Genomic DNA, 1,111,954 nt, shown 5'->3' with positions numbered 1-1,111,954 from the left:
TAGAAACATTGTGTTGCCCTTACGGAGGAATATCTGGAACTGATAGGTGTACAATGGAGCACTTCTGTGCCCCAGTATCAACTAGAAATGTGTGTGTGGCCTATCCCCAACTTTCATTTTAATGTAGGTTCCTTGTTGATTGACAGGGTAGAGGGGTAGGTTCCAGCCGGTTTCGGGCTGTCTTTGCCAAAGAATATGTCATCAGATGTGTAGTCCTTGGAAAATTAATTCTGTGAGGGAGTGTTATCGAAAATGTTGGTGGGCTTAGTTGGGTGTTCTATTCAGTCCCCACATGCCATTACTAGGTCCTCTTCCTCGTCTCATGTACATGTTGTTTCCCTGCTGCTGGACTATTGGGTATTGCGCCTTCCAGTGGCCTTCCTGCTTACAGTAGGCAAACTGGTTCTCATTCAATATCCCAGTGTGTGGCATAACCTGTCCCCTATTTGGGGCATATCCTTGTGGTCCCCTAGCTACCTGCTGTAACACCCTACTCTTCAGAGCTACTTTTTTTCTTTTCAATTCTTTCCTTCTCAATGTTATCTCTGTTCTCATAATACTGAGCCATCAGCAGTATTTTGCACGGTGTCTTTGCCAGGCACTCTCTCAAGCCGTGATTTGAGACTGAATTCCGGACAAGAGAGCAAGTACAAGCTTGTCAACAAGCAATCTCTTTCCTGATTTAGTGCTCAAATCTGATCTGCTGTAGTCAGCAAATACCTGCTCAAATCTATTAGAATACTCTGTTTCCCCCTCAGATTTCCCTTGCTTGCAGACTGTTAATTTGTCCCATATAATCCTTCTTTCGAATGGATTGTGTCCTCCAACATTTTCTACATCTTTGACAAGTATTGTCCACAGCTGTGCACTTTGGAACATTTTTCAGCAGAGGGCATCCTCTGTCGATGACGTCGGGTCGATGTCCCTTGAAGGTCTCCGTCAAGGGCGGCGTCACCGAATGTTACAAATGGGACGCACGGCCCCTGTAACCTCAGTTCCGTTTTTTCCACGAACGTGTTGCTTTGTAGAACTCGTCGTGCCTCGTGTGCATTGTTAAGATGCCTTTCCCTTCGACCCCTCTGACTCTGCGCTCTGGCTTCAAGACCTGCCGGGACTGCAAGTCGAAAATGTCGCTCACTGGCCCCCCACCGCATTTGTACGAGTCGGATGACAGACACCTCGCACATGCTCGAAATGCCAGTTGCTGACGCCCAAGGCCTTGCGGAAGGGGAAGCTCCAAGTAGGTAGTGACTCTAAGCCTGTTACGTCCCGAAAATCCAAGTCAAAGGGGGGAGGGAGAGTCAACCAACGACTCGAGGACAACTCTCTGCGTCGGAAGGAGTCCCAGGGATCTTGGTCCCAAAGTGGTTCCTGCCATTCTTCTTCTTTGTCCCGGCACTCCAGGAAGTGCCGGTTATGCTCACCTGGTCTCTGCGGGGATGTTTGGAGCCCTCCCTGGACTTGGCTCCCCTGGATCAGTCTTTGCCCCAGCTGCTGTAGTGTGGATTGCTCTGGTTGCTGGCAATTCCCTTGGGAGAAAGTAAGAGGCAGTGAAAATGCTGTGGTTGAATTGCGATAACCCTCGAACCCTTCATTCCAGAGTGAGATGAGCATGCGTTTTCCCAAATGGTCTCACCTGTTTTGTAAGGATGAGCTCTCCGTCCTGCTTCTCCTCAGCAGGGGCGCAGTGGAGGACCAAGTTGCTTCACTGGTCCGTGTGCGTGGCAGCCCAGTCCGGCTGTGACCAATCCACTTTGTAGGTAAGTGTTCGTAGCTATGATTATTGTCCATATCCTTTGCAATGTCTTTTCCCAATGATTATTGTCCGTAATTCTTATGTCTTTCTCTCCCCCAATAGGTGTTAAGATGGCCACGCAGTGTCGGAAGCAAGTCCAAACTGTGTCAAAGGGGAATTGAGCGGGCCCCACTCGAAGGTAAGCAGGATTTTATGGTTGCACGCAAGGTTTGTGTTGCGCGGTCAAGCGTAAGATGTTTATGCAGTTTCTAACCTGAATGTTCCTTTTCTCCTGCAGGGATGACCTGGCGGCGACTGATGGAGAGCGGAGATCCGAGGACCTGTCGGCGGGTTCCAGATGGATGAATCCGTGAGGATGCTGGAACACATGAGGATGCAGCCCGACTCCGATGGTTCCGGGAATCGGGTAAGAAGCTACACGCTGCAGGCAATGGGTTTGCAGAGTCAGTTAAGATGCGCGCTGAAGATGCAGAGTTGGTATCGGGTAAGCTGCGCTCGAGCGATGGTATGGCCGGAGTCGGGTAAGATGCACACTGAAGATGATGTTCCAGAACCTGATGAGGAGTGTGCTGAGCTTGAACCAGGTAAGAGCTTCAGACGGCGGTAAGTGTTATGCTGCACGCGAAGCACCTGCATGTGGGTGGGGCTGGCTCAAATAGCCTGGCCCTAGCCACTCCCCTTTAGCCCCGCCTTGTGGCTTCACCTTGCCACTCCCACAGACTTCTCCGCGTGCCTTCCAATGGCCATGCCTGTCCTGCAAGCACATGCCTTAACCATAAAGTGTGCGTAGCACACTTTCTTATGAGCGGTCCCTTTGGACCCTTTAGAGTACATTGGTAGTGGCCCTTGAACAGTGGTCGCTTTCCCCGTCGTCCTCAGAGGATGGTGCCTCGAAAGTTTGCATGCCCGACGAAGTCCTCGACTCCGGAGGAATGGGCTGCATTTAACGAACGAATGTTAGCGATTTTTCAATCGCAGGGCACGGGCCCGGTTGCACCTTCTCACGAATCCGGCTAGGATCGGTCTCGGACAGTGGCTCGCATGCCTTCGGGCACGGGTCCACGACGCAACTCGCATCGGGAACCTTTGAGGTCCTGTACGGACAAGGATTCAAAAAGTCGCAAGAGACGTGTCTCTAGGTCTCGGTCCTCGTCCCCAGTGAGACCGCAGCTACCTACTTGAGGGCTCGATGCCGGCGTCGACTCATTCAGCGCCGTTTCCGTCTGACGTTGACGCTTTGCCATCATATCATCCCACGGCACCTGTGTCGACGCCAAAGCCTTCGACGCTCATGACGTTGAAGCCTTCGAGGATTTTTTTCTCAATTTGCCTTTGGAATACCCGGACATCGTGGATCCTCCTGGGAACGCTACAGCAAAGTTTGTGAGGCCAGTTTTGGACTCTAGGCCCTCTTCTGTCGCCAGACCTGGGTTTCACCTTCCTCTGGCTGACATTTATGAAGAGGAAGAAAGGTCTGAGTTTGAGGACCCTGGTGAACTTGATGAAGCTCCACTGTTTTCTGGAGACAGTCAGTTGGAGGAGTTGAGGCAGACCCTCCATGATGCCAGTGGGTTGGACACTTCCCCGGAAGTGGAATTTGGTAGGCCTGAGCCTGGGGCTCATGCAGAGTCTTCACCCCGGAGGCTCATGGCCAGGGTCTCGGAGTATCTGGGCTGGTCCAGTCCTCCTGAAGACTTTGTGCAGGATGATCTGATGGACATCTTAGATCAAGGTCTGTCCTCTCACCCTGTTTTACCGTTTCACCTCACCTTGCAGAAAAGGGTGGCAGCTGCGTGGGAGTCCCCGGAATCTTTTCCGGCTGTCAATCAGTCTTTGACTAAGAAATACCGCCCTTCCGGTAGAAACCCTAGCTACAAATCTACTCACCCCACTCCTAAGAGTTTGGTGGTTCAGGCGGCTATGGCTACCTCGAGGCAGGCGGCGTACCCTTCCATCCCTCCGGGCAGGGACGACAAGCGCTTCGACGGTTGGGCCTGGAAGGAATTTTCTGCTGTGAGCATTGCATTGAAATCCGCCAACTCCCCTTGTGCCTTGGCAAGGTTCTCACACACTCTCACACTTAGCAGCTGAGCATATTCCCGGGGCGGAAGAAAGGGATGGTTTTCTTGCTGGACGGCAAGTTGGGTTTGCGAATCCCTTCAGTCGGGTTTGGATACAACTGCCAGTATTAGCCGATCCATGGCTCAGAGCACCGTAATACGCAGATTTGCGTGGTTGAGGAAGTCGGGGTTTTCTCCGGCTGTGCAGGCCCGTCTTCTGAACATGCCATTTGATGCGCACATTTCTTTGGCAGCAAGGCTGAGGAGAGCTTCAGAGGTTGCAGACCTCAAAAGCTGTGGCTAAATCTTTAAGCGCAGCTGTGTGTCAAACTCTGCCTTTTCGTCCTAGGGGACAACAATGGAGGGAGGTACTTTTCGTTACTACTCCTCCTTTGGTAGAAAGAGAGGGGCCGCCAGTCAAAGGGGCCAGCGAAAAAGTACCTGTGGTGGTTGGGGAAATCAAGGTGCCAAAGCCGGTCAGGAAGCTGCCTCTTTGGAAGCAGCTGCGGCAGTGCCTGAAGGCAAACAGTCATGAGGCCATGTGCCATGGTTCACCAGTTGGGGGCAGACTGTCTCAGCATCTCGAAGAATGGCCAGCCATTAATTAAGATGCGTGGGTTCTGGATACCATAGCCCACGGCTACTGCCTTCCCTTCCTTCAGCGGCCGCACGACAATCCACTGGGGAAACTCTCTGAAGCTTCCAAATCCGCTCCTTGCACAGGAAATCTTGTCCCTGCTGGAGAAAGGCGCTATAGAACTGGTGCCTTTAGCGGAGAGGAACAAGGGATGGTATTCCCCTTATTTTTGGATACCAAAGAAAGACGGGGGATTGAGACCCATCATGGACTTGCGTTGGTTGAACCGACTTCTCAGGAACGACAAGTTCAAGATGGTCACTGTTAAGTCCTCCAGGCCCTTCAACTTCAGGATTGGTTAGTGTCTCTGGAAATCAAGGATGCTTACTTTCATGTGTCGATTCATCCCACGCACAGAAAGTACCTGAGGTTTGCGGCTGGCGACTCGCACTTTCAGTTTCGGGTCCAGCTGTTTGGATTGACCTCCGCCCGAGGGTCTTCACCAAGCTAATGGTGGTGGTGGCAGCGTATCTCAGGTGGTGGGGGGGGGGGGGGCCAGGCGACCCCTACCTGGATGACTGGCTGATCCGGGTGCACTCTCCTGAGCAAGCGTTGGATCATCTTGGTCTCACCTGCCGCACCCTCCACGGGCTGGGCTTCTCCCTGAGTTTAAAGAAGTCGCACCTGACACCTTCCCAACAGCTCCAGTACATCGGGGCTGTGTTAGACACGTTCTTGGAAGTGCTCGCCTCCCAAGGTGAGGGCTCATCACATTGTGCAGATGGTGGACAAGTTTCAATGTTCCCAGAGTCTCCAGGCTTTCGAATTCTTAAGGTTGCTCGGCCTCATGGCATCCTGCATTTTATCTGGTGCCAGAGGCCAGACTGCGGATGAGATCTCTGCAATGGGCTCTCCAGATGCAGTGGTCGCAGTTCTCGGGCAAGATGTTGGATCCCGTTCAGATTCCACTCGTCTCCCAGGATCTTCTGTGGTGGGCTGACGAAGGGAACCTGATGAAGGGGGACCCGTTTTGGCAACCGTGGCCGGAGGTGACTGTAGTGACGGACGCTTCCCTCACAGGATGGGGCGCTCATACCAACGACTTGACCACCAGCGGTCGTTGGTCTCTGTCGGAGTTCAGACTCCACATCAATCTGTTAGAGCTGAGAGCCATCAGGCTAGCCCTGCAGGATTTTCTGCCTTCTGTGCGGGAGAAGAGTGTCCTGATCATGACGGACAACACAGTGGCCATGCATTACCTCAACAAAAAAGGGCGGGGTTGGGGAGGGTAGGGGTCACCCCCTTGTGCAGAGAGGCGATGCAGCTCTGGTTCTGGGCCATCCAGCAGGGAATTTCGATCTCAGCAGTTCGTCTAGCCGGAGACGAAAAGGCGGTGGCGGATGCTCTGAGCAGGCAGAACTCGATCTCTCACCAGTGGGAGTTGGCTCAGGAATTCCTTCGGGAGATCTTTGCCCTTTGTGGAACCCCGCAAGTGGTTCTCTCCACCACCACTATCAACCGGAAGTGCGAGAGATTCTGTTCAAGGGAATTTCCTCCAAGAGGAGCCTTAGGAGACGCGTTCGTGGTGGATTGGTCATTCCTGCTGCTGTACACGTTTCCTCCAGTCCCCGTCATTCCTCAAGTGGTTACAGAGGTTCGGTTCCCACATGATCCTCATTGGGCCAGGAGAGTGTGGTACCCGGACCGTCTAGAAATGTCCATCTGCATTCCACGTCGTCTTCCCTACTGAGAGGATCTGCTCTTGCGCGAGGGTGGGTTACGATGAGGGGAGGGTGAGAGGGGGGGTCAGGTTCTCCATCCAGAGGTCAAGACTCTCAACCTTCACGCTTGGTATCTGAAAGGTTGAGGTATAAGGATTGGGACCTCCTGGATGACGTGATGGAGGTGTTGCTTTCGGCCAGGCGGCCTGCAACAAAGTCCCTGTATTGTTGCCGTAAGTTCTGCGATTGGTGCAGAGATCACAATGTTGATCCTTTTCAGTGCTCCATTCCTCTGGTTTTGACTTTCTTACTTTCTTTGGTCCACAGGGGCCTTCAAGTGGGTACCATTAAGAGTTACCTGGCGGCGTTGTCTATCTTTAAGCACTCATCTGAAGAATGTTCTTACTTTAAGATGCCTTTGATTTCTCAGTTTCTTAAAGGACTGACTAATGTATTCCTGTCGTCTCCTTTCCAAGTGCTGGTTTGGGATTTGAATTTGGTTTTGAATTCCTTATGGGCGCTCCGTTTGAACCTTTGCACTCTTGTCCTTTGAGATTACTGTCCTTCAAGATTGTGTTCTTGGTTATGGTTACTCCTGCTCGCAGAGTGAGTGAATTGCAGGTACTTTAATCTAAGCCACCCTTTACTGTGTTTCACAAGGATAGGGTTGTACTGCGAGTACCTCCCTCTTTTCTACCCAAGGTAGTTTCTGAATATCATTTGAGTCAAAAAGTGGCTCTCCCTTCTTTCTATCCTCCTCCTCATCCTCGTAAGGAAGAGTTGAGATTCCATCGGTTGGATCCTAGGAGAGCTCTGAGCTTTTATATTTGTAGGATGTCCAGGGTCAGAGTGGACGGTCAACTCTTTGTCGGATATGCTGGACACCGATTGGGCCAGGTTGTTACCAAACAGACCTTGTCCAGGTGGATTATCCTTACCATTACGGAGTGCTACCGATTGACATGGTAAGACCTTTCTGAAGGGTTGCAAGCTCATTCCACTAGGGGCGTGGCTACTTCCACCGCCCTCCAGCGTGGGGTTCCTATTAGGAACATTTGTGATGCTGCTACATGGGCTTCAATCCACACCTTTGTCAAGCATTATTCCCTGGATACAATCCATGGTCAGGATATGGCCTTTGGGAAGGCAGTTCTTTATTCCGCACTCTAATTGGGTACTCTAAATTATTTTCCCCTCCTCCATTTACTGGTACTGCTTTGGGAGGCTGTCAAAGATGTGTAATACATCGGAGGACAAAATCCATTCGAAGAACTAGTTACCAACTGGTAACGTTCTTTCGTCTGGATGTTCCAAAGTTTTCCACTTCGCCCTCCCAGCCTCCCCCTCTAGAGAATTTCCTATGCGATTGCAGCTTCCGTTTCCGCAAGGCTAAAGGCTGTCATGCAGACATGAGACTTGTGCCACACGTTCTGAGGGCAAAAACTTAATCTGAGGATACGGGGGCCATGCGTCCTATTTATAACCTCTGGTAATGTAGCCCTCGACGGAGGCCTTCGAGGGGCATCGACCCAACGCAATTGACGCAGGACGCCCTCTGCCGAAAATGTTCAGAAGTGCACAACTGTGGACATTGCATGTCAAAGATGTGGAATACGTTGGAGGAACATCCAGTCGAAAGAACGTTACCAGTTGGTAACTAACTTGTTCTTCTGGTACCAAAGTCTTAAGTTTAGCAAGGTTGGCGTTAGGTAATGCTATTTTCTCTGAATGTTTCGCCCCTGCTTTTTTTCTGTATGCCGGCAGCCATGAGTTCTGGCCATGTCCTGTCTGCCCCCCATCCCCCGTTATCTATGTTCCTGATTTGCTTCCATAAAGCGGAGGGTAAATGACGGGTAAATAACAAATCTATATCTTTTAAGGTAAAAACTGAAGTAGCCAAGACAGGCTGTACTTCCTTCTAGAACCCGGTGGGGTTCTTCCTTATGTCTGGGATAGATAGCTTAATTGTGTTAACTTCTTGTCTGGAAAAGGGGACATATACACATTTTTCAATATAGTGTGCAGCAACCATTCTAGCAGACGCATCACCATTGGCTGGCTCCTCTATTTCTGGGACAAGTGTCAGGCACCTCGTTCATGGGCATCTGAGCAGTGGCCTGATCAATCCTATTGTTGAGCAGTAAATCTAAGTCAAGAGACAGGGAAGTGAGTGCAGTGTCATTTGTGAAGGTGTGCTTATATATTTTCATAACATCTTCTGTACAACACAATTTCCTTTTTAATGTATTTGTCTTGTAGGTTTTCATCCATTATTTGTAATATCTGTTTCTGAATGGATGGGGAGGGTGGGAGGGGACAGTATTGCTTAAATGTGTCGTGGATCTCCATAGGGGAAATGGATGGATTAGAAATCCATCTGAGAGCATCTCTAAAGACGGTGTGTTTCTCTGGACTATCTTCACCGTGTTTGGGGACAGTGTTTTTCTGAATGAATGCATTGTTCATTAAAGGACAAGATATTCCTAAAGCATCTAGCTTTGCTATCTGTAGTTCATGTAGTTCCTCCTTATGTGAGAACAGCTCAGATAGCTGCTTATGTGCATCTTCTAGTGTATTCATGGTGTATGCTGAATAGTTTAAATGTTGCAATTCTCTGGGTACTGCAGTATCAGTGAGTTAGCACCATCCCCGGGCAAGTGTTTTCCACATGTGTTCTAACAAATATTTTCGTTCAGGGGTATGGTAGTCAGTCAACATATTTGAGACCTGCAATCACATGGTGCACAGGGAAGAAATGGAACAGACCGGTCATGTCACCACAGGCACGTGGATGCCTACCTTCACCTATGGGCAAAGGGGCCTTGGTACTCTTGGCCCAGCTGAATTAGAATACCCTCTCACCACAAACTTGTGCTTTCCCCCATCTGTGCTGCCTCGGTCTCCCCACCCTTGTCCTCAACAATGAGGGACCACTGCCTTGAAGGGGTGGAGGAAGAATAGAGGTGTGTGTGGTGTCTTTAAGAGCACGCTTGCTGCTGGGGTGTTCGATCTGCCAGGAGTGATTGGTAAAGATTGCAGAGGTTGTGGGAGGGGCAGAGGCTATCAGTGGTATTGATAGCTGTTGCTGGAAGCCAAAGGGAGACTTTTTCACCCATGCAACTCGGTACTCACCCCTGCAATACTCTCCCTCAGACTTCTCTCTTCCACGCCAACCCGTGGGCTGCCTTCCATGGCCCTGCTTCTTCTCTAGCCCCCTAGGCCACTGCCAGACTGACTTCGCTCGCAGCTGCAGCCTGTCTCTAGGAAAGTAGAAGCTGTCCTAGCCTCCCTTGCCACCCCTAGTGGCCTCATGGGCAGTCTGCATAAACACCAGCAAATGACAGAAGTCCCAGGGTTGGCTCTTTAGTAGCAGAAGGTACTGCCACTAAACATGTGATGCCTGATGTAAAGTCCTTCCTTGGGAGACTGTCCTCCTACCATGTCCATCTGAGGTGTCCTGTAGTGTAGTAGGGGGACGCTCCCAAGTGTATGGTGCGGGCGCCACATCCTAAGCCCTTTCGGGGAAAACCAGCTCTGAGGCAGGTAACAGTGATGTGTCTTCTGCAAGGTGGCTAAGGTGGGGGGGTTCTTAGGCACAGGGCAGCTGGAGCAGGAGAGGATGCTTGTGAGCCAGATGTCATTTGGGAACACTTGCCCCTGCAGTCATAGTCTGTTTCTACTCCTCCTTCTCCTTATGCTCCACATGTGCACCCCCTCCTCCACCGCCCCTTCCTTCTCAGGCTCATTGTGGAGGCTTTCCGCAGCTCGGGTATGCTGATATGGTGTGGCTGAGCATGGGCTGTTTTGTCACGGGATCCAAAGGCTGAAAGAGACCAGAAAAGGATACATTGATCAAAGAAGCCATTTTCTGAGATGCCACACAAGGGTGTAGGTAAACGAAATAACTTGTGTGTTCTACTAACACATGCCCCTACCACATAGAACAAATTGATATATGGATTATGCCACCTTTACAATTTGGTAAAATCTGTCTGTCATCACCTGGAGCATGTTACACTGGCTCTATGTAGACATACAACAGTGTTTACAAAGTGTGGGCACATGTTTGGCGCTACCATTAGATAATGCGATGCCATTACTTAAAGCACTATATAAATTCAATAAACATACACATTACTTGGACAGATCATACCAATGATCCTAGAACACTGTGTGGGCCATCTGCAGGCCCACAGCAGGTATTGCAACACTGAAAGTTAAAAATCATGTTTGACGTGAGAATTACACGGTACATGGGTGTAGGGATTCATGTGAGAACAAAGAAGGTACAGGTGGTCATGGCTGGGACAGCCCTAGCATGTCCAAGCTTATGCAATGTTCCCTCTGAGCTGTGCACGTGTGCACTTGCCAAGCTTCCCTCTGGGTGCCGCTCAGATTTTTAGCAGCACACCGACAATTCTTGCTTATTAAAAAGATTGAATAAGGCACAAGCCACAACAATTACCTGACATTTGCTTTCTCTTAAAATAACTAGTCTTGATATTCTGGCCTAGCTCATTTGCATTCTCCTACTATGCACGTGTGAACTTAAATACCTAAAGTCCCTAAAAGAATACACCCATGAGGTTAAAAACGAATATGAAAAAGTGGGTCCATGAGAAGAAGAATCTAACCAGTGTATATACCTGCGTACAATCGCCAAATAATGTGCCTTGCCCACCCATGACTCGTATACTTGACTCTACCAGGCTTTGACCTTATGACTGTGACTTCTGCCCCAGAACACATTTAGATGTTCTCGGACAACCTTTCCTTTTCCTCTTTGCTCTCCGAAAGGTTACCAGACTTGTACCTGCAGACACTTTTTTATGTTTGTTCCAACATTAATAATGTTCAAGCGCCAGAATCACTGTTACATTGCCTTAACAAAAACGTTACCCACACTATATAACCCAACTATCAATGCAAATATCTGATACTGTCTGTAGGCTAGCAGGCTACTTGGATGTGTAGTTTCATCACATGCTTCCTCTTTGTGCATATGTCACGCAAGACCTTTGAACTGGCCCCCTTGCAAATTCACGCATTATAAAACTCCAATATTAATTTGCCCTCCACAGATTTTGAGTAGACAAATGTCATGCTCAGCGTCTCCTACTTTAGCATTCTTAACACTACACTGTAAGCGGAGAGTAACATTACAATATAATTTACTTGGCCTGCAAGGGATGAGTATGAACTATGCCTGGCCTTATTCATATATAGTATTAGGGCAGCTAATTTACTGCTACAATCCCTCACTTTTCACAGTGCTCGTCAACTAGCATTGAAAGTTAGCACAGGAGCGGGGAGGGGTATGGGTGGAAGGGTGCAGGAGAACTCCTTGAGGGTAATTAACAAATGAGCAAATTTCAAAAGCCAAATCGGATGTGTCTACAGTACAGTTAAGAAAATGTGGTGTTTGCTAAAGTTTAGGAAACTAAAGTAACAGTCTAGAAAACTGCACTTTGTTTCTTTCTATGCTCAGCTGCTGATGGCTTTTCAATATAATCAAATGTTCTGTTGACTCTGTAGCATCCCCTGCATCTCATTTAAGTGATGATGAATTACATAAGAGGGGTCCCTAGTTGAAGAAGGCGCTCAATCTTTTGTTCCTCTGAGCATTGCTGCTAACAATTGCAAAGCTGTATATGATCTATATATATGTATTTCTTCAACGGGCTCTTAGACTGTAGTGAGGAAGGGTGGGCAAAACTATAGGCGGTTTTATGTGACCTTTCATTGTCCGGCTTACTAGGAAGGCTCTGATAGGAGTTTGCACCCTACTTAGAGTCAAATGATTTTTCAAAAAGTAATTAGTTTTGCCAGTAGGTATATTTTATGCTTATTAAAAGATGTTCTTTTGTCTTAAAATTCTTCTTCAGATCGGGCAGTAATATTGTTAGAGTTCCTTCCTATGCCACTGCTGTGCTGGTCACTAATTTGAAATGTATCAGTGTAGCTCTGTGGGTAGAAGCAGGGTGTATGTATGTTCCTGTATGTTCATTGTTTCCCATTTCTATTGGGCACATTTACCTGTTTTTATGGAGTAAAAAATGGATGACCTAATTCACACTATAAATGTGTACCCTAAACAGAAGAACACCCTCTCCCTGGGTGGTGTGAAATAAACCCTAGTTAGCGCTGTGGCATCGCCTATCTAAGAGAGATGGGTAAGAGGAAACTCGCCCTAACTGTAAAATGGGTGTATCACTTAAGAGAAAAGATTAGTTATAACATTTTACTTGGAAGCAAGAAAATTAAGAAAATTTAAGAAGCAGTATTTGTTATCATACTGCCTGTCTTGGTCAGTCAAGCAGGTCATGCGGGACTGTGTGAAGAGGACAATTTATTTGCCCTCCATGAAGTATGCCTGATCCGCTCAGGAGCGTTTATAGTAAAACTATTGTTCAATAAACGTTGTTTCCATAAAACAATCTGTGTATTAGTCGAGAAATAAACGAGATATGGTAAGTCTCCCTATTTAGATGTCTTGTTTAACATTCTTTAGAACCGGATGTTCTTACTTGCATATTTTGACTTCCACCCCATTGGTTTTATGTGGAGAGGTAAGGAGGATAAAAAATAGAATAGACTCTAAAAGATCCTTAATGGTCTAGAGTAGTCAAAATGTGGTCGACCAGTTTCAATGACATCTATCTTCGTTCATCATCTTCTTCAGGACCAATTTCTTCCATCAGAAAAAATCAATCTGTTTACCCATCAGGGATAGCACAGCGACTTCTGTAAAGGAAGATCGAAAATCCAGTGTGACTTGTCTTATTGTATTTGTATTTGTCTTAATCACATGAAAATTGTTATTTGCAATGGCCCTTTGGGCATTGGACGGGTACTCCCACCCACCAGAGAGGAAAGATGGACAGGTGACATGTACTGGTCCCATTGTCAATTGTTTTTTTTGTTACAGGGTTCATAACTGAGTAGTTATATCATTAGCTTGGTTTGCCTGGTCTTCACACTTTGGTATTGAAGCAGATCAAAATGCTTCTGTTGTGCGATTCTGGTTCTTTGATCAGGAGTCGGCGCGATCAGTATGTTCTTTTTTCACTATAGGGGACACAACGAGAGCTTGATGTTTTCTATTTGACATAGCTGTCCCGGTGTGTGGGTGTTGATTACCCCTTATTCTCCCATTTACCTGTTTGTGCAAACTGCTGGCAGCGAATTTGATCCTTGCCATCAGTGTGGTATCTCGCAAGAACATCAAAATGCTACATTTTAGGTGCAACTGCAATTGTCCCTTGTTTTCACACGTGCTCTTGGAATTAGTACGGTCACCTAGTGATCACTTGCTATATAGTGTTTTCCCAAGTTATCCAGATAGCACTGCCCATACCCATACTTGTGTGGTTAATCCTTTGTGGTGCCCCGGTTTGGCTTTACAGGTCCCTGTCCAATATAAAAGGAGACGTATTCGCGAGGGACCCTGTTTTTTGGGGAGGATGTGGCTCAGCTAATTCCCATAATGTGACTACTCATTGCGCTCTATTCGCGGCAAAGTCATGCCGGATACATTGTAAGGAGCGGAGTACCGCGTGAAACGAGATCTCACCTGTTTTCCTTTCACAAGTGGGCAGCGAGGCCCCCAAGTGGGAATCTCGCGCTGTTCGGATCAGTAATTGCACGTCTTTCTGGGTGAGATGTTTTTCTTCCGGGTGGCGCCATTATGTCTAGCGATGTACTGACGCTTCAGCCACCATTTTGGAGCGGGCTTTCAGTACATAGTCGCGTCGCCATGTTTAAATGAATCCAACCCAATGGCGCCAACCTTACAGACCCCATATTTGTAGGTGCCAATCGGGTATGGTACCTGCATCATATTCAAAGGTGACACAGCGCTACATAGTGTTTATTCCACACCACCCAGGGAGAGGGTATTCTTCTGTTTGGGGTTAGTTTTAGGGTACACATTTGTAGAATGAATTAAGTAATTGGCTGAAAAATAGCTCTCCATGTCCATTTTTTTGTGTGATACCATGTTTATAACTAACAAGAAGGGCAATATCCCCCATATTTGAGGTGAATTTTTGAAGAATAAGTACTATCCCTGTTTTTGTTGTAAAAATGGATGGTACACGTCAGTCAGCTGTAAGGCTGGTTTTGAGTAAATGTCACAACTCGCAGGACAACATAATATGGATAGAAAGCAGAGGCCAAGGAATTTTAGTTGTCATATTCCGAGGTACAATTATTCTGATGCAATAATCATCCTTAAACAAATTATGAGGCATGTTCTCCTGGCTTTGGAATTACTTCATTAAAGTGGCACATGAACTCTTATTGGCATGATTTCTGACGCATTCCTTTTAGTTGCCATTATTCCATCTGCAAATATAGTATTCTGTCCGAATTCTTTGGCCGCCATATCAGCTATCATGAGCAATATTTGTTTTTTGTAATACACATGAGTGTTTGTCCGGTGGCATAAAACACAAATTAGTCTCTATGGCACACCTTGAAGTCTTGAACTTGTTGATGAGTTCTCTTCATAATAACATGTTGAATATTTTTTTAACCTATGTGTTTTGAAAAGGTGGTGCAAGATGCACCTTTTTATGAAAAAATAAACCTCTCTTCGAAGAGGGTAGAACAATGTGGATTAACAATTTGATTATTAGAGCAATGCAACTTGACATGCCAAACAGTTTTTCACTTACCAGGCATAAGCAAGGGGTTTTTTGATTCCACAACCTTCTGGTATTCCGATGTGCTTATATTCTGGAGTCCCTGGAGATCCAGAGGGTTGATACTGGCCCGCACACAACCCCTTAATGGTTGTTGTGGCCCTGTCTGAAGGATCTTGCTGGACTTCTGTCCAGTGATGGATGTAAGGTCATCTGAGCACTTTTTGACCTCTGGTGTGGTGCTTGAACACCCTAAGTGTTCTGATCTTCCTTGCATTTTTTGCCCAGGGCTTGGTTAATGCTGCCACCTTAGTGTGGACAGAGTTGCGACTATAGAGGTGCTCATATCTGCTGAGCACCTCAGCCTGCAGGTGTCACCTACTGGTAAGTGAGGTTGGGGTTGCATGACCCAGGAGTTGTGTGCATCACCATCAGTAGGTGGCTTACCTTGGAGGGTGTTGGAGTGTAGCGCTGGTAGCTGGTGTCTTTTCCACTGCAGCTGCTTTGTCCTTCCCAGAGATGGTTGGGGTGGAGTTGCCGGCACTATCTCCCTGTTGCGAGTCTCTTCTGCTCACCATGCCTCATGTGCATGCTTTTCCTGGGCCTCCTCCAACCCCCACAGGCCCCCCTCTCCCCTGCCGGCATCAACCCCCTGAGAGGCTTGGTCTTGAGGGATTTGTCATTTCCCCCCCTCAGAAGTTTGCACCAGGGCAGTGGTGGTTCTGGTGGTTTCTGGCAGGCTCTGTCATAGTTCTCCCTCCTCTTGGGCCCTAGTGTTTGTGGAGGTGATAGCCTTCTTAGTAGAAGCCCTGCCCCATGGCTTCTTTTCCTTCATGTTTCTGGGATGGCCTCCCCTCCTTCCTCAGACTACCCTTTGGTCACATATTTGTCCATTCTGCCTTCTATGTCCCTGTTGAAGGTGTGTAATTTGGGACTAAGGATGTTCAGTAAACAACAACTCACTTCCTTTTAGACTATCTTGGAAGGCTGTATGCACAATGTATGTTGATGGAAGTTTGTATGCCATGGTTTGGCGGAACTTCCACATTGCTGAGGCATAATTATTGCCATTCACACAACTGAATGTAAAACCGTAAGACCCTTCCAAAGAAATGCATATAAGTCATCTTTCTCTCCCATCCCCCTCTCAATTTTCATCCTTGAATGTAGTGTCACGATTTATTAGGTGCTTACACTCCATACAAAGAGTTCCTCCCCCCCCCCCCCCCCCCCAAGCAAGGTGGCGGGAACCCAAAGCGCTTATACAGTTTCAACTTTAGTGAGTCCTCCAACCTCTCTCGCACCACCCCTAGCAAATACCCTCTGTACCACCATTGAGCTAGGAACCAGGCCGGTGTATAGTAAGAATATATATATATTTATTTAAGGTTTGACAAAGAACCATTAAACAACCAAAACATCAATGCAGTGGCACAACACAATATCATATTACTTGCACCAATTGAGTGACTTTTATTCCTTATGAGTTTACAGATACTACAATACACAGGTAAAATCTAAAAGACTTTATATCAAAACGCACACAAAGGATTTATTGCACAGTCACAATTATGAAATTTGAAACCACCCCCAGTGATTGCTTGGGGTTATCACAATATTCTTCTCTCCCAGCAACCTCTAACCCCAGGCCTCCGTTATAGATTCCCCCTTAATTTGAAGGCAAGGTACAGTGAGTGGAAATACAGTAGCAAAATCGTTTTGGCTTTTTATTAAGGTTTGAAAAATAGACACAAGGAAAACATTGCTTTGGTCTTTTTATTTGAAAGGCAAAGTTTAGGAAAGGAATTTAATAAGAAAATCGTTTGGGGCTTTGTATTTGCCTAAAATGCAGGACCTTGAGAAAATAGTTTTGGGGATGCAAGTAAATAAATGGGGAAATTTAGTTTTGCTCACCCTACATTCACTTGAATGGCCGCGTCGTAGGGTTACTTATTTTTGGATTATGGACATCACCCCTTCTATACAGAAGACAGGGTTTTCAGACAAGTGGAGGCACCCAAATACTTTATTGTCTATACCGGCTCCAACACACTGGGCATGAACGTTGTTAGTTTCGATCTCTAACAACACTCCTCCCGTGATTTTCTATATGGGAATTCATTGATTTAACTTCAATTCAATACGCTTAGGAGCTACACAGATTTCCCCCTCCCCACAATTTAATGGAAAGGATTAAGGCAGGCAGTACCCAACACAATTCAATTTAAATAGATGGGGTGATTTTCTATAGTGGAATACGTTTGAGTTGGATTTAGTCCAATGTACCCAGGGCCTCCCCAGTTCCACCTCCCTACCCGCTATGCGAGATGGAGATTAAGGCTGGCAGATTTCCCCCCACAGACTTTTGTTGGCATTTGGATTAATCTACTTACATGGGAGGCCTCGGTTATGGGGAATCCAGGAAACACCAGGGCTCCTCTGAGGACAGCACAGATCTGGTCAAAGACTTCGGTCAAGAGTAGTCCCCAGCACCCAGACTTCCTCTGGCTCCTCAAATGGCAGGCCCATCTAGCTACTAGATTTCAGTCTCTCTCCCATGCAATATTTAAGGCCTTTGTAGCTCCCTGTCTCTTTGCTAGTTCCTTGCAAGATTCCAAAAGTAGACTACCTCCAGCAATAGAGTGGGAAAGTCATGGGAAAAATCAAAAGTCCAAAGAATGGTCCAAAGAGACAAGTAAAAAAAAAAAAAAGAAAAAACACTGATTGAAAACTGATCTCTTATAGGGCTGGTGACACCATTATTAACATAATTCTTGGAGGCTGAGGGATGATCATCCCAAAATTACGAGTGGGTTTAACTTTTAGTGTTCCTAAAAATTTAATGACATAGTAGCACCCCTAATTTTTCACATAACTGCAAATATATATATGTATATATATATATATATATATAAGTTCTATATTTTATGGTGAGTCAGGAAATGGTAATCATATCTCGGCGCGCCCTTCCTGGGAATCATAATTGTCTTTATAACTCAACTTGTATGCATCAAACAGGATTCATATTTACATGATGCTGACCGGCTTCTTATCCCCTTTAATGAGTCCAGGGTGAGCGCACTGGGACATACGATTCTCATTTAATTTAAGAAAAGGTGGTCCAATGTTAATCGAATGGCAAGGCATCACTTGTCCCTCAGTTTCACATAGCCCCCACCCATTGCTTAGTTTCTTTTCTCCATCATCACCTGACACGAACATCTGCTTATCGGTTTCATACACAATGCTTGATCATCCATTACTGGCTCTGAAGCCTTTTCTTGAGTTCGAGTCAGCCTTGAAAAGGTTATTTGTTGGCCACTAATGCACAGTTAATGGGGAGACCTGACCTTAAAGGTCATTTCTGCTGGCTATGTTATCTACAACTCCCACAATTTGGATCTAATTTGCTATTATTTCTTTGTATTTCTAACTGAACCAGGCTTGCTTTTCTTGGTGGGCCGAGCCTAGGTCTTGAGTTCAAATTTTCAAAGGCACAGACCTTTCAGTTCAGTGGGGAAAGCACCAGCTGCAACCATACTTCAGAAAATGCAGCTTTAAATCGACAAGATGTGCTTACATGTAATATTTTAGCATTATAAATGGGCATATTGGTTAAACTAAACATTTTCTTGACATATGGTTTGGACAGATACAAGTTCACTTTAGGTATTATTCACAAATAGGCCACAGTTACACAGAAAATCCAACAAGTGGACCTTTCCATTTGAATTTGAGTTTATTTGTGAAAAGTAAGTGTCTATCTCTGAAATATGTCACTTGGTTTCACTCTTTATATGTACGGCACAATTCCTCCTTGGGATTTTTTCACATGCCTATCCTTTCAAGGTATCTTTTTCCATGTGTACTGCTGCTGTTTTGGATCTGTCAAAAGGTGCCTTTTCCCAGTTTACATGAAGTCAGCATCTGCAGCACCACATGTTATTTCTTATTCATTGAGCATATCCATCAGTTTTAAGCTCTTGGGTAGATTCCTGTTAACTTGTGCACCTGTCCATTTTAGTGGAGTTGACTAGGCCCATTTCTTTCCATTTCACTAGGCCTTATGTCAAAAATCAGTTTAGCTATTGGCATGTGAGCTGCGACTAGGCAAGACGCACATTTGCCACCATGTGCTTGGCAAACACATACATCCTTGGTAGTACTTGCCATGTGTTAGGTGAGTGACTCACATTAACGGGATCTTCTTGATTTAGGGCGCTAGAGAGCCATCCAAGATGGCTGCCTCCTAGAGAGCTCTGTGTGACTCTCCATTAATCCTGCGACATCCTTCCCTCTGCGGTGTCCGTCTCTCCCACAACTACAGCCAGGCGCATTCAGGAGGCGCCGACGAACATTTTAAGCCCAAAATCGTCTTTGGCGGCAGAGCAGCGGCCGAGTCCCGGCCTGGCCAGCAAGGCCTGCCGTTCACGCCGGCGGTGAGCCTTGGACGGAGGAGGGGATTCGAGAGAGGTGCAAGAGCTCCCGATCAAAGCTCGAGCGGCGGCGTCGGTGTAACACCAGACACCCAGAGCAGCGGAGACCCGTGGGGAGTGTAGAGCTGGGCCGCGTCAAGCAGCGGGTAGACGTGCGCGCCGGTGGCGCCAAGAGACACACAGTCTCCGTCCCTGCAACAGCTCAAAAAGAAGTGCGACGAGCAGCGGTGCTCTCGCCGAGCACCCAGGTAGGAGCTCCCCCCAGCGTGCGCAAGCTGCCTCCCCGATCCGTCTGTCTACGGACGCCCTGCGCTTCCGTCAATTCATCGGTGAACGAAGGAGGCACAGAAGGATACGCCTCACCAGCAACCGTCCCCAACGCCGAACCGGCTGCCTCCCCTCCGTACGAGGGCCGCACCCGACCCAAGGCGGAGCGGAGCGGAACACGCAGCAACAGGGGGATATCACCATCATTCCCCGCAGCCACAGCGAAAGCCACAGCGATCAGCCCATTTGGCCGAGGCCGACACTGTCAAACCCCACGGCCGCCGAGAAACAGTGCCCAGATCAGAGACCCTCAGCACCCCATAGCATACAACAGAACGGCAGGCATAGGAGACCCGGACTAACAGTATCACTTCTAGGGGTTTGGCTACGACACAAGGCCATACGGATCCCGCCGATCGGCGACACAACTCCTCACACCGAGGCCCGGAAAAAGCCTGGCAGCTCACAACCAGAATACCTGCAGCCTGAGGAGCACAACGACCCCGTCTGAGAACCTCAGAGGACGCCTCCGCAACCCGGCGCTACAAACCCTCTAGTAGAGGCAGACGCTCCTAACCCCCGAGCTAACCCCATACTCAAGTGCCTCTGCAGTAAAGGGAGTAGACTGCTAGAGCCTGCTCTGCAAATCAAGGGGAAAAAAGCCGCCTCACCAGGAATTCACTCCAAACCTCCCCCAAATAGCAGCCCAACGCCGACGCAGCTACTACCCTAACATAGCTACCTTAACGAAAGCAATAGGCGTCACTCGATCACCAGTCTCTGACCACCAGTTATCCGCCTGTTCCATTTTCGAGTGCTTGGAAGCAGAAGATAGTTTAAAATGGGGAAATTAGACAAATCCCAAAAGAAACTGAACTTTGGGTCTGGCTCCACCAGCAAACCGCATTCCGAAGCGAGCGGAGAAGCGTCACCAACACCCTCTATGTCCCAGCCAGAAGCGCAATTACCAAGTTTCGATATCAGGGAAATTCTGATGGACCTCAAAGCTGGAAATGGCGACTTAGGCAGTAAACTCGACAACCTATCATCTAAAGTAGACCTGCTCCAGCATCGCCTCGACAAGCACGCCGATAGGTTAGATACAGTGGAGCAACGAGTATCCGACCTGGATGATGGCGCAACAGGCCTTACCACAAGAGTCACCGCCCTCGAGTCCCAGATGAAAGCAGTCTGCGCCAAGAATGAAGACTTAGAGGGTCGCTCACGAAGGAATAACATCAGAATCATCGGAATCAGAGAACAACAACTCCGAACGAAAATGGAGGACCATGTCGAACAGATCTGCATAGACCTCTTCGGGAAAGAGCTTCTCTCCAAATTGTTTGTAGTTGAACGAGCTCACAGAATTCCGAACACCAGACCAATCCCAGGCACAAATCCACGGCCGATCATTGCAAAACTATTAAACTGTAACGCTCACCTGATTCTCGCAGAGGCGCCGGTCTTGACTGGGCGACTACCGTATCTTCAAAGGTGATGTGCAGCACCCGATTGGCTCTTTGGGCTGGACCTCTGTGCCCTGTATGCCTGACGTGCAGAGTAAGATGTCTGCAGATAGAAAATACGGGGTTAATGAACTGGGGTTATTGGGGTGTCCCTATCTCTTTCCTCTTCTCCTCTCCTGTAGACCCCCACAGGTTAACGCTCTCACCTTAGGTAAGTGAATGCCGAGCTCTCCATCTGCCTCGGGGCAGGGTGCTGTAGCCAGTTTCTTCACTGGATAGGTAGCGCAGGCCTCTTGACTTCAGAGGACTGCTGTCCGTCGTTTACTGCACGAACGGTAAGTTTCGAGTAACTCAAATGTCTTTAAAGTCTTTAATAATGATGTCTCTTGTTTTGCAGGGTTCCGGCGATGGCGGATGACGGGCTGAAGTGAGTTGAAGATGGAGCCCGTGCGATGAATAGAAGCGCCTGGAAGCACGTAAGTAAGCGCTTGTTGCCAGCTTCACAAAGCGCTCTAACTGTCTTTTTATTTTGCAGGTACAAGTTCGGAGCGGCTGCAGGGTGCCGGGATACCCACTGGGTTAGATGTGGAAAGGAGTAATGGCACGTGAGTATTAAAGTTCCCCAATGTCTTTAAACGCACCTTGTTTTGTCTTTCAGATGCGAGATGCAGCGCCGACGGCCTCCGGAGCGTGCGAAGAGTTGGTAAGCTTTTGTCTTTCAGATGCCGGAATGCAGTGTGAAGACCTCCGGAGCGCACGAAGAGTAGGTAAGCCTTTGCCTTTCAGATGCCGGAATGCTAACCTGTTCTTTCTTGTCTTTATAGGTGTTGCTGAAGACTGGATTCAGGATGGTAAGCCTTTTTCCTTAGGCCCAGGACCGGATGCAGAAGACACGATGAGCGTTCTGCTGCAGAGGGTGCAGAATAACGCAAAGCAAGATTCATCCACCGGGTGTGGTTTAAATAGCCTCCTGTAGTGCTTAGGTGTCTCCTTCCACAGCCACGCCTAAGTAAGAAAAGAGTTCCTGGTAAAAAAAGAGTTCCTGCCTTCCAGAAGAGTTCCAGTGTTCTGAATCTAGGGAGTGGCTCCAGCCCCACCCAACAGGAAAAGTAGTTCCAAACAGAAGAGGATCAGAGGCTCAACTGGCAGGCAAGTAAGCAGCATGGTCTGCTGCAGGTAAGTCCACCCAAGCATTATGAGCCCGGCGCTTCCAGCGCTGGGACTGGGCATATTTATGAGCCTGGTGCCACTGGCGCCAGGACTGGGTCCAAAAGGTCCCAATTGGGACTGGTTGGCACTCGGAACCTGGGTTATGGATCTGCTTCCAAGGGAGTTGGGAAAACCCTGACCTTTTGGAAGCAGGTTAAACATGACATAAACTATAAAGATAGAGATGCGATACTCGAGGCAGCCAGAGAAAAAGGGAAACTGCAATATGACGGAGACCCAATCCAGTTCTTCCCAGATTTCTCCCCTACCGTTCAAACACTGAGGCGCTCCTTCACGACAGTTAAGAGAAGGCTGCAAGACAACCAGATACTTTACTCAATGCTCTACCCAGCAAAGCTTCGCATCCAACACGAAGGGAAAGCCCTCTTCTTCCACACACCTGAGGAAGCCAGCGACTACCTTGATCACGCCGGCTGCAGATCCGCCGCTAATAACCCCAGACCGCAGCGTGAACACCAAAGACGCAGAGAACCGCCATAATGTTCGACCCAGACACCCAAGGGAACAGGATTCAAACCCCCGGCACCAATGCATAAACCTAATACCGCAGAGACTCACTCCCAGTGCGTTGGAGAGCCACCCGCCCCTCTCGGGAGGCACAAGTGCCCCAAGCACAGCAACCCTTATAGTTTAGTAATGAAGAGGGAACCTCGCGGGTCAGTTGGGGGTTACCCGCGCGCGGGAGGGAAGTCACAGTTGCCACACCACCTCCAGTTGAGGTGCGCATCCTCACCTTCGTTTAGCCGTGAGGAACGGCCAAGTTGTGCGCCACCAGTTCCACGCCGTCCTCCGACCCTGCATCCCCTCCGCTCGCCACCACCTCTACCTCACCGTCCATCCACCGAACCTCCTGGCAAGACCATAGGGAACAAAAAACGATTCAATATAGACCCTGACCCGTTCCATTCAGAATCATAACCTGGAACATAAGAGGAGGCAACATCCCATCTAAAACCAGGAAAATCCTCCATTACCTTAGAAGACACGAAGTTGACGTTGCCATGCTTCAAGAAACTCACTTACTCCCAGGGAAGGATCATCAGTGGGCCAAGAGCTGGGGTTGCCATAGATACTTCTCCTCGTACTCATCTTACGCCAGAGGAGTCGCGATCTTAATACACAAGAGGATCAGGTTCCGGCTTGTCCACACCACAAAAGACAACGTAGGGAGAACTCTTCTTGTGAGCGGCATTATAGCAGGCCAGAAAATCACCTTTGTTAACTCATACGCACCAAACATAGACGGCACCGACAACTTCAGCTGGGTACTATCCCGTCTATCATCCCAAGAACCTGCGACCATAATCTGGGGCGGAGACATGAATACAGTGCTGGACCCGGTGAGAGACCGATCAAGAGCAACCCCACAACCTCCATCCAAAGCCAGCCTCCAAATAAAAGAAATCTGCAAGGCATTCGATCTGATGGATGCCTGGAGAACGTCTAAAGGGGAGCTGCGTGAATACATTTTCCACTCCGCCGTACACAACTCGAGTTCCAGGATCGACTATCTGTTCACCTCCATGAACGGCCCATGGATCAGCGGCCCATGCGATATCCATCCAAGAACTCTCTCAGACCACTCCCCGGTAACACTCGTTCTAAACCCAGCACACCCCAAACCCCCCCTACAACGGTGGCGTTTCAAAACCGGCTCAATGCGTGATGAGGTATTCGCTGCCGAACTAAGAGGAGATCGCGTTGTTCCTCGAAGTCAACACAGGATCTGTGGCCTCACCCAGCACACTGTGGGAAACTCTAAAGTGTTTCGTCAGAGGGGTCTGCCACGCCAAAGAAAATGGCATATTGAAACTCATACGGCGGGAGCTAACAACTTGTGAAGAGAAACTAAAACAACTTGAACTCCAGCGCTCCAACACAACCAACCCGGACATACCAGTTGCCCTGAGGGAAGAGCTACAAAAATTCAGTAACGCAGCAGATCGGGAAGTGAAATTTCTAAATCGCAATAGTCTAGTCAGACAATACGGCGAAGGTCAAAGACCGGGCGCCCTCCTGGCAAACCTGGTCAAGGCACACAACAATCAATCGCCAATAGAGAGGATTTGGTCCAGGCAAGGACACTTCGTCCACACTGACGAAGACATAGCGGAGGAATTCAGGCTCTTCTATCAGGACCTATACAGCAGCAGTCACAACAGCGACCCACAAGTCGCGTTGGAGTACCTCGAAGATGCAGAGTTGTACTGGGTCGAGCACTCTCTGCGGGAACCACTGAACGACCTAATCACTCAAGAGAAGATCACAGAAGCTATCAAAACCCTCCCTAGCTCAAAAGCTCCTGGCCCAGATGGCCTAACGGGAGAATTTTACAAAGCCTTCGCCACCACTCTCGCCCCCCTTCTGGCGGTAGTATACGCCGAGGCACTAGAAAAAGCGACACTCCCCCATTCCGCCCGTGAAGCCAACGTCATCCTCCTGCATAAACCAGGCAAGCCACCAGAGGACTGCATCGTACAGGCCCATTTCCCTCCTCAATCTCGACAACAAAATACTCGCAAAGGTGCTTACCAACAGGCTACTACCATTGATGCCCACCCTCATCCTGGCAGATCAGGCAGGCTTCATCCCAGGCCGCAACACGACCTTCGGCATCAGGAGGCTGTTCAGCGTCATTGAAGCACTAGACCCCTCAACTCAAGCAATAGCGGTCCTCCTCGACGCCGAAAAGGCATTCGACTCGGTGGAATGGCCGTTTATGTTCGCTGTGCTCACCAGAATGGGTCTGGGAGCCCGCTTTATCAAACTAGTATCGTTATTGTACAACGAGCCGCGCTCCAACATCATCATTGGTATGGCAAAATCGGCTCCAGTGATACTCCAGCGGGGCACCAGACAAGGCTGTCCACTCTCAGCATTGATCTTCGCCCTGGTGATGGAACCGCTGGCCTCCATCCTAAGAGAACATCGGCAATGAAGAGGACTCGTTATTGGACCACACAAGCTCATCATATCCCTCTACGCGGACGACGTGGTCCTGTTCGTTCGCGATCCCGAAGAGAACCTGAACCCAGACATGAGGGAAGTAATCAAATTTGGGACAGCCTCCGGCCTGAAAATCAATCAATCAAAGTCCATCATATTCCCGCTGACCCCAGCCACCAAACCCTTCGAAGATGACTTCCAATTCACATGAAAAACGTCCAATGTCCGATACCTGGGAATCCAAATGTCCCTGAGCTACCATGAGGTGTTCCGCGACAATTACGAAGAGGTGACCAAGTCCCTTCAGGAAAAAGTGACAAGATGGAAGACCCTACCACTAACGCTCTGGGGAACAGCTTCCCTGGTCAAGATGGTAATCCTACCAAAATTACTCTACCTGTTTACCAATATTCCAATAGTCCTTCCTCAAACTTATCTGAAGAGACTAAAAAGCATGGTCCTCGAACTACTGTGGGCAGACAAACCGGCCAGAGTGGCATATGCAACACTAACACTTCCAGTGGCGAGCGGTGGCCTCGCCCTCCCAGACCTAGAAAAGTACTTTTGGGCAGCGCAAGCGCAATTTCTCAGTCACTGGTATGCCTCCCACACAATCAGACCTCACGTTCAGGTGGAACGGGCGCTAGCAACACCGAACCTGTTAACCGCAGTCATCTTCAGTCAAATTCCCGTTCCCAACTCCACCACGAACGTAATGCTGTCAACATATAGAGTTTGGCTGAGATTGGCCCAAAGGTACGGGGTAAAAACGAGATACTCTCCCCTTTTGCCTTTTAAATTCATTCCAGGAGTTCCGCTTACGTCTGAAAAAGTATTTCATCAGTGGGCCGAAAAACTGAAAATTGAGACTCTGGGGGATCTCTTCACAGAGGACGGCTTTATAACGCCGCAACAAGCAAAATCAAAAGGCGGCAACACCGCACTCGATGTATTCCTCTATTTTAGGACCTGATACACATTTCAAGCACTCCTGCCAGACTTCCCACGTCAGCCACAGACCTGGCAATTACTACACAACGCCATTCAAGCACAAGGTGAAGGCAAGCTGGTGTCACAAATCTACAAAGCTATTATTACTGATACATCACCTAAACTCTGCCAAGCAAAGATCAGATGGGAAAGGTCCCTGCACAGTACAATATCAGAGGAGGACTGGACCTACATCCTGAAGCAGACTCAAAAGATCGCCCTCAACTCACGCTTTAAACTAATCCATTTTAACTTCCTACACCAGACCTACTACACACCTGCGAAAGCAAACAAGCATCGCCCTGAAACGGCTGCAAAATGTGAAAGATGTGGAGAACATTCAGCAGACTTCGCCCATTTGGCATGGGACTGCCCCGAAATAACACCGTTCTGGAATCATGTCTTGGAGACAACGGCAGCAATAGTGGGAGAGGTGATACAACCAAGCCGGACAGCGGCCTTGTTGGGTATGACTAGGCTGCTCTCTGCCCCGACAAGGAAACTGACGGGACTTCTGCTGACACTGGCCCGGAGGAGAGTGGCCATGTCCTGGGGCCGGGCCCCCCCCCCCCCCCATCGTTTATCGCCTGGTGCAAAGACATCCTTTATTGCCAGGATGTAGAAACAGACTTTGTCAAACAACTGCTCCTACATGCCCGGCCTCCAGACATCTGGGGTCCGCTGATAACATTCTTGCTAAAAGAATCAGAGGAGGATTCTACCAGCCAACCAGATGCCTCAGACACAGGAGAAAGGTCACAGTGAAGGCACAGAACTAACAGCACCATTTCCATGCTACATCGACCTGGAATCAGGACGGCACAAACAGTTGAACTATGGGCCGAGCCGGGGGGTGGAGGGGGAGAGGGAGGGGGAGGATGGGAGGTGGGACACGGCGCAGAGTTAAGTCCACCCTAATGTGGGTGTGTATTTGTTCTTATGTCTTTATAGAAGAATACAAAAACCAAAAATAAAGGTTTTAAAAAAAAAATTAACGGGATCTTCTTTTTGGAGCATGTTATCTGTACAGAATACCATTGGGGTCATATGTCAGACCGTCTCTCCTTTAAGGGCATACACATTTGGTTGTCATTGAATATTTCTGACTTGCAGGCTGTCCCACCTGCAGACATGAGCACATTGAATTGGGATTGCAGGTCACTACCTGCAGTTACCTTACTTTGGCACATGTTTTGTGGGTTCACGTTCAGGTCACTTGGCACAGTTAATTGGTGTTAATGATGTGACCCCTCATGCAGGGTCACTCTTTTTGAAAACTGTCATGTGCATTAAGCATGGACATATATTGTGTGAGTTGAGCTGAAAGAATGATACAGATATGCTTTTAATTGATGTAGAACACTTTATTGCATTGTGAAATACACTCTGTAAAAGTAATGTATTCATGTATATTTTTAGAATGCACCATTTTAATTGTATGTGTTCCCTAGTACAGTGTTTATATCATATATTTCCTCTTTGCGGTATGCATCGTCCTGTACTTTTAAAGCACTGTTCCTAAAGAAAAAAAAATGTAAACGCCATTTGATTATAATCACCTGCGTTTATTGGCTGTTTTTGTATTGGCTGGCTTTGGGGTGTTTCCTAGGACGACGAACAGACACCTTGTCCTTCCTGGGAAGGAACACATTTATACCCCCAGCTGTTGCCCCTCTGGGGACAGGGTGGAATGGTGCAGCCCCACGATGCCTCAGAAAGAGCTATCCTGGCCTTACCAAGAGAAAGAAGTGGAGGAGATGGGATACTACTGCCAGCCTAGATGAGGCCTGTCAAACCCTGCCTCCATTCACCCTATAGAGCCTTCACACCGTGAAGTGGGAAGCTGTCCCCTTGTGGGGGTGAAGAAGGGGTAGAGTAGAAGGGTAAACAAGCATTACAAAGACAACAGTTTGGGGTTTTGTTTGGATATTGGACAGACATTTGCTAATCACTGATATAAAGCTCCATCCTGGACTTAAGATCACAGCAGCTGGAAAATTGAATGATTACCTGGCTATATGATGCAAGTACTTGGCTAATGCCCATCTAATACCTGAAACATTTTTTGTTTTTAATGGGATATAAATCAAGTACTAAAGGAACACTTGATTAAGACATTTTTATTATGCCAGTAGCACACTTACAGCTGCAATTAAGTGTTAATCCTCAGAAGACTGCTTAGAAAAACACAGACAGGCCAAAGCGTGATTTTACTTGATAGAGCGAGCTCAGAGAGATCCCAGGAGGAGGTGTTTTGGACGGGGAGGGGCAAGTAGTGGGAAGCAAAGGCCATCGGAATTAGCAAGGCCATGGGCAGTCAATGGGGGAGGGGAATACCAAACAACCCTCCACCATCACGTTATCTCCCTCCTACCTGTACTTCAATGCAATAGGATCGGCTTATAACCTAATAGCCCAAACTAAAAAAATACACGAGTCAAGGGAACCAAAGGTATGCCTGGACCCCGAGCCCCTGGGCTGGGTGAAGAGACCTCGGGTGAGAGCTGTGTTCTCTGATGTTCCCAGAATCCCATGAGTTAGTAGAGTAACACATAAGGAAGAGAAAACCCACCTCGCTTGAGCCCTCCAGGTCCTACAATTCTACAATGTGTTACCCTGCAACTTGTCAACAGTTCTAGTCCTACTGGCGCGTATGTAAAGTGTAACCTTGCCTGGGTTTTACAGCTTCCTCTGGTAATTGCTCTGTGTGTGTTTATGAAACCTGAGAACTCTGCTACAGGTGAGAAAGGAACGGTGGGCCCCTCAGTGATTAACTACCCCAACCCAATCTGGTTGCTCCTCTTTGCCAGTTTAAATAACAGCATGTGTGTATATCAAAGTCAATGTTTTATCAGTGTCCCCAGTGAAGAAAAAAAACTCAGCCCCCCTTCTAGCTATTTGGACAACTCCTTCAGGTCCATAATAAGCTTGTCCCCTGGTGGCATGTGAAGAGAGGGACAGGCTCGAGTTTTTTCAGGCAGAGGAGAAAGCCATAAAGCCCAAGCTCCGAGTGGCTTACTGCTGTAAATGTCCTTAGAGCGGGGGTCGGGGGGATCAAATCCAAGGGTGTATACTTGATTAGCGCAGCCCCTTTATATTTCATTGGTATGCCCAGCCTGTTAACCCCATGATCCATAAGGACTGGAACCTTATGGATCCTGTGGCCCTCAGTGTGTAGTCAGAAATAAAGATCATATTGCACTGCTGCACATAAGCCCTAAAGCATAGGATACTGGCATAACTCCCTTGGCTGGCTTCTTTACCCTACATTCAATATGTGGCGGGTCTTTCTGTCCTATGACTCATGCACTCCAGCGAGGAGGGAAGCCAACCCCCTGAGACCTCCCAGACCCTTTCTGGGGGAGGTGTTTCCCTCACTTAATTCATGAGGCTACGTTTGACTATATTGGATTGATGTGTGCCTCTAAGGAACAACTGGTTCCCCCCCCCCCCCCCAACAGTCAGTGTACAGCATGTATCATTTTCCCTATGTAAGTAAACTTGTATAGTTGGTATACCCCTTCCCCTCTGCGTTGGAAGGTATTTCTCCAAACTTCTGTGTTAAGGGGTATGGAAATAAGGAGTCGGCGGGGGGAGCTGCCTGGGGTGGTTTGTGCAGGGTTGGAAGGTGGGCAGAGGGGCCGAGGTATGGAGAGCTGGAGCCCATAAAATGCTACAGTAAAATGTACTGTGTGCCAGATCAAATATGCATAGTTGGCTGTGTTTGGGGGTGGGGGCTACACATTTTTCTGTTTTAGGGGCAGTTGAGCTGCACCTCAAGGGCAGGCTATGGGCAACCCCATCTAAAACACCTTACTAAAAACCAGTAACCAGGGCTATAGATAAGTGTTTAACATTGTAGACCATATATTCGTCTAGTTTTGACTAAGCACAGTAAAAGAGGTGCTCTCATTTGAGATTACTTAATGTACTTGCAATACACAAGCTAAACCTCACTTTTCTTCCAAATGCAATACATAAGCGAACATTCACATTTCTTTTAAATGCAATACATAGGCCAATCAAAGATCGCAGTGCAGGACAACAATGTTAAGAGTGGGTGGTAGTAATGTAAGAGTGGTAGGGTTTTACAAGAGCCCAGTAATAGCTGTATTCCCCACCCATACCACCATACCTGGGTGTAGCGGTAGGGTTGTCCCATTGGGGGGTCCACTGTGAACAGGAGGTGCCCTTTGCAGTAGCCCTTCGCTGGCTGCCCGAGCAAAGCTGCTGTGGGAGAGCCTCTGAAGAGGAGAAAGCAGTTTGCATATGCACATGCACAAATGGGAGCATCAGAAGCAGCCAGGGGACAACGGAAGGTGGGACACTGGGAGACAGAGGGACAGAAAAGAAAAAGGAAGGCCGCAGAGGCCACAGCAAAAACCTAACATGGAAAATAATATACAGCGAGGCAGAGCACTTTCCCTTGCTGGGATGCAGGGGACTGCGGCCAAAATCTGATCTCACGTCAGAGACGTACCCAGTGATTTGATATCTAAAAAAAACATCAAGGGGCACTCTATTTTTTTTAGTATCTGACACTTTCCCAGAATATTCCAGGACTCCAGTTTTATATAATTGTTTTACTTGCTATTTATCTACCATGACAAGGGGGTAAGGAAATCTGGATTACAGATTTAGTTTTTAAATGCCTCCCCTGACCAGACCGTAATAAAGCCAAGCTTCTTCATGTGCCACTCACTGGTCTGCTGTTACCAAATAAACGAAAACATCCAGATAGCTGTTGGTGGAAACAGTGAGGCAGGCGGCTGTGTGTAGTTTTCCCTTTATTTATTTTTATAGAGTATTTGCCAGTTTCTCAGAATAGAAAAGTGGCCATATGGTGCTCATACAACTATCAACCAGGTGTTACTAAAGACATTAAGCAGGCCCCCCCACAAAGAGTTACTGCTGCTTGGAGACTATTACGTGGTATGTACACTTTTCCTCCATTGACTTGGCTATGCCTGCTGTGGTAGTGAAAAACCTGAAACATCCAAAATGACATCTATGTCTGTAAAAATGTGGTGTCACCCCTCTGCAGTTGGTTTCAGTCTGTACCTGATGCTGAATGCACTGGCACAAGTATGTTAGCTGATTTGAACAGCCCATTTCATTTGCTTCTCTAATGTGCGACATGCCTGCCATATATCCTAAACTCTGTAGTGTATGAGCTGCAGCTCCAGGAGACCTGCCATTTTCATCTTGGCAAACTATTGTCTGCCAATGCGTCATATGATATCTGGCTGTGAAATACACTCAAATATATGTTGTGTCTTGTCCTGACAGGTGAGTCGCCCCATGTGTCATCCCTTCAGTCTGTGACCTGTGACACACCATACCCATCAATGTGCACATTGTATGAATAGTTGGGCCAGTGGAATCTGTATGATACCATAAGACTATTGAGGGGCTTCCTTCGTAAAAACACATGTCAACATAGATGACAGCTGCTGTCCTATACATGGTTCCAGTCAACTTCATACAGTGGCTGCTATCATAATGCCTCGTGTGGTTAGTGAGTGGACCTGCTAGGTGTGTTGGTAGCCAGTTCCATGATAATTCTGCTTTTAATCATGTAAGTGGGGATAGGAGAAAGGATCGCTCTTTGGAATTTCGCTACCTGTCTGAGAATGCCATATACAGTTTCCGATGGCCATGTGGCATCTATTATATTGATGATATGGTGTGTACAATAAGGATACGCGTGAACTAAAACACATACTGCATTCTGAACAGAAATACAACCCCCGAAGTAGCTAGATATTTTCAGGAGAACTGACGCAGCATTGTGCAAATGAAGTTTCAGGTTTTGGAAGTTTTAAGCACCAGAGACGTCCAAGGAGACGACAAAAAAAGAAGAGACCAAATAGAAGAATTCTGGATCGATTGATTCGATGCACTCGCATCTAAAGGAATGAATGGAGAATGGGACTTAAACTGCTTTTTATGATGTTTATTAACCAATGAGTGATGCTACAAAATAAGGCCCACTGCAGTATCTCACTCGTTGATCCTGTTTTCCTCCAGATAAATATGATTATATCTTAAGGCACCATTTGACAGATTTGTCACATTACACTAACCAGTTGACAGATCTGTTGTGGGTTTATCATCAGCACGGGCAATCGGTGCCAAATGTATAATTAGATGCGTTCAAGCTCAATAATTCATGTGACAGCAGTATTCAGATACAGTACATGTGACATTATTTGAGCGGTTGACATCTGGAATCTTGAACTCGAGAAATAAAAATATTTCTTGTGAATCATCACTGCATTTGTTTATAGAACTCTTTGAGGTACATCAATAAACAGATCTAACTGCCTTGTACGGTAGAAATTGATCTAGTATTTTGCTAATGGACGATAGTAATTTACTCGTGTGGCAGAAATGGACACCTCAATACCTTCAACTCTCTCTTCCTAAATATCTTCCTTCTCAAACCCTTCGCTCATCCACCTTCAACTTCCTCGGGGTCAGCCGCTTCTCCAAGCAACGAGTTGGTGGTAGATCTCTTTCTTCGACTGGTGCATCCCTCTGGAACAGCCTCCCTGCTTCTCTGAAAATTGAGGAGAACCATCTCCGGTTCTGGAAGCACCTCAAGACCTTCCTCTTTGCTCCTGCTTTCTCTCCTCCGCTCCCCTGCTGACCTCCTGGCTGAAACTGCACTGGTCACCTGGCTACCCTCTGTTCTTGGGCCCAGGTCCCCTCCCGCCAGTTGCCCACCTGCACTTCCCCCCCTGGGAACCCTTGCACTCTAGGGCTGTTTCTGTATCCCTACAGCCCCCTACCAGCATTCAACGCCTGATGGCTGCACTTACCTTTGCACCTGCCACCAGCTGGCCCCACTTCTTATTTATTGTTTTGTTTTTATTTATTTACTGTTTATCCTGTGTACTGCACTGCCCCTTCCCCCTGCACTTTACCCATTACCCCCCTCCCTTGCACTTGCGCGATCTAAATGTCACCTGGCCTAGTAAGATTGTTGTCTCTGCCCCCCCCCCCTCCTGCCTCGCTGCGCCTTGAATCACCTGTGTATAGGCGTATTATAAATGCCATATCATATCCATCCTACACCCCAAATATTTGCAATCTTATGGCAATACTTGGAAAGGGCCTACTGTATCTATAGGTATTTTTATCCATGGTCCTGCAGGCAAATCCACAGGAATCAGACTTCATCTTGTAGTGAGGCCCTTGTCACTATTTTGACACCAAATGCACAATCGGACAACTTTTTCTATCTCCGAATCCATACTCGGACACCCTTATTCTTGTCTTGGTAGCCAAAATACCCAAATGGCCTTCATGTGCAACTCTGATTATTCTCCCTCTCAATGATCTAGGTGGAACCAACACCTCACCTCTCACACACATTCACCTTGATCACAAATTTCATCTGCAATTTTCCTCATTGCGCTTATGTCACCTCTCGAAGCTCTCTCTGATGGCCAACCCGTGACACAATACTCAGTTGGCTTGCTTTAATACCTCATCCTTCTTTCCTTCTTCACGCCATTCATCTCTTGAGATCGTTTTTCACCAAGCCACCCCACTTCAGTATTTATCTGCTCTTCGTCTATCCATGCCACTTTACAATCATCTTCAATAATACCTTCATATCTATCCATTGGTAATCTCAACAGACAATCAGCCTGCACATTAGCCCTACCTGGAATATATTCTGTTCTAAATGTATAACCTTAAAGTTTAAAAACAAATCTCTGTAATCTAGCTGATAGGCCTGTGTCTCCTCCTGGTGCCAACACATGTAACAATGGCTTATGATCCATTTTGATGGTAAATTCATTCCCCCCACAGAAACATCCTAAAATGCTCCACTGCCCAAGCGCACCCTACGGCCTCCCTTTCAATAACTGAAAACTTCCTTTCACGCTGAGTTAATGTTCTTGACGCGTGTGCTACCACCCGTAACTGATTATTATTGTTCTGCAATAGAGTAGTACCCAAGCCCTAACTGCTTGCACCCACACCCAACACACATCTTTTTCCACTCTCAAAGTTTTTGAGCGGTAAAGCCAATTTAATTTCTTGAAAACATAGTTCTCCCCCCTCAGTCCCCTCAAACACTGTACCTTTTCTAAGTAATGTCCTCAGGTTATGTTTTGTGTGCAAAAAGTTCCACAAATCTCGAGTAAAATTCTGTTAACCCCAGAAATGACCGTAACTGATCTACGTTAATTGGAGCTGGTGCACCTTGTATTACATCAATGTCATTTTGTTTTGGTTTGATGCATTCCCTGAAACACAGTGTCCTAAATAGTCTACTTCCTTTACACCAAACTTGCATTTTTCAGCCTTGAGGGCAAAATTGCTCAAACGTCCTTGTGAATACAGTTGTGTTCCTCTTCATTCTTCCCATAAATCAAGACATCATCCTGAAATGCCACCACATATCCCTTTGAACAGATTGTGCACTATTCTCTGAAACACAGAAGAGGCACTTGCCAAACCAAACGGCATGCTCTTAAATTTATGCAAACCATTGGGTGTTATAAAAGCTGTTGATGGTTTTGAGTTTATATGTAACTTCACCTGGTGATATGCACTAGTCGTATCCAAAGTGCTGAAAACTCTTGCCTCCCCCAATAACATCAGGATCTCTTGCAGATTAGGTGGCGGATGCAACCCGCCACAACAAACTCATTCACATTCCTCAAGTCTACGCATAATCTGATCCTTCCATCACATTTCCTTGTCGGAACTACTGGAGAGACCCATTCTGCACATTCACTGTCTTCTATTATATCATCATTTACCATTTCGTCTAATAGTAAATCTAAATCTTTCCTCACTGTAGTGGGTACCTTGCTTCTCACAGGCACTGCACTCTTCTTTAACCTTATCTCATGCAGGGACGTCATTTCACCAAAATGCCGGGGGTAGCGGGTGTGACATCACACGACCCATGACCTCCTATGACATCACAGGAAGTGATATCACGGGAAGTGATGGAACACGACCATTCACCCCTTGACAAAGCAGGAATTGGCATCACATAGCATTGTCCCTAAGTACACTACAAAAAATATGGTTACGATATCACTATAATGTGATATACATTTCATACAAATCACCATATGTCTTGTTAATATCAATGTGTATAGGCCCATATTACCAAATGACTGTGAATTCAAGCAGACATCCAGGGCCAAATGATAATGTGGTGTTATTATATAGCACTTACACTTAAGCGCTTTAAATAGAACAAATATACATACAATATTGCCCATCTTGTTGGTACACATTTAGCGACCTCAGGAGAATGAAAGGTTGAGTTTTGAGGTGTTTCAGAACAGACTAAATAAGTGACTCAACCCCTGAAGTGTGCCTGAAACAAACCTTGAAGTAATCTAGCAATTATTGTATAAAATTTCAGAAAAACACATTTGTTGTTCTTATTCTTTCTTATTTAGGCTCACTGCTCAAAGTGTTACACTTTTGAAACCCCATGTTTTTTAAGAGGCCTGAGCAAGAAAGCCAGTCACTCCAGAAACAAAGAGCCACTGCCACAGCCCAGGAGCTAACATTTAAAAAAATAAAAAATTAAGATTTTATTTTAATTTCTTTTTCAGAGGTAGCAAGGGAGACCTCAGGGGTTGCAATTGCGACCCCTGGCAACCCCCAAAGGATGTCCCTGATCTCATGCTCAGATTTGCTCACCAAGTCCAACTCTTGCTTAAACAGTGTTGGATAAGCATCAAGTTATCTTTTGTCTTTCTTACGCCGATGCACAAAAACATGTTAGTCTTCCCCAAGAAGCAACTTCATCTATAACTCTTCCTGCTAAATCCATCCTAGAATGGGTGCTCCAGATTCCGCCATATATACTACTATCGGAAGCGGCCTCAGTAGCGTGTCAGCTGTTCCTACGAGCGAGGGAGGTGTGGCTTGATGGTTCCCAGGACCTCTCTGGGTCCTTTCCTCTAATCTTGAGCGAGTGAGCTCTGGCGAGCGAGGACGCAGGGAGCAGGCAGCTCAGCCGTGTTGGAGCGCTGAGCGCTGACCCGGACTGTGTAGACTCCGCAGACCATCCAGCAGTTCCCATCTCACCCCCCGAATCTGGCGCTGGAAAACGCACAGAGTTGTTTCTGGAGGTGACACGGATTTGGAGCCCAAGTCACCTTATGCCAGGAGCTGGAGCCCAAGTTACCTCTTGTCAGTAAGGTCGCCATACTGGCCGCAGCCCACCCTGTACATTGAGTAGAGTGGGAGGCAGGTTCTCCAGCATGGGGTGTGGCATGGATTCACATGCTCATGAATATTCCCCGTCGTCAGGCTGGGAATCCTCGGTAAAGAAAAATCAGTATCAGTTTCGTTTCTGATCTGTCTTTCCTAGTAGTAACCAATCACTGATCTCTGCGTCATACTGACCACAGCCAATGACTGCCCTCTACCTAAGCCCCGCCTCTGGCAGCCATCTTCAGATTTTTACCGCACGTTCAAGTGTTGAGTCCTCGTGCTTAGCTCTCGAGCTTTTACTGCGTGTTTCGCGCTTTTTCAGGTGAATTTTCACATTTTTTCGGTTAATAGAGCCTCAAGCTCCACCGTTTCTACTCCTGTTAACGGCTACCCGTTGCAGGATTTTCCTACGCCCCTCAAGGGTGAAGATTTCGTCGAATCAACTTCTTGGAGGATTCCAGAAGATTCGCGGCCTACTTCGAGATGGCCCAGGATGCGAGTTTGTCGCCCGGACCCAAGCTGTTTCGCAGCTTCCCTGGATGCGGGCTGCAGAATGTGTTTAAGGAAGACTAACATTTGCGATGCCTCTACTGTCTTCGTGGGGACAAGACTCATGTAGAGAAGGACTGCCAGTTCTGCAAGAACTTGTCGGAGCGGACCATGAGGGACCGTCGATCCCGTCTCGCAAGCTGGTTGGAGAAGGGCTCGACGGGTGAGAAGAAGAAAGGGTCCGAGCGGGCTTCTAAGTCCTGTGCGAGCGCCCCGGCGACGGAGGCCCAACACCAGGGCAAGCGCTGCGAGTCCGCTGGCTCCGGGAGCGCCGAAAGGTCGGGCTCTTCGGTCGCCAGGCAGTGCGCACCTTCCCCGGCACCGTCAACCACGAGCCAACGCTCCGGTTCGGGGAAGAGAAAGTCCGAGACCCCGGGTAAGCTTCGGGAGAAGCCCCGTCCGATCTCGGAAGAGGGGGAGTGAAGCGTCACCCCTCCCCCGAAGGAGAAGGCCCGTGACGCACCTAAGGTGGTGAAGGCCCCTACCCAGCAGGCGAAGGCCACTATCGAGGCTATCGCGGCGACTCTTGCCAAGCCGGCAGAGACACCGCCAGCGGAGACTGCCTCTGGGACTAGAGTTCCCCTGCCGCCAAGGAGGGAATCCTCTTTTCAGTCCATCGTCGTGGCCGCCATGATGGAAGTAGCAAGGGGGGGCACGGTGCCCTCCTCGAGCTCGGAGTCAGCCTCGGAGGAGGAACTGACCGAGGCCGTGAGGAACCTCGAAGTCCAATTCGAAGGTTCGATCCCGTCAGGAAGATCCTCGGGAGATAACCTAGGAAGACGACGATGGTGAGGAAGAGCGGCCTTCCCTTCCGGCGCAGCCGGATCCTAGGCCTCAGGATGGCTCGGCGGCCATTTTGTCTGCCATCCAGTCCTTATGCTCTGAGATAAGGGCGAGATTCCCACGGCCCAGGCCGGAGGACCCGCAACCTGGCCTGTCGTGAAGTCCTCAGAACAAACGACGGAGGACCCAACCCTCTCATCCGCTCGCCCCCGTAAGGCCTACAGTTCCCTCCTCATCCTCCCACGAGTCGGGAGATGACGGTGCGTTGGGCTCGACGACGGGTTCTGAGGGCGACGACGACGGAACGGGTCTCCCGTCGCCCGGGCCTCGCCGCCCGACGAGATTGGCTCATTCCACGCCATGATCGCCAGGGCGTCCGAATTGTTCCAGCTCTGCCGGGAGGAGCAGAAAAAGGAAGGTTTCCTTTATCAGCGCCAGGAGCCCAAGAGGAAGACGGTCATCGCGGTGCCCCTAATCGATGACATCTGGGAGGAGGGCCTGTCGGTTCTCAAAAACCCCTCCTCGGCACCAGCCAAACTGGACCGGTACGAGAAGAAGTACCGGGTCCCTGAAACCGCTCCCCTGTGCCTCAGGGCCCAGCCAACGCCAGACTCAGTGGTCTCGGGGTCAGGAGCCTCGACGTCGAATTCCCCGCCGGATGGCGAGGGAAAGAAGTTGGACGCCATGGGGCGGCGGGTCATTTCGTCTGCGGCGACGACGATCAAAGCGGCCAACGCACTGGCGATTGTGGCCCGTTACGACAGGGAGCTCTGGTTTAAGCTGGCCCCCATATTGGACTTGCTGCCGGACGACAAGAGGTCCGAGGCCCTGGAAATACTGCAAGAGGGCGAGGTGGCGTCACCGATACTGGGTTCCGCCAGCTGGGCAACAGTGTTTGCCTACGACAACGGGGTTGGCTCCGGGCGACCGACTTCCGTCAGGACGTCCAGACCAGGGTGTTAGACATGCCGTTCGACGGCAGCAACTTGTTCGGGAAGGCGGTGGACGAGTCCCTCCAAGCCATAAAAACGGACACGGAGACGGCCCGCGCCCTAGGAGCCCTTCAGCAAGGACGGCCCGTTCGGAGCACCGGAGGCAGACAGGGTGCCTCCAAGGGATCCAGCGGTGGCTCGTCCTACCGCCAGGCGGCACGCTCCTCGTCTCAGGAGGCCTACAGGGGTCGCGGCAAGCAGGGAGCGCCTCGCCGCCGTCGGCAAGGTGGCCAGGGCGGCAAGGCCACCACCTCCAAGCAGGACTGAACCGGCCGTGGTCTCGGGCCCCCACCGAAGCACCCCGGTGGGAGGCCGGCTGACAAATTTCGTCGGCGTGTGGAAATCCATCTCCACCGACCGTTGGGTGCTGGATACCCTGGCAAGAGGACACTCTTATCGAATTCCTGAAGAAGTGCCCTCACGTTCCACCTGTGGCCAGGAAGGAAAATCACGTCCCGCAACTGCTGTTGGAAGTACGGGCGATGCTCAGGAAAGGCGCCATCGAGCTTGTCCCAAAGAGGCTCCGGGGTCTACTCAAGGTACTTCCTCGTCAGGAAGAAGACGGGCGGCTGGCGCCCCATCCTGGACCTTTGTCGTTTGAACAAATACATCAGATCACAAAAGTTCAGGATGGTCACCCTCCAGCACGTACTGGGACAGCTGGAGGAAGGCAACTTTCTATCGTCGTTGGACCTGGAGGATGCATACTTCCACGTTCCCATCCTCAAAAGTCACCGAAATTTCCTCAGGTTCGTCGTCCAGGGACGCCACTACCAATTCAGAGCACTGCCGTTCGGATTGAAGTCGGCCCCCAGGGTCTTTACCAAGTGCCTAGCACCAGTGGCGGCGCGGCTGCGCCTACAGGGGATTCACGTCTACCCCTACCTGGACGACTGGCTCATCCGCTCAAGGACGAGAGAACTCGCCATCGAACACACTGCGAGAACCGTCCAGCTACTCACAAACATGGGATTCGCCATAAACTACCCGAAGTCCCACCTGGTGCCGTCGCAGGTGGCCCTGTTTCTGGGAGCGAAGCACGATACAGTGAGGCGCCTGGCGGCCCCGTCGGAAGAACGGACGAAGACCATTCTAGGCAAAGTGCAGCACCTGCTAGCCACGGACGTGGCCAGGGTGAGGTCCATCAAGTCCCTCCTGGGGATGATGTCCTCTTGCATCTACCTGGTGCGCCTCTGCAGACTACGGATGCGCCCTCTTCAAGAATTTCTCGACCCCGTTGGATACAGGTGACGGGCACCTTCGAAGACATGGTCCCCCTCAACGAGGGGTTCCGGCGGGCGATTCAGTGGTGGGGTGTTCGAGCGCACCTCACGGCGGGCAAGGACTTTCAGACGCCGGCGTACCAGGAGACGGTGTCGACGGACGCCTCCCTGGAAGGTTGGGGCGCCCACACCGGAGATCTCCACGCAAGAGGCCTCTGGCTCCCGGAGGAGAGGCTCCTGCACATCAACGTCCTGGAACTCCGAGCCGTGTTCTGCGCTCTCAAATTGTTCCTCCTGTCGCTCAAGGGCAAGGTGGTGCGGATCTTCAGGGACAACACCACGACAATGTTTTACATACGGAAGCAGGGAGGCACCAGATCCCCAGCCCTATCCAAGGAGGCACAGGATCTGTGGCACTGGGCGGTCGCCCAGGGGATGTTCCTGGTTCCCTTCCACCTGGCAGGAGAAAGCAACACCATCGCTGACTCGCTCAGCAGGGAGCTGCGCGCGTGTCACGAGTGGGAACTGCACCAGGATCAGGTGGATCAACTCTTCCGACGATGGGGCAAACCCCAAATCGACCTGTTCGCAACAGCAACGAACTCGAAGTGCAAGAGGTTCACCAGCAGGTTTCCCCAGCCGAGAAGCATGTGTGATGCGTTCTCGTTCCCCTGGGATGGCCTATACCTGTATGCGTTCCCTCCATTACCGTTGCTGCTTCAACTCATCAGCCAGCTCAAGAGGTCCCGGTGCAGGATGATCCTCATCGCACCGGCGTGGCCGAGGCAGATCTGGTTCCCGGACCTTCTGGACTTGTCAACGTCCCCTCCCATCAAGCTGTCGGCGGACGCGGGCCTCCAGAGAAGGAGGCGCCATCTTCCACCACGACCCGGCGTCGCTGAACCTGCAGGCTTGGCTCCTGCAGCGCTAGAGTTTGGAGGCTACGATATACCGGCCGATTGCAGAGATGTTCTTGCAAAGGCCAGGGCGTCCTCGACTCTCAAATGCTACGGTCATAAGTGGAAGAGGTTCTCTATCTGGTGCCGAGCACAGAAGATCAACCCCCCTACGGATTACGGCCCCTCAAGTGCTGCCGTACCTGCTATCGCTGGCAAAGGCTGGGCTAGCCCATGCCTCCATTAAGAATCATCTGGCGGCGATCTCCAGATATACCAGAACCACAGGACGGACGTCCCTGTGGTCCCATCGACTGGTAAAAGAGTTTATGAAAGGACTGTTCCGGTCGTTCCCGCCGGTGAAGGCCCCGGCCCCGGCGTGGGAACTTAACGTGGTGCTGACCAGGCTCATGGGGCCCCCATTCGAGCCGATGCACTCCGCACCTATGACGTTTGTGTCGTGGAAGACTGCGTTCCTGGTGGCCATTACCTCCGCACGACGAGTGGGAGAGATCCAGGCCCTATCCTGCAAAGCACCGTACTTGACTTTCCATGCCTCGAGGGTGGTGCTTAGGACGCACCCCTCCTTTATGCCCAAGGTGCCTTCGGACTTCCATCTTAACGAGCCCTTGGTGTTACCTGTTTTCTTCCCGTCTCCTTCGTCGCTGGCCGAGAGGACTTTCCACTCGCTGGATGTGGCTAGAGCGCTGAAGTTCTACGTGGACCGCACGAAGAGTTTCCAGAGGACATCACAGCTGTTCGTGAACTTTGGACCTGTGAATCAAGGGAAGGCTCTCTCGAAGTCTTCTATTTCCAGATGGCTCTCCGGCTACATCATGCACTGTCACCGGTTGGCTAACCGACCGCTGCCAGGCTGTCCAAGAGCACATTCGACCAGAGCGATCACTGCTACTACGGCGTTCTTTTCTGGTGTGCCCCTGCTGGACATCTGCAGGGCTGCTACGTGAAGGTCGACGCACACCTTCACGAGATTCTACTGCGTCGATCGGGATTCCAGGGAGGAGTCCAGGGTCGGCCAGGCAGTGCTGCGCAACCTGTTCGCTTAAGGTGAGCCTGGTGAGGAGGTAAGAGATGCTTAATGTTGAGTTTTTTTGTATTGCTTAATGTTGAGCCTTTTACCACCCCCCGTGGTTGTGCATGTGTGTACTGCTATTTAATCTTATATTCATGAGCATGTGAATCCATGCCAGACCCCATGCTGGAGAAGGAACAAGTTACTTACCTGTAACTGTTGTTCTCCAGCATGGGTCTGGCATGGATTCACATGCAAACCCTCCCGCCTACCCCTCTGCGGCTCTTCACTTGGTCATACTGCCACTTCACCTGCTACCAAATCTGAAGATGGCTGCCAGAGGCGGGGCTTAGGTAGAGGGCAGTCATTGGCTGTGGTCAGTATGACACAGAGATCAGTGATTGGTTACTACTAGGAAAGACAGATCAGAAACGAAACTGATACTGATTTTTTCTTTACCGAGGATTCCCAGCCTGACGGGGAATATTCATGAGCATGTGAATCCATGCCAGACCCATGCTGGAGAACAACAGTTACAGGTAAGTAACTTGTTCCCTACTGGTGAGTGCGTGTGTGAATATATCTGTGTGACGGGGCACTGCGGTCTTTTGCCTCCATTAGCCCTCACGTTTGGTTAAGAGCGAGCGCCCTGTGACTAAATTGACGGTGAGCGGGGGTGTTACTGTCGCTGCTGCCACTTGACTACCACGAAGGTAGCGATTTGTGGTGTCTTAGTGGCGACCCAGCGACATTGTGTGTTCTGCTCTGCTGTGCTGTGCTAGTAGCCAGACGCTGGGGGGGGGGGGGGGGCAAGCTGTGACTATTTACTTAGTTAATATTGGATACCATCCCAGACACAGTAACTTGCACCCAATACCTAGAATATAGAGCTGAGACACATTGAGTGCGAGTGCTCAGGAGGCTGTGGGGATTTTTTTTCCCTTTGATCCTGAACGTTGACACTATCGGGAGACTGCAGGGACTTATGCCCTTTGATCCTTAATCTCTGTGAATTGAATTACTACCAGCATACGAAATATTAGATCCTACTCTGTCTGAGACAGGAGTCGGTGGATTACCTTGTACAAAGCCAAATACGAATGGCACCATCCAAAAAAATCTATGCCTTCCAAATATAATTTAAGAAGAAAGAAGTCGGGGCAAGCAATGGTGCCAACCACAGATGAAGCTAAAGGTAAGAAGAATAGACCCAAGAAGGGTACTACTGTTGACCAAGGAAGGATTTCGGGATATTTCCCTTTGAATCCCCCTGCTGAAATAAATTCCACAATACTGGAGGCACCCTTGGCTCGATAGACTAACATCTCTACTCTTGGTGGCTCGCCGAATTTCGAAGACATGGACAACAATTCCCTATTGGATCTTTGTCTGAGTATACAGAGAGGCATGACCCCACAGCTAGCGGTGCCAACTGGGAGCATGGACATTTCGCAGAGGGAGAATCAGCATAAAGAGCATGTCGACCAACCTAATCTGGTGGGGACTATGGGGAGATTATCTGCCTCGACTAATTTAATCATTGATACTACCTCTGACACTGATGCAGAGAGAGTAAGCAACAGCTACCCGGGTGCTGCGGAAACAGCTGAGCTACAAGCATCTGTGGCTACTTTGCAATTCGCATTAAAAATCCTATTACAGATATCTGGGCGTATTTTGGCAAACACTGATGCACTGATCTATGACAACACACAAAGACCGAATACGGCCGAGGAGGCGGAATGCAATCTATCTGAGGCTATTCAGATGGTAAACGAAGCACATCAGCAACAAGCATCGGTCTTAGATCTAGTCCTACTGGAACACACAGATTGTACCCACACGCAGACAACGTAGAATGGCCAAGTGGGCATACAGGGGGACAAGAGCGAGCAGTCATGGTTCGCCTTTGTTGGCGACGGGGATCCCTGCTATCTGTTCAAAAAAAGCGAAGAAGAGAGCGGCCCGTGCAAAGAGGCGGAATGCGTTGGGAAATGGCCTACTGACAAGCTGGCTGATTGCAGAGGATGATGAAGCCCCTGAGGGGGCTATTGAAATAGAAACATCATTGATTGAGTCTCTACCTGAGGAAGAACATGTTCCCGAAAACATCTCTAAGGCTGCGAGTCCCCTGGGTAGCCCAAATATTGCTGCACTCTTCACATCTGAATCTGTTAATGAGGGTGATGAGGCTTGTGGGAACCGCATTTCTTTTATTAAAAACCTATATCAAACTGGCAAAAGCATATGGCTCTCACGCTCAGAATTTCTGAAGAGAATGTACTCGGTTCCTCAATTAAGAGTACTACAATCTGATGATTTCCAATTCCTGGAACCATTGTCGGGGTCTAATCCTAAGGTGTCAGCACTACATTGTAAATTTATGTCTACTGCGCAATTATTAAGGACATATAAAAAAGAGCTAAGAACAGTTGACATCGAGATTGATGTGGAGCTGAAGTATAATGGACCCAGCTGCCAGGAGTCAGAAATAGTCAGTCGATCCAATAGATACCTGGCCCAGTTTCGTATTGAAGTGGCTGGCGGAGGCTTTACCTATGGTTACAGCAAGCAAATGAAAGTTATCCTTGGTATCATGGAACTGCCGGGGCTTTTCCCATCTATTAAATCCAATAGGGCCGATGCTGCAGTTAGCTACACACAACTGCATCTGCCTACAAGAAACATTGGCGATGAATGCCCTATATTTAGATGGGTTTAATGGACATCAGACATTTGCTGAAAGAGGAGAAAGGGGGAGGCCATATGGTGGATTATGGATTGGTGTCTCCAATATCTTTTGCTCTAGGAAGATTGATGTGAGCCAAGATGACCATATGATTGCTGTTGAAATAGCGCATAAAGGAAAAGGGAGTACAGATAGATTGCTAGTGGTCTGTCTATACAATCCCCCTGGGGCAGGGATGAGAGAGTTATTACAGGAAGCCCTGCACGAGCTTCTGGCTAATTGGTTAAACATCCAAGATAATACTGATGTTTGTGTTGTAGGATATTTTAACACTCATATGTTAGGGGGAACTGAGAACTACCAATCCGAAACTCCATCCACAATGTGTAATGGTACCTCATAAAATAGAGGAGGAAGGGTTAAGTTGGGTTCAATTTTTTCAAAACTGGGAACTTGAGATGATCAATGGTCGAACAAAAAGTGATCATCCAGGTAAACATACTTGGGGAAAATGGGCCATTGGTCAGTACATTGGATTACATCTTTGTTTCCCCAAGTATCCTGCTACTCGTCAATGATATGGCCGTGGCTCCAAATAACTGGAGTGACCATGCTACATTGACATGTAGATTTGACACCCCTGAAGTCAATATGCAACTGTGCGCAATGGGGGAATTAAAAGTGAATCACGCAGGTATAAGTATCCGGTGGTCTGACAAGAATGTACAACTAGCAGCTGAAGCGATAAACAAAGATTGCTACCCATATTTTGAAGATCTTAATATGATGTCCATAGATGAAGTAGAGGAATGGATACATCAGTTCTCTGATAAACATGCAGCTACCCCAGTAAGAGCCATGATCAGTGAACAGGGGAACCCTCCCACATATGATAGATACATTCGAGATGCAAAAAGATCACTGAGGGTAGAATTAAGAAGGGCTAAGAATGCTTCCATGGGATGGGAGTCTTATCTCTCTACTATTAAGAGGCTTAAGAATAGATACCGGGCAGATATAAAGGCTAAGAGAAGCCTAGACAGAAACAAAACCTGGCAAAGGTTAGTGCAGACTATCTGCTCAAGGAAAGCAAGTAATATCTGGGCGCTACTGGGTGAAGCTAGAGGTAACAAAACACGGCAGACAGTCAATCCAATTGGTAGCTCAGAATGGAGTAGGTTTCTAGAGAAATGTAACATAACCTTGGGTGAGGAAACAACATGGGTAAGTAAAATACCTTCCGAACCCTCTATTAATATCTCATATGAATCTATTCTGACTGAAATCAAATCGTTGAAATCTTCCAGGGCTCCTGGACCTAACGGTTTGGCAAATATAGTAATTAAGAGCAATCCCGATTTCTGGGCAACTCTGCTGAATATCCTGTTCGTAAAAATCCTGAGGGAAGGCAAGGTCCCCGGTTCATGGCAGTCAGCGATTTTAATACCAATATTCAAAAAGGGTGATCGCCTTGACCCCAATAATTATAGATTACTCTCTATGCTCGACACCACAAGTAAGCTACTTGCTCATTAATATTGAAAAAGCTTCAGTTATGGGTGGACCGCACTAAAATCTTATGTAAGTTCCAATGCGGTTTTAGGAAAGGCTACTCTACCACCCATAACCTTTTGGTTATGGATATTATGTGCAGTAGGGCACGACAGTGCGGACAACCTTCCCTGTACGCACTCTGTTGATTTCAAAGCAGCATTTGATTCAATCCCCAGAGAGAAATTTTGGAGGAAGTTGCAAATACTAGGCTGCCCTGAAGACCTTCTATATTATCTTGGGTTACTACATCAGAATACCAAGGTAAAATTAAAACTAGACCAGCAAGGGCGTATGTCAGAAGAAGTTCTACAGAATAGAGGGGTCAAGCAGGGTTGTGTGACCGCCCCACTAGTGTACAATCTATATGTACATGACATTCCTCTAACTATAGCCAGGGCGAATAACTGCCCACCGAGCATTGGTAAAACCCCATGTTCAGTGCTTGCATACGCTGATGACCTGGTGGTATTTGATCACACCATCAGTGGACTACGTCGATCAGCACTAGCCATATGGGAATACTCAGAAAATAATGGTTTTACCATCAATATAGAGAAAACCCACGTGATAAGATACACGAACAAAAGAACTACATGGGTCAAGCTCTACATCAATAATGTCGAAATTACATATGTTCCTGTATATAGATATCTCGGAATTGATTTCGAACCCAAAGGTGAATATCTTATATGCAAGCGCAACTGTATGATAAGAGCAGCTCAAATTACAGCTCTTTTCAAAAGCTTTACAATAAAACAGGGAGGCTTTTCCCTTTGGGGAACCCGACACCTCTATATCCAAGTATTTTCTCCTATGATGGTGTATGGGCTGGAAGCATTAACACAAATGGAGCTGAATTGGTTACAACTAATTGAGGGAAAATACTGGAGGAAGATGCTGGGTCTCCCTACTTGTATTCCAATGGCTCTGCTACGACTTGAGCTTGGACTTATATCTTTAAAAGCACAGGTTTTGAAAAAGAGAGTAGGGCTCTATCTAAAAATGGTGAAGGGAACAGATAATGCTCTATTGACGACAGTCGCTCTGGAAATAACCAAGGAAAGATCTACTTGTCAACTGTCCAATCAAATGGAACAGTTGATAAGAGACATCTGTTGGTTGCACCGAGCTCGGCCCCTTATGGAGGCAATGCAGGTGGCATTGGGAAGACTGGTTGAGCTATGGGACTGGCTGGAAAATTACAAACATCTCCGTAAGTTAAAAAGATATAATTTGGTACAATCTAGATTATACACATTTAAAAAATCTCAACAATATCTGATGTTATGCCCGTCCCATAGGCTGAGAAGATTTATACTCTTGTTAAGACTAGAACATCTTCCCATTAAAATGACTACGGGGATGACAGAGAATATACCAAAAGAACAGCGATTCTGTCGCCTCTGTATGAAACAAGAAATACCTGAGACAGCTAGGCATGTCCTCACCGAATGCCAGGTAATAGTGGTTGACATTAAACAACTGCTGGGAAAGTATGTACACAATTGCGATACTATAGGGGAGACCTGGTTTTGGAATCATTGTGTTAACTCTGAAAGTATGCGCCTGTTTACGGATTTATATAACATTTGGTTGAAGGTGGAAGCCAGATTGGGTATATCATTATGAAGTTTCCTACCATATATTCAGGCCCGGTTTGTACAGCGAGAATGTGGTAATGAAGAACGAGGTCAAACTTGGAATATTACATCTAGACTAAGAGACAAATGATTATTATGTAATACTTTATTTGATTTTTCTAAAATGTATTTTATTTTTAATTTATTTAAAAAATGTATATATTCTGTTTGGTTTTACATGTTTTATATTGTTATGATGAATATGTGTAAAGTTTATCATTTAAACTAAATCACATTAAAGATATTATTATTATATGATTTAGCTCTTGTTTTTCTGCCATGGTATTCAATGTTGCAGAGCATATACCCTAAAATGCCAGTTGTATCACGACCTTATCCTCCAGGATTGATGTCTTGTTTGAACATTTTAAACTCTCCAAAAACATCCTTAAAGTACTATAACCCCAAAATGGTGTACTTAGAGCATGAGTCTTCCATTACTCCCTTCTTGTGTCCATCAAATGAGACCCTGCACCAGGGTCTTTCGCGATCGTCCTTATCAAGACCTCCATTCACCATCAAAACATCCACTGCACCATCCTCGTTGCTGACGGCATTCCCTTCAATGTAATGCACCTTCTTATGCCTCAAATGTTCTTTGTGACCACAATTCGAACAGTCTTTCTCCAAGGCTGGACAGTTCTTGTCATTAGTAAGATGATCCTCCATTTGCACCTAAAGCAATGTCTCTTGTCTCCTCTGGGTTGGAGCACATAGGAACATTGACCATCCCTTCTTCCTCTTGATATCCTCTTCTTCACTGGCCCAATGGCATACAAATAATCTGTCTTTTTTCTCATTCAAGCTACTTCATTCTTAGCTCTGAGGCCTCTATGCTCCTGGCTATCTCTGTTGTGGAATGTAAATCAGGTTTGGCTCCTGTCCAGTCGTTCTCTAATCTTCTGTTCAATGCATTCATCAATATCTGACAGCGCATCACTTGATCAGGAGTTATTTTCTCAAATTCCCACTGTGCAACCAAACCTCTTAATGCTCCCCCATAGTCATCAATACCTTCTGAAGGCATCTGTTTTCTTGAAAACTGTTCTTCTAACCTCAACGTCCATATACTAAATAGATCTTTATCTTCCTCCTCTTGACCTGGGCCTCACTGCTTCTACTCCAATCACAGTTTTTAACAATGACAGGGTTTTTTTAGAAGCACTTAACTCTTCGCCATTCTGGGCATCTAAGTAACCCTCAAACAGTTCTCTCCACAATTCCCATTTCATGCTGGGATTCCCTGAAGACGATAAAAATGGTATAGGCGGTTGTACAGCCATATTAAAGTTCCTCCTCATTATTTGCAGTACATTCTTATTTTCTTTATATTAGCTTATTTCCTTTATTTCTCCTATGCATGTAGATAACTTATCCTACACCTCCTACAGTTACTCAGTGACACCCACAGAAATGCCAGTAGGTGCTGTTTTTTTATTTCCACTCTTCCTTTTTTTTTTCTTTAAATGAATTAACCTCTCCTTCACTTCCTTCTTATTCAGATACTTAAAAATGCCCAGGTGGTGCTTCATTCTTTTTAAACTGCCCCTGTCTCCCTCCAATATGCTGCTTACTGACTTAATGATGATGTAGGCGATTGCCCTAGGAGATTCCCTGCACACGCAGGGTTAATGGTCTGTCAATCTTCACCTCACAGTGGAATAGGCAGGGTTTTAACACTTTGGCGTGCAAAGCAACGTGTGGAATCGCACTGCTCAGTTGCCACCGCCTTGCCTTCACTTCCCCATACTCATTAGTAATCAATCATAAGAACAGATAACATCAAGGTTTTATGTAACATTATAAGAAGCGAGGGGGAGCTAAACGACCGAGGCAAACAGAGCCTCGAGACCAAATGTCATTTACCCACGTTCAGTGGCTCGCGCAGGTCTGAGGAAAGAGAGACCTTCGTGAGCCAAGGACATAACTGTGATGTTGCAAGCATGAACGGCCTCGTTCTGGTCCGCGCATGCGCGAGCCTCGTTCTGGTCCCCGCATGCGCGTTGAGAATAAGGAACGTCCATGCCGGCAGTTGCGGCCGGGACGCCGTAAGACACAAAGGCGTGTCCCGTGTCTCCTTGTGTGGATGCGTGTGAGCGAGTGCTTGTGCGGGGCGGCCCGAGGCACGGGCCTGCCCACAACATCTGGCGACGAAGCGGGATCCGAACGGAGCGTTCCGCTGACATAACGCTGCATGTATACTGCAGCAACGTTATATCGGAGCATTCCCCGAATCCAGCGCGAGCAAAGCGGATCAGTTTCTACGCAGGACACGGGGGAGTAGCGGCCTGAAAAGGTGCTCGTGCGCTGCTCACGTTCCACAGAAACTACAGTGAACGAAACAAGACTGTCCCTCAAGCTGTGGTAATTGGACGGGTCCACGGCCACGTTGATCCACACCACACAACGGCCTGAGATACGTCGACTGTCTGCACAAGTCAGGTTACCCATGCAAGAATTCGACACGTCGGGTCCACCCTCAAAATTGGGCCCAAGATGGTTGCTGTGGATAAGAAAATTGGACATGTACTTCACCGCAACAGGAGAAACTAACGATGACGCAAAAAGGGCAACTCTACTATACTCTGCGGGTATGGACGTCCTGGGCATTTATGAGTCCCTTAACCTGCAAGTAGTCACCTATGATGCGGTCAAGACTGCCTTTAAGAATCATTTTATTCCGCTGTCCAACGTGGACTATGAGAGGTTCCTGTTCAATAGTGAAAAACAGCGGGAAGAAGAGTCACTTGATCAATTGTGCGCTCGCCTAAGACAAAGAGCCATGACGTGCAGATGGGACAACGAGGAGTCCATGATTAGAAACCAAGTCATCCAAGGCTGTGGCTCAGGCAAACTCCGCAGACAAGTGTTAAGGGAGCCAGGATGGACTCTGACACAGATCCTGGACAGCGGAAGAATATATGAACTGGCAGAGTAGAGGGGTGCCACAATGGTTGCGGCGGTGCGTCCCAGCAGGTCAGAAGAGGCGTTTGCGGTAGGGAGGCAGTCCGCATCAAAGAGTAAGTGGAGTCAGAAACGCCAAAAAGCAAGCCCGACGCATGGAGTGGCGCCCATTTGTCAGTATTGTGGATACGATTTGCCGCACTCCAAAGAATGTCCCGCCAAATCCAGATCCTGTGGCAGATGCAACGGACTCGGACATTATGCCCGGATGTGCCGCGCTCCTGTGCCGGTGGCTACTAAAGACATAGACATTGAGCAGCTACTAGCCAGATTCTCAGGCATTTTCGAAGGAGTGGGAAAGTTGAGAGCTCCTCCTGTGCATCTACACATCGATGACACCATCAGGCCCACGGCTCTCAAACATCGAAGGATCCCGTTCCATCTCCGGGAGCAGGTGGAGGAAGAACTCCGCTCACTAGTCCGAATGGACATCATTGAACGGGTGGAAGGCCCAACGCCCTGGGTCTCACCCATAGTGGTGGCCCCCAAGCCAAAACAGCCGGGAGCGGTGCGCATCTGCGTCGATATGCGCCTCCCGAATGCGGCAATCAAAAGGGAGAGACACATTACGCCCACTCTTGATGATGATATAGGAGAACTGCAAGGGGCGAGAGTCTTTTCCAAGTTAGATTTGAGGGTGGGCTATCATCAGCTCGAGCTCCACCCGGACTCACGTTATATCACGACTTTCACGATGCATGATGGTCTCTATCAGTTTAAGCGCCTGAGCTTCGGCATTTCATCTGCTGCAGAAGTTTTTCAGAATACCATCAGCTGGGCGCTCGCAGGACTGAAAGGTGTTTTGAAAATGAGCGATGACATTTTGGTGTTTGCAGACTCAGAGGCGGAACACATGAAGAGACTGGAGTGCACGCTGAAGAGGCTAGAGGATTTGTGGCTTACCCTACACTGTGAAAAATGTGAGTTTTTCAAAGACAGGATTGGGTTCTTTGGCTTCATCTTTCATGCCAGCGGCGTGTCGCCCGATCCTGCAAAGATCAAGGACATTCGGGAGGCCGCAGCACCCCAGACCCCAACGGAGGTAAGGAGTTTCTTGGGGATGGTAAACTACTGTGGGCGCTTCATTAAGGGTTTGGCCTCCCTGTCAGAACCCCTCAGAGCGCTGACCAAGAACAATGCTGTCTGGGTGTGGGAAAGAAAAGAGCAAGAGGCATTTCAGGTCATCAAAAATGCCCTGTCCGACGGAGACACCATGGCGTACTTCGACCCCCCCCGCTGAGTCCGAGATCGTTGTTGACGCCAGCCCGGTGGGTGTAGGCGCTGTGCTGATGCAAGCAGACAAGAGAGGGGACATGCGACCCATTGCGTATGCGAGCAAGGCGCTCACAGACACAGAACAGCGCTACTCGCAAATAGAAAGGGAGGCCTTGGCCATACTGTGGGGCTGTTGCCATTTTCGTCTCTACATCCTGGGCAAGCCGGTCGTAGTCGTGACCGATCATAAGCCCCTGCTGCCCATCCTGGCGGGTGTGTCATCAAAACCTCCACCCAGAATCGAACGATGGATGCTAGCCCTTGTGGAATATGGGGTTCGACTGGTGTACAGAACAGGGACCAATAATCCAGTGGACTATCTGTCGCGACACCCAAACCCAGAGAGCGTGGAAAAGACCAAGGAGGTGTCTGCTTGTAGAGGGCTGCTCTGTCAGGTGGTGGAAGGTGCATTGCCGGTGGCGCTGTCCAGACTCACCATAGCGACGGAATCGTCCAAAGATGAAGTGTTCCACATCATCAAAACGGCGGTTAGAAGCGGCGACTGGAGAGAAGTGCTTCAGAACAATGCAAGGTGGCAGGCTGACGCCCAGAAAGACCTTCAGGCGCTGTGGAGGGTGAGGGATGAAATCCATTTCCGACGACGGACTACTGCTGAGGGTGAGGCAAATTGTGATCCCGCAGGCCCTGAGAAATCGTGTGTTGGAATTAGCTCACATAGTGCACCAAGGGGTGGCAAAGACCAAAGCCCGGCTTCGACCAAAGGTGTGGTTCCCTGACCTCGAGGGAATGGTCGAGCTGGTCATAAAAAGGTGTCTGCCGTGTCAGGCAGCGAATCCCGGGGATAAAGCTCCACCGATCAGCTCAATGGAACGGAGTGAAAAGCCCTGGGGAACCGTCCATGCGGATTTTGGATCGACGGGTCGGGGCATGTACGTTTTAGCGGTGGTAGACCAATGGTCCAGATATCCCGAGGTGGAGATCGTAGAGTCCACCGCCACCGAGTACACCACCAGGGCCCTGGACAAAATGTTTGTGACCCATGGCTTCCCCGAAATACTATGCTCAGACAATGGTCCCCCGTTCACGGGCAGCCAGTTCGCACAGTATCTCAAAGCAAGGGGCATCCATCACCGGAGAGTATCCCCATTGTGGCCGCGTACGAACGGGGAAGCTGAAAGGCTCATGTGCACGCTAAACAAGGTGCTGAGAATATCCGCAAGCGGAGGAGAGGACCTCCCGAAGAAGGTTGTGGAATTCCTGCGAGAGTACCGGACCACGCCGCATCAATCGACGGGCGTAGCTCCTGCTGAAGCGCTATTCGGGCGCTGCCCTCGTGCATGATACCGGAGATAGAAGGAAGAGTACCCGGGGTCATTGACAATGAAAAAGTGAGGGAGGAGCGGGTAGCCCGCAATCAGAGTGAGAGGAGGGGTCTCCAAGACAAGGAAGTGGCTGTAGGTGATTCCGTGCTAGTGCGGAATCGTCACCCGGAAGGCAAACTGTCACTGCCTTACGAACCTCACCCGTGGACAGTCACGCACGTGAAAGGAACCATGGTCACGGCAGCATGCAACCGGGGGACCGTCACCCGCAACCGGTCCTTTTTCAAAAAAGTGGACACATCTACGAGGGCCAGTGAACCGGACGGAAGCACCTCCTCCGAAGTGGTCCCCGAAGGTCAGGCGGAGGACGCCCAGAGGGAGGCCATTCCACATGCAGATGGTCCCAGCTCGACTCCGCAAAGCACCCCTCGGTACACTGTGCGAGGAAACCGCAGACTGCCGGCTCGCCTCAAGTACTATGTTCTGGACTCGGGAGACTGAGCCGAGGGTATAGCAGCCGGCCAACCCACGTTGGGTTACATGTTTTATGTTTACTAGGTATATGGTTCATTCTGGTCGATGTTAGATTGTTTTTGGTTGAAGAAAAAAAGGGATGTGATGTTGCAAGCATGAACGGCGCATGCGCAAGCCTCGTTCTGGTCCGCGCATGCGCATTGAGAATAAAGAACGTCCGTGCCGGCAGTTGCGGCTGGGACGCGGTAAGGCACACACGCGTGTCCCTTGTCTCCTTGTGTGGATGCGTGTGAGCGAGTGCGTGTGCGGGGCGGCCCGAGGCACGGGCCTGCCCACAACAATAACTATCTCCTTGAAGCACATCAGGTCACCAATATAATTGACTTGTGTATCAGCAATGAATCCATTTGGCTCGTGTACCTCTTTGTGGCACACGGATGCACTTATGTCACATAATCGTATAGCAGACTTGTACCCTGATTAGACTGGCAGCCATATGTGGGCATACTGCAAGCCTGTACGTTGATTCCATCTTTTTACATCGAGCAAAATAAATCGCGCCTCAGGATTGCAATGCATCATCGGTGATCAAAGAAAATGTTTTTGGATGGGGCCATACCTATGTCAATAAATAAAGGGAATATCTGCAATGGTTTATACTAAAATTGTTTATTTGGTGCAAATTCATCCAGCTTTTTCACTTTTTTTTTAAAACACAATAATGGGACGTTTTGAGACATGTGTTCCAAAGTTCCCAGTCGGGGGCGCGGGAGCAGTGCCATATAGTTTTGCCATTTTCAGCAAGATTCGTCTTCCGAGTCAAGTTATTAGCAACAAATTGTTTCCAAAAGTCAGTAGTTCATACGTTTTATCTTAACTATAGACTGGTGACCGCTGCCTATATAATAGGCATATACATGTATATATTCATTTTATCTTTATAATTGTATTATTCTATGATCATTTTCAACTTATATAATTAAACCTATATGAATAAAGATGTAAAATAGGATTTAAGTAGTTATGATCCTATGTATTGTATATATAATACATATAATTAAGAAATCGAATATAGTAAATAGGAATACAAAAATGTTTTTATGATGCAAAAAATGAAATGACATATTTATAGTTTTCCTTGTTGCAGCTCCTCTTCCCAGTTGCTCCTCCACGCCACACTCTTCATTAGTTCCACCTCTACACCACCATAGCTATGGGCCCTCAGTGTGCAACTCGTACACACTGATGAAATCACTGTTTACAGCACATGTGACATCAGGGACATCACTGGAGTAGAACACACTGGGGCAACAGAACTCACCAGAAAGAAAGAGATGCAATATTTAAACATTGTATTGCTGAATTAAAACCAGCATATGGAGAAAAGTGTAAAGTTTGTGTGGACTTCACATTAAAAAAATACTAATGCACATTTAACCCTAATGGAACGATTCTTTAGTGTAGCCTTTAAATCAGTAGTTTTCATGGCACCCAATTTAGTGGTTGGATCCTAAAAGTAGCAGTTTCAACTTTCAGGATTTGTTTTTATCAATGCCATAACATGTTAGTCTTTCAGAGCCTGGTGAAGCACTAAGTGTTGAATCTCACAGCCTTTCCCCTAATGCTCCAAATAGGAAACAAGGCAGCAAAGGGTAGAGGTAAGGTTTATTTCCATATGGCTGTGCAGAAATGGGTGGGAAACCAACATAGTATCCAGTCCCAAAATTGTTGTCTCTGAACACAAAAATGTCTGGATATTTATAGATTTATACATACACGTAAAATAATTTAATGTGATATCTTTATCGGTTACATTAATAATGAACGTCTGATCTGCACATCCCTTGACCTTGAAGAGTACGGTTTTACAGCATTTTTTGGGGCCTGTAAAGTTCTGCTCGGCCAACCCACGTGATACAGACCACTCGTCTAGTGAATCGTTTCACCACACCAAACTGCATTTGCCTCTGCATCTAGTACCCTTGTGATTATTTACTCTGGTTCTACGGCAGTGTAACTTTCCTTCAAAGGTGAGCCGGTAAAGGGATGTACCTCCTTCGGGGAGGGAGCCTTAGGTAACATGCAAGTTGCCTTTTGTGCATGCCAACCCAATCAACTTTCTTTCTGCGCGAGCTCCCTAGTCATGGCCGCAGTTTGCCACTTCATCACTTAGAATGGCTGTAGCTTTACCTCGATCCATAGCTCACTTGCATCCAGTACTCTGTATACAATATAATACTGTAGGCTTTAAAAGTTGTAGAAGTATGACATTGCAGGGGGGTGTTTGTTAGCTGAACCAAGATGGTCAATTGCTACTGAGTTCCTGTAAAGACCCGCATGGATCCTTCTGAGGATCCTGATAACCGGTAGCTAGCCTGGCACTGCTGTGCTGGTGAACAGAAGGACAGTCCAGGCGACGACTAGCTCATCTACAGTGGGGTGTGAACCGCTGGTGAACGGAGTGGGCAGCTGACTGCAGAATCATTCTTGTCAGGCCTGTGGATAAGGCTGGTGTTCCCCAGCCCTGGTTGTGGGTGGGGGGGGGGGCGGGCTTGGACCCCACTGTCGAGGCTCAGAGTGATGTGAGAGTCGCCATCTGAGGAGTGCGGCAGGCGACTGCTCCGGCGTACCGTACCTCTCTGTGCCCCAGAGTACACAGCGTGATGGTGGACCCCATGAGGCTATGAGTGGTGGCAACGGCTCGATGACTGAGGACAGCGGGGGTTGCCTTGCCAGAAGTGGTGAAATGTTGGTTTGTGCTGCCTTCCATCCCTGGGCCAGTGATGGGTCGGATTGTGGCCAACCATCTGGCCCGGATTCTACACTGCCTATCCTTAGATATTACTAAACTGGTGCCTGATTGTGGGGGGCTGCCCCTGTGAGTCCCATCGGGGGGCTGCGACCCAGACTGGGGTCGGGAAGCGCTAGTGTATATACACACATTCCTGCAGTGAGATTGGGAAGCATGACAGCAAGGTAGACCACATGCAGGTGTGACTAGACAAGTGTGCAGAGTGATTGGACACTGCAGAGGAGAGGGTATCCGTGGCAAAGAATGGGCTGGCAGCGTTGCACCCAGATGTTGGTGATATTAAAAAGATCCTCCAACACCTGTCAGACGAGCAAGAAGATCTTGAAAAACAGATCCTGCAGGAATAATGTACGTATCACAGGTGTTACGGAAACCAATCCGCAGGGCCCCATGGAACTGTTTGTTGAGCTGCTCCTTAAAGATGTGCTGGATCCATCTCAGCTGTCCTTCACATTTCTGGTCGAGAGTGCGCATAAGCTCTCCGGGTGCCGAACGGTCTTCTGGGCCCCACCGAGGCTGATAATAGTGCACCTTCTGAATTATCAGGATAAGGACACTGGCCTAAGATTGACCTGAGAGAGGGCACAGATGTGCTATCGAGGCGACCTAGTGCACATCTTCACAGATTTCTCTGCGAAGGTGCATGTGTCCAGGGGATCTTTTACCGAGATAAAGAGGGTGTTTCGGTCAAAGACTGACACATATTCTATGCTCTTCCCAGCCCGGCTCTGTGTGGAACATAAAGGCAAGCCACTCTCCTTTAATTCCCCAGAGGAAGCCAGAGACTTTATGGATTCTCTCCTCTCAGCTTCACCATGATCCTCCGGATACCCCCCCAGGCCTCCATGACAGGTGTCATGACTGATCTGGGTGTTGGAATACCTTGGACTCTTCCCCTCCTGGACAGTGGCAAGGCCACTGTTAATTTGATGCCATCACTATATATTGCTGGTGGCGTTATAATACATTTGCAGGTGTTCTTGGTGGCTAGGGAGGGTTCCCTGGTAAAGTACATATGAAGCAGGGTTGTTATGGTGGGTGGGTTAGGATTGCTGGCGTTTGTGGGTTGCTGGTGGGGGTGGGCATTTAGGAACACGTGTGTTATTGTAGGTCGTTAAGGTTTTTAGCTTGTTGTGTTTGTTATGGAAGCACAGTATTGTTTGACAATAGAGGTTGGGTAGCTCAAATTGGGAGGTGGGAGAGGAAGTGGACCCTCGGCTGGGGTCATGGCATTATTGCTTATGGGCCTGAAAACCTGATTCTGTGATGCCACACATGCAGGGTGAGGTTCAGCTGCTATCCTGGAATGTTCAGGGGTTGAACTGTTATTTCAAGTCCAGGAATATTCTGCTCCATTTGGAGAGTCACCAGGTTAAAATTGCCTTGCTGCAGGAGACTCCCTTTCATCTCTCGGTTGAAGTGAAATTTCCTAAGGGCTGGGGCTTTCACCTCGATTTCACCTCAATTTCTATTTATGGCAGGGGAGTGTGTATGCTCAAACACTGTTTGCAGATGTTTAGGCTGAAAGTCTCTATGGCTCACCCCGATGGCAGGTCGTTGGTGGTCTCAGGGGTGATACATGTCTGTCCGGTTACCCTGATTAATGGTTACCCTGATTCATTGTTATGGACCGAATGTGGACTCCCCAGACTATTTTGATTGGGTAGGCCAGCAGCTTTTCAAATATAAAGACACTAGACTATTTTGGGGGGGGGGGGGGTTTCAATCTGGCGTTAAGGGTTTGGATCGTTGTAACTTCCCCCTGTTGTCTAAAGCTCCACTGAGAGTTTTGTAGCTGTGTGAAATCTATGGCCCAGTGGATGTCTGGAGGATTATGCACCTCGGGTGCGTACCTTTTACTTCTATTCTTCGGTTCATGGTACGGCTTCCTGGATTGATTTTATTTATTGATTTGTTTTGCTTTCCGGTCAAGTTGCCAGGTGGACTACGGAGAGTGCTATATTGGCGCAATCCCTGTCGGATCTCTCCTACAGTTATTGTCTGAGTTGCGTTCCCAGGTGTCTGCAGAGGGGGTACCACTTGGAGGTTTAAGCCTCAGGGTTTTTACCGATCAGGTTTTCGGATCTGACATTTCTTAAGAAATTGTGCGGTTCTTTGAGATCAATGATGGCTAGGTCTCTTCTCCCTCGATAGTATGGGATGCATTTAAATGTTATATTAGGGGGATATGCATCTCTAAGGAATCGGGGACACTGAAGGCCATTAGAGCCGATTTGATTAAATGTGTAAACATCTTGAGGGACTTTCAGCTAACGAATGGCCCAGCCACGTTAGCTTCTCTAAACGCCACACTGTAGCAGTTCAGAGACTCAGCCCAGAGGGACTACAAGTATCTAGGGACCCAGTTCACGGACAAGCAGTATGGGGAGGGTCAGTGGTTGGGCAAGACTCTGGCATGGCTGTACTGAGAAAAGAGTCCTAGAACTGTTATCCACCTGATAAGGGACCCCGCAGGGAAAGTGTGTCACTCGGACGCTGATATTCTGGGGTTCTATGTTCAATTTTACTCTTCCTTGTATATGTCAGTTCTTGCTACATCGGGATCCCAGATTAACCAGTTTTTGGATCAGACTGAGCTGTATTTTTTTGGTGGGGGAGAGGGAGGTCCAAAAACCCCCATTTCTGTCAAGGAGATCCTTCAGGCGATTGCTGCCAGGAGGCAAAGCACCTAGTCCAGATGGCCTACCTGGAGTTCGCCCCTACCCTGGTGCTGCATTTACTTAAAACGTATGAGTAATCTGTGGCGAGTGGGTCCGAGAGGCCATGAGGGAAGCAACAAAAACCTGGCAAAGGAACTGGCGGACCGTGGGGTGTATAGGCCTCTTTCCTTGATAAATACTGACAACAAAATCTTGGCAAGGATCCTAGCCAATAGGCTTGCACCATTTATGTCACGATGTGTCCTATAAGATCAGTCCAGCTTCATTCCGGGAGGTCCACATCATATGGGCAGCAGGTTTTTTTTTTAGGTTTGTTACACATCCTGGACCCTGAGATTCCAGTGTTTGCAGTACTTTTCATATCACAACAAAATGTCAGTATAACCAGGGAAAATGTTGACCCTAACCATGTCAAAAGGTGAAGGATATGGCAGCTGGCCTGTTGGTCATTATGAGGAAATTCTTATTTCTTTTGAGGACATAGGAGTATCTCGGCTGAAGAGGTGATGACCTTTATGGTTCAGGGGTCTGCAACCTGCGGGCATCCCAATGTTTTGGACTATGAATCCCAAGATCCCTCACCATTGACTATGGTTGCTAGGGCTGATGGCAGTAGTCCAAAATATCTGGAGAGCCAAAGGTTGCAGACTCCCGTGGTAGTGTATATGAAAGTGTAGATTCACATAAACATCAACTACTCTTCAAAGGCAATTTTATAATTTACAACGCAGGGAAAATATTTTTGGACATTCAAGTATGCCTGATGATAAAAAATAACATTGTACATTAAATCTGTACATATATTCCCTATATTTCTTGAAATGGAGCCTGGGAATTTGTCACCATGGCTGGAAGTTTTCAGTGATGTCCTTAATGAGGCCATAAGTGATGACATATGATATCATCCGTGATATTGTCAATATGATGTGGATTCCAGTGATGTCCTATCCGATGTCATCAGTCATGTTGTCAGTGATGTGATTTGTGACATCATCAGTGGGCTTATGAGCTGTGCAAAGGGTTGTCTCATATTTAAGATGACATTGCTTCCAACACTTTCCACATTTCATGAGGTTTGTTGTATTGAGGCAGCAGCTTAACGTCAAGCCAACTTTGTCACTAAATATATATATACATATATTCACTACAAAAAAAACTTTGTTGAGGGGACGTTATGGTTAAGTTGCCCTAACAAAAACCTGTACACTTCACTAAAAAATACTTTCCACCTCCCCTTTATGCTTCCCCTTTAAACAAAAAAAAAAAAACCTTTTTTCAATGTACGCAAGCCAAAATAAACCATGTAAAATAAAAAATGACATATTCGAGAAAGAAAATGCGACTATTTGTTTTCGACATTTTTGTAATTAGACCTTTTCAGTCGACATTATGACTGCACACCTATTTGTCCAGTGCGGAAATACACAGGACTAAAAGGACATTCATTAGCCTGCATTTCTGGGTCTATTTGCAAAAGCACCTTCCATGATATCAAAAGGATAGCAATACATCATTCCAATGTAAGAAAGCTAGTGTATAAAATATACCACTCTTCTGCATGGTACACCCAAATACTTACAAGAAGAAATTGACCGTATTCAGAGAAGGTATTTGGGAAGTGAGAGCCACTTACAAAATGCACCAGTTTTAGAACATAGTAGCAACAATTCTGCATAGCAACCTTCTATTACACACATACAGAAAATAAATAGTAAAATTTAAAAGGTCATCAGCGGAAGTTCCAAACCATGTGTGTGTGTGTTGCCGCAGAACATTTTACAAAAGGAACACAAAAAATGTGGACATAGCATACAAAATAGAAGACAATGAAGACTTTTAAGTGGTTTGAATTAGCTCTCTACCTTTTAGCAGAAAACAAATATGAACTAACTGAACGCCTAATATGTTGCAGTTATTGTACTACAAAATTAGACCACAACCACACGCCTTCACGTGCTATTACAAATAATTTAGAATTGTTTCCATTACCAAAAATTTTGGAACAGCTCAATTTGTATGAGAGCATAATAATTCAAACAGTTCACCCATTTCAAGCAATTATATGCCTTCATCCAAAAACAGCAAAAGGACCTTCCTCTGAATTGGTGAAAGGCATTCATGGCAAAGTAGTTTATTTGCCATTAGATCTAACGGAAAATGTACACACTCTAGGAGTGGACGTTCAATAGAGAATTCTTTAATAGTCTTGGTAAATGGAGTACCAACAAAGGACAAACAAATTTGGCAACAATTAGTGGACTTGCACAAAGTTAGACAAGCATTGCAATATTTAAAAGACAATAATGAGTACTACAAGGAAATAAATATTGATGAAAGCTTAAGGGAAACAATAGAAATTATTCAAGAGCCATCAGAAACTGGACAATTCGAACTTCTGGATCCTGCTACAGTACCCACTCTTTTGGACCATTATACAATCCATCCATTGCATTCCAATGAAAGCATAGATGATGCACTAGAAACTTACCAAATGCGACAAACCAAAGGGTCACCAATGAGTATATGGGAAAAAGTATAGAAGTGCATGCTTTTCCACTGCTATTTCCTACTGGCAAAGGTGGAAGATACGATGATGGACCCACTCAAATTGGGGCATCAGAATACCGCTCATTACGAATGTATTTGCAAGATCCCAGATTTGGACAAAATGTGGAATACATATTCCACCTACTCTATGAAAGTGAACTAGCAACACTATGTTACGGAGTTGCACACATTCTTAAATCTGGAACCCACTGTCAAAATATGTCAGCTACGCAGTTAATACAAAAAGTACAGGAAAAAGATGAGGTTTTACAATAAAGTATGACAAATTTGTTTGCAAACATGCGTGGTACAAAGGAATACTGGTTCCGACGGCACAGAGACATGTGTTGTATGATCAGAAACCTGGGGCCACTGACTTGGTTTGTTACACTAAGTTGTGCAGAATATGCATGGGAAGATTTACATGAGTTCCTACGCATAGCAAACAGCAACAAAAACAACATGGATATATTAACACCTTGAGAACTTTGCTCTCTAGATCCAGTGAATGTGTCAAGATATTTCCATCATCATTTCATTGCCATGCTACACTTTATTTGCAATAAAACTGTTCCTCCCCTTGGAGAAGTGCAACACTTCTTTTGGAGAAAAGAATATCGAGCGAGAGGAGCACCACATATTCACATGCTGTTATGGATCAAAGGTGCACCGAAATTTGGTCACGACAGTGATAGCACTGTTTTGCAGTTTATCCAAAAATGTCACTTGGAAATCCCTTCACAACAGACACATAGTGAGCTGCATGGGCAGATTTTACAATTTCAAAGACAGAAATGTAGCAAATATTGTCGCCGTAAATACAAAAACAAATTTAAATACTACACCAAATGCAGCTTTGGTTTCCCTAGACCAGTTACAGAAACAGGTGAAGTAAACAACTTCATGTCTTCAGTTCGATATAGTGTTAAAGGTAAATCACCTAAAAACACGTATTACATAAAAAGAAGGGACGTATCAAAATATATCAATGATTACAATGCAATCATTGCCCTCTTATGGAATGCAAACATAGATGTGCAGTACATTGCAGACAATTCAACTGCTGTTGCACAATATGTTACAGCCTACTTAACAAAAGCAGAAAAAACAGAGCTTCAAGACCTCTGGGATGACCTAGCATCAGACAAAACATTATCACAGAAATTGTACAGCCTAGGCATAAAAATGCTTTCTCATAGAGAATGTGGCGCCTATGAAGCAGCAGATCGTTTAACCGGTACTGCTTTGTATGGAAAATCAGACAACATAGTATGGCTGTCTTGGTCCTGCAAAATCTAGAAAAAGAGTGCTAAGAAATGATCCCAACAGCCAAGACATTCTAAAAAACAATTTACTGGACACATACTATCCGAACAGGAGTAGCACTCTAGAAGGCATATGTCTATACCACATTGCTCAAAACTTTGCATACACAAATAATGTAAAACCGGATGAAAGCAAATGTAGATATAGAGTGACCGATTGTGAAGGGAGCCTGGTGAAACTTACCAAACGAAGCTTAATTAATCATGTAAAATTGTCATTAAAAACTCCTCAACAGAAAGAATTATATTACATGTATCTGTTAAAACTTTTCAAACCATGGAGAAAAGAGGAAGACATACTAGGTAACTATGACTGCTATGCTTTCAAAGCAAATGAAAGCGCTATCACCGATGTGAACTTTACGCAGTACAAAACAATGTTACACAATAAGCAGCAACAGGAAGAAGAACTTCAGGCCCAACTAGATAAGGACTCTTCCGACAGTAGTCAACCTTCTGTAACAGGAAGGCAAGAACCAGTAGGACAGCCATTAATAGCAAATGTGGCTGAAGTAGCTATGGCAGAAGTAGGAAACACCATGTATCAGTATCAAGAAGATACGGAAGACTTAACAACGATCAGCGCACCATTTTTGAAGACGTAACAAAACAAATTGTACATGGTGTACAGCACGAAAATAAAGAATGTACCTGCCAAAATTACAAACCTATACTGTTGTACGTCAGTGGTGAAGCTGGATCAGGGAAAACATTCTTAATCAAAATCAGCAGCAAGTTCCTCCAACAATTGACAAAGAACAAACTGTCACTTTACACTGATTACTACTGCTTCCAGTAGAGCATCAAAATAAATTAGACTACTACAAACTTTCTGCAGAAGCTGCAATGGAATTACGCAGAGTATTGAAACAAATGAAAATGCTACTAATGGATCAAGTGAGCATGGTCTCCAACCTAATGTTGGCTTTGATTCATCTGAGATTGCAAGAAGTACTTAAAAGTAACAACAAAGAACTCTTTGCAGGGAAAAACATTATCGTTTTCGGAGATCTTCTACAATTGACACCAGTGAAAGGTGAACCAATTTTTAAAACCTTAGGCCACAAGCTCTGCCAGAAAACTGTTGGTAGCATAGGTAATGTTAACCTTTGGCAACATTTCCAATACAGAGAATTAACTGAGAACCTGCGGCAATCTGCAGATCTCACTTAAGCCAACATCTTAAAAAGTATTAGAGTTGGTGTATTATCGCAAGAAGCACAAGTTGTATTGAAAAACCGGCACATACATGCACTTTATGGCGATAATGCATGTGCAACTGATGTTCTGGAACAAATAGCGCACAGAAATGTCAATTGTATGGCCTTAATGCCAACTCTTGCAAGCTGTTTCAAATTCAATGAAACGATGTTAAATAAAGAAATGCAACCAATACTAGAAATTAGCGCCGCAGGCAAACTAGACGTACATGGTATGACAGTACCCATGTGTGAGCAAGCCACAACAAGACTAAATAGTTTAGAAAATTCAATCTCCAACTCAGCTGGGTTGGAAAAAATATTGAAATTATCCTTAAATTGTAGAGTAATGCTTAAACGCAACCTTGACGTAGAGCAAGGGCTAGTTAATGGAGCACTGGGCACAGTTGTTGGCTTTCAATCATACCCACGTGATAGCAACATTCAGTTTGTCAATATTTGCTTTGATAAAGTTTCAGAAGTGAAAAGGATATGGCGCTCAATTGCTCGATTCCTTCGCTTCAAAGACATGTATGTATGTATGTATGTAGAGAGCAATTTTCTCTAACTCTTGCATATGCATTTACCATTCATAAATCCCAAGGTCTTACCCTAGACAAAGCATTGATAGATATAGGAAACAGTCTTTAAGGAAGGCATGAGCTACGTTGCATTATCTCGCTTGCGTACACTTGACGGTCTATTGCTAATGAACTTAAATTTGATGCAAGTAAAGTCAAAGCTGATATTCCTTGCATTTTAGAATACAATAAATTGTGTGCACTGTACACCCCTCATCTGAAACAACACCCTGTTCCAGATAAAGTAAAACGTGGTAAAAGAAAAACTAAATGAAACAGAAATGCAACAAAATCCAACAGCAAATTCCGCAAAGAAAAGAAGCTAAAGTTTCATCAATTACCGCAAACATAGAAGAACCTATTAGAGAATGTAAACCAAGACCATCAGCAAAGAAGCAACAGAAAATCCGAAAAATGCACTCAGATACAGAACTTGCTGGTCCATTCAAATTTGCAAATGAAAGTGGGGTAAGTTGCTATGCAAATGTAGCAATGAATATTCTATTTCAATTGCCACCATTTGTTAACAATATTTACCTGCACAGTACAGACCAATTGTGTTTGCAAATATTTGTGCTGCATAGAAATGCAACAAGCAATCCTGACAACACATACAGCGTTCATGGAGTAAGGCAACAATTGGACGACTGTGCTGGAATGGTGAGATTCACTATGAACTCACAAGAAGATCCACAAGAAGTTCTAATGTACATACTGTTAGTATTGGAAAACAAAAGCATACCTGTAAATGAAATCTTCCAGATTTCGTACATGTGGATGCACTCTCTGTAGCAAAGTGATACAGGAAGAAATCCCAAATGAGCGATTTGTGTATGTTTCCATACCAAATTGTGAGAGCATTAGGTATAATCTACCATGCAGGAGCTACAACCAATGCAGGTCACTACACTGCATACATTAAAAAGAATTGTGGATGGTTCAAATGTAATGCTAGCACCATTACTCTGAAGCAGAGATTACCAGCTAACCTAACAAATGCGTATTTATTGTTCTTAAAGCCAAAATTTACGAAATAATGTGGCCTTCAAGATTGTCAAAAAATGATGTGAAAGACTACAAACAGTTAGAATATGCCAACAGGTATCTAACTACCCAAGAGGATGTAAGAATGAAACAAATAAATGAATATGACAGATCGTTGGGAACAAATGCACAGGTAGAATACGCCTACAGGTATCTAACTGTTGTTAAAAATCAGCAGGAAGGCAACAAACATAACCTTAATGGGAAAGATGAAGGAAACAGGATATAACAATGACACAAATGAATGAATATAACAAATCTGTAGGAACAAATGCACAGTTAGAATGCGCCTACAGGTATCTAACTGTTAAAAATTGGCAGAAAGGCAACAAACATACCATTAATCAGAAAGATGAAGAAAACGCTCAAAGGAAACAAGGAAGTTGTAGTACCATACTAAATGAAGGTTTTTTTTTAATCCGCCAAGGATTATTTTTCCCCAGACCCAAGGATTAGAAAAGCAAACACAGAAACTGAGCGCAATGCACAGTACACTGGTTTGTAAACTAAATATGAGGGTAAAAAGGTAAACTGTCTATTATGCAATGTAATACATTTTCAAAACATACAAAGTGTCAGGAAGGGCCTAAGGTTAAAGGCGTGCTCACTATGCCGAAGGGAGAAAGGACACACAAGAAGCTGAACTATAAGGATTCCTGTAGACAAGAAAGGATAGGCAACAGAAGCTGTGAACAAAAAAGGGGCAGGGAATACAAAGATATAAACAAGCTGGGTTCCCTCTTGGGGTGTACGCAGAAATGGGAAAGAGTGTGCCACGGACCTTTGGAAACTCCACCATCCTGCACAGATTGCTATAACAGGGGCCCACTCTGAATGCTCATGGCTGGGAACAACAGCAGTGGGTGTCTGTACCTGAACCCTACGGCACGAACAAGGTAACAGTACTCACAAGACTGAAGCCTGTACGGGTCCAGCAGGAACCAAACAATGACACGACGTACAACACAAACGCGACAAGGGAAGGGGCAGAGGTTGCCTGCCGGAATCCAACAGTCAAGCTCTGTACAAAGGATTTACATAAGACACAAGTGAAGACAAGAACAGAAATATCCAGGGAAAAGGAAGTCAAAGAGAACAAGGTTCAGAACAGAATCCGGAAGAAAGGAAGGGCAGAAACCTAGTATCTAAATGTAGGGAATGGCGACCGGAAACTGTACACGGAATAGTAGAACAGTAACTCAGGGCTGGAAAGACAAGAGAAAGCTAGCAGAAGGAAATGAAGGAAACAGTATAACTGAAATGGCTAACCTAAGGGAAGGACTGAAGACTCAAGTAAGAGAAGGACAAGGATCAAGAACAGAGGGCTGCAGACAAGGAAGAGAGCAAGGGAGCAGTAGCCAGGAAACCAAGGGCTTAATAAAGAAAGGAAGCAAGGGGGGTGTAGCCAGAAAACAGAGGGCTTTGAATGAGCAAGGGGGCTGTAGCCAGGGAACAGGGGTTTGCAAACAAGGAAGAGAGCAAGGGAGCAGTAGCCAGGAAACAGGGGATGCAAACAAGGAAGCAGGGCTGCAGTATGCAAGGCACAAAGGAGTAGTCAAAAGGCAGGGGGGAGATGGTGCAGGGCAGCAAGGCAGGAAGCACAGGGCTCTGGAACAAGAGCAGGAACTGGAACCCACAGGATACAGCAAACATCCAAGGAACAGGGCAACAAAGGGCTGGTAGAAGGCTCAATGCAAGAGGCCTGTGCTCCTGCAGGCAGCTGCTTAAATACTGAGCTGTCCTGTGCTGAAGTAGGCTAATTAGCAGCACCTGGAGCAGCACAGCTGAATGTAATTGGCCTCCGCCCTCTACAGTCCTGGGAAAGAGAAAGCTGCACTGTTCTCTAAGGCTTCTGGGGATTGAAGTTTGTAAAAGTGAATACGTAAGTTCCAAAGCCTTGCAAATTGAAAGTAAAGACAATAATATGAATAGATGTTGTCCAGGGAGTATTACGGAAGCAATTGAGTCCCAAATAGTCCACGATGGGTGACAATTGGTGCGCCAGTGGCACGCTCGTGACACAAAGACTAACATACCTTTTTGTTTTATCATAGAAATGGAAAAAGGGATACTTCCGCCAAGTACGGTAAGCAGTTAAAAATTGTATGACCATTCTGAACAAAGTAAGGAGTAGGTATATTGGCAGTCATTTGCTACACATGAAAATCTACACGTCTAATCTATGGTATGCTGCAGTACCTGTAGGCTTCGGTGTATAACCTACCACCTACACCTTACGTCCTAGGTACAATGAGTATACTTCTTAGCCACAACCATCGCTGCATGTCAAAACCATGGTCCTTGTAAATTAGCTTCTTATCAATTTTATTTTCGGATCATCGACTGCAGTCATGAAGCTAAGACACTAGGGCGTCAACGCAACTAGGGCATTACACCACACCCATATTGACTTGTAAGTGCACTGATTATGACTTCAGTCTTGGGTGCATGGGCTTTGGCCATGCACCCAAGAGTGCAGTGTCTCTCCACAAACACCTCAGTGATGTGTGGTAGTGGGGGGTTTTCTATAGGTGTGGTATCCTTCAGTGCTTCTGGCCAGAGGCTTCACTCCTAGCTGTATGTCCATAGATCTTACATGGAATGGGTGTGCAGTGGCTTGCACGTCTAGTACTTATAACTTTGTTCTTGGGTGCATGGCCTTTGGCCATGCACCCAAAACTGGACGCACTCCCCACTACTTGCCAATCGAAATGCAATACTATGGGTGTATGCATGGGTGGCACATGCTACGGTGGTTGTGGCCAGGGCCTAGAGTTTTGGAAGTAAGGCCTTCGGCCGACGGCCATGCATCCAAAACTCTAGGCCCTGGGCACAACCACTGTAGCATGTGCCACCCAAGGCGGTGTACTGATGAATTCAATAACCTTAGGAAAAAGTATAGCAATTACGGCATGGTGTCAATTTCAATGTTCCCTAACACCACACGTGTCCGTACAACTGTAACAACTTCCCTGTGCACTGCACGAGCTGAAATACTGGCCTAATTGGACCCCTCATTTTCTGTGTGTACAAGGACGCCATAGAACATACGTCATTAAGAAGGTCACTCCCCACAACTTGCCAATCGAAACGCAATACTACGGGTGTATGCATGGGTGGCACATGCAGCAGTGGTTGTGGCCAGGGCCTACAGTCTTGGAAGTAAGGCCTTCGGCCATGCAACCAAGACTCTAGGCCCTGGTGTTAGGATACTTACCTCGGGTAAACGCTTCCGATCCTGGCGGTTTTACCCCAGATTCCGGCTGGCAGGCGGATTGGTTTCCCGACGCCCATCCGTGCTAGTTCCTAAGAGACGCGGATGCATGCTGGGGAAACCAGACTTTGGCAGCTTGGGCTTGTGTTTCAAGCCTCGTTCTGCTGTTAGGGGACGTCTGCGCATGCGCGGTGCGGCATGCGCTTCAAGCCTCGGTTCCATGCCGAGAGCTTCTTATTGCACTCGAGTACGGCAACGAATCGAGTCTTAACGCGGTTCGTTCCTGACTCGCCGCTGCGCTCTCCAACCTTTTTGTCCCTGTTCCAGTTTGTAGCTTTGGTCTGGGTTCCCTGTTTTGGTGTCCTGCCTGGTCTTCAGTCCTGAGCCCCTGCGGAGTCCCGTTTTTTTCCCTCCTTGGATTCCCTGACCTCTGGTCCTTCTCCCAGCCCCCTGAGTCCCTTTGAGGATCCTTTTTCCTAGGTTCCAGTCTCTTCCTTGGAGCCATTTCCCTTGGGTTCTCTCTCCTTGTCTCCTGGCCATCCCCTTCAGGCATCAGTTTCCCTTCTGTAATAGTTAACCTGAGGGTCCTGCCTTCTTTGTACTTACAGTTCCCGGTTCCTCCTGTTTTGGTTCCTCCTACCATTCTCTGCCTGTGCCTTCAGCCGGGGTACCAGCTCCTGTCTTCCGCTGTTTATCATCTGAGCTTCAAGATACTTCTGCAACATCTTCTGGACTGAGTTCACTGGCTAGTTTCATCGTACCTTGGAGTATCCATCTTCAGTCTTCAGATCTGGACATTCCTGAATCATCTACCTTCCCTGTCAGTGCTTGCACTGTCCTGGCGTCACGATAATCCGCAGGGAAGTGTCTCCGTGGCGTCAGGAGCGGATCCCCATCCATACCTGTTCTATCAGGGCTAGGTGGAGGTTGCTTCCTTACGTCATCTTTTCATCATTTGACTTCCTGCAGCTACAGTCTGGCTTCTCCAGTTCGGCCGTCTTCAGGAAATACAGGTACGCAACGTCCACGTGACGTCCACCTTAACACCTGGCCACAACCACTGTAGCATTCTATACCCATGGCGGCATACTAATGAATATAATAATAGCCATCGGAAAAAATAATGCATTCACGGCATGTTGTTAATTTCAATGTTGGCTACCACTACGAGTGTGCTTTCAAAAGTTAAAAGTTTCCTGTCCACTGCATGGACTGAAGTGCTATCGTTATTACACCCCACATTTTCTGTGCGTACAGGGTGTCCATAGAAATTACATCATGAAGACCGACCCCCAGAACAAATGCATTGATCACCCATGTCTTACTGTCTGCACCTTTTCCAATGCTCTGTGACACAGCAAAAGAGTTTTATAAATAGAGCATGTGTAAGCTGGTTGTTGCTCCACTTTCAGCGGATCCAAGATGTCGGGCGCATCCAAACAATCTGACGCAGAACACGTCTCGCAGCAGCCAATGGGCAGAGGCGTCGCGTGTCTGCGGTCATGACGCCAGCCCCTTAGCCAATCGGTATCTTGTTTGTGGACCGAACAGGGAAGTGTAACCGGGGAGCGGACAAATTTTTTTAGACCTACTTTTTGATAATTATAAAGAAAAGTACTGCACGGATGGTCACCAAATTTACAAAAGCACGCTTTCTGGACCAAGCCCCTGTACCTGCCGCAAATTTTATCAAAATCCGTCCAGTGGTTTGACCTGTAGCCGTGCGCAAAGTTTTTCCCCATTCAGTCTATGGCTAAAAAAGATGTTTTGGGACCCCCCCTATAACATTTGCCCCCCTGCACCAAACATCTCCAAACTTTGCAAATAAATTCAGCGTGGCTCATATACTTTTCTTGCAAAGTTTGGTGAGGATTCGTCCAGGGGGAGCGAAGTTATAAACCGCCCAAAAAGTGCTCTTCCTAAGGAAACAGCAACTTAACCATAACTACACGGCCACTACTGTGGCCGTGTAATATATATATTAGTATTTGCTTTCACACAATGTGTGTATTGCTCCATTACCTATTTTTTGTTAATCTATACTCCGCTCCAGTGTGATTTTGCCCACATTGTGCCTTTGTACTGAACTGCACCAATTGCGATTTTGCTCCTGTGTTTCACACAGTATTTTACCTCCCCTTTGCTTGCTGGTGGTGGGTGGTGCTTAATTAGTGACAAGTGCTGCAGCTGGACGTGTGGGAGTCCCAACTCCAGAGCAATTCCCATCCCGCCAGTGTTGCCCCTTGTATCAACACCGCTCTGTGGTCCCAGAAGCTAATCCCACTTGCGAACCTCAAATCCTGCAAAGAACACCAATCAGTGTGGCCCTTCAGTAAACCTTTATGGCCATCGTTGGATCCAAAGGGCCAGCTACATTAAGAAGAGGTGGCGAGTAAGAAATGGGACAGAGCCTCACAGAAAGTGTATGTGGATAAGCCAATGAATGTGGGAGGGTTCCAGTCGTGAAATAAGAAATGCCAGTATTTATTTTTCAACAAGACATTTTATTAAACGTTTTTAAGGAAATATACATCAACATCACATTTGAGCATTGTTGTAATTGAGTCTCATACATACACGGGAGATCCTCTGCGCTTTGTGGGGCTTATCTCCAGGGCTTACTCATTTCCTGCTGCTGTGGAGGTCCCAAGCACCCTGTGCTGCTTCATCCATTACTAGCCCCTATTTGAGCCAGCGGGTCATGGGAGGGCGACTGGCTATTCCTGGGTATTTTTCTGCGTAGTCAATGAAGGGTGCCCAGGTGTTTTGGAATGTATTAATGTTTCCCAGGCGGATAGCAGTGATTTGTTCTGATACGACTATGTCCCAACATTTCGTCCACTACATGGGTAACAATGGGCCTTCAGGGTGTTTCCACAGGCGGGCTATGGATATTTTGGCAGCGGTAAGAAGTTGGGTGCATACGTTTTCTATCTGTCTCCCGGTAGTACTATGCCGGGGTCCCATGGGATTGCTAGTCCTGAAATCAGTCTAATTTTCTCTAGCACTGCTCGCCGAAATATGGTAGCTTTTGGGCAGGACCACAGCAGATGAAACAGGGAGCCAGTGGCTGTGCATAGCCAGTGGCTGTGCATCCTCTCCAGCAACTCGGGGGAATTGCTAGCTAATTTTTGTGCAATAACTCAGGTGTTAAGTAATACCTATAGCACAACTTGTACCCCCTTCCCAGTTAGTAACGCATTTTGTACATTTATGCGTTCTTGCCCATATTCTGTCCCAGTCTTCTATTTCTAGGGTGTGCCCCAGGTCCTTTTCCCAACTAAGCACATATTTTGCCTTCCTGGTCGGGTCTGTTTTGTCCAGCAATCAGTATAGAGTTGAGATTTTACCCCTGGGCGGTGATGCTGTTAGTGTCCCTTCCAATGCCATTAATTCCCTCCCTCCTTTCTCCCTCACAGGTTCATGTAATATCCAGTGTCTTAACTGTGCGTAGTGGAATCGCGCCGCCTCTGGGATGTTGAATATTGTTACCATTAATCAGGAAGTCTGCTACACTCCGTAGGCCTCCCTCCCTCAAGACTGCAAAGATATTGAGGGGAATGCGAGGGGTGAAGTCTGGATTGTTCCAGATTGTAGTAAGGGGACCGAGAGTGCCTGTGCATCCCCATTTGCGAGCCGCATTTCTCCAGTGTGACACTGTTTTTTTTTTGGATGTGAGTGGGCCTGAGTTTGCAGTGTTTTGTGGGGCAGAAATGTGCGGGAGGGCAGATAGTGTGGATGAGCACCATGCTTCCTCAGTTTGTTTCCACCGGGGCTGATCTGCTATTGTCTCCCATGCGAATGCGTGTGAGAGTTGCGCAGCTTGGCAATATCTGGTCACGTCCGGGACCCCCAGAATCCCCTACCGCGGAATATAATCCAATTAGCTATGCGCAGTGTTCCCCCCCCTATCTATTTGTTATTGTGAGAAGGACATCATCCGCGTACATGGCCGCTTTGTACTCATGTTTACCCACTTTAAGACCCTGTATGTTTGCGTTTTGTCGGATTTTGAGGGCAAATGGCTCCACTGATAGGGCAAATACCAGCGGCGATAGTGGGCAACCTTGTCACGTTCCTCTGGTAATGTCTATCTTCCCTGATCTTGTGCAGTTTATCCTTAAGTGTGTGGTTGGGTTCTGGTAATTAGACATTGTCCATGCAATAAAGTTGGGGCCAAACCCAAAATGGGTAAGTTTTTCTAATATATCCCCATTCCAGCATATCAAATGCCTTATGGGTATCTAGGTGCCAGCTTCTACCCCATTCTGGAGGCGCTTTCTATGAGGTCAATTGTGTGTCTAATGTTATCTTGGGTGCACCGTCCAGGGATGAAGCCAGTCTGGTCTGGGTATATTAGTTTTGGGAGCGATTTCCTCAACCTTGTTGCCAGGATCTTGGAAAATATGTTCCAGTAGTTATTCATCAATTTAATTGGCCTATAGGAGGCGCATTGTTCGGGTCTTTACCCGGTTCAGGGACGAGTATAGTCCAGGATTCTGCCATAGACTGGGTGATGCTGCCTGTTGCTAGAAATTAGTTAAATAGGGCTGTGAGCTGCGGGGACAAAATATGAGAATAGACCTTATAAAATGTTGCTGTGAGTTCATCTGGGCTGTACTCTTCAGGCTTTGAATTGCATCTGAGGTTTCCTCTACTGCAATCTGTAGTTCTAGGGATTCCAGCTGGTCTTTAGGGGGGAAGTTCACTGATGGAGCGCAGGTAATGCGCCTGCCTCTCGGATGCTATAGAGGGCCCGGCCATGATTTTTCTGTGGTGCTCTACCATAATTGCCATTTTCTCTTCCTCAGCGTACCGAGAAATATTGTCCGCTCCCTTGAGCTTTAAGATATTGTTTCTCTTGTGTACCTTTTTCAGCTTGTAAGCTAGTATGCCGTTAGCTTTATTGCCATTAATGTAATAGTATTGTTTTGTATATGCTAGCGCTCTAGCAGTTCTGTCTGCCCAATGCATTTCTAGTGCTGTCTTGGCTTTTTTGAGGTCCCTCTCCACTTTACTAGCTTGGCGTTTTTTGAAACTTTTTTCTAATTCTGCCACTTTCTCTTAGTTTAGTTTCCTGAAGTTGAGAAACCCACCTCTGCTCTTCTGCTGCTGATTAATGCCCTACGTACTACTGGTTTCATAGCATCCCAAATAATGGCTATGGGGGGATCCTCTATCATGTTCTCACAGAAGTGGTGAGTAAGGGTCACACCTACTTCCCTTTTGAGGACCTCAAAGAGGTGACCCAGTCCACACTCCACTGACCTCCTTTTGCCAGGGAAATTAAGTCCCTGAACGTTCCATCATTTGTATTTTGCGCTCGTTATCAGACCCCATGGCTCTCATTCGTGGTCTTGCTACTGTTTGGGTCTACATAGTCCCCCTCCCTGATGGAGGGGCTTTGTATGCTCTGACTGTGTGTGTCTGTTTGATTTGGATGTTCATGTTTTGTTCCCTTTCCCCTGTCCCCATCTGAGGCCTCCTGATTTTACCCTCACCCTGCCCGCCTCCAAATCGCTCCCCAGGCTCTGGATTTTATACCATTTCTGCCATAGTCTCTCAGTTCTTGGTCCGAGGCCGGTTCCCACACTCACCCATATGGGTGCCGCTAACTATGGAGAATTGTCTTTTATATGGCTGGACCTCTCTCCGCCCCCTCCCCCAACCCTGCCACATTATCTGCTCCATAGTGGTGTCCGTGAGGTGGGAACCTGTAAAGATATCTGACCTTGACTATGGTGAGCCGCTGTTTCAGGTTTAGTACGGGTTCTTGCTCTTACGAGGGGACCCCAAATTCTGTGTATCCTGTAGGTTCTTGGAAGGCTGACTCTTTTACTGATTATACGCTCTCTTCTCCTGAACCCAAAAATGTCTCTGCTTTTTTTAGGGTGCATATTTGTCTCTGACCGCCTTCCCCTGTGAAATTTAGTGAGGTTGGGAAGCCCCAGCGATACAGGATCTTCTTCTCTCAGAGCCACTCTATGAGGTGTTTTAATGACTTTCTCTATAAGAGAGTGCTGTTCGCCAGATACTGGTATATCAGGATGGTCGCGTCTCTGAATTGGATGTGCTAAGAGTTCCTGGATTCCTGCACTATTTCCTCCTTCATCCTTGTAAAAATGTATTCTTGCTAGAACTTCTGGGGGAGTGGAGTTTGTTTGTCTGGACTTGGTTCGATGTACTCTGTCGATTTCCAGGGGGGGGTGCTATCTGGCAAAGTTAGTATTAACTTGAATAAGTCTCTCGTGTAGTTCTCCAGTTCTGCATCCGAAACTGAGGTCGGAATACTCCATAGGCGGATTTTGTTCCATATAGAGCGGTTCTCTGTGTCTTCTTCTTTTAATACCAGTGCCTCGCATTTAGCTCCGAGGGCTGCAATCCTGTCCATGCCCTCCCCGATTTCAAACATTTGTTCGCAGAGGTTATTCTCGATATGCGCTGTTCAACTTTCGACCGCATCAACACGCTTGTCCAGAGTGGAGATCTTTCACATGACTTCTTCGGTTCCTTTCTGGAACGCCCTTGTCATTGCTGCTTACAAGTCCTGTAAGTCTGATTTTGTCGCAGACTGCGCTAGTGGAGTGTTACTTGATGCCCACGATGACTAAGCAGGCTGGCCCTTTGCGTGGTCCCCCTTTTTTGCTTTTTTGGGGTTAGATTGGCCCAGTAGCGTGGATATGTCCGCCTGCTTGGTACTCTTCCCACTTTTCACCATTGCTTCCCCTGATGTCACTGGGTTCCGAAACTCCTCTCCTGACTCGCCTACTTTTTCCACACGGTAGGGGGACTCGGCCCTGGGATGGGGCTGCTGCTCGGCTTGCTTTGATGGTTCTTCGGCTTCCCTGGGGTCGTCTGGTTAGTGGTTTCCTCCTCTTAAGCAGGGGCTGGGAACCAGGAGTCGCACATCTTTCAGTTCTGGCCCTGATCATTTCCCTCTACTGCCAGCCTCCAGGATGGGTTCCCATAGAGGGGGCAGCAGTCGTGCTCTTCTTTCGATTGTCTCCCTGTCCAGTTCAGCCATCTGCCTCTATGGTGCTTTTCTAGGCATACTCCAGTCTTGGTTGTGCTGAGGAAGCAGTGTCTGGGGTCCCTTGATCTCCGCTCTTCTATGGTGCCGCACTGCAGCTTGTTGTCTTAAGCTCTGTGCGTAGCTTGTTATAGTCTTGACGCAGTTCGGGTGGGGCAGTGCAGTCTGGGGGACTGATGACTCCTGTGAGGGCTAACGGAACCCTCAATCTCCCTCTATTTCGGCAGGACTCTGCTGGTTTCTGTGTTTTAGAGTGGGACCCCACTGTAGTGTTGTTCACTGCTCAGCAATGAGGCTTGATATGTCTCTAGGGAGGGGAGGCTGCCTCTTCCACCTGCGGTTCCTTTGTCAGGTAGCAGTCCTCATGTGTCGTTGGTCCATTTATCTGCACTCTTAATTCATCCACCACCCCAGAAGCATCCGCCACATATTACCCCCACAGGCCGGCTCCATGGCCCTTCCCACGTTCTTCCACCCGCGGCCTCCGGGGGGGGGGTGGTCCATGCGCTGGAGGCTGCTGGATTTGTGCAGCTTCTCCTGTGCCCTGGACACGCTATGGTCCTGCAAATCACTGTCTGCCATGCGGGTTCCACGTTACATTTGCATGGTGGACTTACTGCATTTGGCGGATGCTTGAGGCGTCAAAGATGTAGCACCAGGAGGCAGCAGACTCCTGTCTCAGCAGCTCACTTCATCCTCTGCAGCGCTGCTGGGGATACAGCTCCGGCTGTAGGTTCATTTCTATCAGTGAATCAGTGTGGAGCTTCATGCCGCCACTGCGTTGCGTCCCGTGTCTTGGCTTCTGCTAGTTGCAGATTCGGTCGGAGCTTCTGCCTCGCCACAACAGTGATGTCCTGACTTGGAAACAACTCGCCGGATCACGTTTCCCTCCACTCCAACTCTGCTACTTTTGCGGACGGGAGGCCGTCAGTCCGTTGGGGCTTCAATCTTGCCCCAGGTGTTACTGCTCCAGGTGCTGTCTCATTCGCTTGGCCAGAGTTCAAGCCTTAACGGGTGCCTTCCTATCGTACCCGGTGTGGTGTCGCCAGTCTCTTTGTGTTTGGAGGATGAGTCCTCTGTCTGTTGCCATTGATTAGTGGGCTGTGACCCACGGGAAGTTAAGGGGTGGGGTTACCGCCAGACAGTTTAGTTTGAGATACGCAGTTGATGAATAAAGATGTGTTGCACCCCAGCTCTGTGTCGGCTCATCTTTAGTGATGTGTTGTATGAGTGACACGACAGCGTGAGGCGGTCCGTGTAGCAGAACATCATATTGGCGACGAAGGCGGACAAGAAGTCCCACTGTGGCTGCCATCTCGGGCCCACCGCGTGCGTGGTGTGTTACCTGGCGCCGCTGGTAGCGCTGGGCCTCATCCTGCTGGGATCATCCGGAGAGGTGGGTTGGAACATGAAGGCTTCCCCACGCTGTGCGCCCCACATCGAGGCTTCGGCGCACATATCTCCGGCGGGTGGAGCAAACTGTGAAAGCTCCCCATGCTGTGATCCGTCCGGGCGGTGGAGAGTGAACGTCTCCCGCCAACGGCAATGAAGCAAAGAAACCCAACCTGCGCACGTGTGTGCACGGCGGAGCACCGACAGGTGGATTAGCGACTCCGTGCTCTCATTCTGGGCGGTTGAGAAGCACTGGCCTCCCGCAGATGGCAACGATAAAAGAATCGACCAGGAGACGAGCGGTGGAGGCGTGGTCCTCCCGCTCCAACACGAAACCTCACCTGACACAAGCGTCTAAGACTGCACCGCACACAAGGCCTCACAGACCCACTAACACGCGGCACAGCGCCCCCACTTTTGGCACGAAAACTTCGCAAGACTCCGAGCGGAAAGAAGTTCACGAGCCACCAACATCTAGTGCAGCGCCCTCAACCAGCTCCACTTCATCAAAACCCTAGGAAATTTCTCTCCAGCACATCTAGCGAAAAGAAGGGTATGAGTGGCGACAGCTCATGAGCGGCTCGGAAGGAGAGTCACTAACCGTTCCAGTGACTCCAGCCAGACCAGAACACCAGAAAATGACAGACAGCCTTCTAGCTCCACTGCCAGCAAATTTCGGTCTCACAGACACCGGCATCCTTGGATCAAGATGGAAAAGGTGGCTAAGGGATTTTGAAGTGTGCCTAAAAGCGGCTGGCCCACTGGAGGATGAACAGAAGCTCAACCTCTTAAACCATGCGGTAGGGTCAAACGTGCGAGACATCCTAGAAGAAATACCTGAGAACAACATAGACACATACACCAAATTGAAGAGAACGCTCACAGAGTACTTCAAACCCCACAACAATGTAGACTACGAACGACATGTTTTCCACACCACAAAACAAAACAAAGGGGAAACCATTGATGCATTCGTCATGAGACTATGATCAAAAATGAAACACTGTGATTTCAACAATTACTCCAACGACGAGGCCCTCAGGTCACAAATCATAGTGGGCTGCGAAAGCGCTGACTTCCGCAAACAACTACTGCAACAGCCACGCAACCTAGATGAAATTCTACGCCTGGCGCGATCAGATGCTGCTATCGCGGATCAAGTAGAAGGCCTAGACGACCTAAGGATCACCCATGGAAAACACGAAAGCCTCAACAGACTAGAAGGGACTGCAAGAAACAACAGTGACCCTTTTTGTTACCTGAGTGGACACGAATACCCTCACGAAGGAACATGCCCAGCAATGGGTCAGACCTGCTCCGCGTGTGGCGGTGAAAACCATTATAAAGCTGTATGCTTAATATTCCGCAGCAAAATGAGAGGGGCAGGAAGAAGCAACAAATCCACAACAGAACCAGAACAAAACCCGCTGCCACATCACCACCGGGCAGCGCACCAGCCCCAAGATCAAGCGCACCACAGACCCTACGAAGAGCAACTGGTAAGGAAACAAGACAACAAGGATTGGAGGGAAAACAAGACCACACCTTCCAAAACAAGGAGAAGACCCCGGAGGTACATACGATGCCTCATCGAGCAGTCACAGTCCGACAGTATGTCAAGCGCTTCAACGGACGAGAGAGCCCGCCGACCCAACAAACAACAAGAAACACCGCGAAAAAAGGAATATCTATATGCCCTCGGAAACAACACGGCAAAAGAACACAGCCCAATACTCAGAATATAAGTCAACCAAACGGCAGCCGAATTTCTAATAGACACAGGGGAAACCGTAAATGTAATCAGCGAGGAAGTCTATGAAAGAATACTAAACGCCCCCACCTCCAGCCAGCACGAGCACTCATCTACCCATATGGCTCAAAGACCCCCCTAGCATGCAAAGGATTCTTCATGGCATCGTGCCAATACAAAGAACATGAAAAAAACATCCCCATGCACGTGTTAGAAGCGGCCACCGAGAACGGATGCAGACTGAGCTATCGGGCAGCCATAGAAATGGGACTCATCCACATATTATATCACCTCATGGTACACAAATATCTAGACCCAACGGCAAGCATTGACCAAGTCTTCCCGTCACTATTCAAAGGCCTTGGCAAGTTGAAGGACAAACAGATCGAGCTCCACATCGACACCAGCGTCCCACCCATAGCCCAACACTACCGGGGAATCCCCATCAACATTCAAAAGCAAGTTGAAAACGAATTGACCAAACTACCGGATACAGACATCATTGAGCCAGCAGAAGGCCCCACCCCATGGGTCTCCCCCATAGTACCCGTGCCCAAAAGAGACTCCTCTGACATTTGAATATGTGTAGACATGAGGAGACCAAACAAAGCCATTCTGAGGGAACGTCACCAAGCCCCACGAATAACAGATATGGTACACCTCCTGAACAGGGCGACCGTGTTCTCCAAGCTCGACCTAAACAAAGGTTATCACCAGTTAGAACTCTGCAAGAGCTCCCGCTACATAACAACGTTCGCAACCCACCTAGGGCTCTTCCGATACAAGCGGTTAAGTTTCGGGGTGTCCTCCGCGGCGGAAATTTTTCAAGCAGAAATTCACAACGTCATCAAGCATGTGCCAAATTGCTTGAACTACAGCGACAACATACTGGTCTTCGGCCAGAATCAAGAACAACACGATGACACGCTAATGAGAGTATGTATGGCGTTAGAAGACGCACGGCTCACCCTAAACAAGGAGAAATGTGAGTTCCGCAAGAGAACACTTCGTTTTTTTTGGACACATATTTTCCGAGAAGGGCATGACACCAGACCCAGAGAAAGTCAGCGCGCTCCGAGAAGCTGAGCCACCCACCACCACCTCAGATCATTCTTAGGACTCGCAAGTTACTGCACAAGATACATACGAGATTTTGCCTCTATCAGTGAACCTCTCAGAGCTCTCACCAAGCTCAACACAGAATTCGCCTGGTCACCCCAATGCCAAGAGTCTTTTCAGATCATCAAGGACCGCATTTCCGACACCAGGAACATGGCATACTTCGACCCCAAGAAAACCACGGAACTCATCGTTGATGCAAGTCCATTTCGCCTAGGTGCCATTCTGACGCAACTGGGCGACAAAGAAGAAAGTGAAAAGCACATAGTATCATACTCCAGTCGAAGCCTCTCCAAAACTGAACAAGCCTACTCTCAGGCGGAGAAGGAAGGTTTGGCAGTGGTCTGGGCCTGTGAACATTTTCACTTGTTCCTGTATGGAAAACCTTTTGTGGTTGTAACGGACCATCAGGCCCTCACTTTTCTATATGGCATCCCTCAGGAAAAAATGCCACCCAGAATAGTCCGATGGGCACTTCGACTACAAGATTACCAATTCACCATCACACACAGGCCAGGGAAAGAACAAAACCCTGCAGACTTCCTCTCGCGGCACCCAAAGGAAACATGCGGGCCAGAACCCTCCATAGCTGACCAGTACATAAAATATGTCATCCACAGCAACGCACCCCAAGGGCTCGACATGGATCAGATAGCTCGGGAATCCAACACTGACCAAGGAATACAAACCATACTGAGATGCCTAGAAACAGGACGATGGAAACACGCTAAACAAATCCGAGAATCAATGAATGATGACACGAAACAAGACATCACCTGTTTTCTGGCTGTGAAGGAAGAACTGGCAAAATCAGAAGAAGGGCTACTGTTGAAAGGCGCCAAGCTCGTAATTCCGCAGAGCCTGCGACGGAAAGTACTAGAGCTGGCCCATGAAGGACACCGAGGGATAGTATCTACCAAAAGGATGCTAAGGCAAAAACTATGGTTCCCCCAATTAGACACCTCAGTGGAAGAACTACTGCAAGACTGCCCTATGTGTGCCCTAGTAAAGCCCCACACATCACCTGAACCCTTGAACATGACCGCACTCCCAGAAGGCACCTGGGAGGAAATAGCTGTCGACCACTTCGGACCCATGGAAGGGGGAGAATACATATTGGTGGCAGTGGACGATTACTCGAGATATCCCGACCTGCAGATAGTCCCGTCCACATTGGCTCATCACACCATCCCAGCCCTAGATCGAATGTTCGCAACCTACGGAGTGCCCAAGGTAGTAAAGTCCGACAACGGACCTCCGTTCACTGGACAAGACTTTCAAAGATTTGCGGAATACATGGGTTTCCGTCAAAGGAAAGTAACACCCCTGTGGCCACAGGCAAACGGGACAGTCGAAAGGTTCATGAGCAATGTTAAACGCACGACCCAGATCGCACGCATCACGGGAGAACCTGTCGAGAAGCTGTTATACCAACTCATGCGAGATTACAGGAACACCCCACATAGCACCACCGGGAAAACACCATCAGAGGTGATGTTCGGGCGAACGATTAGGACACGACCACCACACATAGCGGTTGAGGAGGATCAATATGAAAAGGACACCGAAATGAGACATAGAGACAAACTCATGAAAGAGAACACGAAGAGGGCTGCTGACGCCACCCGCAGGGCCAAGGAGAAAGACCTGACACCAGGAGACCTGGTTGTGGTCCGCCAACCCCAACAGCGCAAAAACATGGCACCATTCAGCGAAGAACCACTCATCATCGTCAAAAGGAAGGGATCACTCATCACCGCAGAAGGAGACAGCAGATCTGTAACACGAAACTCATCTCACTTCAGGCGAATGCCCGGAACCCCACCCTCAGGTGACATGAGCCGGGAGGCACCTTCTCTCAATGGCACGCTCCCTATGAAGGAGACAGAGAAGACTCTGAATGTGACCCGACGTCAGGAACCAAGACCGGTCCGCCAGCCAGAGTGGAACATCGACCCCAGAGAACAAGGAAGAAACCCCATCGCCTCATTGAAGAGATGAACTGATGGCAGGACTAAATGTTTAGTGGCGGGAGGGTGTGGTGTCACCAGTCTCATTGCGTTTGGAGGATGAGTCCTCTCTCTGTTGCCATTGATTAGTGGGCTGTGACCCAGGGGAAGTTAAGGGGCGGGGTTACCGCCAGACAGTTTAGTTTGAGATACGCAGTTGATGAATAAAGATGTGTTGCACCCCAGCTCTGTGTCGGCTCATCTTTAGCGATGTGTTGTTTGAGTGACACGACAGCGTGAGGCGGTCCGCGTAGCAGAACATCACACCCAGAGGGGCCGTATAGAGCCTGGGCTGTTTCGGTTATTTTTGGCTCCTCCTCCTCTGGGTCTGTAGGGAGCTCCAGGACGATGCGGTCGCCGTTTTCCTTGTTCCAGTCTCAGGCGACACCAGATCATGAATATTCAGTCCATTCGTGATGAGATGAGAGTTCTCGAGCCCTCTCTTTCTGTCATCTTGTTCACCGTCTCTTCATTACTCCATATTCCACTTGCTGTAGTTTTCCGCCAGGTGTAGCCGACTCAATTGCTGTCAGTGGCTGGGATAAGACGGGAGCTTCTACAAAGCCATGCCACGAGCCCTGGCTCCAAGCAACGCCCCACAGAAATGCTGGTATTTAAGGACATTATCAAGTGCTGGGAAGGAGAGAGATGGGAAAAAAGTAACGTGCAACTAAGTGCCATAAATGGGCGGGACATTTTAAGAATTGTTACTTCTCATAAGCAGCAGCAAATACTACTGGAAAGCTTGCGTGCTAGGTCGCAACATCAGCTGTACAACAGATAAGGAGAAGCAGTATAGTGTAAATACTGTGCATGGAGGTAATTCGTATGGCTAAAGAAACAAGAACCATTGCACCATCAGGTGGCTGCCAGTTTACATCCATGTGTGGCACAATTATAACAAGTTGCTCACCAATCCAGAGGATTGATCAGTTAGTGGGCCATTTCCTCTGCCTCTTATAGGAAGAACTCTGCGAGTCGGTCTAGGTTTCCTGTATAGTACATGATGCCATAATGAGCCCGACTCTCAGCTCTAAAGTGGAATGTGGGAAGGGTAAGGAGAAGAGGGATGTAGAGGGGTGCGAGGGGCTGACATTGAATTATAATTTGGCCTCGGAACCAGTCAAGATCCTGCCATGGGTCGGGTCTGCTCTGTTCTCAGAAGTAGAAAGTGGTGGTAGACAAGGGAACCTTCTAGAAAAAGCCCACCTGGTATGGTGGAAGTAAATTTAAAATTACATGGAAAAGTAAATATTGTGGCACAAATCTGCACATTTCACAACATATATTCTTTAATCAAATAGCAATAGGTAGCTACTAAACTACGAGAATTCCACTGCTGCTGTCCTTTACATGCCCCCCTGATTGAAAACAGGCTCTTCATTTAAATTGTCGGATTTGGGCACTAAATATCAGAATTTGCCATCGACGTATTCTTCAGATTAATTAAAATGAGTGATAGATTGGTCTTTTTAGAAGCACTTCAGAAGCATTGTGGTAAATTTGGAAGGGACACGTTTTGATGAGTCATTTTTTATTGTGAGAGCAAAATTGCTAGAAGTTGTATATTCTTTCTAGAGTACCCAATAATAGTGGTAGCCATAGTCCTTTAATACGACAGATGCTATTAGGTCATATATCATTCATCTTCTGCCATTTTATTCTTCAAATTTGTATTTTATTGAAGATTATAACCACATTACAATATATAACACACCTTCCGGAGGTGCAGGACCTCAGTTAAGCCCAGAGGGGCACAACACATTGAACTACATAACCAACTCCCTGCCCCCTCCTCTACCCCCCAACCCACCTTGGTACTCAGACCCCCCCCCCACACCCCTCCAGTGCACATAACACAACTTAGTACCTCCAGGCATATGAAACATTGAGGTTTAAAGTCTTTGAGTCCGCATTTTAGTCCCTCCAGTCACTATAACACCTCTGTATTTCAAGTCCTTAATTTAACATTTCCTCCTAGGTGGGCCTTCCTTTATAAAACCAGTCACCCCCCCGGACCCCAACCAGGACACATCTCCAGGTCATGTATGTAAGGACTGCGGAACCGTGTTCATATATTCCTCAGTAAATTTGGCCCATTCCAACTCAAAAGGACGCGCCTGGCCATGAAGGCCCACCGTAATTCTCTCCATTACTTGCATGTTCCTAGCAACATTAATCCATTCACTCTTACATGGGTGGGTCTCGTTCTTCCATTTGGTCACTATGCATGCCCTTGCAGCTAGCAGCAATGCAGCAGCTATTTTGGGGAGCCCCATATATTACCCCCTTCTCAATCCCAAACAAGACCATAAGGGGAAGATTTCGTGCAGACTATCCCATCTATGTCTTTTATCCACCTGAGGACCTCGTCCCAAAAGACCTGCACCCTCGGGCAGTCCCACCACATATGCCAGTAATCGGCGTTCCCCTCACACTCCTTCCAACACTTGGGACTTGTATTAGGGAACATCCTAGAAAGTCTGACTGTGTCGCAGTGCCATCTATGTAGTAGCTTAATAGAGTGGAGTTGGTATTGGCACGAGATTGATGTCTGCGCAATGCCCCGGCACAGTCTGTCCCAAAGGTTAGTTTTAATGTTGATCCCAAAGTCCTGTCCCCATCGGCCCCTTAGTTTATCAGTGGATCCCCTACTCCATCCAACCAAGGCCCCATACATAGCCGAGATCAGCCCCATAATTTCTGTCCTTTTTAATCTAGGAGCAATTCGAAGGGCGCGTGTTCCCTTTGTATCTTTTCCGTCAGGTGCGCCCGTGTCAGGGCCCCTTTTAACTCTAGGTAAGTGAATACAGAGAGCTTGCCTATGCCCAGTGCCTCCTCCACATCTGTTATGGCAATGATATTCCCGTCCCCCCCGTCTCCCCTTCCAGAGTTGTCATATCCTTTCCAGCCCAGCCTCAAACCATTTCTGGAACCTTTCTGGGTTTGGTATCATGTCCCGCACCCCAAAGATGTCCCAACGGGGAGGGCCATGTAGTGACCCCCCTTCATGTCCCCGATGTCCCACAGAGTACCGACAATAGGGTGATCAAGAATCATCATCGGGATTCTGTTTCTAGGGACCCATAACCATTCACCCACCGTGGCAGGGCACAGCTGTAGATTATCCAGCACGATCCACTGCAGATCACGCTGAGATCGGAGATGAGGAATGAGGACTCTTAGCTGTGCTGCCTGGTAATACAACATCATGTCTGGCAGACCCCCTCACACCCTTTCTCTTTGGGTAATACAAGTGTCGCTCTGGGGATCCGTGCCTTCTTCCCCTGCCACAGTAACCGTGAGCTGGAATACCGAATCTCTCCAGAATGCGAATGGGAAGCATCTGGAACACATAAAGGACCCTGGGGAGAACCACCATTTGGAGTGCATTGAGACGGCCCAACCAAGAGATAGTTAGTTTACCCCAGGGAAGTCTTCCTTTATGTTTTCCATCAAGGGGGTGAGGAGGGTTTGCCTCAAATAGTTCCCCACAAGTTCTTGTAACATTTATGTCCAGGTATTTAATCTTATCCAGGCTTATCTGCATCCCCAGCGGTGCAAACCTTTCTATTTCCCCGTCCCTATTCCGATCTCGGGATGGGGGGGGGAGCACTGATTTAGGCCTATTCATTTTCAGTGCTGCCTTACGGCCATATTGGTCGATCAAGGTGAGCACCATAGGTATGGATTGCAATGGGTCCTTGATGTACACGACCATGTTGTCAACATATAATGCAGTTTTATAATCCACCCCCTGATCCCCCCCTGAAATCCCGCCAGCCCAGGGTCATCCGTAATCCTTTGGGATAAGGGGTCTTTAGAGAGTGTATACAGTATCGGGGATAGAGGGCAACCCTGCCTTGTTCCTCTCCCCAGTTCAAACCAACAAGAGTATCCTCCATTCACCATAACACTCGCGCTGGGGGACAAATAAAGGGCCATTATACCCCGAAGAAGATTCCTCCCCATTCTGAATTTGCCGAGGACAGCCTTGAGAAAGTCCCACTCCACCCTATCAAACGGCGTCTCAGCTTCAAGTGATAGAAGGGTTGTATCCCCCGCATGTCAAGGGATGCATGAATCATGTGAAGAGTCTTCCGCATTGTGTCCGCCCCTTGTCTCCCCTTAATGAATCCCACCTGGTCCAGGTGCATTAGTACCGGCATATACCCCTGCAGTCTGGTCACCAAAATCCGAGTGTATATTTTCATGCCCATGTTCAATAGGGAAATCGGGCGGTAGGAAACGCATCCCGGTGTTAAAACTGATATAATATTGTTTCGTCCTCATTGTATATGTTCGCCTATGCCCAGTCGCTTTGCGAGGAAATCCGCATCGCAAGGTCGTGACCTTAAGTTAATCAAGCCCCCATTTTAGGTTAAGGCCACCATTTTAGTTTGTCGTGCAAAATCACCCCGTGGCCTAAAATGGCCGACCTGTGTTCTCTTGTTCTTACTTAACCTCTTCAACCTCTGTAGGCGAGTTAATGTCCAACCTGCCTGCAGGCTACATGTTGGGGTCATGTAGACCTTGTCCTTTGTTGACCTCGGGATCAGGGGATTACTCGAATCGGCAATGTTAACCTACAAGTATACAAGAACAATAAAGCTATTTAAACGTGATATATGAAACATCTGTTTGACCTGCATTGAAGCAAATGTGTAAAGAGTGTAACGTTAAACCCAGAGAATAATAGTATTTGTTAGTAAATGTATTAAGAAGTAAACAGCATGCACGAGATATGTAAATTAGGAATGAACCTGGCGCGAACCCTAGCCCGGTACATGATTAACTTATAGGAGGCTGGACATCGGTATGAAGAAACTGTATAAATATGCTGATGTCCAGCTAGCAATTCCTGTTCACTGCTCACATTGAACCTGCTGGTAGTCTCGGTGATGTACTGACGGCCAAATAGCTATTTGTGTACTTTGTTTTGTAAACTGTACAGTGTTGCAATAAAGATTCTGGGAATCTTTACAAGCCCGTGTTGGTGTATTTCTCTTTGCTTGGTGTAAAAGCCTTAATATTGTATTTTCTGATTCCACACCGTGGGTCCCTCCCTTCCTTATGTATTACTGTAATGAGATCCCTCCACTTTTGGGAGCCCGGAATATGTCTCTTCCTTGGACCTTTCAGTTGCCAGCGACACTCCTCGTTGCTTTCCCTTGAAGTGTGCAGAACCTCCTCTTTGCCCGTAAGCTCCCTGATGACCCTGTGTATTTCCGCTGCCTAAGAGCGCCGGTATTTGTGGACCTCAATGATGGTTTGTACTGGTTTCTGTTCATAATTTGGGACTAGCAAAGCCAATGGTGACTTTACATGCCCTGGGAGACAGTAGTCAGTCCCAGGGTATGGAGTCTATGTTGGGGGGTCGCTACGACACCCCTGGGTTACGGCACGGAGGGTGCTGTGTAACCCACATCAAAAAACACATGACACCCTATGGAGTAAAAGACCCCATAGCCCATAAAACACATGGAAATTTAAAGGAACACCTCAAATCATGTCTAAGAGTGGGAGCAAAAGAATCTCACTCTTAGCAGGAGAGAAAAAAATAAACCCCAAAAATCCAGCAAAGCTGCTGGGGGACTCACTAGGTTTGGGAAATTAGCCTTACAGAGAATTCTCCCTAACACTCCATATGTCACCTCCCCACCTTGTTCAGGTGCTCAAGTGACAGAGATGTCTCCAGGTCCGAGATTTATTCTCTCTTGGTCCCTTATGATGGGAGGCCCACCAGGCGTCGACAGTTTTCGGGAGACCTGCTCAGAGTTCAACTCAGGCTCTCCCACAAGGTGCACAAACTGGGGAGGTCCCACTTAGACTTTCCAATGGGGCTGTACACTCCACCAATCACCTCTCGTAGGGCTGCACACCCCAGTGGGACCACCCCCACTGACCGATTCCCTGCCCACAGTCCACGTCTATGCAGGCTCCTCCGGCTGGCCTTCAAATGGGGGAGGCAGGCACACGCCCCAATCAAAGGGGCCCACAACTCCCTATACTTCCTTTGAACTCACGTGGGTCCTCAATGTTTTTGTGAGGCAATTTGGGTGAGAGGTAGCCTATATCTGGCACTGGGGGCCCGCGTGAGGTCCCAATGTACAGTTGCTCCAGACCACCTAAACATTGATGGGGAGTTGCATGTTCTCTGTGAGGCTCCACCTATATTTTGGGCCAAGTCCAAGGGTGGACTGGCCTATAGGCTCCTCTGGAGATTTCCCGGTGGGCCTCTGCAACCTGGGCCTCTTTTGTGTGGCGTTTCCAAATTTTCTCATAGGATAGGCATTGGGCTTGCTGAAAATGTGCCATATGAGGCCACTTTGAACTTTATTTCCAGGGCCTCTTTTGGTCCCCAGTAATTATTTCCAGGGCCTCTTTTAGTTCCCAGTCCACCCCTGGCCAAGTCCCTACCTGGAGTCCTCTGTATACCACCATGCAGCAGGGACAGGAATTCCAAGTCCCACCAGTGCCCCCAATGTCCTCAGCGCTGTCTCTGCTGACGTTGCACGCTATCCGTGAGAGGGCCAGGTGATCCCCCCCACACCTACAAGCAGTCTGGGTAGGGCTGGACGTAAGGGTGGAGCACTTCCCTCCTCTCCCACGCTTAATTGCCTAAACGATCAGCCGGGGGAGGAAGGGCCTACGCACCTCCCTTCGTATCTTTGTGGGAGCTCTTGAGCACCTGATGGCTAGGGGGTTTGGGGACGGGTGGGGGGTGTGGCGGTGAAAGGAGGGTGTTAGTGGACCAGGTGGAATGGTCTCACTTCATCCCAGCACTGAGAAGAGCTGGGCGTCCCAGTACCTCTAGGAGCGTTTCGTGCTGCTGGAACACTTTCCAAACGTTTACTGGAAGGCTGCAGCTGCCTTGCAATGGGTTATCGGTGGGGGAAATGCATCCTGCTTCCTTCACTGCCTCCTACCTTTCCGAGTGGCGGCGTGATGGGACACCAGAGAAGTGCCTCGTCTGTGTTCTTGACACTTGGGCTGCTGTGGCACGTGAAATCCTCTAGGGAGCCTTTGCTTCCAGGCTCCTGACGGCCACGGCAGGAATGCTCTATGCAGGCCCGGCTCCAGCAGGGGAGCCAAGGGGGCCAGGCCCCCCCAAGGCCACTCTCTGGCCCCCCCTAGAAAGGAGGCCTTCAATGTGGGACCCAAGGGAGTGTGGAATTTGGGGTGTGGGGGGGCATTTAGAGTGGTGGAAATGGAAAGAAATTGGTGGGGGAACCCACAAAGGCCGGGTGGGGGCAGTAGTTTGGGGGGACGGTGCCCGAGGAGACAGGGTTTAGGGGAGCGTAGTTAGCAGTTGACCTCCGATCAAAGGAAATGTCAAAAATAATAGTTTTAAACAGCGCTATTACTTTCATGCTGCTTCTTTTCTAAACTATATATCAATTCCACTTTAAACCACTTCCATGGCACTGGTGATGAGTTACTTCACTATGCGGAAAAATTGTTTTGACCAGTGTTGCTGAGTAAATTTTCTTTAAAATTCACAGTTTGCACCCCATTTTTTTTTTAAAACTTCCCCTTCGGTACTATTCAAACAGGGTGATTTCTGTTGCTATAAACTATGTTTTCTTTCACTTGAACCACACCCGGCACAGCTCTTGCAGCTCCACTCTGAAAGAAGTTGGGTGGCTGCATCATGTGTGATAGTTTCAATGTTAATAGGGGTATTTATTTATTCATCCAATGTTTATCGGATACCTGCATATTTATATATGCAATGTTTGTCGGATACAGGTATTTTACAAACATTACAGAAATAAATAAATAATCTGGGTCCATGTATCCGACAAACATTGCATAAATAAATGAACCGGGTTGTGGCTGAGGACTGTAACTCCCTCTTGTGACCCCTTGCACAGGGTCACCAGAGGAAGTTCTAGTTTGCTCACGGGCGCTTCCTTTTTTTTCCCCCCAGCGCTGGCTCTGGCCGGATCCCGAGATCCAGCTGCACATCTGGTGCCGGATCTCGGTTCTGGCGAGAGCTGGCTCAATCGCCAGCACTGGGCATTTCACTCGAAGGGCCCGATTCACAGAAGGGTTTTAAAATGGCGCAATCCCATAGGAAAGCATTCTGTGAATCAGACCCTAAATGTGCAGCAGGAACCTCTGAGAGATTATCATTCTGAACGGCTGCACTGCAGGAGGCCCAGCCAGGATTTGTTTGCTTGCCCTGGACAATGATCTATGCCTCACAGACATGAAAGCACAAACAACCAGGGAGATGAAGGGCCATTAAACACCACTAAGCATACTCAATCACACTTACTTAAGCAGGCCTACAACTATTTTCTCAAACCTAAAATCACAAAGTTGGTTTCTGTCATTTAAAGCATGTCTATTTTGTTGGGGGAATATAGCATTTTTTCACATCATGCGTTATTAAATGTTTAACTATATCAAACAATAAATGACACATGGGGGGTCATTATGAGTTGGCCGGTAATGGATTACCGGCACCGGTAAGGAGACCGGTGCCGGTAATCCCCTACCGCCCAATTCCGAGGTCCCTTAGCGGGAACCGTAGGAACACACGTCCTTTACGGGTCCCGCTAAGGGACCAGGGCGCTAATAACAGGCTTGCTAGTCGCGAGCCCGTTATTAGCACCCTCATCATTCCTATTGAGCCCTATGGGGGCTCAAATGGGAATGGGGAATGGTTTGTTCAATGGGGATTTACTGCTCCCTCCGGGGCGGAATGCATGGTGCTAATAGGCTACCGCCTATCTTGTAATGACCCCCATGATGTTGCTTTCACACAGATGTCTACAGAAGGTGCATCAATCAACTGGGGTCCTTTACAAATTACATTGAAAATATATATTCTGCTGCAAGAACAACTTAAGTATAAGTGAAAAAATAAGGTTGGTAGTAACAAAAATATAATTCTGGAGCGGAGAGGAGTAAAATCAAAAAGTGAAAAAAACAATGGGGGCCCTGGGAGTCCCTCTGTCGGACATTAGTCCCAGCTACGAGAGACTTACCCGGAGTCTTTAGCGCACTATCTTTCACAGATGAGAAATATCTAAAACATATCAGTCTTTGTCCTGCCCTAGGGCAGTCCAGCACTGAAATACTAAGCAATTCTCCTCTGAACAAGAGTATCAACAGCAACCCCAGACACGTGTTTTGGTCTAGTTGGACCTCATCAGTAGGGTGGATCTGTGCCTCTCTAAGAATAGTGAGCAAGGGGTCCACGTCTGGATTCCCCTAGTAACTTAGGGTGAGACCCAAAGTTACTTAATATGTAAAAAACAAGGGGGGACCTGGGAGTACATGTGTCGGACATTAGTCCCGGTTATGATAGACTTACCCAGAGTCTTTAGCTCACTATCTTTCACAAAGGAGAAATATCTAAAACATACCAGTCTTTGTCCTGCCCTAGGGCAGTCCAGCACCGAAATGCTAGGCAATTCTCCTCTGAACAAGAGTACCAGCAGCAGCCCCAGAAGTGGACCCTTTTCTCACTATTCTTAGAGAGGCACAACTCCACCATACTGATGAGGTCCAACCAGACCGAAACACTTGTCTGGGGTTGATGTTGGTGCTCTTATCAGATTTCTTTTAAATTCTTATTAACCTTTATGCTGGAGTTTGTAGGCTATCATTCAGGATGGGGAAAATAAAGTTACAATCATTGTGGATCGTTTTCCAAGTCAAGCGAAGTGGAAAAAGTTGCGCTAAAAGCATTTATCACAACTTTTTGTTCACTGCAGGAATTTGGATGATGTGGTAGGCGAAGTTGGAGAGCAGATCGAATTTAACAAGTTTGCCTGCTCTTAAAGGTCCCTTTGCCGAATCCGATTGGTTTTCCACCAGAATGTATTTTTATGTTGCTGCAAAACCAATGGATTCCTATGGAATCTGCCTGACTTTTTTACACTGGTAAAAACAGGCAGATTCCAAAAGAAAACTTTGTGGATGGCTCCCACAATTAACAATTGTGGGAGGTATTTACACTTTTCCAGACACATAGAGGAAAAGGGAAGATCAAAGGCGATATTTACCAGTGTTTTATGCTTTACTTTACCAGTACTTGGTGGAAACAATTACAATTGCATGGAGGTGTACTTTTGCCAAAAACTGAAAACAGGAGTGGTGCAATTTAGGATTGCACACAAATTTACTCCCTTACTCTTTTTCATCAACACGTTTCTACAATGATAACCTTGTCAGGTTGGTTTATCCTGTGACTTTTTAAAGAAATTGTATAAAATTGAGTATTATTTTAGATATTCAAAACCTAATTTCAACACATATTTGTACCAACTTGAGCTTGGAGGATGTGTAGTAAACTTTCTAAATTTAAATCAAGTTTCAAATTCTGACTTTCCCGCTTAACCAAAGTGTGTGATCCTGGGCAATAATGTAATCATTCAGTTCACGGTATAAGCTATTTCAAAAAAGCCGGACTCACGGTTTAATAGATGAGCAGCGCATGTGTGAGGACCTGCCAAGAACACACACACCATTCTTTGAAAATATCAGGCCACATATATTGAACAAAATTGTGAAATTGAATAGCAAATCAAAGTAAACACATCAAACAAAAAGCCATCATGGACAATTGCATATTTTCTAACCAGCATGTAATAGACATTGATGTACTGGGGGATGGCAGGGAGGAAGCACCTCTCCTCCCTGCCAAGCCCAACCGGGAGCGATACCAGGCAGCTGGAAACCCCTTAACCTGCACTGTCTGCCTATTGATCCCACTTCCCCCAACCCTAAACTCTCTCTCCTACATGCTACCACTCCCTCGTGCACTCAACTCAATTAAAGTGTTCTTCAAAAATGTAACAAAAAAATTAAATATTTTTCTTCGAAATGTCATTTTGTAAGAAACAAGATGTCCTATTCCTTGATTCAGTATTCTGGAGAGGGGGGACTGTCTTTTACAACTAGATGGCGGGACAAAAAGCACCTCCTTCTGGGCTTGCTGGGAGTAGCCACAGTGTTTAGGATGGCATGGATGTGCACGCACCAACTGAAATGGAACAAAGACTGGGGGCCTCGCTGCCCAGTCCTTGCAGAGGAAGAGACAGCATCACCCTTGATTCTCCGCAGCCAGGCCAAGAAAGACATGGGGGGCTCATTAAGAGTCCAGCGATAACTGTGCTGGTACTACCGGCAGGTTGCCGCCAGACTCTTAATGATTTACCAGCACCAGACTTGCCGGAAAGACTGGGGTATTACAACCCGGGCATTCTGGAAAGTCAGGCGCCGGTAAATTGTAAGTCCCCATTCCCATGGAGTTCTGTAGGACTCCATCGGAATGGGGACCATGGAAGCACCGGCACCGTTGTTAACAGTGCTGGTGCTTCCGTGACAGTCTGCCTACCGTGGCCGACCGGCCGGGAACAGCAACTCCGGCAGGCAGACTCGGAGTTTGCCAGCCCGGAAACAACAGTGCTGGTAAGCTTACCGGCACCATTATTTCCGGACCGGCACACTTGTAATGATGACCATGGTGTGGGTTTTGGGGGTAGGTGCGATTGGAGGTAAATGGGAATGGTGGTCAGGGGGACCTGACCTGATGGAAGGTGATTGGGTGTGTAAGGTGAAGGAGAAGTGGATTTAATAGAAACGGGAGGAGCAGATGACAAGTGAAGATAGGTAGATTGATGTTGCAACATTATTTTCCTAGTTTCTCTTTTGCTCTGTGCTGTTTTTATAGAGTGGTACACATTTATTTTTGTCCGGATCTGGGAAGACATTTTCTTCTGGATCACAGATCCGGAAATCTGGATTAATACCAGCCCTTTCTTTAGAGTACTCAAACGCCCACACAGAATAGAAATTGGGCCCCCCTGATCACAAACCTGGCCTACCCAGATGAACATTCCTGGAGCCGGGCCTGGCTCTATGCCCCGGGTATATAACTGGAGTCCCGTCGGCCTCCTTGTCCCTCTCTTGCGTCGCTGCAGGCAGCACTCCGTGGTCTCCTTCCACTGCCGGGTGGATGGCCAGCCAGCCCCTACCAGCACCCACGCACTCTGCAACCAGTACCTGCTGTTGTGTGGGGGCAGAGCGGGCTGCCGCTAGGGGTCGGAGGGGGGGCGTCCCCACCTCCTCTGTCCTCCACCAGTCTCTTCGATCAGTGCAGGGGCTGGGCCAGTGGGCCACTTGCAGCTTCTCCTGCTCCACGGTCCAGACAGATGGGAACGATGCGGTTTCGGTACGGCTAGGATGCAGCCGTTCTCAAGTTTCCCCCGAGCATATTTTCTCGGTCTTTGATCCTCATACGCCAGGGGTCTTCATTTCAGCTCAGGTCTCGGCAGGGACCTGGGGGGGGGGGAATAACACTGGGGGCAAACTGGACTTTATCGGGCCTGCGTCGGGAGAGCAGCTAATCTGGACTATTCATCAGCGCGCCCCCTGGTGGCCTAGAAACTGCCATTTTAAGGTTCTCTGGATGCTTTAGTTCCTGCAAGAGAATAGCTTGGGTTAGTAGGAGTAGAAATACATGACAAGATTTTTTAACTGCTGTATTTGAGTGCAGATTTGAAGGAACCAGGCAATGTGTTCAGATTAAGTCAGCCTGTGTGTGACCTGCTGTGGGCAAGCCAGTTGTGTGTCTGAGGTTGTGACACCGATTGTTTAGCATGAAGTATTTAATGTAGAATTGTGTCTGGTATATGGCATGGGTTTTTGTGGTGTCCCAGGAAGGCTTGTGTGTGCAGAATATGGCTTTGAGGATGTGTACGTCGGTGTGGTTGAGTGTTAAGATTCTGTTGCAAGATGTGGCATTGGCTCTGGCCTGGGGCTGGAAGGTGTGTAGGTGGTTGTTATTCGCTTAGGTTGAGGCAGCATCCTATCCCAGGATGATTGATTTGAGAGCTCTGTGAAGGGATGGCTGATGTGGAGAAGTTCTCGTAAGTATCAGTGATATCGTATCCTACCATGGTGCAGCTGTAAGGTAGGTTGACCAGTTTGTTTTTTCAGTTTAGACTTGTGATCGGTTCATTATCTGCAATGGTCTATATTAGTCTATTAAGTTTGTGCTTATTTGCAAGCAGTCATTTGTGTCTGGAGAAAGAGCTTTTCTAGCATTAGATCTTTCATAGGTTCATACGTTGTTTGGATATTCCCTGTCGTTAGGCTGGGAATACTCAGTAATATGGAAGCAGTTTCATTTATAAAATGAATTAAACTGCAGTCACCTCTCTCAGTATTGTTTTGCATCATTTACCTCCTAACCATTAGAAAGTGCCTCCCATAGCTCCACCCTAGGAGGCCATCTTCAGATTCTTACTGCACGTTCAAGTATTGGGAGTCCTCTCTTAGTTCTGTACTTTCACTCAAATATTTGAGAAAGAACTCTACAAACTTGCCATCCCCACCATTTGAAAGGTCAAGCTAAGTACTCTTTTATTGTGGGGTTTTAAAGGTTGTTCACCCATTTGGTGCTCCCCTACTGGGTACAGGTCCTGTGCCCTCCCATCCCCCAGTTCTGAGCCCTTGCAAGGCCTTTTCTACTTATCAACTCGAGAATATCTATATTGAAGACCATTGTGAGGTGGGTCTTTATTATTGTCTATTCACAGATCAGGACCTCCACTCCTGCTACATATGCCATTCCTTTTCAAATAAGACTTGGAAAAGCCGACAAAGGAGGCTTGTGGCCTTGCTGGAAGAGGGGGCTGTGACCTCAGATTCTGCATTTGTAAGGAGCCATGCTTCACTATGCCATATTAGGCCCCCGGAGAATGCTGCCTCATTCAAGAGATATCAATTCCACCTTGAAGCTTCCTTCCTGTGGAAAAAGAGTGAGGGAAAGCGATACTACCCAAACTCTTTGGTCCTCTGAGAAGGGTGTTTTGCTGATACAATACTCATCCCCTCATAAGTTACCATCTTTGACTAAATCTGCAGCGACTATGCTGGCAGCAAAACAGTCTACTTCTTGGCACCTCCTTGCATCCTAGACGCAATATTTGTCCATGAAGCCTTGTCAACTAGAAACTTTATCAACACTCTCCTTGTTGATTATTGCAAAGCTCACCAAACCCATTTTATTGAGGACTTTGATGGCTACCACACAGATGACAAAAATCCTGTCTGGCAACCATGTCTTAGACCACCTGGTTGATGATCACCACTAAGCCTTCACTGGTGTCCTCTTCGTCGACTGCCACTTTGTTGATGGCTTCAACATGTCCATGACCAGTGCTGCCACTTCTCAAGTTCCAGAAGAGACCCAATTAACCGATCTTCAGTCTCCAGGCTTATGGTTCACCGGCTTTGCCCAGTCCATGAAATGTCCCCCCTCTTCCTGATGACATTTTGGAACATAGTGACACAGATTTAAAGGGCTCGGAAGGAATTTTCTTGGAAATTCTTTTTGCCTCCCACTCAGCCAGCCACCTTGTGCAGCACTGCCACCTTCACAGCCTGGCCCTTTGCTGCCCGAGGTTTACTTAATCTCAAAAGATATTCTGTCCACACCCCAAAATGAAAACATGAGTGCCTTCTATTCCTCCTCCAGTGGATCAACCTCCTGTCCTACAGTGTTGCCATCATTGCCTTCCTCCATCTGCGCCTGTGCCTCTGTTGGACTCTCTCATGTGGACCCTCCTCTGTTCACTGCCCCCTTTCATTCTTCATCCTTGGATGACTTTGATTATTTGTTGCCTGCAGATGTTGAATCAGAGAAGCCCCCAATCAGAGACTCTCCTCCAGAGGAAATCGGGACGTTTCATACAGTCATGTTCAAGGCAGAATTTGTTTTTTATCTCGTCCCCACAGAACAGAGGAGGGAGGGTTTTGTCCATCAACAATGGGAACAGGCCCAATAGAGCAGTCGAGTCTATTTGATTCTAGATTACATATTCAAATACTGCTTGCTTACCATGAAGAATCCTTTCACAGCACCAACGAAAGAAGACACTTTTGACGAGAAGTATAGGGCAGCAGACACTGCTCCCAAATGTCTCTATACCCAACCCAGTCCTGATTCGGTTGTCTCTGTTGTAGCTCGGAGATCTGCCAGCCCCTACTCTCCATGCACTCTGCCCCCACATAAAGAAGGGAGACAACTGGATGCATTTGCAATGTAAAAGTTTGACACCATTAAGGCCGTGAATTCCCGTGCCATTTTATCAAGATACGATTAGGATTTATGATGTGAATTGGGTCCCATTTTCTATTTCCTGCCTGACAATTAAAAAGAAGTGGCTTTTGCGCTGCTTCAGGAAGGCGAATCCGCATGGGATCGTCCCATCTCGGAGGCTGTGGACATCACTGATCCTGATTTCCGCCAAATGGGCTAATGCAGATGTTCTGCATCGCCACGGGTGGTTGAAAGCCACAACATTTCATCCCTTATTTCCAGGTGAAGGTGATAGCATTTTGATGGGGGAATACCTCTTTTACAAAAAGGTGAATGATACCCTTCAAGTAGTTAAAATGGCCACTGATACTGCCCTTTTCCTGTGCACTTGCAATGTTGGCCACCAGTTCTTTTGGCCCAAGCAGAGCTGATTCTAAAGATCGGGCCATGATTATCAACCTGCCTACTGCTCCCAATCTTATGGGATGACCATGTCAAATCCAGGTTGTCGTCCTACAGGGTCAACCAATAACTGAATGTGTCCTTCCATGCCAATGGCCAACCCAGTAAGCAAACCTGACTGACATGGTACCGCCCTTCTACTTCGCATACCAGTTGGCGTGTGACCGACCTTGTTCAACAGTCAATGGTCTTGAATTTCAACTGGCAATTGGGTTCTTTCATTGCTTGCTCATGACCATGCCCTCTAATTCACCCTCCACACTTGAACCATACCTCCTTCCAATAGGGCATAAATACAGCTTCATACACTCAAGCGGGAGATTCTTGCACTACTTTCAAAAGGAGCAGCAGAGCGGGTTTCCTGCTTCCAATAGACCACGGAGGTTTACTCGCGCTACTTCCTCATCAAGAAGAAATCAGACTGTTGGAAACCCGTACTAGATTTCTGCTATCAAACACTGATGGTAACATTGCAACACATCCCCAGTCAACTGGCCAAAGGGGATTTGGAAAATGCATATTTCCTGCGCTTCACATTGGCAGACCTTCGTTACCAGTTGAAGGGCCTCCCCTCTGGCCTCAAGTCCGCCCCACGTGAAAAGCCTCGCCCTGGCAGCTGTAGACCTCCAAGCATCCATGTTTACCCGTATTTAGACAACTGCACGAGCACACAGAAGTGACAATATCCTGCTTGTCCTCATTGGGCTTCTGGATCAACTACAATAAATCCTTCATAAGTCCCTCCCATCAGATGCTGTTTCACGGGGGGGGGGTGGAACATCTAGACACTGTCTCCTACACTACTACCACGTCAGCCGGCAGAGTAAGGTCCATTCTGTCCATGGTCCCATTTGGACATTGTCCCTACTGGGAATGATGTCCTCTTGTAGTCAACTCATACAGCAGACACCCTGTCCAGGAGTTGTCGAATGCCTGCTGGCAACAAATCTCTTGCCATTGGAATGATAAAATATTACTTGTGCATCCATTATGGACACCTTACATTGGTGGTCAGACATCACCCATCGTAACAAAAAAGCTCCCTTCGTCACCCCGCTCATCAAGTGACGGTAACATCTGTCCATGGACAGTTGGGGAGCCCACACTGCATAACTCCACGCCAGAGGTCTCTGGTTGTTAAACGAAAGGTCCCTAAACATCAACAACCTGGAACTAAGGGCGATTTCAGGGCTCCAAAGTCCTTCCTGTATCACCTACATAGGAAAGTGGTTTGTGTTCAGACAACATGACCACAATGTTGTATATTCGAATAACAGGATGGAACCAAATCTCCCATCCTGTCCGCTGAAGCATAATCCCTCTGAATTGGGCCATTTTGCATGGGATGTTCCTGGTCCTGTTCCACCTGCCAGGGCCCATTCCCTCGCCAGGGAACTCTACTCCTGCCACTAGTGCAAACTCCTCCACAGCCAGGTCCTACTCCTGTTTCGAACATGGGGAATGCTGAATAGACCTCCTTTGCCACCAAGTCTCACTGACTCAAAGGCCTCATCATGAGTTGGGCGGTATCACCACTGGGATACTGCCAGGGCTAATAGCGTTACTGTCAACCCCACTGGTGCTATTTGCCCCGGATCACGGGTTTGTCAGAACAGTAATTCCTCATTCCCCATTGGACCCAATGGGGAATTTTCAATGCGATTACTGTCAGCGGTATTACAGCGCAGTAATTGCACCGAAAATCAGCAGATTCCTTGTGAATTTAACCCCAGCTTAGAGTTGGGGGTAAATGCTGCCAAACCTGTGATTCAGCGGACCCTTAAATGTGCCGGTAATAGCGTTACCGCTGCATTTAAGGCTTACCGCCAAACTCGTAATGAGGCTGAAAGTATCTTGCATTCACAGGCAGATTTCGGCAGACAGCCAGACTGGGGGATGCGTCATGTTTCTGTGGACAGACAAGTTCCTGTACTCCTTGCCCCCATTCTCACTGATTCCAAGAATTCTGCACCACGCCAAACAGTGATAAAGACTGATCCTTGTGGCCCCTGCTTGCCTAAGGCCATTTTGGTTGCCTCAACTTCTGGCTCTTTCCACAGTCCTGACGATCATGATTCCTCCAGTATTCAACCTTCTGTCCAGTAGCAAGGGGCCAGTCCTTCATCATGACCTGCCTCAATCACTTTTACAACCTGGCTACTGCATTCCTAGTGTTTGGCCATATTGACATGTCCCTAGATTGCAGAGACTTCTTGGTGAAGGCTTGTGCACCCACTACGGTATCCTGCTATAACCATGTGGTGTACTGCTCAGGATGTGGATGTGCTCCACGTCCAGTCTCATCAAATTCTGGTGTACTTGGTCTCTTTGGCACGTGACAGTCTGGCACAGGCATCTATCAATGTTCACTTGGCTGCAATATCTCACTTAACGCGCACACCAAGTACACCTTCATTGTGGTCACATCAAAGAATTTCTCAAATGCTGCTTCAGGGCCTTTCCACCAGTGCATGCTCCGGCTCCTGCTTAGGATCTGAACTTCGTTGTCTCCAAATTAACAGTACACTCCTTTGAGCCTTTACATAAGGCTGGCATTACTTTTCTTTCATGGAAAACACCTTTCTTGGTAGCCATCACCTTGGAGAAGAGTCTTTGTGAAATCCAGGCTCCTTCCACCAAGCTGTCTTTTCTTGTTTTCGACAAGTCGAATGTCCTTTTAAGGATCAACACTATATTCATACTGAAGGTGCCCTTATCATTCCATCTCAATGTAACTTTGGTACTGGTCAGGGTCGGACTGGGGCATAAAATTGTCTCTGGCACCAAATAAAAAGTGGCGCACAGTTGCAAATAGCCATTAATTCTCTTTGTGATAGACTGTTCGAGTAGTACCAAAGTGGGAGTTTTTTGATAAAATGTGATGCAAGTTGCGCATTTTAAAGAATATTTATTCAGTAACAATGGTCAAAAATACTAGTCGCATGGTGAAGTAGCTCATGAAACCGGCCCACATTGGCCAGAAAAGTGGCGCACCTTGACCCAAAAAACGGGTCCACACTAGCATTTTGGGTTTGGGCATTGCCCTATTGCTCTATTGTCATGAATACTCCTGCTTGGAGAGTCTGGGACTGACGGAAGGGCCACCATAGACTGTTCCGTCACGCCTGCTTCCAAATGTGATGTCCGGTCTAGACTTTTTCCTCCGGCTTCCGCATCTTGCTCCATTTACCCATCGGTTCCCGCCCACTTCCTCGCATTGCAACATTTTTGCATTGAGTTCGCAACGCTAGTGAGTAATTCTTCTTTCACACTCGCCTTTCCTTCTATTGATTATCTTGCCTTCCTCACAGCTGCCTTGCTTCCCTTTTTGTTTTCTTCTCCCTCAGGGTTCTAACTCCCATACTGCGCTGTCCTCATCCGTGCTACTTTGCTTTGCCACCCCACTGCCTATTTGCTTCTGCTTACAGCTTGCAGCTTACAGCCTGTTTACCTTCCTGCCCTCTGCCATTCTTCTTTGCCTGCTTACCATGTTTTTGCTGCCAATGAACTGCAGTCCAACCTGGATTTATACCAACCTGCAGCCGGATCACATGCTATTGGAGAACATCACCTGCTGGGGTTTTTTGAGCCTTTTGGCTTTTTCCCCGATTTCGGGCTGTATCCAGAGGGAACACCATTCATTCCTTTTGTCTATACCATAGGGAAATCTGGCGTCATCTAGGAACAGACCCTACCTCTCCAAAAAGAAGGGAAACCCTTTGCAACGTTCGAAGGATATCACTGCTGAAGAATGATCCAGTCTGATTCAGCCTCCTCATCAGGTGAGAGCGAAGGGGAATCAATCAAACAAATTGATAAGTCCAACAAACCTGACCGTTTGCAATGCCCAACTAATATGGCTACTGCAGAGCAGGTCCAGGAGCTCTTTTCAGCCATACAGGGATTGTCCATGGAGGTTAAGGGCCTAAAAGCTGAAAACAGGTATTACGTCAACTAGTAGCAGCCAGAGACGCACACAAAACAGATTTGCCACCCTTGGGACTAGCATCTTACAAGTTTGATGGTTCACTTAAGAAAGTGAAGGAATTCTTGGACGCCTGTGTGGTATACTTTACCTTCAGACCAACAGCTTATGCTACCGACCGGTCTAGAGTCAGTTTCTTGATTTCAAACCCGGTTGGCAATACCCTGGCTTAGGCTACACCTTTGGTAACGTCTGCCAATCCTGTGCTTCTCGATTAAACTGCATTTGCATCTCTTGTCCAGAGAACATTTGAAAGACCTGAGATTGTATACACAGCTGGGGAAACACTTCTGGATATTAAACAAGATGCTATGGATTTAATGTCATACATCTCTTCCTTTAAACATTTGGCTACCTAGGCTGGTCGACAGGAATCCGTACAATTTATTATATTCAGGAGGGGACTTCAAGAAGACCTTTATGGATGAGTTAGCCTGCACTGCTCGTCCAAACATTTTGGAAGAACTATTTACTTTGGCCTTACAGATAATCAATTGTCTGAAGCTGAAAGGAGGAAGAAAAAATCATCTGACATCGCTTCCAATGTCTACACCACCCTCTTCCTCTTTCCAAAAGCAAGCTGTGGAGGAACCTATGCGCATATATATATATATATATATATATATATATATATATATATATATATATATATATATATATATATTCCCATTGAAAGGAAGAGGAGAAGGGTCTATGCTTGTATTGTGCTTCGGAGGGTCATCTGCTATGGGATTGTCCAGAAGTACAACCTCGGAAAGCGGGAAACGAGAGACCCCGATTCTAGGAGGGACCACTGTTAGGAAAGATTCCCATTTATGTGTAATTTTCCCCCCAGTTGTGTACCCCACAACATTTTGCTGCTGTTTAAACACCATAGTCTGACTTTGCCAGTGAAGCACAGCCTTCAGCTTTACTCCACTTGACTTTCGCTCACTTTGTTATGGGGAAACTGACATGCCCTTAAAGACAGTCAGTACTGGGAGACTTTGTTTCCCTTAGTCCTTCACAATGTTGCAACTTTTCTGCAACGTTACAAGTGCACAAAGTACCTTAAAATGGATCTTCCTTTCGTTTCCAAAGGCCCTAGACTCCCTCAAAGGATTGTTTAGAGAAGTGCAGATGTGCCTTGGACAGGGCTGGTGGCAGCTTATCTTTTTGCGTTTTTTTTTAACCCTTTCTTGCCATGCAAACCGCATTTGCCGCGGTTGGCACAGGAAAGTGGCCTGGCTCCAAAATGGCCATGCCACAAGGTTCTTTGTCCTGTCCTTTGGCCATCTTGCCCCTTTGTCTTCCCCAGGTCGAGCCGACCCGGCTCAGTCCTTATTTGGGCATGCATTTTCCTGCAAAGCGTCAAGCTTTTGTGGGCTTCTGCATGCCTTGTGTGTGTGCATCCAGGATGTGGGCTGGACTGTCTAGTTCCAATACACATCTTGGGTGCCATAGAGTCTAGTGTGCTGTGAATAACTGGGACCACCGTGGTCCGTGATTGGTCCACGTCTGGTGTGCATGAATGTGAGCAGATCGCTCATTGGGTCCTCTTCATTTTGGCACGAAGGAGATTTTGGATACGAGAAGGCCTCAAACACCCACAATAGATCAATCTCTTGAGTTCTCACTGCACCTAGGATAGGATCCAAGTATCCTGAAACAAAGAAGCAGAGTCGAGGAACTGCTGGTGACCCACTGGAAAGTTTGGCACCTTGAGCCCGCTGTTGTCCCGCTGGACCCCTCTGCATCTGATCAAACTAGAAGGTCTGCGAAGATGCTTCGACCCAATGGAATAGTGGGATCAATATTCTCGGCACCGTCATCAAACCCAGCAAATAAGCCTTCTCAGAAGTGTCCTAGGCCAATCAGTGGGCTGATCAACTTGTGCAGGACCTTTGCTCTGACACTGCCACCGTTTTGAGGAGACCCTCGAAACTTGGTACATCACAAGCTCTGTGTTCACGGCGCTCTCACACTGACTTGAGTACACTTGGCATTCCCAGCTCTGGAATAAAGAGAGCGCCTGAACTGGAGTACATGCGGTTTCCGTGTCGCCCAGCCGTGGTGACTAACTTCTCAGGTGCCTTGCTGCTGTGCCCCCCTGTTCCCTGAAGCCTGCAACAGTGAACCTGGCCTGATCCATCCACCAGGAGTGGAGAAATCACTACTGTCCCATCAGGGAATCATCGCTGTAACTTTGCAGCTGAAAGCCGCAGTGCCGCACAACTGCCACATTTGAACCTGCAACTGAAGTAGACTCAACTGCCGAAGTTTGGTCCGGAGTGCGCCGGGGGTCAGTGAATGCTTTCAACCCTTACCGGTGGCCCCTAGTGCATCCATACACTTTTACGCACTAGTGTCCCCCGAGGGCCACTCACCTTTCTACAGGTAGCCTGTGCTACTGCCCCATTCCCAACTCCTGGAAACTGTTCTGCCCTCTTGGGGAGACCCTGCACGTATAGTGGGAACTTATTCTTCATTGTGTCACCCACCTTCCTGAGCTGCTACAGCCCCTAAAAGGGACCCTTTCTTCGCCCCCCTGCACTATTGCGTGCACCAGCATTTGGAAGTACATTGAGCGCTATGCTCCTCTCTTTGCAGGGACTGGAATGCCTCTCAGTTAGGGTTCATTTAATGAAGAACTGGCCAAAGACTATTTGCACTGCTTGTTTCCTTCCCTTTTAGGTTGTGGACCCATTCTGTGCGTTTAACCCTTTAGGCCATTTGGTATTGTATTTATGTGTTATAGCAACATTGTTTGGTTTGATCTATTACTGTTGAATAATGATAGGTGCAAGGAGCACAGAGAATTGGAAAACCCCTCACTACTAAGACCCAGGGGGGGTACAGATTGGTCGATTATTGTCACATACAAATCAACACCAAAAGTCTGTCACAAAAACAATACATTGCAAACGAACTCATTAAGAAGGGAACAACATCAAGCAAACTGGTAGCAAAAGAAAAAGAAAAAGAAAGAGAAAGAAAAAGAATTTTTTTTTTGTATAAATCTTATTTTAATCATAAATATTAAAAACAATATATCTTTGTACAATAGTAAATCACGGAAAAAACACAAAAGACAAATGTCTATATGATAGAACATACAATAAAGGGAAAGGGGGGAATTTTATCAGTCCTCCTTTCACATTTAAAGAAATTAACTATAGCAAATGAACTTAAACGCTATTCGAGAAAAAGAGTGTCGACATGTTTCGGCCAAATATCAAATTGGATGCGTTCTCAGGTATCCATTCAAAAATAGGTGGAAGGGCCATCTTCAGGACAACAAATTTCTTTAAGATGAGGCTGATGTGTAATTGCGGAGAGACAACGTGATTTAATTCCACAGGGTCAAGTGTGTTGGAGTGGATGCAGACGTTCATCCGTCTCGGAATTATTTTATATTCGTTTGGAGGCAGATTAGTGGCACAAATTGTAGAACCTATAGCAAGGTATACCACATCATATGGTTAAGTCACCGGCGCTCTTTCCACTGTCCTTTAACGCTGCATCTTTTCATAATGCAGAGGAACTGCATTTAGGAATCGAAGAAGGGTGCACAACCAGGTGGTGAGTGTCTGCCTTTCTGGGGCGCCAGGGAGCCCGGATCGGTCGTGCGCTTCAAATGTTAATCACCAAAGAGCCAGGGTCCGTTATCCGCTTAAGGTGTTGACTAGCCGCAAAGTCAACACCTTAAGCGGATAACGGACCCTGGCTCTTTGGTGATTAACATTTGAAGCGCACGACCGATCCGGGCTCCCTGGCGCCCCAGAAAGGCAGACACTCACCACCTGGTTGTGCACCCTTCTTCGATTCCTAAATGCAGTTCCTCTGCATTATGAAAAGATGCAGCGTTAAAGGACAGTGGAAAGAGCGCCGGTGACTTAACCATATGATGTGGTATACCTTGCTATAGGTTCTACAATTTGTGCCACTAATCTGCCTCCAAACGAATATAAAATAATTCCGAGACGGATGAACGTCTGCATCCACTCCAACACACTTGACCCTGTGGAATTAAATCACGTTGTCTCTCCGCAATTACACATCAGCCTCATCTTAAAGAAATTTGTTGTCCTGAAGATGGCCCTTCCACCTATTTTTGAATGGATACCTGAGAACGCATCCAATTTGATATTTGGCCGAAACATGTCGACACTCTTTTTCTCGAATAGCGTTTAAGTTCATTTGCTATAGTTAATTTCTTTAAATGTGAAAGGAGGACTGATAAAATTCCCCCCTTTCCCCTTATTGTATGTTCTATCATATAGACATTTGTCTTTTGTGTTTTTTCCGTGATTTACTATTGTACAAAGATATATTGTTTTTAATATTTATGATTAAAATAAGATTTATACAAAAAAAATTCTTTTTCTTTCTCTTTCTTTTTCTTTTTCTTTTGCTCCCAGTTTGCTTGATGTTGTTCCCTTCTTAATGAGTTCGTTTGCAATGTATTGTTTTTGTGACAGACTTTTGGTGTTGATTTGTATGTGACAATAATCGACCAATCTCTACCCCCCCTGGGTCTTAGTAGTGAGGGGTTTTCCAATTCTCTGTGCTCCTTGCACCTATCTTTTGCTCTTGATTAACGTCCCTGTTTGAGAATTGGCCCCCCGAAAACAAATATTTGTTGGGACTTTGCCTTTTTCTTGCATATCTTACTGTTGAATAATTACTTTGTGTTGAAGTTCAAAGGCCTTGAATACATGTACATGTATTTTTAATATATATATACACCTGACTGGAAGTGATTTGGGGTGTCCTTTCCTCTGTGTGGTCATTGAGGTATTTCAGTCACCCTCACCCCTCCTGAGAACTTGTCTTGACCGCCGCCAATGCTACCTTGATTGGTCTGGCTTGTCCAGAAGGTTACCCTGTTCCAGGAAACTTAGCTGGCCTTCTGGACCTCTGCCCACCAGGTCAGAGTTCAGAAATCCATCTTAACAATCACCACCCGGGGTTTGCCAGATTGTCCCTCAGGAAAACACTTCCCAAAGAACAAGAGTATTGACAACTGTTTAATGGTGGAAGGAAGATCAAGAAATGAAGGATGTTATTGCCTTAATCGACAGTGGCGCAGCCAGTAACTTTCTCGACATCCATTGGGCCGGTAAGGAGGGAGTTCCTCTACTCACTAAGTCTAATGAACAAGCAGTCTAAGGAGCTGATGGCTAACCACTTACCTCTGGTCCCATCAGCAACACTTCTGTACTCCTTAAGGTTTCACTTTTTGACCATCATTCCATGGCTTTGTCTACACAATCATCTCATTGATTGTTCCTTAAACACCTTATCTTTTCATACAGACTTTTGTAATGCACACTGTTTGTCTTCTCTTAAGATCCACACTCCAGCAGCCTGTGTATCTCAAGAAATCCTAGGCGTAAATTGCATTCCGCAAAAGTATCAGGAATATTCTGATGTTTTCGAAGATAAGGATCCCAAAGATTTACCTCCCACAGACCAGAGGATTGTTCCATTGACATCATACCCGATTCTTTAGTACCATTCGGACGCATGTTTTCTCTCACCATCCCAGAAAAGAAGTCTCTTCGTGACTGCAATCTACAAAACGGACTCCTCCGTCCTTCCAAATCACCTGCTTGTGGCATCATTATTTTTTATTCCTAAAAAGGACACCAAGGGAACTGCAGCCTTGTATTGATTTCACAAGACTCCACAAGGTTACCATACGCGATCTCTACCCAATGCCTTTAATAATAGATATTCTTTTTTTTTTTTTTAGTGTTTAATTTTTATTGAAACGGTGGAACAGTTTTCTAACAGTGCACATGTATGCATATGCACAGACACAGGCAGCAAACATTACTTGTCCAAGTCACACTAGACTGGAGATACTAATTACATGTGAACATTCTTTACTTGCTCGTATTCAAAACAATAATTATCAAAAAAAGTTGAGAAAATACAAGGTAATGCAGTCACAATAAATTCAGATCGTCTGCTCCCCTGAATCAATTCAAAAGGATTGAATCCTATGCAAAGAGAAATATGCAATAATTAAATTGCCCAATTTTTCCACAGATTCTACTCAAATGTTGAATAGTTACAACATGTGGAAAGAAAAGTCTGAGGCTTCACTGGTATGCCTCGCCAAATAGTCCAGATCAAATAATAGATATTCTTGAAGCAGTGATTTTTAGTAAGTTGGATCTTCGGGGGTGCCTACCATTTATTGAGGGTACGCAAAGGGGATGAGAGGAAGACAGTGTTCCGCCCTCCCTATACCCTTTTTGAGTACTGCGTGATGCCTTTTGGATTAGTTAACGCACCCGCCATCTGCCAACGATTCTTGGATCGTTTCTTTGCAGATCTTCTTTTTTTTATCAGTAATCATCTATCTGGATGACATATTGTTTTTTTCATCACACCTTGGTGACCACCAGGAACATCTCACCAAAGTAATAAGACGACTACGAGCCCATCATTTGTTTGCCAAGCCTGAGAAGTGTTTATTTCAGGTCTCGTCTGTGCCCTATCTGGGATTCATCCTATTGCATAAAGGATATTACATAAAGGATTGGCAATGGAACCAAGAAAGGTTTCCTCCATGCTTAACTGGCCTTCTCCCACTTCAGTAAAGGAAGCCCAAAGATTGCTTGGATTAGCCAATTTTTACCGGAAATGTATAGGTGAATTTTCTCAGATGGGGCTTCCTTTTGCTGCCTTACTTAAGAAGGACGTGCCTTTTGCTTGGAACTCGGAAGCTGAACTAGCCTTCCAGTTACTCAAATCTAGCTTTTGTTCTGCACCCATCCTAAGACAACCCAACCAACTGCAACCCTTCATTGTTGAAACTGATGCCTCAGCTGGAGTCATAGGGGCTGTAGTGAAGCAAATGGAAGATGGATCCGAATATCTAATTGCCTACTATTCCAAAACATTGACCCCAGCGAAAGCAACTACTCAGTTATTGAGAGGGAATTGTTAGCCATCAAACAAGCATGTGTGGAATGGAGACATCTGTTACAGGGTTCCTTACACCTCTTCAAAATAAGGAAGGATCATCACAATCTAAAGGTCTTACAGCAAATGGAGTTCTACAATTCACGAAAGGCCAGATGGGCCTTTTTTTGTTGTTGCACAATACAACTTCTTTATCACTTATATCGCAGGAAGTAAGAACACGGTTGCTGACAGCTTGTCCTGGAATCCTTTGGTCTACCATGAGAACGTCCTTGAGAGGGAATGCATAGTAAAGGAAGACAGATTTGTATTTGTTTCTTCTTTTATCCAAGAGGTCAAGGAAGCAACTCTACGGAAGGGAGTAGTTTCTTACCTGTAACTCCATTTCTCCAGCATTGGTATCTTTCATGGATTCACATGCTTAGAATATTCCCCGTCGTCAGACTGGGAACCCTCGGTACACATATATATAGTCATTTCCAATAGGAAAAACTTCTGCCCTATCCCCGTCTGCGTCCTCTACGGGGCCGCCCACGTACGCCCCGTTGGACGTGATGGTATATAAGCCCCGCCCCCGCGGGTCCCTTCAGATTTCGACCCCTCCAAGATAACGGGGGGAAAACTTGCTTACATACCAATCTTCCACATTGCAGTCCGGGGAGGCCGGAGGGCGCATGTGAATCCATGAAAGATACCAATGCTGGAGAAATGGAGTTACAGGTAAGAAACTACTCCCTTCTCCAGCATTGGATCTTTCATGGATTCACATGCTTAGAATAGATTGTAAAGCAGTAACATCAAGAAGGAGGTGAGAGTGCAATGTAACTTACATTCGTAGAGACACCCCCAAACACTACCGTTTACACCATGTATGTAAGCAACAACTTATTATACTGATACGAAACGGATTTCCGCCATACAATGCTATGTCATATGACTCAGTATGCACCCCTTGCGCACATATCTACCCAACCACTTATGTTTAGGTCAATAAACTATGCACATTCATGTATACACTCTGAAAAACCAGCTGAGGCCAAATAATAATAGGCAGCATTCTTCTTGAAACTTTGGCTTACCTCATTGAAAAAGGTGGCGAAGCACTGCCCTTCCCATTTGTACCTCATCCGCGTGCTGCTTTTCCAGGCAGTAGTGGCGCGTAAACGTGTGCGGAACAGACCATGCCGCCGCCTGGCAGATGTCCGTCAGCGGAATTCCTGCCCATAGAGCCACGGAGGAAGATGTCGATCTCGTGGAATGGGCTCTGGGACGATGTAGTAGAGGTCTCCCGGCCTTGGAATGACACAGGGTAATCGCCGAGGAGACCCAGCGAGCCAGACCTTGTTTGGAGATAGCCTTACCCCTAGCCGAGGGGCCGTAGGCGACGAATAGCTGTCTGGTGGTTCTGATATCTTGCGTTTTTTGCAGGTAAAATTTTAGCGCCCTTTTGACGTCCAGAGTGTGAAGAGCCTTCTCCGCCGTCGACGAAGGAGATGCAAAGAAAGTAGGGAGTACCAGGGTCGAGTGCTTATGATAGACCGACGGTACTTTTGGGATGAATGAAGGGTTAGTTGATAAAATAACTTTGTCCTTAAAGAACCTCAGATATGGAGGGTCTATGACCAGTGCCTGTAGTTCCGACATTCTTCTAGCCGAAGTGATGGCAACTAGGAACGCGAGTTTCCAAGATAGAAATTGTAGAGATGAAGAGGACATTGGCTCAAAGGGAGGCTTCATTAAGGCAGCTAGAACCGTGTTCAGACTCCACGACGGTGGGAACCGTTTTTCCGGAGGGAAGGTTCTAAACAGACCCTTCATGAAATGCTTCACTAGCCTGTCACTGAATAGTGGAGGGGACTGTCTTCTGGTAAATCTCGAAACAGCCGCCAGGTGTACTTTGATTGACGATGATGACAGTCCGCTCTCCGCAAGATGAAGAAGATACGGGAGGATTTGCTCCGGAGTTACTTCCAAAGGTTGTATATTTTGTTGTGTTTTACACCATATACAGAACCTTTTCCATTTGCTTACATATGATTTGTTAGTGGACGGGGCTCTGGCCGCCTGCAGAATCCTTCGGCAATCAGTCGAGACTTTTAGGTTCCCGAACTCCGAGAAGTCAGGAGCCATGCAGTTAAGTTCAGGCTGTCCGGATTGTGGTGCCACACGGTCCCCTCGTCCCTGGACAGGAGGTTCGGTACTTTCCTGAATGGTATCGGCTGATCCAGCGACAGATGAAGGAGGTCTGAGAACCATGGTTGCCTCGGCCAGCGCGGGGCCACTAGGATGACCCGGCAATTGTACCTGTGGATCCCCTGGATCGTCCTCCGTATGAGGGGAAATGGAGGGAAGGCGTAGAGGAACTTGCCTGTCCACGGAAACGAGAACGCTTCCCCCAGGGAGCCTGTTTGGGGCCATCTGCTCGCGAACTGAGCACATTTTCGGTTTCTTTCCGTGGCGAAGAGATCGATCGACGGGGTCCCCCATCTTTCGAAGATTTCCCCGAGTTGAGTGGAGTCCAGCTCCCACTCGTGTATTTGTGACATAGTCCTGCTCAGGGAATCCGCCTGTAAGTTCTTCGCTCCCGGTAGGTGGTATGCCACTAGGGAGATGTGGTGTTTTAAAGCCCAATGCCAGATCTTTTGAGCTTCCTTCGAGAGGGTCCTGGATCTGGTGCCACCCTGTTTTATCAGGTAGAACATAGCTGTCGTATTGTCCGTGAGCACTCTTACTTTTGACCCCTTGATGTGTGGGAGGAAAGATTTCAGGGCCCATCTCACCGCCCTTAGCTCCAGGACGTTGATATGTAGGCGAGATTCGGTCGACGACCACCTGCCTTGGGTTTGGTGACGTGACATGTGTGCTCCCCAGCCCGACAGAGAGGCGTCTGTAATGATGGTGTTCTGAAATTCCGGCTCCTGCAGGGGGACCCCTCTGTCCAGGTTGCGCGCCACTTTCCACCATCGGATGGCTTTGATAACTCGTTCGTCGTCGACTATTATCTTGTCCGACCAGCGGCCTGTGGCCTGCTTCCATCTGTCTGATAGGAACTCCTGTAGAGGTCTCATGAACAACCGGCAGTTCGCGACTAGGTGGATGCACGATGCCATGGAGCCGAGGAGAGCCGCATATTTTCTTACTGACAACCTTCTCTGTAAACGAAGTTGGCTTGTCAGGTGTTTGATCTTCAACAACCTTTCCAGGGATGGTTTCACTAGTCCCGTGTGGGTGTCGAATTGAGCACCTAGGAACTTCAAGCTCTTCGAGGGCTTTAGTGAAGACTTTTCGTAGTTCACTGCAAATCCCAGACGCTGTAGCAGTCGCAAGGTGGTCAATAGGCTGTCGTTGGTCGACGCTGGGGAGGATCCCCTCACGAGCCAGTCGTCGAGGTACGGGTAAACGTGATGCCCTTCCTTCCGCAGCCAGGCTGCTACGGGTGCTAGGCACTTTGTAAAGGTTCTTGGGGAGGACTTCAGGCCGAAAGGGAGCACAGTAAATTGGTAGTGTGTTTGGCCGACTAGGAACCTCAGGAACCTCCTGTGGTGAGTGCGCACCGGAATGTGAAAATACGCATCTTGGAGGTCCAGAGACGCCAGGAAATCGTTCTTTTGGACCGATCTGATTACCTCCTGTAGAGTAAGCATCTTGAACTTTTGACTCAGCAGGGTTTTGTTGAGGTCCCGTAGGTCGAGGATGGGGCGCCACTTCCCGTTTGGTTTCTTTACTACGAAGCAGCGTGAGTAAACCCCTAAGCCTCTCTGTGAAGCAGGGACTAACTCGATGGCGCCTTTTTTTAGCATGAGCGCAACCTCTCGACGCAAGACGCTTAGGTGTGGTTGAGACAGGCGTATCGGTGGACGTCTTGGAGGTCTGGATTTGAATCTTAGGGAATGTCCCAGTCTCACCGTGTCCAGAACCCACCGATCTGTCGTAATTGACTCCCATTCCTCGACGCAACTTGACACTCTCCCTCCTAGAACGTCATTGTTGATCTTTTTGTTTTCCCGTCGACGACGAGTAAGTGGGACGTCTCTTAGAGGCCTGGAAATTTCTGCGTCGGGTCGAGGACTGTGAGGCGCGTCTATAGCCTTGGGACGGATATGAAGACCTCCCGAATGCTCTATCCCTGGATCCCGCAAATCGTGCGTTTCCCGTAGCTCCTCTAAAGGGGCGAAAGGAACGAAAGGGCTTACCGCTTTGGAGAGAGCCCAGCGAGCGCGCCGTCTCAGAGTCCTCCTTCATTCCTTTCAAGGCCTCATCCACCTTTTCGCCAAACAGGTGGTCACCTTCGAAAGGCATGTCGACGACCTTATATTGCACCTCGGGTCTAAAGTTGGTGCACTTGAGCCAGGCCTGGCGTCGTAGAACCACTCCGTTGTTAATTTGTTTGAACCCCGAGTCTGCCAGGTCCACCGCTATATTGATAGCATGGTTCGAGGCTTCTTCTCCTTCACGAACCAGGGACATAGCTGATTTTCTGTGTTCTTCTGGGAGGTGGTCCAAAATGGGTGCCAGTCTGTGCCACATCTCCCTGTCATACCTGGCCATGATTGCCAGGGAGTTCGCTGCTTTCACTGTTGACGCTCCCACTGACAGGATCTTCTTACCGAAAGCGTCTTGGCGTCTAGCTTCGGAGTCCGGCGGGGTAGAGCACTTATGCTGGGCCTTTGCCTTTCTCGTCGCCGCCGCCGATACCACCGAGTCAGGCGTGGGTTGCGCAGAGAGGCATTTTGGCGTCGAATCTGGAACTTTAAATTTTTTCTCTACGCGGCCTTTGACCGCAGGTTCCGAGAATGGATGCCGCATGGTTTGGACGCCCTCTTTCCATACGTGGTCCAGTATCGGTATCGAAAAAACGGAACGCCTATTCTTGCCCATGTGGTCAAAGAGGAAGCAGTCCTTCTTTTCTTCTTGTTGGGTCAAACCGAACTCCTTGCAGGCCTTTTCCATCATGGAATGGAAGGCCCCTATGTCATCCGGTGGAGATGGGTGAATGGGACTTTTCGGAGGATCCACCTCCACATCCGAAACCCATGACGGGTCTCTCGACGGCGAGAGGGAGATATCAGAAGCTGACCCCTGTTCAGAGAGGGAGTCCGAGAGCTCACCTTCTTCCTGGACTGTTGGAGCAGTTGGGCCCACGACCGATCTAGTCGGGCGGTGTGAAGGTCCGGGCTCGTCGACGAGGGGAGTCGTCGGAACAGGTGGGAGCCTTTCGTCCAGGGACTTCAAGAGCGAGTGTAAGGAGGAAAGTACCTCCATGGAGAGAGTAGCCTGGGCGTTTGGAGGCTGGGTGAAAACTTGAGAGCAGGTTGCACCAGAAGGAAATCTGGGCCGTAGCCCCAGGTCTTCCGGGCTCACTATTCTGAAGCCGTCGTCTTCTTTGGAGGCGATCGAAACTGCCTGTTCTTGTAGCAGTGTGTCGGGTAGCCCCATGTCGAACGCTTCTGGCCTCCAGGCCTGGAACTCCGTCGACGAGGGAATCGTCGTCGACGATGAGCCCGTTTGAAAGGCGGGGGACTGTGACGGAGTGGGCACTTGGATCGTCGCCGTCGTCGTCGTCGACGGAGGGCCTGCAGGTGGCTTAGGCGGTCCCGCCTTCGCGGAGCTGTCCCTGCGTTTATCCGCCTCTCTACTCGTAGCTGATCTTTTCTGATCGCTCGAGGAGGATTTTGGCCTGTCCTTATCTTTCTTCGACGAAGAAGAAGAGGAAGATGATTTCTTCGTCGATTCTTTCGATGAGGCCTTAGAGGAATGACTTCGAGGCACGTCCTTCTCCGTAGGTCGTGATTTTTTGGCCGGAGGTTCCGACGGATGTGAGCGTCGGGAGGCTTCTGATGTTTTCGCTGAGGCGATACTGCGCACCGATCCTACCTCCGACTGAGGGTACGCTCCAGCGCCGTCGTTCAGCCACGAGACCAGTCGCCGATTCCGGTCCTTCAGGGTTTTTTGGGAAAACCCCTTGCAGATATCACATTGGTCCGCCGAGTGGTGGGGGTGAAGGCAGTAGATGCAGTCAAGATGGCCATCCCCTTCATAAACCTTCTTTAGACCGCACGTGGCACACGGGCGGAAAAGAGGCTTACCCGACATTATTGCCAGACCAACTAACAAAAACTCGTAGGAGTTAGAAGCGGACCAAACAGACAAACTCGCAGGAGTTAGAAACAATCGATAAGTATTTGAAGAAAATACACAAGGAGATCCCACTATCTTTGGAGACGGTTGAAATCTGAAGGGACCCGCGGGGGCGGGGCTTATATACCATCACGTCCAACGGGGCGTACGTGGGCGGCCCCGTAGAGGACGCAGACGGGGATAGGGCAGAAGTTTTTCCTATTGGAAATGACTATATATATGTGTACCGAGGGTTCCCAGTCTGACGACGGGGAATATTCTAAGCATGTGAATCCATGAAAGATCCAATGCTGGAGAATATGCCTTTTCTCTCCTCTCAGGACAATACAGGGTTTCAGAGGAAGGAAGGTTTACTTTTCTTTGAGGATCGCCTGTTCATTCCCCTTCCTTCCCTTCAACAACAAATCCTCTCATGGGGACATGATAACCTCTCAGCCGGACATAAGGGTATCACAGCCACCACAGAACTCATTAACCGATCATTCTGGTGGCCGAATATAAAGCAAGACATCAAACGTTATGTTCAATCTTGTACAGTGTGTAACCGGAGCAAATATTCCACCTCCAAGTCTATTGGAACAACCCAAACTACCTACAGAACCCTGGTCTCATCGCTCAATGGACTTTGTTGTGGATCTTCCACTGTCTCCGAGATATTCCTCCATAATGGTGGCAGTAGACAGCTTTAGTAAGGCTGTACACTTTACCCCTCTAATGGGTATACCCATGGCACCCGAGATGGCTCAAATCATTCTTAAAGATATTTTCCATTTACATTGTTTTCCCACATCTATAATTTCTGAGTGAGGGTCCCAATACACTTCTTGTTTTTGGAATACTGTCATGCACATCAAATCAGTTACACAACCACGCATTACATTGTCTGACACCCCGCACACACTGCTAACCTCCCCGGGTCACAGTCTGCCTCCCAAGTCATCACTTCACCTATGGTGCGAGGGAGTCGTCATCACCGGCGGATTCGGGCCGTGCGCAGAGGCCGGCCTGGTTTGTTGCCTCGTTTTCATTGGCAACTCCCGTGGAGACTGCGTTCGGGCTTGAGCACCCGATCGCAGTTACTTCCTGGTTTCGCGACGGTTTCCCGATCACGTGTTCAAGTTTCCGCTCACCTGACTGGGAGCCGGCGCACGTAAAAGCCGGGAAGTTCGAGTTGCTCACCGCTTCACAGCGGTTTCACAACTCTGTTTGGCGCTTTCAGGATTTACGTTGTTTGCTTCATTGGATTTTGGACTCAGGTTTACGAACCACGGATTGGCTTTCTTGCTCCACGGATACTGTCACTCAGAACTCTGTACGGATTTTGGTACTCTGGATGCTTTTGCTACGCTCAACGGATTGCTTTTGGATTTTTCCCTTCTGGCTTTTGATCTTCCGACCATAGACTTCGTGATCAGTTTCAATTTCCCTTTGGCTACGGAAGGGCTTCAGGCATCAGCCGGTACCTACCATCTGGGACACGGCTGTCCGGATCTTTGACGCTCCCCCGCATCTGACCCTAGGCACCCTAGCTCCATCCCGCTAGATTTAGGTAAGAAAGTTTTGCACACTCTTTCATATCAAAGTACTGTGTTTGCCTGTGCTAACCTTAACTTCCTTTTAACAGCCTCTGGGATCCTCGCCGTCATCAGATCCAGCGAATCATCAAACCACCTGTGGCCTCAAAGCTTGCACAGGGAATTCCTTTACTATCTCCCTGTGGGTGATTTGTGGACAGAGGCCCCTTTACTCTTCACCACGCGGCAAGTCACGGCAGACTGTGAAGCCGTTGCGTTGTGATGAGTATGGAGCCTGCAGCTGAGGATCCCGTGGCTGCCTTGGTACAGGCACTCACATTGCTAAGTGCGGATATGGGTGCAGCCACTGCTGCGATACACCAGAGACTAGATTTGATCCAAAGTACACAACATCCTCTGCCTGCAGATGCTGAGTTCAGAGAGGCCGCTGCCGCGGCACAAACCCCACCTGCTCAGCCTATTGTTCCTCAGCCTCCTATTGCCCCTACAACAGCTGAATTGCCAGTACTCATGCCCACGTCCTTTCCCTTGGCCGCCCCAGAGAGGTTCCACGGTGACCCTAGAAAGTTTCGCACCTTTATAAACCAGTGCAAACTACACTTCCTTTGCAGACCTCAGGCTTTCCCCAACGCAACCACTAAAGCAGCGTTCACTTTGTCTCATTTGGCCGGCAGCATGGGCTAACCCTTTGTTGGAAAATGATAACCCTGTCCTATACGACTTTGAGCTGCTGATCACAGAAATGTCTCGTGTGTTCGATACACGCCACAAGGCCCAGTCCCGGGACCTCGAGCTGTTAGATCTGACTCAAGGGAAGGGATCCCTCATAGAATACATTGCTCGTTTCAATCAGCTAGCCGCTGAAACGTCATGGCCTGAACAAAAAAAGGCAGTTGTCTTCTATAGAGGGCTCAACAACACCATGAAAGACGCTATGGCTGTCATCCCTTCCTTGCCCACGACCCACACCGATTTAGTGGACCTCGCGTTACAAATCGATGCAAGGTGTTCCGAAAGTTGGTTTGAAACGGGAGTCCCCAATACCAATTTGCCCTCTTCTTCCTCTGATACAGGCGTCGAGCCCATGCAGATAGGTGGTATTCGCAACCCCATCACGCAAGTAGAGAGAGACCGCAGAAGAACTGACCATGCTTGTTTCTATTGCGGCCTGAATGGCCATTTTGTAAAGTCATGTCCTAGACGCCCTAAGCTCAAGAATCCGGTTTTTCGGAATGCTCGACCCTAGATCCGGGGGCCGGCTCGAGGAATACTTACATTTCCCCGGACAGGTACCCCAACTTTGGCAGGATCTGGCCAGTGTTAGTGCAAGCCACGATAAAACCAACACCCGATATTTTTCACACTGTCTCGATTTACTTAGACTCAGGCGCCACGGGCAACTATATTGACATTAAACTGGCTGGGTCCTTAAATTTACCTCTGATTACCAAGAAACGTCCAGAGCCGGTACAGGCGGTGGATGGCACAGCACTCATTCCAGGCCCAATCAAGCAACAGACTGCCCCGGTCACCCTAACTATCCAGAACACGCATCAGGAAGTTATCTCATTCGACCTGATTACAATGCCACAGTTTGGGATCATATTGGGTCTCCCTTGGTTGCATCAACACAACCCTTTGATTGATTGGAAGTCTGGGCAGGTTCATTTCGAATCTGAAACGTGTCAGAACTTTTGTCTCACCGCACCTGACGATACTGAATCACCCCCACGAGCCCTAGGGGCCATAGCGCAACTCACACTACACGAAGACGCTCCTCTGGCCATGGAGCCTCATGTGGTGGGGGCTGTTGCCACTGGTTTTCCTACAGAATACGGGGATTTCCATGAGGTCTTTGATAAGGGTTCCTCAGAGGTACTCCCGCCACATCGTTCCTACGACTGCCCCATCGACTTGCTTCCTGACTCTGTGATTCCCTCAGGTCGCATCTATTCCTTGTCTCCCTCGGAAGAACAAGCATTAAAGGAGTACATACAGGTAGCCTTGAAGGTCGGTCATATACGTCCCTCCACCTCACCGGCGGCTAGCCCTATTTTCTTTGTCCCCAAAAAGGAGGGCGATCTGCGTCCTTGTGTGGACTACCGCCGACTAAATTCTATTACCATCAAGAATCAATACCCGATTCCTTTGATTACCCCATTATTGGATAGGTTAAGCCATGCCACCATCTTCACAAAACTTGACCTCCGCGGGGCCTATAACCTGGTCAGAATCCGTTCCGGAGACGAGTGGAAGACGTCCTTCTGTACTCGCTACGGATTGTTTGAATATGTGGTCATGCCCTTCGGGCTTTGTAACGCCCCTGCTACCTTCCAACGTTTCATGAATGAGATCTTTCACGACTTGTTTGATGTGTGTGTAGCAGTATATCTGGATGACATCTTGATTACTCACAGAACATGAAGGACCACATATCACATGTCCACGAGGTACTGTCCCGTCTCCACCAGCACTCACTCTATGCCAAACCTGAGAAATGTCAGTTCCACACTGAAAGTGTGGAATTTCTGTGTTTCCATATCACCACTGGGGGTCTGGCAATGAACCAGTCCAAGGTCCCTGCGGTTTTGGACTGGCCGAAGCACTGTAACATTAAGGCCCTGCAATCATTCCTTGGTTCTCGAATTTCTACAGGCGCTTCATCCAGGATTTCTCGTCCCTTGTAGCCCCTCTTACTGCCCTGACCAGTCCCAAGTCACCTTTTGTCTGGTTGGATAAACATCAAGCTGCCTTTGACGCCCTGAAATTAGCATTTACCACGGCTCCCGTCCTGAAGCACCCTGACCCAGAACTCCCGTTCATCGTGGAGGCTGATGCTTCCTCCTTTGCCCTTGGTGCGGTCTTGTGCCAACGCTGTCCTTCTTCGGGTCAGTTACACCCGGTTGCGTTTCATTCTCGGAAGTTCTCTGCTACGGAGTTGCATTACACCGTCACGGAGAAGGAGCTGTTGGCCATCAAGGATGCCTTCCAGGTCTGGCGGCATCATCTGTTGGGGGCAAGGCACGCTGTCACTGTGTTCACCGACCACCATAACCTCCAGGATTTGGCCTCGCTAAAATGTATTAACAGTCGCCAGGTGCGGTGGCACCTGTTCTTCGCGGCCTTTGACTTCCAGATCAAACATAGGTCCGGTTTGTCCCATGGGAAGGCGGACGCGTTGTCTCGCACTCCGGGTGGGGTATCCTTGCCTGTTTTCCCGGAAAACCTGTTAGACCAGCATGTCATTTGTATTTGCACCCCCCTCTGCCTTTGTTGGATTCCATTCGCAAATGGGTTTCACTACATCCTGATCAGGTTACGGAGTGGAATCCGGCGTTTCATGACGGGCTACTGTATATCCAAAACAGATTGTGGTTACCAACGACCGACGCTCGCAATCTTGCTTTGGAATGGTCCCACGATAGCGCCATAAATGGACATCCCGGACAAAGACGCACGTTGGACCTCCTCAGACGTTGGTGTTGGTGGCCCTCCATGAAACACGACGTAGAAGGATACGTTAACACCTGTGCAATATGCGCCCAGTGCAAGCACCGCAGAGGGTGTCCGATGGGGCTCTTGCTTCCTTTACCCATACCCCCCAGGCCCTGGCACACGGTATCCATGGATTTCGTAACAGACCTACCCCGAACCAAGAGATTCAATACCATTTGGGTGGTAGTCGACTCCTTTTCCAAAATGGCTCGTTTCATTCCCTGTTCCGGCATCCCTTCAGCCCCGGCCTTGGCCGATCTTTTCTTTAAATCGGTCTTTTGTCTCTTTGGGTTACCCACAGTTATCTCAGATAGGGGTCCCCAGTTCACTTCCCGTTTCTGGCGAGCACTCGGTCCTTCTAGGTATCGATTCCCGTTTCTCTTCCGCATATCATCCGGAGATGGACGGCCAGACTGAGAGGGTGAACCAAGCCATGGAGCAGTATTTACGTTGTCTAGTATTGCAACACCAGCAGTCCTGGCTGAGTTTGCTACATCTCACTGAGTTCTCCTACAACAATGCCACGCATTCCTCCACTGGCTCTTCTCCCTTTTATGTTTTGTATGGTCAACACCCTCGCACCTTGCCTATCCCAGACTATGCACCTTCTGATAATCCTGCTGCTGCTGCCTGTGCCTGCGACTTGTCGGCTGTTCAGGCTCGAACCCTTACTCACCTTCGGGAGGCCCAGGAGTCTACGAAGGCTGCAGCGGATCGGAGAAGGACGGTGGCACCTTCTTATGTTGTAGGAGACAGGGTTTGGCTCTCTTCTCGCCATCTCAGGCTTCCTGGTTGTCGCAAATTACTCCCTCGCTTTGTGGGCCCTTCTAGGATTTCCGCTGTGATCAACCCTGTGGCCTATCGACTCTCAGTCCCTGCCTCCTGGCGCATACACCCTGTTTTCCACACCTCTTTGTTGAAACCTTGCCCGGCCCCTACCCGTCTCCGGTCTACGCCTGGTCCTGTTTCAGTGGGTGACTCGATGGAATATGAGGTCTCGGGTATATTGGGTTCCCGTATGGTTCGGGGTGGTCTCCAGTACCTTGTGGACTGGGCGGGTTTTGGCCCCCAGGAGCTTTGTTGGGTCCCCGCGTGTGATGTCCATGCCCCAAGGCTTGTTTCACGTTTTAACCGGGATCATCCTTCCTGCCCACGTGGTTGTGGGCCATTGATGGGGGGCTCTGTCATGCACAACAAATCAGTTACACAACCACGCATTACATTGCCTGATACCCCGACACACACTGCTAAACTCCCTGGGTCACAGTCTGCCTCCCAAGTCATCACTTCACCTATGGTGCGAGGGAGTCGTCATCACCGGCGGATTCGGGCCGTGCGCAGAGGCCGGCCCGGTTTGTTGCCTCGTTTTCATTGGCAACTCCCGTGGAGACTGCGTTCGGGCTTGAGCACCCGATCGCAGTTACTTCCTGGTTTCGCGACGGTTTCCCGATCACGTGTTCAAGTTTCCGCTCACGTGACTGGGAGCCGGCGCACGTAAAAGCAGGGAAGTTCGAGTTGCTCACCGCTTCACAGCTGTTTCACAACTCTGTTTGGCGCTTTCAGGATTTATGTTGTTTGCTTCATCGGATTTTGGACTCAGGTTTACGAACCACGGATTGGCTTTCTTGCTCCACGGATACTGTCACTCGGAACTCTGTACGGATTTTGGTACTCTGGACTCTTTTGCTACGCTCAACGGATTGCTTTTGGATTTTTCCCTTCTGGCTTTTGATCTTCCAACCATAGACTTTGTGATCAGTTTCAAGTTCCCTTCGGCTACGGAAGGGCTTCAGGCATCAGCCGGTACCTACCATCTGGGACACGGCTGTCCGGATCTTTGACGCTCCCTCGCATCTGACCCTAGGCACCCTAGCTCCATCCCGCTAGATTTAGGTAAGAAAGTTTTGCACACTCTTTCATATCAAAGTACTGTGTTTGCCTGTGCTAACCTTAACTTCCTTTTAACAGCCTCTGGGATCCTCGCCGTCATCAGATCCAGCGAATCATCAAACCACCTGTGGTCTCAAAGCTCGCACAGGGAGTTCCTTTACTCTCTCCCTGTGGGTGATTTGTGGACAGAGGCCCCTTTACTCTTCACTATGCGGCAAGTCACGACAAATACACTATGCAGTCCAACAGACAAATACAGAACGACTCGACCATGGAACAGTAGTATCTCAGTTGTTTCACCAACTCCGAACAGGACAATTGGGTCACTCTATTACCAAATGCAAAATTTGCTCATAACAATACCATCCATTCTGCCATAAAGATGACTCCTTTATGGTCGACATGTCAAAGTGTTTCCGTCTACCTTTTTTCCATCTACCAATATTACATCCCTTGACTCTCTTTCGAATTCCATCTCTTCAGCCCAAAAAAGATGCTACTAAAAATCTTGAAGAAGGTTGAGCTCGGAATAAACGTCTGGTTGATAACCATTAGAGGAAGGTAACCGAGTGGAAGGAAGGCTTACAAGTCTGTCTTTCTATCAAATATTTGCCTTGGTGGATTCATCCATCCAAACTTTCCCCCAAATACATCATACCTTTTAATCATCACATCACTGCATGAATACTCACTCCAGTGGCTTTTTGACTTAAGCTACCCAAGGCTCTTCAACGTATCCATCCTGTCTTTCATGCTTCTTTGCTTAAATCCCACTTGCCTGACACTTTCCAAAGAAAGAACAAACTACAGAGTACCGGTACTGAACGATCATCGGAAGAATACGAAGTGGAAAGAATAATGGATTCCAGATATAATAAGGGAAGGCTACTATACCTGATCATGTTGAAGGGGTATTCCCCCCTGGAAGATTCCTGGGAGCCGTAATAAATATCAAAGCTCCCCGCATCATTCACCGATTCCGCAGTCTTCACCCAGGAAAGCCCAGTGTTTCCAACTATAGCAGTGGGCATACTGTCATGAATACTCCTGCTTGGAGACTCTGGGACTGATGGAAGGGCCGCTATAGACTGTTCCATCATGCTCCCTTCCAAACGTGACGTCTAGTCTTTTTCTCCTGCTTCCGCATCTTCCTCTATTTACCCATCGGTTCCAGCCCACTTCCTCGTGTTGCAGCTTTTCTGCATTGAGTTTACAACGCTAGTGAGTAATTCTTCTTTCACACTCGCTTTGCCTTCTATTGATACCTCGCCGTCCTCAGATCTGCCTTGCTTCCCTTTTTGTTTTCTTCTCCTTGGGGGTTCTTACTCCCATCCTACTCCATCCCCATACATGCTGCTTTGCCCCCCCTGCCTCCTTGCTTCTGCTTACAGCCTGCAGTTTACAGCCTGTTTACCTTCCGACCCTCTGCCATTCTTCTTTGCCTGCTTACCAGGTTTTCGCTGCATATGAACTGCAGTCCAACCTGGATTTATACCAACTTGCAGCTCGATCGCATGCTTTTGGAGAACATCACCTGTCAGGGTTTTTTGTGCCTTTTGGCTTTTTCCCCCCGATTTTGGGCTGTATCCAGAGGTAACGCCATTCATTCCTTTTGTCTATACTATAGGAAAGCCTGGCGTCCTCTAGAAACAGACCCTACCTCTTCGAAAAGAAGGGAAACCTTTTGCGACATTTGAAGGAGAGCACTGCTGAAGATTCCAACCAGTCTGATTCAGCCTCCTCATGAGGGAGAGGAGTGGAATCAATAAAACAAACTGATAAATCCAACAAACCTGACATCTATAGGCCAGTCCGAGCCTGGTACTGGTGGTCTTCGTCTCTCTTTGCACTCCTCTGAGCGCTTGCTGCACTGTCTAGATGTTATGCAAGCTCTGAAGTGCTATGTTGCACATACTAAGCCATTCCAGAAGTTCTCACAACTGTTTGTGGCATTTCACACCACTGCTATGGGCAAAAGGCTGCCTAGGCCTTCTATTGCCTGATGGCTCTCTGCTTGGATTTCCTTTTGCCACCATCTTGCTAACAAGCGACTTCCGGCTCGGCCTAAAATGTTTTCCACAAGTGTGTATTCTTATACTGCTCCCTTCTTCACAGGTGTTCCTCTGATGGAATATTGTTTGTTTATTAATTTTATATGGGGCGTCAAACCCAAAGGTAAGAGGGCGCTACAGAGAACATGAAAACAAGATTGCTTAAAAACTTAGTTACAGCCATAGGATAAATGTATATATTACATCATTTACATGCCATTGTCAAGTATACATGTTCTTGACATCACAATAAACAATATACACTGATAAAGAAAAAAATATACATATGTACAGTCAGGTTAGTTGGTGTAGATAGGTCTCTGATTAATCATATTCCGTCTGAAGCTGCAGTAAGACTGGTCTGTTCTGATATCAAGCGGGAGGGCATTCCAGCATTGGGCTGCCTTGACAGGGAAGCTGCTGCCGCCTGCTCTTTTTAGTCTAAATTTGGGTATCTGAAGGCAATAGGAGTTGGCAGTTCTGGTGGGTCGAGTTGACGTTTTTCTCACAATTCTAGCTGCTAGGTAGGGGGGAGCTGCATTATTAAGACATTTGAAAGTGATTGATGCTGTCTTAAGTGAGATTCTGTCACAGATTTTGAGCCATTTGTATTTTCTTCTAGTATTGGAAATGTGTTCTTTAGAGGGTAGATTGAGGGCAGTTCTAAGAGCGTTATTTTGTAATGTTTGAATTTTGTCAATGATGTATTTGTTCGCTCCCAAATACAGAGCATTGCAATAGTCCAGTTTGGAAAGTATTAAGGCATTGGCAATGATGATGCAGCTAGCTTGGGTGAGGAAGGCTCTGCTTGCCTTAATAAGCTTACAGGTGTAGGCTGTAGAGGATACAAGGGATTTAACTTGTTTTTTGAGTGTTAGGGTTGAGTCGAGGTGAAAACCTAGTGTTTTTACTGTTTTGGAGACTGTGATTGTATTACCATCAATATTAAATGCTGAGTAGTCGGGGCTACGTTTTTTTAGGTTGGCAATGGATCCAAGGAGTAGGATTTCAGTTTTGTCATCATTCAGGCATAGTCCGTGTGTGGCCATCCATGCCTGAATGATGAGGTATATTTTGTTTACCAAGGCCGTATCCGTGTCAAAATTGCCCGAAAGGGGAATGAGGATCTGGGTGTCGTCTGCGTTATTAGTGTAGGTGACACACAGTCTGTCAAATTTGTCAAATAAGGGCTTGGTAAAGATGTTGTATAGGGTTGGCAAGACACAAAAACCTTGGGGTACACCGCAGGTTATTTTGATGGGGTCTGCTGATGTCAATGTTGAGAAAACTCTCATTGTGCGGTTGTCCAAAAATGATTGGATCCATGCTATAGCCTCGTTTGAAAAGTGGGCTGCTGATGCCAGGTGTTTGCACAGCACTGCGTGATCCACCAGATCAAAGGCCGCCGACAGATCAAGAAGGAGTAACATGGCAGTGTTTCCCTTGTCATTGAGTTCGTCAATCTGTACTTTAAGATCAATTAAGGCAGTTTCTGTGACATGCTGCGGTCTGAATCCTGATTGGCGGGTGACTAAGAGTTGGTTAGTTTCGAGGTGGTTCTGGATTTGCAGGTATGCTACTCTGTCTATTATCTTGAGGAGAAATGGTACCATGGTGATGGGCCTATAGTTGGTGGGAATGGCAGGGTCTAGAGTTTGGTTTTTGAGGAGGAGTAGGACCCAGGATTCTTTTAGGTTACTTGGGATGGAGTTGGAGGAAAAGGAGGCATTGATCAGTTTGGTTATGACGGGGGCTAGGTCCCTTGCGGCGTCCCTAATTATCTGGGCTGAGCAGCTGTCTCCTTTACAGTTAGATGGTTTGAGGGAGGTGATGATCTTTTCAGTTTCCAGGATAGACATTTTTTTTAATTTGAAGGGGATGAGGCTAGGTGAGTTCATGGTCGTAGGGATGTGGGTAAGTGATGTTTCATTGGGAGTTAGGCAGTCTTTTTGTAACACAATTTTAGTTTGGAGTGTCTTAATTTTATTTGTTAGGGCATTTTGGATGCTGGTGCACCATTGTTTGTCTTTGGTAATGTTATCAGGTGGTAGTACGGGGGATTCCAACTCTCTTAAAATGGTAAACAATTCTCTAGTGTTGGAACTTGCGTTACAGATTCTTTCATTAAAGAGATTTTTTTTGTGAGTAGGATTTCTTTTTTTGTATTTATTGGCGAAGAGTCTAAGTTGCAACTTATTTTCTTCTGATGGGGTATGGCACCATTTAGACTCTAGTTTCATTTTTTGCATTCTTAGTTCTTTTAGGTGTGGGGTGAACCAGGCATTAAGGTGAGCTTGTTGTTTGCTTTTTTGAAGTGTTTGAGGTGCAATGGTGTCTAATGCTATTTTCATAGCATTATTGTAGCTTTCTACTAAGAGCTCAGGATGCTGGCTGTTTGGGAGAGCATTGATGGTAGGTAGTAGCAGTGGTAGGATATTGCCTGAAGTTATGTTTATTTTGGCTCTAGTGGGTAGGGGGGGTGCCATGATTTTCTTTTTGGTATTTTTTCTATTCAGAGTTAAGGTAAAGTTAATAAGGTAATGGTCTGTCCAGTGTTGAGGGGTAATTTTAGTGATCACAGTATCACAGTTCAGGGTAGCAACCCAGTCCGGGGTTCTTCCTTTGTTGTGGGTTGAAATATCAACTTTTTGGTTTAAGCCGTGTTCAGCTAGCCTAGTGGCTATAGATCGGGCTGGTTTGTCATCTGGATCGTTAAATCCTAGGTTAAGGTCGCCTAATAGTAGGATTTGTGAAGAGTCTTTGGTATTATTGGCTAGGAGATTTGTGAAAAGTCTTTGGTATTATTGGCTAGGAGACTGGATAGATCCTCTTCAAAAGTTCCAATGGGGCCAGGTGGCCTGTATATTAGGTAGATAGTGTGTGGCAGTTAGAGATGGGCAGTTTGGCTATGAGTAGTTTGCATGATTTGAGGGGATATGGGGCTTGCAGTCTAATAGCAAGGTTAGTTTTAGCTAGGATAGCTAAACCCCCTCCTTTGCTGTTGGATCTATCCATTCTAATTAATTGGTAATTTTCAGGGATAGCTAGGGAGAGTGCTGGACCTGCAGCTTCGTGCAGCCATCATTCGGTGATTATCATCTAATAACCTTCACCTTTTGCCAGAGTGTCTGCTATTTCAGTGGCGTGGGCCACTAAGGATCTGGTATGGATCAGTGCACTGGATAGTATGGTTTCATTAGGTGTGTCAAGGATTTGTATGGGGATAAGTCTGGGCTGAGTAGTATTGTTATATGGTGTAGTTAGGTTGGGATGTGGCTTGATGTATCGTGGGGTCTGTTTATGATGGGAGTTTAATGCCTTGTTGCTATGACATATGGGCTCATAGAGGCGGGGTAGTCTAGCTCAAAGTCTGTTATTTCTGTCCGTGATGTGACACAGTGCATGTTTATAGGAGGACATAACGATAACAGTGCTGAGTATGGTAAAGTACAGCAAAGATGCTATCTGCGTCTTGTTAAGGCGCATCGTAGTGGGTAGTGATGGAGAGCAGGGTGGCTTAGAGTGGGTTGAGCAGGGGGCATGACATATTCTTATCAAAATGCCAAAAGGATTAATTAGGAGGATGTGCCAACAGTATTTTCCATAGAATACTTTTCTCTAGATGTTAATACAAATGTTTCTTTCATAGAAGGTTTTTCTTAGGTAGTCAAGATAAGTGTTTTAGTCATAGAATACCTTTGTCAGAATGGCATAACAAATGTTGCTTGTTGTACAATAGTTTGTCAGGATGATAAAGTAAATGTTCTCTTTCTACAACACTGTTTATTTCCTGGTTTACTCGCCTTCCAGGAATGGTTTCCGCTCTACACAACTACTCCTTTCCTTGTTTACTCGCCTGCCAGGAATAGTCACTGCTTCACACAAATCCTCCTTTCCTGGTTTATGTCTTTCTCTCTGCTTGAGGCAATCTTTGTTCCAGGTTTCTCCACATCGAAATCCCATACGAGGAGAATTGTACAATGTTTGGCCAGTGCTTTGCTTATGGCAATGCGGGTTCCAGGTTTCCCCAAACTAGCATCCCATGTGAGGAGAATTGTACCCTTGTTGCCGTTCTGCTCTACTGGGTCGGCATTCATATTGCCTGCTCAAGTGTCATTTAACTTTATAACATGTCCCGGGGCCCCCAACTCCTTTTGGCTGACTCACTGGCTTAACAAGTGCATCCCCGCTCACACAGAGTCTCTATTGGTTTCTGTGTCGGTCTCTCGCACATCTGAAAATGGAACTCTTGCTGTTCCGCAGGACCACGTCCCTCCTGGTCCTACAGACTGTAGTTATTCTTTGGTACCTGACACCTCCAGGCGGGTGCTTGTGAGCGTCATTCTCCTTCAGCATTGGCACGTTGCTGTGACTCTGCTTTGGAGCTCGTCTCCCGCTTCACGTCCTACGTGGCTTTCTGCTTCTTCTCCTTCCTCTGAACTGTGCCCACCTCCTCTCCTGCTACACCACCACTCCCAACAACAGGGTGCATAGCCGGATGCACCATTTTTAAATCTCTCTCACAGCTGATGATTCGTTGAACAACTAGTCTGCATCTTTGACTTAAGGTTGTTCTTATTGCACATTGGGCCTCATTACACGTTTGGCGGTAGGGATTTACTGTTACCGGTAAGGGATTACCGGTATCGGTAAATCCCCTCCCCAATTACGACCCGGACATACCGCTATTAGCGGCACCTCTCAGTACGGTGGCACTATTAGCGGCAAGTCCGTGAGCGCGCGCCCCCTCAGTCCGGAAATAGCGGCATAGCGCTAATAGCACGCCATCACGAGCCATGCGGACATGGCAATACCGGCATGTAGTAGACCCAAAAACCCCTTACCGGCAAGGCGCTAATACAGGCATTGCGAACCACACGTTAAAAGAGCACAGCAGTGTTCCTACCTGCCACAGGTTGACAAAATCAGCACAGGTGGAGGCAATGGAGACTGGCAGCACAAAAGAGCACACCACACCCCTTCCACACCCATTCCCACACCAAGATGGATGCAATACTAGCAGCATTACATGGGCTGGAGGACATGATTGCAGTGCAGCAGCTACAACAACAGGCAGCACAGAGGAGACGCAGGAGGAGGAGGGCAAAACAGGCGCAGCTAGCTCCACCAACGCACCTAGTGATACCACAGAGGCAGCCACCAATTCCCAGGATCAGAGCCAGTCCATTCAACCTAACCCCTGAGCAGATACACACCCTGTACCGTCTGGACCGGGATACCATCACCACCATTGTAGACATGATATACAATGACATTGTGAGTCTCATTGACAACCGTACTGCCATCCCCCCTCTACTGAAGGTGGTAACTGTGCTCCACTTCTTGGCCACAGGCACCTACCAGCATACGGTAGGTCAGATGCATGGCATATCACAACCAGTATTCTCACGCACACTGAACCAGGTGCTCGATGCCCTCCTGAAGCACACAAGTCAACACATATACATGCCACGGACTGCCCAGGAGATCTCCAACACCAAAGTTGGCTTCCATTCACTGGCAGGCATCCCAAGTTGCATCGGGGCCATCGCCTGTACGTATGTTGAACTTGTGGTCCCAAATGCCAATGAGGTAGTGTACCGTAACAGAAAGCAATACCACTCCATCAACGTCCAAATGGTATGTGACTCCAACAAGATCATCACACATTGCTGTGCCCGATATCCCGGTTCAACCCATGATGCAATGGTCCTGCGGAACTCGACAATACCACGATACTTGGAGCGACATGCTGGACAACGTTCGTGGCTACTTGGTGAGTAGCAGGCCAACCACATGGCAGTGTGATGTGGATTGTGAGTGGGGGGGTAGATGCATACTCCAACTGGGCGTGATTGGGGGGGGATGCATACTCCAACTGGCCGTGATTGGGGGGGCAGGGTAGATGCATACTCCAACTGGGCGTGATTGGGGGGGGGGGAGATGCATACTCCAACTGGGTGTGATTGGGGGGGAGATGCATACTCCAACTGGGCGTGATTGGGGGGGGAGATGCATACTCCAACTGGGCGTGATTGGGGGGGGAGATGCATACTCCAACTGGGCGTGATTGGGGGGGGGAGATGCATACTCCAACTGGGCGTGAACTGGTGTCAGGAGAAGAATGGACATACATATTTGCATCACTGTACAGTGAGGCAGCCCACAATGGACCAGACACAAAACCACATGCTAGAAGTGAGTGCCACGACAAACATATCAATCCATTACGCCAAACAGGCCATTCCAAACAACATGCACACCGCACAACACACCATTCCCCCCATTACACAAATCAGCAACATGCATGTAAAAATCACATCTGAAATGTACGCTGAACAACATCAGAAATGATCCGAGCACATGAGTGCATACAAATGGATCTCCTGTAGCCATTGTAGTGAGCCACACCCGTACCCCACCACTGAATTGCCATTGAACAGCATGGGGACATCAACTAAGGAATGGCAGTGTACTAGCAGTGTGGCACTAACGTTGCCAGGGCCAGGAAACACAAATTACTTAAACTCAGGCGGGACATGGCAATCCCTGCCGTATGCATGCATGGTGCATGTCCACTTGCAAGGACCACCTCACCTTCCCACATTGCAGTTACCCTGATTGCCATGCGTGCTTGGATCAGTGGATGTCGTTGAAAATGCTATGTTTGTTTGTGTGATATGTGCAGGCTCCACTTTATGTAGACACTTACACATACCCATTGTTGCACCCATGCAGGCGATGCAGGTTATCCCCTGAAGAGGTGGCTCCTTACCCCTGTGCGGAACCCACAGAACAGGCACGAAGAGGACTACAATCATGCACACACCCGTAACTGTGTGGTGTTCGAGCAGACATTCGGCCTATTGAAGGAACGCTTCCGGTGCCTCAGCAGGTCGGGCAGGGCACTCCTGTACGGGCATGAGAAGGTGGCCAAGATCACCATGGCATGTGTCATGCTGCACAATATGTGTATCAGACGGAATGTGCCAATGCCCCCTGACATTGAACTGCAACCACCGTCTGAGGATGATGACGGGGATGAGGATGGAGGAGAGGGGGCTGCAGGTCATGCAGGTGGCGATGCCCATGAGGGACGTGCTGTGCGGCAGCACCTGATAGACCATTGTTTCTGATGCACATGGATTAGGAGGGTGCAATTGATGTGGAGCTCAGGGCACGGGGTGTATGGAGGACATTAACACAGTCCACCCTTCAACAATAAAGCACACATACACAATAATCAATGTCCAGTCATGTGATTATCCATGCCATTACGTGTGTATTGAGCATTATGTCATTCAAACGTGCATGTACCCTCCACCCCAAACACCCTCACCCCCCTCCCCCCACAACTCCACCAAACACCCTCACCCCCCTCCCCCCACAACTCCACCAAACACCATCACCCCCCCCCCCACAACTCCACCAAACATGGTGTGCACATCAGTGCTGCATTAGTCTCCAAGTGTCAACAGTGACAGGCTGGCCCTACTTCCCTCCTCCACTACCACCATTGGGGGGTTGTGAGTCTGACCGCCGCAAGGACTGGCTGGACCTGCGCAGGATGGTTGTTTGGTCGGAGCTAGTAGACGAGGGGGTGGCTGGTTGATCTGCTCCCTGTGTGTGACGCATGCTCTCCATCGCCTCAGCAATGCGCGTTAGGACCTGCCTCACAGCGGCCATCTCATCACATAGGCACGTCGTGTTGCTGTCCAAGGCAGCTTACATGTCCCTTGATAATCCCCGGATCTCCTCCCTGGTCAAGGCAGCCTCGCTCACTTGCCGGGCAACCAGGGCATTGAGCTCCTCCTGGCGCTGTCGTATCAGGCTCATGCTCTCGTCTGCGGCCCTGCCCCTGTTACTCCTCGGCGCAGCTTGCTGCATGTGGCCGACATCAGGTGAGCTCGCCACGGGACTGAATGACCCATCCATTGAATCTCCGGCATGCACCTCATGGATGCTGCCATTGGATGTGTTGCATGGGCTGTGGTGTGGGGACAGCTGGGTGCTGGGTGTACGCTGCCCTTCCAGTGTCGGACATGGGTCGTCCACATCACTCATGGGTGCCGTGGCTGCTGCTTCCCCGACGGAGCTATTGGCTGCGGACGGTGTGCCTTCTGGCACTGGCTCCTGAGTGGTGGGGGTGGGTGGTGTGGGTGCTACCACAGTGTCGGATGGCATTTCGACCGTTGGTGTGGTCGGTGCGTGTGTGGCTTGTGAACGCTGGGCCACTCCAGATTTCCCAGTGCCCCTCGATGTACTGGGCCTGGTGCCTGCTTCCTTTCCCTTGGCCTGCTTTTTGGGTGGTGGGGCCTGCGTTGCAGAGTCCAGCTCCTCACTGTCAGAATGTGAGCCTGTGGGGGAGTAAGACAGGGAGAGCATCAGTGATGGGTCAACGTGCATCATGCATATGTTGTTGTTGCTGCAGTTCTTTGGATTTGGACATCTAGTTTGGACGTGCAGGTTGTTGGCCAGATGGGTGGGTCATCCGGACATGAGTCAGGGTGACACGTGTGTGAGGTGCTGCATGCATGTGGTTGTGTGGGGATGTGCACGGCATATATGCAGGGTTGTGTTCATGTGTGTGTGATGATCCCATCCATTAGCTAATTCCCATTTCACATTTGGGGGAGGAACTCATGCTTTGCATTGCAGTGTTTTGCGTGGACACTCACCTCCGTCTCACGTTGTTGCCACACCGCACTCCATTCGGCCCACTCCCTCGATGGTTTCAATGCCAATGGTGCTGGCACATGTCTCCTCCCACTCCTGCATCTTCATCGGGGATCCTCCTCCGCCTCCTGTGCCCATGGCCAGATTCCTGTTGGCCGATAATATGCTGCGTACACGGAGGCGCAGATCATCCCACCGCTTGCGCACGTCCTTTACGGTGCGGGGGGTGGAGCCCACCGCACTGACTTTCTGCGCCACCTCAGCCCAGATCTCCTTTTTTCTCAGGAGTGCAGGGCGCAGCATGTCGCTAGCAAACACTATGTCTGCATTTGCAGCCAGGGTGTCTGCCAGCATTTTCAATTCCTCATTTGAAAAGCGTTCTTTGCGCTGGCGCACATCGGCTTTCTTTAGGGCCTTGGGCATTGTTTGTTATTGTGGGAAGTGGTTTTGCCAGTTGTGGTGTTGCTGCAGGTCCTGAGTACAGGGGATGGCAATGGATTGTGTTTTTAAAGATGGCCGCCGGGCTCTTTCCCGTTCCTGTGCGATGACGCTATTTCCGGTTCCGGTGTTTTACGGTGACCGCTAATAGCAGTGACCGCTAATAGCGGTGACCGCTAATAGCATGCAGCATGAGGGCGGAGGTGCTATCAGCACTTTGGTCGGAGCCGGAAAGGTGCTTTTGCGCCATGGCGGTAGGGTCATTTACCGGCATGGCCCTAGGCGCGTGTCCGCTTACTCGTAATGGAACGCTATTAGCGGTCTCCTGCGAGGGCGGACACGCTAATAGCGCCATGCCGGTAAATCGCATTTTTTACCGCTTAACGTGTAATGAGGCCCATTGACTCTTCACGCCTCTTCTTTGTCCCAGTACCATAGGTATTCTGGGAATTGAAGTCCATATTGGTTTTAAGCTTTCCAAAGCTACATTGTTTGAAATTCTTGTTGGATTTTAGTTTGACAAAATTAGGAGTTATATGAATATGTTTTATTTTATATATTGGGTATTTATAATGTGCCTATACAGCAAATGGTGTTTCAAGGTGCAACAATACAAAAGGAGAATATCAAATAACTGTCCTATTAGGCCTTGTGACATTCGGATCGTGAAATGCAGTAACAAGAAGTACAGGGGTGTGTGGATGTAGGGAGAAGTGCCGGTCGGAGCAGAATGCGCAAGAGCTAAGGAGGGAAAGGAAGTGCAGGTCGGAGTGGAAGCGTGCAGGTCCTGGGGGGAGAGGGCCCCTGGGCTAGGCGAGTGCTATGGGGAGGCCAGGTGGACAAGGGCCAGGGGAATGCAGAGAGTGCAGGGGATTGAAGGTCCAGCTGCTAAGTGCGAGGAAGGGGCTGAAAGGGCTCAATAGGGATGCAGGCCCAGCCAGGCTGGTACAGTGGGAGGGAGCCCAGTAGGGCATGTGCAGGTTGGGGGGAGGGATCAGGGGAGACCTAAGTACTGGGGTACACAGGGCGAGGAGGGCCAGGTGCCTTTTGTATGAATCGGAAGGAACCAGGCAGCCAGTCAAAATGCGGCAGAGCGGTACATTACCCAGGGTGGGGGAGAGGGAAGGAAGAAGAGAAAGGGAGGGTCTTGAGAAGCTTCCGGAACTTAAGGAGAACTGGTTCATGTCTGAGAGGGGCAGGGAGTATATTCCAGGGGGAGGCTCCTGCAGAAGAGAGAGAGAGAGAGCTCTACCCCCCCCCCCCACTCTTTGCTTGGAAGAGCTTCTGATCTGCAGAGAATTGGAGCTAGAAGACCGAAGGGCTCTAGGGGGGAGGTATTTAGGGAGAGAGATTTGGATGTAGCTGGGTTCCAGGCCCCAGAAATCCTTGTGGATGATGCAGAGGGTCTTGAACTTGATCCTCACAGCAACTAGGAGCCAGTGGAGAGATTTTAGGGCTGGAGAGATGCAGTCCCTGGGCTTGAGGCCAAAGATAAGTCTCACAATCCTATTCTGGACTAGTTGATGGGGGCAAGGTGAGGAATTAGGCAGATTGAGGAAGAGGCTGTTGCAGTAGTCCAGCCCAGAGAGGACAAAATCTCTGGAGACATTGAGTTTCTGGGGGAAGGTGAGGAAAGGGAGAATGCCTCTGAGGAGGTGCAGCTAAAAGTGGGCCTTCTTGGCAAGGTCTGTGATGTGAGGAGGGAAGGAGAGAGAGGAGTCAAAAATGACACCAAGGTTTTTTGCCTCACAAGAGAGTCAGGGGAGGGTGCCGATGGAGGGTGGCCAGAGAGTAGGAGGGAGCTGGAGTCTAAATGAAAAGGATCTTAAAATTACTGGCATTAAGGCAGAGATCGTTAGCAGTGCTTGAATGCCTCAATAGCAGTCAGACAGGAATGAGAGAGGAAGAAGAGGAGGCAGTGGAGGGAAGCTTGAAGGAGAGCTGTGTGTCATCAGCATAACACTGGAGTGAGGAGAGAAGGCAGAGATGAAATGGGCTAGAGGGACAAGGTAGATGTTGAAGAGCCACAGCAAGAGGATAGATGGAGGAGAGAAAAGGGCCCAGTTAGACCTGGGATGGTCTGTCAGAAAGGAAGGAGGTCAACCAGTCCAGTGAAAGGTCTGATGCCAAGGGTATAATCGAGCGGATTTATAAAGTTGGCATGATTGGCCATATCAAAGGAAGAGGAAAGGTCAAGTAGGATGAGAACGGAAGGAGAGTTGGAATCGAAATTTGAGAGCAAGCGTTCACAGGTGTTCAGGAGTGCAGTTTCCATGCCTCTGGCTGCTCTGAAGCCAGACTAGTGGTCGTGGAGACAACCAACAGATTCAGTTTGTTGGATATGCTGGGAGATGGCCAGCTTCTCCAAGAGTTTGCCCAGGAAGAATGGACATAGGGCAGTGGTTAGCCAGGCAGGAGGGGTCAGTCAGGCAGGAGGGGTCAGCAGAATGCTTTTTGAGGAGAGGGTGCACAGGGGAGTGCTTGAGGAGTAGGAGGAAGGAGCCAGTGACAAAGGAGTGATTGCAGAAATCGGCCAATATTGGAGCAAGTTCTGGAGGAGGAGGGGAGCACCTGTTTGGATGAGACTTTCATTGATTGATAGATTATTTATAATGTGCCTATACACAATCAAGGTGCAACCAGGAATGGAGGGGAAAACAGGGGAGAACAAGCCAAGCAATCTTACTAGGCCTAGTATCATTTAGATTGTGCAAGTGCGCAGACCAGAAGTGCAGGGGAGAGGAAGTGGGAGAAGTGCACCCAGTGCAACAGTACCCTGGGTTAAGTGCAAGGAAGGCAGGGCCTCCAAGGGGAACATGCCCCAGAAGTGCAGGAGGGCCCAAAGGCAAGTGCTAGGGACTGAGCGGGGGGGGGGAGGCAGGTGTCCTATATCATGCAGAGGAGCACCAGGCAGCCAGTCAACGTAACAGAGCAGGAGGAAGGGAAGGATAGCCTAAGGAAGGCAGAGAGAAAAGGAGGTGGGGAAAGGTTAGCAGGGGAGAATAGGAAGGTCTTGAGGAGCATCCAGAATTTAAGGTGGTCTGGCTAAATGCGGAGAGTGGCAGGGAGGACATTCCAGAGGGAGGCACCTGCAGAGGAAAGATATCTACCATCCAGTCTCTGCTTGGAGAAGCGACTCACCCGCAGAGAATTGGAAGTAGACTAATGGAGGGCTCTGGAAGGAAGGTACTTGGGAAGAGAGCATTGGAGATGTACGGGCCCCAGAAGGCCTTGTGGATGATGCAGAGGGTCTTGAACTTGATCCTTGCAGCCCCTGGGAGCCAGTGGAGGGATTTCAGAATTGGAGAGATGCAGTGCCTGGGCTTGAGGCCAAGGATACGTCTTGCAGTCCTGTTTTGGATGAGTTGCATAGGGCGGAGGGTAGATTGAGAAAGAGGATGTTGCAATAGTCAAACCTAGAGAGAACCATGGCTCTGGTGACAGTGAGCTTCTGGGAGAAGGTGAGAAACGGTTGGATACCTCTGAAGAGGTGCAAGTTGAAATGTGACTTTGTGGAGATGGTTGTGATGTGTGGAGAGAAGAAGAGAGTGGAGTTGAATATGACCCTGATGTTTTTTGCCTCATGAGAAGGTGAGGGCACAGGGCCAAGGGAGGCCGGCCAGAGTGAAATGAGAAAAGCGGGAGCAGGGGTCCCAATGAGAAGGATCTCTGTCTTACTGGCATTAAGGCAGAGATCATTAGAGGTGCACCAAGCCTGAATAGTGGAAAGATAGTCGGGGATGAGCAAGGAGGAGGAGGCCGAAGGTAGCCTGAAAGAGAGCTGCATATCATCCGCATAATGCAGAAAGTTTGAGGAGAAGGTAGAGATCAGGCAGGCCATGGGGGTCTGATAGATATTGAAAAACCAGCGCAAGATTATTGATCCCTGGGGAACACCACATGTTGACAGTGTGACGGAGGAGAGGAAGGACCCAAGTCCAACCTGGGAAGGTCGGTTCAAGAGGAAAGAGGATAGCCACGCCAAAGCCTGATCTGTGATGCCCAGGGTATCTCGGAGACGGGTGATCAGGATGTTGTGGTTCACCATCTCAAAAGCAGAAGAAAGGTCGAGGAGAATGAGGACAGATGGAGAATTGGAGTCCAGGTTAGAAAGCATATCTTCACGGGTGTTCAGGAGAGCAGTTTTGGTGCCTCTGGCTGCTCTGAAACCAGACTGATGGTCATGAAGACAACCAACAGATTCAGTGTAAAAGGGTAGCTTGGAGAAAGCCAATTTCTCCAGGAGTTTGCCCAGAAAAGGAGTAATAGAAAATGGGCGATAGTTTGCTGGGATGGAGGGGTCGGCATAAGGCTTTTTGAGCAGGGGGTGCACAAGGGAGTTCATGAGAGGAGAGGGGAAAACTCCAGTGACAAAGGAGTGATTGCATTTATAACACACCGGTAGACAAGTGTTTCTAGGCGTGACAAGACAAGGGAGGGAAGATAGAGGGAGGACAAGACAAATGATCTTTCTAGGCCTTGTGTCAATAGGATCGTGTAAGTGCGAGAATGAGAAATGCAAGGGGAAAAGGAGTGGGGGGAGTGTAAAGAAGAGGGGAGGGGAAAACAGGGCAGTAATACTCTGAGTAAGTGCAGCCAAGGCAGCACGGCTCTGGGTAGTGCAAGGAGAACAAGGGACTCTAGGGTTACAGTTACAGCCCTTAAGTGTGTGGTAGACCCAGAGGTAGTGCAAGGGTGACTGATCAAGAAATAGCCTGGATTCAGTGGGACTCTGAGGGTAGCCAAGCAACCAGTCAGTACATCAGACAGGTAGGTCAGGTAGGTCAGCAGGGGAGGGAGAGGGAGAAAGCAGAGGAGAAGAGGGAGGTTTTGAGCTGCTTCCAGAATTTATGGTGGTCTGCGCAGGTGCAGGGAGGTCATTCCAGAGGGAGGCACGTGCAGAGGAGAGAGATCTACCCCCCACTCTTTGCCTGGAGAAGCATCTAACCCTTAGAGAGTTGGAGGCAGCTGGGGGAAGGGCTTGAGGCGGAAGGTATTTTGGAAGAGAGCGTTGATTGTAGTGTGGGCCCGAACCCAGAAAGCGTGGATAATGCAAAGGGTCTTGAACTTGATCCTTGCAGCCACCGGGAGCCAGTAGAGAGATTTCAGGGCTGGAGAGATGCGATCCCTGGGCTTGAGGCCAAGGATAAGTCTCACAGACCTGTTCTGGATTAGTTGCAGAGGGTGGAGAGTAGAGGAAGGCACATTGAGAAAGAGGCTGTTGCAGTAGTCCAGCCTAGAGAGAAACGTGGCTCTGGAGACAGTGAGCTTCTGGGGGAAAGTGAAAAAGGGAAGTCCCTTTAAGGAGGAGCAGCTGGTAGTGGGACTTCTTGGCGATGTCCGAGATGTGAGGAGAGAAAAAGAGAGTGGAGTCGAAGATGACACCAAGGTTTTTTGCCTGGCAGGAAGGCGAAGGAAGAGGGCCCAAGGTGGCGGCCAGAGTGAAAGGGAAAGCAGGGGCAGGGGTCCCAATAAGAAGGATCTCCATCTTAATGGCATTAAGGCAGAGATCGTTGAAGGCGCACCAATCCTGAATCGTGGATAGACAGTCTGGAATGAACGAGAGAGGAGAGGAGCCTGACAGAAAGCGGAGTGTCATCCGCATAACACTGAAAGTTAGAGGAGACGGTAGAGATCAGGTGGGCCAAAGGGGCCAAGTAGAGTTGAAAAACCAGGGTGAGACGATAGAGCCTTGGGGAACGTCACAGGTAGAGAGGTGATGGAGAGAAAGGGAGCAAGTTGGACCCGGGCGGGGCAGTCCAAGAGGAAGGAGGTCAGCCACTCCAGAGCCTGACCTGTGGTGCCCAGGTTCTCACGTAGTTGATTCATCAGGATGGCGTAGTTGGCTGTGTCGAACGTAGAAAAAAGATCAAGGAGGATTAGCACCGAAGGAATGCTGGAATCAAGGTTAGAGAGCAGAACTTCACAGGTGTTCAGGAGATCAGTTCTCGTGCGTCTGGCAGCTCTGAAGCAGCCTGATGGCCATGAAGACAACCAACAGATTCATTGTGGAGAGTAAGCTGGGAGATGGTCAGCTTTTTCAAGAGTTTGCCTCCGAAAGGGGTGATGGAGATTGGGCAATAGTTTGCCGGGCAGGCAGGATCGGCAGACGGCTTCTTGAGGAGTCTGTGCACAAGGGAGTGCTCAAAGGGAGAGGGGAACGTTCCAGTGGTGAAAGAGTAATTGCAGAAATCGGCCAAGGCTGGAGAAGGGTGTCAATATGGTGCTTGATGGTTCTGGAGGAGCAGGGAAGCACCTGTTTGGATGACAATTTCATAGATCGGACTTGTCTAGAAACCTTGTCCGGTGTTTTCAGAGAGAAAAAGGAGAAAGGAGGAGGAGAGGTAGAGATGGCCAAAGTGGGGCAGAGAGAGGAAGAGGGAGAGGGAGAGGAAGAGGAGATAGAGGACAGGATGTCCTGAGCTTTAGCAGAGAAGTGAGAGGCCAGAGCCATACAGAAGGCTTGGGAGGGAACAGGGAGAAGTAGAGACTGCAACAGGATTGACCAGTTCCTTGCAGATTACAAAGAGTTCGGCCGTGTTGTTGGAGGCCGCAGAGTCCCTGGCTTGAATGTGTGCTCTCTTCTTGATGAGTGTTATTGCTTCCACTGGAATTTTGCTGCAACCAGCCTAGGTATGTCTAAATGTGGCATGGCATGCTTTAGTGTAATGTTATTATGTGTTTGCATTGACATGTTTTCAATGTTGCATGTCATTTCTAATAGCAAAGCATTAATGTTCCTGTGCACTGTTGGTGACTTGCGTGTATTGGATTGGCGTTCCCCTACAAAACAATTGCAAACCCTCTGGCTTTTCAGAAAGTGTGCTGTATATTGCATTAAAACACATATTTATATCTTTCTGTTAGTATAGTGTGCAGCATATCCCTTGAGCAGCATGTTTGTGTGTATTGTGCAAGTGTGATAATCTAGGCCGGCCCAGAGTGTGGCACGACCCGTGATTTGTTGCCGAGTTGGGGGGGGGGCCCTCGGCATGGCTCGCAGGGTGGCCCCCACATTTTGTGCTACGCCACTGGCAGGCAGCAGGCCAGTCTGTCAGAGAATGTGCTCGAACCCTGCCACTTCCTCTCAGCACTTGCGTTTCGGAGAGACTTGGTCGGAATCATACCAGGTGTTGTTCTTTGAAGTAGGCTTCGTTTGGATCCTCATGACAGGGGGAAGGATGTCCAGAGTGTTGGAGATGGAGAGTTGAAGGTCAGCAAGGCCTGTGTCCGTGTGAGAGTCTGTGGCTGGAGTGGGTGGAGGAATGAAGGTGGTGTCAAAAGCAGCAACTGACACTCGCTTCTTCGATCATGTCACGCCGCGCGCTCGCTCGCGGGCGTCGGCGCCACTTACCTGGGTCCCTGGTCCACGGCCACAGCAGTCTCCTCCTTCATGGAGGCTGTACCCGCGGTGGCGACTCTCTTCACGCCGACCCGCGGTTCGGATGGGCGCCGTGGACGCCGCCATCTTGCGAGGATCTGCGCATGCGCGGATCGTCAGTATTCGACGTCCCGCGCATGCGCAGCATCGGAACATGCGTTCCAAGCCTCGTTTTGACCCCGGACCATAAATAGGCATCGCATACACAGGGACAACGCGTCTCAACGCGGTTGTTACTGTGTATGCGCTGCTGGAGCCCTGGTGCTAGGTTTTCAGTCCTCCAGTTTCCAGGTCTACCTTTCCTGCTCAGTCCTGCCTCTACTCTTTACTCCTTCTTACTGGTCCTCCTACCCTTTCTTCCCTTATCTTCGTTACTAGCCAGTCCCTGGTTCAGGGTGGAGGAGGTTTCGTCTGGGTTCCTAGTAGTAGTGGGGACCCCTGTCAGTACTGCTTCTTCTTGCAGTTTGCCTTCCTTTGCCTGTCTTGTGCCCTGCCGGTACCTGTGCCTTACTGCCTTGGAAGTTCCTGAGTTCCTCTCCGTTTTCTTCGGTGATCTCATCAAGCCTTCTCAGCCAGTGGAAACACTGTCCCGACGTCACGCTAATCCTGAGAAGTGCCACCCGTGGCGTTGGGAGTTGGTTCAGTGCCATCCTGTCATATACCGTCAGGAGGGGATTGGGCTAATTCCTCGCGTTACTCTTTCATCGGCTATCAAGACTTCGACAGACTGGCAACCTCAACTCCACGGTCTACAGGAAAAAGAGGTAAACCACGATCCCGTGAAGATTCGTTTAACAGATCAAATGACAGAGAAGGAGACTTGCAGTGCGGGCAGATGCTTAGCCGGGGGACCCAAGAGATCCAGGTGAGAGGACATGAGAGCATGATCAGACTGGAGAGAGGTGTAGTTAGAGGGTTGGAGATGGGGATGTCTACTGAGATGAGAGCATCCAAGGTGTGTCCGGCTGAGTGCTTCGGACCAGAGGGAAGAATGGTGAGGGAAAGAGAGTGACAGAGGCCGCATCAGGGGAGTCCAGGTGAATATTAAAGTCTCTGATGAGGAGGTGCTTGGAGGTGGCGGCCAGGAGAGAAGAGGTGAGGTCAAAGCACTCTGAGAGGAAGAGGAAGACTGGACCAGCGATCCTGTAGATGGTGGAAAGAGTCAGCAAGAGGATTAGAGACACCAAGCTTGCAGACGAGGGAATCAAAGGAAGAGTAGGACTGAGTGGGTATGATAGTAGCAGGGACCCATTCACGGAAGATCAGGGCCACTCTGCCCCCAGACCGGTTAGGCCTGGGCTTAGAGAGGATCTTGTAGCCCTTCGGGAGGAGTGTGTCAGAGCTGGGCGTGAACCACGTCTCAGTGATAGCAAACGTGTCAAGGTCGAGGTCTTCAAGGAGGCGACAGATGGGAGTAGTTTCTTACCTGTAACTCCATTTCTCCAGCGTTGGTATCTTTCATGGATTCACATGCTTAGAATATTCCCCGTCGTCAGACTGGGAACCCTCGGTACACATATATAGTCGTTTCCTATAGGAAAAAACTTCCGCCACTTGTGTGTCCTATCCACCTCTACGTCCTCTCCGGGGCCGTCCACGCATGCCCCATAGGACGTAATGGTATAAAAGCCCCGCCCCCGCGGGTCCCGTCAGATTTCGGCCCCTCCAAAGTAGAAAGGGGGGAACCTGTTTATGCACATATCTTGTATATTGCATTTCGGGGAGGCTGGTGGGCGCATGTGAATCCATGAAAGATACCAACGCTGGAGAAATGGAGTTACAGGTAAGAAACTACTCCCTTCTCCAGCATTGGATCTTTCATGGATTCACATGCTTAGAATAGATTGTATAGCAGTATCCTAGAAGAAGGAGGTTAGAATGCAATGCAACATACATCACAAAAACAAACCACTCCCAGTCCAAATGGTAAAAGACAACAGCTTCACCATATTTGGCTTACCTCATTGAAAAAGATGGCGCAGCACTGCCCTTCCCATCTGTACTTCATCCGCATGCTGCCTTTCCAGGCAGTAATGACGTGTGAACGTGTGTGGGACTGACCATGCCGCCGCCTGGCAGATGTCTGTCAGAGGAATTCCTGCCCATAGCGCCGCGGAGGAGGCTGTCGATCTCGTGGAATGGGCTCTAGGGTGCCCTTGTAGGGGTCTCCCGGCCTTGGAGTGACTAAAAGCAATCGCCGACGAGACCCATCGAGCCAGTCCTTGCTTGGAAATTGCCCTTCCTCTCGTCGACGGACCATATGCGATGAACAGCTGTCTGATAGTTCTGAGTTCTTGCGTTCTTTGCAGATAAAACTTTAACGCTCTTTTCACATCAAGCGTATGAAGAGCCTTTTCCGCCGTCGACGATGGGGTCGCAAAGAAAGTAGGGAGAGCAATGGTCGAGTGTTTGTGATAGACCGTCTGCACTTTCGGGATGAAAGTAGGATTAGTTGATAATCTCATATATGGAGAGTCCATGACTAATGCCTCTAATTCCGACACTCTTCTAGCTGACGTAATGGCAATTAAGAAAGCCAGCTTCCACGATAGGAACTGCATGGATGAAGAGGACATTGGTTCGAAAGGAGGCTTCATTAAGGCCGCCAACACCACATTTAGACTCCACGATGGTGGGAACCGCTTCGTAGGGGGAAAAGTTCTAAAGAGACCCCTCATGAAATGTTTCACCAGTCTGTCGCTGAATAACGGTGAGGACTGTCTCCTCCTCGTGAACCTTGAGATGGCCGCCAGGTGCACCTTGATGGATGACGAGGATAGCCCACTCTCTGCTAGGTGAAGAAGATACGGTAAAATTTGTTCAGGAGATACTTCCAAAGGCCGTATTTCGTACTGTGCTTGCCACCACATACAGAACCTTCGCCACTTGCATATGTATGACTTGTTAGTGGAAGGAGCCCTAGCCGCCGGTAGAATTCTCTGGCAATCCGACGAGACTTTCAAATTGCCAAATTCTGCAAAGTCAGGAGCCAGGCCGTCAGGTTGAGGCTGTCCGGATTGTGATGCCACACCGTTCCCTTGTCCCTGGATAGGAGATTCGGAACTTTCTGGAAAGTTATCGGTTGTTCCAACGACAGATGTAGTAGGTCGGAAAACCACGGTTGTCTCGGCCAATACGGTGCCACTAGAATGACCCGGCATTTGTATCTGCCAATCCACTGTATTGTCCTCCATATAAGGGGAAACGGAGGGAAGGCGTACAGGAACTTGTCTGTCCACGGAAATGAGAACGCTTCCCCTAGGGATCCTTTCTGAGGCCATCTGCTCGCGAACTGCTCGCATTTCTTGTTTTCTTTCGTTGCGAAGAGATCGACTGAGGGGTGACCCCACCTTTTGAAGATTTTTTGCAGCTGAATGGTGTCCATCTCCCACTCGTGTATCTGAGCCATGCTCCTGCTCAGGGAATCCGCTTGTACGTTCTTCACTCCTGGGAGATGGTGAGCCACTATAGATATGCTGTGTTTCAAAGCCCAATGCCATACCTTTTGAGCCTCCACAGAAAGGGTCCTGGATCTCGTGCCGCCTTGTTTTATCAAGTAGAACATGCCTGTCGTGTTGTCTGTCAGCACTCTCACTCTCGACCCCTTGATATGCGGGAGGAATGATTTCAAGGCCCATCTCACTGCCCTCAGTTCCAGCACATTGATATGTAGGCGTGATTCGGTGGGAGACCATCTGCCCTGGGTTTGGTGGTTGTCCATGTGTGCTCCCCAGGGATGCGTCCGTGATGATGGTATTCTGAAATTCTGGTTCTTGTAGAGGAACCCCTCTGTCCAGGTTGTGAACGCTTTTCCACCACTGGAGGGCTCGGATGATACCGTCGTCGTCGACGGTTATCCTGTCTGACCACCGGCCCGTGGCCTGCTTCCATCTGTCCGCTAGGAATTCCTGTAGAGGCCTCATGAACAATCGACAGTTGGCTACTAAGTGGATGCAAGAAGCCATGGAACCTAGGATTGCCACATACTTCCTCACTGAAAGTGTGCCATGTAAGCGTAGTTGACTCGTCAGTCGATTGATCTTTGACATTCTGTCTAGGGAAGGTTTCACTATTCCAGACTGGGTTACGAATTGAGCACCCAAGAACTTTAAGTTCTTTGATGGCCTTAGAGAGGACTTTTCTAAGTTCACTGCGAACCCCAGTCGTTGCAGAAGCTGTAAGGTGGTCTGTACGCTGTCGTTGGTCGACGCCGAGGAGGATCCCCTCACAAGCCAGTCGTCGAGGTACGGGTATACATGATGCCCTTTCTTTCGCAGCCAGGCTGCCACGGGTGCCAAACATTTTGTGAACGTTCTTGGGGAGGATTTGAGACCAAACGGGAGCACTGCGAATTGGTAGTGTGTCTGACCTACCATGAACCTCAGAAACTTCCTGTGTTTTTGACACATAGGGATGTGGAAGTACGCATCCTGTAGATCTAGAGACGCCAAAAAATCTCCCACTTGAACAGACCTGATCACTTCCTGCAGCGTGAGCATTTTGAATTTCTGGCTCTGTAAGGTCTTGTTGAGGCCGCGTAGGTCGAGAATGGGACGCCATTTTCCGTTCGGCTTTTTCACCACAAAACACCGTGAGTATACCCCTTGGCCTTTCTGCGATGCAGGGACTAACTCTATGGCACCTTTTTGTAACATAAGTGCTACTTCCTGCAGCAAATTGTTCAGATGTGGTTGGGGTAGGGGTATCGGTGGACGCTTTGGAGGTTTGCATTTGAATAGTAGAGAATGTCTGTACCTCACTGTGTCCAACACCCACTGATCTGTTGTGATGTTTTCCCATTCTTTGACGCAGCTTGACACTCTTCCTCCCAGAACGGTGCGCTTCCCGTCATTGCTGGTCTTTCTGTTTGCTCGTCGACGACGAATAGGTCGGTCGTCTCTTGGATGACTGGAAGTTTCTGCGCCGGCTTGAGTTTTGAGAGGCACGTCTATATCCTTGGGAAGGGTATGCCGATCTGCCAAAGGATCTATCCCTGGGTGTAGAAAATCTTGAGTTGCCAGACGCCCCTCTAAAGGGACGAAAGGATCGAAAGTGTTTACCACTCTGAAGAGCACCCAACGAACGTGCCGTATCCGAGTCCTCCTTCATGCCCTTCAAGGCCTCGTCCACCTTTTCTCCGAAAAGAAGGTCACCTTCGAAGGGCATGTCCAATACTTTATACTGCACCTCAGGCCTGAATTTGGTGCACTTAAGCCAAGCCTGGCGTCTTAGAACAACTCCGTTGTTTATCTGCTTAAAACCCGAATCTGCCAGGTCCACCGCTATGTTAATAGCATGATTCGACGCCTCTTCGCCCTCTCGTACCAGAGACATCGCCGTTCTTCTATGTTCCTCCAGAAGGTGGTCCAGTATAGGGGCTAGTCTGTGCCACATCTCCCTGTCGTACCTGGCTACAATAGCCAGAGAGTTGGCTGCTTTCACAGTTGCAGCACCCACGGAAAGAACCTTCTTACCAAACACGTCTTGGCGCCTTGCCTCATTATCCAGAGGGGTAGAGCACTTGTGTTGGGCCTTCGCTTTCCTCGTCACCCGCTGCCGACACCACTGAATCAGGTGTAGGTTGGGACGAAAGACACTTCGGGGTAGAGTCTGGCACTTTAAATTTCTTTTCAATGCGGCCTTTGACGGCCGGTTCAGAAAACGGGTGACGCATGGTTTGAACACCCTCTTTCCAGACATGATCTAAAATGGGTATTGAGAATATTGAACGTCTATTCTTACCCATATGGTCGAATAGAAAGCAGTCCTTTTTCTCCTCCTGCTGGACCAGGCCAAACTCCTTGCATGCTTTTTCCATCATTGAATGAAAAGCGCCAATATCGTCCGGTGGCGATGGGTGAGTGGGGCTCTTTGGTGTTTCCAGTTCCACATCCGAAACCCAGGATGGATCCCTAGATGGAGACAGGGAGATATCCGATGCTGACCCACGGTCAGATAAAGAGTCCGAAAGCTCACCCTCCTCCTGGACTACTGGAGTCACCGGAACTCCGATCGTTTTGGTTGGACGGTGTGACGGGCCGGGTTCATCGGCGGGGGGGGTCGACGCCACAGGTGGAAGCCTTTCATCCAACGATTTCAGCAACGAGTGTAAGGAGGACAGGACCTCCATGGACAGGGCCGATTGAGAGTTTGGAATTTTGGTAAACACCTGAGAGCAGGTTGCTCCTGATGGCGACTTGGCTCGTAGCACAAGGTCTTCCGGGCCCGCAATCCTGAAACCGTCGTCTTCCTTCGAGGAAATCGACACTGCTTGTTCCTGCAGTAACGTGTCCGGCAACCCCAGATCAAAAACTTCTGGCCTCCAGGCCAGAACTTCGGTCGATGAGGACATCGTCGCCGTCGTCATCGGGTTGATGATCATCGGGTTGATGACGAGGGAAACCAACTGCGTCAGAGGCAGTGAGGACACTGACTGGTTCGTCGTTGTCGACGGTGGGCCTGCAGGTGGCTTAGGCGGTCCCGCCTTAACGGTGCTCTCCCTGCGTTTATCCGATTCTCTACTCGTGGCAGATCTATGAGGATCGCCCGAGGAGGATTTTGGCCTTTCCTTTCCTTGTTTTTTCGAAGATGATGATGATGTCTTTTTTGAAGATTCTTTTGAAGAGTCCTTGGAAGAGTGGCTTTGTGGAACATCCTTTTCCGCCGGTCGAGTCTTCTTCGCCGGTGGTTCCGACGAGGTTGAACGGCGCGGGGCTCCCGATGTTTTTGTCGAGGCCACGCTGCGCACGGAGCCCACCTCCGACTGAGGGTATGCTCCCGCCCCGTCATTTAACCACGATACCAGCCGCCGACTCCGATCTTTCAGGGTTTTCTGGGAAAAACCCTTACATATTTCTGTCATTCGCCGTCCTGTTTGGCGTTTGTATCCGCGTTGGCGGTTACGCGCTGGAAGGGCGTGCGGAGGTTCCGCTACGTGATTTCTCTGTTACTCACCCTACGGTCTAGTGGTTTTCCAACATGGCGTCGCTGGTAGTATTTCTTTCCTCCTCTCCCAGCGATCGCGGCGTTGCAACCCCCTTCACTGCGCTAGCTCGCTCCTTTGGGTTTACACGCTAGTTTTCCAGCCTTGACCTCCTCGGTCACTATCTGTACTTTCGGTCCGCCTTCTCCGGACTATCTCTCTCTCTCTCTTCCTTCCCTCAGCTCTACGGTGCGCTGTTCTCCACGCCCGCCTTCTCTGCCTTACCTTTCGGCTGCGCTGTCATTCAGCCGCCCTGGTTCCTGTTGCTCCGGAGTTGTTTTCTCTGCTGGTACCCTTTCCGGTGGCTCTCTTTCTCTCCGGATCCTTCTTTGCTTTGGATGTCCGGCTTCGCCTGCTCCCATCAGCTAACTGCCTCAAGAACTCCACTACAACTGCTAGCTCCAGATCCTCTCAAACCGCTGCACTCCTCGGAGGGTTTTTTGTGCCTGAACAGGCTTTTTCCCTTCGTACTGTCTGGCCTCGGGAAGGGGGCCCCAGGTTTGCTATACTTTAGCACTCACTGTGGCTTCCTCTCGAGACAGATACTTTCAACACAAAAAGGAGAAGGACTATCTCTCTCACAGGCAACTGCAACCGGAGGACTTTGAATCAGGTGAGGAGAGTGGGGAGGAACGGGAGTTAGCAGAATCGGCCAAAACGGACAGATTGCAACGCCTAGAGATGTCGGCAGAAGAGCAGATACAAGAATTATGGAAGGCCATTCAGGGAATCTCCCAAGAGTTACAAACTGTTAAGGCAGAGAATGTAGTCTTGAAACAGATAATTACTGCCCGCGAACCACAATCCCCAGAACTTCCTGTCATGGCTCTTTCGGCAGGGAAGTTCGATGGAACTCCTAAAAAGGTCAAAGAGTTTTTGGAGGCCTGCTTAGTATATTTTACTTTCAGGCCCCGGCTGTTTGCCACCGACCAGACAAAGATCGGGTTCATGATTTCAAACATGACCGGCAATGCCCTGGCATGGGTCACTCCGCTGGTTACCGGGGCTAATCCCATCTTACACGATTTTGCTGGTTTTCAGACCCTGTTGAAGCAAACCTTTGAGAGACCCGAACTGACTTTCACCGCCTGCGAGGACCTGTTGGATATCCGACAAGGGTCATCGGATGTTCTATCGTACATATCAGAATTCAAGAGATTGGCTTCGGGTGCTGGGTGGTCTGAACAGGCACAATTTGCCATATTTCGGCGAGGCCTTAAGGAGGAAATTAAGGACGAACTCGCCAGGGCATCCAGGCCACCATCTTTTCCGGATCTGCTTTCCGCAGCCTTACAAATTGAATACAGACTGCAGGAACGAAGGTCAGAACGCCGAAAACAACGAACAACCGTTCATTTTTCCGATTCCACCGTCTCCTCCTCTCCTTCCCATACTTCAGACGAACCCATGCAGATTGGAGCTACTAGAGGACCTCTTTCCGCGGCTGAAAGAAGAAGGAAGGAGAAAGGTCTATGTGCCTATTGTGGATCGGATCAACATCTCCTCAAGGAATGTACTGAACTTCCTCAGAAACATCAGGGAAACGGTTTCCCTCGGCGCCAGTAGGGACCTGGTTCCGAGGGGCTTCTGATTCATCCACCAGTCCCTATGTGTCTCTCTCTATTTCGGCTCCATACATTCCTGAGGATTCCAGGCTTATGGTTCTACCTGTTATTATAAAGGTCAACGGCAGAACAGTCGAGTGTCTCGCACTCCTGGACTGCGGAGCCGCAGGAAACTTTTTCGACATCATCTGGACCAAAAGGATGGGCCTCCGTACCTTGCCTCGCAAAGAAGATCAAAAGGTAGAAGGGGTCGACGGTTCTCCTCTCTCTTCAGGACCTATTACTCACACCACCGAGGATCTATCGGTTACCATATTTCAACATTCTGAGATAATCCGGTTCGACATCATTCGAGCTGCCCATTTTCCGGTTATTCTTGGCATCACATGGCTCAGAAAACATAACCCTCATGTCAATTGGGCGGACAATCAACTACAATTTAGTTCCTCCTACTGCAAGCTCAACTGTTTTTCTGATGACAGTATTCCTCAGATTGTTACAGGGTCTACCACACAACTGGCTGGGGTTCATGCTCTACCTCTGTACTGTTCCCCTTACTCGGAGGTGTTCGTTGAAAGAAAGCCAGCGACCTTACCTCCCCATAGGCCAGAAGATTGTAACATTGACTTAGAACCCAATGCTTTGGTTCCATTCTGTAGGATGTTCTCTCTAACTCAAGCGGAAAGAAAGGTTCTTAAAGATTATCTTGATGCCAATGTTCAGAATGGGCTCATTCAACCTTCCAAGTCTCCTGCCGGAGCTTCTTTGTTCTTTATCAAGAAGAGGGACTCTACCGAATTGCGCCCATGTATCGATTACCGAGGCCTCAACAAGGTTACTATCCGGGATCGGTATCCTATGCCATTAATACATGAGATCATTGAAGCTGTTCAAGGTGCACGTTGGTTCACCAAATTAGACCTCAGAAATGCCTACCATTTGTTACGCATCGCCAAAGGAGATGAATGGAAGACTGCTTTTCGCACTCCTTTCGGTCTTTTTGAGTACCGAGTAATGCCCTTTGGTTTGGTGAATGCTCCTGCTGTATTTCAACGGTTTATGGATCGGATGTTTTCAGACTTATTGTCTGTCTCCATGATCATATACCTGGACGACATCCTTATATATTCCAGCACCATAGAGGATCACAAAACCCATGTCCAAAAAGTTCTGGAAAGACTTAAAAACAACCAACTTCTTGTCAAACCAGAGAAGTGTGTTTTTGCTGCTACTTCAGTGCCCTATCTAGGGTATCATCTTTCTGAAAGAGGTATCGCCATGGATCCCAGCAAAGTATCAGCTATTCTGGACTGGCCTTCTCCGACTTCGATCAAAGAGGTCCAAAGGTTTCTTGGGCTCTCTAATTTCTATCGCTCATTCATCCCAAACTTCTCTAAAGCAGTTCTCCCTATTACTTCTTTACTCAAGAAGGCCAACATTCCCTTTAGCTGGACTTCCGAAGCAGAACAGAGTTTTCACAATCTCAAGAATCTCTTTTGTACTGCTCCCATTTTGCGCCATCCTGACCAGAATAGACAGTTCATCGTCGAAACTGACGCCTCGGCCATGGCCATTGGAGCTGTTCTGCTACAAGTGTTCGAGGAACGAGAGCACCCCATTTGTTAGCTTTCCAAGACGTTGACTCCCAGCCAACTCAACTACTCCGTACTGGAAAAAGAATTGCTGGCTGTAAAACACGCATGTGAGACCTGGCGACATCTATTGATGGGAGCAAGGCAGACCATTATCATCAGAACGGACCATAAGAATCTCAAGGTCCTTCAGAATATGGAGTGTGTCAACTCCAGGCAGGCTCGCTGGGCATATTTCTTTGCCCAATATGATCTGCGAATTACCTACTTGCCTGGTACCAACAATACTCTTGCGGATGCTCTCTCTCGGAAGAGTCCCAAATGTGAGGAGAAAAGACATACCCCAGAGCCGATGTTCCACAGGAATAGGATCTTAACAGTTGCTAATACCTTTTTGGAAGAGGTTCGAGCCGGTGTTGCTTCGGAAGGTACTGTTCCGCTACTCAGAGGAGAGACTTCCTACACCAACAAAGAGGGTTTACTATTCCTCAACCATCGTTTATTCATACCTTCCGGTCCACTACGTCTGAAGATCATAAATTGGTGTCATGATTCACTCACTGCAGGTCATCGTGGGAAGCTAAATACCACAGAATCTATCACTCGTTCTTTTTTTTGGCCGGAACTCAAAAAGGATGTGGAGGAATACATACTCAGTTGCCCGGTTTGTGCCATGACTAAGTCCATTACCGGCAAGCCCTTGGGTCTTCTCACCCAACCTGAGGTACCCTCTCCCCCTTGGGGTTTGCTTTCTACGGATTTCATTGTAGAACTTCCTGTTTCCAACTCCTGCTCCTGTATTATGGTTACAGTTGACACATTGACCAAACTGGCTCATTTTTCCCCATTGCCTGGTCTTCCTACTGCTACCGAGATGGCTGAGGTTTTCGCCCAGGATATCTTCCGTCTTCATGGTCTCCCGGACAAGATCATCTCGGATCGTGGCAGCCAATTCGTTTCGAAGTTTTGGAAGGCTCTTTGTTCTCGCCTTGGTATGGAACGTGCTCTGTCGTCTGGCTTCCACCCTCAGACCAACGGTCAAACTGAGCGCCTTAACGCCACATTGGAACGGTACCTTAGATGCTACAGCAATCGTCTTCAGGACAATTGGGTTTCTTTGCTTCCTACGGCAGAGTTTACTTATAATACCTCATTTCATACAGCCATTGGACTCTCTCCTTTCTTTTGCACCTATGGGGTACACCCAAGATCTCTTCTTCCCTACATTCCGTCACCCACCAATTCCCCGACGGCTGAAGAGGTACTGCAGTCTATTTCTGATGCACACGTCACTGCCAGAAGGTGTTTGGAGAAGAGTCGTCAATACAACAAAACCCAAGCGGACAAACATCGTAGGCCTTGCCCTGAATGGAAGGAAGGGGACAAGGTCTGGTTGTCCACCAGGTTCTTGCCGCGATGGGTTCACCCTTCTAAACTCTCTCCTCGCTTTTTGGGTCCTTTTCCCATTCTTTCCAAAATAAATCCTGTTACCTTTCGACTTAAACTACCTCCTTACCTCCGCCGCATTCATCCTGTCTTCCATGCCTCTCTTCTCAAACCTTTCATTCCGGACGTCCACCAGAGAGCTGTTCCCGACCAGCCTTTTCCTCAGGTGGATTCCTCTAGGGAATATGAGGTCTCTACTTTACGTGACTCCCGCCACTACCGTGGTAGGTTGGAGTATTTGGTGTCCTGAAAGGGTTACCCTAGGTCGGAGGACTCGTGGGAACCGGTTTCCAACATTCATGCCCCTTGGTTGTTGGCTCAGTTTCATGCCCGCTTCCCCTTTAAACCGGGGGTCCTACGCTCTAGGAGGGGGCATACTGTCATTTGCCGTCCTGTTTGGCGTTTGTATCCGCGTTGGCGGTTACGCGCTGGAAGGGCGTGCGGAGGTTCCGCTACGTGATTTCTCTGTTACTCACCCTACGGTCTAGTGGTTTTCCAACATGGCGTCGCTGGTAGTATTTCTTTCCTCCTCTCCCAGCGATCGCGGCGTTGCAACCCCCTTCACTGCGCTAGCTCGCTCCTTTGGGTTTACACGCTAGTTTTCCAGCCTTGACCTCCTCGGTCACTATCTGTACTTTCGGTCCGCCTTCTCCGGACTATCTCTCTCTCTCTCTTCCTTCCCTCAGCTCTACGGTGCGCTGTTCTCCACGCCCACCTTCTCTGCCTTACCTTTCGGCTGCGCTGTCATTCAGCCGCCCTGGTTCCTGTTGCTCCGGAGTTGTTTTCTCTGCTGGTACCCTTTCCGGTGGCTCTCTTTCTCTCCGGATCCTTCTTTGCTTTGGATGTCCGGCTTCGCCTGCTCCCATCAGCTAACTGCCTCAAGAACTCCACTACAACTGCTTGCTCCAGATCCTCTCAAACCGCTGGACTCCTCGGAGGGTTTTTTCTGCCTGAACAGGCTTTTTCCCTTCGTACTGTCTGGCCTCGGGAAGGGGGCCCCAGGTTTGCTATACTTTAGCACTCACTGTGGCTTCCTCTCGAGACAGATACTTTCAACACAAAAAGGAGAAGGACTATCTCTCTCACAGGCAACTGCAACCGGAGGACTTTGAATCAGGTGAGGAGAGTGGGGAGGAACGGGAGTTAGCGGAATCGGCCAAATCGGACAATTTCACACTGGTCTGCCGAATGGTGAGGGTGGAGGCAATAAATACAATCGAGATGGCCGTCCCCCTCGTAAACCTTCTTCAATCCGCACGTGGCGCACGGGCGAAAAAGAGGTTTGCCCGACATTCTGGTAAGACCAAAAAGACCTCAGGAGCTCGTTCGGTCAACCCAGCGAGTAATTTCAACGATAGCCTAGAAAGTAGAGACTACGCGAGGAGATCCCACTATCTTTAGAGACGGTTGAAATCTGACGGGGCGGGGGCGGGGCTTTTATACCATTACGTCCTATGGGGCATGCGTGGACGGCCCCGGAGAGGACGTAGAGGTGGATAGGACACACAAGTGGCGGAAGTTTTTTCCTATAGGAAACGACTATATATGTGTACCGAGGGTTCCCAGTCTGACGACGGGGAATATTCTAAGCATGTGAATCCATGAAAGATCCAATGCTGGAGAAGCCTAAGGGCTGTTTAACGGCAGAGCATGTGTTGAAGGCAGCTAAGTGGAACTGGTTGCCACCTTTGAAGGTCTTCTGAGGGGGGCAGAAATGTGGTACACCTGTCGGTGGTGGCACACAGGCCAGAGGGGGTGGCAGGAGGAGTGGCAGGAGAAGGGAGGAAGTTGATGAGTGACAGAAGACACCCATGAAGATGGACATTCCTGTTGCAGGCTACATAGCATTTGCTTGAACATGTTGTTGATTAAGTAAAGAGAAATAATTAGTAATGAGCCCGAATTGGTTATTACTTTTTCTTTTAATACTTTTATGTATTTTGTGTCTGTTACTCAATATCGAAGTGTGGCATACTCGCACATTCCAATTATGATGTGCTGGGCCTGGAATGTGTTAGGTGTGTGGACAAAAGGTGTTGGAAAAGTGATGCAGGAAATGATAGGGTGGCTCATTCGCATTAACAAAGCAGTGGAAGGAAATTTAAAAAAAATAAATTTCGAATGGGTTGCATCTGCCCACGTATTACTCATTTTATGATAACTCCTTCCAACCTCAGCTGCTTTGGAATTTCTTTTTGCGAAAGAGGGTGACGTGCATCGTCATCGACTCGTTGTCGCTCGATGGCCTCAGTCCAGTCTCGAGGCTGACGTCATCAACAGTATGATATGGCATTTATAACGCGCCTATACACAAGTGTTTCAAGGTGCGACGAGGCAAAGGAGGGGGAACAGAGGGAAGACAAAGACAACGATCCTACTAGGCCACGTGTCATTCAGATTGCACAAGTGCATAGGAAGGGGGAAGGGGAAAATGCAAGGGGTAAGGGGGAGGGGACAGTGTAGTGCATGGATAATAGAATAAATAACAATAGGTAAAAGTACGGCCAGCTGGTGGCAAGTGCAAGGGTAAGTGCAGACATCGGGTGTCAAGTATATATAGCACGCACTGTGACCCCCTAACTTCAGCTCTGTTTTTCCACTGGCTTTGCTTCAGATACGGTGCTGTTTATTTATGTCCAGTATCATGATGGCTATTGTGAAAATGTCGACCCCTAACACCGGGTTTAAGAAATGCATCGAGTGCGGGTCAAAGATGTCTATGTCTACCACATTTGTCTATAGTTCCTGAGCATTGACCAAAAAACGGCAGACTACGGCTCCTGTCCGTCTATGACAGGGAAGGCACTCAAGGAATGAAGGAGGAAACTCGCTGCGGGTGGGTCCCCTCAGAAGTCCCCTTTCACAACACCTTCAAAAAGAAGATTGTCGGAGGAATGTAATTCGAGGGGTGAGTCGCTGCTGAGAAAACGTAATAAGAAACGTTCTCGATCTCGGAACGGTTCCTGTCACTCCTTGTCGAGGAAAAGATCAGAAAAGAGGCATCATAGGTCACCATCTTCCTCCTCTGACTCCTATCCTGACCACAGAGTGGCCTGCACCCTGTAGGTCAACCTTGAAAGCTAAGTGGGAGACATCCTGTCTCCAGATGATGAAAATCTTCTAAATGGCAGCCCCGACCCCTTCGAAGGAAATGGTGAAGGTCACGACCCTGTCACGCCTGCCAAGGCTGATAAGGAGTCCAAGCAGGGTAATGCTTGCATGACCTTGAGCACGGGCTGAAAGCCGTCGACCCGTCGAGGGCCCTTGAATCAAGGAGAGGCCCGTTCCTCTACCCTCGAAGACTTTTCTGAGTTATGGGTCGAGCCTGTTGAGGACAATGCTGTCTGTATTGAAGATGTAGAAGCTATCGATGCTGTTGAAGGAAGTGGAGAAAAGCTTTAAGCCTTTGCCCAAGAAAGACTTTTCAAGTCTCTTCTATTTTTGAAGAGGCAGAACCCTTAGACAAGGACACTCCACATTTTGGCCTGGAATATGAACTCCTAATGTTCCAGAGGCTTTAGTCTCTGAGAAGTCCAGGATTGAGAACCTTTATGAAAGCTTAAAGAGCTCAAGTGGTTTGGACACCTCTCCTGAGATTGACTTTTCTTCAACTGACCCTGCTGAGCACGCTGAGGTGTCACACACACAATTAATGAACAGGGTTAAAGAATACATTGGATGGGGGAGGCCGTCTATTGCCTATGAGCCGGACGATTTGACAGATATACTTGACAAAGGTCCACAGAAGAACCCTATTGCATCATTTCATTCTGAGCTGCAAAAAAGAGTGATGGCAAACTTGGAATGCCCTGACAAAAACCCAGCTGTAAACAAGACACTGACAATAAAATACAAGCCATCCAGCATTGTTCCTGACTTCCTCTCAAGACACCATACCCCTGAGAGCGTTGTTGTGCAGGCTGCCACTTCCACTAGGGCAGCAGCTTACCCTACCTTCCCTTCCGACAGGGATGACAAAAACTTTGACACCCTAGCAAAAAGGTTGTTTTTTTTCGGCCAGTAGTATGCCCCTTAAATCGATCAACAGCACTTGCGCTCTGGCCAAATTCACCCACGCTTTGTGAGACGTCATTTCCATGGCAGCTGAACATATCCCAGAAGGGGAAGAAAGGGAGTGCTTCCTTAATATCATAAAAGATGGAAAGGATGCAATGTGCGAGTCGCTCCGTTCAGCGCTGAACCCTGCTGATAGTGTTAGCAGAGCCACGGTGGCAAGCACAGTAACACACAGATTTGCATAGCCATGGAAATCTGGGTTCACACTGGATGTGTAGACCAAGCTTCTTTTTTTTGTATTCACAAATTTATTGAATTAAACATTTCAAATGAAATGTAAAAATATAGTTCTGGGGCAACGTGCTCGCCTTGGAAGCAAGACAATGCAAAGCAACATAGGTTCGATCCCTTGGTCTGCGCTTAGAAACCTCTGGGTATTAAGCGCATTATAAATAACCAATTATACATCATACATATACATACACCCATACTCCACAGGGACATGAACTGTTCAACTATTTACAATTCCAAGAAACAAACCCCCCTAAATTCCTTCATGAAGGTCGTTCTTTAATTTCTGTGTGCCACCACTTCTAGCAGTAAAGACATTGGATGCAAATTCCCAAACCACATTTATAGTTCAACTTTTCCAAGAACCTCCCCCAAATGCATTCATAAAAGTTGCTTTTCTTATTCCTGTACATAATCACCATCTCCATTATAGACATATCCTCCAGCACACACCTTTTTGGCAACCAGGCGGATGAAAGTCTTGAGAAGTTACAGACTTCCAAGGCGGCAGCCAAATCTCGTGCCACTGTAAAACAAACTTAACCTTAACATCCAGTGGCACAGGGAGGAAGGGTTAGACTTTTCGTTACTACATTTGGAAGAGTGAGAGGTGAGGACAGTCAAAGAAGGGGGGCTAGGTCCCTTGCAGCGTCCTTAATTATCTGGGCTGGGCAGCTGTCTCCTTTACAGTTGGATGGTTTGACGGAGGTGATGATCTTTTCAGTTTCCTGGATAGATATTTTTTTGAATTTGAAGGGGATGAGGCTAGGCGAGTTCATGGTCGTAGGGATGTGGGTAAGTGATGTTTCATTGGGAGTTAGGGAGTCTTTTTCTAAGGCCATTTTAGTTTGGAGTGTCTTAATTTTATTTGCTAGGGCATTTTGGATGCTGGTGCACCATTGTTTGTCTTTGGTAATGTTATCAGGTGGTAGTATGGGGATTGCAACGCTCTTAAAATGGTAAACAATTCTCTAGTGTTGGAACTTGTGTTACAGATTCTTTCATTAAAGAGATTTTTTTTGTGAGTAGGATTTCTTTTTTGTATTTATTGGCAAAGAGTCTAAGTTGCAACTTATTTTCTTCTGATGGGGTATGGCACCATTTAGACTCTAGTTTCCTTTTTTGCATTCTTAGTTCTTTTAGGTGTGGAGTGAACCAGGCGTTAAGGTGAGCTTGTTCTTTGCTTTTTTTAAGTTTTTGAGGCGCAATGGTGTCTAATGCTATTTTCATAGCAATATTGTAGCTTTCTACTAAGAGCTCAGGATGCTGGTTGTTTGGGAGAGCATTGATGGTAGGTAGTAGCAGTGGTAGGATATTGTCTGAAGTTATGTTTTTTTTGGCTGTAGTGGGTAGGGGGGGGGGGGGTGCCATGATTTTCTTTTTGGTAGTTTGTGTATTCAGAGTTAAGGTAAAGTTAATGAGGTAATGGTCTATCCAGTGTTGAGGGGTAATTTTAGTGATCACAGTAGCACAATTCAGGGTAGCAACCCAGTCCGGGGTTCTTTGTTGTGGGTTGGAATATCAACTTTTTGGTTTAAGCCGTGTTCAGGTAGCTTAGTGGCTATAGATTGGGCTGGTTTGTCATCTGGATCGTTAAATCCTAGGTTAAGGTCGCCTAATAGTAGGATTTGTGAAGAGTCTTTGGTATTATTGGCTAGGAGACTGGATAGATCCTCTTCAAAAGTTCCAATGGGGCCAGGTGGCCTGTATATTAGGTAGATAGTGTGTGGCAGTTAGAGATGGGCAGTTTGGCTATGAGGAGTTTGCATTATTTGAGGGGATATGTGGCTTGCAGTCTAATAGCAAGGTTAGATTTAGCTATGATAGCTAAACCCCCTCCTTTGCTGTTGGGTCTGTCCATTCTAATTAATTGTTAATTTTCAGGGAGAGTGCTGGACCTGCAGCTTCGTGCAGCCATCATTCGGTGATTATCATCTAATAACCTTGAACTTTTGGGAGAGTGTCTGCTATTTCAGTGGCGTGGGCCACTAAGGATCTGGCATGGATCAGTGCACTGGATAGTGTGGTTTCATTAGGTGTGTTAAGGATTTGTATGGGGATAAGTCTGGGCTGAGTAGTATTGTTATATGGTGTAGTTCGGTTGGGATGTGGCTTGATGTATCGTGGGGTCTGTTTATGATGGGAGTTTAATGCCTTGTTGCTATGACATATGGGCTCATAGAGGCGGGGTAGTCTAGCTCGAAGTCTGTTATTTCTGTCTGTGATGTGACATGGTGTGTATTTATAGGACGACATAACGATAACAGTGCTGAATATGGTAAAGTACAGCAAAGATGCTATCTGGGTCTTGTTAAGGCGCATGGTAGTTGGAAGTGATGGAGAGCAGGGTGGCTTAGAGTGGGTTGGGCAGGGGGCGCGACATATTCTTATCAAGATGTCAAAAGGATTCATTAGGAGGATGTGCCAACAGTCTTTTTGTTACGCTCACCTGGTATCCACAGGGACGCCCCCCAGCTGGGTTACTCGCTGGTATGCTTCTCAGCTTTTCCCTGATGTGGTCTGCGGGGAAGGTTCTGCCTTGTGGTAGAATTTGGCATGCTCTCCGTCCTGCCTTCTTTGCAGGGGCGCGTTGTCTTTCATGGGCGAGTGCAGTCCAGTTACTTCACTGACGCCGGCGGTTTGACATTGTTCAGGTAGGTCTTATTGCTGTTCTTTAGTTTTGTTGCTATCCTGCATGCCTTTCTTTGTTTAAAATGTCTCTTTTTTCTCCCTTAGGTATGCGGAGCTTCAGCGCGGCGAACTGGCTTGGTTGATGATGATGCGGTAAGTAAGCGCGATGCGCAGAGCTGCAAAGTCTTGCCTTTGCTAACCTGTGTTTTCCTTCCTTGTAGGTCGCGGTGTTCTTCAGCGCGAGTGGAATATCCGGAGTGGTGCCAGCCGAGAGGCGACCAGCCAGGCAAGCCTTTTGAGCAGTTTGTAATTTGTAAATGTCTCTACAGCTTTCTTTAATGTTGCCTCTATCTTCCTCTTTCAGGTCGTTCTGTCTGGGAGGCGTGCAGATTCGAGGAAGCTGTTCTCAGTAGCTGCAAGTGTTTAAAGATGAAGACTGCAGGTAAGATGCTGCTGCTAATGATGTTCCTTTTTTCTCCTTGCAGGTTCTGCTTCTCCAAGGTTCGAGGGAATAGCTGGACACGGTGAGCGTCATGTTGCAAGCTGCAGAGTAACACGAAGCATGTTCTGCAGTCAGGGTGTGGTTTATATAACCCAGGTAAAGTAGTACCAGGGAAAGTAGTTCCAGGCCTGCCACACCCAAAACACTAGACCGCATAGCTTGGTACTTAGGGACCAAGCTATGTGGATGCCTCCATGTTGGCTGACAATACAATAAAGTAGTTCCCAAGCACATTGTTGTTCATGGTGTATGAGCCTGGCGCCGTAGGCACCAGGACGGGCCCCATGAGGGCTTTTGAAGAGGATGTCAGGCTCTAGAGTCCCGAGTCCTGACTCCACTTGGCCAATGGGTTTGCCAGAGGGGGTTTTGGGTGAGGGTCGTGACACTTTTCCATAGAATACTTTTCTCTAGATGTTAATACAAATGTTTCTTTCATAGAAGGTTTTTCTTAGGTAGTCAAGATAAGTGTTTTAGTCATAGAATACCTTTGTCAGAATGGCATAACAAATGTTGCTTGTTGTACAATAGTTTGTCAGGATGATAAATTAAATGTTCTCTTTCTACAACACTGTTTATTTCCTGGTTTACTCACCTTCCATGAATGGTTTCCGCTCTACACAACTACTCCTTTCCTGGTTTACTCGCCTGCCAGGAATAGTTTCTGCTTCACACAAATCCTCCTTTCCTGGTTTATGTCTTTCTCTCTGCTTGAGGCAATCTTTGTTCCAGGTTTCTCCACATCGAAATCCCATACGAGGGGAACTGTACAATGTTTGACCAGTGCTATGCTTATGGCAATGCGCGTTCCAGGTTTCCCCAAACTGGCATCCCATCCGAGGAGAATTGTACCCTTGTTGCTGTTCTGCTCTATTGGGTCGGTATTCATATTGCCTGCTCAAGTGTCATTTAACTTTATAACATGTCCCGGGGCCCCCCCCAACTCCTTTTGGCTGACTCACTGGCTTAACATGTGCATCCCCGCTCACACAGAGTCTCTATTGGTTTCTGTGTCGGTCTCTCACACATCTGAAAATGGAACTCTTGCTGTTCCGCAGGACCACGTCAGACTGTAGTTATTCTTTGGTACCTGACACCTCCAGGCGGGTGCTTGTGAGCGTCATTCTCCTTCAGCATTGGCACGTTGCTGTGACTCTGCTTTGGAGCTCGTCTCCCGCTTCACGTCCCACATGGCTTTCTGCTTCTTCTCCTTCCTCTGAACTGTGACCACCTCCTCTCCTGCTACACCACCACCCCCACCAACACGGTGCATAGCCGGATGCACCATTTTTAAATCTCTCGCACAGCTGATGATTGGTTGAACAACTAGTCTGCATCTTTGACTTAAGGTTGTTCCTATTGCACATTGACTCTTCACGCCTCTTCTTTATCCCAGTACAATAGGTATTCTGGGAATTGAAGTCCATATTGGTTTTAAGCTTTCCAAAGCTACATTGTTTGAAATTCTTGTTGGATTTGAGTTTGACAAAAATAGGAGTTATATGAATATTTTTTATTTTATATATTGGGTATTTATAATGTGCCTATACAGCAAATGGTGTTTCAAGGTGCAACAATACAGAAGGGGAATATCAAATAACGGTCCTATTAGGCCTTGTGACATTCGGATCGTGCAAATGCAGTAACAAGAAGTGCATGGGAGTGGGGATGTAGGGGGAAGTGCCGGTTGGAGCAGAATGCGCAAGAGCTAAGGAGGGAAAGGAATTGCAGGTCGGAGTGGAAGCGTGCAAGTCCTGGGGGGAGAGGGCCCCTGGGCTAGGCGAGTGCTATGGGGAGGCCAGGTGGACAAGGGCCAGGGGAATGCAGAGAGTGCAGGGGATTGAAGGTCCAGCTGCTAAGTGCGAGGAAGGGGCTGAAAGGGCTCAATAGGGGTGGAAGCCCAGCCAGGCTGGTACAGTGGGAGGGAGCCCAGTAGGGCAAGTGCAGGTTGGGGGGAGGGATCAGGGGAGACATAAGTGATGGGGTACACTGGGCGAGGAGGGCCAGGTGCCTTTTGTATGAATCGGAAGGAACCAGGCAGCCAGTCAAAATGCGGCAGAGGGGTACATTAGCCAGGGTTGGGGGTTGAGGGAAGGAAGAAGAGAAAGGGAGGGTCTTGAGAAGCTTCCGGAACTTAAGGAGATCTGGCTCATGTCTGAGAGGGGCAGGGAGGATATTCCAGGGGGAGGCTCCTGCAGAAGAGAGAGCGCTCTACCCCCCACCCACACTCTTTGCTTGGAAAAGCTTCTGATCTGCAGAGAATTGGAGCTAGAAGACCGAAGGGCTCTAGGGAGAGGTATTTAGGGAGAGAGATTTGGATGTAGCTGGGTTCCAGGCCCCAGAAAGCCTTGTGGATGATGCAGAGGGTCTTGAACTTGATCCTCACAGCAACTAGGAATCAGTGGAGAGATTTTAGGGCTGGAGAGATGCAGTCCCTGTGCTTGAGGCCAAGGATAAGTCTCACAATCCTATTCTGGATTAGTTGATGGGGGCGAAGTGAGGAATTAGACAGATTGAGGAAGAGGCTGTTGCCGTAGTCCAGCCCAGAGAGGACCAAAGCTCTGGTGACAATGAGTTTCTGGGGGAAGGTGAGGAAAGGGAGAAGGTCTCTGAGGAGGTGCAGTTAAAAGTGGGCCTTCTTGGCAAGGTCTGTAATGTGAGGAGGGAAGGAGAGAGAGGAGTCAAAAATGAACCAAGGTTTTTTGCCTCACAAGAGGGTCAGGGGAGGGTGCCAATGGAGGGTGGCCAGAGAGTAGGAGGGAGCTGGAGTCTAAATGAGAAGGATCTTAAAATTACTGGCATTAAGGCAAAGATCGTTAGCAGTGCACGAATGCCTGCATAGCAGTCAGACAGGAATGAGAGAGGAAGAAGAGGAGGCAGTGGAGGGAAGCTTGAAGGAGAGCTGTGTGTCATCAGCATAACACTGGAGTGAGGAGAGAAGGCGGAGATCAAATGGGCTAGAGGGGCAAGGTAGATGTTGAAGAGCCATGGCAAGAGGATAGAGCCCCGAGGGACACTGCAGGTGGAGTATGTGATGGAGGAGAGAAAAGGGCCCAGTTAGACCCGGGATGGTCTGTCAGAAAGGAAGGAGGTCAACCTGTCCAGTGCAAGGTCTGTGATATCAAGGGTATCATGGAGCGGATGTATAAGGTTGGCATGATTGGCCATAGCAAAGGATGAGAAAAGGTCAAGTAGGATGAGAACGGAAGGAGAGTTGGAATCGAAATTTGAGAGCAAGTGTTCACAGGTGTTCAGGAGTGCAGTTTCCATGCCTCTGGCTGCTCTGAAGCCAGACTGGTAGTCGAGGAGACAACCAACAGATTCAGTTTGTTGGATATGCTGGGAGATGGCCAGCTTCTCCAAGAGTTTGCCCAGGAAGAATGGACATAGGGCAGTGGTTAGCCAGGCAGGAGGGGTCAGCAGAAGGCTTTTTGAGGAGAGGGTGCACAGGGGAGTGCTTGAGGAGTAGGAGGAAGGAGCCAGTGACAAAGGAGCGATTGCAGAAATCGGCCAAAGTTGGAGCAAGTTCTGGAGGAGCAGGGGAGCACCTGTTTGGATGAGACTTTCATTGATTGATAGATTATTTATAATGTGCCTATACACAATCAAGGTGCAAGCAGGCATGGAGGGGAAAACAGGGGAGAGCAAGCCAAGCAATCTTACTAGACCTAGTATCATTTAGATTGTGCAAGTGCGCAGGCAAGAAGTGCAGGCGAGAGGAAGTGGGAGAAGTGCACCCAGTGCAACAGTACCCTGGGTTAAGTGCAAGGAAGGCAGGGCCTCCAAGGGGAACATGCCCCGGAAGTGCAGGAGGGCCCGAAGGCAATTGCTGGGGACTGAGCGGGGCGGGGGGGAGAGGCAGGTGTCCTATATCACGCAGAGGAGCACCAGGTAGCCAGTCAACGTAACGGAGCAGGAGGAAGGGAAGGATAGCCTAAGGAAGGCAGAGAGAAAAGGACGTGGGGAAAGGTTAGCAGGGGAGAGAAGGAAGAGGAGAATAGGAAGGTCTTGGGTGTCCAGAATTTAAGGAGGTCTGGCTAAATGCAGAGAGTGGCAGGGAGGATATTCCAGAGGGAGGCACCTGCAGAGGAAGGAGATCCACCACCGAGTCTCTGCTTGGAGAAGCGACTCACCCGCAGAGAATTGGAAGTAGACTAATCGAGGGCTCTGGAAGGAAGGTACTTGGTAAGAGAGCGTTGGAGATGTACAGGCCCCAGCAGGCCTTGTGGATAATGCAAAGGGTCTTGAACTTGATCCTTGCAGCCACCGGGAGCCAGTGGAGAGATTTCAGGGCTGGAGAGATACGATCTCTGGGCTTGAGGCCAAGGATAAGTCTCACAGACCTGTTCTGGATTAGTTGCAGAGGGTGGCGAGTAGAGGAAGGCAGATTGAGAAAGATGCTGTTGCAGTAGTCCAGCCTAGAGAGAAACGGGGCTCTGGAGACAGTGAACTTCTGGGGGAAAGTGAGAAAGGGAAGTCCCTTTAAGGAGGAGCAGCTGGTAGTGGGACTTCTTGGAGATGTCCGAGATGTGAGGAGAGAAAGAGAGAGTGGAGTCGAAGATGACACCAAGGTTTTTTGCCTGGCACGAAGGCAAAAGAAGCATTAAGGCAGAGATCGTTGGAGGCGCACCAATCCAGAATCGCGGACAGGCAGTCTGAAATGAACAAGAGACGAGAGGAGCCTGAAGGAAAGCGGAGTGTCATCCGCATAACACTGAAAGTTAGAGGAGAAGGTAGAGATCAGGTGGGCCAAATGGGCCAAGTAGAGGTTGAAAAACCAGGGTGAGACGATAGAGCCTTGGGGAACGTCGCAGGTAGAGAGGTGGCGGAGGGAAAGGGAGAAAGTTGGACCCGGGCGGGGCAGTCCAAGAGGAAGGAGGTCAGCCACTCCAGGGCCTGACCTGTGATGCCCAGCTTCTCACGTAGTTGATTCATCAGGATGGCGTGGTTGACTGTGTCGAAAATAGAGGAAAGATCAAGGAGGATTAGGACCGAAGGAATGCTGGAATCAAGGTTAGAGAGCAGAACTTCACAGGTGTTCAGGAGATCAGTTTCCGTGCCTCTGGCAGCTCTGAAGCAGACTGATGGACATGGAGACAACCAACAGATTCAGTGTGGAGAGTAAGCTGGGAGATGGTCAGCTTTTCCAAGCGTTTGCCCAGGAAAGGGGTGTTGGAGATTGGGCAATAGTTTGCCGGGCAGGTAGGATCGGCAGACGGCTTCTTGAGGAGTGGGTGCACAAGGGAGTGCTCAAAGGGAGAGGGGAACGTTCCAGTGGTGAGAGTGATTGCATAAATCGGCCAAGGCTGGAGAAGGGTGTCAATATGGTGCTTGATGGTTCTGGAGGAGCAGGGAAGGACCTGTTTGGATGACACTTTCATAGATCGGACTTGTCTAGAAACCTTGTCCGGTGTTTTCAGAGAGAAAAAGGAGAAAGGACGAGGAGAGGTAGAGATGGCCAAAGTGGGGCAGGAAGAGGGAGAGGAAGAGGGGATAGAGGACAGGATGTCCTGAGCTTTAGTGGAGAAGTGAGAGGCCAGAGCCATACAAAAGGCTTGGGAGGGAACAGGGAGAAGTAGATACCGCAACTGGATTGACCAGTTCCTTGCGGATTTCAAAGAGTTTGGCCGTGTTGTTGGAGGCCACAGTCCCGGGCTTGAATGTGTGCTCTCTTCTTGGAGTGTTATTGCTTCCACTGGAATTTTGCTGCAACCAGCCTAGGTATGTCTAAATGTGGCATGGCATGCTTTAGTGCAATGTTATTATGTGTCTGCATTGACATGTTTTCAATGTGGCATGTCATTTCTAATTAATGTTCCTGTGCATTGTTGGTGACTTGCGTGTATTGGATTAGCGTTCCCCTACAAAACAATTGCAAACCCTCTGGCTTTTCAGAAAGTGTGCTGTATATTGCATTAAAACACATATTTATATCTTTCTGCTAGTGCAGTCTGTGTGTGGCATATCGCTTGAGCAGCATGTTTGTGTGTATTTTGCAAGTGTGATAATCTAGGCCGGCCCAGAGTGTGGCACAACCCGTGATTTGTTGCCGAGTTGGGGGGGGGGGCCTCAGCATGGCTCGCAAGGGGGCCCCCACATTTTGTGTTACGCCACTGGCAGGCAGCAGGCCAGTCTGTCAGAGAATGTGCTTGAACCCTGCCACTTCCTCTCAGCACTTGCGTTTCAGAGAGACTTGGTCAGAATCATACCAGGTGTTTTGCTTTGAAGTAGGCTTCATGAGGATCCTCATGACAGGAGGGAGGATGTCCAGAGTGTTGGAGATGGAGAGTGAAAGGTCAGAAAGGACTGTGTCCGTGTGAAAGTCTGTGGCCGGAGTGGTAGGAGGAATGAAGGTGGTGGCAAAAGCAGCAACTGACACTCGCTTCATCGATCGAATGACAGAGAAGGAGACTGGCAGTGCATGCAGATGCTTGGCCGGGGGACCCAAGAGATCCAGGTGAGAGGACATGAGAACATGATCAGACAGGAGAGAGGTGTAGTTAGAGGGTTGGAGATGGGGATGTCTACTGAGATGAGAGCATCCAAGGTGTGTCCGGCTGAGTGCGTCGGACCGGAGGGAAGAATGGAGAGGGAAAGAGTGACAGAGGCCGCATCAGGGGAGTCCAGGTGAATATTAAAGTCTCTGATGAGGAGGTGCTTGGAGGTGGAGGCCAGGAGAGAAGAGGTGAGGTCAAAGCACTCAGAGGAAGAGGAAGACTGGACCAGCGGTCCTGTAGATGGTGGAAAAGAGTCAGCAAGAGGATTGGAGAGACACCAAGCTTGCAGACGAGGGAATCAAAGGAAGAGTAGGACTGAGTGGGTAGGATAGTAGCATGGACCCATTCACGGAAGATCAGGGCCACTCTGCCCCAGACCGGTTAGGCCTGGGCTTAGAGAGGATCTTGTAGCCCTTCGGGAGGAGTGTGTCAAAAGTAGTGACAGAGCTGGGCGTGAATCACGTCTCAGTGATAGCGAGCGTCTCAAGGTCGAGGTCTTCAACGAGGTGACAGATGTCTAAGGGCTGTTTAACGGCAGAGCATGAGTTGAAGGTAGCTAAGTGGAACTGGTTGCCACCTTTGAAGGTCTTCTGAGGGGGGCAGGAATGTGGTACACCTGTTGGTGGTGGCACACAGGCCAGAGGGGTGGCAGGAGGAGTGGCAGGACAAGGGAGGAAGTTGATGAGTGACAGAAGACACCTATCAAGATGGAGGAGGTTGGGCTGAGAGCCCTGGACCATGACTGTGCCATTCTAGTAGGCATTGCTGATGCCCCTAGAGAATGGGAAATATGCCAAGAGAGTACTACCCATCCGGTTCCACCATTAATGGGCGAGAAAGAGAACGGGGAGAGCACTGAGACCATATGGCGAATCCAAAAACGGTCTGGAGAGGGAACGACAAGGAGGATGTCAGGGACAGTCTGCCTGGAAGAAGCGTTGACATAGGTGTCTGTGATGGGCAGGCCTGGATTGGAGACTAGGAGATCGTTCTTGAACTTATTCCTTCCAGACTTTGAAGGAGAGATAGAATAGTTGATAGAGTAGCAGTTAGAGAAGAGAGAGGAGGGGAGATGGAAAGCATCATGGAGGGAGAGAACATAGAGATGGAAGGGGGTGAAAGTGTGGGAGGGGGAAACGGCACAATGCACGACGCCCAAACTTCAAACACAACATCAATCCAAACACTTAGATTTGAGTGTCTTGGAAAGAGGGAAAATGCCTACATTTTAAAACGCAGCAGAAAATGCAAAACACCTAGATATGAGATTCCTGTATAGAGGCCTAAATGCCAACTATGGATAACATTCAAGCGTGGGCGACGTACATCACACTACACGCTTTTTGGAAAAAGGAGTAATAAGAGAGGTGGGACAGTTTAATATGGAGCAGTAATATTAGTAGTTGCACTACTTGGCTCCACTTTACAATATGCCATTAGGGTTTCAGGGATATTGGAACAATCAGGTGTTAATGGAGTTACCACTTTCCCCCAATATGTGTCTCCTAGATGATCCTCCCTAGTAATTCCACCCCCAGGATCAGGATCAGGTAGTGGCTTCTTTCCCCAGGCCATCTGAAAGGAGGCAGGCCAATACTGGGTTTTCAGTGATGATTTTACAGGATTCATCACAGTGAATAAAGTAAGTATATGTCTGTTTCATCATAGGTGAAAAGATTTCAAAACCAGCACAGTAATTTTCAGCTTCGCATTGTTGATTATCTATCATGATTGAAGTTCTTCAGCACTCTGGATGTTTGCATATCATTTCAAATCTCTTTTGGACATGGGTGATGAGGGAGGAGGTCAATGCAGGTGTTATTGATTATAGTTAACTGAAAACTCTCAAAAGCAGTGTTTTCACAGTGGTGCCCAGACACGCAGACAAAGACATTAGCTTCTTCCGATCATGAACAGGACATTCCTGTTGCAGGCTACATAGCATTTGCTTGAACATGTTGTTGATTAAGTAAAGAGAAATAATTAGTAATGAGCCCCAATTGGTTATTACTTTTTCTTTTAATACTTTTATGTATTTTGTGTCTGTTACTCTATATCGAGGTGTGGCATACTCGCACATTCCAATTATGATGTGCTGGAGCCTGGAATGTGTTAGGTGTGTGGACAAGAGGTGTTGGAAAAGTGATGCAGGAAATGATGGGGTGGCTCATTATCATTAACAAAGCAGTGGAAGGAAATTAAAAAAAAAGAAATTGAATGGGTTGTATCTGCCCACGTATTACTCATTTTATGATAACTCCTTCCAACCTCAGCTGCTTTGGAATTTCTTTTTGCGATAGAGGGGGACGTGCATCCTCATCAACTCGTTGTCCCTCGATGGCCTCAGTCCAGTCTCGAGGCTGACGTTGTCAACAGTATGATATGGCATTTATAGCGCGCCTATACACAAGTGTTTCAAGGCACGACGAGGCAAGGGAGGGGGAACAGAGGGAAGACAAAGACAACGATCCAACTAGGCCAGGTGTCATTCAGATTGCGCAAGTGCATGGGAAGGGGGAAGGGGGAGGGGACAGTGTAGTACATGGATAATAGAATAAATAACAATAGGAAAAAGTACGGCCAGCTGGTGGCAAGTGCAAGGGTAAGTGCAGACATCGGGTGTCAAGTATATATAGCATGCACCGTGACCCCCTAACTTCAGCTCTGTTTTTCCGCTGGCTTACTTCGGATACGGTGCTGTTTTTTTCTGTCCAGTATCATGATGGTTATTGTGAAAATGTTGACCCCTAACACCGGGTTGAAGAAATGCATCGAGTGCGGGTCAAAGATGTCTATGTCTACCACATTTGTCTATGGTTCCTGGGCATTGACCAAAAAATGGCAGACTACGGCTCCTGTCCGTCTGTGACAGGGAAGGCACTCAAGGAATGAAGGAGGAAACTCGCTCTGGGTGGGTCCCCTCAGAACTCCCCTTTCACGACACCTTCAAAAAGAAGATTGTCGGAGGAATGTAATTCAAGGGGTGAGTTGCTGCTGAGAAAACGTACTAAGAAACGTTCTCGATTTCGGAACGGTTCCTGTCACTCCGTGTCGAGTAAAAGATCAAAAAAAAGGCGTCATAGATCACCATCTTCCTCCTCTGACTCCTAACCTGACCACAGAGTGGCCTGCACTCTGTAGGTCAACCTCGAAAGCTAAGTGGGAGACATTATGTCTCCAGATGATGAAAATCTTCTAAAAGGCAGCCCTGATCACTTCGAAGGAAATGGTGAAGGTCACCAGGGCCGGTCTTACACCAGATTGCACCCCAGGCAGGAAGCATCGTTCGCGCCCTCCCACCCCCGACTGGCTCATGTCACTCCCAAACTACACCTCTGTCGTGCGACAAAACCTCTCCTCAATATGAATAAATAATTGCTATATAAATGAAGCTCATTTCATTACATTGTAATTCAAGTACTTTACAGAAGAATTATAATGTGAAAACACAGCTGTTGCTGCCCAAGTAAATGGTTTTTCTATCACCTGCTCTTAGGGAAGGCCTTGCCTGAATGCAGTTTCAAACTGTCCTTACTGGCACACTGCGGTGTGACCAGCCTGCCGGGGTCTGATGGCCCACTGACCCTGTGTTGCAGGAGTTCTGTTCGTACCACCTCACGTATTTCACAAGGGGCAATACTAGACTAACCATATGAATAGTTTTCTGATAGTAGGTTATCATTCCAAGATGGACAGTCTGGTACTCTTTCAAAATACCTCTCTGAGAGTGGGAAAGGGGACAAATAGCCCCAATGAGGATTCCTGTATGTTTTGCATTAAATCACAGAGCATTTCATGACTATAACAGTGATCAGAGATCTCTATATTTGATAAACAAGTCTGTGATAAAAGGATTGTATGTGTAAATCTCTAAATGCATAACCGATGCACAGCTTCGTGCTCACATCACGGTTCACAATACTCACCCTAACATTAAAATGTTTGTAACCAAGCTCATTTGGACAGCTTAAATGATTGGATGCAAGTATTAAATGGCTGCAACATCTGGACTACAATGAGATAAGTGAACTGCCGCAGCCCACATGCCCGCATCTTGGCACGCTGTCGCACCTCTTGACAGTGGTTAGCTTAGTAGCACCAACATTAGCAACGCACTGGGCCTCATTACGGCCATGGCGCTCCCGTAATGAAGGGTGCCGGTACGGGACCGGCACCCTTTATTACGGGACCCCCTATTAAGAGGTTCTCTTGCGGGACCCGGTAAGGACGCCTGGTAAAACCAGGCATCCTTAGCGGGTTACGCGAGGGGACAAGGGAGCTAATAACGGGCCCGTTATTAGCTCCCTCCCCATTGAGCCCTATGGGGTCTCAAATGGGAATGGGGATGGGTTCCTCCAATGAGGATTTACCAGGTCCTCCAAGGTTGGAATAGCCCGGTAAGCCCTCATTGGAGGAACCCGGTACTGGAACCCGGTATGGAGGCATCCAGCCCTTATTAAGGGCATGGCTACCTCCATACTCGTAATGTGGCCCCCTGACTTACATTATTGATCAGCAGAAGCCAGAAGCACTTGGCACCCGCGGGCTGCGCTGTGGCTGAGCCTCCTGACCCGTTCATGATTCTGCGCAAATTACTACTGACACAGATTATTCTCGGGACAGCAGGTCAAGGAAGGGCAGTCAGCCCATGCCCACAGCTATCCTCCAAGCTGAGTGAATCAACACTACTCAGCAGGGGTCAAGTCCTAAAAATTAAAGTGGGGGGACTCATCAACAAATGCAATGGGATGTGACGTTGCCAGAAATTATCATAACAAGGTGAAATATGCACATTTCATTAAATTGGCTTTGCATAACCACCCAAATTGCACAGGACGAAGGGCATTTGCCTTTTCATAAAATCAACATACAGAAAAACAAAAAGAGGATATTTTCTTCTAATAGTGTTTTTGAAAACGTTAAAAGGTGTGCATGTTTAAAACTCTAAGAGCCACTACAAATGTTTTCCTTGGGGTTTGCAGTACCGAAATGGGAAATGTCACCTTTAGCTGTTTGTTATTTTTCATCAGGTTATATTATGCAGAGGTGAAGTGTCCGGCATACAAACCTTGGGTAGTATCATACATGACGTATTGTATGGGAACGCGGTGCAATAGGCATCGAATGGGGCATTTTGCCAGTGAAGAGATATACACACAAGGCATCTGATGGTCTTTTCAAAGAGCAGTGCATGTGAGTGATTGGGTACAAGGCGAGCCTGGCACTGGTGCAAGGCAAGTCTGGTGCTGGCGAGATTGGTGCAGTCAAGTTTGGGTTTGGTAGTCATGGAGGAGATGAATTTTGGTTGGAGAGTTCGGGGGGACCGTTGGTACGTTTTCGGTGCCATTGATGGCTTTGGGAATATTGAAAAAGTCAAGGATGGGTTTGGAGAACGCAGTGTTGGGGGTGCTGCTTTGCTCCCTGTATTTTTATGCCACACACTATCAATATCAAAAGTGCTGCACGGTTCCAGCGTGTGTTGGAAAGGCAAACCGCGAGCAATAACACCATTGTTGTTTAAATTACCTGCTGGGTGCAGCGCTGGAATTGGGTGACCAAAGCGGTTCCGTTACCTGCGGGATGAGGTGGGGGAGCGCCGGTTCACAATGCGCAGATAGTCATCAGCACCAAAGGTCAGGGGCGGTAAGATGCGTCAGGCAGAGAGATATGTTCTGGAACTTGGCCACTAATGATCAAGTGCGTGATGCCTGGGGGCTTTGGATCACTGCAGCTAGATCGAGGTATTGGGGAGCTTTCGACTGCCACTGAAACAGATGAGTGCATCCAGCGGTAAGGGGGCATTGCCACGGGGCATTGGAAGGGAATGGACACTGACAGGTGTCCATGCTACTGGAAGATGGGCACGGCTAGACACGTGGAGGATAGCTAAAGGGCATTGGACTGGCACATTCAGCGAGTATCAGTACAACAAAGATGTCAGGTGGCTGATGCTGCTTGTTTTCAGTGTCCAGTGCAGGGTCCGACTCCCGAGGGGCAATGACAGACACAGAGAAGGTATCACAAGGATGATGGCACAGCTCACACAATGCATGCCATGTGACGCAGCGACGGGGACCGACAGCTCCCCATCCCCCACATGACCCCGGCCCTCCCCTCAGCCCAGGTCAGAGAACACACAGCGCACCCCCACCTGCCAGCCCAACCAACCATTAGGGCCAGTGGCAGCAGCCAAAGGAGCTGACAATATCACGGCCCCGGGCCATCACCACATCATGCCAGGCAGTGCCCCCAAACACTTACTGTAACCTGCGCACCCACTCCTCTTATCTCGTAAAGATGGGGTGGAGGCCGTCAACGCCAGCCCCAATCAATCCTTCCTGTTTCATTGTCAGTGCACTGTGTGCAGGAGCATAGCCTAGCCGCCTATAGCCTGGAGAAGGGCACGTGCACACATGGGCCTGGCTGGCGCCAACGGCGCCAGCGCCACTTTGAGGGGCAGTTAAGTGAAATAAAGCAACAAATGTTGCTAATTTTCCAATTGCTGCCCTACCTGAGGGCCGAGGCTGTAGCAGTGTGCTTCTAGCAATAAACATTATCAAAATGATGAATGTGGCTAGCTGGCTGATGCATGCGGCCTGGCCTTGCAGGAGGACCGGGTCGAGGCTCAGGCGAGCTATAACAAACGCAGCAGCAGGACTAGCGCCGCGGACTGCAGGTGTGGCGCCCCCTAGAGTCTGACTGAGGTCAGGCAGCCGCCTGAGCTGCCTGACACAAAGACCGGCCCTGAAGGTCACGACCCTGTCACGCCTGCCAAGGCTGATAAGGAGTCCAAGCAGGGTAATGCTTGCATGACCTTGAGCACGGGCTGAAAGCCGTCGACCTGTCGAGGGCCCTTGAATCAAGGAGAGGCCCGTTCCTCTACCCTCGAAGACTTCTTTGAGTCATGGGTCGAGCCTGTTGAGGACAATGCTGTCTGTATTGAAGATGTAGAAGCCATCGACACTGTTGAAGGAAGTGGAGAAAAGCATTAAGCCTTTGCCCAAGAAAGACTTTTCAAGTCTCTTTCTTCTATTTTTGACGAGGCAGAACCCTTAGACAAGGACACTCCACATTTTGGCCTGGAATATGAACTCCTAATGTTCCAGAGGCTTTAGTCTCTGAGGAGTCCAGGATTGAGAACCTTTATGAAAGCTTAAAGAGCTCAAGTGGTTTGGACACCTCTCCTGAGATTGACGTTTCTTCAACTGACCCCGATGAGCACGCTGAGGTGTCACACACACAATTAATGAACAGGGTTCAGGAATACATTGGATGGGGGAGGCCGTCTATTGCCTATGAGCGGGACGATTTGACAGATATACTTGGCAGAAGAACAGAAGAACCCTATTGCATCATTTCATTCTGAGCTGCAAAAAAGAGTGATGGCAAACTTGGAATGCCCTGACAAAAACCCAGCTGTAAACAAGACACTAACAAGAAAATACAAGCCATCCAGCATTGTTCCTGACTTCCTCTCAAGTCACCATACCCCTGAGAGCGTTGTTGTGCAGGCTGCCACTTCCACTAGGGCAGCAGCTTACCCTACCATCCCTTCCGACAGGGATGACAAACACTTTGGCACCCTAGCAAAAAGGTTGTTTTTTCGGCCAGTAGTAGGCCCCTTAAAATTGATCAACACCACTTGCGCTCTGGCCAAATTCACCCACGCTTTGTGAGACGTAATTTCCATGGCAGCTGAACATATCCCTGAAGGGGAAGAATGGGAGTGCTTCCTTAATATCGTAAAAGATGGAAAGGATGCAATGTGCGAGTCGCTCCATTCAGCGCTGAACCCTACTGATAGTGTTAACAGAGCCACGGTGGCAAGCACAGTAACACGCAGATTTGCATAGCCATGGAAATCTGGGTTCACAGCGGATGTGTAGACCAAGCTTCTTTTTTTGTATTCACAAATTTATTGAGTTAAACATTTCAAATGACATGTAAAAGTATAGTTCTGGGGCAACGTGCTCGCCATGGAAGCAAGACGATGCAAAGCAACACAGGTTCGATCCCGGGAAACCTCTGGGTATTAAGCGCATTATAAATAACCAATTATACATCATACATATACATATACCCATACCCCACAGGTACAGTGAACAGTTCAACTATTTACAATTCCAAGAAACAAACCCCCCTGAATTCTTTCATGAAGGTCGTTTTTTTAATTTCTGTGTGCCACCACTTCTAGCAGTAAAGACATTGGATGCAAATTCCCAAACCACAAGTATAGTTCAACTTTTCCAAGAACCTCCCCCAAATGCATTCATAAAAGTTGCTTTTCTTATTCCTGTACATAATCACCATCTCCATTATAGGCGTATCCTCCAGCACACACCTTTTTGGCAACAAGGCGGATGAAAGTCTGGAGAAGTTAAAGACTTCCAAGGCGGCAGCCAAATCTCGTGCCACTATAACACAAACTTAACCTTAACATCCAGTGGCACAGGGATGGAAGGGTTAGACTTTTCGTTACTACATTTGGAAGAGTGAGAGGTCAGGCCAGTCAAAGAGGCCAAAGAAAATTCCCTCGTAGTGGATGAGGAAGAGATGCTAAGGCTGCCCAGACAGCAGCTGCTTTGCCTTCAGCCACTGCCTCAGCTGCCCAAAAACAACTCTGAGGCCTTAGTCCACAGGACTGCGGTGGGGGCAAGCTCAGTCAGAATTTGGAAGAAAGGTGGGGCATTACTTCCGATGCTTGGGCCTTGCAAACATTGGCCCAGGGTTACTGCCTCCCCTTTTTAAGAAGGCCTGCTGATCATCCACCGGGGAGCCACCATTATGCGGTTGCTCGGCCTCATGGCATCGTGCATTTTTCTGATGCCGGAGTCTCGTCTGAGAATGAGATCTTTCCAATGGGCCCTCAGGTCCCAGTGGTCTTAGTTTTCGGGCAAGATATCAGACTCTTCAGGTTCCGAGAAGGATCGCAACAGGATCTCTTGTGGTGGGCGTGCAAGGACAACATTCGGAAAGGAGAACCTTTTTGATAACCATGGCCAGAGATAATGGTAGTTTGGGACGCCTCCCTCATGGGTTGAGGAGCCCACACCAACGATCTGACCATCAATGGTCGTAGGTCTCTATCGCAGTCCGAACTACACATCAACCTTTTAGAGTGGAGGGCAATCATACTAGGACCGATGGCCTTTCTACCTTTGGTGAGGGTAAAAAGGACCTGACAATGACAGACAACACAGGAGCCATGTGGCGGCTGGTGAATGTTGGAAGTGGTGGGGCGGTAAACATGATGCGAGTAAGCACATGCATGTGAGCTGAAACCATACTATGGGGTGTTGGGGGTGTTCTCCCCCCAATAAATTTTTTAAATAAAGGGTTAAAAGTAGGCATTTTACAGTACCGTTTTCAATCAAAAAGACAAAAAATTTTTTGGTTTTACAGGCAGTTCTTAAGAAGAAGAATTAAGAAGAATCTGCATTTATGTCTTACCTTACCTTGACTTGATTAAATTCACTCGATTGCAGCAAAAACCCTGATGAGGCAGCTCCAGTGCAGAGCTCTAGGTAGTTTAAGAGAGGGAAATGAAAAAATCACATTTGCTATCATATTCTGGCACTAGATGACTAGAGGCAAATGATAGTCTTTTTCATGCCCGATTACAATAACGTACTTCTACCAGTGTGATCAAAATCAGAGCAGTCAAGTGTTCTACCAAATAAAAGTTCTCCTGCATTCGCAAACAGATGAGCGCATCTTAATACTGCTTCTTATGGTTACCTCGAAGGGCCTCCACGGTTACAGAATACTACAGCAAATGGCATGCTTCCCCACTGCAGGTGACAAAGATGTCCATTGGAAAAGCCCACGAAAGTGATGTTGCTGCAAGACAGAAGAAATTAACTATCTAAATGCCAGAAGCTGCAGCCCAAAAGAAAACACACTGACAATTCAAATAAAAAATGCAAATTACAACATGCCATTGTATAGGCATTAGTAATGTAAAGTAGTTCATTGTTGGCACCTTGCATTTGAATGCATTAATTTTTGGGCAAATGAAATTGTAATGAGGCGTTAGCACTTGCATATCAGTGGGGTGATTGGAAGTGTAGGTGATACAGCTCATGCTCACAGTACTCTTGAAGTGTCTGGTTTCAGACGTGAAGGTGAGAGTTAACCACTTGTAACATTGAAGTTGTACTATAATGGTCTCATTAGAATGTGTAAAGAAGTTAGATGCCCCCGCACAAGTAAGCTTGCCCTCCACAGTCTAAAATGAACCCCTCACTTAACATTTGAAGGTTTAGATCCCGTACACCTATGACTCGGACTCCCCTGCAATTCTATATTAATTAACTTGGAGAACCCGAGTTCATTAATATAGATGACAATAAAGTATTATTTTCAGTGGCAGCAGCACAGGTACTGTGCCTGCACACCTCTGGCTACAATGCAATGCAGTGTTATAGAAATAGAATAAATCCTATGGATACCTTTTGTATGGCCATATTGGAATGACACATTTCTCTCCATGTATGAGCATCTGTGAGTTGAGCAGCGAGGCAGGTATTTAGGGCCATTGCACAACACACAAACGTGAGGAGTTGTTCCAGTGCTGAAGGTACTAAAGAGCCAAGTTACCCTGCACGCCTTTTGCACCTCAGCCAACATTAGCAGGACCCTATGCTGTTTTAGTCTGCTTACTATATCTCCTTTGTGGTGTACAAACCTGTATGAGAACATGGGTCCATTGCACATTATCAACACACCGTGAGGTCGCAGACACACTAGACTAAATATAGTGCATATACTGAGCATGTCATCTGTTGTTATTATTAATCATTCTTTAGAAGTTGGTGATTACAGCGATGGGTGGTGGTTGGGAAATGGTGGCAGCAAGGCTACTGCTGTACCTGGCAGCCAAGCTGTATGCAGTATCCATGCACTGAGCCAGTGCCAGCTATTTGACAAATGATAGCACTGACAGTAGAGGAAGCATCAAATGAAGGATATATAAGCCAAAAAGAAGCAGAATTCCTTATAAAGAACTCCTCAGCTTCAAGAGCATCTGGGCCAAATGGGCTAACCAACCAGATTCTAACATCTGATATTCCCCTGTGGTCACATATTTTGTTCTATTTACTTAGAGAGGTGATCAGGCTGAGAAAGCTTCCAGAGTCCTGGCGGGGGGGGGGGGACATAGTTCTACCCATTTATAAGAAGGGAGATCAGGCCGATCCAATAAACTATCGCCTGATCTCCCTTCATGATGCCGAAAGTATAATCTTTGCTGGGTTGGTGCTCAGAGAGTTGGAGCTTTGGATTAAGAAGGAAGGAATCCTATCAAAGCATCAAATTGGATTCCGCCGGGGTTTATCCACAACATTGAATGGCCTGATCTTGAGCATGGTGTCATCCAAATCATTAGAGAAGGGTGGTCCCCCCACTGTTTGGGGCCTGGGTTGATTTGTCCCCGGCCTTTGACACCTTGAACAGAGCTTGTTTGCGGCAGAAGCTTAAGACAGTGGGCTCTCCCAGCTCCCCTACTGGCAAAAATAGGTAGACCCCCATTAGTGCTCCTATCTGAGGGTGAGGCTGAGGCTGGATCTTCAGGCAAGTCTATCTGTACCCATTCACACAGAGAGGGAAGTGTGGCAGGGATGCATACTAGCTTGCTGCCCCTTCAATCTTTATCTGACTGATTTGGCTGAACATCTGGGAGGGTGTGGTCCGGTAATCCCGAGGGTTGGCTCAGAGAGGCTATATTGGGTAGAATATGCTGACCACATTGTGTTGCTCGACCACAGTCCCGTGGGTCTCCAGCGTTTACTGGACACTTTTGTAGATTACGCGAGTTCTAATGATCTCAGTGTTAATCCCCTTAAATAGTAGTCTTTAAACGGCCCATGTAGAAGGAATCTCGATTTCAGTGGAAGCTCTTGGGACAGGAGATACCAATGGCTGGCTGAGGTTCTCTACTTGGGTCTTAATGTAAGATAATTTCTATCTCAGAGATTTGTGAAGGACATTTTGGATGGGTTGTCAGATGAAGAAAATAAACCATGGTTTTTGTAGATTTTCTGTGATTCCCTTGATAAAATGTTATATTGGCAAGGTAATCCCTTCCCTTATCTATGGTCTAGAGATCAATCAAAGTTTAAAATGCTGGACTGGGATAGGATGGAGGGTAACATTTGGAAGTATGTCTTTGCTCTTCCTCAGTGCCTGCTGATTGCCTGCTTAAGGTGTGAACTGGGTATCCATTCTCTCTGTTGTTATGGAGAGTGGAGGATTCTCTCTTTGTTTAGGTTGATTTTGGTCCCAGCCACTTACATAAAAGGCATGAGCGAATTTGCTAACACGTATGCAGCGCTAGATAAGCCACAAGCCTCCTTAAAGAAGGTTTCTGGAAGTGGAGTTTTTGGTAGGGCTGGCAGAGGCATGGGCCACTGGGCCAGCCACTCGTTCAGCTACAGGGCCCCTTCCAGTAGAAGCTGTCGGGATCAGGAAGATCGCAAGCCAAACCCCTTTCTCCCGTCCCGGGGGAGTGGAAGAGGGAGAGACTGGAGGCACGGCAGCAAGCAGCAACCCGCCAACACAGGTGAGAGCACCGCCTGTACTGTGCAGTGTTCTAGCATCCAGTGGAAGGGAGGCTTGCGCAGTGCGCAGACAGATGGTTAGACATCACCAAAGGTGCGTCGCTGCAAGCAGTGCAAGGGTTCTGTTTAGAATTCTACTATCAGCAGCCCACTCAAGCGCAGCTGCCCAGACCCCTAGTGTTTTCAGCAGAAGATGAGTGCCTGCTAGGAGAAGAGATTGTGCAGCTGCAGTGCAAGAGGGCAATCACGCCGGCAGATATCGGCTTCTTCTCCTTCGTGAGCAACATGTTTCTAGTCAGACGGAAAACTAAGCTATGCCCAGTGATAAACCTTAGGGTGCTGAAGCCTTCCTAGTGTACCATCACTTCAAAATGGAGTGCATTCACTCCTGCAAGACATTCTTCAGTCACAGGATTGGCTGGCAAGGATAGACTTTTGCTGTTTCCTGCAATTCCTTTGGCACGGCCAAAGGTGGGAGTTCACCTGTCTCCTGTTCGGACTGGCATCTGTACCTTGGTGCATCACCAAGGTAATGAAGCCAGTCGTGTCCAAACAGAGAGCAGGGCATTCAGCTCATTATCTACCTGTGTGATGTGTGCCTGATGTGCCAGGACAAACAACTGTTGCAGAAGCAAGTTGTGGACACAGGCAGGTTACTGCAGGATCTGGGGTTCCTGATCAATTGGGAAAAGTCAGATATCACTCCGTCCCAAACAATGGAATTCATAGGATTTCCCATGGATTTGGTGCAAGGGACCCTCAGCCTACCTCTGGCGAAGGTCAAAGATCCTGAACCTGGCCCTCTCCGCTACCAGGTGCTTCAACGCCTCAAGATACAACATCTTTGGAGGGGCCACTCATACGAGCAGAGAGCCCTGCTCTCCCCAGAAACAAGGACAGAGTTAGCCTGGTGGTACCACCACATGGAGGCTTGGAATGGGAGAGTGATTTTCGGATCCTCCCCAGATCTAGTCATAGAATCGAATGTCAGCTGTTGGGGCTGAGGAGCCCGATGCAGGGAGATGACAACTGGAGGCAGGTGGTCAGGAGAGGGGTTCAGTCTCCATATCAATTGCCTGGATTTACTGGCAGGCTCCTTTGCGGTGAAGTGTTGGATGCAGGAGAGAGCGCAGTGCTGCATACTCCTCAAGATGGACAATGTCTCTACGGTCCAATATATCAATTGGTTAGGGCTGACGAAGTGCAGGATGCTAGTGCAGCTAGCGAAATAATTATAGCACTTGAGCCTGTGGAACAACGTCAGCGTGATGGCAGACTATCTCCTGGGGCTACAGAATCAAGTGGCTGACTGGAACTCAAGATATCTCAGGGATTTCAGTGACTGGCAGCTGACTGAATTGAGCGGTGTTCCTAGAGATCATGGCTCACCACAGGCCCTACCAGATGGACCTGTTAGACTCCAGGCTCAACAGACAGCTACAGCGTTTTTACAGCTGGAGGCCGGACCCAGAAACAGTGGTGAAAGACGCTTTCCTGCAAGCATGGGGTCCAAGCTCAGAATATGTGTTCCCGCCTTTCGCTATGATAGCACGAACGCTGACTCGGGTGAAGAGACAGAAAGCAAAGATAATGCTTGTGATTCCAGATTGGAGAGGGTAAGCCTGGTTTCCAAGCCTGCTACAGTTGTCATGCCAGTCTCTCACCTAACTGCCTCGAGATCTGATGATACTGCGGGGCCAGAACACAAGAGGCATCCGTTGGTTCGGACAGACTCATTAAGCCTAATAGCCTTTCCTGGTTTCCAGAGAGCCTGGTCGCTGCAAGGCATTTTGGGAGAGGCTGAGCAATTTATCAGGGAATCCTGGGCCCCAGAGACAAAGAAAGCATACAAAGCCACCTGAGGGAGGTGGCATAGCTGGTGCCTGCCTAGGGACGTTCATCCCGCTAGAGCAGACCTAGTCCACATAGTGATCTTCTTAGCAGCGTTGGCAGTGCAAGGTAGGGCATACCGGACGGTCCACAACGCAGGCTCGGCTATAGCAGCAGGGCACACGCATGTGGCTGGGTTCTCAGTAGGGGAGCATCCTCTGGTGTGCAAACTATTCAAGGGAGTAAGGCATTTGAGACCTCCAGCACCAAAGCACTCCCAAATGTAGGATTTTCACATGGTCCAGAGGATGTTCCAATCATGGGCAATGAGTGAGAAATTGTCATGCAAGGCTCTGTCGGCTAAGCTCGCAACCTTGCTTCTTTTCATTTTATGCAAGAGGACATCAGACGTTACAGCCTTAGAAGTCAATAACAAGTTCTTTTCGCCCGAGGGTTACTTTTCATGTCACCAAGAGAACAAAACCCAGGATCAGATCAGTAACGTACCCGGCTTTCCCGGATCAGCCGAAGCTGTGCCCAGTCAAATGCTTGGTATCTTATGAAGCTATGGCAGTTCAGTTTAGGCCGCTGGAGCAGTCCCGGCTGTTCTTAGCCTTACGGAAGCCGTTCAAGGCTGCATCCGCGGCTACCCTGGCCAGATCGGTGCATTGGTGTATGCAGCAAGCAGGCATCAATATCGAAGTCTACGGAGCCCACTCGACCTAAGGCGTCCAAGGCATTCAGCGTAGGCACTCGCTTAGAAGATATTATGTAGGCGGCAGGCTGGTCTAACAAATTTATTTTTAAGACCTTCTACTTTAAGCCAGCTGAACAAGTGTCAATGTTGGTAGGAAGTAAGCTTTAAACAAGCATAATCCGAGCCTCCGGTCTTGACATAGAATTCAGATTTGTCCTACTATCGTAACAGAAAGTCATAATTCTACCATACTAATATATCTACAGAGTCTATTAACTTTGCAAAGGCTATCCTTAAGAAATTGGAAGAAATTGAATGTAATGAACATCATGATTTTGGAAGAAAGAACTCCACCCATTGATGTACCTCGCCTCTTCCTTCTACAACTAGCAGAAATTGCTTTAACAAAAAATTAGGACACATTTTTGGAGCAGCTGCCCGAAACTGCTATGGGTGCTACTTTTTCCCCATTGTTGGCCAATCTATATAGGTTGCAGATTTTCGAGACATTGTGTATTCATGCTGATGATAATCCCTTTTACGGACCGGATCTCCCTCTAGACTCGTTACATTGATGATATCCTTATGATTTTCAATGGTGACAATGCAACATTTGAGGAATTTATGTTGTGGTTAAACACCAGGAATCAGCATCTAAAATTTGCTATTGAGACCAGTAAGAAAGATGGCAAGTTGAGCAACACTTTATTTAGAAATAATACGTACAGAAATTCCATTCTGGAATATACCAGTTGACATTCAAAGAGTTTACGGGGCCCTGCCAGATGGACCTGCTAGACTCCAGGCTGGAGCCCTGGGTCCAGCCCATGTACCCACCATCCAGGATGTTACTGGAATCCACAGTGCTCCGGCACCCAGGCTGTGCCCCACAGTCTCACAGGGCCCTGCCCTGCAACTACCTATAGGTCCGGGTGAACCCGACACCCCATCATGGTGCTGGGCCCCCCACGCACCATTGAGACCGGCCGCGTGACCGCAGCCGGCCCCACAATAATGGTGATGAGGGAGTTGAACCCCTGCGGTGTGCTCCGCTCCATTGCTGTCTCTCATTTTTTTTCTCTTTGTGGGAAGAATGAGGAGGGAGAAAGGAAAGAAAGGAAGAGGAGCAACGTCCATCGGCACAGAGAAGTGCAGGGATGCCCTTGCATGCTTTGCCCCGGCCCTCATTCATGAGGGAGCTTGTGCAGCAGGGATCAAAGTGTGCTTGCATCCCGCTGTGGCCCTGTAGTATCCGCCATATTAAAGAGATGTCGTGATCCCGTGGAGGAATCACCACTGAACTACTGTTCATTTTCGAAGATTAGGAGTATGAACAGTAGACCGAAGACAGAATAAACCTTCCCCTCAAGATCGCAGCTTGCAGGACTAAAACACACCTGACAGGCCGCGCTGTTTGGTGAAAAGTCAGGAGCAGCAACAGAGCTAAGGAGAAAACACAAAGATTACAAATACCATAAATGAAGGTTCAAACCAAGGTCTCCCAGCCGCACCACCCTCAGCAACCCCACTCTTACCTGCAGTGGTTGTGAAAAGAACGGAGAACCTACTGAATTCCAGAAGTGAAGAAAGCAACAAATGGGTAAGTGTTCCACAGTTCCTAGAAGAGCAAAAGGTCCCAAACTAGCTAACCCGGGCGGCACGAGGGCGCAACTAACTAGCCAGTTCCAATCCCAGGTGTAACAGCATAGCGTCCCAGAAAGAACCCCCAATCCTCAAAGAAGTGTCCTCAGGTGAATACCAGAAATCCTCAGCAAAGCGTCCATGTAGTGTCCCAAAATTAAGGAGAAGTTGAAATCCAGGAAACAATAGAAAAATAGTGACCAAGTATTCATTCAGCAGAGCGTCCAACAATCACTTGGTAGAGGTATGAATAGTGCGGTGTATGAACAGAAGTTTGTGAAGCTTTTTCTAAACAGGTACCAGCAGTAATAAAAAAAATGGAAATTCTTGAGTCAAAAAAACACCTGCGGTTGCAACCGTTTGCATATGGCGAGCAGGACCGGAGTTTCCAAACACAGCAGCTGTACTCACATGCAATAGAGAATGAGCTAAGACACAGGGCAGTGCTCGGCTGACAGGAAAAAGTCAGAGAGAACAACAATCCAATTTAGGAACAAACGAAAACAAAGTTGGGTGGAAGCCCCAGAGTTCAAGTAACCAGGTAAGCAGCAAAGGGGGAGGGGACCGGGCATCGGGAAACAATAAAGGGCAATCCAAGGAAGCATAGCCAAAGTGGAAAACAGGATTCGAATATCAGGAAATCAGGATACAAAAGTGTGACTCAACAACACTAAAAGCACTTGTTAAGGAGCACTCGGGCGGTGTCCCAGAGCCGCATATATGATGATGCATGATGCAGAGGGACGCAGATGTTGCCTTTGAATCACGTGACTGCTCTTTTTCTTGGAATGCAGGGAATCGTAGTTTCTTCTGTATTGGTGCTGTACAAGGCGCCAGGGCAATTTCCATGTCTTCCTATGAGAGGTAAGCAAGAAGGCACGGGGCATGACAGTACGCCATCCACAAAGAGCGGCCACCCAGGGGACCCCGAGAATGTTGCTGCCAAAACTGACGCAAGAGGCGCGGGTTATGTAAATGAGAGGCAGGTTCCCAAGACCTCTCCTCCGGCCCGTAGCCCTTCCAGTCCACCAAGTAGAACCATCTACCACGGCGAAGGCAGGTATCCAAAATAGCCTGAATCTCGTATTCATCCTCATCCTGTACAGAAACAGGTGCAGGGGCAGTGGGAAGGCGAGTCCCAGGAATACGAGGACGGAGTAAGGAGACATGGAATACCGGATGAACTCTCCAACATGCCGGTATATCTAACTGGACAGCTACCGGGTTAAGACAATGTGAGATTTTAGAAGGACCCACATAACATGGTAACAACTTGCGGTGACCATGTATAGACAGGTGTTTCGTAGCAAGCCAAACGTCACCAGGATAAGAGGGAGCCGGAGAGCGGTGTCTATCAGCTTGATCTTTTGCCCGTGATTGGGCAGTGAATAAGTGCTGAGAGACCGTTTTGCGAATGGACACTGAGCATCCCGTATGTCTTGGGCTGCAGGGACCCTTTCCAAAGAAGGCAGAACAGGTGGCAGAGAGTGAGGATATTGGCCATATAGAGCATGACATGGAGAACAACCTATAGAAGAATGCCTAGAATTATTGTAGGAAAACTCAGCAGCACCAAGTACTGATAGCCAGTCCGTTAGATGTTTCAAACATAAACATTGGAGGAATTGTTCCAGGGTGGCGTTAGTGCGCTCTGTTTGCCCATCAGTCTGTGGATGGTATGCTGAGGAAAGACGTGCATTAACACCCAGTGACTGAGTCAAGGCCTGCCAATAGCGAGACGTGAACTGTGAGCCACGATCCGAGATTATCACCGTGGGGAGCCCAAAAAACCATACCACATGATCAAAAATCAAGGCCGCCAAACGAGTGGCAGAGGGAACACCTTGACAGGGGATGAAGCGCACCATTTTCGTGAAGACATCAACCACAACCAAGATGGTCGACATGTTCTTGATTACATGCAACTCAACTACGAAGTCAAGAGTTACGGTGTGCCATGGGCATGGAGGAAGGGGCATTCTCATAAGAAGACCAACTGGTTTACCGGATGGTCTTTTACACTGTATGCATAAAGCACAATGGGAAATATACTGGTTGACATCGCTCTTCATACCCGGCCACCAGCACCAGCGATGTAACAGGTCATATGTTTTCGATTGACCCGGGTGTGTGGCTAGTCATGCATCATGTGACCATTTCAAGGCCATACTTCTGGTATGAATGTCAGGTAGGTACAGTCTATCCTTCACACAGGGAAGACCCGAAACGAGCCTGACCCCCAGACTTTCAAGAGAAGGAACATGATCTTTAGCCCACTTTTTTAGGCAGTCCAACAGTGAAGGGGAAACTGAACAAACACACACCACTGACCCCGTAGGTAGGATGGAGGACTTGGATTTTGAAGTGTCCAGATCGACCCCAATGCGAGATAAGGCATCAGCCTTACCATGTAATGGACCAGGCCGATAGGTGACCGTGAAAAAACAAATGCCAACGAATATGTCGGGCGTTGGTACACTTGGCATGTGATAACGCCTGCAGGTTGCGATGATCAGTATAGACAACAACCGGATGCCGAGCGCCCAGAATATGATGCCTCCACTCTTTGAAAGCTGCTCAGATGGCCAAGAGTTCCCTCTCCATGATGGTATAACTGCGTTCGGCTGATGACAAAGACTGAGAATAATAGGCCACTGGATGTAATTGTCGTGTGGCAGGACACACTTGCGAAAGGATGGCCCCTACCGCAATGGCAGATGCGTCAGCTTCCACAATAAAAGGAAGGGAAGGATTGGGATGTTGTAGGACAGGGGCATATGTAAAAGCCTCCTTTAAGGTTTGAAAAGCCGATTGGTTCCGATGATCCCAACAGAAAGGGACAGAAGGGCTAGTGAGACAAGTAAGGGGGGGCAACAATTTCAGAAAAGGAGGAGATGAATCGCCTATAAAAGTTTGAGAAACCAAGGAAGGATTGCAAGGCCTTCACCGAAGTTGGAACAGGCCAATCCAGAACTGCTTGCACCTTAGAGGAGCACATGAGCACCCCTTCTGTGGATATACAAAAGCCAAGGAATTCCACTGAAGGAGCATGGAAAATGCACTTTTCTAGCTTAGCAAATAGGGAGTTCTCTCGGAGACGTTGTAGAACAGAGATAACATGTTGCACATGATGTTGAAGGGTGTCAGAAAATATGAGAATGTCATCTAAATAAATCACGACATATAAATCCAGCATATCCCGAAAGATATCATTGACGAAGTGCTGGAAGGTAGCCGGGGCGTTACAAAGCCCGAAAGGCATGACGCAGTATTCATAAAGACCAAACTTGGTCTTAAAAGCGGTCTTCCATTCGTCAATCCACCTAACCCTTACCAGATTGTAGGCACATCTTAAATCAAGCTCCGTAAAGATAGTGGAAGAAGAGACTCTATCCAACAGTTCTGAAATAAGAGGCAAAGGGTACTGGTTCTTAATCGTGATTTTGTTAAGGGATCTGTAATCTACACATGGGCGTAGAACCCCCTTCTTTTTAGGCACAAAAAATATGGGAGAGGCTGCAGGAGACCGAGAAGGTCGAATGTGACCCAAACGTAGAACCTTGTCCACATATTCACGCAAATATTTCTCTTCTTTTTGGGTCATGGAATAAATACGCGAATGCTGAACGATTGCTCCAGGTACCAAGTTGATAGGGCAATCGTAACTGCGAGGAGGAGGGAGATTGTCTGACAAACCCTTGTCAAAAACATCGGCATAACCGGCGTACTCCGAGGGCAATTTAGAAGCGGAAACCTGAAGCGTGGCACTAATCGAAAGAGCACTAGCCACCAAAGCTAGACAGGGTGAAAAGTTTGTTTCAGAACAGGTTTCCAGATAGTGTTTGGTGCAATACTCCAAAGAGAACTGGACTGTTTGCTTTACCCAGTTAATGACAGGGTTGTGCAATTTCAACCAGGAAAACCTAAGGATCACCCCAAACTGTGGGGTGGAGATCAGGTCAAAAGTAATCCATTCTGAATGTCCTTCCGCCGTGGACATAAGAACGGAATCAGTGTTTTCGGTAATCTGTCCTGACACTAAGCATGATCCGTCCACCGCGTGTACCTCCTCTAGTTTAGATTTCGAGAAGGTGGGCAACCCATGACTCCTAGCAAAGTGGATATCCATATAATTCCCACTCGCGCCAGAGTCCAACATAACTGGGCAAGAAAAAGATACACCGTCTGCCGCAGAAAAACGCAGCCATATGTCCTGGCATTTCCTACCGTTTTTTGGGGTCTTTTAGGGCACATCCAAATGAAATGCCCGGACTGTCCACAGTAGAAACATAACTTGTTTACTAGCCGTCTTTCTCGCTCTACCTTTATCAGGGGACATCGCACAGCCCCGATTTGCATTGGTTCAGGATCTCCGGGCGAGACGGGGGAAGAAGAGACAGGTCTAGAAGAACGCAATTCGGGTATTCTGCGCCCACCCCTGCGTTGTCGCAGTCGAGCATCGACTTGCAGGACTAATTCCATCAACCCTGGAAACCCTGATGGAATTGAGGGCACAACGGATAGAGTGTCTTTTAGTTCTTCGGACAGTCCCTTGTAAAAGACGGCTGCCTTATTTTGTTCAGGCCACATTGTTTCTGCGGCCAGTTGATTAAACCGGGTGAGATACCGCAAGAGTTCTTGCTTACCCTGGCTGATAGTTAGGAACTCCAGGTCTGAGGCCTGGGCCTTATACCTAGCATCGAAAACTGAGTTTTCAGCCTGTATGAGGGCATCAAAATCGTATTATACAGGGTTATCGGCTTCCAATAATGGGTTGGCCCAGGCTGCTGCCATCCCGCCTAAATGGGATGAAATGAAAGCAGCTTTCGTAGTAGCGTCAGGAAAGGCCAATGGGCGACACAAAAAATGCAGGCGACATTGGTTAATAAATGTCCGGTAAGACTTGGGGTCTCCCGTAAAACACTCCGGCGGAGCCAATGGAAAAGGCCCAGGAAGGACCACCGGCGTAGGGGGGAGGAGATGGTTTAACAAGAGGGGGTGCGGCAGCTGCAGCATCTTCAAATTCCTCATCAGGAGGCAGAGGTTGCAAAAAGCTCTGTAGGACATGCATTTGTTGATGGAGTGTTGCATGCGCAGATGCCATATTGGTGCGTAAAGCAGCAAAGGCTTGCATAAGGGTGCGGCCATGGAATCCGCCCCAGTTTCCATTCCGATGGGCAATATGAGGCTCCTTAATCTGTCGTGATCCCGTGGAGGAATCATCACTGAACTACTGTTCGTTTTCGAAGATTAGGAGTATGAACAGTAGACCGAAGACAGAATAAACCTTCCCCCCAAGATCGCAGCTTGCAGGACTAAAAAACACCTGACAGGCCGCGCTTTTGGGTGAAAAGTCAGGAGCAGCAACAGAGCTAAGGTGAAAACACAAAGATTACAAATACCTTAAATGAAGGTTCAAACCGAGGTCTCCCAGCCGCACCACCCTCGGCAACCCCACTCTTACCTGCAGTGGTTGTGAAAAGAATGGAGAACCTAATGAATTATTTCAGAAGTGAAGAAAGCAACAAATGGGTAAGTGTTCCACAGTTCCCAGAAGAGCAAAAGGTCCCAAACTAGCTAACTCGGGCAGCACGAGGGCGCAACTAACTAGCCAGTTCCAATCCCAGGTGTAACAGCAGAGTGTCCCAGAAAGAATCCCCAGTCCTCAAAGAAGTGTCATCAGGTGAGTACCAGAAATCCTCAGCAAAGCGTCCATGTAGTGTCCCAAAATTAAGGAGAAGTTGAATTCCAGGAAACAATAGAAAAATAGTGACCAAGTATTCATTCAGCAGAGCGTCCAACAGTCACTTGGTAGAGGTATGAATAGTGCGGTGTAAGAACAGAAGTTTGTGAATTGTTTTCTAAAAGGGTACCAGCAGTAATAAAAAAAATGGAAATCCTTGAGTCAAAAAACACCTGCGGTTGCAACCGTTTGCATATGGTGAGCAGGACCGTAGTTTCCAAACACAGCAGCTGCACTCACATGCAATAGAGAATGAGCCAAGGCGCAGGGCAGTGCTCGGCTGACAGGAAAAAGTCAGAGAGAACAACAATTTGATTTAGGAACAAACGAAAACAAAGTCGGGTGGAAGAGCCGGAGTTCAGGTAACCAGGTAAGCAGCAGAGGGAGAGGGGACCGGGCATCGGGAAACAATAAAGGGCAATCCAACGAAACGTAGCCAAAGTGGAAAACAGGATTCGAATATCAGGAAATCAGGATACGAAAGTGCGACTTAACAACACTAAAAGCACTTGTTAAGGAGCACTCGAGCGGTGTCCCAGAGCCGCATATAATGATGCAGAGGGACGCACGTTGCCTTCAAATCACGTGACCGCTCTTTTTTCGGGAATGCAGGGAAACTTAGTTTCTTCTGTATTGGTGTTGTACAAGGCGCCAGGGCAATTTCCATGTCTTCCTATGGGAGGTAGGCAAGACGGCACGGGCATGACAAGAGAAGAGGAAAGTAGCGGCGCGGGCGGCCAGAAAGAAGGAAAGGGACCTCCTGCTTGTGGAGAGAGTTGTGCTGCCCCCCAGGTGAAAGAAAAGAGAAGAGACAGCCTTCGCCGCATCGTGGAGGAAGAGCCCTGCAGACAGAGCCCAGTCAGCGGATCCGGCCTGGCTGCAGCCCTCTGCGAGGAGGGTGCTTGTATGGCCAGGGGGGGTCAGCCCGCTGCCTGCGCGACCTCCTGCATTTGGCTGTACAGCATCCCGCTGCCACCGGATAGTGGGGGCCTCACCCGTAATCATGGAAGGTGAGTGCCCCTCCCCCCATGCCACATGCTCCTCCGATGACACCCGGGCTGCTTGCGCGGTGAAGGAGGTGTGTGTGCCCAGCCCGCCTGAGCCCTCAGCGTGATCCTGTGGCTGGCAGGAAAGGAGGAGAAGCGGCTCCTGCTGTGGATATGCAGCTCAGCCTCGGTCGCCACAAGCAGCAGTATTGGCTTGGAGGCTTCCACATCGTTGGAGCCCCAGAGCTCTCCCGGGCCCCCCAGCGGTGATGTGCTCGGCAGCCCCATGTCGGAGCATACAAAACATAGACAGATGGCCCTCTGAAAATCCCGGGCTGTGTGGTGGTGAAAATCCAAAGTGCTCTTTGGAGCTTTTGAAAAGGGGAGGCCCTGCAGAACAAAGATCCTGCAGCCAGTTGGCAGTGAATGGCAGACACGCTCTGTGTTGGAGCATAGGTCAGGGGAACCTGGGGACACTGGCAGTGAAAATAGTGTAGCGCTGCGTGTCGGAGCAATCTCAGAGCTGAGCAGAAGGAAGACCTGGCGAGATCCCGGGCCATGGAGCCCATGCTGGCACTGCCTGTTTTTCCCCGGGGGCACATGTTAGGTGCTGCTAACATCAGAGCTTGTGAAAGATGAAAAGAAGCCCAAGAAGAATACCAGGGCCAGTTGGAGGTGAGTGAAAAAAAAAAAATTAAGCGCTGCGTGTCAGCGATATAAAAAATAAAATGTATGGGACCCTCCAGATCCCAGCCCCTTGCTGGTGCTGCACTTGTGCTCCTGACATGGGAGCAAGGTGAATGGACATGTACTCGCTCATAGGTGGAAAAGAAGCCCACTGCACAAAGGAGATCCTGTGTGATTCGCCACAGCATGCCGCAAGATGAGGCAGCTAGTAGCACTGACTGCCTGCCACTAAAGTCACCCTGCCTGCCCTACAAGTGGCCTCGCCACTGTGCACCCCCTACAACCTCAGCCATGGAGTGTGATTCCTAATACCCTGCCACCAGCGTCACCCTAACCCCATTGTCACCCTACCACTGATGTGCGCACTCCTACCTTGGGGAGAGAACTGGGTGACAAGTGGCCTCATTGCCCTGCAACTTGTGTCACCCTGCTGGCTCTGCAATTGGCCCCGACATCCTGCCACTGGCGTGCGCCCTGCCGGGCCCGCCATCGATGGACCAGGCTGATGTGTCCCTGGGGCAATTCCTGCCACCAGCAAACTGGGACATCACCGGCCCTATCTTCTTTCCTGAAAGAAGGGATGATGGGACTGGCCAGGACTGCTGCAGCCCCATCCTCAGCAGGGAATCCTGCTGGGAGGAGAATAAGTGGCGCAGCCCAGACACCCCATCACCCGTGTCTGGCCAACCAACACAGTCTACCCTGACACCGCCACCAAGAAGCAGTGCGACAGGCATGGTAAGGGTTGCAGCTCCTCCGGAGTGCTTGTGCGCCCTCCTGTGCCCCTGTAGAAAAGTGACACGCTGTCAGAATTAACACAATCCTTCCCGCCTTCCTCCTCACCTCTTTCTTCAGTAGCGTCTTCTTGGGTTACAGTCCTTCTACCTCTGCGAGACTCCTTAGGTTCCTTGGCCTTCTTGTCGTGTAAATAAGGCTGAGCTCCTTTAAAAGCCACGCTGTCGGGAGGTAGACCCCGTGAGGCTTCCTGGAAGTCTGTCCCCAAAGCAGGGAAAAAGCCTCCTGGCTGAAAAAACCCTGGGATGGATCCTTCTGGATGTGATGCGAAGAATGGAGTGTTCCTTATGACAAGATCCGGATTTGAAAGGAGGACAACTGAAGAAGTGATCCAGAGAAATGGCCCACCAACAGAATGACCGAGGAACAGAAAGTAAGGCAGTGAATACTGGCTGATCAGAGGAGCCGAAGGAAAATAGAAAGAGAGTAGTCTGCGGAAGATTCTGAGAAGTTGGGAAGAAGCTGCCTGATGTGATGAGACACACGGGCAAGGTGAGAGTCGTAGCGGAAATCGGGTAAAACAGTAGGGGGAAACTGAACAGGGGGCGCCAGAGAAGCACAGAAGTGCAAACAAGAGTCAAAGAAGCGATCGAAGGGACGACCGCACAGAAGAGGGCATAAAAGGCAGAGGAGAATAACAATGGAGCGTTAGCTCAAAGAGTGAAAACACCACTAGCATTGGCAGGTCGGAAGAAAAATACCGAAGGTGCAACGCATCGGACTGACAGAACCGTCACCGGTATAAGGAGTGGGCGGCCATCTTGGCAAACACTAGACCGCTCAATACAGAACGTCAGAAAAACAAGATGGCATTTTCAATGGAGTCTCTAGGAATGCCATAGATTCCATCGGTGAAGCATGACAGCATGCCTCCTCTTCCCCGGGCCCCCCCCGGCTTTCCTGGATGAAGACGATGGAATCTCCGAATGAGTAATGGAGGGTGGATATGATGGTGGGGTTCCCAAGTACATTGCTCAGTGTAATAACCCTTCCAATGTACCAAGTATTGGAGTCCCCCTTGATGGTAGCGAGAATCCACTAAATGTGAGACCTCATACTCTTCGGGTTCACTTGGCTTGTCGTACTTAGGTTGGATGGTCCTTCTCCGATAAGGGTCTGGGCAATATTCCTTGAGTAATGAAGAATGAAACACCGGATGTACTCTGCTCAATTGCGTGGGAAGGTCTAGCTGAAAAGCCACTGGGTTAATCTTCTTCTTAATTCTGAATGGGCCGATGTGTTTTGGGGCAAACTTTCCGATGTGAACCCACCTGGGTAAAAACTTAGTGGCCAGCCATACTTTAGAACCTTCCATCCATGGAGGATCGGGGAGTCTCTTCTTATCAGCCCATCTCTTGTAGTCCCTGTGCCTAGCTGTTAAGGTATCATATGCTAGCTGATGGGTTTCTTTAAAGGGATGGGACAAGAAGTTCAATGGAAGGAACTTTTGAAGGCTCAGGCAAACTTACGGACAGATGATGAGGGTGATATCCGTAGGTACAGTAGAACGGACTCATCCGGATAGCCGTGCGGGAGGTGTTATTATAAGCAAATTCCGCAGACGGGAGGTACAGAATCCAATCTTCCTGTCATTGGCTACAAAAACAACGTAAATATTGTTCCATTCTCACGTTCTGTCCATTGCTTTGCGGATGATAGCCTGAAGAGAGAGTGCGTTGAATACCCAGTTGTTTACACAAGGAGGCCGAAAACAATGAAGTGAACTAGGAGCCCCTGTCAGACACTACCGTTTGAGGGAGACCATGTAACTTCACTATGTCTCTGAGAAAAATCCTTGCAGTCTCAGGCGCTGAAGGCACCCCTTGTAATGGTACAAAATGAGCCAGCTTACTTAGAGTCTCTACTGTGACCATGATGGCAGTCTTAACCTGTGATAACGGGAGATCGACCATAAAATCCATCGATATATGAGTCCAGGGTTGGGATGGAATCGATTCTTGTTGAAGCAGATTGAGAGGTCGAGATGTTTGGTGTTTACTCATGGCACAAGTGGGACAAGTAGCCACATAAGTCTTGATGTCACGTGCACAACTCGGCCACCAAAAATATCAGATCCATTGTAGCCTTCTGGCCCTTGTGACTAGCCAAGGGAGTGTTTTGACTCCAAGACAAAACCAAGGTCTGTTGCCTTTTGCTGGGTAGATATGATGCATGATTTCTGAAGTAAAGTCTGGATCTTTCCTCTAGTTTAGACCTTAAGGCCTGGGATGGTCTGTTGAGAGCAAGGCTGCCTCTGGTATCATTGAGGAAGGTATTGGCAATGGTCCAAAAGGCTTTGCTAGACAGCAACAATTCTGGTTCCACACTGGATTCGATGTCCGTACCTTGGCTGCGAGATAGAGCGTCAGCAAGAACGTTTGCCTTCCCTGGGATGTGCGTAATGTCAAAATCGAACTGGGAGAAAAGATACGCCCATCTGGCATGTCTGGCATTTCTGCACTCCATCTGTTGAAGAATCTTCAAATTCCTGTGGTCTGTTCGGACTGTAAAGCGATGTATTGCTCCTTGTAACAGGTGACGCCACTCTTCACAGGCTTGTTTTATTGCCAAAAGCTCTCTCTCTATCACAGAGTAATTCCGTTCGCTGGGAGTAAGGGTGCATGATAGATATGCCACTGGATGTTCCTTATCGTCTCTATACCTTTGCAATAATGTTGCTCCAATCGCTCCGCCTGAAGCATCAGCCTCAATTATGAAAGGGTGAGCTTGGTTGGGTTGTATCAATATGGGAGCTGAGGTAAAAGCCTGTTTTAGTATAAGAAATGTTTGATCAGCTACAGATGACCATGCAAATGGTACACTCTTCTTCAGGAGAGCAGTAATGAGAGGCACCAAATTAGAAAATCCAGAGATAAATTGCCTGTAGAAGTTGCCTAGATCCAAAAAACGCTGAATATCTTTAACGTTCTTGGGTGTAGGCCATTGCAAGATGGCTTTTATCTTCCCCGGATCCATGCGAATCCCCTTTCTCGACAGTATGAACCCCAGCTAAGATACCGAGCGAGAGTCGAAGATACACTTCTCCGGTTTGATGAAAAGTTGATTTTGCAAGAGTCTCTTGAGTACTTCTCGTACATGTTGGTGATGCTCTTTGAATGAGTTAGAGAATACCAGGATGTCGTCCAGGTAAACCACTACTGTGGTAAACAGTAGATCAGCAAAACGTTTGTCAATGAAACGCTGAAATACTGCAGGAGCATTAACCAACCCAAAGGGCATTACTTTGTACTCAAAATGACCCAAGGGTGTCCGGAATGCAGTCTTCCATTCATCACCAGCCCGGATTCTGAGTAAATGGTAGGCACCCTTTAGGTCAAGCTTCGTGAAAATAATAGCTCCTTGAACAGCTTGCAGAACCTCCTTTATCAAAGGCATAGGATAACGGTCTTTGATAGATAATTGATTTAATCCTTGATAGTCAATACAAGGCCTTAATTCGGAGGATCCTTTTTTAGGAATGAAGAACAGAGAGGCCCCGGCTGGAGACTTGGATTCTTGAATGAGTCCATGATGAAGGTTGCTATCTAGGTATTCCTTAAGAGCCTGGCGTTCGGGTAAAGAGAGGGGGAACATCCTGCCAAAAGGTATTGAAGCTCCTGGCACTGTCTTGATGGTACAATCTTCATTTCTGTGAGAAGGAAGGGTATGAGGTTGATGGTCCAAAAATACTTCCATGAAATCCTGATAATATGAAGGAACCAAATATATTGAAGCTGCTGACAAGGATCCTGCAGAGTTTGATTCTGAACAAAATAAAGATTGGAAATGGATGTATTCGCTTTCCAGTCGATAGTAGGATTATGGATGGCGGCGTAGCCAAGGCATTCTCAGTATTACGGGGAAGTGCACAACTCGGATGAGATCAAAACCCACCATCTCCTGATGTTGGAACAGTTTTACATGAACTGGCCCTGTTTCATACCGAATAGGACCAGAAGATAAAGAGTTGCCGTCAACTCCTTCAACCGGGACTGGCTCTGTCTGCTTGCGGAAGGGTAGACCATTCTTCTCTGCCCACTGTATGTCAATAAAATTGCCAGCGGCACAACAATCCAACATAGCCATCACATCCCAATATTCTGGTTTACCGACTGTAAGGCGCACTTGGAAAACCATCAGGCGTGTGTCTTCATTAGAGGGTACCAGCAGATGATTTATGCAGGGAGTCTGACTTCTTTCCCCAGACTTTTCCCTGTTCAGGTTCGGGGGGTAGCGTTTCCCTGTCGCCGGGGGGGTACCTCGGGGCAATTCTGTAAGAGATGTTTCTGTGACCCACAGTACATACAGAGACCGAGATCCCTTCTTCTCTTTCTTTCCTCGGTGGTCAGTGGGCCTCTTGTGGTACCTATTTGCATTGGTTCCTCTCCCTGTGGATGTCATGCCTGTCAGTCCAGTCAAACCCAGCACGTCGGCTGCCACACAGAGAATGCCCAGACAGCTGATGTCACCTGGCCACATGGCCCATAGAACTGCCAGGCCGTTTTATACTCACTGGAGACTATTTGGCAAACTTCCGGGGAAACGCTTTTATTAAGGCACAGCGCATTGTAACGTTCGATTCACATTGCCTGCACATTGATAGATACGGCTAGAATTACCTACATTCAATGCACTCAGGTCTTGTCACGTGATGTTCCGATAATGTGATCGACATTACTCGTCCGTGCTCACGCGTTCTACGTGAGTGGTCACGTGACAAGTATTTAACCCGGAGTGTTCATGGTAATGCTGCTTCTGATCGTATCCTGTTTCCTGCATTCAGGAGCTTGGAGTTCAGTTCCTCGTAACTCCAGCCTTTACATCGGGTGTCTTCTGCGGTGCATCTTACCATCGTTAATGTGCTCCAATTCCACTCGGAGCAGTCGGCTGGGCTAATAGTCGACAACTTTGTTATTTGGCTTTCCGCCATTCCAATTCCTTGTTCTGAATAGCGGTTTCCGCCTCCTCTCCCAGTCAATTCTTCCAACTTGTCCTTTAATTTAAAGTGAGTTCCTCCTTCCCTTTTTTGCTGTAATCCCACTGCTCTGCCTAGTGTAGGACTACCTTCAATTTCTGTGAGATCAATCTGGACTTCCTTACCTCACAGATCTCACAAGGGCATTATCCGTCATTCCGGACTCCTTACCTCACGAATCCCACAAGGGCATTATCAGTCATCATTTACCTGGAACCTTAATCACAATTTTTCCACTACACCTTTGGGTTTTTCCATGCAGGACTAAGTGCACTGGACTTTATGAACGCTACCCTGGGTGCACCAACCCGACTCTAGTGTGGCCCTCGTTCCGTTCGGGTTAGTTCCCTTACTAACTTCCTTCCCAGTCGTTGTTATTTGGATATCGACTGACATCTTGGATTCTAGGGGTGACTGTCATAATCAACAGGTTAGTGTACTTTGGAAAGACTAATAGTTGTTGCTTGATTGTGGTATAGTTTCTAAAGTCATTCTTTATTTCTTTTAACAGTCAAAAAGGCAGCATTTGTACTGTCACATCTAGGGGGCACTGCTGCAGCGTGGGCGAACCCGTTACTTGAGTCCAACAGCCCATTGTTATAGGATTGTGATGAGCTGTTATCAGCAATGAGTAAAGTATTCAATATGTGATATGCAATCCAGGCAACAGATTTAGAACTGTTGTATTTACAGCAAGGTACTCAGTCCTTCCTGGCTTATCTCGCTCGATTCAACCAACTGACAGCAGAAACGCAATGGCCGGAAGGCAAGACGACTGCAGTTTTTTACAAAGGCTTGTCAGAGGAATTAAAAGACACCTTGTCAACAGTTCCCATAGTCCCTACAGGGTTCACAGAACAAGTAGACCTTACCCCTTCAAATTGATGCACGGAGATCCGCTAGGAAAGGGGAAAAGAAACCCTTCTTTTCCGCACCTGGTCGTCCCGAAGTATCCCAGTCCGCTGCTAGCGAACCCGAACCAATGCAAATTGGAGCTATTCGTGGTTGCCTATCTGCTGCTGAGTGTGAAAACCATAGCAAAAACAATCTGTGCATGTACTGTGGTTCTGCTGAAGATTTACTGGTTTCATGCCCCAAGAAACCAGTCAAAAAGATGGGAAACGCCAAAGCTCGGCAATAGTGGGGGTCCCTCTGTCGAGTGCCAAAATGGACTCCACCTTGTATTTGACCTCTTCCATAGCAGTAGCTGTGTCTTTAAGTTTCAATGGCATCACCGTGTAAACCAAGGCTATAGTAGATTCTGGTGCATCTAATAGCTACATTGATGTTACCTTTGCCAATCAATCTGCTATTCCCATGGTAGGTAAACCGGTTCCAGAATCAGTAAATACTGTTGATGGTTCAGCTTTATCTTCTGGTTTGGTCACAGAAGAAACCATACCCATTTAGCTGTCCCTACCCGATGGTCATACTGAAAACATGGTTTTTGACGTGATCTCTGCACCACAGTACCCGTTGATACTGGGTCTAGCTTGACTTAAGTTACACAATCCTGTCATAGATTGGGTCACCAGTCACATCCAATACCCCTCTGATTATTGTAATGCGAAATGTTTCCAGGAATCAGAGGTGGTCCACACACCTGTCCTGGCTTTTCTTGATGGGGTCCCAAGAATAGGTGCACTTGTTCCGAACAAGGTTTCGGTGCCTAAGGAATATATCGACTATGCAGATGTATTTGACAGGGGCAAGGCGGAACTGTTACCACCCCATAGACAATATGATTGTCCAATCAAACTGGTTGCTGGTGCTAAGACACCAACAGGTCGTGTGTATTCACTCACTCAACGGGAGGATGCAGTCCTAAAGGATTATATTGACAAAGCCCTCCAAATCGGATTCATACGTCCTTCACAATCTCCGGCGGCTTCTCCTTTATTTTTTATCCCTGAAAAAGGACACTTGAGGCCCTGCATTGATTACAGGGCTCTCAATGCAATAACTATAAAAAAATCAGTATCCTCCGCCCTTAATCAATGTCCTATTGGATCAGTTGGGCACTTCAGTCATTTTCACAAAACTGGACTTACGGGGAGCGTACAACCTTCTGCGTATTAGGGAAGGCAAAAAGTGGAAGACCGCTTTTAAGACCCGGTATGGTCTTTTCGAATACCTTGTCATGCCTTTTGGCTTGTGCAACACCCTCGCGACCTTCCAGTATTTTATGAATGACATCTTTAGAGACTACATTAATCAGTTCGTAGTCATGTACCTAGACGACATACTGATTTATTCAGCATCCATTGAAGACAATATCACACATGTCTCCAAAGTCCTTCAGAGGTTGAGAGAGAATCATCTTTATGTGAAGGCAGAAAAATGTGTACTCCACACCCAAGAAGTAGAGTTTTTGGGTTATGACATTACCAGTCAGGGAGTGAGAATGAGCCGTTCCAAGGTTAAAACCATACTTGATTGGCCTGTGCCCAACTCCATCAAATCCCTACAATCATTTCTTGGTTTTGCAAACTTTTACAGAAGGTTTATTCAGTCTTTCACTAAAGTGGTTGCACCCATTACAGCATTGACAAGTCCAAAGAAACTGTTTCACTGGACGCAAGAGGCACAGACGGTATTCGATCTGCTCAAAGAGACATTCACCACGGCCCCAGTCCTACAACATCCTGATCCGGATGTACCATACATTGTAGAAGCTGACGCCTCTAGTTTGGCCATTGGTGCTATCTTTTCTCAGGAATGTATCGACACTGGGGTGGAACATCCTGTGGCGTTTTTCTCTCGTAAGGTGGCTCCCTATGAAAGGGACAGCACAGTAACAGAGAAATAATTATTAGCTATCAAAGACGCCTTCCTTACATGGCGACATCATCTCCTTGGGGCAATGCATCCGGTGTTTGTCTATTCAGATCACCGTAATCTCCAAGCCATCAAAACCATGAAGTGTCTTACCGCACACAAAGCTCGATGGCATTCGTTTTTTGCCCAATTTGATTTCCGCATCTCGTACCGGCCTTCCAGAGACCATAACAAAGCGGATGCACTATCCCGGCTCCACACAGGTATTGACGATGCAGACACAAAGAAACCTCCGTTATTGGCAGACAATGTTATTTGCAGCTGTTCCGCACAACCCTCTCTGAAGCAGGATGTATTAGATTGGGTTTCAGGGAACCCTCAGGAGGTGCATAATCTCAATCCAGAAACCGGAGGCGGTCTCCTTTATATCAATGATGTTTTGTACCTACCCACAGAGAAAACCTGTACCAAAGCACTGAGTTAGGGTCATGACTCCCTGGTAGCGTCCCATCCAGGCCAGAAAAAGACCTTGGACCTACTGCAAAGATGGTGTTGGTGGCCAAAAATGGCAAGGGATGTGGTAGGCTATGGGCCTCATTACAAATTGCCCGTTATGGAAACAACGGTGGCGGTAAACTCGCCGCCACTGTTGTTTCCATGCCGGGCGATGACAACTCCTGCAGGCGGGAGGTGATGTTCCCGCCAGGTCTGACCTGGCGGGTTTAACACCGCCCGGCTGCAGGCGGACGAGGAAACACCGGCAGCATTACGAGATGCTGCCGGTGTTTCCATGATCCCCATTCCCTTTGAGTCCCAGAGGACTCAATGGGAGTGGGGATTAACACCATTCCGCCTCCGTGATTCCCGGGAAACTAGGGTTGTAATGCCCCGGTAATTCCGGGAATCACGGAGGCGGAATGGTAATACGAGTATGGCGGTAACCAGGTGGTTTTACCGCCTCGGTTACCGCCGGACTCGTAATATGGCCCAATGTCTCTTCCTGTGCCCTATGCACACAATGCAAAGATTCGCCAAGCAAACCTATGGGGCTGTTGCGTCCTTTACCTGTGCCACATAAACCCTGGTATATGGTATCCATGGATTTCATGGTCGACTTACCTCCCGTTCATGGATATGATACAGTTTGGGTTGTGGTTGATTACTTTTTTTTTTTTTATTTTTTTTTATTTTATTGGCATAAGATGCCTTTAAAAAGAGAAAGGAGATGAATGTTTCACTACAGTTAGTTCATTCTTCTCTCCTTGAGTGTTCGGGTATCTCTCGTCTGGTGGCACCTTAGCATCATGAGTTTGTAAGTCGCTTTCAATCCTTCGCCTTTGCTTCACTCTCACAATTTTGTCCTTGTTTTAGGTGTTATATCAGTAGTTTTTTCAACAGGCTCAAAAAGCGAATTAACGCATGATGCAGGTGTTTTTCCCGACTGTCGAACAGAGCTTGCCACCAATCGTCCGCACTTGGCGTTTGAAATTTCATTAAATGGGGCCCTAATGTCAATGTTCTCTCCCGATGTAGGCTTTTGCATTCGAGTGTTAAATGTTTTAGAGTTTCTTCCTTCTTGTTGCAGAATCTGCAGGCTGCATTGGGTTCTTCTACTTTGCGTTGCTCTCTAGTCCACTCCCTTGTTTTGAATGCATTTAATCTGAAGTGTAGAAACAAGGCTCTGCTGCCGTTGTCTGGGGACAGTTCGATATAAGGCTGTAGGGTGTTTAGATTTCTTGCTTCACTCTGCACCTCCTTCATTAAGTTGTTGGCTGATCTTAGGTTCCCAGTCACGATCCAGTCTAATCGCCAGACCTTTGTTTTTGCTGCATTCGGATTGTCGTGTAGGGTTTTTAGGTTGATGTCATAAAAAGCCATAATTTCCTCGCAGCGTTTATACCACATTGATAGCAGACAGTTGGGATTTCCTTTGCTGGAATTTTGTAGTATTTCGAATTGTAGGGCCACTTTCTTTATGGTTATCTTTCTAAAGAGGCTCAGCAGATTCCAACTGACTCGTGCATTGATTGATGTTAGGTTTAGCTCGTATCTGATGCAAGCAGTTGATGTACCCTTTGGTAGTTGCAGAACTCTTACCCTTAAGATGTTTTCTAAGGTAGACCAGACATCTGCGCAGCATCCGAGGGCATTTTCAGCACCAAAAATCAGGGCCGGCACTACGTTTTGGGAGTAAAAGTTCCTTACCGGTTTTATTGAAAATTTACCGTATTTCTTGTGTAAGACGCTGGCTTGGCATGCAAATTGCCGACATTTGGATTTGGCTATCTGTTCCCATTGACTGTCGTTCAGGCTCGAATTAATTTGCATGCCTAGGTATCTTGTGTTTGTTGTGTTGTTTAACCACTCTTTTCCCAGATGCCATTTAGGTTTTTTGTGCTTTGTTGTTTTCAAGTTTTGCAATGTTAACACCTCACACTTTTTTTATTGATTTGTAGGCCATTAGCTCTCACATAGAGGTCTACTGCGTCAATCTTTCGCTGTAGGCCTATGGGTGTTACGTCTAGCAGTATTAGGTCGTCGGCATAGAGCATCCAGCTTAACGGTGCTCCGTGTATTTTTGGAGAGAAGGAGCGCACGCTGTCAATTGCGTCTCCGATGTCCGATAAGAATAGATTGAATATTATAGCAGCCAGTGGGCAACCCTGTTTGACCCCGCTATAGGTATTTATCGCTTTGGACAGGGTGCCCTTTTGGTCCAGACGGATTTTGATGCTTGTGCCAGTGTGTAGCTCTTTGATGGCCGCTATCAGATCTTTTGGACATTCCCACTTCTTCATTTTCTCCCATAGTAGTTCTCTATCTATACTGTCAAAGGCATGTGAGAAGTCTATCAATGCTAGATGCACTTGGGTTCTTGTTCTTATTGCTTCCATTTTAAGGAGGTTGATTAAGAGAAGATTCAGGGAGCAGCCTACACCTTTGACAAAGCCGGTCTGACGTGGGTCCAGATGTTTTGAGTCAGCTGCCCATTTTACAAGTTGTTGTTGTAAAAGAGTCGCGTACACTTTGCCTAACACATCTAGCAGCGCAATGGGTCGATAGTTTGTTGGATCAGATCGATTCCCTTTCTTGAAGATAGGAATGATTATTGCGCGTTTCCATGAGTCCGGACTCTTGCAGTTAGCTGCTATTCTTTTGAACATAGTGTGACATAGCTCTGCCCACAGCTCTGGATTTTCTTTGATTGTGTGGTTTGTTAGACCATCCGGGCCTGGGGCTCTGGAGGAGCTAGCTCTTTTTATTATCTCCTCAATGTCGTTTTTGTCGAATTCCAGCTTCCATTTTTCTAAAGTGGATGGTGGTGACTCAGCTACAGTTGTTCTTTTGCTATATAACTTCGAGAAGTGTTGTATCCATTCAGCTTCAGGAATTGCATTTGTAAGTAATGCCATTTGTGGGGCTCCTGCGTTGTTTATTATCTTCCAGAAATCAGAGGAGTTTTTGTTTTGCAGTTTTTGCATTATTAGTTCTGAATCGTTCTGCATCATAACTGCTTTCTGTGATCGTAACCAATTTTTGTACTTTTGTTTACAGTTCCTTTTTGCAGTTAAGTAGCTTTTGAAGTTCGTTTTCGATAGATTTCTTATTTGCGCTCTTAGTTCTCTCTTTCTTTTTCTCAACTCTAGATCAAATTTGTGTCTGGCAACAAAGCCAGGAGCTTTGGATCCTTGATGTTTTTCTTTATAGTGATGGATGTATTCAGTCTCCTTTTGATCGTCTACGTATGTAGTTAGTATGTTTTTGACCTCTGTTTTCTTTAGTTTCAGTCTCACCCTGTTGGATTCGATCATTACCGGAAATGTCCAAGTTGTGGGTTTGAGTCCATAATCTTTGGTACATGTCAGGATGACTAAGTCATGATCACTATTGGTCATAGGGTGCACCATGAGGGATGTTGCATGTTGATGTATTTTCTCGCTGACGTAAAAGTAGTCAAGCGTCGATCGTTGGGTGCCTCTGGACCAGGTAGGTTGGGCTGGTATGTCTCCTGCTAAGTTTCCGTTCATCAGCATGATATTTCTTAGCTCCATCTCTGTCACCCATTGACTGGCGAGTTGTGTTTTGTTGGGATTTTTTGGATTCAATTCATTGTTAGCTGTTAGGCAATTCATATTCAAGTCTCCACAGATCACAATATCAGCACCAACGTCTGTTTCAAGCCAATCATCTATTATAGTTGTAACTTGATCTATGTATCCATTACCACTTATAGTCTTGTGGTTCCAGTATAGATTCAGGATATGGGTTTTCTTGTTTTCTTCGTAATTATGAGCAATTGTCGTTGCCTGAATATGTGGAGTCACGTTTTCAGTGTTGAGGATTTGATATCCAGATCCCTTATTGATCATTGTGATAAGGCCTGCCATGGGCCTACCCATCAGTTGTTTGATGGCTGGATTAAAGGCGATCTCATAATCTCCAGCAATGGGGCAGTTATCCAGCCACGTTTCCTGGAGGTACACGACATCCAGCTCTGGGAAGCAACTCTCTTGGAATAGGTGCACAAATCCTCTGGTGTTCCAGGATCCAAACTTAGTTGTTAGGGGCGAGTTTTCTAGTTGGCGTTAGCTTTGAGTTGTTTTGTTCAGGGCCTTTGCGAGCCACCCCCAATTGTCCGTTGAATCATGTTCGTTGTTTTCTAGTTCCCCTGTGCCTTTTTTCTTGTTGAGAGCTTTGGTGCCAGCAACTGTGATTTGGATTTGTTCCAACGAGTCGTTTTGGACGTGTTCCACTTTTCTCAGGCCGCAGACATTGTTGGTGCACTGATTTCTGTTTTGTTGGCCAGCCTCTTGCATTTTCTCCGGACTCCTCACTTCGTTGCTTTTCTTCCAGAAGGATGAAACTGGCTGTAGTTCTATAATTTTATTGAAGTGAGTTTTGTGGGTATCTTGGTCGGTTAGTTCCATAGTGTCAAATCCGAGCGACAACAGCTCAGGTATAGCATCCAAGATGCTATTGGTTATAATTTTTGATTTTAGATGTAGTATAACTAGGTCGTTTTGACCTTCTCGTGGGAATTCCACTGTTTTAATGTCATACGATTGTATTGTTCTCAGACGCGGGACACAGTGGAGTAGTCGTAGAACATTGTTGCGATTCATGATCACGTCGTCTTGACTTTCTAGTCTTTCTATCTTTATTTTGTAGGTGAGTATGGGTGCTTTAATGCCTAATTGTTCAATTTGGTGGGGTATAATTCTTTTGTAATCGCCAGCCGCTTGTTTTGTTGCGGGAGCTTTGATTGCCAAGGGTCCTTTTCCATAGCACTTGTTTGGTGCAAACTTTCGGACGTCATCATGAAGCTCCCGATTTTCGTTCTTGCGGTCTGGTTCTATTAGGCTTTTGAGATTTTTTGTCTTTTGGCAGTCTCTATCCTCGCTTTTCTTAAGCAGCCTTTCCCGTCTTTCTGTCAGAGTGAGGAAGATAGGACTTGCCTTCACCGGTGATGCTTTTTCGATGTTTACATTCTTGGGGATCATTGTGCAAATTCCTTGTAACATAGAAACTTGTGAGGGCAACAATGTATCTGTTGATTTTTGTTCAGTGGTCCTGTTTACTGTGTCTCGTAAAAGGTCGTTAGAACTAGAAGGTGACCCAATTGAAGTCTTCGGATCGATTGGCTCCAATTCGTCCGTGTCCTCGTACGTTGACATATTTATCAACTCGTTCAGTAGGTCAGCTTCCTTGTCAGATTCCTCGCTATTTTGATTTGCGTGCTCGCTTGTTGTCTCCTTTTCTGTGATCTTTTTATTCGGGGTTAGATCCACAGATTTTATGTTCTGGTTTACGGTTACGTTTACTGTTTTTATGTTGCGTAAGAACTTTCTGGAGTTGTTTCCGCGTCGTGTGTTCTTGGTGCGTTGATTTTTTGTTTTTTTGATTTGAGGTTCCTTTCTAGTTTGGTTTGGATGAGTCCTCGTAGTCTGATTAGAATTTTGTTTAAAGATCGCGAAGATTCCTTTGTGTCTTTCAGGTTCAGTGTCGAGGTGCCCAGGGGGGCAATCTTGTAGTCTGGCACGTTTCTCGATGTTAGTTGAGGTAGTCGGTGTTTGTGGGTCGAGGGAGGCTGGATTTAGTATCGATCTTGTTGTGTCTAGGATTGTTTGAAAGCAAGGCTTATTTAGTTGAGCCTGTGGTTGCATGTTAGATGGAATGGCTTTTGATGCGTTGTCATGTACTACAGGGTTACTTGTCTCCAGCGATCTTGTATCGTCGTGTAGACAAGTCTACTGTGTGGTGTCATCTTTGGTTAGATCTATTGTTGGAGGCAGGGGGCTAGTCGCCCCTTGGCTTTCGATTATTGTGCTCTCGACTTGTTGCAGTGGAGAAGTTTGTTTATTCAGGTTGGGCTCCAGGTTGGTGCACGCCTGTGGACTTGTTTTGTTGTTCGTACATGTCAGCTCTTGAGAATCCGGACGGATGCTAAGGTGTTCGTCGTTAGCAGACTGCGTTGGAGTTTTCCTTGTTTTCAAGAGGTTGAGTGCTTCTTTGGCGATTTCTGCCAGTACCTTTTTTTCCGATCCGTTGGATTTCCTTTGGTCCAGGAGAGTATTCAATTGAGCCTCAATTCTTTTGTTAGAGTCTTGTTGCGCTTGATTTGTTAATGTGGTTTCCATGTCCAGACCTACCAGTTTTGAGTTGATCATTGCAACTAGTGTGGACAGGTCTCTGAGGTTCCCATCTACTTGCTCATACAATTTTAGAAACGGAGCTATAGATATTGCAAGAGAGGACATTACAAGCGGTTGTATTTCTTTCATAATGCAGCTGACTATATCAGAAGAAGACTCCGCGTGTTTTTTTAGTGGGAGTTGGGGTATTCGAGGTCTGTGGCAACTTGGTTTGTTGAGCTGAGACTCTGAATAAGAAGAGTCAGACGAAGATGACAGGAGAGGGGTGGGTGATTGTGCCATTTCTGAGAGGCCTCCGTGTCTAGATGGTGGAGTTGATGGTCTCATTAAATTTTGTGTAGAGTTCTTGGTACCTTTTCTCTGTGAGCATGGAAGGGTCGGAGATAGGCTGTGATCAATGCGCCTGCGTTTCCCATAGGCGTTTTTCCATTGTGTTAGGGGCGGAGCTCCCAAGGTCTCCTTCATTACATCTACAATGTCTTCAATGGCCTCGGAGACACTGGGCTCTTTGTTCAAAGTGACTGGTTTGTCTTTTGCTGTGGCGCTTCGTGCTTTATTTATTAAGGTGATGTCATTTAGTATCTTGTTAACGACCTCCAGTGAGTTCCTCCTGTTGGATCCCGTAGCGATTGGCTCATTGATGCGAAGGGTCTCGATTATATCATGATGTACTTGGTGGAAGACCTCATCGTCTTTTGAGGCACCGACCCAGTCGTCCGTATGTCCCGTTTTTTGAGTTGGGTACAGATGTTCTTCTCCATTTGTTAGTGAGCTCCTCGGGGTGGATGTGGAGGAATCATGTCTATTGATATGTGAGCTTTCCTTTGACATTCCCATCTCAGTAGCCTGTGATGGAGTGCTACATTCATCGTGGGTCGTGCCCTGGCTCCTGTCGCTTTGTAGAGTTGAATTGCAAGGAGAACCATTCGTGCCTAGCTCGGCGTCACAGATTTCGTTGTTCGATTGGACGTTTGAGGGGTCATTTTCTGGGACTTGGTTTGTGTTAGAGGGAGCGAGACCTATCACAGCTGGGCAACTTGCTATCCGATTGTGGCCCGCGTTCTGCGGACTTATGATGTGTCGCTGTTTATTGATCCTAACATTAGGAGTTTTTGATAGTTCTTCTCTTGTTTGTATTTGATCTAGGTCTTTATCTAGGTCTTGTCTATTTTCAGACTCAGATGCTGGTGATAGACAGCTTATCTACCCCGTGTAATCACCGTCGCAGTCTGACTTGCGTTCGGGTTTACGATAGATCGGCTGCGGCCGTGGGGATTTACTTGAGATGGCCAGCGAGTTCCATCTTCGTAACTGTGATCTTGTGTGTGGGTGTGTCAGGTTTTCCACATGTGGGCGACCAGCAGACGACATTTTGGACGATGCTGCTGAGTCCGCGTTAAGTTTTCCGATCTGGCCTTGTGGATCGGCCATTCTCTTTTTAATAAGAGTACCCTAGACTTGGCAGATGTATAGTTAGCTCAGCTCAGTTTAGGAGTATGCTCTGAGCTGTGGGGGATTAGGGTTTAGGGATCTAAGGTGTCTGGCCTCCTGCAACTCTCGACAACACCCCACCCAGCTGGTTTTAAGTCCAACGTTATACGCTGTTGCTTGGCGTTCGTTACTGAATAGAGTAGAGTGTTTGCTAAGGGTGCGAGGTTTGCTCACCTGGTTTGGCCGGTGTACGGTGTTCAGCCGATCTCCAAGCTCAGCTCTGGGTACAGTTACCCAGATGTTGTTTATCCGTCGATCTAATGTTTGACCTGTGCGCCTCCAGCGCCAAACAGCCGCACAACAGCCAACGCCCTTTACCCCTCCGGGCTTAACGCCGCAAGGGTGGTAGCCTCGTTCTTTTGAGGGCGGCCTGTGTCACGTGATGAGTCACGTGCCCGCTGTAGTCCCGCCTCCTCCAGGAAGCGCAGGAAAGCCGACAGGAGCTTCGTTCCTGCTCGCAGTGCCGGGTAGGTGAGGGTAAAGGTTTCCAAAAGTGAATAAGCTCCTTCAAATCGCCAGAGCACCGGCGATTCACCAAAATGGCCTTATTCATACCTTGTCAGGGCATCCCCAGTTCAAATGTCCTTGCCGATTTGTTTCTGAAGCATGTTTTTCGGTTCTTCGGATTGCCGTCTGTGGTGATTACCGATAGGGGGTCGCAATTTGCATCAAGTTTTTGGAAGGCACTAACTTCCGCCCATCTTATGTACGAGCGCATGTTCAGTTCCTACCATCCTCAGACCGATGGACAAAAGGAACGGGTTAACGGTACTATGGAGCAATATTTACAGTGTTTATGTTTACAGTACCAAACTACTTGGCATTCGGTGCTGCCCGCGGCTGAGTTTGCATACAACAACTCTGTGCATTCCTCAACTGGCGCCTCTCCGTTCTATGCCCTATATGCACAACATCCCAGATCCATTCCCGTGGACTTAGGGCCTCCTAGGAATGTCCCTGGGGCAGCCGACAAGTTGACGGCATTAACCGCGTTACATGGCAGGGTTAAAAAGCATCTGGAGAAAGCACAAACCCGCTCCAAGTACTACGCGGAAAGACGTAGGACTGCTGCTCCGCTCTACAAAGCCGGCATGTCTGTCTGGTTATCTACCAAGGACCTTAAGATACCAGGGAAACGGAAACTTCTACCACGTTTCATTGGGCCTTACAAAATCACCAAAGTGCTCAATCCAGCAGTAGTACGTTTGGAAATGCCCTCACGCTGGCGGATACACCCTGTTTTCCACGTGTCTCTTGTAAAGCCTTATGTGTCTGGGACTCGTTTGCCTGTTCGACCTTTGGCGGTTTCTGTGAAAGGCTCCGACGAGTATGAGGTACGAGCCATTTTGGACATGAAAATGCGTGCTGGTGTTCCCCACTACCTCATAGATTGGAAGGGATTCGGCCCTGAAGATCAATCCTGGGAACCATTGTCTAATATCCATGCACCTTTGCTGTTGCGCCGTTTCCATGCCACCAGAGGGGTGGGGCGCTCTTTGGGGGATGGCACTGTCATGCCTGTCAGTCCAGTCAAACCCAGCACGTCGGCTGCCACACAGAGAATGCCCAGACAGCTGATGTCACCTGCCCACATGGCCCATAGAACTGCCAGGCCGTTTTATACTCACTGGTGACTATTTGCCAAACTTCCAGGGAAATGCTTTTATTAAGGCACAGCGCATTGCAACGTTCGATTCACACTGCATGCACGTTGATAGATACGGCTAGAATTACCTTCATTCAATGCACTCGGGTCTTGTCACGTGATGTTCCGATAACGTAATCAACATTACTGTGTCCGTGCTCACGCGTTCTACATGAGTGGTCACGTAACAAGTATTTAACCCGGAGTGTTCATGGTAACGCTGCTTCTGATAGTATCCCGTTTCCTGCGTTCCGGAGCTTGGAGTTCAGTTCCTCGTAACTCCAGCCTTTACAATGCGTTCCTCTTACGGTGCATCTTACCATTGTTAATGTGCTCCAATTCCACTCGGAGCAGTCGGCTGGGCTAACAGTCGACAACTTTGTTATTTGGCTTTCAGCCATTCCAATTCCTTGTTCTGAATAGCGGTTTACGCCTCCTCTCAGAGTCCATTCTTCTGACTTGTCCTTTAATTTAAAGGGAGTTCCTCCTTCCCTTTTTTGCTGCAATCCCACTCCTCTGCCTAGTGTAGGACTACCTTCAATTTCTGTGAGACCAATCTTGGATTCTAATGGTGACTGTCCTAATCAACATGTTAGTGTACTTTAGAAAGACTAATAGTTGTTACTTGATTGTGGAATAGTTTCTAAAGTCATTCTTTATTTCTTTCAACAGTCTGGTGGTTTTTGTTCCTTACACGCCCTTTCCATTAATGACTCTCTTTGGCTATCAAATTCAACCAACCAGAGTGACATTAGTTGGAAGGTCTAATATTGACGGACGTCGTTCCACCCCAAGTCACTCAGGGACGACTCCAATTGTATCCTTTTTTGAATACCTACCTGTATCCTTTGATTGGTGTAATAGTGGTATTTTCTGGTTTGTAACAGTGGAGAGGCAGTACGATTTCCTGGAACAGGTGCCTGTACTATGGGCATCTGTGCAGTGGGATTCCTTCTCCGTTCTTGCCACCTTTCCCCTAAGCGGAATTCAATTTGTAGAGCGAGTGAAACCAGCTCTTGGAATGACTGAGGTATAGCCGTTCTGGCTAACGCATCTTTTATATCTTTATGAAGACCTCTGCGAAACAGAGTCTTTTGAGCAGAGTCCGGCCAATCAGAATTAGTAGCAAGCTTCATGAAGGAAGAAACATATGTTTGCACATCCAGAGTTCCCTGTTTAAGGTCAATTATTTGTTCTATGAGAATTGTACCTCAGGTCTTTCGAAGCGAGTCTTGAACAATTGTGTAAAGGCTGCATAATCATTAGTAGCAGGGTCCGACTGGGTTATAAGAGGGGTTGCCCAGGCTAGAGCATTGCCGACCAAATTTGAAACTAGAAATCCCACCTTTGCTCTATCTGAATCAAATGCCTTTGGGCGAAATGTATAATAAATCAAGCAGGAGTCCAGAAATTCCCTTAAAGACCGTGGATTTCCGTCATACTTGCCGAAAGGGAAAGGAAGTGGAGGCAAATACCCCCTATTCTCATCTCGGGTATTAACCTGTTGACGTAACGTCTGATTCTCAGCACGGAGGGTCTGTACTTCAGTAGTTTAACATTGTATGGCTCCTACCAGTTCTTAATACTGTTCAAGTGATGCCATCTTTACTTCCGGGTGTTGCACGCTGTCAGAATTAACACAATCCTTCCCTCCTTCCTCCTCACCTCTTTCTTCAGTAGCGTCTTCTTGGGTTACAGTCCTTCTACTTCTGCGAGACTCCTTAGGTTCCTTGGCCTTCTTCTTGTCGTGTAAATAAGGCCGACCTCCGTTAGAAGCCACGCTGTCGGGAGGTAGACCCCAGACCGCGAGGCTTCCTGGGAGTCCAACCCCAAAGCAGGGAAAATGCCTCCTGGCTGAAAAAACCCTGGGATGGATCCTTCTGGATGTGATGCGAAGAATGGAGTGTTCCTTATGACCAGATACGGATTTGAAAGGAGGACAACTGAAGAAGTGATCCAGAGAAATGGCCCACCAACATAATGACAGAGGAACAGAAGGTAAGGCAGTGAATACTGGCTGATCAGAGGAGCCGAAGGAAAATAGAAAGAGAGTAGTCAGCGGAAGATTCCGAGAAGTTGGGAAGAAGCTGCCCGATGTGAAGAGACACGTGGGCAAGGCGAGAGTCGTACCGGAAATCAGGTAAGACAGTAGGGGAAAACTGAACAGGGGGCGCCAGAGAAGCGCAGAACTACAAACAAGAGTCAGAGAAGTGATCGAAGGGACGACCGCAAAGAAGAGGGCATAAAAGGCAGAGGAGAATAACAATGGAGCGTTAGCTCAAAGAGTGAAAACACCACTAGCGTTGGCAGGTTGGAAGAAAAATACAGAAGGTGCAATGCGTCGGACTGACAGAACCGTCACCAGTATAAGGAGCGGGCGGCCATCTTGGAAAACACTAGACCGCTCAATACAGAACGTCAGAAAAACGTGATGGCATTTTCAATCGAGTCTCCAGGAATGCCATAGCTTCCATCGGGGAAGCATGACACATGCCTGACTGGGGGAGCATGGCCAGAAAGGGGGGTGAGTGTGATCCTGTCGCCCCATGCCCTGTCAACATCATGTGGTGCAACCTAGGCAGCCTGCTACCCACGTCTTGTTGCCCTGCCCCAATATTGAAAGGGACGGACTGTGAAAATGACCGTGGCGCAGCCTGGACGTCCTTCTACCTGCGACTCGCTGCCTGTCCCCAACATCAAGGGACTAAGCCGATGTGGTCCCTGGTGCCTGCCAGGTGCAGTTTTGCCGGCCGTGGACTGTATTATCAATGAGCCTGGACCCGTGAAGTGACTCCTGAACGGACAATGATGGAAAGTGAACCGGTGTCCTGCAGTCCTGCAATTGCTTAAAAAGGACCCCGTAAACACGTGTGTTGATGCTGTTAGCCTGTGTAAGGTGTTCTTCCCTATGTTTCTGAAAGAAAGCTTAAGCAGCAACCTGTAGGAGTCCTGAGTCAGGGATACAGACACCTTATCGGACACCTGTGCGAATGAAAACCCAGGGGAATGATTGCTTTATCCTCATAAGAGGAACTGTGACAGACACCTGTGTGCAGGAGCCCCCAGTGGGGAGGATCAGCAATCTCCTAATGGCTGGTCCTCCATGGTGACTAGCAGTAATTAGTAAAGCACTGGGTGAAATAACCAGTCACAGCCTTATTTCATTTGGCCCTTTAGCAGCCGTATTTATGTAACTAAAAGATGAAAAACCAAATCCTCTGTATGCCCGAGTAATATTACATCACAGGGCCCCTGTTTGAGGCACTCTCGGTCAGTTCATGGACTAAGTACACCCTTAAATATCCTGTTTCCAATACCTCTGGTAGCCAACACTTAAATACCACCAGCGGGCACCTGGGCGCAAATAAAATCACATTTAGTAAATAACTGATTACACGACTTCCATTGTGCCACTTGGGGCAAGGTAAATCACATAAGGTAAATAAATGATTAAACAGCCTCAACTGGTTCAGTTGAGGACGAGGTAAATCACATTTGGTAAAATAAATAATTAAACAGCATCAATTGGTCCACCTGGAGCAAGGTAAACCACGTTTGGTAAATAAATCATGAAATAACAGCCATTGGTTCACTTGGGGCAAGGGAAATCCCATTTGGTAAATAAATAATTAAATAGCATCGATTGGTTCCCCTGGGAGCAATGTAAATCACCCTTTGTAAGTAAATTATTGGATAGCACCAATGGGTTCACTTGGAAACAAGGTAAATCACATTTGTTAATTAAATAATTATATAGCATCCATTGGTTTCCTTGGGAGGAATGTAAATCATACTTGGTAAATCTTTAAATAGCATCCATTGGCTCACTTGGAAGCAAGGTAAATAAATAATTACACCGCCTCACTTGGTCCTCCTGGGTCACTGTACATCAGATTTGGTAAGTTAATTACACCGCCTCACTTGGTCCACCTGGGACAAGGGAAATCACATTTGGTAAATAAATATTTTCACAGCATCACTCGGTCCACTTGGGGCAAGGTAAATCGCATTTGGTTAATACATATTTAACCAGCATCAATTAGTTCATTTGGGAACAAAGTAACTCACACTTGGTGACTATCTAATTAAATATAATCCATTGTGCCACCTGAGAGAAATGGTACATCACCTTTGTTAAAAGAATACGCTCTACATTCCTGGTAGCTGCAGACTACCACATGTATTCCCCACACTCCGGCCACAGGCGCACACACATACGGTTAGATTAGGCTGGTAAATATCTGCTCAATTACCCCCTTTTTACACGTGGGGTTTGTAATCCCTACGGGAGCCTTCACACCCCGCATTGTAATCACAGTGAACATGGATAGAACAAACAGGCGCAGAGCCTGCCAACACCATAACCAAACAGGATTGTGAGCAGTCACGCCACCAGGCAAACCCCAGGGGCTTAGTCTTCCTTATCCAACACTCCTAAACCCCTCTCCGCCACTTAGCTATCCACGAGGAGGGGTGAGGACATGTATCATGAAGCGGGTGCGCCGTGTAAAATAGGGCGAGTTGAAGAAAACACCCAAAACACTGCGGTCATCACGGGTACCTCTGGGAAGGCACTAAACATCTGACTGGATGGGGGTTCACCTCCGTAACAGCCCCCTAAGTGAACCCTGTTAAACACGGCCTCAGTGTGTCTCTTAGGCCGAACACAGACCCCACCACAGTCAAGTCTGTCTGCTGCGGTGAGAGAAGAAAAAGAAACACAACAACATGTGTGCGCATAAGCTGTGTGTGTTGCCTGGCGCTTAGCTCTCAACTCACCCGCTTTTGGCGGGTGTCACCGCCTTGCAAAGGGCTGACTCACCCGCCAAGCCTCCTGCACGCCCATTAATTCCAATGGGCGTCTCACCCGCCAAAAACAAAATCGGGTGATTTCACCCGCCTTTGCGAGACAAATGGTTGAGAGCTGCGTGCACCTTCCCCACTTATCCCCCTCCTACCTCAGCCGTACCCCGACCTGGGGGGATAGAGACCTGGATCAGTGGCACACAGCCGTGCCGGCATATTGGGACAGACACCCGCTACACTGTCGACCTACTTCGGTTCCCAGCACTGGCACTGCTCAGCCCTCGACCCTTTGGAAGGGAGAGCGAGCTGCCGGCCCTGGTTTGGGACCGCCGATGGGACATCCCGTTTTTTTTCTCTACAGGGGTAACGTCGCTGCTATCCCAATGTCCTCATCTCTTCTTCTCATGTTCCTCCAGTGCTCTCTTTCGTCCGAGGCTTCCCGCCGGCTTTATCCACCCCAGGGCCTTTCCACTCCAGATTGCCAACAGGGGAGCTACAGCCGCACCTGAGGTGATTTCTCCTCACAGCCAGCCCCGCTCCCCCTGCCGGTGGGTCATACCATGCCTGACAGAAACACTGCCTCACGCCAGAAGTATGAAATGCAGTTAAAGGCACGAAATAGACAGAGAAATGAACAAAGGCCCAGTAAACAGGGATACCAGCTCATTCATTATAACCCCACCGGAAGAGGGGTTTACACTTGCATATTAGCTACATGCTTAAAGTGGTCTCAGTAAAGAACAGTGATGTGAAGCTAAGATCCTGCATTTAGTAGTTGTGCTCTATGTTAGGCAGAAACCTGTGCAGTTCCCTCTGGGACCACTGAAAAAGATTTAGGACTACAGGTGTTTGGCAGTAAACCCACTTGGTAGCAGTCTGTACCACACAGATTCACTTGGTAGCTGTTGCTGAGCAGTTAGTCTTCCCTCAAGAAGAGTTAGACAGTATACAGAGTATTCACAATAGATCAAAAGAACACAATAGAACAAGTAAACACTGACCAGAGCTTGGTGTAAAAGAGATATAATTATTTATTTAAAAACACACAGGCACTAATAGTAAGCAATCCAAAAACACAGTCACTAAAAGATATACACTCCCTTAAAAGCATATTAGACAAGTCTTAAGTTAAGCCCCACTTGTTTTCAGACAGCGGTGAGCGCTTAACATAGATGGCACTCTAATAATTCGTTTTAAAAAGGGAGAGAAAAGCAGAGTACAATTTGAAACAGGTCCCAACACTTTCATAAGAACTCAACAAGAGAGGAAGGCAAAGTAAAACCGTGAAGTTAGAGTTCAGAGAGCCGGATCCACTTTCAGAGGATCAGAACGAAATGTGTCCAAGGTCACACGGTTGACGTGCACAAAAGTCTTGAAAAGGTTCAGAAAGGAGTTGGACCAAAGAAAGAGACCAGTTAGAGGGTCAAGGCGGCCAGCCCAGTCCAGAAGGTTAAGGGATTATTATTACCTTGTAGCAATCTTTAGAAAGGGAGGCCTGGCGGACACGGTACCTTAAAGTGGTGAGAATACTGCAGCGGGGGCAGTTGTTCCTGGCAGTGGTTGCAAGTCAGTGCTTCGTCCGGGGGAAGAGAAGATCTCGTCGGGGAGGAAGACAGGAGTCCGTTGCACTGCCAGGGAAGAAACCAGCCGCAGAGTTTCTCAGGTAAAAGGAGCGGTCCGTTGAATCGCGGTTCAGTGGTAAGTGGCTATCCGGTTGCTGGGGTGCTTGGCACAGGCAATTCAACCACAAGCCGGTCTGGGGTGCGAAGAGAAGAAGGTAAACTTGTTGTGCCCACCAGCCGGGGGAAGAAGCCTCTCCAGCCGAGAGATCTTCTCTGTCGTCGGGAAGTGGTGAGTCGGTTCCGCAGGGCTCCACCGCTGGTGTTGTCGTGGTGGGTCGGCTCAGCTTCTCCCTCGTCGGATTCTGAGGTCCTGTGGCAACTTTTTAAGTTTCAGTCCCCAAAGCCCTGCTTTTATGCAGCATACCCCCATTCACTCAGCCTAGCTGTCAATCAAACATGCTAAGTGGTGAGCCGGCCGGCTCACCACTTGGGTCAATCACACAAGAGTGTGACCTGAGTTACCAAGGTAACTCAGTCCAGGGTGCCTAAACCCCCTCCCACACCCCCTGTGGTACCTAGACAGAGTGGCACCACTTTTGGAGGCTTCTGTGGAGAAGCCCGCCAAAAAGTGGAACAAAGGGCTCGACTTGGGTTGGAGTCACAGAAGAGAACACAAATGCCATTTTAGAATCGAGTCCTGGCAAAAAATACCAACCAGCGAATTAATATTAATTAAATAAACCAGCGGTATGTTCGAGGCTATGAGAATTAAATAATTAAAGTTGGTAGCCTCGAACAATGGGAAAATCCCATAGGGATATATTCGCGGTCGAATATAAAAAGTAGTATCCACTGCCACCAGCCAAAACTTGATCAGGGGGGACGGAGATGTGCCCCCTCGACTAACAGACCCCAGGGCAATCGAATTGCCCCGACCAGTACGTCCACAATATGATGGTTTGTACCAGTTTCTGTTAATAATTTGGGACTAGTAAAGCCAATGGTGACTTTACATGTCCTGGGAGACAGTAGTCAGTCCCAGGGTATGGAGTCTATGGTGGGGTGTCAATATGACACCCCTGTGTTACTGCACAGAGGGTGCTGTGTAACACACATAGTAAAAACACATGAGACCCTATGGAGTAAAGGACCCCATAGCCCATAAAACACATTAACAGTCAAAGGAACACCATAAATCATGTCCAAGAGTGAGAGAAAAAGAGTCTCACTCTTGGCAGGAGAAAAAAACAAACTCCAGAAATCCAGCAAAGCTGCTGGGGGACTCACTAGGTTAGGAAATTCAGCCTAAAGAGAGAATTCTCCCTAACACTCTATATGGTGCCAGCAGCTAACAATGGCGTCATTCAGTGGTTGCAGTTCTGTACCCCAGGTTAATAAAGGGTTTTGTAAAATGTGGTAGAACTGCCACCCTTCCACCGACGGTTCGCCAACCACAACTGTCCCCCGTTGAGTATGTTTAGATTGCGTTAGTATGGTTTATGTCTGTAACTATCTGAGTAGCTACGTATGTGTTAGTGGCATATCTTACTATCTGTATACCTCATTATTCCCAAGTGATAAGTATTGTCGTTCTGTAACGGGGGCGAGGGGAATCATGTATGTCTCAGCAACATTTTTTTTGTTCGTTATGAAAAAGGAGGAGTTTGATGTGTGTCCCTCCCACGTGTATTGCCCTTTTAAGATGGGCCATGACTGTATCATGGCCCAAGCTAATAAAAGAAGCCTCTGCAGGCACGTGCAGCAGGCACATGCAGCAGAACGGCAGCAGATTCCAACTATGGAACTTCTGTTGTCTCTGTCTCTCATTGTGGGCCTGCAGGCCTACACAGTGTGATCACGGTCCTGCGGCCCTGGCCTGCAGGCTTCAAGCTGTGTGATCACAGCCCTGCAGGTACCTGCTGGTCTGGGCCCTGAGTCCATCCTAGGCACCCACCATCGAGGATGTTACCGGCATCCACGGTGCTCTGGCATCCAGGCTGTGCCCCACAGCCTCACAGGGCCCTGCAACTCTGTGTTGTGATGTGTCCTTTTGTATAGAAAGGAGACGTTGTGATGCAAGTCTGTCTTGTATTGTCATTGGCCAGGAGTGCATGCTATTAGAATGTTTTTGTATGCATGAATGACAGCTCAGGAGAATGTTGAGTGGGTCTGTGAGTGAGTGTTCTATGAATGACATTTGGGGGCCTGAGCTGCGTGTGTAAGGATGGCCAGTGGGTTCTGTCCCTTTCTTTCCCTGTCTCTACATGCTGTGTACCTTCCATGTCTATCGGGATTACCTGAAATGGTATTGTACATACTGAGAGAAACTGGATCCTGTACAAATGTAAATATGTACAATAAAGACTTCCTGGACCAAATTACAGGGCTCCACAGCTAGTCTGTGTATGGATGATTTGAGCCCTACATGAATACATAACAATTGGCAACGAGGAAGCTGAAAGAACCCGTACCAGAAGGAAAGAAAAAGAAAAAGACAGGACAGAAAACAGCTGCACAAGAGGAGAAAATACAGCAACTAAATACAGAAGTAAGGTGAGCGGTGAGAGGGGGAAGCAGCTGCAGCGAGACTCACCGTTCCCCCGTGCTTTAAAGTAAAACATCCATCCTTGTTCAGCTGAAACATTAAAGTATAATGTCTGAGCGGTAAGCCCTGCTAATAGAATATGCCCAGAGACATCCACAGAAAGGCAAAGCGGGACATAAATGATTAGTGATTTAAAGATATGCTCTGCCGTATAAACCGTTGGTCTGTGCGACCAGGAATGCTAATGCGTCCACAAACGACAAACGTTATATTTTTAAGATGTCGATTTGCCTACGTGAAGATTTCCCTGGGGTTGATTTTCAATGTGCTGTCAATAGCACTCAGTGCAGTGTAATGAAGGATGGTCCCCGGTGTACAAGGAGCGGCAATGGTCCGAAGGGCCCCGTTGGGAGTGCGCGACAGGCATGGCTGTTGTGCTGTTGCAGTGGGAGAAGTTCCGTTCCTGCTGAAGGCTATGTTTGATTTGATGACGTAAATGGAAAACCATAGGAGTATGGTGATGGCTGGCCATCATGGGAGGCGGCAGTTGGAATGATTTTTGTTTGTTCTTAACCATTACTCACACCAGAGTAAAGCACCCTAATGCATAGCGATTGTGATGCCTTTACGTGTCACTCTTACACGGACTCAACCGTATAATATACATTTACCAAAGCGGCTCAACGTGATAGCCGAGTGCGTGAGAGGGGAAAGACTGGATGTGTCCTGCGCTGTGGTCCGTTCGAGTGACGTCCAAGCAGTGCTGTGGAGTAAGGAATGCAGTGGCTACACATTCACTTAGAGCAACAAGGTACGCCTCCGATGATCGCTGGTAGAAATGGAAGAAGGGTGAAATTGCTGATTACCGAAGGACCACACAATTAATGGAATAAATAAATTGTGAGATTACATGAAGTCCTGTTGAGATGATGTTAGATCTATGTTCTAGCCATATCGTAGTAGGAAAGACATTGGAAAAAAACATAAGTATTTGTTTTAAACGGGGCGTGGCTTGGACAGCCATGGAATAGGCTGTGAGCCCCGTGTGCTCCGTGATCCGACATCCTGATCCGTTCAACAAATGCATGTATTCCACTTGAATCTGGAAGCAAAACACACACACGCGTGTGGGAAGGTGCCGGGAAGAATGTGAGCGTGTGAGCGGCTTGCGGGAGACTGGAGAACTGCCGAACGGAAGCATAGTATCCTGGGGAGCAGCCGCGGATGAAAACACCAAAATGGCGGCGCTCCCAGAGAACAAAGGGATCTAGCAGGACATGGCAGCGAAACGAAACTGCCAGCCCTCTGATGCAGTCACTGTATAGGGCGACGGCCACGGATTGAAGTAAAGACATTTGCAGCCACGCCCGGCGGCTGACATGGCTGAGACATGCAAGTGTGTAACACACTATTACCAGGACATACCCCGGCCTGGAAAAACCTACATGTGACTAGGCCATTGCAAAGGAGGTGAGCAGCTGTTGAGTTCTGTGTGGCACCTCCAAGTACGTTGATGGCGCATGGATGATTGTGTGCAGCAGGAATACATCGGAGAAGACGGCCCATTTGAATACATTGCCGCGCTCCACAGCACAACGCAACCCGCCACAACTAGCGCCCTAGAGTTTGAGGGACCTGAGCACGACACATCAGCATCGCAGTGTGGGGACCAGATACGATAGGGAATTGCGAGATGTCTGTGAAAGGACTGAGAGCCAAATCCAAACAATCCACAATGAAGGTCTTTGCGAAAACGCAGCGGACCCCCACGACAACGGTGCAAAGCACGGGTGCGGCCTCCGCTGATGGTGCCGCAGAAGGAGATAACCGTCATGTCCTGGCGGCCATAACGGATTTGAGCACCAAATGGGGCACAGCGATGGCGGACTTGCGGACGGCCCTGGAAAATAAAATTGCTGCTGTGGGAATCGAAGTTACCCTGCTGCGTCAAAATGTCCGTGTGTTGGCGGAGAGAACAAGTGGCCTGGAAAGCGCAGTGAAAGTCAACACGGAGGTCAGCACGAGCAATGCAAAGGAGGTCCATGTGCTAAAACAGCAGGTCGCCAACCTTGAAAATTGAGTGGAGGAGGCAGAACAACATACGTGTGGTCGGCCTGCCCGAGGGGGAGGAAGGCCATGACCCCACAGACTATGTAGAGAACATGATCCTCCAGGGGATAGGAGCAGAAAAACTCTCACACGGGTTTACTGTTGAGCGGGCCCATCGGGCCTTGATGAGGAGGCCACGACCTGGAGCTCCGCCGAGGCCAATAATCGCAAGGAGCTGAATTACAAAGACAGGGAGAAGATCGTGGAACATTTCTGTAAGGGCGGGACAATTGAGAGAGCATCCACCAATATCACGGCATACCTGGATTATACGATGCTGGTGCAGAGGCAAAGGCATAGTTACGTGGACATCAAGAGGAGGCTACATGCTGCGGGCATCAAATATATGCTTCTGTACCCGGCGAGGCTAAAGGTGCTCCATAAGAACAAGGCGCTTTTTTTTGACACTCCGGAGGAGGCGGCGTTGTGGCTGGACCTGCAGGGCTGCCCGGAACAGGAGGCTGACTGAGATCGCCTCGAGCGTGACAAGTGAGGAGTCGGTGCCATGGACATTAAGGGGATAAGTGGGAAGGTGGACTTGTTTCGGGAACACGGCAGATTTGAGTGAATTTGTAGCCCTTGGACCTTGTGCTCTGGCTGGACTGGAATATAGAGTATCAACTGCATGCTGGAACTGAATAGCATTAACATCATGCGTGATAGTATGGGTAGTAGGAGCAATGGGATGGTAGCAACCTACCCCCGAGAATTTGTAGTTAAGTAGCCATTGGGGCGAATTTACCCTGCTGAGCCCTGAGTATAGACTTGCTAGGCAGGGCTAGATGTGGGGGTGCCTGAGATCCAGGGATGGAGCTGGGCAACGGTTGGGGAGGGTGTTGTTGGGTGTGGGCGGGGAGGTGGGTGGGGGTGGGGGAGGGTAAGTTTGTGGTGTATATAGTTTTGGGGAGTTTTAGTTTGTGTATGAGCCTACAGGGAAATGACGAACAAATCAATGGCATCGGGTAATCTCAGAATTGTGAACTGGAATGTGCGGGGCCTTAATAGCTATCTAAAACATAACAAGGTGATGATGTACCTAAAGAGGATGCGGATTGACATAGCTCTGCTACAAGAAACCTACCTCACCAAGGAGATGTTGGAGGTGATCAGGAGGAAATGGAGGGGTACGGTCATGGGGGCCACATATTCGGCATATGCAAGAGGGGTGATTACATGAGTGGCACCGCATGTACCATTTCAGCTGCTTAGCTCGACAATAGACCCGGAAGGCAGAATGGTGGTGGTGGCGGGACTCCTGGAGAACAGAGAAGTGAATATCATAAATTTGTATGCCCCTTACCATGATACAGCGGTATATATTAGGTCTTTATATAGTAAAATTAGCCCCTTGGCGGGTGGCGCGATGGTGTGGGGAGGGGACTTTAGTTGCACTCTGAACCCCAGGATAGATAGGTCAGATGACAAATTAGAAAAACCGGCGGCAGCAGCTAAAGCGCTGAGGACACTGTTGATGGACCTCGGCCTAGAGGATGTGTGGAGAAGGCTACACCCAACGGATAGGAAATACTCGCACTATGCAGCGCCACACGACCTGCACACAAGGCTAGATTACGTGTTCGCATCTGCCGAGATAGTGGGAGAAATGGTGGGGGCGGAATACAAGGCCCGGGTACTCTCCGACCATTCGCCTTTGGTCATAGAATGGCGACATCAACCCCCCAGGGCACAGATCCGATGTGGAGGCTCAGGACTGAGGCTCTACAGGATGAGGGCTTCCGAGAGGATCTGAGGGAGGCCATCGAGGAATACTTTGAAATTAATATGGGCAGCTTAAGTTTGGTGGGAACAGTATGGGAGGCATTCAAGGTGGTGGTGCAGGGAATAGCAATATCTAAATCCAAAGGGCTCCAAGGGGGTACATAGCAGGAACTGCAAGAGACAGAAAGAGAGCTAGAGGACTTGATATGAAATGAGGGGACCGCCTGTGCGAACAGGATTAAAATAAAAGACTTACAGCTAGCTTGTAGTGAACTTTGGGACAGATTATGCAAACTGAACTATAAGAAATACACGGAGAGGCTGCATGCTGGGGGGATAAGCCGGGTAGGTTATTGGCTTGGTTATACAAGAATGAAACCCCCCGCTCGGTGATCAGAGAGATCAGGGATGCAGAGGGTCAAATCCATAATACCCAGGAAGGGGTAAATGAGGTGTTCCTCAAGTATTACAGACGATTATACGAGGACACAGGAGAGGACATGAGTCAAGATATACTAGATACGATAGAGGACATAGGGCTGCCCACCTTGGATGACCTAGAGCGAGCGGACCTGGACGCCCCCATCACTGTGGACGAACTGGAGGCGGTGATCCAACACCTGCCCACCTGTAAAGCGCCTGGGGCGGATGGGTTACCCAGCTAGTTTTATAAAACGTACAAGCAGGGGCTACTCCAGCCGCTGCTGGCCATGTTTAATGAAGCATACGAGCGGGGGGAACTGCTGGCGTACCTCCGCGAGGCAGTGATCATTCCGCTCCTGAAACCAGGCAAACCAGACGCGGAATGCGGATCCTACAGGCCCTTGTCTATGCTCAATCTGGATAGAAAGATACTCACGGCAGTGCTAACCAATAGGTTGAAGAGGGTAATTGGCAAATTGATGCACCCAGACCAAACGGGCTATGTACCCAGTAGAAATATAACCACAGGAGGCTACACCATATTACTGACCAAACTGAGGGAGACTCGAGCGAGCTGGCCATCGTGTCGTTGGACGCGGTGAAAGCTTTTGATTCAGTGCGGTGGCCGTGGATAAAAGCGACTCTGAAAGGATACGGGATGGGACCAGGATATATTAGATGGGTCCAGATGCTATATAGTACTCCGACGGCGAGAGTCAAAACCAGAACCACAATCTCAGATAAATGGCAACTTAGCAGGGGGACCAGACAGGGATGCCCCTGGTCATCAATGCTATACATCCTGGCATTAGAGCCGCTGGCAATATGCCTGCGGCAACAATACGGGGAGGTGGGGATCCGCACGACATGGGGGGCACACCTGATATCATTGTATGCAGATGATGTGCTTCTCTACTTGCGCTACCCGGAGGAGAACCTGCAATATGTGTTGGAGGTGATGGGTCGTTACGCCACCCTCTCGGGCATATCAGTGAACCCCGGGAAGTCCAGTTTGTTCCCCCTGGGAAGGTACAAGGGCACCCCATTGGAGAGGCTGCCTGTCTTGCAGATACCCTGGCAGACCGTGACATTCAGGTATCTGGGCGTAAATGTTTACCACAATATAGAGACAGAGCACAAACATAACACAGAGAAGGCGATGGAGGGAGTTAAGAATAGCATGGTGTTCTGTTCTAAATTACCCCTAGCCATGATAGGGAGAGCAGCTCTACTCAAAATGGTGGTCTTGCCCAGACTCTTGCACTTTTTGTGAATGTCCTGTACTTAATCCCCAAATGCTTTTTTGTGAAACTTCATGGCATGTGCAGGGGCTTCATATGGGGCAACTCCAGAAATAGGGTGGCCCTGTGGAAACTACAGAACACATGTGATAAGGGGGGCATAAACCTACCTAATTTTGAGCTGTATTACATGGCAGGACAGGTGTTGTATGTGGCTAGGTGGTTGTCTGCAGAAGACTCGGCAGAAGCTAGGCTTTTGCAAGGTGAATCAGCTCCTTACTTTTTGAGGGAGACAGTATGGCTGCGCAAAACTAAAATGGCGAAGATGGGGAGATTATTGAAGCTAGGCTGGGAAGTATGGCGCAGGACATGGAGAACGGTGGGTGACACAGATCCGCTTTCCCAGCAGGCCCCGCTGGCGGTGCTATGCGGGGACGACTCCCAATTGTTTGAAGTGGTCCGTAGGTACTGGGAACCAGTGGGACTGGCCACCCTTGCAGACATATGGCAGGAAGGGGAGGCGTTGGGATTCTAGAAGCTGCAGGATGAGACAGGGGTGCATAGAGGCCAATTTATTACTTATACCAGTGTGAGGGTGGACGTCGGAGAGCGGGACGCCCGGCCAGAGGAGCCCGCTGTACCGCGGGCGTGTGCGGCGCTGAGGGCGGGCGCTGGGGAGGCGTCCCTGTTAAAGGGAGAGCCTTGTCGGCGTCCCGCGACAGTGCCGGCGTTACAGCCGCAGCGCCGCGTGTGCCCACAGCCGCAGCGCCGCGTGTGCCCACGAGGACCCGGGCCACTAGCACTGTGGCTGGGAGACCCGCGAACACGGCGTACCTCGGCGGCCTCCGGCGGCGAGCGGCGGCGAGGCTCGGGAATTAGAGAGCCCAGCTGGTGCCGACCGCTCGGCGTCGGAGGTGCGCCAGACAGCTGGTCAGGAACCAGACAGGGGGGACAAAATAGAACCCCCTCCTTACCTCAAGCAAGGCAGACACCTAGCAGCAGCATGGGGCCTCGAGCAGGACGGGCCTCCGGGAAGTATACCTCAAGGGAGACACCATGTTGGGGGGGCGGGGCCGATGGAGAGGGCGTGGCTGACAACAGGGAGGGGGAGCCGGAACCAGGCAGCCAGGGTAAAGGAGGAGGAGGAGGAGGGGAGGGGGCAGCTCTATTCATAGAGGGTGGGTGCCTAGAGTCCCCACCAATCGGAAAGGGGGGAAGGGAAGTTGTCCCTGATTGGCCATTTTTCCCTCCAAGCACCAGGTATAAAAGGGACAGGCCTAATGGCATTTTTGTTGCTTTTTGCTGGGAGGAGGAGAGGAGAGTGAGAGCAACTGGTGGGCCTATCCGGGTCCGTGAGAGTAGGAGACACTTCAAGGGAAGAGGAACTCCTGGTGCCTTTTACTCACAGTGAAGTAACTGTGGGGTCAACCTGGAGTCCAACTACCGTGGTTAAGACATTACATTTAACCAGTGTGTAATAAATGTCTACAAAAACTCCACATCGGCTACTGTCCTGATTTCTACAACCAGGCTCATGAAAAAGGTGAGAGAGAGGTGGCCCGAGACTGTGCTAGAGGAAGAACCCGATGCCTCCCTAGAAACGATGCATGTCTCGGAGGGTGGGCACGAAATATCTAGGATATATGAGCTCCTGAGGGCGAAGGCGGGGAAGGAGCTGGTCCAATTGAGGCATGACTGGGAGGAGGAGGTGGGGGAACCCATGACAGAGGGACAGTGGGATAGAGCACAAAGGTACCATAAAAAGGTGTCCGGAATGCGAGACTCCAGCAGATCCAGCTGTATGTAACTCATAGAGCTTACCTGACTCCCAGTAGAATAGCTAGGTTTGGGGGCTCGGCAGTACAAAAATGCCCCAGGTGCGGGGAGGAGGAGACAGGACTACTACACATGTTCTGGGCCTGCCCTGAGGTGCACAGATTCTGGGAGGAAATAAAGATGAAAATGGCTGGTGGGGGAGTGGTACTGGAAGTAGGATCTGCTTGGGCTTGCATGCTCGGGAATTTCCCCAGGCCACGTCATTCGAAGCCTATCAGTAAAATGAAGGACCTGGCCTATATTTTGGCTAAACGCAGAATCGCAATGTGCTGGAAAGCGGCCCACAGACCCAGAATGGAGATATGGTGGGCGGACCTCTTGAGATGGGCGGAAGCAAAAACTGTGGTATGGTTTGAAGTTGTCACCAAGGGGGGGGGAAGCCTGGAGGCAGCTGGTGACCTCAATGGCAAGCCCCCACCAGGTCAATCATGATACAGAAGACTCAGATGAGTCAACGAAAACAGAGATTCCTGAAAATGCTCATGTAGATGATGAGGCTGTGATGGCTCGAGTTTGTGGGGAGGGAGAGGGGAGGACGAGAAGCGACAATGTATAATGTGATGTTTCAATATTGATTATGTATGTCCTAAAAAGTTACCATGGTTGACGTGTGTTATAAAATAATAAAAATTGTATTAAAACAAATAAAAAGTATTTGTTTTAAACCTCAGGAGTCATTTACTGAAGCAAGGATACTTTTTTTTACTGTAGGTGATAATGTCGTTGCCCATTAAAGTGTATGATTGCTGCATATCGTTGGTTTATATTATCGTGTGTTGGCCCTGGTCAAGCCAGCACATCCATATTGAAGAACATTAAATGCTTTCAGCTCAATTTAACTGAAGAGACGTTAAATAGAAAAAGGGGAACCAAACTTTTTTTTTACTCATTGAAATGTGTTATTGCGGGGATAAATGGAGAATTATTTCAAATTAAGATGTTTAGAGTTCAAACAGACCGGAATACAGATGTTGTGAATATAATCAAGTAATGATAGGGGAAAAACTATGTTTTTGGTTTGTAATTTAATTAATCAATACCATTTTAGGGTTATGGTGATACCCAGTGATTTAAATAGTAGTGACATTTGAGAAATGAGAATTATAGAGATAACCTGAGATATGTGACATTGGACCGTTGTCATGTAATGTGTTAGGTGTTGTAGCCCCACGTTTTTAAATTATGCGTCATCGCCGACCATACCACGTTTTGATGGTGTTGGTCTATGTACTACGGGGTATGAAGATGAATACATATGCTAAACTAATGTGTTAGCGGGGAGTTAGTTATAAAGACTGGACTAATGGGTCTAGTCACATGATTGCCAGATGGAGCTGAGCAATCAGTGGTGTGATAGTTAAATCAGGTAAGGGGGTCCAATTTTCTCATAATTGATGGCCGTGCACATGCCAAGTAAGGAACGTGTGCAACAAGTGCACTCAAAAGGGAGTGTGCATAGTTAAAATGCATCAACTAAGAAGGGTTGAATGGTATAAATGTGAAATGTAAAAGTATATGCTTGAACCAAAAAGGGTTGAAATGTGTAAAGTGAAATGAAAAAGGAAGTGCACAAATTAGAAAATGTGAAAATGCACCCATGCAAAGTAAAATGTGTGGACCAGAGATATTATTTGTCCATGGAGATTTGAGAATGGAATATTTTTGTAGTACATCCCGCGCAGTATATAGTAAAAAATGGTTTGCGCAAGTTATTATATAGTTGTTGTGTTCATTGAAGAGAAATAGAATTGAGATAGTTGTGGTTGTTACTAGTGCAGCCAGGAGCACCTTATTTGTTGAATTTGTTTTATGTGTATGATTATTTGTATTTATTTTTGTTTATATAGCGTTTTATGCCAAAGTGCTTTAAATTATAACGACAAAAATCAAAGCAATTTTTGGGAAAACATGACTCATAAATGTATCAAGGAATATAATTGACCAATAGGTTTTATGGTCTAGCACATTGTAAATGAATACATTTATACAAAAATTGCTTTGATTTTTATTGAGCTGTGTAATAATTTTGTTGTTTTTTTATATAAATGTTACATGTATTTCATGATTGTATTAGATTTGTGTTTTTGATGTCTTACAAGAGTGCACTATTTTATAGTGGTTTTTAAGTTTGTTTAGCAAGGTATAAAATTGAAAAAAAATTGTATGTTGATGTTTTTTTGAAAAAGAATGTGTGTGGGAAATGCACTGATTGATCTATTAGATAAATAGATTCTCAATTCACTGACAGGTAGACACTCCGGGACTAAAAGAGAGGGGTAGTCGATCTGTTTCTCTGTATTCTTCCCCCATCATGTTTACAGTGGCGCTAGAGTCTACTAGAAAGTGGAAGAGGCAGTTGCCCATCTTGACCTGGATCTGTGGGGCTTCCTTGGCCTCCAGTGTCTTGGACGAGATTGACGTATTTGTCGTGTGCTGACAGGTCGTAGTGTGAGGCGCCTGTGGTGGGCATGGGAGCATAGAAAGCGTCTTCTTCCTGGTACCCCTCAAGGTGGGGGTTCATCATACTCATCTGTCAGTTGAGGCACCTGTTCGTGGTACGCATATCCATGAGGATAATCTTGATAGTGGTATACATCAACAGCCCGGACATACCTACATGGGCTGGGCTGATAGAATCTCTGCTGGAAATGTTGAGGTTGTAGTGGACGATACGGGATTCTGGTGGGCATTTGGCCCTCATGGTAGGGAACAGCTTGCCTTCCCTGCAGACGGACTGGAAGTGACCCTCTCTCCTGCAGTTGGCACACCTTTGCGACAGGGCCGGGCAGGACCCGGAATTCGGAAATGCCATGCCACATCGGTAGCACTGTCTCTGTTGTCTAGGCACTTGTTGGTTGAATTGCCTGCATGCGCACCGCTCCTGTTGCCCGACCGTGAGTTGGGTTGTTGAACTGCAGCAATGAGCTCGTGGTATCCTGCTTTGCTATGGGCGTGCCTGCCATCAATGCAGCTTGGACATCTACACTTTCGAATATTCTGTCAAGTTCACTTTCTTCTGGGATCGTAAGGGGCTTAACAATTGTTTTTTGAGCGTGGGTGACAAACAGCCTTCAATGATGCGTAGCCGAATGGCCTTTTCCAAAGAGAAAGCATCAAACTGACAGTGGGCCCCCTTTGACCCTCAGGCGTGTTATGTATTCATCCACAGTCTCAGTGGCTTCTGCGTGCATTGATTGAAGAGGTACCTCTCATAGTCCCGATTGGGTTTGATGATAAGCAGCCTGTCCAGTGGGGCGATTAGAGAGGCGAAATCAGGTTGGTCAGTCGTTGGGATGGTTTTGACGATCGTTTTCACCTCCCCCCACCAAATTGAGGAAGGCGTCACGTAAATGAGGCGAGTCTCCATCCCCGAACCGTTGACGAAGTGGTAGAAGTCCTCCATCCACTCGGTCCACCGAGGCCCTTTGTTGTCCTGCGGCGTCATGGAGAACCGGAGGGGCATGCGCAGCTGGATGTATTTCATGCTGTGGGCTGGAGGTGGCGACAGTGGGTTACTCATGGTGGTCAGTGGCTGTGCAGGTGAAAAGGCAAACACTGGCAGGCAGGGTGGTATGCAGGTGGGGTCCGTTACAGTCCTGTGGGAGTTTGAGTCACCCACCGCCTCCAGGAGTTTCTAGGGAGACAAAGTAGGCCGTTGCAGGACTACCTCCAGTATGTGCAACCAGGTTATGGGGAACTCCAGTGATGAAAATCAGGCATGCAGGGGTTAATCTCTCAACACACGTTGTGTGTGTCTCAGGTTTGGGTCAGACATGCAGGGGTTAATGTTGCTCGCGCACCTTGTGTGCTAAAAACGAGGTATTCGGGGCCTCTGTCGTCATGAGGGTTGCCACAAGGACTGTAGAATCTGTGACAGGCACGTGTGGATGCAGCAGTCACGTTGTCACAGGGCCTTGTGCCGGAGCTGCAGGCTCGCTCTTTTCCTGAGCGGCCACCCGCTCATAGAGTGTGCCGGTTCTGGCCCCATGGACGTGGGTCTTCGAGGGCTGCAGTGGTGTCGGGCGTCTCTTCTCCAGCGTGCCTGCGCTCCGGAGGAGTTCTGCGGGCAGAATACAGCTCAGGGCGGGCCTTCATGGTGGGAGCGCTGCCTGGTGGGAATGCCGGTATACGGAGGCGGAGGTGCGGGTGTTCGGCAGGATCGCCAGTTGAGGCAGAAGCTTGTATGGAGGAGGATGGTGGCCCGGTGGGATCACTGGCCTCAATGCGTAGGACGCGCGGTGGGGGGTCACCCGCGAAAGGAGGACTCGGGCTCCCCGTGGAGAGATCCGGAGAGATCCTCGTCGCCAGATGTTGGCCAGGATCATCCGCTTACGTACAAATGAGGACGCGGAGCCAGAGGGTTAACGTAACAGGACTTTCTTTTATTAAAACGTAACCGGAACTGACCCTTGGGCACTCTCTCTCCTCCCTCTGCTGCCCGACGTCACTAACTACACCCACCTTACTTAGCGGGCCGTGCTTTAAGGGCACAGTGTCTGGTAACACTGTTGGCCCCACAATAATAAGGATTCTAACTAAATAGTACTTCAAAGGCGCGTTCAACAGCAAGGATGAGTGATGTATTTTATTCTGCTGCTGGTTTATTATAAATAATAAATAATTAGGTGTGGGGACATCACACGATCGCGGGAGCGTGTTCTCGCGAGATCGCACATAACGTGATCTCACGAGCCCACGCTCCGCAGGAAAACGTTACCGCTTCAGAGCTGGCAGCCCGCCAGATGAAGCGGTCGCACCACAGCGCTGCTCCTGATGAGGAGCTGAGAAAGTGAGAACTTGTAGCAGCCGTACAGCACAGCTTCTTGGGTTTAACACCACAGCCACAGGAGGATAAATGGGGGCTCTAGAAGCTTACAACGTGCCATTATAGTGCACACACTTCCCACAGTGATTCAACTGGGGAAGTCCTGAACTGAACTGTAAGTACGTGCTGGATTTGAGCTTGGACATATAAGGGTCCACACCAGTTGTCATTCAATAAAGTGGTTAGAACCCACTACAGCGTCCTGTTGTCCCTTAAGGCCACAACATTAGGGCTGGATAGACAACAAAATAGCCTCAAACGTCGGCATGCGAAGTTTACACACATACAATGCGCTCAAATCTCATTAAATGACGCACGGTGCTAAATTTAAATGTATTACTTAGTCACTATGAATATATGAGCAATTTCTGATACAATGGACACGGTAATGTTATTATTTTTAAAACGCAATACCAATACATGAAGATAGTATTGAGACTACGGTGCTTTATAATAATAAATAATAATAATAATTATTAATAATAATAATAAGTCTATCGGTAGGGAACTGTGGGGTTAAACTGAACTCCACTGTTGCTTAGTTACCATGTATATGACTACAACAACGGTAACATTACGACCTTCGTACGTGATCACGTGTTAGAGTACGATTCTTCATGATCGGCGTAAATATGAGCCGAGTACGTACAATCACGTGGTTTATGTCTAAACCTCTGGCGACGGACGCGAGCAGTTGTTTCAGGAAGCAGATCGCTTCGTTTGTTTACGGAACCGAGAGTGCAAGGGTAAGTTATCCGTTTCCTCCTGTGGCAAATTTGGATGCTATTTTAATGTACTGTTGTTGGACACAGGATTCGTCTATTTATATTGACGGTTCAACGTATTTGTAGGTGATTTGTGACCCTCTAAGGCAGAACATTGGAGCCGATGTTATATGCCAGGTGGCTGGACACCAGATAAACGTTCTGTTGGTGTTTAACTTTAAGCAATTTGTGTGTACACATGTTTGCAGTAATTTTACACGTGTATTAAGTTTATTGCAGTGTAAGTGCATTCTATTGCAGTGGACCTGCATGTAATACAGCACTTACTAAGAAGGTGAGATCGAAGTCTAATAATTAATTTTGATGACATATGAGTGAAACATGGCATGGATTGGACAGTTCTTAGTAAATTAGTGAGTAATTCTATGTTGGTAGGACCGTCCAGAAGAAGGCAGCATTTATAACTATTAACTGCTGAAACCGGTTGGCACATGGCTCGCATGTTTTTATATTTGTTGCCAAACTTCACAATAGTTTTGAGGTCGTTTTTCTTCCTCATTTTTATTCTGGCGGGTCTTTACATTGTTCAATCTTTTTGGAATAGTCTAGGGACTCATGGTATCGGGCAATAACGTTTTTTTTTTTGCCAGAGTTACGTTATCCCTGCGCTCCCTGCACTTTTTAAAGTGGGTATTTTCTTGATTTTCAAACTGTCAAACGTCACTCTTCATGGATGTCCACACAGCCAAGTATATCTACAAAAACAGCTGTTTTTTTTTCTATCCACTTTTAGATAGGTGGCACACCACCGTCCGTTGGGAAAAGTATTGGAGAGGTAGGCATAGTTAGTGGTTCTTTCTCTCTCTCCTCTTCTTAATGAGATATGGAATGACATCTAGGCTCTGTGGGCAGTTTTTGTGAATCGATGGCATGGTTACTATATGGTTATTGCACTTAATCTGATAGTGTAAGGAGTCTGCTTCTGCGATGTTTGAACTTCTATATTACAAACCGGACACTCTTACTATAGTAAGGGCAACAGAGTAAACCACTTCCTGGCACCTTCTTTGTAAACGTAGTAGGTGTAATCACATCATGCAACTTAAGATTGTTCCTGGAATGGCACTGTTTTGCAAGTCTGCGAAAACGACAACTCTGGAGTCACATTGTAAAAATGTTATGTATGCTATTGGACATTTGTATAGCGCCTTTTACCATTGGTATGATTCCAAAGTGCTGTGGGTTGAACGCCCTACGGGACCGTAGTCCAGTTCAATGGAGAGAGTAGTGTAGTAAGGTGCTTGGCTGCACTCGGTATGTGTGCAGCCAAGGTGGATTAAGTGCTGTGTAGCTGCATTCTAGTAATGGCATGGTGCAGTGGTTGTGAGATCAGTAGAATGTGTGCAGCAAGGCCAGTTTGACTTGGGTAGCTGCATTCTGGTGGCAGCAGTGTTTTATGAATAGGTTTATATGTGTAACTAGGCTGATTTTCGTGTAGTATAGCTGCATTCTAAAGACTGAGGTGTATAAGTATGTATTCAGCTATGCTGAATTGATCGAGGGGTATGATTGATGAATGTTTATTAGTATTGGGTTGTCAGACTTATTGATCTCTGTGAGTCTCCTGAGAATTGACCAAATAACATTCGCCTCTATAGAAATATATCAAGCAATGAAATCCTTTCCTGTGCAGTGCACCTGTCACAATGGTTTTACTAACATGTACTATAAATTCAAGAACCTTTTAATTCCCCCATGATGAATTGGTCTATTGTTTCTTGACCACTGGAGTGGTCACTAAATCAATGGTAGAATCATATGCAACTCTAGTGTTGAAACTGGTAAAGAGAGCTCTGATTGTTCATAATATTGCCTAATTTCTATTTTGAATTTGGGGGATGCAAAGGTTTTTGCTAAAATTACTCCTATCTTACGGTATAGGTCCTAACTTTTCTAGAATAATCTCTGCTAATTTTCAGACCCCTCCCAAACCAGCGCTAGGACCAGTTCTTGCTCGATGGAACATATATTTACCCTTAACATTTGTTTTGTTCATAAAACCATCGGCCGAATCCTTGTTTAATAATGGGGCAATACAGGTGGTTGAGCATAAAGATTCACAACATAAGCTCGCTTTATACGCAGACAATGTCATGCAAATCTTAACAAATGCAAGCTCCCCTCTTCCCTCAGTGATGGACAAACTTGATAGGTTTAAGGCTTCCCTATTAATTTTGTAAAATCACAAAAGTTAAACCTCTCTGAATCCTCTGAACTATAAATGAACTACGGTAGATATTGCCATTCAACGGTCTGGTGAAAAAATTGAATACCTTGATTATAAAACAGACCTCTCTTAGATTACTCTATAAAGCTAATATTGCTGAGCTCTGCAAAATTACTGGGAAGAACCTGGAGTGTTGGACGTATGACTGCTTTGGAGATGAGCCTGCCGTCACAGTTAATATATGCTTTTATAGCTCTCAGACTTAAGATCCCTGTTAAAACTTTGAAAAAACATTTTATTTGGGGCAATGAATGTCGAGGGTTCTCGCACAATATTGTGATGTGTAGCCCCACTTATGGGCGCACTGGAGGTTCCTTGTATTGCACAGTATTTTCTCTCTTCTCAAAAATCCCCACTTTTAGAATGGTCCCTTCATACTTAAATAAAATATTGGAGAGATGTGCAACAGAGCTCTAGCGCCATCCCACTCACCTACTTGCCATTTCTTTCCAGGGGAGCAAGACCAAGGGGTGGTGGATCCCTGCTTTATCGCATGGACCTTGGCAACATTGAGACCAACACTTATTTGCAGTTCTGAAAACCTTGGATTTTTCTTTGGGAATGGATAGCAAGAACCTGGGAACTGCATGCATCGCTTAGTCCACACTGACTCTATTGAAATGGGAAACCTATGACTTTTACACACAGCAAGACTTTGATTTGGGGAATCTGAAAGATTTAGATATTCATAAACTGTCACTAAATCTCACACAAAGAGGACCAGGGCATGGGGATGATAATCCCTCTAGGGATTGAGTTATAAGTGATTAAAGGAATAACACGAAAACACATTTATTATTGAGTATTGGAATACTAGGAACTAGCTGATATTGCATTTCAGACAGGGAGGAGGGAGGGAGATCTTGGAGTATCTATTTCTGAAGAATTTTGGGCCTGAATATGGCCGAGTGCTCGTAAATTTCCAAATGTGTAACCATTCAATAATGTGCCTATAAAATAAGTTTTCACTGCCACATGTCACCTCATATCCTGGATGCATCGCCTATTTGCTCGACAGGTTGTGGGTAGGGGCTCATATATGATTATAGTATATGTATACAACAGGATAGAACAAAGAGATTTTGCCCTGTATTAAAGAGATCATGGTGATTCGCAGCCGATGGACCCATTGGTATTAATCTTTGGGCCTAAAACGACAAAGGGCTGCATCCTGTGTTTGACGCGATTTTTGTTTCCTTAATTTCACACCTACTTAATGCAACCCGTTTATGCTTGGCACAGTCTTGAAAAACACCTTCAGGGCCTTGCTTCAGCATATTGGTGGGTAAAGGTCTGGGGAGTTTTAGCTATGGAGAAGATTTCTGCAATAATCAATGGACAATTCCCACCCTTCCCGAAAGCATGGTCTCCATTTATTGACTATGGAAAGTAGGGAACCTCTTTTCTTTAGACCTGTTACCGAAAGATATCTCGCTACTTTCAATTTACTAGTGATGGGACATATTTGGGGCAACCAGCTAAATCACTCGTGTCATAGTCGATCTAGTGGGGAAACTTTACTTCACATCCTTTCATTTAGATTAGATTGTTTCTTTTTATTTATGTTTGTGATATCTAGATAGAAATAGGTAGAGGCAATGTTAATCATTGTTTTCTATTTTTATTTATTCAAAAATACGTAATTTTGTTAAAAACCAGACTTTATGCTATTTTCCTTGACTTAAAATCAGCGTTTGATATTGTCTCAAGAACTAGTCTTTGGCAGGTACTAAAGTAACGTAACGTTCCTAAGCCACTGATCGATGCTATTAAATTATTATACTAAAAAAACAGGGGCATCGGTTCGCTGTAGAGCTGGGGGGAGCACTCGTGTCCATTTGCAGTGAATAGAGCGGTGCGCCAGAGATGTTCCTTGGTGCCCCTCCTTTTCCTACTCTACATACAAGTCTTAATAGATGCACAAGAAAAGGATGTTCACGATGGCCCGGAATCGCGAAAAAGAAATGGCCTACCCTCTTTTATACTGTTATTCTTTCCACATCCCTTAGGGGACTAGAGACATCGCTGGCTATTTTCAAGAGCAAATGTAGTGAGCTTGGTCTGGAACTGAATGCAATCCAAGTTTTGTGTCTTTAAACCGCCCTCTATGAAGAATATCCCCTTGAGAATATTGGCGGATCGCATACAATTGGAACAAGTCAAAACATTTGACTATTTGGGGATTAGGTTCCATCAGTCAGGGGGCTGGTCTGGCCAACTCGTCAAGGCCAGCCTGGGGAAATACAGCAATGATGTACATTATGTTTTCTCAAGCCATGGTAGTGGGGCAATTTTGCTGGCTTTGGAATTTTAGGATAAGCAGGCCTGACTGGTGTCCCGCTGTGGGGTCATTCTAAATCTGCACCATTGTCAAGTATTGAGAATATGTTTTGAAAAGGTTACTTCTGCTGCATATGACTGCTCAACCTTCCTTGGTGCTAACGCTTTTTAGTGTTTTTTTCTGTAGCCGACCAGATTGCCCTTAACCTGGTGCTCTATTGGGTCAGACTGTGGTCAACCGGGGTTTGTAAACATATCGGGAGGCTATGCAGAATTGTCTACTTTTGAAGGGGTCAAAGGGCTGTGGTTGGATAACCCATGTTAAGCATCTATTATATATGTGGAATGAGAGAGCTCTCTGCATAACCCACTGAACTGAAAACTATTCTGTAAAAGTTGAGCAAAGGCAAGGAGGAAAGCTGTGGAAAAGCTGGAAGTACAATGGGGTCTGTGTAGTAAACTCGCTGAGCCTCTTGGATGAAATTCATCCCCCCCTTACGAGCGTTCTTTGTATGTACAAATAAGGCTGGGGATATTGCATAGAGGTCATCTTTGAGATCTGGTCTATGCCCATTGTGTGCTCTTGCCAATACATCACAGTGCAAAGGTTGGCTAATGTTGACAACTTGCGCTATGACACATGGCATTCATGCACTTAGGTGTGTTTCAAAGGCAAAATACAGAATTCTGTAATGTCTGTAATCTTGAATATTGGTATCGATCACAGCCGACAATGAGTTTCGTCCTCAAGGCTGTTATTTGTCCATTGCAACATACAGATCATAAATTCCAATTCGTTTGAATTAATATTGGTCACACACAAAATTGACAAACCTAATAGTGTCCATTTTAAATAAGTTACATACCCTTCCTTTTTGACATGTACGGAGGAGGAGAAAAGGGAAAAGAAAAACACAAATCAATTGCATATCCTCTATCACCAAAAAGTGTGTGTAACTTGCAATCTAAAGCTGATTCTAAATTGGTACGTGAATTATAACTAGTCATATCATCTTAGATATCCTCCATGGACTCTTAAACTGATTATGGTTAGTATGTGGATTAAAATTGGTCACATCACCATGTATGTATCCGATAACCAGTTAATAAACACCTCTCTTAACCATCTACTGCACAGTGCCCCATAACCGGTCTGCCAGATCACATAGTCAAAATAACAAAGTGCGCCTGAATGGAATGTGTCCCAGCACCAAGGCGTGCATGAGGTGAGAAATTGCTCTTAAGTGTTGGTGCCTGCACCTGCGAGATGTCTGTGGTATAAAATAAAAATTCCCCATATAGTCCGTTGCCTAATCCTGTATTCATTGATCATATAACAACTTACCAACTTCTTCTGCATGTTGATATCTAATAATAACCATAAATGTTAGCTCTCCACTAAAATCTTCACTCCTCTTAATCACAATATGGGATCACTTACCCTTATTGAAGCTTGTGCTTCGACATTGGCATGTGCAGCCTGATCTAACTGGTGATTCCTTATGGTTCCAATCTTGGCCACTTCATGGACATGTGTGTTCACATCGGTAAATACTTGCTTCTGATCGCGCAATGTAAATTGCATCTAAATTCAATAGACCTGGAAATTCAGCCCAAAATGCTAAATACTTGTGTATTCGTCATAAAGAGCCAACCATTCCTAGTACATATGTGATAACTTCATAGGAAAGCGGGCTTACTCAAAAATCTAGGTTCTGCTCCTACTGGCTTGAGAGGATGTATGCCAAAATAGATTTAAGAATACTGGTTCAAATACCTGTGAACAGATATTCGAGGTTTCAAAGACTAGAAACCCCTATCTCCCCAGACTATCCCGCCAAAGGGCAGGATGCTCATAATACGATTCGTCTCCATCCATTTCATAATGTAAAAATGGGGCTATACCAATAGTCTTCCCTCTGAGTTATTTCAAATGGGAATTGTTCCCCCGAGCTGTTTCACAAGTGTTTTTTTTTCATGTATAACTGTTAAATTGAATCTATGCTAAAGGTTTTAATGCTGAATAAAGCTTAAAAAATAAATTAAAGATAATGTTTACGTTTCACAAGCATTTGAATGGGATTTGATACATTTTATTTTATTCACTATACACCTAAACATTATATGTAATATAAATAAACAAAGGTTTGAAAAAATAGAGCCAATTGCAGATAGATACCCTCTGGTTTGAGTCATCAGAAGGAGGTTGGTTTGGGACATCAGGAGGCGGTTTTAGAAAAGTGCTAAAAGATTAGAGAACATGGAATTATACAAACAGTATTAGAGATCATGTTTGGCCCAAGATGAGGTGTAGCAGTGAGACCCGATCAGGACAGTCGAGCCCACGTGAGAGAAGGAGGAACCATGTGACGTGGCATTAAGGAGGAGCAGGACTAGAATACACATAGAGAGGTGGTGGAGAGGAAGATCAGGACCCAAGGGGAGACAGGTGACTGAATCCTCTAACTTACATGTGGTAACTGGGGAAGGTGAACCCAGTTGCATCTGTTTAAAATCTGAAGGGAAGTCCTAGTTTTAGATGCAGTGACCTCTATAGGAACTACAAGATGAACAGAGGTAATCTTATAATACCAACAACCAGAGACTCAGCAAGAGTACCCTTGAGATTCTGGGTGACAGAGAAGATCCATGGACCTTGCAAACTTAATTTGAAAGTACACACACTTTTTAGAAGAGACTATGCAATACAATACCTTGGAGCTCCTTTGTGAATGTCATTTACGCAGAGAGGACTCGTTGCATATAAGCTCTTGCGTAGTCGGGTCCCTCCCCTCCACCTAAGTTTCAACATTTGCATGCTGGAGTGCATAGGTAAAGGGCAAAAAAGCTGGTGTAATAGCTTGTATGCCATAATTTTGCACTCTCTGGTGCAAATTGAGTTAATTCTGCCTGTCACGTATGCATTGTAGGCAGCATTCACAATGTATTCCTATTGATCCGATTCCACAGGATTTGCACCAGCATAAAAATACATTCTGGTGCAAATGTGCAGAGTATTTGTATGGCAGAGAGACAGGGCGATGTCGGATCCTAATTTACAATCTGCACCTCCTCTCCGCCATACAAATTGTGGAAAATAAGCCATGAAGTAAAACTGATGCGTACAAGACTATAATGCAGCTGATTTACATTACGGCTCATTTAGCACCTTTTCTGTTTTTGAATTTGCCCTAGAGGAGAACCGTTCTGTGCTATATAAAATCAGTTTTAAATTAACAATTCTGTTAAGCCTCTTTGTGAACACCAGTTTGCTATATGACCAATTTCATCAGAAGAAGGATCTACAAAGGCTGTTCTGGAAACCTATACAGCAAAGGATTTCCCTAATTTCAAGATGACACAAGGATAGATGAACCTAGTCAGGACACACATTTTGAATAAATCAATTTATAGAACGGAGGAGAAATCACAGGGTGAAACAATGCATAGAATATTGAAAGGTTGTCATAGACATGGTTGCTACCTCAGTAGATCAGTGAAATATATTTCTAATACAATTTGTTGAACCTATAGAATTGCAACCAATCGTTGTACCATTAATGTAAAATAAACGGAAAATAATTTCTGAAACATCTGCAATAGAACATGAATCCCGTTGCACGCACAGATGAGCGCAGTCAATTATAAAGAAATGTACTGAAGTTACAAAGAAGATCAGGGAGGAGGAATAAAATGTTAAATTTAAGGAGAGGTTTGTCGACTTGAGCCACTTGAGTTTTGGCTAACTGGGTCATTGTTGGGGTATATGCCTAGCCTTCATCAGGACAAGATGGGCCTACGCTTCTGCCACTCTCTAGTTCCCAGGCTCCCTCTTTACCCCTCCTCTCTGTCCCCCCAATAACCAACTGTGAATCTTCCTACCTTCTAGTATCCTTACTACCCTTCCTGCTTCTCCTAATATAATCACCTCCTCCAACTGATGTGACCACCTCCTCTAAATGCTCTCCGCCACCTCCTAATATAACAATGACATCCAGATATAACAACCTCTACCTCAGTCCCCATATCGCACTCCAATCTACCCCAACCACCCACGCTGGCTGATTTGTGTGGCAGTGTTTTTTATTTGTTTTTTTCCTTTCCTTCACTCTAGACACTCTCATTGGGTTTTATTCTTGGAAAGGTTTTTCACAAACCTAACCAATTGTTGTAAGGCAGTGATGGACAAATCCCTCTAGACTCTAGTCCAGTTGACGCTGAGGTGCCTGGGCTAAATCTTTGAGGCTTATCAGTCTTTGTGGATCTCCTCTGAAAGCAAGAAGGGTCAGGGGGTGACAACCCTATTCCTGTTGTGCATGTTAGTGTAGTTTTGTGGGGTTAGGTTTGTTTCTAACTATATTTTCTAATTCTCCCTGGTGTTCCTGGCCTGGGGCTAGTTTGCAGGCTGATGGATTTGTTAGTCAGTTAATGAACTTTATGGGATCACTAGCTGCCTCCTTGTCATTTTCAATTATGTTTCAATTATGTTGGAGGGGGTTTATGGTCTCACTTGGGGGAAGAGGTTCGGTTGGTTACAGTCCACCCTCCTATGTCTCGGTTAGCCAGAGCCACATATACTAACCAGAGTCATGAGGTGGTTCCTGGCCTTTTTCCTACCAACAAATGGTAACTAAGTGGAGTCGGGGGGGTGGGGAGGGTGAATTGGGGAGCTTCCCCATTCCATCCCTAGCAATCATCTATTGGCTCACTGAGGCAGAATCATTCAGGTAACTTGGTCACATATCTCCTGCTCTTCCCCTTTGTGGTTAGTCATTTGAGTGCTACCTGAGATGACCTACAGTGCCTTAAGGCGGGCTTCATGGTGGTCTTCTGAGAAAATCTACAGTTAGCTGGCCAGGAACCACCTCATGACTATTTGGTTAGTAACTGTTGCTCTGGCTAACCAAGTCAAAGGAGTATGGACTTATGGACTTTAACCAGTGTGAATTTCCAGGCCACCAGGTAATACGTCTAGGTATCTATGGCCACTATTTGGCCAAACACTAACTGCACGATAGCACTATCCCTTTCCTTCAGCTGGCACTTCCTACTAAGGAAAAGTATGGGGGCTAATTTACCCCATTTCTGACTTGAGAAAATACCAGGCCAAGTATTTGGGAAGGTCACATATGCTTTTTATTTTGGCTGCTTAAGTTTGAACAGTTCCTTGTCCCACCTGGAAGCCCATATATTTGACAGATGAGTTTGCCAGATTAGTGGTGAGACCTGCCTACTGCAACCAGGTACAGGTGCTTCAACTGGTCGGCCAAGGTGTTACTGTACATTACAATATTATCTTGGTATGCCCCCAGAAATACCTGATGTTCTCCTCAAGCACTATGTACATCACTCTCTGCAAAATAGTGGGAGAGCCATGAAAGTCCATCGGTAACATGAAATGTGCAGGCACATTGAGGTGACAAAGGCTGCTTCCCTTTGTTTTCCCGAGCCAACAGGATTTGTCAATAGCCTTTTGTTAGATCCGGTGTAGATATGTTAACAAGTCCAATTCATTCAATAACCTCATCTACCTATAGCATGTAGTAGGGATTGTATTCCGAGACCTGATTCACCTTGTGGAAGTGGACACAGAAACACTTTCATCTGGCTTAGACATCTGGACCATAGTTGATTACCAATGACTATGTGAGGGCTCTATGACTGAGAGCTTAAGCACCTTCTGGATCTCTTCCTCTACAGCCTTCTGGAGTACTTCTGGTGGGCGATGGGGCCAAAGCATGTCAGATTTGACTTGACTCGTCTCAACCTGGTAAACTTTTTACTCACTGGCCAGTCACAAAATAGCTCTTCGGGGATCAGCTCTGTCATGGTCATATTCTTTGAGGAATCGGAGAACTGGGGGTGGGGCATCAAGGATGATTCCTCTGGTTTCTGTTCATTGGTCCCCTTGTTGTACTTTGTAGTTGTAGTCACTGGGGACTTCATACAGGCCTTTCCACTTGGCAGTAAGTTTCTTCTCAGAGCTGAGCATTAGTACACGCACAACAGTACCCCAACCACGAACTGTCTCAAATGTACTCCTTCAGGAATTTCTACTTCTCCAGGCAAATTTGTAGCTCCTGACTGGTCAGGCATTACATGATCTTAAGTTGCTTCTGAGGGGCCTTGATGAAATTTCTACATTCCCTGCCTTAGATAGCTTCTCATTTCTTGCACTCTTTCAAGGTCTCCACGACCTCCCAGGATTCCCTTCCGTAGACCAATTCAAAAGAGAAGAAGTCAGTTGAGGCCTGCACTGTTTTCCTGGTGGTGAACAAGGTGTTGGGAAGTATCTCATCCCAGTTTCTTTTGTCTTTAGACACCAACGTCTGTGAAAGATCCTTAAAGCCTGGTTGAAGTTCTCCACTAATCCGTCACTCTGGGGATGTTAAATGGAGGGCTGGAGGGTCTCTACCTGTAACAACCTTTTGAAGTCTGTAATTATTTGAGAGATGAAGGGTGTTCCATGGTCCATAAATCTCTTTAGGCAACCATACCTAGGAGGTTATCAAATGTTTGATTGTGCTCTTGGTGGTAATTCCCTTTGTGGAAATGGGCTAAGGATTCTTAAATGCACAGTCGAGGCTGGGTACGATATAACATTTCCTTGACGTAGGTATGTTTAGGGTCCCCACGGTAGCGATGGCTATACTGGAGAAAGGTTCTTCCATGATGGGTATGATTAGGATGGAGCCCTACCTACATGTAAGTGCAAGGTGTTTTGGTATATAGGACATTCTGAGCATAATTTCTAAATGTGCTTGTGCATGCCTGGGGAAAAAACCTGTAAAGGACATGCTCTTGGGCTTTTGTGATCTCCTGATGCCTTGCAGAAAAGCGTGAGTGGGACAAATCCAGGATTGACCTTCAGTATTGGACCAGGATGAACAGGTGAAGTGAGGTCTACACATCACTTTGTATTATCGTGTTGGTGACTCAGTAGAAAAGTCAGACTTACTCAGCAAAATATGGATCTGTTTGGGTTTGGCCTTCCCGCAGCTGATATGGTGGTGCCGTAGGTCAAACTTAAGCATGGATTGCTATACTGGGCCTGAGAGAACTTCTACCTCGAGCTGGACCTTTTGTGTTTGTTGAGAGCAAGAAAGGATTGAAGGAGGGAGTGCGGTTCCTGCTTTGCAATCTACAGAGATCTTGGCTACCGCTGGGATACAGCGGAGTAACCAAACACTGCACCACCCACATAGATTGTGTGCGATATTCAAGTCTCTTGCGCTGAAAGGTGGTTTATGATTACAAATTAATTGGGCTTGTGGATCCCCATCTGAAAGTTCTCAGAGCAATAGTTATAGATTAGGACTTCAACTGTTCCCTGGTAGTGTTGGTAAATGATGCCTGACCCTACATAAATTATATACTGGACTGCTAGGCTGGATTTAGGGACTAGGCAACCCATTTCTAAAACCATATTTCACGAAGGCCAAGCAGGATGTACAAACTAGTGTGTGCTTACTGTATTCTATTTTTAACAGAACCAAAAGTCACTTAATGTTTATATTTCTCAGTATTAACCAAAGAAAAGTCTCTCACCGGAGACTTCCCCAAGGGAAGTACCCGGTGCATTGCAGCTTCTCTCTGACTAACTTGTTGCAGGCTTTCCAGTGTCCTGCTCTCTATCTGATACAGTGGGGGGGTGCTGCCCTCACATGAGTGGCAGACCACCGCCTCGACTGAGTGGCAGGGCAGCACAGTCCTCCATGTGCTTTATTTTCATGGGGTACTTTGCTGCCTGCCTCTTACCAGGGACGGGGTTCCCCTGGCACTTTTTCTGCCGGCTTTCATAATTCTGCGCTAGCAACAGAGATACGCTGCTTAACAGGAGAGGAGTCTGCTTCTTCTCCTTTCCTCTCTGTTCTTATTTATTGTTTCCTCCTTGGTCCACTCCCATTTCTCCTCGTGCCTTGTGGTACTGCCTGTGATCTACCTGACCTCCTTGGAGCTTTCCTATTCTGTCTAACTGGGGCCTCCTTCTTTCTCCTGGCTGCGTAACCTCACAATGATGTGTGCTCATCTGTATCACCACTTTCACCTCCTCTTATTACTACCTCCAACTCCCCCCCCCCCCTTATTAATGATACAGCCTCCTGACTGTGACTGCTACCTCCTCATTCTAGCATTTTCAACTCCTCCTCTCTTGATGTTACCTCCTCACCCCTCATCCTTGATGTTACCAAAGTAGACTGCTACCTTCTTCTCCAGTCGTTACCACATCTTCCTCTACCCTCAAAATGACCTCCCCACTTCTCTCTGCATGACACCATGTCTAGGATATCACCTTCTCATACAGATGTTACCACCTGCACCTCTCCTTGATGATACTGCCTCCTGTACTCTTGATGCTGCCAATGCCTCCTTCTCGCCGAAGTTTACCACCTTGGCACCACCACCTTACACTCTTGATGTTACCCCTCCACCCCTTCCCATCTTGTTCTGACCACCTCATCTTCCCAGTTACTGCATCGCTCCAACCTTCTCTGTTTCCCCAGTTCCTGCTTTCTCCATCTCTGTCCAATCTCAGTCACTTGCAAACTCGAGCCTCCTGCTCCTGCAACCCACACTAATTGACAGTCATTGGCGTTTTTAACTCTATCAGACTGAAATACAAATACACAGGAGGTGAGATACTTTACAACACATGGTTTAGTACAATCGGCGCATAACGTGTCCCTTATAGCCAATAAGGTCAGTCACGCAGTACATTTTATCAAGATACCCTTTCTACATTCAGTTACTATCACATCTTCTGCACATTGTTGTCATCCTGTTTTATATAGATCTGTTCCTACTCCTTGCTTGGACTCTCCGTAGGTGCTTGCTTCTGTGTGCTGTAATGGTGGCGAGGCTCTGATGGGTTGCCTCATCTGTGTTCAGCTGAGCTTATTTTTGTTACTTTGGGCTAGGAGGGCCAGACCAAGCCTTGATGGGGTCTGAAAGACATCTTGAGACTGACTCCCCACATCCCCCACCTTCCTGTTACTGCTTTGCACTCTATGGGAAGAACCAAGTATCCTGTTTCTCCAGTGTGTGAACGGGCTACTAGAAAAGTTCTGAGTAATCCTGCAAATGAATGTGTATAGAATGCTGGTTTGAGGTTAACTTGCAATTCTTTTTACCTCTGCTGCTGAGAGTGCTGCCTGGAGACAGTTTACCAATATGATTGTATCACCCACAGTTAAACCAGTCTTTGGAAAACTGCAAACTAGCAATATTGACCGCAGCCAAACGGCCCACAACTTCCTGCCTCCTAGGTCTCTTTTGATCCTGCCACTCTCCTCCCCATTGGCCAACCTTACCTAGTGGTTCCATGGGCAATCTTTCCCTGTCCCCACCCCCCCCGTACCCCCAGGCAAGTGCTACAATATCAAAAGACAAAAAAGGGTTACCAAACCACGCCCCTTCTTGTGTGCAGGTCCACTTGGATTTTGCAATGGTTATCAGAGTTGAGTCAATCAGTTCAAGCTCCATCTTGTGCAAGTGCCTTGTGAGCCCATCAGTCCCGCTGGGGAGCCGTTCCGCAGCTCACAGGTGAGCGCAAGGTCTTCGGAGTGTTTCATGTACATAATTATAATTGTTCTTTTATAACGTGCTTAATACCAGCGAGTGGTTCTAAGCACAGAATCAGGATTCAAACATGTGTTGCGCTGCGTTGTCTTGCTTCCAAGACAAACGTGTTGCCCCTGAGCTATCCTTCCTCATTTCATGCCGGCCTCTACTGTTGACTGATCCTCTGCATCTCATAGCGGACTGTGTGGAAGAAGCCAGGCTCACTTTCTTTAGAAGATGGCTAACGGAGATCATTTACTCATTAGCTTGCAAGCCATGTAACACAATCTCAGCAGCCGCACACCTACCTAACCCACATTCCAGGGAAGTGATGTCGAAATTACATAGTTCTGATTTAACGTAACCTGCCAGGAGTGGAGATGACTTCCGGGGGAGTCCTTCCTATCCTGCCTCCTTAGTCAAGGGGCATATGTCCTCCACCCATTGATGACTTCAGTCCCTGAACAACTGCCCATTGTTCTTCACAGGCCTGTCGGATTAATTGAACACAGGCCCACAACCCTGCTTCAGTAACTCCAGAGGGGATGGAGCATAAACATTTATCTGTTCTTACCTCCAACCAATAGGTAAAAGGAAACCTAACATCTGCTAGATTAAAGAAAATATTAAGGGCATTGAGCGCATGATATAATAGGGATGAGTTTGTTCATATGGGGCATTCCTGTTCCCTTCTGCAAAAGAAAACCCCCTCCCCCATATAATTTCCCTCAATGCATATATTTGTACATTTATTTATTAAAAAAGACCCTTCTCCCACACCGGTTTGGGTGCCTAAGTGCGCGACTACTCGTTGGAGCGTCAGTGTGGCTGGTCGCGTGATTTTCTCAGTGGATATGCTAGAGTATGTCGTTTTCTGAAAGAAATTGAGAAAAGCTGGCCCGCATTATGCGTGATGGGTATGGGGTGATTGATAGTGGCACTGTATACAAACGGACTGGCACCACAAGAAGAAAAAAGGATTGGGTCCCTCCTAACTGCCACGTCCCTCTCTGGGCTTGCTCTGGCTTCACCATGTAGGCCTCCAACCCCTGGTTTATGGGGGAGGCGAGGTGTCTGGTCTGGTTGGGGTGTCACCCAACCTCTTGACTGGGTCAGCTTACTGACGTTGTCACAACAATCATGGCTAAAGTAGTAATCCCCAAACTGGGCAGAGGGAGCTAGATCTAGAATCGTTATGGGCGTCCTGCAGGATTCGGTGCGATGTGCAGTTTTGGGTTCCCTATGGTAAAATTGTGTCATATGGTCTACGTCCTTATTTCAATTCCCTGTTGGTTGAATATAGTTTGATTGTTTCCTGAAACTGGGTAGAGATTGAGGCAGCTTCAGCTAATCGCATTTGATTGGTTTGCCTTATGAGAACGGACATGCTTTTACCAGTTATAACCACTCTGCTGACCATTAAGCAAGTGCTTGTGGAATGGAAAAAGGGAATCTTGAGATGGGTGAGAAGCATCTATCTGGGAGGCCTCCCTATGAGTAAATCCTGCTATATAAATACATCATTGTACACTACACTTGACGAGCTGTAAAAAAGCAAGCATGAAAATTGCATTTTTTTGATGCAGAAAGTTTTGCTTGGATTTGACTTCTTGAAATTTTAATATAATCTCAGGCAGGAGCAATCTTCTGTGTACCGGCAGGTTCGTTTACTATTGTCCTGCCTCTTAAGTGCTTTAAATGCAAAGGTGTAGAATTGCCTCCCCCACCCCCGATGTCAAAACAAACTCAAAATTGTCCTTTTTTTTACCAATTGGTAATTAGGGGTGGAATCTGATCTATTTCATCCCATACTAATAGAAAGTCGATCTCCGCCTCCATTATACACAACCGAGAATAATGAATCACTTAGATTGTAAAAAGATTTGATCCTTCTGGCATGAGGTACTTCAGTGGTTTGATATGCTACTGGGTTTGTCATTTCTGAGATCGGATCTCCTGCCTATGTTTTGGGTTTGTTCCCGCCACGATTCTGGATTACCACTGTTGAGATAAAGTGGTCTTGTACAGTGCTCATAGTGGCGAAGAATAAAATAGTGAAGCGTTGATGTGTGAAGATTGGCTTCAAGGTCGTGGCTCTACTCTTGGCAAAGAAGAGGGTTACCTAGTATAAGAGGAAAAATTGAGTATGAGCTTATATGGGGTTTGTTTTATGATCTTTGCGTGACTTGTTTGGTTAGTTATTTGATGCCTTTTTCTTCCATTTTTGTTTCCATCCTTTCTCTTTTTTTTCTTTTTTCTTTTTCCCCTTAACACTTTTCTTAGGCACCAGTTGTTTAACCTGTAGGCTTATCCGTGGAAGAGTTACTTATGTATTGATGGTAGTCTTCATGGATCCAGTACTGAGCACTATGTTCCTGTGTTTTGTTGGTTGCTATCAGTTTTATTGTTTTAATAAAACGACATTTATTTTGCATAATTTTTGTTTTATGGCTTTTTATACATAATCAAATTACAAAATTTGACAATATACATTAAACAATTAATCTAACACCATTCGTATTATAAATTAAAATCCTATTAACACAGAGGTTCTTAGCATACTTGATCGGAAAATATTTGACCTTTTTCAATCTGACCAAATGTTTTTGATAGTTTATTCAGTCAAATTAAATATATGGGGTCGGGGTAAGGGAATAGGTAGAGGTGGGGGAAGTGGAGGGGGTGGTAGTGCAGGGGGGGGCATCCTCCACCCCCACTTTTTCGACCAAATAAACATTTAAAAAAAAATCTGCATTTCTTTTCTCTTCTAGCTAATGCTGTTCATATGATGGAGCGGTTGGCTCTGCCCAGTTTGGGGATTACTACTTTAGCCAGGGGTTGGCCCTGGGATTCCAATAGTTGTGAGCATAGGGAGATGATCACTCTCATCACACGGGATGACTATCAAGTCCAGATCTATGTTAAATAGCGCTTCATTTGCAAAGATGTAATCGAATGTGGAAGCACTAGTGGCGCAAACACTGAAGCGTCTCAGAGAATCTTGGGTGCATCAGCCATTCAACATATATAGTCCCTGGATTCCAAAGAGAGGCCTGTATCTGTTGTAGCGTGAATTCAGGAATACCTTTTTGAAAGAACAGCTGGGAAGGGGTACTCGCATTTAAGTCGCCCATAACCAGTATGTGAGGACTAGTACTAGAAGTAAATGATTAACTATATTGGCCAAAATGACATGGCATATCCTTTAGGAGCTTTCCACATCAGCGTACCAGCCAGGATGTAGTCCGTATCAATAGGCAATTTCTTCAATTAAAAGGAATTTTTCGCCCTAATTATTAATCCCTGGCACCTTCGGACGGCCCATTTTGCTTTTGGTTGCTAAATTCTGAATGGTGTACACCATTCCCTTTTAATTGAAGAAATTGCCTATTGATACGGACTACATCCTGGCTGGTACGCTGATGTGGAAAGCTCCTAAAGGATATGCCATGTCATTTTGGCCAATATAGTTCATCATTTACTTCTAGTATTAGTCCTCACATACTGGTTATGGGCGACTTAAAGGCGAGAACACCTTCCCAGCTGTTCTTTTCATATATATTACACAGTGTCACGGTAGTGGCTGTGTAGTTATGGTTAAGTTGCTGTTTCCATAGGAAGAACACTTTTTGGGTGGTTTATAACTTTGCTCCCCTTGGAAGAATCCTCACCAAACTTTGCAAAAAAAGTATATGGGCCGCTCTGAATTTATTTTTGCAAAGTTTGGCCCGGGGGGAGGGGGGGGGGGGGCGGGTGAGCTATAGGGTGGTGGTCCCAAAACGTCTTTTTTTTCCCATAGAGTGAATGGGGGGAAAAGCTTTGCACACGTGGACAGCCCAAACCACTGGACGGATTTCCACCAAATTTGCGGCAGGAGCAGTCGCTTGGTCCCGAAAGCGTGCTTCTGTAAATTTGGTGCCAATCCGTCCAGTACTTTTCTTTAAAACCACCAAAAAGTACATCTAAAAAAATTAGTGATACTTCCCTGTTCGCTCCGCGGACAAGACACCCATTGGCTAATCCGTAGCGTCATGTTTGCGGACATGTGGCGCATTCACTGATTGGATGTTGAACGGCGTGAAGTGCATCAGATTCTTTCGCTGCACCCTCCATCTTTCATTCGTGTTTTGGTGTACGCGGACACCACCGCTAACACATGTAAAACAACACACCATTGCACTTGTTAACCTTATGAAATATTGTTTCGGAAGGTGAGGGTTAATGAGACTGGGATGGGATGTGGCAGCAGGAAGTCAAAAAGTGGTGTTTTCTTATCACCAAAGTCGTATGGTAAATTGAAAGTTGCTGCTCAATATTGTCATGATCACAGCAAAAGTTCCTAAAATTGCTTCCAGAAAGAATTGGTCATTCTTGGATGTTAGGGAGAGCAACTCAGGGCAGTGTTAGGCATAGGTAGTACTTCCTGACACTCAACAGGGCTGCCTTGGTTATGCTGGTAGTGTGCGCAGTGTAGGTCTAGTTGTTCTCTCTCTGCTCCTATTTAAGCCCCTCCCCTCGAGCGTTCCCTGCTTCGCGTTCGGAAAGAATCCAGTTAACGCTTATCGCTGTCCAGCTTTAGGTCCAGTCACTTTTTCAGCGCCACTAGTTAGCCTTCCCTTTCTGTCATTTTTTGTTCCCTCCTCTGCCCGTTATTCATTCTGAGTTTCCAGTAGTCCCTGCAATTTTCCAGTCACAGAACTCTCCACAGTCGGTTCGTGTGATTCTAGTCACGGACTTCATTCCTTTCACTCCTGTTGGCCCGTCACCTTCCAGTCACGGAACCGACCTCCGTAGTTCAAGAGTTTCCAGTCAGGCTATTCCGCAAGTATCATTTACCATTATTCCCTGGAGTATCATTGTGTTTCTATGGTATTGTGGAGTTCCCAGTGTTGCGCTGTAGTCATTAATGAAGCGCATATCGCGTGTAATGTAATGGAGCCGGGTTTACGCTCCATTGGTTACTGAGTGTTTCCTGTAGCTTTGGGTCTTAGTTGATGCGTGTTTGTACGCATTGTGTTCAGTTCATTCCGCTGCAGGCGTTTATTGTTTGTATATTGCCGCGCACACTTTTTACTCAGTTCGAACGCTTGAACGCTCCGTAGGTTGCGAGCGTGTTTCCTGAGATGAATTCGGTTCCTGTTGTGATTCACCATGAATGCGTGCTGCGTAGAATTTTCCCTCACATCAAAGGCATTCCCAACTCAGTAAAATCTTTCCAGTCCTAGTTACCAGTGGGGCTCCATTGGGTTTTGGCCAATTAGTTTCCTTATTTACTTACAGTCAGGCACAGTTGTCTTAGGTTCATACTCATTCTCAGATTGTGTGCATGTCTGTTTGCAGTACCTCCTCCAGCTCATTGAACATTAGTGAAAATTTCCTTCCTTGCCACAATAGTCAGCACCATCTCCCCTCTGCAGAACTAGAGCCCCTGCACAGATGCAGGATGGAGAGCTAACCAAATAAATAATTAAGGTAAAGAGAAAAGCTGAAGTGTAATGTCAGCATTCTGAACTTAGTTGAATTCCATTAGAAGTGCTAGTCAGGAGGCCACCAGGGGGCGCGCAGGCAATGGCTGCCTGAATGTGCTGCTCTCCCCGAAGCCAGGCATCTAGAGTGAATTGAGGCCCCCCCCCCCCGAGATACCCCCGGCGGGCCCAACACGGCGAACGGGATGAGTGAACCCTCGGGGCGCCCCGCGGAGAAAGAGCGGAGCCCGACGACCCCGGGGTTCCCGAGAATGCCCCAGCGGAAGAAGACTCGGCCTGAACACGTGAATGCGTCCGAACGGGCTCCGCACCAGAGGCCCCCTCGCTGTGACGAGAAGCCGGAGGTTCAGCGAGTCCGGCGGCGGCTCGGGAGACAGGGTCCCCACCGCCCAGACCAGAGAAGCGGCGGAACAGCGCCCCGGCCGGGGAGACCGTCCCGGAGCGCTCGCGGCTGGATCCGCTCGATCGGAGCGGACCGGCGCTTGGACGCCTCCGCCCTCACTGGGAGTCCCCTGGGCGGGCTGCCGCGGCCCTCGGGGTCCCGGAGGAGGGGGCGAGGAGAGCGAGCGGCAGCGACGCGGGGAAACCCGGGCCCGCCCCCCCGCTGGCGCGGGTGGGGATATCTCCCTGCACTCCCGGATAATCGCGGGGAGGACCCCCGGAACACATCGACTCCACCCAGTGGGGTCCAGTCTTGGGCGCCCTGCCCCCCCTACGGACAGAAGAACTCAGGGTGTGAGGCCCCCACCCGCTGTTGGTGGGGCATGTGCCCACCCCCCCCACACCAGGAGAGCCCGCGGGCGGAGCACCGGGGCCGAGGTGCCCTCCGCTCCCGCCGGCCCAGGCCACACGCGACACCCTTCTACGGGGCGGCCAGAAGAAACCCCGGATCACTGCGGCAGACATCGAGCGGGGTGTGAGGCCCCCACCCAGGAACAGGTGGGGCGTGTGCCCCCCCACCCCCAGAAAAGACTAACCCCCAGGAAACAGCCAAGATCCATCTGTGTCGCGGAGGGAGATCGAGTACTGACCCGGAGCGGGCGGGGGTCGATACTGCTAGGTGCAGGTAACTAACAGATGAACTGGCGAGAAGCCCTACAGGGATACCGTTTCCAGGAGACCCCCAGAGGCAACATGAGCACGAACCCCAGGGAAACTATGGCCCAACAGGAAGATGCGGCCCCCTCGTCGGCAGCAATGGAAAGAGGCTTCACCTCGATTTTGCAGGAAATCAGGGACATGCGTTCCGATATAGCCCAGAAGTTTGAAAAAATGGACCAGAGGGTGGACAAGGTCGAAGATAGACTATTACAAGTGGAGGCCAACCAATCATCAACAGCAGCCCAGGACATACAACTATGTATGAGGCTGGAGGCCCTGGAGAAGAGAGACGAGGAAAGGGTCCGACAGATGGACGACTTTGAAAACAGAGAGGCGGAACAAACTCAGAATTTTCGGAGTGCCTGAAGCGGAGGGGGAAACGGAGAGGGACGTCATTCGAATAGTGAAGGACATCATCACCCTCCTATTCGCAGAGGAGATGACAACCGAGCCCACATTCGACAGAGTGCATAGGGCAGGGGGCAGAGCAGGGGCCCCCCGGTCAATCTTGGTCCGGTTCCACTATTACTCGGAGAAGACAAAGGTGCTGGAGGAGGCACGAAAGACCAGAGAAATCACCTACAACAATGCTCAGGTCTAAATATACCAGGATCTTTCCTACTACACGCTGGCCAAGCGTAGACTGTGCCGACCCCTCACGCTACTATTCAAAGAAAAGGGCGTGCGTTATAGATGGGGCTACCCCTTCTCCCTGAACTTTGAATACATGGGCCAACGCTCAACCCTGACCACGGAAGAAGACATCCGGAGTGCTATTCAAGAGTACCCAGTGGATCCGCATCCCCGGAGGGGTCCAGTGGGACCAGAGAACCTCAGAACGAACAGCCCCGGCCCGTCCGGAGAGAGGAGAAGGCGCACTGGCGCAAGGAAATTTCGGAAAATGAACACCCCATCTCCAGCAAAAGCGGGAGAACGAAATGACTCTGAGGACTGAGAACGGGGGTGACCCACCGAATCCGGGACGGATATGCGCAGATTCGGAGAGTCTACCACTACTACCGTCCCCATGAACAGCAAGTACAGGGGACACATGGTCGGGTTACAGCCGGGGGGGAATATTGGGGGCTTGAGGGGATGAGCTTTGTGTGAAATGCCTGGCCGAGGTGGGCAGGCTGGTGGTTCGGCCAAAAGCCAGCAATGGCAGAACTAATTGGCTGGACGCCGGGGAGGGGGGGTGGGGGGAGTTGGGCTTGTTCAGACATGGTTGGGACACGGGGGGGCAGTTGGGGTGTTTTAGGCTCACCGGGGGGGGGAGGGGAAGGGAACAAAGGGGACCACAAAGTAGAACCAAGGGAGCACGCGAAGAAAAAAGATACGAGGGTAATGACCGAGAGGGAGGGAATCTGGGACTATGGCTGATAGTCTACCTGCCCTGGGAGTGGGCTCCCTCAATGTAAGGGGCTTAAACACGCCCACAAAGAGATCCCTGGTCTGTAGAGAGTTCAGAAGGGCCAACCTCGACATCCTCTTCTTGCAGGAAACCCACTGGCCACGGGGGAAGGAACCCAAAATCCGGGGAGGAGGTATTGGGGAGGTCTTCAGTGCATCCCACAAAAATAGAGAGGGGTGGCCATCTTGGTAGCGAGGAACGTGGGGCTCGAGAAAGAGGCCGTGCTGAAGGACCCAGAGGGTCGCTACCTGATGGTGCGGGGATCCCTGCAGGGCATCCAGTTCTGGGAGGAGGTGAGGGACAAACTCAAAGGCTTTGTCCATGGGACGGTGGTGGTGGGGGGGGGGGACTTTAACATGGTCCTGGACCCAACCCGGGACAGGAAACGAGCTGGTCCCCAGGCCCCCAGGGCACCCGATGAGATCATGGCACGGGGCTTCCAGAGGGACAACTCGGAGCTGGGCCTGGTGGACACGGTCCCGACCCCTAGAACGGACACCCCCTTATTCACTTACTACTCATCCGTGCACACATCATTTTCCCGGATAGATTATGTCCTGGTGGACGAGACCTTGTACCCGTTTGTCACTGGCCATAGGGTTGACCCAGTCCCATGGTCTGACCACGACCTGGTCCGAGTCACCATAGCAAGAGGGGGCCTTAATAAACACAGGGGAAGATGGAAGTGTAACGATTCCCTCCTGAAGGATGAGGTCCTAGCCCAGGAGGTCCTTGACGCCATTACAGAATTCTTTGAACTTAATGACAACGGTGAGGTGCGAACACCCACCCTGTGGGACGCTTTTAAGGCAACCCTGCGGGGAGTCCTGATCCGATTGGGAGCCCGGAGGAAAAGAGAAAGGGAAGCCCAGGAGCGGCATCTGAGGGGAAAAATCGCCCAACTCCAACCGGGAGGCCCCCCCTACGGAGCCCCTAAACCGGGACCGGGTGGCCGCCCTGGACGACTACAGGCTCCAACTAAAAGACCTCCTCCACAAAACAAAGAGAAACCTCCACCTGGTTAAACAAAAGTATTACGAAAAAGGGGACAGGGCGGACAGGATCCTAGCTTGGAGGCTGAGGGAGGTACAGAGGAGTAGAATGGTGAAGGCAGTGAAGAACGAGGTGGGGGAGCTGGGACATGAGACTTCTCACATTGGAGAGGCCTTCCGCCGATACTACGAAAGGCTATACTCGTCCGAATACAGGGGGGACGGGGGGGAGATTGAGGAATTCCTAAACTCAATACAGGTCCCGTCTTTGTCTAGGGAGATGGCGGAGGGGTTGGAGGGTCCGGTGACCGAGGAGGAGGTGGTACATGCGATCAGTGGCATGAAGGTGGGCACTTCCCCCGGGCGAAGATGGCTACTCAGTCTACTTTTACAAAAGGTTTCGGTCTGCCCTCGCCCCCTACCTGGTCAGGGTGTTCAATGCGGTTCTGGAGGGGGGCCCTCTCCCGGACTCCATGATGGAGGCAATCATTGTAGTGCTCCCCAAGGACGGTAGAGACCCCTCGGAGTGCTCCTCCTACCGCCCGATCTCCCTGCTGAATATTGATGTTAAGATCCTGGCCAAGGTCATCGCGAGCCGGGTGGAGGGGGTCCTACCGAAGCTGGTTCACGGTGACCAGGTGGGGTTTGTTAGGGGGAGACAGGGCTCAGATAATATTCGCAAGACCATAGACTTGTTTCACTACGCTCAGGTGTCGGACCTAGACGCGAGCGTCCTTTCCCTGGACTCAGAAAAGGCATTCGACAGGGTCGAGTGGAGGTTCATGGAACTCGCCCTTCAGAAGATGGGCTTCGGGACACACATCAGGGACTGGGTGGCCGCATTATACAGGGCCCCAAAGGCCAGAGTCCAAGTGAATGGTAGATTGTCGGACCCACTCCCCCTATCACGAGGAACAAGACAGGGATGCCCACTCTCCCCGTTGATCTATGTCCTAACTATGGAACCCCTGGCAATAGCAATCAGATCACACCCAGACATCAGGGGGATCAGGAGAGGCGATGTAGAATTCAAGCTCTCCCTGTTTGCAGACGACATCCTGGCCTATCTGGTGCACCCAAAATCCTCATTCTTCCCCCCCCCCCTCCTGTCCCTGTTGTCCGCATTTGGGTGCTTCTCAGGCCTAAAGATCAACACATCTAAATCAGTCCTCCTCCCCATGAGAACTCGGGACCCAGGCCTAGACTCCCGGGACAGCCTGGGGGGAATAGCGGTGGGGAAGACCTCAATCCGATACCTGGGGATCTTTCTGACCAGGGACCTGTCCAATCTCGCCCCCGCCAACTATGACCCCGTTATGTCACAGGTCACCGCCGATTTAAGGACATGGGGCTCCATGATCCTGTCCTGGTACGGCCGCATGACGGCAGTGAAAATGAATATACTCCCGCGCTTACTATACCTCTTCACCGCTCTCCCTACCCGCGTCCCCAACCAAACATTCAGGGTCCTCCAGAACGTGGTGCGCGAGTTGTATGGCAGAACCGCGAAGGCCATTCTTACCTTACATAGAGAGGAGGGGGAGGGGGGTTCGGGCTGCCTGACTTCCACCTTTACTTCCGCGCCGCCCAATTGCGCGTCCTCCTGGAACACATGAGGGAAGGGATGGGCACATACTGGTCGTACCTGGAGGACATGGATGCGCACCCACTCAAGGTACGCGACCTCCTATGGGCCCCACCCAAATTCATCCCGAACAGGCTCAAATCCCACCCAACACTGGGAGTTCTCTGGGCAATCTGGAGGGAGGGCCCCCAAACGGCACATCTGACATCATGGCTGTCCCCGATGTCATCCCTTTGGGGTCACCCACTTAGACTGGGAAACAGGGGGTTCCGTAATGCACAGTCCTGGTCAGATTCAGGGATGGAATGGGCTGGACAACTGTTTAAAGAGGGAGAATTCCTACCATACGAAGACTTGAGGGTCGCCCTCGGCCCGGAGTCAATCTCCATATTCGAGTACCTCCGCCTGAAGGGTATCCTGTGCGATCAATCATGGGGCCAGAGTCTAAAGAGACAGATGACCCCCCTTTGAGAAACGTCTCGATACTGCAAACCCCAGGAAGGGGGCGGTTTCTGCAATATACAAAATCCTTAACACGGTTGACCTGGGGAGAAGGAGGGGGTTCCGCACTTATTGGAACAACCTGGCCGGGGAAGAAATTTCGGAGGACTCCTGGTCGAGGATATTTAAAATAGCATTCCACGGGAACCTGTTCACAGCGGACATGGAGCACAACTTTAAAATCCTACAGGGGTGGCATAGAGACCCCGTCAAACTGTCAAAAATGTTCACAGGAACATCTCCCGCCTGCCCGAGGGGATGTGACCAGGCAGGCACGATGGGCCACATGTGGTGGCACTGTCCGAAAGCGCAAACATACTGGGAGAGGGTAAGGGGTTGGATCGCTGAAGTCACGGAGGAACTGCTTCCCCATAATCCCCTGACAGTGCTGCTGGGCCTTCCCCCAGAGGACACGGAGGTATACAGATACCCGAGAATGTGGGAAACAGTGCTGAGGGCCGGGAGGGTGGCCTTGGCCCAGAAATGGAAGAGCAGGGAGACGCCCACAAAGGAGGACTGGCTACACAAGGTTAAAAACATGTTCTTGATGGACAAATTAACAGCGATGATGAACAATGACATGAACTCTTTCCAGACTAACTGGTACGGGGTACAGCAGATCTGGGGATGGGAGGTCCACTGATGCTCGGGGAGGGAACGTGGATGGAAAAGGGCGCCCACGGCCCGGGGGACAGCGGATGACATGCAGCCAAACACGCAGTTGAAATTCTTGCTCTTTCCTGAACTCCGGTCACACAAAGTTTGCAACGCGTCTCCCTGTGAAGGGGGTTCTACTGGATCCAAGTTAATGGGGGGGAGGGGGGGTGAGGGGTTCGTCTTTTTGGGAGGATGTGGGGGGAGGGGCTGTTTTTCTTTCCTTTTTTTTTGGGCTGGTGACATGTTTATTCCATGGTAAAGCTTCCAGCCTGTTTGTTGTATTACGAAAATGTTAATGAAATAAAGTTTTTAAAAAAAAAGAAGTGCTAGTCAATATTCTTAGAAATCTCTTGTTTGTTTTTGGAATCCTTTAGTCACATGGTTGAAGGGAGAATTGGAAGCAACACCAATTGAGAAGAACTGTGTCACGTAGTTCCATCGTGAGTGTCCCCGGAGAGTCCAGGTAAGCGTTACAAATATAGTGTCCCCTAAGTACAGGCTTAGTGGACACTAAAATAATATTACAGTCAGACTGCCGTCCTAGAGTTTGAAATCTGCGGCAGCCACCGGCACTGTTTGATGGAAACGGCAGTTCTGCAAATGTATGGGAGTAGCAGTTCCCATGCATGCCTTCAGATATGTTGTTGCAAAGTCAGAATGTATTTTAATTCTGAGTGAAGGTCAGTATGCCATCGCATCCGACTGAACCCATAAGGGTCCATTGTTTTTTGCCCTTGAGCGAAAGACAAAATTCATGAAGAATGCAGGGAGTGAAGGTGTTGAAAAAATACCATTGATAAGGTTATGTTTCAAAACGTTTTTAAGACGCATGTAATATCAGTTGAAGAAGATTCTTTGCTGCAAGTACATTGCTGTCTGGTTTTAATGGAGACGGTAAATGTCGTGTAAGTTTACTTTTGACGACTCTTCACAAAACGAGTTTTAATGTATTATTACCAGAACAATAATTTTGGCAATGTAACTGAGGTACTATATTTCTGTGTAGTTGTCTGTTTTTTTTTTTTTACTTCTGGAGAGTACAGATTCTCGGCATTTGTAGGCTATCATTAGGTTCACCCATGTTCAACGCTATTATTTCTTCACAATGTCATGTATGACCACATCGATTTGTGTATCAGTTTCCACATTCTTTTGTCTTTTTTGACATTGTTTGGTAAAGGTTGGGTATTGATACGTATTTTCTTTTACGTTTTCCGAAACAGCTACATTCTGCCGTACTGTGACTGCCATGGATTCCAGATGCCAAGTGATGGCTTCTTTGGACGCCAGATGCACGTACCCGTGACCGGCTACATAACCGTCACTGTTTTGTGGGACGAGCGGCCTGGCCCCATTTGTCCATACGCTGGAGTGACCATTAGGAGTGACATAACATCTTTTATGGTGGTGTAGGCCAAAGTTTATGCCGACGTCTTGGAAATCGCTGTGCGACCGAGGCGGTTGCTTTATCGACATCGATTACTTTGTTTATGCGAAAAGATCAACGTGTGCCTCACGATTTAACATTTTCGATGATGACCGAAGAAACAAAGTTACTATTTGATTGAAAATGGGAATGATTGATTGAAAACGGGAATAGTCCGATGGTCTCGGACAGTTCATTGTGAAATAAAAGTACTTTACCAATTGTAAAATGTTAATGTTTTCTTTTTTAAAAATGGAACGTGCTACATTGTACGTTGCTGTGTGTCATTTGCTGGTTCTGCGTCACGGCATGTAGGTGCGTATGGGTGCATCTGGCTACGCTGGAGAGGAACGTCATCCCATAAAGTGTCGTCATCCCAAAAAGTGTACAATATCATTAGGGTTGGTTATGTGACGAGACGTGGGAGTGTTTTCATATTACACACGTGTCGTAATGTAGTTAAAAAAGGTAGCAGTATACGTTTATTGACTGAGGGGTAGGCTGCAGCCGTGGGGAGTGGGCAAAATGTCAGGTTCATGGTACAATGTGCCTACTGGCGATGACCAGAAGGGCAAATGGATAGGATTGAAGTGCCCATGTCCACCTAGTACTGCCTTTGTGGTGCAGTTGTTCGACATGAGGATACATTTGAAAGGGAGGAAAAAAGTGCTCGCGGTAATATGTGAACAGCGTTTCGTTTTTGCTTTTTGCAGGCTGCCATGGAAAGCGAAGAGGGGCCCTGTATGGAACAACCGGCTTCCCTTTCTATGGTGGCCATCTTGGAAAGATGTAGAATATCATTAGGGTTGGTTATGTGACGACATGTGGGAGTGTTTTCTTATTTCACAAGTGTCGAAATGTAGTTAAAAAAAAAAAAATAGCGGTACACCTTTTCTGACTTAAGGGGTAGGCTGTGGCCATGGGGCGTGGGCAGAATGTCGGGGTTACAATGTGGCTACTGGCCATGACCAGAAGGCCGAACAGATGGGATTGAAGTGGCCATGTCCACCTGGTACTGGCTTTGTGGTAAAGTTGTTCGACATTACGATACATTTGAAAGGGAAGAAAAAAGTGCTCATGATCAAATGTTAACAGGGTTTCGTTTTTCCTTTTTGCAGGCTGCCATGGAAAGTGAAGAGGGACCCTGTATGGGACACCCGCCTTCCCTTTCTATGGTGGCCATCTTGGAAAAGGATTTTGTTTTTTATTCGGATTAAAACGAAATTATTATTTTTTTTAAGCAGCACGGGTTACTGCTTTGGAAATATAGATTGTTAATGACGTTCATCCCCCATTTTAGGGGTGAAAGGAGGGGGTAATGATCCAGAGATCGCGTTATGCACTCTCACTTCGATTGGGATTATAACTTGGCCTGCTGGCCCTTTATTCACGTCCCTGGAACGGAGGATGAACGCTACAATATTCCCATGAGCATAACATAAACTGCAAATGGAAATGTTGGAAAATCTTATTGCGTCTATGTACTTTACTCAAAAATACAAAGTAGATGGACTCTATGCACTTTTTTTTGGGAGGACAGCTAAGAACGAAAGATGCGGACGGAAATGAACAAAAAGCCACCAAATAGTAATATGGAGGGGTAGGTGGACGGCGGAAAAAGTTGTGTGTGTGTTATTTGTAAGATAGGGGCGTTGTTTCTCATGCTCCTTCATTACAGCAGTGGTGCTGTTTCTTGGGGAGGAGGGATGGCCTTAGCTGATGTCGTTTTCAGATAAATGGTACTTTTGCTAAAAGTATGTACTGTGTACTAGATTGTTAATGGCTGAGTACGAATAGGTGTTGGAGCTGAGCAAGGGAAATGTTGAAGTTGCAAGTTCTTCCGTAAAAAATGTAGTTCCACACTGTCCACAAGGTATAGATCTTATTGTTAAGTGTGTACGGGTTCTCGCACATGTCACTGTGCTGTACGCTAGCACATGGTCATGTGGCATTCTCCGGAAGGTGTGCAATGAAGTCAGATGTTCGTTTACATTATGGTTACGTGCTACTACTACAAACCTATGAAATTCAGCAAAAAAACGTTGTTAAAGGGACGTTATGGTTCCAAGTAAAACCGAAAAACCCTTGAAATTCGCCAGTTATGGTGAGCTAAGCAACCATAACTCGCGCCACCACTGTGCACTGCTAACACGAACACCCAGGATATCAAAGATGACATCACAAATGTCATTGATGACATCACATATGCATTTACCTTTCATGAAAAGTCTGTAGATGGGATTCATATTATAATGTTCACCAAAAAGTGTCAAGGATCATTGGAATAAATATCAAGTGCTAATTAGTGCATTAAGCAATGCATTAATATAGCATTCTATTATTAAGTTCTATCCAGTATGCTAAGCTACTCATGTGGAAACATAGGCATTGTGTGCAGCAGAAATGATGAAGGTGCAATATTCACAATCTTGCCATGTTGAATAGTGAAATTACTGTTTTCTTATTAGTTGTGCGTGCTGTGAAACGTGATAAGTAGGTAATAAAACCCACTTACTACATAATTGCATTATTACAGACAAAACACAGAGACAACACATACAAACATGAGTGTATACAAGGAAATTGAAGTAAGGAAAAAAGCAGCAATAGTAGCAGAAAGTGTTCATAACCTAACTGATTGCCTTTATGCAGAGAAATAATTGCTCTGTTACAAAGCTGCTACTTACCCTATGCATATGTATCACATAATTTCACTGGACCCTAAGGAAATTACTGTAAGAACATATTTGAAGGATAAGTGTACAAATATAGTACCTTTTTAATTCCTGACTGTTACTGAAGAAAACCATGTGGCCTAGATATGTCAGTAAAGGGGGAGCCAGACATGTGATGTCATCAATGACATTTCTGATGTCATCTTTGATGTCCTGGGTATTGGTATTAGCAGTGCACAGTGGTGGCGCGAGTTATTGTTGCTTAGCTCACCAAAACTGGCGAATTTCAAGGGTTTTTCGGTTTTACTTGGAACCATAACGTCCCTTTACGTTTAGTTTTTTTTACTGATATATACCCTCCAAGAGTGATTTCCTCGGTTAGCCAATTTTCTTGGAGAGCAATTATACTGGGAGGATTAGGAGGATTAGTGTAAGTGATTAAGCCATCTACTTTAGGAAGGTGGGAATGGCCTCGAGTGTTCCATGATAGCAGAGTGATACCTGGGTCAGGGTTGTTTCTCCAAGTTGATTGGGAGAAATAAAAAAATGTGTATTGAAAAATCTGTGCGGAAAGTGGACATTAAAAATAATGATCAAGGCGATGTGTAAGTGATATCGTGAAAAATTAGATCTTTTTGATCAGTATTCCACATGGCCTAGCTTTTAGTTTGCCACAGTTAATAGTTAGACTGGCAGCACCAAAAGGCCAGTCTCGCCACCTAATAACACTTATCACGCTTGCATTATCAAAGATGGTCAGTAAAAAAATGTCATGCCTTAGTACCTCACTCCACAAAACGGGACATCAGTTACCGACGGATCCACTGGTGGTGGTTATGGGTGAAGGTGGTGTATGTGGCCTATGCATTGAGGGGGGAATGGATCGTGCATATGGTTAATGCGGCCAGACTAACCCTGGTGCAGTTTTGGAAAACGGAAGAAGGCACCGTTAAGTTGTACTGGCGGGTAAAGATGTGGGAAATTCTGGCGATGGAAAAGATAACGGTGCTCGCTAGTGTAGATTCCAGAAATGCGTTCAAGTGTGGCACCCATTTTAAGAACCAGAGAGGGAGCAGTATTTCTATAGACCAGGTGTAATGAGGAATTTTGCAATATGGTGACACTGGGAATGGAGACGTGGATTTGGAAAGGTCTGGCAAATAAAAGGGAAGAGGGTGGGAGATGGATAGAGGGGGCGGGGAGAGATCTAGCTGGAGACTTCGTAAGGACCCAAACCTCAACTATTTTAGTTGAAGCCGAGTTATGATTTTCGTTCTTGGTTAAAAACCGCTGTGCGTGCATGTTATTTTGATATAAGAAAAGTAACCTTTACATGGTCAAATATGGAAAAATTTGAATGTATGGAGAAATGTGAATAAATGAAGCTTTTATATCAAAATTTCATGCCACAGTTGGAATAGACTTATCATGCTTGCTTTATCATGGTTGCTAGGTAAAAAATGTCATTCCACAATAAGAAATTGCTACGCTGGTTGCAATATAATGCCAGTCTAGCCATGTAATAACACCTATCATCCTTGTTTTATCGTAGATGGCATGTAAATTGTATTCCTCCCAACCCCTGCCAAAATCGGCGCCCCGGACAAGCACAAACCAAGAGATGGCTTAATTTGAGACACCTGTAATGTCTGAAAACCGCTGTAAAAGAATGGAGAGGTCTAGGGTGTTGAATGCCGCTGACCAATCTAATAACATCAGATTCATGGTCCATGATACTAAGAAGAGAGCCTGTTCTGGGTCTCTTTGTGGACGGAATCCAAATTGACGCCCCCAATATATAAGGTCTGTAATTGCATGGAGGCCTCCATATCCGGTATGTTAAGCAAGAATGGGACGTTTGAGATAGGGCAGTAGTTGCTACAATCCTCGGGATCCATGCTGGTCATTTTTGATAATGGGTATCCCAGATTTGTTTTAGATTACAATCACAGAATTATGCATTAATAAATCTTGTGATTTATGAGCAGATTAAATGTAAAAAAAAATATTATAAGTGTCTCATGCGCAACTAATAGGGTGAAGACTAAGAAAGATCGATTTAGTATCTTGTGGGTTAAAATCAAAGTAGTGCTCTAAATTGGGATCAGATTTAGTAAGTGGGAATGTGGGATCTATAATCTTGTCCTGTCTGGTATGACCTTGCCTCGATTGTTTGCATCTTTTCTGTGGGGAAGGTTCTGATTTTTAGCAATTTAATTAGAAAAATGTTCTTGGATCGGATTGCACAACAGCCTGCCCGTATTCATATCGGTGGTGGATTTCTGCTGGTTCTTAAAGTCTGAACAGTTCTCATGTTGAATAAAATCTGCTCTACAAAAAAAAAGATTTTTGCTTCGATAATTGCTGTTTTATGCATAGGACTGTTTGTTTGATTAGGATTCCTCCTCCATTTTTGCTCCAGTTTGCACACTTTTTATTTTCTTTTTTTTTTCTTTCTTTCTATTAATTGGTTAGCTGTAACCCATTTGTATTTTAGGATTTTAGTTTTGGCTTCCTCTGTTGCAGGTGATGCTAGTTGATTCATGAGTTAGGGAAGGAAGGGTATCAAAGTACTTATTTACAAAATCTTTTCGGGTGGCTTCATCTTTAATCTGGGATGATGTGTCCTTTCTTTCTATCGATTCATTCAGGGGAAAATGTGGAGGTGCTACATTTCTGTTAAATGCACAAGTTTCCCTCGTGACCAATGGCGAGATGCCCAGCAGAGTGCACTCTTGTTAATCTTTTGCTAACATCCCCATGAATATAAATCCTCCACACCCTCTTCAACCACCTCCCACCCCCCACTTCTTTCACATATCAGCTAGGAAATCGCCCCTCTACCCCCACACAGTGGCTTGCGTGATTCTGTACTTTATCTTTAAGCATAACCATCAGAATCACTCTCCTAACAGTTACACCCATGGGCAAACTTCCCTTCTGCTTCCCTCCCATTACATCGTGTTGCTTCACTTAACTTTAAATTACCACACATCAACCTAAAGCCACCCTACCCATCTGAATAATTGATTGTTTTGGTTCAAAGCTTTGTTGTCGGGTGAAAGCCCACTGACGTGTATGGACGGGTACTAGGCTTGGTGGGTGAGTAAATTGATTCCAAAGCGGGAAGACACCCGCCAAAAGCATGCGAGTTGAGAGGTATGTCATTCCCCTTCCCCTCATTTATGACTTCCCTCTGTTCCCTATTCCCCATTTATCCCACTTCATTCACAACTTCCTTTTGCATTGATCGACTTCAATTGTTTCCCATGACTGAGATTTTAAGCCATCCATTTTTATGAGAGCAGAGGTCGGACACATATCCTGCTGTAACACCGTGATGTTAAATAAGGATGCTCTCTGCCTTGCGGGTATCATGCGCTCACCGTTTGGCTACTGGCAAAATACATTTTCAAGTAGTTTCGATATATGTCAAATCTAATGCTTTTTTTCAGCAAGCTCAACACAAGAATGAAAAGTTTCATTTTCTGGGAAATTCGGACTGTACAACAGGCTTTCACAAATCGAGGTTCATAAAACGCATTCCTTCTTTTTATCCATTTTCGGTTTAAACATATGTGCGTTCTTTGCATGCAGACTCCTGGATTATCCTTTGTCTTTGACTGACCATTTTTGCTACCTGCAACGCCTCTAAGTAACACACAATAATTCACTGTATTTTTAAGATGTCAATTTGCTTTTTTCTGGTTATTCATCAACCCAGCTGTTAGTGTTTTTCTTCCCACCTTTCCTTTTTCCTAACCCCCATCCCCTTTTTTCTCTTTCCATCCTTTTCGTATTCCTTTGCAGGCTGCTCCGTGATATGATTGGTTATTTATAACACGCTTAATACCTAGAGGTTTCTTAGCACGGACCCTGGGATCAAACCTGTGTTGCTCAGTGTCGTCTTGCTTCCAAGACGAGCATGTTGCCCCTGAGCTATCCTCCTGAGACTGGCTGCATGGCTGTGTGTGTGTGTGTGTGTGTGTGTGTGTGTGCGTGCACCTATTGGATGTACAAGTTTTCAGTTCTGTGGGCTGTTATAATTGGTGGCGATTTTCAGTCTGGCACTTCCACATACCTACAGCAGTGGAGTAACATATATGGTTAACAGGTCGCTGTGATATTTTGATGGATAATGGAAAAAACCTCCAGACTTAAGTATATTTTGAGCTTTTCATATCTCGTAGCTTGCAGGCTAACGTTATCTCTGTCTTAGTTAAGATAATGAAGACTCTTAATGGAGCTTGCATTTCTACGAACTCTTGGATACACTTCCTCTCTCATGCTCGCCCCGGTCTGTAATGTGTGTGCTTCCCTCATGAGCGTGCACTTCCACTTCCTGGTATCACAGGAATGGTCCCGCACCTGGGAGCTCCTGCGAGGCTAGAATTACGCCCACCCCCTTTAACCATGAATTCTGGTCCCTATTGTCACAGATGGCCTTAATAATTCATGGAAATTGGCGACAGTTTATTTCTTTTCTAAACCTGTTGAGATATGCACATTTTTTTATGAATATGAACAGATTGTTCAACATATGGGTTGTTAAATATGTGGTACGGGCTGGAAAAAGAGGGATTAATTGCGCTAATGGGGTTCCTTTCTCGCCTCCCATGGGGACTTCCCTCCCTAGCCCAGGTGTCCCTAAGTACTAGGTTTCCCCACTAGTGATCTGTAACACCTACCTTCTAAGGGTAACTTGGATGAGGGTCTAAATTCAAATGCAATACCTGCTTATCTCCCTCCAGGGTTTTTCTAAGTGTACCTTTTCCCAGTATGTTCAACAGAGGTGATGGGTTACTAGTGCCAATTGCAGACACCCTGGTCCTTTCTCACACTCGCCCGCTCCTCTCGCTCTTCTTTCCCTTGATGTTACTACTCCTCATTATTTGGCCTCCTGAGCTACTCCAATGTCCCCTGCTCGCCTTCCATCCATGGCTGTTCTTTAATCTGAAATACCAGGACCAGATAACCAGGGTTCTAGGTCGGAACTCCAGTGCCTCCACCAATTAACAGTTGATTTTAAATAATTGTTCTTGAACTAGAGAGCTTTTTGAGGAAAGGGACCGAAATACCTTGCTAAATTTGTGAAATAATAAAATATATTTAGTAATCTTTGGATGTCAATTGCTTGTCTGCTCTCTATGGGAAACAGTATGAAGGAAGACTGTTTTTTACTGATGGGTACCAAAACTGTGGAGCTACTTACCTTGGGACTTCGGGTTGCAGAATAACCGGATTAAATTGAGATAATATTTAGGTGACTTTGTTTGCTGAGCATGTTCCATTTCTCCACCACCCTCTCATTCCCGGTCCTGATCACCAGCGGATTTCAGTATAATAATGCAATACACCCTTACTCCCTGCCATCCATTTCCCCATTGGAAAGATTTGAATCAATTTAATTAATTGTACAATGTTTATCAAAAATAAAATTAATTGTAATTCTTCACTTGCCAGCGTTCGCTATTCGAATATTGATGCGTGATCTATTGAGCTAAGTTTCACACTTGGGACCCAGAAAGGGAGAGTTCTGATTTTTCGCTTTCCCAATTGAACATCATTGCATGATCCTATCCAACATTGTCTCCTTGTTGCTCAGTTCTGCCATTTAAGGAGCACTTAAAACAGAAATGCTATAGACCGCGGTTAAGTCTAATTTACTTTGAGGCAGAGTCGAGGAATATGCAGGCCTAGAACGTTCTTCTATGCAAGGCTTTCATTGTTTTGATGCATTATTATCAAATCTGATAAACGGAAAGCTATTTTTCAATGCTTGCATAGATACTTCGATTTTTATATTCTTTTTTTTTATATTATTTTTTTTTGTATGCACCAACTGCATTTTAACTTGCACTGAGGTCTTTGAGGTCTGTTAAGCGAACGTTCGTGATTAATCAAAACCTGGCCACATTTCCAACTGCGAGAGTCCTCTTTGACAGGGAAAGTGGAGTGAAAGTCGGATAACACAGAAATGAAAACATGTATTGTGAGCTTGTCATTTTGAATCACACTTGTCTCTCCAAGAAATGTGAGTTCTCTCGATAGGGGGGAATGTAGACTATGCATGCTAATGTGCAATCAGACCCTGCTTTTTCTAGTGCCCTCCATGGAATCCATATACAAGTGCTCTCCAGTAAAGCTATTAACCCAAGAACATTGCACTATCTTGTGTCTAAGTGAAGAGCTGCATAAAGGGACTTGAGAGGCTTGGCCAACTACTTCCTATGTTTGATGGGTTCTTCATATAGGCCAGACCTACCTCCGCTTGATCAATTTGTGGGAGTTTTCCTCTACTGTTAAATGTGGCACCAGGATGTCTGCATGTCCTTTTTATGTTTGGTAGTGGTAGGTAGATTTGGTAAATGTGGTGAAGTTGTAATTGTTTATTTATACAGTGCTTATACAAAGGTGGAGTGCTTCAAGGCAGGAAGGGAACAAGAGAATACAATAATCATTCTTAGGCCTTGAAGTTTCTGAATGGTCTAACAGAAAACACTAGCATACTAGGCTTGACGACATTTCTCCTAGTGCAAGTGCATGAAGTGTTACAGTTGCAACCAAGCTAGGGAGGAGACAAAAAAAGGGGCTGGGGGGGACAGGACAGACAAACTTACTAGCCCTAGTACATTTAGGTCATGAATACGTACAGACGGAGGTGCGAGGAAGGGCGGTGGGAAGGGGACCTAACGCGTCCAGGCCAGCAGGGCCCTGGGTTAAGTGCAGAGAGGTTACTCCACTTATGGAGCTGAAAGTGTGGTAATGCTGAACATAGTGCAGCAGCCCGGAGGCAAGTGCAAAAGATTGGCGGGGGAGTCTGGGACCTGTAAGGCTCTGGAGGTGAACCAGGCAACCAGTTAGCAAAAACTGAACAGAGTTGGGAGAGGAAGGTGTAAGGAGGGTGAAGAGAAAGAGAACAGAGTTTAGCAGGGGAGCGGGAGACAGAGGAGGAGGAGAGGTTTCCGGAATTTAAGGTATTCCGTCTCAAGACTGAGAGATGCAGGAAGGCTGTTCCAGAGAGAGGCACCTGCAGAGGATAAAGATCTACCCCCAAATCTCTGTTTGTGAAAGCAGCTCACCCGCAGACAGTTGGAGGAGGAGGAGGAGGAGCGGAGGACTCTAGATGGAGAGCATTTAGGAAGGGAGCTTGTAGATTGTGCGGGCCCCGGCCCAAGAAAGCCTTGTGGATTAAGCAGAGGTGTCAAAGGTGTGTTTTGTAGAATGTATTTGGTATAACGTTTTGTTGTTATACCTAACCATATCACTGAAATGTGTTTGACTAGACCACAGTGGGTTATATTGCACTACTGACGTGTTGGTGAAGGCAACTGGGGTTTTTGACCAGAGCCCAATGAACTTTTGTTAATGAAGTGAAAGCTTTTTGTGTTTTGCATGGATTCCATTGAATGACTAAGAAGAGGCTGGAAGTGTCTAGTGAGGGAGGTAGTAGAGCTGTTGGAAAACCTGTTTACTTGGCTTTATGGATGCATATTTATGCGGGGTTGGGCGGCACATCTGTATGTTCCGGAGTAAGCTCAATTAGATGCATGAGGGGAATAATGCTGATGAATGGTGGAGTGTAATGCATCAGTGTTGAGCTGAGTGAAGAAAATATGTAACTGAATACTACAGTAGGTTACATGCACTTCATACGAAATCATTGTGCAGCATGATATGGGTTAAATGTTGCCTGTAGTCCAGACTATAGACTGAAGGGCTTTGCCACTTTAACACTAGACCCTCTAGTCTGAGATGCTCTCACACGCTCCTAATAGTGGGGGTATGCCATTGGTACCCTTTTAGGCTGAGTGATGCTATCTTAGTTGTATTCCTACTCCTGCTTGCTGAGTGCCTCTGATTTAGAAGGTTTTGAACTTCATGGTGTCAGATGCTCTGATTCAGCAAACCTATTAGAATGTGGGGCTCTAACTTGTTGATTCTCCTGGTCTCTGGGCCTTTGCCTCGTGTCTCCTTGTGTGTGCTGAGCATAAGCTAATGCAAGTTTGATGGAGCTTTACTTGGACCCTCCTTTTGAATCTGTCTACCAATCATTTTAAATCTGACTGGCTTCTGATGCAGTCTCGTGGATTTTAATTCTGGGATTCCGTGAATCAGAGTTCTGACTCTGGGGTACCCTCTAAGATTCAGGGGTGCTGGCATTGAGACCCTTCCAGAAGGAGTGCTCTGGACATCTGCAATATGTGGGGCAGTGACCTTTATACCAGTAAGCTGCTTTCTAAGGGGATCCTGAACAAAGGCCCTCATAGTCTGAGCTATCAGTCTGTGAACCCAACCTCTCGCGCTTTTAACTTTTTCTTTAGCTGAAAATGTTTTATGTGAGGCCTCAAAATGTGCATGCCGCTGGCTAGTGATAATTGGCTCTTGGTTAGTTAGAAATGGTGTGCTCTGCGTATGTGGGAAATGGAGTGGGTGAGTGACTTAGTAGCTTGCACCTTGATTTGACACTACCTGTAGTTGGGGGGGGGGGGGGGGGGAGAGACATCTTTTTATTTTTTAACTGAGATTTGGTCACTGGTAAGCGGGATACTTCTCAGACATCGACCGCTTTTCATTTTTCTCAAGAGAATTCAGTAGTGGTAGTGGTTGGAACTCCATATTTGTGGATGGGCGATTTGGGAACCCTCGCTACTTCAAAACATAAGTAACCTTTAAGACTCACTGCCTTTTCCACAGAACCCCAACGCTCCAAATAACTCTGCAATACACAAAGGCACCGTTTGTTCCTCCTTTGATCAAAAGCTTAACATGGCGCAGAATTTGCACTAGCCGTTGGCTAGTGATAATTGACTGTTGGGGAATAGCAAATGGGGTGCTTTCTGTATGTATGGAATTTAGGTGGCAACTAACTTTTCTTTATTTTTTTATCCATGCCTAGTACCTTGCAACTTTACATTTTTAACCCAGCCCATAGAAACCTGAAACTCCAACAATAGAAACATGTCAAAGCTCGGGACCTCCGATTCAGCAGGGTGCAAACTTGTACCTCTGGGCAGAGGCAATTCACTTGGCCTTCAAACTAAAACATGCACATACAGATCGTGCACTACGTCCTTTTTGAGAAGCATTAATGGGTCATTCAGTTAAGGATCATGCCTATCGCTCCCTTCGTTCATGTCTTTGGTGCGTACTAACAGCTTTGCGGTGGAGGCCTGCTTTTGGCAAAGTCCTTCTTTTTAGTGTTTGACCCTCTACATGCTCCTGCCGGTTCGCATGAACACTGCAGCACTGCTGCCCTCTCCTTCTAGTGAGCACTCTGTCATGTAATGTACAAACGGATATCTCCAACCCCTTATTCACCCTAAACCAATTACCTGTGCAGTTGCCGCCAGCATTTATTTTTGGGATAGTTTGTTTGCTACGTCTTAATAGTGAGAGAGGCCTTGTTTCTAATCCAGAAAGCTCCAACCTTCTACAGGGCAACTAGTTTACATGTAGTGAAAAAGTGCAGTGTTCAATGTATGTCTTACTACTGTGAAACCAAGGGACCACAGAATTGCACACTTTCATATTGGTCCACATTTCTTGTACCTGCTTTTCTTCTCACTTCTACTGTTATACAATGGGGAAATTGCACATGCAATGATTCTGCTTGCCCTCATGCCTTCGCTTACCTCCATGGTACCTTGCCCCCATCTCTTTATGCTCCCTTGTCTGGTGGGCCTGGTTAAATAACGTGCACACAGTAGTCTTCTATTATACCTTTCTACTTCCTCTGACAGCCTGCAGGCAACTGTGCTTAGTCTTTAATTGGAGTATATATGTTTCAAGTGGAATTATTTCCAGGTCATTTTTGGCCCTGCATGTTTCTGGTCCCCACCATCTCCCACATGACCTTTGCATGGTAGAAGTGATTTTATTTATAATCCAATGCTACATAGAAAATTAAACACATGGTTACATATTACTGAGGTTTTGGATCGGAGTAGTACAGCAACAGCACTGAATTAAGTGTGGGAGGAGGAGTATATGAGGTGGGGAAAGATGGCACCAGTGGAGAATATTACTACAGTGATAGTGGGGGGGGGGGAGGCGGGGCGCGGGTAGGAGGCATTCAACCTGTGGGGCTAGTAGGGAGCAAGAACGGCACAGGGCAATGCTGGGGCAGAAACGGTTGTCAGATAGACTGCGACACATCTTTTGCTGATGCAGTCTTGGTTGCTCTTTTACAGTGTAGCATTTGAACTTAGTATATTTACAATTAAATCCCATGGCTTTGCAAACAAACTGTCTTGTACTATGTGTCCATTTTGGTGTTCATGTTGGTTTAAGTTTTAAGATCCCAATGAATGGCATTGGTGCTTCCTTTTGCATTCCATCGAATGGACTCTGGGTGAAGATTGTGTCGTGGGGGAGGGGGGAGTTAAAAAAATGGTGTTATCAAGTGTTGAAGGATGTGAAGGTAGAATCCGTTGTCTGCATCTGGCAGATTGTGGGATCACTGCTATTCGCCAGTCCACATATCTTGGCTGCATGGTCTGTCCTTCTGAATTAGTTTAAAGACTCTCGGGAACAACTCTTGGACCCTAGTGGAAACTTTAGAAAATCGGGTTTCTGTGAGCCGCATTTGATGGGTCTTTAATGTGGTTCTATAGATAAATGCGAGTTCACCAAACCTGCTTCAATGGCTGTAGGATAAGCATGTGGTGGTTTTGAGGTCCGTGAGGCGGAATGTGACCAGAAAAGGCTGGTTCTGCGACCTCTTTTGGGTCTTAGTTCAGGGCTGACAGTTCTGCTATGGCCAGAGATGAGGGTTTTGTTGTGGCTAAGAGATCTGTTGATTAAGCATATACCTCAGTTTAAATCTGTGCATTGGCTGCCTGACGGTATGATTCTGTGGTTGCTAGGTTTGTGCTTGCTGTGTAGTCGGGCCTGCCATGATGAGACTCAGTTGGTGGGAGCTTGTCCAAAGGCTTTCTCAGGGGTCTGTAGTTTTGCATTGGTTGCTGATCTCCCTTGACCAGTTTTTTAGTACTGCTCCTCTGTTCCTTTGCCAGTGTTGCGATTGTTGGCTGTTGTTACGAGACAGGTCTAGCCTTGGCAGGCACGTCTGTGCAGTTGCCCAGTTCTGCTTTCCGATAAGAGTCCTGTTTTTTTTCTACTGTTTTCTGGAATGGTGCCTCATGTTCAGCAAACATGCCCTTGGACCATGATTGTCTTATGCAGTTTGAATGTTTTTATGCATTGTATACCTTTGATGCTTTCAGGTCTTTTCTTGCTCCTGCTACAAGGTTAGAAAAAATAGATTTTACAAGACATCCGTCTGGTATGTGGATTGCAGATGTTCCTTGGTTTTTCTACGTCTCCTGTTGACTGCATTGTCAACAATGACTATTTTACAATTTCCTTTGAGCCCATTTCTTTTAATGTTCAATTTTTGTATATTCAATTTCAAAGCTGTTAGTACTAGATATCCAGAAAGGATTGGTGTGGGCATGGTGCACTGTTGGTGAGGAGTGGGTAAGTTCATAGATGGTGGTCCGATTATCCAGGTGATTTCCTGGTTATGTCGATGGGACGTCACTCTCCACTGCTGGCTGCTTAATGTGTTGAAGGATGTGTGAAGTATTTGTATCTGCTTGGTAGCAGCCACCATATTCTGGGAGTTGGACTTGACCATATGCCTAAAAGCAACACTGGATTTAAGTTTTGCATGATGGAATTTCTTACAATGTTTAATCAGTCTTCCTCAACTAGGGCTGGTCTGGCCCAGCAACGTGGGAGGGCTGAAAGGCAGCAGACTGGTGAGGTGGAGGTAAGGGTTGTTTTCAGGGTGTCATTTCTATCCATCTATATATATTTTTATTTGTTGTGAGCAAAAAGGCCTTCCCACCAAAAAGATGTCGAAGTGCTCGGCCTAAACCCCCACAAAACAACACAAGTGACAGAAGTTAGAACGGGTGGGAGGATATCTGTTTTACCAGTGTCCTTTTGAAGGAAGTTCCAGAGTTTAGCAGCAAGAGCCACACTGGATCTGCCGAAAGCTCTGGTGTGTTTAAATCGATGAGTGCATATGGTATTACTGGTGAGAGCATTGAGGCAGAGAGGACAGATGTCAATTGTATTGAGCTTTAAGCTAATGAGGAGCAGTGTCGTTAAGGGTTTTATGAGCCAGAGTAAGGATTTTGAAGGCAATTCGCCATCTAATGGGCAGCAAGTGCAACACACCGAAGTACTGGGAAAAGTGTGCCTCCCTCGGGTTGTCATTTACAATCCTGGCCCTGGTGTTCTGCAGGACCTCAAGTTGATAAATGAAGGAAAGAGGGGCTCCCGCATCAAGAGAATTCCAAGAGTCTAATCTGGACTCCACATGGACACTAGCAATAATAGCTCAGTGACTTTCCAAGAGGTATGGCCTGATTTGTCTGAGCAGTATGAAAGATTTTTTTTTTTATTTCATTAAGTTGAGGCACCATGGATGGGGAAGAATCAAAGGGCACGATCTTAATCTGAACCTTTATAATATGCTCATCCTGTGATTTAATCCCAGCCAGTTTTGAGCCATCTGAAGTTCTATACTTTAAAATCTTGCATTACAAGGAGGTCATGATCAAGACCGAAAATGATCTGAGTGTAATTTTGGAACACTGTACCTAGCTTTTCCAGGAGGTCGTGGAGAGATTGCATGTAAAGATTGAAGAAGATGGGAGCAATACAAGACTCTTGGTACATCACAAAATTCGATGAGTACCGTTTTAGAGATGTAAGAGCCATTTTTAACTTGCCATACGCTTCCCCAGAAAAGTGTAGCTGTTGGCACTTCTCTAGTACTGACAAAACCGAGTATGATCGATCGTGTCAAATGCTGCCGAGAGTTCAAGCTAGCCTTTTTCTGGATCGATGTGAGACCCAAGCCTGTTTCAGTATGTCTGGCACCAAAAATTCCTTAACCGAAGATGAGATGTAACTAAGTGTCGTCAGTCTTTTGGACTATTGGAGGCATTTGATTCTTATCAGATTCCATACTTGTTTTGTGGTCTGCTGAGAACTAGGCATCTTGTTTTGCTACTTTGGCAAGATGTTGTATGTGTGCTTCCCTAGTATAACTCTACATACATGTCACTAATTTCAGAGAAAGACGTATTGCAAGTTACTGTAAAATGAGAGGTGTTGGTTCAGAGCGCTAGACCCAAAGTGAGCCAAAATGAAAGGTGCACAATCCACATGAGAAAACAAAATGGAAGTCAGAAAGAAGGGGGAAAAAGGCAGTCGGTTTCTGTCCGTTTTGTTCTTCTCTCGCAGTCTGTGAACTAAAGAGACCTTACCCTAAATTGATCTTGGGGTTTGTTTTACCGGACGCTAATGAGGTGTTACGGCCCAGGGAGTGGGCGTTTATGTATATATTTATTATTATTATAAAGGTGGATAACACCTGTTGCACACCCCCACTCCCTCCAAAGGGCAGCAATGCCATTATAAACATGTAAAAAAACAAATGCACTATAAACACTTGCTACAAACAAACAGTTGAAGGTGCTATGAACTTTGTAGTGAGCATTGTCGTGGTGGAACATTGACTACAGGAGAAGAACCCTCAAGCTTCTCTCTGCTCACCTATTTTTCACTCGCCTATTTTTCACAATGGCCACCACAACATTCCAATGTTGTATGGGGCATTAGTACATGGCGAGGGGGCAATCCGAATAAAACAACCATTCTGATTGGCCCTTGCCGAGGCATTACCTGGCCGGGAATCCCTCGGGCTGGGGTTCCACGGCCATTGTACCCAGCGGCAGGGGTGGGGGGGGAGAGGTCCTGGCAGCCCTGCAGCCAATGAGAAGGCTCGAAGTGGGGCCATCCCCGCTCCGAGTCTCCCCACGGCTGAGAGGCTGCTTTCGCCCCCCCCGCCAGGGACTCTGGTAAGGCTTTTTAATTATTTTTTTTCCTCCTGCCCTCCCCACCCCACTGACCTTCTGCCTCCTTTGTCCCCGGTGGGGGACGATGGCAGCCTCCAACCGTGTGGAGGCTCGAAGCGGGGACATCCCCGCTCCGTGCCTCCACACGGCTGGAGGCTTCCGCCAGGGATGCAGTTTTTTTTAAATTGTTTTTATTTATTTTTTGTCTCCTCTCTCCCTCCCACCCAACCCCACTTACCTTCTCCTTTTTTTTCGGGAGCGGACGCGCTGGGAACACTCCTGTTTCCAGCGCATCCGCTCCCGATGGCCTTCATGGAAAGGGAAAACTAACTGTTTTCCCTTTCCCGGTGGCCATTTACTTGGTCGTGTTTTTCTTAATTTTTTTTTTCTGTCCTGAAAAAAATGCTTTTAGTGCCCCAGTCACGCAAATCTTGCGGGCCGGGGTACTAAAAGCAATATGACCATTGCGGCGGGGGCATTACCTGTGGCATTACCTGAGTTGGTCATATTGCTTAAATATTAACCTGGCCAGCAGGTAGACCCTCACGTTAATGCCCCCCTGCCCGAATTAAGGGCCTGAGCGAAGGTTGCTTAAAGAAGGTGGGTGTGCAGTTAATGGCTGGAAGGCCAGGTTACCTTACCTGTAAGTAACAGCCAGTGCTAATAGTATTTCTTTAAATGTCTTTCTTGGGAGCGACATAGACCACCATGTGCATGGTTGCATCAAAGAAGGGCCATGTCCTTTAAATCCTGGCTGCCAAAGAAGTGAAAGGTTCTCTGTACATAGCCCCTTTTTCCGCTTCCATGACAAGTGAGATTGAACGTGGGTCAGTGGTGCGATGGCAGCAATAAGTAGGCGCACTTTGAATGGGCTGGCAAGCAGCAGGAGGACAGAGGGGGCAAGGGAAAGGCAGTGCCACAGGAGTACGTGGTGGAGCAAGTGAATACAGTCTGCGTTCTCTTGCACCCCGATGGTCTTGCACTCCAATCCGGGCGCTAATGTCTGTTAAAGGACAATTAGTGGGTGATTTCATCAGAGTGATTTTTGACTGCAATTATTCGATCTTAATAGGTAGGTTCGATCAATAATGTAGAAGATTTAGTTCGGGGAGACTTATGTGGGGGTTACCACAAACCTTATTGGGAGACTGGTGTAGGTGCACAGAATACTTGTATAACTTTACTGAAGACCTGACCCGCCTCTTACTTATCTCCAACCCCCGGCTTACCTGGGTTCAAGATCACCTGCTGTCATTTGGAGCAGGAAAGGGCCAAAGGTTAGGGTAGGATTTTCCCCTAAATATCCCAAGGAAAAAAATGCTTGGTTACAGTAACTGCCACACATGAAAAGGCAGACAAAGGATCCTGGTGTACGGTTCTTGTAGTATGTTCACTTATACTTTTCATTTCCAGTATACCAGTAGGATTTTGAGTGTTTTGTAAACAAACACAAAAATAGGGCAATCATAAGATATATACTAATCCTAAGCAGCTGCATGTCTAAACCAAAATATAAATCATTTTAAATATTAGAAAGTCTTTCAAAAAAATATACAGAGTGCACTGTATTAAACTATATATAAACACCTTACTTCAGAGATAACCTGTTTGGGGCTGTCTCAAGGTCTTTGCTGCTGCTGCTGTCTTGATGTTCTCTTGGTCTTGACATGCTCTCTTGTGGTGGCTAAGGCTAGCATCAACAGTTTGTAGGGGCCCTAAAGTTTCTTAGAGGGCTGGGCTGCTTATGCTAGGAGCAGCCCAGCAGGTAGTAGCATAAGTGGGAAGTTCCCTGATTTTAAGCTGTCTGGGCTGTGTATGTCAGATTCAGCCTGGCATTTAATGCAGCAGTGGGGGAGGTGAGCGGGAGACCAACAACACTACTACACCTCGGCCACATCTGCCAGGTGTGGCCCAGGGATTCTTGATGGGCTGCCTGTCGGGGGCATCCCCTTCATTTATATGCAGCCCAGGATGGCTCAAAAACGTTGGGCACTCCCCTGCTCTGGGAGCACTGGTAATGTAATGTGCCTGGGGCCTGACGCTGTGCCGATGCCACCGACAAGGGTGGGGCGGGGTTGACACTGATGTCTTTCAGGCACACATCTGCTTCTCAGGGGAGTGCTAACCTAAAGGCCCGGGCAGTGACAGTAAATGGGTGTGGAGTGCCAGGCAACCCTCTTTAAAGGAATGGTTAGACCATTGTTCACAGCGCTCTGCACGCTCCGGCTCAGGTTTTTCACTCACACAGAGTAAAGGATTCCCTTGCATGAAGGTCCTTTTAACCTTTTATTCTCCAGATTCCTGGTGCGGCTCTCGCTTCGGGGGATTTTATTTTCCTTTTATCCCCGCATGAGGGAGTGGGGGGCAGGCGGGCTTACACATTCATGTTGTAGCAGTGTGTCCTAAAGTTTGAGAGTCAAATGGGTTTAGTGTGTCCCAAAAGTATAATTGTGATTTGGCTTTTTAACTAACTGCGGCGGCGTGCAGAGCCTACAATGATTTCTTATGGGAATTCAGGACAAAGATACTCGCCCTTAGCACTTCAGATGCTTGATGTGGGTTCTTTTTGCCTTTTAAGTAAAAAAAATAGATATCTATCTTTTAGCATTGAAAACCAGGCATCGATTTGTGCATTTCATTATTGTATACTCCTGTAGCTGTTTTGTATACCAAGTTTACAGTTCTACGGCTAGATGGCCTGAGCCTATTTGTGTTGCAGTCTCTTTTTGTGTTACTTAGGCTATGCTTTGTCATCTGTGAGGAATCTGAGGGCATCCTCCCATCTACTCCACTTGGATCGTTCTCTCCGGTGGCCAGAGACAGCCCATGACCTGCACCCCATTGAAAGGCCACATGTGCTTAAAAGGAGATACCAGCAGCATGGGAAGGACGGTACAATGTCCTTTCATCGCCAGGCATTTCAAAGCCTGCAATTTAAACGTGTACAAAATAACGTGAAAGTTCCGAAAAATGTTTTTGGGGGGTGGGAAAGGGCAGAAAAGTGGTTGGGGCTCGGGTATAGTTAGAAATAGGTGCAGGAGTTGGGGCTAGGGAGGACCCCCCCCCCCCCCCAAAAACCCAAGAAAGAAATTTGATTAACTTTGTCGTTATTTCATACAGGTTTAAATTGCAGGCTTTGAAATGCCTGATGAAAGGACATAGAAGCGGGAAGGACACAGCTGTGTGGTGAGGAGCAGGCTGGAGGGGAGCCAGTAGTGAGGACGCCGTGCATTGCAAGGGGGGAGAGAGGCACTACGACCTGAATGGGCCATGATGAAGTCGAAGCCTGTGTAGTTCCTTTGCTGCATGTTCCCAGCTGGAGAACACAGAAGACTGCGAAGAGCTGTGGGTTATTGCCGCGCTGCCGCGAGGCTCACAGGTGGCGAGTGCTGCTAGCTGGAGCTCCCAACGCATATCCAGGAGTTAAGTGGAAGCCAGAGACCAGAATGAAGACAATCGGAGGAGCATACAAGCCCCGGTGAGTGCGAGACAGCAAATACTTGTATCTGGGTGCTCCAGTGGCAGGAATTGGACATTTTCTAAGAGCAATCATAAAAGAATGGGGTTTGGAACCCTAATGAAAGAACATTGACTAACAAAAAAGTTGCCAAGTATTTTGTGAAATGCAACATTTATTGAATACCAAACTAAAGAGAAGATATGGAAATTATGTGATAATACAGCACAAGTGGAAAGCGAGTGATGTGCTATTGTGAAAGTGTTGGAAACAGTTAAGCATTGATGAGCAAAGTGAAAACCCATACTGAATATTGGTAGTAAATACTTATGAATGAAGTGAAAAGCAAGTGTGAAAGAGAAGTTGCTGACCTTGAAAGGACAAAATTAAAGCAAGGATGTGGAAGAGGATCTACACCACAGGATAAAGTGAATACATGTGGCAAAGCCAAAAGACTGCCAAGGAGAATAAGACAGCAAACATTGACACAGGTTCAGAGAGAGCACGCTTGTGTCGGACAAAGGCTTGACAGAGAACCAAGCAAACTGTTAAAGAAATGTAGCATTACATTGTGGTATATGATCTAGGTTGACGAAGAAAAAGTTAATAACCAAGTCATCGGTTGTGTGACCTGTGTGGTTCAACCACTGCCTAGACCAAGTGACTCGCGCCCCCCTTGTTTGGGATCAAACCAGGAGTATCATAAAGATCCAAGGGTGATCGGTTGTGTGACCTGTGTTTGGTGGGCCGTGCAGTCCGACAACTGCGCCGAGGCACAGTAACCCAACTTGGGAAAGAGCCAAGGCAAGCCAAGACACTAGACTGTGGGGTAGAAGTGCTGAATAAAAGGAAATCCTCTGTCTGAACTGTTACAAAATCTAAAGGATTATAAAGAAACAAAGTGGCATTGAAAGTCAAGAGACTTGAACTGTGCTGGACTCTGGGGGAGGGGACCACGATGTATCCTGGAACTGTCTTGAACTTTGAGGAGGGGAAGGGGGGCGTGGACCCTGAGCTTCTTTTTTGGAATTATTTGAACTTGGCAGGGTAAATTGAAAACAAGCCTGAGCTGGAAGAAGCGCAGAACTTTATCCTGAACAATGTCTTTTGGTGCTGACATCCCTACACATTGTATATCGTTGTGAGGGCAAGTATAGGATTTGCACACAGACTTTTAAGTTGAACTTAATGACACAGACTATGATTAATTTCTTTATGTAGGGACATCCCACCTTAGCATAGGGCAAGATAGGCTTTACTCCATCCTGACATGTTAATATAAATTACTTTTTGTTAAGAAAATGAATCTGTTTGTGTCTTGCTTCATGATGCCTTCACACATGTTGTTATTCTGTTTAGGAAGTTGCTGGAGAGTCTTTCCTCTTTGTCTGAACAATGTTTTTATAGTTTCTTTCGTCCATGGATGTTGAGGGTCCCTGGAGCACATTTGGCAACAGTGACTTGGTTACAATACTTGGTTAGACTTGAATTTATCATTTGTTTCCAAGTGTGTTGTGCGCCAGTAACCAAACTGGAATAATGTTGGATTGCTGACTTGGGAGTGCCATAAGTGGTGGGTGTCCTTTACTGAGCATATATATTGAGAGAGTAAAAAGTAGTGAGGTGGCGTTAAGATTTGAGTGGCGCGAGGGACTAGTAGTCCAGTCCTACATAGTGTCTGGATTGTCCAGTGATAATACGTCTGTCTACTTTGTGCCATTTGAGCCCTGTTTTTATCACAGATAATGGAGGTGGGTTTTTAAGCAAGGACCACCATGTTTCTGATCAATAGTATTAACTCTGAAACACTTGTGTAGGAGTGTGAAATAAATAAAACATAATTTCATTTAACCATGTTCTTGTCTGGCAGTTGCAGAGTTGAGGTTTGTTACTGGACTGACCTCGTATGGACGGATTATTGTTGAAGGCGGTATGCAACCTGTTGTGGGGAATATTGCTTGGTGGACATAGGAAGGGGGTTCTTCTTGATGTTTCTTTTAGCTGAAGGAACTGCTAACTCTGAAGTACCAATACTCCTACGTCCCGTCCCCTTTCCTCCATATTTATGGGACATTTGTCGGTCCTGTGGGACGGGACCGGAGCACTTTGTAAAAAGCATCCAAATGTTTTCCAAAAATGTGTCCTTCCTCTCTTTCTTGCTCAGGGCCCGGCACGGGGCCGTAACCCCGCCCATCTTGGCTCCGCCCCACGCATCGCCCATCAGTCCTTTTCTGCACTCGATCGGGGGCCGGACGCACTTGCATCCTCGGAAGATTTTCTTCCCTTTTTTCCTCTCTGGCTCTTGCTAGTGTTAGTTTATTAGCCTGTCTGTCTTTCAAGTTAGACTTTCCAGATTGTTCATTGTGTCACCCACGCTTCGCGAGGGCGGATCCCCATCCGCTTTGTTTAGAGTGTTTGGGTCCGGAACACCGTTGGGACTCCTGTTTTTACTGTGACTCCCTTTCGGTCCGTGCACTTCGTCGGTTGGAGCGGTCGGAGGAGGTGTTCCGACAAACTCCTCCACATTTTGAGGCGTTCATCGACGAGAAGAAAAAACGCCTGGTAAGTTCTTTACTTTTCAGAGCACCCTGGCCGGGGGATACCTTTCCGGGTTTGTCTCGGTCCTGGAGGGGCGTTGATCGCTCTGTCACCGGGGTTCGCCCTGAGGTGCCCGTTGGGCCTAATAATTCTACCGGAGTTTTCTACGAGGGTCTCCGTAAGGGGCCTGTGAACACCAGAGTACACTCCGAGGCCCCTCCTGTGGGGGCTGTTTGTAGACCCAGTTCTACTGAATCGTGGGGTACCGGAGCTCGCTCTGAGGTCTGGCTTCCCTCAAAAACACCAGGGTGCGCCCCGAGGCCTTGGCTGGGCTTGTTACAGAACGGATGGTCGAGGCCCGTGCAAATTAGGCTGTTATCGGGCTTGGGTCCGAGGTCCCTTGTTCAGAGGCTAAAGTTACCAACCATTCTGAGAGGCCGGACAAGGCCTGGTTGGTGAAAGCGTTTGCTCACCGTTCCAGCTCTTGTGGCGACACCAGACCTGTTGAGGGGGCAAAGAAGCAAAGTTCTTCTTTTACTGGCAGTGCCGAGGGCCTTCCTTCGAAGGCTAATTTGGCGGTTGGTATGTCTCAAAAACATTCCAGGCCTCATAGTACCGGCTAAGATTAAGACCCCTGATCCATTGACTGGGACCCCTGCCTCACTTCCTCACGTGCCACAGTTCCCCTCAGATGAGGACAAAATGGCGCCCGTTCCTGCCACGACCACGGCGGCTATTTTAGGTGCTACCCCCTACAACTACGACATCGGCCTCTGGTGTAGGGCTCGGTCCCTTTGGTGAACCTAAGGTCCCTTGTGTGCATCCTTGCCGGCCGGTTTATGATTGGAAGGTTCGGATGCCTCTTCTGCACAATGTTTAGTTGCCTGCGGGGGGCGGCACACTTGATTTATGTCGATACGTTGGTGGAGGGGCCGGTGTGGCACCCTTCCCCGTTACGTCCCTGGATTTGTCCACCTCATGAGAGGCCTCCTCAGGTTCCGAAACGATCTCCTGAGGACGCCTTTTTTGGTAAATTTCAGGTGCTTATGCGCACCGACCCCATGAGGGAATATTTCAAAGGGCTTTTCAAGGAGATATGTCCACCTGGGTCTACGGCTCCACCCGTTCCTCCGGTGGTTCTGCCGGCGTCTCCCTTGCCCGTAGTGCCTCCCGCGGCTCTTCCACCTGTGCCTCCGTTGTCCCCAGTGGACAAGGCAGTGCCTGACACGGCTCAGCAGGATCCTGACCTGTCTGACCCTCAAGGTGATCAGGACAACGAGGACCTTCCCCCGCTCTATCAGAGCCTTTCATGACCGGGTATTGGACATGAGTTTCTTAGATGTTCCGGTGCCCGAGGCACCTGCTCCGCAGGAGGGTGTGGTTTCTGGGGCGTTCACTCTGTCTCCCTTGGAGCGTACCGGCCTGTTCCTGCAGAAGACGTTCTGGCCGAGGTCCGAAGAGTCTGGGAAAAGCCACACTCGGAACTCTTTGTCAATAAGAAAATTGACGCGAGGTACAGGCTACATTCCTCGGAAGAGGTGGCCCTGTCGCCTTGTCCGCCTCCCTCCTCCACAGTGATGGCTGCGGCCACTTTGCAATCCAGACCTGCAGCACCCTCTTCCACGACGGCTACTCGGGTCCTGGGTAAGGAGGACAAGCTCCTTGACTCCCTAGGGAGGAAAATCTTTGCCAACTTAGCCTTGCACCTCAGGCAGGCCAATGCTGAGTTGATATTAGCAGGAGCTAACATGCGGATGTGGAAAGGTCTGTCGGAGTTTGAGGAGCACTTCCCGGTCGAGCAGTTGGAAGACTTCAAGAGTGGCCTATCCGACGCCAGGGTCTTGGCCCAGGATCTCCTGGAGGCTGCGGCTCATCATGTAGACACCTCGGCTCGGGGCTTTATGCTGGGGGTTGATACCTCACGGCAGGTGTGGCTGCATGCCACTAAGTTTTCAAAAGAAGTGCAGGACAAGGTGTTCGACCTTCCCTTCGATGGGAAGGAGCTCTTTCATTCTACAACAGATTGCTCTGGAAGTGCGTGCAGACGGTACTACAAATGTTAAATTGTATCTCGGTTAACATCCTCCCTTCACGCATTGCCTCAGTGTTTTAATTTTTTAATTGCTTGCAATTTATTCTGAAATCGGTATGCCTCTAATAAATAAAAGCTTAATGACCGTTCTTGACAAACGCAAGCTGTGGATCAGAGTTTTTTCTTTTACAAAGTTTATTATGTATGCATTCTCCATGGTGAATCTGCAAATGCAGATAAAGGTGTGGGAGGGGGGGTGCCAGCACTCCAATTGTAAATAACTGATTGGTGTTGGTTTCCCAAGAATATTTTGGGCTTCACCTTTTCGAGTGTGACCATTTTACCAAATGGTATGCCATATGGGTGATGGGGAAGAGGTATAAAGAAGACCGCCATGGTAGAAAAAGCCTGGAGCAATATTTGGGGATCAACTTGCACATGAAGGGCAAAAATAATAAATGGGGGACTAATGGCTGTAGTGTTACACTATTGGGCTGCCGGCCTGTAGATACTTAACATAGCATGTTTGGAGTTGGAGGATTACTGACGGACGATTCCTGAAGCTGCAATCTGAACGCTGAGATCTGTAATATTGTCTGGGAGCTTCGGCTAGGTATGAGCAACGGATTGCTGCAAGGGCTTCAAGTTGGCCCATTAGAGAGCATAGCGCATGAAGCAAGTGTGTTGGAAGTGTGACACTGTTGGGTAGTTGGTCTTGAGGCTGAGGGTAAGAGGAGGATTGATTTCCAAATATTATTCAATTGAATGCATGATTTAAGAAGTGGGCCACATGGAAATTGAGTGGAGAGCTGTCCATTAAATTGAATGAACAGCTGGATTTTGTCATGACCACTGCTTCCAAGGAGTCAGGACCTACCCAACATCCTTGGAAGCAGGCTCATAACATATACTATCGGCACCAGCAAGTCCCAATAGGGACCTTTTGGACCTTGTCCTGGCACTGGTGGTGCCAGGCTCATAGCATGGACCCGTCCAGGCACAGGAAGCGCCGGGCTCATAACAAGTGTGAAAGTGCTTGGGTGGACCTACCTGCAGCAGACCATGCTGCTTACTTACCAGCAAGATGATGTTTCACTCTCTTCTGGCAGGGACTACTTTTCCTTCTGGGTGGGGCAGGCACCACTTCCTGGATCATTGATGCTGTACCCCTTCTGGAAGCAGGAACTCTTTTGCCTGGGCGAGGCTGTGGAAGAAGACACCTAAGCACTATTTAAACCACACCCGATTGGTGCAATGTGCTTCGCGTTATTCTGCATCTGCAGCAGGACGCTCACCGTGTCAGCTCCAGCGAATCTTCAGTTCCGGATCCTGTGAATACGAAAATTACCTGCTGGGAACCAATCCTCAGTCTTCAGCAGCTCCTGCAAAACAAAAGGCACAGGTTAGGCAAAGGCAAAGTTAGCGGTTCAACTTACCCGATCCATCAGCAGCATTCAAGGCGTTTTTTCTGCATATCACGTCCGGCATCGGGCCTGCAAGGACAAAGAACATTGGTTAGTAACGCTTAGTTACAAAACTGCTTACCTGTGTTACGCTCGCTCCAACTCTGCTCGCGCTGCATTCCGGCACCTGTAAAGACAAAAGAGACATTAAGGTGCATTCTACAGCCCTAGAGCAGCCTTTCTACTTACGTGCCTTCGTATTCACCATCTTCTTGTTACGCTCTCTGCCACGAACCTGGGGGGAGCATCTTCTTCGGCACCGACAGCATCTGAAAGGGAAAAGACATAGACATTAAGGAGATAAGACATTTGAAGAGAGCAATCTAAAGGGAACTTTAATACTTACAAGTCACGCTCGTGCAGCACACAGCGGCATCGCTCTCAACTTACCCTCTGCAATTAAGAGGCTGAACTCATATCCAGTGAAGTAACTGGACCCAGCGCCCCTGCATGAGACGCAGGATGGAGAGCCCAGCATTCACCTATTTAAGGTGAGCACAACAATCGACCGAGTACCACGGGGAGAGAGGGAGAGAGGGGCTTGGAACTTCTCCCAACCTTCCAGCCAGTAATACCTTGATTTTCCACTTGCAGACACCTCACCCTTCAGGTCAAACTTTCGGTGAGAAAGGGGCCAAATCCGGGAGCCAAACGAATCCTACGCCTGACGTTGAAGACGGTTTCACCGCCCAGTCAAGACCCGCGCCTCCGAGGGAACCAGGTGATCGTTACAGATTTGACTCGTGCTCTACCACTTCCTCCCTCGATGGTGATTACTCCAGTAATCACGGCCCTCAAATGATGCCGACAAATACTGCTAAAACTAAAAATAACAGCGTTTTTCGAATCGATCGTAAAAATAAAAAATAAACCTGTCTAGAGGTCATGACTGCTGGAAAGGATTCATTGGAAGGGTTGGACTGTGATGAAATAACTGATATAAATATATTGGAAACCAATGCGAGTAGTGTAGAAGGGGAAGCAGACGACCGTTTTATGTCACCCTCCGCCTATTTTTTTAAAGAATTCTACTCCTCCTATTTGGAAAGCGATGACTTGGAAGAGGGAAGAGGATCAATCTATGAAAAGAAGGCAAAGCCTTTCGACTTTATTAAGGCCAACACAAGCGCAAGGCCATAATGCATCTGCTATTATTGCAGTGAATGGTGTTCTAACAGAACTTGTTCATTTTCAAAAGAAAAAAGATTTCAGAGTGAGTACTTTGAAATACTAAATTACTGAGGAAATAAATGTCCAAATTGGAAGGTCCTGATTCTACTCTGTGCTGCCTAGAAGCTGGTATATTTGACATCCTGCGAACTGCTACAAGTGGTACTAAGGAGAGTAGACCAACAAAGTTGAAAAGTAATTTAATAGGTAATGGTGCAAGCATGGCAAATATAAATGTGGTAGAACTAATGGAAGGTGCTAGATGTGAAGAGGTAATTGTATCAGAATGTGAAGCACAAATTAAAGATGATTCAGTATTGAGTGTTACAGGGTTGGAATATTTGATGCAATTATGTCTCCTGCTGTTGTGGAGATTGCGGATACACAATAAAAATTCCCAACAATGTTTGTGAAGACAAAGATGTCTGAGAATAATGGCAGAAAGCAAATGGGAAGAAAACTAAACACTTAAAAATAATAAAGACTAATAGTAATGCTTCAAGAAAATGTATGAGTATCTTATCGACTATTGGTGAAAGGTTGTCACAGAAGGAGGATATGACCATCAAGAAGGGCAAGCCAGAAGAGGCTGATGGTTAAACGGTGGTAAACTCTGTGGGCCCTCAAAATTAGGCCATAGTACAAGAAGTACAGACACTAGGTGATGGGCTACAAAACGATTTAGTGGCTATTTCAAAAAGTCAGCACGATCACCATAAGGAGTTTATTGAACAATTAATTATGAAAATACAAGATGGAAAGTTTCCCGCTATTGATGTGAGTGGGAGGCAAGTGGGGAAGAAGAATACAATTGAGAAATATTGATGCTTGGGAGAAAGAAGGTATGGATGATTTACCTGCTTGTTATAATACTATTGCAAGGGTTGTTAATGTGGTAAGAACCTTTTCCAAAAGTAATGGTAAATTGAGAGTGCTGAATGTGGTAACTAATGATAACAATGTATAGCCTGTGCAGAGGCGTAGACTAGCTAGGGCCTGAGCGGGCCAAGCCCACCCAAAATCTGTAAATGCCCACTCAGCAGCGCTGAGTAAATGTGTGGGCATTTACAGGTGTTAATGTCACTGCGGTGGTTCCAACTACATTAGCTACAGACCCCACTTGTTAGACAATCTCGGCTACGCCTCTGGCCCTGAGGAAAATGCTGGTGAAACGATTGCTAAAGATGGCCAAGTCATAATATCACTACACATAACAAACCAAGACCATTTTGAGAGGTGCTCGATCAGTGGATATTACATTGAAAATCCCCAAATGGAATGACGCAAGTAGGAGGATTTTAAATATGAGGGGTCATACAGGGAAGGTTCTATGAAGAGAAATAACATAAATATTCTGAGGATGGAATATGTTGGTAAAGCTGCAGGTCAATTTCCTTTCAATCGTCAAAATAAGTCTTTTAAATATTTGCTGAAATCCTAGAAGAGTAATAACAAGTCGGAATATTGATTGTGTAGCGTTTTTGAATGACAATGGTGTAGATGTGGTATTAGTAGGAATAGTTTTGGCTATTGTGCATCTAATTCTGAGTCAAATAAAACTGTTGGCACATTTTGATTTACTGATTTCGAAAGAAGAATATGGGGTCTGGAGGAAGGTGGAAAGGGAAAAAACTCGCCATTCTCCTAAATGGAATTTATACCCCTCAGAAATCAGTTTGCTTGAATAAAAACATTGAAGGAGAAAGACGGATGAATTCAGTTTCACGAATCATTGAAAATAGAGATTGTTGAAGACTGGTTGTGGATGGCAGGGGCCATTAATAATTATTAAGCCTCAAATTCGAGGCTGACAATAGTGTATGTCATTTGTTGAATCTTGTTGGTTGGAATTCCAGAGGCAATAGCAACCTATTCAATAATCCTTCCCATGGTATGTTCTTAAAAAATGTAATATAATTTTAGTCCAAGAATCCTGGCTCACTAAATGGCTATTGGTGGACAGTTACCATGTCCGCTTTCAAACAACTGAAAAAGGGAGCAGGGCCAAGGCCTGCTATTGGTATATTGATTGCAATTAATCCAGAGCTCTCAAATGCACAAATCGGTTTATAGTTAATATTTCGAATTTCATTATTTCGAATGCATAAATGTTGAAAAAATGTTACTGAAAAAAAAAAAATGGCGAATGTCTTTTTGTTATTTTTTGTTTGAAATGGGCGGGTTCCCCCTGGAAATCCCCCCCTTTTTTTTTTTTTCTTTTTTTTTTTTAAAACCCTTTTCATTGTACACGCTAAACAAAAAAATGTAAATAAAAAAAAATAATACTTTTGTTTTTTTGGTATTTTTTTTTTTCTGACACTTTTGTGATTCAAAATTTTATTTTCGACATATTAACTGGATACCGCACAAATCACTGGGGGCACGATTCAGAAGGGTTCTTGCTTTGCTATAATTTAAATGAAATCTGGAACAGCTGGAATGAAATGCCTGATTACCATTTACTGGCATGAGGGTATAGGTGATCTCAAGTTCATTTACACCTGGCAAAAATCTAATCTGGAGGGTGTTATGATTATTGCAGGAGATCTTAACTCCACATGCTTAGAACTGCAATGTTTGGAGTGGGAAAAGGGGGTGTTAATGGAATGTGATTTAGATAAAGTTAAGTATGGTACAGAATGGAGTTACAGATAAAACTCTTTGGGGTTTAGAATGTTAAATAAGTCGGTGTGGAGGCCACATTGAAGCTGCCAACTTGGAAAAATGGCTTAAAATCTGCAAGTTTGGATTATATATTTGTCAACTGTAAATTGTTTGAAAACAACAAGAGCTTCAAAATAACGGAAACGTTGCTTAGTGATCATAACTTGTTGGTTGCAGATTTTGATTTGCCATTAGATAATGGGTTAAATATGCCAAGCAAGTATTTAATTGTTAATCATGGTAAGAACAAGATTAGACTTGCTAGTACTCGAATGAATGAAGTCAATGGAAACATTCTTTTAGTGAGGTTGATTTCACTGTAATCTGGACAGAATTTTTCAAATAATGTAGGGTAAGTAATTCCAATGTAAGATCATATGCTGCTAAACATAATCATCAGTATGATTGTGTATAAATTGAGCGTTAAAGATGGTTTAGAGCAGCGATTTTGTTCAATAAAAGGAGGAAATATGGACTTTGAAGCAAAGACAAAGTATTATAAGCAGTGGCTCTTGAACAATCGATGCATTATGTATCAAATGGATGCAGAAGTTATGTTGCAGGTACTTTACCAAAAACAATACAGCAAACTTCTGGCAGGCTCTGAATGGACTACATGCATCTCAAGCTGTAATACAGCAGAATGCCATCTCTGAGGCGACCTGGATTACCCATTGTAAATTAGGGGTGTCACGGTATTAGTTTTATGACGGTACAATAACCTTCTTACCAAATGACGGTATATCATGGTTATCGCGGTATAGCAGGTGGAGCTAACTAATCTTAACAAATATTTTCTAAAAGGTCATAAATTGTCAGATTTATCATCACAAACAAAACCAGGCAACCAGACCCAGAATTGGGATTCTCAACATACTTTCCACTGAAATGCCACCCCTTGCTTCCACCAAACACAAACACACGTGTGGAGAGGAGAGGAGAGGAGAGGAGAGGAGTGGAGAGGAGAGGAGAGGAGAGGAGAGGAGAGGAGAGGAGAGGAGTGGAGAGGAGAGGAGAGGAGTGGAGAGGAGAGGAGAGGAGAGGATGGGAGAGGATGGGAGGTGAGGGGAGCAGGGGGAGCAGGGGGGAGCACTGCTGCGACTGGCAAAGCAAACTGAACAGCTTTTCTTAAGTGGTCATTTAGGCTTTTAGCTCCCCCACTGGCTACTGGTGAAGATGAACATGTTGCCATCTTGATAACCTGCATGCCACAGATCATTGGCTGATGGTAGTATATGCTTGTGCGCATACACACACACACACACACGCACGCTCTTTATGTTACAGCCTTTAGTTTACTTGTGGGCGAAAAGGTGTTCAGTAATCACGGACATGTTACCCTTTGGTATGGCAGCAGGGAATACCCACAGAGACTAATTATAAGTAAATTCAATGATAGAACCAGGGAAATCCCCCATTGTCATATGTTTAGAAAACATTATCCATTATCCATTATAAATATGTAAACCCCAAAGCCGCCAACCCAAAGTAAACCCTCTTCCTTCTTGGCACTGTATTTATCCTTCCTATTGCTAACATATTGATTTTGTGTCCGGCACGTGTGGTTTATGGAATGGCATTAAAAACTGCTCCAACTGAAACTACTTGGCAGACGGCACATCCAACAGTGCAAGACCAAGACTGTGCAGCACTTGCTTACTGCAGCCTTTCCAAATGAGATTGAAAAGCACACTTAACCATATGAAAGTTATACCGGTATACACAATGTGACGGTTATTATTGTTCGATTAAGTGGTTCACGATATCTTTAACGGTATACCGTAATACCGTTACATCCTATTGTAAATCAATATATGAAAAGAGTAGGTATGAGTACTTGCCCCCTGTACTGTAGCGATAGTCAAGATATTGTGATTGGCATAAACTATGAAGTGATTTGTATATCTATTAAAAGAGCAAGCTCGTCTAAAGTGTTTGGGCCCAATGGATTAAGTAATATGATCTTTAAGCTAGCCCCAGGCCTATGGACTAATATTCAACTGTTATTTTTTTTGTGTATTTACTAGCATCTGACTGTATACGGAAATCGTGGCAGAGGTTGTATGTATTACTAATATATAAGAAAGTTTACTGGATCTAAGCAATCTCCTATCGGCACTTGATGCTGATGGATGCAGACCAAAAAATATTTACATCAGTACTACTACAACATTTGGAGACATGGGCTACTGAATGTGGTAGGCTAAAGTTACAGGTGGGCTTCAGAAGGGCACGAAGCATGACTGTGAACAGATTTATGCTTAGAATACTGCAAGACCTGGCATGGTCAAGGAGATATGAACGTGTGTTTGAGGCATCAATTGATTTGACTGCTGCTTTTGATTCAGTGAATTGGAACCTATGGCTGAAACCCGAGAGGTGGGGAATACCTAAAGGCCTTTTAAATTGTTGGTAAAGTTACACAGTGACACAAACATTAGTTGGATTGAACAGCAAAGGTGCACTATCGAAAGAAATTGCTGCAGACACGGGCTTGAGATAAGGATGTCTGTTAGCGCAATGCCTTTTTTATCTCTATCTTTCTGATTTAAAAGAAATTTTTCCAGCAACTTTCGCTTCTCTGAAAATTGAAAATCATATATTTTGTTGTATGACTTATGCCGAAATGTGCAGCACGGGGATTCCAAGGTTTGCTAAATGCCTTTTCTTTATATGCAGGAAAAAACTTGATTAGCATTAATGCAACCAAGACAAAGATTATCGGTTTTACATGTAAGAAAGTCTATTGGTTATGTGTGGAAGTTAGAACATGAAAAAATGTGTACAGATAGATTGGGATTTCCAATTTTTAGTAAACCTGCCATGTGAGGAAAATATGGACTATATGAGGGGGGCAGCAGAAGGTCTGAGTCCACGGATGAAGGCCAAATCTAGAAAATAGGGCACCTTTTCCATGCTACCTATTGTGAAATATTATGAAGGGAGGGTCATCCCTACATTAGACCTGTGAGATAATGCCCATATAGATTATGGAAAAGCTAGAGCAGTTGGGAGCTCTGATATGGAGAACAGTATTTAATTTACCAAACTGTGCTGTTACATGCATACAGTATGAAATGGGCCTGTATTCTATATTTTGTAGAGCACAATGGAGTCCTATATTTTATGTATACATTCTGTAGCCCTATAAAAAAAATTCACTATATGAGAACATGGGGATATATTTGGAAGATGGCAACTAATAGTACCATGTCTTCATATGTGATGTATTGCAATAGGGTTTTGGAGGATATAGGTTTACATTTAATGATGTAAGTGACAATCTTTTGAATATTCAGAAGGCACTTTTTATAGATTGGAGGAAAATGGTGGAAAAAATGCATAAATAAAAATCATTAAGCCCTCTAGCCTGGGATCATGAAGTAGCTGTGTATATGTGATTGTTTCTTAATAAAAGCGATAGAGGGCAATGTCTACTGCCCAAAACTGCATTTTAAGAGGTTGTTATTTAGACTATTCTTTTATACTTTTATAATACTGCTTGTATTGATGAAGATTAGATATATTTTACACACACTAAATAGCCATTCGGATTCTGTTATTTATGCAGTCTTTAATTTTGTAAACATTTGTGATGGCTTTTAGATTTGTGCTCTTGTGATTAATTAATGGAATGTTGAATGTACTTTTTAAAATTATTTTGTATCTTCTAATGAGTGGGTAGTAATCGGATGTTCTCTACCCCAGAGTTTCATCTTGCTTACGTGCTGTTAGTGAGCAGAGTGTCCAAGGTTGGGAGATGATGCCAACCTATCATGAGCCCATTCAACAGTGGGCATACAATGTTGCATGAGTCAATCCACTACTGGTACACTGTTATAATCTGTTATACTTAGTTAGAGGCAAGTTCGAGACTTGCTTACCAGAGGAGGAGCAGTCAATGAAATGATTAACACTTCTATTCTGTCATAATCTTTGCGTCTGTTCATTTTGGTTCAAGACTGTTTATTACTGTAACCCCATTTTGTGCACAGATACGCCCAAAACATGCTACTGCACAATTTGGTAGCGGTGCGGTTGGTTCAAGATCCAGACCCTCGATTCTCAACGTCTTCTACCATTAGCTGGAAGACCGCAGAGTTGCGTACGAGGATCTGTGCTACAACCACGTGTGATCTGAGGTGGTTGGCAGGTGCCCCTTTGAGGAAATTCCTGTCCAGTGCGCGGAGGAGTCCCGTGGATTGAAGGCGAACTGGTAGATTGGTGAATAGTAGATACCGAAGGCCTCAAGCTGAATAACGGATGTAAATGGAAACATCAAAAGTGGCAAATAAAAGGGGAGGCGCTATATTGCATGTATATGGTGGGAGGACATTACAGGATTTGTTAGGGAAAAGGAGATGCCTTGATACCTTTCCTCAAAGAGGAAGGCACTGCATCACACTCCGGAACTGAGTATTATTTAAGAGATTCTTGTGGCTACAACAAAGGAAGGGTGCATGAAGCACTCCTAAATGGAGTAAAATAGAGAGGAGATGCGTCTATCAGGAAGATGAGACAAGCCGATAATAGAAAGTGTGCACACATGTTTTGGGGGATTTGAATAATTGTGAAAAATATATTTACGTGTTTTTGTATTAAGGGCGATAAGTTGAAAGCTTAAAAAGGATAATTGTAGCAATAAAATACAATAAACTTATTAGGTCCTAGAAAAGTAAGTGATTGGTGCCAATCAAACCTAGGAGGGATAATATTTGGAAAAAATAAGAGAAAAGAGATTATTAAACTGAAAATATGAAACTCAAAATAAAAATGGACAAACCTATAAATCAAGAGATTAAAAAAGGGTATTGTACTATAGATTTGGACATTGTTTTGTTGGAAATGGGCGGCGATTGATGGTGCTAACAAAGTAATTGTTGAAGTGTGATTAACGAAAAAACCTGGTATGTATTAACAGTCAAAAGCGACTTGTAACTATGGGGACACTCCCCTTTTACAACTATGCAGAACATTAGCACGATGCACACCTAAAATCAGAAAGTACCACACTGAGTGGGTGAAGGGCACGACTAATAAAACACTTAGGAAGGTTCATTATACAAGGCAGTGCTGCGACACATTACGACATACTTTCATGCTACATACACTGGGAAGAAGCTACAGAAAAGGTTAACTGTTTGTTTTAGAACTCTGGAAGATGTACCAGAGTGCGATAGAAGACCCACCAAAGAAGGTGTGGATGCTTAATCGGCATAAAGAAGACATAACGCCCTCAGCTCCTCTTTCTCCTCCTAAGAATGACAGCACGATAGAAGACAAACGGGGGATGTATCCTCCATAAGGAATTAAAAACAGCTGCAGGGTATGTTAATACAACATATGCACCTCCCGCTTATAATGGCGAAGACAGTATGGAAGAAAGTATGAATGAAGAACGTAAATATTTATCTACACTCAAACATAAAGAGGGTGAGGAGCTAAAGGCCAGACAAATAGAAGAGGAAGCCAGAAGACAAAAAAGAGAGCGACAAAGCAAGTGAATTGACAATAGTACAACACAAGTGGATGGGTGCACAGCTAATATTGAAATTAGATGGCAAGGGCATTGACTGTGTTAAAGAAAGAGAAGAAACAGAAAAGGAACGAGGAAGGGCATACAAATAAGTGAAAGGAAATGAAAGGAAGAACGGATAAGATAGGAACAGAAAAAAGAATAGAATGGAAGAGAAGAAACGTGAAGAAATAGGCCAAAGATTGTAAGAACATAGGTTGCAAAGAAGGCGAGAGGAAGAAAACAGGGAGATAAGGGAGGAAGAAATGAGTAGTAATAGGGGACAAAGAGATGATGAAATAGATATCAACATAAACATGATACCCATCGAAGCACAAGAGCAATGGGAGGAAGAGAGGATCACAGCTGCACTGCAGGGAGCTGCAAGGGATACAGAGAGACAGACATGGGCCTATGAGCAGAAGGCATAGGGGAAAAGGATTGGGGATCTATGTAGGCAGATGTAAGACAGTTACAAGACTATGGGGAGCATTGCAGGATCTCTGCCGAATTAAACGGGAAATAGAGCAGATACTTTTGTCGCTGGATGAGCATAGAATGCTGACCCTTAGTCGACTAGATCTTGACGTTGAGAAAAGGGATAATGGCCATACCAGCTGAGGTATAATGATGTCGGACAAAGAGAGGGAAGAGAAGGAGCACACAAAGAGAAGTCTTGGACCCGAAAACAGAGAGAGGTGTGAAATGGTCAGATTTGGGAGACCCTAAAGAGAAAACACCAGAACCTTCCCCATATTCTGAGCAACCACCAGCATGATCCTGCAGTGCAGAGGATATGTCTCTGCCTTATGTAAGCAGGCTAAGATCGCTGCCAGGAGGGTGACAAATGGCCGAGACTAGCCCCACCTGGAAGACGCAAAGTGTAGGGGAATAGGATTTTGGACCACGGTTTACACAATTCCTGTTATTGGAGAAAAGGGGAGGACGACAACAATATATTCAAGGGCAATCTAAAATGTGAATGGCCTAGTTTGACCGCCGGTGTGGGAAAATTGATTTATGTGTTAGAGAGAATGACCGCGGGAAAGACATTGGAAGTGGGTGACCTAAAAGGCATACTGGCAGCCATCCTAGGAGAGAGGGCTGACGACATTTGGAGACGAGCCGGGTATGTGAGTGTAACAGCAGAGAACACGCCACATGATGGAGTGCCGTTTAATAATTTCACGGCATATGTATGGAGGGCGCTTAGAGTACAGTATTCTGACACCTCTGACATGGGTGCGATTATGACCAGGAAAATGGGAGAGGACGAAGATCCTTTGCCTTTTATTCAAGAGATTTAAGAGCGATGGCCTCTTGAGACTATAGAACCGTGGGATAAAACGGTGGCATTATTTTATCATTTGTCATGGACTGCCCAAGCCAGTACTATGGCAGATGACGAAACGGGTAGGGATGGAAGTGAAGCCATGGCCAGAAATACAGTTGACTATTGTATACCATTGTCGATTGTTAAAAGAGAAAGATGAGTAGAAAGCAGGAGGAAGTGACGTTAAGAAAAAATGGATCCACATTTTCTATAGATGGAGCAGTTTTGACGAGTAGTGAAGGTGTGGCCACACACCAAGCACAGTCCGTGCAGCAAAGCAATGTAGTGCACCCTACGGATCAGACTGGGTATAACATTTGGTCAAGAGGTAGAGGGGAATGCACCTAGAGTGAGAGGATGTTTTCAAAACCCTTAAGCGGGGGAAGAGGATTTAATGGGGGACAGCCACAACACAACACAACGCATTGTGGGAGAATGGGACATCTTGCCTGAACATATAGAATTGTAGGAGGAGGCATGCAACAGAACTGGCAAACTACCATAGGGTGGAGATTGGCTATTCTCTGCAGTACAATACAAAATCACAGTAATATTATGCCCAAGATGACACACAGTATCAGACGAGTATGCCACAAATGCAGCAAGCTCCGCGCAAATACAGTCACCACAAGGGCAAACACAACCAGCACCCATGCAGACACAACAAGCACAGCAACCAGCGTACACACTGGTGCAGCAAGCAGCAGTGTCACAATGGAATGCAAACACAGGCGCTCCACAGGCTTCCACACCCAGGATAGGGAGTGTGGCAGTAGTGGGAGGGAATCCTTTCACAGGTGCAGGGATGAATTCAGATCCACAATAGGAAGGCCCACAGAGCAACTTGATGTGTTCAGTATGATCTGTGATGCTAGACCCACAAGAGGAATCAAGGGTCAGGGTAACGCTAGGAGGCAAGACATTTTTGTTCCTTGTGGACACAGGAGCAACTCGTTCCTGTGTTCAAGAGGGAAAATGCCCAATGTCTGGCATTTCCATGAATGCGCAGGGATTCTCTGGGGCCACAAGTTTGGTTCCTTTTTACTGACAAATTACCTCTTTCTATTGGTGAACATGTGTCCATGCCACTACTATACTCTCGGCAGACACCTGTTCACCTACTAGGATGTGACTTGATGACAAAACATAACATGACGATATCCTTTACTGACAAGGGGACAGTGTGTTTGACTCCAAAGATGCATTACATGAACGTGAGAGAATTTAGATTAGCCTTTAACGCCAGAAAGCATGACGAGGGGTTCCTTTTTTAGAACCAGAAATATTTCTATATGGAGTAAATATTTTGTTGACAGGGCTTCCTGGACAGACTGGGAAAATATTTAGAATACCAGATTTCTGGTTTAGACCAGAAATACCTATGGATGATTGGGAATGACCGGTCTTTCCCATAGAGTTGGAAGCAGTAAATCAAGAAAGTATGGTTGGGTTGTTCATGGGACAAATGATGAGGGAAGAGAATGGAGAACAGTGATGGCCCTTAAGGAAGGATACAGGCTGATTTGACAGAGACTTGTTTAGAGCTGAATATTCAGATGGTGAATTTGTGTTTTTTATAAGTCTTAATGAAAATTGAGAATGGAGAAATGCCACAGAATGGCATTGGTAAAAAAGACTGTCATTTTTCCAAGGAGACTTGTAGAAGGTGCCTAGCATCTTGTGGACTAATAGCCCATATGGTGGGGGTCTGTTAAGTGGAGCAGGTGCAGTGAAGAAAAAGCTTAAACCAACACCAATTCTGTCACAAGCAAAACCGTATCCTATGTCTAGAGAAGCTGATAAAGGCATATTCGAGACCATTTCCACCTTAATAAAGCGGGGAATATTAGTGCCATCAGAATCCCCATGTAACACTGCTGTGTACCCAGTGAAGAGATCTCCACCCGCTAAACAATATTGTTGTAGCAGAATTTCCTTTGGTCCGGAACCCTGCTACAATATTATTTAACATCTCAACTAAAGCCAAATATTTTACAGCCGTAGATTTAAAGAATGCTTTCTTTTCAATTCTCCTTCGTGAAGACTCAAAAGATTTGACTTCCTTTCCGAATAGAAACCAGCGACTAAAACACATTCGTCTTCTTCAGTGGTATTGAGTCCCCATCAATCTTTAATGGGGTCCTTCAGATGGACTTGGCCAATGTACAACTTGAGAACATGATAATCCAGTACGTGGATGTCATTTTGGTGTGCAGAGAGGAACTCGGTTCAACTAATGACGGTATTAGCAGAAAAAGGATATGTTAGACAAATACTACACTATTGTCAGGAAGAGGTCCTGTATGCAGGGCAGCTCATCTCGCAAGAGGGGAGTGACACCTGAAAGAGGAAAAGCAATCATGAGAACTCCAAAACCTGAGACAGTAAGGGAAATGCAGCAGTTTCTAGACCTATGGAATTATTGTAGGGCATGGGTTTTTCACTACAGTACATATATTCAACCACTCTTAAAAGGACTCAAGGAAGCACAGCTGGACAAAAGTAAAATAGTATGGGGAGATGACGTAACTGAAGGATTTGAAGAACTAAAAAGGGAGATTTGCACAGCCCCTGCCTTAGAAATACCAGACTAGGGTGAAGGGTTTTACTTATTCTCACATTCAAATGGAGAAGTGATAACTGCAGTACTCGCACAGAATTACATGGGCACAAGCGATTAGCTTATTATAGTAGAATTCTAGACCCAGTAATGAGAGGACATTATTCTTTCGAACAAGCTTTAGCAGCTGCTTTCACAATTGAAAAAGCAATCAGTATTACAATGGGATGTCAATAACATTATTTTTCGCACACTCTTTATTCGCCATTTTGGAGAAACCCAAAAGTACATTTACTACATAAAGTGCGTCTGGACGCAAAGTGATTATTTTGAATCCAGCAGTCAAAATTATCAGACACTGAATAATGAATCCAGCAACGTTCACAGCAGAACCAGTAGGAAAGGTGACTGTACGATTGCACAACGTATGCTGAATTTTATGATCTTCCCCAGGTTAGGGAAAATTCTCTCGGGAGGGATTGGGGGTAGTTCTCTTTATGGATGGTGCTTCAAAATTGACCAAACGACTGGTGAAAGGCATACTGGAACGGCAGTAGTAAAATAATGTTCAGTTGGAAGTAGTGACGAGTGCGATACTGCCTTCACATTGTTCAGCGCAGACTGCAGAGTTAGTGGCGCTCATCGCACGACTTCAGACATTTGAAAATGAGGAAGTGGCGTATTCAGATTCCGCTTACGTGATGACAACCGTAATCCTGGGTTGTCACATTGGAAAAAGTGGGGCGCAGACAGCACTCCAGTGCAATATGTGTCTCTCTTGGGCAAGCATATTAAAGTACTAAAGCTCCCATTGGCTATCCCTCATACTAAAGGGGCAGGCATAATTTCCTGCGTAAACAAAGCCACAGACGTAGCGGCAAAAAGAGAAGCATAATTTCCGAATCTTTCTGATTTTGAATTAGAAGATGTTAAGCAAGGATCAGGGCGATGCCAGTTGGTGCGGGAAGGATTTAATATGCTATCCATTGTGCAGTAATTGAGCTGCAAGGAAGAGCCCCACAAGAAGAGCAGGACCTATGGAAAAGACGGGGGTGTTCTTCATCCCTCACTGAGGCTTTGAGACAGGATAGCAATGGAAAGTCAGCGCACACCCCCAGAGAGTCTTGCTGCATCAATCACAGAAGACTAGTTCACACCAAATTTATTGGAACATGTGACAGTTTATTGTAAATTGCATTGTCTGCCAAAAATGTACAGCAGGGCACACCATCCGAACAGTGAGAGGAGCAATCCCTAGGCCCATTTGTCTGTTACAGTATCTACCTATAGATTATGGATATGCTACAAGTCTGCAATGGCTATAAGTACATGCTGGTAGTAGTGTGTCCCTTTTCCAGTTGGATCGAAGCAGGTCCATGCACACACCCAATGCCACGTGCGCTGCTAGGTTTCTTGTGCGCGAGGTGTTTTCTAGATGGGGCGTGTGCAAAGTCCTGCGGTCTGACAATGGCCTACATTTTGTAAATGAATTATTTGAACAGAGTTCTTTTATTAGGTATAAAACACACGTTTTCGTCAGCCTATCACCCACAGGCCAATGGTGTTTGTGAGAGGTTAAACGGGCTACTCAAAGAAAGGGTTGCAAAAATAAAAATGTCCTTTAAGGGATGGCTGCATTGCCTACGCCGTACTTTGTTTGCCCTGAGGAATCGGCCTGGCTCAGATCACCACCGAACTCCTCATGAATTGGTTCCTGGACACTGCTTGGGGAATGCCCCTTGCTCCTACCACTTGAGTAAAAACTAATGCCCACAGTGTACCAAAAACGTTAGGTGATGAGATGCATGATTATTTAACAAATTTGACTGCCAGTGTTTCTTTTATTTCTCAACAGATCAACAATCTGAGGGAAGGGTCGAAGAAGATAACCAACTGATTTATTTTAAGCTCCCTATTCTGTATCGAGGTGACTAGTTGCTCGTGAAGTGCTTTGTTAGAACCTGGAACAAGCCCAGTTTGGAGGACCATATTTAGTGAAGGTGGTCATCCCCACCGCTGTTAAAATCCAAAGGAGAAGGGCCTGGCTGCCCATGAACGATGTGAATTTCTACAAATGAAACCCAGACTCCTCTGGCACTTGTTGCCAGTGAAGCAAGAGAAGAAGTTTTGCGCATGCAGACCAGATGGAATAACAAGGACAAGGACTAAGAATCGATGGATTGAAAAAATAACTGTAACAAAATTGACATAAGTCTAATAAGGAAGGAATGGAATTGCAGCTGTTCCAGGAACTTTCTCTGTTGAACTAAAAGTAAACTGAACATTGAAAAAACACGATACAAAAATTGCATAGTACATTCTATGTTGCCTGATAAGTTGCACACATTTTTGCATGCTGTTTTTGTTTACATATTGCATGTCATGGGTACCTGGCATGTATTTGGGGCAAGCTGGGTGGAACCTTAGTAGGCTTGGCATAGGCACACAAAAAACCCATAGCAAATACCTTCTTTTAATTCCTTTCTGGTGTTTGTAGTAACTTCCTGGTTACCACTTCCTGTTGCCAAACAGGAAGTGCATGAAAGTCCATGAGCTCTGTGTTTGGGTGTGGCTGGCTATTTAAGCCACACCCAAGTTCTATCCAGTGCTTCGTGTTGCTACTGTAAGCTGCATCAGCAACACTCTCACTGTGCTTCTGCTTACCTGCTCCATATCATCCTGCTTCTGCTTACCTGCTCCGGATCAACCTGCTTCTGCTTACCTGCTCCGGATCGTCCTGCTTCTGCTCCGGATCAACCTCCGTGCTATCTCTACGCCGCAGCTTTCTCCGGTCACGAGGTGAAACCTACACTGGCACCTGTAAGCACAAGGAAGAACTTTTGTTAGCACGCTCGCTCCAGTAACGCTGTGCATACTCACTGAATCTTCCCGCTACTCTGGAATCCAGGTTCGTAGTCCGAGCGCCCAAAGTCCTGCAAAAGAAAGGAGAGACACTACTTACTGCGCTCGCTCCAATAACGCTGTGCATACTTATTGGACCACCAAGCTCTCCAGTAGCACTGAACCCAGACTTGTGGCGCAAGCACTCCATAATCCACTCCTGCAAGGGAAAGGCGAGACATTACTAGGTGCGCTCGAAACCTATAATGCTGTGCATACCTACCAGCGGCTCTGAGTTCTACACGCAGCGCTACTCACCCAAAGATACCTTGGCAAAATAAAGACAATTCAGACAATACCCGACACTTGCATCCACCGCGCAACGTTCGCCTTTTGGAAAGGACTTTTTTTTGCTAGTGAAGAAACTAGCACATTGAACACTCTGCCTCGCTGTGAAGGCATAAAACAGCGTGTGGCATCAGAACTCGGCAAACGGACATTGGCAACATCCCTACGAGTGTAGGGCTGAGAATCTCCCATAGAATCGCGCCCCTGCGTATGCAGGATGGAGTGCACACCCCACTAAAAACCAAGGTAAGCCCTTGAGGGACATCTTGGCACACAGTAAAGAGAAGGGAAGGGCCCAGGGGAATCGGGTGAATCCAGGTCTGAGTGTACATCTTATATTTGACAGGTGTTCCTACGGGGGAAGTGAGAACTCTGGATCAAAAGAGGCTCATCCATCGCTCCTGCAGAGACACGGGTGAGTGTGACACAAACCTATCCAGCTCTAGTGTGACAGAACGTGGATGTTGCCTTTTTTGGAAGTCCTAAAAACAGTTCCTTCATTCGCAGTTATTATAGCCATCATTATTCAGTTCTTGTTCTAACAAAAGTACACATTTGAAATATAACTAAAGGAGAACGCAGTAAACTAAAAGTTGGAATTTTCCAGTATATGAAACGCACACTAACAAGGAGACCAGCTACTCCGAGAGAGATCATGTGGCATTTTAATACTATAAATACTATATAGTGGGGGTAAGGGGGGGGCACTAGCTTGTAAGTATTAGGTAGTAGATGTAGATCATAGTTCCCAAATGCAATGATTTAATAATCTTTAGAACAATTTCATGTGCAAAAGGGAGAAATGTCTCAAGGCCACTTGAGACAGAAAATGACTAATCAAAACTTAACCGAACGTTAGCTCTGTTATGCACTCCTTGGGGGACATATAGTCCCAAATGGAAGTTAATGGTCTGTCATCTGTCAACCACACCGCAAAAGCCCACATGTAAACCAATATAACTACTTCTTAAATTCAACAAAGGTCCAAAGTTCTTTACACAAATGTTCAGAAGATCAAAGATCATTAAGTTTGTACAAAATCAATAAACAGTAATACAATTGCCAAGGCAATAACTCGACTTGTGGTGTTTAAATCAAAAGGTAAAGACTTTATCTCCTCAACATTGGAGAAATGCCAACACACTGTGCATAAAAGTGACCACAGAGCAACGTTCTGTGGAAAGAACCAAGGTGTACATAACGGTTTGTTCACATGTGTATCAGGATATCCCAAACATGTCAAAACTTAATATCTAACAAGTAAAGACTTGTGTTTACAACATTCACACGTTTTGTGGTTCTGCACCAGTGGTTTATAGAACAATCCAAAATAGCTAATTTCAGATTAAAAATGTTGCCAACGTGTTTCGGATTCCTAATAATCCATCTTCGGGGCAAGTGAGCTATATGTTCCTATTGGCTGTAGTATTTTGCTTGTAGATACCTAAGGGATTATAAATAACATAACTCAGTTCGGGGGATAATACTAGTGTATATAATTATGCAACAGTGTAACAAGTAGTACTGACCTTCAGGCCCATATAATGATAGTATGAGAAAGGTCAACCCTGTAGAGAAAAATTAGTCCTGTGTAAGTATTACTGGAGTAACCTTTTGTATACTAACAGTACCATAAAACGCCTGTTTTCATTTGAAAATATATAGATTAAAAAGCAACTCGCCCAGCTGTGGAGAAGGAGACTACAGTAGCTGCACACTGATATTCAGGCGGTCACAGACACTATAATCGTAAATGTAAAGATATAAAGATTGAGTTGGTAAAAGTACTTGTATAACTGTAATGATTGTAAACTGTGGGTATGTTGAACGGTGAGGAGACCTGAGTCTGAAAGACCCATGTCAGGAGCATAGTTAAACTTGGGGAAACGTCCCTTAAGAGTTTCCTGTTACGGCTTGCAAAGGTTTCCTTGCCGCAGAGGGAGTGAAGAGACTAGATAACAGTCAATGTGTCACATGAGATCTGTATATATAAAAAAAATAAATCACTGGTTCAGTGAGTCATGTTCGCATTAAATAACGGGCTTGTGCCCCCACTTCGGTAAAATCGCAGAAACATGGTGTAACAAATTCAATTAAACCACTCTGAGAGACAGTGTGCTTTCCAAATTAGCAGGATATATTTGCTAAATCAACGTGCATAAAACTGCAGCCGTTCATAAACATAGGATATAGACTAGCTCTTACCAAGCAGGAATGATAGCAAATCATTGCGGCATCCCACTAGACGCATGGTTTAGATTCCCATTGTTTATAGTCGCATCATGCCACACATGCGTCGATGCCACGTCGACAACCCACCATCTTGGTGTGGGAGAGCGTTTTTGCAGGTAACCATGGCGACCTATAAAGCAGCCATTGGTCTTTGTGCTTTCTCCGGAGTAAATCAGTGTTTCTCTCATTGGAGCTGGTACTGGCATATATAGCATAATGGGAGTGTCATGAACACTATCAATGTGGTCAAAAACATGCTACGACCTAAATAAGGGAGGAAGAGCATTTTATCGAGAGCGTATATTCGAACAAAATCGCTGCAATAGGGCTGTGAGAAGTCGTAACTTTCCACTGGCTGGAAGTAGAAAAAGTAGAGTATATGAGGTGTAAAGCAACGTTGTTCCCTAATATCCTCATTAGGAATGTATTATGTTTTTCATGCCTTTTCAAGCTGGTGTTCACCCATTGGTAATTCATAAAATTAACCGTTAATCGGACAATGATATAGACGTACAGCAGGTACCGGGACTCAACAGCAGATAGTGTAACGCTTACCTGGACTCCTCAGGAGCGTAATGATCTTTGAGCCTGTTGATCTGCTACACTGAAGCTTTTGGATTCTTTTCCTGTCAGGACAGATAGATAACAAAATGGAGGTAATGTAAATGATAAGGCTGTTGAGAACTGCTAGGAGTCTGTCCATCTTCACCCAGAAATAAACTCCCTTCTTTATCTGAGACCACACACTCACTGGTGTTTTGTATTTATTGAGCTCTCCATCCTGCTGTCTCACAGGGGCGCTTTGAGATTGTGTTACTGAAAGCTGGAATGCTGAAGAACTCTGGAAGACTCTGGAGGCAAGTGTCTTTAAAGGGAATGAGTCTCTTGACAGAAATCACATATGGATAACTGCTGTTTTTCTTAGAATTATTTCTAAGTTGGACAGATCTCTCGTACTAGCTACTTTATTCCTCTTTCTCTTGCAGGGTCTTGGAGGATGGAAAGTTCGAAGTTTAAAGGAGAAGAATATGCACCCTTTATTTCTTGTTGGCGCAATTGCTACAATTGCTGAAGCGCGCTGAAAATGAAGGACTTTGAGTATGCAGGAAAGGAACTTTGATGGCGGAAAAGTTGGGCTTGTAATCAGAAGAGAATACGTTTGGTAATGTAAGTTTGTCTTATCTGAAAGATTGCAACCATCTACTGCAAAGCGCGGTTAACAACTGTGAGGAAAAACTCTGTGGTGCTTCAGGTAAGGATACGGGTAGAAAATATTGACTCTAAAACTCTAATGTTCATTATTTAACTAAGTTCCTTTGTTTCTTCAGGTCTTCGGAATGCTGAGGAAAAACCTTCGGAAGTTGCTGCGGCTGCAAACGAAGACTGCGGCTGAAGAGACTGACGAAAAAATATTATTCTACTGGAAAACTGCGGTGAAGGAAATCGTCGGCTTGGTAAGTCTTGTCTACGGTCTGTGAATCTTCCATGAACTATTCTATATGTTAATATTTTCTTTTATTTAATTCTTCAGGTTCTGTGAGCAGAAGCGCTGGTAGCGTTCCAGCGGGGCGGAGCTTATGTAGCTCTTGATGACGAATGACTAGTTCAATGCTGCTGTTTGTCCATGACCCTCTAGGTGCCCATCTTAAGGATACTGAAAGACTATTGTAACCCTATGGAAGTCTATGGTTTTTCAATGCGGTGAATGGTGTAAATGCCATGTGTGCCAAGCTAACACCCACCTTTGACAAGCTGATCTATGCAATGAGTCCCGCCTGGCCTGAACATCTGAATCACGACTATGATCCCTGGCTGTGATCATGACAGTTAGTCATATGCGTGGACCCCTTTACCTGCTTGATTCAAATGAGAAAGCGATGGTGCAACAATGCTGAGATAATCTGCGGGGTGCCCCATTCCTTCCTAAGGGTTGGTATATAGTGTAAGGCAGTGTCACGATTTGCCCAGACAATGAGGCTTGCTGCTCCATATGTAGGAACTCTTTAGACATATAGCTCACGGGTCGATACCTGCTCACAATCTAAAACCATTCCTATTTTTTGATCATTTCAAAATAAGAACATACCTCAAGGATAGCAATCACGTTTGTATGGCAAAGAGTCGCATGTACAATAATCTTTGATCAAATACATAGAACATGTCATAAAAAAAAGTTTAGAGACAACAAAATTGTAAGCTCAGTACCTATTGAGCCCCAGGTGTCGTAAATCTCCCCCCGTCTCACTTGGGATCGCTTCTTGCTCTGTTCCGCGGGAGGATTCCTCTTGTGGACGGATCGGGTCTTGTATAGGCTCGCTCGAGTCTCATCCGTCTCCTGCGCGCGTTCAGAGTTCCAGGAAGGTCGCAGTTCCAGGATGTCCAGGAAGAAAGTAGCGGTCGCTAGGGTTGAGGATTCCGGGAGCAGATTTAGAGGGGGAAAGGTGGTAGGAAGGAAGAAGGGACCAGGAAGCTAGGAATAGTGGATTCGCCGAACAGCACACACGTCTAGTCACTACCTAATGATAGCGTTGAGAGGCGCAGGGCCACGGGGGCATGGCCAATTTATAGAACGTGCCGTGTCTGACGTAAAGGCTGGTGCGAAGCAAGTCACTTGGCATGGCCATGTTGGCAGTAACAAGGAATACAAGCCCCGTCGCGATAAGGACCAGGAAGTCCAGAAAGGGCAAGTTCTATGGGTCATGACACCAGGGGTAATTTACACAAAAAACATCAAATCAAAGTCACAATTCTTTCCTCTCAGACCAGTCCAATAGGTCCACCTATAGGATTTCCCTTTGCAGTAACCTTCTTTGAATGTGTCCCCCTCTACTACCCAACCTGATCTGTTCCAGAATTACACATTTTAGTTGGGCCACAGTGTGTCTTGCCTCTGCAAAGTGCATGACTACATGGAATTTCTGATTCTTGGTACGGATGTTGGATTTATGCTCAGTCCATCATAGTTTGGCCTTCCTCGTGGTCATACCGACTTAGTAACAGCCACATGGACATTTGAGTCCATAGGTGACATTGGTAGAGTTGCAGGTGCATGAGTGTTTTAGCCAGATTGGTTTCCCCGGGTGGTTTCCCCGAGTGTTGGTGGGTGATACCGTTTCCTTTTATTATGTTGCTACAATTCTGGCAATTCTGGCAAGGTAACGTTCCCTTAAATGTATCTCTTCTTTTTCTTGTTTCAATTGTCGGCATCCCTGCTTTCACCAAACCGTTACGCAGGGCTTTGTTGTTCCTATAGGCAAATCTAGGTGGTTGCTGGAATAGTTGTTGTAGTTGGGGGGTGGGGGGTCCATATGCAGCATAGGCCAGTTCCTTTGAATAATCCTCTTTATTCTTCCACTTTGGGTTGAATATGTGGTTACATGGACTAAGGGTTCTCCCAAGTTAGGAGGCTAAATTGTTAAGTGTCTGTCTATGGATCTTACTTTCTGTGTCAAACTCCACTGGTTCCTCCTCCTCACCTGTATCTTCGGTGGGGCTCTCCTGGGGGGGTCCGTCTTCCTTCTGCGGACTTCTTTCCTTTTATCCTGTCTTCTTTGGTTTTGTTTCGTGCAAGTAAGGGCGAGCTCTGTCGGAGGCCACGTTGTCTGGATGACCAAGCACTCGACCGCCGAGTATGCTGGGAGCAAGCCCCAATGATGGGGAAGGGGGGAGGTGGGGGCAAGCCTCCTGGTTGAAAAACCCTGGTTGATCTTGGCCCTGATGATGTTGTAGTCTGGAATGTAAAGTCAATGTCTGTGGACGATCTGGTGCGAAGCTTTCCTGTTGACCGGCCCGGTAGGCTCCTAGTTTGCTGTGAGTGTCCCAATAGGTTCAGGTGAGGCGGCGTGAGAGAGCCGTGAAGTGAGGATTTCAGGAAGGCAAGCAGCAACTCGGAAAAGAGAAGGAGAGCCGCGGGATAGCTTTAGGTGACACAGCGCAGGAGACAGCCGGAAGAAACTCCGGAGTCTAAGCAGAGTGGCAAGCGGAGGAATGTGGAAGGAGATGAAAGGAGGATACAAAGGGGGGAACAAACAGCAGCCAACTCGAGCACCGGAAGAACAGAAGGAAACGCCAAAGTAGGGAGAAGCTGAAAAGACAGAGAAGCGTGGAAGGGAAACCCACAAGCACGCTCACGGAGGAGGAGCGTAACTGGGGAGAGGGAGATCGGGTGGAGAGACGCCCAGCAGGAAGAAAGCCAGAGAGTGGTGAACAGCGGAGCATTAGCTCAAGGAAGAAAAAATACTAGCGTTGGCCTACGAACCCAAGGACGAAGGTGCAATGCACCGGACCACCGCAACCAATGGCAGTATAAAGGGTGACAGTGTTAGGACTTGATTGTCGTGAAGAGTAGGAATACCTCTGTCCACAAGTACCACACAGAGAGAATGCAGCATTACTCTCTATGCAGTCATTGAGGCCACAGGTGGGTGATTCTCGAAGCCTGTAAGCCCTGAATGTTGACAACCCCAAGGCCACTGAAAAGGAAAAACCTCAATTAGCACCAGATGAGCACAGTACAAGTAAAAGCACTTGGAGTAAGTATAACCAGTTTACCTAGCAGGGGGAATGATGTGGCTTGCAACCCCAAGGGCATAGGGTGTAGTTCCGTGGGGGGGCATGTGAGCAGGTTTCCCGATGGTAGAGGAATGAGGTACAGCAGCCAAGAGGACAAACCCTGACCAGCCCACCTGTAGCTGAGTCTTGAAGAAAACCAGAGTCTATGAAAATATCATGGAGTAGTCCAAAGGCAGCAAGGAAAGTGCAGGAAACGCCAAGACAAAAGGGAAAATCCAATAGCGGTCCGTGTAAGCAGTCCGAGGTCAGATGGTCCGTGATATCAGAGTACCGAGTAGCAAAAGCACAATACCAAAGCAAATCCGTAGGAGATTTCCGAAGTCGTAAATCAGTAATGTAGGTAAGAATCGTTATCGCCGTACAGAGCTCCAAGGAACAGCTGTGAAGCGGGGAACCGCGGGCAACTCAGTGTTTAAATAGAAAACGCTTTTGCGTCACATGACCCGCAAGAGATACACGTGACCGAGAGCCAAGCGTTCCGCGACGCGGAAGCGGCCACTCGTGGATACCTTCTCCCATGCGCCATGGCAGGCGCCAATGAAGAAGGGGAGAGTTCCAGGACAGGATTCTGTGCCGGCCGGATCCGGCAGAGGTGCGACTGCCCAAAGGGTGAATCCGCCGCTCACGCGACCCCGCCCCACGTGATTGACAGAAAGGGGGGGGGGGCTACAGGTACTGTGGGTACAATGGGACACTTTGATGTTGTGGATGCATGAGTGTGATGTGATGTAGAAGTTGACGGGATAGTGTCTTAGATAACACCTAGACTGCTCACTGTACTTTGCCAACAAATCATGATGGAACCTCAAAGGAGCTTCCAAGAGTGCCATAGTCTCCATGGGTGGCGCATGACACTCTGCAACCTCCGAAATGTGTGTGGGGTTGTAGCCTCTTGTACTGAATTTCATCTGAAGTAATGAAGACTGGCGTTCATATTCCGAGGACTCTGATGTTTCTTCTGTAGCAGAGGAATTGGCTCACTGGTACACTGTCAATGGTTCTTTGGGGATGAAAGCTGTTTGCTAAAAGAAGGCTACTTCTATCCGTGGTTTTGGTGTAGACTGGTTTCCAACGTATGGCCTTTACTGTAGATTTCAACATCTAGAAAATGAATCTGATTCACTGGTTTCTGTAGTGAACCTGATTCTTGGATGCCCGTTATTCATTGTGCTGAAAAAAACTCGAACTCATCAGTTGGTCTAGTCCAAATACCAAAGATGTCGTCAGTTTACCGGACACCGATGGAGAGATAACGCATCCATCTGGGCGAGGAGAGTACGTGTTTATATTCAAGAAAGTACACGTATGTATTGGCATAACATGGTTCCATTGCGGCACCCATACTGGTGCCAGATATATGTAAGAAGAATCTACCTTGAAATTTGAAAGAATTATTCATTAGAACCAATTTGAGTAAGGTCAGTACAAAGAGTCCATCACCGTGACAGTTATCGGATCTTAGTAGTAGCCATTCCACGGCCTCCAAACCTTCCTCATGCACTATATTGGTGTAGAGAGAAGTCACATCCAATGTGAATAGAAATGAATGGTATCCTTTACATAAGTAGCCATATCTTGGATAAGATGCTGCAGCATTTTGTCTAAATATTTGGCCAACTGTGCCAAGAGACTCTCGGTGGCTGCGATGACGGGCCGTCCAGGTGGTTTGATGAGTGTCTTGTGTATATTCGGGAGTATGTAAAAGACCGGTATAATGGGGCGTTTGCTCTCCAGAAAACTGCAGGTCTTCTCCTTAATCACTCCTCTACCTTCGGCCTCATCCAGTACCTCCTAGATAAGTGTCCGGACCGTCTCTGTGGGGTTGAACAGTATTTCCCTGTAGGTTTCGTTGTCCATAAGTTAACGGTCAATCTCTTCCAGGTAATCCTGTTTTATCCATCAAAATGAGGACTGCCCCCTTGTCGGCGGGCTTGAAAACAATATCCCCGTTATCGGGTAGGTTCTTCAACGCCTGTTGTTCCCTGATGGTAAAGTTACTGTGTCATTTAGTTTTGAAATACAGTTTCTTCAGGCCTTGTAATGCTGTCTCTTCAAAAACAGAAAGCACGTTGTTCTGGATGGACGGATTAAAGGTGCTTTTAACATTGAGTTTTAAAAACTCATAAGGTTCTCCTAGAGTGGATTCCTCCAAGGGAATCGAAGAAGACCTTAAGTTTTAGCTTTCTCATCAGCTTAAAGAAGTCTCTTTTCCTGTAGTGTGCTGTTTTGTGGGACAAAGGAAAGTCCTTTCCTGAGGACCTGTAGTTCTAATCGGGAAAGCGACTAAGAAGAAATGTTCACCATTAAGTCTTTTTCGTTACTTTCTTTCTCTGAGGGTTTCTTCTTTTTTCCTCGTCTGGTTGGTCTTTGTCTAAAAAACGTGCATCTATGATGGGGTCGTTATCATGAGAGCTTGAGGCTGTCTCGAGGTTCGTACTGGGTGTTGTCTGAAGTTCAGTGCTTGATGCTTCAGATGAGGTGGTGTCTGGGTTGGAGGGGTCTTGGTTTAGGCGTTCTTGCTTAATAAGGTCTACTCGGGCGTTGGCGGTAGTACTCCTGCCAACTGTAAACGATGTCCAGTTTGTAGTCCTGGGTGTTGAGCCTGAATTTCCTGATCTTTTTGACCTCTAGCTCTTTGTATTTAGTCAGCTTCTGATTTGTATCGTCCAAGATCTGTTTAAGTTGGTCTGCCGTTAGGCCTTTGCTCAGGGATGTTTTGATGCCAATAATATCCTCGTCTAGAGTCGTCGGGCTGTGTGCCAATTCCTCGATGGTAAGCAGTATGAGGTCAAGGGAGCATTTGTTAAGGATTTGCCTCCATCTCTTAACAAACAAGGGGTTTTCCTTACATAGTGGGTTCCAAATTCACACGTAATCCACGTTTAATTCTTTGAGCTTTATAATATTAAGCAAGTGTTGAGGCAATGAGTTTGAGGTTGATCTCTCGGCGTATCTTCCACTCTAGTTGTTTACTGGCTTCAGATTTATCTGTGGATGTCAATTTTTCTCCTGTAGATTTGATGAGACCAAGTATCCTTTTGGCTTCTTCCTTGCTGAAACCTAATGTCTCAGCTCCATTATTGGTGGTTTGATCTATTTTGGAAAATTACATGTTAATCCCCAATGAGGGACATACTGAAGAATTAACTGTTGGTGTGCACCCCCCCCCCCTTCGTTGTGGCCACAAGTGTTTTTTTTTTTTTTTTTTTTTTTTTGGATGGTCGAGACACTTTATTAGAAGCTTAAAATCTTTCAACAAGAGCCCACAATCTGCGCATTCTTGCAGGTAGAACACGTTCATAGGCATTTTCATGATAGTACGTGTTATGTATTGATTCACAAGTGAATTGCGCCCCTCCTACCATGGGTACCAACCACTAATGTTTATGACCCACAACCATCCCTGCATTTACTAAGAAGCAATTAAAAATCTAATAAAAATATGCAGGCAAACATAATAAAGTCCACAAGGATAGCACCACATTCGAAGAGGTTGCTTTCAAAGATCTTAAGAAAATCAATTTTCCGTCAACAGTGCAGGGAGAAAGCATAGCGCTGCTCCATTCCAGGCTCAGAGAAGTAGAGCAGTACACTTTGGCAAAATCAGTTGTAAAAAGACTTTTGAGTGTTTACTTTCCTCAATGGGAAATTATTTTGATGAGCCATGAACATAATTTAGCACAATTTTAAGATGCAGACTTTCCGACTTCACATTTCACGGAAAGTTCTTTCTTCGTTTACTAGCAGAATGGTCTGCATCAGATGCTGCCCCAAAAAGCCAACATTGCCATCAAGGATTTGTGAGCGCTTTTACTTGATTTTTATTGATCAGAATAGGGGAGGTAAAGTCTTTGTCCTTCATGTGCATTTCCAAGCCCTCTCCGAAATAAGACACCAGCGGTGAAATCTCACAGACAACTGTAGGATCATCTGTTTCAGATAAACTCAGTTTCTCTGGAATTTGGTAACCACCAGGAATCTGGCCCCAGCCTTCAAGGCCCAGCGGTAGTGTTGCGAGAGTAGGGCCTGCCGAGTAGTAGTAGGTGTGTCCTTATCTGCAGTATCAGAATTCTTTAGAGGGAAGAACTCGTCTTCTCGCAGGACTTCAAAAATGACAAAATTCCCGTGGGTAAATGTTTACATTTTATTTTTTTTGTACTTGTATAACGGTTTGTGCCAGATTTCTTCAGTTTGGCTAGTGCTGTTTTGAATCACTGGAATTAGCTAATCATCTCAATTAGTAGACTGCAGAAGGATGAAGACTTAAGTCAGCCTTGTCATGGGATTCAAACATGCAAACTATGGGTTGGCCCAAACTGGCTCTTAACTTGTTAGCTATCCACATGGACATAAGTTCCCAATGTGCAACAATAGTCCTTTATAAATTTGTTTGCTGTGGATTGATCTCAGAAGAACTTCAAATACAAGTAAAACAATTACAAGTAAAACCTTAAACATTTATTTTATTTTTTTAGCAATTCTGTAATATTTTTAATGTCACAATGTTATTTGTAGACATAAAACGAGCAACAATACAGCATTGTGTACCTCCAAAGACAGAATTTAGTGAGATGAGTTTGTAAAATGTAAAAGTTTGCTGCATAAATTGACACAAATAGATAGATGGATATGATAAAAAAAGGCTCTGAAAACAGTTTTCAATGCAAGGCTAGGTGCAGTCTGTTTGACAGGGCAGTGTCCTATATACTGTATGCTTGCCCCATCATTTGCTCTATAGAGAAACGTTCTGATGTTTTTCATAAATCTAAAATGTCACTATGTTAAAGGAAACTCTTAGCTTGAGAATAAAAGCATAGCATGGTGTTGCATTAGACACTGCAATTGTCAATTTCAGGAGGACAAGATGACTGTTGCCTGTCACCGATATCAACTGTTTTCAATATAGCGTTAGATACCACTTCTGTGGGAGGGCATGGCTGGTAACGGCCCTCAAGCTTGAGAAAGGTAGGCCCAAGTACAACATTTCAGCCCTGCACACTCAATTAAGTGGCATCTATCGCAGTTTGCACTCCGAGCCGCACTCCGAGCCGAGGGCGGTCATAATCAGTAGCAAAGCATCATATCATAAAGTCTCTGTCCTTCCCCTTCCCTCCCCACAAACTCGAGCCGTCTCATCCGTGCCATCTGCGTAAACATTTTCCGGAATCTCAGTGCTTGTCAACTCATCTGAGTCTTCTGTTTCGTGAATGACCTGGTGGGGATTTGCCATTGAGGCCACCAGTTGCCTCCAAGCTATCAGAGGGCCCACTTCCTCCTCTCCTCCTCTAGTGACAGCTTCAAACCATACCACAGTTTCCGCTTCTGCCCATCTCAGGAGATCCGCCCACCACATCTCCACTCTGGGCCTATGGGCCGCCTTCCAACACATTGCTATTCTACGCTTGGCTAAGATGTAGGCCAGGTCTTTCATCTTGCTGACGTGCTTTGAATTACGTGGCCTAGGAAAACCCCCAAGCATGCATGGCCACGTCAAGCACCACCCCCCCGCTAGCCATCTTCGTCCTTATTTCTTCCCAGAATCTCTGCACCTCGGGGCAGGCCCAGAACATATGCAGCAACCCTGCCTCTTCCTCCCCGCACCTGAGGCATTTCGGAGTAGCCGAGCCTCGAGCCTCCAAACTTGGCTATTCTTCCTGGGGTCAGATAGGCCCTGTGGGTGACATACAGTTGGATCTGCTGGAGTCTCGCATTCCGGAACACCTTTTTATGATACCTTTTGAGCTCTCTCCCACTGTCCCTCTGTCATGGGTTCTCCCACCTCCTCCTCCCAGTCCTTCCCCAGTTGGAGCAGCTCCTTCTCCGCCATCGCTCTATGGAGCTCATATATCCTAGATATTTCGTGCCCACCCTCCGAGACATTGTACATCATTTCCAGGGCGGCATCAGGTTCCTCCGCTAGTACCGTCTCCGGCCACCTCTCCCTCACCCGTCTCATGAGCCTGGTATAATTAATGCATTGGCCTCTATGCAACCCGGTGTTGTGGCCACAAGATTATAGAAATATGTAGTGAGAGGAGGGGGGCTCTAGCTTATAAGTATTAGGTAGTAGATGTAGATCTAGTAGATGGCAATACTTATTACAACTGCATTTTGCCTTGAGTTTTTTTTTCTTTTTCTTTCAAATTTGTATTTATTTTCCACAACGATAAACCTAGGCAGGTACAGTTGTATCCTTGCAGTTCTGTGGGGGCATATATCAAGTGCAGGATTATTTAACAATGTAGTGCTTCATGGTCTGGTTTCCCTCCTCCCGCCTTGATTCTCTGCAGCCCTTGCATGACCTACAAGAAAACCTCTTGCTGAGAGGTGCCACCTCCCTGAGTACTACTCCTCTTGCCGTGTTCCTCCCCACCTGGTGTGCTCTCATCGGAGGTGAACATACTTGGTGTCAGTGCGTTCCAGGCCTCACAGGTGCTGTTCTCCTAAGAGCCCTGTGCCATACTGCAATTTCCGACAGTGGCCATCTTTGCACATCTGCCCACCATGCCTCAACCCTTGGACCCTCTGCCGCTTTCCAGGCTATAGCTATCCTGCATTTTGCTAGTATGCAGGTCAGGGCTTTCATTTTGGCAGTGTGCGCGTTTTGCCATTTGCCTCTAGGAAACCGCCCTAATTAGCAGAATTCAGGGGGCCTCAAGTGCATTTTTATGCCTCCCTTTTCTGCTCTCCCCATCACAGCCCCCCAGAATTTCTGCATCTGCGTGCATGTTTAGAACATGTGCATCATTTCAGCTCCCTCCCGTGTGCACCTCGGGCAGACCTTGTTCTCCTCCCTTGCTATATAAGATAATCTATGCAGGGTCATATATGCCCGGTGTGTTACATGCAATTGGGTCATTTTAAATCTGGCGTGCCTATAGACCTGCTTTGTGTATACCAGCGCCTTCTCCCCTTCTGCATCTCTGAACACCCTTCCCCATATCTGTTTCCCATTTGCCTCGCACTGTTAGACTTTTCACGCCTAAGCTTTCGAGGAGCACGTCATACAGTCTGGAGACCATGTGCCCTCCTTCCGATACATCGTACATGGTATCCAGTGCATAGCTTGTCACAATCCTCGCTTGCAGGGTTTTGCATGTCCTCTTGATCCTCTGAGTAATTCCCAAGTACAGCACGAATTGGCCTTTGTGAATGCTGTGTTCACTACCAGGGTGTGAAAATCAATAATTTCCTTCGTCTCCCACTCCTTTGCTCTCCCAGTGTTTCCTGTATTGTTCCACTGCAACCAGGTGTACTCGGGGGGGGGGGGGGGGGGGGGGGGGGGGAGAGGGCTCGACACGTATCAGGGGTCATGCACTGAGCAGGGTACCCGCATCCCCTGAAATGTCCATGCTCTACGCCATATTTCTTTTCCCAGTGTAAGGAGGCCAGAGGGTCTGGTTAGATGTGCGTCTCTCGCCCATAGGATTTCTTTTAGAAAATGTCGTTTCAGCATTGGCTTCAGTAATGCAGTGTCTAGTGAGACCTTGTCTCCCAGCCAGGTTACTACAAATTGCAGCTGCCCTGCCAGATAATAGCCCTCGAAGTGGGGCAATCTTATCCTGCCCTCCTTGTGGTCCCTCTCTAGGGTGTTCTATACAATCATGTTCTTCCCCTATCCTCATAGGAATTATCTGGTTATTGTATCTGTTAGTTGTAAAACAGCTTTAAGTATATTGTCGGGTATATTGGTAAAGTGATATAAGAGGCAAGGGTAGTCTTTCCCAGAACCTCAGAGTTCTGCACCCCTTCTGGGGCCCTCGTGTTATCTTATGCATGTCTTCAGGGCTGTGCCTCACATTGATGCCCAAATATCAGAAAGTGGAGGTCCTCCACTGTAAGCCTAGGTGCAGTAATTGTCTCGCAGAGTCCTCGAAGGCCCGCTAGTGGGAACAAACAGGATTTCCCGCTATGTATCTTGATCCCAGAGAGCGTGATGACGTGGTCGAAGAGGTGCAGCAAGTTGTCCTCAGTTCGGTGTTTGTGTAATAGTATGTCATCTGCACACAGTGAAATCAAGTGTACTGCCCCATCTATCACTATCCTGGCCTCTTTGTACTCTTCCCTGAGAAACCCAGCCAATGGTTCCAGCGCCAGAATGTACAGCATCGGTTACAGTGGGCAGCCCTCCTTGGTGCCACTGCGATACTCCCAGGGCCCAAGACCTGTCTGCCTGTTCTAACTCTCGTCATGGGTTGCGTATAAATCTGTTTTACCCATTTCAGATAGACTTCCCCTACTCCGAAGCGTTCCAAGGTTGCTAATAGCCAATCCCAATTGACCAAGTCAAAGGCCTTCACCAGGTTCAGCGAGGCTATTGCGTAGTCGCCCTTCCATTTGATTTGGGCTGTGTATGACGTGGTGTAGCCAGTCTTTATGATCCGCAGTTCATTGGGTTTTCCTTGGCTTTAGAATTGGTACTAGGATTCTTTTTAGGCTGTCAGGCAGCAATACACCCCCCCCACCCAATCCCACTATCGAGTGCTTCCGTTTAGACTTCCAGCAGTCTGGGGGTTAGTGCTTCAGTGTATGCCTTGTAAAATTCCCCCGGGAGTCCATCTGGTCCCGGGGTCCTAGCTGTCGAGAGGTCCCTAATGACTTCTTGGATCTCGTCTACGGTCTTGGGAACGTTCAGTTCAGCGGCCTGTGCCGCTGTTAGTTGAGGGCAGACACAGTTGGGCTAGTGTATCGGCCACATTTTTATTTGCTTCAGTTAAGTCTGCTGAGTACCCACATTTGTGAAACCTTCCGAACACCTTGTTGACCCCGTCCTGACTATGTCCCTCCCCCAACCCCCTTTCGTTTGCTTTGGCACTTATGTCCCTTGGTTCCTCCCATTTACATAGCCATGCCAGCAGTCTCACAGGTTTGTCCACCTCTGCCTGCAGTCTGGGTGTATTTTGCAAAGTCCAGTCTGCACAGTCTTCCCCATTCACCAATGCATCTTTGCCTGTCTTTTCAGCTCCTCTGACTCCCCCCTGTTACATCGCTGCTGCTTTCCTTCAGCACTATGTCGTTCTCGATCGCTTCCTTACTGTTGAGCATTTCTTTCCTAAAGTCGCCTGTCTTCCTCATTGCTGCCCCATGTATGACAACCTTAAATGTGTCCCATGGGGGGCTTGCCCATGACACACTACCTGTATTGGAGGCAAAGTACTCTTCTACCTGTTTGCCCAAGTAATCATGGAAAGTGTTATCCAATTGCGCCTCTACCCTGAGCTGCCATTCTAGGTCTCTGCATTGTGTCCTGCCATGTTACTGTTAGGGGTCCGTGGTCTGAGAGGACACTGGCCATGTAGTTTACAGTAGTTTACACTGTGTAGCCTTTAGTCTGTTAGTGGAAATCTGATATTAATCATCAGTTCTAAAAAAAACAACCGTATTTTCACTCCTTTATGTGCCGTACCTTTGTTCAATTGTGCTAGCAATTGTCTGTCTATACCCAACTGTACCAGGCCCCTCTTTACAGCACCACAACCTCTATTTTAAGGTATGTTTAGGATTCTCTATCGATAGCCCGTTTTTGTTTATAATTTGAACCTGGTTCGATACAAATCATGCCATATGTGCTCATGCCCTTAACCCATAGTCCAATACCGACTAATCCTACCAGTATGGCCTCCATCCATCCTAGTACCCTGGCTAGTCATGCTACCTGTACCAGAGGTTCCTACACTTACCTACAAATGTACTGCTTTAGACACTACCCCCACCATGACCTACACCGTTTTTACCAAAATCGGCTCCTTTCTCCCCCCCCCCCCAGAGTGCATCTATTGCCAAGCATCTCTAACAAAATTGTTAATCCTCCACAAGTAAACATTACTACCCCGTCTGATCCCATCCCTAATCCACTAGTACCTATGGCCTTACACCCAGTACCTCTGCTTCCCCTTGTCTAGGACCACGGCACAAGTAAAGACTAAGAACCAGAACTTCACTGAACTATCTACCAGCCACACTCCCTACTAAAGAGCCACCAGGAAGTACAGTCTATCCTCCCATACACACCAGCTCCCCTACATACCGGGGAACCAAAACAAGTCACCACGCACTTCTGCCCGCACTACCTTCAAATAAACACCTAAACCTAACTCAACCACGGATCAAAAACATACCTTAGCGGTAGCCATTACCAAACCACTACATAATCGGCCTAAAGTATGGCCTCTAGCTAACACAGCTTCTGCCAGCACACCCCTCCTACCTGACCTGCCTAACGCCCCCTCCAACAATCACCTTAAAGGAGCACTCTTAAATGTACGCTCACTAGGGGCACATGCCACTGAAGCTCACGATCTTATCCTTGAACATCACCTAGACTTCATAGCCTTAACCGAAACTTGGCTACACCCAGCTGCAGGGCCACTATTATCTTTAGCCATCCCCATGTCTATACCATATTCAGAGCTGATAGACAAACTGCACTGGGAGCCGGAGTAGCCGTTATTGCCAAATCTTCCCTGCAGCTCAGAATCAGTAGTACCAACAGCCTAGTGGGCTATGAACTCCTTTCCCTCAAATTAACCACAGGCGCTACAACTACTATTATCCTCTTACTTTATAGAGTGCCTAGTTCGGTGAATCACCCAGAGATTGACATCCCGCTACGCATTACTCCACCACCCAAAACTATATTATTAGGAGACATAAACCTAGGATTCAATGACCCCCAGGGCCATAAAGCCACAGCATTCCTCACTGCACCTCAAGACATGCAGTTCACTCAAATCGTTAATGCACCCACCCACACCAAAGGGAGAATCCTTGACTGGATACTAACTCTGAACACCGAAGTATCCCTGGAAAACATTAGCAATACCTTCTGGTCAGATCACTTTTTTATCCAATTCAATATGTCGACCAACAAACCGCTTCTTCCCCTCCACCCATCCCAATTCTAGTGAGAAACTCGCGCCAACTTACACAAGAAAAACTTGCCCCTATTATCAAGAAACTACTGCTAGAACAACCTAAAACTTCCTCCAATCCACTTGCCATTGCCCCGCTCTACCATACATGCTTAAACAGCGATTGATGAAGCCGCCCCCTTGAAATCCAAAATACCCAAACCTAAACGCAGTAACTCCTGGTTCAATGATGAACTCCTAGAACTAAGAAGAAACAAAAGAGCCCTAGAGCGTTTGGTTAGGAAACCCCCCATGAGGAAAACAAAACAGAACTCCACTCACTTACAAAGAAATACAAACATGCAATCATCACGCATAAATCCAATACTCTTAATATACGTATTGCCAATGCAGAGCCCAGCAGCCAAGAACTGTTCTCCATCCTAAAAGAACTGGAAACCCCCATTGCCTGACATGCGTAGCCATCGCGAGCAAAGCCTGTTGTACCACCATTCAGAATGCCCTAGCTTCGAAAATTAACTCCCTCCAAGACAAAATTATTAGTAAAAGAAAGCTAGTAGACAAATACATGAGCCCGGCTCATACTGCCCAAACCAACGCTCCTGACGCAACAACCCAGTTCCACTTCTCGCCAGTCTCCCATGAGATTGTGAGTAAAGTGATCGCCTCTCTCAAACCCTCTGCTTGCAAAGGTGATAGCTTCCCTGCCAAACTAGTCAATTCTTACACTCAAACCCTTACCCCCATCATTACCTATTTCATTAATGCCTCCTTCAGCTCCAACACGGTCCGAGCTGACCTCAAAGAAGCATGGATAACGCCACTTTTTAAAAATAAACTCCCTAGACCCTTCCATCCCCACCAACTACAGACCAACTGCCACTGCCCCCTTAAAATAATTGACAAAATTGCATATAATCAAGTCTAAGCCCACATAGAAAACAACCATCTATTAGGCGAAAGACAATCTGGCTTTCGTCCTAAACATAGCACAGAGACAGCCTTACATGATTTAAAAAAAAAAAAAAAAAAATCTAATGGCATCCATTTGAGACTCGGGCAAACTTAGTATTCTATTACTGCTTGATCTGTCCACGGCTTTCGATTTAGTGGACCATGCTAAATTATGCCATCACTCTCCAATAACTTCCAATTCTACCAAAAAGCAACTGCCTGGATCAAACCAATCTTATCAGAACGCACATCCAGAGTTGCTATAGGTGACGAAGCAGCCAAACCCATGCCAGTCCCACTATGTGTACAACAAGGTTCCTGCCTCTCTCCCACATTATATAACGCATACACCAAGCTACTATTCTCAGCTCTGGATGCCATGGGAGTCATCTACACCAACTTTGCTGACGATCCACAGATTCTTATCCCAATAACGGGCAATAAAGACCAGTACTCAATCACCATAAACAAGATCTACTTCTTTATCCAGAACTGGATGGCTACCAACAGTCTCTGCCTCAATGGCGAAAAGACTGAGATCCTCATTGTTGGCTCACCAGCCCAATTAAAAAAACTGCCGCATGACTATACCTCTATCATAGAGGATATACCGATTCCTATTTCCCACCTTGTAAAAACCCTAGGGGTTTATTTAGACTCAAGCCTCACCATGACCAAACCCATCAGTTCCCTAGCTTCCTCCACCTCTTACACAGCCAAACTCATCTCCCTGAGCCGTCAATTCCTGTCCACATCCAACTGCATCACTTGCTAGAGCCCTCATCATGTCTAAACTTGATTATTGTAACATACTCCTATTAGGGTCATCCAAGAAGAATCTTACTGAACTACAACTTCTACAAAATAAGGCTTTCAGAGCAGCCTTAGGAAAAAAAAAAAAAAAAAAAAGTCACATCTCCCAAGCTAGGAGAGACTGGCATTGGCTCCCCATCCAAGCCAGGATCCTCTATAAAACACTTACCACCACTCGCAAATCTATCACCCAAAACGCCCCCTCCTGCTGGAGTGCCTGCATTACGGCTAAAATGCCCTCTAGCCTCCTTAGGTACACCATTGACACTCTATTATATGTCCCGCATTTCAAAAGCTCAAGTACCAGAGATTCTTGCGTCACTGTTGCAGCCCCAAGACTATGGAATACGCTCCCCACCATCAGCAGTGAGCATTAGCCGTAGCCAATTTAAGAAACTCATAGAAACTTGTTTATTTAACACATTTTACCCTCCCTCTAAGCCTCACCAAATGTTATAATTCCTATAAATTGTGCCTGCTGTACATAGCATAACCTTATATGGACAAATGTTAACATCTCTGCATCTATTTCTCCATGTGTATATAATGTAACCAAACTAAACCAAATGTGACCAATTGTGACTACTTTTATGCGTGTATATATGTAATATGTTGTACATTTACATAGGTTCTGAATCCCTGTAACCAGCAAGTCTGCTGATCTGTAACCTAGGCCGTGATACCTTGGGGTTTGGGTGTATTAACAAAAACAATAAATAAAAAAATTAATGTACTATGTGTGAACGCTCCAAGATGCTTTCTTCTTGTGAAATATAATCAATTTGCATGTGCAGGCGTAAAATGCCGTGTATCTCCATGTGCTTCCCTCTAGACATCCGCCAGCCTAAGGTCCTGGCTGGCGGTGCTGGCTTCTTGTGTTTCCTCTGTTCTCCAATGGCTATATCCACAAAAGGGGATCACAAGCTTCTAACTTTGTGGAGAATTACTCGTATTCTACAAAAAGAGGTTCAATAACAATAATGCCTACCTAAATGGCTATCTTGTCTAGCAATAATCATACCGTATCATTTTTTTCATTTCCAATCCATACAATTTTTATTAAACACACAAATGAGAATAACTAATAAAAACCATCATAAAAAGGATCATATCACATAAAACAATTACAAAATTTAAAACAAGATAGGAAACGAGAGAAATAAGTTCATGCAGAAATAATGTGGCAATCATGTGATGCGGTTCGCCTATATCAAGTGACTGTATATTTTCCAAACAACAAAAACGACTCGGCAACGACTCAACGCCACGGAAACGACCTCTGAAGCCATAAACGTAGGAAAGCGCAGAAGATGACTGATTGCGACGACAGTAGGATAACAAATTAATTTACGATCTCTGTATCCCCTATAGAGTTCAAACGAGCCCCAGTTTATAAAAGCCGGGGATATATGTAAGATTATGCAAGCATTAAGCATGTATGGAGGCGTTTTTACTCGCTAGCATGGAAGCATTTATAAGCCTCCAACAAACCACTGTTTGTGAATGCTATAAAAGTCTGTGAAAACACGGACTAATAGACACAAAATGGAACTTTTAAAAAGAGCTGTCCTTTTCTTCTTGTATGAATCTTAAAATCGATTGAATAAGTACAACACATTACTTTGAATAAAGAAGAAGCGTACTTTAGAAGCTCTGTGGGAAAACGGAACAATCATTTGCATGATTCCAGCATCTCTACGATCCTGCAGATCTGTTTCTCACTAAGAAGTGAGAATAACTAGTACACAGTGGCAGTGGAAATATGTATACCAAATAAAATGTATTTACTCTAAGATTGTGGAATGAAATATATAAAATTATAGAGCACAACTATAAAAACAAAAATGTCTTTGCTCAACAGGTAGCCGGTGGCGCCTGATCAGTAAGACTTCAAGAGACTTTAGAACCCTATATAACAAACTCAGTGTGAGCGTAGGGGGGGCCGTGATTTGGGGAGGAGACTTTAATTGTGTACTAAACCTGAAAATAGATAGATCGGATACTGAAATAGATGGACCCACCCCAGCTGCCAGGACATTGCAGTCATTGTTAGCGGATTTTGGGTTAGACGATGCATGGAGGTCACACCATCCGCAGGATAGCCAATATTCGCACTATTTAGCCCCCCAGAACCTACACATTAGGCTGGACTATGTGTTTGTTACACAAGGACTAATGACAGAAATGGCGCAGGCAGAATATAAGGCGAGAGTCCTGTCCGACCACTCGTCGCTGATACTAGTATGGCAATATCGACACCCGAGAGCAAAGATACCGACATGGTGCCTACAAGCAGAGACGTTGAAAGACAATATTTGTAGGGAGGACATGAGAGAGAAAATAATACGTTATTTTGAGATCAACTCTGGCAGTGTTGAGACAGCGGGCACGCTCTGGGATGCCTTTAAAGTGGTAGTGAGGGGTATAGCCATAGCTAAGTCAAAGGAACTACAAGGAGGGATCTTGGTTGAACTACAAGAAGCGGAAACAGAGCTAGGAATAGCGCTGAAAAGGGGCAGTAATACCAAGGAAGATAATGAAGCAGTACTTGGGCTGCAACAGAAATGCGCGGGATACTGGGAAAGGTTATGCAACCTTAACTACAAAAAGTATATAGAGAGACTGCATGCAAGGGGGGGTCAAACCAGGGAGATTTCTGGCATGGCTATATAAAAGCGAGACTCCCAGACCTACAATTAGAATGATGGTGAAGGATGATGGGTGCTTAATAGACACCCAAGAGGGAGTTAATCAGGAATTTGCAGATTATTACCGACTCCTGTATGGTGACGAGGAGGAAAGCGACTGCAAGGAAATAGGAGAAACACTAGAGGACATTGGATTGCCACAGATTAGCGCGGAAGAGGGAGAGGAGCTGGACGCACTGATTACCCTAGAGGAATTGGAGGAGGTAGTGAGGCAGCTACCCACTAGTAAGACCCCGGGGACTGATGGACTCCCTAGTGGATTTTATGAAATGTATAAAAACAAGGTACTCCCACCGCTCTTCGAGATGCTAAATGAGGCATATGAAGTCCCTAAGAGAGGCGATTATTATACAGCTTCCCAAACCCAATAAGCCTGGCTGTGACTGTGGCTCTTACAGACCCCTGTCAATATTGAACCAGGACGGTAAAATATTGACGGTGGTCTTGGCAAACAGAATGAGGAGGGTCATCAATAAATTAATGCACCCAGATCAGACCGGCTATGTCCCCAGTAGGAACATATCCAATAACCTCAGGCGACTCCACCGAGTCATAGAACATGCAAATGGAGACGTGGGCGAGATGGCGATAATATAGCTAGATGCAATAAAGGCCTTTGACTCGGTCAAATGGCCATGGCTGATTGCGGCCCTGAGCAATTATGGTATAGGACCGGGGTATCTCAAATGGGCTAGCGTGCCGCTGGCTAGGGTTAAGACAGGAGCAGTAATATCAGAGAGATGGCAACTCAGTAGAGGCACTAGGCAGGGATGCCCGTGGTCCCCCCATGCTGTATATTTTGGCCTTAGAGCCCCTGGCAATATACCTGAGGCAGTAGTATGATGTAATAGGCATCACAATAAAGGGGGAACCGCACCTAATTTCCTTGTACGCTGATATGTTGTTGTTATTACGCTACCCGGAAGAGCACCCTCAGTATGTCCTGGAAGTGATGGAGCGGTTTGCAAAGCTTTCACGCATAGCTGTGAACCCCAAAAAGTCTCGTGTATTTCCACTGGGCAGGTATAGAGGGATCCCGTTAGAGCAGTTACCGATCCTGCACATACCATGGGAGATCAACATGTTCCGATATCTTGGGGTAGACATATATCACACGGTGGAAGCATAGCATCAACACAATACTGAGAAAGCATTAAGAATATTGAAAACAGTATGAAGTTCTGGGTGAAGCTCCCCTTGGCGATGATGGGACGGGGGGGGGAATGCTTAAAATGGTGGTACTGCCAAGACTGTTGCACTATTTTGCAAACATCCCATACTTGATACCTAGACAACTCTTTGCCAGGTTGGATAGCATATGCAGGGAATTCCTCTGGCATGGGACAAGGAACAGAGTGGCCCTATGGAAGCTACAGAACTCATACGAGAAAGGGGGCATAAAACTCCCAAACTACGAAATTTATTACATCGCAAGTCAACTACAATGTGTAGCTAAATGGCTCTCTGTGGAGCCAACCTTGTAATCCAAGCTGTTCTGATTGGATTGCACCCCATTCTTCTTAAAAGAAATGATGTGGCTGCCCCAGTCGGATATGGAAGGACGCCCAAGGATGATGACACTTGGGTAGGAGATATGGCGGAGAGCTTGTCGGTTAATGGAGAACCCATCCCTGTGTTACCTGCAGGTTCCATTAGTCGCTCTGGTGGGTAAAGAAAAACAACTAAGACTAATGATTAGGCAGCACTGGGAACCGGTGGGGATAGCAACAATGGGCAACATGTGGCAAGAGGGGAGTATACAGGATTTTGAGGGGCTGGGAGAGGAAAAAGGGTTACATGTGGGGCAGTATATCGCATACCATAGGGTAGTGCAGCAAATTAAAGAGACCTGGCACTAGCAGATGAACTGGATGCTACCATAGACACAATATATGACATAGCAGAGGGGGGGACATGAAATATCTAGAATATATGAGATGATGATGAGCAAAGTGGGAAGGAAGTGGTACAACTCAGACAGGACTGGGAAGAGGAAGTGGGTGCCCCAATGAGTGATGGGATGTGGGAGCGAGCCCAAGGATACCACATAAAAGTGTCAAGAAATGCTATATTACAACAGATAATTATATATAACACACAGGGCGTACATGACACCTCCAAAGGATAGCTAAAATCAAAAACGCAGGACGACAATCATGCCCCAAATGTGACGAAGAAAACGCCGGAATGGTACACATGTCCTGGTCATGCCCAATAATAGAGAGTTTTTGGGGAGAAATAGCACCTGGGGTGGAAGAAAAAGGGATCAAAATAGAGGTGGATACAGCATGGGCTTGCCTGCTAGGAGGGTTTCCTAGACCACGTAAACTCAAGCATGCGAGTAAATTGAAAGATCTGGCGTATGCTCTAGCAAAGAGAAGACTCTCTATGGGGGTGGAAGGCATGTTCTAGACTAAGAATGGAAATATGGTGGAAAGATCTACAGAAATGGGCAGAGGTAGAAACTACAGTATGGCAGGAAGCATGCAAGGGTGGGGGAAGGAAGAGGCTGGAACCTTGATAGCTTGGAGGCAACTAATAGCTGAATTATTTGGGCCCATGTATGGTGGGTCAAGTGACCGGGATCCAACGGAAACCATTGAAAAGGAATCCCTACTGCAAGACGCAGAAACCGAACATGAGGGAGAGTAGGGTCGGAAGGGGGGGTGGGAATGGGTGAAACAGTGAACTTGGACGAAGTGATGTATATTCAATATATATGCACTGTAAGTTTGGTTGGTATTATTTGTTGAAATAGAAATTAATAAAAATTGTTTAAAAAAAAAAGACTTCGAGAGAAGTCCTCTACTTCAGAATGCTCAAGTCCTCAATTTGGTGCGTTTGTGCACCAGGTCAGTAAACGTGTTAGTACCTTTGTTGATACCTAAGACGACATCTCTCCATTTTTGCCAATATAACTAAGAGCAAATCATGTATTTATGTTGTAGACTGAAATTGAAGACTGTCCATTGAGGAAAGAATTGAATCCCTATAGAAAATCTTTTTGTCCTGGAGGTGACCTAACAATCATCAGTTCAACAGCACTTGTGACGGCGCAGTACGTCCTACACAGGTCGAAACATATGTCGACTCTCAAAGGAACACTAATCTCAGTTTCCCAAATCTCTTTTGGAACACCCAAATATTGGTCTCCTCAGTGGATCATCTGTGACTGTTTAAATTACATAGAATGAAATGCAGTGAGAAGAAGTGGTAATGAAAATCACCCCATACTGCTCCCAGTCACAAACCAAAACAAATGAGACGGTAATACTTAGATGTCACTATCTGTTCCTCAGAATAAGATTATTTTTTTTCTCTTTTTAGTAATGTTTTTTCCAGAAATTGTGTTGCATATATGGTGTATGTGAGAACCCATTCTGGATGTTTTTCAGAGTTGAAGGGTTCTGTTTTATGTATTACAGTGTATGATTAATGTGATCACTTGTTGTATATGATTTTTTAAACATAGGGCCTCATTATGAGTCTGCTGGTCTGGAAACAACGGTGGGACTAAACCCGCCGCCACTGTTTCCAGACCGGCAGATTACGAGTTCTGCAGGCGGGTGGTGTCACTCCCGCCATGTCTGCCTGCAGCGGGAAATGGAAACACTGGCTCTGTCATAGACGGAGCCGTTGTTACCATGGTCCCCATTCCCATTGAAACCTATGGGAATGGGGAACAACACAGTTACCGCCTCCGGAGTTACCGGGTGGTCCGGAGGCGGCAACTGTTTACAGGTCCGGCAGCTACCTGCCGGTTTTTCCAGCACGGTTACTGCCGGACTCGTAATGAGGCCCATAGTCTTCAAAGTCTTAATAAAAGTATGAATTGTATCATGGTTTAGCAAATTGTTAAGAGGTTTTGTCCATCTACAAAATTAATAAGTAGATAAACGCATTTCTGTCCTGTTGTGCCCTTAAGGGCAAAAGAGATGGGTAGTCGACCTTGAAGCTCTTTGTTTTTGCTTGGACAATAAAAGACACAGCCTATGTGAGGTAGAGCAACAAAGTCTGCAGAGTCCAAGAGGAGTAATGACGCCCAGCTTAATTGAATTAAATAGCACTAGATAAAAGGTTGAAATGGACAAAATTGGGGTCTCTTCACATGTGATTTAGAACTCTAAAACAAGGCCTATTCATTAAGCTCCAGACAAAGATAATGGTGTACCTACACTCCCTTGAAAGTCCCAGAGCAAGAACAGTCCGCAAGGTCAATTACAAAGGAGAAGCCTTGGCTGATGGGAGATAGTGGACAAATTGGGCCAATGGGTAGTAGTCTGCCGTTGTTCTCTGCACCAGAGTTTCGTTTTGCTTATGTGTTGCTAGTGAGCCGTGTGTCCAAGGTTGAGAGAGGATGCCAACCTATCATGAGGGCTTATGCTATAGTGAGCATACTGTTGCATGAGCCAATCCGCTACTGTTACACTATTATGATCTATATTATACGTAGTTGGAGGGAAGTTTGAGGCTTGCTCACCAGAGAAGGAGCAGCCAATTAAATGATTAACAATTATAGGGCCTCATCACAAGGTTGGCGCTAAACCGGTGCAATTCCCGGCGGGCGCTAATAGCGTTTCTGCCGGATCATGCAGCGGAGATGGCGCAGCATCACTACCTGTCCTGAATGTGCCTCGACTCCGGCGGTAACGCTGTTAGTGCCAGGTGGTAACTGCACCAGAATAAGGGCTATTGCCAAGAAAGCGGCGCTATAGCGCTACCGCCGGCGAATCCGGTGCTATTGACACTGGTGGAAATTGCGTCCCTGCCGGAACGGGAAGCATCACAGTGGCCATTTTGATAAACACAATCAATTAAATATCTCCACTTCCTGCAGCCATCCGGTCCTGGAAAGCGGCAGGAGTCTCCCAGGTGAGGCTAAGAGGCAAGGGGGCGAAACGTCCCCTGCGAAAACCCAAATTTTAGTGTATTGGAGCTGGTGGTCCTTACAGATGAGGTAATTTCCCACTCTATCGAAGTCGCCAGCAGAAGACCACTGACCAGCGCCGGACAGCCATCTGGAACTCCATCTCCCAGAATGTGACTGCAGCCTCAAGTGTACCCTGTGATGGAGAGGACTGCCGCAAGAGGTGAACAACCTGAGGGTCCGGGTGTGTGGACTACCCTCCCAACCCCACCGGGAGTCCCTTGCAACAGGAGGAGGCACTGTTGAGCCACTGGTCCCCACAGCCTGGGAGAAGAGTGGGTTGGCAGTGCAGAGGTGGGGGACAGCAGTCGGGTGAGTGAGCCCCACCACCTCTAACAAATGCATGCACAAATGACAGCCCAGCATAAGATGCCTTAGTGGACAGGGACACGAGTCGGCAGACCCAGAACCTGGGCATGCCAACAGGACAAAGTGAGGGGGTGGCACATCAGTCACCCTCCACAGCAGCCATGGGGCAGGGCACCCCGGAGTGTCACAGCAGCGTTGAGGGTGAACCAACCAAATGCCATGTGCACTACACCCCTACTGGCACACCCTGTGCCAGCGGGATTGAGGCGCGAGAGCGACAACCACTGTGCAGCAGTCACACCAGCATGTTGCAGGCCCTGTAGGCCTGCCCCTTGACGGAATGGCAGACAAGCCAAGGGAAGTACGTCTCACACACCAACATGTGCCCAGCCTGCCACACTGTGCACCACAGTACAGCCCTGACGGTGCATTGTAACAAGCCCTTCCTCTCGCACACACCATGTGAGTGACCTCTGGGGAGGAGATGTGGAGCCATGAAGGACCACAAGCATGTATGTCATACATAAACTGCCCCAGCATGGACACATTGCCCTACCCAAACGTAGGACAATGACCAACAGGCCATGGGTCACACACATCACCACAAACAGCCCCATGACACTGAGCCCACATGCATCCATGTGTGTGTGTGTGTGTGTGTGTGTGTGTGTATGTATGTGTATATATATATATATATATATATATATATATATATATATATATATATATATATATATACACACACTCAGTAGCATATAAATTGTCTTGCGTGCCAATACACGTGGGGTGGGAGAAGAAGCATACCTGATGACATTTCCCATTTCCCCTATGTGCCCTCGCGAGGAGAGGACGACCGCCTCACACCACAGCCCACCAGGAGCAGTGCTGGGCACCTTGCACCCGTCGGCACACACTGAGGCCACACCTGCTGGCAGGGCGATTGAAGAGCCTGAGGAGGACACTAGCCCAGTGTTGCCACCTGCTGGAGGGCCACACTCCCCTTGAGAGACCTCCACGCTGTCAGCGCACACAGACAACGGAGCCCGATGTTGACACTGTCATATGGCTCCCCTGCATTCATCCCTGGGCCAGTGCAGAGCCCCTCGCCCACACAGCACAGTTCAACACACAGCATGCTGTTTGCGGAGGCTTGCGGACATGGAGCACGGACAGTGGGAGATGGAGGAGATTGGCCACACTCGCTCCGCACACCTGCAGGCCATTCGGTACAATATCCAGGGGGCTACTCGCAGGGTTGTGCGTGCCATGGCACGGAACCGGGCCAAGACGATAGTTGGGGCACTTTATGACATAAAAACCGTCAAACTTCATCAATGTGAGGACATTCCTGATTGTGTTATTGTCGTGTTTGTTTGGGTGGTGTCACACAGCGGTGCATGACTTGTGCCATGTGAAAAGGTAGAAAAAATTGTCTGATCAGTTCCTGGTGCGCCATTCTCCCATCCCGTGTGCTTCCTCATCCTCTGGTGGTGGCATGTCCACATCAAGGGGTAGTGGTACATTTCTTCTCAGGCCGATATTGTGCAGCGGGGCACACACAAGCACAATGGTACCCACTTTCTCTGGTCCCTAGATCAGGGCTCCACCAAAGTCAGACATCCTAACGCCAAGCTCCGCCCCTATGTTGCCTATATGTTGCGAATCAGAGCTGACGACATGTGCAGTCCCAGTCAGTATACCAATACCGCAGAGAACCTTTGAGACAAGATATCCATTGAGAAAACCCTACCTAAATGGACGGAGACATAGTATTCTTTTGGATGAAGTACAGAAAGAAATGTGCATTTGAACAAAGAAAGGAACCGGATGACGTCACATGAAATAAAAATTGACGTATCTAAAGGCTGAATGGAGAGGAGAAACTTAACCGTATTCTCTAAGAATTGAAGAACAGATATTACAGATGCGCAACATTTCGGGCTCGAGATGAAGATGCTCATGCTACAGAAACGCTGAAGAATATGTCAATCAGTTTACACGTGTACAGTTGCTGGAAACGCAAGTAGGGAAAAGTATTCAGAAGGCTTGCTACGTAGTGAATTAAATTGCAGCGATGCGGCAATCTATATACATAGGAATGTATCTAACCTGGATGATTCCACATTGCACTTTTGCAGGCCTGAAACTTCATGAACAAGGAAAAGACGTTTAAAATGAGTGGCGCAGTTGGAAATTATTGATGGCAGGGCAAGTTTCAGAGAAGATGGAGTGGCCCAGAGCCAAGTAGATAAGACCACAGTGAAACTGATGCCTGTTAAGAATGCTGCAACGAATGTGAGAAAGGAACACGCTTCTGTTTGAAACGGCATGAAAAAAATGAAAGGTTTCTACAGTTCATAATTTAATAGGATTAAATGCTGCAAAAGGCTCAGAGTGGTCTTCAAGTCACATGGGTGAGATCACAATGGCTTGGGTCTGGCTGTGCCGAAACTAGAAGATGGAGTGAAGCTATACTCTCTTTATTCCCAAGACGAAGTCAACAGTTGCAAGGCCAAGTTCAAAAGCTTAATTGTATGATAGACTGAAGGAGTGTTGATGGATAGTGGATTAATTGGTGGGGAGGCGTGATCACGCCGAGCTTCCATGCACCTGGGATGGTAGCCTGCTTGTTGCTAGCGTGTGGAATATTCTAGAGTGGTACAAGGTTGCCAAACCAATCATAGTGGGCTGTTTAATGAAGAGCCTTATAGTTTGAAGAACTAATTAATTGTCATGTACTTAGTGACAACAATGCTGACCAGTTATTGGGGGTGGGTTCTGATGCCCACCTGACTTAAGTACCCAATCATAACTAGTGGCTATATAGAACGTATACGTAGATGTTCACTGAGAGCCAACCAAAGGTACTCGTACGTTTTGTAGTTTGCCACGTAGTATGTCAGTAGTGACACATTTTTGTTATGAGTTGTTTTTTATGAAATATTCCGAGATCGAGCTGTGCGGCGTCGGATGATGCACGTTGTACTCCCTATTTTAGATAATTGATATTAAAACCGAAACACACTTTGCCAAACTTCCTGAGTCGTTTTGATTATTGATGTCTGAGTAACTTCTGCATCCCCATCCGCCTCCGAGTATTGCTACCATGTCTTAATGGGCTCTTAGTAGTAAGAGCTCAGTAGAGGCAGCGGAAATGTGCCTTCCGGACGCCAAAGGTGGTACGCTTGATGCACACACTGGTACTGCTGTGTGCGTGGTTGTAGGCAATATCCTGTGGTGTTTGTGGATCACACACAGGGGTCATTAGCCAGGGCAGCTGTGGGTATCCGGAGTGATCTGAATAGGGGCAGGCACAGGTATTGGACACAGTGTAGGGGATGGGCTTACATAATATCGGCTCAATGCACTACTTGTGCATGTACATGGACCTTCATTTCACGGCATGTGTCTGTTCCGTTTCTGTGCATGCAGTGTCACTTGTGTCATGTAGTGTTGGTGCTTGACATGCACCCTGTTCCCATGCAGCATATGTTACATAAGTTGTCTATCGGTGACATGTTCAACGGACATGGTGGCTGTCATGTGGCATGCTGGGTTCCCCATAGGCCCTCCGTGGGCTTCTGGTGCCAACAGGTAGCTATTGTGGGCTGGGCGCACATGGGTGCATGGCTGTGGTACTGGCAGGGTTGTTGTGTGGGGGGGGGCCATGTGGCCATTTGTCAGCATTGATTTGGTAGGTGCATGTTGCATTATAGTACCTATAGTCATGTTGGTGTATATGGTTGCTAATGTGTGTGTACTGCTGCTTCTCCATGCAGGGGTGGAACCAGGGTATCAGGCACAGCAGTGGGTGATTAACAGGTTGGGGGTTGAAGGTCACCTGCACATTCAGGGAGTGGTAGTGCTTGCGGTCCACTGCTTTGTGCGCCTATGGGGCCACCAGCGCAATATGAGTACAGTCCAGGGCAGCGATCATATTTGGCATTTGGGCAATGGCATAGAACTGTGCCTTTATGGCATTGAGCTCAGCTGGGCTGGGCTGGGGTGGTAGGCAATGAGATGTGGCGTTGCACTTGCCGCAGGAGTGCTTCAAGTACCTGGCCCAACAATGCACAGAATGTGGGCTGTGCCATGCCATGCATCATGGCCCCAGTATGCTGGAAGGGGTCAGTTCCAAGCAATTGTAGGACAGAGACTAGCATCGGCAGTGGGGGCACAGCTGTCCATATATGGATCCCGTATGCGTCATCCTGTATTGTGATGAGCAGCTCCATTATGGTTGAGGTGGTATAGGGTGACCAACTGGCTTTCGGTGAGGGCCTAACCCAGGGGGATCAATGCAGGCCTTGTTTGGGCTCTTCATATCTCCCCGCCCCCTATACTCCCTGTGTCCTAGCCTGGTTGTCCTGCCTCTCTATTTCCAGGTGCAGCATGATCAGCTGCCTGTCCCAGCTCAGTGGCTAGTGGCAGCATGGTGTTGGCAACAGTGTTTGGGGTAGGGGTGTGCATAATGAAGGTCTCTGGGGTGGAATGGATCACCCATGGCTTCATTTCAGTCACCTGTATTCATTTACCTCAGCTGGAATCTGGAGGTAACTGCGCTGTCTTTTCGACACTATTTGTGCTGGTTTTCAGCGCTAATTGCGCCAGAAATGGACTTGTGATGCGGCTGTGTTTGCACCTTTTGCGGCCGCTGTAATTGCACTGGCTGTAATAGAGCCGGGTGCGGTATTTGCGCCGGCTCATGATCCGGCGGAGCTACATTGATGGCGCTTATTCCGTTACTGCCGCTTCTAAAGGTTACTGCCAGATTTTTGCTAAATCCCAGTCTCTATAAGTAAATATGTTCCCCTAACCAATCCCTAAACCCTATAGGTTTTATGATTTGCCATGTAGGATGACGTCATAGTTGACACACTTTGGTTGCACAAAGGCTTTCTACCTCAAACGATCATTGAATGTGTGGACTGCATTTTGTTGTTCGTCAGATTGCCCTACTTTATTGAATTCATAATAAAGTATTACTTTGCCACAGTCTTTGAGTCTGTTCGGTCATTTGGGTCCAAGACTGTTTATTACAGTAATCCCATTCTGCACATAAGATACGCCCAAAATGTGCTACTGTGCACAAGTGCCTTAATTTGATAGAGCAATGGAGAACTAGGTCTCAATTTCTCCAAGTCACCATTTTTAAAACCTAATTGACAATAACAGTCGGATTGGGCAAGCCATAATTTAGGATATTTGCAGTCTAAAATAGGCAATTGGTTCATTGTGAATCTCATATAAACAGAACATGCCAGACTGCTTGGAAATAAATAAATATAAGGTAATGGTTGTCTTCTGTTGCTTAGTAAGGCCACATACTTATATTATTATTTTCCTGAACCCACCAATGGATTTTCACTGTGCAGAACCTCTGTCGGGTAGGAGCACCCAATGGTAAAATACTGTATCCCCTTCCCTTTCAGACCTCTTCAGCATCCTACTATACAGGAGTTACTGACTTCACAACTCCCTACTCCCCGTCCCACTCTGTCAAACACTGAGACGACGACAACGAGGAGGAGAGAGATTGGGAGGATGAAGATTACCAACAGGGCACCACAGACACCGAAAACAGACTCTTCCCCTTTCTACAGCACACTGTTCCATTAATGAGGCCAGGCTAAGTCAGGCCGCCCTCTTAATTACTTACACCTAACTTCACTTGACTCTCCCAGGCAGCATAAAAGGCGGAGCAGGAAAGCACACTTCGAGTGAGTTGGGGATGCGGGAAGCAGGAGAAAGTCCTAGCGAGCTGCAGAGACCCTGGGAGACCTGAAGGAGGAGAAAACCACCCAAAGGCCAGCCCTGTTACTTGAGAGTAGACTGCAGTGTGGAGGAGGGAGCTGTACCTCCAGAATGCAGGACCAATGGCAGCTCGGGTTGCTTAGTGGTACCCAAAGCAAAACTCCTCCCCTGGGCCAGGAAGGTGAACCCAGATCTCAGAGGGGTATGTGGAGAGACCCTGACCTCAGAATAGCATCTCCTTTTAGTTCCTGCAGCTCCCAATGCCAGCAAATACCATTTCAGGGAGCTGTGAAGTGGAAGTGAAATTAGCCCGGTGCATTCTGGGACTGGAAGTCCCAAGACCCTTTTTTGTGAACTTTTGAAAGGAGGCTTGAGCCCGACTGAGAGAAGCCTTTTTGTTGAGCTGTGAAGGGTGGCTCGAACTTGACTAAGGGAAGCCTTCGAGGTGACCTGTGCTGCATGAGCGAAGGCTTGAGCCCGGCTGAGGGAAGCCTTCATTTGTGAACCTTGAGAGCTGGAAACGAGGTGAACCATGCCTGACCAAAAACCTTGCCCAACAAAGCGGCGTCAGAAAAGGCAACACAGCCGCTGAGTCGGCGAGGCGAATACCAAACCAGCTTGTGTTTTGAACCAAGTTTGCAAGTGTCAACATCAGTGTGTGAAGCATTTGGAATGGGCGCTACCATTCGCACCACCTGGTGCTCATTCAAAAGTCTTGGGTATCCAACTGATGTTGAATGTGAAGTATTCAGATCGAAGTGGTCATGCAAGGGGGCAAGCTAAAGAGTGTGCACATTCGAAAGTCTTCAGTAGTTTAAATTAAATCCAGTTGGTCCGAGCTCGACTGAGAGCGACTAATTGAACCTTGTTACTAAAGAGAAAGTTGGCGTGTCATTTTTTGGTACAGCAGGCCCTCTGCGTGAAGAGACTTGTGATAAGTAGGAGGTCTTGAGTTTTGTGAACTGTGAAAATGGAACAGTATCCTTGTGCCTCAGAACCCAGAGTGTGCACTTTGCTCTAGTGAACAGTCTTGCCCCGTGCTGAAAACGTGGGTAAGTGAGGCCAACTGGCCAATTATTCAGCCTTGCCATTTTGTGAACACGTCTTTCTTTTTCATGAACTACACCCCACACTATTTGTGATTTAGTAGTAAGGATTGGCAATAAGTTGTTTACTATAGGCCCTTTTATGTTGGCAAGACTCCACTAGGACTGCCCCCTTTATTATTTGATGGTTGTAGCTTGCTTCCATCTTTAGTTAGGCGAGTATCGCACCCCAGCAAAAGGTAGGTCAATAAACACCCTTGAACTGTGGTCACTTGTGTCTGTCTTACTATTGCCACCATGCGTTCCTTACATCACCCTCTAGTCGGTTGCATATAGTTTATTTTTCATCCTGTTTGGATTGGAAATCAATATCTCTATATACGGGTCCATCTTGGCCATACCTGCACTGATCTTATCCTTGAATTTATTAATGGCCAAAACTGATCGGGAGGATAGAATTTAGGTCTATAGACAAAGAATTGAGGGGTGGAGCAACCATTTTTGAATAAATACAAAGCTGCCTCCACAAAATCTTGGATTCCAATGAAATTAGCCCAAACTCATGCCTAATCACTGCATTGGCAATTGAAACGGATAACCTCAACGCTTTTCTTTCAAACACTGTGAACCGTATTTAAATGCGGGACCACATTGTGTTTGATCTTAGAGAAATAGAAGCACAAAATTGGAATTAATGAGAAACCGCATATTCTGGCAGAAACTCCTTAATTGAGCCATCAAAGGTAACTCTTAATCTCTCTTTATAACCCGATATTGAAAGACTGTTTGATTCATCCAAGTCCAAATACCGTAATGATGACCTCCTTTCTAAACTGATTGTCTCCACCTGCACAATACATCGTTTTGGGATTAAATATATTAGTATATATCACTATTTTGGCTCCTTGACTAACGGATTGTCAATGGTGTAAGTATAGAACAAAATCAATTTTCTTTGCAGCCCAGAGGGGTCTGATCAAAGAGCAAAAAGTCACCAGCAAATGCCAACCAATTCAAACGTGTTGCTCCTGATTTTATAGGATTAGTAGTAGACGGTGACAAACCTTCAATATCAGATATGTAGAGATTAAAGAGAGTAGGCGCAAGGACACAGCCTTGTTTGAGCCAGTGACTATTTCTAAAGTTTGTGTGAAATACACCTTCTCTAGACAATCTGACCTTTATTGGTGTAATCCAGTGTAGTCATGATAGAATATAGAATAAAGGTGGTATTTCCCAATTCAGAAAGTTTGGACCACAATTTGCCCCTCTTAACGAGATCGAACGTGTTGCTCATATCCATGGAGGCAGTTTAAACCGTGCTAAAGGCCACTTTTCACTTCAGCAAGAAAATGTGAAATAATGATCCTATTTAAGGAAGTTCCCAAGGATTTCCTAAAACCAATCTGTGACGGAGACAGAATACCAAGACGCTTGATCCAACCATTGAGCTCTTTCAAAATTAGTGCAGCAAAGAGCTTATTGGAAGCATCTAAAATAGTAACAGGCCGATAGTTGGCAGGATTAGTGTGATCTCCCTTCTTGAATATCTGAATAATATATGATGATCTTCCAGAAGGAGCAAATTCTAAGGTAGTCCGTATTTCAAGAAACAAATGTAACAAGATATGTGACCACCAACCTGGATTGCTCTTATAGGTAACGGGAGTGAGGCCATCAGGCCGGCCTGCCTGTGAGGTCTTGGCATTTGATCATAACAGAATAAAAGCCATCCCGTGTCCATTGGAAAATCTGACATTTGGTTGAAATTGGCTTGTTGGGAATCTATAAACTTACCTTACTCTGTTCTCGCATACAATGCCCCTTGAAACTCTACCCAAGTTTTTTCATCAATAATACAGATGTCAATATCGGTATTTTCCTGCGTTACCCAGTTAATCAATTCCTCTTGAGGTGTTGGTGCCATTTAATAGCTTTCAAGTGGTTTGGCTATCTCTTAGGTTTAGATGGATTTTAAGAGCCTTCATATTATTTTTTATATTTCTGTAAGAGCTTCCTTTTTAGGATGAAAAACTCAGTTTCAAAGTCAAGTCTGCAGGAAAGTTCCCCAAGTTGTCTTCTTTTTACTCAAAACAAACTGTCATAAGTGGGAGTGATATGATATGATAGGTTATTTATAATGCGCTTAATACCCAGAGGTTTCTAAGAGTGGAACCGGGGATCGAACCTGTGTTGCTCCGGGTTGTCTTGCTTCTAAGGCGAGCATCTTGCCGCTGAGCTATCCTCCCGAAACATGTCTCTTAGGCATTAACACCAAACCTTTCAAACTGCTCAGAGCACACACATAGAGATGTATGTGGGGACGTGAACTCTTCAAAGGCCCACATCCGTTTTAAGGCAGAAGCACATCTATTGCAAGTGGTCCAATTCCACATTACCGAAAGCCCTCCCATTGAAGGGGTTAAAGGGCCAGCCTAGGTTGTATCTCCTGTCCCTGTATTCCCATAGAAACTGTAAAAGAGATTGTCATATGTTCACTAAATACAGAATTTGTAATGGTGAGCATTGACCATCTTGCTAGTAAATTTGTGGTCACAAAAATGTTCTATCCATGAGCAGATTGAACCCTTTTCACAGGTTTTTACTGGGTTCGCAGGAGAACAATTCTTGGGGAGCAGAAGAAGAAAATCTCAAATTCCCAAAATGTCGATCTATCAGACGTACCATTTAGACACCCCAGTAGCCCCTCTCCAGCCCCTCTGTTATAATCTCATCCAATGTCATTTGAATATCCTGAATATGGCCTTTTGCCATATTCCATTTTAAAGTAACCAACAATTGAATGGGTGGGTGATCCTGGCACAAACCTACTGCCAACAAACCCTTATTCGATGTGCATAGTTCTAATGAAATGTATTTTTTAAGATTTAAATCCATAGACCTGGTGATGCCGTCCTGACAAACCCCTAATAGCCTATTTGGCGTAGGTAAAAAAACACTCCATTTTTAAGGGAGCCAACACCATCGTTTCCTGTAACCTCACTATTTGTTTCTCAAGAAAAACCGAACTTCCATGACAAACCATTAAAACCTCCCCCAAGGCAAAGATTAGAAAATGGGCTTTTCGTTTTAGGACCAAAATCCAAAGTTGCCACAAGCAAGGACTAATCTATTTGGGAATCCATATGGTCCATAGCTACAGTTCTCAAGGTCGAAGTCGCTCTTAATTAATAAAGAGGGCTGGAATTTAACCTTTGAGAGGCCATCAAATCGATATATAAAAAGGATTTGACATGCTCAACTTGTAAAGGTAATAAAGTACAACCCCATGAACCCAAGTGTCCCTCTGATCGCAAACCATTCTAGCCATAATTTTGGAATATAAGACGGTCACTCGTTTGTCCTTGCCACTGTCAGAAATGTCCATCCGCCAAGTCTGTCCCCCTGAATGTATGAGTCTTAAAGCAGGGATCTTCGCAAAAAGATATGAAGTAGTTTTGACCTGTTCCTTGGGTGTCCTGGGACGCTGGTCCTTAGAAGAAATGTTATTAGAAATAAGGGGGTGGAGACAGTTCAAATATCACAGCAGTGACAGATAACCCAACACTTATAGTGATCCCGACAGCTTAAAGTTCCGATCCCCACCAAAAATGCCTGCAGGCCACTGTGGTCCCACTTCCGTGCGGCGTCTGAGTTTTTAAAGGTGGTGACTAACTTCCTCTCTGCAAAGTGCCTGCCTCAATTAAGCGCTGAAGTAAAAAAATCATCTCCTACAGCCACCGCAGACCACTTTGGTCCCACTTCCTTTATTATAAGGTAATTAACCCAAAGACCCTAAACAACAAACTTCGAAAACATAAGTGTCATTATTTGAAGCAGCTTCAACTACCAAATTCTCCCATGCTCTATATGCCCGCTCCTACCTGAATTTCGAACTGCCTTTAATGCTGCACAGCGGGATCTACTCCCTACGAGATCTCTAGGCTCCTCTTATGTCATAGCATTAACCAGTGCGACCTTGGGCATTCTGCAAGAATGTGTGTACCAATTATCCAAAGTCGCCATCCCGGATGCTCTTAACAATTTTTGGAGGGGCAATCTTATTTTCTTTATCCGGTCCCCAAAGTCGTACAACATCTGTATAAATATTATCTTTTATCATACAATTGTTTTCTCTTGTCTTCAATTAATGTATAATGAAGATTGCCCATGCTTACAGCGCAGTGTAGTCTTGATTCTATTAAACACACAGAGGCCAGCATTTTTCATTAAACTTTCTTTAATGCTGCAACTCGCAGCATTTCTCATCTTTATACTTTGAAAAAACATTTTTGTTTTCCTCAATCAAATCAAACCAAAGGTTGAGTTCTCTGAAAAAACTACAAGTCCCCATAAGCCTCTAGTTCATAGTAGTCCTGAGGCTCTCTCTGTGAACCTATCCGTGCCTGGGACCTCTGTATATGCTGCCTCTTGACTGGGTCCCTTACTCTTTTCTTTGGCAGCATAACGTAACAGTTTTTAAACTTCAAACACTTCTCCGTAATGTGCTGCTTGTGTTTCACCTGTCCTGCCAAATTCGTGTTTGGTTGTGCCCAGTTGCTGCTTGTGTTTCACCTTGTCCTGCCAAAATTCGAAATTTTCTGTGCCATCTGCAGCATTTACTGCCTGTCCCTGTTTCTCCGCCTCCCCTCCTCTTCCTGCCCTCTCTGCTAGCACTCTCCTTTCTTCTATCCTCCATGTATTATCCCCCCCCTATGTTCTCAACCCCCTAGCACAACCTTTTCCCCCTCCTCCCTACTTGCCCATTCCCTTGTACCTTAATTCTGCTTTACTACTCAGGGGGTAGTATTACTCAGTAGTCTACCTTTCCTATGCTCCTCCTCACCCCTCCCTCCTCCCACCCACTGTATTTATATCACGCCTCCATAATTCTTTGCAATTTAGCATTGTATTGTAGCCTCTCTGCCCTATACTGCTCCCCACCCTTTAGCCTATTTGTGTAAGGCACTTTGAAAAACTGAGTCGTCATCGGACATGATAGTTATTATCTCCACTGTTATGTAATACTTGCACTTAATATTGCTCTGTGCAGACTTGTATCATTCAGAAAGTCAAGGGCTCTGAATGACTGTTGTATTTTCCCACTGTCCCCTCCTCCTCCTTGAGCGCTTTGCAACACTCCTCTGTGTATAGGCGCTATACAAATAAACAATAAATGAATAAATAAATACAGCACAGTTTTATATGCAGATGATACAGTAACTCTGGATTTAACACCAGCTGGTATCCATCAGGGTTCTTGCTATGCTGATTAATATCTGGGCACACATACATTGAAAACAAACCAGCTTAAAACAAACATTTATTTGGAAGAAAAGCCAAACCATATGACTGGTTACTAGATATTATGCAAACCTTGAAGGAATATTAATATTTGGGGCTAACGTTCATATCCAACGGGAAGTGGTCTGTGCATATGAAGAATATGGCAGTAAAAGCCTACCGCAAAGCCAAAGGACTCCTAAAACTGTACACCAGTATAGAGCCCTAAGGCTTGACAAATGTATTCAGGTATACAAAGCTAAACTCTGTACCATGGCATTGTATGGCAGTGAAATTTGGGGTCATGCTAAATGTGGTGAATTTGAAATTAAGCAAAATACATTTTTAAGACCGCTAGTATGTCTTCAGTATTACTCCACAGGCAAACTCTAGATTTTTAGCGTATTTCCTAAAGACGAACCTGGGATTTTACGCCAATATGAACTTGAATGCGGGGTTATCTGAAATGGTGGCAGCCCATGTTGTGTCAAAATAAAAGTGCTATATGCAGCCATTAGATTATGGAAGACCTGGTCATTGGAAGAGAAAGATAATTCTATAAATGGAAGGAAATAAAAAATTAAAGCAGACAAATGAGGAAGTAAATCACAAATATAAAGAATTATTAATCTTTCCTCTTACATTATCTGCAGAGCATTAGCTGTATAAGCAAGGAGACATCCCAAGGATTGGGTCGCCAGCTTGCTGAAGGTGACTTGCTTGTAAGATTAAATCTACTGCCACTGAACTGCACAAGATGGAAAATGTGGAACACCAAGTGGATGTTATGTGGTACAGGAAAAAGACTTGACCCACTTTCTGCTAACTTGTCCTCATTTTATAGACCTCTACAGAATCTGGATGAGACCCTTTTTAAGGGCAAGCGAAATAAGGACATGTCTAGCAGCAACGTGGTATATGATGAATGTGAAGATCTAGACTTTATATGTAGTTCCTTAAAGAAGCGGACCTTTGTAACCAAAAGTTGTTTTTTATGGCGATTTTAAGTAATCATTTATGTTGAAGAAACAATATTTGTAGGTAAATTGAGAAATATTTGAAATATATTATTTGTTGTTGAGAAATGTAATTGTGTCTTCATTGACCAGACCAAATTGGACCTCCATAAAGTAACTGATTCCATTATACACACACTAAACTGGCTAATTGAAATGTGCATGCTTTTATCTTACTAACTTTGGATGAATTTCTTAAATTAGTCCTAAATCTGGAGCCTACTTTTTACACCAATAATCCAAAAATTGTCTTCAAAATCATTGGAAGCATAATACTATATTATGATTTCTTCTCTGATGGATGCCATATTTCCGAGATGTTTAAATTGCGCTTTCACTAAAAAAAAAAAAAAAGACCATTTGTATACAGCTGAATTGAATAACTTCTGTCTAGTGTCTTGTTTACATTTCATTTCTTTATCTTTTTAAGCAAAATTCTTGAAATACTTTGAGCGGTCTTCGTTTGTAATGCAAACTTATTTGAACACGATCAATCGTGTTTTAGAGCCAAGCATTGTATTGAAACTGCTACATTCCACATGTTCCATGAGATTGTCCTTATTACTGATAGGAAAGAAACTTGTTTGCTAGTATTGCTTGATTTGTCAGCAGCATTTGATATGGTGGATCATCAGCTGCTGTTGACACCTTGTCACATCGTATGCGCATTGACGGATTGTCTTGAATTGGCTTAGTTCTTTCCTGTCTGATAAACATTAGATTGTTCAACTTAGTATTGCTAAGCCTTTCAACTCTCCCAGTTCATTGTGCAGTCCCTCAAGGTTCTGTTTTCCCTTCATTGCCCAATCGACACACACAGAACTCTTGGAAGACCTAGTGTCAGGTTTTGGAGTGAATATACATCAGTACGCTGATGATGCTCTGCTGTATTTAACCATGAAGTGAGAAGAGAATGTTTATTAGAGCTTTGTTGATGTGCCATTTGAAGAATAGAGGAGAAGTCTATTTGAAAACATTCTAAAATCTGAATTTTTGATTTCTGGCCCAAAGGTCTGTTTAACCAAAACATGGCCATTCACCCTGAGGTTAGGTGAATTGAGCATTAACCGTGTCCTCTTTAGATAAATCCTTTGGTTTTTCAAAACACTGGCTAGTTATCAACCCGCTCTTTTAAGGAGGACTTGAGACTTAATTTCCCCCAACACTCTTTTTGTGATGTAGTTCAGTCCTTATTTTTCTCTCGTATAGACAGTGGGAAATGGGCCTGCTGCAAAACATATTGTCGGAGCAAAGAAATCCTATTTTGTCACTGATGAAGTACTCTGCATAGGCTTCCATTTGAGGAAGGGTTTGGTTTCAAACTAGGCTGCTCAATGGTTAAAGCCCTAGAATCGGAATACCCCCAATCTTGCTTATAAACTCTGCTTCTTGTCCCAGAATCCGGCTTCATTACACTGGAATAAACTTGTTTAGAAAATTCTTAAATTGGATAAAACGAAGACAAAGAAGCACATGTTTTCGAGTGCATTTCTGGAATAGTCCAACACTTGCTATTCGGACTGCCTCTTCTATGATTGATTTTAGAAAAAACTGAAAGCACTTCTTTCCTCAAATGACCCGCATACAGCCTTTTTAAAAAAATGTTTTTATTTTTTTAAAGATTGAGTTTGTCTGCAAACTAACTATGATAGCTTCCATTTTTGTTTAATTTTCTCTTTGCTTCGGTTGGTCGAATGTCATTGGCGATACTTTAAATAATACTTCCAAAACACAACCCATTTGCCAGATTACCTAAGAAGGCATCCTCGTTAGTATGTACGGGCCAGCTACGTAAGCTGCTCCTGCCTCCTTGCATTCAGCGATCTCAGCCTTCCTTGTCCGTACTCGCTGCCACCTGAATGTCACTCTTGCATAACATTAGGACTATATAGCGAGTTTATATGTGTGCCCATGTACTGGCATTATTTCAGTTTCAGAGTCGCACTGAATGTTCCTGGGCATACATACAATAATGTTTATGTATTTTCTGCTGTTAATACAGTGAAAACCTTACTCTAGATACAGCTAAAACTAGTTTACCAAACGGGCTTTTTATATTTACTATGTCCCTGAATTGCAAATTATATTTACACACCTTTAAAGGTGCTTAGAATGTATGTATATACTGCATATTTTTTTGAATTGTATCCTCTTATTGCAGTGCAAAATTATGGTGAATTCCACATTTGGGGTGCAAGACACAAAGGTGAAAATATGTTTGGTGGGATCAAATCTATATTACCCTTAGATGTTCATTATTTGAGTATGCTGAAATGCCTACCCCCCCCCCCCCCTAAATATTTTTGTATATATTGTCTGACAACACACGCCTAAGCAAAATCCTGTAATGTTTTGAATAGTGGAGATAATCCAAAGCCTCCGGAGATAGCTGATTGGAAGCATATGAACATCTGCTATTCCACTTTACAAAGTCTAATTTTTCTTTGTTCTGTTCATCTCATCTTAAGTGTTTGTAACACCACCATTTCAGTTTGTGTTCTAGATAATTGGCCTCCCCTAACAGAAGTGCACTAATGGGGCTTGACTGTTATTCTATTGTTTCTATTTGCAAATACTGGCATTAGGATCTAAAAACATTGTATGTGCTCCTATAGCATCCTTGTTGTCTGACTCCTTCTCCACCTGAACAAAGTTGTTCAATACAACAATCCCTTTATGTAAAGGTACCTTATCCTAGGACTGCCTATTCTCTGTTACAGCCCTCTTTGGAAGTTATTTCTGGTCCTAATGACCCACTTTTATTTATTTGTATTTAGTTAGGAACATAGTGGAAGAGTAAGAAAATAACGGTGCTCCACTGTCCTTTTATTCGGGTGGTAGGTTGATCTACACCTTGATGGACTGTGGGCCGCGTTCATTATTGATCACAATCTCTTCTTCCAGCAAGATGTCCACATAAAAGCTCAACCTGCCTGTTTCAACGAGCATTCCACTGGAAGATGAAGCAATTATTCCATCGGAGTAGTTCTGAACCATGGCCCTGGCCCTTCTAATCTCATCCCTCAATGGAGGGAGTGCCCACCTTATGGGCATTCTAGACACGCACGTGCGCACGCCCTTTTTGGCCATTCAGCGTGCTGGTGTGCACCTCATAATGGGAACTAAGAAGTGTAACCAGCCGTTCGCCTCCACCTCCATGCATCATAAGAGTGTTGTGCTATTACACTGACTACCAATCACAGCCAGGAAACACTTAAAAACTGCCTACCTAGCCACAAAACGTGCGGACTCAGTGAGCCAAACCATTGGATAGTTTAGACGTGAAGAGCATGCAAAGAGAAAGCCGGGAAACTGGCCTTCTATTGCTACACCCCAGCCTACTGGAACACAGTCTCCTTCACCATCAGGACTGCTCCACCACTGCAGGGTTTGGAGTTCCTTCCTGAATTCCAGCTCTTATACGAAAGCCTAGGCGTCACCTAGGACCTGCTACTGCTTGGTTTATACCACCCCTGCAGTATGGGATATCCAAGCTTCTATACGCTGCAACTTCCTCTTCAACCGACCTTTGTTAAACCCACATTTCTTATACTGTGCTCTGTTGATTCCAGCTGGATTTATGCTTTATAAACCCACATGCAAATATTAACAAACCTTGGATGTAGGTCACATGGGCTTAAGATAAAATTATAATTTGTGATTACACAATTTGTCAGTCAACAAATGCGATTCAGTCTCCCGTTAACAGAATGTTTTCAACTGGATGGTTAAAGCACACAATCGTGAGCATTTCTCAAATGAAAAATACCCACTTATGGTATTTGAGCTCCAACCTACTGTGAAATCAGGTGTTATTGGTCTCTGTAGCTCTTTAGAATTGATCAGCTTATCCCACAAGTTCTTACTCTGCTAAATTCAACCCAAATAAGGTTCTTACTAGGTAAATATGGTTTGAGAGAATGACAGTTTTTCATGACCAAAGTTTTTATTTGCCGACTGCCTTGAATTTGTCGTCGCATTTGCCAATGTTGCATCTTTACATGGCTTATTTGTAGGATCCAAGAATTGGTCCTGTTACCATAACAGCCTCTCCACTTGGTCCGTTTTACCAATCTTTTTGGGATATCCCCGAAGTTCTACCCTTTTGAAGATTCTCTGCTGCGCTAAAATAATACAAATCTAGCATACAAGCTCCCCTAATCCTCAATTGCCCACACCGTAGTCCATCCCTAAGAGTTTCGAAGGTTGGCTTGTATATTGCAGAAAGATATTTGTCAGTGGGCTTTCTATATAAGGTTACGCTAAACAAGAGATCAAGGAAAGCTTTTTGTGCTCACTACTGTATCATTATAAAAATAAAGTATTTGTTTCTCTGATTAAGTCAGTCGTAGAACTGTTGCAAAAAATCCATATTTAGTTTCCACATAATGTCTATAAAACTGTCCAGAATGCTGCTCCCCATGGTGTTTCTCTTTATTTGTACTTAAATGTAAGCATGAAAGAAATTCCTATGAGCGCTGTACATATTTGCTTGCAGTGGGAGTTGGGCAAAAAGAGAAGCGAGGAAAGCATCCAGGAAAAAGCCTGCTTGGAGGGCTTCTCTCCTACCTGGCTTCCAGGGGATGAGGCACTAAACATCTAAATAGCAAGATTTCCCTTAGGCCTTCCCTAGCTCCCTAGTGGTTGCTGAGTAGTCTAGGTCAACTCTTAAGGGGCAGGGGTTTCGGGTTTGTTATTCATTGAACATTAAATAAGGCTGTTTCACCGACAGACCGGTTACAAGAAACACTTGTTAGAATATTTTCAGAGTTTAAGGTTGTGACGCCCCCCACACTTCAACAGGAAGTATTGAAAGTCAAAAATCTTTGGAACCCAAATGTGGCTGGGAGTACAGGCACTTTGGGGCTTGCATCTGCTCAACCAAGTGTTAGTCTCTTGTAGGAATCGGTGCAATAGATGGGACTGGCTTTCGATTTGTTAAGCGGGTTACTGGTTTTGGTGCTTCATCAATGATCATATTAATATATTGTCCAGTGTGCAAGATGGTGTTGGTTTGGTATTGACTGCCTCAGCCGGATGGATCTGAATGCAAGGAAATGTATTGGACGTTCTGTTTCTGGTCACTAGCGGTCAATTTTTTGGGGGCTCTAGGTTTATAATGGTGAAGTGGCTCTTCAGTGGTCAGGATCTGCATGGTAGCGGACCATGGAGGAGCCACTCGTGAAGGAGTTTGGCATACAAAAATGTGATCTGCTGGTGAGCGTTGCAGGGATTTGCTGGTGAGCGTTGCAAGGATCTGATGGCAGACTCCACAGTTCTGGTTACCACAAGTAGCAGTCAAGACCCGCAATTGCATTTCAGGTAGAGCCAGGGATTTGATGAGACCTAATAGTTCTTTTGTAATTTGTAGACCCTTTTCATTGATGGACCTATGGTTTTGTTTGATTTATTTTTAAATTTGTTTATTGGCATTTTCAGTAATATCACTTACATGTTTTGCAAATGTGTCTTTTGCATATTCTTTTACAATGCTTTTCACTTTACCCTTAACAGTATAACAAAGAACAAATAACAATAACTGTCTCCTTGCCATGTTCGTATGTTTCAGCGTCTCTTGTTTCGGGGGTGGGCGGGTGTAGGGAAGTTGGGTAGCATACTCTGAGAGGGTGCAGGGGGGATACCTTCCCAGGGCCAGCGTTGTCTCCAGTCATTTCTCTGAGATTGCCCTTTCCTGTCTTGCAGATAAGTTCGTTTCGGATCATGGGCTCATGGGGGCTTGTCATCCGAGGGGAGAAACATGTGTCTAGTAAGTTCTTTCCATGCCTCAAGAGCTCTGCTGGACTCATCTGTAGATCTAGTGACACTTTCTTCCCAGGCCTTGGTCTCAGCCGACACCCATCGCTCTGTTTCACTATGCCACGCTTTGTATTGTGGTCCTGCGGGTTTTTTCCAGGACATGGCTATGGTTCTTTTGGCCAGTATACACGTTATGTCCATAAGCCTGACTATGTGCTTCAGTTTGGCTAGCCTGGTATAGGTTCCCAGTAGACATTCCTCAGGTGTCCATTTGTAGTTGGTCATGCCTGTTTTCTCGCATGTCTGTTTTACCCTATCCCACAGCGTCTTAGTCTTGGGGCATTCCCACATCAAGTGGATTAGATCTGCTTCCTCCCTCATGCACCAGGTGCAGTGTGACTGCGCTTGTTTGTTAAATTTAGCTATTCGTTTCGGGGTTAGGTAGGTTCGGTGCAACACATTCATCTGTATTTGTCAGAATCTAGGATTTCTGGACACCTCTTTCGGGAATGCAAGCGCCCTGTTCCACTCCCCCTCTGTCATTTCTCTGCCTACATCTGTTTCCCACTTACCCTTCATTTCCATGCTCCGGGGGTTAGGTATATCGCTCAGATGTCTATGGTTTTGTTTGATACCCATCCTCTGCTTGGCTAGTGTTCTCACATCTTTTGCTGTTGGCCATTGCTTGGGCTACACAGACCTGTACTAGGTGCAAAGAGTTGTTAAGGTTTGTCTCAGAGTGAACGGGAGGTAGAACCAGTTTCTTTTTTCTCTCTGGCTGGTTATGTCTTGGCTTGATGCTGGCAGAGTTTTTGCACAGCCCTCCTGCGTTTTGCCTGTTTTTGTTCCGCTGTTCTGTGTGGAAGCTGATGAACAGTCGGCTACCGATCGGAAAGGTACATCTTGCAAAGTTTTTGCAGCCATCCAATCCTGGTGGGGGATGCTGCATACACAATTTTGTTGACTTCCTTACAGGCATTTTCTCATCTATGGATTCCAGAGACCTATCCACTCCACCAACCATCTGATTGAATTGTCATTCGACAAAGCCTTGTTTGGAAAACAAGTTCCATAAAGTCAAGTACAGTAAATTTCATTAGTTTAAAAAACATTAGCAAAAAATAGTAGCAGCAGATAATATAATTAAACCCTCATCTTGCTAAAAAGACCAAGGCTCCATCTTAAAATCGCGAATAACTTAACGGCTCATAATACAAAGATTTTAATCTTATTCTAAAAATTAATAAGAGGGATGCCTCCTTCAAGATCAAACGGCTCCAAGTAGTATCTGGTCTCCTAGCCCAAGCCCTTTAAATGAACCTAGCTACCCGAAAGACCACACACTTGTGCTTGGAGGTTTTGCAGAAAAACAGGGTGTTGTTCATTGGACTTTATTCCAGTGGTCCTAATCAAAGGAATGAGACCACGTTTTATCAGTCTAGTACATGGAGGACAAAAAAAGCATTTGTTTGAAAACTCAAGTACAGTTCTTTTTTAAGAAAATGCTTGTTTGCAACTAATTTGGGTTCAAAGCCAAGAGCAGATTTGAAGGACAAATATTTTTCCAGAATATGGCTACTTGGATTTACACAAAATAACATTAATAACCCGGTCCCACATGTTCCACCCATCCGACGACAAACTGCCCTGAGCATACCAGTCAAGGCAAGAGTCGCTCGTTTTTGACTGGGCGGTCACCCTAACACACCCAACCAGACAATGACCATCCTGAAACCTCAGGGTGGAAAGGTAAAGCTGAGCCCCAGACCAAGACTTGTTCGCTCTAACGGATAATTCTGGTGCACAGTAAGACGCGTGTAGGAAGTTGTTTGTTGTTAACTGTAATTGGGATGTAGTACATGATGAGAATACGATATGCAAAATTTAAATGCTTGTTTGCACTTATATAAATGCCAATAAAAACATGTTAAAATAAAAAAAATAACATTATTAACTCAGTCCCAATAAGTGTGTTTTTCCAGCTGCCCTTTAAAACAGTTTATTAAATTAGGGTTGGTCAAAACATGGGCCACAGCCACAACAAAGGGGGCTTAAGTTTGGCCTTGTTAGCACTGCAAAACAGCCGATTTATAAGTAAAGGCTGGCACTCTGTGAGCTACTTGGGAGCGCTAAACGCGTTTTTATTTTTTACCTGCCTTAAACTTATTCAAATTTGTTCCCCTTATATTGGCTCCCTATGAAACCGATTTGACTTGGTCTGTAAAGATGTGCTGAATCCTGTGGAGTCATAACTAAACCCCAATCCTAAAGTCCCTTCCCATGTGGCATGGGGAAGGCAGCTGCTACCTGATCCTATCCCTGGGGGTGGTATCATGAGGGAGGATCACATGGGAGGAGACGGCTGTCAAGGGGAAGTGGTGACTCTGTTAGGAGAGACACTGTATTCATCTTCTGAGGATGAAAGTGAAATCATTCCCAGATATTTAATGGCATGCTATCAATGTCCGAAGAAACTGTTATAACCTGTCAATCAAACGGAACAAAGTTGGTGCCTCAAAGGCTCAGGAATTATGAAAACCCTGAATTGTCCTAATTCTGCCTTAATGTGCAATCCTCACTCATGTGGAATTACAAACTCCTTCCACAACCTCACCTTACTCTAATACCTCTCACTTCATAGAACAGTCTGACTTAATTGAAAATAACATGGAACAACTTAATGTTACATATTCTATGGACTCCAGTTCCCATAATGCTAAAACAACTGGGACGAGTAAGAGGAGTTCAGAGGCAATAAGGACTCAGAATGGTGAATATTCAAAGGTGCGGTCTAGTTGTTACCAATTAAAGCACCTGAGTGGGATATTTAAAAGCCAGGATGAGGACCATCTGGGGAATGAAGGAGAGAAAGAGCGTGCTGGTGAAGCTGAGGAAGCGAGTCAAAGAGCATTGAATGGCTCTGCAGGAGGTATAGCTGAGACTATCCGAAGTGCAGGAGCATCCACAGAAAGGAGCCCACCAGCAGAAGTCACCACAAAGGCTGAAAGCGGCTTACTAAGAAGAAGCCCAGCTGAGGAAGAGACGTGCTTCCAGTGCAGCATATGACGGACTGGTGAAGCTGTGGTAGATGTACGGAGTTGCCATCACTCCCGAAAGACAACCAACACGCAACTTACCCGAGGCTTGCAGAAGCGGGAGAGAAAGCAGATTCAACGTGAAAGACTGCTACGAAGCCTGACGGCAAGAAGGAGCCGCCCCAGAGAACCGGTGAGTTGGCAGAGTTTGAATGCTGACCCCCCCCCCCAGGCGCTCCTTACACGAAAGCTGTTACAATGCCATCATTTTGAATACTGAAGAATTGATAAATCAAAGCAAAACTTTGCTGAATGCCGAATAGTTAAAGAAAACGAAGTGAAGTGGCAAAGAAAGTTCCCTTAGCAGGCACTACAGGAGGGGAAAGTTAATAACCAGTAGTACCCATAGCTGTCAAAAGACTTTGGGAAAACTATCAGTGGGGAAAGCCTCTAACCAATACAAGAGGCTTCGAGAAAAGCATATCAAGAGCTCCACTGGAAAAAGCTCCTAACGAGCATTACCCTCAGCCAAGAATGTGTGAGAAAACCTTAACAAAACAACCAAGATCCAAATCGTCTTTTGAGACGTATAACTTTGGGAAAGTGTATAGCTCGCACTGCCAACAGCCAAGTGATTGTGAGACCATACTAAGGTGAGAAGGGTGCAACATTTTGGGATTTCAATTGGAGGAAGCTTGTGACCCAAACTGCTATCAGTTAAGACTATCTAGAAGTCGTTGAGACCCTTTGAAAATAATTCTTGTACGTTTTGTTCTTAGTTTAGGGAAAACTGGAACACAAGATGTTAAGAGCCCAGAGACTATAAGAAAAGGCAGTAATAAAGATTTTCAATAATAACTTACTAGAAAGTCTTAATTCTATCAAAGACACAGAGGTGAGCATTATGCTTCCCTTTCTTTATTTATATATTTAAAGAAAGCGCCCAACAGCAAGATATTTTCACATAAACAGAAAATATAAACATAAATTTAACAGTGAAATGACAAAGTGGTGTATAAATCCAGTAAACAACAAAACTACATTTCCCAGAGGACTGAGGGAAAGTCCAGTCCAAGGTCAGCAAACGTGACCAGCATCCACCGAGGTAACAAGCCCCCACATAAACAGTCTTGAATATGATGCACTTCATCTTTCGAAGCTGCAAACTTGAGCGAAGGAAGATTCGTAACTGTAGTCAACTCGTAGTAGTAAGTAAAGAAGGAGATCTAGATTAGGCAGAGTTGTCGGCAGGTGCTGTCAAGAGAGAGATATATAACTGGAGTTAGATCATGTATATTACAACCCTAGTTCCCATAGAGGGGAGAGAGAGAAATGTTATGTTATTCCAAAGAAAACAGTCATGCATCTGAAAACCTATAACAATTATCAGCGCAGATAAATGGTCATTAGACGTGGTGTAACCCGATTTCTCCAGCATTGGATCTTTCATGGATTCACATGCTTTGAATATTCCCCGTCGTCAGGCTGGGAATCCCCGGTACATTATATAGACCCTTTCCCGTAGGAAAACTTTTTCGACGCTTATGCGTCCTATCCACCTCGTTTTGTATCATGCGTGCCCGTGCCGTCAGGACGTCATGATATAAATACAGGCCCCGCCCCCGCGCTCCCTCAGATTTCAACCGTCTTTCAAAGTAGTGGGATCCTCGTGTTTACTACTAGTGAAAACTAGGTTGTTTATTATTTTTTTGTCTGTTTCGCGTAAGCGAAGTTCAAATTCTGGAGAATTATGTCTGGAAAGGCGTTATTTCGCCCATGTGCAACTTGTGGCCTCAAAAAGGTTTATGAAGGAGACGGCCACATGGACTGTATCTACTGTCTCCACCCGCACCACACGGCGGATACATGTGAGATATGCCAGGGTTTCTCCCAAAAAACCTTTAAGGACCGAAAAAGAAGGCTGGTCGACTGGCTTAATGACGGAGCGGGTGCCTACCCGGCTTCGGAAGTTGGCTCCACGGCCTCCAGGAGCAAGTCGGAGCCTCCATCGAAGAAGGTGCGGCCAGCAGAAATTCGCGCTGAGGACAAGCATAAGGGGAAACAGGCTGGATCCTCCTCATCACATAAAAAGCCCTCCTCCTCCTCATCATCTAAGACGGAGAGGCTAGCGCTGTCAAAATCCTCCTCAGGGGACCGTCCCAGGTCTTCCGTGAGTCGGGAAGCTTCAGCCGGGAAGTCGGCATCGAAATCGACGACGAAGTCTAAGGGCTCGACGACGACGACTTGCTCGTCGACCTCAGTGTCATTGACGATGCCTATTACCGTTCAAGCAGCGGTTGGGATTCCTTCGTCGACGGAGACTCAGTCTATGGCTTGGCTGCCTGAGGTCTATGACCCGATCCCCCCTGAGGTCTTACTGCAGCCAGACACGGCCTGCTTGGCGGAAGGGGAAGGTGACAGGGTTCTGCAGCCATCGGATTTAGGCTTAAGGCCTTCCACGTCGACGACGACGGCGACGAGTGCGAGCGGGGGTATGGTACCTATATCATCCACGTTACTGACCCCCCAAACGGTTTTGTCTCTGGATGTGCTTAATACTCTTCAGAAGCTACTACAGCGGATGGATACGCAGTTCCCTCAACCTGGGACGTCATCGTCACTTTTGTCTGTACCTTCCGTCGACGAGCAAACTTGTATTGCTCGCTCGTCGACGAAACACCCATCGGCTCCCCAGGCGGCGAAAGATCGTCCTCGAGCTCAGGAGGAGGGTGAGTTGTCGGAGTCCGACTCTATACGTGATGACTCGGGGTCAGACATCTCCCTGTCACCGTCGAGGGACCCGACATGGAATTCGGATGTAGAATTGGAGTCTACGAGGAGCCAGACACAGCCATCTCCCCCTGATGATGTGGGAGCCTTCCATGCAATGATGGGGAAAGCGTGTTCCGAATTCGGCTTGATTCCTGAGGAGCAGAGGAAAGACTGTTTCCTTTTTGACCATATGGGTCAAAGGAGAAAATCGGTATTTGCCATTCCAATCCTTGACCACGTGTGGCAAGAAGGTCTCAAGACGATGCGCCATCCATTCTCGGAACCAGCCATAAAGGGACGGATCGAGAAAAAGTTTAAAGCTCCGGAGTCCACTCCAAAATGTCTAACATCACAGCCTCTGTCTGACTCGGTGGTGTCGGCGGCAGCGGCTAGGAAGGCCAGGGTCCAGCAAAAATGTTCAACGCCACCGGAAAGCGAGGCTAGGAGGCAGGACGCATTTGGAAAGAAGGTGCTCTCGGTCGGAGCGACGACAGTAAGAGCAGCCAATTCCTTAGCGATCGTGTCACGATATGATAGGGAAATGTGGCACAAATTAGCCCCTATCCTAGAACACCTGCCAGACGAACACCGGAAAGCAGCTATGTTACTGGTGCGGGACGGCGAAGAGGCCTCGAACCACGCTATTAATATCGCAGTTGACCTAGCAGAGTCTGGTTTCAAACAAATCAACCATGGAGTAGTGCTTCGTCGACAAGCGTGGCTCAAATGTACTACTTTCCGTCCTGAAGTACAGTACAAAGTCCTGGACATGCCATGCGAAGGGGAGCACCTGTTTGGCGAAAAGGTTGATGAAGCGCTAAAAGGGATGAAAGAAGACACGGATACTGCTAGGTCCCTCGGCGCCCTTCAAACGGGTAGAAATTTTCGCTCTTTTCGCCCCTTCAGAGGTGCTTCTGGAAACTCCCGCTTTGGTGCCTCGAGGGACCGTGGATTTAACAGGCCCTCGTACTCTTCACAAGGGTTCAGACGAGCGTCCCAGTCGGCACGTGGAAGCAGGGACTATCAATCCTCCAGGCGGCGAGGCTCAGGTCCGTCGTCAACGAAGAACAAGCAAACCAGCAACCAATGACGGCCTTCGGAACGTCCTGGGGGGTCGAGTCTCTCATCACTTCGACCGATGGAAATGCATCACCAGAGATCGATGGGTCCTAGACACGATTCGCATGGGTCATGCGCTACAATTCAAAGACAAGCCTCCGCGTCTTCCTCCTTTATTCTCGACACAGCCCCACCTCCAAATCCTACGACAAGAGGCGGCGCTTATGTTGCGAAAAGGGGCGGTAGAGAGAGTTCCTGTGGTACAGGAAGGCCAAGGAGTTTATTCCAGGTTCTTTGTTGTCAAAAAGCCAAACGGCAAATGGAGGCCCATTCTGGACCTAAGGGTACTCAACAAGTGGTTAAAGAGCCAAAAATTCAAAATGCTAAAACTCCAAGAGGTTATCAGATCGGTGCAACCCATGGACTATCTATCATCACTAGACCTTCAGGATGCTTATTTTCACATCCCAATACGCCCACGACACAGGAGATATTTAAGATTCGTCGTCGGGAGAAAGCATTTTCAGTTCAAGGTCCTCCCGTTCGGACTCAAGTCCTCCCCCAGGACGTTCACCAAGTGCTTGGCCCCTATAGCGGCCCATTTAAGGAAGGATGGTCATCATGTCTATCCATATCTAGACGACTGGCTAGTCAGAGGGTCATCCAGGGAACAAACACGAGACAGTCTACGAGCCACAATGTCCATATTACAGGAACTGGGCTTCGCAATAAACTTCAACAAGTCCTCAGTAGAGCCTTCGAGGACCTTGGTCTTTCTAGGAGCGGAGTTTCAGACACACACAAGCCTGGTGAAACCATCCAGCGAAAGAATTCAGAAACTTCAAAACAAGGCGTCGGAATGGAGAGGCGGTACCAAGGTCTCTGTGCGCAAGTACATGTCCCTGCTAGGGACCATGTCGTCCTGCATTCCGTTAATAAACAACTGCCGTCTGTTTATGAGGCCTTGCCAGGAATTTCTAGCGGACCGTTGGGCGCAGAGCAGAGGTCGCTGGTCCGACAGACTGGTCGTCGACGAACAACTAGTTCAAGCACTCGGCTGGTGGAAAGTGTCTACTCATCTAACGAAAGGGATGCCTCTACTGGAACCAGAGTTCCAAAAGACGGTGGTGACGGATGCATCGCTGAGCGGATGGGGGGCTCATCTGGATATGTTACAGGTACAAGGCCAGTGGTCTTTGCAGGAGTCCTCTCTGCATATCAACCTGCTAGAACTGAGAGCAGTGCGATGGGCTCTGAAGTCTTTTCTTCCGCAACTGAGGGACTCGGTGGTGCGTGTCATGACGGACAACACCACTACGATGTTCTACTTGAGGAAACAAGGAGGGACACGTTCCAGGTCCCTATCGACGGAGGCACAGAAAATCTGGCACTGGGCCCTGCAACACAACATGCAAATCTTAGCGTTTCACCTACCAGGAGTGAAAAACGTGGAAGCCGATGCTCTCAGCAGAGAAATGAACGAAGTTCACGAATGGGTGCTGAACGACCAACAACTTCAACAAGTATTCAAGGAATGGGGACACCCTTCCATAGACCTGTTTGCAACGAAGAACAACAAGAAATGCCATCAGTACGCAAGCAGATGGCCTCAGCAGGACTCACTGGGGGATGCGTTCTCATTCCCATGGACGAACAAATTCCTGTACGCATTTCCTCCTTTTCCCCTTGTCCGGAGGACGTTGCAATGGATCCTCAGGTACCCATGTCGGGTAATTCTGGTGGCCCCATACTGGGCCAGACAGGTGTGGTTTTCAGACCTACTACACTTAGCGGCGGCGGAACCGATGAGATTCCAGAAGACCCCCGACCTTCTGTCTCGACAGGAGGGTGTCGTTTGGCATCACGACCCGGACAGCCTCAAATTGACGGCCTGGCTCCTGACTTCGCCGAATTTGGTCGGCTAACGATTCCGGAGGACTGTCGACGTATCTTGCAAGCGGCAAGAGCACCTTCCACAAACGCCTCATACGCGTACAAATGGAAAAGGTTCTGTCAATGGTGTGAGGATCAACCAGGTTTGGCCCCGCAATCGATTAGGCCGGAACAGCTCCTTCCATACTTGCTGTTATTAGCTCAAAAGGGCCTGTCGGTGTCGTCAATAAAAGTACACCTAGCAGCCATTTCCAGGTTTACTCGTCGACGGCACTCGGCACCATTGTTCAGCGACCGCCTGATTAAACACTTCCTTAAAGGCCTCTTTCGGAGTTTCCCTCCAGAGAAGAAATTTCCACCGGAGTGGAGCCTCAATCTGGTCTTAACGTCTCTTATGAAACCTCCTTTTGAGCCAATGTCATCATCGTCTCTAAAGTTTCTGTCGTGGAAATTGGCCTTCCTGGTGGCCATCACTTCAGCCCGACGTATTTCAGAAGTTCAAGCTCTAATGGTGGACCCACCATACTTACGATTTTTCAAGACCAAGGTAGTCCTAGCCACTAACCCACAGTTCATACCAAAAGCTCCTTCGGTGTTTCATAAACACTCTTCTATCGTGTTGCCTACGTTTTTTCCGGAGCCATGCTCGGGAGCGGAGCGCATGCTACACACATTGGATGTAAAAAGGGCTCTCAAGTTTTATCTTCATCGTACGCAACCGTTCAGAGAAACGAGACAGCTGTTTGTGGCCTATGGGTTGGGTGCTAGAGGAAAAGCCATTTCAAAGCAAGGACTATCAAGATGGGTGTCATCTACCATTTCGTACTGCCATTCCAGGGCAGGAAAGCCTCTTCTACGACGGCCAAGAGCTCATTCAACTAGAGCAGCGGCATCGTCGACGGCACTGTGGGCCGGAGTCCCTCTAGGGGACATCTGCATGGCGGCTACCTGGGCGTCTACACACACCATTACCCGCCATTACTGCCTGTCGCAGCAACATGCCGAAGACACCCGGATGGGACAGGCAGTGCTTCGACACCTATTCCAGTAAGGTAAGCCCCGGCTGCGGGGTTGCATCCTGTGGAATTTATGACTGTATGTGGTCCGTTTTTTCCTATGTAAACTATTACTGATGTATACATGATCATAGGGAACGGCCTTTTGCGAAGAAAGTATATGGGTTTGCATGCACACCTCCTCTTGGGGGTAGTACTGCTATGTAATCTATTCAAAGCATGTGAATCCATGAAAGATCCAATGCTGGAGAAGGGAATAGTTTCTTACCTGTAACTCCATTTCTCCAGCATTGGTATCTTTCATGGATTCACATGCGCCCACCTGCCTCCCCTGATCATGCAAACCGGTTCCCCCACTACTTTGGGGGCCGAAATCTGAGGGAGCGCGGGGGCGGGGCCTGTATTTATATCATGACGTCCTGACGGCACGGGCACGCATGATACAAAACGAGGTGGATAGGACGCATAAGCGTCGAAAAAGTTTTCCTACGGGAAAGGGTCTATATAATGTACCGGGGATTCCCAGCCTGACGACGGGGAATATTCAAAGCATGTGAATCCATGAAAGATACCAATGCTGGAGAAATGGAGTTACAGGTAAGAAACTATTCCCTTCTCGCTGGGTGGGATAATGCTTGCCTCCGTGTCTTTGATAGAATTAAGACTTTCTAGTAAGTTATTATTGAAAATCTTTATTCTCTGTCAAGACCGGAGGCTCCCATTATGCTAGTTTAAAGCTTACTTACCACAATAGATGCCGGCTGTTCTACCGGTTTCAGGTAGAATTGCTTAAATACCAATTCGCTTGACCAATCTGCCATTCTCATGATGTCTCCTAGTTGGATCCCGACTTGAAAAGCTTTAGAAGCCATTGCTCCTCTCACGGAGTGGGCTCCAAAGTGCAAGGTATCTATACCTGCCTGGGTTAAAGTCCACCGCACCCAGCGTGCTAGGGTCGGAGTGGAAACTGCTCTGAGGTTTACTTAAGGCTATTAACAGCTGCCCATCAGGGGATGTCCTGAGAGGAGCCGTGACCTCCTTGTGAGCCTTGAGGCATCTGACCAAGTAGAGCTTGGGCTGATCCCTAAAGGCAGGGTAGGAAATCACTCTGGAGTTGCACTTCGTCATTCTATGTATGTGGAATACTATGCCGTCGGGGGAGAAGGTTCTGCCCTCCATATCGAGGGCTCTGACATCAGAAACTCTCCTACAAGAGACTAGGCAGAGGAGTGTAGTGAGCTTACCAGATATGGCTGTGCGAGATAACTCCTTATTATCTGGCCAGGATAGAAAGAGGTTCAACACTTTGTTGACGTCCCAAAGTTTACCGGAACGAGACAGAGGCGGAGCAGTAAGCCTGATACCCTTAAGCAGCCTGCAGACTAAATGGTGTTCACCGGCAGGAATTCCTTTTATGGGGTCGTGGCCTGCTGACATAGCGGAACGATATGCGTTAATCGTTCTGTAGGCCAGACCCTTTTCCACCAAGGACGCTAGGAAATTGAGAATTTCTTCTAAGGTGCCGAAACTGAATGTAAGCCTTTGTCCTGACACCAGCGTCTCCAGGCATTCCATGAGTTAGAGTATCTTTTGAGAGTGGCCGGGGCCCAACTCTCCTCGATGAGGCTGACTGCCATGTGGGACATGCCTGGAACTTTCCACCCAGACCTGAAATCCTCCAGGCTGCTAGGACCAGAGACCCTTGGAGGAGGAGAGGGTGACGCTGTCCTGCAGGATTCAGTAGGAGATCTGGAAATTGGGGTAGCAGGATTGGAAAATCCGTAGAAAGTTCCAGAAGAACTGGATACCAGATCTGAGAGGTCCAGACCGGGGCTATAAGAACCAACTCTGTTTGTTCCCGACGGGCCTTCGCCAGGGTCTGTGTTATCATGTGAAAGGCGTAATGCACCCCTTCGATCCAATGTTGGAGAAAAGCGTCCGTAGCAGCCGCTGCTGGATCTGGATTCCAGCTGAAAAATACTGGTAGCTGAGTGTTCAGACGTGAGGCAAATAGATCTTTGGACATGGGACCCCAAATCTGCTGAAGCCAAAGGAAGACTTCCCTGTCGAGCCTCCAGTCGCTGTAATCGACTGTGTTCCGGGAATACTAATCCGCCACTACATTCGTCAGGCCTGGAATAGATATTCCGCTGTGACAGAAATTCGGTTCTCTAGGCAGTAATGCCAAAAGTCTTTGGCTAGTTCCGCCAGAAGCCGAGATTTGGTGCCACCCAGATTAGATGTATCTCACCGCCGAAATGTAGTCCATTTTGAGTAAGATACAACAACTCACTCTTTCTTTGGTAAAAGAGCGTACCGCGAAGGAACCTGCTAGGAGCTCGAGGCAGTTTATATGCATACCGAGTTCCTGGGGTGACCCTGTCCCTCCCGTGGCGAATGGACTGCATCTCGCTCCCCAGCCGCAACGACTGGCATCTGATTCTATCACTATGTCTGGAGCGGATCCGAAGATTGCCCGGCCGTTCCAGGCCTCCATGTGTACGAGCCACCAGTTGAGCTCTTTTCTTGCCTCTGTTGATAGTCAGCTGTTGTGAGTAAGAAAGGCTGCGTCTTAGATGCTGCCCCTTTAATCTCTGTAACTCCTGATAGTGTAGGGGTCCTGGAAAAATAGCTTGGATAGAGGAGGAGAGAAGGCCGATCACTCTCGCTAAGTCTCGAAGAGATATATCGTCCCTCTGCAGGAGTCTGCGGATCTCCCGTTTGGCAGAGTGATTCTTGGATGCCGGAAGGCGGAGTTCAGCTGTTTCGGTGTCGATGACAAAACCTAAAAACTCTAGGGTTTTGGATGCGTGGAGGAAAGATTTCTCCCAATTTATAAGGAATCCGAGACTGTGTAGCAGATCTATGGCCAACTTGGTCTGCTGCTCTACCAGAGCTTGGGATTGCGCCATGAAGATAATATCGTCTAAATATATGATCAGTCTGACTCCTTGTTCCCTCAAACGTGCCACAACTGGCCTCATGAGTTTGGAGAAAGCCCACGGAGCTGAAGAAAGACAGAATGGAAGGCTTGTGAATTCCCAGTCTCGGTGTCCCCAGGAGAATCTTGGGTAGCTTGCGTGGTCCTGATGTATGGGCACCGCGAGGTACGCATCTTTCAGGTCCAGCCGCATGAGCCAGTCTTTGGGTCTCAGAAGGTCCCTGAGCATGTGAATACCCTCCATCTTGAAGTGGCGGTAAATGATAAAATCGTTGAGGGCCCTGAGGTTTATCACTGGATGTACTTTCTGTGTTCTGCGCACTAGAAATATGGGGCTGAAGAAACCGCCTAAACTTGTGCAGGAGCAAATCGCTTGCTTTAATGCTAAACTGTGAATTTCCTTGTCTAGTTCTGTGTCATCCTGCTTGGACATTGCGATTGGAATGGGACAGCCTACCTGAAAAGGTTGTGTGAAGAATTCTAGGCGCATGCTGCGAACTGTCTCTGACCCAAGCGTCCCCTGACAAGGAATCCCATGCATGCGCAAAAAGTGCTAGCCTCCCTCCTATAGGCACTAATGGCGCGGGCGCTGTGATAGATAGACTGACCTAAGGTCTGTTGCTGTGCAGGGTATCGGGCGGCTCTCCTCCAACCGTGACCTCTTCCTCGCCCTCTCGATGGGAAGAAGGTGTCTGAGCGATCCTGCCAGGCTTGATGGTCCCTTGATTGCTGAGGTCTTCGGTCAAAGAAGTATCAGCCAGACAAGCGACCTCTGCCTCGACCGGCCCTGGCAAAATTTTTCAAAGAGGAGACTCTTTTAATGGAGGATTGTGCCTTGTCTAGCGCAGTAAATGTGCCCACAAATTTTGCCATTTCCTTGACGAAAGAGTCGCCGAAGAGCAGACCCTGGGCGGTGGCTCCGGACTCAGTGTCTGCCAACTCGGCTAGTTTTGCATCTATTTTGTGAAGGATACCCTTGCGGCACTCGGCTGAAATGGCACAGCTAGCATTGCCCAGCAGACAGATGGCTCGTTGAGCCCATCCCGACAGAATCACTGGATCAATGGTATCACCTGTGGCTATGGCTGCCTCAGCCAGGTTCATCATTTTCGCTAATGGACCTAAGACGTCCAACACTCTGTCCTGGAGGAAAGTGATCATTTTGGAGTCTAACTCCGGTGTCAGGGCGAATTTTGTCCGGGATTACCTGGCGTGGACACTCTGCTTTAAGTCTCGCTCGGACTTCTTTATCTAATGGCTTACGAAGCCTGTCTTTGATGTATTCCAATGTCCTTGGAGACGGCTCCCAGTCAGAAGATCTGGGATGTACCAGATCTTCCGGGGAAAACATCCTTTTAGAGGGATACTGCTCCTTAAGTGACTTCTTAGGGACGGGGGCTGCCACAATCTGAGGTAGAGGGTCGCAACCCTATTGATTGAGTATCCTCATTAACGGAGAGGGGAGACAAACTGTTGTCATCATAACCTTCTTGGTCAAAGCCCTGTTGGTATCCCTCTGGGATTGAGGGTCTAGTGCCCCTGTTTTCTTCCTCGGGGCAAGAGGGTCGATCAGCGGAAGGGGTTAACTTGCTTCCAAAAAAGGCCTTTTTCAGCCCTGAGAAGGCGTCTGAAAGGGCAGCAGTGGCTGATTCTGGCTGGCTCGGAGGGGTGGGGTGGGGGGGTTGTAGAGTCTTTACTTGGGTGAGCCGGAATACATACCCTTTCTGAGAGGTGCTTCCTTTTTTGCGTTCTTTTCTTTGGCAGGGAGTTCTCATGCAGCTGCTCCTCTACGTTGTCCAGGCACTGCTGGATAGGCAGGAGCATGTCTGAAATGGCTTTCTTGATGTTAGTCTCCACCGAGGAACTTAACACCTTCTCTAAGCTGCTTGCCATCGCCACTTCATCAATTTCATATGCTTCTTCCTCATATTCATGCCAATCCTGGTCCTCTTGAGTGAAGTACTGAGCTGCCATGTTGTAATCTGCACCTCTCTACTCCCTGATCCTTTTTTTTTTATTTTAAATTATATATATATATATTTTTTTTTTTCTATTTTAGTGTGGGCACAGACCGCCTTCTCTCAAAGCCCACGGTATGGGGATTCTGTATATATAGCCCTGTGAGAAGGGCAGTATCAGCTTTGATTATCCCCAAACGTCTGTCTTTTTTTTTTTTTTATATGAGCTTCCGTATGTAGACTCTCAATTAAGTAAGTAAGGATGAAACAACTTCTGGCGCCCACGATCGTAAATTCGTTATAACACGTAACTAAGATACTATCGCGAGCGCCAGCAAACAGAAGAAGGCACCTGGAAAGGCAGGAGCGCCCTCTGGTGACCGCGGGAGGTACCGCAGTCACGCGAAGGTTAGATCTGCTTCCTGCTGATCTCAGCACGGGTCGGACGCGAAGGTTAGATCTGCTGATCTCAGCGTGGGTCGGGGAAGCAGGCGGAGAGAGCGGACGAGGGCTCGCGAATGCGGGTCCTCGTCCTTTTGGCTAACGCGGCTTGTTCATGCCGAAATAATATATTCTGTTGCCGTGCTGTGTTCTCCGACGCCAGCAGGAAGTAGATGGTGTCGGATGAAGAAGTCCTTCAGCTGACGACGTGTAGTGCGTTGGGAAGATAAATTAACCCTTTAAGGCAAATGATACGGTGCACGACGGACTTAGGCATTAATTAAGAAACCTAATTTAAATAATCATGTAATAACATGCAGGCAATACATATTGATAATCAATAAAACAGATTGAATATGATGTACTTATCTCTTGCTGTGAGCAGCAAAGAAAGGGGAAGTGCATCATATTCAAGACTGTTTATGTGGGGACTTGTTACCTCGTTGGTGGATGCTGGTCACATGTTTGCTGACCTTAAACTGGACTTTCCCTCAGGCCTCTGGGAAAAGTAGTTTTGTTTACAGGATTAATAAACCACTTTCTTGTCATTTCACGGTTAAATTTATGTTTATTTTCTGTTTGTGTGAAAATATCTTGCTGCTGAGCGCTTTCTTTAAATATATAAATAGAGAAATGGAAGCATAATGGGAGCCTCTTGTCTTGACATAGAATTGGATAATCCTCGTTTCAAGAGGGATTGTTGTGGAGAATCTTGGAACCAATATTACCATCAAGTTTGAAATTGGTTGTAAGATCTGTATATTGTCTTTTTCCTGGCAGGCGAGTTTACCAGGAAAGATGGTTTGATATGTTTTGTGGCAGAAAGATGTGTGGAAAGAACCTTTTGTTGAAATAAGAGAATTCATATACTTTTTCATTTGTTCGGCATGTAGTAGCATCACTGAGACGAGTTGCTTTTTGCTCTCCTGGCAAAGGTGTTTTATTTCAAAAAGAAGCGTTGATTGAAGTGTTGACAAAACATAGTTCCTTAGAAGAAAGTGTTACATGGTAACGGAACAATTGCATTTGGTTTTGGACCCTGTGTTTTGGGGAGCAAATCAATCTTCCTTTCAAGAGATATTGTGGAAGACATTGATTTGTTTTGAATTGAATTATCGACTAATTGTGGTGAAAAGGACATTAGTTGTTTCTCCAAGAAAGACAGCGATTGGAAGATACTTTCATTTTTCTTTTGGACAGAATTTCGTTGAAATAGAACTATAATGTAAGTATTCCTGAATTGATCCAGGGAAGGGTGCAAGGAGCGCTTTCAAGAACCTTTTGAGTTTGAATTACCACACTGTTTAGTTGAACTAAACGATAGGCATATTTTCCTTGTTTAATTTATTTGTTATTCGTGTGAGGGCCCAAGCTGTTTTGGAAACTAGGCCATTTTTCTTTAGTTTTTGTTAGCTACACAGGGACCTCTCTAGTTGGTTAGGGAAAGTTGGGCATTTACCAGAACCCCTTTTTACTTTGAATAAATGGCAAACTTTAAGAAAACATTATCTTTGTCTATCTTGCATTTCGGACCCCTTGCAATACCTAGACCGTGGAGGAAACCACCACCCTGCCTCCATACCACCCCCAGTACCCCAATACCTCCTTTTTCCTGTGTAAAGTAACTTACCATTTGTCAACCCGATTCTTCCAGTAGCCCTTAGCACTGAACCGGACACCCAATTATTAAAAACTAGTCACATTGGGAATTCATTTTTAAGCTCAATATGGAATATAATTGATCTCCGTGCATGGCATGCCATTGCTGTGGTTTTGGGAGTAGTTGTGAGGCCCTTCGCCACACATAATCACAAACTCCTGCACCAACATCTGCAAGCCCATTGGGCATTTAATGACTAAAACAGTCATACACAAACAAAAATCCCTAATTGTTTACCATTAAGAGAAGCATTGAACGAAGCAAACAAGGGCTCCCAAACACACCATTGGCGAACAGACAGCCAAAGGGAATGTACTGGTCAGCTCACTGCCTTGGCCCCATCCATCCGAAGCCTGAGAGTACAAAGACATGATTGTTCGGTAGAATTGTGAACAGATACCTAGACCCCTTAAAACTCCCAATAGAAGTGGCGTCCCCACCCCACTCTAAAGCCTACCGGAGTGTGAAACAATGTTACGCCTAATAACTCAGTCTTAAAGTCTTCCTAAGAGTGCCTTGGCATAAACATTTCTAAGGCAATCCGGCAAATTAATGGACTGATAATTCATTGGGGTCCCCTTCTAGAACCTCTTTTGAATATGGGGAGAACTTCAGTTGAAAGGTCAAAATTTAGGATCCCAAATTAAAGACATTGGAGACTTTATTAAAGAGTGGCATCCAAAAGGTGAGTGTAGGCTTTTAACAAATCAGTCAGCAAGCAGTCAGGACTAGGTGCCTTCCCATAACTTCAACTTTCAAAGGTGAGTGAACTTTGACTCCTTAAATGTCTGTTTCATGTCTGAACAATCAGATTGAACATTCAGCAGGGAAGGGCATCTGCGCCCTTCTCAAGTGTGTCCTTGTCCTTACCATAGAATCTTTGAAAATGCTCATCCCAAGTGCTCTTTGAGGTTGTAATTTTAAGATCACATTGAATGTAGGGAGGGCTACAGGTCAGATTTTCAAAAGCCTGCTAGAGGATCATGATTTAGTGATGAATGCAATTTTTCCCAGTTACATAATTAATCTTTCGTCTTCTTGGATCGTGCACTTGGAGTATTAAGAATTTGCTTAGCTCGTCAGCATTCACTGTGAAAACCTGCATGCCTTTCTAGAGAGATTTTCCGAAGAGTGTTGATGGAACATGTTATATAAGGAATAACTATGTGCATCAGATTGTGTAAACTAGTCTGAGCAACCTTGTAAGAGGGTGCTTTGTTGATGGGAATGCTGATGAGCAAGGGGAGCGAGTCATTGTAGAGGGTTGGCAATATTCTCTCAGCATCTAAACCCCCCCGCCCCGCCTCCTCCCACCCCATTGTATTTTACGTGGATTGTTGGTCTGTGAAATGACAGATTCAACTTGGGCATTGATGTTAATAACATGGAAACCGAATTGCCATAGTCGTATCCTCTGAATCGGGATCTCTCTGAATGCAGGGAATAGCATTATCATACACTTATCTTCCACCAGGTTAGATAAGTCCAAATCACACACAGATAACTAAATTAGCATTCAGTTCTAAAAGTTGACTGTGCGATAGTAGAAAAGCTCATGTTAAAACCGTGGAAGTCTAAGTTATTACAGAATAGTCCCCGAATGTAGGCATTAATAGGACTAGGGATGAGGGAACAAAGTTCAGGTATTTCCCAGGCATAACCATTCTCTTCAGATGGCCCTTTGAGATCACTTAAAGGTTCAGATTACATATTTATGTTCGGCATCCACCAAGACAATCAATTCTTCTAACACAAAGAGTTTTTGTCTCAAACAATAATACAAACCGATGACAGACTGCAATAAAACCGATGACAGACTGCAATAGAATCAATACAAATTGGATGTCTAAAGAATCCTATCAATTACACAAAAATTAGCATAGTTTTGCGATAATCCATATGGTCAGCCTATCACTAAAACACCCTCTTCTAGCAGGCAAAGAAACCCCCCACAAATCCAGGCTTCAATCTCTCACCTGCCCATGTTTCTGGAGAGCTGAAATAATATACATTTGGCCAAGAAAGTGCTGCTACTCTTGGTCACCCATTTTGTTTTGATCCTATTACAGTTCAGAAAACACATTTTAAACCATACATTTGTAATGATAACTGATAGTAGGACTGGGGAAGGAGGAAGGGAGTGCTGTAAAACTCCCAACGACTATATACAAGGTTGATTGAAAGACGGGCTGTGCAACATTGTATGTAAAATTCATGTGATTGCCAGATTGAGGGAACACAATGGCATTGGAGATGGATGAACAAGGCTCACTGGGTGGGTAATTTTAAAGCTGCACCCATGACCCAATGAAGTCCGCATCCTAAATTCAATCATGAGCAATCTCGGTGTGGGACAAATACACTTTTGATTTGTATCTTCCAATAAACTAGGATTGGATATGCTCAAACAACCTACAGAAAACCTATGATGTCATATGTAATAAACGCACTTGTTTAATAAAGCATTCCCTCTTTCTATACTACCTGTTCATGACTTGGACACATCAATCCGATGACTTTATGATACTCTTCAATTGCAGTAGCTGATGAGTAGCCAGTTGGAGGTGACGGTGCCACCAAACAAAATGGGTGGGTGCTACTTGCCGACTCATTACTCTACCAGAATACAGTGTAGATGGACCAACAGCCATAGGAAGTGGGTGCTGATCGGTAAAGCGAATGATGGCTGATATCATGGGCCACAATTGCCCTTTTTGGCATCTGGGTGGTTATTGATGCTAATAACTTTTTATCGTTGTGGGTTCTTGAGATGAATATACAGCAAAACTACATGCAAAATGGTCAATGGCATTTATAGAGCATAGATGGATTACCATAGTAGCAAATAATTGGTACCTTCCTGTTGATGTGCTTGATGAGAAACAGCCACAAGAGGATTGGGAGTAGGTGGGGGAGGGGCATGGCATGTAGAGTTGATGACTGATTTTGAAGTTAAAATAGTTTGCATCAAGATACGATCCCTTCATACAGAGCTGGGAGGTTCCCCTGACATCACCTATTGAGTAGTAATGCCAGCCTAAGGTTAATTTACATTGAATATAGTTTGTACATGCATTTGCTGTAAGCCTCATTTCAGTGTCCATCAATTTTCTTGGATCACTATTCCTTGCAGCGCCCATCATTTTTTCTTTCCTTAAATCACTGAGCAGACTTCTCGTTATTTGGAGCCAGTAATTTGGCAGACTTGCTGGCCTTGGTAAAGGCAGACTGTAGACATTGGGTTTTTCTCTCCATTTTGTACAAATATCAAAAAAGAAAGCCAAGTAAAAAGAATGAAACGATACATTCAGTAGTAAGCTTTTTGCTGAAGTGGTTTAGGGCTCTGCCATAGTCTTGACCCCTCTACACCACCCAACCAACTTCCTTCTTTTTAACAAAGGCCAGATTCTAAGGCACTATTATTGGCAGCCACCAGATCACTGGAAGCACACCTCAGAGTGACCAAAGGAATGTAGCAAAGTCGCACACTTAACTCTTGTCCTTTGTACAAGGTCTCTAGTGTTGCATGTCCTCATTAGCATGAAACGATACAAATAACTAAAGACTAGAACCAAGTTCCAGTGGACAACACTTTGAAGCTATGGCAGTGTGCTGCCAAAATGTGGCTGCTCATTCACCAATCTCTCTAACATCACAGCAAATGGAATAGGCCATAATCAGTTTAGCTAAATATAAAAACAAACCTAATTTAACACTTTACTTTGCTTTAGTCACTCTGTTCCTAGCTATGAGGCTGTTGGCAGCCCATACCACAGCAACATCCAAGTAAACACGCTGTCCTAGGAATAAAGGTTCACTGCTGGGCTTTGTACTGAATTTTCATAAAGTGGTTCCTTGCAGGGACAACCTGGGTTCCAGTAGACCATTCCCCACTAAAGTTGCTCAAATACCACGCCTTGCAAATTCTTAAAAATCCCACTAGACCTGCAGGGCACGCTCCTTGGTTTACATTTTCGACCTAAGAGAAATGCACCTGCCCCAAGGTGACTGGTGACAAAGTATTTACCACTGCTTTTTGTAAAACTGTGCATGTCGCCATAAGCATACTACCTTTTTGGTGCACTGCTTTCAAGCATGTACAATGAAACTTGCATTTGCCATTTACCGCAAACAAACTATGTTTGCAGTAAATGAAATATAGGTTTCTAACATCCCCATTCTCGCAAGCAAGGTTGAGTATTGTGCATATGGTTTAAGGCACCTTATTTTGTCATAAAAACTATTAGCCAATGCTAGTGGGCTAGTAGATTTTGCGAGCCCTGAATACTATAGAGAGCCACAAGCCAATAGAGCCCATAGAGCGAACTATGCCAGATTACTTGCACAGTTTGCCTTTGAGGAGGCCGAATTTGGAGAAGTTTAGGGTCTTGCAGGGACACATCAGTCATTTTCCTGATAAGGCCTGAGATTAGAATGCATAGGGGGTGGTGAGGAGGAGAGTCTGTGAATCAGTCACAGACAAATTGCTAAGATAAGGGGCATTGGGACAAAGGCACAGTTTGAGATTTACACCCTTAAAGACCAAACATTTAAAGACAATGCCCATCTCCTTATTCCCATACCTGAAATGTGACCTCCAGAAAAGCTGCCAGATCTGGCCGATCCCTAGCTGTAGTTTTTCCTGTTGGCTTATTTGCCCCTTTCACTGTTGCTTTCTGCTTCTTGCATTCTTCAGTACCTCCCAAACTATTCCTGAAATGACTACCCCCACACTTGTGCTCAAGCAAAAAAGGAAGGTAGAAATATGCTTTCTCACAATTGGTACGCCTGACTTCACACTTGAGTTGACCTAGTAATCAACCTGACAGAGATGAAAGCATATGCGCAGCAATGGCATTGGAACTTCGGGAGAGAACCCACAAACTGCCATTGTTATGGAAGGCAGTGGCTACAACCCTGATATAGTGCATCACCTAAAGGAAGTTTGGCGACGCTTCAGTGTGGCTTTACCTGCAAGCAGCCAGTGCTCACCTATATCAAAATAGGAGTTTTGACTTGCACACATTCACAACTTGGCAAGAACAAGAAAACCTAATGGAGATGTGGGCACTGAATGGACAGCAAATGGGTATGTCAAGATACAGTGGAGTGTAGAAGAACTGGTCAAATAGGCAAGAAACGGGACAAAACCAGTCTATAACACCAAGAACAAGGGGTTCTCCTAGGGGTGTGGAGGGCTGGAAGAAAGTAGGAAAAAACTTTGCACACACATCTGAAGTAAAGGTGCCTCAAACTGAGCAGAAAAATATGTATCCAGTTCAGAGGCTTTATTTTTGAAAGACCCTTGTGATGTCCTCATTCTTTTAACGTAGCTGCTAGATTTGTGGGGCAATAAAGATGCTATAATGCTAGCCTTCATTCAATTTTATCAATTTTTCTTTGTGAGCTGGGGGAGGCTGCTGGCATTCATCTCAGAAAAAAAGATATCATTTTTTTATTCTCCATGCTTTGAATATTCCCTGCTGACAGGCTGGAAATCCTCTGTAACATTTTATTATAGCTTTTAATAGTTTATAAACTCACTTTAGCAGCCCAGGAAGTCGAGAGACAAGCCCCACCGAGGAGGCCATCTTCAGATTCTAACCACACATCGTGCTGAGGAGTCCTCGAGGCTTTCTCTCTTGGAGAAAAATATTTCTTCACCACTTTACAAATACTGATAAGTGCTTCTTATTTTCGTAATGTGGAGGAAAACGGAAGGCTCTGTTCAAGGCATGCCAGTCATGTGGCAATAAAAACGTTTGTGGGTGATAAGCATTCTGAATGCATATACTGCCTCTATCCCAATTACATTTAGGAGGATTGTGAGATCTGTGCTACTTTTAGCACAAAAACCCTAAAGGATAGGAAGAGCAGATTGGCCCTTTTGGCTCTGTTAGGGAGAATTCTCACTTATGGCCAATTTCCCTTACCTATAGAGTCCCCCAGCAGCTTTGCTGGATTTGAAGGGTTTATTTCTTTTTACCTGCTAAGAGTTAGACTCTTTTTCCCACTCTTGGGCATCTTTGCTATGTGTGTTCTAGGCTATTTTTGTGTTTAATGCCTATGGGATCTTTTCTCTCACCCATAGGAACTATCTTTATGCACATATGTTACACAGGACCCTCCGTGCAGTGAAAAAGGGGTGTCGTAGCGACCCCCAAACATAGACTCCATTCCCTGGGACTGACTACTGTCTCCCAGGGCATGGAAAATCCCCATTGACTTTACTAGTCGATCTCTATGAACTAAACCAGTACACCTCATCTTAATATGGAAGTACTGGAAGGGGTTAATAGTTTTTCCCCTATGTTCGTTTTCGAGAGGGTACCTTAAAGTCCCCCTCTACAAAATTTCTGGCTGGTGGCAGTGGTTACTACCTTTTTTATATTCGACCACAAATATTTTCCTATGAGATTTTCCCATTTTTCTAGGCTAATACTTTTACTGACTGCCTCTAACATACTGCCAGTTTATTTTATTAACTTTACTCCGGTAGGTTTTATTTGCCAGAACTTTGATAAAACTTCTTTCTCGAGTCTTACTCTATATTCCTAACCCAGGTCGGGGATCCTTTGTTTGCTCTTTTGGCGGGCTTCTGCCCAGAAGCCCTCCTTTCGGCGCCTCTGAGTCTGGGGTGGGTCTGTTGTTTGGGAGGGGGAGTAGAACCCCTGGACAGAGTTGCCACAGCAACTCAGGTCGCACTCTAACCTGATGGGCTGGAGGGTCTCCCGCCAAGATGACCACTCTGCTGTGTGAGTGACAGCTAGGCTGTATGAATGGGTCTCTTTCTGCATAAAAGCAGGGTCCTGAGGACTAGAAGAGCAAGACGTCACCACTGGGACTACGGAATCGAAGGGGAGAGAAGCCAGAGACATCTTCAGCATCTACACCACCGGTGAAGCCCTGCCGGATCGTCTCATCACTTTTCTTCCACACGACGAGAGGAAATCTTCAGCGAAAGAGCCTCCTTCCCTTGAGCTGGTGGGGCCAACCAGTTCACACATCGCTTCCTCGGACCTGCCTTGGTCGAATCGACAGTGCCCAGCACTTGGAGACCGGAAAGCCAGGCAGCTATCGACCCGGACCGCGATTAAAAGGAGCGTACCTTTTAAACTTTGTTAGACAGCACCGCGGCTGGTTTCATCCTGGGTAGTGCAGCGACTCAAACCTCCTCCACGACGAGAGCCCCTCTTCCTCTGTTGGATCCCTCGACCTGCAGGAACTACCAGGAACAACTGCCACCGCAGGAGCCACTTCTTCACGTTTAAGGTACATTGTTCTGCCAGGCCACCCTTTTTCAGTGGTAGCCCTAAAGGTGTTTTAAATCCTTAAACTACTTGTGGGGTCGGCCGCCCTCTCTCTTAATATTGTCTTTCGCCTCGCATCTACCTCTTCAATATTTTTCTACTAAAGTCTTGACTGCAGCTACAAGAACATTTTTGCTCCCAAGCCTTGGTTCTTTACCACTGACTCTGGCTCAGGCCTATTGACTCTGGCTGATTTGTTAGATCTGCTCTCACTAGATTGGTTTTCAATGAGAAATGTGTGGATGCACCTAAATCTTCTAAACCCCTCTTCCTCCCTACTGTTTACTTGTGGCGTGCCATTTTGCTCAGTTTTCATTCACTTATCTTTTGGCTAAAGTGTTACTGCGCATTACTTGTTCACAAAACTTCAGGGAAGTGTTGCTAGTTGGTGTCTGAATATATTTCGGTTTAACTTGTGCTTTCCCTCCCTTTCGTTAAATTGTTAGAGTCCCATTTGTAGTTGGTTTTCACTGTGCCATTTTGCTCAATTTTCACTCTACTGCAAACTTGTCTACAATTGAATAGGGAGTTGTATATGCTTTTCTTTTGACTAAACTTAACTTACTTTTTAAACTGTGATCTATGTGTTGACGGAAGTGTATAAAATAAATATATATTCTCTTTTTAATACAAAGCTTTGGTCAGTGTTTCCTTGCTCCCTAGTACTGTACTACCTATTGTGTCAACCCTGAATACTGCTTATCTCCCTCTTGAGATAAGTCTGACTGCTCAGCCACAGCTACCAACTAAATCTTTGTGGTACAGACTGATAACAATGGGGATTTATTGCTCTCACCTGTAGTCCTAATATGGGCTAGTGCTCCCTAAGGGAACTGCCCTGGGTTCTGCTTAACGGGCTCAATGAAGGCAGATGCCCCCCTTCAGAGGCAGAATCCTCCAAGTGTGGTGGAAGGCAGATCTGATATGCCAAAAGCCTATAAAAAGGCCAGATCAGAGGTGAAAAGGACATCTTCCTCTTCATCTGCGACCCACAAAAGGAAAAAGGTGAAAAAACAGCCCATCCGTCGACCTCGCTGACGAGTAACCTTCCAACGACAAATGGAGTCTGCAATAGGCGCTCCATCAACAGTCACCAAGAAACCACTGCCGACAGCACTCCGATCATCCACAGCAAAATCGTTGTCGGCAAAACCATTGTCTGCCTCATCGACGACCATCAAACCACCACCACCATCGTCGACAGCCACAAAACCATTGTCAGCGGCCTCGCCGAGTACACCATTGTCGACCTTGTGGACGGGTAAACTTTGAAATCTTAATTGATGACGATACCGTCCACACATCCGTCGAGGATACTTGCCTCATCAACGACAATGACGACTTCCTCCCCGTCGACGGTACCGTCCATGGGGAAACAATGCTGCATCACTAACAGTACATCGAAGGTCACCAACTGCCGTCGAAAAGACATCAAGCCGCCCACGTTTAGGGGCACACACAAGATGTAAAAAACGGGAAAAACTGAAGGTTTATAAAAACACAAGCACAAACAGAAGTCGGACGACAAACATGTGCCACATTGGAAGGAGCAAGAGCAAATACAGGTCTGTGCACCTGCCCAACACGGTCCGATAGTCCTAAAACTACCTATCAAGCACCTGCATTTGCCTAACATCATGGACGAGCAGGCTATAATAGCAGACGTTGGGGAACATTCTCTTCACCTCAGTGACCCTAAGGGAACACTGATGATCCAATAGCAACCAAGAGTCCAACACTGTCGCTGGTCTCGTCAATTCTTCCAGATCAGATACTGAGGAACCACATTGATTCAGAGTTTGAACAGGGGTTCTCACCCCAATCATCTTAAGAAAGCCAATATTCACCACAGAGAACACCAGTGGAACCAAGGCTACAAGAGTAACTGCTGCCGATGACCAATCCCGGCTGCTGCTATACAACCAGCAGAACCGCTACTCAACCCACAGTCCCTGTTATCCTTTCCAGTACGATCTACTCTTCAGAACCTACTTCAAAAACTAGAGACCAGGCTACCAGTAAACCAGCACCTCCCGCAAACACCTGTCGAAGTGCCAGACCATTCGGGGGGAACCCAGCAGACCTGGCAGAAACCAGGTGAACAAATAAAGGGGACCGCGTGTCAGGCCTATGAGGCATACAAATGATCCAACAGGACCAGCAGCCCCATTAGAACACGAGGGGGCCTCACGAGGACCACACCATTCCTCATACAGTCAAGAGGAAGGAGAGCTCTAATCCTCTACCACCAACGATGAGGAAGGTAACAGACACTGATACCTCGACCTCAAAATCTACACAACCAGATAACTCTGAGGACGCAGACTTCGGTTTGATCCAAGATTCTGAAGAACCGTTGAATCCGTCTCCACCGGATGACATAACTGCTTTTCAATACCGTAGAAAAGGCTTGTGAAGAATTTGGCCTAATACCATCGAAGCAGAAAAATAATTGCTTCCTTGTTAATTTAATGCACAATCGCAGGAATGCGGTAATGCCCACTCCCATCCTAGATCACTTTTGGGAGGAAGGGCTATTACTCATGAGAAAACCCTTCTCAGAACCAGCATTGAAAGGCTGCTTGGAGAAGAAATTTAAGGCACCTGAGGTGTCCCCTAAATGTCTTACATCCCAGCCGACACCTGATTCAGTAGTATCAGCGGCAGCGTGTAGAAAGTCAAACATGCAAGGTCAAAAAATGCACAGTACTACCTGACAGTGACAGCAGAAAGCAAGATGCTTTTGGTAAGATAGTCCTAGCCACAGGAGCTATTACAGTAAAAGCAGCTAACTTGCTTGGAATAATCTCAAGATATACCTGCCAGAAAAGTAAACAGGCCCTGGGCATCATCCGAGAGGGTGAGCAAGCCTCAAATCATGCTACCAACATAGCAGTTGACATTTCGGAAACTGGGTTTACACAAATTAGTATGCAGTAGTACTTAGAAGATAGGCATGGTTAAAATGTACAGACTTCAGAACAGATGTGCAATCAAAGATGCTAGTCATGCCTTTTGAGGGAGACCGCTTTTGGTCCCAAAATTGATGACACCATAAAAGCAGACCCTGACACAGCAAGATCGCTCACCACAGTGGCAGGGAGGTGCACATTTAGGAGACGTGTCAATGATGGTACTAAGGTTCTAATCGTCCCCCACATGCATCGTGTCCAAAGACAATCTCTTCCACAAATGTGGTTGCCCAAAATTTTATTGGCAAAGATGGTCATTCTGTGCATCTCAAAATAGATGCAGTAGATAGTTAGATGTTTTTAAGGTTTCAATCCGAGTGCCATCTCTACAAAAACAACATGCTCCCTTAGCCTCCTCTTGAGCTACGATCACCCAGTGCTGTGTTTTCTCCTTGGTTTGAAATGGATTTAGTTTGAATCATAAGTAGGTTTTTTTGCTCCCTGTTGCAAGGAAATCGTGTAAGATCTACTTGGCGTGGGACTCTTTTGTGAGGTAACATGGTATTTTTTTTGTATTTTGAGAGGGACTCTATAGTCAGAAGTCAGTCATGTTCAAAGAACATTTTTTTAACATATGTGGGTCTTTCCTGCAGATCGTCGGGTTTTAGATTGATTATCTTTAGCAGAGCAGACATCTTAATGGATCTTAAACGATACTGGTTTGCCCTCTGTTATCATGGTAGCAATATCTTCGTACATGGCGTTTCTAGGTCGAGTTAGCATTTTAGCAAAGTTATTTAATAATTGCCAATTGTGTCTCGCTGATAGTGATATTATCCCCAAATCGTGTTGTAGTATTGCGTTAGGTAAGGTGTTGGAAAGCCTCAAGGTTTGTTTCCATAATTTTCCTTGTGCCTGATTTAGGATAGTTTCTATGTTTGTCAGACACATGCCCAAGCCATGTAGTATTACTGCCTCTACTTTCAGGGTGTAGTAATCAATAAGAGAATACATTGAACATTTGCAATATCTACTGTAGATGATTTTGTTGTCACAAAGGTTGTAGCCTAGCTATTTTACTGAGAGAGTGTTCAATGTTGAGGCCGTCAATGGACCACTTAAATGCCACGGATTTCTTTTTACGGTTGTTAAAGATAACCATGTTCGATTTCGTGGCTTTTGATTGCAGATTATGATCGTATGCATAGCTGACAAAAAGCTCTAATTTGGCCTGCAATCCAAATGGAGTCTTATCGAATAACAGAATATCATCGGCAAAGGCTAGCCAGTGGATGTTTAGCTTGCCTAGCCTAGCCAGAAAAGTTGGCCTGTGCAACCATATGGTGTCCATATCGGATAGATACAGATGAGTGTGGCAGCGAGATTGCATCCTTGTTTTACCCTGATGTGGGTCAGAATAAATTCACTCAGTGCTCCCAATTGGGTGGTTCTCACTTGAAAGGTTGTATTTTTGTGAAGCTTAGCTAATAGAGAGACCATGTATACTAGGAAGCCCATTTGAATAATTTTACCCCAGAGTACATTATGAATAACGCAATCAAAAACCGCGGTTAGATCGAGGGACTATATATATATATATCTCCTTTCCAGAAGGTGTGCTAATATAGTTGTTAACAGGGGTTCCCATCTGTTGTCGAAAACCAACTTGGAATCGAAAATGCGTTTTTTTTTTTTTTTTTTGTGTGGTGTTAGATTCCAATTCTCTGAGAATTAGGATAGAAAATATCTTTTCAGAGACATCAAGAAGCGCAATTGCACGATAGTTTTTTGGTTCATCGGGATTACCCTTTTTAAATATGGGCGCTATAATTGAAGAGTGCCATGATTGAGGAATTTTATTAGAGATGTGAATATTATTGAATTTTATTTTCAAAATCAGTGCCCAGAATCTAGGACCACGTTTGATCACACAAGCAGGTCTGCTGTCTGGACCTGGTGCCTTGGAATAATTCAGTCGGGATTTAGCCCATTCAATGTCTGGGATGGTGCAGGGGATGTAGTAACTTTTAGATGAATACAAACGGGTGCCATCACACTAGTAAATCTGGGGAGCAGATTGTATTTGTCCCAAAAGAAAACGGACCATATCTGTGCTGTTATAGCAGTTGTTGGGTGGTTTGAATGACTGGGTGAGACCAGTCTTAATGTAGCCCATACAGATCTTCTATTGTTAGCGCAGAGATTAGCAATGATCTTTTGGTTGTCTGCTAGGTGAAGCCTATCTTTCACACTGACATTTATTTTTATTTGTGTTACATATGGCTTTCTTTCTGGTTGGGTATTCCTCTAAGGATAGATGGAATGTCCTCAGATCTCGCAATAGCTTGTTTTTGAGGTGTTTCGATGCACCAATCGAGTGTTTGTAACCTAATGATTGGTCCAAACATTTGTGTATATAGTCTTCCCCCAGGTTTTGCTAGCATGTTTGTCATCAGTTTGTTGTACCACACTTCTTTCTGTTGAATAGATAGGTCGCACATGATTCTGGGATTATAATCTGTGATCTCATTGGAGATCATGGCATTTTTGTTTTTTACATAAAGGAGTTGTCCATCTAATCACTAGTTTAGGGCGATCAATCTCTAGGAATTTCAGTTTAGGTTCTATCTTAAGCAGGGACCCCTCGGTATTAATGTTGACTGAGATAATTATATGATCATCTAGATTTGGGTTGGTGGTAGTTACAGACTTGCAGAGAGGTAAAAGTTGCATTGAGGCTGCGAAATAATCAATACGTAAGGATTTAATTCCACTATGCCACGTAAATGGTAGGGCTAAGGGATTGAATTCTAGAAAGTGAATGTCCCAGTGATCGAGGAAATCTTTCCATCTTTCCATCTTTTTCCTCGATTTAAAGCTGTGAAGTCATGGGCAGAATATGCCTTATTCGTCCCGGATATAGTTTGAGGGAGACAGCATTCATTAAAGTCGCCTCCTATTAGGATGTTCTAGTGGGGATTAATGGAGTAGGCATCTTCAAAAATAGTGTTTAACTGGTCAAATATTTAAGGGGTTTCTGTGCAGGATTCGAATATAGAGATATTAAGTAGGGATCCCTATTTGCGTCTTTAAAACTTAGTTCAATTGCTAAAATATCGTCCATTGCTGCCATAACTTTGGAGGATATATCCAGATTGTTATTAATGGAGATGGCTATTCCTCCATAAGGTCTTCCGGTGTGGCCCCCTTTTGCTTCAACACAATAGGACGCAAAGCCATTTATGTACATTTTTTGACGCTTCATAGATTCTTGACACATAATGACTGATATCTGATCAATGGAAGAGAAGGAGTTGAACCATGCGTTCAAGTTGTGATATCTGCATGAGTTCCATGACATTATCGAAAAAGATTGGTTAATATGTGGAAGGGGAAGGCTCCTTTGCTTCCTTTAAGCTGTTGACCATGGGAACGAGCCAAGGCCAGTCTTTGATGACCGATGTTAGAGAGGCAAACTGTGAAAGTACTTTTGCCATTTGTGGCATTCAGGATTGAATCGGTTTTCACGATCTCATTGTTTCTTTTTGTGGTGTATCTAGATATTCCAGAAAACTATCTGCCACTTCGAACGACTGGAAGCTATGTAAGCTTAATCCTAGTTGTTCGAAGTCTGTTATGTGCCCATATTTTTTTTATTATGATTGTTGATTGTAGCTGACATAGCATTCGATTATTATTGGTGATATTTAGCTTTATCCAATTGGTATCCTCTGTTCGAAGGATTGTCGATGCAGGAATCAAATTGAATATTTCGATAATGTAGGAGCGGTTGAGTAGTTTCCTGCCATTTACGGTGGCATCATTCAACCAACCCAGAATGCTAAAAGTGTCTGGGTTATACTCTGGGACAGGAACTGATGGCAGATTCACCTTTTCCGATTCGCATAGGGTACGAGATTCATTCTGAACGAATATATATTCAGTTTTAAGGTTTTGTTGAGCCTTACTGGCAGTATTGCTTGCCGGTGCTTGTGGGCTCAAAGGTGGTTGCGAGTTACTTTTGGTATCATCTTTTGGCGTAGCTGGAAGAGTGAGAGCTGTGGTATCATTCGAAGATGATCCCTTCAGAGGTATGTTGCCTGAATCTTTTTTAGTTTTCCCTCCCACTGGGTAGAAGGAAGAGAGTTGTGACTGTTTAAGGTCTTTGGGCTCACTACTGTGCCTGCTGTGTATTGGTTCAGCAGAGTTATTACTGCGGTCTAGTTCAGCAGTGAAGTTAATTCCCATTGAGCCGGCTTTATTGGCATCACTGCTGGGAGTTTATTTATTTATTTTTTTTAAAAAACAGTTTTATTGATTTATTAAAACCAAACAATACAAACCAAACACGCAGTACATTTTACAACAGTTCAATTGTGAAACACGTAATCGTGGTCACTGCCCCCCCTCCCCCGTATGAGCCTATTTTATTTCTCTCAATCTAGATCTGTTGCACGTGGCGGGGTCTCGCTTCCCGTGGATTCTGTCGAACCTTGTAGTGCTCCAAACAATTCTGCTACTAATGATTTCCATGTTATCAGGGTTTCCCGCCTCTTCCTCCCCCCCCGTATATTGCTCGCCTCTTGCCACACCATCGTTTCAGCCTCCGCCCATTTCTGCAACTCTCTCCACCATACCCGTGGTTTATGACGCCTCTTCCATCCCATGGCAATCCTTCGTTTTGCAAGCACATATGCCAGATCTTTCAGTTTCCCAACATGCTTATGTTTCTGTGATCTGGGAAACCCTCCCAGCAAGCAGGCCCAGGCAGTGTCCACTATGGTCTTTGTCATGATGCCTACCCCCGGGGACCCAGACCAAGTCCAGCAACCCCGGAAGCGGGCATCAACTTACCCCAAGCAAGCCCAACAACCCCTGCTAGTGGCTATTTGGGTGCAGTTCCGGTGCCTATGGCGCCAGGCTCATATGGAGAGTCAGTCCTGGCGCCATAGGCGCCAGGCTCATAAATTCAAATTTACCTGATGCAGACCATGCTGCAAGAGCTCCAAGCCAAACGAGGCTTGGAAGGGACTATTTTACCTAGGGACTATTTCTTTTACTCGGGTGGGGCTGGGGAAGAATACTTACCTGGGACTACTTTGGGGGCTATTTAAACCACGCCGGAAGAGCAGCACACGCTTCGTGTTATTCTGCATCCAGCAGCGTAACGCTCACCGTGCCTGCAAGTCTGCATCCAGTCTTCTGACACGCCCGCCTCGAGTTTGGAGCTCCTAGAAAAAGGGAGAAAGAAGGAGAAAAGGTTGGAACAAGAGCAATACCTTTTGATCCTTACCTGAATTCCCGATCCATCGCGCCTTCGAGCTGGAAGAAAGAAGTTATTTTATGCGTGTCGCCTCGTCTGCTGCAGCACCACGCTGAACTCACCGGCCTTCGCAGCATCTTCACATTTCACCGCATCCTCCTGCATGTTCCCGCCGCACTCTGGCACCTAAGGAGAAGACAAGAACAGCAAGGTGAGCCAAGGGAATACACAGAGGAATACCCCCATAGACTTACCTGATTTTACCACCGGGGGTACTATTCTTCTTTACGGGTCGGCACAGCTTCCAGTGCATCCTAGCCGAACCCCGGCCCCTAAGGGGAAACAAAAGGACAGCAAGGTGAAACAAAGGACTAACAAGGGGAACCCTCCTCACCACAAAAGACTTACCTGATTTTACCGCCGGAGGCATTATTCCCCGAGACTTCATACTTTCTCTCAGGGCCTGAATAAGGGAGAAAGCAACAGGTTACATATGGACATTATTTTATCAAACTGTGTTGGATAATACAAATCCTTACCAGAACATTACCAGTTGCCACAAGGAACTCTTCAGTAGGGTCAAGCTGCAACCTGCAAGGAATCAGACAAGAGTGAAAGGCAGGCATTTGAACTCTTACGAACTACATACTTACGGTGTCTTGCCGGGAATATCGGAGTCAATATTGTACTGGAACTCACCAGTTCCTTCGAGCCAGTGAAGCAACTGGTTGTCTACGCGCCCCTGCGCTCAATGCAGGATGGAGAGCTCATCTTTTCAAATCATCAGGTGAGACTATAAGAGGGGACATCCAAGGTGATCAGTGGGGAGAACAGCGGGGTGGGGGGGATTTACGCTCAACTCCACGGGTTGTTAATTCACTTTCTCCATTTGCAGAAGAATATTCCTACGGGCCAAGCAAACAAAGCTAGGTGGGCCAGTCCAGTCCGTCATCTCGGCCCTACGCGTCACATTGGTGGAGACCGCAGCAGTCCAGTCCAGATCGACGCCTCTGTGGGAGCCAGGTGAGCGTAACACTTTACCCCTTTTTCCGCTAGTTTCTGTGCCACTTCACCCCAAAAACGCTCTATTACTGGGCATGACCAGAACATGTGCGTCATGTCAACCTTTTCCTCGTCGCATTTGGGACATGCTTGTCGACCAGCATTTTCAAACCTGGATATCCTCAGAGGTGTCATATATGCTCTGTGCGTTGTATACAATTGTATTTGTTTCAGTCTCGCATTCCTTGACACCTTCCTGTGGTATCCCAGGGCCCTTTTCCACATCCCATCCTCTATCGGGACTCCTACTTCCGCTTCTAGTCTCAATTGTGTCAGCTCCTTCCCGAACTTAGTCATCATCATCTCCTACAGTCTAGAAATCTCATGCCCCCCTTCTGATATATCGTATTTCTCCAGCATTGGATCTTTCATGGATTCACATGCTTAGAATATTCCCCGTCGTCGGGCTGGGAATCCTCGGTAAATTATATAGGCATTTTCCATAGGAAAAATTCCGACACTTTTGTGTCCTATCTACGTCGTTTTGGGCCGCACACGCCGGTGCCACTAGGGCGTAGGGGTATATATAACTCTGCCCCTGCGGCTCCCTCAGATTTCAACCGTCTTCCAAAGTGGTGGGATTACCTCGCGTATCTGCTATTTTGTTAGGTTGGTCTTTCTACTTCTGCGACTGTTCGTTCTTCTTGAGAATGTCTGGAAAGGCGTTGTTTCCTCCGTGTGTTACGTGCGGCCTTAAGGTGTACGAAGGGGATGGTCATATGGACTGCATTTACTGCCTTCATCCTCACCACACGGCGGACACTTGTGAAATCTGTCAGGGTTTCTCCCAAAAAACCCTCAAAGATTGAAAAAGACGCCTGGTTGATTGGCTCAACGACGGAGCGGGTGCGTACCCGGCATCGGAGGTGGGCTCCACGACCTCAAAAAGTAAGTCGGAACCCCCGACGAAGAAGGCACGTGCTGCCGAAAAACGACCCTCGGAAAAACATTCAGAGAAACATTCAAAGGCCCCCTCTTCACACAAGGCGTCTTCTTCCTCCTCATCTAAAAAGGAGAGAAAAGAACCATCTAAATCCTCCTCAGTAGACCGTCATAAGTCTACCTTGAGTCGAGAGGCCGCGGCCAGCAAGTCGGCCCCAAAAGCGGTTGGAGCACCTCAAAGCCCTGCGCCACTGGCTTCGCCGACGACCCGCTCGTCGACTCCTGCGTCATCAGCGGCTCATCCCACATGTCAAACTGCGGCGGTAGGAAACATATCGTCGACGGTGGTCCCGTCGATGGGATGGCAACTGGAGATTTTGGATCCCATCCCGCCGGAGGCCCTGCTTCAACCAGAGGCGACTTTCTCCATCTCGTCGGCTGACTACGAACGCGACACGGTCGCGCGCCCAATCGATCTGGGTCTGCAGCCGACCAGCGCAATGTCGCTCTTGGGGGTGGGTTCCATCCCTACTACCTCGTCATTACTGAACCCCCAGGCGGTTCTGTCCTTGGAGGTGCTAAATACGCTACAAAAACTTTTACAGCGTTTGGACACACAAATACCCCAGCCTGGGGCCCCGACACGGAGACAGTCTACGCCATTCGTCGACGAGCCGGGCCCGGCTCCTCGCTCTTCGACCAGGATTACGGCCACTTCCCACGCGCCAGAAGATTGCCCTACCCTGCAAGAAGGAGAACTACAGGACTCTGACCGTGAGGAATCAGGTTCAGACATCTCCCTATCCCCCTCAAGGGACCCGACTTGGGACTCTGAAGCGGTGATGGAAGCTCCGAGAAGCCCGGCACAGCCATCGCCACCTGATGACGTGGATGCATTCCATGCCATGATGAGTAAGGCGTGTTCGGAGTTTGGGCTAGTCCCGGAAGAGGAGAAAAAGGATTGTTTTCTTTTTGATCATATGGGCAAGAGAAGGAAATCCATATTCGCCATCCCGATTTTGGATCATGTCTGGCAAGAGGGCCTGAAGACCATGCGGCACCCGTTCTCTGAACCGGCAGTGAAAGGTCGTTTGGAGAAGTTGTTCAAGGCTCCGGAATCAACTCCCAAGTGCCTGACGTCTCAACCTTCACCGGAGTCGGTGGTATCGGCGGCGAGAAAGGCCAGGTCTCAGCATAAATGCACGACCCCTCCAGACAACGAGGCCAGGAGACAGGACGCTTTCGGCAAGAAGGTGCTGTCCGTCGGCGCGACTACAGTTAAAGCAGCCAACTCCTTAGCAATTATGTCTAGGTATGACCGGGAAATGTGGCACCGACTGGCTCCTATCTTGGAGCATTTGCCCGAGGAACATAGAAAATCCGCAATGTTGCTAGTGCGGGAAGGAGAGGAGGCCTCCAACCATGTCATAAACATTGCCGTCGACCTAGCCGAGTCCGGTTTTAAGCAAATCCATAATGGCGTAGTTCTACGTAGACAAGCTTGGCTCAAGTGCACTACGTTCAGACCGGAGGTACAATATGAGGTCTTGGATATGCCGTGTAAAGGGGAACAACTGTCTAGGCCGGCGTGCGTGGCCCAAAACGACGTAGATAGGACACAAAAGTGTCGGAATTTTTCCTATGGAAAATGTCTATATAACTTACCGAGGATTCCCAGCCTGACGACGGTTCTAAGCATGTGAATCCATGAAGGATACCAATGCTGGAGAAATGGAGTTACAGGTAAGAAACTATTCCCATAACCCCCATGACAGCATCTGGTTCTTCTGCCAATACTGTTTCAGGCCACGTTTTCGGAATTCTCTGTACCATTCTGTGATATGTAATATATTGGCCTGTGTGTAACCCCGTTTCTTCCCCCAACACTTCAAAATCTTTAATAGCCACCTCTTGCCAAATGTCCCCTAATGTTACTAATCCCACCGATTCCCAGTGGGTCCTGATTATCGCCCTCAGCTGCCTGTCTCCCCCTGCCAATGTAACTAGCGGTACCTGCGGGGAGCATGGGAATGGGTCCTCCATCATTCGGCATGCCCGACGCCACACTTTCCACCCAAGCACCATCATCCTAGGGCGCTCTTTCATTTCTGACTCAGGCAGCCAGATCATTTCTCTTAAGTAAAATGGGGCGCAATCGTGCTCAAACAACCTTAATTCAGGGGTCGCTTTGTCGGAGAGCCATTTGGCCACATATTGCAGCTGGCTCGCTACATAATAAACCTCAAAATTAGGCAGCTTGATCCCCCCCCCCTCTTTCATAATTTTGCAGCTTCCATAGTGCCACTCTGTTTCAGGTACCATGCCACAGGAAGTTCCTACACATGCTATTCAATTTAACAAAAAACATCTTCGGTATCATGTATGGAATATTACTAAAATAATGCAGGAGCTTAGGTAGGACCACCATCTTCAGCATAGCATCTCGTCCCATCATTGCTAGGGGCAGCTTCACCCAGAACTTCATACATTTCTCAATTTTCACAATGGCTACCTCGGTGTTGTCTATGTTCCTCTTCTACCGTGTGGTACACGTCTATCCCAAGGTATCGGAAAGACCCAACTGCCCATGTTATTTGTAGTACCGGTAACTGTTTCGCAGGGGTTCCCTTATAACTGCCCAGCGGGAAAATGCTAGATTTTTGAGGATTCACCACTATCCTGGACAGCCCCGCATACCTCTCCATCATCTCCAGGATATATTGAAGATTTTCTTCCGGGTATCTCAAGTATAGTAACAAATTATCCGCATATAAGGATATCAGGTGTCGTTCTCCCCCTACCTCAATGCCTATCATATCATATTGTTGCCTGAGGTATATTGCTAGGGGATCCAGAGCTAGAATGTATAGCATCGGGGACCAGGGGTACCTCTGCCTGGTGCCTCTACTAAATTGCCACCTCTCAGATATCACTGCACCCGTCCGAACTCTGGCCAGTGGCTCGCTATAAAGCATCTTCGCCCACCTGATGTAGCCGGGCCCCATTCCGTACCCCTCCAGGGTCGCTAACAGCCATGGCCACTTGACAGTCGAAAGCTTTTACCGTGTCTAAAGATACCACTGCCATTTCACCATCAGTATTACTACCCCATTCAACCACCCGTTGGAGCCTCCTGTGATTGTGAGCTATGTTCCTGTTCGGGACATAGCCCGTCTGGTCAGGATGTTTTAGTTTGCTAATCACTCTTCGTAATCTGTTTGCCAGGACAGCCGTCAATATCTTGCTGTCCTGGTTCAGCATCGACAAAGGTCTGTACGAGCCACAGCTATGTCCCGGTTTGTTAGGTTTGGGAAGCGGTATTATGATCGCCTCTCTGAGTGATTCCGGCAACCGTCCCACCTCAAACGCTTTGTTAACCATTTCTAACATTGGGGGGAGCACTTCCTCTCTATATACTTTATAAAATTCACTCGGGATTCCAAGATGGCCGCCGGGGTGACAAGTCGCGTCTACATCGCGCTCTCCCCGGGCTGCCGAAATGAGCACGATTCAGCAGCAAAACACACGCGGCAAGAGAGCGGATCGCCACCCCTACACCCCCCAAGACCTCCGGTCCGGTAGAACCACCATCGGGGAGCTGGGAGCGCCGAGGAAGCGAGGGAAGCTGTGACCGCCCTTTCCCCATCGGGAGGTCCCCACCGCCCGAATGGCACAACACCGTAGCGGATCGAGACGACAACGCCTCGCAAAAAAAGAGTTGGAGGGGCTGAGCGAATCCCTCTCTTTAAAGGAAAAGAAACCCACACAATCAAGTAAGGGGCCACTCAAGAAGGCCCTAACAGGCACGGTCTCAACAAACGGGGGCGGCATCGGGTGATCCACGTCGGCATCGAACGGAACATGTCGAGGGCAAAAAGCAAAAATAACGCTACCCAATAGGCCCCGCAGACCTCGAAGCACGACGCAAACATCCTACAACTGTGGTCAACGGACACCACGACGCAAGCTAAAGGGAAGCCCCAGGAGAACCAACAAGGCGAAGGCATGACACAGACGAACCCCCAACACCCACCCTCTAGGGATGACATGCAATCATGGTTCCAGGAGCTGCAGGAAAAATTCATGTCTTCAGTACAGGAGCAGTTCACGACGATGAGAAACGACATGAAACGGGCGGTACAGGACCTCCGGGTCGACGTGGCCAAACTGGAGGAGAGAACAGACATATTGGAAAGAGCGGTCCAGGGGGTCGAGGAGGAAACGCAACAGGTTAGCGAAACTCAGGAACACGTTGGAGAACCGCTCCAGACGGTCTAACATGCGCATCAAAAACATGGTGGAAACAGTACTGGACAAAGACCTTATGACTGCAGTGAAGGAGGTGTTCAGGGATATTCTAGATGCAGTATAGACAGATACAATCAGAGTGGACTGGGTCCACAGGGTTGGACCAAAAAGATCTGGAGCACCGGGAGAAAGACCACGGGATGTTCTGGCGGCACTCTCCTCATACCCACAAAAAGAGCAGATCCTGAGGAAGGCTAGAGAAATGGATCATATCAGAATGAACGGACAAGAAATTCAACTCTACCAAGACTTGGCACTGGTCACATTGCAAAAAAGAAGAGCAATGGCCCCACTAGTCAAGGCTTTGGTGGCGAAAGAAATCCGGTACAAGTGGACCTTCCCGTTTGGACTGACCTTCACATGGGAGGGGAAACTGAGAGGAGGAGCGACCACATGGAAAGAGGGCTTCAATATTATGGGGCTCCAGGACGACGGGGAGGAAGTGGATAAAGCAACATCAAGAGGGGAGCAAATGAGAAAAACCAAGAGGCTGAGAAACAATTAAACAAAAAAGGCCAATCTCGGGAAGGGAAAGCCGTAAGAAGCTGCCATGAACAGATAAAGAGAAAAGGAACGTCGTGGGCATCCCCGGCGACAGCCACTCAAGGCACCCTTGCGGGGGGACGGAGGAAAAAAATGAACTGCTGCAAGAAAGGCAGCAACGGCGGCCCGGGAGGGACCCACCGGGTTGGAATCCGGTAAGGACAGACAGTAATGTGGGTTTTAGGATCCCCTACAAAAATTCCCCCCGAGAGGATGGAGGGCAGGGAGCTGTGGGCGCAATGCCCTGGCATCAGTAGGAACCCTCGCCCTGCTTGGGGGCAACATGTTTGGTTTATGGTTATTTGTTGGGGGGGTGAGTTCAAGGGAAGGGGAAACGGGGATGGGGGCAAGAAAACCAGAGCAGCGGCAAAGAAAGGGGACTCAATGCTTAAGTGCACGTTCCTTACTAAATGGGGAAGATACGCATTGTAACATATAATATCAGGGGGATGAATCATCCCACGAAACTGGTGAAACTGGAGAAATTACTCAAAAGGGAAAAGGCGGACCTGCTACTCCTCCAAGAAACTCATATTAGAGCAAGGGACAAACAGAAAACCTGTGTAAGGGGATACAAAATATGGGCAAGGCGAATACAACAGAAAAAAGATCGGGGGTCCTGATAGCGGTGAGGGATGGAAGGGACGCCAAACTGGAGGACGCAATTAGAGATAAGGAGGGAAGGTGGTGCTGGAAGGGCAGCGGATCACCCTCGTGTCAGTATATGCGCCCAATGTGGGACAGGATGGCTTTCTTAGAGATACCCTGGGAAAGCTAGAAACCTTTGCAAGGTGGGAGGTGATTATGGGGGGAGATCTGAATATGGCATGGAACCCACAACTGGATAGAAGCACAGGGAATGTACATGGCCAAGGGGCACCGTCACAACGCCTCAAACAGATGGACCAACTAGCCCTAAACGATGTGTGGAGGGAACTGAAAGGGGAGCAAAGAGGGTATACATATTTCTCTCATGTGCATAACTCCATGTCAAGAATTGACTACTTCTGGGTATCAATGGGGCTCATGGGCAAGATTCAGGGGCTGGAACTGGGTGCTATAGCACTATCCGACCATGCACCCCTTTGGCTTGATTTGAAACTCCCGGGGAAAACTAATGGTCTCTGGAGGTGGAGGCTACCAGGGGACATAATCCAAGACCCGGTTACGGGGGAATCCATAAGGGAAATGATAGAATACTTCACGCAAACTGACACTGGGAAAGTATCTATGAGCACAGTCTGGGAGGCGTTTAAAGCGGTTATCCGCGGGAAGATAATGGCACTGAAAATCACGAAGGAGAAACGGAGGTATATGTGGGAAAAGGAACTGGAAAGGTCATTAACGGAACTACAGGAGAAAAATCATGACACAGCCCACTAGAGCTCTAAAGAAATCACTAAGACACACACAGGGCCAACTAGAGATGCTACGCACAAAAGGAGCGGAGCGGAGAGGAGCTTATTGCACCTAAGACAAAATACTACATTAAAGCAAACAAAGCAGATAGGCTGCTAGCACGACAACTCCGTGCGAAGCAGAAAGACACCATGATAAAGAACATCATAGACACGAAAGGGGAACACCTCACGCGCACACAAGACATAGGGGAAGTGTTTAGAGAATACTACCAGAAACTTTACTCCACAGACCACCCGGAGGTAGACGCACAGTACACACATCTAAAAACCCTCAACTTTCTGCAAATCTCAGAAGTAGAAAGGCGGGCCCTAGAGAACCCTATAAGGGAAGAGGAAGTTAAAAAAGCCATAAATGATCTTCTGATAAATTAAGCACCAGGTCCGGATGGCTACACCGACCCATTTTATAAAAAATACGCGGGTCTGCTAATCCCGGTCCTTACCAATCTACTAAACTCATTTAAAGATAGTGGCAATGTGACCCCCACAATGAACAAAGCGAAGGTCCTAGTATTTCACAAACCAGAGAACAACCCATCATTCCCAGCATCATATAGACCAATCTCCCTAATAATAAATATAGATGCCAAAATATACACTAAGATATTAGCAGCAAGACTATCCCCGCTTTTACCAAAGCTAATCCTTCTAGATCAATCGAGCTTTATCCCAGGAAGGCAAACCCACGACAACCTTAGCAGGATCATTCACTTGGCAGAAAAAATAGGCATAACACAAACCCCTGCAATTCTACTTGCAGTAGATGCAGACAAAGCCTTTCACCGGGTAGAATGGTCCATGCTATTTAAGACCCTGCAATTCATGGGCTTTGGGGAACACTTTATTGCAAGAATAAGAGCGAACTATAACTCCCCATCCTGCAAGGTGGCCGTCAATGGGGAGGTTACTGAAAAGGTATTTATATCCCATGGAACAAAACAGGGCTGGCTGCTCTCCCCACTACTATACGCTATCTTTATAGATCCCCTACTAATGAAATTAAGAGAAGCCACACATATTAAAGGGATAGACGTGGCAGGCATACAACATAAGGTAACCGCATACGCAGATGATATGTTAATAGCACTTGAGGAGCCGGACCGAACATTGGCGGCAGTGGTTGGGGAGATGGAGGACTTCCGGGCCATCTCAGGCCTAAAAATTAACAGGAACAAATCGGAAATCTTAATACTTGGGGGAGACAGGGGAGAGATAGAAAGAGAAGCAAAAGCACTGAACCGCAAGATCGCAGCGGAAGGCATTAAATACCTGTTAATAACATTAATTCACAGGGTAGGGCAGCTTTATGGTAAAAACTACCCCCAGCTTCTTGCAAGTGTACGCAGAGATTTGGAAAGATGGAATATCCTGTTGATCTCTCGGTGGGGCAGAATTCAAACAGTGAAGGTTACCATCCTCCCAAAGCTTCTATACTACTTCCAGGCGCTCCCGGTGGGGGTACCCAGAACATTCTTTAAAACATTATCGAAAGTAATCACATCCTTTGTGTGGAAGGGGAAAACGCCGAGGCTGGCCAGGGCAATTTTAACCGAACCACAGTTCCCACTGGGGATGGGAGCAGGGGGCATATGAAAGTTGGGAGGAGGCAGGAATAACGAAAATTGGGGAAATGTTAATTAACAATGAAATTAGACCTTACGAATCCTGGCACCCATGCTCATCACTGTCCAAACGGGATAATTTTAGACACAAACAACTCGCACTGGCTAAAATCCCCGGAAATTGCGAAGGCAGCAACGAGAACCCTCACTCCGTTTGAGAAATATGTTACAACCAACTCAGGGGCAAAGAAATGGGTATCGACTCTATATTCCTTTATCAACACTCAGGAGGAGGAAATTAAGTGGACATACATGACCAAATGGAGCAGAACTCTGGGGGCAGAACCAACAAGAAAACAGTGGGTGGACTTATGGACACTGATCCCCAAAATGACCAGATCAGCACAAATAAGAGAAATGTGGATTCAAATAGTTACACAGTGGCACTATACCCCAGAAAGACTCCACACAATGTTCCCAAAAACATCAAATCTATCCTTTAGGGAATGCGGAGAGGTGGGGACGTGGTAACGCACCTGGTGGGACTGCAAAGGAATACAGCCGTTTTGGGAAGAAGTTAAGGGAGAAATGGGGAAAATATTTCCAGATGTTGGACAAATGGGAGAGGGTGTTTGGATGTGTGGAATAAGAGATGAAACAGCTAGAAGATACAAAAAAGCACAATGGAGAAGCTTTATGGGGCTACTCATTGCGGCATGGACAACAATTGGAAAAAGAAAGATACCCCATTGATTTTCACGTGGCTACAAAAAGTTTGGGCGCAGCTGGCAATGGAAAAAGTCACTCACACAATACAAGGTACGAGGGACAGGTTTGCAAAGGAATGGGGAGTCCTAGAGTATCTCCAGTCAGACTTTATGGAACAATGGTGCCCACACAACATTAAAGTAACGGACATTTTTAGTGCATAATGTTATCCCCGAAATCAAATCATGGGTGCCCCCGGGGTGAGGAGGGGAGTTGTTACAATGTTTGAACGTTGATATCTGAAAACTAATAAAGACATGTTTTAAAAAATAAAAAAACATTTTTTAAAAATTCACTCGGGAACCCATCCGACCCCGGGGTCTTACTGGTGAGCAATTGTCTCGCCACTTCTTCTAGCTCTTCTAGGGTGATGGGTGCATCCAGCTCCTCTTTCCTCCCCACTTATCTTGGGCAGTCCTATATCTCCTAGTGTTTCTATTATCTCCTCATGGCTGCTTCCCTTCTCATCCCCATATAGCATTTTATTGTAATCTGCAAACGCCTTGTTAACTCCTTCTTGGGTGTCCGCTACCCCACCATCTTCCCTTGTTCTCGTTCTGATCGTGGGTCTGGGAGTTTCGCTCTTGTAGAGCCATGCTAAGAGCCGTCTTGTCTTATATCCTCCCGCATGCTGTCTTTCGATATATTTTTTGAAGTTGAGGTTGCATAGCCTTTCCCAGTGTTCCACACATTTCTGCTGCAGCTTAAGTGCCAGCTCCATACCTATGCTTCCACCCTTTAATGCTATTTCTAGTTCCTCCTGTTTTTTGTAGGTCAGCTAGGACTCCGCCCTGCAGGCTCTTTAATTTTGCTATGGCAGCCCCCCGCATCACCACCTTAAAGGCCTCCCACGACGTACTTGCTGAGTCAACGCTACCCGTTTTCACTTCGAAGTAGTTAGTAATCTATTCTCTTATGTCCTCTCTGAAAACTGGGTCTTTCAGTGCCTCTGCTCGGAGGCGCCATGTCGGTATCCGTGCCCTTGGGGGGGCAGTATTGCCACCCGAGAACCAGTGGCGAGTGATCTGAGAGGACCCTCGCCTTGTACTCTATAATTACATCCGACGTGGCGAAGACATAGTCCAGCCTCGTCTGTAGCTACTGTGGGACGGAGTAGTGCGAATATTGTCTATCTTGGGGGTATTTCGTTTTCCACACCTCTCCCAGGCCAAAGTCGTCTAGCAATGTCTGCAATGCTTTAGCCGCTGATGCGGGTCTATCAATCTTACCGACTGATCTATCTAACTTGGGGTTCATTACACAATTAAAATCCCCGCCCCAGATCACTGCACTACCCATACATTTACCAAGTTTGGTGCACAGAGCTCTGAAATATGCTGTCGTGTTTTGATTGGGGGCATACGTATTCACAATGCTTACCTCCTTATTCTCCACCAGCCCCCTCACTATGACCATCCTCCCCTCCGCCTCCACCACTTCTTGCAATAGTTGAAACGGGATGTGCGGAGCCATCCAGATAAGTACTCCTCTGGCATAAGCAGAGTATGGCGAGCCCTCCACAACTACTTTCCATTTCTTGCCGACCAACTCCATCTTTTCCCGTGTCAGATGCGTCTCCTGCACTAGCGCAATGTCTCTCTTTTGCCTACGCAGATATAACATGACCTTATTTCTTTTCAAGTAACTGTTAAGTCCCCTGACATTCCACGTAATTATTTTAAGATCACCCACGGCTTGTAAGAATCCCTTCCCTTACCTCCAACTGGTCCCTCCCACCTGCGCGATACAGATCCAACCATCCGGCTCTTCTATTTAGGCCCATATTCAAACTTAAACTCCCCACAACTATATACACTCCAAACGTCCCCCTTCCCGCTCCCAGCACTTCCCCAACAACACCCTCCCCAACTGTTGCCCAGCTCCATCCCTGGATCTCAGGCATCCCCAGATCTAGCCCTATCTAGCACAAGCCTGCGCTCAGGGCTCAGTAGGGTGGAGTCGCCCTAGTGGCCACTCAACTACTAATCCTCAGGGGTGGGTTGCTTTCATCCCGTTGCTCCTATTTTCAATTTTATTACGCTTTATGTTAATACTATGCAGCTCCTATATGCATTTTGTCCACTATATTCCAGTTCGCAGGGCGCACAAGGCTCAAAAGCTACACAATGTCCACCAGGTATCACTTGTTCCCCTCCACAACCGGGCCATCCTCCCACTTACCCCCTCAATGTCCGCGACCCAGGGTACTCGGTTATCATGCTCCTGACGATCTCGGTCAGCCTCTTGTTCCGGGCAGCCTTGCAGGTCCAGCCATGCCACCACCTCCTCGGGGGTGTCAAAGAAAAGTGCTCTGCTTTTATGTAGCACCTTCAATTACGCCGGATACAGGAGCATGTACTTAATGCCAGCCGCTCGCAGCCTCCTCTTAACGGCCACCTAGATATATCTCTGCACCAGCATCGTGTAATCTGGGTATGCTGTGATGTTTGTGGATGCTCTTTCTATTGTTCCGCCCTTATGAAAATATTCCAGGATCTTCTCTCTGTCCTTATAGTTCAGGATCCACGCAATTATCGGTCTCGGCGGAGCCCCAGGTCGTGGTTTCCTCATTAGGGCGCGATGCGCTCGCTCCACCGTAAACCCCTGTGAGAATTTGTCTGCTCCGATCTCCTGTAGGATCATGTTCTCCACATAGTTTGTGGGGTCCTGGCCTTCCTCTCCCTCCGGCAGGCCAACCACCCATACGTTATTTCTTCTCGCCCTTCCTTCTGCTTCTTCCACACGATTTTCGAGATTAGCAACCTGTTGTTTTAGCACGTGGACCTCTTTTGCGTTAGTCGCGCTGACATCTGTGTTGGTCTGCACTGCACTTTCCAGGCCACTCGTTCTCTCTGCCAGCGCTCTGACATCTTGCCGTAGCAGGAGATCGGTACCCACCGCATCAATTTTGTTCTCTATGGCCGCCCGCAGGTCCGCCATTGCTGAGCCCCATTTGGTGCTCATCTCCGTTATAGCCGCCAGGATCTGATGCTTATCTCCTTCCGGGGTTTCTTCCGCAGGGGTCGCAACCGTGCTTTATGCCGATGTTGAAGGGGTCCTCTGTGCTTTTGTGAAGACCTCCATTGTAGGCTGTTTGTGTCATGACCGCAGCCTCCAAGGAGTCAGGTTTAGCCCAACTGCCTCGGAAGCTGGGTCACAACTTCATTTCCAGGCACCCATCGGCTCCCATAGGGGCCTTATGGACCTTGTCCTGGCGCCAGTGGCGCCAGGCTCATCAGGGGACCCAGTCCCGGCACAGGACGTGCCGGGCTCATGATGCAAGGAATGGTGCTTGGGTGGACCTACCTGCTGCAGACCATGCTGCTCACTCACCTGCAGGATGAAATCCTCATCCATCCATGGCTGGAACTACTTTACCTTCTGGGTGTGGCCAGCACCACTCCCTGGGACTGGATACTGGAACTATTCTGGAAGCTGGGACTTCTTACCTGGGCGAGGCTGCTGTGGAAGGAGACGCCTAAGCACTCCAGTAGGCTATTTAAACCACGCCCGATCAGAGCAACGTGCTTCGCGTTATTCTGCAATAGCAGCAGGACGCTCACCGTGTCAGCTCCAGAGAATCTGCAACTTCTGCATCTAGGGAAGAGAAATCCATAATCTTACCTTCTGAAATACCATCTTCGTCTTCTGCAGCATCTGAGAAGGGAAAAGAACACCAGGTTAGCACGAGATAAAAACCAGCGCAGCACTTACCCAGTCCATCGGTGCATCTCAAGCCACGGGCTGCAGCTTTCCATTTTTTGGCACCCTGTGGAAGCAAGGACATTGGTTAGTAAACCCCCGTGAAACTTGCCTTTCCTGCGCTGCATTCTTCTCTCCTCCGCCGACGCTGCTACTCGCTCTGCAAAACAAAAGGATATCATTAAGAAATACAAAACTCCATCTATACGCACGTGTTTTGGGCAGCTCTCATCTTTCTCACTCCTCGGCGCATTCCTCGACATCTATTTTTCTACCCAGCTGCTTCTGCAACCTGAAAAAGGAGAAGAGACATTAAGAAGTGCTTTTAACTTCGAATTGACATTTTCTACTTACTTGCCTGCAATACCTTCGCCATTCCATCGCTCTCCGGACCTCCATATTCAAGCAACCGCCGTTTGTGCTGCTAACGACGGCCTAGCTCCAAATCTTCATCCTCAGCGACCAAGAGGCTGGACAATTAACCAGTGAAGTAACTGGCTTCGGCACCCCTGCACAGACGCAGGATGGAGAGCTCCGCTTTCACCTACATAAGGTGAGCACATTTGGCCTACGAACTACTTGGGGAGTACCAGGAAGGGGAGTCAGCTGGCCCAGTCAGGCTTATATATCCTTATTAACCCCTTGCTCTCATAATTGCAGACACCTCACCTTTCAGATCAAGATCTCAGTGAGGAGAGGGCCTTTCCAGGATGGCATTCGAGGCCTGCGCGTGACCCTAGAAGACTCCGAGAACCCCCAGCCCAGACCTGCGCCTCCGAGGGATTCAGGTGAGCGTTACAGTTTGGTCTTGGCTCTTAGCCCTTTCACCAACATAGTGGTACCCTCCTCACGTGACTTGTTTCGACCATGCACTGTGTTGTGACACTTCGGTTTTGTCGGTCGTTGGGGTTGCTATATTGCACTTTGTTATGCTATGGCGCGTGAAATAGCTTCTGGGTGGATCGTATCCTCCCACGTTTGTTCTCCACTTGCACTTCTCTTTGGCACAAGTTTCTTCAGACAATTGTTATTTCCATTCCTGCCTCGGAGCGTGGACGGCGGTATACCTTGCCACTTACTATGGTTCCTGGTGGCTTCAGTATCAACTCAATTGTGTATTAGCACAGGCAGCAGATCCGCTGTCGGCGTACTGAGAGTCCTAATGCGTCGTTGTCCCTTCTCTGCATCCACGGCCTCTGTTACTGCCTTCTACAGGATACTGTCTGCCCGCTGTATTGGTCTCCTTCTGCCATCTACCCCTATGTGTGTAGTTGGAGGTCCCACACCAGCTCAGTCGGGCATCAGTCTCACCTGGAGCTCTGCCGCGTCGCGCTCAGTGATCTTCTCTGGTAGCAGACAGCCTCTCCCCCTTACTCCTTGTTAGTCCGGACCTGCACCAGCCTCAGTCCGTATTTTATCAATACAAGTGCCACCCGCTACTCGTGGGTCCGGTGTCTCCTCCAACCCCCGGGTGCGGGTGCTTACTCTGGGCCCTCACTAAGACCAGTGATGCTGCCTGTGGTCGGGTTCAGTCTGGCTGTCCTGGCTTTTCTCCCTCAGGATGCAGCTGCAGCGCGCCAAGGGGGTGCCCAGGTGGTCCTTCAGGGTGGGTGCGTCTCCTCTCCAGGCTTTGTTCAGAAGTCTTGTGACTGCCCAGTGGCTTCTCTACAAGGCATGTTCATTTTGCATTGACGGTCCCCCAGCAGCCTTGGTCCCCTCTCAGGGCTGTGGTTTCTGGGTGCCTTGTATGCCGCTCCCTCTGGAGGCTCTGGCCGCCTCCTCGCGTGTTCTATAAGGGCCCCCGTGCATGCGCACATGTTGTGTTGGTGCTGTATCCTTGGCACATCCGATAGCACGACACTGGTGTGACGCTCTGTCTTTACAGAGTCGGAGTCGGAACGTGCGCAGCTTGTATCTGCCTGCAGCGCGTCCCGCGCCTGGTGCACAGAGGCTTTTGATGTGCCTCAGCTCCATCCGCCACCGTATGAGGTCAGGGCTCGCCGGCACAGTTCGCGGCTCCGTCGGTCCTTTGTTCTCAGGGCGCCATCTTTTTCCCCATTTGGCAGCCTGCGGTCTCCGGATCTCGGGTCTTTGGGATTTGCTCTCCGTGCATTCAAGTTTTGCGGACTTGCCACCGCTGCATGCCCAGTATGTTCATGCGTTTGTGCCTACATTTTGGGACTGTCTTACTTGCCGCATATGCCGTGCATTGCCAGGTTTCTAGTCAGATCTGCAGGAGCCCGTGGGAAATGCTGCCTCCTACATGGCCATGTAGCCACGCCCCCTCCTTTTTTTGTTTTTATTCATTTTTGTCAACGTTGAGAGCAGATTTAGGTAAGCTATCGTGCATCTGAAGGGCCTTTCTGCTTTCTTCATCTAGCTGCTCGAGATCTAATATGGCGTCTTCATTTGAAAGATTAGAAATATTTTTCATATTAGAATTATGTCCCTAAATTTAAGAAGAAAAGTATTTACTTTTTTAAAAATTTTTTGTATTTGGTTTATACACAATAAACCTTTACAAAACGAACTAAAACATCACATTTTTTTTCCCCTTTTTAAAACATTTTTTTTTACATTAAAATACAGAATCATATAAAATCAGAATTGCTTACAATGACAAAATAAAAATAAAAGGACTAACAAGACAGATAAGTTTTGCAAAGTATTAGGCAAATTATATTTGTCCGTTTGTCCCTTCTTAACCACTGTTCTGGAACTTCCCCATCATACAACTTATCTCATAGATTACAATTGTCCTTTCACCAGTATTTGACAAGCATCTTATTCTAAGTCATTAGTATTTTTACATGTTGCAACCAAACCACACACTTCTGTTAGAAAATTAACCATAGCCAGTTTAAGCGCATTTAGTTTACCATGTAGCATATTCCACCAAAGAGTCTCAACGAAAACCCTGGAAGGGTCGTGAACAAATCTACCAAAGGCCGCTAACCACTGTGGAGATATTACCTCACACTCCAATAATAGGTGTTTTAATGATTCGGTAGTCATTCTACAATGGCAAAAACAACAGGGAATTCGTTTTTGTGTTCAAGATCTAATTTCTAATATTTCCCCCGTAAGGAGAACATTATATCAAAATCGTAAATACACTGGTCTCCTTACTGGGTCTTGGAATTTAATCAGATATGATTCTAACGTACCCAGTTTCTTCCCCTCCTAGCAAAGGTGCTTGTAGATCTTATATGCACCCACAACTTCCATAGATTGCATCCAATCCATCCATTTTTTTCACAGCCATGGGGTTAGAAATCGAAGTTTCATGCGAGTAGTTAATAACTTAGAATGTGTGAACCTTCTCGATCTGTAAATTCAACAACCACCTTGATTCAGTTGTACCATTTCTCAATCCGTTTCCCAATTGGGCATAGACGGAATGTTGTCTAGACATAAGGTTTTGGTACAGTGACATTCTTTTCCAACAAACTCTAATATTCAGAGAAAGGAGACCCAATTCAAAACGTATTGCAGACATAGTGACACTCTTTGGTAGTTAGTAGAGAAGTTTTCGCCATATTTTTGATTCCAACTTCTCCACCAATCGGAATGTTTCAAAAGGTATGATTTCAAGACCATATAATAGTTTCGGTACTACTTTAAGGTTATAAAGCCTAATTAATGGAATTACCGAATATTTACAATATTTGCCCGATACCTTTCTCATTTGGAGTTTGTCCACCTTATCCAAATAGAAGCTCTAATACATATGAATTGTGGCACCCCCCAAATTGTGGAAAACCCAAGTAGCATAAGTATCTTACTTTTACCAAGATACAGGCATTGATTTTCCACTTAAAATTATGTCTTCCTATTAAGTGAAATTATCACCGATTTTTCATTTATAACCAGGGCGTTTTCCTCTACAAATGCAGTTAGAGCCACCAATTTTCACTGCAAACCAATGGGAGGGCTATTGACCAAAGAAGGTCATCAGCATATGCGCTACAACATATTTGTATTACTTCTATCTTAGGTGAGATCAGGGAGGAAGTTATCAAAGGGGCGTTCAAATCTGAGGTATAGAGATTGAACAAAGTGGGTGCAAACAGACACCCTTGTCTTGGAACATTGCTTGTTTGAATTAATCTAGAGAGATCACAGGACATGTTCAATCTTACCTGAATGGCTGATGAGAATAGCCAATGGACCTGAGGGTAACCCCATGGATGACCGCTTGGTGCATAGTCTCACCCTGTCCACCTTATCAAAGGCAAGGGGGAGGTCGATTGACGCCAGATAAATGGGTGTTGCTGTTTTCCTACAGGCCTTCTCTAAAAGTAGACAGATGATCAGACCATCTATTTCCGTACCCATACCTTTTCGGAAACCAAACTGTTGGATAGGTAGAATCTCATTAGTATCGACCCAATCCACAATTCTCTTTAGTACCAATCCTGCAAATATCTTCGAGTCTGCATCCATGACAGAGATCGGACGGTAATTGTTTGGGCAGGTTCTATCCCCCTTTTTATAGATTGGGACAACATATGATATCCTCCATGAATGTGGAATTGAACGAGTCAATAAGATGTCATAAAAAGAATATATAACGCTTTAGCCCAATATTCACGATTTCTCTTTAATGTGTTATTCAGCCCGTTGGGGCCAATCGCCCTTTAATTATTCGCCCCCTTAATCTGATTTTCAATGTCTAATATGGTGAACCCACATTTCCAATGCCCCTTTTTTAAAAGCCACCAATTAATTTGTCATCTCCAATTTTCCTTTATAGATTGTGGAAAAATATTTCCTCCAGAGATCTTCCTGTACGCTGACTGATTGTATCGTCACCTGGGCGTTCTCCATCGCGTTTATAAGAGACCAGAACTCTCGTCCAGAAGAGTCTCTTAATGCTTCGAGCATGCTAGTGTTGTCTTTTTCCAGCAAGACCATCTTGTGGTTTTTCAACCCATATTTATTTATTTATTAATTTAAAGGATTTGTCACCTTTTTATCTGACTGATCTAAGTTAGATTTCATAATAGCTTGAATATTACGATTTGCAAGATTTTTTATTTATCCTTATCATAGGGTCATAAGCATGAGCATGGTGGCGTTTCGTTATACCATATTTACTTTGTTTCACTGACCTATCCATCATATCTTTGGCATCCTCCGTAAAGTGAGGTTCAGAAAAGAGGTACGATCTAGTTGACAGAGGCATGCTATGATATTCATGTACAAAAAACGGCATTAAATGTTTTTATATTGCCTTCATGCCAGATTATACGGTTGCCCCCACAAGAGACAGTTGAGTTCATCTGGATGGCACCTTGATTAGATGTTACTATATTCCATACCAATTTGACCTCAAGGAATCTGTGATCACTCCTATTAGAATCAGTTACCAGGAATTCCACACATAAATCGGAGAGGGAATTGCACATAAAAATATGATCAATATGTGATTAATGAATACCATTCAACCATGTATACTCATTTACAGAGGAATTGAAAAGAACATTAATGTGGGTGAGGCCCCAATAATCAAATAGCTTTCGCCAAATCTTCCCATTGACTGTTTTACGTGTCACTGCAAAGGGAACCCCCTCTATGTTCCCAGAGTTCCGCATAGCTCTTATAACAGAAGAGCCCATCTTTTTCCCCATTCCTTCTCCGTATTTAATTTCTGAATTGAGATCCCCTACAATTATTATTTCTAATCCTCTGTATTTGAGCAGCATGGACGATATGCTTTTTTTTTATGACAATAGAACATTGCCCAACAGTTTTAGGGGATTCCAGTAGATATTCAACACAAAGATAAGACGCAGGTGATGGATATTCCCGTATTCCAATACAGCACCCAAGACCCCACTCGATAATGCTAGGGATTCCAGAATTCGTGTACCAGCTGCTATTTTAACAGCAATACGTAGACCTCCTGCTGTTCTACCACAGAGCCCCATCTTGGCATGCATATGTCTCCATTCAAAACTATCTAATTGTAAGGGAACAGTAAGCCATGACTCCTGTATACATATCAGGTCAAAGGATTTAAATTTGTTACATAATACCTTAGAAGCTATCAAATTAGAGTGTCCCCTAGAATTCCATGATAAAAGTCGCCATTGGTGGTTTATCTTAGGGCGACTAAAGTTTTTGATGCATATTTTGGATTTGTGAGATGGACTCTCTTAGACACAGAGCAAGCCATCTCCATTCCTGGTCCTCTCCCCCTTTAGGGAGAATATTAGTTTCCTTAGGTTTATGTATTTCCTCCCTGGGTAAATTGGAATTAACCTTCTGATGCATCGGGTCACTCCCATTCTCCCACCCATTACTAAAGATCAGGATATCATATCCCATCCTGTTAAATTGCTCTGCCTCCTGTATAATCAAGTCAAAGATCTTTTGGGCATTCGGGACAATACGGACATGATCGAGGCACGTAGGGTGGATGAAATCCACCAAACAGATGTCTCCCGAGGAGATCAACCTCAATCGGGGAACCTCATTAAAGAGTGACAAAACACGGGGTCTATTCAGGGAAGATGAACCTCCAATATCACACAAATTATAGAGTAAAGTACTCGGATATTCGGGAAAGAAGATATTCTGCCACATTGGGTTCCTTAAGTCACTATCCTTAATATGAAGAGGCCTAGCCGGTTCATATAGTATGGATTTCCCCGCTTCCAAGGGTTCCTTAATTTGGGTAGTTAAATGCAGATTGATAGTGTGCGGAAGAGGTCCTCTCAACCCTTTCAGGTTCATCCCTTTGTCCCAACTGACCCACATGCATATGCTGTCTTTGATTCCCCCCTCCCATCATCTTCACATTATTGGACACCTCGTTTTGTTCCCGGATAGATTTTCCATTTATTTCTCGGTCACTACCCGTTGATGTCTTGTTTTCAAACGGGGCTAAATCTGGCAATAAATCCAATATAATGTTTTTGATGGTTTTTGGGAGATCCAGTTTTTTTATATCATTTTCGTCGGAGGACTGATATGATCCATTTGACAATGGTGTTGGTTCCACAGCCACCACCTCATCATTTTCAGGCTCTTCTAATTTAGATTGGGTTTTCCCCTCTATTCCAGCTGAGTCTTGGAATTTCGGAACCCCTGTGAATAGAGGAGCATGATTTACATCAATTGGTTTAGAGGAGAAGCCCAATCTATTTGATTCGGCAGAAGTCGTTGGATTTTCAGCCATCTGACTTAAGAGTTCCTGTGGCAATATTTGCCGAGGGGTTGATATCTCTAATACCATATAGAAGTTTGACAGTTGGAGTTGTTTTACTTCCTTATTCTCCCCCCATAATCTGTATAGTTAGTTTACCATTTTCAGTCCCTTCAACCACATTGCCACCACCCTGTGTTATGCGACCATCCTGCTCTTTATTTGTATTTTTTTTTTTTTTTAATGTTCTTTTGTTTTACGATTTCCCAGAGTTGCTCCTGAATTGGGAATTGTAGCATTGATATTATGGAACTGCAAAGCCATCCTGCTTTCTTCATTGAGTTGTATTAGATCCGATAGGGCCACTTCCTTTGATGGAACCTTAGATTCTTTTATCTTTGTTTCCATTTTATCGGGCTTCAATCCTGTCTTAATCAATCTCTTTTTTGCTTTTAAAGCCAGGTGTTTCTGACACCTAGAGAGGAAGTAACCCTCCCCTCCCGAACTTACACCATCCTCCTGTTTTTTAGTCAAGTCTTCTCGCCCCCCTGGACCAGTACCAGTCTCTGTAATATCAGTTAGGGCGGATGGGCTATCTGGGCTCTCATTGGTGTTTGCTTTGTTTTCTTTAGCCGGCATCCCCATCCCCAAGGTTATTCTTGGGGTGGTGTTCCCAGCCAAAGTTGATAGGGCATGTTCCAATTTAATAATTTTCAGCGTGAGCTCATTAACTGCCTCGATAATCCTCTTTTCTCCTTCTGCTTCTAATTTCAAAGCACTATTTCCGTTTTTATCCTTGCTCCTATTCATCCCATTTTTGGAGGATAACACATTCTCAAAGCTAGGTCCCTCATTTCCAGCTACCATAGTTTGAGAGCCTTGAGATTTAGTTATAGGGTCAGATGGCGCTCGGGCCTTATTCACCTTGGGGTCCTTACCCTCAAGTCTACCCATTAGGAAGCCTTCCACTCTGCTAAGTTTTAGCTGAGATTCCACTACAATCCTTTTTAGGGGTCTCATATCCCAATGGGTAAGCACATGGCCCTTGTGCAAGAGATTACAATGGGGGAACTTGTAAGGGAGACCCCCAATGTTTGAGGGTCGGTAGAATGCAGGGGTGGTGCAGTGCTGGCCAAATTCTCGAACGTCATCCGCCCCTCCTGTTCACCCATAGCAGTTTTATATTCAACTCCCCAAGTTTTCTTTACGTCAGTAAAGATTGAGACCGATGGTAGAGCGAATTTCGCATTTGCTGAAAACACTGTGTGGTGTAAGAGTCCTCATTTGTGGCAGAGTGTTAAAAAGATGTACATTGTCAATTCCATTCTGTGCTGCATTTACGGGCGTAGAGGGACCCCGGGAAAGCCTAGTACGGTTACCCAGTTCCATCTTCACTGTTTGAGCCATCATGGAAACATCTAGATTTATATCATTTATCTCGATGTTTGCTTCCTCAGTGAGCTGTTGATTGTGTGGCTCTTATACTCGTGAAACTGGACTGAATGGGAATCTGAGATTCAAAAGAAAGGCCAGCGGGCACAAAAGATATATCTTCATCCCCCAGAAACTGCCCTTCCATTTTTGTGTGTATTTGTGAGTGCATATTTGAGAGTTCCACCTCTTGTTTAATGTCTGCTTTTTTGTTTTTCATATTCCTTAGTGTTCAAATCCCAAGTACTTTCTTCCTCAGTCATGATATTAACAGTGAGAACCTTTACTTTTTGTCCGCCCACCCCCTCCCCAATCTGATGGGATTCATGAGATTCCCTAAATGATTCTACCTCACTCCCTCTACATGGGGTAGGAAAATTAGGGTCCATACTCCAAGCATCACCTGGAGTCTTGGCTTAACTTGTAGATACGAGACATACCTTCCCATTCCTCAACATGGTTGCCATTCTACTCACACAATTTATATTTCTTTTAAGTCTGGCAACCCAATATTTTTTGTCAAAACCTCACTTCCTCCAACCCCTCACCCACTCGCCCTCACAGCCTAAGCCCAACAGCTTACTTTGCGCGTGCCGTGCGCAAAATCTTCAGCTTTAGTAAGCAGAGCGCGCAAAGCCGAAGGGCTGGGGGCGTGGCTAGTGCTCGCTCAGCTTCTGAAATAGTAGAAACAAAAAGATCTTATCAGGACCCTGGAGCTCTGTTCCTTTACTATAGCGCTAGTGGACAACCCACAAGAATAGAGCCCACCAGAGTAAAGCCCAGAACAGAGCCCAGCCCCAGGAACAAAACCCAGCCCACGCAAAAAAGTGATTAGAGCCGATGAAGTAACCAAAAGGAGAAGGTTTCCTATATCCTAGATAATTACTCTGGTAAAGGTAGTCCAAACCGTCCAGTCCAGCAGGCGCCTTGCCGCTATAAGTGATCCGCACTTCCTAGTCTTCTTACAGGCATCAGATGGAGCAGGGAGACGGGTAGAGAAGACACTGAAAGATAGCAATCCAGATTAGGTATTTAGCAGCGTATACAGCCCAACAGCTTACTTTGTCCACCACTCTCTCAGCCACTCATATTACTGACACACCATCCCTTATCTGATCCCTGGGCTCAGCAAAAAAGATTATTTTTTTTAATTTTTTTTAATTTATTTTAGCGCCTTCCTTTTGCTGGGATTTCCTATGGGGTCTTCTCTTACTTGCTTTTTAGTAAAGCCGTTTTTCTCTCCGAGATAAGAAACGCCTGAGGAGATGTCTTTGGAATCATTTGCGTTTACTTGCACCGCTTCAGCTTCCCCAATCTCTATTTCTTCCTGATCAATCGGGTTTGTTAGAGCAGAAGGGCTGTCAGGAGTATCATTTGAGGTCATTTCTGGTGCGTCTTTATGCTTGTTCCCCTTAATCCTAAGGGATTCCAATACATTCAAGGCAAGTTGGGAAATCACTTCTTCGAGCTTGACTATTTTTTCATATATGCCATCAACATTTTGTTAGTTTTATGATTTCGTTATCATTATTCGAGTGGTTTGTGTGCGTAGATGTAATCACAGCTTGTCCGCAAGATCGCTTAGGAGGCATACTTTATTTTGCAAGCAGATTTAATTGTGCATGTTTGGGACTTGTAGAATGTTTGTTGGTCTGTGATCCCCTGGTTCTCTGAGACATCGTGATAAACTCTGCTTCATTGTCAACCTTAGATACAGGAACAGAAGTCTTTCCACACACAAAGCCTCCCAATTTGTTAATTTTGACAAGAATGTCTGATGAAATGCGTTTTAGGTCTCTAATTTTAAGGTGGGTTAACTCGTGCCCCTTATCTAAAACATTTAAAATGCGAGTTATTGCCGGATAAGATAACTACGCATTTTCAATGTCATGCGCTGATGGTGAATTGCCTGGAAAAGCAATAAATGAGGCTTCATGAGTGGTTAAAGACAGCTGTCTAGGATGCACAGGACTCCAGCAGACTTGCGGAGTCTGCGCCTGCTTTGAGTTTACATTGGATTCTTGTGGTTCATTATAAAGGGTACATTTCCGTTAAGAGGCAGACGGATGCATTAGGCTGTCTATCCCGCCATGCAGTGTGTTGGATGCATTACCACCTTCTGTATGTCTGTTACTATATAAATACACATGTTCAATACCTGCTTTACTTCCATTGGCTGGAGTGGAAGGTCCGAGAGAGAGCTGTGTACGTTTTCCCAGCTCTGCCCTGACAGCTGGCGCCATCATAGCTACATCATAGATAGAACGATTTAATGTTTCAGGGGGTGGCCTCATCGGGACGTACCTGCATGACGTTCTCCTGGATGCTTAAGAAACTGTTCTGTATAGATAGGTCGCAGTCCTACATTTCTTTTAAGGGAAAGGATGGCCCTACACGTTCGTTGCCATGGGGTGCGTGAATTTGGGCATGCATTAATGCAAAGGCATCCTGAACAATTGCCTCATTCATTTTGTTCTGAGCAATAATGTCCTGGATTGTCTCATTTGCTGAGATATTTAAAGTTAAAGGATTAGGAAGGGACAGAATTTCGCTACCATCTGCTGTTAATTGATTATGGATATTTCAGTGCATGTAGCATTATTTGTTTTCATTGGTGGCTTACATATTTTGCCACTTCTTCGGCTAGTTGTCATTTCAACACTTGATAGTCAAACCAACCAAGTTGTGTTAACGGACTACGTTTGTTATGAGTGCAAGAACGTGCCTTCCTGTAAATAAACCTATTGCAATGTTCTGGGCTACTGAACATGAATACTTGATCTTTTTACAGTGATCGGTGGTACAAGCATATAGCTTTACAGGCGCATGCAATGCAACAAAATTATCAGAACGTTTGACATTGCTGAGCGCTTACCAGTAACCATACATTTCAGTGTATAAAAGTTACGGCGGGCCGAGTTCCGACCGCCTCAAAGTAAATGCAAGCCCCTTATGCCCCCGCACACCCAAACAGCTCAACAGCACACTTGCAGTGCACTTCCGGATGCGCGTGCACGTGACTATTTGTCGAATTGCTTCAAGTGGGGGATGGGGAGTGGACGGGCCACAATGTAAGCAGGGACGCTAGAACTCAAAGAACAGAGAAGATTGAGTGTGGGCTAGTGAGACATGAAGTCCCAGCACGGTGATAGAATACACACATCCCAGAGTTGATAATTACTTGAGATGGGTTTCCAAGGCAATTTTCGCCAGGTTTCAGCACAGCAGTGCTCCTCTTATGGACACAGGTCCCACGAGGATTCAGCAACTCCGATCAGGTCAGCTCAACAGCACACTTGCAGTGCACTTCCGGGTGCAATTTTTGCTCCTTTCGAGGGGCCTCTGGTCGTTCTACAGCGACAGGTAGAGGAGGAAGGACATACGAAAGGACATCCTCATATTAGGAAGCGTACTACCAGGGATATCGCCGTTCGTACCCATGTAAGCAAAAAGACTACCAGCAATCTCCAAGAAGGCGACAAACAACATTGGCCTGTAGGGGCAGCCAGCAAAAGCAAGCCTGACATCTGTCAGACACACACATCCACGGTCCAACTGCAGCAAGTAGGGGGCAACTTGCAACACCATGTCATCCTCCGCAGCTTTAGAAGGTGTATCAGTAATATCCACTACCTCCTTCCCTTCCTCCTCACCTGAGTCCTCTGGAGAAGCTTCTCGGCGGTTAGCCTTCTTTCTGATCTTCTTTGAGAAGAGGTAGGGCCATCCGCGGTGGGAAGCCACCCTGATTCCCTGCCAAGCAGGGAAGCAAGAGGCTTCCTTCCCGCAGGGACCGAATAGATGAGGGGAAAAAAGCGGATGCTTAAAAAAAACCCTCGGTGAACAAGATAACAGTCCAGCAGGTCCGGAGAGTGAAGAGATGAAAATCTGCAGATCCGATGTCGGAAGAAGGACGTCTGAAGCAAGGATCCTGGACAGGTGTCGGAAGGCGAGGTAGTCCTTAGAAGTTTCCAGGAGAGGTGGACGAGGAAATAAGCCGGAGAGGGCAAGTGGCAAAGAGAGGAAAGGAAAGAAACCAGAACGGCGAAGGAGCGCCGCGGGCGAGGAAAAAAAGAGAAAGAACGGCGAAGGAACGCCGACTGGAGGCTGAATGGTCAGCAAGGTAAGCACGGAGGAAAAAAGCACATGGAGCAAGCAACAAGGGAAAGTTGCAACGCACCGAACCCGGAAGTGGGCGGTGCTTAAGTAGCGAAACCAGGGAGACAGAGAAAGACTAGAGCGGCAAACCCGGAAATGGACAGGAAAACAATGGACGACCTAACGGCGCCGCCAACGCCAGGCGTTCCATAGCCCCCACCGGCGACTAGACGTCGGCGGCATGACACACCATCGAGAGCTGTGGAAACAGCTAACTGCAGACTGGGGGGTGATCGACAGCATAAAAAACAGTCACAACATACAATTCCAGGAAACACCCCCGCCTCTCCCAGCACCCCCAATATTTGAACACCATCCACACCTAAACACCTTAAAGGGCAAAGGGGAGAAATTGCTCATGAAAAAAGCAATCGAAAAAGTCCCTCCACATCAAAGGGACAAAGGAACCTACTCCAGATTCTTCGTCAAAAAACAGATGATTTATGGAGACCAATTCTGGATTTAAGAAATCCCAACAAATATGTCAAGAAACAAAAGTTCAAGATGGTCACCCTGTCAGATGTCCGTAAAGGAAAGGAGAATGACTCCCTAGCCTCACTAGATTTCAAAGATGCATACTACCACATCGCCATTCGCAGAAAATTCCTAAGCTATAGTGTGCACAAACCACTACCAATTCAAAGTCCTCCCATTTGGCTTTCGCTCAGCCCGGAGAACTTTCACAAAATACCTGCCTCCTATAGCTGTGTTGCTCAGGAAAAAGGGTACCATGTATATCCATATCTGGACGATTGGTTATTATGAGCACAATCACACAGAGTGGGGGAAAAGGGTGATCTGGCAGGTGTCCAGCACCGTCTTACGCCTCAGCTTTGCAATAAATTCAAGTAAGTCCTGTTTCAAGCCATCAAAAACGTTAGTGTTACTAGGGGTGCAGCTTGACACCAACAAGGGCTGAGTACATCCCTCGATACAGAGGGCTGCGTCAATACCCAGTCTAATCAGAAATCAGGGCGCCATGGTCACAGTCCTATCCATCATTTAACTGTTGGGCATCATGTCGTCGTGCATTCCGCTAATACAACCTTGCAGTTTAAACATGAGGCTGCTACAAGAATCCTTGGCAGATTGGTGGTCCCAGTTTAAGGTAACATGGAACGATAAGCTGGCAGTAACAAAGTCGCTCACAGACAGCTTGCAGTGGTGGCCCGTACCATCCCCCATCTCCAAGGGAGTCGCATTCAAGGATCCACCTTTTCGAGAAACCCTGATTACAGATGCCTCACTAACAGGATGGGGGACACGCACAAACACACTCGGAAAATCGCACTCTGTCGGGAGGGCCATTGGTCCCTGACCGAGGCACAAATCCACATAAACATACTGGAGCTGAAAGCAGTGGCACACGCCCTCCACTCATTCGAGCCAGTGCTCAAAGACAAAGTGGTACGAGTGTTCAGACAACACGACCACAAAGTATTATGTACAAAAACAGGGAGGCACGAGATCAAGGACCCTCTCCAGAGCAGCCCAACAGCTGTGGCACTCGGCCATCCAGAACACCATTCAACTCCAAGCATTTCACCTTCCAAGAAAAGAAAATGAAACTGCAGATCATCTGAGCAGGACCAACGAGTGGCAACTGGCGGACAAGAAACTCCTACAGCTCTTCAACAGATGGGGAACATCACTTATTTGCCACATGGGAGAACAGGAAGTGCCCTCTGTTTGCAAGGAGATATCTGCACCATCAATCACTAGGCGATGCGTTTGCAATGTCATGGGAGGGAATCTTTTCATATGCGTTCCCTCCAGCGCCAGTCATACGCAGGGTCCCACAAATGCTACAACGTCCAAGTGCACGGTCATCCTAATGGTGCCAACATGGGCGAGACAACAGTCATTTTCAGAGCTTGTTCACCTCTCCCAGGACCGTCCAATTTCTCTGGGTCAAGACCCCGATCTATTAACCATGTGCAACCAACAGGTGCGTCCCCACAATCCAGGGGTGTTCAAATTAAAGGCCTAGCTCCTGACTTCAATGAGTTTGGGCAGCTCCCTATCATGCAGGAGTGCAGAAACATCCTAAAGACTGCCAGGGCGGAATCCACAAACAAATCTTACAAATACAGGTGGGCTAGGTTTTGCACTTGGTGTTACTCACAATTGTACACGTTGTGTGTGAAGCCTCTCCAAATCATACCGTACCTGTAGATATTCGTCAAAGATGGTTTATTGCACTCATCCATCAAGGTACATTTGGCAGCAATTTCTAGGTACACCAGAAAGCAAGGAAAAGCTCCCATTTTTGGGGCCCGAATTGTAAAACACTTCATGAAAGGCCTATTCCGCAACTACCCCATCAGAAAAAAGCACCACCTCAGTGGAGCTTAAACACTGTGCTGTCTGCTCTAATGAAACCTCATTTCGAACCAATGGTGACCACAGACAATAAAGTTTGTGTCTTGGAAAACTGCTTTTGTGGTGGCGGTCATGTCTTTCAGACGGATGTCCGCAATACATGCGCTATCTGTTAAACCTCAATAGCTCCGGTTTGAAAGTAACAAGGTCATCCTGAGAACAAACCCTCGTACTTTCTTTCGAAAGGTACTTTCCACCTTCCACTTACAAACTGAGGTTACTCTACCAGTTTTATTTGCGCATCCATCTACACCAGCAGAACAGGTCTCTATACTCGCTAGACCCTCGAAGAGTTATCAAGTTCTACATAGACCGAACAAAGAACTTTGGGCGCATGTCTGAACTATTTGTGGCCTTAGGTCGACCTTTGATAGGGGCCTAATTTCAAAACCAGGTATTGCTAAATGGGTCTGCGCCACAATTTCCATAGTACATACCCAGGCCAATCAGCCACTACATGGACCGGTTCCTTCTCATTCCACTAGAGCAGTGGGATTTTCAGCAGTGCTGTGGGCAGCGATTTTCCCCCCCGTCAGACATATGCCGGGTAGCAACCTGGGCAGTCCTGCACACATTTGTCAAACATTACTGCATGGAGGTACAAGGAGAGGCTGAAGCAAAAGTTGGAAGAGCTGTCCTGCAATGCTTGTTTCAATAAGGTCTGCCTGCTCCCATTGTACCTCCTATTACAAGATGTTTACTGCTGTGGCAATCTATTCAAAGCATGTGAATCCATGAAAGATATGATACGTTTTTTATAATGCGCTGAATACCCAGAGGTTTCTAAGCGCGGACCTGGGGACCGAACCTGTGTTGCTCTGTGTTGTCTTGCTTCCAAGGCGAGCATGTTGCCCCTGAGCTATACTCCTGTGTATATTTCATGGATTCACATGCACCCACCTACCACCCCTATGGGAGAAAGGCCATATTTTGCCAACTCTCATCTCTCTGGGGTTAGAATCTGAAGATGGCCTCCTGGGTGGGGCCCGTCATCCGACGTCCCATTGGCTGAGGCACAATACACCAAAAAGGACATGGATGGGCTACTAAAGTGAGCTTAAAACCCCCTATTATAAGCTATAATAAAATGTTACTGAGGATTCCCAGCCTGTCTGCGGGGAATATTCAAAGCATGTAAATAGATGAGATACCAATGCTGGAGAACAGGAGTTGCAGGTAAGCAACGTACTCCTTATTTGGACCAGTTGAATTTATCTTTCCTGGCTGTTTTAAGACACATTATGTTGGGGTAGTTAGGCAAAGAGAAGATGGCCAAATAATGTCAACCAGACCATCGGGAGAATGAATCCCTGGGGAGCAGTACAGAAGGTGTCTGGAACTAGAGACCCTGCAAGTCCTGCACCATACCCACGTCTTCCCAGGCAGTAGCTCGTCTGACTTTACATCCCCTCTATACATGATGGTTGGGTTGCTGGTTGCATATCTGCTTTACCTTCTTGCCTTTCCTGCCCAGTTACTTTGAACAGCAGGTTTCAATAGCTGGTTCCTGCAGCCATCACTGTTGCTCTCTCCACGTTGTTACTATTTCATGGAATGTCACTCAATATGCACAGTGACTCTGCTGTCACATCAGCGACTGCTGCACCCACGCCAAGCCCCGGCTTCCATGTCAGTGAGTGATTGACTGTTCCTGCCACACTGCATGGTCTGACTTGTCCCTAGCTCCTGTACTTGAACATATGCTGCCTTAAAGTACCGACTCTTGTTGCTATAATAAACTTCCTTCTCCTGGCTCTCTCGTTTATGGCTGCTGGCTCAAGCTTATCTGTGCTTTGGCAGTTAACCTTGCATGCATCAAACGGCTTCTGTCCCGTTTTGTACCCCTAGCAGGACACTTAATGTATGGTTCTTGTTCTAATGCATGGCCCCTTCCTTGATGAAAGATATTTCCTTGTTTTTCAGTACTTCTTCCTACCCTTTACAATGATGCTTTGTATTTGAAATACATAGTTATTCTCTTGAATAATAAAGATTTTCCATAATAACTTACTAGAAATTCTTGATTCTATTAAAGACACGGAGGCGAGCATTATGCTTCTCTTTCTTTTATTAATAAATAAATAGAAAGCTCAGCAGCAAGTGTTAATGCACCTTATTGAAAGCGTAGGAGTGCGTGGCAGACAAAAGGTGCATGAAAAAACACAAAGAACTTAGTAAATATTAACGAAAACAGTGTAAGTCCAAGAAAAAACTCCATTTCCCAAGATGCTTCAGGAAAAGGTCCAGCAAAGGGTCACTAACATGTGACTTAGCCCACCAATGAATAACTGGCTGTCCATATAAACAGTCATACAAATTATGTCACTTCCTCTTTCGAAAGCTGCGAACTTGAAAAAAACGGTGAAAAGAAGAACTGTAGCTGAGGTCATCTCGAGACTGAAGCCGAAGCAGAGCTGATTAGGCGATCAGGAGGGCTTGTCTGAAGCCGCTGTCAGAGAAGAGAAAGTAACTAGAATTAGTTCATGCATCAGAGAACCCTAGTTCCCCTTACGGGGGTGGGAGAGAAATAGTGTGTTAACTTGACATACATAAGTCAGTGCAATAAACAGCAACATTCCCAAACAAGTCGCACAATTATTACCCAAAGGTGGTAGCGCTGTTATTTCTCTTGCTGGGCGGGATAATGCTCGCCTCCGTGTCTTTAATAGAATCAAGAATTTCTAGTAAGTTATTATGGAAAATCTTTATTCTATGTCAAGACCCGAGGCTCCCATTATGTTTGTTTAAAGCTTACTTACCACGATAGATGCTGGTTGTTCTAGCGGTTTCAGGTAGAATTCCTTGAATATTGATTCACCTGACCAATCCGCCATTCTCATGATATCTTCTAGGCGTACTCCGACCTGAAATGCTTTGGAAGCCATGGCTCCTCTAACGGAGTGGGCCCCGAAATGCAGGGTATCTATTCCTGCTTGAGTCAGAGTCCAGCGCACCCAGCGTGCTAGGGTTGGAGACGAAACTGCCTTGTGCGGTTTACGCAGGGCTATTAGCAATTGCCCGTTAGGGGAAGTCCTAAGCGGGGCAGTCTGATCCTCGTAAACTTTTAAGCATTTAACTAGGCAAAGCTTAGGTTGATCTTTGAAAGCGGGGTACGAAATAACCCTCGAGTTACATTTCGTTCTCCTGTGCAAATGGAATACCACCCCATCAGGAGAAAAGGTCCTGCCCGCCAGATCGAGAGCTCTAACGTCAGAGACTCTCCTGCAGGAGACTAAGCAGAGCAGTGTAGTAAGTTTGTCTGACAAGGCAGTCCGAGACAGGACCTTGTTATGCAGCCATGACAGAAAAAGATTCAGAACCTTGTTGACGTCCCAAAGCTTATCATAGCGAGACGGGGGCGGAATTGTAAGTCTTATTCCTTTAAGGAGTCTGCAGACGAGCTGATGCTCTCCAGCTGGAAGCCCCTGAATGAGATCATGCCCGGCGGAAATAGCTGAGCGGTAGGCGTTAACCGTCCTATAGGCGAGGCCTCTTTCAACTAATGAAGCCAGGAAATTTAGGATTTCCTCTATAGGTGCTGAAACTGGATGTGAACCGTTCCTACGGCACCAGTTACTCCAGGCGTTCCAGGAGTTAGAATATCTCTTGAGGGTAGCAGGGGCCCAGCTTTCCTCAATGAGGTTGATTGCCATGGCTGATATGCCGGGAATCCTCCACCTTGACCTGAAATCCTCCAGGCTGCTAGGTTCAGTGATCCGTTGAGGAGAAGAGGGTGACGCTGTCCTGACGGATCCAGAAGGAGATCTGGAAATTGGGGTAGAAGGATTGGAAAATCCGAAGAAAGTTCCAGAAGAACTGGATACCAGGTCTGAGAGGTCCAGACCAGGTCCGTATGCTCCTGACGGGCCTTCGCCAGGGTCCTCGCTATCATTGTAAATGGAGGAAAGGCATAGTGAATCCCCTGAGTCCACTGCTGTAGGAATGCATCGGTCGCAGCTGCTGCTGGGTCCGGTCTCCAACTGTAAAAGATGGGCAGCTGGGAGTTCAGACGGGATCAAAGAGATCTACGGACATGGGGCCCCATGTTCGCTGGAGGCGGAGAAAGACTTCTCTGTCGAGCCTCCAGTCGCTGAAATCTGTGGAGTGACGGGAATGCCAGTCCGCCACTACGTTTGTGAGCCCAGGGAGATATTCCGCTGTCACCGAGATCTGGTGTTCCAGACAGAAATGCCAAAAATCCTTGGCTAATTCCGCTAAAGGTCTTGACTTGGTCCCTCCCAGGTGATTGATGTACCGTACTGCGGAGATGTTGTCCATCTTTAGTAAGATACAACAACTCGCTTTGCCTCTGGCAAAGGAGCGCACAGCGAAAGAGCCGGCGAGAAGCTCCAGACAGTTTATATGCATTTTCAGCTCCTGGGGTGACCAGAACCCTCCTGTGGCTACAGAGCAGCATCTCGCTCCCCAACCGGAGCGACTGGTGTCTGATTCTATGATAATATCGGGGGTGGATCCGAAAATGGCTCTGCCGTTCCAAGCTTCCATATGAGTGAGCCACCAATTGAGCTCCGTGCGCGCTTAGGTCGACAGTGTCAGACGTTGAGAGTAGGAGAGGCTCCGTCTCAGATGCTGACCCTTGAGCCTTTGCAATTCTCTGTAATGAAGAGGACCGGGAAAAATCGCTTGAATGGAAGACGACAGGAGACCGATTACTCTTGCCAACTCTCGAAGAGATATGAGGTCTCTCTGTAGAAGTCTGCGGATCTCCCTCCGTGTCGCATGTATCTTGGCCACGGGAAGATGAAGTTGCGAGTTCAAGGTGTCCACCAAGAATCCGAGAAATTCTAGATTCTGGGATGGACGGAGTACAGATTTCTCCCAGTTTATGAGGAAACCAAGACTGTGCAGTAGGTCGATGGCTATTCTGGCCTGATGCACTACTAGGGCTTGAGAATGAGCCATGAAGATAATGTCGTCTAGATAGACTATTAATCTTACTCCCAGTTCTCTCAAGCGAGCTACTACGGGTCGCAGAAGTTTGGTAAAGGCCCAGGGCGCTGAGGAGAGCCCGAAGGGTAAACCCGTGCACTCCCAGTCTTGGTTTTTCCAGGAAAATCTGAGATAGCTTATGTGGGCCTGGTGAATAGGAACTACTAGGTAGGCGTCTTTCAAGTCCAGGCGCACAAGCCAATCGTTTGGCCTCAGGATGTCCCTGAGCATGTGTATCCCTTCCATCTTGAAGTGATGGTAGACAATGAAGTCGTTGAGAGCTCTCAAATTTATAACTGGGCGTACTTTTTGCTTCCTGCGAACCAAGAATATGGGACTGAAGAACCCGCATTGGCTTGAGCAGGGGCGAATCGCTTGTTTTAGATGTAGACTGCGTATTTCGCCATCTAACGCTGTCTCGTCTGCTATGGACATAACTAATGGTGCAGGACGAGTGGTTTGATGAGGTTGAGCGAAAAACTCTAAGCGCAGGCCGCGCGCTGCGTCCCTGATCCATGCATCTCCTGATAAGGAGTCCCATGCCTGTGCAAAAAGAGCTAACCTCCCCCCTACGGGTGTCTGTGGCGCAGGCGCTGCTATGGGTACACTGACCTGTAGTTTGCTGTTGGGCTGGATATCTTGCACTTTTTCTCCATCCACGACCTCTTCCCCGCCCTCTTGAGGGGAAGAAAGTGTCTGAGCGGTCCTGCCAAGAATTGTATTGGTCCCGGGATTGCTGAGGTCTTCGATCAAAGGCGAAGCGGCCGGAGGAGCGACCTCTGCCTCGTCCGGCCCTGGAGAAAACCTTAGTAGCAAAAACCCTTCTGATGGAGGCTTGAGCCTTATCCAAGGCTGTAAAGGTGCCGACGAATTTCGACATTTTTTTCATGAATGGGTCTCCGAAAAGCAACCTTGGGCTGTTGCTCCTGATTCTGTATCTGCTAGCTCGGTTAGTTTGCCGTCAATTTTGTATAAAATACCTTTACGGCGTTCAGCCGAGATGGCGCAACTGGCATTACCCAGTAGACAGAGGGCTCTTTGCGCCCAACCTGAAAGGATTGTTGGATCGATGGGATCACTGGAATCAATGGCCGCCTCGGCCAGGTCCATAATCTTGGCTAGAGGACCAGTAATGTCCAGGACTCTGTCCTGACAGGACTTCCAAGCGCGGTCGATACCCTTTCTCGGGTCTTTCACATTATTGCCTAGAAATGTGATCATCTTGGAGTCTAGCTCCGGGGTGAGGGCTACTTTTTCAGGAATATTGGGACAGGGCATTCTGCCTTTAATCTGGCCCTTACTTCCTTATCTAGAGGCTTGCGGAGTCTGTTCATGATGTAATTGGTTGTTCTGGACGAAGGTTCCCAGTCAGAGGATCTGGGGTGCACAAGATCTTCTGGAGCAAACATCCCGCTGGAAGTGGGGGGTTCCTCCGTTACCTTCTTGGGGATGTGGACTGCCACAATCCCAGAGGTAGAGGGTCGCGACCCTATAGTTTGAGAATCCTCATCAGAGGATGAAAGGGGATGGTAGTTATCATCGACCCCTCTATCTTCGTCATCAGTGCCCTGTTGTTCTCCCTCCGGGCTTGAGGGTCTAATACCCCTGTTGTCTTCCTCGGGGTAAGAGGGTCTTTCGAGGGAAGGGGTGTCCTTCCTGTCCATGAAGGCTTTTTTAAGCCTGGAGAAGGCGTCTGAGACGGCAGCGGTGGCAGGAGTATGCTGGCTCGGGGGGGGGGTCATGGAGTCTTTGCTCCTACGAGCTGGAGTACATCCCCCATCTATAAGGTGCTTTCTTTTGCGGGTTTTCTTTCTCCCTGTTGGGGAGGTCTCCTGAAGATGCTCCTCCATACTGTCTAGGCGCTGCTGGATAGGCAGGAGCATCTCAGATACTGCCTTCTTGATGGTGGTCTCCACTGAGGATCCCAGCACCTTTTTGAGGCTGTCTGCCATTGCCACCTCATCTATGTGATACTCTTCCTCCTCATGATCAGACCAATCCTGATCTGCCTGGGGAAAGTACTGAGCTGCCATAATGAATTTTAAATGCACCTCCTTTTTTTTTTTTAAATATAAATGCTCTTAGTGGGCAACAGACAGCCTTCTCTCAGCCCACTCAATTTCAGACAAGGAAGGTGTGGAGCACGATACCTTGCTGAAAAGAAAAAATCAATCTGTTTCTGTGAAGTTATCTGTGATACTTCCTGCGATTTAGTTTTCTTTCTGTTTTTCTTTTTATAACGTTGAAACAGAAGAAAGGAAAGGGGGGCTCGTAATTGCAGCTGGCGCTCGCTTTCAAAATCCGTTGTAAAAGCAACGGAAATGACAAGCGAGCGCCAGCTGTTCGAGGAAAGGACTCAGGGAGCAGAGGCTCCCTCTAGTGGCCACGGAAGGCCATCGCAGTGAAATGCTCTCCGTGTGCGGCGTTCCCGGGCTCTGTGGGAGTGAAGAGCGAGCCGGAGGCCGCGCACGGGGGGTGAATAAATTAACAGGGCCGCTCGCGAACGCGAGGGCTCCTGTCAGCTGCAGAGATGCTCCCGCGGCAGCGAAGCTGCTAACGCGGAGGATCGAGTGCAACTGACAGACAATGAAGCGCGTTACGCGCGCGTATACTGATTATAGATACGAACGCTAAATAAAATATGCAAATATATCTTTCACCTTATTAAAATATATTTAAATTTAAAATTCTAAATTTTTTTTTAGAATTTTTTTTTTTTTTTATGAACAAGGAGATAAAAAATGGGTACTTATCTTTGCTGTGAGCAGCAAGAAAGAGGAAGTGACATGATTTGTATGACTGTTTATATGGACAGCCAGTTAGTCATTGGTGGGCTAAGTCACATGTTAGTGACCCTTTGCTGGACCTTTTCCTGAAGCATCTTGGGAAATGAAGTTTTTTCTTGGACTTACACTGTTTTCGTTAATATTTACTAAGTTCTTGTGTTTTTTCATGCACCTTTTGTCTGCCACGCACTCCTGCGCTTTCAATAAGGTGCATTAACACTTGCTGCTGAGCTTTCTATTTATATATTAATAAAAGAAAGAGAAGCATAATGGGAGCCTCCGGTCTTGACATAGAATTGCGATCTTAAATTGTTATGCTGACATTTATTAAGCACAACATAGCCCTAAAGCATGTTGTTGCTAAGGAACAAGAAGCTAAACCACCCACACTGAGCGCTAAGGGACAGCTAGAAGCCGCTGAGTTTTCATGGCTTTAGTAAATACTGTGGAAAGTAAATGGTTAAACAGCTTGGGGCCAAGTAAGAAGCGTTGCTGCTAGACCACGGATGTCGAAAGGGTTGAGTGCACAACAAGCGCATGTCGCTTATCTTGAGTGCTTTTGTGGACAAGTGAACTTGACAGTAAGTACTGGTTTCTCTTTATTCCTTTTATGTTCATAATGCTGTTGTCTGTGAATGCACTACCACATAATTTAACATAAAGAAGCCTAGTGAAATGTTCCGTTGCCTAGTGCAACACTTGTTTTGTAGATCTCTACCTGCCTGCTTTGCAAAAAGATGCATGCTGATCCCTCTTCCCTGGATATCAACTGAAATGTTTGCCTGTTTCTATAGAGCCGGAATGTTCATTGTTCTATATTGGTAATTGTAATGTAAGATGAGAACACGGTATTCGCTCAATTGAATGTCATTTCAGACACCCCTTGGCTGTAGAAATGTAGAAACCGTTTAAGCCTGCCTCACCGTAGCTCATAGTGTATTTAACTGGTCTTTACACATTTTTTGTATTGTACTATACGCACTGCCTAGCTTGAAAAGTCACTGCCCCAACCTCATAGGGGACTGATGCTGTGCTGCGGAAACCAAATACAGGCTCAAAGTGTGTGTCTTTGTAAAGGAAGAGTATGATGGCATGGTGGGTGTTCTTGATATTGTGTGATCTGTGAGCGAAGCAGGTATGGTGCAGCTGGCAGATGTTCCATAATATGCACGAGACCACCAGTGAACGTATTTGCATTACATGAATATTCTAAGTTCCAGGTGTCTGCAAAAACAATCCTGGTAGGACGAGCTGGAAGTATAGGCAACTTTGTATGCTAAGGAGAATGCACTTTAAATGTGGTGTCGTCAAAGTTATCTGAAGAGCTGTACCGGGTTACGTTATGAGATTACATTCGCTGGGTTATGGGTATGGAAGGCAGAAATGTTAGGTTGACTGTGTATAATTATATATTCAAGTACATAGGTGAAGAAAGTACTGCTGTCTAAAAGAGGCAGCACATTTTGTTTTGTGCCAAGTGCAAACCATGGTGGCATTTGATTTAGAAGTTAAGTGGCAGTAGAGTTTAAACGGTGTGGGATAACTTCATGTTGCTAGATGGGAAACATACAGCATTAATAATGTCAACCTACATAACCCCAGTAAGAAGATGGCTACAGATTGCACTTTGGAAGACTGATCACAAGCTAGTGTTTCAGCAGGAACCAGGCCTTGGCCAGATGGTGCCAGTTGAAACTTCATAAAGCACGTGGCAACTTCACCACAAGGAATGGTTCGGTCAAAAAATTGTATTGGCCCTACGGGTCGGCCATGTGTTTTTAAGCCTAAGTCGCTCGATTTTAGAAAAATTTCCTATGGACCTTACCCGAGTTTTCGTCCATTAAACACACGCGAAAACAGGCAGTAGGGCGCCGCCATTTTGTGATCCTATCACTTGCCGCATCGCCCTGGCTGACCTGCTTTTGCGGCACTAAATCATATCGCCCGCCCCTGAGCCTGTCATCAGCAGATGTGTACCGCCCATTTCACAACGCCAAAGCATGTCTCGTGTCAACATTCGCTGCGCTTCAGCTAATGACGTGTCGCCATGGAAATGGCAGGACTCCTCTTTCCTCAAAAAGTATAAACGGACCGTTTCACAACACACAGCAGCAGATTTTCGATTCCATTCCTCTCTGTTACTTTGAGTATTCTGTGCTATGGTCAGCTACCTTTGTTGCTTGTAACCAGTGTGAACAGATACCAGTACCACCGCTATAAATTATTTTAGTTTGTTTAACACACAATGGCTACAATAATGCCCTACATGTACGAGCCCGAGTATACCGAGGAGGAACTACTGGAAAGGGAAACACGCGAAAAACTATGGGTCTTCGGATGGCAGTTGGCAGGACGATTCAACAGCTGAAGAGCCTGGACCTAGTCACATGGACGGTGTTTCCACCTGGTGCACATGCAATCGGTGCAAGCTAATGCCAACCGAGGACGAGAACTGCTGCTGCTGTGAAAACTTGGGATGTGTGGCCTACATTTCGGAAGGCGAGCCACGACCGCAATGTATCACCGAGCTGCCAGACTTCAGGGCAGCCTGCCTCACACAGTCTGTGTTGAGGATAATGATGGTGCTTATGCACGAACTTCGCGCAACTGTTCGTCCTCGTAATCCGAATAACGAGTAAGTATACTCTGCTTGTCATGCCACTCCTATTTCATGGTCTTCTACTATATCCAAAATTACATATACATATCATTGTAACGCATGAAAGTCGTTCAATAGTGTGCAGTGTCTAGATAGCATTTGTCCGAGCAGAATGCCATTAGTTACAAGAATTGTCATTGACAACAAACGTTTATTAAACTTATCTTAGTCATTTAAAAACAGTTTGTTTCATTCCTTTTCACAGGTGGTACAGGCTGATGGCCTATCGTTCCTTTACATGGTGGCTTCACGGGAGGCTTGGACACCGCGTTCGAAGAGTAATACCTGCCTGTGCTGTTCATGGCATAAGAGAAACTTTCCCAAGTGACAGCAGTCAGTACGGGGTATTTTCTCTCTGTGCTGCAACCTGACCTGTACAATGTGTAAAGTCTTGTATTTTTGTGTCATCAAAATAAGATACAAAATAAAACACTACATATATTTTAACAACGGTTGTTTCGATTTTTTTAAATGAATCAAGTGTGTCTCCATTTAAGGATGGACGTCAGACATCTGTGCTCCGAATGTGTGAAGGTCAGCTCGCTGTGAAGCAGGGTGGTCACTATCTAAGATAACATAATATATTCTCAATAATGCATGCACTAAATAACACTTGTTCAAAGTGTTTCAGTCGGTTATGTCTCTATAAAAGTCACACATATATCTATGCTATCAATTAACATTGGATTATACAGGCCTAAGGTTAAGGGTCTTGACCATTATAATACACTGTTTGAAGTGTGGTTCTGTGCTCACAAGCATCTCCGGTATGTGGCATTTGTTATTGATGGGCAACGAAATACTGCAGTAGGCGTCTGAAGTTAGTTGGGAATCTGCTAGGTGGGCATCATGGCGTGGTCAGTGTCCTGGCACATGAAGAGAATACCTTGCAGGGACACAGGGTCAGAATGGCAGTAAGTTTCCACTGGCGAGGGTGCGTGGGCAAGGACACGTTTGTGGAGATGAACAAGCTATGTGCTTATTTCAGGCTGGTTCACATGCAGGACAGTGATCTCAGAGGAAGCGTGATGTGTTACATTTATTAGCTGTTGCAAATACCTCTGGAGTTTTCCAGTCAGAGTGGGAACGAGGGTGGGGGCCATGTGCTCTGCGCAGTGAGGTCTGGTCACCAAGATGGAATGGAAAGGGGGTACAAAAATGGATGCCCCGTGTCCTGCTCAGTGGTCCCATCTACATGAATGTCAACCTAAGTTAACATCACATAAGGGCAAGGGGCGAACCCACTACTGGAGGCACTTGGTCCGAGTTTCTACTGAGAAGTAAAGGATGAGAGGGGCCTGACGGCCCCTCGCTCCCACACACTTGCCTGCACGCCCCAGGCCCATCCATCCCATCCCCCTCTATCAAAGGCGGTTCGCACCCGGGGATGAGCGCTGGCATGGGGGGCTGTCACGGGCGCAAACGCCCAAGGTGCCAAACAGCATGTACACTTCAAAAGGTATCCCACGCCCAGGGGCCATCGCTCACATGGCCTCCTCAGACCCTGTGTCTCCAGGCAGGACTCCCCTGAGGCAATAAATAAATAAACAAACAAACAATAAATCTCACTTTCAACTCCACTCCTCGGGTATGTTATACTTTCCCTGACCTTCCCCCAAAAAGTCAATGTCTCCATAGTTATGGTTCTCTAGGGCTGCAAAGCTCACGGACAACGAGGTCAAAATTGGGGGCCTCAGAACGCGCCAAGCGAGCCGTTCCAGATGGGAGAGAAGCCAGTTTGCATTTAATATGCCAATTGCTGAATATTCTATAAACATTTAATGTTAAATAAATGTACTTTACCAAATGTACCATGTTGCTGTTTGATTTGAAAGTAGTGTTTCATATTCCTAATTGTGGCGCGCTGTGTTGTGAGTTGATCTGTGTTGGTTTCCGGGTTCTGTGTGAAGTCGTGTAGAAGACGACTGGGTGCGTTTGCCTACGAAGCACAGTAACGTCACAGAGAGAGGCGGGGAATATGAATGTTTTGATAATGTCAGGCTCAGGGGCGGGGGATATGATTTAGTGCCGCAAAAGCAGGTCAGCCAGGGCGATGCGGCAAGTGATAGGATTATCACAAAATGGCGGCACCCTACTGCCTGTTTTCATGTGTGTGTAATGGACGAAAACTCTGGTAAGGTCCATAGGAATTTTTTCTAAAATCGAGCGACTTAGGCTTAATAACACATGGGCGACCCGTAGGGCCAATACAATTTTTTGACCGAACCATTCCTTTAACTGCAACAGTAATGTCTGGTACTGCATGGACCTGCTTGCTTAGCCTGTCTCTGGACATCAGTTTTTGCACAATCAAGCATTTAAACTGCTTCTGTTTGGTAGTAGTGCATAATCTGGGTGCTTTATGGCATAGCTGTGTCACAGGCATGTTAGAAAGAAATGCTTCAATGCAGTCTTTCTTGGTAAGCAAGTAGCAATGTATCTGCCACTGCAGGATATTAATAACCTAACTATGATACCAACATGGTGTAATTCGGGAAAACACAAACTGAACCCAAATGAATTACTGCATGCATTTCATTTGGAGGAATGTGGTTTATCTTGGACATTTTCTTACCAAAAAGGGTCTATGGAGCACAGATGGGAAGAAGAAAGGAGAAATTAGCAATATTCTGACAACTGCCTCTAGGAAGGAATTGATGAAAGCTAGAGGTGTTAGTTATTAATTAATTTTCTAAAGCACTTTTTGTTTTTGGGAGCCAAGTATGCTGAAATGTACGGGAAAGTGGTGCGAGACCAGTATCCCTATACCTATACTCTGGAAGTGGACAAATGATTATGGGTTTGTGCAGCAGCTCCTGGAGAAGAACCAATATGATTGCACTCGGATTTAGAGGTGTTAAAAGTTCTGACGTTTTTGTCAGTACGTCTGAGGTGGTATTGTGGTTAAAACATGCTTGTTGCTATGAATCTTTTTATTTTTAATTAATAGAAGATATCCATGATCATTACACACTTAAATGAACAATGAATACACAATTTATATCTTTTTACATAATTGCTTGTCCTCTATTAAAGTCCTGTTGGGTATTTTGTATAGATTTGGGGCCTAGCGGTATTTTCTTACCGCCAAAATGAAAATAATTCAGTAATGATCACTCTTTGCATTCAGATTAGATTTGGTATATAATACTATACATACATTATTTCAGCACACTGATACATTTAGTGGTATACACTATGTTGGTGTGCGTTATTGGTGGTATTTCTGGTGAGCATAATTCCTTTGTTTTATATATGGCCCCAATATCCAGAACACCTTATTTTTGCTTAGTTTGTTCGTGTGATCACTAGAGAGACCTCAGGCCTACATTTCAGAAATACATTTTCATTTTTAGTGTGCCACCATGGGCTGTCCTCGCTGTCTTATCTACGGCAGCGAGCTAACATGCGGTATCTATCACCAACTTATCTACGTCGGTGAACTATGTCCAGGGACTCTCTTTCTGCTGACTCATGTACCTCCAGCAGGCTATAACACACACAGTTAGTTATAATTGCTCATACTGAATGAAATCGTGCACACAGCTGCAGCAAAGTCTTATTTTTAGCTACCTTAAAAATGACAATTGCACTGTCTAAACATCTCCCCACATCATCAGCACTGTATTGGTAAATGCACAAAGGAAAGAGAAAATAAAACACACTACCCGTCTGCTTTCAGATATTTCTGTGTATTATAAAAGTTGCACTTAAACACAATCTCACTCTTTTTACAGAAATAAATGAAATAGCACAGTCAACATTATCTGTAACAAAATGAGAAGAGGGTGACTAGATGTCGCAACATTAAACCTGATAAGACACTGGAGTTCTTTCTTCTCCTCTGACTGAATAGTTTCGCACACATGCACACCGCCCCCACACTCTGCAATATATAATTACCTAGTTTGTTCAGCATGTGAGATTTTTCGGTCGGTCGCCTTCTGGAAGTGGCAATACTCCCACTTAAAGCACCCCCAGCGAGAACGTGCATCTGCAGTTACTCAAGCCGGGGATTATTGTCTGGGAGTTCCCAGTCTCTGCAGCAGTGCACCGGGATCTGCTTTTTCAGTCAGGCAGCCACCAGCCAGGTCTTTCTCCAAACTCTCAAAAATATATTCTCCCTCTCTCCTTCCCCCAGATTCTACAAGAAAACTTGGTTACAGCCTCTAATATGATGCTTGTCCAATAAGAATCCCTCATGTTCTATCCTCCTCCTGCGCACAATAGAAATCTTTTACAGTAAGCAACTGTAACAAAACTGATTTCCTGCTTATTCGAATCTTTGCTTCCTGCAAATACTGTGGACAAAGCAGCACAGAAAAAAAAAATCTGGATGCGCGTTTAAAATTACTTTCATAGTCTGCCTCATTTTGCAGTGGAGAAGACATTATTTTATTAATGAGTTAGCATGTTAGTTTTTTGTTAATGAGGTTAGTTCATTAATCCTCAAATGTGTCTCCTGCAACAGAGGAATTTCAGGTTTAAAAAAAAATATATGCTTTTAACTGTGGAAAAAAAATTATTTGCATTTTATATGTAGAAATCGTTTTTGACTGCATAGCCTGTTTTCATTTACATGTCCATAGGTTGCACTGGCAACACATGCCTCGCTGTACCTCCTTATAGCAATGCACCAAACCCATGCAGTGGCGCTGCACTTCAAAAAACATGCTATACATTGATCCTGTGCAGTGGTGCTGTGCTCTGTGCTCCCAAAACATGCTAAACAATCCTACATATCCCTCCTTTTTTTTTTTTAACTTGGCTACGATCCAAGCCAATTGGAAAAAAAACAATTTGCTTCTTTTCTTCTTTTCAAAATGTGTCGATCCAATAAAATGAATATTCACGTGCAAAAATGGAAAATTTGAAAAAACACTTCAATCAACATAATATTAAAATTCATCTGAATTCATCAATTCTTATAAAATGTTCTACATTTGCCTTCCCAATGGAAGTGTCCATAGTCAAGTGTTTCATTTTTATACTTGAAGTCAATTGAAAACAATAAAATAAAACCACTAACTAAAACAAATAATTAACATAACAGATTAAAACAATTAATTAAAATAATAAATAGGTGGAACTCCATATGCCAGGACACTTGTCTGCCTCTTTTGGTTCATTCGGGTACTCTTTCATCTTGGTAATCTTGGATCCTTTTCTACAGAAGTCATCTTTTCTCTGGCATTCCGGTTATTTTGTCTTCACCTCCACCCGGAGGCAGGCATCTTTTGGTCTTCATCCAGGGGACTCCAGGACTCCATCGTCTCCTGTGACCTCCAGTACAAATATGTTAATATTCTAAATCAAATAGAAAAGAAACAGATTAAGTATATAGCACAATACCGACTTCACCCTTTTGCCAAAAATAAAACATGCTTTGTAAAACATTTCGCCCTTTTCTCTCGCCTTCTGAAATTAAACACAGGTTACAGAGAACAATCACACATAAATTCAATATTTAATGCATTTTCATTCTGCACACCGACCATGAGCTTCCATTATTTAATTATTTTTTTTTATTTTTTATATTATCTATATTTTATATATATTTACATATATTAGTGTTTATGTACCATTTCAACCATCTTTTTTTTTTTTTTACTTCTCTGTCACTGCCTCCTGACTAGACATATTCACTCCACATTTTTATGTTCAAGGGACTTTATTTGTTTCTACATGCTCAAGCTGCCTGATCTCGTGTCTGGGATGGCATGGCTAAATCTGATTTACGTGCACAAATTGCTCTATTGTTGTTTCACCTTCAGTCTTTAAAATTTTATAAACTACAGGGGAAACCTTATCTATAATTCGAAATGGCCCCTGCCAGGCTGCTAGAAATTTAGAATTTTTCTGTTTACTTTTTCCAAAATGAAACTTATACACCTGATCCCCTACACTGTATTCTCTCACTGATGTTCTTTTATCGTAGTATGACTTTGCACTGTCAGCAGCTCTTTCTAGATTTCTCTGCACAAAAGCAAATGCATGTTGCAAATGCTTCCTCAATTCATCAATGTACTCATGAACTGTGGATGCACTCACAAGTGTCTGCTCATGTGTTCTGTATAGTAGGCGTTGTGGTAACACCATTTTCCTACCTGTTAAGACCTCATGTGGACTAATACCTGTTGCTTTGGCAGGAGTTGATCTGATTTCCATCAAAACCAACGGTAAACGTAAATCCCAGCTGGAACCTGCTTCTGCCACAAATATCTTTAATATGTCCACAACAGCCCTATTGCTCCGTTCAACTCCACCTGAAGAGGCTGCCCGATATGCGATATGTAGTTTCCTTTTCACACCCAGTATTTGCCATACCTTACTCATTAGAGTACTTGTGAAATGACTTCCTCTGTCTGACTCAATTCTTTGTGGCAACCCAAACCTTGAGAACACATGGTTCACCAGCAATGTGGCTGCTGTTTGCGCACTACAATCTGGTGCAGGAATACATTCAATCCACTTTGACATCAAACATACCACACTCAAAATATAACGGTTTCCTCTGCTCGACCTTTTTAAAGGGCCTACATAGTCGATTTGCAAATCTGACCATGGAAGAGTTAGGCCTCTTCATCAATGGGGCCCTATGCATTGGTGAAGCAGGTTTAAATTATGCGCACACTAGACATCCTCTAGTATATAATTCCACATCTTGAGACATATGTGGCCAGTAAGCATAATCTCTTAGTATTTCCAATGTCTTTTGTGAACCTTTGTGGCCTGCAGTTATGGCATCATGTGCATGGTGTAGCATTAGCCCTCTGAATGAAAGGGGTACCACCCACTGTATCTGTCCTGTTATGGACTCTCTAATCATGAGTCCATCCTGTAATCTAATTCGTTTTTTATTCTTTAATAGCACCCTCAACTCTTCTTTTCCCATACAATCATTTTCTGTTAAAGGGTTTTGTTCAGGATCTATCAAATGATTATAATAGATTCCCAAAATTCGATCATTCTTTTGTGCCTCAATCAAATTTTGGTCTGGCGATCATGATCCCCCCTGTACCACTGGTTGATCTACCTCCTTTGGTGCTTTAGAACGTGTTACTGCATCAATTTGTATTTCACCCAGTAAATCATCTATAGGTAGCAATTCTCCCATCACAGCCCCAATGTTAGCCAGGTGGTCTGCCTTATCATTTCCCTCCTTATCCTCTCCGGGTGTTTTTAAATGGCCACAAATTTTTCTCCAGTATATTGTTAAATCATTCTCTGACACCAATTTGTCTATGGCTTGTATCATTTTTCCATGTTTGTAGCTTTTTGTTGTATGCAATCATGCCTCTCGCTTTCCAGCCAGGTAAATACTCCACAAAGCTATTTTGTGCATAGTCAGAATCAGTCACCAGGACAATTTCACTGAATTTATTATCAACTGCAGTAGCAATTGCTTTATAAATGGCCGCCAATTCCGCCACTTGACTGCTTCTAGCTCCAATCCTCATCCCTATACTGGGGACGCCTTCACATTTCAACCAGACGTTCCCTATTCCTGACACTCATTGTTTATTACTGTCATTTTCAATGAGAAAAGCACAACCATCCACATATACAGTTGGCAGATCCTTGCATGTTTTTTCATCAAAAGCTTTGTGTGGTGATTGTTCAAATTCCTGCAAATTAGGTTCCACTTCCATTTCATTTGATACCTGTTCAGCTGCACAGTCATGTAAGTCAGCTAACCCTTGAGCAATTGGGCTCTTTTTATTTTGTCCATATATCACTTCTACAGGAAAACCTTGTAATGCCAGCGTCCATGAAGTGATTCTGGACTGCGCTAGATTACCTGACCTAATTCTTTTACTCTCTAAAAACTGTAAAGGTTGATGATTTGTTTCAATAATTACCTTTTCTCCCTGAACAATAGGGCGTAAATGTTGTAGCGCCCACACAGTGGTTAATAGGGCCTTTTCACATTCATTGAATTTCATTTCAACTTGGGAAAATGCTTTACTTGCATAGGCAATGGTTTTGTGATTCACATCATGTTTTTGTGATAACACTGCTGACATACATTGTTCAGAGAAACCTATTTCTACAAAGAAATCCCTACCCTTTATGGGATATGCTAAACATGGTGCCTTTACAAGACATTCCTTCAATTTAGCCACTTCCTCAGACTGCTCTTTTTCCCATTTCCAGGGCGTATTTAGTTTGAGCAGTTTAGTCAATGGTTGAGTGATTTCAGCATAATTTTCAATGAACTTTCTGTTATAGCCTGTCATCCCTAATAAACTGTTTATCCCTTTCACATTTTTAGGGTCCTTTAGTTTTTGTATGGCCTCTATTGTCTTCTTTTGTGGATTTAGCCCATGTTCAGTCACTTCATGGCCTAGAAAGTTTACTTTTTTCTTACACCATTGTGCTTTTTGTAAAGATACTTTGGCGCCTGCTTTCTGCAATTGGCCTAGTGCGTGCCTTATTTCATCAAAATGGTTTTTTAAGCTTTCATTTTTTATCAGGACATCATCCACATAAACTACGGTTCCTCTTTCCGCTGCATCTGGCATGGCCTTCCTCAAAAATATGCCAAATTCACTCCCACTATTGATGTACCCAAACGGAGTTCTAACCCATGCGTATTGAGTCCTGTCAAATGTAAAGGAAAATAAATTCTGTATCTCCTCTTCCAATGGCACGCACCAATATCCAGAGGTGAGATCTAATGTGGTAAACACTTTTGAACCATGTACCTAAGCTAGGCCCTGATCAATGAATGGCAGTGGCCATCTGGACACTGGTACTCTTTTATTTAACTCCCTCAAATCTGCATAAAGCCGCCATTGACCATTTGGCTTTAACACACCTAAAATGGGCGTGTTGGATGTTCTATGGATTGGCCTGATGATTCCTTGCGATTCTAAATTTTTAATAACCTCTGCCAATTATTCTAAACATGCCAGCGGTAGTATATACTGGCGTACAAATACTGGACTTCTGCTACACCCTTCCGGAAGTGTGGCCACATGTAAATCAGTTAAACCGCAATCATAAGCATCTTTTGCAAATACATCTTTAAATTCCATAAATATCTTTCTCAGTTCGTTCCTATCCTCATCATTGTCACACGCATCCGCTAAGGAGATCTGCTCTTCTACCATTTTGGAGAATTCCGGAAAATGTTCTGGTAAGGGAATCTCGCCGCTTTCCTCTAACTGTGTGGCTTTGTCTTTTTGTAAAGCTGCCACTTTTAAATATTTTGGCATATCAGCTTCCACTTCAATGGGCTGATTTTCTGTTTCATTTTCATTTAAATTAAATGTTATGCAATCCTCTTGATGGCAGCACACTGTCTCATTTGAATCATAAGGGTACACAGAATGAATTTTAAATATTCCTTTGGGTTGAGAGTCCAGGTATTCTGGTAAATCACCCTTGGCATCTACATACTTTTCAGGGATATTTCCAATCACCATGTTATTTAGATCTGCAGTACAATGTGATTTTTGTATGGCCATTCCTAATGGGGAGTTTTCCTCTAAATGAATATCTTGACAACCCTTATTATTTACCATAATTCTTACAGGCCCGTCACCAATATCTTCCAATGGAATGTATTCCTAATCCAGGCCTTGTTGTTTTATGGATTCATTCAGGCATACAAATGCATCATAGTCTTTCATCTGCTGTCCATTTTTGCATTTCAGTGTTATTGCAAACTGTTCTGTAAATGCAGGAATAATAGTATCTTTCCTCATTTGTAATTCGATTGCATAAGGAACCAGTTGTGCACAATGATAAGCCCTTCTTTTGTCTTCAAATTCAGGTGCCGGCCCACGTAGGTGTGACCATATTTTTTGATTAAGGAAGTCTAACACCATACACATTCTGTGCATGATGTAATTGCCCATGTAAAAATCATTTTGTGCTCCTCTCACTATCCATACATTATGGTAAATTGTTTTCTGCCCAATGCTAATTGTAAGCAAGCATCTGCCTGCAATTCGGTTTTCAAAGTCTGGACTGTCCAACCCAGAAACATATTGGTTTTTAATTCTAAATTTCGGGATCTCCTCCCTCTCCATTATTTTTTTGCAATAATTTCTCATTAATGAAGCTCCTCTCCTGTTCAAGCGCTAAAGTGGCTTTTATTGTTTTAAAACAGTCATTTATGCTAACATGAACCCATGGTTGCTCATCTTCCATGTGTATTTCAGCAAGAGTGGTAATGTGTTTCTCTGAATCTGTTTTAGGAGCAATATTCTGTTTACGTTTTTTATTTAAAAGGGAAAAAATTCAATGTGTGCTCATCTATGGCAGTCTACCAATTTTTCCTTGGGTCCAAGTATATTTGTACAGGTAGTTTTTCATTGTCGCTCTGCATTTTGTCCTGACACATTAATAGAACAGTGACACTAGGTATGCAACTATTCTGGAGATATACCTCCACAGCATCATTTGTTTCGGCAACGGTGTGACATTCATTTATGTTGCTGTTTTGTGATTTTAGTTTTAGGTCTCAATGGTTTTTTGGTTAAGGACCACAGCACTCCATTCACCCCATCTATGAGAGGAGAAATCTTTTCAGGCAATCTGTCCCCATCAGAAATGGAATTTCACAAATGGATGTGATCAATACCTCTTGCTTAATTCTGTACTTTCCTATTTTTATGTCAACCTCAGTTACACCTATGATGGGCACCTCCTCCCCATTAAAGTTATGCACTGGACCTTGATTTTCCTTCACTGTGATCTGATTCTGTGGGGATCTCCCTTCATTGATACTCTTTACCAGCTCCTTGGACATAATTGTGGCCTGTGCGCCAGTGTCAATCATAGCAAATGTTTGGCATTTTTCTTCTACAGTGATGGGTGCATAATATCTGTCCTCAACCTCCTCTAATACACATAAGTGGTGTGAATTTTTACTGATTTCAGGGCTCACCTTTCTCAGGCCCTTTTCACTTTTGGCTAAGCACATTGGTAAATGGAAAGACATTTTTCCCTCCTTTTTACCCATTTCTGCACGAGAGATTTTATTCATTTCTCCATGTTCAGAGGTTTTTTGGAGTGTGGCCACTGTTCGCCCATCCATCTGGGTATCATCAGGGACCACTTTACAACATTCCAACTGAACATGTGTAACAACATCATTTAGTAATTTGTCATTGTTTAATTCTGTGCATTTGTGATCATTTAGTGTGGTACCAGCCCTTTCAGCCTCTTCAAAAATATGTGGCTCAAAGAATTCTTCAGGTGATTGATTTGTACCCTCCTTTTGAGTTTGTCCTTTTTCTGCCTGTGTTTGGTCATTGTTTTGACTGCCCAGGAAAGAAATCATAGCATCCCCACTTACTCCCTGTTCACTGGTATTCCCCATGCATGAGTCATTTTTCTTAAATCTGTCCCTTTGTTCTTTTGGAATTTCAGGTGTTTCTTTTTCATTTGCACAAACCTTCAATGTTTGATTTAGCTCTAGGTTAAACCGTACCTCTTTTTTAGAAGTGTTTGCACTTTCTGTTACATGTTCATTTACTGGCATTTTCAGTTTTACATCATTAGGCATCTGAGTCATTATGCAAAATTACATTAGGGCAATCTGTCTTTTTGGCACCGCAGGTATCATGAGTACTTAGTCACTTTTCAGAAGAAGCCCCCGGTCATTGTTATGGCCACCAGCCCCTCTTTGGATGGTTGTTTTTGCGCTGTATAGAGCTTCCCTATTTTCTCAGCTAACATTTTCACTTGGGCCTCGAGGCACTGGTACCTTTCCATCTCTCTAGAATCCTCTTTTTGTGGCCTAGGTCGATATTGGTTGTTTTCCCCCTGATTGGATCTATTCTGATACCTCTCAGGTGAGTTATTTCTATTGGGATGGTTCCTGAACTCTTGATTCATTTGTGGAGGGGAGCGGGGTGCACCCATCCTTTGGTTGTAGTCCCCCTGGTGGGGAATCATTGTACTGATGTGGAGTGTAATTCATGTTCTGTCTCATGTCCTGTCTCTCATGTTGTGGGTACTGACCCCTATGTTGATTCGCATTATCAGCAAATCGATCCACATATCGGGGTCTATCCTGATTACCATATATCATGGTGTTGGGATCAAATCTGCTCTGTGTCCCAATGTCTGGTAGGGACCATCATTTCTTTGATCTTGATTTTGTCTTTGGTTATTATTCATACCTGACATATCAGGCCGATATCCTGCCCGGGGTCTATCCCCTAAATACCTAGGGCTGATGTAGCTCTCCCCATTACTAGGATCATGTGATTGGAACATTGGTGCAGAGTGTAATGACCTTTGTTGATTAACTCTTTGTTCAGGTGCCGAATTATTTTTACCTGGGCTTTGAGCAGACTCGAGGGACATTTTGGCTGACCTGATTTCCATCACTGTGGCTGAGGGTTCTTTAGATTTAGGTCTAATATCTTTCATTTTATCACTTTCTCTCCCCTGACAATAGAGTACCTCATATAGTTTTGTGCTTTGATGTACAATCCATTCAAGGGACTTGTCACGGTCAAATTCACGGACCAATTGTGATATGATGTCTTTCTGTAGCCCATAGAAGTAGGCAGTTTTAAACTCTTTGGAATTGGGGTCAAAAGATGCATCAAAGCGAGAAAATACCCTTTTTAAGTCCTGTAAAAATTGGCGAGGGGATGTGTTAGGCCCAGCAGTGATTGTGTAAGCGACTTTCTTTGCCTCCTGCAATGACTGAAAAGGAGAAAAATGACGCCTAATTTCTTTTTCAAACTCCACCCATGTCATATTCTGCCGTTCATTTAATCCCCTTATGATGCTGGCCGTCGGAGCATCTAAAGCTAAATGAAAATATTGTCTGTACTGTTCCTTAGGTATCTGGAGTGCTTTAAAAATGTCATGAACCACTTCTAAGTGATCCTCAATGCAGCATTCCCCTCCTTTTTTAAATGTTTGATCAGGGCTTTAATGGATTTCATTATCTTTATGGGGCTGCTTGTTGCAATACATGGAATTGCACCACTTTGTGATTCAATCCGGGTCTCAGGTGTATGGGATTGGTGGCTGCCCCCAATGGGAGTATGAAAATCCCCCAAGGGCGCTGCAACCAAGTTCAGTCACCGGCCCAGTCACTGGAGCACTAGCTCTTTGGGCAGAACTAGAATTCACCTCCACTCCATTGAATGTAGTACCCTGCTGCCTCTCCTGGGATCTGGGAATGCACATTTGTTCTAAGTCTTTGCACTTTTTAAGGAGCCTGCGTGCTTCATTTTGCAGATCATCACTCATTTTATTTATTACCTCCTGCATGTCGCACATTTGCATTTGGCATTCATTGAATTCTTTGTTTCTCTTGTCTTTTTCTTGAATCATTTTAACCATTGCTTGCTCTGCACCTTGGAGATCACTTTCTTTTTCAAAATTTTCTTTTTGTAAAATCTGCATTTCTGAAACAATCTCATTTTTATCCTGTCTAATGTGATCCACTAAGGCTTTTAAGTGTACCAATTCTTGCTCACTGTCTTCAAACTGTTTCTTGCTTTTGGACAACTGAATATCAAAATCTCTGCATTTTAATTGCATGTCTTTCTGACATCCTTCTAATTCTGTTCTTAACATCTCCTCTTTTTTACTTGCCCCATCTAAGTCAGTCTTTAACCTGTTAATTAGCTGGGTATTATTTTCTTGCATTCGCAGGGACCTATTCAAAATAAACCATATTTTGGCACATAGCCGTATTAAACAGTCTCGGTCTTTTTCTGCATGTTTGTCAGCTGCATTTAATAATCTCTGAAGGCAGACCTGAATTATGATGCCTGCTGCAAAAATACTGTCTAGTTTTTCTTTCTGCACTTCACCATGAATGCGGTCGTGCCATTCTGTGGCATTGTTCGATGACCACGTCCCATGTGCAAACAACTTTGCCTCTAAATATTGCACTAGCTCTGGGAATGTGGCTTCCATTTGAGACATTCTGAAATTCGTTTTTGGTGGCACACTGATATTATGAAATGGGTTCCCTCTAATGTACAGATGGCAGTGTGAGACACGCTTGCCACGCCCGGTAGGTGCTCTATGATCACTTTCCCGGCCTGCAACGAACCATAAATATGTTGGGTATTTTGTATAGATTTGGGGCCTAGCAGTATTTTCTTACCGCCAAAATGAAAATAATTCAGTAATAATCACTCTTTGCATTCAGATTAGATTTGGTATATAGTACTATAGTATACATACATTATTTCAGCACACTGATACATTTAGTGGTATACATTATGTTGATATGCGTTATTGGTGGTATTTCTGGTGAGCATAATTCCTTTGTTTTATATATGGCCCCAATATCCAGAACACCTTATTTTTGCTTAGTTTGTTTGTGTGATCACTAGTGAGACCTCAGGCCTACATTTCAGAAATACCACATTTTAATTTTTAGTGTGCCACCATGGGCTGTCCTCGCTGTCTTATCTACGGCAGCGAGCTAACATGTGGTATCTATCACCAACTTATCTACGTCGGTGAACTATGTCCAGGGCCTCTCTTTCTGCTGACTCATGTACCTCCAGCAGGCTATAACACACACAGTTAGTTATAATTGCTCATACTGAATTAAATCGTGCACACAGCTGCAGCAAAGTCTTATTTTTAGCTACCTTAAAAATGACAATTGCACAGTCTAAACATCTCCCCACATCATCAGCACTGTATTGGTAAATGCACAAAGGAAAGAGAAAATAAAACACACTACCCGTCTGCTTTCAGATATTTTTGTGTATTATAAAAGATGCACTTAAACACAATCTCACTCTTTTTACAGAAATAAATGAAATAGCACAGTCAACATTATCTGTAACAAAATGAGAAGAGGGTGACTAGAAGTCGCAACATTAAACCTGATAAGACACTGGAATTATTTCTTCTCCTCTGACTGAATAGTTTCGCACACATGCACACTGCCCCCACACTCTGCAATATATAATTACCTAGTTTGTTCAGCATGTGAGATTCTTCGGCTGGTCGCCTTCTGGAAGTGGCAATACTCCCACTTAAAGCACCCCGAGCGAGAACGTGCATCTGCAGTTACTCAAGCCGGGGATTATTGTCTGCGAGTTCCTAGTCTCTGCAGCAGTGCACCGGGGATCTGCTTTTTCGGTCAGGCAGCCACCAGCCAGGTCTTTCTCTGAGCTCTGTAAAATGTATTCTCCCTCTCTCCTTCCCCCAGATTCTACAAGAAAACTTGGTTACAGCCTCTAATATGATGCTTGTCCAATAAGAATCCCTCATGTCTATCCTCCTCCTGCACACAATAGAAATCTTTTACAGTAAGCAACTGTAACAAAACTGATTTCCTGCTTATTCGAATCTTTGCTTCCTGCAAATACTGTGGACAAAGCAGCACAGAAAAAAAAATCTGGATGCGCGTTTAAAATGACTTTCAGAGTCTGCCTCATTTTGCAGTGGAGAACACATTTTATTAATGAGTTAGCATGTTAGTTTTTTGTTAATGAGGTTAGTTCATTAATCCTCAAATGTGTCTCCTGCAACAGAGGAATTTCAGGTTAAAAAAAAATATATGCTTTTAACTGTGAAAAAAAAATTATTTGCATTTTATATGTAGAAATCGTTTTTGACTGCATAGCCTGTTTTCATTTACATGTCCATAGGTTGCACTGGCAACACATGCCTCGCTGTACCTCCTTATAGCAATGCACCAAACCCATGCAGTGGCGCTGCACTTCAAAAAACATGCTATACATTGATCCTGTGCAGTGGTGCTGTGCTCTGTGCTCCCAAAACATGCTAAACAATCCTACATATCCCTCCTTTTTTTTTTTTTTTTAAACTTGGCTACGATCCAAGCCAATTGGAAAAAAAACAATTTGCTTCTTTTCTTCTTTTCAAAATGTGTCGATCCAATAAAATGAATATTCACGTGCAAAAATGGAAAATTTGAAAAAACACTTCAATCAACATAATATTAAAATTCATCTGAATTCATCAATTCTTATAAAATGTTCTACATTTGCCTTCCCAATGGAAGTGTCCATAGTCAAGTGTTTCATTTTTATACTTGAAGTCAATTGAAAACAATAAAATAAAACCACTAACTAAAACAAATAATTAACATAACAGATTAAAACAATTAATTAAAATAATAAATACGTGGAACTCCATATGCCAGGACACTTGTCTGCCTCTTTTGGTTCATTCAGGTACTCTTTCATCTTGGTAATCTTGGATCCTTTTCTACAGAAGTCATCTTTTCTCTGGCATTCCGGTTATTTTGTCTTCACCTCCACCCGGAGGCAGGCATCTTTTGGTCTTCATCCAGGGGACTCCAGGACTCCATCGTCTCCTGTGACCTCCAGTACAAATATGTTAATATTCTAAATCAAATAGAAAAGAAACAGATTAAGTATATAGCACAATACCGACTTCACCCTTTTGCCAAAAATAAAACATGCTTTGTAAAACATTTCGCCCTTTTTCTCTCGCCTTCTGAAATTAAACACAGGTTACAGAGAACAATCACACATAAATTCAATATTTAATGCATTTTCATTCTGCACACCGACCATGAGCTTCCATTATTTTATTATTATTTTTTTTATTTTTTATATTATCTATATTTTATATATATTTACATATATTAGTGTTTATGTACCATTTCAACCATCTTTTTTTTTTTTTTTTACTTCTCTGTCACTGCCTCCTGACTAGACATATTCACTCCACATTTTTATGTTCAAGGGACTTTATTTGTTTCTACATGCTCAAGCTGCCTGATCTCGTGTCTGGGATGGCATGGCTAAATCTGATTTACGTGCACAAATTGCTCTATTGTTGTTTCACCTTCAGTCTTCGCCTTCTGGAAGTGGCAATACTCCCACTTAAAGCACCCCGAGCGAGAACGTGCATCTGCAGTTACTCAAGCCGGGGATTATTGTCTGCGAGTTCCTAGTCTCTGCAGCAGTGCACCGGGGATCTGCTTTTTCAGTCAGGCAGCCACCAGCCAGGTCTTTCTCTGAGCTCTGTAAAATGTATTCTCCCTCTCTCCTTCCCCCAGATTCTACAAGAAAACTTGGTTACAGCCTCTAATATGATGCTTGTCCAATAAGAATCCCTCATGTCTATCCTCCTCCTGCACACAATAGAAATCTTTTACAGTAAGCAACTGTAACAAAACTGATTTCCTGCTTATTCGAATCTTTGCTTCCTGCAAATACTGTGGACAAAGCAGCACAGAAAAAAAAATCTGGATGCGCGTTTAAAATGACTTTCAGAGTCTGCCTCATTTTGCAGTGGAGAACACATTTTATTAATGAGTTAGCATGTTAGTTTTTTGTTAATGAGGTTAGTTCATTAATCCTCAAATGTGTCTCCTGCAACAGAGGAATTTCAGGTAAAAAAAAAAAATATATGCTTTTAACTGAAAAAAAAAATTATTTGCATTTTATATGTAGAAATCGTTTTTGACTGCATAGCCTGTTTTCATTTACATGTCCATAGGTTGCACTGGCAACACATGCCTCACTGTACCACCTTATAGCAATGCATCAAACCCATGCAGTGGCGCTGCACTTCAAAAAACATGCTATACATTGACCCTGTGCAGTGGTGCTGTGCTCTGTGCTCCCAAAACACGCTAAACAATCCTACAGTCCAGAATGTTATTAAACATACAGTAGTTTACCAGTTAAGCTTCTTATTCAAAATGTTTCAGTGCTTAAAGTATCACAATCTATGAAGATACTGAAGCCTCAAAGATATGAGTACATTTCATTAGAGATGTCTTGCTGTCTTGCACTTTCCAATTCGCCATTGTCCGTTCCTATAACAGACATACATGGTCATTGGTTAAGTATTAACAGTAGGTCTAATGTGATTACAATTTATTGAAATTTTAGTACAGACTGATGAGGGCGAGAAAGAACATAAGTAGGTACAATCAGTTCCAGGTGGTACTTTTTTTCCCCCTCTGCGGCATTCAAGTTTTGGCTAAAATCCCAAATCCTTCCTTTCGTATCAGATTTCTTAATACACAGAAGTCAAATCCATCATGTCAGTATTATTAAAGTCGACCATATGGGTGCAATAAGCATTGAATGCGCCTTAGTTCTTACTAGCCATTACCTTAGCCATCCGTGCAAATATGGGATTATCATTCACCTTAAATATTTTTAAGTAGAAGACCCTTTTATTTATATGAACAACGGTGCTTAATGAGATGAAACCCATTCCAGCTATGATTATTCTATGGCTAGAGGTTGCAGGGACTTTTCTTTTTTCTTTCAAAATGTATTACCTTGGTTTTATATGCATTTATTCTCTTCTTAAATATTTATTTCAGATTACTCGTTATAGCAAAATATAAAAACATATAGTATACACAGCAGATCAAAAGTATTAAGTTACAGTGATGAATTCATTATTTTCAATACCTACAGATCATACCATAAAATGCATATTTCTGGTATAAAGTTTGCATGTGATTTTAAATCCGACTAGTCTTCATAAAACCTGGTTTCCAATACATAGTGAATCACGGAAATATACATACTCCATGTTTTTCTTATGTTGTATCATGCAATTTGAGTGTTGGATATTTATAATGGTGGATATATTTGGAGAAGGCTAATGCAGTCGGTTCATCTGTCGTAATTTAGACAAAGCTAATGCGTCGGATAGATGTCTGATATGTTTTAACAAAACAGTGTTCAAATGGCTCATAAGGGCACAAAAAGAGAAAGTGTTGAACATTTTCTTTCTCTTCAGAGTAGACTGGACAGTGCTCTGATTCTGACATGTTCCGAATCTGTATAATTGTTTACTCAAAGGTAATGTGCCGGATCTGTGTCTTATGTAAAGAGTGTGTGCAAATGATGGGTTGATGTTACAGAGGTATCTTTCTGGCCTGTTTTACAACTTTGATATTTTCAGGATTGCGCTGAACATCTAAAGTAGCTTTCTGCTTTGGTCTTCTTTATTGAGAACACATCATGGACTAATTTCTTGGTGTGGGCATTAATGGATGCAGTATCACTCCATAGGTGTTAGTTCCATGGAGTTTAATTCTGCCCTAACGTGCCTACACAAAGGAATATCCATTCCTCTGTTCTGAGATGAAGATTTGTTGGGGCTTTTCTGTATTTCGACAGATTATGTGAGGTCAAAAGTCGCACCCTGTACATGGTTGGCTGATAAATTGGTTTGAGCTAGCTCTATATGTTGGTCATATTGGAGGTGCTACTAGATATACATTTTGCCTTTAAAAAACAATTGTTCACTACCTGCAATCTGTTACATTTCCTGTATCCCCGAATATTAGCCCCATAGACTGCTGCAGCCCTTGCCTGCATATTGTAGATCTGCAGTGAAGGGGATGGAGCACCATTTCCATGCATTTGAGACCATTTTAAAGTGGCGTTGTCTTCTGTCTGGGCTCAGTATTTCTTTTTATGTTTGAGCAGTTCAGGTTAATCTTGTGAGTAAAGTGACAGTTGTTATCCAGTGTAACAGGCACGATAGTACCACTATAGAGTTTAATGAGTATGTTCAACAATATTATACCCCAATCAAAAATCTTTGTTCAAAGTAACTCTTTATTGACCCTGTTAAACTCAGGACTGAAGTCCATGAACACAACAGAGCTGTTGTTCATTCTTCATCAAAGCACATTTAACACGGTTTTTTTTTTTTTTTTTTTTTTTAGTATTAAGATGTTATGGCTATGTTATGATTATTGCTATGAGTACTACGAAATACAGATTGTAATTAAATAAGCTTTTTAATCCTTTACAAGGATCTCTGTGTAGCATGTTGGCAAACATTTCGCTGGGCACATCGAGAAGTGCTAGTAGCCAGTAGTTTGCAAGATCCACTCTAGCCCTCTTTCTTATTGCTTGGAAACCACAATGAGGATTTCCATGCTCTACTATCATAGCGCATTAATCCGTACAGCTTGTCCATAATGCCCTTCATGGAGAAACTATTAAACAATCATGGGCTCCTGGTTACAGCCCTGTTCTACCCAGGTCGGTTAACACTTAGCAAAAACAAATGAACAGCGTCAATGAACCCAATGTATACACTTCTGCTAGTTTACACGCCAGAGACTTCTTTATTTCTTTTTCATAAGATTTAATACACAACATAAATTGTGACCAACTTAAAACAAATTTTCAGGACACTCCTCAATTTACTCATGATACATTAATGCTCACCCAAGACAAATACCTTGGATCACGATACAAAACATACACATACACTTCAATCTGTGATGGATAACATGGGAACAAATGTACAAATACATTAGGGTGTGCTTAGTTACACAATTCTTAAGTGTATAAGTTAGACACTTGGACAGGAAGTCAAAGTCAACACGACTGTGCTCCTGCCATTTCTAGCTATGTTATTTAGCTGCTGTTGTGTAGAGCTTCATCAGGACGAGAACAAATTGTGGTTAGAGGGTCCTGTTGGCTCGTGTTACACAAGCAGGAATCACAGCATTGATTGTGGGCACAGTGACTGTTAAATAGTCAGAGAAAAGTAACTGGCAATCATGTACTGAAGCGTTACTACGTGGATCATCTCCTAGTGGTTAGAGGTCAGAAACAAATCCTAGATGTCGTCTATGCGAGACGGATACGGCAACAATCGGGTGGTATACATCTCACCTCAGATTGATCTAGTTGCGCGTCTCGGATCAATTTGCCCCATGCCACATTCTGTATATTGTACAATGAATCGTGCCATTCTGCACTTGACATTCATGTTACTTATCCGTGCTTTCAAACTTCATCCAAAGCATTCTGGGGAACTGATGTTGAAAACATGTATTTGGCATCCCAGATTTGCTGTGAGAATGTCATCACTGGTACATTGGTCTGGGGGCTCTTATTGCCTGCTTTACATAATAACATTGTGGCTAAATCCTCAGGGCACAGCAATGAAACCAGTCTCCCACTTGCACAATGTACCAAAATATCAGTAGAACTACAAAATCTTGGAAATTATGGAATATCATGTTTTGCATTGCCAGCTGTTAAACAATGTAGATGCTAGAAAATTATGCCTGGTCACTTCTGTGACAGTCACAAAAAGATACTGGAAAAGAAAATTGTTTCTAAAGGTTAAACAAAAATATTGTAAGGCTTAACACAGTAGCTCCCAAGTTGGTATTCCCTTTGTGTGAATCTTTTGTCTGGTTTTCTCACTTGGGTTCTATTGAGGGATTGTACTCAATCTCCTGAATGTGTGTTTCACTGATTTGTTGTTACTTTGCACTTGGTTGCTTTCACTTTGCTTCTTCTGAGCTGCCTCTCATTAGTGGACCCACTTGACCACCTGGGCCCCACTTCACACTGGATAACCTCATCGATTCATCCCCAAATGTCATCTGTTACCTTGTTCAAGCCTCCTGTTATCAGGGCTTTGCGATGCTCTGTCCCTTCAGTCTCTGCATCTTGCTGTCCTGCTTCCTCGTTTTACTATAATCTGCTTTCAGCCACATGCTCCTCTCATGGACCCGCTCACCATTTAGGTCTCTTTCAGGTTTGGCAACTTTTTGTTCTGTCCTTGGTAATCGGCATTTAATGGCTGGATTTCTTGGAATTTGCATGTCTCAAATATCTTGTTGACTACCAGTCCCATCTGCAACTAGCCCAGATCCCTAGCATGATCCGGTATGGTGAACCCTACATCCCTCAAAGGGCACATTCAAGTGGAATGAGCATCTCACTGTTTGATGCTACACTGCCAATTTCGGAACTTGCATGCATTTCTCCATGGCCACAAAGTCTCTGGGATTTTCGGATTCTTCATTTTAGGCCCCTGGCCATGACTGATGCTTGACTTAATCACTCTATCTCAACTGGCCTAACAAGTAATTTTGCACTTTGCATGTGATCTCATTTGATACTTCAACCTTGAGTTATGATCTGATATTGCATTTATAACGCGCCTATACACAAGTGTTTCAAGGCACGACGAGGCAAGGTAGGGGGACCAGAGGGAAGACCGAGACAAAGATCCTACTAGGCCGGGTGCATGGGAAGGGGAAAAGGGGAAAGTGTAGGGGAGAATGGGGAGGGGTTAGTGCAGTACATGGGATAATAGAATAAAAAATAGTAAGTAAAAGTACGGCCAGCTGGTGGCAAGTGCAGACATCCGGCGTCAAGTGCTGGTAGGACTGTAGCAATACAGAAACAGTCCCCAAGTGCGGGGGTTGCCAGGAAGGCAGTGCAGGTGTGCGACTGGCGGGGGAGGGGACCTGGGCCAGAGATCAGAGGGTGGCCAGGTAACCAGTGCAGTTTCAGCTAGGAATTCAGCAGGGGAGAGGAGGAGAAAAAGCAGAAGCTAAGAGAAAGGTTTTGAGGTGCTTCCGGAACCAAAGATGATTCTCCTCAAGTTTCAGTGAGGCAGGGTGGCTGTTCCAGAGGGAGGCCCCAGCTGAAGAAAGAGATCTACCACCAACTCGTTGCTTGGAGAAGACTGACCCTGAGGGAGTTGGAAGTGGATGAGCGAAGAGCTCGAGAAGGAAGACATTTAGGAAGAGAGAGTTGAAGGTATTGAGGCCCCAGGCCCCAGAAGGCCGTGTGGACAATGCAAAGGGTTTTGAACTTAATCCTCACAGCCACTGGGAGCCAGTACAGAGATTTCAGTCCTGGAGAGATGCGATCCCTGGGCTTGAGGCCAAGGACAAATCTCGCAGTCCTGTTCTGGATGAGTTGCAGATGGCAGAGAGTAGAAGCAGGTACATTTAGAAAGAGGCTGTTGCAGTAGTCCAGTGTAGAGAGAACCGAAGCTCTGGAGACAGTGAGTTTCTGGGGGAAGGAGAGGAAAGGAAGAATACCTCTGAGGAGGTGCAGCTTGTAGTGTGACTTCTTAGAGATGTCGGCGATGTGGGGAGAGAAGGAGTGTGGAGTCGAAGAGAGGCTTTTTTAGCCTCACAGGTGGGAGCAGGAAATGGGCCAAGAGAGGCCGGCCAGAAAGTGACAGTAAAGGAGGGAGTGTGTGTGCTGATGAGGAGAATCTCGCTCTTACTGGCATTAAGGCAGAGCTCATTGGCGGCACACCCTCCTGGATGGCGGACAGACGGTCAGAGATGAGCGAGGGAGAAGAGGTGGTTGAGGGTAGCCTGAAAATGAGCGGAGTGTCATCCGGATAGCACTGGAAGTTGGGGCAGAGCGCAGCAATGCGGTGGGCAAGAAGTGCCAGGTATTGGTTGAACAGCCAGGGATGAAGGTGCTAATTATGCCAACCTCATTAAACCTACTGAGAGCCAGTGATAAGTGAGCCAAAACTGTGGACCAGCTCTGGGCCCCCTGCCACCTCTCCTTGAATAGGTGGGGGCGGGCATGGGAGGGGAGTGCCTAATGCCTGACCGCCGGCCTCCCTCCCTCACAAGATGGCAGCGTGACTACCAGGACAGAGCAACTAGACAGAATGACAGTGTTAAAGGACCGGCAGAGCTGCAACAGGATACAGAGCGAGTATGGAGATCTGGGTTACAACTTCCCGGGCCTCCGATCTGGTCACACCTAAGTAACTGCCACCATTTGGCTCCAGAGGATAAGACTGGAGCCCACACATGGCCTTTTAATGCAGGGATCTTGAAACAGCCCATCATGAGAGGAGAATTAGGGGAGCAATTTAACACGTTCTTCAGTGAAAACCATCCACAAGATACTGCTGAGGCTAATTATTTGGATACCTTTTTAAAGTGGTTATTCCTGATTCTGTAATTTCCAGGATGAGATGTAGCAATAACATTCACAAAGTGATGGAGGAAGCATTTATTGAACATTCATATGGCGTCTATACACGTGTTTCAAGGCGCCACAAGACAAAAAAAGAGGTGGGGGTAGGGAAGAAAGTAAATGGTCCTGCTAGGCCTTGTGACATCCAGACCATGTAAGTGCAGTGACGAGAAGTACAGGGACGAGGGGGCAGAAGGGCTAGGGTAGGGGCAAGGGGGGGAGGGGAGAAGTGCAGGAGGGATGGGCCCCCAGGGGCAGGGCAAGTGCTAAAAGGAGCTCAAGATGGCACCTAGTGCAAAGACTGGGGAACTAGGTTTAGTCTAGTCAGGGACTGGTGCCCAAGTGCAAGTTCTGGTTAAGGGGTACTGGGGAAGACTGGACAAGGAGGGCCGGGCCACTGTAAGGCACATAGGGGACCAGGCGCCAGTCACTTTGGCAGTGGGACATTAGCAAGGGAGGGGGAGAGGGAAAGAGGAGGAGAAAAGAAAGGTCTTGACAAATGTCCGGAACTTAAGGAGATCTGGCTCAAGTCGAAGGGGGCAGGAAGACTGTTTCAGAAGGAGGATCCTGCTGAAGAAAGTGATCTATCCCCACTCTCTGTTTGGAGAAATGTCTGATCTGCAGAGATTTGGAGCTTGAGGACTGAAGGACTCTAGCTGGGAGATATTTAGGGAGAAATGTTGGATGTAGCAGGGTCCCAGGCCCTAGAATGCGCTGTGAATGGTGCAGAGAGTCTTGCATTTAATCCTTGCAGCCACTGGGAGCCAGTGGAGAGATTCTAGTGCTGGAGAGATGCAGTTCCTGGGCTAGAGGCCAAGGATAAGTCTTGCAGCCCTATTCTGGAAGAGGGCGCAGGGAGGAAAGAGGCAGATTGAGGAAGAGGCTGTTGCAGTAGTTCAGCCTATTGAGCACCAGAGCTCTGGAGACATTGAGTTTCTGGGGAAAGGTGAGGAATGGGAGAATGCCTCTGAGGAGTTGGAGCTCAATGTTAGACATCTTGGCAAGGTCTGTGATGTGAGGGGAGAAGGGGAGAGAGAGGAGTTGAAGATGACCCCAAGGTTTTTTGCCTCACAAGAGAGTGAGGGGAGGGGGCCCAAGGAGGGCGGCCAGAGAGTGGAAGGGAGCAGGTGTCCCAGTGCAGAGGATCTCTGCCTTACTGGCATTAAGGCAGAGATCGTTAGCAGATCACCATGCCTGGATAGTAGTCATGCAGTCGGGTATGAGAGAGGGAGAGGAGGAGGTACAGGAGGGAAGCTTAAAGGAGAGCTGTGTCATCAGCAGAATACTAGAATTGAGGAGAGAAGGTGGAGATCAAGTGAGCCAGAGAGGCAAAGTAGATCTTGAAGAGCCACAGTGATGGGATAGAGCTCTGAGGGACACTGCAGGTAGAGTGTGAGGTGGCCGAGAGGAAAGTCAGTTTGAAAGCAAGGAGGTCCGCCAAGCCAGTGTCCGGTCCGTGATGCCAAGGGTATGTCAAAAGCAGAGGAAAGATCGAGAAGCATCAGAACCGAGGGAGAGTTAGAATCCAGATTTGAGAGCAGGTCTTAACGGTTGTTGAGCAGTTTCCGTGCCTCTGGATGCTCTGAATCCAGACTGGTGGCTGTGGAGACACCCAGCAGATTCGCTGTGGTGGGTCAGTTAGGGGGATCACCAACTTATCCAGGAGTAGGCCCAGGAAAGGCGTGATGGAGATGGGGCGATAGCCAGGCAGGAAGGGTCCACAGACTGCTTTTTTAGGAGAGTGTGCAGAAGGGGGTGCTTGAGTGATTGTGGGAAAGAGCCAATGACAAAGGAATGGTTACAGAAGTCAGCCAAGGCGGGTGCGAGAGGAGATGGTGTCCTTGATAGTTCTGGACGAGCAGGGCAGCACCTGTTTGAAGGAGACTTTCATAGAGCGGACTACTCTAGGGACCTCGTCCGATGCAATGGGAGAGGAGGAGGAGAGAATGGACAGGGGGAAGAGGGGTGGGGGCTAAGGGAGGCATGAGCAGAGGTGGGGGTCGGGCGAAGAGAAGAGGAGTGAGTACAGGATGTCCAGATTTTTGATGGAGAAGTGGAAGGACAGTGATGTGCAGAGGCCATTGGAGGGAAGTAGGGGCAGGGGGAGAGGAGACTGCAGAAGGATTGGCAAATTCCTTGCATATTTTGAAAATGTCATCCGTGTTATTGGTGGCCCCAGAAATGCAGGCTTGGACATGAGCCCTCTTCTTAGAGTGGATGGAGGGACGAGATTGACTGCGAAAGTGAAGGCACTAGAAAACTTGCCTGGAAAGTCCCACCTGCTACAACTTGGACAAGTTGAGTGCAGTAAGGGGGTCAATTAAATGTTAATGGTAAGAAGGCAGATTACACTTGCTCGAAACAAAATGAAAATTCTACTACCCTCTAACAAAGCCAGTAAAATCTTAGCAACCATATTAATACCGAAAGACATCAGGACATTTTAGAAATCCCACCAACTGCGAAACAGTTCACGGCAAAATCAAGGCTTTCAGATCATTCTATGAAACCATTCACAGCTGAACCTACTACACCATGCAGATTGCATGAATGAATCTCAGCTTGATTCCATAACTACGGAGCAGTCGTTTAAACTAGAAGCACTCATTTGCGACAAGGAACTGGGTAACGTTATTAAGACACTTCCGGCACATAAGGCTCCAGACAGGAATGGCTTCACAGTGGATTTCTATAAAGCTTACCGAATCCTATTGACCTTGTTACTGATCAAACCGTTTCAGCTTATTTATTGAAATATGCTCGATCACAACAATGATGGAGGGGAATCAAAAATAATCCTACTGCCAAAATGGGAAAGACTATAAGGATTGTGGTTCCTATCACCCAATACCACTAGTTAACTTGGACGCAAACATTTACACCAATGTTTTAGCGAATAGGCTTGAGTGATTTATGCCACTCCTGTTGGATGCAGACCATGCTGGTTTATTTAGGGAATGCCAGGCGTTCAACAATATGCGAAGAGTTGTACACTTAATTGAACTACACTAGTTAAGAAGACTCAAGCAAAAGCTTCAAGTTCCTCCACGCAGGAACACCTTCCACAATCGAATTCACAATCTTTAAACGTTTTGGCTAATGTTTCTAGTTCTAAGATGCAGGACTGCTCCTTACAAACTGACTCACATTCTTTAATACTATCCTCATTAAGGCATGTTCTTCAAAATGGCTCTATTTCTATTTATAACTTGAACTCAATATTCTGAGTCGGGTCTCAGGAGGCTCCAGCCCAAGTCAATCCAATCCTTCAAGTGTTCCGAGTTTGCGCGGTACCCGGAGGAAAACCTGCAATATATCTTGGAGGTGATGGAGCGTTACACGACACTCACCGGCATAGCGGTTAACCCCAAAATATTGTGCATGTTTCCCTTAGGAAGATGCAAAGGATTCCCACAGGAAAACTTACCAGTCTTGCAGATAGCCTGGGAGACTAGAACGTTTAGATACCTGGGGATCAACATATATCGCACGATAGGAGACGATCACAAATATAATACGGAAAAAGCAGTAGAAAACATTGAAAACAGCATGGGGTTTTGGACGAAGCTTCCCCTAGCCATGGTCTTGCCCAGGCTACTACACTTTTTCATAAACATCCCACACATGTTGTCCTGACGCTTTTTTATTAAACTTCAGAGTTTATGCAGAGATTTTATTTGGCACAACACCAGAAACAGAATTGCCCTATGGAAATTGCAGAACACGTATGATGGAGGGGGCATAAACTTGCCGAACTTTGAGGTATACCATTTGAATCTGTGTGGGCATGCATGGTGGGGGGGATTCACCAAACCACGCAACTTGAAACGTGTGCGAACTCAATGACCTGGCCTACATTCTGGCTAAAAGTAGAATTGCTATGTGTTGGAAAACATGCCACAGACCCAGAACAGAGGTATGGTGGCATGATCTCTTGAAATGGGCTGGTGCCGAAACAGTGCTATGGTATGAAGCAGCCAGCAGAGGGGAGGAAAACTAAGTGGGACCACTGATAGCATGGAGACAACTGGTGGCCACTTTGTCGGGTTCCACCCAAACCAGCCCAAGCGAACACGATGCGTCCGAGAGCAGTGAAGGGGAAGAGCCCCCAGAGACATGACATGACATTTGGAGGAGTAGTGGAAAAAGCTAGAATGAAGAGGGGATGACAGTAATAAAGATATGTAAATGTATGCTGAGAAGCGTGAAACCAAAACTGTCGGGTGTGTTTGATACTTATTTGTTGTAAAAACCAATAATTTTTTTTAAAAAGTATTCCGAGTTTGACAGACAAAGTAACTCAGTATTAGAGAACTCTTCCAAGGATGTTGAACACAGTTTGAAAACTCCCCCTATTTCTAACAATATTATTGGATGGTAGGCTGTCGTGATACCTTGGAAAGACTCGTATGAATCGGTTACAAATTCTGGAGGTTATTCGTCCAGTCCCTGCCTTACGTAATTTGCTATCGAAAGACTTCGATTGGATTTCATTGCCACGGGAGACTAATTACAGAATGTTAAGTTATTGTTTTCACAGGTCTGATCTTTTTGATCTAGCATATGAATTGCATCAGTTTGAAACCGAATCTGATGCTCTGGAATTTTTACTTTGCAGGAACCGGAAATAGAGAGAGAGAACGATCACAAGAAATCAGGCATCGGTGCTGACCAAGGACCGAATTCTAACATTGCAAATTTCTTATCTATGGCAGGATCTATTAAAGACTGGTCCTTGGTGGAGACTCTTATAAAAACTATTACATCCATGTAATCGGATTCCAAATCAACATAGCCTAACTTGCGCTCTAAGCTTTCCTTTTTTTCCTGGAACTCATGTGGTCACAAGCACTTGGTTGGTTATTTTGCTTGTCTTCCTTTCTCTGCCAGACCAGATGTAGTTTTTATCCAGGAGACCATGAAATTAACTGATTTCACACTTGCTGGTTATGAAATGTTTTGTGTAAATGCTACCCAGGGGTTTCTGGTCGCCCTTCAGCTGGCTTGGCAATTGGCGTTAACAATTCTTTATCATGTATTGCTGAACAAACCTTTTGTTCAGACTATCTGATAGTAATCTCATTGAAGTTTCATAATAATCCCCTGTGGTCTATTCTTTTGATAAACATCTATTGAAACTCCTCTAAAGTCTCACAAGATATGATATTTAATGAATTGGACTCCATATTGCAAAATGCTATCGATTCCCACTCTTCATGAGATATAATTGGGGGGGATTTCAATTCCTGTTGCAATTTTAATACCAGTTTTAGACCACGGTGCGTGCAATTTGTACACAGATATCATGTTTTATAGAGGATCTCGATGGGTTTCCTTCTTTTTCAATTGGGACTTAGTTTTTGTGCTTTTTTGAAAAGGATGGTGCTTCATATGCATGGAAAAGGGGTGGTTGCAGTTTGATGGATTTCTTTTGGGTCTCAAAATCTAGTCAGCATTTAGTCTCTAATATCATCATCCAACCGATGGATGGTAGTGACCATGCAGTTATACAACTGAATTTGACTCACACTGTTCCATTGTTACCATGGAATCCTCAACTAGGACTTGAGGACGGACAGAACGAATCTGTCTTTGTGCTGGAATCAATCCCTGTGTAGTAAACTTTCAAAAATGGTTTCCCAACGACTCGATCTTGAGCATATTATCAATCTAGAACTAACTTCTATGATCCATTATGAAGCTGTGACTACTAGACTTATTGCTAATATAATTAAGGGGATCCATTCGACGGAAATAAAAAATGTAGCATCACACCAACATTCGTATGATCTAAAGATCAAAATTTTGAAATGCTCGAAAAATAGGGAATTGAGAAAATTAACACAGCAGTCTAATTTGCCGTCTGTACATTTGGACAAAAAGAAGTCTATACTCCAGGTGTATAAGAATACACTCAAATGGCTCCGAATTGATGCCCATAATCAACGAAACATTAGAATGCTAAGATTTATTATGTGTCCAAATTCCAAAGATATCTGGAAGCTTCTGAAGCAATCTAAGCCTCAAAAGATTATGCGAGAATCTTGTATTTCTTGGCTGACCATATAAAAAACAAGTTTAACTTGCCATTAAAATTTAAGGATATATGCTATTCCATTCCAGTTGATGCCCGCTTACCATCATTGCAGTTTTCAATTCCAGGTATAGTATGGGTTATAGGAAAACTCGATCCATCGAGAGCTGCCGGTCCAGATGGCATTCACCTTTTGTGTTTTAAATCCGTCCCTGCTCTTTGGGCTGGCATACTAAAAATAAAATATGACCTCATCTTGGCAACCTTTACCATGCCAGAGTCTTGGGCGAACGCTATCATCGTACCCGTCTATAAAAAGGGCTGTCAGATGCGACCTGAGAATTATTGCCCAACAGCGTTAACTGACGCTGCTGCTAAGGTATTTTTGATTGTATTACTTTTTCAACTGGAAAAACATATCATTGGGCATGACATCTTTTCTAAATCTCAGCTTGGATTTCGAAAAAGGAATGGGTACTTCTCTCAATGCAACTGTCATTTCACATCTTTTAGCAAACACCAAAAATGCGGGCTTCTCTCCGGTCTATATGGCCTCCATAGATTTGACAGCGGCATTTGACACAGTTATCAGAAACACTTTATGGCGGAAATTGGCTGTTTTGGGTTTCCTAGAGAACTCATGCTATGGATCCTAAAACTTCATACGAGCACGTCCTATCGGATAATGATTACCAAAGAAGGGGCAACTACTGTTAACATTCCCACGTTTGTTGGTTTGAAACAGGGCTGCACATTAGCAGCGACCTTCTTTAACCTCTATATAAGTGATTTGGATATGCTATGGCCTGCTTCGGATTCTTATGCGGTTCGTTTGGGGACTATGCGGTTACATTGGCTCCCATTTGCCAATGATATCATCCTCTTCGATTTTACGCCATATGGTCTGCAAAATAAACTGCACGCTTTTGCAAATTTTGAGGACGCACATAATCTCAGCCCAAATGCAGAAAAAACTGTTTATTTTCACAGCTGGAAATAAATTGAAACCTTTTAGATGGAAAATAAATGAAATACCAATCAAACAGATTTCTCTTGGGTATACCTTGAGCAATTGCTCATCTTTCAAACATTAGTCAGATATTCTTAATGAAAAGGCTTGCCCGCTACTTTCGTAAATGAAGGTGATATTTAAATTCTGCAAATATTCTTTATTGCTTTTAATAGAATTTCTCACCACAAAAGTGGAACCAGTTATTTTGTTTTGCACAGACATGTGCTTATGTGATATTCATGTATGTCTGAACATGCTACAAGGACGGCTTCTGAAAACAGCAGTATGCTTGGCATTGTCTATCCCCAACACAGTAATTCGACATGAATTTGGGTTGATCTCTTTAGCCAGTCGTCACAAATGGAGATCTTTATGCATCAATGCAAAAATCTTAGAACCTGTAAAAAATTATTTTTGTACTGAACTGAAGTCCATGGTATCCAATAATTCATGTAAATCTCGTAGCTCCTACTCAAATCAGATGAATGCTTTACTGATAGACTTGGAGGTCTCGCATGCAGACTTATTACTTTGCTCTGCTTATGTTAAAAAGAGATTATATGAAAAAGATTGGATTTCTACTATCGAACTACCCGCACACTATAAAACATATACGGAGTACGCCAAATAACCAACGAACCGGTCCTCGCATGCTTCTTATATTTCATTTCTGAGCAATGTTGTGTGGGGTACTTAAGATTCAAATAGAATCAACTGCATACCTGTGAACGGGTTTCGAATTGGTATAATGTGACGGATGCCAGAATCCAGACTTAATGTAGATTTCCAAATTTCTAAACATCTAGTCTTAGAATGTATTCATTTTAAGGGACAACACGCTGAACTATTTAAGAAGTTTGTTAATCCTTTATTTGAAGATTGTTTGAAACATCTGTGGATTAGAATGATGATAGGCATCCATAAACCTTGAATTTATGCCTTCACTAATTTTCTTAGCTACTTGGAACTGCAATTTGATCTCTACAAACAATGATTTCTCCACTCGTAGACATGAGGATATAGACATGCCAACTGGTAGTTTTGAAAGATTTAAAGCATGAGGATATTGACATGCTAACGGGTAGTGTTGTAAAGATGTAATGCATGAGGATATATATAGGTGTCTGACAGCTGTTTATGAAAAAATGCAGTGTGTTTTATTTTAAGCACACCTTGCCTTTTGTGTATTGATTTGTGTAAATTTAACAAATCCGATTAGAGGGGTATTATCCTCAAACACTAATTGGGTAAATATTACTATGCAAAATAACTTAATGCACGTTTGCAAAAATTGAAAAACTAAATTTGAGATGTATTATCTGAGAAGACTACTGTTGCTAGCTATCGATGGATTATTTTCGATGATTATCTAGCTTCTTAGATCTTATTTTCTTATTTTTCTTTTTAAATTGATTGTTGTCCTGTCGTAAATATTATTCGATAGAAGTTGATTATTGGTCACATAGCTGTTATTTTATGATCAGGACTTGGCTGAACACACGGTTTTATCAACGACTAGCTATTTCCTTTTTAAATTATATACTTGTGTGTGTTTTGTATATTACGTGGAAATTAAATTTATACGAAAAGTCTTTTGTAAAGGTTTTAAAAACCACAAATAATAAAAAATAAAGACTCAAGCAGTCCTCTTGTCTTAGATGACGATAAAGCTTTTTATCGTGTAAACTTGTCTTTTCAATTCAACACATTAAGAGCTATATGCTTTGGTCACAATTTCCTGCTCATCCTACAGCCAGGCTTCTAATACATTTACACCTTTTATAACCTGTATACTTAAAAGGTAAAAAACAAGGTTTCCTCCTATTATCCTTATTGTTCGCATTCTATATAGAGCATCTTGCAAAAACAATGCAGTGAAGAGAATGATGTTTGCGGACTTGGAGCATAAAATCTGCCTCTTCTTCGATGGCGAATTGCTTACACTCGGGAACCATTTAGAGTACATGCCACCCTTAATAGTGGAATTGGAGCACTTTGGCAAGGGGTAGGATTTTAAAAGTAATATGCAGACATTCATAAGTGTTGCCAACAAACCAGTCACACCCTCAAAGATGTAACTCCTTTTTCACCAGGTAACTAAAAATATGAAATATTCAAAAATCCACATTATGCTGAAAACTAATAACATCTACACGGACCTGGCAAAATGGGGCAATCTTTCGATCGAGTGCCTAGGAAGGATAGAAACTGAAAATGTACAACTTGACAAAATTACTGACTTCCGACACTGCCAGTCAACATATCCCCAAGCAGTACTTTCTCCATCTTCTACAAAAACTATCTGCTGCCTTCATCTGGGCTGGAAGAGAACCTGTGTTGTGGCCTTGCTCCTACAGGCCCCTAAAAGTAAAGAGGAGGTGCTTGCTCCACTTAGTAAAACTACGAATCACTAGGGAAGGGTCCTCCACCCTCCACACTACATGTGCAGAGACTTCAGCATGGATGGACTCTGTAGTAATGGGTACCTCCTTGAAATAAGTTGCGTGTGCCCAAGTCTGATCACCCCACAAGCGCGCTTGTGCCAGTGCATCACAGATATGATGTTGCATATTTGGGCCCCACTACTAGACCATTGTGAACTTACTCGATTTCCTTACTCCCTCCCTCCACCCGACTCCTATGTTTTGGAACCTCAGTTTTACTCCACCAAGAGCATGGAAAAACCTTCTAAGATGGAGAAAACGGGGGAATTAACACAATGTGATATGTTTGGGGGGGGGCTAATAAAATTATTCACAGTCCAAGGAGCAATATGGATTGACTGAAAATGACAGCCTGCAATATTTCCATCTAAGACATTTGGTTCAATACACCAGAACTCATGGAAACTGCGTGCAGGCCACTTACACTGCTGGAGAAACTCGCAATCCTACATGAGTGTACCAAAAACCTTATTACTGAGTTAATTAAGTACTTTAGCTTTGTTAATGAAATTCTGGGGAGGAAACTCCCAACGTGTCCCACCCTGTTACTATTTGGTGTAATGAGCACAAACATATCTGTTGGTAAAGGAAAGGAAAATATTAGCTACCATATCTCCAGCTACCAAGGTGCAAATGGCCTCAGAATGGATGAAAGAGTCAGTACCTGTTCATCTGCACTGAATTTGATGTCTGAGGAGCAGGTACCATTTTCACTTGATGCAAATCACTGTGTTCCTTGAAATGTGGACCCATTTTGAAAATGGGATGTCAGTTGAATGCTTGATTGGCAAGAAGAATTGCTCGAACCAAGTGGTGTTAAGAGTGGACAAGATTTTTAGTTTTTTTTTTGTTAGTACCAACTCTGTTTTAACCATGCGCCTGGTGTCTATTACTGTTCAAAACTGAGTCGCAGATGTGTGGGGCAAAATGAGAGGCAATGACCCCCACCTCTCAAATCAACAGGGCACTGTTTGTCAATTATGTTTCAATGACCAAGGGTTCATAAATTCAGAAAGACTTACCTACTAAGGTTGGTGCAGTTTTTTAAGTGTAAGGCAAGCTTTTTTTACTGGTGTTAAGAGTGGCCCATCTCTCCGGGCTTCTTCCATTGTTAAAGGTTCTATGCCAGGGGTACTTGATGATTGAACACATTCGACTCCTACGTTTAGGCTTTGGTTCAGAAAACATTTTAAGACACAGAATAATTGGATAAACACTTTCAGTATGGATTTCAAATGCAAACCTTAAATATTTCCCTCTAGGACTTCCTTCCTCTACCAAGAGCGATCATTGTGAGGGAATAATCACTTGTCACCTTTTCGCTGATGGTGGAGACAAAAGGTGATTAATTAGTTTTCTTGCAAGTAATAACCAGATGGGTCACCCATAGTTGTATCCCCTTATATAGAGGTAGGTTTCCTTATATAGACATACCTACTCTCTATAAGGAGAACACTAACGCCACAATCAAAATCAATGGGGTAGGTGACCTTGCCCGATCAAACACTTATGGGCATGAATATCTCATCATTTCTTACGTGAACCTAATCGGGACAAAGAATCCTTTTTTCAATTTCTTTCTCCCCACACGGTACTTTATTTTGTATAGCAAACCAATCCAAATTTATTTAATGACAAAATGTAATAAACATTACACACAACATGAATTCATTGAATCAAGGAATTTGTTTAGTGCAGTAGTATGTCTTAAACCAGAGAACAGTGCATGTGCTTCATAGTGCATTATTTTCTTTTTATTCATGTTTTATTGGTTCAAACATTGTAAACCTTTAATATTATTTCATCCAATATTTAAAACATTCAGTTCATTCCTTAATCGTGCTACTCCACGCAGTTTCCCTTCTTTGAATCCTTAATCCAGATTACTTCTTCCAATAGTTTCATCCCAGCTATTGTTATGCCAAAATTCTCTGCTGACATTATTCCCTCCCACCACATCTCATTCGACATTGATTGATAACGCTGCACGTAAGTGCCGAGCAGTTTTCTTCGAGTCCTGTTCAATGCAGGACAGAATATCATTAGATGTTTTATACTCTCTAGATGCCGTTACTGTGACCAAGACAATAATGTAGAGTCTTTTTTTTTCTCAATCTGCATTCTCATAAGTCTAACCTCTGCCGTATGAAGCATGTTCAGCTTACTTCTTATAAGCAGATCCGATAGTATGCTGATGGGAATTTTGTTTGGTACTTCAAAGGTTCATTTAGCTTCTTACATTCCCAAATGATAATGCCTAGCTTGCATCCATTTTCTTTTTTTTTCTTTCCTCTAGGGAATACTGCCAATCATTTCCTTGCAATTTCTTTTTCACTTTTAGAGGATCAGTCTTTAACATTTCCTCTAATATAATTACTTTCCAGGAATTCACTGCATCTCTTTTTACAGTGGTGTAGATATTTATCGTTGTTCACCTGTGGATTATTGACGATGTTATATGGTATTGGTGGTAGATCCATTATATGCTTCTGGTACAGGGATATAGTTTTCCACATCACTGTTGACGTCGGAAACTGTAATCTTAATTCAACTCTAATCATATACCTTGGTAATGAATTAGGGAGCCTCAAAACCATTTGCCAAAAAAAACCTTTGCAGATTTCCTCCATAATTTCTGCTCCATAAGTAAGGACTGCCACCAAATTTTTCTTATAGAAAGTCAATATGGGGATCATAGAGTAAGTACCATACCGGTTGTAGACGGCTCTGGCTTGAATTGTCAGCTTAGTGAGTTTCTCCTTAATAAGCTGGTAATGGCCCGACTCATTTATATTCTTGTTAATTTGAACTCCTAGGTATAGTATAGTATTCACAATTTCCAGCTTTTGCTTATCCAGAAACCATGCATGGGGCTCTCCCTTCCTCTTATGACCACGGGCTGTCTTCATGATCAGGATTTTGGATTGTTTAACATTTCCCTTCATTTGATTTGCTTCTAGGAAGCCCTGGAAGGTGTTTAGACGTCTTTGCAGACCGATAGGCGTCTGGTCAATAAAGACCAGATCGTCCGCGTATAATATCCAGGGAATGGGGTCTTCATTTATTTTCAGGGGGAATGCTTGTATTTTATTTTGTAACTCTCTCATATCTATCATGTAGAGGACAGACAAAGGGTGCCAGGACACAGCCTTGCTTTATACCGCGGTATGTATTTATCTTGGCTGATAGCAGATCTTGTCATTAAACGGATCCGGATTGAAGTGTCTGTGTATAAGGCTTGCATTGTCTCAATAAGATCCTTCGGGCAACCCCATGCTTCTAGCTTTTTCCATAATTTACCACGGCATACCACGTCAAAAGCCTGCTCCAGGTCGATAAACCCGAGATAGATTTGGGTCTTGGTGTCTACAACGCTCTGCTTTAGCAGGCTTAATATAAAGATATTCAGCGCAGTTCCTACTACTAGCAAAAAAGCTGTTTGCCGTGGATCCAGGATACCTGCCATATGCTCCCACCTCTTTAGGTCCCTCAAAAGTAACATGGCAAATAATTTGCCTATTGAGTCTAGGAGGGCAATAGGGCGGTAGTTGTGAGGGTCCCCGATCACCCTTTTTGTAAATTGGGATAATTATACCTTCTTTCCATGATAGCGGAAATGTTTTAGTTCGTACAATTTAGGAAAATAACAGGAAAATCATTTCACCCCATTTTTCATTGTTTTTATTTCCATATTAGAAATGCCATCTGGTACGGCTGCTCTTGAAGTGCTGAGTTTTTGAATGAGCAGCTCCATGTCTAATTGATCACATTTTATGCTCCAGGGTTCCATGTCTATTCTCACCTTATCAATGTCAGAGCCCGGTTTTCCTTTCTTTTTAAATACTTCTGCATAATATTCAATCCAGGTGGCTTCTGATACCTGATTTACTGAAAACGCTGCTTGAAAATCATCACCTCCATTATTTCCCGTAAGCTTCGAGCATTATCGCCACTAGCATTTCCTCCGCATCCGCTTGAACTCTTTCCACCTTGGTGGCTTTCATCCAATTTTTATACGCTTGCTTGCACTTTCTGATTTTATTATTTTTTTTTCCCTTTCCAAGTCTCGCTATCTTCTTTCTAAAGGCATCTGATCTCTGATCTATATTGTTTCCTTCTGACTACTTACCTGTTGGTCATATGCATGGTTTTCTTTCCACCTTCCCCTGGTTAAATGGCTTTTTCCCCCATTTCATAATCCTTCAACAGCCATTGGTACTCCACTGCCTGGGGATTTTCCTTTACATGGGCTGCATATTGCTTAGTCACAACTGGTATTTCCTTGTGTTTTATTCTCACTCTATTTAATCCCCCTGCAAATTCTACTCGTCCCATCCTTCTTTTATCTTCATTAAACAAGTGTATAGACATTTCTATTTTCAGGAGGTCGTGGTCGCTTGCTGATTGTTTTACTACTGCAAAACTTTCAGTCCAGCCCAGCATTTTAGTGCATTCTAAACGCATACAAATAGCAATTTGACTTCTCAAAGAAGGGACATAGTTTTTTTTTATTCTGGAGGAAGGCAGTTCTGCAGATATTGAAAACTTGCGCAAACGTGTTTGCACCTTCTGAGATTCAGCTGTAGAGGAAGCTTTTTTGTGGTGGAGGCTTTTCCTCTCTGGCGTCTTAAACACATCAGTTTCTTCAAGTAGGTTTTCTACCCAACACATTCTAATACCAGTTTTTTCTCTTCTTGAGGACAAGCTTTGTGTCAAACCATTTATTTTTTGCATAGGTTTTCTTTGCTTGCAGATAGTGGGAACCAAGAGGTCAAGGCTTCTACTGATCGTAAATTAGGGAGTTCCAATTCTGTATGCACTGGCGATGGATGTGCTCTTGCTTCCACAAAGAAGGCTAATAACTCTGGTTTCACAGGTCTTGTCTATAGGAATTTGTTCTGAACTGTTCACTGTCATATTTGTCAGAAAATTAACTGCTGAAATAGTTAACTTGAACAGTCATTTTTCTGTAACTTTACATCCTGGTACTAGGTCTAGAGTCAACAACCTCAATTTCATTTTTCCACTTTTTCCTTTGCTCTGCTGGACACAGTACAACCATGCTTGTTTTTTTTCTCTCCACAAGACAGTTCTTGAAACTGGGCAGACTTCTTTGGGACTGTGGTGATTGAGTGAGCTATAAAGGGAACCTGTCTAGTATATTGTAGTGCCCGTTATCTGGATCCAAAAGGAGACCATTTAAAATGAGTGAGACTCCTTTTCGGTTGGATAAATGTTGGATACCAGAAGTGATGTCAGTTATTTGAGCTAGCACTGTGTACTTAAGTTTTCAGGAAATTTGACCGTCCCTTTGCCTCATTTGTGAATTTCAACCAACCCTAGAGTAATACATTGCTTATCCAAATCTCCATGCAGGGTTTTCAGATAAGCCAACAAATCATAGCTGCTGTAGGGTTTATCTGGATTTTCATCTTTGCCTTCCTTCTGGTGTGTGGAGATCCCACCTACTACCAGCACCACCACCACCACCATGAAGAGTCCCTGTAACCACAAAATGCTTGAATGAAGGTGACCATCTACAAAACCCACCACACCTTGTTTGGAAGATCTCTGAAATAGTCTTGTATATTGTTTCTTAGGTGATTTGTGTAACTTTTAATATGTGGTCAAATCACAGAACAACTTAATTGACCAACGTGATGTTTAGTGCCAGCAGTTTGGTGTTTAGAAGCAGCCTCTCTTTATTGCTGCACTGATGTGTAACAAATGCATTGTACTTTCCAAGTTTGTGTTTCTTCTACCCAAAGAAGAGCATTCTAGTTCATTTTGGTAGATCTTGTATTTACTTCAGGTGGAAGTCTAATTATTCCTTTATCTTTTTATACACAGGAACATACACTGACATGCTAGACCATTAATACATTAGTTGATGGTGAGAATGCCCCCCCATGTTTGACTTCGTGCTTGGAAGTATTTCTCAAGGGGGAATAATTCCAATGGCTTCACAATCCTTGGCCCCAGAAAAACCAAAGGCACAGCCTACTAAAGGGAAAAGACATTTCCAGCAAGACAAGTCTTTAAGCAGTGATGGCGAAGCAGATGGGCCCTTCATCTTTGAGGCGAATGAAGCATGGAAAGACTTTCACAATTCGCTTCTACACTTCTATGAAGCTGGAGAGCTTTCAGATGTCACACTGAAGGTAGGCTAGAGTCTGCTTCCCAGAACCAGTTTTATTTTGTTTTGTTGGTGCAAATGTATAAGTAATATGTTATGGGTTGTACCCACTTGTCCTGCATGCCAGTGATCTCTGCCACTGCTCGGGGCTTCCAGCTTTTGAGTGATTGTGATAACAATCAATGGAGGACAATAAATGTCCTTGGTGTGTTAGCATGCGTCAAATAACAGCAAATTTTACTTCTATATGCTTGACAGTCGAGTTGGCTAGATACGAATCCAGTGAAATTACTTGATGGGTATAAAAGTTCCATTAAACCATACAATGACGAGATACAGAAATGACTTTGCAAACAATAACAAATGATACATATTGCATACACTTAACGCATCTTGTGATATAAAATATAAACCATGATCATTAAATGCATCATTACCACATGTATGCAAATAAAAACATATAAATGCACAGGCACTAGCAGATGGGCCCAAGACAATTATAATAATCACTCCTACAATTAATTTCCTACTTTTTCACATTGTTTCAGATGCGATTATTTACTTGTAATCACTGCAACAAAAAAAATCTTTTAAAAACTGTGCAGAAAAAACGAACAAAGACCATTCTATTAGGGGTGTGGCCATGAATGAAAAACGTCGGTCTACACAGAGTGAATATTTGTGCTCGAAGTAGGGGAGTTAAAACGAGAGTAAGGGTTTCAGCATATGCAGGGCAGAAGAAAAGAAATGCAAGACATCTTTCTTTGGTGAATTACATATTAGACAATTATAATGTGAAGATGTTGTCCATGACCCCTTCACAGAAATTAAAACTTGCTCTAGTGATGTGATGCTCGGTCTTTATTAAGCTTACGCCATGACAAATGGGAATATATTGGTTTAGAGAATAGCGTGCAGTCTATTGTGCAGTTTCATATGTTCACACAATTCTCTGTCCATACTTATTCTCAACCGCCAACCATGCTTAAAAGTAACATTGCACAGTGATCCCAGTTGTATTATCAAAATAAGGGTAAGCATTGCCATTATACAGACCTTGTTTTATATGAGCTAATCAAGGTATTAACAAAAAATTACTTTCTCCACCCAAATTCTGAATCCATTTTTGCTTGGTTAAAACAGCCTTTTCATTTAAACCAGGCTGTTAAACATAGCCATACAAGGAAGGGCATATTTCATTTCCTAATTGACAGCAAAATTAGGTGCAGCCAAGGGGTTGGCATTTGATGCCTTTGAAAAATAATTACAGTACATGTAAAGGAGTACCACTACAATGGCCCCAAGTTCTGGCATCATAAATTGCAATTGCTTTTGGCTTAGCCTTGTATATTCTTAGCAAGATCGTAATTGGCTTATGCTCTCTATAGCCTGCAGCATCCTTGACGCTTATTTCTGTTCGTGAAGATTGACAGTAAGACCGGAGGGAAAGGGTGTGCCCAAATCCTAAGAATCGTCCACATTCATCTGCTTTTTTTATCAGACCAAAAGATGGTGATTTAGACTTTTTTGTGGTACGATCTAGGCCACATGCCATCACTGCCGTTCTAGTAGCATTAATACCCCGATCTAGTACATGCATAAACTCAGTGTATGTGTCAATAAGACACTGTAATGAAAGGGGCTTTCTTGACAGCAGAACAGTACTGGGGTGGGTTTATGCCCAAAATGGGGCACATCCACATTAAACCTAGTCAAACAATCTGTTACGGCATTAATGTACAATGCAAAGAGTAGGGGGCAAATATACAACTTTTCCTGATTCCAGCCTCTACCGGAAACCAAGGAGTGCAATGGCCATTGGTACCAAAACGTTATCCATGTGTATAAAGACCAATATATCAGAGCTACTGTGTAATGCATATCCATGAGACCCCTCCATGGCTTGTCGAAGGCAGTGCTCCGGTCCATGAATGCCAAATGTAGCTTTTTCCTTTTCATATTTAATGCATTGGATACAATGAAATATAAAATGTGCCTGCTCTCTCGTACTTGTACCTTCCCTGAAACACACCAGAGTGTCTGATGGAATTTTTTTCACCCCAAGCCCAATCTTGCGAATGTACCAGAACTACTTGACCAAATATTTTGAATTGCGAGTAGAACAGGTATATCAGCCCATGAGCTGCCCTAGACTTTTACCCTTCTTAAATCTCAAGTAAATAATGACATATTGACACAACTTTGGATATAGAGACTGATCAATCATAAGATTCAAATGTGGGCTAAAAATGGTTCCCAAAATTCATCTAAGTATCTATATAGATCTACATGATTTGAGTCTGATCCAGGGCTATTATCACTGTTGTCAAAATTCACTTTCTTCCCCAAAGTTGAGGTGTGGCTACATAGACTCTCCATGTGGGAAATGTACGAGACACAATATGGTCATACTTTACCCATGAGCATCCACCAAAGAGACATTTGGGAACCATTAAACTATTTGAGGAAACCGCTAACGGATTGGAAGCAGATCAATGGTGTGACAGAAAGCGTAAGGTTTGTAACCAATATCATCCAAGCAGAATGGCTTGTAAAAACAGCAGTGTGTATTCTTATATTAATTACCTGAGAACTGTCAGTTTGTTGGCAGAATTAATGTACTTGCATAATTGCCTGACGTTTAAGTGGAATTGATAAGACTGAATGTGGGAGATGCGGGGGAAAGAACTACAGAGAACTGACTTGATGTACTAACACGCTTAATGCACCATACTCTGCGAGTTGTATTAAGAAAAGCAATGTTTTAAAAAAGCTTTATTTGTAATTTTTAGTAATACATACCAAACAATTCCCAAGCCAATGTACTATTGCACTCATAAAATGTGTGACCGATTATTCAAACCATGTTTGCTCCTGCAGGGCCAGATAGAAGTTATCTTGTACACACAACAAAACGTAGAGTAAAGTAAGAGTCAAATTCTCTCGGGGACATCACCATTCTTGCGCTAGCTAGTTGACCTACGTTTCCTACCCAAATCCACCAATTCATTGGTCTCCACTTACGTTACCCCTTCTTTACAATAAAGACATTCTTCGATAATGGGTGTCTCTGTACACTTGAGGTTCATTTCTGACTGGTCCAACCTTCTGACTTATCTAAAAGGTGGAGCTCGCCAGGCCTGATGACCTAAAGCCATGGAACTTCTGGGAATCATTGAGTCGCAAGATGAGACTGATCTGAAAGGGGCTTGCAGAGCGGGAGTAACACTTCGACCCTCCCAGGGGAGAAGGCCAACAAAAACATCACAGCAGTAGCGTCCTGTTTAGATGCCACGGAACCAAGCAAGGACAGCTCATGGATCAGGGGAGGGAGGGAGGGATTTACGGGAAGGAGGGGTGGGGGAGGGACTGTGGAGGGGGGCACGACTTTGTGTCAATTTTACCTGTTTAAAAAGGCTAATAAAATTTATTTGAAAAAATGGGGGTCTGTGATACATTACTTCTGTCTCTTCTATAGTTCCAGAAGAGGTGACCTTATTTAAGTATAATGCAAATTTATTGCTCATCATGTCTGTTTTCTTTTGCATGGCCAACACACCTCAGATTTTCACACCCCATTGCGCCATAATAAGGGCACGTTCTTGTCTTCCCATTTGGGGCCATTTTGGGCCAAGATTAGCGCACTGCCTTAAGTAAATGTGTAGTCAACTCTGGTGCAGCCGCTTGCATAGTATAGTTTCCCCTCAGCTACGTCCCCAAGGACCACCATCTTAAAATCCATGGATTGGGTATACTCGTTCCTTTGTGTCCCAGTATTTCTTTCCAATACGTTTGAACCCTTGGGCATGAGCACCACATGTGGCCCAAATCTCCTATGGCCCCAAAATCTCTCCAGCCGTGAGGGGGAGAATTGAGATGTATCCTATTGATGGTCAAAGGTGTAATGTACCATTGATATATTTCATTTGTCCTTTTTTATGGATGTGGATTTGGAGGAGCCATGTCCCCTTTCCCATATGTTTGCCCAAGATTCTGCTGCAATATCTATCGAAAGTCCCTGTTACCATCTTTCCATGTATGTTAATTTGTCCTCTGGGATCACCCTATTCGTCAGTTTATATGATTTGGAGATACTTCCCATTATTGACCCATCTCATCGTTAATTATAAGCCTCCCGGGTTCCTTTTACCAGTCTGGATGACTGCTCTATGTGAAATCCAGTGTGGGAGCTGGACATATCTGAAATTTTCTTCTTCCACTTTATTGAACCTCCCCTTACATTCTACAAATATCAAAGTTCTTGCCTCTGCATATATGTCAGGTAAGGTGAGTGGTTGATTTCTTTACCTGTTTAAATCATTCTTCGCCATACCCAGGGTGTCTTCTGGATTATCACTTTTGAAGGGGGAGGGGTCCTAGCCCCAGCTAAATCTACTCTAACTTCAGCCCCTTAACCCAGTTTTGTGAATCGCATACTGCTGAGGGCAGTATACACCCACCCCCTTCAGTCATTTACCCTGTTGCCGACAAAGGGAATCTTAGATAGTGGAATGGACGTAGCCTGCTGTTTCACATCCTTCCATCCCTTACACCCATCCGTTTTGCTGCCTTTGTTTGGGACTCCTAAACCTCCAAGTAATGAGGATCCCGTTGGTATGGATCGCTATATCCTAGGTCGCTTTTTGTTCCATATGAAAGAGAGCTCACCCTGCTGATGTTTAATCCTTGTTAACGGGATGATTATAGGCAAGGCTCTAAATGTGTATAGCAATCTGGGTAGTTATTTTAACCGCTACAATCCGAGCAGACCATGGTAAATCTTGTAAGTCCCAACGCCTAATGTCTTTCATGGTAGTTTGCCATAATTCCGCAATATTGGCCCTGTAAATCCTACATTGTTCTGTGTTCATTTAAGGAGTTCATTAGAGTTGGTCTAGACTGGAAGAGATGGGAGGAGGACAGAGAAGATAGAGCTTCATTAGTCGTGAGAGAAGAGAAATCAGAGATGGGGTGGGGGAGAGAGGAAGAGCAAGTGTCGAAAGAGAGAAGGGCTAAAGTTGCGGAGATCTCATCGAGAAAAGGATGTGGGGGAGGGTGACTGAGTGGGGGGAGGGAGAGGAGGAGAAAGGTAGAAGGAGAGTAAAGCATGATCAGAGAGATAGTTGGGAAAAGTGGAGACGGGTTGAGGAGGAGTAGGTAGAATTAAAGATAAGATCAAGAGTGGAGCCAGAAGAGTGAGTAGGAGAAGGGAGAGGAGGTAGGAGTCAAGGGTGGAAAGAAGAGGGTGAAGGATGAGGGGGAGTGGGGAGGTGACGGTTGAAGTCGCCAAGTACAGTGAGGGGCGAGAGATAGATAAGAGAGGAGGTAGTAAAGGTCATTGTAAAAGGAGGAAAGAGGGTCAAGAGGTATGTAGATAATTAGAAGGGAAAAAGGGTGTGGGGGAGTAGGATTTCTAAAGGTATTCAAAGGAAGGGAAGGTTGGAAGAGGCAATGAGGAGGTAGAAGAAAGGTATTTAGGGTGGAATAGGAGACCAATGCCACCGCCACGACGAGAAGACATGAGAGAAGGAGGAGGTGGTGAGAGAAGCAGGAACAGTAGAGCTGTGAAGGGAGATCCAAATTTTGGTTATAGAGCCGAAATGAAGGTTGAGTCGGAAGAACATGTCCAAGACAGCTGCGGTCTTATTGCAGATGGATCTAGCATTCCAGAGAGCAATGTTGATGAGTCTGGAGGGTTGGATAATAGGGGGGTATGATATGGCATTTGTAACACGCCTATACACAAGTGTTTCAAGGCACGACGAGGCAGGCGGGGGAACACGGGGAGACAGACAACGATCCTACTAGGCCAGGTGTCATTCAGATCGCGCAAGTGCAAGGGTAGAGGGGAAAGGGAGACGTGCAAGGGGGAAAGTGCAGTACAGGGTTAATAGCATACAGGAAAAATAACAAGGGCCAGTTAGTGGCAAGTGCGAGTAAGTGCAGACAAGTGCTGGGAAGGGGGGCTGTAGGGATAAAGACAGTCCCGTAGTGCAGGGGGTGCCAGGGAGGCAGTGCAGGGGAGAGTGGTTGGGCCAAGGACCGAGAACGGTGAGTGGCCCAGTTGCAGATTCAGTGCGGTTTCAGTAACTTTAGCAGGGGAGAGGGGGAGAGAAAGTGGAGGCGAAGAGGAAGGTTTTGAGGCGCTTCCGGAACCAGAGATGGTTCTCCAAGTTTCAGGGAGGCAGGAAGGCTGTTCCAGAGGGAGGCCCCTGCAGAGGAGAGAGATCTGCCACCAACTTGTTGTTTGGAGAAGCGACTGACCCTGAGGGAGTTGGAGGCGGATGACCGAAGAGCTCGAGAAGGAAGCTATTTAGGAAGAGAGTTGAAGGTATTTTGGCCCAAGGCCCCAGAAGGCCTCGTGGACAATGCAGAGGTGGGACGATGAGGGAGGGTTGGAAGGGAATGGAGTGACCGGGGGAGGGGTTGAGCAAGGGAAGGGTCATGAGGATAAGGGGAGGGGGGAGGAAAGAAGGGGGGTGAGGGGGAAGAGTAAGGAGGACGAAGAGAGTGGAGTCTGGGAATGCGCATGACAGAGTGGGGGAGGAGAGTGCTGTGATGAAGAGAGTGAAGGGGAAGTTAGATTCCAGTTGGTAGCAGGCAGTCAGTGGGGAACAAAGGGTCCAGGGGGGCCAGCCGACAGGAGAGGCCCAGAGGGTGGCAGGCAGACCACAGGTCGGAAGGGTTCAGGTGGTGGCAGGCGGCCCGTGAGACAGAGGGAATAAGGAGCTCAGGTAGTGACAGGGGCTAGCGGACAGGTAGGGCCCCGGAGGTAGAAGGTGGCCCGTGGGAAGAAAGAGCCCTGGTGGAGGTAGAGGGCCAGCAGGCAGGAAGGGCCCTGCAGGTAGCAGGTTGTCCGCAGATCATAGGGACCCAGAAGGTAGGGTAGCAGGTGGACCACAGGCCGGAGAGGGTCCCGGTGGTAGCAGGCAGCCCGTGGGCCAGAGGGAATAAAGAACCCTGGTGGTGGCAGGAGGCCAGCAGATAGGTAGGGCCCAGGTGGTAGCAATCGGTCCGCAGATCAAAAGGGCCCCGGAGGTAGCAGGCAGCCTGTAGGGAAGAAATAGCCCTTGTGGTGGGGGCCAGCAGACAGGAAAGGCCCAGGAGGTATCTGGCGGTTCAACGATCCGAAGGGTCCAGGTGGTAGCAGGTAGCCCTTGGGAAATGAATGAAGAGCCCCGGTGGTTGTGCGGGGGGGCAGCAGACAGGAGGAGTCCAGGTGGTAACAGGCGGTCCGCTGATCAGAAGGGCCCAGGTGGTGGCAGGCGGCCCGTGGACAGCAGTTGCACGTCCAGAAAATTGATGGTGGGAGGATGCAACAGTGATGTGTCTGTGATGGGGCAGCAGACACGACAGCCACTCCCCCGCGAGGGCTGAGAGCAGGAGCCGAAGCAGGCCCCGATGGAGGCAGAGGAGTGGTGTCAAGAGGAAGGCCCTGGTGAAGTTGGGTGGCCTGCCGACAAGGGGAGAGAGCAGGCGATGCAGCCAAGAGTAGCAGGCAGAGGCCAGGTACGTCCGCCTAAAACAAGGGCGGGCGAGGGTCTGTCTAGTGCCGGCAGGGGGCCGCCGTGGTAAAGTGGTGGCAGGTACGGCAGCCAGGTTGCGCACGGTGCGCAAGGCGGGAGCTGAAACGGGAGCGGCTGCAGCACCCCCACAGTGAAACTGAAACTACAGTAGTTCCAGTGTGTACATTAGTTCCAGTAGGTCCAGCTGTGAAACTAAAAGTCCCAGAAGGCCATACAACAGGGCAGAGCGAGGGTTAGAGTGGTCCTACAGAGGTCACATAAAATTATCTGTACAATCGAAAGCCTCTGACCCATTGCTGAGAGAAAGCTAGGGAAAAGGAACCACGCTTTCTGAAAATATGAAGTAAAACATGAACTGTGTTTAGAAACTCATGAACTGTGTTAACAATGGCGAAGTGAACTCAACGGAGGGAAGCCAAAGGAAAAACTAAGAAAGTAAATCCTGAATGTGATAAGAAAAGTGAACTGTGAAATTGGCAAATGTGACCCCGGTTGAGGGATGTCTGCGAATCGGGGTGAGATCGGATACACCCGAGAAGTTTGTGTGAAGGGTAAAAAGCGGCAGTGAACCAGACATAGGGAGGCGCAAGTTGCAAGAAGGATCCGAGCCCGGCTGAGGGAGATCCAAGGGGCAAAGAGCAATCACCCACGGTGCAAGATCACCAAAGGAACTTTGGTCCGTTTGTTATTTTGGTCCAGCAGGCCTTCCAAGGCAAAATACTTTGGCACAAGAGACTTGGTCCCTGAAGGTTCTGGCATCGTTGAACTGGAATTGTGAACCTCATGCTAGGGAGGCCCAGGAGTGTACTGTACTCGAGTCCCGCCTTGTCCCGTGCTAAAAACATGGGGAAGGGAGACCCCCCCCCCCCCAGACTTATTTTGTGAACACCTCTTTCTTTTTTTGGTCAACATTATCCCACACTCTTTTTGTAACTTAGTGGCAAGGACTGGCAGTAGTGCTTTTTTTGTTGTTGACAAAACGCCCCTAGGACTGCCTTATTATTTGATGGTCGTAGCTTGATCCCATCTTACATTTTGGTTTAGAGTAGGCGTTTATCTCACCCATGATAAAGTTCAACAAACACCCTTGAACTTTGATCACTTGTGTCTGTCTTTACTGTTGGCACCATGAGTTCCTTACAGAAGTCATTAAAAGTAGGTCGCCAAAAAGAACTAGGTAAGGTTTTGCTACCAAAAACTTCTAAAGGGGATAAGGAATTGTTAGGAGGCCATTCCTCCAGAGAAGGCAGGGAAAGCGATCAATGCCTGCCTGGGCCCAGATGGGTTTGCAAATAGTTACTACAAGGCCTATAAAACAGTACTGACAACCCTATTAACCAAGCTATTCAACACAATAAAAATGGAAGGAGCGGTTACAAAAACCAGGGAAATGTCAACAACCACATTATTATTAAAAACAGGGAAGGAAGATTCTGAATTTCAGCCTATAAGCTCTCCTTAATTAGAATATAATCTCTTCCTTTCGTCCTACTCATAAACCTTCTGAACCTTGGCTTTCCCCTCACCTCCTGTCCATGCGTTGCCTCCTTCGCGCCTCGAGCGTCACTGGCTCAAATTCCCCTCTTTATCTAACCAAACCTCCTATTTCTCTTACCACTCTCTATATGACTCCTGCCTCAGCCCGGCTAAACGTTCCTACTATTTTAACCTTCTCCACTCCCAAACCTCTTATCCTCGCTGCATCTTTCAAACCCTTTCTCGTCTTCCCTCCCCACCCACTCCTGACCTCTCAGCTACGTCTCCACTCTCTCCTTCTGATTTGGCTGACTTCTTCTCTTCCAAAATTCTTTCTCTTTGCCAAAACATGAATTTTTCCCCTTCTTATTCCCCCCTCGCCCTCAGCTTGTATGTCTGACTTCTCTCCTGTCACTCCTTCTGATGTTTCCCTCATCCTGTCTAAATTTCATCCTACTGCTGCCCCTTCTGACCCACTCCCCACCCTCCTTATTCCGAAGATTTACCCTCTTCTCATTCCTTACTTGACCACCTCCTTCAATATCTGTCTCTTGTCTGCTACCTTCCCTTCTGCCTTCAAGAACCCTACTATCATCCCTATTCTGAAGAAACCTTCTGCTAACCCCACCTTACATCCAACTTCCGTCCAATCTCACTTCTTCCATTCCTCTCTAAATTACTCAAACACTGTCTATTCTCAGCTCTCTGCTTTTGTCGCTAACCTTTCTCTTCCCCCCCCCCCCTCTCAATCTGGCTTCCGCCCTAAACACTCTTCTGAGACCGCTCTCACTTATGTTCTCAACTCCCTCCTCTCTGCTCGCTACTCTAAGCAATCCTCAGTACTCATCCTCCTCTACACCTATGCTGCCTTTGATACCATTGATCACCCCTTCTCAACAGGCTCTGTTCTTGGCACTTTCCTATTCTCTCTTTACACCTCCCTACTCGCCCCTATTATCTCTTCCTTCGGAATTTCTCACCATTTCTACGCCAATGACACCCAGCTTTTCCTTTCCTTCTCTTCCTTCACTCCTGACCTCCACCTGAATCTCTGTTCCTGTCTTATTGCCATTAAAAACTGGATGTCACCCCACTTTCTCTCTCAACACTGATGAGACTGAATGTCAGATGCAAGTTACCCACGTCGTGTAGCCAATGAGTTCTTCCTCCTGATGGAACCCTCTTGCTCCAGGAATAGACAGCCAGTGCGATCAGTCAGAGGAAAGAAAGGATGCCAGATGAGACCCAGATGAAGACACATGCCGCAGGAGTTATCGGTGAAGCCAGGGTGGTACGAGTGGCCGAGGACAGGCGTTGGATCTGTAGGTGAGGGGTTAACACAACACAGAATATATAACCAACCGCCCTTCTCACCAGACCGGAACACAACAGATTAAGAATGCAATACATGTTTGTCAAATTCCAATAACACCCCCCTTCCCATGCAAGTCTAGGGCTTACCGTGTTTTAGTCCTGATCAACGCCGGGGAGAGTCAGGTGGAAAAAGGCAGGGAAGCAAATCCAACTCCGAAATCGACAATCCAGAATCCAAGAAAAGCCCAACCACCTATCCCGCCGCATGAGGACGCCTAATACACACTTGGCAGTTTTGAATTAGTGTACGTAGCAAGGAAATCCAAGTTTCAAGTTTGAACAATCCAAATTTTTACCCAGACGCAATCCAGGTGAGTGAGGATCCAGAAGACAACGAAGAGCAACCAAAACAAATGGGGCGAAGGCAAAGAGGTCCGTGAGCAGTCCGAGGTCGAAGCACGATACAGGCAGCATACAAGAACAAGGCAGTCCAGAATCAAAGCCAGGTAACGGTCCTGGTCGAGGAAACGAGGCAATCGGGAACACAGGAGGGAATGGGGAGGAGGAAGGGCACTGCAACAGGGGTTCAAGGGAACAGAATACAAAGCACAAGGTACAAAGCGCCACCAATTCTCAATCGGAAGCACCGATACGAAGTGAAGGCGGTGCCTAAAAAGGAAAGGTCACATGACAGCGTTCCGCGGATTCCGGCGTCGGCCGTAGGAAATGCTGAGAGGACGCCAGCGTTGCCATGCCAACTTCCAGGCACCTGGTTGCAGCATCCTTAAAGGGCTATGCAGCCGTTTCTTAGCACTGCTTGCACGCCTGTACATGACACTGAAGTCTTATTCTTCCCCTCCAACACTCTTCCCCCTCCATCTCCCCCTCTGTTTATTAATTTTCCCCCCTCTAATCTTTTTCTGCCCATGCTCGTAATCTAGGTATTTACTTTGACTCCTCCCTCTCCTTTACCCATCATATTTCTCTTACCTCTCGTGCATGTCGGTACTACCTTTTCAATATTCGTAAAGTCTGCTCTTCCCTCACCTTCCATGCCACCAAACCTTTAATATCCTCCCTCGTCTTCTCTTGTCTTTTCTACTGTTCTTCTCTCCTCGTTGGACTCCCTGCTTCTCATCTTGCACCCCTCAAATCCCTCTACCACACTGCCATCCGTACCCTCTGTCTTCTCTCTCCTCACGACTCAATCTCCTCTTCGCTTTCTTACCTTGGCTGGCTCTCCTTTCACTCCCAACTTAAATTTCACTTCCTCTGTCTTTTCTTTAAATCTCTTCATCATCTTGCTCCCCCATAACTCTCTTCTCTCCTTTCATTCTACACTGCCTCCCGCTCTTTCCGATCTGCCGTTCCCTTCCTACTCTGTTCCCCCACCCCCTTGTGACTCCTCACGTTTCCGTTCCATTCAGCTCCTTACACCCCCTACACTGGAACTCCATGCCTCTATCTGCTCCATCCCCACCTATTTCTCATTCGTACTTCATTCGTACTTCCTTGAAATCTCTTCTTCTCCACTCACCCCCCTGATACGCCTATCCCCTCCTTTCACCTTCCTCTTTCTTCACTCATGCCTTCCCCTTCTTACCTTTCTCTTCCTGCTCCGTTTCCTCCCCTCCTCTTGCATCTTCATTCTATTCCTCTTCCTGTCTCCCTCTTCCTTCTCCTTCTTCACCCCCTCCTTTCTCGTTTATCTTCATATGCAAATTGTTCTACTTACAAAACATGAATCAAACCAGTAAAACAATATTTCGAAGGGACTGTGTCCTCCGACGTATTCCTTATCTTTGATAATATGTTTCCAGCTTGCTGGCCTCGGAAATTTTTTCTGTAGAGGGCACTGCGCATCGACGTCCGCCGAGTTGATGACCCTCGACGGCCACCGTATCGGCGCCGACGTCACCATGCCCATAAATAGCCACGCGCTGCGTCCGTTGCTCAGTTCCGTTTTTCTGCGCTTCGTGGGGACTCGGAACATCGTTGCTCACTTCAGTCAGGATAACCCTCTATATCTACTTGAATAAATACCAACTTGTTCTCGATGGCATCTTCATCGGAACCGACAATGCGGTAAAAAAAAATTCGATAACGGATCCACACAGGATCTGCTTGTGGTGCTTGGGAGCCGAGCACCATTGTTCGGAGTGTGAGGACTGCATGTCCATGACGGCGAAAGCCTTGAAGGAGCGCAAGGGGAATCTCGAGAGAGGTAAATCAGTCAAAACCTCCTCGAAGGTTTCTTCGGCTGAGTCGAGGCATTCATCTCCTCGCCGTCGAAAACATTCTCATTCTAGATCTCGAAGTAGCTCCCACCATTCGTCGAGATCAAGACACTCAAAAAAGAGACGTCGAAGATCCCCTTCCTCTGTTTCCCCAGAAAGGGTCTCCTGTCCCACAAAACACAGCTCTCAGGCTGAGTGGGAGGAATTCAGAAAGAAAATGTTAAGCGTCTTTAAGAAAGCGCCCTTGACCCCCTCGAAGACAGCTGAGGGTGATGCCCCAGGTGAAAAACCCAAAAAATCAAAATGCTGCAAGTCGCTGCACCCGGCGAAACATTCCACCTGAGAGCGCCACGAGCCATCGGGTAAGAAGGCATCATCTTCGTCGTCGAAGATTCCTTCGACGCATGGATCGGCACTATCAACGCCGTTGTCGAAGGGTTCTTCGACGCATCGGTCGATCGACTCCACACCATCGTCGACGCCGACATTAACGCAGATGAAAGAGAAGACCAAGGCTACTCCACAGCCAACGGTGATTCCAAGGGCCTCCGGCACGACGCCAAGGCCGTCGTCGATGTCCTCGAGTAGGATCCCGATCCTCTCGAGTTCTTCAAGACCTCTTCCAGTTTTCTTGACGCCCTTCTCGGCGTCGACGACATCGACGTTTTCTCGCCCAATAATGACGAGTTTGGCTCCTTCTGCCTTAGAGATGGGTTCTACACCATTTCAGAGGTCAGAGTACCCTGGACTATCTTCAATTTATGAAGAGGGGGAAGATTCTGACAAGGAAACATTTGGGTTGCAGAGGACCACACTGCCTATTTCAGAGGATTTCACCTCTGAGGAAAGAAGGTTGAAGGACCTACAGGAGTCACTAGAGGAGTCACTACATGAGGCAAGTGGGCTGGACACTTCCCCACAAGTGGAATTTGTTAAGCCAGACCCAGGGGAACATGTTGAAACACCCTATAGAACCCTTATGGCAAGAATTATTGAATTTATGGGTTGGTCTGCGCCTTCGCCTGTTTTTCAACAGGATGACCTGACAGACATATTAGAGGTCCACAGGAGGACCCTGTGGTCCCCTTCCATGCAGCCTTACAAAGGAAAATTACATCTAATTGGTAAACTCCTGAAGTTATCCCTGCCGTCAATAAGATTGTCAGCCAAGTATAGGGTAGCGGCTGCTGACCCTGAATACTTAGCAAAACACCCGACTCCAGAGAGCCTGGTAGTCCAAGCGGCAACTTCATCTAGCAGTAGGACCGCTTACCCTACTGTCCCTCAGGATAGAGATGACAAGAGGTACTATTCTATGGCGAAGAAAGTCTTCTCTGCTTGTAGTATGGCGTTGAAGTCCATCAACGCCACCTGTACGCTCGCCAGGTTCAGTCACACACTGTGGGAGTGTGCTTCATCAGCGGCTGACTGCATACCCGAAGGAGAGGAAAAGGAAGCCTTCCTTAACATTATTAAAGATGGCAAAGATGCCATGTGCGAATCACTTTATACTGGCATCGATTCCGCTGACAGTATCAGCAGGGCCATTGCGGCAAGTACAACAATCTGCAGGCATGCGTAGTTGCGAAAGTCTGGCTTTGCTCCAGATGTACAAGCCAGACTTTTGAATATGCCCTTGGATGGCTCTTCATTATTCGGAAAAAAGGCTGATGACAGTCTGGAAAAGTTGCAGACTTCTAAAGCAGCAGCAAAATCTTTAGGAGCTGCTATCCGCCAAACTCCTTTTCACCCCTCAGGAACCTCTGGGAGAGGAAAGTCCTTTCGCTATTATTCCGCATTGGGGAAAGGCAGAGGACAGCCGGCTCAGAGGCCAAAGGAGATCCACCCGTGGTGGACGGGTCAAAGGTACTAAGGCCGCAACAGCAGCAGGTGCCTCTTTACCCTCGGCATCTGCATCAGCCGCCCCCAAACCACTCTGAGGTCTTTTCACACAAAACACCTTTAGGGGGCAGGTTAACTCACCATCTGACGGAATGGCAGGCTATAACGTCAGATGCTTGAGCATTGGAGACAGTTGCCCAGGGTTACTGCCTACCCTTTCTACACATCCCTCAGTCATCCACCGGGGAACAGCTCTCTAAAAGTTCAAGATCCGCTCCTCTTGCAGGAAATTATAGACCTGCTAGAGAAAGGTGCCATAGAACCGGAACCTGTAGCGGACAGGAACAAGGGCTGGTACTCCCCCCCCCCCCCCCACTACTTTCTCATACCAAAGAAGGACGGAGGACTGAGACCCATCCTGGACTTACGAGAATTGAACAAGTTCCTCAGGAAGGACAAGTTCAAGATGATAACTCTCTCTCAGATCCTTCAGGCCCTTCAGGCCCTCCAGCTCCAGGACTGGCTGGTATCTCTGGACCTTCAGGATGCTTATTTCCATGTGCCAATCCATCTGAAACACAGGAAATACCTGAGGTTCGCAATTGGCGACTCTCATTATCAATTTCGAGATCTGCCATTTGGGCTGACCTCCGCCCGAAGGTCTTCACCAAGCTAATGTCAGTAGTGGCGGCGAGTCGGAGGGAAGGGATCCACGTCTACCCCTACCTGGACGATTGGCTGATCAGGGCTGTATCTTCGAAACAGGCCCAGGTCCAGCTAGATTATGTCTGCCACTTCACAAACTGGGCTTCTCCCTTTAATTTAAAGAAGTCACAGATGATACCATCACAGAGACTCCAGTTCATTGGAGCGGTCCTGGACACTTCCCTGGGAAAAGCCTCGCCACCAGAGGTGAGGGCTCAAGATATTCTGCAGCTGGTCAACAAGTTTCAAAATGCCCAACATCTCCCAGCCTTCGACTTTTTGAGGTTGCTATGCCTTATGGCATCCTGCATCTTCCTTGTGCCAGAGGCTCGCCTGAGAATGAGATCTCTTCAGTGGGTACTGAGAACTCAGTGGTCACAATTCTCGGGGAGAATGACAGATCTCCTCCGGATTTCGGACAAAGTAGCCCGCGACCTTCAATGGTGGGCCTATCCAGAGAGCATCTTGAAAGGAGAACTGTTTTGGCAACCATGGCCGGAGATAACAGTAGTCGCAGACGCCTCACTCACGGGGTGGGGAGCCATGCCAACGACTTCACCATCAGCGGTCGTTGGTCTCCATCGGAGTCCAGACTACACATCAACCTATTGGAGCTGAGAGCGATCAGACTAGCGCTGAAAGCTTTCCTGCCATCAGTACAGGGGAGAAATGTCCTGATAATGACGGACAACACGGTGGCCATGCACTACCTCAACAAAAGAGGAGGCGTAGGATCACTGCCAGTGTGCAGAGAGGCAATGCAACTCTGGTTTTGGGCAATTCGGGACGGAATCTCTCTATCGACAGTCCACCTAGCCGGAGAGAAGAACTTGACAGCGGATGCTCTGAGCAGGCAGAGCACAGTCTCCCACGAGTGGGAGCTAGCTCAGGAAGTCCTTCAAGAGATCTTCGCCCTTTGGGGAACCCCTTAGGTGGATCTGTTCGCCACAAGCACCAACAGGAAGTGCGATCTGTTCTGTTCAAGGGAATTTCCCCCGAGAGGCGCTCTGGGAGACGCGTTCGTAGTGGACTGTGAGTTTCCACTCCTTTACGCGTTCCCACCAGTCCCTGTTATTCCTCAAATGATCAGGAGGTTGAGAAGATTCCGGAAAACCATGATCCTAATTGCCCCAGACTGGGCCAGGAGAACGTGGTACCCGGACCTTCTAGATATGTCCATCTGCCCTCCAATCCGTCTTCCACTCAAAGAGAATCTTCTCTCGCAGAAGGGAGGTCAGGTTCTCCACCCAGACACCAGAACCCTCAACCTTCACGCTTGGCTTCTGAAAGGGTGAGGTACAAGGATTGAGACCTCCCTGATGACGTCATGGAGGTGTTGCTTTCGGCCAGAAGGCCAGCAACAAAGTCTTTATACTGCTGCCGTTGGAACAAATTTTGCAGCTGGTGTAGGGAAGAGAATATCGACCCTTTTTCATGTGGTACACCAACGGTGTTATCGTTTCTACTCTACTTAGCAAACTCAGGCCTTCAAGTTGGCACTGTAAAAGGCTATCTCGCAGCACTTTCTATCTTCAAGCGCACTGCGGAGAAACCATCGTATTTCAAACTACCTCTAGTGATACAATTTCTCAAGGGATTAACTAATGTTTATCCTCAAACCATTCCAGGTTCCCTTATGGGACTTAAATTTAGTCTTAAACTTCCTAATGGGCACTCCATTCGAACCACTTCACTCTTGTTCGCTGAGATTTCTCATGCTTAAAACTGTCCTATTGGTAGCACTAACATCTGATAGGAGGGTGAGCGAACTACAAGCTCTCTCCTGTAAACCCCCTCATACGATTTTCCACAAGGATAAAGTTGTCTTACAGGTGAAGCGTAATTTCCTCCCTAAGGTGGTTTCTGAATTTCATATTACTCCGAAAATTACCTTACTTTCGGTCTACCCTCCTCCCCATCCGGGGAAAGAGGAAGAAAGGCTACATAGGCTGGACCCAAGGCGAGCTCTCAGCTTTTACATCAGCAGAATGGCTAGGATCAGGCAAACAGACCAACTGTTTGTAGGATACTCGGGTCACAAGTTGGGACTACCCATAACAAATCAAACCATTTCCAGGTGGATTATTTTGGCCATTCTGGAATGTTACAAACTGGCAGGGAAAGAGCCACCCCAAAATCTTAGGGCTCATTCAACCAGGGGTATTGCAGCCTCTTCGGCTCTCCAAAGAGGGGTACCGGTCCGAGACACATGTGCGGCTGCCACATGGTCGTCCGCACATACATTCACAAAATTTTACAACCTGGATTACTCCACTAGTCAAGAGACCAGATTTGGCAAGACCGTATTACATTCGGTCCATCCCTGAAGGGATACATAACATTCTTACTCCCACCTCCAATTACATGCCACTGCTATGGGAGTCCATCAAAGATGAGGAATACGTCGGAAGACACAATCCCTTCGAAGAACAAGTTACTTCTTACCTTGTAACGTTCTTTCGATGGGATGTTCCTCCGACGTATTCCTTATCGCCCCGCCCATCCATCCCCACAGTAATACTTCCCTTGTGGTTGCAGCTTGCGCTCCTTCAAGGTCAATAACCAATTCAGGCATGACTTTTCTTATGCTACAAAACGGAACTGAGCAACGGACGCAGCGCGTGGCTATTTATGGGCATGGTGACATCAGCGCCGATACGGTGGCTGTCGAGGGTCATCGACTCGGTGGACGTCGACGCGCAGCGCCCTCTACAGAAAAAAATTCCGAGGCCAGCAAGCTGGAAACGTATTATCAAAGATAAGGAATATGTCGGAGGAACATCCCGTCGAAAGAACGTTACAAGGTAAGAAGTAACTTGTTCTTTGCTTCTACTGTTTCATCTTCAATTTATTCTTGTTATAATGTAAAGCGCTTTGGCGTAAAACGCTATGTAAGCATAATAAAATACAAATAATAAAATTCAAATGCAACAAAATAAAGGGGCCAGCCAGAGTCCTTCGAATGCGCACTCCTTTGGCGCCCAACAACTCTGCAGCTGGCCCTTTTCTCGGTTTCCTCAAAAGTTCAAAACACAAGTTCTTTGTTCACATATAATGTTGCCACTTGCAACCTTGGGCTCAACCCAGTTCGGTTTCCTATCCGCTTTCTCCGACTCACCGGCTGTGTTGAACCCGCTGGTCTGTTTTGCCTCTGGAGTAAAGGATGGTACCACAGTAGCCAGCATGCCTCCCCGCCTGTGGTATCCGTGCCGGAGACTCCCGTGCACCGTTAACAACTGTCACACTACACGCCAGCTGTATGTACTCGCCGGTTTTGCACTTCCTTTATCGGAGGCCTCGCGGTTCTGAGTTGAAAAGGGCAAGGGCAACTCCCTCCTCGTCGTTCTTTCAGTTTTTGCTGCTTTTCTCCTCCTCTTAAACTGCCAGTCTGGAATAGCTATCCCCTCGTGCGTTCGGTCTTGCTCATTGTGTGGTCTTGTGCTCTGCCTTTTATCCCTGTGGGGAAGGTAAAGGGCTGTTGTGTGTGTGGTTGTTTGTGTGTGTGGTGTGTGTATGTGGTTCTGGTCAAATGCCTGATCCTTGTGTTGGGATATGTCAGGTAAAAGGCTTGTGTTAGTCTGTAGTCTTTCTCTGTGTAAGTAAATGTTCGTTTAGGAAAGGGGGCTGGGGGGTGTGGTTTAAGCTTCTGTGTCCTACGGGGTAGGATGGGGAAAAGGGTTTTGCAGGGAATGGGGTACCGGGTCTCGCCCATCGATGTCTGACTTCCACTCCCCAAAGACTCCCATCCATGTGATCCTCCCCCACTGGTCCACCCCGAGGAACTTGGATCCAATAGCGATGGCTGTGTCCTGGCCACCTGGATGACCGCTCTCCGGGGACTAGCGGGTGGGACGCCTTCAGGTTTCTCACACTTCCTTGTAGTAGGATCCAGTTATTTTTATCCAGTTATTTTTAGATTATCCAGTTTGCTTTGAGGCATTGCCAACTCATTCTTCAGCTCAGTGAATAAATTGCATGGCCTTAACTTTCAGAGGTTTTGCTGCAAGAAAGCGATTTGCCTTACTCCCTTTTATATAATAAGATTGCTTAGATTGCAAAAGAGTGTGCCGATCTGTTTGCAAGGTGATCCCCTAGCTGAGAGCGAGCTTGTGTCAATGCCCAGAGTGCTCTTATCTATCACATTTGCTTATGCTTTATTATGGCCTCCTTGACCACTTTTCCCAGTTCAATCCGGGTCGCAGGCCTGGCTCTCCTAAATGCTGCAATTTTACTTATACATTCTCCACCCCTCCACCCCCACCCCCCATTTACGGCCTTACTGCAGTCCCATATTATCCTCAAGTATGTATTCTCCACATCATTCTTCTTCAAATAATTCTGTAGGGTTTCTGCTATATGATTCAGATGGTGACATCTCTCAATATCCTATCATTCAGACATCATTCCTTATCCTCTTTTCCAGGATGTCATCTTGTATTTTGAGGGAGATCGAAGTGTCACCCGACAAGTATCTTTGCCCTAGGCCTATGGATTCCACTTTAGGGGACAGTCAACGAGATCAGAATCATGTCGCTTCTTGAGTACCCCCTATGGACAAACGAGTAATATGCTCATTAAAAAATCGCCACGAGGCATGAAGGATAATTCTTGCAACAACCTTACTAATGCTCGTCTGACTCTCCTGTCCTTCGGAGTCTGGAGTCTGTCACACAATTGATATCTCCCCCAGTTATACTTTCTCCTTCATTAAATCTCCCTCGTTTTTTGCAGTAGGCCTGCCCATTACTGGTCTTGGTTTTCATTGGGGACATATACTGCTACTAGGACGAGGAGTTGTTGGCCTATATTGACCTTAAACCTTAAAGAAGAGGTACTTACCCTCCTGGTCCCTCATTACAGCTTTTTTTTTAATGTTGGCCCCATTCTCATCAGTATTGCTAATCCCCTCTTTTTAAGCCCACTAGATGGAAAATATTGGGTTGGGAGCATATGCATTAGTCTAGCCTCATCCTGCTCCAGCAAATGTGTTTGCTATAGGAAAGCGATTGATGCCCCCTTCTCCCCCAATCTTCCCAGTAAAGAAAATTGCTAGGGTGGGGGAGTTCAGACCCCAAACATTCAGGGTCACCAGGTATAGATCCGTCATTGTTCCATTTCCCTGTATTCAAATGTAGGCACTTCAGTTCCGGTGCCACGCATCTATCTCTTTCGCTTCTTTGTCAACTAACAAAAAATATCTCTGATCGGGGAAATATCGTTCTCCAAATGCAATTATGCTGCAGGGGAGATTTGTGGGAGCAAGAGCAGTTTTTTCAGACGCATGTTTTCAATTCTGTTAAGGATCTGCGCAGTGCTGTATCCCGATGTTTCTGTACCAAAAACTGATGCTGGAATTGCCTATTTTCGGTATAACTCGAATGGGTGAGATGGCCCCGCTGCCATGTCTTCCTAAATTCATACAGGACCAGCCACCGTTCTTGTGGAATGTTAATCCTAAATAGTCATAGAACAGGATCTGTTGCAATTTACTGTCATCCACAGTAATATGCAGCAAACTGTGCTTGGAGAACTGAGGTCTGAACACCATAGGATTCGTGATTCTGACATTCAATTTAAGCTCAAGATCCTTATATTTGTTCAGAAAGGCGTCCAGAGTGGTCTTTAGGGCTTGTGTGGAAGTTGACAAAATCAGAGTCATTGGTATAGAACAAAGCAGGATAGTTATCCCTGCCCATCTTATGGCAGTCCATGCACCTCTGTATTAGTACTTTAATTATTTCTTCAATGCAAATAATAAATACCAGAAGGGCAAGAATGAATCCTTGCCTTACACCCCTCATTACATCGAAGGGAGTGGTTGTTTCTCCAGCAAGGCCAAAGCCCACAACTGCTTTGTTCTCAAAGTATAGTGACTGTATGGCAGAAATCATATGCTGGTGGGGAGGGAGGTGGTGCTCCCGTTTCCCTCAAGCTCTGCCATAGAATTTCCCATGAGACTCAATCAAAGGCTGTCCAAAGATCCACAAATACAGCTGGTATTTCTGTATCAACAGTAACAACCAAAAACCTTGATCAACCATGCTCTTTTGTCTTTGGAAGCCCACTTGAAGATGATGGTTGATTACATTGTTTTCATCTGCCCAAGCCTGGAGATGAGACTGGACATCTTTTTCGCAAATTTCTTTGACTCTGTGCAAAAGGAAATGGATCAGTAATTACTGGAGAGTCCCTGTCCCCTTTTTTGTATATTTTCAGTTACTGCCTTTTGCCAAGTCTAAAAGCTGTGTTGAAGATTTTGCACGGGACTGGTCCCCAGACCCTTAGCTCGTCTTTATAGCTTTTCTGCTTTTGGGATGAGTCAGAGTCCTCCGCTTACCGGTGGGGTGTTATCTTTGGAGTGCATCTGGTGTGAACCTGCCAAACTGAGTTCCGGTATTCCGCTTTCAGCCACAGCAACCTCACGCAAGTGCTGCACCTTTGCCTGCTGTCAACTCTACGGGCCCGGTCTGTCTACATCCCGACAGATGTAAGCGGGTCCGGGTCAGTGCTGTCATTCCTGCTTTTTGGATGCGTTGATCCCTACTTTGTTGTTTACGTCTTAGTGCCTGGACGCCATATTAGGATTCCGACCCACCACCACCTTTGTACCGGCGCTGCTCTATTGGTAAGTGTTCTGCCTCCAGTGTCTGCACGCCAATCATTCTGTGAGCGATCCCGGACATCTTCTGAGGCGTGCTTAGGAAACTACGGGCGCCACAGAGCTCTTGGTGGAAGTGCCCTCATGCTTTCCCTGGTTGGCCACATCCTTAAATCATTTTTTTATTTATTTTTAAAGAACACTTTGTTGGCTTAAAAAGTGGAAAAATTAGCCACCCAGTCGATATCGGACACGTTGGTTCGAATTATGGGACCATAATTTACTTGCTTCCAAAAAGCTCTTGTGTTGATTTAGGCTGCGGCACATGCCAGACCCTTGCAAGCTCAAATTTCGTCTCCACAATGGCTTTCCTATATGCTGCACAGGCTCACAATTTCTACCCTCTCACTAGTTTGAGATTTCAAGATATTTTGGATAGACAATTTTGCCTTTTTACAAGAATCTTTTAAATCAACCAGCCCCCAACGTAATGGGGTTCCACTATAAGGAACGGTCTTGTAGAAATTGCATAAAATCCTTGGCAATTATTTCCATGTGACAAGATAAAGCAAGTTCGAAAGTTGCGGGCGAGTGAAGAATAGTTTGTACCCGGTGTAAGTTGGAACTAATAATTGTGTTTTGAAGACTGATTTTTTTTAAGTGAGGAGTTCCAAAGTATCCTTGTTCTTGAAAAGCACAGTGCAACATGCAGGGTATTCTGAGCGTTTGCATTTCACAAGGTTGAGAATTCCAACGCAACCTTATTGCAAGTGTGTGAAGTTTGCTAATCAGTGCACATAACGCATTAAAATCGACAATGCTACTCCATCTGTTTACAGAGATGCGTAAGTAATTTTTAATTTTACCCTAGAGGCCACTGAAGGTGTATTTCCCTTGTCTGCCATTAATAATCCATATTCCACATTGATATGATAGGTTATTTATAACACGCTTAATACCCAGAGGGATCTAAGCGCGGACCCGGGTTCGACCCTGTGGTGCTCCGTGTCGTCTTGCTTCCAAGGCGAGCACGTTGCCCCTGAGCTATCCTCCCGAGACATTCCATGAGCCGGAAGTATAGTTTTAAACCATTAGCACATATTCAGGGTCTAGCATTTCTGGTGATAAGAGATCATTTTACCATGTCCTCAGTGGTATCAAATAAGTGATGCTTAGGCCATTGCCCAATTAAGATTGAAATTGCCCAATATCACAAACTAGGATTGTTCATCCATGTCATTCTCCAAAAGACACTCTATTGTAGTTCTTAATTCTGCTAAAACAGTGCCTGCTATATCTTGACATATATATTGTTATAAAAATTACCAGTCTTGATCACAGACCCATCTTTTTCATTTTGTTTTACAAGTTGCAATGCAGATGGAGTTAGTAGGCAAAACTATGGGTCTTGCATTAAGGAAAATCTTGGTACTAATTGCCAAACCTCCAACATGTCTTCCTTGATTCTTCCTTGGTAGCATTGACCTGCAAGGGTAAATAAGACGTCCCTTTGTAAATTGTCAATTGCCAGGCTTCCTTCAGGAGGTAACATTGCATGTTTGCCGCATCAAAATAACTTTGTTATTGTCAAGCTTGTTATGATGTCCCGCAATATTCCACGCCAAGATCAGCTAGACAATGGGTCCTCGCAAATTGTATTGCAGTGATTGCATTATATGTGTAGTCCATGTCCACGCAGTGTGGTGATTGGAACATTCTACTACTGGAGAATGATGCTTTTGGTTGGATAGTGCAGCTAACCTTCACCAGACCTGAGATTGTCCATCACGAGTCAAGTTGACGCCACTGAGGTACCTTGGATGTTGAAGAATCTACAAAGTGTAGCAAAGTCGGAATTTCTCATCTGGGGTTGAGCACTTCTACATTTTAGCTTGGACTGCTCTGGAGGATGATCGAAGCTCTGTGTGGGAATTTACAAGAAGACCTACAGGTTACAGTTGCACATAATCATCCAACGACGGTCCACGCTTCTAGCTCTTGGGTGAGGGAAGAAGCTTTGGCTAATCTGAAGTTTGTGATAAAGTACATATTTATAAACCGAAATGGTTTCTACTGAATGGCTCCTTTTTATGTTTTGTAGTCCATTTCTGTTATTCACATGCAAACTGCTATCCTTATTACCAAACCGTCTGGTCACTGCCAAGAGAGGAGTGGCAGTGTAAGCTCTGGGAATCTTTACGGATGCCTGTTGGCCGCTTGTTTTGCTTTTAGGAAAGTGTTGCACAATTCATTAAAAAAATGCCATTTTAATATTCCATTCCTATGTATAAGGTTTGTGTTTCTGCTGATTTTAAAATGCCAAAATATGTTTGTCCTCTGCTGGGAATAAACCCATAAATGTAAATACGACAAATGAAAGACCTGTGTTCTAACCCTGCTATCTAGTGCCCGTCAGTCAGCCGGTCCGTGTTGTAAATAGTTGACACAAATTCAATGTTGGCTATTTCGCGGCATAGGTGAATAGATTGGGGATCGAAGTGAGCGGGAGGGTGTAGCTACCTAGGTGTCCATCCCAATAAGTGGAAAATGTGGGGTTCGTAATATGCAAAATAAGGCAGGCCTTCCTTCATTTGCATTATGCTTTTCGGCCCAGTCTGTTTTTCGTACACGTTTTTGAGAACATCCTAACAAAACGCACATATCCTTTTTGACTATGCTTCCACTAAGTGATCTTCTTTACTTGTACTGTATGTAACGCATTGGGGAGATTTAGTGGCGAGGGATTACTGTATCAGTGATTAGGTTTAGTTTTTTGTAATTTCTGGTCCTAACCTGCAGGGATATTTCAGCATCTTTATGCTTCCACTTGTGTATGGGCTAAGAACCACAGTAAGGTCTGTACTTGTTTCTAAATTGTAACTTTAAATGGCATTTTTGTGCATTCTTTGATCTTGCACACTTAGTCAATTTTTATGGAGCCTTGCACTACACCACGCGCAGGCCTTAGATTGCCTGGGCAGAGGGTGCAACTCTTTTCAGTCGCGTATCCCTGTGTATGTCCGTTTCTTTTCCTGAATTCCTTGATTTGAGTTTTTGCAAACTAAATTAGTTGCACAGCCCACATTCCTAAAGTCCATGTACTTTCAAATGCTCTAACTATTACACTTGAATGCTTATTAACAATCAGGCTTGGTGTAGCTGCTTAAAATTGTACATTATGGTCTTAATTTATAGTGACGTTGACACTAAATTTGTTTAACATAAATACACAAGTATTTTTTACATAAAACAAAGTGTTAATAGTTTTTTTTCCCACCCCTTCTTGATCCCCAACCATCCTGGTATTCTGGCTGGCCTGCATTACAGCTTCTCCCTCTGGGAAAGGACGGGGGAATAGCCCAAGCCTCCCGGGAACCACCGCTGGGCTTGGGGATGGCCCTCTAGGCACCTTCGAAGACGACCTAACCAGTCTTCTAGCCGACAACACCAAAGATCACTCCCAAACACTACTGTTGGGAGATTTCAATCTAGGCTCTAATGATGCTGACAACAAACATGCTGAATCTATTGCTGCCTTACTAAATGACCACGGTCTTATGCAAAAAGTCCTCTCACCAACGCATATCAAAGGAAGGACCCTTGACTGGTTATCCAAACTAAACTGCAACATCAACATTACCGATTTTGTTCCACAATCTTGGACAGATCATCACTTAATAAATTTCTCTGCCACATTAGACCTCCTTAGCCCCAAGCCTAATATAGCACCGCCTCTCCCTTCCAGAAGTAAGAAGGACATCACTGCTGAAAAACGTATCCCTCTTGTCCCCCCCCTGCCATCTCTAGAATGGAAAATAACAACCCTGACACATTGGTAAATACCTTTTTAACAATGCTATGGCTAAGGCACTGGAAATGATTGCTCCTGTCAAACTGTGCAAAGATAGGCAAGTAGCGCACCTGAATGCCTCGTTCAACCCCCAACTCAAATCCTTAAGATTACAAAAAAGGAAACTCCAGTCTATCTGGCGTCACTCCCCCTATAAAAATAACAAAAATAACGGAATTTGCGAGAATGTACAAAAAAGAAATAACCAAAGCCAAAAAGAACACCTTCAATGACAGGATTGAGAAAGCTAAATCCAACACTAAAGAATTATTCTCCATCCTCTGCGAACTACAATCCCCAATTCAACCGGTAGACAATGCCCCAAAGGATAAAGCATGGTGTACTAACATACAAAATGCTCTATCGAATAAAATCTTGTCCTTACAACGCAAAATCGCTAAAAAAAGGAAAAAGGCCTCACTACCACTCACTGACCAACAAACTAGTCAACTTTCTCTGACTAGGACAACCACACCCTTTAGATTCAAAACTATCTCCATAATTGAAACAGAAAAAATAATACTCTCCCTCAAACCTTCTAACTGTAAAGGCGACACATACCCAACACAGATAATAAAGGATGCAGATAGAGACCTAGCCCCTTCTATCTCCAATCTGATAAACTCCTCATTTAAAACTAATGCAGTACCGGCCAATCGTAAAGAATCCTGGGTTCTACCATTACTTAAAAAACAAACTCTGGACCCTACTATCCCTACCAATTACAGACCCATCACCACTGTGCCATTTCTACTTAAAATTTTAGATAGAGCTGCTTACATACAAATTCAGGACTATCTAGAAGCCAACCATCTACTTGGCTCACGACAATCGGGCTTCCGCCCTCTCCATGGCACTGAAACAGCGCTGTTAGACCTTAAGACATAAATTGAAGAACTAAAGGATAATGGAAAAATAGCGTTGCTACTCCTACTGGACTTGTCGGCAGCGTTCGACTTGGTGGACCATGTAGTGTTATGCAACCACCTCCAATCTGCCGCCAACTTCACCAAAGATGCTATAGCTTGGGTCCTATCCTTCTTAGCTAACCGGACCATGAGAGCCTTCTCTACTTCAGCTTCTGCCGACCCCATTAAAATAACCTGCGGGGTCCCACAAGGTTCCTGCGTCTCCCCTACTATGTATAATATCTTCACCAAGCCTCTGTTTGACAAGTTGGATAAGACTGGGTGTCACCTACACTAATTATGCAGATGACACACAGATCCTCATACCCCTTTCGGGCAACTTTGAGGCTGACTCAGCCTTGGTGAACAAAATATACACCCTCATTCAGGCATGGATGGCATCCCATGGCCTCTGCCTGAATGACGAAAAAACAGAATTACTAATCTTAGGTTCTGAAGCCAATATCCAAAAAATTGGCCCAAACTACACATCCTTCAACATTGATAACAACCCTATCAAGGTGATGTCTGTAGTGAAAACTTTAGGATTCTACTTAGACTCCACTCTCACTCTCAAAAAGCAAGTCAATTCCCTTGCCCCATCCACAACGTACACTTGCAAACTCATCAGAGCTTCCAGACCATACCTCTCGAGAACGAGCTGCACCACACTAGCCAACGCTCTTATTATGTCAAGATTAGATTACTGTAATGCCCTGTACTCAGGAGCCAACAAATAGATTTCAGACAAAATCCAAAGACTGCAGAATAACGCCCTAAGGGCTGCATTGAACATCCCTTACAGATAGCATATTACCGAATTCAGGAAGGTGGTTAACTGGCTGAAAATAACGGACAGAATTCTCCTCAAAACAGCATCCCTCACCTCCAAATGCCTGAATAACCTAGCACCCCCATACCTTATGGATAAAATTACCAGGAGAACAGCTACCAGCCCTACGAGATCTGCTAACTCATTTATGTTGGAGATTCCTAGGTTCAAACGCTCGACAGCAAGAGGAACCAGTTTCCCTGTTAAAGCGGCACAATGTTGGAACAAATTACCAGTTGACCTCAGACTAGGACAACCCTACCCTATATTCAGACATAAGATACTCAATTAGCTACACACTAACGACACCTAACTGCCGAACTACACTTCTACCTCTCCAGCCCCTACACAACCCTTTGTTCCCTCAAACTACACTGTAGATTGGTTAACTATACACGCATGGTTGTCTGCTCTGTCATATTTGTATACACCATGGATTTGTCAACGTAGACATGTAAGGTTGTATATTTATAGATATCTGTTTATGTATGTGTGCATATATTGATACTCGCGATAATGCCTCCTTGACTTACCAAGACCATTGCTTTGTATTTAAAGTATCTTGTACCTGATTTTTTGCTGCTACTGCAATCACTGCTCTATGTATTGCTACCTTGTACTGTAACTAAGTTTTAAGACTTCTTGTTTCTGTTGCACCCGTCTACCTAAGGGCTTGGTGCGCATTACCAAATAAACAAACAAACCCACATGGGAGTTAGCTGCCCAAGGTCAGGGATATGACCCCCTTCCACCATGGAGCTCTGGTTGGGTTGCAGTTTCTCTCTCTGGGCTAAGGCCGGGAACCCTCCCAGGGCTCCCTGGAACTGCCGCTGCACTTGGGCATGGTCAACCCACATGGGAGACAGCTGCCCAAGGCCGGGGACATCACCCCGCCCATCCTGGAGCGCTGGTTGGCCTGCATTACAGCTTCTCCCTCAGAAAGGTCAGGGACCCTGCCGAGGTTCCCCGGAACTGCTGCTGGGCTTGGGGACGGTCCAACCACATGGGAGACAGACGCCCTAGGCCAGGGACATCACCCTACCCATCCTGGAGTGCTGGCTGGGCTGCGTTACAGAATTTTCCACTGGGGAGGGAAGGGGACCCTACCAGGGGCTCCCTGGCACTGAAGCTGTGCTTGGGGGCGGTACACCCACATGGTAAACGGATGGCCGGGGACATCACCTCCAACCGTCCTGGAGTTCTTGCTGGCTTGTGTTACGCAGCCCAGCCAGAACTCAGGACGGTTGGAGGTGATGTCCCAGGCCTTGGGCATCAGTCTCCCATGTGGGTCTACCATCTCTAATCACAGCGGTAGTTCCAGGGAGCCCCGGCAGGGTCCCCATATTTTCCCAGAGTGAGACCCTGTACCGCAGGCCTGCCTGTTCTCCGGGATAGTCTGGAGGGTGGGGAGGTGGAGGGGTTATGTCCCCGGCCTTGGGCGGCTGTCTCCCATGTGGGTCAACCACCCCCAAGCACAGCGGCAGTCCCAGGGAGCCTCGGCAGGGTCCCTGTCCTTTCACAGAGGGAAATTCTGCAACGCAGGCCAGCCAGAACTCCAGGATGGTCAGAGGTGATGCTTCCGGCCTTGGGCGCTTTGTCTCCCATGTGGGTCGACCGTCCCCAAGTCCAGCAGCAGTTCCGGGGAGCCCCGGCAGGATCGCCATTGCTCCCCAGAGGTGACATCTGTAATGCAGCACAGCCAGAGGTGCAGCCTGGGCTTGCGGACGGTCAACCCACATGGGAGATAGCCGCTCCCAGGGAAACACCAATGTTATGCTGGCATGGGGGGCAATTTGTGGCCTGACCCTGCAGTTGTGTACTAGCCCACCAAAATACCTCCCCAGGCTGCTCACACCACCAACAATCCAGCCCTAGTTTACCACTCAGCCCACGGACAATGGGCCATAACCGTAGAATAATAAATAGTACTCGCAAAACGTTGCAGCTGCTCGCGTAGAAAAAGCTTTAAAGGAAACAAACATTTGTTACCTATGGTCACCCCAGCAAAAACAAATCGTATCTATTACTCTCTGATCACTGCCCCCCTTTCAAGCCATCCCTGGTGGTCTACTGATCCTTACCCCCCAGTAAAAACACATTTGCCCCTTCCTAGTGATGGATTGCAAGATTTTACTAGCAATCTGCCCCCAGGGTGGGCTATATGAGCGCCCCCCCCATCAATTTGGGGTGGGGAAGGAGAGGGCCAACCCCCTTTTCATTACCTAAGTCGCTGGTGGTTTAGGGTGTCCATCCCCCCCCCCCCACCAACACTTTTTTTTTCTACTTTTTTGCCCCTACCCTAGGCGTAGATGGCCACATTACTGTGTGCATCTGCCCCCAGGGTGGGCAAAACGTACTGCCCCATGCTGGGGGGGGTCTGTGCCAAGATTCTGGTGGCCTCTCCCGCCCACCCCAAATGGATGGGGGGGCCCTCTCATGTACCCCTTCCTAGGTGCAGAAATCTGCCCCCAGGGAGGGCTACATGAGGTGCCCCCATCCACTTGGGGTGGGCGGGGAGAGGGCCACCCCCCTTTTCATTTGGTGGTTGTCTCCTCCCCACCCCAAATGAAAATTTTTTGTTTCCTTTTTATTTTTTGCCCCTTCCCCAGGGGCAGATGGGGGCACAACGTGCTGCCCCATGCTTTGGGGGTCAGGGGGGAGAGGCCTCCTCATCCCTCCACTTCACAAACAGATCCATGGTGGTCTAGTGGCATTGCTGGGCGAGGATCGAGCGATCTGTGCCCAAACCGCGCCCAGCAATGCTTCAAATAAGGTGTCGTTGGAAAGGGGAGAGTCTCCCTTTTCCAACGACACCTCCCTTGATCTGAACGGCACAATAACGCTGCAGATTGAGGGAGAAAAAGAAGGAAACTCACCTTCGGTTTTCACCGCGGCAGCCGAAATGGCTGCCACAGTGAAAATTACTTTCAGTTTCACGTCCGTACGCATGCTGACGTGAAACTGGAGGAAATCCAACCCACGGGCCGTGAGGAGGAACCTCCTCCTCACATAGCCTGGGGTTGTATTTCACTTTTGTGCGATCCCTGCAAAGCAGGGATCGCACAAAGTGAAGTGCAAAAAAGGACAAGCGATCTCGTCCTTGGCAACACAAACGTAATGCTAAGGACGAGATACCTCGTACTTGGCACTCAATGGGTTAAAGGAACAAAAAATGCACAGCACGAACAAAAACACTGCTGGCCCACCTCTATATGGAAAACAGACTTCCTGAAGGCCCAATAGGAGTTCTCAGCTCTCCGAGAAGGGGGGAGCAAGTTCCATTGCTTAGCTGCAAAGGTTGGAAAGCATGCGCCACCAGCTTTAACTTGTTTGTATTTTGGTTGCAGTAGTTTGTTATTCTGGGCTGTTCTGCGGGGTCTGTTGGATTGATCTCTAACAAATTTCTGGTCAGGTAAGGTGTGACTCTGTTGTATAGGCATCTGTGCATGATGGATAGTGTCTTGAAGATGGTGCGCTCTCTGATGAGGAGCCATTGGAGATTTTTCCTGGCGGTAGAGATGTGTTCGCGTCTCGGGAATGTTAAGTGCCCCCCGCACAGCCTTGTTCTGGAACACTTGTAGCTTTGCAATGTTCCGGCAGGAAGTGCCTGTAAATAAGGCATTGCATTGCAGTAATCCAGCCTTGATCCTATGATTGCACAAGCAATCGTAGACAGCTATCCAGGGATTTGAATAGATCGTGTATAGGCGCTTTATAAATGCACAATGTGTTTCAAAGAGCTTCAAGGAAGGAAGGGAAGGAACAAGAACATTCTTAAAGTCCTTAATACATTCAGAATGTGAAAATGACGATGGTAATCAGCCTGGCAACATTTCAGATGGTGCAAGAGCTTATTGCAATGCTAAGTGGGGGGGGGGGGGAAATGAGACAGACAAGCGGCTACATTACTATGCCTGACGACAATTGAGGCATTGCAAGAATTTGACAATATGTGGGGAGGTCGGGGGGGGGGGGGGGGCCTGGAGTAGAGGGCGAAGGAGAAGAACAAGACAAGCGACTATACTACTAGGCCTGACAACATTTCAGATAGTGCTTGAGCGGGGGAGAGGGAGGAGACAAACAAGCTTCTATCACACAGGTCAGGAGATGTTAGTGATAGAGTAAGAACTACTGACAATGCTAAAGGGGGGACTGGGAAAGAGAATGAGACAGACAAGCGGCTACATTACTATGCCTGATGACAATTGAGGTAGTGCCGGAATTTAACGAAGGTGCTGGAATGGGGCATCGGGGGGGGGGGGGGGGGTTTGGGGTTGGGGAGGACAAGAAAGGGAAGAGGGAGAGGACAGAAATTTGATGCCATCATACTAGGTTGGGATAATTATGATGGTATAAATGCATAGGAAAAAAATAAGGGGAGAAGGGAGAGCAGGAGCAGAGAATGAAAGAGCGGAGTAGCAAAGGGGAGAGCGAAAACAGTTGCAGAGGTCATTAAAACACATAATGTTGCAGGGAACAGAAAATGTGAGCAAGGATTCAAGATGACGATGGGCACAGCAAGGTTTAGGGCCACACCAGAGTACGAGGTCCAGGGGAGGTCCAGCATGAGATGGGAGGTTGAAGCAACCGAAAGTCAATGTGTCTAAAAAGTCAAATCCAAGCAATGGCAACAGGTCGGTGATGGTGAGACCATAATGAAACAAGACCACTCCAACAGTGGTTATGAAGAAGGGGTGGGGGAGGAAGAAGGGAAAGCCAAAGAGGTCCGGCAGAGCAGGGTGGGGGCCGGAGTAGAAAAGGGGGGGCACTGCAGACATCACGGGGGACCAGGAAGAGGGTGGAGGGCATAGCAGACATCACGGGGGACCAGGAAGGGTTTGGGTGGCACAGCAGGCAGCATTCAGACAGACAGGGAGCAGAAAAGAAGTGGGTCTTGGTAAGGGGGCCAGCTAAAGCCTGCCGGTCCCCAATTGGTTGTTAAAAGGCCCATGCACCCAATCACAGTCCAGGGCAGAAAAAGAGCTCACACACACTGCCTACAACACTGGAACGAAGGTGGCAGCCATCTTGCAGGAGCCATTGGCAAATTCGTAGGGCAAGCACCAAATGCCCACAAATAAGCAATTCAGGAAAACAGTCAGATGGATGTAAAATAAAGCACTGCCATGCAACATGGTCTTCATGCATGGCAAAAGTAAACATTTTCAAAGAAATGTTCACAGCTTTTCCGAAAATTGCCTTTCAGATGAAAATTGCATCAGTATTTCCCCTGGAGGTGCAGCGGTCTCGTAGTGCACCTACCTTAAAGGAGCCAGCAGCAGTTTGTGAGGTCAGGTGATGGAAGACCTCACATTTGGAAAATGAGAAAGGAGAGAAAGGATCTGGCAACATTTATCAATTTCATGGTGTGTGCGGATGAGGAGGCAATAGCATTCACCAATAGCATTTCAAAAGGTAAAGCAAGGGGGCTAAAGTCACTATGGTCTTTTTTTAAATTTTTTCTTTTTTTTTTTTTAAAGCATTCCTGGGGGAAAGGGTCACTTCAAATACCTTTTTCAGTTCTTGTATTTCAGCGCTTTCAGCACTGAGCCAGGGGTTGGGGTAGATTGGATCTAACATCCAACAATGCGGCATAGTTCGGCAGCAGTGATGGCTTGTGGATTTAAGACACTGTGAAATGTCAGGTAATGTTGGCTCTGCAGCTTTGAAAAACTTTGCGGCCTCTGGGACTGAGAAGCAGAGACTGCATTTTACTGCAGCGACGACTGCTTGGAGCTCAAAGATGGTAACCTGGCAGGTGCTTTCTAGTTGGAGATGCTATAAGACTTGGCGGGTCTCGGGTGCAGAGACTGCAGCAGCTTTGTTGTTGAGCGAAACTGAGATGCAGAGGCGTTTAGGTTGGAGGAGATTCCAGAGGTTTTCTTGCCGCAGCTTTGATGGTGTTATAGTTGCCAACATTAGCTTTGAGACAGTTTGGCGTTACAGGTAGCCCCCAAGGTTGGCTTCCTTTGTTTTGTGGTTGCTGACAGACCTAGTTCAGATGTCTGCCAACCAGGATGGTTTGTAGAGCCCTTACAGGATTGTCACCTTCAGTGAGCAGGATCCTTTCTACCTGTGTCTCAGTTCCAGTATACCTTAACCTGCCATTGGGTCATCCCAAGTAGACCCTTCTAATGGTTAGGGCGAATACCTTTCCTCTTCCATGGAGCTCCTGTCTTCACCTCTTCTCTGTCCAGGTTTTTTCTAAAGCTTAATCAATTAAGGGTAAGATCCCACATATGTAGACAAAAGGCTAGAGCAGATTGACCCAGAGAGAGGGCCAAGGGGCCAATCCAGGATGCTGCACAAGTGTCCGTCCTTTGCTGTATGCTGATGGACTATCCATTTGCCTTTCCTGCAAGAAGTAGGAAGGGGTACTGAGTGTTAGGGAACCCAGCGAAAAACCAAGATGGTGTGACCTCTCTCTGGACTGAAGCTTTCCTTTGTGCCAAACTAACTCCATCTCCTTCCTCTTTCTGTCTACTTAGGATTTTAGTAATCGGCACCCTGGTGTGAGATGGCCATTGTCTTGTCATGTCATGTCATGCCTTGACTGTCTTTGAAGTGCTGTTTTCTAGGGGCACTCCTAGAGAAGGAATCATGGTCCCTGGAGGAAGGTGCCAGTCCTCATTAAGTGGATCAAAGTGGTTTCTTTCTCTGGACAAAACATGGTTGCTGAGGGGTCAGAAATATGAGGCAGACAACTTGATAAAGCTTTTTCACAAAATGCCATTTTTATTAACTCCTAAGGGTTTGACAAATGCTTCACAATCCCTAACCTAAAGAGGATTTCTCTGCCTATTAAAATAAACTAAAGGAAAACACTCTAATAAAAGGTATCTGTCCCTCACACTTACACAAACATCAAACTCAAAGGTAATGGCAATTCCAATGTAACAGAAATGAGTTATGTTCAACATAAACCTAATAACTGTGTATCCTTGTGACCTGCGTCGGATCCCCTTCCCCAGAGTCCAAACAGGATTTTCAATCAAACGTTCAAAAAAGCAAGTTCTGTTTTCGTAGCCAGGCTTTGATCATAAAGGTCTTCTTGCTCCAAGTCTTTCACTTGGACTTTAACCAATAGTTCAACCAAACAGCAAGTCTTTCTCTCTCGAACTAAAGACAAAGGTGCAACACAACTTCTTAAGAAAACAAAAGAAGTTTCATCATTCGTCTGTATCAAAAACAATACTTTGGCAGGATGATTCCACCACAATTTATGAAACACTTTAGCGGTCTTGCCACTTCTTCACAACTTTCAACCACAATGCAGTACTTCATTAATTTTCTTGCTGGTCCGCTAACCTGCTAGGACTACTACTACAGGGTCCAGATCCTAGTAAACTCGCCTGACTGGACAAAAGCTCCAAACACTACTACAAGTGCTCCGTGGAAAGGTTTACTTCAGACCTTTTTGAAAAATCTGACTTTCATTAACGTCAACATTCACAACTTGAGAAACATTGGTGCTGTTTTTCCCACTGTTGTATTTGCCACAGGCAATGCAGGTTATTCTCCTCTCCTCTCCTCCCTGATACTTTCAGGAGGGGTTCTTGCCTGCGCCTCTTCAAACTACTGCTGACCATTTTTCTCTATTACACTTGCCCCTCTTTGGCTTAGGCAATGCTTGTTGACGTCCTCAACTATTGCCTCTTCCTTACTCTGGAAATAAAGGTTATAATTGGCTTGCTTAGTATTGCCCTCTCTTGACTTTGGCAATAGTGGCTATGGTAAGCTTGCTTTAGTATTGCCCTTTCTTTGTATTGGTAATAATTTTGGCCTTGAATAGTAATGATTGAAACCTTTCTTTTATTATTGTTTTACAAAGTTTTCGTTATGCCCATTTGACTTCTTTATGTTCGTTCGGTATTCAAAATTATCATCATTGGCCAGCGGTCAGTTACGGAGTGTACTCTGGATTACCAGACAATGGTAAACTCACCGGTTCCTGCACACGGGTACGCTCGACCCGCTGCCACTGTCCATTCGGCCTCTTCTGCCGCCTCCTGCACGTCAGACTGCTTTAGGTTTCCTGTGGCCCGTGCTGATCAGGAACGGCGCTTTTCCTGCGCCTAGTGTACTCTGGTGCTCGCCTGCCACCAGGACACATACAACAAGGAGAGCCTCTTCCCCTGGGGGGAAAGCTTGTTACAACACCGCTTCCCACTGTACAACCTCTGCAATTCAGGCCATCAATGTTGGAGACCCTCTCGGGATAGTCATATGCTCCAAAGATAGCAGTGGCTCTGGCATCACCTTTTCCTTTCTTCTTCCACTGCAACTGGTGGTCTCTGCAAATCCACCATCTGTTTGTAATGGCCTGCACCTAAGGGGAGCCTTCTATTTTCAAAGGTCCCGCTCATGTGTGGGTCATTAGAACCACTAGACTGGGCTTTGCAGTTTACTGCCTCTGTGTCATGAGCATGGGTCATGCCCCTAGATTAGTCTCTAAGAATTCGTGGACCACGGTTTATAATGCTTGGTCTGTAACAAGGAAAAAACCATGTCTAGGCTATATGGCAGAAGACACTTCCTCATTACCTAAGATGGCGGCCTAGTGGTCCTATGGGAAGTGATAGTGATGGTCTAGTGCTTCACACTCGCTGCATATATAAGCCCCTCCCTGCTCCACGCTTCGCGTCGTCTGCTTTGCAGTGTACGCTTACCGCGGTGCCAGTTCCAGTCACAGTTTTCCTCAGCCCATTCTTGAAATATCCTTTACCGTAGTTTCCATTGTTCCCTCCGAAGTTAGCCTTGTAACTTCCCAGTCATCATCGCAGTTTTCCGTAGTGTTCGTTTTTTAGTCGGCATTATCGGAAGTTGTCTTCACGTCTGCCGCAGCACTGTTGCCGCGCGCATTCCTGTCAGCGGAATATTTTTGTTGAATCTCATACAGCTGTTTGAAGTTCGTTGTCTTGTCAACCTACATTTATCGCAAGTATTGGCTGTTAATGTTGTGTGCGCACTTGTTTTGGCGTGCATTTTCCAGTCAGTTGAGTTACCTTGTTTTTGTGTCAGCTGTAAGAAGTTGTTTCCCTGTCAATCAGCCTTTTACACACACTATGGGGTACTGCAATCATGTGACAAAGTTTTGAGTTATCATGTATTGGGTGCTACAATTTTTCCAGTCAGCGGAACTAACTAGGGTCATATTAGTTAGCTGTTGGAAGTTGTCTCCTCTAGTTAGCATACAGCACATTACGCACAAAGCTAGTGTTTCATGTAAAAAAGGGCAAGCACATTATTGAGAGTGTAAAGGTGTGGTTTGCCTTGGTTATTGATGTCCAGAGGGGAATTGCAATACATTTTCTCAGCAGTTGACATTGTCTGGTCACTTGTTCACACGCACATATAGTCGTTCCTCATTTTTTGGTTTAGGAAGGTTAGGAGTTCCTGTTCTTGCACTTTCAATTGTTAATGGAATGGCTCTTATTGTGCTATTCTTGTCAGGGATTGTTTCTCCTACCTTCTCCCAATAGCTCTCTCTCTCTCATATCACGCACACTAGTGGTCTTTACTCCCTTCAGAAAATTACATTTCATCTCCATTCTTCAGGACACGCGCCCCTGCGTAGAAGCAGGATGGAGAGCTCACCAACAAATAATAAAAGGTAAAGACCCTGGGTAGTTAGAGAAGTAATTACTGAATTGGTGCATTTGACTAGCATATTGAGGATTGCTGAATGTTTTTTCTTAGATAACCTGACTACATAGATTAACAACGCACACTAAGAATAGTACAACCAGATTTTCCAGAGAAGTGCTCCCGCAGAGTTTATGAGGTAAGCGTTACACTCTGAGTCAATTTTTCTTTTCCCAGTTCTTGGGTCATTGTGGGACTTGAAGTCCCCAATGTTCTGATTACCTTTTTCTTCAAAGGTTTCAATTCTACAATAGGCCATTAAGACTGTAGGGCCTCTAGGGAAGTTAATAAGGGGGTTCTCCCAGTTCCCCTGACCTGATTCCCCTCTCATGTGACCCTCCCTCAGATTGCCACCTCCATGGTCAGGAAGAGTCTGCTTTTCCCTGGCCACATGAGAAGGGTCCCAGGCCAGGGTTTCAGGGAGAATCTTTTCTGATTCATCGCAGTACATACAGGCCAGACAACTAATACATGCTAAGCCTTGTCATGAAGGAGTACCTGTCCACCAAGCTGACAATATGACATCAAATTATTGTGCCTGTATAATTGTGTAATCCCAGCAGCCACCACGTCGCGACTAGACACGGTTTATGTTTAGATATTAACTTGATGGGCTACACAATTCTGTTTCAATGGATTGCATTTGCCCAAAGATAATGGACCCGCACAGTATTTGCATGTGGTGTCTGGGTGGAAGATGACCTCCAGCAGTGCAGGTCCTGTCAACATATGAGCCCGAAGGCGATCACAAGGGCCACCAAACCTAGCCCTCAGGCGGCCTCTGTTGAAGTCCCTGGCGCGATCGATTGTCAGATAATCTTGTCCCTGACACCGAGGGTACTATACCCAAGAAGGACAAGCACCTTAAGAAAACAAAGTGCTTGCATTCACAAAGCAAGTCTCATCATTCGTCCTCCCACAAGAAAAAGAAACCATGCCGGCGTAGACACAACTCCGATTCGTCAGAAGAGCGGGTGGAGTCCTTTTCGACTACGGGTGCCCTGAGAGAAGAGTGGGAGGCAATTAAAACCCAGATGCTCCAACTCCTCAAATACTTCTGCGGGTACGGCTGCGGCTTCCATGCCACAAGCAGTCCAGGCACAGTTAGGCCCAGAGTTTCTGGCACCAGGGTGGCCTTATCCGGTTCTAAGTCCTTGACTAACACGAAGCCGATGGCATTAATTCAGCGTTGAGATGCCTAGTCTGAACGGTTCCGTCGATGCCGGTGGTCAACTGTCGACTGTGCATTTCTCCCAGAGTCGAGGTAAAAGATTTTCCAATCTGAGACAAAAAAAGGGATACTATCCCTTTTGGTGTAGAGTTGGGGCAAGGTGACTTCTTTACAGATCAGTGCGATTTACTGGCCGATTTTACTGACCTTGTCTTGAAGGTCTGCACGAGGCAAGTGGGCCTGGCCCCTCAACTCAACTTGCAGCAGCATCCTCCTTGGGATACTCCCAATGCCCGGTACAGAAAGACAGTGGAAAGGGTGGTTCTGACTTTGGAGCTGGTTACCCCAGCCAAGCCACTCCTGGCTCACAAGCTCACAGAAATTCTGGACAACGGCCCACAGACCATGAGAGCTTTGCCCTTTAAAGCAGCCATATCTGACCCCATTGGCACAGTGTGGCAGAAACCATGTTCCACGTCAGCTGTGTATGCCAAGCTGACCAAGAAATATAAGCGGGCCCGGGAAATTGGCCCTTCCTTATAGCTCACCTGCTGCAGAAGGGTTGGTTGTCCAAGCTGCCACAGTAAGCTCAGTCGGTCACATCACCGCCAACCTGTCTACGGACAGGGTGTCCAGTAAGGTTGACACTTTAGCGAAGAAACTCTTTGTGTCAGTGAGCATGGCTCTAAAGGCAATCAACACCAGCCGTGCCTTTGCTAAAAATTCTGTCGTCTTGTGGAGACCAATAGCTGAGGTGGCTGATCATCTACTAGCAGGGGTAGTGAGAGACAGGGTTTTAAATAGGATTAATGATGAAAGGAGGTGGCTTGACAGGCCCTTCAGGTGGGTCTGGACAAAGCATGGGAACGCCCACAGTACTGAGTAGGATGTCATACCTCAAAAGCTCCTGTTTCTCGCGTAACGTTCAAGCAAAGCTCCTGGACATGGCATTTGACGGCACCAAAAGCTGACTAACCATTAGAAAATTTTAAAGATTCCAAACTGTCTGCAAAGTCTTCAGGGCACACCAGCCTGTCAAACAGCCCATCAGTTTCTCCTCTAGAAGCAGTTGATTCAGGCGGTATGTTCCCATTGGAAGGAAAGCACAACTGCTGCAGGGCCAGAGGTGTTTCTCGTGCCCCGGATGGAGCAGATGGGCCTCCAAGGGCCAGCAGACCTCGGCAGCAGCAGTGGCGCCCGCTAAGCACCTTTGGGTTCTTCCACACACGTTTCACCGGTTGGAGGGGAGGAAATCACTGAGCACTGGGACAGGTAAGAGAATAACCTCTGATGCTTCAACCTTGCAGCTTGTCAAATTGGGATACTGTGTGCTCTTCTTAAAGATGTCTAGGCTGACCCTATACCCCATCAGCTGGAGCAGGAGCTACAGGAAGAGCAGAGAGCTCTGCTGTTAAAGGGTACAGTGAAAGAGGTACCAACTGAGAAGAGAGGATCAGGCTGGTGTCCTTATTGTCTAGTAGCCAAGAAAGGAGGAGGACTCACCCCATTCTGGATTTCACGGCCTTGAACAAATTCCTGAGGAAGGACAGGTTCAGGATGATGACATTGAAAGATTCCTCAGGCTTTGCAGTTCCAGGACTGGTTGCTGTACCTGGATCTTGAGGACACTTATTTCCATGTGCCGATCTCTCGAAAGCACAGGTGTGGTTCCTGAGGTTTGTCACAGCGGATGCTCACTGACAGTTCAGAGTGCACCCCTTTGGCTTAACCTCTGTGCTCAGGGTTTTCACTGAGCTGATGGCAGTGATGGTGGCACACCTCTAAATTTGGTATCGCCGCATTCCCTTACCTGGACGACTGGTTGATCCGAGGAAGGTCCTCAATACAGGTGTTGATGCAGCTCGAAGAAACCTATTCCCCGCCTCACAGCTTGGGGGTCTCTGTGAACTTCCAGAAGTCCCATGTTACACCAACACAGGAGCTCCATTCATTGGAGCGGTCCTGGACTGTCGGGCAGGGAAGGCTTCACCCAGATGCCCTCCCATCCCCCACCCGGCGAGTCAACAGTGTCGGGCAGATGGTCGGGCTATTCCAGAACCACAACAGCTTGCCAGCTACTTCCTTCCTCCGCAACATGGGCCTCATGGCCTCCTGCATGTTTCTGGTGCCAGAGGCCAGACTGCAGATGCAATCCTTTCAGTGGGTTTTTAGGGATCAATGATCCCAGTACTTCGCCACCTTGAGGATGCCCTTAATGTTGAAGTCGGTGGCCAGCGACCTCTCGTGGTGGGTCAGAAGGAGCACTATACCTGGGGAACCTCTTTGGCCAATGTGGCCACAGGCGCAGGTGGTGGCAGATTTGTCCCTGAAGGGCTGGGGCACTCACTGTTGGATTCTGCAGGTGAGCAAGCCTTTGGTCCCCAGTGGAGCGCTGTTGACACCTCAACAGGCCGGAGCTGCGAGCCATCAGGCTAGCCCTGATTGCTTTTTCACCTTGACTCAGGGGGGAACTGGCCCTGAACGGACAACAGTTACCATGCACTACCTCAACAAGCAAAGGGGTGTATGGTCCTTGACTCTACGCAGGGAGGCGATGCTACTATGGTTCAGGCTTCTGGAGAACTAGATCTCCGCTTCTGCAGCCCACCTGGCAGGAACAGAGAATGGGTTGGCGGATGCTCTGACCAGGCAGACTAAAGTTTCACACGAGTGGTAAATGTGCTTGGTAGTCCTGGAGGACAGCTTCTCTCTGTGGTGTATCCCCAGATTAGATATGATCGCCACAATGGCCAATGTGAAGTTCAGGCAGTCCTACTTGAGGAAATTCCTGTTGAGGGTCGCTCTAGAGGGCACGTTCCTGGCGGAGTTGGTCTTTGAACTCCATTACACCTTCTTGCCCGATACCTGTCAGCCTGTGAATTCTCAGGAGGTTGGGGGCCACCATAGTCTTTATCGCTGGACTTGGCAAGGAGAACATGGTACTTGGAGCTCCTGGAAATGACCATCTTCCTATCTTGCCAGCTTCCTATGAGGCCGGACCACCTATCCCAGTCAGGCCAGGTGCTCCACCCAAACCCAGAGTATCTCAAATTACATGCGTGGCTCTTGAGAGGATATGATACGATGACTGGTACCTCTCAGAAGCGGTACTTGAGGTGTTGCGGGCTGCACGCAGACCTTCCACTGGGTCTCTGTACGTGTGCAGCAGAAAATTGAAGGCATGGTGTAGGGAGTGTTTGGTGGACCCAATCTCATGCCCCACCACCACAGTAATGGAATTCCTTCTGTCCATGGCCTCATTGGGTCTTCAGATGGGCAGGTTCAAATGTTATCTGGCGATTTTGTCTGTGTTGAAGAGGTCACTGGGTAAGAGATCCTTTGTTACTATTCGGGTAATTGGCCAATTTCTGAAGGGCCTTGTGAATAGGTTTCCGTTGATGCCATTTTTGGTTCCGGATTGGGACCTCCAATTTGGTGTAGACTTTTTTGATGGCGGCTCTGTTTGACCCGATGCATTCTTCTGTTAGGTTACTCACCCTTAAAACGGCTTTTCTGGAGGTTTCTCTTCAAGTCCGACCTAAATTCCTGCCAAAGGTGGTATCTGAGTTCACGTATTCAAAGCATTTTCTATCCCCCGCCTCACCCTTCTTGGGATGAGGAAAGCCTGCACACAGTGGACCGAAGGAGGGCGCTCAGCTACTATGCGGCCAGGACGGCAAACTTTAGACGTGATGACCTACTTTTTATTGTCTTCTCACAAACCAGGTAGGGCCTGGCGGTGTCTGAGCAGACCATTTCCTGTTGGATAGTCCTGCATTGCAGAATACTCCCATAAAGGGTTGAGGCGACCACTGCATTGCAAAGTGGTGTGCCAGTGAGAGAGAGATCAGCCGGGCGGTGGCATAGTCATCATTCACAAAACTTTAGTCTGGACATGGTGCTTGGCACTGATGTCCAATTTGGAAGAGCAGTGTTGCAAAGCTTGCTTGATTTGAGACTTCTAGCCCACCTCCACAAGCTGTAAAGATTTGAGTCATCAGATGAAGAATCTGCGGGAGAATGCAATCATTGGCAGAGCAGTTACTTAACAGTAATCTTCTTTCTATAGATTATTCCCCCCACAGATTAATCCTCAACCTCCCGTTCTGCCCAGCTATGAAAGTGGTCTGTTGCTGCTCTTTGTTGGTGGGACGTCATCTTAAGGTTGCAATGTTTTGGAATAAGTACATTTCTGTGAAGTTTTAATTGGTTGCGGTCAGCCCGTTGCTTATGGCATGGTTCCTCACCAAAAAGTGTTTTTTGGCTTCTTTTAAGTTAAATTGTTACCCTTGGATGCTGAGCTCGGGGAGACAAAAGGTGGTGATCTGAGGTATGGGCGGGGGGCGCGTAGTGAGGCGATATGTACTGCTGAGGTCACGTCTGGAGTCTCGGAATGGAGCAGTCTAGTCGTGAGGGGGGTGGATGCTGAGCCGCCACCCCCCCCCCCACACCCTCCCTTGTGAAACTTTCCAAGCAGCTAATGCTGGAAGGGATATCAAACTGATGAAGTATCTACGGTTGAAGAATCCATAGAACATTCCGGGTAAGTAATTGCTCCTTTGAATCAGAGGTTTAGACTGTTAAAATGCCACCTATGCTTGTAACAACTTTGTGTTTTGCAGCTGTGATCAGGAATGCACACATGATCTTTGAACCTGCTCTGGTGTCACTGCAGTGAATGTGTGGGAGATGTCCTGGGACTGTCGCTGCATGATGTGTGCATTCTTGGCATGGCGCATTAAAGTGGTGTGGAGTCAAAATATCGAAAAAAACAATTTGAAAGACAAAATAGAAAAAAAAGTCGAAAAAAAGTTTTTTTTTTTACTTGTCTTTTTTGGCTCTCGTATGCAAAAAAAGGTAAAAACAAAAAAAGGGGGGGTTGGAGGGAACCCCCCCCCATTGAGAATAAAAAACGTTATAAAAAAGACATTCTAATTATTTTTTTAGACTTTTTTCGGTTTTTAAAATTTGTTTTTTTTTTAATTTTTTTTTTTTACTATGAATCCATTAAAGTGGGGTCTGATTTGCAGATCGTACTTTCAGAAATGTATTGCCAACATTTTATTAAAAATAAAGGCTCAGGCTAGTTCACCCTTGAAGATGGATTTTAATCACAAACACTAAATCAAACCTTGGCAAAGCGTTGGGCATAGAATAGTCATTTTCCAGGTAATGTCATAATGCTAATAGCTGACCTTAAGATGTCAACCGCTGACAAAATGGGTTGATACCTGGATGTGTTATGGTAGTTCATGACAAATTCCTATATAAGAGTGAAATCTGTTTGCTTTTAAATGTTTTTCCTTAACGGTCATAGTGCAAGGACACACACATTGCTGATAAATTGAATGACTGAAAGCACACTTGGTTGGTGTGTTTTATTACACTAGAATCTGGTTTACAGCTGCCATTACCTTTCCGAAGACTTCTTAGCAAGAACATTGCCATCCTCCTAAAAGCACAGAAGTACTTAAGCGGGAGGAGTAATTAGCATACAGAATGTACAACACCTAGGAAGTGATATTGAATGACTGAGTTATGACAAGGTAAAATTAGCCCTTTTTTTAGGAGGTTTGTGTACCTGGCTACTTGACTAGAGGTTGGGGAGATAGGATAAATAATAGGTCGAGCTAAGCCCAGGGGTCTCACCGGGCTCAAGGTCAAACACGGGTCAAGCTGGCAAATGTTTGGCTGTGAAAATCTTGGTGCCTAAAAATCAAATGCAGCACTAAAAATACAAGAGGAACTCGATTGGTCGAAAATGGGTTGATTGAATCAAGGCTCATGGAAGACGCAAACGTGGATCATTAGTTTAAACCTGACATTTGATAAGCTTTCTGAAATCTGCTGTTTGTCCCGCTGTTTGCACAGCTGTTAACACTTAAAATCCCAGAAGAGTGTGTGGTATGGACAACTGCATGCTGTGTATTTAATTTTTTTTCTGGACAAATGCAGCTTGCTGTTGTAATTTGCTGGACATTTGCACTTCCACAAAAAAGACATAAGTCCATATTGCCCTTTTGAATGCAACAATACTTTTCTAGTCCTAGTTTGTTCTTATATTTGCTTTTGCCATTATCCATCACATTTTGGAACCATTTCTCTGCTCCTTTCTGGCCGAGATCACTGAATGCCTTGCAACTAATTCCCCGGGATTTTATTGAATCCACTTTCTTGAATCTAAAAGGCTGGTTTTCATCTGGCTAGACACACACTTCGTATTGCGGTCACTGCTGGATGACCTGCAAATGGCCGCTGTTGGCTGATGGCATCAGGGCACTGATCTTATAAAATGGCTTTGCTACCTTTTGATACCATTATTTAATGGTACACTAATTCTTGACTTAAAGGAGGCTGCAGTGACTGGTATTGTCATGAAATGGTTTACCTACTTTTTACAGACCACTCTGACTCCTCCCTTCCTCCTTGCACCGATGCCCAATTACTTGCAGGGCTCTCCAGGCTCTGCTTGCTCCTATTGTATTCAATATTTGCATCGGGCTGTACTTATTCACTTGGTCTCAAATCGTTTAAATAAGGTAACACCCAGATCCTGCTACGCGTGGTTGGGAACCTGTTGTCGGAAACGTCTGCACTTGTCCGATGGCTGAACAGTTTGTTCAGACGTAACCCTTAAAAGACACAGGTGTTATTGGTTGGGGGCTTTCCATATTTATGGGGCTCCAGGTTTTGGCCAACCACCACAAGTCCATGACCTTCCCTATCCCCATGGTGGAAGAATTTATTTTTCCCCCCTTCGTCATATGTTTCTATCTCATGTTCTGTAGGAGTGGGGCCTTTGATCACTGTAACCCAAAGTAGGCCCACCACTTAAAGATTAAGTCCGTAAAGCAAGTTTATTGTATGAACGGTGGGAGGGCGGCTAGATGACATCAAAGAGTAAAACTAACCAGATCCTCCATGAACCACACAAAGAACATGCATTTTATAAAATGTACAACAGTTAAAACACTATCACAGGTTTTGTTACAAAGTCAAGTCCCCCCCACACGTGATTGTTTAAACCTATGCAATGTAACCATATTCCCTTCAGTTCCCACACTTCTTATTGTATATATTAATTTAAGCACCATCTTCTTTAGACTTATAATTGCATGTTTCATATTTACACCACACCCCTCTCTGGGGGTCCTTCCATATTTGGTCACAGCCCCATCTCCTAGTTATAGTTTACATAACTTGCAAACAGTTTCAATTATTAAAGGTTCTATTTGGCTGGAAAACTTTAATCCTACTTGTGACGCACACAACCGTTCCATAGAAATTCCATTGATGTGAAGAGGTGGGGAACAAACAAACTTCCTTTTTGATCTATTGCTGCCGGTTTTATTACCCAAACTTCTTCTTCTCCACATTTCATTCTAAACTAAGCGACTTACCATTCTGACCCACATTGTCCCAACCCACGCCATGCCAACTCGATAGAAAATCCATGATCTATTCTTGCACCTTCCCTGCAAGCAACCCTTGCATCAGGTTAATTGTTCGTCCCTTAAACCCAGCTCTATCAGGTGGCCGAAATCCCTCTGTCATTCATTAACTCCCATGTACTTACAGTGATTTCAGCTCTCTTTCAGAATAGCAGCAGGCCATAAAACTGGCATGGTTGAAACTGACTGTAGCTCTCACTCTAATCCTTCAATCTTGTAAAACCAGTTTCCTGCCATTCAAAGTTTCACCTGCAGCAGATTCAAGCTTCAGTGACTCGCAAGTACTCCCCACAATGAGTGGGCACGCACCACACAATCGTTTATTCATAATATCCCCTGTATCTCCCAACTATGTCAAAAGCTTCCTGTGTATGTAGGTTCATGTGTGTTAAAGACTTGTGTCCTCATCAATCTAGATTCACAACCTTCGATCTTGCATGAACATGTTTAACCTATTTGCTTCTTATTAAGGCTGAGTGACACTCTATGCATGTATAGTGTATCGATCATATCAACAAAGTTGTCATTTTATTGCTGCACACGTGCAAATCTATAAATGTATCATCTTACACCAATAACGCTAAAAGTAACATTTATCCCATTCACATTAACTACACTATATGTGTGCCAATTTGCAACATCGCTGTCACCCCAGTCTCCAATATGGCAAACTTCTTTATCCATGGGACCTTTATTAACTACCCCAACATTCCCCCCCCTTTAGTTAGTACATTAACTAACAAACCAATTTCTAATTCACCAATCTCGCCTTCTTGGGGGAAGGAAACTTCACATCCATCTCTCATACTGGTCTCACCGTGACCATGCTCCATCGCTGGACAATCCCAATTCACCCTTCCATTAGTTCTGCAATCTACCCATTCTACACATTCACGCCAACCTGGTGGGGGACGCAAGACCACCTCTGCATTTATTTCAGAATCAGTTTGAGTACCCATGTGAGATGAAATGGTAGTGGCCCTGGTCTTGGACAGGGTCCCGATCATAATAGCAGCGGTTCTTGGCATTTGGGCAGAGCAGCACGTTAGACCTATTTGACAGGAACAAAAGATAATTAAGACACAAAAATAGGTACTAGAATCTTCATAGCTATGCTCATCCACAAAGGCACACCACATAAGATGCAATCCTAATATTTTTTCCATTATTCATGACCCCTTATGCTTGGTTTGTTGTATAGCTCTGCCTTTGTGCTCATTTATATATTGTCTCAAATGCGCAGAGATAAGTTCACCTAAGTATTTCGAACCCTGAATCTACAATTCAAGAGTGGAGACTCTGTTTTGGCTCTAGGGAGTAGCGTCCATCTTGACGCATTGAATGGACAGCAAAGCGTTGCCTTCTACCTGACTGCAACTTGCAATTAGCACTGCACGTCGCAGAATGGGGATCTATTGAGTTTAGATGGAAGATGTAGTACACACTCTTAGAGAATTGCTAATATTGCATTAAGTCAAGACAGGCTGGCAATTGCCCTGTAAACTCTACACCCAGACCAACTCCTACCACTGAGGACCCAACATTCCCTGACGCAGAACTGTACACCGACAAAGTGAGCAGGAACATGGAACAACTAATACGGATACACAAATTCAACTGCCTCTAGTAGAAGCCACCATGAATACAGAACACACCCTGCCAAATTCTACCATCAACAGAACAAACATCGTAAGAGAAAAATCCTTACACCGTACCTCACAACAACCGCAGAGCCTCGATACTTCAACGACACTGACGTCTTGAGACAAGCAAAGAATCCCCCCAAACAACCGGAAAAAAGACAGAAGTACCAAAGAAGGGATATCAACCCCCATAATCCATACATCACAAGAACAGAAGGGGCACTATCGATATCCACATCAAACCACACGTGACCACGAAGCACTAGAAGTCAACAACCCAGCTATCAATCTAACAGACCGATTCAATGAAGAAACGGCCTCCGCTGAAACTCACCAACCGGTGCCAATACAGAAGTACCCCGATTGAACACCCACAAACCAAAACAAGGAACAAATAAACAAAACCACACCAAAAAGATCCATTGCAATCTAATCAACGCAGGGTCAATGTCAAAACATGCCACAAATCTACGACCTGCTATGTGACGGAAGTATCGACATCCTATTTGTAACTGAAACATGGCTAGATGACAATTACAAGATCACCCTTAACAACTGCCTGCCTGATAACGTCAAGTGCGTCCAAGCAAACAGGAAATCCAAAAGAGGGGTTGTACTGGAAATCATCCACAAGGAACACCTGGAAATTTAAGTGGAAGACCCATTAAACATCGATACATGCGGATCTCTAATCCTACGCCCATCTTCAAAGCCTAGAACAAACCTGAAATTCATACTGATATATAGACCGCCAATTTACGATTCACCCTTCGTAATCGCCTTCATGGAAGCAATCACCAACCTAGCCATCGAGCACAATCACCTGATCATCCTCAGAGACTTCAAGATCGGGTCCGATAAAGAAACCACAGCTGCTATGCTCACCTGGACCCCACAGGGGCGTCGAACGGAACTGGACGGCTACGGACTCCACCAGCGTGACTCGTAGTGTGGTGATGGCTGACTGGACTGGCCCGCCTAGTTTCGTCTGCTTGACCCGTAAGAATAATCTCCTTATAGTTTGAAAAGATGAGCTCTCCATCCTGCGTGGAAGGCAGGGGCGCGTAGAAAACCAGTTACTTCACTGGTCTGAAGGAGTTGGGCGAGTTCCAGACAACTGATGACTCCGAGGTAAGTAGCATATAGTTCTTTAGAGTTCAAAATGTCTAATTCACTCTTGCCCCTCTTTTCTCCCTTTTTTACTTGCAGCTTGAGCCGAGGGATGATCACCTCATTGGAAGCAGAAGCGCTTAGGTAAGAGTCTGTATTACCCAAACTGTCCGGCGAAAAATAATGTTCCAAATGTATTTAACTAACTACCTTCTGTCTCCCTACAGGTGCGACGTAAAAAAAGAAATGGTGTGCAGAAGAAGACTGTCTCGGGCGATGAACTCGAGTAAGTATCTTGCGATGAAAAAAGATTGTCCTTGTTGGCAATTGGCTCACCTTATTTGTTTTGTCTTTTCAGATGCCAGGATTTCGGCGACGAGGCGATGGAGTCTGCGCCGGGTCGTGGAGATGCTGTGAAGATTGGTGAGTATGGCGCGGCGCTGCAGCTGGCGATGCGACGCGTTTGAATTTTAAGTCTTTTTCTCTATTTGATGGTGCGGCAGCTCTGAGAACTGCTGATGATCAAAAGGTAATGTCCTTGTTCTAACTTTTCCTTCTTCTTTCCCTTCTTTCTAGAACCTGGTCCGGAGTCGAGGCGGGCGTGGCTGAAGACAGGATGCTTGGCTTGCAGGCACTGTGAGCGTTACGCTGCAGAAGGCAGAATAACGCGAAGCGTGTGCTGTTCATCGGCGTGGTTTAAATAGCCTTCAAAGTAGTCCCAGGTAAGAAGTCCCAAAACCACACCCAAGCAAAAAATAGTCCCTAAAGAAAAGTAATCCCTTCCAGGCCTCACGATGGCCTATGCTTAAGTTCCTTGCAGCATGGTCTGCATGAGGTAAGTTTAACAATATGAGCCTGGCGCCTATGGCGCCAGGACCGCACCCATATAGCCCCTAACTGGGATTGTGGGAATCCCAGTGGGTGCTTGGATGCCTGTTTCCTGGGCAGATGGACTTGATCCTGATGTCCGGGGGCAGGCATCATGACAGCACTCCACTGCCCCCAACCCCCCCCCCTCAAGGCCCCTCCTAAGGTTGTTCTTCTCGCTGGTCCGGGTTTATCTGGGAAATTCTGATGGAATTTTCTTATCAACCTTGGTGCATGGATGTAGTCACTCGGTTCCCATGACCTTTCCTGTGGCCCATAATCCTTCCAGTCAACTTGATTTGACTATTTTTGAATCCAAAATATTTTTAACTTCAAATTCGGGTTCCCCGTCTATTAGGATGGGATCAGGTGGTTTGGGGAGTCTTGTTCCAGGTTGTACTGGTTTCAGAAGTGAAACATGAAAGACTGGGTGTATTTGCATAGTTGAAGGTAACTCCAATTTAACGGCCACAGGATTGATAATGGCTTTAATAGTGTAAGGTCCCAAATATCTAGGGTTTAAGGTCAGAGTTCCTTTCAGAGGTATGTGTTTTGTAGCCAGCCAAACTTGGTCTCATATCTGGTATAGCGGAGCCTCGCTTCTGTGTTGATCTGCAGTCGTCTTGTATCTTTCCTTAGCTTGTTTCAAGTGTTCAGTCGCTCTTTTAAAAGCTTGTGTAATAGTGGTGTGTAGATGGTTTACAGCGGGCATTTCTAAGTGTTGGGGTGAGTCGAGTTCTGAGGTCCGAGGATGTCGCCCATATATGGTATAAAAAGGGCTTTGTCCAGTTCCTGAATGTAGAGTTATTGTATGCATATTCGGATATCCACAAGATTTCCTTCTAATTGCCTTTGTTTTGGTGTAACATGTAACGTAGGTATTGCTCAAGCGTTTGATTGGTCCTCTCCGTCTGACCATCGGTCTGAGGATGGTGGCTGGTTGATAATCTCACGTCGATTTGGGCCAATTGACAGCATTTTTTCCAAAACTGTGAAATAAACTGGCTATCTCAATCGGAAACCAATACGGAGGGGAATCCGTGTATTCAAACAATATTTTTAAGAAATTCCTTAGCTAAGGTTGAAGCTGAAGGTAGCCCCTTCAAGGGGATGAAATGAGCCATGTTGGAAAAAAGGTCCACTATAACTAGAATGGTGTTAAATCCATTACATGGGGGAAGGTCAGTAATAAAGTCTAGGGATAAGGTGTGCCAGGGTGTAGGTGGAATGTCCAAGGGTTGTAAAAGACCAGCTGGTTTCTTCTTCTGGGACTTGTTTTGGGCACAAATACCACAAGACAACACAAATGATTTTACGTCCTTCCGCCAAGTTGGCCACCAGAATTGTCTTTTAATTTTGGCCTCAGTCTTGGCGATTCCAGGGTGTCCTTCAATCAGAGCGTCATGGTAATTGGAGAAAATTAATTCCCGTAGTTCCTTGTTTGGTAGAAATAGACTTTGATAGTAGGGTAGACCATCGATGACTGAATAATCTTGGCCCTTGTTTAACCAGTCTCGTAATGCTGCTGGGTCGAACAGTTGTTGGATTTTAATATGGACGTCATCTAGAGTTTGTAGAGTGGATATACCAAGGATTCTTTTCTCTGAAATTATAGGTACTGGGTCAGGGCTTGAACATGCTTCTCCCATTCTGATACGGGATAGGGCATCAGCTTTGCCATTTCGACAACCTGGTCGATAAGTAATCACGAAATCAAATTCCGCAAGGAATAAGGCCCACCTAAGCTGACGTGGTAATTGGGCCTTGGCTGTCTTTAAGTATTGCAAATTCCTGTGATCAGTGATTACAGGGATGGTATGCCTAGCACCGAGAAGATCATGCCGCCAAGCCTTAACGCTGACTTGATGGCCAGTAGCTCCTTGTTGGTAACAGCATAGTTTAGTTCAGGTGCTGAGAATTTTCTTGACCAGAATGCCACTGGATGAAGTTGGCCAGTCTCAGGATCCTTCTGAGAAAGAATGGCCCCCATGGCTGAGCTGGATGCGTCGGTTTCCACCACGTATGGAAGTTCAGGACGTGGATGCCTTAAAATGGGAGCAGAAGTGAATTTTTGTTTTAGATCTTGGAAGGCCCTTTCTGCTTCTTCGGTCCATAGGAAGCGTTTATTCTTTCGCAAAAGGGCTGTGATGGGGTGTACAATATGTGAGAATTCAGCAATAAATCTGCGGTAGCAAATCCGAGCATGCTTTGTACTCCTTTAACTGAGGTGGGTGAAGGCAACTTGAGGATAGCGTCCACCTTTCGTGAATCCATTTGAACTCCATTTGGGGTCAGGATAAATCCAAGGAATTCAACTTCAGTAGAGTGGAAGACGCACTTTTCCAATTTCGCATATAGCCGATGCTTACATAGTTTTTCAAGGACAGCACGAACATGTTTCACATGGTCTGATTCTGAGGAGTACACTAAAAATGTTGTCTGTGTACAACAACACAGGCATCAATGAGTTCACGAAGGACATCGTTCATAAAATACTGGAAGGCTGCCGGTGCATTGCACAGCCCGAAAGGCATCACCTGGTATTCGAACAATCCGTACTTCGTGCGAAAGGCAGTCTTCCACTCATCGCCTTTCTTAACTCGTACCAGATATGCCCCTCTAAGGTCTAACTTAGTGTCAATACGGGCATCTTTTACTTGGTCCAGTAATTCTGGGATCAGGGGTAGCGGGTATCTGTTTTTTTACCGTAATTTGGTTTAACGCACGATAATCTCTGCAAGTCCTTAGGTCACCTTCCTTTTTTGGCACAAAGAATTGGAGACTTGGATGGACGAATGAGCCCATTAGCAAGGTATTGATCCAGATATTGCCGTAGGTGGAGGCTTTCAGGTTCTGTAAGCCGTAGATCTTACTGCATGGAACTTGGGCACCGGGTAAGAGATCGATCTGACAATCATATGATCTGTGAGGTGGTAACGTGTTTGCTTGGTCTTTCTGAAAAACATCCTGAAATTCCAGATATTCCTGAGGTAACTGAGTCATCGGGTTTGCAACCGTGGCCAGGCCTTTGTCCAAGGTTTCTACTGGGTAACAAGTGTGTGCACAATCCGGGAAGGTCACTCTCTTTTCTCGCCATTCAATACTTGGGTTATGCTTTTCCAACCATTGCATTCCCAGAATTATTTGGAACTAGGGGGCCTTGATTAAGTCAAACACAATGCTCTCTCGATGCCCATCATGACCCAGCGGTGTCATCTCCGAAGTTGAATGAGTCACTGGTCCGGAGGCAATTTCAGTCCCATCTACAGTGGTAATGACATCAGTTGTGATCTTTTTGCAAAGAGGTAGGTTCATCCTTGTAGCCAATTTGTGGTCCATGTCATTTCCTATAGCTCCGCTATCAATGTATGCTTTCACTCCGTGCATACGAGATGGTTGCCTGAAATCAATAAGGACTATTGGTATAATTAGGTGCGAGGCCTGAGTGTCCTTCATGCTCGGCAAGCGGACCTCTACGCTTGTCGGGCGTGGTCGTTTCCCGACTCAGACTCTATTGCTTTTGTCAGCAGCTCCTACCATCTTTTTGGGTGGTTTCACTGGGCAATCCCGTAAAGTGTCCCGAGGTTCCACAATACAAACACAATGTAACTGCTGCCTCCTTTCCTTTTCTTTTTGAGTTAAAGGTCCTTTAACCCCTCCAATTTGCATAGGTTCAGATACATCCGTTCCTTTGGGGATAACATTGTCTTTAGGTCTTACCAATACACGATTTTCGAACCTGGCTCGATCCGCCTTACGATTCTGAAGTCTGTGATCCAACTGGACCACCAGATCTATGTATTCTGCACAATCTTGGGGTGGGTTCACTACTTGTGCCAAAACGTCTTTCAGTTCACCTCGTAGACCACAATGAAATAATGTAATTCGTTTGACCTCTGGCCACCCGGTTTCTACTATCAATCTGTTGAAAGTTGCGATGTAAGTTAACGAATCCTGGTTACCGTGCCGTAAAGACAAAAGTTCGTTATCCAAGGCCTGGCCTTGGGAATGTCGGGCAAATAGTTTTTCCATGCTTAGTTGAAAACCTTGGAAATCCCGAAGAATGGGGTCATCCTGATTGACTAATGGGATAGACCAATCGGCAGCACTGCCGCTGAGATATGATAATACAAAGGCCACCTTCGCTTGGTCATTCGGAAAGGCTCCTGGTCTACACTAAAAATGCAGGTGGCATTGGTTCATAAACACAGCAAACCTTTTTGGGTCCCCTGCAAAGCGTTCTGGTGGTGCAAAAGGAACTGTTCCTGGTAGGTTTATCTGTACAGGGTTGCTTGATGCAACTGGAGCAGCAGCTCCCCCAAGTCCAGGTAAAGGCATGTGCCCAGCTTGGGTTTGAAGTAATTGCCTGGCAAGGTCATCCGTACGTTCCTTGGACACAATCGGTTCTCTCCTAAGAGCATTAGTCTCTTGACGGGCAGAATGCACTTCTGCCCTAAGTTCGCTTAGTAGTTGGGCTAATTGGTCAGTCTCAGAGGTCTCCATGACGCCCGGGTGGATGTTTGTAGAGAGGCTTCGCGTTCTGTTACGCTCACCTGGACCCCACAGGGGCATCGAACGGAACTGGACTGCTACGGACTCCACCAGCATGACTCGTAGTGCGGTGATGGCTGACTGGACTGGCCCTCCTAGTTTCATCTGCTTGACCCGTAAGAATAATCTCCGTATAGTTTGAAAAGATGAGCTCTCCATCCTGCGTGGAAGGCAGGGGCACGTAGAAAACCAGTTACTTCACTGATCTGAAGGAGTTGGGCGAGTTCCAGACAACTGATGACTCCGAGGTAAGTAGCATATAGTTCTTTAGAGTTCAAAATGTCTGTTATTCATCCTTGCCCCTCTTTTCTCCCTTTTTTTCTTGCAGCTTAAACCGAGGAATGATCACCTCATTGGAAGCAGAAGCGCTTAGGTAAGAGCCTGTATTACCCAAACTGTCCGGCGAAAAATAATGGTCCAAATGTATTTAACTACCTTCTGTCTCCCTACAGGTGCGGCGTAAGAAGAAATGGTGTGCAGAAGAATGCCTCGGGCGATGAACTTGAGTAAGTATCTTGCGGTGAAACAAGATTGTCCTTGTTGGCAATTGGCTCACCTTGTTATTTGTTTTGTCTTTTCAGATGCCAGGATTTTGGCGACGAGGCGATGGAGACTGCGCCGGGTGGTGGAGATGCTGTGAAGACTGGTGAGTATGGCGTGGCGCTGCAGCTGGCAATGCGACGCGTTTGAATTTTAAGTCTTTATCTCTATTCAATGGTGCGACAGCTCTGAGAACTGCTGATGATCAAAAGGTAATGTCCTTGTTCTAACTTTTCCTTCTTCTTTCCCTTCTTTCTAGGACCTGGTCCGGAGTCGAGGCAGGCATGGCTGAAGACAGGATGCTCGGCTTGCAGGCACTGTGAGCGTTACGCTGCAGAAGGCAGAATAACGCGAAGCGTGTGCTGTTCATCGGGCGTGGTTTAAATAGCCTTCAAAGTAGTCCCAGGTAAGAAGTCCCAAAACCACACCCAAGCAAAAAATAGTCCCTAAAGAAAAGTAATCCCTTGCAGGCCTCACAATGGCCTATGCTTAAGTTCCTTGCAGCATGGTCTGCATGAGGTAAGTTTAACAATATGAGCCTGGCGCCTACGGTGCCAGGACCACACCCATATAGCCCCTAACTGGGATTGTGGGAATCCTAGTGGGTGCTTGGATGCCTGTTTCCTGGGCAGATGGACTTGATCCTGATGTCCGGGGGCAGGCAACATGACAGCCACACAAAAATCTCGAACCAGCCAACTAGTAACAATGAATCTACACCAACTAGTCAAAGAGGCAACCCACACGGCAGGACATAAACTTGATGCAATCCTCGCCAACAACAAAACTCATTACCACGGTGCCACCAATTCAAATACTCTGGAGTGACCACCTCATCATTCCCTTCATTATCACACTGGCCACTCCAATAACCAAGCAACAGGACAAGCTACCGATCATCATGAAAAGAAATTGGAGAACCATCTAAAACTCCAACCTAACTGAATTTCTGGAACTACGCAAACCACAAGCAACAACTATGGACGAAGCGGACCTGGACAAAAAAATAGATCTACTCTACAACTGCATCGCAACAATTGACAAGATCGCCAAAGAAAACCCTTTTTACCCATTCACGCAAAAGGGCAACAGCAAAATGGTTCACCCCACTACTCAGCACCATGAAAAGAAAAGAACGAAAACTGGAACTAGAATGGAGGATGAAAAACGACTGCGGGAAAAAAAATTCTAATTTCAACAACATATCCGCTCATACAAAAATGAAATGCAAAAAGGAAATACTAAGACAACCGAATCTTCAAAGCACCAAACACCCAGAAAGAAATAAGCATACATCATGCCGCTCCTCAAAGATACAACATGAAACTTAGAGGACCTCTCCAATTACAGACCCATCTCCAACATCCCGTACCCAGCGAAACTGCTTGAAACATACATATACAGAACAGCCCAGGAATTCATATAAGAGCACCACCTGCTAGACCAGGCACAAGTAGGCTTTAGACCAATGCGAGGAACGGAATCGGCACTTCTTTCAATATGGGATAACCTAAAGGCAAAAGCAGATTCAGACAATAGTACAGCTTTGCTACTTCTAGACCTCTCGGCGGCATTCAACAGTTAACCACAACATCCTCATCACAAGATTGGAAGAAATCGGAATCGCAGACCGCGCCTTACTATGGATCAAATAATTCCGAATAAACAAAAGGGAAACAATATGGATGAAACCTTTCAAATCAAGGCTAAGGGAATCGTCATACGGAGTACCACAAGGATCATCCTTCTCCCCGTCCTTATTGAACATCTACCTGTTTCAACTAATCCAGATCATCAAAAGACATGGTCTCACCTGTTACTACGCTGATGATAGACAAATAGTCTACAAATTACAAGACATTCAAGAAGACGACACAACATTAGAGAACTGCCTCAGGGAAATCTACAACTGGATGAACTCGAACTACCTCAAACTCAACCCAGGCAAAACAGAAATAATGATCATCACATAAAACGGAGGAGACCACAACTACATGCCCTTGCCAATGGAACTCTGTACAAACCCAGCCCCATCGTCGATGGTAAAAAAAAGAAAAAAAAACTGGGATTCCTGATGGACAACAAACTTACTTTAGAGCCACAAGTAAACGCGCTAATCAAGAAATGTATTTTATTATTGTGATACAGTTTATTTATAAACTTTTCACATAGAATACAAAACAGATAGATATGCATAATCTCATTCAAAAATTCATAAAAATTAGTTTTCACAAAATGAATCTCATGGACAGGTCATAACATCAACAAGTTACTAAAATTCTAAGCGACTCACCTCGTCAAATTAATTTCAAAGGTCAAAATTAACTAAGCAAGCCACTTAATTCCTTTTTTCCTCCTTTGATTATTTATTAAGTCCACACAGTACTTCTAATACAGATCTACCCAGTTACATTCAAATAGAAATCCCTAGGTGTTACGCCTCGGCACGCACGGAGGAGGATTATAGCACTTCGGAAGGGCATGCGTCACATTGCAAATCCATTCTACGCCCACTGGCAACTGCCCTGGAAAATAGTGGCCTCAGCTCACTCCGCGGCACCCTGCGGCGAGTTGAACTACGATTCCCAGCATTCCGCCTCCCGCTCTCAGCAGATGGGCGATGATGCGTGAACCTCGGTTTCGTCCGGTTCCGCCTTTCCCCTTCCTGATTTAAACCGCACAACCGGGAAAGTCGCTGCTTCTGATTAAAGTTGCATCCCGGTGTTTAGAAGTTCTGTCTTCGATCCTACTATATTGACCCGTGTACCAGACCTATTTCCTCCTTCACGGACTGCCTCTGCCTGCCGATTTTGGAAAACTACTGACCCGTGTACCAGACCTATTTCCTCCTTCACGGACTGCCTCTGCCTGCCGATTTTGGAAAACTACTCACCTGTGTACCAGACCTCTTTTCTCCCTCACGGACTGCCTTTGCCTGTCACCGAAACCATCACCTACAATTCTTGTGGTTGTTGTTCCCATCATCTCCACAATCAGACTTCCATTGGACATCCTCCAATAGTGCACAGGGACGCCTTGCAGAGAGTGCACCCACTCGACTCTAGCGCGGCCCTCGTTCCGCCCGGGTTTAGTTCCCTAACTAACCTTCCCCGTTTATTATTTTGCACTTCCGTTTTTGGACTCCTTTGGGATAACTCAGACTCAACAACATCCGTGGTAAGGGTTCTCTAATTTATGATATTATACCTCGTAGCCTAGCGACAACTATCATTAGTATAGGTTACATTCTCCTTTCTTACTTATAGGTGGTTCCGGTTGCCTTAAACAAGGGGAGGGCATAGCTCAGGTACTACTAGAAAGAAGTATCAAGGGAAAGGATTCTTCTTAAAGTTCCAATTGCTCACCTCTTGTTTTTTCCTTTACAGCTGGGTTCTTGGCGGCGTGTCCTCCCCGCCCTTTTGAGCGATCAGTCCATCTGCCTGGTCCTACCCAGCAGAGGGTCATATCGTTAAAATGGTCTTGTGCCCTCACAGAGAGGAGGCTAGGTTGGAGGCCCCGACCTAGCTCTTCAATCAATAGTGCAGTCCTGTGTCTTCCGGCCACCGATTGGTTTACTTCCCGTCCGGTGAGTAACACTAGGAGGCTCTCTATACTCACTAGACATTGTACATTGCAATTAAGAGCTTAATATTTGTTGTGTTAATCCTACACCACATACTACGCCACCAGAAAATTGTCTCCGCTGTATGTTCTTTACCGTGTTCATATCTACCAGTCTGAGCGTTATAGGTTCTTATATGTTTGGACAACTAGTCAATAGATGTTTTCCTGTCTCAGTAATTCCTTTATTCTTACATAATCGACAGAACCGGTTTGCAAATATTAGCTATTCCAGTAATTGCCAAAACCAGCAGGTGATTAATCAAGAAATGCTTCTTTCTACTGCGAGCAGTAAAAAGGATCCTACCATTCCTGTCATTCGCCAACAAAACACTCAACGTCATCTCTCTGGTCATGTCCATAGTAGACTACACCAATAGCCTATATCTGGGCATGCCTGAACGACGTTAAAAAAAAAATACAACGCATACAAAATGCGGCAGCCAGACTGCTCCTCAAACTACCCTGAAGAGATCACATCACACCAGCAGTGAAAACACTACACTGGCTACCAATTAAACAGCGAATCAAGTTCAAATCAATGTGCATTACGCACTGAGCAATCCACGACCAAGGCTCAGAGTTCCTAAGAGACAAAATAAGCCTACATCGCAAAAGAAAATTCAGAGGTTCTCCTTTCTCTCTCCTCTCCCCAAAAACCTGGAACGAGCTACCAAAGAACACACACAACACAAGAAATCACCTCCTATTCAGAAAACTCCTCAAATACTGGCTCTTCATCCCATAAGTAGAAGGACTCCTATGGGGCATATACACAGCTGAAACAATGCTGATAGAAGAAACCGATCCTCCCAATCCCCCTAATTTACCACCCATAAACGGGTTAAGGAAGAACAATCGAAGGCATATCAACTTACCAACTGAGAGATAGATATGTTAGAACGATACCAAAGAAAGATCACAGATAGGTCTGGATGGAAGGGCAAGGATGATATGTCAATAACACCTTAGCCTACAAACTACGCACAAGCAACAATGGACCACCGACAGAAAATAGATGGCAAGGGAGTGGGTGATTGCTAACTACAGCACCAGTACCAAAATGGTGGACAAGACACGCTGGGAACGTGCCACGCCATCACTTATAACAATTAGATGGACAGGAAAGAAAAAGTGAAACATATGCTTACCTATAGGACAACTGGATGCAAAGAACACGAATTATAAGGACTAAGACATATAAGCCACTAACCCTATGCTCAAATCTCTGCATACCTAACTCACACGAAAATCCACACAACCATCTTCTCGCTCAGCAAACTGCACGCACTTCACCACACATCACAGCCGGAGCCGGAGCTCCCTCGCCCACTGCTGGAGCAGTGCCTGGCTAGGCGGCAGCCCCACACATGAAGGTAGGCAATCTGCCTAGCGCTGACCTGCCTGGAAGCCCGCTGCATTTTTACTGAAAGTCTCCCTTATTTACCCGAGCCCCTCCATATTTCGATATAATATCTAACGGGCGCCTAACACCACCCGTTCTCCACTGTGCCTGTCTGCAGCACTCTGGAGTGTATCTCCGCCATTGAGGACCATGAGGAGTTTAGCCATTCGAACTTGGCCGCCCGCAACTTCGTTTTGCAGTTTGCACATAAGGAAACACTCTGAGCCTTGATCTTCACACTGATTGGCCTGCAGTCCGCATTTCTGGCCAATGGCAAGCCGGCAGGAGATTTAGCCGGCCCACCACCAAAGGCACACTGCCTAAGGCTTCCTCTTGTCGTGAGCCGGAAGAGCCGAGGGCCCGGACCCCTGCACCTTTGCCGTACTGACTGTAAGACTTTTCATTCTACTTTCATCACCTAATTTTATAATTAGTGCACAACTGCCAGCTATGGCCTCAACCGAGCTGCAGCCCCGGCATGCTGAGTGATAGTGTTGACAGCACAGCAGCCGATTACTCACATGTATACCCCCTGCTATTGATGCACTCCCATACCTTAAGCGGTCTTGTAGTCTGCCGCAATACCACATGTCCTTGATATTACACTTTTATGTGACCATATAGCCTAGAATTCTAGCTTTCAAAGGGATTGTGTCCTCCGACGTATTCCTTATCTTAGATATCTCTTTCCAGCTTTGCTGTCCTTGGAAATTTTTTCTCTCTAGAGGGCGCTGCGCGTCGACGTCCGCCGAGTCGATGTCCCTCGACAGCCGCCGTATCGATGTCGACATCATCCTGCCTATAAAGGCCGCGCGCAGCGTCCGTTGCTCAGTTCCGTTTTTCCGCTTTTACTCAGTGCCTCGGAATATCGTTGCTGAGTTTCGTAGATATATTATTCCATTTTCCTCGAGATATTCGATCCATACTCTATGGCTTCCTCGTCTGAACCGACGACCCCTCGGTCTGGCTTTAAAAAATGCCGAGACTGTGGAAAAAAGATGTCGCTAACGGACCCTCACAGGGTCTGTCTGTGGTGTTTGGGAGCTGAACACCATTGTTCGGAGTGTGAGCACTGAATGTCCATGACAGCTAAAGCCCTGAAGGAGCGTAGGGGGAAGCTGGAAAAAGGTAAGACTTCTGAAGCTTCTTCTTCCTCGACGAAGTCGAGACATTCGTCTCCTCGTCATCATTCGCGCTCCAGGTCTCGAAGCGGGTCCCATCATTCTTCGAGATCAAAGCACTCGAAAAGGAGACGCCGAAGATCCCCTTCTTCGTCCTCTTCCTCTGTTTCACCTAAGAGAATCCCTTGCCCCACGAAGCATAGTTCCCGGGCTGAATGGGAGGAATTCCGAAAAAATATGATGAGCGTCTTCGAGAAAGCGGCCTCGACCCCCTCGAAGACTGCCGAGAGCGATGCTCTGGTCGAAAGACCCGAAGGTCCAAAACGCCGCGAGTCGCAGCACCCAGCGAAGGAAGCTTCTCGAACGCGTCACAAACCCTCGAGTAAAGCAAAGACCTCAAATCCTTCTTTGAAGGTTCCGTCGACGCCGAGGTCGGTGTCTTCGACGCCGTTGTCCAAGGGACCTTCGACACACGGGTCTCAACACCGGCGTCGACGCCAAGGAAAGTCACGGTTGCGGCACACCCAGTGGCTATTCCCAGGTCTTCGATGTCGTCGAGATTGTCGATATCCTAGAGCAGAATTCCGATTCTATCGAAGACCTCGAGGCCTCCACCTTTGTTTTCGACGCCACTTTCGAAGCCTTCGACGTCGGCGTTGACGACATCGACGTTTTCGAGGCCGATTACGACAAGTTTGGCACCCTCTGCCTTGGAGATGGGTTTCACACCCTTTGTGAGCTCAGACCAATTGAGAACAATGTCTTCAATTATGGAAGAGGGATAACTGTCTGATCAAGAAGAGCCATTTGAGTTGCAGGGATCTGCAACCCCAGTTCAAGAGGAGCTCTCTTCGGAGGAACGCAGATTAAAGGAACTCCATGATTACTTACATGAGGCAAGTGGTTTAGACACTTCCCCAGAGGTGGAGTTCGCTAGGCCAGAGCCGGGGGAGCATGCTGAAACCCCTTATAGAGCCTTAATGGCCAGGATTACAGAATGTATGGGGTGGTCAACACCTTCACCGGCTTTCCAACAGGATGACCTCACGGATATTCTTGATAAAGGTCCACAGGAGGCTCCTGTAGTACCTTTTCATAAAGCGCTTCAAAGAAAAATAATGACGAACTGGGAAACCCCAGATGTCGTCCCGGCAGTAAATAAAAAACTGTCTGCTAAATACAGGGTATCTTCTGCAGACCCTGAGTTTTCGTCCAAACACCCATCCCCCGAAAGTCTGGTGGTACAGGCAGCATCTTCTACTGACATCAAGACTGCTTACCCTACGGTCCCACAGGACAGGGACATTAAGAAATACAATGCTGTGGCTAAGAAAGTCTTTTCGGCATGTAGCATGGCGTTAAAATCTATTAATGCTACTTGCACCCTTGCTAGATTTAGCCATAAACATTGGGAGTGTGCTTCTACAGAAGCTGACTGCATCCCGGAGGGAGAAGAAAGGGAGGCGTTCCTAAATATCATAAGGGACGGGACGGTAAAGACGCTATGTGCGAATCCCTCCAGACAGGCATTGACTCGGCTGACAGTATCAGCAGAGCAATGGCGGCAAGTACAACAACCAGGAGATTTGCTTGGTTGAGAGTCTGGTTTTGCGCCAGATGTGCAAGCCAGGCTCTTGAACATGCCATTTGATGGCTCTTCTTTGTTTGGGAAAAAGGCGGATGACAGTTTAGAAAAACTGCAAACATCAAAGGCAGCAGCAAAATCCCTAGGCGCTGCAATCCGTCAGACACCTTTTCGTCCCACAGGAACCTCTGAGGCAAGTCTTTTCGCTTCTACTCAGCATTCGGAAGAGGTAGAGGACGACCTGCTCAAAGGGGACAAAGAAGGTGGACGGGGTAGATTTTCAAAAGCCGCAGCAACACCATCGGCATCTGCATTAGCCGCCCCTAAACCACTCTGAGGACTTCCCTCACAAGACACCTGTAGGAGGCAGGTTAACTCAACATCTGGCGGAATGGCAGGCTATCACGTCAGATGCTTGGGCATTGGAGACAGTTGCACAAGGTTACTGCCTGCCTCTCCTACGCATACCTCAGAGTCATCCACCGGGGATCAGCTCTCAAAAAGCTCCAGATCCGCTCCTCTTGCAGGAAATTTTAGACCTGGTAGAGAAAGGTGCCATAGAACCGGTACCTGTAGCGGAGAGGAACAAGGGCTGGTACTCCCCTTACTTTCTCATACCAAAGAAAGACGGAGGACTGAGACCCATCTTGGACTTGCGGGAATTGAACAAATTCCTCAGGAAAGACAAATTCAAGATGGTAACTCTCTCTCAGATCCTTCAGGCCCTTCAGTTCCAGGACTGGTTGGTATCTCTGGACCTTCAGGACGCTTATTTCCATGTGCCAATCCATCTCAAACACAGGAAATACCTGAGGTTCACAATTGGCAACTCTCATTATCAATTTCGAGTTCTGCCATTTGGGCTGACCTCCGCCCGAGGGTCTTCACCAAGTTAATGTCGGTAGTGGCTGCAAGTCTAAGGAGGGAAGGGGTTCACGTCTACCCCTACCTCGACGATTGGTTGATCAGAGCTGTATCTTCGGAACAAGCTCAGATCCAGCTAGATTATGTTTGCCACTCCCTTCACAGACTGGGCTTCTCCCTCAATTTAAAGAAGTCACAAATGATACCATCGCAGAGACTCCAGTTCATCGGAGCGATCCTGGACACTTCCCTGGGAAAAGCCTCGCCACCAGAGGTGAGGGATCAAGATATTCTACAGATGGTCACCAAGTTTCAAAATGCCCAACGTCTCCCAGCCTTCGACTTTTTGAGGTTGCTAGGCCTCATGGCATCCTGCATTTTCCTAGTGCCAGAGGCTCGCCTGAGAATGAGATCTCTCCAGTGGGCACTGAGAACTCAGTGGTCACAATTCTCCGGGAGAATGACAGATCTTCTTCAGATTCCCGACAGGGTGGCTCGAGACCTTCAGTGGTGGGCCTGTCAGGAGAACATTCTGAAAGGAGAGCAGTTTTGGCAACCTTGGCCGGAGATAACAGTAGTCACGGATGCCTCACTTACGGGGTGGGGAGCCCACGCCAACGACTTGACGATCAGCGGTCATTGGTCTCCATCGGACTCCAGACTACATATCAACCGGTTGGAGCTGAGGACCATCAGACTTGCGCTGAAGGCTTTTCTGCCATCTGTTCAAGGAAAGAATGTCGTGATAATGACGGACAACACAGTGGCCATGCATTACTTCAACAAAAGAGGAGGCGTAGGATCACTACCACTGTGCAGAGAGGCGATGCAGCTCTGGTTTTGGGCGATCCAAGAAGGAATCTATTGGCAGTTCACCTAGCCGGAGAGAAGAACTTGACAGCGGACGCTCTGAGCAGGCAGAGCACAGTCTCCCACGAGTGGGAACTAGCTTAGGAAGTCCTTCAAGAGATCTTCGCCCTTTGGGGAACCCCTCAGGTGGATCTGTTCGCCACCAGTGTCAACAGGAAGTGCGATCTGTTCTGTTCAAGGGAATTTCCCCCAAGAGGAGCTCTGGGAGACGCGTTCATAGTGGACTGGGAGTTTCCACTCCTGTACGTGTTTCCACCAGTCCCTGTCATTCCTCAAATGATCAGGAGGTTGAAAAGATTCAGGAAAACCATTATCCTAATTGCCCCGGATTGGGCCAGGAGGACGTGGTACCCGGACCTTCTAGATATGTCCATCTGCCCTCCAATCCGTCTTCCACTCAAAGAGAATCTTCTCTCGCAGAAGGGAGGTCAGGTTCTCCATCCAGACATCCAAATCCTCAACCTTCACGCTTGGCTTCTGAAAGGCTGAGGTACAAGGATTGGGACCTCCCTGATGACGTTATGGAGGTGTTGCTTTCGGCAAGAAGACCAGCAACAAAATCTTTATACCGCTGCCGTTGGAACAGATTTTGCAGCTGGTGTAGAGAAGAGAATATCGACCCCTTTTCATGTGGTACACCAACGGTGTTATCCTTTCTACTCTACTTGGCAAATTCAGGCCTTCAAGTTGGCACTATCAAGGGCTATCTCGCAGCGCTACCCATCTTTAAGCGCACTGCGGAAGAACCATCCTATTTCAAGTTACCCTTGGTAATACAGTTTCTAAAGGGGTTAACTAACGTTTATCCCCCAAGACCATTCCAGGTTCCCCTATGGGATTTAAATTTAGTCCTAACTTTCCTGATGGGCACACCTTTCGAACCACTCCACTCTTGTTCGTTAAGGGGTCTTACCCTTAAGACTGTTTTATTAGTAGCACTTACATCTGCTAGAAGGGTGAGCGAGTTACAAGCTCTTTCTTGTAAACCCCCTCATACAATCTTTCACAAAGACAAAGTTGTTCTGCAAGTGAAGCCTAATTTCCTCCCAAAGGTGGTTTCTGAATTTCATATCACACAGAAGATTAGCCTTCCATCTTTCTATCCTCATCCCCATCCGGGGAAAGAGGAAGAGAGGTTACACAGGCTGGACCCAAGAAGGGCTTTAAGTTTTTACATTAGTAGACTGGCTAGGATAAGACAAGCAGACCAGCTGTTTGTAGGCTACGCAGGTCACAAGCTGGGGCTACCGATAACTAAGCAGACCATTTCCAGATGGATTATTTTAGCCATTTTGGAATGTTATAAACTGGCAGGAAAAGAGCCCCCTCAAAATCTTAGGGCTCATTCGACCAGAGGTATCGCAGCTTCATCGGCCCTCAAAAGAGGAGTGCCGGTTCGAGACATATGTGCGGCTGCCACATGGTCGTCCGTCCATACCTTTACACGGTTTTATAATTTGGATTCCTCCTCCAGTCAGGAAATTAGGTTTGGAAGGGCAGTATTGCACTCTATTCATCAATAAGAGGAAGCATGAAGTCAGTACTCTCACCTCCAATAACAGAATACTGCTATGGGAGCCTATCTAAGATAAGGAATACGTCGGAGGACACAATCCCTTCAAAGAACAAGTTACTTCTTACCTTGTAACGTTCTTTTGATGGGATGTTCCGCCGACGTATTCCTTATCGACCCTCCCATCCATCCCCGCAGTACTACTTCCCTTGTTGTTGCAGCTTACGCTCCTCAGGGTGATTAGTCTAGTCCAGAAAGAATTATTGTGGGCTACAAAATGGAACTGAGCAACGGACGCTGCGCGCAGCCTTTATAGGCAGGATGACGTCGACGTCGATACGGCGACTGTTGAGGGACATCGACTCGGCGGACATCGACGCGCAGCGCCCTCTAGAGAGTAAACATTTCCGAGGCCAGCAAAGCTGGAAAGAGTTATCTAAGATAAGGAATACGTCGGAGGAACATCCCATCGAAAGAACATTACAAGGTAAGAAGTAACTTGTTCTTCTGTTCACTACGCCTAGATTTCGCAGGCCCATACTGGCGCGTACATAATGATATGTCTAACCTTGCCGCTATGTGAATTAATATAGTCCTATTTTGTCCGTATGTGGCCACTACTACCGAGCTGCATTTGGATTTACCGCACCGCTTCATGATGACTGCCTACTTTGTATACTTGTCTGAGTGTTGCAAGAGTACAGGCTATCTATGTCCAGTAGGTGCACTAACGCGGTTTGCAATGATTCTCTAATGATACTCTTCTGTGATGTAATATTGTTAACTGATTAACTAATCACGTCATACAGAAGTTGCCTACTCCTTAGCTAGAATATATATCTTTGTATTGAATTGTCGTATTCATGTATGAAGCCTCATTTAGTTGCCTACGGACCTTGTTATCACCTTGCCTGCTATTATTACCAGTCTTTGTTGTAGGACGCCTCGTGTTCAGCTTTTTAGCTGCTTAAACGGCTTCATCACAGCTAGGTTGAATAAGTGTCCCTCGTTTATTCTTGTTAATGTTTAGTTGCCCTACTGAGACTTACACCAGTTGTGTAGCACTTTACTGTGCTATTTGTACTAGTACTAGCTGCATAACCGTTACTGCCACATATTCTAATGCCTTGCCTATGCTGTGTTACAAGTACTTAGCCAGTTCCATTCGCTTGTGGTCTAGCGAGGATAGCTTTTGTGCCATTTAACCTTAACGTGTTTAGGCACCCTATGAGTAACGATTCTGCCTAATACTTTAAATTGGAATGATGTTAACATTAACTTCACTGCTCTGCATAACGGTGGCTACCTCTTATACGGGCACCAGTAGTCAGGTACACCTTACGCAGCCCCCATCAATACCTACTCTAGACGGTAGACAGCTCACAGGCTCAAACAACGTCCCCGGTGCCTCTGAGGCAGGTATTCATGTCTCACTACCTTGTTCCTCATCTAATAGAAACATTAGACTCTGTGCCAGATGATCTAAATTACATGAACCACTGAGAAGATCGCTACCATCGACTAACCACAAAACTAACTTCAAACCTAGTTTGAAATTGTGCTACCCCAAGTAAGCGAATACTTATATCCCCCAGACTAATAACAGTAACAAGTACAAACTACGTGCCAATATTAATACAGCCCTTATCAGTCCAGTCAAAGAAGCTAATGAGACCCCTAATCTTAAAGGAGCATTACTCAACGCAAGATCGCTTGTCGCCCAAGCCATTGACATAGCCGACATTATTACAGAAGGTAATCTTGATTTCCTTGCCATCACAGAAACCTGGCTCCATAATGCTGCAGGACCCTCTCTTATGTTAGCTGTCCCAGTTGGATACACAATAGTGAGACAAGATCGAGACGTACCCGAGGTGGTGGTACCGCCATTATCTTCAGAACATCCCTCTCTCTAAGATTGGCTCCCACCGACATAGCAAATTCATGTTAACTCCTCTCTGCTAAACTCTAGATAAACAACACACAAACTCTCACTATCCATTTAATCTACAGACCTCCTGGTCCTCTCGGCACCTTTGAGGAAGATCTGGGCAACCTACTTACAAATAACCTTAAACTATCCTCTCAAGTTCTCCTCTTAGGGGATCTCAATATAGGTTTTAATGACCAATTGGATAAAAATGCAGATGATATAGCCAATATAATTAGTTCCTTAGGACTTTCTCAAAAGTAAACAAACCTACCCACCAAAAGGGGAGAATACTGGACCGGATAGCGGATTATAACTTCTCAGCCACCATTTCTTCTATCTTGCCCCTCTCATGGACAGATCACTCAATGATATCCTTCCACCTTTCCACTAAAAGACCCACACCCCCAGCTCCCCCTCTAGTGCCACCTTGTATCACCAGAAATAAAAAAAAGTATTACCATTGAGAAAGTAATTCCTGCTATCCTCCCCACTCTCAACGCTCTGTCTGAAAATATTGATCCAAGCACCTTAGTCCAGGAATATAACATTATGCACACCACTCTGGACAAGATTGCCCCCTTGAAATTAAGAGCTAGTAAACCAAGAGCTCATCCGAATAAATGGTTTACGCCACAACTTAAAGACCTTCACACTCTGAAGAGAAAGAGTGAAACTAATTGGAGACTTTGCCCATCTACCGAGAATAAAACTAAACTCACTTACTTCGCAATATAAGAAGGAACTTTGTCAAGCAAAACGAAATTCTTATGAGCGTATTGCTAAAAGCATTCCAGTATGAAGGAATTATTCTCCATTCTAAAAGAATTAGAATCTCCAATAGCGATACCTGATATCTGCACGAAAGACAAAACCTGGTGTGCAGACATCCAACAGGCACTAGCTAATAAAATTAATATGCTTCAAAACAAAATTCAGCAGAAGAAAGAATCATTAAATTTACAAAGCGCGTTAAACCCTTTGCCTCGCCCCTCACCGATTGCACATAATAATATATTCCATTTCTCTAAAATGTCTATCCTGGATGTAGAAAAAATAATTCTGTCACTTAAGCCTTCTAACTGCAAAGGTGACATCTGTCCAGCACAACTCATAAAGGATGCTGCCAGAGATCTATCTCCATTCATTACTAAATTAATCAATGCCTCCTTTGCATCAGGCACTATCCCGGCTAATCTTAAACAATCATGGGTGCTCCCTCTTCTCAAAAAACAAACTCTAGATCCCCTAATCCCGACCAATTACCGTCCCATCACTACGGTTCCATTTCTACTTAAAATTTTAGGGAAAGCTGCCTATATTCAAATTCAACAACATCTTGAACATCATAAACTTCTAGGCAATAGACAATCTGGCTCCCGTCCACTCCACGGAACGGAAACAGCCTTAATCAATTTAAAATCACAAATTGACGAGCTGAGAGACAAAGGTAGGACAGTACTTCTACTCTTGCTCGATCTCTCAGCCGCATTTGATCTGGTCGATCACAGCGTCCTCTGTGGACATCTTGACTCCGCTGGCCACTTATCCCAGGAAGCTATCCGATGGTTTGAATCCTTCCTGAGTGAGAGAACGATGAGAGTTTTCTCTCCATCGGCAGAAGCTGACCCGACCCCTATTCAGTGCGATGTCCCGCCAGGGCTCTTGTGTCTCGCCACACTTTACAATATTTTCACCAAACCCTTGTTTGATGATCTGGATCTTCTGGGTGTCACCTATACTAACTATGCAGACGACACTCAGATTCTCCTCCTGCTTTCTGGGGATCATAGTAAGGACACGGAGTTGGTGAACATGATATATCTTATCATCCAAGCATAGATGGCTACACATGGTTTATGCTTAAACGATAAGACTGACCTGTTGATTGTAGGTTCACAGGCCAATATAAAAAAAACTAGGACATGAGTTTACCTCATTTAATATTGATGGGAATACCATTAAAGTCTCCAAGGAGGTAAAAACCTTGGCCTTCTATCTGGATGCCACACTGTCTTTTGACAAACAACTAAAATCCCTTAATTCATCTACAGCTCACACTTGTAAGTTGCTACGAGCAGGTAAACCTTTCCTCTCTGAGAACAGTTGTCTGATTCTGGCCAGAGCCTCAATACTCTCCAGAATTGACTACTGTAACACCCTTTACAGTGGGGTCAATAAAACCAGTATTCGGAAGCTCCAGATATTACAAAATAATGCCTCAAGAGCAGCCCTAGGTACTAACAAAAGAACTCCTATTTCATCCCTCGGACGTCAACATAAATGGCTATCCACAAATAACAAAATTCAGCTTAAGACACTGTCGCTGACGCACAAAGCCCTTCACAATGCTGCCCCTATCTACGTGGCAGACAAATTCCAAAGAAGAATCTCTACCAGGCCAACCAGAGCGGGTAACACGAATTGCCTGACTATACCCAGATTTAGACTTACCACCATTGGTGGTAATAGTTCCCCTGTAAAGGCAGTGAAACTATGGAACACTATTCCCCAAGACCTGCGTAGTGACCAACCCTTCCTACACTTTAGGAAAAATGTTATCAAATACATCATCCAGACTGACCCATAGTCCCCTACTCTGCTGGCCGCTTACCTACTATCCCTTACATAACGGCATGCCACCATGTAGTATAAGTGGAATGGGCCATATTCTGATCACTGTCCACTGTTGAAATTCACAGTCACTGTATGCCTCTATTCTACTTGTTGAGTTTGTGAGTTCCACTTGGCGAATTACCTCTCAAACTGTATACTTGTACATTATAAATTATTGTAAATATATAGTCGTCTATTTTGTACCATGAACCGTGTTCTGTATTTCTTCAACGTCCATTATATGTGTATACTTCTATATATTGTATTATTATGTAAGCCTTGCATTTGCTTATTGTTGTTGCGCCCTATTACCTCAGTGTTTGGTGCGCGTAATCAAGTGAACAAACAAACACTGCAACAACAAACCAAGCACATGTGAACCGCGTCAACAGCACACAAAGTCTCGCATTGGTCTGATATTCACACCAAAGGTCAGCGCACAGTGAAAACCAACTGAAGCTGTACAACAGCACACCGCTTTCTCATTTTCCTACTCCCTCTTCACCCGTCTAACCCATTCCCGCCTTCTTGTTTGCAGATCCACCTGAGCGCCTGGGGACCGATTCTGTTGGTGAGGGTGCGCTGTACAAATACCTTTAACATTAAGTCCAGGCCGTCTCTGGAGTGGTGAATGAGTGTGACTCTCCTTGCCACAAGATAAAAAGGTTTGCTGGGAATTTTATGTAGCACTGTTGGTTTGTGCCTGTTGGAGCCTTAAAAACGTGATTGAACACCTTTTAATTTATGAGACCTCAGCTGAGAAGTCATTAAACGGTCTCGCCAAAGCACCCCCTTTTTAAAATCTCGGATATCTCGGTATGCTCTCATCACCTCTTTAGGTTGCAAGTTTGGAAAATGCAGTACTAGGGTTCTGGACGTCCCCCCCTCCACCTCCCCTGTTCCCATCCCCAGTTTTGAGACTGGGCTCTGTCAGCCCATTCTGTGCTATGTAGTCTTTTTGCATTTCTCAGCTGTCCTTTTTTTAATTTAAAAAAATATATATATTTATTGGTTTCCACAGCAGAAATACAGTGCACCTTAACATGGTGCATAAACCAAACCATCACAAACTTCTCGCCATCTACAACCCCAGTCCATTAGTTTACAGCCGCCAAATCTCCTTCACCGTCCTGGGAGCTGTCTGATTCTCCAGGCTCCGGGCTCGGCAGGGGAAGCAACCAATTGTAGCCAGGCCATCAGCCTTCCCGCTGTGTAAGCCTGTATCCTCTTAACGCTTCAAACTCTATCCTTCCCTCCTCCCACCACATGTCTCCTAAGGTTGTCACTCCCACGGGTTCCTAGTGTTCCCTGATAGTCTTCCTCAGTTGTTCATCCACCCCTTTTAGGGTCACCAGAGGGACCTGCTGGGAGCATGGTAACGGGCACCCCATCGTTCTGCAGGCTCTGTGCCAGATTTCCCTGCCCAGGGCCAGCAATGCCGATCTCTTCCCCTTTAGGGGAATCGGACACCCACATCCACTCATTGAGGAAATAAGGTGCACATTCCGCCCTCAATCTGGACTCCGGCATGGTGTCCTCAGATAGCCATTTTACCACATATTGAATTTGGCCGGCTAGGTAGTACACCTCAGTTAGGTGGTTTGATTCCTGCCCGATCATATTGGTTCTGCAGTTTCCATAGGGCTACCCTATTTCTGGAGTTATGCCAAATAAATCCCCTGAATATACTTTGTAACTTGGAAAAAATTCGTTTAAGTATTAAATATGGGACATTTGCGAAGTTGTGCAACAGCCTTGGTAATGCTACCATCTTGAACAGTGCCGCCCTCCCCATCGTGGTCAAGGGCAGCCGTGCCCAAAATGCCATGCTCCGTTCCAGCCTCTTGACTGCCTCCTCTGTATTATTCTCATGCTCATCTTCGACCTTATGATCTACATTCACCCCTAGATATCCGCCCACCCGTTCTGCAACACTGGTAATGCACCCCAAGGCACCCCCCTATATCTGCCTAGGGGAAATATGGTGGATTTCTTGGGGTTAACTGTTATGCCCAAAAGAAGCGCATATCGCTCAAAAACCTCTAAGATATACTGCAAGTTTTCTTCCGGGTTTTGTAGGTACAGCAGCATGTCATCTGCATATAACGAAATCAAATGCTGCCCTCCTTTTTGTTTTGATGCCCACTTCCCCATACTGGTATCTGAGTTATGCTGCTAACGGTTCCAGCGCTAAAATAAATAGCATCAGGGACCAGGGGCATCCCTGCCTGGTTCATCTGCTCAACGTCCATCGGTCTGAAATAACCGATCCCGTGGGTTCACTGTACAGTAGCGTGATCCACTGCAAATACGCCAGCACCATCCCATAATTCTCCAAGACCCCCAGCAGCCATCGCCACCTGACCGAGTCAAATGCCTTGAGTGCGTCCAGCGATATTATTGCTAATTCGTGGGAGCTCTTGGCCGTCTGATCTATAATATGATGTAGTCTCCAGAGGTTGTCCAAGATGCCCCTGCGGGGACATACCCCGTTTGGTCATGGTGTATCAGGGTGTTAATTATCGGCTTCAGTCTGTTAGCCATCACCGCAGTAAGGATCTTTCGAGGAGATTGTGTCCTCTGATGTATTCCACATCTATGACAGGTAATGTCCACAGCTGTGCTGCTTCGGAAAATTTTCGGCAGAGGGCGTCCTGCGTCTATCGCGTCGATCCGTTGTCCGTCGAGGGTCGACGTCACCGGATTGTATATATAGTATGCACAGCGCCCATAGCCTCAGTTCCGTTGTTCCACAAACGTGTCTGCTTCGGAATCTCATTGCGCTCTATTCTTCTCTTCGAAAGCGATGTCTTTGTCTTCTTCTACTACCCCAAAGTCGGGCTTTAAAAAATGTCGGGACTGCGGTTTGAAGATGTCCATCATGGACCTGCACGACATCTGCCTCTGGTGCCTCGGCAGAAGCCACGCCACCGACAACTGCGAGGATTGCCAGTCCCTGACGTCTAAGGCCTTGCAGGAATGTAAGAAGAAATTTGAAGGTAGGTAGGGTGTCTAAGTCCCATAAATCGAAATCCGCTGGGCTTTCGACCGATGACTCGAGGGGCGACTCTCTGCGTCGGCGAAAATCCAGGGGGTCTTGGTCTACAAGTGGTTCCCGCCCTTCCTCTGCCTCAGGCATTCTAGGAAGCGCTGTCACCGGTCGCCTTCCCTGTCCTCGTCGGAGGAGGATTCCGCCAGATGGTTGACTTTTCCCACCAAGTCTTCATCGCCGGCCGAATGGAAATCTTTCCGCCGGCAGATATTAGCAATTTTCGAGTCGCAAGGCACAGTTCTGTCCGCGCCTTCGAAAGAAGCCTGCAAGGAACGGGCTCGGTCCACCACTTGCATGCCTTTGGGCTCGGGCAGTCGGCGCGATCATCTGGAGCTGTCGAGGTCCCGTTCAGACAAGGGAGATCGCCATAGCCGTGGCAGATCCAGGTCCCGGTCCTCGACGCCATCGAGACCGTCTGAACTTGTGAAGCCTTTGAGGAAGGCGTCGACGCCATCAGCGCCGTGTCTGTTGAGGGACACTGTCGGGACTCCGCCCTCGAAGTTGTCGACGCCGTCTGTGTGAGAGAAGAATGTCCTGATTATGACGGACAATACAATGGCCATGCACTACCTCAACAAAAAAGGGGGGGGAGGCAGGGTCACACCCATTGTGCAGGGAGCCGATGCAGCTCTGGTTCTGGGCCATCCAGCAGGAAATTTCGATCTCGGCAGTTCATCTGGCCGGAGACGAAAACGCAGCGGCGGACGCTCTGAGCAGGCAGAGCACGGTCTCTCACAAGTGGGAGCTGGCTCAGGAAGTTCTTTTGGAGATCTTCGCGCTTTCGGGAACCCCACAAGTGGAGCTCTTCGCTACCAGTGTCAACCGGAAGTGAGAAAGATTCTGCTTGTGGGAATTTCCTCCAAGAGGAGCCTTAGGGGACGCGTTCGTAGTGGAGTGGTCCTTCCCACTGCTGTACGCGTTTCCTCCAGTCCCTGTCATTCCGCAAGTGTTGCGGAGGTTCAGTTCCCGAATGATCCTCATTGCTCCGGCATGGGCCTGGAGAGCGTGGTACCCAGACCTTCTAGACGTGTCCATCTGCCCTCCACGCTGTCTTCCCTACCGAGACGATCTGCTCTCACGGGAGGGAGGTTGGGGTTCCCCATCAAGAGGTCCAGTCTCTCAGCCTTCATGCTTGGTATCTGAAAGGTTGAGGTATAAGGATTGGGACCTCCCGGAAGACGTGATGGAGGTGTTGCTTTCGGCCAGAAGGCCTGTAACGAAATCCCTGTACCGTTGGAGAAAGTTCTGTGACTGGTGCAGGGTACAGATGTGGATCCTTTCCAATGTTCCATTCCTTTGGTTTTGTCTTTTTTGCTTTCTTTAGCCCACAAGGGCCTGCAAGTTGTTACCATTAAGGGTTACCTGGTGGCGCTGTCCATATTTAAGCGCTCGTCTGAGGAATGTTCTTATTTTAAGATCCCTTTTTGATTTCTCAGTTTCTAAAAGGGCTAACTAATGTGTTTCCACCGTCGCCTTTTAAGGTGCCGGGATGGGATTTGAATTTGGTTTTAAAGTTCCTAATGGGAGCTCCGTTTGAGCCCTTCCATTCTTTTCTGTTGCGACTGTTGTCCTTTAAAACTGTATTTTTAGTTGTAGTTACTTCCGCACGCAGCGTGAGTGAGTTGCAGGTACTTTCCGCCAAGCCACCCTTTGTGTTCCATAAGGACAGGGTTGTCCTGTGGGTGTGGCCTTCTTTTCTTCCGAAGGTTGTGTCGGAATGCCATTTGAGCCAGAAGGTGATTTTTCCGACTTTTTATCCCCCTCCACTTCCTGGTAAGGAAGAGGAGAGGCTCCATAGGTTGGATCCTAGAAGAGCTTTGAGTTTCTATCTCTCACGAATGTCCCGGGTCAGAGTGGACGATCAGCTCTTTGTTGGTTATGCTGGAAGGCGCTTGGGTCAGGCTGTTTCCAAACAGACCTTGTCTAGATGGATAATTTTTACGATCTGAGTGTTACCGTTTGGCGGGAAAGGACCCTCCAGTAGGCTTACAGGCTCACTCTACTAGGGGTGTGGCTGCCTCCACTGCTCTACAGAGGGGTGTTCTGATTTACAATATTTGCAAAGCAGCCACATGGGCCTCTGTCCGTACTTTTGTGAGACACTATTCCTTGGACTCCATCCATGGGCAGGATTTGGCCTTTGGTAAGGCAGTCCTTTATTCAGCAATTTGATTGGGCATTCTAAAATTCTAAATTGTAAATTCTTTTCCCACCTCCATAAGTTGGTACTGCTTTGGGAGTCTATCATAGATGTGGAATACATCGGAGGACACAATCCCCTCAAAGAACCAGTTACTTACCATATCTGGTAACGTTCTTTCGATGGGATGTTCCTCCGACGTATTCCACATCGCCCTCCCAACCTGCCCCTCTACTGAATTTCCTATGCGATTGCAGCTTACGTTTCCGCAAGGCTTTCTGCAGCCATACTGGCAGGAGATTGGTGCCACACGTTCTGGGAAAAAACTATAACTGAAGCTATGGGCGCCGTGCGTCCTATATATAACATCCGGTGACGTGGACCCTCGACGGAGGCCCTTGAGGGACAACAGATCGACGTAGCACGCCCTCTGCCGAAAATGTTCCGAAGCAGCACAGCTGTGGACATTACCTGTCATAGATGTGGAATACGTCGGAGGAACATCCCATCGAAAGAACGTTACCAGATATGGTAAGTAACCTGTTCTATATCCTGATTCAACACTGAAAGCAGTCTATAGTATCCGCAATCAGTACCCGGTTTACCGGGCTTAAGGAGCGGAACTATGATCGCTTACCTGAGAGACTTTGGCAGTCTGCCTTTGTCAAATGCTGCATTCAACATGACCAACAATGGAGGGAGCAGGTCTGCCATATATGTCTTGTAAAATTCGCTTGGGAGCCCATCTGCTCCCGGAGCTCTATTAGTGGGTAGGGTACAGATTACATTTTCTAATTCTTCGAGCGTGAGTGGTGTATCCAGCCTTTCCCTATCTGATTCCTCTAGTCTGGGTAGAATAATATCCTCTATCTCCTCTAGTGTTTCTCTTATGTCAATTTCTTACTCCACAATCTTGTCTGAATACAGACTCTGGTAATATTCACGGAAGCATTCGTTCACCCCTCCTTGGGTGTCCTCCATTGTGCCATCCTGCCTACGTATCTCTCGAATCGTCTGTCTAGGTTCTTCGCTCTTACACAGCAAGGCCAGCAGTCTGCCTGGCTTATCCCCCTCTGCATGCTGTCTTTCTACATACCTCCTTTAATTTAGGTTGCTCAGCCTTTCCCAGTGGGCTCTGCACCTTTCTTTTAATTGTTGTATAGCCTCGGTTCTTCCCAGGGAATCCACCCGGTCCTTCATTTTGTCTTCAATCTCTCTTTCCGTACTCTGCAGCTCAGCTAAAATGCCCCCTTGTCCTTTTGACTTCGAGATTGCTTCCCCCTTCATTACCACCTTAAATGCTTCATAGCGTCCCAGCTGACGGGACACTACCAGTGTCTAATTCAAAATATTCCTGTATGGCCTTCCTTAAGTCTTCTCTAAATATGGTATCTTTAAGTGCCTCAGCTCTGAGCCTCCATGTCGGTATCTTTGGGTTGGGCGGTGAGATCTGCCAAGTTACGACCAAAGGCACATGATCCGATAGGACTGCTGCCTTGTACTCCACACCTTTTATATCCTCCACCAGGGAGCCAGCTACGAATATATAATCCGTCCTAGTATGCAAATCATGTGGGGCCGAATAATGCGCGTATCCCCTGTGTTGTGAGTGGAGCCTTCTCCATATCTCAGTCAGCTGGAAGCCTTGTATAAGTGTAGCTAGGGCCTTTGCTGCTGGGTTCGGATTGGTTATCTTATCAGATCTGTCTAGCTTGGGATCTAGTGTGCAGTTAAAATCATCTCCTATTATCACCAATCCATCCATGTATAGGCTGATCTTAGTGTACATGTTTCTAAAATACATTGCAGTATCATTGTTTGGGCATAAAAGTTAATGATATTGACCTCTTTATTGCCCACCAGCCCCTTCAACAATAGCTTTCTGCCGTCTACCTCTACCACCTGTTCTAGCAATTTAAAAGGGACGTGCGGTGCTATCCATGTAAGAACCCCTCTAGAATATGCGGAATACGTGGCTCCCACCGTGGTCCCCTTCTATTTTCTCTCTATCACCTCCAGTTTCTCTTAGTCAGGTGGGTTTCCTGCAGTATTGCTATATCTATTTTTTTGTCGCTTTAAGTACATCATAATTTTATTTTGTTTGCTATAGCTGTTCAGCCCGTGGACATTCCAAGTCACAATACTTAAATCTCCCATTTAAGCCATACCCCACCCCACCCACCTTCTTCGTCTTCCTCATGTTTAGACTCAGTTGATATTCTAGACTCTTTACGCCGCCTTTCGGCTGCCTCCTCCTTCCCTCTCCCCACCCACCTCCCTCCAACACTCCCTACAACTACCCCACCCCAATCCCTCCCAACTGTTGCCCAGCTCCATCCCCGGATCTTAGGCTCCCCGGGATCTCAACCTCTGCCCGGCTACGCTGGTGCAGAGGTCGCAGCAGGTGGATACTACTCTACAATATCCTACCTAAACTCCCTAATGGGGTTGAAGACGCGCTCTCTGGTATCGCCGCCTTGTCACAACGTCAGTGTCTCATGCATTACTTATTACAGTGGCCCTACTCAATCGCAGATCCCATGTTAAACTACCCTTCTTCTCCGTCGCAACTCTTCCCAGTGTATCGCTAACATTTACTTGGATCACAACCAATCATCGCCCCCCAGTCCCAACTCTCCACAGGGGTAAAATAGCCGTTCACTTATCATAATCGTCCATCCTCCGGCCATCTGTACCATCGGTGCAGTTTATCCCATCCATCCATGTCATGGCATCTCCTGGAGTCCAAAAAAACAGCTTTGTCGTTAGGTAGGACCTTGAGCTTCGCTGGGTAAAGCAGTCTGTATTTCAGGCCGGTCTCTCCCAACCTTCTCTTGACCGCCACAAAGCTCAAATGTTGCTTTTGCACCAGGAAAGTATAATCCGGGTAAGCCGTGATGGTCCCCGAAGCCCCGTTTGTTCCCCCTTTCCGAAAGTACTCCAGTATCTTTTCCCTATCTCTGTAGCTCAATATTTTAGCTATTATCGGGCGGGGTGGAGCACCAGGAGGAGGTTTCCTAATCAGGGCTCTGTGCCCTCTCCACTGCAAATCCTTGGGAGAGCGTCCCTGCCCCTATTTCCTGCAATATCATGGTTTCAATGTAGTTCGTAGTGTCGAGGTTCTCTTCTCCTTCAGGGAGCCCGACAATTCGGACATTATTTCTCCGCGTCTTCCTTCAGCTTCTTCGGCGCGGTTTTCCAGATTGTCTACCTTGTATTGTAGGATGTGTATCTCATTGCTGTTCGCCTTGCTAGTTTCAGCATTGACTTTCGCTTCCTTCTCCAGTGTTCCTGTCCGCTCGGCTATAGATCTTACATCCTGTCTCAGGAGATTGACATTGACGATGGCCGTGTCAATCTTTGCTTCAAGGGAGATTTTCAGTTCCCCTATTGTGGCTTCGAGTTTAGATTCCCATGCTGATTGCAGCACAGCAATTCCTTCTAGGATTTTCGGGTCCCCTTGAGATGGTTCCCCTTTACCTTGCATGGTTAGCGCCTCCGGACTAGCTCCCTCCCTAGTCTGGCTGGGTTTGGCTAAAATGTCTAGTGAGGTTTGCTTCACCTTAGATTTTTACCATTTTGGTCACCATCTTACTTCAGCTGCCAGCACTATTGGTTCCTCCTGTGTGTCTTACAAGCTATGATTCTTTCCCTAGGGCTGCTGCCGGGCTGCTCTGGGATGGCTTATTCTACTGGGTCTGCCTGCTTCTCATCTGGACGTGTTTATGGTTTAGTACAGTCGCTCCGGGTACGAGTCTTCTGGCACTGTATCCCGGCGCCCGTGCCACAATGGAGCATATCTTGGTGCTTTATGGTGGTGGCCAGTGCATCAGTCTAAGACGTTCCTTGCACCGTACGGGGCCAGGACTACATTTCTGGGCTTCCTCTGGTGATATTTGCGGGCACCCACCACCCTGGTGTGGTGTGGCGTGCCCCCTTGTTGAAGGTCTGGGGCGCTGTCCAGCCCAGAAAAGTCAAGATGTCTGTGTATCCAAGTAGTCGCACATAGACTCTGCTCAATAGCAACCTGTCCCAGTCAGCTTTACCCGTAGGCAGTGGCCACGCGGGTGCCTTCATTCGTTCAGCCTGGTCACTGTATATTCTCATGTGTCGGCCACTCACTTCGACTGCACAATTTCGGCAGCAACCACGCTCCAAAAAGCCATCCGTCCTCGACTACATAGCTTCCACAACGCCTCACTATGCGTGAAGTTGGGCATTTTCATAGCTGTGCTTTGCTGGCCACTCTCAATGCACTCGCCTGACTGGGATGACTGATGCGCCCATCGCATGTAATGGGTCGTGTGCGGTTGTCTGCTTGCTCAATACATTTAGTTCCAGTGTCCTCCGTGCCGCCCACCTGCCCTACTGCACACCTTCATAATCCTCCTGTGTACCGGTGTAATCGTGCACTTATATGGACCTGCTATGGCTGACGCGGGTACCGGATGTTAGGTCTGGTGGTTCGCAATGACACGTTACGCGCCTGGGTGTTAGGCAGAATCCAGTGCAGTTCCCTTAAACACCAGATTACTCCCTATTCAATTATAGACAAGTTTGTGCTAGTGTGGAAAACTGAGCAAAACGGCACAGTGAAAACTAACTACAAATGGCACTCTAGCAATTCAACGAAAGGGAGGGAAAGCACAAGTTAAAACGAAATATGTTCAGACACCCCCTAGCAACACTTCCCTGAAGTTTTGTGAACAAGTAATGCACAGTAACACTTTAGCCAAAAGATAAGTGAATGAAAACTGAGCAAAATGGCACTCCACAAGTTAAAACAGTAGGAAGGAAGAGGGGTTTAGAAGATTTAGGTATCACCATATTTCTCATGGGGAAAAACAATCTAGTGAGCGCAGATCTAACAAATCAGCCAGAGTCAATAGGCCTGAGCTAGAGTCTGTGGTACAGGACCAAGAGCTCAGGAGCAAAAATGTTCTTGTAGCTGCAGTCAAGTCTTTAGTAAAAAGAAATATGAAGAGGTAGATGCGAGGCGAAACACAATGTTAAGAGAGAGGGGCGGCCGACCCCACAAGTAGTTTAAGGATTTAAAACACCTTTAGGGCTACTACGGAGAAAGGGCGGCCTGGCGGAACAATGTACCTTAAACGTGAAGAAGGGGCTCCTGCAGTGGCGGTTGTTCCTGGTAGTTCCTGCAGGTTGAGGGGTCCAACAGAGGAATAGAGGCTCTCGTCGTGGAGGAAGGTTCGAATCGCTGCACAACCCAGGGATGAAACCAGCCGCGGTGCTGCCAAACGAAGTCTAAAAGGTATGCTCCTTTTAATCGCAGTCCGGGTCGATAGCTGCCTGGCTATGAGGTCTCCAAGTGCTGGGCACTGTAGATTCGACCAAGGCAGGTCCGAGGAAGCGATAGGTGAACTGGTTGACCCAACCAGCTCAAGGGAAGGAGGCTCTTTCGCTGAAGATCTCCTCTCGTCGTGTGGAAGAAAAGTGGTGAGACGATCCGGCAGGGCTTAACCGGTGGTGTAGATGCTGAAGATGCCTGTGGCTTCTCTCCCCTTCGGTTCCGTAGTTCCAGTGGCGACGTCTTGCTTTTCCAGTCCTAAGGACCCTGCTTTTATGCAGAAAGAGACCCATTCATACAGCCTAGCTGTCACTCACAAAGTGGAATGGTCTTCTTGGCGGGAGACCCTCCAGCCTATCAGGTTAGTGCGACCTGAGTTGCTGCGGCAACTCTGTCCAGGGGTTCTACTCCCCCTCCCAAACAGACCCACCCCAGACTCGGAGGCGCCGAAAGGAGGGCTTCTTGGCAGAAGCCCACCAAAAGAGCGAACAAAGGATCCCTGACCTGGGTTAGAAGTTTAGATTAAGACACTAGAAAGAAATTATATCAAAGTTCTGGCAAATAAACGGAGTAAAGTTAATAATAAAATAAACGGGCAGTATGTTAGAGGCTGTCAGTGAAAGTGTTAGCCTCGAACAATGGGAAAATCCCATAAGGAAATATTTGCGGTCGAATATAAAAGGTAGTAACCACTGCAACCAGCAAGAAACTTTGTAGAGGGGGACTTTAAGGTGCCCTCTCGAAAATGAACATAGGGGAAAAACTATTAACCCCTTCCAGTACTTCCATATTAAGATGGGTTGTACTGGTTTAGTTCATAGAGATTGACTAGTAAAGTCAATGGGGACTTTACATGCTCTGGGAGACAGTAGTCAGTCCCAGGGTATGGAGTCTGTTTGGGGGTCGCTACAACACCCCTGTGTCACTGCACGGAGGGTGCTGTGTAACACATGTGCATAAAGATGGTTCCTATGGGTGAGAGAAAAGATCCCATAGGCATTCAATGCAAAAATAGCCTAGAAAACACATAGGAAAGATGCCTAAGAGTGGGAAAAGGAGCCTCACTCTTAGCAGGTAAAAAGAAATAAACCCTTCAGATCCAGCAAAGCTGCTGGGGGACTCTATAGGTAAGGGAAATTGGCCATAAGTGAGAATTCTCCCTAACACTGGGCAACTGGGACGTCTGGGCCATCCTGCACTGAATACCGTGCTTCGACTGCACTCCTCACATGGCCCGCCCAGACATCGCAGTATTCCTCTGCAAGCGCCCCTAGTATGCCTCGTCTCTGCCCGTTGTCTTCCAAGAACGGAACCTCTCCTTGCCTTCCTTTGTTCCTTCTGTTGTCCGCCATTTTGTGGCAGGACACCTTGGGTTCTCTTGTCCATAAATGCCCTTCCATTGCCGGGCACGACCCTGTCTACAGTTAACTTCATCGACTTAAGGCACAGTATCCTCCGAACAATTTTAGGCGTCAATCACTGAGCTCCCTGCTTCCCATGTCGTAGCAGCCACTATGTAGCAGCCGCAGTGTCTCAATCTCCGGCTGCAACTGTTGCACCGTCGGTCTGCCAGACGAAGATGTGTGCTGCCTTCTACCCCGGCCCATACACTTTCGTGTCCGCTTTCACACGAAGTGTCAAGCGGGTCGCAGCCAGCATCTGTGTGAAGTGGGCACCGTACCTTCTCCAACTAGTTATCCGCTGGGCATCGCGCAGCATAACAAACGATGGCAGGCCGTCGCATCTGATGAGCTTCTCGCAGTAATTCTCATGCCCAGTCACCTCTGTGTTACTTTCTAGGGCGACTCGGGCCAGTATCGAGCCTGTCCGGCAAGCGTCTTTGTTCAGGCGTCCACTATCTTGGATCCGCGCGCTTCTGACCGCATCAGTTTTTATGCCTGTTGCTGCCGCTCTTCCTCGTTCCACAGGTGCATGGTCACATCCGATCGAGCTCAACTTTCCGACTGTCATTGGTTTCTGCAAACACACTTATGATTCAGATCAATGTCGGATCGACGGGAGCTCCTCCAGGAGCACATCCTCTTCACATGGCTCTCTAGCCACGCCCCCGCATTTCTCAGCTGTTGATCCTTTTCAGCTAGCTAATTTACTACAATTTCCACTCCCACTGTGTCTGCATCTTCGGAAAACCCAGAATTCAGACAATTGTTTTCAACCTGTTTTCATTGTCATTGATCTTAGCAGTAAAACCTTAGATTGCCTTGATTGCGGTATCCATTATTTATCTCTCAGAAGTCTAGGCGGAGAGCACAGGGCAGAGGCTATCTCTCTCTGTATGCAAGTAGATTTAAGGGAGATTCCGGAGACAATGCTAGCAAATAACAGATTAAAGGTACATACCAAGCTGTTAGTTGAAACAGGAATTCACAGGAACTGCAGGAGCAGGTTGTAAACAAAGAGACAGAAAAAAGGCAAAGACCAGCAAGTAAACTGGGCAACACGGATTGATCAGAAATAAGGGTGTACTGGAATATAAGGGGTCTCCAGGGATTAAGGAAAGCCCTTGGGATAGGTACCAGCAGATTACTCTTAAGCACAGTCATACAGCAACGTCATGACTTGGGCGTGCCGAGGAAACTGTTGTACTCGGTGCAATGGTAAAAATAAGGGACAATATACTGGGGCAGGTACGACTTCAACGGACTACGTGAAGGCAACAGAAGTCTTCCCTTATCTGATCTGAACGGAGACCAACCCAGGGTCGCACTGTAAAACGGATTCAAGTGGAGACACCACAGTGGACCAAGATGTAGACCAGTAGAAAGCAGTGTTGAAAGAAATAACCAGGTACAGGACAGGATAGTATATCAGAAGTTGGAACAGGCTGGAAGCGAGGCAAGGAGCCCAGAGGAACAGAGCAGAAGACAGAGGAGTGTGGCAAGGCTGCCAGGCAAGGAAGCCCAGAGGAGAATGGCAGAAGGTAGTGGAGTGCGGTAGAGCCGGCAGGTGGGAGCTTAGAGGAGCAGGGCGGAAGGCAGCGGAGTACGGCAGAGCCGTCAGGTGGGAGCCCAGAGGAGGGGGGCGGAAGGCAGCGAGTACGGCAGAGCCGTCAGGTGGGAGCCCAGAGGAGCAGGGCGGAAGGCAGCGAGTACGGCAGAGCCGTCAGGTGGGAGCCCAGAGGAGCAGGGCAGAAGGCAGCAGAGTGCGGCAGAGCCGTCAGGCGGGAGCCCAGAGGAGCAGGGCGGAAGGCAGCAGAGTGTGGGAGAGCCGCCAGGCGGTAGCCCAGAGGAGCAGGGCGGAAGGCGGCAGAGTACGGCAGAGCCGTCGGGTGGGAGCCCAGAGGAGCAGGGCAGAAAGCAGCAGAGTGTGGCAGAGCCGTCAGGTGGGAGCCCAGAGGAACAGGGCGGAAGGCAGCAGCAGAATGGAGAGGGGGCTGCAAGCATCAACAGCAATCAAAAGGACAAAAGAGGAAATCCAGGAAAGGTCAAAAACTGGTAACGGGAGCACCAGCACGAACTCCCAGAGAAAGCAGTTGACTGACAACTGCTTCTGTTCAGAGTGAGCTTATAAAGGCCCTCCCAGCCAGCAGGCCAGCAGGGTGGAGCTGATTGCAGACTCTGGCAGCTGTGTTCAATTAAGTCCAGACCTGGCTTCAGTAGCCTGCAGCAGTGGATTCTAATCGGGTGCTCTCCAGCTCGTTGCAGCCGAGCTTGCAGTAGCTTGGAACAGGTGAATGCAATCAGGCTCTCTGCAGCTCTTAGTAGCTTGCTGCAAACAAATGCATTTAATATGCCTCCTCCAGCCTTCTGCCTTTTGAACAGCTTACATGTCCCAGAATGCATCTGCTGGTTTAATCCAAAATCCGGATGGGAACATGTAATTAGATTAGTCCAAAACTGCAGCCGTAAAACAAGGAAATAAAGGAATAGGCGCATGTAACGGTGCTAGGAGGCAGGCGAGCAGAATCGTGACAGTATCATAGTTTCCACTTCACTTATGCAGTATTAGTTGTAAATGATGTAGTTAGTCAAATTGTAGGTTCATTCAGTTGTTGTGCTCCTCAAGGTTTTTAAATCTTCTTTTTTTTCTTTTTTTTTTACTTCCTGAAACGCATGGTTTGTGTCAAGCACCCTTCGGTTCAGTGTTCTCGTTTCTTTGAAGTGGGCCTGTAGTTGTGCGTCCTGGTGGGTTGAACCTGGTTCCCTTGCTTCAACTGAGGTTTGCATTTGCACCAATGTTAATCTGCTTGTTCTATTCCCTGACTGTGTCAGAGGAGTGAAGCAACATGGTAAGGTGGCTCCCTAAAGTCCCTCAGCAGGCATCTTATTTGTTGTTCGCTTGTTAGGCTGCAGCTGGTGAAGGGGTAACGGTCAGTCAATACTCTGAGCGCAGGTTAGTCCCTTGCGGTTTTTCCTGTTTGGCGAATGAATGCGTTCTCTAGTTTTAACACTCCACTCCTTTTGGCTGCTGGTTCCAGGAACCTCTTTTGGGCCCATATGTGTATCCCACAAGGGTTTTTTTGGGTGGCATAACCAGCTACATCCGTAGATGTTTTTGGGAGTAAGCGGGTCTAGACACTGGCTCCGAATAGACTCTCAGGACTGACGAAGTGATGCCAGGGTCCGGGGGATTTTCCCAGCCACTTCTGCTGCCGGAGGCCCCTCTCTGTTGGTCACGGGGGTAAGGCATTCCCCCTCAAGCTGCTCAGCGCTGTGTTGTTTGGTCAGCTTTCTCGGTGCCTGACCAGGTACCTGGCCTACGGCTAGTTCCTCACTCCTCTCGTTCCTCACACATTGGTGCAGGGTGGACCTGCTCCAGTGGTGATTCACCGGTGGGGCCTCTGGCGTTGCTATGCGAGTTGTGTTCTCTGGAAAAAGGCACAGCAAGTCATCAGAGTCCCTGCAACTGCAGCATCACCACCACTGCAGGATGGAGGAGGTGAGCTGGACCCACTGCATATGGTAGGTGCGCTCACCACTGGTCCAGAGGCTTGCCACTCTCCCACAAACCCACGCGTTTGCATTACATGCTTGTCAACGGAGAATGGCCCATCTGGTCGGGCTCCTTCTCCATGACAGAGCATTACTCCCACTCTGAACCCACCTTGACAGTAGTGCAGCCATTTAAGTCTGAATGCTTCTCACCCATCTGTAGACACTCCCACCTCCCCCCCACCCCCCTTGCCAATCCTCATCCCGCTCCTAATTTCTGGGAGGATTTGTTTTTTGTAACAACGAGCTTGGTGCCACATGAGTTCTGTGGTGCCCAAGGCCTCTAAGGCCACAATGTGCCACTGGCTAGGCTCCTTGGAGCGAAAATGACTAAAGAAAGGTTGTTTCATTTTATTCTGATATAGACAGCTACTGTACATCTTGTCAAACCTAAGGCAAGGAGGGTGGCAAGTGCTGAGGGTCCCTTGTTAGGCAGAATCCTGTGCAGTGCCCTTAGGGACCACTACACACAATTAAGACTACAAGTGGTAATAAGTTCACCTTTGGTACATGCCTGTATTACACTGTTAAAGAGGTAGCAGTAGCTGAGCAGCCAGACTTGTCTCAAGAGCAAATGAGCAGTAGTAGAGATTGCACAAAGGACTACAACTACTGTGACTAAAGCAAACACTGACTCAAGGTTTTTGGTTAAAAATTAACAGTACATTTATTTTAAACCATCTGTTCACAAAACACTTCACTTCTATTAAATTAAAACCACATTTCAAATACACTACACACAATCAATTCCCCAATTGTGCAGAACAATTAAAGGTAAGTACCTTTTGGTTTTTGACAGACCGGTGTTGTGAAACAAAGACGTTACCAGGGGTACAGATGCGATCACTTTTTGACAGTAATGACAGTTTGGTCTTAGTAAAGATAAGCGTACCCGCGGGAAGAAATTTTACCGGGGTTGAAACACACTTAGCACACCAATCAACACAAGAGAGTTGGGGATAAAAATCATAGGCAATACTTTTGTCAAGCCAGATAGAATCAGATGACGCTTTCCTACAAGTGAATAAAAGTCAATAGGCCTGCGCCAGTGTTAAGTGGAACGGGGTTCCTGTTGCCAAAGATCACACGGTTAGTACAGTTCACGATTCGAGATTGCCAGGAGTACTTGGATATTGTCAAAGGAGGAAGCAAAAGTTATAAGAGGGAAGGAAGATGAGGAAAAGCCTTTAGTGAGGAAAAAAGGGTTTCACCTTAGTTCCTCGAGGTTGGACACAGTACCTTATTCAAAGTGAAGAAGAGCTGCTGCTATGGCAGTTGTTCCTGGTAGTTCCTGCAGACTTGCGGTTCCTGGAGCTTCAGTTGTGGGGACAAGGACGACGTCTGGAGCGATCTGCACTACCCAGGGATGAAGCCAGCAGCAGCAACCGCAGCGGTGAATAAAAGGTGCGCTCCTTTAAAACAGGAAAGGCTCTTCAGTTGGCTATCCGGACCACTACAGCAGTGTGCAGCGATTTCGACCAAGAAGAGGATCCTCTGCCTGTGGAGGATGAGCTGGTTGATCCCCAGGCTCAATGGAACAAGACTCCAGACTGGATCTTCTCTTGTTGTTGAAGGGTAGATAGCTCAGGACTGCAGCAGGGCTTCACTGGGACTCAGTAGTTGCGGCAGCCGTCTTCTTCTCCGCTTCTCTTTGGTTCCTTGCAGTTCCAGTGGCAACTCTGACTTCAGCCCAAGAGTCCTGCCTTTTTATGCGAAAACCCCAATTCACACAGCCTGGCTGTCCATCACCCAGCAGAGTGGTTGAACCGCCTCAGCCAATCATGGCAAAGTGCGACTTGGGTTTCCAAGGATACCCTGTGCAGGGGGTGACTACACCCCTCCCTCACATTCAGCCCACCTAGACACCCAGGTGCCAAAACGAGGGCTTCTTGAGAGAAGTCCGCCAAAAGACGGTTAACAAAGAAGGCAAACCTGGTTTGCCGCGCAAAGTAAAACACAAGAAGGACTTTAACAAAAAGAAATGGCGAATAAACCCGACCTGACCCAAGAGAAAGAGTATATGGTCAAGCGGGTTTATGTTCGAGGCTAATATAATAGCCTGGAACAGTACCACGTTGATATAGTATAATCGCGGTAGAAATGTTAGGGTAGATACCACTGCCAGCAGCCAAGTCTAAATGTTAAAAGAGCAAAACAAAGCTCAGAGAGGCACAGACAGAAAGGGATAGGAATTGACCCTTTCCAGTACTCCATGTAAGATGGGGTGCACTCGGTATGTAGTTTTAAATGACTACATAAAGTAAATGGCAACTTTACCTGTTTCTGGGGGACAGTAGTCAGCCCCAGAAAAATTTAGTCAAATAGAATTCTCAAAGGCAGCCCTGTGTCACTGCACTGAAGGTGCTGTGTAACATACATAAAAAGTGGGGTTCATGGAGTGGTGTCCTCCAGAGCCCACTATCACACAAACAGTAGAAATACACATGGCAAAAACACATGTAAGAGTGGAAAAAAGGCCCACACTCTTACCAGGTGGAAAAATAAACTCCAGAAATCCAGCAAAGCTGCTGGGTGACTTACTAGGTGAGGGGAAATTAGCCATAGAATGAGAATTCTCCCTAGAATCCCTTTATCCATTTGCAGTGGTTGGGTAGCCTTTTAGAGGGTGAGTATCAGTATGGTGGATCCCATAGACCCACACCATCCACCTCCAATAGATTGTCTGGTTGTGGTGGGCAATGCCACCAGGTATCCCAAGGCTGTGCCATTGACACTGCCAGAGCAATGGCCATGGCACTCATGGGTATTTTTACCAGGGTAGGATCTCTAAAGAGGTTCTCTGAAGGGAACCCAAATTCATGATCAAAGACTTTGTTTCGCCTCCAGGAATTAGCTAAAGGTATGAGCCTGGCCCCGCAACATCATGACTGTATTGTTGTGGTGGGTGATTTTAATCACCAGCTAGAACCACATAATGATTTTGTAGGACCATGGGACAACCAAGATGAGGCTTGGGATATCCCACCGCTTATTGCCATCCCTCCCCGCCGTGTGCATCGCCTCCCCCTAGAGCCAGTGAGCATTCTCTATGAATTAAATTTAAGGGCCTGCAACGGCCGTTTTGAAAGTGATCAGCCTGCAAAAAAAAAACGTTCAATGGAGCAAATGGAGCTCCCCGATCGATTTACATTGTAATCACAGGAAATGATTGGTGATTTTGCAATCCGCAAGAGACCAGAGAGTGACCCTAGTAGCATAAATCGTGGGATATGGAAGGGGCAAGGATGGGACTACACCCCATTATGTTGACCAGCCGAAGGTAGGTACTGGTCAGGCGCGAAAAGGGATTAGATGGGCGAACATGCTGAAACGGGGCTTGAAACCGTCCATGTATACCGCTATCTTTAGCCATATTAATGCAATGTGTGACTAGGCTTCAAGTGATAATACGGTTGAATGAATTTGGGCAACTTAAAAGAAGTTTATCTCCTTTGTTGTCATTGTCTTCGTTTGAAGTAAACAAACGCTTTCCCTAAAGCAGGGTGGTATAACGAGGCCTGCCACAGTGCTAAAAGGGAGATTGTGCACTGTGTAAATAGCCCACAGGGGCTTGGTAAAGTTGCCCTGCATGCTTTAAGAATAAATTACAAAGAATTAACTGGCAGGAAAACGTTTGTGTGTGACCAATGGGGTACAGAACATGGTGCCTTGCAATCAACGGATGCTTGCTCCTTCTGGAAGCTGGTCACTGTCAATAATTAATTGGATAGAGATTTACAATGTAACATTGGTGAAACCGAATGGCGATCCCACTTTGTAAATCTCTACCGACATGAGATCCCACCTGACCACTATCCCCTGCTATCTTCTTATTTTCTGTTGTGGGTGGTGGCAGCACTTCTCTAAAAAGATTCTAAGGCTACAGGCCTTGATCTGATCCCAGTAGACCGATTCAAAGATGAGGTCACGATTTGGGCCCCTGTGCTGTGTAGGCTGTTTAATGCCATTGTGCTTACTGGCAAGATAACCAGCCTCCTGGCGTAGGGCGACAATTGTTCAAATTTACAAAAAGGGTGGTAAAGATTTGCCAGACAATTAACGTCCCATCTCTTTTGGACGGTGTTGGTAAGCTCTTTGGGAAACTCCTTCTTAAACTCCTGCAGGAGTGGGCAGATCGGAAAAAATGCGGCTAGTTACTTGCAGATAGTTTTTTAGGCCAAATAGAGCTACAATAGATCAGTTTCATCTTTCTTTTGATCATAGCTAAATATACCACCTTAAAGAAAATGTACCTCTCATTGGTCTTCCCGGATTTAAAAATGGCTTTTGATAGTGTTTCATGAGAACTCTTGTGGAATTTTCTGCTGAAACGTTGTGCCCCGCCTAACCTGGTGGCTATCATACGCTCCTTACTTTCTGCCAACACAGACACTGTTAGATTTGGGCAGGGGGTGAGCAAACCCAAAATTCTGGGGTAAATGTCAGAGTAGGGCAGGGTTGTTACTTGGCCCCCATTTTATTCAATATCAACATTCAAGTATTGAGGCCTCAATACCTTCAACTCTCTCTTCCTAAATGTCTTCCTTCTCGAGCTCTTCGCTCTGCCGCATCCATCTTTCTCTGGCTGGGGCCTCCCTCTCGAACAGCCTTCCTGCCTCCCTGAAACTTGAAGAGAATCATCTCTGCTTCCGGAAGCACCTTTCGCTTTGCTTCTGCTTTTTATACTCCTCTCCCCTGCTGACCTCCTGGCTGAAATAGAGGCTGCACTGGTTACCTGGCCACCCTCTGATCTTAGGCCCAGTTCCCTCCCCTGCCAGTCACACACACCTGCACTGCCTTCATTGCAACCCCCGCACTTACGGACTGTTTCTGAATCCCCACAGTCCCACTACCAGCACTTGACACCTGATCTCTGCACTTATCCGTGCACTTGCCACCTGCTGGCCGTACTTTCACTTATTGCTTATTTATTCTATTATCCCATGTACTGCACCCCCCCCCGCACTTTCCCCCTTCCCATGCACTTGCGCGATCTGAATGACACCCGGCCCAGTAGGATCGTTGTCTGTCTTCCCTCTGTCCCCCCGCCCCCTTGCCTTGTCGCGCCTTGAAACACTTGTGTATAGGCGCGTGATAAATGCCATATCATTATAAGAAATCATTGATGCATTGATAAGTGGGTGCCAGGACTGCCCCAGGATGGGTGCTGACAAATAGCCAGCACTTTTTTTATGCGGATGGCACGCAGTCCTCCTGGCCACTACATCGCAGGGTCTGAAGCATGCTCTTTTTTTTGTTAATAAATGTGCCAAGTTGCAGTTATCCCTAAACATCACTAATTGCAAAGTGATGGTCTTTAGGCTACCTTGTGTGTGTATGTGATTTCCCCCATTGAACAAGTCACTGATTTTGATTATTTCAGTGTGATGTTCGAGGACTCTGTTTGCTGGAAGCCACAGGTTACTAAATCAGCACTCTAACGAAATACTGTGGGGGGGGGGGGATTCTGTCTTTCCATGCTAAGCACGGCAGAGGTGCAATCTCCCCCGCTTTGGAATTACTCAACAGACAAGCCATACCGGCGTCTACGTATGGTTCGGAATTGTGTTGACATGCTAACACTGCTGTTTCATCTACATGTGAGAATATATTCCTGAAGAAATAGTTGATTTTGCCTGTGTCAGCCCCATTGGCCCTGGTCCATCTAGATCTCGACAATACCAGTGCCATGGCTTGGATTGCATTCAAACCGATAATGTTCTGCGCTAGGGTCTGGAATGGAGAGGGGCTGGAGAAATGTAGGAATGCCTTGTCCAATGTCATGAATTCTGAAGGGAGAAAAGCCTAAAATGGCTTTTTCAACTGGATATGCCTGATCTCTGGACTAAATTGCTGCTACCCCGTGTATGGGACCTGAACACTTTGAAAGAGAAGGCAAATGGCCTAAGGCTCGAAGAGTGGATAGTCTGTCATAAAGCTGAAATTTGGAGTGGAATACTTGGAATCAACCGGGGAATTAGGGTTTAAGGGTTACCTGGACACTATTCTCTCACCAAAGGAGACATCTCTCTGTGTTCGATTTAGGCTTGGAATCCTACCAGTGGCTTGGCCTGTATGACCAAGAGATGGCAGGGGAGGTTCTCTGACCTCTGCCCAATGTGTGGTTCCCACCCAGAAAGCATTATGCACTTTATATTAGTATGCAAACAAACTCATAGCCTGAGGGCAATGTACCTGCCTCCTATCCTGAATATTCAACATGCTATTTTTGTCACTAGGTACTTAAGAGATTGTTTGCTCCCCCATGTGGTATTTGGGACTGCGCATTGCATTTTGTAGGGCATGGTTGTTGAGAAACAGTATTGCGAAAGATGGCTCTGGTAGTATGGTTAATGACGTCCAAGTGCCTGAGGCTATGAGCATTTGCTTTCCTTGGCCATTACTGCGTCAACTTCCCAGTAGCCCAAAAGCAATATCATTATGAAGTATTGCTCTATGGAGGTTACCTTATTTTATATTTCCAAAGCTGGATAACTTTAAGCCAAGCAATTTTTCGCTTACTCGCACTCGCCCTTCGCCTTGAAAGGAGAGTTTTTAATTAAATGTTTTATTTATATTGATTGACTTGTAATTGTATTCCCTGTGTAATTCTCTATGTACTCCCTCTCACAGGAATAATGCATATAATAATTTACTGAGCTGTATTTGTATTTGTTTTGTATTTGTAATGCGCCGACAGCCCGCGGGCGTCAGGGCGCAGAGAGACAAAGCGCAAATTTGAGTAGACAGTCGGGTGTGGTGTGGAAAAACTGCTATTCTCCAGCATGGGGTCTGGCATGGATTCACATGCTCATGAATATTCCCTGTCGTCAGGCTGGGAATCCTCGGTAAAGAAAAAACCAGTATCAGTTTCGTTTCTGATCTGTCTTTCGTAGTAGTAACCAATCACTGGTCTCTGCGTCATACTGACCACAGCCAATGACTGCCCTCTACCTAAGCCCCGCCTCTGGCAGCCATCTTCAGATTTTTACCGCACGTTCATGTGTTGGGATCCTCGTGCTATTGCTCTCGAGCGTTAGTGCTATTTTTTCACGTTTTTTCTCAAAAACTTCGTTTTTTTTCGGTCTAAAGAGCCTCCAGCTCCACCGACTCTCCATCCGATCAACGGGGACCCGTGTCGGATTCGTCCACGCCCCTCAAGGGTGAAGATTCGTCGAGCTACGCTTTTGGAGGACTCCAGAAGTTTCTCAGGCCCATCTCGGCATGGCCCAGGAGAAGGGAAGCTCGACGCCCGGAAAGCTGTTCAGGGTCTGCCCTGGATGCCAGCTGCAGAATGTCTTTAAGGAAGACGAACACACCCTTTGTCTTTACTGCCTACATGAGGACAAGACGCATTTGGAGAAGGATTGTGCGTTTTGCGGCAACATGTCGGAGCGGACCATGAAGGACTGCCATCAACGTCTCGCCAACTGGCTGGAAGGGAAGAGCCCATCCGGCGAGAAGAAGAGGAAGAAATCCGAGCGGTCTTCTAAGACCTTTGAGGACGCCCCGGCGACAGGGGTCCAACACAAGGCCAAGCACCGCGAGTCCGCTGGCACCGGGTGCGCCGAACGGTCGGGCTCTACGGGCGCCAGGCAGGGCGCACAATCCCCGGCACCATCAACCACGAGCCAACGCTCTGGGTCGGGTAAGAGGAAGGCCGAGCACCCAGCGAAGCTCCTGGAGAGGCCCCGGTCGAGCTCAAAGGCGGAGGGGGAGCGAGGCAGTGTCCCCCCCCCCCCCTCAAGGAGAAGGCGGTGAGCGCACCTAAGGTGGTGAAAGCCTTAATCCATCCGGCCAAGGCCTCTATCGAGACAGTCGCGGCGGCCCTGGCTCAGCCTGTGGAGGTTACACCAGTGGTGGCGACCTCGGGGCTCAGAGTCTCCCTGCCACCGCAGAGGGAGTCCTCTTTTATGCCCATCGACAGGACCCCTGTGAAACCTCCGACGAAGAAAAAGGGGGGGGCAGGAGGTCGTCGTGGATTCGGCCTCAACCTCTGAGGAAGAACTGATCGAGGTCTTAAGCCACGGCGTTAGCGTGGAAGAAGACCAGCCCGTCGGGAGGGATCCCGACGCAGGAGACGACGACATCGTCGAGGGTACCGACGGGGCCCCTGACCGCCCGTCGGATTCCCCTCTGCCAGTGCCGCAAGACAACTCGGTGGCCATTTTGTTGGCTATACTGTCCTTATGCTCAGAGATAAGGACGAGACTGCCGTTACCAGTGGAGGAACCACTCCCGTCGGGGGACCCGGAACCAGGCCCTTCGGGCAGCCCCCCTCCTAAGAAAAGAAGGATTCACCCTCCACCTCCTTTTCAGCCGTCGCGCCCCGTTCAGCCCTCCTCCCCGTCCACGACTCGAGGGGATGATACGGGGACTGACACGGCCGCGACGGGTACAGACGACGAGGTGTACGACGAGGATCTGCCGTCGTCTCCTCCCACCCGGGCTTCCCCGCCCGACGAGATTGGATCTTTTCACTCCATGATCGCCAGGGCATCCGAGCTCTTCCAGCTCTGCCCGGAGGAGAAGAAGAAGGAAGGTTTCCTTTATCAGCGGCGTGAGGCCAAGAGGAAGACGGTCCTCGCGGTACCTCTACTGGACGATATTTGGGATGAGGGCCTAGCCCTCCTCAAGAACCCATCCACGACGCCGGCTAGAAGAGACTGGTACGAGAAGAAGTACCGGGTCCCGGACGCGGCCCCCTTGTGCCTCCGGGCACAGCCTACCCCGGACTCCGTCGTCTCCGCGGCGGACAGGAAGAAAGCGGGGGGGGGGGGTGCGGCCTCCACGTCGACTTCCCCGCCGGACGGCGAGGGAAAGAAATTGGACACGATGGGGCACAGAGTCATCTCGTCTGCAGCGACGATGATTAAGGCGGCCAACGCCTTGGCTATCGTAGCCCGCTACGACAGGGAGCTGTGGTACAAACTGGCTCCCCTGCTGGACTTCCTACCGGACGACAAGAGGGCGGATGCCCTGGAGATCTTGCAGGAAGGTGAGGTGGCGTCGCCGACACTGGATTTCGCCAGTTTCGCCAGTTGGGCAACGGCGTGTGCCTTAAGCGGCGTGGATGGCTCAAGGCTACTGACTTCTGTCAAGACGTACAGACCAGAGTCCTGGACATGCCGTTCGATGGGAACAACCTGTTTGGGAAAACAGTGGACGATTCCCTTCAAGCCATTAAAGCGGACACGGAGACAGCCCGGGCGCTCGGGGTTCTCCAGCAACGGCGACCGCCCTTTCGGAGCGGCGGAGGCAAGGGTGCCTCCAAAGGTTCCGGCGGCGGATTTTCCACCTACCGTCAAGCGGCCCGTTCGTCGTCTCAGGAAGCTTACAGGGGACGAGGCAAGTCAGGCGGACCCCGCCGTCGTCGCCAAGGAGGTCAAGGCGGCAAAGCCTCGTCTAAGCAGGATTGAACCGGCCGTGGGGTTGGCCCCCACCGAAGCACCACGGTGGGAGGCCGGCTGGCGAGCTTCGTCAGCGTGTGGGAGTCCATCTCCACCGACCGTTGGGTGGTGGACGCCCTAGCCCAGGGCCACGCGCTCGAGTTTCAAAGAAGGTGCCCACGCGTCCCCCCTGTGGCCAGGAAAGAGCTTCACGTCCCTCAGCTTCTCCGGGAGGTAAAGGCGATGCTCAGGAAGGGCGCCATTGAACTCGTCCCAAAGAGGCTTCGGGGCTCCGGAGTTTACTCAAGATACTTCCTTGTGAAGAAGAAGACGGGAGGATGGCGCCCCATCCTAGACCTACGACGGCTGAACAAGTTCATCAAGGCACAGAAGTTCCGGATGGTCACCCTCCAGCACGTCCTGGGGCAGCTGGAGGAGGGCGACTTCCTGTCGTCGTTGGATTTGGAGGATGATTACTTCCATATTCCCATCCTAAAGGGGCACCGGAAATTTCTCAGGTTTGTGGTCCAAGGGCGTCACTATCAGTTCAGAGCCCTTCCCTTTGGTCTACGGTCGGCTCCGAGGGTATTCACCAAGTGCCTTGCACCAGTGGCGGCGCAGCTGCGGCGAGAGGGGATCCACGTCTACCCCTACCTGGACGACTGGCTCATCCGAGCCAAGACGAGGGAGCTCTCCGTGGAGCACACGGCAAGGACCGTCCAACTTCTCACGGACCTGGGATTCTCCGTGAACTACGCCAAGTCCCACCTGGTACCCGCGCAAGACGCACTGTTTCTGGGAGCGAAGCTCGACACAGTGTCCCTTCTGGCCTCCCCGTCGGAGGAAAGGACCAGGGCCATCCTGGGCAAGGTACAGCGGATGTTGGTTGCCGACACGGCCAAGGTGAGGTCCATCAAGTCCCTCCTCGGAATGATGTCTTCTTGCATCTACCTCATTCCCATGTGCAGGCTCCGGATGCGCCCGTTGCAGGAGTTCCTGGACGCGCGCTGGATCCAAATGACGGGCGACTTCGAGGAGTGGATCACACTCGACGAGAGTTTCCGACGAGCGATCCGGTGGTGGGGCACCCGCGCGCATCTGACGGCAGGCATGGACTTCCAGACCCCAGGCCACCAGGAGACAGTGACCACGGATGCCTCCCTGGAAGGGTGGGGAGCGCACACCGAAAATCTGCACGCGAGAGGCCTTTGGCTCCCGACGGAGAAGTCCCTCCATATCAACGTCCTGGAGCTCCGTGCAGTGTTTTGGGCCCTCAGATCCTTCCTTCCGTCCCTCAAGGGCAAGGTGGTGAGGATCTTCACCGACAATACCACCACCATGTTTTACATCAGGAAACAGGGCAGAACCAGGTCCCCAGCACTGTCCAAGGAGGCGCAGGACCTGTGGCATTGGGCCGTCGCCCAAAGGATGTTTCTGGTGCCGTTTCATCTGGCAGGGATAAAAAACACCATCGCCGACTCACTCAGCAGGGAGCTGCGCTCGTGCCACGAGTGGGAACTACGGCAGGATCTAGTGGATCGCCTCTTCCGACGGTGGGACACACCCCAGATCGACCTGTTCGCGACGGCGACGAACACCAAGTGCCGGAGGTTCGCCAGCAGGTTTCCCCAGCCGAGGAGCATGGGCGATGCTTTCTCTTTCCACTGGGAAGACCTGTTCCTATACGCGTTCCCTCCACTGCCACTGCTGATCCGGCTCATCAACCAGCTCAAGAGGTCACGGTGCAGGATGATCCTCTTCGCACCTGCGTGGCCGAGGCAGATATGGTTCCCTGACCTTCTGGACTTGTCAGCGTCCCCGTCAATCAAGCTGCCAGTGGATGCGGATCTGCTCTCCAGGGAAGGAGGCGCCATCCTCCACCACGACCCGAAGTCGCTGAACTTGCAGGCCTGGCTCCTGCAGCGCTAAAGTTTGGAGGATACGACATACCGGCCGACTGCAGAGAGGTTCTTGCAAAGGCCAGGGCGTCCTTGACTCTTAAATGCTACGGACACAAATGGAAGAGGTTCACTGTCTGGTGCCACGCACAGAAGATTAACCCTCTAAGGATTACGGCTCCCCAAGTACTGCCGTACCTGTTGACGCTGGCCAAGGCTGGACTGGCACACGCGTCCATCAAGATTCATCTTGCTGCGATCTCCCGATACACCAGAACCATGGGGCGGACGTCCTTGTGGTCTCATCGTCTGGTGAAAGAATTCATGAAGGGACTGTTCAGATCGTTCCCGCCGGTGAAGGCTCCGGCCCCGGCGTGGGAGCTCAACGTGGTGCTGACCAAGCTCATGGGACCTCCGTTCGAGCCTCTGCACTCGGCCCCGTTGAAGTTCCTGTCGTGGAAAACAGCGTTTCTTGTGGCCATCACCTCCGCACGAAGAGTGGGAGAGATCCAGGCCCTATCTTGCAAGCCACCATACTTGACTTTTCACGACACGAGGGTGGTGCTCAGGACGCACCCCTCCTTCATGCCCAAGGTGCCGTCGGACTTCCACCTCAACGAGCCCTTGGTGTTGCCTGTGTTTTTCCCGTCGCCTTCGTCGCCGGCTGAGAGGACTTTGCACTCGCTTGATGTGGCTAGAGCGCTGAAGTTCTACATGGACCGCACAAAGTGTTTTCGGAAGACGTCACAACTCTTTGTGAACTTTGGAACTGTCAATCAGGGGAAGGCTCTCTTGAAGGCTTCCATTTCCAGATGGCTCTCCGGCTGTATCATGTACTGTCATCGGTTGGCAAACCGACCGCTGCCTGGCCGTCCGAGAGCCCATTCCACCAGAGCGATCGCAGCTACCACGGCATTCCTATCTGGTGTGCCCCTGCTGGACATATGCAGGGCTGCTACGTGGAGGTCGACGCACACCTTCACGAAATTCTATTGCGTCGATCGGGATTCCAGGGAGGATTCCAGGGAGGATTCCAGGGTCGGCCAAGCAGTGCTGCGCAACCTGTTCGCCTGAGGTGAGCCTGGTGAGGAGGTAAGATTGCTTAATGTTGAGTTTGATGTAATGCTTAATGTTGAGCCTTTGCCACCTCCCGTGGTTGTGCATGTGTGTACTGCTATGTATTCTTTATTCATGAGCATGTGAATCCATGCCAGACCCCATGCTGGAGAAGGAACAAGTTACTTACCTGTAACTGTTGTTCTCCAGCATGGGTCTGGCATGGATTCACATGCGAACCCTCCCGCCTACCCCTCTGCGGCTCTTCACTTGGTCATACTGCCACTTCACGTGCTTCCAAATCTGAAGATGTCTGCCAGAGGTGGGGCTTAGGTAGAGGGCAGTCATTGGCTGTGGTCAGTATGACGCAGAGACCAGTGATTGGTTACTACTACGAAAGACAGATCAGAAACGAAACTGATACTGGTTTTTTCTTTACCAAGGATTCCCAGCCTGACGACGGGGAATATTCATGAGCATGTGAATCCATGCCAGACCCATGCTGCAGAACAGTTACAGGTAAGTAACTTGTTCCTTACGTAGTGGGGTTACTTAAAAAGGTGCGTCTTCAGGTGTTTCCTGGAAATCCTGTAATTAGATTATGCTCACTGGAAGGTTGTTCCATTGCCGGACTGCCTGGACTGGAAAGGATTTCCCGGCACCCTGGGCTCGGTTGGCCGGTGGTACCAGTATCTTACATAGTGCTTGTGATCTTAGGACCCTATTGGGGGTTTAACGGATGAATTTAGATCTGAGGTACGACAGTGATGCTCCATAGAGGCATCTATGCACCAGCGTCATGGATTTAAAGAGGATTCTTTCCTCGACCCTGAGCCAGTGCAGAGCTCTTCTGCTCTGTCACATGATCTCTTCTGTTGATTCCTTTTCCGACCCGGACGGCGTTATTTTCCATTATCTGGCATTTCTTTATGCATTTTTTAGATGCTCCCGGCAATAATGCATTGCCGTAATCAAGGCTTGCCAGTATAATGGCCCTGGCTATCGTGGCCGCGTTGTTCTCATTGGGGAGCAGGGAAATAGCCCTCAAGAGCCTTATATACTAGGTGTTGTTTTTAAAGAGGTGGTTTGTCTGAGCCTCAGAGCCCAGGGTAGATTCCATCATCACTCCAAGCGTTTTTTCGTGGGAGACTACCGTGATACATGGATCTTTAACCACAAACTCCTCATATTCTGTTCCGAGCTTGTCCCTTGCTTGGCTGGATCTGAAAATTATTAACTGCATTTTTTTGCTATTTAAACACATCCAGTTTTCTTCCATTTGTCAATCAGATCGTATGTCATGATCTTGTTCTTACCTGTTTGGTAATCACCCTCAAGTTCCAGCACTAACTGTGTCATCGGCGTAGTTGGTAAAATGAGTTCTAAAAGGACACACAGATATTTCATAAAAAGGTTGAAGAGAAGGGGGGATATACTGGCTCCTTGAGGGACCCCTGCACTAAGGGGGTGTTGGGGTTGAGAACTTCTCTTCCCAATGCACTCTGGCTACTCGATCTGTGAGGAAAGATGCCAACCAGGCCAGGGCTGCTTTAGAGCATCCTGCTGTTTTCTCCAGTAACTGCTGTAGTAGAGGGTGATCCACCAGATCAAAAGCGGCACTTAAGTCCAGAAGCATTAGTATCCCTGTCTTGCCCTTGTCCATTATAGAGAACATTCATGATTGCAAATCGAGCATTGCAGTCTCTGTGCTCCGTGCTTTGATATTTTTACATGTATTAATTGTTTTATGAAACTTGAGGGTTTTAAACCAAATAAAAGTATGTTTGACTGACTGATTACTCCCGCTCTGAACCCACCTTGACAGTAGTGCAGGCTAAGTCTGAATGCTTCTCACGCCAACACCTCTCCCCTAATTTCTAAAAGGATTTGTTTTTTGTAACAATGAGCTGGGTGTCACATATGGTTTGTGGTGCCCAAAGCACTCTAAGCCCTTCCTACTCCAGTTAACCCACAGGGTGCCACTGGCTAGGCTCCTTGGAGCAAAAAATGCCGAAAGAGAGGTTGTTTCTTTACTTTTATTAGCCCAGGATCAGAGTTGATCTAGACAGCTACTGTATATCTTCTCACACCTTCCAAACTTAAGGCAAAGTTGGTTGCAAGTGCTGACGGTCCCTTTATCCATTTCCAGTGATTGGGTAATCTTTTCGAGGGTTTGTATTGGTATAGTGGGTACCACAGACAAACACCCTCCACCTCGTCCATCAGTAGATTTAGTTTGGTTGTGGCGGACAATGGCACCAAATATCCGAAGACTGTGCCAATGTCGCTGCCAGAGCAATGGCCATGGCACTCATGGGCATTTTTACCAAGGTAGGATCTCTGAAGGAGACCCAAATTAAAGTCAGAGTTCATGAAAGCTATGTGGCAGGCTGTGGGGTATCCTACAATATTTCGTCTACATATCATCCTCTGACAAATTGCTTAGCTGAGAGGTTTAACAAAACCCTGAAGAGCATAATGGGCACTCGAGAATTTTCTTTGCCTACAGAGAAGTACCTCAGGAGGGAGTTGGTTGCATCCCCTTTTGAGTTGCTCTTTGGTCACCATTTGAGAGGAGAGGTACCCTAGCCTTGGTTACAAAAGGCTGGGGAAGGCTCCTCACCTCGTCAAACCATGAATGTGGCAAGCTGTCCTAGGCTTCAGGAGAAGAATGCACAAGGTGACCTGGAATCCAGCCAAACTCTAATGAAACATTTTTGTTTTGAGGCCACGTTTCAGGTCTGTCTAACTGAAGAACAAAGGTACTTGTCATGGAAGCCAAAATGCCTTGTGGTTTGGAGGATAAATTGTCTTTAAAAAGTTGTTTAACAACTGAATTGCCCAATTGATTTGGGCATTCCCAAGGCCCCCCATTGTCTTCCACATCAACAGGTTAAAGAAGTATCTGCCTTGCTTTTGGCATCTGAGCAGGAGGAGGGAGAATGCAAGCCTCTCCCATACCTTCCTCCAAAGATTGCTTGGTGGAAGGTATACATCTCTTGCCAAAGAGGTTGTCTCAGCAGCAGGTAGATTGTAGGGATTTGTTCAAACAGTTGTCCTCCCTGTTCTCATTTGAACCGGATCCAACATCAGTTTGCCAACATGATATTGACAATGGGGATCCATGTGCCTGTCAAAAACAGGAGCTGTAGGGTGTCAAAGACCGAACACATAGTCTCTGGAGGATAGCTCCGGGGCAACACACTCGCCTTGGAAACAAGACGATGCGGAGCAACACAAGTTCGATCCCCAGGTCATCGCTTAGAAACCTCTGGGTATTAAGCGCGTTATAAATAACCAATTACAATGCAATACAATAAAGGCAGAGGTTTCTGAGATATTGGACTTCGGTGTGAAAGAGCATTCTACCAGTCCTTTATCCAGTCCTTTTTGTTCTGTTCCCTAAAGCAGGAACTCCAGAATTCAGGTTATGTGTGGACTTCTAAGATATCCGTGCAGTTACAAAGATTGTGGCACACTATTGAGACAGAATTCCTGTTTTGGGGATTCCAGGGCCACTTTTTAGCACCCCTCAAAATTTTTGCTTTTTCCTCCCCTATTTTTCTTGGTCCCAGATTACCTTTTGTGGCCAGAGAAACATCTCTTGAAGTCCCCATGTCATTTCTACCCTTTTTACCTGTCATAAATCAAACCGTACTGCAATAGTACACCAAACAAAGGACACAGGTTGTGTAACACCTTAAAAGATACAGTGTGAGGGCGGTTTCCTGGATAAGATGATATGATCTGATGCCTGGAAAGGTGTCCAATCAAATCGGACCTTCGAACTGATGTCACTCTCTGGCTATAAAACGTGACAGCCAGAGAGGAATCAATGGAAAGGGCGTGGAAGAAACAACAACTCGCCAGACTGTAAAAACTATAAACACTACATTAATGACTGTTCTAATGCCTATAGTTAAGATTATGAACAGTTCCAGCAAAAGCATACCAAACAAACCACCTCCCCCCTTTTCGAAGAAATGGAAAGGGACCTCAACTGCTGGCAGTCGCAAGAAATCTCTCTTAGGCCGCATCACATCATGCAAGATGAATCTTCTCCCACAGTTCCTCTACGCATGCTCATCTCTTCCTGTCTCGATTCCGCTCTGCCCGCTGCAGCGGCTCCAACGGAAAATAATTGACTTTGTTTTGAAGGGCAAGAAAGCACGCATCCCTCGAACAATGATGGGCAGCATGAAACTGGGCGTACTGGGTGTGCCGGACCTTCGCAAATATCAAATCGCAGCACAAGTGGCCCACCTTCAGGCATGGGGAATTGCCGTGGGGTGCCCAAAGTGGGTAGAGATTGAACAATCCCGCCTCCCTCTCCCCCTCCGCTTTCAACCATTCGTCCCCTCCGCCCTACACCGGGCCAGACATGCTGTCCTCCACAAAACAATCCATCAAGGCCTGGGATTGGGCCAGCAGACACAAAAGTATCCCAGGGGACCTGAGCCCTCTCTCCCCTATCTTCCTTAACCCAGCCTTCTCCCCGGGCACCCACCCAAGGAACTTTAGAAACTGGGTGGCGGGTGGCCTTGCGTCATTGGGACAGCTCTTTGAGGGGGGGGCTCCCCCTCACCTTCGAATAATGTAAACAAACCTTCAAATTGGCAGAAAGACAGGTTCACCTATGCCCAGCTGAGGCACTGGTGCTGCCACCCCTTGACCTGTGCGGCAGCTACCCAACCCCTGCCCCACTGGAACTTACAGTGAACGATCTGCCAGCCTGGGGGATGATCATGGCCCTCTACAGATTACTACAAGAAGATCCCCTCCGCGCCAGGCCCTCCTATATGATCCAATGGGAGGCGGACCTGGGTCACGGCATAGATGACCATACCTGGATGAACTTCTGGTCAAGGACTCGCACGGCCTCCCTTTGCGTCCTCCGCCTTCACCACTTTCAGCAGGCTTTGGACCCACAATGCTGGCTCTGCTGCGACCTGCCAGGGTCCTGTTTCCATATATGGTGGACTTGCCCGAAGGTAAGAGTGTTCTGGTCTCAATGCCTCGCTACAATAAAGGACATCACTCAAACGGCAATACCACTGGCCCCGAACAGGTCCTCCTGGGGATCCCGATCCCAGATGCCTACCCAAGAACAGGTTGGAGGGCAGCGCTGATAACTCAACTCCTGCTAGCGGCCAAAATCACGGTAGCATGCAGCTGGAAATCCGCTGAGGGCCCCCTGACAACCCTTTGGTGGACATCCTCATAGCTGAAAAGGTCACTGCGGCCAAAGCAGGCCTACTCCACCGCTGAACATCTGGACACCGCTGTTAGACTATGACTAGAACTATCCCGCCCTGACCCATAAGCCACGCCTGATCGCGAGGGCCCTCCACTCAACCACCGTAGACTCAAAGCCAGGCCCCACCCAATGGGACGGAAAGATAAGACCCATCCGGGGACATGAGGGAAGGTAGGGGGCTAATCTCATCCTATGGTTCATTCTAAGGGGTTCTAATCAAATGTTGATGTACATGTTCTCCGATGTGCTGTTATAAATAAACAAATTTAAAAAAAAAAAAGATTATGAACGGTTCAACACACTAACCTTTTGGTATAGATAGTCTCAGGAGAAAGTTAATAGAAACACCAGGTAATCCAAATAGAAACAATGGCAGGGAAAGGGTAGTTATTAGGGCAACTAATCCCGAACGGCACGAGTGCCGCGCTAGTGTCGGGGTGGTGCACCCACGATAGCGTCCAAGAATGTCCAGTGTTCTCTATCAAGAAAGTAGAGGGGAAATACCTGAAGGATGTTCTGGAAAGATTTTGTTCAATGCCTTTGATGTACTGGAAAGATGTTGTTCAATGCCCTTGTTGCAGATATTGGGAATAACAAAAATCCTAGAATGATCTTGTATGAGGCGATAGCAGGATGAATAATACTAGTCTCTGCTAGCACTATGCCACTGAGAGCACAGCAGGAGTTCTACTCCTAAAATAGAAGTGAACGACCACCTCTGAGCTATAGCAGGAACGCTGCTATAAAGGCAAGCTGTATAACCTAAAGGCCGTGCTAATAGAACGACAGCACGCCGTGGATTGGATTGCCGAGTAATCCGATCCGTGTGGATTGGAAAGAAGACTTTGTTCAGAACGAAGTCACAGTTATGCACATACCGCTGAACAATGAAAGCTGCGGTTGGGAGCCTTAATAGGCAGGAAATTGAAGTCGCAGGGGAGCAGGAATACGGAATCGGCTCCTAGAAATAATGAACAACGATCAGAAGCAGTGAGCGGAATCACGCGCACTGCTAAATACGCAACACAGATCACGTGATCACTCACGTACCACGTGATGTTACTGAGGTGATTGTTGATACCGCTTCCCGGGCAAGGTACTGAACAGCCTCCTCCGAGTGTAGAACGGTCTAGCTGTTCTATTGGCAGTGTGGGAAAGCAGTGTCATAGTCCGAGGAGGAGTCTGTGTAGATAAAGGTATGCGAGGACTGGCAGGCATGACATTACCTTGCGTATGGTATTGGAACACCCCAAAGGTGCTTAGTAAAAGGGGACTGGGGGGGCCTTAGGCACTGTTAGGCAGAAACCTGTGCAGTTCCCTTAGGGACCACTGCAAAAAGTTTAAGACTACAGGAGTAAGCAGTAAACCCAATTGGTAGCAGTCTGCACCACCAAGATTTACCTGGTAGCTGTGGCTGAGCAGTCAGACTTCTCTCAAGAAGAGTTAGGCAGTATATAGAGTATACTCAATAGGGCTAAAAATACAGTAGCACAAGGAAACGCTGACCAGAGCTTTGGTATAAAAGTATATAATTATTTATTTAAAAACACACTTGTAAAAATACACTGGCACTAATATGTCAAGCAAGTTCAAACAGTCACTAAAAGTATATACACCTCCCTAGTTAATTATTCGACAAGTCTAGGTTAAGACACCACTTATTTAGCAAAACAGAGGTGAGCACTCCAATAATTTGTTCAAAAAGGGAGAGAAAAGGCAGAATAGGAAAACAACACAGTACCAACACTTTTAAGAAACCACAGCAAGTCAAGAAAGGCAGGGGCTACTATATAGCAAAAAAGTTCATAGGTCAGGCCCACTCTTGGAGAGAGCAAGGCGGAATGTGCCCAAGATCACACAGTGGAATTCAAAGTGAATGAAAAGTCTTTGCAGAAAAGTCAAGAGGTTGGATCAGTTCAGAAAGGTCAAGTTAGCAGGTCCGAGGTCACCCTAGGATAGAGAGTCAAGGATTTACGGGACACCTTGGACAATCTGTTGCAAGAGAGACCAGGCAGGACTGAAATGGTGAGAAAGCTCCAGCGGGATCCGTTGTTCCTGTCAGCGGGTGCAAGTCGGGGCTTAGTCCAGGGGAAGAGATGGAGGTCGTTGCACTGCCAGGGAAGAAACCAGCCGCGGACTTTCCCTGTTAAAAGGTACAACCCTTTTATTAGCGGTAGTGGTGAAGCATGGCTATCAGGCCGCCGGGGTGCTTGGCACGGGTGATTCGACCACGAGACGGTCCAGGAAGGCGAACTGGTTGGTCCCACCAGCTCAAAGGGAAGAAGACTCTCCTGGAAGAAGATCTGCTCTGTCGTCAGGGAAGTGGGGAGCTCGTACAGCAGGGCTCCACCGGTGGTGGCGTCGTTGTAGATGGCTCAGCTTCTCCCCTCTTCAGATCCTTTAGGTCCTGTGGCGACTTCTGAAGTTCTAGTCCCCAAAGCCCTGCTTTTATGCAGAAAAACCCCCATTCAACAGCCTAGCTCTCACTCAAACATGCTAAGTGGTGAGCCGGGTGGCTCACCACTGGGCCAATCACACAAGAGTGCGACTTGAGTTGCCAAGGCAACTCAGTCCAGGGTGCCTAATCCCCCTCCCACACATCCTGTTCACCCCAGACAGAGTGGCACCATTTGGAGGGCTTCTTTGGAGAAGCCTGCCAAAAAGTGGAACAAAGGGCTCGACTTGGGTTAGAGTTTCAGAGGCGAACACAAACGCCATTTTAAAACAGAGTCCTGGCAAAAAGACCCAACCGGGGAATAAATATGAAATAAATAACCCAGCGGTATCTTTAACATTGCACCAAAAAGTGGTGTTTTTAAAATAAATGGGAAAATCCCATAGGAAATATTCCAGAGGAATATTTCGCGTGGTATCCACTGCCACCAGCCAGAAACTCGACAAGGGGGGACTAGACAGTACCCCCTTGGAGAACAGACCCAGGGGCAATCGAACCCTTACCAGTACTTACAAAATATGATGGTTTGTACTGGTTCTGTTCACAATTTGAGACTAGTAAAGCCAATGGTGACTTTACATGCCCTGGGAGACAGTAGTCAGTCCCAGGGAATGGAGTCTGTTTGGGGGTCACTATGACACCCCTGTGTTACTGCACTGAGGGGGCTGTGTAACACACATACCAAGAAACACATGAAGCCCTATGGAGTGAAAGACCCCATAGCCCATAAAACACATTACATAGTCAAAGGACATTCTCAAATCATGCCTAAGAGTGGGAGAAAGAGTCTCACTCTTAGCAGGAGAAAAAAATAAACCCCAAAAATCCAGCAAAGCTGCTGGGGGGACTCACTAGGTTTGGGAAATTAGCCTCAACAGAGAATTCTCCCTAACAGGCACACAATGTCTGCGGGTGATCATATCAATCTTCGTTGACGTTGGGGACTAGGTTCGTGGTAACTATTTTAGTTTGGCTTCAACATGCGTGAAAGTCATTTCACAACATTGGTTGCCCAATGTACCTTTTTTGTTAACCTTTGGGCCACCGGGCCTCCAATTTTTTTATTTTTATTTTTTAAATCCTGCCCTTGGTTACTTTAATTTTCAGGGCTTCCTGTGTTCAGGGCAAACTAAAGGTGGCCTTAAAATGGTTGTTATGACCACGTGGGCTCTTGTGAGCCCTTGTGGCAGTTTCTATATTGGTTTAAACTGATGTAGGCCAGTGTAAGGTCCCTGAGCTCTCCCTCTCACTTCCTGTGGTGTGGCCTAGGCTACGTGGTAGTTCTTCTGACCAACCGGAATGATTTGACAGCTGACCATTTGCCCCTCGTCCCCTCTAGTGAATTGTGGGCTGACCTTTGGATAGTCCCTTTTTGCAGAGGTACCTGCCCTTGCTTCTTTGTTGCTGCTTTGTGCTGCTAGTGGAAGAAGCAGATCTGCCCGCCTGTTTTACTGACGAATCATGCCATTCTTAACACTTGCCTGGCAAAACTGGAAGTCCTTTCTGGACCTCTGAGTACAACTGCCTCCTCCCCACATCTCCTGGGTGGAGCTAAAATTTTCTGTGCCATTTTACTCCCACATCGCAGCCTACCTTGCCTAGCTCTTAAATCTTGAAGGCCGACTTACTGGGAAGTTCCTTTGTTCCTTTTCTGGGTTGTGTGGGCCGTCACTGACTCTGGGTGCAAGCCCTCGGGGAGCGGATCCTATAAAATACACCTGGAGAAGAAGCCCTTTATTTATCCAGTTGTTTTTACCATGCTGGAGCAGTAATTGTCACTCGATCCTGGCATGGGCAATTATTCATTAAAGATACTCGCCCTCAGGAGTCCCTCTGGTCCAGTGCCAAGATTTTTGTAGGCAAATCTTAACTACCATTTCCCATTGACTTGGATTAGTGGCCCTCCACACTGCCCTATCTTCCTTTGGGACCAGTCATCCTCAGAGCTCTGGATCTCTTGATTGGGGTCTCCTCTGGACTTCCCTCGGGTTGTTTACTGTAGAATCTGAACCGGTGGAGTATAGCATACTTGCCCCCGTTAAAGCTGATGGTTCATTGACATTTATCCTATTGATTCTTACAGAACTTTCTATTTGTACTGGAACTCTGCTAAAGTAACTCATGGGGTACCTATATGCCCCAGACATTTTCCCTGAAGCTACAAAGGGGTGCAGGGAATTCTCTGAACAAGAACAGGAATTTTATGACTTGTCACTGATTTTTCCAGTCATGATTTGCACTTCTTATAGTGAATATATCGCACTGTTGCCAATTTTGATGACTGTGTAAATATTTTCCCTGTGTAGGGTATTGCAAAGGTAATTGTTTCTAAAATGGATCTATAATTCCTTGAGACCTTTTGGCTTTGGTTTGAATTGTTTCCCAGCATCAATGTTTGATTACTGTGTGCATGTTATATTATTTTGCACTGTTCTGGAGGGTCAACATTAATGTGGTGTGTCCGTGTTTGCCTAAGGAATTTTTAGACTTTTCATTTACTGGTAGGTTGAAATGTCATTTCTCTCCCAATCCCTACCTACAGCTGTTGGGTGTTGGCTATCTTGGGCATCCTGTATAAAACAGGTTATGTTGTTTCTTTATATCACTGCTTAATTGTGCAGGCCTTAAAGGGAGTAGGGAGATTACCTGCTTCATAGATGTTATGGTTTCCCTTGTCCCTCCCCGTCCCTGTTAATTTATGTTGGGTGCCTGTCTTAGATTGTGGATCCAGATATAGGCAGTGGGATGTGGAGAGTGCTTGCAGACATTTACTGTTTTGATAGTATACTCTGTATTTACTTTAATTCATTGTATACTGTTTGAATCACTTATGTATGCAAACAAGAAAAATATAGTCCCCTTTCCCATTGTACATATTTAGAATGAAAAGCCCTCCTTACATATAGGGGGCGCAAACTTGTCCCTACCTTGTCCTTGTTTCAATCATCACAAAATATTAGACAAGGGGACTACTGAGCGACTCATCACATTTCTTAGCGTTGGTCAAAGGTCTGTATCTACTTATTGCAACAGTTTTGACCGCATCTCTAGTAATGTAAGCTCTGTGTGCCAAACCGAAGAAAAAAAGGGGGGAACCATATATAAAGCAAGTGTTTTGCAAAAACAATTTATATAAGCCAAGTGTGTAATGCAATAACAAAACTTTACAGTGACACATATATTCAATGTGAATAAACAATAAGGTATAACTGTGTTTCACTTTCAATTCTCGGTGCCAAAATTCCATAAACAAAGAAAGAAGAAACATAGATGCAGCCTGAAATGGTTGCTAAAACATATTTACAGTAACATACAATACATTAGAACAGTTGAATGTTGAGAGTGACACATTAGTGCTGTGGAGCAGTCTCCTCTAAGGTTTACAAGTTAAGCAAGGTCTTTTAGGGTCAGTAATTTCTACAAGTGATAGTATTGCTTTCACCATTTGTTGTAGTCCCTCAACTCAAAATACTCAAGTTGACCTTGAGGTCTGGGTCTTTGGACTGTAAGGATATCTCAGAATGTAGCCAACGTGTTCAAAGTAAGTTTAATTAACACATTATTAGAGGATGGAATTGCGCAAGGTCTGTCCATAATCATCTTCTATGTGTTGACTAGTGTGTACATGTTTCGGTGCTTCTGTGTACTTAGATAGTACAGGGCACCTTCTTCAGGGCGTCCAGTAAGTAGACCCTGTTACAGGAAGAGACAACAAAAGAAGTGTGAGAGATCCTCATGTTTGTCAGGTGCTGCTAGTTCAGCTTCAGTTAACTGAATTTATATTGCTCAAGTTACCGGTGGTGCTTGAAGCATAGTCGGTAGTGGGATCCCAAGTTCCCTTGGGGAACCGAGTCTGGTGGGGCACTCGCCCGGGACAGGTGGCCGACGGCTGTTTGTTGCGGACCATGGATGGTGATGTGGCTTCCTTATGTGGATGTCCGTGCACTTGGGTGAGCTGAAGGGTGGACAAAAGAGGAAGGAGAGGAGAGCACAGGTGAGCTCCTTCCAGAGGCTAAACGTATGTACAGGGGTTGTAGGGCTATGTATACTAGTCGTTCTAGTGCCTGGTTACCTTAGTTGGTGGTCTCTGTACATAGACCTATACTTTCATTATAGCCAGAGAGCCATCTTGTGGTTGCTGCTGACGAGTTGGCGGAGTGGAGGGAGGGGTCTCTTCTCTTTCGGACCTTCCTCTTGACGGCAGTAGGAGCCTGCTTTAAGAATCACTTATTTAACCTGATAGATTTATGTGTGTAACATAATAATATATGTTTCAGTATTAGTGTCTTGTATTTTCTACAGATGTGTATGGTTTAAGGGAGGAATGGTATTAACGGTATGACGCAAGAGTTACAAGTTTCAAAACCTTTATCTTTTTGGGGCTTGGAGAAACTCCTACTCTGCCCTATAGCCAATATGGGAGTAGTTGCTAACATGAAATAATAAAGAAAATATAGTCTTGTTCAGTCTGTCAAATCAAAATGGCCTATACTAACAAAACTAATGCCTGCCGTATCTCTTATACAAAAAGTGTGTAAAGGGGAATGTGTATGCAAAGGAAAGTCTGTGTTCTAACAAAGTATCAATGTGGCTGAGTCAGCTCTCCTTCCCACTTTGGACAGCACAGAGTAAGGTGGCCTCTGTAAACACGACCATACACTGTGGCTCAGGTTCTCAAAACGAAGGCAGTTCAAAACGTGGATCGAGGCCGGCTTGGCCTTCCACGTTTAAAGTCATTTATTCCAGCTTTCAAAAGTTCTTTCACAGTTCAACAAAAGTTCACGCAGATCTCCCTCAGTTGGTCTCAGACCTTTCAAAGCAAAACATTCACCTAGGTCTCCCTCAGCCGGGCTCGGACCTCGCCATCACAGCACTTGTAGGGGTTCCCTTCCCCGAGCTTTATTCACATTCCTTAGGGTTTCCCTTCCCCTAACTTATCATACTTCCGGTTGGGCTCAGACTTTTCACTGAAATCGAAGATTTTCAAATGTGCAAGGCTTTTACTATAGGCCTCCGCAGGACCACTTTGACTTCCTCTTCAGCTCACACTCTTGCGTTATTTGCCCCAGTGTCTCTTGGTGTTGGTAGTTCAGTACCATAAGCACAAATGTTCATAGAAATCTTACTTTTACTCTTACGTCCCGTCCTCTTTCCTCCATCCTGCATGGGCGTCCCTTCCAAGGGAGGGAAGACGGAAACTTTTTCACATGAAAAAACCTTATTCCCCTTTAAATTTAGATGCGCGCGGGGGTGCGGCCCTGGGAGCATGCGCTGCCCTGACTCTGCCTTCTGGCGCCAAACCCTAGTCCCATTTTCCGAATCAACAGGAACGGGCCAAATTCACCAGCGCTCATGGGTTTGGCTTTGGCTACTTCTGTCTTTTTTTTTATCATACAGGTACTCGGTCCTGAGGCATCACGCTCCTCCCTGGCGCATGTCGACTTCCACAGGGTTCAGCAGGTGTCCATCCTGCAACAGGCTCTTCCCAACTTCAGACCCCACGCCTTCTGCCTATGTTGCCATGGCCCAGACCATGGTTGGCAAGCTTGTACTTCGTGCAACTCCCTGTCATCGAGGACTCTGAAGAACAGCCTAGCCAGGTGGTGGGAGCTCTTCCAGAAATCGCTTTCAGAGGACCTGAAGGACTTAGTCAAACATCATTCCAGGCCCAAGGTAGGGCCTCTGTTCTCCATCGCTCCCTGCAAGGGAGACTCCTTCTGAATGACTCACCCGGGAGGGACCGCACAGGTTCTACTACCAGCACGTGCACCGAGGCCTCCCCGGCTACCGACCTACGGGTTGAGGGATCCTCGGATCCTCCCAGTGACAGTGTTGAGGGACCAGTAGTAGTCTTGTACCGTGTCTTCATCCGAGGGGCTACGCCCTTGTACCGGTAATACCGGCAATATGGCCGAGGCAGTCCCTAAATGCAGCTCTACCGGCCCCCGGGCCGAGGGTGTTATGCCTACCAGGCCTTGGCCTGAGGAGCAGGGTATGCCTCAGGATCCACACTCAGAGTACTGGAGGAGGCTGGGTCCAGCGAGCTGAGCAACAGGATGCAAGCACGTGGAAGGCAGCTCAACAAGATGGCCGCCGTGCCAGACATCAACACCTGTCCGCTGCACCAGGAACAGGAATTCGACGAAGAACGAGTGTCAAGGTGGGACTAGTGTCAACCAGGTACGTGGCCTACAGCCTACCCTTCTTTTGCGCAGGGCAGGTTCCTGCTACATCCATATGGGCAGGGTATGCAGCGCCTCGAGCAGCTGCCCGTTACTCCGTCTATATCCCCTATCGCCCCTCCAGCCTGTGAGTACAGGTTATTTGAGAGGTTCCTCTGATTCATGAAGTCCCCTTGGATGGGGGTGATCATCAGGGAGGTGCTTCCTCCAATGCTTCCAGCACCTGAGGCTCCTCCACGGGCGCCTCTGGCCCCGGCGCAGCCTTTGCCACCTGCTCCGGCCCCCTAACCGGTTCCTCAGGCGGTTCCGTACCAGCCTCCTCTACAGCCTCCGGCCTCAGTACCCCAGCCTCCGGCTCCCGCCACTCCTCCGCCGGTGCAGGACCCTCTTGACCCCCAGGCGGACATGGACAGTGAGGAGTACCCCGACACGCCATTGTCAGCCAAGGCCTTCCATGAACGTCTTGCAGGGCTGGCTGAGTACCTGGGCCTTCCTCAATCCGAGGTCGAGCAGCCACCAGATGGGGTCCTCGCAGAAGTCCTCCCGTGATGCCCCTCTGCTAAAACGGGAATTACACTGCACACCGATGTAGTCGCCCTGGCCAAGAAAGGTTGGCTTAAGCCCCACTTTGTCCAGCCGGTCATTCGACGCCTGCACACCAAGTACAGGCAGATGGACGGGGATGCACACTTGCTATCGCCCCATCCTCAGCCACACTCCTCAGTGATCAATGCAGCATCACTATACTCCAAGCCTCAGTCATCCTCCACCTCCTCTGCGGCGCTGCTAGGTAAGGAGAAGATCTTGGAGGCGTGCAGGGAGTAATTCTATTCCAACTCGTCCTTTCATCTTCGTCAGGCCAACGCCGATACCATGTTGGTGGCCGCAAACCAGAGTTGTGGCGGGAAATTGCTGATTTCCTCCCAGAGCTTCCTCCGCAAAACCAATTGCGTTTCAAGGCGGGACTGGCTGAGGCCAGGCTGGTGGCATCTCCTGGCTGCTCCCGCTTTCCCTTCATCTCCTTTCCCCTTCGTTGCTTGGCTTCCCTATCTCCGAACATTCCTGATCTGTGCTTTTCCTTTTTTGTTCCGTTTCCCTTTCGCTCCGGCTTCCCTTTCTTCCTCCTCGCCTCGTGTGCCACATTGGATTTACCTGAGCGCTGCTCTCCGCTCTTACTCCTCGCCCATCTCCCTCCAAGGTGACCGATCCAGTTCAGCTCCTACTCTTCAGCTCAAGTTAAGGACTCTCTCCACTTCTACTACCTTCAGGAACTCCTCTGTGTGAGCTACGGATCTCCTCCCATCTGGTCCCGGACAGTGAGAAACACCCGGAAGTCTCCTACCACAACGTCTACCGAGAGGTTTTTTAAGCGGCTGCTTTTTTCCTCTCCTATTTGGTTTCTGCGGGAAGGGAGTCCCCTGTTTCCCTGTTTGCAAGGGAATCAGAGTATCTTCCTACCGAGGACGACCATTTCTCTTCTCCAAGAAGAAAAAATCAAGAAAGAGGTTCACCCGGCGAGAGGTTTCCTCAGAGGATACAGGTGAGGAGGAAGGGGAGGTGAACATTGATATTGCTGACAACCCACCTATAACAGCAGTGTTTGACACTATTAGCCGTACCCCACATGAGACTCCGGATGAGGAGGATACAGCTGCACTTGGCAGCATCACGGAACCAGGAGCAGGGCTCTCAATCCGAGATGATCAACGTTCTTCCATCTCTCCACCAGGACCTCACATGGTTGTTCATGGACTGCAACCTACGAACAGGCAAGCCCTTCTGGCCTTCCACCCTGCAGGTCACCATCACCACTGACTCCTCTCTCGAGGGATGGAGAGCCACTCTGGACATTCTCCCGGTCCACGGCACCTGGACAGGAGTACCACATCAATTGGTTGGAGCTGAATGCCATCTGGCTAGCGCTCAGAGCATTCCTCCCACTTATCAGGGGCAAAGGTGACTTCATCCAGACCGACAACTCGACCAGCATGTACTATGTCAACAAGCAGGGAGGCACCAGATCCCCTACAGTGTGCAGACTGGCAATCAGCATGTGGGAGTGGTCCTTGGAAAACGACATCTACGTCACAGCAGTCCACCTTCTGGGGGCAATCCAACCTGGAGGCAGACAGGCTCAGCAGGTTGGGAGCGGACAACTACGAGTGGCAGTTAAACAACCTTGTTACTCAGGAGATCTTCAGCAGATGGGGTAGCCCCCAGGTGGATCTCTTTGCCAACTGGCACAACAAGAAGTGCCCTCAGTTCGCCTCCTTGTAGGGACAGGGCCCTGCTCCCTGGGCAATGCCTTTCTGATTCAGTGGAACGGCAGGACAGCTTACGCCTTCCCGCCCGCTCTGCTGATTCACAGAGTGATTTGCAAAATCAAGGAGTCTCGCCAGCTCAACATCATTCCAATAGCTCCACGGTGGCCAGCCAGGCTATGGTTCTCGGAGCTGCTTAGCCTCTCGTAGATGCCACCAATTCACCTGCCGACGGACCCAGCACCTCTTCTGGCGCAGCAGGGCGGCAGGGTCATCCACCCTGCGCCACAGAAGCTAGCCCTCACAGCGTGGTTCCTGAACAGATGACGCTAAGGCACCTCAGCCTCTCCCAGGCTATTCTGGAGATCATACAGGGCGCAAGGAGCAAGGCTACCAGGGCCCAGTTTTAAGAGTAAATGGACCAGGTTCTGCCACCGGGCAGCCTCCAAGGAAATCGACCCCCTGGCATGTACTCTGGATGACGTGCTTTCCTTATCGGTACACCTCGCCCACTCAGGCGTGCAGGTGGACACCTGCCGCACTTACCTCGCAGTCATCGGGGAATACGGAAACTCGGAGGAGTAGAGTTTTTCCTCTTCCAACCCAATTGTCAAGAGACATTTGACTGGTCTCAACCAACCCATCAAGAGGCCGCACCCAGTGTGTGACCTCAACATAGTCTTGGGTGCCCTGGCGCACAAAAAAAGGCCAAAATGGCGGGCACCACCCAATTCTCTTTAATGTTCATTTGGTGTTCATAAATGTATCCAAAATTGAAAAATGTTAATTAGTGAGTTTTGAGGTGCAGACCGCCAAAAACAACCCAGAGACACCTGGGTTCAGAAAAACCGTGAAAATAAAAAAAGCAGAGTGTAACACATCCTTCTAGGCGGTTGCTCTCTCTTTTGTATCTCTAAAACAGAGGTTACCATATTCAGTTATTAAAAGATATATATATATATATATATATATATATATATATATATATATATATATATATATATATTATTGACTTTGTTGTTTGTCCAAAGACAATATTCGTATATCCACAATTAGGTGCTTGTTCTTTACATAAAGTATAGTCCTGTAGTTTGTATCCATTAAATTAACTGCAACTTTGTCACCAAAGGCGACACGGTCAGCCACTCGTGAACAGGACAAAAAAAATCAAACTTAAGGATTATGCCACATGTGACAGTACTAACATTATTTACTTAATCAAATGCCCATGTGGCTTGCACTACATGTATAGAACTGGGGTAGTGAGTGACTGTCTGGCTAGTAGCTTGCCATGTTTACCCCTCTGTAAGGTTGAGGTGAAGTCAAAAGGGCCTAATAAATTTGGCATCCTTAACTTCTCTTCACTGCTCTTGGCAGAGGGTGTGTGTTAAGGAAGCTTTTGTACAGCCCCCTGTTCAAGGGGTGGGAGGGTCTATAACCAGCGGTTTTAATAGGGGGCAACATGCCCGTTAAGAAAGGGAAGCCAAACCTGCTGACAGTAAGTAACGTTGACAGAGTCTGTGTCCCTTTCTCCCTTTCTCCCTTTGTATCTTTCTCTCTTTCCAGGGCGAAGGCAAACCCACTGGAGCAGAAAAACTGACCGAGGGACAAGAGAAAAGGGTAGGGAAAACCCAGGAGATCCCTGCACAAGATTGTTGCCTCCGAAGAGGCGTGAAGGATACGCAGAGAAGGCCAAATCCCAGACAAAAAGACTACATTGTGTTACAAGGATGCCAGCGACCCTCCCGGGTAAACGAAAGTTTACCTGGGGAGGAGAGGCCAAGCCTGTGGTATTAACCTTGACTCGTGAATTAAAACCGCAAAGACAAGAAAGGGATGCCCACAGCCAGTGAGTTAGCGAATGAGATGAAAGGCAGGTGTGTTAAGGAAAGATTAAAGTTTTAACAGTATATCTCACAATTGCAGGCTGCGCGTGTGGTGAGACGCGAAGGAAGTCAGACCCGTGGTGAACTTTAAATTACTGATAACTGAGAAGCTAGTGATATATAGTAGCAGAATGATCCGGTAACAGGAAATAGCCCATTCGAAAGTCTCCACGAAACATGTGATATCTTGTTATAAAGCAGCAAAGTGAACAAACTACTTTATAAGTTACTTACCGTAGTGACTAATGAACTCTTAGTCACTAGTCCCCTTTCCTCCATACTGCATGGGCGGCCCTTCCAAGGGACGGGAGACGTTACCTTTTTCACCAGAAAAAAACCTTCTTCCCCTTTACATTTAGAGGCGCACAGGGGTGCGGCCCTGGGAGCATGTGCTGCCCTGACACCGCCCTCCGGCGCCACAACTCAGTCCCCATAGACGCATCGACAATAGATTTAACATTGCCTAAAGACACCAGTTTTATTAGGGGGGAGGTTGGTGGGACATTTGGAGGAAAGGGGACCAACGTAGTCACTATGGTGAGTAACTCATAACTACTCTTACGTCCTGTACCGTCCCCTTTCCTCTATACTGCATGGGCGATTACAACTGAGTGGAGCCCCAGGGTGGAGAGGAGAACCTCCTTAAGCAAAGAGCTTTCTAAGAACCGCCTGTCCGAAAGGCACGTCCGCTCTAGAACCAGCATCCAAACAGTAGTGCTTGCATAAAGCCGGAGGGGTGGGCCATGTGGCCGCCATGCTTATGACTTGCCAGGGGACATGTCGCTGGAAAGCGATGGTTGCCTTGGCTCTGACCGCGTGGGCATGCACGGCAGCCGGTAGTGGCCTGTCCTGTCCCTCGTAGGCTTCTTTGATGGCTGAGACCATCCAATGGGCTATGGAGGCCTGATACCCCGGTTTTGATCCTCCAAAGGTGACAAAAAGAGCGTCCGACTTGCGGAAGCCCTTGGTCCTGTCCAGGTAGAATTTCGAGGCACGCGCGACATCAAGGCAGTACAAAACTCTGTGCCTCGTTTTTGGGCTCAGCAAAAAACGCGCCCAACACGATTTCTTCGTTCAGATGGAATGTGGACGGCACCTTCAGTAGGAATGCTGGGTGCGTTTGTAGGACTACCTTGTCCTTGTGAAACCGTGTATGGCTCAGAGGCGACCAGCGCCTGGATTTTGCTGATTATGCGAGCCGAGGTGAGGGAGACTAACAAGGCCGTCTTAATGGTGACCAGCCTGATGTCCGCAGACGCCATAGGTTCGAATGGTTTGTGCGCCAGGGCAAAACAAAAAAAGCAGAGTGTAACACACCCTGCTAGACGGTTGCTCTCTCTTTTGTACCTCTAAAACAGAGGTTACCCTATTCAGTTATTAAAAGATATATATATATATATATCTATTATTGACTTTGTTGTTTGTCCAAAGATAATATTCGTATATCCACAATTAGGTGCTTGTTCTTTACATAAAGTATAGTCCTGTAGTTTGTATCCATTAAATCATAGCTTAAGTATGGAAGATAATAGACCACCACATTGGGTTTATGTAAAACAGAGCGGAATCACTTTAATGTAGCCAATGCATTTCAGAGAATGTCTCTCCTTCATCAGGGCTGTGCCCCTTAAACATAAACCATAGTATTTACATATTACAAAATAGAAAATGCAAATGTATGTATATATTTTGAAAGTTGTATACCAAAGTTTCAATTGTAGTATTCAAGGAGTTCCCAGAGCCAGAAAATGGAAAGTAAACCGAGTATAAATTATGCCCCTGCTTTCACCCACACAGCTTCATGGATCTGTTTGAACCAGTAGTAAATATAGTACCACAGCAAGAAACTAATAGAACTGCCTGATAGGAAGAAATTAACATTCCTCTTTTAATGTGCATGAATAACTAGGTAAAAAGAAATAATTATTACAAAAAACGTTTACGTTGTCCAGTTAAAACATTTTAACTCTTGCTTGTAAAATACTCCTTTTGGGAACTGGATGTACAAGTTGTACATTTTTACTCCCTAAAAAATCATTTTGATCCTAACTTTAAAAATGGGGGAGTAAAATACTGCTACTTCAAGTCTCACCTGGAGCATTGCACACAACACACCATTTCTTCCTCATCAAGAGCCAATTCTAACGAGCAAATGGATGGCGCAAGTGCAATTTTTCTGGCGCCTTTTAATGTGCATATCGCCACAGGCTGTGCCAATGAGAAAACCGCATTCCCCATCCCAGAAGGCTCATACATGTTCAGGGTCTGACTTTTGGACTAAGGAAATGCTTCTACCACTTTTCGGAGGCTGGTACCCTCCATTGTCTTTTGAATTGCTGCCCCCCTACCTGATGACATGGCTGTCTTCAGTGACTCCTGGTACAAGTGTTTGAGCCACCTCAGTGAGGTGTTGCTGTCCATCCGAGGGCCAACTGACTTTCAAGGCTTCAAAGTGTCAGGTTGTAGTACAGTGTTCTGCGTTGGTCACAAGCTTTGGTGGGTGCAAATCGGACTCTTCCCAGTAAGGTGCAGGAGGTCCACATTTGGGAATCTCAACCACTTGGACACAAGTGAGAACCTTCTTGGGCCTCACAGGCTACTATAAGAGCTTTGTGGCAGACTATGGTACTATAGCAGCAAGAGGGCTCTGAGCTGCAGTAAATGCCCCAAAAAGGTGTATTGGCTAGATGAACGTTAGAGGCCCTTTTGATGTCTTGAACGAAGGTATCTATACTGAAGGCTCCGGACGGTTAGCTTTTCATTGTACAAACTGATACTTCTGAAGCCAAAATAGGGGGCAGTACTCTTTCATCTTGATGAAAATTAAGATAATGGTATGTTCCCTGACATTATTAAAATGCTCATGGGTAGGGAGCTTAAGTGAGGCCACAGTTCAGAGCACGATTTGCAATTGTTTGGACCAAAAGATTTTGACGCTATGTCACTGGATCCTAACTGACTACAAACTCCTCTGGGTTAATGCACAGTATGTGGCGGGGTGGGAATCTGGGACGGGTAGGTTTCCCTGGTGGGCCATCAGCTTACAGGGAATGGACTTCGCTATTGCACACTGGCTTGGTCATGCCCACGCCACAATAGCACATATTTGTTTTCTAGAATATACAGCTGACCCGGACCTGAGAGAGCCATTGGGTAGTTCTCCTGTCTTAAGCTTGGGGGTACGGTATGCGGGGGAGATACGAGTTTTATATGTTAGACATCCCTCTTTTTACCAGTTAAGGTAGCACCATGTACTTTATGCTGACTTGTCTGTTTTTTTAACTTTATTTTCTGCACAGCCATGCTTGATCAAAAGCCTGAATAAGTGTTGCTCTCTGTTTATGTGCTTTGCTTTGCCTTAGAGTCCTCATGGCTTCTAAGCAAGGGTTGTCCTAAAGGTACCCCATAGTGTCCCAGAGACGCTACCACTTCTGTTAGTCACCTGGCTAGGCTAGTAGTGGCTTTTTCACCTACGTAATATGGTGCCACATGGTGGAATCCATTTAACTTGGCTGGATCCTTTTTGACCCCCTTCCTCCATGTCGCAAAATAGAGGTTCTTTGTTTGTAGATCGGAGGGATGACATGACTATCCCTTTCTCCCTTTGCGTATGAGAGGAGGTTGCCGTCTTTCACTACCGGATGCTTGTTCTCCATTAATGGGGGCTTTAGTCGGACTGAAACCAGTCCTGAAGGGCATATGCAGATGCCTGTCTAGGATAGTTTGTGGTTCATTTTATTTTATGTAATGATTCTCTTGCCTTTTTCTCATGTAAAGATTATATTTTTATATAAAAAAATAGTGTGTGGACATTCTCTGATTGGGTATTAATGAAAAGTGTGCACTGTACATGTTAACCAAGCCTCTTCCTCCTGTGAGTTAGGCCTGGGCTGCTTTGCTCCGCAACTCCTTGGAGATCATGGTGAGCTTAAGTGAGTTACCAGTGGGGGCAGGGGTTCGTTTTTTGTACTGTTTTCGGAACCAAGAAAGCTCATTTAGGTCCCACTGGCAGAAAGCCATGACACAAACACTTGTACACGCAAAGTCACCTACTGACATATATAAGTGCACAGATGGAGCATACAGGACAGACTGGACGGGAGTAGGGGCAGAATTTGTGAGTGTACCGATGAGACACAAGAACTAGCTCAGTTCACCCTTTTCACCACTTCCCACTGGCTGTGTGGCCCTGTCAACCAGATGGGGACGGTCTGAGACAGTGAGGCAGGCATGGAGAGCAGGTACAATGAGGAATTGCAGTTGGGGCATGCGGGTCACAGTAAAAGCCTCAGGCCTGCTTGGTAATACTCCAATTAAAGGGATGGATCAGCTCATGTGTCTGATTTGCCAAAGAAGGGTGGTGATCATGGTACAGACCCTATTCTGAGCTCTTAACTTGTTTATGCTCTTTTGGCCACACATGCATGCCATTCAGGCGGCAGAGCGCCCAGGGAATGTATAAACTAGCTCTCCTAAAGTCTTGCTGCCTAGTTTTTATATTCCAGTGTACTGCTACAAACTAAAACTGGGCAGCAAGGGCACAGGTGAGCTAGCTTTTGTAATTTCCTGGCGCAGATGCACAGGAAATTCTGATGTTGCCTGCATGGAATTGCACCAGTCATTCATCTGATGTGTGGTGTTATGGATTGAGCTGCCAGACAGTGACTGTCCATACCTCCTACCACATTGATATGTCAGACTAGCTCATCAGGATTTGATGGTTTGCGCAACATGGTAGACTGAGCATGCCTTAGACAATTATTTGTTCTAAATACGGAGTCATGGGAGGTTGAAGGAAAACATTGTTTATTATCTTGCTTTAGTCTACGTACACCAACAGCCTATTGATCGAATCTCAATTGGCCCTTTTTTCTAGCTTTTTTCACCAAGAACTTTCTTCTTAAATCACCAAATGTACAGCTATATCTGCTGCAAATAAGACAACCCATATACTGCGAAGTATCTTTATGATTCTTAAGCCCAAGCACTAGTTTTCCTATTATTCATCTCTGGCAATGCTTTTCTGTCATGATACCCACCTACCGCTGTCTCTTTTCACAGATGGCTCAAGAAATACAAAGGTTTTTATTTAAATGTTCGGGTCCCCATGACTGGCTGTTTCATCTAAAAAGCACTAATCATCCCTAACCCCGGCGCGCCCACTCCTCAGGTTAGTATACGCCTCAGATTCCACCCTACTGCCAAAGGTCTTGCTGGTGCTAGTAGCAAAGACCAAAAGACTGAACATCTTCTCTGTCTCAACTCCCTCTGGGTCTTTCTAGACTATCCCTACATTATCTGATTGGTAATAATCTGAAAGGGGTATTGAATTGTCCCTTACAGACGCTCTGCCCAATTTTGTCTCCTTGCTATTACACCAGAATACGCCTATCCCTCTCACTTTGATTTCTCTTCTCGGTACGCTCCTTCTTTCAGCCCCTCCAATGTCGCTCCATCCCAAGCCTCGCCTCCACCCTGGGATTTTACTACAGTCTCCCTGATATTGGTACTTCCCTCCGCCGCACCACTAGTACTCCCTCCACCACACTACGCCTAGAAGTCCCTCATCCACACTACTACCACTACTCCCTCTTCCCACTTTAAGGAACTCATGGTGGCAACAGTAAAGACAGACACAAGTGATCAAATTTCAAGGGTGTTTATTAAACTATAAATGCAGGGTGGAAAAGCGCCTAACCTAAATCTAAGATGGGAGCAAACTTCGACCATCAGACGAAAAATAAGGCAGTCGTTGTGGCGTCTTATATATATATATATATATATATATATTTATTTCTGAGGCTTGTGGGATCTGCTTAGATCACATGCTGTGCATAGGCCGAAATCTAGTGGAAGCTGCGGAGTATTACAGTTTGTTTTTCGAAAATGGGCGTCGACACAGGGCGTGCCAGTAATACTATCCCTAGTGTGACATCTACTGTACCCAAGATCCCTCACGCGTCTAGGATCCTCAGATTGTTTTTTTCCGCCATAGTGGTCGGAAGCATTTTGCGGAGTCCCCTGGCCTTAGCCATACTTTTGCTAAAAATTTAAAATAATAATCTATTGACATCCTTCCCCACCCCAACGTCGAACTTCGACACTCGACGCCGGCTGGAGAAGAAATCGACCGTCGGCTGCTGCACGACGGATTTGGGCCTCGGAAGGCCGCTGGCCTCAGCCCTGCAAGTAGGGAGAGTGGGGGGTGGTACATACTCTACACTCTTGGTATATAGGTACACCTTATACATTTCCTACACTCAACAGCCCGCTGCCTCAAGGTGTGTATGAAGGGTACCCCTTTTCAATTCTGCCCCAAGTGCAATCGCAAATACCCTTGGGTCGACAGGCACGCCACGTGCAATCTCTGCTTGCCAAGGGACCACCCCGAAGCGAACTGCAGACCGTGTAGTAGGTTTAAACCTAAGACACTTAAGGACCGTTCGAAGCGTTGGGCCCACCACGCCAGGCAGGCGGTCATGGCAGCGGAGTGCGCCTTCAGCGACGGCAGCGACGTCGTACTTTCGGACGGAGAGGGCATTACGGTGTCGAAAGACAGCCGAGCGCAGGTCTCCGACCTCGGAAGGTCGTCCGGCAGGGCGGCTATGGGGAAGACCCCCGGCGACACAAGCGCTTCACATACTACACACACTAAACACACTAAGTCCAACCGAGACTCGACGACGTCGAGTTCTCGGAAAGAGGCACAAACAGAACGGTCCGATTCTGTGTCCTCTGGGCGCTCTCGATCAAGATCGCCGCATGACTCCAGGCAATCATCCACTCTTGCCAAGAGTGCCTCGCTCCCTAGGCTAACAGAAGTTCGATCGTCGGAAGACGAAGACGACTTCCACCCCCAGGCTGCGCTCCAGGAGTCGGAGCCCGCAGTTAAAGCCAGCGAGGCCCCACGCTCGAAGGACAGGGACACCATACCCGATCCTCGACGCCAGCCGTCAAAAACCTCCGGAGCCACTAAAAGACAGGGAAAACATTTTTCCACGCACGGGGAGGGCGGAAAACGGCAGAAGAAACAACCTTTGCACTCTTCCTTACCTGTGAAACACATCACTCCCCCTAAACAGAAAGACAAAACCAGGTCTGCTGATATGTCTAAAACCAGCAAAGCTACTCAAGATAAATCCCATAGACTTGCTGAGAGAGTCATTCCCAGTTCCAGAAAATGGTCCAGTGAAGACATAGATAGGGTCATGTCAAGAATGTCTTCTTTGGCTGATTTTTATGATAAAAATCCAGAACATTTCCTCTCGTATGATCCACAAGGGGCGACACCCTCAGGCTCTACTGATCCTATCCCCCGAGTAGAAAGCCCCGGTTTGAAACTCCGATGAGGTCAGAACCCTTCGAGGTACAACCATACGCAAGACCATACTCACTGTATCAAGGAGAGGCTTCCTTTGGTGAGGACCAAGAATTTGGTATGGTAGAAGAGCAAACCGGGACGGGCTACTATGAGGATGATGATGAGGACCAGGAAGAAGAAGAGGAGGACCCGGAAACATACAGAGTAGATTCCCCGGTAGACAACGAAGCCCAGGTTACCGACTCCCCGGTCGATAACCAACCCCTCCTAAATGCGCTTCTCGCTCGCGCAGCAGAACATTTCCACATTGTCACCCACGGTGTCCAGGGGGAAAGGGACTTCGCAGAAGAGTTAGTGGGAGAAAGGAGGCCTGTTGCCCAGACCATCCCTATCCTTAAGTCCATTCAGCGGAGAATAGATCCGTCCCTGGTGAACCCGAACCTCACCAGAGCAGTCAATCCCAGGGTTGAAAAACTTTTCAGGGCGGCCCAGTCTGACCCTCTCTATATAAGAGGACATCTGAAGCCAGACTCCCTAGTTGTCACCAACACTCGTAAGAGGGCTGGAACACCCTTGTCATCGTCCGAAGCTCCTCCCGACAAGGAGAGCAAAAAACTATACGGTTTAGGCAGAAAAGTAGCCTCAACGTCCGCCTATCAAGCAAGGATTGCAAACTCCACCACCCTGTTGGCCAGCTACAACTGCCATCAGTGGGAAGAAGTCGCGGCACTCATAGCCTCTGCTCCTGAACCTTTAAAGGGCCAGTTAGCTCAGATTTCCGCAGAGGGTAGAGCCTTGTCTGGTTGCATTTTGAAAGCAACCTTCGACGCCGCAGACAACGCAGGCAGATTGATAGCGGAAGGAACGGTTATCAAAAGACATGCGTGGTTACGACAGTCTGGTTTTAAGGCAGAAACCCAGGCATCATCATTGGACAAACCTGTGGAAACCGATCTGTTGTTTGGTAAGGCGGTCGAAGACGCACTGAAGAATGCCAAGGACGAATACGAAACACTCAAGTCCCTTGGCCAGTTAACCAATAAACCCCCTAACCAGAGAGGGAATAGTAATTTTCGTCACCCACGCGGCCAAAATTCCCAGAGATGATCTACCTATTCCCAGGGGCAGGGTACACAGTGGAACAACAACCAACAGTCTACCCAGGGTTACGGCAGAGGTAATAGGAGAGGTTGTGGTAAAGGCAGAGGCAGCCCCAACAAGGGAGGCGGCACGCCTCCACCAAAGCAGTGACGCTCAGTTCAGGGTCCCTTCTCACGCAACCCCAGTAGGGGGACGCATTTCCAACTTCACCCAGGCTTGGGAAGGGATCACATCAGACAGATGGGTGCTGTCAACAGTATCCACAGGATATTGTATAGAACTACTGCAGCGTCCCTGGAACCATCCTCCACGACAGAGTACATTCTTTAGAACATCAGAAGATTCTCCTCGAGGAGATCTCCATTCTGCTAGAAAAGGACGCGATAGAACTCGTCCCGGGACACCAGGTAAACAAGGTTATTTATTCAACTTACTTCCTTGTGCCAAAGAAAGATTTGACAATGCGCCCAGTATTGGACTTACGGCCTGCCAACAAGTATGTCAAGCCCCAAAAATTTTGTATGACCACGCTACAAGAGGTAATCCCCCTCCTAAAAAAAGGGGATTACATGGCAACCTTGGATATGAAAGATGCTTATTTTCATATTTCCATGTTCCCAGCGCACAGAGTATTTGCGCTTCAAGGTGGACAGTCGACACTACCAATTCAAGGTACTGCCCTTCGGGATAGCTTCAGCACCAAGGGTATTCACCAAGGTACTGGCGGTGGTGGCTGCACACCTACTCAGGGAGGCAATCCCAGTGTACCCTTATCTGGACGACTGGCTCATAACGGGGGAAACCCCAGGAATTTGCAGGACAAACATTCAAAGGACTATCGACCTCCTTCACGAGTTAGGCTTCTCAATCAACGAGAAAAAGTCAAGCCTGGTGCCAAGCAGCTCAAAACAATTCCTAGGAGCAATCCTAGATACCCAAGAGGGGTTGACCTTTCCTTCAGAAGAAAGAATTCGGAATATACTACTGCAAATTCCGCATTATCAGTCCGGTCAACAAATAACGGTACGCAAAGCAATGCGTCCACTGGGCATGATGGCGTCATGTATTTACCTGGTCCCCCACGCGCGCCTGCGCATGCGTCCCATGCAGGAATGGTTGGCGAAACAGTGGTCTCAGGCAAGTGGTCAGTGGGGCGATCTAGTGGTCGTTTCACCAACACTGGTACAAAGCCTTCACTGGTGGACAAGAGAGAATCTCGCACAGGGGAAACCCTTTTACGATCCCGAGGTACAGGCAATAGTCACTACAAATGCATGCCTGACTGGGTGGGGAGCTCACCATCTCCACCACACAGCTCAGGGTCTCTGCTCTCACTCAGTGGCCAAGAACCACATCAACCTGCTAGAGCTTCTGGCAGTATTCAGAGCGCTTCAGGCCTTCGAGGCCCACCTACTAAACCTGTCAGTGCAAATCCGGACGGACAGCACAACAGCCATGTTCTACCTGAACAAGCAAGGAGGGACTCGCTCGCCAAGTCTGTCCAAGCTTGCCCAGAAAATCTGGATATGGGCACTCAGACGGAACATCCTCCTGTCATCACAACATGTTCCAGTGGAGCTCAATTCCCTAGCGGATGCTCTGAGCAGAGACTCCCTCCCAGAGGAACACGAATGGGTTCTACACAGAGAGGTTGTAGAAGATATCTTCTCTCAGTGGGGTTTCCCCACTATAGACTTATTCGCCACAAGCGAAAACAGACAATGCCTAGGATTTGCATCCAGGTTCCCCCAACCAGTCTCCCAGGGGAACGCCCTGTTGATGAACTGGTCAGGGATGTTTGCGTACGCTTTTCTACCAACTCCTCTCCAGGAAAGTGGTGAACAAGATGAACAGAGAGTCGATGATGCTCGTCCTAGTTGCTCCCATGTGGGTAAGACAACCGTGGTTCCCACACCTACGCAGGATGGCGGTGTGCGAGCCCATCAAACTTCCAGCCTGGTACAACCTACTGTCCCAGCACCAAGGTCAAACAGTGCACCAACAACCCAACTCAATGAACCTGGCAGCATGGCTCCTGAGGTCATAGTTTGGACATCTCAATTTGCCACAGAGGTGTATGGACATCCTAAAGGAATCTAGGAAACCAAACACAAGGCACTGTTACTTTGACAAGTGGAAGAGGTTCGTTATCTGGTGCCAGAGTAGATCAATCAACCCGGTTGATTGCACTCCTTCCACTATTGTTACATACATGCTCCACCTGCTGGATGTAGGATTGGTTTTTAACTCACTGAAAGTACACCTGGCAGCCCTGTCGGCTTACACCGCTTCCCATAGCAAGGTTTTGTGGTGGAAAGTACCAGTAGTTAAAGCCTTCATGGAAGGAGTAAAGAGACTTCACCCTCCTATTTCAAACCCACCACCAGGGTGGGACCTTAATGTGGTGCTAGCCAAGCTCATGGGCCCCCCTTTCAAACCCATGCATAAAAGCAGTCTCAAACACTTGACTTACAAAACGGCCTTCTTAGTAGCTATTACTTCTATAAGAATGGTCAGTGAAATTCAGGCTCTGTCAGTGCAGGATCCTTTCTTTACTGTCCATAAAGACAAACTGGTTTTACGCACACACCCTAGGTTCTCACCTAAGTTTATATCTAAATTCCATGTAAACAAGTCCATCGAGCCTCTGGCTTTCTTCCAGGACCCGCAAAGCTCGGCTGAGGTGAAACTACACACCCTAGATGTGCGTAGGGCGGTCCTCTACTATGTAAATAAGACCAGACCGCTAAGAAAAACAGATCAACTGTTTGTCTCCGTAGCTACAGGCAGAGAGGGGGATCGCGTCTCTAAAGGTGCCATCTCGAAGTGGATTATTAACTGTATCCAGCTGTGTTACTCACTCTCTGAAAGAACTCTGCCTTTCACGCCAAGAGCCCACTCTACTAGAGGCATTGGGGCCACTCTGGCTTTCATTGCAAATGTACCCCTTGACACCATTTGCAAAGCAGCTACTTGGAGCTCTATTCACACTTTTACTCAGCATTACTGCATTGACACCCATTCCAAGGCAGATACACAAGTGGGACAAGCAGTTCTAAGACACTTATTTGCTCATGACCCTTCTCGCATCCCACCTCCTTCAGGTACTGCTCGCTAATCTATGCACAGCATGTGATCTAAGCAGATTCCACAAGCCTCAGAAGGGATCAATTACTCACCGTAATCGTATTTCTGATGCTTGTATCTGCTTAGATTCACATGCGACCCACCCTTCCTCCCCTCTGAGAGAAGGTGCATGGTTGCTTGTAGTCTTACCTTTCTGTCTATCTGCTTGGATTATCTGTACTCGCGCTACTCCTCATGCTACCTCATGTCAGAAAAAATACAATCTGAGGATCCTAGACGCGTGAGGGATCTTGGGTACAGTGGACGTCACACTAGGGATAGTATTACTGGCACGCCCTGTGTCGACGCCCATTTTCGAGTTTCGAAAAACAAACTGTAATACTCCGCAGCTTCCACTAGATGTCGGCCTATGCACAGCATGTGAATCTAAGCAGATACAAGCATCAGAAATACGATTACGGTGAGTAATGTATCCCATATATATATATATATATATTTCCAAATTCTTACAACTATTACAACTAATAACAGAGTATGGGATAGGGTCTTAAATAAAGAAGTGATCACAAATAATAAGTCAGGATGTGATTGCCAGGCGTCTCCCTTCCCCACATTTTTAGCACGGGACAAAGTGGATATCCTCAGCACAATATACGTTTGAGCTTTCCCAGCATGAGCCGACCATTCCCAGCAGCTATCAGGTTCTTTGATGGATGAGTCCCTTTTCGATAAAGTATCTTGCCTTCCAAGGCCTGATGTATTCAACAACAAAACAAGCAAAAGAGTTCCTTTCCAAATAGACTTTGGGTGATAACTTGTCACCTTTGGATCTCCCTTGGTCGGGTTTAGATCACAAATGCCAAGTGGGACATCCCACTTCCCCTGGTCTTACAATACTTCTTGCATTTATGAATATTAATGACTTAGTTTTTCTGGCTTTGCCCCTTTTTGTCGGCTTCCCTCAGCTGGGTTCACCCTTGCCAACCTTTGCAAAACAGTTCACTGTGGACATCCCTCCGTCAGGTTCACTCTTGTCAACATTATCTATGGGACTTTAGACTTCGCCCCTTCTTGTTCGCATCCCTCTGCGGGGTTCACTCTTGCCAACCTTTGCAAAACAGTTCACTGTGGACATCCCTCCGTCAGGTTCACTCTTGTCAACATTATCTATGGGACTTTAGACTTCGCCCCTTCTTGTTTGCATCCCTCTGCCGGGTTCACTCTTGCTAACCTTTGTAATACTGTTCATGCGATTTTATCAAGCAGGATTCACTTCCTTTTGCTTCACAATCTGTCGGTCAAAGACTTTAGACGGTACAGAGGATTTTAGAAGACTCCTTCTCAGGGCCTTCTGCTTACGGGAGTTTCTACCATCAGGTAATCGTCCAGAGTTTCCTGCGTGATCACCCACATGGTGCTGGACTCCTACAGTAAAAACTGTATCGACGGTATGTTAACTGAAGGGGCAGCCCAAAAGGCGGAACCTGAGGCCGAGGTATACAATATATCGCAAAAGGGGGGTAACCGCCAAACAATAGTTGAAACCTACGCTTGATTTTGTATGACATTATTTGAAAAAAGCTAGTTGTGGTGTTACAGGAAACACCAATGGTCCATACTTTAGACAAAGTCTAAAGGACTGCATGCGGTAGAGGCTACAGGCACATTAATTCGTACACGTAAGCACAGTACTAACAAGAGAAACTTTTGGTGGTGTACATTTTTTACATACAGCTTATGGTATCGGGCCAACAACAATCAAGGTAGGGCATCTTGATACCTATAAGATCCAACAGATGGCATCTAAAGCATGTATCTTAAATGTGTTCTGCAACAGTGACTGTTCATAAGAATAAATTGTTCACATATAATTGTACTTCATCAAACACAATAGTTGTAGACTGAAGGATGTAAAAGCAAAAAAGAAATAAAATAAAAATAAACATAGAAATTAATCCATTTACAACAGCTTAGTAAAGTGAAGCATAAGAGTAGACTGCAATGAAACATAAGTAAGTCTAGCAGGCACTAACTTGTAGTGGAAACACAAATGTAGGAGGAAAGTGCTTGTCCTTGCAAAGTCGGGGCAAGTCCTGTACATTTAAACATTTGTCTGTTAACTATAGGTGACCAACCCTTGGTCTACGTCGAACAAAAGATTCCCAAAGGTGTAAATGGGGCCAGCAGGAGTGGGGCTGGACCCTAGGACATTTCGGCTTCCAGGATTTGGTGCCTTCTTCCGGGCCAAAGGATTGTGTCTCCCTATGGGTGGTAAACACAAAATGAGGGAGTGTTAGACTTAACACAGGGTGGGGTGTATCCACAGGTTGTGCCAGTGATGTCTGCACGGGCACAAAACTGTGTGGTTAAAAAGAGAGTAAACATTCTCATTAAAAACAAATGCAAGCCAACCTTGAGCTTGAGTCCAGGGGGAGTGGGAGAGGAGTTCAATTATGGTTTATTCTGCTGGAGCCATGTTCAATCAGCAGAAGCAAAATGTGTCCTGCAGGTCTAAAGTGCCGGGCTAGAGACGAATCCTCGAGGGTCCATCTATAGGGTAACAGAAAAATGGAAAGAAACCCCCTATGTCAGTACTGGGAGTGCAGCATGTTCTGCTAAAATCTGCAGGGGAAAAGTGGACTAGGGTTGCTTGGTAGCTTACCTAAAACACCTGTGTTGGTAGAAGGAGCCTTCGGGGAGTAGTGCTGCGCAGTGCAAGGACAAGCACTTTCCTCCTACATTTGTGTTTGCACTACTAGTTCGTGCCTCCTAGACTTACTTATGTTTTATTGCAGTCTACTCTTATGCTTCACTTTACTAAGCTGTTGTAAATGGATGAATTTCTATGCTGTTCTTGTTTTTTGCTTTTACATCCTTCAGTCTACAACTATTGTGTTTGATGAAGTACAATTATATGTGAACAATTTATACTTATGAAAATTCACTGTTGCAGAACACATTTAAGATGCATGCTTTAAATGCCATCTGTTGGTCGTTATAGGTATCAAGATGCCCTACCTTGATTGTTGTTGGCCCGATACCATAAGCTCTATGTAATAAATTTACACCACCTTAAGTTTCTCTTGTTAGTACTGTGCTTACGTGTATGAATGAATGTGCCTGTAGCCTCTACCTCATGGGGACCTTTAGACTTTGTCACAAGTATGGACCATTGGTGATTCCTGTAACACCACAACTACCTTTTTTCAAATGTCATACAAAATCAAGAGTATGTTTCAACTATTGTTTGGCGCTTACCCCCTTTTGTGATGTGATATATCGTATACCTCAGCCTCCGCCTTTTGGGCTGCCCCTTCAGTTAACATACCTTCAATACAGTTTTTACTGTACTAGGGTCATTTCTGAATAGTTACATTGAAGCCTTGTTCTAGGCCCTTTCCCTTCTTTTTTACATTGTGCACTAATCTGCAACCTGCACCGACTTTGAGCCCCGCCAGACCCTGTCCATTCCCCCTCCCTTCCCCTTCCTACTCCTATTCGTACTCCTCCACCATCATGGAACAAACACTTAGCTTCTCAGAGGACCAGACAAACGAAATGATCAGAGGCCATCGCTCTTTAATATGCCAGGAGCACTACTGATGACAACGTCCACGGCATCAGGAGATGAACTCCTGAAGCTCAAGAAGAAATGTTTCAGGACAGAGGTGCACAGCCATTTTTTGAGAGAATATCTCAGGGCAAACCTAGTACCACTAAATTCCCAATGAGCCTGCACTGTTTCTGGAAGACAAGAAATACATGCTTGGTTTTAGTCCTATTGCCACCAAATGTAGCCGTGACCTGATGGTCTTGACTATCACCACGGCACAACGGATCCACCTCAAAATCAAAAGAGAATTGGAAAATGAAGAAAATACATTTTTGAACAACACTGCATTAGATAATGCACGCAATAAGCTCAAGGAAATAAACAATATAATGGATCAATTCATGGCAGACACTCTTGAAAAAAAGCATTAAAAACATGGCCAAGGATATGCAATCATTCAAAATAGAGAAAGTCTGTCCATACCTGGAACCTGAATACAAAGAAAACAAAGACCAGGAGAGAGCCCAAAACACAGCAGGTACAGCTAGACAAAGAAAACGCTGGATTACCTTTTCAGATGCATCGAGCTCAGGCTCAGGACCAGAGGACCCTAATTCCCAGTACGGTCTGAATGTACAGCCAAGCCCCTTCTTTCCACAACCACCACCTTTTTTTAGGGCAAGGGGGCCCCAGGAGCATCTTCTGGGGGCCCCCACCAATGCTAATGTTCGGATACCCGCCCTGGCACTGACCGAGAGGGCAGTGACGCAACCGACGTCTGTAACAAATTCAGACTCGCTACCAGTCTTCAACCTCTCGGGAAAGAACCTTACCAAAGAAGAACTGACAGTGCTCTCTAAAGGCCTATCATACGTTCCCACCAACCAGACTGAATGTTTCGGGCTAGAAAATGAACTCCAACACTTTTTCAGGTCTATCAGACTCAAAGCCCACTTCAAAGACTCTCACCAGAGATTGGAGCCGGAAGACACGGGACTTCGACCCAAATCCAACTACTGTCCCAGTGACAACTAGACAGAACCAGCACTCATTCACTTTGAAAGATACGTTAGACAAGAAATTGCTAAACTCCAAAAAACGCAGACATCAGACACAATCTCACCAATGCTGAACGCAAGGCCCTAAAACAATTATCTAGAAATAACAACATTGTGATAAAAGCCGCGGACAAGGGAGGAGGGATTGTGATACAGAACATTACACAATACAAAAAAATGGTCATTGGCCTACTGGATGACCGAACCAATTACAAAGTACTAAACAGCCTACACTAACCATCAAACAGGAAATCATGCTCTGTACCAGATATGCTCTTGAACATGAATGGATCACAGATAAAGAGGAGTCCTTTCTCAACACCTTGAAGGAGAGAATACCAGCATTTTATGCCCTTGCTAAACTTCACAAAAATGCCACACAGCCTCCATGTAGACCTATTGTGTCGGGCTGTGGCTCGATTCTTGAACCTCTTTGTAAATCTATCGATTTCTTCTTGAAACCTCTGTCAACTAACTCCCACATACCTCAAAGACACAATGTCAACCATCAATATTTTTGAAAACATAGCCTTTGACTATGAGACAGACATCTTGGTGACGCTGGATATAAAAGCATTATACACCAGCATCCCACAAACTGCAGCCTTGAACTGCATTCGGCAGCATCTCACCCATCACATGGAACAGGAGAGAGTCCCAGTAAACTTCATTCTGGAATTATTAGAAATGGCCCTTACCAAGAATTTCTTCATGTTCGATGACACCTTCTATCTTCAAACATCCGGCACAGCCATGGGGGCAGCCTTTGCCCCAAACCTGGCAATAATCTTCATGGCTGAATTTGAATCTACCCATGTACAAAACCATCCAACCCTTTTTGGAATAACTGTCAAGTTTAAGAACTTCCTCCCCCTCCTCCTCACCTGGCTCCTCAGAGGTATACTCTATTGGGATGGTCTCGGTCTTCTTTCGTTCCTTCCGTGTAGTGGGAGTCTCTTTCTTGGGTGTCCTGATCTTCTTTTCGTGCAGGTAGGGTCTGGCCCCTCCGGAGGCCACCTTGGCAGAGCAAGAACCCTGACCGTGGGGAACCCCGGGGGGCCAGCCCTAAATTCAAGGAAAAAGCACAAAGGCGGAAAAAGCCCTGTATGTTCAGATGGGTTCAAATGGCTGTAATTCTCTTCCTTGAAGACCGGAAGGCAGACGGCGTTGGTAGAATTCAAGGGTATGTTTGTTTGTGGCTATATAAATCCTTAGAGTTAGGACAGGAGTTTGATGAATTGCTGGAAATGGAGGCTCCAAAAATAGAAAGGAGCCAAAGAAAAATCTGATTGAGAAGGTGACAAGGAAGTGGTATAGAGAGAGAGACAGTCAGAGCAAGTAGCAGGTACAAAACTAGAAGCAATAAGGTATGAAGACAGGAAGATGCTTACGGAGTGAAGACTGCTCAGTAAATGAAAATGAGGTGCCTGGACCGGCTGCAGAAATTAGCAAGGGCGTTGTAAACAAAGTAACCCTTAGCAAAAGATAAGGCAAGAAGACAGGAATCCGGAAGAGAATCCAAACAAACGTAGGAATGGGACCGGACAGAAAAGGAGGATGTGAGGTAAGTAGAAAAGTAGGAAGTAAGAAACAATATAAAAGGCAGGAATGTCAGGAGGCGGCAAAGGATAGCAACGGTAGAGGACTCGGAAATAGCTGGAAAATAGAGGATACAAAAGGCAACGGGGAAGTAGACGTTCCGACGAAGAAGGAACACGAGAACTGAAAAGGGCAAAAGATGGGAAGAGGCGCAAGTGAAAAATCACGGATGAAGTTTCCTCACGAACCGTAGCTTTGGTAAACAGACACAACGCGTCGGTTGGTGGGAGGAGCCAGAATATAAGGACTCGTCCGCCATATTGGGTGAGGACTGAAACGCGCGTACGGTGATCAATGCCTCCAGCATTTCCAGACCCTCCAATCCGAGTTCCTGACAACCTCACCAGATGGTTTCGATACATTGATGATATCATTTTCATCTGGAAGGGCTCTGCCTCTGCGCTCATATATTTTCATGAATGGCTCAACACACAATCCACCATTCTACAATTCACCAGCAATAGCAGCAGGACAGCAATCAATTTTTTGGACCTAACCAGGTTGAGGAGGGCAAACTTTTCTGCACCCTTTACAGAAAAGAAACCGACACTCATTACTTCACTACCGCAGAAACTACCCGCACAGTTTGAACACCAACCTTCCTTTTGGCCAATTTCTGAGACTGAGGCGCACCTGCTCTGACACTCATAATTACCGGCACCAAGCAGAAATCCTGGGATTGAAATTAATAGCTCGGGGGGACCCCATTAAATTGCTTAAAAACACCAGAAGGAGAGTCCTTTGCATCCCTCGAGATACATTGCTCCAGCCCAAGAACAGAGACGCAGAGACTAACAGAATGACCTGTGTAACCACCTTTGGACCTAACACCAACAGGATAAAGAGCATCATCAAACAATTCTGGCCAATGATTCACCAGATACTACCCGACGAACCACCACCCAGAATGGCCCTCAAGCGGTCCAAGAACATAAGCGAATGGCTCACCGATGCGAGGCTCCCGATGAAAACCCTCAGAACAGGACTGTGGAACCTAAGAGAGATCACGGGACAACATCCATGCGGCTCCTGCACACTGTGTCGGTTTACTAACAATCAAAACTTTCCAAATTGAAGGCAAGGACTGGACCCTACGTCAATTCACCAACTGCAGAACACCTAATGTTGTCTATGCAATAGAATGCCCCTGTGGCTTGTGGTACATAAGCCAAACCAGCAGACCGATACATAAACGTATTGTGGAACACCGTTCCAGAATCCGATGCCGGACAATAACAGCCCCATTAGTATCTCATTTCTTGGAATTACAAAATAACCAAGACCAACTTAAGTGGTGGCTCCTCGAGGAAATAGAAAACACAGTTAATGTAAAAAGTGCCTTGAACTACAAAGAAGCATGGTGGGTCTTTAAACTGCGGTCCATCGAAAAGGTCTGAATGAAGCAATGACCTTGGACAATCATCACTACTAAGGGCTCTGTAATGCTGCTGCTCATCCTTCCATTGTACCTCTAGCTCTAGTCCACCCCCCCCCCCCTAGTGTGTTCCCACCTCTTCCTGACCAAGGCAGCAGCACCTGTTCACAGTGCCTCCTCTTTCCCCAGTCAGGTCTAACCATGCCCTGTCTACATTTAACTCTATTGCCTTGCCATTACTCCTGGCTCTCCTTGGCCCCCCCATCAGGGTTCATCTACACTACTGAACTGCAGTGTATTCCTGTACTAGCTCCTCTCTGTATGCACTGCAGCCTGCTAACATGATTTTCACCAGTACAGTGCATACTCCTCTCCGGGCATAACTTGGGTCAGGCTATGCCCGTGGAGACAGCCTCCCAGTACGCCTCCACATAGACAGGGCTGCACGTCCGCACATTACGTTGCCTCTGCAACACTTAGACGCTTTGTTTCCACTAAGCACCAAGCCGTATGCTACCCTCCTCCGCGCATGCGCCCTGGAGTAGCGGACTGCCCTCCGAGCATACACAGTAGAAACCACACCGCACAGATACAGCTTCTTGCCCATTTACGGACTCATCCGCGTCCACTCACCCGTGCTTCGCTCCGGCTCTAGGAAAGCAGGAGTTTTACACTGTGTGCCAGGCTCCCATCCTGGCCCAGCCACCCACGTAGACCTTGATCTACACAGATTTCAACTTGTACACCACCTCCAGGGGTTGGTCTGTGTATATTTTAAAGTCCTGGCGTTTTCCTTTTTTGTCTACAGCACCCTGATTTTGACCACACGGCAAGGGCTTCACTCCCCAGCTGCTTCTTCACTACCGGCAGCGTGGGAGCCGCCACATCTTGCCCTTTGCACCTCTGGAGGTTCCAAGTGCTAATCTGGCCCCCACACGGCGCAGCACTACTCCCTGAAGGCTCCTTCTACCAACACAGGGATTTTAGGTAAGCTACCCTAGTCCACTTTACCCTGCATATTTTAGCAGAACATGCCGCACTCTCAGTACTGACACAGGGGTTTTTCTTTCCACTTTTCTGTTACCCTACAGATGGACCCTCGAGGATTTGTCTCTTGCCCGGCACTTTAGACCTGCGGGACGCATTTTGCTTCTGCTGATTGAACATGGCTCCAGCAGAATAAACCATAATTGAACTCCTCTCCCACTTCCCCTGGACACAAGCTCAAGGTTGGCTTGCATTTGTTTTTAATGAGAATGTTTACTCTTTTTAACCACACTGTTTTGTGCCCGTGCAGACATCACTGGCACAACCTGTGGATACACCCCACCTTGTGCTAAGTCTAATACTCCCTCATTTTGTGTTTACCACCCATAGGGAGACACAATCCTTTGAGTTTGCAGCAACGAGTGCTCAACCGGCTGAGCTATCTTATTGGCTAACATCCTTCAGAGGTTGGTTAACTGAGTATCGACTGAGGCATAATGATCACAGTACCTAGATGTATGACAAATCATTTATGAAGCACTACATAAAGTTAAATTCCTATCTGGATTGGCACTAGGACAGGTTTTGCTGAGTTTCTATTTCAATTACCAATGTAACTTTCATTTGTGTGTTTTTGAACAGCTCTTGCACTTTCTCGAGAGGTTTTGGATGTTTTATTTGTAGTCATGAAGATTTGAGAGGCTAGAACACCTGTGATCAGTGTAATGACAATTACTCACCCTTGAGCAAAGACTCTGCTACCACTGACCATTTGTAGTAAAGTACCCCATTAACTGAAAGGTTGAATGGATGTAAACTAGACTGTGCATAGTCATCATTTTACACACTGTTTTTATAATAAGACTGTAAATTAAATTAAAAGTGTAAACATGATCTGCCTCTGCATGAGGGGCACAGCACCGGAACTCATTGTGCAATACTGGTTTGCTTTCACTGGAAAAAAATCATAACTTGTTAAAAATAAAAAGATTCTCAATTGCAACTTAGTTTTCCATCTTATTAATTATACAATCCTAGAATTCTAGGAAAACATGCACAGTGCTTCTGAAGCTGAATGGGAAGAAACCATTCCTTTTATCAGTGTGCAGTTTATTTTTTTTGAAAGGCTTCAGAGAAATACATTGTTTCAGAGATGGCTTGCAATTACATCTGTTTAGATACAAATCAGAAGAAGCCTTCTGGTTTCTGTCAAGTAACCTGACCTTTGCACTGCCCTCTGCTCTAAACCTGTGTGTAAATGTACCCAGAAAAATAATAAAGCTGGCATATTTACAAGATTTTCATACATAAAAAGGCCTGGTACTCGCCTTATCTGGAGCCCTGTCCGTTGGTTCTTATAGGTATCAAGATGCCCTGCCTTGATTATTGTTGGCCCGATAGCATAAGCTGTATGTAATACATTTACACCACCAAAAGTTTCTCTTGTTGGTACTGTGCTTACGTGTACGAATTAATGTGCCTGTAGCTTCTACCCCAATGGGTCCTGTAGACTTTGTCACAAGTATGGACCATTGTTGATTCCTGTAACACCACAACTACCGTTTTCTCAAATAATGTCATACAAAATCAAGAGTATGTTTCAACTATTGTTTGGCGGTTACCCCCTTTTGTGATGCATTGACAATGGCTGATTAGCAGTGTTACACAAAGGACATAGAAACTGCAGAAGAGGGCAGGAGCAAGGCATTGCTCTTCTGCCCCAGCCGTTTTCTCAAGGCACTGCGATTTGCTCTAATGGACGCATCTTCCTGTGCAATGGTGGTAGCAGGCGTGTCAGTCTTAATCCATATCCCCGATTCCATCTGTAGAATAGAGAAATTTGCCACCTCTCTCACCATGTCCCCGAACCCTCCCGAATACACTCCATCGTGCTGCACACAGACAACCAGCATGCTCAGGATCTAAAAAATCGGAATAAAAAAATCAGCGCAGTACATCATTGGGGCAAACAACATTTGTCAGCTGGAATATGCGTCCATTTTAGTTTCCCAGGTTCTTCACAAGAACAACTTGATTGTTTGCTGATGCTATCACATCCGCCGGTACGGGCGGACCATTAGGTTTTCCCACCCACACCTTAGCACCTGGAACCATTGTATCTGTTGATCCAAACCCTATGTCTCTACTAGTTGTTACCACTGTTGGTGGCTCCCCTTTCTTTACCAGGGAAAATTGTATGGGTACCAGTATCAATTGTGCCACCCGGTCTCCCTTTGAATAGGTAACCTATTCCCTCCACTATTCATGAGAATGACTTTAATTTCTCCTTGATAATCTGCATCTACAATTCCTTCCAACACCTGAATACCTCTCAGGGCTAGTCCAGATCTAGGGGCACTTAATCCCATATGTTCTGACGGAATATGCACCCCAATCCCTGTCTCAGTCACAATTATGCCTCTGGGCTCCAGTCGAATTTCTTCTCTTGCATGCAAATCCACCCCAGCAGACTCAGGAGTGGCACGATAAGGAGCCAAGGCCCCAGGAGACGTTTCTCAATACAAAAGGGTTTCCATTGATTTTTTTTTTTTAGGTCTGAATTGCAAGGCTGGCATTAACATGCGCATCAATGGAGTCTCACCGTTCGCAGTGGTACCGTTCTTAAGGATCTGAACCGCCTCTAGCACACGTTCCTGCCACACTTTCAAGGTACCCACACCAGTTTTGCACAACTGTTCTTTCATCCTCTCAATTAACCCCGAAGCCTCAGGGTGATGGGGGTCATGAAAGATCTATTTGATTCCTTTTTCTTGAAAATAGTCTAAAACCAATTTTCCCTTGAAGTTGGACCCATTGTCGCTCTGAATTTGTAAGGGAACTCCATAATACACAGCCACTTGATCAAACAATTTAATTGGGTAGCTCTTTTGCATGATAACACCATCGGGTAACCGGAGTATGTGTCCACAATGGTACACGCATATTGACATCCCCGACTAATAGGTAAGGGACCGATGTAATCAATCTGCCACATTTGTGCAGGCAATTTACCTCTTTTTGAAGTGCCATGAATTATATGGGGAATAGATCTCTGCCTCTGTTGACATACAGAACATTGTAAAATCACTGGCTTCACAATCTCTAATGAAATGCTAATTCCCCTGTCTTGCGCCCACCTCATATTAGCTTTCTCTCCGAGATGTCCACTCTTCTGGATGGCCCATTTAGCAATCCCTTCCAAATCATCCTCCTCAGTCCTTGTGTCCATGACCAAAACGTTGGCATGTTCGTCTGCAACAGAATTGAACCATCGTTCTAATGAATCGGTTGCACAATGTACATCTACATGATACAGTTACTGTAGTATGCACTAGCATCTCAGCAGTGTCTTGCCATAATTCCTTGCCCCATACTTTAGCATGAATTTTCCATCCATTCTTTTCCCATGTAGGCAACCATACCACCAATCTGTTTGCCACGGACCAGGAGTCTGTATAAATGTGACGGCGCCCAGGCGTCTTGTTTCAAAGCCTGATACACGGCATACAGTCCCACGAATTGGCTACTCTTTCCTTTTCCAGGAGTGGTTAACACCTTTTTTGATTTGGGATTGTACGCCACTGCTTTCCAGTGTCGCTCGATTCCCACATATTTGGCTGAACCATCAGTAAATCGGGCATGCCCCACTTGCTAATTCGATAATTCTCCATTGGGTATTCCCCATTTAATCGGAGATTCGCCCATAGTCATTCCTTCCTCTGGATCCAAATGTACTAGCGGAAACACGTGCAGTTTTGCCACTCCACCCTTTCCTGTCTTGGCACAATCTTGAATGTACCATTTCCAATTAATAGTACTGGCCTCTTGTGCATTGCCTATTCTATGTGTCTTAAGAGAGCTCAGTACCCACTGCATAATCAGTATTTCCGGTCTGATCAATACATTGTGACCCACCGTCATTTGTTCTGTATCCACAAATGCCCAATAACATGCTAACAATAGTTTCTGAAATGGAGTATATCTGTCACCAGCCTCAGGCAACTTTCGACTCCGGAATCCTAGGGGCACGCACTTCCTGTTCTGTTTTTGCCACAAACTCCAGTTGGCATAAACATCATGTACGGACACATTGAGTTCCACCTCTCCTTCCTGCAGCGGCCATAAATCAAGTACTTTCTGAATGGTGTCCTTGGCTAGTTGGAACGCTCTAGCTTGCTCCTCGCCCCACTCGAAATTGAATTTCTTGCGTTTCACTTTATAAAGGGGTGCAAGAATCTGCCCCAAATGTGGTATATGTTGTCTCCAGAATCCAGACAGCCCAATAAACTGCTGAGCTTGTTTCTTAGTCCTCTGAGTAGAAAACTCAAGGATCTTTTGCTCAGCTTTTGGCACCATTTCTCGATGTCCATTGTGCTATTGTTTACCCAGAAAAATCACTCTCTGCTGGACCCTGGATCCTAAGTTTTTGTTTTATTAATTTCCCACCCCTCCTTCCCTGATAAGATCTAGGTGCACTCGTACACTATGCTTATCTTTACCTTGGATCAATATATCAATATAATGTACAATCTGCCTATCCGGTTTACAAGGGATTTTATCCAAATGCTCTGCCACCAGCCAGTGACAGATTGTTGGGCTATCCATGTAACCCATTGGTAAATGTTGGAACGTATACTGCCTCCCATTCCAGGAAAATGTAAACGGCTCCTGACATTCACCTGCAATTGGTACAGTGAAGAAGGCATTCACCAAATCTAACACTGCATACAAGTTCCCCCAAATTTGTGTACGTTTTCAATCATTTACTGCGTCGGGCACTGCTGGTATTAACATGGGAATGTGTTTTTTTCGACTTGCGTTAATCAACAGCCATAGGATAACTTCCGTCTGGTTTTTTAACAGGCCAGATTGGATTGTTCCAAACCGTGGTTACGGGGTGCAACACACTGGCTTCCACTTACCCTTTAATGGTTTCCGAAATCTCCTTCTGCCCCTGGGTATTCAATATTGTTTCATGGACACTCTTTTTGTGGTTATCGGCACCTGCACAGGGGGCATTTTTTATCTTCCTACGATCACGTTGGTACAAATGAAAGCACTCACCCCAAACTGGTAAAGTTTACCTCCTAATCCAAGGGTTAACCTCTCCAAAATGTCAAATCCAATAATATATTCGGGAATGGGGACAACTAACACCCGATAGGTGTCTCTTTTTAAACTTCCAATTTTCATGTCTAGTTTAGTCTGGACGGCAGGGGACTCTTTTCCCCCTAAACCTGTGATCATAAAATGTCGTCCCTTGAAGGATTTACATGTATCAATGAGGCCTCCTCCCCGGTATCAATTAAGAAGTGGACCTCCTGTACGTTTTCTGATTGCCAAAATAATTTGACCTTTACATGAGGCCATCTGTCCACCTTAATGTGGAAAGTTGTTACCAGAGTTTGACCACTATTCTATTCGTGCTGGAGTGCATGGTTTTAGACTCCATTTCCACCATCGCACTCATCATTTTCCTCATGCCGCATAAATTGGCGGGGCTTGTGGGAACATCCCTAGGGACTCGACTTCTCCCTGCTCAGGAGGTGGTGCAGAAGGACCCACCTCCCTCCTAGACTTGTGTACCTTCTTTTGTTTCACTTGTCTGTAACGCTCTTTCCCATCTAACCCTGGCGTCTTATACAATTGATACATTTCCCTCGTCTTGATAAATTTCGCTTGTCTCAATCCCATCAATATCTTCCTGCGGCACTCCATCTTTTAGCAGTGCTAAAACATATCCTTTCTAGATACGCGAGAATCTCGACTATCAAATCTCCTCCCAGGGGTACGTCTTTCTCGTTGTCCCTCTAGTTCATCTGCCTTGTCCCATTCTCCTAAATCTGTCTGTCTAATCCCAACCACAACCTGATCAGTCGCTCTGTCCATCATTCCCACCAATAAAGTCATAATGACATTCTTGTACGCGTGTGGAGCAGTTTGACTAATGTTATTCCTAGCAGAAACCGATAATGCCACAATTCCCATGTGTTGAGTATCTAAATGAATTGCCTCATTCATTGCATATTCCCTCACTCGTTGTACACTTTCAGAGAGACAATACAACTTTTCCTTGCTCGGCCAATCTGAGGCAAGCAGATACTTGCGATTACACCCTTGGGCCACTAAATGTTACAAAGATGTTGGAAACTCTGCCCCATCGTCGTGCGAGGGGGGGCATAACCGGAACATTTCCTGCACCTGGGTTTCCAGTGTTTGGGGCAAAAACCTGGCCGAGTCGGTCGCATCTATACAGAGACCCGCTACCCCTCCATAAAATAACCTGACCATCCAAGTTACCAAGGATTCACCAGCCCTCTATTTCAATCAGCTAATGATTTCCCCAATCTCCTGCTGAGAATAATCCTTGAGCAGTCTCATATAAACCGTCCGTGCTCTGGAATTGGTCTGGTTAGGACCCATTCGCCTCTGTATCACTGGTTTAGCAGTTACCTCCTTATGGCCAGACTTGGGCCTGGGCAAAACCTCTGGCTCTGAACCACTCTCTGTACTAGTGCTGTCAAATATATTTCCGTCCCAAATGTCGGGGTCCCAATCCACCCTTGCGGAAGCAATCACAGTTGCCACCTTACGCAAATTCACCCTCCCTCGTCTCTTTATATATTTGTAATGGGCAACCCTCACAGCAGCTCGCTTGGCTACTGCTTCATATTTGTCTGCCTTATGATATAACTTCATTTGGTGCTGCTGCATTAACTCCATCTGTTTCTCAGCAGCCAGCTCCTTTTCCAATTTTAGGACACTCACCTACAATTCCACATTCTGTTGGTGCATCTTTCGAAAAACATGCAAAAAAAATCCAGCCCCTCCTACCTAAAGCTGAAAACTCTTTTCCTTTTTCCACCGGCACCTGTTGCAGGCAGCCCACCACTTCGCCGGACTCGCCACTCCTATACCTGTATCCCAGGTCTCGCTCAGACCTGCACCACATGCCCATGCCTGTGCCACTTTGTCATACAGACTATTGGCCCACCATGGAATAGTCACTTCAGGACATTCTCCGCCTGCGGAGCTTTCTTTTTTCCTAAATGGGGAACTCCTTTTACCGAAACGATATTGCACGTCCCTATCGTCAATACCTTACAACACACCTTTCTTTTCTCAAGCTGTTGCTTTTCTGAGTCCAAAACTATGGTGTCTCAAATTGGCAGGACTCTTTGGCATCAATACCAGCACAAAGACCCTTCTCACAGCGGCAAAATGTTTTGCTTTTGCTTGGCCACGTAGAGGGACCTCAAACCTACGTCCCCCTAGACCCTAACAAAATGAGTTATTGGACTCAGATAAGCGCAAACTCACACTTACACCAATAGTTATAAAAAAACAAATTGCTTGTTACAAGCCTTTTATTCACACCTTATATACATACACACATAACATAGTAATTTATAAATAAACATAAAGAAAATGCATCATTGTTATAGTAGTTGCAGAAGACATCTTCATCTCGGCCACCTCAACACTGCTTAGTCCCAGAGCAGGTCGGCAGAGGGATCACTTGTGCTAATGGGATCTGGAGCGGAGCATCCTCCCTCTCAGCCAGACTGCTTCACGCGGGGGGTCCAAATACGAACTGCCTTTCCAAGAGGCCTCTTCTCTTTATGGGGGAGTCCCCGCCCCTCTTGGTTATGACTGCCCTCGGCCGAAGAGGAGATCACAAGCATAAGGAGCACAGAGTGGAAAAATCAAGCTAGAAGTGGAAAAACCCAGCTTCCCTTCTTTGCCTTGGTTCCCAGTACCCCTTATCACTGCACCTGCAGAGTGCTCCGACTCCCTTGCTGCTCGTCCTTCAGCGGACAACTATTCTCCACAATTAGTTTATTTGACAGCATTATGTGCCCTTACTTCTGCTGCAGAAATGCATGTTTACTGAGCCCACGAAAATGTAGGCTTTCATCGCGGTAATGGAAGTGAATGTGCAAAATGGCTGCAAACCAGCGCCATGTTTTTAGCTCTTTCTTGCGTATAAGCACTACACCTTCGTTGACTTCCTCGTCTGACGCCTCCCCCGGCATAGTTGCTTGTCCAACCAAAAAAATCCACTCCGGGTGAGTGGGAAGCCTTCAGGGCTGAAATGCTTAAGATTTTTGAAAGGCAAAAACCCAGCCATGCTCATACCGACCTTTCAAAATAAGTCGTAAAGGAAAGGTCTCATCCTAAATCTTGCGCGCCCTCGAGCCTGGGAAAAAGCCCTGATCCACTTTGTGAGCCTTCTAGGCCTCAATCCGATGTTTCATCAAAGGATCACTTGAGACACAAGCACAAGTCGACGTCTTTGACACATTGACACCAACAGCGCCTCCGACACCTGCCAAACCCTCGACGTTGACGATTTCGACGCATGCTGCATCATCTTTACCGGCTGTGCCGTCGACGCTGAGTGACCCTCCTAAACCATCGGCGCTGATGAAAACCTCAATGACTTCTACACCGTCGAAGCCAATTCTGCCAAAATTGAAAATTCCTGACAAAACCTATTTTACACTGCCTAAGACTTTTTAAAGCGTCTTGCTTCCATTTTTGAAGAGCAGTCTGATGAAGAGGCCCCATTTGGCCTAGAATATGATGCACTCAATGTACCAGATAGTTTCATTGCTGAAGAGTCCAGGATGAAGGACCTTTATGAGAATTTGCAGAGTGCAAGTTGGGTAGATGCCTCACCTGAACTTGATGCTGGGTAGCATGCGGATGCATCCGACAGGCAGCTCATGTCAAAGGTGGTAGATTTCATGGGTTGGAGTAGGCCTCCATTACCATATGAACAGGACAACCTTACTGATCTTGACAAAGGTCCACAGTCCGAGCCCATATTACCATTCCATATAGCCTTGCAGAAAAGGGTGGCTAGGAACTGGGAAACTCCAGAGACAAACCGGCAGTTGATAAAAATAGAAAGTATCGCCCTTCTAGTAGTGACCCTGGCTACCTGTCAAAACATCCACCCCAGAGAACCTGGTGGTGCAGGCAGCTACTGCAACATCAAAACAACCGGCGTACCCTGCCATCCCTCCTGATTGGGACAACAAACGTGTAGATGGATGGGCAAGGAAGGTATTCTCTGCAGGGAGCATGGCACTAAAATCCACCAACTCCACTTGTGTCCTCGCAAAGTTTACGTTCACTCTATGGGAGCACATTCCCGAAGGGGATGAAGGAGATGGCTTCTTAGCCATTGTTAGACACCGCAAAGAGGCCATGTGCGAGTCTTTTCAGTCAGGTTTGGATTCCGCTGATAGCATTAGCAGAGCCATGGTTACCAGCACCGTGATGTGCAGGTTTGTGTGGTTGGGGAACTCTGGTTTTGCACCAGATGTGCAATCTAGGCTTCTCAACATGCCCTTTGAAGTCTCTCACCTTTTTGGCAACAAGGCTGACAAGAGCCTTGAGAAGTTGCAGACCTCAAAGGAGGCAGCCAAATCTTTAGGCGCCACGATTGGGTAACCTCAGCCTTTTCGTCCTAGTGGGCAACCTTGGAGGGGTAGATCTTTTCACTATTACTCAGTTGGAAGGCTGAGAGGAATGGCCAGTCAAAGGGGCCAGAGAAAGTGTCCTTGTGGTGGACGAGGTAGAGGTGCAAAACCAGCTCAAGCAGCAGCCTCCTTACCATTGGCCACTGCATCAGCCACCTCAAAACCTCTCTGAGGTGTTGAGTCGCAGTTCACCAGTGGGTCGCAGATTGTCTCTGCATCTAGAAGAATGTCAAGACATTACTTTGGATGCTTGGGCTCTGGAAACCATAGCCCACAGTTACTGCCTCCTTTTCATAAGGAGGCCTCAGAACCATCCACCGGGGAACCACTCTGAGGATTCTGGATCCACTCCTTGTGCAGGAAATGTTAGCTAGAGAAAAGTGCCATACAACCAGTTCCTCTAGCGGAGAAGAACAAGGGATGATGCCTCCCTTATTTTCTAATACCCTAGAAGGACGGAGGACTGAGACCCATCTTGGAATTAAGTTACTTGAACAAGTTCAAGATGGTCCCACTTTCTCAGATCCTTCAGGCCCTCCAACTCCAGCATTGGTTGGTGTCATTGGACCTTCAGATGCTTATTTTCAGGGGGGGATTCACGTCTACCCCTACCTGGACAATTGGGTGATCAGGACGTGTGCTCCCAAACAAGCCTGGGATTATTTTGTCACCTGACACACTCTTCACAGACTGGGCTTCTCCCTCAATTACAAAAAGTCCTATATGACATCTTCTCAAAAGCTCCAGTACATCGGAGCTGAACTAAATACATTCTTGGGAAAGAGCTCACCACCCGAGTTGAGGGATCAAGACATTCTTCAGATAGTTACCAAGTTTCAGAATGCCCACAGTATAACAACCTTAGTTTTTTATTTATTTTTTGAGGTTACTCTGCCTCATGGCATCCTGCATTCTTCTGGGGCCAGAGGCCTGCCTGAGAATGAGATACCTTCAGTGGGCTCTAAGAACTCAGTGGTCCCAGATCTCAGGAAAGATGTCGGACCTACTTCAGATCCCAACCAGGGTCTCACAGGATCTTCTGTGGTGGGCCTGCAAGGACAACGTTCTGAAGGGAGAACATTTTTGGCAATCATGGCCAGAGATAACAGTAGTGACGGACGCCTCACTCATGCGGTGGGGTGCCGATGCCAATGATCTGACAGTCGGCGGTCGTTGGTCTGCATCTGAGCCCAAACTGCATATTAATCTTTTAGAGCCGTGGGCAATCACACTAGCACTGAAGGCTTTTCTGCCCTCTCTACGGGGAAATAATGTTATGATAATGACAGACAACACAGTGGCCATGTACTACCTCAACAAGAGGGGTGGTGTAGGGTCTCTACCACTGTGCAGATAGGCAAAGCAGCTCTGGTACTGGGCAATTCAAGAAGAAATCTCTTATCGTCAGTTCACCTAGCCGGAGAGGAGAACACCGCGCCGGATGCTCAGAGCAGGCAGAGCACAGTCTCCCACGAGTGGGAACTAGCTCAGGAAGTCCTTCAAGAGATCTTCACCTTTTGGGGAACCCCTCAAGTAGATCTGTACATCTGTTTGCGACAGAGGTTAACTGGTAGTGCAAACGGTATTGCTCCAAGGATTTTCCCCCAAGAGGAGCTCTAGGAGGCGTGTTTGTGACGGACTGGGAGTTTCCACTCCTGTATGCGTTTCCTCCAGTCCCTGTCATTCCCCATGTGATCAGGAGGTTGAGAAGGTTTGGGAAACACATGATCCTAATTTCCCCGGATTGGGCCAGGAGGACGTGGTACCCAGACCTTCTGGACATGTCCATCTGTCTTCCCCAAAGAGAGGACTTTCTCTCACGAGAGGAGGGTCGGGTTCTCCATCCAGAGGTCAAATCACTCAACCTTCACGCTTGGTTTCTGAAAGGCTGAGATATAAGGATTGGGTCCTCCCAGATGACATAATGGAGGTTTTGCTTTCGACCAGAAGGCAAGGAACCAAGTCTTTGTACTGTTGCCGTTGGAATGAGTTCTGCAACTGGTTCAGGGAAAAGAATGTAGATCCTTTTCTATATAAAACACCAGATGTTTTATCCTTCTATCTTTAGCCAATTTGGGGCTCCAGATTGGTACCATTTAAAGGCTACTTAGCAGCGCTGTCCATCTTTAAGCGCTCGTCGCAGGAATGCTCCCATTTCAAAAATCCACTGGTGACACAATTTCTAAAGGTGCTCACCAATGTTTCCCCCCACCCCAATCTCCTTTCCAGGTTCCAGTTTGGGACCTTAATCTGGTTTTAAAATTCCTAATGTTTGCACCTTTTGAACCCTTAAACTCATGTCCTTTAAGGTTGTTAACCTTTAAAACCATTCTATTGGTAGCTCTAACTTCTGCCCGTAGAGCGAGCGAGTTGCAGGCACTTTTATCCAAGCCACCCTTTACTATCTTCCACAAGGATAAGGTTGTTTTAAGAGTCAAACCCTCAGTGTTGCCCAAAATCATTTCGGATTTTTATATAGGTCAGAAAATTGGTCTACCTTCTTTCTATCCCCCCCTCATCCTGGCAAGGAGGAGGAAAGACTACATAGCTAAGACCCTCAGAGCGTTAAGCTTTTATGTCTAGGATGTCTAAGCTACGTATTGATGACCAACTTTTCATTGCATATACAGGACATAAGCTGGCTCAGGCTGTTACTAAACAGACCTTATCCAGGTGGATCATTCTGGCAATCTCAATATGTTAAAGGCTGGCATGGAAAGACCCTCCTGAAGGTTTAAGGGCCCATTCCACCAGAGGCATGGCTACCTCTACCGCCATGCAAAGGGGTGTACCAATTCAAAGCATGTGTAAAGCGGCAACATGCTCTTCCATCCACACATTTACAAAACACGATTGCCTGGAATCTTTCCTCTGTCAGGATGGTACTTTTGGGAAGGCTGTCCTGCACTCCATCCATGAGAATATATGAATTCAAATTCTACTCACTCCTCCAAACCAAATACTGCTGGGGGAGTCTGTCAAAGATAAGTACGTGGGAGGACACAATCCATTCGAAGAACAAGTTACTTACCCCTGGTAACTTTCTTTCGATTGGATGTTCCTCCCATGTATTCCTCATCACCCTCCCATCCTACCCCTCAGTAGAATTTCCCATGCTATTATAGCTTCCGTTCCATCAAGGCTGAATACGGTCACTGTGTTTTACGGGTAGTTCCGCTGTTAAAGGGGGAAAAACAGAACTTAGGCCAACAGGTGCTGCACATGCTATATATGCCTTTGATGACATCCTCCTCAACTGAGGCCTTCGATGGACATCGACTCGATGCCATTGACGCACAGTGCCATCTGCCGAAAAATAAATTCCGAAGCAGCTGAAGCTGGCAACATATGTCAAAGATGAGGAATACGTCAGAGGAACATCCAGTCAAAAGAACGTTACCAGGGGTAAGTAACTTGTTTATCTAACCACTGCTGTTTAAACCTCACTGTACCCGTCAGTTGTGCCCATATGCCTCAGGTTTAGGAGCGCTATACAAATGTATAAATAAATAGAGAAGGAAGAGATTTTAACACTTGTTTTATATTTTCCTACAGGTTGGTCCAAAATTGATATCCTGCCACAAGCTGGTGCTGGCGTGCGTCATTCCATACTTTAGAGCCATGTTTCTCTCGGATATGGCAGAGGCCAAGCAGACATTGATTGAGATCAGGGATTTTGATGGTGATGCCATTGCAGATTTGGTGAAGTTTGCCTACTGCTCACGGCTAACATTGACTGTTGATAATGTTCAACCTCTACTGTATGCTGCATGCATCCTGCAGGTAGAACTAGTGGCCAAGGCCTGCTGTGAGTACATGAAGTTGCACTTCCACCCTTCCAATTGCCTGGCAGTAAGGGCCTTTGCAGAAAGTCACAACCGCATTGACCTGATGGATATGGCTGACCGGTACGCCTGCGAGCATTTTGCTGATGTAGTAGAATGTGAGGACTTTGTCAGCATGTCACCACAGCACCTCCACAAGCTTCTGTCATCGAGTGATCTCAACATTGATAATGAGAAACAGGTTTACAGTGCAGCCATGAAATGGCTGCATGCCAATCCGCAGCATCACAAGGATTGGTTGGACGAAATTCTTGCTCAGGTGGGAAGAGTCAAGTGCATGTATTTTTGAAGAGTCGGTATTGTTTGTGAGAATGTCAACCGTATACCAAAGAAACCTATTGGGCAAGGGCAATAGCATTAGGGCTGAAGTAGAAATGCACTTCATGAACAAATTGCTTATATATATATATATATATATATATATATATATATATATATATATATATATATATATATATATATATATATATATATATATATATATATATATATATATATATAGTTCCTTATACAATTCTACACTGTTTCACCAATCGGCAACACATTTTGCATAGTTACCGGCTAGGACCCTCTGGACATAACTGGCTACATGACATTTGGACACCCCACCCCGTTCCCCGGATTTTAGCACGAGTCAACATTTGTGTGTGGGTTTGTGGCTTGGTGAAGCGTTGTTCCTTATACAACTCCACACCGGTTCACCAATCTACACCAAATGTGAATAGTTACCTGTTGAGACCCTCTGGATATTACTAGCTACATGACATTTGGACACCCCACCCCTTTACTTAGATTTCAGCAACATCAAACATGAGCGGTTGCCTGAAATCGGCAAAACATCAATGTGGTCATAGAAGGATCGGTCCCGAAACGAGGAACAAATCTCTAGGTCCAGGCCATATGATGCACGGTTTCTAAGATATTTGCACTGCAACAAACTGCCCCATGCTAGGGTGAGGCGACCAGTGGGGAGAGAGCACAGAAGGTCCCAGTATGCAGCAGCACACCAAATCTCGCCTCCCCCAACATCTGCTCTGAGGTAGGTCAGCTATCAAACAGGTGGAAAATAATAAAGGTGTCAGAAGGAGGGGAGCGGTGAAGTGAATGTATGTGGAAAGTGCTTATGTATGGTATAGTGCAAAGTTCACCTGAAGGAGAGCATTAGTGATGTGACCACAGAAGGGCGAACAGCACATGGTGAGACGATAGTGAGTTTGCCCTCTCCAACTCTGGCACTAGCCTATCAACCCGCTGGTGCCTTTGCATAAACCCTGCCTGGCTTGTCCCCTCTCTCACATGACCTGTATTTCAAGCAGTGAGCCGTTGTTGCCCCTTTTTTGCTGTCTCACCTCCTCGACTCAACAAAAAGGTACAGCAAAATGGCATAAAAAATCACATTTATGTGGTGCAAAATTTCCCATTTCATGGATCAATATTGTGGGGACGGGGTTTGTTAGATTTTGTTGTAGGGCTTATGGTTGAGCTGGAAATCTTGTTTACGCGAAATTAAGGTTCAAACTTATTTAACAAGAGGACGTGCTTTGGATAAACTCCTTTAGAGACTATCTACAACAAAATGGGCATTTTGTCCGTAGCACTCTAGATCAAGTTTAGGGTTGGGGCAAACACTAAAGGTTCAAGGTTCTCTCTAATGGAGATACTGGTCTCCCAGAGGTTCTCACTCATAAGGGGTGCAGTGCCCTTCCCATTGCCCTTCAGCATCTAATATTGACACAACACGCCTTGTGTCAATACTAGATGCTGTATTTTCAGCTTTCATGCCTTACTCCTAGGTTTAGCCACAGCAATGGGATTCACCACCCTCCACCCACCTCCAGGGGCCTCAAGACCTTTCCTGCTCTCAGATCTTGTTAATGTCTCCTGACAAAACCTCAGGTGTATACCACTCTTGCTCTTCTCGTATGTCTATAGTCTCCGCTTTTACTGGCTCTTCTGCTGACTCCCCAACTACCTGAGCAGGAATGCACCTCTTCTCCTTTACCTGGTCTTTTAAATAGGCTAGCTTTCAAATCTTTAGTTAATGTTTTTGTGATTGGTGCATCTTATCTGCTCTATGTATTGCACTTCTACCATGGTTGTCGCTCATTCTTTTCTCCTCTGCCTTTAGGTTGGCGGTTTATTGAGATTGTGAAATAGCCCAGCAGCCGTTTTGGTATTAGGCAGAGGTTGCCCCTCTATACCAGCACCATGCTCTAACGCAGTGTTAGTCTGCTTCCCTGCAGTGGTGGTTTGCCTTGGTTCTCTGCAGCTCTAGGTTTGTGTTTGCGTAAAGCTTGCTGACTTTACACTTGATGCTGTTGGTAAGATCTGCAGAGGTGTTCAAGACCAAGACTTGCCGGCACACTGTGCTGCTCAGTCCTGACTGCTTGTGGTTTGCCGTGTGTGTGTGTGTGTGTGTGTGTGTGTTTAGGTCTCGGCTGGAGGGATCTACTCTGACATATAAGGTGAGGCAGTGTTCTGCAGAACAATAGATTAATTCCTATAAAACTGTCTTCTGGGTGCTTCTAAATTCACATGCTTCCCTACCAAAATAGTCTAGGGTATCTGGTAAAAGACCTACCCAACCCGTGAGGGTCATTACCAGGGGTATTCTTTTCTCCTACCTGGGCAGCAATCAAAAATTGGCTACTGACAATATAGCAAGGTATAATTCTAAAGTCTAATGACTCCTAGTTTTGGAATTCACTCTCATTATGCAAGGACCATGGTAGAGGGCAAGTCTCTGTAGCTCCCACCGTGAGCCTGTAGCTGACGGGGGTCCCCATGTAATCCTGCTTTCCTGGGCTGCAGATTCCCGCCTGCTGCTGGGTGGGAGCCACAGACTTGGATTATTTTTATGTGACAATCTTTTCCAAGTATCTTAATGATATTCTGTACTTTATTTTCAGTTTGGTGGAAATAGGATTCAAATAGTCATGACAAACCTGACTCGTTGCCATTTGTGCATAGTTGAATGTGTGATCAAACTGCTATACTCTCCAGAACCTGGCCATGAAGACAGTTCAATAGAAAGGCCCGTTTTCCGCATCTGTAAGGAAAGCCTTAGACCCCCCATGGCATCTGAATATAGTTGTCTGATTTCCTCTTCAGCAGACCTAAAACTACTGTCCTAAGTTTTCCTAGCTGCTTTTACTTCAGATTGTAATTTAAAGGGTGTGTTTAGAATAGCAGTTTACTTTTTTTCCCCCAAGATTACTCCTGAGGGACACATCCCATTATGTTGATGAAAGTTGTCTTAGTTTCCCTGTTAATCAGGAGATTAAACATATTTGTTTCTGTAACCAATCTTCTGATGCTCTATGGGTTCTTCATTGATTTGATGTGGTACGGGCCCTGCAGGTTTTGAATGGTTTATTGCACTGTTTGTGCGCTCTCTATTTGCTGTTTCAAAAATCAAATGTAGGTCTGACCTACTGGATATTTATTTGCATAGCACACCTTGCCACCCCTGAGAGAACGGATCGACTTCAAAATCTTCTGTATTACCCACAGATGTCTCTTATCTCCACTCCATCCTACCTATCACAGGGAATAACCAAGGACAAGACCTACAATATCCATCCACAACTACAGTCTGGCCACACCACCCTAGGCTTCAAGAGCAGGGCGCTCCAGCTTCCAAGCCACTGCCTCCCGTCTCTAGAACTCTGCCGATACACCTGCGTGATGCAACATCCTACTGGCTGTTCAGGAAACCACTGAAAACACTACTTTTAAATGTACACTGCTTCCACTTCATCGCACTAGCCAACCTATCTGCTGATGTTGACGCTTCTGTAACCACCACCTTAATTCCCTTGGGTTTTTGGTCCTTATATAAAGGTACAAATAAACTATGTGGCCCCCAGTAGGTTACGCGCCCGTGGTTAGGTCTAAAGGTGCTTTCATAGTGTTTTGATTTCATTAGGAAAACAGAACACCATTGTCTTAAATTTCATATATTAGACTCTTCTTAGTCCCACTTTTCACAGACCTTTAAGGTCTACAAAAGCAGATAACCTGCAAGAGCAAAGGGTCCTTTGTCTATCAAGAGGAAGATTGTTTATCTTTAGCTGAAATCTCTATCAATGGTTTTGGAAGACTCTTTCAAGGTTACTGCTGGACACGGAGTTCTTGTTCCCTAGCTTCCTGGTACATTAAACCCTGTTTCTCACCACTAGTGTGAAGAATAAGTGTGTTTGGCCAGTCGTCTTGGTGACACAAGACAGTTGGAACGTCACTATTATAAAGATTGGGTACTCTGAGGCTCCCATGAATTTGTCTTTAACGCCTCCTTGCCATTAAAAGGTAAACGTGGTAGGAATGGAGCCAGACTGGCACCAGAGAAGGCACACTCCTATGTGTGTCTAGACGCAGCTTTACCTGCAAAGATGCAATGACAGCTTGTGATGGAGGTACCTCCCTCCTGAGACAGACTGGGGCAAGCAGTGGAGCTAGTGTGCAGTTTCACTTGAACATTTGTAGTAGTCACACAGAAATTGCTGCCATTTTAAGCTTTATTTCGACTGTCATGAAAGTGTACAAATGAAATTCATCATATAACACATTTTTAAAACTGCATTAAATAAAACTCACTAATACTGGCTTAATACAAAGGTCATAAAATGTACTTGGCAACACATATCAATCATTCATTTTAAGGTATTTGGCTACCCTGAGTCCGGCGTGAGAAAAGGAAAAATTGCAACGGCAAATGAACAATCTTTTGAGGACCAGGCTCTGCGTTCAAACATGGCAGAGGATAGATGTATGAGACCTTTATTTCTCAGCCAGAAACTTAAATATTTCTTGAATTGAAAGTTAAGAGCTGGGCATAAAAATGTTGAAGAGATTCAAGACTATGCCGGGCCAAGTTAAATTTTTTCGTGAGGCTTGCGACCGGCAGAATGCCTAGACACAGTTTAAGTGAAGTCTTGTGTTAAAAAGTCATGTATAAGATCTAGATATTGCTCATAATTGAATGAGTTCTTTATAGAGAAATAGCAGAGGAAACGTGAACAATTTGTGAAACAATGCAGGGTTTTCTTCTGATAACATAGATAATGTTTATCCTTTACTAATGAACTAGTTAGTTGTCTTGTTAACAATATTCGGGTTCTCCCAAAAATCAGATTAACTGAACTTTTGCAAAACAATCTTAACGTGCCTAATTCCCAGAAGTTGTTGCCCAATCCACAGGAGTTGTAAAAGCTCCCTTTTGGGTGGGCATGTCAATCGTGGCTTCTTGGTATGCAGACAATTACGGGGAAGTATACAATATTAATCTTAATGAGATTGATAAATCGATAGGGGACTACCAGCAACAGTTTTAAAATGTATATTCACTCTAGGTTAATGATTTGCAATCCAAAGGAAATTGTGCCGAGAGCCTCTCACAGTGCACCATAGTTTGAGACTAGTGACATCCACCCTCACTTCATGCTTGAGGCCCAACTTAATTGCAATAGTTTGGTTAAGTTGCCCTGGTGATGAGAGCTCGCTCTATAGGGGCTAACCACCTAGATTACACTGCTGTCGAACCACCTTCTTGCTGCCACAGTGACGCAAGGCTGGGAGCTGAAAGGTGACCAGCAGAAGCATTGGGTCTGCATGAAATTACTGCCCGACCGCACTTGCTTTGAAAGACTTCTTTGAGGATGTACAGTGACTTAGACAATGACTTTCTGGCGATTCGCTAGATATTGAAGGTTTGCCTTCACTAGGTGTACGGTCCCATCCTGAAGGCCACGTGGTCCAGAGGCCGCTCTGCGCATTGTAAATACTGTAATGATTGAGACATGGACATATGGCAAGAGATTGATTCTGCAGCAACTTCACAAGCCTGATCGCCACAAGGTCCTGGACAGAATTTTTAAGTTACCCCAAAGTGCTGATGAAACTGGGTTACCTGAGATGAAGACCAGCCTCATTGTGATGCACCTCATTGTGGTGTTGCAAATTTAATGGAGGTATGTTGTCTACCTGTGGAGATCTGGCCCAAAACCTCATTTACATTTTCTTTAAGGGTACTTCCACTACATAACCACATATATTTGAGTGTTGATCAAATAAGGTTTCTGGTAAATTGTGGGTGTTCCTAAAATATTGCAGCAGGCTCCTAATATCGAGCTGCTCAATGTGACACCCTACAATGAGTGCCACTTAAATACAGAAAGGCACTCTTAAAATGTGCCAGCCTGTCCAGTTCATTATTGCCATGTTGACTGCCTAATTGTGAGTCCACTTTCAAACTGGCCGTGATAACTATTGCGCAAGCTTAAACATTACCAAACCAATTGTGTATCAGTCCAGAACATTGGCATGCTGGATTCAAAATGAAGTTACAATTGCTGTTCCAGTTTCATTATGCCACAAGAAAATACCTGCACCATTTTCTCATCCCCAAAATGACCATGCCAGTTACAAATTGCCTCCAATACAATAGCCCATTCAAAGGTCTACACTTCCACTCTCTCACACTCACTCATTTTGTTTTTGGAGTTGTAGAATGCTGCACTTCTTGGTGTTGGTGCTGACCAAAGAAGAGAGATTGAAAAGTATCAGGGTCTGCAAAAGGATTTAGATTAACGGTTGGCACAGCCAGTTTATTAGTGCCTTCCTGAAGGCTAGATGGTATTCCAGATCACGTATTTGCATTTGTAATGTGTTCACAAGGTTGATCCATTGGACCCTGATGAACGTTTTGGATGGAACAAGGAATTTCCTGCTGGTTGGTCTAAGTGATCTTCATGTGTTTGTGGAAATTCTCCAGGATGAAATTAGGGCAGATGCCTTAGTGCCCTGGTGTATGATGCATAGAAAAAACAGAGGTGATGGCTGGAAGGTTTAGATTTAATCTTCAACCTCTGGCAACTGCTCTGGTCAACCCTCCAGACCATTGTTCTTTGTCTGCCTGGCCATTTCAGAAAGGGGAAGACCATATTCAAATCAGGCTTTGTCCCACCACCAAAGGGGCAGTCCGGCCCGAAATGCTAGGCCACATCCCTTCTCCATGAGACCGCAAGCATCCCCAGACATGTTTCTGCCTCATTAGGCATCATCGGTGAGGAGTAGCTTGTGTCTCTAGGCCCAGCAGGCAGGGGACTCACATCTGGGCATACTCATGCCACTTGTGATGACAAAGCATGATACATAGGGCCTTGAATTCTGTTCTCTAATGAATGGGGAGCCAAATGGAATGTTCGGATAGCAGGTGGGACTATTGCATGGTGACAAGGGCTGAAGATGAGGTTGGCAGCACATGCTTAGTTTGTGGATTTTGGACTTTGGGACGACCAGGTAAATTCTATTGCATTAGTTGTGACCCGATGACACGAAAGTGGCTACGGTAGTGATTTTGTGATTAATTGGGGAGAGATCAATGATATGGCATGGGAGCTGAGAGAGATGTTTTTTGTCAACCGATTTGTTAATCGAAAGTTCGTTTGGGGTTTGATTCCCAGATTTGTTACTTTTTCCGAAGGCTTGTGGCAATTTATTTTGACCAAATCCAGACTATAGAGTCAGAGTAGAAAACTTGGTTTGGACGGTTGGAAAAACATTTCATGCATTTGGTGAAGTTGGTGTCTGATTATTTTTTTTTGTTTTGTTTTGTTTTTGGGGTGGTCTCTGAGCCATCGGAGTATCTGGGTATCATCCGCCTATGTGAAGAAGCAGAGGTTGTAGGAGCTAATGTCGGCCAGAGGTCTGAATTGAATATTGAAAAATGGTTGTGGTCGTAGAATGAAGCCTTGTGGAACTCCACAGGTTAAGGCATAGTTTTCTGATTTGAAGAGTGATTGGGTTGGGGAAACGGGAAGAATTTCATCCAAGCAAGCACAATATTTCATATAGCTGTGTGGTGTAATATGCCATGGTGAATCGCATTGAGGATTGTATTGAAAGCTGCTAAGAGTTAGAGGCCAAAGACTCCATGCGTTAGTCTCCTGATGGTGAGTTACTGCTTATCTAGATTCTGTAAGTAAATGCATTGCTTTCGATTAAATGGTTGGAGTTACAGATTGGGCACTCTTGTATCCATAAATTTATCATGCAATCAAATGTAAGTTGTTTGGTGGAAATTGCTTTGGTCTGACAGTTCAAGGGAAGGCTCCTTTTTTTTCCTTCTCCTTTTTAAACAGGGGCTGGATTACAAGCTATCTTTGAACTTTGCTTGAGAATGGGGACGTATGTCCTCCTGGATCGGTGGCCGAGAAGCTTGTAGAGTTTGGCGGGCAAATATCTCTGCAAGAGTCTGTAGGTTTTCCAGCAGTTAACAACTTAGCGAAAGTCTCTTGGTTAAGAGGGCAGAATGATGGTTTATTGGATGGAGGAGACTAAATGGGTAGTGAGTCGGAGGCATTAGAGTCTGAGTCTGGAGTGGTGAAGATGGCTTGCGAAGTACTCCCAATGTTTTTAGGACAAAGACAGATGAACTGCTACATTATTTGGATGGTTCAACAAATTAGAGGTGGGGTTGGATCCAGACTTAGGAAATGAGCTTGAAGATTTCTTTAGCCAAGGATGCTGCAGAAGGAAGGCTGTTTGAGTAGTGTATTATCTTTGTAGCTCAGTGAGACATGCTGTCACACTATAATGAAGGCTATATTTTAATGTGATTCTTTTTGCTTGGTGCAAGAATGGCAGCACTCTTTTCTCTCCAGTTGCCTTGAGCTTTACTTTGGTGTTGAGTTCGGGGTGGGAGGGGTGGCATTTGTGAGTTTGGACTAGGGGGTTTAGTGGCTTTGTTTGTAACGACCAAACAAAGTCTGATGTGGTGATTTTAGAAGTTATGAAGGACTTTACTTCATACTGATGGTGGTGGTAGTTCGAGATGTAATGTGGACTTAAAACGTTAACAATAACTTTGGGCCATCTTCTACATTGGATGGAGCCTGGGATATTAATGTGGAAGACAGGTTTTCTGGGATGGTTATGTAGAATGGACCATGGTATAGGAAATGCTGGGGGGGTGGGGTAGAAAGGATGGATGGATGAATTGAGACTGAATATGCCATCTGTCTTGCTGATTGGTGGACCTTGTACTATATGTCTAAGGCCACAGTCAAAGGCGTGTGATTATAGTTTTGGTGTCTGGTAGGGTCTCATTTTTGAGCCAGCAGTTGAAGTCTCCTGTGAATATTAGGTGAGAACTAGAGGTCCGAGTGAGTTACGAAGTCTGCAATAGCATGAGGGGAAGTTGGCTTAGGATTTGGGGGAGTAGGTGGGGGGGGAGATCTGTAGATGATAAAGCTATGGCAGAAAAAGAGATGGTGATAGTATACATTTTAGTAGTTGAGATACGACATTTCATCTGCGTGCAATGTCGATAAAGTCTTTGAAGATGATAGTGGCACCTCAAACAATTTTATGGGTTAGGATTAGAATTGCGGATGAGGTTTCAGAGCCATGCTACTGTGAGGTTGGGTACGTCCACGTGTTAATGAGTAGGTTGTGTATTTCTGTTTTTAGAACAGACCTGGCATTGATGAGGAAGGCTTTGATTTTTACTTGGAAAGTTTGGTGGGGGCGGTGGGGCAGGAGAATAGGATTATTTGTATGGTGAAGCATGTGGCAAGATGAGATGCTGATAGAGGTAAAGAGCATCATTGTTTGGCAGGGTAGAGGAGTGTAGATTTGGTTTCATGGAGAGTAGATCAGAATAGTATGGCAGGCTGCTAATTAGAAAAATGATTTGCTGCATTGGTACAAGTGGTTGATGGTTTGAATAAGAGGGTGCCAGATTATTTCAGAAGTTGGTGATGAGCACATTGCTCACTTTTAGGCATCCTTTTAATGCCAGTCTGCTATGGGGGTGGCAAGTATTGGAGCATTCAAACATCAACGCACTTTAGCACATGGTGGTGTGGGAAATCTGAAGGTGTCTCCCTGCCTAGTCCCCTGGATCTGTCATCCAGGTGGCCAGGACACCTTCGCTATTCAAGCCAGTTCCTGGGCGTGTACCAGTGAGGGAGGATAACCTGGATGAGTGGTCCTTAGGGAGTGGAAGCGGGACACCGACGGGTGAGACACAGTATCCCCCTTCTTACACCTTTTCCCCAGCCAGACACTCTACCCCGCCCCTTTTCCGACACAAATACTTTATAACACCACGAAAGACAATGGACTAACACTAGAGCTGTTTACCTGACATGTCCCAAAACAAGGGTCTGAAAATTGACCAGAACCACACACACCTGACAGCCCTTTACCTTCCCCACAGGGATAAAAGGTGGAGCACGAAGGCACACTATGAGCAAGGTAGACTGCACGACGAGACAGCTATCCAAGCACAGCAGTTCAAGAGGAGGAGAAAGTCGGCAAGAACCGAAAGGGCGGCAAGAGAGAAGCGACCTTGCCCTTTCCAACCCAGACCTGCAAAGCCTCTGTGGAAGGAATCGTAAGACCGCAAACAATAGCCAGCGTCTGTTGCAGCGACCTTGCCCTTTGCAACCCAGACCTGCAAAGCCTCTGTGGAAGGAATCGTAAGACCGCAAACAATAGCCAGCGTCTGTTGCAGCAGATGTCTTTACTTTACTTTTACTTTATTTTATTTGTAAGGTGCTACCAAAGTGGCCTGGATGCATACAGGTGCCGAAAGCAGAGGATGGAAGAGGTCAAGCGGCGTTGGGGAGGGGGTGGGGGGGGCTGAGGTACTTTCCACCCACGATTATCTAAATAAATAAGTTTTGAGTTGTTTCTTAAATCCCTCCAAAGACAGGCAATTTCTTAGCTCAATTGGCAAAGCATTCCAATCTAGCTGGTGCAGCCACCCAACAAGCCCCCTTTCTTTACAATTTAAGTTAGACTTTCGGTATTTGCAGCAATTTCGCACTGTTTGTGTGAAGGGATTGCACCATCGGTTTGTTTTTAAATGTACAAGCAATGTAGGCAGGGAAAAGCCCTGTCAGGGATTTGTAGGTAACGGTAAGTAGCCTGACGTCCATCCTCTCGGCAATATGTAGCCAGTGCAGGCTTCTTCACACCTCTGACACATGAGCATACTTTCGCACCCCATAATCGCTCTAATAGTATTGTTTTGTTTAACTTGAAGTTTAGCAAGTTCTGTTTTTCCCTACCCCTACAAGAAGAGAGCCACAAAATCAATTTTCGATGAGATGATGGCTCGAGCAATCGCTTCCCATCCTTTTTGGGACAGAAATGGGCGGATATGCAACATAAGCCGAATATAATAAGCCGATGCTGAGACAAGACTGTAGACCTGAGCAGACATACTTAATGTCTGATCAAATATCACTCCTAGTATTGTTGTTTTCTCTTTTGTGGGAAGGTCATGATTCGCAATGCGGAAAGACTCATGATCTGCATCAAGCTTTAGAAGTCTGGGCCGAGAACCAACAATTATGAGCTCGGTTTTTTCATGGTTCAATGCCAGCCCACTCATATCCATCCACTCATCTATTAGATCATAGATTTCTGGTACTGGTACTGCAAAGGCGTCTTTCTCATAAGTGCCTGATGAGGCATTGAGAATCATCTGCATAATTTGAGAAGCCGATCGTTGCTCCTCTAGGATTTGAAAGAATGGTGCCATAAAAATATTATATAAAACCAGGGATAGGGAGGCCCCTTGGAGGATGCCATAGTTAAGTGGGACAGGGTCTGCTTCCGCTTGCTTATTGAAGACCTGCATAGTCCTGTTACCTAGGAATGACTGCATCAAATCCCTTGCTTGGTCACTAAAATTAGCCACCTCCTGTAGTCTGTTCATGAGGAGGGGGCGGTCCACTAAATCAAACACGGCTGATGAATCCAAGGACATCGGCAGCATTGTTGTACATCCTTCATATGAAGGGCGAGTTGGAAATAGACCAATAGTGGCAATTTGGGGTCCTGACCTGTGTTATTTATTTATTTATAAGCAGGCGGTAATCCAGGAACTCTTCAATCTAGTGGGGACCCTTCCTCATCTGAAGGAAGCATTCACAATTTTAGTAATGGAACTAATCAAGAGCCCAGAGCAGGCCTTGATAGCTATGGTTGGGAACCATTCCCCCTTGCATGTAGATGGCTTCAGTTTGACGAGAATAGTACAAAGTTAATCTTCCATAATACTCCTAAAATTGAACTTTGGTATGGTCTGCGTTAAAGTGGGATATTCCATCAGCCTGTCCTTAGGAAATTCAACCGGCCGTGTGATTTTAAGGTTTGTTCAATAACATTTTTAATCTTTTCGTTCTTAGTTACCATAGCCTCTTGGATGTGCGTGCACCACTCCTGATCTTTACAAATGGATTCTTGGAATTTGACGTCCGGATTATCTAATTCCTTAAGGATAGCAAAGATTTCTTTGGAGTCGTGTTGGGCATTTCCTATACATACTTCGTAACACTCTTTGTTTGCTTTTATAATGGCCAGTTTAAATTTCCCGGCAGCTCCCTGGTAAGCTATCCTATAGTCTTTCTCCTTAGATATTTTCCACTGGTAGAATCTTTTTCCTTTTTTCCACTCTTAACATCTTAAGGTCATCCGAAAACCAGATATTTTTAGTATGATTAATAACCTTCCTATTTTTTTAAGGGAGCTAGCGTGTCCATAGTTTTAGAGAGGGCATCCAGGAGGCAGTCGGTCATACCATCAATATTCATCAAAGACGGCATATTCGTCTGGGATGTGGGCAGTATCCACTCCTTCATTGACTCCGGATTGAACCTCTTCATGTTTCTGGACATAATCCAGTTTTGATTTAGCATACTCTTTTTGCACTGACTAAGAGTATTTATCCTCAATTTGATGGGGTGATATGACCATGGACATAAGGAGATGTTGGGTGGATTAATCTTCAAATTAAGTGTAAAGACCCAATCCAACATGTGGCCCCTAGCGTGCGTGGGCTTATCTACATGTATGTTGTTGAAAGCCCAAGCATTCATAAATCTAACAAGTTCCCCAGCAGCAAGCTCTTTAAGGTCATCTTTCCAGAGATTGAGATCACCCATTCTAATCCATTTGGCAGTACCCTTAAGTTGGGCCAAGACCAAGCTGTTCAGTTGTGAAACAAACTCTGGCATGATGTTTGGGGGGCGATATATCAATAGCAGGTTCATTGTGGTGGAATCATCCGTTCTAATTTTAAAACAGTCTCACAACCACTTGGGCTTTGAAATCAACCTTCCATACTTCCAAGGCTTTCTTGAATATAATTGCCACTCCCGCCCCCCAGATTCTCCCTGTTAACACATAAAATGGCATAATATTTTGGGGTAGCAAGTGCTAACATTGATATCAATGGTACACAAAGCCCTCCTACACGGATAAGCAGGACAGGCAGAGACGCTTGCTACCGTGGTACCGTCCTTGACTACAGAGGCAAGAAAAGCCAAGCGGTTCATTACAGCCAGTGAGCCGAGGAGAGAACCGATAAGAAACCGAACTGTGAGAGAAAGTCCAAATGACACATTAAGGAAAGTTCAAAAACTGTTAACATTCAGGGAAAACTGTCTGCAGAGGGGTCCAGCACCACATGGGTGCTGATTCGAGAGACTATGGTTGATCCCACGTTTGTTGAAACTGCCGCTACCAGAAGGCCTTAGGAGAGCCAGAAAGAAAAGGTAAAAGTGGTCATACATGGGGTCTAACAAAACCCCCTGTACAGTTGAAAGTCTTTCACCTGCAGGTAATTGGAAAGCTAAGGGAAGTGAATCGTGCATAGTGAGAAAAGAGACAGAATTGTATGATTGGGAAGAGTTAAAATTGTTTTGAGAAAAAGCTGTAGTGAACCCGACAGAGGGAGGCTGATATTCTAGAGGGGTCTGTGCCCAGAAGAGGGGGATCCATGGGTGAAAAGTAATCACCCAACGTAAACTTGGAAAGGACCTTAGTTTGTTATTTTGAACACATTGGGTCCTGAGAGACATTTTGTAGAAAAGAGACTTAACCACCAAACGTCCTGATAGCTGAAAATGAAACTGTTGTCTCGTGCTGGGAAAGCTCGAGAGTGTGCTGTGCTCAGGAGTCCTGCCTTGTCCTGTGCTCAAAACGTGGGGAAGGGAGACCCCAGGCTCCTGACTTATCATTTGTGAACACTTCTTTCTTTCTTGTGAATCTTCTTCCGAGCACTTTTTGTATTTAGTTGTGAGGATTGGCAATAGATTTCTTTTTTTAGTATAGGTCCTTTTATTTGACAGAAGCCACTAGGTCTGCCTTATTTGATCGTCGTAGCTTGCTTCCACCTTAGATTTAGGTTTATACTAGACTTTTTTTCAACCTGCACTTACAGTTTAATAAACGCCCTTGAACTGTGATCACTTGTCTGTCTTTACTGTTGCCACCATGAGTTCCTTACAGTGGGAAATTGAGAGAAGAGGATCTGTGTTGGAGGGTGAACTGACGGGTACAAATCTCAGATACTGAGGGATATCTGTGCCGCTTATGGTGATTTTGCAGTATCGGGGCTTTCGTATTGGTACAGAGCTTTTGGTGACTTGCCTTTCCAGCACGATGCCAGGTTGCATAGGAATAGCTAACATTTTGTGTTAGGTTTGCAGTTAGTGTGTGGTTTTGAATGTGCTATCGCAGGGTTCCAAAGTTATTTCTGTGAGCTCTATACTGATGGTAAAAGATGACACTCTGAAGGTTTAATATTGAATCTGGTTAAGATTTCATGGTGCTTCTCATTGCTGTTGTACGGTTGGTTCTATGTGAGCAACCTTTGTGATGGTCTGGGAAGCAACTACAGCAATTAATATTAAGCAGAGCTAGAGGGTTCGTGATGAGCTCAAGGCTTTGCAGCATTTTGCTACGAGTCATAAGGTTTTACAACGTCGTCCTCCAGAGACTTTGCAGTGTCTCTCAAAGTGTGGCATGGTCCTGTCGGGTGGCATGATTGTGTACTAGCCCTTTAGTGAAGGTGAATAGACAGAATTAAAAAGTTTACAGTTAATTGGAGCAGAAGTTTGTGAAGACCTGGTAAAGGTGGCTGCTGACTTTAACATGTTGTGTCCATTACTGTATTGCTACTCCAGAATGAAGTCATTTGTTTGAGTTGGTGGGTTCTGGTCGTTGATTGATCCCTGCTGGATGCAATTGTATTGCAGCTGACCGACAGTACAGCTGTCATTCACTACAAGAAAGCTACAACTTGCTACGGCATGGGGAATAAGGCAACCTCTTTGGATCACTGAAAATGCTGCACCCAAAGAAAGCTGGCTGAAATACCTCAGTTGGTGACGTGCAGAGAGGGATCGCGGTGCGATCTGGCGAAGAGAATTTGCACAGTGCAGGGATGTAGCAGCACTTTCTTGGTGCGCTTTGAACTATAGGAAAACAATGGGGTGGTTCCTTGCTGATGTTCTGGAGGTTGCAGCACCAAGTGGTATAGATTTGCCATCATGTGGCTGGGAATTGTGGCCAGACTTCTTACGATCTGGCTGACCCCGAAGTAAGGTCAGTACATACAGCTTGCATCAGCTGTTGCTGATGGTATTTAATGTTAAAGATTTGCAGTGATGGAGTGGATTGATCCCATAAATGTTGGCGTCTTCGCGCTGGGGAGTGAAGCTTGGTGATCCCCATAAGCTATGCATGCTTTCTTATGCATGCTATCCTGGCCATATTTTACAATCTTTGTTTCTCTTGCCCACATATGCTCTTGGACTCATTTGTTTGACATGGGCACTCCCATGCACACTTGAGCCAGAACGAAGGTTAACTCACTGCTGGATAAATTGCCACCTGTGCAGAGGGTTAACCGTGTTGAGAAGTGGAGTCCTCCAGCAGTGACTGCCTTTGTGCCATTATGCCCATGTATGGGCATCATTTAAATGGTAGTGCCAACAAGCAAAGCCCAAGCAAGTAGATAGGTTGGGGTGAAAGAGCTCCTTTCCCAGCTTTTGGCCTAGTATTGGTCGGCATGGATGTCTGCTGAAATAGCCATCATCTGGCAACCATGGGTTCTGTAGTGTCTGAAAAACCGTGCTCCTACATCAGTTTCAAGAGATGGCAAACAGAAGTTAATTATTTATCGTCTTGCAAGTCAAGTTGACACAGGATCCTGCATTTAACCAGTTTCCTGGCCCACCGCTAACTGTCACCGTTATAGGCCACGCGTCACCTGACCAGGGAAGATTTGAAATCGCTATTGCTAGGCCCTCCGGCAAACTTATTCCACCTCCCGCCAAAACAGTACACCCATTTATTAGACTTAACAGTTCATTCTCACTGTCTATGGTGGGACGAGGCATACAACTACACCCTTGCTGGTCAACCTTGTCCAGACGAGGGGCAGAAACGTAGGTCCTCCGGAATCACTTACGGCTGAGCACATGTGACCTTGCTCGAGTAACCCTGACTGGTCCAGGGCCTCCAGTTGTCCATCTCGTGCGCACAAATCCGTAGTTGAACAAGTGATATCCTCCGGCAACATAGTTGGAGACAGCCTAATGAAAGTCAGCTAAAAAGAGAAAACTAAAGTACATATGGGTAACCTTAGGTCATAGGGGCAGGGCCATCTGGCTTCAGTTATTATATATTTTCAAGAGTCATACTGCAAGCGAACCCACTCCTGTCCTGCCCTCTTGATAGTCATTTATGGATTTTAGCTATATACTCCCACACTATCATGCTGTGCCACACAAGCTTTCAGGGTTGCACTTAAGGGTGCCCCTGCCCTTTGACTGATGCACATAGTGGTCACAAACCCATCTGGCTCTTTGTTTCCATTGTCCAACAATCTACAGAGGTCCCCAATCGTATGTCCTGGATAAATCCATCGCGACAATGTGTGTATCATAGTTTTGCTCTTGGGTTGCCAGGTTATTTGAGTCTGAAATTAATTCACGTTTCTACATATTCCTCAGACTGGTGTACTCTATATATAAAATTGAGAAGGAAGATTTATTTTTCTCATTTAGCTTTCTCTGAGATTCCACAAGTCTTTGTGGTGCATTGGAGGCCTTTCTCTAGGTTTGGGCTTGTAGCTTTATCCGTATCATTAGGATTTGCAAGTAAGCCTATGCCAGATATGTGCTTCAAATACTTTCACCACTCCTATACTATTTTATTGAAACTTCTATTGTCTGGACAACCATGGACATCCACAGAATTGCAATCTTCTGCATTGCCGACAATTTAATTAATACTCCAGATACTAATTCTAGGCCTGAAGATTAGTTTGGTCAAGTGATCTTGCAAACCCTATTTGCCCAGTCCGTTTGTTTGCCTGTGCTGCACTGTTTAAGCATTACTTGACCATTTAGGCATGTATGTGGGACTACAAAGAGAACCTTCAATTCAACCAGTTCAGCTATTAATTACTTTAACCCCCATAATAATATAAAAAAGAGTTTGACCAGTAATGGTTTTGTTGTATACTATGTGCTGGTGCTGAGTGATTGACAGGACTGCACCAAGCGGAGTAGAAAGTGGAAAGGATGCTCGGAGTATTCTGAATTAATCCGTTGGTCCCTACATGCTGAATGTGATGGTGTGCCTGGTGTCTCCCTTCGTTGTGCACCAGTCCTGAGGTCTACACCATGTGACCTGTGACTAAGTGAACAAACCTATGGGGATCAACTTTCTAGGACTCCTACCTGATTTCTACAACTAGATCCGAATAGTTGTAAATAAGGCGTGGAAACAAAGGTTTGGTACCAGTGCTAGGTTATCGGGCATCAAGTAAAGCACTTCCCTTCAGGAAGATCGCAACACATACAAAAAAGTGATATCCAGCTCTTATGGAGCATTTCTGATCTAAGGCATGAAGAAAGTGCTCTCATCAACTTGGTCTGTGCAGTGGTGAGGTCTCCCTGGAGGGCCAAGTCGGAGCATACCCCACCTGTTGCATTGCTAGCCTTTCAAGCAGCCGGAGTGAGGGTAGTGTGCGTCACACTGCAGGGACAACCCTTGGGCTATTTGAGGGGAAAGAGAGCATCTGTAGTGTCAGCGCAGTCAACTGTCATGGTATCCGGTAATATTATCCCCACCAATAATATCGCCATATATGGTCGTAGAGAACGGCCATAGGCGATATTATTAGTGGGGATTATTTTTGGGGTAAATGGGAGCGGGGATTGCATGGGTGTCCCCCGCGCCCTTTAAAATAATATGGTGGTTGCACGGGTGTCCCCCGCAGATTAAATGGGTTAATAGCTCCACAAAAATACAGTGCCATTCTTGTATGGCGATATTTTTGCGTGGATATTAACACATGGAACCCCTCTCATGCTGCTGTCTTCAAGTTGATGAACGCAATGGCATAAAAGCACTAGCATTAAGTGTTCTATGAATTACACAAACATAACTCTCTCTTCAAGGGACATCTTGTATTTTATGGGAAACAGTAGCCTCCCACTCCGAAAGGGACAATCTTCTAGCTGTGCTGGACAGGGGCCTCCTTCCCCACCTCACTGACAGAAAGTTCGTGGAGCAGTGGGGCAGGAGAGTAGCCTGTGTTTTAAGCAGTAATCTATGAGAATCCAAGTGAGATCCCCCAGTGAGTAACACTGCAAGGACAGCCCAGCACCTACTAAATTGTAAGGTGTAACAGTGAGTGCACGAGGTACCTTCTATCAAGCTTTGTGCTTCTGCGTGCTGAGCATCTCCTGTTCATTTTGGCTAGTGAAATGTACTTTACATGAGACTTGTGCTTGCTCAGTTATCTGGCACCATTACGCTATGCTGCCCACCCTTCAGTTATGCTCCACCCTGAGGTTAAAGTGAACAGCCGGGCAGGGCGCAATAGCACACTGCAGCCCTTTCTTTCTCATAGGACTGACACGCTAGATATCGTACTGTGGGCTTCAGTGGTCTACCAGCCGACCTGCATCTTCTTGCTTGCATTGGATCATGCATTCCCTACTTTATTCTGATGCTGTAAGGCTTGTGCTAATTTGGCTGGAATTTTAGCACAAATGAATTTGGTGTGTCTACGCAGTATGTGTGCTCCAGAAGAGAGCCCCATAAGCATTGCAGCCTGTCGCCCTGTTGTGATATTGAACCCACTGAGGCGAGGCTCTACTTGACGGACGCTAACGGAACATCATGTCGGCGAAGAAGCTCTTTAACCAGCCTGCTACAGTGCTCAGTCGGCCACTAGTAGATGAGGGTATTTCTTCAAGAGTGACCACAAGAATGGTATCTTCGACCAGGTACCTTGTGCTGTGAATGGTTTCCCCCATACTGTTAAACCATACATGGGGAAGTGGCCACCCACTACCTGCTTTGTGTGATTTATATTGGGGCACTGGATTGACTGCTTATTTGTCTGCTTTGCATTTCTTCTGTCCCGGATTGTCTTTCTCGTATGAGTGTAATTCCACTTCATTCTTGCTCATTTATTTTGGTGCTTCCAGTAAGGGATGCCCTTTCTGTACATGTTGGGATGTTGCTCTACAGAAATGTATTTTTACTACCCTCTTCCTGAGTGATGCTTTTTTTTCTCCAGAATAATTGTAAATAGATTTCATCTTTTGCATGCTGGATGGTTCTTTTATTCTATAGGAGTAATTCCACTTCATTCATTCTATATGTTTGTCATAATTTGTGGGATCTTATTCATCGTTCTATATCAAATTGTGAGTGGTTTTCCAATCCAAGTTTCATTAGCCCTGTTGGGGTCTTCTAGTCATGCGTTATTTCACTCTACTGCTTAATTGCTCCCCACTAGTGAGTGCAGCATCCCATATAGCCCTTGTCGGTGTCTCTCGGGTTTCTTAGTAATTCTGTTCATATTCCTAGACAGGAGGAGAAGGTGTTTTGTGCTGGGAAAAGCGATTTCTGGTTCTCTAGATGACTAGTGCCTTGTGTCTCAAAGATATACATGCCATTCCTTTTGGTGGGTGTGTTGAGGTATGTAATTTCAGTTGCAAGCAGTGTTCACAAATGTAGTTGCCTTCCATGTTATGTTCCTGGTGCTGAGTTGTGGTTCTAGTACCGTTCCTGTTGCTGAATGGTGCGTTTTTATTTTTGTATTTTATTTTTAGAAACACTGGAATTGCTTTTCATCTTGTTACTAGCTGTCCCTGAGATACGTGTAATTCAATCCCATATTTTGAGATGCCTGTGATGTTTTGTGTGATGAAATGTGAATCTGGGACCAGGGATGGTGAGATTGTGCAGTTGACTATGTGGCTGCTCTCATCCTTTTGGCACAGCTCATTTTTCATCCACCGTGGTGGTGATGTCGATTTTTCTCCCAAACATTCTGCCTTGTGGGTTGTTTGGTTGATGTGCTAAGGGAATGGGTGATCTGCTTCCATGGTTGCATCCTTTCCCAAGTGGCATAATGTTGGTCAGCATCCTTCCTCAAGTGCCTTTCTGTTTCTGCCTCCTTAGTGTTTTCTGGAGGAGTGAACATGAGTGGCTGCCTAAATATCCTTTAGTCTGTGGAGTCTGTCCTTTCCTTCTCACTGCCCATGTTTATGCTGTGTGTAAAGGAGGGAGATGGTGTATCCTGTTTGCCCTTGCTGAATGACAGGGCTGCATGGTGCTGAGCAGAGTAGAATATTGGAAGGATACTTTGATTGTGTTCTGAATGAATCAGTTGGTGGCTGGACGAGATGGTGTCTCCCTTCCTAGAGTACTGGTCCTGATGGCTACACCTTGTGACTTGTACCTAAGAAGTGAATACACCTATGTGGGTGAAGTACATGGGACCCCTCACTCCTTTGGACAACAAGGTCATAGCAAAGTTTAACTTCTGTCTGTCCCCCCCCCCACAACCCTGCTTTTGCACCTGCAAAGTTACATAGGTTAGAATGACTGAACTCTATCCCGCTGAGCGGCAGCAGTTGGCGATGCAACTCTTCCGTGCAGCGTGTCCTAAATCAGCGGGTGATCTGCATGCTGTGAATGATCTTGCTGCCATGTGCAATATTTCTTCTGTTTTATTGAGTGCTGTATCCCTGGGTGGAACTCGTGCAAGAAACTACTACCGGGTAAGTAATACTAACTTATGCCAAATGTATGTGTACAGTTTAATTCTGGTGGTACAACTAGGCCGATGTTATAGCCCAGACCCTTATATCCTAGTGGTACGATTTTAAGTATTTGTTTGGGCTTGCGTGTTGTTCATTCTACAGTCTTTTTGTACAAGGTGTACTGTTTAGCCAACAGAAAAACACTGTCAATCCTTCTTTTTTTTGTCATATGGCAATGTCCTTACAATGTTTGTACAAAATATATATATATGTTTGTGTAGCCATCCACAATTTGTAAAAGTATCATATGTTTGGGTTTTGGAAGTTGAATAATGTGTTTTTGGTTGTTTGGTAACCCTTGCTGCCAGGTGCGTCTTCCTCTCTTACCAATCGATGTTCTCATGGGTGTTGTGGCCAAAGAAGAGATTGTCAAACAGAATCTGAAATGCAGGGACCTTCTGGATGAAGCCAGGAATTATCACCTCCACCTAAGCAATCGTGCAGTGCCAGACTTTGAGTACTCCTTCCGCACCACTCCAAGGAAGCAGACAGCAGGTAATTTGTAATTGTTTGTTTATTTATAACGCGCTTAATACCCAGAGGTTTCTAAGCACGGACCTGGGTATCGAACCTGTGTTGCTCTACGTCGTCTTGCTTCCAAGGTGAGCACGTTGCGCATGAGATCCACCCGGCCCTGGTAATGGTCCCAGTGGATATCGCGAGAGACATTAATGGGCTTCCACTGAGAATGGGCTTTTTGACTAGACTAGCGAGGTTAGAATGTGTTCTGTAACCTAGGTCCTTAGAATATTGCAATCCAAGGTGACTTTCCTCATATGTTGTGGTGGACCACTGTGCTTGAGGACTTTTTGCAGCCTGGTTATAATGGCTTCTCTGCGTACCTTTTCTTATTAGCTGAACTGGGTTCAAACACTGTCGGCATGTGCTGCTAATTTTATTTAGTGGCTGGACTAACACATAGGCTAGAGTGTAACATTTTTGATAAGTGCCACCAGCTAAATCAGTTACAATTCATCAAGATTTTCAGAACCTTATTTTCATGCATTTTATATGGTCATAGGCCTTTCCCCAGCTCCGTTATAAAATGTGCTATTGTGGTCTCTGGAAATGTACCGGAGCAAGTAGTTTCTCCTACGTCATCTGTAGACACTGAACAGCTAAGTACTCTCGTATGGAAAGGTGGATGCAACTAAGGGACTCTGTGGACTTTGATCTATGTCTCTTCAGGAAGCAGTGCCCTGGACTGGACTGGACTGCTTCGGACCTGCTAGTAGCTTTATGGGTCTGTTATAGTAAAGTGGCAGGCTAGCTCCTTCTTGGGCTGAGACTATTCTCTCGGGGAAATGATCTGCATAATTCTGCTCTCTGTTAACATATGTTCAGAGGTCAGCAGGGGTGTTAGTTTACTTGAGGTTGTGGGGGGGCACTTGAAGGGGCTGATAATGGGGTACCGCTATATTCTGAGGTTTTGGGAATCAAACGGACGCTGCTTTCAAAATACCCGTTCTGAATGTAGCAGGACATCCCCCACCTCTTAGTTGGGTTTCATTGTACATTACAATCCTGTTATCGGAGCTCTACAACAATATGAAAAGGGTGTTAAACCTAGTAAATGCATCTTGCACACTTCTTTTTAAATTATATCTCTATTCTGGATCATTTGCACTGTGTAGTAAAGTAATATAGTTGCAGACACATTTTAGTATTCAATTTCTTTAACCCTTTTGTTATATCGAGAAATAAATCCAGTGGAATGAAGTTCCCGTCACTAAAGCATTTGAAAAGCTACCTCTCCTTGCACCGAAGTAGTGGTAGAAGCCAGATTTTGAACTTTATCGGGTTTAAACGGGACTTAAGACAGCTCATCAGTTGTAGTCATAGTCTCCTTAAAATATTTTGATTGCTTACAGAAGAATTTCTGCATTTGAGTAATTGCCATTATTTACTGTGTATTAACCTGACAATGCATGTGCCTAATTTTGGATTGCTTCAAATTCTACCAGGCAGACCTGACCGAACAGTTTATTTTTTTCATACTGATGCTTTCCAGTTTTGGACTCCCTGCTAATTGCATAAACAATGACTGTAGATTAAATTGAATTTAAATACAGTCATTTGGGTGTATGCCAATTAAGAGTGATTTTCCTTTTTTTTTTAATATACTTGTATTATTTTCAAGCAACTTCAGGTTACATGAATATAACAAGTTTGCATAAACCAACATTACCATGTTCTACATATACTTTATCTGCAGCATGCATGTAACAAGGCCATAGAGGTTATAGCCATTTACTAATGGGTAGTGTGTTGATTCACTATGGGGTTCATTACGAGTCCGGGGATAGCCATGCCGGGAAAACCAGCAGGCTGCTGCCGGACCCGTAGTGAATTACCGGCGCCAGACTTGCCGGAATTACTGGGGCATTACAGCCCCGGTGGTCTGATAAATCCGGCGCCGGCAATTCTTTAAATCCCCATTCCGGTTGAGTCCCATAGGAATCCTTGGGAATGGGGACCATGGAAACACCGGCACCATGTCGTAATGACGGAGGTGTTTCCATGCATCTCTGCGGGCGGGTGCCGTTCCGCCCGCAGATCTCGTAATTTGCCGGTCTTGAAAACGGTGCCGGTATGGTTATACCGGCACCGTTAATTCCAGACCAGCAAACTTGTAATGAGGACTTATGTCTCGTCCCTTCTCCCCAGAGGCGAGCCCTTTCCTATGAGGCTAGGGAGGAGATGCTGCTACTCAATAGGACCTCATAGTGCGGGACTCCCCTCCTGGGGACAAGGACATCAACCTGGAGAAAAGCCTTCCTAAAACAGTCACATAATCCCCGACCCTCGTGGTCACCCTTTTCTCCCACCATTGATAGCAGAACCATGTGTTATTGTAAAGCCATGACTGTGACAAATGTAAAACATACTAGGAAGAAGAACATGAGAAGCATATGAAATAACTATAGACAAAGTCAGCCAGGTACTGTAACAAGGTGGCTCACTGGAGGCATGAAGAGTGCCAAAGAAACGTTCCAAGATGTTGACATTATGCCAGGGCGGAGTAAACAGTAGAAAGCAAGAATGGACTAGGGAGAGCTCACTGCAGAAGCTAGGAGTATGCGAAAGGGACTCGGGAAAATAAAACGTGGACTCTCTTGCAGTTGCAAGAAGAGCCCCACCCCGCGTCAAACTGGAGCTGTGTGCCCAAGATACCATAAGTAACAGGACCGGCAGGAAGACCGGGTGGGGTCCGGAAAGAGACTCAATCCGAGCAGAGTGCATCAGGAGTCATCTCCCTAGTCACAGTAGTCGGTCCAATACCACTGCCCAAGCACAGTGCATCGGGAGTCCTCTCCCTTGTCAGTGGTTTATCCAATACCACTGATCAATCGGACTGTGTCCAGAGTCATCTTCCTCGTTGCAGTGGTCCAACAAATACTGCTGCCCAAGCAGATGGAACGGGAGTCCTCTCCCTCGTCACAGTGATTCACCAAATCTCTGTTGAAACAGCGGGCATCGGGAATTGTGTCCCTCGTCGCTGTGGCCAAACAAACGCCATTGGAAAGTCTGAGAGCTTTGGGAAACAATCCCCTTATTACGATATACAAACAACTAGAGAGACTTGCATGAAAGATAAAGGGAACCCTGGAAAAGATAAACCTCATCAGAGTGTTAAATGGCAAACCTATATAAAGCTATGCATTTTTCTACTTTCTGGAATGAGTTTGAGACATTCTGTCTTCAGGTTTTCTACAAGAGGGCTTAAAAATCACTGTGGGGGAACTTCTATAAAAAGACCAGGAGAAGGGAGTCATTACCCTGTTCCCTTAGGATGGGACATTAAAGGGAGTTACTTCTACTAGAACACTGAAGCAGGCAAGAGAAGGGAGTCATTCTCTTGGTGAAGGAAACACAGACTTCACCGTAGTTAGACTTTTGTTTATAGTGTTGGGGTTAGATTAGTTGGTTTCTGATGCAGGACAGAGAACATTTCATTTTGACGAACATTCAGACAGCTCACTAATGGTTTCCTAGTTTGAGGCAGGACAAGCCCCTTGGAAGTAGGGAGAGGGGTTTCTTGAGCTACATAGTTTATCGCCCTCTACACCCTCAGAGTAGACACAAGTCGCTGAAAGGGAGATGGATAACAGGGAAAGGATAATCTATTGAGACAAATCAAACCAGTTCTTATAAACGGGTCAACAATTGGGTACATCAAACATATAGGTTGTTAAAAGGAGCCTAAATAGATAGTCTTCAAAGCACAAAGACAGATTTTCATTGCATTCCTTTGCGGTCTGTTCTCTGTTCTTCCATTTAAAAGTATATACAAGATGGCCTACTTGTGCCTTGTATTTTATTCTAAGTTGTGTGCATTCTATTTTATTTTGCCTATTTTTGCCTCTAGGTGTGCTCTTTTGTGTCGGTGGGCGTGGCGGATCGGGTGACCCGTTTCGCAGCATTGAGTGCTATTCCATCAGTAGAGACAGCTGGTTCTTCGGCCCCGAGATGAACAGCAGACGACGTCACGTGGGGGTCCTCTCAGTGGGAGGTTAGTAACAAGTAGCCTGGTTACTCGCAGAATTGAGCTGTTCTTGTCTGAGTTAGAATTTAGGAATTCAACTTTTTGCCCCAATGAGAGGTGACTTTAATAGTGAATGGGCTGGAAGCACAGCATGCATAATTTGCTAAATATGATCCTTTGTCTCCTCTCTCTCCTTGGCAGTATTAAACTAATGTCATTGAGATTTTACAACAGAGCAACATCTTAGGACTGATTATAAATTAATGCGGTTGATGACGCAGGTACTTGATTTCAGTAGGCATTAGGAAAACAGGTTATGCATCTTACTGTGAATTGCCGTTGCGATAAAAATCGGCATACTCTGGTTTTCGGACTTAAATATTCTTCGGTCCCCAGTATGTATTATACAAGAATTCAGAATTTGCTGACTGTCATTGTGCTTTTTCTAAAGCGTGAATGTTACTCGCAATTTATGAAATTGTATAACAGTTCAGCATTTATAGTAAATGCAACCATTCATTACAGAGTTCAAGTCTGTTGTACTGAAGGGAAATGTGAATCTGTTACTGTCTTATTTATTTTTTCATTTCCAAATACACATGTAGTCTTTACTTGAAATGACTTTTAGGCCTTTAGTTCGGCCAATCTTCTGCTTAACACTGTACACATGTAACTTTTGTCTGCCAATGGCAGTTATTTTAAAATGGTGGCTCTGACATTTGCCTTTTCGATCTACCAAAGGGGATGCAGAAGACTTGTATTGTTTTTAAAAAGATGTTTGGGTGTGAGGTTTTGATAACTATACAAATATTATTCATGTTAGCAAAATGCTTGCTCTACAGTTTATGGTGTTGGGCTCCAGCAGGCTTGTTTCTTGGAAACACCAAGCAAGACGAGGAACGCTTCTTCTGCGGCACTGTTTAAGGAGCATTCCCCCCAGTACCAGGCAACTTGTTCATGCGGGAGCTTTATTCGGAGACTTTATTCAGCCTTTTCTTTCTAATGCACTAGACTTGCGACACCTCACACGCGTAGGACTAAGACAGTGGGAGTGAGTACAGTCAGGAGTCCGCCCCCCAAGTGGTCCAACACAGGGCCTTCGCCTTCACGGGATGTCCAAGGTAAAAGAGCAGATCAGTAAATGTATAGATATAAGAACAAATCATGAAGGAAACATTTGTTGTAACTCATATGAAGCCGACAAAGGGATGAGTAGTGGATCTGTGTGGGTGTTGCACATAGGTGAGACTGGAAGCACTGCGAGCAAGAGGCATGTCCAAGAAAGCCTGACTGAAGGGGCCCTCTCTCACTCTGGGGGTCTCTCTCTGGCTCGCTCTCTGGCACGCTCTCTCTCTCTGCCTCGCTCTCTGGCTCTTACGCTCTGGCTCTCTCTGGCTCTCTCTCTCTGGCTCTCTCTCTCTCTGGCTCTCTCTCTCTTTGGCTCTCTCTCTCTCTCTGGCTCTCTCTGGTTCTCTCTGGCTCTCTCTCTCTGGCTCTCTTGCGCTCTCCGGTTCTCTCTCGCTCTCAGGCTCCCTCTCTGTCTCTCGCTCTCTCTGGCTCTGTCTCTCGGTCTCTCTGGCTCTCTCTTGTTGCTGTCTGATCCTTCAGTTTAAGTTCCATATAAAGAGTCTGAAACACTTGTGTATAGGCGCGCTACAAATGCCATATCATATCATATCATATCAATCTGGGCCCTTAATTTGGCCATCAGAGCCAAAATGTCCTGTTCTCGGTCCTAGTCTGGGTTCTTACTTCCTCCAGTCATGGAGCTGCCAAATTCTTGTGCAGTCTCCACCTCTCCTGTTCCCTCCCAGGCCCTCTGTACGGCTCTGGCTTCTCACATCACCACTAAAACTGAGGACATTCTGTGTCCTCTCCTCGCTATTCCTCTCTCTGCCCCCCTCTGGCCGCCTCTCCCTCACCTCCTCCTTGCCCTCTTTCTCTCCGACTACACCCAACGATATTTCTAGACCAGTCTGATCTATGAAAGTGTCATCCAAACAGGTGCTCCTCTGCTCCAACAGAACCATCAAGAACCACGTTGACCCCTTCGCTCCAGGGTTGGCAGATTTCTGTAATCACTCTTTTGCCACTGGAACCTTTCCCTCTTCTCAAGCACTCCATTGTGCACCCCCTCCTTAAAAAGCCTTCTGCCGATCAATCCTGTCTGGCAAATTATCGCCCGATCTCTAGCACTCCTTTCCAGGGCAAACTCCTGGAAAAGCTTACGATCTCCCAGCTCACTCTCCACACTGAATCGGTTGGTTGTCTCCATGACCATCAGTCTGGCTTCAGAGCAGCCAGAGGCATGGAAAATGCTCTTCTGAACAGCTGCTCACTAATCTCGATTCTAGCCTTCCTTCTGTCCTCATCCTCCTTGACCTTTCCCCTGCTTTTGATACAGTCAATCACACCATCCTGATCAATCGTCTCTGTGAGAACCTGAACATCATGGATCAGGCTCTGGAGTGGTTGACTGCCTTCATCCTGGACAGACCTTCCCAGGTCCAATTTGGGTCCTTTCTCTCCACCACCTCACTCTCCACATGTTGTGTTCCCCGGGGCTCTAACCTCTCACCCTGCTTCTTCAATGTCTACTTGGCCCACTTGATCTCTACCTTCTCCTCTAACTTTCAGTTTTATGCGGATGACACTTGACTCTTTCAGGCTCCCCTCTGCCTCCTCTCTTTTCTCTTTCCTGACTGTCTATCCGTGATTCAGGATTGCTGTGCCTCCAACGATCTCTGCCTTAATAGCACTAAGACTGAGATACTTGTCATTTGGACCCCTGCTCCTGCTTTCCCTCTCTGACTGCCCTCCTTGGGCCCTATTACTTTTCCTTCCTGTGAGGCAAAAATCATTGGTGTCCTCTTCGACTCCACTCTCTCCTCACATCACTGACTTGTCCAAGAAGGCCCACTACCAGCTGCACCTCCTCAGATATATTCTTCCTTTTCTCACTTTCCCCCAGATGCTTGCTGTCTCCAGTGCCCTGGTTCTCTCTAGGGTGGTCTATTGCAATAGCATCTTTCTCAATCAGCCTTCCTCTACCCTCCGCCCACTAATCCAGAACAGGACTGCAAGATTTGACTTTGGCCTCAAGCCCAGGGACAGTATCTCTCCAGCCCTGAAATCTCCCCACTGGCTCCCGGTGGCTGCAAGGATCAAGTTCAAGACCCTCTGCAACGTCCACAGGGCTTTCTGGGTCTGGGCCCGCACTACATCAGCTCTCTTTCCAAAACACCTTCCTTCTCGAGTACTTCGCTCAGCCACCTCAAACTGTGAGGGTCAGACACTTCTCCAGGCAGAGAGTGGGGCTAGATTTCTCTCCTCTGCAGGTTCCTCCCTCTAGAATGTCCTCCCTGCACCTCTCAAACTTGAGCCGGACCACCTGAAGTTCCAGAAGCAGCTAAAGACCTTCCTTTTCACCTCTGCTTTCTCTCTCCCCTGCTGACTTACCTTTCTGCTGCTCTGACTGGTTACCAAGCTCCTCCATGACCAGTCGCCCCTGCACTGCCTCTGGGCCTACCGTGTACTTGGTGGCTTTAACTGTAACCCTACAGCCCCCAGCCTCCTTGCACTTACCCAGAGCTGCACTGCCCTGGCTGCGCATACTTCAGAGCAATGCCACCCTGACTGCACTTCACCTTACCTCGCCCGGGCACTGCTCCCTCCCACCCTGCACTCTGCATTTCGCACTTGGCACAAGGCCTAGTAGGATCATTGTCTTGTCCTCCCTCCACTCCATTGCCTTGTCCTCCCTCTGTTGTCTTGTCGTGCCGAGAAACACTTGTGTACAGCCACGTTATAAATTACTCATTATTTCATATTCTATTATGATACCACAATGAAGAAGTCATTCTCAGCTAGTTTGAATTGGAGTCTTCTGACCTTGAAATGATTGTCCTCTCACATTGCCTCCTTTCTAATCCACTACTGACCCTCTGACAGCTCCTCAAGAGTTCCCACCACCTTGGCGGCTGAAATCAAGTAGTAGGCTGGATCTGGATCTGCTTCCTCCCACTCCTCAAGTGAGGAGAGATTATTTTTAAAATGTCACTGTTTACCTCTCAATGAGACCTTATCAGAAGTGATTGTGTCTCAGACTTGGATGACTCAGAATTCGCTGCAGTAATGATGTAATCTTAATCACCATTACTATGACCTCCTGCCTTTCCTCTGCTGCCTTCCAGTCCATAAGACCCCACTGCCTTTCCTCTGCTGCCTTCTAGTCCATAAGACCCCACTGTAGGTGACAAAATTCACTTGACCCTCAGGATGACAGGGAATGGGCTTCAATTGCTGCCAGAGCTTCCCACAAATGAATGCTTGGTGCCCAGGAGTATTTGGGTATTTGTGCCAGAAGCTCAATCCGTGTACGATGTGCTAGCACCACTGTTGCTATTGGCAAAAAGAGGAGGCAAAACATGTATATGGCCTTGTGTGCAAGATTGTGTACACAGAGGGACCTGGTAGATTTGTCACAATTAAAACCATGTGCAATCTCACATCTTGGAACTGAATTCCCAGGCGATGCCACAAGTGTGTGAACCAGAACGTGGACCAGAATATAGACCTGAGCAGTGGGGTACTTGCTGACCAGGTATTCAGCTCACAAGCTAGTTGAAACCCTGCACCCAGCACAAGAGAACAAGGAGCCAGCAAGTTCAAACTAGGGCAGTCCACATACTGCAGATGCCTGAGAAACCTCTCCATTGCAAGCCAGAGGGGACGAAATCAGTACATCCATTAGGCAACACCAAGTACCAATCCCTTAACCGCTAACAAGAGGAAAGATAACCAAGTTTAACCAATTCCAGGAAGGGAGGCTAGGAAGACTGAGAAGTAACCAATCTTGAGTCCAATCCACCAGAGCCCCATAGTTATGAAAATGTCTGCGTTAAGTCATTCAGTGTCTTGGACCCAGAGGAAGCAGACCTACTTCTGATGCTCTAGGAAGCTGCTAGAGAGAGAACTCCTGTAAGAATTGCTGCCTGGAGGAAGGCACCCGTTTAGGCGTTTAACCCTGGCCATTCTGTTAACTTATGTTTTGACTAATCTTTATTTTAATTAAAAGTAATGTGCTTCATTGCCTCAAGTTCCTGTCATACTCCAAAGGGCTATAAAATGATATTGTGGAAGGAGTGCCATTCTGTGGTCTTGCCTTCTTGGCAAAGGATTCATCTAGCAAACTTTTCTTCCATTATCCGAGCTCCTGTTGTATTGTCCTATTATCTCATCTCATCTCTCATCTGCTTGCGCTGCTACCTGTGTCCTTCCCTAGTGTTCTCCCCGCCCCTGCCTCCTTCTTCTCTCTTCTCCCCCACCTTCTCTATGGTGCTCTGTTTCTCCTATCTTTTCTAACTGCTTCTCTATCTTTTATCCTGCTCTCCTCACTAAGGGCCGGATTCACAGAGTGTTTTCCTCTGGGATTGCGCCATTATAAAATGCTTCTGTGAATCAGGCCCTTAATCTGGTAGGAAGAAGTTTAAAACAGACATCCCCGTCTCCAACCCAGGCCTCCCTATTGCGGACACCTATTGCGGCGCCTCCTCCAGGCAAACCCTCACCGACATCCTTTTTATCGTTCCCTCGCCAGACCTATGGACTCTTCATATGGTCTCTGTGCTTTCTCCTTTCTATTCTCCTATTAATGCTGGCACCCGGTGGGAGGCCCTCCTGGCCCCCTTCCACTCCTCTAAGATCATTATTTTTTTTTCAATACATTTTTATTAGCAGATTTTCATAGAAACATGAACAAGAAAACAACGCCCTGTCCCCGAAACACCCCCCCGACTCCCCTCCGCCCACCCCCCCCTTCGCATCCCCTCCCTGACCCCTCCCAGATCCCAAAGGCTCAGATATAGCTCAAAGTCCACAACAGAGATAACGACTTAAACAGCAGCCAAGGTAAATTCACAGGTCAGATTTGTCCTAGGGGTGAGGGGGGGGGATTATGCCCATTAGTTCCATCGCCTTGGGACACCACGCCCGGCGGGCACCCTCCCTTAGGAATGCCAGAAGACTGGCCCAGTCTGTGTAAAAGCGCATGTGACATCCCTGGATCGAGTAGGTTAGCCATTCCACAGCGACCAATGACCAGAGCTTGGCGACCCACTCGTGCTCCTGTGGAGGGACTTCGAGTTCCACTTTTTAGCTAGGACCAATGCAGCAGACAGCATCATTATCACATATAGTTTACAGTCAGCTTTGGAAAGCAGAGTAGTGAAGACCGTGTTCAGGCCCAACAAGTCTCTACCTGTGTCCCCAGATCGCTGAAGCAACAGCACCTGAAGAATAGCCCTCTGCACCTGCGACCACAATGGCTCGAGTTTCGGGCACTCCCACCATACATGTGGCCATGAGCCCGCGGCACCACATTCCCTCCAGCATTTCTCCGAGACCGTGGGGAACATTTTATGTAGCCAGAGGGGGGTGCGGTGCCATCTCAATAGGAGCTTCACCCAGATCTCACGGATTTGAATAGACTTTGCAAGTTTTTGGATTTGGGACCACAGTCTAAGCCATTCCTGTTCCTCTATGGCCGACCCAAGATCATGCGCCCATTTGTTCATACAGTGCTTGGAGTGAATGGGTTCCTGGCGTTTTATGAGTTTGTAAATTGAGGATATCAACCCCTTATCGCCCGAGTTAATATCTAGAAACTTTTCAAAGTGGGTAAGGGAGCGAGAGCCCGCCTGCTTTACAGATGGATGAGAAAGCCAATGCCTGATCTGGAGGTACGAGAATCTCTGCTTTTCCCCCACCCCAATGTCCGTCTTACATTGCTCGAACTGCTTCACCTCACCCCCCTTTAGCATGTCACGCAGCATCCTACAACCACCTGAATACCATGGGTCGAAGCTCGAGTCATATGAAGCCGCCAGGGAGAATTGTGGGTTACCCTGCAGTGGTGAGAATGGTGATGGGAAGGAGGTGATGTGAGCTCTCGCGACGGCCTGATCCCAGGCCTCCCCTACTGTTGACGTTATTATACTACAATACATTCTTGTCGGCCTGTCGTGCTTTGGGTCCCATAGGACCCCCTCCAGGTCCCTCCCCACCACCGCCCAATCCATGGACCGCCACACTTTGCCCCTGTCGTCCCTGTGCCAGTCCCTAATGACCCTCAGTTGAGCTGCCATATAGTACACCCAGAAGTCCGGTTCCCCTAGTCCTCCTCTTTCCGGTAAAGCCTTCATCGTGGAAGCTGCTACCCTCGGGCGCTTCTGGTTCCAAACTAACCTATTCGTTATATTCTGCAGGGCTCTGAAAAAAGAAGTGGGGACGCGGACTGGTAGGGCCGCAAAGTGATACAGGAGCAATGGAAGAATAGCCATCTTTAAAGTATTAACTCTACCCAGCCAAGAGATCTCCAGGGGGCCCCAGTCAACCAGTTTGGATTTCACCTTCCGAAGAAGCGGGGGATAATTAGCTGTATACAAGCACTCCACAGTTTTGGTCAACTGGATCCCCAGGTAACTCAGAGAGGAATCCACCCACCTATAACCGTAAACCTTTCTGAGGTCCTGAATGGCGGACGAAGACAAAGTAAGGGGAAGCACCTTGGACTTATGGATGATGATTTTTAGGCCCGCTACCTGGCCAAATCTGTTAAGCTCTCTTCCCACCGCCTGCAATGAAGTGTTCGGGTGAGTCGGTGAGAAGATCAAGTCATCGGCAAAGGCCGCAATCTTATGGTCCTCCCCACCAAATGGGATTCCCTTGACATCGTCAGCCCCCCTGATCGTCTCCAAGAACGGTTCAAGGTGGAGGGCATAAAGGAGCGGCGACATCGGGCAGCCCTGCTTGGTACCTCTTCCCACCGGAATCGGAGTGGAGACCTGGCCGTTAATTGCCAGACGTATGACTTGGTTCCGGTAGTTAGCTCTTACCCGAGTAATAAAACCCAGACTGAAGCCCATTTGACCCAAGACCGCAAACAAGTACCCCCACTCAACCCGATCAAAAGCCTTCTCGGCGTCGATCACCAGAAGAAGGGCCGGGATATTATTTTTTTGAGATTTTTCAACCAGATGTACCAACCGTCTCACATTGTCTGAGGTTTGTCTGCCTTTTATGAACCCTGACTGGTCGCAGTGAATTAGCTTGGGAAGGATGGATTCAAGGCGGTTAGCTAGAATCTTTGCATGAATCTTGACGTCCACGTTAATTAACGCAATAGGGCGGTATGACGCGCAGTCTGTCGGATCTTTGCCCCTTTTATGTATCAAAATTATCTTAGCCTCATTCATAGAATCGGGGAGAAGGCCTGTCGCCCCCATGCAATTAAACAGTTTAGTAAGGATTGGAATCAGGAGTTTTCTGTGGGTCTTGTAAAATTCAATGACAAACCCATCGGGACCCGGGGCTTTGCCGGATGGAAGGTTGATAATAACTCTCCTCACCTCATCCGCCGTGATCTCGACCTCCAGCGCGTCCTTATCGTCCCGCGACAACCGTCGGACGCCAACATCCCACAAATAGGCAGCCTGCTCTGAGTAATTGGGGAAGTCTGAACTATAGAGGGCAGTGTAGAATTTGGTAAATTGAGCTTCAATGTCAGATTTCGACGTGAGCAAAACTCCTCCCTCACCCTTTATTTTTAATATTGTCCTGTCGCCTGCTTCCTTACGCAACCTTCTGGCCAGCAAACGGTCAGCTTTGTTGTCTTTGACGTATCGTTGCCGCTGGCGGAGGAGGCTACGTTCAGCCGCTCTTGTTTGTATGAGGTTTAACTGACCTCGCACAGCCCTGTATTCCTTTTTGGTGGCCGCCGAAATCCCTGTGCCCATGCGAGCCATAATCTGCTTTAACCTTGCTTCCAACCGTAACTCCTCTAACCTCAGTTAGCGTTCCCTCCTAGCTTTAATTGCAATGATCCTACCCCTAATCGTGACCTTCAAGGCGTCCCACCAATTGTGAGGGGTAGTGTCTTCCCACTTGTTGTTGTTAGTATAATCCACCAGTTCTTTCTCTAATACCGGATCTCTAAACAGCGGGACAGGGTACCTCCATTTCCAGACAGACGGGGGACCCCTGGGGACTGCCATTATCAGCGTGAGCGGGGCGTGATCCCCCAACGCGTTCGCTCCTATCTCCAGTGCTATCACCCTCCCTAACAGTGGCTTCGAAATCCAGGCGTAGTCTATCCGGGAGTGCGACCGGTGGACATGTGAGAAGAATGTGTACCCCCTCGTCTGACCGTAAAGCTCCCGCCAGGTGTCCACTAGGGCCAAATCCCACATTTTCCTAACCAGATCCCCTGATGGGCCGTTCTGACTCCCCCACAAAGTGGAGCTCCTATCTATAGCGGGATCCCAAGCCAAGTTAAAGTCCCCCATAAGGGCAATGTTACCCACAGCGAAATTCCCCAGTCTCATGAGAGAATTTTGTAGGAAGGCATCCTGGGCCTGGTTAGGGGCATACAGGGTTGCCACAGTGAAGATCTCGCCCAGGCCCTCCACTAGCACGGCCAGATACCGCCCCGGAGTATCCTTCTGCATGTCTCTAATGTTAAGACCCGATCCGTCCCGTAGAGCAATTAAGACCCCCCCTTTCTTGGAGGCTTGCGTGGCCTGAACCAATTTGGAGTAGCCCTAGAATCTAATTCTGTGAGAGTCCTTGGTGTGTACGTGGGTCTCTTGCAAGGTCACTACCAGGGGCTCTTCTCTGAGAAACTTCTCGACTCTTCTCCGCTTAACATGGGAGTTGGGACATTTACGTTTAGGGAAAGAAATTTTACAACCTGGGAACTAACCATTAGCCTGAGTCATGTGGAACATAATATCTCTGAAAAGCCCTGTGAGCAGCTCCTCAAGTGGTGAGCTAATTGTTTGTAACATGAGCATTCTACCAAGAGCGCTGTGCCTAATCGGCTCGCCCTGAACCCTGGATCTAGAACTTCTCCCACCACCCCCACCCAGTTTCCCTCCCCCTTCGCTTCCCCCTAGAGGTGGGAATGACTGGCCCTCAGCCCCCCTCGTGAAATTGCCACGAGAGCCGGACCCATTAACCAACCCGGAAACTCCCAACGCAGGGAAACCCTTTCCCATTCCAACACTCCCCCCCCCCCCCCCCCCCCAACCCTTAACTCACACCACTAATGCAAACAACCCATCAACCCCTAGTGAACAGCTTTCGGTAATGCCCTCCCTGGGCTTTTATCGTTAACTGAGCACCACCACGGATAGTCTCATGAGACTGACGGAGGACCACACTGCCCCGTCAACCAGTCGCTAGCACCATCGGCCGTAGGCTTTGTGCGATCCGAGTCCATGTATCTCCTGCAACCTCTCCTGCGCTTGGCTGTAGACTATTCCCATGGCTTTCGAGTTGCCAGAGATTCATCGGGGCCTTCTAATAGGGGTAGGGTTTGCCCCTCCAGGCCTTGGTCGCAGGTCGTGATCTTATGCTGGGAACCTTGCCACATGAAAGGGTGGGTCCACCTGTACCGGATTTGCTGCGATCTAAGGAAGGACAGAACCGGCCCCATCTGGCGCCGCTTAATTAGGGTGCTTCTCGCCAGGTCCTGGTACAGTGATATTTCTTGGCCATTATAGGTGATAGAGGTCGCCTTCCTCGCTCTTTACATTACCTTCTCCTTCATTGGATAGCTATGGAAGGCCACCAGCACATCTCGTGGTCTGGACCCTGGCTCGGCAGATCGCGGGCCCACCCTATGGACTGTGTCAAACTGCATTGCAGGGTCTGACTTGGCGTCTAGCAGGTCAACAAATATGGCTTTTAAGACTGGGCTTAACTGCTGGTCCTGGACCTCTTCCGGCAAAGATTTCACTCTAATGTTTGCTCTTCGAGACCTGTTCTCCAGGTCCTCAGCCAGGAGCTCTAGTTTTTACGTTGCCACAGCCAGAGACTCGAGCAGATTGTTCGCTTTTCTGGCGTCCTCTGTCAGTTCCTGTATGGTCCGCTCGTTGGTGTCCACTCTATCCTCAACTTTAACGTCTCTTTTAAGTTCCCTTAGATTCTCAGCCAAGTCTTTGCGCAGCTTGTCAATTTGCTGCTGCCCTGCAGCCGTGATTCTCTCAACTAACTCTCCCATAAACTGCAACAGCATTGCTTGGGTGACTGGTTTGTCTGGACCCTTCGCGGGAAGATCCGGGGGCGCACTCTGGGGAGTCCTGGTCCGCCCGTGGGTCGTCAGCTGTGTCCATCTCCTTGGACCAAAACTTTGCGAGGGGGCCCTCCGGTGCCTTTTTGGGCGTCTTTCTTTGGGGCGGGCAGTCTTTATTCTTTAATCTCGACATGGCTGCTTGAGTCACCCACGCCCCTCGCCCCCCAGGAAGCGGCCCGGGAAATCAGCAAAAATCGGCCACCAGAGCCACGGGCGCAGGGCGGGAGGAGCGAGCGCACCCCAGCCCGGGCACAGCCCTACTCCACTGTACTCCTTCCGGGCAAGGACCAAATGGCGCCCCCGCAGGCCAGGCCCGGCGAAATCTTTGTGGGGGCGCTCAGGAATTGAGACGAGGGGGCCCACTCCAAAGCGTGCCTGGCAGGTCCCTCTGTGAACAGTAGCTGGGGGAGGTGCCCTCCGTCCCGGGCCCCGGAGACCCCACAAGTCCGCCGCGCAGGTGGTGCCACCCTCCCCAGCAAACTCAAGTCTGGGGTCACATCAGACCACCCGCTCACCTCCAAAGAAAGTCCTCTGTGGAGGGGAGCGGGGATGATCCCTCTGCCCAGCCGCCGACGGGGCTATGCAGTCCGCCCCAACCGTCCTCTCAGTCCTCGGGGAGGTGTGGGGGGGGGCACTCCAGCCTCACTGAAGCCGATCCGAAGGCCCCAGGGCCGGGCCGCGAGCCGCCCCCGCACTCGCCAACACCGGCCGGCCGAGGGAAGCCAGGTAGGCGAAGCTCGATGGGACCAGGGGGGGGCGCCCCCTCAACACCCCAGCTGCCGCTCGCCGAAGCCCCCTACACACACGGCCCAGCGGAGACCAAGGAGGGGGGAAATCTCCAACCGCACGGCGGGCGGCAGCCAACGCAGCCCCCGGGGCCCGGCACCGTCCGCAATCCAACAGGGCGCTCCAACTCCAAGTCGCGGGGACGCTCCAGGTCCAGCAGCGGCCGTGCCCGCCTCGGTCCCTCGTGAGCGTGTCTCAAATTCGAGGGGTCCAAGGTCTTGCAGGGAGCCCCGGCAGCCTGTCCAAATGCTGCGGAGGGCAGCGTAAGCTAAGGACAGGGCTGAGGCACGACGATGGTCGGGAGCGCGGGGCGACACGTCCTACTCCCTAGGCGGCCATCTTGGAATCCCCTCTAAGGTCAATATTAATGTTTACCTTAACTGTACCGTCTTGGTCCAAGGGCCTCAGGCCAACCTTCTCCTCTTTGATAGATGCTTCCTGATCCTCATCAATTTCCTTTCCTCTCCTGCTGTCCCCTCTCTTTCCCCTCCATATCTTCCTTGCCTCCCCCTAGTGTCTCCTCCTGGGCTACCTTGCCCTCTCCTCCTTCCTCTTCTGCCGGCCCCTCGGGTGGCTTCTACACCTCCACAGGGCGTACCTCTGATTTGCACCTCTCCCCGGAAGTCTTTCAAGGATGGCAACCTTCTACATATTGCCACTCTCAACTCTTGCTCTGCTGTTAAACGCTCCTCTGACATTTGCTGTCTCCTGGAAGAACTTGACCTTAATGTCCTTGGTCTCACCTAGACATGGTTCACGGCCAGCTCTGTCATGAACTTTGACATTCTGGTCCCTGATGGCTACAAGATCCTCTTCACGCCCAGGACCTGGAGGGGTGTAGCCCTGATCTTCCGTGAGTGGATCCTGCCTCTGTCTTTTCTATGCAGGCCTACTCCTCTTTCGAATGCCTCGTCTGCAGGTTCTCTCTCTTAGCCATTCCCTTACTGTGGCTACCATCTATCGGCCACCTGGTCAGATCTCCTCCCTCTCTGAGTGGGGCGGTCCTCTCCTCTTCCCTCCTGGTCTCGACCACTCAACTCCTCCTTCTTGGAGATTTTAACATTCACCTGGATGCTTCATGTCCTTCCTCTGGACTCTTTTGCGATCTCTCTCTCTTTCTCTCTTTCTCTCTTTCTCTCTTTCTCTCTTTCTCTCTTTCTCTCTTTCTCTCTTTCTCTCTTTCTCTCTTTCTCTCTTTCTCTCTTTCTCTCTTTCTCTCTCTCTCTCTCTCTCTCTCTCTCTCTCTCTCTCTCTTTCTCTCTTTCTCTCTCTCTCTCTCTCTCTCTCTCTCTCTTTCTCTCTTTCTCTCTTTTTCTCTTTTTCTCTCTTTCTCCGCACCAAGAAGAGAGCTCACATCCAAGCCTGCGTCTGTGCGGCATCTAACAAATCAGCCGAACTCTTTAAAATCTGCAAGGAACTGGCCAATCCTGCTGCAGTCTCTATCTCTCCTGTCCCCTCCCAGGCCCTCTGCACGGGTCTGGCCTCTCATTTCATCTCTAAAACTCAGGAAATTCTGTCCTCTCTCTCTCTCTCTCTCTTCCTCTTCCCCTCCTCCCTCTACTCCCTGCTCTTCCTCTGGCCCTTCTTCAGCCACCTCTCCTCCCCTGTTCTCCCCAGATGAGGTTTCTAGGCAAGTCTGATTTATAAAAAATCTCGTCCAAACAGGTTAATCCCTGTTCCTCCAAAACCATCAAGGACCACATTGACACCCTGGCTCCTGCTCTAGCCGACCTCAACAACCACTTCTTCGCCACTGGAGTCTTCCCTCCCCCCCCCCCCCGAACCACTCCCTTGTGCACCCTCTTCTTAAACCCTCTACCAACCCGTCCTGCCCATCTAACTATCGCCCAATCTCCATCACTCCTTTCCTGGGCAAACTCCTGGAAAAGCTGGCCATCTCCCAGCTTAATCTTCACACTGAATCTGTTGGTTGTCTTCATGACTATCAGTCTGGCTTCAGAGCTGCCGAAAGCACGTAAACTGCTCTCCTGAACATCCGTGAAGACCTGCTCGCCAGCCTTGATTTCAAAACCCCCTGTGTCCTTATCTTAATCTCTTATGTCTTTGACACGGTCAACCATGCCATCCTGCTCAACCGCCCTCGGTATCACCGGTCACGCCCTGCCTTGGCGAACTTCTTTCCTCTCTGATCGACCCTCCCAGGTCCAACTTGGGTCCTTCCTCTCCTCGATCTCTTCATGTGGTGTTCCCCAGGGGCCTAACCTCTCTCCCTGGCTGTTCAACCAATACCTGGCACTTCTTGCCCACCGCATTGCTGCTCTCTGCCCGCAACTTTCTGTGATATGCAGATGACACTGAGCTCATTTTCAGGCTCCCTTCAGCCGCCTCTTCTTCTTCCCTCATCTCTGACAGCCTGTCTGCTATCCAGGAGTGGTATGCCACCAATGTTCTCTGCCTTAATGCCAGTAAACCTGAAATTCTCCTCGGCACACCCGCTCCCTCCTTTCTTGTCACTCTCTGGCCGACCTTTCTTGGCCCTCTTCCTGCTCCCCCCTGCAGGGTAAAAACTTTAGGGTCATTTTCGACTGCACACTCTCCTTCTCTCCTCACATCTCGGGCGTCTCTAAGAAGTCACACTTCCTGCTGCACCTCCTCAGAGGTATTCTTCCTTTCCTCTCCTTCCCCCAGAATCTCATTGTCTCCAGAGCACTGGTCCTCTCTAGGCCTGGACTACTGCAACAGTCTTTATAAATCTGCCTGCTTCTACTCTCTGCCCTTTGCAACTCATCCAGAACAGGATTGCAAGACTTGTCCTTGGCCTCAAGCCCAGGGATCATATCTCTCCAGGACTGAAATCTCTGCACTGGCTCCCTGTGGCTGCGAGGATTACATTCAAAACCCTCTGCAGTGTCCACAAGGCCTTCTGGGGCCTCAATGCCTTCAACTCACTGCGTCCTAAATATCCTCCTTCTCGAGCTCTTCACTCATCCACCTTCAACTCCCTCAGGGTCAGTCGCTTCTCCAAGCAACACGTTGGCAGTAGATCTTTCTTTGGCTGAGGCCTCCCTCTGGAACTGCCTCCCTGAAACTTGGAGAACCATCTCCGGTTCCGGAAGCACCTCAAAACCTTCCTCTTTGCTTCTGCTTTCTCTCCTCCTCTCCCCTGCTGAACTCCTGGTTGAAACTGAAACTGCACTGGTCACCTGGCCACCCTCTTATCTCGGGCCTAGGTCCCCTTCCCCACCATCTGCACACCTGCACTGCCTCCCTGGCAACCCCCGCACTTGGGGGCTGTTTTCTCTAGCCCTAGGGGCCCCTACCAGCACTTGACAGCTGATGTCTGCACTTACCTTTGCTACCCGCTGCCCGTGCTTTTTACTTATTGCTTATTTATTCTATTTTTTTACTGTCAATCCCGTGTACTGCACTGTCCCTTCCCCCTCCCCCTGCGTGATCTCAATGTCACCTGGCCTAGTAAGATTGTTCTCTGTCTGTCTTCCCTCTGTTCGCCCTCCCTTGCCTCGTCACGCCTTGAACCACTTGTTTATAGGCACGTTATAAATGCCATATATATCAGTACTAGCCTTCCATCGCAGATCCTACTGCAAACAAAATAGTCACGTTATCGGGCTCATCCCCGTCAGCAGGGGTGCGAGGGTCTGGGGGGTCAAATGAGATCACCACAGAGCTTATTACATGATTTTGAAAGACTCTTGGATTTTGTTGGGCTGAAAAAAGCCTTCAGTCTCCCCCACCCAGCCTCTTCTCGCTTGAAGCTGGTCCTGTAACAGCCAAGGGCAGCTACGCTTATTAGGAAGGTGGACAAGTCACTTTAGATTTTGGTAGTGGAGTTACAATTTCCAAAAGGTGCTTTGTGGTATGCTCCATGTTCTTTGTATGAAGTAGAAGGCTGCCCTGAGCTCCATCTTTGAACTTTCATCAGCATTCATCTTTTGCAGATGTTGAACATTAGCCCCATGGATTTGGTCAGCCCTATTCCTGGCAACCTGGATATCTAATGTGTCTCTATTGGATACTTTCTTGTCCAGATCTGGCCCTGATGTGCCAGTTTGTTTTACAATGGGCACCAGGCAATACCAGTATAGTGCACTCCCCTTTGGCTTGCGTTCTGCATCTTGAGTTTCTACCAAACTGGCAGCAGCAGGTATTTATGTATTACTTTTGGGAAAACATTGGTACCTTTACCCCTCCCGGCTGGATTTTTGGCTTTCATTCAAGCCTTCCGACTCATCTGGATCTACAGTTCCCATTGGGCCTGTTGTTTATGCCCCCATGTGGAGGCTTGCCTTTATAAGCTACATATGGGCCACACTAGTAGCTGAAGCCTTTCGTACCCCAAAGATCAGTGATGATCAAGCTGAATTTTCTTTTTCTCTGTCAGAATGGTGTGGTGGTTTCCACAACTACTGGGTCTTACAGCTTCTTAACTGTGCTTCTATAAGTGCTCAAAATAAGACATGTTTAACTTCATTTTACAGATTATTGAAATCTGTCCCAGATCTACTAACGGTATCACCTTTCATGGAAAGTGCTCCACTCTCACAATCGCCACAGATTAGTCTTATCTTGAGCGGGGTGTGACCTCTATGAAACAATCAGTGACTGCTTCTGATCAGCCCAGAAAAGTGCACAGTAATATCCTGAACCTCAAGCTTTAGGGCCATTTGTTCATCCAGACACACTAACAATGCAAAGTGTTATGTGAATGAACTCTTGGGCACAATGTCCTATGTCTCAAGACCCATAGGGGGAATATCGACCCCAGCAGCCCCCACCCACTCCCAGAAGCTGAATGGAGACTACCCTCCCACCTTGGTTGGCATGGGTTACTGATTCTAGATGACACAGCTAACCACGAGGCAGTCAATTGAGGTTCTAGAGGGGGCGGGGGATTGGGGAGATTTTGTAGATGGGTAGGGGGATTTTTGGGGAAACCTGAAGGAGGGTTAAGGTTAACAAGATTAGATGGGTTGGAGGAATTTAGGGAAAAACACTGTAAACCTTGTAGTAGCTCTTGCTTGTGATTAATCTGAACATTTCCCGACCTTGAACTCTGCCCTAGCCAACCAATATTCATACATACTATCCAATCCAGAGTAACTTACTTTGGTACATTGAGGTATAGTCTGAGCCCCTGAAGCACATGGAAAGCAGAATGCACTACCACAACATAATCGGGACCCAAAATCTTGAATCGTAGTGAGCATGAGGAGCAGCAGACAACATAAATTACCACTGAATGTGGTAAACATGGATCAAAAGCATGAAAGGATACATGGAACAAACAGACTCTTGAGCCGTTCTGACAATGAACATAAATTGTTAGTACAAATGCGCTTCCTTGCCATACCCACATGTTGAAAACCTCACACTCGTTAACAAACAGAATTCACATATGCCACTGTTTGTGCACTTAACGGAAGCCCGGGAGCCCCGCAGGGTGTTCCAGGTGCATCTGAACCAGCATGATATATCTCCACACAGACGGCCTTGCCGGTGAACGCTGGTGTAGAGCAGCCTGTAATCATGTCTGCTCCATATGCGCTCACCGCCGCGCCGGGCTCACTCAGCTCGGCAGCAGCCTGCCTGTTGCTGTTGGCGGCAAAGCAGTAACCAGCATCCTTGTTTCTTCACGCTCACTGCCTCTCACGTGCCGTCAATCTTCAATCACGAGCAACCAGCAAAGGCATTAAGAGCCCTGATGAGCGTGATGCACACTAGCCCTCCTCACTTTTGAGTAATGTAGATCAGGGGGCCCAGTGTGCCACAGCGTCAGGGCTTATTAGCCCTCCTCTGATGGCTACTGCCACTGAGGATCCCACACGCCACCATCCTGACATCTGCCCTCTGAAAACTAGCCATTATTTTTGAGTAGGCCAGCTAGCAGAGAGTGCACCTTCAGGTGGGGCCTGGCACAGTAATCAACACCCCAATGCCCTCGTTATTATTCTTGTATGGACCAGAGACGTCATTGCTTAGGGTGTTTGTTCAGATGGATTTTTGGGAGGCCACCCTATTATGGTGAACAGGAAAGACACTGAAGTCTAGCCAAACCCAATCAAGGTAGGTAGCAGAGCGGCAAGGCTTAGACTCAGGATGGGTGCAAGAGTTATCTAAGGCTACAATGATGAACAGATAATTCCTGTTAGACAGGTGAGTACAAAAATACACTATTTTTTTAGGCGTGTTAAATACACAGTAACTATTGAAACCACAACTGCTATAAAATAGATTTCTTAGGCTTGTGGAGCTGCTTAGAATCACATGCTTTGCATAAGCCGACATCTAGTGATAGGCACAGAGTATTGCACATGCTTTCGCAGTTAGAAAAGGGACGTCAACTAGGCGTGTTTGTAATATTATCCTTAGTTTGACTTCTACTTTACCCATGATCCCTCACATGTTTAGGTCCCTCAGATTAATTTTTTCCGCCATTGTGGGCGGACGTGTTGCGCGGAGTGTGTAGCATTGCTACATTTTCAGAGTTATTAACTTAACTTTCCATTCTTCAATGGTCGCAGTTTGATGCATGTTTCGATTAACAGCTTGAAGACCTGCCGAATCTGACGAGTCCTCCGATTCGGCGACAGGCTTTTTGGCCTTGCAGTAGGGAGAGTGGGTGGACTGATTACCTTTATCAGAAAATGCATACCTCCACAACCTATAAATACTGCCCTTGTCTAGCTGCCTTTAAAAGCACATTAACCATGGAGAGAACTCCTTTTAAATTCTGTCCTAGCTGTAACAGAAAATACTCGTGGAAGGACACCCAATGAGTGTGCAACCACTGCCTTCCCTGAAACCATCTGGAGTGGCATTGTACAAATTATTTAAGCCCAAAATTCTAAAAGAACGATGCACCAAACCGTGGGCAGCTCAAGCCATGATGGCCAAATCTGAAACCCCTACCTGCGCCTCTGAGTTGGACGTGGAAGGCCAAGACAGCGCCTGCTCCTGTTTGGAGGCCGAAGACGTTTCAAGGGAACATTCCGTCTCTCGTGTGTCAGTCTCCAGCCCCAAAAGGCAGTCGCAGTGCGCTTCTATGGAGGAAAACTCTAGGCGACAGACACACACACATAAACAGCACTCCATCCAAGCTGTTCTTCGACGGATGCGTTGTTAGAATACGCTGGCAGAAGGCACATCAAGGCAAAACAGGTGCCATCAGGCATGCACTAAAGTCCCACGGCAGGTTTTTCACATATTCAGAAACGAAACATGTGAATAAAACACAAGACTCATTCTAGCAGGGGAAAAACACCATAAAGTCCATGCACACATCTCACACACGCCTACTGTCCCCGAGAAGGCGCCACACTATTCAGAGGCTAACTCCCTTTTATCCCAGTATCTTCAGAAGAAAAGGCCTAGCGAAGACCAAAACCCTGAGGATTTTATGTTCCCTCTCCCCGAAACACCCAGGACAGGGACTAGGTCTAGAGAGCGTTTCGAAGAAACCATGGACAGGGTCTCCTCTTTTGTAACATTCATGGGGAAATACACAATCTGGTAGAAAACATTAGACATGGAAATGGGGCAACCTTTAGATATAGGACAACTTTTAGCAAAATTCCATGGCGTCAACCATCTCCTTCACACACTATTGTTGACCTCTCTAATGACTCCTAGGAGGAGGGAGAAGCTGATCAGGATGTGTGGTATGATGATCCTGACGATAACCCTGACGAATAGGATCAAGATGACACTGATGTAACCATTATAGACTCTCTAGATCTTACACCCGAGAGTGGTCACATTTCTCCCATTGATGACCAGATGTTGTAAAATGACGTATTAAAAAAGGCTGCCAATCATTTCAATATTCAGACGCAAGACACAATGGAGGACACTAACTTTGTTTAAGATATTTTGAATGAGAGGAAATCCATCATTCAGGCCATTCCACTCTTACACTCTATAACAAACCAAACAAAAATTGCCCACATCTCTGACTACATCTTCACCAACTTGGGCAGTCAGCCCCAGGGTAGGAAAGGTTTTTAGGCCATTACCTTCTGTGACCCTCTTTATAGTAAAGGACCTGTAAAGCCTGATTCTTTAGTGGTCACAACCACTAGAAAAAGGGTGGGTGTTCCACTATCTAGTGCAAAAGCACCTCCCAATAACGAGTGCAAAAGATAGTATACCCTGGGAAAAAGAGTTACCACATCTGGGGCATTTTGACGCACTTTGAAAACACCACTCTGCTTGCAAGCTATAGTAATACACAGTGGGACGAGACAAAAAAGCATTTGGATTCTGTCCCCGAACAAGTTGGGTCCCACCTACTTAAAATCTCTACCGAAGGCAAACACGTAGCCCAAAATATTCTAAAGAACAGCTTAGATTCTGCTGACGCTTCTGGAAGAGTAATAGCTGAGGGCACCCTGCTCAAACACCATTCATGGCTCAGGATTCAGGGTTTAAACCTGAGACTCTGGCAACTTTATTCAATATGCCTATTCAGGATTTGGTCCTCTTTGGGAAGGCAGTTGACAAACACCTAGAGACTACCAAAAAGGAACATGAAACTTTGAAGACATTAGGACATATTACTTATGTGCCCTTTATCCATCAGAGCCACGGTTTCACAAGGTCCTCTCAATCTGGGTTTGGAGAATCCACCTCCTCTTTTTACAACCCCCAAGGGCAAACATCCTCTTTTCATTCAAGCCAGCAAAGAGGGTTTTGGAAGAGATAAAGGTCAGGGCAGAGTTGCAGCCTCTTGAGGCTCAACTGCCCCGCCAACAAATGAAACACTAGTTCAAGGGTACTTCTATGTTTACAGGTAGGTGGTCGCATAACATTGTTCGCCCACACAGTATACTGTTGTTTCATCGGCAGGCATTATTATGACTGCCTTTTTTACGTGGACACTGTTACAAAAAAAAAGTCATCGAAAGTTTGGGGGCTAGAGGGGAAAGGGCAGATAAGGGGTTGGGAATAGATAAAAAATAGGTGGGGGACTTCAGGGGGAGCACCCCCCCAAAACAAAATATTTAGATTACTTTTTTTCGTAATAGTGTCCACGTTAAAAAGGCAGTGGTATAAATTCCTGTTGGCGAAATGACATGGAACCACACACACATGGGAGGGGATAACAGATCGCTGGGTCCTAACATTCATGGCAAACGGCTATTCAATTGAATTCACCCCCCGCCACCATCCTCCTCGATCAAGAAGAATGCTGTCAGAGCATCACTAGATTTCAGAAGGGGAAATCTTAACTCTACTACAGAAAGGAGTAATGGAGCCGGTTCCACCTCTGGCAGAGAACCAAGGTACTTATACAGTGTACTTCCTTTTTCCAAAGACATATCTAACATTGCGCTGAGACTTAGAGCTGCGCCCTGCAAATACGTATGTCAAGCCACAAAGATTCAGGATGAAAACGCTGCAGGAGGTAATTCCTCTGCTAAAACAGGGGCATTACATGACAACATGTGAACAGAGTTTACCTCATCATCCAGGCATGGATTGCCTCTCGCGGTCTATGCCTGAATGATGACAAAACAGAACTCCTCATTTGAAGGGATTGTGTCCTCCGACGTATTCCTTATCTTAGATATCTCTTTCCAGCTTTGCTGGCCTCGGAATTTTTTTTTCTCTAGAGGGCGCTGCGCGTCGACGTCCGCCGAGTCGATGTCCCTCGACAGCCGCCGTATCGACGTCGACGTCATCCTGCCTATAAAGGCCGCACGCAGCGTCCGTTGCTCAGTTCCGTTTTTCCGCACTTACTCAGTGCCTCGGAATATCGTTGCTCAGTTTCGTAGAGAATTCAATTTCCTCGAGATATTCGATCCATACTCGATGGCTTCCTCGTCGAGACTGTGGGAAAAAGATGTCGCCGACTGACCCTCAAAGAGTTTGTCTGTGGTGTTTGGGAGCTGAACACCATTGTTCGGAGTGCGAGGACTGTATGTCCATGACAGCTAAGGCCCTGAAGGAGCGTAGGCGGAAGCTGGAAAAAGGTAAGACTTCTAAAGCTTCTTCTTCCTCATTCGTCTCCTCATCACCATTCGCGCTCCAGGTCTCGAAGCGGGTCCCATCACTCCTCGAGATCGAAGCACTCGAAGAGGAGACGTCGAAGATCCCCTTCTTCGTCCTCCTCTTCCTCTGTTTCACCTAAGAGAACCCCTTGCCCCACGAAACATAGTTCCCGGGCTGAATGGGAGGAATTCCGCAAAAATATGATGAGCGTCTTCGAGAAAGAGGCCTCGACCCCCTCGAAGACTGCCGAGAGTGATGCTCTGGTCGAAAGACCCAAAGGTCCAAAACTCCGCGATTCGCAGTACCCGTCGAAGGAAGCTTCTCGAGCGCGTCACGAACCCTCGAGTAAAGCTAAGACCTCGAATCCTTCTTCGAAGGTTCCGTCGACGCCGTCGACAAAGGTTCCGTCGACGCAGAGGTCGGTGTTTTCGACGCCGTTGTCGAAGGGACCTTCGACACACGGGTCTGTCGACTCGACGCCATCTTCGACACCGGCGTCGACGCCAAGGAAAGTCACGGTTGCGGCGCGCACAGTGGCTATCCCCACGTCTTTGATGTCGTCGAGATTGTCGACATCTTCAAGCAGAACCCCAATTCTATCGAGGACCTCGAGGCCTCCGCCTTTGTTTTCGACGCCATGTTCGAAGCCTTCGGCGTCGACGCCATTGACGTTTTCTAGGCCGATTCCAAGAAGTTTGGCACCCTCTGCCTTGGAGATGGGTTTCACACCCTTTGTGAGTTCAGACCAATTGAGAACAATGTCCTCAATTATGGAAGAGGGAGAACTATCTGACCAAGAAGAGACATTTGAGTTGCAGGGATCTGCAACCCCAGTTCAAGAGGAGTTATCCTCAGAGGAACGCAGATTAAAGGAACTCCATGATTCCTTACATGAGGCAAGTGGTTTAGACAATTCCCCTGAGGTGGAGTTCGCTAGGCCAGACCCGGGGGAGCATGCTGAATCCCCCTACAGAGCCTTAATGGCCAGGATCAAAGAATTTATGGGGTGGTCAACACCTTCACAGGCTTTCCAACAAGATGACCTCACGGATATTCTTGATAAAGGTCCACAGGAGGATCCTGTAGTACCTTTTCATAAAGCTCTTCAAAGGAAAATCATGACGAACTGGGAAACCCCAGATGTCGTCCCGGCAGTAAATAAAAAACGGTCTACTAAATACAGGGTATCTTCTGCAGACCCGGAGTTTTTGTCCAAACACCCATCCCCAGAATGTCTGGTGGTACAGGCAGCATCTTCTACTGACATCAAGACTGCTTACCCTACCGTCCCACAGGACAGGGACGACAAAAAATATGATGCTATGGCTAAGAAAGTTTTTTTTCGGCATGTAGCATGGCGTTAAAATCTATTAATGCTACTTGCACCCTTGATAGATTCAGCCATACACTTTGGGAGTGTGCTTCTACAGCGGCTGACTGCATACCGGCGGGAGAAGAAAGGGAGGCGTTCCTAAATATCATACACGACGGTAAAGACGCTATGTGCGAATCCCTCCAGACGGGCATTTATTCGGCTGACAGTATCAGCAGAGCAATGGCGGCAAGTACAATAACCAGGAGATTCGCTTGGTTGAGAAAGTCTGGTTTTGCCCCAGATGTGCAAGCCAGGCTCTTGAACATGCCTTTCGATGGCTCTTCTTTGTTTGGGAAAAAGGCAGGTTACAGTTTAGAAAAACTGCAAACATCAAATGCAGCAGCAAAATCCCTAGGCGCTGCAATCCATCAGACACCTTTTCGTCCCACAGGATCCTCTGCCAGAGGCAAGTCCTTTCGCTTCTACTCCGCATTCGGAAGAGGTAGAGGACGACCGGCTCAAAGGGGACAAAGAAAAACTACCCGAGGTGGACGGGGTAGATATTCAAAAGCCGCAGCAACAGCAGGTGCCTCTTTACCATCGGCATCTGCATCAGCCGCTCCTAAACCGCTCTGAGGACTTCCCTCACAAGACACCTGTAGGAGGCAGGTTAACTCAACATCTGGCGGAATGGCAGGCTATCACGTCAGATGCTTGGGCATTGGAGACAGTTGCACAAGGTTACTGCCTGCCTCTCCTACGCATACCTCAGTCATCCACCGGGGATCAGCTCTCAAAAAGCTCCAGATCCGCTCCTCTTGCAGGAAATTTTAGACCTGCTAGAGAAAGGTGCCATAGAACCGGTACCTGTAGCGGAGAGGAACAGGGGCTGGTACTGCCCTTACTTTCTCATTCCAAAGAAAGACGGAGGACTGAGACCCATCTTGGACTTGCGAGAATTGAACAAATTCCTCAGGAAAGACAAATTCAAGATGGTAACTCTGGTGATCCTCCAGGCCCTTCAGTTCCAGGACTGGTTGGTATCTCTGGACCTTCAGGACGCTTATTTCCATGTGCCAATCCATCTCAAACACAGGAAATACCTGAGGTTCGCAATTGGCAACTCTCATTATCAATTTCGAGTGCTGCCTTTTGGGCTGACCTCCGCCCCGAGGGTTTTCACCAAGTTAATGTTGGTAGTGGCTGCAAGTCTAAGGAAGGAAGGGATTCACGTCTACCCCTACCTGGACGATTGGTTGATCAGGGCTATATCTTCGGAACAAGCTCAGATCCAGCTAAATCATGTTTGCCACTCCCTTCACAGACTGGGCTTCTCCCTCAATTTAAAGAAGTCACAAATGATACCATCGCAGAGACTCCAGTTCATCGGAGCGATCCTGGACACTTCCCTGGGAAAAGCCTCGCCACCAGAGGTGAGGGCTCAAGATATTCTACAGATGGTTACCAAGTTTCAAAATGCCCAACATCTCCCAGCCTTCGACTTTTTGAGGTTGCTAGGCCTCATGGCATCCTGCATTTTCCTAGTGCCAGAGGCTCGCCTGAGAATGAGATCCCTCCAGTGGGCACTGAGAACTCAGTGGTCACAATTCTCAGGGAGAATGACGGATCTTCTTCAGGTTCCCGACAGGGAGGCTCGAGACCTTCAGTGGTGGGCCTGTCAGGAGAATATTCTGAAAGGAGAACAGTTTTGGCAACTCTGGCCGGCGATAACAGTAGTCACGGATGCCTCACTCACGGGGTGGGGAGCCCACGCCAACGACTTGACTATCAGCGGTCGTTGGTCTCCATCAGAGTCCAGACTACATATCAACCTGTTAGAGCTGAGGACCATCAGACTTGCGCTGAAGGCTTTTCTGCCATCTGTACAAGGAAAGAATGTCCTGATAATGACGGACAACACAGTGGCCATGCATTACCTCAACTAAAGAGGAGGCGTAGGATCACTACCTCTGTGCAGAGAGGCGATGCAGCTCTGGTTTTGGGCAATCCAAGAAGGAATCTCTCTATCGGCAGCTCACCTAGCCGGAGAGAAGAACTTGACAGCGGACGCTCTGAGCAGGCAGAGCAGTCTCCCACGAGTGGGAACTAGCTCAGGAAGTCCTTCAAGAGATCTTCGCCCTTTGGGGAACCCCTCAGGTGGATCTGTTCGCCGCCAGTGTCAACTGGAAGTGCGATCTGTTCTGTTCGAGGGAATTTCCCCCAAGAGGAGCTCTGGGAGACGTGTTCATAGTGGACTGGGAGTTTCCGCTTCTGTACGCGTTTCCACCGGCCAATGTCATTCCTCAAATGATCAGGAGGTTGAGAAGATTCCGGAAAACCATGATCCTAATTGCCCCGGATTGGGCCAGGAGAACGTGGTACCCGGACCTTCTAGACTTGTCCATCCGCCCTCCAATTCGACTTCCACTCAGAGAATCTGCTCTCACAGAAGGGAGGTCAGGTTCTCCATCCAGACATCAAAACCCTCAACCTTCACGCTTGGCTTCTGAAAGGCTGAGGTACAAGGATTGGTACCTCCCTGATGATGATATGGAGGTGTTGCTTTCAGCAAGAAGGCCAGCAGCAAAATCTTTATACCGCTGCCGTTGGAACAGATTTTGCAGCTGGTGTAGAGAAAAGAATATCGAACCCTTTTCATGTGGTGCACCAATGGTTTTGTCCTTCCTACTCTATTTAGCGAATTCACGCCTTCAAGTTGGCACCATCAAGGGCTATCTCGCAGCGCTATCCATCTTTAAGCACACTGCGGAAGAACCATCCTATTTCAAGTTACCCTTGGTAATACAGTTTCTAAAGGGGTTAACTAACGTTTATCCCCCAAGACCATTCCAGTTTCCCCTATGGGATTTAAACTTAGTCCTAACTTTCCTGATGGGCACACCTTTCGAACCACTCCACTCTTGTTCGTTAAGATTTCTTACCCTTAAGACTGTTTTATTAGTAGCACTTACATCTGCTAGAAGGGTGAGCGAGTTGCAAGCTCTTTCTTGTAAACCCCCTCATACAATCTTTCACAAAGACAAAGTTGTTCTGCAAGTGAAGCCTAATTTCCTCCCAAAGGTGGTTTCTGAATTTCATATCACTCAGAAGATTACCCTTCCATCTTTCTATCCTCCTCCTCATCCGGGGAAAGAGGAAGAGAGGTTACACAGGCTGGACCCAAGAAGGGCTCTAAGTTTTTACATCAGTAGACTGGCTAGGATAAGACAAGAAGACCAGCTGTTTGTAGGCTACGCAGGTCACAAGCTGGGGTTACCAATAACTAAGCAGACCATTTCCAGATGGATAATTTTAGCCATTTTGGAATGTTATAAACTGGCAGGAAAAGAGCCCCCTCAAAATCTTAGGGCTCATTGGACCAGAGGTATCGCAGCTTCATCGGCCCTCAAGAGGAGTGCCGGTTAGAGACATATGTGCGGCTGCCACATGGTCGTCCGTCCATACCTTTACACGGTTTTACAACTTGGATTCCTCCTCCAGTCAAGAGACTAGGTTTGGAAGGGCAGTATTGCACTCTATTCATCAATAAGAGGAAGCATGAAGTCCGTACTCCCACCTCCAATAACAGAATACTGCTATGGGAGCCTATCTAAGATAAGGAATACGTCAGAGGACACAATCCCTTTGAAGAACAAGTTACTTCTTAACTTGTAACGTTCTTTCGATGGGATGTTCCTCCGACGTATTCCTTATCGACCCTCCCATCCATCCCCGCAGTACTACTTCCCTTGTTGATGCAGCTTGCGCTCCTTCAGGGTGATTAGTCTAGTCCAGAAAGAATTATTGTGGGCTACAAAACGGAACTGAGCGCCGCCTTTATAGGCAGGATGACGTCGATACGGCGGCTGTCGAGGGACATCGACTCGGCGGACGTCGACGCGCAGTGCCCTCTAGAGAAAAATATTTCCGAGGCCAGCAAAGCTGGAAAGAGATATCTAAGATGAGGAATACATTGGAGGAACATCCCATCGAAAGAACATTACAAGGTAAGAAGTAACTTGTTCTTCTAGGTACACCATCCAACATTAAAAAACTAGGCCCAACTACGCCTCCCTCATAATTGACAACAATAACATTACTGTAGCCAAGGTAGTTAAAACTCTTAGCTTCTACATAGACTCCACGCTCACCTTTGGTAAACAAGTAAATGCTATGGCCTCAGCCACATCCTACACTTGCAAGCGAATTAGATCAGCCAAGCCGTTCCTTTCACCCAATAACTGCATCACTTTAGCGAGAGCCCTAATCTTATCCAAATTGGATTACTGTAATGCCTTATAGATAGGCAGTAACAAATAAATTACATCCAAAATTCAGACTCTTCAAAACACTGCCCTGAGAGCTGCCTTAAGTCTCCCTAAAAATGCCCATATATCTGACTTAAGGAAATCTGCCAATTGGCTTTCCGCAAAAGACAAAATCCTCCTTAAAACGGCATTGTTGACACCTAAATGCCTCAACCATGCAGCCTCAAAATACCTCATAGACAGATTCACCAGACAAACAACTTCTCGCCCCCTAAGAAAAGCTAACTCTAACCTCCTATTAGTACTTAGATTTAAACTCATTAAGTCCGGTGGGAGCAGCTTCCCTGTTAAAGCAGCACAATATTGGAACTCCCTCCCCCTGCCTTAAGGGAAGATCTACCCTATCTACAATTCAGATCTAGTCTGATTCACTGGCTAAAGGAACAAGACGTCTGACCTGCACCCCTCCTAGTATCTACTGTATATACAAGACCTCAATGCTTCTGCTATATTTATGTGCTTCACAATTATGCCTGTTACTTATTGTATATACCTATTTGTCTTGCCTGTTTCATGTATACAGCATTGTAACCTAGCTGTACTTATTCCTGTCCATTGTGTAACCTAAGCTTAACAACCCTCTTTATGCTTTCGCGCTCTAATAGCTGCGGGTCTGGTGCGCAATATAAATAATAAAACAAACAAAACATCAGGCATGAAACATGCATACTTTCATATCTCAATGCTGGCAGTGCACAGAAAATATCTAAGATTTAAAGTGGAAAACAAACACTACCAATTCAAAGTGCTAGCATTAGGCATAGCCTCAGCACCTCAATTGTCTACAAAGGTCCTTGCGGTGGTGGCCACACACCTACAGGGGCAGTCCATTCCAGTGTACCCTTACCAAAACGACTGGCTAGTAACAGGTGACACACCTCAGTTGTGTCAACAAAATACTCAGTCAATTTAATGTTTCAATTAGGTTTTGCCATCAAGGAGAAAGTCTAGCTCCCAGGCAAGTAAGTCAATTTCTAGAGGCACTAATTCCAACAGCAGACAGCCTAGTCTTCCCCTCTGATGAGAGTGTACAAAACAAGCTATTTCAAATCCCTCAATACATAGTCAGTCGTCGGGTAACAGTGCAAAAGTTCATGTGCCTTCCTGGAATGAGGGCATTTTCCTTGTGCCACATTCCCATTTGCGCCTGCGTCCTATGCAAGAGTGGCTAACAAAACAATGGCCGCAAGCAAGCGCTCTGTGGGACGATCTAGTGGTGGTTTTGCATCCTCTGGTTCTATCGCTGCAGTGTTGGTCCAAGGAAAACCTTTTAAAAGGTAGACCGTTCAACACCCCAGCTAACAAGGCCACTCTCACTACAGACTCATCGCCAGCAGGGTGGTGAACTCATTTTCTCCATCATACTGCACACATGTGGACACAAACATTAACCAGAAAACATATCAACCGTCTAAAACTGCTAGCAGTCCTCAAAGCTCTTCAAACATTCAAACAGCTAGTACAGAAGACAGTCCTCATACTAACAGACAGCAATACATCTATGTTCAACATAAACAAACGGGGAGGGACACACTCTCCAGGTAGTAAAACACAACCTGTTTATCCCAGCACATGATGTTCCAGGGGAAAACAGTTCTCTGGCAGATGTACTAAGCAGAAGTGCAGTACTGCCCTCAGAACATGAATGGCAATTGAATGCCAACGTACTACACAACGTCTTTACAAACTGGGGGTTCCCAGACTACCAGTTTCAAATCCAACTCCTGGCTGGGACTTCAATATTGTACTTTCAATGCTCGTGGGGCAACCTTTGAGCCAATGTACAAAGCCAGTCTTAAACATCTAACTTATAAGACTGCTTTCCTTGTTGCTATAACATCTATAAGAAGAGTTGGTGAACTACAAGCGCTTTCAGTGCAAGATCCTTAAGTCATTGTTCAGGATAAGGCGGTACTACGCACACATTGTTAGGGGAGTCCTGCTGGCAGTAAGACTTTAGTAATCTATCCCAGTGGTTTGTAGATCCCGCAACGCTTGGTATCAGTCTGTATTAGCTCAGGACTTGGTAGAGTGGCAGAAAAGTCATTCTTATCTTAAGAGGAAGATGTGAGCTATAGGTAAGTAAACTGAATCTTAACTAGACAGGCACAACAAAGAAGCACTTACACTTATAGTTATATAAAGTATATATTTATTATATTTACACCATTATCACTTTAAATAGTTCAGACGTTTATACTAGAACTCTAAGGAATACTTGATAATACACTTCAAAGGGCACTTTCATTTTTGGGTTTGATCAAGGTTACATTTGTAGCAACGTTAGAAAGGGAAAAGACAATGTTATCGTATTATCGGTTATTGCACATTAATGCGGTTTTCAAGGGTTTATACAGTAATACATTTACTTTGCAAACACATATAATAAAGTCACTTAAAGGGAGGAAAATGGTTAGTTAGTGTAATGTAACAAGCTTATTTCAAGGTTCTAGAGACAGTTTCTTTGCCTAGTAAGTCCCTGATGTCCAAATACACAACCCTAGCTAAAGGCAGCTCAGAGAGGGCTTGAAGTCTTGACAAGCAGCAAATTACAAAGAGTTCCTTCAATATCTTACAGTTTCTAGTGTTATTGATGCAGCAAGTCAACCACTAACAAGGGAGACCTTAAATCGGACTCCAGAAGGGGGATACAAGCAGCGGCTTGGGTCTGAGGTAAGTGTGGGTTGCCCTGGACACCTCTAGGTCCTCGGGAGATGGCTCGTTTCAAAGTTAATCTTGGGACTGGTTGTTCCCACCAACCAAAGGGAAGGAGGAGTCCTCTTCGGAGCTCCTCTGTTGCACGGATAATGGGGTCAGGAAGAAGTAGTTGCTTCAGTGTTGCAAAGGGTCTGCAGGCGTCCCTGGTCGTCGTTGTCTTTGGTTATTTCAGTTTCCAGTGGTCAACTTGCTTTTCCCTCCGGAAGCATCACCTTTTATCCAGTTCCAGCACACACACCTCTGTAATTTCGCCCAGCTTTTTACAGAAAGGGTCATTTGGCTGTTTAATCATCCAGACCCCCTGTGGGAGCGGGGGTGGAAGACTCCTTCCCCACTTCCTGCCTTCCCAGACACTCTGGAGCCTAGGGGCATGGGGCCATAGCCAAGGATTCCCACCAAAGCCAAAACACAGACCTCCCCTGCCCAAATGGTAGGAGAAGGGCTAACAAGTACAAACATGCTAGTAATGGCAAAAAAAGGATGGAGGCCCTAAATTAATACTCGGATGTCTCTAATATGCACCACTGAGACTATGGACGTAGTCTGGGGTACAAAGAATACACAATAGTTGGTAGAATTCGTCCACTGCCACCAGCCTTAAGTAGGTGAGCGTCTATGTGATTGTGTGACTTAAGTCACAGGAGCAGAGAGAAGGGGGGATACTAGGTATCCCTTTGGTACTCCACTGAAGGTGGTGTGTGCCAGTCTGTCAGGCTGTAGAGTTTTTAATAACTGTAGTTACTTGAGGATATAGAAAATGAATCTCAAAGGAGAACCCTAAGGGTCCCCAGTAACACTGCCCATAAGGAGTGATGCACATTCTAAAGGTGACACACAGGTGGGTCAGGCAATGTTAAAACATCTTTTTGCTGCTCTACCTACAAATAACCCACCTCCTTCTCCAAGTACTGCTCGCTAATCTATGCAAAGCATGTGATTCTAAGCAGATCCACTAGCCTCAGAAGGCATACATTACTTACCGTAATCACATTTCTGATGTTTATATCTGCTTAGATTCACATGCGCCCATCCTTCCTCCCCTCTTAGAGTTGAAGGTTATTGGATAAATCATAGATGTTTTGCACCTCATCACAACTTACCTATTCTCTACACATACACTTTGTACTGCCTCTGGTGAGAAACAAATAATCAGAGGGACCTTCACACGTGAGGGATCATGGGTACAGTAGACCTCACACTGGGGATACTGTTACAAACACGCCGATTCAACGTCCCTTTTCGAACTTCGAACACAACGTGAAATACTCTACATCTCTAGATGTTGGCCGGTGCAAAGTATATCAGAAATATGATTACGGTAAGTAATGTATGCCATATACTTTCACTCTTGTGAGAAGATAGAAAAGCATTTGATTCAAATCTAGTGCATTACAGGTATGTATTAAGATGCAGAGCACACATTAAGGGAGTCGCCAATAGGGGGTGGCGATAAGCGAACTTTGTGTGAACAAAGGAGCAAGTCCTGCACAACCTCCGTTGGGACTAGAAGGCAAAAAATGTTGGAGCTGGTGTTTTGCAGCACGCAGTGCAGATTCTCCAAGTTCCAAGGGTGCACTTTGAATGGCGACGGCTGCAGTGAGTTAGCCCAGGAGAGCTGGTCTTCTGAAGCTCAGCATGCTCATTGTATCCTCAAGCAGGAGACTGGTGGTTCCCAATAATCCAGGGGTTGAAATGCCAGCCCCTTCTTGAGATCGGGGACTGAGGAGCAGGCTTCACCGGACTGCAATGGAGTTGATGCTGGTCAGCTGTAACGGTCGTCCTCTGGTCATCAGCATGCTGCACTTCTTTGTAGGGGGGGCCTTGGCTCAACGATGATCTGTCAAATGTTCTCGGGAGTTTATCCAAGATCACTGGAAGCGCTCAGTTCTACCAGTGTTAAGGATCTGCAAACTGCTATTGGCTACCCAATCATGGATGGCCACTGGCCAGGCATTCCGTCCATCAACAGATATTCAGAGACTCTGATGTGGACTGGGACCAGACAGTCCCAGCCCCCTCATCTGGCTACACACGACACCATTTTGCCCAGGAAAGCAGAGGTTTTCTCTGGGAGAGGACATTATTTATATGGCAATTTCAGTACTGACGCAGGAAGAAGACTAAGGGACAACATGGTAAAATGACTGGCACAAATCTCGTGGCATGGCCAATATTGAATGCTCGCCAGTCTTAAGTAGCCATTTGCAGAAAATGCAAAAGTGCAGGAGTAAAAAGTTCAAAATACGGTAGAAAAATATAGGCTGCCTCCACCCCATCCTGGATGCATTGCATTTGTATTATATCCAAAGATCGCCTCATCTTCATGTTGGGCTTTTTATTCAACTACAGTATACCTCTAGTTGCAGTATACAGTAAGCAAGTTCTGTTATAGGGGTCAATAGACAGAACACTGGTCACCCATCCTTACTCCAGCCAGGCCCCTCTCAACTGTTCATCATAGAACTCTCCTTTGACCAGCAGGTGAAAGTTCCATAATGTCAGAAATGTCATCCTGCAGTAGCCTGCTTGCCACTGAGGGAAGATCAGAACATTCCACATCCTCTCCCTTTACACCTTGATTATCAGCAGAATAAAACTGACATAATTAACATTTTGCTCATCATGTTTTCATTGCTTTCAACAGAGCTGTTGTAAATGTAGAGAGTGGGAAGCACGATAATTCTCCAGCATGGGGTCTTGCATGGATTCACATGCTCAGGAATGTTCCCTGCTGTCCGGCTTGGAATCCTCTGTAAATGTAAAACAGTTTGACTTTAAGCAAATAAACTGTTTGTCTCATCTATAGCCTATCATTGTCACTTTGGTTCATACTGCCCCAGCCAATGACACTTTCTCATAAGCTCCACCCCTGGTGGCCATCTTCAGATTGTTATAGCCTGTTTCTCGTGTTGGGAGTCCTCACTTTTTACATCTCGAAAATCGTTTGCTTTTAGCTGTTTTTTGCCCATTTTTCTAAATGTCTTCATCTCTTCAAAGTCTACATCACGTTGTGACTGTCAGCATTGACCCGTTGCCAGAGAAGATCCCCAGTCCATTGTCTGATCTCCAGCTTGTGGCGCCACAGGCCTATGCTTGAGCCTTGCCCTATCAACATGGCAATGCCGTGAAGAAAAGTCTTTTCATATCCTGTGAAAACTGCAGCCTGAAGAATCTCTCCAAGGATTGGCACCTCAGGTGCATTTACTGTCTTCATCCTGACAAAGATGAGGATGGAAGCCCTATTTGATGGTAGCTTTCCACTGACATGGAAGGATCGTCATCAGAGGTTGGTGGCGTGGATCGAAGATGGGAAGCCCTCTGACACGGCGTCTGCGTGTAGTCATGCCCCTTCCAGAGCCGCAGGTCCAAAGCACGCGCTCCCCCCAATAAAGGTCAAGATCCTTTTGAGGAAGCTTTCTTGGCAAAGATCCAAAAGAAGGTTCAATCACTCACTCGCTTTCCGCATCAAGGGTTGCTGTGGGACTTAGTCCGGAGAGAGGGTAGTCGTAGTCGGCAGCTTCCTCAGCGGTTAACCAACCGGCAGGTGGCCTGCCTCCGTCCACGAGAATGTTGCTGGTATCAGTGGCAAAGCAGCATCGTCGTCGACACAAGCCTTGTGGCCTAATTCATCTACCAAGATCGTCACCCCGTCGACTCCCGGCCATGAGTACCCAGTCGACAACTCAGTCTACGAAGTCTGCTCTTCCTTCGATTGCTGCAACACCAAGGGATTCATCCACGACAGTCACCTTTACCACTGCAATGCTTACCATGCCCAGTGTTTGCCACCTAGATCAGATCAGATCAGGAAGGGGGTCTTGGGGAACCTGACCCTATTCTGCCTATGCTTCATCGGGCGGTCTGCGGCCCGCAGGTCTTCCCAGCAGTTTAGCCCTCCAAAGGGCTGAGGCCCTGCTTCTGCACCTGTTGCTGCACCTAGGGACATGTTCTAGGACATACTGACCACCTTAAGCACTGGTGGCTGACATCTACCAGCGCCTGCCCTCTGCTCCTGCCCCCGCTCTGGCAAGGAGCCCTCAGAAGCCTCCTCAGGCTCAACCAACGCCACCTCATAAGCCCTCCCTGTCATCCCTGGGCCAATGGCAATAATGCTACCCCCTTTGGTAGAGGAACCACCTCAGACTGACACTAAGATGGACACCGTCACAGCCGTTTCTCACAAGTTCAGACTACGGTCCCTCGGATGTGGAATCCCTTGACGTCGATGCACCCGCCAGGGCCTCTCCCAGACGAGATTGGTTCTTTCCACTGTATAATATCAAAGGCTGTCAAGCTTTTCAACCTGGTGCTGGATGAAAAGAGAAAGGAGGGCTTACTTTTTGAACAACAGGAGTCAGCCAAGAAGACCATTAGATCGGTCCCATGGTTGGATGACATAACGTCAGTTGGCAGTTTAGATACTTTTTGCAACAATTTGAAACACTCTCAGATTTCCCTCCACCACCCAAATATGATTGGACAAAACCTCTTCAAAGAAATCCCATCTTTCCCCAATTCTTCCGTTTTCATTGCTCAGGCTTATCTTCATTATTATCTTCAGATCATATTCATAATGCACCTCTTCTTGAGATTTGTTGTAGTAGGTCCTGATGTCTGTACATGGTTAAACATTGGTACTGAAAACATAATTTATTGCTAGCAGTAACCGGCCTAAAACCTTTAACTTGAAGTATGATTACACATGTTTCTACTGACATATTTTGGCAAATGGAGAGTTCTGCTTAAACAGGATATGTATTTGAACCACAGATAGCCATCTCCCTTCCACAGACTCCCGGCGCCTTAATCTATTTTATGCGGCCACATGCACCCTCAGATGGCCTGGAAAAATACTTAACCATCGGACCCTGGCTTCGGGCCTTAGGTTTACTACCACCGACCAAATGGCTAATACCCTCTATATATATTAATACAAAGGGCTAGATGACATCTTCATCTACAAGGACTGTGAACCTTGCCCTGCTCGAATTGCCTTATTCCTAAGTAACTAAGTCTCTTTCCCATCAAGAATGTCCCTGCCACTTTAGAATGACTGTGAAAAAAAATAAAACAATTTAAAAAAGCACCCCCCTGTATGAGTTTGTGTTTGGGTTGCATTTACATTTTTAATATTGTAACGTCCTATGTGATTCATAGGTATTTGCGACACTATCGAAGGCATAAAATAATCAGTGCTGCAATTTGCTGGTATGCAGACTATCCATCGCACATTTTTCCATCCAATGGTTTTCCATCGAATTTGTTCCAATGAAAAAATGTGCATGGATTGCATATTTCTGGGGGATAAAGGGTTACATTTGTTGTGTTTTTAAGGTTTAAAACGGGTTAAAAATGGGGGGTGGCGGCCGGACACACCCAAAAAAAACCACAAAAAAAGCATGCATTCGATGCACATATTTCATTGGAAATGATTCGATGGTACTTCCCTTTGATGGAAAAAAATCAATGGAAAGACTAAGAACCCAATTTGCTGTGCAATCCTGTAGGTTTAAATTGGCACTTGTAGCAAAGCTAACCATTTAATTTACCCTGTTCAACGAAAGCACAGCACGCCTTGCATTGCTCTTGCCTTCAGGGCTCCCCACTCTTTTCTCTGTTTGCTCCCAGTTCAAAAGGGCTAATGGAGAGGGAGTGTAGCAATAATCATCTCCTTCACTCCAAGTGCCAAAGGCCTTTGTGGAAGTGCTAGGCAAGAATGTATTTTTCTTTCTCAAATAATTGAAAGCAAGGAGTAATCGGGTTGATACTTATTAAGTCAACTATATCCTGTATGGCAAAAACCAATGTGGGTTAACTATGCATATATATATTTTTTAAAAGACAAGTCATGCAATTACATTCCTAAAAAATGCATTTCTTGAAACACTTGTGTATAGGCACGCTATAAATGTCACATCATTTCATATCAAGTTGTTAATGCATAAATGCCACTGTAAAGCACTGCACTGTCGCCATGCTTTACACTAAAGTTTAGGTTAGTGTGTCTAAATATCAGTGTCAAATAGGTTTTATTTATTTTATTTTTCTAGGTAAAGATGCAACATATTGAAATTGCACATCGCACGGCCAAATGCTTCAGATGGCAAACCTAGTTATGTAACTTGCTGCTTGCGTACATCTGTGCAACTGGTGCTCAACCCACAAGCCGATCCCATACTCAATCTTATCACCCATTTGCTTTATACCAGCTACCCTGTAAGTGAGATGGCAGAAAACTACAATAACCCACCTAGTTTGCCCAGTTCTCTGCCTGCTATGCCATCTACTCTGCTTAGTCTCTTAACTTTCTTTCTCTTATATGATGAATAGACAAGGCTAGCTAGATGTTTAGGCCAAGTAGTGATCAATAGTTCCATCCAGTCTGTACATCTACAGATCTACTGCACTACCATACACTGTAGTTGGCCTTCAAAGCTTCTAGGATTATGATTGCATGATATATTACCGCCTGTGGAAGAGAGATGGTCAAACTGTTTGACTTATTCATCATATTTATTTGTGTCTATTCATGCAGGTAACATTTTACAGACACTCTACCAGGACGTGCAAAGTCTTTTGACGCAATAAAATAGTCTAGTTGATTTTATGAAGGGTGAGCAGGGGTGTTAGGTCTGGAAAAGATCAGGGGCTAAGCTAATGTCGGGACTAGTGGGACTCGGGGCTAGTTCTAGCCTTTTGGTTGTAGCCCTTGAGCTTCTATCCGGGACTACAACCAAATTTATTTTTATTATTTTAAACAAACAAAACCAACAAACAATACAGCTTTTCGGGACGTGTATAATCACTATCAAACCATCACATTTTACAGTGTTATTCTCCATCCTCTCCGCACCCCCCGCCCCCATAAACTTGAGCCGGCTCATCCGTGTCATCTACAGGAGCGTTTTCAGGAATCGGAGTGCTTGTAGACTCGCCTGAGTCTTCTGTTTCGTAGTTAACCTGGTGGGGGTTTACCATAGAGGTCACTAATTGTCACCAGGCTCTCAGGGGGCCCACTTCCTCCTCACCCCACCTGGTAACGGCTTCGAACCATGCTACTGATTCCGCTTCCGCCCATTTTAGGAGGTCCGCCCACCATGTCTCCACCCTGGGTCTGTGGGCCGCCTTCCAGCCCATTGCTATCCTACGCTTGGCCAGGATGTAAGCCAGGTCCTTCATCTTGCTTATGTGCTTTAGATTGCGTGGCCTGGGAAAAATCCCGAGCATGCATGCCAAAGCCGACCCCACATCCAGCACCACTCCCCCTCAGGCCACCTTAGTCTTTATTTCGTCCCAGAATCTGTGCACCTCGGGACAGGCCCAGAACATGTGTAGCAACCCCCCTTCCACCTCCCCGCACCTGGGGCATTTCTGTGTGGCCGAGCCTCCAAACCTGGCTATTTTCATGGGGGTCATATAAGCCCTATGGGTGACATACAACTGGATCTGTTGGAGTCTCGCATTTCGGGAAATCTTCATATGGTACCTTTTGAGCTCTCTCCCATTGCCCCTCTGTCATGGGTCCTCCTACCTCCTCCTCCCAGTCCTGCCTCAGTTGAAGCAGCTCCTTCCCAGCCTTTGCTCTCAGGAGCTCGTATACCCTGGATATTTCGTGCCCGCCCTCTGAGACATCATACATCGTTTCCAGGGCGGCATCGGGTTCTTCCGCCAACACCGTCTCAGGCCACCTCTCATTCACCCGTTTCGTGAGTCTGGTGTAAGTTAAATATTGGCCTCTATGCACCCCTGTCTCCTCCTGCAAACTCCGGAATTCCAAAACCTCCCCTTCCTGCCAGATATCCCGAGGGTGGCCAAGCACATCGGTTCCCAGTATCTACGGAGTACCTCAAGCAATTGGGAGTCGTTTCCACACAGCGCCACCAGCGGAACCTGCTGGGAGAGCGGATCTGGATCACCCACCGTTCTCCATGTCCTGCGCCAGACCTGCCAACCCAGCTCCAATAGTCTCCCTCTTCCCACCAGTTTACTCTTTCGTAGCCACACCGTCCCTCTCAAAGTATGGAGCCAAGTTGCCCCGCAAAAGTCTAGCTTCTGCCGAGTCCTCTGACGACAACCACCTGGCCACCAACAAAAGCCTCCCCGCCAGATAATAAAGCTCAAAGTTCGGCAAGTTTATGCCCCCCCTGTCACACGAGTTCTGTAGTTTCCACAGGGCTACTCTGTTCCTGGAGTTGCCCCATATGAAGCTCCTGCGCATACCGTGAAGTATCTTCAAAAAGCTTCTGGGAATCAAATACGGTACATTTACAAAAAAATTTAAGTCTGGGCAAAACCACCATTTTGAGCAGAGCTGCTCTCCCCATCATAGATGGGGGTAATCTAGACCAGAACACCATACTATTCTTAACTCCCTCAATCGCTTTCTCTGTGTTATGTTCGTGCTCTGTTTCTATCCTATGATAAATGTTTACTCCCAGATAACTAAATGTCTCAGGTTGCCAGGGTATTTGCAGGATAGGCAGCCTCTCCAACGGGACCCTCTTATACCTTCCCAAGGGGAACAAACTAGACTTCCCGGGGTTCACCGATATGCCAGAGAGGGTGGCATAATGATCCATCACCTCCAATACATATTGCAGGTTTTCCTCCGGGTAGCGCAAATAGAGGAGCATGTCATCTGCATACAGCGATATCGGGTGCATGCCACTTGTCGTACGAATCCCCACCTCCCCGTATTATTGTCGCAGGCATATTGCCAGCGGCTCTAGCACGCGTATGTATAACATGGGTGACCAGGGGCATCCCTGTCTGGTCCCCCTGCTGAGTTGCCATTTGTCTGAAATTGTGCTTCCCGTTTTAACTCTCGCTACCGGGGTGCTATATAACATCTGAACCCACCTGATGTATCCAGGTCCCATTCCATATCCTTTTAGGGTCGCTTTCAACCATGGCCACTGCACCGAATCAAAGGCTTTGACCGCGTCTAGCGACACGATAGCCAACTCGCCCGTGTCCTCCCCACTGTAATCAATGATATGGTGCAGCCTCCTATGGTTGTCTGTGATATTCCTACCAGGGACATAGCCCGTCTGATCTGGGTGTATCAACTTACCAATCACCCTCTTTAGCCTATTGGCTAGAACTGCCATGAGTATTTTACTGTCCTGATTGAGCATGGACAAGGGTCTATAGGACCTGCACTCCATGGCCGGCTTGCCTGGTTTCAGAAGTGGGATGATCACTGCCTCGCGGAGGGACGGTGGCAGTTCCCCCATCTCGTAGGCTTCATTAAACATGTCAAGCAATGGCTGGAGTAGCTCCTGCTTATGTCTTGTAAAACTCGCTAGGCAACCCATCTGACCCAGGCGCTTTACATGTGGGCAGATGTTGGATCACCGCTTCCAGTTCGTCCGAGGTAACAGGGGCATCCAGATCCGCACGTTCTAGGTCATCCAGGGTGGGCAGCCCTATATCCTCTATTATTCCCAGTTTGTCTTGGTTCGTATCTTCACCTGTGTCCTCATATAGTTGTCTATAATACTTGAGGAACTCCTCATTTACCCCCTCCTGGGTGTTACGGGTTCGGCCTTCTGCATCCCTGATCTCTCTAATCACTGAGCGGGGGGGGTCTCGCTCTTGTACAGCCAGACCAGCAATCTACCCGGCTTATCCCCCCGGCATGTAGCCTCTCCGTGTATTTTTTGTAATTTAATTTGCATAATCTATCCCAGAGTCCACTGCAGGTTAACTGCAAGTCTTTTATCTTGGCACTGTTCTCCCGGGTAGTCTCCTCATTTTGCATAAGACCCTCCAGCTCTCTTTCTGATTCCTGAAGTTCCCGTTCAATGCCCCCTTGGAGCCCTTCAGATTTTGATATAGCAACCCCCCGCGCCACCACCTTAAACGCCTCCCATACTGTACCCACAGAGCGTACACTGCCCGTGTTAGTTTCAAAATATTCCTTGATGGCCCCCCTCGGGTCCTCTCGAAACCCTGCGTCTTGTAACGCCTCAGTTCTGAATCTCCATGTCGGGATGCGCGCCCTGGGGGGGTTGGTATCGCCACTCTATGACCAAAGGCGAGTGATCGGATAATACCCGAGCCTTATATTCGGCTCCCATCATTTCTCCCAATATCTCGGCAGCTGCAAACAAATAGTCTAGCCTCGTGTGCAAGTCATGTGGTGCTGCGTAGTGCGAGTATTGTCTATCCAATGGATGCAGCTTCCTCCAAACATCCACTAGGCCTAGGTCTTCCAACAGTGTCCCCAGCGCTTTAGCCGCTGGCGTTGCCTTCCCCGATTTGTCATCTGACCTGTCTATTCTAGGATTCAAGGTACAATTAAAGTCCCCTCCCCACACTATTGCGCCACCCACCGGGGTCTAATCTTACTGTATAGGGACCTAAAGTAAGCCGCTGTATCATGGTTAGGGGCGTACAAATTGATGATGTGCACCTCTGCCCTCTGGGTCTATTGTCGAACTGAGCACCTGGAACGGCATGTGCGGTGCCACCCATGTGACCACCCATCTTGCATATGTTGAATATGTGGCCCCCATGACGCTACCCCTCCATTTTCTCCTGACCACCTCCAGCTTCTCCTTCGTGAGGTGGGTCTCTTGTAGCAAGGCTATATCAATACGCATCCTTTTTAGATACAGCATCACTTTGTTGCATTTTAAGTAACTGTTTAGGCCCCGCACATTCCAGCTCACCACTCTAAGATTACCCGATGCCATCTAATCGATGTGCTCCCAATCCACTCCTCCCTCCGATGCTTCCCGTGATGGCCCGTTTACCGACTTACTCTTCCCAGCCTCAACAATTCCTCCCCTCCTGTACCCTAACTCCACCCCACTGCACACAACCCAACCCCTCCTTCCACCGTCCCCTACCCCAAAAAATTCCCAGCTCCATCCCTGGATCTCAGGCCCACGCGTGTCTGGTCTATCTAGCATCCGAGGACTAGGACCCTGCAGGGTGTCACCGATCTAACAGTGACCTAACTAGGTGTACTACTAATGGGTTCAAGGGATGCCTCCTAGGTGCTCCCACTTATCTATTTAGGGTTGTTGCGCCCAGCGGATCCCGCCAGCCTATCTTGCAGCGCACTCCCCACAAGGTTAATTTAACTCTATAATCAAGTCCCAATGTCCTAGCCATGTCCCCGAGGAGGACATGGCTGCATGCTACTTATCTCCTGCAGCCCCCATCTGGATATCCGGTTCCTGAGGGCGGCCCTGCATAGCCAGCCATTCCATCGCATCCTTCGGCGTCTCAAAGAACAGGGATTTGTTCTTGTAGAACACTTTCAACTTGGCTGGGTAAAGCAACATATAACGATGGCCTGCTTCTTTTAATCTTCTTTTCACAGACCCAAAGTTCATCCTGCTACGCTGTACGTGCAGCGTATAGTCCGGATATGCCGTGATTTATGCCGACCCCCTTTCGATCGTTCCTCCCTTCCGAAAAAATTTGAGTATCTTCTCCCGGTCTCGATAGTTCTGAATTTTTGTGATCAGCGGTTGCCGGGTTCCTGGGGCGGTCTCCTTGTCCAGGCCCTGTGCGCCTTTTCAACCGCGAACCCCTGGGTCAGCGCCCTGCCAGTTATCTCCTGCAGGAGCATGGTTTCCACATATTCTGTTGGGTTGGGCCCCTCCATTCATTCCGGCAAGCCAACAATTTGTATGTTTCGTCTGGCCTGCCCTTCCGCCTCCTCCGCTCTGTCCTCCAAGTTGCCCACCCGCTGCACAAGGACATGTAGCTCCGATCCATGTGCGGCGCACGCCGCAGTATTGGGGGCCATCTCCTTCTCCAAGTTCCCGGTGCGCTCCGCAATCGTCCGCACGTCCTGTCTCAGCAGGTTCACTTCCTCTTGGACCGCACCAATCTTGAGGTCCAGGCCCACTTTCAGATTGTTCATTGCCAGGCCCAGTTTAGTCTCCCAGGCCACTTTCAAGTCTGCAATTGCTGCTAGCACCTCCTGGATCGTGCCCGGTGCCTCTGCCTCTGTCGTGGGGGTCTCCTTGCTTTTGCCTCCCTCCGCACCTGGGGGTGTCTTGGTGTAGGCCTCCAACGTGGGCTGTTTGGTCCTGGGTCTAACCACTTTATTAGACATCCTGCCGTGTTGTCCGGGCGTAAGCCAGCTGCACCTCCCCGCGCACAAAGGTCTGCTTGACACCAGGCCACTCTTGGCAGTATAGGGCCGTAGCGGCTATGCCCATGTGTGTCTTGCCGCTCGCCTCACCCTTAGATTAGGCTGTGTCCACCCACGTACTTGTGCGATCTCGGTGTCGTGACTCCGGTCTCTGCCTTACTCCATGGGCACCTTCCAAGTTCTGTCTGACTTCACTGCGGGCCCAGCATCAGCCGCGAGTTCGCTCGGCGGGTCTCGGCAGTTACCATCTATGCGCATTCGGGCTCCGGGCGCACGTCTCTTCGGGCGACTTGCTGTCTCTATCTTGTCCCTCGGCTCACTAAGCATAAGCACGACCCGGGCAATCCGCCTTCTTTCCTCCGCTTCTTCAGACCACAGCCCCTTCAGGTCTATTGCTTAAAACAGGATCCTGAAATCCATTACAGGTGCTGTCTGATCCTTCCGTCAGTTATCGCTGCAGCGCGCCCATGACCCTTGATAGTCCCTTTTGTTCCTGCGGCCATTTTTCGAGTCGGGGCCCGCAGTTATACAAATGGGTATAACTTTGTGTCCGTGCATCCCATATGCACCAAAAGTTCAGCGAGTACGGCTCCCACCTTCATGGTCACGGATGTTAATTCACAGTGCTGGCAGGCATCCGTGCACGCACTTTTTCCCCAGGATCAATACAGGATCGAAGGAGCTCCTCCGGAGCACGTCCCTTTACATGGCCGTCCTAGCCACGCCCTGCGGGACTACAACCAAAAGACCTGGGGCTATAGCCCCCTCAGCGCACCCTAGCAAAGCCTCTGAGGGTGAGCACCATTTGCAGGGGATTTTTCAAACTTTTATTTAGGGTTTACTTTGTTTGCAGTAAATGTCAAATGTTTTACTTTGCGTGCGTTTGCCAAACAAAGTAAGTTTATGCTACATGCACCATTTTACAGACACAACATTAAAATTTGCCATGGGTCGAGTGTATTTATAAACTAAGTTACTCGACATGCAGGTCAAGTGGAATTTTGAAGAATTTGCAAGATCGGGCTACTCTAACTAATGTCTTACTTCAGCGGTACACAAAACTGCTGTCGCTCATTTTGTGTGTTGGCTACAAATAACTCCTGGTGACATTAAACATAATGTTGCTAATCAAATGGGTTTGTTTGCTAATCGAGAAAAATGTAATTAGCAAACTCTGTTAATCAATTATTATTTTTTTTAAAACTGCTTTCATTCGGTTGAAGCATGGAAAATTACACTCAACAAGATGGATACAACTAAAATATTCAGCATGAATGTTACCATTTGCACATTTCAGGATGGACAAGGACCCCCTCCCCCCCAACAATCCCGCACAAATCTCCCTCATACGAGAGAAATGTCCTATTGGGTGACCCTAGATCGCAGATAGTCTAGCCAAACTGGGTTTCAATGTTAAAGCTGGGTAGCTCAGGAGAGGGCGCTAGAGGGCCATCCAAGATGGCCGCTTAGGTCAGAGCTCCCTCGTAGCCCCGCATCAATCCTGGTTAATCCTACGGATCCTGGCGCCACCGACCCCCCCCCAGTCTGCCGGTACACGAACTGCTGATGTCCCCAGCTGTACCACCCCGAAGTTTCGAGTGAGTAAGACGGCCAGCCGCCCAGCAAGAACCCCCACACCCACCAGGTGGAGACGAGCAGAGGGGACTGTCCACCGGCAGGTAAGGAGTGGTGGGGTAACAGCGCTGTCCCCCCCCCTTCCGCCATCGGGACTAGGCGGCCACCATACCCGCAGTGGCAGAGACAATCAAGCAGCGAAGCGCCCCCTGGCTAACCAGTCACTCCTGTAACCCGCCGGGCCAAGACGGGAGCGGCGCCCGCACACACGGACGACCCGAACCCTTCCACCTGGGGCAGAGTACCCTCCCTGTCACAGACCATCACACGGCCCTGTACTACGAACCGGGAGCGCAGGGGACTGTCCACCACTTCACCCCCTCAACCAAGAGGAGCTGGCAGAAAACTTCTGTAAACCTCTTTCGCCACGAGCCAGCATAGCGCCTGAACAGTCAACCCCCACATCCTACGCCAGTCTCTCACTGAATCCCACCAAGGGGGCTGCGCTATCAGTGGAAAAGCACAGCGCGCGACGACGTCCAGCCCTGGGCCCGCATTGCTGATCAAACACCACATTCACCCAGCCACGGCCAGTCCGATCCGGAGGGGGACCCGAGGCACAACCTGACCACCTGCAGCCAAGATGGGGAAAAACGATAAATCTCAGAGGAAGCTAAACTTTGAGAGTGGCCTGACCCCCAGAGCCCCTCACCAACCTGAAGATCAAGCTTTGTCATCCGAATGTTCCCACCAAGATGGAGCGGCGGAGAACCCCTTTGAAATCAAAGAAATCCTCCTTGACTTAAAAGCAAACATCGGCAACCTGAGTAACAAAATGGACGGTCTCGCGTCCAAAGTCGATCTCATGCAACTCCGCATGGAATCCCAGGCCGAACGCCTAAACGAGATGGAGCAAAGGGTGTCAAATCTCGATGACAGTTCAGAAACCCTCACAAACAGAGTTTCACAGCTAGAATCGCAAATGAAACTAACCGCCGCCAAGTGCGAGGACCTCGAAGGTCGGTCGAGGAGGAATAACCTACGGATAGTAGGTGTGGGAGAACATCAAACGCAGGAGAAAATGGAAGACTTCGTGGAAGCCTTATGCATCACTCTATTCGGCCGCGAGGCCCTATCTCGCCTATTCATAATCGAGAGAGCCCACAGGATTCCCGCGACGAGACCGGCCCCAGGGGCTCCCCCTAGACCCATAATAGCGAGGCTGCTGAGCTACAGAGATCGTGACTCCCTGCTCCGCCTCGCCAGAGAGAAAGGCGATCTGAGCCACGATGGGGACAAAATCCACTTTTACCCCGACTTCTCCCCGGCAGTTCAAACACAAAGGAAAACATTTGCAAGTGTTAAACAGAGACTCTGCAACAACCAACTGCCACATTCCATGCTTTACCCAGCACGCTTGGGAGTCCAGCACGAGGGAAAGGTCCAATTTTTCCAAACCCCAGATGAAGCAAATTTGTTCCTCGACCGTCTGGGGCTCCCGGATCAGAATCGGGCTCGCCCCAGGCCACAAAGAGATAGAATCCCCAGGAACCCTCCTTAAACGGGTGGACTCAGAAAGACACATGACCCGACACAGCTGCACCGAGTGGGCCAGACCAATTACAGCAGCACAAGTCGGGGCTGGGACACTTGGGAGACCCCAGGCGCCCCCAGCTCAGCTACCGTTAAGTTACTGTTAGCCTGAGTGGGGTCTGCCCGCCGAAGTGTGGAACGCACGTCTCGACATGGCGACTCCTAGGGCCGTTTTGGTTTGGGGTTGGGTAAGTTGGAACCTCCTGGTGAGCATGTTCAAGGTTGCCCACCCTCGGGAGAGCTACGTTATGGGCCAGTTGGGGATTGCCCGAAGTTCGAATATTACAAAGTTAATGGAGAAGTCCAGCGCCACCAGTTCCCGATTGTCCCGCTCACTACCTGCTCCCTGCTCGTTGCTATATTCATCATCGCATTGTGACTCCCATCCCTCACATACAGACCCAGTCAGCAGCTCTGGCTCAACCAGACCACGGCCGCCCACTGAGTTAGATACAGGATCCGAAATAAAAGCAAAGTCGCTCCGTTCAACGTTTTAACATGGAACATAAGAGGAGGTAACATCCCAGCTAAATCTAGGAAAATCCTGCACTATCTCAGACTACATGATGTAGACGTGGCCCTGATTCAAGAGACGCACTTTACGCCGGGGAGTGACTGCCAGTGGGCCAAAAGCTGGGGCTGCCACAGATACTTCTCATATTCCACTTACTCGAGGGGTGTTGCGATCCTCATACACAGGCGGCTCAGTTTCCGGCTACTGCACACGGCAAAAGACGAGGAAGGCAGAGCACTACTGGCGAGTGGCATCGTCGCCGGTCAGAAAGTGACCTTTGTCAACTCATATGCTCCGAATGTGGATGGCCATAACAACTTCGGCTGGGTGTTGACACAGCTCTCCGTGCTCGGCCCATCCACGGTCATTTGGGGCGGTGACATGAACACGGTTATGGACCCTACGAGAGATAGATCATCGGCCATACATCAATCAACCTCAAAAGCTGCTATCCAAATAAAGGAAATCTGCAAAGCATTTGATTTACAGGACATATGGAGAGTCTCCAATGGGGAAAGGCGCGAGTACACCTTTCATTCTACAGTCCATAATACAAGCTCCCGAATTGACTACTTTTTCACCTCAACCAACAGCACCCTAGCGTGTGGCCGGTGCCTCATCCACCCGAGAACACTCTCGGACCACTCTCCAATTTTCCTCAAGCTTCAGCCAGCCAGCCCCACCCCGCCGCTACAACGCTGGCGCTTCAAGCAGGGATCACTGCGGGACGAGATCTTTGCCTCCGAATTAAGAGAGGAGATAGACGTGTTCTTAGGAGCCAATCTGGGTTTGGTCCCATCGGCAAGCTCAATTTGGGAATCCTTTAAATGCTTTATCAGAGGAGTCTGCCTCGCCAAAGAAAACGGCATCCTCCAGCTCATTAGGGGCGAGCTTGCAAGCAGCGAAAATAAACTAAAACAGCTCGAAACTCAGAACGCGAACAATGACAACCCGGAAGCTGCTGCGGCATTGAAGACGGAGTTGCAGAAGTTCAACGACGCAGCGGAGCGTGAGGTGAAATTTCTCCAACGCCCCAACCAAATCCGCCAATACGGCGAGGGCCAGAAACCAGGAGCTTTACTGGCAAATCTAATAAAAGCCAACAATAAACAGTCCCAAATCGAAAGGATCAGAACTAGGCAAGGGGAAGTGGTCCACACTGACGAAAAGATAGCGGGGGAATTCGGCCTATTCTACCGAGACCTTTACAGTGCCAAGCTACCGAAAGATTCGCACCTCCCCCTGGAATATCTGGAAGGCACAGAGCTCTACTGGGTCGAACATCATCTACGTGAACCCCTGAACGAACTAATCTCACAAGAAGAGATCAAAGCAGCCATAAAGACCCTACCGCCCTCCAAAGCACCAGGCCCTGACGGCCTTACGGGAGAATTCTAGAAGGCCTTTGCAGAACCCCTGGCTCCGGTGCTGGCAGCGGTGTACGAGGAAGCGCTAGAGCTTGGAACCCTTCCTCAATCTTTGCGTGAGGCCAATGTCATTCTTTTACACAAATCAGGAAAACCACCAGACGAATGCGCCTTGTATCGCCCGATCTCCCTGCTCAATCTGGACAATAAAATCCTTGCTAAGATCCTGGCAAATAGATTGATGCCCCTGATGCCTGCCCTAGTACTAGCAGACCAGGCAGGTTTCATACCTGGCCGCAATACGACCTTCGGCATCCGGAGAATGTTTGGAATCATCGAGGCATTAGACCCTACAGGCCAGGCAATCGCGGTCCTGCTTGATGCAGAAAAAGCATTTGACTCAGTGGAGTGGCCGTTCATGTTCATGGTGCTCACCAGAATGGGGCTGGGGGCCCGCTTTATCAAACTGGTCTCTCTCCTGTACACCAACCCACAGGCCAACATCATAGTGGGCAAGGCAAAATCAGCAGCAATATACCTGCAGCGCGGCACGAGACAAGGATGCCCCCTGTCAGCACTAATCTTCGCTCTGGTAATGGAGCCACTAGCTTCCAACCTGCGGGAACTACGCCAACAAATGGGACTCCATCGGCCCACACAAACTAATTGTGTCATTATACGCCGACGACGTAGCACTATTCATAAGCGATCCTGAAGTCAACCTGAACCCGGTCATGCGGGAATTCATCAGATTCGGGGTAGCCTCCGGACTGAAAACCAATCACTCAAAATCAGTCGTCTTCCCATTGACCAGGGACACGAAACAATTCGCCGACGACTTCGGACTCGAGTGGAGAACCTCGAGGGTCCGTTATCTTGGAATCCAACTGTCACTGGACCCACAAGAGGTATTCCGGGACAACTATGAGGAGGTGTTTAAGTCTCTACAAGACAAGGTCACGCGCTGGAAGACACTCCCACTGACACTCTGGGGCAGAACCTCCTTAATCAAAATGGTAATGCTGCCAAAATTACTGTATCTCTTCAACAATATCCCGCTGCTACTACCACAATCCTTCTTGTGAAGGCTGAAAAGCTTGGTTCTGGATCTACTGTGGGCTGGCAAACCAGCCAGAGTGGCGTACGCAATACTGACGCTTCCCGTGTCCAGCGGTGGTCTGGCCCTCCCAGACATGGAAAAATACTTCTGGGCAGCCCAAGCACAGTACCTCAGCCATTGGTACGCAACGCAAACGATTTGCCCCCATGTACAGGTCGAGAGGGCCTTGGCAACACCCAACCTCCTAACCGCCGTGGTTTTCAGTCGACTTCCCGTTCCCAACCGCACAATGAATGTGATGCTTACAACATACAAGGTCTGGAAGTCCCTAGCAAACAAACTGGGGGTGCAGACAAGGTACTCTCCCCTCTTGCCAGTTAAGTTCATTCCTGGAATCCCCCTAACATCAGAGAAAGTGTTTCACCAGTGGGTCGACAAACTACACATACAATCCCTTGGAGACCTATTCACAGAGGAGGGCTTCCTGACCCCTGACCAAGCTAAACAGAAAGGGGGCGACTCAGCACTGGACGTGTTCCTCTACTTCCGAACCCGATACACTATGCAGACCCACCTACCTGGTTTCCCGAGACAGCCACCGACCTGGCAGCTACTGCATGATGTCATTCAAGCACAGGGGGAAGGCAGGCTGGTGTCCCAAATCTACAAAGCGCTGACCACCGGAACGCCCCCCGTCAACTCAAGAGCGAAAACGAGATGGGAACGAGCACTAAAAGTATATCGGAGGTTGATTGGGACTACATTCTGAAGCAGACTCAGAAAATTTCACTTAACTCCCGGCTCAAACTTATCCATTTTAATTTCCTCCACCAAACCTATTATACACCGGAAAAAGCCAATAAACACCATCCCGACACCCAGGCAGAATGCAGGAGATGCGGTATTCAATCAGCGAGCTTCGTGCACCTGGCATGGGAATGCCCTGAAGTAGCCCCATTCTGGAACCGAGTGTTAGACACGACATCCGCAATCGTGGGTGAAGTAGTACAACCGCGATGCACAGCAGCTTTGTTGGGAATGACGAGGCTGCTATCCACGCCGTCAAGGAAACTGACCGGAGTCCTACTGACACTAGCCCGCAGGAGAGTCGCCTTGGCATGGGGCCACGGCCCCCCGCCTTCCTACACCGCTTGGCGGAAGGACTTACTCTATTACCAGGACACAGAAGCAGATTTCATAAAACTCCACCCGCTTCACGCGCGCCAGCCCGACATATGGGGCCCACTGATATCCTTCCTGATAAGGGAGGCCGACACCTCCTCAGAGGGACCACTAGACACTGGGAACACACCCTGATGCAGTCTTAACTCGGACTGTCAAGAATTACCACTGGGTCGCTGGGAGGCTGCAACGATGCACAATGAGGACAATGCAGAGATGCGGCAGGGGAGGGGGAGGGGCTCGGAGGGAGGTGGGGGGGGTTGGGGCACTGGTTTACGGCGTAAAGTTAAATCCACCCTAATGTGGGTGCGTATTTGTATGGTGTGTTGAAAGACCAAAAATAAAGGTTTAAAAAAAAAAAAAGCTGGGTAGCTCTGGTCCTAGTCCAGTAGGGGAGCCCACAAGTTCATAAATTGGTGAGGTTTGCCTTCCTTTGCTGCAGTAACCTTTTCCACCAACAGCACATCCCATACTTTAATCCACCATAGCGAGAGAGCTGGTCCCTGTGGGGATTTTCAGTGGCGAGCAATTGTAATACGTGCGGCTAGCAATAATTGTGTAATTAGTTTTGCCTGCTTCCCAGATTTAGGATATACCTCTTCACTCGGAGGGGGCCCCAAGAGAAGTGGACAGTCCCACCACATATGAAAATATGACCCTTGAGCTCTGCATTTTCGCCAGCAGGTGGGAGCCATTGAAGATGGGGAAGTGGTTGTACAGGGGAGTAATGCCAACGAAATAGGAGTTGTAAGGCACATTTGTTGTTGGTCACACATTTGGAGGAAGAATGATTTCTAATCCAGATATCTAACCACGCTTGGTCCTCCAGTAAGTGTCCTAGGTCGGTTTCCCTGCGGCTCATGTAAAATGGGCACACAGCTAACATGTCGTCCCTCGGGAGTTTTTATAGAGTTTAGAGACCCCTCCAGGACAGTTTGCTCCAGTGGGCTCAAGGCTCGTGTTTTGTTCTGTCTTATCTCTGGGTGTGTGATCCAATGCAGAAGCTGAGCACATGAAAAAATGCCCGACTCCGAGAGTTGGAAATTCACTTTACAGTCTTCAAGAATGAGAAAATGTTTGGTTGAGGGTTCCAAGACCAGGCAGTAGAGAGCCCCTGCCTGGGTGATGGGTGCCAGTGTTTTATGTTCTATGTAACTGTAACTTAAGTAGCTGTAAATAAACCTGAAGCAACCACAAGAAGTCTAATTACAGTTATCAAATGCAAATAATCCTCAAAGGTTTGATCAAAAGTTACACTGGTTCACATCCTCTGCCGTTTATTTTCACATTAAGTGAATGAAAAAGAAGTACTCCAATATCAGACAAAAGTTTTCAAATCACAGCCACAGCTGACACGTGTTTCGACAACGAGTCCTTGTCAAGGCTAACAAATGGAGTCACACCTGAATCTATTATGTGAACCATAGTGAGTACAATGAATGATACATACCATAGTTGCATCATTTGTGATGGAGGAATAATGAACAAGTAGATGGGGAAATAAAAGAAAAGTACATAATATAAGACAACAAAATAGAAGCAAAAAATGTTGTGCAGTCATAACAACGAAAAAAAGTCGAATTACACAAAAATCGAATAAATTATGTAAAAAAAAAAAAAATCAAATGATTAATTTTTTTATTTATATATTTTTTTGGGTCCCGCATGTAAAAAAATAAAAAAAAAGGTAAAAGCAACAAAAAAAAAAAAAAAGGTAGGGGCTGGGGGGAACCCCCCCATTTCGAATAAAAAACGTAATAAAGAAATTCTACCTTTTTTTTCCAACATAATTTTTTCGATATTTATTTATTGTTTTTTTTTTACTTTCGACATTTTGGTTTTCGATTTTATGACTATAAACCGCAAAAAAATATATATACACTTGAAACTCAATTCCTAGATTTAGAAAGTGAGTAATATCGTCCAGCATACATTTAGATAGTGCGCTCATAATAAAATGTGTCTACATTTCTGTATCTCATGCGTCCCATAGTGTGGCACGCAATCCCCATGCATTTGCATTCCTAATTATTGTTGAGTATCAGATCCTTCTTTACATTCCCAAATAGTTAAAATTGTCCATTTGTACTGTCCAGTGTGGTATGCAGCAGATTATAGCTGTTAACAATTTGTGAACTGATATTGAGCTTGCCCCCTCTATATCACTCATAATCATTACAAGTTGTTGTACAGTTCTTGCATAATGTAGTATTATAAGTAGTTTTGAAGTTTAAGGATTAATTCCATATGAAAGAAAAGATCTATATAAGCCTCATGTCTTATTGATCTAAACTCTAATAACAGACCCACAATGGCAGAGAGTCCCCAAGTTGTTGATCCCCAAGAGGGGTTACCGCTATCTAGTAAGGTTGATCTTTCAATGTATCCGGAGGATGTCCTGTAAGGTATCACCCGCAATCTATGTGACGGTTCGTGTGGAGAAGCACCCGCCATTTTGGATTGTGTATAAGTAAGGACACAATGACGTTACCTACGTGCAGCGTCATCCCATAGTGTTGCGTTCTATGGTATAATGATGTCGAGTCACTTCACATTTACAGCTAATAAGCATGTTGACTACACAGTTGTTGTCATGCTATATTTGTGTGTTAACGTTACAGTATAAACTGTTGAGCCCTTACAGGTTGTTGCAATAAGAAACCACTATAAGCGTACATCTAATGTTGTGCTTATTAAATACATTTTTAGTCATACGAGATAGGTACTTAAAGCCCCTCAGTCATTGGCTCGAAAATGTGGGTGGATTAACTAAGTAGAACCTATATTGCTTAACGCTCCATTCCCATTAAATAAATTAATGATACTAATGAATTGCGAATTGTCCTCCGAATTCTGAGAAGTTCTTTGCTTTTGAAGTTGGATAGGGGATCCTATGCATGCCGTTATGTTGATGATAAATACGGTTGTATACTAATTGACCTTTTCACAATTGACCTCGGGAAAATTGACCTAATTTTGAAGGTCAATTAGGACATATATGCGGGGGGAAACCCCCCGCAACCCTCCACCCAATCCAAAAACCCCTGCAACCCTCCACCCAATCCCCTTATATTATTTATAATCCACAACCAACCCAATACATATATAAAATAACTAAAATAATATAAAGGTCAATTGTGCAGAAGGTCAATTAGGACCACTATAATTAGGTCAATTGTGCAAAAGGTCAATTGTAAAAGGTCAATTTGGGTAATACCGATAAATACACCAAATATTCATGTTAGCATTCTAAATAGTTAGCCATTCTGGATTATGCACACTGTATATTTCTAACAGTGACACAATCTTAATTGAGTTGTTGTTGCTAACCTGTTCTCAGTGCAAGTATGGTTGCACAGTCTTGGCTGTGAAACCAGGCTTGTTGCATGGGTTTTCCGGTCAGTCTTGTTGAAATTATTTTGTACATTCATAAATTATACACCCTATTATTATCTCAAACAGTTCAAGTGCTCAGCTTCTCTTGTACAGTATGACCCAAGCCAGTTTTTATCCTGGAAAGCCAAACTGTGTGGGATTCAAATGCCATTCATATCTGAATCTAGTATATGTGTGTCACTATTATTGGATCATATCTCTAGTTTTGCTACTACAGGAACACATTAATTTCATGTTCTTGATTCAGTCCACTGGTAGTGCATCTCAATCTACATATCATCTTAGATTCCATTTGTCTAAGGAGCAGTTTTAGATTACCCCCTCGACTACCACGCCCTACTTTTTGCAGCTCAACAAATCTGATGTCCTTTTGTCTCCTTCCTGATGCAATCCTTGCCAATGACTAGCTAATGGTAGTGTCTTGTCTTGGTTACTCAAACTTGAAAGATGTTCTCTGATCCTATGTTCAAATACAATTGAATACACCACGTATTTGGTGCGACAATTTATAAAATCCTTAATCTTAATTGTCATTGCTTTATTACAATTGAAAGTGTCACATTCTGAATTTACAAATCTGCACATGCAACAGGTGCCACACTTGAAAAATCCTTGTCTCAATGGTCTCAGCCAATCCGATCCAGTGCCTGAATCTGAAATTGGCTTTAACGAAGGGCTCACTGTATTTCTGACTTTAGGAACTCTCGTATGTATGAATTTAGGTTTAGTGCCAATATACTCAATAAGATTTTTTTTATTTTAAACTTTTCTTTATTGGCAAGGAACGGTAGCAGGTGCATTGCACATTACAACAGTAAACCGTGTTACATACTTAAGGACATGGACAAACGAGCGTTGCGTTAGCAATAAAACAGGTACATTCTAAAGAACAAGTAGAGTCTAATAAGGCTACTCATAATTCAAATTACACATCCGCCTGATCTGGTGATGGGGGCGAGGATAGGAGCTCCAAATCAGCTTTGCTGTTCAAATATCTACAAAACTCTGTCCACACGTTTTTGGGGCGAGCATTCACAGACAGTGTATTGATATAGTCCTCCTCCACACACCTGCGTCCAGGTGAGAGCCTTTAACCACATTTCCAGTGAAGGGGGGGATCGCCGCTTCCAGCACTGCAGGATGCATCTCTTAGCCACTATAGCCTCCACATTCAAGAATTTAGCAACCCGCTTTGCCCCAGTTGCCTCCCACAGTCCAAACAACACAGCCAGTGGTTCAGGATTAATCCGGAGCCCCACCATCTCTGAGAGGGCCTCCAGCACGGCCTCCCAGAACGGGGCCAGCGCCCCACAGGACCAGAACACATGGGCATGATCTGCTTCGTTGGATCTGCATCTCTGGCAGGTTTGGGGTTGATCTTGTGCGAATTTCCCCATCACATGAGGAGTATAATACAGGCGATTAAGGGGGGGGCGGGGGGGGGGGGGGCGTCCGGGCGGGGGGGGGGGGGGGCGGGGGGCGTCCGGGGGGGGGCTCTGAGTCCAAAGTAGTGCAGTAACTCCAGTGGTGACCCGGAGTGCCCTGGCCTCCATGTCTGCGGGGTGATGAATTTCCCCTGGGGGAACAGGTCGGAGAACGCACGATACCCCAGGTCCAGCCAGTGCCACATGAGGAGTTTATCCTGTGTAGGGGCGAGGCCTGGGAATGACCATCTGGGCAATCATTTATAGTACGGGCGGAGTTCGGAGTGGGGTTGCAGAATCCGTTTCCATGCCCTGATTGTGGTGGCCACCGGGTCGGCCCGGGGCGTAAGGTTGATACGAGTGGAAAAGGATCAGGGATAGAACATTCACCTCCTCGGTTGCCAGGATTTCGAGTTTGACATGAGGAGGGTCTTGGTGCTTATACCAGTGTGTTGCATGCTGGGCTTGTGCGGCAATCCAGTATCAGGTTAGATCTGGTGCATTAAACCCCCCCCCCCCCCCCCTTCTTGTAGGGCAAAGTCATATGCTGCCATTTCCTGCGGACGGCACCGGAATGTCAAAGGAACTGGGCGCACCCCGCGTGCAAGTCTGAGAAATAGCGCTTCCCGGGCCAGAGTGGGACGTTAGCGAATATATATAGGAGCTTTGGAACTATGATCATTTTGATAAGTGACAGTCTTCCGACAGGGACAGGGGGAGGTTGCACCACCTCTTCATTCTGGCTTCTACATACTGCACGGCAGCCACATAGTTGTCAGCCAATAAGGAGGAGCCCGACAGGGATACCTGGACCCCGAGGTACTTGATGCCCTCAGGGGCCCACCTAAGTGGGAATTCGCATGTCGGTTGGGGAGTTGCAGGTGTGAGAGGGAAGATGTCTGACTTGGTGTAATTTATAGTGAAGCCCGAGAATGTACGTATTTTGTTTCTCGCGAATGATTGGATCTAGATGGGCCGAGGGGTCCCTGATGTACAGAAGCACGTCGTCCGCATACAGTGATATGATTTCGGGCGTATCGCGCAGGCGTATCCCCTTGCGAATATGTTTGTCTCTTACACTATTTGCCCTAGGCTCGATAGCCATTGCAAATATTAGGGGGGAAAATGGGCACCCCTGGCGCGTCCCTCTATGGAGTTTGAAGGAAGCTGACAGATGAGAATTAACCAGGACTCTGGCCACAGGATTTGTATAAAGCAGTTTGATGTAGGAGAGCATGCGTCGGCCAATTACCATTTTCTCTAGCACCGCCCACAGGTATTGCCATGAAACGATATCAAATGCCTTTTGGGCATCTAGTGTCACAGCCACTGCGTTAGCTTTAGGGTCGATTCTGGAGATGACATTGTATAGTCGCAGGATATTTAAAGCAGTGGAGCGGGCGGGACAAAGCCGCTTTGTTCCGGGTGGATCAAGTATGTCATAATGGGGAGGAACCTGTTTGCAATGATCTTGGCAAATATTTTGGTGTCTGTATTCATGAGAGAAAGAGGTCTGTAGGAGCTGCACTCCTACGGGGGTTTGCCCGGCTTGGGGAGCACAGTGATAATGGCCTCACGCAGGGACTGGGGGAAAGTGGCGAGGCAGAGCGACTCAGTCCACACCTCATGCAGGCGCGGGGCCAGTAGAGCAACATGCTCTTGATAAAATTCAGCGGTTAGGCCATCCGGGCCGGGAGCCTTGCCTTTGGGGAGGGCTGAGATGGCCACGGTTATCTCATCGAAGGTGATGGGGGGGGGGGGGCGTCCAGCTGCTCCTTAGTGGCGCCGGATATATAGGACATGGGAATACGGTCAATGAGAAGATCCAGGTCCTGCGGGCTATGTTCGCGCTGCGGGGCGTAGAGGGCGGCATAGAATTCTGCAAAGGTCTCGAATGGGTTGGTCAGCCCAATGCTGAACCCCGTTCTTGTCCCTGATGCTATCGATCCGGGTTCTGCCCCCCTCGATCCGGGCCAGCATGGACAGGGTTCGACCGGGTCTTCCCCCTCGCCATACCTCCGAGCCGCAATGGGTCAGGCATAGTAACGTATCTCCCTGAGGGCATGGGTCTCAAAGGATTCCAATTCCGTTCGTATCTGCACCAACTTGGGTGGGGGAGGGGGTGGAGGCGTATTCACGCTCTAGTTCCTTGAGTTTGGTCTCGGAGCGTTGTAAGGAGTGCCTGATGTCTTTCAGGACCCCTGCTTCCCTAGAGATGCATATCCCTCTGATGAACACCTTAAATGCCTCCCACCGAACCCCATCGGTTTTGTCATGACGTTTTTTGTTATCGAAAAACGAATTGATATCTGCAAGGATGTCAGCCTTGAAAACTATATTGTGTAATGCCTCTGATTTGAAGCGCCAGTTGGAGTGGCGAGGGAAGGTAGGTTGCAGAGCAATGCCCAGTGTCACTGGGGAATGGTCCGAAAGCGTGCGCGGTAATATCTGCATGTTAAGAATTTTCCCCAGGAGCCCAGTCGACGGGAGGAAGAGGTCGATTCTAGAATGGCTGTCGTTTACGGAAGAGTAAAATGTGTATTCCCTAGCCAGTGGGTTAAGTGCTCTCCAGGCGTCGACTAGGGGACCATGTGTGCATGAAGCCAGCAAGCGGCTCTGGATATCGTCCTGTATGTGGTGCCCGATCTATCCAGCTGGGTGTCTTATATGAGATTCATGTCCCCCCCCATATGATCGGGACCCCAATATATCTTTGAAGCAGGATGTTGATGTCATCGAAAAAATCGGGAGTATCGATGCACGGAACGTATGTGTTAACTAATAGGCACTCTGTGTTAGCTAGTAGACAATGGAGAATCACATATCTCCCCTCTCGATCTATGTGGCTATTACATAAGGAAAATTCCACTGATTTGTGAATCAAGGGGAGGACACCGCTGGACTGAGAGGAATATGCAGTGTAATATTTATTGGCGTCCCATGCCGGTGCTAGAGAGGATGAGAGATGTGCGAGAGCGTGGGTTTCCTGTAAGAGGAGCATTTTAACCCCATGCCTCTGAGCATAAGCGGTTATCCTACGGGCCTTCGTGAAATTGCTGAGCCCCCGGATGTTCCATGACATTAGCCTAATAGCCATGTTACTGTTTAATGGGGCATCCCAGCACCACGTGGCCTTGTTTGTTAACCATGTGATAGTTATCAATGCAATGGCGCACCATTCCGCCTTCCAAGCCACTACCTCCTTGCCATTTTTGAAATAATATCCCACAACTTTACCCCGCCCCCCCACCCTCACTGCCCACCCCAACCCAGCAGTGCACAGGAGCCCACCCAAAGACCTGACAAAGGTGTGCCAAACCCAACAGGGCAACGCCTGCCTGTACGCCCAACTGGGGTGCAAGCAATGGTCATAACAAGCCAAACTCGGCATTGCAGCTGCAGCGGAGGTCACTGTTGCCGTTAACCTAACTTAAGTGAGAGGTTGGTGCAGTGCACCGTAGATCGTACAGCGATATCAAGTATTACAGTATCTGGGAACCATTACAACAAGTTACAACTAGCAGAGGATATACAGGATGCAAAGTCCATAAGTTCAACAAGGGAGATGTAGACGGCGCATGTGTTGGCGGAGCACAAGGAGGCCACGTATAAGGGTCGGCGCGCCTTTCCTCAACCATCATCTATTGGCTCATCAACCGTGTCAGGAAGTGGGATGTGGGATTCAATGAATTTCACTGCTTCCTCCGGCACTATGAAAAAATACAACTTATTGTGGTGGGTGAGCTTCAATCGCGCCAGGAAAAGCATGGCATATTCAATTTTCCTCTCTCTGAGCAACTTTTTCACACCATTGAACTGTCTGCGCTCCATTTGCACACTGATGGAGAAGTCCGGAAAGATTCGGATAGTTTGGGACTCCAGTTTCAGCTCCCCCTTCTCCCGGGCCAAGCGTAAGTATGTGGTCTCTATCTCTAAAGCTTAGGACCTTAGCGATGATCGGCCTGGGGCAGTCACCCGGTTTGGGGCGGGGGGGTCAGCTCGATCGTGAAAAACGGCTAGAGTTGGGGATTGCCTAGTAGCTCTCTTAAGAGATTTTCAATGGCCTTTTCCATCTTGCCCTTGAGGGTGGACTCCGGGACCCCGAAAATGCGGATATTATTCCTGCGGGATCTGGACTCTAAATCGTCGCATTTCGCCTTGACTTGTTTCATATCACGCACCAGTTCAGAGACAGTGTTTTGGAGTGTGTGCACTTCATACTTGTTGACCCGATTCTGGTCTCGGCCTCCACCAGCCTGGCGCTGTGCTGATCCAGTTTGGCCCGCATGGAGGCCACACTAACATTGATGTCATCCAGCTTCTCGTGAAATGACGCAAAGTTCTTTGCCATGCTTTCCATTAGTGTCATAAGGTCAGGCTAGGGGGGGCACGAAGGCGCATCTGAATCATCCTGGGTGGAGACAGACCCTGCCTGCTCCTGTCTAGGAAGTGACTTGGCGTATTTATCCATCGCCCCCGCCTTGTTAGCCCCGCGTGATTTACTTGACATGTTGTGGAGACACACTGGAGCACTACAGAGCAGTCTTTGTGGGCTGTTTGGTCAGTGGACTTTGGGCCTCTTGGGTATAACAGTATCGGGACCTCAATCTCCCATTCAACAAGAGACCAAACGCAGTGTAGAGATAGGGGTGCAGTGTTTGCAAGGCAGCAGTGTCCAGGGCGCCGGTGGCACCGTACGGAGGCGCCCGGCGCGTCCGCTAGTCATGTGCAGCTGCGTACCCAAGGCGGGGAGCCAGACAGGCAAGGCGCTCCGTAGGGCCAGGAGGGCCCCAGGCCTCCAGCACCAGAGGTGGTGGGCAGCGCAATTAAAGGCCGCTGGGCAGGTGCAGGGTGTAGGTGGCTGGGTGCAATGTCTCACAATCGCCCAGGCGGCAACCAGAATGTGAACAGGGCAGGTCTCCGCTGGCGCCGCCCACCCCAGGCGGGGAAGCCACAAGCACCACAGGCACTGGGTCCGTGGGAGGAGGACTGCCCCTGCCACGGCGTAAAGGATCTTGCCGTGCCGAGCCTCGGGCCAGGGGGGCTGCACCGTCTTGTTTAAGTTCCGGGGCCTGCTGGCCTGCGATAGCTTGATGTGTAGAGGGTCTTTAGGGTCGGTAGGATTTGCGCTGCGGGCAGGCTTTGCGCGTGATGGACACTTAGGGGCACAGTACATGCCAGTTTCAGCCCCCCAGCTCCTCACCTGCAGATGTCCAGAACCAGGCTCCCAGCCGCAGTCGAGGCCCCAGCCACTGCCAGACCGCCCCCAGATGGCCAGAACGAATATATGTAGACGGGCCGCAGTGTCCGGGTTCGTGGCGGGAGGCGGCAGTCAGCCCAGCATCTCGGGTGCCTTCCGTTAGGGGCGGTCAGGGAGCCGGGCGCAGGCGGGGAGGCCGTGATGTTTCAGGGGCGGTGGGACCGTCCTGGCAGCTCCCACAGGGCTGGACAAGCAGTGGGGCAGCCACCAGCTGGACCCGGCTCACCCCCCCTGGGGCGGCGGGGTCGCTCCAGCAGCCCCTGCGGTACAGAGCAGACGACCAGGGAGCCAAGAACAGGATTCAGGAACCGCGTCCGCATGCCTCCAGGGGCAAGCCCGGGGCAGCGACAGCCCATGCACGCCGCGCCACAAGGAGAGCGGGACCGTGGGAAGAAGCGCCGCAGGGGGTCAGGCACGCAGGTGACCGGGCAGAGAGGAAATCTGGCCCGGCGCTCCAGCGGCCCCCGGATGGCCAAGCCCGCGGCGCCAGTACACGGCTCAGCAGGGCTCCTAAAGCAGGCAGTCGTCCAGTGAGGGGTGGAGAGCCACAATCCCAGCAGCGTACGAGGGGCCGGCCCGGCAGGTCTTAGTTGTCAGGGTGCCGGCCCGGGAGGAGAAAGGGCCTCATTCAGCAGTAAAGTTCCGGTTTTCACCCCGACACGGATCTATGTTGCTCCGGGGTTAACAAACGCAGTGCTCCCGTTTCCAGCGGTGGATGATTTAGGGAACCGCTGATGCAGGCGGATATTTAGCAGTCGGGTCACGCAGCAAAAAAGCTAGTCCGCCATCTTGCAGGCTGCTCAACAGCGCCCTCAACAGCGCCCCCATGCTCACTAAGATTTTGACCCATTCTCAATATATGCCAGTGTTTGTGGACTATTTTAAAAAGATCTTTAGTATTGCCAGAATATTTGGTTATGAAGATAACATTTGGATTCAGAATACTTGTATAATTCTTGATAGGATTCTGAATGGGCTTTCTATCAATTGGTTTGATCTTATGCTGGGCTTTATTGATCCATTATTTAGAGTAGCCCCTTTCCCAAAATCTATTATGTAAAGGATCACATTCTTGTTCATATATGCAGTCATCGCTACAATTCCTACGGGCCCGGTAGTATTCCCCTGCAGGTATATTCCTAACTGTGGATTTCCCATCGCTACTCCTTTGGTCTGCAGATATAATTCACCATTGAAAATATTGTGCTGGAGAGCAAAGTCAAGAAATTCTTTAACCATTTATATCTGACCTTTGTGGGATGCTGAGAGGTTTGATAATGTGTAATCAATTGCATGTATTGCTAGTTGATGATCTATTGATGTGTACATTGATTTTACATCTAGAGTGGCCCGTGAGTAGTTCCTACACCAGTCCATCCCTTCAAAAATCTGTAAGACTTGAGTAGAGTCCCTAATGTATGATGGTAAAGCAATTACCTGTGTCCTGTTACATTTATCTGTGTATTTAGATAGGCCATCCACGGACCATCCAATACCACTTATGATGGGCCTGACCTCCTGATAATGTCTCAAAAGGTTTATGAACCTTAGGTAGAAAGTAGATGGTATGCAATGTAGGTTCCGTAATAGTAAAAAACCTCTTCTCATCCTCTGTTAACATGCCTGTTGCGGACGATTTGTGGATTAGAATTAGCAAATCTTTCACCACTGTCTTGGTTGGATTGCTTATAAGTCCGTCATAGCATCTGTGTTTCGACAGATTTGAAATTCCCATACTAACCTAATCCTCTCTATTAAGGAGGGCTATCTTGCCTGAGATATCTACCTCTTTGATTACAATCTGTTGGCTGTCTGCTAGGGCTTGGAGAGCTACATTTTCTTCTTTAGTCAAAGTTCTGTTTCTAAGTTTAGTGTGCTTTTTATCCATATAGCAATGAATTTCTCTTGTAATAGCTCTGTGAGTGTCTGTCACACTTTCTGCAGTAAATTGGGGATTGAACTTGGATTTGACTTTAAGTTCCTGAATTGCCAAATTTCAAGGGTGTATTTCTAATTCTTGACAAATATCTTCTAGAGATTTTTGACTCCCAGTTTGTAATGTAAGGAGTATTTGTGTATTTCATATATTGGATATGCTAAGGAGACTCTTGGCCATATATGTGATGGGTGATTTGTTGATCTTGACTTGGTGGTGAAAGTATTTCTTGAGTTTAAGTTTTCTGACAAACTTTTATATATCAACCTGAAAATCATTGAGATCAGATGCCACCGTTGGTGCAAATGAAAAACATATGAGTACCGCAATCTCTGAATTCGTAAGAATCTTATCTGAAAGATTCACCCCTAAGTCTCATTGTGTGCCAATAATGTTCCTTTCATGAGACTGGATTGAGTGAGTCTTTGTTTGATCTTGCCCTGCTCTTGCCACTATGTCTGCCTCCTCCTCTTCCTCTAAGCTGTCTTTGCTTTCCGACCCTGTCACACTCAGTTTGTTTTCAACCATCAGCTGTTTTTCACCGTAAACATAAGGTCCTTTACTTGTGTCGTTTTCACTGTGTTTTAACCCCTAGTTGCTTGGTACGTCAATTATTCTGTGGTTTTTATGGTTGTTTGTGTGTACGTGGAGGGGGTTTTGAGGGTTGGGGTAGGGGAGTTAGGGGAGATCCCCCCCCCCATAACGTGTACATTTGCAGAAAAATATTTTGAGTTGTTTGTGTGTACGTAGAGAGGTTTGAGGGTTGGGGGTTCGGGGGCAGTGGTCTTGGGGGGACCCCCCATAACGTACATTTGCAGCAAAATTAGCGTTTTCATTTTTCATTGTGTTCAGTTATTTTCTATGGTCGATGCTTTGACTTCGATGGAATGGCGTTTTTATATTTTTCATACAAAGCAAGATCAAACAAAACAACTCACTCAATCCAGTCTCATGAAAGGAACATTATTGGCTCACAACGGAACTTGGGGATCAACCTTTCAGATAAGATTCTGACGTGATTGAGTATGTTAAGTCACAAATGGGCAGAGACCAGTAAATCTATAACGGCTACACCTACAATCAGGAAATGGAACGAAAAGAAAAGAAATACAGGAAATGTACGGAATACTACAGTAAAAAATGTATGGGAAGAGCACAGAGGGGGAGAAAATTACCAGCAGCCAGCATAATCACATTCCTGACAGAACTTCAATACTAATTAAAAAGACACTGAATGAAATAAAAAACAAAGCTGATGAAAACCCAACTGAACCAAGTGGATCAGTGATAGGTCGTACATGTGGAAAAATCCTGCTACATGTGGCAGCTCAAATGCTGGAGAAAAAGCAAATACAATGTTGCCTAAACAGAAATAAGCAACTAAAGGAAAACCTACCCATGGCGCCAAGAATATATGATGAAATCGTAATTCCAGAGATTTTTAAAACTGAAAAAGGAGAACAATTTCATTTGAGTTCAATAGACCTAAAAAAAGAAAAGATACTGATATATATACAACACCTATCGCATCTTGGAAGTTCCACAGTGTGGCACTGAGATGCCACATCCGTTCGCGCAATTTTACAGCGTACATGGCATATTGATGCCTGATAAAACAGAAGAAGCGTATACAAATGTATTTGGTAAACTGACAGAAGCAATCCCAGAAGAACAACTTACAACCATGGTAATGGACTTCGAAAGCGCCCAAATAAAAGCATTCAAGACAATATACTCAGAAACAAAAATCCAAGACTGTTTTCCCACTTCAGCCAAGCCATTTGGCAAAAGATTCAAAAGCTTCAAATTCATTCGAAATATATTGAAAACAGTGACTTCCAACAGAACATAAAACAGTTGTTTGCATTGGCATTTGTTAAAGAACATGTCGTTGAATATTATGAAAAATTTATTGATACAGATTATTACGAAGCAAATGAACAAGATTTTACTGAATTACTAAACTACATTGAAACTAACTGGATAGGACAACTAACGCCCAATGGATCACGAAGACGTGCAAAATATGCAATTTCATTGTAGACCTGTTACTTAGCAGTAAAAGAAAAGCGAGCACGAAAAAACATGATGGAGGGGTGGCACAACAAGATAAACAATTCAATACAATGTATCCAAACCTATGGCATTTTTTAAAACAATTGAACATCGAGCCATCAGAACAACAAGGTAAAATAGCACAAACTATTTCACTAGAACATACACAAGCAAAAAAAAAAAAAAAACGGAGAATATGAAGAACGTGTGCAAACCATAGTAAACCGGTTTGAAACGATGGATTCTGTGAGCTACCTACAAGCACTTGCCTATAACTTGAAATGTTAAAAATAACCAAAAAATGTACTCGCCAAAAAGTGCGATTTCAGGCATATTAATCCGATGCAAACCAACAAAAACACCAGGAAATCGAATCAAAAAGCAGCCTACAATCCAAAACAAATGGTCAAAACTTGCCAAAAAAAACAATTTAACGTTCCAAAGAAGGAATCCCCTCCAAGAACCCATAGTCCAAACTTGTAAACATAAAGAATCCAATCCAAGATACGGAATACGAAGTAAAAATTGCCATCCCAAAGAAAAAAGGTCAGCCCATAAGTGAGAAATATGAAAAAAATTAAGCAATCCAGAGAAACCGATCCAAAAAGAAGCAATCCAGGGAAACCGATAAAAAAAAAAAATCCAAGTTTGCAAAAAAAAATCCAAGAAAACGAAGAAACTCCAGACGACCCAATCCGCCGCGACCCGAAGAACTAACAAAATGGCATCTATGTACATTACGTAAACGTACTACGTTGAACGTTACATTAGCATACAAGTTGAAGTTAAAAAAAGGAAATTAATACGCCATCTAGCGTTCAAAAACATAACATTTAACAGAACATTAAAGTTAAAATAAATAATTAAAATATTGTAAAAAAAAATGAGAAAAACTACTTTTAATTACTAGTTACAAGTTTATAAATAATTAAATTAATAAAGATAATATATTTTTACAGTACATATGCCTACATTTCTTTATTACAAAATCCATTTAGCTATTCTTTACAAAATTAATAATAATGGATTTAGATGTCCCCATGGAATATTTTTCAAGGGAATGACCACTCAAAAGAATATTTTGATGGAAAATATTTGATGGTTTGGTATTAGATGGTTTATGATTTCGATGCAATGACTGGATACCGACCACGAAGCGGACACTAAATCCTTGAATTATGTCTATCTGGTTGTTCAGGCGTGGATGGCACAACATCAACTTTGCCTCAATGATGATAAGACGGAACTCCTTATCCTGGGATCCCATCAACGTCTTAATAAATTAGATCCCTCATTCAAGTCATTCACCATGAACGGCAACACCATCAAGGTATCCAGTGACACCAAAACTTTAGGCATCTAACTTGACTCTACCCTATCACTGTCTAGACAAACCAATGATGTTAGTTCAGCATCTGCTTATACTTGCAAACTCATCACAGCTTGTAGACCCTTCCTGACTACTGCTAATTGCACGATTCTTGCTAGAACACTTATTATGTCAAAGATTGACTATTGCAATGCCCTTTATCTAGGGACTAGCCAACGTAACCTAAAACTTCAAGTCACACCGTACAGTGCTATCAGGGCTGCCCTAAATATTTCTAGGAATCGGCACATCCCTGACCATAGTCGTAATCTACACTGGCTCTCGGTAGCGCAGAGAATCTTATTGAAAATGCTTGCCCTCACCCACAAGTGTCTGGCCAACCAGGCTCCCACCTACCTGGCCAACCGACTCACACCACACACCTCTACCCGTCTTCAGAGAGATGCCCAAGCCCATTACCTCTCCCTTCCCAAGTTCAACCTTTAGAAAGCTGGCAGGGTTAGTTTCCCGGTCCTAGCTACCCAATTGTGGAATACCCTGCCCAACACTCTTGGAGCAGAACCCTCCTTTTATTCCTTCAAGAGCAAAGCCAAACTGTCTCTCTGCTCAAGACAATCGTGCTACCTAAGACTCTGCACCTCAATGTTGCCATTGCCCGGCATGCACTGTGATTGCATCACTGTATATTACCTGTATGTAATTTTGTAACCCTGACTGTATGTATACACTCCACATTAATGTATTGTATTTCCTGCTCTGTATTTCATGCCTCGTACATTCTACACTGTTTATATTTTCTGTACTCTCTGTAAATGTGTCATTGCAATTTAAGATATGCTCCCAGATGCCTTTGGGCCAGGCGCGCTATACAAATAAAGTACAAATCCCCTCCTCGAGAATGACCTCCCACATGTATGGTGGAAAAGGGACTATTAACTTGAGAGTAGTAGTCACTACAGTGAGTTACGTGTAGCGTTTCAAAGGGGGACTTGGCCGTTTATACAAAGTACTCCCTACTTCAATGAAGAGGCTTTGCTAGTGTTGGTCTCAACTCCAATGGTGGGTGGACAAGAAAGCCTTTCACAAATTGGATACGTTCTCAAGTTCTACCTGCACTAAGGTAGAATATTTTTTTTAAAGCTATTTGCGGTTGTAATTGAAACATTGCAGGCAAGCATACTTACCTTCACAACTTTCTAGATCAGTTGCAGTTTTTCATATTCTCTCAGGTTCGAGGGGTCCTCTCCCACTTTGCCAATGAGGTGGGAGGAGTGTGCATATGATTTATTGAAGTTTTTTCTTTTACAGCTTTTGCACCGTTGATTGCAATATAACCTACTTTGTTCTGGAATCCTGACTGAGTTGACTTCTTACCTGCTCACCTCATTTATTTTGGGGGCACTGGTCATCTCCTGAGGCTACCATTGGAGTGAGACTGTTACTCCCCTTTGTTTTCCTGTGTTTATTACACTGGTACATTGTATCCCATTTTTCATTTGTCTACCAGTTATGTAAGCCTTTTTGATGTGCCTTGAGCAGGCTGGTGGCTTCAAACTGTCTTTTCATACTGAATAATAATGATGTGGGCATCATATTCTTGAAACTGTTTCCCCATCTGGTTTAAGTTTGGTCCTTTGGCCACTTTCCTGCCCTCTCAGGTTGAAAACAGCTATTTAAGGGCATGCACTTTTGTGTGGTCCCGCTGTGGAATCTGTGACAAGTGCTTTATGTGACTGAACTGGTTAAAACTGGGCTTGGGACGATCTGTTTCCAATCCACAGGATTTCCAGGGCATGTCTGTTGCTGGGCAGGTGTGGGATAAGTGGTTATCAATGATTAAACAAACCATATTGGTTTGAATGCTGCAGACTTCTGATTGCTTCACTTCCATCCTGTCTGGATTTTGGGTGAGGAGCTCTGGAGTCAAGAATCCGAACATGTGAAGACTGACTGCATGGAAGTTCTGGAGGACTCCTGCTCAAGGTAATCAGCGTTGGCCAAGCCACCCACTGGTGAAAATGGGCCCGCGATGGAGCCTTCCTCCCTTGGACTATTGGGAACACCTAGTCCTGCATCAACCTCCTGCCGCTGGTTGGTTTCAGAAGTTCCCCGAAACCCTCTTGTGGGATGTACTGGCCTAGCTGCTGCAACAGCCACCCTCCCAAACTGGAGCTTGGGACTGTGCAGGTTCAACATGTTGCCCAGGAACACCTTTGCCTGCATCAGCTGCTCTCCATCCTGAAGATGTGTACCTGAAAGTGGTTCAAACTCATTGGGTCCGTCTGGTCCCAATCTGCATTTCCCCTAGTGGAGGTCTGTTGAGGGACGAATGTGGGGTAGCTACCTTTCTCATTGGGCAGCCACTACCTGTTTGAATGGTACAGATCCTTCCCACTGGTAGCTGGATCAGCTCCCAGACCGGAATTTGTATAAGAGAGCTCCTGGAGCCATTCTAGCTGTCACCCGCTGCAGCTAAACATCCAAAGAGAAGATTGTGATATGATAACCTGGATGACCTGAGCAGAACAAATCAACTTTGACCAAGCCAACTCCTCTGCTTCATCTCCAGCGACCAATGAAGAGCTTCGTCATTGCCATCTTCCCCTGGACAGGTAGGCTTAACACCTTTGTCCTTTATTGCTGTCCTGCCTTCAGCAGACATCGTCTTGCTTGACATCTTGGGGGCTAACCACCCACTCAAGAGGCACCATTGCTGCAGGGGACTAGCCCCGAGTTGGAGCTTGCAACTTGGTAGACCTTCAGCTTGTGGCCCACAAATCATGTTGCCTGCAGTAGCTGCTCCCCACCTGGAAGAAAGGCCTGTCTGGAGCCTGTGTTCCCCTGCCACCAAGACCTGAACCTGCTGAAACAGGGGTTGATTTGCCACCTTGCCTCTCATGCAGGTTTTTGTTTGGGAGCGGGCGGGGGACACAATTGTAATTTTGAGTGCGCAGTGAGTTGATTTAAAAGTTCCATCCTGACATGTGCTAGCAGTGTGCCACCAGAAGAAATCCCACTGGCACTCAGTCCGACCAGAGATGCATTAAATCATTCCTAAAGGGAACCCCTCATGTCATTTGCTCCCCATGACTGTTTACTGGAATGCTCTGCCAAAGGTTTTAACGACAGGCTTGCAAAAGCGTGATGGATATTTGTGTGAATCTCTGAGAAGAAACTGCCCCATCATACCTCAAGTTGAATGAGCAAAGAATCTGTCTCCCAGCCTTCACATGCAGTGGCCTAACATAACGCAGACTGCGAAGCCACTCTCCACGCTGGAGCTGAATCCAAGATGGTGGTTCTGCCACAAGCTTCTTTCAATCCTTGCAACCGCTTGTGAAGTAATATCAGTCCTTACATAATTAACCAAGACTAGACTTGGACTAATAATGTAATGAATTAATTTTAGAATCCCAAAGTACACCGAGCAAAGTGCAGTGCTGAAGCAGCAATACTACAGGGAGGATCGTTGCATTGCTGATTTTCCTCCCGAGATACTGATACCGCCTGAAAATCACCTGCTGCCAGTTAGCTGAAGGAGCGGGCTATATTACTGACAGGTTGCTCGAACACATGCAAAATGCACAGAGCAAAGTTCAGTTCTGAGTTAGTTGGGGAGCCGGGGGATTTCGGCTTTCGGTGAGTGATTTTCCTACCCTCACAATTTAGTTGGCAGGTTTTTTTAAGTATGTTAATCCAGTGTCTTCGTCGCCCCATTTATCTATCGATATGGTCTGCGTAGCCGCCTGCAGGTTCCACCTTTGTCAGGAGAAATGGTGGCCCCTCCTTTGGAATTTTCTCAAGATGAACATGACCTTCCACTAGCCCAATCTGAAGGGTCTGTGTTTCCAGTTCATTTGACCCCCAGTGAAGTCCCATTTGTAATCTGGTAAAATCAAAACTTTTCTCCAAACTATCTAATGGTTGGACTAAACACTCTAGGGGCACTGAGGCTCTGTGCCGATCTGCCAAAACTCTGCTGACCGACTGTTTCGCAACCACCCTGTGGGGCTGCTACGCCAAATGAATATACCCCTACGTTAGGGTCGCCACTTAACTTGCTACTTCAGACATAGTAAACCCTCCACTCAATCTATCCAGGACTCCTATCATTTCTTTTTTTAAAACATTTTTTTTTTATTTCCTTACTCCGGCCCGGGGCCCAACATAGACCTATTTTCTCGTCTCTCAATCTCTGCTTTTAACAGCAAATTTGGGGTTTTTATAAGTGCTCTTAACTTTGTGTTATATTCACTGGTCCAAGAATACGCGAATATCAAATATGAGCTAAAAGACCTAAAATGAGTTTTATCAACACTAAACTCCCAAATTAGTTTTGTTGAGTGTATTTGCACATCAAGAGTCACGTTTTACTATTGGTCAAACCTATGTCTATGCTTCTTGCAACACAGTTTTAAGGGGCTGAACGACTAAGTTTGAAAACCATGTACCTTCCATGGGGAATCGCGGCTCATGAAAATTCTTGGGATAAAGATTACATTGAGCTAGTAGATATCATTTGGGCCTCTGATCCCTCTAGTAAACATCACAAAAATAAAACCAAAATCCTAACGCATAGTAAGGACAAATAAGAAATTGGAAGAGCCTCTTTCTCATTCAGACAATGATATTCAGGCATTGTTAATGAGTGATCAAATAGACTTTGAGTATTCCCATTTGACAGAGTTTTTACAGTAAGCGGAGGTTGTAAACCTTATGCAGCATAACTGATCTGAACGTTGTGTCCTAGTACCTCAGTTTTCCAAAATGACCCAAAGCTTGCAGTGATCTCTAGGCTTAAATCAATCTCAACAGCACCACATACTATCAAATTTTGCGTGCTCTTTAGGTCTGGGGTTTATTTTTCTGCTAAAATACAAAACAGGGACAATATTCTTGATTTGGTGCATACTATTCCTCGACTTTGTACAATACATTTCAGGGACATAAACCTTGTGAAAGTTGTGGACAGTGAGCAAACCTGCCTGATGTTTGTTTCTTTATAAAATCCTATCAAAATCCAATTTTGATCTGGAAAGAACCTATTTTTGTTTTGACCTTTGCTTTATGAACTTTCCCCTCTGTAGTTTACTTGATCATTGCCTAAATTCGGTTTCTAATGTAAATCACCTAGTTGGGTCACTTGATCTGAAGTTTGGCTATTCCTTAAATGTTGCATGATGTAAGACCTCAGCAGGCTATAAATTGGTGCATTTTACAGATAACATGGGTCATGGTGGTGCTACTCGTACGGATTGGTCTTGGCTGGCTGCATTCCTGCATGTGGAGAGGCTTAATTGGGTCTTTCGCATCAAAATCTTTAACATCGCAGTATTAAGGTTCTTGCTTGGAATTCAAGGGGCTACTCCTATTTGTTAAAGGCCATTCTTTTACATTTAATACATTTTATATTATCTTGCTACAATAAGATTGGATAAGGAAGAACCTATATATAGATGGCTATTTTTCTTGTGTGCAGTTGGTCTGTAAGGGAAGCAAGCATAGGTCTTTGGGTGGCTTGTTGGTAGTGGTAAAAAAAAATGCCATGTGCTACTATTGTAATATATTGTACTGACTATCGTGGTATTTTGTTCATTCTAAAATCTTGTGTAAAAGTTGTGGGACATTGCAAAGCATTAATGATCAGTGTGCACTGGATTCCAGTCTCCGTTTGTTTCGATTGATTGATATTCTATTTCTATTGCGCAAGTGTTTCAGAGCGCGACAAGGCAAGGTAGGGGATCAGGGGAGAACAAAAACAGCGATCTTACTAGGCCCAGTGACATTGAGAACGCGCAAGTGCATGGGAGAGGGGCAGGGGAAAAGTGCATGGAAGGAGTGAGAAGTGGAAAGTGCGAAGCAGAGGAGAAACAGATAAATAACAATAAATAAATAATAAAGGCACCAAACGGTGGTAATGCAGCCAGCAATTTGCAAGTGCTAGGTTTAAGGCAGCAGACAGGGTAAGTCTGATAAGTGCAGGAAGAAAAAGGGTGGGGCGCTGTATGGGTTCAGATACAAACCCATACCCCCGAAGGACAGAGGGTGGCCAGGTGCACAGTGCCAAGAGAGACAAAAGTTTACTTTTTAACCTATCTGCAGTTTTATCTACTTGGTTTTAATACTTCAATTTTGATTCTGTGTTAACTGTGGGTGATCTGAATAGTTATTTTAGTAACGATCATCATGATATGAAAACCTCTTGTGATTTAGGAAAAAATAGGACACACCCACTTGGAGGAGATGAATGGATGCACCTAATAGTTTTGGTGGTTCGTTAAATGTAATGGCAATATGCATGAGGATATTCCCTTGATTCCCACGTAGAGATTTGTATTCAAAGATTGTCTGCTCTTCCTTTTTGAAAGATGTGTTAATGAGAACACTGTGAAATAATCTTTTAAGTGACCACAAGACCATAGTGTGTTCATACCTAGCAAAGTGGTGACCCAGAAAGCCCTTTATTGATCCATCTCATGTTTTGGTCAATAATGCAGCTAATAGGCGCGTGTGGACTGTGAAGACAGTAGAAGGATTAAGTGTTTTTAATAGATCTTCTAACAGTCAGACCTTTAATCTGTTTTCTTCAAGAGAATATTTTAAAGCATCTTAGTTCATTTTTCATGGTTTTGAAAACCTTGAGGGAAAATCACTTGTTTGGTAACCTTGTTCAAGGACGAAAAAGCAAATGAACGCAACAACTCTAGATTCTAGAAGCATCTAAAACAGTCTTCTCAAAATGCAAGGGCCCATCAGGGGCCCATAAAAGAATAATGTGGCAAAAAGATGTTTGAAATTGTGCTTTTGGCAGTCACACACAATGAATTAATTTTAGAATCCCAAAGTGCAGTTATTTTGCGAAGTGGTTAATAATAATTAGCAATTGAATCCTCGCTTCAGTTTAATCCAATAAATGAAAATACCTTGATAGATTGCCATACAAAAGTCTATGGGCTAAAACCTAGAGTAGACCATTAAGAGACTAACTGGGGCAATCAATTTTAGTAGTTGGACTACAGAAGAAGATATTCTGTCCTTCCTTTGTAAAGTAAAAAGCTCTAAGGCTACCGGTCCACATTGCATGTCAAATCAAATTTAACTTTAAAGGCTAGCACTACACTGTGGGCTAGAATCTTGTTTCTCTTCACAAATATATTGTTAAAATAATTCCCCAAGTCTTGGAAAGCAGGTCACCAGGTTACAGTATTTAAAAAAGGAGTTAACCGCCTTAAAGATGAATGCCCCATAACATTGCTCAATGTTTCCAGCAAGATCTTGTTGGCAGTTGTATTTAAGTATGTCTGGCAAAAGGTGGAAAAGCTCCTGGAACTAACTGCACAATAGTGATTTGAGATGTTCTTTAATTCCATACATGCACACTGTAGAAAGCTTAAGTTATATTGGAAGCAGATGTCATCTTTGAACCCACATATTTTAATTTGGTTAATTGAAAATCATTGTGGATTTATGCATTTTACATTTTTTCAGAAATGATATTTTATTTTATATAGCATATCGGCAATTGTAATTGCAGTTAGATTGAATATGTATCTTAGATGTTTTTGCACGGTTGTGATAGTATTGAATTCGTAGAAATGACTGAGTTGAACTGTTTGTACTTATTGAATGTGAAAAGTTTACTTATAAACTATAACACATTAAATAAATATAATACTGCTCTCTTTAAGTATGTTGAATTATGGTTGGGAACTTACAATAGAACTGACCAGTTTCAGTCTGTTTTAGAAGAGGCCTAGAGACACGCCAGATGGGGTACCTGTTACAGTCCAAATGACAAATAAGCCCCTCTATCGCTTTTGTAGATATGGCTTCCAACAGTCATGTCTTCTGACAGTGTAAATCGTGGTATGCTCTGGAAAAAAAATATTTGGATGTGCCCCCCCCACCCACCCCATTTTTGTTAGATCTGCTCAAGAAATTGCATACTGCCACCTTTCTACAGATTAGTTTGAATTTTATAGGCAGCATGTCAAAGAATGTCTACACTTTTGAGGGGCTGCAACAGGGCTGTGTCCTGGCCCCAGCTCTGTTTAACTAATACATTTCAGATCTGAAGGAAGGAGGTTGGAAATGGGGGGGGGGACTGTCTGGAGAAAGGCAATATTGTCTCCCGAGAGGCCCAGAGTTCCGGGGGAGGGTGTGGTTGGGCCTACTGTGTCGGTTTTCAAAGTACCTTAAACCAATTAGTGAACTCTAAATTACTGCAATTTGTTTTTTACAGAACTACCATTTGAAAGCATTTTTCTTTATACAGAAAAATATAATTATTTTAGTCGTTTCCAAATTGATCACCAAATCATTTTTCTACAGTAGTCTTTGACACCCTTAAGTGCTAAGGGTGAGTATGCTTGGCCTATTTGCATCGACTTGCATAATAGCCTAGCAGTTAAGGGGTTAATACTTCTTTGGAGGCCAATTTGTTTGTTCTAAACTACCAGATCATCTGCATAAAACAGCCACAGAATGATCCGAGATCCCATGCTTTGAGGGAGTGCCCTGGTTGAAAGTAACATTTCTTCTAAATCTGCCATATACAAATTAAACCATAGGGATGAAAAGATTCACCCTTGAACTCCTCTAAATGATTTGATTGGATTTGTGCAGGCTTCATTTAGATCAAATGTTGCTCTCACTTTAATACTATGCAACGTTTCAATTGCTTCCAGAAGTCCTGGATCATTTATTTGTTTTATTTTATTGAGCATTTGTTAGGCACATATACAACAGAATTGTGTTCCAAAGCGTTTCCAATTGTTTTCCCCATCTTCTTAATTTGTCAGTGTCTCTGTTGACCTGGCTAAAGGCTGACCTGAAGTCTACAAATATAGTAAGATACCTTAGAATTACATTAATATGAGGCATCACCATAACCTTTCTCAAACCCATTTTATGCTTTGCTATAAGCATCTAAAAGGGCAATTGCACTGTAATTTTCTGGATGCTCTTTAGTCCCCTTTGTAAATATAGGCACAGGAATACTCTCCAGCCAAGATTACAGGATTTCTTCTGATTTTTATTTTTCCCCCTTCCAATTCAGTTTTTAATTTGGGTGAATACACAGCTTTTAGGGTAGTTTTCTAACACTATAATGGAAATTCCAACAGGACCTTGTGCCCTGAAGGAGTTAGCGGCCAGGATCAGTTATTCCAAAAGATTACTGACAAACTGCCTTTCAAGACAGATACTCCACCTTACTAATTTTTCTTAAATGATCCTACTCAACACCCACTTATAGCGTTCAATTGAACCTGGAAAAAGCCAACCTCTTTGTTAATTAATGATGAAAACTACTTTGTATCAGTCTTTATATAATATGCATTTTTTGCCAGTTCTTGGATGTCTGATTTTTCAAAAGAATTTTTCAACTAATTTTTTAAAGCCTGAAGACTTTTCTTCCTTTTTTTTCCCAATTAACTCCTAATCCTTTTTCCAATACTGCCTCAAGGCTATAATTTCTTGCTGGTAACTTTTTCTTTCTATTTGCTTTTTCAACATTATATCCCTTCTCTTACTACACGGTGCCCTATATCTACAATTGCAACCAATCGTACTCTGGGTTGGGGCCCACCAACTAGCTGTTAAATTTGGGGAAGATCCTCTGACAATAGGATATTGTCTTGAGAGCCCAGGTCAAACTCATTTTAGACAGTCGTTGAACAAAGTCATACATTCCTTTTGACCTTTGTACTCGATTACCAGGTATGTTTACTGCAGTATTACCAACATATTTGAAAAGTGATGGAATGAACACCTAGTTTCCATGGCGATACTGCATGATCACTCGCCTGGAAATGGATTTTGAATAGTTACCACATCAAGTAACATCCAACAGATAGCCTTCTTAATTCTTCTGTTCCCCATCACAAGATACCAATCCATTAACCATTGAACCCACCATTTACTGCGTTGATGTCCCGGCTTGGATAGTCTGAAACGAAAATGTCCTTTTTTTGGTTACCCCTTCATTACCACTTGTAGGTTTGCACTAGCAATTTGAATATAATTGCTCTGTTCACCCCCTTCCATTAATAATCTCCCTTTTGGGTGACCTTTTTGCACCTCTGACTACAGGGATTAATATTGAAATAAATCCTAATATAGGATCTGATGCTAATCCGGTCCTCTTCAGTCAAATTAAAGTGTGCTCTTTTGTTATATTAAGAGTGGGCCAGTCTTTCAAAAAGCTAACTTTTTGTATTACATGGTAGCATTTTTAACTCCTTATTTATACTATTGGGTGTACTGACAGTTAGAAGGGAAGATTAGCTCTGGTTACCCAAAGCATTGCAACCATTTAACAACTCCTAGTGTGCGTCTAAATCTGCATATTCACTTTTCTAGAAGCCACACCAGTTGAATCGCACCAGTTTGTGTTCCTTTAAAGTAGGCACATCTGTACTTCCTTTCTGTTAATGGAATTGCAGGGTGGTTCAATTATAGTCATTTCACTACCTTGCAATATATGGCAGTACTTTGCTTTTAAAGGACAGCTTTCAAATTGGGGTCATAACACGTTCTCTTATGTTCATGCACTATCTGAGCTACTGCCACAGTTTTGAAATGGACCTTAACTTTCCCATTTTAATCCTAAAATGTAACTTGATTGATATCTTTGGTAACAATTACCCACAATGTTGGTATTTGCAGCAATCACAACTTTGTCGGTTCAAGGGATCACTATTATCTTTATCAAAAAACAATGTTGGCTTCTAACATTTGAGACAAGGTGATCTATGGAAATGGACTGTTGTTTCTTCCACTTCCTTAGACTGAATATATATACATCTGTTGATTCAGCTACTACCTGATAGATCGGCCACCCTCAATTCCACATGTGATCTCACAATCATCATTTATCAGCTTACGCTTCTTTCCAATTAAATTGTGTATTTAATCTTTTGGGTTCTAAGCCTGTTATTTCCTCAAATCATGGCTCTGGATTAATATTCTATGTAATTTCTGGCTTGCTGCCTTCTGTTTCTTTCTCACCATCTTGCTGTCCACTTCTTTAAAGTGTAAAATATACTCTGCCTTTTTCTCTGAACTTTAACAAGGATGCATTCTCTTGACAACTTACAAGAGTTCTCAACGTAGCTGCACTTTTTTTTTTTTTTTTAAATATCTAGCCGTCGGGCTCACAGTCAGCTGCACGTGACATTTTAACCTGAAGATCACCTGAAACCGGGAGAGGAGAGCTGCAAAGAAAGCGAATCAGGAAGCAGAAACAACGGCAGAAGCAGACGCAGACGAGCCATGCTGGAAGAGCCAGATACTTACATGCAACCACCTGCAGGCGTACCTTACCGGAGTAGCGGGAGTCAAGTAGAAACACAGCGGGTGCCCTGGAGGGTACTGCTGGAAGATGCAGATGCTGCAAGACTGTAGAAGACACGGTCCTGTGGGATTGCCTTGGTTCCAACGCAGTAGTTGAAAAGCCGACGCAGGAACTGAGCGAGTCTCTGCCTGACAGGGGAAGCCCGCACAGAGATAAACCTTCGCCGCAGATACGCGTTACACCGATAAGTAAGCCTAGGGAAGTCGGGGGTGCCGGGACTTGTCGGCAAACTTATGAACACTTGGGTCATTATTTTGAATACCGACCAAATCGAGTTGTGCAAATGTCCTTATATGAAATGCCAATTTGGGGAACCTTGAATAAGCATGGCCACATATCAACGGACATTAATGTAGACGTTAAAGGGCACATGTTGTACACATCTCCTTATGTGAAAAGTAAATTTGGGGAAAAATGGAACAAGCATTGCCAAAAGCCCAGAGATAATAAGAGAAGTTGACAGACAGAACTTGAACAAACACCCATATGTGGGATGTCAATACAGGGAAAGTTGATTGATTTATTTATTTATAACGCGCTTTACACCAAGGCGCTATACAATGGAACAACAAAATACAGAGTAATAACAGATAACAGTGTGAGCATAGTGGCATCTTGAATCATTCAACAACAAAACAGTGCAAAGAGCAATTTACTAAGAGGGGGGAGAAGTGGAGTGTGAACAGTCGAGTGAAGGGAGGGGCAGGGAAGGATTGAGTGAGAGTAGAAGGAAGGGAGAGAGAGTGTAAAATAGAAAAGGGGAAGGTGGGAGGGGAGGGATTAGAAGAGGGGAAAGACGTGGGAGTAGAGAGGGCAGGGGGGGCTTCAAGGTGGGGAATGGAGGAGGAAGGATTTAAGGGAAGTGCGAAATGAGATGAGGGTAGTGGAAGAGCGGATTGAGAGGGGGAGAGAGTTCCAACGCAGAGGAGCAAGAAGTTGGAAAGAGCGGAACCGGGAGGAAGCGCAAGGGGAAGGAGGTACAGAGAGCAGGAAGTGGTCAGCAGACCGAAGGGAGCAAGAGGGGGAGTAGAAGGAGAGAAGGGAAGAGAGATAAGGGGGGGGAAGACCATGAAGGGATTTGAAAACAAGGCAGAGAAAGTGGAATTTTAGTTGTAGGTGGAAAGGTAGCCAGCCTAGTCGAGAGAGCGAAGAGGAAATGGAGTCGCGAGAAGTAAGGAGACAGAGAGTTCGAATGGCAGAGTGGTATATAGATTTAAGAGGGGCAAGCTGAGATGAGGGAAGACCGAAAATTAGAGGAGCAGTAGAAGAGGCGGGAAAAGATGAGTGAGGAGATTAGGAGCTTGGTAGCATGGAATATGAGGGAGGGACGGATTTTGCGAATATTGGAAAGGTGGTATCTGCGGGAGATGAGCGAAATGTGTTGCGAGAAGGTGAGAGAAGAGTCAAAAAGAACACCTAGGTTGCGAGCATGAGTGGAGATAGGGAGATTGGAAGGAGGAAAGTGGATGAACGGGGGAGGAGAGGGAAGGGGAAGAGAGAGTTGGAAGGAGGAAAGTGGATGAACGGGGGAGGAGAGGGAGAGGGAAGAAAGTTGCATCAAGTTTTACCTGAAGTCAATGAGGTATAAACCCTGAAGAAGTGCAACTGTGTTATACTTGGTAGGAAAGTGAACATTGTAGGAAGACCTAGTGGAAAATGCACATCTTGAAGTGAACCCTTTTTGGAAAGATACCTGGCATGGGAGTACAACAGGTAATCCATAAGGTAAATGAAAGAAAAGACACATTGAAAGATATGTGGCATGACGGTACACCAGGATATCTAAAGATTCAGTTGAGAAATTCCTGGCAGGAGAGTATACAATGAGATCCTTTTTAGATCAGTTGTGTGAAAGAAACTGTCATTTGAAGCAGTTTTTGAAATTAAACATTTTGCCATTCTGTAAAGTAGAAAAGACTTCCTAGCAATGCTGTGAAAAAAGACATTTTCTTTGCTATCCTGAGGAAAGTATTATGTGGAAAAGAACATTTCCTTAACCTTAACAGAGCATTGTTTGAACAGAACACTGTCAACATTTTGCCTAAATAGTTCAGGGTAAGGGAACCGACCAACCAGGAATGTTTTGCTGGAATTGTACATTTGGATTTTTACACACTTTTGTTGAATTGGAAACAGCCATTTACCTTATACCTTTTGATTGGTTATGTTGGTGTGAGGGTCCGATATATTTTGGACACAAGGTCAGTTTGCTTTAGTTTTAGTTTCATAGGCAGGGACGCTTACTTTCGGACAGGGACAGGCCTTTATCCAAATCCCTTTTTCTTTTAATAAAAATGACTAATGTTGAAAACATTACAACTTTCAGTCCGCCTCTCAATTCTTACCCCTCAAAGACCATTGTTTTGCTTGCTGAAGTGAGCCACGCTTTTGTATTTTCTTCCTGTGCCTCTTCTAAAATTGGTTGCCACACGTTTGGTTCTACTGCCTCTTCACTGAAACGTATTCTCCTTTCCTGAAATTGCTGACCCTGCACCTTCTAGAACTGTTGTCCCTTCGAATTACTTTCCGCCCCTGAATCTGTTGACTACTCGGAGCAGCTGTTACTTTCCACAAATCGTGTCGCCAGCTCAAATTGCTGCCCTACAAACCCATTCCCCACCTAATACCATATTGCACCCCCAAGAAAGGGCTTCCCCTCTTAGAGAGTGGCTTTTTTCTCTCTTGGATATTGCTGCCCCCTTCTGATATCTTTACCTCTTTCTGAAATAGCTATGTCTTTCTGAAACATTTTCTCTATATGCAAATGGTTGTCCTTAAATTGCTTACTTAGCTGGCTTCTCTTGATGCAGGCATGCAGTTTAATTGTAGATTGTTCTCATTTGGGGAGAGTGGGTCTGTAAGGATAAAATCTCTTGACTCAATTGCCTGCTCTGAGGAAGGTGGTCCAGCATTGGATTTCCAAAACTAGCGTCGTGCTGGCAAAATGTATTGCAGCTGTATGTGTGAATTACTGAGGTTTCAGTGACTGCCTAGTCAAATGGCACCTACTTTTATTTCGCTCATTGGGTGTCCTGCAGTTTAACAGATATAGTTGAGTCACGTAAAAACTAATGTAGCGAATAAGAGCAGTCGTGACCCTTTTTTAAGCAGTTTCATTGAATTGTCGTATCATTGATGAGTAACATCATAAAGTTGAATTACAATAGTGGTAGATGGTGTAGCTAGACTCCTTTTTATGACAAGTCTGATGTCTAGATTGATTTTGTGCTGCCAAACATTTAGCTTTTAAAAAGTGAACATCTCACCAGTTGAAGGACGCTTTAACGAGCCTAGAATCTTGTACATACTGTCAGGGAAAGTAATACAAGTTCCAAAACTGCTCAAATGATATGTCCTCCTGAAACCCTGTATTGTCAGAGCTGTAATATTAGTACATTCTAAGGAGGGAGGGGTCTTCCCAAAGTACCTCTTGGTAGCATTGGTTTGGGAAATTGTTAACCCATCCTTAAACATAATGTGTGAGGTCAATTTTCCTGAAAGCAGCCGCCTTGCGTCTGCTACTTTTGAGTGTTTTGACTTATTGGAGAGACCAGCAATAGCCCACCATCGTATTATGACTTTTTTATGGTTCCTATGCAGAAAGTTGACTACCTTTTCCGATGGTAACCTTTGGGGGAATCTTGACCTCAATCTACATTCTCCAATCCTGGGGCCCTATTGAAATATTTGGTGGTCACTCATACAGCTTGTTTACCGCGATTACTACAAACTGCATTGCATTGTTCTGGGCTTCTGCCACCACTGGCAAAGCTGCACAAGTTACACTGGCATTGTCTACTAGCAAGCATGTTTCATTGAGTGGTTGCAGGCTCTGAGGAAGAATACTTGTCCACCAGTTTGTTGTGGTCCTGAAAGCTCAAATTCTCTCTGCAAGACTGCTTGACCTGGCCCTATATTCAGAATATTCTCGGAGTACTAGAGCATCTGAGAAGGTGGACTCTGACTTTTCTTTATTTATAGAAATGACTGGATTAAATGGAATTAGCACTGAAGCAGTCCCTCACCCTGGGGTAATGTGGGGGGTTGAAAGGGCTGGGCAGGGAGAATAGCATGCCAGCTATGTGTGTAAAAGGTGGCCTACAGCAGCAAACTGCTGTACAATGGACGGGCCTTTGCTAGAAATGGTGCGGACATGCACAGTACTACTGTATTCTTTACTTGCTTATCATTTATAGGCTGTCCATGACTGAGTGGTGGAGCTGTTCATTCACAGAAATGCATCCTGGAAATTAATATCTTTTTTAAATTCTACATGGTGCTGTTTTAAAGACATTAGGAATGCACAATGTTTGTTTGTCAGGATTGAACCCAGATGAGCTCTGTTGTAGGCTGAATAACATTGCCCACTACATGCTGCGGTGAATCAATCAAAAATACATCAAGCGAATCAGTAATTGTGAAAATATTTAGACTGGTCCGCTTAGCTGGTGAGGACCTAGCTGCTATACCAACATTTTATTTGCCTTTTTGTTTCTTATGCATTAGAATCATGCCTTTTTTCAATCAGTGTGGGTGGAGAAGAGCTGTCCTCATTGAAGTCTTTTGCTAATTGTAGTGATATTTTTTTTTATTCTCCAGGCAAAGTCTATGCAGTGGGTGGACATGATGGAAATGAACACTTGGGCAGCATGGAACTGTTTGATCCATGCACTAACAAGTGGATGATGAAAGCCTCAATGAACACAAAAAGGTATGTTTTATGTCTTAGTAGCTTAACTACCCGACTTTCGCCCGGGATTTCAATTCTCATATTTTTAAATCTGATTGGTAAGTCTCACTTTGGTTTCTTCAGCAGTTTCATTGTTTTAGTTTTTTAGCTGCACAAATTCTCAGGTCAGAAAGCCTTGCTTGTGTTTCTTCAGCAGTTCCATTCCTTCTTTGTGTAGCAGCACTAATTCTCCTAACACAAGTCTTGTTTCAGTTTCTCTAGCAGTTTCGTTGCTTTTGTTTTTAGCAGCACAAATTCTCTTAGGAAGTCTTGCTTCAGGTCCTTGAGCACTTTCATTGTTCTGTCTCAAAGCATGTTGAATTTTATCAGCTTCATGGTCTGGAGATCTTCCTTCTTCAGAATGTTGATAAAGTTTCAGCTTTCAATGTTTTGATTCGGGTGGGATTAAATACTGCTTTTCTTTCGTGGCATGTCTGTAAAAATATATTCGTGGGGTTAAAGCATTAATGAAAGGAGAATACAGAAGAAAGAATTATTTTTGTTAAACATGGAACTTGATTCAAATAAAGTGATTCAACTATGTCATCTTCAGATTGTAGGAAAAATCCATTTGATGTCAGGAGTGTGAAGAATTGGGTAAGAATTGGTTCAGTTACTCTGTGCGAGACTGCACAGGATTTAGCTGCTTGGTATTAGGTACCCCACCTTTTGGCATAGGTCAGTACTGCACAAGTTGGTAGTGTGACTGAGCAGCCAGGCCCATCTCAAGAGGGGTAAATGTGAGCTGTGGGGCAGTACAAATGAAATCTGCCAATACAAGTAACCAAGTAACACTTACGATCAAGGTTTAAGTTATAAATATTTATTGAACATCAGTTTTAATAAAGCATTCTTTAAAGAGGAATTTGTTTGTAAATGTCAAGCAAACTTTTGAATTACTTTTCAAAATCAACAATGCCGGTGAATACTCTTTGATTCTGGATTTCAGGAAGGAAGGTCTAAGGAAAAATAGGAAAGTTAGAACAGTTTCTTATAATGTGAGGACAACTGGATGCTCCAATGAAATCTAGGTAGGCTTTTCCCAGCAGTAACCATATTCAACAAGCAACAGTCTATGCGGGGACAAGCAATGCCAAAATCAATGGATTCAGAAGAGTGCCTTTAGGGAGTCCGGCCAGTCAAAGTCATTTGGATCAAGTTTATAGTTCTGATGCACTTCTTGGATAAAGTCTTTCACAAAGTCCGATTGTTCACAGAAAATCACTGAAGAGACATAAGCCGTTGGGCCTGTGCAAAGGGGAGTTGAAATCAACTGAAAGTTAAGCAAGTGCAAACAAATTTCAAGTGAGACAGCACGACTTAAGGCAGAATGTAAGTACCTACAAACCCAAACATTACCTTTGGTTAGAAGAAAAGTGGTCCAGCTGGATGTCGTCTTGCTACAGCTATGCAGACCCTAGTTCCTGAGCCTCATTCGTGGAGACAAGAGGGAGAACGTCTTGAGGGCTCCTGATCCAGTACACGGGAAGGACGTTGGCAGCGATGGGCTCTCTTCATTTCAGCAGCAGCACTTCGCGGTTTCAGCGCCTCACAAACAGCACTGATGCAAATCGAATATCTCTGGTTGGGCTTTCCTTGCGCCCTCGGTTCTGGACTCTGGTGCGGGGACTCTGGGTCAGGATTTCCTCCTTCTGGAGTGGCCTTGGGAGGCTCCTGAAGCTTTTGGCCAGATTTGTTCTTTGGCAGATGTTGCACTCGATTATGGACACTCATGCACAGCCTAGGCTGTCAATCACACAGCAGGGTGGCCACTTGGGACTGGTTCCGTGCAGGCATACCTAGAGACAAAGGACAGGGGAGTTTCGGGACCCTCCCTCACATCCTGTCCTTCCAGACACATTGGAGCCAGCAGTGGGCTTCAGGGCTGAAGCCCGCTAAAGGCAAAAGGCAAACACGAAAGGGCTCAAATCTGTCTCCACGCACAGAGTAAAAAAGAAAGACCTCACACACAGTAAACGGTGAAAAAAGAAGACCGGGCCATTTTGACAAAATGGACACCCATGGGTGCTGTACTGTAGCTGAGGGTTCAGCCTGCGGTAGAAAAGCCTAATGGTAGTAAAAATTAAGCCACTGCCACCAGCCATTTAAAGTAGTGAGGGGGTAACACAAAATGTTACATGAGAAAGTAGGATAAGGGGCTACTAAGTAACCCCTCCAGCACTCCACATAAGATGGTGTGCTGGACCTACAAAGAGAAAAGGTAAGTTAGATCAATTTCACCTTACTGTTCTTGGGAACTTTAGTTCAACCAAGAAAAGGTACTTAAACCTTAACAGGAATCCAAAGGATTTCTCAGTGACCCTGCACTGAAGGTGCTGTGTGTCCCCCATACAAAAAGCAGATGGCTGTGTCGGCGCTGAGTCTTTGGTGGTGATACATTCTGTTTGAAGTGTGTCTACATTGTTGGCTTGAGAGAGGAGGAGGAGCTTATCCTGCAAATACCGAAGCTCCACACAGAGCGTCGCTGAGTCGGCGCTGAGTCTTTGGTGGCCTTCGGCGGTACAGAGAAAATCTAAGTTCTGGATTGCAGGTATGCCATCCGACTGCCAGATAAACTAATGAAGCCGGTCACGTCAGGCTAACTTGACATTTATTTCCGTTAGCAGCTACTTGTTCACTGCTTTAAGGGCTGCAATTAATCTGTTTTAAACCCTCCACGAAGCCCAGTTTGCTTTAATTGCCTTCACCGTTTGTGGGGGAAAATTGTGCACAAGACAGACATACAATCTTTGCCCTCTGTTCCCAATCATCCACTCTGGTGACTGCGAGGTGGAATATTCGGCCCTTTGAGGCAGAAATGGTGCGGGAAACTAACATTGCTTTAAAGACCAAGGCTTTTCGTACTGGCCTGAGGAGCCAGACAAACTCGCAATATTCTTCAGCCAACCCCCCAAGAACATGCCCCTTCATCGACAATCCCATTTGAAACCTGTGGTGCAGTCCAGCCTGTGGTTATGTTGAGGGACTCTGGGACCAAATTGGTTTCTCCTGCTGTACTGGGGAGCCAGATCACTCCCAGAAGAGTCTCTAATGGAATGCCAGAGCCCTTTGTCCTATGAAGCACATCGTCCCTCTATGAAGAAGCAAGGGGAAAAGACTGCAAAAGTGCACCAATTCGCTTGGTACACCTTAGTTCTATGAAGCACATCGTCCCTCTATGAAGAAACATAGTACACCATCCACTCTCTTCTATAACAGGGCAGCAAATTACAGACTTTTCCACCAAATCCTTGGGCACAAGAACAGAAATACATCCTGTAAATCCTATTTGTTGTGCGGCTGTCCTAGACTGCACTCGGATGAACAGGCTAACAGACATGAGCATCATTGAACACGTGGATGTGGCCATCTGTCTGGACACTATTGAAGCTCAGAGTAGTGTGACCCAGCAGACTTGTGAGGTCTTGTGACTAGGTTCTCCAACAGACCTGACTGACTTTATGGCCCAAGAAGATGGGGGGAGTATCTTCCTCAATTCCTTTGGAATTTACTGAGCATACAGAGGATGGTCCCATTCATCACACCCTTAAAGAAGCAGATGACATGGTTAAGCTTATTTCACCTATACGATCTGCCCTCAATATGGTGTTAAGTTCTTTTGTGCATCTTTACGACCACATCTGGGAGGAAGTAAGAACCCACACCATACTGCTGACTACTATGTGCATAAAGGTGGAAGATCTGGAAGCATGCCTGGGGCACATAGTGTCCTTTGGCCCGGTTGGGATTTTGGAAAAGCAGATGCCTATGGAGTTTGTCAGACTCCAACACAGTGGAAAAAACAAAATCTCCGACCTGGCTGCCCTTAAACGCAGGTGCAGGGCAGCTGAGCGGAAATGGAATTTGTCTGGTGGACCATCTGACAAACTGGCCTGCAGCCTCCTGCAAAGGCAATATCACCTCTGCATCCGCTCCAGGAAAAGTCTTTATTCAAGCCTGCATCTCTGCGGCATCAAACAACACGGCCAAGCTTTTCAAAGTCTGCAAGGAACTGGCCAATCCTGCAGCAGCCTTGTCCTCTGTCACTCCCACCCAGGACCTCTGCTTGGCCCTGGCAGGACACTTCACCACCACAAAAACCCAAGGCATCCTCTCCTCCCTTCCCCACACACCAGCACCTCCCTTGGCCCCACCTGCACCTCCACTCTGCTCTCTCTCTCCTGTCACACCTGATGAGGTCTCCAGACAAGTCCGGTCTATGAAGGCCTCTTCCTAGCAAGTTGACCCCTGCCCCTCCAAAACCATGAAGGACAACATTGACTCCCTCACACCAGCTTTGGCTGACCTTTGCAACCTCTCCTTCTCCACAGGAGTTTCCCAACTGCTCTCAAACACTCCCTTGTGCACCCTCTTCTCAAGAAACCCTCTGCTGACCCTTCCATTCTGTCAAACAACCACCTATTCTCTATCACTCCTTTCCTGGGCAAACTCCTGGAGAAGCTAGCTATTTCTCAGCTAAACCTCCATACGGAATCAATCAGTTGTTTCCACAACCATCAGTCTGGCTTTAGAGCATCCAGAGGCACGGAAACTGCTCTTCTGAACACCCGTGAAGACCTGCTCTCAAATCTTGACACACTCCCTCTGTTCCCCTTCTCCTTGATCTCTCCTCTGCCTTTGACACGGTTAACCACAACATCTTGATCTCACGGCTTCGTGACACCTTGGGAATCGCAGGTCAGGCTCTGGCTTGGTTAACCTCTTCTCTCTCTGACCGCCCATCCCAGGTCGAACTTGGTGCCTTTCTCTCGACTATCACCCTCGCAACCTGCAGCGTTCCCCAGGGTTCTAACCTATCCCCCTGGTTCTTCAACGTCTACATGGCTGCCCTGGTACGAGTCATTGCCACTTTCACCTCTAATTTCCAGTGTTATGCAGACGACACACAACTATCTTTCAGGCTACCCTTGGCCGCCTCCTCCTTTCTCATACCCGACTGTCCGCTATTCAGTCATGGTCTGCTGCAAACGACCTTTGTTTCAATGCCAGTAAAACTGAGATTGTTTGCATTGGGACACCTGCTGCCGCTTTCCCTCCTCGCACTCTGACCGGCCTCCCTTGGCCCTGTGCCTACCCCCACCTGTGAGGCCAAAAACTTTGGGGTCATCTTCGACTCCACTCTCTCCTCCTCCTCTCACATTTCAAAAAAGCCTAACTATCAACTGCACCCCCTTAGGCATTCTACCCTTTCCCACAGCGGCTCACTGTCTCCAGAGCCCTAGTCCTCTCCGGGCTGGACTACTGCAACAGCCTCTTCCTCAACCTCACTGCTTCCGCCCTGCACCCTCTGCAACTCATCCAGAACAGAACCGCAAGACTTATCCTTGGCCCCAAGCCCCAGGGACTGCATCTCTCCAGCGCTGAAATACCTTCATTGGTGCCCTGTGGCTGCAGGGATCAAATGTAAGACCCTCTGCAACAGAAAGAGATCAGCAGGGGAGAGGAAGAGAGAAAGCAGACGCAAAGAGGAAGGTCTTGAGGTGCTTCCGGACCGAAGATGGTTCTACCCAAGTTTCAGAGAGGCTGTTCCAGAGGGAGGCCCCAGCCGAAGAAAGGGATCTACCACCAACTTGTTGCTTTGAGAAGCGACTGACCCTGAGGTAGTTGGAAGTGGAGGAGCGAAGAGCTCGAGTAGGAAGATATTTCCAAAGGGAGAGTTGAAGGTAATGCGGACCCAGGCCGCAGAAAGCCTTGTGGACAATGCACATGGTCTTGAACTTAATCCTTGCAGCCACTGTGAGCCAATGAAGAGATATCCGGGCTGGAGAGGTACGATCCCTGGGCTTGTGGCCAAGGACAAGTCTCACAGGCCTGTTCTGGATGAGTTGCAGAGGGCAGAGAGTAGTAGCAGGGAGATTTAGAAAGAGACTGTTGCAGCAGTCCAGCCTATAGAGAACCAGAGCTCTAGAGACAGTAAGCTTCTGGGGGAAGGAGAGGAAAGGAAGACTACCTCTGAGGAGGTGCAGTTGGTAGTTTGACTTCTTAGAGACGTCAGATATGTTTGGAGAAAAGGAAAGCGTGGAGTCGAAGATTACCCCAAGTTTCTTAGCCTCACAGGTAGGAGCAGGGAGAGGGCCAAGGGAGGCTGGACAGAGTGACAGGAAAGGAAGGTGCAGGAGTGCCGATGAGGAAGATCTCTGTTTTACTGGCATTGAGGCAGAGGTAGTTGGCGGCACACCACTCCTGGATTGCAGACAGGCAATCTGAGATGAGGGGGAGAAGAGCTGGCAGAGGGGAGCCTGAAAACTAGCTGAGTGTCATTCGCATAGCACTGAAAGTCTGAGCAGAGAGCAGCAAAGCGGTGGCCAAGGGGTGCCAACTATTGGTTGAAAAGCCAGGGAGAGAGGTTGGAATCCTGGGGAACACCACATGTGGAGTTTAAGATAGAGTAAAGGAAGGACCCAAGTTGGACCTGGGTGGGCCGGTTGGAGAGGAAGGAGGTCATCCAGGCCAGGGTCTGATCACTGATACCCAGGTTATCACAGAGGCGGCTGAGCAGGATGGCATGGTTGACCGTGTCAAAGGCAGAAGAGAGATCGAGTAGGATGCGGACAGAAGAGAGATTAGAATCAAGGTTAGAGAGCATGTATTTACAGATGTTCAGGAGAGCAGTTTCCGTGCTTCTGGCTGCTCTGAAGCCAGACTGATGGTCATGGAGACAACCAACAGAATTAGTGTGAAGATTAAGCTGGGAGATGGTCGGTCTTTCCAGGTGTTTGCCCAAGAAAGGAGTGATAGAGATCGGGCTATAGTTAACCAGGCAGGAGGGGTTGGCTGTGGGTTTCTTGAGAAGGTGGTGCACAAGAATGCACAAGAAGAGAGGGGAAGGGTCCAGTGGCGAAGGAGTGGTTGCAGAAGTCGGCCAAGGCAGAGGCGATGGTGTCAATATGGTCCTTGATGGTTTTGGACGCACAGGGAAGAACCTGTTTTGACGAGATGTTCATAGATCAGGCTTGTCTAGAAATCCCGTCTGGGGAGAACAGAGGAAAGTAAGGGAAAGAGGGAGGAAAGGCGGCTGCAGGGCGGCCAGAGGTAGCAGAGATAGAAGAGGGAAGAGGAGGAGAGGGTGGACAGGATGTCCTGGGTTTTAGAGATGAAATGAGAAGCCAGGGCCGTGCAGAAGGCCTGGGAGGGGACAGGAGAAGTAGAGACTGCAGCAGTATTGACCAGCTCCTTGCAGATTTTAAAGCATTCGGCTGAGTTGTTTAGATGACGCAGAGACGCAGGCTTGGATGTGGGCTCTCTTCTTAGTGCGGACAGAGCCGGAATTACCTGCACCCTCGTGAATGGATATAGATCATATTTGGGTATACACATCAGTCCCCAAATGGACAATCAAATGGACTCCAGTGGGCAGCCGTTTTAGAATGAATATTTACTACTTAACAGTGACTGTTACAAAGTAACAATAGATTGATTGCTTCAAGCCAGACATTGTTGTGCATCCTGGCTGAAAGTGTAAACAAGGCCAAATTGTATCACTTTGATATGCAGCAGACCATATAACTGCAAAGGAAATGGCCATCTAGTGCTCTTATCTTTTCTCTGTACTCTCCTTTCCTTTTCTCCTCCTTACTTTTTTTCTCCTCCTGCCTCGTCCCTCCTCTGCCCTCTGCCCTCTCCCTTCCTCTCCTCCATTCCCAACCATTGCCTGCTCCTCTCTGCCTTGCCCCTCGCTGTTGATAACTTCAGTGTTTTAATGGAAAAAGTATGCAAAAAATGATGCACAGTAAGGCTGCTTTGTTCTCAGTTTATCTTGACGAATCTCATAAGCAGACTATGGTAAATGTGGAGAAAAGCACTATGCTCTGATATGTTATCCTCAATTCCCCAATAGGCACTGTGCCCTGCAAAGCGCCTTAAACTGTATGCTGCCAGGCTTTGTGCGGGTGCAGCCTTATAGCAGAAGTAGAACATTCCCTGTTCTTCATTTTAAAGCCCATTATAGCGGCTCAAATTTGTTGGCACATCCTGATGGCATAGGCGGGCAGCACATTTGCATTATTGAGCTTACAATAAAGATTGTCCATAATAACTTACTAGAAAGTCTTAATTCTATTAAAGACACGGAGCCGAGCATTATGCTTCTTTCTTTTATCTATATAAATAAAAATGTAAATGTTTGTTAAAAATCTTAAATCTCTGAAAGTTCTTCAGGGATTGCTTTGACATTTTCACACAATGTTGCATTCGAATAGGTGCGTGTTTTTATATACTTACTATACTTGGATGTCACACCTGTGACAGGTAAAACATGCTTTTTCTGAAAAACAGAATGAACGTGACCGGCTGAGAGTAGCTGAAAGACGTCAACGGGAACCAGCAGATCAGCGTCAAACATGACTCCGTGCTCAGCAATCACGCGATTACAGTCGCCTTGCATTCCGGTACAACCCAACTGATGATTATAGGTTAAGCCGGCATGTTCTCATCGGCACCATGACTGAAGTGTGTCCTTATTGCAAGGCTCTGAAATTTAATGGAGAAACGAAAGGAATGTGATGCGCCGCCGGGAAAATTAAACTGCCTCCACTTGGAGAACCGCCAGAGCCATTAAAAACTTTGCTTGCCTGATATACCGCCGTATCAAAGCATTTCCTATCTAACATCAGGAAATACAACTCGTGCTTCCAAATGACGTCGTTCGGCGCAGAAATCGTAACAGCTCAATTTATGCCAACTTGCATTTGCAATCACCATCAACAAAGATCAAGGCTAATCGTTAGAATTGTGCGGTTTAAATCTAGACACTGATTGCTTTTCACATGGACAATTATATGTTGTGTGTTCTATAGTCTGCATATCTGCACAGACAATGGAACAACAAAAAATATTGTATACCCACAAGCATTGTGAAATTAAACATATTAGAAACGTGTGCGTTCTCTTTTCTTTTCCATTTAACCAGACTGAGCCACAGCAACGCGTGGCTGGGGACAGCTATTCTTTATAAACAGAAAGCTCAGCAGCAAGTGTTTATGCACCTTAATGAGAGCAAAGCTATGCGTAACAAATCAAAAGGTGCATTAAATAACACATAAACATCATAAAAATGAGTCTGACTGTCCCAAGAACCAAAGAACTCCATTTCCCAGGAGACTCCAACAAAGTTCAGCAAATGTCACCACCACGTGACATCAGTCCACCAATAAGCATGTAGCTGTCCATACAAACAGTCCTGAACATGATGTAACTTCCTCTTTCGAGGCTGCAAACCGGAGCCGATCTGGAGGTTTTGTAGCCACCGTCAGGGAAGAGACAAATAACGTGTTAGGTCATGCATATGACAACCCTAGTTCCTCTTACAGGGGTGGGAGAGAAATTAGTGTTGGCAAATGTCAACCTCCCTAGCAATGCGATCAATGACTGCCCTCAAGCGTGTCTTGCTCTGCTGTTTCTCTCGCTGGGCGGGATAATGCTTGCCTCTGTGTCTTTAATAGAATTAAGACTTTCTAGTAAGTTATTATTGAAAATCTTTTTTCTATGTCAAGACCGGAGGCTCACATTATGCTTGTTTTAAAGCTTGCTTACCACAGTGGATGCCGGCTGTTCTACCTGTTTCAGGTAGAATTGCTTAAATACTGATTCACCTGCCCAGTCCGCCATCCTCATGTCTTCTGGGCGGATTCCGACCTGGAAGTCTTAGGAAGCCATGGCTCCTCTCACAGAGTGGGCCCGAAGTGCAGAGTATCTATTCCTGCTTGAGTTCGAGTCCAACACATCCAGCGTGCTAAAGTTGGAGCGGAAACTGCCTTGTGCGGTTTACACTCAGCTATCGATAATTGCCTGTTAGGAGAGGTCCTAAGCGGTGCTGTCACTTCCTTGTAAACCTTCAAGCTTCTAACTAAGCAAAGCTTGGGCTGGTCCTTAAAAGCGGGACAAGAAATCACCCTTGAGTTGCATTTCGTCCTCCTGTATATATGTAACACGATACCATCTGGAGAAAAAGTCCTGCCCGCTAGGTCGAGAGCTCTGATGTCAGAGACCCTCCTGCAAGAGACCAGGCAGAGCAGCATAGTAAGTTTGCCGGACAGGTCAATACGAGTTAACTCCTCATTATGCAGCTATGACAGAAAAAGATTCAGCACTTTGTCAACGTCCCAAAGCTTGTCATAGCGGGACGGAGGCGGGACTGTAAGTCTGATACCCTTGAGCAATCTGCAAACAAGGTGGTGCTCTCCTGTCGGGATCCCCTGAACGAGGTCAAGACCGGTTGAAATAGCTGAGTGGTAGGCGTTAACTGTCCTGTAGGCGAGACCTCTTTCAACTAAAGATGCCAGGAAATTTAGGATTTCCTCTATAGGTGCTGAAACCGGATGCAATCCTCTCCTTCGGCACCAGGTACTCCAGGCGCTCCAAGAGATGGAATACCTCTTGAGGGTAGCAGGGGCTCATCTTTCCTCGATGAGGCTGACCGCCATGCGTGACATGCTGCAAACTCTCAATCTTTACCTGAAATCCTCCAGGCTGCTAAAATCAATGATCTGCTGAGGAGAGGGGGGTGACACTGCCCTGACGGATCCAGTAGGAGATCTGGAAACTGGGGTAGAAGGATTGGAAAATCCGAAGAAGGTTCCAGAAGAACTGGATACCAGGTCTGAGAGGTCCAGACCAGGGCTATGAGGACCAGATCCGTATGCTCTTGACGGGCCTTGGCCAGGGTCCTCCCTATCATGGTAAATGGGGGGGGGGGGGTTGTAATGGATCTCCTGTGTCCAGCGCTGCAGAAATGCGTTGGTCGCAGCTGCTGCCGGATCCGGCCTCCAACTGTAAAACACTGGTAGCTGGGTGTAGAGCCTGGATGCAAAGAGGTCTATGGACATAGGACCCCAAACCCGTTGGAGGCGCAGAAAGACATCTCTGTTGAGCCTCCAGTCACTGTAATCTGTAGAATGGCGGGAGTACCAGTCCGCTACCACGTTTGTGAGACCTGGGAGATTCTCTGCTGTGACTGAAATCCATAGTTTCGAACAGAAATGCTAAAAGTCCTTGGCTAACTCCGCTAGAGGCCTCGATTTGGTGCCACCCAGTTGATGTACCTTACTGCGGAAATGTTGTCCATTTTCAGCAAGATACAACAACTCGCTCTGCCTCTGGCAACAGAGTGCACAGTGAAAGAGCCAGCGAGGAGCTCCAGGCAGTTTATATGCATCTCCATCTCCTGAGGAGACCAGGTCCCTCCCGTGGCGACGGAACCGCATCTCGCTCCCCAGCCAGTGCTGACCTTTGAGCCTCTTCAATTCTCGGTAATGAAGAGGACCGGGAAAAATTGCTTGGATGGAAGAAGATAGGAGGCCTATTACTCTTGCTAATTCTCGAAGAGATTTGAGGTCCTTCTGCAGGAGTCTGCAAATCTCCCTTCAAGTGTATCTTGACCACGGGAAGACAGAGCTGCGAATTCTGGGTATCCACCATAAACCCAAGAAATTCTAGATTCTGGGATAGACTGATGATCCATTTTTCCCAATTTATGAGGAAACCAAGACTGTGTAACAAGTCGATGGCCAGTCTGGCATGTTGCTCTACCAGGGCTTGAGAATGCGCCATGAAGATACACTATCCGTCTGACACCTTGTTCTCTCAAATGAACTACGGGCGTTATAGGGCTGAAAAAGCCGCCCTGGCTCGAGCAGGGGCGAATCCCCTGTTTCATGTATACAAAACAAGGGGGGGTCTGGGAAACTCTCTACCAGAACAAACACAGCCCATTGAGTTGTTCTTGGGTGGATTCCCTCTGGGAGTCTCAACCAAGTCTTTAGCTCAAACAACTCATAACAAACTTTGACAACTCCTTCATGAATGGGTCTCCAAAAAGCAGACCTTGGGCTGCTGCTCCTGATTCACTGTCTGCTAACTCCCCTAGTTTAGCATCAATTTTGAATAAGATGCCCTTGCGGCGCTCTGCCGAGATGGCACAGCTGCCATTACCCAGTAAACAAAGTGCTCTTTTGAGCCCAACCTGAAAGGATCACTGGGTCGATGGAGTCACCAGAATCAATGGCTGCTTCAGCCAGGTCCATGATCTTCGCTAGGGGACCAGTGACGTCCAGGACCCTGTCCTGGCACGACTTCCAGGCGCGGTCGATGCCCTTCCTTGGATCCTTGACATTTTTTCCCAGAAAGGTGATCATTTTGGAGTTTAACTCGGGCGGGGGCATTCTGCTCTGTCTGGCTCTGACTTCTTTATCCAGAGGCCTGCACAGCCTGCTCTTGATGTAATCCATTGTTCTGGACGACAGTTCCCAGTAGGTAGATCGGAAGATCTTGTGCACCCCAGAAGTAAACATTCCCCTGGAAGGGGAATGTTCCCCGGCTGCCTTCTTGGGGATGGGGAATGCTCAATCCCTGAGGTTGAGGGTCGCGACCCTATGGTTTGAGTGTCCTCCTCAGAGGATGAAGGGGATTGATCGATATCGTAGACCCCTCTAGCTGTGTCGTCGGTGCCCTGTCGATATCCCTCTGGGCTTGAGGGTCTAGTACCCCTGTTTTCCTCGGGGTGAGAGGGTCCATCGAGGGAAGGGGATTCCTTCCTGTTCATAAAGGCCTTTTCCAGCCTGGAGAAGGTGTATGAGACGGCAGCGGTGGCAGGTTCGGACTGGCTCGGGGGGGGTCAGAGAGTCTTTGCTCTTGGGAGCCGGAATACTCCCCCACTTGAAAGGTGCTTTCTCTTATGTGTCTTCTTTTTCCCTGGCGGGGAAGTCTCTTGCAGGTGCTTCTCCATGCTGTCTAGGCGCTGTTGAATAGGCAGGAGCATCTCAGACACGGCCCTCTTGATGCTGGTCTCAACAGAACATTCCAGTACCATTTTGAGGCTGTCTGCCATTGCCACAGCATCAATTTGGTATACCTCCTGCTGATCACCAGACCAATCCCGGTCTGCCTGAGGAAGTACTGAGCTGCCATAATGCTAATAATCAGATTGCACCTGTCTATCACTCTTGTTTGTTTTAAATTTTGTTTATATATATGTCCTGTGGGCAACAGACAGCCTTCTCTAAAGCCCACTGTAGTCTGTGAAGTAAGGGGGGACAGGTGTGCAGAGCACAGATAATTTTTCTCCTCTTCTAATGATAAATTCATTTTCTATGGAGAATCTCTTCACTGTCCTCTCCGTTGTTTTTTTTCTTTTCAACTTGTCTTTTTATTGGCATTTATAAATAACAGCTTGTTGATCCTTTTTGACATGCTGTTAAGGTGTAACATAACAAAAAGCAACATAACCTCAACTGAGGTGAATGTAAACATGAAGGGGGGAGTTCCGGGATGGTCCGGAGGGGGTTGCAACCGTCTCGTGTCAGTGTTACAGGGCATTAGTTCAATGATCACGGTTGGTTAGACCGCCGTGTACGTGGGCTGGGGGGAAATTAGTCTGTTAGTTCATTTTCGGAGGCCATCGGAGCGACGGTGGCTGTCTGGCAATGCCTGGAAATTTCTGCACAAAGTCAAAAAAGGGGTCCCAGATGTTGTGAAACTTGTTTTTGTTGCCCTGACGGATGGCGGTGATTTTCCCAGCTGCGGCTATATCCCAGCACTTTACCCACCACACCGGGATTGCTGGGCCCTCCGGGAGTTTCCATAGTTTGGCGATTGAGATTTTGGCTGCGGTTAAAAGTGCGTGCAGAGGTCCGCCAGGTTACCAGTTAATGGGAACTGTCCTTCTCCTGTGTCTCCTAGAAGGATGATGCCAGGGTCCCACGGGATAGATAGGCCTGTGATCTGTCGGATCTGTTCCAGAACTTTCCTCCAGAATCTTTCAGCTTTCGGGCATGACCAGAGGAGTTGAAACAGTAATCCTATATCTGCGCAACCTCTCCAGCACTAGGGTGGTATGGCAGGGTTGCATTTGTGTAGAATTTCCAGTGGCATGTACAACCTGTAGCAGACCTTAATGGCTCCCTCTTTATTCCTCACGCATTTGGAGGCCTTGTGGGTTCTCACCCAGATGCAGTCCCATCTGGACCTATCTAATTCTTTGCCTAGAACTCTTTCCCACCATTTCATGTAGGGTTCCTTGGATTCGGGGTCTGTCCTGTCCAGTAGCCTATATAGGGTCGAAATCTTCCCCTTGGGCGGGATTGCTGTTAATGTGTGTTCCAGTGCTGTGAGTTCCCTGTGCCCGTGCATCCTCATCGTGCCGTGGGATAGCCAGTGTTGGAGTTGGGCGTTGTGGAACCTCTCGCCCTCTGGCACTTGGAATTTCCTTTTGCAGTCCTCGAAAATGAGTATCCTACTTATAAAAGTCTGCTACATATTTCAGGCCCCCCGCCTTCCATTTGGGAAAGGCGTTTTGCCCCTGGCCTGGGGTGAAGTCCGGGTTCTCCCAGACCTGAGAGCGGGCCTACCATGCTTCTGCATTTCCACCTCCTGGCTGCCTGCTTCCAGCTGTTTACCGTATTCCTAGTGGACGATAGAGGTCCGGCATTTAGGGGGTACTTAGGCCATGTGATGTGTGGGAGGGATTCTAATGGGTATTGGCTCCAGTTCTCCTCCAGCTTCAGCCAACGGGTTTCTGTCAGTGCCCTGTTGCCACATGAATGCCACTGTAAGCTGTGCGGCTAGGCAGTACCTCTTGATTTCAGGGACTCCCAGGCCTCCTGACCCGGGGCTTCTGAGTAAGACCTTCCTAGTCACCCGGGGCTTCTTGCTCCCCCAAACGAATTTTAGCACTCTTGCTTGAAGTTTGTTTGGCATTTTTGGGGATTGCTACTGGGAGGGCCTGGCAGTGGTAGAGTAGTCTGGGGATCAAGTTCATTTTGAGTGTCGTGATCCTTCCCAGCCAGGATATCTCTTGATCTTGCCAGCGAGACATATCCGACTGCAGGTCTTTCAGTAGGAGCGGGAAGTTCAGCTTGTAGGTACGTTCTGCTACCTTGGGTAGGCGGATGCCCAGGTAGGTTAGGTGGGATCTGGCCCATGGGATTGGGAGACTGGCTGATAATGCGTCCAGCGTTACTCTTGGAATGTTGATGCCCAGTGCTATGGACTTTTTGAGGTTGATTGAAAATCCAGAGGCTGCTTTGAATTTGTTCAGCTCTTCCCATGGCACCACCAGGGATGTGTCTGGATGGGATAGTGTCAGCAACACGTCATCGGCGTATTAGGCCGCTTTGTAAGTGTCGTTCTTGAACTTGAGTCCCTGGACTACGGGGCTTTGTCGAATCCTGGCGGCAAATGGCTCCATTGATAGGGCGAAGATAAGAGGTGACAGAGGGCAGCCCTGGCGGGTGCCTCTAGTGATCTTGATCCTGGGGGAAATTGCTACGTTGATCCTCAGGTTTGTGGCGGGGTGCTGGTAATTTGCCAGTGTCCATTTCTGGAATTTTGGGCCAATCCCATAGTGTGGCAGTGTCGCCCCTATATAGCCCCAGTCCAGCATATCCTATGCCTTATGTGCGTCGAGCGATACAACGGCTAGTTCCCCTCCAGTTCTGTTGGCGGTTTCAATGATGTTTAAGGTGCTCCTGATGTTGTCCATGGTGTTGCGGCCGGGGATGAAGCCTGTTTGGTCCGGGTGGATGAGGTCTGGGAGGAGTCTGGCGAGCCTGCATGCTAGTAGCTTTGAGAAGATTTTGGAGTCCATATTCAACAAGGCGATGGGCGGTATGACAAACAGAGTTCTAGGTTTGCGCCGGGCTTCGGGATCAGGATTGTGATTGATTCCTCCATTGAGGGGGGTGGTGGAGCCCGTTTCCAGGAAGGAGTTGAAGAGTGAGGCTAGGTGGGGCGCCAGGATATGGTTATATTTCTTGTAAAATGGCGCAGGCAGTCCGGCAGGGCCTGGGGCTGTGTTCTTCATTGAGCGGATTACTTCTGATACCTCCACCGGGGCTATGGGGTCTTCCAGGGCATCGATCTGCGGATGGAGGGGCAGTCTTGGGACCATTCGCAGGTAGGTGGCGTGTGCTGTCACCTCTGTGGGCTTCCCTGACATCACGTCTTGGTGGTGCTCGGTCATGATGGTTCGCTTTTCGGGTTCTGAGCAGCCAGGAATCTCGTCTCGGTCCCGTAGGACCATGATGTTTCTGGTGTGTACTTTCTTAAGCTTGTGTACGAGCAGACGGTTGGCTTTGTTGCTGTTCAGGTAATAGTGCTGTTTCGTGAATGTTAGAACTTGGGCTGTTCGGTCTGCCAGGTGAATTTCCAGGATTACTTTAGCTTTGCGTAGCTTATTCCATGACCTTGTCGATTGGCGCTTTTTGTGGTTTGCTTCTTTCTGTGCCACTTCCGAGAAGGTGTAGTCACGAGCTTTATCATTCGCCAGCCATCCACCGTACCCGTTCCTCTCAGAAATTCTGCGAGCCCCAGGGCCTTCGAGAAGTCTGTTCCTGTGGGTGGTAGGGTTTTGTCTGTGGTTGGGTCCGCGGTGAGGTTGAAATTGCCTCCGATTAGCAGTTTGCCTTCTGTGAAGGACGTTATTACTGAGAGTCTTGCGCAGGAATTGCTCCTAGGCTTCATTTGGGCAATATATCACTATGATGGTTATTGGGAGTTCAACCAGGAGGCCCCTGATTAGCAAGTACCTACCCTCAGGGTCCTGTTTGACCGTGACCTTTGATAGAATGCTGCTTGGCTGAGCAGGATCGCCACTCCTCTCTTTTGCCCCGAGGAAGCGAAGTATCTTTTAGGGAATCTTTGGTATTTGACACGTTGCTCATCCGTGGCCAAGAGGTGGGTTTCTTGTAGGCGAACTAGATCTGCTTCCAGTTGAGATAGGCGGTGTTCCACTGACTTCCGTTTCCTTGGGGGAGTTTAGGCCCTGGATATTCCAGGTGATCATAGACAATTTTTTTTATGGTTGAGCCCATTTTGGGGTGATCTGGATGCGGATGATGGGTGCTGTTATGCTCCATGTTTCGCCGGCCCATGTTTTGCGGTTGTTGCTTGAGGTAGGTCCTGTATTGGTGATTTATGCCCCTTTCGTTTTCCACCCCGCTTTCACCCCTATTGGAATAAAACTGGTTGTTTGGGCCAGCCTTCGACCAACGGGGACTCCGGCTGGGCCAACACATCCTGCTGAGGATGAGGCACTTGGGCCTCAGCTGTTTGGTGGTGAAAGCTGTCTGTAAGATTAGAGTGTTTTTTTGTTTCAGGCGTTGTCATGATCTCTGCTTCCAAAAGGTCAGGGTTTTCCCAACTCCCTTGGAAGCAGATCCATAACCCAGGTTCCGAGTGCCAACCAGTCCCAATTGGGACCTTTTGGATCCAGTCCTGGCGCCAGTGGCACCAGGCTCATAAATATGCCCAGTCCCAGCGCTGGAAGCGCCGGGCTCATAATGCTTGGGTGGACTTACCTGCAGCAGACCATGCTGCTTACTTGCCTGCCAGTTGAGCCTCTGATCCTCTTCTGTTTGGAACTACTTTTCCTGTTGGGTGGGGCTGGAGCCACTCCCTAGATTCAGAACACTGGAACTCTTCTGGAAAGCAGGAACTCTTTTCTTACCTAGGCGTGGCTGTGGAAGGAGACACCTAAGCACTACAGGAGGCTATTTAAACCACACCCGATGGATGAATCTTGCTTTGCGTTATTCTGCATCCTCTGCAGCAGAACGCTCATCTGTCTTCTGCATCTGATCCTGGGCCTAAGGAAAAAGGCTTACCATCCTGAATCCAGTCTTCAGCAACACCTATAAAGACAAGAAAGAACAGGTTAGCATTACAGTCTTCAGTGACAGCTCTTCACTTACCTGGTCCATCGGCTGTCACCAACGCCTCGCGCTGCATTCCGGCATCTGAAAGACAAAGGCTTACCTACTCTTCGTGCGCTCCGGAGGTCTTCACACTGCATTCCGGCATCTGAAAGACAAAAGCTTACCAACTCTTCGCACGCTCCGGAGGCCTTCGGCGCTGCATCCCGCATCTGAAAGACAAAACAAGGTGCGTTTAAAGACATTGGGGAACTTTAATACTCACGTGCCATTACTCCTGTCCACATCTAACCCAGTGGGTATTCCGGCACCCTGCAGCCGCTCCGAACTTGTACCTGCAAAATAAAAAGACAGTTAGAGTGCATCGTGAAGCAGGCAACAAGCGCTTACTTACGTGCTTCCAGGCGCTTCTATTCATCACACGGGCTCCATCTTCAACTCACTTCAGCCCGTCATCCGCCATCGCCGGAACCCTGCAAAACAAGAAACATCATTACTAAAGACTTTAAAGACATTAGAATTACTCGAAACTTACCGTTCGTGCAGTAAACGACGGACAGCAGTCCTCTGAGGTCAAGAGGCCTGCTCCCCTTATCCAGTGAAGAAACTGGTTACAGCACCCTGCCCCGAGGCAGATGGAGAGCACGGCGTACACTTACCTAAGGTGAGAGCGTTAACCTTTGGGGTTCTACAGGAGAAGAGAAAGGGAAGAAGAGAGAGACATTCAATAACCCAGTTCCTTAATCCCATATTTTCTATCTGCAGACATCTTACCCTTCGAGTCAGACATACAGTGCACAGAGGTCCAGCCCAAAGAGCCAGCCGTGTGTTACACATCACCTTTGAAGATACGGTATACACCCAGTCAAGACCGGCGCCTCTACGGGAATCAGGTGAGTGTTACAGGCGTACGCTGTATGGCCAGCGGTCGTGGCTGGCTGCTGGAACTTAGTCGTGCTTATTGGGCCCGAAGATTCGGATGTTGGCGTCGCCCCGCTTTTGCCAACTTTACCTGGACCTTTGCTTCTGAGTGGGGGGCCCCTGATTCTCCGGCATCGCCTCCCCACTCGTGACCATGAGTGGTTGGGGTCCTGTGGTTCTTCCTGTTCTGAGGGCGCATCTTCGTTGTTGGTTCCAACTTTAGCATTTGGGTTCAGTAGTTTCTCCGCTTCCTGCACTTTGCGTACGTGGCGGACGCTCTCGTTCCAGGTGAAGATTATGGATGTGGGTAAGCCTCAGTGATATGGAGTGCCTTTCTTCCTCAGCCATTCTGTGACTGGTTTTAGTGCTTTTCATTTCAGAAGTGTGATTGAGGTGAGGTCTTGGTATAGGGAGATAGAGGTGTCTCGGAACAGTATTCGCAGAGAGTTTCTCTCCTCCAACATAATTTCTTCCTTCACTTTGAAATAGTGTAGTCTGGCTAGGATATCTGGCGGGGCAGAGGAATTGGGTCCAACTTTGGTTCGGTGGACCCCGTCGAGCACCAGAGGGGAGTCGTCCGGTAGGGTCAGGATAAAGCGAAAGAGGTCGCTCACGTAGTGTTCCAGGTCCGCCTCCGGTATGGATGTGGGGATTCCTCTCGGGTGTATATTATTGCGGCGGGAGCGGTTTTCTGAGTCCTCCTGTTTGAGTTCCAGGGCTTCACACCTGGCTTCTAATATGGCCAGCCTGTCCGCACCCTTCTCTATCTCGTAGCTTTGTTCGCGTATGTATGTTTCGATCTCAGTTGTCCTTGTCTACAGTTCCCCAACTCTCGTCTCCAGGACCGTGATGGTGTTCTTAACCTCTTCAGTACCTCTCTGAAATTCCTTGGTTAATGCTGTCAGAAGGTCCTGGAGGTCCGATTTCGTGACCGCCTGGTTTGGGGTTTCCCGAAGTGGTTGTGCTTGTGTGTTCTCGGTGCCTGTTTCCGCTAGCTCGAGGCGGTCCCCTCTTCTGGATCTGTCTGGTGCGGGGGTGGATAGCAGGGTGGCGATGTCCGCTTGCTTGGTAGACTTTTTAGCCATGGCGAGTTCTGGGGTCTCACCTAGACTGGAGTGCGGTGTGCTCAGGGTCTCCTGAGCGAAGGTTTAGCCGGACGCTCAATTGCTCGGCTGCGGGCGGTGGAGCCGAGCTGTGTCCGGGCGTGCCTGGTTGCCTTTGATAGGACACTCTGCAGGTGGGGACCCGCTGGTGTTGGGTGGTTACTCTCCTCCTGTGGCTTTCTGGGTATGACCCTTGCTCCTTCCTGTGGAGTTGGCACGAGTGTTCTGGGCTGGCGGTGATGATGTGCTTCTCGGGCAGTGGGTCACTTTGGAATGTGCAGTGTTTTGTAGGGCCCCCGTGGGCTTGTGTGGTAATGGCCTCAGGCCCTTCCGGTGAGGGTTTTTCCCACTGTTCAGTTCTGTCCCAGTGGAGTGGGTGGGGTCGTGGGGCCTTAAGGGTGAGAGGGGGGGGTTTGTTGGGGTGGTTGGGTCTTCCGCTGTGAGTTTGCGGCACGGCGGGAGTTCGTGCTGTGCTGATGGCTGGGCCCTCCAGGACCTTTCTAGCCCAATGCAGAGTTGAGGGTCTCCAGCCCCCCAGGTCCCTGCCTCCACTGTGTGTGTATCCTGAGGGTGGGTGCTCTGCCCCTGTTGGGGTGGGGATGACGCTGCGGGGCCGCGTCAGGAGTTGGTTCTGGCTTTGCCTTCATGGTGGGCGCGGTAGCGGGAGCTAATGAGGCATCCCGTCTCCCCGTGCCTCTCCGGGCCGCTGTGTTGTTCGGTGCGGGCCAGGGGCCGCTGCTGCTCTAGTGGGAGATCCCTAGGCCAGGGACCACTGCTCTCTCTGCAAGTCGTGACGTGGGTCTAACCGCCGTGGCCTGGTACTGTTTTGGCGCTGGGAGGCGGCGGCAGCCCAGGATCGCCTCTGCCCCCAGCCCACTGCTCTCTGCTGTGGGTCGGGGAGTCACCCGGCCACGGTCTGAAGTTGTCCGGCCTCTCACCTTGATAACTTGCTGTCTGTTGGCACTACGGGTGGCGGTGGGTGCAGTCCTTCTCTTTGCTGCCTGGTTCGCTGGGGCGCGGTACCAGTTTGCTGTTTCTGTTGGGTGCTTTGGCTGGACTCGATGCACTTTGCCTCAGTGGTAGGTGCGGAAGCGGGGGCTAAAGTGGCCCGCCTCCCTGTGCTTCACCGGGTTGCAGTGTGTTGTGCTGTGAGGGCCCCGGGATCCCCGGCTGTCTGTTTTGGTGTCGGGGGGGCGGCAGGAGCCCAAGACTGCCCCACTTCCAGTCTGCTGCTTTCTTCTGTGGGTTGGGCTTCGGGGAGGGGGCACCACCCGGCTGTGGTCTGAGGCTGCCTGATTCTCTGCCTCTCACCTTGCTGGCTCGGCATGCTACGCGGAGATCTGTGCGTTTCCCTGGAGGCACTGTGGGGTGAGACGGGTACAGCTTCCCACGACGGTGGCACCCCCGCTATGCTTCTGTGCATCTCCAATGGGCCCCGTTCCTGGGGTGCACTCGGTGTGTCTCCGTCCCGGGGCTGATGGCCTGCCCGGTGCACTGGGGCTCGGTGGCTCAGTGACCCCTGCGCCAATGTGCTGCGCCGGTTTCGGGGCAGCCTCCTGCTGGTGGATGATGGTGCCAGTTAGTTGTTTCGGCTGGGCCCTTTTGACTGGATCTATTCGAGGCGGGTGCTTCAGTGTTCCGTGCAGTATGCTGGATGTTCCCCCTCGCAGGGGGCTGTTTGCGCCTCGGTAGCTGTTAGGCAGGCCTTATGGTGATGCCTGCCATTTTGAGCGCGGGTTCCCACCGACAACCGGCACCGCTGCCGTCTTAGTTTTTCATGGGACCCAGGTGCCAGAGAGTGACCGGGGCCAGACCTATCTGTGCAGGGTCGCTTTAGCCATCAGGAACATCGTCGAAATGAGCAGGGAAGTCGCCTTTCACTGGAGCATTACAGGTGGATGCGTGGCATAAGCCGGGAGCTCTTATGGAGCTGATCCGACCAGCCCTTTCCGTTGTTTTAAAAAAAAAAAATGTTTTAAACAAAACACGCGAAAAATTGTGAAGAAGGGCTCTGTAAGCTTCAGCTGGCTCTCACTCGAAATCCGTTATGAAAGGCTACGGAAATGGAAGCGCGAGTGCCAGCTGTAGAAGAAAGGACCTGTGGAGCAGGAGCTCCCTCTAGTAGTCGCGGGAGGAAACGACGGCCACGAAAATCTTGGACTCAAAAAATGGGCCGGGGACGCAAGTGCGAACGTCCGAAATACGGATGCAAGGAAAAGGTAAACAGAACGATCGAACCGAGTAATAGAGGGCCGCCCGCAATCGTGAGGGCTCCTGTGTGGTGATAGAGGTCTCTGACGCCAGTAAAACAGCTGAAGTCGTGCAATGTAAACAAAGGAAAAAAACACTTACTACGCGTTTGACGGTTAGAAGCAAAAATAAATAATGATATCAAGAGCTACATGAAAGACGTAGCGTACCAGCTAAATGTTCACAAAATAATTGTTTCAATATTATTCCAATGTCACTAAATACAAAGTTAAGATAATCATGAAGGACAATAAAGCATGAATGTACTTATCTCTTGCTTTGAGCAGCAAAGAAAGAGGAAGTTACATCATGTTCAGGACTGTTTGTATGGACAGCTACATGCTTATTGGTGGACTGATGTCACGTGTTGGTGACCTTTGCTGAATTTTGTTGGAGTCTCCTGGGAAATGGAGTTCTTTGGTTATTGGGACAGTCATAGACATATTTTTCTAATGTATGTGTTATTTAATGCACCTTTTGGTTTGTTATGCATACCTTTGCTCTCAGTAAGGTGCATAAACACTTGCTGCTGAGCTTTCTGTTTATAAATAATAAAAGAGAAGCATAATGTGAGCCTCCGGTCTTGACATAGAATTACCGACACGCATTGCCGATCTCTGATAGGGGAACCAATACTGGAGCGATGTTTTTTTGCAAGACTTGGATGACAATTTCAAGACTTACCCTCTTTGACATCTTTTTCTTAAAGGGTCGATCCTGATCACGCAGTTCTTGCTAATTCTTGAGCTTGTCAGCTAGTCCCATGGTGTGTCTCGTTCCTGGTAGAGGTAATGCAACAGTGAGTTACACAATTAGTTGGGAATCTATTTGAACACTCTCTTCCAAGAAAGGATGTCCACGAGGAAAAGGCAAATTGGTTTAGTCCTTCTGAGCTGCTGAGGTTGATTGGGTGTCCTCTGCATACATATGGAAATCCTAGTCATTTGCCTAATGACCCAAGCAAGTGTTCCACATAGATGTTATCTAGGAGATGGACAGCACTGAGCCCCACCATGGACGAGTGAGATTGGCTTATACCTAACAAGTTGAACTTTACATGTTTTCATAGTGCTCTGAAATGCCTTCCTCTGATCTTTGCATCACCCTCAGTTGCTGCATCTGGTACTAAATTATTGTATTTATATGTATTTGTATAGAGCTTTACGCCAAAGCACCGGACACAATAAAAGAGATGTAAAAATTAAGTGTTTAAAGGTGCTCCCAAAACTGTCTGTCACACTGTATTCTGGCCCATTTCAGAAGCAGATCTTATACACTGTTGAATTGTTCTGGGAAAAAGACTGACTGGTCCTTTTTGGTGCATTAAAATATTCCAGGTTGTGACAGTTCATTATGAGCTCAAATTAAAAGTAGATGCTATTAGCAAGTATTAAAGTAGCTTGGGTCACTCCCCTCTTGAAAAAACCCACCCTGGACCCTGATGTGCCCACTAATTATATGCCAATAACAACTGTCCCATTTCTCCTTAAAATACTGTATAAACTAGCCTATAGCCAAGTCCAAGCACACCTTGAACGGAACCAACTCCTTGGCACCTGGCAATCCGGCTTCTGTCCTACCACAGCACAGAAACGGCGCTCTTGGACCTAAAAATCCAGATGGACACCATCAGAAACTCAGGGAAACTCTGTATCCTCCTCCTCCTCCACCTCTCTGCAGCGTTGGACCTAGTAGACCACCATAAACGTTCCCCTACCCTAGCCAAAGACTTCGATTTCTCGACCGAAGCCACCACTTGGATCAAATCCTTTCTTGCGCACCGAACCTCTAGGGTTTCCATAGGTAAAGAAGCTGCTGACCCCATCCCAGTGCCTACTGGGGTCCCCCAAGGCTCCTGCCTCTCACCCACGCTTTACAACGCTTATACTAAGCTCCTTTTCTCAGCCCTAGACGATGTGTGTCATCTACACCAATTTTGCAGACGACACCTAGATCCTCATCCCAATATCGGGAGACTACACCCAAGATACCGTTACTATTAACAAAATCTATGCCATAATTCAAAACTGGATGGCATTAAACAGTCTGTCTCAATGACGAGAAGACTGAGGTACTCATCGTGGGCTCTCAGTCTAAAATAGTGGCATTACATTCTGACTACTCATCCATCAATATTGATGGCACCATGATGCCAGTACTTAAACAAGTACAAACACTAGGTGTCTACTTAGATGCCAATCTCACCATGACCAAACACATTAATGCCCTCTCATCTTCCACATCGTATACCACCAAACTTCAGTCGCCAATTCTTGACCCCTACCAATTGCATCACGCTGGCAAGATTGCTGATATTATCCAGACTCGACTACTGCAACGTACTCTTTCTTGGAACCACTAAGGCTAACTTGAATAAACTCCAGCTTATTCAAAACAAAGCCCTTTGCACAGCTCTTGGAATAAGAAAATCTGACCACATTTCTAATATCAGAAGAGACCTCCATTGGCTCCCTATCAAAGCCAGAGTCCTCTTCAAAACCAAGTGTTTCACGTTCAAATGCCTCCATTCAAGCGCTCCTATTTACCCGAACCATGCCATAGCCAAAAAATAATCTGAGACCCCTTATATCCAACAACCAAGCACTCCTAATAATCCCTCGTTATAACAACACTAAAGCAGGAGGCAGCAGCTTCCAATACCTAGCCCCCACACATTGGGATACTCTCCCCCCTCATCATCAAAAATGAGTAATCATTTTCAGGATTCAAATAAGCCCTGAAAACGTGGCTATTTAACCAATACTGACTCTCAACAACTTGCCTTGGGAATAAATTACTGATCTTGATGGTCACTTATGCCTTGTAAATAGATTTGATTATGTATGTTTTTTGATTAACTCCTGGATACACTACCTTTCCATATTCTTGTATTAACACTAATGTTTTAAATATTCTGTATGTTTCTCGATTGGCCTTCCTAATGTTTGCTCTTTAATCAAGCTGATGTAACCTCGCCGTGATACCTAAGGGTCTGGGCGTTTAAGATGAATAATATATTATTTATTGCATTTGTTAAACTAACCTGCAACATTTAGTTACTTAGTAAACTCATTTTTTTGATGGATTTCTTGTTTGATTTTCTTTTATGTAAATTAACTTTGCCACAGTTGTACCACCTGAATGGTTCATTTGGCCTTTATATAAAGTGCCCAAATGTGCCTAAATCTTATTTGTGGAAGTTATGTATGGACTAAAGTGCTCATTGGAGGATATGTAACATGCAGGTCCTCCAACAACCTAAGTCTACCCAACTCTATGTCCCTGCAACTTATGTCATCTAATGCATACATTCTGGAAGATTTTGGAAGGTCAAGCAAATGCATAGGGCTTCACTTGGTTCTGAAATGGGTTTAAACCATAAAGGGGCGGGGGGGGGGGTCAGTAGGTGGGGATGGTGGCACAATCAAGTGTGTAACGGGGGCATTTATATCCATAGAGACCTTTTTTGTTACCAATCTTTTTTGGAGTGTTTCGATTTTAAGTAGGGCATTTTGGATGTTAGGGTTTCACGTAGTGTAGTGGGTGCAGTTGGAGGGAGTGGGAGGGCGAGTAAAGCTCACAAATAATGGCAAAGAGTTCTCTGGCGCTGGACTTTGCTTTCTCAAATCTGATATTGTTAGGCTCGGTTGGGGCATAATTCAATGTTTTCTTCTGCCTGACGTTTCCGTGGGCAGAGGGCTTTGAGGTCAGCAGAGAACCAGGCCTCGTGCTTTCCTCTGGGTGAGTGGGGCTACAGAGTTGATGGCCTGAGTGAATTATATTGGTCAACCAAGGTCCACGGGTTGCTGCTAAATGAGTGTGTGGAGTAGGTTATCTAGCAGTGGCAAGATGCAGGCATTGGTAATATTTGTAGTGCTCTGGGTGGATGTAGGAGGGAGCTGTGGGGGCACCGGAAGAGGGGGGGAGGGGATTGGGCACAGGAAGTGCAAATTAAATTATTTTGTGATCTGTCCATGGGGAAGGCTGATTTACAGATGTCAACATTACATACAGTTCAGCGAGCCTGTCGACCAATTTGACCTCTGGAATGCGTGGGACTGATGATACATTGTACAAAACCTAGCGCATTGAGAGAGCTGGCTAAGGAGAGTGCATTCAGGTCAGCTTGGTCGTTAAAGCTCAAATTAAAATCGCCATGGATAATAGCCTTAGATGAGGGTTTGCAGCTGGAGAGGAGGTGTGGTTCGCCTCCTCAAAGGTGAGAATGGCGTTAGCCGTACAGTATACCACGTGAATGGACACAGTGGAAGTGTGGGAGAGGTTGTTTGGAGTACGCTGGATATGTCACCTAGTAGGGACGTACTTGGGTGCGGTAAGTTTAGGTTATGAACACCAGGCAGGCTGTTGGGAGTCCAAAGATGAGGAGCCGCTAGGGTGTAGGTCGAAGTACCAGCATTTAGGCTCAGAGACCAGCAAGGTGTTGAGGTGTGGGTCGGGCGGCAGAGTAGTGGGACTCAATCTGGGTGGCTCACTTTTGGAGACACTTGGGGAGGTCGGGGATTGCAAGGTGTGAGGTGTCCCATACTGGGAGCATTGCGCAAGGTGCCTCTTACTTTCCAGATGCAGGCAGGTTCTCACTTGGTTTGTAGGAGTGCAGCAGGGCACATATACAGTAGTAAGTGCCAAAGGAGGCCATGGGTGGGAATGAATGTGCCGCCTCAATCTGTTGTGCAAGGAGGACGTAGGTGAAACCGAGTGCATGCAGCTGGGCTCTTCTGTTTGTTGCAGCCCAGGCAGGGTCTTGATTGGTGTGCGGGTATACCCACAGGCACATTTGCGGTTGCAGAAGAGCAGGTGGGGGCGTGTACGTGCTGCAAGGCGTCTGACAGCCCAGGCGGGTTCATAATAGGAGTACAGGTCTACTCATGGACATTCTTGCCTTTAGGAGCATGCGCGTAGTGGAGGGTGGAGTGTGAGTGTGAGTGTGCAGTCGTGGGCCGAAGTGCTTTGAAGGTCCTGAATGGTAAGCTGGTAGGATACGCACAGATTGGTCAGGGTAAGGGTCCACAGAGGGCATCTAGAGTGGAATGGGAGGGATGTTGGGGGCGGGGGGTGGTTGTCAGCGGTGTGGTGGCGCAAATGCTGTGATCTGATGTGCAGGCCAAGGAGACAAGTCCTCAATAGTTGTGCGATGTAGGCTTTGCAGCGGGGCTAGATAGTTTGTGAGCAATATGAGGTTGAGAGTACATTGGTGGAGCTGGGTGGTAGGGGTGGTGAGAAGGTAGTAGGTTGGATCGTTCAATAAGGTGATAATAGAAATGGTATAGAGAGTTTAGTGACATTACTGGTATGACATACCTTGCTGGCAGTATTTTCTGGGGGACATCCTTGGCCGGACAGGACTTTCAGGGCCAGACAGCAGGGAAAGCTTCCTCTGGACTTAAATGTTGCCCTGTTTATGGAGAACCCCGTCGCCTGCTGGCTCCTAAGGGATGGAAGTCAATTTTCATTCAGTGCAGGCCAATGAGAAGCAGCCAGGGGCAGGCTTGCAGAGTAGTTTATTTTGAATTAGTCGTTTGGCTCGATGCAGGCGGCCATCTTAGAAGGGCGAATCGATTTAACACGCGGTAGCCCAACAGGGCTTGTCGTCCCATCAGAGCAAAACTAATTATATAATGTGAAAGCCCTATGGGGCTTACCTTGGGCTTTTGATAATTTTGGTGCAGCGCCTGCTAGTACGCCTGTGCCTTGATGGATTGGAAACCGGGCCAGACAGGAGGGGAAGCTTCCTTCATGGCTGTCCAAGTAAAATTGTAGTCAGTAAAACATTTACACTTCCGTTGTCAAGTGCTGATAATATGGAGCGTTTCAAAGTGCCCTTACACAAGTCTGAGATCAGGGATACAATTCTCAGAGTTCTGATGCCATCTATGTTAACAATGCAGATTGTCAATGTTTGGTTAATAGAAATTGGACATGGCAGGGTGTATTTGTTGCTCTGTGAAGGAGCGTATGCTATTATAGGCAAACAAGAGAACTAGGGTTTCTCGGGTATTCTGAAAGGTGATATTCAAATGCAAATCCTTCATATTACGCTTTTGGCACAAACAAGCGGGAGTGCAGTTAGTAATGGTGGTGTAGAATATTCATGGCCTTAATTGCATGACAACGTTGCAACGTGCTAATCTTTTAACCCATACAATGGTAAAAAGTTTGGCACTGTCACTCATTCTACTTTGTTCTTGGGCTGGCTTCAGGTTATTGGTCTCTGACAAGTCCTCCACAGGCCCATAATGTGGCTCTTATTCACGTCATTGTACCAGATGAATGCTGCCAAGCAGGCTGGTACCGTTCCATTGGTGGGTCACTTTGTCACCCAATACCTTGAAGTAAGCAGCAAGCCACTGTAGCTTAACTATGTACACAAAGGTGAAATCACTTTTGTTAGTGGCTGTTCCTACAATATGAACTCTTTTCAAGGGGCATGCCTGTTCTGTGATCCACTGAATTGATCACCGTTATGACTTTCAACAGTTCTAACAGGTAGGCAAGGATTTAAGGGCCTAGACTTGGGTTACCATCTCTGCCCCTCTTAACCTGACTAAACCTCCCCATGTGCTATTGAATCACTGTAGTCAAAGTCCTTTTCTCCCACTAGACGTGATCCACTGAACTGTTTCATACTTTGTACTCATGCTCCTTTGCATTTACCGCAAATGGTGGCTAGCACCTCAAGATGGCCGTGCCACAAGGGATTTGCCTGTCCTTTGGCAATATTGTTCTTTGGTTTTCTTCCTACTCTCTGGTCCCGAATTCCCATATATGGGAAGCCCTTTTCTGGGGAAGTTGCTGCTTTGTTCAGCAAAGAGGCGGTTTGTGTGTTACCCCACTTGTAGCGTCTGGGACTGTCTGGTCCAGTACACATCCTGGTGCCTGAATATCTGTTGCTGGGCAGATGTTGTGGCAATGGCTATGCATCGTTGGATAGCCACTGCCAGTTTGGTGCAGATCCTTACCATTGGTTGACCTGGGCGAGTTTCAAGTCTAGATCTTTGCTTCAAGGAGGACTCTTGCTGCCATTCCAGAGATGATCCTTGGAGCCAAGACGCTTACGAAGAAGAGTAAACCGCTGACGACGCAAGGATGACTCTCGCAGATGTCCGGCACCAACTCCAGTGAAGTCCTTTTCCTTTGCATGATCTCAAGACCCTCAGTGGTGCTTCAAACCATGAACCGGTTGGAGCAACAAGTCTTGACTTGTGCTAGAGAATCTGTGCCTTCGTAGGTGTCCCTGGACCTACCGGTGGCCTGACCAGCTCTATCCTGGGCTAGCTTACTCTAGCTGTCATTCTGAGGGCATCCTTGGAACTTGGAGGATCTTCAACTTGTTCTACAAGACACCCACCCGCTCCTGCATTTCCATGCTTCTTGGATCAACAGAAGCCGTACTAGACTTGCTTCTTTGTTTGTCCATGGAAGATCGCCTGTTGCTACCTGATCGTAGTGATCGTTGGAATCGGTCTTCTTTGCTTCCTGGGGGTGTCCTGAGGTTGCCGGCTCTGCAGAAGTCTTGACACTTTTCTTGGTAAGGGTGTTCTGCTGGAAGGTGCCTGGAACTGAGATTCAAGCACTGCGACTGACGGAAACTAAATCCTGTGCCTAAAAGTGACCTCTTCACCCACGGCCTGTGGACCGTCCATGACTGTACCAAGCACAGAACACCTCCCCCAACAGATTTTAGAACTTGAGCAGTGGTCTCTGGAGAAATCGGAGTTGGGGAGTCCAGTTAACATAGCTGTTCACTCCCCATTCTGCATAGAGTTACATGGGTGTAAAGTCCCATCTCCAACTCACTCTTTCCTGCCTTTGTTCGGTGGAGGCCTAGACAATAACTTTGGAATTGATGACTTTAGGGCACAAGGCCCTGAACCATCGTAGGACTGGACGTATTAAGTGTTTGGGAACTATTTTGTGGTTACTCTAAAGTGTTTCTTCTGACCTTTATGCATCTACTTACCTGTTTTACACTGGTTGTTGAATGATACTTTCGGTCTTCTCCCAAGGGTGAATGTTTATATCTTTTTTTTTTTATAGTAAGTGCATGACAGTTTTTGCCCAGAGGTTTTGTTTGCTTAGTGTGTATTTACATAAATGCATGTTTTTTACTTGGTTGTCTACCTGGAATTATTTGTGGTGGTCTATGTGTACTCATTGTAGCCCTATACCACTTCTAGCCCTCCTGAGTCTACGCCTTCTAACTCTGCTACTTAATCTTGATTGGGTTTGGCTAGACTTCAGTGCCTCCCTACCATAACAGGTTGGCCTCCCGGAATCCACCACCACAGTTGATTTTGAAGAATAATGTCTTGTATCCATATATTATTTTAACCTGTTGCTTGGTGTTGGGGCACAATAGCATTTTTTTTGTGTGGTCCTGCTGTTCTGCTTCATGGGACACCTAACCTTTTTTTTTTTTACCTCTTTGTTTTTATTGGTTCTGCAGCATTGGATCTTTCATAGATTCACCTGCTGTTTGAATATTCCCTGTCGTCAGGCTGGAAATCCTCTAACATTAAAGCAGTTTACCTTCACATTTTAAACTTCTTGTCACTTTAGTATTCTTAGTCATTTTTGGGTCATAAATCCCACAGCCTGGAGGCCATCTTCCAATTTATTTACTGCATGTTAAGTGTTGGGAGTTCTCGAGAAATCTCTCTTCGGATCTTCAATGTTTGTCTATTTTTGCTTCGTTTGTTTTAAAAGAAATCCTTCATTTGGTTCTGCATCGTTTTCTCGCCAGCTGACGTTAAAATTTGGCCCATTCTGTCACATTATGTGAGGTTGCTGTCCTGCTTACATCTGTTTGAGGCCTCCAAGTGTGTGGGAATCATGGCAGACACGAGGAACAAAAGTCTGTTCAAGGCCTGCTCGGCTAGTTGCCTCAAGAGCATGTACATCGAGGATCTTCATGAGGAATGCCTCTGTCTGTACCTGGACCACGATTTGAACAACTCTATCTGCCAGTTGTTCACGTCTATGACCCACAAGCGCCGCCACAGCAGGTGGATGATGGTGCTAGGGGCCTCTGACACTTTGTCTGGAGACAGATGCGCATCTGCCTGGTGCAGCAGATTCTTGAGCGCACTCCGTCATCAAAGGGGCTAGCCTTCTCTCTTTTATGCTGACTGTTTGTCCTTTTTCAGCGCCTTTATGCCCCCGGGCTCATGTTTCGCGCTATACAAATAAAATAAATAAGAGTTTTAGGTCCCATTAAGCATCTTCAAGGCCTAAGAATGACAACTGTATTCCCTTGTTCCCTTCCCGCCTTGAAGCACTTCACTTGTGTATAAGCGATTTACAAATAAACAATTACAATTACCCGGGGGAAGAGAGGGCAAAAAGGGACATAGTTCGCATGCTTGAGCTGCTCCTTTGTCGACGACTTCCTTGATGTCTTTGTCCATGACTAGGGGCACTTCGCTCACCACTGCTGTGACAAGAACGCCATTGTAAGGAGGACAATTTCTTACTCACCAGTCTAGGTGTCAGATGGAGACAATGAGACACTGGGCACTTCAAGCCACTCGCCCACTTCCCAGAAAGGAACTGGGAAACAGAATAGAGACCCGTGCGCCAAGCCCAGGAGGGAAAAAGGCAATGCCTGAAAATAACTCTGGTTGAAGAGTTGTCCAGAAGACAGTCTTGAAGTACTGGAATGATGATGGAAGAACCAAGAATTGTTCCGGGACTATACTGGATAAAATAAGACTTTGTCGTAATGGCAACATGCTACGGAACAGACGCCACTGTTTCCATAACGACCACGGAGCAGTGTATCTGACAGCTTTCATCTAAGTACTACACTTTGGAGAAGCGCTGCTCGTCTATGGCTTATGCTCCTCAGTCAAAAAAACAAGGGGGGGTCCTGGGAGTCCATCTGCCAGACATAAGTCCTGGTTACGAGAGCCTTACCCAGAGTCTTTTAGCCCACTATCTTTCACAGAGGAGAAATATCCAAAACATATCAGTCTTTGTCCTGCCCTGAGGCAGTCCAGCCCCAAAATGCTAGGCAATTCTCCTCTGAACAAGAGTACCAGCAGGAACCCCAGACAGGTGTTTCGGTCTGATTGGACCTCATCAGTAGGGTGGAGCTGTGACTCTCTAAGAATAGTGAGCAAGGTGCCCACGTCTGGATACTTTACTTTCTACCGGATGATGAGCATGAGGAGGCGCTTGCCCTTTTGAATGAGCGGGATGCTGAGTAAGACCATGGTATCTCCATTGATGCAGAGCTCTCAAACACAGGGTTCTGCCAGATGGGTAACAGGCTGTATTACACCATCAAGGTTAGCTCAAAGCCACAAACTTCCATCCAGAAGTTCAGTCCAAGGTAGTTGACATGTCATTCGACGGCATTGATTTATTTGGCAAAAAGATAATTAGTCCCTACACGCCATCCAGGTCGATATGGACACCAGTTGTTCATTGGGCACTCAGACAAATTAAGATTTCAAAGGACTTCGAGGGAGTATAGAACCTTCTACTGTCTGCAGATGTACTGCTCTAGCAACACCCAAGAGGATTGCAAAGGGAGATTGCAAGCGTATTGTGGACAACTGCAACAACGCAGCATTTCCTCCAGATGCCAAAGCAAGCCTGACTAGGCTCTGGCCGAACCCCTCACCTTAACATCAACACCCCAAAAGGAGGCCACCTCACCAACTTCGTTGCACAGTGGAAGTCCATCACACCTAGAAACACTTCTGTACAGGTGTTATGAACACTTTTATTTTGTTTTGTTATTGGTTATGGTTTAAAAATAAACCTTTACAACCTTTTTCAAAACAATAAATATACACATTCATAAACAGTTATTATACAAAAACGTAATAAAATTCATAACATACTCTGCACCACCTGTTCACAATTACTTTCCTCACATGACTATGCCATGTCTGAGTTCATACTCCCTATTTATGGTTCTTATCATATCATAACTACCGATAGATGGGTATTATCCATCATTTAACCTGGCCAACCCTGGAGTTAATTGGGCATCTCCTTCCATTCCAAAAGCAGAAAAACACACGCCCCTGCTCTTGCAGGAGGTGGGGTCCCTTCTAGAAAAGGGAGCAATGGAAATCGTGACAGATAATTTCTGGAAAGGAACAAGTCGGGAGGCTGGCGGCCTATATTGGGCCTGTGAATACGCAACAAATTCCTCCCGTTTCAGACTTTTCACACTGTGAAGCTCCGGCCCAGCTGCAAAAAGGGGATATTCTCACCTCTCTAGACCTAGAAGATGCATACCTGCATATCACCATTGTTAGGCAAAGTTTATATGCAGTACCCTTTGGGACCACTACACACAACTAGGACTACAGGTGTAAGCAAAGCCAACCTTTGGTATAAGTCTATACTACACAGTTTTGGTAACGGAGCAGCCAGGCTTATCTCAAGAGGTGTGAGCAGTAATGATGTTACACAGAGGTCTACAATCACAAGTGTTCAAGTAAACTCTTACACTCAAGGTTTTTTTGATAAATACTTATTAATTTATTTATCTGTCAGTTATAAAACATTCATAAGAAGGAGGCAATATAATCATACTTTTCAAGAGGAGTAAAAGACAAAGATTATTAGACCATGAAAGGTTACAATTATTCTTAGACAGTGCAAATACTTTGAGTTCACCAGAAGAGTCCATTCAATAGGCTGGGCCAAAATCAATGGACGAAAGTCTTGGATAGGATAAAGCGGTTCTGATAAGTAAACGGTAAAGTCTCTGCCAAAGTAGTTTGTAAAAAGAAGATTCATATGTTGGGTCACAAGCTGATTGGGCCTTTGAGTTGCAAAAGTTTCAAGCACTTTCACGCAAGAGGTAAGTACTCTGTCTTGTTATCACAGTACCTTGCAATGAAGAAAAAGATGCAGCTGGTGACTTGTTTCTGGCAGTTCCTGCCGATCTCGCTGTTTTTGGGCCTCAGTCGTGGGGACAATAGGGAGGACGTCAGGGGACTGCACTCGGACTGGTCAAAAAGCTGGCACTTGGCAAATCTTCAATTCCGGTGGCTGTGAATAAAGCAAACAAACTGGTGTCCCTCTCCCTGGTTATACGGATTCCTGCAGCACTCTGAGGAAAATGCAACCAGCTCCGAGATTGGTATCTAGGTGGTTTCCTGTCGAGTTGATTGGTCCCACCAACTCAAAGGGAGAAGTCGTCCTTGCAGGGGCTTCTGTCGAGGTGAACGTGGCGATTCGGACCTGCAGCAGGGCTTCACCGGGCAAACCAACGGTCCAGGAGTTGCAGCAGCCGTCCTCTTCAAGCTCGCCTTCGGTTCTTTCGTTCCTGTGGTCGACTCTGCCTTCCAAGCCAAGAGACTCACCTTTTTATTCAGTTCTCCCATTCATTCCAGTATAGCTGTCACTCACCCAGCAGGGTGGCTGTCCTTGCCGGACAGTCAGCCAGCCAATTACCACAGAGTGCATTTTGGTCTCCTAGGAGACTAAGCACAGGGAGTTTCGGGAACCTCCCTCACTTCCTGCCCACCCCAGACACTCTGGCGCCAGAGGCGATCTTCACTCCTGAAGGCCGCCAAAGGCGAATGAACAAAGAGACCAAACTTGGTTTGGCGCGCAGAGAAAAACGCTAGAAGCACCTTTCTACAAAGAAATGGTGAAAAAAGCAGACTGGGACCTGTTTTAACAAAGGGGGCTCAGCCACCATCTTGAAAAACATGGCTCCCGCGATTTAACGTTACCGGAGCTACGTATCGTTTGCGGTCGGGAAAAATCATGCTAGTTCATTGTGAAACCACTGCCACCAGCCATTCTGAGAGGAAAGGCTAACATTTGACTGTTACGTGAGTATCTAGACATAGGGGATATTAAGTAACCCCTCCAGCACTCTATTGTAAGGAAGGGTTTGCTGGGTCTAGAAATTTTAAATGATTAGTAAAGTCAATTTCACTTTACTTACTCTAGGAAACAGTAGTTTATCCCAGAGAAGGTATTTAAACCTTGAGAATGCCTGAAAAGGTTTCCCTGTGCCACTGCACTGAGGGTGCTGTGTGACACAAAATGAAAAGATGATGCCTATGGAGTTGGTTAGACTCAATAACCAAAAGAAACACAAGAGTAAAACACATTTCAAAACACATGAGAGAATGGGGGGAAAATGGGTCACACTCTCCAGGTAAAAAAAAGCAGATCCTCAAAATCCAGCAACGTTGCTAAGGTGAAGGGAATTGGCACATTTATGAGAATTCTCCCTAACACCCATTCATCAATGGCACAGATGTTTTCTTTGCTTCAAGGTAGCAGGAAAACATTACCAGTTCAAGGTCGTGCCCTTCAGCCTAAAATCAGCTCTACAAGTGTTCACCAAGTGCCTTTCTCCAGTCACGTATACCAGAATCTTGACGACTGGTTGGTGCAGGCCCCATTGCTTCCATTAGCAGTTCGACACACCAAAGACACTATCCTATGCTTGGCGTCACTGGGTTTCTCAGTGAACTTTGCAAAATCTTGTATAAAACCATCTCGGAACTCGCTGTTCTTGGGCTCACGCCTCAACACCCTGCCGTGTCACCACGCCTTCAGAAGAGAGAGAGTGGTTTCCATCCCAAGCAAGGTCCTGCAGTTGTCATGCCTGTTGATTGCGTGAGTCTGCTCTCTCAAGTTCCTCCTGGGAATGATGTTCTCATACATCACATTTATTCCACAGTGTAGGCTCCTAATGAGGCGGCTTCAGTAGTTCCTAGATACCCATTGGCAGCAGATTTCAGGGTCTTGGAAGGACAAACTTCATCTCGCCTCTGCCTTTCGCGATGCTCAACAGAGGTGGAGCCGTCTCAACCTCACTCATGATGCACTCTTTCGCCTCACAGATCATCAGATCAGTCGCCACAGATTTTCTGATGCACGGTTAGGTACCTCGCAGAGGGTGAATTCCATGCCACAGGACTGTGGTCGCTGGAGGAAAAGTCTCTGCACATGAAGGTCCTAGAGTTAAGAGCAGTGTTCTGGGCCCTGAATTCCAGCAAGCCTCGGCTGCAAAACTGGTTGGTTTGCGTCTTCACGGACAACACCACCACAATGTTCTATTTTCGAAGCAGGGAGTGGGAGGGGAAGGGGAGATCCCGCTCACCAATTTTGTGAGCAGAAGTCCAAGCATTATGGGTGCTGGTGCACCTGTTCCCGATTCCTTTACATCTACCAGGGATTCACAATACGATAGACTCTCTCAGCAGGGAACTCAGATCCTGCAATGAATGGGATCTTCACCAAGACGAGAGTCTCAGTCTCTACTACAGGTGGCGGCATCCACAGATCGATCTGTTCGCAACAGTGACCTACAGGACATGCCTGAAGTTTGCAAGCAGGTTTCCCCAGACGAGGAGCCTAGGAGACTTGTTCTCGTTCCCATGGAAAGGAATGTTCCTCTAAGCTCCCCTGTATTCCGCTTCTGCCTCCAGTCCTTAGTGCACTCAAGCAGCAACACTGCGCAATGATCCTAGGGGCCCTGGCCTTGCCGCCAAAAATGTGGTACTGTGACGAATCCGGAGTATTCGTCCCTGCTTCCTAAGGTGGAGCAAGCCCCGTGGAGGCTAGGAAGGTGAACCCGATCTGCAATTAGGGATCTGGGCAAGTGGGACCACCCTGGGCGTGACTGCCTTCAGGGGACAAGGAGTCCCAAATCTAAAAGGGAATCCCCTATACAGGACACTTAATTTGCATATATGGGACTGCCAGCCATCAAAAACGGTGTATCCTCCTTCTGTTTGGCTATAGGCAATGTTGAATCCAGCCCGCCGTCTAAAGGAAAAGGGAATATCCTTTTAAGAAGAAACTCATATGAAAGTGGGACGAGTCGACCAGAGAACAAAACCGCCATGACGGCACAACACAGTGGAGAGGCAGAGCAGAGTTGAGCCGCGGGACCTGCAGAACTGCAAGAGGCTGAGAACGCCAAGCAGTCACCAGAGGTCCGGCGTTGCATACAACGACTAAACCTTTATCAGGATGAAATTCAAGGAACCGTCCAAAGTGTTGCCATGACCACCAGTACCCTGGTGGGCGAGGCGCCCGTCTAATGCCAAAACCTGGACAACCGGTACTGTCTACAGCTCCCCTACACCATCGTTCACTGAATGTGGCCATCTGCAGAGACAGAGTCCAGTACGCTTGTGAAGCCTGATAGGAAGAAACGAGAAAGCAAACAAGCATACCTGAGCAAACACCTAGCCCCGTGAGGTTCCCCACAGCAAATGAAGGTATGGTTGAACTGTATAAGTGGAGGCCGCCGCAGAAAGAAGCAGTAAAGCGAAGGGACTGAGATTGCGATAGCCGAACAGTAAACGAGTTTAACTTGATATCTGAGTAACTATTCAAAAATCTGAAGAATGGGGATGATTGTGAATTGTTAAGGAAGGGAAAACAAATATCCTGGGTGAGAGAGAAAGCCACAAGAGGGAATTCCATGAGAGCTAATTATTGAACTGTGGGGAGACCACTTAATGAGAACTGTAAAAGTATTATGAGCTAAACGTGCAGAGTGAACCAAGGAAGGAACATGAGTGGATTTAAGACACCAAGAGTGGGAAACTCTTAAGCCGAACAAAGAGACATTTGTATATTGAAGATTGGTGTATAACGAGAAGACCCTGAGAGAAAGCCACAGGACAAAGGGCCAAGGGGAGACACCCAGAAGAGAAACTTTCTTTTGGCCACTTTTAGTTGTTACTGTTGGTGATAGGGTCAGGTAGATTTAGGTTTCGAGTTTATCTAAAGCGGTGGGAAATACCAACTGTACTGTGTGGCTGATGGGCATTTGTAAGAAGATTGTGAGTCACACTTGAGACAGTTGAGTGCATTTCCCTAGCACACCCCTAGAAAAAAATGGAACTACAAACACAATGGGCCTCATTACGACCCAGGCGGTCCGGAAATAACGGTGGCGGTAAACCCGCCACCACAGTTGTTTCCGGACCACCTGAGTCCGACCCCTGCAGGCGGGAGGTGATGTTCCCGCCAGGTCTGACCTGGCGGGTTTAACACCTCCCGCATGCAGGCGGACGAGGAAACACCGGCAGCATTACGAGATGCTGCTGGTGTTTCCATGATCCCCATTTCCATCGAGTCCCATAGGACTCAATGGGAATGGGGATTTACACCATTCCGCCTCCATGATTCCCGGAAAACCGGGGTTGTAATGCCCCGGTAATTCCGGGAATCACGGAGGCGGAATGGTAATACGAGTCCAGCGTTAACCAGGCGGTTTTACCGTCTCGGTTAACGCCGGACTCATAATGAGGCCCAATGTCTCACTGGGCACCTCACAAAAGAGAGAAAAGAAAAATGAAGAGGATCTATAGTTACATATATATGTGCAATAGCAATTGTTTCTTAGTCTAAAAATAGTGACATTTGCTAATATCTTGTAAAGTGGAAATATTGTTTCTAACTCTTATTAGTGCATTGTCTTATTTGTGATGTCAAGTGCTGTGGGACTTGTGCAGTGCAGTTAGGCTTGTTTTGATGTGATTGTGAATACCAGTCCAAATAAGTGATTAGAAGAATGTAATTTGTGTTAATTGGAGTGTTTGCACCATGACAAGCATATACCATCTTCAGTGATACTTATGCTCAAATGTTATTAGAATGTGACAATATAGAACTGCATCATACCTGAAACTGCACTTCTGTAGTCTATATTCAGTAAATGTTTACAATGAATTAGTAATACTCTACTAATTGCAAAAATTGCAGTGCTATTTAAATCTGTGATTATTTTGAACTTACAAAGTTATCTGGGAGCAGCATTGAAGTCTGTTTTTGCGCGATTGCTGCCAGCACGTGTGCAATTCCCTGAATACGAGGAATGCTGTGTTGAATGTAAACAGATTGATAATTGTGTAATACCTGGAAACCAAAATGATGTCTGTATTGATATACCTATGGATATTATTATACTTAGTGTCATCACTTTCGACAAAGTCCTTTGCTTATCCGACCAGTTAGAAGGAATGGTACTAGAAATGGCTGTACAATGCACAATCTGCATTAATCTCCTGCTAACGTTCTCAGTATAATATCTAATGGGTGCTGCAAATGAAAACCGCTTGATTAGTGCACCGTGTGTATGGATATTGCGCTGCCAAATAATATGCAAGTTGATATTGAGCAGCTAAATTGCTTACCTGAATTTTCTGATATTCAGCAATTGTTGGTTGTTCAAAGAAGGTTGCTAGACGCGATACGAAGGCCACTTATTACCAACCCAGACCTGCAGCAGCTAAAGTGACCATTCAACATGATGGATTATAAAGAAAACTGGCAGGATGATGCTAGAATATTATTTCTCCCAAAGGGGGGGGCTACGGAACATGCACTTAGGACCACCATTAAGGTTCCAGAAACACGGAGTAAGAAAATGTTGAAACTAGAAAGACTTGGCAAGAAGGAGATAAGTAAGTTCTGGGAGAAAACAAACCAGAGAAATATTTAGATTGTGACAGGATTCCGACTTTGAGTATTCCCCAATGTTGCTGATGACTCGGAACTCTGCATCAAATGGGTATAACACCTTAATAATAGCTCCATCATTATGTTCAAAATGTTGATGGAACACACCAAATTGCTTGTGAAAATGAGTGAACAAATAGCTGCCCTACATCCTGAAATGGATAACCTTGATCTACCAGAGGCCAAACGGAAAAACCTTGAGGTACTGAAAATATCTGACAACATCAGGATGAAATAAAGTTGGAAAAAAAAGTAACACATTTTTAAGGGATGAGCGAGATTGCAAAGAAGGACGAGTTTACACCTTTCACAATAGATACGACTCTGGATATCATCCAACCAACAAGACACCTCCCATATCTCCAATCAGCTCTCATGCTGAGAGAACCTGAAGACAGCAGTGAAGGAGAGTCAACCTCTGGTACAGAATTGTGCACTACTCTATATAATCACACTCATTTTGTGGAAGAGATTAAAAGACCACAAAAGGGCTAATTTTTGAGAGACCAGAAATAACACAATGGGCCTCATTACGACCCTGGCGGAAAGCGACTGACCGGAGCGCCACAGCGTAAATAGCGTTTCCGCCATTGCACGAAGGAGCAAAGTGCGGCCCATTCCGACCCATCGGGCACGAGCACCACGGCATGGTGGAAGTGCAAAGTCCGCGATGGCGGAAATGACCCCAAAACGGCCCACACCGCCGCCGTACGGCGCCCCAGGTGCAATACCGCCACCCCTCTTAGCGGTCACCGCAGTGTGCGCCTACCGGAAAGTACGGTGGCCGGAAATATACGGAAACGGAAGTTAAAACATGGGCCCGGAACGGGAAACATCCCGGCGTACACCTATAAATACACTAAAACCACACAACCACTAAAATCACTACCCTGAAACACACACAACCCGTCAACCACCCTACCGAAACCAAGAAAAATGGGAAAAGTAGCGAAGAAAGCGTGCGACCGCAAGCGGCAGGTCCACTTCTCCCGTGAGGAACTCACCGTGCTAACAGAGACCCTCCAGGAGAATGCTGCCGTCGTCTTCTCCACGCAAATGACCAGGACGGCACTTGCAAACAAGAAGGCCATATGGGCTCTGGTGGCACAGCGGGTAAGTGCGGTGGGGACCGCACCCCACAGCAATGCCGCAAGCGATGGGACGACCTGCGGATACGCGTCCGCAGCATACTCTCTGCCAACCGCAACATTGCCACAGCCACCGGGGGAGGTCCTGAATCACCCACCAAGTTGACCCCCTGGGAAGAAATCTGTGCCTCCACCATCGGAATGGAGAGCATAGAGGGAGTCGGAGGGATGGAGAAAGGAGTGCAGACATCCGAAGATACAGGTAGGTGGGCCAGGAAAAACTATGCCAAATCCACACAGTCCATCCATGTGAAGTACCATGCGTCCACATAGTGCAACAGAAACACATGTCCAGGAGAACGTCCACACACATCGGCCTGATAGCGCACGTTAAAACCCACAATAAATACATAAATAATTAAAAACCCCTAATACACGCACTACACGTGCAGCAGGCACACCCTAACTGCAGGCTGCCAAACAACTGCACCCTCACTCCACACACAAATCAAAGCACCTCCAAGGGCCCGGCCCAAATCACCCTCAGGTACCACCCCAATGCATGTGACACAATGCAATTCCAATTCCCACAGACCCACCAATAACCCTCGCCCTCCTCTACTCCACCACAGGGTCCGATCCAAACGACGAGCTACAGGACACCCCTACCAGCACACCTGCAAAGAGGGCCAAGACCAACGGCCAGAGACCCTCCACCTCAGCTGCACGCATCAAGACACGGCAGCAGCACAAATCAGGTGGCAGCACAGAGGAGGGAACATCAACAGGCACCCCAGCAGCCAGCATGCCCACAACACCACCACCACAGGTCCCCCCAATGGATGCCACAGAAGGCACTGCCTCCGGTGGCAGCAGCACCATAGGTGACACCCCATTGATGGCAGCATGCTCCGACACAGAAAACGGGGATGCCGAAGTCAGATCCATCCATGACCTGTCCCAATCCCCCTGTCTGTCCCATCCCGTACAACATGAGGATACCACGCAGGGGCACCCACAAGACGACGACTGGCCATCCCCCACAAGCCCTGTGGCAATGCAACATGAGGACAACAGCCCCTCCGTGACACCCCCGCAAATGGCCTTGGCCCAGCAGAGGCAACAGTCCCTCGACCAGTTGATCGAACAACAGCAGCAACTGGCCACGCTCCTCAAGGACCATGCTGATGAATGTGGGGGCACTAAGGCAGACATAGAAACATCAACTGAGACACTTAGGGCACAAATCGAGAGTAGCACCGAGAGCCTGAGAGTCCAAATGGAGAGAAGCACCGAGAGCCTCAGGGGGGAACTGCATGCGACGGCCAAGGACGTATGTGCCGAACTTGCCGCAGTGCGCCGTGTGCTCACTGAGCTCTCGCAAACCCTTAGGGACATGCATGGACGTGAGCAGGCAGACACATCATCCGTTGCAAGCTCCGTCCAGGGCAGCCCCCAACGTAGATCTGGAAGGAACCTGCGCTCCACAGGCAGGGGTGCCCCTGATACCCGCAGAGGGGGCCTGCAATAGCGACAGCCCACTGACAATGAGCATCTTTGGACACTGGTGTTCGGGGGGGAGGTAGGGGGGTGGAGGGGGTGTGTTGGGCTCACTTGGGTGGCGGGTCGATAGGGTGTTCAACATGACATCACATATGCCATAAAAAGTGCACGATCAACCAATGAGATGTGTGGACATTGATCTTTGTGTACTAGGCCATCATAGGCGTACAGTCCATATTGTGCATGTCCCAGACACACGCAGTGCCACGAGTCCCGTGTCCATGTATCAGCCACCAGGCGTGAGTGCTAGAAGCATACATCAATGAGATGCTGACGAATGTCACGGGCCTCCGGTGCCTCGCAGACTCCATGAGGTGCTGCCACATCCCCACCCTCATCATGACCATCATCAGGTGCTTGCAGTTCTGCGTCAGGGGGCATGGGCACATTTCTACGTACGCACATGTTGTGGAGCATGACACATGCCATCACCATCTTTGCAACCTTCTCATGGCGGTACAGGAGTGCCCCGCCAGACCTGCTGAGGCAGCGGAAACGGCCCTTCAGTAGGCCGAATGCCTGTTCTATGACTACACGGGTACGTGAGTGGGCATGGTTGTAGTCCTCCTCATGCTGGTCCCGTGGGTTCCGGACTGGTGTGAGGAGCCATCTCTTCAGTGGATATCCAGCATCACCTGTATGTGGACGAGAAACGTATGATGTGGAATGCCATTGATACGTACGCACACCCCCCCCCCCCCTTCCTGCCAGGTCATTGCCAATTCACATACCCCACATCATCATGCATGTAATGAGACTCACCGAGTAGCCAGGATCTGTTCCCTGCGTGTCGCTCCATGTAGCGTGGTATTGTAGAGTTCCTCAAGACCATAGAATCATGGGTTGATCCAGGGAATCGGGCACAACAATGTGTAATGATCCTGTTGGAGTCACACACCATTTGTACATTCAGGGAATGAAATTGTTTTCGGTTGCGGTACTGGGCCTCCATGGCATGTGGGACGACCAATTCCACATGGGTGCAGTCGATGGCACCAATGCAACCCGGTATGCCGCCAAGTGCATGGAATCCCACTTTCGTGTTTGTAATTTCCTGCTCCGAGCGTGGTAGGCAGATGTAGTCGTCTGCGTGCTGCAGGAGGGCATCGAGCACTTGCAATAGTGTCCGTGAGAACAGTGGCTGAGAAATGCCATGCAACTGTCCGACTGTGTGCTGGTAGGTGCCTGTGGCCAGGAAGTGGAGTACAGACACCACCTTCAGTAGGGGTGGGATGGCGGTTGGGCTATCTATCATGCTGACAAGGTCAGCCTGTGTCATGTCCACAATGGCGGCTATGGTGTCCCGGTCCAAACGGTAGAGGGTGTGGATCTGCTCATCAGTGAGGTTGAACGGATGTGCTCGGAGGCGTGGGATTGAGGGCTGCCTGCGTGGTGGTAGTGGCTGTGCTGGTGGGCCTTGCTGGCCCTGCCTTGCCCTCCTCCTCCTCCTGCGTCTCCTCCGTGCGGCCGGTTGTAGTTGGTGTTCGTCTTCCTCTTGGAGTTGGAGCACTTGCAGCGCTATCAGGTCCCCCAGGGCCAACATCGCGAGTCCTGCCGGTAGCATTTCGGTGTGGTTGTGGGAGGAGACTGGCTGTGCAATTCATGTGTTTTCAGGCTGTATGGCCTCCACCTGTGGTGATTCATTCCACCTGTGCAAACTGCTCTCCCCTTTGGCCGAGCACGTCACGCGCACAACGCTGCAGTTCGGGGAATGGTATCTTGCTATTGCTATCATGTATTTGTACCCGATGGGCGTGTTGGATTGGTTGTTATGTTCATTCGGCTATGGTCCCATTGTTTCCCATTCCATCTGTGCAGTCGCGAACAGACTTGTGAAGGGTCAGTGGAACGTAGTACTCGAGTAACGGTGGGCCCTCATGCATCACTGTACCGAGTTGCAACGACGGGCGGGGCGTCCCATTCGTGGGTGAAGGCAGTTGCCATTTTCACACACAGCCGCACTCGATGGAATAATTAGGGATTTCAAACGGCCACAGATGCCTTTTCGACGTGATGTTGCAAATGAGGAATTCGAAGGGCGGCGCTTTCGGTTATCAGCTGGCGGCGAGGAGATGCCCACAGGTCTGACTGCAAATATAACGTTCTATTGTTCAATGTCCTTGAGACAGGGCCCATGGCGAGGGAGCAATGATTGATATGAATAGTTTGGGATGCGCATTAGCTACGTGGGCGATGAGGCCGGCCGTTCCTAAATACATGTTACTTCACAACACTGGAAATACGGGCTGGGGCACTGTGGATTTTGCAGGCTGCATAACGCACAGACTCAATGGATGTTTCTAATGTCATGTGAGTAATTATTCAGGCGTTTTGATCCCGGGATGAGGGAATGATGAATGGATGCATGGGCAGGTGATTTGATACAGAGTTTGCCATGTACAGGGCTTCTTGGGATCTATCCGCCTCCCCTACGCTATGTGATGCAGGCCTGCCATAGTGGGACCATCGTCTATCTGGCCTTGTTGAGCCCTCCCTGTCTCGAGGCGCCCTCAGACACTTGTGTCCATGCACGCTGACATTCCCATCTGATGGATTCTGTTTTGACAGACGCATGCACAGGTACACTCGTTAGTGATGGTGTTTGCACCTCGATATAGATGGTTATGAGTCGCAAGTGGTTTTGGGGTGGTGATGATCCTTTTGAGTGGGCTAGCATGCATATGGCTGTGGATTTCGTGTGATCATTGAAGTGAGTTGTTCGAATGTAGTTCTGATGGCCATTCTGTTCTTTTTCTTTTCTTCTGGTTGACAGGTATCTCCTCCCCTTTTGCCACTGCCATCTGTATGCCACTCCTGCAGATGGATTTTACTCCCGACACCTGCTGCTTCGTGTTAATCGGTGGAGCAGCATTACGATCTTATGGGACGATCGCCAATGGCCCACATGCCCTTACGCAGTACTGGTGTCTCGGAGCAACATTTCGGCCTTTCAGCTGGACTAGTGCCTCCCCATTGGGACAGCCCTGCGGTTCTGTGCGCTTCCATGTTGCCTTTTCGTACGTGAATGTGGCTCTGTGTACCATGGGGGTACAGGGCGACACACAAGTAGTGGCTGGTCATTTCTTGCGGATGCAGCCCACAATGGTGATTAGTGTTTTGGAGTTCATGGCCTGATGGCTGTATGGGCTTGGTGTCTTTGATGTGCATAAATTGCTATTCTGATTTGGCCCGTGTAGCGTTTTTCTTTGCAAGTGATGTGGCATATGCCTATTTGGGGGGCGATGTATTGTGAGGAGATCTGCATTGGGTTCCAGCTTCGGGGTTTAGTTGCGTGGTACTGTACTGGGCGCGTTTGCCTACTGAGCCCGTGAGGTCAGGGATGGGGGCTGCCTATATGACAGTTTGAATGTTGTCATGCTCAGGGGCGGGGGATTGGGTTTTGTGTAACAGATGCCGGTCAGCCAGGTGGACTGGTGGAATGATGTGATTTTCGGAATGTTGCTGGGCACAGGTGCCTGTGTTTGCGTGCGTTTCTTGGTGGGGGACTGTGGTCATGTCCATTGGGATGGCTTCTGTATTCGTGCCATCTGTGACCTGCAGCTCCCATTGGCCCCTCTTGTGTTGCTTTTGTTCGTTGGCATGCATGGGTGCTTTGTACATTTCAATGGTTGCATTGTGACTTCATTGCACCTACAGGGAGTTGTACTTTGTGGGCAGGGAGCGGTGTACAGGCACTCAGTGGGGCCGTTTACGGTTGATTCGCGATGCCGTACTTCTCGCCATGGCGGAATGGTACATTCCGCCATGCCTGATGGCGTTAGGTACATGTCCGCTAGGGTCGGAATTGGCGTACCGTTGCACCATGGTGGTGTTTGCGGTTTGGCATGGCGCGCGCGCGCGTGCTTGGTGCAGTTAGCGTTGGCGTTCACTACGGTGTCGCTAATGGCTTCGTACTTTGCGGTGACGGGTCATAGTCGCACCGAGCGCTATTCGATGGCGGTATTGCATTTCCGCCATCGTTTTTCGATTTCCGCCAGGGTCGTAATGAGGGCCAATGTAAAGTAACCTTCTCAGAACCACCAATATTAAACTCTGCTATGTCAACAAACACATCTGAGGCAAGAGAAGAAAGGCAATCCAAACCAGTCCAGAAAGAGAAACAGGACATGTCATGAAAACCAGGTCGAGAGGTCGCAAGTATTGAATCGAACAATTGATCAGTCAGATCTGCTCCTCATATTCTTGGTGACAGTGAACATTAAAATTGTAACTTTCTCTCATATTAAATCAGTCAATATCACAGACACTTAGATCGATTTATACAAATTTACAAGAAATCTCAAATTCACAGCAAAGAATTTGATAGTGGAAGAGCATGACTTTAGGGAACCTACTGCCCTCACATTAGGAGAATTCTCTCACACTTTATTACTGTTATCCCTATGTAATCTTGATATTGAACATGATTTACCATGTACGAGTGAGTTAAAGAAAAAATCGAGATTCATGCCAACTTGTTCTGAAAATAACCACATTGACATCTTCTTTGAACTGGTGACCAAAGACCTCATACATCTGAGCAAGAAACTAACACACTATGCAGATAATCTGACCCCAGCTGAAAGAACAGCTCTTAGCAATTTACGAGACAATGACAACAGTCATCAAACCAGCGGATAAGTGGGGCAATATAGTAATCATGAATACTGTGGACTAGATTGCTGCTGCTGAACCAACATGAAAGTGTTATTCCAAACTGGAGGCTGACCTCGCACAGACGGTGAGGAATAACTTGTTTAGGTTGGTTGATAAATGGTACATCTATGGCATCCTGCACGTAGATGAGAGAATTTCTTTTGCATATTCCAGGCAGATTACCAACTATCTACTTTCTGCCGAAAGTTCACAAAGCATTCCAATATGTTTCTGAGATGACAGATTATGTTGGGTATAGGTTGGGCAACAGAACCACTTTCTAATATATTGACTCAGCTACGAGAAGAGGTATTTAAATTGCAATAATTTACCAGTGATACTATGAACATTCATAACACATTGCAGAATATGACTTGCAGCAACATTGTTACTTGGTCTCAAACGATGTCAAAGCCCTTTATACCAACATTAGGCATGATTTAGCATTGTCATCGGTTGAATGCTGGCTTAACAACAAGTCTGCATCACATTACCAGTTTGGGAAATGTTGGCAGAAATGTTGGATTTTGTACTTCATAACAATAACTTTTTGTTTAATGGACAATACCACTCCCAGCAAAAGGGAGTAGCTATGGGAGTCAGATGTGCGCCTACGTTGGTGTATCTATTCAGCTATTCATGCATAGCTTTGTTTAGGTCATCTTGGGTTGCCTTTGCTGTTTCACTGTCATGGAACCCCTTTTCTGCTGATTGCTCAGTTTTTCCACTGGAGTCATATAAATCTACTTGCTCTGTTTCCTTTGTGTTCCGTGTACCTTCTCAGCTTTTGCTCCTGGCTGATGGGTCATTCACCCGGAAAGGCAGATTGTTCATCTGGTCATCTGGGTAGTCTTTGGTCCGGCGTTCAAGATCTTGGATGACCAGATTCTGTGACTTGACCTCCATGAGAAGATGGATGTAGTTACCAGATTGTTTTGCTATTCTTGAGCAGAGTTCTTCAAAACTGGTGCATGTGGTCAACTGGTGCATGTGGTCGTGGGGTTTCAGCAGGTCCTCTTCTACTGTGTTTTGCCATAGACTTACATCGGTCGGAATCCTGCTTTTGCCTCTATAATTCCTGGGACTTCTGGGTCTCAAACCTGCAACTGAAACTTTTAGACTGTCTCGTTTGGCATCCCATGCGGGTGGTTGCACCTTTCTCCACACCTGTGGGGTTGAACTTTGACTTACCCGACTCCCCGCTGCCCCCTCGAACCACGGCTCTGCCTGCAGCCTGTCCTATTATTTCTTGTGCGTTATTTGGAAAACTCTATTAAAGGTACTTGGAAGCTTCCTACCTATACTTCAATGCGTTTTCGAGGTTCTCCTGAGTTCCCGGAGTTCCCTGGAGTCTTGGGTCAAGAGGCTAGAATTTGAGCTTGTTCTCTTGATTTTTTTTTTCTTTATGTACTTTTAAAAATCACTGCCCCTTACATTCCAGCCTTTGGAATCCTGTTACTGTATCTAACTGATGATTTATAATGAGAACAAATGGGTCTGGTACTGTAAGCCTAATTGTAGTTTAACATTTTGTGGCCCCCAAGGCTTGGTTGTTAATTCCTTTTCCACCAACTAGGTGCTATATTATGGATAGTGTACATGTAAAACATTAAGGCGGCTATATGCAAGAGGTGAGGGGAATGTGTGTGTTGCTTTTGGTGTCCTGATCATGACTGAACATATTTGTACTGTTGTCTAGTGTTCCCTTTTTCTTCCTGCTCCTTAACCCTGTACATACTGTGCATTCCACTGAGTAGGGGACATTTATTTATATATACAGGAGGAGCAATGCTGTTGTGATCACAAAGGAACACACAACAGATAAGAAATCAGATTTGACGGGAAGCAGTGAGCTTCTTACAATGGGTTGAGTTTGAGGGACATACTGACAAGGTTGTGGCGGGGAGTGAACGGAACAGTCACTGGGGACTATACATAAGTGGACCTACAAAGATTAAGGACAACCAACATTGGACATTTTTAAGTGCAGGGAAGTGACAATGATGGGTGAAGTTCTAGAATAGAAGAAGTGAAAGATAGAGGTGACGGGAAAAATGTTAGCTCGCCGGCAGATGAGAGGTAGGTTAAATTGGTAGCTCGGAGGCGAGGAGGTAGACTTTTAGTTGGCTTTTGAACAAATCCATGTGTACTGTTTCTCGGATCTCTGGGGGAACAGAATTCTGAAGCAAGGAGAGAGAAAGAGCGTGGATAAATGTGCACTTGATCGATCCTTGCGCACCATGCCTGAAGATAGTCTGTCTGTCCTCCCTTGTTTTCACCCCTTAATTGCACTGTCAAACTGCAGAATCGCCATCAGGACTATTTGCTGTCTCCCAAATTGTTAAATGTATTTTTCACGCAGACTATTACTGTCTCCGAATTTTAAGGGCACTGAGCAAAGTGGTGGGACAGGCCCCCCAGTGGGTGGGGCACCCTGGTGCCAGATTGGCACACCAATGTGCCCCTCTGTGCCAAGGCAAGTTTCGTAAACAAACAAAAACATGGAAAAGGTACACTAAACTTTAGGGCAGGCTGAGGGGCACCCTAAACCACCAGGTAATTTTCTAATGTACTGGTGGGTGACCCTCTACCCACCCCACACCAAATTCAGGGGGGCATCTCATGCAGCCCTCTTTGGAGTCAGATGCCACTTCCTAGGAGCAGATATCCTGGTGGCTAGTGACCCCCCCCATCCCACCCAAAATTCCCTTTTCTTTTTTCATTTATTTATTTTTTTGCCCACTTCCCTGTGGGCAGATGATCAGCCATCTGCCCCCAGGGTTGTGCACATATGTGCCCCCATGCTTTGGAGGACGGGGGGGGAGGAGGGCTGTTTACTTGAAGCAGTCCCCCTCCCCTCCACGTCACAAACGTTTCCATGGTGGTCCAGTGGGTTGCTGGTCACGGATTGAGCGCTCTGTGCCGATCCGTGACCAGTAATGCCTCATGTAGATGGTGTCCTTGGAAAGGGGAGAACCTCCCCTTTCCAAGGACACCACTTTTTCCTATATCCCTGGTGGTCTAGTGGGCCCCAGGGCCCCAAACCCCCTTCCACCCCCCCCTCCCTTCCTTCGACTTTTATTTATTTTTTTCCTTTTCACCCCTGGGGGCAGTGATCTGCCCCCAGGGGTCTCCAACGCTGTGGCCCCATGCTTTGGGGCCACAGGGGAAGGGGGCCGCTTACCTAGTAAGTACCCCCCTTCCCTCCAGTCACAAACAGCTCTCTATTGATCCTGTGACATTGCTGCTCACGGATCGCGCGCCCCCTGCCCGATCCGTGAGCAGAAATGCCACATAATGGGTATCGTTGGAAAGGGGAGATTCTCCCCTTTCCAACGATACCCGCCTTGATCTCCGGCTTGAAATACAGCCAGCGATCGACGTGGAGAAACAAGGGCTCTTACCTTCTTTCTTCACTGCAGCAGCCGAAAATGGCTGCTGCAGTGATTTTACTTGGTTTCACAGCGACATGCTTTACGCATGCCGACGTGAAACTGAAGGTAATCCAGCCCCCTGGCAGTGAGGGGGGGACCTCCCCCTCACATAGCCCGGGGGTTGGATTACAGTTTTGTGTGATCCCTGCTCTGCAGGGATCACACAACAGAGTGCCTGAAAGGACGAGCTATCTCGTCCTTGGCAGCAGGGAGGGAATCCCAAGGACGAGATAGCTCGTCCTTGGCACTAATGAGGTTAAAACACTTGCCTGTCTATAGGTGCTATATAAATATACAATAAAATAGATTTGTGATCCAGGACAAGACTTTTTAATCTGGACCTTTTTTTTTTGCATTACCATCCAGCCTGATGATGGTGTGAGGAAGTAGGTGTGAAGAGAAGACAAGAGTGGTGAAGAGATGCTTGCCGGCATTGAAAGGAAAGAGGTGCCTGATCTTCCTGATATTTAGGAGGTTGAGGCAAGCTGCTGTTCCAGTTTTGGAGATGAAAGTGGAGAAGGTGTCAGAAGGGTTATAGATGACGGAGAGGTGTCTATCTGAAGAAAGAGTAGGGGATAGTGTTGAGTGAGAACTGAATATGCAGAGAAAGAGCTTAGAAAGATAGCTTTTGGCAGAGAAGAAGAGTACTTCTGTATTGGTAGAGATCAGAGTGCAAAGCCATCCAATATTTATTGGCACAGACAGTTGGCCATTTTGATAGAGAGATCAGAGGAGAGTTTAGGAATAGAGAAGATAATTTGGATGCCCATGAAGAGTTGGTACAAAAACCTAAAGGAGGAGATTAGTGCCCCAAGAGCAGAAGTGTGAGTGTAATGAGGATAGGACCCAAGACAAAGCCCTGTGAAACAACAGAAGAGTGAGTTGAGAGGTGTTGTTGCTCCAGGAAATGGAGAATTGTCGAGGTGCAAGGTAGGTTTCAATCCAGGCAAGGGCTTGATTGTGAATCCCAAGAAGAGTATTAAGGAGATCAGAGTGATCGACAGTGTCAAAGGCAGCAGACTGGTCAAAGAGAATTAAGATGGAGGATGGATTTGAGTGCTTAGCAGAAACTATGAAGTTGGACATATTTATCAGGGCAGTTTCTGTGGAATGACAGGAGTAGGGGGGGTCTCGAAGGTTGTGGATGTCTATGATATTGGTAAGACGGTTGAACACAACCCTTGCTGAAGGACAGACAGGGTGAAAGTTAGCCAGTAGGTTCGGGCCAGCCCTTGCTTTTTTAGGAGAGGGATGGCAGTGGCTGCTTTGAAAACAGAGAAAGCAAGCATAGTCAAAGAACAGTTTGAAGAGTTCAGTGAGGTGAGAGGCCACTATAGGGGAAGTAGGCTTGACTAGCTGAGAACTAAGAGGGGTCTGATGGGGCACAGGAGGGGGTTGGCCTTCATCAATAGAAATATCACTTTGTATTGGTGTGACTAAAGTGGGAGATGGAGGCGGAGGATGATGGTAGAGTAGGCAACATGTAAAACGTAGGGGGAGGGTGTGTGAGGAAGGCCAGGAGAGAATGTCTAATTTTGGAAATCTTTGCAGCAAAGTATTCAGTGAAGTATTGCGCGTATTCAGTTAATCCCTTTTCCTCCAACTAGGTGTATAGTGTACATTTATAATATTAAGGCTATGTACTAGAGGTGAGGGGTCATTGGCTGTGAGAATTGAGTTCAGACTCATAGACTTAGGAGGAGTGAGTTTAGGGTGCCCTGTAGTCGGCGAGGATGGTTGGAGTGAATCAATGAGGGTTCGGTAAATGTCCCTTTTAGCTCTATCAAGAGTGGACTTGAGAGAGTTCAGGGCAGAGAGGTAGAGTTGCGGGTCCTCATGCAAGTTGGTACGCCTCCATTTGCGCAGCAGCTGACTCATGTCTGTGCAGAAAGAGCGTATGAGAGGGGTGACCCATAGTTGAGGATGACATACATTTTTAGTTTAGGACTGGGTGGGGTCTGCAATGACCCTTTGTTTTTATATATTCTGGGTTTTATTAGATTATGTTTAACCTAGGGTACTTATTCAAGGCTTACATTAATGTTAAAAAATGGATTAGCTGAGTTGGCTAGTTACTATTTTCTTGATTAGCAAACACACTTATTTGATTAGCAATTTTGTGCTAGTAGTTTTAATGTCACTTGAGGTTATTTGTACCAAGACACAAAACGAGCAACTATATAACCCTATTGTGTGGGTACCTTTTGAAGTAAGACATTTGTGAGGCGAGTGTCGGTGAAATATGAAGGTTAGCTGCATGAATGGACACACATGGATAGGATAGAAAGCCTTTGAAAAGAGTTTTTAGTGCAAAGCGCTTTGCAGTATGTGCTGCATAGACATATGTCCTGTATAAGTGTGCCCTAATTTGCTGCATCATCACGCTGCTGGCATGGCAGCATAGTAGGCAGCGTTTTCTCATTTGCATGGCGGGGTACAAAGTTGGAGGGTACAGGATGCCACATACACATGTATATGCTGCCTTTTGCCCTGCAGACTTTCACTTCACTGTGCAAATGACCAGAAGTTGGAGAGGGTGAGCCGCATAAGTGTGGGTCTACATGTAATAGTTCTCTTCTGCCAAATTACGCAATAGAGCAAAATGAGCTTGTATGAAATTTAGATACGAAAACAAAACAAGAGTAAACTGCACTTTACTAAAAGACATGGACAATGCAGTGTTTTATGGTAGAAATACTGTAATTATGCAATGTGTAATAACTTGCATGTTTAGGAATAAAATTGGAGGACTGTCTTAAAAATAATCTTTTTTTTTAAATTACAGAAAAGAAAAGAAAATGTAGACATACTGGTCTTTGCCAAACACTGTATATTTATGTTAATAAATGTATCTTCCGATTTACTTTTGGCTTATTGCTTGACAAAGAAATAACATTTCTTGCCTAGTACTCCCATACAGGCCTTCGGCACTTTTAAGAGTGGACGAGATGATTACTGCTGCACTCTCTCTGTTAGCTCCTTTAATCTTGCAGTGAACAGAGGGAAGAGGGCAGTGAGAGCCTTGAATGCAGGAGAGGAATGCAAAATTAGCTGTGTTTTCATTGAACAGGGTAATTTAAATCACCAGCTGTGCTACCCAAGTGTCAATTTAATTAGCAAACATACAGACTAATGTAGCAAATGGCTATGCAACACTGCTTATGTTATGCCTTGCTTATTTGACATAGGTATTCTGTGTGATTTTATAATAATGTATATTTTCCAGTATGCCAGTGTGGTATGTTCTTTATGGGTATCTATTCGGAATGACTACTTAACTAACTGCTTATCCACCTCCATTGAGTTAAGCCTTACTGCTCTGCCACAACTGTCTGTAGAGTTTGTTCAATCTTTTGGTTGGTAATCGTGTTGTACATTTTGGCTAGATGGCTCCACATCCGTAAGGAGAGGGTTGTGGAAAAATCTCCATAACCTATTCCGACTGACCTCAATGGAAAAAAACGCTGTTTACGTTTTGTAGTTAATGCAGCGTCTAAGTTCCCTTCAGTGAATACTCATCCAGCCTGTTACCATTGCCTTCTCGGGGATCAAGGCCCTGCTCTGTGTGCAAAATTGTAAACCAAAGATTCTTCGAAATTGAAAGCAGCTTTGCTGACCCACAAACACAATGGGAGACCGTGAGGACCAACTCCTCTGAGGAGGAACCTTTCGGAAATTGCTCTGTCCAGTCATAAGGGGTGGTGGATTGATGCTGATGGCTCTGAGACCGAAGGAAAAGATTTCCGGCTGGCCTTTCCATCTCTAAAAGGCACCCTTCATAGTCTGCTTCAAAGTCTTCCTATGATGTGAAGAATGCTGGCAGGAGTAAAATCTCCAAAACACTATTGGTGGCAGACAAAGAGGTTACTTTCCAGCCACCCCAAAAAGATTGTGCGGAGGCCCGTAAGGCCCACAAAAAAGGGGCCCATGCACACAGTCCACCCATGCACAAGACTGGCCGCACATGGAGTCTAGCCATGTGTGATGAGCATGATGCTGCCGAGACCCCACCATTTTCGACTAACCCCCTGAAACCCACAAGTCCAAACATAGTGCTGAATAGTTGTCAATTGATGATATGATATCGCATTTATAACGCGCCTGTACACAAGTGTTTCTTGGCGCGCCAAGAGGCACTCCGAAAACATGACCTCATGGTATTTAATCTTACACCGACGTCTTCTCAAGACACATAATTTATATCAGTTTTCAAATCCACGCTTAAACTTGTACCAGCTGAAGAGGCAATTTATAATGCTGTATCCCATCTCTTTCTCAAGCTCCCTATATGAGTGACGATTAGTCATAGCTTATGCGCAAAGTTCAGAGGAGGATTATAAGCAAAAGCAGCCCACTTCCATTACCTAGCAGATAAGGGTAACGGGCATCATTAAATGTCCACCTTCTCATGAAGGATATGGAAGAGAAAAGACCATTTCAATGTAGACTTGGGTAGAATGCCTTCTAAGGTGCTTGGAGTAGATTATTCCGAGCCTCAAGAGTTTTTCACCACAAGCTACTTCTACTTCAGTCTTCTGCCTGCCCCTTCCTTTTCCTTTCCCCTGTCAAATCTGGGGGTCCCCCGCACACTTGCCCCACACGTCTCCCCCCAAGCTCACACAATTTATCTGAAACTGCTCCAGTGGCTCCCACAACAGTCTCCATCCCATATTCACGGCAGCCTGTCTGACTGGGCGGCGAGCAACGCAAGGCAAAGAGCTTCCAGGATTGCGGCTTTCAGACCGCAATTGAACCAATTGTATAGTTTTTCCCAGCATAGAAAATAAAATGCAAGCCATCACCTGCAGATTCTTTCCTAAACAGATGCCAATTGCAACAGCACTATGGCCAATAGCAGATGCAGCACGTTTGTATTAACTGAGGATGTGCCCAAGGATAAGAGGTGTATTTGTTCTCTCGGGAGACAAAAAGCTACTTCCACGGCTTAAAATGTTAGAATTAACTGGTCTGATGGAGCACAGTGAGACAGCAGTCATTGCCTTCTAAGAAATGTTTTTTTGACTGGATCCGAGGCAAAGTACAGTTCGTTTCCTGAGTGGGCCATATGGTATAAAAGGCAACTATAAGGAGTAATCCCGAGGCCACAGGGACATTGGGCAGCCACTGCTGACATCCTACAACTGTTAGTGGCTATAAGCCTGAAACACAGGTGCATTTAAGAAATAATCCCATATATGGTGAATACCTCTTTTTTTGGGGGGCCTTGGATGAGGTCATAGAAAAGGGTAAGGCCGAACACTAGATGCTAAAATCACTAGGTCCATAAAACTAATCAAGTTGCAGGAGAGGATATTGGCCCCAGCAGGTACAGCGCCCAAGTATCAGGATGTTTGGTTGAGAAGATTAACCATGCATCACACTTAGATAGAATTATGGAGATTAGTCATTTGTCACAACAGATAGGACTGTGTAGATTATCCACATAGAAGAACTTGGCGAGTATCCAAAGCACTAACCACTCTGCTTCTCCTTCCTCAAACACACCACCCAAGAATTATACACACCCAAAGGGCTAGCCAACCTATACCCTGACACACTCCCAAAACAAGCAACAAACCCAACCAACAAACCAGACACTGGACCTTGCCCGTACGTACACAACAAGCCAGTGCGCGCAACCCTAAATACCAGAAATCTACACATAAAACACAGACACATCCCAACATAACATACAGCCACATAGAAAACATCCCAGCCATTGGACCTTACTCTTACGGATACAACAAGCAGGTGCACACAACCTACCATCTGCAAGCCAAAACACTGACAACAGTTTCTCTTGGTTCTGAACCTCTCCTATCTTTCTTCCCTCACTAACCAACCATGTCCTCTTTCTTGCAGAGCCAAGTGAGAGTCTGTAAACTGCCCTTGGGTGGTATTGGTACGTGGTATAAATCAACATAACATACCAAAACAAGGACAGCTGCCATACACGCAGGTCTAGTGGCAATGCCTGTACAAGCAACAAAGGTGGGGAAGAAATCAAACTTGGGTTGCTCCCACCAAGGAGCGAAAAATACCAAAACTGTGACCTCATTCATCAGGTTCCCTTCAATGCATCCTCTTTAGGGATAAGGATAACTGCTTATGCTCCCATATAGGATGTCCTAACCTCAGACAAGTGGGTACTGGACACTGTGCGTGTGGAGCTTCATGTGCTATCCCACCAAGAAAGAGCTCCATAAAACCAGAACATCAGCTATCAAAGAGATGGATGTAGTACCACTTCTTGAAAAAGTGGGTACCAAAGAGGTTCTTCCTCTTTGCATGAATGTATTCCACATATTTCTTCATGCCCAAAAAAGGCTTGCAATCTTTACCCCAGGAGCAAGTGCATTAAGCTGCAGCAATTACTAAAGACAACCTTGCACAAGGCCATACTCCTAAACTCAACCAGGAAGACTACATGCCAAGATTGGAGTTGAGTGATGCATGCTTTCCTATTTCCATGTCCTGGAGCCATCATAAATCTTTTCAGCTCAAGGTAGGCTAGGGGCACTCTCCGTTCAAAGTACTTTCTTTTGGCATAGAATCGGCAGTGCATGTATCTACAAAGGTACTCTCTATGATGGCCAAGGATCTGTGAAATCAAGCCCTACCTTTCTATCCGCATCTAGATTAGTGGCTGATAACACGAAGCGGACAATCTCTTTACTCAATCAATTCGGTTTCTCCATAACTGTCCTCAAATGTTTAACCCTGGCTAACACCAATAGATTTCTAGGGGCATAAACAGACCAGGCACTAGCCTATCTTTCAAAGGAAAGAGTACAAGGTCTGTAGGCGTTGGCTCCCCTTTTACAGCCATTGGTGTCAATCATAATAAGCAAAGCCATGAAACTAATTGGTATGATGGCTGCTGCCATTTACCTTTATCCACATGTGAGACTTCACACATGAGTCTCAAAAATGGCTCACCTCCCAGTGGTCATAGAGGAGAGGGAGGATCTAGTGGCAGTGTCCAAGGTCGTATTGGCTCAGCAGTGGTGGAAGGCCTCAGAACTGTTAACAGGATGACCATTCTTGAGTTCACCTGTGCAAATGATCATTACGACAGACGGATGTCTCTGCACACCTCCACATGACCCAGGGAAGTTGGGTGGAATTAAGAGGCACAGTTACACATTGCTCTTGGAGCTCAAGGCAGTGCAAGAATCATTAAAAAGAATGGTTTTAAAAACACACAAAAAAACAATTAAAAAGCTTTCAAACACTTCAGAACTAGAACTTTCAGGCCAACGCATTTGACACCACAGTGACATTTGTCTGGAGGCGCGACATGTCCCAGAAGTGGACATTTTTCTGGCACAGTCTTGGCAGACCAGTACAACAGGAACGCAAGTAGGAGCTCTGCAGAGGCACCAAAACCAATTTTCCACAGATGGAGTACTCCTGACATACTTATTTACGGCAAGTACAAAATTCTACAGCTTTGCCCGTAGGTATCCAGATGGATTACTAGGCAATGCACCGTGGATGACATGGTCAGCAACATTTGCTTCTGCCTTTTCCCCGACTCCCTTAATCCAAATGGACTTTTTTACAGCAAGGATTTAGGATAAGAGTGCTCCTGCAGCCATTTCTTCAGATCAGCATTGGAGCCAAGTAACCTATGTGGACGTGCAGCCGCCTGCAGATTCATGCACTCCCGAAGAGGCCTAGCATCCCCTCCTGTTTGGCCCGGTGAAGCCCTGCTACACAACCTGATCTGCGAAGGCCCCGAGCGGTGCTTCAACCCTTGGATTGGTAGGACTAACCAGTCTGAACGCTGTGGAGAATCCAACGGGATTCCCCCCAAGAACCTGGTCTGGGATATGATATGATAGGTTATTTATAACGCGCTTAATACCCAGAGGTTTCTAAGCGCGGACCCGGGGATCGAACCTGTGTTGCTCTGTGTCGTCTTGCTTCCAAGGCGAGCACGTTGCCGCTGAGCTATCCTCCCGGGACCCTTCTCATGTAGCTAGGGGAAGGCAGGCTCTCTCTGATCCCGACCCTGCGGGTGGTGTACTGCCAGAGGATCACATGGGGAGATGGAGGGGGGGTGAATTAGACCAGGAAGACTGGGAGGAACCCTTTTTTAACTTTCCCTGTAACCCTACGAATTAAAGACATTGACTTTTCCCAAAATAAACTGCAACTCTCAGAATCCCTCGGGTACTGTGAAGAAGAGGAGGGCTGAAGAGGCATAATAGAGGGCCAAGTTAGATGGGCAGGCCTAATAACTCTTGGCTAGCTCAGGCAATTGGACCGAACGGCCTGTACCTGAAACCAGTTAGGCCACCTGAGGGGCATAACCGGCTGCAGCAAGGAGGAGCAGCATAAAGAAGCTGAAGTTGGAGCTGGAAGGTCGGCAGTAGCTGAAGCAGAGCATGAAGCTTGCAGAAGACAAGTGTGACCACAGCATGGACACCGAGATTAGAGAAAGGGCAGATTTCACTTGCAGACAGTTGGTCCTGTGCTCACAAACCCTGTTTGGCTGTGGCAGTGTTGGAACCAACAGGCAGTCGTTCCAGGTGAACCTCATTGCTGTGATTGCATAGTTGAAGTTGTGCATTCTCACAAGGCCTGTGTGCAGAAGCAAGCTGAGGGAAATTGGAGAGTGGAAGGCACTCCCTTGATGAGGCTGGATTGGAGATAACCGTGCAGCAGAGGGGTTTTGATCGCAAGAGTGCCCGGAGCAGGAGATGACATCAAGCTGGGAAGCAGCAGCAGTCTGCATCCATTGGAATTGGAAATCGCAAAGCAAGCTCCGTACACCTGAACAGAAATACCTTGCTGGTAACTGTAACCAGCTTTAATTGCACTTGCGCATACATCTAAGGAAGTAGAAGTGGGAAGTTTTCTCAGTCGGGGAAAAGTAACATTTTCTTATATAAAACTCTTGCTTGTATTGAAAGCCTTTCTTTTCCCCCAACATCAGAATGATCTTGTTGCTGACCGATCGGGTGGCTCTGGTTAACACAGAGAATGTTGCTGTCATGATGCCTACCTCCAAGGAGCCAGACCAGGCCCAGCTACCCCAGAGGCAGACATCATGTCCCCGAGGGAAGTCTCAGCAGCCCCAAGTAGGGGCCCTTTGGACTCAGTCCTGGCGCCTTTGGTGCCAGGCTCATATTGGACAACAGTCCTGGCGCCATAGGCGCCAGGCTCATAAAAGATGACTGTGTTTAAAGGTGCTTGGTGTAAACTTACCTGATGCAGACCATGCTGCAACATCTGGGCCATCTAGAGGCCTGAATGGGACTACTTTATCTTTGGGGACTACTTAACCACACGGGTTTGGCCGGAGGAAGAATACATACCTGAGAGGAAGGATAGATACCTGGAACTACTTTGAAGGCTATTTAAGCCACGCCCAAGCAGCAACTCACGCTTCGCGTTGTTCTGCATCTAGCAGCTGGACGCTCACCGTGTCTGCTCCTGCATCCTGACTTCTGCCACGCCCGCCAGCATCCTGCAACACCTGCAAAGGGAGAAGAGAAGAGAATAGGAGAAAGAAGAGTCTTTACCTGCTAAATCCGCATTCCGGAGACATTTCGCCAGCAATCCTGAAAATGAAGACATTCATTTTAAAAGCACATCGCATCGATCGCTGCAGCGCCGCATTTCACTCACTTTTACTAGGCGCCTGCATGTTCATCAGCGACCATCTGTATCCGCAGCCACATTTCGGCGCCTAGGGAGAAAAAGACCAGAACAAAGGTGAGCTAGGGAAGAGAATAAGAAACCCTTAATTTGCCATCATAAGACTTACCTGTTGGGTCATTCCCACTTCATTTCGGGTCGGTGCCGCATCCTGGCATCTCCGGACCCCGGCCCCTAAAGGGAAAAAAGACATCAGCGTTAGTGAGCGAATGCTAAGACATTACCTGAACGCTCATTAAAGACTTACCTGATATCTACTGGAACTGCACCTCTCACTTCGGGTCGGTGCCATATCTCCGGCATTTCCGAACCCCGGCCCCTATGGGGAAAAAAGACACGAGCATTAGTGCATTAATGTAAGGACATTAAAGGAACCTCTCATCAAACAACTCACCTGAGTTTCCTTCGTCGGTTCCATTGCTCATCTCGGAATCTTTGTTCTGCACCTGAAATAGAGACAACGGACAATTATTATTTCGGGCTCATACTTATAAACTGAATTCTCACAGTACTTTACCGGGAAAGTCAAGCAAACTTGAACTCTCTACAATCCATGATCCAGTGAAGTAACTGGATTACAACGCGCCCCTGCATCAGAAGCAGGATGGAGAGCTCGTCCTTTCAGACCCTAAGGTGAGACTTCACGGGGAATCGCAGAAGGGTTTCGTGGAGGGTGAGAAGGGAGTGGGAGGCTTACACATTATCCCGCAGATTGTTAATACTCACTTTTCACACACAGAAGGATATTTTTTTTTGCGAGCCAGACAAGCCAGATTTGAGGGTCCGGTCCTGTCCATCTTCCAAATCCTGCGCATCACCATAGAAGAGGCAACAGCACTCCAAACCAGGCCTGCGCCTCCGTGGGAGTCAGGTGAGCGTAACTGTTGCTGGTAACTTAATTGAAGTAGAATTCACGTTCCAGAAGTATTGCAAGCATCGCTTAGAGACTGTGTATGAGACTGTTTCTCAATGCCTTAGAAGCTGAATGCTGACCAAAAGGTGGCAACGCGCCTCCTCCTTGAAGTGGCCATTTATGAAGGAAACTAAATTAAGTGCGCCTAATTTCGTTTTCAGTAAGAAGTCCACAGTTTGCAACATATTAAAAGCTGAAGCAGAAGTCCTCGAAGTGGTTGAAGCTGAAGCCAGAACAAGTATTACCCAGGCCCATGGAGTGAGCTCTCTACAAGTGAATCCCACTCAATTAAGAACTATACATCAGTGTTCTGAAGTTGTAGAAGTTATTGTTACCCAAGAGTCCTCCAAATTGAATGTTATAAGTTCATCCAAAGCTGGAAGAGTGGCACAAGAGCTTTTGGGTAACCATTGGAGGAAAGGTGTGTATGAAGCTGGAGAAGGGAGTTTGGTACTTGTTAAAAGAGGCTGTTTTTAAATCTGCATGGCTGAGACGGTATGAAAGGAGAAGTGGTCTAAAAGCTAGAAGCAGATTTTGTGTAGCTGCAAGACAGGCAAAGAGGCTGCCTTTTCTTGCCATACAAGTGAGAAGAATGTCTTGCCAACATGGAGAGGTAGACAAGGTCTTGTTGAAGTTGCCCAATACTGAAGCTGCAGTTGTAGCAGAACACCGATCTAAATCAGAAGTTGTAGTAGCAGTAGTACAACTGTGGTGGTCAATATTCTTGTCAGAAGTAGAAGCTGAATCCTACTGTGGCCAAGGGAGCCTGTTCTTACATTTGTAAAGTAGAAGGAAGTTGCTGAAGAGATAGCAAACCTTAAGCAGAAGTAAAAAACCTAATATAAATGGTTACAGACCTTTTGGAGTGTGCTATGACCACTAATGAGTTCAGAATTGGCTGACTGTGTCACCTCTTCAAAATTGGGCCTACCCAAAAAAGACCCAAAATGATACATTGGTATGTGATTTTTTTAAATGTTTAATTTGGTGTATGGCGCTCTGCCTAAAATGCTGTCGCACTCATTACGAAAAAGACTTGATTAAAGTGAAAGCAAATTTGTATCAATGATTTGTTTAATTCTCCACAATGTCAGCCGACACGTGTTTCGACCTTGGTCGTTTTCAAGGCTCACATTTAGTCCATATCACGGAACATATTTAAAGTATGCATATGGAGGTCAAATGAATAAATCCTGGAACAAAGATAGATGGAAACGTTCTAGATCAATTTCAAAATACATCATAACATGCATCATTTGTGCAGTTAATGATAAATACCCAATAACATGTCACGTTTAGAAAGGTATACAGAAACAGAGGGAACAAAAGAGAATGTTAACTTGAATTATTCCTAATTCAGTTGAACTAATGAATATGTTATCAAACAAGAGATGGGGGTGAAGTGTGGGACACCCAGTCCTTACATGGCCACTAAATAATGCAGTGCCTGAGTTGAAGGAGTTTTAGAAATTAATGGAGTTACACATCATGCTAATAGTAGGTCCATATATTTGCCATTGATACCCTGATGGGTGTGAAATTAGGTACGTGTCCAGGGATCCACCATCTAAACATTATTCTATGGCCTTTGTGCCCCATGCATGTAATTGTGTGAATGAGTTGCATTAACACTCACCCAGCAATCCAATCTATGTGGTACTAACCTGAGAAGATTGAAAGGAGTTTGTTGAGAATCTAGTGAGATCTCACTTAATGCTTGAAAAAACAAATAGTTACAAATATATTAATAATAGTCAAAAAACGATTTGATAGTCCTCTTACCAATTTGGGATTGTAAGTAAGATTAATTTAAAGGATTCTATATATATTAGTCAATTGAATTGAATCGGTTTTCACCTCAATCGATATCTGTAAAACAATGCATAAGTAGCATGAACTAAGAGGCCCCTATTGGAATGTTTAGTATCAGCTAATAGGTATTAAAAACTGACTTACCTAACGTTGACGCTCTGATTAACAGTAATTTTTAAAAAAACAAAAAAAAACTGTTGTTCCATTGTGGTATGCTGATAAGGTCATTGGATCATTCCAAAAGATAACAGCATGACAACGGTTACCTGTTATAGGAATACCGATTATGTATTGGTGCACAATTGAATAGGACCAATACCTCAATGTTGTGCTAAGAAAAATGCAATATCGCACTGAGATGCAGCTTACCTAGTTATGCATAGTCATGGGATGAATCCCTGCTGTGGCGTGCGTGTAGCAAAGTATCGCCGCCATGAATATAAAGTGAACAGTGAAGATATGGGTCAGATATGTAGTGCACCATCTGGTAGGTGCGTGTGACGTGATACGCATAGTTAGCGGGTGAGATCAGGAAATCTCAATCCCGCATGCGTACCTTGCGTTGAAATGAAAATGTAAACCAAGAAGATATCCAGTAAAACAGTGGCTCCGCTACCCGGCGAGCTTCTGCCAATTCCTGTGATGTTATCGGATTGTATTGTTTGATATAAGATGTAAATGCAAAATAACATTATTTAAGAGGAATCTTGGGGTAGAGAGCGTAATATACCACTGCTGTGATAGTTATTTAATGTACTCAAGAAGCCCATTTAAATATTAGTTACATGAGCTGAATATACATGTCTGACATGTGCAGAGACACTAATATTAGAACACACGGACAAAGTTGAAAACAGATATTGATCTGCAAGAAGAGTTTGGGGGTTTGCAACAAGTGGTGTGATAAAAGTATTATCGTGGGGCGATAGCTGTGATTAAATGCACCCTAAATGTCATTACAAACAATATAGTATTTTGTATGCCAAGGCATGTTGTCCTTGTTTTGAGCACGACAGAGCAAAATAACACAAACAAGATTTTCTATTCTGCTAGTCATGTGACCTTATTCAGAAGGTTATAATAGTACACTAGTTCCACAAGTACACACGGTACACTAGATCTAGTAATAGACAGTTTCAATCTTCCATATAAAACATATTTAATGTGTACCAATACAAAATCAAGACATTTAAGATTCATATAATACTGGACATTTCTCAACCATTTGAGATTCTCGTGATACTGGAAATACCAACACGTATTTCAACCTGCTAGGTCTTCCTCATGGCACAGTATCTTAATCATATTCCATTCTCAATTAAACCAAAAAAGACATTCATGTTTCTGTCACAAAGAAAGCAGCAAAATAGGGTGAGAGGAAAGGAGACAAAAAAGGGGGTTGGGGGGTAAGAAACAATTAGCAATAATGAATATCCTTTGTCACTTGTGTCCAGAAATCATGAAACAATTTTTAATCATCAAATCAAAGGTCCGACCTCAAACTTGACAGAGTTCTCCTAACACATTGATACTTAAAGTTCACCCTACTTCATGAACACATTTAAACACATTTGTACTAAGGCATTGATAAGACTCTTGCTTGGCACATTCAAAAGATCTAAATGTATATAGCGTCTGCCATCTTGAAGAGAGCAGGACATTGTATAAACCCATAGTCATATAGAGCCTCTCAAATTAGAAAGAATGAATTTCCCCAAGCTCTCAAGTCATCCACACTATAAGAGTATCCGGTCATATTGGAAATATATCCTCCTGAGCCCATATTCCTACTGCTCCTAATTAGTTAACCAAACAAACGTGACCTCCTCATTGACTGTTCCTTGGTGTCATTCCTGACTTAATTATGCCACATTAGACAGCAACACCTTTCATCCAAAATTCTACTGAGATTACGTCAAACATGATATAAATTCTACTTGAAATTACCTTGTTCCTAACCTTTGTTAGAACTATTCAGTATTGCTTGAAGTGGAATCCTCACAAAGAACAACTTAAATTTTTGTCTGTGTTATCCACCCTGGCACTGTTGCCAGATCAGACCGATTCAATGAAGAAGCCATTGCTGATCTCCAACCAATTGTCATCACTGGAGAAGCACCACGATTGAACAGCCCTGCTATCAACCTAGTGGACCGCTTCAATGAAGAAGCTGCCGTCGCCGTTCTTCATCCAATCAACATAAATACAGAAACACCGTGACTGGACAACTACAAACTTGAACAAGGAACCACCATTAAACAAAATCACACCTGGAGAATCCACTGTAATTAATAAACGCAAGCTCAATGTCCAAACATTCAACCGAAATATACGACCTACTATCAGACGGAGACAAACAATCCTATTTGTAACTGAAACCTGGCTAGACGACAATTACAAGATGACCCTCAACAACGGCCTGCCTGAAAACTTCAAATGCATCCAAGCAAACAGGAAATCTAAAAGAGGGGGGTGGCAATCATCCACAAGGAACAACTGGCTATGAAACTGGAAGATCCACTAAACCTCGATAAATGTGAATCCTTAATACTGCGTCTATCAGTAAACCCCAAAACAAACCTGAAATTCATACTGATATACAGACCACCAACCTACGATGCAACCTTCATAGACGCCTTCACGGAAGCAATCACCATCCTAGCCATAAAGCACAATCTGATCATCCTCGTAGATTTCAACATCTGGTTTGATGAAGAAACGCAACCACACAAGTCTTTAACCGCCCAACTAGAAGCAATGAATCTACAACTAGTCAAAGGAGCAACACACTCGGCAGGGCATACACTTGATGCAATCTTTGCCAACAATGAACTCCTCACCACGGCACCCCCAATTCAAATACTCTGGAGCGACCACCTCATCATTCCATTCATAATCACAATGGCTGTTCCAACAAAGAAGCAACAAGACAAACCACTGATCACCATGAAAAGAAATTGGAGAACCATAAACTCCAAACTAACTGAACTCTTGGAACTCAGTAAACCACAAGCAACAATCATGGAAGAAGCTGACACCTGGGTAAAAAAGTTGCCTTACTCCATACCTGGATCGTAACAGCCCTAGACGACATCGCCATAGAAAAACCTGTCACCTCCCTTATGTAAAAAAACAATGGCAAAATGGTTCACCCCACTACTCAGCGCAATGAAAAGGAAAAAAATGAAAACCAGAATCCGATTGGAAGATCAACAACAATACTGCAAACAAACTGACATTTTTGCAACAGATCCGCTCATACATAAAGGAAATACAAAAAGCAAAGGGTAAACACTATGATAACCAAATCTGACCTTTCTCAAACATTTGAAATTCTCGTGATACTGGAAAGGACATGTGTTTGGGACCGGCAAACTACGAGTTCTGCTCGCGGGTGCCTTTTTGACCGGCAAGTCTGACCTGGCGGGCATACCGGCACCCGCGAGCAGAGCATGTCGGATGCACAGGCACCATTCACGAATGGTGCCTGTGCATCCGGCTTCCCCATTCCCATTGAGCCCTATAGGGCTCAAATGGAAATGGGGAAGAATATCTTCCGGCTCCTGTGCAAAAATAAATACCAGCGGCAGCCGTGCCAGTTTTATCCGGCACGGCTACCGCCATTATCATAATGAGGCCCCATGACCGCTTCCCTGCGGTCCGTCCGATTAGGAGTGGTCAAGGTTGGGCAACAGAGGGCTTGTCTGAATATATTGATTCTGCAATTAAAGGCCTAGTGCCCAGATTACCAGCGTATCTCAAAGATTCTACCCAAACACTCAACTTGTTACATCAAATCTCTTGGCAACCTCAAATTTATTTTGCAAAATTAGATGTAAAATCTTTGTATACCTAGATTCAGCATCACTTAGCATCAGATACCATTGATTTTTCTTTTCAGACCTTTTCTTCTGCTTCACATATCACACATATCCAAATGATCAAATCTTTTTTAGATTTTACTCTTCGCCATAATCAATTACTCTTCAATAAACAATATTTTCTTCAACCTAGTGGTGTTGCTATGAGAGCAAAATATGCCCCGTCCCTTGTGAATTTGTTTATGGGCTTTTTTGAGCGCACAGGTCTACAATATGCATGAATATTCACAAGAGGTCCACTTATGGAAATGTTATAATCGATGACGTTTTTGTAATATGGGATGGCTCCAGTGAAAGATTTGCCTCTTTTCTCAAATATCTCAACAAAAATACTTTTGGTATTGAATTCACAGACCAAATGGAAGCATCAACCATTGTCTCTCTTGATCTCCACATCTACATAGAAAATAACACTCTACACACTAGAACACATAGGAAAACAATGGCAGTCAATACAATTTTACATGCCACTAGCTGTCACAAAAAGGGAGTCATTAATAATATTCCTATAGGAGCATTCCCTCGTGCTAGATGTAATTGCACTACGGATTATGTATTCCAATTAGAATGTGAACTGCTTGGACAAAGATTCAAGAAACCGGGGTATTCGGCAAACTGTATAGATAGAGCTCCGTCTCAATCAAATCTTCCAAATAGAAATACCTTGTTGAGCAAAGAACAGTCACAGAAGGGGGGGTGGGTATCCAGAGGAGATTAGTTTCATTACCAGGTATTCCAGAAACAGCAGTCGTCTCTATGAACTACTGAACAAACATTGGCATCTCCTCGAGTTGGATAGGGATCTGTCCTAATATTACATCACGTCTGAAAATAATTTATACGAAATCACAGACACTGAAAAATAAACTAAGCCCCTCATTTCTTGAATCTAAACCCGACAGCAGGACTGCTTCCAAATGGCTAAGTAGCCAGAGCACAGGGTTCCACAAATGTGGAAACTGCAACTTCTGCAAATTTGCGCTCTCGTCCACAAGAAACGTTGTCATGGTGGTCTGTTTATGCAAGAACGTCTACGTTGGAAGCACTACTCGTGAGTTACAAGTTGGAATATGAGAACATCTGGCTAATTTGAATAGTCAAGACCCAAAGCTTCCCTTTGCTATTCATTGGCAAACTTATCACCAAAGTGACAAGCACATATCGGAGGAGGTGGTCGACAACTGCATCTTCCTCAGCTTGAGGCACGGATGATCTGTAAATTGAGATGCATCAAACTTGGACTCAATAAGGACCATGAACTGAATGTGCTTTTATGAAATATTCTAACCAAACATTTGGGGATCTATCTTCATTTGTGTGCAACCCTGGTGTGAAACGGGAGGACCAAGTATCCAAGTATATTGCATAATTACTTATGTGGTTTCAGAATTACATCAATCGTTACAAGTGTACATTGTTTGTGAGGACTGCCAACATGAATGGAGCAATAGATATTGTATCATTCCTTTGTGTAACTTTGGTGATCACTTGACCAACAACAAATACTCTATGCTAAGATGGCTCATATAATTTCAAACAATAAGTGCATTATATCAGGCAGTGTGCATGCACCATCACTTGAGAATTAGATTAAATCTGAATTAGATGAGACAAAACTTTGAGGATTGGTATTGGGAAATCATTTATATTCATTTTTACCTTTATGTCCTATAAAATAATTGATACACTGGGGTATATATCCCCTTTCTCATTTGGAACCTTTGACTCAGAATTTAACGTTCTATAATATTATCACATCATTATAGATGGGTCGAACTTCTCTTTGTCAGATATAAAGGACTTTACATAGAAACGTGCCCATTCGTGAGTTAAAAATAGGAGGTTCTGCTTCATTGTGGGATACGAGAACGTTTACATGCGTAATTACCAATCGGGTACTAATATAGAAGCATAAAGAATTTTACATGGACAACATTTTTACGTAAGAAACCAGCATGACACTGTTTCTATAATGCAAGCCTTTACCCGCATTCTAGTCAAATTCGAATGGAGGAGCACGTGATATGCAATAAATAAGAAGCTTTTGGTCATTGTGGGAATTACAAAGTTGAAGAGGCCATTGAGACAATATTCAGGTTGAAATATGTGGGTTAATAGCAGTTTCATTACTGACCATTCTAAATACAGACTTGCAAGTCACGTGATTCGTCACGTGACAAACCAACAAATCAATATAAAAAACAATGCAGGATCACAAGACGACTGGTTGCCGTCGCTGCTCTGAGCTTTCAGGACGCAATGGGCGTAGATATTTGTTCTCGAGATTAACTAAGGGTAAGAATATTATTTGGCACAGAGAGATTGTATGTGCTCTCTGGATTAGTTCTGGAGCCTAAATGCACATGGTATGTGCTTATTCTATTACAGACAGTAACAAGTTTTCTCTATAAGAGACGCAATGAACATGTTGGTCTGACTACAGTATGATGAGTCACTAAAGCAACACACACAAGGCTCACTTTACGATAGTATTGTGAGTTTAATGCAAACTGGAGTTGATATACGTCTTCACCATTAATTAATGGTAAGAATGCTTTACGAAGTTCAGACTCCCAATTTTTTGACTTGGACCACTAAATCAAGGGTATATTTACAATAGCACACGTTGCCTGTTTAATGCATTGCATAAACCATACAATATTTTTCATCAAGAGATGAGATGAACATATGGATCTGGCAACAGCACCAGGGTGGATAAAAACGACAAAAATTGAAGTTGTTCTTTGTGAGAATCCCACTTCAAGCAATACTGAATAGTTCTAACACAGGATAGGAACAAGGTAATTTCAACTAGAACTTATATCCTGTTTGACGTAATCTCAATAGAATTTTGGATGAAAGGTGTTGCTGTCTAATGTGGCATAATTAAGTCCGGAGTGACATCAAGGAACAGTTAATGAGGAGGACATGTTTGTTTGGTTAACTAATCAGGAGCAGTCGAATACGGGCTCAGGAGGATATATTTCCAATATGACTGGATACTCTTATCGTGTGGATGATTTGATAGCTTGGGGAAATTCATTCTCTCTAATTTGAGAGGCTCTTTATGACTATGGGTTTATATAATGTCCTGCACTCTTCAAGATGGCAGACTCTATATACATTTAGATCTTTTGAATGTGCCAAGCAAGAGTCTGATCAATGCCTTAGTTCAAATGTGTTTAAATTTGTTCATGAAGTAGGGTGAACTTTAAGTATCAATGTGTTATGAGAACTCTGTCAAGTCTGAGGTCGGACCTTTGATTTGATGATTAAAAATTGTTTCATGATTTCTGGACACAACAAGTGACAAAGGATATTCATTATTGCTAATTATTGTTTCTTCTCCCCCCTTTTTTGTCTCCCCTTTCCTCTCACCCTCTTTTGCTGCTTTCTTTTTGACAGACACATGAATGTCTTTTTTTTATTTAATTAAGAATGGAATATGATTAAGATACTGTGCCATGAGGAAGACCTAGCAGGTCGAAACACATGGGGTCATTTCCAGTATCACAAGAATTTCAGATGTTTGAGAAATGTCCAGTAATATGTGAATCTTAAATATCTGTTTCTCCAGCATGGGGTCTGGCATGGATTCACATGCTCATGAATATTCCCCGTCAGGCTGGGAATCCTCGGTAAAGGAAAAACCAGTATCAGTTTCGTTTCTGATCTGTCTTTCGTAGTAATAACCACTCACTGGTCTCTGCGTCATACTGATCACAGCCAATGACTGCCCTCTACCTAAGCACCGCCTCTGGCAGCCATCTTCAGATTTTTACCGCACGTTCATGTGTTGGGATCCTCGTGCTATTGCTCTCGAGCGTTAGTGCTTTTTTTTCACTTTTTTTTCTCAAAACTTCGTTTTTTCCAGTCAAAAGAGCCTCAAGCTCCACCGACTCTCCATCCGATCAACGGGGACCCGTGTCGGATTCGTCTGCGCCCCTCAAGGGTGAAGATTTCGTCGAGCTACGTTTTGGAGGCCTCCAGAAGCTTCTCAGGCCCGGACATGGCCCAGGAGAAGGGAAGCTCGACGCCCGGAAAGCTGTTCAGGGTCTGCCCTGGATGCCAGCTGCAGAACGTCTTTAAGGAGGACGAACACTCCTTTTGTCTCTACTGCTTACATGAGGACAAGACCCACGTGGAGAAGGACTGTGCGTTTTGCGGCAATATGTCGGAGCGGACCATGAAGGACCGCCACCAACGCCTCGCCAACTGGCTGGAAGGGAAGAGCCCGTCAGGCTAGAAGAAAAGGAAGAAATCCGAGCGGTCTTCTAAGACCTTTGAGGACGCCCCGGAGACGGGGGTCCAACACAAGGCCAAGCACCGCGAGTCCGCTGGCACCGGGAGCGCCGAACGGTCGGGCTCTACGGGCGCCAGGCAGGGCGCACCCTCCCCGGCACCTTCAGCCACGAGCCAACGCTCTGGGTCGGGTAAGAGGAAGGGCGAGCACCCGGCGAAGCTCCTGGAGAGGCCCCGGTCGAGCTCGAAGGCCCCATCGGAGGGGGAGCGAGGCAGTGTCCCCCCCCTCAAGGATAAGGCGTTGAGCGCACCTAAGGTGGTGAAGGCCTTAATCCATCTGGCCAAGCCCTCTATCGATACTGTCGCGGTGGCCCTGGCTCAGCCTGTGGAGGCTACACCAGTGGTGGCGACCTCGGGGCTCATTCTCCCTGCCACCTCGGAGGGAGTCCTCTTTTGTGCCCATCGATAGGACCCCCGTGAAATCCCCGGCGGGGAAGAAAAAGGGGGGGCAGGGCGTCGTCGTAGATTCGGCTTCAGAGGAAGAACTGATCGAGGTCTTAAGCCACGGCCTTGGCGTGGATGAAGACCGGCCCGTCGGGATGGAGCCCGACGCAGGTGACGACGACAGCGTCGAGGGTGCCGACGGGGCCCCTGATCGCCCATCGGATTCCCCTCTGCCAGCGCCGCAAGACAACTCGGCGGCCATTTTGTTGGCTATACAGTCCTTATGCTCAGAGATAAGGACGAGACTACCGTTGCCGACGGAGGAGCCTCTCCCGTCGGGGGATCCTGAACCGGGACCTTCGGGTGTTCCCCCCCCTCCCAAGAAAAGAAGGATTCACCCACCACCTCCTTTTCAGCCGTCGCAACCCGTCCAGCCCTCCTCCCCGTCCACCCGAGGGGATGATACGGGGACTGACACGGCAGCGACGGGTACGGACGACGAGGTATACGACGAGGATCTCCCGTCGTCACCTCCCACCAGGGCCTCTCCGCCCGACGAGATTGGATCGTTCCACTCCATGATCGCCAGGGCATCCAAGCTTTTCCAACTCTGCCCTGAGGAGAAGAAAAAGGAAGGATTCCTTTATCAACGGCACAAGGCCAAGAGGAAGACTGTCCTCGCGGTGCCTCTACTGGACGACATTTGGGATGAGGGCCTCGCCCTCCTCAAGAACCCTTCCACGACGCCAGCTAGAAGAGACCGGTACGAAAAGAAGTACCGGGTCCCGGACGCGGCCCCCCTGTGCCTCCGGGCGCAGCCTACCCCGGACTCTGTCGTCTCCGCGGCGGCCAGGAAGAAAGCGGGGGGGGTGCGGCCTCCACTTCGACTTTCCCACCGGACGGCGAGGGAAAGAAATTGGACGCTATGGGACGCAGGGTCATCTCGTCTGCAGCGACGACGATTAAAGCGGCCAACGCCTTGGCTATCGTGGCCCGCTACGACAGGGAGCTATGGTACAAACTGGCTCCCCTGCTGGACTTCCTACCGGACGACAAGAGGGCGGATGCCCTGGAGATCCTACAGGAAGGTGAGGTGGCGTCGGACCACGCCATCACTAGCGACGGACATCGCCGACACTGGGTTTCGCCAGTTGGGCAACGGCGTGTGCCTTAGGCGGCGTGGATGGCTCAAGGCTACGGACTTCCGTCAAGACGTACAGACCAGAGTCCTGGACATGCCGTTCGATGGGAACAACCTGTTTGGGAAAACAGTGGACGATTCCCTTCAGGCCATTAAAGCGGACACTGAGACGGCCCGGGCCCTTGGGGTTCTACAGCAACGACGGACGCCCTTTCGGAGCAGCGGAGGCAAGGGCGCCTCCAAAGGTTCCGGCGGCGGTTTCTCTACCTACCGTCAAGCGGCCCGCTCATCGTCTCAAGAGGCCTACAGAGGACGAGGCAAGTCTGGAGGACCCCGCCGTCGTCGCCAAGGAGGTCAAGGTGGCAAAGCCTCGTCGAAACAGGATTGAACCGGCCGTGGGGTCGGGCCCCCACCGAAGCACCCCGGTGGGAGGCCGGCTGGCGAGCTTCGTCAGCGTGTGGGAGTCCATCTCCACCGACCGTTGGGTGCTGGACGCCTTGGCCCGGGGCCACGCGCTCGAGTTTCAAAGAAGGTGCCCGCGCGTCCCCCCCGTGGCCAGGTGAGAGCTTCACGTCCCTCAGCTTCTCCTGGAAGTAAAGGCGTTGCTCAGGAAGGGCGCCATCGAACTCGTCCCAAAGAGGCTTCGGGGCTCCGGAGTTTACTCGAGATACTTCCTCGTGAAGAAGACGACGGGAGGATGGCGCCCCATCCTAGACCTGCGACGTCTGAACAAGTTCATCAAGGCACAGAAGTTCCGGATGGTCACCCTCCAGCACGTCCTGGGTCAGCTGGAGGAAGGAGACTTCCTGTCGTCGTTGGATTTGGAGGATGCCTATTTCCATATTCCCATCCTAAAGGGGCACCGAAAATTCCTCAGATTTGTGGTCCAAGGGCGTCACTACCAGTTCAAAGCCCTCCCCTTCGGACTACGGTCGGCACCCAGGGTATTTACCAAGTGCCTTGCACCGGTGGCGGCGCAGCTGCGCCGCGAGGGGATCCACGTCTACCCCTACCTGGACGACTGGCTCATCCGAGCCAAGACGAGGGAGCTCGCCGTGGAGCACACGGCAAGGACCGCCCAACTTCTCACGGACCTGGGATTCTCTGTGAATTACGCCAAGTCCCACCTGGTACCCGCGCAAAACGCACTGTTTCTGGGAGCGAAGCTCGACACAGTGTCCCTTCTGGCCTCCCCGTCGGAGGAAAGGACCAGGTCCATCCTGGGCAAGGTACAGCGGATGTTGGCTTCCGACGCGTCCAAGGTGAGGTCCATCAAGTCCCTCCTCGGAATGATGTCTTCTTGCATCTACCTCATTCCCATGTGCAGGCTCCGGATGCGCCCGTTGCAGGAGTTCCTGGACGCGCGCTGGATCCAAACGACGGGCGGCTTCGAGGAGAGGATCACACTCGACGAGAGTTTCCGCCGAGAGGTCCGGTGGTGGGGCACCCGCGCGCATCTGACGGCGGGCATGGACTTCCGGACCCCAGACCACCAGGAGACAGTGACCACGGATGCCTCCCTGGAAGGGTGGGGAGTGCACACCGAAAATCTGCACGCGAGAGGCCTCTGGCTCCCGACGGAGAAGTCCCTCCATATCAACGTCCTGGAGCTCCGTGCAGTGTTCTGGGCCCTCAGGTCCTTCCTTCCGTCCCTCAAGGGCAAAGTGGTGAGGATCTTCACCGACAACACCACCACCATGTTTTACATCAGGAAACAGGGCGGAACCAGGTCCCCAGCACTGTCCAAGGAAGCGCAGGACCTGTGGCGTTGGGCCGTCGCCCAAAGGATGTTTCTGGTGCCGTTTCATCTGGCAGGGATAAAAAACACCATCGCCGACTCACTCAGCAGGGAGCTGGGCTCGTGCCACGAGTGGGAACTACGGCAGGATCTAATGGATCGCCTCTTCCGACGGTGGGGAACACCCCAGATCGACCTGTTCGCGACGGCGACGAACTCCAAGTGCCGGAGATTCGCCAGCAGGTTTCCCCAGGCGAGGAGCATGGGCGATGCTTTCTCGTTCCCCTGGGAGGGCCTGTTCCTCTACGCGTTCCCTCCTTTGCCACTGCTAATCCGGCTCGTCAACCAGCTCAAGAGGTCACGGTGCAGGATGATCCTCGTCACACCTGCGTGGCCGAGGCAGATATGGTTCCCGGACCTTCTGGACTTGTCAACGTCCCCGCCAGTCAAGCTGCCGGTGGACGCAGATCTACTCTCCAGGGAAGGAGGCGCCATCCTCCACCACGATCCGAAATCGCTGAACTTGCAGGCCTGGCTCCTGCAGCGCTAGAGTTTGGAGGATACAACATACCGGCCGACTGCAGAGAGGTTCTTGCAAAGGCCAGGGCGTCCTCGACTCTTAAATGCTACGGACACAATGGAAGAGGTTCTCTGTCTGGTGCCACGCACAGAAGATTAACCCTCTACGGATTACGGCTCCCCAGGTACTGCCGTACCTGCTGACGCTGGCCAAAGCTGGACTGGCACACGCGTCCATCAAGATTCATCTTGCTGCGATCTCCCGATACACCAGAACCACGGGGCGGACGTCCCTGTGGTCTCATCGTCTGGTGAAAGAGTTCATGAAGGGACTGTTCAGATCGTTCCCGCCGGTGAAGGCTCCGGCCCCGGCGTGGGAGCTCAACGTGGTGCTGACCAAGCTCATGGGACCTCTGTTCGAGCCTCTGCACTCGGCCCCGTTGAAGTTTCTGTCGTGGAAAACAGCGTTTCTTGTGGCCATCACCTCCGCACGACGGGTGGGAGAGATCCAGGCCCTTTCCTGCAAGGCCCCGTACTTGACTTTTCACGACACGAGGGTAGTGCTCAGGACGCACCCCCTCCTTCATGCCCAAGGTACCGTCGGACTTCCATCTCAACGAACCCTTGGTGTTGCCTGTGTTCTTCCCGTCGCCTTCGTCGCCGGCTGAGAGGACTTTGCACTCGCTGGATGTGGCTAGAGCGCTGAAGTTCTATGTGGACCGCACAAAGTGTTTTCGGAAGACGTCACAACTCTTTGTGAACTTTGGACCTGTCAATCAGGGGAAGGCTCTCTCGAAGGCTTCCATTTCCAGATGGCTCTCCGGCTGTATCATGTACTGTCATCGGTTGGCAAACCGACCGCTGCCTGGCCGTCCGAGAGCCCATTCCACCAGAGCGATCGCAGCTACCACGGCGTTCCTTTCTGGTGTGCCCCTGCTGGACATATGCAGGGCTGCTACGTGGAGGTCGACGCACACCTTCACGAAATTCTACTGCGTCGATCGGGATTCCAGGGAGGAGTCCAGGGTCGGCCAAGCAGTGCTGCGCAACCTGTTCGCCTGAGGTGAGCCTGATGAGGAGGTAAGATGCTTAATGTTGAGTTTGATGTAATGCTTAATGTTGAGCCTTTGCCACCTCCCGTGGTTGTGCATGTGTGTACTGCTATGTATTCTTTATTCATGAGCATGTGAATCCATGCCAGACCCCATGCTGGAGAAGGAACAGTTTCAATCTTCAATAACACACACATTAAATGTGTACCAATAGAAAAGGAACAAGTTACTTACGTGTAACTGTTGTTCTCCAGCATGGGTCTGGCATGGATTCACATGCTCATGAATATTCCCCGTCGTCAGGCTGGGAATCCTCGGTAAAGAAAAAACCAGTATCAGTTTAGTTTCTGATCTGTCTTTCGTAGTAATCACCAATCACTGGTCTCTGCGTCATACTGACCACAGCCAATGACTGCCCTCTACCTAAGCACCGCCTCTGGCAGCCATCTTCAGATTTGGAAGCACGTGAAGTGGCAGTATGACCAAGTGAAGAGCCGCAGAGGGGTAGGCTGGAGGGTTCGCATGTGAATCCATGCCAGACCCATGCTGGAGAACAACAGTTACAGGTAAGTAACTTGTTCCTTTTCTATTGGTACACATTTAATGTGTGTGTTTTTGAAGATTGAAACTGTCTCTATTACTATATCTAGTGTATAGCACGTACTTGTGGAACTAGTGTACAGTTATTTCAAGTGTTATTGGCTGGGGTAGCCTTTCAGTTCCATCTCAATCGCAGCTGTCCTACTCAACTTATTTTGGTAAAAATACAAAAATACTGTAATACATGTCTAGTTTCAGCGCATTCACAATCTAGTTACCCCACAAATTATATACCCTTATTCAGAAGGTTTTCATATTCCCCATATTCTTATATTAAGCACAGACGTGCCAATCAGCCAGTGTCAAACATATCCGATAGAAATGGACAATGGCCATATTGGACGGGTGTCACACTCACCAAATCAACATTTAGATATAGTGCCAATGTACTTTTTTTTTTTTTTTTAAATATATTTTTATTTTTTCTCAACCAAACAACACTACAACGAAACATAAATAAAAACACATCAAACAACAAAACCAAACAAACAAAAAATAAGGCACTGCAATCCCCATCCCTCCCCCCTATGAGCCTGTAGAGTGTCCGCCATCAGTGTCCGTTCCGTGCGGTGGGGCCTCATCGCTCTCAAGTCCAGCCGAGGCCGATCCCGCACCAAACAGCTCAGCTAACAATAACTTCCATGCCGTGAGAGAGCCTATTTCTTCCTCATCCCCTGCCATACTGCCATCTTGCCACGCTGTCGTTTCGGCATCCGCCCATTTTTGGAGATCTCGCCACCAGACCTCTACTCGCGGCTTATGACATTTTTTCCACCCCATGGCTATCCTGCGTTTGGCAAGCACATAGGCCAGATCCTTAAGTTTCTCAACATGTCGAAGCTTACGCGCCCTGGGATATCCTCCCAGCAGACAAGCCCAAGCCGAATCCACCTTAAGTGTGATACCCCTCCCTGCCAGCCTCCGCGCCACTTCACCCCAGTAGGTTGCAATCACTGGGCACGCCCAGAACATATGTATCATGTCCGCATTCTCTTCGTTACACTTGGGGCACGCCTGGCGCCCACTATCCAGAAATTTGGAAATTCTAAGGGGGGGGTCATATATGCCCTGTGCGTAATATAGAGCTGTATCTGCTTGAACCTGGCGTTCCTCGATACCTTTTTGTGGTACCCCAGGGCGCGCTCCCACATCCCATCCGACATCGGGGCCCCCATCTCCGCTTCCCACTCCAGTCTCAGGTGCCCCAAATCCTTCCCAACCTTTGTCATCAACATCTCGTACATACATTGTTTCTAGCGTGGCATCCGGTTCATCGGCCAAAGTAGTTTCGGGCCACGTGCTCCGGACCTCCCGGACCACCCTATGATATGTTACATATTGACCCCTGTGTAGCCCCGACCCTGCTTCCAGTTCATCGAACTCCATCAGGGTCCCATCCTGCCAGATGTCGCCCATAGTGATCAACCCCACTGACTCCCAATATGTCCGGATAATAGCTCTCAGCTGCCCGTCTTCCTTTGCCAGGGCGACCAGAGGTAACTGCGGCATACACGGCAAGGGTCACCCATCATCCAACAGGCACGCCGCCATATGTTCCCGCCAAGGGCTAGCATCTTAGGACGCTCTTTCATCAATGAACCGGTCATCCAGATCACCTCCCGCAGATAGAAGGGGGAACAGTCTCTCCCTAGCAGCCTATGTTCGGAGGTCTCTTGGGGTCTCGTTCTTATACAGCCAAGCAAGAAGCCTGCCCGTCTTGTCTCCGCCGGCATGCAACCTCTCAATGTACTTCCTGTAATTCAGATTACAAAGCCTGTCCCAATGTTCTGCGCACCTCTGCTGCAGATTAATGACCTCCTCCGTGTCCGTCCCCCCCCCTCCCCCAGCTCCTTCTCCAACTCAATCTCGGCTCTACGCAGATCTGCCAGGACTCCTCCCATTAATCCCTTGGATTTCGCAATGGCAACCCCCCTCATTACAACCTTAAAGGCCTCCCACAAAGTACCAGCCGACTTGACGCTGCCTGTGTTCGCCTCAAAGTAAGCAACTATCCTCCCTCACTTCCTCTCTGAAGACTGGATCCCTGAGCGCTTCCGCCCTAAGGCGCCATGTTGGAATTCGCGCACGTGGGGGACAAAGCTGCCAACGCATGACCAGGGGCGAGTGGTCCGAAAGGACTCTCGCCCTGTAGTCTATCTGGTCACACTCCGTGACAACGTCTACATTCCAGTCCCAATATTCATAGCCCAACCGGGCCCGCAGCGTCACTTATCTCTTCCCGTTCCATCCGCCGTCCGCTCAACTGGCTCCTGAGAACAGTTTAGTGCATCGAGCCATTCCATGGCCTCCTCCGGAGTGTCAAAGAACAGCATCTTTGTCTTGAAGAAAACCTTCAGTCTGGCTGGGTAGAGCAACGTATACTTGTACCCTGCTGCCCGCAATTGCCTCTTGACCACCCCAAAGTTCATGCGACTGCGCTGCACTTGCAAGGTGTAATCGGGGTAAGCAGTAATGGTAGCCTCTCCTCGCTGTATGACGCCCCCCTTACGAAAGTGCTCAGGCCTAGGTGGGTTCCCCGGCGGTGGTCTTCTGGTCAAGGCCCTGTGCGCCCTCTCCACCGCAAACCCCTGCGACAGGGCTCCCCCAGTGATCTCCTGCAGCAGCAAGTTCTCAATAAACTCCGTGGGATTCTGGCCTTCAGCCCCCTCCGGCAGGCCCACGATGCGTACGTTATTTCTCCGGGCACGTCCTTCCGCCTCTTCAGCCCTACTTTCCAAGTTGCCCACCCGCTGCACCAGGGCATGGATATCGCGCTTATGTGCAGTGCAGTCCGCCACAGTAGGGCCCATCTCCTTTTCCAGAGTTTCCGTGCGCTCAGCCAGGGCTCGTACATCCTGCCTCAGGAGGTTCACGTCCTCCTGTACCGCCCCGACCTGTAGTTCCAACGCAGTTTTCAATTCGGCCACAGCAAGTTGGAGCTTGGTCTCCCACGTCGCCTTCAGGTCCGCGATCGCAGCGAGGACCTCCTGATTCGCACCACCGGCGGCCATCTCCTTGGTCTGAGCCTTGTCCTTGCTCCTGGCCCCTTCCAGGCCAGGCGACGTCTTGGCGTATTCGTCGAGCGTGGGATGTTTATTCTTCGCCCTCAGAGGCTTGTTCGACATATCTCCAGTCAGGAGCGTCTTTCTGGCCGCGCTCCGGTCCAGGCCAGGGAGGCACTGTGCCCCTACACCACGACTCAGTTGAGAGTCCCAGCTCGCCCTACAAGCTCAGGCACCGCTGTTGTCCGGCGCTCCCCCCAGATGGGCAGGGTCGCGCTGCCCCCTTCGTGCCGCTGAGAGGGCGCACGTATGCTGTGGTCCCAATCTACCGCTCCTTTGTCCCCTCGTCAAGCGGCATCGGCCATTTTGTCATCCGTCGAGGTCTCGCCACCAATGCGTCATTCGGTTCTTAAGTACCCGTGCGCACTACGAACCCGTGTAAAAATGTATCCTCATGTGCAGCCGGACTTCATGTACACAGTCTTCCCAATCTTCGCCAAATCACAGCGGTCCTTGCGCGGTATCAGTCGGATTATGTACGGATCAGCGGGAGCTCCCGTACAGGCACGTCTTTTCACATGGCTTCCAAGCCACGCCCCCGTGCCAATGTACTTATTGGTAAATCAGAATGGTTCTGCATGTATGTGGACCTGGAAATGTCTCTCATGCAACATTTCAGAGTCAACCTTGCATGGATTGACTAATGTAAGATATTGTATAACCAATTGCATTATGAAAAATCAATTTATGCTACATACATCACAAGAACACATTCCTCTCATGGTCGGTGTTTAGACTGACTTTGGTGCAGCGTAAATAGGAAATACATTTTGATTCCAGTTGTCTGCGTTTTTAATTTGACATCACCTCCCCTTTTTCCCCTTTTGGCTTTCATTAGTCCAATAAATTGTAGGTCTGACTTGTCTGAAAATTGGTGTTTCTGTTGCCAATGTATTGTGAGTGAAACAGTTGGATCTTGTCTGCTCAGTCTGTCCAGGTGTTCCCTTATTCTGACCCACAATTGCCTGATCGTACTACCTACGTATAATTTCTTGCAGACACAAATGAATGCATAAACCACATATGTGGCGCAACAATTAATGAAAACGTTGATTGTTATTTTAACCCATTAGGATCAATGTATTCTGTGCAGTCCACATTGTGCATGCTTACACACAGTGCATGTATTGAAGTTGTGAAACCCTTTGGCAGCTTTTAGCCATTTGCTGCCTGACGATGGATGTGTGCAGAAATGAAGGGCTTAGTTTGTCCCTGATAGTCTGTGCTTTGTGAAAATAAACTTAGGTTTGTCTGTGAATAAAGGGCATAGGTCTTTATCTAGAAGTAAAATGTGACAATGTTTGTAAAGAGGTTTGTACAAGAGATGTGCATCTTGCGAATGTTTTGTTATGATATCAATTCTCCTAACTGTTTTTGTTGTTTTGGCAGAAGGGTGCAATGTCGTTGTTCTATCCACTGCTTTGTAGTTTGACATTGTTTTGTTGATGTTATCCGGCGTATAGTCCCTTGCAAGGAATCTTTTAGCCAGGAAAACACATTCATGAGCAAAATCTGCAACATTGCTACAATTTCATTGTGCTATGAAGAATTCTCCACTCAGTATGTTAGTGATGGTGGATTTTTTTGATGATAGCTTGAGGCATGTAGTGTTGTTTACTGAAGTTGGCTTACGGAAAGTCCTGGTATTAATTTTACCATCAAGTATGTGAATATTAAGATCAAGAAAATCTTATTTTTTTTTGCATCGCAATGACCTGTTAATGTAATGCCAAAAGAATTGTCATTGGTATTTGCCACAAATCTCTCAAAACCATCCGTCGTGCCACACCATATTATCAAGAGGTCATCTATAAAGCGCTTGCATAGGATATTATTGGAAAGTTCATTGTTGTTGAGGATATGTGTCTCCTAAAATTGAGCCATGAATACATTCGCATGGGATGGCGCATATTTAGCACCCATGGCCACCCCCTTGGTTTGTACATAGTAAGAAGCATCAAATGTAAAGACATTGTTGTTGAGAGTGAATCTGAGAAACATGTTCAGCATTTCAATATGCATGCAGTGTGATGCTGAAACATTACGATACTTAAAGTCTATTATCGCCGGCCCATGGTTGATGCTTAATATCCCTCTTGCCAGTTTATATCCGATAGAAGTTGCAGAAAATGCATACTGTCTCTAATGTAAGACAGAATCCTGAGTACATGCTCTTTAAATGCATTATCCAGATACTGTGAGATGCCCTCCATGACCCAACCTTTGCCACTCATTATGGGTTGTACTTCAGTTAGATGTTTGAATTGATTTGTGAATCTTTGGCAAAAAATATAATGAGGGCATTATGGGTTCTGTGATGCTCTAACTTTTTTTCTTCGTCCATAACTTACCTCAGAGCATACCATTCTTGAATCAGTGCCAATATATCCTGTATGATCTTGGTCGGTGTCGAGTATCGGATTCTACAACAGTTTGGCGTAGCCAGATGTTTTTGCCCATGTTGATCTAGTCGTGACTATTTAAAACAACAAGGTTGCCCCCTTTGTCTGCCTCCTTAATGAAAATGGTATTGTTTTCTGCTAATTTGTCAAGCTATCTTGGCTCCTCAAAGTTCATATTAAGTTTGCATCTCTTTAGCTTGACAGCTCTCCCTGTGTAGATGGTAGTGAATACCCCGAGTTAGTGCTTGGTGAAATGTCTCAATGACATTTTCGTTGCCTAAGTGAGGCGTGAATTTGGATTTAGATTTCAATTCTTCTATATTGAGATGTCTCGCTTGGACTCCTAATTCCGAATAGATTGTCTCCTGATCCGGTGAAATGTTCTCCTGGAAATAAAGCAGGACCCTAGTGTCCTCAAAGTCTCTCATGGTATGAGTACTCAAGGGGTTAAGTGATGGCTTAGAAATGGATGCGTGTACATGGGTTGCAACATTTGTTTTAAATAAATCAATTTCAAAATCAACAAAATTAGTTGAAGCAGAAGTAGCCTGGCGAGCTGTAAATAAAAGATGCAGCAGAAGTTAAAAGTAGAGAAGTTGATGCAAGCGGAAGTGGTACATTTGTCTTCAACTTTACCTGTTCTTTCCTGGAAGGAAGTCATCCAGAAAGCCTCCATTGGTGCTATTATTTTCTTTGTGGAACTGTGAAAGGAGGATCTTTTCATCAAGCAAACAGGCTTTTGACAGTGGAATTTTATTGGTGTGAACTTTTAGTTTCTTGGGAACTTTTTTTAAGACTTTGTTTAATATGTTCTATTTCTTGGAGGAAATGGACTTTGGAACATTCCTGGGGGAGCAGGATCGGCCAGGACCACGAGAAGTCATCCAAGACATTGGGTGTTTGGTAACCCTTTATTTTTGTAGTTTTCATGTTATGAATGTTTATGTTGTGTAGTGTGAATGTTAGTTTTGTGAATGCTCTGAGGTTTTCCCTAGATCTTAGAAGAGGTAGGGAACCTCTGGTAGAGTAGGTTTAATTAGGGTTTATTTTACAATTTTGTGTATAATAAAATGGCAAATCCTGAGAAAACTAAGCAGTCATCAGTCTCATATTACTGACCACTCACAATGCATTCTCTGGGATCCAGCCATCCTGAGCCTTCAGCAGTGTCCCTAGACCACCCAGTGGGCTGACCAGCTCTCCAGTGGGCTACCTTGGTAAAATAGTCACCATTCCAGCGTTCACCGCTGAATCTTTGGTGGTTGCCAGCTTGTTGTAGAAGTGGCCTTTCTGCCAAGTTTCTGCCTCCCAGCTTCAAGGGATCCTGCTCTGGAAGGTCTTCATAAACCGTGACTAGAAAGACTCCTACTGTTGCCGGTCTGCAGTAGCTGTCTCTGCAACTTGCCTTTCCCCGACTGGTGAAGTGTTCTAAAGAGGTCTGCATCAGTGCCTTCTCCATTTCGTGTTTGCAAAGGCTTGCATTCTGCTCCTGGAATCGACCGGAAGAATCCTTGCACCCATAGCTCCTGGTCACCTCACTGGAACCACCTCCTGTGCCCCCCCACCACCCCTCATTCAACCCAGCTAGTCATCTGGGAAAATCAGAGTCAGGGGGGGCTAAGTAAATGAAATGCAATCATCTGCACCTGTTCTCCTTAAAATAAACCTTATCATACCATTCCATCGCATTTTGATCGTCTGATCTAAAAGCCTGTATCTGAAAAAGAGGAAAAAAATTGTACCTACCTGTAACTTTTTTAAATATCTTTTAGAACATTGCACGCAAGGCTCCAGATAAGATTTTCAATGAGGAGTATTTTACTCCCTATTTTCTAAAGTTAGGAGTAAAATTATTTTTAGGGCGCAAAACATCCCATTCCTAATAGGGGTATATTTTCGGTGGGTACAAATCTATTTCATCTCAAAAACAGATACAATTATGTAATCTACTTCTTTCCATATAGTAATTAACAAAAAACAAAGGTGTATTTTATTTCTCCCTTAAAGTCCCTCTTTCTATCCTAAAGTAATATTGGAGCTTCTGCTCTGGTGGTTCCACAGGTTCATATCCACAGAAATCTCCTTTGTGCCCACTGTTTCCTATTTTTTGTTGAGTATTTTTACTCCCCATTTCGTTTTGCTGGGATAATGTGCTTTTTTTTCGGGTGTAAAAGGGGCACGCTGCTTATCTATACGACTGTTTGCACGCCAAGAATTCGTTCTACATCAGCCCTTTTTCCGAAGAAGCAGCTTTGTGACTTTTTGGCACTAGGCCCCATACATCATAGGGATTGGATTTATAAAGTCAGGGTATACTTCTTGTCTTGTGACTTGTTTTCATTCTACTGCATCACTACTTCTTATTGTTGTCGAAATGCATTTCTTAGAATCTGAAGATGAATGAAAACAAATGCAGTATTGTGTGATATATCACCTGTTTGTTTCATTTCCTAGTGTGTGTTTTGGGCCTACAATAAATATACTATTTGTGTACTTGCCTGTCCAAATTGGATTATTCTGTGCTTCCCTGTGTGGACCCCTGATCCCACTCCCACGATAATAGCCTTGACCAATCTCCACGCTTACCTTGATTGGGTTAGGCTAACTTCTCAGAGTTCCCCTGTGCACTATAACTAGGGTGGCCTCCTAAAATCATCCGTCCACCAGGCCAGATTTTAGAAATCCGTCAGTCGCATTGCCAGCTTTTTTCAAAAGCTAGATTCACCATTAGACCATTAAACATAAATGTGATGCTCCTAGGGCAATCACTTTCTGTATGGTCCGTACTAAGCACTTACGAAAGACAAGCCAGTTTATTTGTCTATTTTGATACAGGACGAGAAGGCGGTCATGTTACAAAAGCCAGTATTGCCAAATGAATTGTACAATGTATTTAGGAGTGCTTAACACGGGCACACATTTATTTTCCATCAACCCCACATGCACACCCTACAGTGTTACTTACCTGTGTATCATAACCTGCAAAGGGCCTGCATGTGCATGCCATAAGGGCAACCAAACCTAAGCAGAATGAGCCAAAGCCTACACAAGGTTATTGCTATGGAAACCTTATAGAGGTAGGAGTACTGTGGAGGCCAATAAAACTGTTCAGGTGTTTTTGTTTTTAAAAAAGGAAAGGAAAAAACAGGGACTCTTCGAGCAATGATTCCTTTATTAGGCTAACTCCATATTTGTCTGCTTGCTTTAAGGATCACTCTAAGGACCACATTGGTCATTTTTCCCAGGCTGTAATAGTTCAATAATTGAAACGCACCTGTTTGTTTATAGGGAGGGACAGTTTGAGTTCAAGTGAGCTTAGAAAAGGAAGAAACATGTTTGCATTGCATTTGTGCATAGAAGGGCAATATGAATGTAGTGGAAACAAATAAAAGTATATTTTGAATGGATTGTGTCCTCCCACGTATTCCTCATCTTTGATATATCCAAGTCTGCTTGCAGGTTGCTTTGTTTTTTTTTTCTTCATAGGGTCGAGCATCGTGCAGCGTAGAGTCATGGTCTTTGACAGCCTCCGTAGCGTCCCTCACTGCAACGTAAATGCTGGTATATGTAGCATGCGCGCTGACAGGTACCTCAGTTCTGTTTTTTCCATATTCCTGCGTGATTTGGAGCTGACCCCTCAGCAAATTTTCGATTGCGTTTTCGCTTCAACAAGTTAGATTTGATATTCATGGACATATCCACGACCCCGAACACAGGTTTTAAACGGTGTGCAGACTGTGGGGCAAAAATGTCCATAACAGATCCTCAGCGTGTTTGTCTGTGGTGTTTAGATAAGCCACAAGGTGGACGACTGTGGCTCATGTCAATCCATGACAGTCAAGGCCTTGCGGGAAAGGAAGTGGAAACTTGGAAGCAGATAAGTCCTCTCCCAAATACCTGTCCAAAAGAAATTTGTCCTCCAAATTGAGGGACGTATCCCTGAAAGAAAGCGTCTGAAACATTGGAGACTCTTGAGATCACAACGCTCGTGTTCTCACAGGAAGAGCAATAAGCAGCGTCTCGGAGCCTCATTTTCCTCCTCTCCCCAAAAATTCTTTCCCTAAGAAAACTTCGACTCCTGTGGAATGGCAACATTTCAGTTTGAAAATGCTTTACATTTTTCAGAGGCAAGCTCCGTGGAGTGCCCCTTTCAAGGAGTTGGGGAAACCAAGCCACCCCTCCTCATCTGAGAAGACCAGAAAGGAGTCTCCTGTGTCTCCTTCTCGCCCACTTAAGAGCCCAGGAAGATGGGCTCCTCGACACTAGTTAAGAGTCTTCATTGATCCATAAGATAAAACCAGTATCTACCGCCTCAAGGCTTTCATCTCCGGCCTCAAGGCCTTCATTTAAGGTATCAAAGCTGTTTTGTTTGTTGCCTGAACCTTTGAGGCAAGAGCATTCAAAACTGTCGGCTCATTCGCTGACCACTTCGAGGAAACTTGTCAAGACCCTCCGCACCTTTCACGCCATCTGAGCATTCTGTGTCTCCGAAGACTTTAAGACATGTTGTGGACCCGACCAAGTTGTACAAACCCATGCCTTGCCCTGATTTCTTCAGGTCTATGGGTTCCATCTTCATGGAAGTTGAGGATCAAGCTCCTTTAGGATACGAGTTTGAAATGCCAAATGTTCCAGAAGAGCTTATATCTCCTGAATCTAAGTTGCAAAATCTGGTGGAGACACTTGGAGACCAGCAGTTGGGAGGCCTCTCCTGAAACTGACTTTGGGAACCCCAAAATGGCTGGATACTCTGATCCTTCCTACAGGTCAGTAATGTAAAGTTGCTGCATATCTGAGGTGGGAAGCTGTTATGGAAACTGATGACCTAACAGATATTTTAGATAGTGGTCCAGTAAAGGAAGCTGTACTCCCTTTTTATGCTGCTTTAAGAGTAAGAGTCGTGCAAAATTGGCTGAAGCCAGATTCAATTCCGCCTGTGAATAAGCTGTTGAGTAAGAAGTACAGAGCAGCTACTGCAGACCCTCCTTTCCTTAACAGGAATCCTACACCAGAGAGTCTGATTGTTCAAGTGGCAACAGTATCGTCTAATTTTGCAGCTTACCCTTCAACTCCTGCTAAGGACGGCAGGAAAATGGATGCATTGGGTAAGAGGATGTTCAGTGCAGAAAGCATGGCACTGAAGTCAGCCAATGCTACAAGGGCCTTAGCTAAATACGCGCACACCCTTTGGGGTGTAGCTGCCCTTGTAGCAGACCATATACCGGAGGGAGAAGAAAGGGATGGATTTTTAAGCCTAATTCAAGACTGAAAGCCTGCCCTGAGGCATTCCTTAACCTAGTCTTGTTAAAGTAGATTCTGTGTGCAGGTCTACGGCTGCCAGTAATGTGCTTAGACGCATGTCATTGCACAGGAAATCAGGTTTCTCGGCAGATGTCAAGGCGCGTTTGCTGGACATGCCTTTTGATGGATATTTCTATTTGGTGAAAAGGCTGACAACCTAGAGAAGCTGCAGGCTTCAAGAGCAGCAGCAAAGTCTTTAGGGGTGGCAATCAGACAACCACAACCCTCTAGACAAGGATGGAGAAGACGCCATTTTCATTTCTATTCCATCTCTAGAGGAAAAGGGCAATTCTCCCAAAGTGGTCAGAGGAGAGCTCCTTGTGGAGCCAGGGGTGGTAGAACTCCCCGTGCAACACCTGCAGAGTTACCCTCTGCTGCGAGTGGAGCAGCAAAATGACTCACCCACAAGTCTATGGTAGGAGGTAGATTGTCAGCATCCCCGGAGTTGGTGAAGCATATCTTGGGATGCATGGGTGCTACAAACGGTAGCTGATGGTTACTGCCTTCCATGCCTAAAGAAACCCGTGATTGCCTCCCCCGAAAGTCAGATCTACCTTGGTTCCAGATCTGCTCCTCAAAAAGGAGATTCTCATCCTGTTGGAGACCGGTGCAATAGAGCTGGTATCTGTGGCGGAGAGAAACCATGGTTGTTACTCTCCATGCTTCCTAATTCCCAAGAAGGACAGAGGAGTGTGACCAATCTTGGATTTGAGAAGCTTGAACAAGTTCCTCAGGAAGGACACATTAAAGATGGTAACTCTTGCACAGATCCGGCAGGCCCCTCGACTCCAAGATTGGTGTGCGTCATTGGACCTTCAGGAGGCTTACTTTCATGTGCCCATTCATCAGAAGGACACAAAGTACCTGAGTTTCGCGGTTGGCGGTTCTCATTATCAGTTTTGGGTTCTGCCATTCAGGCTCACGTCAGCCAGAGTGTCTTCATCAGGTTTATGGCAGTGGTTGCAACAAGTCTGACGGAGTGGATTCACATCTACCCCTACCTGCACGACTGGTTGATCAGGGCTTGTTCTCCAGCACAGTCCCCGTCTCATCTCAGTTGTACCTGCCTCTTCCTCCACGAGCTGGGCTTCTCCCTGAACTTCAAGAAATCCCACTTGACACTGTCACAGAAGGGGGGGGGTGGTGCTTCACCACCCGAGTTAAGGGCTCAACATCTCTTGCAGATGGTTCAAAAATTCCAGAGTGCATAACATCTCCTGGCCTACGACTTTCTAAGGTTGCTCGGCCTCATGGCATCCTGCATTTTTCTGGTGCCAGAAGCCCGTCTTCGGCTGAATGACAGACCTTCTCCAGGTCCTGACAAAGGTCGCTCAGGATCTCCTGTGGTGGGCCTGCCGGGAGAATCCTTTTGGCAACCATGGCCACAGATGAGTTGTAATTGATGCCTCCCTCACAGGATGGGAAGCGCACATGAAAGATCTTTCAGGAAGCGGACACTGGTCTCAGTCGGAGTCCAGACTTCATATCAACCTATTGGAACTGAGGGCAATCAGACTAGTGCTGATGGCCTTCCTGTCTTCAATACAGGGGAAAAGTGTCCTCATAATGACGGACAAAACATTGGCCATGCACTACCTCAACAAGAGAGGGGACATGGGTTCACTGTCCCTGTGCAGAGAGGCAAAGCCGCTCTGGTTCTGGGCACTGAGAGAGGAATCGCTGTTCTGGCAGTTCATCCAGCCGAAGAAGAAAACGTGGCTGTGGACGCTCTGAGCAGGCACAGCATGATCTCCCTCGAGTGGGAGCTAGCTCAGGAAGTCCTTCTGGAGATCTTCGCCCGTTGGGGAACCCCTCCAGTATATCTGATCGCGACCAGTATCAACCGGAAGAGCGAGCGGTTCTGCTCCAGGGAATTTCCCCAAAGAGGAGCTCTAAGGGATGAGTTTGTAGTGAGTGGGAGGTTCCACTGCTGTACGCATTTCCCCCCGACCCAGTCATTCCTCACGTCATTAGGAGGTTAAGGAAGTTCAGGAAAATCATGATCCTGATTGCTCCAGATTGGGCCAGGAGAACATGGTACCTGGACCTTCTAGAGATGGCCATCTGCCCCCCAATTCGTCTTCCCCAAAAAGAGGACCTACTCTCGCAAGTGGGAACGTCACATTCTTCACGCCGAGATCGGGAGGCTCAACCTTCATGCCTGGTGTCTGAAAGGGTGCGATAGGATTGAGACCTTCTGGAAGACGTGATGGAGGTGATGCTTTCGGCTAGAAGACCATCAACTAAATCCCAATCCCGCTGATTTTGGAATACGTTTCGCAGCTGGTGCAGGGAAAAGAAACTTGTTCTTTTACATGTAAACTTCCTACTGTTCTTTCTTTCTTGCTCCACTTGACCCATTCTAGGTTACTAGTGGCGACAGTGAATGGCTGTCCGTTTTTAAGAGGTCTCCAGATTAGGGATTGTACTTTAAAGTGCAGATTTGTACTACCATTTCTTAAGGGCCTAACATTGTTCCCGCCTATTCACTTCATAGTGCCAAAATGGGATTTGAACCTAGTATTGAAATGCCTTATGGGAGCCCCTACATTCGTGTCCATTGGGAAAGCTACTAAAACGGCTGTTTGAATAGTAAGCAATCGCGTCTGCCCACAGGGTAAGTGAGCTGCATGCGCCGTCTTCTAATCCTCCTTTAACGTCCTCTTTCAAGAACAAGGTAGTGTTAAGAGTTCAATCATACTTTCTTCCGAAAGTGAGTTACACCTTGCACAACGTATAGTATTACCAACTTTTTATCCTCCTCTTCGCCCATGGTTATCTGGATAAAGATTAGGTTTGGCGGTCACAAAACAAACAATCTCTAGATGGATTTTCATGTGTATAACAGAATGCTACTGGCAGGCAAAGATTTTCCCCAAAGGTTTGAGGGTGCATTCCACTAGAGGGGTGGCTGCTTCCACAACTCTAGAAAGAGGAGTGCCAGTGCAGGACATCTGCAGAATGGCAACCTGGTTTTTCCTTCATACTTTCAGTAAGTTTTACTGTATAGACTCTTAATCAGGAGAGGAGGCCAAATTTGGCAAAGCCACCCTCCATAATATCAACAGATAAAACATTCTTGGCACCCACCTCCTTGGACAAACTGCTTTGGTAGTCTACTAAAGATGAGAATTATGTGGGAGGCCACAATACATTTGAAGAACAAGTTACTTGCCTGTAGTAACTGTTCTTTCGACTGGATGTTCCTCCCATGTATTCCTCCTCGCCCTCTCATCTTTCCCCTCTTGCTTGTGTAGAATTTTGGTCTTACACCTTCCTACTCCTACGTCCCGTCCCCTTTCCTCCATACTGCATGGGCGTTCCTCGCTAGGGGTGGGAGACGGAACCTTTTTCACCAGAAAAAATGTTCTTTGCCTTTAAATTTAGAGGTGTGCTGGGCCGAGGTCCTGGGAGCATGCGCTCCCCTGACTCAGCCCACCGGCGCTGCCACTCAGTCCTCTTTTCAGCATTGACTGGAACGGACCGCTTTCACCAGCGCTCCTGGGTTTGGTTTCGTCCTTGTAATTCCATGCGCTCTTCCTCTGATACCGTCTTTTGTCTTTAGTCTTTTGTCTTTTGGTCTTCAATCGCGTACTTGCTCCTCTGGTGCCACGCTCCTCCCCGGTGCATGTCAACGTCGGCCAGTTTCAGCAGGTGTCCAGCCTGCGAAGGGCTCTTCCCTACGTCCGACCCCCACGCTCTTTGCCTCCGCTGCCTTGGCCCCGATCATGTCTGGGAGAGTTGTACTCTGAAGAACCGGTTAGCTCTGTGGAGAGAGCTCTTAGAACGATCGCCTCCAGAGGACTTGAAGAACTTCAAGCACAAGTCAAGGCCCAAAGTAGGGCCACTTTTTTCATCTGCACCACGCAAGGGCGACTCCTTCCCAAGGAAACTTCCAAGCTGGAGGGACCTTTTGGGTTCTGACACCAGCAGACGTACCGAGGCAGCTCCAGCTACCGGCCGCCAGGTCGAGGGGTCACAAGGTCCTTCTGGTGACGTAGATGAGGGACCGCAAGTTTCTTTTACCGGGTGTCCACCCGAGGGGTTACGCCCTACTACCGGACAAATGTATGAGGGGGCGCCTGTACGCAGCACTACCGGCGACACAGCCGAGGGCAAGCCACCTACCAGGCCCGTCCTAAGGTGCAGGGTAGGCTTCAAGCTCCACTGCCGAAAGTCCTGGAGGAGGCCGGGCCCAGCGCGGCTAGCACCACGACACTGGCACGCAGCCTAACAAGATGGCCACTGCACCAGACATAAAGGCTGCTTGTCTGACGCCACCCCCTTTTTGGGAAGCAGGTGGGAGAACGAGTTTCAAGGTGGCGCACTGGTCTTCACCAGGTACTTTGCCTACAGCAATAACTGTCACAAACTCGGGTAACTGGCGCGTATGGAGAAGGTGGACATTCAGCCGCCATTAGAATGTGCCGTTACGTATTTTTCACAACGTATGCAGCGGTCTCCGCCGAGTTCTATTTACTATCCTTCACTCAGCGGCTTGGCCCGTTGCAATTCTCTGGATTTCTCCTCGTTGCTAGCGCTCCACATTACTTCTCTTGGCGGTGTCGCACTCGTTCTTCAGCTTACCTTCTGTAGTTAATCTCTCTGCCTTTCCTCGCTCCCACTCCGTGCTTATTTTGTCTCTTTCTTTGTCTTTCTGTTCAGTCTCCTGCCTCCCTTTCTTTTTCCCCTGTTCCGTCTGGTCCTTACGATTCCTCTCCGGTTTGTTCAAGGAGTCATTTTTTCCACTCATTTCTTGTGAGATATCCTGTCTATTCCCTGTGTTCAGATACTCCATTTCGCAGAACACTTCCCTTTAACTCCACACGAACATTCTGCAGAGTATTTCCTTTCGCCTACGAAGGCAGCCAGGATTCCGGGCATTGTCATTTGTACCTATCAAGACCAACTAACCGGTTCATCAACTGTGACTATTTTTGTTTTTTTTTATGCCAGAGGCTTTTTCCCCTACGTTTCTGGCTGTTGCGGAGAGGGGTCACCGGAGATTCCTAGGACTTGTATCACGGTGGCTTCCTTCCGAGGCAGGCCTTATCTGCACAAAAAAAAGAAGGCAGTTTCTTGGCGAAACCGAAGAAAGAAGCTGGATTATTCTTCTACCACTTCAGGTGAGGAGGAAGGGGAAGAAGGCGTATTCCAATATTTGAGTGTGAAGGAGGATATTACTGACAAATCTGATAGCATCCTTCAGCGTCACAGGGAAGATATACCCCACAAGCAGCAAGGAAGAGTGCGCCCAGGCCTCAGCAACCTCAAGGCCCTGTTTCTACTCCTGCACCTCCTAGTGCCCCACCGGCCTGTGAGGACAGTTTTTTTTTCAAAGTTCCTCATGCTTTTCAGGTCCCCTCAGATGGGTGCCATTCTTCAGGATGTGATCAGGGGCATGATACCTCCAGTCCATCCACCAGCGCCCATTGTCATTCCTCCTATGGTTCCAGTGACTCAGGCCCCGGCACAGCCCCAGCTGCCCACGCCGGGCCCCACAGTTCCAGCACCCCTGCCTCCTGTAGCCCAGGCGGTTCCGCACCAGCCTCCACAGCCGCCTCTTGTCAGCACACCTCAGCCTTCGGCACCCAGTACTCCTTTACCGGTGGTGGCGGTGCCGCCCTGACATGCTTCTTCAGCCAAGGCATTCCATGAACAGCTTGCAGGTCTGGCCGAATACTTGGGCCTTCCACAACCCGAGGTTGAACAACCAGAGGCGGGGTCCTGGCCGAGGTCCTCACTCTGCGCCCCACGGCTAGAACAGGGATTCCAATGCAGAAGGATGTTGTCGTCTTAGCCAAAAAGGAATGGCTTAAACCCCATTTGGTGCAGCCTACCAATCGGCGCCTCAACGCCAAGTCCAGGCAATTTGAGGGGGATCCACTCTTGCTGTCGACACACCCTCAACCACACTCCTCAGTGATTGCTGCGGCCTCACTATACTCCAAGCCTCTGTCTTCCTTCGCTACCTCGTCCTCGGCATTCCTCGGCAAGGAGAAGATCTTGGAGGCATATGGAAAGGTCTATTCCAATGCCTCGCTGCACCTTTGTCAGTCTAATGCAGATGCTATGCTCGCAGCCTTTAATCGGAGGCTTCGGCAGGAAATACCTGACTTCCTTCCGGAACTTCCCGTACAGAGTCTGGTGCGCTTCAAGGCAGGGATGGCAGAAGCAAAGATGGTGGCTCAATACATCATGGAGTCCACAGTGGCTCATAGAGACACATCAGGCCGTGCCATCTGCATCGCTAAAGACATGAAGAGAACCGCATGGCTTCAGGCTACCAAATTCGACCCGCATGTCCAGGAACGCATATTGGACCTGCCATTCAGGGGTGGTGACCTCTTTCATTCCACCACAGGATGAGCTTGATAAGAAGAAAAATTGTTCCCAGACTGCAAAATCCTTATCTGTTCTCACGAAGTCCACGTGCAAGATGTACAGCCAGACGCAACAGTGTCCCGACAAGGGGCGGGCCTTCGGCGGGTTCCGGGGCTTCCAGGAACGAAGGTCAAGACAGCCTGACCGGTCTCCAAGTCAGCACTGCCGTAAATGGCACAAGGCGAGGAGTAGGGGCTTCTTTTAGTCCCCCTCCTCTGCCCCAGCCTTGGAGGGAAAGAAGTCATGACACACCCTCCGGGTCCACATGTCTCCAGTGGGGGGCAGGCTTGCCCTTCACGCACAATATTGGCGCACAAGGTTTGCAGACCCCTGGATCCTCTCCCCTCCTCCACCCCGTAGATTGGGACAGCAACTCTGTTGGCGGAAATTCGATCGCTCTTAGAGAGTCAGGCAGTGGAAGAAGTCCCAGCCTCCCAGCGGGTCTTGGGCTTCTACTCCAGGATTTTCACCATGCACAAGTAGAACCAGGCCGGCCTGAGAGTTGTTGGACCTTTCCACCTTGAACCTTTCCCTCCCTCTTCAAAAGTTCAAGATGGTTACCCCAGCGCTTATTGCAGAGACACTGTGCAGAGGAGACTGGATGTGCTCCCTGGATCTGAAGGACTCGTACCTACACTTCCCAATTTGGCAGTCTATGGGTCCTTTCTGAGGTTCAGGATCCTGGGTTTTCATTTCCAATACAAGGTTCTACCCTTTGGCCTCAATTCAGTCCCCAGGGTTTTTACCAGACTCATGAATGCGGTGGCAGCCCTCCTCAGGGCCCAGGGTCACCATGTCTGTCCATACCTAGACGACTGGCTTGTCAGGACGAGATCCCCGGAGGCATCCATCACACCTCCTCCACCCTCATGAATACTCTACACGCTGGAGCCTATGTAGAATCTAACTTTCCTGGCTCTCCTCTGGGATACGAGCTCCGAGAGAGTTTTCCCCTCAGAGGACAAGTTCACAGCCATCAAAAGGGTCACGGGTCATTTTCTCAGCAAAGCGGTGACCTTGGCATGGTAGTACCAACACCTCATGGGTATCATGGCGGAATTTCTACTGGCAGTGCCGTACACGAGGCTCAAAATGAGATGATTGCAACTGCACTTCGCAGCCTCATGGAGTCAGAAGCGGGTTCCCAGGTGGAACTCGTCAGCATTCTTCCCTTTCTCCACCTGGACCTTGTCTGGTGGAGCATGGACTGCAATCTGAGGATAGGCAGGCCTTTCAGGCAACCGGCACTGAAGTTTACCATCACCACATATTCTTCCTTGGAGGGTTGTGGAGCCACCCTGGACAGCCACAGCATCCCCAGTTTGGTCTCTTCAGGAACAGGAGGCCCATATCAATTGGCTAGAACTGGAGGCTATCTGTTTAGCTCTCAAAGCTTTCCTTCCATTGAACAGTGGCAAGATGATCCTCATTGAAACTGACAACTCCACCAGCATGTATTAGATCAGCTAGCAGGGTGGCACCGGGTCTCCTCCCCTATGCACCTTGGCAGACGGCACTTGGGAGTGGGCTCTGGAGAACAATATGCACTTGAGGGCAATCCACCTCCCGGGGGAGTCCAACCTGGAGGTGGAGAGGCTCAGCAGACTGGGTGCGAAACACTACGAATGGCAGTTGAATGTACAAGTCCTTCTGGGGATCTTCTACAGATGGTCATCCTCAGGTGGATCTATTTGCCACCTGGTCCAACAGGAGGTGCTCCCATTTTGCTTCCTGGCGGGGACAGGGCTGGGGCTCTCTGGGTGACGCGATGCAGATACAATGGGACAACATGAATGCGTACACATTCCCTCCCAATCCCCTGGTTTCCAGGGTAATCTGCAAGATCATGGAGGCCCGCCACCTCTGTCATCCTGATGGCTCCCTGGTGGCCCGTGAGGCCATGGCTCTCTGAACTACTCAGCCTGTCAGATCAGGCACCGGTGCACCTTCAGCTGAGCCCAGCTCGCCTACTCCCACAGCAGGAAGGCACAGCCATTCACCCAGCCCCCCAGAAGTTAGCCATTGCAGCGTGTTTCCTGAACATGTAACACTAAGGCATCTACATCTGTCACAGGCTAACCTGGACATTCTACAAGGCACTAGGAGCGATGCTACCAGGAGCCTGTACAAAAGCAAGTGAGCTAGGTTTTGCCACTGGGCTGCATCAAAGGTCGATCCATTGACCTACACGCTGGACGATGTCCTATCTTTCTCTGCGCATCTCGAACACTTGAGGGTGCAGGTGGACACATGTCGCACCTATCTGGTGGCAATCCGAGGCTACTGGAACTCGGAGGAGGAGGAATTTTCTTCTGCTAATCCAGTAATTGAGACATCTGGTAATCCTCACCAGTCTTTACCCGCCTATCAAGAAACCACACCCGGTGTGGGACCTTAACGTGGTCTTGGCTGCCCTGGCACATAAACCATTCGAACCGATGGCGTCCGCAGACATCAGACTAGTCACCATTAAGACAGCCCTCCTGTTGGGCCTTTCAGCTTTACGCAGGGTTAGCGAAACCCAAGCTCTGGTGCCTTCAGAGCCTTATACTAGTTTCCATAAGGACAAGCTGTTGCTTAGAACGCACCCCTCATTCTTACCCGAGGTGGTCTCCTCTTTTCGTCTGAATGAGGAGATAGTTGTACCCACTTTCTTCGCAGACCCTAAGGACGGTGCTCAGAGGGTTCTGCACTGTCTAGACATCAGGCGTGCTCCAAATGTTTACCCAAACATAACCAAGAGCTTCTGCAGATCTGAGGCTCTGTCACCTTTAGTGAGTCAAGGCCCGGCTATCAAGCTTCCAAGGCCTCCATAGCGAGATGGATGGATGGATGGTAGCTGCCATCAAGGAGGCTTAGGAAGGGCAGCACATACCTCTCCCGGCAAATGTGCATGCCCACGCTATCGGAGCCAAGGCTACGGTTGTGGCTTTCCAGAGACCGGTTCTGTGGCAGGTCATCAGAAGAGCGGCCACCTGGGCTATGCCTTCGGCCTTCTGCAAGCACTACTGTTTGGATGCCAGGTCGGACTCAGCATTTGGTCAGGCAGTATTAAGGAACTTTTTTTCCTAGGAGGGTCACCTCTCCACCCTGGGGCTACATTCAGTTGTAATTGCCCATGCAGTATGGAGGAAAAGGACGGGACGTAGGAGCAATTGTAAGTTACTCACCATAGTGACTAACGTACTCCTAGTCCGTAGTCCCCTTTCCTCGATACGTCCCACCATCCTCCCTCTTAATAAACTGGTGTCAATAGGCAATGATATTGTCGACGCGTCAAAGGGGACTGAGGAATGGGGCTGGTGGGCAGAGTGAGGGGAGTGCATGCTCCCAGGGCTGCACCCCCGCACGCCTCTAAATTTAAAGGGGAAGAAGATTTTTTTCTGGTGAAAAACATTCTGTCTCCTGTCCCTAGCGAGTGACGCCCATGCAGTATGGAGGAAAGGGAACTATGAACTGGGAGTACATTAGTCACTACGGTGAGTAACTTATACTTTTCTCACAAAGTCAAGGTTGTCTACTCCTATGACACAGCATGCAAATTAAAGGAAGAAAAAACGAGAACTGAGGTAACGGTTAGCGCGCGTGCTTTATATATCAGCATCGACATTACAGCGAGGGATGCTATGGAGGCTGTCAGACCATGACTGTACACTGTGCGACCCTATTAGAAAATGCATTCCAAAGCAAGCTGCAAGCAGACTTGGATATATCCAAGATGAGGAATATGTGGGAGGAACATCAAGTCGAAAGAACGTTACCACGGGTTAGTAACTTCTTTCGACCCATTCATCTTAAATTCATTTTAATGTGTGGAAGCTCCCCAGCTTGAGACACTTCACAACATAAACAAGAAAATAAGAACTTTGCCTTTCTCCACTATTCCCAGATAACTACTTTTCTCTGTTCAAGTTAATAAGACATTACTTTTGTTCCTGCAGCAACAAGAAGGCAATTAAAACTTTACCAGCACCCTCTTGCGGGTTGATTGGCAGGAGGACAGCAGCAGTTCACACTCATGACGAACTGTGTTCTGAAACTAAAACGTCTAAAGGATTGTGTCTGCCCACGGATTCCTCATCTTTGATATACCGCTATCCTGCTTGCAGCTTCAGAAGCTTTTTCGATAGCAAAGGGTGTTGTGTTCCATTGAGTCGATGTCCCGCGGCATCTTCCATTCCCGTACCTGGACATGATTTGTTTTTTTAATAAAGTATTTTATTGTCATTTGCTTATAATCATACAGTTAGGCTTTATCATGTAGTACATTTTAAGCATAGCAAAATGTCTTTCTTTTGTGTAAATAACATTTAACAAATAACAACGAAATAAATAATTGAGCAGAACTGTCTTCAGGCTATAGCTCGTACTCTCCGTTCTTCGATACGGGCAGAGGGCGTAGAGGACTAGCAGTTTGGATATTGGGAGGTCCTGTGAGGGTTACCACTGATGTTTTGGCTGAGTATTTCATCCAACTTATCGGAAGGGGTGTGCAAGTCATGGAGGTTTGTGGTCAGCAGTGAAGTGTATATCTCTCAGGAGGGCCTTCCACGATTCAAGTGTCATTTAGGGAGAATTACGTATTTAGATTTTCTTGGTTCCTGCGCCCTGATGCCCGCGGGCTACCGACGCATAATAAGCAAGCACATAACATTTGTATCCTCTTCTCCAACAGTGGCCCCTTCCTGCCAGGCCTTGGTTTCAGCTTCTGTCCAACTCTCTGATCCAGCGTTCATGTTTCGGGCCCCCTGGCAATTTCCATGCCATTGCGATAGCTCTTTTTGCCAGGATGCAGGATATGTCCATCAATTTGATGATGTGTTTATACTTGCTTGCTCTGGGATGTGTGCCTAGTAGGCACTCTTTCGGGACCCAGCTGGATCTGGTTATCCGTTTGTTTAACCTTGGCCCAAAATGTTGTCGACCTTTTGCATGTCCAGGACATGTGGATCAGGTCCGCGTGGTCGTTGCCACACCAGGGGCATTGTGAAGAGGCCTGTTTGTTAAAGCTGGCCACTCTCTGCTGGGTCATGTAGGTCCTATGTAGGACGTTTAGTTGTATTTGCATGAATCTGATGTTTCTGGACACTTCTTTGGGGTAAAGTAATGCTCTCTCCCACTCTTACTCGGTCAGCATCATTTCCAAGTCCTTTTCCCACTTTTTCTTCAGTGCTGCGCTTCTGTGGTTGGGTTTGTCCATCAGTCGGTTGTACAGCTGGGCCACCGGTTTCCAACCGTCTGTGAGGTTGTGCATCTCCAGTAGGAGAGGGTCCGGCGTGGGTTCCTCAGGCCAATCGTTCCATTTCTTCATGGCAATCTGTTTGACTCGTTGGTACCACAGAAACTGGCCACTCGGGAGTCCCACCAGTGCTTGTAGTGATTCGAAGTCCCTGAATTTGCCGTCCTCAAACATGTCTCCCCATGTGTAAATCCCGACTCTTTCCCAGCTTCTCATCACTGGGAGATCTGTCCTAGTCTTGCACGCGTCTGCCAGTATTGGGGTGTTGGGCAAATAAGGGTGTTTCAGATGCATCATAGAGCAGGTTTTGGACCATATCTGCCTGCCTAGCTTTGCGATCATGGGGTCATCTTCGTTTGGACCATTTGGTTCCATGGTATTTCCCTAGGGAACAGCAAGGAGGGTGTTTGTCGCAGTAATTCGATCTCTGCGGTTGGTTCGTCTGGGATCCATCTCGTCACGTGACTGAGCTGCGCCACCAAGTAGTACATCTGGAGATCGGGGAGTTGAATCCCTCCTTCTTTGTATGGCAGCGTAAGGATTGCTAGGGGAAGTTTGTCTGGCTGGTCCCCATAGAAAGTCCTTAATTGGTACCTCAAGTTTCCTGAAGAAGGGCGGTCTGATGTAATGGCAGATATTTGCAAAGTAGTACAGGAATCGTGGGAGGACTATCATTTTTTTTTTTTTTAACTTTGTTTATTTTAAATCAAGGCAGAATGATAACTACAGACATTATATGCACAGATTATCTCAGCAAGTTGACCCCCAGTCTTTAGACCCCCCCTGTGTCCTCTTTCTCTATCCTCCTCCCTGGGTTATCAGTCCCACAGTCTTTGCCAGCGGGCTCCTCCCGCCTGGGCGGTCCGGCTGGAGCCTCAGCGGTCATGAGTCTTCCTCCGGGCTCTCCTGGTTCGTCACTATCCAGCGGGCTCTGGCGGGCTTATAGGTCAGGGCGGGGAAGCGCTGGTCGAATTCCAGGACTGGGGCCCAGATGTTCCGAAAGCGATGTAGCATCCCCGCTCGTGCTGCCGTTACCTTCTCCGCTATCAGAATGTCCCATACTTTGGTCCACCATTGGGCAATGTGGGGGCCTTCCGGAGCTTTCCAGGTTCGGGCCACCACCGTTTTTCCTGCCAGTAGGCACTGAGTCAATAATTTCGCTCTGGGTCCGGAGCGCGGGTAGATCCCGGGAATTGGAGCTCCTAACAGGATCGGTTCTGGTTTCAAGGGAATCATTGTTCCGGTAATCAGCGAAATAGACTCTAGACAAGCTTTCCAGAATGGTCGGATCTTCGGGCAGTCCCACCACATATGGAAGAAAGAGCCAGGGAGGCCGCATCCTCTCCAGCAAGCGTGGTCTATCTGGGGGTTCATATGGTGGAGTCTGAGGGGCGAATAGTACCACCGCAGCATGATTTTGTATGCGCATTCTCTGTTGGTGATGCAGGTGGATGCGGTATGTGTCCGGGTCCATATGTCCACCCAGGTTTGATCCTCTATCGGGTGTCCCAGGTCCGCTTCCCATTGGGCCATACATCGGGTTCTTGTGGTTAAGAAGTCGCTTAAGAAGCGTCTGTAGAGGGTGGATACGCTGCCGCGGGTCGGAAGGTCTCCTAGGGTAAGTTCCAGGGCAGTGGGAGGACGGGTCGCTGCTTGCAAGGTTTGGGGGTGTGAGCACCAGTGGCGTAGTTGGATGTAAGTAAATCTGTCACATTCCCGAAGTTGGAACTTCTCCTTACATTGGGCGAAAGTGAGTGGTTTCTCCCCTGCATACAGCTGGTCTATAGTTTCTAGCCCGCCTTTGGTCCAATTTTGGAAATTGCGGGGATGCATGCCCGGTGCGAACATTGGGTTGAGAAAGACCGGGGAGTGTGGGCTCAGTCCTCTTGGCACTCCCTTTCGTTTCAGCGCCCAGTCCCAAGTGCTAAGGGTGTGTTTGGTCGAAAGCAGGAGCTCTCCCCCATGGGACCTGAGGGGGGGCGGGATGTGTGGCAGAAATCGCAGAGGCAGGGGGGTCCGCGACTGTTCCAGCTCCACCCATCTCGGGCGGTCTGTCGTATTTTGCCAGGCCTGGACCCGGGCCAGTTGGGCTGCCGCTCTGTAGGCCTGAAGGTCTGGAACCCCTAGACCCCCCAGTTTGGGACTCCCCAACATAGTTCTGAGAGGGATTCTCGCTTTCTTACCTCTCCAGATAAAGTTCAGCATTTTCCTCTGGATCCCTCGGAGAATCGGCGTGGGGATTGCCACTGGCAGTGAGGCGCATATGTATAAAAATCTCGGGAGAAGGTTCATCTTGCATGCCGTGATGCGTCCAAGCAGCGAAATCTCCTGGGTCCCCCATCGTTTCAAATCGCCCTCCAGTTCCTTGAAAAGTCGGGGAAAATTGGACTTGTACGTCTCTTTTGGATCCGCCGGAATGTAAACCCCCAAATAGGGGATGGCATTTCTTTCCCATACTATCGGGCACATCCTAGTCAGCGGTTCTCGCTCTGCTGGGGTGAGGCCAATGCCCAAGGTGGAAGATTTATCAAAGTTTATGGTGAAGCCCGAGACTTCGCCATAGCTGGTGATTTCGCGAATCGCATGTTCAAGCGATGAGGGGGCCTCCGAGATTGTAAGTAAGATGTCATCCGCATATAGGGCAAGTTTATGATGTGAAGGGCCGCTTGTTATGCCCTTGATTTGGTCATTCCGCCTAATTTTTTGTGCGAAGGGCTCCATGGTGAGTGCAAAAAGTAAGGGCGACAACGGGCAACCCTGCCGAGTCCCGCGTGACAAGGGGATTGGGGCCGAGAAGTGGCCGTTGATCCTCAGGCTTGTTGTAGGTCGATCATAGTTGGCCAGCACCATCGTCCGGAACGCCGGTCCGAAGCCGAAGGCCCCTAAAGTGTGTTCTATAAACGTCCAATCCACCCTATCAAACGCCTTAGCTGCATCGAGGGCCACCAGGATTAGTTTTTGGGCGTTCCGGGAAGCGAGGTCCACCAGATTCAGGGTTCTCCGGATATTATCGCCTGCGGTCCGATGCCGGATAAACCCAGCCTGGTCTGGATGAATGATGTTCGGCAGGATGCGATTCAAGCGGGTCGCCAAAATTTTCGAGTAAATGTTCGCATCTATGTTCAAGAGTGCGATGGGTCTATACGAGGTTATGCTTCTTGGATCCTTTCCAGGTTTGGGCAAAAGGATGGTGGTCGATTCCTGCATCGATGGGGTCACCGCCCCCGTTTCCCTGAAGGAGTTGAATAGGGTGGTGAGATGGGGGGTCAGTTGCGACCTGAATAGCTTGTAGAACCTGGTTGAGAAGCCATCCGGGCCAGGGGCCCGTGTTTTGAGAGATTTGATGGCATCCTCAATTTCCTCCCCCGTGATGGGCTCCTCCAATTCATCTCTCATTGCGTCGGAGAGCTGGGGCACCTCTGCCTGCCGAAGGTATTCCTTCTGTTGTGCTGGGTCTCGTGGGGTTGCCTTCATGATTTGGGCCAAGTGCTCAATCGCGAAGCGTTGCTTCTCGGGTTCTGAGTATAGTATGGCCCCGTTGGTATCTCGCAGGCCCATGATCGCGATGCTGCGTCTCTGCTTGGCTAGCTTGGCCACCAGGAACCTATTTGCTTTGTTGCCCTTCGCATAATACGACTGTTTGACCTTTGCCATTAGTTGGGCGGTTTGTTCCGCGTAGTGGGCTTCCAGTCTTTTCCGTGCCGTGCGAATGGCCCGTTGTGTTCTGGGGGACCAGCCTTTCTCCTTGTGGAGTGCCTCGGCCTCTCTCAATTCAAGCTCCAGGGCCGTCCGGGTTCGTCGTCTATCTCGATGGTAGGCCGCACCCTGGGATATCAGGGAGCCCCTGATTACTGCCTTCATGGCGTCCCAGTTGTTTGCTAATGAGGTGTCTGAGGCCGGGTTTTCCACAAAGAAGTTCTTTATTTCCATTGCGATCTTGTCTCTGGTGGCCATGTCGTTGAGGATTGGGTCGTATAGCATCCATTTGCGCGGGGTGGTGGGGTCAGGGTTCTGAACCCGAAGTTCCAGGAGCACTGGGGCGTGGTCGGAGATCGCTCTTGTGCCGATAGTGACCTTCTTAACTGAGGGGAACGTGTGAGGTGAAATCAGGAATAGGTCAATCCTTGAGAAGGTGCGGTGGACGTACGAGTAAAAGGAGAAGTCCTTTTCATCAGGGTGAAACACCCGCCATGAGTCTATTATCTCCAGGGTCCTAAAGAGACGAAGGAGGCTAAGTGCTTGGGCGAAGTCGCCTGGGGTCGGGGGGTGTGATCGGTCTTTAGTGGGGTCAGGAACACCGTTGAAGTCCCCACCGACGATCGTTTGGCCCTCCACGAAGTTGGCGAGCGATGTGCCCAAGGCGTCATAAAAATGTGATTGTCCAGAGTTGGGGGCGTATACTGAAACGAGAGTGTACAAGTCTCCCATCAGGAGACATTTGATCGCTATAAATCGGCCTTCTGGGCATGTCTTTGTTTCCAGAATCTGTGGGTTCAAGTCTTTCCTGAAGAGAATCGCCGTGCCTCCTTTTTTGCTTGTGCCGGAGGCAAAGAATTGAAGCGGAAATAGCCGAGACCGAAGGCGGGATACATCAGCGGGCAACAGATGGGTCTCTTGAAGCATAGCGATCGCAGCTTCCTCATCGCGGAGTTTTAACAGAATTGCCTTTCGCTTGTTGGGAGAGTTCAAGCCATTAACATTCAGGGAGAGGATCCGAAGCGACTGAAGGTCCTCTGAAGGCTCACTCTCCGTTCCCTGCGTTAGGGGGGGAGGTCCTGGGGTGGAGGTTCAACTGCCATGACTGATGGAAGCACTCACAAAATCATTCTGCACTTGAGGTTTTAACGCGAAATCCCAACGGGGGATCGCAACTTTAACAGGGAGGTCGACCGACTTTGTCAGTACGGTCATACCTAAGGCCAACAGGGCCAATTGTCCCATACTGTGGGTTCCCAAGGAACAGAAGATGGAAAGTATCCTTGGGGTGGGTATGAGCCATGGGAATGCCCCGCCGCCGTCGTGTACTTAAAAAAAAAAGGTTGGCAAATAGATAGCGGGTTCTAATTCAAACGAGCATATCTGTGTCCCGGCTAGCTCGATGACGGAGCCTGGGACCTTGGAGGCATCAATTCTTGTTATTTCGTCGTGTCGACTACCAAGGCGTGCGTTTAGCTTTTGGGGAGGGAGGCGGACCAGGGTTCTCAGTCCCCTCCAAGAGTGGCGTGGAAGGGTCCCGGGGAGCGGTCGGATGCAAGATTTTCTCCGCATCTTCCAGGTGGCTGATTCGGCGTAGGGTACCCTTATATGTGAATTGAAGAGCTGTCGGGAACAGCCATCTGTACCGGATCTGTTGCTCCTGGAGGAATAATGTTAGAGGCCGAAGTGCTCTTCTTTTCTGGAGCGTAAGTGGCGAAAGGTCTTGGTAAATTTGAAGAGGGGTGCCCTGGAAAGTGATCTCTTCATCTTGGCGGCTGATCGCTGATATCGCTTCTTTCGCTGTAAAGAAGTGGACCCTGGTGATCACGTCTGGAATGGGGTCCGAATCTGTCCCGCGGCGCTGGCGAAGCCTGTGGGTGCGGTCCAATATGAGCTGAGATTTGTCCAGATCTGGAAGTAGAGCCTCAAAGAAATTTGCCACGTAGTCCGCTAGCTTGTTGTCGGGGACGGAGGATGGAATGCCCCGGATGCGGAGATTATTGCGCCGGGACCTATTTTCGAGATCTTCCTGTTTGAATTCCATAATCTCGCATTTGTGCTGTAGGGAATCGATCGATTTTTGCATTTCCCCCATAGCGGTGGTTTGCTCCTGGGCATGATCTTCGATCTCTCCAAACCTCTGCTCGAGTTCCGCGACTCTCTGATCTGTTTGGTCAACTTTGGTGGCGAGTTCCGAGAGGCAAGCGCGGAACTCGGACTTGATGTCCGCCATGAAGGCTATCAGGTCTCCTTTAGTGGCAAGCTCGCCCCTGTCCTCTTGCTGCTTCTGTGGGGTCAGTTTGGGAGGTTCCAGTTTCTTGGGTTTCTCTGTAGCCGTAAACATGGCGGAGATATCCGTGCCTTTGCTCACCTTCGTTTGTCTCGACATGTTGCTCACAACTGGAGAACTCCGTCACCCTGGCCTCCGCTCCCGCTCAGGTATAGGTGGGTGGGCAGGGGCGCCCCAGGAAGGGTGAAACGGGGAGAAGGACTTCGGCAGGACTTCGGCCGAGCTGATCCAAGATGGCCGCAGTGGTCCAGTCGTTCTGCAACGCGGGGGGAGGAGTGGAGGCCTGCTCTCGGTAGCAACCCAGGAGGAATCCAGGCCGCCCAACCGAAATCAGGGGTTTCTATATTAGGTATCGCTCCCCCTCTCCGGTTCTTCTGCCTCCCAAGGTGCCGCTATCGGCAGGTGCGGAGCGTGCTGCTGAGCCCCGGAATGGCGGCCATCTTAGTTTCGTCCGTCGGGTATGGGAGAGGAGTTCAGCTTCAAATTTCTAGTAGAACGCCGCCACGGTCGAAGACGATATTTAGCCAGGTTATGCCATGTCGGTTCCGGTCGCTGTAGATGGCATTAGCGACTCGAAACCCCGCCTAGGACCACCAGAATTCGACGGCGGCGGCGGACATCCCACGGGCGGCCTCAGAGGAGCGACCACATCGATGGCGCTCCAAGCCACGCCCCCGGGAGGACTATCATTTTGATAATAGATGCTCTGCCCATCATCAAGAGTGGGAGCTTTGACCAAAATTTAATGGATTTACGCAGCCCTCTCATCACAGCTTCTGTAACGCTCACCTGACTCCCACGGAGGCGCTGGCCTGGTTCACGCTGCTGTGACCTCTTCTAAGGTGATGCGCAAGGTTCGGAAGACGGACTGGACTTGGCCCCCAAATCTGGCTTGTCTGGCTCGCAGAAGTATCCTTCTGTAGGCGAAAATAGGGGATTAACTGTCTGCGGGGTAAAGCAATCAGCCTCCCACTTTCCCCACTCACCCTCCTCGAAACCTTTCTGTGATTCCCTGTAGCGTCTCACCTTAGGGTCTGGAAGGACGAGCTCTCCATCCTGCTTCTGATGCAGGGGCGCGTTGGTATCCAGTTACTTTACTGGATTTTCAGATTGGTGAGAACCAAACTTGCTTGGCTTCCAGGTACGTTTTTTTGATAAGAGGGTCCCCTTGTGTCCATGCATTAATGTACTAATGCTAGTGTCTTTTTTCCCCCATAGGGGCCGGGGTACGGAATGCCGGGGAACAGGCACCGACCCGAGATGAGAGGTGAAATCCTTGTAGAAATCAGGTAAGTCTTTAATGAGCGTTTTTTGGTAATGTCTTTTCATTCGCTCGTTAACGCTGATGTCTCTTTTTCCCCTTAGGGGCCGGGGTCCGGAAATGCCAGGATGCGGCGCGGACCCGAAATGAAGAGGTAACAAATCAACAGGTAAGTCTTAACATGGAGGTTTAGCTTTCCTTATTCCCTTCTCTCTCACCTTTTGTGCTTGTCTTTTTCTCCCTAGGCGCTGGGGCGTGAGTGTGAATCCAGATGATCGCTGCTGAACATGGAGGCGCCCTGTAAAGGTGAGTGGAATGCGGCGCTGCAGCGATCGACGCCGTGAGCTTTTAAATAGAAGTCTTCCTTTTCAGGATTGTCGGCGAGATGTCTCCGGGATGCGGATTTAGCAGGTAAGGACTTTTCCTTCTTCTGTTCTCTTCTTCTCTTCCTTTGCAGGTGATCCAGGATGCTGGCAGGCGTGGCAGAAGTCAGGTTGCAGGAGCAGACACAGTGAGCGTCCAGCTGCTAGATGGCTGTTCGGGTGGGGTTTAAATAGCCTTGGAAGAAGTTCCAGGTATGTATCCTTCCCTGACCACGCCAGGATGGTAAATTAGTCCCACAGGTAAAGTAGTTCCTTTCAGGCCGGGATCCTGCAGCATGGTCTGCATCAGGTAAGTGCACCCAAGCACTCCCATAATGAGCCTGGCGCCAATGCGCCAGGACTGATGTCTTTTATGAGCCTTGGGCCACAGGCACCAGGACACTGTCCAAAGGGCCCCTATATGGGGTTGCTGGGTCCTTTCTTGGGGACTGGATGTCCGCTTTCGGGGACGCAGGGCTTAAACCGGCTCCCCGGGAGCGAGCATCATGACAGCACTCCCCCCCCCCCCCCCCCACCCACCCCCCAAGGCCTCTCCCAAGGTTGTTCCCTCCGGGGGTTTTGGTTTGTCTGGGAAGAGTCGGTGGAATTTCCTGACTAATCGAGGTGCATGCACATGGTCGCTGGGTTCCCACGACCTCTCCTGAGGTCCGTACCCCTTCCAATCAATTAGGTAGAACAGTTTTGACCTAAACATTTCTGAGTCTAAAATGTTCTTCACTTCGAATTCGGGCTCCCCATCTATTAGAATAGGTTCTGGAGGTTTGAGTAGTCGGGTTCCGGGTACCACTGGTTTCAGAAGTGACACATGAAAAACAGGGTGAATTCGCATACTAGCTGGTAAATCAAGTTTAACAGCCACTGGGTTCATTATTGCCGTAATAGAATAAGGTCCCAGATATTTAGGGTTAGAAGTTCGAGGCCCTTTGAGTGGTAAATGTCTGGTAGCTAACCACACTTGATCCCCAATCTGATACGGAGGTGCTTGACTCCGATGTAGATCAGCATTCTCCTTGTATTTTCTCTTGGCTTGTTGTAAATGCGTAGTTGCCTCTTTGAAGGCTTGGGTAATTGTAGAATGCAGATGTTCTACTGCAGGCATTCTGAGGTTCTGACGTTAGTCAAGGTTTGAGGTTCGAGGGTGATGCCCAAACAAAGTGTAAAAAGGACTGTGGCCAGTTCCAGAGTGTACCGAATTATTATATGCGTATTCGGCTATCCAAAGAATGTCTTTCCAGTTGCTTTCAGATTGCTGTAACATACAACGTAAGTACTGCCCAAGGGTCTGATTTGTCCTCTCGGTCTGACCATCGGTCTGAGGGTGGTGACTGGTCGATAATCTTACGTCGATCTGCGCCATTTGACAACATTTGCGCCAGAAGTGGGAAATGAATTAGCTTCCCCGGTCAGACATTAGTATAGATGGGAATCCATGTAGCCGAACAATATTTTCGAGGAATTCTTTGGCTAGGACAGAAGCTGAAGGTAAACCTTTCAAAGGAATAAAATGGGCCATTTTGGAAAACAAATCCACAATTACCAGAATAGTATTGTACCCCGAACAAGGAGGCAGGTCCGTAATAAAATCCATTGATAGGGTGTGCCGGGGTGCTGGCGGTATGTCTAGAGGTTGAAGGAGACCGGCTGGTCTTTTCTTTTGGCTTTTATTTTGGGCGCAAACGCCACAGGACATCACAAAAGATTTAACATCTTTTCGCCAAGAGGGCCACCAAAATTGTCGTTTCACCTTTTCCTCTGTCTTGGCAATACCGGGGTGTCCCTCTATTAATGTATCATGATAACCGGAAATAACTAGTTTGTGTAATTCCTTATGTGGCAGGAATAAGCGTCCTTGGAAATAAGGTAAACCATTATCTATGGTAAAGTCTGATCCCTTTTGTATCCAATCCTGTAAGGTTGTAGGGTCCAGGAGTTTCACTCTGGCTTGAATGCCTTCAAGCGTCTGTAACTAAGTCATGCCTAGAATCCTCTGTTCGGGAATTCTTGGTACTGGTTCTGAGTTTGTATCAGATTCTCCCATTCCAATTCGGGATAAGGCGTCTGCTTTGCCATTCTTGCAGCCAGGTCGATAGGTAATCACGAAATCGAATTCAGCGAAAAACAAAGCCCATCGGAGCTGCCGTGATGACTGAGCCTTGGCGGTTTTCAAATACTGTAAATTCCGGTGATCAGTGTTCACTGTGATGGTATGTCGAGCGCCAAGCAGATAATGCCGCCAGGCTTTAAAAGCGGCCTTAATGGCTAACAGTTCTTTGTCAGTGATTGCATAATTAACCTCGGGTGCCGAGAATTTTCTGGACCAAAATGCTACGGGATGCAGTTGGTTGGTTTCGGGATCTATTTGGGACAGGACTGCGCCCATGGCTAGGCTGGATGCGTCAGTCTCGACGACATAAGGGAGATCTGGACGCGGGTGTTTCAATATAGGTGCGGAGGTAAACTTAGCTTTTAAATCCTGAAAGGCCTGCTCGCCTTCTTCAGACCATTCAAAACGTTTATTTTTCCTCAAGAGTGCAGTAATGGGTTGTACCACGCGTGAAAATTCCGGGATAAACCTGCGATAGAAATTGGCAAAGCCGAGCATGCTTTGAACCCCTTTTACAGAGCTAGGTGATGGCCATTTGAGGATGGCATCCACTTTTCTTGAGTCCATTCGGACTCTTTGGGTGTCAGGATGAAACCTAGAAACTCGACTTCTGTGGTATGGAAAACACATTTCTCCAATTTAGCAAATAGTTTGTGTTGGCGCAGTTTTTCAAGTACTGCCCTGACATGTTTTCTGTGATCAGATTCCGAAGAGGAGTACACCAGAATGTCATCGATACATACGACCACACAAACATCGATGAGTTCCCGAAGGACATCATTCATGAAGTATTGGAAGGCAGCCGGCGCGTTACACAATCCGAAAGGCATCACCTGGTACTCTAATAATCCGTATTTAGTAGGGAAGGCAGTTTTCCATTCGTCGCCTTCTTTAACTCGTACCAGATGATAAGCCCCCCGGAGATCTAACTTGGTGTATATGCAAGCGTCCTTCACCTGGTCAAGGAGTTCAGGGATCAGAGGCAGAGGATAACGGTTTTTAACCGTTATCTGGTTCAATGCACGGTAATTGATACAAGTTCTAAGGTCGCCTTCTTTTTTGGGCATGAAGAACAAAGCCGAGGATGCCGGGGACTTTGACGGGCGAATAAAACCATTAGCTAGGTATTGATCCAAATATTGTCTCAAATGCAGGTTCTCAGGTTCGGTAAGGGCATAAATCCTGCTACAAGGGGGTTGTGCACCGGGCACCAGATTGATTTGGCAATCGTACGATCTGTGAGGAGGTAACGTGTTGATCTGTTCCTTTTGGAAGACGTCCTGAAAATCTTGGTATTCCGGAGGTAGTTGCATGGAGGCAGAGGTTACAGATGCTAGATTCATCTTCAGGTTTTCTAGGTAGCAGGTTTGTGTACAATCCGGGAAGGTTATTCTCTTAGCTCGCCAATCAATTCGAGGATTATGTGTCTCTAACCAAGGGATTCCAAGAATAACCTGAAACTGTGGAGCCTTGATTACATCAAACACAACATCCTCCCGATGGCCGTCGGGACCAATAAGAGTCACCTCAGTAGTGGAATGTGTTACCTGTCCAGAGGCAATTTCAGTTCAATCGACTGTGGTGATGACATCTTTGCTGGTTTTAGGACGGAGAGGGAGGTTGATCCTAGAGACCAATTCACGATCCACATAGTTTCCAATAGCCCCACTATCGATGTATGCCTTTATTGCATGCAACCGCTTGGCTGTTCTGGATCTACGAGAACCATTGGCACAATGAAATGCGAGGTCTGAGAATTAGTTTTCAAGCTCGGCAAGCGGACCTGCGCTTGTCGGGCGGAGTCGTTTCCCAAAACAGTCTGCATGGTTTTTATCAGCGGCTCCTGCCGCCTTTCGGGGCGGTTTTGCCGGGCAATCTCGTAGAAAGTGTCCAGAATTCCCACAATAAAGACATAATTTTAACTGCTGCCTCCTTTCAAGTTCCTTTTGAGTTAAGGGTCTTTTAACCCCTCCAATTTGCATAGGCTCAGAGACATCAACTCCCTTTGGGTTAGCATGGGTCTTGACCAACACCCGGGTCTCAAACCTGGACCGATCTGCTTTTCTGTTTTGAAGTCTGTGATCCAATTGGACCACTAAGTCTATATACTCGGTGCATTCTTGGGGCGGATTTACAACTTGGGCCAAGACATCTTTAAGTTCTCCGCGTAGGCCTCGATAAAACAACGTGACTCTTTTATCCTCTGGCCATCCCGTTTCCACAATTAGTCTATTAAAGGTTGCAATATAGGATAGGAGGTCCTGATTGCCCTGTCGCAGGGATAGAAGTTCGTCATCCAGAGCCTGCCCCTGAGAGTGTCGAGCAAATAACCTTTCCATGCTTGCTTGAAACCCTTGAAAATCACAGAGAATCTGGTCATCTTGAGTAACCAGTGGATCTGACCAATCGGCAGCGCAGCCGTTGAGATATGACAATACAAAGGCTACCTTGGTCTGATCATTAGGGAAGGCCCCAGGTCTGCATAGGAAGTGCAAACGACACTGATTCATGAATACAGCGAATCGTTTGGGGTCCCCAGCAAAGCGTTCGGGTGGGGCCAGCGGCATGTTTCCAGGTAGATTCATCTGCACAGGGTTACTGGAAACCACAGGAGCGGGGTTCCCTCCGGAACCGGGTAGAGGAGTTTGCCCAGCTTGACCTTGCAAAAGCTGTCTGGCCAGGTCATCAGTTCTTTCCTTTGATGTTATTAATTCCCTCCTGAGGGCATTAGTCTCTTGACGAGCGGCATGTACTTCGGCCCGTAATTCCCCCCAGTAATTGGGCCAACTGATCAGTCTCAGAACTTTCCATAGCGCCTGGGTGGGAATTTGTAGGAAGGCTTTGCATTCTGTAACGCTCACCTGACTCCCACGGAGGCGCTGGCCTGGTTTGCGCTGCTGTGACCTCTTCTAAGGTGATGCGCAGGGTTCGGAAGACGGACTGGTCCGGGCCCCCAAATCTGGCTTGTCTGGCTCGCAGAAGTATCCTTCTGTAGGCAAAAATAGTGGATTAACTATCTGCGGGGTAATGCAATCGGCCTCCCACTTTCCCCTCTCACCCTCCTCGAAACCTTTCTGTGATTCCCCGTAGCGTCTCACCTTAGGGTCTGGAAGGACGAGCTCTCCATCCTGCTTCTGATGCAGGGGCGCTTTGGTATCCAGTTACTTCACTGGATTTTCGGATTGGTGAGAACCAAACTTGCTTGGCTTCCAGATAAGTTTTTTTGATAAGAGGTTCCCTTGTGTCCATGCATTAATGTACTAATGCTAGTGTCTTTTTCCCCATAGGGGCCGGGGTACGGAATGCCGGAGAACAGGCACCGACCCGAGATGAGAGGTGAAATCCTTGTAGAAATCAGGTAATGAGCGTTTTTTGGTAATGTCTTTTCATTCGCTCACTAACGCTGATGTCTCTTTTTCCCCTTAGGGGCCGGGGTCCGGAAATGCCAGGATGCGGCGCAGACCCTAAATGAAGAGGGAACGAATCAACAGGTAAGTCTTAAAATGGAGGTTTAGCTTTCCTTATTCCCTTCTCTCTCACCTTTTGTTCTTGTCTTTTTCTCCCTAGGCGCTGGGCCGTGACTGCGAATCCGGATGATCGCTGCTGAACATGGAGGCGCCCTGTAAAGGTGAATGGAATGCGGCGCTGCAGCGATCGACGCAATGAGCTTTTGAATAAAAGTCTTCCTTTTCAGGATTGTCGGCGAGATGTCTCCGGGATGCGGATTTAGCAGGTAAGGACTTTTCCTTCTTCTGTTCTCCTTCTCTTCCTTTGCAGGTGATCCAGGATGCTGGTAGGCGTGGCAGAAGTCAGGATGCAGGAGCAGACACGGTGAGCGTCCAGCTGCTAGATGCAGAACAACACGAAGCACGTTTGGCTGTTCGGGTGGGGTTTAAATAGCCTTGGAAGAAGTTCCAGGTATGTATCCTTCCTCCAATCAGGTATGTATCCTTCCCCGACCACGCCCGGATGGTAAATTAGTCCCACAGGTAAAGTAGTTCCTTTCAGGCCTCAAGGAGGCCGGGATCAGGCAGCATGGTCTGCATCAGGTAAGTGCACCCAAGCACTCCCATAATGAGCCTGGCACGCATTGCGCCAGGACTGATGTCTTTTATGGGGACACTGTCCAAAGGGCCCCTATATGGGGTTGCTGGGTCCTTCCTTGGGGACTGGATGTCCGCTTTCGGGGACGCAGGGCTTGAACCGGCTCCCCGGGAGCGGGCATCATGACAGCTTCTATGTTTCATTCATGCGTAAATTCTGGAGTGTGCTTCATATTGACCCCCATGTATCGGAACATTTCAGACTGCCACTTTATCCCGATTTCAGGTAGGTCATTTTCATCCAAGTCCCTGAGTCTGGCCAGTGGAAATGCGCAAGATTTCTGTTTGCTGAATCGGATCCCCGAGTAACATGCGTAGTTGTCAAGAAGGTCTAATGCAACCTGTGCGTTGATTTGTGGGTCTTTCAGGTATAGGAGTACGTTGTCCGCATACAATGATATTATGGAGTGTTTGTTGCTCAGTTTTATACCTGCATCAAAGTACTGTTTTCTAAAGTAGATAGCTATCGGCTTGAGGCCTAGGATGTATAACATTGGTGAAAGCGGGCATCCTTGCCTGGTTCCCCTCTGTAACGCCCAGGGTTTTGACACCGTGCCACCAGTTTTTCACTCTGGCTACAGGCGTGTTTTTATAGTACCTTGACCCATCTCACAAAGCCTTCTCCGAAGCCAAATTCCATCAGAACTTCGATCAGCCGCTCCCAAAATATGGAATGGAAGGCCTTGATTGCATCTAGTGAGAGTATTGTGAGGGTTTCCGCCATGATATGTTGAAGCCTCCTCAGGTTGGCTGTGGTGTTGCGTCGTGGAACGAAACCGTTCTGGTCTCCGTGGACTAGGGTTCCCACCACCTTCGCAAGCCTTTTGGCCAGTATAGTAGTTAGGATCTTACTGTCCTAATTCAACATCGCTAATGGGCGATAGGAATCAGTCGCTGGGTGGTTTGTTTGGTTTAAGCATGGGGATTATGATCGTTTCCTTCATGGTGTTGGGCAGGATCCCAGTCTCGTATGCCTCCAGGAAAACCTTGTGCAATATTGGGGTTAGAGTTGCTTCATAAGCTTTTTAGAATTCAGGTGTTAGGCCGTCGCTGCCAGGGGCTTTACATGTGGCAAGTGATCTGATCGCTTACGTCACGTCTTCCGTAGTTATCTCCTCGTCTAGGGCCTCCCTTTGTTCGGCGGTCAGTTTCGGGAGTCCTATTTCTTCTAGGGTGGCCTTACGTTCTTCCCTGGGTACCTGTTTAGCGTGGGTGTAATTTGGAGTAAAATTCCACGAATGTTATTGATCTCTTGTTGTGTCCTGTGCGGCGTTCCACTTTCGTCTGTGATTTCTGTTGGGATATGTCTTGGGTGTTCCCGTTTACACAGCCAGGCCAGCAGTCTGCCTGGCTTGTCGGCTTCTTTGTGTGCCCTGGCGGTGAATGTTGTAAAGTCAAACTTGGCTAGTCGTTCCCAGGCTGATTGACATTCTTCTCTGATTTCCTTCAGCTTTGCCTCCACCACTGCTGCGGTGTTGATGTTGACTTGCAGGCGTGTTATTTCTGCTTCCTTTTCCTCTAGTTCTCTTTTTTGTTGCTTCCGAACGCCTCCCACTCCTGCTATAGCTTCTCCTCGTGTCACCACTTTCATGGCTTCCCATAGTGTGCCCCAGCTTGCCACAGTACCTTTGTTGGTGTCTATGTAGTCCTCCAGTTTGGTGCCGAGATCCTCTCTGAACTCGTGGTCAGTGAGTGCTGTGGTGGCCATTCTCCACATCGGGATCGGTGGCCTAGGCCCCTTGAGTTTCCACTGCATAAGTAGGGGCGAATGATCAGAGATCGACCTGCCTAGGTATGCTGTGGACTCTGCTAGCGGGAGTTGTTCCCTGTCTGAACAGAAAGTCTATCCTCATGTGTATCTTATGTGGGGATGAGTAGTAAGAGTAACTTCTCTCTGTGGGGTGGTGTGTTCTCTCTCCAGATGTCTATCAGGTTCAAGTGCTCAATTGTGTTGTTCAGTGCTTGTGTAGCGGCGTTGTTTGGTGGTTGGGGTGGCTCAGATCAGTTGGTGGTTCCGTTTCTGACACAATTGAAGTCGCCTCCCCATATGAAGGTCCCTTCTCGGTGATGTGTTATCTTGGAATACATTGTGATGAGATGGTTGGGTATACCATGTTGTGAGAAGTAAGAGTTCACCAGGCATATTCTAAGGTGTTCAATTGTTCCCCACATTATTAGGTACCTGCCTTCCTTGTTGGCCTCTAATCCCAATAGTTGGAATGGTACGTCAGGGTTCACCCATGTAAAGACTCCTTGTGTGTGTTTAGAGTAAGGCGCCCCTCTTCCAAGACCTCCCCATCGTTCGCATAATTTGGACGTGGTTTCTTCGGTGAGGTGGGTCTCCTGGAGCATCACAATCGAGACTTTCTTTCTGCGGAGATAGGATTGAATCTGATTCCTACGTAGGTACGAGCCCGCGCCCGGACATCATGATGTTGGTATAAATAGCACGCACTGCACCCGTTGCCTCAGTTCATTTTTTCTGCATGCACAGCACGCTTCTTAACAGTTCTACTTGCTTCAGCGATTCATTTAGCTCTACTCCGAAGACTGGTTTCAAGAGGTGTGTGGACTGTGACTAAAAGATGTCTAACATAGATTTGCACAGAATATGCCTCTGGTGCCACAAGGTTGATGACTGTGATTCTTGACAGTCCATGATTAGCATGGCCTTGAAGGAGAGGAAGCCAAAACTCACCTTACGTCAGGATGTGACCAAATCCCTGCCCTCTACTCACAGGAAATCTTCCAAAAAAGAGTTTTTCCGGGAGAAATCATCTCAGAGATCCAAGCTTTCGAAACTGTTCAGGTCAAGAAGCGATTTGCGTCACCCTTCCTCTTCATGTTCTTGAAAGAAGTCCAAGAAGAGACTCCATCCCTCTCTTCATCATTGGATTCCTTGCCCGACAGTAAAAAGGTATGTTTTCCTGATAAATCTGCCTCGGCAGCGGATTGGGAGGCGTTTTGGCTCAAAATTGTGTTTTCAAAGCTGGCCCCTGACAGTCCCTCGAAAGAGCCAGAAAATGGCTACTGACCATCACTGTGCCTTCCAAAACCAGCAAGGGTGGGGGGGGGGAGTCTAAGGCCCTGACTCGTGCACTGAAGAGCCTTGCTCAAAAGTCTGAGGTGCCTACTCAAGTGTTGACATGTCGAGAACCATAGAAGCCGAGGGCTCCCACTTGATCTTCAAGTGATTCAAAAGTCTAAGCCATCAACCTCATCCTCCGACCCATATGTGGCTTTTAAACCCTTGCCGGAAAAAGATTTTTTTTAAAAAAAATGTAAGTCTCTTTGGATTGTCATCCCTGTGCGGCATACAGGTCAATGATGGGTGGAGTCACTGAAAACACTTGGACTGGGGTTGTCCTGCAAAGGATATTGAACAGGATGATCTCACGGATATCCTGGACAAGGGACCCCCCAAGGGGTTTTTATTAAAATGTTTTGTTTGTTTTTACAAACTTTACATTTAAAATACTTTCTTAGTTTCATAGTTCAACAATTCATTTGTTCTGCACATTACAATTCATTTTATAATCTCAATCCAAAATTTGATTATTGTAATGCTTAGCCATTGATCTTTTCCTTGAAGAAGATTATCCCATCTTTCTTCAGTCGTCTTTGCTTTGTTCGAGATTCTAAAAAAGTCTCTAAATAGTTATTTTTTCTTTCAGCACAGGACACACCATAATTAGGTGGACTAATGTTTGTTATTTGCACTTCCTTGCAAAATCTACAGTCCGGGGAAACCATGCCAGTTTTATCGAACATTGCTAGATAATCCCTAGTTGGTAATATGTTCAGACGAAATCTTAAAAATAGATCACAAATCATTCTATCAGGGAAATGACTTAGATATTCTGGGAGTTCATTTAGAGCTCTTACCTCTATGTCGCATTTGAGGTGACGTTTGTAGGCTTTTTGTATGTCTACTGTTTTTATCCAGTCGTTTTTTAATTTTCGTTTCGCTTGCTGACGTCTCTTTGTCAACATTTCTTCTGATATCTCTTCAAGTTGCAATTTTCTTTTTATTGTTGTCCATTTCAAGAGAGCTGCCGATTGAAATGATTGTTCTTTTGTTTTTAGTATTTCTAGTGATGGGATCTGATCATCTGAAATAATTTTTCTATACAGGTCCATCTGTTTCCATGAGACTATGGATTCAATAGACTGCAGGCCCAATTCAAATCAAATCGAATCCTTGCAATGGGAAATGATTTTGGGAGAGCTAACGTTTTCCGCCAGTATAGCCCTTCCAAAACAGACCAATTGATGACCTTCTCGTTGATTAGGGATTCACTGGCATAAGTTATTATAGCAACTACCTTTTGTCTGTACAGTAACGTTGTTGCCTTTGCCGAGAATGTTCCATATTTCAGATGAAAGAACCTTCCTTGTCTGGCCAAGGATCTTGCCTTTTCCTCGATTTATTCATACCATTCTTTTTCATTGCTTGAGGGATTTATCAGAGCTCCAAGATATTTCATTGACTTTGTTGTAGTTATTTCTTTGTTTTCAAGCACAATTTTTATCGGGTATTCGATTTTCCGATTTTGAGTGACCAGTTTCATGACCTTTGTTTTGGATGTATTAATTTGTAAGTCGTTTGTGCACAAGTATGCTTGAGCTTTATTCAAAGTTTCTTGTAGGCCTTTTGTGGTTTTATCCAATATTATGATGTCATCAGCGTAGATTAATGTATGGATACTTTCATTATTAATCTTCGGAGGATTTGCTTTGGGATTTTGTATTTGAGTCTCAAAGTCGTTGTTATATAGATTGTATAAGCAAGCAGCTAGAGGGCATCCTTGTTTCAACCCATTCCAGGTGGGGATGGATTGTGTGACCATAGCGTCATTTGTTAGACGAACTCGAATCAATGTATTTGAGTATAGTTGAATTATTGGACTTCGGATGGAGGTAGGGCAATCCCATGCTGTTAGTTTCTGCCATAGTTTTTGTCCGTTTACAGAGTCAAATGCCATTTTCAGATCTATGAACCGGGCGTAGACTTGTTGGTTTCTTATGCTTGCTTCCGTTTTTATCATATTCAGTAACAACAGATTTACATTGGTTCCAATCTTTGTCACAAAACCAGTTTGTCTTTTCGCTTGCTTTCCGTTGTTTGCTGCCCACATATTCAGTTGTTTTTGTAGATAATTTGCAAATAGTTTTCCCAACGGATTTAGAAGGGCTATTGGTCTATAGTTACTTGGCTTCTTTCGATCTCCTGTTTTGTAGATGGGGATCAGAATCGCGACTTTCCACGTGTAGGGAATTTCTTTTCTTCTTTCTATTAGTTGTAATAAATGAAAGAAGAATTTTGCCCATACTTCTGGTGTTGCTTTAAGAACTGCATTTGAGAGCCCATCCGGGCCTGGTGCTCGAGATGGATTTAGAGCTTTAATTTTGTTTGTCTTCCACGTCCCATTCAAATTTCCAAGTACACTTGTCCTTTGGTCTTTTTGGAAGTTTGATGTTTTGGTGTTCTAGACTTCCTGATAATGTTCAACCCACATGTGAGGCTCTACCTCTTGTCTCATTGATTGTTGGGTAGAATTGTTGTTCATCATTGACCACAAATTTCTCGTGTTTTTGTTGTTTAGAGCTCTCAAAATTGCCTCGGCATCATGTTGTTTCATCATAGTCTTGTTGTTTTTTTAGGAAATTAGAGTATCTTTGTTTTTCTTTTTTTATTTGTTTTTCAAAGTTGTGTTCTTTCTTTAATTTCAATTGCCTTAGTCTCTTTTGATGATCTTTTTTTTTTGTTTGATTTCTGAATTATATTGGTGACAATGGGAAGTCTTGGTTGAATTCTTCGATTTTGTTTGCGAATGTTTATATTTTTCTAGTATCCATCCGTAGTTCAACTTTTCGTGATCTTTCATGGGGGCTTCTTGAAATGTAGTAAGTATTTCACAGACTTGATGGTTTCGTATTCTTAACTTATTCAGCCCATTCGATACTTCGAATTCTGGTAAGATTTGCTCAGCGGTGGTTTTTTGAGCATGCCATGAAATTGAGATTTGTTGATGATTGCTTCCGTCGTTTGTAGTGTTCTTAGTTGCAAATACTTTTAACGCTCACCTGATTCCCATAGAGGCGCCGGTCTTGACTGGGCGTATACCGTATCTTCAAAGGTGATGTGTAACACACGGCTGGCTCTTTGGGCTGGACCTCTGGGCACTGTATGTCTGACTCGAAGGGTAAGATGTCTGCAGATAGAAAATATGGGATTAATGAACTGGGTTATTGAATGTCTCTCTCTTCTTCCCTTTCTCTTCTCCTGTAGAACCCCGAAGGTTAACGCTCTCACCTTAGGTAAGTGAACGCCGTGCTCTCCATCTGCCTCGGGGCAGGGTGCTGTAACCAGTTTCTTCACTGGATAAGGGGAGCAGGCCTCTTGACTTCAGAGGACTGCTGTCCGTCGTTTACTGCACGAACGGTAAGTTTCGAGTAATTCTAATGTCTTTAAAGTCTTTAGTAATGATGTCTCTTGTTTTGCAGGGTTCCGGCGATGATGGATGACGGGCTGAAGTGAGTTGAAGATGGAGCCCGTGTGATGAATAGAAGCTCCTGGAAGCACGTAAGTAAGCGCTTGTTGCCTGCTTCACAATGCGCTCTAACTGTCTTTTTATTTTGCAGGTACAAGTTCGGAGCGGCTGCAGGGTGCCGGAATACCCACTGGGTTAGATGTGGAAAGGAATAATGGCACGTGAGTATTAAAGTTCCCCAATGTCTTTAAACGCACCTTGTTTTGTCTTTCAGATGCGGGATGCAGCGCCGAAGGCCTGTCAGAATGCACCAAAGTATCAACCGAAAAGGATACAATATTCAAAAGGATACAGGAGGTAGGGTCTTCCGGATCCCTGTTCACCCGACTTGATAGTCGTGAAGTCAACAAAGACCTTCCAAATGATACAACCCTCTGGCTGATAAAACAGGCAGAGCGATGGATCACTGGAAAGGGCGTGGGTAAGGTATAGTAATCCAGCCTAGGACAAATTAAAGTATCATGAATAACTGCTCCAACCTGAGTATGATGAGTTAGATAATGACAGGAATGATCACACTGACCTGTATCTCTGGGTAGAACAATCCAGAAGTCTCTTGATGGATTCGAAATGAAGAACAAAACGACAGGGAAGGGAAAATTAGTAAGGGAGACTTATCCCGGACGGAACGAGGCTCACGCTAGATACGGGTTGAATTCACCACAGGATAGCGTTCAAAGTTCAGTTCAAAGTCACTTCCAATAATCCTTGAAAGGCTTCCTTCCCACTTAGGGATCAATCCTTCTGTTAATTCCACAGATGCAGGAGTTAGAAGAAAATAGTGTTTGAAGACAACGTGAGCGTGTGGATTTACACGCGGGCAGGAATCGCGCAGCCTGGGCCAGCCGTGTGTGAAGACAACGTGCGCGTGTGGATTTACACGCGGGCAGGGTTCGCGCAGCCTTGGCCAGCCGCACTCGAAGACGAAGAGCGCGTGTGGATTTTACACGCGGGCAGGATTCACGCAGCCTGGGCCAGCCGCACTTGAAGACGAAGAGCGCGTGTGGATGTTACACGCGGACAGGATTTACGCAGCCTTGGCCAGCCGCGTATGAAGACAAAGAGCGCGTGTGGACTTTACACGCGGGCAGGATTCACGCAGCCTGGGCCGGCCGCACTTGAAGACGAAGAGCGCGTGTGGATGTTACACGCGGGCAGGATTTACGCAGCCTTGGCCAGCCGCGTATGAAGACAAAGAGCGCGTGTGGATTTTACACGCGGGCAGGATTCACGCAGCCTGGGCCGGCCGCACTTGCAGACGAAGAGCGCGTGTGGAATAGCACGCGAAGGGATAGCTCCAGGAATCAGCGTGTGGCGGAACACACGCTATCGAAGGCCCAAAAGTAGCTGTAGGAATATACCAGGTTGTAGATCAGAGGTTCAGCTACACGACGCCAATAGAGACGATCAGAAGCAGCGAGTGAAGTTTCTACGCTGCTTAAATACGTGATACCGTAGTTCACGTGACGAAGCAAGTCACGTGAAGTTAGCGACGTGAAAAGTGTAAACGTCGTTTTCCCGGTAACGTATCGAATAGCCTCCATTTGGAGTAGAACGGTCTAGCTGTTCTACGAGCGTAGCGTCCAGCATGCATGACAGTGCCATCCCCCAAAGGGACAACCTCTCCCCTTCTTGTGTGGAAGCGCTTCAATAAAGCAGGAGCATGAATGTTGGAAAGAGGTTCCCAAGACCTATCTTCGGGTCCATAGCCCTTCCAGTCCACCAGATAAAATGGTCTACCAGAACGGAGTTTCATATCCAGTATGTCTTGTACCTCGTATTCATCAGACCCCCGCACAGAAATAGCCACAGGCCGTACCGGCAGTCTAGTAGTGTCAGAGAAAGGCTTGATGAGCGAGACGTGGAATACAGGATGCACCCGCCATCGTTGTGGCAAAGCCAGACGTACAGCAGCAGGATTAAGAACATGGAGCACAACATACGGACCGATGAATCTAGGCAACAACTTCTTCTTGCCCGGAATTCTTAAGTTCTTAGTGGATAGCCAGACTTTCATCCCAGCCTTATAGACAGGTGCGGACACCCTATGAGCATCGGCATAGAACTTGTCACGTCGTTTGGCCTGCTCCAAATGCTGCTTCACCCTTCTTTGTAATCTCTTCAGATCACGAAGCGTACGGCCTGCGGCAGGCGTGTCCAGGGATAGACCGGAATCTAGAGGTATTGATCGGGGGTGTTGTCCATAGAGAGCATAGAACGGTGAAGTGCCTATGGCACTATGATAAGAGTTGTTATAGGCGAATTCAGCCGCCGGCAGTACCGTGAGCCAATCCGATTGGTATTGCAAACACAGACACCGCAGATATTGTTCCATAGTACAATTGACCCTTTCGGTCTGTCCGTCGGTTTGAGGATGATAAGCGCTGGACATTCTATCATCAATTAGTAATGCAGATGTTAAGGCTCTCCAAAAGCGTGACGCAAACTGCGAGCCCCTGTCAGTAATGATTACTGATGGTAGACCAAAGAAACGGAATATATGTTGGATGAATAGATCAGCCAGAACAGTAGCAGTTGGTAAACCAATACAAGGTATAAATAGGGCCAATTTAGTGAAATAATCCACTACGACCCATAGGGTATCATATCCTTGATTTGGGGGGAGTTCCACCACAAAGTCCATAGATATCATGTCCCATGGTTTGGTAGGGACAGGCAGGGATTGGAGTAAGCCCACTGGTTTACCAGGAGTATTTTTACATTGGATACATACAGAGCAAGAAGACACGTAGTTTATAACGTCTTTTGCCATGGATGGCCACCAGCCCCACCTTTTGAGCAGGTCCAGTGTTTTCTTCTGTCCAGGATGGGCTGCAATCAAGGAATCATGATTCCATTTGAGGGCTTTATCCCGCATTGAAGGAGTTGATAGATAAAGCACCCCCTGTGTGAATGGTAAACCGTTATGCACGTCTAGATTCATATCCTGGACTACTTGTGGGTTATTTTTTACCCACTCTTGTATTTCGGTTTTTAAGGATGGTTGAACCGAACACCCACAAATCACATGATCTGCCAACAGCTGGATCTGTACTTGTTTTTCTTCCTGCGCCTCTTTACTCATACGGGACAAAGCGTCCGACTTTACATGTTCTCGGGCAGGACGATAAGTGACCTGGAAATCGTATTGGGCAAAAAAGACATGCCATCTGGCCTGACGGGCCGTAAGGCATTTCATGGATTTGAATGCTTGGAGATTTCTATGGTCAGAGTACACCAACACCTGTTGTTTGGCCCCAAGAAGATGATGACGCCATTCTCGGAAGGCATCTTTGATAGCCAGTAGTTCCCGTTCAGTAACGGTGTAGTTCCGTTCATATGAGGTGAGTTTACGAGAGAAGAAAGCCACTGGGTGTTCCTCCTTGGTTTCTGTGCAGACTTGTGAGAGCACGGCGCCAATAGCGACACTGGATGCATCCGCTTCAACGACAAACTGGCGATCAGGATCCGGATGTTGAAGCACGGGTGCAGTGGTAAATGCTTCCTTCAGTTTTTCAAATGCTGCTTGGGCATGTTGGTTCCAACAGAAAGGCACTTTGGAGCTAGTTAAAGCCGTCAAAGGAGCTACTGTTTTGGAAAAGGAATGGATGAATCTGCGATAGAAATTCGCAAAGCCCAAGAAAGACTGTAGCGATTTGACGTTATGTGGAATTGGCCAATTCAGGACGGCCTTTACCTTGGAACGACTCATTCGAGCACCTAGATTGGTAATGTCGTAACCAAGGAATTCCACTTCCTGCGAATGGAAGACACATTTTTCGGCTTTCACATAGAGGTGGTTCTCCCTAAGTCTTTGTAGGACTGTAGAAACATGTCTGACGTGTTCCGATAGAGATGAGGAGTAAATCAAAATGTCGTCCAGATAGACAACCACAAATCGGTCCATGATATCTCTGAATATATCATTCATGAAGAATTGAAATGTGGCGGGAGCATTGCACAGACCAAAAGGCATCACCGAATATTCGTAAAGACCATACCGTGTCTTAAAAGCGGTCTTCCATTCGTCGCCTTCACGAATGCGAACCAAATTGTATGCACCTCGCAAGTCCAGTTTGGTGAAGTAGCTGGAAGTGCCTAACTGATCCAACAGCACGTTTATTAGCGGTAAGGGGTATTGGTTTTTGATGGTGATATCATTAAGTGCCCTGTAATCAATGCAGGGTCTGAGGTCTCCCTCTTTCTTAGGAACAAAGAATAGAGGAGATGCAGCAGGAGATTGCGAGGGTCGTATAAAGCCCATGGCTAGCGCCTTGTCAATGTATTCCTTTAACACGACATCTTCTTTAGGTGTTAAAGAATAAACACGGCCTGTAGGAATTTTGGCACCCGGAATCAGTTCGATAGGACAGTCGTACTGTCGATGAGGAGGTAATTGTTCTGCCTGGCCTTTATCAAAGACATCAGCATAATCAGCGTATTCGCATGGTATGATATTGTCGCATTGATGTACAACGCTGATAGCAGAATCCTCCACCACAGAGGCCAATAAGTGTTGTTTATTTGACACCTCCTGACTGGTAAAGCAATGTTCGTTGCAATGAGTCGAAGGATATTGGAGCGATCCCGAAACCCAGTCAACAGTAGGATTGTGAAGGGTTAACCATGCAAGACCAAGTATGATCTCGTACTGCGGAGCAGCAATAACATCGAAGACGATTTCTTCTGAATGGTTATTTGATAACGTCATCCGAACAGGTACCGTCTCCTGGGTTACCATACCAGAAGTTAACACAGATCCGTCCACGGTATTCACCGTTTCGGTTTTTTTTTGTTTACTAGGGGTAAGGAGCGGTTCTTGGCATAGGTGATGTCTATATAATTGCTGGTGGCGCCAGAATCAACCATGGCCTTGGAAACCACTTCCCGCTCATCACAATGTAACGTCACCTGAACTATTACAGGTGCATGTTTAGGAATGGTACTGGAGTCCGATGAAACACTCGACATAGGGACTCCTGCTAATGTCGAGTTTTGGCGTTTCCCGCACGCTTGACGGGTTTTTTAGGACATGTTGCCAATAAATGGTCGGAAGAACCACAATACATACATAAGTGGTTTTTTCTTCGGTTCTCCCGTTCTGTATTGGACAATCGGCCTCTCACGGCGCCTATTTGCATGGGTTCAGGGTCGTTAGAGATGACTGCTGGTGTCTCTGACCGCCCCGAGACTGGCATGAAGGGCTTTTTCTCTCCCTTTCGAGCATTCCTTCGGGCGTCGATTTGTAGAACCAAATCAAGCAGCTCTGGGAAACCCGTAGGAACCACAGGAACAGTAGATAAGGCGTCTTTCAGTTCTTCAGAAAGACCCTTGTAAAAAACAGCCGTTTTCTTGCTGTCAGGCCATTGGGTTTCCGCCGTCAGTTGATTGAACCGGGCGACGTAAGACATAAGGGGTTGGCTGCCTTGTTGTAGGTTAAGCAACTCCAAATCTGTGGCTTGAGTAGAGTAACGCATGTCAAAGACTTTACTCATAGCAGTCAAGAGATCGTCACAATCGTACAACAAAGGGCTATTAGTTTCCAACAAAGGGTTAGCCCAAGCAGCAGCCGTGCCCCCTAAATGGGAAAGCACGAAGGCTGCTTTTGTGGTTAGGTCAGGAAAAGATGTAGGACGGCAAAGGAAATGGAGTCGGCACTGGTTTACAAAGGTTCTGTAGGTTTTGGGATCACCCGTGAACCTTTCTGGAGGGGCCAAGGGAAACTGAGTGGGCATAACCACGTTAATAGTCTCCTGTGGGGGTGCCGTGGTCCCAGATCCGGATGCGGTAGCCATCGGCGCTTGTGTTCCCTGAGGACTACCATGTAGGGCGTCTTGCATAACGTCCATACGGTGCCGTAACATGTCCTGTGCAGTAACCATTTCGTTTCTCAAATCGTGGATCAACTGTGTCAAAACAGTTAAAGGATCCGTACCCTCCATGGCTTCTGATTCTGTCAGAATGCACCAAAGTATCAACCGAAAAGGATACAATATTCAAAAGGATACAGGAGGTAGGGTCTTCCGGATCCCTGTTCACCCGACTTGATAGTCGTGAAGTCAACAAAGACCTTCCAAATGATACAACCCTCTGGCTGATAAAACAGGCAGAGCGATGGATCACTGGAAAGGGCGTGGGTAAGGTATAGTAATCCAGCCTAGGACAAATTAAAGTATCATGAATAACTGCTCCAACCTGAGTATGATGAGTTAGATAATGACAGGAATGATCACACTGACCTGTATCTCTGGGTAGAACAATCCAGAAGTCTCTTGATGGATTCGAAATGAAGAACAAAACGACAGGGAAGGGAAAATTAGTAAGGGAGACTTATCCCGGACGGAACGAGGCTCACGCTAGATACGGGTTGAATTCACCACAGGATAGCGTTCAAAGTTCAGTTCAAAGTCACTTCCAATAATCCTTGAAAGGCTTCCTTCCCACTTAGGGATCAATCCTTCTGTTAATTCCACAGATGCAGGAGTTAGAAGAAAATAGTGTTTGAAGACAACGTGAGCGTGTGGATTTACACGCGGGCAGGAATCGCGCAGCCTGGGCCAGCCGTGTGTGAAGACAACGTGCGCGTGTGGATTTACACGCGGGCAGGGTTCGCGCAGCCTTGGCCAGCCGCACTCGAAGACGAAGAGCGCGTGTGGATTTTACACGCGGGCAGGATTCACGCAGCCTGGGCCAGCCGCACTTGAAGACGAAGAGCGCGTGTGGATGTTACACGCGGACAGGATTTACGCAGCCTTGGCCAGCCGCGTATGAAGACAAAGAGCGCGTGTGGACTTTACACGCGGGCAGGATTCACGCAGCCTGGGCCGGCCGCACTTGAAGACGAAGAGCGCGTGTGGATGTTACACGCGGACAGGATTTACGCAGCCTTGGCCAGCCGCGTATGAAGACAAAGAGCGCGTGTGGATTTTACACGCGGGCAGGATTCACGCAGCCTGGGCCGGCCGCACTTGCAGACGAAGAGCGCGTGTGGAATAGCACGCGAAGGGATAGCTCCAGGAATCAGCGTGTGGCGGAACACACGCTATCGAAGGCCCAAAAGTAGCTGTAGGAATATACCAGGTTGTAGATCAGAGGTTCAGCTACACGACGCCAATAGAGACTATCAGAAGCAGCGAGTGAAGTTTCTACGCTGCTTAAATACGTGATACCGTAGTTCACGTGACGAAGCAAGTCACGTGAAGTTAGCGACGTGAAAAGTGTAAACGTCGTTTTCCCGGTAACGTATCGAATAGCCTCCATTTGGAGTAGAACGGTCTAGCTGTTCTACGAGCGTAGCGTCCAGCATGCATGACAAGGCCTCCGGAGCGCACGAAGAGTAGGTAAGCCTTTGTCTTTCAGATGTCGGAATGCAGCGCGAGGCGTTGGTGACAGCCGATGGACCAGGTAAGTGAAGAGCTGTCACTGAAGACCGTAATGCTAACCTGTTCTTTCTTGTCTTTATAGGTGTTGCTGAAGACTGGATTCAGGTTGGTAAGCCTTTTTCCTTAGGCCCAGGATCAGATGCAGAAGACTCGATTAGCGTTCTGCTGCAGAGGATGCAGAATAACACAAAGCAAGATTCATCCATCGGGTGTGGTTTAAATAGCCTCCTGTAGTGCTTAGGTGTCTCCTTCCACAGCCACGCCTAGGTAAGAAAAGAGTTCCTGCTTTCCAGAAGAGTTCCAGTGTTCTGAACCTAGGGAGTGGCTCCTGCCCCACCCAACAGGAAAAGTAGTTCCAAACAGAAGAGGATCATAGGCTCAACTGGCAGGCAAGTAAGCAGCATGGTCTGCTGCAGGTAAGTCCACCCAAGCATTACGAGCCCGGCGCTTCCAGCGCTGGGACTGGGCATATTTATGAGCCTGGTGCCACTGGCGCCAGGACTGGGTCCAAAAGGTCCCAATTGGGATTGGTTGGCACTCGGAACCTGGGTTATGGATCTGCTTCCAAGGGAGTTGGGAAAACCCTGACCTTTTGGAAGCAGAGATCATGACAGTACCCCCCCTCAAGGCCCCTCCCAAACCGGGCTTCTCCGGGGGTTTTGGCTTGTCAGGAAATGTTCGGTGAAATCTTTTGATTAGGCGAGGAGCGTGGACATATTCAGCAGGTTCCCAGGATCTCTCTTGGTGGCCGTAGCCTTTCCAGTCAATTAGGTAAAATAGTTTAGATTTGGAGATCTTGGAGTCCAGAATGCTTTTGACTTCAAACTCGAGTTCTCCATCAACTAGGATAGGTTTTGGAGATTTAGTTAGTCGGGTTTGAGGTTGCACGGGTTTTAATAGAGAGACGTGGAAGACCGGATGTATCGTCATGTGCGGGGGCAAGTCCAACTTGACCGCTACTGGGTTTACTATGGTATTGATGGAATAGGGACCAAGGTATCTTGGGTTGAATGTGCGTGGCCCTTTTAGAGGTAGATATTTGGTGGATAACCAGACTTGATCCCCTACTTGATATTGAGGGGCTTCCTTCCGATGTTGATCTGCTCCTTTCTTGTATTGTTCTTTAGCCCTTTGAAGGTGAGAAACAGCTTCCTTAAAGGCTTGGGTGATTGTAGAATGCAGGTAGTCTACTGCTGGTGTTTCAAGATCTTGGAGGGGATCCAACTCCGAGGTTCGAGGGTGACTGCTGTACAAAAGAAAAAACGGGGTTTTCCCAGTTCCCGAATGGACAGAGTTATTGTAGGCATATTCAGCTATCCAAAGGATGTCTTTCCAAGTTTTTTCAGTTTGTTGCAGCATGCAGCGTAAATACTGTTCCAGAGTTTGATTGGTCCTCTCGGTTTGTCCGTCGGTCTGAGGGTGGTGACTGGTCGATAGTCTCACATCAATTTGAGCCGACCGACAGCAACTTTGCCAAAAATGAGAAATAAATGGACTACCTCGATCCGAAATTAGAACCGAAGGAAAACCGTGCAGTCGGACGATGTTTTCGAGAAATTCTCGGGCCAGAGTTGCTGCTGTTGGCAAGCCTTTGAGCGGAATGAAATGCGCCATCTTGGAGAATAAGTCCACGATTACTAGAATCGTATTGTATCCGGAGCATGGAGGTAGATCGGTGATGAAGTCCATAGAAAGCGTATGCCAAGGGCGAGGTGGGATGTCAATAGGGCGTAAGAGGCCTGCTGGTCTTTCCTTTTGACTCTTGTTTTGGGTGCATAGTCCACAGGACATTATAAAGTCTCTGATATCTTTTTTCCAAGACGGCCACCAGAAGTAGTGCTTGATCTTTTCTGAGGTCTTGGCTATACCGGGATGTCCTTCTATTAATGAATCGTGATAACAAGAGATTACTTTTTTCTGTAAATCTGTGCTGGGTAGGTATAATCGTTTTTGGAAATACAATAAGTTGTCTTTTACTGCAAAGTCCTTTCCCTGCAGATGCCAATTCTGTATGTCTGCTGGAGTTACAAGTTGCCTGGCTTTATCCTTAACTTCCTCTATGGATTGTGTGGCGATTACACCCAGAATTCTTTGTTCGGGAATGATTGGTACAGGTTTAGGGTTGATCAAGTGTTCTTCCACTCCCATCCGAGAAAGGGCATCAGCTTTACCGTTTTTTGTACCAGGTCGATAGGTAATTATGAAGTCAAACTCGGCAAAGAATAATGCCCAACGGAGTTGTCTAGAGGATTGGGCTTTTGCGGTTTTCAAATATTGCAGGTTTCGGTGATCCGTAATCACAGTAACGGTGTGTCGGGCCCCCAGCAGATAATGCCGCCAAGCCTTAAAGGCAGACTTGATAGCCAGAAGTTCCTTGTCAGTAATCGTGTAATTGATTTCAGGAGGTGAGAATTTGCGGGACCAAAATGCCACGGGATGCAACTGATTGATTACCAGGTCCTTTTGTGATAGAACTGCCCCCATGGCAAGGCTTGAAGCATCAGTTTCCACGATGTAGGGGAGTTCGGGGCGAGGGTGTTTTAAGATTGGTGCAGAGATAAATTTAGTCTTCAAATCCTGGAAAGCTTGTTCCGCCTCGGTAGACCATTCAAAACGTTTGTTTTTCTTTAACAAGGCAGTGATGGGCTGGACTATTCGAGAGAATTCGGGGATAAACCTGCGGTAAAAGTTAGCGAAGCCTAACATGCTTTGCACACCTTTTACGGAGGATGGTGATGGCCATTTGAGAACTGCATCGACCTTCTTTGAATCCATACGCACTCCGCCAGGTGATAATATGAATCCCAAGAATTCAACTTCAGTCACGTTGAAAACACTTTTTTCCAACTTAGCGAAAAGTTTGTGTTGACGCAATCTTTCGAGGACCATTTTCACGTGTTTCCGATGTTCAGATTCCGATGAAGAATAAACGAGGATGTCGTCAATGTAAACAACAACACACACATCTATGAGCTCTCTGAGGACATCGTTCATAAAATATTGAAAGGCGGCCGGGGCATTGCAAAGTCCGAAGGGCATGACCTGATATTCAAATAGCCCATACTTGGTGCGGAAGGCCGTCTTCCATTCATCGCCCTCTTTTACTCGTACCAAGTGGTAAGCTCCTCTAAGATCCAGCTTTGTATATATGCATGCTTTTCTGACTTGGTCCAGGAGTTCAGGGATCAAAGGTAACGGATATCTATTCTTAACGGTGATCTGGTTCAGGGAGCGATAATCTATTCAAGTTCTAAGGTCTCCTTCCTTTTTTGGAACGAAGAACAAAGCTGAAGAAGCAGGGGACTTGGAAGGACGAATAAACCCATTTGCCAGGTATTGATCCAGGTATTGTCGAAGGTGAAGGTTCTCGGGCTCGGTGAGGGCATAAATTCTACTACAAGGAGGAGTAGATCCAGGTATCAGGTCTATCTGGCAGTCATAAGACCTATGAGGAGGTAGAGAGTTAGCCTGATCCTTCCGGAAAACATCTTGGTATTCTAGGTATTCGGGAGGTAACTGGGGAGTCTCTGAAGAAATTGCTGCCAGTGCAACACCAGCTGGAGGGTGACAAGTAGAGACACATTCTGGAAACTGGACGGTTCTTGCTCGCCAATCGATCAGAGGATTGTGTTTCTCTAACCAAGGTATTCCTAGAATAATCTGAAACTGAGGGGCCTTGATCACATCGAATCACAATCTTCTCATGGTGTCCATCTTGACTTACTAACGTCACTTCTTGAGTGGTATGCGTTACTGGCCCGGAGGCTATCTCCGACCCATCCACTGTAGTAATGACGTCTTTTACAGCCTTGGGACAAAGAGTTAGATTCATCCTCAAAACCATTTCATGATCCACATAATTGCCGATGGCACCGCTGTCTACGTAAGTTTCAATTGCATGTAATCGATCCGGATTATCAGGGCTAATGAGGACCATAGGTATCACGAAATGCGAGGTCACGGAACTGGTTTTCATGCTCGGCAAGAGGACCTCTATTCTTGTCGGGCGAGGTCGTTTCCCTGCTCAGAGTTTGTAACTTTGGTAACTGCAGCTCCTACTGCCTTCTTGGCAGGTTTCACCGGACAGTCTTGAAGAAAGTGCCCTGAGTTTCCGCAATAGAGGCATAATTGCAACTGTTTTCTCCTTTCCCGCTCTTTTTGTGTTAGAGGACCTTTCAGACCCCCTATTTGCATGGGTTCCCCGGAGTCTACTCCTTTGGAAGGAGTTGGCGGTTTGGAAAATACTCTAGCATCAAACTTGGAACGATCGGCCTTCCTGTTCTGCAGTCTGTGATCTATTTGAATGACTAAGTCTATATAGTCCGAACAATCTTGTGGGGGATTCACTACTTGGGCCAACACATCTTTGAGCTCTCCACGTAGACCTCTATAAAACAGCGTAATCCTTTTGTCCTCAGGCCATTGAGTTTCCACTATCAGTCTGTTGAAAGACGCAATATAAGCCAAAAGGTCTTGATTACCTTGTCGCAACGAAAGAAGCTCATTGTCCAAGGCCTGCCCCTGTGAATGTCTTGCGAACAGTTTTTCCATACTGAGCTGAAAAGCTTGAAAATCATGGAGGACCGGATCATCTTGATTTACTAGAGGGATCAACCAGTCTGCCGCATTGCCACTAAGGTACGAAAGCACGAAAGCTACTTTAGCTTGATCAGTTGGAAAGGCTGCTGGCCGGCATAAGAAATGCAACCGGCACTGATTGATAAATACTGCAAACCTCTTTGGGTCACCAGAAAACCGTTCGGGCGGAGCCAGAGGTACATTCCCAGGTAGGTTGATCTGCACTTGATTCATAGAGGATGTAGAAGGAAGATTTCCCCCAGATGCGGGTAACGGGGTCTGTCCGGCTTGTGACTGTAGCAATTGTCTAGCGAGATCATCTGTTCGCTCCTTGGAAATAATCAGTTCCCTTCTTAGAGCGTTTGTTTCCTGACGGGCTGCATGCACTTCTGCCCTTAGTTCCCCAAGTAACTGGGCTAGTTGGTCGGTATCCGAGGTTTCCATAGCACCTGGACGGGAGTTTTGTGGTAGGCTTTGTGTTCTGTAACGCTCACCTGATTCCCGTAGAGGCGCCGGTCTTGACTGGGCGTATACCGTATCTTCAAAGGTGATGTGTAACACACAGCTGGCTCTTTGGGCTGGACCTCTGGGCACTGTATGTCTGACTCGAAGGGTAAGATGTCTGCAGATAGAAAATATGGGATTAATGAACTGGGTTATTGAATGTCTCTCTCTTCTTCCCTTTCTCTTCTCCTGTAGAACCCCGAAGGTTAACGCTCTCACCTTAGGTAAGTGAACGCCGTGCTCTCCATCTGCCTCGGGGCAGGGTGCTGTAACCAGTTTCTTCACTGGATAAGGGGAGCAGGCCTCTTGACTTCAGAGGACTGCTGTCCGTCGTTTACTGCACGAACGGTAAGTTTCGAGTAATTCTAATGTCTTTAAAGTCTTTAGTAATGATGTCTCTTGTTTTGCAGGGTTCCGGCGATGGTGGATGACGGGCTGAAGTGAGTTGAAGATGGAGCCCGTGTGATGAATAGAAGCGCCTGGAAGCACGTAAGTAAGCGCTTGTTGCCTGCTTCACGATGCACACTAACTGTCTTTTTATTTTGCAGGTACAAGTTCGGAGCGGCTGCAGGGTGCCGGAATACCCACTGGGTTAGATGTGGAAAGGAGTAATGGCACGTGAGTATTAAAGTTCCCCAATGTCTTTAAACGCACCTTGTTTTGTCTTTCAGATGCGGGATGCAGCGCCGAAGGCCTCCGGAGCGTGCGAAGAGTTGGTAAGCTTTTGTCTTTCAGATGCCGGAATGCAGTGTGAAGACCTCCGGAGCGCACGAAGAGTAGGTAAGCCTTTGTCTTTCAGATGTCGGAATGCAGCGCGAGGCGTTGGTGACAGCCGATGGACCAGGTAAGTGAAGAGCTGTCACTGAAGACCGTAATGCTAACCTGTTCTTTCTTGTCTTTATAGGTGTTGCTGAAGACTGGATTCAGGATGGTAAGCCTTTTTCCTTAGGCCCAGGATCAGATGCAGAAGACACGATGAGCGTTCTGCTGCAGAGGATGCAGAATAACACAAAGCAAGATTCATCCATCGGGTGTGGTTTAAATAGCCTCATGTAGTGCTTAGGTGTCTCCTTCCACAGCCACGCCTAGGTAAGAAAAGAGTTCCTGCTTTCCAGAAGAGTTCCAGTGTTCTGAACCTAGGGAGTGGCTCCTGCCCCACCCAACAGGAAAAGTAGTTCCAAACAGAAGAGGATCAGAGGCTCAACTGGCAGGCAAGTAAGCAGCATGGTCTGCTGCAGGTAAGTCCACCCAAGCATTATGAGCCCGGCGCTTCCAGCGCTGGGACTGGGCATATTTATGACCCTGGTGCCACTGGCGCCAGGACTGGGTCCAAAAGGTCCCAATTGGGACTGGTTGGCACTCGGAACCTGGGTTATGGATCTGCTTCCAAGGGAGTTGGGAAAACCCTGACCTTTTGGAAGCAGAGATCATGACAATACTAATTTCTGCAAAGTTTCGGAGGCAAATATATAATCAATTATTGAAGTGGAATTTTTTTCCTGTCCATGTCGAGCACAGTATTCCCTTTGCATTCATGGGTTGGTCAGTTCATGAAATATCACAAATTCTCAATTCTTTCATCCATTTCCTAGCACGAGGTGACATTTCTTGCAGAGTATATTTATTACCCTCTTTATCGAAAAGATGAATATTGAAATCGCCAGCTATGATGAATTTATTTTCACTGTTAGATTGCACAATGGCGTCGATTTCATCACATATGTGATCGATAAATTTGTTGTCACTGATTGCAGTAGGATTCCAATAGATGTTAGATTGTAATACATCTATATTCTACGCGTTGGTTCATGTCATTGTCATTATGTTCTGAATTATAGACTGGCATGCCGATAGTAATATATTGAGCCCAGGAATTGATGTTCTTTCTTGCAGTTATGGCCCACATCGTATTGATTTTCATTAGAATTAGCATTCCTGATGCCGGTCTGCCTATATTCGAAGATATTGCAGGGTTCAGCCAAGTTATGTATCCCTCACAGAGGACCTCATCGGTCAGCCAGGTCTCTTGTAGGCAGATTATTTCTGAGTCTGCTAACGTTCAAGAGGGGTTTTCCAAAAGGTGTTTGTAAACCCCTTGTATTCCATGATGTTAAGATTATTTTATTTGCGCCAGTTGAGTTATCCTTTGGTTGTTATAGATATGTTTTCCTGGCTCGTCGGATATGATTGTCTTTTTCGGTGACGTTTTCTTGATTAGAGTTATTTGGATGGTCACTTTGTTTTTTACTTCCTTTTGTCTCATTCCTTTCAATATTTTTTTTCCTTTGATCAAGTAGTGCAATTTTCGAAGATTTTTTCATAGCCATCATTCTGGTTACAAAGATTTCTTTTACTTTGAAACCAAGTTTCTTAAATTGATGGTTTGCCGATAGCACTCGTTGCATGATTTCCTCTGAATAGAAGTCAAGGTGAGCTTCCTCCATGTGATTTTTGTTTGGGAAGATAATTACTTCAATATCGTCCGTTTCAATTTCCCGAAGTTGCAGAATTGCTTTCAATAATCGCAGGGTGTTAAATCTATTGAGTATCACTGGTTCTTCTGAATTTGGCATCAGTTGAAATAGTGCTAATCTGTTAGCATACGTGATACTCAAAGGGTTCTGGAAATTAGGTCTCAGGATAGGCATCCGGTTATCATAATTTTTTTTTTTTCATTCTGTTGATTTCCAGCAGATAACCAGGTTTCCTCATTTGATACTGATGAGTAAGTAAGGGATATATTATTTTCTTGGTCGTCTGAGTCTTGGGAATTTATCGAAGTAGCCAAGGATGTATCATAGCACTGATCGATAACAATCAATTCCTCGTCTTGAACGTTAGTAATAATTGAGTTGTCATCTGACGAATCCTCAATTATCTGGGGCTCCGTTATCGGGACCTGATGTGTTGACTGATTTTTAGTATCTTGATTGATTACAGCTATAAGGTCATCCAATGGTTCCAGAGCTATTTGTTTTGCCAATTGCGATGTTTGTTTGAAACTATTTTTTGTAGCCAGAATAGGATTTGAAACGTTTTGCTCTGTGTGCTTGTTTACACTATTTTGATTAGCTTGTGAAGAATTTCACTTAGTGATTTTTGTACACTTTGCATTTTCCTCAGAAATGCCCGAGATCCCGTTTGCGATTTCTTAATCGCTTTTTTGTGAATTGGTTTATTCGGGACGTCTTGTCCTGCCGATCCTCATTTTGATAGATCAAATATATCAAAGGGTATGCACATTGTTGCTTCATGAGTGCCTTGAATTAACGGCAGGAGGTGGTTGTTTGTTTCAATCATCATTGGTTGCATTTCATAATGTGTTATTTGGTCGATGTAAGTATTATTTAAATACCGTTTTTCCTCAGTTTGGGTTTCTTGAGTTATTACTTTTGATTCAGGTATCGTATGCAGTTGTTTTTTTGCCTTTTCATCTATTAGTTTTTTTGTTATAATTGACACTGTTTCCATTAGATTCTGTTTATCTATATGGTCCACTCTTACAATGTCTGCTAATCGGGATTGCCATGTCCTAGACGTTTCTGCCTCGTATTTCATTCGTTCTTGTATGATGTTTGTGAATGATTCAAACTGGGATTGTTTTGTCATGATCATTGCAAGAAGCGTTGCTTGATCTTTTGTAGCATCGACCATGGATTCCTGGATTTTCAGAAATGGAATCATTGCATTTGATAATACTGCAATCAGGGTATTTTGCAGATCTAGCATCGTGGTGGGAATTCTCTGTGGATATTTGGGTAAGTCTCTCGTGGTGTCGGAGTGGGTACTTATAGATAACGATTCAATACTCTGTTTTTGGTTTTATTACATGCTTATTTGTTTTGTCCATGGATGTTTTCACTGTTGTATGACTTTCCTTATGAGTTATCGGCGTAGAGGTGTTAATCTGCTTGGTATGGCCAGTTGAGCAGATTCCATTGAACACTTCTTGTCTTTTTCTTGACAGTCCATTAGTGCATCTATCTCGGTGATGTCAAGCGACAACCTTGCTATCCTGATGGGGAGAGACTGCATATTGTTGTCGCAGAGGGAATGAGTCGGACGATAGGTTGACTGCCAATGTTGTTTTGCGATCCTTGCTCTCTTGCAAGGATGGTGTAATACAGGAATCCTCTGATCTTGTTTTTTGTAATTTATCACTGTTAACCATTCCTTGAGTTTCTCCTACCGTTAAGTCAATATTAGCCTCTGTTAGCATTTGTTGGATTGGAGTTACGATTGGTAGTGTGCTTATCGAGTCTATAGAAGTTCCAATTAAACACTGTCTGAGGATTCATATAGTCGTTTATCGACGGTGATGTCTTTTTTGTGTTAGGTCACTGATGTTATCTTTTGTCTCATTTTTCGGTGCACTATTCTTTGTTTTTATTTGGTCTTGGCTTCTCCTCTATATGTGCCATATGTAATTGCGGTTTTATGTTGACATGTGCTCTGACTCTATCGTTCAAAGCTAGCGTTTCTTCCATTTTCTCTTGGAGTCTAGTGCAGGGTTTTACAGTATCCATCTTTAACTTGCTGTAATAGTACTTAGCAAATGCTTCTGCTTTGCTAAGTCAGTTTAGTATTACTCACTCAGCTAGCCTTTCCGCCGACTCCAGCCGTAAACGGCAGTCAACAGCGCGCCCTTTCCTCCTTACGGGCTTCACGCCGCAAGGGTTGCGCTGCTGTGCTTAAAAGTACTGATCAGGGGTTGTGTCTTCCAAATGTCACGTGACACGAGTCACGTGAGTGGATTAATGCGACGGCTCTCGTGTCCCGCTCTCCTCAACTGCTGTCAGCTGTTGGCAACTGACAGACTTGCGCGACTCGGAGCGGCAATGGCAGGGAGTGCAAACAAAGTCAATCAGCTCACAGAAGGTAGGTTAGGGCAGCCCAGCCGAACAGCAGTCAACAGCGCGCCCTTTCCTCCTCGCGGGAACCTGTTTTGCATTTGACTCTGCACTGAAAAATAACATCTTGGATAGTTGGCAGAAGCTGGATACCACTCCTGTCAAGGAGTAGGTAAGGAAGTACAAGCCAACGGCCATGCACCCTGATTTCCTTTAAAGGCACCCTACACCTGAAAGCTTGGAAGTACAAGCAGCAACTTCGACATCCAAGGTAGCTGCCTACCCTACAATCCCTCCTGACGGGGATGATAAAAGTATGATGTACTGGGGAAAAGGGTAGTTTTCGTTGGGAGCATGCACAGCATATATACATTTTTATAATCAGCAATGTTGTACTTCTAATTGTAAGTTATTTTTACCCAAGACACAAAACTACCAAAAATACACCTTGGCCCTAATTACAAGTTCGGCGGTAACCCTGCCAGTACTACCAGCGGGTTGCCGCCAGACTTGCAATATTTACTGGTGCCTGGCTTGCCAGAAACACCAGGAGATTACGGCCCAGGTGTTCTGGGAAGCCAGGCGCCGGTAAATGTTAATCCCCATTCCCATTTCAGTCCCATCAAACACAATGGGAATGGGGACCACGGAACCACCGGCACCGTTAATAACGGTGACGGTGCTTCCGTGAAACTCTGCGGGCGGGTGCCGTTCCGACCGCCAGGTCTGACTATCGAGGGCAGGACGGCACCTGCCCGCGGAGTTGTACTATGCTCGTCCGGTAACAGTGCTGGTAGGCTTACCGGCAACGTTGTTACCGGACCAGCATGGTCGTAATGAGGCCCAATGTTTGTGTACAGCTGAATACCTCAGTGTGGTGGGTGTCAGTAAAATGTAAGGGCAGTGTCTCTGTGAGGTGGTCAAAGAGGCAGCAGAGCCAAAGGAGAACCCTATGTTAATATGTAGTCCCAGCCAACAAAAGGTTAAAACAAGTTATAAGTAAAACTACTTGTCCCATAAACCACCACGAGAAACAGAACCCAGGAGGGGGCAGGGCCAGGAATAACAAGGGAAAATGGTATAGGTACAGTCCAGTCGTGCCATACAAAGATAGGTACACACAAACGTACAGGGTGGCAAGGTCAAACAGTGCATGAAACTAGGTGGCAGGGGGAAAGAAAATGCACTGCAGGTGTGGGAAGTTGGCGGGAAAGATGTGTGGAAGCTGAATGGAAGGGAGGAGCAGGGTATGGGTTAAAGGCGGCAGCCGAGGTCTCACCAGGTATTTCTGATTACAGCCTGGAGACCAGAGCGGACTGGGAAGAATCCACGAGTGATTTACACGTGGCGTATTAAAAGGCTCACAGAGAGGCACAGCAAAGATCCTTATCAGAGGGGGATTCACTGAGGAACAACGCTGGCCGTAAGCCGTTAACAGAGGACAGGGCATTCCGTGTGTTCATTTCTTTTTTGGTTTATTTGAAACCCAGTTGAAAGGCGGACAGACGGACGGACTGAAAACTAAGCGTCCATGAAAAGAATGAAGTGGACATTATTATTTACTCATTTAAACCAGACGAGAAGCTGAGAGGAGACTTCTTTTGGAACTCTGAATTTGCTTAACCCTTTCACAGAAACCTGAGCCAAGTAAAACAAAGCAAGTGTTGCTGTTTAAATTTAGGGGCTGTTGGAAAGTTTATCACTGCAATGAAACTTGAATTGTTAACCCTGCATCAGACTACAGTCCACTATTTTACAGTCTCATATATATATATATATTATGCATGACCCATCATTTGTTGTGCAAGGAGAAGTTTGGAAGTTTCATATATCAAAAAGTTCAAAATGTTAAAAGAATGTCATAGTCTTAGACTAAGGATGTAGTAGGATTTTGCAGCAGGCAGGGTAATTGCCGACTTAAGGTGGACAAGATAGCTCTTGCCCCTCATTGATATAAACTGTTTTCAATATAGCGTTAAATACCACTTTCTAGATGGACAGGCCCCCTTAATGTCCTTAAGCCAGAGTCAGGCAGTCCAAAGCGCAGTATTCCAGCACGGAGCACCAAGAAAAGTGTCACTCCCACTGAGACTTGTCCTGGAGCGTCGCCAGCTACTTGCAGATTCCGCCTGCGTTCCCGTCCTCCGTATTGGCCAGCTCTTCCACAGGTGGTAATATATAATGCGAACATAATCGCAGAGCAAAGTGAGCTCTGGAGGCTAATTATGGTGTATTGTATGGTATTGCAGTCGATCTGTAGATGTACAGACTGGATGGAACAATTGATCACTACTTTGCATACACTTCTAATTCGCTTTGTGTTTTCATTGTGCAAGAGGAAAGGAAGTAAGAGAAAAGGTGAAATGGACAGCGCAGCAGGTAGAGAACTGGGCAAACTATGTTGAATATGGTAGTTTGTGGCTATCTCAATTTTGGGGTGGCTACTATAAGGCAAAAAGGTGATGAGATAGAATGTCAAGGAGCTTGGGATCAGCTCATGGGTTGAGCACCTATTGCACAGATGAATGCAACCAGCAAGTCCCAGAAATAGGATTTCCATCCAAATCATTTGGCCTTCTGATCATGCACATTTTCAAAAGTGTTAACCTGTCAATATGCTGCACATTCCCCAACACAATGAAATGTAGTTCACACTGAGAATTAGATACACTAACCTAAACTTTACTACTGAAAACAGAAAAAGCAGTGTTTTAAAGTAGCAATACTGTAATTGTAAGATAGCTCAGCGGGTTGAGCACTCGCTGCTGCGATCTGAGCGTGATCTGCAAGTCGCAGGTTCAAATCCCGGCAAGGCCAACTCGGCCTTTCATCTTTCCGAGGTCTATAAATGAGTACCAATTTCGATTGGGTGATAGTGTATGTAAATATGTGCTCTGTAAAGCGATTTGGATTAAGGCGCTGTATAAATAACACATAATTATCATTATCACTTATAGTTTTAGGAATGGAATTGCAGGACTTTCTTTTAAAAAAAAAAATAGTCAACACATACTGGTGTTTGTCAAACAGGACATAGTTAGCTTAATAAATGTAAAGTTAGCTTAATAAAGGTATCACCCCGATTACTTCTGGTTTGCAATTATTTGAAAAAAAATGTTTGTTGCGTAACACTCCCACACAGGACTTTGGCACTTTAGAGTGGAAAAAACTGATCTTGCAGAGAAAAGAGGGCATAGAGATCCCTGAGGGCAAGAGAGGAATGCAAGGTGAGCTACTGTCTCATTGAAAAAGGTAATTTAAATAGCTAGTTGTGCTACTCGGTGCTGATTTAATTAGCAAAGCTGACACTACTTCTTTTATGCCTTGGTGTGGCGCTTAAGGCCATTAACGCGTCTTTTGCCTTAGCCAAATACGCCCATACTTTGTGGGAGGTTATCTCCCAGGTGGTTGAGAATATACCAGAGGGGGAAATGAGAGAAGGGCTTCCTAAACATCAATCAAGATGGTAAGGATGCTGCATTCCAATCTCTTCAATCACGATTGGATCCGTCTGACTGTATTGGTAGCTCTATGGCTGCACGCACATTTACAAGACGATTTGCATGGTTTTGTAAATCGAGCATTGCTCCTGATGTCCAATCCAGACTTAAGGACATGCTCATCGATGGACCACACCTCTTTGGGGCAAAGGCTGATGAAAGCCTAGAGAAGCTGCAAACTGCTTAGGCGGCTGCAAAATCATTAAGTGCAGCCATTCGCCAGCAACATCGTGTCTTCTCAGAACTGGAGATTACGTTCCTTTCATTTCTACTCCTCATTTGGACAGAGAGATAGAGGACAGACTACCCAGAGAGGCCAAATAAGATTTACACGTGGCTCAAAAGGCTGTGGAGGAAGACAGTCACTTCTGCATTACCCTCTGCCACAGCCCCAAAACTACTTTCATTACTTCACTCAAGTCTCTGGTGGGAGGCAGGCTAACCCAGCATCTCAGAGAATGGCAAAACATTACTTTGAGTGCTTGGGCGCTGCCAACAGTAGCTCCAGCATATGGTCTCTCATTTTTAAAAAGGCCCTCTAGTTTATTTCCCAATCAAGTAATATCTTTGGCAATGAAACCTACTCCTTCTGCAGGAGATTCATTCCATGCTGGAGAAAGGTGCAGTGGAAAAGGGTACCTGTGGCAGAGCAATACCAGGGTTTAGTACTCCACTTTCTTTCTGGTTCCCAAGAAAGACTGAGGACTGCTACCCATCTTGGACCTTAGACGCTTCAATAAGTTCCTCAAGAAGGACAGATTCATGATGGTCACCCTTTCGCAGATCGTTTAGGCCCTTCAGCTCCAGGATTGGATGGTGTCACTCCATCTTCAGGATGCTTACTTTCAAGTGGCTATGTAGCCCAAGCACAGGAAGTACCTGAGGTTCACCATTGGCAGTTCTCACTTTCAGTTTGGGGTGCTGCCTTGCGGGCTGACCTCTGCCTGAGGGTCTTTACCAAGTTAATGGCAGTGTTGGCAGAGAATCTAAGGAGGGGGCGGATCCACATCTTTCCCTACCTAGACGATCGGCTGGTCGGAGCTTGTTCTCCCGAACAGGTTCTACAACATCTCAGCAGCACCTGACACTCTCTCCACAAACTGGGCTTCTCCCTCAACTTCCCAAAGTCCCAGGTGACACCTTCCCAAAAGCTGCAATTCATTGTAGCAGTCCCAGATTTTTCCTCTGGAAAGGCTTTGCCGGAATGCAATGAAGTTACCGAATCCAAAGTAATAAACATTTTAAACTAAACGTTTTTAATGAAAAATTCAGAATCTTTTAAACATTCATATATGGAGGTAGGTAAGGGGTTAAAAAGGGTGGAGAAGGGGTTGGGCAGGGATTATAAAGAAAGGGAAATGGGGTGGTTTGGGGGGAGCCCCCACATTTATTTAAAAAAATAGTTTTTCGTTAAAAACGTTTAGTTAAAAAATGTATTTATTTTCTTTCGTTAATATTGATTGATTGATTTTGTTTAATATCATATGGAACTGGCTTTGCCTCCCCAGCTTGAGGGCTCAACATATCTTGCAGATGGTGACAAGATTTCAAAATGCCTAACATTTTCAGGCTCTCAATTTTCTGAGGTTGCTGGGTCTGATGACATCCTGTCTTTTCCTAGTGCCAGAGGCCTGCGTAAAGATCAGATTCCACCGTGGGCTCTCCAATTCCAATGGTTACAATTATCTGGCAGGATGACGGACCTTCTTCAGGTCCTGAGTAAGGTCACACAGGATCTCCTATGGTGGGCTTGCAAGAAGAATGTGATGATAGGGTAACCTTTTTGGCAACCCTGGCCAGAGATGACAATAGTCAAGGATTTTTCCTTCACAGTTTGGGGAGATCACAGGAGTGATCTCACGATCAGCGGACTTTGGTCCCCAACTGAATTCAAACTAGACATAAACCTCTTAAAAACTAGCGCTGATGGCCTTTTTGCCTCCTATACAGCGGAAAAATGTCCTGATAATGACGGATTTCACAGTGGCATACATTACCTACACAAAAGAGGTGTAGAGTCACTACCACTGTGCAGGGAGGCAATGCAGCTCTGGTTTTGGGCACTATGAAACAGAAGCTATCGGCTGTTCACCTAGCTGGAGAAGAGAACACAAAGGCAGAACCTCTGAGCCGGCAGAGCACAGTCTCCCACAAGTGGGAGTCGGTTCAGGAAGTCCTTCTAGAGATCTCACCCTTTGGGGAACCCCTCAAATAGATCTGTTTGCGTCCACTATCAACAGGAAATATGACCTGTTCTGCTCCAATGAATTTCCGCACAGAGGTGCTCTGGGGGACGTGGTTATGATGGACTGTGATTTTTCACCCCTATATGCGTTCCCTCCAGTCTTGGTCGTTCCTCATGTCATCAGGAGGTTGACCAAGTTCGGGAAGTCCATGATCCTGAACAATCCAGATTGGGCCAGCAGGACGTTGTACCCAGAACTTCGGGACATGTCCATCTACCCTCAATTCCACTTTCACCAGAGAGCAGACATGCTCTCCCAAGAGGGAGGCCGTCTTCTTCACACGGAAATCGGCACTCTGAATCTTCACACTTGGTTTCTGAGAGGTTAAGATACATACTGGGACCTTCCAGAAGACCTCATGATGGTGTTGATTTCAGCAGAAGACCAGCAGCAAAAGCACTATACTGCTGCCGTTGGAATACATTTTGCAGCTGGTGTAGAGCTTAAGATCTTGATCCCTTTGCTTGTGATACTCCTACAGTGCTTTCTTTTCTGGCCTATCAGGGGCTGCAGGTGCCTACTGCCAAGGGATACCTGGCGGCTTCATCCATCTTCAAACACACGCCAGGGGTCTTATTTTAGATGTCCTTTGTTATACAGTTTCTCAAGGGACTGACAAATAACTTTCCATCAGTCCCTTTTTATAGTCCCGGTTTGGGATCTAAACTTGGTATTCACATTTTTAATGGGAGCTCCGTTTGAGCCTCTCTATTAGTGCCCACTCAAGACAATTTTCCTGGTAGCCAGAACAGTGAGTGAGATAAAGGCGGTCTTGTGTAAACCTCCTTTCACTACATTTTTTAAGGAGAAGATGGTCTTGAGGGTTTGCCTCTCTTTCCTTCCCAAGGTGGTGTTATAATTCCACCTGGCACAAAAGATTACCTTGCCAAAATTCTATCCACCTCCTCCTTCCAAGGAGAAAAAGAGGTTGCACAGACGGGAACCGAAAAAAGCTTAAACCTTTTATATTGCCCGGTTGGCAAATGTCAGGCAAGACGATCAACCCTTTGACTGTTATTCCGGACACAGACTGGGTCAAGCTGTGACTAAACAGACCTTGTCACACTGGATAATTCTGTGCATTTCGGAATGTTATTCCTTGGCTGGGAAAGATGTCCCTGAAAATGTACGGCACATTCTTTTAGAGGTGTGGCAACCACTTTGAGTCTGCTAAGAGATGTATCGATGCAGGGCATCTTTAATGCTGCAACCTGGTCTTTGTTGTATACCTTCTCTAAACATCACTGCAAGGATTCCTTGTTGGGTCAAGACACTAGGTTTGGAGAAGCTGTTTTACACAACATAAACCAGTAACAAAAACCACTGGTGCCACCTCCAATTATAAAAACTGCTATGGGAGTCTATCAAAGATGAGGAATCCGTGGGAAGACACAATCCATTAGTAGAACAAATTACTTACTCTTTGTAATGTTCTCTCTCTCCCCCACTGCTTCTTCATTGCCCTCCCAACCTACCCACTGACTGGGTGAATTTTGCTAATTTAGGCTTCCCGTCCTTTCAAAGCCCATGCATGTTATGTCTCCAAGTTGGCTGTGCGAAAGGGGGGAAAAACTAGAACTGAGGCAATGGGTGCACTGCATGCTATTTATATCGACGTCCCGTCCGTGTGCAGGAGTGGAAGCTGCCGAGGGACACCGACTCAATGATGTACAACGCCCTCTGCTATCGAAAGTTGCTGAAGCTGCAAGCAGGATGTCATTATATGAAAGATGAGGAATCTGTGGGAGTAACATCCAGTAGAAAAAACATTATCTGGGATAAGTAATTTGTTCTTCCCAAACACTGAATATGCAATGAAAATAGATATAAAAAATGCAAGAAATGGTATTCCTGGCCTTTTTGTACTGAATTCCAATTTTCCTTTACACGTCGTGAAATGCAAACCGGTCTCTTCCTTTCCTGTGTTCATTTGTAATCGACCATATCTTCCCTATGTGTATAATTTGCTCTTCACCAGCACAGGTACACTTTATATTTTCCTGTAAATGTATACTAAACCTGTAGTTTCCTCACAAACACACTAAAATGCATTTGAGATGGATGGGGTCAAAAAGATATGACCATTTTATTTTTTCAACTATTTTGCATTTCCAACACACCAACAAATGCAATCTGTTTTCTTCCATTCCTGTTATCACTTGCATTCAAACTGCTCCTTCCTATAAATTAAGGCTCTGTTTCAGTTGCACTCTGACTGCCCGAGTAAGATGTGCATGGTCTTGAAAGCTATGGGATTATCCTAATGAAGGTAGGTATTGCTGCAGGATTCTGTTTTTTGTTGTTTTATTTAAACATCCACCTGCTATGGAAACCTCAGTAACCACTTAGCTGTTAGGAGCAGCCTGAAAACGGTGCATTCTGGTGGTTGCTCATTGTGCTTGTTTGAAGATTACTTTAATTATGACACAATGTAATTACATGCTCTTGTTCAGAGTGAATATAGTTTGTATATAGCTACTTTCAATATCTACCACAAATCTGAAATATAAAGAATGCTGTAGGAGTCTACATTCCTTCTGATCCAGTTGAGAATTGAAATGTATGTGGGAAGCCGTTTGCCAGTCACTGATTCTCTGCTCATCACAGTACAGCACTCCACACGCAGCATTATTATTGCCATTGGCCCCCCTCGTTAATCTAGGTTCTGAAAGCTCTTTTTATTAGGGGAAAAATGTGGTTGCACAATGCATGCAAAGAATTTATTCTGCAAAAAAATTAATTGCAAAATCGGCACTATGTAAGTGGCGGCCTAGGTTCCAGGAGGAGCGCTGCTTCCGTTTCCCTGGCAGTCCCTTGAACAGGGCGGGTGCAGAGCAGTAGCAGAAGTGGGCATGTTTAAATAATTGACTATCTGAGACCGGGCCTAAAGCTGCTAGGCGGAGTGGATAGGCTCATTGACTGCATTGCTGGTGTATGTATGTAAAATAAAACTATATCTGCTCAGTTTTGCTGCTGGTAGGTATGCACTGTTGTGGCTATTACTATGGGTTTTCTTTCTTGGAAATATGGTCACATTTTGAACTCTGGAGCTAAGTGGAACTTTGAACTGCCAAATGAAAGGTAAGTTGGCATAATACATTGTGGTTTCTACAGCTCTCATTGTGTGGTCCGCTTTGCTGAAGTACAGTATATGCCACTTAAATAGTGCCCAATGTCCCAAATAGTGGACACAATCAAAACGAAATCATTCTGGATTGATGCCTATAACAAGTTCTGTGTTTATTGGTCTTTAGTTTTATATCTTGTGCATTTTGTTCAAAGTCTCTGCAGTCGACTACTTTTTTTCGATAAAAATAAAAAGAACTGCTCTCAAGCATGTTTGTGGAACAGGTTTCTAGTGCTAATCTTGTTTTCCCATTATTTAATTGAATAGGAGAGGAATTGCCCTTGCATCGTTGGGTGGGCCCATTTATGCCATAGGAGGACTGGATGACAACACCTGCTTCAATGATGTGGAACGCTATGACATTGAATCTGATCAATGGGGTTCGGTTTCCCCCATGATTACTCCAAGGGGAGGTGTTGGTTCAGTGGCACTTGTGGTAAGTGAATTATTCACATTAGACCAGGCTGCATTCTGTGGTCTTTTAATCATTTTATTATGTTAGTAATTTGTAACATGCCATTATTGGAAGACAAAATTCCTTCAGGGCTCATGAGGCAAAGGAAGCAAGTGGTTGTAGGGTGAGCAGGAGGCAAAGGCAATTGAACAGGCAGACTGTGATAGCAATTCACATGCAACAAAGGTCTACATTTATGAAACTATGCTTATAGTTCAGTATTTGGAAAAGTGGTTACCAAATCAGTTCACAACTCAGTTGGGTTGGAAGATTTGGTGGGTTGATACAATATTATTAGAACATTTCCTTTATAATGCATTGTCTGAGCTTTGTAAAGTCTTTCAGTAGCGTCCAGGGGAAACTGCCTTGCAAAGACGGAATTGTATCCTCAGTTTCCCTTTTCCTGGTGTAGCCAGCTATTAATCTTAGGTGACATAGTGCTTGGTGCAGTCTGTGGGATACTTTGGTTTTCTTACAAAGTGAATTCATCGAAGCACCTTAAACTTAATTCTGTCTCTGATTCAGAGCCCTTTAAGTGTTTAGAACTGGGGAAATGTCATCTGTGACCTTTCGGTCAAGAATCAATGTTGTGTTGTACCTGCTACATCCTTTTCCTGGCAAGCCACATGAGAGCCCGTTGGGAGTAATCTAATTTGAACAGGATAAGGGCCTACACCAATAATATTTTAAAGGCATTTCTCATGATTAATTACCATGCAAGGATATAGTAAAACCCATTTTCTTGCCAAAAGAGTTAAGGTTGGCTTATATTTGTGTATTCGTAATGGTTCACTGGCTCTAGCCTGGATGTCATGTAAAGATCTCCCCTGGTAATTGACTTCGGTGTCCCATGTTTTTTGACCGCCACTCCTGGCATCATCCATTGACAATGTAGGCGGTGCAAGGCTATGGGTAGGACAGGGAAACTGGAGATGTTACATTTAATGTTCTGTTGTAAGGGTCAAGCCTCACTGAGTAGTGTACATTAAGTATTATTTCAATTTATTTTGCTTATTATTTGTATTCAATATTTAATATTGCTATGTATCTACACGTTTAGCTACGCCAGCTGAAATCTTTGCACTTAAGCGAGCATTTAGCACCTGGTGAATTGGAAGGCCCAATCAATGCCTTAATTTTTTTTCAGCAGTGGCATAACCTAACTTGAAGAGGCTTAGTGTCTTGTTATTGCTGGGCTTTCTACCATAGTTCGTCCCACCATACAGTGTTGATACCGAAACTGAATGGGCTTGTGTACGGACCAAATGCTGAAGGAAATGCCAGTCTTCATTTAATGAACAACCTGAGTGTTGAAGAAAACACTCCAGAACTTAATTGAGTAGCCAGTCCAGTCTGCTTTATTTCATTACAATGGAATAAACAAATTAGACCTACGTACCTTGTCTGACTTAAGAAGCTCTTCTTACTAAGTTTGAACACTTTTTTTTCACCTACAAGATGACATAGACATCACAATTGAATTCAATTCTCACAGTATTATGTGAGAAACCTGAGGGTATTCTCACTTCTACTCCGCTTGGATCCCTACACAGGTGGCCAGGGAAAGGCCATCGCTTTTGGATCCTGACTCTCGGGGTGTAGAGGTGAGGGAGGATCACCTGGGTGGAGGGTCCTTGAGGATTGTGAGTGGGGTGCCCCTTTTCCTAGTAATAGTCAACATAACCCTCCGCCAACCTTTTTAGGCTGTTACAAGACAACTCCCCTCATGATTCCACCACAACACCTGACAGTACTGAGTCGAAGGGGCAACTGAGAGCAATGAAGATTACCCCTCTTCACCACTTAGGTACTGTGACGAAGCTGCATCCCAAACACTGGGAAGGATGGTCCGGCAGGTCTAATTAGTCAGACCCACCTGCAGCCAGTTAGAGGGCTGCAAGTGTATAAAATGGGAGAGCCTGCAAGGAGAAACAGATCAGAGAGCCGTAAAGGAGAAAAGGGCCATAAAGGTGCAGCAGAGAGACCAGCAAGGGGTCCGCTCTTCGAGGGACAGCCGTGGAGAGACTGGACGCCAAACCAGGCTGTGTTCCCCGTCCAGAAGCGGAGTGGGAACGGCCACAGAAGCCGCCGGGAACAGGCCACTGTTGAGAGTTGTCGGGACACAAGAACACCAGTGAGCTCCCGGACGATACATAGGCAGCAGGAGCAAGCCGCTGGTGGGTGTCAGAGATGCACGCCAGCGCCAGGGAGTTTCTAAAAGGACCGCAGGCAAGTGCCCATCGCAGATATTAAATGTTGAACTTTTAGAAAACTTAACATTACTAGAACCAAGGTACTCAATAGTGAAGTGCGTACAGCTTTGATACGCACTATAAAAAAAACACTACCTTTTACACCAAGACCTCACTCTGCCAGAGGTACAGGAGCTACTTTTGCATTTATTGCAAATGTTCCCTTATACACAATTTGCAAAGCAGCTACTTGGAGCTCCATACATATATTTACTCGGCATTACTGAATTTACACACTCTAAAGCAGACTCGCAGGTGGGACAAGCGGTGCTAAAACATCTATTTGCCGCTCCTTCGCACAACCCACCTCTTTCTCCAGGTACTGCTGGCTAATCTATGAATAGCATGTGATCTGAGGATTGTGGATCTAATTAGAAGGCATACATTACTCACCGTAATCGTATTTCTGATGCTTGTATCTGCTTTGATTCACATGCCCCTATCCTTCCTCTAGTCGAAGGTGCATAGATGTTTTTGCTCCATCTACTTTTCTGCTGTCTTATCTCTGTACTCGCGCTCTACTTCATGCAACGTCATGTCAGAATTAAAACCATCTAAGGGACCTTTACGCCTGAAGGACTATGGGTACAGTAGACGTCACACTAGGGATAGCATTATAGCATTAGTAACACACCCAGTCAATGTCCTTTTTCGAGTTTGTAAAACAAATCATATAATTCTCTGCGACTACCACTAGATGTCGGCCTATGCATAGCAAATTAATCTAAGCAGATACAAGCATCAGAAATATGATTACAGTGAGTAATGTATGGCATATATATATTCTGCAAATACTCAATTGCTGTGAGCGGAAAGATCTCTGGTTCATACCTAGCTGGACTTCCATCTTATATGAGTTACCAATGTTTAAATGAGGTATGGATGTAGGTTATGGTTATGCACAACAATGCCAGTAGTAGAAAAACATGACCATGCCAAATCGTACTACAGTAATATGTATGGCCCTCAAAGCGAATTGGGAACGATTGCTTAGGTGATATAATATTGGACATTGCTACAACTACACATTGTGCCCTTTCTGTAAGCTGCTTGGAAGGCATATTTCTCATTGCATGCTTACAAGATGTGGGGACTGTTTTATAATGTCTCAAATATTTAGTTTTTTGGGCAGATGTTCACAAACCATTGTGAAAACGTTGCATTGAGGAACTAAGGAAGGCCAGTCAAAAGGGATCTACAAAATTAAGCCTAATTAAATTTCTTGTTCCACGGGCAATAAATTGGTGTACCTTTTTCACTTTGTGTAGATTTAAATATATTCTCTGTGTAAACTATAATTGGGCCATATGCAACTACCACTGGCTTCAAACAGTTAATTTCAAAAGTAAAATCGCTCTCTATGCCTTCCCAACAGACCTTTTACTAAACAATCTGTGCTTTTTACTGGTCTGAGTTTCTCCACAATGCCGAATCCTTGGATGGTTGTTTATTCTCCCCTAGGGGGAGCCCCTTCCCATGAGGCCAGGGATGTGATGCTGCTACCTGATAGTTCCCTTGGGGGTGGTACTCGTCGGCGGGTGGATCTCATTGCGAGAGATCCCCCCCCCCACACTCCCATGGGACCCGGGACGGCTGTCTGGAAAGAATGCGTAATACACAACATATCCCCACCTCCCTCATCCTTCTACCATATAAAGAGTCCAATAATCCCACACATATCCATGTATCTTTGTAAGGTAGATGGTCGAACCTCGGTGAAAAGTACTGGGATGAGGAAGAGTAGGGATTACCTCTGTGTCACCTGCAGAAAATGGGACTGAGAACAACACAAGTAACCCACTTTTGAGTGAAAACATCAATACTGAGACGCTGAGGAGACGCAGAGTGCCCCCACAGAACCAGCATGAGCGGCCCAGACAATGTGAGACAAGCAAGTTCAAGCCGTGGATTAAAAGTGGAAGAAGGACGCAATGGGTTGTCCGACCCTTCGTGGAGGAGCTAGGAAATTCAATTCAAGTTGAAGGAACTGAGATGCTGGGAGTGCACAGGCTGAGACACTTGACCACCGGCAGAGGCGTCCATGGAAGTTCTGCAGGAAAAGGAGGCAGAAGGCAGGACAGCCAACCAACTGAGAGCTGGTATGCGCAGAGACTTAGAAGCGTGCAGCATAGAAGCTGGGGGACGCGGTGAGGGCAGCGTGGTCCCTAAAGAGACTGCGAGAGACTTGCACAGGTAAAATAAGCCCACAGACAACCTGAGGTCACCGGTAAGAACCCAAGAAAAGTCTGGATAGACAGATCAATTGGTGGGAACCCAGAGGGACTGAGGGGTCACTGGGAATGGGTCTGGTACCCACACAGAATAACTAACTGCCTCCAACACCATTTTCTACATCACAGTGCCAGGCAGGGTAGTGAACCAGGTGGCCAGTGGGTGAATGGCCACGGGAAGAGAAGCATACCCCCCTGGCATTGTGAACTGAGAAAGGCCAGGGGAAGAAGGGAGTCATTCCCTGGCTCTGTGAACCGAGAAGAGAATCTCACAAGTCTGAGACCCGCACCCTTCAATGAAGACTAACCAAAGTCCTCTTCATAGTCACAGTACTTGGCAGGGTGGTGAACCAGGTGGGCTGTGAGAGAAAAACAAGGGGAAGAGAAGCATACCCCCTGGCATTGTGAACTGTGTACACCTGAAAAAGGCCAGAAGAAGGGATTTGTTCCCCCCTGGTGTTTGCGAACATTGTGCTAAAAGCCAAGGTAAGGGTGTGCTGAAAGAAAGACCTGTTTTGTTCTCCAGGAGTTTACATCTTCCAGACATCCTGATCGATTATCCAGTCTGTTGCACCCTGTCCAAGGCCCGGACATGATTTGGTAGGTCGCAGCACCATTCCATGAATTGGCACTGAAAATGATTGCAACTCCATCCTACGAGTTCCCGAAGTTTTGCTGCGCCCCCAGGTTAGATGGTAAGCCAGAGGTGTTGGCAAGGCCTCTTGACCAAGATTGATGTGCAGTGTCATTGATGGTTCTCTGCAAAATGTTCAAGAAATCCTGCACTTCCAGTTGCTGTCCTGCAGAATTGATTCTAAAGATTAGATTGGTTAGAATGTTATGCGAAACTGTGCCCAAATTACTTATGTGCAGAGCTCCGGTGTTTGCACCTATATTCGACAATTGCGCCCCGATTATGATGCCAGTGGTCTTTTCGAGATGGCCCACATTTTCATCATGGAGCCTACTTTAAAAACATTCATGGCTGCAATGGCAGTATTGGCTCAAGCCTATAGGCATCTTACCAATTCTCCTTCTGTTGTAAATTAACTTCTTGCAGTGTTAAATGAAGCATTGTTCACATTGTATAGTTTTTGAAATGGTATGTAAATTGAAAACCTGACAATGGAAGGAAAAAAGTTGTTATTCTTGAAGAGAAATCCAGGATTGTTCATCTGTCTGGCAACATCATTTTCCTCATTGGAGACACATGCCATAATGGCTGCTCTCCAAATGCAGTGAGGCTTTTGAAGTTCATAGTGCTTGGAGTATTATAAAGGGCATGCTGGAACAGTATGCCAGAAACCTAGAATAATGGGAGAATGTCAATGTACCAAATGTGGTGGGTGTTGGTGCTGTCTTTTTCATCAGTAGTATTATGGCCAAATTGCTTAAAACAGTTAGGCCCCCATTAATTTTCTGGCACACAGTATTTAAGAGCAGCTACCATATCTAAATCCACAACAAAGACAGTGAAGAATGACTCACCCAAAGTGCTACCTTACTGATTGCAGACCACTCCGTTAAACTCTGATACTTGATCTCCTTTTCCGAAAAATAAAGGTTATTAGAACCTCTTGTTGTAGATTAGTTATGAATGAGGATCTGGCCCATTCATTTTCTTCTTTATAGGGCATAACCATTTTTATGGTTAATAGTTCTTGAAAATGACGTGGCTTGTTGCGTTTGCCATTGTTTTAGAAAGGGCTTCCTGTTCCTCATCACTATGGAGCCATTTTGGAACTGCATATCACTGAGAGGGTACATGTCCAATAGGACAAGGGTCTACTCCAGGGAGGGCACCTAAATATTACTTGGCCACATGTTAAGATGGATTTCTGAACTCTGACCTGGTGGGCAGATGTTAAGAAAGCCAACCTAGTTTCTTGGACCAGGGTAACCTTCTGGACAAGCCAGACCAATCAAGGTAGCATTGGCAGTGGTCAAGACTAGGTCTCAGGAGGGGTGGGGGTGAGTGAAAGACCCCAATGAGCACACAGAGTAAAGGACACTTACAAATCACTCCCTGTCAGGTGTAAATATATTATAAATACAAATACATTTATTCAAGGCCTTTGAGTTTCAACACAAGTTATTAACAGTAACACTTTTAAACCAACACAATCCTACTAAAATACATATGTACAAAACCAAGGGTTAAATGCACGAAATGGGTCCACAACCTGGAAAAGGGAAGGAAGCTGGTAGTGCAAAGAGTCTTTAGGCAGTTGTGCAGTAATCACAATAACTGAAAGGCAGTCCAGTCCCTAAGAAGAGGGGAGACTATTGCTCAATTGGCACACGAGGTAGTGCAGATGGGCGAAAACAGGGTCTCTTAGGGTCTGTAGCAACTCAGGAAGGTGGGTGATGTGATGCAGAATAGGTTCCCACTATTCGTGGAGGGTCTCCCCGAGAGGGCAGAACAGGTTCCAGGAGTTGGGGATAGTTTGATAGCTCAGGCTATTTGTGGAAAGGAGAGGGGCCTTCAGGGGCCATTTGTGCGTAAAAATGGATGGATGCGCGAGGGACCACCAGTAAGGGTTACAATTACTCACTGACGCCTGGCGCATTCCGGACCAAACTACAGCAGTCGAATCCAATTCGGTTGCAGGTTCACATGCGGCAATATCGCGACTCTGCAGCTTTCAGCGATGAAGTTACAGCGTTGATTCCCAAACGGGACAGTGGCGATTTCTCAGCTCCTGGTGGATGGATCAGGCAAGCTTCACTGTAGCAGGCTTCAGGGTACAGAGGGGCACTGCTGCAAAGTACTTGCAAAGTTCATCAGCACGGCTGGGTGACACGGTAACCGCGTGTACTCCGGTTCAGGCACTCTCTCCTTACTCCAGACCTGGGAACGCCAAGTGTACGAGATTCGGGATGAGAGTGCCGTGAACGCAGAGCTTGCGATGTACAAGTTTCGAGGGCCTCCTCGAAACGGTGGCGGTATTAGAGCAAAGGTCCTGCGCAAGCTGGTCAGCCCACTTGTTCAGATGCAGAGGAGTCCAGCGGGACGACAGCAAGCTCAGGGTGCCAAACCTTCCAGCGGTGCCTCAGCTTCTTAGTTTCAGGATACTTGGATCCTATCCTTCGTTTAGTGAGAACTCAAGAGATCGACCTATTGTGGGTGTTTGAAGCATTCTCTTATCCAGAATCTCCTTCGCGCCAAAACGAAGAGGACCCAATGGGAGATCTGCTCACAAACGGGCACACCATACGTGGACCAATCATGGATCACAGTGGTCAAAGGCATTAACAGCACACCAGACTTGGGCACCCAGGATGTGTATTTGAACCAGACAGTCCAACTCACATCCTGGAAGCGCACACACGAGGCATGCAGAAGCCCGCAAAAGCTTGGCGTTTTGTCGGAGAATGCATGCCCAAATAAGGACTGACCCGGGTCTGCACGACCGGGGAAGGTGAAGGGGCAAGATGGCCAAACGACAGGACAAAGAACCTTGTGGCATGACCATTTTGGGGCCAGGCCACCTATTTGTGCCAAACGCGGTTTACCTGAGAGGAAAGGGTTAAAATTATATGAAAAGATAAGATGCCACCGGCCCTGTCCAAGGCACATCTCATCTGCACTTCTCCTAAAAAAAATCCTTCGAGAGTATCTAGGGCCTTTAGAAATTACAGGAAGACCCAAGTGCACTATACTGTAAGGTACATTGTGCACTTGCAAGATGTTGCAGAAAAGTTGTAACATTGACCAGGATTAATGGAAACAAAGTCTCCCAGTACTGACTATCTTTAAGGGCATGTCAGTTTCCCCCTAACAAAGTGAGCTAAAAGCCCAGGGCAGTGCAGCTGAAGGCTGTGCTCCTCTGGCAAAATCATACTAAGGTGTTTAAAAGCAGCAAAATGTTGGGGGGTACACAACTGTCGGGAAAATTACACATGAAATGGAAATCTTTCTTAACACCCCACACTTCCAGAAAGGAGGCAGCTCCTCAGGTCACAACATAACTGTCTCCATCATGGCCACTGCCAGACTTGCATTTCTATTTCAGTATTCAAAAGTTGTCTGGGCTGCCTGTTCCTCATACTCTCTCTGACGCACATAACCATTTTGTGCATTCAAAATTATTTCACCTGGTCCTGTCACAGCCATCAATATATCCAGTCCGTTAACTCATAGACATCACAGCATCTTTGGGTGCTTCCACTTATTTACAATGGGAAACATGAATCAACATGGGCACATGCTGCCTTTTTTTTTTCTTCAATGTTTTGATAGTTAAGACTTCGATTGGCACTCTCCAAATGGGGGCCAGTGAGTTCTTGCCTTGATATAACTTGACAAAGACAGTCGCTGGGTTACAGCAGATGACCTAGTTTCTCAGTCTCTTCGAGAGTGCTTCTTTGACTTGGTAATGGCCAAATCTAATGTTCTTGATGAGCGTTTTACAAAACTGCAAAATGTCATGTCGTCGGGTATATGTTCACTCTAGCTAATGGCATGGGGATGATTCACTCAAGCATTTAGGCTGACCCATCAGCAGCTCATGTGCACTCAACCTACCTCTCGTACACAAGTGTTTCTCATGTTTATCATGGGGATAAAGCATCAGCCCTTTTTAGATTAGTCTGATTAGATTTTTGTAATCTTGTTTAACACCCCATTCTGTCTTTCATCTGCTCCTGCTGATTGTGGGTGAGGGGAGGCAGTAGGGACTTAGCTGAATCTGTAGGTTCGAACAAAGTACTTTCACAACCTGCTCTGTGAAATCACTGGTACTCCAAACTGTGGGACAAAATCCCTAAAAAGGGCCTTATTCACTATTCTCCTATTTGCTTTCGGACAAGGCTAAACTTTCACCTAACTTGAAAAGCTGTCCACCAATACCAGGACAAATTCCTACCCTGAAATTAAGGAATCTGCGTGACACCAACCTGCAGAATCTCAAAGGCAATGCTCATGCCCATACACCTGTTTTAATCATTTTACCAGGGTTGCACGGTTGAGATCTAATGCACTGCCTGCATTGCCGGTGCCCAACAAAAGAACATTCCTGGTGCTCATGTCACTTTGCAGTGCAGAGTACACCCCACCTTCCCACCTGCACCACACCATAGTGTACGTGGGCAAAAGAGTGCAACAGTACCCTTGGCACAAAAGATTATCTGTGATCAGTGCCAGATGTTACCAGAATATAAGGAACAACCTGCCATAGTCCATGTATGTTTCTCTACATCAGAGGCTTCACTCTGGTAAGTAAGAAGATGTTGCTACACTTCGAATTTGCAGTAATATTTATAAAACCTGAGTGTGAGGAAAGGTCTGCTTCATTCTCCGTCACGTCGGCAAGTGCTTTTCTCCTGTTGATGTAGTCTTGGAGGTGATGGTGGGCTACACAGTTAACTATAGCCACATCTTTTGGTAGCCTAATGCATCTAAATATAGTGTATTTTTGATTGGGGACCGTGCAGCTGTTAAGAATGCTCTCAGCTTCCAAAATTGTCCGTAATCTTTGAAATCACCAAAGTCATACCCTGGAGTATGTATAAAGAAAATAACAGCTGCAACCAGCTCATTATTTTTTTCCGGAATACATATTCGGACATTGTGTACTTGGCACACTGCATATTCAGCTATCATTTTACTATTCATGTCTTAGACACGACCCATCGACAAAATAAATGGATCCTGGTTTTGCAAAGGAACATCAAGATATGTTCTTTTCTAGTGCAAGTTAGAGCAGAGGTCACAGTAATGCAATCATATGGCTCACCAGCTGTCTGTGAGACAGGGTTAAGATAAGGCATTGTGTTAGTGTAATGTTTGCATTAGTCGATAAACTCAGTTCATACTTTGTAAGGCGAGAAGCAGAGAAATGTTGACTTTTAATTTGAAATGTTACTGCATGAGGCACTGCAACAAAATGTGGTGAACCCAGAACCACTCGGAAATCCGGACTGCTTGTGCAGCACCTAGACTTTAAGCAAGGTAATAATCCAGTAGTGATGGGGTAAACATCAGTGCTGTAATGGGAAAATAGTGCTGGTCAATGTCTCATTCATGACAGTAGAGGGTAAAATGTTTCTTCTGCTGCTTCAGAAGACCATTCGATTGATTCAGGTTTATGTAAACGTGTCATGTTTTGCAAAGCCTTAACAAGGGCAGCGTATAGAGGATATAATGCTGACAATAACTCGCTATGCCAGAGAAAGAGTGCATCTGTGTAGCGGGGATAGGGTTCAGAATTTTCAAACTGGCAGCAACATGGCTGTTTCTTAAATGGTCAACACCTGCAGAGATAGCTCCTTCTTGGCTAATGCAGCTTAAAGTACTATAGTATCCTGTTTGCATGCTTCATAAAAGGGTGATCGTTAAAGATCATCAACATGTTGCACAAGGTTAGAACTTACATGAAATACCTAAATCTTGCTTTAAAATATGGGAAGTGTGTTGAGGTGGAGTAAGGAGTTGGACAAAGAGATTCAACAAGTTTTATTTTTAGAAGTAAAGAAAAGGTCCTACCTCTCCCTATCTTTAAAGGGTTAACCTTACTTAAACAAATATCAACTCTGGGGTCATCCGGATGTTTATCCAAATAAAAAGTGTATGTCCTCTGTCCAGAAATGGACCCTAACCCTACCACTAGTACACAAAACGGTTTGGCATCCAAATGAAAGTAATACCAACAGAATGACTTCCTTCTCTTGGTAGATTGGCTCAGTACTTTTCTCTTTTCCAACAATCCTTTGCTTGGGCTTTTCATTTAACAAATGAGTGTGGTCAGTAGAATGGCTTCCTTCTCCTGACCCACCTCCTCGCACAGCCTTGAGGGCTGTTTTGTGATATTCTTTGGTAATTGTCCTCAAAAGTCTCTTCACTTCTTCCCAACGGCTCCTGAAAACTTGCTTTTTACAATTCTTCCCTGTTTTATGACTTTATGAAGATTATATCCAAGTAGTTCTTGTCTAGTCCCTCTTTAATCTTACTTGAATTATTACTGTCACGAAGGAGAGTCCTCCTAATGCATTCTTGAGTCTGACTTTTGGATATCACTACTGTGACGAGGGAGATAACTCTCAAGATTTTCTTCACCCTCAAATCGCCCCAAGCCCCTACCCGCTACTGTTGCTTATTGTGATTTGTATCACTGGTTCTTCCTGGGCTGATGGACAGACTTGTGTAGCTTCAGTCGCTCTGGTTTGCTTCACTCCGCTCCCTGCGTCGTCCTTGAGGCTCTGCAGACACTTCGACTACAGGGTACCGGTGCAGTTGCACGACCACACGGGCCACCTCCCAGAGGTCCCATCACCGCTGGCTCCTTTCTCTTCCACCGGCCGGGAGCTTAGCTTCCACCGCAGTGCTCCACCGACCATTCCTGGATGTTCCCGTCACTGGGGATCGGCCTTCTTGCAGCTTTGTGTTCCCAGGTTCGAACTCCCTGTGCTGGGCAGGCTTCACGCCGGCAGCTCTCTGCTTCCCAGTCCTTTCTTGATCTTTATTTCCTGTAGCTGAATCCTGCCCAGCATAAGGTCCCAGTCCTGCTTTACTGTTGGTGAAATAATCTTTATGCCTCCTTGAGGCCAACTCTTCTCAGTACTCTGGTACGGCAGCCTGTTATTACTCTGCAGGTTTTTTTGGCTCTTCTTCATCTGGGTCATATTCATTTGTGGATCAAAGGCTGAAGGGACATTACTATACCAGACAGCAATTATTATCATGGATTTCTGACAGAGACTTAGTTCCAAAGTGAAACAGGTTGGGGAGTTCCTTCATGGGACGGGATTCCTTATCTCCAGAAGGGGATTCTCTCCCCGTGAGGTCTCGCTTTACACCACCTAGTGGGACTATTGGGTAGCAGCCTCACCTCACTAGCCTCACAATGAAGGGCTCCCTCTAGGTAGAAGTGACGAGATCATGTGAATCATCACAGAAGATATTGCAGTGCGTTAAGTGTAACCTTGTACTATGGGTGTCCACTTAGTGTAATCCATGATGGGTAAAGTCACATTTTGACAGTTGGGGTACTTAAGGATAGAAAAGAATGCAACACACAAGAACGGTAAAGCACAGATATTAGGGTAGAATATAGAGCAGTTTAGTTGTAAGGTTTGTCAGGACTTGGAAATATAGGCAGCAATACATAATTCACTGTTTGGGGAGCCTGAAAAGAGTCCTTACCTTGTTCTTTACAGGAAGGATAGGGACCTGTGGGTTGATACAATTATACCTTGACTAAATAATCAATCAGTACTTGTAAACCTAGCTTTTTCCTGCTTTGGGGTAAATGGGTGTTTGCGATCTTTCAGGAGGGGCTTGGAAGGATCGACACCGATCCAGCCATTTGGCCAACTTCATTGACCTATTCTGAGCATAAAGGAATGGGTTAAGCTAAATATTCTATGTGGTTCTGGGCAAAAACCCAGTTATTTATATGCCTTTGTTCCAACACGAAAATTATATTGCTCCACAAAAATTGGTTGGTCACTCAACCAGCTCTTGATGGTTTCTCCACTTATGAGGCACCTGTGCAGAATGGAAGATAACGAAATGCCAGAGGTTTGTATTTTTGGATGACTGTTTAACCCCTTAACTGCTGAGGGTTTTCCCTCCCAGTGCTCAGCCCTTTTTTGGACATTTTGGAATGTCAGCATTCAATCCCTTGTAACCTTTGTGCTACAGTTCTGATATCCCGGCTAAATTTGCACCCTTTTCGTCCCACATGTAGGCAGTCACAACGTCACCAAGGATTCCTAGTTTGCTGGGGGGCAGTTGGGGGGGGGCGGTTGGGGGGTGGAGGGGAGAAAATAACAGTGACCACATTTTGTGTTTTTTTCAGAAAATGCCAATAAAATGATATGCAAAGAAGTCTGTGGTTTTTCTTGGAAGAGCTAGGAAAAATGTATTGGCAGTTCTGAATTCACCATTTCCCAAGCTTTCATGAACAGGTTGAGTGGACACAACATATTTTTCACAAGTTTACTATCGGTTTTGTGAGAGAGAGGTGATTTTTCCAATTTTTTTTAATAGGTAGGACATGCTTTCGACAGAATGGAAGAGGAGGGTATGAATCAAGGGGGAACACAGAAAGGCATACATTTCAGAAAAATAGACCAAATTCCAAGACCCACATGGGAGACTATTAAGATGGATTTCTGATCTCTGACCCGATGGACAGATGTTCAGAAGGCCAGCCTAGTTTCTTGGAACAGGGTAACCTTCTGGACAAGCCAGACCAATTAAGGTAGCATTGGCAGCGGCCAAGATTATGTCTCAGGAGGGGTGAGGGTGACTGCAAAACCCCCATTGAGCACACGCCACTACTAATCACTCCGTCAGGTGTATATATCAAAAATACATATACATGTATTCAAGGCCTTTGAAATCGAACACAAAGCAAATCTCAACAGTAACACTTCAAACCAATAAAACACTACTATGAAACATATATACAGTTACCAAGTGGCCTAAAGGAATAGTGAACAGAATGGGTCCACAACCTATGAAGAGAGGGCGCAAACAGTGCAAATGGACTTGAGGCAGTACTTCATCAATCAATCCCTAACTAAGAGGCTGTCCAGTCCCTACGAAGAGTGGAGCCTGGCACTCAAAAGTACTTTCGGATACAGGTGCACGCGATGGTGCGCTAGAGCGAAAACGGTGTCTCTTGCAGGGGCTCTAGCGACTCAGAATGGTGGGTGAGAAGATGAAGAATAAGTTCCCACTATTCAAGGAAGGTCTCCCCAAGAGGGCAGAACAGGTTTCAAGAGTTGGGAATAGGACGGTATCACAGGCTACCTGTGGAAAGGTGAGTGGTCCTCATGGGATACTCATGCATATAAATGGATGGATGCGCTAGGGGCCATCGGTAAGGGTTGCAAGTACTCACCAACCCCAGGTGCACTCTGGACCAAACTTCGGCAGTCGAGTCCACTTCGGTTGCAGGTTCAAATGCAGCAATTGTGCGGCTCTGCGGCTTTCCCGGCCTGAGTTACAGCGATTATTCCGTGGCAGGACGGTGGTGATTTCTTCGCTTTTGATCAACGGATCAAGCCAATTTCACTGAAGCAGGATTCAGGGCGCAGAGGGGCACAGCAGCAAAGCACCTGCGAAGTTCGACACCACGGCTGGGAGACACAGTGACCAGGTGCACTCGGGTTCAGGCATAATCTAATTCCAGACCTAGGGCGCCTAGGTGTACAAAACTCTCCTTGACTCGGCTTCTTAGTTTCAGTATGCTTGGATCCTATCCTAGGTTCACTGAGAACTCGAGATCGACCTGGTGTGGGTGTTTGGAGCCTTTTCTTATCCAGAATCTCCTTCGCGCCAAAACGAAGAGGACCCAATGGGAGATCTGCTCACATACAGGCACACCAGACGTGGACCAATCACGGACCACAGTGGTCAGTCATTCCCAGCACACCAGACTCTCTGGCACCCAGGATGTGTATTGGAACTAGACAGTCCAGCCCACATCCTAGGGGCACACAAACAAGGCATGCAGAAGCCTGCAAAAGCTTGGCGTTTCATTGGAAAATGCATGACCAAATAAGGACTGACCCAGGTCTGCTCGACCTGGGGAAGGCAAAGGGGCAAGATGGGCCTAGGACAGGACCAAGAACCTCGTGGCATGGCCATTTTGGAGCCAGGCCACCTTCCATGCGAAAAGATAAGCTGCCACCAGCCCTGTCCAAAGCACATCTGTACTTCTACCAGAAAATCCTTTGAGGGAGTCTGTGGCCTTTGTAATGAAAGGAAGATCCCAGCGCACTGTACTGTGAAGTACATTGTGCACTGGTAACATGTTGCAGAACAGTTCCAACATTGGAAAGGACTAAGGGAAACAGTCTCCAGTACTGACTTTAAGGGCATGTCAGTTTCCCCATAACAAAGTGAGCGATAACCCAGCGGAGTACAGCAGAAGGCTGTGTTCCACTGGCAAAGGTCAGGGTAGGCTTGTCAGACAACAGCAGAAAGTTGTGGGGTACACAACTGGAGGGAAAATTACACATACATGGGGAAACTTTCTTAACGGAGATGGGTGCCCAAGGCTGTGAACATTTGGCTGGGATGCGTTACAGCTTTTCCCTTCGGGGAGGGAGGGGGACCCTGCCGGAGCCTCTGTGGACTGCCGCTGGAGCTCCCTGGGACCGCCGCTGGACTTGGGGGACAGTCGACCCATATGGGAGACAGACGCCCAAGGCTGAGGACATCACCCCGGACCACCCTGGAGCTCTGGCTGGGCTGTGTTACAGCATTTATATCCAGGGAGGGATGGGGATCCTGCTGTGGCTCCCTGGGACCGCATCTGCACTTGAGGCCGCTCAATCTACATGGGAGACGGGCACCCAAAGCCAGCGGCAGTACCCACGGCCCTCCTAGATCTCCTGACGTGCTGCATTACTGCTTTTCCCTCCGGGGTGGATGGGGACCTTGCCGTGGCTCCCTGAGACCACTGCTGGACTTTGAGACGGTCGACCCAAATGGTGAACATTCCAATGAAAGGAGGGCTTGTTGCGTGCTCAGAAGCATTACTAGCACAAACATGTTTGACAAAGTGGTGGTCATTATTATGTTTATAAAATGCAGTTGGTTTTTATGCTAAGCAGCCAGCATCCTCTATTTGGGGCACACACATCATTCTACAATTACCTTTGCCCCAACCGTTCCCGCCCACACCACTGACACTCCACCCCCCCAATAGTAATGTACTCCACCCCCCAAATAGTAATGTATAATAACGAAAGGACATTTCTTACTACTTAAATAAGTTAGCGAAAGCTGCAGTCTGCCAAAACTGTAAATAAAAAGCTAAAACGTTAGCATTTGTGGTTAGCCCAGCAAAAACGCATCTAAACTTTCATGCTGATATCTAGGTAATCCCCATCTGATCGAAAACAATTGTTCGACTTGGAGATTTGATCAAATACGATCATTCTGCTCAAATCTCCCATTCGAACGGCATCATAGTGAACAAGGGGAGCGGCGACGATGAGGGAACCTCCAGTGACGGCAGCGTCTTAAGGGACACTGATGGCAATCGGGACCCGACTGTTACCTGCGTTCCAGCCCCTGACCCCAACAGGCAGGCCGGCGGTTCTGCTATGGAGACACCCGGCGGCACAAGCACCCACACTGCACGCCACACTAAACACACACCCCCTGGCCGACAGTCGACTTCGTCAACCGAAAACCCACATGCAGTGTCAAAGGGAAGGTCAGAAAAGTCCCTGCCCTCTGGGACATCACGTTCGCCACATGACAGTCCCCCAAAACAGACGCTGAAGTCGGTTTCCGACGCTGCAAGCAAATCAGACAAGTGCTCGGGTACCAGCGTCTGTGCGTCGAAAGACGTGTTGACAGCCTTGCTCAAAATTCAAAAATAAGAGAACTCATTCAAAAATACGTCCCAGACACTATCCTCAAATCCAAAACATTGCAAAACTCCAAGTCGTTGATGCTCTTATCATCAAACACCTGTTACAAAGGATAAAGGACACACTGCCTCTAGTGCCTTCCTCTCGGGGGCAATGCACCACAAACAGCCCTCTACACCAGAACCTTTCCCTACCCCTGTGCCCAGTTTTTTCAAGCCCCACTCTTTGGACCCTTGATAATGAGAAGAATGTCTAGCTTTAACTTTTTTGATAAACACTCTGATCAACTTGCCAACCTCTAGGGGCCCCCTCAAGGTGTAGCAGCTAATAAGCAGCCCAATGCCAAAAGACCCTGCCTAGACATGGCACAGCCTAGTACCTCTGCCTCTCAAAACATATATGACGACTATTTTGACAGGACACTAGCTCAATAGCAGACCAAGGAGACAGACCAATATTTTTATGATGTAAAAATCATTCAATATCCTGACCCAATTGACCACCCTGTGGCTGATTGCCCTTTGGATAACCAGCTGCAGTATAATGATCTTCTTTTAAAAGCTGCAGAACATTTTAAAATTGATACCCAGAAGGCGCAACTTCGACAAAGGCTTTGTGGAGGACATTCTCAGGGATAAGATCTGCAGCATCGTTCATTCCACTGCTCCAATATATCCAAAGGCGCATTCAGCCATCTTTACATACCCCAAACCTGACCAGGACAGTCAACCATTGTTTGGAGATGTTTAGATCAAACCTATTTTACATCAGGCGGCAGTGTGACCACCACAAGGAAAAGAGTGGGCATACCTTTTAGCCTCTGGCCAAGCCCCTCCTGACAAGGAGATCAAAAAAATGTATGCACTTGACGGGAAAGTAGCTTCCTCGGCTGCTTACCAAGTAAGGATAGCCAACATCAGTACTCTCCTGCCGAGTTATAATTGCCACAAGTGGGACGAGATCTCACAACAAATAGACTCTACCACGGAGCCCCTAAAAACACAGCTTTTAAAAACAGTAGCTGAAGGTAAACTGGTGGCAAGCTGCATGCTGAAAAATAGTCTGGACGCAGCAGGTAATACAGGCCAGACAGTAGCTGAGGGTACCCTCATTAAACGCCATACATTGCGACGTCAATCAGGTTTCAAGCTGCAAACCCAAGCCACCATTTTAAAATTGCCAACTGAGCCTAACCCCTTATTTTGGAAAGCATCGATGATGCACTTCAAAGTGCTAAGGAGTATGACACCCTCAAATTACTGGGACAGCTCACAAACAAACCCTTTGTGCAAAGTGGCGCATTTAATACACACTGTTTAGAGGACAAAAATCCCAGCGGTCCTCCAACTACAACCAGGGTGGGCAGACTTCATCTTGGGTTTCCTCTTAGGGGCAATCCTCCCAACAATCTTTTCAAAGGGCCCACAGTAGGTCGAAAAGTAAAGGCAGATCCTCCACCCCACAAAAGCAATGACCACCTGCTCCAAGTACCCTCCAATGCCTCTCCAGTAGGAGGTCTAATTTCTCATTTTTCTGACCCATGGAAGGGGAATCGCGTCAGACAAGTGGGTACTTTCCACCGTGGCGGGAGGCTATTGAATAGAACTCATACAAACACCGCCCAACCACCAGCCAAGACAAAAGATGCCGGAGGAACAGCGCATTCTGCTGGAAGAGGTCAAAACACTGCTACTAATGGACGCCATAGAAATCATCCCAGCAAACTTGGTAAACAAGGGTATCTATTCAATGTACTTCCTTGTGCCAAAGAAAGACCCTACAATGCGCCCGGTCCTAGAAATGTGCCCTGCGAACACATGTCAAGCCTCCGAAATTTCTCATGACTTCGCAACAGGAAGTAATCCCACTGATTAAAACAGGGGGACTATATGGCAACTTTGGACATGCATACTTTCATATTTCAATGTTCCCAGCGCACAGAACATTTATTTGCTTCAAAATAGCAAATCAACAATTCCAATTCAAGGTGCTACCCTTTGGCATAGCCTCTGTTCCAAGGGTATTCTGCAAGGTATTATTGGTAGTGGCGGCACCCTTATGCAGAGAATCAATCCCTGTGTACCCTTATCTGGATGACTGTCCTTTGGGTATTTTACTTACAAATTTGAGGGGATTCCTCTTATCAGCCAATCAATCTTCTGTTAGAATTGGGAATCTCAATCAACAAGAAAAAAATCAAGTCTTGTTGCAAGCAAAACCAAACAGTTCCTAGGAGCAATCATAAAAACAGAAGAGGGGCTAGTCTTCACCTCAAACGAAAGAGTTCAAAACACAATGCTGCAAATACCTCAGTATCTGGCCGGTCACCAAATAACCGTACGCAAAGCAATGCGCTTGCTCAGATGATGGCTTCATGCATTTACCAGGTTGCTCACGCACGGTTGCACATGCACCCAATGCAAGACTGGTTAGGGAAACCGTGCTCTAAGGCAAGTGGTCAGTGGGACGATCTAGTGGTTGTTTCGCTAATCCTAGTTCAAACGCTACGCTGGTGGACAAATGAAAATCTGTTACAGGAAATATCCTCCAATGCAAGCGATAATTGCAACAGACGCCTCACTCTCCTGATGGGGGGAGCCCATTACCTTCACCACACAGCGCATGGCCTGAGGACACAGATCTCAGCCCAAAATCATATCTGCTTTTTAGGGCTACTAGCAGTACTCGAGGCCCTACAAGCCTTTCAGGGGCATCTAACAGGTCAAACAGTGCAAGTCCTCACAGACTGCACCACTGCCATGTTTTACATAAACAAGCAGGGAGGCACAACCAAAGTCTGTCCAGGCTAGTATGTCAACTCATTTCAGGGGAACTCCATTCTCTAGCAGACTCTCTAGCAGAGATCCCCTATCTGAAGAACACGAGTGGCAACTCAACAGAGGAATTTTAGACTATATCCTTTCCCTCTGTGGCTATCCTCTGTTAGAATTGTTTGCCAGAAACCAAAACGCACAATGCCCACAATTTGCATCCGGGTTTCCCAACCCAGATCTAAGGGGGAACGCCCTATGGAGGAGCTGGTCAGGGAAATTAGTTTAGTCCACCAACATCACTACTCAGCAGAATATTGCACAAAATGCACCAGGAACAAGCAACTCTAATCCTAGTTGCTCCAATGTGGGCGAGACAACCTTTGATTCACATTTGCTCAAACTGGCGATGTGCAACCCAATTAAGCTCATGTGCCCCTTCAACATACTCGCTCAACACAGGGGGACAATGTGTTATTTTTTTGGCGTTTATCAAGCGCACTGGCAGCCCATGGGCATCGAGGCGCTGAACGTTACACCCACATCCTCAATCTATGAACTTGGTAGCTTGGGTTCTGAAGTCATAGAGTTTAATAATTTAAAACGACCTCAAAGATGTTATGGAAATCCTCAATGAGGCACGTAAACCCAACACCATACACTGTTACTTTAACAAATGGAAATGTTTTGTAATATGGTGCCAGTCAAAAAATGTAAACCCTATTGAATGTTCTCCATCACACATTCTTCACTACATGCTCCACTTACAAGACTCTGGCCTAGTATTCGTCTTCATCAAGGTTCATCTTGCGGCTCTATCCGTGTACACCACTTCACAAAACAAGGTGTCCTGGTGGAAAGTCCCTGTTAAGGTTTTTCAGACCAACTGTTTGTCTCCATAGCACTTGGCAGGGAAGGTGATCACGTTTAAAAAAAAAAAAAAAGAAAAAGCCATCTCCAGATGGATGTGAAATGCGTACAGCTCTGTTACTCCCTATCAAACAAAACTCTGCCTTTTACGCCAAGAGTTTACGCTACCAGGGGTACAGGAGCTACTTTGACCTTTATTGAAAAGTTCCCTCTGGACGCCATTTGCAAAACAGCTACATGGAGATCATACATACTTTTACTCCGCATTACTACATTGACACACATTCTAAAACAAATTCACAGGTGGGACAAGCAATGCTAAAACATCTATTTGCCACTGTACCTTCTCACAACCCACCACCTTCTCGAGACACTGCTTGCTAGTCTATGCATAGCATGTGATCTAAGTAGATCCACAAGCCTCAGTAGGGATACATTACTCACTGTAATCATATTTCTGATGCTTTTATCTGCTTCACATGTGTCTACCCTTCCTCCCCTGTGGAGTAGAAGATGCATAGATATTTTTCTGGCTTTATCTACTCTTATGTGCTTTATTACATCTGTACTTGCGCTACACTTCATGGTACCTCATGGCAGAAACAAAAAAATAGGAGGTACCTCGACGCGTTAAAGACCATGGGTACAGTGGACGTCACACTAGGAATAGTATTACTGGCACGGCATGTCAACGTCCCTTTTCTAGTTTCGAAAACAAAAAATGTAATACTCTGTAACTACCACTAGATGTCGGCCTATGCATAACGTGTGAATCTAAGCAGATACAAGCTTCAGAAATAAGATTACCCTGAATAATGTAGGTTTATATATATTTTTTTAAACGTTTTTATTATATTTCAACCAACAAAACAAAACAGACCAAATATACAGTACAAGATGCCACAATACAGTTTCGAAAGTGTACATTATACAATTTGATCTCCGCTCCCCACAACCCACCCCCTCTACGAGCCCATCAAGTCTGTTTACTCTGTGTTCACGCCGCGCAGTGGGGTCTGTTCTCCATTGGAATCCGCCAAATCTGGCATCGTTTCAAACAATTCCACTATCTGTGATTTCCAAGCCAACAGGGTCCCCACCTCTTCTCCGCCTCCCATCATACTGGACTCCTGCCATACCATAGTCTCTGCTTCCGCCCACTTTTGCAATTCCTTCCACCATATCTCCACCTGCGGTTTATGACAAGCCTTCCACCCCATGGCAATCCTCCTCTTAGCCAGCACATATGCCAAGTCCTTCAATTTGTTAACATGCTTAAGTTTCTGCAATCTAGGGAACCCCCCCCAATAGGCAGGCCCAGGCTGACTCTACAACCATTGTGACTCCTTTATCCGCCAGTTTCGCCGCTATCTCGCTCCAGAAGTGCCCAACCACCGGGCAGGACCAAAACGTGTGTCATGTCAGCCTGTTCTTCATCACACTTGGGACATGCTTGTCTGCCTGCATTTTTAAACCTTGATATCCTCAGGGGTGTCATGTACGCCCTATGCGTTATGTATAATTGTATTTATTTCAACCTTGCATTTCTTGACACCTTCTGATGATACCACAAAGCCCGTTCCCACATCCCATCTTCCATCGGGGCTCCCACCTCAGTTTCCCAATCTAATCGAAGTTGCGTTGGTTCTTTACCAATCCTAAGCATCAGCATGTCATACAATCTTGAAATTTCGTGCCCTCCCTCTGCTATGTCATAAATAACGTCTACAATACCATCTGGCTCTGCTTCGAGAATAGTTTCGGGCCAAGTCTTCTTAAGTTCCCGTGCCAATCTATGATATATAATATATTGACCTACGTGTAGACCTGTTTCCTCACCCAACTCCTCAAAACTTATGATGGCTCCCTCCCGCCAAACATCTCCCACCGTTGCCAACCCCACTGATTCCCAGTGGTTTCTAATCATCCTCCGCAGTTGCACATCTCCATTAGCCAGTGCCACCAGCGGTATTTGCGGGGAGCAAGGGGCCGGGATTTCCATCATCCTGCACGCGCGGCGCCGAATCCTCCACCCAAGCATCATCATTTTAGGGTGCCCCTGCATTTCTGTTTCAGATAACCAGATCATTTCCTTGAAGTAAAATGGGGCACAGTCTGCACTAAACAATCTGGATTCAGGGGTACTTTCCTCCGAGAGCCATTTAGCAACGTACTGCAGTTGGCCCACTGTATAGTAGGCCTCATAGTTGGGGAGCCGTATCCCCCCTTTTTCGTAAAAGTTTTGCAGTTTCCATAATGCCGTCCTGCACCTAGTTCCTTGCCACAAAAAGTCCCTGCATATACTATTAAGCTTGGCAAAAAACTTCCCAGGTATGAGGTGTGGAATGTTTCCGAAATAATGCAGGAGTCTGGGCAAAACCACCATCTTAAGCATTGCACTACGCCCCATCATAGCTAGCGGCAGCTTCCCCCAAAATTGCATACTGTTGTCTATTTTCCCCACGGCTACCTACGTGTTGTGCTTATGTTCTTGTTCAACCGTATGATACACATCTATCCCAAGGTACCGAAAGGTATCAACCGCCCAATGGGCTTGCAATATCGGCAGCTTTTCTACGGGGAGTCCCTTATAGTTACCCAACGGGAAAATCAGACTTCTGAGGATTCACAGCTATTCCAGACAGTCCCGCATACCGATCCATAACCTCCAAGATATACTGGAGATTTTCCTCTGGGTGCTTCAGATACAATAACCTGTCGTCTGCATATAGAGAGATCAAGTGTCGCTCCCCACCCACTTTGATGCCTATGGTGTCATACTGCTGTCTGAGGTATATAGCCAAAGGCTCCAATGCCAATATGTATAATATGGGGGACCATGGGCATCCCTGCCTGGTACCTCTGCCTAACCGCTATCTCTCTGAAATAACAGCTCCCGTCTTAACTCTAGCGAGCGGTGCACTGTATAGCATCTTTGCCCATCTTACATATCCGGGCCCCATCCCATATTCCGCCAGAGTCGACAGCAGCCATGGCCATTTGACAGAATCGAAGGCCTTTACCGCATCCAAGGACACTACTGCCATATCACCCTCATTCCCCCCTGCCCATTCAATGACTCGGTGGAGTCGCCTGTGATTGTGAGTTATGTTCCTGTTTGGAACATAATCCGGGTGTATGAGTTTGTCTATGACTCTTCGCAGTCTGCTTGCCAAAACGGCTGTTAATATCTTGCTGTCTTGATGCAGCATTGATAGTGGTCTGTAGGAGCCACAGCTGTGCCCAGGCTTATTTGGTTTAGGGAGCGGAATTATAATTGCTTCCCGTAGCGACTCTGGCAGCTGTCCCGTCTCAAACGCTTCATTTAGCGTATACAGCATCGGAGGGAGCACCTCTGCCATGTATGCTTTATAAAACTCGCTCTGAAACCCGTCCGCCCCTGGGGTTTTACTAGTAGGCAATTGTCTCACCACCGCTTCTAGCTCCTCTAACGTGATTGGTGCATCCAACTCTTCCCTCTCTTCAGCACTTATCCTGGGCAGGCCTATATCTTCGAGTGTTTCTTTTATCCTCTCTTGATTATCCTCCTCAACGTCCCCATACAGTTCTCTGTAATATGTGGCAAATTCCTGATTAACTCCCTCCTGGGTGTTCGCTACGCTGCCGTCATCCCTTGTTATTGCCCTGATGGTGGGTCTGGGGGTTTCGCCCTTATATAACCATGCCAGAAGCCTTCCAGTCTTGTCCCCACCCGTGTGCTGCCTCTCTATGTATTATAATTCAGTTTACACAACCTATCCCAGTGCTCTCCACACGTCTGTTGAAGCTGAAGTATCCGCTCCGCATTCGAACCAGTATCGCCATCCTCCCTTTGTGCTTTTTCCAACTCCCTCTCAGCCTCTTGTAAATCAGCCAGGATACCGCCTTGCAAGCTTTGGGACTTTGCTATGGCCACGCCTCTCAATACTACTTTAAAGGCCTCCCACAACGTGCACGCCGAATCTACACTACCCGTGTTCTCCTCAAAGTAATTTATGATCTCCTCCCTTACCTCTTCTTTGAACACAGGATCTTTAAGCGCTTCCGCTCGGAGCCGCCACGTCGGGATCCTTGCTCTTGGAGGGCAGTATTGCCAGCTAACAATCAAGGGCGAGTGGTCCGACAGGACTCTCGCTTTATATTCCACCCACACCATTTCTGTTATTAGGCCTGACGTAACAAAGACATAGTCTAGTGGACAGCTGTTGCGGGGCCAAGTAGTGCTAGTACAGTCTTTCTTGGGGGTGCTTCATTCTCCATACATCAGTCAGGTCAAAATCATGAAGCAGCGCCTGTAACACCCGTGCTGCCGGGGCAGGTTTTTCCAACTTCTGATCTGATCTGTCCACCCTTGGATCTAGTACACAGTTAAAATCCCCACCCCAGATTACCGCACTTCCCATGCACATACCAAGGTTAGCACTCAGGGTTCTGAAATACATCGCTGTATTATGATTGGGAGCGTATGTATTAATTATACTTATCTCTCTGTTCTCTACCAGGCCCCTGAGTATGACCATTCTCCCGTCCGCTTCAGCAGTTTCCTGTAACACATGAAAGGGGTCATGCGGGGCCACCCAGATAAGGACCCCTCTGGCATAAGCTGAGTATGTTGAACCCACCACCACTCCTTTCCATTTCCTCTTAATCATTCCCAGTCTCTCTTTTGTCAAATGGGTCTCTTGTAATAGCGCGATGTCTATCTTTTGTCTTCGCAAGTATAGCATGACCTTATTTCTCTTCAAATAACTGTTTAGACCCCTAACATTCCACGTGATTATTTTAAGGTCCCCCATGGCTTGTTATGATTTCTGCCCCCACCCCGACCGCGCAATCCACTACTCGTACCCGTTTTCGTCTATTTAGGCTCGTATCCCAGTTCAAACTTCTTTTAACTGCACACACCCCAAACACCCCTCCCTTCCCTTATCCCGCCCAACCACACCCAACTCCCCATGCTTCCCACCCCTCATTCTCCCTCCCAACCCCCTCCCCAACTGTTGCCCAGCTCCATCCCTGGATCTCAGGCTTCCCCGCATTTAGCACTTTTCTGGCTCCCGCCTGTACTCGATGCTCCGCGGGGTAAGGCCGCCCTACTGGCTAGCCTACTAGGACTAATATGGGGGGATAGGGTGCTCACGTCCTGCCGCTCCTGTTTGCTATAAACTCTACACACGTAACTGTACAAGTACCACATATATATGCACTTTGCTATATTCAAGTCCTTGTGTCCGCCCAAGTCCATGGGATCTACTTCAAGTGCCACCCGTACCCAGTGATACCCCTCAGCCATAGCCATCACCCACAGTTCTAATGGATACCCACTGCACATCATGTCATGCTACATGTAATGTCCCAGCCACTTATAGTCTTATTCTTGCGCTCTATCCGCCTCCTGTTCCGGACAACCCTGACGGTCTAGTCAGGTCGTCGCTTCCTCGGGCGTGTGGAAAAAAACCATCTTGCTCTTATGTATCACTTTTAGTTTCGCGGGATACAGCAGCATATATTTGATCCCCACCGCACGTAGCCTTCTTTTGATCGCCACATAGCTGTATCGCTGCCTTTGGACCAGCATTGTGTTATCTGGATATGCGGTGACGGTGCACGACGCCCTCTCAATGGTTCCTCCTTTGCGAAAGTATTCCAAAATCTTCTCACGATCCTTATAGTTCAATATTTTCGCTATTATTGGCCGGGGGGGAGCCCCCGGTTGTGGCCTCCTCATGAGGGCTCTGTGCGCACGCTCCACCGCAAACCCCTGCGAGAGTTTTTCAGCCCCTATTTCGTGTAAGAACAGATTCTCAATGTAGTCTGTCGGGTCCTGTCCTTCCTCTCCCTCCGGCAGTCCCACCACACGAATGTTGTTCCTCCTCGCTCTCCCTTCCGCCTCCTCCGCTCGAGTCTCCAGATTAGCTACCTGTTGTTTGAGTATGTGGATCTCCTTTACGTTGCTAGTGCTGGTGTCCGTGTTGATTTTCACCGCACTCTCCAAGCTGCTCGTTCTCTCCGCCAGGCCCCTGACTTCTTGCCTCAGCAGGGTAACTTCTATGCCTACTGCGTCTATTTTGGCCTCCAAGGAAGTGCGCAGGTCCGACATCGCTGTCCCCCATGAGTCTCGCAGCTCCGTTATGGCTGCTAGTATCTGATGTTTGTCAGTCGCTGCAGCGCTCTCCCCCGGTGCTGCCAGGTCTTTGGACGTTGGAGATTGTTGTGTTTTGGCGAATGCTTCCATCGTGGATTGCTTATAGTTGCTTTTACTCACAGTCCCACGCCTCAACATCTTGCAGCCTTCGTTACGCACCCGAGGTTGACTGGTCTCAGGTGCACGATCCTGCTGTTCTATGTAAGCTCGACACCAGTGTACCTCTCCGGGTATAGGCAGCCGTCCTAGAGGAGCCCGGGCGCTCGCCTATGTATGCTGCGCTCCAGGTTCAGAGTGGACTGTGTCCTCCCACGTATCACACGTCCCACTGCGTCCTAGAGACCACGCAACCTTAGCGTAGTCACCTAGCGTCCCAGTTTCTTACGTGCAACGCTTGGGAGCCTCCACCTCCACCGTAGCACCACTCACGGCTGTTATCCCCAGATTTGGCCCAATGCTCCCACGTCTTTTCTTGGGACACCACTGTCCCTGTTTCCACAGCTTACTTTCCGGGGCCAGTGTACACTTTCAACTTCTACAACAGTGGTTTCGCGCCTGGTACCGGGATGCCAGGCTGCACAAGTGTTTATGTCCTCTGGCAGTGCTTCTGCATGGTATTTGTGTCCTCTCTCTGCAGGCCCTAGACTCTTACAAGGCCTACAGTGTTACCTCAGTTCCTGGGCCCCTGTCACAAAGGGTAGGCTCTCCAGTGCGCTTCATGCGCTTAATAAACCCTGCTCTTCCTGTTGTGCTCCTTTCCGGCAGTGTCACAGCAGTACAGCTTACCGGTCTGTATTTTACTGAGCACCAAGGCAATGGGAGGGGTCAGTTCCTGGGCTGTATTGTGAAAGGGCAGGCTTTTCCGGTGCTTCTCATCCGTTCATTTCCCAGCATCTCATGTGGCACTTCTTCCCAGCAGCGCTCCGATTCAATAGCCTGCCACTCCTTGCTTATCATGCACTCCAGTAAAACGTAGAAATATTCAGTCAGCTCAAGTGGCAGCCTTGTCCCGTGGAATTCAACCACAGCACGCCGGTTCCGTGTGCTCTGCACTTATGCAAACAGTCTTCCCCTGATCGCCCACTATTCCTGTAGTTTATTATAACGTTCCTCATTTACAGCCTTTGTTGTGAGTGGCTGGGAACTGCGCGAGCCTCCGGCTCTTGTCTTCTTTGCAACACAGTTGCACTTGTTCGGTTAGCTCGTTTGGTCCGCTCGCATCTGGGGGCTCCACTACGGTATTGCTTAATGTAGCAGCTGGGATTTGCACAGGAATTGGACGTTTGTCCGCCGTGACATGAATACAGTTGCAAGCATCGAGCATACAGTTTGCACGCGCCCGGGACCGCCGCCCCAATATTGCTTTACACAACAGTTAAAAGCAGCACAAGCATTCGGCGTTCGTCCTCCGTGACACGGATACAGTTGCAATTTTTCGATCTTTCAGCTCGCTCGTGTCCGGGAGCGCCACGATATCGCTTTACAAAAGAGCAAGTTTCAGGAGCATTCCAACGAGCAACTAGCATCTATCGCGGTCCGTGTCTTTCAGCTGCCTTCGATTCCCCTCGAGGTTGCAAGAACTGCTTCCTTTGTTGTACGCCATCTTGGCAGCAGTTCGTCCCCACGGCTGCCTCTTCAACGTTCCATTATCTCGCAATCCTCAGTCGCAATGTGCTCACTTTCAAGGATACTTACAGAGCATGTGTTCCGACGTCCATATCTTCAGTGACAGGACGCGCATAGCATTTTTCAAGTGTAATTTCAAGGATAAGTGCTGGATCAACAGGAGCTGGACACAGAGGCACGTCCTACTCCATGGCTAGTTAGCCACGCCCCCCATATATATATATATATATATACATCTATCTGAGACTTGTGGAATCTGCTTAGATTCACATGCTGTGCATAGGCCGACATCTAGTGGAAGCTGCTGAGTATTACAGTTGCTTTCGAAAAGGGACGTCGACCGGGCTTGCCAGTAATACTATCCCTAGTGTGACGTTCACTGTACCCATGGGCCTTCACGCGTCTATGTCCCTCTGATTGTTTTTTTCCGCCATCGTAGATGGACGCTATTTCAGAGTTCTCCTTTTGGCATACCGCCATTAATTTATACTAATTAGAGAGTTTCTCTTCCTATCCTTTATATTCTACATCACCGACTATCGAGAACTCGACACGTTCGTCAGACAAAGGGCCACGCACAAAGTCTAGGGAGAGGTCCATAGACTGACTGTCCTCTTGTCACTTGTGGTCTCGATTGCCACATGACGGGCCCTGACTGTCGAAAGACAGAACAGACGTAGTGACTAAATCCATTCCCGAATGTCGCACGTCTGTAGACGAGACTTCAGGTCATTCCGTAACCAAAGTTCGACGTTCTTCGTTGAAAAACAGTAAAAAATCCTATACAGGTGGGACTAGCCCATTTGGTTAAACACGTCCCAAAAGCCCTAATGAAGGGGGGGGTCCAAGAAGAAGTCTTGTAAGACCCCTCACATGGAAAGGTCACATAAAGATGGGTGCCCACACAGGGGTAAGGACTCACAGGAACAGGATTCCTTGTCTGCTGCCCTAAAGAAAAAGGGCCAGCCTTCACCTCAAGTCCCAGTCACGCCCCAGAGGGGTTTCCTTTGGACCCTATGTCCATTTCTAGCTCTGCCCAATGGACATGTGAAGATATTGATGGGGTCATGAAAAGGGTGACCTTCATGGCAAACTTTTATGAAAAGGACCCTAATTACTTCCAGAGTCTTCAGTCCACCCCACTCATAACATCGCCCTCTAGTTCTCAGGTCCCTGTATCAGCCACTGCTTTTCAACCCCCTTCAAAGAGGTCTCAGCCGATACCCTAACTATTCCATCGCAGCAAGAAACCCCCCAGTCATTGACCCTTATGACCCGGACACTGACACTGAGGACCTCTATGTAACCCAAGAGGCAGCAGATCCTTATTATGGTGATGATGATGAAGAGCCAGACATGTATATCATGGAATCTCCCATCGACCAGGATCCCCCTGGTGCTGATTCACCTATAGATAACCATCCACTACTAAACGACATGCTCATAAAGATAGCTGAGCACTTCCAGATAAAAACGCAGGAAACTCAATAAAACAAGGATTTTGTTGATGACATTTTGGGAGATAAGAAGGCTGTCACTCAGTTAATTCCCCTTCTGCAGTCTTTTCAGCGAAAGATACAACCCTCGCTGGAAATGCAGGAATTCCTGCATCGAGAAGCTCTTCCGACCTGCTCCATCAGACCCTCTCCATATCAGGGGACAGGTCAAACCTGACTCTCTTGTAGTTAAAACAACAAGGAAGAGACCGGGACCACGCCTAGCCTCTTCGGAGGCACCTCCGGACAAGGAGAGCAAGAAGCTGTACACAATGGGGAGGAAAGTGGCCTCTTCGGCTACCTTTCAGGCAAGGATAGCTAATAACACCACTCTCCTGGCGGGTTATAACTGCCGTAAGTGGGATGAAGTATCAGCTTTATCATCAGCCCCTGAACCCCTTGGGACACAATTGTCCCTTGTGGCTGCAGAAGGCATGGCAGTTTCAAGCTGCATGTTAAAGCGTAATCTGGACGCCGCTGACAATGCGGGCAGGATTATTGCCAAGGGAACTATTATTAAACATTATGCTTGGTTGCGCCAGCCCGGCTTCAGGCAATTGACGCAAGCCACACTTTTTTCTTTTTCCAATTGACTTTATTAGTGTTTCAACATGGTAAACATACATCGGATTGCATTGAGACATTTGCTTATTTCATTTTGCACCATGTGAGGATTTTTACTTTTCCTGAGAAACTTAATCACCCCAACCACCCCCCTTGATTCCACAAAACCCCCGGCCACCCCCCACCCCCCAGCTGGAACAGGTAGGCTCTTCAGATGAGGTGAGCATATAGTTCCATGGGACCCACTGCCATCAGGTCCCAATGTCACTCTCCCTTCGTATGATAGTTCACTCGCAGCAGAATCTAGTTGTCTACTTCATCCCCCTCCAAGGTCTGTGGTGGGCATGACTGTGGTCCATTGAATAGCTCCTTTCCCCTCTCCCCTCCATGACATTACCTCCCTACGCTCCTCCCCTGTGTACATGTCACCTCACTGTTCTTTTCTCCCGCAGAGTCACCTGGGGTCATTGTTGGTCTCCCGGTTGGGGCCTCTCCGGGCATATTTTCTCAGAAAGGGGGCCCATTCCATTTCCCTTGTGGGCGTTCGACTGTGTATCGGACTAGTTAGTTGTTCCATTCTGTATATGTCCAATGCTTTGGCAGCCCGCTGGGAAGCTTCGCCCCTTTCCAACCACCTGCTATGCCTGCCCTGGCTGCCAGTAGCAAGAAGTGCGACATGTGTGGAAGCTTAATCCAGTCCAGATCTACTACCTCTAACCCAAATAACACCAGGAAAGGGTCCAATTGTCTTTCCACCCCTTTTAATTCCTTTATCCAGCCCAGGATTTCCTTCCAGTATCTCTGCACCCTGCTACAGGCCCACCACATGTGCCAATAGTCTGCTCTCTGTCCACACCCCCTCCAGCACTGAGAATCAACCTCTGGGAACATCTGCGACAGTCTCGCTGGGTCCCATTGCCACCTGTATAAAAGTTTCAACCCATGAAGTTTATATTGACAGGCTATTGAGGTGCGGTGGGTGTGCTCACACAGTCTTCGCCATTGAGTATCTTCCAATTCTTTTTCCATCTCTCTCCCACTTCCTCCTGTATACCTCTGTGTCTCCTCCCTGCACATCCAACAGGGCCTAGTATAGCCCGGAAATAAGCCCCATCGTCCCTTTCCCTGTGTCCAGCACTTTCTCTGTATGTTAATTCCCTTTGTAGGTTCTCTTTCCATTCTACTGACATCAGTACCCCTTTGAGTTGTAGATATTTAAAAAACGAAATCTTTCCCATTCCCAGACGGTCTTCGAGATCACTTAACTCTATAAACCCATCTTTCTTCAGGACTTGTCCCACCCTTTCCACACCCCTCTCGAACCAGTCCTGGAATCTCTCATGACCGGGCATTCGGTCTCTTATGGGGGGTGCCCAAATATGGCTTAGTGGTGAGGGCCTTGTTGTTACTACCGCCACTTGCCTCTTAACCCTCCAAAAGGACCAGAGTGGGTCCAGGATCCTATGCCTTCGTAACTTGCTCGTGGTGCCCACAACCATTCACCAAGTGTCACCAGCCGGAACAGGTGGGTCTCTATCTCCACCCACTGTTTCTGTACATCTCCCCACAACTGGGGGATCAGAGCCCTAAACTGGGCTGCCCTATAGCATGTACACATCTCCGGGAGCTATACCCGCCCCCCCTTTCTCCTTGGGTTACACTAAAAGTCTGTATGCCACTCTGTGCTTCTTTCCCTCCAAGAGGAACCGTATCATTCGCCTTTTTAGTTCTCTGAATTGTACTTTTGGCAATTCATTTGGGAGTGCCTGGTATAGATATAGTACCCTAGGGAGGAGGACCATCTTGAATGCATTTAGGCGTCTCAGCCATGAAATGGTTCACTTCGCCCAGCTATCTAGATCGGTAAAGAGCCAGTGTAGTAGGGGGTGGGGGGGGGGGGGAGTTTTCCTCATATAACATATCCAGTTCCCTAGTGACCCTCACTCCAAGATATGAGGCTGCCTTCCTCTCTTTATCCCCAGCCCTTCCCACTCCCCTCTCCTCTCGTCTGTCACCTCTCCCAAGGGGAGGAGGATGGATTTTTGGACTTTTATTTTAAAGCCTGACAGTCTCCCATATCTTTCCACCACCTGGAGCACCCTTGGCACTTCCTCCTTCACCCCCGACAGGTATACCATGATATTGTCCGCTTACATGCTTAGTTTGTGGGTGACATCACCCACCTTTATCCCCCTCAACTGCTCATCCTTCCGGATCTCCTCCCCCAGAGGCTCCATCGCTAGAGCGAAGAGGAGCAGGGAATGCAGGCAACCTTCCTAGCCTGAATTCCATGGATCTCGCCCCGTTCACCACTACTCTCGCCCTGGGGCACGTATAAATGGCATGAATAGCTCTGCACATTTGCTTTCCCACCCCTATTTTCCTTAACACTGCAAATAGAAATCCCCACTCTACCCGATCAAATTATTTTTCTGCATCTAAGCTTAGGTGAGCATAATCTCTGTGTGCTCCATAAGATCTAGGGTCTTTCTAACCGCGTCAGGGCCCTGTCTAGCCGCTATAAACCCCATCTGGCCTGAATGCATTATCCACGGCATCTTTTTCTCGAAGCGAGTTGCTAGTATGCGTGTGAATATCTTCTCGTCAGCATTCAATAATGAAATGGGGCAGTATGACATGCTTTGGGTGGGGTCTCTGCCCTCTTTCAAATTACTGACATCAGTGCTTTGCTAAAGGTGTCTGGGGTCTCTCCCGTGTCTAGGATTTGATTGTACAATCGGACCATGTACGGGGATAGGGTCCCCGAGAACTTCTAGTAAAATCCTATCGTGTAACAATCTTCCCCCGGGGCTTTACCATTGGGGAGGCGGGATATTGCTTCTTGCACCTCCTCTATTGTTATGGGACTTTCCAGATGTTCCTTTTCCAGACTAGTGAGCATGTTCATATCTATCCTGTAGGTATTCCCGCACTGCCGTTCCCCCTCCCTGTATGTCTGAACTGTAGAGGGATTCGTAATACTGGGCGAATCCCTCTGCTATCTCTTTGGGCGAGTCCCTCGTAGTCCCCCCGGGGGTTGTAAGGGATGACACCCACCTTTCCGCCCTCTGTGCCCAAAGCCTTGCTGCCAGAAGCGCATCTGTTTATCCCCCTTCTCATAATATGTCTACTTAAGCTATCTCAATTTCCAAATGGTTTTCCCCATTCCCAGAGCTTGTAATTCTGCCGTTTTGGAGAGTATTTGCTCTCTAACGGCTTCTACCTCTCCCTCCTGTTGCATGCTTCCTCTCGTCCCATTCCACTATTTCTCTCCTCAGTTTCTCTTCCCTGAGGTTCCGCTCGCTTTTACGTCTCGCCCCCCTCCCTGATAAGTAGTCCCTGCCACGCCGCCTTCTCTGCATCCCAAAGCACTCCACTGTTAACGTCCCCATTGTCATTTCGTTCTAGGTATCAAAGGATCTTGTTGCAGTGCCAGCTGCTGTCTGGCCTATAGAGCTCGGTGACATCAATGTACATGTGTACCATGTCGTGGTCGGTCCAGCCCACCGGCCTAACTTCACTGTGGTTCATTCATGTCCCCTGATCCCTGTTAATAAGAAGGTGGAGTATGTATGTTGTAGGTTCAAGTAAAACGTGTAACCCTCCTCCCTTGGGTGTTGCTCCCGCCAAACGTCAATCAGGCCACGGGCCAGTAGCGTGCGTCCCAGGTGTCCGGGCTTGGCTTCTATATCCCCTCGCACTGTGGCCCCGGTAGACTTCCTATACATGGCTTCATCCGCCCATGAGTTAAATTCCCCCCTATTATGTAGATATCTGCCTCCTGTTCTTGTGTCGCATTGAGTGCCCTCGATTTAAACTGCACCTTCCCTTCGTTGGGGGCGTACAGTGCCGCCAGGAGTACCCTCGCCCCATCCAGGTTCCCCTTGAGTATCAGTAATCGTCCCTCCAGTAAGCGTGTGGCCACGCAATCCTGCAATTTACATCGTTTATGGATCACTATACCGACTCCTCTCTTCTTGACAGTCCCCGATGCCAGTAGACTTGACCTATACCCGTCCCTCTTATCGCTCGTTCCTCTGCCTGTATTAGATGCGTCCCCTGTAGGAAGAGCACGTCCAGGCGTGCTTTGCGAAATTCTCTTGCAACCAATGATCTCTTGTTTGGGGAGTTGAACCGCTTCACATTCAGCGTCCCCACCAACAGACCGCTTGCAGTTTCACCCCCCCCCCCCCTCATCACTATCGCTTTGCGTTAACATGACATGTCACTCCTCCCTCTCGTAATCGTCATCGGTTTGGAAGCAATTTTTACTTCCTGCACCATCTGTCCGAAGAGCCGGAGCATTCGTGTAAACCACTCAACTGTAAACAATTGTCTTTTTGGGCGAGTCCCCCAACAGTGATTTAACAAACCCCAAACTTAACCTGAACTTAGAAAGTGTCTTGGAGACGCCCCCTCTGTCATTGAGGGCCATTCTGGAGCGGAGTTAAGCGCCTCCCTCCAGCAATTCCATTATGCTTATGTAAGTGTCTGCCTGGGACCCTATGGTTCCATTACCCTGTTCATGTGTCCCGCTCTCTGAGTTCCTGTTCTGGCATCTTGGGTAGCTGGTGTCTTGCAGGGTGATGGCCCGTTGAGCCGCATAAACGTCCTCCCCGTTTGTCCCTTCCTCCTCCTTTGTGGGCCCGGCACAGGCCTTGACCCCTCTCTGCTCGTGGACGGGCCCCTCATACTTCTTGGCTCCTCCAGGCCTACTGTGAGGTGGCGTAGGACCTGTTCTGCTTCTTCTCCCGATATGATGCGATAGTCCACCCCCCTCCACTTCAAATTGTAGTGAGAATGGGTAACCCCATCTGTACCTGATCCCTTTGTCCCGCAACCATGTAGTGAGGGGTCTGCAGGCCCTGCGCCTGGTCAGCGTGAGGTTGGAGAGGTCCTGATAGATTTTAACCTTGGAACCGTTGAATTCCACTTCTCTCAGCTGTTTAGCTCTGTTTAACACCTCTGTTCTGTCTGTGTACCTTAGGAATTTAGCCACTATGGAACAGGGGCCATTCCCATAGGGCCTGCCACCTCTGTGTGCTCTCACCAGTTGCACCGTCTTTCCACCTTCTGCCGCAAATAGTTGGTGCAGCAGTGCCTGGACCTTCTTTTGAACCTGCCTTGGTGTCTCCCTCAGTGATTCCTTTAATCCGAGTTTCTGTATGTTGTTGCACCATTCCCTGTTTTCGAGATCATCCATCTTGAGCATGATTTCCTCTTCGCGAAGCTCTATTTCGTTCATTCTTGCGTCCAGTTTCATTTCTATCATGTCCGCGTTCAGCTGGTTGTGCTCGAGGTTGTCAATTTTCCCTTCTCCTGTTGCCACTCTGCCCATCAGGTCTGAGGGAGGATTGCGTCTCCCCTGAGGGCCTTTATCTCTGCCAATATGTGTCCTATGTCTTCCTTGGTTGAGAATCTTGATGGGTCCATCTCCACTGATGTGTCCTTTTTTTTTTTTTTAAACTCCCCAGATTTCTTTGCCATCACTTCCCCCCCCCCTCCTGTGTTCTTTCTGCGCGTATTTAAGTTTGGTGCTCTACAGTGTGTGGGTCAGTTCTCTGCCAGTCTATATTGGCCAGGGGGCTGTTATTTCCAGTCACCGATGCTCCCTCCTGCAGTTCCTCTGTGTTTCCTCTGGGCTGGGCTTGGTAAGGCTCATCACTGTGGCGGTGTACCTGCCGGTTTGTGTAGGGTCCGCCGTCCCAGGGACCGTAGCCTGTCACTTGACACCCACTCCCCCTTCAGGTGGGGCCAATAAGACCCTTGCATCGTGTTCCCTGCTGGGGGAGAGGGGGGCTCTACGCTCCTCTGTGTTGCAGGGCTGGGGTTCCTCCTGGCTGGTGAGATCCCTTCTCAGACCCCCCTGTCTTCACCCACCATTTGAGCGGTACTTAGGGTCGGTGTGCATCTAACTGAGTCTTTGCTCCCGGGGCGTATGCTGCTGTGTGGGAGATTTGCTCCGGTTGGCCGTTCTCCAGTCCTCGCTTCTATGGCCCACTCTGTCGCTTTCACTCGTCGGATTTATAGTGCCGAGGGAGTCTCGCCCTTGCTTTGCTGCCTAGTTCTGGGTGCAGCCTCTGGTTTGTTCCCCACGTCACTGGTGCCGCTCCTGGTTCCGCTCCCAGCCCCGTCGAAGTCGCAGCCCGGAGTAGTTCCCCACTGATGTGGAGGCTGCTTGGGCAGAGGCTCTCACCTCCCGAGTGTTCATGCTGATTGTCTTTCGTTTCCTTCCCCTTAGTATAATGGGTTCCTTGTATTCGTCCGCCTCTGTTCCCCTTTAGCCTTTTCTGATTCTTTTTTTTTTTTACTTGTGCAGCTTTAATTGAGAATCATCTGACTCCGCTCTGCTGAGACTCATCTGACTCAGCCCTGCAAGCGTCCTGCTCCCCCGTGCCGTTTCCACTGGGTATGGGAGCTCTGGGCATCTAATGGGGCACCCAAGGCGGGTGGGGGGTGGCGGGCGCACCTGTAGCGCTGCCGCACTCTCTTCTTTCTCCTCCTTTCTGGGCCCGCTTTCTCCTCCGGGGCTGCTCATGCTCATCTGCTGTGTCCTGGGTACACCTTCCGGGGCTGGCTACGCGCTTCCTTCACCCCTCTGGCAATGCCGGGCACTGCCGATGTACGAGCCGTCCTGGAAGCCCCCAGAGCGGGCTGGGTTGCTCCAGCTGCGCTGCAGTTCCTTCGTGCGCTGGCTCTCTCCTCTGTCGGGGACGCTGTTGTAGATCCAGGCGTGGGTCCCTGACGGTTCCAAGCCCCTTTCTCTGTGCTCCGCTCCGCCCAGACTCTTACGCGGTTCCCGACCTTCGGGTGGTGGCCTGCACACGGCTTTGTGGGTCTGCGGCGGGGAGGGTCCCACTCCACGTATTCCGGCTACCTCCTCACTGGCACCTTCTCCAAGTTCCGTTTCAGGCTTATACAGTTCCCGGAGCCTTCTTCATGCAGCGGATGCCTTCAGATGTGGTTCACACCCTCAATCTCATCACATCTTTGCTGGAGGGAGCGGGAGCTGCAGTCTTCGGTGGCCATCTTCTCCCGTGCCCCCTGGTGGTCCCAAGCCACGCTTCTTAATATGCCCATTGAGCCCAACGTACTCTTTGAAAAGGCCGGTGAAGACCCCTTGAAAACTGCTAAAGAAGAATACGATACGCTAAAGTCGTTGGGCCAGTTAACTAATAAACCCACTGGCCAGAGAGGCAATAATAGTTTTCATCGCTCACATGAACAAAATTCACAAAGGGGTTCAGGATACAATCCGAATCGGGGAGCATCCTGGGGTAACAACCAAGGCTAGGCCTCACAAGGTTACCAGAGAGGGCAGCACACAGCTCATGGCCGTGGGAGGGCCTCCTCATCTAGAGGTGGTACCACACCTCCAAAACAGTAACTACCCGCTTCAGGTGCCTTCCCTTGTCTCTCCAGTAGGAGGGTGTATTTCAAACTTCACCCAATCATGGAAGGGTATCACCTCAGACAAATGGGTGCTATCCACCCTAGAGGGCGGTTATTGTGTGGAGTTAATCTAGCGGCCCCAGAACCATGACCCGCGCCAGAAGACGCACTTGAGGGAAGACTAACGCATTCTCCCCAAGGAAATTGCAACGCTGCTCCAAAAGGACGACATAGAAATCGTCCCGGACAGCCAGGTAAACCAGGGTATTTATTCAACCTACTTTGTGCCAAAGAAAGATCCAACTATGCGCCCAGTATTACTTACGCCCTGCAAACAAATATGTCAACCCACAATAGTTCTGCATTACTACACTACAAGAAGTAATCCATCTGCTAAAGTGTGGGGATTACATAGCAACATTGGATATGAAAGATGCTTATTTTCATATTTCAATGTTCCCAGCACACAGAAGATTATTGCGGTTCAAGATGGCAAATTAGCACTACCAATTCAAAGTGCTACCCTTCGGAATAACATCCACACCAAGGGTATTCACCAAAGGTACTGGCGATGGTGGCAGCGCACCTTCGCATGGAGGCAATCGCAGTGTACTCTTATGCGACCCATGCAGGAGTGGTTGGCGAAACAGTGGTCTCAGGCAAGCGGTCAGTGGGATGATCTAGTGTCGTTTCGCCAACACTAGTACAAAACCTTCGCTGGTGGACAAGAGAAAATCTGTTGAAGGGAAAACCCTTCCACGATCCGGAAGTACAGGTGATTGTCACAACAGACGCATCACTCACCGGGTGGGGGGGGGCTCATCACCTTCATCACACAGCTCAAGGTCTGTGGATCATGCTACGGCGCATAATCACATCAATCTGCTGGAACCTTCTGGCAGTTCAAGGCCCTTCAGGCATTCGAGATTCACCTAGCGAACCAGTCGGTGCACGTCCTCACCGATAGTACTACAGCGATGTTTTACATCAACAAACAGGGGGGCACACTTTATCCACATCTGTCCAAGCTAGCGCAACAAATTTGTAAATGGGCAATCAGATGGAAAATATTTCTATCGTCACAACATGTTCCAGGGGAACTCGACTCTTGCAGACTCACTGAGCAGAGATCCCCTACCAAAGGAATACAAATGGCAGCTAGACACAGGTCGTAGAGCACCTCTTCTCGCAATGGGGTTTCCCAAATTAGACTTGTTTGCTACAAGCAAAATCAGTCCATGCCCAGAATTCGCGTACAGGTTCCCCCAGCCAGGCACCAAGCGGAACGCCCTATGGATGAACTGGTCAGGGAGATTTGCTTACGCTTCCCTGCCCCCGCCCACCCGACTCCTCTCATGAACAAGGTGGTGAACAAGATCCCTAAGGAACGAATGGCGCTCATCGTAGTTGCTACTATGTGGGCAAAACAACCCTGGTATCCACATCTCCGCAAACTGGCGATGTAGATCCCATCAAGACCCTGTACCTGACCAATTTACTCACTCAGCACGGGGGATTAGTAGTGCACCCTCAACCTCACTCAATTGACTTGGCAGCATGGCTCCTGAAGTCATAGATTTCGGACATCTTAACCTACCACAGAGATGTATGGATATCCTGAAGGAAGCACAAAAGCCTAACACTAGACACTGTTATTTCGACAAGTGGAGGAGATTTGTTATTTGGTGCCAGTCTAAACAAATGAACCCCATAGAATATACCCCATCCCACATTCTAAATTACATGCTCCACTTGCTAGACTTGTGGTTAGTATTCAACTCTTTGAAGGTCCACCTGGCAGCCTTGTCAGCCTACACCACCTTCCACAATAAGGTATTATGGCGGAAAGTGCCGGTCATGAAGGCATTCATGGAGGGGGTAAAGAGGCTTCACCCTCCAGTTTCAAATCTGACGCCAGGATGGGATCTCAATGTAGTACTTGCTAAGCTCATAGGACTCCCTTTCGAGCCGATGCACAAGTCAAGTCTTAAACACCGACTTACAAGACTGCCTTCTTAGCGGCTATTACTTCCATAAGAAGAGTTAGTGAATTACAAGCTTTGTCAGTGCAGGATCCTTTCTTTGTAATACATGAGGATAAAAAGGTTTTACATACTCCTCCTAGGTTCTCCCCTAAATTCATCTATAAATTTCATGTGAACCAGTCCATTGAGCTTCCGGCTTTCTTCCAGAACCCAAAAAGCTCAGCTGAGGTAAAACTCCATACACTAAATGCAAAGAGGGCGATCCTTTACTATGTAAACAAGACAGACCGCTAAGGAAAACAGACCAACTGTTTGTCTCCGTAGCCCCAGGTAGAGAAGGGGATCACATTTCCAAGAATGCCATCTCCAGATGGATAGTTAGGTGCATACAACTTTGCTATTCCCTGTCAGACAAGACGCTGCCTTTCACGCCAAGAGCTCACTTCACAAGTAGCATGGGAGCTACTCTTGTCATTTATTGCAAATGTCCCCATAGACAGCATTTGCAAAGCAGCTACATGGAGCTCCGTACACACCTTCACTCAGCACTACTGCATTGACACACATTCCAAGACAGATACACAAGTGGGACAAGCGGTTCTAAGACATCTGTTTGCCCATGAACCTTCTCACATGCCACCACTTTCTCCTAACACTGCTCGCTTAGCAGATTCAACAAGCCTCAGAAGGGATACATTACTCAATGTTATCTTATTTCTGATGCTTGTATCTGCTTAGATTCACATGTGCCTACCCTTCCTCCCATCGGAGAGAAGGCGCATGGGGGCTTATGAGCCTGTCTGTATACATATCTGCTTGGATACATCTGTACTCGCGCTAAACTTCATGCTACCTCATGTCAGAAAAATAACAATCTGAGGGACCTCAACGCGTGAATAACCATGGGTACAGTGGATGTCACACTAGGGGATAGTATTACTGGCATGCCCGGTCGACGTCCCATTTTGAAAACTGTAATACTCTGCAGCTTCCACTAGATGTCGGCCTATGCACAGCATGTGAATCCAAGCAGATACAAGCATCAAAAATATTACAATGAGTGATGTATTCCATATATTTATATCATACTTTTTACACATTTTGCTGTCAGGGTGGCTATTGTGGCAGAGAAAATGAGCACCATAGTACATGTGCATCGCATGCTCTGAAGGAATGAACGTTTGCATTTCTAGCACACACGTTTCTGACTAACCTCCCTACTCAACAGCGCAAACGCATGGAACACTGTCATGCTTTGCACAAGCATGAGCCATAGTTCCATGTGCTTGCCTACTGAGTAACGGGGTTGTCACAATGTTCATTCCTTCATAACACACAATGCACACTTACTTTGGTGCTCGTTTGCTCTGTCAAAATACAATGCACAGGAAAAGAGCACCACACCAACGTCTAGAGCCATTGTTTGCCGTGGATCCAGCAATCCGCTCCCAGCAATGCACTTTGTTTTTATGCAAAGCAGCCAGCGTCCGTCCTTTGCTGGCCCCACACTCCTCCCGGGTGCTCTAGTAACCCCCATCACCCAGTAAAAACACATTTGCCCCTTCCTAAGGGCAGATTACACTTCCAATCTGCCCCCAGACAGGGCTAAATTACATGCCCCATCCATTTGGGGTAGGATGTGGAGAGGGCCCTTTCATATAAAACATCTCTGGTGGTCTAGTGATTCTACCCCATCCCCCCACACTCCCAATAAAAGTATAATTCTTTTTATTACATGCTTTTCCCCTTCTCTGTGGCAGATTATTCTGCCTATCTGCCCCCAGGGTGGGCAAATGCAATGCCCAATGCTTTGGGAGCCAGAGGGGGAGAGTGCCGCGTATATACCAAGTGGCTGCCTGACCCTCCCCACTTCAAAAAAGTATCCATGGTGGTCTAGTGGTGTTGCTGGGTGCAGATCGAGCAATCCGTGCCCAGCAATGCTTGAAGGTAGGTTCCGTTGGAAAGGGGAGAGTCTCCCCTTTCCAACAACACCTCCCTTGATCAAAACAGCATATAAATGCTGGAGAAACATACCTTCTCCTTTGCTCGCTGCAGCCAAAATGGCTGAGGTGAGTGAAAAAGCATTCAGTGTCAGGTCAGTGCCCATTATGCACGCTGACGTGACACTGAATGAAATTCAACCCCCGGGCCGTAAGGATTCTCTTCCTCACATAGCCCGGTGGTTGGATTTAGAGTTTGCGTGATTGCTGCAGCGATCGCACAAATGTAAGTGCTACAAAGGATGAGCTATCTCATCCTCCGCACTGCAAACATAGTGCTGAGGTCAAGATAGCTCATCCTTAGCGCTTAAAGGGTTACAGAGGAATACATATGACTGAAATTGGGATAACTTGCAATCGGTAAACCGATCCCATTGTATTGAACTTTAGCTTTTGGGACGAGATTTATCCTTAAACTGGGATTGTGACTGCCTAATGATCTTCTGCAAGTTAGAAGTGGGGACCTCTGGAATATACCAGAAACTCGAATCGTAGATGACCTCTATGATGCAGAGGGGTGACACCTTAACATGTTCATGGCAGACTGGGTACTGTGTACTATTGAGTGTTCACTCACGGCCCAACCCAACCCCTCTTCCTGCCCACCAGCTGCCTAGTCACAATGGTAAATGCACTTCTAGGAATAAAAGTCAACAATACATGATTTCATAACAAGACATTTTTGATAGCCTAGATGCAGTGGAGCATGCAGAGTTGTCAGCATAACAATTAGTAGGTGAGACATTTTCTTTCAACAGTGTTGTCTCCCTTCCAGGAGATGACACAATTTGCGAAAAGTGGGCTGCAGTGGACCACATGGATAGATTTCAAACAATTATAGGAAACACTAATAGGGAATTGTTGGTTTGCTTACGTGGTGGCACAGAGGAAGAGATCTTGTTGACATTGTTCACTGGTTTATTTGAGAAACCAAATCTCTATCAGTTGTAGTGAGAAAAAGGTAATCCTTCCCTACTGTGTGGCTTCTGCCAGCCGGTCACTTTGGGGAACAAAAACAGCTGCTGGCTATCTTAAAAATAACCCCTAACAATGACATGTTGATAAAGTCAGCATGCAAACAATATTCAAATGTATGGGATAGTACAAAAACAGTTTAGACAAAGAGTTTTAGATTGCGGCCAGCTGCCAAGATATGAAAAACTGGTGTCTTAATTGCTTTTGGCCATTCTTGCAATAGGAAAAAGCCTGAAGGGAGACAAATTATTCAATCAGCATGGGTACATTTTTACATTTATAACTCTAACTATGCTGAAGGCAATGTCGACCCTGTTCTCCAGCAGTGGATTGTTCATAGATTCAAATGATGTATGAATATTGCCGGTCGTCAGGCTGGGAATCCTCAGTAAAATAGGCAGTTTATTTTTCAACTGAAACTTCAGTCACTTTAATGCTCTAGCTTATTCATTCTAGGTCATGCTGCCCACAGCCAATAGAAAGGGCTCCCTTTGTTCCACCTCTGAAGGCCATTTTCAGAGATTTTTTTACTGCACTTTGTGTTGGGAGTCCTCAGAAATCTCGCTCAGATAGAATTCGAGGTTTTCTTCTATATTGATCTTGTTTTCCCAACGTTCGTTGAATCCTTCGCCCACCAACAACTGCTTGGGTTGGCTCCTGTTCTCACAGGAGGCTTCCCATGGTAAGAGGGTGAGGAAGGAACAGGCACACCATGTTTGGTCTGCCCATGATAAGGCAGTCAACAAGCCCAAACCTCCACAAAAGAAGCCAAGAGTCCATGTAGACCGCCGTGGTGGTTTCGTCCATGGCTTCTTCACCTGTGCCATCTACATCTATGCACATTCACCCACTAAGACTACTACATCAACACCCTCCTCATTGATGTTGATGAAGCAAAGCAAGTCTGCTTCCATCTCATCCATGACCTCATCCACTACTCTGTTGGCATCCTCATCAACGACCAAGACATCCACTTTGTCAACTATGAAAAAACCATTGATGACAGTTACCACTTCATCTATGCTGCATACCTCTGTTGACTCTCCTTGATGGAAACAGCCTGTTAACACTTGCTCCTTGTTTTGCTCCTTTGTGCCCTAAGGAAATCGTTGAGCATGTGATAGATACTGATTTCGAGGAACCAAGCTGGATTTTCAGATGACGAGGAGGAAGTTCTGTTGTCACTACTGCCGGCACAGTCACTGCCACTAGCGCAGCCACTTCAGACCATGCAGCCGGTACCTACCCCTCATACTCCTGCTGCTCCTCATCCTATACCTGCCCCCCCCCCATCACCCAGAGGCATACTCTTATACAGTAAATGTTGTCTTCATCCGAATTGCAGCACAGGGCAACATTTGTTCTGCCAGCTCCAGGTGAGATGCCTACCCTCCCTGCCCCTTAAAAGCTGCAGTTACATCTCTCCATTAGCATCTTACCCTCCTATTGAGCCCTCTGAATCGGAGACTGAAGACAGCCCTTCTTAGGGGGGTGCGTCTATTCACTCTACAACTGATGAATTTGATGACCTCGCTCTTGCGGATGGCGTACCTGATGATTCACTCATCCGAGATTCTCCTCCTGACAAGATTGTTACTTTCCACTCTCTCATCACCAAGGAGGGGCAGAGAAAGAGATGCTTCCTGCAGCAACGCAGAGAATGGGCATGAAAGATGGTAGTCTCTGTCCTTATACTGGAGGGCATGTGGGAGGATGGCCTCTTAACCATGAACCCATGTATTGCCCCTCCAAAAACGGTCAGGTTTGAGGAAAACGTACAGCCAGAAATACAAGCCAAAATAGTTGATATGCTTTTTGACAGAAAGGACCTCTTTGGGAAGATTGAATACATGCTCCAGGCCACCAAGACTGCCACTACCAGGTCTGTGGGTATCTTGCAAAAGCAGCTCGGCAGTCCCTTCGTTCAGGAAAGTCCCAGTTTTCAATATCTAACGGGGACTATCGGCTATCTTACTGTACGCAGTCTTGTATATCTTCCACCTTTTCATCCCGAGACACCTACATGCAAGTGCCCGTCCTACAAAGGAAACCAGCGTCAGCGCAACTCCTCCCAACCAAGGGGTCAGGCTGGTAAGCAGGCCGGACCAGTCTGTGGACTCGCACGCACGCTTTTATTCCCCCGTGGGAGGGAATCTTTCCCAGTTCCTCGCTGAGTGGTAAAACATGACCACCGACACGTGGGCTCAGTCCTTACTCCAAGACGGACACACCCTGGAATTTCAATGCCAACCGCCCAACGTTCCTCCCAAATACAAAGGTGGAAAGCCATCTTTCGGCACTTCGTAAGGAATCCCGTGCCCCCCTCGTGAAAGGATCCATAGAACATAGTATTGACTACTTTAGATATTTCCTTGGGCAGTTGGAGGTCGATTCTAGATCTTTGCCTGTTGAAGTTCACCCGCTTCGACTTTCAGGATGGTTACTCTTCCGCACATCCTCACTAAGCTTCCGCAGGGAGATTTCCTGTCCTCCTTTGACTTGGAGGACGCATACCTCCGGTTTCACAGATGTATCGGATCATGGAAGTTCCTCTATTTCACAGAGGCGGGCAAGCACTATTAATTCTGGGAGTTACCCTTTGGCCTCAAGTCCGCCCTAAGGGTTTTCACCAAATGCCTTGCCCCAGTTTTGGCCCACATTCTTCACTTAGGCATCCACATCTATCCTTACCTCTGATTGGTTGGTCAGGGCCCCTTTCCTCCATCAGGTTACACATTACACCATGAAGCCAATTCCCTGTATATCGGTCAATTAGAGAGTCCTGTTTTGCTTCTTCCCAGTGAATGTTGTTAGTGGGCGCACAACTGGACAGTTTCTAACATGGCTATCACATTGACAGATGGGGTGGCAGCAGGCGGCGTCGGCCCATTGTCTGAAATCTCGTCTCAGGATGATGTCCTCCTTTATCCTCTTGACACAGCACTGCGGACTGCGGATGGGATCTCTGAGTTCTTAGACCTACGATGGAAGCAAATCTCAGAAAAATGGGACAAAACGTTGTCACTCTTGCACCCCTTCAGCTCGCCCTGCCCTCGTGCTCAGTCCCCACCAACCCCATCCATGGGGCTTCATTCCACCATCCAACGCATCGGATCACAGTCACCACCGACGATTCATTGGGAGGCTGTATCGGTGACTATCATGCTAGAAGCCTGTGGTCTCCATTGGACAAGTTGCTGCATATCAACGTTTGCGAGAGGAGAGCAGTATCCTGGGACCTGAAGTCTTTTGCCTCCATTTCCAGGTGACGGTGGTCCGGGTTTCACAGACCGCACCACCATCATGTTTTACATACAGAACCAAGACAGGACCTGATCACCTCTCCTCTGGGCATTCCTGTCCTCCTTTCATCTGCCAGGGATCCTCAACTCCATAGCAGATTCCTTGAGCAGGGAACTGTGCGCCTGCCACTGCTGAGAACTCTTCCTTGACAAACTTTCGCATCATCCAGTTTTGGGATGTTCCAGAGATGCAGCTCTTCACCACAAGGGAAAACAAAAAGTGCAGGGCATTCGCCGGCAGGTTCTCCCAAACCAGAAGCCTGGGGGATGCCTTCACGTTCCCATGAATGGACATGTTTCTCAATGGTTTCCTTCCATTGCCTTTGAATGCCCAGAGTCCTGCACACCTTCAGGAGAGAGCAGTGCAAACTGATTTTGGTGGTCCCAGCTTGGACAAGGCAATACTGGTTTTCGGAACTGCTCAGCCTCTCCTCCGCACTTCCAATCCATCTACTTCCTGTTTTCAAGCTGCTGGCTGGAGAAAAGGGGGCGATCCTGCACCACAACCTGCCCTCCCTCAATCTGAGGCTTGGCTCCTGCTTTCTTAGAATTTGGAGACATCCCTATGCCACAGGATTGCTGCGATGTTCTGGCTGGCTATAGCTCGCACTTTCCGACTTGATGTGCTACCAATCCGGTTGATACTCTTTGCTTCCTACCTTAGGACGTTTTGCCATACCCCCTGTCATTAGCCCGCAGTGGTCCATCTGGTGGCTACTTCAAGATTGACCTGCACACCTGCCGTGCCATTGTTGTGGTCTCACTGCTTCGTTAAGCCGTTTGAAAAAGGTTTTTTCCGAGCCTTCCCGCCTGTGCGGATGCCGAACCTGGTGTGGGAACTGAACGTTGTTCTTCCCAATCTCATGGGTCCTCCATTCGAGCATTTCCACAAGGCGAACATAAACTTCCTCTCCTGGAAGACTGCTTTTATAGTCACCATCTGTAAGGAGTGTTGGAGCAATAGACTTTTCATTCAAGCCGCCAAACCCGGTGTTCGGCAAATCCAAGGTTGTGTTACAGAATCATCCCACTTTCATACCTAAGGTTCCTTCGTCTTTCCATCTTAATGAGTCCTTGGTCCTGCCTGCTTTCTTAGCCTCACCATGTACTCCGGCTGAGCACAAGCTGCATTTGTTAGACTTCATGTGAGCTTTACAGTATTATGTTTTCCGCACCAAACAGCTACTCGAGTTCTGTTGTCCATGGCCTTTGGTCCCACGTTGTGGGTAAAGAATTGTCCAGGTCCTCCATTTCCTGCTAATTGTCTTACTGTATTTCCTGCTGTCACCACATAACTAACTGGCCTCTTCCTGCTCTGCCTAGAGCACCCTTAAAGGGGGCCATGTTTTCCTCTCTGGTGTCCTACTGTTGGATATATGGAAAGCGCCCATGTGGTGGTCTGTCCACATTTTTACACTGTTCTTCTGTGTGGACAGGGATTCCACTGAGGATTCCAGATCAGACAAGTGCTCCATCATCTGTTTGCATAAGGTGAGTGTTCTCTCAAGGGGAGCCTGTTAACTCTCCCCATGTTTTGCATTGAATGTGTCTCTGTAAACTGCCTTTATAATCTATTCAAACGGCATGTGAACCCATGAAAGATCCAAAACTGAAGGAATATGTTACTTGCGTAACTCATGTGCTCCAGCATCAGTGTCATTCATAGTCACATGCGACCCGCCCTCCTACCCCAACTATGGCTCTTCTTAGATCATATTGCTACTTCCAATGGCGAGATGCTATATTTTATGATGGCATCCAGGGGAGGGGCTAAGGGTCTTTCTGAATATTTGCTCTGTGGCAATATGACACAAAACGACCCTGAGAACATAAAATTGATTGCAGTCCAAATTTAAATATAGGCTGCCTTAATGTGTCTGTCTGGGAATATTCAAACAGCATGTGACTTTGTGAAAGATGCCTATGTTGGAGAGCAGTATTTGCAGTTAATTAACGTATTCCTTTTCTTAGTCACATGACTTTAATCCTTCTGGAAGACTATCAGAGCCACCATATTCAAACAATCGTGGCTGTTACTTTCCATATTCACCTGCTCAAATCCCCAACCTGCAATCTCTTCACCACGTGACATGTCTGGCGCCTCGCACAGACCTGCGGTCTCAGAGGCTTTATGATCTAAATTAAATGATTCCGCTTAGAAAATAAAATTAAAGCTAAAAACACAGCACATTATTAAGCAGTTATTGCAATAGTCCCTTATTAGCTGCAAAGGAAATATTTTTTACATTTGTTCTGAATTAGTGTGTCAAAGAATTAAGCACATCTGATTGACTGAACAAAGAGAACGTATATGAAGGAATACATTTTGCATACACAGAATCCCCAAAAAGTGTCTTACCTCAGAATTTGTGTGACGAGGTTGGAGGGGAGGCAACCACAGCAGATGTCGCTGTTATAAAGATACGTTTGGGGATTGAATGTTACATCACAATCTAGTATAATTCTCACAGTATTTTGTTTTAAGATGTCAGGATCTATTGCATGAGTGTCCCATCTCTCTCGTACCTTTCTTTCAAAGGGATTGTGTCCTCCGACGTATTCCTTATCTTGATAGATTACATCCTAGCTTGCTGGCCTCAGAAGTTTTTTCAGTAGAGGGCGCTGCATGTCGACGTCCCTTGAGCTGGTGCCCCTCGACAGCCCCCGCCTCTGCGCGGATGTCATTGTGCGTATAAATAGACTCGCTCAGCGACCGTTGCTCAGTTCCGTTTTTCTGCGCTTTGTGGGCCTCGGAATTGTGTTGCTCAGTTCTTTCTTCAAGAAGATTCAACTTATTCCTCGAAGATATCATCTTTATTCGATGGCTTCCTTATCCGAACCGTCGACCCCACGGTCCGGCTTCAAAAAGTGTTGTGATTGTGGGAAGAAAATGTCGTTGACGGATCCTCACAGGATCTGTTTGTGGTGCATGGGATCGGAGCATCACTGTTCGGAATGCGAGGACTGTATGTCCATGACGGCGAAAGCCTTGAAGGAGCATAAGGGGAAGCTAGAAAGAGGTAAGACTCTTAAAACTTCTACTCCTTCGAAAGTTTCTTCGGCAGATTCGAGACATTTGTCTCCTCGCCGTCACAGGAAACATTCCCGTTCAAGGTCTCGAGGCGGTTCCCATCAGTCTTCGAGATCGAAACACTCTAAGAAGAGGTGTCGTAGATCTCCCTCTTCTTCGTCTTCTGTTTCCCCGGAAAGGGTCACCTGCCCCCCAAAACACAGCTCTTCAGCTAAGTGGGAGGAATTCCGTAAGAAAATGCTTAGCGTCTTCGAGAAAGCGGCCTCGACCCCCCTCGGAGACGGCTAAAGGTGATACCCTGGGTGAAAGACCCGAAAAATCAAAACGCAGCGAGTCGTTGCACCCAGCGAAAGAAACTACCTGAGAGCGTCATGAACCCTCGAGTAAAGGCAGTAAGACCACGTCATCGATGCCGTCGTCTAAGGTTTCTTCGACTCATAAATCTGCATCATCGGTGCCTTTGTCGAAGGGTCCGTCGACGCATAAATCGGTTGCATCGACGCAGTCTTCGATGCCACTGTCGGCTCCGATAAAAGACAGACCTACCACTGTCACTACATCTCAGTCAGTAGAGGTGCAGAGGACTTCAACCATGACCTCGAGGATGCCGTTGACAACTTTGACGACTCCGAGTAGGATTCCGATCCTCTCGAGTACTTCGAGGTCTCTTCAAACTTTTCCGACGCCCTTATCGGGTTTGTCGAAGCCTTTGACTTCCACGTCGACAACTTCGACGTTTTCTCAACCGGTGACAACAAATTTGGCCCCTTCTGCTCTAGAAATGGGTTTTAAACCATACCCTAGGTCTGATTACTTTAGAGCTTTGTCCTCTATATTTGAGGAAGGAGAGGATTCCGATCATGAGACCTTTGGGTTGCAAAGGACCACAACACCCATACCAGAAGAATTTATCTCTGAAGAAAACAGGTTAAAGGATCTTCAAGACTCTTTACATTAGGCAAGTGGTTTAGATACTTCTCCAGAAGTAGTTTGCTAAACCAGACCCTGGGGAGCATGCTGAGACCCCTTATAGGGTTTTGATGGCCAGAATAATAGAGTTCATGGGGTGGTCTACACCTACACCACCTTTTCAGCAGGATGACCTTACTGACATATTTAGTTAAAGGGCAACAGGAAGATCCTGTTCCTTTTCATACTGCTCTGCAAAGAAAAATATCTGCTAATTGGGGAACTCCTGAAGTTATCCCGGCAGTTAACAAGAAACTGTCTGCCAAATGCAGGGTATCTGCTACAGACCCTGAATATTTGAGCAAACCTCAAACTCCAGAGAGTTTGGTTGTACAAGCAGCAACTTCATCAAATAGTAGATCTGCATACCCTACTATTCCACAAGACAGGGATGGTAAAAGGTTTGATGCTATGTCAAGAAAAGTCTTTTCGGCATGTAGCATGGCGCTTAAATCTATTAACGCCACTTGCAAGATTCAGCCATGCCCTTTGACGGCACTTCTTTATTTGGTAAGAAGGCTGATGACAGCCTGGAGAAGTTACAAACATCTAAGGCAGCAGCGAAATCTCTTGGGGCTGCAGTCCGCCAGACTCCAAATCGCCCCTCAGGAACCTCCTGGATAGGTGCTTTCGCTTTTACTCTGCATTCAGAAAAGTCAGAGGACAACCAGCTCAAAGGGGCCAAAAACGATTCACCTGTGGTGGACAGGTTAAAGGTACAAAAGCCGCAGCAGCAGGTGCCACTTTACCCTCGGGATCTGCGTCAGCCGCTTCTTAATCCCTCTGAGGTCTCCCCTCACAAGACACCAATAGGGGGCAGGTTAACTCAACATCTGGCGGAATGGCAGGCTATTACGTCAGATGCTTGGGCATTGGAGACAGTTGCCCAAGGTTACTGTCTGCCTTTTCTGCACACCCCTCGGAGTCATCCGCCGTGTAACAACTCTTTGAAGTTTCCAGATCAGCTCCTTATGCAGGAGATTCTAGACCTGCTAGAGAAAGGTGCCATAGAACCGGTACCTGCAGCGGAGAGGAACAAGGGTTGGTATTCACCCTACTTCCTAGTACCGAAGAAGGACTTACGAGAATTGAACACATTCCTCAGGAAGGACAAGTTCAAGATGGTAACTCTCCCTCAGATCCTTCAGGCCCTCCAGCTTCAGGACTGGTTGGTATCTCTAGACCTCCAGGATGCTAATTTCCATGTGCCAATCCATCTCAAACACAGGAAATACCTGAGGTTCGCAATTGGCAACTCTCACTATTAATTTTGAGTTCTGCCATTGGGGCTGACCTCTGCCCCGAGGGTCTTCACCAAGCTAATGTCGGTAGTGGCTGCAACTCTGAGGAAAGGGATCCACGTCTACCCCTACCTGGACGATTGGTTGATCAGAGTAGTATCTTCAGAACAAGCTCAGATCCAGCTAGGTTATGTCTGCCACTTCCTTCACAAACTGGGCTTCTCCCTCACCTTAAAGAAGGCACAGATGATACCATCACAGAGACTCCAGTTCATTGGAGCAGTCCTGGACACTTCCCTGGGGAAAGCCTCACCACCAGAGGTGAGGGCTCAATATATTCTGCAGATGGTCACCAAGTTTCAAAATGCCCAACGTCTTCCAGCCTTTGACTTTTTGAGGTTGCTAGGCCTAATGGCATCCTGCACCTTCCTAATGCCAGAGGCTCGCCTGAGAATGAGATCCCTCCAGTGGGCACTAAGAACCCAATGGTCGTAATTCTCAGGAAGAATGACGTATTCCTCATCGCCCCTCCCATCCATCCCCGCAGTAAAACCTCCTTTGCAGTTGCAGCTTACGCTCCTTCAAGGTCAATAACCAATTCATGCACAGCTAAATTTCAAGCTTCAAAACAGAACTGAGCAACGGTCGCTGCGTGAGTCTTTTTATACGCACAATGACGTCGGCGCTGAGACGTTGGCTGTCGAGGGACACCAGCTCGAGGGACTTCGACGCACAGCGCCCTCTATTGAAAAGATTTCCAAGGCCAGCAAGCTGGGATGTAATCTATCAAGATAAGGAATACGTCGGAGGAACATCCCATCGAAAGAACGTTACAGGGTAAGAGGTAACTTGTTCTTCTAACCTGGTCACATGACGCATTTATTTATTTATTTATTTATTAAATTTATATAGCGCGCAGGCAGCCCAGGGGCATTGTGGCACTGTTACTTGCAGGAAGACTTAGTTACAATGTGAGCAGGTTGTGCCTTGGGTTACAGTAAGGCAGTGACCTGTGATCAGATATATCACATAATACATCATACAATACAATTATGAGGGCTAGGCCATGTAATTGTTAGATGAACAGGGTCGTTTTCAGGGTTTTCCGAAAGGCGGTCAGTGAGGGTTCAGAGCGCAGGTAGCTAGGGAGGGTGTTCCAGTGTACGGCAGCGAGGTACGGGAAACTGGAGCCCCCTGCTCTGGTCCTTTTTACCCTGGGTACTGAGAGCATGCTGGCATAGGGTGATCTAGTGGGTCTTGTGGAGGAGACCAGGTGGATCCTCTGCGAAAGGTACATTGGGGCGGCAAGATGGACACATTTGTGGGTGATGCTTAGAGCCTTGAATAGGATCCTCTCCTTTATGGGGAGCCAGTGGGAAGCTTTTCTGGCAGCGGTGATGTGCTCTCTCTTGGCAATGCCTTGTGCAGCGCGTAGGGCACTGTTCTGTATTACTTGGAGCTTCTCAAGATTTTTGTTGGAGGTCCCAAGGAAAAGAATATTGCAGTAATCAAGTCGCGAGCCGGTTATGGCCCTGGCTATGTTAGTGCAGGTGTCTTTTGACAGATAAGGTCTGATTGCGTTAAGGAGTTTTGCATGGTAAGCGGCAGAGGAGGCAATGGCGTTTACTTGTCTGGTCACCTTCCCTTGCATCCCCTTGCAGACCTACTTCTTTGGGTTACATGGTTCCGACTGAAAACCTCTGCCTACTCGTGTACGCTGTATCATGTTCTCTTCTCCTCTTTTCTAGAGCAGAGCCTCGTTCTTCTAATCACACAGACTTGTGGGCTTTGCCCCTTTCAAGTGCCAACCAATCCCAGGGCTTTGCGGCCCTGCCTCTTATGACTTATTCCAACATAGCTACCAGTGTTTATTCTTCATGCAAAAGCATGCCATTGCATATAGACGAAAAGGGAGCTCATGCAAATCTTTTTCCACCTTTAACTTCTGTGCACCATGCCTGCTCCCAGACCCCTGCATTCAGCGCTGATCTATTTGATGATGTTTGGGCAGAATACATTTTTCCCTCTGCCTCCATGATCGCAGCAGGAAGACCGGTGTCTCTCCCCCACTACCATACAGAAACACCTCAAAATACCCTTGGAGATGCACTGAATAAAAGACAGAATGGATAGCAAGATATGTTAGTGAGTTATGTGTGCACCTCAAGTGACTGTCTGTGCAAAACATGTATTGTGAATTAGTCTTGACAAGTCTAACTTTATTTTTCCATGGCAACTAACTGTGTTGCGTTGTCTGGTGTAATCCTATTATGTTTTTGCATCATTCACATCTGGAGGTGTATGAGGCCCTATATGAGGAATTATTCTGTTTTCTTAATGCATTGCACAAGCACACTTGCTGACTTCCAAAGCGTTTGCTGTGATTAGTTGGCCAATCAAAACTAAACTCTGCTTTTGGCAGCACTGGTTATAAGGAATGATGCCTGATGCTGTGCATAAGTGTGGTGCCAAACACATCAGTAATCAAGGGAGTATACCATGCATACAAGCCATTCACTAGCAATACTGGAGCTTTTGATAGTGCACTTGGCATATAACTGCTACACATGTAAGGATGATCCTTATATGCTGTGACTATTGCTCCCTTACATGTAATGATTAGCATGTGTGATTATAACTGGAATACGATGGCAGTATCTACATAGAGGATGCTACTTGGTTGGTTATTGATGCACCTGGGAACGGTGAGCCGTATTTAACATATACTGACTATACCTGCTGAATGAGGCTCACAATGCTAAACGCGGCATGGCAGTAACTGGCCAAAAGCTGCTATGTTGACAAATGAAGGTAGTTGTCACGGATGGCACTCTGTTAAGAGAGGCACAGGACACCCAGGAAGGGTTTTGGGTGGTTGTGCCGAAGTAAGGTGGACAGATAAGTACACACACAGCTGAAAGTAATGAGAACGAAGAGTAGGCAAGTGTAGCAAGGAATAAGGTACAACATAATGGATTCCCTCTAGGGGTGTATGCAGATATAGGAAAAGAGTATTCCACAGACCTTAGGAAAAACTCTAGCCTTCTGCACAGTTTGCTATAACGGAGGCCCACGCTGTTTGGTCATGACTTTGAACAACAGCTATGGGTGTCTGTAACGTAAAAACGAGACAAGGGAAGGGGCAGAGGTTGCCTGATGGAAACCAACAGACAAGCTCTGTACAAAAGGGTCTACAAACAGTACAAGAGAAGATACTTGCAGACAAATCCAGGAAAAGGAAGTTGATAGCAAACCAGCAGAAGGAAATGAAGGGAAAGTCGTGTAACAGGATTGGATAGCAGAGGACAGTAAGGAGCAAGGTTGAGAGCTCAGAGGAGCAGGATAGCAATGAGCAAGCCCACAGGAGCAGGGCTGTAAGGTAGAGAGCCCAGAGGGAAAGGGCTTAGGGCAGCGGAGTAAAGCAGGTTGCACGGCAAGGAGCCCAGAAGGGCCGGGCAGCAAGGAGTGAGCCCTGGGGGGCAGGGCCGCTGACCGTAGAAGGCTGTAGAGGGCTGCTAGGCTGAGAATCCAGCGGGGCTGAGAATCCAGCGGACAAAGGCTGTAGATAGCAAGCAGCGGAGCGTGATCGGCTGCAAGGTAGGAAGGCCTGAGTACAAGGGCTGTTGGCAGCGGAGAGAAGCGGGCTGCGCGGCAAGGAGCCAGAAGGACCGGCAGCAAGGAGTAAGCCCAGAGGAGCAGGGCCGCTGACTGTAGGAGGCTGTAGAGGACTGTAAGATGCAAGGTAGGAAGCCCAGAGGACAAGGGCTGTAGGCAGCCAAAGTGAGGCAGGCTGCAGAGCAGGGAGCCCAGAGGACAAGGGCTGTAGGCAGTCGGAGTGAGGCAGGCTGCAGGGCAGGAGCCTGGAAGACCAGGGCAGAAGGTAGCAGCTGAGCATGATCGGCTGCAAGGCAGAAGCCCGGAAGGGCAAAGGCGGAGGCTGGAAATCAGCAGAGCGTGATCGGCTGCAATAAAAGCCGGAGTAAGGAGGAACCGCATACAAGATCCATAGCTCGAAGCAAAAAGGTGCTGGAAGGACTCTTAATGCAAGAGACTGAGCTCCTGCAGGCAGCAGCTTTTATACCCGCCCCCCCCCCCCCCCCGCACACAGGCAGGCTAATTAGTTGCACCTGGCTAAGCACACCTGCAGACAATCGGCCACCTCCCTCTCTGTTCCTGAGCTGGCGGAAGCAGAGGAGATCCCTAAGGCTTCTGGGGATTGTAGTTCCGAAGATAGCGAATAGGAATGGCCAGGAAAAGATGGTTATAGCCAAGTGCATTGTGGTAAGTGAAGTTTGTTGGAAAAAATCGAAAAGTACCAAAGTCTCGAAAATGGGAAATGAGGTCCATATTGATCGCCAATGTATGCGCCCATGGCGCAGGCATGACAGTAGTGCCCCGGGCTCAGGTTGGTTTTGCTGTACACCTGTCATAACATGAAAAACACATAATAAGCAGCACACAGTTAAAATGTGGTTAGAAATGAAAATATTTTGCCTGCTGAAGTGAGGTTTTATTTGATTAATTATAGCGTATGTGTTTTACATCCGTGGCATTACTTACTGTGATGTCATCCGGGTCAAGGCGCATGTGTTTTTACTTGTTGCAAGGACATTTGGAGTCCAAACATCATGAGGCACCACTTGCTCCGATATCATCAGATTGATGTCACTTCTTCTACCCCTACCATATTTGTGAATTGGTGTCCCTGCTCCATATCATTTTACAGTCGTTCTGTTTTAAACAGTGAATACATGTTTCCGGAAGGCTGTGCGTTTGACTTAAGTCAGTCTTGTCTGACTGCTGTCTCTTCTTTTGCATTGCGGTGTAGAACCATGTATATGCAGTCGGTGGCAATGATGGTGTGGCTTCCCTCTCCAGTGTGGAGAGATACGACCCACACCTAGATAAGTGGATAGAGGTTTCAGAGATGGGACAGCGCAGAGCTGGAAATGGTGTAAGTGAACTGCACGGCTGCTTATATGTTGTTGGTAAGTAGAAGTTTCAATTTATTTCAGTAAAACTGTACATGGAATTGGTGGTTAGTTAAGGTGCATGTTTGTATTGATGAACGCCTTGATATATACCATGTTAAAAATGTGTTTTTATCACATATTACATTAACTTTCATCCTTTCAATATTTGTCATTTCTTTTTTTTACCAATGTATTCAAAATGTTCAACAAACAAGTAAACACACAATAACTTAAACATATATAACTAAAACCCCCTAAAATTACAACAAATAAACCCTAAACCCACCCCCATACAAACCAACTACAATGTAATGTCCACATCCACGATCTAAGGGAAGGAAGAGAGGAAGTGAAGAAAAAAAAAATGAGTCTTCTAAATCACATTAATCAAATACAAATACTCAATTGTAATGCAATATATATATATATATATATATATATATATATATATATATATAATTATTTTGCACAAATACAGAACATAAAAAAATGTACTAATCACATGCTCCATCCAGATCCAAACTCAAGAAGGCCTCCCAAATTTTTTGAAATGGGGATTCTTTCTTCTGCATTGTTAAACCACCTTTTCAATATTGCAAGTTGGATACATTTCTTCCACTCAAGAATTCCATGTCAGAAAACCTGTTGACTTCCAATTTCCGAAGATTTGTTTTTTCGCCACTAGAGCCCCTTTTAAAACTTGGGTTACTTGATGATGACTTAAGTCCTCCATTATCATATCTTCTTCCAGGATCAATGCCTCAAAGTCAAAATCCAGATATTCCTTCAGCACTCTGTTCATCAAACCGGTAATTACTCTCCAAAAATCTCACCTTGTAGCACTCCCAGAACATATGTTCCATTGTTCCTCGAGCGTGGCCACATCCCCAACAAACGTCTGTCATGATCAAACCTTGCTTATGCGTTTGAACTGGGGTCCAAAATACTCTGTTCAGGATCTTAACTTGACGTGCCCTCCTATGTTTAAAGACATTCTTTTGATGTTCCCACACAGAGCTTCCCATCTACCTTGCGTCATTTCCGCATTTAGGCATGCCGACCATGTATCCAGGATCTTTATTTCCCTCTCAAAACCTGCTTAACAGGTTGTACATCTTAGATGCCATGTTCTCTTGACTACCTATTTCCTTAATAGTAATTATTAACTCTGAATTGTCCAATTTTGGCATATTCACTGTGTGTTTAAGACTCCTATATTCTCCATAAGTGCAATCAGCCAAGTTGTATTCTACTTTCAACTCTTAAAATGTTTTCCACCTTTCTCCTGCAAAGAAAACTTCGATTTTCCATTTTTTTTAAAATTGCTGCTGCAAACCAATTAATGTGAAATATGGTTTTGTCCTTTATCTTAATTACCGGATGAATCCATATTGAAGAAGTGTTAATTAGACCTTGCCTCAATTTGGATGCCACTTCATACGCCCTCCAGGTAGACCTAAAAAAATTCTGTCAAGGCAGAATGAGCCCCACAATCTGCACTGCAAGATTATAGGATCGTCACGTGTATTCAACGGTCCTGCCCTATTTGCCTCTACGATTGCCCATTCATCATCTTCTATAATGAACGGCATAACATGTTGCAGCGTGAACGCTTGATGGTAACGCTCAAAGTTTGGAATGTTTAATCCTCTCCTATCAGTCTGCAGTTTTACTTTCCGTAGTTTCAATCTCGAAACCTTTCTTTTCCACAAAAAAGATTGGAGTATGCAATCCACCTTCTTCAGCAGGAGAGGGGTCATACTCAGGACATAGGTTATTTTCGGTGTCATCATCATCTTAATAGTTTTTACCTTGCCTCCTAATGACAGATTGAGTGACTGCCATTGCTCTCTTTCCAATGTTTTTTTTTGCATTATCATGTCCCTGTGAATGTGCAAGTGGCTGAAAAGGCACGAATAAGTTAATGGATGGACGCAACTGCGGAAGAATATAGTCAGTGATTGAACAAGTGTTATTCTACGAGCAAACGCTATTTGTGATACATTTTGGGACCAAGACTTTACAAACCTCGGAACGAGGGCACATAGCTTGAAACACATGTCAGACTGACCTGCAATCAATTAAATTATATGCAATTTATGCACAGACTTTATTTATTTGTGCGCAGTGTGAATGTAATTGTTGAACTAGCATTTTATAACTATGGAGTAACTCGCAGTTTACCCACACCCTGCACTCGGCTGCAGCCGTCCCCGTAATTGACTTAGGTACAAGCGCTTGGGTCTCTATTTTCTCCACTTGCCACAATCTTCAGTCATGTCCATATTTAGACTCATCATTGCCCCAATATTCTTCGTGATCCATATGCCCAAGTATTTCATTTTATATGGGCACCATCTGAAACCAAAGCTCCTTATCAGTACTCTGCTGGTACAATGAGTAAGGGCAGAGCCTCTGATTTGGACCAATTTACTTTATAATTTGATACCAAACCAAATTCCTCAATCAAATTCATCAGTGCCGGGATTGATGATGTAAGATCTTGAATAACCACTAGAAGATCATCCACGTATACAGGGACGTCATTTGGGGGCCAACAGGGCTTGCAACATTTTTTTAAAGAACTTTTTTATTGGAAGCTCCTGGGCTGTGGCCACGGCCATGTGGCTTTGTTTCTGTGGTGGCTGGTTTTCTTGCTCAGGCCTCTTAAAAAAAAACAGGGGTTCCACCAGTCTAACACTTAGAGCAGTGATCCTAAATAAGAGAGATTAGGAATAACAAATCATTTGTCTTTCTGGAATTCTATTCAATAATTGCTATACTCATTAAAGGTTTATTTCAGGCACACTTCAGGGGCTGAGTCACTGATTTCGTTTGTTCTTAAACACCTCAAATTCACAGTGCAGACAAAAACGTCCAAAAAGCATTTAGAGTGGAATAAGCATCCATTTCGGACTATGTATGTTGCTTTTCGCAAGTTGTAGTTATAGCATGTTTATTTCTGCCGTTGTCTCTGTCACGATCATCACAAGACATTCCATTTCAAGTGTCCTCGGTCACTTGACAAAATCCTAGTACCTAATAGCTTGTGTACAGTGTAGAAATGTTTGGCCATAACACATAAAGTGGCCCTTGATTTAACTGTGCCACAATTCATGCTTTGTTGTAATGTGTCTATCTTTCCTCTCTCAATGGCATGCTGTTCAGGATATTTGTTTGCATGTATGAGGTAACGAGTGCCCGGAGTATGGGGTACCATGTGAGTGTGCTACGTTCCCTGCGCTACTCAAAATTCTTTAATACATAGTTATGAACCCTCCAAATGGTATGTATTTTTACAACCTCGGAAGGGTGAACAGTTGATTCTCGCAGGCTTGACATGTGGTCAACTTTGCACCAGACCTGCAGATGAACTGGCCTGCTGTTAAATCTCAGTTACCAGTTTAATGGTATCCACTACAGAGTGTAGCTTGCTTTCTGACTTTGAGAACATGAGACATGTAGTGGCTCATTTTCCAATGGCCGGCTAGATAGCTAAGCTCAGTAAGATAGCTCAGTGGATTGAGCGCTCGCTGTTGCGATGTGTGTGTGATCTGCAGGTTCGAATCCAGGCAAGGCCAACTCAGCCTTTCATCTTTCTGAGGTTGATAAATGAGTACCAACACAGGTTGGATGATATTGTATGTATATTTGCTCTAGGTGAATCACTTAAGCGTAAGTGCTATATAATAATACATTCTTATCATTTGGCCTTGGACGTCTGCTTGCATTCACAGTAATTTGGGCCTATACATACGAATATTAACGATACATATGGGGATCCATTCTTGTATGAAATGTAGATCACATTACAGTGATATCTTAACCCTGTTTTCTATAGTGTACTTAGGAACAATGCTATGTGATTCCACCCCTTGTTTTGTCAAGGGGTGAAAGGTTGTGTTCCATCGCTTCATGCAATATCACTTCAGAGTGAGGTCAAATGACATCACTTCCTGTGATTTCATCAGAGGTCAAGGGTTGTGTGATGTCACTTCCGCTACCCCTGGCATTTGGGTGAAATGACGTCCCTGGGTGTATAGTCAAAGATTTTGATGAATCCCATTAAAGTTAATTCCAATAATCCTGTTATCAGCTCTTATTGCCTACACCAGTAGTGTGGGATAAACGGCAACCTTGGTGGGGCCCACGTTGCAATTCAAATTTGGCAGATATTCATTTGTTCGTGTTAATCTCTGCTGTAGGGTTTTTATAGAGCACTCTAATCCAACTCAGGTATTCATCTTCTCAATCGTTCTCAGTAGGAATTCCCATCTTACTCAATTGAAAACTTTTTATGGGTCGAGGGAAAAGGCTACTGAGTCCATTTTCAATTTCTGAGATTCTTCCAAGGTAAGTAACAACTTCTGCATGTTTGAAGCCGAAACATATAGAACCTGCTTGGTTGGGATGTATTGATCTTGGGAGTATCTTCTCCAATCTATTCGCCAGGATTTTTTATAATAATCAAACTAATAGGTCTATAACTTCCTGTTTCCAGCTCTGGATGACCTTGTGACCTTGTTTAAGCAAGAAGGATACTGTTGTGTGTCGTAGTGTAGGTGGTAAAATACCTTTTATTTTACAATTTGCAAACATGTCTCAACAGAATCGGGTTATTTTCTGGCATTGCTCGATAAAACTCAGCTGGTAGACCATCTGGCCCTGGGCATTTCTGTGTTCAAGCTCCAGACTGCCTTCTTGACTTCTTCTAAAGTTAATTCTGATTCTAGAGTTTTTTCTCTTCCTCTGTCATTTTAATCTGCAAAGTCGATAAGAATTGGTCCATCCGATCGGGGTCCAGACTCATGCGCTCACTGTATAAATTTGTATAGAAGTGTCTAAATACCTCATTTATTTCTCTTGGATCCCGAGTCATCCCTTGACCCCTTTTTATCACACCAATTGCTCTATTCGCTTCTCTTACTCTCAAACAATGAGCCAGCAATCTTCTGCATTTCTCTCCTCCCTCGTAATATCTGCATTTTGTCCGGAAGATTGCAAACTCTGCCTTCTCACTTATAATTTTGTTTAAATCGTATTTTAATTTCATTAACCTCATCTGTTTCCCTTTATAAGATGAACCCATCCGCTCTTTTTCTAAATTAATTGAGATATTTAGTTCTTTCACTTCCTCATCTCTTTTCCACTTTTTAATTCTAGACACACTCATGGCCACCCCACATTTATAACCTTCCCAAACAGTATCAATCCCCACTTCCCCATTCAAATTTGTTTTAATATATTCCTCTGCTTGCTTCACTAAAATATTCCTTAGTTCCTCATCTCTCAAAACTGTGGTGTTCAATCTCCAAATTCTTTTTATCTGACGAATATTTGAGTGAAAGTTCTAATTTGATGGGTGCATGATCTGAAATGACGATGCCCTCAGTCTCACTGCTTATAACATTTTGTGTCACTATTCCTGATGCCATCAGATTGTCTATTCGTGAATAGATATTATGAGCTCCCAAGTGGAAATTATACTCCCTCCCTGTCGGGTGTTCCAATCTCCAAACATCTGGCAATCCGAAATCCTGCACTAACAACTTCAACGCCTCTATCTTTTTTCCTGCCATCTCTTACCATGTGACTGTTTCTATACAGAACTGGGTCCACCACCAGGTTAGTCTCCCCCCACCAACAAGTTCTTCCCCCCCCCTGTGTCTAATAAGGAGCGACCGAATCCATTGAAAAATTGTCCGCTATTTGTTAGGACCATAGATGTTATATATAGTAAACTCCAACTCTTGAATTTGACTTGAAACTGTTAACCAACGGCCCTTCTTATCTGTTTTAGATCCTATAATAATTCCCTGGAAGTTCTTTTTAAACAATGTCGAAACTCCTCTTGAGCTTGAAGAGTAGGTGGAATGAAACCTCTGTACTGCCCAATCTTTCTCAAATTTTGCAGCCTCTGCATCTGTCAAGTATGTCTCTTGTAATAAAATAATATCTGCTTTTAGATGTTTTAAATGCAACACTACTTTTTTCCTTTCAATTGGGAAATCTACCATGCAGTAAATATAACCATAAGCCTTACAGGCTTCTAATACAAGCTATCAGTGTCAAATGCAATATACATATGGCAAGTGCCAGCATTCAGCGTTCCTCACCATTCCACACCATACTTCACTCTCTCTCTTTCCCTAAGACAATCCCTGTCTGATTTCCCCTTCTATCATGCCAGCCAAAGCTCTGTATGAGTGTGTCTGTTCTAATCAATCCGGTTTAGGTCATAAACCATACTTCCCATTTGAGTCTCTCCTCTCCCGCTACTCTGCAACCAGCCAGCCAGTCAGTTTCGGGGCCAGGCCTCGCTCTCTCTCTGCCAGATCGATCTCATCAAGGTCTCATCAGAATGCTTCCCCAAGCTCTCGATCTCCCAAAGCCATTGGATTCTGCTGCACCAAGACACCTCTCCCTCATCGAACTCCATCATCTAGCACCATCTAGAACCAGTTTGAACGAACTCTGAGAGCAGCATACCTCTGGTTATACTATTCAATGACGCACACATAAATGCCTCTCTGTCTCTGTCAGTGTTCTTAACTATGAGCAATGCCTGAAAGTCTGTGTTTGCATGTTCTTTCACTTCATGTTCGGGTCATGTTCTTTGTCAATGTGACATTACAAAACATATCTCTATCTCATGGCCTTCTGTCTGTGTGTAATGCACCATCTATTCCTATTTCTCCATTCATTCCACTGTTGGCTTCACAAACTCTCTCTTTCCGTGTCTGTGTGCAAGGCTCTCCCTGCGAAAAGCACTCTCCCTCTCACCATGCAATAGAGCCCATGGCGCTGCCTCCCACCTTTTCTGTCTCCACGAACACCAGCCCAAGCCATGCTGATAAACTAGGCCCTCTCTACTAAGGCAAAGGCGACCTCTTATCAACCAAACTGTTTACGAATTCCTTTCTTTCACACTGTACCATAACATCTTCGCAGTGCCGCCGTGGTCCTGTGTGTCTTCATTCAAAATGGCTTAGGAGCCAGCTACCTAGCGTTTACACTTTCTCTCGCAAACCCAAGCACTACATAATGCAAACTTATTGCATATTCTAAGTGCAATGCATACTCAATACATGGTGTCTCTACAATGCATACATGTGTACATGTAACTGCAAAACATAACACGTGTCTCTAAATGGTATTCCAGGCCTCATTCATTCTCTATAGTGCCTAGCACGTTTCTCTCTCAGCCTAAGCGCTACATAAATGGCATAATACATAATTCTAAAAGCATCTCTTTCGACATGGCAATAACATAACTAAGCAAACCCTTCATATAACGGGGTCTATTTCTCTCTTCAAATGCATGGTAATAATGTGAATAGTATAATGTTACTATTTCATGTACTCCTAATCAGTACTAATCAGATGATGGATAACTAAACATGATGCAATGATTCCTAAATGGGTAATACTAAATAATGGTTCTCTAACAATAGGTAATGATGGGTAATGGTGTGTAATGATTCTGTACTGATAACAAACCAGGCCTCTATATTATCAGGTTCTACAATACCAAAGGTTTGGTTTCCTATACCTGTAGTCAGTTGTTTGTAGTGTTCCCAGAGGGTACCGCATACAAACTTTGCCTAACAAGCTTATGGGAGTAACTCGTTAAAACAAGTTGTGCTTACCCTGTAGCTCTAAAGTAAATGTGCTCTACAACTACCAAGTGGCCGAGTCCTATACCACAATAGTGGCTTTATTTTTATTTTATGGCCCTGGAGCCTCAGTGGTAACCAGCGTTGCCGCAGAAAACTCTTTAGTTGTTTGAAGTAGTTGGTCATTCTTTTATTCTTTAGGTTGAATGTTTACTGAAACCACTCCAGACGAGTGCTAGAATACCACACAGATATTCAATATAAAAACAAATATGCAGTTATTCGTTTATTAAAAAAACAAGTGTAATAGCCTGTGTACATGAGCCAAAGTGCACGTTTTCATTAACAAAGTAGGACCACTATATATCCTAAGGCAACAGCTCCCTCTAACAGTGACAACCGGCAAAGCTATGCAAATTGGACCACTGTATATCCTAAGGCAACAGTTCCCTCTAGTGGAACATTCTGTGCATTCGTGCAGTCTCTAGTGCACATGACTGCCTCAGAAAAACGTACATCCAGCCTTTTATCTAAAGATAACTAATTCATAGAATCGGCTGTTGCTTGAATGCACAGAGCATGTATACATGCACTCAATATCCATGCACACATCAAAAGAATAGAGGGGGGGCAAGCAAAAAGAAAAATCAGTCTCCTTTTTGTACAAGAAGCATTTTTATATGAACTGTAGACGAGTATGCGGCTGAGTGAGGATAGTCATGCTAGGGGAAATTAAGTAGTCCTAGAGGTTGTCTGGAAAAGTATAAGCGGTATGAGTCCGCTTGCTTTGCGGCCCAAAAGACTCAATCTGTAGGTAAACTTTAGAAGTGAGGTATCCAGAATTTAATACATAAGCAATGGCAGGGGAGATTGTTAAAGGTGGGGCAAGTAGGCAAGTCCTTGGGTCTGCCAAAGCAGGCAATAAAATGAGAAAAATGTTTGGGTTATGGAACTATTTCAGTGTTTGAAATGTATTTTGCGATTTGCCATGGGGAAGACCGTATATCTTTTGGTGGTCTGCCATGACCTACATTGGCTTTTGATATGGGAAGTGAGCAGGGAAAGACTTTGTGTTAGGGATGAAAAGGATGTGGGAAGGCCAAACAGATTGGAGGACAAGTAGACTACTTAGAGGACAACGCTAGGAATAGTAATGCAAAGTATAAAGGAGACTAGGAGGGAGCTGGGAGACATTTTGTCTGTAATTGGCAGAGCTATGAAGCCAACAGTGATGAAAGTAAACCAAGGGCATTCAGGGTTCAAGACAGCATAGGTGTGTGAGTTTATCAAGACCCTAACAAGGAATAGGGTGACGATGTCCAAGGGATCAGATCTGAGTTTGGAATGATAACCAATTTAAATGAGGGCCTAGGGCAAGGAAATGTATTCATTGGTAGAGAGAAGTATGTAGGGGTAAAGGAGGTATGGGTGGACCTGGATTGACCAAGGATGCGCAAATCCACATGAGTTAAGCAGAGTATACAGTACTGTTATGTAGTTTTAAGCAGGAGTACCATGGACTAACGCATATATTTGTGAAGCTTGTCGAATTTGCTTAGATCACATGCTATGCATAGGCCGACATCTAGTGGAAGCTGCAGAGTATTAGTTGTTTTAGAAACTCAAAGGGACGTTGACACGGCGTGCCAGTAATACTATCCCTAGTGTGCCGTCTATTGTAACCATGGTGCTTCACGCGTCAAAATCCCTCAGATTGTTTTTTTCCACCATCATAGTCGGTCGCATATCGCAGAGTTCCTTCTTGGCTGTCGCCATTGCTTAGAAAATAAACATAGAATATTCTTTCTGTCCTTTAATATTCGTCCACCGCAAGTTCTTCGGCAACGGCATCTAGGATGAATTACCATCATCGACTAAGTCAACTCATCTCGCCAAACCTTTACATGGCCTCGGAAGGCAGCATCAGGCCTCGGCCCTCACAGTAGGGAGTGTGGGCTGTGGTTCCTTCTTTAGTCTCTTTAAGAGAATGCATATTTCTTTCTCCACCCACTTATTTCACCAGGATGCCTTCCCCATACATAATGCAATCTGTCTCCCAAGGGATCACGCTGTAGGACAGTGCAAGTCATGCAGACTGTTCAGGCCCAAAACACTCGAGGACTGCAAAATAAAACGCTATGCCCACCACGCTATGCAGGTCGAAGCCGCCTTGGTTGTCGAAGGAGCCTCCAGCGATCGCAATGATGCTGAGGGAGATCAGGGTCCGTTGGATACCCGCGTGCAAGCCCCCAAGCCCAACAGGCAGGCCGGCGGTTCTGCTACTGGGACGACACCCGGCAGCACTAGCACGACCAAGTCGCACCACGCAACACACCTTGAAAGGCCGAAAGTCGACCACAACGCCAAACGAAAAGCCACACCTGGCATCAAGGGGGAGGTCCGAAGTCCCCTGTCCTGTGGGCCATCGTGTTCATAGTCGCCACATGACAGGACCCCGAAACAGACGGGCAAGTCAAACAAGTCTGTTTCTGACAGTGTCTAAAACAATGAAGCCCTCACACGGCAACGACCGGGCCTTGAAAGATGCGTCAACAGTCCCCATTGCATGCCGACTGACAACCGCCGAAAGACACGTTGGAAGCTACACAGAGCTCGAAAATGAGCGTGCTCAATAAGAAACACGTCCCAGACAAACTGTTACAGAACAGGAAGTAGGGCTCAGGGAATATGGCCCAGCAAGAGGGCACAATTTCAGGGGCTATGCACCATAAAACACCCCCTGCACCAGAATGAATACCCACCCGCCGTCCCTGTTCCCCCAGTAATCCCAAGTTAATTTCATTGGACGCAAGATCAAATAGATAGTCATGAGGTGCATGTCCTCCCTAGCTAATTTCTTTGATGACCACCCCGAGGTCTTGCAAAACCTGCAGAGTGCCACACACAGTGGGCCAGTACCTACTCAATGCGGACCAGCTGTTGTCCAGCCTTCCACCAAAAGAGCCAGCTAAGACCTTGCAGCTTGCAGCAGGACTTGGGGCAACATGCTCATTGTTACACCATGCAAGACACCCAGGACCCTGGAACTTACACAGGCCCAGACGACCAAGAGGACATGGGCGATGTCAACCAATTCTATGATGACGACGAGGATGTTTGTCATTGGAAACAAGATGACACAGAGCAACACAGGTTCGAACCCAGGGTCCACGCTTAACCCCTTAAGTGCCACCGCCGAGCCGGCTCGTCAGTGGAAACCGCTCCAGGTTGCCACCGACGAGCCGGCTCATCGGTCTGGGCACTCTGCTTTGCTCGATCCCTGCAATGCAGGGATAGAGCAAAACTCTAATCCAACCCACAGGCTATGTGAGGGGGAGGTCCCCACACATGGCCCGGGAGTTGGATTTCCTTCAATTTCACGTCGGCGTGCGTGACGCACGCCGACATGAAATTGAAAGTAAATTCACTGCGGCAGCCATTTTTGGCTGCCGCAGTGAAAACGGAAGGTGAGTGTTCACCTTACTCTGCCTCGATCTCGGCTGTATTTCAAGCCAGAGATCAAGGCAGATATCGTTGGAAAGGGGAGATCCTCCCCTTTCCAACGATACCTTATGTGACAGTATGACAGTAAGCGGCCCCCTCTCCCCCAAGCCCCCAAAGCATGGGCCACAGCTGTGGAGACCCCTGGGGGCAGAGATCTGCCCCCAGGGGTGAAAATAAAAAAAAAAGAAATTTCAAAGGGAGGTGGGAGGGGTTTGGGACCCTGTGGCCCACTAGACCACCATGGATTGTATAACAAATGGTGTCTTTGGAAAGGGGAGATTCTCCCCTTTCCAAAGACACAATTTTTGAAGCATTGCTGGTCACAGATCGGCGCAGAGCGCTCGATCCGTGACCAGCAATGGCCACTAGACACCAGGGATTTGTTTGTTCGTGGGGGGGGCTGCTTACAGTAAGCAGCCCTCTCCCCCCCCCGGACCCTTAAGCATTGGGGCACATATCTAATAAACCCTGGGGGCAGATGGCTGATCATCTGCCCCCAGGGAAGGGGGCAAAAATAAAAATAAAATAAGGGACTTTTGGGTGGGAGTGGGGGGGGCACTAGCCACCATGGATTTATTTCACAGAAAAGGGGGGTGGGCCTCACCCCAAGGGGAAATGGGGGCATCCCTTGTAGCCCTCCCTGGGGGCAGATATCTGGTTTTAGGAAGGGGCATCTGCCCCCAGGGAGGGCTGAATGAGATGCCCTCCCCTGCATTTGGTGTAGGGGGTAGAGGGTCACCCCCATTACATTAGAAAATTACCTGGCGGTTTAGGGTGTCCCTCAGCCCGCCCTAAAGTGTAGTGTACCATTTTCCATTTTTTTCTTTGTTTACAAAACATGCCTTGGCGCAGAGGAGCACATTGATGTGCCAATCTGGTGCCAGAGTGCCCAAACCTTACTGCCCCACCCACTGGGGGGCCTGTCCCACCATTTTTGGGGGCCCTCTCCCCCCACCCCAAATTGAGGGGGGTGTACCTCACGCAGCCGTTTGTAGGAGGCCCAGAGAGGCCTGCATGAGGGGGGAGAGGGCCCCAAAAAATGGTGGGACAGGCCCCCCAGTGGGTGGGGCAGTAAGGTTTGGGCACCCCAGCGCCAGATTGGCACACCAATGTGCCCCTCTGCCCCAAGGGTAGTTGGGTTACCAAAGGAAAAAAGTTAAAATGGTGGAACGCTTTTTAGGGTGGGCTGTGGGACACCCCAAAGGGTTGGGTAATTTTCCAACTGGATGGGGAGTTGACCCTCTCCTCCCCCCCCACCCCCCAGCCGCAATGGAGTGGGTGCCATGTCATGCACTCGGACCAGATATCTGCTCCTAGGAACGGACACCTGAGCCCAGGGAGGAATGCAGGACAGCCCCCCCCTTATCTGCCCCTGGGGAGGGCTACATAAGATGGGCCGCCCCTCCAATTTGGCCATGTGTGGATTCCCACGAGTGTCCTCTTTTGGGAAAAGCATGGGGTTCCCTGTTTTCCTTGCTGGCTTCGACACTCTAGGCCCAAATCTATAGGTTGCCCACATGAACAAAATGGTCAGTAGCGAAAGGCTTGGGGTTACCAGTGGGCTACCATTTTCCTTTTGCGCCCCCGGTAGGTGCACCCACACATGTGAGGTACCGTTTTCATCGGGACACATGTGGGGACGCGGGAAGGTAGGCCATGTGTTGTTGGCGGTGTGTTTCGGTGGCTCTTACAGGAAAAAACCACAGGCTTCTTTGTACATCATTTTATTGGCATTTTTTTTTTAAAAAACCCAAATTTTCCCCCTTTTTGGTTATTTTCTCTCACCCGCCTACAGCAACCTACGACCGCCTACATGTGGGGAAAAAAAGGAGCCAAATTTGGCCAGGATATCTTATGTAACAGAAAAGTTACAAGCCATTGAATGGCCAAATACCGAAATCACCAAAAAAGGCCCTGGCACTGGGGGGAAATACCCATGGCACTTAAAGGGTTAAATACCTCTGGGTATTAAGCGTGTTATAAATAACTTATCATATCATCCAGTCACTAGATCACTCAGACCCACCGTTGGAAGACTCACCAGTGGATAACCAAATACAGTATAATGACGTGCTCCTAAAGGCGGCTGAGCATTTCAAAATCAATACACAAGAGGATCACGATTTTTTCGAGGACATTCTAGGAGGTAAAAAGTAATCAACCCAGTTTATCCCCCTACTTCAATTAGTACAGAGTCGCATGCAAACCTCTCTGATTACTCCTAATCATTTAACACAGGCAGTCAACCCGCGCATTGAGACAGTATGCTGGCCAGCACCCTCGGACCCCCTTTAAATCAGGGGGACATTTAATACCTGACTCCTTAGTGGTAACAACTACTAGAAAGTGAGCAGGTACACCTCTGGCCTCTTCTGATGCCCCTCCTGATAAGGAGAGTAAAAAATGTATACTTTTGGAAGAAAGGTAGCCTCTTCTGCAACTTACCAGACTAGAATCGCTAGTAACACCACTTTATTAGCTTGTTACAACGGTCACAAATGGGATGAGATGGCCGTGCAAATAGCTTCAGTTCTCCAGCATGGGGTCAGGCATGGATTCACATGCTCATAAATATTCCCCGTCGTCAGGCTGGGAATCCTCGGTAAAGAAAAAATCGGTGTCAGTTTTGTTTCTGATGTGTCTTTCTTAGTAGTCACCAATCACTGATCTCTGGGTCATACTGCCCCCAGCTAATGACTGCCCTCTCCCTAAGCCCCTCCCCTGGCAGCCATCCTCAGATTTTTATCGCATGTTCAAGTGTTGGGAGTCCTCGTGCTTTAGCCCTCGAGCTTTTACTGCGTTTTCACGCTTTTTCAGGAGATTTTCTCATTTTTTCGGTTTAATCGAGCCTCAAGCTCCACCGTTTCTACTTCCGATAACGGGGACCCGTTTCGGAATTCTTCTACACCCCTCAAGGGTGAGGTTTTCGTCGAGTTACGCTTCTTGGAGGATTCCAGAAGATCTGTGGCCTACCTCAAAGGACATGGCCCAGGACAAGGGAAGCTCGACGCCCGGCAAGCTGTTCAGGAGCTTCCCGGGATGCGGATTGCAAAATGTTTTCAAGGAGGACGAGCATTGGAGATGTCTCTACTGCCTTCATCAGGACAAGACGCATGTGGAGAAGGACTGTGTGTTCTGCAAAAACCTGTCGGAACGGACCAAGCAAGATCGTCGTTCCCACCTCGCCGCCTGTCTGGAGAAGGGCACAGAAGGTGTTAAGGTGAAGAAAAAGTCTGAGCGGTCTTCTAAGTCCTGTGAGGGCGCCCCGGCGACGGGGGCCCAACGGAAGGCCAAGCACTGCGAGTCCGCGGGCACCGGGAGCGCCGAAAGTTCGGGCTCTTCGGCTGCCAGGCAGGGCGCGACTTCCCCGGCATGATCAACCACGAGCCAGCGCTCTGGTACGGGGAAGAGGAAGTCAGAGAACCCGGGTAAGGTTCTGGAGAGGCCCCGGTCGATCTCGAAGGGAGCCGAGGAGGAGTGAGGCGATGACCCTCCCCCCCAAAACGAAGGCCCAGGACGCACCTAAGGTGGTGACGGCCTTGATCCACCCGGCAAAGGCCTCTATCGAGGTTGTCGCAGCAGCCCTGGCAAAGCCGGCAGAGGCTACGCCAGTGGAGGCGGCCTCGGGGCCCAGTGTTTCCCTGCCACCGCGGCGGGATCCTCTTTCCAGACCATCGTTAAGACCCCCGTGAAGACCCTGGTGGAAAAAGAGGGGGGGTGGTGGCAATTACGGACTCGGATTCAGTCTCCGAGGAGGATCCGGTCGAAACCGTGAAAGGCCTCAACGAGAGGTTCGAAGGCCTCAACGAGAGGTTCGAGAAGGTTCGATCTCAGGGGAAGGTTCCTGCTGATGTGATCGAAGATAGCGATGATGGCGACGAGGAGGGCCCAGTGGAGCAGCCATCCCGCCCGTCGCAGCCATTGCCCGAGCCCCAGGATAGCTCAGCGGCCATTTTGTTGGCGATCCATTCCTTATGTACTGAGATAAGGACGAGGTTACCACGGACCCCGACGGAGGATCCAGAACCAGGACCATCGGGAAGCCCTCCGAACAAGCAGAGGAGAGTCCACCCCGCACCGCCCTTCGTGCCCACGAGGCCTGTGGACACCTCATCCCCCTCGCCGGACCCTCTGGATGATACGGCGATGGATACAGCGACGGGGACGGACGACGATGGCAGCGATGATACAACGGACATTCCGTCATCACCACCTCCCCGCCCCCTGCCTCGGGTCTCTCCGCCCGACGAAATTGGCTCTTTCCACGCCATGATAGCCAGGGCATCCGAGCTCTTCCAGCTCTGCCCTGAGGAACAGAAAAAGGAAGGTTTTCTTTGCCAAAGACGAGAGGCCAAGAGAAAGACGGTCCTCGTGGTACCGTTGCTTGACGACATCTGGGACGAGGGGCTGGCTATCCTGAAGAACCCTTCCACAACACCCGCCAAAAGGGACAGGTACGAGAAGAAGTACTGGGTCCCTGATGCTGCCCCCTTGTGCCTCAGGGCCCAGTCCACGCCGGACTCAGTCGTCTCGGCAGTGGCCAAGAAGAAAGCGGTGGGTGCGGCGGCTTCAACTTCCACTTCCCTGCCGGACAGCGAGGGCAAGAAGTTGGACTCCATGGGACGACGAGTCATCTTGTCGGCGGCGACGACGATTAAGGCGGCCAATGCCTTAGCAATTGTGGCCTGTTACGACAGGGAGCTTTGGTTCAAGATAGCTCCCCTGCTAGACTTCCTACCGGATGACAAGAGGGCAGAGGCCCTACAGATTCTGCAGGAAGGGTGAGGTGGCGTCGGATCACGCTATAACGGTGGCAACGGACATTGCCGATACCGGATTTCGCCAGCTGGGCAACGGGGTTTGCCTCCGACGACGGCTCAAGGCGACAGACTTTCGCCAGGACGTCCAGACCAGAGTGTTGGACATGCCGTTTCGACGGCAACAACCTGTTTGGGAAGACGGTGGACGAGTCCCTCCAGGCCATCAAGACTGACACAGCCCGAGCCGTAGGAGTCCTTCAGCAAAGGCGGCCCTTTCGGAGCTCCGGAGGCAGACAGGGAGCCTCCAAGGGATCCATCGGTGGCTCTTCTACTTACCGCCAGGCGGCCCGCTCCTCGTCCCAGGAGGCCTACATAGGCCGCGGCAAGCAAGGGGAGGGTCTTGCCGCCGTCATTAAGGAATCCAAGGCGGCAAGGCCTCTTGCAAGCAGGACTGAACCGGCCGTAGCGTCGGGCCCCCACCGAAGTTCGTCAGCGTGTGGGAGTCCAGCTCCACCGACCGTTGGGTGCTGGGCACCCTGGCCCGCAGACACTCGCTAGAATTTCAAAAGAAATGTCCTCGCATTCCTCCCGTGGCCAGGAAGGAGAATCACGTCCCTCAACTGCTTTTGAAGGTAAGGGCGATGCTCAAGAAAGGTGCCATCGAGCTCGCCCCCAAGAGGCTCTGGGGCTCCTGAGTATACTCAAGGTACTTCCTCGTCAGAACGAAGACAGGCGGTTGGCGCCCCATCCTGGACCTGCGTTGGTTGAATAAGTACATCAAGGCACAGAAATTCAGGATGGTCACCCTCCAGCACGTGCTGGGACAGCTGGAGGAGGGCGACTTCCTATCGTCGTCGGACCTGGAGGATGCTTACTTCCACATCCCCATTCTAAAAGGACACAAAGTTCCTCAGATTCGTAGTCCAGGGGCATCACTACCAATTCAGAGCCCTGCCGTTCGGATTGAAGTCGGCACCCAGGGTGTTCACCAAGTGCCTCGCACCAGTGGCGGCGCGGCTGCGCCTGCAGGGGATCCACGTCTACCCCTACCTGGACGACTTGCTAATCCGTGCAAGGTCAAGAGAACTCGCCGTCAAACACACAGCGAGGACCATCCGCCTGCTCTCGGAACTGGGATTCGTCATCAACTACCCCAAATCCCACCTGGTCCCTTCGCAGGTGGCACTGTTTTTGGGAGCGAAGCTCGATACAGTGGAGCGATTGGCATCTCCGTCGGAAGAAAGGACAAAGGCCATTTTGGGCAAGGTGCAGCGTCTGTTAGCCACAGACGTGGCCAGGGTGAGGTCCATCAAGTCCCTCCTCGGGATGATGTCCTCATGCACCTACCTTGTGCCCCTTTGCAGACTTCGGATGCGTCCGCTACAAGAGTTCTTCGACGCCCGCTGGATTCAAGCGGCGGGCAGCTTGAAGACGGGATCCCCCTCGACGAGGAGTTCCGTCGGTGATTCTATGGTGAGGTACCCGTGCACACCTCACGGCAGGCACGGACTTCCAGACCCCGGCGTATCAGGAGACGGTGACGACAGACACCTCCCTAGAGGGATGGATGGCCCACACCGGAGATCTCCACGCAAGAGGTCTCTGGCTCCCGGAGGAGAGGTCTCTCCACATCAACATCCTGGAGCTACGATCCGTGTTCTGGGCGCTCAAACCGTTCCTTCTGTCCCTCAAGGACAAAGTGGTGAGGATCTTCACCGACAACACCACCACGATGTTCTACATCCAGAAGCAGGGAGGCACCAGATCCCCAGCCCTATCCAAGGAGGCCCAGGATCTGTGGCACTGGGCCGTCGCCCAGGGGATGTTTCTGGTTCCCTTCCACCTGGCAGGAATATAAAACACCATTGCCGACTCACTCAGCAGGGAGCTGCGCTTGTGCCACGAGTGGGAACTATGCCAGGACCAGGTGGATCGGCTCTTTCAATGATGGGGCAAACCCCAGATCGACCTGTTTGCGACGGCGACAAAATCCAAGTGCCAGAGGTTCGCCAGCAGGTTCACACAGCCGAGGAGCATGGGCGATGCTTTCTCGTTCCCTTGGGACGGCCTGTTCCTGTACGCGTTCCCTCCGTTGCGGTTGCTGCTCCGTCTCATCAACCAGCTCAAGAGGTCCAGGTGCAGGATGATCATCATCGCACCGGTGTGGCCGAGACAGATCTGGTTCCTGGACCTTCTGGACTTGTCAACGTCCCCACCTATCAAGCTGGCGACTGATGCAGATCTTCTCTCCAGAGGAGGAGGCGCCATTCTTCATCACAACCCGGAGTCGCTGAACTTGCAGGCTTGGCTCCTGCAGCACTAGAGTTTGGAGGATACGATATCCCGGCTGACTGCAGAGAGGTCCTTGCAAAAGCCAGGGCGTCCTCATCCCTCAAGTGCTATGGACATAAGTGGAAGAGGTTCTCTGGTGCCGTGCACAGAAGATAACCCTCTGTGGATTATGGCCCCTCAAGTATTGCCGTACCTACTGTCGCTGGCCTAAGCTGGACTGGCGCACGCCTCCATCAAGATACATCTGGCTGCCATCTCCTGATACACCAGAACTACAGGACAGGCGTCCTTGTGGTCTCATCGCCTGGTGAAGGAATTTATGAAGGGACTATTCCGATCGTTCCCGCCGGTGAAGGCCCCTGCCCCGGCGTGGGAGCTCAACGTGGTGCTGACCAGGCACATGGGGGACCCATTCGAACCTATGCATTCGGCGCCGCTGAAGTTTCTGTCATGGAAGACAGCATTTCTCGTGGCCATCACCTCTGCACGACGAGTGGGAGAGATCCAGGCCCCATCTTGCAAGCCTCCATACTTGACTTTTCACGACACGAGGGTAGTGCTGAGGACGCACCCCTCCTTTTACGCCCATGGTGCCGTCGGACTTCCACCTCAACGAGCCCTTGGTGTTGCCAGTTTTCTTCCCGTCGCCTTTGTCTCCGGCCGAGAAGACTTTGCACTCGCTGGATGTGGCTAGAGTGCTGAAGTTCTACGTGGACCGCACGAAGAGTTTTCGGAAGACATCACAGCTGTTTGTGAACTTTGGACCTGTGAATCAAGGGAAGGCTCTCTCGAAGGCTTCCATTTCCAGATGGCTCTCCGGCTGCATCATGCACTGTCACCGGTTGGCAAACCGACCGCTGCCTGGCCGTCCGAGAGCCCATTCGACCAGAGCGATCACTGCAACCACGACGTTCCTGTCTGGCGTGCCCCTGCTGGATATCTGCAGGGCTGCTACGTGGAGGTCGACGCACACCTTCACAAGATTCTACTGCGTCGATCGGGACTCCAGGGAGGAGTCCAGGGTCGGCCAAGCAGTGCTGCGCGACCTGTTTGCTTAAGGTGAGCCTGGTGAGGAGGTAAGAGATGCTTAATGTTGAGTTGTTGTATTGCTTAATGTTGACCCTGTTGCCACCTCCTGTGGTTGTGCATGTTTATACTGCTATGTATTCTTATATTCATGAGCATGTGAGTCTATGCCAGACCCATGCTGGAGAAGGAACAAGTTACTTACCTGTAACTGTTGTTCTCCAGCATGGGTCTGGCATGGATTCACATGCGAACCCTCCCTCCTTCCCCTCTACGGCTCTTCACTTGGTCATACTGCCACTTTACATGCTACCAAATCTGCGGATGGCTGCCAGGGGAGGGGCTTAGGGAGAGGGCAGTCATTGGCTGGGGGCAGTATGACCCAGAGATCAGTGATTGGTTACTAAGAAAGACAGATCAGAAACGAAACTGATACTGATTTTTTTCTTTACCGAGGATTCCCAGCCTGACGACGGGGAATATTCATGAGCATGTGAATCCATGCCAGACGCATGCTGGAGAACAACAGTTACAGGTAAGTAACTTGTTCCTTCCAGAGCCCCTTAAAACACAACTGTCACTCTCCATTGCAGAGGGTAAACAAATGGCAAATTGCATCCTCGAAAACAACTTGGATGGGGACTGGCCACCAGGGGGCGCACAGAATGTTAGCCTAGCCCATGTGCTCGCGGCCTGTGAGATCTGGAAAGTGACCTGAGCCCCCCACTTCTAGGACCTCCCCCCCCCCCGTGGCATGCAACGCTGAGGACCTGCAGTAGGAAACCCCCCAGACCCCTGAGCTTTAACAGGCCTGATCGGTGCCACAGAAGAGGAATACGGGCTGGCTGCGCTGACAAGAACGTGAAAGCAACTTTCCCTGCCGCAGTGGCCAGCGTACCCAATGGAGTGCTGCACAAGAGCGATGTGCGGGACACCCTGGGGCTCTCTCCTCTATGCCACAGGGTGAGGGACACCCTGTGGCGTAGAGGAGCGAGCCCCCCCTGGCCAGGACACCACAAGCAGCAGGTGGGTGGCCCCCATCTGGTGACCCAGGTGGACTGCTCCCTGCCCCCCCCATCGCCCTGCGAGTTCAGGGCAGTGGGCCCTCCCCCACGGAGCAAGTCTGAAGAGATCTTCCCTGCACCAGCCACCACAGAGGCCCAGGGCCTTTCTTGCTGAGGCCCCACCACAGTTGGGGGCAGAACGGGAAGGGACCCAAGGGATCTACACATTGCCCCCCCCCCAACCCTGCAGAGAGAGGCCGTGGACAACGCAGGCCTGAGGCCCCTGGACCCAGGTATTACCAGTGCATCAATACACAGGGAGGTGTGGGCCCCCAACACTGGGGTTTGTGCCTGACCCTTGGAGACAGTGGGCAATAAGGAGCCCCCGCTCCTCTGCGAGACACAGTGCATAGAGGGAAGCCCTGGGGGGCCAGAACAGAGGCGAACTGGCTCCAGGAGCATCACAGGACGAGGGCCTGACGCAATCGTAAAACTTATTTCGGGGATTGACTCCATAGACAAAATCAAAAGGATACAAAGAGCGGGTGGCACCCCTGGGGGCCCCAGATCTGTCCTGGTTGGCTTCCACAATTATTCAGACATGGTCAAAATTCTTCAGGGCAAAGAAGGTGGGGCCCGTCACCTATGGGGAAGCCAGGATCACAATCTTTCAGGATTTGTCATCACTGACCCTCGCCAAGAGAAGGCTCTGCCAGCCCCTCACCAAGTGGCTCAACGCCAAAGGCATTCCATATTTATGGGGGTTCCTGTCTCAATTTCTTTTGAAATCGACGGACATGGGCATAAATTGGTTTCTGAGGATGAGATCAAGAGAGACAAGGATGAACTCCTGTGGGATGCAGACTCCCTCGTGCTCGCAGGAGACAGGCGCTGAGGGAAGACAGTGGCACTTAAAGGCCAGAGAAGGAAGGGGGAACCAGGGTCCTGGAAAATACAGGAAACTGAGTACATCCCCTGCAGCCGGAACTTGAATTCTCCAAGAAGCGCCACGTAGATTTGTAAATCAGCCCAAAGGTCAGGAGAGGGTGGGGTGGAAATGCAGAAGGATCTGACTGCATTGTATTTACTGAGGGGACGAGTACCGGGGGTGGATTGCAAGGGGGCGTGGGTGTGTTGAGGCAATCCCATGCTGTTGGTTTCAAACTTGGAAATCAGGGGGCAGAGTAGGGGCTCAAAGATTCGAGGATGCTATTGGAAATGACCTGTATGATAGGTCAGGTTGGTGGTTCAGCCTTATCCTAGGATGGATTTTGGGGGCGGGCCGAGTGCCAAGCTGGTGGGGGGATGTTGGCTCTTAGTTATGTTAGAGTGTGGTTTGGTTCATGAAAATGTGTGCACAATACAGAAGCATAGCAAGTGGAGTAGAGGGGGCATTGGCAGTGGAATAACGTGATGACAGCGCCTACTGATGAGCAGCAAATGGGTGCTCTGAGTAGGTACCCTAAACGTAAAAGGCGTTAATTCCCCTACAGAGAGAGATCATTGGTGGCGAGCGAATTGCGTAGGTCAGGGGTTGACGTCCTCTTCTTGCAAGAGACGAAATTAAGGTGGAAGAGTGGAGAATCCCAAATGGGGCGGTGGGACACAAAATCTGGAGCTCTGGCCCCTGCAGGAGAGCGGGGGTCGGTATCCTGGTACGTAGGACACTCAGAATGGTGGTCACATAGGTGTGGTCAGATGTGGATGTGCGGGCCCTTCTGGTATCGGGAAGCATCCGGAAGGTGAACTTTACGTTCACCGCGATCTACGCACCCAAACAGGGACAACTGAGATCCATGAAGGGTACACTCCCCAAGATAGTGTGAGAGCTCAGGACACCTGGTTCTGGAAGGTGACTTTAACAGCTGGGCTGATGTGGCAATGGACAGGGAGTCACACATGAGGACAGGGGCTTCCGAGGCCAGGCCCTGGCGGGATTGGGGAGACATTAAAATTGCATGTGCATGATCTGAGACACACATGGCATCACTTCAACCGCAGGAGAAGGGCTACACATTCCCCTCCCCCCACATGGAACTTTCACAAGGATAGATTACCTATACATTTCAAGAGATCTATGCGAGGTCTTTCTTGGACTTATCACGAGCTGGTGACGATGGACCTGGGTTGGCTGGGAATGAATCCTAAGGGCTCGCGGTGGCGGTGCAATGAATCCTTGATTAAAGACCCCGTGTTCCGGGAGACTTTGTAAACAGAGATCAGGGAATTCTTTACATAAACAATACGGGAGAGGTAGTGAAGAGAACTGTATGGGAAGCTGGGAAGGGGACCTGGCATGGATTATTGATTAGAGAGGGGGCACGATAAAAAGAGGGAGTGGACCTTTATTGAACAGGAATTTCGGGAGGAGATTCTCAGACTGGAGAAACAGAACAGTCAGCTGTCAAGGGTAAGGAAGGATACCTAGCAGATGTGAGGGGTAAGAGGGAAGAGCTGAGACTGCTTGAGGGAAAAATAATTTGGAATTTACAATTCCTCAAGCAAAAATTCTATGAGAAGGGGGACAAGGCGGACGCACTGCTGGTGGCCAGGCTACATGGACAACGGGCGGAGAGGTGGGTTTCTGAAGTCATCGAGAAGATAAGGTACTGGTGTCAAAGCAAGAACAGGTACTAGAGACTTGTGCCTCAATTTACGAGATTCTCTATAAATTGCTCCACGCAGGAGGTATGGAGAATTGACGCATAGCTGGCAGACCTCATATTGCCCACACTTTTCAGAGCAGAGTCCAGGAAATTGAGGCCCTATAACAGGAGAGCTGATCAGGCAGGCAGTGACAAGTATGCCCCAGGCCAAGGCGCCGGGCGAAGATGGGTTCTCGACAGGTTTTTACAAATTATTCCTTGAAGTTCTCCTGCCCGTCATGACGGAACTCTTCAACAATATACTTGAAACGGAGGTAGCCCCTGATTTGTTCTCGCAAGCTCTCATTACGGTAATACCCAAGGAGTATACAAGACCATTGGGGTCCAAAGGGTTAACTGCACGAAATATGTTGACAACCTAGATGGGAAAGAAACAGGCAGTGCAGATAATCTTTAGGCCCAGTTCGACATCCAAAATACACCAAATAGGCAGTCCAAGCCCTAAGAAGAGCGGAGCCTTGCGCTCAATAGTACATGCAATGCAAACTCACATGGCTGTTCCAATGGGCAGAACAGGGTCTCTTCAGGGGTCTCTAGTAGCTCGGGAAGGTGGATGAGGCGATGCAGAACAAGTTCCCACTATTCAAGAAGGACCTCCACTTGAAGGCAGAGGAAATTCGAGAGTTTGGGATGGAGTCGCTATTTCTCAATAGCAGTGGAAAGGAGAGAGGCCATCAGGGGCCACTTGTGCGTAAAAATGGGCCCTTGCGCTAGGGTCCACCAGTTGGGGTATTGAATACTCACCGGTCCCCGACGCAAGCGGACCCAAACTTCGGCAGGTCAGTCCACTTAACTTGCAGGTTCGAATGCGGAAAAAAGTACTTCTCCGCACCTTTTAGTTCCTGAGGTACAGCGATGATTCCCAAATGGGACAGTTGTGATTTCTCCACTCCGGGTGGATGAATCAACCCAGTTTCACTGCAGCAGGCTTCAGGGGCAAGAGGGTCACAAATCCAGCGGACTTGCAAAGGACTTTGCCACGGCGGGGCAACACGGTAACCGCATTTACTCCGGTCCGGGCACACTCGTCTCACTTCAGACCTGGAAACGGCAAGTGTACGAAATTCGGTGTGAGGGTGCCGGGGACACAGAGCTAGCAGTATACCAAGTTTCGAGGGCCTCCTCAAAACAGCGGCGGTGACCGAGCAAAGCAACTGGGTAAGCTGGTCATTCCACTGGTTGGCCCAGGGAGACTTCAGAGAAATCTTGCTTGCAGGGTTTGATGAAGGTTCCGAGAATAGTTGGTCCCACTATTCGAATGGGTCGAAGCGTATTCGCAGACCTAATAGGACGACCAGATGCAGAGGGGTGCCACGGGACAACAGCGGGCTCAGGTTTGGATGCAGAGGGGTGCCACGGGAGGACAGCGGGCTCAGGGTGCCAAACCTTCCAGCGGGTCACCAGAGGTTCCTAGACTCAGCTTCGTAGTTGCAGGACACTTGGACCCTATCCTTTGTTCAATGAGAACACAGGAGATCGACATGGTAGTGGTCTTTTCAGCCTCCTCTTATCCAAAGTTCCCTTCGCGCCAAAACTGAGAGGACCCAATGGGAGACCTGCTCACAAACACACACTCCATACGTGGACCAATCACAGACCACAGTGGTCCCAGGCATTCATGGCACTCCAGACTCTGACACCCAGGATGTGTATTGGAACCAGACGTTCCAGTCCACATCCTGGAGGCACACACAAGGCATGCAGAAGCCCGCAAAAGCATTGGGGTTCGCGGGAAAGTGCATGACCAAATAAGGACTGACCCGGGTCGACTCGACCTGGGGAAGGTGAAGGGGCAAGATGGCCAAAGGACAGGACAAAGAACCTCGTGGCATGGCCATTTTGGAGCCAGGACACCTATTTGTGCCAAACGCAGTTAACACAGTTGACATGGCAGGAAAGGGTTGAAAATAATGCAAAAAGATAGCTGCCACCAGTCCTGTCCATAACACATCTGCTCAGTTCATAAGAAGTCCAGTTTCTAGGGCCTTTGGAAATGACTATAGACCCAAGTGTGCTGTATGGTAAGATACATTGCACACTTGTTACATGTTGTAACATGAGGAAAGGACTAAGGGAAACAAAGTCTCCCAGTACTGACTGTCTTAAGGGCATGTCAGTTTGCCCATAAAAAGTAGGGGTGTACCGAACTTCGGCTTCGAGTAAACATTCGGCCGAATTCCGGCTGAAACAAGCTATTCGTCATTCGGCCGAACGTTTATTCAATCTGTACTCGAAGCCGAAGTTGTTACACCCCTACAAATAACACAGCATGTAGAGTTTTCAAAAAGGCCATCCCAAATTGTGAGATGGATTGTGCAGTGCGGGATGGGATGAGTCAGAGACACTTTCCTTGGGTGTGTCTCTGGGGGTCGCAGATTGTAGCTCACGCTATCATGCCATCTCGGGCAGCGAGCCCATTAGCTGCCATTGATTCCCTGACCTCTTGGGCTGCTCTCCTCTCCCCTGTCTCCTGGCAACAGACCTGCCATCTGGAACTCCAGATGCCTTTGCCCAACTGCTGACCTGCCCCTACTGCGACCGTGGCTGCAAGCGTCTGACATCACTGAAGGAGCACATCAAGTACCGCCACGAGAATAATGAGGAGAACTTCGCCTGCACCCTCTGCAGCTCCTCGTTTGCCTACCGCACGCAGCTCAAGTGGCATATGATGACACACAAGCCGGGGAGAGACCAGGTGACTCGCGCACACTGGGGTACCCCAGAAAAATGGTGGTGTCCCCAGGCTGTGGGGCCCTTACATTCCATGGCCACAGGGCAGCACATGCAGCAAAACGCGGGCTCCCAAGAACACATATTGCACTCCAATAAGCAAACGGGACCCTTCCCTGGGATGAAAGGACACCTACAGGTAAGGAGGGTGCATATCGCTGTTGCCAAGATAACCTTTGAAAAAGCTGCTCTTGTTGTTCGAGAGCAGAGCAGATGCAGAGCGTGTTTCCACAGGGCTCCGTTCTTTCATCTAACCAGCATTTCTTTCTTCTAATACTTGCTGTTTCAATTAGAAGTGGTATTTTTTGAGGAGGGGATATACATTGCTGTGTCGAGGTTGAATTTATTTCCTGCCTTAAATGTATTTACACTATGCAAGCAAACATTTTGAAAGAAGGTAAATGCACTTGTTGCACAGATCTGCTTGTTATGTTTTCCTCGTGCTCCGAAATGAACAGGTACAAAGTTTGTATTGCTTTCAGGACTTTGTCCAATTAAAAGAAAACATTTCCCAACACCTGGCCCCACCCCAGGGCTGATCACTGTCAGCACCCCCTCCTGAGAAGCCTTCCTCAGACGCATAGAGGATAAAAGGCCTTTTGTTTTGAACTAAGTAGACCGGAACCCTGCTGTCCCCATAACTTTACCACCATTAACCTGCCACTACATGCCACTCTCTGCCGCCTAACTGCCCCTATTAACAGTAACTATCGCTGCTCCACCCCCGTTCTTGCTGGCTTTTGTGCTAATGTGCCTGTCTCATTGAGGTGTTGCCTCAGGGGAGGGGGTGTCACATTGTCGCCCATCACCTGGATTGAAATGGCTATCCCACTGCACTTGCAACACCAGCCTTTTTCCACCCTGGAGGCATCTCGGTGTCATCTTGAATAGGATACTCAGGCCGGCCATTCCGTTAGTTGATGTTTTTTTCACAAATCTGCATGGGGCCAAGTGTGTGTTTTGTAAAGTAATTGCCAATTATTTTCTGAATGATGGTCTCAAGCATGTTACAATCAAACATCTCCCATTCTGATTGATGCCTTGGCAGGGGCATTTACACATCACTAGAATTTCACGGCAGTTGCTGCAGGCTTTCTGAAGCATGTAAATATATTGTGTGTGCAGCACTGTGCACCCTACTTTGTCATGTGCTTTTCATATAACAGTGTATGCTTCTTCCCGACAAGGGTTGATTTTGCACATGTCTTTTTAGCAAACTGTGATACCATGCTATTAGTTTGCACCTGATGCTAGGTTTCCATTAAAAAAAAAATGTAGATTGTGTGCTATATGCAGAAGTGTACTGAAGTCTTGTATGCAAGAATGGCGCCTAATTTTAAGTGTACTGAATGTGGGTGGACATTATGGGCTGCAGCAAAACACAGTCAAGCAAGAATGATAGTGCCACAAAGGACTCGCATCTTTTTACAGCTGGACCGTACATGCTAGGAAGGGTGCATTTAGCTCATGTGCGTGCTATGCTCTGTTTGAACTCCTCAGAACTGTGTACCAACCACCCTCCCTCCAAGGAGGGACTGGGCCTTTCCACCATGCTTTGGATCTAAAAATATCTTCCTGCTCAGGACTGACTTCAATTGCGCAAAAAGGGAAAAAGATTCTGTAATTTAGTTCTTGTCAATAGGGTTCCCGCCGAGTAATTCCCCCCAATTTATTTTTTAAAATGCTTCATTGATAAAAGAAAACATAATTTGAATTAGGTAAGATAACATTTAAATACCAACTTGACAGAAATACTTGCAAAAAATAAACTCAATGTTAGCAGAATGTATAATGTCTGTTTTTTTTAGCAAACTGTGACACTGCTCTATTAGTTTTTGCCTGATGCGTATTACATGCCCGTTTTAGCACACACTGGACATCTGCACAGTAATCGCATACCATGCCAGGTAGCAGCCTTTTACTTACTCCGCCACATTACTGCTGCATAGCTCATTGATGTGTGCCACTCTGAATTATTGTTATATATATATATATATATTACACTATAGTATAGTACCTTCCATCAGTTTTATTTTGCAGGACTAATTAATGCAATTTTCCTATATTTATATTCCTAAAGAAAAATGTCTACAATATATTGACAAATTTGTACTACACTACTATTCGGTTCACTATTCGGTTCCGGCAGAATACTTAGTACAACTATTCGGTATTCGGCCGGATAGTAAATGTACTATTCGGTACACCCCTAATAAAAAGTGAGCGAAAGCCCAGAGGAGTGCAGCTGAAGGCTGTCCTTCCCTGGCAAAGTCAGTTAATGGTTTCTAAACAGCAGCAAAAAGTTTGGGGGTTGACACATGGAGTGAAAATTACATACAATTATGAAATCTTTCCTAACAGTAATCCCCCTGCTAAAGTGGGAGACTACATGGCAACACTGGATATGAAAGATGCCTATTTTCATATTTCACTGTTCCCAGCACACAGAAACCTCTTGCATTTCAAAATAGCACACCAGCACTACCAATTCAAGGTGCTGCCCTTCGGAATAGCATCTGCTCCGAGGGTATTCACCAAGGTACTGGCAGTGGTGGCAACACACCTGCACAGGGAGGCAATCCCAGTGTACCCCTACCTGGATGACTGGCTGATCACGGGAATCACCCCATCTTTGCAAGCAAAACATGCAAAGAACCATGAACCTTCTCTTCCAATTGGGCTTCTAGTCACGCCTTGTGCCAAACCCAACAAAACAGTCCTAGGAGCTGCCTTAAACACAGAAGCAGGGTTAGTCTTTCCATCTATGGAAAGGGTTAAAAACATGCTACGGCAAATACCTCTTTATCAAGGCAGTTGCCAGATAAGCGTATGCAAAGCAGTGCGATTACTAGGCATGATGGCATCGTTCATATACCTGGACCCACATGCACGTCTGCGAATGCGCCCCATGCAGGAGTGGTTGGCAAAACAATGGTCTCAGGCAAGCGGTCAGTGGGACGATCTTGTAGTCGTTTTGCCAATACTAGTACAAAACATACACTGGTGGACAAAGAAGAACCTGTTAAAGGAATGGTTTGCCCAAAATCTTTTATTGCAAAAAAAGATGGGCAATAATAAAATAAAAAGTGGCAATCGATTTTTTTTAAGTCCCTATGTAGAATTTTGAGAAAATGAAGCTCAAAGGGAAGCACATGCGGGCATCCATTTTGCTTTGGCTTTTGCGGCACTAATGAAGGAAAAGCCAGAGAGCTGTAGTAAACAAAAGCTACCACTGGGTGGCTTTTCCTTCATTGGTGCCGGGACTCGGAGGACGGAGACCAGAGACTACAGGCAGAAAAGCTGCAGCTGCATCTCGGTAAGTGCTATTTTTTAAATAAAAATAAACACTAGCTGTCCTCCGAGCAGCAGGAGCCTGAGAAACTTGGAAAGAAAAACTGCAGCGTTTTCAAACACAATAACGTTGTATTTGTGAGCGGTAGCTTCAAAAGCTACCGCAAACATAAATACAACGTTTTTAAAGCTGTGGTTTTATTTCTAAGTTTTCCGGGCTCCTCCAGCCCGGAAAACTTAGAAAAAAACCGCAGCTAGTGCTTATTTATTTAAAAATAAATAGCCCGTACCGAGATGCAGCTGCAGCTTTTCTGCCTGTAGTCTCCGGTCTGCGTCCTACGAGTCCCGGCACCAATGAAAGAAAAGCCACCCAGTGGTAGCTTTTGTTTACTACAGCTGGCTGGCTTTTCCTTCATTAGTGCCGCAAAAGCAAGCACAGGCGGGCATCCATTTCACAAAATGGATGCCCCATGTGCTTCCTTTTTAAAATTTTGAGCTTAGTTTTCTCAAAATTTTATATAGGGACTTAAAAAAAAAAAGTGGCAATCGATTTTTTTTATTTTTATTATTGCCCATCTTGTTTTGCAATAAAAAATTTTTGGGCGAACCATTCCTTTAAAGGGAAAACCCTTCCATGATCTGCAAGCGATCATTACAACAGACTCATCACTCGCATTACCCTCACCACACAGCACATAGTCTGTGGACTCGCATCACTGCACAGAACGAAATCAACCTGCTGGAACTCCTAGCAGTATTCGAAGCACTTCAAGCGTTCGAAGCAGAGCTGACAACCCAGTCGGGTTGTGGAATCTGCTTAGATCACATGCTGTGCATAGGCTGACATCTAGTGGAAGCTGCGGAGTATTACAGTTTGTTTTTCGAAACTCGAAAATGGGCGTCGACACAGGGCGTGCCAGTAATACTATCCCTAGTGTGACGCCCACTGTACCCAAGATCCCTCACGCGTCTAGGATCCTGAGATTGTTTTTTTTTTCCGCCATACTGGTCGGAAGCATTTTGCAGAGTCCCCTGGCCTTAGCCATACTTTTGCTAAACTATTAATTTATTTACATCCTTCCCCATCCCAAAGTCGAACTTCGACACTCGACGCCGGCTGGAGAAGAAATCGACCGTTGGCTGCTGCACGACGGATTTGGGCCTCGGAAGGCCTCTGGCCTCGGCCCTGCAAGTAGGGAGAGTGGGGGGTTGTACATACTCTACACTCTTGGTATATAGGTACACCTTATACATTTCCTACACTTAACAGCCTGCTGCCTCAAGGAGCGTATGGAGGGTACCCCATTTCAATTCTGCCCCAAGTGCAATTGCAAATACCCTTGGGTCGACAGGCACGCCACGTGCAATCTCTGCTTGCCGAGGGACCCCCCCCGAAGCAAACTGCAGAGCGTGTAGTAGGTTTAAACCTAAGACACTTAAGGACCGTTCGACGAAACATTGGGCCCACCACGCCAGGCAAGCGGCCATGGCAGCGGAGGGCGACGGCAGCGACGCCGTACTTTCGGACGGCGAGGGCATTACGGCGTCGAAAGACAGCCGAGCGCAGGTCCCTGACCTCGGAAGGTCGTCCGGCAGGGCGGCTATGGGGAAGACCCCCGGCGACACAAGCGCTTCACACACCACACACACTAAACACACAAAGTCCAACCGAGATTCGACAACGTCGAGTTCTCGGAAAGAGGCACAAACAGAACGGTCCGATTCAGTGTCCTGTGGGCGTTCTCGATCGAGATCGCCGCATGACTCCAGGCAATCATCCACTCTTGCCAAGAGTGCCTCGCTCCCTAGGCTAACAGAAGTTCGATCGGAGGACGAAGACGACTTCCACCCCCAGGCCGCGCTCCAGGAGTCGGAGCCCACAGACGAGATCAGCGAGGCCCCACGCTCGAAGGACAGGGACCCTACACCCGATCCTCGACGCCAGGTGTCGAAAACCTCCGGAGCCACTAAAGGACAGGGAAAACATTTTTCCACTCGCGGGGAGGGGGGAAAACAGCAGAAGAAGCAGCCTTTGCACTCTTCCACACCTGTGAAATACACCACTCCCCCTAAACAGACAGACAAGACCAGGTCTGCTGATATGGCTAAAACCAGCAAATCTACTCAAGATAAATCCCCGAGACTTGCTGAGAGAGTCATTCCCAGTTCCAAAAAATGGTCCGGTGAACATATAGATAGGGTCCTGTCAACGATGTCTTCTTTGGCTGATTTTTATGATAAAAATCCATAACATTTCCTTTCGTATGATCCACAAGGGGCGACACCCTCAGGCTCTAATGATCCTATCCCCCCCGAGTAAGAAGCCCCGGTTTGAAACACAGATGAGGTCGACAGACCCCTTTGAGGTACTACCATACTCAAGACCATACTCACTGTATCAAGGAGAGGCTTCCTTTGGTGAGGACCAAGAATTTGGCATGGTAGAAGAGCAAACCGGGACGGTATACTATGGGGATGTTGAGGACCAAGAGGAAGAGGAAGACCCTGAAACCTACAGAGTAGATTCCCCAGTAGAAAACGAAGCCCCGGTTACCGACTCCCCTGTCGATAACCAACCCCTCCTAAACGAGGTTCTCGCACGTGCGGCAGAACATTTCCATATTGACACCCACGGTGTCCAGGAGGAGAGGGACTTCGCAGAGGAGTTGGTGGGAGAAAGGAGGCCTGTTGCCCAGACCATCCCGATCCTTAAGTCCATTCAGCGAAGAATAGACCCGTCCCTGGTGAACCCGAACCTCACCAGAGCAGTCAATCCCAGGGTTGAAAAACTTTTCAGGGCAGCCCAGTCTGACCCTCTCTATATAAGAGGACATCTGAAGCCAGACTCCCTAGTTGTCACTAACACTCGTAAGAGGGCTGGAACACCCTTGTCATCGTCCGAAGCTCCTCCTGACAAGGAGAGCAAAAAACTATATGGTTTCGGCAGGAAAGTAGCCTCAACGTCCGCCTATCAAGCAAGGATTGCAAACTCCACCACCCTGTTGGCCAGCTACAACTGCCATCAGTGGGAAGAAGTCGCGGCACTCATAGCCTCTGCTCCTGAACCTTTAAAGGGCCAGTTAGCTCGGATTTCCGCAGAGGGTAGATCCGTGTCTGGTTGCATTTTAAAAGCAACCTTTGACGCTGCGGACAACGCAGGCAGATTGATAGCAGAAGGCACCGTTATCAAGAGACATGCGTGGTTACGGCAGTCTGGTTTTAAGGCAGAAACCCAGGCATCATTGTTGGACAAACCGGTGGAAGCCGATCTGTTGTTTGGTAAGGGGGTCGAAGACGCACTGAAGAATGCCAAGGACGAATACGAGACACTCGTTCCTTGGCCAGTTAACCAATAAACCCCCTAACCAGAGAGGGAATCGTAATTTTCGTTGCCCACGCGGCCAAAATTCCCAGAGAGGATCGAACTATTCCCAGGGGCAGGGTACACAGTGGAACAACAGCCAACAGTCTACCCAGGGTTACAGCAGGGGTAATAGGAGAGGTTGTGGTAAAGGCAGAGGCAGCGCCAGCAAGGGAGGCGGTACGCCTCCACCAAAGCAGTGACGCTCAGTTCAGGGTCCCTTCTCATGCAACCCCAGTAGGGGGACGCATTTCCAACTTCAGCCAGGCTTGGGAAGGGATCACATCAGACAGATGGGTGCTGTCAACAGTATCCACAGGGTATTGTATAGAACTACTGCAGCGTCCCCGGAACCATCCTCCACGACGAAGAGTACACTCTTTAGAACATCAGAAGAGTCTCCTCGAGGAGATCGCCATTCTGCTAGAAAAGGATGTGATAGAACTCGTCCCGGGACACCAGGTAAACAAGGGTATTTATTCAACTTACTGCCTTGTGCCAAAGAAAGATTTGACAATGCGCCCAGTATTGGACTTGCGGCCTGCCAACAAGTATGTCAAGCCCCAAAAGTTTTGTATGACTACACTACAAGAGGTAATCCCCCCTCCTAAAAAAGGGGGATTACATGGCAACCTTGGATATGAAAGATGCTTATTTTCATATTTCCATGTTCCCAGCGCACAGAAGGTACTTGCGCTTCAAGGTGGACAGTCGACACTACCAATTCAAGGTACTGCCCTTCGGGATAGCTTCAGCACCAAGGGTATTCACCAAGGTACTGGTGGTGGCGGCTGCACACCTATGCAGGGAGGCAATCCCGGTGTACCCTTATCTGGATGACTGGCTCATAACGGGGGAAACCCCAGTAATTTGCAGGACAAACATTCAAAGGACTATCGACCTCCTCCACGAGTAAGGCTTCTCAATCAACGAGAAAAAGTCAAGCATGGTGCCAAGCACCTCCAAACAGTTCCTAGGAGCAATCCTAGATACTCAAGAGGGGTTGACCTTTCCTTGAGAGGAAAGAATTCGGAATATACTACTGCAAATTCCGCATTATCAGTCCGGTCGCCAAATAACGGTACGCAAAGCAATGCGTTTACTGGGCATGATGGCGTCATGTATTTACCTGGTCCCCCACGCGCGCCTGCGCATGTGTCCCATGCAGGAATGGTTGGCGAAACAGTGGTCTCAGGCAAGTGGTCAGTGGGATGATCTAGTGGTCGTTTCACCAACACTAGTACAAAGCCTTCACTGGTGGACAAGAGAGAATCTTGCACAGGCGAAACCCTTTTACGATCCCGAAGTACAGGCAGTAGTCACTACCGATGCATGTCTGACGGGTTGGGGAGCTCACCATCTCCACCACACAGCTCAGGGTCTCTGGTCTCCCTCAGTGGCCAAGAAACACATCAACCTGCTAGAGCTTCTGGCAGTATTCAGAGCACTTCAAGCGTTCCAGCCCCACCTACTAAACCTGTCAGTGCAAATCCGGACGGACAGCACAACAGCCATGTTCTACCTGAACAAGCAAGGAGGGACTTGTTCGCCAAATCTGTCCAAGCTTGCCCAGAAAATCTGGATATGGGCACTCGTACGGAACATCTTCCTGTCATCACAACATGTTCCAGGGGATCTCAATTCCCTAGCGGATGCTCTGAGCAGAGACTCCCTCCCAGAGGAACACGAATGGGTTCTACACAGAGAGGTCGTAGAAAATGTCTTCTCTCAGTGGGGTTTCCCCACTATAGACTTATTCGCCACAAGCGAAAACAGACAATGCCTAGGATTTGCATCCAGGTTCCCCCAACCAGACTCCCAGGGGAACGCCCTGTGGATGAACTGGTCAGGGATGTTTGCGTACACTTTTCCACCAACTCCTCTCATCAGGAAAGTGGTGAACAAGATGAACAGAGAATCGATGACGCTCATCCTAGTTGCTCCCATGTGGGCAAGACCACCGTGGTTCCCACACCTACGCAAGATGGCGGTGTGCGAGCCCATCAAACTTCCAGCCTGGTACAACCTACTGTCCCAGCACCGAGGTCAAACAGTGCACCAACAACCCAATTCAATGAACCTGGCAGCATGGCTCCTGAGGTCATAGAGTTTGGACATCTCAATTTACCACAGAGGTGTATGGACATCCTAAAGGAATCTAGGAAACCAAACACAAGGCACTGTTACTTTGACAAGTGGAAGAGGTTTGTTATCTGGTGCCAGAGTAGACAGATCAACCCTGTTGATTGCACTCCTTCCACTATTGTTACATACATGCTCCACCTGCTAGATGCAGGATTGGTTTTTAACTCGCTGAAAGTACACCTGGCAGCCCTGTCGGCATACACCACTTCCCATAGCAAGGTCTCGTGGTCGAAAGTACCAGTAGTTAAAGCCTTCATGGAAGGAGTAAAGAGACTTCACCCTCCTATTTCAAACCCACCACCAGGGTGGGACCTTAATGTGGTGCTAGCTATGCTCATGGGACCCCCTTTCGAGCCCATGCATAAAAGCAGTCTCAAACACCTGACTTATAAAACGGCCTTCTTAGAAGCTATTACTTCTATAAGAAGGGTCAGTGAAATTCAGGCTCTGTCAGTGCAGGATCCCTTCTTTACTGTCCATAAAGACAAACTGGTTTTTCGCACACACCCTAGGTTCTCACCTAAGTTTATATCAAAATTCCATGTAAACCAGTCCATCGAGCTTCCGGCTTTCTTCCAGGACCCTCAAAGCTCGGCTGAGGTGAAACTACACACCCTAGATGTGCGTAGGGCGGTCCTCTACTATGTAAATAAAACCAGACCGCTAAGAAAAACAGATCAACTGTTTGTCTCCGTAGCTACAGACAGAGAGGGGGATCGCGTCTCTAAAGGTGCCATCTCGAAGTGGATTATTAACTGTATCCAGCTGTGTTACTCACTCTCTGAAAGAACTCTGCCTTTCACGCCAAGAGCCCACTCTACTAGAGGCATTGGGGCCACTCTGGCTATCATTGCAAATGTTACCCCTTGACACCATTTGCAAAGCAGCTACTTGGAGCTCTATTCACACTTTTACTCAGTATTACTGCATTGACACCCATTCCAAGGCAGATACACAAGTGGGACAAGCGGTTCTAAGACACTTATTTGCTCATGACCCTTCTCACATCCCACCTCCTTCAGGTACTGCTCGCTAATCTATGCACAGCATGTGATCTAAGCAGATTCCACAAGCCTCAGAATGGGTACATTACTCACCATAATCGTATTTCTGATGCTTGTATCTGCTTAGATTCACATGCGACCCACCCTTCCTCCCCTCTGAGAGAAGGCGCATGGTTGCTTGAAGTCTTACCTTTCTATCTATCTGCTTGGATTATCTGTACTCACGCTACTCCTCATGCCACCTCATGTCAGAAAAAATACAATCTGAGGATCCTAGACGCGTGAGGGATCTTGGGTACAGTGGACGTCACACTAGGGATAGTATTACTGGCACGCCCTGTGTCGACGCCCATTTTCGAGTTTCGAAAAACAAACTGTAATACTCCGCAGCTTCCACTAGATGTCGGCCTATGCACAGCATGTGAATCTAAGCAGATACAAGCATCAGAAATACGATTACGGTGAGTAATGTATCCTATATATTTCTGAGACTTGTGGAATCTGCGTAGATCACGTGCTGTGCATAGGCCGACATCTAGTGGAAGCTGCAGAGTATTACAGTTGTTTTTGAAACTCGAAAAAAGGGATGTCGACAGGGCGTGCCAGGAATACTATCCCTAGTGTGACATCCAATGTACCCATGGTCCTTCACGCGTCAAGGTCCTTCAGATTTTTTTTTTTCCACCATCATAGACGGATGCTAAAGCGGAGTTCTCCTTTCGCCTCATCACTGTTTATTACCAATTGCCGATAGTTTTTCTTACTATCCCTTATTTTCACCGATTATCGAGACCATCCGATGGTGGTGAAGCACAAAAAACGACCGTCAAAGACACTCGTCGACGGATCTGTTCCGGCCTTGGAAGGCCGCTCCGGGCTTCAGCCCACACAGTAGGGAGAGGGGCATTTTAGAATTTGTATACCCCTTTTCGTACACTACATTCGCCTAGCTGCTTTGTCATTCCGTTATGGATAGGACCCCCTTTAAATTGTGCCCTAAGTGCAACAAAAAGTTCCAGTGGGTCGACAAACACCTTGTGTGTAACCTGTATCTCCCTCGGGACCACGTCGAGGGTTGTTGTCGAGCGTGTAGACTCTTCAAACCCAAGACATTGAAGGACCGCTTAACTAAACCCTGGGCCCACCACGCCAGGCAGCTCGAGGCCATGGAAGTGGAGGGTGCCTTCCACGACGGCAGCAACGCCACGGTATCCAGTGGCGAAGGCGACAGGGTTACTCCAATTTCCCAAGTGCAGGCCCTTTACCCCAACAGACAGGCCGACGGCCTTGTTACGGAGACGACACCTGGCAGCGAAAGCGCTCTCACTACCCCCTGCACCAAACACACAACCCGCAGCCGAGACTCGACACACGTGTCGAGCAAACGGCAACGCACAATGTCTAGGGAGAGGTCCATTGAATCACTGTCCTCTGGGCACTCCAGATCGAGATCGCCACACGACAGGCCCTGACTGTCGAAAGACAGAACAGACATCATGGATAAAAGCATTCCCGAAGGGTGTGAGTCAGCTGACGACACTTCAGATCTGACCGTAGCCGAGATTCGATGTACTGCGTCGATGGCGGTAAAAAAACAAAACATATAGGCCGGCCTAGCCCATTTAGTTAAAAAGCACGTCCCAGAAGTCAAGGGAGTCTAAGAAGAGCTCTTCTAAGACCCCTCATAGGGATAAATCACAGGATAGGTCTCCTCACAAGAGTAAAGAACCTCCGGTACATGATTCCCTGTCTTCAGCCTTAAAGAAAAAGGCTACGCCTTCTACTGTAGTTCCACCAACTCCATATGATTTAGGTCTTGCACCTCAACCAATGGTCATTCCTAGTTCTGCCCAATGGTCAGCTGAAGATATAGATTGGGTCATGAGAAGAATGTCCTTCATGGCAATTTTTTATGACACTAGCTACTTCACAGGTTTCCACTGCCCCCACCCACCCCCCACAACAGTGGCCTCTGGGTCTCTGACCCCTGTTCAACCCCCTGCTAAGAAGTCTCGCCCCGGTGAGCTAGAACAAGATCCCACTGTCATTGACCTATATGACCCGGACACTGATCATGAAGACCTCTGTAGCCAAGAAGCCGCAGACCCTTATTATGGGGATAATGAGGACAATGAGGGTGATCCAGATACAGGCATGTACAACATAGACTCCCCAGTTGATAAGGAGCCCCCTGTTGTTGACTCACCCAAAGATAAGCAGCCTCTTCTGAACGAAGTACTCATCAAAGCGCGCTGAGCATTTCCAAATCTCTAGCCAAGAGGATCCACAGGACAATGATTTCGTTGATGAGATCTTGGGAAATAAAAAGTCTGTATCTCAATTTATTCCCCTACTAAAGTCTGTCCAGTGAAAGGTACAACCCTCGCTGGAAACACCTAATCAGAGGCGAGTGGTGAACCCCTGCATAGAAAAACTTTAGATCTGCTCCATCAGACCCGCCATACATCGGGGGGCATCTAAAGCCTGACTCGCTCGTTGTTACTACGACAAGGAAAATGGCATGTACTCCCCTAGCCTCCTCTGAGGCTCCTCCAGACAAGGAAAGTAAAAGGCTATACACAATGGGCCGGAAGGTTGCCTCTTCCGCTGCAGTCCAGACCAGAACAGCTAATAACTCTACTTTATTAGCCAGTATCAATTGCCATTAATGGGATGAGGCCTTGGCTTTACCCTCCTCAGCCCCGGAACCCCTCAAGACTCAATTGGAACTGGTGGCTTCAGAAGGAAGGGCAGTTTCAAGCTGCTTGCTAAAAAGCAGTCTTGACGCCGTAGACCGCGCCGGCAGAATCATAGCTGAGGGAACCATTATTAAGCGCCATGCTTGGTTACGCCAATCCTGGTTTAAGCCAGAGACGCAGGCCACTCTCATTAACATGCCTGTCGAGCCCAATGTACTCTTTGGCAAGGCCGTCAAGGACACCTTGAAGACAGCCAAGGATGAATATGATCGACTGAAATCATTGGGCCAGTTGACTAATAAACCTCCTAGCCAGAGGGGAAACAGCAATTTTCATCGCTCACCCAGACAATTTTCCCAGAGGGGTTCCAGCTATAACCAAAATCGGGGAACAGCATGGGGGAACAATCGAGGCCAAGCCTCTCAGAATTACCAGAGAGGACCGCGCAGAACACGCCGTCGGGGAAGGGGTCTCTCCTCCCGAGGTGGTACCCCACCTCAGAAACAGTGACATCCATCTTTAGGTGCCCTCCCATGCCTCTCCAGTAGGAGGGCGCATTTCCAACTTCACCCAAGCAAGGGAGGGAATCACTGAAGACAGATGGGTGCTGTCCAACTTAGCAGGCGGCTATTGTATAGAGCTCCTCGAGCGACCCCAGAACCACCCCCCAAGCCAGAAAACCCACTCCAAAGAAGACCAGCTCATCCTCCTCGAGGAAATCGCCACGCTGCTCCAAAAGGACGCCATAGAAATCGTCCGGGCCAACCAGGTAAACAAGGGTATTTATTCAACTTACTTCCTTGTGCCAAAGAAAGATCTAACCATGCGCCCAGTATTAGATTTACGCCCTGCATACAAATGTCAACCGACAAAAGTTCCACATGACTACCCTACAAGAGGTAATCCATCTGCTAAATGGGGGGATTACATGGCATGGTGACATTGGATATGAAGGTTGCCTATTTTCATATTTCAATGTTCGCAGCGCACAGAAGATTCTTGCGTTTCAAGATGGCGAACCAGAACTACCAATTCAAGGTGCTGCCTTTTGGAATAGCATCTGCTCCAAGGGTATTCACGAAGGTACTGGCGGTGGTGGCAGCATACCTGCACAGGGAGGCAATCCCAGTGTACCCTTAACGGGACGACTGGCTGATTACAGGGGAGTCTCCCCTAATTTGCAAGCAAAACATTCAAAGAACTATCAACCTTCTCTTTCAATTGGGCTTCTCCATCAACGAGAAAAAATCAAGCCTAGTGTCAAGCACAACCAAACAGTTCCTAAGAGCTGTTATAAACACAAAAGAGGGGTTGGTCTTTCCGTCAGAGGAAAGAGTCCAAAACATGTTACTGAAAATACTGCATTATCAGGCCGGCCACCAGATAAGGGTGCGCAAAGCTTTGCGTTTGCTAGGCCTGATGGCATCTTGCATTTACCTGGTACCACACGTGCGCCTGTGCATGCGACCCATCCAGGAGTGGTTGGCGAAACAGTGATCTCAGGCAAGTGGTCAGTGGGACAATCTAGTGGTCGTTTCGCCAACACTAGTACAAAATCTTCACTGGTGGAAAAGATAAAATCTGCTGAAGGGGAAACCTTTCCACGATCTGGAAGTACAAGCGAGTGTCACGACAGACGCCTCACTCGCCGGGTTGGAGGGGCTCATTACCTTCATCACACAGCTCAGGGTCTGTGGTCTCCGGCAGCAGCACAGAACCACATCAATCTGCTGCAACTACTGACCGTGTTGAAAGCGCTTCAAGCATTAGTTTCACCTAGCAAACCAATCTGTGCAAGTCCTGACAGACAGCACTATGGCAATGTTTTACATCAACAAACAGACGGGGCACACGTTCTCCAAATCTGTCCAGGCTTGTGCAACAAATTTGGAGATGGCCAGTCAAACGGAAAATATTCCTGTTGGCACAGCACGTTGCAGGGGTCATAGAGCACCTCTTCTCTCAATGGGGTTTCCCCATAATAGACTTGTTCGCTACAAGTGAAAACAGTCAGTGCCCAGACTTTGCGTCCAGGTTCCCCCAGCCATGCTCCAAGGGGTACGCCCTATGGATGAACTGCTCAGGGAAATTTGCTAACGCTTTTCCCTCCCAACACCTCTCATGTGGAAGGTGGTGAACAAGATACACAAGGAACAAGTGACGCTTATCCTAGTTGCTCTTATGTGGGCAAGACAACCTTGGTATCCACATCTGCGCAAACTTGCGATGTGCGATCCCATCAAGCTCCTCTGCCCGTACAATCTGCTCACTCAGCATGGGGGACTAACAGTGCACCCTCAACCTCACTCAATGACCTTGGCAGCATGGCTCCTGAGGTCATAGAGTTCGGACATCTTAACCTACCACAGAAGTGTATGGACATCTTGAAGGAAGCAAGAAAGCCTAACACTAGGCTCTGTTATTTCGACAAGTGGAGGAGATTTGTAATTTGGTGCCAGTCTAAACAAATGAACCCCATAGAATGTACTCCTTCCCACATTTTAACTTATGCTCCACGTGCTAGATTCAGGGTTAGTATTCATCTCTTTAAAGGTCCACCTGGGGCCTTGTCAGCCTATACCACCTCGCACAATAAGGTCTCATGGTGGAAGGTACCTGTCATCAAAGCATTCATGGAGAGAGTAAAGAGACTCCACCCTCCAATTTCAAACCCGCCACCAGGATGGGATCTCAATGTTGTACTCGCTAAGCTCATGGGACCTCCTTTCGAGCCGATGCATAAGTCTAGCCTTAAACACCTGACTTAAAAAACTGCCTTCTTAGGGGCTATTACTTCCATAAGAAGAGTTAGTGAAATAGAAGCATTGTCAGTACAGGATTCTTTCTTTATCATACACAAGGACAAGCTGGTTTTACGTACTCACCCTAGGTTCTCACCTAAGTTCATCTTTACATTTCACTTAAACCAGTCTATTGAGCTATCGGCTTTGTTTCTGAACACCACCAGCTCAGCTGAGGTAGACCTCCACACACTAGATGTGAGGAGGGGGTCCTTTACTATGTAAACAAGACCAGACCGCTAAGAAAAACAGCCAACCAACTGTTTGTCTCCATAGCACCAGGCATCGAAGGAGACTGCATTTAAAAAAAGTCCATCTCCAGGTGGATATTCAGATGTATACAATTGTGCTATTCCATATCAAACAAGACACTGCCTTTCACTCCCAGAGCTCACTCCATGGAGCACAGGAGCCACTCTGGCTTTCATTGCAAATGTCCCTCTAGACCGCATTTGCTAAGCAGCTACACGGAGCTATGGACACACTTTCACTCAGCATTACTGCATTGACACTCATTCCAAGACAGATACACAGGTGGGACAAGTAGTTCTAAGACACCTTCGCCCATGAACCTTCTCCTAACACTGCTTGCTAATCTATGCACAGCATGTGATCTAAGCAGATTCCACAAGCCGCAGAAGGGATACGTTACTCACCATAATTGTATTTCTGATGCTTGTATCGGCTTAGATTCACATGCGCCCACCCTTCCTCCCCTCGGAGAGAAGGCGCATGGATGCTTATGAGCGTGTCTGATATTTATCTGCTTGGATACAACTGTACTCACGCTACACTTCATGCTACCTCATGTCAGAAAAATAACAATCTGAGGGACATCGACGCGTGAAAGACCATGGGTACAGTGGAGTCACACTATGGATAGTATTACTGGCACACCCTGTTGATGTCCCTTTTTGAGTTTCGAAAACGACAACTGTAATACTCTGCAGCTTCCACTAGATGTTGGCCTATGCACAGCATGTGATCTTAGCAGATTCCACAAGCCTCAAATATATATGGATATATATATCTATATTTATATATTTTTGAGGCTTGCAGAATCTGCTTAGATCACATGCTGTGCATAGGACATCTAGTGGAAACTGTGGAGTATTGCAGTTGTTTTCGAAACTCGAAAAGGAACGTCGACAGGGTGTGCCAGTAATACGATCTCTAGTGTGACGTCCACTGTACCCAGGGTCCTTCACGCGTCGAGGTCCCTCAGATTGTTTTTTTCCGCCATGCTAGACGGACATGTATAGCGGAGTGTCTTTCGGCTATAAGCCATTGACTTTATATAATTACGATAGTTTTTCTTTCTATCCTTTCATCGACTGCCATAACACCATGCAGAGGAAAGAGAAAGAAAACTGCCAGTCGGAGACCATCACGACGGACCATACGGCCTTGGAAGGCCGCCCTGTGCCTCGGCCCATGTGGGCAAGACAACTGTGGTATCCACATCTGCGCAAACTGGCGATGTGCGATTCCCATCAAACTCCCGTGCCAGTATAACCTGCTCACCCAGCACGGGGAACTAACAGTGCACCTACAGCCACACTCCATGAACTTGGCAGCATGGCTCCTGAAGTCCTAAAGTTCGGACATCTCATTCTACCACAGAGATGCATGGATATCTTGAAAGAATTAAGAAAACCAAACACTAGGCACTGTTACTATAATAAATGGAAACAATTCGTAATTTGGTGCCAGAATAAAGAAATCAACCCTGTTGATTGTACTCCATCTAACATTCTAACCTACACGCTCCACTTACTAGATGCAGGGTTAGTGTTCAACTGCCTAAAAGTACACCTGGCGGCTTTGTCACCCTACACCACTTCCCATAATACGGTCTCATGTTGGAAGGTACCGGTCATCAAAGCATTTATAGAAGGGTAAAGAGACTCCACCCTCCAATCTCTAACCCACTGCCAGGTTGAGACCTTAATGTTGTTCTCGCTAAGATCATGGGACCCCCATTCGAGCCTATGCACAAGTCTAGTCTCAAACACCAGACTTATAAAACTGTCTTCTAAGTAGCCATCACTTCCATAAGAAGGGTCAGTGAAATCCAAGCTCTCTCAATGCAGGATCCTTTCTTTACTATACATATGGACAAACTGGTTTTACGCACTCACCCTAGGTTCTCACCTAAACTCATCTCCAAATTCCATGTAAACCAGTCTATTGAGCTACCGGCTTTCTTTCAGGAACCCAAAAGGTCTGCTGAGGTAAAACTCCACACACTAAATGTGAGGAGAGCGGTCCTCTACTACGTAGACCAGACCAGACCGCTAAGAAAGACAGATCAACTGTTTGTCTCCATAGCGCCAGGCAGAGAAGGAGATTGCATCTCTAAAAATGCCATCTCTAGGTGGATAGTCAGATGTATCCAACTGTGCTATTCCCTATCAGATAAGACACTGCCTTTTAAGCCAGGGGCCCACTCCACAAGAGGTACCGGAGCTACTCTGGCTTTCATTGCAAATGTCCCGTTAGACAGTATTTGCAAAGCAGCTACATGGAGCTCAATACATACTTTCACTCAACACTACTGCATTGACACTCATTCCAAGACAGATACACAAGTGGGACACGCGGTTCTAAGACATTTATTCGCTCATGAACTTTCTCACATCCCACCTCCTTCTTATTCCACAGCTCGGTAATCTATGCACAGCATGTGTTCTAAGAAGATTCTACAAGCCTCCGAAGGGATACATTACTCGCCGTAATCGTATTTCTGATGTTTGTATCTGCTTAGATTCACATGCGACCCACTCTTCCTCCCCTCTGAGAGAAGGCACATGGATGCTCAAGAGCTTGTCTGATACGTATCTGCTTGGATACAACTGTACTCCTGCTACACCATGTCAGAAAAATAACAATCTGAGGGACCTCGACGCGCGAGGTATCATGGGTACAGTGGACGACACACTAGAGATAGTATTACTGGCACGCCCTGTCGAACTCCCTTTTCGAGTTTCGAAAACAACTGTAATACTCTATAGCTTCCACTAGATGTCGGCCTATGCAAAGCATGTGAATCTAAGCAGATACAAGCGGTGAGTAATGTTATATGTGTGTGTCTAGCTCGAATTGCTGAGAAACTGTGGACTGAAGAGAGCAATGCCAGTCGTTTAAATTAATTCAAAATGTTTCAGCCATCACCTTTGTTTTGCAAATGTCACCCCGAGTGGGATGGTTATGCCCAGAAGTGATTCCCCAGCCTACTGTGCCAAGAGAACTAAGCTAAATATCACTGATGCGCAATGAGGTTGAAACCTGTCTGGATTGTCTTGTGATCTTGTGCAGAAGGGATGTGACTTAGCAGTGCGAGCTGGGCTGCCCCTTTTGAAGTTGGACTGGGGCTGATTTGGATAAGGTGTTTCCCCTTCTGTAATGGTATGGCAGACTGAGAAACTGTAGTCTGGTGATTTGCCCCATGGCAGTGATTTAGATTAATTCACAACCTTCCAACCATCACATTTCTGTTTTGTAAATGTTACACCAAATTGCAATTGATATTATGGTTTTCTTAGTTGGGTGGGCTGGAGAGTAGGCTGATAACATGAAAGAGGTTAAGGAAATTGTGTATGGATCAGTGTGGGAAGGTTTTGTTCTCCTTGTTTGCTGCCTTTGCACTCCAGTTTGTATGCACTCACACAACTCTTATGCTCAGTAAACAAATAGTCATGCTTCTCACTTCATGCATCAGTTTTCCTTTCCTTATTCAGGATTTTCTCAGGCGGTTTACATATCTCAATCATAATCCTGTAACATTGTCTTACCTGGTATGTTGTGGTTCAAAAGACCAAAATTGGGTCATTTGACATTTCTCTCTCTCTCTCTTTCACTCACACACACACACACCTCCCTCCCGTGTGTGTGTGTGTGTGTGTTAGTGTGTGTGTTAGTGTGTGTGTTAGTGTGTGTTAGTGTGTGTTAGTGTGTGTTAGTGTTAGTGTTAGTTAAAGGGACGTTCTGGTTCCACGTAAAACCGAAAAACCCTTGAAATTCGCCTGTTATGGTAAGCTAAGCAACCATAACTCGCGCCACCACCGTGCACTGCTAAGACTAACACCCAGGACATCAAAGATGACATCACAAATATCATTGATGACATCACATGTCTAGCCCCTTCTTTTTTTTGTTCACTGCCATATCTAGGCCAGGTGGGTTTATTTACTGACAGTCAGAAACTTAACTTTCAAAAGGTATTACATTTATAGATATTGCTATTCTCACATGTTCTTACACTTCTTTCTTTAGAATTTAATCGCATTTTATGATGTACATATATAGGGGAAGAAGCAGGCCTGAAACACAGCAATCATTTTTGTACATGAATACAATCATGTAGATTATACACTGTTGCTAATAATACTGCCTCTTTTTTGCTTACTTAACTCTCCATACATAAGCCCCATATGTGTATGCATTGTAGTTTATTTATGTTTTGTGTGCATTAGTAGAAATATGTAGTAAGTGATGCATTATTAGCTACTTAGTACATGTTTCACAGTATGGAAAAGTCTGATACAGAAGCATTCACCATTTTATTATATAACTTTGGAAAATTAGAAATATAGCACCTCTGTTGTGTATGCTGCAGCCAATACCTACATTTCTGTATGAGTAGGTTCCTGTAGAAGTATCTATCAGAGCACACCTAATTACTCAAAAACTAAATAGCTATTTAGAGAAATTTTATTACAATTCTGGGTGCTGGGGAGGAATACACGCTCTGACACTGGAGCATGTGTTAAACATAAAACAAAAAGTGTCTAAACTTAAAGACACTCCCGTCCCCTGCACACCTTACAAGCTGAAATAAATCAGTCAAATTTCATAACATTTGCACTTTTATATATAGAAAGAATTGTCAATTTAGAACATAGGTAACAAAATATCTTCATAAAAGTACAGAAAAAAGGTATCAACTGACTTCCAATATGGCCAGCATGAAAAACAAATCAAACCAGACAAAAAAATAAGCTCCCAATTTTGAACTGCAGCTTCAAGCTCTACGCGTTTCGGGGACTATCCCCTTCTTCAGGAGCAAAAATATCTCACAGTGGGAATGTTGTCAAAGAAAATAGAGTCTCTGTCTGTGCATCTGTCTGTGCACGACGTACACAGAACCAGGATCCCTGCGAATACTCCTGCCGTCCTCAACAAGTGAAATGTGATTGCCGAACTCTAAGGCAAATCAATAGCCAATCCAAATTCAGGACTTCCAGTACCCCGCATCCAATGTAAAGCATCCTGCTGATTATAGAAATGTATAATGCAATTCCAGAAGCGCACCTCTTCACCTCAGATTCAACGGCTCCTCTCCAATTCACACGTAACAGATCTGTTTTGGTTCTGTGTACGTCGTGCACAGACATATGCACAGACAGAGACTCTATTTTCTTTGACAACATTCCCACTGTGAGATATTTTTGCTCCTGAAGAAGGGGATAGTCCCCGAAACGCGTAGAGCTTGAAGCTGCAGTTCAAAATTGGGAGCTTATTTTTTGTCTGGTTTGATTTGTTTTTCATGCTGGCCATATTGGAAGTCAGTTGATACCTTTTTTCTGTACTTTTATGAAGATATTTTGTTACCTATGTTCTAAATTGACAATTCTTTCTATATATAAAAGTGAAAATGTTATGAATTTGACTGATTTATTTCAGCTTGTAAGGTGTGCAGGGGACAGGAGTGTCTTTAAGTTTAGACACTTTTTGTTTTATGAGTAGGTTCCTGTACCAGAAAGAACACTGAAATGGAATGTTCTTTAGAAGTGCTCTTCCTATGGGATTAGAAACTTAACCATAACTACACAGCCACTAACGTGGCTGTGTATTATTTCAGTGAAAAAACTTTGTTAAAGGGATGTTATGGTTACTAGTAAAACCGAAAACCCACAGAAATGTGCCATTTATGGTAAGCTAAGCAACCAAAACTCATGCCACCACCGTGCACTGCTAAGACTAACACCCAGGTCACAAGCGGAATCATTTTTCCCATTGAAACCTAGGGCTTTGGCCTTGCCGTATGCCCCAATAAGCAAATCAGAGTACACGATAATGAAGTAATTGCAGGCCAGTAGAATGGGTAGGTCACTGTGCTTGATCTAGTACTTTAATTGGATTACCCTGCTGCTGGTGCTGGGGTTCTTTTGTGAAGGTACCCTTCCTTCAAGTGTTAGGTTTCGAATAGAAGAGTGAGCCCTGTTCACCTAAGCTCTGGGTTATTCAATAAGTCACTATGGTCGTAATAAAGCAGTCTTGAAAAACATTGTTGGTGCTATGTTTATTGTTAGAAGTCAACCTACACGTGTTTTGACCCTCTAGGGTCTTTCTCAAGGCATGTGGGTTGTGGCCCAGTCATTGCTGCGAGGTTGTGGCAATTAGTCTGGTATTCAATCCCAATATCTTGTCCCGGTATGGCCGTAAATAATGTTGGTTAATGATTTGGAGAGATGGCCAGGTACCACGTGGGCGCCTGGTTCGGCGTGCTTGGTAATTGTCTGCTGATTAGCATTGCCTCGGAGCATGTTGGGGCTTGCAGTGTATGCAGCTGTAGTCACAGCAATCTGTTGATGCAATCCTGTCCAGCACTTCGGGCTGTAGCTACGGGCAAAACCTTTTTCCCAATCAAACCTATCCCGATTATGAAAAACTTTCCCACATAGCTGCTCCCTGGTAGCCATGCCCACTTTAACCCCATTGCCAGTCCCTCGTGGTAATGCGCAGTAGCCAGATTGTCAGAGTCATGGCCTTTGAGAGCAAAATTGCCATTTTCCGACCTAGGCACAGTTGTCAATTCCCTAGCAAACCTCACATCCCAAATTTACCCTGACATAAAAAATCTAATGGAGATATCTACAGAATGGTTATGGGAGCGTGCCATTTTAATGCCAAAGAACATCATGGCTGCCATAATCAATAAGATACTTATGAATTCTTTCGGGGGAGTCCAAATAGAGTACAAATCTGTAAATGCAGTGGTTCAAAGTGATGACTCAGTCCACAACCCTGGTGAGTTAGACAAACCTCTTCGCAAAGTGGGAGCACCTGTGATATTGCAGACCCTCAACTCACCTAAGCTCTGTAATGGCACCAGATAGAGAGTGAAAGCTCTCCAAAGAAATGTGATTGAGGCGATGGTGCTTATCGGTTCTGGCCAGGTGTAGTCTGTGTTCCTACCTCTTATACCTTCAGAATATCGGTTTGAATTCAAAAGACTTCAGTTCACCTTAAAGGTTTGTTTTGCATGACCATCAACAAATCTCAGTGGGGCATACTTTAACGGATTGGATTGACCTAAGGGAAGACTGCTTCTTGCATGGGCAGTTTTACGTGGCCTGTTCCAGAGTGAGCTCACCTAACTCTCTGGTAATATAAGCACCTGAAGGGAGAACCACTATTGTACCAAATAACACGCGAGCGAAGCCGCGAGCAACAGCTAGTGTTAAATATCCAGGGACAGGCATGGTCCGCCTCTCCAGTAAATACACAATTGAATTGATTCACGCAATATCGTTCTATTTTTTTTTACTGCAGGATAAGCTACATTTCACATTCAATCCTTGACAGACCCTTCTCAGAGCAAAGCCTTCAGTTAAGTCAGAGTGGTAGATTGAAAAAATAGGAAACCTCTCTGGTTATGACGAGGATTTTGTAATCTTTGCTTTGAAGGGAAAGTTATCTTCTTTTTGGACAAGAGGTCAAGGGCACCAGAGGTCAAACTCTTGTTCTGACTGTTTTGATTTCCTTAACTGATGTCTGTGATCTGTACAGTGGTTGATGTTTCCCTAACTGCGTAGCATTCAAATCACTGCAAAAGTGTTATAAGGGTTTGTGGTAGTTAGATGGACATGGGCTAAGTTTCAGGTGGTCACGTGTCCCGGTTATAGGGCTGGGTAGGGAATCTTTCTTTTTTTGTTAATATATAATTAGTTACAGTGGGCTCCAAAGTGACGTGGGGTCTCGACAAATGAAGTGTAATGTGACTCTTCATTTGTTGAAGTGAGTCACTAGATTGGGCCAGGGATTTTGTGGTGAACATGGGAGTCCGGGTGCTATGCTTAGTTGGCGTGGAGTTCCATTTATATTGCTGCATTCTTGTAATCCGATTAGTGTGAAAAATAGGAGTGGCACCATTTTAAAAGTACTAGAATTAAGTGCTTGCCTATGCAGATGTAATGACCATAATTCTGGCAAATCCAGAAGAATGAGGTGCTCATTTGAAGCATCTGTTTAAGGAGGTGGGATTACTTTCAGGACATAACATCAATTGGGGGACTTTGGTAATCTCAATCAGAGAAACACCTTTATGTAATGAATTATCTGATTGGAATTGTCATTGGGCAAGTCTGAGTGTGAAGTATTTAGGGATCGATCTTATTTGTGACATGAAGAAAATTGTGGACTACGTCAGAAAGTTGATAGAGGTGCTTCAAAGAGACATTCGCAAATGGCAAAGTATTACCTTGAATGTTTCGGCAAAAGTGAATGCAATTAAAATTATGCTGATGCCCAAAGTACTATGTTATACAGTCACTTCCTTTGAAAAGGCGCTTAAGTGTATTGATAAAAATATTTCAAGAATTATTATGGGTTATGGGAAAGAGGCCAAAAATTCCATGTTATATTATGATGTGTAATGTTTAGGGGGGGGTTTTGGTTGCCCAATGCTTGAGAATGAAGATTGTCCAGGCTTAACAGCTCAGGCAGTCTTGATTCTATTAAAGACAAGGAGGCGAGCATTATGCTTTAACTTCTTTAATTACTACTCCCACAGCAATTCAACAAAACACATGTTTTTTATTTCTTTTTTTTAAACTTGGTAACTCTGTTTTGCGCTTCCATGCCCTGGAAGCTTCTGTAAACATAGGGGTAACATAGTTTTCAAAAAATAGCATAAAAAATGATATCAAATCGTTTTGAACTACTAATGTCCACAATCCTCTGTGCCTCTGTAGTCCTGCACCAGTCCCTTTGCCCAATGAGGGCTCACCCCTGTCCATAAGAAGGGCTCCGACTGCTCTCCAATCCTCTTTGTTTGGCTAGCGACCAATGTCCTTAACTCAAACTCCTCAGTCAACAGAACTTCCAACCCTGGAAATGCAGTCCTTCCTCTCGCGGAACTTTGGCATAAGCTGCTGCAGTAGAACTTCCCCCCAAGAACTCCAAAATGCTGGAACACTGAAGACTTATTCATGTCCGCTTCTGGTCTTCCCCTGCAATTAATGGAAGACGAGAATGTAAGGGTGGGTCTTTGCTCAACACAATACAACAGTACAGTTCATGCTTTGTCATGACCCACGAGGGTGGGATATAATGCTCGCCTCCTTGTCTTTAATAAAATCAAGACTGCCTGAGCTGTTAAGCCTGGACAATCTTCATTCTATGACAAGATGGAGGCGAGCATTATGCTTGTTCAAAGTCATTAATAACTCTATTAGCAATTTGTGAGACAGGTTTAAAATAGAAAGTCTTAAATGTGCGTTCATTAGACCAATCAGCTGACTTCATAATGTCTTGCAAGGATACTCCTGATGCAAATGCGCTGGATGCCATTGCGCCTCTCGCGGAGTGTGCCCCAAACCGTGACAAGTCTATTCCTGCCCACTGCATCACTTCTCTAACCCATCTCGCTATGGTGGATGTCGCTACTGCGTGAAAAGGCTTCCTAAGCGCAATGAGCAACTGCGTCACACCTCTGGGCCTCAACGCTGCCGTAGCTGCTTCATAGTCCTTGATGCACTGCACTACGCAAAGCTTAGCATTATCTGGGAAATAGGTATTGAAATAACTGCAGAGTCCGACTTCGTTCTACTCGCTATGGAGAAGGCCAAGCCATCTGGGTAGAATATTTTCCTGTCTATTTCTAATGCCTTAACATCCAATACTAGTCTACACGCTATGAGACATAGGAGCATGGCTAGCTTCCCTGACAGTTGAGAGCGAGAAAGGTCTTTATTATCTGGCCAGGACACGAACAACTGAAACACTGAGCGTACGTCCCATAGTACAGAGTATTTAGGTTCTGGTGGTTTCTTTAGCTTCACTCCTTTCAGAAGTCTAATCACTGCTGGGTGCTCCCCTATCGGGTGTCCCTCCACCTTGTCGTGTCCTGCCGATATGGCTGATCTGTAAACTCCGAAAGTTCTGTAAGCGCAGCCCTCGCTAAACCTTAGTGCTAGAAAGTTCAACATGTGAACTAGAGGGGCTGAAACAGGATCCACACCGACGGTTGTGCAGTACGACGACCATCGATGCCAAGCGGAACCGTAGCCCCTAATGGTGGAAGGCGCCCATGAACTTCTAATACAGTCCGCAGCGAGCTGCGAAATGCCTGGCAACTCCCAACGTCGCCCGAAACCCTGCACGCTAGCAAGGTCAGAGTACCCTCTGCTATGAGCAGGTGAGCGAGCCCGACTGTTCCCGCTCACAGCAGCTGCGTCGTGTTGCAAAGTCTTGCTTGGCCAAGGTAGTGTAACTTTGCATTATTAAGAGGAGGAAGCTTAAAAACTTTACAACTGATTTTGCCAGTACATTGTGGTGCAGCCATCAGATCGTGGAGCGGAATACACGTTTGAAACTGGTTGGGCATTTAAAGGCTGTTGTACACATTTTCCCTTCACTTTCTACAGAATAGCATGGGTAGTTATGATCTAATGTTCCAGAGGTTGATATGGAAGGGAAATAAGGAGCAGTTACAAGTCCAGACCATACATGCATAGTAGGTTTGGAGTTCTGGATTATTGAATATATAAAAGGTTAATAGACTGTACATTAATTTGCAACGAGGTACGTATTTCCTCCGGTGATAAAGGGGGAAGACCCCCCTCCCCCCGCCACCACCCACCCAATGCCCTAAATAGTGCAACTCTGAAAAGCTTTGAAATCGTCTCACAAGGCTATGCAATACCTACACATTACCAAAAAACTTCATATGGCGGTTCTAATTCCACTTGTATATAGGTCACTAGGTGCAAATGGGAAGGAGGAGGACAGCAGTCTGAATATGTTCAACTACAATTCACACAACTGCTCTAGTGAGCAAGAGACTGGCATGGGGGTCCAACACCTTTTGCTCTTCAGATGTTCTGGACCACAATTGGGCTCAGCAGGAGATCCGCTTCGTGGGGAATCACTCTCGGGGAAATCCGTAGAAAGTTCCATCACTACTGGAAACCACGGTTGGGACTTACACAATGGGACTACGAGGACCAGCTCTGCTCGGTCTCTCCTCGTCTGTGCCAACACTCGCGTCAACATGATAAATGGAGGGAAGGCGTATAGCACTCCTTCTGTCCACTTCTGGAGAAAGGCGTCCGTCCCTGCTGCTTCTGGGTCTATCCTCCAGCTGTAAAACTTGGGCAACTGTGCGTTGAGCCTGGAGGCAAACAGGTCCAGGTTCAATGGGCCCCATAGATGCTGGAGCTTGTTTAAAATGGAAGGGAGTAGCCTCCAATGACTAGAGTCTACCAGATATCGAGAATTCCAGTCTGCTATCTCGTTCTGAGCGCCTGGTAAGTATTCTGCTGATACTGATATGTGTTGGCGCAGGCAATGATGCCAGAAATCCTTTGCTAACTCTGCTAACATTCTGGAAGATGTTCCCCCTAACTTGTTTATATAATGGACTGCCGAAATATTGTCCATCTTGAGAAGGACACAGCAGTTCACTCGGTCCTTGATGAATGCTTTCACTGCAAAAGAACCCGCCAATAACTCTAGGCAGTTTATGTGGAGCTTGAGCTCTTCTTGGGACCATTTTCCTCCTGTTTGGAGACTTCCGCAGCGTGCCCCCCAGCCTGCTCTGCTGGCGTCTGATTCCACTACTAACTCTGGGGAGCCCCCGAAAATTGCTCTGCCGTTCCAGGCTTCCATATTCTGTAACCACCACTGTAGCTCTGTCATGGCTTCCTGATCTAGCGAAACTAGCTGGTGGTAATTCAGCCCTTCCCGGAGGTGTCTGATCTTTTGCTGCTGCAGGGCCCTGTAGTGCAAAGGGCCTGGAAAGATTGCCTGAATGGATGCTGCAAGTAGACCCACTGTACGAGCTAGATTGCAAAGTGAAATAACTTTCCTCGCTATAACCCCTCAGCTCCTTCCGAATTGCTCACACTTTGTGAGCTGGTAATTCTAGAACTGCCTTCTTGGTATCTATCACAAATCCTAAGAACTCTATCCTCTGAGCGGGGCGAAGATCTGACTTCTCGTAATTGATGATGAAATCGAGAGATGTCACTAGCGTGGATACCCATTCTGCTTGGACCCGCAGCTGCGCTGCACTCTGACCTAGAATCAATATATCGTCTAGGTAAATGATAATCCTTATCCCCCACTCGTGGGATAGCTGCTGCTACTGGGCGCATGAGCTTGGTGAAGGCCCACGGAGCGGAGGCCAGACCGAAGGGTAGGCAAGTGAACCTCCACACCTCGGCACCCCACAGGGAACACAGATATCTCTGATACTGAGCTGCTATCGGAACTGTGAGGTAGGCGTCCTTGAGATCCAGGCGGACTAGCCAATCCCCTGTCCTGAGAAGATCTCGAAGAAGATGAATACTCTCCATCTTGAAATGCCTGTAAACTACCCATTCGTTCAGGCTCTTTAAATTTATTACGGGTCTCACTTTCTCTCCTCTGCGCACTAGGAACATGTTGCTGATAAAGCCTGTATCCTGCAGTAGTTCTCTTTCTATTGCCCCTTTGGCGGCTAGGAACTGTAGCTTGCTGAAGAGCTGGGCCTTTTCGCTCTGAGATTTGAACATCGGAACTGGGGTACGCGCTTGGATGGGAGTACCTATGAACTCTAGATGCATACCAGATACTGTCTGTAGAACCCACGCACCGCTGGAGTGCTCGCGCCAAGCCTGCCCAAACTCTGCTGTCCTGCCCCCTATTTTGTAGGGAATCAACATAGTACTCAACGATCGGAGCACCTTGCTGCCTGAAAGCTCCTCTCCCCCTTCTGTTCCTAGGGAAACGGCTCCTTGTTGGGAAACAAATGTCCTGCTGCTGAGATTCCCAGTATTGGGACCTTTGATTCTGAGGTCTTCTGTTGGAGTTGGAGCGACCGGACGCTCGACCTCTCTGGCGCCCGGTCCCAGAAAAAACACGGCTGGGGAAGATCCTTCTGATGGCGCTCTGTGCCTTCTCTAGGGCAGAGTAAGTCCCCACAAACTAATTCATTTCTTTCGCGAATGCGTCCCCGAACAACATTCCCTTCGCTCCTTCGCCTGCTTCGTACGAATCCAGATCACTCAGTTTACTGTCAATTTTCAGTAGTACTCTGCGCATTCTCTCTGAAGAGAGTGCGCAGTTTGCATTTCCTAGCAAACAGACAGCACGTTGGGCTCAGTTTGCTAGAACCTAGGGGTCAACTGGGGATCCTGTGTCAATGGCTCTCTCGGCCAAGTCCATGATCTTCGCGAGGGGTCCAGGCAGATCTAGTACCTTATCCTGGCACCCTCGCCAAGCCCAATCTACTCCTTTCCTAACATCCTTGGCGGTTTTTGTCACAAAGGTGACCATTTTTGGATCTAGGTCTGGTGTCTGTAACCTTGCCTGGCAGCTCTGGTTTGGGACATTCTGCTCGCATTTTTGACCTTACCTCTCGGTCGAGAGGCTTCCTCATGTGGAGAGTCATATACTGGGCGACTTTGGGTGAAGGCACCCAGTCTGTTGATCTAGGATGCCTAATCGCCTCTGGATCAAACATATCTCCCAATGGTTCCTCTTCTGGGAGTTGATCCTGTGCTCCAGGCTGATGAGGGGAGACGACCTCGTCGCCGCTCTCGTCATCTGGTGTTTAAACGGCATCCTCCTTTTCCCCTATATTATACACCCCTGGGGCAGGGGGTCGAGAGCCTGGCACTGTTGCCCTTTTCAGAAATGCTTCTTTTAGTTTGCTGACCGGGTCAACTGGCTCTTGAGGTGTTAATTCTACCTCTTCTGGTCTGCTCGGGGGCGTCATAGAGCGTCCGCTCTGCCGAGCCTTCTTACAGCCCTTCTGCTCAACCCCAGGATTGGGGTGTCTCCCTGAGGTCCCCTCGCCAGGGCTAAGCGCCCTCCTCTTCCTGGACAGGTCCTGTTCTGCTTTCTGTTTATTAAACATAGCCTCCAAATGATCGAGTCTTTGGGTGAGGGGGATGACTCCTTCGGATACTGCCTGGGACAATGAATCCCCTAGGACTCTTTTGAAACTCAAGCTGAGGTCCTTGTCCTCCTCGATAGTCTCCTCAACCCACTCATTTGAAGTCCACTCAGGAGATGTGGATCTGGGTTCTTTGTACTGTGCCATACTGGAATGGGACCTCAGAGTACACTATATTCTCCTTTATAGTGTAAAGGAACACAATCTCCCTTTTTTTTTTTATACCCAGCTGAATGTAGAACACTCCAAATAGCCCAGACGACTCTCCTAGAACTTATCGTTCTACCGTTAGAACTCTTTAGCGGAGCTCTGTATTGCACATCGCTTCGGTCGCTCTCTCCTTCGTACTACGCAGTTTGAGCTGCGTGCGAAGGCTGATGGGCGTGCCCGCCCTCTCGCCGGGTCCTAAAGCCCTCGGGGGAAGGCCACTCGACACACTCGCAGGAGTCGAGCTGAGGAGGCAGGCCGGGGGCCTAATGCGAGCGGATCACCCGCGGCTCCGGCACCGGCTCCTCGAAGATGCAGAAACCGAAAACAAGCCTTGGTGACACGAAAGAGGAAAAAAGGAAAAACACAGCGTTTAATTTATATCTTTGACACCAATAATGGCTAAACGCTAGCACTACTAACAATAAAGTAGGTCAGGAAAGCGTGCATCGCCTTTTAAATAAATCACAGTACGATCACACAATGAAGAGCAACACTCATGAGGCACTTATCTTATGGGAAAGAATGAGGATTGGAGAGCAGTCGGAGCCCTTCTTATGGACAGGGGTGAGCCCTCATTGGGCAAAGGGACTGGTGCAGGACTACAGCGGATTGTGGAAATAGTAGTTCAAAACGATTTGATTTAATTTTTTATGCTATTTTTTTGAAAACTGTTACCCCTATGTTTACAGAAGCTTCCAGGGCATGGAAACGTAAAACAGGGTTACCAAGTTTAAAAAAATGTTTTTAAAAAAGTGTTTTGTTGAATTGCTGTGGGAGCAGTAATTAAAGAAGTTACAGCATAATGCTTACCTCCGTCTTGTCATAGAATTATCAGAGGATTTCCGCTGAAAATAATCTGCCTGCTATTTTGCAGAGGAAAGGGAATTAGAGCCATTGTGGGTATTGATAGAAAGGGACAGACTAGTGCCTTAACATCTAGGTGGTTTGTACTCCTTCGGGAAAATGTCCAAACTGCCGGCAAAACTGAAAACTATTGTCACTACGAAGACTGCATTGACATTTGTGCATTTTGGGGTGTGGACAGAATCCATTTATGTATAATGAAGCATCTATCTGGTATAACCCGGGGTTGCAGTTTGACAATTGGATGCTAAATTGGCGCAGCAGGGTTAATAAAGGAATCCTGAAAATTGGGGACATCTGGCAGGAAGGGAGAATGATACCCTTTGTGCGGCTTTTGGTAAGAGGGAGCTTGGGAGATATAAGGCTTTGGAGGAACGGATGCTGAATGCACCAATAATGGAAAAGCCTAGCATCTGTGAATTATTTCATACACCGGCCTGCATGGTTTCGACCTTTTTATAAACAATTTCGACCTTTTTATAAACAATTTTCTTTGGGCGAGATTGTACGATTCAGATATGCCCATAATCTGCTACTGTATTACCCATCCCTTGGTGAAGAATGGAGCAGCTTAAAGATACATTGTGTTTGGAGGTTACCTTACTTGAGGAGGGTCGATGGTGGCAGAATCTCATGTCTCTACAATTTGCTGCGGGATAAATCTATAGTCAGTGAAACCCTTGTATGTCACCAACTGGGTATCCAACATGGGACATCCCATAGATAATCCTTGGATGGAAATCTGGTCCAGAAATCCCACATCGTCCAAATGTTACTAACAGAGAATGTATGCATGTATAAATTGTGCTATAGATGGTGACTTCGCCCTCTGGCTCTACACAAAGTGAACCCGGACCTGGATCTAGCATGTTGGCAGGGGTACAGCATTTGAGGGAATTACTGCCACATGTGGTGGCCTTGTCCTGTGATTCAAACTTTTGGGGTAACCATCCTAGCCCTCATTATGGGGATTTCTGGAGTGGACTTGCCAGCCGATCCACTAGCTCTTTTAAGATGTTCTGTGGAAGATGTATATCCCAAATTAGGATCTAAGGCGCAACCAGTGACGCAACAGTTACTAGCTGCCAGAAATGCTATTACACAGGGTTGGAAATGCCCTACTGGTCCAGTGCTGGCGCAATGGTGGATCGAGATGTGGGATATTTCAGTTGCCGCAAAAGTTACTGCATTTATGAACCATCAATTAACTAAATATTTAAAGGCCTGTCTTCCATTTGTTGATCACTGTCAGAACTTCCTGTCTCTAACCTTTAAACCATCCCTGTTGTCGAACTATTCCTTGTTGTGATGCTTGTGGGGGGCGATGTGGTATTAGTGCTTTTTTCATGTACTGTTGGGTGAGGGCACCTTGTCACAGGTGGTACCACTTATGTATCTTTGTGACCTCGATGGTTTTACCAACTTCTGTATGTTGCAGTCTCTGTCTTGCATCCATGTTTAAATATGTTTTGGGGAAAAAAGTCTTTACACACAGCTCATGTTAAAAATACATACGTTTTGCCTGTCTGGCTTATTTTTTTCTCTCCAGCTTCTCTTAAAGAAACACACACCAGTAGCTACACAGCACATTTTCCTCGACTAACAGTACAGTAAACCTGAGAAATAATAAGCGAGAAGATGGGCAATCATTGAACACCAGAGTCTTTCTCTGTTAGCAGGGAGCCGCTGCCTCCCATCATGACCTGGATGGATAGTTGAGTTGAGGCAATATCCCAATCATGTGAAGAGTACCCAGGAACCATTTCCTCTTTTTTTGGGATGGGTGTGAGCAGTGGATTTACCTTTACTCTACACATCTAACATTTACGAAACGAGCATTTTATGGTCCCTATAGGCTTATTGTATTCCTCTTTGATGCAGAAAAAGAGACCATGCCTACTGTCACTTGCCCTCAGTTGTGGTAAAGTCTTTACAAAAAAAGACTATGCTCTAGATGAGTGTTTCATTTATCCAAAAATGTATTCTAAGAGGTCAACAAATAGAGGGCAGCAGACTGAGCAAAGGTTGGTTCTCCACTTGGAAAATCCAGTACTTTTTCTTGGTCTATAACTGTGGCATCGAAACAACTGAAAACACAGATATGTGCAATCCAAATATTCTGGCTCAGTGAGAGCATGTGCTAACACATCTGGGTGTCGCTCTAAAGCAGCAATGTTAGACTTTGATGGGGTGAGGTCAAGGGCTTCAATGGCAACCAACTGTCAGCAGAACTCTTGACATTTTGTCCATCAGTGTTGAGTGCATCACTACCAGTTTCAATGATGGGGCTCTCAATGTCGAATTCTCAATGCCTAAAACATGGACACTACTAGCATTTGGGAGACTACATGGCTCAGAAGACATTTTTAGACTTCAGGTGTTTTTGCTCTCACTAAGACTTGCTAGGTTTTTGGGATCATTGCCTCAAACATTGCATCATCAGAGTCTTGTTTGTTTAGAGGCGCCTATTCAGCTGCCCAGCCACACTCCAACTCAAATAAGTAGATATCTGCACAGAGTGGTATTGCTACTCACAAAAACCACCAGACAGCATCCCAAGAAGGATCATCTCAACTAACATCATGTTTCCAGAGGTACAGAATAGGGTGGTTCTGGAGCTCAAGATTCCAGCATCTTCACCTAGGCAGAAATGTCCATCTTGCAGTCGTTTTTGCCAAAAAGACTCTGTAAAGCCTGATTACATTTTTTCCTGGCTTTCTGCAATCAATCATGGACACTAATATGCCTGTGGATCACTTGTGTGGGAGACAATCAAGTGTGGGTAACTAGCGCAACCAGTCCCTGGTAATCCCAGAGTATGGCTAGTGTTAAATCTGTGTATGGCTAGTGTTAAATCTGTGTATTGACTTGTTTTCTGCCTTCAAGAGTCTGACAGAAAAGAGAGGGTCTAGGAAACCTGTTTGACATTAGATAATCTGTGTTTTCCATTGCTCTTCCTGCCTCAGGCAAAATGGCGTATGACTTCTCCTTTGCATCAGGATACACTGGCAATCTCTTTATAGAGGTATGTGTGCCAGGGCAGCCAAGGAGTTTCTGTAAACTGGGTGTGGTTTCCTAGCCCTGAGGAGTGTACATCAGGTGGGGTTCCACATAGAACTAAGCAACTCATGTGCTACAGGGCTGGTCTTCTAGGGAGTTGCTGAGAACCTGACCTGGTACTGTAAGGGAAGGACAACTCTACCGAGCCTTTGGCAGACACTCCTCTGCTTACTGGTAGCCATGTCCGCTCTGTGCTGCTGGGAGCGGTCCCTAAACCTTGTTGGATCTGCTTTCAGAATGCATTGCTTTGAGATAACCTGCAGAGCTTCCTGAATGATAAACTGCCACTGATGGAACTCGTAGTCTCTACATGCAATTTTGCTTCAGTGGACATCAAATAACTTTTTATGCACAGTACTTTAGACACAGCCTAGATTGCTAGGAAGGGGAACTCTGTAGGACCACAGCCTTACATTCCTGCTACCTTCCTACCTCTGCAAAATTCTTATGCTGCAAAAACATGCCCACCAAGGCCTAAAACCTCTTTATTTCAGCCTAGGTCAGCCTTAAGTGTTCTTCCAATGGAGGCCCTCGGTGCCTGCGCTCTTAATTTTGCAGAGAACTAACCTCCCACAGACAGAGGTTTTGTGTCTCCATTTGCTAAATCTCTATCCTTGTGCTGAAGCTATCACCTGTGCATATCTACCGCAGAGATCACAAGGAACAAACCTGATTTTGACTAAAGTGGCTACTTGTAAGACAGTGGAATGGGATGGTAGCCTGTTGATGGAAAGGTTGGAAGAATATTGATCTCAGGGAGGACATTGTAAGTATACAACCACAGTGTAAAGGATGAGTAAATAGAAGTACATAGGTTCTGAAAGTTTGGTATGTTTCTGCTGTAGACCATGCCTTTCAACCCACCTAACCTAGTAATACACACATTTGACTGCCTGTATAGTGAGACTTCAACTGAGTAGGGAATTTATTATTGAATGAAATTAAGTAGAAGACTACCAGTTAAGGAGGTGAGTTGTCCACAAATTTGAGAAGTTCTTAAAAGGGACCTTTTGCACCTTGTATGATCAGTGAAGGTAACTGTAGGGGTTAGAAAATGAGGTTGAGCACTGTACACAAGATCCAAACCCGGCAGGCCCTTGGAATAGTAAGTAGGAATTCTCATGTGCCTTCTAATAGGTAGAGCTTAAACTAGGGTATTAGAAGTACATCGCACCAGACTGACCCTCTTCTTGCACATGGGCCAACCTCCTGGCACACACTTTTTCTGAGCGGCCTAAAAAAGATGCTGTTCATCTGCCAAACTCCATATTATCTGCTCATGCTGAATATACAGTGAAGAATGAGCCACTGTAGCAATAACCTGAGCTGCAAGTTCACTGGCCTTCCTAGGGAGATATGACTGATCCCTTTGAGATTCAGTAAATAGTAACCATTCTACTAGAAGAGGCCACAGGGAATGCTGGCATTTGTAAAGGAAAGTTATATGGCCACAAACCAAGTGATAAGTGCTTCCAAAGATGTGGTAAATACAGCCACACATACTAACTTGGCCTTTCCACAAGATGAGCATCATGGGCAAGGTTGATTGACTTAAAAGTGGGCATGCATCAGAAGATTCTTGGCCTACCATGCTGTGGTGAAGCACTCTTTGGTACCCATAGAGACAGATGACCAAAAGGCTGAGCCACAGACTGGAGCCAAAAGGAAGACTGTAGATAATCTGAGACCCCCAAGATTGTTCCCCCTACTAAACCACTCACTCTTAGTCATCAGCAGCACAAATATCACTAGAGATTTCTAAGCCAAAGAACCCTCTACAGAGGACATTCCCCATTGGGGAGCACTCAGGTGAGAGTAAGAACTCAGGATAACTTCCGAGCATGCACAAACATCACTTAATAAAACTGTGCTCTATATTGTTCAGAAGTTAATTCATGAAGTTCATATTTTTTCTGGCCCTCATCTTTCCCTCCATGGAATCTCTGCGACACCTGGAATGGCAGGTACAGGAAGCAAAGGAAATTATTTATAAAGACAATTGATGGACAAAGTTCCAAAATTGAAATGTGGGGGAAGGAATCTACTCCTGTTAAGAAGGAAGGCAAAGATCAGATGAGACTAGTCTGCATTTGCGGATTGGAAACGGTTAAGGCCTCCACCTTCCTGAAAAATGTTCATTGTCTTGGCCAAGCATATGGCAGATGCAAAGCATTTTGCATGAATGGTCGCTTTTTGGTCGCTATAAGAGTTGGGGAAATCGAGGATTTACGCACTGATGAAATGTGCACTTAACTCTTTCTCGTCTAACCCTTCTTCCCCTGCAGAAAGAAGTTCGCACACTTTGGATGTGTAGAGCGTTGTTATGAACTAGACAAAACTCAAGACTTCAGAAAATCCAAGTAACCACTCACGAACGTGGTGCAATTTGAACTGCTTTCATTCCTTCTAAACAACCTATAGCTACAGTAGTTGTGTGGATAATTTCAGAAATCTTACACAACTATTCTCAGACCCCATTCAATCGAAGGAAGGTGGCTTACTGGTGCTGTTGTAGCTGTAATTGTGAAGGCAGCGACTTGTAAATCTGTGCACACCTCGCAGGACATTATCACTTGGTATCGGGTGCAGGAGCAGCCTCTCAGAATGAACACACATTGTTTTTAAAAATAACATGTTCGGCGAGTGTGGTGATAGTTTGTTCTTCCCTTATGGCTCTGTTTTTTTTGTTTGTCTCTCTCTTGTTACCTTTCTGCCGGTTTTCCTACGTCCTTTGTAGGATGGAATTTTGTACACTGTTGAATTTTTGCAAATGGGGTAAAGATCACAGGATTAAGGAACAATATCTTGTAATCCTAGTGCTCCATCATGAGTATCCGCTTTGAATTCTTGAACAAACTGATTCCCGTCCCTTTACAATGAGAAGGCAAAATCAGAAGTATTTTAAGGAAGTTGTGATGATTTCAAATAGGCTATATATATATATATAAGAATTGGCGTCTGCTGTTAAACTAGCACATGATGGGAGGCAGCTACACCCCATGCATTTCATTCCTGCTGAATTCAGCATTAGTTTGGCGTATACCTAATGCTGAATTCGGCAGGGCCAAATGTATCCCGCAAAATATAAAGATTGATTACATTTGCGGAGAGCAAATGTTTGCCTAAATAATATTTTATATTGGAGACAAAGATTGAAATTAATTTGAATTTTAGAAGAGCGGCTAAAAGAAAAAGATAGAAATGCTACTAAGTGTGATGAAATCACAAATTTAAAAAAATGAGTAGTGAAATGTTAAGGGATCATTTTTTGACATTGTATTTTGGATCTAGTGTGCAAAGTATGGGACATAATGAAATGTGTTTCTCGTGTTTATTTGCCTAAACGCAACCTTGAATAAAACCCTAGGCATCAAAACGTGTTGGCATAGTTTTTTGGCAAAATGTATTCATTACAAATTGAATAGCAGGGTGATCGCATTTTTGACCATGAGGATATAGAAAGTGACATATGAATGGGTCAAATATTTTGTTAAACCAACAATGTTTGTGTAAAAAAAAAGGATTTCTGAATGGATCGAAATAATTGCAAACCAATAATGTTTGTGTAAAGTGGTTCTTTGACTTTAACAATTGATGCACTATGGTGACATATGTCAATGGAAATTAGACATAACTTATTTTAATAAATTCCTTAATCGAGAACAATGAAATTATGTTAGAAAAATGTAAATTATTACATTTGACCAAAATAATTTAAATTTAGGCAACACGCGATAGTGCAGATGTAACTTTGTAATGATAATCTGATGTTGTGGATTTGTGCCTAATCATGCAGCTGTCTGTATTAGACTTTGGGAATTTCTTTTGGTGCAGCTGGTATTGTTTTTGTTGCCCTAGTATGCTGCCTTTTTTTGCCGAGCTGAATTGGGAATGTTTTCCCTTTCACACATTTGAATACACTTCCAATTGCTATGCCTGTTTTTCTCAGACTCTCTTGTCATCTTTGAGCACAGTAAATTGCACCCCTAGCAGCCGCAGTGCCTATATAGAACTAGCGCGTAACGAACAGTGCAAATACCTGTTACGTTATGTTTCATTACACTGATAGAATTCAGTATAGTTGATTTTGGGCACTTGGGGTTGTAGGGAAATGATTTGCCCAGGGTTATTTTAGCCACTAGGTCATGTTGAGCCCTTTGGTGCTAGCTGGATATTTTTGGACTGGACCACAGCTTTAATTTGCTGCCACATGGTTGATGGAGAGACATTGTACACTAATTAATTATTCTATTCTTCAGTACTGTACATTTGTGATCGGCTAGGTAGTACTCTTGGGTTTTCAAGTTGTTGATTTGCATTCAGACATCTCTTTTTTCAGTATAAAAATAAATTGGAACAAGCACTGAAATATCAGTTACTGTTAAAATGCTTTGTTTCTAGTACTCTTTACTCAACCTTGACAGTCTCATTCAGATTATGGCATTTGTTGGGTGATTGTTCTTACCTGGGCCTTGCTCTAACCATCCTAATAAGGCAGACCGCCTGTATTTGAATGGCACTCTCCAGTTTCAGCTTGATGAATCCACGAAAATGCTCCCCTTTCTTATTTGGAAAGCTGTGGGTTAGCGCGTTTGCTTGCTGGCTCACTTATTGCAACTACTATTTTGAGATTCAAGGAGCACCCCTCGCTGAAAGTAACCTTGCAACAGAGTCCATGCTGCATGTTTGCTTTTTCAGGTGATGAAAGGCAGGCTAGAAGGCAGAAGTTCAAGAAAGGATTGCACTTGTGCATTGAGTCTCCCCAGTCCTCTTCCTCCTCTTATGAGAACAGAAAACGCGTGTCTAGGAGGAAGAGTGAGGAGTCATCTGATGGCAAACGCTGTAAGTCTTCCATTCTGTCCAAGAATGCTTCCAGGGAGGAGTTTAGAGACGAAATGTTAGCAATTGTGACTGGTACGACTTCAACCTCAACGTAGTTGTTAGGCAGAAACCTGTCCAGTTCCCTCTGGGACCACTGCAAAAGATTTAGGACTACAGGTGTTTGGCAGTAAACCCACTTGGTAGCAGTCTGTACCACACAGATTCACTTGGTAGCTGTGGCTGAGCAAGAAGAGTTAGGCAGTATACAGAGTATTCACAATAGGTCAAGAGAACACATTAGAACAAGTAAACACTGACCAGGGCTTGGTGTAAAAGAGATATAATTATTTATTTAAAACCACATCTAGAAAAACACACAGGCACTAATAGTAAGCAATTCAAAAACACGGTCACTAAAAGATATACACTCCCTTAAAAGAATATTAGACAAGTCTTAAGTAAAGCTCCACTTATTTTCAGACAGCGGTGAGCGCTTAACGTAGATGGCACTCTTATAGTTCGTTTTAAAAAGGGAGAGAAAAGCAGAGAATAAGTTGAAACAGATCCCAACACTTTTTCACGAACACAACAAGAGAGAAAGGCAAAGTAACACCGTGAATTCAGAGTCAATAGGCCGGATCCGCTTTAAGAGGATCGAAACGAAATGTGTCCAAGGTCACACGGTTGCAGTGCACAAAAGTCTTGTAATGGTTCAAAAAGGAGTTGGACCAAGGAAAGGGACCAGTTAGAGGGTCAAGGCAGCCAGCCCAGTCCAGAAGGTTAAGGGGTTGTTATTACCTGGTAGCAATCTTCAGAAAGGGAGGCCTGGCGGACACGGTACCTTAAAGTGGTGAGAACGCTCCGGCGGGGGCAGTTGTTCCTGGCAGCGGGTGCAAGTCGGTACTTCGTCCGGGGAAGAGAGGATCTCGTCGTGGAGGAAGACAGGAGTCCGTTGCACTGCCAGGGAAGAAACCAGCCGCAGAGTTTCTCAGGTACAAGGAGCGGTCCGGTGATTCGCGGTTCAGTGGTGAGTGGCTATCCAGCTGCCAGGGTGCTTGGCACAGGCAGTTCGACCACAAACCGGGCTGGGGTGCGAAGAAAGAAAGGTAAACTGGTTGTGCCCACCAGTCAGGTGAAGAAGCCTCTCCAGCCGGTAGATCTTCTCTGTCATCGGGAAGTGGTGAGTTGGTTCTGCAGGGCTCCACCGGTGGTGTTGTCGTGGTAGGTCAGCTCAGCTTCTCCCTCGTCGGATTCTCAGGTCCTGTGGCGACTTCTGAAGTTCCTGTCCCCAAAGCCCTGCTTTTATGCAGAACACCCCCATTCACTCAGCCTAGCTGTCACTCAAACATGCTAAGTGGTGAGCCGGCCGGCTCACCACTTGGGCCAATCACACAAGAGTGTGACTTGAGTTACCAAGGTAACTCGGTCCAGGGTGCCTAAACCCCCTCCCACACTCCCTGTGGTACCCAGACAGAGTGGCACCACTTTTGGAGGCTTCTGTGGAGAAGCCCACCAAAAAGTGGAACAAAGGGCTCGACTTGGGTTGGAGTCACAGAAGAGAACACAAACGCCTTTTTAGAATCGAGTCTTGGCAAAAAATACCAACCAGAGAATTAATATTAATTAAATAAACCAGTGGTATGTTCGAGGCTATGAGAATTAAATAATTAAAGTTGGTAGCCTCGAACAATGGGAAAATCCCATAGGAAAATATTCACGGTCGAATATAAAAAGTAGTTTCCACTGCCACCAGCCAAAACTCGATCAGGGGGGACGTAGACGTTCCCCCTCGACTAACAGACCCCGGGGCAATCGAATTGCCCCGACCCGTACGTCCAAAATGTGATGGTTTGTACTGGTTTCTGTTAATAATTTGGGACTAGTAAAGCCAATGGTGACTTTACATGCCCTGGGAGACAGTAGTCAGTCCCAGGGTATGGAGCCTATGGTGTGGTGTCACTATGACACCCCTGTGTTACTGCACGGAGGGTGCTGTGTAACACACATAGGAAAAACACATGAGACCCTATGGAGTAAAGGACCCCATAGCCCATAAAACACATTACCAGTCAAAGGAATACCATAAATCATGTCCAAGAGTGGGAGAAAAAGAGTCTCACTCTTGGCAGGAGAAAAAAAACAAACCCCAGAAATCCAGCAAAGCTGCTGGGGGGACTCACTAGGTTAGGAAATTCAGCCTAAAGAGAGAATTCTCCCTAAAGTCTGTGGTCACTCGGACAGACCATACGTCCACAAGTTCAGGCATTTGGATATCTTCGACTGCGGCCACCATCCTTTTGCCCCAACCACACCACCCACTGACTACGCCCTGGAGTAGAGGACCCGGTTGTTTCAGTCATTCAGGGTGATTTAGGCAGAGAAAGGGGAACCTGTCCCCTTCAGTCTCAAGCCCTTATGTGGTGCTAGCCAGGGCCTTCTTCCTGACTTTCCGGCAGGCCAGTCAGAACCGGCCGAATTGTAGTTGTCGCTCCCCAACATGAGTGATCTTGACACATCCCCAATCTGGAGATGCCATTGCAGTGCTTAATTTAGGAGGGTGGTGAAGGTAGTGGCTGCCCTATGCTTTGTATGCTCTGCCCAAACCATTAGTTCAGTACCAGTTGACCGACATTCTAGATAAAGGGCCACAGTCAGTGACGGCTCTTCCTTTTAATGCAGCAATTCGATATCCATGTACTTGTGGCAACAGTTGTGTTCCACGCCGATGAAGATCTTACAAGGAGCTACAAGCTGGCACAAGGGGACCACGTTTTCTTTTCTAGCCATCCGACCCTAGAACGTTTGGTGCTCCAGGCGGATACAGTAAGTTGTAAGCAATCGTCTTTGGCTTTTTCCGTGGATAGGGATTGAAGAAGACCGATGCCCCGGCCAGATTAATTTATTTAGGGCGCTTTGCCCTAAACGCAATGATCCCTTAATACATTGTAAATTAATAAACAAATGCTCCATTAGAAGCTCACAGTCAATCTCCAAAGCTTCTTCCCATTTGCCAGAATGAGTGATCTGGGATGGATTTCTAACCTCGTTAATGATGGCAAGGAAATGGATTGTCAGGCGCTGCAGACCAGTATGGATGAGGCAGATTGGGGCAGGCATTCCATAGGCACACCTGCTGTTTGCTGGAAGGCTTCGTGGCAAGTCTTAGTACAGGCAAAGTTTTTGGTTATGCGTTGTGATAGTGGATATTTGTTTGGTCCCAAGGCGGGCCAATCTTTGAATAAATTAAAGATTACATACAAGTCTTGGGTTTGGCAGCTGTCCACTCTGTTGCCTTCCTTTTGCTTATGGCGCCAGAGGGAGGGATTTTCGCTGCTTCACACCGCTTTACAGGAAGACACAACTACCTCAAGCCAAGACTGCACAGAGGCCTTATACTCGCCTGGGCAGAGGGAGAAGTGCTTCGAGGGGTCTGGTGCTAGAACTTTCTGCCTCTACCTCTTTGAGGTCTTCTCTCACACTGCTCTGGTTGGAGAACCTATCCCTGCCTTTGCAGGAAAGTGGCAGGCGATCATCTCAGACAATTGGATACTGCAGTTAGTCAGAACTGGGTATTGCCTCCTGTTCATTTGAAAACCGACAGACTGATTGAACACCCATTCTTCAGAGCTCAAATCTGGAACCCTGTGCTTCTGTGGAAGCAGGTAAACCTGCTTGTAAACCGCCAGCTCCATCCCAAATCCGCCATCTAAACTCTGTGCAGGAGTTTGAAGGGAATGCCACTTTCATTTTTAACCAGGGATAGTCGCACCACACCAGTCATAACAAGAGCATGTGCACCTCCTCATAAAAATGTCCCCTGAGATTATCCAAAATGGCACAGAGGTTGTGTCTCTAGATTTAAAAAGGACAGCCACATGAGAGGTTATTTCTGAGCCTTCATCAGGCAGTTTCCAGTAGTTTATAAAAACCATGCTTAGAGCTATATTTGTAAGATAAAATTTTACTACGGTAGTAAAGCGTAGCACAAACAAGCTGTTGCAATACCCAAATGTTTTCTGACTGTACAATTGCCTCACCAAGCCTGACCTTCAAACACATCTGCGTCTATTCTCCAGTAAGAAAGCAGTAGAGATTGATGAATTTTCTTCTGCACTTTGTTGACCGATAAATGATTTGAGGTACTTTAGGCTGATGTGCAGCAGTCTATGGTTGAACACTAGAGTAGCTATGAGTTAGGAAATGCTTTTTCTATCTGGTACCAAAAGCTTGTGTACTCCAATCAGGTTTTTGTAAGTCCTCTGTGAGCATGTTTCCAAGTAAATCACAAAATGAGTTATGCAATACTGTTAAAGGTAAACTCCAGTCCAGGAAAGGTATTGTGTTCAACATTATCAAATAGTGTTTCAACTTTGTGTTTCCTCCTGCCATTTGTAGACTGCTGTTCCCTACACTTCTACTTTACACCACCCACTAGCAAATAGAATTTTGGTAAAATTTATAGAGCTGAAAATACAAAGCCATTCATGAAAGTACAACTTCACCGGACAATCTTTTAGGTGGAATAGAGGTGATCATTGAGAGCTGAGGTGGTATCTTGTCTCAACCAATCGCAAACCTCGAAGTTGTAGACCTAGTAATGTAGGCTTAAATACCTTTTTGACCCTGTAAAGCGGCTGTGTCGTACCACTCCTGTAGCAAACCTCAACTCTGCTAATCGCAGTCAGAAAATGTATGGCACCTTGTCTTGGGTGGCAAATCCTAAAACGCTAATTGCTTGTACACCATATTTTCTTATACATGTCATTTCCACCCTTGTAATGCCTCTTTATGATCTAGAGATGCTTGGCCTGAGGGTTCTGTTTAAAGGTATAATCTGATTTTAATCTGAGATTTGAAATGCTCTATTTTAATAATTGACATGTATCCACAGGTGGCTTTGATGACAACTCGCCTCTGAGCTCAGTTGAACGTTTTGATCCGCGTTCCTCCAAATGGGAATATGTTGCTGGCCTTACTACTCCTCGGGGAGGAGTTGGCATATCAACACTGATGGGCAAGATCTTTGCAGTTGGGGGCCATAATGGCAATGCATATCTCAACACAGTGGAAGCTTTTGATCCAGTGATGAACAGGTACATGGTTGCAAGTGTGGTCTATTTAAACAACTTTCAATATTGCTGAAGAACATGATAGAATTCACACTGTACACCAGGCTGATTAATTAAGTATACACATTGTTATACAGCTCCAGATAACGCTCAGGGGCCATGCCACATTGATATGATTCATTTTCTGTCTGTCATGTTCTTTAGTAATATTGATCGTTTTGTATATATGGAATGTATGTTGTACATTTTCCTTTTTTGTTTGAATCATCACTTTATCGTAAATATGGCCAATGGAATAAAATAGTGGGTCACATGATATCCGGGCTCACCGTAATCATGGCATTAAACACAAGCAGTGGCACAACACCATCAATCTGACTGGGCTTCAGTCCTCTGCCCTACCCCCTGGAATTTTGGCCTATGTTGACTCGACCTGGCTGACCTACAAAGCCGTTGCCGGACAGAACAGGACACAGATGTTAAACGGCGCCTGTGTTTCGACGTTAACAAAGGCCCGGCAATTACTGATGTAAAGCATTCCACTGTTCGTTTTAAGGCAGTTGAAATCGTGATGTGGGTTTAGTACTTGCATGCTTGGGGAGTGATTGGCAGGGTAGAGAGGGGACAGGATAGCGCTCATTCCCCCAACAGTCCATAAGTGAGTGCTTTCAGACTTAAAGGAGAGGGTTAACTGTGTGTAACATTGAAGCTGCTCTAGAATAGTTTCATTAGAATGCATAAAGAAATTAGATACCCCCACACAAATAAGTTTGCCCCTCCCCCACCGCCCGTGAAGTTAGCACCTCTTCCCAACATTTGAAGGGTTGCTCCCCCCCCCCCGAAATGTAGGTTTTGTTGAGCCGCTGAAGACAAGCACACACACACCATACACGCGCACACCCAGCCACCCATACATTTGAGTGTGCACCCTTTCACCATACACTCACACAGGCATACCCACGCCGCAACATGCACTCTCATTAATGCACATTACATCATATACATATATATACATACACGCTTATATGCAAGCACATTTAAAGAAAATCCGTTTTCTTACCTTTAATCCGTTGGTTCAGGGAACAAGACCTTCAGGTCCCTGCAGCAGCCAGGAAGGCTTGTTCCCGTCATCTGCAGAGCATCTGGAGGTCTCTGTGCCATGGGGTGGAGGGAGCCCCATTACTTCAAAAAGAAATGGTTTCTTTTTGAAGTCACTCAGACTTCTTAAGGAAATTATTTCCGTTAAAGCACCGAACCAGAACAGAAATAATTTCTCTTGAAAGGCATAGTGACTTCAAACAGAAACTATTTTTTTTTTTATAGGGCTCCCCCCTCCCGATGACATGGAGGCCTCCAGCCTTCGATGTCATGGGGTGGTGGCGCCCTCAGACTTCATAAAGAAATAGTATCTTTCTCTAGTTACTCTACCTTCATAAATAAATGATCTGTTGGGCCTTAACAGAAATAATTTCTTTATGAAGGCAGAGTGACTTCAAAAAGCAACTTAAAAAAAATATATATTATTTTGAAATGGTTAGTCCGAGGGGCCCCATACCAGGACATGTGCGGCCCCCTACGCCATGGAGGCCCCCTGTTATGCCAGTGACCAAGGGGGGAGTTGGGCTTTCTTTGTAAGGGTGTTGGACTTTGCAGGAAGCAGTGATCCCTCCTCTGCTCTGTAAGGGTGAGATGAAAAATGCTTCCACACTGTCTCTTCGCAGGTGAACTACATAATTGAACCTGCAAGTCTTTGAATGAACAAGGATTGCAGACTACGAGAAAACTATGAAGATAGTCGTTGCGGCATGGGGCTAAGGGGAGGGCCCCAGAGACGGATCCAAAGTCTCACAATGGATAGTATCAAAGGTCTCAAATGACATACTACAGAGGCACTGCCTCATACATGACTGGGGAAAATGACCAGAACAAAGAAAATAATGTGGGCCAGGAAATGTTCATGAGATGTTCGATGAGAAATGAGGAAGCAGGTAATGCCTTGTCAGGAAGCAAACAATGCTGGTCAAGTCTTCCTGGCCCAGGCTTAATAACGCATGCAGATGAGCATATCTGGTTCAGTGTCGGTAATGGTGTGTGACCGAGCTCACAAGCCCTGAAAATGCACTCACCACTGCATGCATATGTCCTAGAGCACCGAAAGTGCAAACACGTTGCTGGTGATGCCAGAGAAGCCAGGGACATCCTACCAGAACATCCTGTATGTTTTGAAGCCCTGAGTGCCCTGATGCTGGCTCTGCAGCTTTCTTCAGAGTGCCATGTCTGACCACAATGAGACCATGACTCCAGCCTTTGTGTGTTCCATGCAGGTGCACAAGTTAGTACTTTCTCAACACACCACCACGCCAGATCCCCTTTTGTTGCCATTACAGTACTTGGTTGTGTGGAGTTTCGGGTTTCTGTTTTGCTTGGCCCCAAACTGGTCTAATTTCTTTTCCTTGAATTGTTTTACCGTTTTTACCACAAGAGGGTAGATAGGTTGGGGGTGGGGGGGGTCAGACAATATTTGGTGGGGTTGGGGGGTGGAGAGAGGGGTTCCCCAATATTCTGTGGTAAAAGAAAATCAGTAAGAAATATGGGAGAAACATTGACAAGTTTAAAATTAGCTTCAAATGAAAGTGGCAAATGAGCTTGATGTATGGGTACTGGTTCCCACAAACTCTCCTGCAGCCTTAACTCCAAACAAACTGAAAAAGGAATAAAGGTACTTTTGCTGTATGTTAAATGGTCCAGGATTCAAAATTCCCAGTTAAAGCATGTTTTTCAAATAGATTGTGTCCTCCCATGTATTCCTCATCTTTGATATCTCCAATATCCAGCTTAAAACTGCTTGGGAAAAAAGAATTTCAGCAGAGGGTGCTGTGCATCGATGCAGTAGACTCTGTCCCTCGAGGGCCTCCGTCTCGAGGATGAGGTCATTGAAGGCATAAATAGCACGCACAGTGCCTGTTGGCTTCAGTTCTGTTTTTCCGAGTAAGCTTGCGCTTCGAGAACCACGGTGCACTTCAGAAAACACTGGGTTTAAAAAGTGGCAAGACTGCGATGCCAAGATGTCGCTGACAGATCTGCATTGAGTATGCTTGTGGTGTCTCGGTGTGGAACACAATACCATGGCTTGTTCAAATTGTCAATCGATAACCGGGAAAGCTCTGAAGGAGCGTTAGGGGAAATTGGCAGTAGGTAGATTCCCTATGAAATCCCCTTAGACTACCCCGTCGAAAAGGCATTCTGATGAAGCGAGAGGCGACACTCTTCGATGCAAAAAGGTCCAGGTCACGGAGTGGCTCCCACCACTCCTCGTTGAGGAAGTAGAAGAGGCATCACAAATTGCCTACTTCGACGTCCTCGACCGACTCCTCCCCTGTGAGGACGATATCTTGTCCCACTAAGGCCTCTACTCCAGCTGATTGGGAATCTGTTAGGGAGAATTCTCTTATAAGGCTAATTTCCCAAACCTAGTGAGTCCCCCAGCAGCTTTGCTGGATTTTTTGGGGTTTGTTTTTTTCTCCTGCTAAGAGTGAGACTCTTTTCCTCCCACTCTTAGGCATGATTTGAGTGTCTTTGACTCTGTGTGTGCTTATGGGCTATTGGGTTTTCTTTCTACTCCATAGGGGATCATCTATTTTTTTTATGTGTGTGTTACACAGCACCCTCAGTGCAATAACACAGGGGTGTCATAGTGACCCCCAAACATAGACTCCATACCCTGGGACTGACTACTGTCTCCCAGGGCATGTAAAGTCATCATTGGCTTTACTAGTCCTAAATTGTGAACAGAACCAGTACAAACCATCATATTGTGGAAGTACTGGAAGGGGTTAATTATATTGCCCCTGGGTGTGTTTTCAAGGGGGCACTGTCCAGTCCCCCCCCCCCCTTGCCGAGTTTCTGGCTGGTGACCGTGATTACCATGCGAAATATTCCACCGGAATATTCTCTATGGGGTTTCCCCTTGATTTTAAACGCACCACTTTTTGGTGCAATGTTAAAGATAGCGCCGGTTTATTTATTTAATATTAAATCCCCGGTTAGGTCTTTTTGCCAGAACTCTTCTCTAAAATGGTGTTTGTGTCCGTCTCTGTAACTCTGACCAAGGTCGAGCCCTTTGTTCCACTATTTTGGCGGGCTTCTCCACAGAAGCCCTCCAAATGGTGCCACTCTGTCTGGGTTCCACAGGAGGGGTAGAGGGGGGAATTGGCACCCTGAACTGCGTTGCCTCGGCAACCCAAGTCGCACTCTACTCTGATTGGCCCAGTGGTGAGCCGCCCCGGCTCACCACTTAGCATGTGTGATTGGCAGCTAGGCTGATGAATGGGGGTTTTTCTGCATAAAAGCAGAGCCTTTGGGTCTGGAACTTCAGAAGTCGCCACAGGACCTAAGAATCCGAAGAGGGAAGAAGCTAAGCCATCTGCAACAACGACACCACCAGTGAAGCCCTGCTGCAACTACCTCACCACTTTCCCGGCGACAAGAGAAGATCTTCTGCTGGACGAGTCTTCTTCCTCTGAGCTGGCCGGACCAACCAGTTCGCCCTTTTCGCCTTCCAAAGACGTCTCTTGGTCGAATCGCCCGTGCCAAGCATCCCGGCGGCCGGATAGCCAAGCTTCACCACTTTGACCGCGAATAAAAGGAACGCTCCTTTTATTGACGAACCCCACGGCTGGTTTCATCCCTGTGCAGTGCAACGACTCCACGTTTCCTCCTCGACGAGATCCTCTCTTCCCCTGGTCGAAACAACAAACTGCAAACACTGCCAGGAACAACTGCCACCGCTGGAGCTTCCTCTCTGTTTAAGGTACTGTGTCCTGCCTGGCCTCCCTTTCTTCGGGTTGCCCAAGGGGACCCTTAAATCCTTGGCTTGCCAACTGGGTTGGCCCCAGACCTCCTAACTTTACCTTCTTGAATCGCCCCAACCTCTTTTGAACATTCTGCAAAGACTTTTAGTGCATTTCTAAACTGTGTGATCCTGGGCACATTTCGCTTTGCTCCCTTTTAAGTGGGCCTGGCCTATGAACTTTGGCTCTACAGTCTATACTGCCTTTATTCCCTTGCTGAGAACTCCTAAAAGTATTGGGACCTGTTTTATTTCTATGCTCTGCCTTTTTCTCTCCCTTTAACTGAACTATTGGAGTGCCATCAGGTTATGCGCTCACCTCTGTTTAACAAATCGTGGTGTTTTAATTCTGACTTGTCTAATAGTTATTAAGGGAGGTGTGTATACTTTACCTGACTGTGTTTTAACTTGCTTTTGATTTAGAGTGCTAGTATATTGCCTAAAGTGTGTTTTAAATAAATAATTAAATACTTTTTTATACAAAGCTCTGGTCAGTGTTTGTTTGCTCTACTGTGTTTTTAGCCCTATTGTGTATACTCTATAAACTGCCCTACTCTTCTTGAGAGAGGTCTGACTGCTCAGCCACAGCTACCAGGTAAATCTGGGTGGTGCAGACTGCTAACAATTGGGTTTACTGCTTACTCCTGTAGTCTTAATCTTTTTGCAGTGTTCCCTAAGGGAACTGCACAGGATTCTGCTTAACAGAATCATTCAGGCAGGAAATGCTTAAAGTATTCGGGAGTCAGAAACCCTCGCTGCAGGCAGGCCATGTTCCTACTGCGCCTTCTGAAGCCGGTAAGGAAAGAGCCTAAGCCAAATCTGGCGTACACGCGAGCCCCGGGACGAATGCCAGATTCCCATTGAGAGCCGTTGAGGCCTCCTCGCTATGAGAAATTGAGGGTTCCTTCGAGCCATAAGTCGAAAGACAAGTTGAGGTTGTCGATGCCATCAGCGCCATCGATGCAATCGAAACCTCTGGTGCCATCGACGTCAAATGTCTTCATAGAAGACATGGACGGCTCCACGGGCATCTGGCTCAAAACTTTCGAAGCCTTAGACACCTTTACCTGAGATACAGAAAACCTTTACTCCTTTACCAAGGAAGGATTTCCTTATATCCCTGACCTCTATTAGGACAATGAGCCGTCTGATGATGTTGCACTGTTTGGTTTGCAGTATGGCACACCAAATGTCCCCGATGGTTTCTTATCAGAGGAATCCAGATTAAAAGGCCTACATGAAAATGTACAGACAGCCAGCAGAGTGGACACTGCAGCGGAATTACAATTTGGAAAGCCTGAGTCAGATGAGCACAGCAGTTGATGACCAAGGTAGTGGATTATCTGGGATGGAGAAGGCCTGCCCTACAATTTGAACAGGATGACCTTACAGATATCCTGGACCATGGTCCTCAGATGGATCCTATCTTGCCCTTTCATATTGCTCTTCAGAAGTGCCGATTGGGACGCACTGGAGTAAAGTTTTGCAATAAATAGGAACCTGACAAGGAAATACCGTCCGTCAAGTAATGCCCCCAGCAACTTGTCGAAACACCCTACACCAGAAAGTCTGGTGGTGCAGGCAGCAACCGCTAGCTCTAAACAGGCTGCTTATCCGACCACCCCACCAGATCGGGATGATAAAAGGGTAGATGCCTGGTCAAGCAAAGTCTTTTCTGCTAGGAGCATGGCTTTTAAATCGGCCAACTCCACATGTGCCTTGGCAAAGTTCACATACATTCTCTGGGACTGCATTTCTATGACGGCTTAGCATATTCCAGAAGGGGAGGAAAGAGACTTTTTCTTGGTCATTGTAAAGGATGGCAAGGAGGCCATGTGAGAGTCTCTTCAGTCGGGGTTGGATTCTGCTGACAGCGTCCGCAGGGCCATGCGTCATATGGATATTCAATAGCCTTGTAAACAATTGGTTATATGGAAAAAAACTCCACCAACCTGGATCCAATGAAGCAGCTGAGAGTAAGGAATCCCACCGAGAGCTCTGTGACCCCCAGCCTGTGAGACCGGATCTGAGGGGCACAGAGGACCCAGGGAAATCCTCTGGGGTATAAAACCCTGGTCTCTGAAATGGGGATCAATGTAGTTGGAGGTTAAGGTTTCCCAGGTGAGATGCATGTAGTCTGGAGTCTCCCCTATGCTTCAACTGGCGCTGCGTGTAAAAGTTCTCTGGAAGGGACAATCTGGACAGGCTGTGACTGCGTGCTGGAAGGCATTGATAGAGGCAGTTAAAGTAGGTCAAAGAAAAAGATAAGGCTTAAGAATAACGGGAGGTAGTGTGGATATTAACCTGTGTATAAGTCCCTTAGCTACTAAAAGGATGTGAGCGGAAGATCGATCCTGGAGTCGAATATAATCATGCTTGCAGGTGCTTTCACATGAATTGTATGCAAGCTGAAAAGACAGGATACATGAATACAGGAAGGGTTACGGCTCACGCTTATTGTAACACTGATGAGAGAAATCTTGCCTGCTAATCGAAGACGTAGTCTCCTTCGGAGTATATTAGTGCAATGCTGGACAAGCTCTGAATGGAGAGGGAGACGGTCTGAAGGGCGGGTAGCGGAGTAGCCGTCTACTATGCCAACTACAAAGGACTCTGAGACACTATAATGCATAAAGATAGGGATACATGAAGCAAGTTAGGGTAAGACGGGGATAGTCATATGTAATGTCTGGAAAAGGAGTATTGACGCGTCCAGCCGCAGGCGTCCACCGCGGATATGCCGGTCGCGCAGGTTGCCGGGACGAAGCACCGCCAACGACTAGTACGTGCAATGTCCTCAATGAATGGAGCGATCGGGCGGCAATCTTGGGAGAAGATTAAGCTGGCTTTTGCCTTTCTGAAAGGGAGAAAAGTGAATTTACGGTAGTATTTTCTACTGTTTTTTGGTTCCATATAGATCGAGAACAGAACGCATGCACGCGACGATTCGCTAAGAGTGCATCAATCCTTTTCCGCTCGTTATGAACGGTTCGGCGTGACTTACCAAAATGAGAACGCGTGAGAGACGCATAGATATGTAGGAGTTTCCTCGCTCGGGTGAATTAGCATTCCCGAACGAAGGTATATATATATACTTTTTTGCTAAGTGTTATCCTGTGCTGCTTTTCTCTGTTAGATTCCTGTGGGTAGTCTTTCATTATTAAAGTAAACGTTTGTATCTTCGTTAGACTAGCCTGTATGTGAAGAGTGAGCTACACTGATGTTCACCAGAGGCCACAAGAGTACTAGTTAGCAGGCTATTGGAGTACAAGTTACCAGACGAACCCAAGCAGGGTTTGCAGGTATGACGATTATTTTATTACATTGAGTCCCGACAGATGTGGAGCATGGATGAGTATAAAGTGTGATATATGGCACTAAATGAAAGGAATTTTGATGTTTGTGCTACATACCATGGACCGTAAATTAGTAAAGGGTTCAGATGGTTTGCTGAAAGTTTGTCGACATTTGTTGAGGCATTGTTTTGGTTTTCTGCTGCATTCAGGTATGCAGCAAACATTGGGATCTAAGTTGTGGGCTAATAGATGAGCCTGATGGGTAGAGAGATAGATTTGATTGATTTCCTCCTGGTCCAATACTATTGTGAGTACTACTGAGTGAGGGGAGACAGCAAGCTAGTTTCATTATTTTTAACAATATGTTTATCTGTTTGTTTTTAGAAATTGTTAATGTTCATCCCATCCTTGCCAAGTCGAAACTATTTACCAACTGGGAAGCCCGTGCTTTAAAGAAGATCTACACTTATGGGCACCTATAGTCGATACTTTGTCTGGAATGAACTATTATTAATTGTATAGGTGAAATGAATTGAATATGAATTGTATATTCCTCTTCAATATCTTAAAATAATGGAATGTTTTAGGAATTTACTTAGATTGAATGAATGTATGGATGCGTGAAATATAGGATGTTTTTATAACATAACTGATTAAATTGTTTAATGATTTTTTACATATTCAAATTAAAATGAAATAATGACTTGATTTTTCTAGCTTTCTGCCTTCCTTCTTCAGAATAGTCTCCTTCTCCTGGCACAACCCTATGTTTCATTGTATATTCTCACCTCAAGGCACCAGTGATTGTTGAGGTTCCCACCTTGGGTTTTGTATGGCCTTCCAGTTAGGGCCAGGTCAAAGGCCTTAAACCCTCATCCAAGACTCTCTTGGAGTCCGTGCTGGCGCCTTTGGCGCCAGGCTCATAACCATCATAACCATCATGAGAACCAACATTAGAATGGGACTATTTACTTGGGACGATTTAACTTGGGAGGGCGGGGGGGTTCAGCCAACATGGAGACACACACATAGCCCAGTTACAAGGAACTGAGCTATGCGGTCTAGTCATTTGGGTGTGGCAGGCCTGGGACTACTTTACCTGGACTACTTTGGGTGTAGCAGGCCTGGGACTATTATACCTGGACTACTTTACCGGAGACTATTTAAACCACACCCAAACAGCAGAACAGGCTTTGCATCATTCTGCTGTGGGCAGCGTAACACTCACCGTGTCCAGTTCTTTGATGCCAGCTTACCTGAAACCAAGGACCTGCAGAGAGAGAAAGAACACTACCAAACTTACCTGGAACAGTATCCTGTCTTCAATCCATCGCCGACTTCCGTTCCACTCACCTGAAGGTACAAACTCCATCATCCGGCACTGCATGCATCCTGGAATACCATAACCTGGAAAGAGGAGAAAGAAAGAAAGACAGCATTAGTAAGCATGTACTCATGTTTCCTCCCGAATGAAGAAAGCCACACAATTCTTACCTGGGTAGTCGTCTCCTAGTCAGTATCATTGCTGGAACATTACGGCACTCGGCGAGGAACATCGCAACCTGCAAAGAGAGAAAAGACACAGGTTAGCAAAATAAAAGACGAAACAGCGCATCGCGCATTACTCACCGGACAGCATTGCGTGCTTTCGCCTACTGCCCCATTCTCATCTTCAAACTGCATGACGGCACCAACATACCTTTCCATACCTAAAAGGAAAGAAGCAAGACATTATTATTCGGACTAAGAGGAACATAAGAACTGCATATAAAGATTGTAAACCAGCAAACCTACAGAGTCGCAGCAGGCCTGGATTCCCACAAGGGGGCTTGCACCAGTGAAGTAACTTGGTCGATGCTCGCCCCCACATCTACGCGCCCCTGCCACGAGGCGCAGGACGGAGAATCCACCTATTACAATATTAAGGTGAGGAGAAGGCACAAGGGGGAGGAATTTATATATTGCAGACCCATTGCAGACCCATCTTTAACCAGAGGCATTACCAAGGGACCGGGAGAGGGTTCGAGAGTGCAAATCATCCAACCAAGGCTGGGTGGCGTCCCCGTGGATACCAGGTAAGCGTAACAAGAACACAGCGGCAGGTGCTCTGAGCAGGCAGTGCAGTCTCCCACGAGGGGCAATTAGCTCAGGAAGTCCTTAAAGAGATCTTCTCCCTTTGGGGAATCCCTCAAGTGGATCTGTTCGCGACCAGTATCAACAGGAAGTGCAATCTGTACTGCTCCAGGGAATTTCCCCCAAGAGAAGCTCTAGGAGACGCGTTCGTGGTGGACTGGGAGTTTCCACTCCCGTACGAGCTTCCTCCAGTCTCCGTCATTCCTCACGTCATCAGGAGGTTGAGAAAGTTTGGGAAATCCATAATCCTAATTGCCCCGGATCGGGCCAGGAGGACGTGGTACCCAGACCTTCTGGACATGTCCATCTGCCCTCCAATACGCTTCCACAAAGAGAGGATCTTCTCTCGCGAGAGGAGGGTCTGTTTATTCATCCAGAGGTCAAGACACTCAGACTTCACGCATGGTTTCTGAGAGACTGAGGTACAAGGATTGGTACCTCCCAGATGATGTGATAGAGATTTTGCTTTCAGCCAGAAGGCCAGCAACAAAGTCTTTGTACTGCTGCCGTTGGAACAATTCTGCAGCTGTTGGCAGGACAAGAATGTGGACCCTTTGTTTTGCAAAACACCCAAGGGGTTATCCTTTCTGCTGTACTTGGCTAATCTGGGGCTCCAGGTTGGAACCATTGAATGTTATTTGGCAGCACTTTCCTCAGACGAGCGCTTGAAGAAGGAAACCTCATATTTTAAGCTACTGTTTGTGATACAATTTCTGAAGGAACTCACTAATGTTTTCCCTCCATCTCCCTTTCAGGTTCCCGTTTAGGACCTTAATCTGGTGTTAAAATGTCTTGTGTGCACCATTTGAACCACTCTATTAATGTCCTTTAAGGCTACTAATGTTCAAGACCATCTTGTTGGTAGCACTAACATCAGCCTGTAGAGTGAGTTGCAGGTACTATCCTCTAAACCACTGTTTACAGTATTTCATAAGGACAAGCCTTAATTGCTACCTAAGGTAATTTCAGACTTTCATTTAGGACAAAAGATTGTTGCGCCTGCTTTCTACCCTTCAACTCATCCTGGCAAGGAGGAGAGGTTGCACAGGCTCAATCCACGCAGGGCTCCGTGCTTCTACACTTCAAGGTTGTCAAAACTTTGTCTGGATGACCCAACTATTCATAGGTTACACGGGTCACAGAGTGGATTATTCTAGCTATTTCCGAATGCTACACTCTGCCGAAAAAAGAAAAAACAAATCCAAAGCAGTTGAAGCTGGATATTGGACATATCAAAGAGGAGGAATATATGGGAGGAACATCCAGTCGAAAGAACGTTACGAGGTGTAAGTAACTTGTTCATCTGACACACACACACTTTTCTGTGGAGCTGCCTGGCTTCGTGAGTGAGAATATGTAAATCATGCGGATTGTTCTACAGGTAGATGGCAAGCACAGCCTTGTGGCAGCCTGATCTGAATGTTAAAAGGCTTTGCCAATAGATTTCTTCCGCTTTCCACTCCCCACGTGTAACGCCAGGAAGAGGACTGTGTTTCAAAGAAGGTTCCTTAGAAATAAAACAGACTTCATAAAGTTGACTGTGCTCGGGCTGTAAGAACTGGAGAATGAATAACTGATGACAGCCAAACCTGATCCCCAATTTAGTATATTCGGACAGACATCCGTTTATTCATGTTTTTGTTATGTCCCTTTTTTCGTTTGTACTTCTAAATACAGATCGAAGACAATCTGCTTTATGTCTATTTATTTATAAAAATGGAAAGTACATACCAGAAAACCTGGTCTTTCTGTTTGGATCTCTATGCGGTCTACCATGCCTCGCAGTGCAATCGCATTGCAGACTGACGGCAAGTGTAAAAGTTGTATAAAAATAGTATGGAAATAGTATGAAAGTTCTTCACATTTCCAATAACATATATTTTGGGTCCGCAGCAACCACAGGAGCAACGATTTGTTATAGTAAAAATAGAGCTGCAATTGCTGATCAGTAACCCAGTTCCATTTGTTTTCTGTATGGGTGTGCGAGTTTTAAAAAATGCATCGGGAGTAATATGGCATCATCGTGCGAGACATGTTATCCCCCTTTTCCTGTTAGGGAGACCCCCTCAATGCCTCTTCCTTAATAGCATATTGTCATGGCTCTCCTCATCCACCCATACAAACTACTGAGAAAATGTCCCCTACTCTGCACACAAGTCCTAAGTGCTAACTTCCCCTTCACTGAATACCATAATACTGTAACGAAGCTGAGCTGAGTAATGAAGACCAAAAGTGCATGTTATTCTCTAGTGATTGTAAGAATATACTTGACGCTGGGACATTTAAACAATGGAATTGGCTGACAGAGGGGGAACATTGGCTGGCAGAATCACTTGCTCTCGGTGTTGGCCGAGGGTGCGTGGTGCTGTCGAGAGGTCTGTGGATTCAACCGGCTCACGGAATAGACTGAGGAGGAAAGCAGACTGCAGAGAGGCTGCGGGGACACCACGGAAGGAAGGAAAAAGACTTCCTGGCATACGCAGGGACCTACGGACAGCTTTCTCGCCACTTGACAGCGGGTAAACCAGAGCAGCCAAGTGAGAAACACGAAAGAAAGGAACAGGGTGCTGGTGACCCGCAGCAGGCCTGCCACGGGAGAGCCTCTGCACGCTGCAGAGAGCCAATGAGTTTACCCATGGGAAGCTGGGACAACGGGGCCTTTCGGCAATAAGACCGAAGGAAAACAACATTAAATTAAGTCTATTGGGAAAGAACGAGAGACTCAGTAGTTCTTGGAGACATAACTCACTAAATATAAGACTTTGTCAATTGTGCAAGTGTGCAGAGTGAAACCTGTGAGAATGCCCTGGTAGGGGGAGTACACCAGGCAGCTTCATGTTGCAGGTATATTTATATGAGAAGGACCTGGCAGGAGAGTATACTAGGAAGACCCAAGTTGCAAATGTATTTAAGAGAAAGCCCAGACAGGAAAGTATACCAGGCAGGGTCAAGTTAAAAGTGGATTAAATGTGACACCTGAGAAAAGCCCTGGCTAGACAGTGTATCCGGCAAAGTTAAGTTGGACAATGTGTAAAGCAAATCACATGAAGTCTTGAGGGTCACATCAGAAATAAACAAAGATTGTGGTGAACATCAAATGGAGAGAGAAGAAACCTGGTGTGAGACTACACCAGGTATCCTATTGAAAATTAAAATCGATAGCTAAATTGTTTTGTCTACACGTTGTTTCATTAAGCAAGAGAACCCAAAGGCAGCGCTGATCCTGAAAGGTTAAAGAGCATTGAAGGGAACTACAGGGGAAGGGGACCATCCTCTGGAATTGTGAACTTTATTAATTTGGAACTTTTCTTGTGTTGCAGCTATGCCTTTTACTTTGGCCTTGTAAAGTGTACAAATGTTCAAAAGACATTCCCCTTTTCACATTAAAGTTAATTTTAGGATGTGAGGGACAGAATAGTATTTTGGACACAGGACATTTTTGCTTTGGACAGCTTCATATCGGACAAACCCTTAGTTTTGTTTAGGTAGGGAAATACCTCTTACAGTAGGGCCAGCAAGGCATTTTTCCAACACCATTCTTATCCTACAACATAATTAAAGGCCAGATGTATGTTTGTCTCTGTATATTTGTCCGATGCAGTAGCTCTGCCTGTTGTCACTGCTAGAGGGAGCTGTAGGCTTAGGATATATAGTGGCCCTACGGTGTTATTGAAAACCTGCACTTTGGCCTGTGTACACTGGCCTTCAGTAAAGGTTTATGGCCAAAATTATGAGTCCTCTGTGTCTGCGTCTCATTCCTAGCTCCTCACAGCACCCAATATTTTAAGCTTCATGTTTTTTGAAGAAATATGGACTTCCAAATTTGTAAAGTGTCATTTGTTTTCTTTACAAAAGTTTCAAATTATTGGTTTGTCCTGGCTGAAGGAGGTGGGGAGAAAAAGAAATGCCAGCAGGAGAGGGTGGGGGTAGGGTTAGGATCATCTTCGGTAAGGAGGGTGGGGATTAAAAATGTCATATTTCAGCATTTTAAAGGCCAAACAAAATCTGCCGAAAGAAATCTGTCTTTTTTTTGTGTACAGCCTTTAAAATGCTGAAATATCACACACAACCTGTTTGGAAGCACATTAGTTTGGAGAAAGTATCCCTTTGGTAGGGGTTATATGAAGTAGCAGGGTGACCATCAAGTTAGTCTCAGCTCTCACAATTGGTAGTGTTGCCCATTAGTCAGGCTATACTCTGAAGACGTGGTGGGATGGTTCCAGAGTGTAATAAAGCCCATAGACACACACAGTAAAATGCACTGCACAAAATCTAGTGAAATCTAATTACTATTTAAATATTGCATACGGTTAAAACACTGTCCAAATGGTGCCATAGCAAGACATGCAGTAAGTAAATAAAAAAATAGCAAATGGGTCTGTTCTCACTTCGCCTAATGTAGAAAATAGACCCTGACAGAGAAATACTATATACTACATGGTTTATAGGAGTAGGGCTAAATGTGGGGTAGGTGCTTAAATCATTGGGTGTAGACTAATCAAGGGAATTCGTCCCTTTCCCCAAAGGTGAACCCCCACCCCTGTGAGGCTACGGGGCAAGCCTGCTCTGCAATACCCTCTCTGGGGGTAGAGGCAAGTGGGACCTCACCAGGAGAAGCCCCCCGACCCCCACTTTGGGGGACAAGAACTCCCATTCCCATGCAGGACTCCCTAGAGCTCAACATAGTATGGCACACATGGGATGTTTTAAAATGCCAGAAACTGAAGTACCAAGACTGGGACGAAGAAACTCCTATTAGATGCCATTATCTTATGGAAAAATAACGTGTCCCTTTAAATTAAAATGTCCCAGCCACTGGGACCAGTACATTAAAGAGAGTGCATTATCTACAAATAAAGAAATACAAATACAGAGGGAGCGGGGAATACATACCCAAGCCTGGGAAAGCCCCAAGCTGTGTAACAGCTGGCCAATACAGAAACCAGGATCCTGCAAGTTTAGACTTTTCTTGATGTTACAGAACGGAACGCCAGAGCACGGTGGACCTGAAACAGAAGCAACCAACAGGGCAGGAGCCCAGGCAAGACGGTGGTGGCAAAACCACAAATGATAAGCCGTGGTGTACAGTGTGTTGTACCATGTGTCCCAAAACTATTGACCATACCATCGGGATTAGAGAGCCACAGTTGTCCGGTCGAGAAGCAGCAAAGCGCCGGGACACCGCGTGGAAATGACACAGAGAGCTGCCAGAGAAGTGAAGGTGCCAGCTGTCAAGGACCAGAGAGAAGGTCCACGAGTAAGGGGGCTCCCAAAGACAGTCTCCTTCAAGAACAAAGGTAACGGGGAGAACAGGAAGCCCAGGAGGCACCAATGGAATAATTATACTGCACAATCAACTCGTCCCAGTAGAAGGTACGAAACGGAGTTAACTGAAAAGCTTATGTACCCTAAATGTTGTAGAAAGAAGAGAAATTATTATTGAAATGCTGAACGAGATAATACCCTCGGAAAAGGGACAACCAAGTCGATGTTCTATATAAAAATAACAAAAAGAAAAATGTGAGCCAGATTCGAGGAACTAGGAAATTGAGAGACATACCAGGTCAAGAAGACCAAATCAAGCTGAACTGAATTTACCCAGTAGGGAAAGCCTACCTGAGCAATAATACCTTCACAGGATCTGTTGAGATCATCAGCCAAGAATATAGATATAAGATTTCCCCAAAGAGGGGAGAAAACTCAATATCCCAATTGACGAACTATGGAGACCGTTCCGAGAAGTCGGACTATGTGCAGATTGTGTATTAGAGGGAACTCTAAAGATTGGTACTGTAAGAACCCTCCGGAGAAGGGAGTAATTTGTGGGGATTTGGTCCTCCGACGTATTCCATATCTATGACAGTAATCACCACAGCTGTGCTGCTTCGGAAAATCTTTCTGCGTCCTGCGTCAATGACATCGATATGCTGTCCTCAAGGGCCTCCGTCGAGCCGACGTCACCCAATGTTGCAAGTAGGACGCACGACGCCTGTAGCCTCAGTGTTACGCTCACCTGGTATCTTCCTGGAAAACAGGTGGGCAATGTTCAAGACTGGGCAACTGGGGTAAGAGCCTCTCAACACCCTGTATGCCCGCAGCCCCTCCCGGGCCTTTCCTCACCTTGTTATGGATTTTGACGTGCTCTCCGTCCTGCCTTCTTGGCAAGGGTGCGTTGTCCTTTGTGGGCGAGTGCGATCTAGTTACTTCACTGATGCTGCCCTTTAGAGTCCTTCAGGTAGGTCTTATTACTGTTATACTGTAAGCCTTTCTTGGATTCAATAATGTCTTTTCCCTCTCCTTAGGTGCGCAGAAGTTCGCCGTGGAACGTTGACTGAATTTGGACTCACCGGCAGGTGATGGTGTTTCGAGAGCGCCTTGATGCGGTAAGTAGGCGCTATGCTTAGCGCTATGATGCCTTGCATCTGCTAACCTGTTGTCTTTTGTTCCCGTAGGTTGCGGTGCTCACCCGGAGCAAGAAGTCCCAAGGCGCTGCTGGTCGATGGGCGACTTGAGAGGTAAGCTGCCGGCACAATTGTAAATGTCTAACGTCTTGTTTCTCTCCTTTTGCAGATCCGACGGTCCGGGAGGCTCGCTGTTCCTTGGATGCTGTTTGCAGGAGTAGAGGGCAGCTAGCGGTGGAATCACAGGTAAGCTGCTGCTAATAACAATGTGCCTTTTCTCTTTCAGGTGCTGTTCTTCCGAGGTTCGCAGATGCTGCTGAACACAATGAGCATCACGTTGCAGGATTGCAAAGTAACGCGAAGCGTGTTCTCCAAGTCGGGTGTGGTTTAAATAGCATCAAGAAAGTAGTCCAGGTAAAATAGTCCCTAGGCTACCACACCCAAAACACTATACCGCATAGCTTGGTTCCAAGGAGCCAAGCTATGTGGATGCCTCCATGTTGACTGGCATTGAAATAAAGTAGTTGCCAAGTGCAAGTCTTCATTAAGTATCAGGCTGGCGCCAAAGGCGCCAGGACTGGCCCCAAGAGGGCCTAGGCAAAGGATGCTTAAGCTTGTTGGGGGCCCGAGCTCAGACCCTTCCTGGCTCATGGGCCTGCCGGGGGGGTTTCAGGAAGTGGGTCATGACACTCGGTTCTGTTTTTTCCACGAATGTGTTCGCTTCGGAGATCTCAGTGCGCCTCGGTTCTTCTGAGTTCTGTTCTTTCGGTTCCTCAAACCTGTTTGTTTGTAAAGATCCATGATGTCTTCGTCTTCTCCTACCCCGCGGCTAGGTTTTAAGAAGTGTCGGGACTGCGGTTCCAAAATGTGGTTGACGGACTCGCACAATGCCTGTCTCTGGTGCCTCGGTGAGGACCACGACACGGATGACTGTGCAGATTGCCAGTCGCTTACATCGAAGGCCTTACAGGAGCGTAAAGAAGAAGCTTTCTGTAGGTAAGGTGGCCAATCCCCGGAAGTAGAGATCTACTGGGCTTTCGACTGACGATTCGACGGGCGACTCTCCGCATCGTCGGTGTGAGACTGGGGGGGGTCTGGGTCCAGGAGTAGGTCTTGCCATTCCTCTGCCTCTTCGAGGCACTCACGGAAGCGCCGTCACCGGTCACCTTCCTTGTACGAGGACTCCGCCCATCGGCGGGTTACTTGTCCCAACAAGCATTCCACTCCTGCCGAATGGGATTCATTTCGGCAGGAGATGATGGTGATTTTTCAGTCGCAGGGCTCCGTTCCATCCGCGCCGTCGAAAGACGACCGTGCTAGAGACACCACTCGCACGCCTTTGGGCTCGAGCGGTCGCCGCAATCACCGGGCGCCTTCGAGGTCCCGGTCGGACAATGATGGTTGCTCTAGACATGCCTGTTCCAGGTCCCGGTCCTCGACGCCCTCGAGACCGTCGGAGCCTGTGACGTCTTCGAAGAAGACATCAACGCCTTTGGGGCTGATGTCGTCGAGGGACTCTCTCGAGGTTCCGCCTCCGAGGAAGCCGTCGACGCCATCGGCGCCCATGCTGTCGAAGGACAGGCTCGGGGCTTTGCCCTCGGGGACTGTGTCGAAGCCGTCGGCGCCACGCTCGTCGCCGATTCCATCGATGACCTATGCGCCTATCGAGGCTGTTTTGTTGGAGGTACCCCGTGGCATGGTGGAACCCACTAGAAAGGCTCTGGCCAAGGCTAAAAATGTCTGTCCCTTTTTCTGTGCCCTCATTCCAGTGTCTGGATTATATTTCTGAGATGGATGAAGGATCGGAGGAAGGGATGGTTCGTGATGCGGTACCCGACGAGATTTTGTCTGGTCATAGCCAGATTGAAGACTTGCGTCAGTCGTTGCACGCCAGTGGTCTGGACACCTCTCCAGAGGTGGTGTTCTGTAGGCCTGAGCCTGGCATCCATGGCGAGTCCTCGTACCGGCGCCTTATGTCGAGGGTAACGGAATACTTGGGGTGGTCTGCACCACTAGTGGATTTTCTACAGGATTACCTGTCGGATATCCTCGACCAAGGTCCACCAACTGACCCGGTACTGCCATTCCATATGGCCTTGCAAAGAAGGGTGGCAGCGGCTTGGACTGCTCCAGAGAGTCTCCTGGCAGTGAGCAAGTCTTTGTCTCAAAAATACCGCCCAGCCAGTAGCGACCCCTGCTACTTGACCATGCACCCCACTCCAGAGAGTTTGTTGGTGCAGGCGGCTACGGCCCCAGCAAAGCAGGCATCGTACCCTACCATCCCTCCTGATAGGGACGACAAGCGACGGCCGACATCAAAGTCCCTGTACCGTTACAGGAAGTTCTGCGACGGGTGCAGGGTTAAGAATGTGGATCCTTTTTCATGACATTCCTGTGGTTCTGTCCTTTTTGCTTTCGTTAGCCCACAAGGGCCTGCAAGTGGGTACCATTAAAGGTTACCTGGTGGCGCTGTCCATATTTATGCGCTCCTCTGAGGAGTGTTCTTATTTCAAAATTCCTTTAATTTCTCAGTTTCTGAAAGGGCTCACTGTGTTCCCACCGTCACCTTTCCATGTGCCCGGTTGGGATTTGAACCTTGTTCTAAAGTTCCTAATGGGTGCTCCATTTGAGCCTTTACATTCTTGTCCTTTGAGACTGTTAACCCTTAAAACTGTATTTTTAGTTGCAGTCACTTCTGCTCGCAGAGTGAGTGAATTACAGGCACTTTGAGCTAAGCCACCCTTCACTGTGTTTCATAAAGACAGGGTTGTCCTTAGAGTTCGTCTGTCCTTTCTTCCGAAAGTGGTGTCGGAATTTCATTTAAGACAGAAGGTCATTCTTCCGGCATTTTATCCTCCGCCGCATCCTGGTAAGGAAGAGGAGAGGCTCCATAGGTTGGATCCTAGGAGAGCTTTAAGTGTCTACATTTCCTGCATGTCCCGGGTCAGAGTGGATGATCAGCTCTTTATAGGTTATGCTGGAAGGCGTTTGGGACAAGCTGTTACTAAGCAGACTTTGTCTAGATGGATTATCTTGGCAATTTATGAATGTTACCGCTTGGCGGGTAAGAACCCTCCGGTAGCCTTACGGGCCCATTCTACTAGGGGTATGGCTGCCTCTACTGCCCTGCAGAGGGGTGTTCCTATTCGTAACATCTGTGAAGCAGCCACTTGGGCTTCGGTCCATACTTTTGTACGACACTACTCCCTAGATTCTATCCATGGGTAGGATCTGGCCTTTGGCAAGGTGGTCCTTTACTCTGCAATTTGATTGGGATTCTAAATTTCTATATTCTAAATTATCTTTCCCTCCTCCATATGTTGGTGCTGCTTTGGGAGTCTGTCATAGATATGGAATACGTCGGAGGACCCAATCCCCTCAAAGAACAAGTTACTCTCTTACCTGGTAACGTTCTTTGGATGGGATGGTCCGACGACGTATTCCATATCGCTCCCTCCCTGCCTGCCCCGCTACAGAATTTCTTATGCGATTGCATCTTACGTTTCCGGAAGGCTTTCTGTGGTCATACTGGCAGAAGATTGGCGCCACACATTCTGGGGAAAAAACTACAACTGAGGTTACGGGCGTCGTGCGTCCTATTTATAACATCCGGTGACGTCGGCTCAACGGAGGCCCTCAAGGACAGCGTATCAACGTCATCAACACGGGACACAGACGCCGAAAGATTCTCCGAAGCAGCACAGCTGTGGTGATTACTGTCATAGATATGGAATATGTCTTCGGACCATCCCATCGAAACAAAGTTACCAGGTAAGAGAGTAACTTGTTCTTCTCCTGATCCAAGTTAGTTTTCATAGTGGTAGGGTCAGTTAGGATAGTTTTACAGCAGACTTATTTCTTTGGCCGTTCGCGACTAATGAAAAATATTGTACACCATGTCCTTGGATAGTCTTTCTTCTGACTTGCCACAAATGGTGTAAGAAGTGGGATCTAAGTTCCAAGGCCGAAACCCCCACCATACCCACAGCTGAATCCATAAGGTGTGACCTGCAAATTACTCTAGAAATTGAAATTCCACAGGATGGGAGACGTCTGATCCCTGCAGGTTTAACATTAACCCCTATATTCATCTCGCCTCCAAATCTGTTTTGGCTTGGAGGCATGAGTTAGATGTTATGGGCGAAGTCATAGATCCTGATTTACAGGAGGATTGTTAGTTCTCTTACACAATCATAGAAAGAATCTGTATAAAGTATACAGTGAGAGGAGAAAAGGTTGGTCAAGGCATTCTAGAGAAAGTATTGAAATTGAGATAGTGAGGATTTATTACGCGCATATCCTTACGGAACCAAGCAGCAGACACTGCATCTAGGCGCTGACGATAACTCTGCTTCCTCAACTAGCCCTCTAACGGTTCTAGATTCAATCAAACAAGTATGTTTTCAGCTTAGAGCGAAAAGCAGCAAAGGAAGCAATATTTAGCAAATCAGCTGGAAGTAGATTCCATAAACGCGGGCCCCTGATGGAAAAACAGCGGTCCCCCGAGTAACCTAGTGAGATGTGGGGATAAGCAACCGATTTTTACCAGATGATTGCAGGGTTCGAGATGGCTGGTACGGTGGAATTTTTGATGCCAGATATCTCAGTGCTAAGCCTTGAATACATTTATGTACCAGACAGTATTCGAAACTCGTTTCTTCTCTTCATCGGAAACCAGTGCACTCGTCTTAGATGGACAGAGATGGGCTGTGGGGGGTTCTCTTAGGTAAGTTATAAATCAACCTGACGGCCGCATTCTGGGCTACCTGGAGACGATGTATTTGAGTCACTTGCATATCATGTAGCCTGCACTTTTCCCCTTCATTTTATATCCAGAAAATATGCCATTCTCGTTTAGATATGCTATCTGTGTGAAGTGACATTGGATCATAGGTATAGATTAGTATGTCATCTGCAAATTGGGATTAGAGCTGCCAAGGATATTCGTTTTGCCTTCGAGAAATCTCGATTATAGCTTTGTCTTCTAAAGGTCTGGTGTACATTGCATGCAGTTGAGGGCTCAGTGGACAATCTTGCGTTGTACCTCAACTGATGGGGAATTCCTGCTGTGGCTGTTTTGTTAATAATTGGGCTTTGGAAGGGTATATGGAGTTTTCAGCCAAATGATAAGCTGTGATGGGAATTCAGCCTTCTCTTAGAGATGGGCAACAGTCCTAGATGAAACACTTTCATATGGTTTCCTTCCTTCCTCCCACAGATTATTCTTTTTGCATGCATCTTCTCCCATCACCAACTGTCCTTGGAAGTATTTTCAACCCCAAGGGAGTGTAGCAAGGGTCACCACACCGTCAGGTGCCCATTAAGCTGGATGTGACATCAGGGGTAATAAATATTGAGCCAGCTGCATCCTGTGACATCACATTTTTTTCTACACTCAATATGCTGCTTTGGAACACCACCTAGCGCTTGCTATTTTTCCCCTGTAATGCCTAAAACTCAAAAGGCCTCCAGCTTCAAGCCCGGCACAGCATAGGACGGGGCAATTTTGTGTTGGAACCCTGTAGGGAACCTTCTAAACCCTTAAAGACAGTGGTTGAATTTGACAGAGTTTTGGGGAGACTATCTTCCAAGGATCACCCTTCTTCGCTTAAGCCCTACTGTTGCTGCCCTACTTATGGACGTGTGGCTGAAGCCTTCCTTGGTTCCATCTATGAAACAAGGTGTTGCAAAAAAGCATTTTCCAGCTATCTTGTATCCCAGAATTTCTATCCACAGACCCCACACCTGAGGGCTTGGTAATGCAAGCCCCTACTGAGGGTTACAGGTGTGCCACATTTCATTTTTTTTTCTCCGGACAGAGAACAAAAAGTTGGGTGCAGGTTTTTATCCTTATGGCAGCCGAGCCATGGGGGTTGTCCATTCCACCTGCTCACTGGCCGTGGTCCTGCTGAATATTCTGGTTTGACAGATACAACCAGTAAAGGGTGAAAAATTGATGGTCACTTGGAGTAGTAGAAGGCCATTGTTAAGTTCTTGAGTTTAGCTGTCAAATGGCCTGGTGACTCCTCACGTAGGATCTCTTCCTTTTACCCCTTCCCCTCTTGCCCACCATGGTAGGGATCAAGCGCTCTCTTGCAGACAGGCCCAACTGTGTTTTTTAGAGCCAGAGGTACCAATTCTTGTGGTGTTGACGCCTTTGCTGTCCATTCTGCAACACCCCTCCCCCTGGGGGGGGCCCAATCGGTTTAATTTGGCCATTCTACTCCATGGGAGGAAGACTCTCACTAGTCAAGGATGGCTGTGCACCAACCCAGACGATAGGGGCTTTACATGTTTTATCTCAGGGTTACCGTCTCCATTTCACCCATCGCCCACCCAACCACCATTGTTCTTACCTTCTCCAACACTGGACTCTCCTCCTAGAAGACGTTCGGCTTTGTTAACAGCATCATCAAGTTGGTGCTTACAACATAAAGGTTGGTAGGCCCGGTGTCACGTCATGGATCTGTGGCTCCTGAACTTGTACCTGTACAAGGATATGGTTAAGAAGGTCCACTTAGCCCAGCTCCACCTGTCCCTTGATCTGCAGGACTGGCTGGTGTCACTAGATCTACTTCGATATGCCGTTTCACCCGAAGCACAGGGAAGTACTCTAGGTTCATGGTGGTCGAACATCCAATTCCAAGTTGCCATCTCCTGTTTCTGCCTCTCCTCAACTCTTTGAGTCTTCACCAGGCTTTTGGTTGTTGTTGCTTCGCATATCCGCAGGCAAAGAGTTCACATCTTCTACCTGGAGGATTGGCTTATTCAGGGCTGCATCTCAGATCTGGTGATGGCATGCCACACATCCAGCACCACACATCAGCGCAGTTTGGGCAGTGAACTCCATTCCCACGTGTTGCCATCCAAGTCTCTCCAGTTCATCAAAGTTATTCTGGATAGTCGCTCTGGCACGGTCTTCCCATCTCTAGATCGAGTGGCAAACACAGATTCATGAATGTCTTCTGTTCTAGAAATCATCTTCCTGCCTCTGCTTTCCAACATCTTCTGGGCCTCGTGACATACTGCATCCTGGTGGTGCAGTTCTAGGTGATTACACCATGGTGAGAAATTACGAATTTGAAAAATGGCGAATTCGAAAATCACACCACAGTGTAATCACGCACATTGTTTCTCCACATCCCCTAAACCGCTACACACCCTCCACCCTACTTTCCTTTTGGCGGAACCGTTCTTTGTGTGCCGCCGACTCCTGTCTCCCTGCGACGCAAGTTCCCTTTACTTGCGTGGATGGGAACTGCTGCCGCAGGGTCCTTTTTAAAAAAAAAAAAAAAAATGTAAACTTTATTTCCCCCCTGCCTGCTTTCCATTTAATGAAGGCGGAGGACACCCCTGATCCCATTATAGCAAACAAGGGAAGCGGGGAACACCCCTGTCCCTCCATTCGGTATAATGGGATTCAAGATTTGAAATTAAATATGCACGCACTAACGCGAGCGCAACATGTAGCATGAAAGGCAGGTGACTTTGAGAGAGAGGAAAAATTAATGCCTGGGTCATAGTATGGTACAATTATTCAACATTTTGGGATACACAAAATTTTAGTAGAGCCGAAATTCGAACAATTATACCATATGTACATTTATTTTAGAAATTTTTGAGTGAAACGGGTGGTGCTGAAGGATGAGTTACCAATGAAATGGTTGCAGTTGCTGCTTCGATGAAGATGGTCTGTTTCAGGGTGACATGTTAACTCTGTGATGGGTATTTTACTGTGTGTCACGGTACCTTCTGTGGTGGACCTTGCAGAAGAACATAATTATTTTTTTTAATTTTATATTCAGCTGTATTAGACAGACAGCATGGCATTACCAAACAGAAATACATATATTGACAGCAAAACATGAGTGGCATCTGTACATTCTCCAGTGTTGGTAACCACCCATCAGCCCACCCTCCCATCTATTGAGTTCCCAATACTGTACTCCGTGCGGGCCTTGTTTATTACCCTGTCGATGGATCCTCCTACCGGGCCAGGTATGCACGGAGTGGGACACAAATGTCTTTTGGCCGCCAGGTCACAGTCACCATAGCTATGAATGTTTCCTCCCACTCACTTGTATACACCAAGTCTTTGAGCCATTCCTCACAAGTAGGGGCAAGCACTGACTTCCAATGGCATAGAATACATTTTTGGACACCATGCAAGCCAAATGAAAACATCTTCTGGTAACCATTGGCCCCTTGCCTACACCCCCCCGCCCCCCCTCTCCATAAATATTTTAATGGGGACATGCCGGGCGGAATTCCCACCACAATCATTCAGAAGCTTGGCCACTTTCCGCCAATATTCCCAAAACATATGGTAGGAATTGGCAAGGGAAAACCCACATTTCTTGCATGCACTGGAATCTTCTGAAGAGAATTTAGCAAGTTTGACAGGGAATAATGTAATTGATTAAGCATCTTAAATTCTAACGGCTGGTATCCAGCATTCATAGACACTTCTTTAGTTAGCTCAATACCTACATCTCGCTCCCATTTCTGGCGGGCCTTGTTCTTGTTTCCCTTCCCCACCTGTATCATGCAGTGCAGCCTGAACACTATGCATCTATTGTGCCCCCCACCCATTCAGGTGATCGCCTCATTGCATTCATGAGTTTCAGGGTCAAGTGTGAAGGACAGCCACAGCCGAGCAGCAGCTTGGATCCAATAGTAGTGCCACAATTTTAGGAAGCCTTCACCCAACCTGGTTCGAAACTCGTCAACTGAAGCAAATCTGCCATTAGGAAACATGTTCCCAATTGTCCAGTGTTCCTCCACACCCGGCGTATTTCCATATCGAACATTGGAGGTATACCTGGATAATTCAAAAGCAGGACCTGCTTGTTGTATGGAACAGTTGTCCCAGCTTCCAATTCTGGCCCATGCATTCACCATTGTGCGCACCGGATCAAAGGCAAAAATCTACGTATCGACCACTGAATATCACTGATTGTAATTTCGTGGGAGCCGCACCTTATCGCTCTAAGGCCACATGAACAGCCTCACCTGCAGAGGTATGCCAGTATCCAGTGAAATGCGCCTGCACCACTAGGTAATACAGTTCAAAATCAGGCACGGCCAGTCGCCCATGCGCATACGGCTCAACCAGTTGTTCCCAACTAATCCTAGCCGCCCTACCTCCCCATTTAAATTCCGATGCCAGTGACCTTAATCTTGTGAAAAACTCCCTTCCTGGCAATATGGGAACATTACAGAAATAGTACAGTACCTTGGGGAGCACCATCATTTTAAGTAACAAGAGAATATGGTTTAATGAGATATGAGACCGCACCTTAGGTTTAGCCCCTGGTAGTTGCAGATATCCTGTGTGTATCAGAATACAGGGATTTCTGTGACCTGGAGACCACTACACACAAATATTTAAGTCCTTCAGGAACCCATTTGAATCCCATTAAATCGGATGGAGCCATCGCAGCTTATGTAAGCGGGAAAAGCTCAGACATTGATCTATTCATTTTACATTCTGAATATGCTGTAAACTCATGGGCAGTATCCATCATGGGGGCAGGTTAACCTCCAGGACCGTGACGTACAGGAGAGTGTCATCTGCATAGAACCAGATGACCTGAAGGACTGCCTGATATATAGATTCCTTCATGCCTGTGTAATGTTCTAATGCACACTGTCAGGGGCTCAATGGTGATAGCAAAAAGCAATGAGGACAATGGACACCCATGCTGAGCACCCATCTCGAACTGAAACTCCTGCGAGATGTTGTACTTAGTTCAAACCCTGGCCACCAACCTTGAATAGAGCAAGCACACACAGTAAAGTACTGCCCAAACCGATAACTTTTTAGGACCTGAAGGAGAAACCTCCACGACACGGAGTCAAAAGCTTTACCAGCATCCAGGGAGGCCGCTGCTTCCCTGGCCTGCTGATTAATCTGGGACATTATACAAAACAGTCACATGAGGTCAGTGCAGTGGACCTACCGGGAATAAACCCAGACCGAATGGAGTGCACGAGATGTGTCATGAAGCAGCCGGGAGGAAAGTACCTTAGCGAATATTTTCGCATCTACATTGATTGGGGATAAAGGCCTATAAGAGCTCAGGTCCACCGATGGTCTATTGGGCTTTAATAGTACAGTAATAATGGCCTCACAGAGGGAGGATGGCAACTCCCCAATGACACTTCCCACACCTGTTACAGTCTAGGCACCAGCGTCTGCCTCAACTCCTTATATAGTTCCAACCCATCCCGTCAGATCCAGGTGCCTTACTTGAAGCTAGCACAGCCATAGCTTCACTCACTTCCTCAATTGTTATTGCACTTACAAGGGATATTCTGTCCTCCTGGATAAGCTCTGGCAGCTTAATAACAGCCAAGTATTCCTCCAAGGTAGTTGCTGTACATGCATCTGAGTTGGAATATAACGTAGCGTAGGTAGTCCTAAAACACCTTGTTGACCCTATCGTTGGTTACAACTACCTCCTCTGATGGCCCGCAGATACTAGTAAGGGCCTGCAATTCTCTCTCCATTCTTTTTTTTTTTTTTTTAAATTTTATTTTTGGCGGCAGAAGGTTACATGGTACAAACAGCAAGGCCTCAAGCATGGGCACACGTTACAAGGTGGAGCAATACATAAAGCATAGTATAATGGTAACAGTAATGTCAGGCATAGGTCACATAAGATTTATACAAGTATATGTTCATATAGTAGGGGTAGTTACGGAAGGAGTGGGGGAGAAGCCGGAGCTGGAGGCGTTCGTGCTTCTACTGTTAAGGTATGAGTTGAATTCCATCCATATATTCTTGGGGCGAGAGGTGGCAGGCCAATGTCCTACCAGCTCTCTAGGATTCCCCATACGCTCTAGCCCTCAGAGGCTTACCCATATATCCAATTTCTTTTTCAGCAAGCTTTTGAATCACCCCCAATAGCGCCCTGTCCCTGGTCAACCAATATTCATTTTCCAGTTGCTTCAAGTGCAGCTCAACCTCACCTAATTCAGCCCTAACCGACTTGAGAGTACCTGCAGAATCAGATATCGATTCACCCCGTATCCAAACCTTAAATGTGTCCCACACCGGGACACTGAGCCCATGCTAATTCCGAAAAAGTCATCAGTCTTATCTTGCAAGGTGGCTAGCAGCCCAGTGTCTAGCAACATGGTTGGGGAAATCCGCCATAGAGGCCGAGCCTGCTGTTGAGTGCAGATCAATGGACAACACAACCGGGGAATAGTAGAATGTCACAGCTTCTTACATTAGGTACCAGAGCAGTGGGAAACAGCCAGTAATCTATTCTGGACATCATGTCATTACAGTGGAGTAGGTATACTGTAGCATTTGGATGAAGGCAGCGCCAGACATCAACCTGTTGCAACTGGTGCATAATCTGGAGAAGCGCCAACGCAGTGGCAGACCCTGCACGGGGGCAAATGGAGGATCTGGCGAGGACATCATTAACGATGGTATTAAAGTCCCTGCCCCAGATGAGGGGGGTATCAATGGCTTGTGCAATTATCTCGAATATATAGTAGCTGAGTCCTCGATTTTAAGGCCATAGGTATTAAGGCCAACTGCATTGTCATATAACTTGCCACATACTAGCACATATCAGCCCATTGGGTCAATCGCACTACTCACAACCTGAAATGGGATTGAGTGATGCACCCGGGTGAGTACGCCACTAGCCTGTGAGGCGTAATTAGTGTAATATCTTTGGCTACCCCATTTCTGGCCAAAGGCCTCATGAATGTTCCCCAAATCATGCGTTTCTTGTAGCAGATGCACCTTTAGCTGATGTCTAGCAATATAGGCCAAAATCTTCCTTGCTTTAATTGGGTTGTTCACCCCCTTCACATTCCACACAAAAATGTGCCTGGCTCCCCCCTCCCGTCATTATTAAGACCAGCCATGTTCACGCCCATCACCACCTCCCTGCAATCCCAGCACCCAATGTTGCCACATCATAGCCGTTCTGTCTATCAAACTTTTAACTGTAACACCCCAACCCCCACACCACTCCCGCACAGTCGACCCCCAACCAGACAATGTCACCCCATATTGCACCTTCAAGGAAAACTGTGCAAGCAGCAACCCAGCTCAACAGACGAGGAGTGCCCGAAATAGAATTGGTGCACATTCATACGCCTTTAAACAATGTACGAAACAAGGCTGCAATAAACACTGCAGTAAAAGGTGCATGCAATGCAACTCATCATGTCAGTAGAAGCCAGGGACATATAGCGACTGAGGAACAACTCTCCCCCCGACCCCTCCACCAGAACAATCCCCAATAGAGGACTAATGCACAGTCAGGTATTGTTTGGGATCTTTCTCCCCGGGAGGCGGATAGGCACTTCAGTGTACTGCATTGCGTCCCCTGAGGTCTCATAGAAATGTGCCTTGCCAACATGTAAAATACAGAGTCTTAACAGGAAATGACTGGCATACTGGACCTGCCCTTCCCGCAGCAACTGTTTGATCGGGTCGTATGATCGTCTGGCCGCCTGGATCCCAGCTGAGAATTCGGGATACCCATGAATAGTACTGCACTCAAATTGGAGCAAGCCCCTTTCTCTGGACAAACGCAATATGTGATCCCTGTCACGATAATTTAACAGCAGCGCTATGATTGAGCACAGCGGGGCACCAGGCATGGGAGCAGGTACCAGGGCACAGTGTACGCGTTCCACCAGGAAGTGTGCTAAAAATTAACTTCCGTAAAGAGACTTCAGGAGACCCGCCACAAATTGCTCTACAGGCCCCTTCACTGCCGCCTCTGGCACTCCCACTATGCGTATATTATTTCGACTAGAGCGCGATTTGTGGTCTTCGCACCTCGCTCTTACTCTGGTTAGCTCTTTCGTGACCCCATTCAGTAACTGATCGTGCGATATAGGAATGTATCTTCAAGTCACCCAATTATTATTTCGGTATCAGAGTTACGCCCACTTTCTTTATCGATCCCGCCCTCTAGGGAGCTAATCTTAACTACTATATTGTCCAACTTGGTGTTAACATATGCAAATCCAGACTGCATTGCAGCCATCAAGGGCTCCATCCCGAAAGGTGCAACCGTCTCGCCCACTGATGCAGTCTCTGTGGCCGGGGCAGTACTCAGTGTTGTTCCAGGAATACTGCCTAAGGAATCCATCAGGGCTGGGTTTCTTGGCTGCCCCCTTTGTCATTCCCTGTACCTGCAATGTCTCGGTAGGTGTGCCTGTCTCCAGTAAGGCCCCAGCCGTGGGGGCTTCACAAATATTAGCAGGAGGAGGTGGTCTGGGCCCGCACTCCACCCCACTCAACAAGACCAGGCACCCTCTAATCCACCCAACACATAGGACCACCTAGCAAGTGCTGCAGCAGACTAATATGGGCTCCAATGACCGAGTACTAGAATGGGGCTCTTCACCCTCTCTCTGTACATAAGCAGCTTTGAGCACAAAAATGAGTGGGGTAAGCAGTCCAATGTAGTCACTGCCTCCTAGCCTGCAATGACTGCGCCTCAAAGTAAGGTGCATTAAATGTCAGGGATTCCCAGCGTGGACTGCCGCAGACCTGGGTCTCCAGGATGAGCTACAGCTCACCAGCGCTGCCCCAGCCTCGCTCCACACCACCTGCAATGCTCAGTCAGCTGGTGGCCACAAGGTTCCCTGGCATGCTATCCCCTACCACTGATGACTGATATATTACTGGGCCTTCCAATCAGTTTAAGTAGCTGCCCGTTCTGCAGTGCACCACCGGGGCCCACCTTACAATATCCTAAATCACCCAGGCACAGCAGCCCCAATGCCAGGGGTACACTATCTGGCCTTGCGCCGAGTCCGCCATGGCGCAGCACGTCTCCTGCCTCCAACCAGCAGGCCGGCGCCGAGCCAGGAGTCCCGAGTGATATAGGCCACCGACAATCTCCTCCAGCAAGGTCCAAACTTGGATCTTCGAAGCAGGGCCTGCTGTAGCTTCAGCAGCCGGTCCAGGTGCACACCACCGCCTTCATCAGTGTTCCCCACTACCAGATTGCAAAAAAACTCGGACAGAATGCACGATTTTCCAACAGGATTTCTACCGAGCAGGAGCCTCACGATCAAGCAGCCATGTCAGTTGCCGCTGAGCAGCACCCACCACCCAACATCATTCTTATGGGAGCACCTCTACGGCATCTTTGGCCCTATCTGACCATAGTCCTGAATGAATTCTTGAAAGGCTTGTGAGCTCACCTAGGAGAAATTGAGCTTCAGTCACTTACGGAGGCTCGGAAACACACTTTGATGGAACTGCAGTCAATTTTTCTGGCACTGGACGCTTTCCCTACCTCTGTATGAGGTATGTGCCCTGATTAAAACTGTGGCCATGAACTGCTTGTATGAGCAGGGTGGAGTGGAATCACTCCCTATGCGCAGGAAAGCAACTTTGGATCTGGGATTAGGGGAACATGTCTGTCTGGTGCCCTCCCTGCAAGAACATAGAATGTGGTGGCAGTTGGCTTGAGAGGGCCAAAATAAGTCTCTTACTAGAGGGAGCACTGCCATGATGTTAGTTCTGGGGAAGTTATTTTCTCTCTTGTGGTCTGCTCACATGGACTTCGCCTCCAGTGTCAACAGGAAGTGAGTTGTTGTGCACCACTCTACTTCCCACATGGGGAGCTCAGGGGATGCATTGATTAAGTGGAATCAAACTCCTCTGTATATTCCCACCAATCCCTGTCATTCTTCTGGGTCTCGGGAGACTGCAGAAGTTGACTTCAACCTCTGACTGAGCTTGGAGGATGTTGTACCCAGATGTTCTGGAAATTCGTTATTTCCCCATTGGCACCTTTCTGTCAAGGGTGGAGTTGTTCTAGGCAACCTCCACTTACGCCTCTCCAGCCTCAGCCTTCATGCTTTTCTGCTGAAAGTCTGAGGTATAGGGAGTTGGAACTGTCTAACCGCATCCTTAGACTGTGCCTTTCTGCCAGAAGATACGCCACTAACTTTATCCATGCCTGTAGGTGACCAACATTTCTTTTGTGCTGGTAGCGGGGGTCTGACCCTTGCCCTCTGCCCAACCTCTTCTGTCCTGGGTTTTCTGATTTGCTTGGCCCATTAAGCCATTTACTTTGGCACTGTGCAGGGATACTCAGCAGCTATTTGAGGACCCCTCAAGAGGATGTGAAAAAGGAGGAACATTAATGCATATTTTGTGGGGTTGCCCCAAATGGCGAAACATCTGGTTAGAAAGATTATTAATGGTATTAGTCTCCTGTACCCCAGACTACCCTTGGTACATGGTTTGGGGGGGCAGCAAATGCCTGCTTTTACCCACACCATTCCAAATATGTATTCAGTAACTCATTTGCTGTTGGCTGCCAAATTGGTCAGCAGGTCTTTGTGGCGATCTACTGTCATTCAAACTGTTATCTATTTGTTTTCCTAAAGTCTGGCACATGATCTATATGGAGAAATTGATGGCTGCAGATCACAGTACAGGTCGATTTCAAAGGCGATCAGACTAGATCTCTGTAGCCTTAGAAGAAATGTGCCCAATGAGATTGTGAGTGTTTAATTTGTTGGTTTTAAATAATATATTATAACTTGGTGCTGCTGTGGACTCTAGGTTTTGCCAGTCAAATTCTAAAATTGTATAGCTCTAACCTGAGGGAGAGATCATAACTTAAATTTAATACAAGGATTTATAATTTTAAAACCACGTTCTCTGACAAGATCCTGGACTGCAAATCGCCATTCTTAATCTGCTGGAACATGCACACATCCACAGCAACTTTATCTACATACCACCACCGTACAACCCTTCTTTGGGGGACAAAATATTTGATGCAGTTGGTAATCTTTCTGTAAACGCCACCTAATCATACTGAAAGACATCCATGTCTGCCTTGAAAAGAAAGACAACCCAGCTACAAAGTTACTCTACTAAACCTCTGTGCGCTACACCTCAAGCAACTAGTTAAAGGACTCACCCACAAAACTAGCCATTCGGTTTACCATGGGTAGATCACCCATCCACCCTGTCCCCAGTCTTCCCTGGGTCACAAGCGCTCTTACCCATTCAAGGCATCCCCATTGTTAATCAGACCATGGATTAGAGGCCAAATTGGACATCCTCCTGGAAAAACTCTAATCCTCATAATGCCCCACACAAGCAAATTCCAGCAAAGAACACTGAACAACCAACTCGATGATATCCAAAACTGGATAAACAGCACCCTGGATAGCACAGTGCCCAAAGGCGCTTCAAACCCTCACAAAATGAAAGTTATCAAATGGTTTACTCCCAAGTTTAATCGCACCAAAAAAGAAAAACGAAAGCTCTAAAAAACAAAAAAACTACCATTGTGTGTGTCGCATATGTATAATGCTCTATTGCTTCCCAGCTAGGTTTGCACTTTATAACTCGATACATACCTTAATATATACCTTCCTATAAACAAGTTGGTCTACAATTGGCAGCTCCCACTCTAGATTGGAAACTAAACTATCCTAGTAAAAGAAGCCCATTATTCACATTCCAGAAGCAAGTCTTGAAAAGTATCCAAGCATTACAATAACATTTAACATGGCTCCATCACTTACACAGGAACTCTGCAGCTACTACAATTGCAGCACACTTAAAAATTCCACAAATGTCAGACCGCCTTGATAAGAGCCCCAATCGTACCATATCAAATGAGGGAAGCTTTGCCGAGGCAGCCTCTTACCCTGGCAGTTTTTTGTCCATTCACCACCCAGGATTCCTCTACATGGTCCACTCCACCCAATCCAGTAGATTCTCTGGAAAATCCTTGATCCATCCCCCAACACCTACAAAGCGATCATTAAGCAACCCAGACCATAACCTGCCTTTCTAGCTCTGCTGAATACCTTAATTGAGCTACTGGACCTTAACTACTCTGCCCGTCTTCAACTGCAAAGGGGACCTGCGCATTGTTGTTGGGGTCATTTGTGAATTTGTAAACTAACGCCCCATATCTCGGCACATGCCTTGCACACATGGATGCTTGGTTGACTGCAAACAAGCTTGACATCACACCAATGAATACGGAACTTATAAAGGTGTTATAGGTGTTGCTTCTTCCAAATGATGCACCATGCCCTACTTGACCTTCACACACAGGACCATGACAGTTGTTGAACTTGTACTATCTATACCACAATACAGCAAACACTTTTACTGTGAACCCCTGGAATATCTTTTGAATATATTGCAAAGAGTTCAAAATGCGGCAGCCAGATCGCTCCGAAGGCTGAAAAGATACAAACTCATCATCCAAGCAGTCTGGACACTGCACTGGCTTTCAATCAAATAATTCACTTAAAAAGCCCTATTCATCGCAACCATTCCTTCCATGGCAGGGGCTCTTTATCCATCACAATGAAATATACACACTACCTACCATCGAGAACACTTTGATCCAGCAATGATGCACTAGTAACTGTGCCACTTTTCAACCGAAATGTGGTGGATGATCTTTGTTTTTCCTCCTTCCAAACAAACTTTGAAACTATGTCCAAACACCTGTGCACTATTGTCCACTTGACCTTCAGGAAACAACTAAAAACATTGCTGTTTAATGAACACTAGACCGAGACCAGCACAAAACTCTACTAAATTGACACCAGCAGGAGGTCAACACCTCAACCAACCAATCCCTGCCTGCAGGTATATCCCAAAGGATATCACTTGACCATACTAGGGACCCACGCACACCATGCGATCTATAAATACTAAAGGTTCATCTAGGTCAGATGCCACATCTTAATTGGTCCTAATTACATGATGCATTTTTACCTTAAAGGAGGCAGTGAAAATAATGGAGCTCCCTCCACTGGTACTGCTCTTCTGGTACCCCTCATGCGAACATATTTGTGGAAGTGGGGGAGGCGAGGGGGAGGCTTCTGTGCGTTAGTTTTTTCCTATTTTTTTTTTTTTTTTAGAAATGTTTGTACTCTTTTTATTTTTTTTGTGTTGGGGTTATTTGCCTGTTCTAGGCAGTAAAATTGGTTGCTGCTCTTATCTGTAACGCTTTTGGAGTATAAATACGAGATTCCCAATTGTTGAGTGAAGGTATGTTATTTTTACAGTTCGCAATTGGTATACATATTTAGGTGCTTGAATGAATATAATGCACAGTGGGAGATGGAAATATAGCAGGTATGTATTTTGTAAAGGGGCCCAATGCGTTTTTCATATTTTTGCTGTGCAAAGTAAATGTTTCTAATATGTTCTCCTTCCTAATTTTGATCCATCTCCCTCTCCTCCTAGGTGGGAGCTAGTGGGCTCTGTATCACATTGCAGGGCTGGAGCTGGAGTTGCTGTGTGTTCCTGCCTGTGTAGCCAAGTACGAGATGTTGGACAGGGATCCAGTAACGTGGTTGACTGCATGTGATCACTTGACCTTGTTTGCACTTACAAGAAATGGAGTCCCTGTTTCTGAAGACCTTTCAGCACAAGGATTTGTTTTTATAAAGGAACTTGGTGGAACTATATGATAAACGGACCATTTTACAAAGTGTTTTATGTATGGTGCTAATCTGTTCAACTGTGACAGCGGTGGAAGCAATTTTTGGTGACAGCGGGGGAAGCAATTTTAGTTATTTATCTGGTTAAGACCAATATCTAAAGAATTCTCTCGATCAATCCTGTTCATAAACATTTACTTCTAAATCAGTGAGAAACGTGCCAAAAGAGCTGTTTTAAATCTGCATATACTTGATAAGTCCTATTTTTGTATGTTTAATATACATTTGTATCTGTATAGAGAGGAATATATTTATTATTGGTATTTCTAGTTTTTTTTCTCGAGTTGTGTTCATTGAGCTTTTTCAATAAAAATGTGTATCTGCAATCGACTAGTTTACTTTGGAGCCATCCTTTTCCCCAACCATCTTGCAGGGACTAGAAAAGACAAAAATATGTTTTTAAAAATTAAAACACATAAGAATCGACATACCATTTTCCACGTTGGCAAACAGCCAAATCTTTTTGGTCAATCTCCTTTAAAAGTTCTTACGCAGGTATATATTTCTGCATTAGTGTTAAAAACAAACCCCACACAGAATTCTGTCTTCTTTCACTCTCCATTTGCTTTTGTTCATGCCATTTTTCTTCTCCAGAGTATCGTTATGTGGATGTAGCAAACCTGATGTGGCAAAGTGGCAGAGGAAACCTCCATTCCAAGAAATGCTTCTTTATTGTCCAAAATATTTTGATCTGAGTTTAAAAAAAAAATGTTTGAGATGCCTCTATGCCCTGGGCACAACACCTAGAAACAGACCCGCTCACAATAAGTTAGTACTTCTGTAATACACATTTTCTGCAGAAACTATTCCATCCACCTCTTTCCGATTTCACCAGAGCACCTGGAGACCTTGCGAATGATGGCCATTAGCATGTTTCCCATAATGGTACATTTAAAAATATGAAGACCACAGCTAATTTTGACAGATCAGGCAATGTTTTGTACCACCTGTGTAGCAACTCTGGTACTAGTGTACCCGGTAAAGGATAACAAAATAAAACACTTACATTTGTGTCCCCAAACCCATTAGCATGAAATGTACCACCAGCCAAGTGTTTTTATGGGAGGGGGACTATCTGCTTTTAGCCGAAGGATACCATAGTGCCCTCCAGTCTTAAATATTTGCTTAAGTCTTTGTCTCCGGTGTTGCAACTGATTAATATGCAGCGGTTTGGACAAAAGGAGAAATGCACTACTTTAGCCACAAGTATCTCAAACGCTTGATGTGAGGGTCCCACTTAATCTCTTATTGATATTTCTTATGTTCACCGTACACAATAACGCAGCTCTGGCATTGTGTTGAGTCCACAAAGTGAGAGTTCAGAGAACTCTTGTGTGAAGGGGTAGAAGGCTCCACAGTTCCAGGGACTTGAAATGCATCATATGATGCAATTTGAAACTTATAATGTCAATATACTGTCTTTAAAATGCATCAGCAACCATAGTTTCACTTTAACGTTTAACACTGTGTTGGGGGATTTGGCATGCTTGTGAATTGTCCAACCTGATAGTCCTCCAGCTACTGCAAACTAGGATTTCCCAAACAAAAGCCTCACGCTCTCACACCATTCAGCCTTATCAGAATGGGCCTTGCTCATGGAAGCTTTGGCATCAGTAATATGGGAGCTAGTGGGTGTCCCAAGGTGGAAAAACTGAGGTGTCAACAAGGAGACCTCCACATTTTAAGGTTCCTGGAAGCAGGGCCACAACCTTGAAGCAATGTGCTAGTCGTGTGCATACTACGAAGCGGCAATGGAATCTGGAACTATAAAAGGTTTTACCATGCAAGAAACAATGCTTTGCTCCTCCCGAGCTCTACAGTGTCTCTCTCACATGAAATCCCTGACTTGGCGGATCAGCAACACCTGCTCAGCCATGTAGTTGTCCTGCTCCACAGCCTCTTGAAGCCACTTGTTCCCTTCTTTATTTATTGGGTTTTTATCATGCACCTATACACAATGTATTTCAAGGCTTCTTCCTAAGCTGCTCCTTCCTGGCAGCCACTTGGAGCAGTTACCCTCCTGCATTTAGCTCTCCTGCTTCAACAGTATTTGCTGCCCTTTTCTCCTGGTTTGGACTTCACATCGATCCCTTATTCCAATCAAGCTACTTCATACTAATGGCACATGCAGTGGCAGGCTCGCAAGAAAAACCATCACATGGTGGTTCCTCCTTATTTCTAAACTGGACGAGAGTCAAAGTCCACCGCAATCATATGGCTGACGATATAATGGCTAACCTTGCAGAGGAAATTACTGACCCATTGGGAAATATTTGGCGTCAGTTGAAACAAATGTTAAACGTGTACATATAATAAAGGCAACCAGTGCAGACATTACAAACCCACAACTGGGGGTGGCGGCAGCACCCATTATGGAGGTTAGTGTTTTCTCCCTTGCCGGATCATTTTATAGTTTCTCTAAGACTTTACGTGTACGAGTCCTTATCCAATGTAAGATATATTCCACATACAGAACTGGGGGATCATTGTCATGCATCAGGCTGAAGTGACCTTTGAGCTAAGTTTAATGACCGGAGAAGCAGCACCTCTTATTTGGCACAGACCAGCCCTTTTTTGAACCACTTCCACCATTTCAAAAAGTAGTTTAAAAATGGTTGGTGAAAGACAATCCGTAAAAGACACAGAAGCAGACTCGTTCGATGTCCATAAAAGGGCTCTGGATTTGAAGACCTATATCACCCAATTATTTTGCATATTGAGGGTACCTCTTGCATTGAACCAGCATTTATTGCCCACTATTAAAGAGGTTTTAGAGAAGACTTAGTCCATATGTTGCCATAAGAGAGACTGATGTGGATCGGATTTTAAAAATCCCATTTGGCAATAAAATAACCCCCTCAACTCCCGATTCACTGAGTACCACAGAGCAAATCAGTTGTAACCCCCAGAACCAAATGCATCTTGTGGACATGCCAGAGAGACACATTAACTCCTCAGAAGAGGTGGCCCCAACTCTGAATTAAAAGCCTTTAGTTATATTGCCATTAGGCTGCAAGTTGACAATGTCTTTGAATTCTAATGTTGATCACTGTATTCTGAATTTGCGTTTGATAAGTTCAACCTTTTGTGATCAATTCCTGGAAGCTGACATTTCTGCAAACGGCTATTGCAAGTATCCAGAATTTCGATATGTTTCAAGATTTTTTTTTATGAAAAGAAAGCAAAATGGTTACCCTTTCACAGGAAATGAAATGCTTGGTTGATCTACAGCCTGGAGTCGCTTTCTCCATGGAAATCTGACACACTATTTGGGAAGAAAACCCTGGAGATGTACATAAATGAAAGCCTAAGGAAGGGATTCATTCTCTCCCCATAACATCTGGCTGGTTCTTCTCCATATGTGTGCGTTCATTTTTATTTTATTGTCAAATTATGAGGGAGGTACTTTTGGAATTGTGATGCTGACTCCATCAGAATCCAATATCTTGTCCCACGCATACTTCCATGTGTCCAGTTTAAGAACAGCACAACAGAATTCAAGGAGTGCCTGTGAGCTAATCTGAATAAGGGAAGCAGATGATGGGAAGACCGCCTTCAAACACAACTTGGACGTTTTGAATACATGGTCATGCCGTTCAGGGTATGTAATGCACCTGTCGCATTTCAGAGGTTAGTTATTGACCTGTTCTTTAATCATAATGGTGGCTTCATGATCACCTGATCAACCCACCCCATCTGCTTTGCTAGAAATGCTCTACTTGGACCATGACAACACAGATCATATGCTACGTTGCATAAGTGACCATTTCACAGCACTTAAGCTCAATTCCTGGGGGTTGTATACCATTTATTCTAATGTAGTATAAATGTATCCCAAGAAAAATGCCATTCCGAAATGGCGGGTTCTTATGACAGCAAGGCAGTCCAAAAATTAATCAAACCTGCCTACTTCAATTGAAGTTTCTTACGTGGATTGTGTTAACACAGCCATCCCACTGCATTTGGAGGAATAAACTATTCTTGTGATGTCAAAGCTGTTTATGGTATTTCTGAAATTAAAAAAAACCTTCATTAAGATGTCCGTGTTACAGTGACCAGATCCAGGATACATGTGTAGGTCGAAAGTAGATGTGTCAGGAATCCCCCTTGCTAAGTACTATCGCCACAAAATTGAATACCCAGGAAATATTACCCATTATGTTCTTTTCCCATAAACGAAGACCTTCAGAAGTCTGTTAAACCATTATGGAAATGAGTGGAGACCCCATTTAGAAGGCACCTTTTCTATCATCTGTCACAGTGACTGGGATACAAAAAAGCACATCAAGACCAAATATAACGACTAGCAAAAGGGCTTCTTAGAGATATGTTTACAGAAGTAGGCCAAACAAAAGGAAAACAGGGGAAACGTCAAATAGTTGTTAGAATTGTTCTTCTCTCCCGAGTCTTGGAGACTCCCAAAATGTGTCCTTCCTGAACGTTTCAAGGTCCTTGGCCTTTTCAGCCATGTTTTGCCCAATAATTTTTGTTTGTTTGTTTGCAACTTTTGGGGGCCCTGATTGCCTTACTGTCCAGTTATGGACTTTCAGCTGGCAGTGGCGCCAACAGACTGGCCAGCAAAGGGCAGTTTCTTTATTTTTTTATTTTTACTTTATTTAACATGCTTGGCTTTACAACCGGGAATAACGAGCATTACATGAATACTCCACTAGCATCAACAGCATAAGATGGGGCATTGTGGCCACGCATAGCCCAAACATAAGAACTCAAACATTTCAGCATGAAGGTAAACTGCAATCAAAATGTACAGGCTTAGTGACATGGTCAGTGGTCTGGGGATGGCGGATTGTCCCTTTCATCCCCATCCTCTGCAGTCCGAGAATGCAGATAGGATCGAAAAGGGACCCAAATATATATATATTTTTTTAATTGCGTTTGGTTTACAAAATATAAACCTTTACAAAGAAGAACACAAAATTCCTTTTTTTACAAAAAGGAAGAAATTCAAAAATAGTTAAAAACAATTAAAACCCCAATTTTAACACAAAATATACATCCAAACTAAGATTGTACCATTCCTATCTTTAAACGTAGATCATTTGCAAACATTCATAAAAAAATTATCTCCTCAAACAAGTTTTCCTTTTTACATTTGTTACGATTGTAGATGTTATTTGGCTGCAGGCAAGTTACAGATTTCGGCCAAGAATTTCACGACAGCCAATTTCAATGCATTGAGTTTACCATACAGCATATTCCACCAGAGATCTTCAATATCTACTCTAGACGAATCGTGAACAAATTTACCAAAGATTGCAAGTCTTTGGATTACCAATGCCTGACAGTTTAATAGCAGATGCTTCGATGTTTCAGAGTCGTCTTTACTATGGCAGAAACGGCAAGAAATTCTCTGTGTGGTGCCTGAACGGATTTCTAAAAATTCCCCTGTCAGCAGGACATTGAAGCAGAAGCTTATATAAGCAGCCCTCCTTTTAGGGTCAGGGAATTTAACTAAATATGATTCTGGTATACCCATTTTTTCCCCATCATAAATGATCTGCTTATAGATCCTGGAGGACTTAACCCGTTCCATGGACTGCATCCAATCCAAGGATTGAAGTTTTTCCTTAACTCTCAATGGGTTAATGATCACCCAGCAATGCATATAGGGTGTTTTCTTTGGCGATGATTAAGTTCTGATAAAGGTTTAGCCTTTCCAGCTTGATTTTGTTGTCTAGTGACAGAATGCCTAGCTCGAAGCGGATAGCTGACATAGGAACTCCCTTTGGAAGACAATAGTCTACAGTGGATTCCAGTTTGGCGGCTAATTGATGTGTCGGAAATGGTAAGATTTCAAAACCATATAACAGTTTAGGTAAGACTTTAAGAGTGTAATACTTAATTACCGGGGTCACTGAAAACTTGCAGTATTTAGTGGCAACCTTTTGAATTTGATAAAACAGTTTATCTGCTTTGTCAAGATAGTAGTTCAAATACATTTGGACAGTGGAGCCACTGAAGATAGGGAAGCCCAGATAACACTGTGATCTGACTTTTAGCAGAGGGTATCCCTCTATCTTCCATCTAAAAATGGGGAGTTTTTTCCGATTAGTTAGTGTAATTACAACAGATTTTTTCTCATTAATAAACAGGCCATTATTATCCACATATTTTGAAAACGCCAGCAGTTTCTGCTGGAGACCTACCGGAGTAGAATCAATCAGAAGTATATCATCTGCATAAGCTGTCCAAGATATTTCCCCCCCTTCAATCCTTGGTATAACGAGTGAAGCTGCTGTTATAGGTCCATCCACATCTCTTATGTATAGATTAAAAAGAGTGGGTCCAAACGCACCCCTGTCGCAAGCCGTTGTGTGTTTGTATAAGCCGTGACAGATCCCCTGAAAGGTTTAGTCGAATTTGAATAGAGGAGTCTTCATGTAAGTTGATGAGTATAGTCAGGAGTCCAGAAGGAATACCCATTGACGCCAACTTGGACCACAATCTGACCTGATCCACCTTCTCAAACGCAAGTGAGAGATCAATTGAGGCCAAGTATATGGGGGTGGCGACTTTCTTACACGCCTTTTCCAAAAAAAGAGTGAAAATGAAGCCCCCTATTTCGGTACCCATCCCTTTTCTGAAACCAAATTGCTGTATACAAAGTATCCTGTTTTCAACTATCCATTCCTCAATTTTCAGAAGGAGTATTCCTACAAATACTTTTGAGTCCGCATCCATAATAGATATCGGGTGGTAGTTATATGGGCAACTTCTGTCCCCTTTTTTATATATCGGGACTATATAGGAAATCCTCCAAGAGGGAGGAATGGTGCGTGTCAGTATGATATCTGAGAATAATATATAAAGAGCCTTAGCCCACAATTCAGGGTTTCTCTTAAGAGTGCTATTGGTAAGCCAGTTTGGGCCTGCAGCTCGAGAGGTATTGGATGCCTTAATCTGTTTTTCTATGGCTTCGACATCAAAGTTGCATAGCCTAGAAACAACTAAAATGGGAATCTGGCAATTTGTCATATTAAACTTTCCTTCATACAAGGTGGATCAATGAGAGACCCAGACATCCTCTTGTATGCACACAGTTTGTTGCATAACCTGTGTTTTTTCTAACGAGTTTATTAACGTCCAGAAATGGCGTGCGGATGACTACCTTAGCGCCGTTAGCATCGCTGTGTTGTCTTTCTCCAACATACACATCCTATGGCTTTTTAACCAGTTTTTTTTGCTTGTTTAATAGACCTAATTGCATTCAACTTTATATCCTGTTGGTTGGATTTTTGGATTGCTCTGATTTGTCGTTTAGTATCATTTTGTTTCCGCCCTTACCACAGGATCGTAAATATGAACGTGACGGGGACTTGTATTTCCAGTTTTTTTGGGGGGTTTTATCGAACTGTCAATTAGACATTTAACATATTCACCAAAGAAAGGTACCGAAAATAGTATTTGCCTTGTAGAAAGCGTCGTACATTGGTGTTCATAGAGAAAGATGGCATTTAATTCCCCTATGTTACCATCATGCAATCTAATCCTATTCCCCCTGCACGACGCTATCTTTGAAGTGGGGAGGGAGTCCAAGATCTGTTTATCATAGTTCCAATACATTTTGGCCACCAAAGTTCGATGATCACTTGAGTAAGATTCACCCACAGAGAAGTCAACACAGCAGGCTGCAAGTCGATCTGATAGAAACATATGATCTATTGCTGATTTTTGTCTGCCATTCGGCCATGTATGTTCATTTACTGAGGCTTCAAATACAGGGTTCATGTGAGTGAGTCCCCAGGAAAGGAAAAGTTTGGACCAGATGTGCCCCTGCATGCTTTTACGCAAAGTGCAAATAGGAGCTCCATCGATTGGTCCCGAAATTGCCATAGATCTAATGGAAATAGAACCCATCCTCTTAGGCATTCCCACACCATGTTTGATTTCGGAATTGAGATCACCCAATATAATAATGTCAAGGCCTCTAAATTTGAGCAACATGTTCAAAAGGCAAGTGTTAATAGATGGCAGAAATGTTCCCATTGCAATCTTTAGCGGATTATAGTAAATATTCATTACTAACAGAAGATTTAAACAATTTGAATTCCTATATTCCAGTATAGTCACCAAGATACCGCTTACAATATTTAGAGATTCCAATATACCCGTTCCATTTGCTATTTTCACTGCTGTTAATAGACTGCCAGAAGGTCTACCACGGAGACCCGTTGTGGCATGTTGATATCTACATTCGAAACCGTCCAGGTGAAGCGGAACTCTCTGTCAGGATTAGTCAGGCGAGTACAAAGGCAGCGAATATGGCAAGGGAAATGTGCACTAAATCACACAGTGAATAGCTTCGAATTAAACTACGTGCACACAGGAACAACGACTCATGTATGCTAGAACCCAGGAGTGCAAATAGAGTGTCACAACAAAACCAATATATGAAAAGGGATGTGGGGTAAGCACCTGACCGCGAGGAAAGTCGGCAAGCGCCTTACCCCCAATTGCTGTTACAGGTACTGACAGCGCTAAACCCACGTGGAGGGCAAGCAATGACAGGATCTGTGAACTAACACTCTTGATGGTATTAAATAAGGGAACTAAAGAACTGTACTCACGGCGACGTGATAAACCTCTTGAATGTCAGCTAGCCCACGAATCCTGAAGATGAAACTGGGACCCAGAAAGGCTAGAACAGCAATGGGAGGAAAACTAAATACCTAAGTTGGGATAGTGATTACAAATTAGTGAGGAAAACATAAGCATTCACACAGGAGCTAGCTACAACCGCACACCACACCTAATAATCAAATGGGAAATAAATGCAGAAGTGCAATGGAAAACATGGAATGGATCCCAATAGAAAGTAAGGATCAGGAGCAGGGAAAAACGAAATAACCAATGCAAACTTCTCCCTACCCCTCCAAGGAAAAGACAGGAAGCTAATCTAAGAGGAAGGCTAAGGCATACGGGCTTACAGCAGCAAAGGACAGAGTCAAAGAAATAAAGAACACAAACTGGGCTGCATCTAAAAAGGGAAAGCACTGAGATATGCTGCCTGCAAACAGAGGAAGACAAAAAGGGAATCAAGGGAGCAGAAATCAATTAGCGCATGAATCCGAGATTCAGGGCGGAGGAACAAGAAAACAGGAACTAGGAACAAGGTATAAAGGCAAGGAACAAGGGACTAGTCACAACAGGAACACGGCAAACGATGACCAGCGCTGGACTGAAGTAAGACTGAGGCTTTTAAAGCTGCTTAACGAGCACACGCCTCAGGTGTGCTGATTGCTGCACCTGCAGCCACAGCTGTTACCTATCCTCCACCCAACCTTGTCCTGCAAGGGTGGAGGTGGAGCAGTGGGCCAGGCATTCTGGGAAGCATAGTCATTTGGTTAAAGAAGCATGCTGGCTGCCAAAAACCTGGAATGGATCCGGAAGGGAAGTAGCTTGGAAAATAGGGATTTAGCGCTCCCAATTCATCACAGCACTGTAGCATAAGGTTCGGAGGAAAGGTCCAGTAGGGAATAAACCCCAAATCATGCCCCCAAGTGGTGGGAACGGGAGCGAAGGGAGCGAGTCGTGACACTCTCAACCAGGTTTCTTGGATGCAAATTACATCCATAAATTTGAATTTGGTACATACCTCATTTGAGGTCAAAAAAGTTGAGTGGCCCCTTGAGTTCCAGGAAAGAATTTGCCAGCACTGCGTAAGGTCTATACCACTAAAGTTTCTTTTGCATGGTCTGGATTTGGGAAATAGATTCTCGCAGAGATAATGCTAACCATCTCCAATCTTGGTCATCACCACCTCTTGTCGGAATATTAATGTCTCTATTCGTACGCCTCTCCTCCTGCGTTGGTGGCGCAGTGAGTTTCTGATCTTTGGTATCCCCATCGCTGTCCCAACCATAACTAAAGATAAGGATATCATACCCCATTTTGTTGAAATGGTCCGTCTCCTGGGTTATGAGGTCAAAGATGTTTTGAGACCTTGGGTCTATTCTCACATGATCCAACCTCGAGGGGTGAATAAAGTCCACTAAACAGAGATCTGCTGATGAAATTAGTCTCGATTATGGGATTTCGTTAAACAACGAGAGGACACAGGCCCTATTTAGGGACTGTGGACCACCAATGTCACATAGATTGTATAACAAAATGCTCGGATAGTCTGGAAGTACAGGTTGCCGCCAGATCATATTACGCAAATCACTATCTTTAATATGAGTTGGTGGGATTGGCTGCTGTACAGGAGTAGCATCCCCATCTTGATAATGCTTTGTTTGACTATTTCTGGAGTTAAAAGATTGTTCAAATAAGTTCCCTCAGACCCTTTGTGAATTTTCCCCCCTATGAGTGTGGTATTTCACAGACTGCTTGTCTTGCATGTTAGTAATAGAGGAGGCCTCCTCGTGGTCCTGATGGAAGTTGCTGTTTCCCTCCTCTTGACATTCCCTTAGATCGTGATTTCTAAGCTTGGAGGCATCTGGTAACAGATCCAATAGGATTTTCTTAATAATCGTTGGTAAGTCACTATTATCTTTCCTCAGGACTTCTATTGGTTGTTGTGGACCAGTTTTTAACCCCAATGATACTTGCTCCATGTCCTCACTTTTCTTTGCGTTAGCTGACTCCATTTCTGAGTTTAAAGCATTAACCGTCAGAAGTCAAGAGATCACATCCCTTGTTGGTACGGGATACGAGTTACAGGCCCTTGGTTGAGAGGTAAAGCCCAATCTTGTAGATTCCGAAGATGTCATTGGGGCTTCCTCTTTCTGACTTAGTCTCCTGCGGTAAGATTTGACTTGAGGTGCATTTTTCCAATACTGTGTAAAAGCTCGATAATTGGAGCTGTTTTACTTCTTTGTTGTCCTCCCCCTTCGAACTAGGTAGCCAAAATTTGTTTTGTGGCCCAGATATTATATTTCCACCTGTTACACTCTTCCTCTCCCCCTGTTCTGTCTTTATATTTTTTGTTTTTTGTGTCTTATTGTTTTTTTTATTATCCGAGACAGGAGTGGGAGGGTTTAGGGCAGGGCTACCATTATGTACCTGCAAAGCCATTCGGCTTTCTTCGTTAAGCTGTATCAAGTCAAACAGTGCCACCTCACTTGTCAGAACTTTGCATTCTTAAGTTTTTATTTGTACCTTGTCCGGAAATTGGTTCTTTTTTAGCTGCCTTTTTTTTGCTTTCATAGCCAATCGTTTTTGGCGTCTTGAAAGAGAATAGCCCTCACAATCTTGCATTGATATGTCTTCTGTGTTTTGAGAACCCACAAGTGAGTTATTTGCATCTTTGGACTTTTCCAGAAGATCTATTAAGACTGATGGGCTATCGGGACGGTCAAGAGGGGATTTTAGTGTCACCACGTACTTTTCACCCTCCCCGCCAGTTGTTTTAAGGGAAGAAGACTGAATCAGCGTAGATACTCCCTGTTCTACTTTATTCATTTTTTGATAAAGTTATTTCACTGCTGTAAGAATTTGTTTTTCCCCCCTTCATCACATGTTTTTAGGCTGTTATTTGAGAGAGCAAAATCAGTCATTGTTGATTTAGTTGCTGTTTTTACTGCTATAGTTTAGGGAGACACAAGTCTGGGAACTCTGGGATTTGGCTGTTGCATGCAGTGGTAGGGTAGATTTCCCCACTCCTGGGATGTCGATACCAATTTTACCCATTAAGAAGCCTTCCACCCGATTGAGTTTAGCTTGTGAGTCTAATACAACCCGTTTCAGATCTCTAATTTCCCAGTGAGTCAGCTCATGTTCCTTATCCAGGAGATTCAATATCCTAGAAATTACTGGCAAGGATTCCTCAAAGTGGTCGTCATTCCCCACAATTGGTGAACTAGTCAAAGAGCCCCTAGGGGGAGGTGAATGATTTCTGGGCTCAGAAGTCAAGATTTCATTTTGCACCCTTGCGCCCGTCTCATCCTCTTTCGTAAGCAAATCCATATTTTCCTCCAAAGGCCATTTTAGCCCCCTGTCCTCAGAGAAAATTGATGCTGAGGGAAGAGGGAATTTCACATTTGTAGAGAACATTCTATGTGGAGTTATGGTCTGTGTTCGGGGAAGGGTATTATAAAGATGAACCTTGTCAACACCATTACGTGCTGCATTGACGGGGGTGGATGGTCCTCTTGAGAGCATTACCAGTTTGCTCAATTCTAATTTCACTGTTTGTGACATCATTGATACATCCAATTTTGTATCTTCCGACTCCTCCAACTGCTCCACAGACCGTTGTTCAGGCAAAGTCTCTCGAATGCTCAAGAAACTTGTCTGATTAGGAACCTGTGAGTCAAACGATACGCCCACCGGAGTAAATTTGTCATACTCGTCCTCTGACTCATTTCCCCTGTCCCTTGCATGTACCTGTACGGTTATTATCTGATTATTTACTAACACGTTCCCCAGATGGTCACTGTCTGTCACCACCTCCCGTCCCCCATCCATAAAGCTCTTTTTGTTCGTTTGTATCACATCCTATCTCCCCCTCAGTATTTTCTTTGGCTGTATCATTTCCATTATTAGATGCCATGGAGCAATGGTCCTCATTTGAGGGAGCAGTATTTGGGGTTTTTGTAATTGGGGTCGGGAGACAAATTTTCCCATTTCTTAATATTGTGGCCATGTCAAAAAAGTTTCAGACACTATTTTCCCATTAACCGACACCTCATCCTCCACAATGCCGCCCAAAACCCACACTTCTGAGTTCCGGCAGTAACTATAACATTGGCAGGGCAGGGAACAAACACAGAGATGGGGGTTTCTATTAGTGCAGTTAGTGGGAGACACCAATAAAAAAGGAAAAAAATAAAAATATCAGTAAGGAAGTCGTAAATTGCTGTATTTACCCGATTTGTTTAGCCCAATCACCGTTCCTTACCCGCCCGCCGGAGCGACCAAAACAGCACACTTAGCGCTCGTGGATAGCCGTATGCAGCCCTTTCACAATTGCACTTCCTTAATCAGTATACCATATATCAATAACAATATTGGCAATGATTAGTCGATCATATCATCACTAAACCAGCAACAATCAATACAAGATTGAAAGAAGTACAGAAGAAGGAGCGAGGAGAGATTGCAATCGGGTCCCTGCTGTCGGTGTCCTTATTGCAGGGCCTGCCCCCAAGCAAACAAACAGGGCCGGAGATTTCCGCCCAGTGAAACTCAAACCACCCTATAATCTATGTCCGGGCACCCGGCGACCCGCGAACAGTAAACGGTACTTGTCAGTACTTTGCGCGGCGCGGGTGCGCCGGGATATGAGATTATATAGCACCTAGGAAGGCGTCACTTGGTGCATGGGGCGGAGCCTCCCTCGAGACAGTAGATCCTGAGAGAAAAGAAAAAATGGAGAGGAGGTATTTAGGCGCACTATTGGCTAAGAGCCCACTAATACCAGGAAATGGGGCACACCACTTCAATGGGGTCTAGCAGTGCAGCAATGTGGGCACACAGTCTCAGTGGGCACACCATTTCAATGGGGGTCTAGCAATGCACAATACGGGCAAACAGTCACCTCCTATTTCCGGTTTCCACCGCCAGGCAGACAAGGTGTCGCTGGTAAAGACGTCCTCCAGGCGCAGAAAAAAAAAGCCTTGCACAAATGCTGCACAAGGTCCGCTCCAGTCCTGCTCTTGTACGGCAGCACAATTCACAGTTCCAACGGCGCTCCTGCAACAAGTTTGCAGCAAACAGTACTTGACCCAAATATTCCTAGGCTTACTCGTGGCCGGTTGCGTAGAGGACCAACGTTCCTCTACATCAGAGGCCCAGGTGACAGCCTGAAGCCATTGGTCAAAGGTGGGGGCCACAGGGCGCAACCACAGTAACAATATACAGCGAGTTGCGAGCAGCATACGGAGACCAGCCAGCTTCCTATGGCTGCGGCGGGGGAACTCGTGAAATAAACCGGGCATTGCGGTTGGTGTAATAGTGCAGCCCAGCATCAGAGACAAAGCCTTGCAGACCCCCTCCCAGAAGGCAGCCATTTTTGGACAGGCCCACAGCATGTGAATATAACCAGCATTGTCTGTGCTGCATCTAGGGCGATCTCCTGACATATGATGCAACCTGGCCGGGGTGTAGTGGGATCTGTGCAATACTTTCAATTGAATCAGCCTAAATCTGGAACTAAAGGAGACTTCCTGAGTGCGGGTGCAAATTGATTCCCATATCTCCCCAGTCAAGTGTATACCTAAATCCCGGCTCCAAGCACTCCAGAGCTTGTCCAGTGGTCGACCTGCCCTGTGCTGAAGGAGACTGTACAGCCTGGCCTCCCCACCACTCCTTGAATAATCATGGATAATAGTGAAGCGTCGGGAGGGGGTAAGGGGGGTCGAGGGGAATTCCTGGCATTTGCCCTTGAGCGCCCGGCATAGGCCTGCGTATTGAAGCCAATGTGAAGGGCGTCCTTTCGGGGATTCCGGTAAGTCATGCCATTCTGTAAAGGATCCCATAGTGTACACATCCTGTATAGTACCCAAACCTGCTGCCCACCATGGCTAACCGTTGAACCATCAAAAAGGGGGGGTCCCGGGTAGGCAATTCCACAGGGGAAAGTCACCATGGAATGAATGGGGGTTGTCAACCTGCCTCCGAAGTCTGTGCCATGCCAATATCATGACCCCGGTGGGATTGGTAGGGTCAAGTTTCGAACGGGAGAACCAACAAATGAATATCTAGGTTCCCCGCTGTCATTTTGACATGAGGAGGTGATCCACGGAGTTCAAACCAGAACGCAGCATAATGGGCTTTGGCGGCAATCCAGTAACACTCAAAGTTCGGGGCGCCAAACCCTCCCTGCACAAACTGGGTAGGTAGCCAGCGTGTCCATCTTCAGATGGACAGCACCAGAGTGCCACAGGAAGCTATTGATCGCTCGAGTGAGTGATTTAAAGAATTCTATTCCTGCCCAGAGCGGGACATTGTGGGAGTATCACCATTTTAACGAGTCCCACCCTCCCGGCCAATGTGATGGGGAGTTTAGCCCATAAATCTAACTTCCGGGTAAGGGAGGTGAGGTAATTGCCATAGTTGTGGTCATATGAGGTCCAGTGACGCGTGACTACCACTCCAAGGTACTTTATCTCCGACTGAGACCAGTTAAACCCTCTGAGTTCTCGAGGGACTAAGGTGGTATCCGTCAACGGGAACAGTGTGGGTTTTGTTCAGTTGACCTTCAGTCCTGACAATTCACCAAAGAGGATAACGTTGTTATTTATCGGTGCTAGGTTCTCCTCGGGGGAGCGGATATGAAACAATGCATCATCTGCATAGAGCAAGATGATCTCTGGATCCCCGGTAAGTCTTTTGCCCATGCCACTGGCAGATCCTGTCCGCCGGAGGCTCGATAGCCAATGCAAAAATCAGGGGGGGAAGAAGGGGCATCCCTGTCTGGTACCTCTGGCTAGCTCAAATTGGGTGGCGTACCGATCTTCAGTGCAGACCCTAGCGACAGGGGAGATATACAGTTGTTTTACCCAGGACAGTAAACGGGGGCCAAAATTACCTTTCTCTAGTAGCAATCACAGAAACCTCCAGGAGACCTAATGAAATGCCTTCTGCATATCTAATGTTGCTGCTACAGCCTGTGTCTCCGGATCTATCCGGGCCAGTATATCAAATAGGCGGCGCAGGTTGAGGGCAGTGGAGCGCCCAGGGATAAATCCTGATTGATCAGGGTGAATGATGAATGTCATATATGGAACTAACCGGAGCGCCAACACTGTGGCGAATATTTTGACATCACAATTAATAAGGGAAGGGGGCCGTTAGCGGCGGCTTGTTTGGTTTCAGCAATACATAATCGCCTCGCGGAGCTAGGGGGGAAGTTTACCGACCTTGCACGCCTCCTCTGAAACGGCCAACAGCTGGATTACCAAGTGCCCCTTGTAGCACTTAAAAAAATTTGGTAGTAAGTCCGTCGGACCCGGGAGCCCACCCACTGGATAGGGAGTCCACTGCACTCAATATTTCCTCTGTTGTCGTTGGGCGATCCAATATCTCCCTAGTCTCGGCAGATAACACCGACAGCGGAAGGCTGTCAAGGAAGGATTAAATATCTATCGAAGGAGAGGTGTCCACATTAGCATAGAGGGCTTCATAGAAGGAGCGAAACTCATCATTAATTTCTTAACTTAAAAGTGCAAGAGTACCATCCGTTCTCTCAATGGCCAGAATATGAGGAGCACCCCCCTCGTGCCGGATCAATCTGGCCAATGAATCGGCCAGGTCGATCTCCCTCACTATATTGTCTGGCAGTCTGGGGGTCTTGCAGGAACTTGCGTTCCCGATCTGCAAGGGTTCGAAAGGAGTCAAGCGCAGTCCCTATCTCGGCAAGCGTAACAGCGATGGGTCCTTGGCCTTTTCAGCCATTGGGGGATGGGTGGGGAGGTATATTGCGTTTCCAGCCAGGCTAGTAGGAGCTCGCTCTCCCCAATGGATGTACGGATCACTCAAAGTACTCCAGCTTCGTTCGCCAGAGCGACTCCACGGATGTAGACTTTGAAAGTCTCCCAGAGAATGGCCTGAGTATCCATTGACCCAGTATTGTACTAAATAAGTCATCTATACTCTACCCCAGTTCCGATTCAAATACCGGATCTAACAAAGCGTTTGGTTTCAGTCTCCATGAGAGCATCATCCCCCTGTTCCCACCCAACCTCTGCGAGACAGTGACCCGGGGAGTGATCAGAGAAGTTCTTGGGTAGGATGGACATATGTGCTTTACATCTGATGATTACGTCAGAAACTAGCCATCTGTCGAAATGAGAATGTGAATCGTGTACCAAGTAACAGGAGAAAACACAGGAGTCGGGGTGTATCAGTCTCCATGCGTCAGCCACCCCCAGTGAGGCTTGAGCCTCTATGATGGTCTTAACAGCTCTGAAGAGCTGGCGTGCCCCGGTGCCAGAACTATCTAGGTATCTACCATGGTGTTAAAATCACCACCCCACAGTATCAGAGGGAACCCAGCCTATTGGGAAGAGAATAGGGGATAGAAATTGGGGTCATCAATGTTTGGACCGTAAACATTAATTAAAACCACCTCCCACCTGAGCAGTGAGCTCTATAATAAGATCTATCGCTCATGAGGGTCTATGTGCGTCACCTTGTGAACAAATTGAAGGGACTTATGAATCAGGATCATTACCCCACGGCTTTGTGTGGAGTAAGTGGTGTAATAATGCTGGGAACCCCACGACCTGGCCAACCTGTCCCTCTCACCAGCCAATGGTGTGTCTCCTGTAAGAAAAGAACCTTTTCCTTGTGTCCAACATACAACTTCAATTTTACGCATCTTAACAAGATTGCCTAGACCTCTGACCTTCCAACTCATTAATGTTATGCCTTCATCTGCCATCTAGCCTGACGGCACATGACAATGAGGAAGGCCATATTGCGAGGAAAATCAGGAAGAGTCCGCAAGGAGCAGCAAGGAACCTGAAGGCCTCCTCCAGGATGGCAAAAAGACTGTCCGCATGCTGGATCCTCCGCTTCGCTGGGTATAACGTGGAGTATTTAACTCCCAACTCTCAGACGTTTCTTGGCGGTTAGGAAGGTCTTGCGCTCCTGCTGGATGGCCACAGAGAAGTCTGGATATAAATGGATCCTGGCCGAGCCAAGCATTAGCTCACTCTTGACTCTGCACATCTCTTTTGCGATAGTTTAGGACTCTGGCTGTGATAGGACGGGTAGGGGCTTTGGGTTTGGGTTTCGCAGCTACGGACCAGGGGGCCTGTTCAATCGCGGACTGTGGAGAAAGCTTCGGACCATCTGACAGAGAGAAGGATGTGCTCCACATAGTCTCCCTGGGGCCATCAATTTTATCTTCAGGACCGTCTGTGCCAGATTGTTGCGCCTTGACCTGGATTCTAAGTCCTTGTTCTTTTTACGAACTACCTGGACCTGTCTGGAGAGTGAGGCAACCTCAGATCTGAATGTCGTGATGTCTTCTGTTAAGCCGTCTCGGCCTCCACCTCTGAGGCCCAGGTATCGGTCTTTCCATCCAGGCCTTGATGGAGCTGATTGTCCCACTCATATCGTCCACCTTTGTGTGCAGTGCTGTGAAGCCCTCCCGCATATACTGCATCATCCTTTGGAGCTCTGTGGGTTCGGTTGATGCTGCGGGGGACTTCGGCTGGTGGTTTGGCCTCTCTGTACCTCAATGTGGTCTTAGTAAACATATTGATGGAGCTCTGCATCCTACCCGCCCCCTTAGTCATGGCCACACCAGCTTGTATATGAGACTGACCGGGCATTCCAGCGAGGGGATAGGGGGGGAGAAGCTGTGCTCAAGATTGACCTTCAGTATTCAGAACAAGGGTACCAGCCAATAGCACAGGACAGAGCAATGGACCAAGGCTTTGGGCACACCTGGAGAGCTGCGGGTGTGTACAAGTAAAGTATGGAGGTATGAAGACTGCCTAGCAGTGCGGACCCACAGAGTAGCCAATCAAGGGGACCAGAATTGGATGCGGGGGCCGGCCGCAAGAGCACTTATCAGGACCAGGCCAAGAAAACAGAAGAGCCACGGGGCTGCCAGGTGGTTGGAGGCAGTGGTAGTTAGGTCAATAGGGGCCCCTCTTCCGGGGGGCGAGCAAAAATGTGTACAGCACCTTCCCACACACCCGGTCAGGACAAAGGCTGATAAATCATGTCCATGCGGCAAGGAAGTAAATACTGAAAAAACCTTTAGGCCTCAAATATCTCGGGTGTGCTGGAGGTGGTGGTATAGAAGTCCCCCTTAAGGTGTAGACTGTGGTAGCAGCTGATACATGAAAAACACCTGCCGTGAGAGTTGGGCCAAAGAAGGTAGGTAGGGTCCGGGCCGCAGGAGCAAGAAATCTGGGTGTAGGTAAGGTTTTAGAGGTGTGCCAGGGAAGGCGCATGTCATGATCTCTGCTTCCAAAAGATCAGGACTTGCCCGATCCCTTGGAAGCAGACCCATAACCCCGGTTCCAAGTGCCAGCCAGTCCCAATTGGGACCTTTTGGACCCTGTCCTGGCGCCAGTGGCACCAGGCTCATAAAGATGCCCAGTCCCAGCGCTGGAAGCACCGGGCTCATAATGCTTGGGTGGACTTACCTGCAGCAGACCATGCTGCTTACTTACCTGCCAGTTGAACCCCTGATCCTCTTCTGTTTGGGACTACTTTTCCTGTTGGGTGGGGCAGGAGCCACTCCCTAGGTTCAGAACACTGGAACTCTTCTGGAAAGCAGGAACTCTTTTCTTACCTAGGCGTGGCTGTGGAAGGAGACATCTAAGCACTACAGGAGGCTATTTAAACCACACCCGATGGATTAATCTTGCTTTGCGTTATTCTGCATTCTCTGCAGCAGAACGCTCATCGTGTCTTCTGCTTCTGATCCTGGGCCTAAGGGAACAAAGGCTTACCATCCTGGAATCCAGTCTTCAGCAGCACCTATAAAGACAAAGAAAGAACAGGTTAGCACTACGGTCTTCAGTGGCAGCTCATCTCTTACCTGGTCCATCGGCTGTCACCAACGCCTCGCGCTGCATTCCGGCATCTGAAAGACAAAGGCTTACCTACTCTTCGCATGCTCCGGAGGTCTTAGCACTGCATTCCGGCATCTGAAAGACAAAAGCTTACCAGCTCTTCGCGCGCTCCGGAGGCCTTCGGCGCTGCATCCCGCATCTGAAAGACAAAAGAAGGTGCGTTTAAAGACATTGGGAAACTTTATTACTCACGTGCCATTACTCCTTCCCACGCCGAATCCAGTGGGTATTCCAGCACCCTTCAGCTTCTCTAAAGCTCCGAACTTGTACCTGCAAGATAAAAGGGACAGTTAGTGTGCATCGTGAAGCAGGCTACAAGCGCTTACTTACGTGCTTCCAGGCGCTTCTATTCCTCACGCGGGTTCGATCCTCAACTCTCATCAGCCCGCCATCGCCGGAACCCTGCAAAACAAGAGATATCATTACAAAAGACTTTTAAGACATTTGAAGTGCCCAGAACTTACCGTTCGTGCAGTTAACGACGGACAGCAGTCCTCTGAGGTCAAGAGGCCTGCACCCTTATCCAGTGAAGAAACTGGTTACGGCACCCTGCCCCGAGGCAGATGGAGAGCTCGGCGTTCGCTTACCTAAGGTGAGGGCGTTAACCTTTGGGGTTCTACAGGAGAAGAGAAAGGGAAGAGGAGAGAGGCACCCAATAACCCCAGTTCATTAATCCCATATTTTCTATCTGCAAACATCTTACTCTTCGAGTCAGACATACAGTGCACAGAGGTCCAGCCCAAAGAGCCAACCGTGTGTTACACATCGCCTTTGAAGATACGGCATTCACCCAGTCAAGACCGGCGCCTCTGCGGGAATCAGGTGAGCGTTACAGCGCAGTGGGTAGACGGAGGCCGGAGGGGTGCGCCTCACTCCCCGTAGCGGGTGGTTCAGAAACAGATTGCCTGCAGCAGGCAATGCAGCTCACCTGTCATCCAGTGGGCCCTGAAGTCGTCAGCTGGAGGGACCCCTCAGGGTGCAGGCCGCCGCTCTGCCGGAACAGGGCGTGCGATGTAGGAGGCAGGCGGACTCTGGGAAGAGGAGCAAGTTGTATGTCAAGAGCGTCGCGGACAGGGCCACGATCACCAAGCCAGGGAGCAAGTGGTGCAAGGATGATATCCACTAGAGGCAATCCAGGGGCACCAGCAACAGGGCGCCGGCACTCGTGGGTCCCAGCAGGCATAAAGGGGTTCAGGTGTCCCAGCAGCAGCAGTCCGGCCTATCCAGCGGATCAGCAGAAAGTGGCCCAAGCTACGGCGGTGGATCAGAAGCCATAATACCGTTGGGCTTAAGGAGCTACATGTCCAGGCACCCCGCCGGTTCAGGTTTGCAGAGGCTCAGCGGAGCTGCTAAGTGATCGATGGCCCAACGTAGACACAGGCCCAGGGCACCAGAGGCAAAGGTACGAATGATCGGGTCAGTGGAGAAATCTGCAGCGCCCTCGTGTTGAAAGGAGGCGGGGTCAGGTGTAGCCGTCCTCTGTCTCCTGGGTCTCCAGCCTTAAGCCTCAAACAAGAAGTTGGGTCACGGCAGGGAGTCCTCTCCAGGTGTGAAAATGGATCTGTAAGCTGTTGGGCACCTGCTCTCCCTCTGTACCAGGTTTAAGGCATATCCGAGTGCATTAGCTGGTAAAATGCGCCATGCGAACAGAGCTTCCACTGCACGCAGCCATCTCAGCTTGCACGCAACAGAGCCTCCAAAGGCAGTTTCTTATGGTGGCACATGTGGGGACAAGCAGAAGGGGTGCCATTGTTCTTGGCTCTGTCGCAAACTTTTACTGTCTAGCCTCCCTTCCCTTCACCCAAGACTGTCTCTAGAAACTCAGCATCCATCTGAACAAGTTTTCCTTATCCACCTCTTCTCCTCGAACTACCCCTTGGTAGAGCCAATCATCTTTTCTCCTCTTAGTACGCCCTCCTCTGCAATACCTCTCTCAGACTTGGCAGCAGTTAGAGATTCACCCTTGAAGTCTCCCACCTCCTCCGCCTCCTCACCTGTGGAAGCTTCGTCGGATGAGCTCTCAGAAGAAATGTATCTTCTTTCTCGCCAGGAGTTGTTAGACTTTTCTTTGCAGGTTTTAGGATAGCCACACTGCCTAAAAGCAATAAGCCGGCAATAGGGTCTTCCAGTGAGTCGACCCCACTTCAGGGAAAAGCCTTGCTGAAAAACCCTGATGTAGACCTTCTGTTGATGGTATCTTGAATCCCAGGTAAATATGATCTTCTCTCTGTGTTGGTTACTTTTCCGATTGTAAAGACTACAATTCCCAAGATGCACCGGGACAGGATGCGTGGATGACAAGGAACTTGGATTCAACTGAGAGGAATCTGAGTCGCCCTAACCAACAGGAAGGGAATTCAGAAGGTAAGCGGAGTAGGAGGAGGAGGAAGTAAGTATCGAAATAAAGTAGGTGGTACTGAACCACGGTAACCGCTACTAAGCCCGGGGAAATCGTTAAAGAATAACGCGAAGAGGCGGCTCGGGAGCAGAACAAAAAGAAGGAAGACAAAGAGGGAGGAACAAAGTTAGAACGGAGGAATGAGTGAAAGTGTGTAGAATACCGAACACTCGAGCAGCGTGTAAACCCGAATGGAAGCGCAGGGTTGCAACGCGCCGAGTGAAGCTTCCGACGCGTATTTAAACACGTCATCAAAACGAGGACAGAACACTAGTATGCTGCACTAGCTTCACTGAAGCGGAGATGTTTCATCCCTTCCTCCATTGCTCCCATAGCTTGCAGTGGGGACGATTCATGACAACCTCCTTGCTGGCTCCTCTCGCCCAATCTCCTTATGACCCCCCACTCCCATCCCTCTCGGTCACTCTTCACCCGGTCTCTTGTGGTGATGCAATCCACTTGAATGTGCCAACCTCTTGAGGTAACCACCTCCTCATTGGTGCTACCTTATACTTGTGTCATTTACCCAGTCACTAGCACCTCCTGAGGTTTCAACTTCATCACGGTCGCAACCGCTTGATGTAGCCATACCCTTGTCTTTGACCCCACCACCTCATGCTGCAACCACCTCAGCCTTAATCCTGTCACAAACACTATCTTCTGTAACCACTTATTCCTTCTTTCCTATAACCGTAATCATCTCACCCCCCAGCTCCTGATCTCTCCAAACAGCACCGGCTGACTGGGCTCCCTGGGGTTTTATAGTGCTCTCCCTCACTGGGCTCTTAGTGTTTGTACTCGTTTGGTAGTTAGAGCAGGGTTGGGATTAGCTGCTGATGGTGTGCCTTGCCCCACTTTGGGCCCAGGTGGCAGGACCCAGTCTTTTTTTTCCCTGTACCCCACCTTGGATTTTACTCCCAGCCTCTAGTGTTATCTGTATAGGGGGTAGGTCTCCTATTAATCCTGCATGCAAAGGGTGTGCTGGAAAATCTCTTGGTTAGGTTGTAAAATTAGCAAAAATATGGGAACGCCTAGACAGAATAAATATAGCCAAATTACCCGTTTATATAGTATGGTCTCCAATGCGGAGGGTCTACAACCACATTTTTTTCATAGAAAGGTAAAATACTTGCAAAACATCTGATGCATCAATTGTATTACTCAGTTGGCTTTATCTAGGATGTATGAGACCACAGTAGATTGTGTCAGTATTGTGGGCCTAATCCTTTCTATAAAAATTAAACTCTCCAGAGCCATTTGGCTTAAAGATTGTCACGCTCACCTGGTCTCCACGGGGGCGTAGCGTGTAGTCGTATGACTGAGAACTGCACTGGTCTAGTTTTGATGGTATAGCGGTGTCCCCTCCCTTGTTATCTCCCCAGAAGGCGTTCACCTGTAATGTTGAAACAAGAAGATAGCTATGTGTGGTTTGGATTGGCCCCACTACCTGCCACCCGACTCCTCTCCTGCTCACCTATGAGTTTGGTGAGGTTGGCGCTCTGTCCTGCTTGACCTTCAGCAGGGGCGCGGTAGGCTCAGTCTTTCTCTGGGAACAGTTACTTCACTGTTCCAGAGTGCTGTTGCTGCTTTTTCGGAATGCTTGGATAATCAGGTGAGTGTCTCTCAAAAACAGCTTGGTATAGATGCTCATATTGTCCCAAGGCTTTAAACATCTTTCTTACAGATGCAGTTTTGTGCGTCGTCCGGGAGAAGATTCGGCCCTCCTCGGATGCTGAGCTGGATGCCTCCAGGTGAGTATAGGTGTGAATGAGTGGCGCCGGATGACAGAGTAAATGTTCGTTTGTATGGTTTGTCACTAAGCTGCTGTTTTTTCTATTCCCCTTTTGCAGGCGCGGCACGGCCCCAAGATGAAGAATAGAAGAACCGCTCCAAAGAAACCCGGAGGATGCAGAATCCCAGGTGAGTATTGGAATCTGCGTGGGAGTTCTTTCCAACAGGGGCAGCGATCAGAGAACCAGCCGGAGATGAGACCGATGGCCGGAATTGCAGGTAAGGGCTTGTTGCTGTAGTAACTCCTGTTCTTCTCCTTGTCTTGTTCCAGGTACCGATGGATGGAAAGCACCAACGGGCGTGGCTGAAGAAGCTCGAGGCCAGAACAGACACGGTGAGCGTTACGCTGCAGGAGTGCAGAATAACGCAAAGCATGTTCTGCTTGCAGGGTGTGGCTTATATAGCCTTGTAAGTAGTTCCAGGTAAAGTAGTCCCTTTACCACACCCTGTCTCTCAGGAAAAATAGTCCCTCTGCCACACCCTGGATTAAACAGAAGACTCAGCCTCACAGGCAGTTTAAATAGTTCCATAAGTTCAGCCCATTTCATGAGCCTGGCGCCAACGGTGCCAGGACTGAGTCCATGAGACTCTGGGGCGCTTCCTTGGGGCCTGCCAAGTCCTTGTGGTTGGCGGGGACTGGGATGGGCCCAACAGCTCCAGGGGTTTTGGAGCACGCACCATGACAAACATACCCTTCTAGGAAAGCAAGTGCTAGTCAAGAACTGGACACAGACGACTACACAATTTAGATCAAGTGTATAACTAGTGGGGGCGTGGCTAGCCGGCCATGTAGGAGGCTGGGAGACTCCGGAGCTCCTGACGATCCGACTCACATCCGGCTGATACCTGCCTTCCCAGCTGCAAAATTCTTGCCCAGAATATAGGATTGTGCAGGGGAAGGCGTACTGCACAAGAATTTAATTGAGGTCTTAATTTTTTACAGGCCCGAGGAGTGCTGCCCAAATTGCCTGCTGTGCCCCTGAACAAAGGACTTGGAAGTGGGGCTCGGCGGGGAGGTGGGGAGGCGCCCTGTGGCAGCATATCACGGACCCGACGGCGAGAACTCCTGCACGGGTACTGCACCGTACTACAGCAGAGGCGCGCACGGCGGGCAAATAACCGGCGCCTGGGACACTTCCAAGCCCAGAAGGACCCCGATGTGAGAGGGGTGATGGTGAAAGGCGGTGCCTTTGGTTGAGGCGGTCTGTCCCCCGTAGCCTGAAAGGGGACGTGCAGACTGCGGATATTGCTAAAAACTGCCAGCTCATTGCACGGGCCCCCGAATCAGTGAGCAGAGCACTTCGGAGACCCTTTGCCATGTCCGGTAAGGATAGTGGACACCGGAGGCCGTAAGGAGGAGGAAGGGCGCAGGGCAGCACCAGTGGCCCACGCTGCCAAGGGTGGGCTGGGGACCACCGACGCAACACAGGACTCTGGGCTCTGGCTGGAGTAACCCCCTTCCCCCTGCAGGGCAGCATTTGCTCACGGGGGGGGGGGGGTGTGGGACCTGAGGAGCCGTGCGGGAAGCAAGGCATGCACCGCCTGGCCCTTGGTGCGGCCCATGCACTACAGTGTGGATACCCCCACAACTCCACCAATAGTGGTAAGCAGGGAGCAGACACGGTCCGGATGAAACAACCCTCCATGCCACAAAGGACTATGCAACCCCTATGGTGGCCTGCCATGGTGCAAATAATACAAGTGACACATTGAATCTGGCTGCTGGCACAAGGAGACCCTGCTGGATTTCGGGGGTCTGGAGGCCATACCTGCCTAAGGAGACCACAAAAGCAGAAGAAACTAAGGCTCTGAAAGAAGCCCAGTGGTGCCACGATCTTGGTCACCCGGGCAAAGACCTTCTGCCATACAGATCCTGTGCCTATACAGGTCGGAGCATACCCCCTCAGACAAGGAAGGGGGAGGCTCTGACGCACACAGCCCACACAGGGCACTGTACCAGGGTCACCCCTCTGGGTAATACCATTGGGGGTGACACCAACTAGGGCGCAGAGAGGTGGCGCAGGGGGCGCAATACAACCTGACGCCTTCCACATCGGACACTGTGAAGCGATGGGACTGCCCTGGAAGGTTTTAAGTTGAACATGCCTGAAGATCATTTCCCCGGAAGTGAACCACTGGGCCACCCACACTCACGAGGCTGGGCCCCTGATAGTGGCAATTCACTGCCGTGCCCGGAGCAGAGGGCTCCCCCCCTCAGCATAGCACTAAACATGACGACCAAGCTCAACAAAACCAAAGAGAAACAGCCCACAATGGATGACTATGCAAAGACCCCGCAACTAACAGAGGGTGCCAGGAGCAAGGACAGAAGCGCCAAACTCGACGTATCACCAGCGAGGGACGACAGGCAGATCCTGGAAGCCATAGCGGACCTGAAGGCGGCGTGGGAAACGAAACTGGAAGCCGCCATGACCACGCTGAAGGTGGCGCTGGAATCCAAAATAGATGCAGTGCAAATAGACCTGAACCACCTCAGACAAGACTAGAGGGCAATAGCCGACCGCACAGGAGAACTGGAGAAAGGAGTAGAGGCCAACACAGCGGCAGGCGCTTTACACGCCTCGGAGATCCACACGTTGCAACAGCAGATGGGCAACCTGGCGAGCAGAGCTGAAGAGGCAGAAGGAAGAGCGCGAAGGAACAATATACACATTGTGGGGCTTCCTGAAGGAGAAGAGGGGGCTAACCCCACAGAGTACATTCAATCCCTGTTTCTGCAAGTGATTGAAGGGGGCACACTGACTCGGGGATTTGCGGCGGAGAGGGCGCACAGAGCCCTGGCAAGGAGACTCCCCCCGCCCACTAGGACCCCCCCCCCCTCTGCGACCCATCATCGCTAAAATATTAAACTACCGCGACAGGGAACGGATATTGGAATACTTCCGCAAGGGAGGCACAATCCAGAGGGCATCCGCCTCAATAACAGCATACCCTGACTATACTCTCCAGGTACCACGGAGGAGACATCATTTTGGTACCGTTAAGAGGAAGTTACGGGAATCGGGACACAGGTACATGTTGATGTACCCAGCGAGACTGAAGATATTTCACAAGAACAGAACACTGTTTTTTGACACCCCAGAGGAGGCGTCGGATTGGCTGGATGCACAAAATTGCCCAGAAGGAAAGGAAGACCAGAAAGGAAGCAGTGTTGAGAAATGCCACAGCGACCCAGCGAGTAAGGTGCTGTATAAAGATGCATCAATGGGACTTGATTATAGTCGTGCTAGATAATGGGAAGGCAGAGTATGATGATGCATGACAGGGAGTAGAAGAGCACCCGACCTCAGACCCCCTTAGATAGGTTAGTTTGGTTACCAGTAGTGCGGTAACCTCCTGCTGGGTGCCCGGTACCGGTGTAGCTGGATGGGACCAAATGCGGGATCGCCTGAGATCCAGGGATGGAGCTGGGCAATTGTTGGGGTTGGGATGGGATGGGATGGGAGGGGAGGGAGTTGGGGAGTTTGTAGTGGTTAGGGAACAAACATGTACCCGCGCGCCTCCGCGCATAATCCAAGATGAGCATTCTCGGGCTGGGAACACTGGAGGGAAGGAAAGGAGGAGAGACCGAAAAAGGGATGGGTGACCTTAGAATGATAACCTGGAACATCAGGGGGCTCAATACCTATCTGAAGAGAAATAAAGTGATGATGTACCTGAGGAGGCAAAAAATAGACATAGCCCTATTGCAACAGACCCACCTCACGAAGGAGAAACAGGAGGTAATAAAAATAAAAAGTGGAAGGGCACTACTGTGTGTTGCGTAGTAATACGCGGTTCTGCGCATGCGCGGCCCATAACGAGGCTCGCGCATGCGCGCATGAATAAAGACGGTCCCGGACGGCAATTCGCGCCGGAGACCAGAGCAGCAACACGTCTCCGGCGTGTCTCTTGGTGCGAGTGCTGTGTGCGTGCGTGTGTGCCTGCAGGTGGGGCCTGCCATCGCTCCACACCATCACACTGGCGACAAGGACGGCGCGGGAGCATTCCTCTGCTCCGGTAGCGTCCAGAGAGGAGAACGCTGCTCCATGTTGGCACGGGCTCACACGTGTGGCCGGTGGCCATCTTGGATTGAGCGCAGAACGCAGTGGTTGCAGCCCGTGAGGGTGCTCGTGCGCCACTTGCAATTTGCACCGAAAATAGTCAATTTTTGGACCCTCCCTAGCCTGTGCAGCCGCAAGGTTGTGGCATTCTGTCAATATAAAAGGAAAAAAGAAGAAAAAAGTGGCACTGGAGAAGATATTGCGCCATGGGTGATCCAGGGCCCTGTCTTCAAAGCAGTTCAACGTATTTCTGTGAGTACCACGCAGGGAAATGGGGGAGGAAGAAGAACAGGATGGCGCTCCTGCCCCCATCCCTCGCAGGGTGAACAGCACACTAGCCCCATGCCCGAATTTGATACCACGGGCCCACCTTCCAAGTTGGGGCCTAAATGGTTCCTGTGGGTGAAGAGGTTTGAGATGGTGATTATGTGGGTTGTACCTCAGGTGCCGCTTCAGATACTACAGACAGTGGTGGAGCCAGATGGGAGGATGGTGGCGCTTTGGGGACTCTTGGAAAACAGGAAAATAAGCAACATAAATACATACGCCCCTAATCAAGATACGGTGACTCACTGCAAAACGCTATATGGGAAGATTAGCCCCCTCGCGAACGAGTTGGTCATTTGGGGGGGGGGGGATTTTAACTGTACGTTAGACCCTAAAATAGATGGATCTGACACGAAATTTGATAGACCCACACCCGCAGCGAGAGCTCTATGGGCCCTCCTAAGGGATTTTGGGCTTGAAGACACATGGAGGCAGCAGCACCCGACAGCAAGACACTACTCTCCCTATGCAGCCCCACATAATCTATACACGAGTTTGGATTATATGTTCACCACCCCCGGAATAACTAGGGAGGTGATGGGCTCAGAATACAAAGCCAGAATACTGTCGGATCACTCCCCCATGGTCCTGGAGTGGAAGCATCAGCCCCCAAGCCAGAGTCCCCACATGGAGACTCAGAGGTGAGGCCCTGAGAGACGCTTCATTCCGAGAGGACCTTCGGGAGGAGATATTTAGCTATTTTGAATTTAACACAGGGAGTGTGGAATTGGAAGGGACCCTGTGGGAGGCCTTCAAGGTGGTAATCGGGGGGTGTGGGGTGGGGGGAGGTGGCCATTTCCAAATCTAAAGGGCTCCAGAGAGATATAGAGCGGGAGTTGCAGGATATTGAAAAGAGATTGGAAAATAATAATGGAGAAAGCGGGGACTCGCAGGAACAATCAGAAGGGGCGAGCCAGCTGCAATTGGCAGGCGGAGAGCTATGGGACAGGCTCAGTAACCTGAATTATAAGTAATATATTGAACGGCAACATGCCGGTGGGGACAAACCAGGGAGGCTGCTTGCGTGGCTATATAACAACGAGGAACATAGTCCTGCAATTGGGGAGATAGTGGGGGAGGCGGGACAGGTCTGCAATACCCAGGAAACGGTGAACGAGAGATTCCTCAAATTTTACAAACACCTCTATGCAGACGTGGGGGAGGACATGGAAAGCGAAACTCATGAGGTCCTAGAAGATATAGGATTGCCCCAACTAAGCACAGAAGACGGAACTTAGAAGCCCCAGTTACGCTGGAGGCATTAGAGGCAGTGGTGACGCATCTACCCACGTGCAAAGCCCCAGGCATGGACGGGCTCCCCAGCGAGTTTTTATAAAACATACAGACAAGAGATCCTTCCCCTGATTCTGGCCATGTTGAACGAGGAATATGAGATTGGAAGACTGCCGGAATCCCTCAGAGAGGTGATGATCATCCCCCTCCTTAAGCCAGGCAAGCCCAGCGCGGACTGCGGGTCATACAGACCACTGTCCATGCTGAACCAAGACAGTAAGATCCTTACGACAATACTCGCAAATAGACTTAAGCTAATGATAAACAAACTAATACACCCAGACCAAACAGGATATGTTCCGGGTAGGAGCATATCCGACAACCCTAGGAGGCTCCATCATATTGTAGAGCAGACAGAGGGTGACCCAGACGAAATAGCAGTAGTCTCATTGGATGCAGTCAAGGCATTTGACTCGGTCCGATGGCCATGGCTGATGGCGGCTCTAAAGGGATTCGGGATGGGACCTGAGTACTTGCGGTGGGTGAAGATGCTTTATAGCTCCCCCGCGGCAAGAGTATGAACGGGGAAGATCATATTGGAGAGTTGGCAATTAAGCAGAGGTACGAGGCAGGGCTGTCCATGGTCACCAATGTTGTATATTCTAGCACTCGAGCCCCTGGCTATCTACCTCAGACTACAGTATAGCGAAATAGGGGTGCGCACCAAAGGGGGACCGCACCTAATATCGCTATATGCAGATGATATGCTTATATACCTGCGCTACCCGGATGAGAACCTGAAATACATCTTAGAAGTGATGGAACGCTATGCAGCCTTCTCCGGGATAATGGTCAACCCCCAATAAATCAACCATGTTTCCCTTGCCCTCTCTGCAGATAGCTTGGCAGACCGAAACGTTTAGATACCTGGGGATTAACATCTATCATATGGCAGCGGCTGAGCACAAACACAACACAGAGAAAGCTGTGGAAGGCGTTAAAAATAGAATGGAATTCTGGGCCAAACTACCCCTTGCTATGGTAGGGAGCGCGGCCCTGCTGAAGATGGTGGGCCTGCCCAGGCTTCTGCACTTCTTTACAAACATCCCATACATGGTGCCCAGGGGCTTCTTTACTAAACTGCACAGCCTGTGCGGGGGCTTCCTGAGGCATAACACAAGAAACAGAGTGGCCCTGTGGAAATTACAGAACGCATATGATAGAGGGGGGATTAAGTTACCAAACTTCGAGATATACCACTTAGCGGCGCAACTACAATATGTAGCCAGGTGGCTGGCGGAAGACGAGACGGCAGAATGCAGGCTGCTGAAGGAGGAGAGCGCCCCTTATTTTTTTACGAGAACTAATATGGCTACCCAAATCAGAGATGAGGGGGAGACCAGGATTGCTGACACTGGGCTGGGAGGTCTGGCATAAAGCGTGCTGGTCCTTGGGTGGCCCGGCCCCATGCTCCCCACAGGTGCCACTCTTGGTGCTATGCAGAGAAGATGTCCAACTTAGAAGAATGATCCGGAAATATTGGGAGCCAGTGGGCCTAGCCACCTTTGGGGGACATCTGGCAGGAAGCAGGGGCCCTAGATTTCCAAACAATAGTAGACGGAACCGGGGTACAGCTAGGACAGCACATCACATATAACAGAATAGTCAAAAAAGTGAAAGAAACATGGTTTGAAATTGTGCTGTCGGAGCTACCAGATATGGCTTTCGAAACAATGTATGACATCTCGGAGGGGGGGGCACGAAATATCCAGGGTATATGCAGTAGCTATGACAAGAGTGGGAAAAGAGCTGCTCTGACTAAGGCGGGGTTGGGAGGAGGAGGCAGGAGAAGCCATGCAAGATGGGCAAGATGGGCAATGGGAGAGGGCCCAAAGATACCACAAGAAGTTGTCTAGAAATGCCAGGTTACATCAAATCTAACTATATGTCACTCGTAGAGCATATATGACCCCCCCACCCCCCATATGATAGCGAAATTTGGAAATACAGAGGTACAAAAATGCATTAAGTGTGGAGAGGAGAGAGCCGGGATGATCCACATGTTCTAGCCATGCCCGGAAGTCGGACGTTTTGGGGGGGGGAGGGGGGGTGGGAGTCTGTCCGAGAAGGGGATCAAATTAGACACAGAATCCATATGGGCATGCATACTAGGGGGATTTACCAGGCCACGTAATTTGAAACATGTATGCAAACTCAAAGACTTAGCAAACATCCTGGGCAAGAGGAGAATCACCATGAGCTGGAAAGCTGCTTACAGACCTAGAGTGGAGAGGTGGTGGGAGGACCTCCGTAAGTGTGCAGACACGGAGACAATGGCATGAGGCGGCTAGCAAAGGGGAAGGTGAAGAAGCAGGACCACTGATGGAATGGAGACAAATGATAGCCTCGCTGCATGGGTGCACCCGAAGTGACCCCAGTGACGGGAACCTGCTTGAGAACCATGAGGAGGACTGGCCCTGAGCAACAGAAACCTGAGGTACAAGGGGGAGTGCTCAAGTTTATGGGGGATGGAGGGGGGAAGACATTATATAGATAAACATGTAATGCATATTGTGATACACATGGAACTGTAAATGTCGGGAGTGTAAGTTCTACGTTTGTGGAAAATTAATAAAACCTTTTTTTTAAAAAAAAAAGTGTATAACTAGCCCAGAAGAATTGACAAGGAAACTCCATAACTATATCCATGCTCTTAGACATTTTGCCATCCTCCCCCTCTACACCAGGTCTTGCCCAATGGGGGCAAAGGGGCCTGTCAGGAGGAAGGATACCAGTAACATGATACCCACACTACCACAAACCGATTCCCCCAAACAAATGTCTCAAAAATGAAGTTACTGTAGTGACTAACATTACTCTTATTCCATAGTCCCCTTTCCTCCATACTCCATGGGCGTCCCTCGCTAGGGACGGGAGAAGGATCCTTTTCACTAGAAAAAAATCTTCTTCCCCTTTAAATTTACAGGCGCACGGGGGCACGGCCCTGGGAGCATGCGCTCCCCTGACTCCGCCCACCGGCGCCACTCCTCAATCCCCATTGACGCGTCAAAAATATTTAACATTGCCTAAAGACACCAGTATTAAGGGGGAGGATGGTGGAACGTATGGAGGAAAGGGGACTTTGGACTAATAGTAAATTAGTCACTACAGTGAGTAACTATTAATTACTCTTATGTCCCATCCCCTTTCCTCCATACTGCTTGGGCGATTACAACTCAATGTAGCACCAAGGTGGAGAGGAGATCCTCCTTAAGAAAACAAATTCCTTAGGACCACCTGTCTGAAAGCCGCTTCTGATTTAGAGCCGGTGTCCAAACAGTAGTGCTTACAGGAAGCCAAAGGGGTGGCCCAGGTGGCCGACCTGCTAATGACCTGCCACGGGACCTGCCGCTGGAAGGCGATGGCAGTGGCCTTGGCACTGACAGCAGGGCGTGCAAGTTAGCTGGAAGTGGTCTATGCTGCGTTTCGTAGACCTCCATGATGGCCGAAACTGTCCACCTTGCTATAGAGTCCTTGGATGCTTGATAACCGGGCCTTGACCCCTGAAGGTGACAAACAGGGCGTCTCACTTGCAGAAGTCCTTGCTCCTGTCCAGATAGAATTTCAGAGCGCATCTGACATCCAGACAGAGCAAGACCCTCTGAGCCTCGTCCTTAGGATTGTCAAAAACGTAGGAAAGACCATCTCCTCGTTTAGATGGAAAGCAGAGACTATCTTAGGTAGGAATGCGGGGTGTGTTCTCAGGACCACCTTGTCCTTGTGAAAAGTAGTATAGGGCTCTGATGCCACCAGAGTCTGGATCTCGCTGACCCTGCGGACAGTTTTGGGATCCACCAACAGAGCTCTTTTAATGGTTACCATCTTGATGTCCACAGACGCCATTGACTGGAACAATTTGTATGCCAAGGTGCCCAACACTACATTGAGGTCCCATACAGGGTGTGGTTTCTTGATGGGCGGGTAGAGCCTGGTGAGGCCCGCCAAATGTCACTTGACCACCGGGTTGGAAGAGAAGACCTCCTCCTCCGAATTTCTGAAGGCCCCTATGGGTGCCAAATAGGTGCAGCATGTGTCCACCTGCACGCCTGAGTGAGCAAGGTGTGCAGAGAAGAAGAGCACATCATCCAATGTGCACGTAAGGGGGTCAATCTCTTTAGAGTCTGCCCAGTGACAGAACCAAGTCCATTTACTCTTGTACTGGCTCCTAGTAGCCTTGCTCCTAGTGCCCTGAATGATGTCTAGGTTAGCCTGTGACAGGCTCGGGTGCTTCAGTGACCCGATCAGGATCCACGCTGCAATGGCTAATTTCTGTGGAGTGGGATGTATGACCCTGCCCCCCCTGCTGTGCTAGAAGATGAGCTGGGCCCATGGGCAGGTGAATGGGTGGCCTGTCCGAGAGGCTGAGAAGCTCCGAGAACCACAGTCTCGCCGGCCACCATGGAGATATCGGAATGATGCTGAGGTGGTATGATTCCTTTATCTTGCAGATCACCCTCTGGACCAGGGGTGTGGGAGGGATGGCATACGCTGTTATGCCACTCCACTGTATCTGGAATGCATCGCTAAGGGAGTCGGGGGGGCCCTGCCCCTGCCAGGACACGAACTGCTGGCACTTCCTGTTGTCCGAGGAGGCACAGAGATCCACCTGAGGATGCCTCCATCTGCTGAGATTTCCATCAGCACCTGATTGTTCAATTGACACTCATAATTGTCCGCTCCCAGTCTGCTGAGCCTGTCCACTTCCAGGTTGGACTCCCCCGAATGGTGGATGGCCGTCAGGTAGATGTTGTTTTCCAGGGCCCATCCCCACATGCTGATCACTAGGCTGCACAGTGGAGGGGACCTGGTACCACCCTGCTTGTTGACAGTACATGCTGGTGGAGTTGTCCGTCTGGATAAGGACGAACTTTCCCCCGATGAGCAGAATGAAAGCTTTGAGAACTAGCCAGATGGCTTTCACCTCCAGCCAGTTGATGTGAGACTCCTGCTCCTGCAGGGTCCAGACCCCATGGATACTGTGGTTGTCCAAAGTGTCCCCCCAGCCTTCTAGTGAGGGATCCATTGTGATGGTGACCTGCAGGTCCGGCTGCCGGAAGGGCTTGCCCATCTGCAGGTTGCAGTCCCTGGACCACCATGTGAGGTCCGGGTGGAGAGAAGGAGGAATGCTGACATGCTCCGCTTGGGAGCCTTGCTCCTGATTCCATGAGGCTGCGAAGTGCAGTTGTAATCTCATCTTGAGTCTTGTGTGGGGTATGGCCAGTAGGACCACTGCCATGATACCTAATAAGTGTTGGTACCACCAGGCTGAGGTCACTTCTCGGTGAGGAAGTGAGTAGTGGCCCTCTTGATGATCTTGTCTTCCAAGGGGAAATCTTCCTCTGAGCGTGTCCCATATGAGGCCCAGGAAGGTCAGGCTCTGTGTAGGCTGCAGCTGAGACTTCTTAAGATTGATTGAGAATCCCAGATCGTGGAGAGTGATCATAAGGGTGGAGGTGTAATGAACTGCCTCCGGATATCTCGCCCCGATGAGCCAGTCGTCCAGGTACGGGTAGACGTGGTGGCCCTGAACCCTGAAGAGGGCTGCCACTACATTCATGAGCCTGGTAAATACCCTGGGGGCTGAATTGAGGCCGAAGGGTAGGGTAGCACCTTGTATTGGAAATGGCAGGTTATGAATCTGAAACGCAGAAAGGAGCCATGCGGCTGCCAAATTGGGATATGTAGATACACATCCTTCAGATCCAGGGAGCACGTCCAGTCTCCCCTGCAATATGTTTCTGCAAAGAGTGCTGGTGTACCTATCTTGAATTTTTGAAGAGGGAGGGAGAGGTTGAGGGTGGAGAGGTCCAACACAACTCTCATGCCAGCCTAGTTCTTCTTTTGTATGATGCAAATCCTGGAGTAGAAGCCCAATCCTTGCTGGGAGGCTGGGACTTCTTCCACTGCCTGGCTCTCGACGAGCGACCGAATTTCCGCCAACAGAGTTGCTGTTCCAGTTTGTGGGAGTGGAGTGGAGTGGAGTGGACCGGCAGACGGTACCCCGTGGATACTACAGATAGGATCCAGGGGTCCGCAAACCTCTGATGCCAAAACTGTGCATGAAGGGCAAGCCTGCCCCCCACTGGAGACACGTGGACCCGAAGGGGCGCTTCATGCCTTCTTTCCCTCTGAGGCTGTTGCTTGTGCTGGTGCTGACTCAGAGAACGATCAGGCTGTCTGGACCTCCGTTCTTAGAAGCCCCAGAACCCACCAAACGCCCACCCCTTGTCGGAGTGTTGATAATACAGGGCGCACGCCTTGGGTGTGGCCTTCGTAAGGATAGATAAAGACTTCGCAATTTGTGAACTGTTTTTCTTTTTATCTAGCTACTCATGTCAATGTGGGCCACGGTGTCCTCCATGATGTCTTGCGTCACCATTTTAGCCTCTGCCAGTCCCGCCTTGAAATGTGTCTGGCTCTGCACTGGAAGTTCTGGAAGGAATTCAGATATTTCCCGCCAAAGCCTCTGGTTAACGGCTGCCAGCATGGCATCTGCGTTGGTTTGATGAAGATGCAGCGAAGCGTTGGAATACAGCTTCTTCCCATACGCCTCCAAGATCTTCTCCTTGCCTAGCAGCACCGGGGACGAGGTGGCTGAGGACGACTGAGACTTTGAGTAGAGTGATGCTGCAGCAATCACCAAAGAGTGCGGTTGAGGGTGTGCTGACAGCAAGAGTGAATCCCCCTCTATTTGCCTATACCTGGCGTTGAGGTGCCGATTGACAGGCTGGGCCGAGTGGGGCTTGAGCCAGCCTTTCTTGGCCAAGGCGTCAACGTCCTTCTGTAGCGGGATCCGCGTTCTAGCCGCGGGGTGTAAAGTGAGGACCTCGGCAAGTACCCTGCCTCCGGTTGTTCGACTTTGGATTGAGAAAAGCCCAAGTACTCTGCAAGTCGTTCATGGAAGTCCTTGGCTGAGGACAGTGTGTCCGGGTCTTCATCCTTGTCTGTGTCCACCAGGGTGTCTGGCTGGTCCGGATCGGGTGGAAGCGTGCTGGGCGCTGAGGGCTGCGGTGTGGAGACCTGAGCCTGAGGCTGCAGCGGAGGCTGGTGTGTAACCACCTGAACTGTGGGAGGCAGGGGAGCTGGAATCGAAGGAGCCAGCAAGGGCAGCAGGGACTGAAACGGGGCCTGCGGCACTGGACCCATAGGAGGAATGACTATAGGCGCAAGTGGGGGGCGGGAGGGAGCATGTGCCTGATCACATCCCGGAGGATGGCCCCCATCTGAGGAGATCTCATGAGCGTGAGGAACTTTTTAAAGAACCTGTCCTCACAGGCTGGTGGGGTGGCAGGTGATGTTGACTGGGTAGTGGGGGGCTGCTGGGGCGTACTCTGCTTAGCTGATTGCGGGGTATACCTGCCCAGCGATGCTGATGGATATCCTGTAGGCCACGTACCTGGTTGACACCAGTCCCACCTTGTAACTCGTTCTCCCAGCTGCTCCGTTCCAAGGGGTGGTATCGGATGAGCGGCCATCTTGTCGAGATGGCTCACTGGGCCCGGCCTCCTCCAGGACTCTGGCAGTGGAGCATGAGACCTACCCTGCACCTCAAGACGGGGCCTGGTAGGCGTATTGGCCTCGGCGGAATCGCCGGTAGTGCTGTGTGCAGGTACCCACTCAGACATCTGGCTGGTACTAGGGTGTAGCCCCTCCGGTGTATACCCAGTAAAAGAACCTTGCGGTCCCTCAGCACTGTCTCCGGAAGTATCTGCAGACTCCTCGTCCTGGTGGCCAGCAGCTAATCTAGCCTCGGTACCCGTGCTGGTGTGAGAACCTGAGGGTTTCCTCCGGCTCGGGCGTTTCCTTGGGAAGGAATTGCCATTGCGTGGTGCGCTGGAAAAAGCAGCCTTCCCTTGGGCCTTGACTTATGTCTTACGAAGTCCTTCAAGTCCTCTGGAGGCAACTTCTCGAAGAGCTCCCTCCACCTAGCTAGCCTGTTCTTAATAGCACGCATTGTAAGTGCGTTGCACGCCATACAACCCTTCCAGCCATGGTCGGGGCCAAGTCAGCAGAGGCAAAGAGTGTGGGGATCGGAGGTAGGGAAGAGCCCCTCGCAGGCTGGACACCTGCTGAAGTCCACATACGCCGGGGAGGAGCATGGCGCTGAAGGCAAACCCAGGAGCGCTGGTGAAACCGGCCCGTTCCTGTTGACGCGGAAAAGGGGGACTGAGGAGTGGCGATGATGGGCGGAGTCAAAAGCACGCAAGCTCCCGGGGCTGCGCCTCTAAATTTAAAGGGGGGAAAAAGGTTCCGTCTCCCGTCCCTAACGAGCGATGCCTATTCAGTATGGAGGAAAGGGGACGGGACGTAAGGGTACATTTCCACCCAATGTTGCTGTATCCTACATGTATGCTGTTCATTGAAGCAGTGGGATCAGCTCTGTTGGAGCTGGTGAGCGTCTTGAGGTGGGCGAACATGGCGTTGTCCATGAGTTGGTATGCATGAATCTGCATTGCACAGGCAACGGAGTAATGTCACCCTGAAACATGGCACTTGCCCTACTCATGCTTAGCGAAAACACTGAGTTACTGTGCAGGAAACAATGCTTTGCTAATGCAGAGCCCCACATGGTCCTTGCGTGTGTGTCTCTTATGTGAAAGCGACGACATGGAGGATCAGTAGCCCCCTCAGTCCTATAGTTGTCCTCACCTGCCGCCCCTTGGAATCAGTTCTGCCCTTTTACTTCCTAAACTACTCCTAATCTGCATTCACTCGGAAGAGTTACTGTTTTGGAACTTTTGAATCTCTCGGATGTCCCCTCTTATAACATTACCTGCGGATGCTGCTTTGTACTCCACACTGAGCCATTATTCCAATCACACTCAGTCTAGCAATACTTCCCGTACTCCTTATACAGTGACAGCCTCACCAAAATGTTTGTTTGCTGTGAGGTTGGCATCATGGATGGAGACCTAGACAATGGATTCAAAGCTGAACAATCGTATTTTATCAAAGAAAAGGTCAGGATGGAGTAAGGCCTAATTTACCCTATACTAAGGTGGGATTTCTCTACCTAAAGAAACTTAGGAAAGTCTGTGTCAATATATTCAAATTGAAAGTCTGTCTATGTCCAAATCCTACACTTGCCCTCACGACTAATACAAAACAATGTGCAGCAACGTCAACCAAAATAGTGTTCCAAACATAAAGTTCTGAGCTGTTTGCAGCTCTGGCTTACTCTTAAGCTTCAATTCCCAAATGTCAATTAGTTCACAACAGGGTTCAATTTCTCCAGCATGGGGTCTGGCATGGATTCATATGCTCATGAATATTCCCCGTCGTCAGGCTGGGAATTCTCGGTAAAGAAAAAATCTGTTTGTTTCGTTTTTGAACTGTCTTTCTACTAATAACCAATCGCTGGTCTCTGGGTCATACTACCCCCAGCCAATGACTGTCCTCTACCTAAGCCCCTCCTCTGGCAGCCATCTTCAGATTTTTACTGCACGTTCAAGTGTTGGGAGTCCGTGTGCTGTAGCTCTCGAGCTTTTACTGCGTATTGTGTTTTTTTTCGAAGAGTTTGCTCTTATTTTTTCGGTCAATTCGAGCCTCAAGCTCCACCAATTCTTCTTCCGATCAACAGGGACCGTTTTGGAATTTTCTACACCCCTCAAGGGCGGATTTCCGTCGAATTACACTTCTTGGAGGATTCCTGAAGACCATTGAAGCCTACCCCGATTCGGACATGGCCCAGGACAAAGGAGATTCGACACCTACCGGATCCAAACTGTTCAGGAACTGCCCAGGATGTGGATTACAGAATGTCTTCAAGAAAGATGAGCACTCCCGGTGCCTCTACTGCCTTCACGCCGACAAGTCGCACGTGGAGGAGGACTGTGCTTTCTGTAAGAACATGTCCGTCTGGACAATGAAGGACCGTCATACTCGGCTCACCAACTGGCTGGAGGGGAAGAGCCCAGCAGCAGGTGAGAAGAGGAAGTCCGAGCGGTCTTCTAAGACCTTTGAGGGCGCTCCGGTGATGGGGGCCCAACAAAAGGCAAAGCACCACAAGTCCAGGGGCATCAGGAGCACCGTTGGTTTGGGCTCCTCGGTTGCCAGGCAGGCCGCGATGTCATCAATGCCATCATCCACGAGCCAACGCTCTGGCTCGGGGAAAAGGAAGTTGGAGAACCTGGGTAAGCTTTGGTGAGAATCCCCGGTCGATCCCGATGGAGAAACCCAAGGGGGGAGGAGGGGGCGAGGCGGTGACCCTCCCCCTAAGGTGAAGGCCTCAGTCGCGCCCAAGGTCATGAAGGCCCTGATTCACCCGCCGAAGGCCTCGACTAAAGGAGTTGTGGCGGCCCTCGCGAAGCCTGTGGATGATACCCCAGTGGAGACTACTTCCGAGCCTAGAGTTTCCCTGCCACCCAGGAGGGAATCATCTTTCCAGCCTATCAAGAAGACCCCGGTTTAACCCCGGGATGAGAAAGAGGGAGGCACAGTAGTAGGATGAGCTGGCTGCCTTCAAAGCTATCCTAGACAAGAAGTATGAGGCCTCCTGGAGGGATCCTGACGAGGAGAGCAACGGTGGAGCTGACGAGGAGCTGTGGGCCGTGGAGGAAACGGAGAACCCCGCGCCCCAGCTGTCGCTCCCATTGCAACCGATGCCTACGCCACTGGACAATTCAGGAGCAATCTTGATGGCGTTGCAGACCCTGTGTATGGAGATAAGGACAGGGTTGCCCTTACCATCAGCGGATGATCCAGCAGTGCCTGGACCGTCGGGAAGCCCACCGAGCAAGCAGAGGTGAATCCAATCTCCCCCTCCTTTCCATCCTTCACCTCCATCCCCTCCACCGAGGGATGAGACGGGAACGGAGACGGTGACGATGGGAACGGACGACGACGGTGGTGACGACGGGATGGATCTCCCATCAACCCCTGCCCGGGTCCCCCCAACCCGATAAAATTGGCTCCTTTCACGCCATGATCGCAAGGGCATCAAAGTTTTTCCAGCTATGCCCCGAAGAGCAGAAGAAGGAAGGTTTCCTCTACCAACGACAGGAGGCCAAGAGAAAGACCGTCCTCTCAGTCCCGTTACTGGACAATATCTGGGACAAAGGGCTGTCCCTGCTGAAGAACCCGTCCAAGGCCCCTACAAAGAGGGACCGGTACGAGTACCGGGTCCCAGACTCTGCTCCTATGTGCCTCAGAGCACAGCTGTTCCCGGATTGGGTTGTCTCTGCAGTGGCCAAGAATAAATCAGCAGGATCGACGGCATCAACTTCCACTTCCCCACCGGACGGCAAGGGGAAGAAGCTGGACGGGATGGGACCACGGGTCATCTCGACGGCAGCGATGACCATCAAGGTGGCCAACGCCCTTGCGATCATGGCACGCAACGACATGGAGCTGTGGTTCAAGATCGCTCCCCTCCTGGACTTCTTCCCAGACAACAGGGCGGAAGCCCTTGAAATCCTGCAGGAAGGCAAGGTGGCTTCGGACCACACCATCACGGTGGCCACAGACATTGCAGACACCGGCTTTCACCAGATGGGCAACAGCGTTTGCCTGCGCCGGCGCGGTTGACTCAAGGCCACCGATTTCCGTCAGGACGTGCAGACCAGGGTACTGGACATGTTCTTCGACGGAAACAACCTATTCTGGAAAGCGGTGGATGAGTCGCTACAGGCCATCAAAGCGGACATCGAGACGGCCCGTGCCCTAGGCACTCTTCATCAATGACGGCTGTCCTTTCGGAACTCTGGAGGCATATCTCAAGGTGCCTCCAAACGATTAGGCGGCAGTTCATAGTCGAATCGCCAAGCTGCCTGTTCCTCGTCGCAGGAAGCTGAGGTGGCCGCAGCAAGACTGGTGGATACAGTCATCGTCGCCAAAGAGCCCAGTGTGGCAAGGCCTCAGTGAAACAGGAGTGAACCGGCCGTGAAGTAGGACCCCCGCCTAAGCACACCGGTGGGAGGCTGGCTGGCGAGATCTGTCAGCGGGTGGGAGTCAATCTCCACCGACTGTTGGGTGCTGGATGCCCTTGCCCATGGGAACACTCTGGAGTTTCAAAGAAAGTGCCCCCATTTCCCTCATGTGGCCAGGAAAGAAAACCATGTCCCACAGCTGCTTCTGCTGGTACGAGCCATGCTGAGAAAGGGCGCGATAGAACTCGTTCCAAAGTGGCTCCGGGGCTCCGGAGTATACTTGCGGTACTTCCTCGTCCGAAAGAAGACTGCCGGTTGCTGACCCATCCTGGACTTTCGGCGTCTCAATAAATACATCAAAGCCCAGAAGTTCTGGATGGTTACCCTTCAGCATGTACTGGGACAGCTGGAGGAAGGCGACTCCCTATGGTCGCTGGACTTGGAGGTTGCTTACTTTCACATCCCCATACACAAAGGACATCGAAAGTTCCTACGTTTCGTGGTCCAAGGGCGGCACTACCAGTTCAAGGCCCTGCCCTTCGGGTTGAAGTCGGCCCCAAGGGTCTTTACCAAGTGCCTGGCACCGGTGTCGGCGCGGCTGCGCCTGCAGGGGATCCACGTTTACCCCTACCTGGACGATTGGCTCATCCGAGCAGTCAAGAGAACTCGCCGTCCGCCTGCTCATGGATATGGGATTCTCGATCAACTTTGCAACATCCCACTTGGTACCGTCGTAGGACGCCCTGTTCTTGGGAGCCAGACTCGACACAGTGGCACGGTTGGCTTCACCGTCGGAGGAGAGGACGAAGGCCATCCTGGGCAACGTACAATGGCTGTTGACCATGGAAGTGGCCAGGGTGAGGTCCATCAAGTCCCTGCTCGGCATTATGTCATCTTGCATCTACCTTGTGCGCCTGTGCAGGCTGAGGATGCGACCCCTGCAGGAGTTCCTCAACGCCCGTTGGATGCAAGTGGCGGTGAGCTTCGAAGACAAGATCTCCCTCAACAAGACTTTCCGTCAAGCGATCTGGTGGTGGGGCACCCGCACGTATCTCACGGTGGGCATGGACTTCCAGACCCCAACGCACCAGGAAACAGTGACGACGGATGCCTCCCTGGAGGGATGGGGAGCTCACACCGGAGATCTCCACGCAAGAAGCCTTTGGTTCCCGGAGGAGAGGTCCATGCACTTCAATGTCCTGGAGTTCCGGGCCATGTTCTGGGCCCTCAGGTCTTTCCTTCTGTCCCTCAAGGGCAAGGTGGTACGGCTTTACACCGACAACACCACCACGATGTTCTACATCCGGATGCAGGGGGGCACCATATCCCCAGCCCTATCCAAGGAAGCGCAGGATCTGTGGCACTGGGGCATCGCCCACGGGATATTCCTGGTACCCTTTCGTCTGGCAGGAGTGAAAAACGCCATCACCGACTCAATCGGCAGGGAGCTGCGCTCTTGCCACGAGTGGGAGTTTCGTCAGGATCAAGGGGATCTCCTATTCCAACGATGGGGCAGTCCCCAGATCGACCTGTTTCTGACAGCGGTGAACACCAAGTGCCGGAGGTTCGCCAGCAGGTTTCCCCAGCCGGGGAGCATGGGCGATGCATTCTCCTTCCCCAAGCGACGGCCTGTTTCTGTATGCGTTCCCACCATTGCTTCTGCGAGTCATCAGTCAACTCAGACGGTCCTGGTGCAGGATGTGAACCAGGTATGGTTCCCGGACCTTCTGTACTTGTCAGCGTCCCCCCCAGTCAAACTGCCGACGGACGCAGATCTCCTAGCCAGGGAAGGAGGCGCCATCCTACATCACGACCCAGGATCAGTGAACCTGCAAGCCTGGCTCCTGCAGCACTAGAGTTTGGGGGCTACGATATCACGGCAGACTGCAAGGAGGTACTTGCAAAGGCCAGGGCGTCGTTGACTCTTAAGTGCTCTGGACATAAGTGGAAGAGGTTCTCTGTCTGGTGCCGTGCACAGATGATCAACCCTCTATGGATTACAGCCCCTCAAGTTCTGCCATACTTGCTGTTGCTGGCCATGGCGGGGCTGGCCCATGCCTCCATCAAGATCCACCTGGTGGCTATCTCCTGCTACACCAGATCTCCGGGGCGGTTGTCACTGTGGTCTCACCATCTGGTGAAGGAGTTCATGAAAGGAATGTTCTGCTCGTTCCTGCTGGGGAAGGCTCCGGCCCCGGCGTGGGAGCTCCACGTGGTGCTGACCAGGCTCATGGGTCCCCCGTTTGAGCCCTTACATTCGCCACCACTGAAGTTCCTATCATGGAAGACAGCGTTTCTGGTGGCCATCACCTCCGCACGACAAGTGGGAGAGATCCAGGCCCTCTCCTGTAAACCTCCATACCTGACATTCCACAAGACGAGGGTAGTGCTGAGGATGCACCCCTCCTTCATGCCCAAGGTGCTGTCGGACTTCCATCTCAACGAGCCCTTGGTGTTACCTGTTTTCTTCCCGTCGCCTCCATCGCCGGCTGAGACGACTTTGCACTCGCTCGATGTGGCTAGAGCGCTGAAGTTTTACGTGAACCGCACAAAGAGTTTTCGGAAGACATCACAGCTGTTTGTGAACTTTGGACCTGTGAACCAAGGCAAGGCCCTTTCGAACGCTTCCATTTCCAGATGGCTCTCCTGCTGCATCATGCACTGTCACCGGTTGGCAAACCAACCGTTGCCCGGCCGTACGAGAGCCCATTCAACGAGAGCGATTGCTGCTACTATGGCATTCCTGTCTGGTGTGCCCCTGGTGGACATTTGCAGGGCTGCTACGTGGAGGTCGACACACACCTTCACGAGATTCTACTGCGTCGACCGGGATTCCAGGGAGGAGTCCAGAGTTGGCCAGGCAGTGCTGTGCAACCTGTTCGCTTGAAGGTGAGCCTGATGCTTAATGTTGAGCCTTGCCACCTCCGTGGTTGTGCATGTGTGTACTGCTATGTATTCTTGTATTCATGAGCATGTGAATCCATGCCAGACCCCATGCTGGAGAAGGAACAAGTTACTTACCTGTAACTATTGTTCTCCAGCATAGGTCTGGCATGGATTCACATGAGAACACTCCCTCCAACCCCTCTGCGGCTCTTCTCTTGGTCCTACTGCCACTTTACGTGCTACCAAATCTGAAGGTGGCTGCCAGAGGAGGGGTGTAGGTAGAGGACAGTCATTGGCTGGGGGAAATATGACCCAGAGACCAGTGATTGGTTATTAGTAGAAAGACAGTTCAGAAACTAAACTGATTTTTTATTTACCAAGGAGGATTCCCAGCCTGACGATGGGGTATATTCATGAGCATGTGAATCCATGCCAGACCCATGCTGGAGAACAACAGTTACAGGTAAGTAACTTGTCCCTTATCTTGCTTTGAATATTCAAAGAAATACAGTTTTATACCTGTATGACAGTCGGGTGCCCTTCCCCAAGTTCAACACAGTTCCAGGGCACCAATATTTAGGGTTCCCTTACCCAAGCTTAAGGTCAACACCAAAAGAAATATCTTGTAACTTTGTCTTTCAACTGCACTTACGCACTTCTTTATAACTCGGGGTTGCCTTCCCCAAGTGTGATGTTCATCATTAGTTGTTTTCCTGCTTTCATCAAAGTAAACTTCCTTATTGGCATAGAGATGTGCTCTGGTCTAGGCACAGTTAGACCACACAGTCCCCCCATTACAGGTCACGCAACCAAGAACTTAGCATTTACTTTTCCATCATCCTTTGTTTCACAACTAGTAGTTCGCTGTTCTTGGTGCAGTTTTAGACCACACAGTCCACCCACTACAGGTCACGCAACCATGAACTTCCAAGTCTCTTTCAGAGTTCAATATTTAGATCAATAGGCAGTTTTTTAAAATGCAGCTTCACAACTTTACCACATACGGTTTCTTAATCTTGATTCTGCTTTATTCAGTCTTTTATTCAGTTTCTTTCTCTTTGATTACAGTTCATTGTTCATCAATTGTAACTCATCTTCATTTCATTCAGATAAGTAGTTCAGTATGCCATAAATGCTGCTTTCATTCATAAATGTGTCTTTCACTTAATTAAGCATACCTTTGCTTGTTTCTTTCAATTCGGTATTTAAATAACTGCCTCCTTGATTGTTTCATTTATTGTGGTATTCAATAGAAGTAACTTGCCTCGTTTCATTCAATTCAATAAGTTACTTTCACTTGTTTCATTATGTTCGGTATTCAACAGAAGTAACTTGCCTTGTTTCATTCAATTCAATAAGTTACTTGCAATTGTTTCCTTGATCGTTACCGTATTCACGGTCTCCTTTGAGCGCCCCAGGTGTTTTAAATAGCTGCGTGCTCCACTTGGCACTCGCTGGCTGCTATGTGTAGCTTCGCCTTCGCCCTCCAGCAGCGCCTGCTGCCCTCCTTCCACTTTGTGTGAGCTCGGCTCTGCAGTCACCATTGAGCAGGGCTCCCAGGGTCTCGTTCAGGATACTGATGTCTTGGCTTTTCTTGCTGCTGCATGGCTTCCACTTTCCTTCCGTTCCAGCAGCTCCTTCATTTATAAACCTGTGCCTTGCTAACAAGCTGCAGGTGTGAGTTAGGGGTACCTGTTCCTAAATTTCCCATTAGGAAATTGTATGTAGTGCCTGACCACAATTAAGCAAATTAGTGGGACATGCCTGACCTCCAGACATACCCTTTGCCCCAGTACTTGAATGAGTAAAGGAGGTAATCCTCATGGCTCCTAGTTGTTTCTTCCTAGTCTCAATACTGTTATGCGTCTTAAAGGGAGGATGAAGTGGAACACTCTTATAATGACCCATAAAAGTTGGGGAAACGTTAGGTTGGTTATCTTGAGGATAAGGGCGATACCGTGATTTATTATTAAGTATCTCATCCCCACTCTTTCTCTTCCTCTCTTTAACATGTATGGTTTGATAATGTCTTCTACCCTTCGCAGAAACCATGGAACAAGATTAACAAAATCCCATAACCACTTCTGGGATAAGAGGTTCTTTTCTGAAAGGAGGATGTGGAATACTGTCTCACCCATGGGCATCCCACCACCAATTCCCAAGGACCCTGCACCCAGGTGATCCTCCCTCGCTTGTCCACCCCCAGTGGCAGGATCCAAAAGCGATGGCCTTTCTGTGGCCACCTGAATAGAGGATCCAAAGGGAGTAGAAGTGAGAAGACCCTCCGGTTTCTCACATTGCCCTAGTTGAGTACAAAAATGAATAATTTGAGTCTCAATTAAATAATGCAATGCATTCTTATGTATGTGAATAATTTTATGAAGTGCATATAAAATACCCAATGGTACAATCTGTAACGTTATTGGGTTGTATATCGCTCTTCACTACCGTTTGCATGGGCTGTGGGATCTGAGAGTGGTGCAGGGTTTGGATAGCATGGATGAAGGGAAAAGCAAGAGCATAGCAAAACATCTTTCACCATCACAAACTACAATCCTGTACTATTTCACAATAATTGTTTAATATAGCACGTCATACTGATTTCGCCAACGTTTTAGATCTGTAATAGATGTAATGGTCAACCTTTATCAGCCTTGGAATTGTTAAATTGTAAGTTGGCCATGCAATAGTTGTACCTTGCACCTCAGATTCCACACACATTTATTAAATGAGTGCTTAACTCTCTGAAGTATCTTACAAGGCACATTGCATATATGACAAATGTACACATTGTACAGACCTTTAAACTAATGATACATTGAAACTGTTCAAGGTCAAATGTCACGTATTTAATTATATAATGGTATGAAATGTGCACAAAATATTAGGGGTGCATCCAAGAACATTGAGATTTTAATGTAGGTACGGGGTACACCACACTACTGCACAGTATGTGCACACTTTTCTCCCTGCTAACTGTTTGGAGATCTATTGCTTTCTTTGTAACATAGTTTTGTAACGATATGTGGATTTTGATTTACACATCTTACTGATCACCCCACTCTGCTCTTAACCTCTTGCTAAGAAGTGTGCATGCTGTTTGTTTCCTACCTCAAGCAATGAATCAACCCACCTGCTAGCTGTGTGGTCCTCATTGTTAGCAGTGCATGGTCATAATATTATTTACTAATGAAATCTCTGTTTACCTTATATCTATTATTGCAATGAGCAAATACTAATATCACACTCAACTATGGCTGTGTCTACATGCTTGACCGCAAAATTAATTCTAATGGATTGTGTCCCCCACACATTTTTCATCATTTTCTTTCTCACTAGGGGGTGCCAATGTGATTTCCACTTCAGGATCCCTCTATGCATTCCTTCCTCAACGCTGGATGTGACACTGGTGTTCGAACATATATCTTGCACTGCACTCCTGTACCCTCTTTCTTTTTTCTGCATGTTCAGGGCACTTCACAGTACACTCAAAAAACATTAATAATGGAAAGTCTTCAATGTTTTTATTAAAATGTTGAACCCCAAAACTATCAGGGTTCAAGCGATGCAATGACTGTGATGCTAAAATGTCACTTACGGTCCTGCACCACATTTCTTTGGTGGATTGGCACCAAATAAGAAGTCCCTGACTGTGGATCATGTCAGTTAATGGCCCCCCAAATGCTTTAAAATAAAAATGGTCTAAATTGACTCTGGGAGGCTCTCCCTCTAAATCGCAAAGTACCACTCCCTCCAAGAGAATATCCTCAAAGGGCAGAAGCTCTGAAACCACCGTAAAATTCCCTGACTGATCCAAAATGAGTGCCAAAAAGCACCATAAATGGTCACTTCAAAGAATGAAGCCACCACTCATCCTAGTCTGCATTGAAACGAAAGATGTCGCAAACATTCTGCGTAGTGTGCTTCCTTGCCTGACAGAACAGGTATGACTACCATCCAATCTGCCACAGCAGAACAGTTGGAACAAATTCTACCTTAAAAGTATTGTTGTTTTTAATAAAGCAGCTCTGGTAGCATCAGCAATGGAACCTGGGAAAGAGTTGGATCCCAACTCACTTTATAAAGCCCATAGGGGCTCCTCAAAATTATCTCTCCTCACCCACAATTGCTCTGTTATGATACGGTACTCTAAGTTCCCTCCAACAGAGTCAACACAGTCTACTGCGGCTGGTCCCTCATTTGCTTTTGATATCACTTTGGCGTCCATCACGAAGGACTCTTTGGTTTCACAGCTTACATTAAGTTCAGCCTTCTATTTAAGCGTTAGAAGAGATCCGATTTCTGGGAACACCACCCTCATGGATCACAATACAATGAAAAGAGCAACAAAAGGAGGGATGGCGGCCCTATGACCTTGGAACCACAGTAGGTGAATGCTGTGTCTGTCGTGGGAAAGGAACATCCACTAAAACACTTGTTTCCTTATTCTAAAAAGCTGAATGTGATAGTCATACTCAACTGATCTGAGAGGAAACGAGTTAAGATTAACCAACCACTTCGTAATAACAAAACTAATTATTAATCATAAAATCTATCTAAAAGAATCCATAAAAACAGGTACATATTATGACTACAGCAAATGCTTTTTTCAAAGCTGAAAAGTCACAAAAATCCAACAATTCTTTAGTGGGGTTAGTACGTGAGAGACAAGAAATATTGTGTGGGCACTCAATGTGCAGCATCAAACAATTGAAAGTAGAGCATTATTTAGTTGAACTAGCTCTATCATACAAGAAAAACCTGTTAGAGATCTTAGGTTTAGTTTTGTGGAGGTCGACATATGTTTCGGCTAATGACACCAAAAAGAATCGGGCCATGCACAAAAACGTTGTCTGTTGATGTAGATATAGCCGTCTTCAGGACAAAAGGAGCAAGAAAGTATAGCAGTTTGGTGGTGCTGAGTACTTCTTATTCATCGTGCTTTTTTTTATATATATATAGACACAGAACCCACTACAAAATAAACAAACCTAAACATATCACAAATAAGCCAAATAATGAAAGAAAAACCTTTAGTGAAAGTGGCTGATACTAAAAGAGAATTAAAAAAAAAACATTAACGGTGTAGTGGAGGCAAAGATCCCAATGACAGTACACATCATTATTATCATCACTAACTGTAGCCAAGGTACAACAAGACAGGGAAAATGGTAATTGATTTACCACACAGTTTACGTAAGGGCATATTTATTAGATCCTTCCAGTTTGTTCATTTAGAGGATTTTTCTGATGGAGACAAGATTATTTCTTGTCAACCTAAGGTGAAGAAACTCACCTAATTGTAGAATGCGGGCAACAAATACCGCCTAAGACTTCATATGAGTTCAGCACGTGCCGAAAATCAATTAAATAAATATCGGTAGACAGTCGAAATCTATTGATGGAAAGACACCTGAAAGTCCGTGTGCTATTCCCAGAGTAAGAATCATAATTTAATGCTTAGTATCTAATGGTTAATAAATAAAGATGCTCACCGATATTCAACATGAACGGTCGCGTGTGGTATCTTTAAATGTTCGAAAGCGCTGTTTTAATGCAAAAAAGCATTTTTCTAATGTGAGAAGGCATAACAATAGTTAGAGTCATTAGTTGTTGCTTCATGGGATGTGCAAACTAACGAATGCCACATAGGAAACAAGGAAACAAATGTTACCTTTTCAAATAGCCTCGGGTTGAGTACACTCGAAAAAATTCTACAATTAGGTGAGTTTCTCCACCTTAGGTTGACGAGAAATAATCTTGTCTCCATCAGAAAAATCGTGTAAATGAACAAACTGGAAGGCTCTAATAAATATGCCCTTAAGTAGACTGTGTGATAAATCAATTACCATTTTCCCTGTCTTGTTGTACCTTGGCTACAGTTAGTGATGATAATAATGATGTGTACTGTCATTGGGATCTTTTCCTCCACTACACCGTTAATGTTTTTTTTTTAATTCTCTTTTAGTATCAACCACTTTCACTAAAGGTTTTTCTTTCATTATTTGGCTTATTTGTGATATGTTTGTTTGTTTATTTTGTAGTGGGTTCCGTGTCTCTCTCTATATACATATATATATATATATGATGAATAAGAAGTACTCAGCACCACCAAACTGCTATACGTTCTTGCCCCTTTTTGTCCTGAAGACAGCTATATCTACATCAATAGACAATGTTTTTGTGCATTGCCTGATTCTTTTTGGTGTAATTAGCCGAAACATATGTCGACCTCCACAAAACTAAATCTAAGATGTCTGACAGGTTTTTCTTGTATGATAGAGCTAGTTCAACTAAATAATGCTCTACTTCCAATTGTCTGATGCTGCACATTAAGTGCCCACACAATATTTCTTGTCTCTCACGTACTATCCCCACTAAAAAAATGTTGGGTTTTTGTGACTTTTCAGCTTTGAAAAAAGTATTTGCTGTAGTCATAATATGTACCTGTTTTATGGATTCTTTTAGATAGATTTTATTATGATTAAAAAATAGTTCTGTTATTACAAAGTGGTTGGTTAATCTTAACTCCTTTCCTCCCAGATCAGTTGAGTATAACTATCACACTCAGCTTTTTAGAATAAGCAAACAAGTGTTTTAGTGGATGTTCCTTTCCCACGACAGACACAGCATTCACCTACTGTGGTTCCAAGGTCATAGGGTCGCCCTCCCTCCTTTTGTTGCTCTTTTCATTATTAAGTTCAGCTTTGACATTGAGAAATGTCCCAGAGCACAGATTGTACTTCATAAAATCTTTCCAGTCATTTTTTGATGACTATGGGGACCAATTACCTTTTATGTTCAAACCCCTCCAGGGAATACAATTGAACCAACCTGAAGTATTTATGTCAGAGGAAGCAAGTATCCAAGGAGCGGCTTTTGGGACACAAGTTTTTTTGATATGTCGCAGACCTCCACTGTATACAGTTGAAATATATACGCTCACTTGAACACTTCATAACGTGGGATGATGGCCAAAGTATCAGAGGCACTGAGATGGGGCCTACCTAAGAGACTGGTATGACTGTTCCTTACAATGCTTATCTGGCAAGGAACCCCCCCTCCCCGCCCCTAAAGAGCTGATGTTACCTTTCCACATGGCCCTAGAAGACCTAGTTCTAGACATTTGGCTGAAACCATGCTCTGCACTAGCTGTGAGCAAAGACTCAATGAAAGAAATCTTGTCTATTAACCAAGTGTTCCTGTCAAGTCAACCAAGCCCAGAAAGTCTTAGGTCCAAGCAGCAGCCACTTCCAGAGCGAAAGAGAGTACTTCTGCAACCGCCCAAAACCCAGACAGAGAAGACAAAGTATGACACTCTTGCAAAGAATGTGTTTGCGTTGGGTAGTATGGTGCTTAAGGTCATGAATGCACCCTGTACCATGGCAAAGTAAACCCACACCTTGTGGCAGTTGCTTAAGAGTCCTCCAAATATATACCTGTAGTGAGGGATGGTTTTTAAGGACCTTTTCAGAGATGGGAAGTATGCAACCTACTAAGTGTTAGTTGGAGCTCTGTGGATTGTGTGAGAAGGGCTATGGGCACCAGTTCAGTCACACAGATTTTCCTGGCTGAGAAAGTCGGGGTTCGCCTCAGTTGTGCAATCACCACTTCTGAACTTGCCCTTTGACAGCAACCAATTGTTCAGCCCAAAGCAGACGGCTGCTTGCAAAAGCTTCAGACATACAAACCGGATGCATAGTCTTTAGGAGTTGTAGTATGACAGCAACCTGTGCCATCAACAACAGAGGAGTTGAGAGGCAGACTGTTTCATTATTTCAGTGGCTTCAGGTAAAGATGCAGAGGTCAATCCCCAGCAAAGTAAAAGGAGCTTTCCTAGACCAGGGAGGAGAAGAGATGGATAGGGAACACAGCTACAGCTACTCTCTCCTCAAGAGCCGCAGCTTCTCCCAAACCACCTTGTCATTCTTGAGTCAATCTAAAATGCATCAGCAATGGGAGGGATACTTAGCCCTGCGCTCTGAAGAATGGATGCACATTACTCCAGTTGCATGCGTGCACAAATTGGTTACACAAGGCTATTGCTTCCTACTTCTTAAACGCCCTCTGTCTTTTCATCAGTTTTGGCCTCCGGATCTGCTACTATTTGGGATTGTTACTGTGCTGGAGAAGTTTAGCATACAGTGGGTGCCCAGGGCAGAAAGGAACCAGGGGTGGTATTCCCACTACTTTCTGGTGCCAAAGGTTCTTGAACAAGTTCCTCGGTAAGGACACATTTGGGATGGCAACAGTCTTGCAGATCCTCCAAGCCCTGGAGTTACATGATTGGTTGGTGCCATTAAACCCCCAGGACACATACTTTGCCATCCCAAGCACAGGAAGTACCAGAGTACCCATTTTCAGTTTAGGGTCCTACTTTTCAGGCTACCCTCTACCCTGAGGGTCTTAACCAAATTGATGTCTGTTGTGGCAGCCAGTCTGAGGGGAATTCACGTCTTCCCTTACCTGGATGAGTGACTAATAAGTGCACAGTATCTGGAGCAGGCGGGAAATCATCTAACCCACACCTGCCACATGTTGTACAAACTTTACTTCTTAAACATTTAGATGTCTCATGTAACACCTTTGTAAATGCTCCAGTTCATTGGTGTGGTCCTGAACTCCTACAGGAAAGGCTTTTCTGCCCTATAGTTGCTGGTCCTTTTGGCATCCTGCATTTTCCTGTTAATGAGGCCTCTTCAGTGGGCCCTGAGATCTCAGTGACCACAGATCTCGGGCAGCATGACTGTCTACCTTCAGGCCCCTTGCAGGGTCCCACAGTACCCCCTGTGGTGGTTCTGTAGGGAGAACTTAGTGAGAGGAGACCCTTTTTGGCAACTGTGCCCAGAAGCTACCATAGTTAGGGTTACTTCTTTGAAAGGCTGTGGTGCTAACCTGAACAAGTGGGTGGTGAACGGGTTGTGGTCCCTGGCAGAAGCACGACTTCACGCAAACCTCTTGGAGCTGAGTGCCATCTGCCTTGCCGTTGGTACAGGAGAAACCTATCAGGATCATAATGAATAGCTGTTGGACATGCACTCGCTCATCAAGAAAGGTATTATGGGATTACTACTCTTGTGCAGGGGGGCAATGCAGCTCTTGTTTTGGGTGCTACAGAACCGTATCTCCTTGTCAGCAGTTCACCTAGCCAGGACGGCAAACACGACAGTGATGCCCTGAGCAGGCAGGGCTTGGTCTTCCATGAGAGAGAACTGTGTCAGGAACTTCTCTGATCTTCAACCTTAGGGAACATTTCAGGTGGATCTGTGTCCCTCCAGTTCCCACAGGAAGTAAACACTTGTTTTCCATCTGAGCGGAGCACTGGGGGGGTATGTTTGTGGTGGACTTGGACTTTACACTTCTATGTCCATTCCTACCGCTCCCAGTCATTCCTCATGAGGTTTGGGGCCCCTTTTGTCACGATCTCCCATGATTGTGCAGGGAGCATGTGGTACCTGAACCTTCTGGATATGGCCACCTGTCCCCTGTGGTGCCTTCCTCGGAGGGCATACTTACTTCCAGAGGCCTGGTCCTTCACCAGAACATGCTCAGCCTTCATACATGGCTTCTGAGTAGATGAGGTAGAAGGACTGGGATCTCCATGAGGATGTCATGTAGGTGTTTCTTTCGACACTAAGTCCAGCAACCAAGTCACTGTACAACTGCTGGTGGAGAAGGTTTTGCAGCTGATGCAGAGCCAAACTACTCAATCCTTTTCTCTGCAATACAGTGATGGTGCTGTCCTTTCTCTTGCACCTTGCTCAACAGGGTCTTCAGGTGACTGCAGTGAAGCCGTCTTTGGTTGCTCTATAGATTTTCAAGCACACACTGAGCAATAGTCGTACTTTAACATACCCACAGTAATAACATTTCCCAAGGGCCCTCAAAGATGTCCCCCTGCCCACCATCATTGTGCCTGCATGGGTTTTAATTCTGGTATTGAGCTTATTAATGAGGGTTCCCTTCGAGTCTATGCATTCTTGACTACTCAGACTGCTTACATGGAAAACCTTATCTATGGTGGCAAACACTTTTCAGCCAGGAGTTAGCTAATTTATCCAGTTTGGGACCAATGTACACTACCAAAACCTGCTCTTCTTGGTCTCGGGAGAATAGCTCAGGGGCAACGTGCTCGCCTTGGAAGCAAGACGACACAGAGCACCACAGGTTTGATCCCAGGGTCCACACTTAGAAAGCTCTGGGTATTAAGTGCGTTATAAATAACCTATCATATCATACTGATTTGGGAAACTATATAAGATGAAGAATCTGTGTGAGGACACACGCCAAAGTGCTGTACAGAAATAAAATGTTATAATAACATGAAAAGTAAATCAAGTAAAATACAAAATGAACCCTTTCTAAAGGACATTAAATGAGTTTTAAGAGAAAAGCAGAATGACGACGAAGATGGAGAAGAGTGTAAGGAGTTCCAGAGTCTGTGGGCCAGGAGAAAAAAAGAGCAGTAACGGAAAGGCACATAAAGAAGGTTGCCAACTGTTAGAAGAAAAGAAAAAAAATGGGTGCGAAGTCCACGGACAGGGCCATAGAAAGAAACAAGCGACGAAAGGTAACTGGGGCAAGACCATGTATGCATTTAAAGACCGTGCACAAGAACTGAAAAAGGGGACTAGATTTAAAAGCGAGCCAGGAAATTGATCTTCGTGAACTAGGAGAAAAAGTACAGATAAAAGAATTGAAAATAGAATGTAAAGGAATAAGATGATTTGCCGGGAGGCCAATAAGAATTGCAGAACAATAAACCAATCAAGAAAAAGGAAGCCGTTTGGTGGCTTGGAAAAAGCTAAAGTGGCTGATATTGAAGAGCTGAAGACGGCAGGAATGAGCAGTGTTGGACATTTGAGAGGAAAAGGAAAGCGAAGCGTCAAGGTGACATCAAGATTGCGGGCATGTTGATATATGGTAAAGGGAGAAGGAGGAAATGAGATGGATAGATGGGGAACAGAAGAATAGGGGAAGAATGACATTTTGGTTTTAAATGGGGTTGAGGCGGAGAAAGCAAGCCATAATCCTAGCATTGATAGTCTGGAATGAAGAAAAGGATAAAAAGATCTGAGAGTAGTCACCATAAAAGTGGCAGGATAGTCTGAATGGATTGATAATATCAGCAAGTCGAGAAGTGTAAAGCGAGAAAAGAGGAGGACCAGGAAACGACCCTTGAGATGCACCATGATGTGACTGAAAGATAAGAGGATGGAAATTGAGCGATCTGAAAGATTCGATTAAAACCATTGAAGAACGGAGCCTGAAATGCCCAAGGAAAACAGAGGAGAAAGTGGTCCCAGGGTCAAAGGCAGCTAAGAGATCTAGTAGAATCAAAATAGATGATTGCTTAGTTTGATGGGTAGAGTGTAAAGAGTTAGAAACACTGCAGTTTCGGTAGACTGAAGAGGATGAGATGGGGAGTGCAAAGAGGTATGATCAAGATGGGTAGCAGGCTGGAAATGGACAATGCATACAATGACAAAAATGTGAAGCAGAATAAAATTAACGGAGGCTATTTTAAAAATCGGGAGAACCACTGCATGTTCAAAGAGCATAGGAACTGTGAGGTGGAGCAAAAAAGATTAACGATAATGGTGTGAAAGGGGAGAAGAAGAGAAGGTAAATCCCTAGGATTAAGAGGGGTGGCATAGGGTCCAGGTGGAAGGCAGTGGGATGGGCACGAGCCATAAAGTGAGCGGTGTCAGAGTTAAAAAGAAGAGAGGAGGATGAGAATGTGGCGGCAGTTGGAGAAGAGGAAACTTGAGTTGGTGGATTGGGGCAAGGTGAGGATTGAATAGAGGACTTCTGCAGAAGAACGTTTGCAGTAAAGAAGCGAGTAAATTCAGAAGGGGTGAATGATGTTGAAAGAGATGGGTCAAGCGCAGAGGGGAAAGGATACGGCTGAATAAATAAATGCATATTAGAATGAAGAATAAGGGGCAGGAATTTCTGTTGTAGGTAGACTCTTAAAAATATTAATAGAAAAGATACTACCATGCCCTGATGTCACAGCGCTCATTTCACATAGTTTTCTTTTTTTTAGCATACATTATAGTTCCCGTTGGATTGGTCTATACTTCTTCCCTCCTGGCTCTATTGTGAGCATGCACTTGCACATGAACTTAAAAGCGCTGTTCAGCAGAAAATTGGTGCCAAGCTCGCCGGCACCCAAGTGACTGGGAAAAATGGTTAAAAAAGGTACACACATTGAGCTGCCTATTCCTTACTGGAAACGGTCATGGCGGTGGAGGTACAATGCCCATTGAAACTGATTGGACAACAGAAGAGATTGTTAAATGTCATAGCCGGAAGTGTATAAAATGATAGACCTACCTTAGTACGAATGGGGTCATGGTTTTGGCAGGAGGTGGGATGAGTGTGCTGCAAAGGCCCAATCCTAGGTTCTGGGGAACATTGCCTAGTCAGGTGATAAGTAATCTATAAAGATAAGCTGTGAGGGTAGATCAGTTTTGTGGGGCCTTGATAGACGCAGGATGCTGTTTTCCTTAACTGGTAAGCAAGAAAATAAATTGCCCCTTTTTATAAACACCCAAAATAGATGCGTGAGCCAATAAATTGCCTCTTTATAAACACCCAAAATAGATGCGTGAGCCTGGTATCTCCGACAATGCTTTATAGTTGATTCCCCAATGCGACTGATCATGGGGAACAAAATAATAGAAACTGAGGGCACAGGCCTGGCAGCGAGCTATAGATATATATGGATGCCAACCTCACAGCTGGCATTGAGGGAGCCCTACTGTGAAAAAAGTGTCTGTGATCATCTGAAGCTGGACAATATTTCGAAGACTAGGAATCTGTAGGTGGAGCAGCCATCAGAAAGAGCATTACTGGAGTACCCCAGCCAGCATTGCACATATAAAAAGCATCAGGGCTAATTTTGAAGACATTTTGAATGGAATTAAGTTAATAAATGAGCAGACAACTGTGGCCTTAGGAGATCTGAACACAAAGGCCATTATTCACATAGCGTTTTCCAATGGGATTTTGTCATTCTAAAACGCTTCTGTGAATCAGAGAAGATCATGGTCACCAATTACAGAACATTTAGGGCCCAAGAGTCATTAAACACACTATGGGAGGTACCTGCACCAATGTTTAAACAACATATGTTGGCCAACAAAAGGATGTGCATTCCTAGAGACAATACCTCGGAGTGCCGAGTGATCACTTTTGAGGTGGGTCACCTGGCCAACACATACGTCATTCACACAACTGCTAGTACCATCAACTATATATTTGCATCTGGCCCTGACTTTATCATGTTTAATACTATGGAACTATTCCTACTTGTAGAAAGCCGTCTCTTCCGCTTAAGCAAGAGGTGGACAATCTGTGGCCCCGTGGATAGTTGAACACACAACTGCCAAAACCCCTCACTTTTGGCTAATTGCTTAGGTTGATTGGAGTTGTAGGTCAACACATTTGGAGGACCGCAGGTTGCCTACCACTACCTGGATTATGGATGACGCCTGTAAAAGAACAAATAAACTTTGGGATCATGTTTGTTGTGTTAGCATTAATGATAGTCAGAATAAATTAGTGTAATGAGGTTAACCTAAGGCTGTTAACTAATAAGATGTGTAGGCTTAATGCAGGAATGTGTTGCCACTATGATCTCCCTTATCTAAAGGATTGTGATACTTTATAAAGGCCATATCGATACATTCACTTTAGGAAATGTTAAGCGAAGCCCGCTATATCAGTCCCAGCATATAAACAGGGCAATTATAATCATAGCTAGGATTCTGCTGTGGGACAGGAAAGAGCCTTGATGAGAGGAAATGCATTGCAAATTATCAATAGTTCTTAATTATGGGATCTTCATTGATATTCCTAAACACTGGATCTTTCTGTACATGCATGTGATTGAAGAATGCTTTTTTTTCCCACCCTTGAATAAATACATTTCTGATGCTTGTGAATCTACTTAGAATCAAATGCTGTGCATATAGTCCGACATCTAGTGGTAATCGCAGAGTATTGCATGTTTTTTCAAAGATTGAAAAGGGACCTTGATATGGGCATGACAGTAACACTATTCCTAACGTGACGTGTAGTATACCCAAAATCCTTCACGCGTCGGGTTACCAACAGATTAGATTGTTTTTCCCACCAATCTAGTTGGTTGCACAAATGCAGAGCTTGTAAGAGTTAATATTGGTCATCAAATTCTTAAGTAGTTCGCGCTTACCTTCTTGACCGATGCTTCGACGGCTTCTCAATGCTTGATCCTGCCTCACCAATGATCCTTCCATTGACTGCTCAGTGACTAATTTCCACGCAGCCTTGGCTGCCTGGCCTCACAGTAGGGAGAGTTGGGGCCCTGTTATTACTGGCTTTCTTTTGAGAATGCCTCATCTTTACCCCGCCTCCATTCTCTGGTCTGGCTGCGGTTTCCCTCTGCTATGGAAAGGACACCTTTTTAAATTCTGCCTGTGTTGCAACAAATTTCCTTGGAAAGATACCCATTGCCAATGCAATAGGTGCCTCCCTTGTGATCAAGAGGAGTGGCGTTGCAAGGCTGGCAAATGGTTTTGACCCAAGACCTTAAAAGACAGGCGCATAAAGTGGTGGGCGGCCTATGCCATGCAGGCTGAGTCACTACCCCACCAGCACCATAACCTGGTACAAGGAGTCTGTTGCCAGCCGCAGCTCCGATTCAGAGGCCGTTGATCTAACAGTGAAACCCTTGTGTTCCCACGTGTCCGTGTCCGGCCACGACAAGCATGCCACTGGCAGTGCGATGGGGAAGTTGCACCCTGGCGACAAGGTCACACACGCAGCACCTACTCATAAGCAAACAGGCCCTACACTTTCTTCGATTGATATGCCGAGAAAGGAGTCGATGCCCACGGGCCTGTCAACCTCAGCGGAGCCCTCTTGTGGAAGTGGGAGGGAGGCCAAAATGGGGACTCCATGTGGGAGACCCCAGTCAGAGCAACAGTTCTGGACCAGGGAGTCAATGGACCCGGTGGGGGTGCGTTGTGTATGCAGACGGACTGGGTCCCCCTCTGGTAATAACAGGCAGGTTACATGGAAAAATGGGAACACAATGAAGGCACCAAAATCTTTGTAGAAACAATTAACAGATTTATTACAGGAAGAGAAGTAAAATGATTGCCAGCAAGATTCATTTGACACACTGGACTAGCTAGGCACACCCAGTGACATGGAACCCGGGGCCTGGGGACTACCCTTGGATACAAAAGTGGGGGAAGGTACACCAACGGAGGGTTGAAGAAGGGGAGGCTGGTAGAGATGGTGAGGGAGAAAATGAGAGGGAGACCAGTGCAGAGAGAATCACAGGGGGACAAACACACATGGAGACAGACACAGAGCTACAAGGGGGACATAGAAGCAGAGAGGGCCAGGGAGGTGCTGAGAGGCAGACAAGGGTGGGGGCAGAGGCTGAGAGGCCAGGAGAGAGAAGCAGGGGAGGAAGAGGCAGAGGCCAAGAGACACCCTGGTGATATATTTTATTTATATAGCGCCTATACACAATGTGTTTCAAAGCGCTTCACAGCAAGGGAGTGAACAAGGGAGAAAATACTGAAACATTCTTATATGGCCACGAACAACAAGAATGAGAAATCATCTATTGTACTCAGCTTGGCAACATTTCATATAGTGCAAGTGCTAAAAAATAGATAAGGAAGTAAGGGTGTGGGGTGGGGGGAGGAAACAGACAGGCAACTACCGTACTAGGCCTGATGACATTTCTGGTAGAGCCGGAGAATACAAAAGGGGAGGGGAAGGGGAGAGGATGGGGAGAACAACAAAACCAGCAACTATCGTACTAGGCATGACAATATTTAAGATGGTGCTGGAGGGGTGGTGGGGTGTAAAAGTAAGGGAAGGGAAAGGAGACAGACAATTGAAGCTATCATATTAGGTCCAGGGACAATTCAGATAGTGTAAGTGCAAAGAATAAAGAAGGGAGGGAGGGGCCAGAGAGTAATCAGTGAAGGAGAAGAGGGGAGAGAGAGAAAACAGTTGCACAGATCAGCAAACACAATGTTACATAGAGCAAAATGCAAGCAAGGATTCAAAGATGGCACAAAATTAACACAGCATGAAACTGGGCCAGCCATGCGTACTAGTTGAAAAGGCGAAGCAAGAGTTGATTTGGAAGGTGAGGCACAGAGACAAAGTGTCAAGAGACAAATCCAAGCATCTGCAACAAGTTCAATGAAGGCGAAACTGATAGTGAATCAAGACAACACCTGCAACAGTGATGAGGAGTAAAGTGAGGGGGGCGGGGGGGAAGAAGACAGCAGGGAGAGTGGTGGGGTGAGGGCCATCATGAAGTACCAGGATGGAAGGGGAAGGGCACTAGGAAAGACAGGGTATAGGGGAAAGTGAGGGGGCAGAGTAGAACAACAGTGAGGGATGAGTGAGGGTGTTGGGCAGGCATACAAACATCATGGGGTACGAGGGAGGGGGTAGGGGCATACAAACATCACAGCGGATGAGGGAGCGAGTGCATACAAACATCACGGGATGAGGCAGGGGGTTGGGGCATACAAACATTAAAGGGGGGAGAGGGGGGCATACAAACATCACGAGGGAGGGGATGGGGGCTCACCTCACAATCTGTTAATGAACAGGGAACCAACAGGGGCCTTAGAAAGATGGCCTTGGGGTGGGGGCCGGCGTCCACCTGCTGGCGTCTGGATTAGCCCTTCACAGTAGCCCACAGGCCAATCGGGCTACAGCAAGAGCTGTGGCAAGTTTAGACAAAGGGGGAGATTTAGTGGCCGCCATCTTGGAAGGTAGTTAGTGGCACACAGCGATGGCATGGCTGTGCAGTAGTACAAAGAAAAGCCATCAAAAACCATGGTGCACACTCACCAAGCAGGGTGAAATTGCTGGTAATGTTGAAGGAGTGCGCACACTGCAATTGTCAAGGTTTCTTCGTCGAGCAGGCAGCAAGCTCCAAGTGGAGCCTGCGTGAATCCAAAAACAGTAGCTGTCCCCCTTGTAAACACGCAGCCTCGTGAGATGTCAGGTCCCCCGGGGGAAGAAGGAGAGGCAGGTCCGATGGCGGGAAAGGGAAGAAATCTGCAAAAATAGAGCAGGGTTGGGGAGGAAGGGAACCAGGGAAGGAGGATAAGGCCTGACAGGGGAAGGGTACCTGCCAGAAAGTCTTCTACAGCCTCTGCGCCCAACCCACATCAGCACACCACACAGGCAGCAGCCACAGAAAAAAGAAGGCCCCCAACCCTCTTATTTAAGGCTGCAGGGCACAACATGTGGTTGCCAGAAGAGGTGGGGTGCAGGGCGGGCACACAGTTTCAGGTAGCCCCCCCAACCCTCAATAGGGGAAACTCAGAGCCAGCCCCCCAACCCAGAAACACAACATGTGGTTGCCATGTGAGAGGGGGTGCTGGCAACTAGTCTGTCTGTTTGCTTGGTTGTCAAGGCATTTGGAGGTTAATTGTAGGGAGGTTAGCTCTGTGACTCAAGATAATTACAGGGTGGGCTTGGCAAAGCCCTCCCACCCATGTTGGACACAACAAGTGGACTGACGGGGTGAAAAGTAGGCCAACTGTTGCTGGGTAGTTGAGGAGGGTCTCAGCTCAAAGAGGCTGCTGAACAGGTTTTACGAAGGGGAGTTGGCAGGCTTTTGGGAGAAATGTGACCCCTTTGCTACTGGGAGTGAACCGGGGAAAGGCCTTTCCCAGTGCTGGAAGAATCTCACAAACTCCCTAAAGACACAATGTAAACAGTGCAGATGTCGGACGGGAAAAAGTCTGCTGTTTCGCTCATTTTTCAGGGGAGCGGGAGCTGCAAAGCAGGAAACATGAAAGTCATACAGTGCAGGGCAGTTGGGGCCAAAGGGGAGGTTACTTGTTGGACACAACAAGTGGAACTGGTTTGTAGGGCTCAAAGAGGCTTCATGCCAAGACAGAGGGGAGATTAATTATAGGGTGGAGTGAGTGGCAGGAGGAGTTGAAAGGGGTTCCAGCCTGCAGCTGAGCAATAGATAGAACTGGTTCTTTGTTGGCGGATAATGGTTTGGATCCTCAACCCCCCACCCACACAGTGAAGGGGACACAGAGGAGAGTGCATTTGGGAAAATGAAAGTCACCCAATACTTTGGAAAATGAAGTTGTGCAATACATTGAATAGAGTGGAGAAATTAAAAGTCATGTACTAGATTGCAAATAAAAGGGTACATAGAAATTGCCCTTTCCACAGCCTCCCTCTGGGCCAAAACGGGCCACATTAACTGGGCTGGGGTCCAGTGTCACAGCTCGATTTGGGCGAGTGTGTAAAGTTCTTGTTTGAAGGTGTCTGGATTCCAGGATGTGAGTGGGATATGAGCCATGGTCAAGTAGGGTCCAGGGGTTTGACAACAGTTTGCTATGAAGCACCACAGTAGTTTGCAGATGATGATTAGTGCAAGCAACCCCCCAACAGCATGCAGCATATATGAAAGCAGTTTTCCCCAGAAGGAGCTGAACCAGTCTTTTATTCCTTCTAGAAAGACTTTGGATGTATCCCTGGCCGTGGCCCAGTAAGGAGGTGATGAGAGCGGCATGGTCAAAGATTTCATCCGAGGAGTCTGGTGCAAATACACAACACTCTGAAACAACAAGTGCACACATTCTGCCATGGGAAGCCAGTATTATGTCGAGGAACATATGATTTTGGAGAGCCAGCTTTCTAAACTCCCTCTGCTCTGCAGCCAATGTCTCCAGTGATACAGCAGTCTCATTTGCCGCCACCTCCAGAATTGCTTACAACCGATAGACAGCCCACCATACTCTCATTACACCCATCTGTCGTACTAATGTGGTGCCATAGAGCTGTGCGTCCGTTAGAGGAGTGTATGTGTTCACTATGTCACAGGCTTGTTGTAGGTCACGTGCATTTTGGATCGTGCCAGGAGGTCTTTCTTTGGTGACCCTAATGGCGGGCACCACATGTCCTAGGGCACAGCGGTCGCTCCATAGTTGAAGCAGTTGCTTGCAGGCTTTGCTGCCGCAGATCCAGAAGAGGGCTTCAGGTGTCTGTTGGCTGGCACTCAGGCAAGGGTAGCTTCCATACCCGGCAGGCAATGTAAGGTAGGAGGCGGGGGCTGTATTGTTGAAAAGTTACTTGGGCCTTTTTCACAGAGAGGGGACGTTCGGTTAGCTGGCTTGTCTGGACAGTCCATGTTACATTGTGCCAGTTTCTTCACAACCAGGGGGTGCTTGTGTAACCGGAGTACAGTGGATTGGCATCTGGTGGTGGTGCCTACATCTTCTGCCCCTTCTTCACCTACGCACTCGAAGCACTCAGGGAAGGTGGCCTTGTACTGCATTGTTCAAGGTGCTTTTTCCATGTGTGCACTGGGCTTCCCGGGATGGCGGAGGAATAGTATGGCGAAGCTGATCGGTACAGCTTGGAGTGGGAATTCTGTGCCCTGATGGGGAGGCATTATAGGCACAGTCCCAGCAGTTTGTTTGATTCAGTGTGTGGGCTGCCAAATGGCAGATCTTGAAGAAAGAGTTCTCTTGGTAGTCTGTTAGCGCAGAAGGGAGTAGCAGAGAAAGCGTGATTAACTGCTGATGGCAGACATTGCGGATTGGCTTCAGGGACCCACGGGGAGCATGAACACCAGGTTGGTGCAGAGCCTGTGTAGACGAGTCAGGGTGTCTCTGTCCTTTAAGTCCTTTGTGGAGCAGATGAAGAGTTCACTTGTTCCAGGGGAAAGCAGAGATCTCACAAGAGAGCACACTGGAAAGAAATCAAATATAAAGGTGGGACGATTGCATAGTGCAATAACGAAAGATGAAAGGCAAGGCTGGTCCGCTGGAACAGAAAATTAAAATGAATACCCTTAAAGAAAAATTATCTTGATACACTGTAGCTGTATGATGGTCCCACTGAGATACTAGCAGACATTCAAATCTGCAGTTTGAACTGCAAACATATAATACTTCAAATTTTGTAAATGACAAATGTTGACAAAAAATATATAGACAATGATATCTTCTTTCAAAGACATAAAATCACAAATCGAAAGTTTTACAATTAAAATCCCAAATTAATTATAATTTGAGACTAAAATCTATCATATTTAAAATATAATATTAAATATAAAAGTTTAAATATTAAAATTAAAGAAGAATTCAAACAAAATGAACACAAAATTAAAAAGAAATATTAAAATAAATATTTCTAAATTTAACAAAAGGGAAAAAAATACAAAATGTCCAACAAGATCACAATTCAAGAGACTCAAATCAAAAACGGAGTTCCAAAAACGGCGAATCAAAAGTACATGTGAAAGGGGCCCCTAGGGGACCCTGACGTCTATGGAAACAAGTCGGGTCACCACACACGATAGAGACGCCAGACACGAGGTTGTATTCCCAAAGCTAGGGTTTTATTGTAAAGCAAAAGTCTCAGTTGGCCAACTCGGTCTCACGCCCCGCAACGTGTATCTCTAGACCTCGAGGGACGCAAGAGAGCGAATTACGTACATCAGTTACATATATACAGAATGCATATCAAGCAATCAGCTATGACATGTATAACACCCCTCTTCATTGGGTTTCTTTGAACTTGGTGTGGTGATGGACATCTCTGAGCACTATGACACCTTCAAACATCTATTCTAGTAATAATTTGCAATTTGTGATTGCATAGGCATCTTTCGGTTATTGAATAGAACATGGCGCTTCTGTTCTTGGAAGCGAACTACATACAGAGGGAGTTGCATTCCAGACCTTGCTATCTATCAGGTGCTATTCGTGTCCTGGGAGCCAAACATGCTCTTACCGGGCTCAGCAAAGGGAGACTGTTAGAAAAGCATAATTCAAGCCTTTAGCGGTATTATTCTAACATATTCCACCATATAACGAGACAGGCTGGCAGCTGTGAAATGATTAAATGCCCTGCGGCTCTGCTTCAAGGCTACATTAAGGAGGGAGCCGGGCATTCTTCTTGGCGCTGCCTACGTTTGTGTTTCAGTGAAACTCTTGTTATCCTCTCGGCCCTGTGGCCTTGTCCTTTTCATATACAGATGACAATGTTCCACAGTTGAGCAGTCTAAGCGGAAAATATACTGCGAAGCAATAGGAACAGAAAGCAATGGTTAGAAAACAAAATGGTGATTCTTGTTACATCAAAATGGCCGTTCATTGGAAAACTCGAAAACCTATATTCTGTCGTATCGTGCATGAGACGGTTGGCCCACGGCCACCAAAATGTGTTTGCGGTCTCAAATTAGATTTCTAGACTGACAAACCCTCCTTTGGCCGTATGCCAAACGTCTCATCTATTTATTGAAACCTCCTCTAGTGATGATGAATCTGAAGTACTTATGTCTGAGTCTCGCATGCTATCGTGGTCATCATTGTCTTCATTAATATCTATTGCCATTAACTCTTTCATTACTTTCATCTCATTTGGGTCTGGGCTAGTGCGATCATGAGGTTGTTTTTTCTTTGTTATCATTTGCATGCATCCTTCCGTACATCCCTCAGTTACCTCTGCACAAACTATGGGTAAACAATATATACAACAACAACCCGTTAGGAATATTCCGAACACCACTACTAATATTGAGATCAGCTTCCATCCCCAAGATCGTAGTATTCCCCAAAACCAAGATCCTATTTCCCAGCTTCCTTCTCCCGTTTGGGAGTTCACAGTTTAGAACGTGCATTTTCTTTATTGCTTCAAAGATCGTGGGGGAATAGTCATCGACATAAACGCAACATGCTGATCCCACTATTTTGCAAATTCCCCCACGATCAACCAGGATTACATCGAGAGCCATTCTATTTTGCAGCGTCATTAACCTGATTCCTCTTTCTTCCAACGTCATATTAAATAATATATCTGTTGTTGTGTTTATTGTATCCTTTAGTATTCTGGACACTTGCCTTATATTATAGGAGTTCACTATCTGTCCTAAAAATGGAATGAATGATTTTGCTACATCAGTTGCTATTAAAACACCTTTGTCAGTCCTTTTGACTCTAGTTCTGGATAATTTGGCCATGGCTGCTGTTTCCAAGAGGAATACTCCTGGGAACAATAGCTATAGATAACATGTACCTCCCCAGTTTCTGGGCAACCAAGGGTATGCTTTCTCTCCACATATAAAATAAACTGGATCACCTACGTATACTGGTTCTATTTCCCATTTTAGTACCTCTGTATTCATACAACCAGTATATGTTCCGACTGAAAAAGATCCTTTCTTTTTTAGGCAAAAGGGGACAGTTCTTGGGCTATAATTCACCGTGTAAGATGGGGGGGATCGCATATTTGTTCCCTTCTGTTCTTACACGAAACGTCATTACAGATGTTTTTTCTGGCGGAGACAATCTATCTCGTCTGTTTTGTCGTGTTATCTTTCGTGTGCTTTTCCTAGTGGGCTCTGGGGCTATTACTTGTGCTTTATGGAAAATGGAACAACCCACAGGCTTCATTATTATCTCCTCAAACTCATTCATGTTGGTTATGTCTAATTGATCCGTATTACTCTTATTCCACTTCCCATAGAATATTGCACCTAAAGATGCACTACATGCAGAACTTAATGGTAATGGCTGCACATACCACCCTATTCCTTTCCCAGCATGCTGTGGTAAATGGGCACATATCCAGCAGTTTGTTCTCTTCAGGATTGCATGTGTCATGTTCATTATCAGTAGTAATGTGTTATTCGTAAAACCTTCCCTGTGTTTTTCTTCCATTGGGGGTAGGGTATAAGTGATCACCTGATCCGGGCTTTCAGTAGTGGATATATTAATTATTGGTATAAACATTTCTAATGGGTGTATTGTTTCTACCCACCATAATATTAGGGCTGTCGATATTGGTGCTACCAAGCTCATAAAGCACATTATTATCGTTAGTGTCAGCATACAATTTGTTTTACCATGCATTTTTCTTAAACTTATAGTCTTTATGACTGACTTATTTTCAGCAGTGGTGGTGCAGGAGGAGGCTGGAACCGGTCCCGGCATGTTTCTCCTCGTCCTTCTTCCTTATCACAGTTCGTTGTGGATATCACTCTTTGTCGCGTTTGCTCTGATGTCTATACGTTCAATGGATTTCTCACAATTCAGTTTTGCCTGTCCTTTTTCTTTTTAGCCTGGATTTGATTATTCGTTTTTAGGCAAGATCACTTGTCCCTTCTTATACTGCTCAGAGGACCTTTGATCAGTTTTCGCCTCAGTATCATGTGCGCCCAGCTTGTCCGCTCTGGTTCCGGACACATGTACTTTTATGATCGCACCGAGGAGCCGCAAGTCTTGAATTGTCCGACTTGCACAATTCTCACGCTTCTCTCCCCTACACCCCTGGTTCCTTCTCCGTCCATGAGCTGAACCAGAGGTTGACATAAACACCAAAAGAAAAAGAATGCGGATCACTTTGTCTTCCGAGGCCGCAGGTTGTATCGCCTTGCTCCTGGTATCGTATAATCCGTGAACAGTGCCGGTGCACTTTCAGATTCAGGCTTGAAGTCAGCCTGTGGCGCTTCTGCAGGTGCTGGTGTGCGCCCCGCCAATGATGCAGATTCGGTCTTTGGCGTGTTGGCAAGTGCTGGTGGGCGCAAAAGGGGTACACGATTTGGTTTTGCTGTTATCTGCAAGGCATTTCACGTCGGTCAGCAGTGATGTTGATTCTGCTGGGCAACGTTGGGGCACTCTTTGCCCTTCCCCCTCTTAAGCAATCGTCCCAGGCTTTGTTTCGAGTTTCACTTCCCGTTTTGGCAGATCAGGTGGCTGCACACTGGCAACAGTTTCTTTCGTTTCTGCGACCGCTGTCTCTTTCCGGTCATCGGTGTCAGGCAGGACTTTCAGAGCAGTTGGAATCTTTTTGGCATGGGTGGCATGGATCCACGACTTCCTTCCATCCACCCGTATTGCCGTCTGCGTCACCAAAAGTACTTGATGGGGCCCGCGCCACCTGGGTGCTAATGATGACTTTCTTTCGAAGTTTTTTAGCAGCACCCAGTCTCCTGGCGCCAGCACGTGCCCCGGACCGGTATACCGCACGGGTAATGCATCCTGCACCTGCTGATGAATCAAACACAATTTCTGCATTAAAAGGCAACAATAAGTACTTAGCACAGGATGTTCTATCTCACTGAGTCGTTTTGGCTGAGGTGCGCACCATACATTTGCCGGCCTCCCCATTATGATCTCGTATGGGGAGAGCCCAGTTTTAGCCTGTACAGACTGTACAGACGTACGCATGCATAATAGCGCTATTGGTAATGCATCCACCCAACTCAACTTGCTTCCCACACAAATCTTGCTAATCTTTGATTTAAGAATTGTGTGCCTCTCCACAAGACCGTCAGAACTCGGATGCCTTGAACTATCGAATCTCTTATCAATCTGGAGACCTGCACATATCTGTAACACCACTGCACCCACAAAATGTGGTCCGTTATCGGACCATAGGACACGGGGCATGCCAAATCTGGAAAAATACTCCTTCAACATTACTTTTGCCGTAGTCATCGCTGTGCAGTCTTTTAAAGGATATGCCTCCACCCACTTACTGAATGCACAGATTACCACCAAGACGTATTTTAAGTTTTGGCACCTTTCCATCTCTATGAAATCAAAATGAACTACCTCAAACGGCATGGCGGGCGGGCCAAAACTGCCTGTTAGTGTCACTGTTCCCTTTCCTACATTGTGTTGTAAACACGTGATACAGTTCTGCACCAACCTCTCTGCATTCTTTTTTATGTTTGCATTCTGCCATACTGTAGAAAGGTGCTGTATCATTTTCTTGGCACAGATGTGCGTAGGGCTGTGGGCCATTGTGACCATTGCAGACACATATGAATTTGGCAACATCCAGTTTCTAGTTCCCTTGTCCACCCAACAACCCTCCAAATCCAACTCAGCAGATCCCTCTGCCCATCCCTGTATTTCATCGGCCGTAGCCTCGGCCTGCATTTCTTTGACAGTCGCAACTCCATCTTCTATCATACAGGGTACTTCCTCTGTCTGAACTGTCATCATCTTGGTATTCAAATCAGTGGCAGTTTGTTTTGCAATCCTGTCTGCAAACGCGTTTCCCTCTCCTATTTTGCATGTTACCTTTTTATGTGCCTCGCATTTCACTATTGCTAGGCGCTTTGGAAACGTGAGTGCAGACAGCAATCGTACAATCAAAGGGCCATGTTGAATTCTGGCACCATGTGATGTCGGAAACCCTCTCTCAGCCCAGAGTCGTCCAAAGTTATGAACCACTTCAAACTTGTCCTGACTATCAGTATATATATTCACATTCAAATTTTCAGAAATCTCGCAGGCTCTAGTTACTGCTATTATTTTCGCGGCTTGTGCTGAATTATAGGGGATTCTTTTACTTTCTACAACACTCTCTAGGGTAGTGATAGCGTATGCGGCAGTTGTCGTGCCATCTGGTAATTTAAAACATGAGCCGTCACAAAATAACTCTCCATCCGGCTCTTTCTGTGGAATATCACTTAAATCAACTTTCCCCTTGGTTTCTTCCTCAGTGACCATTAAGCAATCGTGGGGGGGTGATTCATTCTACCCAATTTCTTTTATGGTTAATGGCAATCATTCTGCAGGATTCAAAGCGCTACACCTCATAATTTGGATACGGGGCGTGAACAAGATAATCTCATATCTTGTCAATCTAGCAGAGGTGAGGTGTTGCGTCTGTGTCCTATTTAATAGAACGTCTATGGCATGTGGCACCATCAGAATTAAAGTGTGCCCCAATTCCATCCCTTCCGTTTATTTCACTGACGCAGCAGCCGCCGCGACAGATCGCAAACATTGTGGTAGTGCGCGCGCTACAGGGTCCAGCGCAGAAGAAAAATAGCCGCACGGCCGGTTTCTTCCACCTTGTTCCTCTGTCAAAACCGCCAATGCACATCCTTCACTTTCACACACAAATAGTCTAAACATTTTCTTATAGTTTGGCGTACCTAAAACTGGAGCCGAGCATAATGCAGTTTTCAATCCATCAAATGCTCTCTGACATTCCTCATCCCACTGCAAAGGCATAACCACATCTTTTCTAGTCAAATTCACTAATGGTTTCACAATCAACGCAAAATTACCAATCCATTGTCGGCAATATGAAGCCATGCATATTATGGCTCTGACTCCTTTTTGTGTGTTTGGAATAGGCATACAAGAAATACTTTCTATGCGTTCTGGCGTTAGTCTTCTCCCTCCTTTCGAAAGTAGATAGCCCAAGTAAACTACCTCCTTTCGATTATACTGAAATTTCTTCAAACTAGCTTTATGGGCATGTGCCGCTAGGTGTGACAGTAGTAATACAGTGCTTTCTTTACAAATCTCCTCTGTGTCTGCAGCTAGCAATAAATCGTCTATGTATTGCAAAAGTACACAACCCATGGGTAATTCCAGCATGTCTAGTTGTTCTTTTAATGCTCTACTGTAAATACTTGGGCTTTCCGTATAACCTTGCGGAATCTGTGTAAATGTAAATGATCGTCGTCCTAATGTGAACGCGAACAGTATCTACTGTCTTTGTCCATGTCATGATGCCTACCTCTAAGGAGCCAGGCCGGGCCCAGCAACCCCAGAGGCAGACATCATTTTCCCCAGGGAAGTCTCAGCGGGCCCAAGTCGGGGCCCTTTGGACTCAGTCCTGGCGCCTTAGGCACCAGGCTCATAGCGGACCCCAGTCCTGGCGCCTTAGGCGCCAGGCTCATAGAAGAGGATATGTGTTTAAGTGCTTGGGTGCACACTTACCTGATGCAGACCTTGCTGCTTCATCCAGGCCCTCTTGAGGCCTGAATGGGACTACTTAACCTGTAGGACTACTTCACCACCCGGGTGTGGTCGGGGAAGGATACATACCTGATTGGTGGAAGGATACATACCAGGAACTTCTTCCTATTTAAACCCCACCCGAACAGCCACACATGCTTCGCGTTGTTCTGCACCTAGCAGCTGGACGCTCACCGTGTCAGCTCCTGCATCCTGACTTCAGCCACGCCTGCCAGCACCCTGGAACACCTGCAAGGGGAGAAAGGAAGAGAATAGGAGAAGAAAAGCCCTTACCTGCTAAATCTGCATCCCGGAGTCATTTCTCCAACGGCCCTGAAAAGGAAGACATCATTTTAAAGGCATTTTGTTTTGATCGCTGCAGCGCTGCATTTTACTCACCTTTGCAAGGCGCTTCCATCTTCAGCAGCGATCTTCCGGATTCAGCTATGCCTCGGCGCCTAGAGGAAAAAAGACAAGAACAAAGGTGAGAGGGAGAAAAGGAATAAGGAAAGCTGTTTCCTTTTAAGTCTTACCTGTTGGATTATTCCCACTGCATTTCGGGTGCTGCCGCTTCCTGGCATCTCTGGACCCCGGCCCCTATGGGGAAAAAAGACAAAGACATTAAATGAGCGAATGCAAAGACATTACCTGAGCGCTCATCCAGAACTGTTTCACTTCGGGTCGGCGCCATATCTCCGGCACTCCGAACCCCGGCCCCTAAGGGGAAAAAGACATAAGCATTAGCGCTTGCTGCAATTAGACAACAAACATTATTAAGCTTGAACTTTTGAACAGAACTTTTACAGCGCCTTACCTGAACAGTCAAGCTTACCTGAACTCCCATCAATCCTCAATCCAGTGAAGTAACTGGGTTTCAACGCGCCCCTGCATCAGAAGCAGGATGGAGAGCTCATCCTTCCAAACCCTTAGGTGAGGCTTCACGGGGAATCGTGGAGGAGGTATCGGGGAGGGTTGGAAGGGAGTGGGAGGCTTGAGCATTGTTCCTCAGTTGGTAATACTCCCTTTTCACGCACAGGAGGGTATCCAACAAGCCAGGGAAGCCAGAATAGAGGGGCCCTCCTGTCCATCTTCAGAGTTCTGCGCCTTTGACGCCGCGCCTCCGTGGGAACCAGGTGAGCGTTACAGAACGCGAAGCCTTACCACAATTTCCCACCTGGGCTCTATGGAGACTTCCGAGACAGATCAGCTGGCCCATCTTTTAGGGGAATTACGGGCAGAAGTGCACTCAGCCCGCCAGGAGACTAATGCTCTCAGAAGGGAACTAATCCTATCCAAGGAAAGAACTGATGATCTGGCCAAAAGGTTATTGCAGGGCCAGGCAGAGCACACTCCTTTACCTGTTTCCGGAGATATTTCTACAACAATGGGTTTGAATAACCCGGTACAAATCAATCTACCTGGACACATGCCTTTGGCCCCGCCGGAACGTTTTGCGGTGGATCCCAATAAATATGCCGTTTTTATGAACCAATGCCGTTTACACTTTTTATGCAGGCCCGGGGCCTTCCCCAACGACCAGACCAAAGTAGCCTTTGTACTATCTTACCTCAGTGGCTGTGCTGCAGATTGGTCTATTCCATTGGTAAATCAGGATGATCCCATTCTCCGGGATTTCCAGGGCTTCCAGGCCAGCATGGAAAGATTGTTCGCTCGACACTCGCAGGGACAGGCCCTTGACAACGAACTGCTATCCTTACGACAAGGTAATCAGGATCTTTTGTCCTATATCGCCACCTTTAATAGACTAGTTGTGGAAACCGGATGGCCTGAAAATAAAAGGATCACATTGTTTCATCGAGGCCTGCGCGGAGAGCTTAAAGATGTTATAGCTCAGATAGTAGATCCACCCCAGGCCTGCGCAGACTACATAGACTTAGTGGTTCAACTTGATCACAGACTTCAAAATAGAAAAGCAGATCGGCTCAAGTATGAAACCAGAGTACCTATCAAGACCCACGTTAACTCCAAGAGTACTGACGTTTCCGAACCTATGCAAATTGGCAGTGTTAAAGGACCATTAACGCAGAAGGAACGAGAGAGAAGGCGACAAATGCAACTTTGTCTGTATTGCGGAACTTCCGGTCACTTTCTTCAAAGTTGTCCAGTTAAACCACCCAAGAAGGTGGTTGGAGCCACTGATAATGAGTTATTGACACCTGGTTCGGGAAACGACCTAGCCCGACAAGCGTAGGGGTCCGCTTGCCGAGCTTGAAAACAAACTCTTTGACCTCGCATTTTGTCATGCCAATGGTGCTTGTGAACCCAAAACAGCCTCAGCAGTTGCATGCTATAAAAGCATACATAGACAGTGGAGCTATTGGAAATTACATAGACCGTGAATTGGCTTCCAGGATTAAGCTTCCTCTCCGCCCGAAAGTAACCCAAGATGTAATTACTACAGTTGATGGAACCGAAATAGCCTCAGGGCCTGTAACGCATTCCACAGTTGAAATCACTCTGGTGGGTCAGGACGGACATTGGGAAGCAATCGTGTTTGATGTGATCAAGGCCCCACAATTTCAAGTACTTCTTGGAATCCCTTGGTTAGAAACACATAATCCGAGAATAGACTGGCGAGCAAAGAAGATAACTTTTCCTGATTGTGAACCAACCTGTTACCCAAGGAATCCAGCTATGGGTCTAGCCTCTGTAACTTCCACCCCTGTACAGCTACCATCTGAATACCAAGAATTCCAAGACGTTTTTCAGAAAGAGCAGGCTAACACCTTACCTCCCCATCGATCTTACGATTGCCAAATTGACTTGGTACCCAATGCACAACTACCTTGTAGTAGGATTTATGCTCTTACTGAACCTGAGAACCTGCATTTGCGCCAGTATTTGGATCAATACCTGGCCAATGGTTTCATTCGCCCATCAAAGTCACCAGTCTCTTCCGCTTTGTTCTTCGTACCTAAAAAGGAAGGAGACCTTAGGGCCTGTATTGACTACCGCACCCTAAATCAGATAACGATTAATAATCGTTACCCTTTGCCCCTGATACCTGAGCTTATCGATCAAGTAAAAGATGCTCGTGTGTACACCAAGCTAGATCTCCGAGGAGCTTACCACCTGGTACGTATAAAAGAGGGCGACGAGTGGAAGACTGCATTCCGCACCAAATTTGGGCTCTTCGAATATCAAGTAATGCCCTTCGGTTTGTGCAACGCACCTGCCGCCTTTCAGTACTTCATGAATGATGTTCTTCGGGAACTTATCGATGTTTGTGTCATCGTTTATATTGACGACATCCTGGTGTATTCCTCCTCAGAATCTGATCACAGAAACCATGTTAGGGCAGTTCTTGAGAAATTGCGCCAGCACAAATTATTTGCCAAGCTCGAAAAATGCGTTTTTCATACCACAGAAGTGGAGTTTCTCGGATTCATCCTGACACCTCAAGGAATCCGAATGGACTCGCGGAAAGTGGACGCCATTCTCAAATGGCCATCTCCTAGCTCTGTGAAGGGAGTGCAAAGCATGCTTGGCTTTGCCAATTTCTATCGAAGGTTCATCCCGGAATTTTCTCGAACTGTTCAACCCATCACAGCTCTCCTAAAGAAAAATAAACGCTTTGAATGGACTCTTGAGGCTGAACAAGCCTTTCAGGACCTGAAAACCAAATTCACCTCTGCACCTGTATTGAAGCACCCGCGCCCAGATCTCCCTTACATCGTGGAAACTGATGCATCCAGTTCGGCCATGGGAGCTGTCCTGTCGCAAAGAGACCCAGAAACTAACCAACTACACCCTGTAGCCTTTTGGTCCAGAAAATTCTCTCCACCTGAACTCAATTACGCAATTACAGACAAAGAACTACTGGCTATTAAATCAGCTTTCAAGGCTTGGCGTCACTATCTTCTTGGTGCAAGACACACCATCACCGTAATTACGGACCACAGAAATTTGCAGTATTTAAAGACGGCCAAAGCTCAATCTTCGCGACAACTCCGATGGGCTTTATTCTTTGCGGAATTTGATTTTGTAATTACCTATCGCCCTGGCTGCAAGAATGGTAAGGCAGATGTCTTATCCCGGATAGGCATGGATGAACCCAATTCGAGTTTAGAACCTGTGCCAATCATACCGGAACAAAGAATTCTGGGCTTGACTTCATTGCAAACCATTGAGGACATCCAAGCTCAAGTAAAACAGCTTTTTGACTCTTCTGCCTTACTGGAATGGAGTCAAAAGGGTCCTCACTACACCGTTAAGGATGATTTACCCTACTTCCAAGAGCGGTTATTTCTGCCAAGTAAAGAATTGCAGGAACTTGTCATTACCCGTCATCATGAATCATTAATGGAAGGACACCCGGGTATCGCGAAAACAGAAGAAAAGATCAAACGCCACTTCTGGTGGCCTTCTTGGAGAAAAGACATAGTCATTTGTGTTTTCTTGCGGAATCTGTGCCCAAAATAAGAGTCAAAAGAAAAGGCCAGCCGGCCTACTTCAACCTTTGGACATTCCACCAGCACCTTGGCACACCTTGTCAATGGACTTTATAACTGACCTGCCTCCTTGTGGTGGTTACAACACGATTCTCGTAATAGTGGATCTATTCTCCAAAATGGCCCATTGTATCCCTTTAAAAGGATTGCCGTCAGCTTCCACCTTGGCCAAGGAATTTATGGAAAATATAGTGCGGTTACATGGTTTCCCTTCCATATTAGTCTCAGACCGTGGAAGTCAATTTATCTCCCACTTTTGGAAGAAATGTTGCCAACTAGCACAAATAGACTAACTAACCAATCAGACTCTCGAGCAATATCTGCGGTGCATGTTACACCAATCCGAGTTGAATTGGAAGGACATCCTTTGGATTGCAGAATATGCATACAACAATCCAGTGCATTCTGGAACCGGACAGACTCCTTTTTATACCCTGTATGGTCACCATCCTCGGACCTCTGATCTAGATCCACCTCTGACCCTGGAGATGCCTGCAGTAAATCACCTACATTCCACAATAACCCAACCCTTCAAAGAAGCTACAACCCACTTACAGCAAGCCAAGAAAAAGTATAAAGAAAAGGCTGATTTTCACCGAAGTAAAACTCCTCCTTACCAAGTAGGAGATCAGGTATGGCTAGCAACTAAACATCTACCCCTCAAGGGTCAGCGAACATTTAATCCCAGATTCATTGGGCCTTACCCCATCAAAGCTATTATCAACCCAGTGGCCTTTAAACTCGATTTGCCATCCAACATGCGGATTCATCCCGTTTTTCACGCATCTCTTCTAAAACCAGTACAACCTGGAACCAGACTGTGTGAGCCCCCAGGCCCTGTCCAAATTGATGGAGAATTAGAATTCGAAGTGAAAGACATTTTAGATTCCAAGATAGTTAAGTCGAAACTCTTCTATCTTGTTGATTGGAAAGGATATGGACCTCAGGAAAGATCTTGGGAACCCAGTAACTATGTTCACGCACCACGATTAATTCAAAGATTCCATCGAAGATTCCCGCACAAACCAAAACCCCCGGAGGAAAAGACCTTGGGAGGGGCCTTGAGGGAGGGTACTGTCATGATGCCTACCTCTAAGGAGCCAGGCCGGGCCCAGCAACCCCAGAGGCAGACATCATTTTCCCCAGGGAAGTCTCAGCGGGCCCAAGTCGGGGCCCTTTGGACTCAGTCCTGGCGCCTTAGGCACCAGGCTCATAGCGGACCCCAGTCCTGGCGCCTTAGGCGCCAGGCTCATAGAAGAGGATATGTGTTTAAGTGCTTGGGTGCACACTTACCTGATGCAGACCTTGCTGCTTCATCCAGGCCCTCTTGAGGCCTGAATGGGACTACTTAACCTGTAGGACTACTTCACCACCCGGGTGTGGTCGGGGAAGGATACATACCTGATTGGTGGAAGGATACATACCAGGAACTTCTTCCAAGGCTATTTAAACCCCACCCGAACAGCCACACATGCTTCGCGTTGTTCTGCACCTAGCAGCTGGACGCTCACCATGTCAGCTCCTGCATCCTGACTTCAGCCACGCCTGCCAGCACCCTGGAACACCTGCAAGGGGAGAAAGGAAGAGAATAGGAGAAGAAAAGCCCTTACCTGCTAAATCTGCATCCCGGAGTCATTTCTCCAACGGCCCTGAAAAGGAAGACATCATTTTAAATGCATTTTGTTTCGATCGCTGCAGCGCTGCATTTTACTCACCTTTGCAAGGCGCTTCCATCTTCTGCAGCGATCTTCGAAATTCAGCTACGCCCCGGCGCCTAGAGGAAAAAAGACAAGAACAAAGGTGAGAGGGAGAAAAGGAATAAGGAAAGCTGTTTCCTTTTAAGTCTTACCTGCTGGATTATTCCCACTGCATTTCGGGTGCTGCCGCTTCCTGGCATCTCTGGACCCCGGCCCCTATGGGGAAAAAAGACAAAGACATTAAATGAGCGAATGCAAAGACATTACCTGAGCGCTCATCCAGAACTGTTTCACTTCGGGTCGGCGCCATATCTCCGGCACTCCGAACCCCGGCCCCTAAGGGGAAAAAGACATAAGCATTAGCGCTTGCTGCAATTAGACAACGAACATTATTAAGCTTCAACTTTTGAACAGAACTTTTACAGCGCCTTACCTGAACAGTCAAGCTTACCTGAACTCCCATCAATCCTCAATCCAGTGAAGTAACTGGGTTTCAACGCGCCCCTGCATCAGAAGCAGGATGGAGAGCTCACCCTTCCAAACCCTAAGGTGAGGCTTCACGGGGAATCGTGGAGGAGGTATCGGGGAGGGTTGGAAGGGAGTGGGAGGCTTGAGCATTGTTCCTCAGTTGGTAATACTCCCTTTTCACGCACAGGAGGGTATCCAACGAGCCAGGGAAGCCAGAATAGAGGGGCCCTCCTGTCCATCTTCAGAGTTCTGCGCCTTTGACGCCGCGCCTCCGTGGGAACCAGGTGAGCGTTACAGTCCACTGGAATACTAAAGAATGCGTTCTTCAAATCTATTACACTAAAATATTCTGCTGATACAGGTATCATTGTCAATATTGTAGTGACGTCTGGCACTAGAGGAAATTGCGGATGTACTACTTTATTCAATGCGCGTAGATCAATTATGAAATGGTATGGTACCTCATTACCTCCTTTTTTATAAACCAGAAAGGATCGGGCTGTTGCATGTACTGCCTGTGATTTCCTCTATTACCCCTAATTTCAACAAATCAGTAACAATACTCTTCAATCCTTTCTCACCTTCAACCGAAATTTTGTATTGGGGTATTTGCGGTAGGGTAACACCTTCTTTTAAAATAATCTTTACTGGCTCTATCTTTAAACATCCCACATCGTTGTCATGCATTGCCCATATACAGGTTGGTACTTTACTTAGTTCCCCTGGTAATGCTTCGGACATGAATTCTGACACAGGGGCATCGTGTGGCCATATCGTTAGAAAGACTCCGTCTGCCGTGCAATGTATAACAGAACCTAGTTTTTTCAACAAATTTAATCCCAACAAATTTTCTCCACAATTTTCTGTTAGAAGGAAAGGACAATGTTCGGTAAATGGTCCTATGGTAACTGGGACTGGTTTGGACACTGGGTTTATGACTGGTGTACCTGCGAACCCTACAGAAATATTCTTTTGCCCTGACAGTGGTATGTTCGGAACCAAGTGGTGGTCTATTGAACACTTCTGTGCTCCTGTATCTACAAGAAAGCGGTGTTCCTCATTCCCGACTCTCATTTCTACGTAGGGTCATCTCTGATTCACGGGAATAGACACTGGTTCCGACCCCTGTCCTGGGCTGTCCTATTGGGGAAATAACACATCGTCCGATGTGTAATCATTACTATTACTGTAATACGTGTTTGGCTGTGTATCGAAAACATTTCCACTCTTCCCTCTATTTCCCCCACTCTGATTTGCATATTGTTGATTTTGCTGTCCCTGACTCTGGTTTGGGGCATTTTGGTTTTGGCCTTGGTCTTGGTTTTGATTACCTCCATTATTATGATGCTGCTGCATACTATTCCTATTTGGTCCATTTGCTCCTGGGTGTCCGCTATGCTGTCTCCTCTGACCAGACCCATTTCTATTCTGTAGATGCGGGCATTGCGCTCGCCAATGTCCTTCCTCTTTACAATATGCACACTGATTCGGCCCCACTGTTCCCCCATGCATATTCAAACTACTCCTTACTTGTGTGTTCCCTCGCCCTCTATTATGTCCTACTACTTGCTGCATTAATACCCTTGTCTTTAGATTTACCCCATCCCTCTTCTTTTTCTTTTTCTGCAGTCACTCTGCGCTCATAATATTGGGCCATATGCAGTACTTCGCCCAACGTTTTTGCTTTCCATGCACTCTCCGATGTCATTATTAGATCCTGAATTGGAAGTTTTAGCCCCCTCACATATTTGTCAACAAATAACCTCTTCCCTGCTTCTGAACCCACATCCTGCCCGCTGAAGTCTGTGAATACTTCTTCAAATCTGTTAAAATAATCTGTAGCCAACTCATCTTTGCCTTGTACACATGCAGTCAATTTGTCCCATTGGATTCTTTTCTCTGGAACAATTGTTTTTACCTTTTGTACTATACGTGCTGGTAATGCCGCCAGGTTCGGTCCTGGTGTTCCTCCAACCGCTTTATTTCTATCCTCTATCATCAAATCCGCCCATGTGGCGCCAAAGGCAGTTGTGTCATCTACCTTCCTTATTTGTTTCCATATATCTGCTGGCAGGATCACCGGGAATATTAGGTCTATATCACCCATGGTAAGCATGGATGACTGTAGGCAGGACTCTACTTCCTTGTAAAACCCTGCAGAATTCTTTCTTATATCCGGAATCATCTGCTTTATGTTGTTCACCTCTTGTCTGGAAAAGGGGACATGCACGTATTGGGCGGTGTAATGGGCTGGTGTTACCTGCGCCGCTACATTGTCTGCTGCGGGAACCTCCACTTTGGGCACAAAGGTAGGTGGGACCTCCCTCATAGGAAATGCCCCACTTACCGTCCCTCCCCCTTCTCTTAGATGCAACAATATTCCCAGATACAATGATAGGGCTGTTTCTCCTGTCCCTCGTTCTAATGCTCTCCTATATACTGCCATTATTTCAGGCGGGCTGGCCTTATCGTGTTTTATATCTTTATCTAATAAATGTTCAACCATCGATTGTAGCGCTTTTCTTTTCATAGGCATGGAATATTCATCAAATATCTCATGTATCTCCATTGTGGGAATACTAGGATCTGACATCCATCTAGATGCTTCTCGCATACATACTTTTAACTTGTCGCCCCTTTGTACTGATGACTTCGAATGTCGTCGCTCTATATATGGCTCTACAGTTTCCTTTCTATTTCTCCCAATATCTTTACTCCTGTACCCGGGTACAGTAAACATTTCGGCATAGTCATTATCGAATTCATCTTTAAGCTCAAAAAGTCTATACACATGTTCTCTCACTTCTTCATCCCTCTCCCTACAGCGTGCTAATGCATTCAAATTGTAATGCTCACCTGATTCCCGCAGAGGCGCCGGTCTTGACTGGGTGAATGCCGTATCTTCAAAGGTGATGTGTAACACACGGTTGGCTCTTTGGGCTGGACCTCTGTGCACTGTATGTCTGACTCGAAGAGTAAGATGTCTGCAGATAGAAAATATGGGATTAATGAACTGGGGTTATTGGGTGCCTCTCTCCTCTTCCCTTTCTCTTCTCCTGTAGAACCCCAAAGGTTAACGCCCTCACCTTAGGTAAGTGAACGCCGAGCTCTCCATCTGCCTCGGGGCAGGGTGCCGTAACCAGTTTCTTCACTGGATAAGGGTGCAGGCCTCTTGACCTCAGAGGACTGCTGTCCGTCGTTAACTGCACGAATGGTAAGTTCTGGGCACGTCAAATGTCTTAAAAGTCTTTTGTAATGATATCTCTTGTTTTGCAGGGTTACGGCGATGGCGGATGGCGGGCTGAAGAGAATTGAGGATCGAACCCGCGTGAGGAATAGAAGCGCCTGGAAGCACGTAAGTAAGCGCTTGTAGCCTGCTTCACTATGCGCACTAACTGTCCCTTTTATCTTGCAGGTACAAGTTCGGAGCTTTAGAGAAGCTGAAGGGTGCTGGAATACCCACTGGATTCGGCATGGGAAGGAGTAATGGCACGTGAGTAATAAAGTTGCCCAATGTCTTTAAACGCACCTTCTTTTGTCTTTCAGATGCGGGATGCAGCGCCGAAGGCCTCCGGAGCGTGCGAAGAGCTGGTGAGCTTTTGTCTTTCAGATGCCGGAATGCAGTGCGAAGACCTCCGGAGCATGCGAAGAGTAGGTAAGCCTTTGTCTTTCAGATGCCGGTATGCAGTGCGAAGACCTCCGGAGCATGCGAAGAGTAGGTAAGCCTTTGTCTTTCAGATGCCGGAATGCAGCGCGAGGCGTTGGTGACAGCCGATGGACCAGGTAAGAGATGCGCTGCCACTGAAGACCGTAGTGCTAACCTGTTCTTTCTTTGTCTTTACAGGTGCTGCTGAAGACTGGATTCCAGGATGATAAGCCTTTGTACCCTTAGGCCCAGGATCAGAAGCAGAAGACACGATGAGCGTTCTGCTGTAGAGAATGCAGAATAACGCAAAGCAAGATTCATCCATCGGGTGTGGTTTAAATAGCCTCCTGTAGTGCTTAGGTATCTCCTTCCACAGCCTCGCCTAGGTAAGAAAAGAGTTCCTGCTTTCCAGAAGAGTTCCAGTGTTCTGAACCTAGGGAGTGGCTCCTGCCCCACCCAACAGGAAAAGTAGTCCCAAACAGAAGAGGATCAGGGGCTCAACTGGCAGGTAAGTAAGCAGCATGGTCTGCTGCAGGTAAGTCCACCCAAGCATTATGAGCCCGGCGCTTCCAGCGCTGGGACTGGGCATCTTTATGAGCCTGGTGCCACTGGCGCCAGGACAGGGTCCAAAAGGTCCCAATTGGGACTGGCTGGCACTCGGAACCGGGGTTATGGGTCTGCTTCCAAGGGAGTTGGGCAAGTCCTGACCTTTTGGAAGCAGAGATCATGACAGCACCCCCCCTCAAGGCCCCTCCCAAACTGGGCTTCTCCGGGGGTTTTGGCTTGTTAGGAAATGTTCGATGAAATCTTTTGATTAGACGAGGCGCGTGGACATATTCTGCAGGTTCCCAGGATCTTTCTTGGGGACCGTAGCCTTTCCAGTCAATCAGGTAAAATAGTTTAGATTTGAAGATCTTGGAATCCAGGATGCTTTTGACTTCAAACTCGAGTTCTCCGTCAACTAGAATAGGTTTTGGAGATTTAGTTAGTCGGGTTTGAGGTTGCACGGGTTTTAATAGAGAGACGTGGAAGACCGGATGTATCTTCATGTGAGGGGGCAAGTCCAACTTGACCGCTACTGGATTTACTATGGTAGTGATGGAATAGGGACCAAGGTATCTTGGGTTGAATGTGCGTGGTCCTTTTAGAGGTAGATATTTGGTGGATAACCAGACTTGATCTCCTACTTGATACTGGGGGGCTTCCTTCCGATGTTGCTCTGCTCCTTTCTTGTATTGTTCTTTAGCCCTTTGAAGGTGAGAAATGGCTTCCTTAAAGGCTTGGGTGATTGTAGAATGCGGGTGGTCTACTGCTGGTGTTCCAAGATCTTGGAGTGGATCCAACTCCGAGGTTCGAGGGTGACTACCGTATAAAAGAAAAAACGGGGTCTTCCCAGTTCCCGAGTGGACAGAATTATTGTAGGCATATTTGGCTATCCGAAGGATATCTTTCCAAGTTTTTTCAGTTTGTTGTAGCATGCAGCGCAAATACTGTTCCAGAGTTTGATTGGTCCTCTCGGTTTGTCCGTCGGTTTGAGGGTGGTGGCTGGTCGAAAGTCTCACATCAATTTGAGCCGACCGACAGCAACTTTGCCAAAAATGAGAAATAAATTGACTCCCTCGATCCGAAATTAGAACTGAAGGAAAACCGTGCAGTCGGATGATGTTTTCGAGAAATTCTCGGGCCAGAGTTGCTGCTGTTGGTAAGCCTTTGAGTGGAATGAAATGCGCCATCTTGGAGAATAGGTCCACGATTACTAGGATCGTATTGTATCCGGAGCATGGAGGTAGATCAGTGATGAAGTCCATAGAAAGCGTATGCCAAGGGCGAGGTGGGATGTCAATAGGGCGTAAGAGACCGGCTGGTTTTTCCTTTTGACTCTTGTTTTGGGCGCATACTCCACAGGACATTATAAAGTCTCTGATATCTTTTTTCCAAGACGGCCACCAGAAGTAGCGCTTGATCTTTTCCGAGGTTTTGGCCAAACCGGGATGTCCTTCCATTAAAGAATCGTGATAACAAGAGATTACCTTTTTCTGTAAATCTGTGCTGGGCAGGTATAACCGTTCTTGGAAATATAATAGGTTGTCCTTCACCGTAAAGTCCTTTCCCTGCAGATGCCAATTCTGTATGTCTGCTGGAGTTACCAGTAGCCTGGCTTTATCCTTAACTTCCTCTATGGATTGTGTGGCGATTACACCCAGAATTCTTTGTTCGGGAATGATAGGTACAGGTTTAGGATTGATCAAATGTTCTTCCACTCCCATCCGAGAAAGGGCATCAGCTTTACCGTTTTTTGTACCAGGTCGATAGGTAATTATGAAGTCAAACTCGGCAAAGAATAGTGCCCAACGGAGTTGCCTAGAGGATTGAGCTTTTGCGGTTTTCAAATATTGCAGGTTTCGGTGATCTGTAATCACAGTAACGGTGTGTCGGGCCCCCAGAAGATAATGCCGCCAAGCCTTAAAGGCGGACTTGATAGCTAGAAGTTCCTTATCAGTAATAGTGTAATTGATTTCAGGAGGCGAGAATTTGCGGGACCAAAATGCCACGGGATGCAACTGATTGGTTACTGGGTCCTTTTGTGATAGAACTGCCCCCATGGCAAGGCTCGAAGCATCAGTTTCAACGATGTAGGGGAGTTCTGGTCGAGGATGTTTTAAGATCGGTGCAGAGATAAATCTAGTCTTCAAATTCTGGAAAGCTTGTTCCTCCTCAGTAGACCATTCAAAACGTTTGTTTTTCTTTAACAAGGCGGTGATGGGCTGGACTATTCGAGAGAATTCAGGGATAAACCTGCGGTAAAAGTTAGCGAAGCCTAACATGCTTTGAACACCTTTTACGGAGGATGGCGATGGCCATTTGAGAATTGCATCGACCTTCTTTGAATCCATACGCACTCCGCTAGGTGATAATATGAATCCCAAGAATTCAACTTCAGTCACGTTGAAAACACATTTTTCCAACTTAGCGAAAAGTTTGTGTTGACGCAATCTCTCGAGGACCATTTTCACGCGTTTCCGATGTTCAGTTTCCGATGAAGAATAAACGAGGATGTCGTCAATGTAAACAACAACACACACATCTATGAGCTCTCTGAGGACATCATTCATAAAATATTGAAAGGCGGCCGGGGCTTTGCAAAGTCCGAAGGGCATGACCTGATATTCAAATAGCCCATACTTGGTGCGGAAGGCCGTCTTCCATTCATCGCCCTCTTTTACTCATACCAAGTGGTAGGCTCCTCTAAGATCCAGCTTTGTATATATGCATGCTTTTCTGACTTGGTCCAGGAGTTCAGGGATCAAAGGTAACGGATATCTATTCTTAACGGTGATCTGGTTCAGGGCGCGATAATCTATACAAGTTCTAAGGTCCCCTTCTTTTTTTGGAACGAAGAACAAAGCTGAGGAAGCAGGGGACTTGGAAGGACGAATAAACCCATTCGCTAGGTATTGATCCAGGTATTGTCGGAGGTGAAGATTCTCAGGCTCGGTGAGGGCATAAATTCTACTACAAGGAGGAGTAGATCCAGGTATCGGGTCTATCTGGCAGTCATAAGACCTATGAGGAGGTAGAGAGTTAGCCTGATCCTTCCGGAAAACATCTTGGAATTCTAGGTATTCAGGAGGTAACTGGGGAGCTTCCGAGGAAATTGCTGCCAGTGCAACACCAGGTCGAGGGTGACAAGTAGAGACACATTCTGGAAACTGAACCGTTCTTGCTCGCCAATCGATCTGAGGATTGTGCTTTTCTAACCAAGGAATTCCTAGAATAATCTGGAACTGAGGGGCCTTGATCACATCGAACACGATCTTCTCATGGTGTCCATCTTGACTTACTAGCGTCAATTCTTGGGTGGTATGCGTTACTGGTCCGGAGGCTATCTCCGTTCCATCCACCGTAGTAATGACGTCCTTTACAGCCTTTGGACAAAGAGTCAGATTCATCCTCAAAACCATTTCATGATCCACATAATTGCCGATGGCACCGCTGTCGACGTAAGCTTCAATCGCATGTAATCGATCCAGCTGTTCAGGGCTAATGAGGACCATAGGTATCACGAAATGCGAGGTCACGGAACTGGTTTTAACGCTCGGCAAGAGGACCTCTATTCTTGTCGGGCGAGGTCGTTTCCCTGCTCAGAGTTTGTGACCCTGGTAACTGCAGCTCCTACTGCCTTCTTGGCTGGTTTCACCAGACAGTCTCGAAGAAAGTGCCCCGCAATAGAGGCATAATTGCAGCTGTTTTCTCCTTTCCCGCTCCTTTTGTGTTAGTGGTCCTTTCAGGCCCCCTATTTGCATGGGTTCCCCGGAGTCTACTCCTTTGGTAGGAGTTGGTGATTTGGAAAAATACTCGAGCATCAAACTTGGAACGATCGGCCTTCCTGTTCTGCAGTCTGTGGTCAATTTGAACGACTAAGTCAATATAGTCCGAACAGTCATGCGGGGGATTCACTACTTGGGCTAACACATCTTTGAGCTCTCCACGTAAACCTCTATAAAACAGCGTAATCCTTTTGTCCTCAGGCCATCGAGTTTCCACTATCAGTCTGTTGAAAGACGCAATATAAGCCAAAAGGTCTTGATTACCCTGTCGCAATAAAAGGAGCTCATTGTCCAAGGCCTGCCCCTGTGAATGTCTTGCAAACAGTTTTTCCATACTGAGCTGAAAAGCTTGAAAATCATGGAGAACAGGATCATCTTGATTAACTAGAGGGATCGACCAGTCTGCCGCATTGCCACTAAGGTACGAAAGCACGAAAGCTACCTTAGCTTGATCAGTTGGAAAGGCTGCTGGCCGGCATAAGAAGTGCAACCGGCACTGATTAATAAATACTGCAAACCTCTTTGGGTCACCAGAAAATCGTTCGGGCGGAGCCAGAGGTACATTCCCAGGTAGGTTGATCTGCACTGGGTTCGTAGAGGATGTTGAAGGAAGATTTGCCCCTGATGCGGGTAACAGAGTTTGTCCGGCTTGTGACTGTAGCAATTGTCTAGCGAGATCGTCTGTTCGCTCCTTGGAAATAATCAGTTCCCTTCTTAGAGCATTCGTTTCCTGACGGGCTGCATGCACTTCTGCTCTTAGTTCCCCAAGTAACTGGGCTAGCTGGTCGGTATCCGAGGTTTCCATAGCGCCTGGGTGGGAGTTTTGCGGTGGGCTTTGCGTTCTGTAACGCTCACCTGATTCCCGCAGAGGCGCCGGTCTTGACTGGGTGAATGCCGTATCTTCAAAGGTGATGTGTAACACACGGTTGGCTCTTTGGGCTGGACCTCTGTGCACTGTATGTCTGACTCGAAGAGTAAGATGTCTGCAGATAGAAAATATGGGATTAATGAACTGGGGTTATTGGGTGCCTCTCTCCTCTTCCCTTTCTCTTCTCCTGTAGAACCCCAAAGGTTAACGCCCTCACCTTAGGTAAGTGAACGCCGAGCTCTCCATCTGCCTCGGGGCAGGGTGCCGTAACCAGTTTCTTCACTGGATAAGGGTGCAGGCCTCTTGACCTCAGAGGACTGCTGTCCGTCGTTAACTGCACGAACGGTAAGTTCTGGGCACTTCAAATGTCTTAAAAGTCTTTTGTAATGATATCTCTTGTTTTGCAGGGTTCCAGCGATGGCGAATGGCGGGCTGAAGAGAATTGAGGATCGAACCCGCGTGAGGAATAGAAGCGCCTGGAAGCACGTAAGTAAGCGCTTGTAGCCTTCTTCACTATGCGCACTAACTGTCCCTTTTATCTTGCAGGTACAAGTTCGGAGCTTTGAGAAGCTGAAGGGTGCTGGAATACCCACTGGATTCGGCGTGGGAAGGAGTAATGGCACGTGAGTAATAAAGTTGCCCAATGTCTTTAAACGCACCTTCTTTTGTCTTTCAGATGCGGGATGCAGCGCGGAAGGCCTCCGGAGCGTGCGAAGAGCTGGTAAGCTTTTGTCTTTCAGATGCCGGAATGCAGTGCGAAGACCTCCGGAGCATGCGAAGAGTAGGTAAGCCTTTGTCTTTCAGATGCCGGAATGCAGTGCGAAGACCTCCGGAGCATGCGAAGAGTAGGTAAGCCTTTGTCTTTCAGATGCCGGAATGCAGCGCGAGGCGTTGGTGACAGCCGATGGACCAGGTAAGAGATGCGGTGCCACTGAAGACCGTAGTGCTAACCTGTTCTTTCTTTGTCTTTACAGGTGCTGCCGAAGACTGGATTCCAGGATAATAAGCCTTTGTTCCCTTAGGCCCAGGATCAGAAGCAGAAGACACGATGAGCGTTCTGCTGCAGAGAATGCAGAATAACGCAAAGCAAGATTCATCCATCGGGTGTGGTTTAAATAGCCTCCTGTAGTGCTTAGGTGTCTCCTTCCACAGCCTCGCCTAGGTAAGAAAAGAGTTCCTGCTTTCCAGAAGAGTTCCAGTGTTCTGAACCTAGGGAGTGGCTCCTGCCCCACCCAACAGGAAAAGTAGTCCCAAACAGAAGAGGATCAGGGGCTCAACTGGCAGGTAAGTAAGCAGCATGGTCTGCTGCAGGTAAGTCCACCCAAGCATTATGAGCCCGGCGCTTCCAGCGCTGGGACTGGGCATCTTTATGAGCCTGGTGCCACTGGCGCCAGGACAGGGTCCAAAAGGTCCCAATTGGGACTGGCTGGCACTCGGAACCGGGGTTATGGGTCTGCTTCCAAGGGAGTTGGGCAAGTCCTGACCTTTTGGAAGCAGAGATCATGACACAAATCTAACAATCACTGTGGTGGTAATTTCCCAATTAGCTGTTTCCATCTCTCCACCAAATATTCACCCATGCATTCCAACACTACCTGTCTTTCGTTGCTTCTACGAAAGTGATATATCGAAGCCAATGTTGCCGTCCCATCATTCCCGTCTATATATATCTCTGCCTGTTGCTGCAATTCCACCTTCCTTTCCTTGCTGATTGCGCTGCGGGTTACCCTTGTGTACTGCCATTGGTCAGTCCCGCCTCTTGCCCCCGTGGTTTCAACTTCAACCCCGGGAGGAACGGACGGTACCGAGTCTGTGTCTAAGGCGGGAGGTGCGGATGGGACAATGGGAACAGCGAGTGTCTGTTGTGGGCCTGGTTGGCTAGTAGGAAGTGTTACATGCGCGGTCTGTGGCTGTGGGAGGGCTTGAGCTACCGGAGGGGGAGCTTGAGCTACGGGTGGGGTCTGGGCAATAGCTACTGACGTATCTGGTCTTACTTCTGATCTTGGGCCATGTTTTGTATGGGTCAATATATTTTCTATCAATTCATCTGTCATGTGTAATTCTCGTTGTGGGTATATCTTTTCTATATTCAACTGGTCACGCCTGCCTGCCCTTCTTAGACTCTCAGTCCACTCCTCCTCTTCTTTTTCTTCCGCTACCTCACCTTTTGATTTATGCCTGCGCGCATGCTTTGCTCTGCTTTCTTTCTCCAGTCTTTAATAGTTTCAAATGCTGCAGGACGCGCTTTCTTTCTTATCAACACCCTTTCTAAGTTATCTATCCTCGCCATCTCAAAACTACCATTAATCGGCCACTGATGGTCTTGTTGCTTTCTGGTTTACCTATGCCAAGTCTCACAGAATATTATCGCACCCACTCCATACTTCACATACATCTCATACGCCGGCGTTTCCCCAGGTGGTACAATTTGGCCATTTTCCAAAGATGGAAACACCCTGCTAAGGTGGTCAATACCCCAGGCATGTTTCAACCTTCCCCTTGGTTAATCAACCTTACCTAGGGCGTTTAATTTTGCAAAGTCAACTCTCAACCAATATCAGGATGCTTTGAATCGGGGAATGACTCACCTGATAAATCAAGTCGTCTGTATACTGACGCACCAAAGGACGTTGTGTCTGCGTTTCTTGGCTTCAGCCTCATTTCGGGACCCTCGCCTCCTTGTTCTATAGCAAGCCACGTCTATCAGGGATCAGATGTGTGCAGATCTGCAAAGGAGTCTCATAACTTTTACAGGGCGCCCCGAACACCTCTTGATCCCGACTCCTCTTGATCCCGACTCGATCGTCCCTTCCTCGCCGTTCTCTGCATTTCTCAATTGCAACGTTACGCGAAGGAACAAGTGGGGGAGGGTCCCTATTCGGGCGCCATCTTGAAAGGGGCCCATAGGGGACCCTGACGTCTATGGAAACAAGGCGGGTCACCACACACGATAGAGACGCCAGACACAAGGTTGTATTCTCAAAGCTAGGGTTTTATTGCAAAGCAAAAGTCTCAGTTGGCCAACTCGGTCTCACGCCCTGCGACGTGTATCTCTAGACCTCGAGGGACGCAAGAGAGCGAATTATGTACATCAGTTACATATATACAAAATGCATATCAAACAATCAGCTATGACATGTATAACACCCCTCTTCATTGGGTTTCTTTGAACTTGGTGTGATGATGGACATCTCCGACCACTATGACACCTTCAAACATCTATTCTAGTAACAATTTGCAATTTGTGAGTGCGTAGGCGTCTTTTGGTTATTGAATAGAACATGGCGCTTCTGTTCTTGGAAGCGAACTACAAACAGAGGGAGTTGCATTCCAGACCTTGCTATCTATCAGGTGCTATTCGTGTCCTGGGAGCCGACATGCTCTTAGCGGGCTCAGCAAAGGGGGGCCGTTAGAAAAGCATAATTCAAGCGTTTAACAGTATTATTCTAACATATTCTACCATATAACGAGACTGGCTGGCAGCTGTGAAATGATTAAATGCCCTGCGGCTCTGCTTCAAGGCTACATTAAGGAGGGAGCCGGGCATTCTTCCTGGCGCTGCCTACGTTTGTGTTTCAGCGAAACTCTTGTTATCCTCTCGGCCCTGTGGCCTTGTCCTTTTCATATACAGACAACAATGTTCCACAGTTGAGCAGTCTAAGTGGAAAATATACTGCAAAGCAATAGGAACAGAAAGCAATGAGCAATGGTTAGAAAACAAAATGGTGATTCTTGTTACAACAATTTGGCCGTTCATTGGAAAACTCAAAAACCTATATTCTTTCGTATCGTGCATGAGACCGTTGGCCCACGGCCACCAAAATGTGTTTGCGGTCTCAAATTAGATTTCTAGACTGACACATGTGTATGTTTAAAAGAAATAAAAATAAAAATTGCACTTCAAAAAAATGAAAAAATAAAATATTGATGTTCAGACTGTGCTGTCTTTTGAGCAAAGGTCAGTTCCCCAGGGAGAGAAGATGTACTGTTCCCATGCCGGCAATGCTTCAGAGTGGGGTTGAGGGCATATTTAGTTTCTAAATGTAGGGTTTAAGGTCATTTTATTTTCTGGGCCTCGGGTTATAACGGGGCTACACTGGGTCGAGTCCCTGACCCTTCAGGGCAGGGTGGGTGGAGGACAGGGTCCCAGGTTTGTAGTAGGCATCTTTGGGGGTTCTACTTCATGAGCAGGAGGGGTCCTCGCCTTCTTGGTATGGGTGGCATGAACCCAGGACTTAACACCTTGCAGCTTCAGGGCGATGTCTGTGGGCATAGTGACAGTAAATGGTCCTTTCCACCTAGGTCGTGAGCTATTTTCACAGGCAAAGTACTTGAGCATCATTAGGTCTCCCTCCTGTATTGAATGTAGTTTTTTCTGGCCTGGCACGGGTTGTGCCTCGCTGACTTGGTGGTAGATCTTTCTCATGACAGAGGTAAGGTGTTTGAAATAAGCCAGAACTGAATCATTACTCCGTGCCAAAGGCAACCTGTTCACAGAGGGAGGAGCTGCAGCAAGCAGGGGCATTGGTCTTGCCATCGGGATCTTAAATGGAAAGAGTTCAGCAAAGCGGCTGGGCATATACCTCATCTACATGAGGGCAAGGGGCAACACCTCTGGCCAGCTTAGTCCTGTCAGTGCTCACACTTTTACCAGCTTGTTCTTGAACTCCCCAATCCTCGTTTCCTTCTTCCCTGAGGTTTGTGGTCTATCTGGTACATGTAGCTTTTGGTTAATCCCCAGGGCCTCAAACATGTATGTCATCACCTGGTTGTCAAAATGTGGGCCTCTGTCACTAGAAAGAACAGAGGCCACTCCCCACCTTGGACACATTTCCCTAAGTAATCTTTGGGCCTCTGTGATGGCATCATCCTGGGCTCATGGGAAGGCATCCGCATATCCACTGAACATGTCAACAAGGACCAGAACATACCAGTATTTACCCACTGGTGGTAGTGTTATGAAATCCATTTCAATCTCATACCATGGCCCAACAGGGGGCTGGTGGGCAGAGCCTGCGGCAACCGTCACAGACTTACCAATGTTATGAAGCTGACAAATGTGACACTGTTGAACGGTTTTGCTCTCTCTCCCACGCCAGGACGAACCAGGTACTCCTTATATAGCTAGTGATGGTATCGCTACCCACATGTGCAGTGTTGTGTCCCATCAGGTATTCCTTTGCAAAACTTGGTGCCACTGGTTTTCCCTTCCCGGCAGTGCCACAGTCCTGATTCATCCTGGTTGCAGCCTATCCTTCTAAGTTTCTCTAGCTCTTGTGTCCCTACGGTAGCCTGCAGTGTGTGCAGCAATGTTGTCAGTTCTCCGATAGGATCTTCTACTGGCAAATTGGGGAGTATGAGAGCTGTGTCTTGTGTCCCCTTAGGAGTCCTTTTGCAGCCTGTTTAGCTGTCTGGTCTGCCAAGTTGTTACCTGTTGCCTGCCAGGATGTTCCGGACTGGTGCGCTTTACAGTGCATTATTGAGATTTTGTCAGGTAGGAGCAAAGCATCTAATAGGGCAGCGACATGGGAAGCATTCCTTATTGGGGACCCAGCTGGTGTGACATATCACCTTTCCTGCCAGATGATGTCAAAGTCTTGGCACACACCTAGTGCATACCTACTGTCAGTCAAGATATTAACCTGTTACTCTTATGTCCCGTCCCCTTTCCTCCATACTGCATGGGCGTCCCTTCTTAGGGACGGGAGACAGAACCTTTTTCACCAGAAAAAAACCTTTCCCTTTAAATTTAGAGACGCGCAGGCAGGTGTGGCCCTGGGAGCATGCGCTCCCCTGACTCCGTCCTTCAGTGCCACACCTCAGTCCCCTTTTCCGCGTCAACGGCAACGGGCCGATTTCACCAGTGCTTCTTGGTTTGGCTTCGGCCATGTAATACCACACGCTCTTCCTGGAATACTTTCTTCTGGCTTTTTGTCTTCTTTTATCAATCGGGTACTCGGTCCTCTGGCACCACGCTCCTTCCCCGGCGCATGCCGACTTCAGTGGCTTCAGCAGTTGTCCAGCCTGCGAGGGGCTCTTCCTACATCAGATCCCCACGCTCTTTGCCTCCGCTGCCTTGGCCCTGACCACAGATGGGAAGGTTGTACCGCGTGCAATGCACTCTCTTCGTGTGCCCTAAAGAATAGACTGGCTAGGTGGAGGGAGCTCTTCAAGAGGTTGCCTCCAGAGGACCTGAAGGTCTTCATCAAGCATCGATCAAGGCCCAAGGTAGCCCCGCTCTTTTCCAGCAAAACCCGCAAGAGCGACTGGAAGGTTCTTTTGGCATGTGTACACCTACATCCTTGTACCGGAAACATGGCCGAGGGGGCGCCTACATGCAGCACTACCGGCGATTTCACCGAGGGCGACACACCTACCAGTCCTCGGCCTGAAG

The 1,111,954-nt window shown here is 46.9% G+C and overlaps 1 protein-coding gene and 1 long non-coding RNA gene across 4 annotated transcripts; one reads left to right on the top strand and one right to left on the bottom strand.

Moving 5' to 3' along the window:
* Positions 1-175,362: 175,362 nt before the first annotated feature.
* Positions 175,363-213,619, bottom strand: LOC138515450 (uncharacterized). Its single transcript, XR_011282010.1, has 3 exons — positions 213,449-213,619; positions 175,653-175,754; positions 175,363-175,434 (listed from the first exon to the last, which is right to left on the bottom strand). It is a non-coding gene; the product is annotated as an uncharacterized lncRNA (long non-coding RNA).
* Positions 213,620-230,105: 16,486 nt separating this feature from the next.
* On the top strand, positions 230,106-1,019,502 carry KLHL8 (kelch like family member 8). Of its 3 annotated transcripts, XM_069630444.1 has the most exons (11): positions 230,106-230,204; positions 256,419-256,507; positions 457,252-457,562; positions 606,292-606,840; positions 627,826-628,012; positions 631,887-632,030; positions 713,022-713,133; positions 858,564-858,732; positions 914,768-914,927; positions 983,825-984,026; positions 1,018,920-1,019,502. In XM_069630444.1, exons 3-11 carry the CDS (start codon positions 457,311-457,313, stop codon positions 1,019,041-1,019,043), a joined length of 1,899 nt encoding a protein of 632 aa, XP_069486545.1. In that variant the 5' UTR covers positions 230,106-230,204; positions 256,419-256,507; positions 457,252-457,310; the 3' UTR covers positions 1,019,044-1,019,502. The 3 variants fall into 3 exon arrangements, with proteins under 3 accessions (XP_069486545.1, XP_069486546.1, XP_069486547.1); XM_069630445.1 differs by lacking the exon at positions 256,419-256,507 and having other exon boundaries at positions 230,114-230,204; XM_069630446.1 differs by lacking the exons at positions 230,106-230,204; positions 256,419-256,507; positions 457,252-457,562 and adding an exon at positions 515,370-515,389.
* Positions 1,019,503-1,111,954: the final 92,452 nt, after the last annotated feature.

The sequence above is a fragment of the Ambystoma mexicanum genome, chromosome 6q, assembly GCF_040938575.1.
Source record: "Ambystoma mexicanum isolate Mex_15411 chromosome 6q, UKY_AmexF1_1, whole genome shotgun sequence".
NCBI lineage: Eukaryota > Metazoa > Chordata > Amphibia > Caudata > Ambystomatidae > Ambystoma > Ambystoma mexicanum.
This window is presented reverse-complemented; position numbering and strand designations above follow the sequence as displayed.

Excerpts from the sequence above, each read along its gene's own strand:
- KLHL8 (XM_069630444.1), top strand. The coding sequence starts at position 457,311 with ATGTTTGACTTCGTGCTTGGAAGTATTTCTCAAGGGGGAATAATTCCA. Across the intron at positions 606,841-627,825 it reads TGGACGAAATTCTTGCTCAG|GTGCGTCTTCCTCTCTTACC; the intron begins GTGGGAAGAGTC and ends CCTTGCTGCCAG. Across the intron at positions 984,027-1,018,919 it reads TTTGATCCAGTGATGAACAG|GTGGGAGCTAGTGGGCTCTG; the intron begins GTACATGGTTGC and ends CTCTCCTCCTAG.